The sequence below is a fragment of the Emys orbicularis genome, chromosome 3 (assembly GCF_028017835.1).
Source record: "Emys orbicularis isolate rEmyOrb1 chromosome 3, rEmyOrb1.hap1, whole genome shotgun sequence".
Taxonomy (NCBI): Eukaryota; Metazoa; Chordata; order Testudines; family Emydidae; genus Emys; species Emys orbicularis.
In genome coordinates, this window is record NC_088685.1 from 207,291,791 (window position 1) to 208,445,223 (window position 1,153,433).

Below are 1,153,433 nucleotides of genomic sequence, written 5' to 3' on the forward strand. Positions count from 1 at the left end.
AGATTTTTTGGCTCCCGAGGACAGCTTTATATCGAGGTAGAGGTGTATTAGGAAATAAGCCAAACTGTTAAGATGAAAGTACCCTGCACAGATATGTTCCATTCTTTTCAGCTCTTGTTGTCCGGATGTTCTGCCACAGAACTTATCAATAGATTGGAAGGTGCATTTTCATGGTAGACACCAAATTGCGAAGAATATTTAAAAGAACAGCGCGCACACACACACACACACTTACACACAATCACCAAGAAGTTAAAGCAAGTTAGCCGGCATTCCTTTGGCCTACTTGAAGAACTTTATGACTAACAGGAAAACCTAAGCACCAGATTATTTTAACTCCCATGAAAGACAGAAAAGTACATATAGGATCAAAACAAAACAAAACCACAAAACCCTAAGTCAATGGCTAAAATGGAACCTAAGGAAATTACCCAAAAGCTAATTTCCTCCATTTTTTCCTTTTACGATATCTTAATGATAGAAGCCTCCCCCCCCCCACCAATCGGTGTAGAGTAAAAGACACACTGAAGGCAAATGGAACTGTGAAAAATCTTAAAATAAGTCTTTCATGGCATGCCACATTCTTTACTGTATCAAACTAAAACAATGTTACATCACAGTTACTTTTAGCATTTTAAGTGTAGACAAGCCCTTAGATAGAGACAGCGGTTACAAATTGTCAGCAAAAGCAAGAGAAAAGAATTTACCCATGATGGAAACTATGTTAACCACCATAATGGTGGCAACTAATTGCAATGGATCATTTCAGAGGCATACTAACCTCACAGCCGCTTCCGCAGGCAGTGTACTTCACACAGGAAAACTGGGTGAAATCCTGGCCCCACTGAAGTTGATGATAAAATTCCCATTGATATCAATAGGGCCAGGATTTTCACCCCTTGCCTGCAAAGCAGAGGGTTATGAAATTGTTGTTTCACCCTGTGACTGAGTGCAGGAAGCGAATGGGTGCGCCTGCACTCTGATCACTCAGATGTTAATTAGTTCCCCTGGAGGAAGCTGACATGGGTGATTAGACAACCAGGCTGGCCGGCTGGATGGAATAAAAAGCCAACTACCCCATCAGACCAAGGCTGATAAAGAGGCAGGAAGGAAGTCCCAAGAGGGGAGAGAGGAGGATTAGGACTAGTTAAACTCAATAACACAAAGGCCTCAATGGAGGGAGATGTCTGTTCCCCTCAGGTCTTGGGGGAGAGGGCCAAAAAGCACTGTTGGTACTGTAACTAGATTGTTGCTCAGGGGTTGTTGTGGAAATGGTGGAGGGAATTTAAAATAAAAGAATAGGGTGAAGGCACAACCACTGGAGTCTGTGCAGTTTCTGCAGGGAAGAAGGCAGGAGAGAAGCCACGCCCTGTGACACACTTTTTTAAAAGGGGCAGGGCATGCCCCTGAATTTGCTGCCAGCTCTGCTGAACTAAGCAGCATATGGGATGGGGGAAGGAGAAAGGGTTGAGCCACCAGCCTACTTTGGAGGAAGTAACAACTGCTATTAGAACACACTGGAGAAGTCATGGAGAAGGAACCTCCATTTACCCTCTCTGCGCATTCTGGCATATCCACCTTAACCCATCGAAACCTGGGCACAACTTTGCTCTTCACAGCTCCCAGCACTTCCACACACAGGTAGATACAACCTTCGCTGTAATTTTTATTAGTGTTGCACTGTGTGCTCCAGCTAACTCAGTGTAAAGAATATGTGGAATTTGTGGTTAACACTCAGAAAAAATATTGTAGGATGTAAGGAAAATGTTCCATGTTTAGGGGCCTGAGGGAGCTCATCTTACCAAGGCTAACATCCCATTAATTTCCAAGTAAGACGTGAAGGATTAGGGCCTTAATCTTAAGCAATATGGCTCCACTCCTGATTATAAAACCAGTAATAAAGCAGAGAGGTAACCAGTCTCTTGACACTGAGTTGCCATGCAACCAATTACATAAGTAATGTCATTTTACAAAAAAAGACTGAAAGCAACAGTGCATTCAGAAATGCTAAGTGCAATTTAAAATGGCCACGACCTGAACGCTTACTCACCTGAGTTATAGGATCCAGCCCATTTATCCTGGGGGGAGGGAAAAATGTGCAACAAATTGCATTTCCTACCACAAACTCTCATAACCACCACACTGAACAAAGTAGTGCAAGGTCCTATTCTAAATCAGCACCTTTCTCCAGATCGGAAAAAAAAAAAAAAAAAGGAAAAATTAACTTGACATGTTGAAACTTGCACTGATCCTGACCCACTGCTTTTTTGTTGCCACTTACTGTTTTGTTTAATGTCTGATTATTTTTTCCTTTTTTCATACCAGCTTGCTAAGCAACAAACAGAACTTTCTCAGTTTGTCAAGTTGCACAATGAGGCAATTATAGTCAGCACACTAGCTCGTAACATACAGAATAACAAATGGCCTGTTCAACCAATAAACAAGAAATATAATCGCTGCAGGAGATCTATCATCACACCAGAGCAACATTTCTTAGTCTGTGATGCTCGGACTCCTTGCCTTTCATATTTAGAGATGTAATGAAAATCTTGTGCGTGAGAGAAAATAGAGGTAGAAAATATTCACAAATAAAAGGCCCATCCCTACTCTGATTATTTGCATTACAGAAGGCTCCAGTGGAGATCAGGGACCCATTGTGCTTTGTACTGTATAAACACATAAGAGATAGCCACTTCCTCAAAGAGTTTACAAGGTCACAGGCAAAGGAAACATAGGCACCAAGAGATGACCTTGAAATGCCCATGGTCAGTGGCAGAGCTAGAACCCAGCAGACTTAAGTTCTGTCCCTAGGCCACTGTCCTGTCCACCGGAGCACATTGCCTCATACAGCCCTTCTTCTCATGTTCTCAGTGGATTTGCTCAGAGGGGGCTGAGGGTTGTGAGGTGGTGCCCAAAGTGTGCTAACAACAACAGCTAAACTCACTTGTATTCACATCTATTTGTGTTAGCTCCCCAAACACACCAAAATAAAATATTGCCAGTACATTAGCAGAAATACCACTATCACCACTAATTGCAGAGACAATGCATTCAGCCTAGACACAGAATCTTGACTCAAGACCTCTCCCTAATCTCATATAGTTTTGCCAACAACCTCAGTTGTCCATTCCCAACTAAAACCTAAAGGGACAAGGAGGAAGGAGGATGAAATAAAATACAGAAGATGGATAACTTAAAAACAAAAACGAATTTATTTAGGGCCGTATTAGAAGCCCATTAAAGTCAATAGGAAGACGACTCCCATTGATTTCAGTGGGCTTTAGAGCAGATCCTCAGATAATAATCCTTCTTATCTATTATTGATATGGGGCAGATCCTCAACTGGTATAAACTGTCATGGCTCCACTGAAGTCCATGTACCCAGCTGCAGATCTGCCCCATTTACTCCGATCCTGCTCCACTGAAGACAATGGGAGTTCTGTCATTCACTTCAGTGAGAGCAGGATCAGGCCCTAAATCGGGTTGATAGCTAAATTTACACAACTGACAATAGCCTGAAAAAATATATAATCTCAGAAAAAAAAAATGAGCTCATGAAAAATAACCCTTCTGGGATTATCAATTAAGATATTTTAGCTTTCAAATTTAAAATAAATGGAAAAATATGTCATAGGAACCTCTGTAGGTATTCAATTATTATATTTTTATTGTATCGAGACCCATAATTGCACCTGGAAGGGAGGAAAAACTGGATCACATTGTCCCCGTTGGTCTAAAAGCAGAATTACCATCAGGAGACATACCTGACTCATTGGCTCAGTGAATAGCATTGAGACCTGTATCAGCGGGCTTCATATGGAAAAAAATAATAATTAGGGCAGTCAGAAAAATTACACAATGGCTAATTATTGTATGCAGTGTTGTTGTAGCTGTGTCGGTCACAGGATCTTAGAGAGACAAGGTGGGTGAGGTAATATCTTTATTGGACCAACTTCTGTTGGTGAGAGAGAAAAGCTTTTGAGCTACACAGAGCTCTTCTTCAGGTGTGGGAAAGGTACTAAGATATAGCCTACTATTGTAAATACGGTAATAGGTTCTATAATAGAATACCATCTTTAATCTTTGGGACAGATAAAGCTATCTTTCAACAATGCCAAATATTTAAAACTTGCAGTTGTTAGAAAATTACTGCTATTTATATTCATTACTATGGTGCACATGTACAGTATGAATATAATTTATAGAAACCATAATTCTTGCATGCAATCCTGCCTACATTCATTTTACCAGAGTACTTTTAATTTGACAAATATGGTTATGTGCAGCCAGCTAACTATATCTGAAGCAATGTAAATTTCTGTCATTTACACCAATCTTTATAAAGATCACTTTTCTTCCACTTCAAATTAGAAAAACCCATCTCCCTCCAGAAGATTAATATACCATATGTGTTCATCTGTTCAAACACAACCCATACGAAACATCTCATGCAAAAAAAGGTAGGCATTTTCCAAAATGTCTTTTTTTTTCCTTTTTCAAAGTCTCTGAAAAAGATGCCCAGGTGATATATCCAGATAGCTAAGCCGAACTGACATGGTGCAGCAAATATTTTGTTTACCAGCAAGATTTGTAATTCAATTTGAGTACATTTGCAAATGTTAGCTTTTGGCCCTCCTAATAATTTCTGAAACAGCGCACTAGATGCCCAGTAACCGAGTGTATATTAGGATAATCAGTCCCAGGAGTAAAGCATTCCATCCAGTCTTTTGTTGATTTTTATCCTCAAAATTTACCAAAAGAAAAAGCCTTTTTCAAGCAATGCCAGTCTTCTGTATCAAAGGAAATTTGTCTGATTATGTAAGTGAGAAAATGCAATACTAATTTAATTTCAAGATATATTTTGAAATATTTGTTCTGATAGATAATGTTTTCAGGAGTTCTGGACAGTGGTTTAAAAATGTTTCAGTCATTCAAAACTGTGAATTCATAATCTCTTTTCAGAGAAACCAATGTACCTATAACAAGGCAGATAAAAGATCAAACAGAAAAACAGAATTTGAGATTCATTTTTTAAAATTCAGTGGTTTTGGCCACAGATCTTACAAGTTTCTACAGCTCTGGAGCTTAAAATTTGTTGTCTGATGAATCTAGAGTCAACAACTGAGCATTTGACTCTTGATTTTGGAAATAACCCCTGAATACAGTAATGCTAGTTAGTAGTCCAGAGCAAGGAAGTCTCCGCACCAATAAAGAGACTGTAGCCCACCCATACTACAGTACCTTGCACTGACCCTGATATCAAAGGAGAATGGGGTCAACTAACTGTACAGCTTGGCCTATACCAGAAAAATGTACTCTTACCATTTGTTCCCTGCAATCCAGCTGTAACACATCTCGCATACATGCACACAAGTGCTCCAAATTGTTTACCACCCTGCTAGATACCATTGATGTGGACATAGCGACAAAATGAGGACAGGCACATGCACGGAATTAAGTGGCAGACTGCAACTTTTATTAAACTTTTAGCACAAAGGAGGGGCGTTACCTGTCCATCACCCATACTCTCCTATACCAGGCTGTTAATTGGTTCCAGTGCAGGGGTTACAGGGCTCGTTCCCATATAACTTGTAACTGGCGCCAGGGTTACAGGGCTCCTTACCATATAGCCCATAATGCAGGTTAGGCTCTCCTCAGCCTACCTCCCTCCCCCGCCCCAGGACTCAGCTCTCTCTCAGTCCTAGCACCCTTCCCCCTCAAGGAGGACAGAGGGTGCAGCAGGGTGGAGACCTCAGCCCACGAGAGCCACAAGGTCTGACTTCAGCCTGCAAAGGCCACAAGTTCTCACCTTATCCCATGAGCTCAAGGCCCATCACCAAAATCCCAGGCCTTTTACCTCTGGGAACCGTCCATTTTACTCTCTTAACCGCACTGGAAACTGGCCGCAAGTTGCAACAAGTAAGCAACAGCACCCAGTACGTTAATTAGGTACCATGTGCGTTCCTACTTGGTTCCCTGTGGCTCGCAAGCGCTGCAAGGAAGGCAAAAACTTCCCTGGTCTTCTGCCAATTGGCCCATGGGAGAAAAAATTCCTTCCTGATTCCCAAACAGGCAATTGGCTAGATCCGCAGCATCTGTCAGGCTGGGTTCCCATTCCTAGTTTGGGTGGCTGCTAGAACGGCGCCAAAAGAGGCTCCACATGGTCCCTGTACTGGGCTAAATCCTGGAAGCTGGGAAACGCTGTCCAATCAGCTGTCCCTCTCCCCAGCTGGCCAATGGGTGCCAGAGAGTCCTATGGGAGGAGCTACCTAGTGTCCCCTTAGCAAGTGCCTCCCTCCCTTGTTGTTTGGACTGTTCCCCTTTCACTGCCGGCCCCATGAATGTCCCCCACCCATTGATGCAGGTGGGTGGCATTTTGGAGTGAGCTTATGCTTCAGCGGGGCTTAATATCAATTGAAACTGAACCCATTTCAGCCTCAATCCCTCCACGAAAGAGTGGGAAAAGAGGATGTTCACCTGAAGGATTGACATTTCTTTTAGTAGGGGAAGAGGCCATGGAATGCAAAACAAAAAACAACGCCCCAACCTTTCCTCCAAACATCCAGGGGCGTTGTTTTTTGTTTTGCATTCCATGGCCTCTTCCCCTACTAAAAGAAATGTCACACTATCATCCCACCTCTAGTTTTATAAAGTCATCGATCCCCATGATATCCAAGCACCTTACTGGCACTAGAGCAAAAAACCCACAAAAATCCAGAAACCACAAAGGATTGGCACCGTCATTCTCTGCCTCCGGTTGTAGGCAGGAAAGAGAAGTCCTACCTTTTGCAAGGTCTACACAGAGGCATTTGTTAGATGAAAACACATGTAAACTATTTTCTAGCTTGCCTCATGGAGAAGGCCATCTCACTTCCCAGTACTTACGAATTGGGTTCGGTCCCTTCCTCGCTCTCTAGTTTTGTAGCTCTCCCTCCCACATCACGGTAATACTCGCAACAGAGAGACACTGTGAAAATTCTACATAGACCTGAATATTATTATAAGAGATTACTTTGCACATTTATGGTGTATATGTTATTATGATAGAGGATGTTGCTGCTACACTGACTTTCCTTTTCAGTCGAGATCGCCTTGTTCTCAGACACTATTCTACCATGTCCTTTCTACATATGTATTTACTCTTCTTCCGCCATGCATCCAAACATATGATCAAGTACAAAGCGGCATAATGATAGATCATCTCAACTTCAGTGCGGTCACCAACAGGGCAGAATATGGGTACGCAAGCCCCCTATCAAAATTCATTACTAGCATGTATACTCAAGCAAAAGGGACTAAAGAACCTGTAAACAGGCACCATACCATCCTCAACGTTTTTCTACAGACAAACTATGTGTTCCTTATGTCTGCAATATCATCTGATCATTCCACTGGGTCATATGTTGTAAGTATAAGAAAGAGAAGCTTTGATGTCGCTTGCAACACTAGAGTATTTATGGGGTTTTTTGAATAGGTTATTATTCTAAATGCCTTTAACCAAAAAAAAAGTCTCTTCAGCAAAGAACCCAACTGTAGTAAAAGCATCCTTTAAAATTCTCACTAAAATGGGTAAGCAGTAACAAATGGATACCATGGTCTGCTTAACTATCTTGAACTCATTAAACGAAAGTGTATTGAAGGTGCTTTTAAAATTAACTAAGTCTAAAAAAAAAAAAAAAACTTGTTTGAGATCCCAATTCATTAACAGAATACATGTAGAAAGTGGGTGAGAGGGCGGGTTGGGGGTGGTGTTCTTTTTTCCCTTTTTCTGTAAATGACAAAATTTAATGTTATTAATATTTTTTGTTTTGTTTGGATTTCGTTGTTGTTTGAGGGGGGGTTGGGTTTTTTTTGCATTGTAAGAGAACGTAAGGTGATTTCGAAGTTATTAAACATTCCAGTGGATCATTTGTGGTACAAGTGATTAGCATAATTGGGGGCATACTTTATTCTGAGCTTTGCAAAACTTTCATTTCCCAAATGGGATAAATATGAAGTGGTTTTATAATACCAATAATGATCATTTCCTATGGGAAACTGCCAATTATAAGTTGGAGAAACAAGCTATACCGGATGTACATTTAGAAAGTGAACACACCTAACATATAGTTAAAACAATTAAAAACTACACTTCAAATATCAGTAAAAGTTTTCATTTTCATAAAGGTAAACTGCACATTTTAGTTTAACGGCATCATTGTTGGGTCATTCATTCCCAATAATAAATATCTGACGAGTGTTTAAATATGGTATTTATGCTGAATGTTCACCTTTCACTGGCAGTAAAGAACACCTGTGGGAATCTGATTTAATGTTTAAACACTTGACTCAAGTTCACATCATATATACTCGCTAACGTTGAGTATCAGCAACAGTAAACAGCTACAGGGAAAAAAACCCTTGTGTGTTCTGGAAACCAGTGATTTAAAAAAAAAAAAAAAAGGCAACAAAAATCAACCAGGAGGATCAGCAATAAAATGTCACATGTTATGCTGTTCTATTTTGTAATACTGATTTCCAGTCATTCTGCTGAGGTCACCAGTGCAACAGATAGAGTAAGGACCCCCCTCCCCCCCCCCCCCGACTACCACCACCACAACTGGATAGCCAGTTCACGCTAGTTTGTGAGACTTCTTTCCCAGGGTCAATAACTAACATGCATCCTTGGGAGGGGAAGGAAGAGACAGGAAGATGGGGCTCCTCAGATATACACCTGGAGATGATTTCTCTACATGCCAATCTCACTCTTCCCATGCAGGACCACAGCAGCATCCCCCTGACCCCAGATATCAGTAGGTTTAGGGATCTACCAGGAATGACCAGGCCAGGAGAAGGGGGCTGGTGACAAGCACATCCGCCCTCCAGCCCTGCATTGTCCTGAGGCTATATTACCTTTCCTACTCAGTCTCCTCCCCACGTTTAATCAGGGTTCTGGGTGCAGGGGGCCCTGTTGAGGGACAGAGACACAGCAGATATCAGAAAGACAGTGTCTCTATGCAGATGGCCCTGGCCTCCTGAAGATTCCCATCCAGATCCAAGTATACCGTAGAGCAGGGGTAGGCAACCTATGGCACGCATGACAAAGGCAGCACGCAAGCTGATTTTCAGTGGCACTCACACTGCCCGGGTCCTGGCCACCGGTCCGGGGGGCTCTGCATTTTAATTTAATTTTAAATGAAGCTTCTTAAACATTTTAAAAACCTTATTTACTTTACATAGAACAATAGTTTAGTTATATATGATAGACTATAGAAAGAGACCTTCTAAAAACATTAAAATGTATGACTGGCACGCGAAACCTTAAATCAGAGTGAATAAATGAAGACTTGGCACAGCACTTCTGAAAGGTTGCCGACCCCTGGTCTAGAGGATCCACTGCTTTAACTGGAGACAACTCCAGGCCCTATTCAGCGGGGAGACCAGCCTGATGGAGTCTCCATGACAGGATGTTTGTGATGGATTTCCTCCTTGAGAGGCCATTTCCCATTTGTTTTAGAATGGGAGGGTGTGATCCAGCCCGCAGCGAGTGTCCATTCCATACAGTATCACCACAGCTACACTGCCTCACATTTAAAGGGTGTTTTCTGTAGTATTCACTCTGCTCGTTACTGATGCTTTAGCCTTCATAAGTTTTAATAAACATGGTTAGGGCCTGATTCCCATTTACACTAAAGCCAATTTGCATCACCTCAGCAATATAAAAGGATCCTCAAAGTGGGAGAAACATATAATTTGCTCCCACTTTAAGACCTCGTTATGGTTCCAAAGTGATGTAAAATGGTCTTAGTGCAATTGAGAATCAGGTCCCTTAGCTTTTATGACCTTGCCAATATACTCCATGGTGATACGTCTACAGTCAGTAGACGAGCAAAACTGCTCATTTGTTAGAATTTAACAGTTCAAGCAAAAGCCGGCTCTTAATTTTTAACATTTTAGCAGAGTAAAAAATTCGCTTAGGTCACTGATTATTTATCTACATAATTTACAAAGAGGAAAAATATTATTCCAAAATGTCTGTGCAATAAATTGCCTAAAAAAGATATGGAAAAAAAATGCTCACTGAGGATAAATCAATGAAGAAAAAAAGATCATTAAGGGTCAGAGTTACAAAGGTATTTAGGTACCTAGGCAACTTTTGAAAATCCCATTAGGCACCTACCTGCATCTTTAGGAGTCTAAATACCTTTAAAAATCTGGCCCTAAGAGCCTCATCCTGTATTCCTCATGCACCCCAAACTCCCAAGGAGTTATATCAAGGATTACAGGATTGTATTTAGAAAGGAATGGCATAGGTGTTCAGGATGCTCACTTGGAACTCAAGAAACCCAGGTTCCACTCCCAGTTTTGCCACCATACTTCCCACGTGATATGCAATATTGTGTCCACACTTCAAAAAAGATGATGAAAAATTCAAAGAGGTTCAGACCCAAGCTACCAGAATGATTTCAGGTCTGGAAAATCTGCCTTATAGGGTGAGATTTAAGCACAATCTATTTAGTTTATCCAAGACAAGGTTAAGTGACCAGATTGCGATCTACAAGTACTTACATGGGGATGAGATTTCTGATTCTTCCAGGGCGAGGGGGGGGGAAACTAATGAGATCAACTAGTTGGAAGCTGAAGCTAGGCAAATGCACTAGAAATATGATGCAAATGTTTAAACAGTGAGAGTAACTATTGGAACAACTGACATAATGGACCTGGAAAATTCTCCACTTGCAGTCTTTAAATCAAGACTGGATAGTCTTGCTAAAAGATATACAATAGCTCAGCCAAATGTTATATGCTTGATGCAGAAATTCCTGGATACGGTTCTTTGGCCTGTGTTACGCAGGAGGTCAGACTCGATGATAAAAATGGTCCCTTCACCTTGCATGTGACCATCAGGCATTGCATGTACAGAAACTGGGCATGTGCTTTTGATAATTCGGGGGCCTTGTTTACTGAGATGAGTGAAGCATTCCTTTCCTGCAACAAAAGGTGTTTGTTCTGCTGCTCAGTTCATATATTATATATATAAAGACTCATTGCATAACAAATTTAAAAGGGTCAAATTCTTCCAAATCTATGATATTTGGAAAGAGTATTTTGCATTTTTGAAAAGCAGCCCAGGCAACCCCTCGGCATGTTAATTATCTGATAACCCAGGCAGCAATTTCAAAACCATTTTTCCAACTGCCAGTTCAGAATGCAAAAAAACCTCATTGTCATCTTGTTTATAATATGGGCTTCCAAAGCCTGGGGCTCATCAAACAGTGAAAAGATGCACTTACGTAACGTAGAATAGTTTCACCCCCCCCCCTTCATTTAAATGTTTAACAAAAATTCTGAATTTTGAAAAACAAATAATTAAAAGTGTCAAAAATATAAGCACATCTGAAAAGCGGAATTTGCATGTATTTTTAAGCAATAATCAGCATTCCATACATTTTGCCTGTTTAACACAATGTAACCAGATAGCCGCCTCCCCACTCCATGTACTCGAACAAGCCAGTCTTGGCAAAGGAACATTTGTACACTGTGTTTCAGACCCAATAGCTCAATATTTGCTTCTAAGATCTGGCAGTTGCTTCTTTTTGGGAGTCACCTCCTCCTTTTTTGGCTTACACAACCTGTTGGGTTTAGAAAATTTACACGTAATCGATCTGAGTGGTTGTACACAAACAGAAAAGAGGAAACTGTAATAATCGTAGTCAAAGTTTTGCATGGCAATTCACTTTGCCACATAGATATTTACATAGCCAGTAAAGAGAAATTCTTATGCTGAGCAACACTCACGGGCTCTGATTCCAATTTTCACAGGCGTTGCAATCAAGGAGGATTTGTTTAGGTAAACAGTTGCCAACAAGGCAGGATCCATAACTACTAAACACATGCCCTGTTTTCTAATCTAGGAGTCCTGTTAAATGGAGCCACAACAGCAGATAAAGTGGGAATCTCTTGGGAAAAAAACAAGGGTTCTCTCCAGAAATGGGCAAACCACAAAAGATTTGCGGTTAGGGACTTAGGTGCTTAAATGCCACTTTAGGGCCTACGTCCAAAATTTAGGCACCACTTGCATTCACAAAGCCACTGTTCAGCTGCTGCCTAACCCCAAAGGCATCTGAAGTCTCTAGGTGCCAACATTTTCACTAGTAAAGTTTCCATAGTGCCTAAATTTCTACTACTGGGTATGAGCACAGCCACCTAAGTCCTGAAACCATGAGGCAGTTCAGCCTAACTCATGCGTAAGCCTCTGCAGGATTCACAAACTAGATTCTTCCCCATCTACCACACCTGTGAGACTGGATCTACAGCAGTGGTTTTCAAACTTTTTCTGGCAACCCAGTTGAAGAAAATTGTTGATGCCCATGACCCAACGGAGCTGGGAATGAGGGGTTTAGGGTGTGGGAGGGGGCTCTGGGCTGGGGCAGAGGGTTGGGGTGCAGGAGGGGGTCAGGGCTCTGGGCTGGGGGTGCAGGCTCTGGGGTGGGGCTGAGCGGTTTGGGGTGCAGGAAGGGGCTCCAGATTTGGGGTGGGGCTTAGGGCTGAGGCAGGGGACTGGGGCGCTGGGTTGGGGCAAGGGCTTACCTCGGGCCGCTCCTGGTCAGCGGCACAGCGGGGGTGCAGCAGCAGGCTTCCTAGCTGTCCTGGCACCATGGACCGCGCTGCGCCCTGGAAGCGGCCAGCAGCAGGTCCAGCTCCTACGTGGAGGTCCGCAAGCAGCTCAGCACGGCTCTCGCCCGCAGGCACCGTCCCACCCAGCTCCCATTGGCCGGGAACCATCCAATGTTAGAGCGGAGCTGGTGCTCGGGGTGGGGGCAGCGCGTGGAGCCCCATGGCCCCACCGCCTAGGAGCCGGACCTGCTGCTGACCACTTCCGGGGCACAGCGCAGTGTCGGAACAGACAGGGACTAGCCTGCCTTAGCCAGGCAGCACCACCAATGGGAATTTTAATGGCCCAGTCGGTGGTGCTGAGCAGAGCTGCCGCGACCCAGTGCCTCACTTCCCCCGACCCAGTACTGGCTCGTGACCCGCAGTTTGAAAACCACTGATCTAGAAATCATGCTCTTAGGCGGCCTCTGAGCACGCCTACTGGAAAGGACCCGGCACAAAACACAGCCAAGGAGAAGTACCCTCTCTCCCCCCCATAATCAATAGCCAGGCGGTTAGGGAACTTCACCCACAGTGTAGGAGACCCAGGTTCAAATCCCCCCTCTACTGATATGGAGCAGTGACTTGAACTCAGATCTCCCACCTCTTGAGTAAGTGCCCTAATTACTGGGTATTCCAGGGTGGGGCCCTCTCAATCGCTCTTGTTGAAGCTGTTCCACTTTGTATAAAATTTGGAACTAATGTTAAGCAAACACATTTGGGCTGGAAATCTATTGAGGAACGGCATTTTGTGGAATTTTCTGTAGTGCTTGGTTCCAGACAGGTGGAAATACTGTGCAAAACAACAAAAGAGCAGCTTCTTTTCCCCCCCCCCATTATCTCAGTCGTTTTCTTTCTAACCTCATATGAAAACAATAAAAGCACAAATCTGCAGCTGCCACGCACACGAGGGATGAACGTGGGCCAATCTGAAGAAAAATATCCACTGGGCAAATGATCTGGCAGTTCTCAATGATAGGGCTCAGCATAAGGGTTTAGGAGGGGAGAAGAGGAGAGACAGAAATGAATAAAATATTTTATCCAAACTTAATTGCCTACTGAATGAATTCTTGATTTTTTTTCTTCACGTTTCTTACTTTTTTTCATTTTCTCTCCTATCTCTCACTTTTACATCAGACCTTTCTGTATTTTTCTTTTTCTTTCTTCATTTATTTTGCACCTTGTCTCATATCTTCCATCATGTTTTTCTTCCTGCTTAGCCAAATTCTACTACAGTATTTATTCCTCTCTCTCTCTCTCTCTCACACACACACACACACACACAAACTCTGCCCCCACTGAAATTAGTGGCAAAACTCCCACTGACTTCAATGGCATCATGATTTCACCCACAATCTCAGGTGACCATGAACCCAGCCCTCCACCCCACACATATGGAGAGAATCTCTCAGCCCCCAATTACAAAAACTTCTACCGTGCTAATACGCAGACACGCAAAAATGTTTTCCCTTTCCAGATGTTTCCTTGGGCACTCAGTTCAAGTGCCTGAAGTTCATGCTTGTACCCTGGGCATATATATGGTGCCTAAAATATCACAGTGATGGACACCTTACAAATAAATATAATATAATATAACAGCTATATGCTCATTTCCTGATTTAGACAACATTAGGAAATAACCCACTTATCAGAGACTACACCGAGGGGGGGGGGGGGTGACATTAATTGTCCCATGTTATACAATGTATATACATACATTGGATTGTATCCCTCTCCCACAAACCAAACCCTTTATGAGCTACTTGTCTTTGCATATTGTAACCTCTTCAGGGCAGGGACCATGTCTTCATGTGTTTGTACAGAATGGGGTTCCAATCCTGGTTTGTGGCTCTGGGCACTACTGCAACATAAATATCAAATAAAATAATCATATGATTTAAATTCTTTACATGACATTTTACAGAACACAATAAATTACCTCTCCTTCTTAAGGACAAAAAATAACTCTGATGGAAAATTATATAAATAATCCATTAACAAAACTGCTGTATAAGAAAACCTTCTCAGCCAAAAACAATAGCTACTTAGCTTCAATTTTTGTTCATATGTACAGGTTGACAGAAGCAGCACGCAAGCGCCCAAGGGAAGGGTTTAAAAGGACATCAACAGCTTTAAAAAAAGATCACACAGCTGGCTCAAAATTTCTTACCTAACTATAGGAACATACAAGATCACTAGAAACACAGGAACTGCCAGACTGGATCAGACCTATGGTCCATCTAGCCCAGGAGCCTGTCTCTGACAATGGCTAGTACAGATACTTCAGAGGAAGGCAGACGCGGGGTAATCTTCCTTGCACATTAGGTCTCATCCTAATTTCTAATAGTTAAAGATGGGCTGAATCCATGAAGCATGACATTTCTTATCCCTACCAAAATATTTGTTATCATTAATTATGATAACTCTGGATAGTCTCAATAGCCATACAAGTCTGCGACATCCTTTCCCCCCACTTCCCCGTTTCTATAGAGTTCACTGACTTATATGAGTGCATCACAGTGTCTGGACTGCATAAATATTTCAATAAAATAAGAATGCGACTGTACAGTGGCATTATTTTAGTACATTCGACTCCACCTAAGATGTGCATAAACTGTCTGACAAACAAACAATCTGACAACCCACTAATGACTATTGTCGCAAACCGGAAAGACAGCTTTGTCAGCCCATTTTGCAGACCTCACTGTGGTTTTCTCCCTTGGTTAATGGTTCCCACAGTCCCTCCTTCTCCTTCCAAAACATCAGTTCCTGATCTTCCTCCCCACTCACTCTGCAACTTGTTTACCCTTCCCGCCTTGTATTCCCCCCTCCCCCCACACACACACACCTCTCAGCCTTCACCTTTTCCAATGAGGCTCTGATAACTGGATTTTGTGGTCGTTAAACAAAACATTCTTTTGGAGGAAAAGCATGGGCAGGAACAGCAGGGAGAATGTGAAAAATAGTGTTTCATCTGGTTTTAGGAATAGTTTTTCTTTTCCTTCTCTTTTTTTTTTTTTTTCCGTTTGTTTGTTTTACCCTGTTGGCTCCAAGTTTTAATGGCAGAAGAGAAGTTTGAGCACTCTTGACCTAGAAATGTGGTTAAGAATAAGATGATTTTTTTTATGAAAACCTTGTCCATCCGAAGAGCAAAAAGGCAGCATACACGCTGCCTCAAGAAGCTGTACTCGTTGCTCAGGAACAGAGGCTGACTTGTTCGAGGTAAAGAACTCCATTTCCAAAAGCCAGGGACCTCATGCACAACGGGTTAGATAGACTGCAGGAGTCAATGGACCTGATTGAAAGAACAATAGAAGGATTCATAGGAAGAATAGATGCTGTAGAGCCATGGGTAACTGAGATGGAAAATTCAGCCCCAGGACAAAATTACTTAATTGCAATGCTTATTAAAGACAATAAGAGATTATCCAGGACAGGTTATCAGGGATATCAAGACTATAACTAGGGTAAAAAAATTCCACTATTATGCATCTGAGAGTAATGAACTGGGCGATTTGGCAGAGGATGCAGTGGTCTCTAGCCAAGAAATCTTAGTAGCCAATTCTGCTCTCAGATACTTGCCGTCACTTTCATAGTGGGAGTAGTTGCCATGTATCAGATAATAGAATTGGGTCCTTAGCATACAACTGGGGAGCAAGTCTCTTAGGGCTCAGTTACACCAGCATGGATCCAAAGTAACTACACTGATGCCAATGGAGTTACTCCAGATCCACACTAGTACAGGGAGTAGAATTTGGCCCACAGTACTTCTGCAATCCTGGCAAAAGGATTATAAAGAGGTAAAAACTCATCAGACTTGGTTCTCCTCACACTTGAACTGGTTTTACACCAACGTAACTCCACTGATTACAAAGCGGGTTACTCCTGATTTACACCTGTGTGAGTGAGTGAAGACCAAGCAACTTGTTTGAAATACCATCAGAGCTTTATGAAGGTGCCTCCAGTCTTATTCCATTGTTCTGAAGGCTTCCAGAATTATCAATGAGTTGGCCTTCCAAAGCTAATAGGTATTTTCATGCCTGTCAAAGCAATGAAAGGACTTGCCTCCACCTAAAAAAAACCCAAAACTGAATCAGGAGACAGTTTTGTACCAAGCATGGCTTCTGGAGTGGGGAGAGAATTACTATTCTTTTAAATTGCCAGAGGGCATAATGACATTTACAAAGGGTCTGAAGCATGGGGAAGGAGCAGTTACTTCAGTACTTCAGGTGTTACTAGACAGATAAAATATATATTGAAGCACTTGGAACCATTTATTTCATATTACTGTATTCAATGACATTTTGCCAATGCTATCGTGTGGTTGAGATTAGGGCTGTCAAGCGACTAAAAAAAATTAATCCAGATTAATTGCGCAATAATAGAATACCATTTTTCCCAATATTTTTGGATGTTTTCACATTTTCAAATATAATGATTTCAATTACAGAGAATACAAAGTGTACAGTGCTCACTTTAAATTTGTTTTATTACAAATATTTGCACTATTAAAAACAAAAGAAATAGTATTTTTCAATTAATCTAATACAAGTTCTGTAGTGCAAGCTCTTTATCATGAAAGTTGAACTTAAAAATGGAGAATTATGTAAAAAAAACCTGCATTCAAAAATTAAACAATGTAAAATTTTAGGGCCTGCAAGTCCACTCAGACCTACTTCTTGTTCAGCCAGTCGCTCAGACAAATAATTTTGTTTACATTTGCAGAAGATAATGCTGCCCACTTCTGGTTTACAATGTCACCTGAAAGTGAGAACAGGTGTTCTCATGGCACTGCTGTAGCCGGCGTCGCAAGATATTTATGTGCCAGATGCACTAAAGATTGAGATGTCCCTTCATGTTTCAACCACCATTCCAGGGGACATGCGTCCATGCTGATGATGAGTTCTGCTCAATAACAATCCAAAACAGTGTGGACTGACGTATATTCATGTTCATTCTCTGAGTCAGATGCCACCAGCAGGAGGTTGGTTTTCTTTTTTGGTGGTTCAGGTTCTGTAGTTTCTTCATTGGAGTGCTGCTCTTTTAAGACTTCTGAAAGCATGCTCCACATCGCATCCCTCTCAGATTTTGGAAGGCACTTCAGATTCTTAAACCTTGGGTTGAGTGCTGTAGCTATCTTTAGAAATCTCACATTGGTACCATCTTTGCGTTTTGTCAAATTTGCAGTGAAAGTGTCCTTAAAATGAACAACGTGCGCTGGGTCATCATCCGATACTGCTATAACATGAAATACATGGCAGAAGGTGGGTAAAACAGAGCAGGGGACATACAATTCTCCCCCAAGGAGTTCAATCACAAATTTATTAATGCATTATTTTTTAATGAGCGTCATGGAATGCTAGCCGAAGCATGAAGGGGCATACGAATGTTTAGCATATCTGGCATATAAATACCTTCCAATGCCAGCTACAAAAGTGCCATGCAAATGCCTGTTCTCACTTTCTGGAGACATTGTAAATAAGAAGAGGGCAGCATTATCTCCTGTAAATGTAAACAAACTTGTTTGCCTTAGCGATTGGCTGAACAAGAAGTAGGACTGAGTGGACTTGTAGGCACTGAAGTTTTACATTGTTTGTTTGAGTGCAATTATAGAACAAAATAAATCTACATTTGTAAATTGCATTTTCATGACAAAGAGATTGCACTAAAGTACTTGTATTAGGTGAGTTGAAAAATACTAATTCTTTTATCATTTTTACAGTGCAAATATTTGTAATAAAAAATAATATATACTTTGATTTCAATTACAACACAGAATACAATGTCTGTGAAAATGTAGAAAAATATCCAAAATATTTAATAAATGTCAATTGGTATTCTATTGTTTAACAGTGTGATTAAAATGCGATTAATCAGGATTAATTTTTTAATTGCGATCAATTTCTTTGAGTTAATCGCGTGAGTTAACTGCGATTAATCAACAGCCCTAGTTGAGATATCATTTTGCATCCCCTTCTGTTTGAAGAGCGGTTTTGGTGAACTTTTCAGTTGAGAAATGTTTGCAGAATTTTTCTTGTTTTTTTTTCCAATAAGCTTTATCTCAGATCACTCGGATGTATGAAGGAAACAGACTGAGCTTGAATACCTTTAATATTACAGGCCAGTTTTTGGAGGAGCCTTAAGCCATTTTGCACCCACAATTAACTGCAGATGCAGAATCTTAAACCTAGATGTCAAAGTGCCCAATTTGTGCATAAACTCAAGTACATACATATTGAAACAGTTGCACAATTAATTGCGCCAACAAAAAAAAAAGGAGGCATGTTTTAAAACAAAAGTTAGGCTCTCTCCCTCCGTCTGTGCCTTCATCACAAGAAGGGAAGTTGGAATCCCTAATTTTGCCTTCTCCCCTCTGAAAACAGCCTGCCCTAATTTCTGCCTTCCTGTACAAAGCCTCGTAGGGCCAAATCCTGCCCTGACTTACACCCCACACAACCTCAAGGAAATCAGCTGGCATTTGGGGCTTAATGAAGTCAGTGAGGTTGTCCTGGTGCCATGTGTAGTTATGTTTTTTCATTATTTTATTCAGAAATGCCAACCCCACGGACTTCCCCCTTCCCCCTTTTGTCCTACCCTCCCCCATACAGGAATGAAAGGAAAACCCCTGATCTACAGAAAAATTCATCTGCAACCGGCTGAGCTCTCCAATTCTGCCACACCTGCTCTATGGAAGGGCAGCCAATCAACACTGCTGCACATGCTAAATGGGATTACTGGTGCGTCTCCATCCCAAACCCCCTTCCTCTCTGTTATGTAAACAAAAGATTGGGGCTGCTCCTGGATTGTGCAGCCCTTAGATCCCAGAACTAGTTCTAATGCAAACCCCTAGGCATCATGGTGCTATATCCCACACTCCACGTGGGTGGAGAACCTCTCTAGCCCCTCCGTGGGCTCCACATATGACCAGCAAGAAAAAACACTTATTCCCTGGGCCAGTGGGACCTCAGACTCTTTCCCTGCCCTGAGCCCAGGAGGAGAAGGGCAGACATGGACTCCACACCAAGGAGAGGAATTCAAAGCCCACACACCACTCACAGGCATGTCAATGCTACCGCATGCAAATTTATGTACAGTTTTCTCTCCATCGGTATCTATTGGCAGGGATGGTTATCAGAACTGAATCTGAATGTTCTGTATTGAAGGAGACACTGGTCTACAGCATTTCCAAGAGGGAGAGCAGTACAGAAGAACACAAAGGAGTACCAAGGGAACTAACTCATGATGGTCTCTCTTGGTTTTTAATACCCTATGTTTTTAGTATGTTAGCTACCTGAAAAAACTGCTTCTCTCCCCATGCAACTCTGAGATTTGGCTGAAGTGTTCCGCTAGTAGGGTGACCAGACAGCAAATGTGAAAAATCGGGATGGGGTGGGGGGTAATGGGAACCTATATAAGACCCAAAAATCGGGACTGTCCCTATATAACTGGGACATCTGGTCACCCTATCCGCTAGAGACCCCTAGATTTGAATGCTCCAGGGGAAGAGCCAGGGAATTTTTGGCAGAAGGCCCTTGAACCAAACTCTGCTCTCATTTACTTGGTGTAAATCTAGAAACTCTGGACTTTGCTTTCCCAAAGTCTGTTGACCTTCAGGATGTGGTGTAAACTTATACCCAAATTCAGATGTGCCCGAACAGTGGTCTAAGTTTACACAATCAGAGTAAATGGGTTGAATATGGGTACAAGTGCTAAATACTGCCATCTCCACCAATCTGTGCAAAATGAGTAACTCACACCCAGAGAGAAAAAGAAGGGAGTTTAGCAAGAACAGCAACTTATAGCAGGGTGTAAAAAAAATAAAAAATAAACAAAGGCAGCCTCCCCTATCTTATCTTACATCTGCAGTTAGTTGTTTTAACCACAACAGATAAGTAACTTAGCCCAGCAATTATATCACTTCTGAATTCAGTCCTGAGTCTTCAGTGGGAGTTACCACTTACACGTCCCCTACCCCAGGAAAGAACCTGGTTCCATCTGTCTACTCAGACTTTTGCTGTGAGGGTTGTCGGGGTGTGTTTATGTTAATTGATCTTTTCGAAGGAAGAGTCTATTTTTGGTTGACGTAAGTTAATATTTTTGTGTTTAATTGTTTTAGCAAAGTGGACATGTGCCCAGAGGAGAATCACAGTGGGAGCATTTTAATAATTTAAAAACAAACAAAGTAACAACGAGAGCACACTGGGTCAGAGTGCAACAGTCCCCGAAATCACATGGCACAGTGTAGGGGTACACTGGATACCAAAAGGAGCTGAAGCCAGGAGGCAGATCACCCTCGACAGCGAATGCATTTTAATTTGATGGTTCAGTGTCAGAACCCACACGCTTCTAGAAGAAAAGGATAAATGGACACAAATCAGATATTAGGAATGACAATATACAAAAACCTGTAGGAGAACACTTCAACCTCCCTGGACACACAATAGCAGATTTAAAGGTAGCCATCCTGCAGCAAACAAACTTCAGGACCAGACTTCAAAGAGAGACTGCTGAGCTTCAGCTCATCTGCAAATTTGACACCATCAGCTCAGGATTAAACAAAGACTGTGAATGGCTAGCCAACTACAAAAGCAGTTTCTCCTCCCTTGGTGTTCACACCTCAACTGCTAGAAGAGGGCCTCATCCTCACTGATTGAACTAACCTCGTTATCTCTAGCCTTACTCACTCTTGCTTGCATATTTATACCTGCCCCTGGAAATTTCCACTACGTGCATCCGAAGAAGTGGGTATTCACCCACGAAAGCTCATGCTCCTATACGTCTATTAGTCTATAAGGTGCCACAGGACTCTTTGCTGCTTTTACAGATCCAGACTAACCCGGCTACCCCTTTGATACATGCATAGCTATGACACTACAAGTTGTTAGGTAGCTATGCCTATTTACTGAAGATCAGTATTCGACACCGTGCTCAACAATTCACATCACTTTTACAATGACTAACCCCGATGACCACAAGTTACAGATAACGCACTAGATCCAGCTACACCACTGTCGTGTCATCTGTTCATTTACCTTTTTTTAATTCTAACTTTTTGCAAGGAGCCTCTTCAAGCATAAGGGTGCAAGCAAGGTCCCATCCTTCTAGATGTTCACAGAGTCAGAGTTTAAGGCCAGGAGGAACCACCAGATCATGTAGGCTGACCTCCTGTATGTGACAGGTCACTAAATACCACCCAGCCACCCGCACAATGAACCCCCAAACCAGAATTAGCTCAAGGGTATTACAGCCCTGACTTTCTCCTCTAATATTTTCCAAGGCCCACCTCTTCAAATAATCCCACCTCTGCAGAGTTCCCCCCTCCAATCAGAAGCTTTAAATGCCTTTATAGTCTAAGGAACCACCTCAGTATCCATCAGATGCCAGAAGAGCCTCACGGGGTGATGCTGTTACACATTTCTTAACTGCAGAAACATCAAAAATAAAATATCTCTATTCCACACTCAATCACAAATATTTCACCATTCTTTGCACTGAAATAAGTTCTACATTCAACTCGCAGATGGAGCATCATCCCCCTGCTTATGCACACTGATATGATCATGGACAGACATCAAAGGGGCCCACTTCAGCCACACGGATCAGCTTATGCGGAGGAGGCAATTCCACCACGTGCGCTGGTATCACGTGACCTGCTGTTACACACAGTTTGGCAACACCTGACAGACTGGTGGTGGTGGTCTGAGTTTTTGGCCTACTCAGCCAGGAACCAGTCGTTGAAGCAGGACAGCATTGCTCGGAACTGCCTCTGACCGTTGTGCCCAGAGGGCATACAACTCTTGGATGTTGGGAGCAAATATGGTAAGATCCTGGCTGCTGGTGGGGCACACCAGCAATATTCAAGGCTAGCAGCACAGGTGAGATTTTTCCCTACGTGGAGATAAAATTAACCGTCAGGAGTGGCAGGTGCTCACAAGCGCACAGAGGGGGGTTAATGCCCCTTTCCTGTACATTTGACACTTGAATGAGGCCTGGTGGTTGCTTCATGAAGTGGCTTGCTCGGGCCTGGGAATAAGATGGGTCTAGTAAGCCCAGGAAATGTTAGGATGCTACGGATTTGAGAATCAAAAAAGCGGAGGAGGCACTGACAGCCTAGACAATTTGGGGACATCTGTGGCACTTGCCCTCCGCCCCCATTCACCACTGTCAGGACCGGTTGCTTTTAGGAGATATTTTAAGGCTCAGTAAATTTGCAGCCACTTTGCCAAAAAAGCAAATGGTGTGTCCATGCTCATTGAGCTTTATCGTTCTCATTTCCAAACGGCCATTCTTTGCTCTGGAATAAGTTCCATTTTCTACTAACATGAACCACATGGCATAGCCGCATTAAGCTATATTTTGAACTGGAGTCGTCTACAAACACAGTATAAAAAAATGCTCAAAAGAAGCAAAAAAGAAAAGACATCTACCTTTGTAAACCAACGATCACTTTGTAGAGGTTTCCATGGTGGAGAAATTGCTGCTTTCCCCTAAAAAGCAAAAAACAAAAGAGATGTTTTTTCAGAAACAAAGATACTATACATGAAAGTTCTCAAAGCTGTAAATTAAATATATAATAGAACATCGTGCCTATTGTAAAAACAGCAAATTCAAAGAACAGTCATCGCTTATACAAATTAAAAAACTAGTCTGCGCTTATCCTAACAAAATACAATAGATTATTCCAAAACATTTCCCCCCACTGGATGAGACTATGTGCAGTATTGCAGTTTACATCAAAACATTGTTGATTGGTGTTAATTTTACTTGGAAATTCCCTTATGCAGTGGTTATCAAAACAAAAACAAAATATGAGCCATAGCCTATGGGTGAGTCTTTGATATGTTGTATCAGTTTTTTCCAAAACATTTAGGCCAGACTGTAACCTTATAATGATGCTCAACAGTGCGTAGCTGTGCTGACCCAGAAGCAGGACAGGAATCATCTGATTTCAACTCCGAGGTTCACAATCCCTGCCTCCCCCTTGCTCTAGGGCAGGATATAAAGTGACTGTGCAGCACAAGCAAGTACACTAGAGGGGGATGGAACTAAGGCTCCATCCACTCCCACACCTGGCAGACCACTCCCCACCAGGGCCAGCTCCAGGCACCAGCTGAGCAAGCTGGTGCTTGGGGCGGCAGCTTGTAGGAGGCGGCATTTTGCCCAATCCTAGGGCGGCACAGCCGCTTTTTCTTTTTTTCTTTTTCTTTTTTTGTGTGGTGTTCCGCTCCGGCTGTCCTGTAGGGGGCGGCGGCGCGGAGGACGGGAGCGCCCTGCAGCAAGCCCGGCAGGGCAGCCCGCGTCCTTCCCTCCCAGCCAACCGGAGCAGCGCAGAGCCCTCCCGGCAGGCGGCGGGGCCGCATGGCAGCGCCCCGCTGAAGCCCTGGCCGCCCCCCTTCTCTCTCTCTCCCCCCCACTCCCTCCCCCTCCCCCCGCTAGCCGGGGCACATCTGCAGCGCAGGGAGTCCCCCTGCACCCTGGCTCCAGCCACGCCGCAGGGTTTGTTTGTTTGTTTTTTTGGCTTGGGGCGGCCAAAAAGCCAGAGCCGGCCCTGCTCCCCACCCACTTGTGCGGGAAAGGAATTAGCAGCCCATAGGAATGCAGCACAGGGCAGTAAAGTGGCTCACTCCACCCCCTTACTCCCTCGTACGGGAGAACAGCCAGGCTCCCAACTGAGCCTTCAGTAACTACCGATCACATTTTAATATTTTAACTATCTGCAGTATACCCCACGCAGTAGTTTCATTGCTTACTGGGTGAAACTGACCCCTTGCACTCTCTTGCACAAACTCAGGGTTTAAGCGGTGAGGAGGGATTTGCACAAATGTAGTGAATTTCACCCTATACGAATATTGTAAATTGCTTTTGTTTTGTTGTTAGTTTATAAAAAAAAACAAAAAAAAAAACAGTCCAACAACAAATGCACCATACTGATTTGCACATCTAAATCATGCACACGCTGGAGAGCTCAAAATACAATGAACACTCATATGGGGGTAATTCCTGGAGTAAGAAGGCAGGGAAGGAATTAAAGGAATAGGGGTGGGAAGGGGAAAAAGGAAAATCTCTTTTCAAAAAACTGTCTGAATCTGGATTTAGATGAGACCATGATGTTATCAAAAGTATCTGAAGTGATCTAGGTAAATAACACACAGTTTAGAATCTGCTAAAATATTTATTTCCAGTCATGTTTAAACAGATTAATACAGTTCACTGTAATGACTCCCAATAAATCTGTATTAATAACTCCTAAATAATTGTACAAAGCCTACTTCTTCCTCTCTTTTAATTTAATCTTTTTCTACAAAGCAAAAAAAAATTAAATCACAAAAGTCATTGTATCCACTTGGCATGTCGTTGGGCCTAATTCTGAGCTGGGGCCTTTCAAAATCTTGAGGAAAAGGAAGTGATATAAAAAAAAGAAGACCTATGACTGTTTATCATTTATCCTATCCAGTTCTAATAACAATTGTTTACATTTTTTCACTATTATTACATTTTTAACTATTTAACACCAAAGTGGCCAGATCTGGGAGCGCATGATGACCAGAATCTCCTCGAAACTGCTCTAAGAATGAGGCTGCTGGCTAGTCCATATTTCGCAGGCAGTTGCGACTATTAAACATCTGCCCCCACATTTTTGTTCACTTGCTGAAATGAAGAACACTGCATTCTAAGTGAATATCGCTCATTCGAAACTGCTTAACCATGCACAATAGTGTAGTGGCAGAGGACTCTGGGTTACCTAGTTCAATACCCAGCCAGCAGAGAGCGCCGTAATGCCAAAGGTAAATAGAACGACACCCTAAGTGGCAGAGGTGACCACTCTCTGGAGACGGCCAGAGGCTATGTGACAGCAAGAGCAGCGGAGGAAAGGCTGGGCAACCTAAGAGCTGTGACTGGCAGGCTGGGCAGAGACTTACCCTCCGCAGGAGTTCAGCATGGAGGAATCCCAAGGAGACTCTTGCCTTTATACCCCAGGACTGGACTGCCCCTAGAGGCTGAATGAGGGACTGCTGGGTTGACTTTTTGTTGTAACCGTTAAAGCACTGAGCCTGGGGACATCTGCACCTTTTATTTCTGGCAGCTGTAGTAAAAGTAGCCTCTGCTACTCCAAGTGTTTATGGGAAGCCACCAGGGGCTAGAGCATCATGCCCCGACTGCAGGGGGCACTAAGATACAAACGATGCCTTCCCTCCACCAAGCTATGCAACCTTGAGGGAGAACCGCAGAGAGCAGCCAGCCACAGTCTCCAGCCATAGGGATAGGAGCAGCTCCAACTCTTTGCCTCAGCTTCATTCCACACCTGCCTCTCCTACCTTCTGCTCCCCCCTCTGTCCCCATTAGCCCCTTCCCTTCGAGCTGATCCCCGCCTAACTAAACCCACCCTCCCCCCAAAAAATCATGGAACTAACATGCCATTTGCTACCATCACATTGCTCACTCTGCTTGGGAGTTCTACCGCTTCCCCTGCCCTCAATCTGTGTGGTCTATTCAGACTGTAAGCGCCACGACTGTTTCTGTACAGCACCTAGCACAATGGGGCCCCATTCTTGGTTGGCTCTTGCACCACCATAATGCACACAATTAGTGATCATAACAACGTACAGCACCTAGCACACCGGAGTCCTGGTCTTTCACTAGGACTCTAGATTCTACAATAATAATTACATAATCGTGGAGTGCCTACAGTGTTTGCCTCTGGGCTGATGGTACACAGACCACCATGCCAGGTATGCAAGGAGAACTGTACCACAGCACCTCACAGTCATACCGTGCACTCGTGTTGGTTACAATGATTTTAGGCTGCGTTGTTAATAACAGTAAATCACTTGATTGAAGACTACACTGAATTCTCTCCAAGCTGCCAGAGGTGTACAGCAATTCCCACCAGAATTGAAACCATTCCAGAAATATAAACTGAGTCTGAGGGGACAACTGTTGAGGGGGTTGGTTGTTCTGTTTTCACTAAATATTGACAATGTGTTCTTCCAGTAAAAGAAAACAAAAGCTTGCTTTACTTAAAAAAAAAATAGATCCAATTTCTCTGCTTACCCCAATGCACCTTTATATTGGTCTCACTACTGCACAATCACACACAGAAGACTAACCCAGTTTCTACAGTTGTTTCTAGGGACAAGTGAAATCAGCTCACAGCACAGAATAATTAACTCACTACTCAAAACATGCTGCTGTGGGGAAAACGATGCAAGACATAACAATAATATCTTAATATATAAACAGATCATTCCAACAGTTTGTAAGATACATGATGGATATTTTTATTCTGCATCTAGAGATTCTGGGCCAAATTCAACTCAGTTATACCAGGGTAAATCCAGGGTAAATCCATCAAAGTCACTTGCATTACTCCAGACTTAATGCATATAACAAAGCAGAATTTGTCCCAAAACTCCTATCATCAGTCATTTATAGCCTTTCTGGGGGAAAATTACCGTTGGGTCTGAAATTTCTAATGTTCCATTTCGGCCCATGACTGACATGTTGGAAAGTTTAATGAAAAAAAAAAAATTTCAGCTTCTGTTTCTTTGTACAAATAGAAATAAAGTCTATCTTTCACCAGTTTAGTATTTTTCAGAAGCTTGTTTCTGCTCAGAAACTCCAATGGTCTTTTTAGTGAGATGGTAAACTCTTTGGGGCAAGGACTTTGAACCAGATTCAAGACTCAGTTGCACTCATGGAAATGCCGAGTGACCATGGATTTCAGTGGCCGGAACAGCCCACAGCTGCTACTTCAAGTTTATCCTCACACCACCGTTGGTTGTAAAGTCAGTGCAGACATGGACATGACCTAAGTAAGGTTCTCAATTCTCTCATGCCATAAAGAAAAATAAAATACGGAGGGACAAATAAGTTGACCCTATATATCTTGCTACATACCAAGCTCTTCAAAGGTGGTCACTAACTATGTGTTCCTCATTTTCTAGGCGCCTGACTTGAGACCCTAGGGTCTGCATTGCAGAAGTGTTGAGCACTCACAGCTTATAACTGAACTCAATGGGAGCTGTGCTTTGAACACATATCGGGCTATAGACACCTAAATACGCTGTAAAATTGTGTGCCAGGCATCTCAGTTTAGGCATTCAGAAATAGTGGAAACTTTTGACCTTAATCTGTCTGTGCCCTCAGCTCCCCATCTGTAAAATGTGGAGTTGTGAAGTTAAATGAATTCATATTTGTGAAGCACTCAGATACTAGAGTGCTATGGAAAAGCCTATGAGAAAATTCATGTTCTGTCTTCAGAGGAGGGCTTGAATACCGTGTACTAAAGAAGGCACCGGGCATAGGAATAGGGATAGGACCGGCAGTATGACCTGATGGTTCTTTTATTTTTGCCTGTGTGATATGGGACATTGCCAGAGCTGATTTTTAGGGTTATATATGGGTATGTGATATCTGCAATCCTTATTAATGTCCTACAGCCATAGATGTTTAGCTTGTCTGTCCACATTATCCCAGAGAAACTCTGGAAAGAATGCCAGGCCAACTGGATTAGATTTGTAGCTTTGAAGACAGAGCACACATTGTGCCTCATTAAATACATTTCTCTCTCAATCTTACACAACACATAGCATTGCATAGCTGAAATATGAGGATTCCCATCCCTAGATAACCAGTAGCCCATCTAAGGCTCTGGAAGCAAACAGCCAACCATCGCTAGCTGGAAATCATGACCAGACCCATTCAATTTAAGCCTCCTGACAGCAGCCTATCCATCTCAGCATCTCTGGAGCTTGAATTATGAAGGGCGGCTGACTTAGTGGTCCTTGCAAATGGATCCCATGGCACACTGCAGAACTAATCCCATGATTGCACAGCGTAGCACTGCGCACTGGGCCCAGGATTTGTGGAAAAGCAGGAGGGATTCTTCCGGAAATGGAAAGGCTGGACCCACAGTAGACAGGAAGAGGGAGAGAGAGGGTTACATCCTGGTCACTTAAAGCTACAAATCTAATCCAATTGGCCTGCCATTCTTTCCAGAGTTTCTCTGGGATAATGTGGACAGACAAGCTAAACATCTATGGCTGTAGGACAGGGGTAGGCAACCTATGGCACGCGTGCCGAAGGCGGCACGTGAGCTGATTTTCAGTGGCACTCACACCGCCCAGGTCCTGGCCACCAGTCCGGGGGGCTCTGCATTTTAATTTAATTTTAAATGAAGCTTCTTAAACATTTTAAAAACCTTATTTACTTTACATACAACAGTTTAGTTCTATATTATAGACTTATAGAAAGAGACCTTCTAAAAACGTTAAAGTGTATTACTGGCACGTGAAACCTTAAATTAGAGTGAATAAATGAAGACTCGGCACACCACTTCTGAAAGGTTGCCGACCCCTGCTGTAGGACATTAATAAGGATTGCAGATATCACATACCCATATATAACCCTAAAAATCAGCTCTGGCAATGTCCCATATTACACAGGCAAAAATAAAAGAACCATCAGGTCATATGGCCAGTCCTATCCCTATTCCTATACTTGGGTATAGATACAGTCAATGTTCCCAAAACGGCCAAGACAATTTTCACCAGATTCACAGACTCTTTCTTTACCGTTTCTCTGTTAATGACCTTATGGACCCAATATACACTCTGTCTACTCACTGCTAGTTCTTTGATAAAGTGGTGCCAGCTGGTACAAGGCCCGTGGCCAGGAAATCTCCCTCACCAAAACAACATTAAGTCACCATTCTGCTTCTTACCAACCCTTATTCAAAGATAGACACTGCCAGATTTTGCTTTCAGGGGAGCTTATGGCTTTAACAAAGCTGAGCTCCTCACAGTTTTATATGCAGCTTTGGAGAAACTTCAGTTTCTTCCTGCAATGGAGGGTTACCAGGAACATTGGTCTGTCATCTGTGACACATTCTACACACATATATCAATTACTTCCTCCCGTTCAAAGTCCTGCGCGACTTGAGTCATTTGGAATATTTCAAGTATTAACCCAGAGATTCAGCCATGTCCTCGCCCACACACAAAACCAAAAGGCCCCAGCACAAACCAGACTTATTAGGGCATTGGGCTGGCTACCACTGGTGGCATGAGCTCTGGTTGTCCTCCAAGAAGGTAAGCAAATTGTAGCATCTGACCCAGAAGGAGAAAGACATACACACTTGCGTAACGCCAGACATTTCTTTGCCTCCTGGCCCTCACATCCGAAGAAGTCAAAAACAGAGGGGCACTTAATAGTAGCCAAGTACACAATTTGGCCTGAACCACCTCTGTTATTGGTGATAATGCACCAGGGTTACAGCTATTTGATAATACCCTGTATAAGTTCCAGTGTGGAGTGGTAGGTGACAGCTAGGGGTGTGCAGTTGGAGGAGGTTTTATTTCTGTTTTGGAGCAGGTCAACCTATACTCAATGACAAAAATCTTTCCTGAATCCCCACTTCTGGCTTTCAAACAGCTCCCCAAACTCTCCAAGATCATCATCATAAGCAAGCTCCCCACAGATCAGGACACATTTGCTCAAAGTGGCGCCAGACCCTGGCAGAAAAACACATGCAAAACCAGCAGACATTTCTCCGCTGCTACAGTGATCAGCACCCCCCACAACACACCTGCCAAGATCATGGGTCCTACACATGCCTATCACAACATGTGGAGTACTTTATCCAGGGCACTAAATGCCCCAATAGCAACTATGTGGATTAAACCAGACAATCTCTACACTCTCGAATGAACTCACACAGGAAAATAATAAAAGACAAAAACGCCGCATCACCTGTGGGTGAACACTTTTCACAAAGCCATCACTCTATATCTGACCTATCAGTCCTCATCCCCAAAGGAAACCTGTGAAACACTTTCAACAGACAAGCCTGGGAGCTTAAATTCATAACTTAGCTAGACACTAAAAATCATGGACCGAACAGACACACTGGATTTATGGCTTATTACAACAATCTACAACAACCACTAACACGCCCCCCCCCCTTTTTTTTTCCTTTCTTTTTTTTTGTGTCCTGTGACTGCAGATGTGTTAACGGACCACTCCACCTTGAACGGTCCCTTAGAATATGAGCTAACTACCTCTGCTAAACAATCTGTTCCACTTTATATTTAGCTGTGATGCTCAGAATACCTTTCCTAGACCTGAAGATGAGCTCTGTGTAGCTCAAAAGCTTGTTTCTCTCACCAACAGAAGTTGGTCCAATAAAAGATATTACCTCACCCACCTTGTCTCTCTAATATCCTCAGACCAACACAGTTACAACAACACTGCAGACATTTTTGCTAAGTCATTTTTCAGGGTTGAACTGCGCTTTACTCAATCATCCAGAGTGCTGTGTTTTCATATGCAGACATCAATTTCATATGCAGACATCAAATTCAGTTTGTTTCACTGTATTCCTTGTATGCAAAAATAAGGCACACCTTTTTAACAGTGAGGGTGAGTAACCATTGGAACAAACTGCCAAGGGAGGTGGTAGATTCTCTATCTCTTGATGTCTTCAAATAGAGACTGGATGCCTTTCCAGATAATATGCTTAATCAATTAAGTTAATGGACTCAACACAGGTGTAACTGGGTGAAATGTAATTGCCAGTGATATATAGGAGGTCAGATTAGATAACCTAATAATCCCTTCTAGCCCTAAAAAATCTATGAATCTACGCAACCTTGCATCCCTGTATACAGGATCTGGATCAAGTAATATCACAGTCAGATATTTTCCCACTTAACTGAGTATCAGTCATATGACACAGTGTAGATGACAAATGACATGATGGTTGAAGTTACTCTGCATGACAAGTCCTTTTTTACATTTCCTTGTACAGACTGTAGCTTTCTACCTCGGCAGAACCAGTTTAAGAGTGGCTATTCTAAACTGACATTAAAAAACTGAATGTTGTCTGCTTTTGCCAAAAGGAATACAGTGATAGAATCAATAGAAAACTCCACTTTCATAAACCACCTATGGCTGTACAAAGGACATATGTGCTCAGGCACATTGTGTGAAGTAAGCAAACTGCCTTACCAGTAAAAAAAAACTGTATAGCCGGTGGGTATTGCCATTTGGACAGCTTGGCACCGATCTTGGAATTAACATAACACATACAGCGCGCGGGCGCACACATACACACACGCTTGCTGCACATTTCTCAGAGCAGGATCAGGGTGCATACGATCGATCTGAAAAACAAAAGCTACTCTGGATATCTATACAGAATGGGTTATGGACTGGTTGCATGACACATCCAGATTAGTTCCACAGGAAAAAGGATTTTTAATGGCTCTCCAGATGGGCTGGAATTTTAGGATTATTCTTACTGAAAAGCAGACTGACTGTAATGCCAGTGATTGCATCCTTTTTAATGACGTTTATAAGCAAACCATTACTGTCTTATGGATTTTTAATATTTTTCTAAAATAAATGGATTATTTTTATCACTCAAAATGTAATAATTTAAAGCAGGCAATAAGTAAGATCCTCTTTTGTGTAAAATAAACAAAACTGCAATGCCACAAACTCTGATCCTAATACACTTTCAACATACCTCAGAAATACAGGCTAACATTTTATTTCTAAAATTTCCCAAATACGTATATTCAGACAATTAATGTAAATAAAGGTAAAAATAATGAATAAGATAAAGGATCTTTCGTCTTTAGGCATAAGAACTATAGGAATGCACTATTCTCTCTACTTTTCCTTATATTCCAGCTATATGTCAAATTACTTTTCTTACACACTGTACTAAAGCTCTACAGATGGGCACCAACTAGTACAAGAGTAAATAAAATATTCTATTTACACTTGCTAAAGCCAAATTTAAGAAAAAAAAACCTTTGATTTTTATAGAGTATCTGTAGTCGTTCTTTAGAACCAAAATTATCCTAAAAATCACAATTCAAAAATCTATGAAATTAGTCATTGAAAAAAGAAAGTTAGGTAACAATCCAAGGCTTCACTTATGAGCACTACAAACAATCCCAGCTCATTTAAGTGCAAATACTTTAATTCTGCTTTGGCCAATGAAATTCAATATTTTTATGAAAAAACTACAACACAGCCAAGAGTGAAGTTAAGGTGACTCATAATGCATTTGAAGCAGACAGTCACTTAGGGACAAATCCAGACCCTAGTGCCCAGCCTGACTGGCCAGGTCAGGTGTTGGGGAGACGTGGACAGGCTAGGCACTAGGGTAAGTGATAGGAAGGGAAAGAATCCTCCCTCGAGGATGCACAGCCATTCTGCATAGGGCTACTTCAGCCTACTGGCCAGCCTTAGTCAGTGGAACCACACCAGATCCATGGCACAAGACTGCTCCTCAGCAACCGAAGTGGGGGCTGGATCCGGCCCTTGCTGTAGGAAGTTTCAGGCACTAAAATAAAGTGCAGTAGCTAGAGTTTCCCGAGAAAACTCTGCACGTACAGGGTAATCTTTATCTTTATCACCGCTCAGGAGTTCTGTTTGGGATGCTCCTGTATTCCAAAGACTGAATGTTCATCTGGGTTCATACTTGGAAATGTAGGCCAGCAGCCACTGTAACGTGGCATGTTCTGATCTAAATTTTCCATTACCCCTACCTTCTATATAGTACTGACAGTGAAAGAGAAGGATTAAGCAGAATTATTTTTCCCTTTTAATGTTTAATGGGACTACTACATGACATTTATCATTCAGGAATCACAGCAGTATACAGAGTCACATTGAACAGAACACTGGTATGGAATACCTGTGCCTTTCTGTACCCTAATATAATGGGCAGTACACATATGACCATATTAGGCATTTTCATCCAGAGAAGCTTTAATGCTGGTGAACATTTTCAAAGGTATCAGAGAAATTCATTCAGCTTTCACTTTTTTTTAGATTATCTTTGCTAATTCTAAATTGTCGGGCTTCCTCCCTCCTGGCCCCTCTTATCAGATCACACAGTGGTGAATTTATAATAATTTTCATGTCAGCAGAATAGTACAGCACAGAATTATTACTTCACTGGAGGATCCCGGAGGAGCTGGTGAAAGGAAGTTTTATTCAAACAAATATTTTCAACAACGGCAAAGGGAACGCAGTAAAATTTAGTTTAATATATGCGTGTTGTTTCCATTCCCACCCCCCACCCAACCACCCACCCCTGACAACGAAGACTGATTTCATAGGAGTCTGACTCTAAGTGACATTACTTTATAATGTCCATCAGAAGACAGAGCTGCCAGAAATTTTTATTTAAATGGATTCTACACAAAGTTGAAATTAAATAACAACTGGGTTAAACCAAACTAATTTTCTTTTCTTTCCATATATAGTCTACAAGAACATGTCTTTTTCACCCAGAATGTATATCCAGTTCCAAGTAAACACATTTTGCTCTGGTCAGCAGTCTGACATGCAAAAAAGCAATTCCTACCATGAATAAACCACGAAAATGTGTTTCAGAATAATTTTATCGTATTACAATTGCTATTTCTGAGCCTGACAGTCATCAACCTGCTAAAAGTGCCATTACTGTGAACTAGCAATATGGAAAGTAATAAACAATGTTCCTGTATTACTGCTGGGTTAAAATTCACAGAAAGAATCTTAAAGTATATTAAATATTTAGCATGGTATTTAAATATTAAACTGTAAGCACAACACCTTTTCTTAAAAACTCTGAAGATATTTCTGTGTATGAAATCTTCAGGTCAGGTCTATCCAGCCAGATTTTCTCACTGTCTGCTGATCCCTATAAACGAACAAAGCACGAGCCATCAGTTTAATTTCTTATTTGTTCAGCAAACAGAACTGGGTGTTACACATCTATGCAGCACATCCTCACTGTGCAAACACACTGGGCTTGATCCTGAAGACGTCATTCAAACAAAATTCTTTTTTAAGGTAGCCTGCTCCAGGCAGTTTCCAGCCAATAGCTAGCCCTGGACCTAGGGATACATTTAAAGGAATGCCATCAACTTAAAAATAACATTTCTGGCTGAAATTTGTTCACATGTACTATGGAATCCAATGGCCAGGCAGCTGGTCTGCTCTGACTGCTCCTTATTACTTTTCTGATTGTCTCGTTGTTCCCTTTTGCTCCCTCTGTCCATCAGGAGTGTATACTTGTTGCCTTATCCTACACTTAAGACTGTAAGATCTTTGAGGCAAGGAGTACCTATGCATATCCAGTGCCTAGCAAAATGGGGCTTTAATTCTTGACTGGGGCTCCTTGGCTTTATAACAATACAAATACATAATGTTTTAAATAGCACAGAACCTTACTGTAGCTGAAAGGGCTTTGAGGGGGAAAATATTTTTTCTAGTTTGTTTACTTTATCTAACTGCATTTTGTGCCTGTCAGTTGTACTGTTTCCCCTGTGTAGTTATTTAATCAGTACCCAGCATTTTTGTGGGTCTTTAACACAACACGGAAGAGAAAAAACATTCCTAAAAAGTAGAAAAATGTGACTGTAAAGCAACCAAAATTGGAACGGGGATTCAGTGGCAGGTTCAGTATTGGAGGATATTTTAACTCATTGTTCAAACAGACTTGATTTCAAACTGATGTTGTCCCTTTAAGCATGTGCTGCTGATTCTAACTGTCTCGTTCCTGTTGCCAAACACAGAATGAATGTGCTCCTGAGTTATGTTCCAACTTGAAAGTTTACAAAGGGAATCCTCAGAGCTAGAACTAACACTGCGTGAAGCACTTTTACATTTGTGCCAGAAGCCCAGGGTCACAAAACATTCGACTGCTCCATAAATGCAATATCCCAGACTATATTTCCCAAGCCCAAAGGTACTGTAGCTCTGCAATTACTGGACCATAAGTCAAACCAAAATCAGGTTGGTTTCCTAATGAAGGAAACCTGTAGGGGCCTTTAGTAGCATGTGCAATGTAAGTTCAACTAGTTTAGGCAATGCCTCGTCCCATAAATTTTGCTGCACTCCTGATAGTTTGCCCAGATGTGGTATTGTTCATATCCCTGAGCTTGTACTATTTTAATTTGCATAGCATAGTCAAGAAAAAGTTGAATAGGATTCCTTTCCCTTTGCTAACACACATACATAAACTCCTGTAACCCATATGGTGCTGAAAAGGAAGTCCCAGATACCTGGAATTTCAAGACACCCAATTGTTCTGTTCATGCTGAGAGCTGCTTATCTTTAGAAGTTTCAGCTTGCTGATCTGAACAACATAGGTACTGTTATCCTTTAACTTGCACAGAATATGTGGAATCTGTCCTAAGCTTCAAAGCAATGTATTTACTACCTCTATTGCGATAGTACCTAAAGACCCCCCAAAAAATAAAAAATAAAAATAAAAAGAGCAAGGGTCCTGTTCTTCTAAGTGATGTGTAATAAATAACACAAATATAGTACTTGTCTCAGAGATCTTACAGTTCAGAATATGGAATGACAATCCTCAAGGATGATTCCAACCTACATAGCATTCCTAAATTCTGATGTTTACATTGTGCCTGTACTTTAGCAAATATTTGTAGAGATATGCTGCAAGTATGTGCATCCATTTCCTTGGTCACTTCACCTTTAAGAAGACTGCTGTGCATCATATCAGTAAGTCCCTCGGCCCGCGCCCATTCCAGCAGCTCCCATTGGCCTGGAGCAGCGAACCGCGGCCATTGGGAGCCGCGATCGGCCGGACCTGCGGACGGGGCAGGTAAACAAACCGGCCCGACCCAGCAGGGGCTTTCCCTACACAAGCAGCGACCCCAGTTTGAGAAACACTGCTTTAGCAGGAATAATGTGAGACATAGACCCAATATGGAGCTGTCAAAAATACAGTACACCGCTTTCAGCAAGACACAAGTTCTGAAGGCAAAATGAAGCATTTCATCTGAACAGACTAAAGATTTCTCTCTCAGGTCTCACAAGCTAAGAAAGGTTTGGCTTGGTCAATTCTTGAGCATGGAGCCCCCAAAGGGAAACAAAAGATGCTGATGATTTCTTCAACAGATGGTACTTTACTTCTGAGCCATTCCTGAACCAATGCCCTGCTAGGGTGTTAGAGTCATTGTGTTGTTTGGAGGCACTTACTTTCAGAGGAGAGGCAAGAAAAACATCCTCGCCTCTTGTCCTCATTACATATCGCATAGCACTTTTTGCAAGAGTCAGGTTGGTTTTCCTTCCTCATGTCTAATTGTGAGGTAAGTAATTAAGTATCCTCTACTTTTTCTATGTATCCTCTATGTTTTCTATTGAATACAGTTCCCTTTTTTCATTCTCTGTCCTACATTCTCGTGCAGTGCTGCTGTGTATCATTAAACAGCTGCTAAGTTATTAGCAGCACTTATTATACAGATATAAAATAGTACGTACATCCAGTAGCCCCGTTCATATGAGGCTGTTAAAGCAATTTACAGTCAAGCATTAACCAAGCCTCATGAAAATCTGATGAGGTAAGTGTCGCTATACTCATTTTACAGATGGAAAGCCTGAGGCACAGAGAGACTTCGTGATTTGTCCAAATTCACACAGGACCATACTGTGGCCTGGCTAGCAGAGCAACATAAACAGAGGTAGCAGTAGGGAAGTAGAGACAGGCTCCACAGATCCACTATGTCCTCACCTCACCCTGGCACAAGTGAGCAAGAGGGGATGGAATGGGGCAGGAAATGGATGGAAATTTGGCACTACCTCCAACATGCCAGGAGGCATTGCTGCACTGGCACATCGGGCAGCATACACTGCCCTGGGTATAAACATGGGTGCGGTTTACTCCCTCCCAGAGCAGCAGATGAACCAGATCACAATGTCCTTCCCTAGACACTCCACGTACAGTGCCATACTCTGCAGCCCATTACACCGGCCTGACTGTTATCTCACAATCTAGTCCAGAATGAGTTAGTAGAAGAGTCCGGCATCGAAAACAAGCCCAAAACGCCTAAAGTTAGAAATCCAAAAAAACAAAAATAAAAACCCACAGAGGCAGCCAAAATCCATGTGCACTTTTGAAAGCTTGGGGCTAAATGAGGACGTTTGACAGAAGCGCAGATTCAGAAATCCAACCCCCAGCGTGATACCAATAAATCTAAAACAAAGGGCAGACTCTCACAGAAGTTCCATTCTTCTTAGAGCAGGTATGCCATGGGGTAAAGTTGTTCATGTCAGGGCCAAATTATGCCCTCAGAATTGGGCTACATACTAGAGCACTGGCTGAGGTTACATGGGTATAGCAGAATGTAGAATACGCTAATAGATATTGTTGATCATATAGAGCCAAATTTTACTGTTAAAACTTCATTCATGAAAAAAGTGCTATATACCAATTGGACTTTCAGGTTGCTCAGTTCAGCAAAATATGTACTGCTTCCTGTACAACAAACTTGATTTAAGTCGTACAATATAAAAAAGCAGTGATTGTATAGGGAGACTTGGTCCACCTTCCAATTGCCTTTAAGGAATGATTCATTTAAATGATTTTTTAAATATTAATTGACAATTGATTTCCTTTCTTTAACATGTGTAATACGCCTCTTAAAAACCAAAGAATCAATTCTTTTCATCCCACTCCACCTGCCTGACAGGTTTGCAAACATCTGGAAAAAAAACAACTGAGCGGGTACATTAGCCATTGGTATTCCAGTTTTATGGATTACAAAAGTTAAGCAGTTTTAGAATAGAAATTATCACCATGCAAACTCTTCCTTTTTCGGAATGAACAAGATGTTAAAAGTTTTGTGAATCCTGCTATTATTATGCTTTGCCTAACGAACACCAAAGGCCTACACCTGTTAGCAAAAACGGATCTCTCATATTCAGATAATTTTCGCCCCTTCCTACACTAAGAAATAGGTTCTACAGCTTTTCATCAGAAACTGTGTGAACCAATCCCTTTGTTACCCCCAATTACCTGTTTAAAATATTTGAATTCCTCATGAAGGTTATTTATGGTATTTAAATTTAAATGCTGCTAAGAGGAAGAAGTTATCTTTTTTAAACATCAAACTTTAATAAGAAAATGGAAATAGAAAATAACCCAAAAACTGAGGCTAAAGAAATGCCAAGGTAATTTTGCATGACGCAAAATCTTTATTACATTTTGTTCTATTAAAATGATTTTTGCAAAGAAAACAACCCCATTATGAAGAACACAGTATTAATGAAAGTTTCTCTGCAAGTGCATATAGAATATTCCCAAACTAAATTAAAATGGGAGACAGCCAACTTTTTAAGTCTGTATAAAGTAACATTTAAACCAGCAATATCATCCCCTGTGTACCTGTCATTGCTGCCTTTGAATATGAAAAACAATTTTTCCAGATTTCCATTGCCTGTGCCTACAGCACATAGTACTAACCAGAGTCACTGAAGATTAGTCACTAAAATTAATCATTTCAAACTATTAATTGAAAGCTACTAGAGTTTTTTCATGATTTTAGTAAACCAGACAAGCCCACCTATGGTTTCCACATACAAGACATCCCCAAAATGAGATACACTGAATATTATGAAAATTACAAATGTTTTATTGTGGGTAGAGGTGGGCTAAATGGGAACAGAAATGAAAATGTAATGGGACTCTAAGATTTCGAGGAACCCCTTGCTACTACTAGGAAAAGCCCAACTAAGGCAAAGAGGCACAAATCAGTGCACATATTCCCTGACAAATTAATTCAAGTGATTTTGATGTTTAAGTGTTACAAAGATCATTTTTAAAAGACCATCATTCCTGCCAGTAACAAGGTTTTGCCTGTTTTTAACTTCATGTAATTCATACAGAGTCAAAACTACTCATACACATTATTTTCCCCAAACATTTGTTTTAAAATACAGCAAGAATTGCCATTTAAAAAATACACATGCTCACATGGCAAAGAGCCATGGCAAATGTCAACTTTTATTTTGCCTTGTAGATTCCCATTTTTATAAATGAAGCCCTGCTCTTAACACAACCAACTCTTGTTGCCTGTAGTAGAAATGCTGGTAGGGACCTACCCATAGAAAAAATTGTCACAACAAAGCTCTGAAATCACCATTTACCTGAAAAAGCAGAATAAAAAAAAAATCCAATCAAGTTCTGAAATCACCACTTATCTCTGAAAGGCAGGGGAAAAAAATCCACGACTAAGTAAACCAACCTGGTGGAATGTCAGCACTGTCAATTAAAAACTCATATTCTGAAGCCGCGGGTCAGGGGAAGGCTAGGCATGCGAAATGGAGAAGCATCAGTGAAATGGAAATCAGTTGTCTAACATGTACACTGCGATAAAAAAACCCTGGCACCAAGTCTCAGAGCCCAAGTCAGCTGACTTGGGCTCGGGCTACGGGTCTAAAAATTGCAGTGTCGATGTTTGGGCTTGGGCTGGAGCCCGGACTCTCAAACCCTTCACCTCCCCAGGCTGCAGCTCTTTTATCACCGTATAGACTGAAGACCCTCGGCAGCAAGATATAGGACTTCCAAACCTATCTAGACTCCAGAAAGTTACTTTGGAGGCTTCAATTCCTTAGTATAGGCTTCTTCTGTAAAGAAACGCGGCTTCTTCTAAAAGAACTTACCGCTTGTACAAGATGCCAGACTACCAGCAATGCAAACTTAGATCTTCTGCTTTAGCTGCATAGTACATGCAATATGGGCAGCACAATGCAAATTTCCCAAAGTTCAGAGGCAGGAGGAAATGGTGGAAGAGATACCTTTAGAGGCAAGAATGATCTGCAGGTCTCCGTCACTCTTTCTGTGCAACTACTGAAAACGGTTTGGTCTCATCTACACAAGCAGCTGCACTGTTTTCAATCCTAGATCAGGAAGGTCAGGGAGGGTCTCTTACTTAATGTAATGGAGCCAAAAGCTCTGGCAGCAGTAGAGAAATGTGGTGTGCCAACCCACAGCACATCTATAAAACAACTCTTGCCCATACCCAGAAGTTCCCCCAGTGTTGCACCACCATTTGAATCAGACTGGTTTCAAAGTTAACCACCATGTGCTTCTCCTCTATGCCACTCTCCACCAGTGCAATGCCAGCGTGGATGCAGATAATTTCCATAATAGTTCCAAATCTGCAAATACTTCTCCCTTTGCCTGGCTAGGTTATCAGCCCGCATTCCACCCTAGGGGTCTGCTCTTAGTCAGAGACCATTGACATGTACAACGATCCTCGCGCTTAGTTGCATGCTGTTTTCACAGTAAATAACTTCTACTCTTTGCAAATTAATCTGATTCTATCGCCAGCATGTCTCAAAGGAAGCCATTTCACGAGCACATTGCCAACTGGCCCAAGGCAAATGTGCAGGCTCTGGTATCGGTCTGGGGATAGAAGGGTTCCAGGACCAGCTGAATTCAGTCACATGCAAAACTCCAGTGTATGACCAGGTGGCAAAGAGACCAACTGAGGGTGGCACAATGACAGTATTAGGGTTACCACACGTCCAGTTTTTCCCGGACATGTCCAGCTTTTTGGTAATCAAACCCCCGTCTGGGGGGAATTTCCAAAAAGCCGAACATGTCCGGGAAAAATACTCCCTGGCTTACCTTAGAGCGGGCGCCGGGGGCTGCTGTGCTCCTCCCCTGACTCCTGGGCTCTGTAAGAGCCGAGCTGCCCGAGCGCTACCGGCTTCGGGCAGCCCCCATGCCTCCGGACCCTGCGCCACCAGCCGGGCACTTCCCCTCCCGGGCTCCGGGGGCGCAGGGTCCGGAGACATGGGGGCTGCCCGAAGCCCGAGCGCTACCGGCTTCACGGTTTGCCGGGCAGCCTCCAGACCCTACGCCCCCGGCTGGGCGCTTCCCCTCCCGGGCTCCAGCTGCGCTGGGGAAGTGCCAGCCGGGGGCGCAGGGTCTGGGGCCTGCCCGGCAACCCGTGAAGCTGGTAGCGCTCGGGCAGCCCTTTTCGCGTGGCTGGGAGGGAGGAGGGGGAATGCGGGCGCTCAGGGGAAGGGGCGGAGAAGGGGCGGAGTTGGGACGGGGCCGGGGGTGGGAAAGGGGCGGGGCCACGGCCCCGTGGAGTGTCCTCTTTTTTAATTTTTTTAAATATGGTAACCCTAGGCAGTATCCAGGACCAAGAGAGCGTAAAGGGGGCTGGAGTTCCAGTGCGTAAGGGCCCAGGACAACAGCATTCAGTCCAGCTCAGAATATTTGCTCCTTTTATGATGAACTGGAACAAACCCTCAAGACTCACCCCTTTTCCCTGCCTGAGGTACCTGCAGACAACACAGCGGTGCCATGCATTGCACTAGTGAGAGACAGGGAGGATACAGCAGAGAAAACCAGTGGGATGAGGAGCCGGACTCAGAGATGCCAGACATGTTGCCAGCTTCCCTGGATCTGGAGACAGAAGCTGAGCTCAGCTGCAGGTGGAGAAATCAGGAGATGAGTGGCCCCTCTATAGCAAGAACGCGGGGTTTTATTGTAAAATGCATTGGCAGGAGCTGATTTTGCTGCTTTAGAGCCGTGGGAAGAGCTTCCTGGGTTCTTACAGCCGCCAGCATGAGTGAGGAAGTGTCCACCTCTGCCCCAGCTCCACCAGTCCCTTCCCTCTTCCACCTCAGCACCACAAAACGCAACTGCCAAGGCTCCTCACTAGCCTGCCCTCTTTGGATCCCTATTATTCTTCAGCATCACATTCCCCTCCCCACCCAAAAAAGTACCCATAATTTTCATCTTCAGGGCGGAAGCACACCAGTCAACAGGGCTGACCACACCATATGAACAGACTCAAAATGGGGAGGAATGGGGGGAAGGTTTCCAAGAGTTACATAACACCTGCAACATAAACACATATGGGAGATCTTTACTGCAAGAAATTACATACTGAGCACTAAGGCCAAAGTATTTCCTTCAGCCTGCATGTATCAGCTCATATGCCAAGCTGCAGCACCTACTTTGCAGGGCTCTGATATACCTGCTATCAAATTTCATCCTTTCTGTCTTGTCATTTAACGCATGAAAAACATTCCTAGGCATACTTTCCTAGCCAAGTGATGCACAAGTAACACAGGCCATGAAATAGGCTGAAATAATTACACTGACTGTTTCTTGCTGCTCTCAGACAGGTCTCTACATCCACCAGAGAGGCCAATTAATCATAGCCCTCAGCACCAAACCTCTAGAGTTCTATCTGAAATAAAAGATTTCATCCAGCAGTCCTCCTATTGCCTTTCAATCAACTTTTGGGGCAACGTACATTTCCCTCCACCATCAGAGAGGATCACACAGCCTCTCCTTTCATGGATCTGATCCCGCACTATCCTTTGCGCAAACAGCTCTACTGCAAGTTTATGTCTTTTTCCCCCTAGTCGCTCAAAAAACAGCTTTTCTTTCCTGGATAGGACCCTCCACGGAGGTTTTTAAGGGTCCAGTTATAGTGAGTACCTCATGGTCCCTCTTCCTTCCTCCCATTATGGCATTCATTTTCAATTCTTATAAGTGTTGTGAGTAAATTGTAATAATATGTCCTTACCATCTCTGGTCTAAAAGAAAAAATGACTCGCAAGAAGGCACTGGAATTCTAAACTGGAACTAAAATTGTTACTTTTATTGTACTTCATGTATTTCAAGGGATGGATAGGCTATTGCTATGGTTAGAAACGCTTTCATTTCTTGTTTTTCATTTTGGTGGCCACTCCACCATACAGATGTCCTGAAGCAGGCATGGGGGCAGGATCCAGAGCATGGAAAAACTTCCTGAACTAAGCAAAAGAAGAGGAGGGAAGACCTGTCCCTGGATATATGTTCAGAGTCACTCTTCATATCTCTGCACATGTGCAAATTCAAGATGGGGAAAAAAGAGGCTTGAGAGACGAGGCATATTCAAGCAGGCAAAGTCTGGTGTGCTTACCCTATCTCCAGAAAAAGACAAACAGGAATGGGAAACCAACAAGGAGCTTTTTAGTGAATGCCTAAGGGAAAATGCCACCCGGACTCTCTTCATTCATCCCAGCCTCTCCTGCCCAGAATTCTATCATTGGGCTGCCCCTTACTATCCTTCTTCACAACCATTCCAGTGTTTATACCACTGTGGAAAAGAGAATTGGAACACAAATGAGAGGCTTTATATATATGTAAAGCAAACCCCTGCTTTACCAATGATTTGCATACATTTTGGTGAGGAAATACTTGGAGGAAGGAACTGATGAGGAATGAGTATTTAAGAGCAGACTGTTTGATATTCAAATTGTGCATAGGCTTCCCTTTCCAGAAATGTATTTATTAAACACACACACACACACACACACACACACACACACACACACACACACTAGATGTCAGGCTGACAGCAGTGCTTATGCAGGTTAATGATGAATACAAAGCAATTGGTCCAGTAAAAGATACTACTTCACCCACCTTGTCTCACTAATACATACACTAAAGAGAAAGAGCATGTGTGTGTGTGTGCATATAAATATATTCTGATATACACATGCATGTATGTATACTCAGACACACACATATGCATAAAAATAACAAGAATATAATCCCACCACCAAATGGTCAGAAAAAATTATTTCATATCAGCCTCTGGTCTATCAATACACCAACTAACAGGGAACTATGCAGGGTACTCAGCTTCCACAAGGGTCATCAGTCTGCACAGGGAGCAGATTTCCTTCTCGTGGTCTGGTGCTGCAACTCTGAGGGTTAGCTCAGCATAGAAGTATTAAAAAGACCCCAGTCCCAAACACAGACCCAATCACTATCCTCAGATCCTGCACATAAAGGCTTCTTCAGGGGTTGGGGCTGGGTGCAGGACTACTGCAGCAAAAATTCCATCAGACACTGATTTCAGTCTTGGGCTCTCTACAAGAAGACGACCAAAGGGCAGATCACCCGCCACCATCTTGCCTCAGGTGCCTAGCAACTGTTTTTCTAAAGCTCCAGAAGACACTGTTCTTGCTGGGCAAAGAGTGAGACCTGGCCTCCATTTTGAGAAAACACAAAAGAAATAGCACCAAACTATCCTAGTTTAGGGCTTTGTACTGCCACTCACCACTATAGTAGCTCTACATCTTCCATATCAAATAAATTAGGAAGTATGATGCCCACTTTTGCCGATGGGTGTGATGGAATCTCTTGTGCTTCTCCCTTTTTGGGTTATTAAAAAACACCCTGCTTTGGGTAGGTCTCTTTTTTTGGAAGGGGTAAAAGGAAGGGTTAGGAAAGGGGAGCAGTTGATGCTGCGAATGCTGTTCTGGTTATGGAGTCAAAGATTTATCAGAAAGGACGGTTTCCCAGCATTTCCCAAAGAAAGTCAAATTCTGGATTCCTCTCATCTCCTCCAAGTTTTTCGATAGATAGATGCCCTCAACTGAAATTATTTTATCCCCGCTCTCATGCACACTTCACTCTGGGCTTTGCAATCGGCATTGTTCCAGAGGAACACAGCCATCTCTGTGGCTTGTAGATGGTGATGGGGGTCTCTGACATAGCTGGGACATGATCCATCAGTTGTTCCAAGATTAGGAACAAAGACCTAGAATGGCAGTGGATAAAGGACTGGAAGCCAGTGCAGGGACAGAAGCACTGGCTTGATGTGCTCATGGCAGCATAAGCCATGGAGAAGGCAGACAGCCACATCTTGTGCCAGATGAAACCCGTGCACTGTTTTCTCTCACACACACACACGCACCCCACACTGTTTCAGATGCAACAAATTACAGTTATCCAGCCTGAAGGTGTCAAAAGCCTGGGGCTGGGGCTACATCCTTATCCACAAGGAAGGGGTGGAGTTTCCTAGCAAGCTGGACATGAAGGTGGCACTTTTGGTTTTTGATGCTACCTGCTCATCCAAATTCAGTAATGAGTCAAAGAGGACCCAAGACTTTCCACCACTTTGAATGAGGGCTGTAAGCCTTCAAAAGAAAGAAAGGGTCAGAGAACTGGCTAGCTCTTCAATGGGTTCCCCCCGCCAACCAGCATGACTCTGATCTTGCCTACATTGAATTTGAGCCAGCTGCTCTTCGTCCAGGAGCTGATCTTTTGTAGGTATTATAACATCTTACTAGTGCCAGTGGTTGCAATAGTGGAGAATGAGATATACAGCCAGCTGTCATCAACAGACAGTTGGCAGCAGAGCCCATCACCTCTCACTTGCTCCAAGTGGTCACAGTGGTCCAATCAACCCTTTAATCTGAGGGTGGAACTGAGCCTTTACTATTGATGAGCCCAATCAGAAATGTTGTTTTGTGCAATTTTTGATAATGGTTACTACTAACAATCAACCAGTTTGAAGCATCCTGTAATTTTATGACTTAGGAAATTTGATTTCTACCACATTTTCCAACAATTCCCAGAATACTGTAGGAGAGATGCTTAAAAATATGGAGGAAGTCAAAGTCTTCCTAAAACAAATGAGGTATTGTTTTTCTTAGATAGGCACTCATTCATAAGATGGTTGGCTTCATCTTTAGCACAGCATTCACTTCAGTTTCAACAGCAAAACATTTACACTAAAATTATCAGAATTAGTTATTCTGCAAATGACGACCGAGAATGGGATATAATTCAGAAGGTAAAACCACAAATGAAAATGAATCATAAAGCTACAAGATTACAAAAAAGTCAAGCTAACGCAAAGGACATATTGAAACAAAGTGAATAATCATGAGAATGATGGAAATTATACCTACAAGAGTTAGAAATATAGGGTATTTAAATCTGATTTTAAAATAAAGTCATCACTTCCTACAAAAGCAGTACCAAATATTTAAGGTACATTAAACAAGAAACTGTTCTAATATTTCTGTTATAAGTATAATGCAAATGGATTTGACAGACTCATAGTAGAGCTCTAAGTTCAAGACATTACTGGAACAAATGGCCAAAGTCAGCAACAGAAGTCAGCAGTGTACATCAGGTCAAAAGAACTGGTCATTTATTTAAAAAAGATGGAAGCAGAAGGGTACAGCTAGTGACTGGATTTTGGGTGGTATAAAACAATGAGATACAAATCTATCTGCTGTGTATTTCCTGCATTTGTAAGGGAAGCCAGGATGGAATTTATCTCTTTACCCTTTCTTCTGTCTTTATCTCTTTTCCCTCTAGGTGCTTTCCTCTCTGTTCACAAAAATATTATTTTATATATATATATATATATATATATATATATACACACACACACACACACACACACACAGAGAGAGAGAGAGAGAGAGAGAGAGCTTACAGAATACATTATGCATTTTATTTTTAAATTCACTGCATAAAAAATTCTGTTTTAGAACAAAGCTCTTGTGTGTGGGCGTACACCTATAAAATAAAAGGCATTGTTACTCCACCAGATAGGAATCCATACCCAGTGATCAAATCAGGCCTTAAAATTCTGTTTTGACAGCTACTTGAAGAGTTCTATATTTTCACCAGAGGTTTGACTTTTAGATGAATACTGGGTGTTTAGTGATATCATCAAAAGAAGACTCAAACCTGATATTTGCAGGCAGAGTAATATTAGCAGTTGTAAAAAAGTTTCCATGCCTGAAATGCGTAATATTTTATATTTCCCGATCATTTTGTTCCTTCCTAGAATTAGATGGCCATACCTAAAATCTCATTGTAGATGGCAATTAATCTTACCTGTGACATACTATTTTGGAATTTATTTTAATTACATTATTAAATTATCACTAACAGAAAGGAATGAGTCTGTTTCCAATTAATATTTATAAACTGCCTCTGTATGATACAAAAATGCATAGCCGTATATAATAGTAACCCTTCTGTCGTATAAGGGCCTAGTTAGGTACCTGTGACCTGGAAGAAAACTGTGAATACAATAAATGTTATACTTTTAGAAGTTAATTTACAGAAAACCTCTTCAAATAAATAATATTCCTTGTCTCGGTAAACACTTAATACACTAGTCAAGTAAGCTTACATAATATGATTGTCTATTTGTAATGACACCATTCATTCTATTCTTTTGTATAATTAGGGTCTGTTTTATTTTTCTGTATAATTGACAATAACTCAGATCCTTAACCATAAATTCCTATAATTTTACACTTTCAAAGGGAAGTTCAGAGAGTACTAAGCAACATTATATTATTAAGCAAACATACTGCACACATTATTTACAAAAACAAAGTAAAGTCTGTAAATCATTTAGCATATCCTCTGCTGATTGTTTTAAAGTTGTACACACACACACACCCCCAAAACACACACATCTCTGCATGCAGCATAAACCTACCTCTGAGAGAAAGATTTTTTTTTCAGCTATTTTCCAGAATTACTCTCTTTGGAAAAATATCACCTGAGATATCCATTAATCTCCTCTGTTCTTACTGTATACCAGCATAGCATCATTTTTAGAAGAACCATATTTGTATTTTACTTTCAGAGATAAAACGATGACTAAGGTTGGATAACAATAATTGACAAGGATAAACAGGATTAAGTAACAGGTGTCTGACTGTACATAATTCAAAGTCAAATACGTATAGTATTGCTGGCAAAATGGCAACCTTAGTCAACATCTTGGTTTAAAAGTTATATTATAAAAATATTATGTTGATACATTTATGTAAATTAGACGACTTTTTTTTTTTTTTTTTTTTTTTTTTTACACACAGTGCTAATGCATGCATACACACATATATTCACACACGTATTCTATTTGATAATAGTAGTGCTCTCTCTCTGTATTAAAGAATATAAAAAACCTTCAAAGGTAGGCTCCCATTGTTCAAAACTAAGTTACTCTTCGCTAAAAGAGACACATTGGTCACACACCACACTGCATTGACACAATCCGGATACCCATGAAAAACTACAGTGATCCGCTCAGCTGTCAATAAAGATGAGAAGAAGAATGTAATTTAAAACAAAAAAAAAACTTGTCTTGTGTGCAGCAAGTGGAAGGATCCGTTCAAGCTGCGAGTTTGGGCTTGCAAAGATGCACTCATCCTGCCTACTTTGTATGGACAGCCAGAACCCCAAGGTTATTGCCAGTGGGAAAGGACCAGAACTCATGTCAGTATCACTGAAGGAAGGGCTTTCTCCATTGCAACAAGCCTGAAAGAGCAAAATATAAAGAAACAATCATGCCCCCCCCCCCCCTTCTACAATCACACGCATTCACTCAGTCCCTAGCCTAGACGCGGCGGTGGAGGGACAAGGTGCGAGGCAGGGACCGAAGCGGGGAAAGGCGAACGAATGCTCCCGTCTGCCTGGCGTTCGCTGCGACGGGCAGCCGCAGAGGTGCCGAGAGAGAGGGGCAGGCAACCAACGCATCACCCCGTCGCGCGGGGCAGCCGGTGCAAAGCCCCGCACGCCGGAGCCTACTCCCCCTACCTGTCCCCTTGGCTTTCCGCTCCCGCTCCGGAGCGCCCTGGCTGCGCGTGTGTCTATGTGTGGTGCTCACCAGGAAACGCATCTAATGTTTGCACCGCATCCTCCACCTCCCCCCCCCTTTCCCTTTGCCCATGCACGGAGCTCCCCGAGCAAGCCCCACTCACAGCAGAAACCCCCCCATCGCCTTACATCAGCTGCAGCCGGGAGGATTCCGGAGGGGAGGAGGAGGGCAGCAGCCCCGGCCAACCCGCCCCCTGTGCACAGGATGTGCTGGGGCTGAGCCGAGAAAGGGGGCGGGCGGGTGGCTTCCGCGCTCCGTGGCTCCTTATTTTGCACCCACTCCCCCCGCCCTCCCCCTCCTTGCTCCAGGCAGGCGCGAGACACCAGGTCCCGGGGGAGGGTGCGCGCGCGAGGCTGGAGCTCGGCACTGGACTGGCGGCGGCGGCTCGTCCCTCCCCGAACCTGGTTCCTTCCCCCCCCCTCCTCGGCGGGCGGCGCGTGCACACGCAGGGAACGCGGCCGGCGGGCCCGGGGCTCGGGTCAGTCCCCGCAGAGTGGGGGTGCAAGGCCCCGCGCCGAGCCCGGCTCGCTCCTGGGAGGCCTCCCCCCTCCCCCGCTGCACCGGCCGAGCCGGCGCATGACAAGTGCAGAGGCAGCGGGAGCCCAGGAATAGTGGGTCTGTGTGTGCACGGGCAAAGCGTGAGTGCACGGACGTGACAGCAGGTGTGCATGGGCTGCATAACAACGTGTGTGACTCTAGGCAGCTGCCTAGTGCAACACTCACTGCATGGGTCTATGTGAGGGCATGAGCACAGTGACGTGTGTACTGTACTTCTGTGCATGTGTAGAGACAGTATACGTGCGTGTGTACAACACAGGGTGCTGACGGAGCATTCATGCGTGGTTCCACGTGAACAGAACATGAGTGTGTGGGGCTATTTTCCTGGGCTTCAGAGGCTTGGAAGGATTAGATTTGTATCTGTAAACACTGATTTCCACTGTATGTACTCACACGGATGAAAAATATTTGCATTGATAATCCAAATGTACTGATCAGCAAAGTAAGGAACAGCTGGTTGAGGCATTATTCGAGTTTGATTAAAGGATATTTGCTTTGTGTATTGTGACATGTGATGCTGACAACTTTAAGCTTTAATTTTTTTAATCTCAACATTGTAATTAAATAATTGTTGGGTGATCGCTTGTTGCACCCCCCACCAATTTCCCACAACTGAACATTTAAATTGATAAATTAAAAATGCTTAAAATATATTTTGTAACTGAGCATTAAAGTCAATAAACATTGAAAAAATAACTATAAACATTGATATGTCAAAATTATAAAATAAACATTTAAGGGTATCAGGCATATATATATGTTGGCTGTGCACATGTAAATATTTTTTGTGTATCCATGTGCATGTGTTTACTATAGAGGTAGTTTTGTGTAGTATGTATGAGAGAGAGTAGTTTGCTAGTCAGGTGTTCGAGGTTACACATGTCTTTTATTCTGTCTGCCACCCAAATAAATGTAAACTCTCTAATCACAGCCCATTGATTTTTGCCTTTTAGGTAGACTATTGTTACAAATATATATTTGAGTTCAGCTAGCTGAAATTCAGCATACAGTATTTGAGTTCAAACAGTGCTGTTAAAAGATATAATAAGGCCCCTAGTTCATAAAACAAAAATATACAGCTACAAAGGAAAAAGAAGCATTTGATTTACTGTTTGGGTTCTTCTGGAGCCTGACAAATTGAAAGCAAATAGTTTTGCCAACCCACTGTATACTACCACCTATATTACAGGAAATGGTATTTATTAATGCCTGAATTCAAATTGAGAATGAGGAAAAGATTTGAGATGAGATTTTCATGCCTGGAAAAATAACATTCACAAGCTCTACTACTATAATATTGAAAACTTAATCACTATGTTCTGACACTGTCGTAAAGTGGGCCATGAAGTTTGTGATACTGTCCAACTTTGATTTTTTTTTATTGTGCACCAAGTTACAATACTATTTTAAATTAACTGCAGCACAGTTTGCTCTTCCATGGTTGGGCCTGTCATAAGCACAGACTGTCAACAGTATGGAATTCTTTCTGTATCTCATTTAGCTACCTGTAGTATTTATAGTGTTATTATCTGACTGCAAACTACAGTGATTAAGATTTGCATTGAGTTGCCCATACTGGAGTCCATAATATATCCTTCACTTCCCTGCTTAGAGCAGCTGCTTTTCATATTCTCAACTTTTTCTCTCTTGTAGTTGATTGTTTACTGAAGAAAGGCTTTGGTGGAAGAGGTAGAGGGAATAGAGAATAATAGTGAGTTCTGCAGCATGCTCTGAAAATCGTCTGTTTTGGACTTTTGTTTACCTTGGTAGATAAAAGTTCATTTACATGGCAGGGGTTGGTTCTCAACTGGCAATGCCTTCTCTCCCACCCTCATTAACTTCAGCAGTGGATATATTTGCACTGGTGTAGAACAGTTTCTTTACTTGCTTTGGGTCCACAATCCGCAAAAAGGCAACCCACCATATCCCATAGTGGTTTATGTCACAACATATTGTGGGATTGGTTGCACAGTGAAACAAGGGAAGGTGAGGATTGATGGTACTGTGGGCAATAGATAGAAAGGAATGGTGAAGAGTGGTGGATTTAAGGCTGGCGAGGCCGTGAATGATGCAGATAGAGGAGCTGGTTTGGGGAATTGCGAAAGGCTGGTGCTGGGTTTGAGCTGATGCTGGCTACTGGGCATGTCTTTCTACTCTCCCAAACAGCCCTTAGCTCAGGGCAATGCTGCTCCAAGAGGCTAAAAGGAGCCCATACCACTGCCTCTACAATTTCCACTTCATCATCTCCACTGCACTGCTGAGCAATATTTGGCGGGCTGAGGAGGGAAGTGTTGACCTGAATTTATGGGTAGTTTATTATGGCTCGCCACTGATCTGATCAGAAGATATTTAGGTTCTTGTCCCAATTCCGGCTACAGGGTTAGAGAACTCTCGGGTTGTGTGGCAAGGACACTTACACTGAGGACAATACCAAATTGATAAAATCGTTATTAATATAGATGAAAGAACAACAAATGCTATTAAACACAGAGTCACAGAAAAGTAATACAATTCTGTGACCCCTGGTGGTAACAACATCTCTATTCTAAAAGATTACTTAAACTAGCATACTCACACCCTTCCCTAAAGACGTGGTAGTAGGAGACAGAGAACCAGCCTCGTCTCTGGCATGCTTGAGGAATTGATGGTCCAGGCTTCCCAAGTTGGTAGGGATTCGGTTCGAGTGTCAAGTAGGTAGGCTGTATTGTGAAGCTGAGCTGATAGCTTGATAGAAGATAGGTAGGCCCAACCTACCATGCCCAAATCCTATTTCCTCACCCAAATAAATCTTACTCTATAGGTTAACATGTTATGACATATATTCATATGTATTAAGATCGATTATCTCATCCCTGAAACCATTACCCTTGGCCTTACTTATGACTTCCATGTTCTGCGGTGTACCCTGCGGTTACCAGTCTGTTCCAGACCTATGATAAACATATTCAGTTCTTTGTTCGGTCCCCCCATTCAGTTCCCCAAAGTCAAGAGGGGTAACCGGTAGGCCATTTATCTATGCCAAAGGTTACAAACACTCAGACTGACTTGCTCTAGCTAATCATACAGGATATAGGCCTGTGGGTTATTAGCATTACAGCCAACTTATGAATAACCATGAATAACTATTATGAATAGCATATCCTGGAATTCAACATAAACAAAACTCAAGAAAATAAGATGACTCAATAATACCAGCATATGATAGCAAAGTAATATGAATCAAACCAATGAAGAAAACACAATATGCAATATAGCAAGCTAGCAAACTAGCCTTATGGGCTACAGAAGAAAGAACTTGAATGTGATTGAGTTGGGGGGAGCAGGAAGTATTAGAGCAGGGGAAGCAGCAGGAACAAGAGAAAAGGAGAACATTGCACCTTCTCTGTCCCATCAGGTCTTAGGAACAACTGGGTGCTCCCTTTCCTTTCTGCAGTTAGGTACTCTCCACCGGATGCTCCCTTGTGACCCACTTCTTGGTTGTAGACTCTGTCTAAAAGAATTCAGTTACTTAGCTGTGTTGTAAATTGAGAGACCATCAGCCAGGCCCTGATTCATCAAGTGCCTTAAGGATTAAGACCGTATCTTGAGCTGGCACCGAAAGAAAACTGGATACAGAGCACTATTGTGATGTTTTCTTTAGAGGTTTTCTCTGTCTCAAAACCAGGCTGCTGCATACTATACAAGCTGGAATTTCACTGTTGCCTTCCTCTTCAGTGTCCTTGAATGTCTTATTTCTTTTTAAACTACAGATGGAGATATTACTTAAAGCTTTAACAATGCAACACATTTTAATAACGTTTTCCCTACAAATACCAAAGCAGATCCTGCCTGGAGCAAAAAATGAAGCAAAACACACTCACCAGTAAGAATTATGTACATTATATATAAGCTGATGTGTGAGCTACAAGAGGATGTGTTATTTAGGATGAGTGCATTACAGAAGTAGCAATAACACTCGTCTTCTACACCACCCCAGTGTGTACTTTTTGATGCCAGAAATTTAGCACAGAAACTATTCTGGTGGTTTGTTTAAAGAGTCCTAACTATTTGATTGGTACTGATTTTTACATACCGCCACCTCTAAAGCAAGGCTGCTTTGGTACCATGAATCTAAACAGGACAGGCCCCAAAGAGAAAGGGCAATGATATGCAATAAGTTTAGAAAATGGCAAAAATAATTTAAAATAGCTTTTCTATCAATCAGAATGTCACAGTGTTAAGGTCCAGTATTTCATTAACTACTGCCTAGAAATTAAGGCATTATATGTCTCTTCCACTATATTTTCCACAAATATATTATATTTATATATTGTATTATGATAGTGTCTACAGACCTCAGCCAGGAAAGAGACCCCAATGTCTCAGGCGTTGTACAGACACAGTAACAAACCAGTACCACCTTGAAGAGCTTAGTCTACTTTAAGATGATGTAACAGGTGGGTGTAACAATCAGAGAGAATAAGGGAGAGGATGGGAGTGACAGTGATGGTTACACAGAGTAGGTGTGTACATAGTTAGACACCTTCAAGTCAAAAATTTCATAAGAAGATGTAAATAAATACGTTAAGCAGGCATCAGTATTTACTAATTGTTACCCACTGCATTAGGTGGAAACTTTCCATAGACATTATGATAAAAGTGAGTCTAGAGAAGGGATTTAAAGGCAAACATGGCAGTGTCTTTATGACCAGTTCAAGGAAGGTGTTTCATCCATAGGGAACTATATGGAAGAAAGAGCAAATGCAAATGTGGGACAAATAGGTGATCAAGGCTGGTATCATTGGCACAAGAGGGAGGATGGGGGTAATGCAACAGGATATAAGATAAATTATGAAAGCCCTTAAAGATTACAAGTATTTTGTGTTTGAGGTGAAGGTGGAGCCAGTGAAAGGGTTATAGTTAATACTATTTCATTTAGATAGAAACAAGTAAATCTGAGAGATTTCTAAAGATAAATAAAAAAATGAATATGGATCCATAAAGTATTGTACTTCCTTTTCACTGTTCAACTTGCTGTGATACTGTCACTATCTACACTCTTTTGAAATCCACAGACTATTAGGTTATATTTGGTAAATCTAAAAGCCCAAAAGTGTATTACATCTGGACATGCCTGAAAACATACAGCCATAGCAGTGATGACCTCAGTAGGTCTCCTAGTCCAGTCCCCTGCACTTAGGGTGACCAGATGTCCCGATTTTATAGGGACAGTCCCGATTTTTGGGTCTTTTTCTTATATAGGCTCCTATTACCCCCGACCCCAGGGCCGCCGCAACCCATTAGGGTGCTACAATTTGGGGGGCGGCGACCGCAGCGGCATTTCGGGGCAGGACTTAAAGCTGGCGGCGCTCCTGCCCAACCCCCTGTCCCGATTTTTCACATTTGCTGTCTAGTCACCCTACCTGCACTGAGGCAGGACGAAATATTATTTTGCCCAGTCCTGAACATCTACATTGCAATTTTATAGCCCTGCAGGCTGAGTCCGCAAGCTCAAGTCAGCTGACATGGGCCAGCCCTGGGTGTCTTATTGCAGTGTAGACATACCCCTTAGGAACTGTTCCACTGGTCCCAGATTGCTAGAGCACACTGCTCTCTGACTGCACCCTTGATTTATCTCACTGTTGCCCTAGCATGCCTTTTACATTCGAGCATTCACAGTTGCCTTTGTAAGGTTGGTTTAAGTTCCTTTGTCATGGCAAAGAACTCTTATTGCAGTTTGAAGATCTGGCCTAATATTTTCAGTAGTATAACTCCTAAAAAATAACTTAGTAAAATACATTGACTGGTAATATTTAGGTAATTGTACACATGCTATAGGAATGTCTAGTGGAATCTTAAATTCAGTGAAAGCACAGTTCTGTTAGACATACTCCTCTGTTCTTTTACAGACTTTCACCTTCCCGTGTCTCCTTTGTGACCTGACTTCTCTTACTCACTGTCAGGAAGGGCCATCATCAAAAGACCTGTTCTGGGGAGGTTGGCTGTGGAGTAGAACTAGAGTTACTGGCAACGGCAGCTTTAACAGCAAGTGGACTCAACATTAAAAGACCGTTTTAGAGTTGTATAAAAGGGAGGCTGTACTAAGGATCTGGAACTCCACCCCTCAACCTGCAAGTGACAGGGGCAATCCTACATCATTAAGATGAATTCCTGTGTCCTGAGTAACTTCCTATTTGCACATTCAGATTTCCAAACACAATACAACGGACAGTGGTGGTTTCATTTATATTTCTCAACTAATGTCCTCCTTAGGGCGCAGCCATGTGGAGCTAGAAATTGAGGACAAACGAAAACCAAAACACACACACAATTTAGTAGACTAGGCATGAGACAGAGAGCCTGAAAAACCTGGGTTCTAATCTTGCCTCCGCCACTCACATGCTAGCTCACTATGGGCAAGTTGCAGCACCTCTCTGTATCAGTTTCCCCATTTGTAAAATGGATATATTAATACTGTTCTAACTCAGAAGTGATTGCGAGGATTAGTTAAAGGAAAGTATTACATAAATGCTAAACACTATGACTTAAAAGAGGGAAGACTCAGGAAAGTATAAGCAACGTTGACATAAATTTAGGGCTAAAAGAGCCTGCATTTTAGATTTTTAAATTACTCCTAATCTACAGCATTTGGGGCATATTTTGTTGTTTTTCTATTGTTCCTTAGGCTTGCCAGCCACATATAGTTTGGGGCAAGGGGAACCTCAGGAAAAGAGGAAGCAAGTGACCTGAAGATAAATCTATAAAAAATACTTTAAAACATTCCCACGTTTACCATCTGGTTCACTTACACCTGCTGTCTCCAAGATAGCTGCTGCTATTACTGTTAGACCCCTAGATCACATGACCATGTGAGCTAAAATACAGTAGTCCCAGCAGAGGCTAACTCAATCTGCACCGTATTTAGAGCAAAGGTACTTTTTCGAAGGACATAACCTGAAGTGTTTATAGTATATAAAACTAACACTTTACACTTCTGTGGCACACGCCATCTGCAGATCTCAGTGCACTTCACAATCATTAATACATTTAACCACACAGCATGTCGATGAAGGAGTTTATGTTCAGCATTCTACATATGGCAGCAGTTCCCAAACTGTGGGTTGAAATCCCAAATGGGGTCTTGCCATCAGCAGATGGGATCATGGCGAGCCCTAGTGTGCAGAGGGTGCCGTTTTGCTCCGCACGGCATGACCGGGCATGCAAGGTCACAATGCATGGAGGATTAGGGTTACCAGATAGCAACTGTGAAAAAATGGGACAGGGGGTGGGGGGTCATAGGCTCCTATATAAGAAAAAGTCCCCAAAAACGGGAATGTCCCTTTAAAAAATGGGACATCTGGTTCCCTATGAAGGATGCTGTTTTGCTCTACAAAATGGCATTGTCCATATGGCGTGACCTCACATGTACAGTGCGTGTGAGGTCACACTGTGCAGAGGAAGGCATTTTGCCCTTCAAGGTGGCATCCACCATGCTGTCTGAGGTACCATGAGGAAATGGAGTTGTGCCAGCAAAAAGTTTAGAACCCCCTGACCTATGGATAACCTAAGGCACATGGAGGTAAGGCAACATTTTCCTGGGACCTCTGAGTGCTCAGTGACTGAAACTCAGGCTCTAGTTGTTTCAAGTTGGGCATGTAAAAATAAGTGAAGAATGTTGAAACTTTAGGCTTAAAGGACTTGGCCCAGGGCACACAAGGAATCAGCAATGCAGCCAGCTTATACTACCATATCCTCAGCTGATGTGAATAGGCATAGTTCTGCTGACCAATTCACACCAGTAGAGAATCAGGCCACAGATCTCTTGAGTCCTAGCCCTGGGCAGCCCTAGTCAATATAACTCTATTTATTACAGTTACATATAAAAGTACGTTAAGGTTGCAAAGCAAAGCACTCAAAAGTTAATTAATGCCAGCTGTAATGCTGTCTGTACAACTTTCATGTGCTCCGCTTGTGCATATGCATTATAATAGTCTTGTTCAACATCACACGGGAAGTCTGTGACACAGTCAGGAAAAGAACCCAGCTCTACTGGGTCACACTGTGATGGCTGTAACTTAAGAGCATGATCTTTCTCTTCTGTCCATCCTTTGCCTCATTCACTGTCCATCCTATGTGCTGATGGAAGCAGGATCCTGTGGAACAAATAATATAGATCCCACGATTGAGACTACCATTTGATTTCAGTGGGGCCAGGACTGCACCCTGTCTGATTTTCAGAGACTTACAGTACAGCCAGATCTGAATGTATTTTAATGGGAACTACAAAAGGCACCTTCCTAACCCCAGGGCCATCCTAATGGCAAATTCCAAGCTCTGCTCTAAATCCTGTAGACACTAGAGCTCTTCAAATAAATGGTTGGAAAACAAAACAACTTTTTTTTTTTAACTAACTGGCTCTTGGAAATTGCTGAACGATTTTTGTTGGAACTTTCACACAAAAAATCAAGCAGAGGCAGACTGCAATCATAGACTATTTTAATCCCGATGGTTAAAGTTTGGCAAAGTTAAAAGGACTGAAATACTTATAATGAAAAGTAGTAGGCAGCTTTAACTGTAAGTGTCACCACCAGCTCCCCTATAATAATGCTTTTCTAAGCCGATTTTATGGTTAGGGAGAATGAGGAACAATTTTATTTTTAAAAAGTCCTTCTTGGACCTTTCACTTTCCACAACTGCAAATAAACGCTTGTGCCAGACCATTCATGAATTTAGACACTATAATTTGTATAAGCTACAGGAATTTACAATGTCCTAGAAAATACTTAGACTTAAGCTGAGGTTGCCTTGTTAAATGTTAGTTCCCTGGTAAATAAAGGTTCTGCTGTTATCTGATTTTTTAAGTAATTATAAAATAAAATTACCTCTCAGAAACTGTCTTGAATAAAAATGACCTAAGTAAGCATCCTAAGCAGAGCCAGGAGGTTACTCGAATGTAGAGAAGAAACGGAGATGCTGTTCTTTCCCCTGTCCACAAACACATATCTTATTAAAAGCATGCCCATCACTTTTGCATTCTTTACTAGCAGTAAATAGCACAGTGATTAGTACTGAATTCTTTACTAATAAAGGCCCTAATTCAGGAAAGTATCCCTATTCAGGAAATGTAGCCTTAATTTTAGGCATGTGCTTAAGTCCCATTAACTTCAATGGGATTTAAGCACGTGGCTAAAGTAATGCATGTGCTTTTCTGAATTGGGACCACAGTGAGGGTGTGTGTATATTCTTTGTTTAACACTATAGCAAGAAGCCAAGCAGGAGGGGTGCTGCAAGGAGGGAGATTTTCAAAGGCACCAATCCCAGTTAGGTGCCAACTTCTCATTCAGAGTGAGTGGGGGTTGGGCACCTACTTGCCATTTGCACCTTTGAAAATCTCCCGTATAATGGAACAGAGCCAGGAAGACAAGGTACTTTTGGGGTAATACTGTTAATTCTATTAGATTAAAGCTTCTTGTTTAGTGTTAGAAGAAAGTGATTGTGAGTCTTTGCCAGTTACATGACAAGCAGTGGAGACTAGCATGGACTATTGTCTTTTTTTAATTTTTTCCCATTTGTAACAAATTTATTAGGCTCATCTTCATTATTCATATTAACATACAAATAGGCATGGCATTGATCCAGTATGTGCATGGTCAAGAGACTGATGTTTTGTGTATATGGCTAGAGGAATTTATTTGTGCATCCAAGACTTGCCGACCCTGCCAGAGTTAATGATTTTAGCTTCTCCATTATATTTTCCTTAGGAAAAATATATATTTATATGAATCATTCAGCTGTATGTTGAACTGGCCAGTATTTTGTCCATATCTCTTTTTAAGATTTCATGTCAGTTATCAGTGAAGTTTCCTATGTAGTTCTGATGACAAAAGCTGCTTGTTGTTTTTCACAGCACCTGAATTTACTTGTACTCCCTCAATTTGCTGAATATCTGGATTCATTAGTACTGAACAGGGATGTGATGAATACACAAATCAGATTTAATGTGTAGCAGAATCTTGGCTCTCTGAATGCATTTGGAGTTCCTCATATACGGACCCTAAAAATAACTATTCCTAACTCAATTGCAAATTTTTAACAAGAAAGTTTACAACAGTATGAAATCAAATAATACAGGAAAATAAATGAAATTAAAAATAGAACCAGAAACCCATATAAAGGAATATTACACATGCAGCCAAATCATAGTGGAATACATATATATCTGTTGCAATAAAGCTGGGTCTCTGATTAGAAACTTTTTTGTTTTAATTAGTATTTATAATCATACCTCTCTCTCAATTAGTAGACCTCAAAGGATTTTACAAACAAGGTCAGTATCATTACCGGCCATTTACAGATGGGGAAACTGAGGCACAGACTTTCCTAAGGTCATCCAACAGACTAGCTGCAGATCTGAGACTAGAACTTCCATTTTCTGAGTCCCAGTCTAATGCTCTAATCAGTAGGCTACACTGCAGCCCCCGAGAGTGCTAGCTACTTTACAGATGTGAGACGATAGTGTTCCAAGGAATTTCTAGTCTAAAAAGATAACTCAGCCAAAAAAGGCAGTGAAAAGGATGCAATCCAAGTTTCTTTGAATTTGTTTTTAATTTACTTATTAGATATACTATTTTTTTCTGTCTCTCTGGGGTTTATTCAGCATCCATCATCACCTATGCCTCAATCCATTGTATTACTGTATTGGTTTACAGTAACAATGTTCTGCCTCATTGTCTATTATTTAATTTTTCTAGTAAACTCTTACCTAATACAATAAACCAGCATCACCTACCTTCTTACCTGCACCTCCTTCCCTTTCCAGCGTTCAAACTCTTCCCCATCAAACATTCACCAAGGATTGTTCTGCTGATGTCATTGGCTTTACTAAAAGCCCCGATCCTCAAAAGTATTTAGCTGCTTAAATCCCATGGAAATCAATGGGAATTGGGCCCTGTAATATCTTTGAGGATCTGGGCCAGAGCTCTTTGGGTAAGGGCTGTGTCTTTACATGCATTCATATCATGCCAAACAAAATTGGACCCTGGTTCTCTTCAGGGCTTCTGGGTGCTATAATGTGAAATAAGAATACAAATGGTATCTCAATTAGCCATCTAAAGAGCCTTGCTATTTCAGTTGTTCAGACACTGGCCTGATTCTCCACTGTTTTGCACCTTGCCTCTTTGCAAAAGTGGGTGCACAACGCTACCCTTCGAACACGGTTGCCTTTTACACCTCTCTTGTACAGGTGTAAATGCTGACGCGTGCAAGACAGCAGGGAATCTTGCCTGTTGCGTTTCATATGGCAGCCACGTGCCTATTGCTCATTTCCATTTGCCTTAACCTAACAATCTGCAACAAAGCTTAGTCTGTTGCTGGCCGACAAACAACTGCAGCAAGCACAAAGCCAGACGCCTGTGCGCCTGAGAAGCGCAACTATATTAATGCCATCCACCACTGATCCATCGGCAGGATATTACACGTGACAGTTACTGGCTGGAAAGTGAATTGTTATCAAGACGAGTCACAAGAAGTCCACAGCATCGGCTTAAGCACTTTTTCTCCCTGGAAGTGCTCTTATTTATCGCATTACCTCATTTTTCTGTGTTTGTTTTTAATTCATGCACTGGCAATGATACAGGGCAATAGTCCATGAATGCATAAGCTAGCAGTTGGTAGAACCCCAAGCAGCCGGCTTTTGGCAATAAATCTGAGCGTCAAACAGCAAACCACACTTTCACAGATTCCAGAGCCAGAAGGGACCAATGTGATCATCTAATCTGACTCCCCCGCTCACCCCTTCCCCTCCCCTCACCGTGTAACAGAGGCCATAGAACTTCCCCAAAATAATTTGCTTATCGAAAATCATCCCATCTTGATTTTAAAATCGGCAGTGATGGAGGATCCACCACGACCCTTGGTAAATTGTTCAAGTGGTTAATTACCTTCACTGTTGAAAATTTACACCTTATTTCCAGTCTGAATTTGTCAAGGCTCAGCTTCCAGGCACTGGATAGCATTATACCTTTGTAGTTTGTTAGGGACTAGACAGTTTAGTATTTGCTTGAATACTTACGGGTATTGTACTGTATAGTACAGCACTTATTCAGACCCAGGCTGGTATAAATTGCACCCAGGAAAGCCACTTTTATGATAGGATTGTGCCCTGCTGCTCTCTGGGTGCACGAGGGGGCGAGGGCCATAAAAGGGAGTTCTCGCTTGTTTAGGAGGGGGGCCCAGCTCCAGTCCCTGTGATCAGGCCGGGAAAGAAATTACTCCTGTCCTGCATCGCGTGGAGCATGAGACATCCCAGAGAGATGGAGATGGACCATGACAGCAGCCCTGGTCACTCAGGCAGTGGGGGAGAATGCTGCACCCCTCTGGAGGGCAGCAGCAGAAGAGGTGCATCTCTGGCACGCTGGAGATCTCAGGGTGGGATTGAGGTGGACTGAGATTAACTGGCGTGATGGAGCCCCATGGTTGCAAACACACACATACCAGAATCAGAAAACGAAAGGCAAAGGTTCTCTACTGCCCCTGCTGTAGAAATCTTCCCTTGCGTGCAGCCACCCAGTCCCCCTCATGGAGTCTCGCTCTGTAAAAGTAAGAAGAGGTTGCAATTCCCACACTGTGTATAGTACTCCATTTTTAAATACAAGAACTCTCCCTGCTTGAGTGGGGATGGGGCAGGCGTTGCTGTAACAGACCAGAATATTATCAGCAATAAAGTACATGTTTAAAAGCCTAACTAATAAAAAAAAATAGTTCCTGTGTTCCTCTCTGTCCTTTTTCCCACTGCTGCTCCATTACCCCCCAGCTACCACCACAATCTCCCCTCTAGACCATGGTCTGTTCTCTCCTCTGCTGGACAGGAGAAGGGAAGCACCTGTCTGTGTGGGGAGTAGTACAGGGATAGGTCTGCAAGGGTGATTCAGATGGAGTTGCACACCATCTGCCTGGCTTCACGTGGCACTACAGGGAGTCGGGGAGGCACCTGCTGACAGAGGGGAAGGGGTGTGAACTAAGTCATTTCCAGGAAAGGGAGCCAAATTCATTGGCGTAACTCAACAGAGTTGCAACTAAGGATGCAATTGGCCCACGGGGCAGAAAAGTGTGAGCACGTCAGAACCAACTTTCCAGTCCCAACAGCCACAAAAGACTCATGCTGTTGCCCCTCCTGAAGGCCAGCTGAGAGCTCTGAACTTCCATATTTCTTCTGCAACTCCATAGTACTGCAGGCAGTTACACAGATTAAAACCCTGGGAAAGTTCTTGCCCCCAAACCAATTCTTTTAATCAGAGAGAACGTTGCAATTCAAACATGTCTTGAAACTCCAGTAAGGACCAGCCAACTGGAAAGTTTGATTTTTCTTTTAAACAGCCACTTTGAGAAATTTGGGTGCAAAAAGAGAAAAATCCTACAATTTTCTAAGCAGAAGGGGAAAAAAACAGATTTTTCGGAATAGATTTAACTCAAACCTTCCAAAGATATTTCACCACTGTGAAAGCGGTAACTGTTTAATCGTTATGTATGGGCACAGGGACTATGCCAAGGTACTGGCCACCTATCAGTGACTTTTTCCTTCTGGTTAATGTACTTTATACCATGAAAGATTGCAATGTCAGTTTTCTTCTGTTCAGGAGCCCTAATCTTAGAATCTGCCGCACCAAGCACGCGCTTGCTCAGCCGGTGCCTGGAGCCGGCCCTGGGCTGAATGAAAGCTGAGATTCACATGCAATCTCTTGATTCCAGCACCTGCGACTTTAAGGAAAAAACTCCCCAAATATCATGAGACTTGAGATGAAATCAGGAGAGCTGGCAACACTGTTTAATAAATATCGGGTATGTCTGCACTGGGAAAGTGCATTGCAGTACAATACATACAAACGCTTTCTAACTAACAGGTCAGCAGAGGGAAGTGTGGTAAATTTTTACTGAGGGTGACTCTGCTGCTACTCCTTTCCTCTGGGAGCGGAAGGTGATAGGGGGCCCACCAGGGAAGAGTCTATGGCATTTGGGAGGCATTTGGTGAGGGGAGGGCCCTGGAAGGGGAATGGTGTTGCAGGGAATTGGGGAGTGTATATCAAGCCCCACCAGATGTTAGGGCCCATTGATCCTAATTATTATTATTATAATTGTTAATTATTTGTACTAGGCGCTGTACAAACAGAACAAAAAGACAGACCCTGCCCCCAGGGGATTACAATCTAAGCAGTGCTTAATAACCTTTGTGCAATATCCAGGACTATTTTTCAAGACAGCTTTTGGTGCCACAAAACTTCGCGAGGTAGCAAAGATTACAATCACCAGTGGACACATTTCAGCAAAGCCAATTGCAAACCCAGCTTTTGCCTTAGTGCAGATAAAGACAGTTCTGCTTAAAAACATATTTGATGGTGGTGGTGAACCCTAGGATCCCGAGGTTAGTTAATGTGCTTTCTATCACAGTTCCTTGTCCCAGGATGGACAAGCTCACAGAGGGAAACAGCAGCATAGAGAGGCCAGTGAGATTTCCCCTGCAACATGCCACAGCAGCATCCCTAGTGTGGTTGGAGTTATTCCATCCACGTCCAATGACATCTCCCACAATTGCATTTTTAAATGATTTTTTCTATCCCCTTTCCAATTCTTCCATTCCAAAATTCAGTGTTTCTGATCATGCCAATCCAGGCTTCAACAGAGCAAACCATTCTTAAATTAGGGGGGAGGGATAGCTCAGTGGTTTGAGCATTGGCTTACTAAACCCAGCATTGCAAGCTCAATCCTTGACAGGGCCAGCTCCAGGCACCAGCTGACCAAGCACGTGCTTGGGGTGGCACCTTGGGGCAGGGCGGCGCTTGATTTTTTATTTTATTTTATTTTATTTTTTATTCGGCGGCGCGGCGCTCAGAGGGGGGGCGGGGGCTTCGGGCGGCGTGGTGCTCGGAGCGGGGGCTTCGGGTGGCGCGGTGCTCGGAGGGGGGCGGGGCTTCGGGCGGCGCGGTGCTCGGAGGGGGGGCGGAGGCTTCGGGCGGCGCTCGGAGGGAGGGCGGGGGCTTTGGGCGGCGTGGTGCTCGGAGGGGGGGGGCGGGGCTTCGGGCGGCGCTCGGAGGGAGGGCGGGGGCTTCGGGCGGCGTAGTGCTGGGGGGGGCGGGGCTTCGGGCGGCGCGGTGCTCGGAGAGGGGGCGGGGGCTTCGGGCAGCGTGGTGCTCGGGGGGCGGGGCTTCGGGCGGCATGGTGCTCGGAGGGGGGGCTTCGGGCGGCATGGTGCTCGGAGGGGGCAGGGGCTGGCGCGGTGCGGCGCTCGGAGGGGGGGCGGGGGCTTCGGGCGGCGCGGCGCTCGGAGGGGGGGTGGGGGCTTCGGGCGGCGCGGCGCTCGGAGGGGGGGCGGGGGCTTCGGGCGGCGTGGCGCTTGGAGGGGGCGGGGCTTCGGGCGGCGCGGCGCTGGGGGGGCGGGGCTTCGGGTGGCGCGGTGCTCAGAGGGGGGCGGGGCTTCGGGCGGCACTCGGAGGGGGGACGGGGCTTCGGGCGGCGAGGCGCTGGGGGGGCGGGGCTTGCTGGGGGGGTACGGCAGGGCGGCTCTCTTCTTTTTTGCCTGGGGCGGCAAAAAAGTTAGAGCCGGCCCTGATCCTTGAGGGGGCCACTTAGGGATCGGGGGCAAAATCAGTACTTGGTCCTGCTAGTGAAGGAAGGGGGCTGGACTTGATGACCTTTCAGGGTCCCTTCCAGCTCTATGAGATATAATATAAATATATGGAGATACACCTATTAAATTAGAGATGCAAAGTAGTTTTTAAAAATCCATTCTTTGAAATATGTCATAAGCCCATTGTGGCTGTACAATACACTATGTATTACAGAGTGTGTCAACCCAGCTTTTGCACTGAATCAGAACTACTTTAAAGTAATGATTGGTTATTCACTCGCAGTTTTCCCTTTTCTTTTTAAATATTTATCTATGCCGACTTGAGTTTACATACCACGTTGTTGGTTTTTTTCCTGGTACATGACCATAGGAGTTGCTGTTGTGTAGCACCGTTAAGACAGAAATAAGATCGATAGACTTTGTTGGAAGTTGAAGAAACTACCCCATTTTGCAGATGGCTCTGTGAAAAGTTTGCTGGAAATTAGCCTTTCAGGCCTCCACCATTCAGCCTTTATGCAGGCAAAACTTCAGTGAGTTATGTCTGCATTAGGAATGCAGAATAAGGTTGTAAGTGAAAATAATCTTTGATGAAAGGCCAGAGATGGAAGCTGTAAGATGGATTGCTTCTTAATGCTGCCGTTTGTTAAATAAAATCTTTGGAGATATTGCACAGATGGTTAAGCACATGGCAGTAGCATTTGCAGAAGTATTAAAGGCTTTGATGTTCCTTATGGTATGCCTCCATATTCTTAACCAGAAGCACAAAATAATACTGTTTTTATGTTTAGTACCTTAAATGTGATCCTTCCAATCATTAATTCAATTAGTCTTCCCATAAACTAAGCAGCTGCTTTGTAACACCTTCTTTTTCCCCAGCAAAGATAAAAGGAGAAACTTGTATCTGATGTAACAGTTCCATTAAATCAGAGTTTTGCTATTGACTTCAATGGGAGCAAGACCGTAATTTGCGGTGTATTTCAAGGATAATTTTGTGTTCTATTTTTCTATCCATGTTGGCAGTGACCCCTCTATTCAGGTCACTTATGAAGAAGCTCAAGCAGGGTTGGCACTTTATAGCTTAGTATGGAGAAGATAAGGCCCCCGCTTCAGAAGCTCACAGTCCATTTGAAGGATGGGGAAGGGAGGCAAAGTGGCTGAGTGGTTATGTCTGGCATGTGTCTCGTTAGGCCCATCAGTTGGATTTTATAGAACAGTTTATAACAGCCTGTGTAAGGTTCAGTAGCTTCATGGAATACGTCTGCTTTGAGGAGGGAACTGAAGGGGCAAAGAGGGTGGAGTCTTGGTGGCCCAGGTCAGAAGGGGATTTCCAGGTAGAGAGGATGGCATGAAAAAAGGCACGGAGGATGGTTAGGTGAGTAGCTTGGGCCAGAATGAGGGGGAGTAATAGACAGTGTGAGAAATACCTTCCAACCAGCCCCTGCTTTCATTTATACTCATGCATCCCCCATGGAAATCAATGGGAATTGCTCGGATGCAAGACGAGAATGTGTGTGGGTTCTACGCCCACCTGCCCAAATACATTCTTCTTTTCTCACTCAAAAAATCCATCCCTTCTTTTCCTTCCTCCCCATTACGTCTTCACTATTCTCCCCAACACCTCCAGTTCAAACTTGGGGCCTTCAGTCAAGCCATTCAAAGTGGATACCCCAGCTGGCAAGCCCCAAAAGCTTATGCTATGTCAGATGGGTCATTTCCACAGAACGAGGGGGAGGAATAGGAACGAATAATATGTTTGCAGAGGTTTTATAATCCACTGACTATTAATTTCTCTCGCTCCCTCTTTCTGTAGAGTTGATCTAATGAGGCCAAGGCAACCAGGCTTTGCAGCTAGGTTGATATGAAAAAATAGTTCCAATAAATGTTTTTAAAACTCCAAACCTTTCCCAAAATCAGCTTCGCTCTAAAATACATGGCACCAGGGTTTGAAGAATCCACTTGCCCTGTCGTCCATGGTGACTGGAAAGCTTGCCTGGCTGAGTGACATCAGCTTCTTCAGAATATACGCTTTCATTAATAAAAGCTCCCAGCCCATATGTTTGAGAAATCTTTCTAAACGTGAGCCGTGTATAAACCAGTGCAGTGTCGTCTCCCTAAGTCTGCAGACAACTCCAAAGCCTCTGGCTTCTCTTGCTGTAGCTCTGCCAAGCAGTAGCACAGTGAGTTTAACAGGACTCTGTTCAATTTCACGGCTGCTGTTCAGAATTCAGCAGAAAGCGGCTGTGGCACTGTAAAGAACCATGTCACTTTCACACTGCTGCTGCCCTAGAAAGCTTTGAGCAGGAGGGTGTCAGACACTGGAGTTAGGGGAGGGACCAATGGGTAAGGAATGGTGTCCCTAGCCTCTGTTTGTCAGAGGGTGGAGATGGATGGCAGGAGAGAGATCACTTGATCGTTACCTGTTAGGTTCACTCCCTCTGGGGCACCTGGCATTGGCCACTGTCAGAAGACAGGATACTGGGCTGGATGGACCTTTGGTCTGGCCCAGTATGGCCGTTCTTATGACCTTGTGCCAGCCACAAGGCTCTTGGAAAAGTTGGGGACCGAGAGAAAAAGCACACTTCTTTCTTCAAGAAGAAAATTCAAACTTATCAGACTCCTACTTTGCTAGAGATGAGAAAAGATGGAATCCCTACATGGGGTCCAGGAACAGCACTCTGGTTCAAATCCAATCACTTTTCTCTTTTCCAGACACTGGGAAGGCCTTGGATTGTCATCTGGGTGCTGTCCCTGGGTAGTGGAGCCCCTTATCCTAGTTTAATCCTTTGATGTCTGGTTCATTTTTCCAATCCTGTTTATGAGGGAACTAATGGGAGTGAGAGTTGGGGGTGGGGGCAGTGGGGCTGATTAAGTGCCTATTAGAGTAGGAGAGGGATTGATGTAGAAGAAAAAGATTTTTGGGGGGAGGGGAAAGTGGTACAGGCAGAAAATATAGGGGACGAAGCAGAGAACAGTGTCTAAGGAAAAAGAAAAAGGATATATGGAGGTAGAGGGAGAGACAAAGGAAAAAAAAAAGAGGACACTACAGACACTGAAAAGAGAGCAGGAGAAGATGTACCATAATCTGTTATGGGGAAAATAAAAGCAGTGGAGTGCCTCTAGGAAAGGAAAGGAAGTAAAACAAAGTAAGGGACATACAGTAAATTTCATTTTAAAAATGTATTAAATAGAAAGCTGATTGAAATTATCTTACAGCCAAAATCAAGCTATAATTATTCAGTGTTGAGAAATGTCCCTTTACAAAATGTATTCTGATACTGACATACGTGCAAGCTAATCAAATAGTTGTTTATAGCCTTAAGTGCAAAACAACTATTAATATTTGGAGGATTCTGCAATTAACATTTGTATGATCTTACATCTTAATGTGAATATATATCAGTGCATTTGGGTTATGCACACCAGAGTTGTGTTACTAAACTTCATGGAGATTAGACATTATAATTGATGCTTACAGAAAAGGGCCCCGAGAAAATAATTTTCTGTTCCAATTTTACTGGTTTAAATTAAAGAATTGCACTAAGAGCCTTTGTTACTGGAGGAAAAAGTGGTGCATGTTTTCATGGAGGTGAGTGATTGTTTTCATTTTACTTTAGATTTAGAGAGAAAACTCTTTGTACAGATGAAAGGGATCATTTCAGGCAATGAGGTTTACACGGTAAGGGCCAGATTGCTATCTCAATTACACCTGTCCTGTGTAAGTCTGGCGTTATGGAGCTATTCCAGATTTACACCAAAGCTATTAGAATCTTGATGTAAGTATATACAAGAATAAAAGAATAAGAATTGTTCCCATTAGTTGAATCCTACTTATATTAAAAGATATCCACGAGAAATGCCTTCCACATTCTCAGGTTATCTGAATGTATTTTTGTGAGTGATAAGGCCCACATTTTTATGAAATGTGGAGATGAACATTGGTGAACAGATATACATTTCTGTGCAGTCTCCACCCAGTCACCTAAGCTGTCAACCAAGTATTTATCTCTTCAACTGTTACTAAATTCACAGTATGGTTGCAGGCCACAGAGAAACATCTTATGACTATGAAAGGTAATAGCGTAATTGTCCACATACAGAACTTATGCTTTTCTTATTTATCAGCGTGTAAATTGCCTCCAGACTGAATACTATCACAACACTGAACCTTCTGGTATGATGGTCTTGTAGAACAGAATTGCTTTGACACCATCTTTTCTTGATGCGGACACAATCCTACGCAACAAGGTACAAGCAACAACATTCCTAAAGATCACTACATTATTATTTTTTTAATTATTATTTGTATTATTGTAGTTCATAGGAACCTCGTCATGAACCAAGACCATGAACCCCATGATGCTAGGTGTTGTACAAACACCAGTTGAAAGCTTAAAGGGACAGGGGAAACTCAAAGGCCAGTTATATTTATGTAGGCCCAGAACATTATTGGCCAAATAGTCAAAGCTGTGTGAAACTTTGCACCCATTTGTCTTAGGCATGAAAATCCCAATGTACTCATGCAACCTGAGGACTGTCTGAGTATGTACATGATGATATTTCAGTGCAGTTTTTTAATTACTCAAGGAAGATAATATTTGTGATGAGAGACCATTTCAAACAGGGATATCACAATGTAAAGCCTTTGTATGTGTGTACAGTACATCTTTAGTTCCAAGGGAGCAGGACTCAAGATCATCCATAAGAATATTTTTGGCTACCAAGTCATAAGAATAGAAATATACTAGCATGGCTATACTACTGGTCTCTGGATCAGGAAAATGATTTTGAGTGCACAGTATTGAGGGAGGTTAGAGAAGCAACAAAATATAATAAAACAGTAATAATGGGTGACTTCAACTACCCACACATAATATGGTCAAAGCAATTTCTCAACACTTTAAATAATTGCTTCTTGGAACAGTTAGTTCTCTAGCCCACAATTGGAGAAGCTTCCCCTGTGGACAAGTTATTCTATAATTATCCATTATTGGATTTCTCGTACCTTCCTCTGAAGCACCTCGCCTTGTACAGGCCATTGCCAAAGACAGGGTACTGACTAGCCAGACCATTGCTCTGATCTACAGTAACTATGTTCCCGAAATATGCTGATTTGTCAGCGTTGGAGTTCAATGGCCCAGAGCAGAGGCAAGGCACACGATCATTTATTTCATTTCTACACGTTTTTATGCTTTTAACTACAAAGTTGTTTGCCCTCATAATTTGACAAGGAAACCCGCCAAATATAATGTTGTGTTTACCTGAAAGATGACTAACACCCCCTACACTTAAAATTTAGGAAAGTTCATAAGAATGTGCTTAATGCGTCTCTATTTCAGAAACAGAGCAAGTTCTTAAGCTTAAGGGCATTGATTTCAATGGAACTTAAGCACAGGCTTAAGTGCTTTGCTGAATGAGGAAGTTTTCCTGAATCAGGGGATTAGACAGCCTCATTCATGTTAATTACATGTGTCAAGGCTGTATCCCCACTTTGAACTTTAGGGTACAAGTGTGGGGGCCTGCATGAGGACTTCTAAGCTTAATTACCAGCTTAGTTCTGGTCCGCTGCCACCATTCCCTTCCCTGGGAAGCTTTTAGAAAACCTCTCACCAATTCCCTGGTGAATACAGATCCAAACTCCTTGGATCTTAAAACAAGGAAAAAATCAATCAGGTTCTTAAAAAGAAGGCTTTTAATTAAAGAAAAAGGTAAAAATCATCTCTGTAAAATCAGTATGGAAAATAACTTTACAGGATAATCAAACTTAAAGAGCTCAGAGGACCCCCCTCTGTCTTAGGTTCAAAGTACAGCAAACAAAGATAAACACTCTAGTAAAAGGTACATTTACAAGTTGAGAAAACAAAGTAAAACTAAGATGCCTTGCCTGGCTTTTTACTTACAAGTTTGAAATATGAGAGACTTGTTTAGAAAGATGGGGAGAACCTGGATTGATGTCTGGTCCCTCTCAGTCCCAAGAGCGAACAACCCCTTAAACAAAGAGCACACCAAAGCCTTTCCCCCCCCGCAAGATTTGAAAGTATCTTGTCCCCTTATTGGTCCTTTGGGTCAGGTGTCAGCCAGGTTACCCGAGCTTCTTAACCCTTTACAGGTAAAAGGATTTTGGAGTCTCTGGCCAGGAGGGATTTTATAGTACTGTACACAGGAGAGCTGTTACCCTTCCCTTTATAGTTATGACAACATGTTAATTCTGAAGACTAATGCAGATACCTGCTATCGCAGTTTAGGGCAACTACACCTGTATTTCCACCTCCGTGGTCCCTTGAGGGCACTCCCTCTAGGTACCCGGCTCCTCAGCCATCACCTCTCTTGGGCAGAGACCCTCCTCCCTGGGAGTTTTTCAGGTTGCACAGTTCCCTGCCTAGACTGGGATATTCAAGCCAAACTGCCTAAAAGGCCAGTGTTAGCATTTTGCTTCCTCTCCAAAGGCTATGCCTAGTGTACTGCCTGTAGTTACAAATTACCACATAGCTCTTTCTAAGTAAGCACATTTATTCTTAAGGTGAAAGCATTACAGAGAAAATATACAGTATAAAAACAATAACAGAACCTGCATGCATGTTAAAAAGCTTACCAGAGGCCACCCCCAATGTCAGTCCTTCAAAACCCACAACTGGGTTTTCCCTGTGTTTACAAGTTCAGCCCATCTCAGATTCAGAACCAAAACAACCACGAATAGTTCAGCCTTTCTTTATACAGTTTGGGCCTTTGATCTTGGCCTCATGTAACAGGTGATGAGCAGGCAATGGCCCACTGCTCAGGGTGTAGCTTCAAAAGGCTGGGTTTTTGCATAACCAGAGGTGGGGCATTTGCATTTATCTCCCCCTAGATATTCACCAGGAAAACCACTTAACACTTTTTCTTCCAAAAGTCCTCTCTTGTCTGCCACATTGTTCAGATAGTCCTTTGAATCCCAGGTCTCTCATCTGTCACATCTTCCCCCTTGAGAGGTTACATACAATCCCGGCCTACAATAATACACAAATTATTCATTTAATACAGTGGACCCAAGGATACTTACAGTTAATTCAATAAAGTCTCCCAGGGGTATTGCAGGAAATTGCTGTACCTGCCACACCTTTAACACCAGATTTTCTAAAAAACGTAGCCAGGCAATTGCATGTGTAAAATGTGCACCTACTGGCATGCCAAGTTTGTGGGAACAGTTATTGCAGTTGCTCATGCAAATGGCCAAAGTGCATCAAAATGACCCTGGTCCTTAAATTGCTCTGCATAATTTTTCCCCACTGATTCAAACAGAATGCAATACAACTTCTAATTAAAATTCTGCAATGCAGTCCACTACTACAGACTCTCTGCCTGCGCACCAAAGTCAATAAGACTCCATTCAAGTGGAGGGAAGGATGAGCCAAAAAATTATATTGCAGGAACAGCATCTTAGTAATTGAACAAAGGCTTCTTCTACTCCTGAGACCCATACTTTATTATATTGTAATTTGGCTCTTGCCACAGAGTAAATTTGACACCCCTCTTCTACAGGACACGAGGGAGCCTAGAACATCATAGAAATGTAGGGCTGGAAGAGGTCATCATGTCCAGCTCCTTGTGCTGAGGCAGGGCCAAGTAAACCTAGACCATCCCTGCCTGATGTTTAGCCAACCTGTTTTTAAAAACCTCCAGTGATGGGCATTCCACAACCTCCTCTGGAAGCCTGTTCCAGAGCTTAATTATCCTTATGTTTAGGAAGTTTTTCCTAATATCTAATCTAAATCTCCTTTGCTGTGGGTTAAGCCCATTACATCTTGTCCTTCTTTCAGTGGACATGGAGAACAATTGATCACCATCCTCTTTATAATAGTCCTTAATACATTTGAAGACTTATCAGGTCCCCCTCAAGACTAAGCATGCCCAGTTTTTTTTTAACCTTTCTTCATAGGTCAGGTTTTCTAAACCTTTTATTATTATTTTTCTTGCTCTCCTTTGGACTCGCACCAATTTGTCCACATCTTTCCTGAAATGTGATACCCAGAACTGGACACTGTACTCCATCGGAGACCTGGCCAGCACCGAGTAGAGTGGGACAACTACTTCCCATGTCTTACATATGACACTCTTGTTAATACACTCCAGGATATTAGCCTTTTTTTCACCCGCATCACATTGTTGACTCATGTTCGATTTGTGATCCACTATAACCCCCAGATCCTTTTTGGCAGGACTGTACTACCATCTAGCATTTGATTTTTCCTTCCTAAGTGAAGTACTTTGCACTGGTCTTTACTGAATTTCATCTTGTTGATTTAAAACCAATTCGCCAATTTGTCACAGTGGTTTTGAATTCTAATCCTGTCTAATGTGCTTATAACCCCTCCCAATTTGATGTCATCTGCAAATATATAAGCATACTCTCCACTCCATTATCCAAGTCAGTAATGAAAATATGAAACACCACCAGACCCAGGACTGACCCCACTAGATACGCCCTCCCATTTTGACAGCAAACCATTGATAACTATGCTTTGAGTATGGTTTTTCAATCAGTTGTGCGCCCACCTTATAATAATTTCATCTAGTCCACATTTCCCTAGTTTGTTTATGAGAATGTCATGCGGGACTATGTCAAACGCCTTACTAAAAATCAGTATATATTCCTTCCCCAAACCACTAGGCCAGTAACCCTGTCAAAGAGGAAATCTGGAAATCTAGAACTAAAACCTTTCAAAAAAAATCCTGAACCATACTGACAGCAAATGAAAGCTATCAATGGTGGAATGAAATTCTGTTTCTAGCAACATTTAGTTGAGATAGGAGTTGACACATTCCAAATACCCTAATGAAAATTATCCCTATCATGAAGGTCATAAAAGAGGAAGCTCCAATCATCCATATTTGAAGTAACCAAAGAATAGATAAGGGTTTTTTTGTGGATTCTGTAGTTAAATATTGGCAGACATAGGAAATAATTCTCAATGAAAAGGGCAACAAAACTTAAAAAAAATCTAATTCGGAGTTTGGAGTGGATTAAATGTTACTATAGTCAATTGATTTTCCATCTATGGATTCCTAGTACTGGCTAGCAAATTTTTTTTGAAGTATCCACCATGTTGCATCTGGTTTTCACATATTCACATGAAGGTAATTTTGACTCCTCAGTTATTGTAAACTTTGCCCAGCATTTTCAAAAGTTACTAGTGATTTTAGGTACCTCAATTTTTGACTGAACTTGAGACTTCTTAAAGGAACCTGATTTTCAGAGAACAAGTACTCTACATTTCTGAAAATAAGTCCCCTTTAAAGTGTCTCAGATTGGGCACCAGCAAGCGAGACTCCTCAAGTAATTAGTCACTTTTGAAAGCGATGGCCTATGTTTTGATTGCATTTATATGCATTTCCTCAGGTGCAATGATGCACAAAAACTGGAAGGTTGTAAACCTCCTTCCCTAAATTTTACAAAGTATAAACTTTGTTGCTTGCAGGTTGTTTTATTTTTTAAACTTTGATGCATGGAATTATCCTGATACGTTTTAAAATCATTCCAAACTCTTTGGCCTTGAACATAGATAAGTTTGACTGAAATCAATCTTTAAATTGATTAAATTAAACCGATGCAAATCACTGCTTGGACGCAACGTTGGTTTCGAATTGGCATATATCAATTTAGCTTACTTCAGTTTACAATTGATTTATGTTGATTTAGTTTAATTTGTTAAATGAGAGCAACAAAGCACTAGAAGAGTCGTTCTCAAGAAATATTACTCATGGCATAATTAACGTTCACCTCGGCTTCAGCTGGTTATATATTCCCTTGGAAATTTTGGCAGGCAATGCCACAGGAAGACTTTTTCAGTCTGGTACTGAACTTTTGCTTGGATTTGAAATGCTCATTGAGAAAGATCCTTGCTGTTGACTTGCCATTCTCCAGCTCCCGCCCCATTACCATTCCTTTGTATTTATTCACCTCTGTGCTTCCTTCAGGATCCCATGATAACATTAAAAGAAAAATGCTGGAGAACAATTGATATTGCATGAAAACCATTTGACAACAGTTCTTTATCATACTGGCAAGGGACTGGTGACCTCTGTTTCTCAGGGGGCAGTTGCTGTAACATGTATTCGCCCTAACAAACATTTTCTTAAAAGAAATACTGTTTTTCACAATGCACAATTATCCTGTGGGACTCATTGCCACCAGGTAACACCAAGCCCTTGAATTTAGAAGGATTAAAGAATGGGATTAGCCATTTATATGCTTAATAAGAATATCTAGAGTTTGGGGGAAGGGATATAAATCGTCATGCTTCTGACTGATAGGGGTCAGAAGGAAACTTACGGTGGTGGCAGGTTATCTCATAGCCACCTATTGCAGTGTTCACTGAGATTGAAAAAATGGATTTGTTTAGTCTGGAAAAGAGAAGACTGGGAGGGGACATGATAACAGTTTTCAAGTACATAAAAGGTTGTTACAAGGAGAAAGGAGAAAAATTGTTCTTTTTAACCTCTGAAGATAGGACATGAGGCAATGGGCTTAAATTGCAGCAAGGGAGATTTAGGTTGGACATTAGGAAAAGCTTCTTAACTGTCAGGGTGGTTAAGCACTGGAATAATTTGCCTAGGGAAGTTGTGGAATCTCCATCACTGGAGATTTTTAAGAGCAGGTTGGACAAACCCCTGTCAGGGGTGGTCTAGATAATACTTAGTCCTGCTATGAGTGCAGGGGACTAGACTAGATGACTTCTCGAGGTCCCTTCCAATCCTACACTTCTATGATTCTATGATTCCTGTAACTTCCTCACAAATAACTGGTATTGGCAACTGTTGGATACTCGAACTGGAGTAGATGGACCAGGAGTCTGATACAGAATAGCAATTCTAATGTTCCTGTGTTTCAGATCAAAATGTTTTTAGTCTTTAAGGTGTGCTTTTAAGTCATCTGGCACCAAGGGACATGTGCAAAATGTGCATGCAATTCTACACCTAATTTATACATGCAATTATTGTCACTGTGTGCACAAACTTAGTATTGTTCTGTGGCTATCAATGTGCTATTTGAAATACAGTTATGATGGCTGCACACAGAAGTCTTGTATGTATAAATTAGACACACAATTGCACACCCAACACAGTAACTGAGATTCCTGGCCTTTTGAAAATTGGGACGTACTTTTACGGTGGGGTTTTCACATTTTATTTTGCCAAAGTAGTTTTTAAATCTTAATATAAGTGAAAAGCAACAATTTCTTTACATTATATTTTTAGTGAAGCTCAATATTCTTCCAACAGACTAATCAGAGAACAAATTATTCTATGCCATATCATTCTTCTTTCTAACCTAAATACACCTGTCTCTGCTCACAGACCTGTCCCCATTGATTCCCCATTTAACATCCCCCATTTTCCCTATGAGGATCATTCATGTAGGAATCTAGGTGGGAAAGACATAGGTGGGAGACCAATTTCTAATCCTTTCCAGGTATTTCCTCTCTTTGTCTTAGCATTAACCCTGCCTGTTATCTTTAATGTTGCACCAAGAGTTTTCACTTAACAGGGAAGAAATCTACATCAGTAATGAAAGCAAAAAAATGTTTATCTTAATGCAATGTTAAGGTAATAAAATCAAGCACGTGAGGAATTCCAACAATGTTCTCCCTATGCATTAATTTCTCAGCATTATACATCTGATGTATTTTATGGTATACATGGTTAAGCACTCAAAAGTCAGGAAATGACAAATTAAGGTTGCATGTGCCGCCTTTAATTACATGATCACTTACTATTTCTCAAGTAAATCATTTTAATACCATACAATATTTTTTAAAACCTTAGATGCATGAGTAGCATCTTGTATCTTATTTTTTCATTTTATATACTTATTTTCCTTCTCAAAATAGTTCAGTGTGTCTGAGTCCTAGACTTTTTATACAAGTTCCCTTATCTCAGGGTTATATATTTTCAGTACAACTTTCATTATCTTTCATTATATTACAGAAAAATTTCACTTTTACTATTCAATCTATACTATACATTGTGTAAGTACATTTTACTGTGTGCTTTTCCTATAAATGAGTGTTCATCTGCTATACACAGTATAATACATAAGTATTAGATAATACACATACATATAAAAGGTTATAGAAGAAACTGCATTATACTTAAGGATGCTTGAAGAGCCTTAACTTTTAAATTTCCTGACTTTTGACTGCTACACTGTGTGACCTTAACATAGATTTTTGTTGGCATTGCCTACGTTCTTGGAAGAAAACTAATGGGAGAAAAAAGATTTATGAAAGAGAGAAGGTCATTCGCCAGGAGTTTGAAGCTCTGCACATTTGCAAAGATATGGCAATGGCATATATGGATTCCATAGCGTGGAACTATGTAGTTAGAAGTCTGCAGAATGCCATGCTTGTGATTTTTCTCTTGTGCACCTGAGCCAAAAGACCCAGTCCTGCACAGAGAGACCCCTGCCCCTACATGTATCCTCTTGCAGGATCAGAGCCTAAGGCAGCTTTGATTTCTACGAGACTACTAATCAAGTAAGGCATTAACCATGAGAAAGGGTGGTAGAACACAGGTCTCGATACAGGTGGATCTACATTAACTATCTTGTTTATGTCACAAGACACACTGATGTTCAACCATGTATCTAAGGCTGGGTTCAAGCCTGTTTTAATTTTGGAGCACAGGAAATTAGCAAAGAGGGGGGCAAAGGGAGATGGGGGGGGGGAATCTATAGGTTGGGAGCTTTTTTGGATTATGTAACTAACTAAGTATCAGATCTGGCTTATTACGTACAGTATACACAATAAATTACTTAGGCTAGCCTACTTTGGAGTGATTTCCCTTTAGAACTAAAATCCCAGTGATGCTGGTGAAAATATATTACATTTTTTTAATAATGTCAGTGCCTATAAAGAATGGAAGTGAAGCGAATATATTCATACATCTATAGCGCTCTGCTTTGGCGCCTATTGTAATCAAAATCCAATTCAACCTGTTTTTATAATACAGCAGGAGCTCACTCTACATGCATTGTCTTTTGCATACTCTACACAACAGCAGCAGATACCTGCCTGTGTTTTTAAAAGGTAAGATAATTGCAGTTATACAAGGACTTTAATTTCTTTGTTCTGCTGTATGGTATATTGCTTTGCATAGGGCAGAGAGGCTGGGAAAATTATATTTGAAGGAACAGGTTTCACCAGCTATGGACAATAGCTGGGGGAAGGTCTAGATGCTCTAATAGGTGTTTTCCATTTCTAATTTCTATAAGTGAACCGACCATAAAATTTTTCAGTAAATTAAAGCATTTTGCCCTCCCCACAAAAAAACAAAAAACCAAACACACCCTATACTGCAAATGTGTTTTGTTAGGCATTGGTTTCGTTTTAAAATGTGTTGCTGTTTAATATGTATTTACTGGTGAAATATAATTTAAAATGTAAAATCATTCCCGAGAAGAGAGAGTTATTAATGTCTGACTGCTTCCTCTTTTTGTCAACATAAATAAGAAACAGAAAACATCATTCACATTTGTACCCTGGGTCAATAATTGTAGATAGAAGTTTGGCATCATCTTCCTACTGATAGATGGGAAAGCCTAATTTTCTGCCAGGAGTGAAATAGAATAGTTAGTTTTGCCCAATACATTATAAGACTCTCTCATAATGCATATGCACAAGAGGGTTGAATTAAGGTTGCACTGCTTCCTAAATTTTGCGTGCTTGACTTTGCAACTTTAACGATGGTTTAATGTAGGACTTTTGGTGTGTAATATCAGTATATAATATATACGCAAAGAGAATATCATCAGTGCCAAAAACTAACTATAGGCAGCATTAACAGTTTCACTTATAATGGCCCCAATTCTGCCACATTCACTCAGGTTGCCTTCTAAATCAGGGTTATGCCACTGACTTCACAATGCCTTCAATGGGACCTCCGTGCATGGTTTAAGTTAAGCATTATATAATAACTTTCCTGAAGAGGGATGGACTTAAACATGTATTTAAATGTTTTGCTGAACTGAACTCAGCATGTATTACCTTACACTGCAACTCGTCTCAGTAGTTTCCATGGGCCTACTCTTGGAGTAAGGTGCTAGTCAGCATGAGTAAGGGTAGCAGAATCTGTTTTCTGGTGTATTAAGTATTTGTGCAAATTTCGATTGAAATATATGACTGGTAAATAGTGTACCAGGCATCCATTCTACCCTCACTGCTTCCCTTGTTTTATTTGGAGGGCCAGACCCTCAGTTTGTGTAAGTTGTCATGGCTCAGTTGAAGTCAATGCTATGACAATTTGCACACCCAGAGGATCAGATATATGAAGTGATTACTTTCACATTGTTGCTTATTTCATTTTGCATTTTGTCTGGATAAATTATATTTGCATTAAAACGACTTTCAAGTAAAGGAGGAGAGATCGTCTACAGAATGAAAAAAAAATTCTAAACATTTTAAAAATTCTGTTCCACTTTCTCTTGGGGAATATTCTTGTGAAACCGCTGCTGTCCTCCCCCCCCACCCCCCCACCCCCGTTTCTCAGCAATATTTTACTTCTGCACAGTACATCGCATGCGCTGCCCCGCTTCACAGCGTTCTATTCGATTCAGTAACAGATTTAAATTTAGCCATTTTCTGAGTGCAAATAGTACCATTATTCATGTGACCTTGTACTAACTCCCAAGCTACTGCCCGGTTCTCTTGATAATTTTCCATGCACGAGGTAGAGGATCTCGGAGGTCAATGTGAAAGGAAAGTGTTACGCAACTCTACGGGATGAATCTCCCAGGAATAGGATCTCAGAAAGACACAAAAAATTAAGTCCTAATATGGCTACAACTTAGAAAATGTTGATCTGCTGGATATTAGGGTACTTCGTATGTACATAGTATGCTCCCTACTAGCTAGCTGCTTAGTGCTGAGCCAGCCCTTCTAGTGAGCAACCAGCTTGGCCTCTGGTCACAAGGAGGGGAAGCTCCATAGCACGTGAGACAGCAGGTTCTAATGAACTAAGTTAGGGACTAATCTGAGCTCTGGTACTGACTCCATCAGGGGCCCTGGTAGACACAAGTGCCTAACGTTAGGTACTGAAATCCGGAGGGGCTAAGCAATGGAAGCTGCAGGCCACCTTTCTTTCGCTACCTAATTTTGGATTAAAGTCCCTTACTTAATAGGCCCAACTTTGAAGATTTTGACCTTAACCTCTCTGTGCTTCAGGACCTATCTCTCTAAAATGCAGATAATATTATAACATTACTTCCCAGAGGGGTTGGGACAAGTACACTTCTACCCCGATATAACGCGACCCGATATAACACGAATTTGCATACAACGCGGTAAAGCAGCGCTCCGGGGGGGCGGGGCTGTGCACTCCGGCGGATCAAAGCAAGTTCGATATAACGCGGTTTCACCTATAACACGGTAAGATGTTTTGGCTCCCGAGGACAGCATTATATCGAGGTAGAGGTGTAGTTAATGTTTGTAAAGTGATATAGACTTCGTAAAACTCACCAGAATATACACAAATCCCTCCAGTGATGTGGAACCTCACAGCCCAGCTAACTTGGACAACTGTCCTTTTGTAACACTTGTCATTATTTACACAACTGTGCACAGGCCCCAGCAGATGCAGCTGGCTCAGTTTTTTCCTGGAGCAAGACCCTACAGAGGATGGGAACTAAAGTCCCCCCCCACCCCCGCCACCCAAACACATTTTACATAAATTATTATTTGTAAGAATGTGCAAGGGATTGCCCAGAGACAAGGGAAGGCCCAATCTCTGCCCTGAAAAGGTCACAAACTCTAATGGCTCCTCTACAACTATCCCTAGTGTGGATGCAGTTATACTGTATAAAAAGTGCTTATACTGGTTTAGCCTATTCCTGTATGGGAAAAGGAATAAGCTGTACCAGTATAAGGCTTTGTCTTCACTACCCGCCGATCCGGCGGGTAGCAATCGGTTTTTCGGGGATCGACTTACCGCGTCTAGTGAAGACGCGGTAAAATCGATCCCTGATCGCTCTGCCGTCGACTCCGGAAATCCACCTCGGCAGGAGGCGGCAGCGGAGTCGGCGGCAGCGGTCGACTTTCCCGCGTCCTCACCGCTAGGTAAGCCGACCTAAAATACGCAACTTCAGCTACGGTATTCACGTAGCTGAAGTTGCGTATCTTAGGTCGGAACCCCGCTGCAGTGTAGACCTAGCCTTAGTCCACATTAGGGTGTTGTATTGGTATAAATATTTGGGTAAAAGAAAAAAAAAGATAAAAAACAAATCACACCCTATTTTGTAGTTATAGTATTACAAAAATCTGAGTTTCGATTAGGACTAAGGATACAAGCAGCAAACAAAGGGTGGAGAAAAGAAGGGTAACACTAAAGCTGGCTGAGAAAAATAAATACATTTCAAAAGTATTTGCATTTTGCAGGGATGGAAACAGTCCCAGTGTTTTTATGTTTTAAATAATTTTTGCAGTGTAACTTTTTTAAATCAAAATGTTTATTGAACCCCTTATAGAAAACTTTTTTCTGTAAATGAAGGTTCAGTAACTGTTTCTATAGCAGTTTTTATAATGCTTGATTTAAAAAAAAATCCTGAAAGTTTTTGTACAAAACATTTAAACGTCTTTGTGAATTTTTCTCATTTGGTAAAAAAGGCCATTGTTGGTTTAAAAAAACACCCCATTAACAATGTCAATGAGTTCTATATAAAACAATGGCATATACTCCTCTCTCCCTTCCTCTTTCCCCCCTCATTTCTTTCTATAAGTATCAACAATCTTCCCCTTGTCCTGGTCCCAGCCATAATTAGTCAGTTAATTTCTTATAGGCATCACAGTAGGAGTTGCTCTTGAGATAACCCTTCTACAAAGTCATACAGGGAGATTCACCTTGCAAGGAGATTAAGATTTGGCTTGACAACTGTTGTCCCTGAGCAGAGATGGGCGGACAGTGGGAGGATGTGTTAATATGGATCTCCCTCATCCCCTTCTCTGTAATGTCCCTCAGAATCTGTGAGTTTGTTTGACATGTCTCAAGTAATACTTCAATACAGAGGCATGACCCAGTGATAGGGCATAAAAATGGGACTCGGAGTTATTCCTGCCTCTTCCACAGACCTTCTGAGTGACCTTTTGAGAGTCACGTCACCTCTGGGCCTCAGTTTCCCTTTGCATCCTTTGTGAGATCTTTGGGCAGGAAGTTTCTCTCACTATGCGTATGCACAACACTTAGCACAATGGGGCCCTCATCTTGACTGGGGGCTCAATGAGCTACTGTAATACACACAACAAAAATGGGCTCTGGATTCGGGTGAAAATAATTTGGGCTCAATCCCATAACCACAAAGAAACATTTACTAGAACCCCAACTTCACGATTCAAAATGTTGTGCATCCATAATGTAGGATAATGCAGCGGGAGAGAGAGAAGCACTGGAGCCATTTGTGGAGCAGAAGTAAATTTGGGTTTAAAATAGGGGACACCTTTCCTAACGAGGGACAGTCTAGATGTAATTTCCTGGTTTAACAAAGATGGCAGTAGCAAATTATGCTAATATCACATCATCCGGTTAGTTACTTATCACCTTCCAAGGTCACCAGCCACCACTTCTCGTATCTTTCCTGCTATGATCTACTTGCCCCTCAGCTTTCCCCCATCCCCTGTTCTTATTTTCATTCTTTCCTCTTCTCTCTCCTTTTCATTGCCCCACCTCTGTCCTTCTCTCTGCTCTTCCCTCTACCCTGGTTGTTTAGAGACACACAGCTTGGTGCAAGCCAGTCTTCAGTCTGAATCAGGGGCCACCAGGGAACACCCCCAGTGCATGAGTGGCATAGGACCAACATACATGGCCCAGCCCACTGCAGTTCCCAGCATAGGGGCGCGCTGCAGGCACGGCTAGCTAGGAGGCATGCTGGAGGCAAGTAGAACTCTGGAATTCTGACCTGTGGAACAGCTCACAGGCAGGCATCAGCATGTTACAGCACTTCAGAGGAGGAAGCTAGTATGCTGAATGCCTAAAGTCAGACACTTATGATCCAGCCTCCCCTTCTGACATTTGAGCACCCCAGCTGCACACTTGGCAAGGTCAGTCACTCGTGCACAGTGGCTGACTAGCCCACAGATACTTGATCACCCTCCTATTATAAAGGTAGGACTGAGACTAGGCAGAGATTTGTGTGTGTTAGTTGACTGCTCTGGACAGACGGCAGTCCCAGCACACTTAATTTTTATTAATAAACATGTGTGTGTGTATATAACACCATAAAATGACATGGAGCTTTATGAAAAACAGTTGTTTCAGAGCCAGAAGAAAAGCACAGTGACATTAAAAATGTAGACTCTTCAGTGACTTTAATACTGAACACAAATACCAATCCTGTGTTTTGCTTTCTTCCTTCATGAGGAACACTATTTCTTAGAAATGTTCTGGATCCCAGCAAGTTCCTACTCAGCTTCTACCCAAATACATGTCCTAAAACCTTTCCACAGATATAACAGGTTTAAAAATCAAACTAACCCAAAACACTGACCTGCTCTCCCATTTCCACTATATCGGTCTTCACTTGTAAGTATGGGACCATACAAATCCAGCCTGTTGCTCTGCTAGGGAGCCCCTTCCCCTGCCTGCGCCCGATGTCTCAGAACCCTGCTGCACATGAAGGCTGCTCAGAGGATTCAGCATTCAGATCCTGCTATCCTACACCCCCTGAGGCAGTCCACATAGATGGGGTAACCACCTCAGTTGAGCAGCTCTCTAGCCAGGAAAATGGAATCCTTGCCTATTTCCTTCTTTGGTATCCAATGTCTGGGCCTGGCTACTTGGGTCTGCCATGGGGCTCTGAATTTTGCCTGATGTGGAGTGAGACAATTCTGTCTTCTGTCATATCAAACACCCTGCTCTCACATGCACGTTAATCGGTTTGCTAAAACGAACATGCTAGCAAAAGGTAGAGCTTGTGGCTATTTTTCAGGGGAATCCAACAAGGATGAATTTAAGAATGTTGTTGTTTCATAACTGGGTTTACCAAAACAAGAAGCAAAATCAAAGAGATTTTCTAACTGCAGCTATGAGGTAGTTTTCGACAGAGTCTATTTGTCTGTTGAAGGGCACAAGGCCTGTGCTGACAGATCTTGTCAATGCAAATGTAATAGTTACTATGAAGGATCTGGAATCTCTTGATGTCACTGAGGGTACATCTACACTGCAGCTGGAAGTGTGCTTTGCATCTCTGGTAGCCAGACATGCGCTAACTCTGCTTGAGCTAGTGCACTAAAAATAGCAGCGGTCCACGTGGGTTTGTACTTGGGCTGCTAGCCTGAATCGCTACCTGAGCTAGTACGCATGTGGCACCCTAAGATGGGACATAGCCTAAACAGAGAGGTAGGCTGGTCTTGTGGTTAAGGCATTGTACTTGGCCTCACAAGATCTGAGATCAACCTTGCCACAGATTTCATGTGTGATCTTGGGCAAGTCATTTAATCTCATGGTGCCTCAGTTCCCCATCTATAATAGGGGGATAATACTTCCTTTCTCCACTCCTTGTCTGTCAATTTAGATGGTAAACTTTTGGGGGCATGGACTGTTTCCCATTATGCATGTATACTGCTCCCAGCACAATGGGATGTTTGCCTCAGTGGGATGCAACTGTAATACGAGTGAACAACAATAATGGAGCTGAACAGTTATGGTTTGTTTTAGAGAAATTAATCGCTGGCGAGAATTTAAGGTTATTCTATTTATGTGACTATGCTAATCTAAAATCACTTGGCTTTGAGAGCTTTAGCCTCTTCTTTGCTAAAAAGTTTGCATAATTTACATGTAAGTGAATTAGAACATTTTCTGTGCTGTTTGAGGATAGGAGAGAAACAGTGAAAATTTAGCCCAAGGATGATCCTCTCATTTGTGCTCAGGGGTTAGAAAGCTTCCATAAACTGGGATTCAGCAAGGATTCTAAATCACATAGGGTATGTCCTCACTGCAGAATTGGCCCAAGCTCTTACCCCGGTGATGCCCCTTAGCCTCCTCCCGTCCACACACAAAAGCCTCACATAAGAGCTTTAAACCTGAGCTAGCTGGCAGAGCTGGGGATATGGTTCAGAGCCTTGTTCTGCTTTCACTCAGACTGCCAACCAGTCCACTCTGTAGCTAAGTTACTCAAGTGCCGATAGTCCTCCAGTGCCTTCCCATAATTCCCCTCTGGGCCCAGAAGAAAAGACAAGTTTAGGATACGTCTATACTACCCGCCAGATTGGCAGGTAGTGTTCGATGTATCAAGGATCGATTTATTGCGTCTCGTCTGGACGCGATAAATCGATCCGCTAATCGACGCCCGTACTCCACCTTGGCAGGAGGAGTAAGCGGAGTCGACGGGGGAGCCGCGGCGGTCGACTCGCCATCGTGAGGATGGCCAGGTAGGTCGAACTAAGATACTTCGACTTCAGCTACATGAATAGCCAGGGCCGGCTCCAGCATTTCTGCCGCCCCAAGCAAAAAAAAAAAAAAAAAAGAAAAGCCGCGATCACTCCTAGAGTGAGTGAGGGACCTGCCGCCCCCGAATTGCCGCAGGTGCCGCCCCTCTCCCTTGGCCGCCCCAAGCACCTGCTTGTTAAGCTGGTGCCTGGAGCCGGCCCTGTGAATAGCGTAGCTGAAGTTGCGTAGCTTAGTTCAACCCCCCCCCCCAGTGTACACCAGGCCTTACAATTCACTGGGAAAGAATCAGAGTGGCTCAGCTCACTGCATCCCAAAGAACTCCATATTAGTCCCAGCAAAGACCAGCGGGGGAACTCAGCACCAGCGAGGACACACAAACTTGAGTAAGGTTTTGCAGTGTGGCTGCTCACACCTGGGCTAGGCTAACCCAGTTGGGGATCACCTAGGCTAATTCTGCAGTGAAGACATCCCATTATAGTCTCAGCCTGTTCAGGTAGGTGAGGAAGCCATTAAGGAACAGAGAGCTGGAATGACAGAATGTGTGCAGTGTTTTGATTGGCTTCAGAAGGAATTAAGAGCTCACCCTTTCCTCCATTCTACACTGGCCAAGATTTTAAGGCAGCTAGCACAATTAAATGCTCGGCTCCCATTGAAGTTTGGATCTTTGCTTTCAGTGAATAACAAAGGAAGTCTGCACCCTATCAAAAGTTTGGTATTAAACATAACTAGAAATAGGTTACACAAAAATTAGTCATTATGTACACATCCTCTGTGTGTAGAAGAATAGATCCCATTATGTTAAATGTGCCTTTGCATTTCTGGGGGCATAAGGAATTGGACTCATGCCTAAATAAAGCCTTCTCTGCAATGATATTAAAGAGGCTGGTTTTACCTGAAAAGCTGTTTTTTCAATTGATTAGAATACCAGCTCAGAATTATTGGAGTTTAAAGTAATCTGTTGGCGACAAAGCCTACACTAAAAACACATAGTAGAATGCTTGTGTCTGCAATTTGAAAAGCTGACTGACATTCAGGGCACAAGTCAGCAGAAAAAAGTGCTGACCCTAGCCCCAAACTACTACCGCAAACCCAGTACCTGTATATGTCTGCTAAAATTATCAGCAGTGAAATCATTACATGTGGAATGTCATTAGGTTTCAGAGTCCATATCCTAAATTTATTAGTCTTTAAGGTGCCATGGACTCCTCGTTGTTTTTGTGGATACAGACTAACACAGCTACCCCTCTGATACATGAATGGGGTAGATCATCTCTCCTTTAAAACCAAATTTTGATCTTAAGAGACATTGCAAACAATCCTTGTAAAGGGCATGACTGATGGCCCACACTCCTGTTTATTTCAAAGAGTTGGTTAAAAAAGCACAAGCTTATCGAATTAAGCCATTGTTAGAGCTCTACAACATCTCACTTGAAACTCAAATCATATTGTTCTGTTAGATATTGTGGCTAAAGTTTTTGACTGATCTGGAAAGATTTTAGTTTTATTTGTTTATTCATTTTTTAGCTTTCTGTGAAAAACCAAAGTTTTTTCCAGACGCATTTTCAGATGAGTTGTTCATTTGTGTTCAAGTCAAATGGATGGAGACATGTTATATTCTGGTTCCCTGAATGGCTGACCTTATGGCACATGCTCAGGAGAATAAAATAAGCCATGGGATAATTTGAGTTAAAAAGAGCTAGACCTAGCAAGAGACATAAAATGTAATAAGAAGAGATTCTTTAAATATATTAGGAGCAAGAGAAAGACGAAGGAAAGTGTGTGTCCTCTACTTAGTGGGAAAGGAGAGAGAATAACAGATGACATCAAGAAGGCTCAGGTGTTTAATGCTGATTTTGCTTCAGTCATCACAAAAAAGGTTAGTGGTGACCAAATACTCACCACTATTAACATTAACAACAAGGGAGAAGGAATGGAAGCCAAAATAGGGAAAGAACAGGTTAAAGAATATTTAAATAAGTTTGATGTATTCAAGTTGGCAGGGCCTGATGAAATTTATCCTTAAGTACTTAAGGAACTAGCTGAAGCAATCTCGGGACCATGAGCAATTATCATTGAGAACTCATGGAGGACAGGTGAGGTCCCAGAGGATTGGAGAAGGGCAAACATAGAACTTATCTTTTAAAAGGGAAACAAAGAGGTCCCTGGGAATTATAGACCAGTCAGACTAACTTTGATACCTAAAAATATATGGGAACAAATTAAACAATTTGTAAGCACTTCTAGATAATAGGGTTATAAGGAATAGGAGCATGGATTTGTCAAGAACAAATCATGCCAAACCAACCCATTTTCTTTCTTTGATAGGGTTACTGACCTAATGGATAGGATGGAAGCAGTAGATGTGACATATCTTGATTTTAGAAAGGGTTTGACAATCCCTTACAACATTCTCGTAAGGAAATTAGAGAACTATAGTCTAGATGAACTTACTATAAGGTGGGTGCACAACTTGCTGAAAAAACATACTTAAGGAGTAATGATCAATAGTTCACTGTCAAATTAGGAGGGTACAGCTAATGGGGTTCCTTGGGGGTCAGTCCTGGGACTGGTACTATTCAATATTTTCATTCATGACTTGAATAATGGAGAGTATTCTTATGAAATTTTCAGATGACACCACACAGGGAGGGATTGCAAGCACTTTGGAGGACAGGATTAGAACTCAAAATGACCTTGACAAGTTGGAGAATTGGTCGGAATTCAACAAAATGAAATTCAGTACAGACAAGTGCCAAGTACTTCACTTAGGAAGGAAAAATCAAAAGCACAACTACAAAATGGAGAATAACTGGCTAGATATCTGTGAAAAACCAAAGGTGTACTGCTGAAGAGGTTCTGGGGGTTATAATGGATCACAAATTGAATACGAGTCAACAATGTGATGCAGATGGATAAAGGCTAATATTCTGTGGTGGATTAAGAGCAGTTTTGTATGTAAGACACGGGAGATAATTCACTCTACTCAGCACTGGTGATGCCTCAGCTGGAGTACTGTGTCCAGTTCTGGGCATTGCACTATAGGAAAGATGTGGACAGATTGGAGAGAGTCCAAAGGAGAGCAACAAAAATGATAAAAGATTTAGAAAACCTGACTGATGAGGAAAGGTGAAAAAAATGGGCATTTTTAGTTTTGAGAAAAGAAGACTGAGGGGGACCCTGATAACAGTCTTGTCTTCAAATATGTTAAAGGTTGATATAAAGAGGATGGTGATCAATTGTTCTCCATGTCCACTGAATGTAAGGCAAGAAGTAATTAACTTAATCTGCAGCAAGGGAGATTTAGGTTAGATATTAGGAAAATCTTTCCTACTCTAAGGGCAGTTAAGCTCTGGAATTGGCTTCCAAGGGAGGTTGTGGAATGCCCACCATTGGAGGTTTTAAAGACCAGGCTGGCTTAACACCCGTCAGGGATAGCCTAGGTTTACTGGTTCTGCCTCAGCACAGGAAGCTGGACCTGATGACTTCTCAAGGTCCCATCCAGCCTTCCATTTCTATGATTCTAAGTAACTTAGGAGCCTAAGTCCCATTTTCACAAGTAGCTCTGGTACTTAGGCTCTAAGTCCTATTGATTTTCACTGAGATTTAAGCTCCTAAGTCACTTTAGAAAATGGGAATTATGAGCTTTTGAAAATGTTACTCCTCGTTAGTTTCTCAAGGGAGTCTACATTTAGTGTGGTGTTTGATTACACAAATATCAGGAAAAATGCCATATTGATTGATGTTCATGAGTGCTGAAAACCCATCGCTGCTAAAGAAGTCAAGGCCTTCCCCTGGTTGCCTTGATCACCTGTGGAAAAAAAAAATCAAGCCAGAAACATTTCTAGTATCTCAAAGCGTTACATTTTTTATAACTAAACAGGTGGTGTTGTGCAATGCTGACAAACTCAGCAGGCTGGTTTTGCTGAACTGTAATCGTTTTGCTAGAGATAACTGCGAGACGGACTAGGCAACTGGGTAAATAAAACCTGTGACTCAGCAGGACAATAAAACATGAAAGCAAAAGCGAAAGATGAACAAAAGAAATGTAGCAATGCACCTTGGAAGACAATGAGGATACACTTTCACCTTGTCTCAGTGTTTCTATGCTGAAAGCACAGGCTGTGGGTACCTCTCGATATCTGCAACCTTCACCTATGCGAAGTTCTTTGCTTGAGAAACATTTTTATACTAGACTTGGGTAGCTCTTTAATTCTGGCTTCCTTAAAGAAACAGTACCATGATCACAGCAGCACACTGAACATAAATCCTCTCCAGAGGCCTTCTGTAGGAACAGCAAGGCCTTTCTAACTTGTCTAACTCTTTAACTTGCCCAATTAACCATAGACTTAGGGCTGGTCCACACTAACCCCCCAGTTTGAACTAAGATACGCAACTTCAGCTACGTAAATAACGTAGCTGAAGTCGAAGTATCTTAGTTCGAACTACAAGGTACTTACCGCGGGTCCACACGCAGCAGGCAGGCTCCCCCGTCGACTCCGCGTACTCCTCTCATGGAGCAGGAGTACCGGTGTCGACAGCGAGCACTTCCGGGATCGATTTATCGCGTCTAGACAAGATGCGATAAATCGATCCCAGAAGATTGCTTACCGCCGAACCCGGAGGTAAGTATAGACGTACCCTTAGTCCAGGCTAAAGTTTGAAGGGCATCTCCTTGCCTTTTTACTACAGAAGGCTACAGACAAGGTACCTCATTCATCTATCCCCTACTTTTTCAGTCAGTTCACCAGTGTCCTCTTATATCTCAAAAGTCCCTGTTTTCAGGGATCCCTGAAGAAAACCCCTCTTGCGTTGCCCTCATGTATTATAGGGCAATCCCACCATGATCTCAAGAGCCATCCTTTACCGTATTATAGACTAGCAAGAAGAAACAACAAGGGGGATTAAAAAGAGGTGGCTGGCAAGCCAGGAAACATACGTGCAGTCTCGATTCACATCCAGCACATTCTCATTAAGTCCTATGATCAAATACAGTTGGGAAATTGGAGCAATAGCATGGTTTTCGGAACCAGCTCCTCCCTTTATAATCCTGCCCCACCATCAGGGAAGGCAGAAGAGGAGAACAAGAGAACTCCAGCCCATTCAGCCATAGGACTGATGCCGTTATGACGCACAGAAAAGAAAATGGCTTCCACTCCCACTGACCCTGCTTGAGCTACTCCACAGAAAAGAAAATGGCTTCCACACCTGCAATAAGCCACAGTCCTTAGCCCACAAGATAATTATTAAGGGCAAATTCTACCACCCTATTTACACTGAGTAATTTCTATTTCCACAGTGCCCATTGGCAGAATCTTGTCCTACAGAACCACGAGTAATCTCTACACACTATCCACACCATAGGGCCCAGAGTTCCATTGGTGTCAATGGGACCACCCACATGCACAGGGCTTATTGGAGCAGGGAAGGGCTGCAGATTTGGCCATATAACTTTCTCGGAGAGATCCACTGCTGCATTATGGCAGGCCAGTCCCGCTCCCATTGACGTCAATGGGAGCAGGATTGGCACCAAAAAGAAAGGATTGTACAGAAAAGGAAAAAGAAAAGAGAAAATCTCTGGGCAGAAGTTGTGTCTTCTTGCATTTGCCTGTAAAGTACTCTGAATATCTATGGGAATATGGAAATAATAAACAGTAATAAAATCCAGGATGTCCTTCTGAGTGTGTATATATTAGATGGTATTGTTGTCTTGTCCAATTGCTGATTACCTGGCATTACCCCTCCTCTGCCCAGCCAACAATTCTCCTTCACTGCAATATACATAATTTTCACTACGGTTTCCTGAAGGAGCCTTGTCCCAGCATCAAACAGCAACTTGGGAAAGGGCTTGATATTCTAATTCTGAAATAAATCCGGAACAGAACCACAAAAGGTGGAGAAGCAAACAGAACTTCCTGCGTCTCCAAGAATTTTACTGCAATGACATGTCTGCTTCTTAGCCCATGATTCCTATGAGATACTGCAGTAATAAACGCCACAGAGATGCCCACAAATGAATCAATGAATCATGCATCATGACTACAATTGTTCAGAGGGAATATGGGATTACAATATCCATGTTACGGACCAGAACAGCTAAGAACAACTCTCCCCGCTCAATTCACAAGGAACTTTTATAACCTAGCTAACAAAACAAATTGAGTTGTACAGTTGGATAATACAGCAGACCATACTGCGTGTTTCATAGCGCAGGAGATGGCAAATGTGGCCTATTTAATACTTTGCATTGAAAACATATTGCTGAGTTACCCCACAAAAACTAACCTTCTGTAAGTGATGGCACACCAAATACAATAGCAGCCTGGCTTGATGCTTGCTTAACACTAACCTGTTGAGGATATCCTGCTTGGAGACATTTAAATCCAATTCTTAATTCTATAGGACATTTCTGATTGAGATTAAAAATTACTGGGCACACTGTTAACTCTGTATTCCATACTGCAGAGGACCAGAAGCACATGGCTCAGTCTGGAAGGAAAAGGAACTACTGTGGAAGGTATCTGAGTGTTCTGTACTGCATTTGCAAATCAATACTAAGACCACGATGGTTGGAAAATTGCTTCTTTGCTTTCCACTGGGTGGTTGTGATGTAGCCTTTATTTCAAAACACCTTTGGCACTGAACAATATCAAAGTGTCACGGCCACTCAGGAGTATGAGTAATAGACCATTGTAAGACAAATACTTCGCTAACGCCTGAATGCACAAAAGGAGTTAGCTACCCATTTTTGGCTCCAATAAGGCACAAAACTCCTGCTGAAACCCCATAGGCACCTAAAATCACTTGGCACCTAAGTTTTTGCAGTAAAAGTTCCCTAGGGGCCTATGTTTCTGTCTCTGAGCAGGCACACTGCAGTCTTTCTCTAGACACCCAGATGCCTAACTCCCTCCTAAGCCCCAGAGCGATTCACTAACTGGGGGAAAATAGACATTCAGCTGCCTAACTCAGAGGCCTGATCCGATAGGCATGCTCCGAGACTGCCTACTGGATTGGGCCCATCCGGTGGAGGGTACACAAAAGATAGCCGGGGAGGACTTCTCTCATATCTTTCAGCACGGTGGCTAGGGTACTCACCTGGGATGTGGAAGACCCCTGGTTCAAGTTCTCCTTCCACCTAAGGAAGAAGAAATGCTGTAACCATTGGGCAATGCGGTATTCTGATGTGGGGTTCCCTCAGTTTCTCCCATTGAAGCTGTTGCACTCTAGATAAGTAATTAAAGAGCCGCGGAAGCTAGGGGACTCAATCTCCCACTTCCTGGGGGCATGCTCCAACCACCAGGCTATAGAGTCACTCTCAGGCTCCTGCCCTTCCTCTCTCCAAATGACTGTAACAGAGAAAGCATGAGAATGACAATAGCCAGGTGGTTAGAGCACTCACGTGAGATGGGGAAGATTCTGTTCCTTCCCACCTCAGGGAGAGGAGAGACTCGAACCAGGGGTTTTCCACCTCCAACATGTGTAGTACCCTAAACACCAAGCTAACAGTTATGAGGGAAGTCATCATCCTTCTCCTCCTCCCACCCCATGCTTCTTGCTGAAACAGCATAAGGCTCCTAAGTCCAAAGAATCATAGAATAGCACGGTTGGAAGGGACCTCAGGAGGACATCTAGTCCAACCCCCTGCTCAAAACAGGACCAATCCCCCAACTAAATCATCCCAGCCAGGGCTTTGTCAAGCCTGACCTTAAAAACCTCTAAGGATGAAGATTCCACCACCTCCCTAGGTAACCCGTTCCAGTGCTTCACCACCCTCCTAGTGAAAAAGTTTTTCTTAATATCCAACCTAAACCTCTCCCACTGCAACTTGAGACCATTACTCCTTGTTCTGTCATCTGGTACCACTGAGAACAGTCTAGATCCATCCTCTTTGGAACCCCCTTTCAGGTAGTTGAAAGCAGCTATCAAATCCCCCCTCATTCTTCTCTTCTGCAGACTAAACAATCCCAGTTCCTTGAACCTCTCCTCATAAGCCATGTGCTCCAGCCCTCTAATCATTTTTGTTGCCCTCCGCTGGACTCTTTCCAATTTTTCCACATCCTTCTTGTAGTGTGGGGCCCAAAACTGGACACAGTACTCCAGATGAGGCCTCACCAATGTCGAATAGAGGGGAATGATCACGTCCCTCGATCTGCTGGCAATGCCCCATCTCATACAGCCCAAAATGCCGTTAGCCTTCTTGGCAACGAGGGCACACTGTTGACTCATATCCAGCTTCTTGTCCACTGTAACCCCTAGGTCCTTTTCTGCAGAACTGCTGCCTAGCCATTTGGTCCCTAGTCTGTAGCAGTGCATGGGATTCTTCCATCCTAGGTGCAGGACTCTGCACTTGTCCTTGTTGAACCTCATCAGATTTCTTTTGGCCCAGTCCTCTAATTTGTCTAGGTCCCTCTGTATCCTATCCCTACCCTCCAGCGTATCTACCACTCCTCCCAGATTAGTGTCGTCTGCAAACTTGCTGAGGGTGCAGTCCACACCATCCTCCAGATCATTAATGAAGAAGAGTCCCAGCTGTGACTTGTAGGCAGAAATAGGCACCTCTCTGCAGCTCCGGCTCAGCCACCTCTCTCAGTGAGAGGGATGGGGCTTAGCACACATCCCTCTGGTTGGCATCACCCATTGGCTAGCTTAGGCAAGCTGGCTTTTACAAATCGGAGACTAGTGTACCTGTCTCTCCATTTTAGGCACGTAACTCAGGCTTTGTATACCTCAACAATTTTCCCAAGTGCCAGCCTCCTTTTGTGCATTCAGGCCTAACTCCTTTCAGAAGCCCTTTATACCACATTATTCCTCTTGCTATATTTGGCTGATGGTACCCTATATTATCTGTTCTCTGCAAAGAAATGCTTAGAGACTAGCACTTCCTTAGCTCAAGATTTCGTTCCCCGTGTCATGCATCTAATACTGCCTAACTGGTGCTGCAACATGTCCTTTCCTTAGAATTCTCTAAACCTCATGGCGGTCACCTATTAATTTCTGTTTTTTTCCCTAAAAATACATGACCTAATTTCTGTGAGCTTTTTTCCTTTAATAACCACGATCTCTGCATTCTTGTCCCACTCTGGTTACTCTCCAGTACACCTTGATTTCTAGAATAATCTTATTATATAAGAGAACCAGACCTGCACCTTTGAGTTATCCAAGGCTGTTTGGCCTCACTACCTCCCTTGAGGGCACTAAAATGATGTTCCTAATTTGTGCCTGATACCATATGTCTATTGTAGCACACCAATCAATCGTTAATGTGCCAAAGGTAGTAATCCCAAGATATTTTCCTTCTCACATGCATAAGAGTAAATGCCTTTTGTTCTGTTTCAACCAGAAAGTTACTTTAATATGTTTCTTATAAATTATACCTCTCTATTATAGACACAAATCTATTGGGAAATACAGTAGTAAGTCAAGTTAGAAATTTAGGTCCATATTATACCCTCCTGGGTTAAACCCACATGCTGGAGTAGGATAGAGAGCCCAGGAAAATCTGTGTGTTTCAGCTTGTGGAATTCTTGACAAATGCCATCCTCATTGAGGAAGCTGCTGTCTGGGATATCAATGCTTCCTTTGGAGTGGTGCTGCCACTGGCCAATCCCAGAACAGCCACATCCCCAACATGGGGAGGTGAGGGAGCAGCACAGAACAGGAGCTAACGTTGCTCGCAGCAGCTTTCACTCCAACCCTCTCCCCACACAGTGGTATCTTCTCCAATGTCAGAAAGAGCTGGATATAACATGGTTGCTCCTGGACCATGAACACACCTCCCCAACCCTTCCAGAATCCTGAGCATGTGAATTTGCTGTTGAGTTTTCTACACAGATACATATGAAGGGAGGGCTTATTGCAAGTCCTTCCAGGACTTTATTTTTATCCTATTTGCTCCCCACCAGCTTCCCAGCACAGTTTCCAAGGGTGCTATTCTCCCTGCTCATTATAATACAGATGAACCAAGCGTGATGCGGGATCTGAGGTACTGGCTTGACAATATCATATACCGGAGCTTTAATCTTTCTGAACCTGATTCAACACCCACAGAAGTCAAGGGAGCTTTACATTGGCTTTGATGGGTTTTAGATCAGGCTCTGTTTTTCCACAGACTATAAAGCACAAAAGGTGGGATTTTCAGAAGAAATTGGAGCTGACTCTGCTTCCATTGAAGCCAGTGGTAAATCTCCCAACAATATCAGTGGAAGCAGAGTGTTTCTGGAACCCCCCAACATTTCATTTTAACCAATACCCTATTTTGAAGGGATGCGTACCTAACCTATATGTCACTTAGTGCTCTTCGGCTTTCTTTTGAAAAAACAAAACATTAAATTAAGTTAGCATTGTATGAAATTTTATGTACATGTAGAATTTCATGTGACTGAATCAAATTCTGTTTGAATGGTTTAGTGCTTATGTTCAAACTGTACAATTAATTGTCTTTGATTAATTCTTCATGTATTTCTGTTGTATTCAGAGAATAGCAGGGAGTGCTCACATAGCTAATTTAAACACCTGTAAATTCCCGTAGGTCTTGGCATCAAGTGTCTGTCTTAAATTGCAAAGGCAGTGAATTCAAATTGTATATGACTAATGTTTCATATGCAGTTTGACATTTACATGATTAATACTTTTTTCATGCAGTTATATTAAGAGATCATGTGTATATAGCTGAGCTTGTTTTTCAAGGTCCTCCCCCCCCCCCCCAACACCTTGATATACAATACAGAATTAGCTTCTCTTCAGTCCACTCATAAGTTAACATCTCTGCTGCCAGGATCAAAACTTGAAACAATACAAAAACAAAAAACAAAAAACCCCACCCACAATACATTAGCAGGTCCAGCTACAATGAAGTCTGCAGTAATCTGGGGTGGTGCTACACTTACAACTAAAAAACAGTAGGTGGTGCATTGAGATGAACCACTATAATGCTCCAGCAGCAATGAAATTTGGAAGGGTGTGTGTGTGTGTGTGTTATTTTCATGTTTATGGTTCCTAATGAGTCACGGGCACATTTCTAGGCTTTGCCCCTTGGAGACTGTTCCTGTATTGTATCATTTGTCTGTTTGAGGGGTCCCTTTTACTACAAACTAGAACTGCAGTAGAGCACACTGCTGGGGTGAGGAGGTGTTGCTGATGATTAAGACCGTGTCCCTACTTTGAAATATCCATATGCATTTAGGCCCCATGCCATCAAAGCACTGAAGCACCTTCTTAACTTTAGGTACAGGTGTAGCCCTATTGACTTCAATGAGACTATGCATTGTGTGCAGTTAGGCATGTGTTTAAATGCTATGCAGATGGGGCCCTTAAAGCAGTGGGTTTCAGCCCATGTGATCTTGGAAGGAGGTGGGCATGCACTCATTGTGCAGCCTGGGGTATTTTAAGCTGATGATTTACAGTACTACTAAAAAGAATGTGCTCAGCCTATAAACATGTCCACCATGGAAACAAAGCACAGAATAACAGGGCTTGGTTTCTTATTGGGAATGGGCTTTATTGAGAAGTATGTATCCACTTTTTACTAGGAACTTCATTTACAAAATTTATAAGCACCTCAGCACCACAGTCCCCTTTTTAAACAGCAACAAGCAGAAGTTGCTTCCAGATACCACATTGATGCATACCCTACAAATGCTCATAATAAAGTTAATTGAAAAACAGAGTGCAGGTATTGGAGGCAGCGTCCCAGTGACAGATACTCTCCAGAATATAATCACTGCTTCCATCCACCTTCTCCTTTCCATTGCCCAAGAGACAATGCACTCTGGTTCATGACAAGACAATTCCATCTGGTTTAAATTCAGCAGCAAAATACTGAATATAGGCAGGGAATGTTTCAGAACCCATGAGGGGGAAGGGAGAGAACTGGCTTAAGATGGGATTCCCCAAAGCATTTAATGTTGGCCTGATTCTGCTGCCATTGAAGTCCATGGTCAAAGTCCATGGATTTTATTAGGAGTAGAGTCACCTCAATACTGAGCATTTTTGGAAATCTGACTCAGAAATTAGATTTCTGCACACCCGTACTTAGGTCACTGAAGTGGGAAGGGTCTAAAAAGAGTGCCAGGAAAGTGGGAATGCAAAATGGTGTGGCTTAGAAATAAATTTGAACCAGGGTATGCATGCTTACTCCTGGGGGAATGCTGTGCCACTGTGCATGCACATAATTAATGAGCTGTGCATATTTTAATTTTTTGCACAGAAAAAGCTTCTGCCGGAAAGTTGCTGCAGTTCTGCCTATTGCCCACCAGAGGGTGCTGTGGCAATAGACCAGAGCATCAGCTCCCGGCCAGCTAGGGAAGAGAAAGAGCCTGCCTTCTTCACAGCACCTGTTGGGCCAGGTCAGGAGACAGGGGCTATGGGGAGACAGACAGGGGCTCATAAGGGGGGAGGGGCTGAATGGAAGAAGAGGCACAGGGTCGCAGGGGGAGGGAGTTTCAGGGCTACATGGGGACAAGGAGGGAGTGGAGGGACACATGGGGACAGGTGGTGCAAGGACACATGGGGGAGTGGGTGTCTGAGTGGGAGTGGAGGGACACATGGACAGGGGTGCAAGGACACATGGGGACAGAGGCAGATGTGCCTGATTGAATGGGAGAAGCTAGGGGTTAGCCAGGGTCTGCATGGGGGAAGCTTCCTAACAATCTCCCCCCACACACAAAAAAACCCCCAACTGTTCCATACTTTTCCCACCCACGCCCAACAACCCTCCAAGTTCACACCTAGGCTCCTTTCCAGCAATTACTTCTCTCTTCCTCAGCTCCTCCATTACCCCTGACTCCCCCAAGCCTTTGCACTGCTTCTGAGGGGGTGTAGGAAATACAGTTCTATATTGTAGTTTAAATGAATTATTACTCAGAGTTCTGTATTAATATACCTAGTAAGGAATCTATTTGTCAAAAAACATTTCCTGAATCTTTTTTGTTGTCTGTATTGTTATAGACCTACTTGCTGATAGGTATTGTGAAATAAATGACCAAAAATAATCGAAACTGGTGTTATTTTGACAAATAAAATATGCAGAATTTGAAATTATTGTGTGCAGAATTTTTAGTTGCAGAATTTTTAACTTTTTCCATGCAGAATTCCCCCAGGAGTACATGCTGGAGTGCAGAGTGAATGTAGTTAGTATGTGTCCCAGCTCTTTCACGGATTCACTTATCCGCCTTGGACAGGACATGGCTCCAAAAATTCTAGCTAGCTTAGTAAAAGCTAGGACTGCTTGAAAATTTTCTGTCAAAACTGTTTTGACAGAAAACTGAGTTTACAACTACATGAATTTGTGTGAAAAATGTCTGCTTTCGGTGGAAAATTTCCATGTATTGTCAAAAAACATGAAATGCCTCCAACCTGAAAAGTTTTGGGGTTTTGGCCAAAACCTGAATTATTCTAAGTCAAATCATGTGACAGTACCTCATGGGAATTGTAGTTCAGGACACTGTAGTCTTATTTGCCTGTATAGGCCACACTCTCTGACTAGACTACATCTCCCATAATGCACTACAGATAGGTACGCCTATGATGCTGCTCTTCCCTTCAACAGGAGGAGAGAACATAGCCACCTTTTAAAATCTCCATTGTATCTGCAAGAGAAACTCCACAAAACAGAACAAAATTAGAAAGCCTCATTATATAAGCTCTCACATCCAGATAACTATTTTTGCTGAGGAAAGTCGCTTGATCTGCCATTATGCAAGATGAACACAGGCTCTCAGACTTGTAATTTCAGCTGCTGTTCTGACGGAAGGGGGAAATCGCACTCACCTTCCCCGAGTTCACCACTGAGCAATTTCTTAAGAAAAAAAATCATGACGTTTGATTGCCTTTGTCTTTGAATTCAAATAAAGATAATCCCAGTCCCTTTTACTTTTTCTTCTATTCTATTAGTGACTTGGTTGAAAAGTTATCTTGGCCATTTGCTGGGGGGAAAAAAAAGCTTAAGGACCTTTCGCAATGCTTATTTTTTCTTATTTCCCAGTTCCGGCATGTAGTTGTAATCAATAGCTGTAAATTTGCAATGGAAAACTGCTCAGTATTGTCCCCACATCGCTTTTGTTATAGTAACGCTTGGTTTTCATGTAACCTTTGAAACCAGCAAGTTCAATGACTTGGTTGCATTGACTGAAGATCCTATGAGTGAAAACCCCAGAAGTTATGCTGTAGTCTACAGATTGACATGCCAATGCTAATCAGCAAATTATATGACAACACTCATCATTCCTGCATAGATATTTTCCAGTTGATTGGTTCAGTATATATTGGACCAATGTAGTATACAGCTACAGTCATCTTAATGCAATACTAACCTGCATGGGGATTGCTGGGTTTGTAACCAGTGGTGGACATCGCCTTCCACTTCTGCAAAAATGACACTCCCTGCAGGGCACTAAGGTATTTTAGATGACTATGACTGTTCCCGTGTGTGCAGTAGGACATCGTTACTAAGTGATGTCTCCTGTAGTTCAAGCTGACAGAGTTAGTTCCAGATTCACTCATGCTGACAAAGGAAGCCATAGAAAAGTGACACCTCGCTGTGGCACTGAGGCCCCTTGCACCTTCTGATGTTAACAATCCTACTGGGGACAAGACACAGGAGAGGGCAATTAGATGAGCTACCTACTGATTAACTGAATTGCCCACCGAGGGCCTTCACTTTCAAAGTGCTCAGCACCCACAAATTGGGCATGGATGTTTCATAAGAGCTCAGCTCCCACTGAAAAACGTCGATGAAGTGGCCTGATTTTTCAGAGACGTTCAGCACCCATGTCATTTAGGTCCTTATCTGACGAGCTGGTTATGCAGGTGCCTAATTGGGAGCCGCTAGATGCTGAGCATTTCTGAAGATCTGACCCTGCTCCTTCATTCCTTGTGCACACACAAATTCTGTTGTCTTTGGTGGGAATTTTGGACCTGTAAGGAATACAAAAGTGAGGCCTTGATGCTGCATTCCCACTGGGATAACTGCAGTTCCACACTGAATTGGCTATAGTCCAGTTGCTGCAGCTAGGGTGACCAGACGTCCCGATAAAATCGGGATCGTCCCGATATTTGGCTCCGCCTTTCCCCCCCCTCCACCGGCAGCACTCCTTGGCTTTTTTTTTTTTTGCGCTCCATCGCGGACACCCCCCCACCCCCCCATCCCGATATTTTCTTCCTCTCATCTGGTCACCCTAGCTGCAGCAGAGGGGGAAGAGTGGGTTTGCCCCACTTTTATAAGGGTCCTTTAGACCCTTTGGTAAACAATGCTATATAAGTGCAAAGAGCTTTCCACGGGGCATTAGCAAGAGGAGAAGGGAGGACAAGAGGAAAGAGGGGAGGGAAATTAAAAGGCACTTAGAAGAATGCACAGATAAGATCCCGTTATATCTTATAGTCTGGTGTATATTAGGATAATGAATGAATTGTATAATCCAGTATATGTTCATGTAAAGTGTTTTACATGATTGTGTTTTCAATAATTGAAGTTTCAATTATTGAAGTGTTTTCAATAATTGAATTAATGACCATACAGAAAGGATTCTCCAGGAAGTAGAAGTCCGTCTACATAAACACAGTACAATCATCCATTCTGTAATAGAGCAGCTTTCAATAAGAAAAACGCAAAACAAGACAAAGACAAATAAAACCCAATCCATAACTTGAGCAGACATAGACCAGCTGAAGGATAAGTCAGCACCTCTGACTGTGGATAGTTACTGCAAGTGAAAATTAGTCCTCCCCTCCTTAGCTTGTAGTTCTCTGTGAGAGAGCTGCTGCTCCTCGTTCCGTGGGGCATGCAGACCCTATGAATCTGAGGGCAGCTTCTTTCCAATTTACAAGCCTCACACTTTAACATTCCTTCTCTCTTGTGGGGGTGAGGGAGAAAGATGGTTTTCTTTTGAACTAGAAGAGCTGAACAGGACAGGTGAGAGAAGAGGTGAGTAACTTTTACTGGAGTGATGCCTGGACAAGGTCTGCCTGTTGTAGGCTTTGTTGGCTGGGCATGGATTTTAAAATTAAATGTTATAGCTGATCACATTCATAGTAATTAAAACATAGCAAGGTCATTGCCTCTATTCTGAATTTTTCTATTGTAATGGTCACCAACACAAGATACTTGTGTGCATGTGCACAATCCTAACAGTGATGAGAAGAGCTGGTGACATTCTTGTCTGGTTTGTGTAATTACCTCTGGGCCAGGGCTCTGCTAACAGTAGCTTAAAATTCACTTTGAGAGCAACTGAGGGAGTAAAACTCCATAGCTTTGGTTGAACGTATTCCTGGAGGTTTCATCACGACATAATCTTTAAATTAAAGATTAATTTTGAATTCCTGGAGACTCCAGGACAATCCTGAGGGTTGGCGACCCTATGTTGTGTATCACAACAGGAACAACTGTATTGAACCTAACAACATACGGACAATGCCACATATTTGTGTGTGCCAGGAGATGGCACTCTTTATATTAGGTATCCATACAGACACGTATGTACTGTCCTCTCTTTTACATAGCACTCCTATAAAGTGCAGAAAGAACACATGAGCCCTGATGACACAATTTCATTCCTATGCGATTAAAGCTTTTGGTGGCATTTGCTCAGCCATGATAACTTGTAAAATAAACGTTTTAAAAAGCAATGCCTGTTATGGAGCAGTGTCGCTGAGATGCCTGTCAAGCACATTAGTGATTCAGAAACCCAGGGTGACATTCAATATTTGCTTGCCTAACATCAGCCATCCTGAAAAGTTTCATTTTTGTACCTTATTAGTGCAAATTATTCTTACAGCTGAAGTGCCTTTTCTTCTAGACTACAGATTGCAAATTGGGTGTTGGAGAAATCTGTCTGCACTCTGCTGTGACAGACAGGGGAGAACACAATGAATACATGTCTTCATTATGTCAAGGGAGACTGCTTCTTGAGGACTTCCTTGTGCTCCTGACACTTTGCTGTGTTCTTATGGTAGCACTCAAAGCAAAAGAGGACAGATTTTATCTAGGAGGCATCTTTATTGGCAGGTTTATAGCAATTTTAAGAACCATAAAAATTGGCATATTTAATCTCTGTCTTCCACTTACAAGACAATAATTTTGTCAGATGGGCCCACAGGCGGTTAGGGCACAAATATTGAGCTGCAATAATGTACATGAAGAAGATCTCGCAGCCCATATCGCTGACAACCAAGTGTGTGTTCTGTGCTTAGGCAGGGACCTGATGTTTGTTTATGTTGCTATTTTATTCCCATCTGCTACAGCACTGAGGATATGGAATAGTTTATTTAAGGCTAAGTTTTTTTCATGGCTGCTACCCATTAGTTGTGTTAGGCGCTTCTTGCCTGATTCAGGAATTATATGTTCTAGAACTATGCCAAATACGCTGCTTTAGGTCTGAGAGGTATTTGCCAACCCAGATCAGCAGGTTTCATTTTGCTGGGTTCAAATCATATCAGATAAAGGGAGTTTATGGTTCGCACATGTAACGCCAACAGACCTTGGTTGGCGGCAGCTAAAGTCAAACCTGAGACCTCTGGAGCTTAATGCATGAGTTTCTACTGCCTGAGCTAAATGACACATCTATTAGCCAGGGCTGTAGCAGGCTCACCACTCTCTAGCCACCACTAGAGTGGGACAGAGTGCCACACCAAGCAGGCATGAGTTACATCCATACCCAAGATTCCAGCAGTAGACCAAGCAAAAGCCATTAGACATAGAGCCTGGATGTGCCCATCAGTATTAGGAGAGAGAAAAACCCTTTATTGCTCATGGATGCAAACAGCAGGTTGCCACCACCAGGAGACTGCAGGCTCTATATCCGCTCTGGGATAGAAGCGGCACTCCTTGACCAGTGTGGAAGGAGACATTTTGCATGTATCTTCGGAAGCACTGGGGGACTGTCCTAAGTACTGTTGGCACAGGCTTTTCTGGCACCCTTACTGGGTGTGCTGGGGGAAAAAGCATGCCCCACCACTACCATGCCCCCCTCTCCCAATTTGTGCTCTGGAGTGCTCAGACAGCAACTGGGTCATCTTTAGACTTTCTTCAGGAAGAGCCACAAAGCGTAGCAGATACACAAAGCCTTGAACTAGCCTGTGTAACAATGAGGCTAGAAGAACAATCAGGAAGAACCCATATGGAAAACCATCCTGTCACTTGCTAAGTCTATCCAAATGCTATTTGGGGGAGCTCTGTTACTTATTCCAGTAACTGAAACAGTGCTTCCCGCATTGGAGGGCAGGCATAGCAGGAAATGGGGCTCTGTGTCCATTTTCTCCACTCAATCCTATACTTCCATGCTGGGGAAACCACCCTGTAAGCGCTTTTTGTGCGTGCACGTTGCATTTGCTGTGGCAGTATTGTTTCAGTAGCAATACTTTGAAATGGTAGTGGTATTGAACCTTGGAAACAAACTGCATCATGCTAAACTGGAGAAAAGTCATCAGCCTTGTTGCACATTTTAAATCCTTTTTATGCTGCAAAACATCAGATTTTTATTCTTTTCTAGGGTGGCTAAATTCCAGCTTAAAAAAAATAACTGGGGCGGGGGGAGAGGGGGCAATCTTCCCTCTTGCAAATGAGATATAAGCCCTGACGCAAATAGAACTCCCATCTGAACTCAATGGAAGCCCCATTTGGGTGAGGACCTCAGCACTAGGCTCATAGTTGAGGGTCTTTTGGCATTTTAAAGTTAAGAGCTCTGCAATGCAGGTGATACTTGGAGTTTGAAAAACAGCTGTTGGGTACAGCCGGTGCAGTGAACTCACATGGAGGGTGGCTCTGCTCTGAAAAAGGACTTTAAAAAGGAGACCATTAGAATACCCTTTGTTTGTATCTAGAAGTGTGCCTTTCCCTGTTTCTGAGGGCACAGGTGCATAAGTGAAACGATATCAAAATTAACTGACCATTAGCACAATCATTAAAATACATCCCACATTTACCCTTCAGGCAAAAACCTGGGTTAGTGGATAGGCTTTGCACTGTGTCCCGTAAGGCAAGGTAAGAGAGATTGAATGACTGCACCAAGCTCACAGAGAGAGAGTCTATAGCAGACCCACAAATTAAACCCACCAGTCTTTGGCATCGCAGGGAAGTGCTTTGACCACAAGACCATCCAAACCATGACTGTGAAATGTTCTTTAGGGGTGAGAAATCCATTATCTGAAAGTTCTTGATTCATGTCTAAATCCATCCCGTTTCAGTGCTAGGTTCATGCTCATCCAGCCATTGGTGGCTCTGTTGAGATGCCAATCCGTTCCAATCCAGAAGGAAGGGATGGAATACATTTTTAGCATAGCCTTTAACTTTTAATTGAATATATTTCTGTCAACAGAGCTTAAAAAAATAGTCCCCTCCTTACTTGCAGATAGGCAGCTCTATCGCTGCTTGTGTATTTAATGCAGAGCATATAAGATGATAAGTATTCTTAAACAAGTCATATGAAAAGCTGAAGGCATGAAAGCATTAACACATCCGAGGGATGAGTTAGGCAAGACAATGCTCCTCTGCTCCTATTGATTTGGCCCATTCATCTTCTGGTGAGAACGTTCCACAGACTGACCGCTGAATTTGAGGGGGAAAGTGCTGAGTGAGGCAGTCTGTTATTTAAGATGGTTTTATAATTTTTGTTATTAAGCACAGAAGTTTCTCTTGATTTGCCACCAACATCCTTATGCAGTAGTTGGGTAATTTTTTAATTTCTGTTGAGCACTGTTTACCTATATCTTCAACCCAGCTTTTATAAACACCTGCTTTTGTAACAACAGCCACTGAAATCAGTGGAACTGCTCTCTGCCATGTGACTGAGGTATTATTAACCTTTTGTATCCTGGATCCATGTCGGGTTGCTAGGGAAGATAAATACAGAGCAGAGCTGCCACATTCCTGTATTACATGTTTAATGCATAGTGTCAGCTGCCAAGACTGAGTTTACTTCTCTAGTGATTTTATTGTGAGCTTCATTTTTTAAAAGCCCCCCGCTCCTGGAGTCATGTGAGGATGTAAGAATCTGAGCTGTCATCAAAAGCTGTTTGATATATCATATCAAGCCCTCATAATAATGGGCTAGCAGCAAACCCAGTACAAATAGCAAAGAACTTAATTTTAAAAGCCTGGCAGATTTGAGGGATTCAGACTTGGGCCTCATTTATACTAGCAAGTTGCATTGCTTTAACTATATAATGAAGCAGTATACCCTCTCCTAATGTGGATGCAGTTATATTGGAATGAAAATGCTTTATGCCAGTACAGCTATTCCCATATGGGAAGAGGAATAAATTAGACTGATGTAAATAATTTGTATGCAGGTATAACCACGTCCACATTAGGGATTTTACCAGCATAAAACTTTCTTGATCAACACAGTAACACCAGTACAACTTTCACATGCAGACCATGCCTTAGCCATGTTCAAGAATTGCCACACCTCACCATGCTTTACTCGCATTGTCAGTTCAGAGACTGATTGGAGAGAGAGGACAACCACCTTGGGTCTAACATCTAACAAGCGGTATCCAGAATACTACCGTGAGTGCTCATAGCTGACAAACGTCCCCCCTCAACACCCCCATCCACCAAAAATGCAAAGCACGAGGAGCAGCAAATTCAGACTACAGATCCATCTCAATGACCAAACAGGTCACTGGAAAGATTTGGACAACCCGAATGGCCACATGACCAGAAGGTCAGTGAGCTTCAGAGATTGCATTAGTTAATGGATATTGAGTAAGTGGCAAATTTATCTGTCAAGGGGAACCCACGTTGTCTACCCTGAGCTCCATCCGAGATGGAGAGTTCAGAAACAGTTAGTACCTTCAAAGAAGTTTCAGAATGCATGTGTGTGTGTACTATCTTGTTCTCCAGAATCTCATCTTTCATTAAAAAGAGAAAAAAAAAAAAAGCAAGTCTCTGACTGTTATGATTGTGGAGAAAAACCTTGAAATTGCAATTCGAAAAGAGCCACAGCAGAGATTAGCCTTCAGCAAGGCAGGAACAATAGCTGAGAGTCAGGAACTGGTTTATTCATCTGAGGTGCTCACTCAGAGGCCTGTCATAGTAATTGAAATGTTAACATGGTTAAGGATTCGGTTTTTCATGCATAAGGGAGAGGGAAGGTCACGAGTCTGTGCAGTTTACTGCAACATGTCAGTGCCACGTGTTGGTGGGTGGCGTGCGGATGATACCACCACTCCCCTCCTCCCCCCATTCTCATGGGAGAGCCAAGGCAGAGCCCATGGGTATATTCTAGTCACATTGAGAAGGAGCCATACTTGGGACCCCAGTGGAGCCCAGCATCACACGCTCATACTTGGAATATCGACAGGTTGTGTAGCGTACTCACCACTATTGCACCCTCTCGTGTCGGGGTGTGATGTTGCAGGGGTTTTCACCTCCTACAGCAGGGGTGGCCAACCTGAGCCTGAGAAGGATCCAGAATTTACCAAAGAGCGACAGTAATACGTCAGCAGCCCCACACCAGCTCCCCATCTTGCAGCACCTCCTGCCCACCGGCAGCCCTGCCAATCAGCGCCTCCCCCTCCCTCCCCAAACCTCCCAATCAGCTGTTTCATGGTGTGCAGGAGGCTCTGGGGAAGAGGGGGAGGAGTGAGGGCATGGCAGGCTCAGGGGAGGGGGTAAGAGGGGGTGGAGTGGGGGCAGGGCCTGTGGCAGAGCCAGGAGTTGAGCAGTGAGCCCCCCCACCTCCGGCACATTGGAAAGTTGGCGCCTGTAGCTCCAGCCCCGGAGTCGGTGCCTATACAAGGAGCCGCATATTAACTTCTGAAGACCCGCATGTGGCTCCGGAGCCACAGGTTGGCCACCCCTGTCCTACAGGGATCTTGCCTTTGCACGTGATGTCACTCAGCCTTCTGGCCGAGAAGTGACTAGTTTAAACCTCCTTCTGAGGTAACAAGCGTCCAGGTACAGTCTAAAGGAATCACACTATCTGCTGGGCCCTTTCCTCAGCTCACAGTCCTGCCCAACCACAAACTTCCTGAAGTTTCTGGTTCTTTAACCCTTTACAGGAGCCAGCGTTGCTTGTCTGTGCCCTATAGCTTCTCCCTTCAGATTGGACTCTCCCCTTTTAGATGAGGCACAAGCATCCATTAAGTTCACCTGCTCCTTCCTTACTCCCTTTGGTTAATGAGGTACACCTATGCCACGATTGATTAACGATTAATCCCTTTCTAGGCTCTGATGGGTTTCACCCCATCCCACTAGGCAATCTCCTGGGAGCAGTGTTTTTTGGCAATGTGGTGGAGGTTGCTCTGTGGGTCCCCGTTCCCCCCATCTGACTCCTGGTGAGATGTGTCTATTTGTATGTTAATAACTGACTATTCATTTTGTGGTTGTTTTTTTTGGGGGGGGGTGTGTGTCTTATATTCTACTGACAGTTGATTTTCAGTGAAAAGAGAAAGACGCATCCATCGGTGGGACTATCAAAGTCAGTGGACTTAGGGTGATTCAGACCAGCTGAGGATCTGGCCCATGTTTTTTTATGTATCACACCTACTTTGATTGGGAGACAGCAGGGCCTAACTCTGTGGTGCTCAAACTTTTTCAGTTGTGCCCCCCCCTTACCATTAATAGAATCTGTCCACCCCCCATCACTACACAGTCAATGCTTCCTCCTCAGCAGAACTTGTGCTGAAGGCAGAGCAGGGGACAGAACTGGGGATGTGGGAGGAGCTGGGGTTAGAGCCAGAGGGTGGGGGGTGGAGAAGGAATGAGGACAGAGCTGGGCCTGGAGGCGGAGCAGGTCTGGGGGTTGAAGGGGGAGCAAGACCGGGGCAGAGCTGGTCTGGAGGTATGGTGCTCCCTCTCCGCTGCCCAGAAGGGCTGGTTCCCCCCACAGTTTGGGGACTACTGGTCTAGCTGGTAGTGTAGAATGAGGGGACCTGGATTCTATTCCTAACTTTGCCACTGACCTGCTGTGTGAGCTGAGCAAGTCACTTAACCACTGTTTCCTCTCCCACTTTTTGTCTCTCTTATTTATTTCGATTACAAGGTCTTTAGGGCAAGATATACGTATAGCACCTAGCACAATTGTGGCTGAGGTCTCTATGGGGATATTATAATTAGCACTGTCAAACAATTAAAAAAATTAATCGCTATTTAAAAAATGAATCACAATTAATCGCACTGTCAATAATAGAATACCATTTATTTAAATATTTTTGGATGTTTTCTACATTTTCAAATATATTGATTTCAATTATAAACAGAATACAAAGTGTGAAGTGTACACTTTTATTACAAATATTTGCACTGTAAAAAAATAGTATTTTTCAATTTATCTAATACAAGTACTGTAGTGAATCTATCTTGAAAGTTGAACTTACAAATGTAGAATTATGTACAAAAAAATAAACTGCACTCAAAAACAATGCAAAGCTTTAGAGCCTACAAGTCCACTCAGTCCTACTTCTCGTTCAGCCAATCACTCAGACAACTAAGTTTGTTTACATTTGCAGGAGATAATGCTGCCCGCTTCTTGTTCACACCTGTTCTCACTTTCAGGTGACAGTGTTCTCATGGCACTGTTGTAGCTGGCGTCACAAGATATTTATGTACCAGATGCTAAACTTTTGTATGCCCCTTCATGCTTCAACCACCATTCCAGAGGACACGTGTCCATGCTGATGATGGGTTCTGCTCAATAACAATCCAAAGCAGTGTGGACCGACACATGCTCTTTTTCATCATCTGAGTCAGATGCTACCAACAGAAGGTTGATTTTCTTTTTTTGGTGTAGTTTCCGCATTGGAGTGTTGCTCTTTTAAGACTTCTGAAAGCATGCTCCACACCTCATCCCTCTCAGATTTTGGAAGGCACTTCAGATACTTAAACCTTGGGTAGAGTGTTGTAGCTATCTTTAGAAATCTCACATTGGTACCTTCTTTGCGTTCTGTCAAATCTGCAGCGAAAGTGTTCTTAAAATGAATATGTGCTGAGTCATCATCAGAGATTGCTATAACATGAAATATATGGCAGAATGCAGGTAAAATAGAGTTGGAGACATACAATTCTTCCCCAGGGACAGGGCCGGCTCCAGGCACCAGCCCACCAAGCTGGTGCTTGGGGCGGCACCTGGAGGGGGGCGGCGCGGCGCTCCGGCCCGAGAGCGGGGCCACGACCAGGCTTGCCGCCCTCCCCCCGGCTCTGCCTCGGGCCGCCGGGGACAGCGGAGCCCCGGCCGGGCTCGCCGCCCTCCCCCCAGCGCTGCCTCGGGCCGCCGCGGAGAGCGGAGCCCCGGCGGGGCTCGCCGCCCTCCCCCCGGCGCTGCCTCGGGCCGCCGCGGAGAGCGGAGCTCCGGCGGGGCTCTCCACCCTCCCCCCGGCGCAGTCTCTGGCCGCCGCGGAGAGCGGAGCCCCGGCGGGGCTCGCCGCCCTCCCCCCGGAACAAGAAGCGGGCAGCATTATCTCCTGTAAATGTAAACAAACTTAGTTGTCTGAGTGATTGGCTGAACAAAAAGTAGGAATGAGTGGACTTGTAGGCTCTAAACTTTTGCATTGTTTTGTTTTTGAGTGCAGTTATATAACAACAACAACAACAAAAATCTACGTTTGTAAGTTGCATTTTCACGATAAAGAGATTGCACGACAGTACTTGTATGAGGTGAATTGAAAAATACAGTTTCTTTTATTTATCATTTTTACAGTGCAAATATTTGTAAGCAAAAATGATAATATAAAGTGAACACTGTACCCTTTGTATTGTGTTGTAATTGAAATCAGTATATTTGAAAGTGTAGAAAAAACAGTCAAAATATTTAATAAGTTTCAATTGGTATTCTGTTGTTTAACAATGTGATTAAAACGGTGATAACTCATGCGATTAACCGCGATTAAACGACAGCCCTAATTAGAATACAAATATCAACATTAGAGTTCAGAAGAGCAGGCTTAACTACAAGAATTCTCCCCAAAGGATTTATATTATTGTTTTAAGTGTTTATAGAACAGTACTTGTATCTGGAAACCATTAAAGAAAATCAAAATATGACAGATTTTAACTGCAGCATACCAGGGAGAGCATTTATCTTGATCCTAAGTCATTTTAGAACGTTTTAGATGAAAGAGCCTGACCTCAGTCTGGACCTTAGCTATGCAAAATGCTTATTTTAAGAGTTGACAAAGCATGGAATGTTTTTATTCTTAATTCAGAACAGTACTGAAATGTTCCAAGTCTGTGCAGATAAATCCATGTACTCTTTGCTTCCTCACAGCATGTGTTCCACAGCAGTTAACTAACAAAAAAACAAAACAAAACACCACCACACACATTAAAGTCACTGAGTTGACTGCCTAAGAATTGTAATAGAAGGCATCATGATGTACTGAATGCTCATAAGACAGTCAGACAAATTTTAGAAGGGACAGTTTTCAACTACTTCTTCTCTGACACTCCCCAGTTACATGCACATTGAAATCACTTGTCAAAACCTGTCAACTGTTCTACAGAAATGCCGTTGGTCATTTACTGAAAGCCAGTCCATTGGTTTACATGTCCCTGGAGGAAAATGAAAGAGTTAAGTTTGCTAAGCTGTGATATCCCCTTAATTTTTTCTCCTCATGGGAAATGTTCTGTCACAGGACTGTCATCACAGATGTGCAGTTTGAAATTTTCCAGAGGATTTAATATTAAATGCTCTTTCAAAAGAGTTGTGAAATCTGTCACTTTTTAAAAAATGGAAAATGGAACTATATTACCATTAACTGCTGGAGATGGGATTTCACTGCACTGAGAACTAATGCAGAATACACTCAATGCAAACACACTAATCACCTCCTCAGTTCAATCATTTTGCCAGGATATATAGCCACATGTCCACTGTAATGATCTTGGGGTTCATTAAATAATGTAACAAAGCTCTGACCTTGTCTCAGTGGGCCCCACACTTCCTGGGGGATTACACTAGTCTCAGAGGCTCACTGTGACCCTCCATGTGGCCCTTCTCTCTCTAGAAGCCATTTTCATCAAGCCAGCAAGGGAGATGGGAAGACACAACCCTCCCTTGCACAGTCTCTGTTGTCTCAGTCATCAATCGGGGAGAGTGGGGGGGTGGGGGAGTCAGGGCCCGCCCTCTATTCTGGGCTCCAGCACCGTAATAGTAACAGCTATTGGTAGCTGACTTTTGGAAACAGGATGAGTACAATTCCCTGGGCCACTTCCCCACAGCAGCCCCACACTTCCACAACATCTACTTCACCCTTACCTCGGGGCCACCTTACTTGTGCCTGATAGGGTTTGTATTGCCCAGTTTCTCCAGCAGTGTGGCTTCCTCCTGTAGCTCCTGACATATACCCCCAACTGACTAACTGGGAGGCTTTTAACTAGTTCCAGCCAGCCCTTGATTGGCTTCAGGTGTCCCAATCAACCTAGCTGTCTCCACTGCTTTCTAGAAGGATCTTAATTGACCCCAGGTGTCTTAATTGACCTGTATCAGAGGGGTAGGCATGTTAGTCTGGATCTGTAAAAAGCAACAAAGAGTCCTGTGGCACCTTATAGACTAACAGACGTATTGGAGCATAAGCTTTCGTGGGTGGATATGCATCTGACGAAGTGAGTATTCACCCACAAAAGCTTATGCTCCAATACGTCTGTTAGTCTATAAGGTGCCACAGGACTCTTGCTTTTTAATTGACCTGGAGCAACTGCCATTTGGTTACCAAGGTAACAGGGATTTGTTTAGCCTGGGGATAATATACCTGTTTCTCACTATTTTCCTATACCCATCTGGCCTTGCCCCATCACAATAACAAACCGGTGAATGAGAAAGGAATAAATGTTAAGAAAACAAATCAGAGAGCTTCTGTAGTGAGCTGCTGCACACAGCCATGCGGTGTTCCCAACTCTGCCTCCAGCAGGGCACATCTCCAAATTCCCACACTCACAACACTGTCCCCTATGAGGAAGCATCTCCAAATCAAAGTCTTTCATAAACATATCTCTACATCCGTCAGCCCACTGACAACTGACCCAAGAGCCATCTCAATCATGTCATTTAAGATGATTGTGAAGGCCGGTTGTTTACTTAGCTATAACACTTTCAATGGACGGAAGTTATTTCATTGCCACTGATAAACTGCTTTGATATTTGCAGAGTAAATCTCAATAAAAAAAATATATATATATGGAGAGATATACCTATCGCATAGAACTGGAAGGAACCCTGAAAGGTCATCAAGTCCAGCCCCCTGCCTTCACTAGCAGAACCAAGTACTGATTTTGCCCCAGATCTTAAGTGGCCCCCTCAAGGATTAAACTCACAACCCTGCGTTTAGCAGGCTAATACTCAAACCACTCAGCTATCCCTCTCCCATTGGGAATTCAGGAGGGAAAGAGAGAATGGATTTTTTTGGCCTGAAATAGCTAAAATCAATTACTCTTCTGTTCACAACTAGCATAAGGGTTTGATCCTCCAAACACTTACTCACATGAGTGAATAGCCATACTGGAGTCAAAGGATACATCTACACAGTTAGGGAGTGAGCCTCCTAACCTGGGTCAAAGACTCAGGCTAGCGACGGTCATACTAGAGCTGTAACAATAGTTGTGTAGACAGCGCTTTGAAGTTGTGGTTGGGCCTGGAGTGCTGGCTCTGAAGCCTAGAGGCCAGCCACACAAGCCTGCATCTAGAACTTTTTTGCAGTGTTGATAGAACTAGAACATGGGTGGGCAAACTGTGGCCCATGGGACCATCCTGCCTGGCCCCCAAGCTCCTGGCCCGAGACGCTAGCCCCCGGCCCCTCCCCTGCTGTCCCTCCTCCCCCGCAGCCTCAGCTCGCTCACTCTGCCACTGGTGCAATGCTCTGGGCAGCGGGGCTGTGAGCTCCTGGGGCAGCACAGCTGCAGAGCCTGGCCTGACCCAGTGCTTTGTGCTATGTGGTGGCGGCGGCAGCATGGCCCAGCTCCAGCCACTGATGCTCCAGGCAGCGCAGTAAGGGGGCAGGGAGTGTAGGATAGAGGACAGGGGAGTTCGGGGTGGTGGTCAGGGGGTGGGGGTGTGGATGGTGGTCGGGGGGAACAGGGGGTTGAATGGGAGCAGGGGGCAGGTAGGGGACAGGGAGAAGGGGTGGTTGGATGGGGCGGGGGTCCCAGGAGGGCCGTCAGGAATGAGAGGAGGGATTGGATGGGGCGCTGGGAGCCTGGAGGCAGTCAGGGGACAGGGAGCGGGGGGGGGGGATGTTGATGGGGCAGGGTCCCAGAGGGGCCGTCAGGGAACGGGGGGGTTGAATGGGGCAGGAGTCTCGGGGGGGCAGATTGGGGGCTGGGCCATGACCCCCCTCCCCTAATCGGCTCTCCATACAATTTATGAAACCCGATGCGGCCCTCAGGCCAAAAAGTTTGCCTGCCCCTGAACTAGAATATGGAGGAGCTGGACTGCCAATCACCTACCCACTACTTACACCACCACACCATTAAATAAAGTGAGGGGATACGCCAGTGTTTTCTCATTACTACTATTTATTAGAGTTGTCTGGAGGAGGACAGTTCCATTTTGTGGCAACTTGAGGTTTCATAGTTTGTTTTCATTCAACTATGGAATGAAAACAAAAGCTTTGGAATGTTTTTCTGAAACAGATGTGTGTCAAAATGGTGGTTTTCAGATGGAAAAACTGACACCCCCCCCTGCCTTTTCTTCAACTGCCAGCAGTAAGAAGTAGAAGTATGGGATAACCACCAATCTTCTCTAGGTTGCATATATTTACCTGCTATCTGTGCAGAAATGCAACCATACGTGCCAAACGGTAATGGACACTATGCAATCTGAGCAGCAATTTAAATAGTTTTTACTTGCTATAGCAGATAGCACATTCATTATGTCACCTGTTAAATGAAGAAAATGCTCTTTAACCATTTCTACTATATTTTGGTGCAAATGAATATGCAGTGAATTGATAGCAGGTCTCTTGGCAGAAATGTGTTAAAAGTCATGTCGGAAGAAGGTGCATAGCCTAAATCTATGTCTACACTATTGCTGTTAATTGACCTACGCTACGCAACACCATCTACATGAATAACGTAGCTGTAGTCGACGTACCTTAGGTTGAGTTACCGGGGGGGTCTACACTGTGGGGGGAGGGGGGCTGTGTGTCGGTCGATGGGAGATTTTCTCCTGTTGACTTACCTTACTCTTCTCATTGAGGGTAGAGTACAGGGAATCGACTGGAGAGCGATCTGCAGTCAATTTGGCAGACTTTACTAGACCTGCTAAATCGACTGCAGGTGGATCGATCTCAGAGCATCGATCCCTGCCCATAGTGTAGACCTCATGGCAGCAGAATTACCAAATAACCAAACAAACAATGCAAAGGGCTTCAGCATATCCACATTGGGGGCTAAATGGAGAGGAGACACACTGGTAAACTGACATAATTTAATGTGAGTGGGCCTGGTCCTGCGCCCACTGAAATCAAGTCAATGGGAATTCTGCAGTGGACTTCAGTAGGAGCAAGTTTGGTCCCTGGAAGTGCAAGAGGGATGAGGGCGTGGCAGGGTGGGGAGGTGGAGAGGAGAGGGTAATAGTTGGAAAAGTATCCAGCAGGAGAGTGTAGGATAAAGCAGGGAGGTTTTCTTCATTTTACACCCTTTAGTTGATAGAGACTGTAGCAGGAAAACCAATCTAGGTACCTAAATTGTCATGAGTTATGATTCTTGGTAATTCTCGCAGAGCCCCAGCTTCTGAAGGCATGTAATTATGTGAGAATCTGCGTTTTCTTTCTTTCCTTTTTTTTTTTTAAAGATAAGTTTCTAAGACTCATGTTTGCAGAAAAAGCTTGAGAATGTGACCTCTAAGAGCTACAACAGAGAAGAAAAAGAACGCCAAGATCTTAAAACAAAAACCCTCCACAAACCACACCCAACCCCCCCCCCCTGATTTTAAAGCCAAGAACATGGGATTTTGATGCTTGATTTGGGAACGCTTTGAGGGAGGGTCTGGGGGGTGTGTGGAGGGGAAGGGGCAACTCTAACTACTAAAGTGTCTCCTGCAGGATCTGAGCATCGTAACCCTTAATCCCTTCCACTGTGCAAGTTATACCCACTTGCACTATAGATTCATACAGTTTAAGACCAGCAGGAACCCAGCGACCCCTCTATTGAGCCCAGGAACTTGTGTTTGGGGTCATGCCGACAATCATTTATCTAGCCCCCTAAAACTGGCCCTAATTCTCTGAAGGCTATGCTAAGTGATTCATTTGATCCACCAATATTCTGACCTCCTATCAGATTTGGAGCTCTCCAGGCATTCATATTATATACACTCATGATGCTGGATTTCTCAAAGATGGTGTGGTTTGGCCTAATTTGGCCAAGCACATATATATTCTTGTCCAACCATCTGAAAATAGGCAGATCAGCTGGCAATTTAATAAGTATAAATTACAATTGGCAGGAATAATTTATGCCCTTGAGCCTCTGTCAGATCTTTCAGCTAAATTAGACATCTAAAGGCAAAAATCTAATTCTCAGGAACGTCACGTAGATTAGTAATGCACCCAAGAGGATTTGGGGGTCTAGAAATGAAGGGATTGTACTGATCTATCATCATAGTTTTGTCATTAGTGACAGATACAATAATATTCTTCACTTCACAGATTGTTTCATAATTGCCGTGTGGAACTGAGTACGGCAATGGCTCAGACTTCTGCAGCATGGGAGAAATGCTATAGAGCAGTGGTGCTCAACCTTTTTGGGCTCAGGACCCATTTGTAAATGTTTATGGCCTGTTGTGTCCCAGGAAATAGCCTGGGGTGGTTTCAGTCGGATCCTGCACCCTGGGAGGGTTGGGTCCTGCCCGGCACTCACCCAACAGTGGTGGCTCCTATGCTGTGGGGCTGGCTGGGCTTGGCTCTCCGCTCCAGGCATTGCAACCTCCGGGGGTTGCAGTGCCACTCAGGTTTGATCCGCTCCCATGACTGGACCAAATTTGTGTGAGTGGAGTTGTGATCTGGCTCATGGGGTTGCAGTGCCATTCACTCGAATGTGGCCTACCTGGGCACCTGTCATCATGACAGGCGAGTGAAACCTGAGTGGTGCTGGGACCCCAGAGGTTGCAGTGCCTGGAACAGGGAGTGGAGCCCAGCCAGCCCCAGGGGACGGAAGCTGCAGGAGCTGCCATGGAACCCCCTTTGACACATTCTGGTGACCCAATTTTGGGTCCTGACCCACAGGTTGAGACAGTCTGCTATAGAGTATTTCATGGCCTGTGGCCTGTCCTTTAGAAATATTAATTGCATAGCATATGCTATGTGACGGGTTGGACCCCCCTGTCTGGGATGCCACCTGATGTACTGGGGTTTAACTGAGCCTCTCCTGCTCCACCAGCCTGGATTCCCTCTCCCTGTTTTACTGAATTAGGCTCTCTGGCCTAGGTAGGGCCACACCCAGCTGCAGACACGGACTGAAATCAGCTCTATGTGAGAAGGCTCACCCAGCACTCATGTGCACACGGCTGTTGGGAGATAACCCAAATGCATATTGTTTTGCACTGTATAGAAAAATCTGCACAGCACAAACTCCTAGAATTTCACCCTCTTCCTCAATGCAGAGAGAGATATGCACAACTTCGTGCCCCCCTACTTAGAAGTTATATAAAATGTGTTTATTAAACCAAGTTTATTAACTCTAAGAGGCAGATTTTAAGTGGTTAAAGAGATAGCAAACAGAAGAAAGCCAATTACTAAGCAAATAAAACAAAACTAAGCTTGATTCACTAAAGAAATTGGCTACAAATAGTAATTTCTTACCTTAAATGTTGTCACAGGCAGATTACAGAAAGTCTTGAAAGTCAGATGCCCTGGCCTGCAGCTTGAGACCTCAGGTAACTCCACTCACAGACTGGATGCCCTCCCAGCCTGGGTTCAACCCTCTCCCGTCAATTCAGTTTTTACTTCCAGGTGTTTTTCTGTGTCTGTGTGGTTCTCCTCTGCCTCCCCACCCAATGATGGCCCCGGCCTTGTCTCCACTGGCAATTAACAGCGCTGCAACTTTCTTGCTCAGGGGGGGTGAAAAAACAAAACAAACACTCCCCTGAGTGCAGCAAGTTGCAGCGCTGTAAAGCGCCAGCGTAAACAGTGCCCCAGCGCTGGGAGCTACGCCCCTCGTTGAGGTGGTTTTTTTAGAGCACTAGGAGAGATCTCTCCCAGCGCTGCGCCGCACCTACATGTTAAAGCGCTTTAGCGTTGCCAGTGCAGACTAACCGTTAGATAGCTTTTGTGTACAGCGGGAACCCTTTGTCTTCCAGTGGAAAAACACTGGCATTCCAAGGGGTGGGTCCAGTCCCAGGTGACTCAGACCCATGTCTCTGCAAGGTCATAGCAGCCATTCCTCTCAGGCTGTCTGGAGCATCCACAGGAAGATTAAGCTCTTTCAAAGTCCATTGTCTTTGCTAATGGACCATCAGGCCTGCCTGGCTTTTTGTTGTTGTACCTGAAGGACTAGTTGAGGGTGACACCCAAAGTAGCACATTTGAAATACAGATACATGGTCAATATTTCTAACTTTAGATACAGAACTGATACAGGCATACAAATTGGATAATCACATTCAGTAAATGATTCTTACATGAGCCATCTTGCATAAAGTACATCTCAGTTATGTCATCCATATAATAAGCATATTTTCATAAAGAGTGACTGCAGACCGCCACATAACCCCCTTCTACTCTCACTTCCTTGCTTTATACAAGCCCTGCCTCCTCCTGCCCAGATGGGTTCAATATTCAATTAGTGAATGTCAGGGACCGTCCCCCCCCCATGCAATCAACCAGGTTAATTAGCCCCTTCTGAGCCACCTTTACCCCTTCCAGAGTGGTGTGGGGGTGAACATCCCATCACAAGCTGTATCAGAGCCAGTGTGAGGAAGAAGAATACGGATTGCCAGGGTGCTTTAGCAGCACCTTGGTTTAAGTAAGGCTTCAGTTGATTTACAGACCAAACAAGCATGGGGTGGCAGGCAATTCATGCAAGCTTTCTGGGTTCTGAAATCCTGCTATGGGCAAGCTGTATGGAGTAAATGGACTCTATGGAAGTATGGCTGCCCAGAACAGAGGGGAGGAAAGATTATTTGGCTAAGAACAGAATAAAAGACAACGTATGTGCAGTAGTGAGGATCTGTCTAGACTGCAGTCACTGGGTGTGACTGAAGTTCGAGCAGATATTCTGAGCTAGCTTTATGCTAGCTAGCGCTCAGATCCTGGAGCGGTGAAACCGCAGCAGTGCGAGTCAGTGCAGGTGGTACAAACCCACCTGGAACCCTGGGTAATTACTCACAGGGCTAGCCTCCGCTGCTCCAGGGTCACTGTGCCGGGACCCACGCTAGCTAGAATAAACCTAGCTCAGGAATGTCTACTCAAGCTTCAGTGACTGCAGTCCAGACCTGGCTTCATGCTGACCAGAAGAGAGGGTCCTGTGGTTAAAGCACTGGACTGAAGAGTTTGGGTTCAGGGCCCAGCTCTGCCATCCATTGCCTGTGTGACTTTGGGTAAGCCATTTAATTCTCTGTACCTCAGCTGAGAAATGGGGATAAAACCTCTTTAGACTGTAATCTTTGGGGAAGGAAGTGTTTCTTACTATGTCTTGGTACAGTGCCTAGCACAATGGGGCCTTGATCTTCGGTGGGGCCTCTAGGGGCTAGTCCAGTGTCAGTGACCATGCTGAATTTGACACAAGTGATCTCTGTACAAAAAGAAATACACGTTGTAGAAATGTTATCAATATTGTAAAGGAGCGACAGGGGACAGAGGCATTCAGCTCAGTTGCCTAGACCAGCCTATGTTACGTTTTAGAGCTCTGCTTTTCAGAAAACCCAAGCCTCCAGACTAGTAGCTCTGAGAAATGTTCACCTTCTGAGACAACAGCCATACATATTTTGCAAAAACCAGCTGGGTATTTCAACTGTAGTCAGAGGAACCTGGTAAATCTCAAGTCACTGTAGGAAGAGAACAAGCTACTGCTAAAGTTAATTTCATGTATAAACTGAACTAACTCCTAGTGGAGTTTCCCCCACATGCTTTAGGATGAAGGATGCACACTTACAAATCAGTTTAAATAGCAGAGAATAAAGTAAAGTAGTCTCATTATCCAAAGAATGAGTATACTACAGCCATGGTCTCTGCACCTAGTCCTGCCAGTAGACTTTTTTTTGAGGGCATGGCCTTTGGTGGTAAGAGTAATTTAATCTCCATGCCCATTGCATTGGCTTCTGATGAACCTGCCAGCAACAGGGGCAGCTAGTGCCAATGAAATGAAGAGCTTTTAAAAATGAAAGTGTCCCAGGAGAAGGTTTGAAACCTGCCCTTGGTAAGCAAAATTTAGCAGAGTCTCCTAATGGCATCTAAAAATATGTCCTAATTATTTACATGTGTATTGGATGCAAATACAAGTATATATTAACAGCAAATTTGCACACTCAAACCAGTACACATTTGCTGTAATACCTAGTGTCAGTAAATAATGGACAGAACAAGCAGAAAATGTGTAAGTGTACTAATATCGGAGGGCTAGATTCTGATACAATTACTTGTTCAATAGCACTTCAGTCTCACTAATCCCACTGACATCAATTGGACCAATTGGAGAGTAAGATTCAACCCAATGAGGATATCAGAATAAAGGCTCTTAACACTAGTCCTGCATTGGGATCAGTGTGAGCCCACGCAGAGCCCTGTTGACGTCAGCGGTGCTCCATAGGTGTGCATGGCTGTCCGACAACATGCTGCATTTAAACACAGGATTGGGGCCTAAGCAATGTTTTCATAGTAAGTCAGCTAAAACAGAAATTCCGTTATTTTGGTACCTGAAAGTTATTAAACTCCCTGACTTGCCATCAGAATGATGGACTGGGAATTTGAGAGACTTCAGTTTTGATTTTTTGAACTAAGAAAATAGACAGAACATTGCTGTTCATAAAATGACTCCAGTACAAAGTGCGCGACACAGCTCTAAATTGGATTTCCTAGGGGGGCAGGGAGGGGGAGGGTTGGAGAAGCAATTTTATTGTTATCAAGGAGATACCTGGATGTTTCTTCCAAGTTCCAGGACTCTAATATAAAAAAAGGAATATCAGCAAGAGGCATGAATCAGAGTGAACTAGAGTTAAGTATAAAACCAATTAGTGTGTGATGGTCCATACCACCGGGTTATTGTCCATGCTGGCGCAAAAGGGTACAATGCCATTGACATCAGTGGCATTGTACCCACTTACACCAGTGGTGAATTTAGCCCAAAGTGAATACCTGGAATAAATAGCCACCCAGGTCTAGAAACAGTCATGGCTCTCATTTTAATTGAATACTGTCAAAGCAAACTAATGAAGAAAGTAAAGGAGGACAATTACTTGCCCAGGTGTAAATGCAATCTGAAAGTCAATGCTAACCCCTGGAGATACTTGACACATACACAACGTTAAAGTGATCACCATATTTGGAGTTAGGAGCTGGAGGGAAATGTCTTTCCTATTGACAGTCCCACCTTCCTCTGGAGTTCTAAGTGCCAGATCTGCTAGATGGCTAACGTTCTGATAGTGCACAGGTCTGGCGGTGGTACCTGATTCTTCCTCATTGTCTCAGTTTCGGAAATTACCTTGGAGAGGTGAGGCTATTATAAAATACTAGCAGATCTCAGTGATTTGAGAGGCTAAAGCTTGACTGACTCACTACAGAGAAGCCAAGGCACAAAAAAGTGTCCAGGGACAGGGTAGGAATCGGTCTCTACTCCCTCCCACAGATACGTGGATGCTACTGTAGAAAATTGACGCATGAAGGTATGAAAAGAAATTCTCTTGCCATCTAGTTCATATAACGGAGAGTTAAGTTCCCCCAGTTTATCACCAGCCACAGAGTAAGAAAGGTAACCTTGAACACAGCAAGGTTACAAACGCAAGAAATATATTTCACTTTGCAGCAGAGAGAAATAATTATCTGTGCAACACTAGTTCTTTAACTATTTGCACACATCATGCTCAGCAACAGAGAACCAAGTTCACTATACTGATATGAGAAGCTTTTACCTCTTAACACTACATACCCAAAATTGGTTATCTTAGCCATGATTAACCTAAGACTTGGGCCTCTTATCCCACACAGAATTCCATTAGGCCTTCTGTCATTACAGTATTTCTCTTGGTTTATAAATGGGTCACAAGACACCTTTCATGCAATTATTTCCTTGAGTCTCCCTGCAGCCCAATCTGTTTTTCTCTAGACAACAATTTAAGCCTCAAAATAATTCAGAGAATGATTTGGCTGCCACGTTTGGCCTCTGCAGCTTTCTTTCTGAGAAAGAAAAGCATGGGACCCCAACAGCCCCCTTTGTAAAAACCCAGGGGAATGAAACTACCTCTGAACCTGCATGGCAGGGAGGTCCCTCATGGATCTCAGCCATCTGCACTCCTTTCAACCTCTCCATGGCATTGGCAACATAGGGTGGATGTGTCATGGCACATCTGGGCTTTGCAAGCCATATTGGTTGTTGCAGAGTATGGAAGAGGAGGTCACGCTGCTTTAAGCAGCATTGACTAATATTCCCTTCTTTCACACCCATTTGGCTGGTGTAGGGAGAATGGCCATGCCAATCAGAGTGATTCTTCTGTGGCTCCACCACTCTGTTTCTTTGAGATGTCCATCCCCCATCCCCTCCCCTCCCCATTCCCACAGAGAGGTTCTGGGAAGGTAGTGGGAAAGGGAGAAGAGCTGGCTATGCAAGGAGGGGAGGGTGGGTTTGTAGGGAAAAAACCCCATTCATTGTATCTGAGGATCCAGGGGTCTTGAACTGAGGTTTGTCAGTCTCCAGGCAACCTTTGCCTCCCAGCCACTATCCAGTAGCTTACTAGTAACTACTGGGTGAAGTGGTTAATGGAACCCTAGGCCCACCTGAGGCACTGCCCATAGTTCTCCTGCTTGGCAGAAGCACCCAGCCCCACCAACTGGGCTGGCTGGGATATTTAGGGAGGCACAGGAAGGGGTCTGTGTAATTGGGTGAATTCCTGTCTGGCTTTTCCATCAGACCCTGCCTTCTCAACTAACTCCTCATCCCTGCTTCCATGACTAGCACCTGGTTCCTGCTTTCCTGTCCAGTTCTTGATCCCTGCCCCTTGCCTCTGACTCCAACCCCTGGCTCAGCTCTTGACTCTGACCACTAGCTCCGATCACCCAGTCATAATAGTATCTGTTGTTCTACTCCACATGTCCCCCACTGCCAGTTTCTACAGATTTCTGTATGTTTGTTCCCCTCCATGCCACACAGAAGAATGACTGTAGGGGGCTCGAATACATTCTTTTACCAATGGCAGTGCTATCTAACAACCATGGGGAGGAAGAATTTCAAGGACAAAAAAACAACAAACAAACAAACCTACACTACTTAAGGACAAGGGGGATATTTTGGGCCATGGTGTAGAGTATTAGAAGAAAAGCAGGACTTGTATTTGTCAAACAGTAAATGCAGCTTTTCCTATCTGTAAATGTCTCTTCCTAGAAAGAGCAGGTCTGGCCCTTCCCCACAGGACAGGGAAGCAGGCTTGAGTAGTCAACAGCACCAGGCCCAAAAGAAGCATCCCACTGAGGTCACATGCTCTTATGCAAATCATTGACAGCCTCCAAGACCATTCAGTAGTTTATAACCAGGCCTCCTAGGCATCCTGGAAGATGAGAGCCTTCTTAGCCTGGGTGCTCTGTCTGTAGTTCTGATCTATGGCAATGGACCTGACAGGCTATGGCTTGATGACAGAGATACTTCTCACCACAGGTTGTATGGTGATCTTGACTCCCTGCGGTAGGGATAGGAGGGGAAATAGGATTCTTCTCTGCTCCCCTCAAGTGGTCATGATCCACTAAGTCCAGTCAGGCCTAGTGGCTCTATGTCTCAAACACCTACGTTGTCCCATGGAGAACATTGAGACTCCTCCATAGCCCCATGAAAGGATGTCAATAGGTACAGAGTTATACAGATCGTAATATTTTTATGAACTAAGACTTCCCACATTCACCACACATTTGTCGCCCAATCTTGTAAATCTCAAAAAAGGAAAATCACATTTGATCATCCATATTTTCAATATTCCTATCCTTTATGTTTTTATTAATTCATTGAGTCCCATATCGGCGTTTCAGTTATTTTGCCCAGGATTCATGTCAGACTAACTGGTCTGTAGTTACCCTGGTCATCACACGTGCCCTTTTTGAAGATTGGCACAAGATTAGCACTCTTCCTGCCTTCTGTAATTTCCATGGCATTCCAAGATTTATTAAAAAAATCAGTGGCCTAGAAATCTTCTCATGCAGCTCTTTCAGGACTCTTGGGGGCAAGTTATCTGGGCCTGCCAATTTCAAAATGTTTACATCACCCTGCTTATTTCCAAATACAGAATGGAAATATTGATTGAACATTTCTCCCTTTTCTGCATCATTAGTATAATTTTATACTAGGAATGGGTCTATACTATTGCTAGGATTTCTTTTGCTCCTAAGCATAACAGGGTTGGCACCCACCTCTCACGAGCATCCCTCCTGGCCGCTGGTTTCTTCAGTGACTCAGCCTTCCGGCCAAGTCACGTATACTGTAGCTGGAACAGAACAGAAACTCCTTCCAAGGTATATAGTCTTTACCTTCCACCAAGGCTTCCTCCCAGGAAACACTGCCCTCTAGAACAACCCAAGAGGGTCCATCGCAGTACCCTTACTTGGTCTGGCTAGGTTATGAGGTCAGTCCTTGCTTGATCCCCACAGCCAAGCAGGAGTTCCTTCTTAGCTCCCCTGGTCTTCAGCAGCCCTCCCTGGGCTCAGTCCTGCCCACACTGAGCTGTCCATGGTCCTGCTGCTCTTCCAGCCAGCCAGGAACCCACTCCTCTCTTTTCCAGCTCCAGGTAACAACTGACTGCTCTGCCTCTGCTGCTTATTTTTATATGGCCTTTCTGGCCCCTGATTGGCCACACCATCAGCCCCTCTGATTGGTTGCTTCCCCTGCAGCCACTCTAGGCTGCTTGGAGGACTTCTCATCTGCTCCTCTGGGGCGGGGTGAGACAGAGCCGTGAGGCCTCCAGCAGGGGACCTCCGGACCTAGTCCACCCCATCACACTAATATACTTAGACTCCTTATTGTCACTGGCCCGCCCAGCTATGGATTTTTTTACTCTGATGTCTTTAGAGTCCCTTATCAATTTTCTACACTTTGTAACTTCGAGTTTTATATTGATTGCTATTTCCCTTTCCCCCCTCTATTTTACTTGCTGCCTTCACTTCAACACTGAACTAGTAGGTGCTTTAGCTAAGATTAATTTCTTTTTGATTGGGGACTAGTGATTTATTTTGGCCATCTAACAAACATGTCGTAAAGAGCTCTCACTATTTAGTCATATATTGCTGTCTAAATTTTTCCTTTCAATTTTTCTCATAATTTTTCTCACTTTTAGGAAATCAGCTCTTTTGAATCATCATCTATCTATCTATCTATCTATCTATCTATCTATCTATCTATCTATCTATCTATCTATAACTGGTTGGGACTGTCCTTTGTTTGCCCATAATCAGAATAATCAGGTCATGATCAGAGGTGCATACACAGCCACCAACTCTTAGTCCAGTGATTAATACAGCTTTATCTGTCTATAATAAAAACCCAAAATAGAGTTACCTCATGTTGAGTGCAAGCCTTTTTGTTAGAAAATCATTTATAATGCTAGTGATGTTTTGACACCGGCAGCATGTGACTTCCAATGTCTAGTTCCCAAATTGAAGCCCCCAACAGTACAATTTTTCTATCCACATTTTAAAGATAAGTGCTTAAGGAGTAATTGATCCTCTTCTCTGGTTTGATTATCTCCAACAGATCCATACCTGTACTACCTCCTGAGTTTTGGAGCCATATGCATTCAGGTTCCTGTGAGTCTCAAGTTCTCAATAACTCTAAAAAAGGCAATGATGTCTTTGCTATAGAATGCTGCCCACTACCTCTTTTACCCACGTTGTCCTTCCTTAATAGGTTATACCTGAACATTCCAATCTTGTGAATCACCCACAAGGTTTCAGTAATACGTGTATCAAATTTCTTCTCAACAATCAGCTTCCAGTTCTTCTTGTAGGTGTTACCCAACCTCCTAACATTGGTATACAAGCAATTACAATTTCTTCTTTTCATATTCTGTGCCACATCAGTTCAATTTGCTCACAACATGCATCGTTTGTGCCACACTTGCCTTCTTAACACCCTCCCAGCTGCTCCAGCTAGTCTCCAACAGAGAAGAGCACCCACCGTGAGATGCAGACAATCCTGTTTGTTCAATGTCTTCTCCCATTGAAACATGGCCCAATATTCAACAAAACCTTCAGTGTCACAATCACGCAGCCAATTTTTCAACTCAATTTTATGATTTTTCTTTTCTCTTGTGGGACTGGTAGGATCTCCAAGAAGATCACATGGACTTTATTTTTCTTCAGCTCTCTTCCAAGATCCCTGAAATCTTTTATGATCTATGAATTGGTTCCAGAAGACAAAAGAGATGCCCAGCTAGGTCCTAGAATAACTACCAAACATGGGGGATATGGTATAGTGATAGGGTGACCAGATGTCCCGATTTTATAGGGACAGTCCCGATTTTTGGGTCTTTTTCTTATATAGGCTCCTATTACCCCCCACCCCCATCCTGATTTTTCACATTTGCTGTCTGGTCACCCTATATAGTGACAACAGCACAGAAACAGACATTGCCCAGGTGCACTTCTTTGATAATTAACTGTCTCTTACTAACGCTTCCTACTGTAGGCTGGTTTTGTTATAGGAACTTTTTCCCCCAAAAAATGACTTTCTGAGGGCTGGCCCTTTAAATTTTGCAGAGACAAGTAGCTGCAGCCCTAAAGTGGCCATTTTTACAAGTGGCTGCTGCTGGCTGCATCTCCTTCTCTTCCAGCAGGTGAGTATTTATCTCCCTAACGCTCCCTAACATAAGCAGAGTAAATTGCTTCCAAAGGGGGGAAAAGAAGAAAGCCTTAGGGTACAGTCCAAGGAGCAATCAACTGCCCCTCGCTCAGAATCCTGTGAATCAGCACAGAAGTAAGGGTGGTAATACCACAACCCCCCTACAATAACCTTGTGACCCCCCCCCGCAACTCCCTTTTGAGTCAGGACCCCCAATTTGAGAAACCCTAGTGTCCCCCATGAAATCTATATAGTATAGGGTAAAAGCACACAAAAGACCAGATTTCATGGTCCGTGACACGTTTTTCATGGCTGTGAATTTGGGAGGGCTCTACCCATGAGAATTCTACATCACTGGACCCCAGGGGAACAGAATGTTAGTTTTTCTGCTCTCCCATGGCTTCTTTGACTTTTCCCACAGTGATCAGTGTGCTTTTCTTCTGGCCATTACTTGTGCCTTCCTCTTTATTTACTTCTTCCCCTCCTTCTTCTTCAACACCATCATCCTTTTCCAGACCTATACTCCTTTGACCTTTATTCCCAGGCTGAGATAACACCTCCCAGCTAATCCTTTACTATTTCTCTAAACCCATGTCCCATCTATCATCCATCCTGTCCGCCTGAAATTCTCTCTCATAGTTTCATGCCTGTCCATCTGGCTTCTCACTAACCTTTATTCCCACCTGCCACTTCCCCCTTCCTGCCTCCCTTCCTCTAGACTATTTGCTCCATCTTCAGGCAATGCTTTAGCACCTCCTTGTGCCTACCCGCTCAGCATCTCACTTCTGTTAGTGAACTCTCCTCACCCTCTAGACACTGCCTTTGTCAAACACAGCTTACTTTATGATCTCTTCCTCCTTGAATTTCTTCATTCTGGGCACCATTTGCTTTCCTGCCACATCACTCGCTCGCCTCGCCCCCCACCCCCAGCCCATCACTTACTCCTTTCATGATCTTCTATTTATTTCTCTCCCTTCTTTGCGGCTCTCTGCCTCTGCTTCCCCCGGCCTTGTTCTGATTCCCTTCAGTCAATTCCATAGTCTCTACTTTCCCCATCTCTTTGCTCTTCTCACATAATTCTACATCTGCCCCCCTACCCCAACCTTCTTTTCCTCACACATTTGCTACTTTGCATTGTACCTTTTTGCCTTGGGAGACTATTTTAATAAATTATTTAATTAAATAAATCCATTTTATCGTATTTCCCAGAGATTTATTTTGTACAGTAAATTCAAAGGTAGATAAATACGAAGAGGAAGGATGAATGCCATATTAATGGATTCCCTTCTCAAATCTCAGTGCAAGGCTTAGCAAATGAACATTTCATAGAATCATAGAATCATAGACTATCAGGGTTGGAAGGGACCTCAGGAGGTCATCTAGTCCAACCCCCTGCTCAAAGCAGGACCAATTCCCAACTAAATCATCCCAGCCAGGGCTTTGTTAAGCCTGACCTTAAAAACCTCCAAGGAAGGAGATTCCACCACCTCCCTAGGGAACCCATTCCAGTGCTTCACTACTCTCCTAGTGAAAAAGTTTTTCCTAATATCCAGCCTAAACCTCCCCCACTGCAACTTGAGACCATTACTCCTTGTTCTGTCATCAGATATCACTGAGAACAGTCTAGATCCATCCTCTTTGGAACCCCCTTTCAGGTAGTTGAAAGCAGCTATCAAATCCCCCCTCATTCTTCTCTTCTGCAGACTAAACAATCCCAGTTCCCTCAGCCTCTCCTCGTAAGTCATGTGCTCCAGCCCCCTAATCATTTTTGTTGCCCTCCGCTGGACTCTTTCCAATTTTTCCACATCCTTCTTGTAGTGTGGGGCCCAAAACTGGACACAGTACTCCAGATGAGGCCTCACCAATGTCGAATAAAGGGGAATGATCACGTCCCTCGATCTGCTGGCAATGCCCCTACTTATATATTTATAAGTATACATTTTAACATAATTTGAAAAACAGTTATGGGTAGAAAAAAGGGAGTCTAGTCTCATTTAACTTGGACATGCAGTTTTTTGAATTAGCTTAAGTAAACACACACACAAACACACACACCTTGAGCTGAAGAATAAATCACTGAATCATGTAATAACTGTTCTATAAAAGCTTGCCATGTAACATAATAACTTTCTTTCTAGAGAGGCAATGACGAAGCCCAGTTTCTTTCATGTGCTTTGAACTTTGGCAAATAATTTTTCTGGTGTGTGCAATTTTCTTTTCTCCTCTCTGTAAAGAGAGCACTGAGAACATGCAGGAAAGATTCATTATCTACTTCTCATGCCATTACCCGTCTAGTCACCAAAGGGCTTGGTAGTTGGAAGTGAATTCTTTGAGCCAGTAATAAACAGACATAGCAACAGTTTTGTGTTAAGAAAATTTTTATTTGTCCTTTGGATCTGTGATGAAAGCACATAAAATTACAAATGGAAGAAACATCATGCCACAAAATTGCATAGAATTCTTACAAAAATGTGAATTATGCATCTGAAACAATCAGATTGAGAAATGAAAATATGTACATGTTAACCGAAATATTTCTCTTATTTTTTTGAAAGCAAATCACCAAAGTCCAATCAATCACAGACACTATTAATACAATGTACAAGAGCAACATTGATTTGAAAGAAAGGCAAGCAATGTCCCTTTAGTTATCTTTTAATGAATACATAATAATAATTAATACATGAGCATTAATTAACATAATTATGAACATGTTAAATCCAAAATGTCCGGCATTTCATTAGAACTTTTAAAATTCTGCTTATACTGCCCAAACCAATCTATTCTCAGTAGTGTAAAGATATCTGAAGTGCACAATGTAGTTTAATATAGAGAGTTCTATTCTATACAACAGAAAGGTCCACAGTACAGCATTTCCACACATTCAACACATAACAAGGCAAATACATAAAAGGCACAAGACTTGCACATCATAAAAACCCTTTTTTCGTTATCTTATTTAGTTCAAGTAATATGAATATTAAATGATATCTGTATCACTGTAATAATCTGAACAATGCAAGGTGTACAGTATTACACACTACTCTACAACTGCAAAAAGTAGCACTGTACAGATATAAAAAATGTGAGTACAGTAAATGGTCAAATACAAACATACTGTAAAATGACTACAACTGATAGTATACTTAGTCCAACCATAAACTTTTTAAAATATAAATAAAAGGCTAATTTGTATTTGCCCAAGTCTATTTGAAGACTAATGGTGAATCCCTGGCTACCCTGAAGTCCCTGGAAGTTTTACCATAAACTTCAGTGGAGTCATGATTTTTACCCTAAGGCAATGATTACTATAATGCAATAGTCTTCAGTATTGTTGTGAACACTGCTATTCGTATATCCTTTCTATAATTTCAACAACCTATGTAATTTTTAGTTTATAAAATGCAGCATTAAATTTACCATTCTAGGTTTTTATCGAATGATTAATGCCAATCTTCAAAGTGCAAAAGTAGACTGATTTTTCTAAAATCAAGCTGAAAGTCAGACTGTTGAGTTCTATGGTCATTAAATTAGTGTAATCATCAACCAGAATAGTTTAATCCAAAATATGATCTCCAAAGAATGTGCAATTTTTCTTTTTGCCTGCTCTAAGTTTAAAAAAGAAACATCAAAATACTGTTTGTTTTCTAAGATTTGAACTTATAATATATATACACATATAGTATTTAACTCAAAACTTAAGCTTGATCGGTATTTATTGCTTAAATTTAAATAAAATAAGTTACTTAAAATACTAAAATCCTGAGGGAAAGCAAGTAAAGTAACTTAATTGCTATTCTTTATTAAAATGCTTTGCTATGCTACTATTAGACCATTTAAATTTATTTATTTAAAAATACAAATTAAGGCCCAAATCCTGCAAACATGTATGCGAGCATTATTATCCACAGAGTAGTTTCATTGAATCCAATAGGATTATTCATGTGTATAAAGTTACTCATGTGAGTGCTTGCAGGACTGTGGCCTAAATATGAGCTTGTTTCTCATTACCCACTGCTCTGGTACTATAAAGGGGCCTTAAAGTACAAATAAATGATATTTATTCTCACTTTAAAACTCCTTTACATGACGGGAGCAGTATAAAGTGGCCTTAGTGTACATGAGAATCAGGCCATATAGATGATCATACCCATATCCTCTTTCATAGGGATGCCAAAGAATAATATTTTTCTTTCCCTTTTCAAATATCCTGATTTTCAGAAAGTCTTACTAATTATTTTTATATAGATTTCTGAAAATATGCAGTTTATTTCTCTCATGCATATCATACAGTACATAAACTTGGATTGTTCTTATGTTAAAGTATGCATATATGGATTAATAGATATTTGAAATAACAGGGGTGGGGGTTTTAAATCTGCTTTTAAACTTCAGACATTAGTAAAACTGAACTGCAGAATAAAAATGATGGAAGATGTTCCTAAATGTTCAAATCCTGTAGTTTTAAACATTTTTTATAACCCCATCAAATTCAGTAAGCTTAAAATATGATACTTAAAATCAATACTTTCAAGTCTGCAAAATATATATCAAATTTATTTGCTAAATGTACTTCAATTTACAACACCAACAACACAAAAAGAATCTTATGATTTAATGTTTGTTTAATATCACTATAACCCAGAGGTTACAACCTATAAAGGTTTTCTATTCACGTATCCCTGAAACTTTTCATTTTGCCACGAGAGCAGACCGACTGCAAATACATACATGCTGTGTGTGTATATGGATGTATGTGTGTGTGTGCAGATATATGTATATGCTCAAACATATATGCACTCACACAAATGTACAACACACACACACACACTCTTTCTCTACACAGACTAAGTCCAACTCTTGGTTTTAAACTTACTCTAATCACCACAGTTCCAACGAAGATTTTTTTTCAGCAGCAAATATATTTCTCTCCACATGATAAACATAATATCAAGACAGCAAGCCACCAGTGCTTGCAAAGCTAAAAAGGATCAAATATTTCAGTGCAAATGTAACATGATGACACAGCTGTCAAGGTGCAGTTAGAAAGTAGGAAACAAAAATGATTAAGTATTGTCATACAATTCCGTAAGATCAGTATTAGTTTGGGATGCTTTGCATTGGCACTTTAAAAGGAAATCGGTGCACATTTGTCTGTGTACAATACTCTGGTCTTCATTAAACTATCTGAAAAGTGCATATGGCCTGAAAATTACACATTGTATATTGGGGTGGGGGAGTATTAACACATTAATTCCCTACTTTCACTGCATTAAGCTTTAGTATAATAAAAAAAACGAAGAATGAGAATGAAGACCTTTGCACAATATCTTTATAAAATGTTTCTTTTTAAAATGTGCACTTCAATACAGGTGCCTCCTGCATTCAGAAGCTGTTCTATGGCAGCTCACAACAGGAAAACAGAGAATGGGCAGCATGGGAGTGGCATGCCCTGGCACAATAGCTGTTGCTTGTGGGCTGGCATGGGTAGTTAAAAAGGAGTATCAAACACTGTATCTGGATTATTTTCTTCTGTTTCCTCTTCATTTTGCAGAGGTTTATGGTTCAGTTTTCCACTTTCAGATGTCAGGGAGGAAGTGGCAGAACAGTGGTCTCCATCTTCACTGATTTTCCCTTTCATGGCATCCTGTACAAACTCCAGAATTTCCAGAGGGAGCCTTTTGAATTTGTCTTGATATTCCTGATCAAGTTCACCTTGTAACTGGAACAAAAACAAAACAAAAACGGTCTTAAATCATTTCTGATGGGAACAACAACCTACAGCATGGGGACACTACAAGCAGGAGGAGGAAAACTTACAAACTCACCTCCATTTGTTATTTTTACATGATTTGGGGCTAATTTTCAGTTTGTAGCTTTAGGGCTATACCTACGATACACTTAATAATTATCATACACCTATTAATTATCATGCATCCACTGCAAAGCTGAAGGCAAATGCAACCATTTTTACATTTTTAAAATTTTGTTGCGACACTCATAGGCACCCAAATCCTGCAAACATACATGTGCTTAATTTTACTTCTGTGAGTAATAAATAATAATAATACCTAGCTCTTATATAGCACTGCTCATCAATAGATCTCAAAGTGCTTTACACAGGAGGTCAGGATCACTACCCGCATTTTACAGATGGGGAAACTGAAGCACAAAGAAATTAAAGCTCAGATCCAGAAAAGGCACCTTGAAAAATCGCTGGTTTAGGTGCCGGGGCTCTCTATACAATGCATGGGGAAAGAGATAGGTGCTAGCACAGTAGGCGCCTAAGCTAACCAATGTGAGAGGCCGGCGAGAGGGGTGTGTCCTAATTCCTGCTCCTCTCACATAGGTCAGTGCCTAGCTCCCCTTGTGATTCATGGCTGGGAAACCTTCCCTGGAATTCTTCCTTGCAAGAATGGCAGTGCCTGCCTAACTCCATACAAAACAGCTGAGGGGAGGAGAAGGCCTCCCGTATAACCTTTAGCCCAGTGATTAGGGCTCTCACCTGGGGTATGGGAGACCCCTGTTCCACTGCTCCCTCTGTGGGGTGAACAAGAGATGCCCCAACCAATGGACTACAGAGGCATTCTCAATCTCTCTCAGGCCCAAGGCATATTTCATTATTTATCCAAAATGGAACGGCTTCAACAGGAGAGACTGAGCCACATCAGAATGTCCCACCGCGCAGGGGTTCAGCCATTCCCTATTCAAATCCCGCCCTCTCATCGGGCAGAGGGGGAAGTGAACCAGAGTCTTTCACATCCTGGGTGAATGAGCTAACCGCTAGGCTAAAGGTTATAAGGCAGGTGGAAAACCGGTCTTTAGGTGCCTAAGTCTCTTTAGACTGGCATGCTCAAGGTCACCAGCAGTAGAGCCGGCAATAGAAGCCTGAGTCCCAGTACAATGCTCTGTCCACTAGGCCACACTGCCTCCCTTAGTCCCACTGGCTTCAAGAAGACCACTCACTTCACTACAGTCAGGCTCAGTTTTTGTCAGGGATATTTTTAGTAAAAATCACGGACAGGTCATGGGCAATAAACAAAAATTCACCTGACCGGTCTGTGATTTTTACTAAAAATATCCCGACAAACTGGGGAGGCAGGAGGGTCCAGCATCCACAGCAGCTGGGAGCTCTGGGGTCGCCCCGCCGCCTACTGCAGCTGAAACACTGCAGGGTCCCCCCGCCGTGAGTGAAATGCTGCAGGGTTCCCCGCTGCGGCTGGGCTGCTGTGGGGGGGCTCCACCGCGACTGGGCAGCTGCAGGGAGCCCAGTCGCTCATGGCGAGTGGGAGTTCTGGGGTCCCCCTGCTGCCTGGAGGCGAGGAGCTGCTTGGGACCCGCCGCCAGCAGCGGCTGAGAGCTGCGGGGCTGCTTGCTGATAGCTCCAGCCCTGGGGCAGAAATGTCATGGAGGTTTCTGGAAGTCACAGATTCTGTGACTTCCGTGACCTCTGTGACATAATCGTAGCCTTAATTACAGTTAAGCACATGCTAACCTCTCTGAAGGAGCAGGGCCTTAATTCGTGTTTAGCTAAAAAGTCAGGTCCCGTGAATGTTCCATAGCTTCAAATCACAAACATTTTGTCCTAAGAAACAATATTGGAACTTTTGCCAATTTATCTTGGTTGGAGAAACATTAGAAAAAAATCAGCAAACTTGTCAACTGGAGTAGAGAGAGAAAAATAAATTCTTAAATTACATCTTTTATGGCTAGATATTCAAGTGATCACAGACAAGTTATATTATCAGACTAATGCGGTGTGTGTCTTGGACATGTGCTATCACAGGATGCAAAAGGCATGCGGCAGGGAGAGTGATGCAAATCTGGCTTTCTGCCTTCCGGGAGTTGTGGGACCTCTTGCCTTATTTATCTGGATTTTCTGTTTTGCAGGACCCATTCTAGGATCTGCATGTTCCACACTAATGAAAAACAACAGTGCATATAAAGACTTAAACTGGAGAAAAAGCCGGGCTTTGCAGCATGGCCAAATAAGACTGGCACAAAAGGGTAGGGTTGGGGTGAGATCCAAAGCAAAGAACCCCTCTCAGACAGCACCCAGCCGGCACCCACCTGCTCTCTTTTTTAATCTGAGGGGCTCTAACTTGAGCACTTCTGCTAACTGTAACTGCAGCAATTTTCAGGGGTCTCTGAGGCGATCACATCTCAAACTATGTTTTGTAATTAGGGGATTTATAGGATGCTGAGTTCCCCTTAACCTATTCTATCCCCCTGAGCCCATCCAACAGGGCTTCTGGTCCCCTTCAACCTACTGAAACTGCTGTCACACGGTGCAACAGTCTCTTTCAACCTCAATGTCAGGGCCTCTATCTTCATCTTCCTTGACCTCTCTGCAGCTTTTCATACTGTCATCACACCCTCTCTCTTGACCCCTTGGTCCAGCCATGTTTTCCTTGACTCTGTCCTCTCCTGGTTCTCCCCCCGTCCCTCTGACTGTCCCCTCAGTGTGTCTTTTGGTGGGTCCACTCTTCCTCTCTCCTCCTATTCAAAGTGATGTCCTGAGGTCCCCTCTTCTTCGGGTGACCTCATCTGCTTACTTGGCTTCAGTTACCTGCGCTATGGCAACCTCTCGCAAATCTACCTCTCTGCCCTCAACTTGCCTCCATCATGTCCCACATCTCGGTCTGTCTCTCTGACACTTCCTCTTGGATGTCTCACCATCAATGTAAGCTTCCCATGACCCAAACTGACCTCCTTATCTTCACTCCTAAACCCTGGCCACTCCTCCACTTCTTCGTTGCTATTGACAACACCATCATCCTCCCTGTTACTCAAACCTGCCACTTCCCAGCTTGAATCCATCTCTCTAACTCCTTCCCCTCCCTACATACAAGCAGTGTCCAAATCTTGTAGCTTCTTCCTCCTTAGTATCTAAGATCAGTCCTCTTCTTTCTATCTCTGCTGCTAAAATGCTTGCTCTCGTCCTCATCTCCCATTTTGATTACGGTAACCTTCATCTCTGACCTCACGACAGCCATCTTGCCCACCCCCAATCCATATTATTGTCCGCCACTAGGGTGACCAGACAGCAAATGTGAAAAATCGGGATGGAGGTGGGGGTAATAGGGTCGTATAGAAAACAAAGCCCCTAATATCGGGACAGTCTCAATAAAATCAGGACATCTGGTCACCCTAACTGCTGCTGACAAGTCTGAGGAGTAAATTATGTATCCCAGATTTCAAATATGTATTTGCATCAGTCTTATTTTGCCATGGCCAGTTACCACTTTGATCACTCTTCTCTTATGCAATGCCTCCTCTTCTTTTTCTTGTGCCCCTTCTCCCTACCCTCTCTCCGTCTTTAAGGGACTTTCCTCTGAGATCACCTAGAAGAGTGTGGGCGCTACCTGAGATAAATTAATGAAACATATAATAGCAGTAAGTTACAGACTAACACTTTGAAACCCCCCTGGCAGCCAGTGAGGATTACAAAGCACTATTATGGTATGCTCTCTGCCTGACACGCTACTTAACAACTGGGATGCTCCATTGTGTGCTAGTTTTCATTTCAGAATGGTCTCAATGCACAGCATGGTGCAGAATGGATTACAATATTCTACTCTGGAGGAGACCAAAGGCACGGATATTTGCAGCCAGGGCCACATCCTAGAGAAAAAGGACAGTCACGTTTCACCATGTGTCAAAAGTGCTCTTAGCCACAGCTAGTTATCCAAAAGCAGACCAACATCTCATGAAACTGCTAAATTACAAAACCTGTGCTGCACATGGCAGATGCCATCACTTTACCTGGTTTATCAATTCTATTGGTTGCTTCCTCCAGCCTACCAACATTCCCTTTCTCTTCTCTATATCTAGCCTTCATTCAGTTCACAGTCTCAGACAACCTCTGGATCATTTGTTCAACTTTACCTACCAAGATCAAAGCAACAAAGCTGTAGAGCTGGGCATGTTATCACAGTCCACGTCTCCTCATTAAGCCTCATACTTCTACACAGTGGATATGATGAAATAAATCCCTGTGGTTACCCACATAAGGGAACCCTTCAGCAGAAGAGCAGCTGGCCAATACTACCCAGTGGGCCCTCTCACGCTCAAAAAAACCCTCCACCCAGTCCTTCTAGGGGGGGGTCTCAGGTATGTCAACTAAACCATGAGGTCAGTATTATGAAAGGCAACCCAGCAGATATAAAAGCAGCAGCATGGACACTTTATATCCATCCATAATAGATACTACTAGATAATACTTAGTCCTGCCACGAGTGTAGGGGACTGGACTAGATGAACTCTGGAGGTCCCTTCCAGTTCTACGATTCTATGATTCTATGATTATGAGGAGGAGATCACTGACTAATTCAACCAGTGCCTGGTCCATATCTAAGTCTAAAATCTGACTGATTGGTGTCAAGGCAATTCAGAAACCACTGGAGTTTTCCTGCCACGAACTTCTCAAGGATTTTTTCCAATAACAAGTAGAAACTCCCCAGAATTAAGTCAATAGCTGGCAAGACTATCAGTGTCAAGCTGTATGAAGCAATCATTTCTTAAGATCTTTGTTTTATAGGAATCTCCAAAGAGGTGTAGGTGTTAATATTTGTTACAGATACTCTTAACTCTTAGGGATGAACTCCACATATGGAGATTATTAGAATGCATTAAAGTACTTTCCCAACACAATGCTTATTGAACTGGGACACATCACAATATTAGTAACCTTAGTTAAGAAACAGGAATCAACACATTTCTATAAACAGCAATGTGATGTACAGAACGCAAGGTTTTCAACTTAATCTGGCTATAAATAATAAAATATTTCATGTTGTAGGACCTACAATACCTACAATGATACCGCTTACTGCGGATAATGGGATTAGTGTATTGGGGAGACACCCAAAGCATGACCAATGAAATGGAAATCATGGTCACATCCCTGACAGGTTTATCATTCTGAGCTGCTATTTGTATTGCACCCAGATTTCCAGATGCCAAGGCCAGAAGGGACCGATGTGATCATATAGTCTGACCTCTTATATAACACAGGCCATAGAACTTCACCAAAATAATTCCTAGAACTAAACAGCATCAATATGACTTATGAGTGAGGGTGAGGGTGTTCAGATCTCTATTACATTTGGTGTAGGTTCAAACCCAAATTAAGACTAGGGTTGAGTTTTGGACTTAAGGGTACTAAAATCTTGTGAGATTTCTGCCATTTTAGCTCAAAACCTGGTGAAAATGACTTGTAGGATTTTGGCTATAACCAGCCTGGGAAATATGCCTTTTTCAATTTAGGATCTGACCTGGAATGGAGGCAGAGCTGGATCTGAGGAATTTGGATCTACACTCCTGTGAAATACACAGGGGTTCCAAAAAGAATTTCCAATTTTGGCCCATCTCTAATCATATCTTATGATATTCGTGGAAGTCTTACTCTTGCAGATATAAATCAAAAGGACACCTAGCATAATTACTTGTTCTCCTTGAAACTGTCTCTCTAATATCATATTTTGTTCAGTGAGCCAGGTATCTGAAAAAACATGCAAACTATAATTTTTGCAGGGCAGGTTTAAAGTTTCGGTGTGTGGTTTCTATGACTTTTATCCATCTAGGTCAATTATGGAGATCCTGAATTCTCATTTTGACATATATCTCTGAATGATTCAAGATGTAACATAGATTATCAATAGTATTCTCAGATCTGCTCCATGGGTTCTTGCTTCATAAGCCTTTAAAAAAAGACTTCTGTTAATTCATCCTTCCTCTAGGAACTCTAGTATCTAATATGTGTAAATAAAATAGATTGACCTGTACTTTATTGATTTTTGGTAATAAAAGGTTGCTTATTAATGGCTTTTATTTATCAAGAATTTCTAAACTTCATTGGGATTTACCCAGAAAACTTCAATTGCTTGTCTAGATCCACAGCTTCATCTGCTCTCAAGCCACGGAGGGATCCCAAACTAACTACATGACACAGGACATGTGGTGATCTGGATTCTGTTGTGAAATTTCTTGCAACACTTAGAATACATAGCCCTTCAGTAATGCAACTCAGATTCTTCAGCGGTCTCTTCTTCAGCTGTTTATTCTTGTGCCATGTGAATAACATAGCTGGAGTCGACGTAGCTTAGGTTGACTTACCCCGGTGTCTTCACTGTGCTGCGTCGACGGGAGACGCTCTCCGGTCGACTTCCCTTACTCTTCTGGGGAGCTGGAGTATCGGAGTCGACCGGAGAGTGCTTTGCCGTCGATTTAGCGGGTCTTCACTAGACTCGCTAAATCAACACCCGCTGCATCGATTGCAACAGCGTCCATCTCCCACGGCCACACACCAGGTTCATGCCAGCACAGGAATTATGAGCGCATGATTTCTAGCCTAGAGCTCAATCCCTTGGACCCAACTGCCTCTCAGCTGGAAAATAAAAGTCTTCAGGGTTCTTGGTTATAACCACTGTTTGAAAAGGGTCATGGAGCAGGGAGAGGTCTGAGCAGCACTGCCTGGGAACACAGGAGTGAAAGCTAACATGAGTCATTCAGCTTAAAGCAAGGAAAAAGCATTAAGGAAAGAAAATAAATGCTGTGATTTATATCGTTTATAATTTTTATGTTACGTATGCCCAAAATTAGTTTTAAACTTACTAAAATGTAACACATGCTAGGAGGCCTAAAAAAAGCCGACTAGGGTCAGACAGAATTACCAAGCATAGAAGCAGAAACTGTGGTTTCAAACTTATTCTGACCAACCTCTCTAGACCTCTGCATACTTCCAGCATGATCTAATGAACTTCTGCTTCCACCAAGAACAAAAATAACATGATCACATGAAAACCCCCAGCACAAGTTACCAGGAGGATTGTAGTTCACATGGAGTGTATTGGGTAAAGAAAAAAAGATGAATCCCCACCATGCTGAATAAGACCAGATACATAGCACTCAGAGTTATCTTGTTACTGAGTTTAGAATACTGATTTCCTGTCAGTTCTCAGTACTTGAAATCCAATTTATCCCCCCGCTCTTGCTGGTGAAACTGTTTTTCATTTCAGGTAGTGTGAAGGAAATGGCTGGGGTAATTTGTTATAGGAATCAGATCATCGCATAATAAAATACTTTAGTTCTCAGAAGCACAACATAGTTAAGAAAATCTCGGCATTAGTCTAAACACATGGTAACAAATCGGCAGCTGCATACATAGACACATATGGTCATTGTTAGGGCCCTACCAAATTCACGGCCATGAAAAACAAGTCACAGACTGTGAAATCTGGTCTCCCCCTATGAAATCTGGTCTTTTGTGTGCTTTTACCGTATACTATACAAATTTCACAGGGGTGACCAGGGTTTCTCAAATTGGTGGTCCTGATACAAAAGGGAGTTGCGGAGGGGTCACAAAAGTTATTTTAGGGGGTCATGGTTTTGCCACCTTACTTTGGTGCTGCCTTCAGAGCTGGGGGGCTGGAGAGCGAGGGCTGTTGGCCAGGTGCCCAGCTCTGAAGGCAGTGCCTCACCACCAGCAGCGCAGAAGTAAGGGTGGCAATACCATACCATGCCATCCTTATTTATAATTTTAAATGGGATTTTTCCTCCAGCTTCTTTGAACTCATTTTAAAGAGCATAGAAAAAAATTCACTTCCCGGCAGAAGCCAAGCGTGGAGAATGCAAGCCTTAAAGGCAAATGTTTTGAAAACTTGTGTCTAAAACTGTTTTGTACCATAACAATTGTAGGCTCTAGCAAGCATCCTGCATAATATATAATTCTATCCGAATGTTCCCATCTGCCTTTTGGTTGACTGATGAATGAAGCAATTAAATTAATTTCTTCCACGCATTGTGTGGGATAAACGGCATTCATTGTGAATGCAGGTGATACAGCAGTGACTATATTGATTATTAATAGACGTATGATTGCACCAGCAGTTGGGTATAGTAAACAAGTGGTGACTTCTGAGTGTTTTAAGTTCACGTTTCCATTTTCACAAGCCACTAGGAACGACTGTTTGTTTCCTCAACACCAGGGAGCTGTTAAAGCTGTGGATCAGGAAAACCATATGTCTGTAACAGAACTATTGTGCCTGAAACCACTTTATATTTGCCCCCACGCTTCTCTGAGCCCGCTAACGCTCCACATACTTGTTTTCATGCCTGCAAATGTTTCACCTACGTGCCCAAAGACAATTCTGAGTAGCAGATTTGGGGCTTTTATGCCTGCATCAAACAACGAAGACGCACTATGTCCGCAACCTCAATTTAGCTTCCAAAAGAGTGCATGCAGGACTCCCAGATTAAGGGGACAGAGAGCAAACGTGATGCTGCTCTGCTGCTTTTCATTTTCAGAGCTTACTTAATTAGAGAGCCGATCGAGAGGGATACGGAATTAAAGGCTGAGTAGCAAGAATCGTAAGAAGCAGATGGAGGCTCAGTAGCAGTGAGAGTGAAATTGAGGAGCAGAGCTTAGGGATCAAGTGATCTATAGGCAACAATTTTTTTTTCTTTTCTATTTTGGAACAGCAAGAGTTTCTTACTAAGGGCCCTGCTATTCCTGCCACCAAGCAGAAGTCTGTTGGCATGGCAAGGAAGTGTCATCTCCATGGCATTGTTCTCCTCCCCGGTCTCCTTCTTGACCCTGCTGAGAACCGTCTGTGGAGCTCAACCGACTTGGGGCTCAATCATAGAATCATAGAATATCAGGGTTGGAAGGGACCTCAGGAGGTCATCTAGTCCAACCCCCTGCTCAGAGCAGGACCAATTCCCAACTAAATCATCCCAGCCAGGGCTTTGTCAAGCCGGGCCTTAAAAACCTCCAAAGAAGGAGACTCCACCACCTCCCTAGGTAACGCTTTCCAGTGCTTCACCACCCTCCTAGTGAAAAAGTTTTTCCTAATATCCAACCTAGACCTTCCCCACTGCAACTTGAGACCATTGCTCCTTGTTCTGTCATCTGCCACCACTGAGAACAGCCGAGCTCCATCCTCTTTGGAACCCCCCCCCTCAGGTAGTTGAAAGCAGCTATCAAATCCCCCCTCACTCTTCTCTTCTGGAGACTAAACAATCCCAGTTCCCTCAGCCTCTCCTCATAAGTCATGTGCTCCAGACCCCTAATCATTTTTGTTGCTCTCCGCTGGACTCTTTCCAAGTTTTCCACATCCTTCTTGTAGTGTGGGGTCCAAAACTGGACACAGTATTCCAGATGAGGCCTCACCCGAGCATCGTATCCCACAACCCTGCAGGATTTATGTGCTCACTCAAGGCCTATTCAGTCAGCATTCATTTATGCATTTCCTCCCTCTGTGATGTGGAACCTGAGAAGAGTCCTGGGGCACTAGCTGGACAACACAGCTCCAGCAGCAGCCAGGCTATCAAGGCGCTGGGGTGGGAAAACTGGGATTGGCAGCAGTGGGGAGGCAGAGGTCCTGCTCAGATGACCCTTGTGCCTCTGCAGAGCTCAAAGAGCTCACTGGGGGGAGGGGAAAACACAGGGCCCCATGGAAAGGATGCAAAGAATTCACGAGGGCAAAACTCTCCTCCTTGGGACGTGGCACTGAACTAGGGAATTACTTTAGCCCTTACACTCATGTTCATAAGTACTGTACATGGTCCCTGATCAAAAGCAGTTACTAGCTGTATATGTGCAGAGATAATTAGACCCAGGTGAAACGCAGTGCTGGTGAAATAAAGAGTATCTTTTTGTAGTAAGTGCAAACTAGCACAAGAGCAAATGGGCCCCACGTGTTAACATCTGGACTTCACAAGCTACACACGGGCAATATAGATAAGGATGAAAAGAAACCATTCAGGCCACTAGAGAATCATCTCCAAAGAACCTGGTACGTGGAGTAATTAGGGGAGACGTAAAGGCTCTAACAATGATGGTACAGAGACAACTCGGCTATGTATTAGACTGTGTACGTGACCGATGGTGTGGGCACTTCTTTTAATTGACTAGGGAACAGCACAATTCTCCCGCTGATGACTGCTGCCATCCAAAGCTCAGCGGATGCCCACCACCGCCCTTCCAAATCACACTCAACATCCTAGGAAATGAGCAGTCCCAAGGCACTCTGATTCAACAGCAGCTGCAGCAAGGGCAGCAGGGGAGAGAGCAGGGCTTGTCAACCCCAGTGCTCCCACCAGGCCAATCTCCAGCTGCCTGGGAACATGGCTCTTGGTAGCGTACCTTTCCCATCGCTGACAGCATCAGTTGAGCGCACGTGCTGCCGCGCAAGCCACAACCTCTGCTCTGCTATTGTTAGCGTTCTAGCTTGAACAAAGCTAGCACAAGGCTCTCTTCCTTTTGGGTAGTTTTGGTAGCCTGTGTTATACGGGAGGTCAGACTATATATGATCTAGTGGTCCCTTCTGGCCTTAAATGCTATGACTATGAGCTGGGATGGAGACTTGCTCCCAGCTGCTGGGTAGACATACCCTGGCGGGGCCAAAACACAGCAGTAGGGGCTGCTATATGACTATCCACATCTTTGGAGCATCCTCCAGCACTGTCTATGATGCCTCTCAAGTATATGTCAGTTGCCACCTACTCAATATCCCATCCAGACAGATTAATACTGAACTCGTAATCTGAAGCTGGAGGCTGCTTGATGGAAATGGCCAGAAACTTAGTTTTATCCAGGTTAATAACAGACCAATGCGTGCTGCTTCTTGCCTGACCAGATTGCTTTATGCTAGTGTAACCCCAATTAAATTAATGGATTTGTGAAGTTAATCGGGCCCTTAAATAAGGCTCTTAGATTGCAGTTCTTTGGTGAAGGGACTTTGCCTGTTATTTGTTCAGCAAACTGCCACCTACTTCAAGGGCTAATTAATAAATAAATGTGACTGGTGAAATGCATTAGCCTATCAACAGACACCTAGTTCCAAGATGATAGATACATTAGCAATTCATATTTTTTATGGGATCCACAGTAAAAGCATGTTATTACAGCAACCGGAGTATTGTGTGGAGATTCAGGAACCTCAGCTCACAACTGGCTGTATTTGCACTTTTCAAATCTCTTGTATGTCCTTCAATTGGATGGATTACATTGAAATGTCTGGGGATATTTTCATAGTCACTTTGTTTTCTATTTCTCTAACGTTTCCTCAGTTAATTCTCAAGCAAAATCCCTCTCTGGGCCTTTTAAACTATATATCTGGAACTACAGTACTCTTGTTTTCTGATTACTATTTTGTGTACTTGCAGTTTAACTGTTTGCTTTTGTAGCTCGAATGCTTTCTTAAGCTGTCGGTGATTTTTTTTTATGACTATAAATATGTGACCTATGTATCTCATGATACAAATAAACAGAGAGAATTTGAAGTGGTTTGCAAGGGAAAAAAAATCCCACCTCCCTGAATATGCATGATGACGTTGGGCCACATTTTGCTTTTTACACCATCATGAAACTGAAGTAAGTTCACTGAAGCTACCTATGGCCACAGTCTTCTCTATTTCACTGGAAGAAATCCAGATAAACTCCACTGACATCTGCCTCTCTATTGCCACATTCTGCGCTCTGTTTCCCTGGTGAGGATCCTGGGTAAGTAGCTCCTCTGACATCGCTCAACAGAAGCTGCAATATAAGCTCTGATTTAGTTCTTTCATAAAGTGCCATGCACTTTATGGCACTGCATTAAAGAATAACAAAGTGATTTCTCCATTGCCTTCTAATGATGGCTATTTATTCCCTTCCATGGAGCTTCCAGTATGCCCTCCGAATAGACAGCTATCAGACAGCAGAACCCTTCTAAAGGGTATCATTACTTTAACTAGCTGCACAAAAGTGCTTAAAGGTCCCTTGGAAACCCTTTCTCAGAATTAAATCTTGAGATTATGACGGAGCCAATGTATTCCAGAAATGTTTCAAGTCCCTTGCCTGCTACAGCTCTCTGCAATCTGAAAGCTGAACGGCCTTACTGCAGCTAAGGTGAATGTCTCTTGAGAGCAGTGGGATCTATAGGGTCAGTTATACAGTCTCTGTTGCCTAAAAGCACTGCTGTTCTGCAGGGGGAGTGGTTTGGTTATTTCTGGAGATATGTAGCAAGACAGTAAAGCTTGGAATACTCTTCTCTGGAGGCTGGAAATTACAAGACATAATAGGCGATACAAAGCAGCAGTAGTAATAATAATACCTCGCTCTTATATAATGCCTTTTCAACTTTAAATCTCAAAGCACTTTACAAAGGAATCACCGTCATTATCCTATAAAACTGTAAAATGCTCTGATGACAGCCAGCCACTCTTGTGGATCCCTTGCAGTTCTAACCAGGTATCGGAACACAATTAAACAGTGCTTTTCAGTTTTTGAACGTTAACTTCAGAATGCACCATTTTAGCATGGCCTGTCCGAATCTCCGCGTGGCATGTACACAAGCCCCCATCAGTACCACTGAATATCCCCTCTGAGCGTAGCAAATGGCCGACTTCTGGTGGTGTCTGGCCACTTCCTTCCACCGTGTCATTCTGATCTACGCTATACGCTCCCCAGCAACCAAAACCCTCAGGCACCCTCTACAGCAACAAGAGCTCTCACGGCATAAAAAAACCCCAAACCGCGGCAGCAAGCTTCAGAGCCTGGGTCTAGAGACGTGGGCTCATCATGGTGCTAAAAACAGCAGTGTCAATGTCCTGCTCAGGCTGGAGCCTGGGCTCTGAAATCCACCCTCCTTGCCAGGTTTCAGAGCCCGAATTCCAGCCCAAATGGGAACGTGTACGCTGCTATTTTTAGCAGCGTAGCACAAGCCCAAGTCTGTAGACTTGGGCTCTGAGACGGCCACAGGTTGTCTGTCTGTCTGTCTGTTTTGCAGTGTAGACGTAGCTGAAGATTTTGCACCTCAGAGTGCTGTCCCATTGGTGGGGGGGCACACAGCAAGCACAGGACATCATTTTTGTACCTATTATTGTTGGAGAATTGCATGGGATTTTAGTGCTTGGCTATTGTTGACTTGAATGGTAATCACGCTGATCAAACCCTATACAGCTCTTTGACATTTTCCCTGCTTAGCGGCAAGATGGGCCCTGATGTGTCACTACACTTACACGCATCACGAAGGAGACTCTGCAGCACAGAGTTTCTTTGAAAAGTCTGGTCTGCAAATTACCGAGCAGCCGTTCTGTTAATATCTTGTTAAAAATGAGTGTTTTTAGACTTGAAACCAGCCTCTCTATGACTAAAGATCAAAGTGTCATTGAAACCCTTTTCAAGTAGTTACAGATCTGTAATCCTTTGCAACGAAGGAGGGTGTTCTGAAAGGTTTCTTAACTAGCTAGCCTGGATTTTCACTCCACGTCACCGGAGTTTCTATACTGAATCTCACAGGAGGTTTCTATTGATCTGTGGCACTTTAATGGGCAAGCCACAGTTTTCTCTCACAGCAGCCAAATGAGACATTCTATTCAGAGTCTGAACTTGTACTGATCAATGTGATCTCTGAGACCCTGATATTAACCATCCAAATGTGCATGTGAGGATTACAGGTATAGCCAAATGCTCAAATCAGCTAGAAAGAACAGGGTAATGCACTTCTTTTATGTGGCAATACCAATCATGTTTACAGATGGAATTGCTACAGAGCATTATTCAGTACTGTGATTCTAGCAGTGCTCCTTGATATATCTCTCAGTTTAGTGGCACATGGTAGAATTGCCACATTGATTAACAACTCCCTGTGTCCTTTTGAACCACTGCTCTCTTTTGCCTCTCGGTGTTATCTTCTATCGTAAATTCTGTAGAGCCAAAAGTTTATTTTAAACATCATAAACAAGGGAAACTTTTTGATAAAGTAACCTATCTTTTCCCCATCCCTCCACCTACCTATAAGCATTGCACTTAGAAGACAAGTCTTGGTGCGCTTTGTTTAAAAAGATTCTTTGTCACATAGCTGTTTACTAAAGAAGGTTTCTATTAAAGTAAATATTATTTTTTACTGAACAGTTGCATATGTTAATTGGAGATATAATTAAATGTCAGACCAGCTCTCTCCAGGACGGTGTGCACTAGTCTGGAATACTTTTAATTTTTTTTTCAAATAAGCTTTTTATTAACTTTTCTCTATCAAATGGCATAAAACCAAGAATAACTAAGAATAATTTTGCCCACTATGAAAACAAAACTACCTCTGGGACAAGACTCAACAACTGTTCAGCACCGCATGGCAACACTACACAAAAAATTAGAGCGGAAACATTATAGATTTTGGGTACAATTTTCAAACATGCCTAAGTGACTTAGGAGCCTAAACTCCATTTTCAAAAGAGATGTAGGCACTTAGGAACCTAAGTCCCATTGACTTTCAATAAGACTTAGGCTCAGAAGCCAAGATTTTTAAAGGTATTTAGGCATTGCTGCACTAGGCATTGCAACACTGAATTGATTTAGAAGCTTCAATCTCATTTTCAAAGTGATTTAGGAACTTCAGTATCTAAATCCCATTGACTGTCAATAAGAGTTTGGCTCCTAAGTGTCTCAATCACTTTTGAAAATGAGATATAAGCCCCTAAATCAGTTAGGCATTGCAACTCCGAGAGCAGCAATGTCTACATAGCTTTAAAAATCTGGGCCCTAAGCCAGATCCTCACAGGTATTTAGACTCCTAAGTTCTCTTTGGACTCCTAACTTCCATAGAAATCAGTGGAAGTTCGGAGCTTAAAGAGAAGCTAGGAGCCTAAATACTTCCAAGACTCTGGGCCTAAGTGCCTACATCACTTTTGAAAATAGCATTTAGGTTCCTAAGTCACATAGGAACTTTTGAAAATTTCACCTTTTTGTAGTATGGAATTTTACAATTTTGTATGCAACATAGTTTGAAAAACTGTATAGTATCTAGAGCGCCAGACAGGTGCTGATAACCCGATATAAATAAATTAAATTAAATAGCCACTATGCCATGTAGTAGTACAGATTCTTCACCAGTTGAAAGTACAGGGAGATTTTAATTTTTTGAATTGGTCAGGATGTAATTACCCAAACTGGAATTTGGCCAAGACACAATTATCTCATGTGTTTAGTTGTTTGCCTGGCTTTCCTAGAGTCTGGCTGAGTTTGGATGCAAACTACCCAAGAAGCAATCCAAGAAAATAGGAAAACTAACATCTGGCTTTTCAGGTGAGGGGCATGTCTGCCTTTTGTTTCTGTGGTTTGCAACCCAAGAATCTTCTTGGAGGATGTGCTTGGATCACTGTTTCTGAAGCAGTAATGGCGACAGTGATTTTTTTTTCTACTCTGTAGATTGTTGTATATGTTTTTGTTACCTTCAGGCTGAATTACTGTAATGCAACCTGCTAGGGACTTGAAGACCATTCGGTTCCATCAGCTAGTACAGCATGCGGCTCTTTGCTAATTACTGGTGTTTCACATCTGGAGTGTTTTCCCCAAGTGCTCTACAGACTGCACTGCCTTCATTAATTCATGTTGCAATGCAAAGCGTTCATTTTGACCTATAAAGCCTCTTTTAGTTTAGGTCTTACGTATTTTAAAGACTGCCATGGCTTTCCCCATAGATGAAATCCACTCGTGCACTCAATATGGTTATCCCCATGTTGGTTGCTGTAGGGGCTGGAGGGCTGGGTTTTGCTGGGGGGCCTGTGACAATGGAATTCACTACTGCTTTTAGCCTGTTTACTCCTGGGGGAATTCTGTGCCACTGCGTGTGTGCATAATTAATGAGCTACACATATTTTTATTTTTTGCGCAGAAAAAAGCTTCTGCCGAAATGTTGCTGCACCTTTTGCCCACCAGAGGGCGCTGTGATGCAAGAACAGCAGCAGCTCTCAGCAGAAAATAACTTCTGCAGTTCTGTCTTTTGCCCACCAGAGGGCGCTGTTGTGATAGCCCACAGCAGCCATGCTCAGCCAGCTAGGAAAGAGAAAGAGCCTGCCTTTTTCGCAGCAGGCCAGGTCAGGAGACAGAAGCTATGGGGAGACAGACAGCGTGGGGTGCTGGGGGAGGTCAGACAGGGGCTCATAAGGGCTAGTTGGGGAGGACAGACTGGGGCAGGGACTGAATGGGAGTGGAGGTGCAGGGCCACAGGGGGGAGGGAGGTACAGGGCCACATGGTGATGGGGGAGGGGATGCAGAGCTACATAGGGACTGAGGGTGGCTGAGTGGGGGCACAGAGACACATGGGGACAGGGGTACAGAATCACATAGGGACGGGGAGGGGGTGCAGGCCACATGGGGATGGGGGGAGTGGGTGTCTGGGTGGGGGTGGAGGGACACATGGACAGGGGGTGCAAAGACATATGGGGGTGCAGGAACACATGGGGACAGGGGAAGATGTGCCTGACTGAATGGGAGAGGCTAAGGGTCAGCCAGGGTCTGCGTGGGGGAAGCTCCTTAACAATCCCTCCCAGCCCCCCTCCAAAAAAAACCCCTGTTCCATACTTTTTCCACCCATACCCAACAACCCTCCAAGTTCACACCCAGGCTCCTTCCCTCTCCCTCAGATCCTCTGTTATCCAACTCCCCCAAGTTTTTGCATTGCTTCAGAGGGGTGCGGGAAATATGGTTCTGTATTGTAGTTTAAATGAATTATTACTCAGAGTTCTGTATGAATATGCCTAGTAAGGAATCTATTTGTCAAAAAACATTTCCTGAATCTTTTTTGTTGTCTGTATTGTTACAGACATACTTGCTGACAGGTATTTTTAAATAAATGACCAAAAATAATTGAAGATGGTGTGATTATATTGTGTTATTTTTGACAAATAAAATATGCAGAATTTGAAAATATTGTGTGCAGAATTTTTAATTTTTTATTGCAGAATTTTTAACGTTTTGGCGCAGAACTCCCCCAGGAGTATCTGTTACAGCCAAAGCTTGCTGGCTTTCTGGGCACACTATAAGGCCTATTTACTCAGGCTGTTTCTAAACAGATTGGGTTTTGGTCTCCTTTCTCTGCAGTGGGATTGGGGGCCTTAGTTAAGGTAATTTTTTGCTATGATATGATAGATCCTGATCAATGCAAGGAGTGGGCTGAATTTTAGACCTTTACAGAGACCCATTAATGTCACTAGGACTTTGCTTAGACATATGGGCCTGCCAGTATGGGCCTCGTTGTGGGATTCAGGCTTTAGACTGTGGTGTTGATACACACTAGATATAAATCATGTAGTAAAACAAATATAGAGTACCACATTTACTTACGTTCCTTGAAACGAACTGAGGGTTGGGTTTTCAAAAGCACTCAGCGTTGGCCTAACTCTGCTCCCTCTGAAGAGAGTGGGAGTCTTAACACTGAATCCACTGGAGGCAGAGTAATTGTCCCTGGATTCCCCCTCTTCCCCCACCAAAAGTAAAACTTCCCTATTTTGCCCTCTGCACCTCTCAGTGGTGCAGCGTTTGTGATGTTCTGAGTTTGAGTTTAGCAAACAGATAAGGCTCAGACTCCATTCACAACCTCATGTAATGGAACCTCCCTTCCCCCTACCGCACCATTCAGGTTCTTGGAACCTTCAATGCTCCCATCCTCCCATCTCTACACCCGAGAGAGGCTTGAAACCAAGCAGGAGTTAGTATAGCTAGAGGCTGAGGTACAGTATCAACTGTGGTTTTTAAAATACAAGCCTGTCCTCCCTCAGGCAGGTTTGTTTACAAACAAACTCCTATGGCGAAAGAGGCCTTCCCACAGTGGATGGAAAATGCTCCCATCCCAGTCACAGTGATTGTAGCCCTATTACTTCCACGGCCATTAGAGCACTGCAGGAATGCTGCCCCCTCATTGTGTGTCTTTGTTTTCTTCCTTCTTTCCTGTTGTTTTTTTTAAATCTCGAGCTGGGGCCACCACCTTGGGGCCACAGTCCCTTTAAATTATTCAGTGTCATTCCCAATTGTGCAGTCTGGCTGGGCAGTCAGACCATGGCCTTGGGGAAAGGAAGATCTGGAATAACCCATTAGGCATTCTGCAGATGGGAAATTCCCCTACTTCGAATTAGGAACAGCCATCACAGCTGCCTGTGGAACTTCTGAAGCTCAGAAGTACAGCAGGACTTTATCCTCATCTAGTCACCTGTACTTGGGTACCGCTGAAGAGCAGATGAGCAACCCCATAAGGGCCTGATCCAGCACCCACGGAAGTGGATAGAAATCTTGTCATTGACCCTAGGTATGCACTTGGTATGATGTTTCCCCATTCAGACTCCTAGTTCCATTTTGAGAGGATTTTAGTCTAGATCCAATATATTTATGTCCCTCCATCATAGGCCTGGTCTACACTACCCGCCTGAATCGGCGGGTAGAAATCGACCTCTCGGGGATCGATTTATCGCGTCCCGTCAGGACGCGACAATCGATCCCCGAATCGACGCTCTTACTCCACCAGCGAAGGTGGGAGTAAGAGCCGTCGACGGGAAGCCGCGGGAGGTCGATTTTGCCGCCGTCCTCACAGCGGGGTAAGTCGGCTGCGATACGTCGAATTCAGCTACGCTATTCGCGTAGCTGAATTTGCGTATCTTAAATCGACCCCCCCCTGTAGTGTAGATGTAGCCATATACATCCACAGTTGACATTACACAGCATATTCTATGCAAGTGATGGGCTGCATACATGTAAAAAATGTCCGCTAAAATAATCTTGCCTGAGAGAGCCGTAAGACTTTTCTTCTCTACTTAGAGTCCAACTCTGATGTCAATTACATGTGCTTTACCCTGGTGTCATGCTACCAAGCTGAATGGAGTCTCTCCTGATTTACATCACCATAAAGGAGATAAAAATCAGGCCTCTAGACTTTGCATTCTTTCTGGAAAAATATAAGTCTCTGAATATTTTAGTTGGGTGCAGTACATGGATAAAAGGGATAATGCATAATGGCATTCTACCTTCTGCTTTTGTCAGGTAAGCTATGCAATTCTAGATTGATGTAAAGAACAAATGTAAATTATACTGAGCATTTAAAATGGTTTTAAAAAATAGCATGACAATCCATTCCCTTCTAAAAGATTTCATAAAGCCGATTCAGGACTAAAAAAAAAAAAATGCATTATTTAGCATGAAAGGACTATGGTAATTTCATTACATTAATCTAAATTCTTCAGGTTCAGTGTTGTTAGCTTTTGAAAGGGAATTATTCTTTTTGAAACAAATCCCACCAGAATTCTTCAACCCTGATGGATTTGGAAGATAAGAAGAGTGAGCTACAGTACTCTCAATGCCCTGGAAGGAGGAGGAGTACCTTACCATACATGGATATCACCTATGAATTGTAGCACGTATTAGTATCAGTTGTATTATTTATGTCACCGTAGTGCTTACAGGTCCCTGCTGAGGGGGAAGGGCTGCTCCTCTGGAAAATGGTCCCTGGCAAAAATGTTCAAATACTGGCAATGATGTAGTTTTTGGGCCCAGAGACTTCATTGAAGTTGGATCTGCTTCCTCCAGACTGCACTAGGTTGAAATTTGGACCACTTAGGCTATGTCTACACTTGGACCTGGAGGTGTGATTCCCAGCTCAGGCGGATGTGGTTGTGCTAGCTCTCATTAAGCCAGAGTGCTAAAAATAGCAGCGTTGTCGCAGTAGAACAGGCAGCAGCAAGCAATGGTACAAGCTAGCCATGCCGAGTGCGAATCTGCGTGAACCCCCTTGGTATGTATTCGGGTGGCTAGCCCATGCTGCTGCTCGCCACCGCCTGTGCTACCCCAGCTACATTTTCTATGCCAGATCCATGAGCATGTAGCAGGGACTCAAACTCTCAGCGCATAGTGAAGACAAACCCTTGGCATAAACCCTCAGCACAGTCATTATATAATCAAGCCAGGAATAAGCATGGACACTCCACAGACTTGAGGTGAGTTGCCAAGTGCTTACATTAGATCTGGATTTGGCACCCCTGTCTCTGAAGGTGACTGAATCCACTCACCTGGCCACTGCTGCTGCAGAACCAGTATTTGTGTGATGCTACACTCTGCAGTAGCGGCCCACCCATAGGCTCTGACTTTTATTTTCCCCTGGGGGTGCCCCACCCCCACTGTGGCCTGAGGCCCTGCCCATTCTCCCGAGGCTCCATCCTCACCCCACCTCTTCCTGACCCCTCCTCCAAGGCCCCTGGCCGCCCGCTTCTCTCCACTCTCCCCCATGTGCTTCCCTCAGCTGCCAAACAGCTGATTAGCTACGCCTCCGAACAGCTGATCTATGGTGACTCTGAACAGCTGATCAGGGCGCCGCCAAACACAGCTAGTAAGTGCTGAGCACCCACTATTTTTTTCCCGTGAGTGTTTGAGCCCCGCAGCACAGACAGAGTCGGCACCTATGTGCCCACCAGTCACTTACAGGAAGAGGTGCCCTGGCAAGCACCAGTTTAGTACAACTTAGTGATGCCACAATGGTGAGTGGATTAAAAATCAACAGGGATATATAATAACATGTAAAACATGCAAGTTATGCACAGGGTATGTTTACATAATGTGTTCCCTTGTCTTCCTGTCCCTTCAGTTCTTCCAAACGTCATCTCACCCACCTGTTTTGCCTGGTCTTGGTTTGTAAGTTCTTTGAAGTAAGGACTCTTTTACTGTATGTTTATACAGTGTCCAATATGATGGGGTCCTGATTCTGATTGGGTGTTATTACCATACAAAACTATTAATGACTAATTAACACATATTTGATACTAATCATTAATAACAATTCCTAGTTTAAAGGTAGAGAATGCTGGAATGACAGAGGGAGAACGGACAGGGAGGAATATGAACAGGATCAAAGAGTCCCTGCATGTGCAGAGAAGGAAAGGGAGAATCTTTAACTCAGCTGTACTTTGATTGACAGCAGCTTGCTAATTGTTCAGTGATTCAGACAGAGGGAGAGGGAGTCTATCTAGATTTTCTCTCTGCATGCAAGTCAGATCCTTAAATAATTCACATTCGTTTGCAAGTTATTCTCGCAGAAGGTGTTGAATTGTAACTGTTTAAGGGCAAGTGACAGCTTGTATTTTATTTTCTGAACAGACAAAAATTAGAACAGACAAGGTAGACCTAAATATATCAGGATAACCCCAACATGAGCAGGCTAAATATTTAAAATATCCCTTCAGGATATTATCTGAAGCAGATGTATGTCTGGAGTTGAAGTGCTGCGCATATTTTGCTTAAAATTTTTGTCAGGGCTTGATGCCCATATTATCCAGGAAAGTTCAAAAGCTGAAAAACATGTTTTTTCCCGAGCAGATCTTATAGCTTCTAGTAGAGATTAACGTTGCAAATTCAGATCGAGATAGCAGTAGAGCGGACAATCACACCCCACACATACAGTAGTTTGGAGATTTAGATTTAGGGGATCTCTAATTCCCCTGTGCCATTATCCATGCTGATGGGCAAAGAAGCATAAAATGAGGTGGAAGCCCCAAAAGGAGCAGAAAGGGGAGAAACAGCGGTAAGGCATGACTCCCCCACTCATCCCTGGGACCTGTGGAGGCCCTCTATGCTAAATCTGTGTATGGTCAGTGCTCAGCGGCTCATGAGGGTGGAGAAATAAGAGGGTGTGTCAGGGGAAGGGGTAGAGAGGAGGAGCAGCTGCTTTGTATGGCATACTCCCCTCTCTGACTGGCAGAATTTCGGTTACAATACAGAGGTGAAGCTACTGCTGTTCCAAGACGTTTTACTGCCTTTTGCTCCATGCTGTGTCCACTCACCCATGGAAGGGGAGAAGAGTTTAGGCACAGCAGGCTGGCCAAGGGCAGCATGGATGCCAAGGGAGAGAGAATGGCTGCTAGACATTAGTACAGAGGAAATCCTCCATGTCACGGGGACTTTCTTTCTCTACAGATCCATGAGGTTTAGAAGCCACCACCCCTGCTTCTTCCATGGTCATCCAGGTACTAGGAGGAACATGTAATACAGATCCTCAGTTGAGGCCTGATCCAAAGCCTATTGAAGTCAATGAAAATCTTTCCAGTGGTTTCAATGGATTTTGGATTCGGTTCCTGGCGTAAATCTGGCATATTCTCATTGAAGTAGGCCAGGTTTACTCCAGCTGATTAGGTGGCCTGATGTGAGGTGAACCCTATGGAGTTTCTCCAACTCTTCTGTCCCCTTTGTCCGAGATATACCACAGGAGGGTACAATGTGGTCCCTAGGAATTTCCTTTGCTTTCTGTCTGAATCTAATTTCTATTCTTGACTATTTGTAACTTTAAGCACGTTGAGTTTTGTTCTGATCAATCCCTCCCCTGCTTCTGCGCCCTCCTTTTTTTCAGATGCCAAGAATGTCTGTTTGAAGAGGGATTTATTTTGCTAGACCTCTGTTACTGTTATCACACTTGACATCTCCCAAGTGCATTAAAAGGCTCTTTTAAGTTCATGCAACTTTAGAATGTATTCTGTGATGACAATTCTGACCACAATTTATCTGGAGACAAGTTGAATGAATACTAAAAAAAACACAACCTGCCATGATCACGTTATTTTGGGAATTTTAAAACGTTGGTTGGTTGGTTAACAGCTCTATTTAAAATACATCCAGATTGCACAGTTTTATTTAGGATACCAGAGAGTTATCTTTTTCTTCGGGAAGAGCTCAAGTGATGATAGGGAAGTATCAGCTATAAGATGAGTGTAGTTGTAAATTTAAAAAAAACCCTTTTTAAAACTATGACATGTAAAACGTCATCTTGGCTGACCCATCCATGAACATGAACTTAGAAATGTAGAAAAAAGGCATGCAGTATTAGAAGTACTAATTATGACTGAATAATTAAATTATTTTACTACTTTTACAATAGCGATAGGATTATTCTGAATTAGTTACATAAATTGTTCCTAAAATTTCCTATAACTCTTATGTTATTTAAAATTTCTTACACATCAATTAGTTTGAAATAATAAGACTTTAGGCTATCCATTAATTGCAGCACTGTAGACATGACCTGTATTTAACGTTTTGCAATGAAAATTAAGCTGAAGTAACAAAGAATCTTGGCTAACAGAAAAGGTTTCTTCAGCCTTCAAATAACAAAGAAAAGTTAATGGGAGCAATGAATACACAAAAGACTCTTTGTCATCTTACCATTTCTGCTGTTACATGCTAAGACAGATTGCTGCAGCTATAAACTTTTATCTATAGATGTTTAACAGATATTGTTTATTTTCCATGTATTCTTTCCAGATTATACAGTAAAACTACTTTCAGCCAAAAATCCAATGCTGAAAGAAATATATTATTAATGTAAAGGGAGGCCAGCTTCATAAATAAGTCCAAGGACTTATTTGTTTGATAAACATCACTTAGAAGATCCTGCAATAGATTACTCCTGGGAGAATTCTGTGCCACTGCATGTGCGCAGAATTCATGTCCCCTGCAGATTTCTTTGCTTCCCTGCAGAAAAATGACTTTCTGACAGGGAAGCAAAGGGAAGCTTCAAGAGCAGTCACACATCACTCCCTAGCAGCACAGATACATTGTTTCAGGCACCCGGAGCAGCCTGTGGAGAGGAAAATCACTGTTGGGGCTGGGAACACCCCAGCCAGTGGCTTCTACCCTCAGTCGGGATCAGCTGCTAGTCCCGGCTTGGCTGGAGGCAGGAGAGGACGGGACTTCCTTTTCCCCTGCAAGGAGTGGCTGGGGCGGTGTAAGACCCATCCCCAGAAACATCCCCCAGCTGCAGGAAGCTCAGCATCCTTCCCTGCTTCTTGCCCCCATCACTCCTCAGCTGTGGGGAGATGGGTCACTGTATGGGGAGCTGCTCCCCCCATCCACCCAACCCCCGTGAATCCCAACCTCCCATACCCAGACACCCCTGCCAAGCCTCACCCAGTACATCCAGAACCCCCCCGAGCCCTCCATACTCAAACCCTACCCCACTGAACCTCAACACCTGCCCCCAGATCCCCTGCCTCCGGACCCCCATTCTTGCACCCAGACCACCCCCTACTGAGCTCCCTGCACTCAAACCCCCACTCTGACAAGCCCCACACCCCTGCACCACCCTGAGCCCCCACATCCAGACCCCCACACCACTGACCCCCAATTAGCTGCACCCAGACCCCCACCCCAGCAAGCCCCACTTTCCTAGCATCCAGACACCCCCGCTGAGACCCCCACACCCAGACCCCTCTGCTGAGCCCCAACCACCTTCACCTGGAAGCCCCTGCAGAGTCCCATTGCCCCTGCACCTGGACACCCCCCACTTCCAATGAGCTTCTGTGCATCCAGATTCCCCCACACCTAGTTCCTTCACTGAGCTGCCTGCACCCATATTGTCCCACACAGAATCCTCTCACCCCACCCCTGGATCCCCCCACACTGAGTCCCTCCACACTTGGATCCTGCCTGCCCTACATCTGGTGTACCTGGCACAGAGGGGCAGAGCCCCAGGGTGCTTCTGGGTCTTGTGCTGTGTCAGGGTCGGGTGCAGCCTCACTGCTGAGTCCGTGTCCCAGGGTGGGGTGGGACTGCCGGGTGTTCTCCCACCTTTGTGCAGCCAGTGGCCTATGCTCCCCACTCCCATGCTGGAGCCTCTGCATTTATTTATTGACAAATGAAACTCGCAGAATTTTGCAGAATTTTAAAATATTGTGTGCAGAATTTTTAATTTTTTGGTACAGAATTTTTAATTTTTTGGCGCAGAATGCCCTCAGGAATAATAGATATGTAAGGTAAATGTGGATAGGGGATCTTTAAATAGTTCAGTCAGTGTTCTTGCTTTTCTGTTAGCTAACAGAGATGGGTTTCTTGGAGAGACACATTGTCTACACACATGGGGAATTCACAGTTCTTAATTTTTATCTGCCTGCTGTTGTGGCTCAATGAGAAGCTTTTAAACTGCCTTCATCTCTTTGAAAAAGAGGCCTTAAGACAGCTTAAGTTCTCCTTCCTAGCCAGCCTTCTGCTTTGTTCATGTACTGAAGCCACATTCTAGCATCTGTGACATCACAACTGGTTTCAGGCTAGCAACTTGTAATGTCACACCCCATGAATTGCAGCATCAGTCATCTGGATCTGACTGCTTACACAGAAGGGGAATTGGAAACATTAAAATATTATAAAAAGAAGAGAAACTAGCTCAAGATGAATGATTAGGAAGGCTGGAAGAGGACACGAGAAAACTGCTCTCCTCTCAATTATTTTAAAAGCAGTGTAATAGAATATGTTATAATCAGGGCCCCCTGTAAGCTGGCCACGCAGAATTCATCCTGTGCCACAGAACTGTGCTTGAGAATCTCAGCTTTCATTTTTAAAAACTGTTTCTAGCACTTGCTATGCAGATATACACTCAGGTGATGTTTTAAGTTAAAACCTATGCAATGATGCCTGTCTGAGTCTGCAGAGAGCCTGAAACAATAGCTCTAAGAGATGTGAATTGTCCCAATTCCCATGGACTCTGCTACTACAATTGGCATTCTCCCAAGATACTGCGGAATTTGCAGTTTTGTGCCTGTCTCCTTGCCCAGCCCTGCCAAGATCTGCCTTGTCTTCTCCAGCTTTGCCCTCAAGGCAAATTAATTAAATTACAGTGCATGCTTCCTGCACTGTTTGATGGAGCCAGGCTTTGGGGAGCCAGGATGGGAGTCCAGCTTGCAGGAAGGGAGTGTGGGAGCCAGAAGGGTAGACTAGTGAGCTGGGCCTGGGAAGCCAGGGAGATAAGCTGCTGAAGTTGGCTACCAGCATCCCACTTCTCTGGCATACATGAAAGCAAAGAGGTAGTCAGCCAGGCCATCTGGACAACACCGCAGGAGCCAAGGCCTAGGGAGTGGAGCTGGGTCGGAAAACACAGCAAACAAAACCCATCTTTAAAATAAAATCACGGTCAAAAATAACCGTGGATGATTTTTTCACCAATGAGTATTTTCAAGCATGTGCCATGGTTGGTTCGGTGGGGGTGGGAATAAATGGTGATAGGGTAAGTTAACAATGAAGCAGAATTTAGGGGTTGTTGCCAGAGAATTTGGTCCCATTGCGCTACTGAGTACCTTGTGTATTGAGAAAGTGATTGACGGTGGGTTATAATTCTCAGAATGTTCCATAGCCTCAGCTCCATTCAACATTCTATACTGATACCTCCAATGTGTTTTAACAGCCTTTTCTGCAGCAGCATCCACTATATGCAATAAAAGGCACATTACTAAAAGAACCGTGGAGGAGTTTAATTCCCATAAATGTCATTAGTTCTAATAGGAGTACTGACTCTAAAGTCCTAAACGCTGCACTGAAAATTTAGCCTTTGTAGCATTTCCACAGAAAGGACTGTTTTAAAAGAAGGTACCTTGGATTGTGAATTCTCTAGGGCACCGACCATATCTTTGTACAGGTTTGTACAAATTGTGGAATGGAACGCTCATTCTGATTGGTACCTCTGGATTCTACCGTAATGTACCTATTGAATAATAACTACTGTAAGATTTAATCTTTACTAATAACTTCTGAAACACTGAAGTTCAGTATCAACTATTTGTGGAAATAATCCCTCCTACATATTTCATGGCAGGAAATTTATTTATGTGTTTTTAACACCTACTTCATGAAAATAAAGATGTCAGAATGTGATCTGCCAAGTGCAATATTATTCCCATAAGCCATGCTGTAACTAGATATAGAAGCTGACACTACACCAGGCAGACTTCCAGCTCCAAACAACAGCGACTGCAAATTTTAGCCTGCAGCGCTGATTCAGGAACGCATCCTGATGCAGAACAAGCTTGTGGTCAAAACCCACTGAAGGACTTTAGAATGTGCTTAATGTTAAATACGGGCTTCAATGCTGTCCTGAACAGGACTGATTTATGCATGTATGTAAAAGCTTTCCTGAATCAAGGCTTCTGGTATGAGTAAATTATGGCAGGACTCACTAGCTGCTAGTAGCCAGGCTCACGATACGGGCTCGATTCTTATGAGGCCCCATGTACAGTACAGACTTGTGACTGTATCTCCTCCTATTCTTTCTTAAAATCATCAAATTAGCCCTCTTACCGCAGGCATCTGTCAACCACAATGTCGTTAACCGGCGGAAAGAAAATTCCCCCTACACCTATGTGTAGCAGAATACAGTGGGTAGTTAACTCGGTGAATCGCTGCATGAAGTTGTGCAAGTAGATCTGATGAATTCAGCCAGACATGCCTAACTACCATCAATGCTAATGAGAGTTATACATTATATTATACATTATATATATGAGTGGGCATACACTTTGGCCATGAATTCTGTTGAAGCAAAACCTGATGCTATCTCATGTGGGAGTAAGGGCCATGTGATCCCCTGAAAGGATTCCCATTCCTCTCCCTCCTTCTGTATAGTTTGCCCTCTTTCCATCTTGCAGAGAAGCTACTGGGGAGAGGGTGAGCTTGGGGGCTCAAAATGACCCTTACCCTTTGGTTGTGGAGGCCTGGGTGGCCCAAATTAGGAGATACAGATCAGGGTTTGGCTCGTGTTTGGGACAGCACTGAAGACACAGAGAGAGAGAGTCTAAAGGAGCAGCTGAAAGCACTGGGGCTGTCCGTGGAAGAAACCTGGGGAGAGATTTCCGGGTCAGGGTGCAGGCTGAAAAGAATGCTCTTGGTGTTGAGAGCAAAAGAAGCTGTTTCCTGAAATTTGATTACTTTTGTGTTCAGAAACAGTTCAGTTAAATGCTGGTACTGTGACAAAATTGGCCACAAAAAGAAGGATCCTTATAAATTTATGGCTGTCACAAGGGTCTAGTGAAAGCCTCTCTCCCAGTTTGGGAAAGGGGGGAACACCAATCTGAAGGGGCAAAGCTTGGAATACAAGGATCAGTCCCAGAATTTTTGTTTAAATGTGGGCCATTAAACAACAGTAAAGGGAGTTGGGCTATTGAGTCTATAATAGGATCTGTAATGTGTATAGGGGTAACTGATACAGGCTCAAACATAACAGTTATTAGCCCAGACACTAAAAAGTCTAGGAATCCCAAACTGAACCCCCTAATTGGTCTCCAACAGAGACAGACACTGGGGTCAGGGAACCAGTTCAAAAACTGGGTTTGAAGATTGGACCTCTGAAATTGGAGCAAGAAATCTGGATGGCAGAAACAGTGGGTGAGCTAATAATTGGCTTGGATTTCATTGTGGCTAATAACTGTGCAACCAATGCCAGGCATTGGTATTTTACAAATGGGTATCTTACAAATTCAGTCTGTGGAAATTCCCTATAAAGCTATGGCCCACGTGAGACAAATGGTTTATAAGCAACTGGTTTGCAGTGAACTAATTGTCCTGCTCTGAAGGGGCAGGAACCATTATAACAGCTACATGCCGTGGTAGCTTTCCAGCAAGGGCAAGATGCAGAGCTTTGAAATCTGTTTTGAGACCCAGGGTCTTGGGGGAATCTTAGCTGCAAAAGCTCTTGTGGCTCTGAAACAAGAACTGAGCCCCGCTTGTTTGTGGCAGGTTTCTGACAAACAGCAAATTGTAAACAAAGGGATGCAGTTGCCATATGTGAGAGAGCTGGTAAACATTGGTAGAGAAGATAATTACAAGAGGAAAGGGAATAAAGGTGAACTCCAAGAGTTTCTATTGGATTCGTTCCAGCTCAGTACAACACACTTAAATGGGGACTAGCAGAACAGTCTACAGTACTTTCTGGTAAGGAATCAGGAGTTGTTCTCCCGATCTAACAAAGATATACGTTGTATTGCACTGGTCAAGCCCAAGAGTGATACTGGGGGGAACTAACTCATTAAACAGCAACCTCACCTACCTGTAGCTACAGGGAAGGGGCACTACAGGGCATCAAGGAAATATATCAGGAAGGCATAATCAAGTCTTCAACTAGTGCTTCGGCCTCACCCATCAGCCTCATTCATAGTTCTGGTTACGAAAAAGGATGGCAGCCCCAGTTTCTGTGTGGACTACAAAAAAATATCTGAAGTCACTTTAAAGGATTCTTATCTATTATCATGAATGGACGATACCCTGGATGCTATAGCAGGTTCAAGCTGGTTTTCTCACACTGACACTTAAACGTGGGTATTGGAAGTGGATCCAGAGGAAAAAACTGCTTTCACAGCAGAACAGAGCTTGTGACAATTTAAAGTGATGGCTTTTGGCTTGTGCAATGCACCAGCCACACTTGAGAGGCTAATGGAGAAGGTATTACAAGACTGTCCCTCTCAGCCCATCTGTTTTACCTATAGGATATCCTGGTGCTTGCGAAAACATTGGAGCAGGAACTAAAACATTTACAAATGGTCCGTGATAACCTGAAGTTGGCCAATTTGAAACTGAGCCCAAAGAAATCAGAGTTGTTCCAAAAAGAGGTCCTCTACCTTAGGTACAAAATCAGCGAGGGAATTTCCACTGACAAAAAGGGAAACTGAGGCTGTATAGAGCTGGCCAATGTGCCAGACACTCACAGATGTGCCATTTTATAGGGCACTGCTCCTATTATAGAAGGCTCGGTGGTGGGTTTGCCTGTATCGCAAAACCACTGCAGAGGTTGGGTGAGAAAGGGAACCATTTCAGTGGTCAACAGGGAGTGATGTAGCATTCTGAGAGCTGAAAAGTGCCATTGTTCCTGCTCCTGTCTTGGCCTAGCCATGTTTCAAAACCCATTTCGTATTGGACACGGATGTTGGTGCTTATGGTCTGGGGACAGTACGGATGCAAGAACACAAGGGACTTAAGAGGGTGGTAGCTTGTTACAACAAAATCTAAATTCTCCTGAGAAATTGCACCGCCTGAAAGTGGTTAAATTTATAGAACATTTCCCGCACTATTTGCATGGGAGGAAGTTTATGGTCAGGACAGAGCATGCTTCCCTGCAGTGGCTCTTTAGAGTCACAAGTCCTGAGGGATAGCTTGCCAGGTGGCTGAAGAGATTTCACAGCCACACACAGGCCTGGCCATGAGCATGGTAATGCTGCAGTCTTATCCAGACAGCCTTGTTGGGAGGCTCATTACAAACGCTGGCCCAAGCAGGTGAGCAAGGAACTAGTCGCTCAAGAAGATGCGTGTGTCACCCTTCCTCTAATTCGCAGAAGTACTCATGTTCCTGTTTCATCCACTAGAACAACTGGGATGGGGCTAAAGTATGCATCCCAGAGCAACTGAAAACTTCTCAGAGAGGACCCTGATATCAGCAGGGCCGGCTCTAGGTTTTTTGCTGCCCCAAGCAAAAAATTTTTTGGCTGCCCCCCACCCCAGCCCTGGATTCCGCCCCGCACTCCCCTGCTGCCCCAGCCCTGGGTTCTCCCCTCTCCCTGTCCCCCACCCACACCCCCTGCCGCCCCAGCGCTGGGCTCCCCCCCTTTCCCTCCCACCGGTGCCCTCCCCCCACCCTCCTGCTGCCCCACCCCTGGGCTCTCCCCCCAACCTGCACCCTCCTGCTGTCCCAGCCCTGGGTCACTGGTAACTCGCTCCCAGAGCGGGTCATTCAGCAGGAATTTTGGATGTGCACAGAACACAGACAGGATTGGTTCCCGCATGGTTACAGAACTGCAGTAAAGTGGAACAATTTTCAGCTTGTGTGATTGGAGGATATCTGGATGCATATTATAAGACTGTCCTACATAAATGAGGAAAAGTTGAGGTGCCTTTATTATTCTTTTGTTCCATTCTTTCTTTCTATGGGGAATTTGCCAATGCAATATCACTGTCTTCCTTTTAAACAAATAAAACTAAAAAAAAAGGCAATGGCTGTTGAAAATAGCAATTCCAATCCTAAAAACCACTGGGAAGCATTTCTTGCTCAATTTTATCCTACTTTTTCTATTGCAAGTTACAGTGGATCAGTATATTTGATTTGGGAGAAATTAAGTAACAGCTGCCCCAATTGAGCTTGAGCACTCCTGAATTTTAAAGGTGTTCAAATCTGGAAGGCAGGTGCTAGATTCCCTTTCTGAATATTAGCTATATCTGGAAAGGAAAAGTCAATTTCTGCTTCCCTAGCTCAGAAGTGGAAATCCTCCTAAGTGCCTGGTACTGTATCTAAAGCTGCCCAGGTCCAGAGCCTCCCCTCCCTTACTTTTCATTTTACATTTTAGTGGGATCCATGTATCTCCCTTGCTAGGCTTCAGATAGAGAGGGGCACTGTCCAGTTAGTCCACCCAATTCCTTCTTTGGGGGCTGCAAGGTGAGGTCACACCAGTATCCCTAATCCAGTCTGGGGAAGTCTTCTGAAGGGGATATCTGGGCCAAAGCCTTCTCCTCCTTGGGCACACTTGTTCCCCATTCACAGGGCCACCCCTTTCGACTCACAGCAAGCTGCAGCGTGTCTCAGCTACCTCACTCCCTACCCCTCCCTTTCTTGTTGATAGCTGCCAAGGGATTGCTGGGAAATGTAGTTCTTTCCCTGCTCCAGGGCTGGCTCTCTAGGCAGGGAGCTAGCCAAGGAACTACAACTCCCAGGGTCCCATGGGTTCTCAGCTCCCATGCTGGATCCCCAGCTGCTCCGTGGCTCTGCTTCTGCAGGGTTGTGAGAGGGGAGGAAGTGAGTAAAAAAAAAATAAAAAGGATGGCCCGAATGCCGCCCCCTGCAAATGTGCCGCCCCAAGCACCTGCTTGTTTTGCTGGTGCCTAGAGCCGGCCCTGGATATCAGGATAGTGTAGGGTTACCATACGTCCAGATTTTCCCGGACATGTCCGGCTTTTTGGTCCTCAAATCCCCGTCCGGAAGGAATTTCCAAAAAGCCGAACATGTCTGGGAAAATAGGGAGGCATGGTAAGGGGACTGCCTCCTCCCCGGGGTCCAACTTTCTCGGCTCCCGCCGCTCTCCCCAGCGCAGCTGCAGCCGGAGCCCGGGAGGAGGCGGCTGTGAGCTGGGATGCCGCTGGCGGGTGCCGCTCGGCCAGGGCCGGGGCCGGGCCGGAGCCGCTCGGCCGCTGGCCGGGGCTGGGCCGGGGGTGCTCGGCCAGAACTGGGGCCCGAGCCGAGCCGGAGCTGCTGGGACCGGGGCTGGAGCTGGGGGTGCTCGGCCGGAGCTGCTCGGCCGGGCCGGTGGTGCTCGGCCGCTGGCCGGAACCGGGGCCCGAGCCGAGCTGGGCCGGAGCGACCAGGGCTCGGGGTGCTCGGCCGGCGCCGCTCGGCCAGCGCCACTCGGCCAGGGCCGGGGCCGGGGCGGAGATGCTCGGCTGGGGCCGGTGGGGCCGGGGGTGCTCGGCCGCTGGCCGGAACTGGGGCCCGAGCCGAGCTGGGCCGGAGCGACCGGGGCTGGGGGTGCTCGGCCGGCGGCGCTCGGCCAGGGCCGGGGGTGCTCGGCCGGCGGCCGGAACCGGGGCCCGAGCTGAGCCGGAGCGACCGGGGCTGGGGGTGCTCGGCCGGCGCCCCAGGGCCCGAGCCGGGCCGGGTCGCCGGGGCCAGAGCCTCTTGGCCAGCCGCCGGAGGGAGCCGCTCGGCCAGGGGGGCCGGACTGGGCCGCGTCTCCTCGCGCCCACCCCCCCCCAGCCCCAGCCCCAGCTTACCTGCTGCCTGCCTGTTTCAGGCTTCCTGCGAACATTTGATTTGCGGGAAGCAGGGGAGGGGGAGGAGCAGAGTCTTCAGGGGAGGGGGCGGAGACTTTGGGGAAGGGGCGGAGTTGGGGCGGGGCCGGGGGCAGGGCCGGGGTGGAGTTGGGGCGGGGCTGGGGCCCCTTGGAGTGTCCTCTTTTTCAGGGGCTCCAATATGGTAACCCTAGGATAGTGTGTGATTGGAAAATCAACAAATGCATCCACCCTGGAATGTAATGTCCCCTCACAATGCCACAGTAAAAGCTGTCTGGTCACAGTGGGAAAGCTAAAGCTTTAAAGATGAAATACTGTATAGGAGATGGGGAAAAACAGCGAGTGATGGACACAGGTAGCAGCTGTTTGTACCATATGCAATGGAATAGGAGGGTCTGAGTTGATATCATGATCTTAAAACTGTTGGACATTAGGGAGAACCCCTGATGTAAGATCATATGGGGAAACCTTTAAAAGGAGGGACCTGGTCTGGTTCCACAATCCTAGAAGAAAGAAGGGTAGGAGGCCTAAACTGGATAAAACTTGGGAGGGAACCCTATACAGTACGGACTCAAATCAATGAAATGGTATACATGATATACTTGGGTCACAGGACTAAACCCAACATTATCCATAAGAACCTTCTGAGAAGATATCGGGGGACAGAATTTCAGTTTTGCTGCCCTCTGAATCTGAGAATGTAGCTGTCGAAGTTGAGACTGGAAAAGTTGTTACAGAGTGAATTCTCCTCAAGGGTGGGGTCTGCCTCAGCCAGCAAATTCCACATAAACAAGTCTTTAGGGTCTGCTTGACATGAAACCCAGGATGAGAAAAGAGATTTGGGAGGAAATAAAATTCTTTTGGGTTGGTGATGTGAAAACATCTTGACAGAAAGACACTATACATATGTAAATAGTTAATCTTGTATTATTCTGAATGTTTTAATTTTTTTTTCTCTTTGGGATGGGGCTGGTGAGTATCATAGTTTTAAGCCTCACTGGGACAACAGGTGAAGCTGAGGTGTGTGTGTGAAGGGTGTTGTTATGAGCTGGGTGAAACATTTCTATGGATTGAGATTGATGGGTGTGAGCCCACCCTTCAATTAACATGACTGTAAGCATAAGGCCCACCTAAGACAAAAGAAGTCTGTGGACCTGCCCAGGAGCTTTTGCTGAACATTGTTTTGGGTAGGAGTGTATGTTTGTGTGTGGGAAGTCAGAACAAAAAGTAACTGCCTACAGACAAAAAGGACTGAGAGAGAGAGGGAGAGAGAGAGAGACCCTCATAAGGAGCTGCTACTCGAAAGAATGGTGGCTGACCCTGGAAAAAACCTGGGGAGAGGTTTTTGGGTCGGTGTGCAGGCTGAAAAGAATGCCTTTTGTGCTGTGAGCAAAAGTAGCTGTTTCATGCTATTTGGTTCCTTCTGCACTCAGAAAACAATGGGTTTTGTACATTTCTTGTCAATAAAAAAGACTGCATCAAAGAAAATACCAGACTCCATCAATTTCTCCTTCCAACTGGAACATCGCACAGGGCCTGAACTTTGCCTAGCTGCTCAGGTCAAAAGGGGCAACAATCATTAACACTAATATTTCTGACTTTCTAAATGTTAGTTGAGTTATTTAAAAAAACCTGAGCTCTAGTCTAGCCCTTCAGCTTTTCAGGAAAGAAGATAGTACATCTCCTAGAAGCAGAAATCAATATCCTCATGACATTTGCATATAAACAAAGAACTCTCAGCTCCCTGGCAAACTGTTGCCAATTTATTGCTGCCGTCTCCCGTAAATCACCCAGGCTGTTCCTTCTGCACATCATCAGGATACCGAGGTATTTATTATGCTCTCACAGTTCCACTTGCTTTTGTTTCAATAAGTTTGCTCATGAAAATGCTTGTTCAGTGCTTTCCTGTATATTGATAGTTGAACCTAGAGCTCATGACAAGCAAGGACCAGCCCTAGGAGTTTCATGGCCTAATTCTGCCAAGCTGAGAGAAGAAAACTACGCACTATTTAGAGTGAAATGTCTGCTTTAAAAACATTGTGTTTCACATGTTAATTATTCTCTTTGCAAGAGATCTTACAACAACTAAAAACATTAAAATAAGAGATTATAAGCATGCAACAGTATGTATAGATACTAGGGTTGCCAATTTTCTAATCACACAAAACTGAACACCCCTGCCCCGCCCCTACTCCAAGGCCCCACCCCTGCTTGCTCCATCCCCCGCCCCCCTCACTCTCTCTTCCCCACCCTCACTCACTTTCACCAGCCTGGGGGGGTTGGGGTGCAGGGGGTTGACGGCTCTGGCTGGGGGTGGGGCCAGGGATGAGGGGTTTGATGTGCAGGAGGGGGCTCCGGGCTGGGCCAGAGGGTTGGGTGCAGGGAGGGTAATGGCTCCAGCCGGGGGTGCGGCTGGGGATGAGGGGCTTGGGGTGCAGGAGGGAGCTCTGAGCTGGGCCAGGGGGTTAGGGTGCAGGGGGGGATGCGGGGTCCCGGTGGCGTTTACTGTGGCTCCGAGGAAGCAGCCGCCAGGTCCCTGTGCATGGGTGGCCAGACGGCTCTGTGTGGTGCGCGCTGCCTTTACACCCGCAGGCACCACCCCACACAAGTCCCAATGGTTGTGGTTCCTGGCCAATGGGAGCTGCAGAGCTGGTACTCAGGGCAGGGGCATCATGCAGAGCCTCCCAGTCCTTGGCCACCTCAGCTTTTAGGGGCCGCAGGGACCTGATGGCCGCTTCCGGGAGCAGCACGGAGCCAGGGCAGGTAGGGAGCCTGCCTTAGCCCTGGGACCTTCCTGTGCCGCCAACCAGACTTTTAATGGCCCAGTTGGTGGTGCAGACTGGAGCCGCCAGGGTCCCTTTTTGACCGGGCATTCTGGTTGAAAACTGGATGCCTGGCAACCCTAATAGATATGTGAAGACTATGGTAGCATCCATGTGGTCAGAAGACAGATCATGCGCATCAGAAAACCAATGTGACTCAAATTAAGGTGACATTTTAAGCATCAATAAACATATACATTATTTATTATTTCTATTACAGTAGAGCCTAGAGGCCAGGGCCCCAAACTGCTGTCATCATGGCAAATCCCAAAGGGATGTAGCCACCTTGCAGACTGAGTGTTGCCTGGATCGATTTCTAACTAGTTCCTGAAGATGGTCCCAATATGGTAGGCTCTATATGAACATATAATATCCTCTACTTCAAACAGGAGTTAATTCATTGAAGTCCTATGGCCTGTGTTATACACAGATGACTCAACTGGTCCCTTCTAGCTTTATAATCTATGAAGCTGTGAAGAGACAGTCCCTCCCTCAAAGATTTTACAATCTAATTGTAAGTCTACAGAAAACAGGTGGATAAAATAACACATGGGGGAGCACAAGGAAGCAATGAAATGATAGTGGCCAGCATGGAAAACAGATCAAAGCAACCAAGATGCCTAACCACTATTGACTTTGTTGTAGCCACCACAGTAGAAAGGAGTAACTCTAGATCCAAACAAGATGTGATCCTGAGCTACTGATAGCAAGGATTATGAATTACAGAAAGAGAGAGGTATTTATTTTCAAGGCACATAAGAATCTTGTATTAAAAATGTTTGAGGAGAGCTACAGAGATTGCAGTAAATTACATCTTCTCTCCCTCCACTACTGCCAGACCACTTCCCCACCACAGATCTCTGTCTCAGCAGTACCACCTTGTGTGGCCCAATCACCTCCTTCTTTAAGATTAGATGTCTGAGGTCCTCCTCCAAATATCTGTAACCATCAATTGCAATGCCCTGCATTTTTAAAGATTATGGGATAATTTGTGGCTTTGCCAAAGCTCTGAGCAAGGGGCACATGTGGTTGTGTTTTCCCAGAAGCACACCAGTAACTAGATTGTGACATATCTATTAGAGTCAAAATCGGCATCTTGGAGGGCTGGGGTGAGGACCTGCAGAAGACTGACAGCTGGCACAAATTGCTTCACTTGTGTGTGTTCCACTCACTTCTCAGCCCTCCTCTTCCTCTCTGTTTACCTGTACGGAAGGAGGAGAAGTAGCGTTTCTGTGAAGGCTGTTGCCCCTTAATCCTCCGCCACCATCTGGCCCTAAGACACTAAAAAATATCTATTGTATGCAAACAAAGGTAAGTGCCTTCCTAGCGATTATCTGAAATCCTTTACTACGGGAACTCTCCAATGGGAAATTATGTTCTGTTACAATACTTAGTTCTCCCCTTCCTAGTCCACCCAAAGCGACAGCACTTCAAAAGAACTTGTTCTTATTCCATCAGCAAGACACAAAGCATATTAAAACATTCAGAAAGGTAGAATCAGTATGGCAAAAGATCAGCACAAAGCAAACTAAAATGACTGATTAATAATCAAAGCAGTTTATTTTCATCCCCTAGACAGAAGAAAACCTGAGATCCCATACACATCCGCATCTACAAGCAGCTGTCCCAAGCTTCCTTCCTCCTACACAATCATATCCTCACTGCTCTGTGACACACAATCAAACTCTTATCCCTTCTGCTAGGGCATTTTTGGCATCAACCCTTCTATAAAGCAAATTTAAAGAAAGAAATTATTTTCTTATACTCTACTTTCATCTTTCCTGGTGGGTGTGCCTGTCTTTTTCTCAGTCTTCTTCATTTCCACCAGAATAATTTCCCCCTTTTGTCTCTTAATCTCTCCTTGTGGCTCCACTAATTTCCCGTTCCTTCCCTTTCACTGACATAAATTCGTTCTGCTTGCCACAATTTTCCCTACCTCTCCCATCCCCTGGTTACCTCTCTTCACCTCCCCCGTCCCTATGACCTGTTGCCTTGGCACTCTCTTCTGAACCCTATTAGCTTGTGCTCCTCCCTTTTTCCTATCAACAAGGCTTGAATCTCCCCTTCCCTCACGCCTCTAATGCTTTTCGTGCCCCACTCTGTCCCACTTCCCTTCCCCTCTCTGATGCTGCCAGTCCTTGATGCCCTCCTCTGGAGACTTTAAGTCCCCTCTTCTCCTTCCCCATAATCTCTCTTTGCTTTTTCAGGGGACTTTCCAGTAGTCTATGGGAAACAGGACTTTAGCCTTCTGTGGGTAGTCTCGGGGGAATAGGATTTTGGCTCTGACTTGCTACAGTGGGGTAGGCTGAGAGATGAAACAGAAGATGCTCAGATGATCAAAAGGGCAGTGGAGATGGCTGCCTGAAAAACTTTTATATTCATGCTGCTACATGCATCTCCTGATCACTGCATTAGAGGTGAGGCAAAAGCATTACAAACAAAACAGTGGGGTGGGGCGTGATGCGAAGAAGCCACAAACTGCTTTCCCAGTCTAAAAAGAATATAACCACCAGTGGCAACATACGTTACGCAGCCAGCAGATAATAAAAGGGCTCAAAACCTTCAGAGATTTCAGTTATCAGGTGAACCAATGGGAAGTAAACTGTGGACCCTACCAACTCACGTTTTGACATGAAAAATGAAAACAACATTAGCATTACTAGATAAAAAGGGGAACGTTTCACTCACTTTCACTATAGTCTCATATTCCATTTCTACTTCTGTTTTTCCTCTACTTCTTGTTCTTCTATGCTCTTTAAAACAAAACCAAGGATCATTTCAATTTTAGGTGATTAGCAATTACTCTAAACTAAAATTACATAATTTTGTGCAGTACAAAAAAGTAACCTCTCTTTTATCTGGGCACTTAATGAACAACAGAAAGATCACTCTGCCCTTCTAAGTGCTGGCTCATTAATATTTGACCAGTTGGTAGGAACACATTAGGCAGTGAATTTGACCAGTTGGTAGGAACACATTAGGCAGTCAAACCAATCTAGGAAACATAACCTGTCACTCTTTATTAAAAGAGGACAATGTTTCAACATGCTTCTGTGTGGGAGGTCTGAGCTTGGGTGCAGCTGGAGCTCAGGCACATTGAAGAAAAAAGAATTTCCTCAAAAAAGAGACATATTCTTTCGATGGGGGAAAAAAGTGTATTTCCATAAGGACAATGGCAATCAGCCATGCCACCTCTGGCCACCTCTGGTTCCTATTAGAAGGAGTATCTAAGGCCACTACAGATATATCACCTCAGTCTCTGATCATGCCAGATTTCTTAAACTAAACGGGATTGGCCTTAATCAGTTCTTAGATAGGAGATCTTCAAGCAAAACCTCAGAATGCTTCAGAAAGTGGTGCTAGAGAAATCAACAGGTGGAACACTTCCTTCTGAGTCAGTATTGAACCAACGCCTGAGCAGAGGGAGTTACTGGGCATGATGCTGTTGGAGGTGACGTTTTCGGGGTAAGGTATAAAACCAATATTCTGATCCACCAAAAACAAACAAAACAAAACAAAACAAACCACCTAAATTTGCATTTGATTTCCAGTGTCAAAATTCATATTTGGGTCATTTAAAAGAGTGGCAGGATTTTCATATTACTCCACCCTCTTAGCAGGCATTGGAACCCTCCAGAGACCTGCAGGCTATTTATTGCTGACTCTCTGGGACAGGTGTAGCTCATTATACACCACCCCGAATGTAAAGGGGATAAAGGTAGCCTTCTGTAAGAGAGTACAGGCCTGGGTCAGAGAGGCCCCGAAGGAAAGAACTCTAGCCTAGAAGCATCCAAAAAACTCCAAGGGGTCCACGTAGGACAATTACCTTGAAGGTTATCTTTTTGTTAGTAAAACTATACTTCAGAAAGTTAACTTTTTGGCGCTGACTAAAGTGTAGCTTTTATTTGGAGCTGGATTAGAACACCATCAGTTTACATACAAATATATGTTCCCTACTAAAATTACTTTTCCACTTGCGATTGGCAGCATATTCTTCGTCTATTGTCCTAAACTGTTGTGTAGCATTGCTGTGTGGTAACAGCTGATATTTCACCCCAGCAGAGATTGCAGTGGTGAGTGATGTGACTGCTGCATGTTGATGGGAGCTGCATGAATAAGGACTGCAGTTCTAGTTCTGTTTGTAGGGGTTAAAACTTCATGGCTATTTTTGCAGTACAGTGGGTGCTATTAAAACCTTGGTGTCTACCACACCATGGCGTACACGGTGCTCCATATATTCAGAATGGGAAATATTACCGACACCACTGTATATTTTAAATACATGGTGACACTGGGCCAAAGTCAGCCCTGGTATGATAGCTGGGCACAAATCAATGAAAGTCAATGATGCTTGGCCCTAGATGGTTGTCTGTTAAGTTTGTTAAGAAAGCATCGAAAACAAACTTTTCAACTGAAATAGAAAGAAATGAGTAGCACAAAGGTAAGAGTTTTCATGTTCTATTCTAATGAAAACAATAATAAAGTTTCTGTAACTTAGCAGCTGATGTAATACTTAAATTTTTCACAAAATGTTACCCCTTAAAGCATTTTTGTAAACTGATCATAATGACCAAGTCACTTCCTTGGCAATGGTGAAGAAGGAGAACAATGCATTTTATGCTTTGTGTGCTCATCTTATATTCATTTGGATTTATAAATGTCTTGTAATTGAATCACAGTGGAGAAAAAAATCATCATCAACTAACTTAATATGGCTGGATTTGAATGAAATTAATATGTAACAGAACTTACAAAGCCCTCTTATATTGCATCACAATGAAAGAATAAAACCACTTTATCTGTTTTCCCCTTGAACTCTCTTTCACCTTGGGCTGTAAAGCTACTACATTAGCAGTGACATAAATGGTGTTGTAAGTTACATGTTGGGTATAAATTGGTCAGAAAATGGGCACTCGTGATAGTGGAGTTTGCAAAGTAAATCCATAATATATGCGGAGGGAGCAAAATGTGGGGATTACAGCAGAAAAAATGTAGCAGCGAGAAGGTGAAATGTACAGTGGGATGAGACGGCTGCTTTATTGTACATATTCCCTTGTTACTTTTCCTGGGGCACTTTAATTTCTGGCCCTTTTGGCCTGGAATTTACACTTGTTTTGCATACCTGCTGACGGATAAATCAGTTGAAGTTGCATTATTTTAGCACTTGCACCAGTTTTATGCTACAATTATATGTGAGGTTTAAGTTACATTACCATTTTGTCACTGCAGAATTTGGCCTAGTTACTTCCAGGAGAGTTGCATCCATTACATAAGGTCTGAATTTGGCCCCTGGAATTTTCCTTAAAACAGACCTTGCAGCACACTAACTTCCATCCCAGGGCTAACTTATTTACTTTGTTTAATACTCCTCCTGTTCCTTACTTCAAGGATCTTATTTTTAGCCTACCTCCTTGTAAGTGCACATTTGCGTTTGTGAAAAGGCGTGTTTGCTTTGCATGCAAGCGATCCCAATTTTACATACTCACAGGGCTAGATAGGTATTCCTGTAGCCTTTTTTGTTCACAGTTGGGGATCTGGGTGTGCACACGGTGAGGGGCGTGTGCAAAGTATGTGCACATTTGCGAACGTGCAAATAACACCTAACTGGAAGCTGAAAATCAGGTTCAAAATGGCTAATCACTTCGAAAAAACAACATCCAAAAGTGACAATAAAACAATTCTCCTCTGCCATACTTGGGATTTTCACCTTCCTTATTAGCAAGTACCCAAAACACATCAATCAAATGTAACGGAGATATCTGTATAGCAGCTGTAGCTAACTGACAGCCTGAATTCCTCTGTGATATAAAGTTACAACATATGACACCCTAGTTCGAATTAAGGTGCACATAATTCCAATTCTACAATATTTTCAGAGCTTATATTATGTATGTGCTCTGCCACTATTGCTATTTTTTTATCCAATTAGCACGAGCCTATCAGACATTATAAATCATGTGTTGCACACACATATTTACCACAGAGTGCTCGCTTGCTATGGAGTTCCAGTCAGCGAACAGAATTGTCTTGCAGCATAAGAAAGAAAGAGTCAGAAGAAACACAAGGATTAAAATGAACTCCGAATTTGAAGCTCTTTTGATTTCATTTGTTACGACTACATTTATTGTATTGTAAGTTACATGGATCTTGTCTTTAAAAAACAGCAACTCCTTTATTCTAGCAAGGAATAGATTTTAGATGCCTTTGTGCATGCACAGTAGTCATGTTAAATGGCTTTTGGTGAAACATTTTAAATCTGCAGATAATTAATGCAACACAGACAGAACGTACTGCTTCCCAAATCATAAAAATGCACCTGAATGGCTATTAGTCACAGTAATGTTCAGGGAACATCACAGAGAGAAGACACTATGCTTCTGAATGACGGACTAGCTCTTAGGAGATCAGAGTCAAATGAGTACATTTTTTCTGTTATCCATAATTAATTTACAATGCTGTATTTTCCCAGCATTTATGTGGAGAAGCCCTACTACTATAAAGTACAAAAATCATTCAATGCAAGATAAGCATTTAAAATGCGAAGGTTATAAACATGTTTCATTTTATCTGACAATAGTCAATGTGTGGATGTCCTGTACTGTCCCAAAGTCCACCAAAAAGAGTGTTTTACATTTCTGGTCTCAAAGTCCTTCTAGTGGTCCACCCTCCTTCTACTCTCAGGGTACGTCTACACCCAGCCGCTAGTTCGGCGGCTGGGGATCGAAGTTCCGAGTTCGATTTATCGCGTCTGGTCTGGACGCGATAATTCGAACCAGGAAGTGCTCGCCGTCGACTGCGGTACTCCAGCTCGACGAGAGGAGTACCGCGGAGTCGACGGGGAGCCTGCCTGCCGCGTGTGGACCGCGTCTGAACCGCAGTAAGTTCGAAGTAAGGTATGTCGAATTCAGCTACGTTATTCACGTAGCTGAATTTGCGTACCTTACTTCGACTTGGGGGGCAAGTGTAGACCAAGCCTCAGACAGTTGAATTCTTGTCTGAGATCTGAGACTGAATACATTGAGTTTATGTTCGTAACTGCTTTTTATAACTCATGTTATACAGCAGCTGGGGAGTACAAATCTGTCAAAGGCTTTGTATGAGTACTTTCATTGTTAAGCATATTTTTTTCACTATATTGATTAGAAACTTGATTACGCTTTTTGTAATCTTTTCTTTGATATTAAGTAGAGCTGAATCATCTTCATTATACTCTAAGCTCCAATCCTGCGAATACTTACAACACATGCTTAACTTTAAGACCATGTCTACACTGAGCAGCATGGAATCACTCGTGCTTAAAGTCAACCTCGTGCATGCTGGCTTTGTAGAACTGGGGCCTAGAACAGCATTCCAGGACAGCTCAACCTCCCTTCGGTTAATACTTTAAATTGTTTAATTGTTTTGCTGAGCAAAAGGTTTGTTTTCAATGAAATTGAATCATTTTACTACATAGGTAAATTTATCCAATTGTTTGAATTTTTTTTTTAAATATAATTTTGCATGGCCTGTTTTCTCAGTGTTTGGATTTTTGCAAAAAAACTCAAATCTGGGAATAGTCAGTGTTTTTTGGGAGGATCAGCGGTGCTAAGTGTCCTGTAAATGGCATGGTGGATCAAGTGCGAGCCTAGAAGCCAAGTGGTCATGAGTTCTTTTACCGTCTCTGCCATCATCTGCCTCTAATAATACTCTCCAGTAAAGAAGCACTCCACAAATGTTAATTTGAAGTAGATAAATCGCCTCATTTCTAACAGATGAGGACAAATGAGGCTCAGAGGTGAATTAATATGCCTGTGGCCATGTAGAGGGGTTGGGCCCTCTCCAGGGCAGCGGGGAACCACACCGCCTCGCTACTTCCTTTCAGTTGTGACGGGGAATTAGTTTGGCCGTGGGAGTCTCTTGCCGTGGCAGCAGTAGAGGCAAAACACAACAGTTATTCACGCCTGGTCAGCGGGCAGTAGTGCGTCACGGTCTCAGGTCCTCAGACAGTCAACACACTGACATAGGCGGCTGTTCCTCTAGTGAGCTCTGGGGTTGGGCTTTTATACTTCCTGTCCTGTGCCTTGACCTCTGTGGGGCGGGCGCAGGATTCACTGGCTCTGCCCACTTTGGTGTCCAGAGAGGCTCGTCCTTTTCTGGGGGGTCGGGGAACTACATCGCCTCTCTACAGGCCATGAACCAATTTCTCAAGAGAGTTTGGTGGGCCTAGAAAGAGACACATAAAGGGCTAGATGGTCAGTGTGTGATCTAGACCAGGATGATGTTACGCTACCACTGGAGCAGCACAGGAGGGAGTTTGTTGTGATTTGGGGCGGCACAATCTCTCTCCCACTCACCTTGCTGCTCCAGATCAGCATATGCTCCCTGACACATGGGTATAAGTATGCTGTCAGATGCGCTGGGGGAGGGGTGGGGTGGAGTCAAGGCTCCCTCCCCTTTCTCAGCCACCTGTACAAGGGCGAACATAGCTGTTCTGCAGTGCCTACTTCCCCTCCTGTATCTTATGCCCTCTTTGCTCCCTTGTGCCAGTACACACGACAAGCCACAATCTGGCGTTAAGTCATTATTGATACATAAGTAATTTCCTTTGTTGGCTGTATATCAGCCTGTGTTTTATTAGGGCCTACCCACAAAAGAGGGAAGAGGTGTTCCTTGACAAGAAGTGTAAGAGATCCATGGGTAAAAAAATAAATAAATAGGGTGTCCACCTGTGAATGCAGTGTTCCAAGACATGCTGAAAAAGCTGATAGGACAGAACAGTGAAGTATTAAGTAAACTGAATATTGAATCATTTCAGTGTTGAATATTAAAACATTAAGATGAAATATGACACAGTAAAACACATAATTGGTTGTGTATAATTATTAAAGTTCTTCTTGTCGGATAATATGTAGCATTATTATCAGTAGCTCTCAAAGTCTTTACAAAGCAGGTCAGTATCACTATCCCCATTTTACAGATGAGGAAACTGAAGCATCTGGTGGGGAAGTGACTTGCCCAACATCACCCAGCATTCTAGTGGCAGAGCTGAGAATTGCACCAAGGGTTCGTAAGTCCCACACCAGGTGTCCTAGCCACTAGGCCACAATGGCTCCCAAACTTACTGTTTGGGCAATTTTAAGGTCAAAGAATTCACACAAGTGGTAACTAATGTGGGGAACTGACCCTGGGAAATGAGTTAGAGCTTTGGTTAATTTGTTCTTATTGGGAATCAATTATTGTTAAATATTATTTTTCTGGGTAATAAACTCAGAGGTTCTCAAACTTCATTGCACCGCGACCCCCTTCTGACTACAAAAATTACTACACGACCCCAGGAGGGAGGACTGAAACCTGAGCCCGCCTGAGCCCCACCGCCCCGGGTCGGCCAAAGCCAAAGCCGGAGTCCCACCGCCTCAGGCAGGAGGGCAAAGCTGAAACCCATGGGCTTCAGCCCCAGGCAGGGGGCCTGTAACCTGAGCTGCGCTGCCCAGGGCTGAAGCCCTCAGGCTTCAGCTTCGGCCTCTGGTGGTGGGGCTCAGGCTTCGGCTCTGGCCCCAGCAAGTCTCAACCAGCCCTGGCGACCCCATTAAAATGGGGTCGCAACCCATGTTGGGGTCCTGACCCACAGTTTGAGAACCGCTGGGCTAGAGTGTAAGTCAAGTGCAGTGCATAGCTATGCTGCCCCAAGAGCAAGACAGGAACCTGAATGTGACTCCAGGGATCACAATCAGCTCCCAGATTCCCCCTTTGCTCCATGGGGGAAGTGATTTGTTCAGGCCCTTTAGCTGGTACAACTTACTTGCCCCTCTGGGCTGGCTACGTACAGGGAGGAATGTGACTCTCCCCACCTATGTACGTGGAAGGTGGAGTAACAGCCCAGTAGCAGCTGTTGTCTCTCCCCGCTTCTCAGTGTGATGTGGGTAATCTACATGGGGATGTAAGGAGATCCATATGCCCCATTACTTCCCTGCTTGGGCATGCAACTCACAGCTGAGGCCTGTATGCTTTGATCTCCAAATCAAATCTCCAATTTCCCCTGCTATCTCTATGATGAAACAACACATTTTGATTTGGAACATTGGGGGTTCAGAAATGTTGCTCGCCCTACCCCAGATCCAGTTCTAAGTCATACCTGTGTAAATCTGGAGTGACTCCACTGATATCACTGACGTGACTCCAGGTTTACACCGGTGCAACTGAGATCAGAATCAGACTGGACTAAGGACGCAACTTGTCTAAGAGTCTCCATGGTCTAGTGGATTTGGCATAAATTTATCAGTCTGACATTCTAACAATCCTGCCTGTGCTACTGTGTGACTTTCAGCAGATCTCCTGACCTCTATCAGCCACAATTTCCCCATCTGTAAAATGGGCTGAACTATATTTACTGACCTCAAACTTAATATGGTTTGTAAAAAGCTGAAAGTTAAAAGCATTGATAAGGCCACTATGCTGCAGAGGTGAGGCTAAAACGCGGCCTTTCTAGATCCTTATCTTGTGCTCAAAATGCACCAGACCATATGGTGTTGCTTTTTTGGGGGAGAGGGGTAGTGGGAGCTTCTTCTGTGAAAGGATTTAGTCCAATGCACCTCCTCAATGAGGTTGTACCAGAAAGAGCCTTTTGCAGTTCTCAAATGCCTTATCAAGAAAAATGCTGTCTCCTCAAACTTTATTAAAAATCAAAATTTGACGGTTTCAAAATCACAAACCAAATGAACAACAGAAGAAAAAACTTGTATGCAAAAGATTTTTCAGCAAATCATCATTATTTACTTTTATTTTGCCAGATTTAGTATATAAGCCAAATTACGGGTTTCAAGGTGCCACATGGGAAAGTCCCTTCTCCATTCTATATATTGTATAAGAAGCGATTTTCTTCGTTTTTAACCACACATTTTCAGCCGCATTCTCATCTGAAGCCAAAGTTAGCCTCATTCAGATAATATATTGAACGGATTCTGGTAAACTCATGCTGACTTAATATCAATTTGCTGAGTAGAAAATCCTGCTAATATTGAACGAATTCAGTACAACTGTGCCTATTTCAGATCAATTTACAATAAACAATTTCCTGTCAATTTAAAATCACAGATTTCCCGATCCAAGCAGCATTTAATCCTAAAAAATTACAGCACTCCACACAAATGGTTTTCAATTAACCCAGCCAGTGGTATATAATTCTATGTTTACAGTCTAGTTCCACAGTTTGTATGAACAACAAATCTATACAACAAGGGAATGGGCGGACTGAATACCTCCACACAGCCAATTTCACTTTTGAGTATTAGAGAATCAAAGAATGACACACTTACAATTTTATATACAGTCCAAGGGAGATCTGATTTCTTATTGGGCCGGAACCCTGTGGGACACAGGTGTGTATGTACCTCCCCCTTCCTGGATGCCCCAATTCCAGCTTCTCCCAGCCTTGCAGCAGAATAATAAACAGTTCTGCTGCCAATGGGAGGTCTGCAGGTTCAGAGGTGGCATCTCAGTTTGACACTCACTGGCCCACGCTTTTGGTTTCAGGTTTCAACAAAAATACTTTCAACTGACTGAGTGTTTTAAGAGAACACCCATCCCTTTCTTTTCAGTGTTGTGTTAAGCAAACAGACTTAAAAGACAGTGGAATAGCAACTAGAAAAAAAGTCTGAACTTTGAGATCCCTGCCCAGTGCTTTGAGTGTATTGTCTCTGCACATTCACCCATATAAGATATGCAGCTGCAGCTTAGTGTCAGGACTTTGGGAACCTCCAGGACAGAGAACCACAGAAAGGTTCTCACCAAACTTCCAGAGCAGAATGTATAGAAGTGCCATGCCATCCTAACCATATTAGCTCCTTCCTCTAAACCTTAGAGTTCTAGTGAAGAGCTCTGAGGAAGAAGGGAACATAGGCAGGTAGTGTGGACATGTAGGAGTAATACCTGAAATAACTAGTTAGTGGTGAATAAGCTTTCTTCCTTCTCTAATAATTGCCTCTGCACATTTCCCACTGCAGAGGATGTGAGGGAGATTCCCACACTTGAGCCATTCTTTTTAGGTGACAAATCTGAGGAACTGTCCCATGTTGAGGTGTCAATAGAGGAGATTCTGGAACAAATTGATAAATTACCATTTGGTCCTGGGTGACTTATTAGTATTTATTCACCCATGAGTTCTGAAGAAACTCAAATATGAAATTGCAGTACTAAGTGTGGTATGTAACCTATCGCTTAAATCAGCTTCTGTACCAGATGACTGGAGAACGGGTAATGTTATGCCAATTTTTAAAAAGGGTTCCAGATGCGATCCTGGCAATTACAGGCTGGTAAGCTTAACTTCTGTACTAGGCAAATTGGTTGAAACTATAATAAAGAACAGAATTATCAGACACATAGATGAACATGATCTGTTGAGGAGGAGTCAACACAGCTTTTGTAAAGGGAAATCATGCCTCACCAATCTAACAGAATTCTTGGAGGGGGTCAACAAACATGTGGACAAGGGTGACCCAGTGGCTACAGTGTATATGGACTTTCAGAAAGCCTTTGACAAGGTCCCTCACCAAAGGTTCTTAAACAAAGTAAGCTGCCATGGGTAAGAGGGAAGGTCCTCTCACGGATCAGTAACAGGGTAAAAGACAGGAAACAAAGGGTAGGGAGAAATGGTCTGTTTTTCAAATGGAGAGAGGTAAAATATTGGTTCCCTGAGGGATCTGTACTGGAACCAATACTGTTCAACATATTCATAAATGATCTGCAAAAAGGGTTAAACAGTGAAGTGGCAAAATTTACAGATAATATAAAATTAATCAAGATAGTTAAATCCAAGGCAGCCTGCAAAGAATTACAAAAGGATCTCACAAAACTGGGTGACTGGGCAACAAAATGGCAGATGAAATTCAATATTGGTAAATGCAAAGTAATGCACGTTGGAAAACATAATTCCAACAATACATATGTAAATTAGCTGTTACCACTCAAGACAGAGATCTTGGGGTTGTTGTGGATAGCTCTCTGAAAACATCCGCTCAATGTGCAGAAGCAGTCAACAAATCAAACAGAATGTTAGGAACCAGTAGGAAAGGGACAGATAATATGTCAGAAAATATCATAATGCCACTATATAAATCATGGTATGCCAACACCTTAAATATCATGTGTGGTTCTGGTCACCCCATCTCAAAAATATATTAGAAATGAAAAAGGTACAGAGAAGGGCAACAAAAATGATTAAGGATATGGAAAAGCTTCCATACGAGGAGATGTTAAAAAGATTGGGGCTGGTCAGCTTAGAAAAGAGACTGCTAAGGGGGACATGACAGAGGTCTATAAAGCATGAATGGTAATGAATGGTATGGAGAAAATAAATAAGGAAGTGTTATTTACTCCTTCACATAACACAAGAACCAGGGGCCACCCAATGAAATTAATAGGCAGAAGGTTTAAAACAAACAAAAGGAAGTACTACTTCACACAATGCACAGTCAACCTGTGGAACTTGTTGTCAAGGGATGTTGTGAAGGCCAAAACTATAACTGGATTAAAAAAGAATTAGATAAATTCACAGGGGACAGATCCATCAATGGCTATTAGCCAAGATTATCAGGGATGCAACCCCACGCTATGGGTGTTCCTAGGCCTCCGACTGCCAGATGCTGGGACTGGATGACAGGGGGTGGATCACTTGATGATTGCCCTGTTCTGTTCATTCCCTTTGAAGCATCTGGCATTGGTCACTGTCAGAAGACAGGACGCTGGGCTACATGGACCTTGGTCTGTCCCAGTATGGACATTCTTATGTTCTTGTCTAGGAACAGTAATTGCTCAGGAAGGTGTTCTGAGAAGTTCTTATCAATCAGAGAGCAGAACGGCTCCCCCGAAGCAAATATGAGTTCTAGATGCCAAGGTGAGAAAGTAGTGGTGTATAAATGTATTAACAGAGTTCCAGATAGAAGCCCTACAGATTTCTAAAATACAAAGGAATTTCTTCAAAGTTTCCTCAGCTCTATAAGTGTCCACAAATCACACCTTTGGGATAAAAGCCTTGATTTGTACAGAGCCCCATTAGCCCATATAAAAGAGAACCTCTGGTTAGATATCAAGGTAGATCTCCCCCAGTTATCTGCAGTCCTGGGGATAGAAACAGTGGATGTCTCTTTCAGGAGCTCCTCACGAGCTTTTCTTTTCAGCCAAGCCAGCCAATTTCTAGTACAGATACATATGGATTCACGGACACCTTCAGGTATGGAAAGAAGGTAGTTCTACCACCTACAGCCACTCACGTAAAGGAAAAAATCTGAGGTAGTTGGAACCACACAGCCCTTTTATAGCTTAGGCACCAGATGATTAATGTCATGAAAGGGTGGTTGGGCAGCTCTAATAAGCACTACACTCTAGAAGGTTCCTGATGCTCAACTGCTCCAGGATGCTCAACCCATAAGTGGCAATCTGCAGAGAAAATTCTCAGAGAATATGCACCAACATTTTGCAAACTGGGTGCCTAGATAGGTTTCTAAACTCCTGAATGAAGTCAATAGGTGTTGCTTGCTTCTGAAAATCTGGCCACTTTTAGTTGGGAGCCTAAGTGGATTTTGGTGCTTAACTTATAGGTACCTCGGTTTAAAATGTTGGCCTTGAATATTACCAGCCGATATGACAAATGGAAAGTCTCAGTGTTCTACAAAATCAGGCCTGAAATTCACAACGGGTCAAGTAATCAGATTTTAGAAAGTGTCTGACAAGTTGCTACTAGTTCTTTACCTGGATATATTGCAAAATATTTTTATCATGCTGCCTTCATAGAAAGGGCCAGGAGTGGTGACACAACAAATTGTTAGGACTGTCACATCCATTTGCTGTATTAACTGTTTGACTGATCACTGCACTCTTTCTTGTTGCTTTGAATGATGGCACACATTTTTCTTGTAATGCTCTTGTAATGCCATTATGTCTCTGTGCATGAGGTTAGACTACACCAGGGGTCGGCAACGTTCAGCACGCGGCTTGCCAGGGTAAGCACCCTAGCGGGCCGGGCCAGTTTATTTACCTGCTGACGCGGCAGGTTCGGCCGATTGCGGCCGGCGGGAAGCGGCGCGAGCGAGGGATGTGCTGGCCGCGGCTTCCCACCGCCCCCATTGGCCCGGGACGGCGAACCATGGTGAGTGGGGGCCGCGATCGGCCGAACCTGCCGCGTCAGCAGGTAAATAAACTGGCCCGGCCCGCTAGGGTGCTTACCCTGGCGAGCGGCGTGCCGAACGTTGCCGACCCCTGGACTACACCATGGCAATAATATTGCTCTGTGTCAGCAACAGCAGCGGTAGCTATGCTCTGTTACGTTGCCCTGAGGCAAAGTTTTGCACCTTTCTTGGATGTAATGTTCATTATGTCACTAATATGTCTCTTCATTTGTCTGAGTTTTAAATTCAAGGACAGAGCTCATTCTCCACCCCCGCTTAGAGCTGTGTTAAGCTCTCCACATTGTTCTTCCCAGAATCAGAATTGATGGCTTATTCATTCATAGAATCATAGAACCATAGGGTTAGGAGGGACCTCAAGGGTCATCTAGTCTGCTTTTCTTGGGATAAAAATTTACTCTAAAAGCTGCCGCAGTCTCTCTCATTCATTTCTTAGGGCTTCACAATGGTGGTTTGTTACCAACTGGTCTTAGAGGTTTTAATGAAATGACAAGGCATGTGCAACCATAAATAAATAATGCTAACGATCATGCCAAATGTATGACTGCAATGGCTATTTATCAGTTCTATACTCCTATAAGCAAGAAGTAGTTCAAGTTTTCTTGGATAATACAAGTATTAAATTCCACTAGTAATTATACAATGCACATAAAATTAAAGGTGTAAAGAGTATCTGTTCATCTGGTTCACCACTGTGGTCAGAAAGCAACATGGGCAGGGTTTTTGTGCTGTGTTTGTCCAGTGCTTAGGCTGGTTCATGACTGTGGCTCCTAGGAGCTACTGCCATACAAATAAACAATAATAATGCATATTCATTAACAATTTTTTAAATAAATGTTACAAATTGGTTCTTATTTTATATACACCTCTACCCTGATATAACGCGACCTGATATAACATGAATTCGGATAGAACGCGGTAAAGCAGTGCTCCGGGGGGGGCGGGGCTGCACATTCCGGCGGATCAAAGCAAGTTCGATATAACACGGTTTCACCTATAACGCGGTAAGATTTTTTGGCTCCCGAGGACAGCGTTATATCGGGGTAGAGGTGTATATATATCTTTATATAGTTTATTTACTGTCTCTCTCTCTCTCAATATATATATATAAGGAAGGTAAATATTCTCATTATTTATCAAGCTGGGTGGCCTTAGGAGCTTTCTGATTTTTTCAGGGATGACTCTGCACAATTGTCCAAGACTTAGGAGAACTAGAACAAGCACTGGATTCCTTGTAGGTTGTGAACCCTGAAAAGACAGTAAGATTTTGGGCCAGATCCTCAGCTCTGTTCAGGGCCCTTTGCACTGGCTAGGGAAAGAGGCTGCTCTGGTGTCAGGAAACTTTCAAATGGCATAGAGCCAGCTACAGCAGCACAGGGACCACATTGGAGCAGGGTTGGGAAAGGTGGCAGGTGATCTCTAGTCTGGAGATCCGTATAACTGCTCCACTGGGACTGGAGCCAGTTGCCACAAGTTAGTGCAGTTTTAGGCTGCGCTGCCCCGGGCTGGAGCCAAATCATCCAGCAGTAGCACCAGGGTTTGGAGACGCACAAGGGTGATAAAGTGATGAGTTATATGTGGTACTAATGCAGATACATTTTAGGAATAGTGTTTATTTCATTTGACTTAATCCATTAATAAATGCAATTAAATTAAGCAGAATAAAAATAAAATAAATTAAATAAATATAAAAGGGTTTTTAAAAATGTCAGACTGAGTGGATCCCCTTTCAGGCACTCGGATATTTCTTATTTTAAAAGTGAAAGTTAATCCTGATGGAATTGTAAATTGGATGACTGAAAACCCACCAATGTTCTCGCTTCAGGGAAAGGGTCTAGAATAGAGCTGCAGAAGTACTAATAGCCCCCACACCCGACACTAAAATAAAAGTGTTTAGGCATGTTTGCTTGAATTCTGAATGATTATTCAGTTTGGCAATCTGTGGTCCATTTTATTGTCTATTTGTGAATTTTGCTTTGTGAGCAAAAATACTTTCCAAAAATGTTTGAGAATGACTGCTCTTTATGGCCTCTTAAGGACAGCATGTGCTTAAATTTAAAGTGCTATCTTGAATATGAATGCTTTCTTGAATTGAAGTCTATATGAATACCCATCTTTGTATGTCAATTTGTGCTTGAGCATGAGATTTTGTTGGTCAGTACTTGCTATTCTACTGTTTAAAAAGTTGCAGTCATTCAGGGTGAAATCCTGGCTTTGCTGAAGTCAAAGGCATAATTCCTATTGACTTAAATAGGCCCATGATTCCCCCTCCCCGCCCCCCCAGAGTACAATCCACTTCTTACTGAAGTCAGTGGAAAGTCTTTTAATTGACTTCAATGGGCGCTCAAGGAGGCCCATAATGCCATATGATTGGGGGCAAACGGTCACACCTCACAAATAACAGTAAATAATCTAAGTGAGCCGTTCACAAATAAATAAGAAGCTGAAATTTGTTCAAAAATGGTTAGCTGAACAATTAAAAATAATGAATAAATTACTAAAATGGTCTCTTTCCAAATTAATTCCAAGCAGAAAAATGGTAAAGTTCACTTGACATTTTATTCCATATGAATAATTGGGCTGCTTGTTCTAGAGGAAAAAGTAAATCTGGAAGCCTTAAATAAAACAAAACCAACCCCCCCATAAAATTTATGTCTAAAGCAACACAAATAAAATGGGAGTATCACTGTCATTACACATTTTATATTTCCGTATCAAAAATATTCCACGAGGCATTCTAGACTTCCTCTGAGCCACATCCATCAGTAATTTATATGAATACATTTCTCAGTGGTTTTAATAATGAAACAGATGTTTACTCTTCTTAGAAGAAACAATTATCCCTTATATTTGAAAAAGTGACCTCCAGTGGACAATAATGCCCCTGAATATTATAGTACAGTCTTTGCTGCTCTTTCCCTGTTTAATTCCAGACTGCTTTCAAAGAACCAAATTCTATTCACTGGCCTCATGTGAGTAGTGCCATTGAAATTAGTGTGTGAATATGGTAGGAGCTGTTGGCCTGATACAGGGGTCAGCAACCTTTCAGAAGTGGTGTGCCAAGTCTTCATTTATTCACTCTAATTTAAGGTTTCGCGTGCCAGTAATACATTTTAACGTTTTTAGAAGGTCTCTTTCTATAAGTCTATAATCTATAACTAAACTATTGTTGTATATAAGGTAAATAAGGTTTTTAAAATGTTTAAGAAGCTTCATTTAAAATTAAATTAAAATACAGGGCCCCCCGGACCGGTGGCCAGGACCCGGGCAGTGTGAGTGCCATTGAAAATCAGCTCACGTGCTGCCTTTGGCATGCATGCCATAGGTTGCCTACCCTGGCCTGATATTTAATATACGACAGTGTTTGTTGGCAGTGAACACATGGGTAAGGCTGAGTTCCAATTTCCACTTCAACTTTCTTGTAACCTTCTCAGACAAATTCTTTTTCAATGCTTGGGATCAGCATAAAGGAGATTTTATTTATTTATTTTTAATTGAGTACAATTGGGTCAAACATTTTTTAAATGGGAGAAAAATGTGTTCCCTTTATGTTCCCGTTGAAATGTTGTGCTTTCATCACCCTAACAGAGTTGAAGCTAGAAACTCTGAAATGCCTATATTTCATAGTCATCACTGGCAAAGGAAACACGATCCAAGTTTGAAGACAATTAGCTTATTATAGTTGAACACACATTTTTCAGCCAAATAGTCACACACAACCATCTGATATTTTGTATTCTGTTTTTGTAAGGGCTTCCTTAATTAAGTGGATTAGAATGTTGGGAAGGCAGAATTCAGGAATCCGCATGGTCTCTTCAGTTACGGGTGTAGGTTTGCCAAATGGTAAACCCATGATATAGATGGCATGGAACCTTGGAAACTTATAAATCTGCCCTCTCTCCTTTATGTTTTCTCTCTAAAAATTCTTTATTTCTTTTTAAAGAAGCACTTACTCTACCAATGCATTCACATTGTGAAAGGCTCAGCAATCTCCATAAGAGATTATGGGATCTAGTGATTAGTGGACAGGCCTGGGAGTCATCAGAACTGGGTTCTAATCTTGCCACGGAAACTATGTCCTCTGTCACTTATGGCAAAAATTTCAAACTTGGGCACCTAAAGTTAGATATTCAAATACAGATATAAGACTCCATTCCAGCACAACTCTTAAGCACACGTTCAAAGCTGTGATGTTTGGGTTGGAATCAACATAAGGGAATTCTATTTTTTAAAACTGATTTCTTTTGGCATTAAAAAAACTGAAACATTTCTATTGGTCTTAGGTTTTGCAAAGGCTTTAAAAAACAAAAAACCTGGGGCAGGATTTGATCTGAGAGTGTTACGGTTAAGTTAACGGTTTTAGTTATAGGTTTTCTCAGATTTCAGTGAGTTTCGTGGTTTACGTTTCAAGAGATGAGTTACTTCCCCCCCTCCAACAGTGAGCTCTTTTTTTAGTCCATTACTTTTCAGTGTTCAAAAGAACGATGGCTTTCACTCTAGAACATGTCTTGGATAATACCTGGAAATCTCTCTCTCCCCACCCCCTTTTTTATTTAAACAGCAATCAAACACAAAGGATAATTTTCATCTTATTTGGTTTCCTTGTGCTTTTTTGTAACTCACTTGAATTTCAGTGAGCCCTTGAGGCATGCACTGAAATCCAGATTTATGACTATTGGTTAAAGCAATTGCTGATTTGAAACTACAGATAGTTATCAATGAAAAACAGCAGACTGTTTAACTGGTATTGACAGTTGTGGCCATATATCCTGAAGGTTTCCCAGCCTTAGAAATCATGCAATGCCACTTTCGGTTTTACCCTTAAAACGTACTTGTGAATGCAGGTAACCCTCCTGTGGTCTCTGCTCAATGGACCAATACTGTTACCAAGGTCACCTTTGCAGAGTTATATTTGCATCCAGCTGACGTTGATTCATGCTGCCAGATGGCTAAGGACAAAGCACAATCGTTCAACACAATGTGTGACCTACTTACACGCCTAACAATCTGCTGCTTAATACTTAGTAAAAGCGTGAAGGCTTTGATTAAAATTTTAATTTTGTTTCTTAGTTAGCTCACATGTGGCATGTACAGTTTGCATGCCGGATGCATCTGTCCCAACAGGGCAAAGATATGGGGTCTCCAACGTATTTCTAAAGCAGGAGAATACGAGTGCCGGAAGCAGCTGAGAGGACAATGAGACGGAAATGAAAGCAGTCTCTGTGAGCAGTGAGCATGTGCATGAGGCAAATCATGGGAGGGGAGGAGGAGAAGAAGAAGCAGAAGAACCTGGCACTGAGCAGCAAAGCAGAGGAAAGTGCACTTGTATTCTTTCTCCCTTTTCTCCTGCATAGTGTTTGCAAAGCAAATTCCAGAAATACAAAGCACTGGCTGACTAGTGCATATTTTTACTTATTAAAGTTTTGTGAGTCACAAACACTACTTGAAAAGGCCTAATTTTTCTCTCCACTGACTTTAATGAAGCTGTCTCCATAGCCTTGCACGCATTGAAACCATCTTCCCAAGAAGCAAGTGCAGTTGCCAGACAGGTTTCATCTAAGTCACCCAGCTCTAAAAAAGCTTTCCTTTCTTGTACCTTGTCCTTTACTGTCAGCTGCAACCTCTGATGTATTATTTCAATGACGCCATTCAAGGAAGCTATAAAACTTGTCATTTTGTGGGGAAGGTAAGGTGATCTTAAATTATTTTTTTACCTAAGCTAGGTATGGAACATGACAATCCATCTACTTTGGATACTTCTCACTAGTTCTGAGCTGTCCAATGTACTGTCTATTTATTGTATATTTATTTATTGATAATGAAGAGTTCAGCACAATGAAAGGGAATCTACCTGCAATTAGACAGATGGTCTAAAATCAAGGGTCTTGTTCAATCCTTCCCTGGAAAAGCTCATGGGAGGAGGTTTAGGATTCTTTGCAAAGACAGCCTTGTGGAATTTCCAGGAAGTTGTCTCGTTAGGGCCGAGTGGGTAAGCTGTATTGCCTTTCAGACCTTAGAAAAATCATAGATTCACAAAGGCATTCATAAAGGGTCTGATCCTGCTCCCATTGACTTCAATGGGGCAGGTTCAAGTCAGTCACGGTTGTTATTCTGTGCCTTGCAACTCTGGTCTACCCTTTTCCACTATTTGCAGCGCTTCCATAGAAGGCATGCTGCCGTTGGCTGAGTGACCTGTGGTTGCCCAGTATCGGCGACAGAGTGGACTTCATGGGGGCTAATGCTGTTGAAGCGAGTTACAAGAACAGCAACAAAATAATCCTTTTCCTAAAGTGCGCGGGAGTGAGATATAGCTGATTGTATTTATGCAACTCCTGGACACTCATCAGATGAAAGCAACAGAGGGTCCTGTGGCATGCTCCAATACTTCTGTTAGTCTTAAAGGTGCCACAGGACCCTCTGTTGCTTTTTACAGATTCAGACTAACACGGCTACCCCTCTGTTACTCATCAGATGGTAACTAAGTCATGAAAAGTCAACTTGCATTACTGCATTAAAGAAGCTTCTGTATTGCTTTAGATATTGAGTTATCTTTCATGCATATGTAAGGTACTCCTCTAGGACAGGGTTAAAACCATAGGGAGAATGGGGAGCAAAAATGGAATGTACATCTCATGCATGCTCTGTACAGAGACAGGCGGGTGGACAGACAGATACAATGGGAGTGATAATTCTGAGGTTTAAAAACATCCCCTATCCAGTATTTAAATTTTCACTCTTCCAGCTTCCTAGATGCAGAGCCTTTTAGATCTTTGAAAGGTGATGAGATGTCCCATATGATCAGAACATTTATATGCTCCATATAGATGATATGCAAGGGAAATGAACAACAGGCTATCAGTAAGCCTGGCGTAAAGCAATGACATTCCAAAGCTATATTGTGAGTCCGGTTTCAGTAATCTACGAAGATCGGTTAGCCTGAGGTGCTTTACACAAAATGGAATGACTCTTCCCAGATTAAATCCTACTTAGGGAAATGGATTCAGTTGCTAAGGTAAAATTCATCTCTCCCCCCTACTTGGTAAAGGCAGAAAACTGAGCCAGAATGTACTGTGTGATTCAAGAGATGGTTAAATCCTGTTCCACTGCAACAAGTGCACTGGGCTGCCCAGCAGCAGAACCCGTGCGGTTCTGCTCGGTACGTGGGGGTGAGCAGGACGGGGTGTGCACCCCTGGGTGACGTGCTCAGCTTTGTGGGGGGATCAGTACATGACAGCGCGGGGTTGACGGCAAGTCATGCTGGATTTTATGACCCCTACTCAGATCCTCTCGACCTTCCCCCGTTCAGTGAGGAGGGAGATGGTGAGGCTGTGGCAATGGGAGGACTCCTCTCCTCACCCTCCCACTAGCAACCAGCTATGGGATGGTCTTCACTGCAAAGTTAACTTGAGTTGTAACTCACAGTGACTGGCCCAAGACCAGGTACAGGTTAAAACTTGAGTGAGCGCAACTTGTCAGCTGCTAACATGTCCGCTCTGTAGTGTGAATGCAGACTAGCAGCACTAGTCCTCCAATGTCATCCCATAATTCCACTGGTGTTCCCAGAAAGGACAGACTATTTCTCCCACAGTGGGAGAGAATTCATAGACCATGTAAGCTCACTACAGCAGAAAGAACGAGGAGCTGGGCCCTTAGAAGCCTTAGCGCCACACATAAGTGAATGCAGTGTCATTGTAGACACAGCAACTCAAGCGCTAGGCTGCAGCTTAACTAAGGGCAGCTTGAGACCCCCAGTCTCATGGAGAACAATGGGAGATGGTGGCCATTTTGAGTAGATCAGCCTGTACAATGTAGTCTATGTAAAAGATTTCTGTGAGTTTTAACTATATGGGAAGTTCAAAGGCTCTGCATTATTTTGTTACTAAGGTCATTTTGGACAAAAAGAACATCTGACACCACGTGCTAACTTTCTTAAAGGACACATTTTAAAATTAATGTTAACTAGTAAGCTTATTAACAAATTCTCAGAAAAGTTATTCTGTACTCAAAGTAAATGCTGTAATTTTGGGGAAGATATATTTTGTTGTTTCACATATAACAGAGTATGAATCCCTGTTTTAAATACAAAACTAAACTCGCCCTCAACTCTGGAATGGCAAGTGCCTCCGTAGTTAGTGAGGTTGCTATCCTTTTTTTTTATACAGCATCACATGATTTGAAACTAACATATTTGGTTAATTTAGTGTGTAGCTGTGTTGGTCCCAGGATATTAGAGAACAAAGGTAGTGAGGTGTCTTTTATTGGACCAACTTCTGCTGGTGAAAGAAACAAAATGCCTAAATATCTTTAAAAATCTGGGCTTTAGGCAGTAAGACACTCAGTTATTTCAATATTTTGATCTTTAGAACATAAGAACGGCCATACTGGGTCAGACCAAAGGTCCATCTAGTCCAGTATCCTGTCTTCCAACAGTGGCCAATGCCAGGTGCCCCAGAGGGAATGAACAGAACAGGTAATCACCAAGTGATCCATCCCATCGCTCATTCCCAGCTTCTGGCAAACAGAGGCTAGCGATACCATCCCTGTTCATCCTGGCTAATAGCCATTGATGGACCTATCCTCCATGCACTTATCGAGTCCTTTTTTTTGAACTCTGTTATAGTCTTGGCCTTCACAACATCCTCTGGCAAGGAGTTCCACAGGTTGACTGTGCATTGTGTGAAAAAATACTTCCTTTTGTTTGTTTTAAACCTGCTGCCTATTACTTTCATTTGGTGACCCCCTAGTTCTTGTGTTAAGAGAAGGCGTAAATAACAGTTCCTTATTTACTTTTTCCTTACCATATTCTCTGGTTACTGTATAGCAAATATTGCCCCTTTTAATGCGTAAGGGCTTTTAACGTTTTAGACTTGTAGCTTGATATAAATTTCCTTCCCAAACAGCTGAAAAACATGCTTGAAAGACGAATGAAATGTGTTACTCAACCCAAATTAATTCGCCTTATCTCTAAATCATCTGACTACAACTTTGATTGAATTAGAATTCATCTGATTTACAAAAATCCATCAGAAAAACAACAGCAGATGTGGAGTAAGGACAGCACAAAAAGTATAAACAGACTAAAATATACCAGGACAACAATGCCTCTTTGTACTGCCAGTTAGCAACTGGCACCAAACTATAACAAGCACATTGCAGAACGTGCTGCACTCCCATGTTACTGTCTCTACTGAGGTCTGGAAATTACAAAAGAGTGAAATATTACCTGCTTGTTGATATTTAATCAGGATCTAATTATGTAATAGAAATTACCCTTGAGAAACAATGCTGAAAGACTCACTAGTACAAAAGCCAGGTGAAAAACCCAAAAGTTTCGTTATACATACTTGTGATGTATAGTAGTGTCCTAGTGACAAAAAATTCCAAAGGAAGAAAGGCTAGGGAGGCATGATTTCAACCACTTAAAAAAGTTCTTATGAACACAGAACTAAAATGACTTGCAGTCCAAAATTCTCTGTTGGTTACATTAGAAGTATTGCAAAAAATCAAAATTGCTAATATTCAATATTGAGCACCAATAATACTGCATACAAGTATCTAGAAGTGATTATGGGCAAAAAAAATTTCAAAAGTATATCAAACATATAGGTGCTTTGCAAAACAAGATTTAAGCTTAAAATGTTATCTTCTTATCTGTTCAGTTATTACAAACAAACCAAAACATTACAAGAAAATAGCCATTTATCATTCGGTATATACTTAACTATAAAAACACATGAAGAATTTATAATCTGTGCACCACAAATTTAGAGTGATATGTTAAAAATTAATGTCAAACTCTCAAACTAAATGAGCAAGATTATCCCAAGTCCTTTCTAAAATTCTGACCACTGGTTTACATTTTTTCTAAGAATTACAGAGTAAAATACCAAATATAGCAGACATATGTTTCACACAATAATAATATCACATGTGTTAAAAACACTTTTACAAAATAAGGTAAGACACTGGCTTGATAGTCTTGTAATATGCTCTATATTTAATAAAAACAAATAACAACAAAATAAAAACAAACAAAAACCCCACCCCTATCTTTCTGTCAAAGATGTAAAAACCAGGAGAAGTGCTGTGATGTCTCCAGTAATTTTAACATACCTAATTCCTCAGTTAGGGACTGTGCAAATATCATGAGTACTGAGCCTGTTTAACTTTAAAATCAACAACAACTACAAAGCCTCAAGGGATACTAGTGCTACAGTCTCTCTGAATTGCTATTACTTGTTACTGCCAGATAGTCTCCTAGCAGCTTTTCTTCATTCACATGTTTTGTCTTCCTCCCAAGAGAGATGACTGTTCCCAGCATTCCTGGAAGCTTGGTAGTTTGACACCTCAAAGGCAGTACACTACGCTTCTCTTGAAAGTGAAAAGCTCACATTACAGCCCTGAACTCAAGCACATTGAGATATACCTATAACTCTATTTAGGCCAGTTGCTTTGTGGCATATTCAGCTTACTTGGGAGCCCAAACAGACTGGCATCTGTAGTCATGAGTTTAGAGTAATTTGGACATGGAAGCTCCTCTAGAAAGCTGGGATTTCTATAGCTACCAGATTAGAGTCAAATGAGAAGATGAATGAGCAAAATATAAATTCAAATAGGTGGTCTTGCAGTGACACATATCATCACATGCAGCTGTAGAACTTGGAATCAGAAGCAAGGAAAAAACTGATGCAGAATACTTGAAGGTGAAGTCTTTGAGAAGGTACAGTACTGCTGATGGCAGAATCCCTTGAGCTTTGGAGTTATTGTGTATGTGCGAAAGACCTTCCCCTTTGTCATTCTGAAATTATATCCTGATAAGGACAACAATCAGCCTAGGCATCATAAATATGTTGGCTTGGTTTACAATAACCTTATCTTTGGAGTAAGCCCTGGATTTTCACCATGGCAGTCTAGGTGTACAAGTCTGCTGTCGGGAGCCACATCAGTATTATAAATTGAAATAACCAGACAGGCATGGTAATTATCCAGCTTCTCCTCAACAGTAAGGGGCAACAGTCATGGACAGAATCAATAGAGGTGAGATATTCTTAGTAGTTTTGCCATGGTCCAACATTCAATGGGCAAGTCTTTATCCAGCTTTGAATCAGGAGTTATCCTTTAGCGTCGTCATCTCAGAAATCAGGGTCACCTGTATTTATGTCCTCTGGAGGGTAGAAGTATCATCTGTAATAGCCAAGGAGGTTCAGGCCAAGACTCTGGAACCAGTCTGAACTGTGCTATCTAGTGTTTTGACAAAAGTATATAAAGAACCATGGGCGATGGGGATAGATGGGGCTAAAACTAGCCAAACTATGGAAGGAGGGATTGGCAGTGGCTTAACAATAAGACTTTGCCACTGGTGGGCACGGGGGGGAGGGGAGGAGGAAGGGAGACTTGTCAATTTGGGCCTCCACAAAAGCTTTGGTAATGAAAGAGTACACGTCAAGGAAGAAGAAGGGAAGGGTGGACACAGACTATGGGGTACAGTGAACACACAGTGCTTAAGCTGTTTGCAAGAGCTCCATTTTATTCAGCATCTGGTTCCAACAAGCATAAAAACAAGACCATCAGAGCACCCCGTCCAGACACTTAGCCCTTAAAGGCGCAGTCCCTGATACCACACAGATAAGGTTTGGACTGGAGGCCTGTAGGCAGCTGAGAGAAGCAGCTCTTTTCCATTTCCTGACCTTCCAGTTGATGGGCTGAGAATAAGGGAAGTCCTAGTCTTCAGCCAATTATGGTTTGGAGCCCTTAGAGCAAGAGTTATGTAGAAAGCCTGTGCCATTGGGCTGCACTGCCTGACCACAGGCAGAGCATTTACAGGATATCTTCATCTTCTCCCGTCAGTCGGTCCTAAAAACTGAACCAACTGAGAAATGCCTAGCCAGGTACAGAAAATTCTAGAATAACACGGATGGGAGAATGAACTCCTGCTCTCCTCCCTGTCTAGACAAGAGTGAGGGAGATGCGTCTGTGCCCAGCTCCGTGCTAGAAAGTCAGCTAAGTTCATTCCTGCTCCTGTCCAGTCATTGGGTGAAACAGGAAACAAGCCCAGTATGTGTGCACTAGCTTGCATTAGTCAGACTTACCAGGCGCTGGTGACTCCTATTTTAGGTGCATAAAATTTATTTCAAAAACATTATTATTTATTTGTATTACCCAGGACCCCTAGATGTGGCCCAGGACCCCATAGTGCTAGGTGCTGCACAAACACAGAACTAAAAGACAGTTCCTGCCCCAGTGGGCTTTCAGGCTAAGCATAAGACAACAGACAACAGATGGATACAGACAGATGGGGGACGTACAAGAGCTGAAGAATGACGTGGCATTGCTTATTTTTACACAAGGTTTGTATGCAGTATCATAGCTGTGCGTAACACTGGACAAATAAACAGGAACTTGCATTCTAATTTCTCATAGTTGGATAAGATTAAAAAGCCCAACACCTAATTAATTAAGGAGTGATGGAGAGTTACGGACAACATTGTAGTGGGCGTCTTAATTTTGTATTTGGCATCTAGATGTAACGAAGGAAGGTGCAAAAGAAATCCATAGGCAGAAAAAAATCAAAGAAAGTAGGGGGGGGGGGGGGTTGGTCATCAAAAGATTGATTGAAAGCATCGCTTTTGTTTACAAGCCACATGGGATTCTCATGGGCTACAAAATAAAACAAGGGGCCGATAGCATGCTACTATGACCAAATGATAGAAACGAACCTGTGAAAAATATGGCTTATTTTTACATAACTTTATAAAATTAGGTAAAAAATAAAATAAACCATATTTTCACAGTGTATACAATTTTATAAAATAATACTGCATAATTGCTTCCAAGTACACTCTCTTTCCTCTTGGGAAAGGGAGCATGACATAGGCAACAGGCTTAACCTCCTGGGAAGGATTTCACAACAGCAGAACACTCAAGAGCAATCCTTCTTTTTCTAATGAACTGTCCAACACAGCAGCCCTTCCAAGCACTCTTACTGAAGTCAAACCCCAAAGAGTGGCAGTGAATCTCTGACAAGGAAAGAGTATAATAGCTGCAAATTGGCTTTAAAGAGTCAAATGTGAAATGTTGGGGGGTGGGAAGATGAAAGAAGGAGAATCTCATGTCTCTGGCTGGGACAAGGAGGAAACCCCAGGAGAGAACTGGATGATTAAAAATGGGTATTTACAGCAAATATTGCACAACTATTGGCACAGAACATTTCACTTTCATCAAGATATCTCTCATCAAGAGGGGTATAGTCGGCAGCTAGATGAAGTGGAGTCTGTTAATCTATTTTGCCCTGAAGGCAGATTTTGATATGGGACCTAAGCATGAGTTGTCAACATTTGTGTAATATGGACAATAAATTTGTACTAATGTACAGTGCGTTTTAAGGATTTTATATTTTCACAGGCTTATGCCACAAACAGGAACTGGGTTTCCTTGGCACAGACTTGCAATGGAAAAACAGGACCTGCAACTGTAAAGCCGTCACAAAGCTTAACGGAGAACATTGTTTTCAATGCAAGATGTGCAAAGCTGAATACTACTGGGAGAGCAATCAGTAAGTCCACAGAGAAAGAACCCTCATAGGTGTTCTCTGCATAATGGACAAGTCTGCCAGCAGGGCGGACAGTAGAATTAATAGAAGAGTAAACGGGGCTGGGGAATATTAATTCAATGTGCCATCAACACTCAGAGCAGAGGAGAAGAGTGACTGCAGAAATGCAAGAGTCTTGCAAATCTTTGAGCCAACCAGAGAGCGTACCAGAATTAGATGATTATCTGCACAAGATTAGGGGTAGCATTTGATAATTTAGGAATGCAAATACGGGAAAAAGACATGGGAAGGGGTCAAAACCACTGGGGTGAACACTCATTGCCAGCAGCACTACTTGTCAAGGTGAAAATTAGGAAAAACATGTATCCTGCTCTACAAAATATTTAAAGGTGCCAACCTTTCAGCAAAAGCTAAAATTAAAGGTCAAATCCTCAAAAAGGGCCTCAATCGGCCTGTAAATCTACATGCATGATTACTTGCAAGTGCAAGTATGATGTGTAGATACAAATCAAATAGTTTGGGCAGTCAGGAGTCTAACTGCTGATGCGCAGACATACACCTTGTCTGTGTGAGCAAATCTGTATGCACAAGTTATTGTGCATATGATACGGTGTGCCCAAATCGAGATGCTGTTGTAGGAAAAAATGACTCTCAGATTTAATAGAAAAGTAATCTAAAAATAGAAAATATGTTTAACTACCATTACAGTCAAAAGAGAGATTGTTAAAGTAACCAACTGTTAATCTGAACCCTTCTTATTAGAAGTTCTGAGTTAAGCAAAACTTTATGAATGGTCCCACACCCAGGAATGGTATATGGTAACCATGGGCTGCTGGGTGGCAGGGGTTGGGAAGGCAGGGAGAAGGCGGTAGGGGAGAGTTTGAAGTATGGGGGTTAGGTGGGGGTTCTGGGGGTGGGGTGTGGAGGATGGAGGAGAAGCAGCTCCATAGCTGGCAAGGTGTAGGGGCTGAAAAGCGGGTGGTGGGCTTTGAGGGAACTGATGCTCCTACTGGTGCTGGGCAGGATGCCAGGTGGTTCAGTCCAGCAGCAGGAGCACAGCCACTTGGATTGGATTTCTGCTTTCCTGCCCTAAAAACAACAGCCCCTCTTCTCCAGGAAAAGGGCTACTGGCTCTCTTGCGGGACCCAAGTTTCTAGTTTCAGCTGAGGATGGAGAGCCTACATGCTACTGTCCCAATACACAGGCCAGGACAGCAGCACCACAGAATGCCTGTTCATAATACAGGGGTGGCCCAGCCAAACCAGACTATTGGCAGGTATGGGGAAGCAATTCCTGGCAGCTTCTCCAATTACTCCTCTGCTTACTCCAGCTGCTCCCCATTTCTCTGCTGCAATCCTTCGTCAAAGCTCCCTGCTGTTGATCTGTTTAGCTGGAACATCGAGCGAGTGAGATGGATAAATCAGACTTTGCCTGATTAGTCTGCCCTAAGCCGCTTGCAGGGTATTGTCAGACATTTACTGAGTGCTCATATTCTTTTAGAGACACATTTACCCTCCAGTAAAGATCTAATACCTGCAAACTGTGGAATACTTTCTTGCATTCACCCGTTGCCAACACACTACCCTACAAATTCCTCTTCAAAGTGATAGTGACAGCCTGCTGGGACCCAAATCTGACCCATTTAAAGTTACTCTAGAAGCGTGGAAAAAGGCCTTTGGATTGTAAGAAGATTGCTTCTAGGGACCTGGAAGTAGGATAAAGGGGATGGATGGTTTGGGAACCATGTGACTGGTGCTGGCTTGGAAGAAGAGGGTTTGGTAGGACATGACACTGACTGAGGGAACCCCAAACATAGAGTAATAACTAAGACCAGAAGGGACTATCATGATCATCTAGTCTTATCTCCTGCACACTGTAGGCCACAGAACCTCACTCACCCACTCCTGTAATAGACCCTTAACCTCTGGCTGAGTTACTGAAGTCCTCAAATCATGATTTAAAGACTTCAAGTTACAGAGAATCCACCATTTACACTGGTTTAAACCTGCAAGAGACTCGTGCCCCATTCTGCAGAGGAAGGAGAACCCCCCCCCCCGCAGCTGAAGACCCCAGGCCCCCTGAATCCTCTGGGCGGCCCTGTGTAGGACTAGCCGCTCTTCTCTGCTTCCTTGCCCTCCCGCCTTCTGTTACTGCCTCCTGGGCTCCTTCTTCATTTTCCAACTCAGTAAATCTGTTCCTGAGCTCTATTTCTCCTTCACTAAGTGGTCATTTCCTCCGTCTGGTTCTCATAGTCACATGGTTCCACTGGCCACTTTCCTCACCCATTGGTCTACCCTATTTCTCCAGTCCAGCTTGTATCTGAGAGTCTTGACTTTTCCCTCAAGCCTCCTCATACCTTCCCTCCATCATCTGCTCAAATCCCCTTCAAAACTCAACCATAGTCTCCACCTGCATCTCCAAACCTCGGCTCTCCTCTTCCATCAGCTCTATCAGGCAGTACTTCATACAAATGAAGCTCTTTTTGGGCACCCACTACAGGATAATGTAAATCCCACAGCTTCCACATCCAGTCATCTTCATTATCTCCTCCATTCCTTAGGTCACTACCACTGCTGCCTCTTTATCTGCCATAGCCTCCCTGCCTAAACTCCTGTCAAGGAAAACAAAAAACAAACAACACCCCGCCCACCTGCACAACAAAAACAGAACACCACACACCCTCTCCCCCAAACTCCCCTGTTTTTGAACATTCTAGCCTCTTCCTCCTCCCCTGCCTACCTTGACACTGAACTTGGGCCAGTTGTCTCCATGCTAAGCCTGAATGCATCACCTACTCTTCTTCTCCTTTAATTCTGTGGGCAAGGGAGAACAAGGCACAATCTGCGATGCCCCCTATCTTCTTGCGGTAACATGTCCAGAATTTGGATTAATATATTCCAAGGCCAGAAAGGATCATTAATCTGATCTTCTGCATAATACAGGCCATAGAACTTCCCTGAAGTAATTCCTGCTTCAGCTAGAGCATAACCTTTAGAAAAACATTAACTGAGGAGGGGGTGTCTGCAGTCAGAGAGGTGGCAGGCAGTACAGCAAGTCCAGGCCAGAAACATCTGGACCAGAATTCCGAATGAAGGAAAAAGAGGCAGGGAGCCACAAGGGGAAGGGGAGAAAGCAAACAAGGAAACTGTGGTGGAAAGGGGGATCCAGGAGAGAAGGCGCTAAATGTGTCAATGGCTGATGGTAACGAAGCAGGGACAAACCCATGTTTCAATATAATTCAGCCAGAGCACTCAAAAAAATCCCCAGGAACTAGGATATCAGGTTAATCTAATAAACACAGAAGCACACAAAAGAGCCTTATTAGTTTCAATTAGCTAAATAGAAAAGGACAGGACTGGAAGGGAAAGCAGATTTGTTTTCAAGCTGCTAAAATGGCCTTTACAAAGTACAGGAGGTTGTTTTTTTTTTTTTTTAAATTAAAAGCTACCGTTAAGCAATACAGTTTATACGTCTGAGAGATACACAGACATTGCATAGTGGGGTGAGATATCTATATGATAAACTGTGGAGGCATGCGAGAAATGGATTTATCATGTACTTTTGATGCCTCACCTGTCATCTCTCCCACAAAATCATTTTCTTGTGACTAAGTCTTACATTGTTGATACGGCTATGGTCCTTAGAAGTAGATGGAAATGGCTGGGTAATTATTCATACATTCCAAAGATCTCTCATGTGGGGTCAATAATTACTTTAGCTTTATGCTGGGATAACAGAGAACAGAATTCGGCTGATAGCTAGTTGGCTGTGGACCGTGGTCCCCTTTAGAAAAAATAGGGTTCATTTTACAGATGGGGAACTGAGGCACAGAGCAACTGAGTAACTTGCCCAAGGTCACCCAGGAAGTCTGTGGAAGAGCAGAGAATTGAATGCGGGTCTGCTGAATCCCAGTGGCCTAATGACTGGCCTGTCCTTCCTTCCAAAAAATAATTTTCACTTCTGCCACCAGGTCTTCCCCATGATTTTAATCCAGAACCTCTGGCACTATAGATGAGTCATATTTCAAGAGGACTAGGCTAGCCATATTAGTTAAATTGTACACGCACCACTAATTGATGGTGTGTGACTATTAATTGTGAAAGAAGTTTACAATTTAGGGATATTATACCCAAGGCTGCTACTCTGACAGCAGCTGTGTTGAATATGGTTTTCCATCTGCGCTTTGTAAGGAAGTGAGGCCTTCCATTTCAGATGTGTCCCTTTCTAAGGACTTGGCTACAATTGCGAGTTACAGCACATTAAAGGAGCCCCGTGCACACTAGCTCACTCCCCATCCACACTGGCAAGGCACGTAGAGCGCTCTGACTCCACGGATAGAGCGCTCCTGATACTCCACCTCGGCGAGTAGAATAACGTTTGCTGCGCCCCCGCTGGAGCACTGCAGCGCCAGTGTGAACGAGGTGTTGCATTACTGCGCTCTGATCAGCCTCCGGAAACGTCCCATAATCCCCTTAAGTCAAGTGGCCATTCTTGTCATTGTTTTGGATATGCCTTTTGAAAGCTCCTTTTCTGACAGCTGGTTGCTTATCTGCTCCGAGACAAAGCAACCATTACTGTGGAATGCTGTGTGTGAGAGAGAGGCGGGGGGTGGAGGGGAGTGGGGGAGGTCTGCTGCTGTCTGAACTTACAAGACAGCATGCTGACATGCTCTCAGCCCCCCAAAAACCCACTCTCTCTCCCTGCACATACACACAACACACTCCCTGTCACACTCCAGCCCACCCCCCCCATTTGAAAAGCACGTTGCAGCCACTTGCATGCTGGGATAGCTACCACAATGCACTGCTCTCTGTGGCCGTTGCAAGAGCTGCTAATGTGGCCACGCCAGTGCGCTGGCAGCTGGCAGTGTGGACAGACTACAGCGCTTTCCCTACTGCCTTCTCCGAAGGCTGGTTTAACTCAAAGCGCTCTACACCTGCAAGTGTAGCCGTGCCCTAAGTTTATTCATGCCTTTGTCTCTTTAAGATTAGGCTACTGGAGTGTGCTCTCCTTTGGGGTTACACACTGAGACCATTCAGATGCTGAAGATAGTCTAGAATGTGGCACACATTTATTAAGCACTACTTTACATTGGGAGCACACTACACCAGTGGCCAATGAGCTGTACTAGTTGTCTGTGGTCTTCAGAGTGGAATTCAAGGTGAGGCTATTTATCAGTAAAGCCATATGTAGTATGGGTCTCAGTCTGGGTTACCTGAGGCTATCATATTATTCAGCTTGATCTAATTAATGCCTTCTGAAACTCTAGTCAAGACAAAGCAATTGATCTTTAGTGTGTGACAAACGGGACAAATTAAAATCTAGGTTTCCCTTTAAGCTTTAACTCAACCGATTTAGCATGTGCTGCAACTAAAGTACAATTGCTGGGACTTGTCAAAAGTTCTAGAAGGTGTTAGGTAGATGGAGCTGGATAACTTCATCTGACATCACACCTTTAAATCCTCCTCTAGGCAAAGCCTAAGAGACCACCCCTCTCCTCATGTTATTCTGCTGCAGTTGTGTTTAGTGAACATGTTGCTCCTTCAATATAAAAGAGATCCATGAGGGCCCATTGACCCTAGAATGTGCTTTCCCACTGAATACGCCACAGTCTGGATTTGTTATTTCCTGGACATGCTGCAAAGCTCATCTTTTTCCCCTCAGGTATTTGGGGAGGTTCAGAAGTAGACAGGTTTGTTTACTGGAAAGAGATAATTAAATTGTGGGGACAGTGATAGTGATAGATTTAATTGACTAATGTCATTTTCTGATTGGGAATTTTTAAGCCTTCTAAGGGGTGCCCACGGCCGGAGATGAGCACTTCTATTATTTCTTTCAAAATTAATCTAAATAAATAGCATTGATAGCATCTCCACACACATGGCATATATATGTGTTTATATATGTGTGTGTGTACATGTACACACACACGTATATGAATGTACACAGAGTATATACAGTACATATTTTTTATACTCTTCCTTCTAGCAAGGCTTCGAGACACTAAAAAGAGGGGTTACCAAGGTTACAGATAGCAGAATGACTCATCGACAGTGCTTCAGCTATTAATCTTTAGCAGGTACAAGATGCAAGCAATCGGAGTTTTATTGTAGTGGATTAAAACTCCCACCCACAAATCACAAATGGATAGTTCATTCAAATCATTCACGTAACAGCTGCTCTGGAGCTCACTCTACTGAAACTAAAGAATCATTCACTGGGGAATTCACAAGGATTTCTCTTGCGTTTAGGCTATACACAGTCCTGGTAATGTCTCCCTGCCTCCAAACCTGTAGTGTTGTGAATGAACCCCAAATGCATGCTAATATTTTGTTAGTGTATTTTATTGCAGGACACCTTTATCAATTTTGTTCATTCATTTTCATTTGGTACTTGTATCCATGGCATGTAAATAAAATGGGAGGAAAAAGAGAAAGGGTCCTAATACTGCATCATAGATATTTGCTTTGCTGTTTTTACCTCACCTTAACTGAGATTGTTTTCTGTTGCTAAGCAGAGTTTACTAGGTTTCCCTTATTTATAAGTGAAGTGTATTTGTTCCACTGACGTCACGGTGCTACTGCCTGTCTGCCCTCACCTTTGCTTTAAGGAAGGAACGAGGGAAACAAAACAAAATTTATTATTAGACGTAGTCATTGTCTCTAAGTTGTGACATTATAGGGCCATGCCTTTGAATCTAATCAGCCTTGCTCTAGCTCATTTTCAGTTAATATTCTTGCCATTAGCTACCAGGTCCCATTCCCAATCTGTCCAGCATACGATCAGCAATAGAAAGCAGCAGAAATTCTGCGAAGTAGACTGTACAAAATGGATAAACAAAAACAAATATTTTAATTCAGAAAAAGAAAACAGCAAGACTGTCTTTCTGGCAGCAGCTGGGATTTTTGGACGCTGAGGACTGAGTGCCCTAATGACTGGCAGTAGGGCCCTAGACTGCCGTGAAATACAATATGAAATTACATTTAAGCTGTAATTGGCAATTTCTTTTATCAGCATGACATCCAAAGCTACTGAGCAGAGCTTCCAAGCCCCCTGTTGTCACAAACACTCTGTTGCACATGCCCACCTCTCACATGTATTTGATACACATTCCATGAGTGCTTTTCCTTATATAAGCCCTATCTCGCATACCCTGAACAAAAGACAGCAATTATCACAAGGACTCTGCAGTTCACGGCTAAGCCACCATCAAATCTCAAAGCCAGACTCTAATCGTCCATTTCCTCATCTTGTAACTTTGACTATAACAGCAAAACATCACCAATCAAAATCTAAGCAATAATAATAATAATGCATTAGCAGAGTATGTTCACCAAATTACATAAACTCCAATTAAAACTGCAGCCAGGGTAAAGCCCAAGTTGCTCAAGGCTCACCGTCTGCAGAACAGAGCAAGCAAGACTCAGAGGTGCTGACTCCGTGGGTGCTCCAGGCCTTGAGCACCCACAGAAAAATAAACACCCACCAGGCACAGCTCTTCAGTAGCCCTGCCGCTCAGCTGTTCAGCAACTGGCAGGAGGTGCTTGGGGGAGGGGGCAGAGCGGGGATGGGAAGAGGTGGAGCGAGGGTGGGGCCTCGGGGGAAGGGATGGAGTGGGGGTGGGGTCTCGGGGCAGAGCACCCGCCCAGAAAAATGAAAGTCAGCGCCTGTGGCGAGACTGGCTGTATGATAGGAGCAATTCCAGTGTGTTTTTTCCTGTGTTGGATAGCTGACATAAATTGAAATCTAGGGTAGTAAAAGAGCAGGGATGAACAAAGCAATAGCAGGTATGCTTCCCCCATAGGGTCAATCTTGTGTAATTTTTATAACACTCAATCCATTTCTCCTTTGCTGTCTAAAGTCTCTGCTGATTTGCAGTTCTAACCTGTGTCCTATGTTCAAGGTACAACTTTGTGGTTTCCCCTCTTTGGTTTAACCCACATTTCAGTACTGCTTTCCCTTCCAACAATTAACTGTTGCCATAATGTTAAATATTTCTCGCCTCGTTAGAGCTGGTAATTCTGGGGATTCAGTTTCTTCTTTTTGACTGACAAGTTTTTCATGGTAGGGCTCTAGACAGAATTGACTGATCGTTTCCTTTATTTGATAAGAGAAGAGACTCAGGAACATGTTGTACTCCCATTGTCATCTTTTCACTTGGCAGTTCTTTATGCATCTCTTCCCTTTGGATTTTGGTTGCAATCTCTTTGAAAGTATCTATTTGGTTAAATTTCACTGAAGGGCTACATGTTAACGATTTAGGCAAGAACTGCCAGTTTCATGTAAGTATCCATCATCTGGTGGCCTTCTCAATTCGTTTGACTGTGATCAGGGCCCCTCTGCATCTTTAAGCTCCAGATTCTGCTGATCTCAATCACGACTAGTCACTTACTCTGTGTGTAGTCCCACCGAAATGAGGCTGGAAGGACTGGGCATTCAGCCTGCAGGAAAGTGCTATCCTGCTGGGTTTGTATAAATTGTTTACATACCTGTTTCCAAGTCATAGGTAACTAGGAAGAAAATGATCTCAAATGCTTATGGCTCAATGGCCTAACGCAGTTTTTCTCAAACTGGGGTCTGCAGATCCCTGGGGGTCCGTGAGGGTACTCCAGAGGGGCTGGTGGCCCCGCTGATCAACTCCTCCTCCCTCCCTCCCAGTGCCTGCTGCATGCCGGGGAACAGTTGCTCAGCGGCGTGCAGGAGGCACCCGGAGGGAGGGGGAGGAGCAGGGACAGGGTGCGCTCGGGACAAGGGGTGGAAAGAGGCGAGGAAGAGAAGGGGCAGGGGTGGAGTGGGGGTGGGGTTGGGCATTGGGGGAGGGGTGGGGGCAGGGCCTGGGACTGGGAACAAGATGACTGTCTCCTTACACACCTATCTATAATGTATGGGGGGGGGGGGAAATGTGTGATCATGGGGGACTTCAATTTGAGTGACATGCGGGAGGCCTCATGCGGTCAGTACTAAAACATCTTTGGAGTTTCTAATTATAATAGATGACAATTTCCTAACTCAAAAAGGGTTGCAGCCAACATGAAGGAATTCTACATTTGACCTTGTCCTAACAGATAAAGAGGAACTGATCACAGAACTAAAAGTTAATGGTAGCTTAGGTACAAATGGTCATGACTCGATCACATTTATAATTTGCAAACAGAATAAAGTAGATCAGTCATATATATAGTTGGTGCTTTAAGGGGGCCATTTTTACAAAGATGAGCCAAATCAGATGGGAGGAAGAATTTAATAAGAAATTGTGATTGATAATTGGGAATCATATAAGAACACCTTACTAGATGCCTCAAAAGCCACAATTCCACAATCAAGGAAGATGGCTGTGCTGGTTAAAAAAACAACCTGGTTTAGAGGAGAAGTGAAGGCAGCTGAAAAAAATAAAAGTGAAAATAATATATAACAAATGGGAAAAGGGCAAGTTGATAGTAATGAATATAACTCAGAAGTTAAGAATTGTAGAAAATTAATAAGGGAAGCCAAGGGACAGCAAGGAGAAATCTACGGCCACCAGAATTAAGGACAGTGAGGAGTTTTAAAATATATTAGGAAGAAAAAGAATCCTCACAATGGTATTAGTCTATTACTAAATGAAAATAGTAGAATTATAATGCTGTAAAGGCAGACATTTTCAATTAACATTTTGGTTCTGTATTTGGACAAGAAACAGATGCTGCAGTCTCATGGTAAGAGTGTTACCATTCCACTAGTATCTCCGGAGGATGTTAAACAGCAGCAACTAAAGACAGACGTTTTAAAATCAGCAGCTCCAGATAAGTTGCTTCATACAGTTTTAAAAGAGCTGGCCGAGGAGCTCGTTGGACCATTAGTTTCAATAAGATTTATTTTCAATAAGTCTTGGAGCACTGTGGAAGTTACAGAAGACTGGAAGAAAGCTAATGTCGTTCCAATTTTTAAAAAGGGTAAACAGGATGACAGAGCTAATTATCGGCCTGTCAGCATGACATCAATCCCAGGCAAGGTAATGGAGTGTCCGATATGGAACTCAATTAATAAAGAACTTAAAGGAGGGTAATGTAGTTAACACAAATCAACATGGGTTTATGGAAAAAAGATCCTGTCAAACTAACTTTAATTTTTTTTTATGAGATTACAAGTTTGGTTGATGAAAGCAATCGTGTTGACATAATATACTTAGACTTCTGTAAGGCATGACATTTTGATTAAAAACGAGATATAAAATTACACATTACGTGGATTAAAAATTGCCTAATTCATAGGTTTTAAAATACAACTAAAAGGGGAATTGTCATCGAGTGTGTCTATTTCTAATAGGGATTGGCCTTATGCTATATAACATTTTTATCAATGACCTTGAAGGAAACACAAAATCATCACTGATAAAGTTTGTGGATGACACAAAAATTGGGGGAGTGGTAAATTATGAAGAGGACAGGTCACTGATTCAGGGTGATCTACATCTCTTGGTAGACTGGGCACAATCAAACAATATGCATTTTAATATGGCTAAATGTAAATATACAAAGAACAAAGAATGTAGGCCATACTTAATGGATGGGAGACTCTATCCTGGGAAGCAATGACTCTGAAAAAGATTTGGGGGTCGTGGTGGATAATCAGCTGAACATGAGCTCCCTAAAAGAACGAATGCGCTCCTGGGATGCATAAACAGGGGAGTCACAAGTAGGAGTAGAAAGATTATTTTATCCCTATATTTAGCACTGATGTGACCCACTACTGGAATACCATGTCCAGTACCCACAATTCAAGGAGGATGTTGATAAATTGGAAAGGGTTCAGAGAAGAGATTAAATGAGAATGATTTAATGGTTAGAAAACATGCTGTACAGTAACTGAGCTCCTTGAGTCTATCTATTTAGCTTAACCAAGAGAAGGTTATGTCTGACTTGATTACAGTCTATAAGTACCTACATAAGGTACAAATAGTTGGCTCTTCATTCTAGCAGAGAAAGGTATAACATGATCCAGTGGCTAGAAACTGAAGCTAGACAAATTCAGATGGGAAATAAGGTGTACATTTTTAACAGTGAGAGGAATTAACCATTGGAACAATTTACCAAAGGTCATGGTGGAGTCTCCATCACTGAAAACTTTTAGAGCAAGATTGAATATTCTTCTGAAAGTTCTGCTCTAGAAATTATTTTTTGGCAAGTTCTATGGCCTGTGCTATACAGGAGATCAGACTAGATGATCACAATGGTCCCTTCTGGCCTTACAATCTATGAATATTTTAACTAGGGAAACAAGGACTGGGAAAAAAAGGGATAAAATTGAGGAATCAGAGCAGAGAAGAAAAACATAATGTAAGGATAGACAACAGGAGAAAACAGAGGAGAAAGGGTGAAAGAAAGAGAAGAACAAAGAGGAGAAACAGTATAACTGATGGAGAGGCAAAAGGCTGAAACAGAGGAGAGTCAAGGAAAGATGAAGATGGTCTGCCTGTCAGCACCAGCATATACCCGTTACAAACAGGAATCCTCCCTTCCATTTTTACCTGGTCAGAAAGCTAGTAGTCACCGCTTGAGGCCTCCAGAATGGGTGGATTAAATCAGGTGGTAAAAAGGAGAGGTGCTTATGCCAACTATCCAAGGAGTTTGAGGTGAAGATCAAAACCCAGAGGCTATCCACCCACCCTTTTATTTAAGCACTGGAACACTTTCAAGTTGAATCTGTTTCACAGGAATCTTCCAAGAGAAGTTCTTTGGACCCCTCACTAGCTTGGAAATTTTAACTCTGCAGCAATTTAGCTCTTCATCTTTCCCATTCTTGGTGCAGAGTCCATATCTACCCGTGTCTGGATTAGGCCTGCCTCTCCTAACTGACACCATCTTCTCCAGGTGAAGATCAGAAACCTCCATGTCTATAGGCAAGAAATCACCCAGTGGTCCATCCCAGAAGCTTATGTGCCCAGTCACATTCCAAAACTTCTCTGAAGTTAACTTTCCTCCCCCCGCCCACCAAAAGGCTGTGGAATCGAAAGGGTAGGGAATCACTAAGACCACCTCAATCATCACTGAAATGTCAACTTTCCTCCCCATCATTCCCACAGATCCCCATCATTCTCTGTCAGCCTCTGATGAAGCAGACGGGAAGAAAACTTGACTATAAGTGATGAAAATCATGAGCCTATACCCTGGCTGTCAATGAAAGAGAGAAAACTCAATTCTATTCAACCCTAGCAGCCATTAAACCCTACCTTGCCGAATATTTTGACTATCTCTAACAAACAACAACAACAACAGCAAAAGCCTAGTCTCTGCAGACTGGCGTGGAAAGAGGAAAAATACATAATTAGGTGTACATTTCCTAATTTTGTAAAATGTTTATATATGACATTGGTGGGTGCTGCATAAGAATCTAAAGGTTAGATACCCAGTGTGTGCATTTATATATATCTATATCTATCTATACAGATATAGATAGATATAGATGAAATTGTGTGTGTGTGTGTGTATTTTATATATATTTTACACACATATATATTACACACACACAATTACATTAAAAGAACATTATTAAAGTTGCAAAGTCAAGTGCTCAATCATTGGAAATGGCAGAATGTTGCCTGTGCCACCTTAATGTGGACACGTATGCATTACGATACAGTCTTTAACTACATTATCACATTTTACTATTTCCACAGGCCCCTGCCTCATTCAATGCACCGAACGCACTGTACTTACTTAATGAGCATCTTCAACATTTTTTTCTCCTCATTGTTCAGTGTGTGACCCAGGCCTTTTTTTACTGCACACTATTCAAACCCTGCTCTGATGACAGAATTATTTATTTCTTCATGGGGTTTTCTATGGAGCTCATCACTATACTATCGAAGTGCTTCTGCATATACTAATTTACTTCCACAATACCTCTATGAGCTGAGGGGATGAGGCCGAGGGGATGAGGCCGAGAGATTAGGGTCAAATGTTTCCACTAATCTTAGGTGCCCAATTTCAGACAACTAGGACCTGATTTTTCAGACTACTCAGCATTATAAAGTACTTTATATGGTCAAAGCCCAGCTGCCAAGACATTGGTGACAGGTGTGGGTGCTCAGTAGAGCCAGTTGGAAATTTTCTGATGAAAAATATTTCTGTCGGAAAATGCCAGTTTATCAAAAGCGAAACGTTCCGCAGGAATGTGTTGATTCTGATATTTCTTTCGCAGGAGCCAGGAAGTTTCCTGCTGGCTCATCTGCTTACCTCCCCAGCTCCTCAGGAGCCTGCCTAGCAGGCACCATGATTTCTGGGGCTCCCAGATGCCAGGCACCATGGCAACTTACCTGGAGGCTCCTGTGAAGCTGAGGAACTCAGGGCTTCCAGACTCCTGGCAGGCTGCTAAGCAGTCAGAAAACCCTGGGAACCTCAGCTCCCTAGCAGGTCAGTTGCCAAGCTACCAGGGCTTCCTGGGAAGCCAGGAACCTGGAAGCCCTGACTGAGCCTTGCTTCCCAAGTGCCCCAGCTCCTTGGTGAGCCAGGGCTCCCAGCTGTGGGGAGCTTGGAACATGGGGACCTTATTTCATTTTGGAAACACTAAATTGTTCTTGCTGCAGGTGTTTCCATAACAAAATATTGCAGACTTCCAGCTCCATGAGAAATTCTGAGGTTTCAGATTTTGGTCTCGATTCTATGTGTAAGTTTTAATGTACTTATAGCTATGGAAATGTCACAATATTCTTGAAAAAAGAACAGGAGTACTTGTGGCACCTTAGAGACTAACAAATTTATTAGAGCATAAGCTTTCGTGGGCTACAAAGCTTATGCTCTAATAAATTTGTTAGTCTCTAAGGTGCCACAAGTACTCCTGTTCTTTTTGCGGATACAGACTAACACGGCTGCTACTCTGCAACAATATTCTTGATATCTTTAGTTAGCCTTAGTTTGGGGAGTCTTCATTTACTAAGATTTTTAGCTTATTGAAGTGTTTCCTTATATATATATAAACTTAAAGCTACAATATATATTGCCATGGTAGTACTTATATAGACTACCTTAGATCTTGATTTTAGAGAACTGCCAGATTTACAAAATCCAATCATTCCAATTCCTTCCTCCTCTTTTGGGGCCTGATCCTGCAGACATAAGCATATGCCTAAAGGAACTACTTACATGCATAAATTATACGTGTGCTTAAGTCTCTGCAAGATTTGCATTGATTTCTCTATTAGTTGATACTGGTGGATTATGCACTATTAGTCTATGTATTTTTCCTATTTCACCTCTGTTTTGATCTTTTAGACAAGTTTACCGTAATAAATATTAATATTTATTAAAAACTATGGCCATTAGTTTTGTAATTCCTAACCAGCCATGAAAGTATTGTGCTTCAGTTCTTGGGTTTACCTCACAGCAGCAGTTAAATAATACAAATATGGTAATTCTGAGAGTTCTGTATGGTTGCAGGGGTCCGTCTTTGTGGAGCTCATTCCTGGAGCTGCACCATGGTTTGAGATTACAAAGCGCTTACAATATATGGTACTTATTTTAGGGGTAATAAACACTATGTTAATAAACACTCGGTTCCTGAGCTCCACAGGGAGGAAGGGAAAAGTCAAGGGTTTTGAAACAAAAGGCAAGATTAGTGAGGAAAATTATTTCAAGTTTCAAAGAGGGATGTCATAAAGAATGGAAAGTTAACAGTGAATATTAAAAACTATTCAAACATTTCCTGTTAGGGCCCTTTCAATTATTTAGCTTTGGTATGCAAAAGTAATCCCCTTTGGAGAATCGCACTTGTTCTTCTCTCATGAGGCTTTCCTTCTGGGGTTTAAACATCAATGCGGTCTAATTCAGTAATTGGAAGCTTTTGTAAACATTCTGTCATGAATCTCTTCAAACTCATAATCATGTTGTCATCGAGTTTCCATATCCTCAGGGCAGCCCTTCACCTCAGTTTCCCCAAATAAACTTCACACAGGCTTTCTGTGGACAATAATACGCCCGTCATGGGGCCTGCGTTTATTCATATAAAAATAAACTCCAAATAAAATGCCAAGTCCCAAATTAAAGTCCAACTAAAGTCCACACAAAGCAAAATTTCTCTTCCTACTCCAAGGCCTTTCTGCCTGGGCCCTTTCCTGGTTTGACAGGCCACTCCCAGGCCCTACCTGCCTAGAGTCTCAGCCTCAACACCCAGGACTCTCTGCTGAGTCTGAGCACCCCTACTTCATTACGGCCTCCTGCTGCTCTTTATAGGGGGATCGCCTGATCCATATCCGTGATCAGGATTGGCTGGCCCCTAGGCCTCCAGCCCTTGTTGGACAAGCCACCCTGCTACACACATCAACTCATTTTTATCATTTTCAGCTCGTCTTTCTCCAGAGGTAGATGCATTAACTTCCATGCAGTGTATTACACAGACTAGAGATCCTGGCTGCTTTGGATAAACACGGAAAATTCCACAGAACTTTTTTGTACAGCCAAGTGTATGCTCCTGAATTTCAATGATGAAATGATTATTATATGTACATAGCTTCTAAAAAGCTTTGAGATTCCTCAGTGTAAGTGTGAGATATCTTTATAGCATTATCCTGCTTACATCAGTTGGGTATTAAATAGGCAATGTTTCTTGTCCTGGGATCACCTTAGCAATCTACAGCCCTAATCATATTGCCCACAGAAACAGTTTTGTGTTTGGGCACCATCACCAGCCTCTCTCTCTAGGATGTTATCTATTCTTGGGATGGGCTTTGGCAGGAAGAAGCTATATGTCCACCTTCATGTCTCCTTCCCAGTCTGGTTTTCTCTTGAGTGAAGAGCAAGGTGAGTTTCATCATCTTTTCCTTTCTATGTCAGGGAGACAATAGTCTTGGGAACAGTTAAACACGCACTAGCGTCAAAATCAATAATTACTTTATATACCTTTTAACAAATCTTTTATTATCACGTTGTTATTGCTGGCATTTGCTAGGCCCACCACTGTGAGAAAAGATACCTGAGAACTTACGTAAAGATGAATGTTGGTCATTTCAAAGGGCTGGCCATTAGGAAGAATCAGCTATCATCAGAGGAGATCTCTTTGTAAGTAACTGCATAATACTAAATAGCAGAATGCTCGCTGCTTTATCCCTTACAACCAATGGAGCAGATTCTGGCCTCCAACCCAACCCCTATATGCTACCCTAGTGGCATACAGGGGCAGTAAGGCACTGCATTGTCTGGCGAGAACTACCCTACTGCAGGAGCCATAAGGGCTGAATATGCAGCTCTATGCTGTCTCAGTGGAAACCCCCAGTGTAGGGGGCGGGGCTGGATGTGTGCAGGAGGACCAGAAGAGGGAGTCTCCATGGTGTTGTAATTCAGCACTGCTCTAGTTGAAACCATGGGCTGTGTCACCCCTGAGTTGTAATTCAGATGGTACAAAGATGGCTTAGTTACCTTTGCCCTCAACTCCTCCCAAGCTGCAGCATCTGTGCTTGGCCTCCTGTTGGACACAACATCATATCTGTTCCAATGTTTCCAGCAGCGGACTGCTGCTTAACGCAACTGATGAACATTCACCTCTCACTCAGAAACCGCAATTTACACATTATAACAGAGACGATCTTTGGGTTTTGACTCAGAATGTTATTTTTTAAAATTTGGAATAGGAGAAGTGAGAATGCTTAAGAAAGACTTCCACACACCGGAAGGGTCTTGGAAATATGTTAGGTAGCCAGTTGAGGTGGACACTGTCTAACTTGCCTAGACCCTTACAAAACAATGACCTTCACAAATCAAACTTTTCAACTACATGAAATATACTCTGGACCACATGCTGCTCTCAATCTCACCAGTGCATTCAAGAGTGAGTCAGCTGAAATAAGAAGATTTACACTGGTGAAAAATGAAAACAAACTTTGGCCTTTCAGTCCTCTCAATCTCAATTCCTTTACAGCTCTCAAAAAATTAGATTTCCTCTGGCACCTCATACAAGGAACACTAACACTAAATACATGTCTGGAAAAATGTCCTCTGTGGAAGAAAAAACTGTTTTCTTAACATATCCCTTCTCTAGTTTGCATTAAAATAATTACTTATATTTTCTTTCTACAAGGGGTCTGTGACATCCTTATTAAAAATAAATGAAGTTGCAAGTCATTAAAATAAAAGTAGAAGCTTTTTTGCAAATTTCCATTGGAAATTTGATGTAGGCATTTGGGCTATTTGATTTGAAAGCTAGAATTCCCAAGTGACACATGTGTGCACAGTATCATCACAAAAAGAGATTTAATTAACATACTGAATATCACTTCAGATTGTTACATGTATCATTTGTGACCTGTTATCCATCTTTAGAACTTTAATGTATATTGTGCTGGAAAAATAGTTATTAAAAGAGGGGATCTATATGAATAAAAAGCATATAAGAAAGCTCCAGTTTTCACTCTTTTCACTTGTGAAGGGCTCTCTGCTTATTTGTGACTGAAGCTGAAGACTATGGGCAGGATTCTGATCCCACACTGGTGACGATTTGGAGTCATTCCACTGAGTTTTACTTGAGCAAAGCCAGTGTGAGATCCAGACCAGCCTATTCAATGACCACAACACATTCTAGGGAAAGCCTAAGAATTTCACCCAAATGTAACACAAAACTACACACAAACATCAGAGCTGAGATAGTCAAAGCTGCCTAGAGGATTTGGATGCCCATGTCTTAGGGCTTGATCCTGTGAGCAGCTGAGAGCAACTAAGCACATGCTTTGCTCTAAGTTAATGAAATCAATGGGACTATTCATGTGCTTACAGTTAAGCATGTACTTAAGCACATTGCCGGATTGAGACCAGAGTGCTTAGCACTTTGCGGGATCAAGCCCTGAGGTGGCTTTGAAAATCTCCGCCCAGGGAAATTTCTTTTTGTAAAAATATTCTTTTAAAAGGTTTGCAGTTCATTGAGACTGAGTAAATGTCATGCATGCCTCTGTGCTATTGCCTACTTAAGAAGGCACAGAGACCGTTAACTCGTATGACTCTGATGGATTTAGATTTACAAGCCTAGAAAAAAAGTTGAACAATGAAAAAAACAGTACATTATTTTAAACCCTCTGTATTCCTTCTGTGTTTTACTGCTAGGCATTGCTATAATTCATGTAGCTTAAAAGCTGCAGGTTCTTAAAAGTTGCGAAATTTCTTTTTAAAATCTGGAGGGATTAAAACTATCCACTGCACAGAAAAGACTATTTGCCTCCAGGAGTGCAGGAAGGGGGGATTAAGATGGGGAACACTTTAAGAAGGCTGCTTCCTCCATGCCAATATGAGTCTATAGTATCCAAGGTCTTTGTGAAGCCCTGCAAACTGAAATCATCACATTGCAAAGCTCTATCCTTAACATTTTTGAGTGATCCCGTGCAGTAAAAACTTGAATGGGTCTGACAGGAGTTGGATGGAAGTGCGTCTAGCCCAGCTGGTCCTGAAAGGAGGTTTGGCTTCTTACCAGGGCACTGAGTGGAGAAAATGGGGTATGGTCTTCTTGTGCAAAGTGCAATGACCTGAAAACATATTGGAAGAGCCATAAAACTCCCTGGGAATTGCTTTCTTTCCCCTGAATTGATTTAAAGTAGCAATCCTGGGCTCTGAGAATGGATAAAGACGTACCTAAAGTAATTTCAAAAGTTCTGTGAATCATATGCACTGTACAGTGACTATTCTCAAAAATTAGAGAGAGAATCCTGCTGACCTAACTTTTATGAACAGCCTCATTTAATTCACTTACATTATTTGCAGGAGTAAAATGAATGATTCGAAACAAAAACCACAAAACGGGTATTAGACAACCAAATTGTCGTGTACAAAAAAGATATTTTAAGAATGTCTGTGACTGCAGGATCGTTCCCCCTTCATTGTGCTTTCAAATAACTGAATTTAACTACTGCACCTGGCGGGGGGAAGAAGTCATCCATTGTTTTTGCAAGGCATTGTTTCAACAGGATGACGACGCTGGAGTTACAGGAGGATTATTATTTCAGAGTTGGAGTGGCTCATTACTTTGCTCCTTGAAAACGTGTCATTTTAAGTCCCCATACATTTTTCAGGCATGGCCCTGGTATAAATTATTGATTAGGTATAGCAATGTATACACACCCTGGGCGCAATTAATAATGCATAACAAACTGTGAGATAATAAGCTTGTGTTTTTAAATTATTTAGCATACATCAGATTCTTATACTAGCCTCCATTTATACACCATTTTAAATGAAAAGTACATTTGCTTTTAAGACGTTTTTTGAGGAAAAAATCATAAATGTCGTAGGTGAAAGTCATGCACAGCAAGTTAGCAAGACACACTAGGTCACCTCTCTCTCCTCTGATTCATGCAAACTGAGCATAAGCTGTGGGACCATGAACACAGATGATTACATCCTCCTTACAGTGCTGGTACTTCCTTCCTCCAGGCACTGAGGTTACCACTGAAGTCAACGGAAAGATTCTAGTCAACTTCAGCGGGAGCTGGGTCAGGCTTTAACAGGACAGGAGTCTCTCCTGTTGTGCTGCCATTGGATTTCCTCTCGCACGGCAGCATGGCATATGTGACTCCTACAATGGTGGTGAGAGTGGCAGCTGGTCGTAGAGCTTATCGGCCATATTGAAGTGGTTTGCGGCAGCTTTATCTTGCATAGAAAATGTCCGGCTCTTACAGAGGGAATCATGCCATGCAGAGTGACTGCTCTCAGACTCCACCCCCCATTCATGTATGAACTATGGCATGTCATGAGAAAATACTGCTTAGCGGCATTTCTCTGCTATATGGCTTCCCCAGGCCTTTTCTACATAATCTATGGCTATCCACATACCTCCTAAGTAAAAGGGATATAGAGCCCACTGTTTGCATCATTCAACTAGCTTTTGGGGTAAGTGCTATGAATTAAAAAGAAAAAGCAATAGGAAAAAAGAATGCTCCAGTCTGAGACTGGGAGTCTGGAGTTCTAGCTACAGTAAGTGACTTGACCAAGGTCATACAGAAGGTCTGTGGCAAGGCCTTGCCTTCCATATGACCTTGGGCAAGTCACTTACTGTCACCGTGCTTCGGGTTTTTCCATTTGTAAATAATAACAACACTTACCTACCGTATATACGTGGAGCCGAATGAGTTAATGTTTGTCAAGTGCTTTGAGGTCTTTGAATGGAAAGCACTATAGAAGTGTAATGTGTTAATAATAATGTGCTCTACTGGATTGAGCTAAAAGTTGCAAACTGGAATGGGCCTGATTCTGACCCTGTCAACACCCATGACAAACCCTCATTGCCTCCAGTGACAGAGTCCATTACTGTAACAATCAATTTTCATGCAAAAGAATTAATTCCTTGCCATCTCTCACACGGATGGAGTTTTGCCATTACAATTCAATGGGGGAAGAGGGGCTGGAAATGCACTTAATTTAGGTTTAAATGGATGAACAGATTATCCAAAGCAAAGACACCGAGATAAAATGACCATGCCATCCTCAAGTCCCTCAGTTATACGTCAATATCACAGTACCACACATGCACTGCAGTAAGCGTCCCAGATCACTCTTTGCCCCGAATGTACTGAATTCCATACTGAGGTGTAATGAGCTGTGTTCCTACAGTAGCCCTCAAGAATTTACAAGAGAGGCAGCTGAAGGGGAAGAAGAGAGGGGCAGACGAAGGCTTAATGTAAATTAATGAAATGAGGAGAGAAGACAAGGAATGAGAATGGGGAGAAAAGAAGAGGGGTTGATGAATAGGAAGTGAACAATAGAAAGCACAAAGGAGAGCAGGTGAAGGAGAGAGGGGAAAAAAGGAGCAAAAAGAAATAATTGGACTGATGGGAAATGGTGCTGTCAGGGAGAAGACAGTGGAGGCAACTATCACATAGGACAAAGGTGAACCAACCTCAATTGTTATAACTAATCCACCTGGTCAAGTTATCTACCTGTTTTCAGTGGTCAACATCTGATGCTCAAGAGGAAGGCATCAATTAGAAACCCTAATGGATTCCAATTGCTACGTGGCTTTCAGTGTATGCACTTGTAGGAGAAGCCTTTGAACGAGCTCTCTCTGACGTGCATTCTATCACATAACACTCAAGTAGAGGGCAAACAAGGAAGGATAAGGCTAGGAGATTTACTGTTCCACACATGAGCACATAGTCTTTGAATTAACAAGGCGACATTGTCCTTTGCCTGGGGGCTCTCCCACATTAGCTTGTTGGAAGTGTTTGGTATGTCCTCACACACACATATATTAGAAAAACATCCATGAGATTATTAAATTTCTAGTCTCTGCAAGACCAAAGACGAATTTGTGATCAGAGGGAGTATGGTATTATACAGATACAATGTGAAATTCTGGTTCCATTGAAGCAGAACTCCCACTGACTTCAAGGGGAATATAGTATTCAGAGGGACCGCTCCCATCCCTTTCTGCTGACAGCATCAGTTCAGGAATCAAACAAGAGTAGATGGGAAGTTCAAGTTATTTTCAACTATAAGCCAAGCAGCTGAAAAAGTAAAAAATAGCCCTGTGTCTAGGACTTGTTTAGGGGGGGAAATCTGCACTGATTTATTATTCTACCGACTTCAGTGGGGTATTTAAAGGTGTGAATCAGTGGTGAATGAGGTCCCTTAGTCTAGAAAAATTAAAACCCAAAAGGCCATTATCTGTGGCATACCTTTCTACAGGATTTCTGCATTTTTAAAAAAGATATAAAACCTCAGCTATTTAGGGCAAAGTTCTTTCCAGTTACTAGAGAATTTACAATACAGGAAATTACAAACTTAGCAAACTACCAAGCCCTGCTGCAAACATAATGGCTAAGATTGCAATAATCTTTTTGTCTATGACTGGGCTCTGCATGTAAAGTCATAATACAACAAGTTTTGTGAGTCACTGCTAAGTAGCCAAGTAAAATGATGAATGGCTGAAAGGGTGTCCTCAGTGATATTATTGGCAGGAGCACTCAAAGCTAATGCTATCCCCTAAACATATTAGACTGTTTAGGGACTGATCCTGCATTGCTTATGTACCCATAAACTCCCACGGACTTACATTACCATTAATTTTGATGGGAACTTTGGATACACAAATAATGCATGTCGGGGTACTCAGAGAAATACATCTGGAAAGGTTACAGAGTACATATTTGTGTCTGCACCTTTCAAACATCTACAACTGGGGAAACTTCTGATCTACTACATATTAATGCCCTGCTAATAAGGGAACTTGGCTTTGAATACAAAGCAAAAAATAAACTGTTTATAAAATGAATTGTTGTTTTGCACTAAATCTTTTGGCCCAAGTAAAAGCTATACACAGTCCTGAAATCATTTCCATTATGCGGTAAGGGGTAGGATGCAGATTCCGTGGTGCACTACAGAGCACAACACTATGCAGGCTCTCAAGGCAGGACCTTGAAAGGGGAGGTTACAGTCATTGTCAATGGGTCACTGACTACAGAGAGGATCTAGCCGAAGCCCATATAAAGACAGAGTTGCCTCGTGCCCTGCCCTGAGGTTGTGGATATGAATGTGTGTGGGAGGATTCCAACCCTGCCAAGCCTGCACATGATCCTTCTCTCTGCATGCAAGTCATACACTTGTGGTAGGGAGTGAGTTCAGATTTCAGATCTGCTACTGCTTTACTAAAAAGTACAGTAGCAGCCTTGAGATTAAAAAAAGAAGGAAAGAAGTTAATTAAGAATTTGTATAAACAAGCTTATCAAATGATAGCATGAGAATGACTGACAATGAGTTATTTTTGCATTATATTTGTGCACTTAAATTCTATTAATGTAAAAAAATAAAGTTAGCGCTATTCCTAAAGAGAAGCTGGTGATCAAACACAAAAAGGAAGCATTTTGAACGTTTAAGGAAGATATATATTCTGATCCCAGATACCATGGCATTCACACTAACTGTTATCTGTTATTATTATTGTTTTTATAAAGTTTATTTTTAAAATCAAAATAGAAAATTACATGAACAAAAATATGTAATTTTTAGAAACGTACTAAGTTTATCTTTTATCACCCATTAGCTGTTAAAATAGTTACTTGATCTATTCTTTTGATATTTCACACAAACGGGAGGCCAACACTGATTAACTACCATCAAAATTAAAATTCCTTATTACTGCCAGTTTAACTGTAATACAAGCATTGAAACATTAGTCTGTAGACAGACCAGAAATTAAAATTGAAGTCTGTAACATACTGGATCTAATATAGGAAACATGAAAGCAGAGATGACCAGAATGGTCCATGAAGAATTAGACCAGGAAGAACACTCTGTTGAATGACACCGTATTCATGTACAATAGCCTGTTGATATAATTATGACTTCCTGAAACAAATCTTACAACATTTTGGGGACCTGAATATGCTCCACTGGAGTCAATGGATTCCCATTGGCTTCAGCAGTAACAGGATCCAGCCCACAATCTCTAAAATAAAATGAAAGAGAGAGACAGAGAGAGACACACAGAGAGAGATTTCAGAATACTACATGATCTTAGCTGACATGAAAGAGAATACAAAAGATTCAATGCACAAAATCCAGTGTAGAAAATTCAGCAAATATGCCATGTTCAACAACAGCGTTTTGACATATCTCATTGTTTTTCCACAAATGGAAAAACATCTATTATCATCATCTATTTTTACAGGCTGTCATTACTATCAAGAACCCTTTGAGCTAAGCATGCTAAAAAGATATCTCCTTTTTTTATGCAAACTGTGTTTTGTTTTTGTATTGCTAAAGAACATTACAGCAAAGGGCACACTCTGCTGGTCAGAAGCACCCTTTACACCAGGTGCCTTTTAGAGATACTCTACAATGACTAAAAAAACGATCTAAGTATAGGGGATCAGGATATGAAGTGGTTACTCACTAGCAGGTTGCTATCTGACTTTTTTCATAATCTCAAATAATGGGGAACTTGTCTATGACACTCTCACTATGTGCAAACTACATCACACTTCTCAAGTATCAGATTAATTGATGCATACAGTAGGAACATTTGCTGAAAAAAGTTTTTAAAAGCATTATGTCATTGTTCAAAACTCTTTACCTTGGGCTTTTCATCCAGTATTTGCTGACGAATCTCCTTGTGTTTTTCTACAAGTTTCTCCTGTCTTTTACTCTGAGCATCTTCTAGCTATAAGAAAACAGCAAAAAGTTCTGTTTCACCCAGTACACAAATCTGCTTTTTTCCAATTAAAAATATTACAATTCTCTAATGACAGCTGTAAACCTTTTTAATACAGCTGTGTAATCCTCTTTTTGATATGCACCAATGACTGCTGTTGTTGGCAATAGTTCTTCTACGCAGGAGCGGTGCCAGGGTTTTTGGCGCCCTAGGAGGGGGTCCTTCCGCTCTCCCGGTCGTCGTCGGCAATTCTGCGGCGGGGGGGTCCTTCCGCTCTCCCGGTCTTCGGGGCACTTTGGCGGTGGGTCCCGGAGCGAGTGAAGGACCCGCCGCAGAATTGCCGGTGAAGACCCGGAGCGTGGAAGGACCCCCCCGCCGCCGAATTGCCGCCGAGGGCGGCAAAATGACGCCCCCCCAAATCCTGGTGCCCTAGGCAACCACCTAGGTCGCCTAAATGGAAGCGCTGAACCTGCTTCTACAGGTGCCTACACCACACACTTCACAGGAGAGACAAGGTGGGTGAGATAATTGGATCAACTTCTGTTGGTGAGAGAGACAAGCTTGTCTCTCTAATATCCTGGGCCCGACATGGCTACAACGACACTGCATATAAACTTCACAGGAGGCATTCAGAGTCAGAGTGCAAAATATCCGTGACAATGCAATGCTCCTAAAAATAATATTTTATTGTATTTTGTTGCAAACTTTGATCCCCATCCTGCAAGGAGCCTTGTATGGCTAATTCCTGCACCCAAAAGGAACTCTTTGAAGGACTGGGGCCTTGAATAAGGAAACATGTTCACATATTTTTGGCTACAGTCCAGAACTTGGGACCTGGTTCAGCAAAGTACTTAAACATGCACTTGACTTCCATGGAAATGAAACACATGCTTAAAGTTAAGCATATTCTTAAGTGGTTTCCTGTACTGGGGCCTTTGTGAGCAAAAATGACCCAGCTGTTGAATTAAAATAGTTCTGCACTGAAGACCTAAAGAAATTCATGGGAGTTTATTTTGCATATTTTTGATTTGAAAATATTTTAATCCACATTTCACAAAGCAAAATTTGGGGCTCAATACAACATAAAAACAGTTAAAACCATAAAATAGCTAACATTTTCTCTTGAATTTCCATGAAACAAAAGTATTTTATTTTGCAGAGCTCTGCTTTGAATGCTTATGCATTTCAGCAGTTCTACAAACCTAATAAAGAATAAGGCATATGCTGTAATTAATTGTTTTTTGGTTCTCAGAGTTCTTTAAGCCATCATTGCATTCTTGAGACAGCAAACCAATTTACAAAAATTGGTCTCCTATACCTGAAGGCAAGAGGCCGTACTTGGTTTCCATGAATAAAAACTGCACAAAGATCAAAATAAATCTAGATTCAGATAAGAAAAAGAATTTAATTCCCCCGGTCACTGATTGTTCAAAAAAAGACATAAAATTCTAATTTCATATACAGTAATATACAAATAATCTGTATGGCAGTTGCACAAAAAGTTGAAATTTTAAAACCTTCATTTAAAACTTTAGAAAAAATGGTTACTCACCTGTACAATAACAGTTGTTCTTCAGGATGTTTTATGTACTTATACATTCCACCGTAGGTGTATCTACACCCAATGCACTTAAGTCAGAGACTTTTGCCAGCAGTGCCACTAGGCAGTACATGCCTAGTGGTACCTCTATTGGAATCAGGATATAGTGGGAATAAAAGCCTTTCCCTCTGTGCTGATAAAGAGCTTCCTCTATTGCGCCCAGATCCAAGAGACTGTACGTCTTGCATTAATACAGCCTCGTGAGATGGGTCCCTGAAAAGGGATGGGGAAGGTAGGGTGGGAAGGAAGTGAATTGGCCGAGAAGAGATTTCTGTCCATGCACTGTAACAGGAAGGTAGGCAGTTTCCAAATAGGCAGCCAAAACTTTGGAGATGATTTACGTTCAGTATGCTGTCTTCGACTGTGATGCCCAAATGACTGTTTTGAAGCAGAGGTCTGGTGAGAAAGGCCTTCTGTGGACAAAGCTGATGGGCAACATCTAGAAGGCTTAGATCTCTGTCTAGAATGATCTTAAAGTTCATATTGTCCCTGTGGTCTAAAATATTTCCTCTTCATCACTGTGGTACAGTTATTGAGAGAGCAAAGAGTCGCACAGGAATCTTCACATGCACACCATGAACATCAGTCTTTCAAGAAAAGAGCTTAGTGCCCTCAAATGGCAAGTTTTCTATTGTATTTTGAAGTTCCCTTGGGATGCAGGAGGCTTGTAACTAACAAGAATACCTCATTGAGATGGCTGTCACCATTGAAAATGAGGCCATTTCAGCTGTGTCGATAGCCATTTAGAGATGTCTGGGCAGTGAGGTGACCTTCAGAGGCTATAGCCAAGAACTGTTCTTTATATTCCTCTGGCAACTTATCTGTGAATTTAGAAATTGCCCACCAATTAATAAAGGAATTCTTGGCCAATAAAGCCTGACAGTTTGACACACTAATTTGAAGGCTTATGGAGGTATAGGCCTCTCTACTGTATAAATCCGGTCTCTTAAATTCCTTGTCTTTGGGGGTAGCCTGGGGGAGCAACTGCCTCAATTGTTCATTCATCGCTGTGACAACTAAAGCATCTGGGGTAGGGTGAGTGAAAAAATAATCGTGTTCTTGCTGGGAAATCTGATATCGTCTATCCACACATTTGGCAGTGGATGGAAGTGAAATGAGTGTCTGCCAAAGGGTCTTATCAGGTTCCAGCAGGGTTTCGTTAATGGGAAGGCTGACCTTTCCCAGTCTGCAGGATATCTAATAGCTTGTGCAGATTATCTTGCAAAAGTTCCACCTGTGCTCCTAGGGAAGCAGCCACCCTCCTTCTAAAGTCTTGAAAGACCTTAAAGTGCTCAGGCAGAGCTGAAGTTGACTCAAGTGCGATGGACTCATCTGCAGAAGAGGAGGAATATCTTGGAGTTCTTCTATTGGGTCCTCTTGGTCTGGGTACTCCAAAGCCGAGTGACAGGATCTCATGGTTCCACAGGAGCTTCACTATTGGCTACAGGAGTTGGAAGAGGTGACTTCCTCCTGGATTGTGTAGCTGATGGAGTCCAGAGGGCCTGAGAGCAGTCCAAGAGGCCAAAGGGACTATAGCAGTGTTTGCAATGTCTGTGGTGGAGGGCACCATACCAGGGCATTTGTATGAATAACTCAGCTTGCTCCATGGGTCATGCATGCTTAGAGTGAGATCCGTATGGAGATCCGAAAGACCTCAGAGATAAAGGTCTATCATTGTCCGAGTCTGACGAGGAGGAAAGATAACTCTCTTTTCATTAAATGGACAGGAAAGTCCAGTGGTTACTGGTGGAGTCCTGGGCACAGGAGATACACAGTGCTGCACCAAAGGTAGGATGAAGTAGCTGACGGTGCTGGTGGAAGCAGACAAGCACCAACAATGAAGGTAAATTTTCTGTTGCTGGAGATGGTATTGGATCCACCAGTGCTGGGGTTAAAGATCTCTCTAGTAAGGGAGAAAGCACTGGTCTTGACAGCCCCACTGGAGCTAGCATCAGCAGTGCAGCCTCGGATAGTGTACAGGGAGTGTTGAGTTGGCACCGGCGGACTTTTAGCACCATTGTTTGAGATGAGGAGTGCAGCCTATCTGCCTCAAAGTTCTGAACCTGTTGAGGAGGCCGCAGGAGAGGAAGGAGATCTATGATTCTCCCCTGAAACTAGCTTTGGAGCTATGGCAGCTGGAGGGGCCCTCCTTGTGGAGGAAATTTCTGCTCTCTCGTCATAGGGATCAGGCACTGAACAGGGATGCATTGCCTTTTCAAGAAGATACACCTTCAATCAGAAATCCCTCTGTTTCTTTGCCCTCATGGGGAATGAGGTACAGATACGGCATTTGTCCCTCACATGTCCCTCACCTAAACAAATTAGACAACTGTTGTGCCTGTCAGTGATGGGGATAAGGGCCCTGCATGCGGCACATTTCTGCCTGGCAAAACCTCCTCCACAAAGCCTAAGTAACTAAACTATAACTATACTAAGTGAACTATAACTATGTACAAAGTGAGGAAATCCTTAAGTTGGCTAACCAAGGCTCATGAATGCTGGGGAACTCTTAAATATCGCCATGGGTGATGAGAGGGAACTGAGAGAGCAAGGTGGCGGCTATGCCCCTTTTATGCCCTTGGCTCTGTGCATGGGGAGGGAATGCGCTCCCTAGTGGTACTGCTTGCAAAAGTCTCTGACTTGAGTGCGTTGGGTGCACGTACACCTACAGTGGAACGTATATGCTCATAATCACTCCACGGATAACTTCCAGTCAAACGGTAATCTGTAAAAGCTGAAGTTTTACAAACAATGTAAATACAACAGACTGACGTACCCTCTTTATGTACTGCACCACTTCCTGGATATACGATCGAATCATTTCCGTCTTCTCCCTGGGGACAAGGGATTAACAAATTATGGAAGTCGACAAAATTACATCAATACGTTTGTCAGTTCAGATAAATCAATACCAAATGTGATAGACTCTGCCTTGAAGAGACAGTTCTGTCTGTCCGTCCATCTGCATTTCTAAAGTGTCTAATATGTTAGAATCAGGGTGTTGGAGTTGTATCTTCAGAAACATCCTGAAATGTCCAGATCTGTGACTTCCTGCAATGAAATTATTTTCTCTTGCTTGCCTTTAAGCCCTGATAATGTCAGGCAAGTCCTGCTCTCAGTTAGTCCTTCTGCTGTAGAATATCGTTCCTGCTGTGGCTTCTATATGGCAGCAGTGTTCGTTTAAGTGTGAAAATGGAATACCAAAGAGAACACACAGGGCATCACCTGGTACATGCTACCCAACATGTTATATTACGCAGCATTCCATGTCAGCGAGCAGGTACTGCGAATGAAATCCAGCCTCACTGAAGTCAATGACAAAACTCTCAGCGACTCCAGTAGGGTCAGGATTTTACCCCATAACTTTATTACGTAAGCCATGGAGTTCTGGATTCAGTTGAAACATTTGAATTTTAGAGGTGCCTATGAATATACTACAGTCAAACCCCGCAATAAGGCGCCCCGCCATAACGCGAAATCGCATATAATGCGATCACAATTTGGCCCCAGTTTAAGACATACAGTAATACAGTATGTACCAGTGGTCCCCAACGCCATGACGCCTGCCGGGACATTGATGTGCCCCCGCCTAGTGCCAGGCAGGGGAGAGAAGCTGCAGCCCCGTGCCTGCCGGGGACAGAGCACCGGCACCTGCAGCCCTGGAGCTCTCTGTCCCCGGCAGGCGTGGGGCCGCGGCTTCTCTCCAAGCCGGAGCGGAGCCGCGGCCCCACGCCTGCCGGGGACAGAGAACAAAAGGACTGCGAGCGCCGGTGCTCACTGTCCCCGGCAGGCGTGGGGCCACAGCTTCTCTCCCCTGCCTGGCACTAGGCACTAGGCGGTGCACATCAATGCACCGCCTTGGGGACCACTGAGGGCTTGAAACCCTGCTATACCGCGACCCTGCATTTAGCGCGATGTAATTTTTTGGACCCCAAACTTCGCGGTATAGCGGGGTTTCACTGTATGTAGGCATTGGATAGGGTCTAACTCTACAATGGCAGACAGCCTGGCAGGCCAAATGACGGCTCACAGAGCTTCTCTGCTAACGTGATAGTTTAGCTGGTGATGTGCTGCAATATTTTAGGGGTAGGGCACGGCTGCTTGTCTTCTGCTTTTGAACTGCATTGTCTTGTTCTGCTCCACAACAATGCTGCTGTGCCCTGTTGGTTAACCTCTCAGCTGCCACACTGACTGGGAACAACAAAAAGAGGTTTCTACTGGCCTATTTCATCGGTTTTCTTTACAACCCCTTTAAGGGAAGGCAGGAGAACTTGGGCAGGAACATCTTAGCAGCTTCATCTGCAGTGACCTTTTAGACAGATTTTTTTCAGGACGGCCTGGCCAGAGTCAGCACACACTGCCATAGACATGTGCACCATATCAGGGGCAGTGCACATACATTAGAAGTCAGTGGGACTTAGGCTCCAAAGCCACTTATGGGCCTTTGAAAATTTTACCAGTTGCAATATAGGCCCTGATTCCGTACCATTAAAATGAATGGGAACTTTGCCATTGACTTCAATGATCGCAGTATCAAGCCCACAATGAACATGCAGCTTATTAGAGATGATGACATGTAGTAATTTGAGTATATAGTGTAAGATGTTTCTTTATTGTTTGTGAAGTTCGCAGAGGGGGGAGAAAACTGTCCCCAAATGATGGAGTAGTTGCAATATTTCAATAAAATCAAGGAGTGCTTAAGAGGTTAAACAGAATTTTGCATGGCTTGGTAAACCTATCAATACATAAGAGACTAAAATATGTTGCTTCCAGGCAGCTATGCAAACCCTAGAGACAGGGAAAAATTAAGGATAATAGAAAAATGAAAGCCTGCAAAGCTTGGCACAATATATTAATCTGGGCGTGTTTTGATTTCCCACATTTGCGAGAGAGCATCCTCAAATACCTACTTGCACAGGAGGTCTTGATGGGATCCACTGAGTTTGCACACAGGTCCTGCTACCTCTTTCAGTGGGGAGGGGCAAACTGTGTCCACTTGTTGGAACAGCTGGGGAGAAACATAACGAGTTTCCTGCTCCTTTTGCTGCCTCCACTGGATTTACCTGGGCAAGGAGTTTGAGGGAGCCTGCTCAGGGACTTTTGTCTGCCTCCTTTTGAACACCTACGTTGATATTTCAATAATCTCTCTACAGGCAAATCATTTCACGTTGCAATTGATTTTACAGTTAGAACATTTTTCATAATGTCTAACTGATTTTTCCCAATTTTGTTTCCATGCCATTATGCCAACTTTAACCACCTTAAATAATTCTTCCCCTTTTACACTATCACTTCTTATTCCCATTTTGTCATCTTCTCTGTAGGCTGCTTATTACATTCCTCTAATGTCTGTTCTCAGGTCATGCGCTGTAGTCCTTTTATCTCTGTAGCCCATCTTTCATTTCTATCAATAAAAATATGTATTTCTTTTTCCTACAAGAAGAAGCTCAAAACTATACACAGTGGTAACACTATATTAAACACTGTATAATCGTGGCTTTGTGGAAAAGCTTGGTGGTTTGTTTTGGTTTTTTGTTTGCTTGGGTTTTTTAAATTCTTTTGCAGTTTTTTTTTTAAAATTTGGTTTTAAATATTACAAAGCATCAGGATCCTGGGCAGAGTTAGGCAGGGCTAGTGGCAGGAGCTCAGTAGGCAGAACAAGCACCGGAGTTCAGAGTCAGTATCAGAGTCAATAGTCAGGCCAAGGGTCCAGCTGAGAGGCAGAGCTAGGGACAAGTCGGAGATCAGGCTGAGGGTCAATACTGGGTAGCAGGGTCCACGTAGGAGTCAAGGTCCAAATCAGAGCAAAAGTCAATACCAGGACTCAGGAACAGGAAATACAAAGTGGTCACAGTAGCTAGCTAGTAACCCACACTGGACACTTCCTGGAACACCGCTTGGGTTTATATAGAGCAGTGAGCCAATCAAGTGCCATAAAGGTGCCACCTCACAAGCCCCTTGAGGCGGGACTTCCTGTGGTTGGTGTCCGGAGTGGGTCATGGGTGGGGATACACAAACTAGTTACAGCTGTTCCTGGGTAGCAGTGCAGAGGTGCTTGCTGTCTAGCAACTCTACAAGCCTGGGTTTGAGACCCACTAGGCCCTACACAGAGATTGATAACTAATAATAAATACAGTAGTGCAACCTAAAATGTTCTATTCTCTCTTTGAATTATTTGCCAAAAAGGAATTGAGGAAAACAAACAAATCCTATGTACTGCACACTAGAGGAGGATATAGCCCACTTACCCAGATATATTCTGTGCTTATTTGTGAACCACAAATCAAATCAATATTTTTGCACCTTTTTACAGATACTGCACCCACAGAACCCAATTCTTCTCACTTCCACTGTTGAAAAATCAGGAGTAACTCCACATTGGCTAAAGCTAGCATGAAAGAAGGATTGATAGCACAGGATCTGAGGTGACATTACAAAACTACTACAAACCCTCCATCATAACGATGCTGTTTGTTTCATTCAGAAATGGGTTAATAATAGGTAAAGTTAAAAAGAAAGGAAATTCCTACCCAACAAACTCTGTTAAAGTGAAATGAAAGCCTCAGGAACTGTCAGTAGTTTGAGTGCATGCTATCATTCAATAACATTAGAATTTTTTAAACATAGGAAAAGGTAATATGCAGGTAAGGTTGCATTTCTCAAACAAGGCACCCAAACTACTTGAACCCTGCACCCATGGAGGGGCCAGCTTGCCACATTCCTTTCCTTGTATGCTGCATATCGAAAATGGCCCACAGAACATTCATTTTATAGTGTGTTTTAAGGGTGTCTCTCAAATCCAGGCCTAATCCCATGAATACTCCCACACATGAGTCACTTTACAATGTTGATTTGAAGCCAATGGGCTTATTCACCCACATGTAGAAGTGTTTGTGGGACTGGGGCCTAGGTGTGCCATTCTGTCACCACACTGACCTTGGCTCTTTTCATGAGGATTCTCTCATTTGACACGGAGTGCAGTGCAAAAGCACACCCCTTCAGCTGGCAAAGCACTACATGTGGAGGAGAGGTTTGGATTCATTCAATAGGAGGTGGCCTGGTTCCTTTGGTGATCCCTTATTGCCTGCATACTGATCATTTAGTTGAGGCTTTTCTTTTGATGTCACATGGACCAAATGTCCTTGAACCTCTTCATAAAATCGAACACAATTTTAGAATACACTTACTCGTCCACTTGATTTTTATCCTTGGATTTAGCTTCTGTGATCTTCTCCTGTCTCTTCTTGTCCATTTTCTTCTTTAACTCCTTCTTTTCTCTACAGGAAAGAGAAATAAAGATAAGCCCACACACACACACATATTTCAACCAGAAGTTAGATGCTGAAGAAGATTTAGTTAGTTATAAGAGAGTAGCATCTTACTTTTCACAAGTCTCTTTCAGTTTCTTTAACTGGCTGCTCTGACATTCCTCTGCCACATCTGTCAGCTTCTGAATGAGCTGAAAAAAGCCAAACAATGAGCATTTTACATTTTTTTCATCATAAATAATCCAAGATTTCTTCAAAGATGTAGTGTGGTGAACACGTGCAAATGTTATATCATCACCAGTATGTATATGTGATTAAAAGTTAGTAGCAGTTCTATCAGTTAAGCATGGATTGTCTTCTTGAGGACTGTGGACTTACACATAAAAATTTCATTAGCTTTCAAGTGTTTTCCTACTTATGAACAAGAATAATTGTGGTCATTGATAAATTACAACTGAATCTCCGTGCCTTTGTCTAGTTCAGTTTCTCTGCAAGTGTATACTGTTGCCATGAACAGAACTCTGTTATTTGTAACAATTTTGATTTTGGTGTGGCCAGGTAGAAGTAATAGATTCATGCACATTGGGTTAGAAGGGACTCTTTGCTCATATCTAGGAAGCAAGGACTACAGGTTAAAACACAGGACTGGGAGTTAGAAGATCTGAGTTCTGGTTCTGCCAGAGACCTGTTCTATGACTGTGGGCAAATTTAAGGCCAAATGCTGTTCCCACTGAAGGCAGAAACAAAATCTCTATTGACTTCAGTGAGAACAAGAGTGGTCCCTATTAACAAAAATGCCTCAGTTTCCCCATCTGTAAAAGGGGGAATAATACTTCCCTACATCATATGAGACTAACTTCACAATATTATGAGTCATAAAAGGATCACTGATATATTTCACTTGAAGACCACTATAGTTTAGGAATAATTCAGTAAAATAATCAGATACTATACAGAGAATGTATAGTAAAGGGTAGTTCATAGACTCATAGGCTTTAAGGTCAGAAAGGACCATTATGATCATCTAGTCTGACCTCCTGCACAACACAGCCCACAAAATCTCACCCACCCACTCCTGTAACAAATCCCTAACTTATGTCTGAGTTATTGAAGTCCTCAAATCGTGGTTTAAAGACCTCAAGGTGCAGAGAATCCTCCAGCAAGTGACCCGGGCCCCACGCTGCAGAGGAAGGCGAAAAACCTCCAGGGCCTCTGCCAATCTGCCCTGGAGGAAAATTCCTTCCCGACCCCAAATATGGCGATCAGTTAAACCCTGAGCATGTGGGCAAGACTCACCAGCCAGCACTCAGGAAAGAATTCTCTGTAGTAACTCAGATCCCACCCCATCTAACATCCCATCACAGACCATTGGGCATATTTACCTGCTAATAATCAAAGATCAATTAATTGCCAAAATTAGGCTATCCCATCATACCATCCCCTCCATAAAATTATCAAGCTTAGTCTTGAAGCCAGATATGTCTTTTGCCCCCACTACTCCCCTTGGAAGGCTGATCCAGAACTTCACTCCTCTAATGGTTAGAAACCTTCGTCTAATTTCAAGTCTAAACTTCCTAATGTCCAGTTTATATCCATTTGTTCTTGTGTCCACATTGGTACTAAGCTTAAATAATTCCTCTCCCTCCCTCATATTTATCCCTCTGATATATTTATAAAGAGCAATCATATCTCCCCTCAGCCTTCTTTTGGTTAGGCTAAACAAGCCAAGCTCTTTGAGTCTCCTTTCATAAGACAGGTTTTCCATTCCTCGGATCATCCTAGTAGCCCTTCTCTGTACCTGTTCCAGTTTGAATTCATCCTTCTTAAACATGGGAGACCAGAACAAAACATAGTAAAATCCAATTTTTATTTCCTATTTGCAGAGAACAAAAGGAGGGTATTAGGTATGAACCCTCTTCTAGAACTACAGAATAACAAAGTATACAACTAAGACAGAATTCTCATTTGTCTATGAAGCAAATTTTCATCAGAGAAAATAAAGCTCAAAGGAAACTGTCAGAATGTTTCTTATTGAGAAAGTAATTATCATGACACTTCATAACTGAACAATTCAGAAAATGTAACCAAGCTTGGGGAACAGTCATTATGTGTTTTGAAGTGTAAATGTAAGCAGGAAAATGAGTTTACAGACAATATGAAGCCCCACAAAATAATTACATACTAGTCCAAAATGGTTGTTTGTATAAAAGTAATACAAATTTTACATTCCAAATAAAAAGATTAGACACAGCCCATTTTAGACATAGCTCATTACCAAAACCAAGGGCGGCTTCCTGAGGCCATTGGAATAATTATGTAACTGCTCATCAGTGTGAGCAAGGGGTTTGCTTTCTGGTCCTCCAACTGCAAACATAAAGGCGCATTGCATATTACTCTGCTATAGTTAACCTGCGGTATGTTGTGTAGCAAGGGTTCATTGTGTATTTTTCACATACATGCTTTTTTTGCACTATTTGTATGGCAGGGACACAATACTTCAAAATGATACGGATATGCAACTAATGCTAGAGGAAAAATGGTATGATATGACTTTGTGTTATCTGAAAAATAGCTAGTGATCACATAAACACAGACCAGACTATAAAGCCCAAGGGGGTAGTGATAAGGATCTGAACGCCTCCTTAACTTTGGCATTTCCTCTCTTTGAGTGCGTAACTGTGCAATGTTCTCCTCACATCTTCTTGTCAGTGGAATGCATCACACAATATTGGGAATTCCAAGTTCTTACCAAATCCTCATGTCGTTCAATGATGATTTATCTCTTAAGAGTGTGGGTGTGAGGAAGAAAGAAACGTGAAGGCAAATGAGATAGAGAAATCTTGAGAGAGAAAGCTAGAGCCAGTCTTGTGTCTGGCCTGGAAAGGAATTAGAATGCTGACTCAGCTTCAGGACCTATTCAAACCTGCCATTGAGTGCCAGTGAGAATCAATTCACTATTTATCTTGAGAGATAAAGAAATATTGCTTGGGCAGAGGTGATTCCAACTTTTAAGATGACCTCAAACCGGCCAGGAGAAAAAATCAAGTGGAGAGCGTTTCAGAAATAGCGAATACCCACAATGGCTAGTAATCTTCACCAAAAGCATAGAATCATAGAATCATAGAATCATAGAATATCAGGGTTGGAAGGGACCTCAAGAGGTCATCTAGTCCAACCCCCTGCTCAAAGCAGGACCAATTCCCAACTAAATCATCCCAGCCAGGGCTTTGTCAAGCCGGGCCTTAAAAACCTCCAAGGAAGGAGACTCCACCACCTCCCTAGGTAACGCATTCCAGTGCTTCACCACCCTCCTAGTGAAATAGTGTTTCCTAATATCCAACCTGGACCTCCCCCACTGCAACTTGAGACCATTGCTCCTTGTTCTGTCATCTGCCACCACTGAGAACAGCCGAACTCCATCCTCTTTGGAACCTCCCTTCAGGTAGTTGAAGGCTGCTATCAAATCCCCCCTCATTCTTCTCTTCTGGAGACTAAACAATCCCAGTTCCCTCAGCCTCTCCTCATAAGTCATGTGCTCCAGACCCCTAATCATTTTTGTTGCCCTCCGCTGGACTCTTTCCAATTTTTCCACATCCTTCTTGTAGTGTGGGGCCCAAAATTGGACACAGTATTCCAGATGAGGCCTCACCAATGTCGAATAAAGGGGAACGATCACGTTCCTCGATCTGCTGGCAATGCCCCTACTTATACAGCCCAAAATGCCGTTAGCCTTCTTGGCAACAAGAGCACACTGTTGACTCATATCCAGCTTCTCGTCCACTGTGACCCCTAGGTCCTTTTCTGCAGAACTGCTACCTAGCCATTCGGTCCCTAGTCTGTAGCAGTGCATGGGATTCTTCCGTCCTAAGTGCAGGACTCTGCACTTATCCTTGTTGAACCTCATCAGGTTTTTTTTGGCCCAATCCTCAGTTAAATTCCTCTTGACCTAGGGGGAATGACTATCCTCAATAGTTTTTCCTATGCAGTATATGTAACATGACAAAATCAAGAGATAAGAGAAAATTAATGACGACAAGAGAAATAAAATCAGTGGGCGAAATTTGGTTCCTGCTCATACCCAGGCCAGCCCAGTGGGCTTAAGGGCAACAATTGGCCCCCGGCCAGGAAATATTTATTTATGGGTCAGTTAAACATGCTGGTATTTCCTAACAGGGCCGGCTCCAGGCACTAGCTGAGCAAGCAGGTGCTTGGGGCGGCCAAGGGGAAGGGGCGGCATGTCAGGCTCTTCGGCAGCAATTTGGTGGAGGGTTCCTGTCCCTCTCGGAGGGAAGGACCTGCTGCCGAATTGCTGCCGAAGAAGAAAGCGGCGCGGTGGAGCTGCCGCCGATCGCGATTGCGGCTTTTTTTTCCCCCCTCGCCACTTGGGGAGGCAAAAACCCTGGAGCCGGCCCTGTTTCCTAACATTTGAATACTTGACTTGTATCCTTAACATTTGTTGAACATAGTTTTTTTGTTTTGTTTTATATATTGTTTTACATATATAGCCTATGCACAAAATTGTAACCATGGTACCTAATGGAAAGTTTGAAGAGCCTCTTTTATTAAGCTAACTGAGGATGAAGAAAAGACTGGGACATGCTAAATTTGTAATTAACCTTAACTCAATTAACCTTAACTCAAATTAATTAAGAGATTTACTTGTAAATAGGGCTGTTGATTAATCGCAGTTAACTCATGCGATTAACTCAAAAAAAGTAATCGAGATTAAAAAAAAGTAATCGCGATTAATCGCACTGTTAAAAAATAGAATACCAATTGAAATGTATTAAATATTTTTGGATGTTTTTCTACATTTTCAAATATATCGATTTCAGTTACAAGACAGAATACAAAATATACAGTGCTCACTTTATATTATTTTTGATGACCAATATTTGCACTGTAAAAATGGTAAACAAAAGAAATAGTATTTTTCAATTCACCTCATACAAGTACTGTAGTGCAATCTCTTTATCATGAAAGTCCAACTTACAAATGTAGTTTTTTTGTTACATAACTGAACTAAAAAACAAAATAATGTAAAACTTTAGACTCTACAAGTCCACTAAGTCCTACTTTTTGTTCAGCCAATCTCTAAAAAAAACAATGTCACCTGAAAGCAAGAACGGGTGTTCGCATGGCAGTGTTGTAGCTGGCGTCGCAAGATATTTACGTGCCAGATGCAATAAAGATTCATATGTCTCTTCATGCTTCAGCCATCGTTCCAGAGGACATGCTTCCATGCTGATGACGCTCGTTAAAAAAATAAGGTGTTAATTAAATTTGTGACTGAACTCCTGGGGGGGAGAATTATATGTCTCCTGCTCTGTTTTACCCACATTCTGCCACATATTTCACGTTATAGCAGTCTCAGATGATGACCCGCACATGTTGTTCGTTTTAAGAACACTTTCACTGCAAATTTGACAAAATGCAAAGAAGATACCAATGTGAAATTTCTAAAGATAGCTACAGCACTCGACCCAAGATTTTAAGAAACCGAAGTGACTTCCAAAATCTGAGAGGGATGAGGTGTGGAGCATGCTTTCAGAAGTCTTAAAAGAGCAACACTCTGATGCGGAAACTACAGAACCCAAACCACCAAAAAAGAAAATCAACCTTCTGCTGATGGCATCTGACTCGGACGATGAAAATGAACATGCATCGGTCCACACTGCTTTGGATTGTTATCGAGCAGAACCTGTCATCAGCATGGACTCATGTCCTCTGGAATGGTGGTTGAAGCATGAAGGGACATATGAATCTTTAGCGCATCTGTCATGTAAATATCTTGTGACGCTGGCTACAACAGTTCCATGCAAACGCCTGTTCTCACTTTCAGGTGACATTGTAAACAAGAAGCAGGCAGCATTATCTCCTGCAAATGTAAACAAACTTGGTTGTCTGAGTGATTGGCTGAACAAGAATTAGGACTGATTGGACTTGTAGGCTCTAAAGTTTTACATTGTTTTATTTTTGAATTTTTTTTGTACATAATTCTACATTTGTAAGTTCAACTTTCATGATAAAGAGATTGCACTACAGTACTTGTATTAGGTGAATTGAAAAATACTGTTTCTTTTGTTTTTTACAGTGCAAATATTTGTAATAAAAAATAAATACAAAGTGAGCACTGACCACTTTGTATTCTGTGTTGTAATTGAAATAAATATTTTTGAAAATATAGAAAACATCCAAAAATATTTAAAAATGCCATTGTATTACTGTTTATCAGCACAATTAATAGAGCAATTAATCGCGATTAATCTTTTTCATCACACAATTAATTACGATTAATTTTTTTAATTGCTTGACAGCCCTACTTGTAAATTCTCAGAAAGTCCAATCTATACTCAGAGAGTAAGCACTGAAAGTTTGTTGAGGATATACTGTATTTTTCATACAAAACAAGGCTTCTTTAAGTGCAAAATCAAACTCCAACCTTAACTATGGAGTCCTGAACAGCATCTCCGTAATGTGAAATGAACAACAGCTGTCCATGAATGCAGCATAAACACTTTCTCTGTGTAATCACACATCTCCCACTCACCAAGACAAGTTACGAACAATCAGATACGTGAGAGCATTCCATATGTATTTCACACAATGAAAGAACAATGAAGAGACAACACGTTTGAACTCAGTAGTTTTAGAAAATGGCAGTGTCCCTGAGAGCCTTTAGGCCTTGATCCTGCAGAGTTTTGCAGGCAGATCCCAGCACTCACACAGAGCTCCTAATAGGGATGGGACCTTAATTTGCACAGTGTGACCCAATCAAGATCCCTGGTATTACAGCAAGCAGGGAGTTAGCTTCAGACTTAAACCTCACACAATTGTAAGAGGCAGAGGGCATGTCCACACTACAAATGCTGTATCGTTGTAGCTGCACTGATCCAAATGCAGAGGGGAGAAGAGCTGAAGCAGTGGGGGGATGGGGGGGGGGAGAAGTAGATTAAGCCAAGGAGATGCGGAAAGGAAACTGGGACTGGAGGCTGGCAGTGGAGGGGAGAGAGAAACTGGGGCTGGCTGAACAAGGAGACTGGGACTGGCAGTAGGAGGTGGAGCCTGGGATTGGTTTGCAAGGAGCCTGGGACTGGGATTGGCCTTGTCTACACTACAGGGGAAAGTCGAGCTAAGCTATGGAATTTGAGTTACATTAATAGCGTAACTCAAGTCGACGTCGCTTAGATCTATTTACCGCAGGGTCCACACTATGCTATGTCGACGGGAGAGCGAGCTGCAGTCGATTTAGTGGGGCTTTACTAGATGCACTAAAGCAACCGCCGATGCGTCGATCATCACATGTCGATCCCCTGGTAAGTGTAGACAAGTCCTAAGTATCTTTGGGTTCCATCGTATTAAATGCAAAGTTTATGTATTATTGTGGGCCAGGATTCTATGTTACCTCTGTAGGGGGGAGATGTGATGTGAGGCATGGGAGTTCAAAGGACTATCCTAAAAATGTGCCAGACAAGAATGGACAATAAGTGTTAAGTGGATTTCCTGGGGTACGCCTAGGGGGAAATTAATGAAAATTTCCCACCTCTGGTTATGCAAAACTCCTGCCTTTTGAAGCTGTGTCCTGTGGCTAAGTCTTTGTCTGCTGATTGCCTGTTCCCAGAGACTGGAGATCAAAGGCCCAAGGGATATAAAGAAATGGCTGAACTGCCCAGCCTGGCTTCTGGTTCTGAATCTGAGACAGCAATGACCTTGCAACACTGGGGAAAACCCAGCTTTGGGTTTTGAAGGACTGACATCTACCAGAGCCCAACGTTGGAGTTGGGGGTGACCTCTGGTAAGCTTTTTAGCAGGTAGGTTCTTTTATTGTTTTTAATATGTTTTCTCTGTAATGCTTCCACCTTAAGAATAAATGTGCTTGGTTAGAAGAAGCGGTGTGGTAACTCATAACTGCTGGCAATCACACTGTTCACAGTAATCAGAGAGAATGCAAAGTGCAGACCCTGGCCTGTTTAGGCAGTCTGGCTTGCTGGGGATATCATAGTGTAAGGCAGGCAACTGTGCAGCTTTAAAAAACCCTGGTCAGAAGAGAGTCAGATGCAGGTCTCTGCTCAAGTTAGGTGACGGCTGGGAGCCAGAAGCCTAGAATGGGTGCCACTGATGGACCATGAGAGGGGAAACAGGTGCATCTGCCCTGAAACTGCAACAGAGGGAACAAAGTCAAAGGGAAAAGGAGGCAGATCAGACAAGGAACTCAGGTGGGAGGGGAGAACTGGGATAAGGGTCGCAGAGATCGGACGAGGAGCCCGAGGAAGGAGATTGGGACTGGAAACCATTTGGGAGGGAGAAAGAGTCACACAGAAGGCCACGGTGAGAGAGAGAGACAGACAGATTGGATGAGGAGCTGACAGCAGAGTGGAGGCATCGCTAGGCAAGGAGTCTGGGGACAAAGTGCTCGGGGGGAGGTGGAATGTGGGTAACTGGGTAAATAAGGAGAATAAATAAGGAGATTGGGACTTGAGGAGACTGGATGGATCAGAGTAGGACTTGATGGGCGAGGAGACTGGGATGAGACACCTGAGGAGTGGAGACTGGGACGGGTTGGAGCAGATGAGTCAGATAGGGTCATGCTTGGGGAGAAAAAAAGCAGAAGAGTTTATACCTATCCCCCATGAGACACTCCCTTCCAGAGTGTCTGGAATGGAGTGTCTGAATGGAACCCAAGATTCCTGAGTCTCACCGTTTCTCGCCTGTCAGCAAATATCTGTGAAACCCATTCACGAAGGGTCCCATTACCTCTAGTGCTGGGCCGTACACAGCACGACAACCCACTCTGTTAGCTGAAGTGGCACAGGTCTGTAGCATGGATCTAAAAGTTCCAAACCTGCTGCTGATCCATGTGGTATCAATATGATGGAATGTCTGCTTTTTCAGTTTGCTTTTTTTAGAAAATTTGGGAAATTACACTAAAAAAAGCTACATTAAAAGAACATTATTAAAGTTGAAAAGTCAAGCACCCAAAAGTTAGGAAATGCCAGAACTAAGGTTGCTTATCCAACCTTAATTTGACCCCCTTTTACATATGCATTATGATACAGTCTTTAATTACACAATTACATTCAATTTTTTTCCAGAGGAAAAAAAATCTATATCTATCTTCCTGAAAGGTATGAACATATCAACAAACTATAGCAAAAGGATACATCAACATGAAAAGTTCCCACCTAAACTTTTATAGAAAATAAACTGAAGGCATTTTAAAAATGGAAACTACTGATATTACAGAAGGGTTGTTTACGTTGTTTTTTAACAGATGAATATTAAAAATTACAACAGCTATGTGTACTGTATAGAAGCAGCCAGATTCTGTTGGACTTGCACTTCAAAGAACCTTACTGCATTCACTGGGGTTCCGGGGCAGCCACTCAGTGTTTTTAAGCACAAGTTTTTTCAAAAACTGTTTTTTAAACAAGAGTCTGCATTACAAACTGCCCAAGGTCTACAGTGCAAAATACAAGCCAAGTCCTTGATCCTGCAATCCCCAAAAGTGGACCTCTGTGTGGACCCAATTGCAAGTTAGGGACTGAGGGTGAAATCCTGGCCTGGTTAAACACAATGGCCAAATTCCCATGGACTTATATGGGGACAAGATATCTGCCCTAACTTTGATGATAAACTACAAAAGAGGCAAAGATGACAAGCGCACTCCTACCCTTTCTTGCTTTGCCAGTTAATTTTTATTAGCTCTGTGTTTTTCAAAAACATATAAGTATTCAGTCACTCTATTATACTTACATATATAATCAAAAACAACTCAGTATATTGCATTGTGTGGATTTTTTCACATCAAGCAACATCATACATTTTTTGCTTTTCATGACATTTGATGTATGTTGGAGTATGTAAAACTTTTCAGGTAACAAGAGAAAACTTAGCTCTTTGTGAGGAATGAACAGAAAGAGAATTTCTCAATTACCTTAAAGACAACGTATTGCTTTGAGTGCTGGCAGAGAGCCAAGACAAAGGATTTTAAAAGTCTTTATCGCTAACATGTTATATCTAAGGGAAATTTTCTAACTGCAATTTTTTCTAAGCCTGAGCACTGTAGCTACTTGAGAAATGATGGCAGAACAGTAACACTAGGGCATAGGTGGAATACATCTGTAGCCATTCTTATGATGGGCTATGTCACCTTGAGGGTGAGCACTCGAGATAGGAAATTACAAAGTGTAACTCAAAGACTACAACTTGCTGATTAGCTGCTAGCTGGAGCATAGAAGGAAGCTAGAAACACATAGTTTCTCAAAGAAACAAAGAGATGGAAACAAAGAAACAAAGGGATGGAACAGACAACTAAATAGGTCCTCTGTGTAAGATACCTAGATAGTTCCCATCACTGTAGTATCTGATCAGCTCTCATCTTTAATGTATTTATCCTTGCAACAACCCTGTAGGTAGGGAAGTTCTATTATCTCCATTTTACAGATGGGGAACTAAGGCACAGAGAGGCTAAGTGACTTGCCCACGCTCGTACAGTTAGTCTGTGGTATAGTAGGGAACCCAACCTGGGTTTCTAGAGTCCCAGACTAGGGCCCTAACCACTGGACATTCCATCTCTCCTTCTTTTGCCTCTGTTTAACTTGTATAAGTCTATCAGTCAGGATGTTCCACCCACTCCATAGACCTGCCAGAGCTTACTTCTATTCTTGTCTTGCTTACTGCTGATTAATAAGATCATTGTGTGCTTTATCAAAATACCCCGTGTGGTTACAGTTTTCTTGAGGCTTCTCCATCTCTGGCCCAGTCCTTTCACTGATAATACAATCTGCAGAGGCAACTGTCAATCAACAAATAACTAAAACCTCTAAGAAAAAATATTTTCTTTGTCCTATGTCACACCTTGTGAGCAGGATTTTCAATAATAGTAAATACCTAGCTCTTATATAGCACTTTTCATCCATATGTCTCAAAGCAGTTTACAAAGGAGGCGTGTATCATTGTTCCACTTTTACCATTGGGGAAGCCGAGTGCTTGTGGTTGGTATAATTCTGCTCTTGTTGAAATCAGTGGAAATTTTACCATTGACTTCAAAGGGAGCAGAGTAGAGCAATGCTGAGTGCATTTGAAAATCTCCCTTGGTATATTTATATAGCTTATAAAAATATTCTTGGAAGCCATGGAACTGTGCATAGTGCATAGATGTACAGCTGCAGGAATAGACCAGACTATCAGTCACAATTCCCTCCCTGATCGCTCCCTTGCTCCACAGTGGAAGCAGCAGGTTTACATTCCCTTCAGTGCTCACTCAGCTTTGCTGGCTGGAGTGTTCAGGTTGGTGAGGAGGGACAGAGTTTGGCTTCACCCATTTCTGGGTGGTAGGAAGAGAAGCAGTGGTCTCTCTCCCACCTCCCTGTGATGCTGGTAGCCCAAGCAAGTGAGTAAGAGTCAGTCTTACATGTGGCGTTTGACTAGTTTATTTGTGTGGTTTCATGCCCAAGTCACCATCTATCATTGGCCACAGTTTTGTTTTCACTGAACACAGAATGCACGCTTTGGAGCTGGATAAATTAAGGCTCAGAACTGGAGTCCGGGAAGGGAAGTGCAGGACAAAATGCAACTGAATTAATAACAATACCTAACTTCCACTAATGACTGAGAGCGCCTCAAAAAAGAAGTGTAAGCCGTGAGTCTTTACACTTACCAGCTTAATATGTTCTCGCTTCTGATACTTTTCACTATAATACTGTTCTTGTCGGAGATTGAGCAGCTGCTGTTGTTGCTTTTCCTTCAGTTCTATTAACTTCTGGGTCATTTCTGAGTCAAGGGCAGCCAGTTCTTGTTCAATAGTTGAACTGTGATCCGGGCTGCCAGTTTCACATCTGCAAAGACATATGGAATACCGACAACTCATTCAATAGGTACAGTTAGTACAATTCCTATTTTTTTCTTTCTTTTTCTTTTCTTTTCTTTTTTAGCAATTGTCTAAAGTAGTAGCTGTAGCCATCAAGAATGCATAAGTCTCTCTGCGCTGTATATGCTTACTAGTGCAATTATACGATCTACCACACACTTAAAATGATTGGCTGGTTTCTCCACTGATTTGCATTTTCTATGCAAAATGAGTGTAAAACATGTAATATTGTGGTGGTGGCGGCTATAGTGGTTTAAACTCAATTTGCACAAGGTGCATTGCAGTGCAGTGGAGAATCAGGATCAATATCAATAAGTAATAAACATAATCGCCAACATTTTCCCAAACTGGGTGTAAGTTCACATTTATGCACCTAAATAAGTGGCTTGATTTTCAAAATAGCCCAGCCCTCAATGAGAATAATGGGAGCTCTTGGGTGGTGAGCCTTTTTGAAAATGAAGTCACCTATTTGGTGCCTAAATGGGGATTTAGGAACCTAACCTGAGGCCTGCATTTATAAAAAGCCTCGCCAGTGTTTGTTCAGGAGCTAGGAACATCCCTATATCTGCTAACTTACTCTCCTTTGGAAGTTATGTACAGTGAATGTGTGTGTATTTGTGTGGAAGTATTTAATGAACTGCAGAACTGTGAAAAGAACAGGAGTACTTGTGGCACCTTAGAGACTAACAAATTTATTAGAGCATAAGCTTTCGTGGGCTACAACCCACGAAATGCATATGCATCCGAAGAAGTGGGCTGTAGCCCACGAAAGCTTATGCTCTAATAAATTTGTTAGTCTCTAAGGTGCCACAAGTACTCCTGTTCTTTTTGCGGATACAGACTAACACGGCTGCTACTCTGAAACCTGCAGAACTGTAGACTTCTGTGAAAAAGGAAACTAGCAGAGGAGTAGGAAACTGAGTAAGGCAGCACACAGAAGCAAAGGAAAAATTAAAAAAAGAATCTAAAAACCAAACTCCCTAAGATGCAGAATGAGATTTTGGTCTTGGGAAAGAAAGGTAAACGAACAAGGGCAGGGCAAGGGATTGATGAGGGAGCAGTGAATGGTGCATGTGAGAGTGAGATAAACAGTGCATAAAGTTAAAGGATTAAGGTAAAATAATAACAATCTAAACAAAAAAAAATTAAACATGGAAGAATATGCCCTGATCCATATTCCTACAGATTTCTGTCCTGCATGTTGGCATTGGACCATACAGCAGATTACAAATTTCTGCATAACACAGCTGACAAACAGCGCTAAAGAACTGTATTGACTCAAACTTTGGCTGTTCAAACTTTGGCTGTTTTCAGAACGTTCAAATTCTAAGTCACTTAAATATGGGGAGGCTGCTTTAGAAGTACAAAATTCCTATTAAATTGAATGAGGGTTCTGTCATTGGACAATCATAAATGGCCAAGTTGCCTTCTGGGAACGATTTGTGGGCTAATTCACTGCCAGTTACAATCAGAGGTGTTGTTATGGACGTCAGAGGCCAGAAATCACTCCTGGCTTTTTCTCTCTGCTTGTCTCCCAGAGATTTTTTTGTTTAATGTTCATGGTTTTCATATTTTAAAAGCTATGATGAATTGCAAGTAGTAAATTGTGTGAAATAATAAAAAGGACTTAGAATGTAATGGTGATTATTTGAATTAAATGAGTTGCAGAATGATGCTGTAATGTTTACTACATTTAAATAAATTATAATTAAATGAAAATGCTGAATAATTGGGATGAACTGAAATCTACCAAAAGGCATCCCTGATTAAGCAGATTCAACTGTGGTATTATTAGCATCTAATCCTACATAAACTTAGGCACATGAGTAATTATATTTTGCGTAAGTGTTTGTAGTCGTTGTTTTTAGGGGTTTTATTGATATATAGTTCATTGCTACATGCTCAAACTGAGAGTATTCGAAAGATTTAGTGAGTCACAGTACACGTCCCACATCAAATTGACAGAAATAACTACACTGCCCATACCCCTTTATTTTCTAACAAACTAAAAAAAAAAAAATCACTTTCACACAAACAAAAAAATACAGGGCAATGGAGGATTGAAAAGTAGACTGGCCCAGAAAGGGACTGCATAAAGGGAAGGGGCCATAACATCTTGCCCAGATCTACTTACAATAAATCTATCGTCACCACGTGGTTTAGAGAATTCATATTTTGAAATTTATTCGATTACTTTCCGCTGTTAGTCAGTAAATCTATCAGGTGTTCGATTCAAGGAATAGGTCTAATTCTTAGTATTCTATTAACAATTCTTTCCAGGGTTCCAGTTTGGAGGCAGACACAAGTTAACAATGGCCCTCCTTGCCACAAATAATAAAACAGGACCAATTTTGATTTTCATCTCTAGGGTTGCACCTTTAGAATTCACACTGTGGGACCTAGAGCCATTTGTTTGCTCGGGTTGGGCCAGAGCATGGGTTGTCCTATTTGTCTCTGCAGGGGAGTAAAGGGGCATAAGGTGGTCTCTTATCTCCCCCCTGTGGACTACATGCATGAGTTACAGTGTAAAGGAGAGGGGGCAGCAGCAGTTTCCCTGGGGATACTCCTCCTCCTTCCCTGCAGAAAAGCAGGGAGGCATGGGAAGTGTGCGGCACCTTGCAAAAGCACATCAGCTAGTACAACTGTGCCTGCTAGGAGAGGCAAGTCATCTGTGCCAGTAAAGAGCTGATGCAGATTACCTCCTGCCTGCAGCAAGGAAGGAATCAGGGATTGAATTGTGACTCTGTAGTTATGAGTTGGTCCCTGGTCTGCTCCTGCACCTAGGTGCAGCCTCTTACTCAGGGCATGTGGGAACTCCACAATCAAGTGTGTGCTATTTGTAAAAGAATTAGGGTGACCAGATTTCTGAAAGAGAGAACGGGACACTGCACATGGCTGGCCCAAGGGCCTCTCCTCCACCTCCACCCGCGGGGGCGGGACCGAACCACGCGCCTGAGCCCTGCCTCCTCCTCCATCTCCCCTCCTCCTGCACAAGGCTATCACTGGTCATTAGTGCCCTGCTTGCCTTCCCTCCCTCTCCTCCCTCCCCACCCCCCGGCTGTCCTTGATCGCTCCAGCCTTGCCTCTCCCCCTGCACCGGGCTGGCCTCGCCCCTCCTCATGTTCCTCCACACCGCACTTCTTTGACAAATGTTGGCCAGAGCAAAGGGGTCAAATGCCCACTTTTGCCACACACAAAAAGGAACGGCTGGGGCAGGGCTTAAGAAAGGGGCTGTCCCGGGCAAAACAGGCTGTATGGTCACCCTAAAAAGAATGGATTATCAGAACAACTGAATCCCAGGACAGCACCATACAGATGACAGTGGGTTTCTCAATACACAAGTAGTGTGTCCCCTATTGTATAGGGAAGGTGATATATACAAGCAATCTACCATGTAAATTGGGACCGTCTTCTCTGGTTGCGAGTAGAGAACAAATGCATCACAAGGGGGGCTTCTATCCATTGTTGCAGGTCCCACCTTCATTTCAAGATCTCTGCCCTCATTCAATCTATGAATGTCATGGCCTTTGTTTTTCATCTGTACTCTTGTGCTATCTCCACATACTTGTTATATTATCCATTACGAGTAAATGGGTAAAGATCTTTTGTATTAAAGGAGAGGACACTAACATACCTTCTCATACCAGTTAACATACCTTTTCTTACTTTCCCTTTTTGTGTTTTTTTCTAAGACTGCCCTACGACGCAGGTAGTCGTTCTGGATTTCGTTGTATTTTGCAGTGTGCTCTTTGATCAGATCAGTGGTTTTCTTGTGGTGTTTCTTTACAAGGTCCTTCATTTCTTTGTAGTGCTTCTTCTGAAGTTTAACAAATGACTTCTGTTGTTTTAGCTCCTCAATAGTCTGTGCTTCCACTTCTGCAACAATAATCACGGAAACTGAATCATTTTTCTCTGATTGAAATCCTTATGGAAAAGAAGCCAAAGCTCTGGATGGGCCTCCAATTATGAAATTTTAAACAGTGCAAGCCACTATATTTAACTGAAATCCAAAGATAACCTCAAATGCAGTTCTGTCCTAAGGTACAATGCAGTCCATGGGTAAATACTGTTACTTGTTCCTTTCCCACTCCCTTCTCTAGGCAACAGTTTGCATAAGGACACATTTTCATACCAGTACACAAGGCTTTAGCTGTGCTACACTTTGACAAGTTACTTCTATTTTCAGCTGAATGTCCAGGAGAATTGCAAAACTAAAGCTTCATGGACCAAATTGAAAATATACCTCTTACTATAGCAGAATCAATGTACCCTTCAAAGAAGTTGAACTAAAAGGGCTTCTCAGCTTTGGAAGTGAAGAATGGACTCGATGTCCTCAAGAAGCTAAGCCAGCAATGACATTCAACTAGGTACGATGAAATACAAGTGGTGTATCTTATTGTTAGGAGTTATGCCATTGACTTCAGGCCTGGGCTCTACATTGCACTGATAGCTACACTATCATGGGTGCATCTCCAAAATCTCCAATAGTAAGACCTCTAGCGTATGCACGGCGCTGGCATTAAGCCATCTAAGTCTGCTCAGAGCCAGTCTAGATGACATGTTGGTCAGAATACTGGTACCTTCTCTGCATTCAGACTCCGAATACAGATGCTCCCCAGGTTACGCAAACCCAACTTACGCAAATCCGGACTTACGGAAAAAGTTCCTTAAGCTTTTTTTTTTGCGTAATTGTTGGGTATACGTTCCCGACTTATGCAAAATTCGACTTACACGAGGCGTTCCGTGCATAAGTTGGGGAGCGTCTATACTCCCACCATTACTGGCACAGGCGGTAGTGCAACAGTGCGAGATATTAAGAAAAAGCTCCCTGTAGGGACCCAATCCTACTCTCATTGTAGTCAATGGGGGGTTTGCCATTCAAGATGCAGGATTGTGTCCTAAGGGAACATTTGCCACAAAGTTCTTTCAGCAATAATCAGACAATGAAAAGTCTAAACCAGGTAGCCTATTTTACGAAATGTACGTATCCCTGGACAAAACCGTAATATTCATTCAGAATATGCTACTGCATAACACCTGTATTTTTATTACCTGTTAGGACACTCTGAATAAGATCTTCTGTTTTTGCAGGTGCTTTCACAGAACCTGGAAGTAAAAGATAGTATTGATTTCCATTCTTTTTAAACAGAAGTCACATGTGTTGCCTGTAGAAAATTTATATATATTCTATATCATTATTGCAGTTGACATAGCATATACAGTTGTGTAAACATTCTGAATAATGTGAGGAAATATATTTTTAGGTATCTTTCACACTGCCCAAGAGTAGCAACATGGATGTGGATCCCAATTCATAGATTATGTGTTAATTATATTGATTACTTAAGAATTCCAGTTATCACTTTGAGGGTTGACAGGTTCTTGTCCCAAGATCAGGCTCAGTATTAAAATTACTGTAGAGTTGGGAACCCTGATGTACACAGTTGTAACACTCACACTATAGGAAAACTTCTGTATTTACAATAGTTTATTAATACATTTAGCAAAGTCACAAACACTCCAGCTCAGTAAGGTAGATGGATATAGTACAGAATGTCCATCTGCACATCCATATACTCACACCATTCCTTGCAGAACAACCTGAAATGTTAGCCATTATCTTCCTCATCACCATCACCTTCCTCATCCTCACCAGTGGCCATCATCCTGGCATCTCCCAAGGACTACACCTCTCTCTCCTATTGCCCGCAGGCTGGGATGCAACTTGTATAATATGTTACGCTGATGCCACTATGCCTAATGCACATTCAGTAGGGGCTTCTCCCCTCTTCCTTATTTGTATTTCCTCACCATACTAATGTTGAGGTGCCCTTCTCCTATTGGTTAGTATACTAATGATCTCAATTTATTATCATATATGTCGATTCGATGATAGGGCATACTTGTGGTCAAACATCTGCGAATGTTATCTCATGTTCATGTAGTTATGGTAAATTCTGAGAAAATTTCCCCTTAAACACTTTATTCTCAGTTCCCCAAAACTTGGGGGTTACCATTGGGTCATTTATCTGTGCCAACGTTCATAGGCCTCAAGCTTTATGCTAAGTGCTGAAGCTAATGTTGTACAGGGTACAGGCCTTTAGGTTCCTTGCATTACTGCTGAATATAATAAATGTGGAATATAATGAAAGCAAGACAGTGAATATAATAAAGGCAATCTAGCCCTATGGTCTACAGAGGCAACACTTGTATCAACACCAAACAACACAACACAACATAAAACACCCTAGCCACCTCACTTTTCTTATGAGAGGGATGCCACTGAACTCAGTGGGACCAATCGTGTGAGTAAGGTAAACAGGATTTGGCTCATGGTTAGTAAAGCACTGGTACTTTAAGTGACAGTTCAAAATTGCTTTACAAGTGTCTGATACAACTCCTCTGAAGTTTGTGGAAGTTGGATGGGGCCTATGATGAACAATCAATAATTAAATTGGAAATAATGTAGTTTTAGAATTCTTTTAAAAATAGATATATCAATACAAATGTATACAGGCCTCCATTTTCAAAGAATGAATTTTAAGTGTACAGTAAAAGGTAAATACATGCACAAATAACTGGAAATATTTTTGTAAAAGCAATTTAAGAGTCTACCGCACTTGGACATAAGGAACTGTTGTGCAAACGACCTTGCCCATAATGGAACACTCAGCTGCACAATTACAGAATACTTTATTATTTTCAAAACTCAGGAAAAATGTCTATGCTTGCATCTGTGCCCCCTTCTTCATTAAAATACATGTCCTCTCCTATTTACATCTTCCTTTGTGTGAGCAAATTGCTTCTCAAGTATCATAGGCCCATAGCCAAACCAATAAAAGTGTAGGCGTGGGTGTTGAGATGATGGGGCAATTGTTTTGGAGGACCTGAGACAGGAGTAAAAATGTACATTTACCAGGATAATGTGCACGGGGGGTTTTATTATTTATTTAGCATTAACAATGCTTGTGCTGTATTAATATATGAAAATGAAGACAGCCCTTAAGACACAGCAATTTAAGAGACAGAGGCATGTAAATATTCAATAACAGAAGACTGGTCACCCTGGGACATCCAGAGGTTGGGATAACAAACTCACTTCTGGAAGAAGTGAGATTTTAGAAAGCATATGAAGCAAGGGACATGTGTACTTTACTGTAAGACTAGGAGACGTTCAAAACATATTGCTATTATGCTTATCAACATAGAGCCAGGTATCAAAAAAATGCTCAGCATACAATATCGGGGTCCGATTTTCTACACAGCTCAACTCCATTTAGGCACCTTCATGAAGTGGCCAGATTCTTCAGACGTGTTTGGTATTCCATGGCATCCATTGTTCTCAAGATCTCACTCCACTGGCACAATGGGAAGTGTTGGGCACTGCGGAAAACCGGGCCCATCGCGTTTAAGTGCCGCACTGGTACTTACGATTCACAAGCAAATACCAGAGTTATGTTCATACTGGATTCTGCTCATTGCCTCTCCAAAGTTCAAGGAGTCCTTGTCTATGAGTGTGTTTTATTATTATTATTATTTTATTAGAGCTGTCGATTAATCACAGTTAACTCATGCGATTAACTCAAAAAAATTAATTGCGATTAATCGCACTGTTAAACAATAGAATACCAGTTGAAATTTATTAAATATTTGTGGATTTTTTCTACATTTTCAAATATATTGATTTCTATTACAACACAGAATACAAAGTGTACAGTGCTCACTTTATATTATTTTAGATTACAAATATTTGCACTGTAAAAATGATAAACAAAAGAAATAGTATTTTTCAATTCACTCTATACAAGTACTGTAGTGCAATCTCTTTATCGTAAAAGTGTAATTTACAAATGTAGGGTTTTTTTGTTACATAACTGCACTCAAAAACAAAACAATGTACAACTTTAGAGCGTACAAGTCCACTCAGTCCTACTTCTTGTTCAGCCAATCGCTAAGACAAACAAATTTGTTTATATTTATGGGCAATAATGCTGCCCGCTTCTTATTTACAATGTCACCTGAAAGTGAGAACAGGTGGTCGCATGGCACTTTTGTAGCCGGTGGTGCAAGGTATTTACGTGCCAGATATGCTAAACATTTGTATACCCCTTCATGCTTCGGCCAACATCCCAGAGGACATGCTTCCATGGTGCTGATGCTCGTTAAAAAAATAATGTGTTAATTAAATTTGTGACTGAACTCCTTGGGGAGAGAATTGTATATCTCCTGTTCTATTTTACCCACATTCTGCCATATATTTCATGTTATAGCAGTCTTGGATGATGACCCAACACATGTTCGTTTTAAGAACACTTTCACTGCAAATTTGACAAAATTCAAAGAAGACACCAATGTGAAATTTCTAAAGATAGCTACAGCACTCGACCCAAGATTTTAAGAAACCGAAGTGACTTCCAAAATCAGAGAGGGATGAGGTGTGGAGCATGCTTTCAGAAGTCTTAAAGGAGCAACACTCTGATGCAGAAACTAGAGAACCCAAACCATCAAAAAAGAAAATCAACCTTCTGCTGATGGCATCTGACTCAGATGATGAAAATGAACATGTGTCGGTCCACATTGCTTTGGATAGTTATCGAGCAGAACCCATCATTAGCATGGACGCATGTCCTCTGGAATGGTGGTTGAAGCATGAAGGGACCTATGAATCTTTAGTGCATCTGCCATGTAAATATCTTGCAACACCGGCAACAACAGTGCCATGAGAACACCTGTTCTCTCTTTCAGGTGACAGTGTGACAAGAAGCGGGCAGCATTATCTCCTGCAAATGTAAACAAATTTGGTTGTCTAAGTGATTGGCTGAACAAGAAATAGGACTGAGTAGACTTGTAGGCTCTAAAGTTTCACATTGTTTTATTTATGAATGCAGTTATTTTTTGTACATAATTCTACATTTGTAAGTTCAACTTTCATGATAAAGAGATTGCACTACAGTAATTGTATGAGGTGAATTGAAAAATACTATTTCTTTTGTTTTTTTACAGTGCAAGTATTTGTAATCAAAAATAAATATAAAGTGAGCACTGTACACTTCGTATTCTGTGTTGTAATTGAAATCAACATATTTGAAAATGTAGAAAACATCCAAAAATATTTAAATAAATGGTATTTTATTATTGTTTAACAGCGCAATTAATCACACAATTAATCATGGTTACTTTTTTTAATTACACGATTAATCGTGATTAATTTTTAATCGCTTGACCGCCCTATATTTTATTATTATTATTTATTATTTCTGTCTTCAACTCTTGTATAATCATGACCTGTTTCACTCCAATGGTGACTGCTTTTCAGGCATAAGTGGATACAGTATGTGAAGCCTACAGGTATCCTTCTGGAAGAAAGAGGCTATTACTAATGCTGTGAAATAAATAATACTATGTGTTAAAACATAGGACAATTTCCCCCTACTCATTTTATAAAGCTTTTTTTTAATGCAAAGCACACACAGAAAGTGTTATTCAGCCATTTCTTGGTTTTGTTTTTTAAATAATTAATGTAGGAAAAAAGCATTTAAGTCTTTTACCTGGGGCTGGTTGACTATGGACAACCTGAGTTGCTGGCTTCGTTGTCAGAGAAGTGGAGTGACTTAGTCCATTTTCTGCTGGTGTTGGTCTGGGTTCATTATTAGCTTCTGATGGTGCATCCCCCTGATCAACCTAAAGATACAGAATATTTTACATTACTTTTCCAAATAGGTATATACATAATAAATACATGCAGGGGGAGGGGGAGGGAGTTATTTATTTCCAATCCAACCGTCTTGCCTCTTTTGATCCTGAAATTTCGTACAGGTTTTAAATACACTGCTCTAAAAGAAAAATCTGGACTTAGTAGCTTCAGTTTTCCACTGTATTGCAGTTCATTTTTGCAAGTTAACTTTCAGAAATACAGCACATATCTTTCTGAACAATTATTCTGAATGTATTTTTGTCTTGTATAACCTCAGAAAAAAAATTGTTAACAGGATATAATTCAGCTGAGTAGTTTTCAGCCACAAAACAGACAGGTAATTTACTCATTTATAATATGTATTAGTTAGCAATATCAGAGGTAAAACTACATGGAATCAGCATTGTGCTGCATCATAAAACCCTTCTAGAAGTAAGTAGAAGGTAGCAGGAAAATACCATTCAGATCCCTATTATGAACAAAATATGTGTATGGAACGGCTGCTAAATTTCATAGCTAATTTTACTAGACAGTGTAATTATTCATCAACTCTCAAGACATGCACACATACTTCTTATCCCCAGGATATAATATTCTCATAATTACACTCAACAGAGAGCATATAAACAATACCTCCATCCTGCTGAACTCTACATAAATGTGTCTCTGGTATCCAACTCATCTAAGCATTTTCCACAGCCTTTTCCTCCTTGCCAGTTCCCTTATGAACCCCTTACAGTTACTCTTGTGGACGTTAGGTTTACAAAGACATACAAGCACTCCATGCTCAGGGAGGAGGAGGAGGGACTCACAGCACTGGTAAGCTATTTGGATTTTCAGACGGCCAAAAAGAGTATGAAGAACTGGTTGCCATGGCACCAGCTGAATACAGTCCTGGCTTGTTCCTCAGGCTGCTTCTGTTTCCCTCTTTGAGGATAATCAAATTACAAGCAGAAGCAGGAGACAGCTGTCAGAATATCCGTCTGCCACTCTATCAAGAGGCAACACAGGTTCTGGTATAATTGTTTTACGCTAATTACACGGCCAGTTTACTGCAACCTGGCTCAACAGTCATATAACGTAACACTTTGTGTACTGTGAAGGGATCTCTGTCTCAACATCTTAATTCTAACACAGCTATACAATGGGATACAAGGATACCACCGCCATTGTGTCTATCAGGATATCCAATCTATTCCAACCACTTCATTTATCTCATGCATAAGCAAAACATGATCTGAACAGTGATGTGCATGTCCACTTTCATTCTAGAATGATCCTGTTTTTGGTAGAAGTCTTGGCTGGTTTTATTTTTTTCTTCTTTAAACACTGTTAAAGGAAGTCACGTTCAATAGTTTAATAAAAAGTGCTCTGCTAGTGAGAACTTGCACTGCATGAATGATTAATAAAAATAAAGCTAGACTTACAAGCTTGCATCCCAGCTTGCAAATTCATGCATGGAAAGTAAGGAGCCAATTTTGTGTGTGCAAGTGCACATTTTCTTTTTTGCCACCAGGTTGATATATGCTAATAAAATTCATGTAGCACTGCACCTTGTTTGCAAACGATTAACATGGCTGTTCAGTTTCGGGCACCAGAGATATTTCTTTCCAGAAACTAAATCGCAAACATGAGACAAGTTCAGGAAGTGAACAAAGAGCCATTTTTTGTGTAACAAGCAATTGAATCTTGTTATAAAGCACTTCCTCTTCTCATAATTCATGACTACCCACAATTCTTAAGTGAATGTGATTTTCCCTTAATGGAGAATATCACAGGCTATCTTTCTTAATACATTAGGCATTCCACCCTCATATTTTACATTTTAGTAGCGAGGTATAAAAGGAACATTAGTTTACAGGGGGTCGGCAACCTTTCAGAAGTGATGTGCCGAGTCTTCATTTATTCACTCTAATTTAGGGTTTTGCGTGCCAGTAATACATTTTAATGTTTTTAGAAGGTCTCTTTCTATAAGTCTATAATATATTACTAAACTATTGTTGTATGTAAAGTAAATAAGGTTTTTAAAATGTTTACGAATCTTTGTTTAAAATTAAATTAAAATGCAGAGCCCCCCGGACCGGTGGCCAGGACCCGGGCACTGTGAGTGCCACTGAAAATTAGCTCGTGTGCTGCCTTCGGCACGCGTGCCATAGGTTGCCTACCCCTGGTTTACATCCTATGCTTTGTCATGTCTTTAGTAAAAGACTGTGCTTACTCATCAAAGGTTAGTGTTCAGCAGGGAAGAGCAGTCTTATATAGATGCATAGGATTGGATTTTGTTCTACTATACACCAAAAAGTGGCACTGTAGCTACCTTCCACTCTAACCACACCTGATGTAAGGAGGAGGGGGGATCATCTCAGAAGATCCCCTATGCCTGACCTGATTCTTTCTTGTAAAAGGGACGTTATGCCAGCAGCATATGTAAAGGTAGGACCCCTTGTGCTCTGACTTATGACAAGGCTGGGTGACTTCGAATCAGTTAGCCACAATCGGTTCCTTGTAGCCACCACTCTCCACCCTGTCTGGATGTAGTGGAGATTTCGGGGTTACAGTCTCTGTTCACTCATGTCTGTGCATGTCAATAGCAGAGGGGTCTTTAGGAAGGATCTGAATGAGGAGAGAGTAGCGGCCGGGGTGCCAGCTCAGAATGGGTATTCCACGAGGAGGTGGTAATGGGCAAAGACACAGAGATAACCGTGAGAAGTGGGCAAACAGGACACTGAGGTTGTTATCATTGGCAGAATGCCACTTTTGGGAGTGTGGGAGGGGGCTCTGGGCTGAGCCTGGGGCAGGGGGTTGGGGTGCAGGGTGCGGTCTCTGGGAGGGAGTTTGGGTGCAGGAGGGGGCTCAGGGCTGGGGCAGTGGGTTGGGATGCGGGAGTGGGTTCAGGGTGCGGGCTCTGGGAGGAAGTTTGGATGTGGGAGGGGGCTCAGGGCTGGAGTAGGGGGTTAGTATGCGGAAGGCGGTTGGGGTGCGGGCTCCAGGAGGAAGTTAGGATGTGGGAGGGGGCTCAGGGCCGGAGTAGGGGGTTAGTATGCGGAAGGGGGTTGGGGTGCGGGCTCCGGCTGGGTGGCGCTTACCTCGAGTGGCTCCCGGAAGCAACCGGCATATCTGGCTCCTAGGCTCAGCGCTGCCCCGGCCAATGGGAGATGTGGAGTCGGCGCTCGGGGGAGGGGGAGCAGCGCTCAGAGACCCCCTGGCCACCCCTGCGCCTAGGAGCCAGAGGGACGTGCAAGTCACTTCCGGGATCCGTGTGGAACCAGGGCAGATAGAGAGCCTGCCTTAGCCCCGCTGCGCTGCCGACCAGCCTTTTAGCGGCCTATTAAAATCTCCTGGACTGGTTTCAGTAGCCACAGAGAGATCGATTCCGGGAAACTCCCGGCCAATCCGGGAGGGTTGGCAACCCTACCTGTGGCATGGCTGCAGGGTGAAAGGCACAGGGGTTAGTTACATGGCTCTACATCTGATGAGGACTTCCTCATGCCCAGGAATCTCCAGCTGGGGACCTGTGAGTGACTTCTGTTCCCTTTGTGCCATATGAGCAAAGGGAATGGAATGGGGGCAGAGTACCCATAAAATTGCTTCCTTATAAACTATTTTACACAGGCACATTAAAAAGTGTACTGGACTTTTATAGCTGTATAGCTACAATGCACAATTAAAGTATTAAAATGCTTCTAATTTTACAAAGTATTTTTCTGGGCCACAGCATTTTAAATATAGTAACTCTAAGGTTTGCAGTGAAGGAAGATCTGGACTCATGTAGTTGCCTGTGATCCAAAATTGAGAATTCATATCATGTTCAAATGTGCTTCTTTTCTGAAAATAAAGTGCTACATATTGCAAAAGAAATGATCAATTCTGTAGCTAATTCCCCTACTTTGCTGGTTTATTCCTGGATAGTATCATTCCAAACCTGTATCTGATTCAAACTGAGTACAATTAATTATTAAGTAATTTCTGTGGTTGCTAGCTTATGATTTTTCTGATTTTCACACCTGAAGGTTAACCTCTAATATCTCATTGAAAATTTGTCTATTTTCCTTCATCGATTGCTGGCAAGAAGCCTGATTAAATACATCAAAGGGAAAAAAATTCTATGCTAGGAAACCACTCATCTTTGGACATAATAGATAATCTTACAAATATAGCCTATATATTTGAAACTCCATTTAACAAAATTGAGTGTACACACGTGTGTGTGTGCAAATCTGAAAGTTCGACATAGAGTTACCCTTGCAAGTGTGATTTTTATGAGCAAACATGCACATAGAAAAGTAACATCCTTCACTCTGAAACCCTTACCCAAGAAGTTGAAAACAACAAGAACATAGTATGAAAAATACACAAAAGTTCAGGAATGAGAAAAATACATTTTTAGTGCTCAATCCATTTCAGATTGATTACCCAAGATGTATGTGTACCAAGACATGGTAGGAATGGGACACTTAAAATGAAACTTAATGTTGCAAATTTGCATGTATCTCCTGCCACTGCATCAGTTTTGCTAGTTTTACTGATAAACGCAATACCACAATCATGCCATTTTCCTCCTAAAACATACTTCTCTCCCACTGTAAAGTAAGAGCCTTTGCCCTAAGAGATTTCAAGCTGTTTGAAGTATGAGAGCATTAACCAAGACTGTTTGCAGCAATTTAACTTCCCATCTTCCTGTTTGCCTTTAATAAGTACTTTCTGACAATATTTTTCTTAGACTAACAAATAAGTGATAATCTTGTCCAAATCAAATGCATATTCACTTTTTATGCAAAAAATTACCTCTAGACGTGCTTAAGAGATTATGTTAAAAAAAGATTTTGCTACTAAAGTAGGATCTCATGTGTAGAGCGTCCTAGATAAACTTCTGAGATACTATTGAGTATTTCAATGTCCTCATTCAAGCAAACTTGTGAGACTGTACATAATAAAGAGACAAAGAGGCAAACTGTTGGCCAAGGAACTGTAATGACTAACTCATTTAATCTTATTTGGGGAGTGTATTCTTGGTTACAAAAGCGAGTTCAGTTGAGCTTTTATACCTTTGAGAATGAAGGATCCAGGAAATAGGGAAGGGGGCAAATAAAGGACTGTGGAGACCCTGTTTCCCTGCCTTCCAGGAATTAGGACTTAACTGCTTGTGCTGAATACCCTTTAACTCATGTGACGGACCTAGAGTATGACACAGGAATTGTTTAAAATCTAATGTTGGGATTTTCAAAGCCATTCGGGTGCCCAATTTCTAGTAACATTAATGAGAATTGGGAAGCCAAATTCCACAGGTGGTTTTTAAACCTCAACATAAATAAAACTATAATATGCATTTACCACTGAAAATCAGTGCATAATTGTCAGAGGCCCCCAGGCATGCACAATAATACACATATGTCTACATATGTTTGTACAATGACTGCACCTGCACAGGCAAATGTGAGTTTAGTCTTATAAATCCCTGGTACACGCACATCTTGAATACTGCGTGCAGATGTGGTCACCCCATCTCAAAAAAACCCATATTGGAATTGGAAAAGAGCAACAAAAATGATTAGGGGTATGGAACAGCTTCCGTATAAGGAGAGATTAATAAGACTGGGACTTTTCAGCTTGGAAAAGAGACGACTAAGGGAGGATATGATAGAGGTCTATAAAATCATGACTGGTGTGGAGAAAGTAAATAAGGAAGTGTAATTTACTCCTGCTCATAACACAAGAACTAGGGGTCACCAAATGAAATTAATAGGCAGCAGGTTTAAAACAAACAGAAGGAAGTATTTCTTCACAGAACGCAGTCAACCTGTGGAACTGTATGCCAGAGGATGTTGTGAAGGCCAAGACTATAACAGGGCTCAAAAAAGAACTAGATAAATTCATGGAGGATAGGTCCATCAATGGTTATTAGCCAGGATGGGCAGGAATGGTGTCCTTAGCCTCTGTTTGCCAGAAGCTGGGAATGGGTGACAGGGGATGGATCACTTGATGATTACCTGTTCTGTTCATTCCCTCTGAAGCACCTGGCATTCGCTCCTGTCGGAAGACAGGATAGTGGGCTAGATGGACCTTTGATCTGACCCAGTCTGGCCATTCTTATATGTTCTTAGTGATAAGTGCTTATGCAAACAAAGGCACAAAGATGAACCATTGAAAATCTGGCTTCTACAAAATTACAGTTAAACTAGAGCAATAGGTCTGAATTCTCATTCACACAAAGGACTCTACACCACTCTGGTAGTTTAATGGAGCCTTATAGTGGATGTAAAGGGGCCTTTGTGTAAATGAAAATTGGGCTCATAATGTGGAGACATCAGAATTTGTGCAGCAGGTGAAGAGAAACTCTCCTCCTGTGAAGAGAATACAATTTTCAGAGACCAAAATAGAAAGCCCTCAAAATTCCTGCAAAATTTGTAATATTTTCAAAGAAAGCGAATGATATAGTCCTCTCACTGGGACTTGGAAAACCACACGATCAAAATGCTAAACAACCATGAGGGTCTGTGGTTGGTTGTTTTCCCCCCTGCATGTTGTGTGACATCCAACACTTTTTCACTAAAGATCAGATTCTGATACCCTTACTTCATTTGACCATGCATAACCCTATGGACTTGAAGAGGATCCCACATGGAGTACAATGAACACAACGTAAGTGTATCAAAATCTGGCCCTTAGATAATGGGTGGGATTTTGAAAAGTCCATAAGTGACTGATGAGCACAAGTCCCACTGACTTTCAATGAAGTTCTAAATCATGTAGATGCTTTTGAAAATCCCACCAAATATGATGAATTTTCAGTGACTGAAGTCTCCCTTACCTCTTTCTTTACCTCTTCTTCATCCTCCAGTGTGAGTGCTGCCAGCTGTTTAGCTCTTTGTTCCATCAAGTTTACGTATCTAATTGGATTGGATAATGCTTCAATCACATCTGGAAATGAAGTAAACATTTCAGGTCAAAGTTAATCTATGGTTTTAGAGATCATTAAGTGTTAAGAAGGTGCATAGTTTTTCTTGAAATCTATTATTCAGAGTTATCACTTGGACATCAGAATCTTCAGTGAATGTGTGACTATGCCGTCATACCAAAGGCATTAACCGTGAAACCCCATTTATGGAACTATACATTCCGCACATGTTTAGGCCAATATGTAGGTGAGAATTTTAATCCCTATTTTATTACTGTGAGAGGTATTGGGGGAAGAAAAGGTAGGAGAAATGCTGCTGCTTTGAATGAGTTTCTTTTGTCTCTCCTATGTACTGTGTTTTTAAATTTATGTCCAAAACACTTGGAGCCTGGGATGAGCACTCTTTGGGGGCAGTTTTAGGATGGGATTCTCTAGCCTGTTCAGCATTGGCCCAACTCTGCTCCCACTGAAGACAATGGTAAAACTCCCAATGTTTAGTTAGGACAATGCTGAGCGCTTTTGAACCCTTACGTTCACACTAATATTTTTTTAATTGCACATTTGCAATATGATCTTGAAAGAACCACCCAGGTTTATAAATGACTCCAAAAATTAAGTACATCATTTTTCTTTGAATCTCACAGTCACTGCATATTGTTTATATTACAAAATCCCAAGACTACTGGCTTCTTTAGGGCTACCCAAAGTCTGCTAGGAAATAAGTACTTAGGCCCCGATCCTTGACTGTGATCTGAGCAGGCAGCCTGCAGACTGTTACACCAGTTTTATACAGTGATGTTTCAGGCTCTCTGTCACAAACAGATTGAGAAGGTTCCAAAGACTTGTGTATTTAATTTTACCTTTGTAGTTCATAGTTTAATAGTTACCTGCATAAGTATCGGGTACGTAGTCTTTAACGTCTATGTACACAAAGACTGCTGGCAGCATCAAAGGCTGGTTCCGCTCATTCCTCAGACAGATGTAGTGATAGCCTGGAATATAAGAGCAGTCCAGTCCAGAATGTAAACTCTGTCCAATGTAATTATATTATTATTCATTATTTATATAGTGCCCAAGTGACCTAGGCGCTTTAGAGACTGTGGGAAGGCAAATCCTTACTCAGAAAAGTTTACAAGCTACGTAGACAACATACTGACAAGGGAGCAGGTGAAAGGTGCAAGACAGCACTATTAAGAAAAATCTTTTCCCCTTTATTTTTAAACTATTGACCAATTTCTTGTTCTTTGGCTCATGTCAATCTGCAATTTGATTGGAGCTGGGTGCCTTTTTTTTGGCGAATATCAGTCAAATGAAATAAATTTGGGAATTTGACATGAATTCGCCCAATAGTTTCAGCCAAAAGTAATTTGGGGATACCAAGATGCCATTCACAAAATGGCTGGAGGAGGAGGAGATGGTGGTGGTGCTCTCCTTATAACTTTTAGCTAAATGCTTAGGGCACTCATTGGAGATGTGGGAGAGCCAGGTTTAATTTTTCCCTCTGCCTGACGTGGAGCAAGGATTTGAATGTGGGTCTCTCATATGGCACAAAAATGTCGGTGTTAGTGCTAGCCTCTTTCTAACCACCATCTGCTCCTCCTCCTCCGGCTGTTTGGTGAATTCAGCCCTTCAAACATGCTTGAAACAAAATGTTTTGGGTTGAATGAAACTTGGTTTCTTTGACCTTAAATGATTTTTTTCAATGTGCCCAACTTTTTCCGCATTTTTTCATTTCAGTTCGACCTGGACCGAAATGATTTTTCAGAAGTGCCAGCGAACAAAAGAAATCAGTTATTTCCCTAGCTCTAATTTATATAATTCTTTGAATTTTTCTTATTGTTTTCCAGTTAGTTTGGATTGATTTGGCTTTGTAACCCTACTTTATTTTGATTTAAAATCTTTATATGTACTTCCGGTCAAGATACTCAGAGAGCTGCAAAGTTAATTAAAAGGAATCAGGATGCCGTAATATGCACACAACATGAATACCTGACAATAAAAAACCCAGAGAACACCAGAACAAATGACATGGCAACATATTTAAAAAGACTGGGGATGGGGGATGAATCCTTCACATTGGCTAAAAATTAAAATACACCTACAATATGAGCATTTGCAGGCAATTTTGAAAGTGTGAAAGGATGAGCCAAGCTGACTGTCCCATGAGAGCATGTTTCACACCTTCAGTGTTTCCACCCACCACAGCTAAAGCTCTCTGAGCAATCGACCTCAGAAACAATGACTGAAAAGGAGAAATGTCAATGAGGACTGTCACTCCCCTTCTTTCGAAATGGCATCATGGCTATAATTGACCAGTAAACGCCATCAACTGCGTTGTATGTTTTAGTTCTGTAGGTTTTCTTGTTTCATTCTAGATTTAACTTTGGGGTGATTTGGGTGTTTCTCTTCTCATGGATGGTATAAACATATTCAAAATTATTTACTTTTTTTTAAAAGCAAAGTTATAACTAAAGCTGAAATAATACAGTACCAAATTCGGTGACTTTCTCTATCGGCTGCATACGCTGGACAGAGCCTCAGATGCCATAAATCAACATAGCTGCATTGAAGTCAACAGAGTCATACTGAGGGTCTGCCATGTTGGTTCTCTTCACTACAGCAGAGCCATAATCTTACCTGGTCGAATTGCTGAGACAGGCAATATCCGATGTCCAATAAACTTTCCTCCTTCTTCGTATACGGCTATCCTCAAACATGCCAGAGAAGGCAGAACCACCTACAGGGACACATTTGGTACAGTTATCTGTTGTCTGCTATAAATAAGAAAAGCTCCTTCTGCATACAAGGAATATAGCAGAGCAGAAAGATAAGGCTCTAGTGAGCTAATAAAGAGTTCTATAACCATACTAGGAGTTTGCCATAAAACAGGTCGGAGGGCATACGACCCGGGTATTAAAAGAATTCTGAAATGATCATGCTTCAGTCAAGTAACAGGTGGCATCACATCTTCTTTACAGGCGAATAACTCATTGATAGGGAATGTCTAGAACAGCCAAATCTGAAGCTGAGAACTTACCTCTACATTTTCAAAGCAGCATGTGGCTCTTTAGCATCATGCCTCTCATTAGGCCTGAATGAGGCTTTGAAAATGTAGAGTTTAGTGACAATGTAAGAGGTGAAATCATGAGTGTCACTCAGAACCGATGTGTCCTAAGGACTCCTTAATTAATTAAGCAGGGCAGTGATAAGCACATTAGCGCTGCTAAAACCATCAAATAACAAATCCATCAATCGGTGTGTTTTAAGAGGGAAAAGTCTGAACAGGTTGCTAGACCTTAGTTATTTAATTACATAAAGCATCCTGACAGGCTGAATAGATTGAGGCAGTTTAGCATGCTTGCATAATGCCAATAACAGTTCCCTTCATGAGTGCTTTCCCTTGCACGGCTACACCTAACAGAGCTGTCCACTGCTATAGCCAGTGCTTCAGAACACCTATGCTGCCTTTCAGGGATCAGGCAAACGATGTTTACTGGACAGGTGAAGCCAGGGCAGAGTTGGGTATGCCTGGGATGCTAACCTTAGCCTCAGTGAAAGGATGGAAAAGTCCTTCAGGGTTGTACTAAGTTCCCAGGGTTGCTACAATGGATGGGCCTTGGTGGTGGAGGAAGAAATACATTAAAAGACTATAATAGTAGTAGGCCAGAAAGGAACCTGCACTAACTTCATAAACAAATACATGATGTGATTTCTTTCGAAAGAGAGATTGCTCTGGTGATATATTAAATAGCGTGTCTTTCTCCAGGAGGACGGGTGATTTGGTAGGAAATCAGTCTGCCTGTGCGAGAAGGATTAATCTTTTCCTTTATGAGGTAAGATATGTGAAAGAACTGAGCTTGGAAGGCCTGTCCCTTTCGAAAGCACTTGTTCATGGGGATCAATATTCAAGAGAGCGGGAAGGCCCAGGTGAGCTAGGGCCTAGATTTACAAAGCAGAACGCAGTCAAAGAGGAGCTTGCAGCTCCCAGTCCAACAAGGAGTAATGAGACATTTCCTATCACCCAGCTTATTTCTGGCAACAGACACATCCCCCAGTCCTTATCCCTGGCACATGGGGATAGTACAGGGTGTGTGTCACAGAGCTGTTGAGCATGACATCATCAAATATTAACCCTACAGGGCTCTCCAGTGGGATGTAGTCTTTTGTCAGATTGGCCATGACCCACGGCTGGTTTTTCTGCAAGCCATCAGACAGAAGGGCTTGCTTGCTTGAGTAGAGTCCTAGAAAGGCAGTCTCTGATTTCATCCTCAAAAGCTCTGTGCCACTGGACCTTTTCTGCTGACAAGAACAGGGACCCAGGAGTCTGGACTGTTCATGTCCCAAAACAAGGCCTATTTGAAACCAAAACCGTGCTTGGCTTTGAATGAACATTCTTACATTGTCTTAAATGTTAGTAAAGGCCCAAATCCCACAAGTAACAGACTCTACCTTAATTCCTACCCAACCGAATGGTACTGTAAAAAATATGCATCATATCTCATTACTGTGTCGTAGAGAAGCCATGTCTAAATAAACATACGTGTTGTAAGACTGGTTAAACATGCATCATTTTCTCAGAACACACTATGTAGAAATCAGTGTTTTATTTACTGGATGTTTATATTTCACCTAAAAATATGTAGGCACTTAGTTTAACCGCCCACTAACAACAGATTATATGAGTTAATCTTCAAGTCACTCAGAATAATAATCCAGGCCCATTATGAGCCTGGAGGCTCCCAAACATTATGGTAAAACCGGTAACAGAAATAAAATATATTAATTAAAGGCCCATGAGAACAACAACAACAACAAAATGCTAGTGCTGTTTCCAAAATCCAGCCCCGGCAGAACACCAAAGGGAAGGAGATCAGCAGACAGAGCCTTCAGGTGAGGGAGCCCTACTGCAACTCCTAGAAAGCTGAGTTTCAGGCACTGACTGTGCGAGTGCCTCCATGAGCTTTAATTGCTGTCATGGGACGTCAGGAAAAGGCAGTTTCTCTACTTGATCCAAGACTAATTAACTGCATTATCCAGTAAACTAAAAATAGACAATACTACAGCTCTCTTTAGGAAATTGGCTGCATTCCCATTTATAAAGCACTGTGAGATACCAATGCTGCAGGGGCATAATTCTGAAAGATGCTTAGCACCCTCAGCTCCCATTGACTTTGCAGGATTGGGTCCTCTGGGTAAAATTTTCCAAAGCACCTAAGTAACTCAAGAGCCTATGTCCCGTTGTAAGTGAATCGGATTTAGGCTCTTAAATCATCTGGTCCCAGATTATTAAAGGTATTTAGGTGTTGCTGTGCTCAGCATTGCAATGCCTAATTGATTTAGGAACCTAAATTTTCTAATCAAAAGGGATTAAGGCACTTAGGCATCAAAATCCCATTGACAGTCAATAGGATAGGCTCCTAAGTGCCTAAATCACTTTATAAATGAAACTTTGGCTCCTAAATGCAATGCTCAATGCAGCAACACCTAAATACCTTTACAAATCTGGGTTTCATGCACTTTGGAAATTTTTGCCTGGTATGTACAGAGGCCCAATCTTGTGTCAATGAAGCCAACAAAGTTACATCAGTTGACTGATTTCAGTAGGAGCTGGCTTGATTTCACTGGAGCAGGGGTGGGCTCTACAGGATAGCTGTTTCAGAGTCTCTTAAACTATCTCTTCAGCAAATGCAATCACTCTGATTTTCTGTAAAACACAAAATTAACCTAGTGGAAAGCAATAAAATAATCACTGTGCACTGTAGGGAAATAAACATCACACCAACCTTCTTAAATACTATGGGTTCTTCTTCCCATACAGGATTAACAGCATTGCCTTGAGAGGTCTTTGTCTTTAAAGCTTTTCGTCTTGTATCCACAGGCAGGCCAAACATGTCTACTTCTACATAAATACCAACTTTTTTATCCGAAAGAAACTGACCTGAAATTATCTAGAAAACAAGATAGGTGTGTTTGTAAGTGATTAATAAAGACAGCTTAGTGGATTCTGAAATGTCTGGCTGAAATTCAGGCTGCAGACTTTCTAGTGATGGTTTAGTTCTCTCCTAAATAAACCCCAAACTCAAAGCAAGCATTCTCTAATATTGCAAATACAGGACTGTAACATAACGTTATGGTAAATAAAAAGATAAGGTAACACCAGAGCTAGGTGTAGTGATGTTGCAACAAAGGCAATGATAAAAGAGCAGATGCACTTGTTTCGTTTTTGTCTCCTTCCAGCCTTTTTTTTTTTTTTTTTTTTAAAGGTTGTTGATGAATTCCCTGAGTAACAAGGAGCAGACGGATATTCAGCCAATGTCAGGGGATCTTAAAGAACCTCGGATTTGCCCGAAGTATGCCAGCTCCCATTCATTTGTGAGGCCTCAGCATGTACCATGCCATGACATCACAACTAGCACAATCGCTACTGGACAGTCAGAAGGAGCCAACTTCTGGCAATTGCCACATTGCTCTTAGGGACTCATTCCTGCAAAGTGCTGAGCATCCCCCGAGAGCTCCTGAATGACCTCCATTTAGATGTGGTCTCAAAGCTGCCAGCCACCTCTTTAACACATGCCCTCACACCTCTGCTTTGCCACAGCTGACTTGTGCCTGCAACCTCAAGGTGGATATCAGTTCCCTCCTAGTGAACAAAACAGGATATTTTGTGGGTGGCTTCTGGACAGGGGAGATGGTTTGGCTGAATAGACCTATTAATGAAATAAAATGTTTTTGTAACTCTGGGTATGAAACCATGACTTTTATAACTTCCTGAGCTCATTGCAAAAACAACCCTATTATTGTATTAATTGACACTATACAATTAATTTGGGGGAGGGATAGCTCAGTGGTTTGAGCATTGGCCTGCTAAACCTAGCGTTGTGAGTTCAATCCTTGAGGGGGCCACTTAGGGATCTGGGGCAAAATCTGTACTTGGTCCTGCTAGTGAAGGCAGGGGGCTGGACTCGATGACCTTTCAAGGTCCCTTCCAGTTCTAGGAGATGGGATATCTCCATTAATTATATAGACACTAAACAGCATGCTCTGTTGCTCATCTCAGTGCAAGTTAGCATTTAGCATGGACTAGGGATGTTTTCAAGGTTATACGATTTGAAATACAGCACCTCATAAACAAAAGCTTAAAAATTTTCAACCTCTTCTTAACTTTCCTGGTAAGTCTTATGCGATGGAAAAGAAAAGAGATTGGAAAGGAAATTAAAAACAAAACACAAGAAAATTTACTTAATAGGCAATATTCCTTCAAAATTTGAGCGTCTGTTTTTTTAGGAATTTAGATACCGTGGAGTTTAAAAATTAACTCTGCCCCACTACAAATTAAGCGTATCTCATTGTCTCAATTTACAGTATGTCTACACTGCAATTGGAGATGTGACTGCAGCACATGTAGACATGAGTTAGCTCTAATCTAGCTAGAGTGAGTACCAATAGGGTAGCCATGGCAGCATGGACTTCAGAGGGGGCTAGCTGTCCATGTAAGTGTCCAGGGTTCTGGGTAGGCTTGTACAGGCTATGCTGAAGCCTGTGATGCCACACCTTCACTGCAGTTGGTCCTGTGATGGGGTGTACAAACCCCATACTGGAAAGGTACAGGTTAAAGAGATGCCCTGGGCCTGGGCGGCTCTGCTGCACCACACCTGCAACACCTGCACAGGCTGGAGGAAGAGCTTACAAAGGGGAACACTGTCACTTAGTGGCACTGGCAGGCAGGCTGTGGAGGTGAGCTGACCTATACTCTGAGCTTGTGAGAAGGTGCACCATGGAGCTCTTGCTGCCTGAGACCTGGCTATGGTGACCTGACCGAGCCTACAGAGAAGGGACCGGTGATTCTCTGAAGGCCAAAGACTTTATTTTTGTGTTTTAGTTCTTTACTTTAGCTGGTGGGAAAAGAGGGGCCTGGTAGGAAGTGACCCAGGGAGACAGCCGCATAGCATTTTAGGGTGCAGGATTTAGCTGCCTACCACTGGGTCCTGGATCGGAGCCCAGTTGACAGGGTGGGCCTGGGCTTCCCTACAAACCTCTGCAGAGGGGCAACTACAGAAGCCTATTCCTGAAGTGGGGAACTTAGCTGGGGGGGAGAAGCCCCTGAAGATAAAAGGGTCTGGCTCTGCGATATTGACCCAAGGGGTAGAGTCCTGAGCATCCTGCTTAATCCTGAAGGCTCCCCCACTGTTGGACTCTATACATATCCTGAAAGGGACAGACTTGAATACATGACCTGGCTGGAGGGCGGAGTCACCAGAAAGACAGACGACTGCAGGGTGAAGCAGCAGTAAGAAAGGGGGATGCCCAGAAGATAACCTGCCACACCCCGGCCTGACCACTAGGCTGCGCTGGTGATGAGCGTCCCTGCAGTGTGGACACACCTAAAGAAGATCTGTCAGGGCTCCAGATAAACCAGAAATATGTCCAGGTTCTAACATAAACAGAATTTTCAACAACTGTGTACATACCTTCACAGACAAGGTGTTGGCTACTATTCCATCCACAATACTTTCAGTAAATGGGTCAAAATGTTTGTCTGGTCGTCTCATAAACTCTGGCTTTAGCCTGTAACCACTTTTGCCATTGTATTCATACATCCCCATGTTTATTTGCATAGACAAATCTAAGCAATAAAAATATCATGAGGAATTAACTTCTGGATAAGTATCAAATATACAAAAACAAGTACAGCTGCAGTAATATGACTAAGCACAGTGTGAATAAACAGCTATTTCTTGAGCACTGCTGTCACTTAAGCCTAGGTTTCAGGAAATCTTTCACTGAAAGACTGAAGTTTCACTCACACAATCCTCAGTGGCCACCATCTTGGATTCTCTCTGTAAGAGGAGGGAATTCTCTAGAGATGTTCCAGAAGATGCGGAGTAACATTTTCAAAAGAGCCTAAGGCCTAGATTTTAAAGGTATTTAGGTGTTGCTCTGCTCAGCGTTAAAGAGCCTAAGTGACTTAGATGGCTATGTCTCATTTTCAAAAGTGAGTTAAGCTCCTAAGTCCTGTTGACTTTAGGGTGACCAGATGTCTGGTTTTTGACCGCATCACCCGGTCGAAAAGGAATCCTTGCAGCTCCGGTCAGCACCGCTGACTGGGTGGTTGACTATCTGGTTGGTGCCGCCGCACAACGGGTCTGGCAGGCTCCCTGCTAGCCTCCACACCTCGCAGCTTCTGGGAAGCAGCCAGCATGTCTCCACTCCGGCTTCTACGCATAGGGGCAGCCAGGAGGCTCCGCATGCTGCCCCCACCCCAAGCGCTGCCCCCGCAGCTCCCATTGGCTGGGAACCGCAGCCAATGGGAGCTGCGGGGGCGGCGCCTGTGGCTTGGGCTCCGCACTAAGCCACCTGACCCACCTCCACGTAAGAGCCGGAGAGTGGACATGCCGTTGCTTCGGGCAGCTGCTTGAGAAAAGCACCACCCAGTGCCTGTACCCCTGACTCCCTCCCAGGCCCCAAGCCCCTGCCCCAGCCATGATCCCCATTCCGCCCTCCAAATCCCTCGATCCCAGCCCGGAGCACCCTCTTGCACTCCAAACCCCTCATCTGCAGCCCCACCCCAGAGCCCGCACCCCCAGCCGGAGCCCTTACTCCCCCCCCACACACTCCAACCCACGTGCCCCAGCCCTGATCCCCCTCCTGCCCTCTGAACCCCTTGGTCCCAGCCTGGAGCACCCTCCTACCCCCAAACCCTGCATCTCCAGCCCCACCTCAGAGTCTGCACCCCCAACCAGAGCTCTCACACCCCCGCGAACCCCAACCCCCGCCCCAGCCCAGAGCCCCCTCCTGCACCCCAAATTCCTCATCCTCAGCCCCACATCAGAGCCCGCACCCCCAGCCGGAGCCCTCACCCTGCCCCGCACCCCAACTCCTTGCCCCAGCCTGGAACCCCCTCCAGCACCCTGAACCCCTCATTTCTGGCCCCCACCCCGGAGCCTGCACCCCCAGCCAGAACCCCCTTCCCATACCTCAGCTCCCTGAACCAGCCAGGTGAAAATGAGCCAGTGAGTGAGGGTGGGGAGAGGCAAGGGTATTCAGTTTTGTGGGAGTAGAAAGTTGGCAACCCTAGTTGACTTTCAATGAGACGTAGGCACCTAGATGTACAATTTCCCTTTTGTGCACGCACATGCAGGTGTTTGTGGGAACAGCGAGCATGCATTTCACGGGATGCACCCATTGGGCCCGCCTACGAAAATCTGGCCTTGTCATTATGTACTTTGCCAAGAACAGTTGAATCCAGGTGTTATTGCAATAAAAATGATTAATAACAGTTATCTCTGGAGACTGAGGGAAAGTTAGTTATATTTTCAGTTCATTACACAACATAAAGGTGCTGCTATTAACATGCGAATATTTGCAGGCCTACATATGAGATACTTTTATTTTTTCCAATACACAGAAAACCATTTTTACATTTCAGAAACTGCAATATGGTAACGGCTGGTAAATGACGGCTCTTTAAGATGACCACTGTGTGCATGTTGAACTACAGTATAATATGCTAATGAATTTGAGAATAACTTGGGTTCAGTGATAGGAATGAACAAACAGCTTTCTAGAACTGGTCAATAGCCCAACATCTTTTGTTGAACAAAACAACTCTCTTGGCTTCCAATCACAAAACCTATTGAAAAAGTACAGCCCACTAAACCAAGAAAAAGCTGAGACTTACCTACAGTTTGGAAGTTAAGAGCAACCAGTTGACAGCCAGCATTCCAGAAGACTTGTGGCATGTAGTTTGAGGAATCTACACGTGTTCCCTTTGGATAAATCCTGCTAAGCTGCCTTTTGTTATATCTAGGTGGTGAATGGTTAAGATACAGAACATTTGGCAAAATAACTATATATACTTTCAGTCATTAAATGTAGATGCTCTTTACAGAACAACAGTAGGTTGCTTAGTGGAGTTCTCCAAACATACTACATCCACAGATTCACGTTCTTGGGAGGGCGGCTAGCCTATACACATACTCAGGTGTCTAAGTTGAGGTTATAAAATGATACATGACATACTTTTCTTTTGTTCCTGTGAGGGCTAACAGACTCTAAAGAAGCAAGGGAAAAACATGGGCAAGTGTGGATCTTAGAAGACAATATATTTGTAACTTCAGTTACACAGTAAAGAATCGAATATGGTCCTAAATTGCCTCTACAGAAACGAACCAAAGCTGGACTGAGGAAAGCCGAGTTAAGAAGTAACTGCTCTCCTCACATGAGTTTCAGATCTAGCCTCCACATAGAGAAAGCAATGGTGAGTAAACTGATGTAGCGAGCCTGAGCTTCAAATGGCCACTCCACAAATTTTGGATATGGGAATCCATTGCAGTCTAGATGTAGAAGTTGCTCTCAGTTAATGTTCCGTAAGGCCATATTGTACCTGGATCCCTCTTTGTGAACTGCAGGCTTCAAAAGAGACAAGGACATACACTGAGAGTTGTTAAACTGAAATGGACTCCCCTTTAGTTATTTTTCTCCAGAAAATAAATCAGAGCAGCTAGCTCCTGGTAATCAGGGAAGAATCAACTGTGACCAGGAATCAAACTCCCATATGACTATGCAAAGTACTGAGTTACCCAGATGATCGCTCTCTGACAAATTGTCCTTTGTTTCAATTTATCTTCTACCATTTTATATAACAAAGTACCATTGCTTTGTTTTCTCACATGCTCACTAATGATTTGACTCACTCTTCCTCCCCAGGTCTTCAATCTGTATTTTAAGATGATCCCTTTTGCCCCTAATCCACATCGCAAGAATTCACTCTCAAAGCTCAATGAGGTCTCATCAGATGCCAGCTCCCTTTGCTAATGGAAGAGGTAATCAAGTTAAAGTTAGGCTAGATTCCAAACTTCCCAAACTCATGTCTCCAAATCCCAATGATGAACCATAACGGCTCCTACTCAGATTTACAAAAGCACAGAATGCATCTTTCTGAATGCCAAGGATACTCCACGAATTCCACTGGAGACTTCGTGAGTTGCTCAAGCCCTTTGGTTTCCACAAAGGAAGACATTTCAAAACTCCTGTTGCGTTCTGTAGTTCAAAGGGGGAAAACAGTGATAGATTAGAACATTGTTGTTTGCCAGGTTGTCGTAGCCACACTGGTCCCAGGATGTTGTAAGACAAGGTGGCTGAGGTAATATCTTTTATTGGACCAACTTCTCATGGTGCAAGAGACAAACTTTCAAGCTGACATATAGTAGAGCGGCAAATTAATGGGTTCATCGCAGTGCCTATATTCCATCTGCTATTCAATGACTTACCTATTTCACATCACCGTTCATATCATCAAATGATTTCCAAGATTTCCTTTTTCCATTCTTTTTAAAATATATTTAAAATTAAAACGCTTGACAAAGCCACATGTTTGGGGAAATTAAAACCACAAATAAAAGGAAAACAAAACAAAAGTTTCTGAGCCAGTGAGCCTCCAGAGTTTGAAAACATTCATTAGGTTAGACACAGCACTAACCCCACACTTTAACAGCTGCAAACCCCAGCTTTTACTACATGGAGTGCTAGGGGAGTGACTGATCTCATGAAAGGGGAGGGGGAGCGCTGAGGTAAAATGCAAGCGCACACCAGGGTGCAAACATTGTCCAGTTCTCTCCTGCTTACTGCAGGGCTTTGCTAGCTTTTCCAGTATTTCTTCTGGTGGCATCCAAGACGAGGATGGAAAATGTCAAAGAGAACAGTCAGAAGTACAGTGTCCTGTCAACTATTTTAATAGCCCATTTTCTTGCTGTTCAGGATGAATAAAAAATCAGCACCGCTGAGCAGCAGTGGCAGTCATGCTACTTTAAAAAACTTGCTCATCCTATGGAGTTTGCTACCGCAACAGCCCACAGGTACAATTGCTGTCAGCTGGGTGTTAAAAGTGAGGGAAATGTCATGATGAAGGGTATGATTTTGGCATGGCCATTGTTAGTAAATTTCACAGCAGAGGTGTGGGGAAAAAATGGTAAGTCATGGAAAGGTCACCAAAGAATGCAGTACACAACGATATAGTGGGAGTGCTGAAAACTGAAGCCCAGAGCTTGGGGTTTGGAGAGTAAGTCCACCCTGGATTCATTCTATTCCACAAGGCTGGGTCCAGCTCCCCACTGCCGGCGTTCTGACCTGGCACATGGGGTTGCAGTGCCACTCTGGTTTGGCCCATCTGCTCCTCCTTCTTCTGAGGGGTGGATGGGACAAATCCAAGTGACATAGCCTAGCACAATGCCACTAGGTTTCGGGCCCAATCAGATGTGTTCTTACAGCCATTGCCAAGGTTCCTTGGAGTTTAATCAAATTCACCATTTGTGTGACTGCCGTGACAAATCTGTAGCCCAAGTTACGACCCATTGTATAATGGGATATGACAAATCTTATGTCGCTACGTTCCTACAGCCACAGTAAAGAAATGGTTGATAAAGAAAGTTTGCTTATGTCTCAAATAGAAACATGGGAACTGCCATCCAGAATCATCCCAGTACACTCTCTAACCCAGTAGCCTGTCTCCTATGGTAGGTGTGCCAGATGCTTCAGAGGAAGGAGTAAATAATCCTGTAATGTAATAATCTGTCCATATAAGAAATTTCTTCCCAACTCCAGGCAGTTAGAAGCTGGCTCATGCTCTGAAGCAAGAGAGCTTATATCCCTTCTAAACGGTTTGCCTAATATAGTTGTGGATGGTCTCACTTTCCATATAAGTATCTAGTGCTTTTTAAAAAAAAGTTGCTGGTGTTACTGGTAGTTGTGGTAATGAGTTCCATACAGACCATCAGGTACCCATCCGCCAGGAAATGCTGGGCATGGTAGAAAGAACATTTCAACCATCAGCTCATGCACAGGAGAAATGCATGAGCCTGACTAAAAAGCTTGCCCCAATAACCCAGTAAGGGTGAGATTCTACGCTATCCCTCTAAGGCAGTGGTGCTCAACCCATGGCCCAATCAGCACACAGCTGAGGCCCAGGTGACATCCTCAGGGCCATACAGATAATATATATATTGTGTGAATGTGGCTCACATAACACACAGAGAGCTGCATATGTGGCCCACAATGGTAGATAGGTTGAGAACCACTGTACTAAGGGTAAGTCTACACCACAAAAAAAAGATCCGGGGCAGCAAGTATGAGAGCCCGAGTCAGTTGATCCAGGCGAAAAAACAGCAGTGGAGATGTTTGGGTTGAGCTGAAATCTAGCGAGGAGGGAGGCGTCTCGGAACCTGGGCTCCAGGCCACGTGGGAATGTCTCTACACTGCAATTTTTAGCCCTTTATAGACTCATAGACTCATAGACTTTAAGGTCAGAAGGGACCAATATGGTCATCTAGTCTGACCTCCCGCATGATGCAGGCCACAAAAGCTGACCCACCCACAACAGAATCTTCCAGCCTGCGACCCCTGCCCTATGCTGCGGAGGAAGGCGAAAAACCTCCAGGGCCTCTGCCAATCTACCCTGGAGGAAAATTCCTTCCCGACCCCAAATATGGCGATCAGCAGAACCCCGAGCATACAGGCAAGATTCTACAGCCGGACCCTCATTTTACCCACGATGGCACGTTAATGCCTAATTGACTAAAATCACGTTATCCCTTCAAACCATTCCCTCCATAAACTTATCAAGCCTAATCTTGAAGCCAGAAAGGTCTTTCGCCCCCACCGTTTCCCTCGGAAGGCTGTTCCAAAATTTCACCCCTCTGACGGTTAGAAACCTTCTTCTAATTTCAAGCCTAAACTTCCCCACGGCCAGTTTATATCCATTCGTTCTCGTGTCCACATTACTACTGAGCTGAAATAATTCCTCTCCCTCCTTGGTATTAATCCCTTTGATATATTTAAAGAGAGCAATCATATCCCCCCTCAGCCTTCTTTTGGTTAGGCTAAACAAACCGAGCTCCTCGAGTCTCCTTTCATAGGAAAGGTTTTCCATTCCTCGGATCATCCTAGTGGCCCTTCTCTGTACCCGTTCCAGTTTGAGTTCATCCTTTTTAAACATAGGAGACCAGAACTGCACACAGTACTCCAAATGAGGTCTCACCAGCGCCTTGTATAACGGAAGCAGCACCTCCCTGTCCCTACTAGAAATACCTCGCCTAACGCATCCCAAAATCGCATTAGCTTTTTTCACAGCCACGTCACATTGCCGACTCATAGTCATCCTGCGATCAACCAGGACTCCGAGGTCCTTCTCCTCCTCCGTCACTTCCAACCTATGCGTCCCTAACTTATAACTAAAATTCTTGTTAGTCATCCCTAAATGCATCACCTTACACTTCTCACTATTAAATCTCATCCTATTATTGTTACTCCAATTTACAAGGTCATCCAAGTCTCCCTGCAGAATATCCCGATCCTTCTCCGAATTGGCAATACCTCCCAACTTTGTGTCATCCGCAAACTTTATCAGCCCACTCCTACATTCGGTTCCGAGGTCAGTAACGAATAGATTGAATAAAATCGGACCCAAAACCGAACCTTGAGGAACCCCACTGGTGACCTCCGTCCAACCCGACAGTTCACCTTTCAGTACTACCCGCTGCAGTCTCCCCTTTAACCAGTTCTTTATCCACCTCTGGAATTTCATATCGATCCCCATCTTTTCTAATTTAACCAATAATTCCTCGTGCGGCACAGTATCAAACGCTTTACTAAAATCGAGGTAAATTAGATCCACCGCATTTCCTTTATCTAGAAGGTCTGTTACTTTCTCAAAGAAGGAGATCAAGTTGGTTTGGCACGATCTGCCTTTCGTAAACCCATGTTGTAATTTGTCCCAATTGCCATTCACCTCAAGGTCCTTAACTACTTTTTCCTTCAAATTTTTTTCCAAGACCTTGCATACTACAGAAGTTAAACTAACAGGCCTGTAGTTACCCGGGTCACTTTTTTTCCCCTTCTTAAAAATAGGAACCACATTAGCTATTTTCCAGTCCATTGGTACCACCCCCGAGTTTACAGATTTATTAAAAATTATCGCCAAGGGGCTTGCAATTTCTCGCGCCAGCTCCTTCAATATTCTAGGATGGAGATCATCCGGTCCGCCCGATTTAGTCCCATTTAGCTGGTCAAGTTTGGCTTCCACCTCTGATACTGTAATTGCAATCGCCCCTCCTTTATTCCCCTCTGTCCCGCTCCCTCTATTCCTAAGCCCTTCATTAGCCTTATTAAACACCGACGCAAAATATTCATTTAGATATTGTGCCATGCCTAGATTATCCTTAATCTCCACTCCATCTACATGCTTCAGCGGTCCCACTTCCTCTTTTTTTGTTTTCTTCCTATTTATATGGCTATAAAACCTCTTACTATTGGATTTAATTCCCCTCGCGAGGTCCAACTCTACACGGCTTTTGGCCTTTCTCACCGCATCCCTACATGCTCTGACCTCAATAAGGTAGGTTTCCTTGCCGATCTCTCCCCTCTTCCATTCTTTGTACGCTTTCTGTTTTTTCTTAATCGCCCCTTTGAGACGCCCGCTCATCCAGCTAGGTCTAATTCTCCTGCCTACTAACCGTTTCCCCTTTCTCGGGATACAGGCCTCGGACAGCTTGTGCAACTTCAGCTTGAAATAATCCCAGGCCTCATCTGCCTTTAGCTCTCTAAGTATGTTAGCCCAATCCACTTCCCTAAGTAGTTGCCTTAATTTATTGCGAGTCCCAGGAGCCCGCATCCATTAATTTGAGCTCTGAGACTCACTGCCATGTTGTTGTTTTTTGGCAGTGTAAATATACCGTGAGAAGCAGAGCACAGAACTCGCAGCACACGAGTAGGAGGCTTCTGGTGGCTTTAAGCCACCTTTGCATACAGTTGATTTTAGACAGTTGCAGAGACTGGAGAAGCCCTCAGTGTAACTTAGGTCATCCTCAGAATCTCTCCAAGTTACAGCGACCTGGCAATGCTGCCTAGAATCTCTGCAATGCTATGTGTTGTGGCCCAGTCCCCAGTCCCACCCCATGGGCTGACCCAGAGTTTTTAGGGATCCTTTACACTGCTCCAGACCTCTTACCTGCCGTAAAACAGTCACAGCGGGAGGGGAGAGACAGCCTAAGCTCATGGCTTGATTGGGCTAAATGCATAGAGCTGGCTGCAATTTGCATATTTAACTTAAAAGGAATAGCTCCCTTTTGTGTCTGTTATTCCCTCTAGTGAGACGTGTGCACAGCGTTTCTACGCACCAGAATGGCATCCTGAAATGGAAAAGCCGGGTCAAACCCCCTGTGGCTTAAGTAAGTTCTCCTTTAAATTTTCCCCAAATTCGTTTTGCACATGAGGCACGGACCCCTCAGAAAAAAAAGCCTTTCATTCCAGCAAATTCCAAGCCATGTCGCTTGCACAGAAGTGGCTACAGTATTGAGAGCTGATTCCCATTCACCCAATGCCTTGGCACCTCTCTTGAAATGAAGCAATTAGTGAGTGTCTGTGACATCTGAGTGAGCTCTGTTGCCTCACAAAGCTCTCCGAGGCAAAATACAAGCCAGAGGCACAGTGGAGGCCAATTGACCTAGGTTGGTCTTAGAAGTAATTTTGTTGCAGTCACCCGTGGATTGAAGAGCCCGGCCTGCTCTGTGCAATCAGAACGAGAAGCCAAGTGGAAACAGGCAAAAACTGAACAAGAGTTTTCCCTGCTCCTGCAGAGAGATAACAGAGGGAGGAGAGAACTCTGCAGAGATAAAACTGCAGAGATAAAATTTCTCGATACTTTAAATGACTGCTTCATGGAGCAGCTAGTACGGGAACCCACAAGGGGAGAGGCGACTCTAGATTTAATCCTGAGTGGAGCGCAGGAGCTGGTCCAAGAGGTAACTATAGCGGGACCGCTTGGAAATAGTGACCATAATACAATAGCATTCAACATCCCTGTGGTGGGAAGAACACCTCAACTGCCCAACACTGTGGCCTTTAATTTCAAAAGGGGGAACTATACAAAAATGAGGGGGTTAGTTAGACAAAAGTTAAAAGGTTCAGTGACTAAAGTGAAATCCCTGCAAGTTGCGTGGGCCCTTTTTAAAGACACCATAATAGAGGCTCAACTTCAATGTATACCCCAAATTAAGAAAAACAGTAAAAGAACTAAAAAAGAGCCACCGTGGCTTAACAACCATGTAAAAGAAGCAGTGAGAGATAAAAAGACTTCCTTTAAAAAGTGGAAGTCAAATCCTAGTGAGGCAAATAGAAAGGAGCACAAACACTGCCAACTTAAGTGCAAGAGTGTAATAAGAAAAGCCAAAGAGGAGTTTGAAGAACGGCTAGCCAAAAACTCCAAAGGTAATAACAAAATGTTTTTTAAGTACATCAGAAGCAGGAAGCCTGCTAAACAACCAGTGGGGCCCCTTGACGATGAAAATACAAAAGGAGCGCTTAAAGATGATAAAGTCATTGCGGAGAAACTAAATGGATTCTTTGCTTCAGTCTTCACGGCTGAGGATGTTAGGGAGATTCCCAAACCTGAGATGGCTTTTGTAGGTGACAAATCTGAGGAACTGTCACAGATTGAAGTATCACTAGAGGAGGTTTTGGAATTAATTGATAAACTCAACATTAACAAGTCACCGGGACCAGATGGCATTCACCCAAGAGTTCTGAAAGAACTCAAATGTGAAGTTGCGGAACTATTAACTAAGGTTTGTAACCTGTCCTTTAAATCGGCTTCGGTACCCAATGACTGGAAGTTAGCTAATGTAACGCCAATATTTAAAAAGGGCTCTAGGGGTGATCCCGGCAATTACAGACCGGTAAGTCTAACGTCGGTACCGGGCAAATTAGTTGAAACAATAGTAAAGAACAAAATTGTCAGACACATAGAAAAACATAAACTCTTGAGCAATAGTCAACATGGTTTCTGTAAAGGGAAATCGTGTCTTACTAATCTATTAGAGTTCTTTGAAGGGGTCAACAAACATGTGGACAAGGGGGATCCGGTGGACATAGTGTACTTAGATTTCCAGAAAGCCTTTGACAAGGTCCCTCACCAAAGGCTCTTATGTAAATTAAGCTGTCATGGGATAAAAGGGAAGGTCCTTTCATGGATTGAGAACTGGTTAAAGGACAGGGAACAAAGGGTAGGAATTAATGGTAAATTCTCAGAATGGAGAGGGGTAACTAGTGGTGTTCCCCAAGGGTCAGTCCTAGGACCTATCCTATTCAATTTATTCATAAATGATCTGGAGAAAGGGGTAAACAGTGAGGTGGCAAAGTTTGCAGATGATACTAAACTACTCAAGATAGTTAAGACCAAAGCAGATTGTGAAGAACTTCAAAAAGATCTCACAAAACTAAGTGATTGGGCAACAAAATGGCAAATGAAATTTAATGTGGATAAATGTAAAGTAATGCACATTGGAAAAAATAACCCCAACTATACATACAACATGATGGGGGCTAATTTAGCTACAACGAGTCAGGAAAAAGATCTTGGCGTCATCGTGGATAGTTCTCTAAAGATGTCCACGCAGTGTGCAGAGGCAGTCAAAAAAGCAAACAGGATGTTAGGAATCATTAAAAAGGGGATAGAGAATAAGACTGAGAATATATTATTGCCCTTATATAAATCCATGGTTCGCCCACATCTCGAATACTGTGTACAGATGTGGTCTCCTCACCTCAAAAAAGATATTATAGCACTAGAAAAGGTTCAGAAAAGAGCAACTAAAATGATTAAGGGTTTAGAGAGGGTCCCATATGAGGAAAGATTAAAGAGGCTAGGACTCTTCAGTTTGGAAAAGAGAAGACTAAGGGGGGACATGATAGAGGTATATAAAATCATGAGTGATGTTGAGAAAGTGGATAAGGAAAAGTTATTTACTTATTCCCATAATACAAGAACTAGGGGTCACCAAAAGAAATTAATAGGCAGCAGGTTTAAAACAAATAAAAGGAAGTTCTTCTTCACGCAGCGCACAGTCAACTTGTGGAACTCCTTACCTGAGGAGGCTGTGAAGGCTAGGACTATAACAATGTTTAAAAGGGGACTGGATAAATTCATGGTGGCTAAGTCCATAAATGGCTATTAGCCAGGATGGGTAAGAATGGTGTCCCTAGCCTCTGTTCGTCAGAGGATGGAGATGGATGGCAGGAGAGAGATCACTTGATCATTGCCTGTTAGGTTCACTCCCTCTGGGGCACCTGGCATTGGCCACTGTCGGTAGACAGATACTGGGCTAGATGGACCTTTGGTCTGACCCAGTACGGCCTTTCTTATGTTCTTATGTTCTTATGTTCTCCCCATCCTTAGAGGGAGCCAGAAGGTGAGCACCACCCCCACAGGTGAAGGAGCTGTATTCGCGAGCACAGCACAGGGGAAAGAGAGCTGCTGGTAAGAGGAGCAGCAAAACCAGATGGTGGGAACTATTCTCGAGACAGCCTTATAGGCTCAAAGGCTACAGTGCACCAGGATCACTGCAGGTTCCATCGGGTGTTAAATCTTCACTGAGTCCTCACTCCTTTTGCAGCACCGCTGCCTGCTGCTTCACCACACTCCTTGTTTTCTTTCCACACTTAAATCGTTGTGGTTTTTGCCCATGCTGCCCAAGGCCACCACCTTCTCTTTATTCAAATCCCTCCTTAGCACCCACTGTTTTGGTGAAGGCCAACAACGCTAATGCAGCTGGCTGAGAAATACTCCCACGCACCTGCCATATAAACCAAAACAAAGCCTGGCTGTGCTCGGGGTAGAGACCATCCTACAAGCTGGATTGTTTCAGCTCCATGCTCCTTGCTGCTGGGATGGGTGCTTTGTGCACTGTTCAGCAGCAAGCTACTGGAACTCACTGAGGTCTTCTTCCAGCACCCTCTTTCTTTAGGAACTACTAGCCTCTCAAAGGCCTCTCAATACTATCAGTCACAGCCTTTAGCTTCTAACGGGGACAGAGTCCCTGTCACGCTCTGTAGATGTTCCCCTCCAACAAGAAATACCTTCTCTGCACTCATCTTCAGCAAGCCGAGTCCCATCGTAGTCCCTATTTTATATAGAGATGGAGGCCTTGTCTGTATTAGCATTGCGTTTCACATTTCCCACCCTTGCTCCAGCCCTATCGATGGGAACACTGTGGAGTGTGTGTGGGGCGGCTAGTGTAGGACTAGCCACCGGTATTGTCATTGAGGCAACAGAACAGTTTGGGAATTTGAATAAGCATCCAAATATCCAAGCCCTTCGAAGTTCATTTTTTTACTAGTCAGAATATGGGTTCTGTATGAATCAAACAAGATGAGTGAACTGAAGCCTGTGAATCTCTATACCAGTGGTTCCCAAACTTGTTCCGCCGCTTGTGCAGGGAAAGCCCCTGGCGGGCCGGGCTGGTTTGTTTACCTGCCGCGTCCGCAGGTTCGGCCGATCGCGGCTCCCAGTGGCCGCGGTTCGCTGCTCCAGGCCAATGGGAGCTGCTGGAAGCGGTGGCCAGTACGTCCCTCGGCCTGTGCTGCTTCCCGCAGCTCCCATTGGCCTGGAGCAGCGAACCGTGGACACTGGGAGCCGCGATCGGCCGAACTTAATTTGCTTCTGATGAAGCACTCGTCATCACACTCATAGCAACTGCAATACAAGGATCGGTAGATGTAAAATCTTGTATAGAGGTAATGGATTTAGGCACCCATAACCCTGGTCTTCAAGGGCCTCCTAAATCCAGGATTTAAAAATTAAAACGCGATACGCTGCTTTAACAAAAAAGAAATGTCAAGAACATGTTGTCTCCTGTCAAAACACCATGAAAAAGCGCAGGGAGATGGTAGGGGGTTCTGCTCTTAGACAGGAAATGCTGCTGCTCTGTTTATTAACGATGCTGCAAAGTGCATTCCCAGCAAGACTTATCAGTGAAAAATCAGCGGGGGATGAAGTTATAGCCTAGGCTGTGGCAGAAAAGATAGATTGACATGAGGGGTGGGCTCTGTGTTTATACTTTATCTGTTATACGTGCAATGTGGGCACAGCGTAAAAGCACTTGCTGTTTCTCACTCAATGCTCACAATCTCATTGTTCAAAAGTGGACAATATGCCTTGCTTTTCTGACACTGTTTATTCATGGACATTTAATTTGATGAGCAAAGACTTTTTCAATTCCAGAAACTTTGTGGAACCTGCCGCACACACTGCGTACCAATGTTTACCATAGACAAAACTGAATGTTTAGACCAAAGCCTATCTCAAAATGAATGTGGATCTACTGTCCCTTGATACATGTGCGTAGTTCCTAATACTCTTAACAGGATTTATGCAATGCATTAAAGAGAGAAAAGCAGAGAGTCATCAGTTCTCTAAGCACTCTTCTCCTATACTCATCGGGACAGATCCTCCAATGGGGTCTACTTGACTTCCATGGAGATATGACAACTGAATTTACACAGGTTGAGGATCTGCCCCATAGTATGTTCAAATAATTCCAATTGAGATAAGAAAGCGACCTCCTAAGTAATTCCCAGTATAAAATGATGCTATGGATATTTAGATTACTTACTTTTTGATATCTCAAATGACTCAAACTTCACTGGCTGTATGTAGTTCACCAGGTTAGACATTTCTTCAGTGGCCATGGCTTCTCTGCCAGCAGTGCCCTAGAACAAGGATACAAGGGAAGGCTTTGTGTTTAGTGCATATCAAACGTCACTGGTGGGATTTCTATAAAGTAGACTTTATATATCTAAGACTCCAAGTGCCCGTTACCTGCTACAGCAAAGTCAATGGGAGCTTTACCATTTACTTTAGTGGGTGTGGGATCAATGTCCAATAGATCATTATTTATTTGTATATGCAGATTATCTGGCCTATTTCCCTTTGATATGTGGCTTGGCTTATCCCCCTTAGGCTCGTCATCTAGAGGAAGGGAGTCATTTTTGTTTGTTTTTGTTAACAGGATGTTAGCCAATGAAATTCACTCTGAAAGACGTGAAACTCTTGGAGGGAAGGAGGAATTTCAAGGGGACAAAAGGAATGGACATGTGAAATAGTCTTAATTAGCCTTGTGGGAGTTTCACAGATTTATGAAGAGGAGACCTTACCCTCTATTTAAAAGTTAAAACACATAGCTGATATTTTAAGACCTTATACATGCCTGTAAGATCCCTGGGGAACAGACTGCATTACCTTATCTTCTGAAAAGTGCTGAGCACATTGTGAGCACCCATATAAATGAATAATAATAAGTGTGTCTCCTACAGATTTCAACACAGAGCTGTCACAGCATAGTTATATATAAGCTTGTATATATACAGATATAGGTATACACATATATACATACATATATATACACACACACACACACACACATAATAAAGAAGTAGCTGTCTAAAACTGATTAATTATATCTTATTTTACTAAGTTAAAATATGAATAAAGTGAGCAACAATGTGCACGTGTTGTTTAAGAATCCTTTTAAGATTATTGGCAAATATTTCTGAAGTTCGTATTATGTTTTAAGTGCATGTTTTCCTTTTTCCGCTAGATGGCAGTCCAACACTTAGTAATGCAAGCCAAATTAAAGGACCAGAATCATTCCAGCACTATTTCAAAATATTTAAATCCTTACTTCATCCGTTGACGATTTTTTGCAGTCATCATCATAGTCATCGTCATCGTCACTCTCGATCTCTGCTTCTCCTGCAACATTTTAATTACAATACAATTGTTGGCTGAAACAATGATTATAATACCAAGACTACCTTCAAGTACTGTTGCTTTAGAGGGTTCAACATTTTAGGGCAGGGATTCTCAAACTTTGGGTTGGGACCCCTCGGGGGTCGCGAGGTTATTACATGGGGGGGTCGCGAGCTGTCAGCCTCCATCCCAAACCCCGCTTTGCAGTCAACATTTATAATGGTGTTAAATATATCAAAACATGTTTTTAATTTATAAGGGGGGTCGTACTCAGAGGCTTGCTATGTGAAAGGGGTCACCAGTACAAAAGTTTGAGAACCACTATTTTAGAGGGACTGCCTCTTATATAAAACACCAAATTCACTGTCTTGAGTGGTTTAGCCATCCTCAACATCGCTGACTTACTTTGGGGAATTTGCCTATCAAACAAACAATTCCTTTGTATCTTTGTAAAGGACTTTTGTGGTCAACAAAACAGTGATTCAGAACAGCAGTTTAGATGTTAGAATAATGAACTAAAAAAAAAAAAATGCTGCATTGTGATAGTCCGTGCATATACAATATCCCATATTATTTACCAAGGATAGTCCAATAGTTAGGACTTGGGCTGACTTGAGTTCAAGTCTCTCCTCTGCCACAGATGTCCTGTGTGATGTTGGGCAAGTCACTTACCTTTTTCTTTATGCCTCAGTTCTCCTTCTGTAAAATGGGGATAATAGCACCTCCCTACCTCACAAGGGTGTTGTAAGGATAAATACATTAAAGATCCTGAGGTGCTCAGAAACCATGGCAACGGAGACTATATAAGTACCATTACTTAGACTGTAACCTCTTTGTTTGTACAGTGCCTAACACAATGGGGCTGCATTCTCCATTAGCCCTTATGCACTACTGTAATAAACTTAGTTATTACTGCTAACAACAATGTACTTATTCAGTAAATAATGTTTTGGGTTAAATTAAAATATTTAATATTTTTATTATCATAATATATTGAAAATTGTGAGGCAGATACTCAGTGGCTATAAACTGGCAATAGTTCCTTTGATTTCAATGGAGCTATTTCACTGTTTCTGTCCCTGCATGTTTTCCTAGCAGTCAGCTCTGAGGTAGCATATCACGTACATACCAGCAGAGGACAGTGCAAACTAAACAATGTGAAGAAGCTGCTTAAATAGCATTCTTTTACTCAAAAAGTACTGAATGAGTAGATGAGACTGAATCACACAGATTTTTAAGCCTTGTTCTCAGTTATTTTATACCAATCAAAACCCTATGGGCAAGACAGATTAATTTGTTACTAAATCAAAGAAACATTTTCTCTCCAAATAACATACTCTTATTATAGTGCTTTCAGGAAACAATCACGTTAAACAAAAAATGCAGCCTTATCTTTCTCCTTAGAAATTTCTACTGTAGGTTTTACTTTCAGAAAGAAGCCATCAAAACTGAGCTTTAACTTACACAGCAGATGCCTACATGGACCTGCTAGGTCAATATGTTTTATGACAGGCTGCATAAATCTGTTTATTTCACAACCTTTTGCCCACGGTTTTCACTTTTCTCCGTTAGCCACGGCAAAGCAATTTTCTTTTGGCACCAGGAACGGCTAACATCCTTGCCTGCTGCAAAAACAACCTGCAATGTGAGAATTTATCCACAATGCCACAATCTTCCTCCTTGGGGGGGAAGAGGTAATTCAGTCCCGATTCTTCGTCTCAATTCATGGCCTGATTCAAAGCCAACTGAAGTCAACTTAACGACCCCTATTGACTATGTAGAGCACATATAATGAAAGCAACATGGGCTACTTTCTCAACTGAGCTATGTTTCCCCAGGCTGGGTTTCCTCCCAGACACTGGTGTTGATATGTCATGTCTTTATTCACGAAAAAATCTTTGTCTGAACATTTCATTGAAGAAAATAACATGATTGCTCAACAGGCTCAGGGGATAGCTTGGGGAACTTGAATGTATTGCTAAGAGCCTGAAGTGTTCTCGCTGGATTTCCAGTAACAGCCACTGGCGATGAATCTCTTAATTTATTCATTTAGATTAGCAAAAAGCACTTCCTAGAGTCCATTAAAAGGGAAGACGAGGCAGATTATGGCAAACTTGCCTGCTGAGATTAGTATATATTGGTGGCACCCGTTGGTTTGCAGCTTATTATTACCAGATGTGTCCATGCAGGGAAATCGGCAACATATTACCTATTTATTTTAAAAGGTTTAACTGAAAAATCCCCGGTTAGATCAATTCTCACTTCCCAGGGTTCTCCTGGGACAGCATAAACTGCAGCTGTGGAACACTCTGTTTGCAGGAAGCTGGGAATGGGCGACAGGGGATGGATCACTTGATGATTCCCTGTTCTGTCCATTCCCTCTGGGGCATCCCCTCTTATGTACATGTACGGGTCTACAAACAAATACTGCAAATTAATACAGCTTTAGAAACTATGGGTCAGATCCTCAGCTTGCCAGAGCTCCACTGACTGTTGTAGTGCTACTGGAATTTACACCAGCTGAGGATCTGGATTTATGACGTTAGATGAAGCTACAATGAAAACCATGGCGGGGGGGGAAGGATAGTTGAACAGAGTCTGACTACAGATATTTGAGCACTATGTATGCAGTCAGATAAGAGATGGTGCTAGATACTGGGGTTTCCAAAGAAGCCTAAGAGAATTAGGGGTCCAATATTGAATGAAATTCAGAACCGCTTTAGGCCCCTTTGCAAATCCCTGTCTCAGTGAATAAAAATGTAAAATTCACTTGTGCAGTTCTGTTAGCAGTCTAAACTGCACCAATATAGCTCAAAAAATTGGAAAAAGTCCAGCGGAGGGCAACAAAAATGATTAGGGGGCTGGAGCACATGACTTATGAGGAGAGGCTGAGGGAACTGGGATTGTTTAGTCTGCAGAAGAGAAGAATGAGGCAGGATTTGATATCTGCTTTCAACTACCTGAAAGGGGGTTCCAAAGAGGATGGATCTAGACTGTTCTCAGTGGTACCAGATGACAGAACAAGAAGTAATGGTCTCAAGTTGCAGTGGGGGAGGTTTAGGTTGGATATTAGGAAAAACTTTTTCACTAGGAGGGTGGTGAAGCACTGGAATGGGTTACCTAGGGAGGTGGTGGAATTTCCTTCCTTAGAGGTTTTTAAGGTCAGGCTTGACAAAGCCCTGGCTGGGATGATTTAGTTGGGGATCGGTCCTGCTTTGAGCGGGGGGGTTGGACTAGATGACCTCCTGAGGTCCCTTCCAACCCTGATATTCTATGATTCAATCAACCTGCAGCAACACCTTGTGCGGGAAAGCACCTTTTATTTACTCTTTGGATACCTTTCAGTGCTCACATACTTTTTAGATTTAGGAGCTCATTTTATTTAGCTTGTAAATTTAAAGCGGTCACTTGCTGACAGCTGGCAATGGGCCAGCTCCTCGGCTGGTGTAAATCGGCAAAGCTCCTCAGACTACAACCAGGGCCGGCTCCAGGGTTTTGGCCGCCCCAAGCAGCCCAAAAAAAAAAAAAAAAAAGCCGCGATCACGATCTGCGGCGGCAATTCGGCAGGAGGTCCTTTGCTCCGAGCAGGAGTGAGGGACCGTCCGCCGAATTGCCGCCGAATACCTGGATGTGCCGCCCCCCTCCGGAGCGGCCGCCCCAAGCACCTGCTTGCCAGGCTGGTGCCTGGAGCCGGCCCTGACTACAACAGCACAATGCTGATTCACACCAGCTGAGGAGCTAGTTCTAAAAGCTTTAATCCATTTTTACTCAGTCACCCAGGGAGCACATATGCCTCCTTCATCTTCCCCTAACACTCCTGCAACTTTCCATGAATAGTTCCTCTGTAGACCATAGTGAATTTCACCCTAAGAGGGAAGGGTTAAGAATTTGCCCCACTATTTTTAAATGTTAGCCAGGCACTTAGCAGTTATCCAAACTTGGCTACTTTGAGCTGTCAGTTGCTTTGGGCCTTTATACTAAATAATCCGTCCACGTCAAGCCCATGAAAAACAATCTACCGCCAATGCGCGAACAGAGGTAATATGGAAAGGGAACAAAATACCACGATGCTAGGAATGAGATTTTCTTTTGCCAAAATGAAGCTCTAATCCAAACCAATTTCTCAAAGTCTGATGATTTGGCCAGCATACAATGCTGCAGTGAAGCTGGTGGGATACAGGCATTTTCAACTCACAGAAAAGTGACTTTAAAAAGTTTATAAACCAACTTAGTGAATCAGGTGCAAACCCTTGTGTGAACACACTTATTTTGGGTTATTAATAATAATATTTTGCTGCTATATTTTGCTTATAAGTACATCCAAAAGTCATCTTTAAGACTGTCCCAAATCACTTTCAACTAAAGCCTAGCTTAAAATGAAATACAAGTCTCTGCACCTTTTGCATCAGTTTGAGTAAAACGGTTTTAAATTGCACCTGTAATTAAACGGGCACAACTTTCTCATGTAATAATAATACCCAGCACTTATTCAGCACTTTTCATCCACAGATCTCACAAGTGCTTAACAAAGGAGGTCAGAATCATATCTCCATTTTTCAGAAGGGGAAACTGAGGCACAAGGCAGTGTCGTGACTTGACCAAGGTCACCCAGCAGGCCAGTGGGCAAGCAAAGAATAGACGCTAGGTCTCCCAAGTCCCAGTCCAGTGCTTTATTGACTATGCAACACTGCTTGTCAAGGCAAGTCCTTATTCTCACAAGTCCTGTATACCGCTATAAAGACATTGAAATAATAGATTTTTAAAAAACCTACATTACAAGAACTTTAAGCTTGCAAAAAATCACACAATCAAAAGTTAGGAATTTAAGTTGCCTGTGCTACCTTAATTCAGCTGTCCTGTGTGTATGCATTATGATAGTCTTTAATTACATGACAGGCTGACACCTGGCATAGAAAATGTCACCCCTAATGCTTAAAGTTTGGCAAAGTTATAAGCAACTGTAAACGGGGTCTTATAATGCAAACTGTTAGGCAACCTTAATTTTGGGCCATGCTATCTGCCTACAATAACTGTTTAGGTTGCAAGCTCTTCAGGGCAGAGACTGTCTTTTATGATGTGTGTGAACAGTGCCCTGCACAATGGGGCGCTGATCCCACATGGGATTTCTATGCGCTATCATGATACAACTAATACATGATGATAACCTTCCTGTTTTAAATCTGCATTCAAGAAATCAGCTAGTGACCAACAAGAAATGTAGTATTACCTACTGCTTCCCATTGGCTAAGATCCCTATAATCACCAATTGCCCAGGGCTATGAGGTCCAGATCCACGCCCTGGTCGTGAGAGCCCTGGGCGCGTGGGACCCTCACAACGAGCCGGTGCTGAGAGCGTGCGGAGTCGGTTGACGCTACACCCGGCTCATGAGACAGCTCATGGTGTCCGACATACACCTCTACCCCGATATAACGTGACCCAATATAACATGAATTCGGATATAACGCGGTAAAGCAGCGCTCCAGGGGGGTGGGGCTGTGCACTCCGGTGGATCAAAGCAAGTTCGATATAACGCGGTTTCACCTATAACGCAGTAAGATTTTTTGGCTCCCGAGGACAGCGTTATATCGGGGTAGAGGTGTATACACGGAGCACATCACGGGACATCGTCAGTACCAAGTCGAGTAATCGAGAACGCCAGTCAGGAAATAACCGACTTCCTTCCTTCCCTGACAAACCAAGGGACGCACCCCACCCATGTACTTATTCACTACACCAATACTGACTTGGACTCTAAATACATTCGATGAGTGGCGTACCCGAGATCACTTATCCAATCTGGGTCTATGCTGGTTATGTACTATGTATATACCTTATGAACCTTGTAACCGACACTTGTAATCCCTCATAACCCAAGCCTGACCCCAGATGTACAGTACCTTCCTTCTTAACTTGTGTAAATTTGATTTTAAACATTAACTTTAATAAAAATTTTAAATCTGTTCTTACCTACTGCTTCCCATTGGCTAAGATCCCTATAATCACCAATTGTACTGGATAATTAGTTTCAATATTATTTTACCTGTTTCTCACTAGAACATAGGAACTTAAAAAAACAACAATTTAATGTTGTTTGTTATCGGAGTGCAGAACAAATCTTAGTGAACTCGGGTAGATAGATATATTGCTCTCAAATCAAAAAGCAGATAAAGATACTTTTATATATTTTATTTATTGGAAATTGCTCTTCAACTTAGTTTGCCCAGTTTTAGCCTGGAGCAAGTTTTTTACCTTCTTCAGTACAGAAGGTTTACACTAGAAAGAGTGTAAACTCTAGCTGCATGAACAGTAAGGACTGTGCATTGCGTGTGGGTGGGAGCAGCTACGGGTATAAAAGTAAGAGCAGAGTGTGTTGATAATTAGAAAAATCAAAGCTAAGTAAATGCAAATAATCTACATCCATGTATTGGTAACTGCAGTGTCTCAGGAAAATGAATCCGTTCTCTGCCCAGAGGAATGTACAGCCCAGGCTAATCCATTTATTTGTTTTATTTAGGTGAGTAAAATGGGAACAGAGCAGTGTATTTTCATATGGAGGAGTGGGAATTAATGGGAGTCACATGGTTAAATATTGGTGCATTGAGCTGAGAATATGCCATGAAGTAATACAAGATGCAGGTCCCGATTTACCCTGGCCCTGCACCTTGTGTAGTCATTTTCCCCAATGCAAAGTAAGTGGGTGCAAAATGATACCATTCTGATGTGCTAGCATTTTACACCCACTTTGCACTGGTGCATGTGACCCTACTAGATGTGAGGCAGCAGTGAATGGGGCTCTGGGATTTTGAGAGCCAAATCCCCCGCTACATTCTGTCTTAAATACAGCAGAACCACTGCAGTTTCACTGTGCACAGAGCTAAGATGCAAAAAGGCCCTTCAAGGGATGTCATTTCCCTGCTCTGCTCTATGGTGCTTCCCTTTGCGTTGAAGTTTGGGCCCATGGCATTGACAGGCTGGAGGAGCTAACCATATACTAAACTCCCTAAGTATGTATGGGGAGGGTGGCTAGATACTATTGCACACAACACAATGCACCAGGTCATTAGATTAGCAGGAAAAACTCCTGAGCCTCAACCCAGCTTAGACCACTTGAGCAAAGCCCGTTGACTTGGCTTTTGTCAGGGGACAGCACTTTGCCCTAAGTAAGTAACATACCAGCCATTGGGCTAGACCCACACTGAGGCACCTTTACACTTACAGGGTGGTGTAAACAGGACTTAGTGTCAATCACAATTGGGCTCCTTAGGTTTCAGGCAGTAATGTGTTTGGGAGATCAACTTTTACCTGCTCCAGGAGATGAGGGTTCAAACCCACTGGACGTATCACTGCACGTGTTGGACGCCTGCTCAGAGAGCTTCTTTTTTGAACTTCCGTCGGCAGACTTTTGTGATTTCTTTTTATTCTTCACCAGAATTTTGTACATCAAGTCCATAGGGCTTGGAAGGGGAATGCCACTTTCAAGCTTAGAGGAAAGAAGGAGAGATGTGTAATAAATAACAAGGTCCCATGCCAGCTTCTCATTCTTCCCAGGATACAATGTACAGTTGTGCAGTCCAAAATGTAACCCCATTTTCAGATGAAGCGTGGTTTGCACAACAGGTAGGCTCTGTGCTAAACAACACAGCACCAATGAAGGCGCTTTAGAAGAAAAAGAAAAAAATGCACTATGAAATAGCTACAATAAAAACCATAAGAAGTATTATTTCAAATGTGAAAGCCCAGATTATAAAAGAGTAGATGTCAGAGCCAATTTTGATTTAGAGGATTAGATCACAATAATCTCCAGATCAGAAACCATATGCTTAAACCAATAATAGCATAAATTACTTTAAAAAACCCCAAACCCCCAAAGGTAGCAGCTTCTATCTTTTAAGGCGGTATATGAAGAACAACAGAAAACTGAAATATGCAAATAAATATTCATACATATGTTTATGATCAGGAAATACCAAACTGTCTTACTGGGTATTTTTCCAGTGGATCCATGAGCAGTGCATCTCCAAAAATTAATCTGCAATATTCTGCCATTTTGGCTTGCTGCTTAGGGCTAGAAGGGGGGAAAGGATAGAATTAAGTGAGACTTATTCCTACTGCAGGCTGAAAGCAGCTGTAATGGAAAAATCTAATATCCCTTAACTAGATGAAAGGATAATTTCCTGATCCTATCATTGTAAATTGTTCACAATGATCTAGATTCATCATGCAATTATTCTGACTTCTCTGACGGCTCTTATCACAGGGATTATACATGAAATAGTACAATAAAGGCACTGGCCATGTGAAGTCATAAATAGTGAAACTGAACTTGTCACATAGAGACAAATATTCACATGCACTTTACAGAATATAAAAACTGAATATATCAGTTGTGGGAGTGATAGAAATAAATGGTTACACATGTTTGGCTCTTGTAGACAACCTATTGAAAAATGTTTTCCTTCATCATACTTTTAGGTCACATCAAGGATTTTCAAGGTATATCTATGCCTTTACTCTCTCCCCCCCCACCCCCATTGTGCTTTGCTTTTTCTTTTTTTTTTAACTTGAGAATGTAAAGTGGAGGAAACAAAAAAGAGAAACAGGATTTTCCTTTTTAATGGCACTTCCAACATTTTGCAAAGAGTCACATAGAAACTTTCTCAAACATGGTCACCCTATAGCCAGTTCTACACTAGAAACTTTTTTTTTTTTTTTTTACTGCCAAAGCTTTGTTAGCAAAAGACCTATTTTCAGTGCAGTCATAATGGCATAATTCTGCTTAGGCTGATATAGCTTATATGGTGTTTGGAAAACAGGCATAAGCACACTCTTTTGGTATAGGAGAGCTTTGCTGGTATAGCTATACTGATCAGCAACATCTTCCAAATGTAGACCAGGCCTTAGCAACAAGCTTCTGGAGCAAGTAGCTGGATGATTATTTTAGCCTGTAGGGTGGACCACTGTTGAGATTTCCCCTTATCAGATGCTTGTCTACCTATATCATATCGTACTACAGTAAATTACTTGGGTGGTTTTCATGACATCCACTAGGGATAAGCCAAACTGAGCAGACCGTGCTTACAGCCAGTTTACCCAAAGTACAAACCAAGGGTATGTCTACACTACGGGATTAATCCGAATTTATCTAATTCGAATTTAGGAAACCGATTTTATAAATTCGAATGTATTCGGCCACACTAGGCACCATTAATTCGGTGGTGTGCGTCCAAGCTACCGTAGTAGCATCGATTTCCAGAGCATTGCATTGTGGGTAGCCAATAACATTGAATTGCCAATAACATCGAATTGCGGCCACACTAACCTTAATTCGGATTAACAATACCGATTTTGACGCTACTCCTCTCGTCGAGGAGGAGTACAGAAATCGAATTAAAAGGCTCTTTAATTCGAATTAAATGGCTTCGTTGTGTGGACGGGTCAAGCGTTAATTCGAATTAAGGCAGCTAAATCCGAATTAAAGTCGTAGTGTAGACCAGGCCCAAGAGTGAAATAATGTCTAGATATCATTGTGATGGGAGTTTTAGGACTACAGATAGGTTATAATAAATGCCACTTGCATAGCCTTAGAATGCAGCCTACGGCTGCAGTTTTTTTATAACTACAGGGACAGGTTAAAACTGTTCAACTACAGGTTTGTTTCGCTAGTGAAATCAAACAAAAATCAATTTCTATTCACAGATCATGGACGACATATAGGCACGCCAAGCAGTTATAGTTGCATCTATTGTTCATAACAGAATTATCTATATAAATGAATATAAAAGAGGTGAGGTCCTAGGTTTTTCCTGGCAAGTTACAATCCTGTGTATCAGAACATTTGGGAACCCCTCTGTTACAATCATATCTCTTCACAGGAGGTTGAAACTCAAGCTGGGTGGAAAATAGTTTTCTCGTCTCGTGAATATTTTTGAGCATTGTGGGTTATTTTATTTTTTTTGGCATCTCAATTTGGAGAAAAAGTTGAAAATTTTGAAAATATTCATAAACCAAAAAAAGCCAACCCCCCCAAAATTCAGTTTTGGTCATTGAAATGTTTGGTTTTGGTCATTTTGAAACATTATATTTTCAATTTTGACATTTTTTTTCTTTTCTAAAACCTCTTTAAAGGTCATTTTGAACAGGAAAACAGGATTTTTTATTTTGAAAATACTGAAATAACATTTTTTTCTCCCCCATTTTTTTTAGTTGGAAAACTCATCAAACCCCACCCTGTTTCATGAACAGTTTGGATTTCGATGAATCTGCATTTTTCAATGAAAAACAATTTGTCCAAAAATCCCCAACCAGCTCTAGTTGAAAGGACAACTGCCCAGGTGACAGAAAGAATTTTTAATCTACTTCTTGACTAACCTTTTACAAACACAAATAAACTAGTGCATCTACTTTAAAGCCCTATTGTACTTTAGGGCAGTGTGAAAGAGCCTTATTGTAAATGAGAATCTAGCCAAAAGTATTTGGATAAATTCGCAGTTCAGCAACATATACTGTTCACATTACTAACACCCCATTCTGTTGCCCCGCTTGTCCTCTTGTTAGGATTACTAATTATTCATTGTGTGCCAGCAGTGTACTCGGTAATGGAAAGATAGCGGATGACACAGTGAGTAAATCAGAGATGGGACCAAGCCTGGATGGCATTTAACTCAGCATCTGAATCTCCCAAAGTTCAGCATTGCTCCCATTTGGGGGATTCCATCATTAGCAGCCAGAGGTTAAAACAGTCACAAACTTCAGTTGTCCACAATACATATGGTTGTAGATTTTAAATGATTCCGCAAAGCTATGCTGGGTTTTAAACTGCTGCGTTTTTAATCACTGCAGTGTTTTGTTAATGCTGTCGTTTAAAGTTAGACAGTTCTGCAAGAAAGTTAAGACGCAGTTTCAGCCTCAGGCATAATATTAGAAAGGTGCGTAGGAAGCCAAGAGAGCTAAGAACCCTCAAGGGAATGGTTGGTGAAGAATGCAGTGACTTGGGGGTGAAGGTAGAATGTTATAGTCCTTATTTAACTGGCAAAACAGACAGGGTGCACAAAACACCCCTAGCTCTCTGTGGAAAGTGGGTGGGTGAGTGGGGATTTGTTATAACTCTGGCCTCCCTGGGGAAATTATTATAGGCAAATTCATCTTCATTTTCTCAACTAGTATGTATTTTTAATGGATCCACACTCCTAGACAGTATGATGTTCAAAGCCTGTACCCTTTAAACCAAACCCCACATTTATCTAAAACTTAGGAACAGGCATAAGATTAGATTTTAAAAGGGCACATCAACGGAAAAAAAAATCACCCAGATGTCTGGAGGTAGTGAGAGTTTCACTCCTACACAACAGCGAAATCTTACAGCACTTCAGAGAGAATTTAGGTTTAGAACTATCCTCACTAGAAGTAGTCGTAGCAGGAAATTGTACCATCCTGTCCTAACCCCACATCTAACTCTACATATATCTCAGTTCTCAGTGTGTAAAGAACTGACAGTTTATAACATAATGAGCCACGCAGTAATGATCCGTACTGTATGGAACTGTACCAGCAGTATGGGAAATGGAGAAACCCCCAAAAGGTGCAATGGCAAAGGACTTTATTTACAAGATAAAGGAGGAGCATAATACCTTTGAACATTCAATATGCCCTGGTCTACACTGGGGGAGGGGAAGAGGATCGATCTAAGTTACGCAACTTCAGCTATGTGAATAACGTAGCTGAAGTCGACGTACTTAGATCTACTCACCGCGATGTCTTCACACTCGCGGCGCTGGAGTACAGGAATCAATGGGAGAGCGCTTGGGGGTCGATTTATCGCGTCTAGACTAGACGCGATAAATCGATCCCCGCTGGATCGATTGCTGCCCACCAATCTGGCAGATAATGTAGACATACCCTATGTGTTAAGCTTGAAATACACAAACTGATATTTGTCCCTTTACTTAGATTGTGAAATTCTGGGAGAAGGACCATTCTTTTTGTTTTGTGTATGTACGACACCTAGCACAATGCAGCCCTACTCTATAACTGGGTCTCCTAGGCATTACATATAATAATAGCCTATTATTTGTGAACTGTTGCCAGCGTGCCTAATGCTGTACCAGACATGCATAAAGTCACAGTCCTTCCCCAGAAGAGCCTACAGTCTAAAAGATTGTAAAGAGGATCCAGAAAAAGAAACCTTGCTAAAAACACTCTTGTAACTGGCAAACCAGGTGCCAACTCTTGCCAAGACTGCAGGTATTAGCTAAGTATGAACAGACTCACAGCTGAAGACCAGAGAAGTTCACCTGTATGTTAGTTTTGCTCAAAATAGGTATTAGTCTTATAAGAATGTATTTAGTGTTTTTTACTCAATGAGATGCTTGTAAATTGCATGCATTAATCTCACTTGTAATGTCGATATTCCATGTGATAAGAAAATCTGTAGATTTTGCTTTATAACTTTGAAAATGTTTGCTCTGAAGTAGTGAGCCCAGGCGTGGGAATCGTCCCCCACTCCACCCGCCCATCCAGAAGAACTATCAAAATCAGATGGGCCATCCAGGTACATCACCATAGAAAGGATTGGTTAACGGCCACATCACAGCTGGGAAATGTTACATGCAAGGAAGTTCCTCCTGTGGACTTGAAAGCTGAATGAAGGAAATAAAACAAAAAGTTTCCATCTCACCCTTCCCTGTTTGAACCCTTACAGGGCCAGAGACTCTCAACAGAGGCAGAAATCCCCAGGGTTCTCCCTGAAAGACACTTTGAATTGACAGATCACTACAGCTCCATCACTCTTAGGATTTAGATGGTAAACCATGTGTGTGTATATGTTTACTAGCTTTAACCTGTAAATAACTCTTATTTCTTTTTCCTAGTTAATAAACCTTTAGCTAGTTTATTACAGGACTGCTAGAGATGCTGTCTTTGGTGTAAGATCTAGGATACCAGTTGATCTGGGGTAAGTGGCTGGTCTCTTGGGACTGGAAGCAATCTGAATGTGGTGTGATTTTTAGTGTAAGTGACCATTTATCACTAAGTCCAGTTTGTCTGAGTGGCAAGATAGACTGGAAAGGCTAAGGGGACTGTCTGTGACACCATGGCAAGACTGCAATAGTGATCCAGGAGTTCACATTTGTTACTGGCTTGGTGAACTCTAATTTTAGAACACACCATCAGTTTGGGGTGTCTGCCCTGAGGTAAGCACTCAAGGCTGTGAGCCACTCCGGAGAGCATGACATCTATTAATATTTGTAAAACTAATTATAGCAGAAAATGGCAAGGTGAGTTTGCCTTTAATTAAGTTTAATCTTAAAATGGGTTTTAGAGGGATACTGTCCAAGGATTACTTAACCTTTTAGCTGCTAGGTCATGAGTATGTTTCTAATTATAGAGGTGTCTGCCTTCAGATTTTTAGATACCTTATATTAATCTCACTTCAAAACTCAAGGTCTTTCTGAGGCCTTTCCAATGCTTTCAAGGGTCTAAATGTTTCACACACACCCCCGCTCCCATTTTGTGGGTCCATTTCTTAGTGCTGTTTTTTTCAGTATGCTGCATTTGACCTCAATATTCATGATTGAATGATGATGTATCTTAACATTATAATTATTTTCTACACTGTAAAATCTTCACACAATACTGGATGCCTTAGTGAATCATTAAAGACATTCCGTTTTTATGATTATTATCATCAGTGCCAAGGACCTAGTCATGGACCAGAACCCCATTACATAAGAACATAAGAATGGCAATACTGGGTCAGACCAATGGTCCATATGCCAGGTGTTTCAGAGGGAATGAACAGAACAGGCAATTATTGAGTGATACATCTCCTGTAGTCCAGTCCCAGCATCTGGCAGTCAGAAGCTTAGGGACACCCAGCACATGAGGTTGTGTCCCTGACCATCTTGGCTAATAGTCATTGATGGACCTATCCTCCATGAACTTATCTAGTACTTTTTTGAACCCAGTTATACTTTTATGCATCCCCTGGCAATGAGTTCCACAGGTTGACTGTGTATTGTATGAAGGAATACTTCCTTTTGTTTGTTTTAAACCTGCTGCCTGTTACTTTCATTGGGTGACCCCTGGTTCTTATGTTATGCGAATGGGTAAATAACACTTTCCCATTCACTTACTCCACACCATTCATGATTTTATAATACTATCACATTAATAATAATAATGGAGATATCCTATCTCCTAGAACTGGAAGGGACCTTGAAAGGTCATCGAGTCCAGCCCCCTGCTTTCACTAGCAGGACCTAGTACTGATTTTGCCCCAGATCCCTAAGTGGCCTCCTCAAGGATTGAACTCACAACTCTGGGTTTAACAGGCCAATGTTCAAACCACTGAGCTATCCCTCCCCCCCTTTAGTCATCTCTTTTCAAAGCTGAATAGTCCAAATCTTTTTAATCTCTCCTCATACAGAAGCTGTTCTATACCACTTATTTTTGTTGCCCTTCTCAGTACCTTTTCCAATTCTAATAAATCTTTTAGAGGTGGGGCAACCAGACCTGCATGCAGTATTCAAGATGTGGGCATATCATGGATTTATATAGTGGCATTATGATATTTACTGTCTTATTATCTATCCCTTTCCTAATGGTTCCTAACATCCGGTTAGCGTTTTTTAACTGCTGTTGCATATTGAGCAGATATTTTCAGAGAACTCTCCACAATGACACAAAGATCTCTTTCGTGTGTGGTAACACGAATTTAGACCGCATCATTTTTGATGTATAGTATATTTTTCAATGTGCATTACTTTTCATTTGTCAACATTGAATTTCTTCTGCCATTTGGTTACTTTGTCACCCAGTTTTGTGAGATTCCTTTGAAGCTCTTCATAGTCTGCTTTGGACTTAACTACCTTGTATCATCTGCAAACTTTGCCACCTCACTGTTTACCCTGTTTTCCAGATCATTTATGAATATGTCGAACAGCACTGGTCTCAGAACAAATCCCTTGGGAACCCTGCTATTTACCCCTCTCCATTCTGAAAACTGACCATTTATTCCTAACCCTTTGTTTCTTCTCTTGTAACCAGTTAGTGATCCTTGCAAGGACCTTCCCTCTTATCCCATGACTGCTTGCTTTGCTTAAGAGTCTTTGGTGAGGGACCTTATCAAAGGCTTTCTGAAAGTCTAAGTACTCTGTATCACCTTTGTCCGCATGTTTGTTGACCCCCTCAAAGAATTCTAATAGATTGGTGAGGCATGATTTCCCTTTACAAAAGCTGTGTTGACTCTTCCCCAACACCATCTGTGTGTCTGATAATTCTGTTCTTTACTATAGTTTCAACCTGGTACTGAAGTGAGGCTTGTCAGCCTGGAATTGCCAGGATCGCCTCTGGAGCCTTGTTTAAAAAAACACGTATCCAGGCTTATCCATTGTGCTAGGTGCTGTACAAACATAAAAAGACAATCCCTGACCCAAGGAGCTTACGATATAAGACAAGAAAAAACAGGTTAATACAGACAGACGGGGGAGGTATGAAGGTACGTGTTTGAAAGTTTAGCAAATGGGCACTGCAGTTTGGCATCATGGGCCAATCAGAGGCAAGCTTTGACAGTTTGACAGTGAAAGAGAGATGATAAGTAGGGTGGGGATTGACGGTGAAGGGCCTTGAAAGTGAATACAAGCAGCCAATGTTTGATGTGATAGAGAAGGAGGAGCCAGTGGAGGAATGCAAAACGAGGCCAAAGCATCAGACTAGGAAAATTATCTTAGTAGCAGCATTCTGAATGGATAGGAACAGGGCAAAATTGCCTTTGTCAAGGCCAGATAGAAGGTTGTTGCCATATCAAGACACGAGATGATGAGAGCCTGGATAAGTGTGTTAGCTGTCTGGATGGGGAAAAAAAGCTGTCTCTTAGAGATGTTGTGCACAAAGAATCATCAAGATTTAGACATAATCTAGATCTGTGGAGCAAGAGAGAGGTCAGAGTTGAAAATGACACGCAGGTTATGGTTCCACATGTTGGAATAGTGGTAAGGAAAATGGAGGAGCTAATTCACATGGTATCAAATTCCATGAGGTTTAAGTCCTTCTGGAGAAAATGTTGAAAGGTAGTAACAAATATTTACCTCAGGTGATCTAAAAGTCACTAAGAAAAATGACATGACCAAAGCATACAGGGTAAAATCATGTACCAGCTGAAGTGAATGGCAAAATTCCCATTGACTTTAATGCAACCGGGATTTCACCCAAAATTTTCAGTGAAGACAAATCTAATAGCTGAGAATTATAGGGAAAATTCTAGTCCCACAGAAATAACTGGGAGTTGACTTCCATGAGACCAGGATTTACATAAATTCTCCAGAAGTGGAAGCTATAAAAGTACTTAGCATTATGAACTGGTATTTAGGCCTGAATGATCATGAACATCTAGAAGAAAAATAATGTTCCATCTAAACAGAAAGGCAGAAGAAGCATTCCATGAAATTAGATGAGGGATTCTCTGACTGGCATGACTAATTGCCGTATTCTCCAGCAACTTGTGAAGAAATGAAAGTCTAATTATAACATGCAGTCAAATAACTGTAAGTGGTATTTGGCCAAGGCAAAATTAGAAGCTGCACACATTAAATGCACACAATAATTTATTGCAGCAGAAAGTTAACAACAACCAATACCAATAGTTAATCACCCTTAAAGCCAAATAAAACAGAACACATTTGATATTGCTTTCCCAAATATCCTTTGTTAATAACTTGTTATTGTCATCACAACACATGAAAGAGCACTGCAGATAAAATAATACATCTAGGGCCTGATTCATCTCTCTGTTACTGAAGTTTTATGATGGTGAAACACCACTTATTTCTATACGGTAACATTGGCATAAAACTGGAGTAACACAGTGGTAACTACTCCTGATTTTTCATCTTCCTGGAATTTTACACACATCTAGTTGTGATTAAAATTTAATCCCATTTTTAAAAGATATTTTGGCACTTATTTTACTTCTGAAAATAATTGTTTTCTTTCTTGCAATTATTGATTACTTTGTTTCTCTAAAAAAAAATTAATTTCTTTGTTTCTTTAAAATAAAGTGGAAGCTGGTGCTCTGGAAAAGATCTTATGCTTAATGCTTTTTGTTTAATCTTTAGACCTGAACAATTGAGATAATAAATAGGTCATTATGCTGATTCTCCTATCTGCCTTTTCTAAACAAAGTTTGTTGATAGTTTTAAAATACAGATTTGAAGAATAAGGATCAAGACAAGCATATTCCTTAAAGACTCTGGGTCAGATGTGATGTGTAAGGTGATGTAAATTATACATTAGTGGGCATGTGTAAAGGAGTCTAACTGAGTGTCAGCTGGTGTAATTTACATAGGAGACAGAAAGAAAGAAACCAGCGAAAGAAACTAACAGGTGTAGGATAAAATAGGTCAACCCCTCAACTTCAACTTGTACAGTACATTTCTCCAGTCTTTCAGAGTGAAAGCGAGAAACTGAGATTCCCTTCCACACCCTTTGTTACCTTTAACCACACCTTTGAATTTGGTCCTATAGGTACATTTCAAATTTCTGATCATCCAGGGTTCCTGATTTCTTTCTCCAGTGGAAAGAGGGGTTGGTACAAAGGGGTGATTGGAGAGGGAATGGCAGCAAGACCGACAATCAGCATAGTTTCAGTGTTGTATGGGTCAACTGCAGATGAAATGGGATCCATGTGATGTTTCTCTAATTTTTTTGGTGACTGTTTTGCTATGATGTAGAGACACCCCAGTTCACTATAAGACAGTGGAATCTTAGATTTTGCTAAAAGGGAGGGATGAGTAGCCATTTCTCTATATTCATTTTGTTCTGTGACTCAATCAGTGCGGGCAATGAAGAACAGTGCATTAGTATCCACTGGTAAGCAAATCCATCTCTTTTTCATTTTATCTTTGTCTAATAGCACAAAAAGTGGGAATCCCAAAATCTTTCCTGACTCCATGACTAATCATATATATGTTAGAGTTCAGGGGAGGGGAAGTAGGGGTGAGGGGAGAGAGAGTTTTTCTTTCACAGGAAATTTTTCAAGATTTCAAAATTTTTCCCAGCCAAATTGGCACAGAATGTCAAAAGCTTGAAAATTTGCCCAAACCAAAAATGTGAGGGAAAAAATTGGTTCCGGTCAATCGAAACATTTTGTTTTGCGTTCAACTTTTTTAATGAAAAAAATCACTATTAACCTAAATTTCTAAATGAAAAGTCATTCCAAACCAAACAAGCAGAACTCCTTGTGTCAAAAATGTCAAAGTGAGACGTTTCAACAATTTCAACACTTTTTTCCCCAAAGTTTTTTAAATCGGGAAATTTGTCAGAACTGACCCTTTCCTGCAAAAAAAAAGTGTTGGTTTAAACAAATCTGCATTTTTTGCCAGAAAAAGGTTTTGTTGAAAAATTACTGACCAGCTCCAACACACACACACACACGTTAATGTCACTTTTGGGCTCTCCACTAAGGGCTTGTCTACACTACCTGCCGGATCGGCGGGCAGCGATCGATCCAGCGGGGGTCGATTTATCGCGTCTAGTATAGACGCGATAAATCAACCGCTGAGCGCTCTCCGGTACTCCACCAGAACGAGGAGCACAAGCGGAGTCGACAGGAGAGCGTCAGCTGTCGACTTACCGCAGTGAAGCCACCGCCATAAGTAGATCTAAGTACGTCGACTTCAGCTATGCTATTCACGCAGCTGAAGTTGCTTATCTTAGATTGACCGCGCGTGGTAGTGTAGACAAGCCCTAAGACACACACTATGGACAACTTCCACTCTTATTTACACATGTGCAACCTCCAAGGAAATAGCTGTGTACATTAAAACAGATGATAGAGCATATTCTCTAGCTTGCTCTCTCTTTCATTTTTGTTATGTTTACTGTCAATGGGAATTTCACATACTCTGCTGGAGTAGAACCTTACTCCAGGAGTAAGCCCATTAAAATCACTGAGGCTACTTGGGAAGAAAGATACTATTGTACCTGAGTGCAGGTGGCAGAATTTGGCCAATAATTATTAAAACATTCCCCCCTCACATGCAAGGCTCCAATTCAGCGAGGTACCTAAGCATGTGCCTAACTTCAAGAAGGTGAGAAATCTCATTGAAATCAATCAGACTACTCACGTAATTGAAGTTATGCACATGTTTAAGTACCTTAAGGGCTTACATGTAGGATGACAAATTCAGTAATTACGATGATTGATGATAATGCCAGATAACAAAAATGCTAAATAATCTTGCGTCTTGACATTGTAACACTATAATAAACATTGCAACACTGTAATTACTTACGAATCCACATGGTTTTCAAAGGAAAGGAGGATCGGAAAAGGCGATGTCTTAAATGCACACTCAGCAATAGCTTCTATTACTTCCTAAAGAAATTAGGACACAGATAGGTTACAAACCCTTTATGTCTAAATGAGGTATATTTTGGTTCCTGATCTAACTTATCTATCTGTAAAGCAAACACAAAAGAACTCAGTGCCTTCCAAAACCATGCCCAGACCTTTTATTCTGAACAACCTGAAAACTCTGGATGTGCTTTTCAGTCTGATCTACAATCTGATCTCCAAACAGTTATAAACTTAAAGTGTTATCTCACTCCAGACGTGGTTTTGTGCCTCTCTGTGACTGAACCAAGAGCTTATTGTAGAATTTTTTGCAGGTCATGATTCATTCCATGCCTAAAGTTATACCTTTCATGGATTATTTTGAATAATTAAAATAATCATGTTTTATTTGACAAGCCTGTTGTATCTTCTAACTAGCACCTTTTTCTTTTCTCGTTTGCTTCTTTTTTTTTGTAAAATCTGTAGTACTCTGATCCACAAATTTTCAGACCTCTCCTGTTTGATGTGGGAAAACCCTTCAAGGCACAATATAAAAAAGATTGTTTCATTGAGTTTTAGCATCCTATTGTGTAATAATCTATAAAAGATATGATTCAGAAATGGAACCATTTATTTGTAAAGGCTGCCTTTCAGCTTTGACTGAAGATGGCAATAGTTTATCTACTGGAGGAATCATTTTATGACACTAATTTTAGCTGTGTGCCCATTTTATCCTATATCAATGCACTTATTGTTAGAAATAATTCACATTTCCCTCTTGAAATACAAACCTGCTTCCAGATGAACGTGCATTAGCATCAAAGGCTGTTATAACCATACAGTGATAAAAAAAATCATGAGTCAAGCCCCAAAAATCATACAATTGAGTTCAAAATAATGAGGCTTTTTTAATCTAGTGAGAGTTCTTTTTATTTGCCTTCTGGCTTTTGAACTTTTAGAAGTCACCTTCCCAAGCTAATCTATACAACCCCGAGGGTTAGAAATTAATTTTATTTTAATGAAAGCTGAGATTCCGGTGCATTCACACAACTCTAGGGCCTAGGGCTTTCAGAAAAAACAGCAAATACAGCGAGAGTTGGCAACATTGAGTGTATATCCTGATATTGATATTTTTCATGTCTCTACAGAGACATCAAATTATATCTATACTGTATGGAGCAGATCCTCACCTGAAGTCAATGGAGCTACGACTATTTACACCAGCTGAAGAACTGACACTACAGCTATATGACTGTATACATATGCATACACACACACTCCCCATATAATAAATAGCAAACTTTACACACTTAACTACCTCACTGGCACTCTGACCATCTCTACCAAGATTACTTCTCATGCTCTAGCCTCTGACCAGCTTCAAAAGCCATTTGTTTTTTCCTTTTCCCAAATATGGAATCTTCCTCCTCAGGGCCTAGCATGGGTCAGTTCTATCTAGCAATGGGTTTCTGGTTGCACGTTTATTTGCAGAAGTAAAACCGATAAATAAATGATACATAAGTAAGCAACGTCAGATATCTCGTGAACCATGAGAGCTAGCAACAGACACTGCATGCCATTGGACAGTACAAAATAACTCCTTCTAGATGAAACTTGCTTCTAGCCTACGTAGATCACAAAATACTGATGTCACCTTACATTTGTGACATTGGGTGGGATTTTTTTATTAGTGCCTATGCGACTTAGGCACATAAGTCCCATTGAAAGCCAATGTGACATGTGCACCTAAGTCACAAGGATCTTTTGAAAATCCCACTCATTATGATCTACAGAAAGGTTAGTTTAGATCTTTAAGATGTAGTAGCTCTACTTTTTCCTTCCCTTTAGACTTCACCACTCTCACACACGGACCGCAAGAGCCCCTGAAAGCATAATAAAAATAATCAAGCTGCAAGCCCTCAACCCTACTGCATAGATCTATTTCTTATTTTGTAGTAGACTCGGGCCGAGTAGCATTCTATGAAATGTTCTTTCTAAGAGATCTGAGACTCATGTCCGGGTGAAAGGGTACAGCATGTGTTACATTTTAGACACCTGCTAGGGATAGTGAGCAAAATTCTCTTCTCAGCTCCGCACAATAGTATGGATAGCAGTGGGAGCTCTGCATGTGTAGGGAAGAGCACAGTATGAAAGATAAGCACCCCATTGTGCACTTGGAAGGAGAACTTTGCTCCAGTTATGGACTAGTTCTGTATAGTCATATGAAACTACATCCTCAGCTGTCATTGCAACTTCTAAGATGGGATGAAAATACTGAATACAGGGGGAGAAAATGAAGTGGGGGAAAAGTCAGCTTGAAAGGGTAAGAGCTTGGACACCCTACGGGATTGGCTGAATCTGTAGATGTGAGATTCAAACATTGGGTCAATGAAGTGATGGGCCCTTTTTGAGACACTGGGCTTTCTACATCTTCAAATTTATATACAGATCCACTTCAGTCAGTGCAGAAATGATGCTAAGATCCATGTTTCATTGCAGCAGGAGCATGACTCACTTGAAATGATTCTCCAAAGAATAGACACAAAAAGTGCGTATATCTAGAAAGCAACTCCTGAGTTTGACAAGAGGAATATGGTTGGTTTTGCTATAAGGTCATATACCTGCAGTGGCTCCCAATCTGCAGCAGACAGAAGCCTCACAAATTGCTCTGAGTCATGAGAGGAGACAAAAAACGAATGAATGAAGTTGTCTTGAAGTGAATTCATATTACTTTTTGTCTTTACACTTCAGAAAATCTATTTATGTCAATCAAAAACGACGGTCTGAGCAAACAGCATTGCCTGTGACAGTCATGCCAAAAGCACGAACTGTTCAATGCCTTAGCACTCAACAGCCAGAGCCAATGATCGTTCAGAACTGAGTCAAACACCTCTGACGTGTTCTATCTATGGCTTTGCTCCTTCTACCTCAGCCAGCATACACTTTAGAGGCAAAAAGAGAAGTGGCAAGAAATAAATAAATACATGTAAAAGGGACATTTGCAGTGGGGGTGACTGAAAGGTTCTGATTATACTCAAACTTCCCTCCCACCCACTTCAGTTGCCAGCAAGATGTGAACTGGATCCTGAAATCTCCTGGGCCCAATTCTTGTGCATGCTTTAAAAGAATCTGACAGATTTTGCTTTATACTCTTGTACATGGCTGAGGAGAGGTTGAGAACCACCTTATTTAAGTAAGCAACTTTCAGAAACCAAACTCTACACCCATCAGCATCAACTGTTTTCTCAACTGTGAAACGGGAAGGTTAGTGATAATAATGCCAGGGGTTGTATTTTACAATTTCCTGTGACTTAAATCTATCAGCATAGAGTAAGAGAAAAAGAGTGAAAAAAGCAGAGAAGCAGTGCAGTGCAAGTGAAATATAGGTACTTTGTTGTTGTGTGACTTGTTTTTTAAGTGAATGACTATCAAGACAAGAAAACACTTGTCCCTCACAGTGAAAGAGACACACACAAAATCTGTAGCTGTTAAAGTGGCCAAGCCTATCACCGGTAATACAAGGATACTTCACAGAAGGATGATATTTTCCCAAATGTCGTCCGCATATTAGTAAACCTAGAAATGTATTTCCATGGAAAAGAAGTACCTAAAGTTAACAGTAGGTATTTCTTTCAGAACTCTAAAATGCTGCCCTTACATAGCATTTTAGATAATGTACTATTACTGCTATCTAGCATTTGTGCACAAAAACTGCAGATCAAATACATACTGTAGACTGAAAGTGAGAGAGCATTTTAGCCAATATACATTACTGCTGTGGACTAACATTTACTATTGATGACAAAATGCATGAAATTCAGAAGCCCAGAAATTCTCTCTCTCTCTCTCGCTCTCTCTCTCACACACACAAAGATGTTTTTGGTAATACTTGCTATACTTCAGCTCCCATCCCCAAATACCAGCTTTATCTTCATGAGACGATCAAACACATTACTGCTAACTTTTTAATCGATTATGACAAATGCTCAGGTCCCACTGACACTGTTAATGTCTCACTACCTGGATAGGCAGTCCGTTGTCACGCTAGTTCTTGGAATTTACAGTTTCGTTATTCCTTTATCTACAGTTACTATCTTGCTGCCTTCTAAGCTTCAGCATTTTTGTTTCCTGCTTTCCCCACTAACCCACTGATTCCCAAGCTGTGGGTACCAGACTGTTCAGGGGAATCATGGGAATAACATCTCAAGTGTCACTGAAAGTGCCAGGGTGTTGGCAGCTTTTGAATGCCTGGAGGGGAAGAGGTCCTCTGCCACGTTGTATGCACTCCTGCCTCCTTTCTCCCTCAGGGGATGCTATACAGAAGTTCTCCCTGCAGGCCTTTCTGCAACCTTGGTGCTAATAGTCAGACCTGCAGGGGGAAAGGAACGAGTAAAGCAGGCCAAGAAAAGGAGATAAAACACATGACAGTAAACTTAGCAGGGAGTTAAGAGTCCCTGCCAGATAGAGAAGAGAGGGAGAATTGGAGCTTTGCCTCCTTTTCTGTCAAAATCCTCATTCAGGCCTTCTTCTCTTGCTTGGACTCATTTTGTCATGGCTTCAGTTCCAGCTCTTCAGACTCCAGCCTATGCAGGATCCCCCTGCTCGTCTTCTCACCTGTCCTAAGAAATGTGGCCACATCCCCTCTACCCTCAGACAACTCCACTGGCTCCCCATTCACCTCAAGATTCAGTTCACACTTGCCCTCCTTGTTTATAAAACCTGCCACGGACTCCATACGTGTCTGTCTGCTCTATCATCTAGCACTGGTCTCTTTTCTGTCCGAATGTGGCATCTCTCCACTCATGATCTTCTTCTTCCAGCTCTGGACTATGGGAACATCCTCCCTCTATCTCTCCATTTCAGCGACTCTCCCCCTGTTTTCAACACTCATCTGAAAACAACTCGTTGTCCCTCAATTTCTCTTTCCTTCTACCTTCGCCGTATGAAGGTGTTTAACTCTGCCATGTGTTGGGACACATTTTACATGCAAGGAACTACCCCAGATAAAGTGACACTGTGTTGCCTCGTTATACCTTGAAGGATATTTCCGTTGTCATGGTGAATCCATGTGTAATGACGGGCTCTTCTTCTGCTGTTCGTCCTTTCCAGCAGTCCAGCTCCACACAGCGGCAGCCTGACAAGAGCACTTGGCGATACATCTCTACTGAGGAGTTACCAGCCAGCTGTCCAGCTGCAACAACATAACAAGGACATGAAACAGGAGGGTTCATTCTGGGCTGCTGGGGTAATTATAACGAATCTACTAATAATGAGTGCTAATAACATCATTCCCCCTCTGGTGACAGGCAAGCTGTCAAAGACGTCTTAAGAGCATCAGATCTAAATGAAAATGACTTAACACAAGACAATGCCATAGCCCAGGATCTGTCTTTATTTACAATGGTGTAAATCAGGACTAACTCCATTGAAGGCAATAGAGTTACCCTGATGCAAAGCCACCAGGAGACTCGAATCAAGGCCTGCACAGACAGACAGACACACAAGTCAGTGTGCCTCATTATTATTCTCCTATCTTTTAAATGTTTTCATATTTCAAATGGCTGATAAACATGCATCTTTGACATCAGTGAGATTTTCTGTAATAATTGCAAGACTTCATAAACAAGGTTTTAAAAAGTTCCTTGCTACCGTTGTTTTCAAAAGTAATTGCTAAGATCCCCAATTTAGCCTGAATTCCACATTAATAAAAAGCTTTTTTAAAAGTCTCAGTTCTAAAGCACGTGTTACACTTTAAACAAGCAACACAAGATACAAAGGCTACTCCACAACACTGGGACAGTAGACCTCTTTTTGTCGTAACACACAATACAGTGTAGTGCAAGAGAAAATCAACAGCTGTACAGTCACTCATGGATCAACAGTAGCTCCCAAATCAAGACTTATCATACTAATCACCACGGTTATTTGATTAGTTAAATTTCCCGAGGTGATGCTGCACTATGTATTAAAAATTTAATTATATTACCTGTTTGCAATCCTGACGTATTGTAAAATTAAAAAAAACAACCAACGGCTTTTTCTCAAACATGGAGACTTTAGAGGAAAAAATGTCCTCTCATTTAAATCAAATTTTTGTGTTTATGAAAAGTTCTGGGCTTCCAGCACTGGAAACCTCAATCTTTACAACAGGTTCAGCTCCAGTAATGGCAGTGCAAATATCCTGTGATGGAAGACTAAAGATAATGGAAGAATGGTCCAGTGAGCAGGATGTCAGCCTCAGACTGGAAAGACCTGAGTTTAATGCCCTGCTGTGCTACAGACTGCCTGTGTGACCTTGGGAAAGTCATTTAATCTCTTTACACATCATTTTCCCGTTTGTAAAATGGGGACAGCACTTCCTGACCTCGTGGGGTTGTTGTGAAGATAAATACATTAAACACAATGAGGTGCTCAGATACTGTGATAACAGGGGTCATATAAGTATGTCAAAGAGATTCACCTGTCGATGAATGCACTCCTCATTCACCATTTGTGTGGTCCTCCTGTGGATAAGCTCTCTGTCGGGAGCTCAGCTCCTCGGGCAGCTCCACTCAACTTAAATGTCTACTTTCTATTTTCTCTACACTTGTATCTTATTTTAAATCCACTTTAAAAATAATAAAAAGCCCTCCTCTTTGAAAATGCTTATTTAGGGCTGGTGCCTGGGATAGAGAACTGAGGATGGGATTTTCAAAGGTGCTCAATGCTGGCCTAACTCTGCTACTGAAGTCTGAGAGTGTTCCTCTCATTTACATGTGTTTAATGCACTTGGTGTTTATATGAACCTGGCTCCCTTCAATTCTTTCTCCCTGCCTCACTGTTATAACCCCCACCCCCACCCCGCATTTCACATCTCCTTTCTGTTTTCTTTAAATGTTTTCCCCTTTGATTCTGCACCATAAGTTTTCAGAAGCAGATGGATGCACACGCAGGTAATCTTGCTTGCAAACATACACTGTGCATGCAGTCACACCGTCTGTGATGCACAATTATCCATTCCCCCTGCAGAATGCCTAATTTGCACAAGCACATATTTGTTTGCGGCAGCATGCACATTTTGTGCCTGCATCTTAAGTGTCTGTTTTTGAAAACTCAGCTCTAAATATTTGGGTCCCCTGATCTATGTTGACTGAAAAGCTGTATGTCTTTACAGCTGTTTTCCTTTATGTTGTCTTTATTTTCCCACAAAGCAGTCTGAATTTTGATGAATGCTACTGGATTTCTTAGGAGAATATTGTCCATCATCTACTGGTTTGCACAAAACATTTTGGACTTGTGAAATCATTGACCGTGGAAGTCTCTAACTAAAGCATCACATGCACTGCTTGCCATATGACACTTATGCACGTTGCCCTGCTAACATGATTCAAACTCTCTTTGGAAGGATCACCGCTAAGGGTGAGAGGATGTTCAGTTCCATGAACATTCAGTCCTCAGCAAGACTGCCAACCAATGTGCAAAAACAGTATCAATTGGTTTAGTGCTTTGGATGACTAATTTTTCTAATACATGAAATAAAAGCAATATTCCAAGTGTTAAACATATATTATTTATTCAAGGGATGGCACTTGATTCTGCACCTATTCCAAATAATCCCTCTTGCAGATGAATTCTAAAAAGTACTAATAGAAGCAATTATGGTAATACTTTCAATAGGGTAGTCTGAGTATCATGCTACTACAGCACAATATAATACTGAAAATTGGAAGTTCCCTTTTTCAATACATGCAATATCTGCTTTAGCACCATAGTACTCTAGTTGCTACTGACTTGCATTGAATAAGGAGGAACATAGTATTGACAAAACCTGAATTTCCCACTAAACACAGGACCAGATCCTCAGCTGGTCTAAACTGGCATTACACTATTAAAGTCAATTGAACTATGCCGATTTATACCAGATGAGGATTCATAGATTCCAAAGCCAAATGGGACCGTTGTGCTCAGCTAGTCTGACCTCCTGTATAGCACGGGCCACAGAGCCCCCCCAAAATAATTCCTAGAGCAGGTATTTTAGAAAAAGACACCCAGTCAAAAGCAGCCCCTCACTGTGAGCAAGATTCAAAACTGCACGGGGAAACCCCACTGATTTTGAATCCAATGTGTTAACTACTCATCCATCACAGCTGTTTTGGCTGTCAGGGGACCTAGCCTACTGTCTCCACATCCCTGCGCTTACAATTACCCATTCTGCCTGCAAACAACTCGATTTGCAGAAACTTTCACTCAGTGACGCTAGTACGCGTGTGTGCACATATTTGCACAGCAGTAAGCTTCATATCTGACGCGTAAAACATCCAGCATCAGATCTGATATGCCCGAGCTGTCGGATTGCCAAAACCGTAACTTCAAATCTGAATTTCAATGATTTAAACCAACGAACAACTGAAGTGTCATACGGCGTAGGACAAAAGCCTGCACTTAGGTTTAGCCTCTCCAGAGGTGCGATCAGAGCAAGTCAGGTGTGAGGCCCTGATTCATCCTTCCTGTGCAAGGCAGACTGGCTCGGGGGCGGGGGAAGAATGTATTCTGAAGTTCAATTAAGTACTGCTTCAAACAGATGCAGTGTGCAGCTGCTTCTAGCACATGCTGCTGATCACATATGTTGCACAGTGCAATCCAGGGGAGAAATCCTGACTTCATTAAAGTCACTGGCAAAAATCCCATTGACTTCAATGGGGAAGGATTTCACTCTAGGTGTCTGACTATACTTGCTGGGTGTTATGGTCAGGGCTGGCGCTTCCACTAGGCGACCCTAGGAGGTCGATTAGGGTGGCAGGATGTGGGGGGTGGCATTTCGCCGCCCTCTGCGGAAATTCGGCGGCGGGGGTCCTTCCGCTCCGGGTCGTCGGTGGAAAATCGTCGGTGGATCCTTCACTCGCTCCGGGACCCGCTGCCGAAGTGCCCCGAAGACCCGGAGCGGAAGGACCCCCACCGCCGAGAACGCAGCTTCAGAGGAGGAGCTGCCGCCGATTACTGTGGAGGAGCGCTGCCGCCTAGGACGGCAAAAACCCTGGCGCTGCTCCTGGTTATGGTGCATGAGTTGGTGTGCTGGTTAGTTTTCCCCAGTACATTTTAAAGGGACGAGGTGTGGAAACATGCCACAGCACACGGATAAAGAGTCCAGGGGACTAGCACAATGTGGCCATGGGGCTCAATGTTGGCAGCCTGGATGTATTTGCCCCGGTACTCCATTCAGAACAAGGGACAGTACCAGTGTATGTAAGTGGGGCTTTGCCCTCCTTAAAACAGAAGCTGGAGGACAATTCTTTAATTTTGAGGCACTCTGCCCCACAGGCTTCTGAGCATTGCACTAAAGGATATGCCCAAACCTAGGACATTTCAAAATGGCAACAAGAATGGGCACAGAAAATGTTAATGACTTGTTAAGCAACAGTGAATTATCCCCACAAAACACACATTAAAGGAAACAAAGAAGTGATGAATGCCCATTAAAAGTTGTGGATTTTTTTTTAACCTGCCCTTTAATTTTTTCTAACCTGCCCTATTTTCTCTCTGTGTATCCTATATTCCCATCCTACACTTACGGCTGCTTTCTACTGTGCCTGTTCATCTCTGTAGCTAGTGAAGGCAGAACTCCTCCAAGCTATTAGTACCAGCTGCTTTAAAGACAGCCTGAACTATTAGTCCTCAAGAACTGAGGGTTTGTCTACACTGCAATTAAACACCCATGGCTGGCCTGTCTCAGCTGACTCGGGCTTGCAGGGCTCAGGTTGCAGAGCTGGAAAATTGCAATCTAGACATTCAGACTCATGCTCGACTCTGAGCTCTGGGACCTCTGAATGTCTGCACCACAATTTGACAGCCCTGCAGCCCAAGCCAGCTGGCACAGGCCAGACACAGGTGGTTAGCTGCAGTGTAGACGTACTCTAAGAGTTTTGCCTCCATGGCACACTCAGACCCTGACAAGTGACGGAGCAGCAGACCTGAGATGAATCCCAAATGAGGGCGATTTATGTTTGGCAGTAAGAATGTAAGAATTGCCACGCTAGACCAGAAGAGCGGTCCATCTAGTCCAGTAACCGGTCACTCAGAGTGACCAATCTCACCTTCAGGGGAAAGTGTAAGATCCCTATACAGTAGCTGTGTGATACTGTATTGGGGCAGGATGGAATTTCTGACCGCAGCTGGTGATCATCTCATGGCCGGAAGGATGAGGATTTACAGTCTTTATCATCCTTACTCTAGCTAGTGTGACTAGTCAGACCAGCCCTAAAACCCGAGGTACTTATATGGCCTCATTGCCATAGTATCTTAGCACCTCACAATATTAAACATATTTTTCCTCACAAAACACCCCGTGAGGTAGGGCAGTGCTACTTTCCCCATTTTAAAGATGGGGACTTGAGGCATAGAGAGGCTAAGTGACTTCCCATGGTCACACGGGACGTCTGTGGCAGAGCAGGGATGTGACCCACATCTCCAAGTTCCTAGACGAGAACTCTAACCTCTCTTCCTCACTAAAATGTATTTCTTAAGCGAGAACATCATGAAATAACTTACCCTTCACTTTTTTTTTAAAAAAGCATCCTCAAAGTGTCTATGAACCATGCCAGTGTGGGCATTGTAAGTTCTGGATGTTGCAATATAAATGCTGTGTGGAGGAGATGGAGTGGTTCCTGTACCTTTCTTGGTAAGAGGTGAAGTTACAAAGCTCAATGTTCCAGCTAACCTTAACCGCTGAGAGCCCAGTCCTTTTTCCCTCTCCTGGGTAACTTGGATGGGCTTTTGTGGTCTTCCCACTGGGGGCTTTGGAAATGGGGAAGGCAAAGAAGCACCTCCACAAAGCATGTCAGAGACTTCCCTTGGGATAACAAGCCTGGTACATATCAATTTCTTTGTTACATTGACGAACTCATATAAGCTTGTAGCATCCAGTGGGCATAACTGGACACTGCAATACGGTGGTTCCTAGGGTTGTGTCTGGGACCGGAGATATTGGCTAGTGTCATTTGGTTGCACAATCCAAGGAGCAACTTACATGCCAGAGGCTGTGCATGAACAGCCCAGGAGTGGGGATTCTCACAGCAGAGCAGGGTAAGGTTGGCTCCCAGAGTCGAGGATTGGAGTGACCTAGCAGATCATCGGGCCAGATAACACCAGGGGAATGTCACACAGAGATGGCCGGGGGCCAAGCCTGCTGTAGAGTGGCCCCTGCTACCCTATTGCCTAGTCCCAGAAGCTCAACAAGTGTTCAGCGGCAGTAGGTAAGATGGTGAGTGGAGAGGAAAATTAGCTTAGTGCTGCTACATAACACAGCAATCTCAGAATAGCCACTGTCCCATCTCATCCTCCTCTTCCTCAACAGCACATTGTTGTCTCTTGAAATTGTGAAAATGGAGCATCATGGTGTTAGGTTTTTTGTTGTTTTGTTGTTTGTTTTTTTGCCCACCTGTAATTTCCTTCCCACCCCTGAAACCCCCTGGTAACCCACAAGCTGGGAAGGTCTATTCTGCTTGGAAAAGTTGGCAAGATCCTGTGCAAGGAGGGAGGTGGGCTCAGGGGTGGGGTGGGAAGGATTTAGGGAAGTGTTGAAGGTTGAAAATAAGCAATGCAGGTTGTGGGCTCAGGATTTGAAGCAGAAAAGCAGATGGGTGGTGCAGGCAAGGAATATTGTTGCAATAAAGAAGAAGAAAATGAACTTGTATCCAAGGAATACTGCCTTGCATTCTTCATGGGAGATCATAGAATCATAGAATATTAGGGTTGGAAGAGACCTCAGGAGGTCATCTAGTCCAACCCACTGCTCAAAGCAGGACCAACCCCGACTAAATCATCCCAGCCAGGGCTTTGTCAAGCCGGGCCTTAAAAACCTCTAAGGACGGAGATTCCACCACCTCCCTAGGTAACCCAGCTGCTCAGTGGCCTAGGAGCACAGGTGAAGGAGGTGAAGCAGGGTTGGGAGTTAGTTGGGTAGACTTTGCAGTCTATACACACACACTCAACCCAAAACTGATGAGCTCTGCATCCTGCATTTGTCTTTCCTCTTAAAAGGCAAAAAGGCAGATGGCAAAATACATTTTAAAGGTTAAATAAGTGTGTGAAAACGATTGTGATAGATAACAATCATTATTGCTTGGCTTCCAGTGCTGCAAGGAAAGCTGCAGCAGTGTCACTCCCCATTGTGACAATAGCAATAACCTCAGGCAACTCTGGAAAGAAATCAGTCACAAAACAGGACTGGCAATTAATGTCCGAAGGATATTTTTTAAAAAAATCAGTGGTGAGAGAAATATTTTTCCCCCAAAGAGGAGATTTCTTTAAACCAGGTTCGAATTAATAGAAATTACTTCTTTCCTGATAGATTTTACCTTTGTCTTAACTGTTGCATTTCCTTAAGGGGGTGGGGGAGAAAGCAATAGCGCTTCTAAATAAATAATCAGGACTTGATGTACTGCCAAGTGTTTCTACTAAAGGCTAGAAAAATGGTCATTACAATTAAAAATAAAGTCAGACTGTGCACATGTTTCTCTTTGTGTTGTAACAGTGTTTCTTTGGGGATGCCTTTTTCTTAGCTTAAAAACTAACAAAAGGATTGATAATTAGTAGGGCAATAACTGTAACCATAATAAAGATGGATTGCTAGGCTGAATGGTTTCCCTACTTCCTTAATAATGATTACATGATTGGTTGCTATTGCCATTTGCACTGCTCAAATGAGTACACAGATGTTCCTGAAGCTTTTGTTCCCAACTTTCCAAGCCTTTAACCCCTTCAACATCCAACAAATAAGATAACAATCCAGTAGCATTTGTTTACATGTTAAACTGAACGAAGTGTTTGCTGAACGAATGCAAACAGCAACACGACTGTATCTGGTCTAGCTTGAAAATAAAATCTATGGCTGTCAGCTTTTGTAATGAAGCTATACAATCTAATTATTAAGTCCCATTCCAGGCCAGCTGTCTCAGATTTACTGAGCACAACGAACCCACAAAGAAATGGGGCCCACATTTTGTATCACAAAAGTTAAAGCACTCAGCATGATATTGTATTTTTTCTGGTTTAAATTATGACAACTTTTTTTCACGTGTTCTGTAACAGTATTTTAATTATACTGATCCACCAATGATATGTTAAATAGCACCGAGGACTACATCTGAGTCAATAGTGTAACATTGTTGCAAAAAAGCAAACATTATATTTTAGCAGCAGGAGTGTTGTAAGCAAGACACGAGAAGGAATACTTCTGCTTTACTCCACACTGATTAGGCCTCAACTAGAGTATTGTGTCTAGTTCTGGGTGCCACCGGATATGGACGAATTGGAGAGAGTCCAGAGAAGACAACAAAAATGATTAAAGGTCTAGAAAAGGTCTAGAAAACATGAGCTCTGAGGGAAGATTGAAAAAATTGGGTTTGTTAAGTCTGGAGAAGAGAAGACTGAGAGGGGACACGATAACAGTTTTCAAGTACATAAAAGGTTGTTACAAGGAGGAGGGAGAAAAATTGTTCTCTTTAACCTCTGAGGATAGGACAAGAAGCAATGGGCTGAAATTGCAGCAAGGACAGTTTAGGTTGGATATTAGGGAAAACTTCCTAACTGTCGGGGTGGTTAACCACTGGAATAAATTGCCTAGAGAGGTTGTGGAATCTCCATCATTGGAGATTTGTAAGAGCAAGTTAGACAAACACTTGTCAGGGATGGTCTATAATACTTAGGCCAGGTCTACACCCAGCCGCTAGTTCGGCGGCTGGGAATCGAAGTTCTGGGTTTGATTTATCGCGTCTGGTCTGGACGCGATAAATCGATCCCGGAAGCGCTCGCCGTCGACTGCGGTACTCCAGCTCGGCGAGAGGAGTACCGCGGAGTCGACGGGGAGCCTGCCTGCCGCGTGTGGACCGCGTCTGAACCGCGGTAAGTTCGAACTAAGGTATGTCGACTTCAGCTACGTTATTCACGTAGCTGAAGTTGCGTACCTTAGTTCGAATTTGGGGGTTAGTGTAGACCAGGCCTTAGTTCTGCTTTGAGCGCTGGAGTCTGGACTAGAAGACCTCTTGAGGTCCCTTCCAGTCCTACAATTCTATAATTTCCAAGAGTAGCTTCTGAAACTATCCCAAAATGCACGTCAAGTAACCTGCTGGTGCAATTTGGTAGGAATTCTTTTCGAATTTGGTCTGACTTAAACTCATAAAAGGCAAGGCAAGTTTGAAACACAATTGGTAACTCACTCCTTCGTGCTGTGATATTAAGGTGCGTACTGTAAGATTATTTACTGTCCTGAGACATTTACAATATCTAAGCAGAAATTTGGATTTCTGCCAAAGTTTCATCCTTGATTCTGTATTTCCTGGCTTCTGTTAGTTGTTAGTTGTCCGTTCTGTTGGTTGCTTTTAAGTTAGGACACGTCGTCACTACCCGCCGGATCGGCGGGTAGCAATCGATCTATTGGGGATCGACTTATCGTGTCTAGTGAAGACGTGATAAAATCGATCCCTGATCGCTCTGCCGTCGACTCCGGAAATCCACCACGGCAAGAGGCGGCAGCGGAGTCGACGGCGGCGCGGCAGCGGTCGACTTGCCGCCGTCCTCACAGCCAGGTAAGTCGACCTAAAATACGCCACTTCAGCTACGCTATTCACGTAGCTGAAGTGGCGTATCTTAGGTCGACCCCCCGCTGTAGTGTAGACCTAGCCTTAGACCTTTAGGGCTTCATCATGTTCTGAGCTGCACCTACGTAAATCTAGAGTAACTCCACTGAAATCAAGGGCAGGACTGCACATAAATGAGAGCAGAATTTGGCTCTGTACTGCCTCTCCCACTTATGAGCCTATCCACTAATGTAAGAGACTTGCCACATCTCTACAGCTCCTTGGACAACAGCCTTACTATTGAAGTGAGTTTCCATGGATCAGGAATTCTTTGTAACACTGCAACATTCTAACTAAATGGATTCTTCTGTATATCAGTAGGGCCCAGTCCACATTACAGACAATGGGCCTGCAAAATATCACCATAAAAACAAAGCTGCTTTTGTTTTGAGCATGCTTGAATTCTTCTAAAGATCATACATTTCTGTATATTAGAATCATAACTTTTAAGCAGCCAGGCTGATGTTTTTTTTTATCCAATTTGCAGAAACAAAGCTGCTCCTGAGCAGAGCATGACAAATTTTAGGATAAAACACAATTTACAGCCAAGGTATAAAACTCTGCAATATGGGGGTCTAATGGAAATACTGACAGTTCATTAATTATACAATAGCGGTAGTAGGTGCTGCAGGAAGTACTATAACAGATCCAAGTTAACAACCACTTGCCCTGTTTAGATTGGGCTTCTACATGGAATTGTTGTGTTTGAATCAGTGCTCCCTGGCATTTTGCAGAACTAAGGCATGTCTGCTCAATCAGTAACATTAAAAAGACCATAAATCAATTATACGAGCCAGATTTTTACTACGTACTGTTATCACTACTTCCTTGTTTAATATAACACAAGACGATGCTAACATAAAATCAGATGTAACAAACAAAATTCCCTTAGGCAAGTGTGCTTAAAAATGCTCAATCTGTATATAATATAGAATAAAAACATTTTAAAATTGTGAATTCACAATTCTTTCCCTGGAGATAAACCCTACGGCCAAGATTATTAAAAAGGAGAGACAAAAGTTAGGCTCCTAAATCTTTATGTAGCGTTATCAGGGTAATGATCTGCTCTTGCAGTCTTGAGTGTTTTAAAGCCCCATTGACTTTAGTGCATAAATAATACAGATTAGGGCCTTAATTTAATTATGTCATGGGACCTTCTAGGAGCTCAGCATTTCTGAGAATTGGGTTGCACCATCAAAGAGCCTAGATGCTGAAGGCAGTTAGCAGCCCAGATCTCCCCTCCTTAAGAAGAAAGGGGCAGAAGGGCAGGAGACTCATGGGCCATTCTGGACCTCTCTAATCTCTCAAACCAAAGCAAATCTATTTTGAAGGTTGATCTCACAAAAGCTTCAGGTTCAATTAGTTTCAATTAGAGGGGGGAAAATGAAGTAGGTGCAGGGAGGTTCTTACTATGAGGATTTTACCATATTGGTTCACCTATCACTAATTGTAATGAAATATTGTCTTGGATGCTAGACAATGAACCATTTCTTTTCCAAATTAAACGTCTGCTCCGGAGCCTGTTTAAGTTCATGGGGATTTTTCAATGACTTCACTAGGCTTTTTGGATCAGGCACTGACTGAACTATATAACTTCCAATGGATGTTCAATATTAATAAGAATAAGGAGGTAACATCTCTGTGAAGCAGGATAAAAATCACTGGCTGTGTTGTCCCTACTTTTCAGAAACAATAAGAGTGTGGGATCATTTACACATGAGTGGTTAGTGCATCCATCCAGTATGACTGCAAATACACTATTAATGTTGCAAAATAAGAAATCAGATCTTTCCCGTACTATACCTGTGAGGTAGGTGTTGTGTGAGGAATTGATCAAATAGTGAGACAATGGCTGAGACATATCTTCATTCAAATCCAGTTTCTCAGGTGGAACAACGCCATTCTCCTCTCCACTCAGGTATCGCATAAATCCATCCACTGATATCTGTCCTGGGAAAGCACAGATTCGGGGGAATCACACATTAATTCTAAGCACAGTCTCCTCGGGACATACATTCAATGCATATCTAGAATAGGGCATATGAGAAAGGCCACGTTATAATCACATTAGACTAGTTATGAATATGGCCTAGATTTATACCATTTACTGTAAAAATAACAGGAGTACTTGTGGCACCTTAGAGACTAACAAATTTGTTAGTCTCTAAGGTGCCACAAGTACTCCTGTTATTTTTGCGGATACAGACTAACACGGCTGCTACTCTGAAACCATTTACTGTAGTGTTTTATTATTATTACCCTTAACCTCTCAGAATTGTGTGTAGGGATCTAAACACATGACATCAACTGTACAGTCTCGTACAGAGAGACTGATCTGCCACACTTTTGATCTCATTCCATTCACTGCAATGAGAGCCAAGCATCAAAATTCCCCATATGTGGCCCACACATAAAATGTCATAAATAGTACTACTTTGCCATTTCTTTTGGTTTGTTCATTGACTTTCTAATTGTTCCCATTCCCTCCAGTTCCCCTAGAGCCAAATCCTGAGGTCCTAATTCAGTTTGCATTCAATTCTTTGCACTGACTGGGAATTTGCCTGAATAAGGACAGAGAAAAAAACCCCACTGCTGGGGGAATACATATACCAGGAATCTGAGGAGCAGCAGGCTATGGACACAAACCAATCAAAAAGAACTGGTAAATTCTCTTTTGTCAGTTTGATTCCAGTATGTATATATGAACTCAGACTAACTAACCCCCTTAGCAAGTGTGAGTTAGTGCTTTGTTTTGTAATTATTTCATTAATTTTTATTTCCCAGGGTTGTCAGGACTAATACAATGTGAACACTCCTTTGAAACTATGGGGCCAAGCTCAGCTTGGGCACAACCGGGATCTATACCATTGATTTCAGTGAAGCTGTGCCTACTTACAGAGAGGCGGAATTTGAGCTATAAACCACTAGGCTTTGGCTTACTCTGTATCTGAAACACGCTGATCCACTGGGCCAAGCCATAACATTTCCTCTCAACGTCCCCCCCCCTCCTTTTTTTTTCTGATTTTATTTGTCTAGTTTTCCTCTACAAGTCTGTTTGATGAATTGTAGTAATCCAACAGCTTCAAGCTGTTCCCTCAGTGCACTACATAGTTGTTCCTTGTAGATAAACATAAATAAATACTGACTTCTCTGCCTTTGAAGAACCCAGGATACAGCGAGATAAGAATGATGTCTCCTAACAAGGCCAGGTTCCATGATGGAAGAAGATGTGTTTTAATTGGCCTCTCCAAAGTTTCCTGTACAATATCTCTAACTACAGGAGCTAGCGGACTCGGTACGGGGCTAGGATGTGGAAGATCTGGGCTCTGTTCCTAACTCTGAGACTGTCTAACTCTGTGATCATAGCAAAAGTCACAAGTTCTATGCCTCGAGCAACCTGACCCATGAAAAGGAAATAGCACCTGGTCTTTATAAAGGCCTCTGAGATTATCAGGTGAAAATGTGCTCACTTGCTCTCCCTGCATAAAGTAACAGAGGGTCCTGTGGCACCTTTAAGACTAACAGAAGTATTGGGAGCATAAGCTTTCGTGGGTAAGAACCTCACTTCTTCAGATGCAAGTAGTTATTTTAAATCTGAGCCTGGACTTCAGGATTTGGCTTTGATCAGAGAGGAGGATGTGGCCAGTGAACAAAAGCGTGTTAAGTGTGTAACAGATTTAAATTCTGATGTCTTGGTCTCATAACCACCAACGATCATCACACCAAATGAATCTATTTCCGCGACACGGAGCATAGTGAGAATACGAAATAGCACCATCATCATTCTTTCCTCATGACAACGACAAGAAGGGTAAAAGGGAAAACAGCAAGCCCATCCACAGCTTGAACGTGGTAATCTGACTACAGCGTTCCCGGGCTCCTTGGATGCTCTGACACAGAGTAATCCATCATCAACAGACTGAGACCTAAACGCTTTCCCTTTCACAGCTGGATCAAAAAGAGTAAGGAAACCTTCCTCAGGTTTCCAGCCCAGCGAATCATCAGACAATCAGAGGGCTGGACAGTCTGCTCAGCACAAGGATTTGCCTACTTCAGGTCCCATGGAGCTGTGCTGTTATTGGCTGCATTTCTATGGCTGCACGTTGCTACCCAGTGAGGATAGACCTGATCCCAAACACATCAAAGTCAACGGAAAGATGCCCAGTGACACAGAGTTAACACCCCTCCCCCACCCCGGGACAGGGTGGGGCTTTCCTTGGCCCCGCTTGGGTGTTTGCAATGTTTCTTCTCTTCCAAAGTTTTGTCTCCTTTGGGAATCTTACTTCAGTCTTTCCGGATTTCCAGGTACAGGGACCTTCCTATTAAGGACATTCAGTCTGAGTTTTCCTTTAAGAGAATCTATGGAGGTCTGGCTTGTTTATAGCAGTTAGGTATGGCTAAACCTCGGGCCAGGGTTTATCTTCAACTCCTCCCTGGAGCGATCGGCTTGTATCTGGTCTGGTGAGTCCTTGTGGGTGGCGGAAGTTTACATGCTGTCTTCCTCCCAGCAACCCTGTTGTAAAGCAAAGCAGCTTTTCTCCTGGCTGCTGCCCTTTCTGAGACAAGTTGCTTCCTCCAAGTGGAGCAGGCTTGCTCCAGAGGAGCTTGTTAGCCGTCTTGACTGGGATGGAGGCATGTCCCATCAAACCACCACCACAGCTCCCTACCTCATCACACCTCAAATACCTGTGGAGCCTTAAACAGGTGGTGCTAAAGTGGATTTAGGGCTGCACAGGATACCGATACCAAATCACAGACCAAGGAAGTGACAATACATGGCCTCAATCATACCAACACTAATGCACATGCATAACCTTAATCATGAGAGTAGTTCCATTAGACACATGAGCTTAGAGGTAAGCATGTGCTAGAAGTGTTGGAAGGATCAGGGTCTATATGTCAGTGCCGAGTCTGGACTCCTCACTATCACAAAGGTATCTGTAAACTGGAGATAATTTAGAGAACAGCGACAGAAATTATTAATAATACTTTCATAGAATCATAGAACTGGAAGGGAGCTCGAGAGGTCATCTAGTCCAGTCCTCTGCACTCAAGGCAGGATTAAGTATTATCTAGACCATCCCTGACAGGTGTTTGTCCAACCTGCTCTTAAAAATCTCCAATGATGGAGATTCCACAACCTCCCTAGGCAATTTATTCCAGTGCTTAACCACTCCGACAGTTAGGAAGTTTTTCTTAATGTCCAACCTAAACTGCCCATTGCTTCTTGTCCCATCCTCAGAGGTTAAGAAGAACAATTTTTCTCAACAACCTTTTATGTACTTGAAAACTGTTATCATGTCCCCTCTCAATCTTCTCTTACCCAGACTAAACAAACCCAAGTTTTTCAATCTTCACTCATAGGTCATGTTTTCTAGACCTTTAATCATTTTTGTTGCTCTTCTTTCTCCAATTTGTACACATCTTTCCTGAACTGTGGCGCCCAGGATAACAGGATAACACTTTCTACCCAAGCATCGTAAAACACTTTAAACAGGAACATAAGCATTATTATTTCCATTTCATGACAGCAATGGAGCTATAACAAGATTATATGACCTGGAAAAAGATCTTAGGTCTCCTGATTCTGTGTCTTGTGCTCTAACCACTAGATGACATTAGTTCCCTAAGGTACCTAGAGAAATAAGAAAAATGAGAGAGCTCAATACATATAACCTGTGTAAACAGTGACTAAGGAGGAACGTAATAACTGTCAGCAAGGATCTGAAGCATAAACCACAAGGATGGGGAGGAATTGTTTAAGGTGGCCAAAAGCAAAAACAGCTAAGACTAATGAGACCAGAATAAGCAATGGAAAATTTAGGATGGAATATGTGAAAAAGTTTCACAACAGTGAAATCTATTAAACTGTGGAACGGTAGTGCAATGGATGTGGCTGATGCCCCATTGCTTGAATCATTTAAAATGAGACTTGATATTATAATGGAGAATATACTGTTATACTGAGAGAATGGTGACCACACTTTGGATCTTTACTTTTTTTAAAGATAAAAATAACACACTAAATTCTACTCTGAATTACACCTACTCAGCAACTCTCAGACTTACACAGACTGTAACACTGCTGGAAAAAAAGCAGGTTCACTATAAAATTAGAATTTTATAGAGGAAACTTAGCCAGGGGAAGAGCAAGATTCCTTGCTTTATTGCTGCCTTGAGATATTGTAATAAAGACACAGGAATGGAGAATGGTATTTTCTAAGCAATTTCCAGAATAAATAGCTGGTGAATGACAAGTAGGTAGGGAGAGAAAACATAAGGCTGGAAGAAAAAAGATGTCTGTGCTTTAATTGAGTACATAAAGAAATTGTTCAATATCAGTTAATCCCTGCGGAAATACGACCCCATCCTGCAGCCAAGGACGGTCAGATCTAGGATGTTTTGCTGAGTAAGGGCTAGTCAAACAAAGAAAGGAGTATTTGCTTTGTTTGAGTTAGAAATCTTTGTCATTATAATTCGAGCTGGGCAACATTTTTTGGATGAAATTTATTTTGCCAAAACAATGCAGATTCAGGTCAACTGAAATATTATGTGAATGTGTGTCAAATTTGCTGATCAGAAAAAAAATTCCAAAAAAGTCAAAACATTCCCTTTTGCCATTTTTTAAATGAAACATTTTGATTTTTCAATTCAAAACAAATTTTTGGTTCAAATTTTACAATTTTATTTAAGAAAAGTTGAAAAACTCAAAACCACAACAAAACATTTTGTTTCAGTTTGAACAAACTATTTTTTAGTTTTTAGTTTAGCCAGCAAAACAAAACAGACAAACAAAGATGAAAAAAATCAGCTGTTCGCACATTTAAAATGAAGGCATCACCAACTTTTTATCATTTCAGATGCGCTCTATGGAACAGGGAAAACTAACATTTGATGTCTCAGGATAGTTTCTGCAACAGGAAAACAATATATCCTCCACTCTACTGCCTGTGGTAGAGGAATTTAGAACCTTAAGCAATTTACGCTGCATTTATGTAAGAAACCTTTCCTCAACTTACTACCATTCGTAAGCAGTATATGAAACAAGCAGAAATGAACTAGCAAAGTGAATGTCTACTCAATAACATACATGTGCCTCTAGTATCACAAACCTCGGAAAATCTCCAAGAAGAATATGGCCACCTCAAATGTAAAAGGAAGACAGGAGAACAGAAGAAGCAAAGGTTCCAAAATTTCTCCAAGATGTGCCTGGTTCATGTCATTAAATACAGGTCAAGGAAGTATGCAAGTAACATTACAATTTATTTATTACTATAAGTATTATAATTTATTACTAATTATTATTTATTATTTATTATGCACATTAATTGGTCCATGTAGACCTTGTTGGTGAGAACTAAAAGTTCCCCAGTACTTTTAGGTAGTGCTGTTTTAAAGGTTAAAATTAATGAAAGTAATAGTGTTGTCGGAAATTCTGCATTAAGTTTTTGTTGTGGGATCGACTGTAAAGAGATAAAAACAGTCTGCGCTGGAGAGAAGCAGATATTGGTTGGAAAATTCTTAAATAACTTACCAAAGTAGAAATGGAAAACTTTAAAAATGAAAGAAAAACTAATGTGTGTCCTGGTTCCAATAGCACAGGACTGGGGTTGGTGGGGTGGGCCTCCTCCTCCTATGCAGATTAGATAGGACAGCAGCCAACGGGAAATAGTTATTTTAGTGTCACTCAGCTACCCGAGCTCCTCCCCCTTTCCTCTTCCCAGTGTTCCTCTTGCTTCCCTGGAAAGAGGAAGCAAATCCCAGCTACTCCCATTTTGGGCAGTTTTACTGTCTTTTTTGCTGGCTGTTTTAGGATTTTTGGGCCACCGTTCTCGTTTTCTTTAGGCACCATGAGTTCCTCCACGGAAGAGGAGAGGAGGAGCGCAGAGTACGCTGTTTGTGCTGACATGCATCAGCGTTCACTTAGCAGGTTCTTTCCACGCTGCCAGAGTCAACAAGAGATTGTGGCCCCAGGGGTAATTGCCTGGGTGAGCCAGGCCTTTTTGCTACTGCCTCAGCTGACTATGGTAGAGACTCCCTTGACTTCTGAGTGAGAGAGAGTGAAGGAGCAGGCCTGTAGGAGGCTTGAAGCCTGAAGCAGGCTTGTTAAATGAGCCAACCAGAGATACCTGCACAGAGAAGGAACCTTAAGCAGCTGATTCCTTATCAAAGAGCTGAAGCAGTTCCAGGGGAAGAGAAAGAGAAAGAAAAGGTGGAGGGGACTGAGAAGCCAAAAGGGAGTCTGCTTAGGCAGGCCAGCTGGAAGCTGATAAGACAGCCTCTGTGAAGGCACCCTTTTTGCTCACCCAAGCTCTGAGGTAAGAGCCACACCCTGGGACACACTTTTGGGACATCTGTGAGTGATTGGCGAATTTCCCTTTTTAAGTTTGTTTGGAGACCCTCCCGCTCCTAGAAAGGAGCCTGAACAGGTTATGTGTTGTTAGACAAACTTTCATTAAAGATTTTTGGGATACATCTCCATCATACTATCACACGCTGATGACACAAATTCAGCAATATGATTTTGGTGGAGGTTAGACTGGGATGAGAAAAATTTGATCTTCACATATGGACCAAGAAGACTGGAGATATGCTTCCGTTCTCAGTTGCACCAGTTTTATACTGGTGTAACTCCCCTGGCTTCAGTGCGGTTACTCTTGATTAACAACTGAGAGCAGAATCAGGCTGAGAACACCTGGGGCCAAGACAGCTCATATTTCGATACAAGTATATGCAACAAACATAACAGAATAGGGAATTTCCCCTACAACCTAAACTTTAATATTATAAATGTAGGGACAATGGACAAAACCTAACACCACAAGTATTGTTCAACAAAGGGTTGCAGAACCACCCTAAACCTTGCACTTTCAAAATACAGCCAGTGATTAAAAAGCAAAAAACCTTGCATTATCAAGCTATATAAAACTGTATTTTCCCATTGCTGTGTTTTTAAGTTAGCACCTACAATATCCATTAGTGCTAGCCTACATCATTGCTTTGTTTTCCTTTGTTTATTTATTATGTTGCTCCAGTTAATAATTCAGAAAGTTGAAGTGCTTCCACTGTAACATATTTGCAAAGTGGAGGTTACTGGATCCAGGGTGCGGAGATCTCACATTTCAGTAGGAATTTTAGGGGCAGGGGCTTCACTTAAAATAGACTCTTGTTAGCAAATGTGCAACCTAGTGCAAATGATTTTTGCCAATCAGCAAGCAAGTCAAACACACCCATCTAAAAAGAAAGGAGAGCGCATTACAAAAAAGTACTTGGCTCATTTATTTTGACAAGAGCAGTTTACGTGTAATTATTTTTGATAATACAGAACACGCTCTAAAATTTGCCGCAGCTCTGTTTGTAAAACTAATGAAGTCTCAGTAATAAGAGAACCTAACTTGAGCACTCTATGAAGATTTTGCAGAGAAAGGGGGGAGAAGCCAGATTTTTTTCTGTGAATTACAAATTGGGAAGATTAGTGAACTGCAGTTTCGGTGGGCTCTGTGGTACCGTACTCATTAAACAACGGAAACTGCTGAAAGGTATTCTGCTGTAACGTGGGGATATGGCATGGAAAATGTCCAGAACCCAGGAGTTAATATAAACATCTCTAATTTCTAATGTCAGAATTAAGAGCAGCTTGTAGGACATGTGTAGCACCTTGGAAGATCTGCCTCCATGACCTCTGGAGACAGGAAGCCCCACCGCTTATATGTCAAAAGTTAGGCTTTAAATAGAATTGCATTATTAAAGCTCCTTCAAACTGCAACAGCAGGGCCCTTACCTGCTTTGTACTTGTTTGTGCCAGTAAACACTGTTGCCTAGGAAATGACCCCATCAAGTCATCAAAGGACTCGAATGCGACTATTCTTACATGCAGTGTTACTGTCGCTGTGCTGGTCCCAGGATATTAGAGACAGAAGGTTGGTGGTGAGGTAATACCTTTTATAGGACCGACTTCTGTTGGTGAGAGAGACAAGCTTTCGAGGTTACATAGAGCTCTTCTTCTTGGTCCAATAAAAGATATTACCTCACCAACTTGGTGTCTCTAACCATTCTTAAGCAGTTATGAAAGGTGATTTAAAGCAGTGGGACCAAATTGTTTAAAAACATATTGATGTTTAACAGGGGGGGAAAGTACATTTATATTCAATGAATACTGCACAATGTGTTAACAGTGCTCTGGAAAAAAAATCCATGTGCCAGGCACTCTATAAAATAAGACATATATAAATCTATGACAGGGAGTTCATTAATTTACCGTATTGTTTAAAAAGCAAGCGTAACAATCAGGAAACGTGTGCAAGAAAATTAGAATGGATGTTGAAATTAAATAGGAGTTGGACACCTTCTGTAGAATCCTTTGAACCCCCCCCGCCTAACTATCTATCTCCCTCCCTCCCTACCAGTGACACGCACACAATATTTATGAAGCGGTTGATCAAGGAGCTGAGGGGAGGAACACTCGTTGCTGTTGGGGGAAGGTTCTTTTTTCTTTGAAGATTAAAGGGGGTTACCCTTGTGAGTTTTATAATTGGTCAGATTTTTGGCTTATGGAGAATGTGGTAGTTTCCCTAGAAAAGGGTTTACAATAGGCAGAATTAATATTTCAGCATGCCCATATTTAAGACATGGAAAAGTCTAAAATCTTTATTCCATCTCATATCTCAAAAATGTGCTCGGGGGAGCTGGTGTTCTGATTCACCAACCAGGGAAGGAGAAACTGCGAGGCACTACAATCCCCAGGGCTTACCCTATTCTCCCCCTTTGCTTAGGAACGCTGAATTTATTGAATTCACTAAGTGTAGGGCCTTGAGTTATGCTGGGTGGCTGATGGAAAAATGATTCGCTTCAGCAGCAATAAACTTCTAGGTGTTATTGTGCAAAGATTATAACTTTAATAAAGAGTTCTAGACATAAAGCTGGATGAAGTTTTTCAGTTTTTCCAGAGGAAAAGGCAGGTTCCAATCAACCGAAACAATTTTGTGTCCATTTCGCCAAATTGTTATGGTTAAAAAAAACACAACCTAAACAAAATCTGGAAAAAAATGAAAATGAAACGTTTCAATTTTTCTACTCCAAATGACTTCGTTTCAAAATTTACATCCATTTTATTCAAATACATTAAAAAAAAAATTAAAAGCTTAAAACTAACTGAAATGTTTTGGGTCAAACAAAAAATTTCATTCAACTCCAGATGTTTTTACTACTACTATTATTATTATTATTATTTGGACCTGAGAAATCGGATATTTGCACAGCTCTACCTGCGCATTTTATAAGCTTCATATGATAGTTGGCAGAGCTAGGCTGAGATTCCTGCACAGCTTATGAGCAGACATGCCAAACCCGCGAAAAAACCTCAAACATTGGGCTTGTTTTTGGCTTAATTGGCTTGTGAATTGCTTGTTGGCTAGTTTTTTGCTTGTAGCTTGTTGGGCTTGGAGCTTGCTGCAGCTTGTTGGCTCTTTTTCTGGCTCGGCTCCCTGCAAGGGGGGGCAAGCAGGGACAATGGGCCCACCACAGTCCCAGACTGCACGCCAGGGGGATCTAGTCACATAGAGCGTTGGGGTTCTTAGGGATTGGCTTGTTTTGGCCTTGTTTTAAAATGGGATTAGCTTGATTTTTGGCTTATTGAGAAAGTCGGAGTGCTTATTTACCACGTGAAAGTTGGCAACTGTGCTTATGAGCACTGCAGATTTTCCTGCAGAGTTTACTAGACTTGCAGGAACTCCTGCGGAACTTAATTTTCACAGAAACACAGACACACAGGGTGGGGTTCTTGTGGAGTTTCTAAATTCCAGAGGCAGAGACAGAGAGCGAGAGAGAGACAGGACTCATACACCTAGGACTCAGGATACAAGTCTCACCGCTCTCTGATCAAAATTGAAACAAGCCCTTTGACATCATGTGTTCACAGACCAAAGGTTTTTTTAAAACCCAAACAACTCAGGCAATTCCCACATCAAATGTTTAGCAATAAGGTTATGGTTATTATTTCATATACACAAATTTCCTTTAAAAGGGATTAAGGTTGGTCACGTGTGACATCTATTTTATACAAGCCCTAAACAGCATGGAAATACCATCTCAAGTGCCCGCATAGCATGTTTCTGCTGACTGTGATAAACTGCACATCATCACAAGGAACTTCCTTCTGCTTCCAACAGATAAGGAAATACTACACACATTAATCTCCTTCATAGTTATCATGCAAAACATTAGTCACAACCTCAAACTTCCTCCAGAAACAAATAACACACGATATACTTGACCTATGTGCATTGTCAACCATAGGTATCTGCTGATATTCTAATAACCTTAATTCTAATCTAGCAACAGACTATGTTGCCACAAAGTGTGCTAGGTGATTTACAGATATGTAGGAAGACAGCCCCCTGCACCCTAAAATTTACAATCTAACTGATCCTGCATGTATTTTACTCATGTAAGTAGTCACCATTGACTTTAATGGGGCTCTGGCTACTCATGTGAATAAACTAGCCCAAGGACTGGAATGCTGATAGCTGTAAGAAACCCCAGACAACCATTTGCTGACAAGGCTGAAGTGTTTGGAAAAGAACTGAGATGGTACCATTCTTCTCAAGCTCTGAAGAATTCAAGTGACAAACACACACACACATACACACACACTACATATTTAAGCCATCAGAGATCATCTGTGAAGGAAGATCAGAGGCGAATGTGTTTATAGTAGTATTAATGTATACAAGTGTAAATGTTATGTTGAAACCTTTCATTGCAATACACGTAACAGCAACGAAGTGGTGGAAGTCTCTAGAAAGAGCACCTAAAGGCTTTTGTTTTAAATGTTATTTACAAAATATCGTGAATACTGTTTACAACATTTCTGTATGTACCAAATGTCAGTTTATTAAGAATTGTATAGAACTCTCTCGTTGAATAGGACTGGAAGCAGCTACTCCCTAAATTCATGGTTTTGCATACAACAGTCCCAAGGTTTAACTCTATAATGCCTTCCGAAGTCCTGAAAATAGAGAACTGAGCTTCAACACAGTGTATGTCTACACTGCAATCAGGAGGGGTAATTATAGCTTTGACCAAAGCTAGCTCAGATATGTCTTCTTGTGCGGCAATCACACCTCCTGACTGCAGTGTAGACATACCTAAAGAGCTAAAATGAGGAGTAGGAAAACGGAATGTAATAGAGTTGTCCATAATATTACCCTCAACCATTATACTTAAACTTAGGTTCATTCTCAAGTGCTTCATTGGATTGGGGTCAGAGTGCTCAACACCTTACAAAACTGAGCCCTCATCTCCACCCCATAGCTGCACAGGCAAGCTTGAAGTCAAATGTTTTCAACCATCTCAAAATTACAGGTACCCAGCCTAAGTCAATGTCTTGATGTGTGTTATTACACACAGGAAAAAATGAATAAATGCTGTACTCTTTTGGTTATCTTTGTAGGAATCCACTAGAAGTCTAGACTTTTATGGGATACTTGACCCATCAAAAGCTTTTGAATTTGATTCCAGCTTTGTAACAGCTATTTTATATGGCAATTTAAATCAGGAAAGAATGTCTTTAAAAGTTAGAAATGCAAGAGAAATACTTGGCTTGGCTTTCAAGGGGGCAGCGGAGAAGGTCCTACTGACCTCAGTGGAATTTGCGGGTACTCAGAACTTCTGAAAATGACGCCAATAATTCACATAAATATATAATGATATTTAAAGAAAGGAAGGGGACACCCTTCACCATTAATATCTATTTTTTCATTTAGTCTCTGTTTCATTTTATGCACTTTTTCAACCCATCAGTTAATCTGAAACAAGACAATGAGCACAGCTGATAGGTTTTACAAAATCAAATGGCAGTGACTGAAAACAAAAACAAATCCCAAAACAGCTGCACATGTTTAAACTCTTTTGAGAAATTTGAGGAAGGTGCAATGTAATTTGCTCTAAGGCTAGCCATTTAAGTCAACCTATTGCTAGTACGCAGTCTTTAAAGACTCTCTAATGCCACCACAAAGTACTATATGTGTATATTGGTGTGATTTAAAGTGGTTGAAATCACTTGATTGAAAAAAGCTTTTGATTTCTTAGGGGTTTTCTTTTGTTCTGGGTTTGGATTTGATTCAGTTTCAATGGTGTTGGTTCATTTCAAGTACAGTGATATTTTTTTCTTTCAAAACCATATAACGCGATCGGCACATGACACTGACTTGCTCTTGGGGGCTCCAACCCTGAAACTCCTGTCACTCCCCCTTTCCTCTCTCCTGTCTCAAATATGCACTTATTTCAGTAAGATGTCCAGACACTACAGTGATGAGCTCAGTATAAGAACCTGCTTACCTAGGCCATGTGTGCCCCTCTGATTCATGCTCATTACACCAATGTCCCTTCTCCACCTGTCTCTCTTGGCATGCTGCTTCCTGCCTTCCTCATACCATCGCTCTGTTTCTTGTTGTACCTCATTAATCCTGGCGATGGTCTCTCAGGTCAGGCCCTCTTTCTGCCTCACAGTAAGGTGCTAGAGCAGCTTTTCTACATGGCTGCTGGGGAACATTCAAATCCCCCGCCCCTTAGAATGGCTGCTGCCATGGTCCCTGTGGAGGAGGAGTAAGAGGCCAAATATACCAAATGAGGCCTTCAGCTCTGTTCTTGCTTGTCTCTTTGGCCAGTCTCAGATATGTTCTGGGAACTGTGAAGCTTCTCCATGTTCGTAGAGCTCCAGCTGGCAAGTGATTGGGCCAGGGGGTTAAAGTTATTTAACTGCATGGAAGGAGAGGAAGGATCATACTTTGAAGAGCTACCTAATCTACTCTAATCGGCCACTCATTTTGGCACCCTGAGTGGGCGGGCTTGAGAGATACCACCTCTTATGTTTTTCCCCAAATTGAAAAGGACTGAAGCCCGAGAAACCCAACACGCTATCTGAGCCACACCCAGAAGGAAGCCAAGCTGGAAGAGACCAATGGTGTATTAGGGGAATGGAGCCCAGACAGTAGACATGCCATGGTTTGAATTCCTGCACAATCTACTGAAAGTTCATTTTGCGGGCAGAACTTGGAAAAGTACCAGTACCTTTTTATTTCCTTTTCCAATTCAACCTCTGCACAATCCCTTGCAATAGCACAGAGAATGTGAAGCAAAAATTCAGTTTAAAGGTTAAACCATGACTCCGAACTCACGCCATTGATCGGTGTTCATTTCAGGTCTATTCGTAGCTTTTTTGGGCTTCACAATCTCCCCAGCAAAGAACTCCACAGGCACATGGGCACTGTGTGAAGAAGTACTTCCTTTTGTTTGTTTTAAATCTGCTGCCTATTAATTTCATTGGGTGTCCCCAAGTTCTTGTGTTATGTGAAGGAGTAAATAACATTTCCTTATTCACGTTCTCCACACCAGTCAAGATTTTATAGACCCCCCAGTCATCTCTTTTCTAAGCTGAAAAGTCCCAGTCTTTTTAATCTCTCCTCATACGGAAGCTGTTCCATGACCCTAATCATTTTAGGTGCCCTTCTCTGTACCTTTTCGAATTCCAATATATCTTTTTTGAGATGGGGTGTCCAGATCTGCACACAGTATTCAAGATGTGGGCATACCATGGATTTATATAGAGGCATTATGATATTTTCTGTCTTGTTATATATTCCTTTCCTTGTTAGCTCTTTTGACTGCCATTGCACACTGAGCAGACGTTTTCAGAGAACTATCCACAATGACTCCAAGATCTCTTTCTTGAATGGGTAACAGCTAATTTAGACCCCATCATTTTGTATGTATAGCTGGGATTATGTTTTCCAATGTGCATTACTTTGCATTTATCAACACTGAATTTCACCTGACATTTTATTGCCCAGTCACCCAGTTTTGTGAGATCCCTTTGTAACTCTTTGCAGTCTGCTTTGTCCTTAAAATCCCTTTGGCAGTGTAAAGGGGCATTAAAATTGGCACCAATGTACTGGACTTAATGTAAATGGGGATCAGGCCCTGAGAGTTTCGTTAAACTGAGGCTCCAAGGCTTTGTCTCTTTGATGGCTATTTTGAATCTGATCCTTTGAAGTGATAAGGGTGTGGAATTCAGGGTACTCAGCACCTCTGAGGAGATGTTAGCAACTTGTAGGACTGGGTCCCGTATCTGTGAATTAAACTATGTTTTTTCACATCAGATCTGTTTTTCAGGATATTCCCACACCCATAAAAATTCTATGATATAAACACAATTGAAAAGGAGGTAGACAATAGAACATATGAATCAGAATAAAACAAGATGCCTGTGTAAAAATAATGTTATTTTAAGACTCAGGGTGGTAGTAAAAGTCTATCTGCTGAGAGTGGAATAGGGATTTCACTGAGCTTTTGGCAAAATGCCCAGCTGAGCCCAGACAACGTTCAAGATTTTCAAAAGAGAATTTTCTGTGATTATGACAAAAAAGCACATTCTGCTATAACCAATGCCTGCTTTGTATAACCACCTTATCAGCAAATAGATGGCTGTGCTATTATTGTTATTACAATTATCAGGTGATAGAATTGTTTTTCTCAGATTCAATACCACTGATTGTTTTATAACGTTTTGCATTTCCCAAACATCTCATATGCAAGAAAATAGTTATTAGTCATAGTGCTGCTTGTGCTGAAATTTACATATCAGAGGAACTGTTCTGAACTATCAATTATACATACTGAAAAGCAAACGGAAACCAGCCCATCCTTCCTAACTTCAGTTCCAACAAAATTCATTGGAATATTAACTACAGCAAGTCTCACAAGCCTGCAAAGACTAAAATCAGCCATTTGGAAATATGATTAGACTCTGAACCAATGTCTGCTCCAGTGTGTTGCTCTAGTATAATTTGTTCATTGTTTCAAACCAGAAACAGAATACAGCAAGACTATCAAACTACTGACCTTTCTTTGCTAGAGTATTATTGGGTTCATATTTCTCAATCAGTTGTTGAACTTGCTCCTGTTTCATCGGCGGATAAAGGATTTCATTTAACCGTGGATCACGTTGCTTATAATTTATAAACTCCATCATCTGATCAACAGTAAGGTATGGTCTGCTCTTGGCACCGCTAGAGAAAAATGATGGTTTAAAAAAAAAAAAAAGAAATTAGAATATTTTCCCTTGTATTCTTGTTCAATGGTTTGCAACTTGCCATGGAAACCGAAATAAGATTCAAACTACCAGGCAACAAAAAATTATGTTCGGTTAAGTCTCCAAACTCATTTACTTTACGACTATGTATGGCAAACTTTCTTCATTAAACACTTATCAGTGAGAGGGCTCAGCATTGTTGATGTCAGTGAAAGAAAATTAGGCCAATGCTGAGAGCTTTTGAAAATTCGACTCCTAGATTCCTGAACTGGAAGTATTTTTTTAAATGAGAGGAAATTAAATGCTGTATTACTGAGCCTGTTACCTAAGTTCCATTGGCATTCCTGGCCTAACTATTAGGTTTTGCTGCTGGAGGACAGAAGCCCTGATTTTATTATACTATTATTTGCTTGTTTTACAGTGCCCTCAAAGGATGCTAGGTACTTTACAAAACAGGCAAAAAAAAGACAGATCCCAACCCAAGAAGCTGAAAAATCTCAGGCTATGACCCTGCAACAGGCTTTGTGTAGATGGACCTCTGAACATACCTAGGGCCCCAATGAGCACCATATGGATACCAGGCACTACGATGTGCCTGCACGAAGGCAGGATTGGTGCGTAAGGAGATTACTATATGTGGCATTTTCAAAAGCATTTATTGGTGGCCTGACTCTGTTCCTATTGCAATCAGTGGCAGTTTTTCCATTAAGTTCAATGGGAGGATGGTTCGGCCAAAGCTGAACACTTCTAAAAATCTCACCCTATAGGTTGGGGGAGAAAAAGACGAACAGAGCAAGAACACACGGGTTTCAAATATAAGCTCATGAATTTGCTTTGATGGGCTCTTGGGATGTGTTTTAGGTGTCTTGGGAACTAACATCACATCCACTTGGCTACCATCTTGCCCCATTTTTCTGCTCCACTAGTAATAGGAGAAGAGGCTGTGTTGGAGCAGAGAAGTACAGTAAATCGTGGAGGAGTACCCATACTACCACATGCCATTGTCTGCTTGCTTGCCAGGGGCCAAATTTAACTCTGGAGTAAGCAGGTGTAACATTTGGTGAAATCAAGGAGTGTTGCATCTACTTAGTCTGGGGTTGTATTCATCTCCAATAGTAGTGAGACAGCAGGTTGCTGCAGAAGTAGTCAATATCTTGTGGAGGACAGAGCTGTACACAGGAATGCCAATGAAACCAAAGCAAGTATTTTAAATCTGAAAGGTTGGTGAGGTTCACCAAAGAAACATAAAACTGTACTGACCCAATCCCAGGAAAAGAGGATGTGAAATAGTTCAGCTAAAGTTGTATGGCTTTCAGGTGTTTAAGAAACTGAAAATATGAAATGACAAAAGCACAGCTGTTTGCAAATTTAATTTACACTGTAATGAGGCATATGATCTCTAACTGCATCATGCATGAATCCTAAACGCCATTGTATTCTTACTCCAACTCCTAATTAATCTTCAAGTGGTTTCTATACACTGATATCTAATGCCTGTTCTCATGCATTTCCCCTCCTTTTTTCTCACTGAAGCTTAAACTATCATAATCCATATTGAGAAACAAGTCCTGGCAGTTCTATTCCTCTAGGAATAAATTACTGTAAAACTCTGGCCATTAAAGACATTGGCTAAAGCTTGGAGGAAGGAACTTTTGATCTACATTCACCTCCTAGGTTAAATAACAATCCTGCTTGACATGGAAATCTGTTCTTGGCAGTCGTTGTGATGCTGTAGCCTAAATAACCTACTTTGCCCTCGCTACCAGAGAAAATCAGCGGAAGAGGGGGGAAAAAAAGTGTCTTTTCTTACAACTCAGAAAAGATGTGGTCAATTTCAGGCCGAGGGCAGAGATTGTTTAAGAATACTCTGTATGCTTCTGGGGTGAAGTCCTCTTGAGGGATTGAATCATTCTGTGAAATAGAGGGGGAAAAAACACTGAAGTAAAGAAATAGCACATTTTGTTTATAAGCAGGTCATTACAAGATTATTTCCCTTTGCAGAATAATCAACTCTCTTTAATAACAGAGCAGTTTTAAGAATATATATCTTTTGACAAAAAATAAAATCATCTCAGTTTCAATAACTGGGTGATTTGTTGTATGACTATGTCCTCCCTTAGACAGGATTATCTTTTACCCTATGCACCCATGCAGAAGTGTAAGAAGACACAAAACGTTCCCTTCTCCCCCTATGTGAGCTACCCACAGAATGGGTGAGGGAGCAGCCTCCATGTAGCTGCTAATTCCAACTCCACACAGGTGAGTGGGGAGTGGTTAGGGGCAGGGAAGGGGTGGAACCCAGGCTGCACCTCCCAGCCTTCCCAAGGGGAAGCAAACTGATACTTTTATAGAACTGCAACAGGTTACTTGACTCCTTGGAGCATGTGAAGAACCGGGGAATGACCTGGAAGCCCGAGCAAAAATTAATACCCTGGTCTTGTCCAAGGACGGCACAAATACTTCCCGCTATTTATTCAGGACACACGGATAAATATTATTCTTCTGGAAAAGTCCTACGGAATTTAGCTTTTCTAAAAGTTTTTGTTCATTTGTTTGTTTTAACATCCAATATAATTTAATAGAAAATACTACAGAATTCTGCAGAATGGTTCCAAAACCTATGGAAAGAAAGATTTCTTAAATTTTATAAGTCTCTAGAGTAAATTATATAACTCTATTTCTACATGGTATTTTTATAATCTCTATTATATTCTATAGAGCTTTTCCAGAAGAATAGGATTATTGTGTTTGCTCTTATGCATGGGGTATTTTATTACAGTACAGAAGATTTGAGCCTTATTGCGATTGGCCCTTGCATGGGACTGACTCAGGTAGATGCAAGAGCTTTCTTCCTATTTGACACTTGTCTAAGAGCCCATCCAATCACAGTCCTTGAGCTCAGCGAAGAGCAGGGGCTGCTCCCTCCATGCACCCATTGGGGCAGGGAAAAGGTAGAGAGGAGGTCTAAATGATGATGCAAGCCCCAATGAAGGCCAGTAGCTTCACACCTTTTGACTTTTGCCTTTGCATCAGTCCACTGAACTCTTCTGAGAAAGGAGACGGACATGCAAAATAATCATTGTGTAGAGGAACCTCCTAAGGAGCCAGAACAAAACTGAAAATGCAAAAATGTGGAATAGACATATTGAGGACCTGATCCTGAATTTCCTTCGTGCGAGCCACCCACATGGAAGGCACTGGGTGTTTTGCCTGTGGAAGGATTACAGTATCAGGTGACACTTCTCCATACCTCCAAACTAAGTACATGATTCCGATCAGTGAGAAGAAACAGTTTGGGGATCGGATGCAAAGCCATTTCCCTGGAAATGCTGCGGAGCCCACTTGTGTCAGAAGCAAGCCGCCGACAGAGGAAATCATTGCTATTATTTATTCTGCTGTTTAGCACCGTTGCCAAGGGAACCGGAAGCGTCTATTCAAGCTTTTGTTAGAAGGAAGGGAACTTTTCAATATTTTTCTGGTAAAAATGTGCCATAGGCGTGATTGTCCTCCCCTCCCCTGCACTAGTGGGGTCCATCGAGTCCCAAGGGCAAGTCACCTATGGGTGTTTGTATCAGCACCATCCCTTGATGTTTCTGCTGGGAAAGGAAACATCCAAAGCTCAACACCGCAGGCTGCTTAGGGGATGTGCTGACCAGTATATTCCCCACTGTCCTGGCCACGGCTCCTCTCTACCCAAGATACCCACTTTTAGGGTTGGCTGGCTCAAGGTTCTGTGGCAAAAGAGGAACTGCCTGCACCTTGTACCTCTGCAACCCTCCTTTGGGTGGGCTTTCCACCACCCAGGTGCCTGTGCCCTCAGTTATAGTAATAAAAGCCCCAAGCTCAAAGCTCCTAGGCTCTGTGGCGCAGTGAGGCTCAGAACGAGACACCTCTCTCCCCAACACACACTTGCCGTGCCCCACCACGTGTCTGCCTCAGACCCTGTAATCCTCCAGTCAGTTCCACATGGTATGAGCAGCAAAAGCACCTCAAAATAAGCCAATTATATAGACAACCACAAAAAAATAACATGCTTTTATATGCACATACAGTTGCTGAGGAAACTGGAAATGTATTTCTCTCTCTCTCTCTCTCTCTCTCTCTCACACACACACACACACACACACACACACACACACACACACACACACACACACACACACACACACACACACACACACACAGCTATTTTCATTATGCTTAACTGGCTGTTCATTTTTCCCCAACTTTTTTTCATTTTTGTGTCCTTAGGTTTCCTGAACTGTTCCTTCCTGCTTGACGGACACCTTTTCATCACCAGTTTGTGACCCCACAACCACCTTCAATGCATTTTCTATTATAAACCTCTAAGTTGGGTGTATTAAACAGTCCTCAGTATCGTTTTTATAATTGCAAGGGAGCTAAATGGGGCTGCAGGACGGAAGGGAAAGTGTGGATCTTTGAGGGACTGGGATGTTTTCTTCATCTCCTTCACAAAGGCCTCCTCTTTTCAACACTCCACTCCTACAATGCCTGCGTGACGGCCCCTATTCTTGGGATTTGAACAGTTATAGGCCTCAGATGCTCGAAAGAGCAGAGGAAGTGTGTAAGCCACCACTCATGGTGTGTGATGTGTCCCTGGTCTGTCTCCAATATACAGAGGATGTAAGGCTGTTATAAATACCAGTCAGCCTGGATCTTTACCACAAGCTATAGAGACTCCTACTTTTAGCTCTGGAGATCTCTATTTGAATCCCTGCTGTCAGCCAAGATGGAGGTCATTACATAGCAACAGGCCCACATTCTCTGTGGACTGGGCAGAGGGGGACACAGTGACCAGTGGGTTAAATCTCCTTCTGTTATATTTGCCACTAGGTATCTTTCCCCCCTTATCCACTTCACTCTTCTCAGTGATGAGGTTCCCTCCTACATACTACCAGGTATTAGTGCACAGGCATGTAGTATTTTGATCAGCACACACCACCAATCAGAATGTGGCTTTGGACAATCAGTGCCCAGAGTCATACGCTAGTTGGATTCAGGGCAGATGGAAAGGGAAGTAGAATAGGAATATACAAAAATCTATACAAAACGATCCAACCCATTGCTGAAATGGAGGCGAATCCTCACCAAATTCATACTCAGTGCAGCTGGGATGGAGGTGTGGGGGTGAAATGTAGCTACAAGGGAACTGTCCATCTCCCCTAATCCCAGAGGTGACCAGTGGCCAAACCAGCGCCCCCCCTCCCCACACATAAGCTAGAGCAGTCACCCAGCTGCTCAAAATTATGCTGTCTGGAACAGTCCAACAGTCCCCTAGGAACATGAGATAGCTAGAGCATGGAACACTCCAGCCTCACCCAGCCACAGGAATCCCCAGCTGCCCCTTTAGAAGATGGAGTGGTAAAAGAGTGACTTGAATTGGGACAAAGATCTGACCTAACGGCTCTGGGTGAAACCTTGTCGACATGCACAAATCCCCAATGCATTGTGGGGACACGTGCACAAGGACAATCTTTTTCGCTCCCAAATTCAGTGATCATTTCAATGGCATGTTAATAAGTATTCGCCTCCCCAGCACGATGGTGGGGCATTGGTGCACTACTGAGTCACAGGGAAGAGAATCTAGTGATCACCCAACACAGCCACCCAGAGTTCTGTCTCCAATCAAAGAACTGACCCAAACTGAACCTGTCTAGCTGGTGAGACTGAATGAATTGCTAGCTGTATGTGATGCATGCTTACAGAGTGCAAAGCTTTCTCGACGAAGCTTTTGGGTTTCTTTTTTTCTGGATTAAAAAAATCAGCTGTTTTTCACTGCTGGGTACAAAATGTTTTATGAATAGCCGAAGTTGGACTTTCTCATAAGTTTGCTTACATTGTGGGTGACAAATGGAGACTCAATTATTTTCTTTGTTAACGTACATTTGCATTCCCATAGCAAATGGAGAAAATGCTTCAAATGAACTGATTCAGTCTTCAGATGTAGTGACACCCCCATTTAACTCTAAATATTGTGGGGCGCAACACATCACAAATAGTGACTATTCTTGAAAAATACAGTTCTACAAAGCTGAGTAGCTAAACACTCTTTACACTCTTTGTTTTGGCACACTGTAATATTTCTGAATGCTTGTGTGGGCATAATCTGTAGGCAGTTGCTACACCTAATTACGGTTCTTAGAGAGAACCAGGCAGAAAAATACCTTACCAGTGGTATGCGCAGCGTCTAAAAAGAATTGTACCACAGCTGACAATAGGCATTTCTCCCAAAACTGACTGCTATACATTCGTAAAAAAACAGAACAAAGCAAGTCTATGTGCAGTAAAGCATGTACCTCAATTTGCATTGCATCTGAAAACTCGCTAGACAATGGATAATTTCAATATGCCATTGCTTCACTAAATGAGTAAGTATTTCTCAGAGGGGCAATTTTGACACCAGTGTTGTGATTACCGAGGGTCTTTACATTCCCATAGATTTCAATTCCTACTGGCTTTAATGGGAGTTTGAGAGCACTCAGCACTTTGCAGGATGGGGACCTTTCCTGATGACCAGAGATCTATGTTTCTGTCCCCTTTTGCATGTAATTTGGTTCAAATTCAGAGATGCATTTGAATTTCCATCCATTTACGGCCACAACCATACAAAAACCTACCTATGCAAGCTGCTGGGCAGAAATAAAGTAGGAAATGTATGTATTATTTATTTACCACCACCAATGTGCAGGGGCGGCAGGTTTGTATAATTTTTGGTGGTGCCCAGAATGGGTCCAAGTCCCGCCACACCCCGCCCCCACACCTGCCTAAGGCTCTGGGAGGGAGTTTGGGTGTAGGGTGCAGGCTCTGGGCTGGGGCAGGGGGTTGGGGTGAAGGAGAGGGTGCAGGCTCTGTGAGGGAGCTTGGGTGCCGGAGGAGGTTTCGGATGCAGGCTCTGGGAGGGGGTTTCGGGTGCAGGAGGGGGTGAGGGGTGCAGGCTCTTGGAGGGAGTTTGGGTGCGGGGTGTGGGCTCTGGGCTGGGGCAGGGGGGTGAGGTGCCGGAGGGGGTGAGGGGTGCGGCACATACCTTGTGCAGCTCCCAAAAGGCAGCAGTTCCTAGACGGGTGGGAGGGGTCTCCGCGCGCTGCTGCCCGCAGGCACTGCCCAGCTCCCATTGGCTGCAGTCCCAATGGCGCTTGGGGCGGGGGCAGTGCGTGGAGACACCCACCCCAGGGGCCGCAGGGACATGCCGGCTGCTTCTGGGAGTGGCACACCGCGCAGAGCAAGGGCGGGCAGGAAACCGCTTTAGCCCCGCTGCGCTGCCGGTGGTGGCGGCGGTGGCCCCTGGGCTCTTTTAAATCACCCGGGGACGGCAGGCGGGGACGAGAGATGCTCCGGGGGAGGTGCGAGGGGGCGGCAGGCGGGGCCGGGGGAGAGACCCGGCCCCGAACATTGGTGTAGCCGGGCCCCTGTGCTCTGAATATTCCTGGAGCACGGGTACCATGGGCCCATACAACTCGCCACCCCTGCCAATGTGCTCAGTATTCCACATGACACAACGATCAAGACAGGAGATAAAAGCTTGGCCCAAATAGCTTCTACAACCCAAGGGACAATTTTAGACACTCGCTAAATTTGGACAGCAAAATCCTCATTGCCAAAAACATTTAAAATATTTTGTCCCTTTCAACATGCTGGCCTGAGAGCCAGCCAGATATCAGTGGAGCCACCCACAGACCTTTGGTCCGAAGCTCTTTCTGTGTTCTCTGAACAAACTGCCCTACTTTTTGCACAGCAGAAAAACATTCCTTGTTTCTAAATTTGCTGTATATTTGGCATTCAATATTATTTTGTTATTAAGGCCCTCTATTCATTTCAGGCACTGATAATTTATGATTTGTCTAGAATCCCACTTGCTTTTGCAGCATCTGTATCATTCCCCTATTAATTTAACAGCACAACAGCTATTCAGATGATCGGCTTCAATAGCCAGTTGTTTTATTTTTGGGTGAATATTTACATTCATGGCCGTTCTTCATGCTAAATGGAGCGTCGAAAACAATCTCCATGGCCAAGATTTTCAAAAACAAGTGCCTGAAGTAAAGCTATAAACTTCATATTTGAAGCATGTTCGGTTTGCCAAAGTGCCGAGCACTTTTCAGCTCCCACTGACTTCAACAAGCCTGGTTGAGATTTTAAAAAATGCCTAGGGGAGTTGGATGCCCAACTTCCAGTTGGACACCTAATCCCCTCAGGCATTTTTGAAAATTTCACTCCCCTGACTTCAATATTTGCTGCTGGGTACTCAAAAATCTGGAAAATCAGGCCACAAGCTCTTAAATTCATATTTAGGCACCTCCACAAGGCGCCGAGCACTCTGACCCAGAACCCACAACGCACTTGCTTCGGTGCTTTACTTTAAGCACATGAATCATCACATTGACTTTCACAGGACTACACATATGCTTCAAGTTAAGCACATGTTTAAATGATTTGCAGAATCGAGGTGAGAGCGCTCAGCGCCTTGCAGGATCAAGCCCTTATTTCTCGGGGCCTACGTATGAATGGAAGAGCTTAATTTAGGCTTTTAGGGAGAGATATCCCTTCCTATTATTCTTCCACAGCAGCATAAAGGGCCTGTAAAATCTCTGTTCCAGCTGGAGGAGAATTCCCAGGAACTAAGTAAGATAGCTACACATTGTCTTGGGAGGCACCTTCCACAAGCTACAACATTAGGGGCATGTCAGGGGCAGGGGCTGGGCCTGTAGTTGACACAGCTACAGGAGTTCTGTGCAAAGATGTCGCCTGTAGGCAGCTCAGCTCAGGCCTTGGCTACACTTGCAGCTGTACAGCGCTGAGGTAAACCTGTCTTCGTGCAGCTGAGTAGGGAAAAGCACTGCAGTCTGTCCACACTGACAGCTGCCAGCGCAGTGGTGTGGCCACACTTGCAACATCTGCAGCTGTGTTGGGAGCGGTGCATTATGGGTAGGGTTACCATACATCCGGATTTTCCCGGACATGTCCGGCTTTTTGGGCTCCAAATCCCCGTCCGGGGGGAAATCCCAAAAAGCCGGACATGTCCGGGAAAATCGGGACATGCGAGGCCGGCGGTGCTGGGCCGGGGGCTGGCGGTGCTGAGCCGGGGCCGGGGGCTGGCGGTGCCGAGCCGGGGACTGGGCCGGCGGTGCGGTGCCGGGCCGGGGGCCGGGCCGGCGGTGCCGAGCTGGGGGCCGGGCCGGGGACCGGGCCGGCGGTGTGGTGCCGAGCCGAGCTGGGGGCCGGGGGCCGGGCCGGGGACCGGGCCGGCGGTGCGGTACCGAGCCGGGGGCCGGGCCGGCGGTGCCGAGCCGGGGGCCAGGGGCCGGGGCCGGGGGGTGCTGAGCCTGGGGCCGGGCCGGGGACCGGCAGTGCTGGGCGGGCCGGGGGTGCTCGGCCGGGGGCCCGGGGGCCGGGGACCGGCAGTGCTGGGCGGGCCGGGGGTGCTCGGCCGGGGGCCCGGGGGCCGGGGACCAGCAGTGCTGGGCGGGCCGGGGGTGCTCGGCCGGGGGCTGGCCCGGGGCCGGCACCCCAGAGCCCGAGCCGACCCAGGCTGGAGACGCCGGGGGGGCCAGACTGGGCCGCGCCTCCTCCCCCCACACCCCCCTTACCTGCTTCAGGCTTCCCGCGAATCAAATGTTCGCGGGAAGCAGGGGAGGGGGCGGAGTGGGGGCGGGGACTTTGGGGAAGGGGCGGAGTTGGGGCGGGGCGGGGCGGGGCTGGGGGCGGGGCCCCGTGGAGTGTCCTCCTTTTGGAGGCTCAAAATATGGTAACCCTAATTATGGGCAGCTATCCCAGCATTCATGTGGCTGCAACGTGCTTTTCAAAACGGGGGGGTGGGGTGGATTGTGACAGGGAGTGTGGGGGGAGAGAGAGTGGTTTTTGGAGCATGTCAGCTCTCTATTTTGCAAGTTCCGAACTCCTGGCCCCCTGCTCATTCATTTACTCACTCAAAGCCAGCTGCAAACTGTTTGCTTTTTCTCTGTGGTAAGAGCTTTGAAACCGGCACTTCCGCATTCCTGCAGCCGGTCACAACAATGGAGAGGATTGGCCACTTGACAAGGTGATTAGTACAGCGCTGCAAGCGTTTACACTCACACCCGTGAGTCGTAGCCACTCCGCTGCAGCTGTTATTCCTCTCGGAGATGTGGAGTACCTGCAGCGGTGTACCCAGGGAGATACAGCGCTGTAAGTGCCCTGCCAGTGTAGACGGGGAGTGAGTTACAGCGCTGGGGGAGGCTTTACAGCGCTGTAACTTGCAAGTGTAGCCAAGGCCTCAGACTACTATAACTTGGGCAGTCTCCTAAGGCGGAGGCTATGATTACACTACAGCTTATGTCGGCAGGGGTGTGAATAAAGCTCAGGGGTGTGAATAAAGCTCAGGGGTGTGAACAAAGCACCTCCCTGAGTGACATAAGTTACATCGACATAAGCACTAGTGTGGAAAGCGCTATGCTGGTGGGAGAGCTTTTCCCACCGACATAGCTGCTGCCGCTCATGGGGGCTGGAGTAGTAAAGCCGATGGAAGAGCTCTCTCCTACTGGCAATGCTAGAGGGCTTGCATTGGTGCAGTGTGCTGCTGTAAGCTCTCCAGTGTAGTCATAGCCTAAGTTACATGCCAGGGGCCATATCAGCCCCTGAAGCAGCCTAGAATCAGGATGGTGCAAAAGTGGCTTAAACCCACCTAATCTCCTTTTCCCCCAAGGCTGCAGGTTTTTTTTTTTGTTTTTGTTTTTTGCTGTGCCTTAGGGGCTTTTACAGTCTCTTAGAAGTGCAGCACAAAATCACACTCTCAAAATCTCAGCCCATGAGTCCTACGCTTCCCTAGTGTATATCTTAAATGCCCTTCCTATGCAGCTTGGAGAGACATCTTTCTTTAGAGTTTTAGAAAATATATAAAAACACACTCATCCAATGTTCTGGGTGCCCCATCAACCTTTGTAAAAAATACACTAAATAAGCAAATTCCACTTTTCCAAGGAGAATTCCATGCTATTCACTTATCTGAACGAGAGACAGTATCCTGTACTAGTTTCAACTTTACCCTGTACTAGCCTAAACTTTAATCTACAGGACACAAGATGGGTTAAAATATCACAGAAATTGGAAGTTGAGAGCCCAGAATTCTGCTTGTTCAAATAAATGGGAACACAGGTGAAAGAGCAGAAGTCAAAACAGTAAAATTTCCCATCAACTCTGTGGGATGTACTCTTTCATGGAGGATTTGGTCATGGAACATTGTTTCTTTTAAAAGATTTTATTTCCAGGATAATCAACTGAGTTTTCCTTATTGCATGTAACACATCATTTTTTGTCCTGAACAAAAAGATCTACCTTATACTATGAATAATTTTCCAAAAGGTGTCCCGGCAAAAAATATACAGCAATCTCTAGATAAAATTGACTACTGACTTAAATAAATAACAGAAAGAGCTTGTGGTTTCCTTCAAGTACTCTAACAATGTTTATGTTTCTTTCAGTGAGAGTTAAGAAATCATTTTTATCCTTATTACCACTCAGTAAACAGATACATTAAATCAAATAAGTTAAAAAAGCATGCCTCGGTGATTCTTGAATCTCTCATCTTAAATGCTAACTGCACTGCCAATTAAATGAAAAGCAATCCTGGAAACAAACCTCAAACATATTTCTTTTCTAAGAAACAAATAAGAAGGTAGAAAACCAATCACATATCTGTTGTTCGTGGTAAAGTATACGGTGCATTATTTTCACCATCAGTTTGGATTTCCATAATCTTTACATATGTTTTGCAAATATTTACATAAATTGCTTGCAAAAAGCTCCCAAAGCCTCTTTCCATCTTTTTCGATCCATTTTCCCCTAGATTTCTGAAATATCTGAGGGTCTGATTGAACCAGTGGGAGATGAGATCTCTGAGGCTTGGCTTGTGGAGTTTTGCCCTGTTGCTGTTCACCAGATTTGCCCTTCCCACAGGAATCAGCTGTGGAACCAGGCCCCAAACACAGTCTGGGTGTTCACAAGAAGTCTGGGCCTTCTGCAGGCCAGCTCTGTGCTTCTGCAGCAGATCTGTCTCCACTGGAGCTAGGCTGCTAGGGACTACCTTGGTGGCAGCTGTTCCTGGCATCCCTCTGTTAAAGTGGGGTCTCTTCTACATTGAAGAGACTACAGGCTTACCATCACTGCAGAGTGAGCTGGAGTTAGCCACACTTGAGTTAACTCCTCTTGAGTTATCCTAGCTCAAGTGAGAACAAATCACACAGCAAACACCACTGGAGATGCACAAAGTGTTTGGATTCGCAGCACAGAGTGAGTGCATTTACAGCTGGGTGGGAAACAGTTTTCCCGTCCTTTGAGAGCTACTGAGATTTGGGATTTTTTTCCCTATCCCGAAATGGGATGAAAAATCAAAATCTCAACAATTTCCGTCAACTGAGCATCTAAAAAACACTTTGGTTTGGGGCAATCGACAGGCTTGGATAATTTCAAAATGTTTCATTGAGATTTTGACTTTTTTAACAAAATAACATTTTTAGTATACATTAACTAACATTTGGAATAAATTAAAACCCCAAACTTTTCACTTTGAAAACATCAGAAAGGGATGTTTTGAATTTCTTTTTCAAAATGTTTTCAATTTGGGAGATTTCCTTGTGAACAGCTTCGGTTTTAATACACTGCTTTCTGACAGAACAGTGCTTCGTCAGAAAATTCCCAACCAGCTCTAGTTGTATTAGCAGTGATTGTAGAATGATTGTATTAGCAGCACAGAGTAGCTGTGTCCCTACCAGCTCCACTGTCAGCTGTACTCAAGATTTTACCCAGGTCCCCAGGCTCGCTAGCTCGAGTTTAAAGCACCACTTAGCTTGACCTAGAGCCTTTTGTGTGTGGATGGGAGTCATGTTCTGTGCAATGTTCCAATTATACCTTGAGCTAACACTGCAGTGAAAGGTTTCAGAGTAGCAGCCGTGTTAGTCTCTAAGGGCTGGTCTACACTGGGGGGGGGATCGATCTAAGATATGCAACTTCAGCTACGCTATTCGCGTAGCTGAAGGCGAAGTATCTTAGTTCGACTTACCTGGCCGTCCTCATGGCGGCAAGTCGACCGCTGCGGCTCCCCCGTTGACTCCGCTTACTCCTCCTGCCGAGGTGGAGTATGGGCATCGATTCGGGGATCGATTCATCGCGTCTAGATGAGGCGCGATAAATCGATCCCCGATAGATCGATTACTACCCACCAATCCAGTGGGTAGTGTTGACGTGGCCTAAGGTGCTACAAATACTCCTGCTCTTACAGCAGTGAAAACTAGCCCTGAAGGTCTGTAATAGAGTCAGTGACTGTATTTTAGTCTCATGGCATCTCCACGGTGGATGGCACACAATCCTGTACTCTTCCCTCCAGCTCACTTACACTCCCTTCAATTCCCTTCCCAACTCCTCGGCAAAGATACTCAGACTTGCAGAGAGCCATCTGTGGAATCCAGGGGTATCTTCTGTGCAAGAGAGGAAGAGCCACTGGCTGAGGGCCTGTTCGTTGGGCAGATCTCAAGGGGCATGATCAGCCCCTGAGAAAACACTGATGGAATCAGCTATGAATTGGCAACATTTCAGAATAGGCCAAGAAGCTATTTGAATGCTTACCCTGGCAGATGGAAGGCTACAAGCTTCTAATGCAGTCTCTACTCGCTTTCTGTCAGCGGAAAACAAGCGGTATATGCTGCAAAATGGAAATAAAAAAGCAGGGGTTTGTTGACAGGCACATTGCACTGTTCTGTATTATATGGGTACAAGCTGTGCGTGGCTAATGGACTGCAGAGCAAAGTGACGTTTTTGGAAAACTTGTGCATTCATCCTTTGTTTCATAGCGAGGTCTTGAAACCAGAAGCATTTTAAGAAAAAAGAAAAAGAAATCAAACTATTCCAACCAGATAAACACTTAACACTGGAGGCCGGGAGTTGACGGGAAAGTAGACTTAGAAAGGACAGAAAGGATAAGGGCAGAAAGAGGCCTGAAAGGAGAGTTCAGTTCCTTTCACCTCTAGGTCACTGGTTCAAATCCAGTCCAGAATGGTAGTTATCAACATGACCATTTGTTGGGTGCTCAGTGGCATATATTAAATTAGTTGGGTGATGTCAGCCCACTTCCCAGCATTCCCACCAAAAAAGCCATCTTCACAACAGGTATCTAACACAGTTATATGGCTCCCCATCCCTGCAGCATTTGAGCACATCATAATCTTTAATATGTTTATCATCACAACGACACTGAGGTAGGGAAGTGCTATTATCCCCATTTTACAGATGGGGAACTGAGGTGCAGACAGTCTAGGCGACTTGCTCAAAATCACACAGGCAATCTAGGACAAAGAAGGGACTTGAAACTAGGTCCCTAACTGCTGGACCATCCTTCCCTTTTGGTATTTTAACCGGGTAGTCTTAGCATCAGATACAGAAGTGCAACCTCCATAGACTTCACCCATAGCCCATGAAGACAGAACTGTTTCCTGCCCCCGAAAAGTGGTCTGGTTAGCTTAGGGTGGAGCACACTGACACAGGAGTGAGGAAGTAGCTTGCACTGCCAGCTGTGCTATATACATGCTGCATGGATAAACAGATCTCAGTCAAAGGGGTGACAGTCCAGCACCATTCTAAAGATTAAAATCACACTCCAAAGTCTGAAAGCTCCAATGTAATAACAAAGGAGAGAAGAACTTACCTCTTCAGAGGAATACGTCCTTCTTGAGTGACTTGCAGCTTTAGTTTTGTGTAACTGTAAAGAAAAAACTAAGGGAATGTCTTTTTCCTTTTAAAAGCTTTTCAAAGACTCTTACAGCTCAACGCTATTGTTTCTATTAGTCTGCTAGTTTTACTCGTTCATTTTGCACTATCTGAAAAATCTTGCAGGACATCATTAACAAACATCGACGGTGAGTGAGAAACATCGCCTGCCTTCATATGGAGCAATCCAAAAACCAGCAGTACACATGAATACAAAACAAAATCCACAACCCTGGCATCGAAAAGCTCAGAATCAGAGGTTCTCTCTACGTTGGAGCTGGAAGATGTCATTCCCAGCTCGAGGAGATGTACCCATGCCAGCTCTGATCAAGCTGGTGTGGTGTAGCCATGGTAGTGGGCAGGGCTAGTCATCCTAAGTAGGTGTTTAGGGTTTCAGATGGGATAATATTCAGGGTAGCTAGCCACGACATTTAGCAAGCTAGCTCTGACCAAGCTAACATGGGTATGGTCTCCTCAATACAACATCTAGATCCAGAGATGACATACTGTTAGATTAGGAATGGAATGACCCAGCAGATCAGCTAAGATTCCTGCTAAGCGAGGGTTGCTCCCTACTGATTTGCTGAGTCCATGTTTAAGTAATGGACCCTTCCATCACCTCCTTTGGAAAACTATTCTACAGCCCGATGGCTTTCTCTGCTAGGAAAATTTGCCTGATATCCAGTCTAAATTTTCTTTTGCTTAATTGCATCTCGTTACTCCTAATTATAACCCCCTTTAAGCACCCTAGAAATAATTCCTTTCTTGAGGCAAATTGTGGGCTTGGTTGCATTGGGAGTGGTGCAGAGCTAGCCCATCCCAGGGAGAGGGGAAGGAGAGAATATGCCTCAGGAGGTACAACTTCCAGCTCACTGATGCACAGGGATACTGAGCAAGCAGCCCCATTCCTGGAGATGCTGTAGCCTGCTCCCTACTCTGTGCCAGACCCTCTCCATGGGCTAGTAGGGGGCATGCTCTCCGCCGAGTGCAGGGATTGTAACTGTCCCTGGCCTGTGTGTGCCTTTGTCCCTGGCCCACCCCACTGCACACCCATGGAAGAACCAGGGATAACATGGCCTTTGGTCTTCATATCACTAGTCAGATGAAAACAAGTCAAACCAGAGCCAATTAAACATCCTGGGACCAGTGAGAGCGTGAGACTGATGAAGTGGGTTTTAGCCCACGAAAGCTTATGCCCAAATAAATTTGCAAGTCTCTAAGGTGCCACAAGTACTCCTCGTTCTTTTTTCTCAAAGACTTAGAATCAATGTGCTAAAGGAGTCTGACTACCAGTCTGGCCACTTAATTTGTGTCAGCCTGAAAGCCTTGCGTGATGATCAAATGGGATAAAGTAGCACTGATGCTTTTCTGGTGCACAGATCTATTAATTATCTACCAAAGTTGCCTACATACAGGCAACTAAGTGCACTACGTGGACTGACCTTTTAGAGTATATTTATATCCCAATCCTCACAGTTTTTCCCATGCCATGCCCATTGGAACATCGGGATGAGAATACATTTCTTTTTTTCCCAAGCCATGCACATCCTCACTCACACAAACAGGGTCTGATCCAAAGCCTGCGGAAATCAACGGGAGTCGTTCCATTGACATTTAGATCAGACCTTCCTTGGGGCCTGCCCATGTGAGTGAGGGCTACTTGCGTAAGGATCTATCTAACGCATCAGCCCTTTGTCTGACAATAGCAGAGCTTTTGGGGTACGCTTTTGGGTTTAGGGTTTTTTTGTTTGCTTGTTTTGTAACATAAAGAATATAATTAACATTCCTGCCCCCGCTTTTCTGGGGTTGGCATTTGCAAGATCAGAACATTAGCAGCACTGTCAAAAACAGAGCAAGTTCTAATACTGTAGCCTGTGTAATAATTGTTAGGAGTCTTCACAAATCCTCACCTTTAGAGATATACCAAGGAAGCCAGACCTCCTGTGCTACACAGTACTGCCAAACCCAAACTTACAAGATCATGTGATTGGCTTAAAAATCACAAGAACTTTAAAAATATGCATACATTTGGGGTTCTTTTCCATTGCCTTCTGCTTTTGCAGCTTTATGGGGTCCTGAGTTCACATTTACAAGCTTTTCTGTGAAACCAAGAGGGCTAGAAATTTACATTTTAGTTAAATGAAAGCTGAGATTCTCAGCTGTGTTCTTTATGTAAAGCTTCAACTGTTGTGATGGTATCACAAGAATGAGCAACACTGGTGTTATAACAAGCCTGACCAATCCTGATTGGGATTCCTTCTCCCAGGACTTCTCGGTACGTTTTATGGAACACCTGAGGACACACCATTTGACCTTGCTCTAGAGCCACAATTCTTCCCTCCTCGAAGGTCTGGATGTTAATCCTGCTCCATTACTGGCTAGAAGGGCTGCTGCTGAGAGATATTACCACCCTCGAAAGCTAAACATGCTACTTCAATAGCTCACTGCTGGCTCTGAGAATGATAGACCCAGGACTTGAAACCAATCCCAGGTCTCCATGTCAGCCCTTGTTAAGCCTTTGCTATGTACTCCAATAATAAAGGCAAAATGGTACTGCACAATTATAACAAAGACAACAGAGATTTAAATCCAAGGTGCCTGTTTTGTACACCACAGTCTAACCCTATTTTACCTCATGTGACCTGATCACAGGAAAACTGTTCAGCCATTTTATTAATACACCCTGGACATTATGAAGGTTTGGATGCCAAAAAGAGGAAAATGCCTTTCTAATTCAGCGCTAATGCAATCATTTTAAAATTGGATGACATGATTCTAATAGGACTATGATCACCACTTTATGCAGGACTGTAATTATAATGGGGTGGGGAGAACGTTTAATCTTCAAAGTCAAAGATACCTTGACAGGTTTCAGAGTAGCAGCCGTGTTAGTCTGTATCCGCATCCGAAGAAGTGGGTTGTAGCCCACGAAAGCTTATGCTCTAATAAATTTGTTAGTCTCTAAGGTGCCACAAGTACTCCTGTTATTTTAAAGATACCTTGAGTAACTCTGATTTGGCATCTGTGCTTCAGGGTCCTGGAAATCCTACAGCACCTAAGTGAGCTATTAAATAGTGGAACAATAAAAGGCATGGAGATACCATGCTTGCCTGCAAGTCTACACATCTTAGAGTTGTAGCAATTTGTGTGCCCTTGTACATACACACACGCTGTGCTTCCCCGAGAGCCAGTGCATCTCTGCTCTGTCCCCAACACAGGGTTGTGTCTACCATGTGCAATTCAGTCTAGTGTTAGTAGTTTATGAGTTAAGAGCTGAAAGAAGAGGTGACTTACCTGTCACTGGAGGTTCTTTGAGATGTGTGGTCCCTAACTGTATTCCACTGTGGGTTACGCATGCACACCATTAGCCTGGAGTTGAAGAATTTAGAAGTAGTGTCTGCTGGTTTGTGCATGCACCCTGATTTGCCTTGTGCTTCCGTCCAAGAGGATAAAGGGCGGGGCAGACCAACCGTGTCTCCAGTTCCTTCTCCACCATGAATCTGACAGATCGGAAGCAGAGGGGAAGGAGGGCGGGAAGTGGAATACAGAGAGGGACCACACATCTCAAAGAACTTCCAGTTACAGGTAAGTCAGCTCGTCTTCTTCTTCGAGTGATGGTCCCTATTGTATTCCAGTGTGAGTGACTGACAAGCAGTACCTAAGTAGGAGGAGGGTACAAAGATGAGGATGGAAGGGTTGTGCAGAGAACCGCCGTGCCAAAGGAGTCATCGACTGCCGAGTCCTGCACCAAGGCGTAGTGTGTTGTGAATGTGTGGACAGAACTCCACGTGGCTGCTCTACATATGCCTATGAGAGGCACATCTTGAAGGGATGTCGTGGTCATTGCTTGCGCTCTAGTGGAATGAGCCCATACCCCCCGCGGGGAGCAGAGTTTGATGTAGACAGAAATCCATTTGGAGATTCTCCGGGTGGAGATGGTGTGTCCCCTGATTCTCCTCTCTGCTACCTCAGTAAATGGTCTAGGGGACTTCCTGATTGTTTTTGTTCTCTGCAGGTAAATGGCCGAAGCCTGTCAGACGTCGAAGGAATCGAGTCTACATTCTTCTGTGGATGTGTGCGGTTTCGGGAAGAAAACAGGATTGGTTAATATGAAATGGGGAGACCGCCTTTGGTAAAAATGTCGGGTATAGGCATAAAGAGACCTTATCCCTGTGGAATATTGTAAATGGCGGGTCTGCCGTCATAGCTCCGAGCTCACCGACCCTTCTCGCCAAAGCGATCTCAACAAGGAAGGTGACCTTCGTGAATGCCAACAGAAATCTTGAATTGTTTCTTTCCAGGGCACACAGCAGGGCAGACACCACGGTGTCGTTATCAGATTCGCAGCTCATGAAATACTGCAAGTTCAGCTGCATTGTGTTCATAACGCTCATCACAAGACTGGAGAGCAGTGCAGGATCCACGCTTTCAGGCAGAGATGGCAGGCGCACAGTTTACAGGGCTGTTCAAAAGTGGTACAAAATGAAGTCAGAAGCCCATGGAATGATGGGACGGAAAGAACTGCATAATGGGACAGTGAGCCCCCATGGTGAACTGTGATCCATTCCCAGATCTCCCAGTGGCAGAGGGTGGTGAGTTGCACGGTGGGATAGCTACCCACGATGCAATGCTCTATCTGTCAATGCAAGAGCACCAACCGTGGACGTGCTCTGCCGACACACGGAGTGTTGTGTGGACATGGACAACCAATGTAATTAAAGCAACATATGATCGTCAACGTAACTTAAGTCGACTTAACTCTGTAGTGTAGACAAGGCCTTACTGCTCAAACTTCTCAGGTATGGCCGGGGAAAGTTTGACACATATTGCACCCAGCGGTGATGTGAGATTCTCCCAGGCAGTAGAGGCTGTGTTGGTGGTTGTCGCTGACTCGGAAGGATTGCATGAGGAGGTTGTCGCTGACTCGGAAGGATTGAAGACCGGCGTTCTGGGCATAGTTCGGTACCCAAATTCTACTCTATTCTAAACTGTTAAAACTAGTAAACTACTAAAATTAGGAAAATAAGTAGAACTATTAAATCTATGACTAAAACTGATAAACATATGTACAATTAAAAGTATTAGAGCTGCGTCAGAGATGAGGACCCTGGAGGTTCCAACCCAGACCATGAGGCAATGAGAAGGAACTGAAGACGCGGTCAGTCCATCCCACCCTTTATCACCTCAGACGGAAGCATGAGGTGAGTCAGGACACATGCACAGACCAACGGACACCACTTTCAAATTCTCCGACTCCAGGTGCACGATGCGCATGCATAACGCACAATGGAATACAATAGGGAACGTCACTCAAAGAAGAATCAAAATGGTCATGTTCTGAGCCCCACAAATAGCAACCATTTCAGTAAATGAACAAAGCGACCCTCTGGGGCAAGCTCTGGAAAACAGGAGCTGCATTTCGCTAGAGACTGGTATGCCTGAACTTTGAATGCAGTTCTCTTTATAACAGGATAAAGCAAGTAAGGTAACACTAGCCAGGAATCATCATCTTAATCTGGCAGGCTCTATCATGAAGTTTCCCACAGTGTCACTTAAACAAAACTATCTCTGTCTGTGCATTCATCATCCACATGACACCTGGTAATCTTGGATTTATTCAACTATTTTTCTTTAATTTGCGAAGGGCCTGCTATTTTTATGAACTTCTCATAAACACCCTTTGTACTTTGTCCTACAACACTCAGAATCAATGTATTTTCTGCCAATGAATCTAGATGAACAGATTCACAGTTTCTCTCTACTGAGAACCGAGACCCGAGGGATCAGACGGAGGAAAATGGAAATCTTGTACTTCTCATTCTTTGACTAATAATAGATAGCACAGAAAAAAAAAACAGAGAAGTGGGTCAGTCTGAAATTCATTGTTTTTAACCCTGAGCAGCAGTGCCAAGACCTGACGTCACTCCCTGTGTGTGTAGCAGGAAGAATGCAATGGCATTCAAAAGTGTATTCCAGCCATGTCTCCTAGGTAATAGTTTGTGAAAGGAATCATATTTCCCTGTTTTTTTTTAGATATCAGTTTTTTGAACTCAGCAAGAGAGGAAAATCCATGTTTACAGAACTGACAAGCCAACAATAGATGGTAAGAAGGCTGACAAAAGAAAAAGGAAAATGACTCAGAACAAGGAGTAACACCCTTGGCAATAAATATTACGGCTACTTACGCTTTTTCCAGAAATGCATCCCTTGACATGTTGTGTGCCAGCAGGTTTGTTGCCAAACTGAAAACTTCGTCCGTCCATTCCTAGGGAGATATAAATTACAGTTGATGTAGCCCAGATGCAGTCTCTCAAAGGTGCTTGTTTAGACCTTTATTTTCATGAAGGCAAATAGTTTCAACATGAGTATTATTAACAGAAAGTGTTTAATAAAAGCCTGAACATGCATTTCCCAGCACAGCTTAAGTTCTAGACAAAGGCCTGTCTTTTTCATTATGCATAAATCACAAACTTTGCTATGGACATTATCTTTAAAAATGGTATTATTTGACACCCGTGTGTTTCAAAAGAGATTTCAAATATGATCATATAGGGCCTGATGCAAATCCCACTGCAGTCAATGGCAGTCTTTTCACTGACTTCAATGGACTGTGAATCGGGCCCACAGAAAAATACCTATGACTGTGTGATGGCCAACATCGTGGTGGATACATCACTACAAACCAATGATCCACAGGGAAGTAATATATTTAAGGAACAATAGTGCACTTTCCCCTTAAGATATGCAGTCAAAACGTATCTGTAAGCAGGGCCGGCTCCAGGCACCAGCTTGTCAAGCAGGTGCTTGGGGCGGCCACTCTGGAGAGGGGCGGCACCTCCAGCTATTCGGCGGCAATTCGGCGGACGGTCCCTCACTCCGGTTCGGAGCGAAGGACCTCCCGCCGAATTGCCGCCCTTTTTTTTTTTTTTTTGGCTGCTTGGGGCGGCCCTGTCTGTAAGTATAGATTTCGCATGGGCCACTATGCATTGACCTGAGAAATATGCAAAAGAAACCACAGCAGCAGGGAAATACAGAAGTGGCTTGATTATTTGACTATCCTGGGGGAGAGGAGAGGGGAATGAATATTCAGTTAATCAGTTTCCAGTAAGAATACTTCTACTGCGATTAACTGAGGTTGAGAGACAGGATTTTGTTTTGGATAGACACAGGCATTTGGATACTATGGATTCAGTCACATTAATAGTTCCATCGAAGTCACGATCATATGGTTAATTAAAATTTTGCATGCTCTGGTGATGTGTGATGCTGGATGCACTGAATCCATCACCGCACATGCAATATTTTCTTCCTTTCTCCATCACTACTGACAGCTCTGCTAACTCCCTGTCATTCAAGTTGGCAGTTGGAGGGTTATATCTGATACTCCCTTTCCTTTTCTTCTCGCAACCAGGATCTTGCCCAATCTTGTTGTTTTTATAACATTTCCAGAATCTACCCCTTTTGTCTCTGCTTCTCAAACATTCATTCATACCATAATTTTCCCTTTCACCAAAACTACTGTAACCTCCCTCTTCTCCAAGCTGCCTTCTTGAGTCTATCCAACAGCAAAATAATACTCCTCTCCTGCCATTCTGAATGTGTCAAGATTAAGAATGGCAAAGTATTCCGATACCATACCTTTATACATAGGTCTCTAGTCAAACAGCCCCAAAGTTGATTCTGGTTCTCAGGTTACTCCAAAGTTCAGCATGAGGGAGCCCCAAAAGCTCAGATCTTGTACAGTCCCAAGTCTGCAGCTGAGCCAACAACTTTCTCCCCATGACTGAGTTTTCTGGCACACCCAACAGCGACAGCAGACACCTGGGCTAGATCTCAGAGAGAGACTTCTAGCCCTGCTGGTCACAACGTTGTTCTGGATTTACATACTCTTTGCTGAGAGCTTTTGGACCTCTGTCTCCTACGATAGATTGTGTTGTATTGTTTTTCTTGACAGTAACCTTGTAAGGTCTAACCTTAAGACACAAGGGATGTGAGAACAACAAAAGAATAGAGCCTCTAGCATCATTACTTTCCTGTGACTATGTTTTTAGCAGAAGCATCTTAAAGATAGCATTTTATTTCATCCTGGCGTCTCAATTTTCCAGTCTCAGAATAGCCACATTCTGTAAACATTGCTTTGTTTAAGCACGAATAACAACAACAGTTTAAAAAGTTCTTTGTGACACTAACTGCTGCAAAGTTTAACAGCAGCATAAAATGTTATTTGAGCAGCTTAAGATACATATTCTTTTAAGAAAACCTGGTGGGCTCTGTTTTGGTCAGACAGAACTATACCACTTCAAATGCATCCCAAGAACTGAGAGTGGACATGCTGTTACTGTATTTTTATTGCAAGCATTTTTTATATGCAGTTATTCTTGTCAAGATATTTTCCCTTCCTAACTTCTCTATGAGACTTGCAAGAGAAGCAGGACTCGAGCCACGCAACCTAACGCCAACCCTCAGATTGAGCAATAACTGACCCTGTCAAATATCTGTGTGAAGCAATGAGTGAGAAATAATACTTGATCACTTCCTCTCATTTTCAAGGGAATTCATTTAAATCCCCAAAAGCTCCAGCCAGTAAAGCCAAGATCAGGAAAGCTGTCAAAGGTCACATCATCCTTCCTGTCATGCACTGTCTTTGCACTGAGCAAAGATCCAAAGCTCACTGAAATCGATGAGGTCTTTCTATTGACTTCTGTTCGGATCCGACTATGAAACAAAGCAGTGTCCTGTTGTTTTAGCTACCGAATGGACACCCGCTCTCTTTGGTTAAGCGGTACTGTATACAGTCAATACTGAGATCTGGAATTATGATGCATCATATAATTAAGGCCCTTCATTCTCAGTTTTTTTTAGTTTAAAAATTCCTGGAAATGTACCAGTGTTTAATACCAAAAATTAAAAATCAGTGCAAAAAAATCCACTTTGCATTTTTCTGGGTAAATATTACTCTCTTTTCTTTTCATGTGTTTTTTTTTCAACTTAAAAAAACAAACCCTTATGTTCTGAAATGTAGTTAGACACAGGTTTTCATTTTTGAACCATTTTAGCATGAAAAGTAGTTCACTAACTTTTATTTGCTTTGAATGCTGCTAACTATCCAAGCTGTCTGTCAAGCTGCTAATGTGTATGCGGTGCGCATAGGATTGGCAACATGTACACCAGTGCTCAAATCATTCCAGTACTTCTAACCTGGCTCCTCACTCCAGAAGGAGAGACGACAGCTCAGTAACCTGGCACAGGTTATCGAGCCGTCATCTCTCTTTCTGGAGCAGGGAGCCAGTTCCAGGGAGTTCTGGCACTTCCAAAATTCAGGTAGAAATTGGTTAAAACAACACCCAAATAATGCCTTTTGTAAAACCTGGGAAATTTTTAGTAAAAAAAAAAAAAAAAAAAAAAAAAGGTATAAACTCTAAACCAAGGTCTTACATATAATACACAGTGGTAGCCCACATTACTAGCAGCATAGGTTTTCCACAAGGCAAGCCATGCTGAGAATACTCTATGGGATGAATAGCTATTATATATAGAAAGAAAACAGCTGGTATTTTAGTGTGGGAAGATTACAACAGACTTAGAATCACGGTTGCTTACTGTGGGGTTGTAACTATGAACACTTATCCATAGACATAATGCAAAAGGAAATGATAAATCTGGAGATTTTGAAGTAAGATTTTGCTCGTGCCAACAAACTCCTCTCCCAAGTTGGAATCCTCTGAGCTATAGTGTTTTTTAAAAGCAGAAAAATGGAATCTTGCAACAAATTTTAATTTCAAGCAAACTGGTTCCATCATAATAAAAGAGCCATATGTTCCTGCTCTCCTTTTGGCTTTATTCTGTTACCATCATTCATATTTATGTCATTCCTATTAACTTTACTAACAAATCAGGTAGCTGTTATGTGCTCTAGTCAGTAAGTAGCATACAATGTGCAGTATATTTTGAGAGCTCTTGCTCAATGAACACTTTTCTTTCATATATTACATGAATCAGATTTTATATCTACAGGCATTTATCTCAATCTGAGAGATGAGAGCTATTTTTCATGGCAAAAGACAGTACCTAAGTGCTACACATTTTTGAAAACATTTAATTCAAATCAGAACTGAATATGCGTGAAGACAACGTTTTTTGCATGTTTGTTTTTGGCTCAAGATTACCATCTGATGTTGTTGAAGTCGCATGTTTCAGCATCCTCTGGTATGAAACATCTTATGCGTTTCTTTTTTTTTTTAAAGCATGTCTCTGTACTGCTTATTTTATTATTTATTTTACTGCTTATTTTAACAGAAAAGGAAATTTGGAAGAATAAAGAAGTATACTGAAAAACATATCACAGACCATATGGTATCTGGGCACATGCTGTAGATAAATCACTTAAGGCTTATCTTCTAGGGGACATTAAAGAAGGTTAATCCAAATTAATTTTTAACATGGATTAGATAAACAGCATTAAAAACCCATGTAGACATTTTTATTCTGAATTAAAGTGGCCTTAATTTGATTTCATTTAATGCTCTTACACACTGTTAGTTAATTCAGATTAACCTTCCTGAGTGTCCCCATGTAGACAAATGAGGGACTGTCCCTCATTTATGGAGGAAATGACAAACTGTTAGCTAAAGGCCTGATCCAAAGCCCAATCAAATGTAGTGGAGTTTTAACACTGACTTCACTGGACTTTGGATCAACTCTCTATGACCTTTCCCTAAGGCCTGGTCTACACTAGGAGGTTATGTCGAATTTAGCAGCGTTAAATCGAATTAACTCTGCATCCGTCCACACAACGAAGCTATTTAGTTCGACATAGAGGTCTCTTAAATTCGACTTCTGTACTCCTCCCCAACGAGGGGAGTAGCGCTAAATTCGACATGGCCTTGTCGAATTAGGCTAGGTGTGGATGGAAATCGACGGTAATAGCTCCGGGAGCTATCCCACAGTGCACCACTCTGTTGACGCTCTGGACAGCAGTCCGAGCTCGGATGCTCTGACCAGCCACACAGGAAAAGCCCCGGGAAAATTTGAATTCCTTTTCCTGTCTGGGCAGTTTGAATCTCATTTCCTGTTTGGACATCGTGGCGAGCTCAGCAGCACTGGCAACGATGCAGAGCTCTCCAGCAGACATGGCCATGCAATCTCAGAACAGAAAGAGGGCCCCAGCATGGACTGATCGGGAAGTCTTGGATCTGATCGCTGTGTGGGGCGATGAGTCCGTGCTTTCGGAGCTGCGATCGAAAAGACGGAATGCAAAGATCTACGAGAAGATCTCAAAAGCCATGACAGAGAGAGGATACAGCCGGGATGCAACGCAGTGCCGTGTGAAAATCAAGGAGCTGAGACAAGGCTACCAGAAGACCAAAGAGGCAAACGGACGCTCCGGATCCCAGCCCCAGACATGCCGTTTCTACGAGGCACTGCATTCCATCCTAGGTGCGGCCGCCACCACTACCCCACCACTGACCGTGGACTCTGAGGATGGGATATTGTCGACTGTCGCTTCCTCGGAGATGTTAGCGGACGGGGAAGATGAGGAAGGAGATGAGGAGGACGAGGCAGTCGACAGCGCTTACAACGCTGATTTCCCAGACAGCCAGGATCTCTTCATCACCCTCACAGAGATCCCCTACCAACCGTCCCCAGGCGTTAACCCGGACCCAGAATCAGGGGAAGGATCAGTCGGTAAGTGTTTTAAACATGTAAACATTTATTTTGAACAGAACATTAATATTAACAGTGGGTTTTTCATGATTAGTTTGCCCTAGGCGCTTAACGTTTTAGTCCTTGGCAGTGCAACTACTGCAAAAAAATCTAACAATGTCCGGTTTATGATGATTGGTTTGCCCTAGGCGCTCTACTGTTTAGTCCTTGCCAGTGCAGCTACAGTAAAATTCGGTCTATATGTCCGGGGATAGAGCTGAAATCCTCATGGGACATCTCCATGAAGCTCTCCTGGAGGTAATTGGAAAGCCTTTGCATGAGGTTCCTTGGGAGAGCGGCCTTATTGTGTCCTCCATAGTAGGAAACGTTTCCGCGCCAGGCTAGCAGCAAGTACTCCGGGATCATTGCCTTGCAGAGCATGGCGGCATATGGCCCTGGTCTTTGCAGGCTTTCACGAAGCATGCGTTCTTTCTCGGTTTCTGAAATCCTCATCAGAGTGATGTCGCTCATGGTGACCTGCTTTGAATTAGGGGAATGTTAGTATTGGGACTGCTTGCCTGTTCCCTTACAGAAGTGTAACCAGCAGTTTACAGCCATGCGGTGGAGGCGGGAGAGGGGCAGCATACAGGGATCTTTCCTGGGGACAGCCGCGAGGGGGTGGGACAGGGGCAGAGTTCATGCTTGCCGAATTGCTGTCAGCAGGAACTGGCCAATGCTAGGAGCATTGCTTTGAACGTGAAAGGAGGGCAGTGCTACTATTAAAGTTTTAAGCAGCCACAAGTCTACGGCTTACCATGTCAGCCTGCTACCCAAATTCCGCTGTCCTGTCCCACTTGTCTGATCTGCACTGCAAGACCCCAGGCACTGAATGCGAAGGCCGAAAATTCGACCTTGTCCTGAGTGCGCATGTGATAGGTGCTGTGCATGGTCTTGTTCACAGAGAAAGACTATGTTCTTTGTTCACAAAAAAATTTATCTTTCTGAGGAATTCACTCCCTTTTTCCCATCCCACAGCTGCGACTGTCTCCCGACCTACCCTGGCATCACACTCCCAGAGGCTGGCGCAGATTAGGCGTAGAAAGAAAAGGACACGGGAGGACATGTTCTCGGAACTTATGGGCTGCTCCCGAGCCGAGGCAGCCCAGCAGACCCAGTGGAGGGAGAACATGTCCCAAATCCATCGATCACACATTGAACGGGAGGAGAGGTGGCGTCAGGAAGACCAGCAGGCGACTCAAACGCTGCTTGGACTAAAGGGGGAGCAAACGGACACGCTCCAGCGCCTTGTGGATGTTCTGCAGGACCGGAGGCAGGAGGACAGAGCCCCGCTGCAGTCTATCTGTAACCGCCCTCCCCCGCCACAAAGTCCCATACCCCCCTCACCCAAAGTCCCAAGAAGGAGGGGCGGCAGAGTCCGTGAAAACCGTCACTCCACCCCTGCAGACTGCTCAAGTAGCAGAAGGCTGTCATTCCCCAAAATTTGATAAGTCCTTTCCTTCCCGCCTCACCCAAGCCCCCGTCCCAGTTTCATCCCCTAACTGTGTAGTTGCTAATAAAAAATACGTTTCTGTTAATTACTGTTTCCATCATGTTCTTTTAGAGGAGAGTCTGTTTGAAGGGGGGGAAGGGGGTTGGTAATTGGACAGGACAGTCACCTTTACCAGGGTACAGACACGGGGGCAGGTTCAGCAGCAGGTCACACACACATTGCAGTCACTAGGCACCCTGGTCAGTCTGGGAGATGGTTTTCATGTTCTGTGTGTGTGTGGAGGTTATGTGACTTTGTGGCGGGGGAGGGCGGTTAGAGATCTTATGCAGCGGTCCTTATCCTGGATCACAGAGCCACGCAGCAGGGGATCTGTAACTGTCCTCCCCCTGCCACAAAGTCACATAGCCCCCACACACAGAGTCCCGAACAGGAAGGGTGGCAGGCTCCGTTGAAACAACCAGTCCACCAGTGCGGATTCTAGGAGCAGGAGCCTGTCATTCCTCGAGTTTAGAAGCGTCCTTTGCATCACTACACTACACCCGCTCCCCACCACAGTCTGCGTCCCAGTTTCAACACTTTACCGCGAAAACAGTAATAAAGAAAACGGTGTTCATTAACAAATTTCCAGTGATTTTATTTTTAAACGTGTGTTGGAAGGGGGGGAACGGGGTGAACGGGGTATGTAACTGGAGAGGATAGTGAACATTCACTGGGTAAAGAAACGGGGGCAGGTTCAGCTTCTCTGTAAACAAACTTAATAGTCACAGGTTACCCTGCTCACTCAGGAACCTAGCTTTCAAAGCCTCCCGGATGCACAGCGCGTCCCGCTGGGCTCTTCTAATCGCACGGCTGTCTGGCTGGGCGTAATCAGCAGCCAGGCTATTTGCCTCAACCTCCCACCCCGCCATAAAGGTCTCCCCCTTGCTCTCACACAGATTGTGGAGCACACAGCAAGCTGCAATAACAATGGGGATATTGGTTTCGCTGAGATCAGAGCGAGTCAGTAAGCTTCTCCATCTCCCCTTGAGACGTCCAAAAGCACACTCCACCACCATTCTGCACTTGCTCAGACGGTAGTTGAAGAGTTCTTTTTCACTGTCCAGGGCACCTGTATAGGGCTTCATGAGCCAGGGCATTAGCGGGTAGGCTGGGTCCCCGAGGATGACTATAGGCATCTCCACATCCCCAAGAGTTATTTTGTGGTCCGGGAAGTAAATACCTTCCTGCAGCCGTCTAAACAGACCAGAGTTCCTGAAAACATCAATTTTGGACATAATGAATTTGACACTACAGTGGCATATCTGGGAGGAGACAGAGGGGAAGAGGCTTAGGTTGGAGAGGGAGATTTTGGAGTTGTTAGCATATCAGTAAATCTACTACAAGAGATGGTAGCTCAAATCACATGGGGAGTAACAAAACTAGCAAGGGAAACAAAACTGCACACAGACATAGAATATACAATCCTTGTGAGAAACAAGAAGGGCATAATGGAGTTGTTAAAACGTGGGCAAGCCAGCAACCAGGTCAGCATCGTAGAGCTAGGGGAACATACGTCATTTCAGATATTAACAGGACACCAACCCCAACATGCCTGCTCTTTCACCATTTATGTTCATTGCTCTTTCCTGCTCTGTCTCCATAACCCTCAATCCTCTTTCCCTCTAGATCCAGTTGTTCCTTGAACTGCCACACACCCAGCACATGCTCTAGCCCTGTCTCAGTTCCCTTTCTATTGGTACTGTTCATTTCCCCAATTTTTATATTGAGGACCTTCCTTTTTGAGCTCCTTATCTGTATAAAACATCTAAATCTTTCTCTTCAACAACATTTTCTAAGTAAATGGAAAAGAAGGAAATGAGGTTCCTAAAAGATGTAGCACTAGACAAAATAAATTAGGATCTGTCACTGGGAAATAAGAGAGTTGGGAGCTTTGTCTGTCTGGGAAGTCTGATACTGTATAACAGTCTAATGGATGTAGGATAGATGAAAGAGGAATGCAGTGGTCAGAGTTGTCTTTTAAAAAAGGTAAGGGAGTCTCTTTCAGACCAGACTGATGATACTTAAAACTCATGTATCATATCAATCACACTAGTGGATGAGACTGCATAAGTTCCTACGTGAAGAGAAGGAATTTTTGATAGCTTTGAAAACAGATTCCGGAAGAGGAGCATAAAGATGAAGTGAATGCAAAAAATGAAGACTGAAACCATCAGAAAGATAATGATGGGAAACAGCAGGTGTCTGAAGGGGCAGAGATTAGGTTACTGGAGAAAGAAAAAAATGTTTTGAAGACAGTTAATGGAGAGGAAGCCAGAAGCTCCAAGGGTTTTCAAGAGTAGTTCAAATGGAAAGGATCAGACAAAACTGGGCTGGGGAAACGTATCCCTTGATCATATAGGGAAAGGAGAAAAATAAACAAACATAGAAGGGTTCATTCTCATCTCAATTTCACTGGTTACAGCAAAGCTACTACTGAGTTACATCAATATATGCCAGAATCAAGAATCAAGCCCAGATGTTGACCCAATGTGTCTGGAATCCCCTGCAAATTCTTCTCCTTGATACACACATACAACTCCCATTTAAATAAACAAGAGTTGCGCTACTAATCCATTTCTTGTATTCCTAACAAAAAAAGGAACAAACAGGCACTCTCTGCATTAACCAGCATGTCTGTTACCTTCAACTCACACCTAGAGAGCATTAAAACTGATTTATTTTACCTATAGAAATGTGAGCAAAACAGTGTATTGTGACTTCATTTTAAATTTTCTAGTTCTTTATTCAAATCATGTAAAGCACGATCAGTATAAATGCTTAGCTTTAGGCTCATATCCTCAATAATTCTATCACAACTCAGAAAACGGAGGTGAGGAACTGAACCTTTTGAACCGAATAACCAGTAAAAGGCTTGAAAATATACTAATTTCAAAACTTGAATAATAATAAACTTAGATCCTACAGAAATATAAACCTACTCCTGTAAGAAAAAAATTACAATTTGATTATTTAAACTGCTTTGTTAAGATCTTTTTCAAATAATTCTAGTTTACGTTTTTCAGAGTGAGGGCTTTTATCTTGAAAAATAACATACACAGGCTTTAAAAGATTAGATTTTATTGGCAAATGTCAATCAACGTCAATTTCACTGTATGCACAAACCCACAAAAATGTTTCCGTCAATAATAATTGAAATTTACAGATAGGCGAAATGAGACAAATGCATCTTGAGATCTTTTCAGAGTTTGACTGAAGGATATTTACTTTGTATATTTGACATGTGATGTTGTCAATTTGTGTTTTACAGTTATAAAGCTTTAACTTTTTGAATCTCAACATCTACTGTCATTAAATTATTGCTGTCTGACCCACCCCACTGCCTGATTCCGCCCATGATATTCCACAACTAAAAATTTAAATCAATAAAAATAAAAAGGCTTAAAACCCATAATTTTTCACAATCTTAAAACTTTACATCAATACAAATCTAAAGCAAGTGCTTAAAAATAAACATAGACGTTATCTGCAGAAAACAGCAAAAAATAAAAATCAAATTCTGCCAAGCCCAAACATAGGACAGGTGAAAGGTAAAATAGCAAATTGTGCATGCCAGTGACTCGGGAGAGGTTTCCAAAGGCACATATGGCAATTGGGCACCTACTTCCCTTGGAAAGTCAATGGGAGTTAGGTGCCTAATTGCCATCTGGGATTTTGAAAATCTCCTCTTACATTGATAAGGCCCTGATCCTGCAATGAGGTCCACATGAGCAGACCCCATGCCACAGTGAGGCTTTATGTGCGTGCACAGATCTATCTACACTTGTGGAGTTCATTGCAGGAACTGGACCTGTGAAAAATTAGTGGGCTTATTTAGTACAGTGTTGTATATACAAGCAGGGTGGGATTTTCACACTGAAATAAGTGGGAGTTTTAGCATAACTTTAATGAGAGCAGAGCTACGTCAGTGCTGAATGCTTTTGAAAATCCTCCCCTCAGGACATACTGCCTTACACAGATCAGTAACAAATGAACTCAACTGGTTTACATATATGTCAGATTATCAATAAGGATAAATTAAGGGCCTGATTCAGATCTTAGTTACTAAAATCAAAGGGATCAACTCTGGATTTACTGTAGCTCAACCTCCACAGAACCTAATTTTATTGACTGTATTTTCACTTTCCATCAATAACTAGGAGATGGGCACATAACAGAATTTCTGAATTTTTCCTTCAGATAGCAAACAGATCATGACTTTGACCCAGGATGGCTAGATTGGAAAACAGAAAAGAAGGGCATACAACTCATCCTGTGTTAGTTCATTTCCACTTTCTTCCAAAGAGTGAGCAGATTTGCGCAGTTCAGCTTTGTTATGCCTTTACATCTTCCTTCAAATTCTTTTTCCATTTATTCATGTTTATTTCAAGTGCTTCCTCCCATGAAGAATAAAACTGTGTTGGGTTTCTTAGCAGCCTAGCTGTACAATGTACCACGAAGTAACCGTCCTGCATTTTTTATATACTCCAGACCGGTGTTCCCAAAGAGCACTGCATAGACTACTGTTACTTGTTTTGTTTATACTTCTGCATAACCCAGAAAGGGAGGAACCTGTGGTTTGGCTGAAGGCTTAACCAACCAACCAGCCAGAGGGAGTTTGCAATCGCAGTTGCATGGGAAAAGGTAAGCCACACCCTCACAGGAACAAATGGGTTGCTGCTCAGGTCCTTCCCCACATGGGTTGATGCTCTGCTCAGGGGGTGGGTCTCTGGTGCCAAGGTTGCCCTCCCTCAGAAGATGGTTAGCTGAGTGGCCAAAGGGTGCTGGTAAGTAATGAAAATATCCCCTTCCCTAGACAAAGAGCAGGAGTCTATAAAGACTACCATCCCTGGCCAGTCTAGCGGACTTCATGATCTGCTGGATGAAAAGAATAAGGAAGCCTGTTGAGTCCGTGGAAGTCTTGGAGCTGAAACTCCATCAGCAGAACAGTCTGTCTGTTTGTGTGGAGGTGGGGGTGAAGAATAGCCCATTAATTCCAGTTTGGGGGAAAGCCCCTTGAAGAAAAAAATACTATGATTATAATGAAATGATTGTAGGCTTTTAAGAGGTATTTGAAGACAGGGAATTAAAGCGTGCCTTAAAAATCTGTTGTATTTTGCTGAATACACACGTTAATTTTATACAACTTGCCTGTACTGTAAAACTGTACAAAAATAGTGTTTACATGTGGTAATGACTAAGAGTGGAGAAAAGCTATGCTAAAAATTTGTGCAGTGCTAACCTTTGCACACACAAGAAAGGTTAGGTGTATAAGCCATGTGCCATTGCTGGCATAACAGTTTATAAATAGGCAGGTGCAGATAAATAGATTCTCAAACCTCAATTCATTACTTTGACCTAGGACAACATTAAAAAGTCAACAGTTTTCACACGGTGGTATCATGGATATCCCAGAATTTCCACAGAACAGGAAATAACATGTGATGGGTGTTGATAAATACTGAATCATTATTGGAAATTCACAATGCATTCTTTGATGCGGAGGCAATTTGTTGGACATACAATAGTTTACAAAACACTCATTCTGGCAGCGCAAAGAGAATAACCAGCAATGTTCTGAGGATAAAGACACCAATGGCTTACAATTTCCCATGAATACTCTCATGAATACACTTTGCTGCTGTGATGCAGTACAGTATATTTCTCTAACAGCAAGCTGATTTCATCCATGAGTGCATCTTAACAATCCCCTCCTTTTCTCTATTTGAATAATAAATAAAACAATAATAATCCTCATAAATGTAAATAATGATAACATTGAATGTACAGTACCTTTGCTATTTCGTCTTGAAATGCCACTAAGTTCAAGTATGATATATTGACCAGGTCTGGACCATAGACAACAGTTATCATTCGATTCTCCAGCCGACCTCCTAGGTTCCCAGCATCCAACAGTTCACGCAATTTTGGATCCTGCAAGTAAATATATTGTGAGACAGTAAACATCTGATTTGCAAAATAACTTGCATTTTGAGAGACGTGAACATTTTAAGCATCATCTACATTTCTGGCCTGGTTCATTCCTCACTGCAAATATCTGAAGTTATCACCTCTGGGAACAGTGAAAGACTTGATCTTGATTTTCCAATAAGCCTGATCTCTGGATGGGTGCAGCGAAGAGGACAGATTATCAGGGCCTCTTAAAGTTTCCCACCCACCTGGCCCCCTTAAAGTTAATCATGTGCTTATAAGTGCTTTGCTTAAACACAGCCATAGAGCCTGATCCAAAGTCCACTGAAGTCAGTGATTTTAATGGATTTTGGATCAGGCCCAAAGTGGGAAGAAAAGGATTTCAACTGATTTCTTCCCCCACAAAGAATTCAAACAGAATAATTGGAAACGACACCATCATGTATAACAGAACAATGTATTTTTACTCCACTCCCTTCCCTCCCCCCATGTCCCAAGAGACCTTTTAAGAAAATAATAAAACATATTATTTTAATTGAAAGTTATAATTCAGATATATTTAGTTTGCAGGATTTCCAGTCCCGTGCTCTTATAGCAATATTAATCTCTAGGAGCAGCGTTGTACAAACAAATGCACACCATTTCTGAATAGTGAAGAGATATTTAATTAATCTTGCAGTTAAATATAGTAACTGAGTTTTGGTACTGGTAACACAATCTCTAGCAAGAACTTGTTTCAGGATATTTGTTTATCTCTTGGCTTCTGATGATTTAGACTGCAGCAGTGCCAACCAATGTGCTAGGTCAGCATTTCTCAAACTGGGGTCTGCGGCGCAGGGGGGGTTTGGGGATCCCCGAAAAATTTTAAATCAAAATGGGGGTCCTCGGGCTGCTAAAGTTTGAGAGCCTCTGTGCTAGGTGCTTTCCAAACTCAGAACAATGTCCTGAAGAGTTTACAGTCTTCAGGCAATGACAGCTGGATGGAAGAATTTTTTTGAAGTCAAACAGGGTGACATTCACCCCTTTGTAGAGGGCTAGCACAATCTGAAAGCGTAAGCTTCTTTCAAAGGTAAAATTTTTCAGAATGTTATAAATATAAAAATCGGCCAAGCGAATCAGATCCCTATTGGGTTAAATGAAAACCAACAGTCGCATTCCTTCAGCAAAGTTAAGACACAATGAAATCTCTCTAGTGAATTGAATCACTTGTGATCTGTGAAAGACAGATATAATAGCAGCTCCCATTTAGCTCTCATGTAAACTTTTCCCCCGTTAAGTAAATGCAATTATTATTCATGCTACCGTTCTTCAAAACACAAATACCCTCAGAGTGACAAACTAAGTGCTGATTGTCCTATGTAAATGGGGTTTATTATAGCAGGATGATGAATGTCAGTGTGTGAAAATGACCATTTATCTTGGAAAATAGGGAGATCTCAGCACAGGAGGAATATCAACATGCTAGTAGACATTAATCTAACAAGGACATCTTCTGATAGGTATTACATGCATTTGCATGCATGGCTTATATGTATCTACTGAATGCTTACCCTGGTTCGAAGGAATATTTTGAAGCACCACATGTTAATTGGAAGGAAATAGAAAACTGTCTTTCACGGGATGCTGAGCTTCTTTAAATATTGGGTACAACGGTAAATTGCGTAGGAAAGGAGACAGAATAATAAGCCTATTCAAATATGTTGTAGATGAGGAATATTATGGTTTGTGCTCTGAACCAAAGCAGGCCTCATGGATAAACAAGTTAATGACAGGTTTTCACACCTCAGACACAAACGGCAAAGGAATATAAAAGCAGGAGGTGTGGCCAATGGAGCGTGACGGCAAGAAGAAAAACACAGAGATGATGTCAACTCGCTGCTGGGAGAGGAGAAAAACAGACTGAGAAGAAATGTAGACTTTTCAATCAGAACACAGCGTGTACAAGATTTACTCAATCTTTACCGAAGAGTAAAAATAATGCAGGCTGAAGTCCAGCAACAGAGTGGGGCCTATCCAGTTTATTGCACTGAATGCAGCATGTATTAGCATGCCCTTGTGGGCAGGAGGTATGTGTGTGCATTCGGTGAAAGCTACTCAGAGCCCTCAGAGTGCAAGTATAGGCTCTCGAGACCAGAGGGTCTGAACTAAGGACCTAAGGAAGACAGAGAGGTACAAAAAAGAGACTTTTCAGGACATAGCAGAGCAGTACCTCCCTCAGTTTGACAGCCTCTGTGCTGCTGAGGAGGATAAAAGTCTCAGTGAAGGAAAACATCAAGCTGGAACAGAGGGAAACAATCCTATAGTTGGGACTCTCCTTACAACTGATGTCATGGTATCCTCTCACACTGAGGATACCCCTACAAGGAAGAGGACCTCAGTTATTAGGGAGAGACAGGGAACAGTAATGTGGGATTCAATTATTAAAAATATAAATAGTTGGGTTGTGATGACTGAGAGAACCGCATGGTGAATTGCCTGAAGGGTGTGAAGGTTGTGAGACATCTACATGGTTTTTGAGACATCTAGATAGACTTATGTGCAGTGTTGAGCAGAAACTGGAGGTCGTGGTACATGTAGGTACCAACGACAAAAGGAAAGGTGGGAAAGAGGTTTTGGAGTCCAAATTTAGGTTGCCAGGTAAGAGATTAAAGTCCAGGACCTCCATGGTAACATTCTCTGAAATGCTTCCAGTTTCACATGAAGAGCCAGTTAGACAGGCAAAACTGGAGGGTCTCAAGGCATGGATGAGACGATGGTATACAGAGCAGGGATTTTGCTTTACAGATGCTCCCCGACTTATGCAAGAGTTCCGTTCCGGAACGCCTTGCGTAAGTCGAATTTTGTGTAAGTTGGGAATGTATCTCTGACAATTACGCAATTAAGCTTATGGAACTTATGGAACTTTTTCCGTAAGTGCAGATTTCCGTAAGTTGGGTTTGCGTAACCAGGAGAGCGTCTGTATTAGGAAGGAGGAACCTTTTGGGAAAAGAGGAGCCTACACAGGAAGGATGGGCTCCACCTAAACTAAAACAGAACCAGTCTGCTGGCATGTAAAATTAAAAAGGCTATAGAGGAGTTTTTAAACTAAGGGCTGGAGGAAAGCTGACAGGTGCAGAGGAGCACACAGTTCACACAGAGATATCCCTAGGGGAAGATTTATTAAGGGGCATATTGTATATCCTCGTAAAGATGAGAGGACAGTAGTTGATAAAGTACAGGTAGAAACTGAAGAGACAATCAAATGAAAAAGAATCCCATTCAATTACATTACACGAAGGCAGACAATTAAATATTGACATATTTTATAATGCTTGTATACAAAAGTCTAAGAACTAAAATGGGTGAACTTGAGTGCCTGGTATTAAATGAGGATATTGATATAATAGGCATCACAGAAACTTGGTGGAACAATGATACAATGGGACCAAGTAATACCAGGGTACAAAATATCTAGGAGTGACAGCGTAGGTCATGCTGGCAGAGGAGTTGCACCATACGTGAACGAAAGCATAAAGTCAAATATAGTAAAAATCTTAAATGACTGAAACTCTACCATAGAATCTCTCTGGATAGAAATGCCGTGCTTCAATAATAAGAGTAGAACAGTAAGAATGTACTACAGACCACCTGACCAGGATGGTGATGGTGACTGTGAAATGCTCCGGGAGATTAGAGAGGCTACAAAAACAGAAAACCCAACAATAACGGGGGATTTCAACTATCCCCATATTGACTGGGTACAGGTCACCTCAGGACGGGATGCAGAAATAAAATTTCTAGACACCATTAATGACTACTTCTTGGAGCAGCTAGTCCCGGAACCCACAAGAAGAGAAGCAATTCTTGATATAGTCCTAAATGAAGCACAGGATCTGGTCTAAGTGGCGAATACAGCTGAACCACTCAGGAATAGCCACCATAATGTAATTAAATTCAACATCCTTGTAAGGAGGAAAATACCAAAGAAACCCACTACGATAGTATTTACCTTCAAAAAAGGAGACCTACACAAAAATGAGGAAGCTAGTTAATTAAAAGGAACAGTCACAAGAGTGAAATGTCTGGAAGCTGCATGAAAACTTTTTAAAAACACCATAATAGAGGCTGAAACTAAATGTATACCCCAAATAAAAAACAACAACAGTAAGAGGACCAAAAATAAAATAAAATACCACCATGGCTATAAAAAAGAGTAAAGAGGCAGTTAAGAGACAAAAAGGCATCTTTTAAACATCACACGGCAAATCCTACTGAGAAAAATATAAAGGACCATAAACTCTGGCAAGTCATGTGTAAAAGTGTAATTAGGAAGGCCAAATAAGAGTTTGAAGAGCAAATAGCTAAAGACACAAAAACTAACGGAAATTTTTCCTTAAGCACATCAGAAGCAAGAAGTCTGCCAAACAATCACTGGGGCCACTGGATGATCAAGATGCTAAAGGAGCACTTAAGGAAGACAAGGCCTTTGCTGAGAAGCTAAATGAATTCTTTGCATCGGTCTTCACTGCAGAGACTGTCAGGGAGATTCCCACACTTAAACCATTCTTTTTAGGGGACAAATCTGAAGAACTGTCCCAGATTGAGGGATCAGTAGAGGAGGTTTTGGAACAAACTGATAAATTAAACAGTAATAAGTCACCAGGACCAGATGGTATTCACCCAAGAGTTCTGAAGGAACTCAAATGTGAAATTGCAGAACTATTAGCTGTGGTATGTAACCTATCATTTAAATCAGCCTCTGTACCAGATGACTGGAAGATAGCTAATGTAACACCAATTTTTAAAAAAGGCTCCAGAGGCGATCCTGACAGTTACAGGTCAGTAAGCACACTGAAAAACATAATCCCAACTATACATACAAAATGATGGGGTCTAATGTTTGTATCTGGTTATTATTCCTAATGTAGTACATTTATTTAAAAAGTTTATTTTTGATTTTCTGTCAGTTTCAGGCAGAAATAAAGTTGATTTAGCTCTTCGGCAAACTTTTTTTTACTGATTATATTAGTAGCACCTCCGCAAGTGAAGCGAGTTAGGTTCTCTTTATTCATCTATAATTTTCTTGTCATGGACTTTCCTTAATTAGCAAAACACTTTAACTACCTATATTTTTCATTATGTTTATTCATAATGTGCTATGAGAGCGCAATAAGGCATTAGCTAATTGCTTCTAAAGTTTAAATCACCAGTTAATATTTCTGCAGAAGAAAACATTCAGAGAGTTCAAGTCCAGGGTTACCAGAAGGGTGCGCTGCCATGGGAAAGATAGCTTGGTTAGTCTTAGGCAAGCTGCAGATTGTGTACAGAATCTGTTAAAAGGATAGATTCATTGAAGGTGGGATGTTGGATGAAGGGTCATGTTGGTTGGTTGATCATGGTATTTTTTGCTTTTTGTTTAAGAAATATAAGTATTGTAAAACTTCCATTTGAGAAAATTCTTTGTAAATCTAATTTGAATGGTATCTGCAGTCTAACAAACTTGAACATTTCATTTAAAACAAAAATGAAGACTAAAAACGGTCCTGCCATTGGAGACATTTCTAAACCAGGCAACAAACACCCTCAATAATAATAATGGACATTGTATGATTAGTATGTTTTTGTGTACATATTCTTCTCAACGTTATTTTTATTTTTGAAGTGTACAATGGAGCCTGTGCCACCATTGAAAAAGGCCCTTGAAAATTATGGAAATGAAGAGCCATCTGTGAAAAAGAATTGTGGTAACAGTGACCTGCTGTCAAAACATACTGGATGATAATCCTAGTGGTGGCCACACATCACCAGTGGCCACCACCTGCACACATCAGGAAGCCGCCTGTGCCAGTAGCAGCAGTGGAAGGTTGTGTTAGGCAGGGTTTGTTACTTATTCATGGTGGAATAATAATAGCACCCTTCACACCTGTAGATATTTCATTGGGCAAAATTGGCCAACCAGTCCAGCCTAAACTGAATTCATATTCTCTTACAAACGGTTGGCATTTCAAGTGTAGTTGGTTTTCATTGTACCCATTACCTGAATACTCAGCTGTAATGCATTCTGTCTTTCGTTTTCCATGATGTCACTTTGCTACTCAAAGCAACATGAGACCAGGAGAAAAGACTGGCAACAGAACATTCCTTGAGAGAGGCTTTAAGAAATGGAAAGATTTTCAAAGTTTGTTCAAACCACATGCACTCAGTTCTAGGCATGAGAGAGCATCCAGTGGTTCAGGATGAGTTACGGATATGCTCATTGCCAGCCATCATGATGGTATCACCGAAAATCGACAGCATGTCGAAATACTTTTAAGGTATTTCATACTCTGTGCAAGACAAGATAGTGCTTTTCAGGCGCACGATGAAACACACAACTCCAGCTTTAGAGGAAATTACACTGAAATTCTGGAGCTGGTTGGTTCTACTAAACCCAGCCTTTTGAACTGACTGACAAGCAGCTAGGGACATTATACAGCTCACCAGTCCAGAATACATTCTACTGCAGAAGTCCTGAGAGAAAGCATTGTTGAAGAGGTCAGACAAGTCAAGTATTTTTATGTTCTTGCTGACAAAACTAAAAATGAATTTAAAAAAAAAGAACTTCTGTGTCTCCTAGTGCATAACCACAGAAAAGGAATAATTCAGGAAAGAGCTTGAACGTGCTTCCACATGGAAAACCTAAATGCTGGATCGGTTTCTAACCTGATCATACAAGACCTACAGCCTTTGAAGCTTGTTATCAATTACATTGCTGCCCAGTGCTCTGATGGAGTTTCTGTGCTGAGTGGTCATTTAATAGGAGTGCACATTCGAATTCTAGAAAATGTTACATGTGCTATTTACGTGCATTCTCATGCTCATGGGTTTAACCTTGTTATTGTAGACATGTTCTAGCATCACCTAGTATCAGGAAGTCTTTACATTTTCTAAAGGAGGTCCATATCTTCCTCAAGAGTAGTTACAAGTGCCATGAACTTTTCGTTAAAGCACTACAAGAGCTACGCCAGAAGGCACTTACGCTTGAAACTAGTTGGTTTTTCCATTATGATTCCCTCGAAAAACGGCAAGCAAGATGTGGCAAAGTACTGGAAATATTAGAGGCTATTGAGCAGCAGCTCGCACTGCAAATGGCCTGTTGGAGAGACTGAGGAGCTCCTTTTTTTTTTTTTTTGCTAAGGCTCTTAGTTTTGGGGGGGGGGAGGAAATCAAGATTTTGAGCAACATATCCTCCAAGCTGGCACAGTTCTTTGTTCCTGGCACAGTGGGTCAGTCATCTGCATATGACATTCCCAAGAGCAGTCAAGAACATATCACAATTGATTTCTATTACCCTGCGTTGGCAGAATTCTTGATTAGCTCTAACCTCTAACTCTAGCTTGCTTTCTGCACTAAATGGCTGTAATCTAAATAGTGACAGTTTTCTTGATTATACTGCTCTAAAGACAACAGTAGATCGCTTTGCACCAACAGGCACCTATTTTCACAGTCTTGATGCAGAAGGTGAAGCTGCCAGGATGCAGAGTATGCACAAAAATAATCGACATCAATTTCTGAATTTTGGAATGTTCTGAACGAGTTACCGAGAGACTATTCGTCTTCGTGGTCAACTGTTGACAATGTGTTGAGCCTCTCAGTTTCTATAGCATCAAATGAGAGGTACTTCTCTGGGCTAAAGAGAGTTAAAGATTGCTTAAGATCCACAAAGGCAGAAGAGTGCCAAAGCGATTTGGTGCTTTGGGCCTCTGAGGGTATGTCTACACTGCAAACAGACACATGTGGCTAGCCCATGCTAGCTGACTCGGGCTTGCTCAGGTTTAACGGAGGTGTAGACTCTCGGACCCAGCAAGGAGGATCCCGGAGCTTGGGTTGGAGCCCGAGCCCAAACGTCTACACTGCAATTAAACAGCCCCTTAGCCTGAGCCCCCCAAGCCCAACTCAGGTGGTATGGGCCAGCCACAGGTTTTTAAATGCAGTATAGACATATTCTCAGGGTATGTTTACATAGCCCGTGGCAGCAAGCCTCCCAGCCCCGGGTGAGAGGCTCTCACTGTGATGCTAAAAAGCATCTGTGTAGACACTGCGGCTTGGGCTGGAGCTCAGGCTCTGAAGGGCCGAGGGGGGAGGGCTTCCGAACCAGAGCTGCAACTTAAAGCTACACAGCTTTTTTTTTTTAGCACAGCAATGTGAACCCAAGTCTGTCAACTTAGACTAAAGGGTTTGCTGCTGGATGTCAACAATGCCATACGCTATTCTGACCATGCCAAGGCCAAGATGTTATTCACTATTATAGAAGATGTCAGAAAATTTTTTGCTGCCATGTCCTTTTTTAATTTTTTCCCTTCAAACAGTGTTGTTGTTAGTGAAAAATGCTCCAGCTTCAATCTCTAAAATATATACCTCAGATTCTCACACCTCCACCATGCCTGTCAGAAATAAATTATTTCAACAGTACTAAATGAATTGTTTAAACAGTAATAAGTCACCAAGACCAGATAGTATTCAACAAAGAGTTTTGAAAGAACTCAAATACGAAATTGCAGAACTACTAACTGTGGAATGTAACCTATCACTTAAATCATCCTCTGTACCAGATGACTGGAGGATAGCTAATGTGACACCAATTTTTTAAAAGGCTCCAGAGGTGATCCTGGCAATTACCGGTCGGTAAGGGTAACTTGAGTACCAGGCAAACTGATTGAAACTATAGTAATGAACAGAATTATCAGACACATAGATGAAGATGGTATGTTGAGGAAGAGTTAACATGGCTTTTGTAAAAGGAAATCATGCTTCAGCAATCCACTATAATTCTTTGAGGGGATCAACAAACATGTGGGCAAGGGTGATCCAGTGGACTTAGTGTACTTGGACTTTCAGAAAGCCTTTGACAATGTACCTCAGAAAAGGCTCTAAGGCAAAGTAAACAGTCATGGGATAAGAGGGAAGGTCCCCTCATGGACCAGTAACTGGTTAATACACAGGAAATAAAGAGTAGGGATAAATGGTCAGTTTTCAGAATGGAGAGAGCTAAATGGAGGGATCCCCCAGGGGTCTGTATTGGGACCACTGCTGTTCAACATATTCATAAATGATCTGGAAAAAGGGATAAACAGTGCAAAGTTTGTAGATGATACAAAACTACTCAAGATAGTTACGTACAAAGAGTCACAAAGGGATCTCACAAAACTGGGTAACTGGGCAACAAAATGACCGATGAAAGTCAATGTTGATGAATGCAAAGTAGTGCACATTATATAAAATGGCGCGTTCTAAACCATCTGTTATCACTGAAGAAACAGATCTTGGATTCATTGTGGATAGTTCTGCATTTATGTGCAGCAGCAGTCAAAAAAGCTAACAGAATGTTAGGAACCATTACGAAAGGGATAGAGAATAAGACAGTAAATATCATAATGCTTCTATACAAATCCATAGTACAAATCCCACCCCTTGAATATTGTGTGCAGTTCTGGTCACCCCATCTCAAAAAAGATATATTAGAAATGATAAAGATACAGAGAAGGGCAACAAAAATTATTAAGGATATGGAACAGCTTCCATCTGAGGACAGATTAAAAAGACTGGGATTAATGAGCTTGGAAAGGAGATGACTAAGGGGGCATGTGATGGAGGTCTATAAAATCAGGAATGGTGAGGAGAAAGTGACTAATGAAGTGTTATTTAACCCTGCACTTAACACAAGAACCAGGGGTCACCCAATGAAAGTAATAGGCAGCAGGTTTAAAACAAATAAAAGGAAGTACTTTTTCACACAATGTACAAACAGCCTGTGGAACTCATTGCCAGGGGATGTTGTGAAGGCCAAAAGTACAACTTTGTTCAAAAAAGAATAAGATAAATTCATGGAGGATAACATCTATGGTATTAGCCAAGATGGTCAGTAACCCCATGCTCTGGGTGTCCCTAAACCTCTGACTGCCAGATGCTGGGACTGGATGACAGGGCATGGATCACTTGATGATTGCCTGTTCTGTTCATTCTCTTTGACGCATCTGATGTTGCCCACTGTTGGAAGACAGGACACTGGGCTAGATGGACCATTGGTCTGACCCAATATGGCCATTCTTAAATTCATTCTCCTCTCCACAATCTGAAATATGATTAACTAGCTACTAAAACACTCATTTATAAACAGTTTAATGGACCGACTTCAGAAGTTCATTATGCATAGATAATGTTTTAAATTAGAATAAGGAGAGCTATGAAACCATCCAGAATTCTGCTTGGATTTGAAACCACCAGGGACTACACCGCAGACTGCAGTAAATGTCATTCCGGCCTTATAATGGGGGATTACATATATGGGGGTAAGTAGATTTTATATTTTTAAAGTAAATCATTCGATCTTTCTCTACTAAAAATAGTAGCAATATATCATACTGCGTGATTACACTGCTTGCGGTGCAAAGACTAAAAGATGGATACATCAAGGCCAGGGGATCAATAATATTTTACTGTATTTGTCTCCTGTGTGTTTTGAATTTGTTGTTTTATAAGCTTGAAAAATAGGTTTTATTTGGTACTGGGTCTGCATGCCACAGATGCAGATTACTTAGCTTTAAAAATTGCCTGTCTGGCCTGTGTTGGTTAATTTTGTTGTAGTAAATCTATATGAATTGTTATAAAAGATATAGGAAATAATCACAAGAAATGCTCCTGAAATAGACTGATTTTTACATTTTATCCTTCAAAAATGTCCAAAATCTTACAGGCTCCTGGACCTGACCCTCCTATTGAAAACTGAAATGACTCCCTGAATCACAGGTGTAGATACCCAGCCCATTCCAGCTGTGCATTTATATTTGGGGTGGCACAGAGAACTATAGAAAACTCATTACCACCTTCCCTGCACATTTTTTTGCTAAAATTATTACCCCTGGCATATATGAAGAAATTGGGATGCAAGTGATAATTCTGATAAATGGCAAAATACTCCCCTTTTAGGTCATGCCCAAAGAAGGTTTGGCCTTCCAAGGGATGTGCTCTTAGCCCCACCTGTGACCAGTTAGCTGTCTCCCCAGTGATGGGTCTGAGGTCACGAAGGAGGTGATAGTCTAAAGTCATCTGGTCCTTAGGCCAACAAGCAGTTCAGTGGGGAGGAAGACCTGCAAGACACCCTAGGTCATAGGAAAGGACCTGGAAAGAGGTCAGGCAGCAGGACCTGATTTATCTGTTTGATTTATGTTGGAATGTTCTGGTTTGGTGAAATAAACCTTTCCCTAAAGAAAGGGACTGAAATTCTGCTGCTTAATTTGATGCACTGGCTGGCAAGTGGGCCCACCAGCTTACAGTCTTGATCCAACAAAGCTTGATTGCCATTGAAATCAATGGAAGTCAGGAGCCTAAATGCCTTTGAGGATCTGGACCTAAATGCTTTGCTGGATTGGGACTTTAGTGAGGACACATGGAAAAAGAAAAATCACCCAGCTCTTTCTGAGATTCACAGAAAACCAGCTAGACAAGCTGATAAAGATAATATTTGTGCTATAGATGAATCTTTTGGCACCAAACACTCAGGAACTACCATTTAGATTAGAAGATATCTCTGGGCATGCTTGATAAACAGCAGATTGCCAATGTTAGCATCCACGTAAGTCTTAAACATTGGTGCTAACATGATGAAGACTGTATTCACAGCTGATTCAAGATGTAGTGACCAGATAAGATTCTACTTCCAATATGCTTAGATGTTTGCTGCAAGAGATAAACAGCCTGGGATAGTCTTCTATACAAAAGGTCTGATGGCGGCTGACTCCACCCCACTGGAGTCTTTCACGAACTACAGCTCTCAGACTGCAGCTATCTGAAGACCTAACTCAGGAGATGAACTCGCACAAAGCCAGCATTTCTGCAGTGACACCCCTGTGGCTCAAGCACTGACAGATGCCCAGGGTGAGGTGCCTTTTAAACAGACAAATACAGAAAGGGTGACAAAGGATGGTGTCAGCAGGAGGAAAGAATTTAGAATCCATTGAACTGGTTCATCCATGTTGAACGAGGATAGGACAGGTGCCGGTGTTGCCATCCCCTTATGTAAGAGCTGAACTATTTCATTCTGCTTCCTCCCTGAAACTGGTAAACGAAAATATGCCCCAAACTGAAGAAGCCAAAATAGAAGTGCAGGGCAGAGAAGAAATCCTCCAGCAACATGAACAGAAAGCCAGCACAGTGAAGTGGATGGGATGGATGGGAGAAGTGTATTGATGGATTGTCCTGACATTCATGAAACTGTACTGAACATTTGTTACAACTCACTTAGCCCACCGATAGACTGATGGAAATAAGTTCCAAATCCTTCTCCAGTTGTGATGTCTTTCCTGGAAGTCTGACCAATAGCATGTCCAGCAATGTCGATGATAGCTTCTCCAATCTTAGGGTATATCCACAAAGCAAAAGCGGGGCCTGGGCTAGAACCTTGCATCCAGCTACTGCAGATAACAACAGCAGTGAAGACAGCCTTCAATGCTGGCAAGCCACCCAAGCACCTACCCAGGGTCTGTGCTAGGCTTGCACTACTTGCACGGGACCATCTTCACTGCTAGTGTGACCCACATTAGCTGGATTCAAGCTAGCTTGGATAAGCGCGCCTATGCACAGTTACTGCTGAGTAGACATACCCTTAGATTGCTCCCAGACAATGCAGAAAGGCTAGTGTTCTTAAAATGTAACTTGCTGGTATTTAAATTCCAACTAATAAATGTTCTTCATGTTACAGTCAATGCAATATAGCCTTGTAATAATATCACAATTTGTTTAACCTATCTCCTAAAATGTGCACCATCTTTAAGAGGAAATTTACCATGCTATTTTTGTTACATACTGCAGTCTGTGTGTATAAAACATTGCTATGTAGTTTTATTGACTTTTAAAGCCTGGCTGGGATATGTTTCACAATTTTTCTCCTCAGAGATTAAAGGATATATTCCCCCTCCCGGATTCCTATTTGCTATCCGTGACATTTGGGGAGCTGGAATACAGTATCTAACAAATCTGAAAAAAGATGGATTCTTCACACACTTATTGGACAGTGCTTTTCACCCTCTAAGCTCCGAAGAGGTATTTTACAAAGCTATTCTTTAGATACAGAGACTGCAGTGTCTATATTGCTATGGCAAATGTTATCGATCAGATAACAGACCACATACATTAGGAAAAAGTTCCTAACTGTCAGGGTGGTTAAACACTGGAATAAATTGCCTAGGGAGGTTGTGGAATCTCAGTCTCTGGAGATATTTAAGAGTAGGTTAGATAAATGTCTATCAGGGATGATCTAGACAGTATTTGGTCCTGCCATGCGGGCAGGGGACTGGACTCGATGACCTCTCGAGGTCCCTTCCAGTCCTAGAATCTATGAATCTATACCACCTTGGATATAGGAACCTATTTTACTGAGGGGGGATGTTGCCAAGGCCAGTAATGACAAAATGAATGACAATGAATAGTCATTGGCCCAGGGAAAGAGGCACTAACCTAGGACATGAAAGACCCAGTGACTATTTATATACAATGGTTCAGCTTGAACAGGAGAGACTGAAAGAGTCCCCCATCAGGATACCCCATAGGCCAGTGGCTCAGGCACTCTCCTGCAGTGTAGGAGACCCAAGCTCAACTTGCTGCTCTGTATCAGGCAGAGCGGGGTAGTGAACCTGGGTCTCCCACGTCCCAAATGAGGGCTCTAACCACTGGGCTAAAATTTATAAGGATGCTTTTGTCCTCCACTGCTCCTGCCACCCAGCAGTGAGTGTCAGAGCTCAGATCTACAGCCTTGGGCTTGTGCTAAGACGCTAAAGGGTGTGTAGACATCTGAGCTTGAGCTCTGAAGCCCAAGGAAGGGGATGGGTTTTAGAGCCTAAGCCACAATGTCTAGACTGCTGTTTTTAATGCTGTATCACGAGCTCCACATCTCGAGACTCTGAGACTCACTGCTATGGGTTTAAAATGCAGTGTAGATATACGACCACAGCCACATTTTTTTTGGTGAATAAAATATTTGTGTGAAAAAATACACCCGGCTCTAATAAGCAGCATGCATTTATTGCGTCTACTAATCATACTTCACTCTTAGGGGCTGTGTGTTGCATACTGTACATTGCCCAGCTAAGCCTCACTTTCTCTGAACCACGAGGATTAATGATTAAATTATCCCATCTCTGCAGAACAGATTTCTGTGTTTATTAAAGCTCAAGCACTGTTTTGTGCAACAGACCAGCCAAGTCTTCAACTTAAATATACTGCGACACCTATCTTACTAAAGCCTGTCAAAGCTTCAGCACTTTTTTTTTTCCCCCTAGAGCAACTGACTCTCCTCTGAGATCTGTGTCAAGCACTTGGAGAATGTGCCAGATGCTAAAGATTTTCTCAGGACTGAACAACCAGGAGCCAAATAAAATGAGTCTCAAAAGACTCAACAAGAATACACTGCTTCTTAAAAACAGATGCACAATTAAAATATTACAGCAAGTCTCATTCATTGAAGTCATTCATTTACCAAGCTTTTAGTAAAATAAAGAAATGACAGTGGGAAGCTTCTTTCTTTTTTGTTACATGTTTTGTGTATGTGGGTGTGTATAAGTTGCTTAAAAAGAAATGTTAGCTATAACAGGAAGGTATCAATACCTTCACAGGCTCTTTAATGTAGTGGAGAAAAGCATAACACAGAATCAATGGCTGGAAGTTAAAGCCAAACTGGAAATAAGGCAACTTTTTTTAATTGGGTGATTAAGCTTTGAAACAAACTACCAAGGCAAATGATGGATTCTCCATCTCTTAAAGTCTTCCAATCAAAACTACATGTTTTTTCTGGAAAGATGTGCTTTATTCAAACACAATTTATTGGGCCGAATACAGGAGTACCTGGATGAAATTCTATGGTTTGTGTTATACAGGAGGTCAGGCATGGTCTAATGGTCCCTTCTGGCCTTAAAAATCTATGACTATATGAATAATTTAATCTATCAACACAATAGAGTTTTCCTAAAGACCTCTTTGGTAAGAACTGTAACTCCTATTCCTGCATTGATCAAGTAACATTTACACATTCACCTACAATAACATATATTGTCAAAATGTATCTTATTTCTATATCTGAGATATTACTAGAGCTGGTCAGAGAAACTGACAAAGCAATATTTCACCAGAGTATACAGTTCTATTGAAATCAAAAGGCTTTGCAAAATTGGGTCGATTTCAAAGGAATTTCATTTAGGAAAAAAGGGAGGGGAAGTTCCGACAATGTTGAAATGTCCCATTTTGACATTTTCAGAATGAAATGTTTCGATTTTTTGGTCTGAAAGGATTTTTTGTTTTGAAAATTTTAAAATATTGTATTATATTTATTATATTATGCAAAGAAAATTTAAAGAATCAAAATCCATCTGAAATGATTGACCTGAAACACTTTTTTTTTGTTTGTTTTAATTTCCTTCCTGCAAAATTTCAAAATTTTGGGTCAAATCAGAACTAAGCCAAATTTCAAAAACATGAAATCCTTCACAAAATGGAGCTCCCATACTCTTCCCACCTCTAGCTATTAGGTTCATATTGTTCCAAGACTTAAAGAATAATGTCCTTAAAATGAGCAACACTTTCATCTAGCTATAATTTAGATCTCACTATAAACTCAGTAATTTATAATATAGTAGGAATGTGAATATTTAGAGGTGAAACTGACATTTATAAAGGTATATATTTAAATAATTCTCATACAGTGCATGATGCATCTCCCATTGTAGTCAACTGCAGTTTTTCCATCAAATTCACTCGAGGCTGGTTTGGGTCTATACTGTCAGGACCAGTCTATCAAGGCTGGGATGTAGGCAGCCAGACCTAGTGGTTAGTGTTGGGGGAGGCAGGTCCCCACGTCAGCCAGGGTTCAGAACCAGGAGGTCTGGAGCTGAGGTCTGGAACCAAGAGTCAAATAGTAGGAATCAGGCTGAGTCAGGAAACCAGGTGGCCAGAAAAGGAGTCAAACTGGAGACCAGGAATTATGAGTCAGATACCAGGAATCAGGGTTGAATAAGGAAACCAGGAGGTCAGGAAAAGGAGACAAACCAGATATCAAAAACCATGAGTCAGATTCCAGGAATCAGGCTGAGTCAAGAAACAAGGAGGTCTGGATTAGAAGACAAGAACAAGTAGCGCTGGGCAGGGCTGCCCAGAGGATTCAGGGGGCCTGGGTCTTCGGGGCACTTCGGTGGCAGGTCCCGGAGCAAGTGAAGGACCCACCGCTGAACTGCCGCCGAAGACCCAGAGTGGAAGAAGCCCTCACCTCTGAACTGCCGCCTAAGACCCGGAGCGGAAGAAGCTCCGGGTCTTTGCTCCAGGTGTGTTCGGCGGCACTGAAGGACCTGCCGCCGAAGACCCACAGAAAACTCTCATGGGGGCCCCTGAAAACTCTCGTGGGGGCCCCTGCGGGGCCCGGGGCAAATTGCCCCACTTGCCCCCCACTCTGGGCGGCACTGGCGCTGGGTGAGCAGTCCAAAGCAGGGCAGAGCCCAGTTGTTTCTCCTTTTTGATTAAGTAGGGGGAGTGGGCCAATCAGAAACTCCATCGTTCCTCCCCAGAGGGGAGCCTTTGATCTGGGCTTCAGGGAGTCCCGATTCTAGCTGAGAGCGATGACCCCCAGTAACCCTATAGATCAGAGTTTGGACTGTGGGTCATGCCACCATCTTAGGGCCAAAATCTCCTCTGTCATCTGCATGATGAAAGTCTTCACGTCTGTTCTTCTGTCTCTCTTTTGTGTTATTCTGATGGATTTAAGAAGAACTTTACATAGTGCACAGGACTTTTGCTGGCCCTTTGCACAGGGGTGAATTTCACACGCAGAGCAGAATGGGCATCAAGAGATCAGCTCTGTGGCCCAGACCAGAGAGAATTTAGCCTTTAATTGCTATCTAAATCTTTCAACCTTTAGTTCTTTATTTAACAAAAGCTATCAGGGTGAATGAGAGCAACTCAAAGAGGAGAGAAGAAGAAAAAAGGCATAGGTCAATGCATGCCAGATCGTGACCTCTGGGCAAAGCCCAGGTAAACAAGCCGTGTGTAGGGATCATAAGGCAGACAAACTACTTCTCCCAGAAGTAGCAGAGCAGTAGTGGAGCTATTTGAGAACCACTACAGGCAAAGCACGTGACTAAGAATTGCGCAGGTCCTATTATTTTTGTTACCCTGTCTCCTCTGCACTCACCCCGCTTGTTTATCTCACTGACCTGTTACATCTGGTCTTTTAGAGTGTAAGCTCCTCAGGGCTTTTCTATATGTTTGTACAGCGTCTAGTTCAATGGGACCCTGGCGTGGCCGAGGCCTGTAGGCGCTACCCGCTATCTAAACATTGAATAATGACAACAGGGTTGCCAACTTCATAATATTTAAAACCCGGACACTCCAGCAGGAGTGCCGGAACCTCCCTCATCCTGACTCTTCCCGCCAAAGCCACAACCCTGCCCCGCCTCTTCCCACCAAGACCCCGCCCTTCGTTTGCGCCTCTTTCCCCCCGCACATTGCTTGCTGCTATTCCCCTCTCTCCCCTGCTGGGGGTGGGAGGGAGTCACCCGCAGAGCTGCGGATCAGAGCTGCAGCTGCCTGACGCAGGTAGGAGGCAGCCCCGGATGAGTACGGTTGGGTGAGGGTGATGACCCGGCACCTCCCCGCTTGCAGTAACCAGACTTTGCGTGTCCAGTCAGTAGATATGACCGGACACTGTCAGGTCCTCTATTCGACTGGACTTTCCGGTTGAAAACCAGGCACCTGGCTACCCTAACAACAGTGTCTGCAATCCTTGTACTCCCCATCCATGGAGGCTGTATTAATTATTAATTATTATTATTACCTTCATCCTCATTTGTATGTGGTAGCACATAGCAGCGGCAGTCCTGGAGCAACCCCCCACTGTGCTCGGTGCTGCACACACACAGAACACAAAGACAGTCCCCACCCCAACCAGTTTACAGTCTACGTCGTTCAAGTTAGAGGCTCACATAATCACACCTTGTGCCTTCTACTAGCCAAAACACATGCACAGCAGTGGCAGAAAGCCTCATTTCAAGAATCTCGACCACCATCATGCCCCCAAATAGTCAGAAATCTTCCATTCTCTCTGTCACAGTATCACACAGAGGGCACCACAATCCGTAGGGAATAATCGACTTTTCTTGTAACAGCCACCTGGGGGGTTGCTAGTTTTGTAAGAATTAAAACGCGGAGGAGGAGTGGTGTGGTGATCTCTTTATACAGAATCATGGCAATGGATGCAGAAAAGACCTATTTGATCATTAAGTTAATTGTCCTGGAAGGGCAGGTTGCCATTTCTGGAGAGAGGAAGTATCCGTTGTTAAATTAAAATTGTCTACCTTTTCTGTAAACTGTCATTTCCATGTTATGGTGTTTATTTAATGGAGGGGTGAATATAAAAATTGTGTGGATGATAAGTTAACTGCTACATTCTGCTTCTCAGTGTATCGGATTCTATAGTAAAACACCATGGGACTACGAAAAACATAAGTCAGAGCTTTACTGAAAGCTGGCTTAGCATATACAGAGAAGATTAATGAATTCTGCCCATGTCTCGTACCTGTATGGCAAATTTACAGCACTGATTCCCTAATTCTAACTTTTCAGTCTCTTAGAATAGCTCCAAAAAAGGAAACATGTCTCTCACAAGAACTACTTTTTCCTTTAGATACTATTCAAGCCTTTGAGAAATACCAGATTCACATAAAACCCATTTTCTCTCTAAAGGGAAGTCGATTTTGAATGTCATTTTGGCAGAAAATTGTATTAAAGTTCTTAGCCACTTAAATATTATAGCAGGACGTGTTACAGTCATGATTCTACATTACCGTATAACATATATTATTAAAAATGCTGGACTGTTTGAATGGCCACATTTAATTTAGAGACATTTTGACGCATTATCAGCTTTCAGATTCTTTGTTATAAAATTATGAATGCGACATGAGAGTGTTGTAATATATGTGGAGTGAAAATCCAATTACAGTAAAAGCCTGGATCTTTATAGGCTGCTGCTGTGAAAATACCAACTTCACATTGCCACTACATGCACATAAATCAGCTGCAGCCTGACTCACGAAAACATCCTTATTCAGGACAGCATTTAAGCACATGCTGAAACCCCACTGTCATCAAAGCGAGAAAATGTGAACCCCAAAGGCACAAAAAGCAGAAAGCCAAGAAAAAGAACCACAAATGGGTGGTTTTTAAAAAAAAATGAATAGGGCTGTCAATTAATCACAATTAACTCACGTGATTAACTCAAAAAAATTAATCACAATTAACCGCACTGTTAAACAATAGAATACCAATTGAAATGTATTAAATATTTTTGGATGTTTTTCTACTTTTTAAATGTATTGATATCAGTTACACCACAGAATACAAAGTGTACAGTGCTCACTTTATATTATTTTTTATTACAAATATTTGCACTGTAAAAATGATAAACAAAAGAAATAGTATTTTTCAATTCACCTCATACAAGTACTGTAGTGCAATCTCTTTATCATGAAAGTGCAACTTACACATGTAGATTTTTTTGTTACATAACTGCACTCAAAAACAAAACAATATAAATCTTTAGAGCCTACAAGTCCACTCAGTCCTACTTCTTGTTCAGCCAATCGCTAAGACAAACAAGTTTGTTTACATTTACGGGAGGTAATACTGCCCGCTTCTTATTTACAATGTCACCTGAAAGTGAGAACAGACGTTCACATGACACTGTTGTAGCTGGTGTTGCAAGATATTTACACGCCAAAAGATTCATATGACTCTTCATGCTTCGGCCATCGTTCCAGAAGACATACTTCCATGCTGATGACGCTTATTAAAAAAAGAATGTGTTAATTAAATTTGTGACTCAACTCCTTGGGGGAGAATTGTATGTCTCCTGCTCTGTTTTACCCTCATTCTGCCACATATTTCATGGTATAGCAGTCTCGGATGATGACCCAGCATATGTTGTTCATTTTAAGAACACTTTCCCTGCAAATTTGACAAAATGCAAAGAAGATACCAATGTGAAATTTCTAAAGATAGCTACAGCACTTGACCCAAGATTTAAAAATCTGAAATGCCTTCCAAAATCTGAGAGGGATGAGGTGTGGAGCATGCTTTCAGAAGTCTTAAAAGAGCAACACTCCGATGCGGAAACTATAGAAGCCTAACCACCAAAAAAGAAAATCAACCTTCTGCATTATCTTCTGCAAATGTAAACAAACCTGTTTGTCTGAGCGGTTGGCTGAACAAGAAGTAGGACTGATTGGACTTGTAGGCTCTAAAGTTTGACATTGTAGAAAATGTAGAAAACATCCAAAAATATTTAAATAAATAGTATTCTATTATTGTTTAACAGAGCGATTAATCACGATTATTTTTTTAATCGCATAATTAATTGTGATTAATTTTTGTAATCGTTTGACTGCCCTAAAAATGAATCTCATAATATAATTTTAAAGCCAATTTCATGATTTTGGATGCCTGACTCATGATTTCTGAATGCTTGGGATTAGCAATCATAAAAAACCTGTAATCCTCCTTTTAATAAAGCATCCTGCTTAATACTTTCTCTTTCAGTTTCTATAACTCTCAAAGGCCATGGTGCAAATGCTTCTTTTAGTAAAAAGGGACTGGCCAAGACCTCTCTGTAAGAATGTAGAGTTCATTTGATCAAGGGCTAAACATGCAATTCTGAGAATTGCAAGGGACTCTTATGAATATGTATTGAGTATTAGAGGTAAGGTAGGTGGGGTAATATTTTCCATCGGACCCACTTCTGTTGGTGAAAGAGTACTATTATGCCAGTGGCAAACTGCCAAAGTGCTACATGATCAGTACTGCTAAAATAGCAACACACCGCTTACAAAAGGGTTGGTGGAGTGTTGCTGGGAATTTATTCAAAACAGATGCTGATATTTTAATAGTGCTTTAATTTAAAAAAAAGGTTTGGAAGGGGACCAGGTGGTCCAACTGCAGTGTTTGCCAGTACCATTAGGACACTTGCACCATTCTGGGACAAGCCTTCTCCAGATATCCAATTTACTTTTTATATGGGATGGTGGGCTTGTGCTAAATGAATAGTATTGAGAGTCGAGTCATGAATTCTCTTTCCAGCAGTTCTAAAGATTATCCTGAGTGACTACAGGCAAGTCACTTAACTTCCCTGTCTCTCAGTTCCTCCATCCATTGCATTTACATCTCGGATAACAATATGTATCTACCTCACAGGAGTGTGTTAAAATAAATTCAGCAGGGGTCTTATCCTGTGCTTACTATAGCCCATACCACAGGTCTCATTGACTTGGAGGGGCCAAAGATCAGGTCCTAATTCAGTAAAGCTTTATAGAAAACTATAGCAGTGTTGTTATAAAACTTAGGAATAGGTATAAAAAGGGGAAATTAATAACTGTTTCCCTACGCAGAACAAATGTCTGAATGTAAATGGCCATTAACAATAATTGCATATGTACATACCTGATGATACCCTGATCATAAACAGAGGCCGTACTTGTGTGTGAACAAGACATTGTGAGAGTCTGTTTCCCACGCATATTTTAAAGCTTAGCTGCCACTAAATCAGAAACAAAAACCAATCACTGAAGAGATTAAATTGGGGCTCACAGGCATCTTGCATGAGGTTTAAGAAGTGTAACGGCAAGGTATGCAAAGCTGACAGCATACCCTTATAAAGATTAAACAACGACAGTAATACATTCCCAGTTCTGTATGAGTCCTACTGGGTTCTATCCCATGATTCTCTTGACAACTATTTTAGAGCACTGCCAAAGGACCTCCCCCAGCTCTACCACAAAAACTGAACACTGCGGCACCAGCAAAGTTAGGGGACATCTTTGGGAGTTCCATTGTCATGTTAAGTATCTCATCTGTCTCAGTCTGAGTGAGTCACAGAATTCGTTATCACTCCAACTGATAAAACGATGTTACCAGCCTTATTGGAGGTAGTGTAAAAAGACATCCGAGCAGAGTAAGAAGTTGTGGGTATTTGGAAAAGAACCACTCTAGACAAATCAGACATGTTACTGTATGGCTAACTCTTACACAAGTACTAGCTAGAGTTGGTTAAGTTGGCTAACATTGCAAAGAGAGTTCTCAAAGGCCCTGATCCAGCAAAACACTTCTGCACTTGTTTGATTTTAACTGAGTTCAACGTTAAGCACAGGCTAAATATTTTGTTGCACTGGGGCCTTAAAGCTTGATTCTGTTTACTCAGAAGTCAGTGGCAAAACTCCCATGAACTTCCATGATGCAGGATCAGGCCCTTACTTCACAAATACCTTATCAGAGTTTGTACCCATTTTAAAAAAGAAAAAAAAGGTCAAAAATTTTGAAACTTTGGATCCCAAAATTAGGTACTTATTGAACCACATAAATAAATAGTCTAATTTGGGTTCCAACTGTCAAATGATGTCAAAGACTACAAACCTCTGAAATCAGGGCACTTATTTCGGTGACTACATATGGAATTAGTTGCCTTTCTTTTCCTGTCCCTACCTGCACTGACCTATGGAGTGGTCCATCTCCAGCAGAGAGAGAGAGCAGGCTATACTACCCTGGCATGTACCATCCAGTGCACAAGGCCATCCAAGGAAGCCCAATGCCTGTCCAAGCTCCTGATGGGGGTGTATGTCTCTCTGCTGCCCCTAGTGGGCTAATGACAACACTGCTCATTAAGACTTTGTGTGTAAGTTTTCATGAGTATGAGTAAAGGTTCCACACCAAGATCTTGAAGGGACAATCATTCAATAATACCCCATAAAAGGCTGCGGACTGCTTTAGTGGAACACAGTAGCACAAAGGTATGAGATATCACAGATAGCTAAGTGGAATTTATTGCTTTTAACTCAAATATAAATTTCAAAGCTGGTTCAAAAACCCTTTCTGTCACACACCATCAAGCAATAATACAGGATGTAGGACTTCCAATCAAATAGACTGACAGACTCATCTTTCACAGAAATCAATGTTTCTTTTCTCAGTCTTTTCTTTGCTGAGACCAAAGTCAAAACTATCAATATTTTATCTGTCACTAATCCCGTCACACTGATTAAAGAAAACGTCCAGGCATGGGAATCAAATACAACAACAAACCTAATTGAAAGGATTTCATGTGTTTTTCATTCCTGACAGACATTATTGGCAACACCAAGGATATTCAAATCAGCACTTTTTAAACTCCCCCTTTTCATTGCTATAAAAATGCAAATGTATTTTGATTTTTTTAAAATGTATCTATTTACATTGTTAATTCACTCTTATTAAATTTGCTGCTGCTAAATGTCAGGCAGGGCTGCTCGGCAGTACGCGCTTGAGGGCCATGCATAGTACTGGAACTGCTCCCCACTATGGTTTGCAAAGTTTGGCCACCTGCTTGGGGCAGGGTAGCCCAGGCCATATGCTCGGCATCAGTCTCTAAACAAAAATAGTAACTCAGGATTCGGCTGTCTGAGCCTTGAAACAAAGAAGAAGAAAAAAATCCTTCAAAATGCAAGCACTTCGTTGCAGTATTTAAGGCAAGGCCCTGGCCTGGGCCAGCCCTGAGGAGCTCCTTCTCTGTCCCCATCTCAACAAGCACTGCTCCAAGCAAACACAGGCAAGCTGTCTTAACTAGCCTGCTTGTTCTTGATTGGTCAGTATTTCCTCCTGGCCCTTCTAGGCCTCTGGAGAATTCTCTTGTTGGTCGCCAGGTCTGAGTGGATTTCTCCTGGTTGGAGAGTTGTCGCTGCTGATGTGTCTAGCAGGAGGCAGAGAAGGGCTGACAGTCCCCCATCATGCTAACCCACAAATTAATTTAGTCCAAGAAAGCCAGAAAGCTGTGTAATGTGTTTTTACAACAATAATTTAAACACCTTTTTTATAAAAAACATTTTAACAAAATGGCAGATGACATTCAACACTGATAAGTGCAAAGTAATTTACACTGGAAAAAAAATCCCAACTATACATAGGAGTTCTAAATTAGCTGTTATCACTAAAGAAAGAGCTCTTGGAGTCACGGTGGACAGTTCTCTGAAAACGTCAGGTCAGTGTGCAGCGGTCGTCAAAAGGGCTAACAGATTGTTAGGAATGATTAGGGAAGGGATAGAAAATAAACCAAAAAATATCTTACCACTATATCAAATGCTGCTATATAAATCCATACTGTGTCCAGTTCTGGTCCCCCCCATCTCAAAAAGGATATAATGGAACTGGAGAAGGTTCAGAGGAGGGCAACAAAGATGAGCAAGGGTTTGGAATGGTGTCCATATGAGGAGAGACTAAAAGATTAGGGCTGTTTATCTTAGAAAAGAGATGACAAAGAGGGGCATATGATAGAGGTCTATTAAAATCATGAGTGGTGTGGGAATACAGAAATGATATTTACCCCTTCACACAATGCAAAAATCAGAGGTCACCCAATGAAATTAATAGGTAGCAGGTTTAACACAAACAAGAGGAAGTACTTTTTCACACATAGCACAATTAATGTGTGGAACTCATTTGCTATGGGAAGTTGTGATGGCCAAAAGTATAACTGGGTTAAAAAAAAAAGAACTAGATCAGCTCATGGAGGAGAGGTCCAGCTGTGGCTATTAGCTACGATGGTCAGGGATGCAATCCTATGCTCAGGAAAACGATGAACCTCTGACTTCCAGAAGCCGGGAGTGGAAGACGGGTGGGTCTCTTCAAAGTTTCCCTGCGCTGTACACTCTCCTTAAAGCTCTGGTACTGGCCACCATTGAAGATAGGATACTGGGCTAGAGGGACCATTGGTTTGACCCTGTACGGCAGCCCTTATATTCTTATGCACCTTTTACAAAAACATCAAATCAATGAGTTGTTGAGCATTATGCAGATACTTTCTAACGGAAAATACTACTGAAAATACTCATCTTTCCTATGGCATCAAACTATATTTTAAATGTGTGTGTTCAATTACTGCAGTGGTGTACGTACAGAGAGTAGGTAGGGCCCAGCTGCTTGATTTGAACATCCAGGTACTTGTTTGCAAATGTGACAGTTGCCCAACCCAATTTAGTATGCACAAAATGGACTCGAAACGTCCAGAAATCAAAGGCTGACAGTCTACAGTTAGCAAAGTCCAATATCACTGGACTACAAGTATGGCTCCCACTACCAGACTAGACAAACAGGAGCTGGGAGCGCGTTAGAGGAGGATTTAGTCCCCGTGGAACCAGATTACACCTTGCATTGCCCTCTAACACTGAGCTTTTTGGATACATGAAGCAGGCTGAATGGCTCAGATGCACACAGCATCTACATTTCCCTTGGCATTATGAGACGGGGTCTTTGAGAAAGGGAGAATAATTAGAGAAATGTTTTATGAATTATATGCATGCCAATACAAAATGAAGTGGGTTTTTCCAATATAGAGATGAAATGCTAAACAGATTTCATATGCCTGTCTGAGCAAAATTCAGCTTTGAAAGGAAAATGCAGTGATTCCATTTCCAGTTCATTATGAAAATCACAACATAAGATAAAATCAGGTTATGAGGATTATAATGTATTAATAATTAGTATTATTGCTATTACTGTAGGACCTAGGATCCCCAGTCTTGAACCAGAATTCCATTGTGCTAGGTGCTGTACAAACACAGAACAAAAAGATGGTCCCTGCCCGAAACGGCCTACAATCTGTATTACTTGATTCCTATATCATATATATGGCGTGGTTATGACAGGCAAGTGTAACAGTACCAAGGACATGGTATGCGTCACTTACAGATAGAATCTCAGTAGAAGACCTGCCTACTCTACCGTTTTTCCCTGTAGAATAAAGCACTTTTGGCCTATTAGGAAATATGGCCAATTTACTGTTTAGTAATAAGCCAGGCTCTGTGCCGTGATGGGGTTCCTATGATTTTTCTGTGTGGTAAGAAAGAGCCCTGGCTCTGAAAATGTTTCAAAATCATCTTCCGTTTCTCTAACTTCTCTCATAATGTAAGCAATTGAAAAGCAGATTCCCTGTGCTCGCCCATGGCATAATTCTAAGCAAATCTCTCTCTCACTCCTTTGTTTTTCCTTATAGTGCCCAGATTTCTCATTCCATGCTCTTCGTGTTTGAAATTTATTATAGGCAAAATCATGTGTCAATAATAAGGTGTGGTGCATGACTGCACTGCCCAGGAGCACCCCAGGGGTGAAGGAAGACACAATTCCCTCCCTGTTCCTCCCAAGCTGCTAGGGAGAAAAGGAGTGAGTAATTTGCTGCTGGCCTTTCCCCCACACATGCTCAGCTATACTGGCCAGAGAGCAGAGGGTGGACCCACGCCTCCTGCCATTCCCAGCTGCTCTCTGCCCCACTCTCCTAACAGCTGCTCCAGGGAGGGAATAAATGGTTGCACAGCCCAGATGACTCCTTCATGCCTGGAACTAAGGTCCCAGATAGCAACCTTGGAAGTTTTCAGGTCATTCCCAGAGATCAGACAGCAGGCATGTTTGCAGAAACAAATTAGGGATGGTTTTCTTTTTGGATCTTTGACCTTCCAATGTGCAACCTTTCAATGGTTTCAGAGTAGCAGCCGTGTCAGTCTGTATCCGCAAAAAGAACAGGAGTACTTGTGGCACCTTAGAGACTAACAAATTTATTTGAGCATAAGCTTTCATGGGCTACAGCCCACTTCTTCGGATGAAGTGGGCTGTAGCCCACGAAAGCTTATGCTCAAATAAATTTGTTAACCTTTCAATGCTACTACTAGTACTATCTATCCTTCTTAGATACTTAGTTACTTAGATAGGCCCATCAATGCAGTATCACAATCATTAACACATTTATCCTCACAACATTCTTGCGAGGTAGGGAAGTACTATTAGCCCCATTTTATAGATGGGGAACTGAGGTACAGAGAGACTAGGGCCCAGAACTCCAACAGTATTTAAATCGTTGAAATCAATGGAAGTTAGGAACCTAAATACCGTTGTGGATCAGGGCCTAAGTGATTTGCCCCAAAAAGTCTATGCAAAAACAGGGAATTGAACTGGTGTCTTCTAAGAACTCTGGTGACTTGACTTTCTGCATTTCCTTTTGACTTTTTTTAGATTCATTGATAAACTGAGGAAATTCTAAAAAAGGCAGGGTGGTTTCCTACATGTCTGTACAGCTCCTAGCATATTTTGGTTGTTATTGACATAAATAATAATCATAATCATACCAGATGTTTTGTTTGGCATTCCATTTACTGTACCCGACAGCTATATTACACTTTCTTTTATTCTTCCATACCTTTAGTGTGGCAGCTTTTATTTCTTGAAAGCATTTCTTTTGCTAGATACTCTACCATAGTAACGCCACCCAGTTCACACCTGTAAAAACACCCTAGCAAAAAAGACTCTAAAACGTAAGAGCAAGAAGATGTTTACCTCTGTAAAACTGAACAAAATGTGATTATTATTTTTTTCAATCCATGCTATTTTGGGAGTATGCCTACAGGGAAAATAGCCCAATACTAAGAATAATTTCTAGCAATTGTCACACTCAACTGTGTTAAAGCACATCTTAATCCAAAAGATATTTTACAAAAAAGCCTTAACTCACAGAAGAAAGCAACAATCCCATTTTAATGAGCAACCTTTCTTAAGATTTTTGAAAGCAGCAAAATTGTATCAATTTCCATCAGCTGCAGATATTTCACTGTTAAAAAAAAACAAAACTTGGGAACCTAAAAATCTTTCGACTCCTCTCTTTTTCAAACATTTTATTTTATTTTTCTGCAACGGAATTTCAAGGGTAGAGAAAGCAGAGAAAACAAACTTGACATTCAATTTTTTTCCCCAGCAAAACCCTTGCTAATTCATTCTCTTTGGTCCAGTGTGGAGTATTGTAATCATAGCCATCCACTGAAAAGATTTCTACAGAAGAAGTGATTTCTACAGCAGGTTGCATGGCACATTACATAAGAGCAGGAACATTTGCCCTGCTGTCCTGGCTCAATTTCCACCTACCTACAAATAAAATATTCTCCTTTCAGTCCTGAACTCCAATGCAGAGTTACTCTGTTTGAAGGCTTTATCTCAGATGTGGCCATGCATTTAAGCGACTTCTCTATATACAGGTTGCAAAGTCTGTAGACTTTCTGAGATCCTTTGGATGAAAGGCACAATATAGACGTCATTTATGCTTTGAGAGCTTTGCAGGGCTTGAAATGTGAATTCCCACAATCGGTATTGAGTATGCTGCAACTTTTATCTGGTGGAAATTTAAACCCAGAACATCTAAGGTACTGAATGTAATTGTTGTCTACACAGCATCAAAATAGCCACCTGGAACAGACCATTAACAGTTACTGTTGAAACGTATGAATTATAAACTTCTGAGTTAATACATATGACTTTGACAGTTTGATTAGAACTGCTGGAAAATGACAATGAACATGAAGTATCCTATTTGGCCACCTTATCTCCTTCCACCATAACCACTGCCTATAGGGACCAGCCTATGGTCAGAAATGGTTAGAAATGTAGATTACAATTACTAATACTTCAATTATGAGAGAGTGGTAGAGGGTTCTTCCTGGTACGATCTCAGATTTACCAAGAGAATGGAAGATGGAAAAGACATAGATGTGGCAGTACAAAAAAGAAAGCAGATGAAGGAAGGGAAAGCCACAAACTTGCGAGTAGACCTCTACCCCGATATAACGCTGTCCTCGGGAGCCAAAAAATCGTACTGTCTTATAGGTGAAACCGCGTTATATTGAACTTGCTTTGATCTGCCGGAGTGCGCAGCCCCCCCGGAGCGCTGCTTTACCGCGTTATATCCGAATTCGTGTTCTATCGGGTCACGTTATATCGGGGTAGAGGTGTAATTATTTCTTCTTTATGATTTTGAGTGTTGCTAAATACCTGCCATCCCCGCTGACTTTAAGCGTTCATTGCTACAGAGCATATTTGAAAGGAGAAGAGAATTACAGCGATGACGTGATGGCCGACACAACCAGGACTGAACTGGAGACCTCCAGAGCTAAGAAGTATAAGCTTGAGCTAAAGCTCTGGAGCTTGGGCTGTAACCGTCTCATATACTCTGTGGATACGGCACAGAGGGGGACATATAACATACACTCACCAGTGAGTTACGACACATTTTCTCCTGGGCTACTTCATGCTAACCACAAGTTCTCATGAGAGGTCATGGAGTGCAGTAACTTCAGAAGTTATTCTGTGACTTTTATATTAACTGCTGTAATTTTAAAATTACCTGGTAAGTTCTTAAAACAGACTGATTAACTGATAAGTTATTTCATTATGGAAAAAACCCTGGGAAGCAGGGCTGGATTAACTCTCCTCTGGGCCCGGAGCTATTAGCTTTTATGGGGCCCCTGTACAGAAGTCGTTTTCCTGGGAGGGAGTTTGGTGCAGGAGGGGGCTGGGGCAGGGGATTGGGGTGCAGGGTCTGGGAGGGAGTTTGGGTGCAGGAGGGGGATTCTGATCTGGGGCAGGGGGTTCGGGTGGATGAGGGGGTGCGAGGTGCAGGCTCCAGATGGGAGGTGCTTACCACAGGCAGCTCCCGGCCGGTGGCATGGCAGGGCTCAGGCAGGCTGCCTGCCATAGCCCCATGCTGCTCCTGGATGCGGCTGGCTCCTAACACATCTCTGCGGCTCCTGGGGAGAGGGGGACAGCATGTCTCCGTGCACTGCCTGCGCCCACAAGCGCCACCCCCGTAGCTCCCATTGGCCGGTTTCCTGCCAATGGGAGCTGTGAGGATGGTGCTGGGGATGGGGGCATCATGCGGAGCCGCCTCCCCCCGCCCCCTGCCAGGGGCCACAGAGACTTGTTAGCAGCCAGCCGCTTCTGGGAGTGGCGTGGGGCCACGGCATGCAGGCAGCCTGCCTGAGTGCCCCACTGCACCGCAGGACTTTTAGTGGCCTGGAGTTGGAGATCGCTGCCTGTGATTTATTTTTGTGGGGCCCCCCTTGAGCTGGGGCCCTGGGCTGCAGCCCCTAAAGCCCCTGCCTTAATCCAGCCCTGCTGGGAGGGTGGTGTGTTAGAAGTATATTTAAACGTAATGTATGGACATATCACTGGGAATGAACAATTCAACTTCACAAGGCAATGTGACTTTGTACTGATGCAGCCTGTATATTGAAAAAGAGGAATGAAATATACCAGGACTATGAGTAAGAACTATGAAAATGTTCTGAGACCTTGTGCGTCAGGAGAGAGAGCGAAATGAAGAATCAGTGAAGAAATTGGATTCAGGTGGTTAAATGATAAATGAATTTCAATAGCTGAGAAAATGCATAATGCTGTCTCTCAGTAACTGTTAGAAAAAGAACATTCCAATGGCAATGGTTTTGGCAAGCGCTTGGAAGGAGAGGAAATTTCTCAGGGGATGTCATGAAAATCATTGAAAACAGGTTGCTTTGAACTGTATAGTGCTGAGAGTTAATCAATGAAGACAACATAAAAAGTGTGGCTGGATGCATTCGAGATAGGTTTGTATGGAGAACATAACACATCAGCTTGGAAAACAGAGTCACGATGGAAATAATGAGAAGCATAGACGTGTGAGCAGCACAACAACATGTCAGTAAGAAAACAAAAATAGGGATGATGGAAAAATCAATGTGTGAAGGAGGATGGGAAATGGTTCCAGCAGAAAATGGAGTGTACATCATTAGGAATGCGTGTAGGAAAACCCAGATGGAATACTAACGACAACTAGAAAACAAGGGATGAGGAGAGCAAAATCAAGAAGGGTAATAGTTTGTGTTCTTGAAATAGGAGACAATATCCAGTGAACGTCTCTTCTGATAAAAATGTTACCGTATACAAGATTCCCATTCTTTCCATGAATGGAAACTAGCAAATAGCAATTAATTTAAGCAGGATTTTTCAAAGGATCCTAAGGGAGCTCAGAGCTTCAGGTCTGGGAAAGGTACTCAGAGTGTTACAGCTAAATACAAGTGGAACAGATAGACCTGAAGAGCTCTGTGTAGCTCAAACGTTTGTCTCTTTCGACAACAGAAGCTGGTCCAATGAAAGATATAACCTCACCCACTTTGTGTGTCTAGCAAAATTTAAGATGTTTGGGCAGATTTTGCTGTCAGCTATGACAGCATATATCCAGAATAACTTTATTGACTTGAAAGGAGTTATTCTGGATTTACATCAGTGTAAAATGGGCAGAATTGGGACCATTTGTTTAACAGTCATACATCTGTTATTTTTTTTTTTAATTGACTTCTTCAATTAGATCATGCCAACTTGCAAAGAACTTTCAATTTCTTACATCGGAATATAGGCCAGTGTTTCTATTACTATCACTAAGTAGGCATCACAGAAGATTTTACTTATTCAAGAATTTCTTGAACTACATCCAGTAATTTAGGACCGTTTCATTTAGATAAGAGCCTTATCAACTATATGCAAAAATAGCATCCCAGGAATGTAGGACTGGAAGGGACCTCGATAGGTCATCTAGTCTAGTCCCCTGCACTGAAGCAGGACTAAGTATTATCTAGATCATCCCTGACAGGTGTTTGTCTAACCTGTTGTTAAAAACCTCCAGTGAGATTCCACAACCTCCCTAAGTAATTTGTTTCAGTGCTTAACTACCCTGACAGGAAATTTTTCCCGAGGTCTAACTTAAATCTCCCTTGCTGCAATTTAAGACCATTACCACTTGTCCTGCCCTCAGGGACAACAAGAACAATTTATCACCCTCACAACTACCCTCATCATTAGGGGGTACTATAGTGCAGTATGGGAGATTTAGTCCTACAACAGAGCCTGGCTTATAGGGGAGAATGGGAGCATATGGCACCACTGCAGCATTTCCAAATCAAAATATTTAGGTTTTTTATTTTATGCTGAAAAGTCAAAATTTTCCAGGGGAAAAAGGCCATTTTCTGACCAGCTCTAGTGAGCAGGTAATTCCTGCCTAGTACAAAGTCAGTTTGGGGAGCAGCCCCTAGCCTAGTCATAGCAGGAATCATTATCTAGCAGTGATGGTAGTACCACAGTCCCCTCAGAGCCATTATTATTTTAGGTTTGCTGTCAACCACCAGCACGTAAGAATTGTAAAATACTTGAAATACACGGCAACTGGATACATTGCAAACAGTAACTTCCTGTTCCACATTACACACTGCTATAAATTGTTGTAAGGACATTTAATCTTTGGACAATGCCAGAACCACTCAATCAGTTTGCTGTATTGTGTCATTTTGCTGAGATCTTTAGCAGACATTTCATACAATTACCTACTTCTGCGACTTAAAAGAAAAAGCCTTTGAGCCATCAGAATCTTTTGGGAATCAGTCTAGTCTGGGATAGCTCTTTTCTCTCAGCCTTTAAAAGTGCTGCAGAATCATCATGCCTTGTGGTCACCTTTGCTCAGCTTTCAAATGTGAGAAATTTTGTGTGATATGACTTTTTCTGACACTGAGTCTAGCTTGTTAAGTTATGTAACCCAGAACACTGATCTATCAGAACGAGCTACAGAATACTATGCCCAGTATATATTTTCAATGTGCAATTTTCCACAATATTCCCATTACTCTTGATGGAACCTGCAAGCAAAGCTCTCTGTATAACCAGTGACAAGGTCCCTTTACCCAACTGAACCATTTCACAGGATAATGAAGGACATGTTGAAACTTTAAGGTTACAATTTGTTACAGATTTGAAAAAAATGATAAGCCTTTATTGAAAACGCCATATGAACGTGAGTATTTAGAAGGTTGCCTTGCGATCACAGATGGCAAGTTTATATTTTCCCACAGTGCAATTTGGGGGAAGAATATAAAAATGGAATATGAAAACGATCACTTTTCCAGTATAGTAAATGTATCAATCACTGCATCAGACAATTATAATCTACATATGCCAGACATACACCTGCCCCTGCATGAGAGAAGGCACAAGAAGTCTTTCCCCCTCTGCCCTTCTGTTCCCTCCTGCAAAATGCTACTGCAATATTGACATTTACAGCCAAGTATAGTTCACCAAGGCAGTCTGTCTGGAAGGCAGCATGATCCAGTTTATTCTGCCATTGGCTAAGACACAGGAGAACTGGGTTCTATTCCACTAGTCTGGTGGGTGATCTTGGGAAAGTCATTCAGCCTCTGTTTTCTTATCATACTGACCTCCTGTGCAAAGCACTTTGTGATCTACACCTGAACAGTGCAATGTAAGCCCTAAGTATTATTAAATGAGTTCATTTGCAATGTTCTAGTGAATGGCTCTATTATTCCACATTTTTGACATATGGTGCATGGTGTCTACTAATCTCTCTATAATGGGGTGGCTTGCTCCTTAAGGGCTGGGGTTAGCCAACCCGATCACAGAATCACTTGCCGCCAAGTTAAAGAAGTATGGGCTGGATGAATGGACTGTAAGGTGGATAGAAAGATGGCTAGATCGTCGGGCTCAACGGGTAGTGATCAATGGCTCCATGTCTAGTTGGCAGACGGTTTCAAGCGGAGTGCCCCAAGGGTCGGTCCTGGGGCCGGTTTTGTTTAATATTTTTATTAATGATCTGGAGGATGGTGTGGACTGCACTCTCAGCAAGTTTGCAGATGACACTAAACTGGGAGGCGTGGTAGATACACTAGAGGGTAGGGATCAGATACAGAGGGACCTAGACAAATTAGAGGATTGGGCCAAAAAAAACCTGATGAGGTTCAACAAGGACAAGTGCAGAGTCCTGCACTTAGGATGGAAGAATCCCATGCACTGCTACAGACTAGGGACCGAATGGCTAGGTAGCAGTTCTGCAGAAAAGGACCTAGGGGTCACAGTGGACGAGAAGCTGGATATGAGTCAACAGTGTGCTCTTGTTGCCAAGAAGGCTAACGGCATTTTGGGCTGTATAAGTAGGGGCATTGCCAGCAGATCGAGGAACGTGATCGTTCCCCTTTATTCGACATTGGTGAGGCCTCATCTGGAGTACTGTGTCCAGTTTTGGGCCCCACACTACAAGAAGGATATGGAAAAATTGGAAAGAGTCCAGCGGAGGGGAACAAAAATGATTAGGGGTCTGGAGCACATGACTTATGAGGAGAGGCTGAGGGAACTGGGATTGTTTAGTCTCCAGAAGAGAAGAATGAGGAGGGATTTGATAGCTGCTTTCAACTACCTGAAGGGGGGTTCCATAGAGGATGGAGCTCGGCTGTTCTCAGTGGTGGCAGATGACAGAACAAGGAGCAATGGTCTCAAGTTGCAGTGGGGGAGGTCGAGGTTGGATATTAGGAAACACTATTTCACTAGGAGGGTGGTTAAGCACTGGAATGCGTTACCTAGGGAGGTGGTGGAGTCTCCTTCCTTGGAGGTTTTTAAGGCCCGGCTTGACAAAGCCCTGGCTGGGATGATTTAGTTGGGAATTGGTCCTGCTTTGAGCAGGGGGTTGGACTAGATGACCTCCTGAGGTCCCTTCCAACCCTGATATTCTATGATTCTATGAATAAACCAGATCTGGGACAGATCAGAGGGATTGCCCTATAAAGAGCAACAGGGGCCTAAAATGAAGCTGGAAAACTCAGGAAACTATAGCGAGACTGCAGAGAATGTGAAGTGCTGGGAAGACTCTGAGACCAAGGGAGCTGTGAAAAAAAGAGGCGCTCGGGAAGCATGAAGCTCCTACGGGGAAACCATGATAGGGTTTGGGACTAAACATTTGGAGGCCCATTGGCCAGAATCAGAAGACTGAGATCCAGGTAGGGAAAGCTGGGAGAATAGGCTATGAGAACAAGATTGGGCCAGAGGAAGAGCGCTGGCTGTGAGAGAAGACCCCAGCGCAAAGTGTGGACTTTATGTGGTGATGAACTTACTTTGGGGATACTGAGGACTGTTAGAATTATTTCTGTTATTAAACTGGGCCCAGGCAGGGGTAGTGTTATCCATGTGTACAGTTCTTAAGGGGGCCATGAAGAGGGATAAGCAGAAGCGGGGTGCCTACAAAGCTTAGTAAGCGACCACCTGCTACACTCTCTGACCTCTCGGAGCCTCTTCGTGGTTCTCTCATTGTATTTGGCTTTTTAACTCTTTGGGGCAAAGAATCCAGGTTAATCAGTTTTGTAAAATGCCATGAACATCTATGGTCCAATTCAGAGAACTGCAGTGTTCTGAGAGCCCTCAACTCCCACAAAAGCTGAGGATGCTCATCACCCTACAAGAAGGACTAGGTCCCTATGGCGTGACATCAGTCAAGTCACTGAAAAGTGGTTCAGCAACCTGCAGATGTGTAATAAGCTTTTGTTCCAGGAAAATCATCTGACAACAGAAAAAACTTGGAGGCATCCAGTTAAAGCACAGAGGGAAGTTGGAAGATTCATTCCTCTCTTATGGAATCCCTATTTCATATGCAAAAGGGTGTTGAATTGTGGACTATAATTCTAATAGAAAGTTCAGACCTGCTCCAAAGACCATTGAAGGTATTGGAAAGACTCCCACTGACTTCATGAACAAGGAGAATGAAATGATAAACCGAACAGATTTCAACTAACTTGGAGATTTAGGAGAAAACTGAAATCTAAAACCATGGCAATCTACCTCAACGCAGCCTCTTGGAACTCTCATATTCACCACTGTCATGTAATTATGATATGTTTTGTACAAAGTATGTCATGTAAGAGATCATAGGAAAGATCATGATCTGCTGAAACCCACTGTTCTCTGTGTGTGTGTGTATATATATATATATGTATATGGTTGTTATTGAAATATGTTGTAAGATTTGGGAGTCATCCCAGGCTATTTCTCCAGTGACAACAAAGGAGATGACCACACCCAGGAGGGTGTTAAACGATCAATAATCATCAGGGTAGTTGTAGACAGGGGATCTGAAATTCTGTAAGAGAAGCACCACACAATGGGGATTGCTCAACTCTGTGACTCAGCAAGGCCCACCAGGCATGCCTGGGCTAGTTTCTTTTCAGGGACATGGATTATGCTTTTTGAGTATAAAATAAGGGACAGCGGCATCATGCTTTTACTTTTCTCCTCCCTCACCTATGCTGGAAGCAACAAAAATGCTGGGAAGACAAAATTGTGAACTGAGGAGACTGGTCCCAGGCTTAAAGGGAAAGCCTGTGTATTAAGGACTATAACCTACCTGCAACATCCAGTGGGGTGAGATAAACTACTTGATCCAAATATTGCTCGGACTAACACGGTTTTAGACTGCATGCTTACCTTTTATTTTCTTTGGTAATTATCTCTGACCTTTTGTGCCTACCACTTATAATCATTTAAAATCTATCAGTAGTTAATAAATCTGTTTTATATTTTATCTAAAACAGTGTGTTTTAGTTCAAGTGCTTTGGAAATCTCAGCTAAGATTACAAAGGCTAGTGTGTGTCCTCTCCGCATCAAGGGAGAGGCAGACTGGGTAATGAACTTACTCTGGTCAGGCCTCTGACCAGAGTAAGATGGGACAGTTCTGGGGTGCCAGGCTGGAGGCTTGGGAGATTTGCTGGTGCCTTTCTCTGTGTGATTTGTGAGTGGCTCAGGCAGCATTGATGCAATCTACCCGGGTGCGAGGCTCCACACGCAATTGTGCATAACAGCGCCTGGAGGGGTCTGCGGCTTGTCACTAGCAAAGCATTCTGAGAGACAGCCCAGGCTGCAGAGTTAAGGGAGCCCAGCGGTACCCCAGATCTAGGTGCTACCCTGGGGATCCTGTCACAAAAACCATCTCCTTTTTCTCTCACACATCTAAGCAGAGAAAAGTTGCCTCTTCAAACCTGCTCTGAGATCCCTTCCAGACAATGTAGTCTGTTCAGTGTTTCAGAGCAACACAATTGTCTATCAAAAAACAAGTTTGTATCTAAAAAAAAAAAAAAAAGCCCAGAGCTACTGAACATGTTTTTCCCCCCTTGGATCAAGTGTCAGCAGCAGTGGAGAAAATATTTGACAGTGGCATATTTTATTAGATCAGCTGTCAGATCAATTCTTCTATTCCTTTAAATAAAAGCATTAAAAAAGCAAATTTATAAGGGAATTCTCTGTGTAGAATTCTATGAAACTCACCTACAAAAGTCTGCAGATATGAAATTCTATACATTTGCATATGAACTCATTATGAATTCTACCTGAGTTAAGACTGGGTAGAAACTAAGTAGGAACATAAAAATGCAGCCCATAGAATGAGCTAATAGCAAAATTAAAGTACATCAGTGTATTTTCTGTTTCATCCCCCGTCTGTAAACATTAATGGGCAATTTTATAAGAAACATTCACGTAGAAGCATAAGAAAACCTTATGAAATGAGATGTTAATTCAAAGCTTTGTTTAAAAAAGTGATGTGCCTTGTGGCTCAAATATAGAGCAACAAACATGGCAGTATCTAGATGTTGCAAATGTAAACATGTTAACATTCTAGCTAATGGACATGAAGGGCTGTGTTTATGACCTCAGCAGAGCAATTAACAATACTTTGATAATAACAAGAGCAAATAGATACATGATACACTGTAGGGGTTCTGTTTGAGCAAGGAATTTGTCTTGGCCAAATCATGCTGGCCTTATTCACATGAACAGTCCCATGGATTTTAGTGGTGAAAGCCTGAATGAGTAAGTCCCATAATAGTGATGAGGAACAGCAGATGCCCACCGAATGTGCATAGCGGAGAGATCTGGGGTAGGGTACATGTTGGGTGGGCTGCTTTAATGTAACATTCTCTTGGTCAGCTTTACAATGGTGGGATGATTGCTTCCACCAATACAAGAGTAACCGGATAATGCTGTATCCAAGGGGAAAAGAATCAAAACATCTAACATGTCCTAGTTCTTGCTTCAATCATACTAATTTCTCTCATTGTCTTTAATGCCTGAGGCCTGGTCTACCTTTAAAATTAGGTCGACATAGTGACATCACTCAAGGGGCTGAAAAATCCACACCTCTGACTGACGTAGGTAGGCCAACCTAACCCCCAGTGGGAGATGCAGCTAGGCTGATAGAAGAATGCTTCCATCAACCTAGTCACCATCGCTTAGGGAGATGGTGTTCCTACACCTAATGGAAAAACCCCTTCTATTGGTGGAGTCTGCGTCTACACTACAGGGTTATGCTAGCATATATACGGCACCATAGCTGTGTTGGTATAGTTCCCATAGGGTAGACATGGTATGAGAAAAGAGTTAGGTCTGGTCTACACTACAAAGTTAGGTCAGTTTAATTACCTTGATCGGGACTGTGAAAAATTTCATGCCCTGTGCGACATAATTAAGCCAACCTAACCCGGTGTAGATGCCACCAGGGCTATGGAATAATTCTTCCATCAACCTAGCAATAGCCTTTCAGCTATTGTTCTGTCGCTGCAGTAAGTGTCTATACTGTAGCGCTGCAGCTGTGCCGCTGTAGCATTTCTAGTGTAGACCTACCCGACAACCAAGTGCAGAATAAGGATCCCACTGAGGTACAGCTGTATTAAGTATTTTGACTTTAAGTTTGTCCTTTGACACATGCCCCAACTCCCACTATACATACGCATGCTTAAGGACTGGATTTGGGCATTTGGGCCTGGATTCAGCAAAACATTTAAGTATGTGCTTAATTTAAAGCACACGAGTGGTCCCATTGAAATCAATGTACTGTAGATTCACAATGACGGACATTCCGAAAATTCATTTTGGGTCTGATACTTCTTTAAATGTCTGCCCCTTTAAACCAATCTGTCAGTGTGAAGGGGGAAAGTATGGTAAATTATATTTAAACTCATTTTACTCTGTCAGAGTGGTGTGAAGGGGGCTTATTGTAAATAAGAATCAGGCTTGTTCTGTTTTGATTTTACATAGGTGTAATATATGTCATTTTAACACAAACTTGTAAAATACAAACTGTTATTCAGGCAAACATATCAATTTTTTATAGTTACAAAAATAAAAGGAAACTGGAATTTTGTACTTAGGACTTGAAATTTTCTAAGCATTCCACTGTTTAGCTAAGAAATATTGACTGAGAAATTTGATTATTTTTTGCAATATAACAGAAATGAATAGTGGCTTTGACATTTATAAGACGAGGGAATGATTTGAAAACATCAGCTTTTCACTTTCCAAGCCTTGTTTCTTGCTCAGTTAATATATGAATGTTTGAAGCCTTTCACATATGATTAAATACACACAACAAAGAATTTAATGTGAGAAACAGAAAAGTTTTTGTCTTAACCCACAAGCTTGATTTGAACTAAACAATGACAACAAAAAACAGTTTGTTTCATGCCGGAGACATTTTCCCCAAGAAGTTCTTTTCCAAGTATATTTTTTGGTTTTCATTTTGAGTATGTCTCATACAAACATCAGACCCAAACCTGCCGTCTCTTGGTGCATGAATGGAAGTTTCGTATGTGGAATTAATACAGATTATAGCCCACCTCTTGAAATCAAATTAGCTATGTCCAGACTGTTTAAAGAAGATTAGATATTAGAAAAGAATTGTTCTTCTCTAAGATTTGACATTCTAGCTAGCATAGCCTTGTGCACAGTAAAGGTGTGCTGGAATTACAGACAACACTATCTCGGAGGAGTCTATAGGGAACACACAGCAGAAGACATTTTCAGAAACAATAAAAAAAAAACCCCTTCATTTGCAATCTGTGGGTCTGATCCTGCATCCCTAATTCATTCCTGTTTGTGTCACTGTGTAGCAAGATTTTAAAAAATAGCTTTAATTCTCTGGAGAAATGTCTGTCTAAGGATGCATATTCCATGGATTTAAAGTACACAAACATAGCGCCTGACCCAAATTATGCTGAATTCAACAGCAATCCTTTCACTGAATTCAAAGGGCTTTGGATCAGGCCCATTGTGCATAATGGTCCTTCATTTTCATTTTTTATTTTCTTTAAAATTTCCCAGGAATTTATGGGTGTTTATTAAAAAACATTAAAAAGGACGAAAATTGGTAAAACCTGAAAACGAAGGGCCAGTATCCAGGGGCGTATAGTGGTGCCTGGTATTCACAGGAGGCCACATGCAGGGGTGTGTGATGGGTTGTGAAGGCAACCTTCAGCTCCTTGTGGGCCTATCGCTGAAGCGGTCAGGTGGTCTCAGCTGCCAGGACCCAGCTCCATGCCTGTGTTATTCCCCTACTATGCAGGAGAAGCAGATGGGGCATGTATAAGGGCCCAGGCTCAGGGGGACTTTGTCTGGCAGGGAAAGCAGACAGGGACTAATAGCCAGCTCCTTGCCCATCTTGCGTCCCTATTACATAGGGAACCGGGTGATAGGGGAGTCAGACAGGAAAGGAGCCTCCCTGCTTGTCTCACTCCCCCACAGTGCAGCACCCGCTGCCAACTCCTCTGCACACTCGCACTAGGCTGTCCTGCAGGCATTCTGCCAGGGGAGCAGCTGGGACCGGGGAGTTTCAGCGTTTGCAAAATTTGAATAAAAACAAAAAAAATCGGTAAAACTCGAATGCTTGCTTTTTCAAAAGGGATTTTTCAGGGAAATTTGTTAAAAACTGAAAACAAAAGGTCTTAATAATACAATAAAGTTTGTGAGCTGTGTGAAAGAGTCCTTTCCCCAGCAGCTCCACAACCTGCCAAATCCCTTCCCTACTCCCTCTAGTCCAGGGGTAGGCAACCTATGGCACACGTGCCGAAGGCGGCACGCGAGCTGATTTTCAGTGGCACTCACACTGCCGGGGTCCTGGCCACCGGTCTGGGGGGCCCTGCATTTTAATTTAATTTTATATGAAGCTTCTTAAACATTTTAAAAACCTTATTTACTTTACATAGAACAATAGTTTAGTTCTATATTATAGACTTATTGAAAGAGACCTTCTAAAAACGTTAAAATGTATGACTGGCACGCAAAACCTTAAATTAGAGTGAATAAATGAAGATTCAGCACACCGCTTCTGAAAGGTTGCCGACCCCTGCTCTAGTCCATGATAGCTAGGGTTATCTATGGCTATACGTATTATATATGTATTTGTATTTGTTGTGTTTTAATTGACATATTATACATGCCCAGAGAAACCATAAAGGGAGCAGGGCAAAGACTGGATGGTTGTCGAGCTGTTTGGGAAATAAAAGCTGCTACCAGTGCAGAAAATACAAACTGACTTTCTATACAGGGAAAGCAAAATGAGACAAGAAGCAAAAAGCTGAGTTGGTCTGGAGAAATGGCTCTTGACGCAGCTGTCTGGCAGGCCAACTTCCAGTACGTATGATGCTCAATGTTAGCATACTCTTGATGTGCTAAGTATTAAAGAATACTAAGTATTCTCAATAGTGTAGGCTAAAAAAGAAGAAACATTCTAACACTTGTAGCTGCCAACCTTACAGTCTATGGGCATCATCCGAAGACCACGGAAGTCAATGGATACTCCCATTAACTTCCTTGGGTTTGGATCACGCTCTACATCACTACTTAAGACTAGAAGACTGGACTAGGCTTTGTGGAGAGATTAAATAAATTTAAATGGAAAGAAATACAATGAAATAAATACAGTGCCAAATTCAAAGCAGTTCAACGTTTTTAAAAATGATCTGAGCATAGAAACTAGTGGACATCCAACCACATCACAAAGCCAACAAGCAATTTGATCTGAAAAATCTAATATGGGAATAGCAGGTGAATGGCATAGGTCAAGAAGGAGGTTCATGGCAGAACTTAATGGGAAAGCCTGAAAAACTTGCAGAACTCATAGCTCTATTCTGTCAGACTCCACACAAGTGCTACCCAGCAGATCAGTTTTTCACATTTATGAGCACCCACTTTCAGCCAGAATTGTCACACTGAATAAAATGACAAGTAGCACATGGTTATTGATATATGTACTGAGTGCTCAGTACATAAATCAGTAACCTTGTGCGCCCTGTCTTTTTAAAACACTTGGTTCATCAATCCTCTGCTGAATAATAGACTCAAATGTCCTAATGCCATGATTTTACTTTAAATGCTGCATGTGCCATTTTCAAATGCTCATGAAAACAGATCACAGAGGTTATGAGTTAGCTTACTTGAAGCGCAATAGTCATTCTCTGCATACTCAGGGTACTTTTCTCACACAGCTTAAGCTTTTCTTTTATCATCTTTGACCAGCATGCATGCCTCAAGTTGGGTGTCACGCAATTGGACTGAAATTTTGGCCAGTGGCTGTAACACTCGATTAATTTTCAGGCACGTCAGCATTTATCTGCAAAGTGGAACAGCGCGTGATTATACATTCTACAGAGTAGCTGCCATTTAAAAGTCAATATTTGCCATATAGTTATTTTCTATGCTACATATGGGGGAAATGGTGGTATTTCAGATACCATTGTGGTAAATGTTCGCAAACAATGACTTTTTAATGTGACAGCTGTTTTTTTTCCTCAGTGAACTTCCATACTTCGAAAGATTCCAGCTTGTCAGTAAGCTCAGCGTGTTGTACATTTTTTTAAAACAATATTTGAGTTCATTTGAGCCACAGTTTCCCATATTTTTCTTACAGCATTGTTTCAGCATGGTGTAGCTCACACTTATTTCCCTCTTCTGTGAACTCGAACAACTGACAACCTTGGCTTTGTTTGGATGAAGGAAACATTAAACATAAAATATCGTAACACACTCCATTAGATTGATCCCTTATGCTTGTCAGACTATAATGTTTGTCTTCTATCTGCAGTGAACAACCGTATACTTATTCCTGTTTAAAATAATTTAATATTGTTTTGATTCCAAAGATGGAATCAGATGAAGAGACTAGCTAAACTAGATAAGTGAACGCTGGCTAACTTTGAACCAGGGGATGTTCAGTAGCTCTGGGCTTCCCAGTCACTATCTGTTGGATTTCTAGAGGTAAAGAAGGAGAGTGTGAATTTTAAAAGGATGTAATTAAACTATAAACTTCTTGGAATGCATTTTCATTTATTTCTTCACCTGCCCATAGCCTCCTATTAATGCTAGTTATTTTAGTTCTGTATTCACAGTATTGCCAATCCCATGCATTCAAAAATTGTGAGACAGGCCCCCAAAATCATGAGATTGGTTTGAAAATCATAAGATTTTAAAAAATAATAGTAGTAATAGTAATAATAATAATAATAGTGTCAGGTTCACTTATTTGGCCTTCTGGTTTCTGAGCTTGTAAGGGTTCATGTTTTCAAGCTTTTCTCCACAACCACAGGTTTAAGGAACTTACTATTTTTAAAATGAAAGCTGAGATTCTCATGTATTCCTATGGATCCAGGAGCTGGGACTTTCAGAAAAGAACCCAATATCTCATGACTAACGATAAAATTACAGTAGTTGGCAACACACATCAGAGGGCCTAATTTGCAGACCACAAATAAGCCTATGCTTTGCACATGCACAACTGCACCTCCACGTTGTCGATACCGCAAGCCTGAGGACAAATGAGAAACCTACATGTCTATTTAGACAACCTCTGTGTTTCATGTGCACATCCACAAACCCAAGATTTGTTTGAGCGACGCCTCATCATAAATTAGTCACAAATTATTGGTCATATTTACTCTCTGATTTCCTTTTTCTCTCACTTGCCTTCTATACTCCTTTGATATCTTTTTGACAAGAACAGATCATATAAATACAAATGCAAACAGAGCATACAAACATTTTGCAACTCACTAATTAGCAGCCATTTTAAAAATATAGATAAAGAGGGATGTTTGGGGTTTTTATTTATTTTATGCCTTTTTTTGTTGTGGGAACTTTGCTAATATGGCACTGATATTATTCTCTGACAAAGGCTACTGAAAGGTGGCCATGGTTACAATTAAGGATAAGTTTACGTCACGGATTCCATGACTTTCAGGGACCTTGTGACATTTCCCCCTTCAGTCCCGGAGCAGCCAGCAGCCGTGGGGGGCCCCGGAGTGCTGAGCTGCCAGGACTGCAGTGAGTCCCTGGCGCAGTAGGACTCGGGTTCTCATCCTCTCTCCCCCACCTCCCTGGCTTCAGTTGTCCCCCATCACCTCCTCTCCCCATTATTTTTAGTATAAGTCACAGGCAGGGTCACAGGCTTCTGTGAATTTTTGTTTATTGCCCACAACTTGTCCATGACTTTTACTAAACATAACTGTGACAAAAGCTTAACTTGAGTTATAATGTATTTATCTAAAGGGATGCAAACATACAACAGATCTCTCCAGTACAATCAATACCATTAAAATTAAATAGCTTGATTCTTGAACAGACAAGACTTTTTTCCAGCACAGGCACAAAACCTATTGGTTTAGTTAGGGTTACCATATTTCCACAATCAAAAAAGAGGACACTGAGGGGAGGGGGGAGCCCCACTCTAGCCCCGCCCTGCCCCCATCCACTCCCTCCTACTTCCCACCCCCTGACTGCCCCCCTCAGAATCCTCAACCCCCCCCCCCGCTTCTTGTCCCCTGACTGCCCCCTCCTGAGAACCCCCCACCCTAACTGCCCCCCTAGGATCCTACCTGTCCCCTGACTGCCCCAACCCTTATCCACACCCCCACCCCATATTCACACCCCCACCCCCAGACAGACCCCCGAGACTCCCACGCCCAATTCAACCGCTCCCCGCCCCCTGACAGGACCCCCAGAACTCCTGACCCATCCAACCCCCTCTGCTCCCTGCCTGCCTCGACCCCTCTCCACACCTCCGCCCCATATCCACACCTGCTCCCCCAGACAGACCCCCGGGACTTCCACGCCCTATCCAACCACTCCCCGCCCCCTGACAGGACCCCCAGAACTCCCGACCCACCCAACCCCCTCTGCTCCCTGCCTGCCTCGACCCCTCTCCACACCCCTGTCCCCGACAGCCCCCCAGAACCCCCGACCCATCTAACCCCCCCTGCTCCCTGTCCCTGACTGTCCCAACCCCTCTTCACACCCCTGCCCCCCGACAGGACCCCCAGAACTCCCGACCCATCCAACTCTCCCCCTGCTCCCTGACAGCCCCCCGGGACTCCCCTTACCATGCCCATGCCGGTCAGATGCTGGCTCCACGTGGAGGCAAAATGCTGCCGGGCTGCCCCCTGCAGAGTGCTGAGGCAGGGGGAGGGGGGAGCAGGGGAGGGGCTCCGGCTGCTGGAGGCCAATGGGAGCGGCTCAATCAGGCCCAGCCGCCCAATCAGCCACGCCGCACTCTGCATGGAAGGGAGGGAGGGAGAAAAATCCCGGACTTTTAACCTTATTACCAATTCCTCCCGGACAGCTATTTAAAGACGAAAAAGCCGGACATGTCCGGGGAAATACGGACGGATAGTAACCCTAGTTTAGTAAACGTGTTCCTAAAAATATCTGGTCTTCAATCACATGAGAAAAGCTGCATCTCTTTTGCCCCCTTGCCAACTAGTTCTACCAAATCTTTACCGCACTGTAAATTCATGTCGCTAGCAATGAATGTCTCCGTGTAGAAAATGGATTTACTTCTAATCAGCATCTGCCAGAGACCATGCTACTACTGTACAGATACGATACTTTGTTGCACAGGTAAAAGTTGACTTTGAATTTTTTTTCTCTCAACACTTATTTGCTCTAATTAAGTCTTGCACTTCATTTATCTAGCATCTGTAATACAGAAGGCTCCAGTGAGCAATGTGAGAATGCATATCTCCAATGAAATACAGTTCATGTCAACATCTTTCTATTTCTTGAGATCATACTGTAAAAATGTATTTAAACTACTGCACAGTAAAAACGTTTTCCTCAGAGGCTGCATATTGTCTCCATTCCTCTTGGCAGCACAACTGTATTTATTTATTTATTTATATACAGAAGGATTTATCATCTCCTTGATAGACACACGTAACCCATACTTATGCAAACGGAAGGTATACATGCACATCTGGCAAAGACTATTATAAATAATTTAGGAAAGGCTTTAACGTTCTTTCTGAACACGCTATGTTGTCAGTGTAGCCAACAAGGTCAATAGCAAAATCTCTGAGATTGAATGCAAGCTTTTAACATCTCATTTCTTTACATGATTGGAAATGTGCCAACCACCCACAAACTCGTCCAGATCTGATTGCAATTTCTGGTCTCGGATACAACTAGTACTTCCTTTTTGTTCCCCCCCCCCTTCTGAGTATTCTAAATGATCAACTTTGTACCAAAATTACGATGACTCTTATGTCCATTTAATCAAACAAAATGTATTCTTGTCCTCTCCAACTGCCTACTCAGAAGGCTGCCGTCTTACCCTCATCAGCTAAAGGGTTACAATGTAGTGTCTTAAGGATTCTTCTTGCTGGAGCAGACCATGTTAATTCAAATGCAGATGCGAGGATGGTTACAACTCCTCAAGCAGTTACTCAGTATGCTGATGGTCCCCTTTTCTGATTTTCCCAGACATAGAAGAGTGAGCCAGCATGTTAAGTAACGGAGACTGGCAGAATGCTCCTGCCGCATTGGTATCTGCTTGCTCCGCGTGATTTCCCTTTGACCCACATGGAGTCAACTTGGACTTTATGAGGATATTTCTTCGCTATTTCCATACCACACAGACAGTTGAAAATCTGGGCTGATGCTAAAATAAGATTTAAGTAACATTTTATATTCTATTGTCACACTCTTTAGGCAGAGGAAAAAAGACACACACTACAGCAGACGTGATACTAATCTGGTGCAAACAGATATAGTTCCATTGAAGTCAGAGCTACACCACCAGTGGATTTGACCCTATCCTGTATTCCTTAGTCTACAAGTGCAATTTTCTTTGGCTGCAGCTATAGTTCTGTGCAGGGAGTCTAGTGAAAGTTCTCCAAACAAAACATGGCTTCTAGAACTCTAGAGGATTCTTTGTTGTTGTTGGGTTTTGTTGTTCCTTTTTTTGGGGTGGGGTTTAAACTAGGGCCTGATCCAAAGCCCATTTAACTCAATGCAAAAGCTCTCACTGACTTCAAGAGTCTTTGGATCAGGCCCAAATTTCCTACAAGCGGTAGCCATCTGTAACGTTCTTTGATATCAGCAGCAGGACTCCGCATTGTTTCGTGCTTGTAAAGATACATCTGTATGGTTCTTGGCGTCACAAAAATTACAGCCACGACACTCAGAGTGGGGAATAATAAATAACACTTCCACAACCCATGCTCAACAGCAGAGACGACCCGTGCCTGCCTATGAGGGGGAGGGGGCAGAGTGAGGGCAGCCGGCTTCAGCAGTGTTACTGAGCATGCTCAGCCTGCGTGAGCATGCTCAGTACAAGCCAAGCAGCAAATCTGGGGGGGACACGACACGTTACCCTGTATGCCTCACCATGTGTCGCCCCTCTGTTGAACAGAACTGGAGAGGGAAGAATAACGAAGCTGAGAGACAATCTGACCAAATTGGTAGGGCTCAAGAGCCTTGCAACCACTATGCCCTTTTAGCCGGCTGGCAAAGCTTTATCACTGTCAAGGAGTGCTTGGCCAGGCCATTTTGGCTGTGCCAATGCTGTTCTCATTCCAGAAGCATCCTGGAAACTCAACGCAAATTTCTACACCACAACAAGCTACAATACACCGGTCTCCAAGGGGGCTTAATGCAGAAAAAGAAAATACAGGAAGTAAACAGAGAAAAACTGTGGCTAGTCCTAAGGAAATGGGAGAAAGAACAGTATCATCCATTATGGGGTTTAAGAAAAGGTTGGTTTGTCACTCCTCCAAATTTAAGCAGCACAATCCATTTAGTTTGAGTGCCAGAGTGCACTTTGTAACACAGACAAATGAATCCGGAAAAGATTAACAATATAAAACAGTGGTGGATAAGGGCTCTAAATAAAGCGTTAAAATAATATTGCCAAAGCAGCTTAGTTCACTACTTTTTTCCATTTTATTTAATTCTTTAAAGAATATTTGTATGCTACTGTATATACTTTTTGGAATATTGGGCTGATCTCTCCAAGGGACATCCTTCACACAGGATTTTTTTCATTCAAACGGCAAGAGCAACCTCGCTCAACAAATTCCTGGAATTTTGTTGAAGATTCTCCAAAAACGTCTGACTAGATCAATATTTCTTCAACCTTTTCTCCGACAGTGTTCATAGCTTTTAAGGCCAAAAGGGACCATTAAATCATCTAGTCTGACCTCATGTATAACAGGCTCAAAGAGACAGTAATTAACACAATTTAACACTATTCAAGAGTCACTATTTTCTCCCCAACATATTGTACAATCAAAAACATAATAAATACTGATATCTCACTCTTAAATAGGACCTGGGTGTACCAACTTGGTCAGGTGATTGTGCTTGGGCAAACATTGCATCTATCTTCCCAGATGCTCTTATGGTCCAATCTTTCTAGACTCTAACAGGCTATCTTATAATCCAGTGCTTGTTAAATAAGCATACATATAAATGAAGCCACTTGTATCTAAATGACTATAGCCTTACTGGATTCTTATTTCAGGCTATGTACACCTCTACCCCGATATAACGCGACCCGATATAACACGAATTCGGATATAACGCGGTAAAGCAGCGCTCCGGGGGGGCGGGGCTGCGCACTCCGGTGGATCAAAGCAAGTTCGATATAATGCGGTTTCACCTATAACGCGGTAAGATTTTTTTGGCTCCCGAGGACAGCGTTATATCGAGGTAGAGGTGTATTTAACCATAGGTAAAATATTGGACCCTTGTTGGAACATCATCTAACCAAGCACAAGGAAAAAATTAAGGTAAAAGGAAGAGGGAAATCTCATATGTCATAAATTGCTCGGATGCCCTTTTCCCTAAATCTACCCAATGGAAGTTATTGTAAATCTGTTTAATCTGGTACTGATATCGGTATTTCCCCCTGATATTAAACACATTAATTCTGCCTGTTCAATCATGCTGATTTCACAGTTTGTATAAGCAAAGTGCTGTAGGTTTTTGCCAATAAGTTAATAGATCTGCTGCGGTTTTGTAGGTCTTCAAGAGTGAATTTTACATGTCTGATTCTGAAAGATTTTGCATGTTTTATTATAGTCGAATCAGAAAGTTGGATAATTAGGACCTTATCCAAACCCTACTCAAATCCAACCATTTTCTTTACCAATTCCCACCTTAAAGTTATTTGTTTTCTGGACAAACCTCCAAGAAATTGTTTTGCTGCTAGGTGTGACCATTTTGTTACTACACTAGTGGCTCAGGTTTCAGAGTAGCAGCCATGTTAGTCTGTATCTGCAAAAAGAACAGGAGTACTTGTGGCACCTTAGAGACTAACAAATTTATTAGAGCATAAGCTTTCGTGGGCTACAGCCCACTTCCGTGTAGCCCACGAAAGCTTATGCTCTAATAAATTTGTTAGTCTCTAAGGTGCCACAAGTACTCCTGTTCTTTTTACTAGTGGCTCAATTTTCCTTTCTCTCCGAGTCTCGCTCAGAAAGAGTAAGAGGAGGGACCAAAAAGAGTTGATCATAGTTCCCTGATTCAACACACCTGCCATTTGTGGAGAATCAGGCATAGCAAAGCTCCACTCCACCACGACTCCTTCTTCTCCCTCCCACCCATGCCATGACTTCCCCCTACCCTGGGGGAGGGGTGAACAGCTGGCACAGGAGGTGGTGAAGATACTGGTGGAAATCTTGCAGAAGTGGCAAGTTGCCCTGCACAAGAGAAATTCTCCATTGGCCATCTTAAACTGCTTTAAAACCACTTAGCAGACCATTTATAAAATATAAAGAGGTTGATATTAAATGATTAGTGTGATGTTACACTCCATATTCTTCATGGAAATATTGTTATGCTATGAATATGGCATAACTAAGATATGTTTCATGCAAGATGGGTCATGTGAGATATCACTGGAAAGGCTATGATTTACTGAATGTGTTTATCCAATTTCTATGCATGTATCATTTCTGTATCTAAAGTTAGGAATAATGGCTATGTAACAATTACAAGTGTGTGTGTACTTGGGAAACACCCACCAGACAACAGGCCATCAAGCCTTGATGGGCCATTAGGAAGAAACAATAAGTCTGTGAAGATATTAATCTCTTTCCTTCCTGAGAAGGTCCTGGGATGTTGCTTTGACACCAAAAGGTCAGGTGGTCCTGTCACCTGGTACTAAACGCCATCTTGGACTTCTAGTGATTTTCCACTAAAAGAAGGGGGAGGTCAAGATTGGGAAACAAAAGGTTCCCGCCATATGTAAATTCTATTTAAGGCTGGGGAGTAAGTTGATCTTGGTTCACTCTTTCCTGAATCCCTACCCAGGATGACAGCTGGAAAAAGCTGAGAAACAAAGACACAGGGGGGAGAGTTGATGAGCCCAGACTGGAAAAGAGATCTGGTCTGTGAATATGATGTCTGAAGATTTAAGGTGCAAGCAGGGTAGCTAACCTTCAAGAATTTCTGCATCATGCACAAAAGCAACATTTAGGGTGAGAAATTACTTCTTGAAACCAGTCTTTTTAAGATCTTAAGCTTAGTATGTGTGTTTTGTTTTATTTGCTTAGTAATCTGCTTTGTTCTCTTTGCTATCCCTTATAATCACTTAAAATCTGCCTTTTGTAGTTAATAAACTTGTTTTTGTTTATCATAAAACCCAGTTTGTGCAATTTATAACTGGGGGGGGGGGGCAAGAAGTTGTGCATATCTCTTTCCACATTGAGGGAGAGGGCGAATTTTTATGAGCTTGCGCTGTGCAGATCTTTCTATACAGTGCAAGACAATATTACTTTGGGTTTATTCCCCAAAGGAGGTGTGCACGTGAGTGCTGGGTGAATCGCCGAGCTGAACCCTCTCACACAGAGCTGACTTCAGTCTGTGTCTGCAGCCGAGTGTGGTCGTACCTGTGTGTGTGTGCTAGCGAAGGCTTGAAGGTCTGGCACAGCATAAACAGGGTGAGGAAGCCCAGGCTGGTGGAACGGGTGGTCTAACTCGACACAATTAGCTCCTAATTTCATCTTGTAATGATAACTCGTGGGTTGGTAGCAAGGCTTGGACCCAGGACCACGGAAACTAAAAAGAGGAATCACCACTACTTGATCTAAAGAATTACCCCACAGGCTGCAGCAGACTGATAAAGTGCTCTGGGCGCTAAAGGGTGAAAAAGACCAATGCACTGGTATCAAGGTAGACTGTGATCTCATTGAGGGGTCTGCAAATTTTAGCACTATTATCAAAGGTACAGTTGTTTCTAACATGAAAAAGACATAGGCAAGATGCTAATTATGAAACTGGTTCTTCAATTCCCAATGAAATTCCCAGATGTATAGATTCCAAGGCCAGAAGAGACCATTGCGATCACCATCTAGCCTGACCTCCTGGAGAAACACAGGCAACAAGGTTCCATAAATTAATTCTTGCTTCGAGTCCAACAGATGTGATTGAACTAGAGCACATCTTCTAGAAAAAACATACCACCTTAATTTAAACACGTCCTGCGCTGGAAATGTTACTGCCAGAACAGGGACACGAACTCTGGATTCACAGATTAAATGTCTCATGATGCGTCACCTCAGCTATTGTGGCAAGTTGACTGTGCCTTCATCTCTCCCTGACTTCAATGGAAGTCAAGATTGCTCACCGCCTCAGAGGTTCAGCCTCAAAGTTATTAAAACAAAGACACAAAATCTTCAAGGTCAAGAAATAAGCACCTAGTGATTTCTAAAGGTTTGTTTTCCCTCAACAAGACAGCATCCAAGAGAGAGCCATGCCCACAAATCAACAGTGTCCATTAAATAATAAGATAACAGAAAAATATATTAAAAGCATGCTGCTCTGACACAAAGCCTACAAAAGGCAATAAAACCATCCACTGGCCACAAATCAGACTCTTTGTACGTCCTGGGAACCAGGGAGAGTATCGCAGGACTTGCTACATGCCTGCCAACTTGCAGCTTGTGCTTTTTCCACAACATTCCTGCCGAAGCATGGGAAGGGGCATGCCCTCTTGCGCTCCTAGCTCTGTTAGCAGTGCTAGCAACACTCCAGGAGCTGCCAAGCTCCAATTATGTCTTCCCCCTGCATAGCACTGGGGGGTGGTGGTGGGGAGAGTTCAGCCATTTAAAGGAATTGGGATCGTCAGCTTTTTTTTTCTTCTTTTTAATGTGAGGCTATGGTATACTAAGAACCTTTTTACAAAAAACCCAAAGGCTTCCCAACATAGAATCCTTTCTGAGTTGCTTGACTGTGGAGATTAGAGCCTTGCATCTTTTAGTTGAAAGTAAGCAGCCGGATTCTCACCAGGCTTTAATCATGGGGTGGCTAAAGGAAATCGCTTCAAAGCAAGGCAGCATTTGTTCCCATAAATACATACGCTTAGTTTTTCAATGCACATTTTATTCGGCACCTGAGTTGTACATGCAATGGGCCAGATTCACTGCCTGGGTTCTGCAGTCCAAAAGAGTAGGGGGGCTGTCATGCAATCTCCCTCCCCCGCCTTTTCCCCGCAATCTACCACGATCCTGAAGCAGCAGCATAGCCTGGCCATCTGGAAGGTGCACTACATCAGCACTTTTCCCAGAGCGATTCGGCTGGCAGGGTTCTCACTAAGTGTAAAGCTCATCTCCCCAGGCGGAGGGGAACAGTGGGCTGTCTCCTTCCCTCCCAATGAACGAATCCCAATGCAGGTGCTGCTACCCCCATAGGTACAAATTGCTCCTACCAGCACTCAAGGGGATGATTCAAGACTAGTAAGCGCAAAGAGGACAGGTTTGTATGGTCAAAATGGAAACAGATGAGGAAAACTTTAATGTTCTTGCTTTCTGCAAGCAAAAAGAGGCCTCTCTCAGAACACTTTACCTATGGGCGATGAACTATAATAGCATCTTCTGGTATTTTGTGGCTTGAATGGCTGATATTAATTCACAGAGATCCAATAAAGCAGAGCCTGATTCTGCAAGTGCTCCTCCACATGCAGAACCGCTCCCTTCCATGGGAGTTCTTCATGCAAATCATTTGTAAGATGAGGAGCCAGCACTTAGGATCTTTTAAAAGAAAACTTCGCAAGCTTTCCGCTGAGAGACGCTATTATTGCTGCATGTTTAAAAATGTATTTGCTGTGGAAAATGGACAGCTCTACAAACCTTCAAATTCCTCTTAAAACGGAGATGATACTTTCATTTGGGACAGAAGATCTGAAACCCTAACTGATCACGGATTCCCTTTAAAGTATAAATTTACTTCAATGTTGTAACTTTGGCTTATTGCTTCTAGAAAGCTGCATTTAAATTAAACCAACACCAACTTTTAAGTGTGTTCAAATATATGTTTCAATACACTACACTATGTAAGAGACCTTGAAGCAGAAGTACACAAAACAATACAACGAATAGGTGTAATTAAAACAAAATAGGGATACTTTCTTGGTATACAGCAAGATTTAAAATAATGTTAGTGATCTGATTTATCTAAGGAACATGCTTTTCTAAAAGCCTTTCTGCTCCCTAACAGACCTTAAGTCTAAGCCAGGGGTAGGCAACCTATGGCACGGGTGCCAAAGGCAGCACGCGAGCTGATTTTCAGTGGCACTCACACTGCCCGGGTCCTGGCCTCTGGGGGGTGTAAGGGGCTCTGCATTTTAATTTAATTTTAAATGAAGCTTCTTAAACATTTTAAAAACCTTATTTACTTTACGTACAACAATAGTTTAGTTCTATATTATAGACTTATAGAAAGAGACCTTCTAAAAACGTTAAAATGTATGACTGGCACGCGAAACCTTAAATCAGAGTGAATAAATGAAGACTCGGAACACCGCTTCTGAAAGGTTGCCGATACCTGGTCTAAACAAATTATATATTCAAACAGAGAAAAAGCAGCATGCATATCGCCAAGTTTGTTATGTATAAGATATGACTGACATGGCTCTCTATACACCCAAGTGTGCCTCCCTATCTACACACCAAGTTTAGTAGTTGCTCTGGCAGTGGAGAGTTTCTGAAGCCTTTCTCTGCAGAGTCTGCTGCTCCCCACTGCCAGAGTCTGACACGTATAGCTACATACCTCAGCGTGGATGCGGCTTGCTTTTCACTATAGAATGTAGCTATAAGTATACAATATGCTGCCCACGCTGGTATGTAATGTAGACATAACCTGAGATGGCAGATACACCAGTAAACACTTAGGGTATGTCTACTCTACCCACCGGATCGGCGGGCAGCGATCGATCCAGCGGGGATCAATTTATCACGTCTAGTCCAGACGCGATAAATCAACCCCCGAGCCCTCTCCCGTCGACTGCTGTACTCCAGCGCCATGAGAGGCGCAGGCAGAGTCGACGGGGGAGCGGCAGCAGTTGACTCACCGCCGGTGAAGACACCAAGGTAAGTCGATCTAAGTACGTCGACTTCAGCTACGTTATTCACGTAGCTGAAGTTGCATAACTTAGATCGATTCCCACCCCAGTGTTGACCAGGGCTTACTCTAGGTGGAAGAATAATCAAACAGAGCTATAGTAAAGGGACATTGTCCAAAAAGGTCAATTCCAAGGGAAGCAGTTTAAAAACAGAACCCAATAACTATTACCTTGCAGAGTTTTCCACCCAGACACTGCAATACTGTGCCAGTGAATGAGTCCCTGAAAGTGAAACTGACTAGAAACCAGTGTTGCCAACCTTAAGCATGCAAAAATTCATGAGATTGGCTTAAAAATTATCAATGTTTAAAAATGTTATATTTGGGGTTCTTTTTGTTTACCTTCTGGATTTTGAATTAGGATTCATATTTTAAACCTTTTTGCTGCAATCATGATGGCTAGAAACTTAGATCCAACATAATCACCTGACTCCAGCAGCTGGAGCTTTAAGAAGAACACCAAATGTTGTGAGACTCTCAATAAAATCAGGAGAGTTGCCAACACTGAGAAATCGACTACTGTATTTTTGTCTAAATTAAGAGAAATCTCAAAGCTATAAACAACAAAATATAAATAGGACCAAACAAACATGTCTAATTGTGTTGCTGCTGAGCCCGTCTAAATACAGACCCTTGTACACACAGTAAAGAGTAGAGGGGAAATACCAAAACCATCCACAACACCCTATAAAATATTTTTAACAGATTTATTTAAAAAAAATCAAAATCTATCTAAGGTATACTCAGGAGCGGCGCCAGGGTTTTTGGCGCCCTAGGCGGGTTCCTTCCGTGCTCCTGGTCGTCGTCGGCAATTCTGCGGCAGGGGGGGTCCTTCAGTGCTCCCGGTCTTCGGGGCACTTCGGCGGCAGGTCCCAGAGCGAGTGAAGGACCTGCCGCAGAATTGCCGCCGAAGACCCGGAGCGCGGAAGGACCCCCCGCCGCCGAATTGCCGCCGAGGGTGGCAAAATGCCGCCCCCCCCAAATCCTGGTGCCTTAGGCGACCGCCTAGGTCGCCTAAATGGAAGTGCCGGCCCTGGGTATACTTTGTCAGTCAACTGAATTATGTGAAATTAGTCCATTTCAAAGTTGATACTGTCTTTTTAGTTAGAAAACACACCAATACTCAGCAGAAATATAATTGTTACATTTGAAGCATAAGATATTCCTAAATATACCTAAATTTCCATCATGCAGTTAGTAGCTGAGAAAGATGAATAACCTGTGAACCTTTTTGGCTATATAGAAATGTACAGCACATAAATTCTCTTAAACCATAATAAAAACAGATTATCAACGAGCACTTCAGTGATGAAGGAAAATTAACAACAACATATTCACAGCTTTCCAAAGCTCTGTTGATTCTCTCCGCTAAGCCCCACATATCATCCAACCAAAGGAAAAAATAGCTTGCTATAATGCAACCCAGGGCTTTTGGGTTAGCAATAAAATCAAAAAAGCCCTGAGTCTTTTGCTATGTGGAGCCTTCAGAGGTCATACTCTGGAGATTTCCCTTTATTTCCTATTTCCTCTACATGATTTTTCTTCAACTCTCTGAAGATGATTATGCAGCAAATTCACTCTAAACTGGGATGGGTGCAGGGCCACAAATTCCAGGCACTATTCTAAAATTTGCTTCTTTAGCCCTGAGCAATTTTCTTCTTTTGATCAGATGTAGTGATTATTTGGATAGGAACAACGGCACGAGAAGAAACCTGCAGATTTCTGAGAAGTTTTCAGCATTGAATTTCTCATTGGAAAAAAAAAAAAGAGTTCAATTTAGGGCTTACAACGGCAGAGGATTCAGCCTTACAATAACTAAGCATTAAGCAATAATCTCCTACCAAGAGCTGAGACTAGGAACAGTAGTTCCAAAAAAAGGGGATTGCACCCTAGAAAAATGTCAGTGAATTGACAAAAGCAATCAGGATCCATCACTTGTTGCAGTTTTCCCTGCCACCTCTTAGAATATCAGGGTTGGAAGGGACATCAGGAGATCATGTAGTCCAACCCCCTGCTCAAAGCAGGACCAATCCCCAGACAGATTTTTTTTACCCCAGTTCCCTAAATGGCCCCCTCAAGGATTGAATTCACAACCCTGGGTTTAGTAGGCCAATGCTCAAACCACTGAGCTATCCTTGCCCCACCTCAACTAACTACTTCCAAAATTAATGTCAAAACTCAAGGGGGGGCACAGTATCATGATATCAATATACCAAAGGGTTATTGGGCTTACATATTGGTCAATATAGAAAGGCAGATGGGAGTCAAGGCAGCAGACAGATTTGCAAGAACGGATAGAGCTGGGCAATATTTTTCGGGCAAACCGTTTACTCGCCGAAAAAATGCTCGTTCGAATCCACCAAAACTATTTGCAAATTTGGGTCGAGTTTGCCAACAGTTTTGACCCACCTGAAAAAGTCGAAACATTTCAGCAATGTGGGGAACAAAATGTTTACTTACAACCCAAAACATTGCATTTCGAGTTTCAGGCGGTTCGACAAAAGCAAAGGAACAGAGGACTAGATTCACCAACCAGCTGGAGGAAGTGGTAGTGCTGCCCTTATAAGTGTTAGCTGTGTGATTAGAGCATTCACCTGGTGTGTGGGAGATGCAAGGTAAAGCCCCTCCGCTACCTGATGTGGAGAAGGGATTTGAACTTGTGTATCCCACATTACAGGAAAGCAACCCAGCCAGTGGGTTATGGGATATTCTGGTATGTGGCTTTCTCAGGATCTCCCATGGAAGCTGTTTCACTTTGTATAAATAATTAAAGAGTCACTAAAGCAACGATCTGAACTTGGATCTCCCACAGCCTACATGAGTTCCCTGACCACCAGGCTATAGATTCATAGACTTTAAGATCAGAAGGGACCATTGTGATCATCTAGTCTGACCTCCTGCAGATTGCAGGCCACAGAACCTCACCTGCCCACTCCTGTAATAGACCCCTAACCTCTGACTGTGTTACTAAAGTCCTCAAATCATGATTTGAAGACTTCAAGTTACAGAGAATCAGCCCTTTACACTAGTTTAAACCTGTGAGTTACCAGTGCCCCATGCTGCAGAGGAAGGTAAAAAAAAAAAAAAAAACCCAGGGTCTCTGCCAATCTGACCTGGGGGAAAATTCCTTCCCGACCCCAAATATGGTGATCAGTTAGACCCTGAACATGTGGCCAAGACCCACCAGGCAGATACCTGCGAAAGAATTCTCTGTAGTAACTCAGAGCCTTCCCCATCTAGTTCCCGTCTCTGGCCATTGGGGGATTTTTGCTACTGGCAGTCGCCGATGGGCCACCTGCCACTGTAGGTAGTTACAACAGATCATCCCCTCCATAAACTTATCAAGCTCAGTCTTGAAGCCAGTGAGGTTTTTTGCCCCTCACGGCTCCCCTTGGAAGGCAGCTCAAGAACTTCACTCCTCTGATGGTTCGAAACCTTTGCCTAATTTCAAGCCTAAACTTGTCGATGGCCAGTGTATATCCATTTGCTCCTGTGTCCACCTGGGTGCTTAACTTAAATAACTCCTCTCCCTCTCTGGTATTTATCCCTCTGATGTGTTTATAGAGAGCAATCCTATCTCCCCTAAGCCTTCATTTGGTTATGTCCTCGTGTCCTGCACACTTACACTCCACTATCTCTGCTCCCTGCTCCCTCACTCTGTGCTGTTTTCCCCATTGAGACCTCCAGCCTGCCTGGAGGTAGTAGGGACAGGACAGATACTGCTGTCACTGCTATTTTTGTAGTCTCTGGGCTAGAGGAGATTTCATTTTCCCTGCTGACGGCTGCTGAACATTCTCACTGCACAGGCTCTCCTCCCTCACGGTCACTCCTGGCTTCCTGCTCAGTGCAGCAGATTGAGAGACCACAAAAGGAGAAGCCAGAAAGAAAGAAGTGCCTTTGTGACGGGCTCCATGCTGGCCAACAGCAGGGAAGGAGCGAGGCACCTCTAGAGCTGAAAGCAGGAGTCTCTGCAGTTTGAACTAGAAAGCCAGGCTCTCATGCTGAGAGCTGCAACAGAAACAGGCCAACATCCTCTGTGGATCGGGCACAATAACACATGCTGACTGGTGGATTACATACTCAGCCGCCACAACCTTGATCAGTCTCCGCCCTCTCTGAATGGGTGAATGACTGCCTTTGCCTTCCATTCCAATCTTCTCCTTTAAACACTGCGCCAAGCTGTCCTTCCTTTCCTGATATAAGAACTCCTAAAGACGCTTGTGGTGTGTCCCCTGATCAGAAAACCCCAGCATGCACGTCAGAACACAAGAGAGCAGCAGAACAAGGTTGAGACTGTGATTGTGGACTGAGTAGTTTATTAATTATTATTATTTAATCGATTAGCCACAGGACTATTGTGACAAGCTGAGGTTATAGGAGAATCTAAAAAGGAAAGAGAATTTGATTGGTAAAAAGAAACAACTATTGGGTTGGAGAGCAGATGTCTCTTAGTGAAAGTCATCTCATCTACAGGACATCAATAAGGCATGCTTAGAAAGAGATGAGGTGTGCAGGTCGTGATGGTGGGGAAAATGACACTGAACATGGCTATGTTTTCCTATCTAAACTGAGTCAAATTTTCAAATTCAGATGCAGCCTGGATAAACTGGAGGGACAGAGTCTAGGCTAGGAGGCTGGATTTCAAAACTAGTTTGAGCATCCCTAGTCAGTAACAAAGCTGTTCAGAATGCATCACGTTTATTCACTAGAGTTTTAGAAAGTAAAAGTCATGTACAGCAGACAGCTGCATGTGCTAAGTAAAGTAGTGACATTACATCACCAACAGCATTCAAAGGAAATTCAATAACTCCTATTTATTAAATTCAATATCCTGATTACCTAGCTCCTAAGCATGACAAAACTGTAATATATGCTGTAGAGACTGTAGCTGTCAGAACAAAATGATGTTTATTCAGTATTATTTAAATTATGATCCCAATCTCATTCATATTCTCCCTCCTTAAAAGAAACACATGTGCTTCCTTTCATATCTTCAGCCTAGTTTAACAGAACCACATCAGCGTCACATCTGTACACACTTGACTGTTGGTTTAGGCTGTCCTGAGTAGCAAAAACAATCGCCCCATCCTCTTTTTTCTGTCTGAACTGAAAAGGAATTTTTTCTTTTAACTTGATTTCAAAGTGGATGAAACAATAATGCCAAAAAAAGAGGACTATACTAGACTCGCTTGTAAACATGAAAAAGAACAAGGTGAGAGGAAGAAGCAGACTACAAAGGCAAATATGTATTACCATCCTGCATCAGAACAGTGATCCACTTAGACCAGTATTTGCCTCCAGCACCAGATGCTTCAAAAGAAAGTGCAAGAAACCCTGCAGTAGACAGTTACGGGATAACTTGCCCATGGGGAAAATGTCCTCCTACCCCCATTAGCCCTGGATCATGAAGGTTTCTATCCCTTCCAAAACCATTAGTTACATTTTAAACCCTTACTGCTATAGCTCTAGATATCATTGTCATGTCTATAAATGTCCAATCCTTTCTTGAATCCTGTTAAGCTCAGGGTCTCAGTGATATCTTCTGACTGTGAGTCCCAATACCACAGCTTAATATATTTTGTGCTAGCCTACAATTGCCAGATCAGATTGTTCTTATTCATAAAGACGGAGGAAAGCAGACCACATAACCAGGACATTCTAATGTGTCATGTTTTGCATGTCATATCCTTGCCGACTGAAACCCAAGAGATAGCAACTGAACTCCAATCCCTGAAATGCCAAATAATTGGCGGTGTCACCTGAGAAAGATTAGTTATTGCTTTAAAAAAAGGAAGTCCTGAAATCCCCATTTGTCTTGAGCAGCAGAGATCCACAGGGAAATTGATAAATCACTTAACCTGGAGAGATGTGCAGGGCTGCAGTGAGGTCAGTTTTAATGATGGTCTGTGAATTAAAGACAATATTCAGGTGTCACGGAGTGTGGGGGGGACACAAGGCCCTGCACCCCCGGCTTCCTGCGATTCACCATGACTCTCAGCCAGCCAGTAAAGCAGAAGGTTTATTTAGACGACAGGAATACAGTCCAAGACAGGTCTTGCAGGCACAGACAACAGGACCCCCCTCGGTTAGGTCCATCTTGGGCTCCCAGGGCGCCCCAGCCCCCTTGGGAGGTCAGAGCCCCGTCTGCCTCCCAGCCATCTCCCCAGCCAGCTCCTGAAACTCTGCCTTCAGCGACCCCTCCCACAGCCTTTGTTCAGTTTCCCGGGCAAAGGTGTCACCTGGCCTCTAACCCCTTCCTGGTTTCTCATGTTACATGCTCAGGTATTCTCCGTTGGTCAGTCTCCCATCCCCCAATGCAGACTATCCTAGCCACACTCCCCTGTCAGCATTCAAAGACCACAGTAAGAACAGTCCCAGTTCGTCACATCAGGTTGCAGTTTCACCACCACTTGTTTGTAGTGGCAGTACTTGACTTGCCAACCCCTGGAAGGGGCCTTAGAGTCCAGGGCAATTCATCACCGATGGAGTTCTGGTCCATCCAGCATTACCTACTCACTGTGCCACTGCGGCTCACCACTCCCCATGCACTAGGTTGTATCATGCTGCGGTGACACCACTGTACACAATCTAAGTGGCCATATAGGAGGGGAAGCCCAGTAGCCATACAGAGGTCCAGACTGACTACCTGCCCTTGGTTTTTCACTTTCCCAAGAGATTACCAGGCCTATACAGCCTTTTCCTCTTTCCTGTCTCCATGAGCCTGGGAAAATGGAAGTGGAAAATCTGTGGCAGGAACCAAGCAGAACCCAGGAGGAGGCAAGGCAGTGCCTATCCCATAAATTAAAAAATCACAAAATTAAAAGGCAGCTCTAGAGTTGCCCATAGCTGTATCCACCTTCATCCACACCCGCCATAACAGCCTTAAGAAACAGGTGGGGACATTTTTGTTGTTGTTTTTCAGCCGGTGTTAAACCAGGATTTTGGAATACCTACCTTGCAGGAAGTTATGCTGGATTCTGGGAAGGACTGACTAATACACTTTGAATACACGTTGATTTCAGCAATTTTCTCCAAACACACATTAAAGACTGACTTCATCATTTTAAGTCAGATAAATTTCCTAAACCAATTTTGTCAAATTCAATCCAATATTTATATTGACCTAAAATAAAAGCAGAAGCTAACTGGTAAAAATAAAATGCAAATAAAAGCTAACTGGTAAAAATAAAAGGGCTCAGTCACTTCCATTCTTCGATGGAGCACCTGAAATCATCTCCTATTAGTAATTAAACTTCCACACACTTGAGGAATTTTAAGCTGTGAATTCTATCTGCATTTGCTATGGTATATGATGCATAACAGTTTTTATATTCAATGGTACCGATGGCTAAGAATGTTAAATCACAGTTATGTGCAAACATCAGTCCAATATTTAGGCATCTTAGAGATGTGTACTATCAAGGAACAAATCCTGCAGCCAAACTCCCACTGATGTCAATAGGATCTGACTCACATGAAATGAGAAAGCACGACCAGGGGCAAAACTGCCATTAATTTCAGTGCAAGCAGGATCCATACTGCAGGAGTTTCTGAGCCTGATTCTGGTCTGACACTGCAGGTTACTCCACTGACATCAGTCGAATTACACTGCTCTAAAATAAGCGTGAGATCAGAAACAGGCCCCTCGTCTCTGGTAGATGGGCTGAGAACCTTGGTCTGTATGACAGAAGGGCCTTAGGCTGCTTTACCCCTCGGACCAGGCCAACACAGTATCATGGAGTTCTAATGCTTCCCCTGTCGGGTCCCCAATCCCATTCTGAACAGAGCTGAGACAAGGGACCTGAAAGTTTTGCCTCACTAGGAACTTCAGAATCAGGTCCATGTGAAGTAGAGGCAGCTAGTCCTCTAGGTCCACAAGAAAAGACACAGTATCGCCAACCCCAACATTAAAAAATCGCGAGTCAGGGGCAAACAATCATGAGATTTAAAAATAATACTAAAACTGGGATTTTTTTTAATTTGCCTTCTAATGTTTGAGTCTTTAGGGTGCACTCAGGCCACATTTTCAAGCTTTTCCCCATAGCCATGAAGGCTAGATTTTTTTTTTAAACAAAGGAAAGCTGAGATTCTCCCCTAATCACACGCTGGGACTATAAGTATAAACTGGAAATACTGCGAGACTCACAATCAACTTGAGAGAATTGGCAACACTAAAGGCTAGACATTCTTACTGGAGCTGGCCAGGAAATTGAATTTCTGTCCTGTGAAAAGTTCTGAGTTTTTTGGGGAAAAAACAGTCAAGAAGCCAGGGAGCCTGGACTCCCCAACAGCCCACCAGGTGGGCTGTCAAAATGCTAGGTCAAAATGCTAGCCAGATAGCTTGCCTAATTTCCATCTAAAGTTTTGACAGAATCAACATGGTCCTGCAGAACATTACGATTTCATTGAATCAGCATCTTATGATGGAAAAGCAGGGTGGATACAAATCAATGTTTAAAAAAAACAGATTTTTTTAATTTAAATTGGATTTTTTTGATAAAATGTTTTTTGAGGAAAAAAATTATCTAAAGATAGTTTTAATTAAGATACATTATAGCTCAAAGATATCTCATCATGGAATAGGGATTATAAATTCTAATTCTATAGTATGAGACAATATATTCATGTAATGTTTAAGAAAAGTTTTGTAAATGAGTTCCAATAGTTCATGGATTAGGGACCCAATCTTATGGGGTTCCACAGGCTTCTGTCTAGATTATTTACGTTAATCTTTCTATCTACCCAATGGGGCTCAGTCTAGAAGATACCATCAGAGATGTTTAGTTTTGCAGTTCTCAAACTGTGAATTTGTGTCTCCAGAGGTAACATGCTTGTTAACAGCAAAAATGTTTTAAATAAATAAATAATATATAGAGGTGAGAAATAACAGACCTCAACTCTATTGTCCCTCTGCAAATTTGTGTACACAGAGTCAATCCCTTACCTCTCCCTAAAAGTGCAAAGTTTCAAAAAGTTCAATGAATAGAAGATTGTTGGGGCCGGAATAGATCTGGACAAGGAGAAGTCTGGAGATAAATGTGAGAAGTGAGGGACATATGCTTGTTTTGTTAAAATATTATGTGTTTGCTGTTGAAGAAAACAATCCAGAATATTTAATGTTGTTGTTTTAGTTAAATAAAACAATTGAAATGTCTGTCTGGTGATGTTCTCTTCCTAATACAGCATGGCAAGAAAATCCTCCAAATGTTAATGATTAACCTGTTGAATTGGAGATAGTTCACCTCCCAATGACTTCATAAATGTCTGCTTCAATTACCTTTGGTAAATGAAATAATCAAACAATAATTTATTTTCTGATATAGCTGTAAAACTAATCTGAAAAGTTTTCAAAATAAATCACTGTTTAAAAATGTATAGTGTGTACCTTCTAAAAATGAAACCTACATCTATCTCTGAGTTGTGAAGAATATGTATTAAGGTTATTACAACCAACAAGAATGCACTTTTATATAGAAAGCCATGATTAAATCAAGTCTTCCTGACTAGTTATTTAAATCATGATTTAAATCAATTTGATTTAAATCAAATCCACGCTGTGGAAAACTGTTCAGTCGGAAAATTTTTGACCAAATCTAGTTCTTATTCCATCTACCAAGACAAATCATTTCACTATGGCACTTTACCATCACTTATAATCAGAATCTCTGTATTGGTTCTAAAATGACAGTACCAGTTATACAATGAAAATGAGTCACACAGGTGAGCATAAAATTTTCAGTAAATTTGGGGCTACCCACACATTGCTGCAGAAAATTAGTTGTCATGTCAAACAGCTACATACACAGAGAAAAATATTCCACTCATTTTTCTTTATCTCTTCACCTTCTCACTCTTATATGCTCTAGTTAATATAACAAACATAAGTGCATGCAAAACATGTGTAAGTGAAAGTTACTTATCAGTTTTAATGCACTTATTGTTATGTAGTTAATCTAAATAGTACTATACATATCCATAACACCACAGTCCTAGGAGAGCATTTGTGTCTGTCACTTTGTGATGTATCATTTCAGTTTAACACTGCACTGCAGCCATTCATTGAGCTGCTCACTTGAATTTCTTAAAGAGTGTTAGTCAATTATATTAATTGGCTGTCTTGTTGATCAATTAGCTTGTTGATAAAATATCTTTCTTCCATAAAATACACATTCTAATTGCCACGTGCTAAACCAGAAAACTGGTTTCATGCCACTAAATGAGTTGTAATGTTAATATATAAGAGACAGAAGAGTAAAAAAAAAAAAACCAAAAAGCTGTATTTCCCCATGTTTTTTGGGAAAGATTTATTTTTCATTTCATTTACTTCCCAGTATTTATTTTGAATTCAGATGAGTTTGCAAAATGGAGATCAGAGTTCAGGTTTAGATTTCAAATGAAAGTGTTCTGAACTGTGTTTCCAATTTGGCTCATTAGAGAGACAGTGTCACATTTCCAAAAGCACCTGATTTGGGAGCCAAAGCTCCATGTTCACAAGTGATTTAGGGCCAGATTTCCAAAGGTATTTAGGCACTTAAGGATGAAGATAGTCACCTAGAGGGGTTTTCAAAAGCACCAAAGCAGGTTAGGTGTCTAAAGGCTTGTCTAGTCGAACACTTAGTTTGAGGCAAGTTGGGGTGTAAGTCTATCACAAACCAGTCTCCCAACTGGACTCTGCTCCCATGTACTAAAAATTCCCCAGTCTGCTTTAATCTACTCCCGTATCAAAGCAGGGTAAATCAATGTGCACTAGGGAACTTTTAGTGTGTGGCAACAGGGTCCACATGGATGCTTAGTGTGTGGCAGGCTACTGCAGGGTAGATTTACACCTCAGTTTGCCATGAACTGTTTGCATAGACAAGCCCTTCAACACCTAAGTTGCTTTGGCACTTCAGAAAACCCCACTAGGTGCCTATCTGAATCCTTAGGTACCTAAATACCTTTGAAAATCTGGCCCTAAATCACTTGTGAGCACGATGGGACTTAGGCACTTTTGAACCGAGAGGCTCTAATCACCCTATTCAGATCTAGGTTCAAGCCCAGATTTCACACATACGCAATGTCTGGGGCCATTTGGGATTTTGAATTCTGGTGAAGTCTTTTCTCTTATTTGGTAATATATAACACATGCATTTTAGTCTCCATGATCAAACAGAAAAAATATATGAAACTTGCAAAATTAAAGAAAATTGTACTCTCGTATTTTCATGTTTCTAGCATACTATACTTTTGGGACAAAACAAAGGCATTTGACTAGAGCTAGTTGCTGTGGTATGTGTATCAGTAAACACTGTATAGCAAACTTGTCTTCATAGATCAGCTATTATTCATAGCATTTCTAGCAATGGTCTGAATGCAGTTATGACTCTGTCCATATCACTAGACAAACACCAAACCCTGATCCTGAAACCCATATAAAGGCAAAACTGAGAGAAGCGAATGGGAGTTTTCTTGGCATAGGCGCTGAGTTTAATTGGTACAGCCTGACATCAGTTTAAAGGAACAAGATAAAAGTTGCAAATTTATTTGGGAGATAAGGAAGGAGCCAGTTAATGGCTGAAATCCACTCTTCCTGTTCTTCCTCCTTTTTGTAATTGTGATGTTCCAGGTTTTGAACCCAAGCCTGGGAGTCTATGGACAACCACCACCTCCTGGCTGCTACCCAATGTCTGCTGAAAGCTGGTGGGTCGAGAAGCTAGTAGGACTACAGCTTCTGCCAAGGAACCACGCACAGGAGCCCTGATTGAATGATCGCCTGCTCCACCGATTGGTCCAACCACGCTATTTAAGCCAGGAGGCGGCACAGGAAGCAACAAGGTGATTTCCTGTTGTGGCTGCACTGGAACCTGCTCACCCCTGCCTTCCCTCCTGTGCCCACCGTGCTCCTGCTTTGTATCTGATCCTTGCCTCTCCTCCAGTTCCTGCCCTTACACCTCACCTCCAAGTTACCAGTCCTGGCTCCAACCCCGGACTCTGACTTCTGACCCTGATTCTTGCCTCTGGCATTTGGTATCTGACCTCGGCTCTGATCCTCAGCTTCAATTCCTGGTTCTGACTCTGGTTTGACCCCTGGCTCTGGTAACTGGCAGTTGACTCAGGTGCTGACTCTTGGCTTTGGTCCCCAACCTGGGTGCCTGCTCCACCCTATAGACATGACTCCTGCTCTGACTACTAGGCCACGCTGCCTACATCCTGGTGCATAACAATAATTATAGTCTGGGGATGATCATATTTCTGAATTTTCTCATCAGACATAAAAGATAATCGCTATAAAGTATAAATGCAAATTATTATTTTTTTTAATTAATGGAGTCCAAGATGTGGATTGCAGTGCTCTTTTCACACCTTCAGTTACAACCCCCCCCCAATACTACTTGAGTTTTTGTAGCTATTCTTTCCTCCTGGTGACCTGTGAAATATCACATAGTAAATGGAATGATCATCGTATCATTCCTGCCATTAGCAGGAAGAGCTTGCTAACTTCTTTCCCTCTGATTCAAGTACAAGCGCCACAGCTTTGCTGGAGAGGGAAGGGGCGATCACCTTACCGATCAGTCATACGTAGAAGAAAGTAGACCCTCCCCACCCATAAAGATAAAAATAAATAGCTATTAGAATCATAGAATCATAGAATATTAGAGTTGGAAGAGACCTCAGGAGGTCATCTAGTTCAATCCCCTGCTCAAAGCAGGACCAACACCAACTAAATCATCCCAGCCAAGGCTTTGTCAAGCCGGGCCTTAAAAACCTCTAAGGATGGAGATTCCACCACCTCCCTAGGTAACCCATTCCAGTGCTTCACCACCCTCCTAGTGAAATAGTTTTTCCTAATATCCAACCTAGACCTCCCCCACTGCAACTTGAGACCATTGCTTCTTGTTCTGTCATCTGCCACCACTGAGAACAGCCTAGCTCCATCTGGCTCTGGCTCTCATCAAAGGAGGATACTATCCATTTTGATGAAGAGTGGCTAATAGAAATGCTCTCTAGATCTTGAAGAGCTCTGATTATTTAGAAAGACTTTTGTCATATAGCATTTAACAATATTAATCCTTCAATATTTGTTGTTATGCTGCCTATCCAATCCATTGTCTAATCTGTAATGAAAACTACCAGTTTCATCGAATATGCTTTTAAAGTTAATAGATTTGATAAATGGTGCCTCTTTCCTCTCAGCCATCCTTAACCTGACACGGTGATCACACATCTGTCTCTCTTCTCCTGGGGAATATTCATTGTTGTTACCTCAAAGCCCCGAGAGCTCTACCTGCCAGCTAATATTAACCAGCTGACAGCAGAAGAAACAAAATAAAACGAGCCTGTCTAATGCAAGAGTTTCCTAAAGAGCAATGGCTATCACAGTAATTCCTGATCATAAAATGCTACGTAGAATATTTTGCACTATGGGGCCCTTGTCCTGCTAACACTTAGGCCAGGTCCACACTAGGAAAATTCCTCATGTTAGAATACATGATAACTAACATGATGCTAAACATGCCTTGGGAAGAAAGGGACAAGTCATGCTTGATTGTAACCCTGGGGCCTCTTGTGGAATGCTGTGCCAGCAAGTGGTTTCACTGATGCCCATTGGAATACTCATGTCATTAAAGCTACGTGTGTGTGTGTGTGTGCAGGATCGGTACTGTAAGATGGTACATCAAAGGGCAAGTATCCTCACTGGGGAAGACTGGGACACTTTGAAATGTTAAGCGGTAATGGCTGAAGAGTCAGCTGAACGCTTGGAGTGGCCTCTCTTAGCCCACCAGTTACAAATTAAAGAAAACACAGTTATACACGCAGGTCCAGATTTTCAGAAGTTCTGAGTGCCCAACAAAATCCCACTAAAGTCTATAGCCCCAATCCTGCAAGGTAATAAGGCAGTCAGATCATGCATCGGCCCTTTGAGGTCAATATACAGGGCCTGCGTGGACCATTTTTCAGGCCCAGAGTTAATGAGTGCTTCAAAGGCTCAGGATCTGTGAAATTCAGGGCAATTCATTTCTCTGTCAAAGACATGGGATTGAGGATTCTTTAGGGAAAGTCAAAGGGACACTGTCAAGGGCTATAAAGGTTCTGCTAAGTGGGTTAAAAATCCCACCCATATCCATCCCATAGCTGGGATGGTCAGAAAACCCAGCCAGGGGGAATGTGGCTGGGTTCAGCTGGAGCAATTTGTTCTCCTGGGGGACTCTACAAAACGTCATCTCTCTCAGACTTGCCCTCAGAATGAGCTTAAGTTGAGCTGGTAACTGGAGCCATCCTGGGACAAAGGAAGCCTGACTAAGAGAAATTCTTTTTCACATTTCATTTAGGATGAAGCTTACCCAGGTGTGATGGAGGAGCCTGGGGCAAGGTACTCTGAAGTAATTAAGCCCCACAAAGCTGCATCCAGGAGTGCCTCTGAACTCCCTACATGGTGCTGAGGAGATCTCTGAGCCAGCTAGGAATAGCAGAACTGGCTGAACAGTGTTAATGTTCATTGAATGTTAAAATGTTAATTGTTTTGCGGGAAATTTAAAAATGTTTGTTTTGCGTTTTTAATTTTCCATGACAAGTTTACAGCTTTTTGATGAAAACAAAACATATAAACCTCTCGGTTTTCAAAAACAAGTTTTGGTAAAAATGTTTGGGTTTTAGTAAAAAACTTCAAAGGCCAAAACTTGAAAAAAAACAATTATTACAAATCCTTTTTTTCAATTTTAGTTTCTGTTTTTTATATTCGTCGAACCCCCCCAGAAAAACTTCAACCAAAATGAAAATGTTGTTTTGATCAAAAAGCTGTTTGGGTTTTTTTATGTGTTTTTGACTAAACATTTAGCCAACTCCCCTGACTAGGCCGGAGTAGAGAGGGCTGTTTGGGTGCATGTTGGAGGAGAAGCTATGGGATCCGAGCTGCATAGGAGATCTAGTACAGCAATCCTTCACACATTTATCAAAGAGGGGTGTATGGATGAGCAGGAGCAGTTATTAAATCCTCTGGCTGGGACAGTAGCCAGGAAGAGGCTATGTAGAAACACAATGCCCAACTTGGATCCTCACTTCGTTCTTGGTTCATGCTTTGTAAGGGGAGGGGTGACTTTCCTCCATGTAAATTAACACTGTGACAAGCCTTCTTTCAGCTGACCTATACGTCCTCAGCTGATTAAACTCAGCTTCCCTCAGGTTACCTGACCTCAGAGACACACACTAAAGATTTTTAGATCTCCAGGAGGGAGATTTTTAAAAGTGTCCAACAATGAAAATTTCACCGTTGATTTAGGTGGAAGCAGTTAGGCCAGTGCTGAGCGCTTTGGAAAATGGCACCCTAACTATTTTGATCTGTCAGAAGAGAGGTGGCTAAGAGGAATTCTACAGATATTAAATGTATCGCTGTTGTAAAACAAACCCCAAACCCCTGTCTTTCCAAGACAGATACATTTTGTCAGTTTCCAAACCACGGTTTGTGCTTAAACTACTAGTTTTGCAGCAGCAGCAGCTGTTAAGTACCAAATCCTGTTTCCCAGTCTCTGGAGCTATCAGTGAATGGTGTTGGTAGACAGCTGTTTTGGCATGATAAAGAGATATAAAAAGTTAAAGTTATTATCCAATAAAAGCAGCTGTGTTACTAACACCATTCAAAAACACAGGAAAAAGCAATGCTGTCCAAAATGGGTGCGGAATGAAACAAACGGCCAGAGGAAAGAAACATTTTTGAGCTCTTAACAATGTTTTACAAACAATGTAGGGTTCAAATACCCTCTAATACGCGTGAGCAAGACTTTAAAGCTAGCTAATTTCTCCTCTCCCGTTTGGCCTAGTTAGCGTTGGCTGGGAGATTCGCTCAGCAACGAGAGAGGGCACAAATGTTCCCCTGCAGCCACATGGGGTTTAAATGGTGCCAGAGGCTCCTGGGTGAATTTCATCCTAAATGTTGAAAGAAAAACAGCATGTTTTAGCCTATTTCTCCTTGCCCCATGGTAGTTCTGGTTCCCAAGCCACTCCAAGCTCAGCATGAAGGAGTCTCAAGAGCTCACGTTGCACAGTTCCCAGACAGAGTAGTCCTCTGCAGCTGATCCAACCACATTCTTCTCATGACTGTGTTTTCTGGCACACTCAACAGCGACAGCAGACACCTGGGCTAGATCTCACAGAAAAACATCTAGCCCTACTGATCACAAAACTGTTCTGGAATGATGGGACTTTAGTAGTATATGGAGATATCCCTATCTCATAGAGCTGGAAGGGACCTTGAAAGGTCATTGAGTCCAGCCCCCTGCCTTCACTAGCAGGACCAAGTACTGATTTTGCCCCAGATCCCTAAGTGGCCCCCTCAAGGACTGAACTCACAACCCTGGGTTTAGGAGGCCAATGCTCAAACCACTGAGCTATCCCTCCCCCCCAGAGATTCTGGACTGCAGTCTCCCGTGTGGTGTGTTTTCTGCAGTGTTATTATAACCGTGTAGGTCACAGGATATTGGAGAGACAAGATAGGTGAGGTAATCTTCTGTTGGTGAGAGAGAGAGAAGCTTTGGAGCTTACACACAGCTCTGCTTCAGGTCACTTAATGTGACTGATAAGTTCTAATATCTATTGTATTTATATCTTTTGGGTAATTATTTAGTCACAAAAAATGTTCAATACACATTACATGCTTTTTAAAAAATTACTCTAGGTTTAGGTATTCCGTGACATGAAGACGAGAGCTGTGTAAACTCAAAAGCTTGTCTCTATCACCAACAGAAACTCGTCCAATAAAAGAGATTACCTCACCTATCTTGTGTGTTTTATCTAATGGTAAGCAATCCCTTAGACTGGTAACATGGATTTATCACTAGTCACTCCATTTAAGGCACCTATAAATGCACTGTAAAACACATACAATATAATCTAATGTTAAAAAAATATTAGTTAGAAGTTTAAAAACAAATCACTTTAACATTCATTCAGCACCCCTGAAAATACCCAATCACTAGAACATGGGAAAGTTATTGTAGGGCTCTTAAATGATAAATCGGAATCTAAAAATACTTACACAGGTGAGTAAATTCCACAGGAGTAGTTCCACTGAGTTAATAATGTGTTTGCAGGATCAGGGCCATAGACACCATCTTTTTCAACTAGTTTGTGCTGTCACTGTAAGGTCCCAAAATACCTAAACCTGGATTAATTTTTAAAAAATATATGTAATGCGTACTGAACATTTTTTCATGAGTAAACAATTACCCCAAGAGATATAAATACAACAGATATTAGAAGTCATCAGTTACATAAAATGAAGATTATATAAATAATATTTTCCAAAACAAAAATAAGAAAACAATTTAATAATTAACAATGTAAGATTCTGGGGGAGATGCTATACTGAAAATTACAAAATAGAGGTGTCCTGTTGCTTTCAGTAACACAGGAAGCTGATGAATAGAGTATGTTTGACAATTAGGCCTAAACAGACATGCACGTTTATTGCATGTCCCACTGGTTTCCATGGGACAACTCATACACAAAGTTAAGCATGTGCCAAACAGTGTTTGCAGGAGTGGGGCCTTCTTGCAAAATGCAAATAAATGAATCAGTTCAGTCAGAAAACAGTGAAGAGAGGACTTGGAAGATAATAAGAATAAAAAGATAAATGGAAGGATAATGTCTTACTGTAATCTTCATGAACAGTTTATGCATAATATCTTTCCTCATTATAGCTCATAGTTGTTTGAAGTCATATCAAGCTTCTATATGTGTCAGTTGAGTATCATTCCATCTAGGAATATATTCCGCAAATGAAGCAATTTCATTTATGTATAAAGACTAATCTGGCAAAGTTGCTGGGGAAAAAATCTGCCAAATTCAAAGCAGATTGTGCTTAGTGCACAGCGTGGCAACAGCTGCCCAAGTTCTTGTGTGTTAGAAACACTCTTTATTTCGCTAAATTCACGCAATGCTGTACATTTTGATCAGTTAGATTAATTGATATTTTAAGTTTGTTACTTGCCAAGTATACAGCTCCATACATTTGCATATAATGTCAGCATCCCCCCCAAATAATTCATTATATCAACCGAATTTGCATATAATGTGAACAACACCCCTCCTGTCCAATTATTTATTATGTCAAGAATTTGCCTCTACGGGTCTGTCTATACTGCAGTTAGATACCCGCAGCTGGCCTGTGCCAGCTGACTCAGGCTCACGGGGCTCAGGTTGTGGGGCTGTTTAATGCACTGTAGACTTCTAGGCCTGGGCATTAGGGCTCTGCGAGGTGGATAGGTCTGATGGTCAGCATTACCGTTGAATTTGTCATGCCCTCAAGAGCAGGGCTACTTTGCTACTAACTAGAAAGCATGTTTACAGCCCAGTCATGCAGAAACGTGTGTAAGCAGTGATGCCACCGTGAAAAAATAAATATGGAACAAAATCGAACGTCTCTTTCAAAATCTGTTTAATCTAATCCGGGTCGACCCACACTGAAATGTCTTAATCATAATCATGTGGCTATTGCATGACATCATTACAGGACTGAGTAAGGGTTGCGTGGCTGCCTTAATAGCATATTTCTTCCCTTTCACAAACTTGGATTTATTTTAAATGAAGTCTTAACTCTGAATTTCCCTGGGTTTATAATGCATGGTTCTGGGAAAATGCAACATCCTTGTAATCTTTTTTTTTATTATTATTATTATTATTATTAAATCACTGATACATCCTTTCAGCCTTAACTTAATGGAGTTTTTTGCCTGGGATCGTCTAGAAGAAACATGTCAGTAATGGACCTCTTTGTGCTCTTTTGATCTGCAAGCAGAGAGGGTCCCCTTCCCCAGGCAGAAACACGACTTGACTTCCTCTGTAGCAGTCTCTTTCACTTCCCTGGAAACCCGAGGAAGACTTTTTGTGGGTACAGGGGTCTGTGCTGAGTGAGGGGGTGGGTGGCCGGCATGCAGAGGGAGGACCGAGCAGGTACTGCCCAAGCAATAGTATGGACAATATTCTAATAAGAGGGTTATTTCATTTTAAGTTTTAATTAACATCTAAGCCTTGTCTTTTAAGCATACAGTGTCTTCAAAAGCTTATCAAATTAGCAGAAGTTAAGCAACTGAGTGAGACATACAGTAAAATTAAAACCATTGCTAATAAATAATAAAAACAAAGGCTGGAAGAATTCAAAAGAAGAGTTCATTTGCTACCATGATAGTCCTATTTTGGGGGGGAGGGAATCCTAATTGAGATTTTGTGCTGTTTTTTCAGTGGGACCCTATTAAAAATGAAATATTTCTTATTCCCTAGAAATGTACACATACAATAAGAACTGCATGAACAAAAAGATAGCAGCTTCTGTAATCATCATATCCTTTACTGGCTTTCCCGTGGGCTCTAGACAGGGGGGGGGAAAAAACAAAACCCAAAACTAAACCTGCATCTTTATTCTGAAGGTGCTAATTTGAGGGCACTGTCATTTAAGAAGAAATAAAGTGGCTGTACAACAGATGTGTATTAATTATAAGCTGTTGTGTATTAGTTTGGCAATAATTGTTTATCAAGAATAAGCTGCCAAGCGTTTGATGCCATACTGATGAATTGATATGTTCAAAAAGATTCGGAAGCCAGCAGAACTAGGGAAGAGGTAGAATAATTTATAGGATTTTTTGGAAGCAAGTAGATCAGTGTAAGAACACTGACCCTGCATTTATTCATGTGCTATGTCTGAGACCTTTAGATTCTTCCCTGAATAAATTACATTTTGATCTACAAACTTTTTCATCCACTGTTTACTGGAATGACTGAGCCAAACATAAAAAACACACCAGAAGGATACAGAATAAATACCTTGGCAACTCCGACAACTTGTACTACACATATTCATTCTTTCCACTGCTGCTACATAAACACATCTAGTAAGGCAAATAGCTTGTATGCATCCAGTTGCTTTTCCTTTATCTGCCTAAACTTTCTTTGACTTGTTGACCAGTGCAATACTTTTAAAGAAATGTATGAAATATATATGACACAACTTCACTGAACCACTATAAGGAATTTCAGTGCCCCATTCCAAGTAAATACATACATATATTTCATGATTCTTGCAATGAGTTTGCCAACATTGAAAGCTCAAATTCATTATTTGTTGATGGGGAAACAGTTGGTGCTAAAATTATCTGAATTATATTCTGGATTCAGAACCACATGTGTACCCAGCTACAATTGCCTTAGTGAGAATTCCATGCACATAAGGATTTTGATGAGAATTCTGTACCCATAACCGAAACCACAATATGGACTCAAGTCTAATTTTTTATGATTATTTCACAGAACTCACAAGCATGCTAGGCATCTTGCAGAACAAATAAACAGCATGCTGTCCCTGACCCCAAAAGCTTGCAATCTAAACCCTCAATTCCTGCAATGAACAACACTTGGAGGGGCACCTGTGCCCATACAGCGCTCACTGCAGGAACGGGACTAAATTTTACACAATGCAATGAACGGGCAATGAAAGAGAGCGTTGTGGTTCCAGGGGGAGAGAGAGCAGACACAGTAACCAGTTTATGTAATTGCTCGGCAAAGTCTTGTGTGGTGGAATTTTTTAAATAAGTATAGTTAAACAAAATAAATAGTGGAGAACAGGAAAGACAACTGTTTTGGCTGACGCGTTTTGGATGGGTGTAACAGCAGAGGTAGGTCAGACGGTGGGATTTGAATGAGGGAAGGGTGGTAGGTTGGCGTAGGAGGCCTTTGATGCATAGGATGTAGCATGAGGAAGAAGTACAGAAACAATTACTGGAAAAGGGGATTGTGTGGCCAGACTTCCCATAAAGCTCGGGTCAATTTTTCAATGGCTCAGCACTCACAAATAGGGAAAGATTTTTTCGGAAGTGCTCAGCACCCAGCAGCTCTCCCCTGGTGACACTTATGGACAGATTTTCCAAAGAGCCCAGTACCCAATATGCTGAGCTTTTCTGAAAAGCTGGCCCACACAGCATTGTGGCTGGCTTCCCTGACTGATCTGAGTGGGTGTAGGCCAATAAGATGAAAGACTAGGTCAGATAGATCGGCGGGGCACAGTTATTCAGAAACTTGAAGGCAAGGGCAAGAAGCTTGTGTATAGTGCAATGAAGCAAAGGTGACAGGTGGAAAGATTCAAAGAAGGGGTGACTGGGCCTGGTTGATGGACAAGGAAGATGGTGTGTGTGTGTGTGTGTGTGTGTGTGTGTGTTTTGAGGGAAGATGTATGTGTTTCAGGGTGGGCAGAGAAAAAGAAGCTACAACAGTTAGGGGAGGAGACACTGAGGGCCTGGGCGACAAGTTTTCATGCCTGGACAGAGAGAAAAGGTCAGACCTTAAAAATGTTGTGAAGGAAGGAGCATCAGGATTTGGACACAGCCTAGATGTCAGGGATGGAGAAGAGGAAGGAGAGACAGATGACGCTCTGGTTATAAGCCTGCATGACAGGAAGAACGGTGGTGTTGTCAGTGGTGATAAAGACAGGGGAGAATGATGAGGAATATGGAGTAATTTGTGTCCACGGTAGGACTACGATTTAATGTTCAATTTATTTAAGATACAGTCACGGTTATGGAGTTAGCTGTGCCTCTGCCCTCTTTCCAGTGTAGACGCCTCAGGTCTTGCCCAGACTTGTCTTGGGGTCGGAAACTCTTAAATTAACACCCGGGTGCACTATCAACCCTGCAGGACTGACTGGATGTTAGGCACCTACATTTCTTCCCTTTGGTGATCAGTGATATTGTGACCAAAAACCTTCCAAAAATAAAGTGCTTTATTTAGCAGTTGGAGCAAAGTTTTGGGGAAAAGGGGATTTTAAAACAACAAACAGCCAACTGTCTTTAGTCTCACCTAATGATGCACTTTACAACAAGCTAAGTTAGACAGGATTTCTTCTTAAGTTACAGGAACACCAGAGAATCAACTCACGTTCCCTTAGACCAGTGGTTTTCAAACTTTTTGAGCTGAGCCTCCTGCTTTAAGTCACAATTTTCGGTTTGCGCCCGCCTCCCCCCAAGCAGAGACAAAAATAGACAATATCTGCCCCTCTGCCCTCAGGTTTTCAGGGTGGGGGAAGGCGCATGCAACAGTCTCTGGGGAGTGGAGCCAGCACTGGGCAAGGAGACCGCTGGGAGTGGAAATTGGGATGGCCGTGGCGAAAGCTGACACTGACCCACAGCTCCCTCAGCCCCGCCACTGCGCAGGGCTGGCCAACTCACCTGCTGCCTCCGCTTCTCCAAACGTTCCTCCGCGCCCCCATAGGGAGCGCCCCACAGTTTGTAAACCTCTGCATAGAACCCACAGAAAGATCTTCGCTTTATAAGGCCTTGTCTTCACTGGGAAAAAGCTGTGTTCTGAAGTCATGTCACCTAACTTGAGTTAAGAAACTTGAGGTAAAATCCAAGTGAACCCAAGGCAGTTTGTAGATTTAACATGAGTTAGCAGGTTGAGGTCGTTAACTCGAGTTTTCCCCAGCAAAGACAAGGCCTTATAAGCAAAGATCCTCCTGTTTGTCTGTGGGTCTCTCAGGGCTTATCTATGGCACTTCAGTGTAGACATTACCTATACCATCAGCAGAGGTAACCCACCTCCCCAAGAGATGATAGGTAGGTCGACGGAAGAATGTGTCCATCAAACTAGCTCTGTCTACACCGTGGATTAGGTCCGCTTAACTCCATTCCTCAGGAGTTTGGATTTTTCACACCACTGAGCAATGTAGCTTTTTAGTGTAGACCAGGCCTCAGTCTGGTTCTTTAAGTCCCATCCCTATTCAAAGTGGTTAGGGGGTAATTAGCCATTAAGGCTACTCCCTCTAGCATTGTCTTTTAACCGCCCTGGAATGAAAGCAGCTAGTCAACTGTTAGAAAGGGCCACTTCCTCCTTCTCTAGGTGGGCAGGCTCTGCTATCCAGACAGTCCCATAGAGTAGACCCACATGCTAGTAACAGATCCAGATACAGTGTTAGTAAGTATTAAAAAGCACATCCACATTTGTCACAGACTCTGTTACTTACATACGGATTTTGATTTAGAACTTGGGCAAGAAATTGCCAAGTGTGTCCATCTGGTGCTTGTAGTAAATATTACTTTTATCCATCATTTCAGAGCTGCCTGGGACCCATAAATATATGATTCTTAAATGTTTTATAGTCTCTAGAACAATGACGTATTTTCCCCCAACAGGTCATTGAGACAAAAGGGGAGAGAATGACACTAGATAGAGGGATGGGACCTCTTGGGAGTACACCTGAAAGACTACAGACTGAACCTATTAGTCTAAGGCAGTGGCTCTCAACCTTTCCAGATGACTGTCCCCCTTTCAGGAGTCGATTTGTCTTGTGTACCCCCTAGTTTCACCTCACTTAAAAACTACTTGCTTACAAAAGCAGACATAAAAATACAGAAGTGGCACAGCAACTATTACTGAAAAAAACTGCTCACTTTCTCATTTTTACCATATCATTATAAAATAAATCAATTGGAATATAAATATTGTACTTGCATTTCAGTCTATAGCACAGTGTTTCTCAAACTGGGGTCGCCGCTTGTGTAGGGAAAGCCCCTGGCGGGCCGGGCCACTTTGTTTACCTGCCTGTCCGCAGGTCCGACTGATCGCGGCTCCCACTGGCCTTGGTTCGCCGCTGCAGGCCAATGGGAGCTGCTGGAAGCGGCACGGGCCGAGGGACATACTGGCTGCCGCTTCCAGCAGCTCCCATTGGCCTGCAGCGGCGAACCGCGGCCAGTGGGAGCCGCGATCAGTCGGACCTGCGGACAGGCAGGTAAACAAACTGGCCCAGCCCGGCCCAGCCCGGCCCAGCCCGGCCCGCCCTGCCCGCCAGGGGCTTTCCCTACACAAGCGGCGACCCCAGTTTGAGAAACACTGCTATAGTATATAAAGCCGTAAAAACAACTCATTGTCTGTATGAAACTGCAGTTTGTACCGACTTCGCTAGTGCTTTTTACGTAGCCTGTTGTAAAACTAGGCAAATATCCAGATGAGTTGATGAACCCCCTGGAAGACCTCTGCATACACGTACCCCAGGTTGAGAACCACTGGCCAAAGCAATACCCTTCCTCTGCTCTACAGACTAGGAGTCTGCCTTCTTTCCGAGAGCTGGTTTCCATGCCCTTTTCCTCAGAAGGAGTGGCCTCAAAATGACCAGCAATCTCGCCTGGTCTGTAAAAATAGGGTAAGTAATGAAAATTAACCTTAAATCTGGGAGCACAGCAGAAGCCAATGTTTTCCCTAATAAGCTGGCATTGTGCTTGCATTCTCTGCTAGGTCCTCAAGAGCTTGAGCAAACGGCCTCTCAAACAGGAGATAACTGGAGTACATAAAGGCCAGACGTGTGCATTTAGCTTCAAGGTGCCACCTCGTCCATGACCTGAGCCATTAGGCTTGGAGACTACAGCAAGGACTGCAATATTAAGAGCTGAGACTGTATGTTGTGATACCGCACTCAGTAGGGCAGAGCTCCTGGAGAACCTTTTGGTGATTGGTCTCTGTGATGAGGTATTCACCCCACACTAGCTCGGAAAAGGTTAAAGGGGTTAAGTGACCTGATAGGCTTGATGGGCAAGCATTGACTGAGGATAGAGTCCAACTGGGCAGGGCCAGGCGGGGCTGGTAGTGAGGCCAGGAAGTGAGGCTACACTGTGGAAGTTTGCAGTCACTTTCTGGTCTTAGAGAAGGAGATGAGGAAACCCACGAGGAGAGTAGGAGCCTTGGGATCTTGGTCCCGAAGGAAGGGTTAACCCAGAAGGGTGGTGGAGTAGCACTGATAGAGGTAGAGTAGCAAAAGGCCCAGGGAAATGACAGCAAAGTTTGGGAGGGTGCAGACCTTGGCCATTGATTTGAGGGTCCCTAGGATGAAACCTGGAATAGTGGGCAAGTCTGGGTTCCCCTTCCAGCCACTGAGAAGGATTGAAATGAATTGATAGCTTTGAATTGGATGACCGCTGGGAACAATACCCGGTCAACCAATCCAGTGAGACTTTGATGTTCCTGAATGGGAAAACGATAGTGACCTGGCTGGAGGGCCAGGCCACTCAGAGGGAGCATCCTGACTCACAAAGAGGAAGCACTGCAACTCCTGGAGCATGAGAGGGGTTGCTGCATGAATGAAAGATGGAAGGGGATATCAGACTGGGCACAGCTAATCCCCAGACGCAGCCCCAAGAAGGTGCCCCAGTGGTGAGTAGGACTCTGTTACAATCTCTCTGCAGAGACAGCATTATCCCTAGCCTTTTGTTAAGAAATCTTGCAGGAGCATATGGAAATGGCAAGCTAAATGGTACAGAATTCATATGAGAATGTATTGTTCTCTCTTTAAAACTCTACAATTCATTTTCTGTCTAGGGTCCTCAATAGGAATTTGTTGCTCTTTAGGAAGGGAAGATTTGCTGGACAACCTGGAGTGCTGGAGCCCACAGCTTCACTTTATCTGTGAACTATATTTATCTTTAGAACTATAAAGAAGAAAGGTTACATTTTGGATCAGGAGTGACCCAGGTATTACCCACTAAGTTTTTCACGGCTGGACACATAGAAATGGCATAACTAAGTTTATCCCTCTTCTGTAAATGATAAACCCTAAAGCAGTAATGTGAACAGAAGAAGGCATCATCTATTTTAGCAGATTAGCCATATTTCTACAAAGACTGATCAAATCTTCAATGGCCAGCCAAAGAAAAACATTTCTTGAGACAATAATTCTAAATAATTCCGATTTACAGCTCTGGGACCAATATGAACCAAAACATGCTTTAAAAAAAATTTGAGGGAAACATTTTCTGTTGGAACCAAGCACCTTAAACTTGGCAGGAAGGGCTGCTGAGTGCTTTAACAATAGATGTCTCTTTTCTTAAGTAGCAAACGTTATTCTAAGTTTAGAAGGAGTGGGAGTCTTAACCAACGCTGCGTGAGCTTGAGCTTCAACAAGGTTTTCTCTGTCAGAGAGAAGAGGTGTAACAGAAATGAAGGTAGGAGGAAGACATAAAGGTAGGAGGTAGCAGATAAAAAAGTGCCCTTACCTCTGCTCTGCACAAAAATCTTCTCCCCAAGGAACCTGAATTCAAAATGCTGGGTATAAATAGATCTCTCAGCAAATTGCAGAACTGATAGTTCAAGGGTTTGAACCCTGGGGGACAGATGAACAGAGACCAAATGGTCTCTTCACAGTACTATTATCTCGGTCATATTTTTAAACCAATAAAAATGTTAAATGATAAGTTTTAAAACACTGAATAGAGAAGTAGGAGAAACTCCAGCTGCTTAATTTTTGGAAGGCAAGAGATATTTAGGCCTGAATTTTTGAAACATTCTTGAATATTGTAGGCAGAATATTGTAGGCAGTTGGCCCCAGAACCACACCCATTTTGAAAACTAAGTATCTAACGGTACCTGGATACTACATTTAATTTTGAGATGAAATTTTCTACCTTAATATTGAAGGCGGGGTTGTGGCCCACCTAAATATCAGGACCTCAGTCCACCTTCCAATATTGTTGCAATTTTGTACCCACAGTTTAATACGAATGGAATTAATTGTGCCCACAGTTATATCCATAGATTTTGGTCTATAAAATCTGAGGCTGTGATAGAGTAGTAATCTCTTCAATAGGCTTCTCTTCACTAGAGGTATTTTACCTCTAATTAACTCATTGAAAATTAACTCGAAGTAGCTAACACTTTTATAAAGGCTAGTCTGGATGCTCCCCAAATGTTTGCTCCAGACTAAAAACATTTGTAATAGGGCTGTCAAACAATTAAAAAAATTAATCATGATTAATCGCAGATTAAAAAAATACCATATATACTCATTCATTAGCCCATTCGTTTATAAGCCGACCCACCAAGATGGTTAGGTAAAAATAGCAAAAACTGTATGGCCCTTTCATAAGCCGACCCTATATTTCAGGGGTTGGCAAACTTTGGCTCCTGGCCCGTTAGGGTAAGCCTCTAGCAGGCCTGGACGTTTTGTTTACCTGGAGCGTTCACAGGCACGGAGCCCCTCAGCTCCCAGTGGCCGCGGTTTGCCGTTCCCAGCCAATGGGAGCTGCGGGAAGTGGCGCGTGGAAGCTGAGGGGCTCCATGCCTGCAGACGCTCCAGGTAAACAAAACAACAATGTATTAGATATTCAATTCAATGATTCCATAGAATTTAAAATCATCAAATTTTGGTGTAGACCCGTTTATAAGCTGACCCCCGCTCTTTGATGCGTCACCTTCTTACCAAAATATTTGGCTTATGAACAAGTATATATGGTAGTCATGATTAATCGCAGTTTTAATCACGCTGTTAAACAATAATAGAATACCATTTATTTGAATGTTTTCTACATTTTCAAATATATTGATTTCAGTTGCAACACAGAATACAAAGTGTACAGTGCTCACTTTATATTATTTTTTATTATAAATATTTGCACTGTAAAATAGATAAACAAAAGAAATAGTATTTTTCAATTTCCCTCATGCAAGTACTGTAGAGCAATCTCTTTATCATGAAAGTGCAACTTACAAATGTAGATTTTTTTTTACATAACTGCACTCAAAAATAAAACAATGTAAAACTTTAGAGCCTACCAGTCCACTCAGTCTTACATTTTGTGCAGCCAATTGCTAAGACAAACAAGTTTGTTTACATTTACGGGAGATAATGCTGCCCGCTTCTTATTTATGTCACCTGAAAGTGAAAACTGACGTTCGTATGGCACTGTTGTAGCTGGCATTGCAAGGTATTTACGTGCCAGATATGCTAAACATTCATATGCCCCAACATGTTTTGACCACCATTCCAGAGGACATGCTTCCATGCTGATGATACTCATTAAAAAAAATCATGCGTTAATGAAATTTGTGAATGAACTCCTTGGGGGAGAATTGTATATCTCCTGCTCTGTGTTACTCTCATTCTTCCATGCTGATGACAGGTTCTGTTCGATAACGATCACCGCAAAGCAGTGCAGACTGACGCACATTCATTTTCATCATCTGAGTCAGATGCCACCAACAGAAGGTTGATTTTCTTTTTTGGTGGTTCGGGTTCTGTAGTTTCCGAATCGGAGTGCTGCTCTTTAAAGACTTCTGACAGCATGTTCCACACCTCGTCCCTCTCAGATTTTGGAAGGCACTTCAGATTCTTAAATCTTGGGTCGAGTGCTGTAGCTATCTTCAGAAATTTCACATTGGTACCTCCTTTGTGTTTTGACAAATCTGCAGGGAAAAGTGTTCTTAAATCGAACAACATATGCTGAGTCGTCATCTGAGACTTTCAGAAGATGATATATATGGCAGAATGTGAGTAAAACCATGGAGCAGGAGACATGCAATTCTCCCCCAAGGAGTGCAGTCACAAACCTGCAGGGCTCCAGTACTGTTTCTAGCTTTTGCAGTTTTTCAAATCCTACCTGTCGGCACTGATAGATTGTGCTTTTGAAGAGATAATGTGGCTGTGACAGTGGCTTTACTGAAAAGCAGGCGCTGAACCATACCCGCTGTGGAGTTCCATCTGGTTGAAATATCTTGCACATCTTGTTCGGTCCATTTGCAGCTTGTGGTATTCCTAGCTCTGTACTGCTAGCTGGACTGTGTTTGAAATGGCCCACAAGTTTTCTACATTTTGCCAGCACATTTTCAAAACCACCATCACTGCACGCTACTGTAATGGATTGCTGCAGACTGTGAGTGATGCCTGTCATGTGTTCAAAAGGCAAACGACTGTCTGCTGCTATCATTTCACATGCACTGTCAGTACTCACGGTTGTTACCTTTTCTAGAATATTCCATTCTTTCGCAACAGCCAAGAAACGCTCTGCACATGCTTCAGCATAATATCTCTCTTCAGTATGTGTTATTATTAAAGCAAACGATTGCAGTGTCCATGCAGCTTCAATCAGGTGTGTCGTGGCTCGAAGATAGCTGTGATTGCTCAAGGATGTCCAGTAATCACCAGTCAAAGCAACAGCGAGTGCATTTTTCAGAAGCTCCAGCTTTATAGTCTGCTCATTGTTATATAGGTCATGTATTCCTGATGAAATGGTTCCTCGGGTGGGCAAGGTGTCTGACTGATTGGAAGATGCAATTTGAACAACATTTCTCAGCCCTCTGTTGTTTACAATGTTGAGCGGTCTGCAGTCATAGTTATCCACTTCCAATAGCACTGGTTAAACTGTTGTACTTTGTTTGATCCATGGGCTTGTAGCAATCCTGAAACTCTGTAAGCGTACTCTGTCGCGACTGGTGGGATTCATTTGCTGTCGCAGAGTTATCTGGAGCACAAGAACTGGAGGCGAAAGCATGTTTAGCGCCTAGGTGGTATTGCAGATTTGAAGTACTTCGATGGTATTGGAACTCAGCCTTGCAAAGCTAAAGATAACCATCTCTTTATCCAGAGAACCATCCGGAAGTTTTTTAAAAATAAACTTCCGATTCAAAAGACCTAAACTTTTGCTGCTTTGCTCCATTAATATTTTCTGATATTTAAGCACTCCAGATCATGAGAACACAGCAGAACTGTGCCAATGTCCGCCAAGTGACGAAGTACAGTAAGTGAAAAGGGTCAAAACAGAGATGTGTGATTAATGTTTGTTAAAAAAATGCATTAATTTTGCATTAATCACTTGCGTTAACTGTGATTGATAGCCCTAACAAAATAATTCTACATTTGTAAGTTGCACTTTCACAATAAAGAGATTGCACTACAGTACTTGTATGAGGTGAACTGAAAAAATATTATTTCTTTTGTTTAGCTTTTGTACAGTGCAAATATTTGTAATAAAAATAATATAAAATGAGCACTGTACAATTTGTATTCTGTGTTGTAACTGAAATCAATGCTTTTGAAAATGTAGAAAAACAAAAAAATATTTAAAATAAATTTAAATTGGTATTCTATTATTGTTTAACTGCTATTAATCGCTATTTTTTAAAATCTAGTTCATTTGTTTTGCATTTATCGCTTGCCTTAACTGCAATTAATTGACAACCCTAATTTGTAATTATATATGGGGTTTGGTAGTGCCACCAATAATTAAAGTTGCCTGACATTTCCCATTATAAGATGCTGTTTTCAATTGCTTATAACTTTGCCAAACTTTAACTATTTGGGCTGAATTTTTACATGGTACGTGTCTTCCTCAAGCTATTTTTTTTTCCTTTTTTTTTTATTTCAGCCAAAATGGTTCATCTGTTTCCAAGAATGAGGCAAAGGAAAAATATATTGTTTTGCCCAGGTTAAAATATTCGGATGATCTTTCCCCCATGATTTGGAACCAGGACTTGAAATTTGGCGGGGGGTGGCCTTTGTGTCAGGTATGTGCCTTTTGCTATTCCTATGAAAATCCAACCAAATACTGTGGCCAAGTGATAAGCCTTTGAAAAAATTCAGTGGGCACATGCTCACTAGACGTTTCCTCTGTTTTAGAAGATAAATTCCCTGAAGATTCTGTCCACACTGAGCTCATTCAAATGACTCACAGCTCCTAATGCCTGCGTGCCATCCCTACCATCCCCTTACAGCTCCTATATGTGACCCCCCTGAGCATGCGCCATCTCCACAGAGGAACTGAACATTATCCTTCCACACAGGGAACCTTAATTCTGGTATTTCCTAACTCTCAAGTGCTTGACGTTGCAACCTTAATAATGTTCTTTTAATGTAGGATTTGGAGAGCGAGTGAGAGAGAGATTGTGATTTATAAATCACGCAAAGCTTTGTAGCCTGGCACAAATATTTGGACTGCATTTTCACTAAGGGTTTGGCTACACTTGCGAGTTACAGCGCATTAAAAAAGCCCCGAGCGCACTAGTTCACTACCCATCCACACTGGCAAGGCACGTAGAGCGCTCTGACTCCACGGCTAAAGCGCTTCTGGTACTCCTCCTCGGCGAGTAGAATAATGTTTGATGCACTTGGAGTGCCCAAGCATCAGTGTGAACGAGATGTTGCATTACTGCGCTCTGATCAGCCTCCGGAAACGTCCCATAATCCCCTTAAGTCAAGTAGCCACTCTTGTCATTGTTTTGGAATCACTGCAGGAATGTGGATATGCCCTTTGAAAGCTCCGTTTGACAGCCGGCTGCTTATCTGCTCCGAGACAAAGCAACCGTTACTGTGGAATGCTGTGTGTGTGAGAGAGAGGCGGGGGGGGGGGGGGAGAGGGGGTCTGCTGCTGTCTGAATTTACAAGACAGCATGCTGACATGCTCTCTGCCCCCCAAACCCATTCTCTCTCCCCCCACATACACACAACACACTCCCTGTCACACTCCACCCCCCCACCATTTGAAAAGCACGTTGCAGCCACTTGCATGCTGGGATAGCTACCACAATGCACTGCTCTCTGTGGCCATTGCAAGAGCTGCTAATGTGGCCACACCAGTGCACTGGCAGCTGTCAGTGTAGACAGATGGCAGCTCTATGAAGGCTGGTTTAACTCAAAGCACTCTACATCTGCAAGTGTAGCCATGCCTTAAGAAAGAAGGTTCTTATCTCCAGTTAACTAACAAAGTAACCAGCATGAAGCAAAATCCCAGTGAAGACAAGGAAGCTTGCAGTTTCCACACAGTGTTAGCAGGTCAATTTAAAGATGAGGGAGGAGCCTAGGGTTTACCTCGACCTACTAACTCATGTTAAATCAACAGTTTGCCTTGTCTTCACTAAGATTTTACCTCAAGTGAAGAACACACCTTTTTTCCTAGTGAAGACAAGGCCTTACTGAGTGTCCGTACTTGTCTTTACCCAGTGGTTAATTACCTTCAGTTAACTGACAATCAGCTAATGTGAGGTAAAAATAACCCTGTCTAGATACATCCAGTGGGTGCAATTAAAAAGCCCAATTATTTGTTCCCACAATCGCAAGCAGGTTTTGAAAGTGTGAGCCATATGCTGTACTTTAGAAGAAGACCAGAAAATTCAGCACTTTGACTGGTGCTCCCACACGTACATTTTATGTTGTAAAGGAAAAACCCTTTCAACAAGTATCAAGATTAATGAGTCAAAGAACTGCATTCACAAAGAAATAGGAGTATTTTCATTTACTGCAATTTACTTCTACAAATAAATCCATCTGTGTGTCTTTGCCCCTAGGAGCCTGCTTAAAGTGAACCCCAGGCTAAACTGAGTTACACAGGTGCCTCTCAATGGACAGTCCAGACACAGGTGCCACTTACTGCCAGTTGTGATGACTGTTTTATTTTTAGTAGTGAATGTGCCCGGCCTATACACAGAATACAGATAACCAGGACAATAGAGTGGTTACATCTATAGACTCAAAGAAAGATAATCCAGGAAAGTAGCCTGACTATTGTCATCTGCATCATTTTGTGTAGCTATATCAGAACACCTGATTAGCTATACCTTGAACTGTTCCGACCTAGATGGTAAGGTTGCAACTAGAGCTGGTTGGAAAAATTTTGTCAGAATGATTTTCCAATGAAAAATGTCCTTTTTTGCAAAACCAAAACGTTCTGCATGAAAACATCAGTATTGCAAAAAAAACAAACAAAAACGTTGTGTTGGGAAAATCCAAGTGATGGCTCCCTGTCTACCTGCCAGGAAGGCTCTTGTGGGCCGAAAATAAAATTGACAAAAGCATTTCAAGGGGGCTGCCAAGACTGAGCATCCTGACTCTGCCTTTCTGCCTCCCCCCGCCACTCCATTCTGGGGGCCAGAGGGTATGAGCACCCCAGTTCTCTGCCTCACTGGCTCCTGAAGCTGTAGGGAAGCAAAATGAGCATCTGAATCTCTGGTCAAAAAGATGTTGCGGGTGGGGGGAAGAGAGTCAGAGCACCCCCACTCTCCGCCTCTCCAGAAGCTGGGCTAAAGGCAGTTGACAATTTCACTTAGAAAGTGACATTGACAAGAGCCTTCCAGGTGGGCTGCTGGGAAGCTGAGAAGTTCCATTTCAGTTCTCCCTTCCAGTGATAAATTTCATAGTCGCAAAAATTCCACGGGAAGGGATTTCCATTTTTCAACCAGCTCTAGTTACAACTTGCCCTGAGTAAAGGGCAATGCGCAGCTATGCCACCCCAGGAGTAGACCAGCGGATGCATGTAGATTCACCATTCCTCCCCGCTGTCCTTGGGAGAGAGAGGGAAATAAGTTACTTCACCTGTTTTCATGGAGCTGCTCGCTCCTCCCTGTCACAAACAGAGGCGGAGCTCTATTCACTCCCCACCCACTCTCTCGTAGCAGGGAGTATCAGGTAAGCCGCACCCACTGTCCCTCCCACAGCCAGAGTCACAATCTGAGAAGAGAGGGCAGCAAAAGGTGGTTGGACTTACTTCTGCAGATAGCCATGTAAGGGCTATGACTAACTACCCCACAGTGAATAAATGCAAGTTCCATTTTCACTTGGCTTTCCCTACACACACACACACACACACACACATACACTTACCAGGTCTGGAACTACTTCCTCTCTCCTGGTGCTGCTAAGAGAGGCACACAAGCTTGAGTTTAATGTAAGACTCATGATAAACCCCAACTAAAAAGGCAACTCAGCTTTATGACTGTGTGGTCATGCTTTGCATCTGCACTGCTTTATGGGAGACCCATCTACATTCAGTCTCTACCCTTGCTCTTTGAACTGCCATGGACTCAGGAGCACTGCTGTAAGCAGCATGCTAAAGTCCTCCTTGAACAGGGCATGGTTTGTGTTGTTTGACAGAGAACCCTCTGGCCAGTTAAGTCACATCACTGACAAGCTCTTAAGATGTTCTTATTCAAATGCGCTCAGTCAGCCTGGTCTCAGGGATGCAAGGGTGTGCATTGACCAATGTATGGGTGTAGCTATAGAGATGTGGGGGAAGGAGCAATTCCCAGGCTAGTCAATGGATGCAGAAGAAAGAATCACAGTGGGCGCATGGCAATATTTGGGGATAGAGATAGATTAGTGGTTTATTAATCTTAGTCCATCTATTCGCACTGGAGTCTAAAATGGAAAGCAAAACATTTAAGCCTGATCATTCATGCCGGTTAGCTATGTGAGCTCCTTACCAAGTAGCTGAACCATACTTCTAATGACAGTACTCCCGCCATTAGACATGCTCATTTTATTCAGAATGCTGACTCTTCTTGGAGTGAAAATTACAAGCAGCTGTGAAGCATATTCATCAGAATCTGTCTTCTATAGATAGCTGAAACCCCCTCATCCTTCCCTCTGTTCCATTGTAGATGACATTACTGTCTCTACAGTCTTATGAAAATGTAGTAGAAACAAGTCTAAAAGCAGGTTATTCTTCATGCCCTGTAACCACTGTCATAACATATGTACTGCCAGAAGAATTCTATCTTAGCATCAGTTTGGGTGCTACTCAAAACTTACTTAACCTGCTTCATTTAGAAACCGTGAGAATAAAGTATAATAATGTGTTACATGCCACTATGAAGAAGATAATCACCTAATCTATGACTGGCACTTACCACTGAATGGATTGTAGAAATAATCTGTGAGCAATGGATCTGAAATAACCCAGACAAAAAGGGAGGAGCTAGAACCATGCATATATATCCACTATGAATGTTATCTTTGATATGTGATAGAGTCAGTTAGCCTGGATCTATGGGATCAAGTGGATCAGTGAAAGCGATGGACCCATGCAGTACTATTTTTCATTAACAGCAAAACAGCACCAGCTATCACCTATGCCCTTATACTATTCTAAACTTTATGCCTTATCTTTCTATAACTGTAAATAGATTCATAGATTCATAGATTCTAGGACTGGAAGGGACCTCGAGAGGTCATCGAGTCCAGTCCCCTGCCCGAATGGCAGGACCAAATACTGTCTAGACCATCCCTGATAGACATTTATCTAACCCAGTGTTTTTCAACCTTTTTTTGGGCAAAGGCACACTTGTTTCATGAAAAAAATCACGAGGCACACCACCATTAGAAAATGTTAAAAAATTTAACTCTGTGCCTATATTGACTATATATAAAGTAATTCGATGTCTCCTCCTGTCCTCCTCCTGTTAGTGTAACAGTGACACCGGAGCTATTTATAGTCCTTAACATCAGTGGTGGGATTCAAAAATTTTAGTAACCAGTTCCGACATTCAAGCATTCAAGCATGGTTTAATATTTTTTTTCCCACGGCACACCAGGCAACACTAGTGTGCCGCGGAACAGTGGTTGAAATATCTCCAGAGATGGAGATTCCACAACCTCCCTAGGCAATTTATTCCAGTGTTTAACCACCCTGACAGTTAGGAACTTTTTCCTAATGTCCAACCTAGACCTCCCTTGCTGCAGTTTAAGCCCATTGCTTCTTGTTCTATCCTTAGAGGCTAAGGTGAACAAGTTTTCTCCCTCCTCCTTATGACACCCTTTTAGACACCTGAAAAACTGCTATCATGTCCCCTCTCAGTCTTCTCTTTTCCAAACTAAACAAACCCAATTCTTTCAGCCTTCCTTCAAATATATAACAATGCCTTTAGAAATATTCCATACCACATTTGGTAGTTCATCAGAGTATGTAATGTGTATTGAATTGTATCTAGGGTGACCAGATGTCCCGATTTTATAGGGACAGTCCCGATTTTTGGGTCTTTTTCTTATATAGGCTTCTATTACCCCCCATCCCCTGTCCTGATTTTTCACACTTGCTATCTGGTCGCCCTAATTGTATCTGTTTCTAGTAGCTGGCTTGCTAAGTGGCTAGGAGAACATGCAAATACTACCCGCTAAAAGTTCTCCTCTACCTCATGTGACAGAACTGTTGGCTTTTCATGCCGAAAGTCTATGGTTGTAGTCCTAGCTCACACACAAACGATTTTTCTAGTAATTGTGTCCATTGTCTGCAGCATGTGGAGTCATTACTGCAATATTAGTCTTAAATTATTGCTAGGTACAATCATGCTGTAAAGGTGGAAATAGCTCAGAAGACTAACTGAAACAGTGCATGGTTCTTCGGGAAAAAAAAAAGCTGGTTTCTCTTCCTTTTCACATACCTACTCCTACTTTTCTAAATGCAATATCATATTCCAGGGAGAGTATCAATGAGATTTTTCCTAATGCTCAGAGCAGCTAGCACAGCTAACTAGTATACAGTAGAATGTCATAGAGCAGCTCACAGTTTCCTGCTGGGTCTAATTTTAGGATTTTTTAAATTTAATTTTATGTTGTATAATTTTTGTTCTTCCGCAGCTGAACAACGAAAAGCATTATGAATATACAGCTTGAGGTTATGTCTTCACTACCGAGTTAACGCAAGTTAGATAGCATGAGAACTCTTCTCGAGTTAGCCGAGCTCAAGAGCAATGTACTGCAAAACAACATTCGAGCTGCACAGAATGATTGTGTTAGCAGCTAACAAGTTGTGCTAACTCGAGCTGATCCTGTACCCCCCAATGAGCCAGCCAACTTGAGTTAAAAGCACAATCATACGTGAGTGAAGGGTTTATGTGTGTGGACTGGACTTGAGTTAGGGGCAACACTCAAGTTATAACTTGAGTTAACTGCAGTGACAAGAAGCCTGTAGAAAGACAAATCGCTAACATATTCCCGGTAAATGGTGTAATTTTTTTTTATTTCAACAGATTTACACCAGTTGAGGATCAGATTCCAAAACCGTACTTGGCATATATGTCTGAGAAAAGCTTTATCCCTCCAGAGAATATCAATTTGACTCTAAAAAGAATGGATACCTCACATGCGTAAAGGCTGAAGGGTTGGATGCTTTGACATTTCTTGATCTATCCCCAATTAAAAAAGAAATTCCAGGCAACAGTTCTAATGTCTTTTGTAAATGTAGCCCTTTATGTTCTTTCAAGTAAGAAGAGAAAAATTCCCTAACCTGTGTGGAGCACAGCTGTTAGCAGAAACTGACAAGACTTCCTTTGATCACTGCTGAGATATGCACTCAGAACATGTCTTTGGAGCAGGGCCCAGGAGACTACCTACTAAAAAAACAAACTTTCTTGTTCAGAACCTCTCTAGAATTTTTAGACAGAAACAGAATGTTCAGCACTCAAACATTTTTTTTAATTTTAAATCAGAATATCATCTTTTGACTATATAGGCTCAAAGCCTCAATCTAACTTCGACATACGAACAGCAAGGGTCCCTTAAAACTACTATACTATTAAATAGAATTTATTTAAACTACTAAAGTTAGACAATTCCAGACAAAGGCTCTTATCCCTTCTAAACTCATTCTGTTGTGCCCATGTATGAAAGTACATATTGTATGCCATGCAAAGTAGATTTTGGCTAAGCTTGTAAAGCATGCAGGTAAGAAAGACTGCACTATGTCTATTTGCGAACCTGACTTCATCTAGGTAAAAGAAAGGAACAGTTAAGTAGACTTTGGGGGTGAAATCGTGGCCCAACTGAAGTCCATGGGAGATTAGCAATTGATTTCAGTGGAGCCAGGATTTTCATCCTTGGTCCACCTGCATTCACAATTTTTATACCTGGCTGTACCATCAGTTTTCCCTCCTAGCTGGAACAACCTGTAATACCCTGAATTTGGCTAACTGCTTGGGTCAAGAGGAGTAACAATAGCATTGCTTCATGGCAGGATCGAATGTGGATAGGGTGCCTTTGACCACTTTGGTGCCTTGTAAACATTTGCCATTTGACCAGAAACGTGGTATTTATACAACTCAAAAGGCAGCCACTAAATACCTGAATAGTCCATTGAAGTTTCACAAAACATGTCAGGTGCCTTGACACATCATGTCATCATGAGTATACACTTTTTATAGCATTTAAAGAGTTAAAAAAAAAATCTGACAAGACCTTTTATTCCACCACTAGCCCTACAAAGGGCACAGGAGAACTCAAGCATTATAAGTAGTGGGATCGTCCTTTACAATGGCCACAATGTGTTTGAAAAGGGTAAAGTAGAGCTTGCATGAACAGAATCACTTGTAGGCATTGCAGGGGTTACAGTCAAAGTAACTGCATGCCTAGAAACCACCGCTTGGCCAAGCAGCTGCCTAGCAACAAAATGTTATACATGATCAGTTTTTAAATAGAAAAGGATCTATAGTGGTTGTATTTAATAAGTCTAACAAGAATTCCAATGCGATACATCAGCTCGCTACTGACGCAACTGATTTTATAGCAATGGCTAAATGTTACTTTTATAACGTCCAACTGCGTTGTTATAATTACAGTTCCTTTCCATTTCTTTAATGGAGACATCTATAGGTCTATAAATAGTGTATCTTTCCCCCTTTTTATTTAGGATTTGTACGTAAAACATTAAAGCAATCTGATGTTATATGCAGGTGGCACTCAGCGGATTACAGCATTTCAAAATCTAACATGCACCATTAACAGATGAAGATGCCAATCAAACTATAGGGGATTACATATCAACAGTTCCATAGAACTATCAGTACTATGCAGCTAGAAGCAGAAAGAAAAGCATGAGGCATAGGGTAAAAAAGAATATAATGGTTAAAATTCATCCTTGGGGTAACTCCACCGAAGTTCACTGAACTTGAGTATGTTACAAAAGGTGTGAATTTGGCCTATTTCTTTATCTCAGGAGGATTCTCCTGAAGAAAGAGAGGCATGATTTAATCAATCATTGCAAATATGCACATTATATGGACTAGTATATTAAGTAGACATAAAACCACTTCATACTTTGACAAAAATGTATTGCTCCTTTCTAGATATAAAAGTTCATTATTTATCAACATTTCCTTCCTTTTCTTAGAGGAATATACATATGTAACAGTTAGAACTGGGATCTTCTTTGTGGCTACATGTTCCTCCAGATTTGGGCGTGCATAATCCTTATTGAAACAGATGTTACAACGCCATCTGAGGAAAATCAAATGATTAGGGAATAACAGGAATTTTTATGGAAAATTCTATTCCACACTTGTTGCTAGTTAACAGAATACAATTCATGTACAAGTAGTTGCTATTAAAAAGTGAGTATTTGCCAAACATGAATAAAAATGTCCTCACAATTACAGCAAATGCTGACTTCTATACACTATTTTATTAAAGCAGGTGGAATTAGAAATTTAGGGAAAATGCAACAGAACACATAAATGGTCAGAAATTAACACCCACAAAATCAAAAAGTATGCAATCTGTATGTTAAAGAAAAGGAGTAGTAATACTGAATGAATGGAAAAAGAAAAAAAATACAGGTTATAACTGCATTAGCAAAGTGAAAAAATGAGATTTCGGCTCCAACCCAACAGTTTACAGTATCTGGGTGCAGCAGTCTGTCCATAAATTGCAATATAAGAACTTAAAAGATTGGGTTTTTTGCACTTCCATGATATAAAAAATAAAATGGTATTTTATCCATATTTAATAAGCGTTTTCAAGGTATAATTCCTAATACCGTTACATTTTTCAATTGACAGGTTATCCAGTGATCTATTGATAGGGATGTCCCGAGTGTAGCCAAGGCTTTAGAAGCTGTAGCGAATTAGGATATGATGACGTTTTAACAGCAACCAGTGTAGGTCTTCTATACAAGGCCAATTTGCTTAGAGTTTGAATGGGAACCTATATTTGGACTATAGCAATAAGCTACATTCTGTGGGCTACATTGTGCCACCTTTACTGATGTTGGTGAGTACTTAGGCTATGTCTATACTAGCACTTTTGTCAGTCAGGGGTGTGAAAAAAACACCTCCCTGACCGACAAAAGTACCGGTGTTGGGGGTGGTTTAATTATGCTGGCAGGAGAGCTCTCTCCCTCTGGCATAGAGCAGCTACACAGGAGACCTTACAGCTGCAGCCGTACAGGTAAGGTCTGTCGTGTAGACATAGCCTAAATCACAGAAGGAGATTGCCCAAGTTAGCCCTGTTCATTAAGTAGATATAGTAGCCTAAGAATACAGTACATTAAGGCTGTATTTTCAGATGAGCTCAGCTCCCATTTCGGCAATAAAATTACTTGCCAGAATTTCAAAAGCGCTCAGCATGTTGTATTATACTGAACTCATTTGAAAACCTGGCTATAAACATTAGAATGGGAGGGGCTGGGTGCTAAGCACTTTTGAAAATGTGGCTCCAGTTTTGAGTGCTGTGTATCTAACAATCTGGCCCTGAACTCTTTTGAAAATCTGTCCCTAAGAGGTTATGCCTTTCATATTTTAAGTGCACCGCCGCATCCATACTTATATTATTAACAACTATTTAAAATGGAACTTTTCCCTAGAAAAAACAGGAAGTATTTGAATTTTATCAACTCCATCTCCCAAAATATATTACAGCAATTATATCTAAAAACTGCACATTTAAAATAAATAATCTAAGTTAATTTTATATTTATATGTAGATATATACACCAGTAATACTAAACATACCTAATACACACCAGATATAAAGTCTGTGTATAGAAATATGTGCGTGTGCGCGCACACACACACACACAGAGTTTCTCTGCTGCAGTAAATCAATGTAGTGCCACTGATTTGCACAATGCTATGCTGCTTTGGACCACCTGACAATCTGTTCACCAGAATATTAGGATAATTGTTTTAACGTTAATATCCTACTTTTTCTATTGTGATACTTTCTATGTCATTTTCTACTCAATTGCCCTTGAAAGAGTTTGAAAATATTGGCAGGCTGACAACCATCCAGTATAGTAGTTGCCTAAACATATTCAAAGGAAAATAATCATTTCTTTGTAAATCATGTCAGGCTAAGAATAAACATATGAAAGAAAGTAGAGTGTGTAAATAGACAATTTTACAATCTCTGATGTTTACTGCCTGAAAAATCTAAGGAACTATTTTAGTAGGTCTTAGTAGCTACAAAGTTAGAACATCCTTCTGCTTCCCACTATACCCAAATTTACAGAGAGAATCCATCATAAAAGATACTACGTAGGAGAAGTACTTAACCTGTTTACTGAGGATTATCCTATTGGAGCTGAAAGAGCACATCAAGTGCCCTGGAAAAATCTGTCAAAAGCCACATATAGCCAGAAATCTATAATTTTATAATTATAATTCTGGGAGTCAAAAACACTGTGTCCTGAGATTGGAGAGGGTAAGGCAGGAGATACTGTATCTTCTATGAAACCAAATTTATGTTACACCCACCCACACACCAGCTTTCTACTGCCTACAGAAAGAAACTGCACTAAGGTTGCCAGGCCTCTAGGATTGTCCTGGAGTCTCCAGGAATTAAAAGATTAATCTTTAATTAAAGATTATGTCATGGGATGAAATCTCCAGGAATACGGCCAACCAAAATTGCCAACCCTAAACTGCACCCTAATACTGATAAGCAGGTGTGACAGGGTATATCAGGTCTTTGGTGGTCCCCTTCTCGAGGCTTTGGGTCCTACCACACCCAGCCCCAGAAGAGGAGCAGTGAAGGTGGGTCCTCCAGGCCTGCCTAGAAAGGCTGCAGGGAAGCAGCCAATCAGAGTGCAGCAGGCTCAGATAAAAGGAGCTGCAAGGGCTGAGCAGGTCAGTTACTGGCTGGGATCAGAGGAATGAGAACGGGCTGGAAGACAGAGCAACTCTCCAGGTAAAGAGCCTTGGGAGAGACCCTGCTCAAACAGGGAACAGACGGAGAGAACCCAAGGACTGTAACCCTAAGGTGATGGGACCAAGTGGGAAACAGCCCAGAGAATGCAGCAGCAACTATTAAGGGAAGCAGTATGTGGCTGTTGTTTACAGGGTCCTGGGTTGGGACTTGGAGTAGTGGGTGGGCCCACGTCCCTCCACAGGCCACTAGTGAAGTGGCCTAAGCCCTGAGAAGGCTCTGTTGGGAAGCCCAAGTGAAGGGCAGGACTTGAAGGGGCCCAGAGGCAGGGCTAAAGACCCTGGTCAGGGTAGACCAACAGTTCCAGCTGGACTCTTTACTAAAGGGCTGAGAAAGGGACTAGATTTAAAGGGCACAGAGACAGTGCTGAAGACCCTAATAAGGGCAGACCGTGTGTTGAACTCTTGTTAGTCTGGAAGGGATTCATTCATCAATTTTGATGCTATGATTTAGCAGGAAGGCTGGGCTATTGGAGAGCCACCTAGTGAGGCCGACAACCTACAGAGGGTGCCAAGAGAAAAAAGATTGCAGCATCACACCTGGCAGACAGGAGGCACTCACGAGAGGCCAGTGTCCCTGTCACAGTAGGATTTTCCTGGAGGAATATGAAAACACCTCTAGTGTACCCAGCTTAATTACAGATACAGTATCAACAGAATGCATCTCCTTTATCATGACTGTGTGAAGCCAGTGTTCCAACCTAGAGACCTCTCCTTTCTCCCTGCTTCACCCTGGCCTAAGCTCACCTCATGCCTCCCTCACAATACATTCATTTCTCTCTCACTCCCAATATTTATCTTTCCTCCTTGCTCCTCCCCACCACTTCCTCATTTCTCCCTCTACAGGATTCCTTTGCATTTCATCTACTGGCCCACAACGCCCTCCCAGTTTCTCTCTCCTTCTCCTAAACCCCTCACAGTGAACAGCCCCCACTGCGCTTGGTTTCTTCTTCTCTCTCCATTCTACACAGTGAAATACACAAGTAGCATGGTAGGGGAAGAGCCTCTTCTGGCAGGAAAGTGAATTACTTCTGAAGGGGAAAAAAACTGCAGCAAGAGGCTGTGATGTGTGTGGGGCCTTCAGGGGTCCAGTCCTTCCTCCTAACCCCTATCCTTCAATGGCATGAGCTCCACGTATTAGTCTTTCAAACACTATTATAGCATATTACCTAGATCTGAGAACACCAGCGTAGCAATCATTAACCCTCTATTTGAATGATCATACAAACAAGAGAACTGAAATCCAAACATGCAGTAGGAGAGGAAACACCCCATAGTCAGACACTCAGCGTTTTACTTGTTAATATGATCGTCTGCTCAATTTAACATTCACCCAATTGGCTTTATACATATTTTATTGAATGTGACTGCCTGGCTGAGAATAAAGAATTAGGTCTGACACAAAAGGTTGCAATGACCTTGAGAGAAACTATTACAAGAAGCACTTTGTCACTGAACCAAGCAGACTTGAAATACATCTTGTGAGGCAAAAAGGGTTCTGAAAAATAGCAACAAATGAGCGATACATTGCATTATTGATTAAAAGTGTACCTTGTTTTCCTCAGTTATATAAATACGACAAAGTCCATTTTTTCCCCATGCATCTTGACTTGTCTATCTAACCACGCATTATTACCTCAGTTATTTTAGTAATTGTAAGTATTTCTTCCACTTCCTGCATAATGGTAAGTTCATAGACTAGAAAATATTATTTCTCAGTGAGGCCCGTAAAAAATCACGTTAACATCTATTTTAAGGCAGAACCTGTCATAATTCCCTGCCCAAAGAAGATGATCCATCACAGCTACCCTACAGCAGAGCATGTGAAGTTAAGAATCAGTTTGCACATCAGTTCCGAAACCCCAATGTCGCTCACTTGTAGACTTTCTCAAAAAATCTCCCTTGAACTGAAAAAAAAAAATGGTTACCTACCTTTCATAACTGTTGTTCTTGGAGATATGTTGCTCATGTCAATTCCATTACCTGCCTTCCTGCAGAGTTGTCGGCAAGAAGGAACTGAGACGGCATAGGGCCGGTGGCGCCTGATATACCACCGTATGAGTGCAACACTCCAGAGGGCACCACAGCCGGCCCTATGGATACTGTTAAGGCAAAAGTCTCTGACGACCGCGCACGTGGGCACGCGCACACCGAGGATGGAATCGACGTGAGCAAGCACTCGAAGATCATTTTATCCTTATTCTTAGCACTGTAGTGATGACTCTCTTTGAAGTTCAGTCATTAAAGTTATCAGAGTGTGAAAAACGTGAATCTAACTGTTATGATAAAATGAATTTGGTTTTGACACATTAGATTGCTCACAGGACAGGTGATGGGACGTAGAGCCTTTCATCTAACTTCAACTGCCTCCTTCAACTCTCTGAGCCCCAGCCCTTCTCTTCATTCTGAGATTAATAAATTAAAGTAGTCATATTACACTGAAATTTAAGAACCAGTGGCTTGGTGCTTCAAAGAGGGCTAGAGTGGTTGGAATGTTACTTATTTGATCTGGTTTGTAAAATGTAAGCACAATCATGTCTGGATCTAACCAATATGGGAGCCATCCACGGGCTGTGTGCGGGACACACTAACTTTTTGCTTTCCAGGCCTCATATATGGCTCCTACTGACACATAAAGAAGATTCCCCATTGATTTCATGAACTGTATTGGAGAACTCCTTGCTGGAATGATTCCTCTCAAGTAAGGATAATCCTTCATATAATATTTACCTTTCTGCATTCCACAATGTCCATGACAGGGTGTGGAGTTTTTATTTATTTTTGCTGGAGTGCTCTTTTTGTAAGGCTTATGGCTGAGCAGGCACTTTCATTCTCAACTCTTATTTTCAATTATCTATCGGGATGAAATTTCTCATGCTTATTCCCAGCCCAACGATGATGCTTTTTTGTGCTAATTTGAATGTCTGAGCCTCAAGAATCCTGCTAGACAGTTTTTTGTTTCAACCTTTAAACAAGGACATTTGGTGACAAAATATAATGGGCCAGATTCTCCCTGTATTAGGGCACTTTCACGCTGTTCTGCCAGCATAAAGATGTGCCCTGAAGCCATGTTAATTGGCCACCGGAGGACTATCCCTGGGTGACGTTGGGTGACACAGAGCTGCTATAGCGGCTCCTAAGTCACCTCTCTCCCTATTGGCAGTGCAGTAGGCATGGCAAAGGGAATGAGGGCTACCGGCTACTCAGCTGATCCCTTGAGACTACTGGTTAGGATCATCCTTCACAGCTGGTCCACGATCAGGAGAACACAAGGTCAACATTCTGGTATGGAATCTCATCATCTGCTCTGACTGAGGTTTGCACTATGCAAATCAAGGAGGGCGTGGGTATGTTTGTATTGTGTGCGCATGCAAAGGGGGATTTAAGCCACCTTGTGTTCTCCTGATCGTGGACCAGCTGTGAAGGATGATCCTAACCAGTAGTCTCAAGGGATCAACTGAGTAGCCGGTAGCCCTCATTCCCTTTGCCAACAGTTATGATAGTGCCCTCTGAAATGCCACCATTTCACTTTACTTAGCATGATTATTTCCTATTCTGTCTCACCCACCAATTTCTGATAACCGTTGGCAAATGTTGACTTTTTAATGGCACATGTAAGCTTTACTGACTAAAAACCCATTGCTGACAGCTGACAATGTCCTACAAGATGGGATCAGTGCTCTAAGCCTTGTATAATGCTTATAACACCATCCAGATACATATATTTATTCCTGATCTTCAAAACAGATTAACACTTGTCATACTGAAGTTTGGAGAGGGACAATATTTCTTCCTTACCACTTCCAAGATAAACCCAAACAAAAGATTACAAAACTAATAGCAGATGATAGCAATACCCTTCAGATGTGCTCCCTTTGGTTTAAATGAATATTTAGCATGTTCAGTGACAAGTCAGACATAAACAGCTGGAATCGCTTTTACTAGAACCTGGGCAACTGAATAAGAATCTATAATAAAACACTAATAACCATGTACACTGAAGAAAATATAATTGTGACAGTATTTAATAAAGGAATATTTTGGGGTGAGATTCTGTGCTGTGCCTCTTACAGGTTATTTTTTATATTTAAATGTTGTGACTATCATTTTTAATAAGCTCAAATAATACATAACTATACTGTTGATTATTAGTATTGCTTTGAAATTCTTTTGAAAGAAAAGTACTATACAAATTAATTATATTACAATAAACTTAACTGAGAGACTTTAACTTACCTAAAAACATCTCCCCTACCTTCCCATGACCGATTGGTTAAGCTAACCCAACACAATTTCAGTATTGTCAACATCAAGCATTCAAAACAATCATAACATTGGCTTAAATTCATTTTTTTTAAATGTGTATTCTGATTTCTGAGCCTTTAGGTTACTCTCAGATCATATTTTCTAGCTTTTCTTTGTACTCGTAAGGACTAGAAGCTTTTTTCTTTTTAAATGAAAACTGAGATTCACTTCTAGCCACATGAATCCAAGAGCTGTGGCTTTAAGAAAAGCACCACATACCATGAGACTTGTGATCAAATCGCGAAAGCAGGCAAAACTCAATTTATTCATGTGTGTATTCCTGAAGCTGCAATTCCTGATGCATGAAAAGCGTCTTCCTCCAGATTCCTTGCTGCTGGTGGCGCCGATGCTTGGAAAGTACCTGAGCACAATATGAATCTTCATGATACAAGAGCAAGAGACTCAGCTACAAAAAAAAAAAAAAAAAAAATGGAACTACCATGACAAACATAATCACTGGGTCTATAGCCCTGCAGTCTGGAGACTGACTTCCTCAGAGGGATTCCTTCCTTGTAAAGCAGACAGAAGGGTGAAAAGATTTCCCATGCTCCCTCAGTAACATGAGATATTGCAAGATGGATTGAGTGGAATATATGATGGGCTTTGCAAGAGTGCTTAGCACTGGCCTCACTCTGCCTCTGCTGACATCAATGGGAGTTTAAGCACTGATGTCAATGGGAGTAAAGGAAAGCTTTTGAAAATTCAACCCTTAAATGACAACCACAAAACTGAACGGTGAGATTTTCTTAAATATGGTAAATATTCCAGTTGAAGTCAATGGGTGTTTTCCCATTCTCTTCAAGAGGACAGGGTCAGGAATTGTATGTCTGCTGTGTTTGAAAAAAAAAAAAAAAAAGACGGAAAGAAAAGAGAACACAAAAAGGCCTGTTAGTGTCTAAATCTACAAGCATCAAGTACACCTCTACCCCTTATAACGCGGCCCAATATAATGCAGTAAAGCAGTGCTCCGGGGGGGCGGGGCTGTGCACTCCGGCGGATCAAAGCAAGTTCGATATAACGTGGTTTCACCTATAACGCGGTATGATTTTTTTGGCTCCCGAGGACAGCGTTATATCGGGGTAGAGGTGTATTAAAAAGCTGGGACATGGAAGAGAATTTTGGAAGTTAACATGTAAATAAGCATTTAAACTATCCCAACATTGCCTTGATAGTTCATCAACTGTGGGAATGAATTAAATTAATTAAATTTTACTCAGTTTTAACAGCCATACAATTTGGGTTTGTTTCCATTACAGCAGGCTACTATAGCAGGTGGACCAGCCTTAATGAACATTTTGCATGTTGGCTTTGCTTCCTGGAATAAAGAGTGATTGTTTAGCTCAAGAAGCATTTGTGGCAGTGCCATTTTGAAGAAAGTGGGCTACTGGATGTGTATATTTGAATATAAGAGGACACCTCACACTCAGGTGTTTCACAGTGGAGTTAGTGTCTAAGATCAAGATTGGATGTTTGTATAATTAACATTTTAGCTAGTACACCTCTACTCAAATATAATGCGACCCGATATAACACGAATCTGGATATAACGCGGTAAAGCTGCGCTCTGGGGGGGAGGGGGAGCTGCGCACTCCGGTGGATCAAAGCAAGTTCGATATAACACGGTTTCACCTATAACGCGGTAAGATTTTTTTGGCTCCCGAGGATAGCGTTATATCGAGGTAGAGGTATATAGAAAAAGAAATCCCAGACTTGGAAAATGTCTGGGATTTCTTTTTCTATACTAGCTAAAATGTTAATTATACAAACATCCAACTTTGATTTAAAAATTGCCAGTGGTGGAGAATCTACCATGACCGTTGGTAAACTATTCCAGTGGTTAATTACTTGCACTGTTAAAAATGGACTCCTTATTTCCAGTCTGATTTTGCCTAGCTTCAATTTCCAGCCATTGGATCATGTTATACCTTTTTCTGCTACTCTGAACAGCCCATTATCAAATTATTTGTTCCCCATATAGGTACTTGTAGACTGTAATCAAGTCATCCCAACCTTCTCTTTGTTAAGCTTAATAGATTGAGCTCCTTAAGTCATTCTCTATAAGGCATGTTTTCTAACCCTTTAATCAGTCTTGTACACTGGTGCTGCAACAATTTTTATAGCGGGGGTGCTAAAGGTGGGTTGTTATTTGGGTTGTTATTACTACTTCCTGCCAGGGCGTGCACCGGCCTAGTTCCAGCAGCGATGTTCTTGTGGCTCTTCTCTCATCCCTCACCAATTTATCGACATCCTTCTTGCATTGTGGAAAACGGAACTGGATGCCATATGCTAGCAGCACTAGCACCAGTGTCAAATACAGAGGTAAAAGAACCTCTCTACTCCTACTTAAGATTCCCATGTATATGCATCTCATCAAATTCTGGGAAGGAAAATGCAACATTACATAAATTAAACTGAAGCCTAAACTAAGCCAAAATACACATCTGAGGAAAAGGCCCTCAGTAGGGATTTTTAAAGAATTTGAATAAAATCTTGCTGTCCTAACTCAGCAGTGTTGTCCCATTGATTTTACTAGGACTATTCAACTGAGCAAACAGAACATGATTTAGCCATAAAAATCGAAATCTCGCTACTCTCTTGAGTTTATGATCGGGGTCAATTTGTAATAATTTTCTTCAATACTGGCAGGTTTATTTGGGGCCTGAATTATAAAAGCATTTTTTAATAATATAGTGTGCTTGTGAAAATGGCTATTCCATAATAAGAGCACTTCTTTAAGTGAGTTGATACGATCACAGAAACACTATTGCATTTAAATAACAATATTATAGAATCACCTTTATCATAAACGTGTTAAGATAACCCAAGAGAACTTATTAAAAATTACTGAAAGTTACTTAGGCTGCCTCTTCTCTTAGAAAAATGAGCTCTATCCCAGGTGTGCCTGGCAATCGGGCAAACAGTCCCAAAATGATGGCAGTAAGAAAGACCTTCTCTGAATTACGCATTTCAAAGCTGTCTGAGGAATTTGGACACTCAATTCTCAATAATTTCCAATGGGAATTGTATGTGCAAATCACTGAGGCAGCGTAGAGGGTCTCAGCCTTAAAGGAGTGCAAAAATTGACAACATTAAAGTGAGAGCAGATACCAAAGGCTATAAAACTAACTTGATTTAGAGAGATGATCTGAATCATGTTCATAAAGCACAGTGAACATTTATGAAAAATGCCAAGTTGAAAGTTCTGGAGCCTAAAGTTGTCTGTACACCTCCAAATACCTCCATCAGCAGTGCAACGTTCCCTCCTAGCCTGCCTTGATCCTGTAATGGAGGAACCAGCTACAGAGCTGAGTGGGTAATTCGGTCTCCAGGTCGGTCAGTTGAGGTTGACCATGTTCCAGTTAGCACCAGCTACGATACAGCTGTGTGTTCACAAAGCACCAGACCCATCCCGCTCATGCTCCCCAGGGAGAAGACATGTTTCCGCTGGGCAAGGTAGATGTGCAATCGCAGGGAACTAAGAGAAACAGGTGAGGCAAGGCGCAAGCTATTCAGATACTCTTTCTCCCCTCTCAAACCTTTTGCAAGCAGGAGCTGGTGAGGTTACTTCAGTCATTGGGCCACAGTAGCTTCTATGGAGTGAGGTGGGGGGAGGGGAGAGGAAGAAGCGGGTCAGAGGTCGCATGGTAGCAGGTAGCATGCATTACTGTTCATTCCCTCCAGGTGAACTTTCCATCCTTGTGGGGCAGCTGAGGGGGGTCAGAGGAAGCTAAATGAAGATTTCAGGCTGAGGCCTGTTGCTCTTTGATGGTATTAACCTTTTCTTCCTAATTATATTTCTCTTAATGCTTTTGATACTCCTGCTGTGTGACTGGTGACATTTCTTGTTTTAAATCTTACCACCTACTAAAATGTCAGGTGGCATTCAAGGCTGCAAGTCAAAAGTTGGGAGGATGAAGAAAGAAGGCCAAATTGTCTCCTTTAAATGTGAATCTGTCATGGAAACTTGACTTTTGGCCTCCATATTGTAGCTCTTATAAATCCCTCAAATCCTCTTGAAAAACTGGCCCTTAACTATTCTGTGAATCTCAGTTTCTCCATCTTAAGTGGGAGGTAATATAACTTTCCTGTCTCACAGGAGTATTGTGAAGTTTAAGTCACAAGTCTGAATAGATACGTTGTACAGCATTTTAAATATATAATCATGCTATATAACTGCTAAATATTATTGTCGTTCAATATCTTATTTGTTTCTGAGATTTTGTAAGGCTATCCAGTACTTTATAGCTATCAGTAGGTCATTAAGATATGATCAGTGAGCTTAAATTTCAAGTGTGAACTTTGCTTGAGGATAGTCTAGACTAAGCAGGAACAGGAGAGTCAAGTAACTCAAGCTCTGGGTAAGGCAGTTGACAATTTCACTTTTCATGTAGAAGTCTTTGTCTACACGGTGTCATAGGGAAAATGCTGGCTCTGGAAAACTGACACGCATCTGCTTTCAACCAAAAATAATGCTTGGATAACACAAATGGCGATAATATTTTATTTTTCATCCTAAAGCTAGCAGTTGAATGGCTGCAAGTTTGACGGGTTTTCCAATTAAAGATTAGAACCTCCAGTGAAGAGTTAAATGCAGCTTCCCTCAAAAGGGTGGTTGACCAATCCAAAAATTATAGCATGCACGATGTGAGGATAGAGCAGGATAATTTTATAATACCACTGAATTATCAGGCCCTAACTACAATTTCTATCTGGGAGGAAAGTAATTAAATAAAGTAATTGGCTGCTAAGGAAGCTGGATAGTTTAAAACTGCAGCCCAGACACTAGAATATTGTACAATTTGGCAAGCTCTCTTAGAATCATAGAACCATAGGGTTAGAAGAGACCACAAGGGTCATCTATTCTAACCTCTGCCAAGATTCAGGATTTGTTTTGTCTCAACAACTGACTATCCAGCCTCCTGTTGAAAACCTCCAGTGAAGGAGCTTCCACAACCTCCCAAGGCATCTGTTTCATTGCCCTTCTGTTCTTACCATTAGGAAGTTTCCCCTGAGATTTAATCTAAATCTGCTCTGCTGTAGTTTGAACCCATTGCCTCTTGTCCTGCCCTCTGTGACAAGAGAGAACAACTTTTCTCTATCTTGTTTACGGCAGTCTTTCGAGTATCTGAAGACTGGTATCATGTCCCCACTTAATCTCCTCTTTTCCAAACTAAACATACCCAGTTCCTTCAGCCTTTGTTCTCATGGCTTGCATTCCATCCCTTTGATCATCTTTGTCGCTCACCTCTGGATCCTTTCCAGTTTCTCTACATCCTTTCTATACATTGGTGACCAAAATTGGACACAGTACTCCAGCTGAGGCTTAACCAGCACCAGTAGAGAGGTACTATCACCTGCCATGACATGCATGCTATGCCTCTGTTAATGCAACCTAAAATTGCATTTTCTCTTTTTGCAACAGCTTCACATTGCTGACTCATGTTGAGGTTGTGATCCACCACAAATCCCAGATCCTTCTCAGCAGTGCTGCTGCCACGCCAGTTATCCCTCATTCTATATTTGCACATTTGGTTTTTCTTCCCTAAGTGTAGCACTTTACATTTACTTTTGTTAATTTCATTTTGCTGTCTGTAGCCCAGTTCTTCAATTTATCAAGATCCCTCTGAATTTTAGTTCTGTCCTCCGAAGTGTTTGCAACCCAATCCCAGCTTTGTGTCATCTGCAGATTTGATCAGTATGCTCTCTAGTCCTACATCCAGGCCATTCATAAAGATGTTCAATAACAAGGGACGTAGAACAGATCCCTGTGGAACCCCACTTGAGACCAACTTCAAATCTGACATCATTCCATTAATAGCTACTCTTTGTTTGCGGTTGCTTAAACAATTATGTATCCACTTAATGGTAGTTCCGCTGAGCCCACATTTCTCCAGCTTACTTATCAGTATGTCATGTGGGACTCTTGAATAATCTGTAATATTATTAAAGAAGTAAACAAAAATTGACCATAGGAATGAAACAATTAATAATGAAATAGGATCCCACAGACAGTTCTGATACTGTGAAATCAGCAAAACGATCAACCTACTTGTTGGATCCCCTGAAACACTCAAAGCACTTTGCAATTATTGGTAAACTGGCCTTTTGGGTCACGTATCGCCAAATGAGAAAAATGTTCATCACTCTCAGGTCACAGAAAATGGGCAGCAGGTTTACCATCTTTCCCAGTGCCTTACACCTCATCAGGCATCTATCAGTTGAATTCATGCCCACTCTTGTTCATCAGGTACAATAATCGGTACATACTCTAGTTGATAGCCATTCCGTAAAGTATCTCATGAAACAAAAGCAAACTGTGTGCAAGTTCACAGGAAATAAAGCAGATGGTGGTACCTTCTCAGATGCAGGCAAGTCTTTAAAATGACTAATGTAGCCACGGTATATTGAGCATTCCACTAGAAAATGGGCAATTACTCTGGTTTTGCATACTGGAGGTTTTTTGCAGAACTAACTTCCCCAATCTAAACACAGCCAAAGTTGTTACTTTTAAATAGTCTCTTAACAGCTATGTTGTTGACGATATTTTTAATAGATGGTATGGCGGACTAAAAAACAAGCAGCTATTTATATCAGTTACAAGGATGTATTCAAAGGTAGTTACTTACATTCTCTCTCATCTATGTTTGGAATTTAGGATCACAGAACATTTATAGATCTCTGTTGCCAGTTTTTTCCCTCCGAAATACAAATTAGACATCCACTTTGTAATGTGCAGTTCATTAGCTATCACAACGTTTTCAATTAAAGACCTGACTTGAAGCCCATTGAAATCAATGGGAGTCTTTCCACTGACTTTAATGGGCTTTGCATCCAGCCCTACATGCATAAACCCATTGACCTTATGTTCTTATGTACGTGAAAAATGTTTTGCTGAAAAAAATTATGTTGAAAATTTTTGATTTTCACTTGGGAAAATCAAAATAAAATATTTCATGGCATTATCATGGGAGATGTGCCAGGGAGCCCAACCCACGGTGAAGAATAAGGTATTGAAGCACCAGAACAACAATGTCCATAAGGCACTGTGACAGCTTGGATGGGTGCAGTGTAATGTCAAACTGAACTGAAACTTTTCAATTCAGTTCAACAAACTGAAACAAAGCGTTTAGATCCAGGAATGATTAAACATTTCATTTTGATCGAAAAATATCAAAACAAAGGTTTCGACATTTCCAAATAAAAAAAAGTCAGAACTTTCCATTCAGCAAAAAGTTTTAAAATGTCTACATTTCTTCCAAATTTGAGATGAAAACAGGTGTCAAAATATCAGAATTTCCAACAGAATGGGAATTCTGATTTTCAACCAGCCCTAGTAAATAATAATAGTCATTTAGTTTTGTCATCGCTCATCTGCTACCTGTACCTTTTTTTCGCTTCATAATGCTTAGACTGTCGCTTTCCGAGCTAGAAAACAAATGAGTTTCTTTGCTTGCAGCCAAGAATAAGTGAGCAGCATGTTCTGGCTCAAATAGATGAATGAAGAGACTGTCCTTTCCCTCCCATCAATAACCGTTGTCAACTTACTAAGGACCAAAAGATTCAAAGAGAATAAAATAGGTCTGTCATGCACAAAGTTGCATTAAAATACCGTATAAAGCTATATGGTAATATAGCTAAATACAAAGGTATTTGTAAAGCTTTTTTTCCCTTTCGCTAGAACACCTTAGTTTTTCTTAAAACTACTATGTGTGCCACTGAATGGATCCACATGCTACAGAATTCAGTCATCAGTACTTTCTATTCCAGCCTATGTCCATATAGTGGAAGGTTGCTATGAGTGCAGTAAGCCCTTTGTTTACTCCAGAAGCAAGCAGCCTGCCAGCAATCAGCAACTGTGAACTTCTGTCAGCATAACAGAGGCTTTTCTATACTTGCTACTAAATTGCACAGAACAAAACTCATAGCACGTAAGTAGTGCAGAGTCAGACAGGGTCACATAGGACAAAGGGATAGACAAGCTCATGCTTTAATTTACTGAGTCATGCGGGCCGTCTCCTGCAGTTTGTTCTGTATACCTCTCAACCCTACATCTCTAGTCCTTCCTATGGCTGAAAGTGCTACCAGCTTATATGGTGCTCATCACTGTAGTATCTGCATGCCTCCCAAGTAATTAGTTTTGTAATTGTTATTTGTATTTTTTAAAGCTGTCTCTCTCCTTTCCACACCTGTAGGAGGATGTTGTTGGGTTTTTATTTTAATAAGTGAGTTTAAGAGGCTGTGCTAAGTAGGAAAAATGCAGGGGGGAGTTACTTGGTTCTGAATGCTATGAGGTCAGTGATCAATTTGATCTCTTGTGAGAATGATCTGTCTCCATTTCATCTAGATGTTGCATAGGACCAGGGAATGGACGGAGTCTTACGGGACACCGAGTAAGGGGACAATACTGACCACTATTACTTCAGTGGGGAGGACTGTGGGCGGGGAGGTTAGTCTAGTGGAAACCTAGGGCCAGATTTTCAAAAGAGTTCAGCATGTTAGCCACAAGCGTCCCAATGGGAGCTGCTGAGCGCTGAACAATTCTGAAAACCTGGCCCTCCAGTCTATGAATGGGCCCAAAGAAACACCTTGGATGTGAACAATCTAGGTGTTTACATGTGGATCAACATTTTGTGGCTTAGTCCCTTCTGCACTGCTAATTGCAGCAGATTAGTGACCGTGTACACAGAGAAGCCTGAAAATATTGGTCTAAAAGGATCTGAACCTCCAAAGAGCTGCAAATCTCAACAATAGTATTATTAATAATCATAATACCTAGATGCTGAATGCAATCAACTCCTTAAATCAGTGTGAACCAAGGGCACTAAACACCTTGCAAAAGGTGCACAGGATCAGTCCTTTCCCTTCTTTGAGTTCGTCCCCCATTTCTTAATAAGAATATTATTTTTTTCTAAAAGAGCAACATTAAAAATCTCCAAAAACTTATTTCTAGAGTTTTGTGCTCCAGTGTGTAGAAAAAGAATGAAAAGTGGCAGGGCTTTAATGCATTGAGATCTTCTGCCTAAGTGAGCGCCTCACAGTTTAAGTGCAGTCAAACTGTTTTATGACAAACAATTCTTACCAACTGCTGAATTAAGCCATTACATTCCCTCTCTTGGACATTTATAGGGCGCCTATTCCTATGCAATGATACTGAATGGCAGGCACCGTTTTTGAGATTTGTCATATTACAGACGCTTTTAAACTGCTGGGTAAATAAAGCAACAGTGGGGAACATATCTGACAATTTTAAATTATAAGAGAACCATACACAATATGGATAAGTGCACAAAAATGAAAAGTTAGGCTTTCTCCACCCTTAATTTTCATAGCAGGTCTGATGAGATGATATTGGTGCATCATACAGATGGCTGAAAGTGCTGGCTCTGCAGCACATAGACCACTTCAGTGGAAAGGTCAGCCACCGTGGAGAGCAACAAGACAAAGGGAGGAGTTTGTGTAGAAATATCTGTGTCTATGATGTCTCATTATGGATATCCCACTGCCAACTCAACCTGAAATGTGCCGTAGCTCAGTGGTTCTCACCCAGGGGTACATGTAGCCATGGGGGTACTCAGAGGTCTTCCAGAGGGGACATCAACTCATCTAGATTGTGTTTCTCAACCTGTGGGTTGCAGCCCCTAGAGGGGTCGAAGGACAGGTTGGGGGGGGTGAGGGGGGTCACAAGTGCAGGGCCAGTATTAGGGCGTGTCAAGCAATTGCCCAGGGTTGCCCACCACAGGGGGCCCAGCGAAGCTAAGTGACATGCTTCAGCCCCACTGCCTGGCTTTGGGCTTCAGACAAGGCTCACGAGGGAAAAACAGGCTCAAGGATCACACTGAAATATAAGCACAATATTCATATTCCAACCAATTTATTTTATAATTGTATGGCAAAAAGGAGAAAGTCAGTGCTTTTTCAGTAATAGTGTGCTGTGGCACTTTTGTATTTTTATGTCTGATTTTGGAAGCAAACAGTTTTTAAATGAGGTGAAACTTGGGGTACACAACCCAAATCAGCCTCGTGAAAGGGGTACACTAGTCTGGAAAGGTTGAGAACCACTGCAATAGCTGACTTGGGCTTTCCTTCATCACTCACTCGCTGACTATTCCATCGTACTCAGACTATGGCTTTTGCCAGTTTTGACTTTCCTCTTCCCTCCCTACCCCACCCCGCCCACCCACCCCAACATCCAGTCCCAGTGGTTTTCTTTCCTATACATCATCTCCAATACCACTCCTTTCCTTTAGCTAAAGCAATTGTCTTGCCTTGATTACTGCAAATCCATCCCCCTTCACTCTGCCTCCCTAGTCAGCATGCTTCTATGCAAATCCTCCGCCTTCCCTAGCTTTCTGGCCATGTGTTTGAATCCCTCTCCTGGCTCCCTCTCAGTTGCTGAATTAAATTTACCCTCCTTTTCCTCCTGGGCAAGTGTCTGTACAACTGCTCCAGTCTACAGCTGCACTCCCATTTCTTCCTATGCCCCCATTTTCTCTTAACTATGCCCCTTTAAATTTTTCTCTCTATTTCATATCTGTGCCTTCTGCCAAGGTTCCCTTATACTGGACCTCCTCCTCCTTCAGCCTGTCCTCAAAACGGTCTTCTCCCATTATGCCCAGAGGTCTTAAGCTATCTCCAGAAAAGAAGTTATCTGTTTACTGGAACTGGTTGCAAAATATTAAGCAGTCTGCCTGAATTTAAAAACAAAAAAAAAACTGGAAAAAAACAAAAAAAAAATAATTTTTTTTAAATGAAGTATTTCATAGAAAACTGACATTTTTCAATTTGGAGGGCTTGTTTTTTTCCCCCTTTTTCTTTTATTCCCCTCTCCTTTCTTCCAGTTTGCCTCTGGAAAAGGAGGGAAAAGGAGAAAAGGAAATGGAGGGAGGGAGCGAGAGAAAAGAGGAAACAAACCACAAATGAAAAAATATCAATAGAAATTCAATTTATTTGTGAACATTTTCATTCTGTAAAAAAGCAATTTTTTGTTGAAAATATTTTTCAATGACTAGTTTTTGACCAGTTCTATTATACTGACTAAAAATGATTGCTTTTTGGAGCAGCTAGTCCTGGAACCCACACATGATATTCTATGAATTCTTGATTTAGCCCTAAGTGGAGAACAGGATCCGGTCCAAGAAGTGAATACAGCTGAACTGCTTGGTAATTGCGACCATAATGTAATTGAATATAACATCTTTGTGTGAGGGAAAATACGAGAGGAAACCCACCACAGAAGCATTTGACTTCAGAAAGTGAAACTGCACAAAAATGAGGAATCTAATTAAACAGAACTTAAAAGGTAGCATCACAAGAGTGAAACTCCTGCAAGTTGCATGAAAACTTTTTAAAAACACCAAATAGAGACTCAAATTAAATGTATACCCCACATTAAAAAGAATAGTAAGAGGGCCATAAAAGTGACACCATGGCTAAAAAACACAGTAAAAGAAGTGGTTAGAAGCAAAAAGGCTTCATTTAAAAATTGGAAGTCAAATCCTGAGGAAAATAGAGAGCATAAACTCTGGCAAGTCATGTGTAAAAATATTTAGGCAAGCCAAAGAAATTGAAGAGCAACTAGCAAAACACACAAAAACTAAGTACATCAAAAGCAGTCAGCCTGCCAAACAATCAGTGGGGCCACTGGATGACCGAGGTGCTAAAGGAGCATTCAAGGAAGATAGGGACATTGCATAGAAGCTAAATGAATTCTTCACTGCAGAGTATGTGAGGGAGATTCCCACACCTGAGCCTTTCTTTTTAGGTGGCATATCTGACGAACTGTCCCAGATTGAGGTGTCTGTAGAGGTGGTTTTGGAACAAATTGATAATTAAACAGTAATAAGTCACCAGGACCACATAGTATTCACCCAAGAGCTCTGAAGGAACTCAAATATGAAATTACAGAACTACTAACTGTGGTATGTAACCTATCACTGAAATCAGCTATTAGGATGTGACAGAGTGCTAGGTATGAAACTCTGTTCACAGCAGCTTCAATCAGGCATAGCAGATTGGAGCTGACAAAGCAGACCTGTGCCTAATTTGTGGGTGGGGCAGGGCAGAAAGGATAATTAAGCCATTAGCCAGAGCCTACAAATAGGCACAGGAAGGAAGTGAGAAAGAGAAAGAGAGAGAGAGTGAGATTGATTGATTGATTGATTGCGCTCCCCCTAATTGTAAAGGCACTAGGTATGCTGTGAAGGTGGTGGGACTCAATTATAAATAAACGGCACAGGGTGTTGAACCAGCACAAGGGTCTCTGTGTGGTTTGTAAACGGAGACAGAAGCAGGACTGAGGAGGCCCTATTACACAGGATGATAGCTAATGTAAGGCCATTTTTTTTTAAAAGGGTCCAGAGGCGATCCTGGCAATGATAGGCCAATAAGACTAACTTCAGTACCAGGCAATTTGGTTGAAACTATAGAATAAAGAAGAGAATTATCAGACACAAAGCGAAAGCTAAGCCTACTCAAATTGCCTGCGTGGCCCTGTCCACACTCCACCCCCCAGGCCCTCTCCTGCTTCCTGCCGCGCTCTGCTGAAGCTCTTCCTTCCCATATTGCCGGGGCCCCTTCCTGCCCCTTCCCATCCTCTTCCCCCCGAGACCCTGGTCAGGCCAGGCCAGCATGGAACCCTTTGTTGCCATTGAACGGCTAGCTGTGGGCGTCTCCCAGACTCACAACATATTTCAGTAACATCCATACAGAAAAACTTTCTAACTTCACATACAATGGCAATACGTATAATTCAACAGAATGGTAATGTTCAACAGATCATGACTTTTCAAATTATGCCTCGTAAGGCATACTTAATACAAAACATATGTGGGTATGGGGTGTTATTTTGAGGTACAGTGTGTCACATGTGCCTTCAAAAGACAATCGTCAGCCAGGGCCAGCCCAATAGTTGGGTTTGTGGTCCCTTTAAAATTCTTTAGTTAGTTACATTCAGTCGGCAAGGGGTCACCTTAGTAACTTTGTCCTGTAGTTTGGCCTTACACCCTGTAAAAACATCAATTAATTTTTCTTTGCCAATACTGAGTCTGGTAAGACATTTGTATTGTTGGCCCAATTACAATAAAAAGTATTAAAGTAAAAAGATTGGTTCTTCTTGCAGATATAAACTAGGCTTTTATTTTATTTAAATGTGTTCAAATACAATAAAAACTTGCCATTTTATTCTCAAAAATTAGGGGAAAGACCTGTCTTTGTTACAAGTAGCAATGCATTCAAAAAGACTCACCAGAAAAGGGTCTGATGAGATTCACGGCCTACATATCTGCCTTATCATTGTTCCACCATTGTACAGCAACATGAAGAGTGGGCAGCCATTAATGGTTTACCTTTATTACCTAATTAGACAAGGTTGACAGGATAAAGAGTATCAAAGTACTGCTGTGTCAGAATTGGACATTTTAATTAAGCAGATATCATTCTCTTCAAGAGAGACTTCTTCCCAACTGCAAGTACTTAAAAAGAAAAAAAGAAAAGAAAAAAAAACCCTACTGTCAAGTACTGCACCACAGATTACACTGTGTTTTTTCACACACCATTATTTGTAACAGCTCCTTAGAACCTCAGAAATAAATGCTAGTTGTAAATCCCTTTTTATCTGGCAAAAATTGCACCACCACCCCGCCTCATTCTTAAGGAGCGCTCACGAAGGCCTCATTTACACACACAAGTCGGACGGCTTACCTGTATTTGTATAAGTTGTGTACAAGGATGCTTTTATAGTTAAAGCAGTACAAGACACCCATTTTCTCCCCACCCTCCCAACAATGGTATCAATGTGCTTATACAGGTATAGCTTATTCTCATATGGGAAGGGGAATAAGTCATACCGGTATAAGCACATTTATACTGGTATAACTGGATCCTCACTAGGGGTTGTACTGACATACCTATATTGGTAAAATATCAAATCTGTATCAAAGAAAGCTGAGAATGAGTCACTGCAGCCTGGGGCTTGTGAAGCTTATAAGCTCCAAAGAGTTGTGAACCACTGGGCCAGGAGGACTTTAGAATAGTCGTAGAGTCAAGAAATTTGTGGAAGCCTACCAGAGCCTAATCCTTCTCCCAAGCATCTACTTTCTACAATAACAGTATTTAACTTGACCTATTTCAAGGATGGATATATATATACATATGTATATATATATATATATACACACACACACACACAATAAATCCATCAGGAATAACAAAATACTGAATTCTACATCTGATCAGTCCAAGAAGAAGGGGATGAAATCACATTTTAAGAGTCAGACTTTAAATGAGTCAAAACAATACAGGACTATTCCAATATATTGTACCTTGTCAGGCGATGTGAATATACACCATATACAGCTGATGCCACCACTGCTTAACCTCTGAGTACTGCTAACAACAAAAAAGGCAACACCACTTCCTGTCGGCCCCCAAGGAACAACTAGAAGTGTTGGTTTTTTTTCTGCAATGCATACAGATCACTTTGGAGACCACAACCAATATCAGGGCAATAAGATACTGCCTCTGCTCCAAAGAGGTTATGATCTAAATTGGCAAGACAGATAAGGAAACAGGCACTGGTGAAATCCTCACAACCCCAATCTAGCCCCTTTAAACTAGGTTTAAGGGACAGAGCAGCATAAAGAGTCCTAAAAGCCCCGTATTTAGCTGGGGGTAGATTCCCTAGTGCAGACACTGTGATGACAGCTGTAAGGCTGCCTCCCGCGGACCCATTGGTGTAGAAGACACACCAGGGGTAGGGCTGGGGGCAGGAGGAGTGGGTTGGGGGCAGGACCACAGCACAGTGGCGATTCTGAGCAGCACTAGAGTATCCTAGGGAGGCTGTAGTAACTTAAAGAGACCCCAAGGGCTGTCTAAGTTCTTCTGGAGGCCTCTCTAGCCCCAGGAACAGCACAAGATAAGGAGGGCACAAAAGTGGCTTAAAGTCACCTTGGCCCCACCTGCCCTGGGCTGCGAGTTCTCACCCACAGAGCGATGTGACTTTCCCAAGATGCAGTGGTTAAACTCACAGGAGTGCCCAGATCTCCTGACTCCCAGCCGCACGGAGAAATAGATATGGTGTTGTGACACCACATTACATGAATGCTATCGTTTCATACCTACTGCAAGCTTATTATGCAAATACCAAGCAGTGCAATCTCTCTTTTTCATTTTGGTCTCTGGGGAAATATAAAAGGCTATAATCGAAGATGAAAAACATTCTTCGCATTTCTGTAAAGTCTTTATTATTAATTATTATTTTTTTAAAAAAAAAGTCTGGTCAAATACTAAACTGAAATACAGAAAAGGATGATGAAACAAAATGAACATCTTGCTATATTAATTAGGCTATTAAACACAAATGCAAACTGTTTTATTATTTATACATGTGCTAATTACTTTGTGCTCTTAATTCTTGAGCATCAAAACACTCCTCTCCAAGCAGCACTTTCCAGGGCCCTAGCTTTAAATGCAAATCAGTAAAAATGACTTACTTTGTAAGAGAAGTCCCTAAATACAAGGCTCTAGGTACGTAGGGAGAGTGAGAGCAATCACGAGATTCAAACTTATGATTTTAGGGGCCAGATCCAAACCTCACTGAAATCAATGGAAAGTCCGCCATCAACTTCAATGGAATTTGGATCAGGGCTCTATATTCACGAAACCCATGGGACCATAATCAGACCTAGAATAACCAGGCACAAATCCCACTGACCTCAGTTTCTCTGAAGCTGGTTTAAGGAAAATGCACATGCTCAAAAGAGGGCTGAATTCATTTTATATGATAATCATTTTATATTATCTACTCTAATTATCATCCAGTAGCAGTAATTAGTTCCATAATTCAGGAATTGGGAATGTACATGAGGAAGAAAAAGCACAGGGCCCCGATTCAGGAAAGTACTTCAGCACTTTAAGAATATGCTAAAACGCCTTTGACTTAATTTAATATTCCCAAAGAGTTTCTCACAGCCTGGAGCTGGGATCATCCTTTGTCAAAGTAATGTACATATTAAAACATTTGTATCATTTTTGGCAACGTTTGATGAAGCTAGGTAATAAACATTTATGCCTCTTGGGGGAAAAAATATTTTATTTAGGCAAACAAAAAGTTCTGTTTGAAACTTAAAATCACCAAAAGACATTTACTTGTTTCAGAAATGGGGATAACTGAAGTCAAACCTGGATTCTCTAAATATCCTAGGGAGACACTGATTAAGTCCTGATGAATTGAGGTTTTGGGTAATCAAGGTAACCTTCAGAGTAATGAAAAAAATGTTAAGAAAGATGACTTTGTATCATGTAAAAGGAAATGCTTAAAACTGAGTTTTGAAAAACTGAATTTGTACCATGTACCTGCTTATAACACTCGTCAGCTGTTAGCAACCCCACATCATAGAAACAGAGGTAGTCAAGTAATTAAGTTCACCTTGTTTTAGGAAATCCACAAGTCCCTCAAATTATTGAAAAGATGTTCTCTAAATTGTTTAGTCAATAATAACCAGTTTGCTTTTTTGCCCTTTGAAAAGCCTCCTATATTTTCAATTCCATGTATGGTACCAAGAGATGATTTGAAAAATGATCACCTACTTTATGTCAGAGGTGGAACTTCTGATGGAAGTGCACGAATAGTTTAATATTTCAGAAGAAGAATACTGACCATGCTGTATACACAGATACAATACACAACGGTTTGGTCTAAAAATATCACACAAATTGAAACTGCTGGTAGAATTTCAAGTAGGCTGAATGCAATATTCCACACTGCAATTTGCCCACTTCGTTTGCATTAACACTTCTCTTTCAAAAAGTTCCTTGAGATCTTTAATTGTCACTAATCTTTAATCTGGGAACTCATTTTTACATTTTTATCCAAATGACACAAGCACGTATGGACAAAATTTGCCAGGCCAAGGCAGAAAATGAGATTAAACTAGCTAGGGACATAAAGGGTAACAAGAAAATATTTTACAAACACATTAGAAACAAGAGGAAGACCAAGGACAGACTAGATCCATTACTCTGAGGTGGGAAGGACAACAACAGAAAATGCAGCAATGGGCTAAGTGTTAAATGACATTTTTGTTTCAGTTTTCACCAAAAAGGTTAGCAGTGATTAGACGACTAACATAGTGAACATCAGTGTAAATGGGATAGGATCTGGGGCTCAAATAGGGAAAGAGCAATTTAAGATTTACTTAGAGAAGATAGATCTCTTCAAGTCATCAGGGCCTGACGAAATACATCCTAGAATACTTAAGAAACTGCCTGAAGAGATCTCTGAGCCATTAACGATTATCTTTGAGAATTCACGGAGGATAGGAGAGATCCCAGAAGGCAAATATAGTACACATCTAGAAAAGGGGGAATAAGGACAATAAGATAATGGAGCAAATAATAAAACTATCACTTTGTAAGCAGCTAGAAGATAACAAGGTGATAAGTAACAGTCAACATGGATTTGTCACGAACAAATTATGTCAAACCAACCTAATATCCTTCTTTGACGGAGTAGCAAGCCTTGTGGAAAGGGGAGAAGCTGTAGATGTGTTATATCTTGATTTTAGTAAGGCTCTTGATACTGTCTGACAGGACCTTCTCATATGCAAACTAGAGAAATATAGCCTAGAAGAACCTACTATATGGTGGGTGCACAACTGGTTGGAAAACTGTACTCAGAGAGTAGTTATTAATGGTTCACTGTCAAGCTGGAAGGGCATATTGAGTGGAGTCCCATAGGGATCTGTCCTGCATCCGATTCCATTCAACAACTTCATAAATGGTTTGTACAATGGCACAGAGAGTACACTTATAAAGTCTGCGGACAATACCAAGCTGGGAGAGGTTGAAGCACTTTGGAGTATGGGATCAGAATTCAAAATTATCTTGACAAACTAGAGAAATGGGCTGAAACAAACAGGATGAAATTCAATACGGACAAATGCAAAGTACTGCGCTCAGAAAGGAATAATCAACTGCAACAAATACAAAATGGGAAATGACAACTTAGGAGGCAGCACTGTAGAAAAGGATCTGGGGGTTATGGTGGATCACAAACTAAATGAGTCAACAATGAAACACCGTTGCAAAAAAACCCAACATCATTCTGGGATGTATTAGCAGGAGTGTTGTAAGCTGGACAGGAGAAGTAATTCTTTCTCTAGTCATCACTGAGAAGGCCTCAACTGGAGTATTGTGTCCAGTTTTGGGCACCACACTTCAGGAAAGATGTGGACAAACTGGAGAAAGTCCAGAGGAGAGCAACAAAAATTATTAGAGGTCTAGAAAACATGACCTACGAGGAAAGATAGAAAAAAATGGGTTTGTTTAGTCTGGAAAACAGAAGACTGAGGGGGACATGATAACAGTCTTCAAGAACCTAAAAAGGTTGTTGTAAAGAGGAGGGTGATAAATTGTCCTTATCCACTAAGGACAGGATGAGAAGTATTGGGTTTAAATTGTAGCCAGGGAGATTTAGGTAAGAAATTGTTTTTAACTGTAAGGGTAGTTAAGCACTGGATCAATTTACCTAGGGAGGTTGTTTTGACTAAAATCCCCCATCCAGGTTTTTTCTGGTCATCAGTCCATTTTTATTTCTTACATTAAACTTTTGTACAGGACTGTTTTCTGCAGTGAAAGGTGTCAACATGGACATTTTGAAAATCCCAACTGATAGAGCCCCCTTCACACACCATGTCATTTATTTATTTTTAATTCCTTTACAAAATTTTATACTTGATTTATTTTTCCCGCTCTCCAGTTGGGTCTTTGCAATAAGACAGAAACTGGCTGACTGTAGGGAAAACAAGAGAAGTGACTATGCACAGGGTGTTGCAAAATGCACAGAATAAACAAATTTTAAAAAATTAAAATGAGAAAAAAATATTGTTTTCCACTAACTGATTTCAATTCTAACCCGCTTAGGAGTTACTGGCTATTTAGTATGGTACAGAATTTCTTGGACAAAAAAATGTGATTTTCAATGTCCCTTTACACAACTGCAAAAGATATTTTAAGATGACATAAGTGGTGACTGAATCTTGGTGCTTGTACAAGGTGACATCCAGGATTTAGCCTACTCCTCAGCACCAAGACAATAGGATCTGTTGAGATAGGAACCCCCTCAGCATAGCTGACAAACTCTGGCACTGCATCACCAGGGCTTTGTTTTCAGGGGGATGCTGGGCCGGCGCAAGGCAAGAGGCAGGGGAGGGTACTGCAGTTTTCTCCCCCACTGGCTGACAGTCTATCAGATAGCCAAGCAGGTGGAGGTAATATTGTTTATTGGACTGACTTCTGTTGGTGAAAGAGGCAAGCTTTCGAGCTACAACACAAGTTGGTCCAATAAAAAGATATTACCTCCCCCACCTCATATATCTGATGGACTGTCACCCAGCTGGGGAGAACCCTGCAGGCCCCCAGCTCTTGCATTGCACCCACACAACACTTCCCTGAAAACAAAGCCCTGGAAATGCAGGGCCAGTTGCTTCTTCTTCAGCAGCAGAGCTCTGTGTGGCAGAAAAGCTTGTCGCCTTCACCAACAGAAGTTGGTCCACTTATCCTGGGACCAACATGGCTACAATAACACTGCAAACAGCCCATGCGATAGAAATTTTAAGCAGCAATCCCAGGTGACCACTCCTAACTGCAATTGTTGACCTAGCAGAAGGGCAATCTATTGATGAAGAAAGTCCCTTCTGATCTGATTAGGGATAGGGTAGAAAAAAAAAAGGTGCTCCTCTCTTTTTCCCTGAATCGTGAATTCTAATGACTGTTCTGAGTTAGAATTGATAAACTGCATCGACTGCTCTACACAGCCGCCTTTTCTTCAGAATAACAAAAAAGGAGATGAAATCTGTCAAGCTGAATTTCTTCAGTCACCTAGTTTTAAAATATAAAAGAGTCCACAATTACTGATTTTAAATAATGTATAAATGCTACTTGCTATTTCACAAAAGTGATTTCTTGACTCAAAATATCTCCCAAATTCACAAAAAGAAAAATGACTTCAATTTCCTTCTGTATTAAAGGCACAGGGACTCTCTCTCTCAATTAATGATATATCTGTCAAAAAGTATTGTTTCTATTCGCATAAGATTATTCCAAGCTGTCTCCAAGGCAATCAGCCAACCAGAACTGATCCTTTTGGTGGAACACTGAACCTTAGAACTGTTTCAATCAATTAGCTTCTAATTGTTCATTAGCAGCGCTTTAATAAATAAAAATATTTTTTCTAGCTTCTGATAAAGCTGGGCTTAGATGGGTAATCTGGAGTTCAGTTTCTCCACAAAGCGTATTTCATTATTGCTGGCACGTGTATGTTTACAGCATTATCTTCTGAGCGACTCTCCAACATTATTTTTAGACAGATGATATTTATTTAAAGCCCTATACATCATTCTGAGTTCTGTAACAAATATCAGATGGGTATCGGGAAATATAAAACAATTCATATTACCATTAAAGGCCAGATCTTTCCTTGCTGTAAGTAGGCCTAACTTCACTGACTGCAATGGAACCATGTCAATTTACCCCAGTGGGTAAGAATTCTCCCTTCAGTATATCTAGCTGGCAGGGGAATACAGAAGGGGCATTCTGCAGTCTTTTCTTATTTCTGCCTTTTGAATAATGGGTCATTTATTGTTCATCTGCTTCTAATTTGTAAGCATCTAAGCAGAGAGAGATTACAAAAAAAAAATCCATTTAATCATACCGTATATCTGTGTCAGTCACGGCTACATAATCCCAGAAACTGTTCATTGCTTGAAGTTCACAGACCAGAATAACAGAACAAATGACACATTGTTTTACCTGTGTGCACTGTGGTGTTTTCAACAACAAAGGGTACGTCTATACTTACCTCCTGGTTCGGCGGTAAGCAATCGATCTTCTGGGATCGATTTATCGCGTCTTGTCTAGACGCGATAAATCGATCCCGGAAGTGCTCGCCGTCGACGCCGGTACTCCTGCTCTGCGAGAGGAGTACGCGGAGTCGACAGGGGAGCCTGCCTGCCGCGTGTGGACCCGCGGTAAGTACCTTGTAGTTCGAACTAAGGTACTTCGACTTCAGCTACGTTATTCACGTAGCTGAAGTTGCGTATCTTAGTTCGAACTGGGGGGTTAGTGTGGACCAGCCCTTTAAGATTAGCTGGCAAGTGTATATAGCATGTCTAATAAGGAGGCTTTTAAATGGGAACTCTTGCTAAGTGTTTCATCTCCTAGTACCGTGTAAATCATGAGATCTCAGATACAGGAAATTGTCTTTGTTAGACATCTCCATTCAGATCAAAATGTGCCGCGCAATAGGCTCCCAAGAAGGAAGTCTCCATTACATTCCCATTACCACTCACATCCTATGTACCAAAGAGCTAAAACTAAAGTTTTGAGTGGGAAGGGAAATCTTAAAGGGGGCTTTGAATGGAAACTATAGTAACAAAGTAAGAGGTGAAATGGGTTTCCATTATTTAGAATTCAGATTTGTTCATAAAAAATACAGAGTGCACAAAAGAGCAGTTGTTCAGTGAATGCCTAAACCTCTGCAACACCTAGGGCTCAACGGTACCCTGCCTTATGTGGGGGTGGAAGGCACAATGCTATCAAGAGCTCCCATAGGGGCAGTGCACCGCCACACCACGCTCCCACCTCACTGGCCTGAGGCTTAATTGCACAACACTCAATGCACAGTAATGACCTCCCAAATGCATCCAAAGGATCAAAATTCATAACACTTATCTTGTGTGATGGACCTGAGTGGTACAGATCAGGGCCAGCTCAAGATTCAAACTCTTACAAGTTCAAGAGTGTTTGTGCCATTCTGTGTGTGTGTGTGTGCGCGCGTGCGTGTATATGTGCACGAGCGTGCGTGTGTATACGCACTCTAGCACGGTGTTTATATACTCTAGCACTGTAAACGGCAGCTACCAACTTTCCCATTTTGGCCAGGACTACCCTCAATGTTTTTACCTATTCTTATGTGTCTGCAAGTCCAGCCAAATTCCCAGGCAGTAGGCTCAGTGCTTGAAAAACAAACAGACAAAGAAATTGGCCTCCAACCAGAAGCTGCTGTGGAGAGGAAAAGGAAGGTTCGGTCTGCCCCTGTTCCCCTTGACTTCCTGCCTCAGCCACCCCTTCGCACTTGGGCAACAACAGACAAATAAGGCAGGGGGAGGGCAGGGAAGGCAGGGGGAGGGGCACCAGCACAGCAGGAGAGTCAGCCCTCAGCCAGCCAGAGCCCAGCTGGTGGGGGAACAGGAGGGGGACGTGTGGAGCCAGAACAGCACTGGGGAGCAGAATTTGCTGGGCAGCAGGTCAAAGGAGAACTGAGGGGAGACAGACAAATGGGGAAGAGCAAGCGAGAGGCTGAGGCAAAGGGTGCAGCTAAGAGAGAAAGGGTTGGTGGGAAATAAAAGGAGAGGTGGGGGGGGAGCCGGAAGGGAGGAGAGCAGAGACGTAGACTGGGCCAAATCAGAAGAGAGGGAAATGATTTTAGCAGCTGGAGTTTGGATTAATTGGAAAGGGGAGAGCAAAGGAGGAGGTCACAGTCGGTGAGACACAAGCTGGCAGAGGCATGGGCCAGTGCTTTATCAGTGGCATGGCAGGGAAGGAAGAATGAATGTAGAGACATTACAGAGGAAGAAGTGATGTGGTTTATTAAGCACCTACATGTGAAGAAGGCATCAGCGATGAGCCTGGAAGCCTTGATGCTGAGAACAGGAGAGCGCTCAGTGCAGGGCTCAACCTCAGGAAGTGCTAATGTCTCTCAGGGGTACATTGCCACGAGGGAGTGGGCTGTGGCAGGAGGGGGCCTCAAAGCCTGGAGATGAAAAGCACCTCGGTACTGGAGAAGAAAGCAGGGTGGAACCACTAGTGATTCCCTGATCATGACCCCCTGTGGTTTTTCTGATGGGGGGAGCCACTGCTGCTGTGACCCAGAGAGGACTGTCAGGGAAGCTCAGGAGGTTCATGGGAAGAGGAGACTGAAAACAGAGTCGTTGGAGAAGAGACTGGGGCAATCTGCAGCTCTCCTGAAGTTGACACATTGGGAAAACACTCAGTGAGGCTCAGTAGGCTTGGTGTCCTACCTCACAAGGCTTTTTTGGGGGGTGGGGCAGGAGAGGAATTTTTTCCCATGACAAGCCTCTCTGGGGACTGACTGGTTCACATTTTGAGATCTATCTTTGCAAGGCAAAGGGCTGAAAAGGTCTAGGGTCTTATTCCCACCCACTCTCCCAAATAAAAGCCTAGGTCTCCATCAGCCTCTTGTTTTGCTATACTATTTTATGAGTTAATATAACCTTTGAAATTAAACTTTAATCAACTAAATTTCGGTCCTGGGCATTAGATCTCAATAAAGGAAGTCCAGTAAACTAACTTTCATTTCTCTCTTCCTTTCATACAGCTGCAAAACAAACCAACAAACCAAAAACATGTTAGAGACCTTTTGGATTGTAGTGAGCACCTGCATTTTTAGGGCGTCATCATTCAAGAACCACTTTTCTGGTTCATTTCAAATTTGGTAGAAAAATGCCATCTTGGCTCCAGCTGTAACCCACCAAGACCAACTTGATTCTTTTGTCCATTTTAGATACGGTACACCACAGCAGCGGTGATAAGACTTCGAAGGAGTCAGAAGAAGAAACACACTTTAAACTGAATAACCTACAATGACCTGTGGCCACAGTAGATTGAGAAGTGGATAAGATGATTTCTCATACAAACGTAGGTAAGTACATAGAAACGTAGGTGAGTACATAGAAGATAACACATTGCTGAGCACAAAAGTGGAAGTGTTCAGGAATCAAGTAGTCATGTGAGGCTCCTATTCTGGGGATTGCAAGCAGTAGACATCTACAGGTTCAGCAGGCAAAATTCACTACTGTTTTTTGAAAAGTGCCTATTGAAGACTGTTGATGTAAATACTTAGGAGGGCACTACATGTCCCAAAGGATCATATTGAAAAATAAAGAATTGAATGGGGCTTCAGCTTTCTGCCCTGGGCCCCAGCAAATCTAATGCTGGCCCTGCTTGGTGGACCCCCTGAAACCTGCTTGCGGCACCACAGTGGGCCCCAGGCCCCTGGTTGAGAACCACTGCTCCAAGAGACACAGCACAAAACTTATCGCCTGGGAATGGAGCAGAGGTGGTTAAGCCACCTCTGCACCTTCACAATACTGGGCTTCTCCAAAGTCCTTGGCATAATCTAGAGAGCCCCGGAGGCCTAGAACTGCGCTACCTGGAATCTTCATACTGCTGCTGCCCCATCCACAGGCCTGTCCCTGGCACAGCTCCCATGCCAAGACATATCCTTGGCAGCCTTACAGCTGCCCACTGCAATATTTGCATTAGGAGAAACCTCCCCTGGTCAGAACCTGGGCTTTTAGAGCCCCTTTAGCTGGTTTAGGCCCTCTTAGGCTGCAAGAAGGAGCTGGAACAAAGGTGAAGATTTCACCCAGGGATTGTATTGCAAGATAGAGCAATCCTGCTTAGATCAGCTGTTCCCTAACTCCTCCCTCAGCCATGCTGCTTTTTTAGTGCTTGAGGGGCACAGGAGGAAAATATTTTGGCAAACTGCCTTTCCCGCATGTTTTTTGATATGTTTATCCCCCCCCCCCCCCAGAGCATGCAAATATGCTGACTTGCAGGGAATAATACTGAGCACAGCATGTGTTTGTATGATTTTTCCTTTCACACCTATCAGGGAACGGCTATTTTGATGATCCTTTTATGGGTATCTTTTTAGATTATATCTAAATTCAAAAGGCACACAAAAATGTGAACAAAACAAACTGAGCACACATAAAAGCTCTGAATGATTCAACGTTGTTTTATAATGCAAATGATACAGGGCACCAAGATTGGTAAGAAAGTTTCTGACGACATTTCAGCAATACTAAGAAGTTAACATTAATCTAGCCTATTGCTGGTTGTCTTTCCATTCTGTTCCCAAAGTGCTTTTGTTCACGGATGCTCAGATCTTTTTGACAAAAAAGCATGTTAGCTTCACTAATGAAAGAAAATCTTGGAGTGTTTGAAATACATCAAAAGTTTTAAAATGTTATGATTGATAGAGGAGGTTTTTCCATCGCGGAACTGTAAGAAGTGGTTGTAAGGGACTTGTCTTGCTAAGAATATGTACTATTGTAGCTTTTTGTGGCTAGTGTAGGACAAATATATTGAAAACAAATTACCTGCAATCCGTTAAATAAGCACTGATTTGATCTAATATAACCTGCATGGCTGCCAAAGAATGCCTTGGGAAAAGAGTAAATGCCTCCTATTTCACTAGCTTCAAAACTTTTCTTTTTAATCTTAAGATGATACAGAGCATATCTTTCACTGTTTTAACACTATTTCCCCTTTACAACGCCTTAGCGGTAGCAGTAGTAGCAGTCAAATCTTCTATAAAATAGTCACAATCTCTACTGAAGATCTTCTGGGCCAAATTTTCTGCTGCATTCAACTAGCAGCACTGCATTTAGTTACTACATGGAGAGCTATAGCTGCCTGTTCACCTCCCCTGAGTGGCTCCCCCTTCACACCTCCTTGTCCTCCCTCTCTGCAGCACTGCTTCCCCTGGAGATTGCTACCGCTGCTCCTCTGCCCTGCCCAACTAGTCCTGCAGTGGCAGATGGGTCTCTGCACCCCCAGCTCCACATAGATACAAAGAGAGGGTAGAAATCTGCGAGGCACTGAACACCCAGCTGGGGGATTGGAGTCTGACTTGGTTGCCTGCCTCCTGCCTGCCCTACAATAGCTGGGAGAGTAGCCTAGTTCCCTGTCCCGAAATGCACTCTTCTGCCAAGGACATGGAGGACGCTAGCAGAGAATTCCCCTGCACAGTGGGAATTCTCCCTTGGCCATCTCTAACCACTCAGACTTAAGCATGTGTTTAATGTTAAGCATGTGCTTAAGTGCTCTGCTGAATCTGGGCCAAAGATTCTGTGACATTCTATACCTGTAACTCCTATATTCATCACGCTGCAAGCAACAAGGACACTCGGAAAACTGAAGATTCCAACAGAGGGGACTGGCCCAGGTTTCAAGGGTGAAACCTGTGTACTATGAACTGCAATATCCAGTGGGGTGAGAAAAACTGCTTATTCTAGATGTTGCCCAGTCTAATAGGGTTGAGAGTTTAGACTGCGTGCTTATATTTTATTTTATTTTGGTAACTAACGCTGACTTTTTGACTGTCACTTATAATCACTTAAAATCTATCTTTTGTAGCCAATACATTTGTTTAACTCTTCATCTTTACCAGTGAGTTTGCCTGACATGTTTGGTAAATCTGCTCAGGTTTGCAAAGGCTGGTGTATATCCACTTTCCATTGATGAAGTGGTGAACCAATTAATACATTTGCACTGCTCATCTTGAGCAGTACAAGACAGTATATTTCTGAGGTACAAGGCTGGGAGCTGGGGGGATCTGGCTGGTGCCTTTCTCTGTGTGATTCGTGAGTGACTCTGGGAGCGTTCATGCAACCTAGCTTGGTGTGGGGCTCCACATGCTGTGGTGCTGAGAGATAACAGCACCTGCAGGGGTTTGCTGCTTGTCACTAGCAAATCACTGTGAGAGACAGCCCAGGCTGGAGAGTGAAGGGGGCCCAGCGGTCCCACGGTCCCAGGCTGGGGATCCCATGCCATTCTTCCTAACAGTGGTTTGCTACATCTTCACCCTGAAAAATATCCCCTCTCTGGCACGGCTGTGAAACATCCTTTGTCTCTCTACCTGGATCCCTCTCATCCCAGGGGTGGAAGTAATTCAGGGGTGGGTGGGACAACCCCTGCACACATGTAGTCTGTACAGCACTTTGTGCTGTTATCATTTGTTTTACAGCACCGACATGCGTGCTAAGCGCTCTATAGGAAACGAAGAAAGACGTGGTCCCAGCCCCCTAAACATCACAATCATAGGCCATGATCATGCAAACCCTGCCACACACAAGTAAAGTGGTTTTATACATGACCCATTTTATTAGGCTCAGTGGGTGTATGCATGTACATGCAAGATTGGGGTCAAAATGTTAGCCATGACAAAAGTTTAGAAGCATACACGTCTTGATGGGTTTGTCATTTTTTAATCTGTTTTAAATACTTTAAAAGATAAAATGTAGAAGATATAAAAAACAGTGACTATTTTTGATTCACTTGTGGGAATGAATAGATGATTTTATAGATTTATAGCTAAAAATATATAAGATCTTTAGAGAGAGAGAGAATTTAGTTATGTTATTGCATTTTTACTTCTTACAATATATTTTGATTTCTTTCTAAACAAAGATTCTTTTTATGTTCAGAAATTTCATTTCTAACACATAAATACATACATTGCAAAATACAATGGGAAACATATTTCCAGGGAGGGAATTAAGGACCTAAAAAGATATCATAGCTACTACACTGAAAATCTAAACAGAAAAGGCAGTTTAAATATCTGTCAAATAGCAAGGCTGACACTAAGGGTCATGGAACATGTCCATTTTGAAAAGCAAGTGGAGAAATGTTCAACAAACAAAAACTAATTTTTTCAGGATTCATCGGTGTGATGGAATACACCCCATACTCCACCCTACACACTATTGTAATAATCTTTGTACAGAGTATGCCTTGTAAGGTATCGTTTGAAAACTCATAATTTGCTGATCAGTATTGTCCTGATAAAATAAGTGAGGCAACATTGTAGGTGGAGTTACAAGATTTCCCTGTATGGTGTTATTAACCCCACAGCCCTGCCCAAACCAAAGTTGGCAAACAGGTCTGTCCTAAACAAAGGAATGAGTGCTTGCCTGAATTTGCATGTAAGCAGTAAACAGAGTCATCAAGCAGGAAGGGAAAAAAAGGAAGCTCAAACAATTGAGGAAAAAACAGCAGGGAATATCCTTCCACACAGACTCTGTCTCTTGATTCTCAGCTGGAAATTTTTTTTCAAGCGGGGGGACTTAAACTATAAAAAGCAGAGGCAAATATCCCAAGACATCCTTCTTTATCTCCCTGCCCACTTCATTCTCCACACCTGGGAAGACAAAGGGAAACAGCCGCTGGACTCAGGGGGAAGGGACCTGACCTGAAAGTCTGATCAGTAGTCTGCTGGAGCATGTGGTGAGAAAGTTTGCTTTGCAACTCAGATACTTTCTTAAGTAGATACAAGTAAGCCTTTTATCTTTATTTCTCTCATAACCATTTCTGACTTTTATGCCTCATTACTTATACTCACTTAAAATCTCTCTCTTTGTAGCTAATAAACTTGTTTTATTGTTCTATCTAATCTTGTGTGTTTAAGTTTAAGTGTCTGGGTCACTCTATTTAAGATAATAGCCTGGCATATTAGTCCCTTAAAGGAATAATATACCAGCCTATTATCTTAAATAGAGTTAATATTTTTGAACTGTCAAGGAGAGGGCTGGGCAGTACAGGACATACATTTCTGGGGGGAGATTGGTGACTGGGGATGTATTGGGGTCACCCTGCAATATAACCCAGGTGGTCAGAGCCAGGGTGTAGCAGGCAGTTACACAAAGACACTCAGGGTGTGACTTGCATGCTGGAAGGCTGTTTGAGAGCGACCCAGGTGCAAGCTACTACAGCGAGGCATTGTAAGGCACCCAAGGTTGCAGGGCAGGGGTGACACAGCCCCCCACTGGCCTGAATTGTGCCCCAGTATGTCACAATCAGACAACTGATTAATCAGTTTGAGATATGAAAGTGTCTAGTTCCTCGAGGGCAAAAATACTGTTATAAACTCTGTGTTTAACTAGGCTGCTCTGTCTTTCACACAGAGACACACTCACTGACCGATCAAGAATATTTTACCTGAATATTTTACTCACTGGTAAATTTCAATATAATTCATAAATAGAAACTTTGGGCTCGAACCTCAGCTGGTTTAAATCAGTGCAGCACCCCTGAAATCCATGGAGCTTTGACCCTTTTCATTAGCTGAAGATCCTGCCTTCTGTCCCTGCTGCTGAACAGATTTCATTTTTTAAGCTGTAGGTTTCAGAATACCTAGAGCCCAATCCTTCACCATTACAGTCAATGGCAATGGTTCTTTGACTTCACTGCTGCAAAAGCAGGCCCTAGCAGAACTAGAAGTACTGACAAATTAGTGGGGACCATGCTAAACTTACTCAAATTTCACGTTTAGCCAATTATAAAGATAAATTCAAGCTATGAAAACTCATCCACACCCACCGTGATATTGGAAATTTTGGTCCAGACCATCTCTAATAAATAAGAGGTGCAGGGAGAAGTATAGTAGTCACAGTCTGCTGCATATCATATATACCTTTTTTATTCTTTAGATGTCTCCCATCCAAGTACTGACCAGGACCAGCCTTGTTGACCTTATGAGATCGCGCAAGATCACAGTGGTCATACAGTCTGTCTACAGGTTAGGGACTTTTTTTATTAATAGAAATAACAATGTTAAATTTATGTTTGCCGTGTTGAAGTCGTGTTTGTCCCAGGATAGGAGTGAGACAAGGGGCATGAGGTAATCTCTTTTATTAGACCAACTTCTGTTGGTGAGCAAGACAAGCTTATACAGAGCTCTTCCTCAGGTCTGAAAAAGCCGAAAAACACTTTTTCAGACCTGAAGAAGAGCTCTGTGTAGCTCAAAAGCTTGTCTCTTCCACCAACGGAAGGTGGTCCAATAAAAGAGATTACCTCACCGTCCTTGTTTCTCTCAATGTTTTATTGATATTATTCTGCAGTTGTTCAGATAGAAGATTCATAGTGTGGGATAACAAGTGCAGGAATCAAACCAAGGGTTCCACATAAGAACTGTTTCAGAACACTATCAGAGAGCCACAAGAAAAAACATCAATATATGGTCAAGGGAGCTGGTAGCAACCCTATATTTAGGTCACCTAATACTTTTTCACATTAAAGATTCTTCTGACCTTTTCTTTGACAAAAGCAGGCCTTTGATATTCTGCAGGGAGATGCTCCTCAGGCTACAGAAGTGTGTGTGTCTATATATATATATATACACATATATTGTCCTATGAAATTGCACTCTCATGTAACTGAGTTACAATGTGTTAAAAATCACCATTTCCTATTGCTTTCCTTGGGAAGACTTAGGCAGCCTCCCCAAATCACTAAATATGCTCTCAAGAGCAACCTTAATTTGGCCATGGTGTGAGCATGTATTATTATCCTTAAGTACATGATAATGTATTATTTTTTCCACAGGACCCCCTACTTCATTCAGTGCACAGAGTGGATGTACAAGAGGGCCAAATTAAGGCTGCATGGACAAATATAAATTTGGCATTTCCTAACTTTTGAGTATTTAATTTACAACCTAGATAATGTTCTTTTAACATAGTGTTGTTTTTTGTTGTGTGAGTGTGTTCATGCAGCTGTGTGTAATAGACTATAGAGAACATTTTAAAAAAAATAATATTACATGTGTATAAATATAAATCCACTGGGAAACTAAGGCATTCATTTCCTAATTCCCATGGGGACTTGAGCACCTAAATACCTTAGGCTCCTTTGAAATCTCAGCCACAATAATTAAGATCAGCCATTGCTATGACAGAGAAGCAACATGTCTGCAGAACATAGAAATATTCTCTGTAGATCACCCATCTAAATACTGAACAGGACACAGTCGGCTTAATTTGTAAAAATCAGACAAACTCAAAACCAGTCCGAATATTTGTTCTCAAACCTGCAGCTTGCTCTCCATTCAATTGTGACTGGCTATGTCCTCAGTAATCTGGTCATCCTAGGATGCACGTGTGTAATTTGAGTTTCTTGTACAATCAGCTATTTGAAAGTCAGTTTCACAACTTGTTACACCATTAGCTTTCTAGTTTTATAAATCACTGAGATGGTGACTAGTTGAAAAGTCCTGGCGGATTCCCGTTCTGGAAAAATAGCAAAGAACACCTTAAAATGTTTTCAGAAAGTAGTAAAGGCCAGAACATAGGGGCTCCAATTCAACAAAGCACTTATGCACATGCTTAAGTTCATTCCCATTTAGAAAAGCATTTATGCACATGCTGAATTTTAAGTATTTGCTTAAGAACCACTGGCTTAAAAGTTAAGCACATGCTTAGGTGCTTTGTTGAATCGGGGCCTTAGAACAGAATGGTCATATCAACCAGGTGTACAGTGGACTAGATTTTCAAAGCTATTCAGGGGCCTAAAGATGCAGAAAGGCATCTAGCAGGATTTTCCAGAGGAGTTTTAGGTACTTAAACTGCGTGGAAGCTGGATCTCCTACTACAGAGCAACGTATTACTCTCCATTATGCCCATTTTTTAATGACGGTTTTTGTTTGTGAAAGTTTCTTCTTATAAAGCGGATTTCATTTTGTTACAACTGGATCATGATTGTGTTTTAAGTTAAAAAAAGATTGTCATAATAAAGGAAAAGATATATAAAATGTGTGACATAAAAGTAGATGTAATACATTCACCAGCATCAGCAGTATACCATGTAATAGATATTCACAAATTTTGACTGTCATGAATGTAGTAAAAGGATTGAAGATCTGCAATATTTTCTGCAATTTTGCAAAAATAAAAGTAAAAATATGATGCACATTTTGATCATTATAGTAGAACTCTATGATAACAGTCTAATTAATATTACAGAATTTCAGTTTATTCATTATTAGCTCTCCCCTGCATTGTTTTAATGCTGCCCCTGGATGTGTGGTGTTGCATAAATATAATTACGAGAATCAATTCAATATACGATGCTATTTCCATATTATTATAAGGAGACTGCAATATGAAATGATCACACAGACAGCTTTGTATTTTTCAATTCATAGTGTAATTAAGTTTAATACTGATTCAATGAATCTGGCCACGAATGAAATGCAAATTCTGGACATCATTGTTCTCTGCTTATATGAGACAAAGGTCATTCACGTAAAAGTTAGCATTAACAGCAGTTGCCCATTCATATGGGCAATTAGTAGAACAGGGTTCTCCACCAGCAGGTCAGGTTCTCTGGATCATGAACAGAAGACTCCATTAGCAACTATGGCTTAAAAAAAATACAAGCATTTTGAAACAGTGGTTTTCTATGTTTTCTAGTTAAAATATTATGTTAAAATAAATAAAATGTATTATGTTAAAATAAATAAAATAAAATAATATGTTTTCTAGTTAAAATATTGTTTGAACATTTTCATATTTCTCTTTTGCAGTTTGGCTTTATTCCTATTGTAACAAGTACACACCTGGAAAATGCAAATCCGTAAGACCCCACTGTCATTTTCTGCACAAGTACTTAAGGCTGGATTTGATTCTGAGAATTTTAACTTCCCTTATTCTATATACATATGTGCCCAGGTAAGTGTCTAAAACCTAGATATGTGGATTAACGTATCTGAAATTATCATGCCAACACATAGGCATGTTTTCGACTTTACTACGGGACTGCTCATGGAAATAAATGAAGGGTTTAGAAGATCAGGGACTAGGTTTAGAGAGTCAGACAGATGCCATATCTGTTCATTAGTTACGCTGTTTTTATGTATAGTAACACCTGGCAAATACACACGTCTGATTGTTTTCCTTATGTTCGTTTATCAATTCCATTTCATAGCAACAGGACCATGTTCCAGGCACTGTATTTATGGGAGACTGCATTTCCCAGGTAGTTAAATTCACTCACGCTTCAGCCTCAGGTCCAACAGTACCAGCTAAAGCAGCAATGATTGCCCAAAATGCCCTGGTCTGTCACTTCTTATTGCCTGAGTAGTTAGCATTTAATCAACCTTTAACACCTCAAGCAGTAACCATGTAACAAAATCAAATCAGATACAACTGATACCCAGAAAAGCATTTAACAATATTTACATTCAGTGTTTGAATGAAACATGTTTTTTTTTCCCCTCTTGAAAATGCCTATAAACTGACAATGGGCCAGATTTTCAAGAAAGCTCTCACACTGGGGCTCTATTTTCAAAAGAGCTCCCTTTTACACATCAAAATAAGCAGGCAGATTTAAACAAACAAATAAATAAATAAGACAGGCTTGTCTACACTCCACTGCAGTGCAGACTACAGTGGTGGTGGGGTGACTTGCAACATGCACACACACAATCCAGAGTACAGCTCTTTAGGGTCCCTCTCCCAGCCCGTAAAAATGCAGCTTTGGTGCTGAGATCTTTTCTGTGGTGAGAAGGTGTTCGTTCACCTGCTCCCCTGCTCAGTTCCTCAGCCTCTGTCCCCCACTGCATAATGCTTTAGTAAGAGTTACCTTGTGCATTTGACATGATAGATTAAATTCATCCACATGGGGTGAGTGGATTGCTCTTTTTATAGTTGAGCTTTGAATCTAGAATCACACAGGTTTGAACAGGTTAAAAAATAGATCCCTGGAAGACAATTTCCGAGGCAATAAAACAAAGCCTTTAATTCTGTCCTTTGGATTTCAGCGCAACTCAACCAATGATACCATAGTTAAGGTGGAGTTTATATTATGACTTCTCAGTCTACTGTATGAGCAAAATAATGGCTTGGATATTTTATTTCTGCTCAAAAAACTATACAATTACCTAACTGTCCTTTGGATAATGACATAAACAGAAGTTTTTATTCCCCTTTGTGACTCATCCATCTCAAACATCAGACACTGTGGATAGAATATAAGCTGACTCTAAAAGGGGAACTTTCAGGAACAAGTCCCCATTCCTGCCTGCCTCTCCTTTCATTGTAGATATTTGAGAGACAAGGTAGGTGAGATCATATCTTTTATTGGACCAACTCCTGGGAAAAGCATGGCTACAAGAACATTGCGCACTATAGATATGTGACATCTCTTTAATGCAATGACAAAAGGAAGCTAAAAGGCAGCCACTTCGGCCACGTCTACTTACCGGAGATCAACGCTGCTGTGATCAATGCAGCGGGGGTCGACTTAGCGGGTCTGGTGAAGACCCACTAAATCGATGGCAAAGCACTCTCCGGTCGACTCCAGTACTCCATCAGAACGAGAAGAGTAAGGTAAGTTGACGGGAGAGCGTCTCCCATTGACACAGCACAGTGTAGACACCGTGGTAAGTCAACCTAAGCTACGTCGACTCCAGTTACGATATTCACGTAGCTGGAGTAGCGAAACTTAGGTCTACTTACCACGGTAGTGTAGACAAGGCCTCAAACTTAAAATGGAAAATGGAGTTTAATACAGCCATAGCACTTATAAATTCTACCATTTAGGTCTTCTGTTTTCAGCACATATTGTAATGCTGTGTTTAGCTGCCCCAGTGACCTAGTAATAACTTGCTACATTCCCATATGGGAAGTTTGAGCAGGAAACCCTTTTTTATCCTGGATTGGCACTTTCAGGTCATGCTGGTGAAGCAACGAGCCATATTCTCCAGGGTTGGAGTAGTCAGGAGAGTGTTAAACTAATAACAAAAGGTGAGGATAAAAAGAGGGAGATATGAGCACTCATTTAACACAAAATCAAGATGCTGAGAACAAAATTAATCAAGGAACCTAAGGACATGAAGAGAAGAAATTCTTTAATTGCCTATACACCAGCGCTAAGAGAATCTGGGTAACAAACAAAAGGAACTCTCATTTATAAGGCTCTGATTCTGTCATGAAAGTCCCAGATTCTGGGACTTTCCAAGACCTCTGGGACTTCTTCTGGGGCAGGGCTGGAGCAGCAGTCAGCTCCGGGGCAGCTGGAGCCCCAGAGCCGCCAGAACAGTGGTCCATGACCGGAACAGTGGCTGGGAGTGGATCAGCCCCTGCCGCAGGAGCAGCCTTGGGGCTGGAGTAGCTGAAAGTCTCAGCAGCCCTCTGTTTGTCCACCACCAGGGTATTTTTTGTAGAAGTCAGAAACTGGTTGGGGGCTTCTGAGAATTTTTGTTTATTGCTCTCGATCTGTCCCTGACTTTTACTAAAAATAACCATGACAGAATCGTAGCCTTACTCATTTATGAGCATACATTTGATTTCGTTGGTATTACTGAAACCTTGTGGGATGATTTGCATGATGGGAATGTTAAAATCAATGGTTATAACTTATTTCAGAAGGATTCCAAGGCAAAAGGGGTTGAGGTTGACACTATATGTCAAAAAATGGCATTACCTGCTTCCCAGTCTCTGATAACTTGGAAGAAAATGGACCAATGTCCTAACAGAGCACAAGACGGGGTATTAGTTGGTTTCTCCTACAAATCACTGAATCACACTAGGGAACAGGATGTCTCTTTATGCAGCTATCTATAATCTGTAGTCAAAAAGGCTGCTTTACCATGGGGGACTTCAATTTGAGTGACATCTACTGCAGGTCAAATGATGCTAGTACTGAAATATCCTTGGAATTTCTTAATAGTATAGATATGACTAAAACTGTTGAATCCAACATGGGGTGGGAGGATTCTATATTAGACCTATAAACCAGAATGGGGTAGGCAGTTCCTGCTCCACACTGCTCCTGCTGGCAGCAGGCTTCCAGACAAATGGCCAGGCCAGAATTTAGCCCACAGGTTTGAAGAAGTTTGTCTAATTGATTTTATAACAAAGAATCCAACACATCAACTGGTACCTGAACAGCCAGCATTACAAAGTGTATATAAAGTACTGCTAGAAAGAAATAATGGATTCCTTACAGTGTTCTCCAGGTCACGGGGTCAGATTCTGATCTGGCTGCATGTCAGTGTAAATCTGGAGTAACTGACTGTAGCTGAGATCAGAATCTGGCTCATTGTGGGTCAGATTTCACCTGGTCTTTGGAAGAGAACACCAAGAGCCTTCAACCATCTTGCAACCCCACACAAGTGCTGGGTACAAGGAGAGCCCTTGAGATCCAGGAAGTGCAGAAACTTCTCTCTCTTTGCCCCTAGGCACCCCAGCAAAGCAGAGAGCATGCTAAACCATTTAAAATGGAGACTGCAACGTGTGCTTAGGCACTCCTCTGTGGGCAGGGAGTTTTACACAACTTATCCCGCGTTATTGCATGCATAACTGAGGAAGGAATTTCAGCTAATAATTGAGCTAATAATCATCCAGCCAGGAGGTCCATCTTTCTCCCATTCATCTTCATGGCAAAAGGAATCTGTTTACAAGACACAGAGGCATTTAATAAGAAGCTTAGTTTAGAGGAGGAGAGAAATAGTGAGATGGACTACAGCACAACGCATTTAGGGCTCGATCCTGCAAGGTGTGCCAAGCACTCTGGCTCCGATCCAGCATTTGATCACCTACTGAAGTTCGAGCATCTGGATAGTTCCACCAAAGTCAATGGGACTTTCACACACTGAAGGCAAAGCACTTTGCTGCATCAGGCCAGAGTGCTCAGCGCCCACGCTGCTCAGAGCCCTTTAAAGCACAAGGCACAAAAATGAATCTAGCAAGTAAGAGAGAGTTCAGCCTTTACGCACAGCAACGCTTATCTTTCAGTTCTAACATGACCGTTCAGCATTTAACTTTTGAAATATCTATAAATAACCTTGGAAAAGACTTGTGCTGAAATTTCAAAACTATTCCACACACTGAACACATGCCAACCACAAAAACATCGCAGAGAGCCAGGGAAACCTTTGGAGGCATTTTATTTTCAACACAAAATCCTCCTCAGTTTATTATACAAATACTGACTGTGATTTTTTTTTCATGTAGGCTCCTCCCAGTTTTTTTCCTGGCATTAACTTTTCACCATGACCTTTGAAATCTGAATTCATTTTTGCTTCTTCACCATAAAGTGGTGGGAAGGATTAACCAGTGGTTATGGCACTGGATAGGGACGAAGGTGATCTGGGTTCAACACCTAGCTCAGCCATCGACTTTTTTGTGTGATGTTGGGCAAGTCGCTTGATCTACCTTGTGCCTCAGTTCCCTATCTGTAAAATGGGGATAGTATTTCCTTATCTCACAAGGGTGTTGTGAGGATAAAATCCATCAATGAATGTGAGGCACTATGGTGTTGAATGCCATATAAAACATGTCTATTCAGGTGTAAAATAAACTCACTTGGGGGAAAATAAAGAAGTCTCCAGAGAAAATCTTGCTACAGTGGTTTTAAAACAATGTCATCAATGTACTACTTAAAATTGTTTTATTTCCCCATTGCCACCTGGAAACTAAATTCCTCTGGGTGTTATAATTTCAGGTTACCCTTACAGTTTGCTTCCAGTTTCATCTGATAGAACATAGTAAACAAAATCCTACCAAGACTCATTCATTCATCTCAGATTCCTAAAATATGAAAGCAGAACTGCTGAAAAGTTTTCCAGAAGCTATGAATAGTGTATGAAATTTCATTTGTGAGGGTTTTTTTTTTTATAATGGTGGGGGAGGGGAACCTCAAAAAATCTTTTTCATTCTGCAGCAGGCAATACAAAGAGATGCAAACGCTCCCCAGGCATTAACATTTTTCACAGTGCTACCGAAATCAGAAGGGGGATGAAAGTGGGATGTCTGAAGAAGTGTGGAATGCTACAGAGCATATATATATTGCTCAGAAGTTGACAAAAATTGGTATTCACAGAGAGAAACAAGTATGGAGAGAAAGTAGATGAGACTCAACCCAAAGGGGGAATTTGATGAGTACAATATAGCACAGCACTGCGGAAAAAAATAATCTGTAAAATGGATGTGATTTTATACACAGCATAGCCAGTAACCACAGTGTGACAATTATTCCAAACTGAAAAAGATAAAGGGATGGGTTTATGTTCTCAGGGAACATTGTCCAACAGAACATGGGCCTGACCCAAAGCTTACTCAGGTTAATACAAGACCTTCCACTGATTTCAAAGGCTTTTCATTAGTGCCTAAGAAACCAGATAGCTATTTATTAGACTCCCACTGATCAGTAGCTTCTCCTTTTTAACCTTCCCAAGAGACATGTTGATGCTTGAATTGACTAGGACATACTCTATAGGTTCTGTAGCATTGGTCCCCAAACTGTGGGGTGTGGCCCCCTAAGGAGGCACAGAGGAATGTTTTTGGGGGGGGGCGCAGTGGGGCCAAGGCCAGCCCCCATAGGAGGCAAGGAGGGAGCGCCACCCAGCCGGGCTCTGTCCCCAGCCCAGCTCCGACCCCAGCCATGGCTCCACTCTGCCCCTAACCCAGCTCCAACCCCAGTCACAACTCTGCTCCGGACCCAGTCCAGCTCCAGACCCAACTGCAGCTCTACCCCCAGCTTTGCTCTCATTCCCTCTCCACCCCCAGCCCAGCCCTGCCTCTAGCCCCAGCTCCTCCCCCAGCTTCACCTTCAGCCCAAGCTCCTCTGCTGAGAAAGCCTTATCTGTGCAGTAATGGAGGGTAGGCTCAGAGAGATTCCATTACTGGAGGGGGGAGAGGAAAAGTTTGGGCACCATTTTTCTATAGTGTGGCAAATCAGGTGCGATATTAAGCTCATTTGAGACCACACCGCATGGGGGTAACATCTACTCTCCAATTCAGATCCTGAGCCATAATTTTATTTGTTGACAGACAGTCTCATGCTCTCAGCTACTAGGAACACTAACTTAGGCCTGGTCTACACTAACCCCCAAATTCGAACTAAGGTACGCAACTTCAGCTACGTGAATAACGTAGCTGAAGTCGACATACCTTAGTTCGAACTTACCGCGGTTCAGACGCGGTCCACACGCAGCAGGCAGGCTCCCCGTCGACTCCGCGGTACTCCTCTCGTCGAGCTGGAGTACCGCAGTCGACGGCGAGCGCTTCCGGGATCGATTTATCGCGTCCAGACCAGACGCGATAAATCGAACCCGGAACTTCGATTCGCAGCCGCCAAACTAGCGGCTGGGTGTAGACATACCCTTAATCTCTCAAGGCCACATTCAATAAAAGCTTCATCCTGCTTTGGCAAGATGGATGTTTTATTTGAATTTAGTTTAGTTTGTGCAGGCTTTGTCGGAGCAGAATCTGGCTAATTGCAGAATACAATACTGATAGAAACCCAGGCTACATTTAATCTAGTATCTTGTAACCAACAGTGGCTTTAAAAAGCTATTCCAGAGAAAGGAGGAATAATCCATAAAACACCAGGCTAATTGCAGAATACTATGGGGAGAATTTTTTTCCCTGCCCAACTGATTATCACCATCTTCCTGAAACTGGAGGATTAGTGGATAGTCCTTGCAATTTCTAACCTAGCTAGTATAATGGCAGATGCTATTCTTATTCACATAAGCATGCTTTATATAACCCTACATGCTTTATGAAACATAAAAAGCAGGCAGCCAGAGGATGGCCAGTGAAATCATATGCAGTAACGAGATAAAAATAGCATCTGATTCAATCTCCTCATATAGAACATAATTTCTGAAGCATGTATATTTAATGAGGAGTTACAGCAACACAATTTTTTCCGCACTCCCAAGTCACGTTTAGTTCAGTGTCTAGTAATAGGGCCTTTCACTGTTTAGCTAAAATAAATAAAAAAACTGGATGAAGAAAGGAAATTAGAAATTGTCACTTTAGATTGATTGAAGCGCATGGATAGGTGAGCAAATGTGAGCAAATATTTGTTGGTCTGATCCTCTCACCGGTTTTCCAGGCACCAAATCAAATGATTCATTTCGGGTGAGTTGAAGACCTATGATCTGCCTCTTTCCCTAGCCCACTTCCTTTTTCCTCCCTCCTCCCGCCCCCCTTGCCCACTTCCCACCTGCACCTCTCCTTTTGAGTTCTTGCATACCACGGCTCAGTACTGAACATGGAACGTACCAGATCCCTGGGAGTGCCAAAGCAGACAATGATGCAAAGCAGAGGCCTGGGATCTAGTGGCAACTTCTCTCTGAAAGTCAGCAGCTGGGTCCTGAAATCCAGATGGATATCACTGCCGGGCATGTGGGAAGAGGCCCTTCTTTGCAGTCTTCTGCCAATAGAGTGTAAGGTCTGGGGCTTCCCAGAATGCCTCATTTCTTCTTGTCAGAGGGAGGAAGCGTCCCCCAGGAGGCCAGGGAAAGATGACCATGTCCTTGGAGCATCACAGTTTGGATAAGCATCCTTCTCTTTTTTCTTTTTCAGTTCTTTCTTCCCTTTACCCCTCCTTTTCCCAGCTGCCCTTACTTTAATATTACCCCCATCCCTCATTCTCTACTAAAGAAGAATCCTCTGCTTCCATATAGAGAGTGGCCCACACCACACCCCACCCTTCCTATCGGATGGGACAGGATCTGCAGAATCTGCTCTCCCAAATGAAAAGCAGGCTTTGCCTCCAGGCTCTCCACTCATCTCAATGTGCCTTGCCCTTCTCAGGGTGGTTGGTCAGCACTTCGGAGTAGAAATGCCCGAGCAGCCTGGGGGAGATGCCACTTTGCCGTAGGAGCAGAGAAAAGCAGCAATATGACCCCTTCTCACTGCCTCAGCTCCCAGAGTCGGGTACTTGGACCCTTTGTGTTGCCCCAACGTGGCTGAAGCGGGTATGCTTGGCTTATGTCTGTAGAAGAGAATAAGCTCCAATAGCTCAACGTGTATTAACTGATCCAAAGCCCACCGGAGTCAATTGGGAGTCTCTCCACTCAGTTCAATGGGCTTTGGATCAGGCTGGTAGTGAAAACCCTGTGAGTTTTTACCAAACACTATGAACCAAGGAAAATATAAACTAAAGTTCATCCCGTGACTGGTTCTATTAAAAAGGAGACAAGAGAGGTGGAAGGAAAAGAGGTGGGGGAAATATTGCCCTACCACAGCACGGGGAAGATAAAACCCAACCCATGAATGACTGCAGGACACTCACACACCATGGTGATGAGAGCCATATAAAGTGCCAAGACAGGCAGAACCTTGTCCTTCCATTGCCATTTCTCCCCGTGCCATGTCAGATTTAGATGGTCAGTTCCTTAGCTCAGGAACCATGTCTGCAAAGTGCCATGTGTACCAATAGCAAGGTGTCAACAGTTAACAGCAATGAGATCAATCATTTTGATGATTTCCTCTTGTGACTGAGCAGTTTTTAGCAAAGAAGGAGGAGGAATGCATGGACTGAATTTGCCTGACGCTACTCAATATTGTGTTCAAACAAAACAAGTTTGGAAAGTGCTATTTAAACAATGGAATCGAATCGCTTGCAATCTGCTGTAGATGTTACATTGCTTAACTCAGAGCAGCTCTATATTAATAATGTTAATGGATATGACTGCTGGATTAGGAGAGCATGGACACGTGAATAGAGAGGAATATGAGCCAACATTCAAGTGATGTGTTGCAGATTAAGAAGGGAAATTATTTAAATAAACACCGCGAAAGATAAAATCTGTCATGAAGAGGGATAAAAAGCTCCCACCTGTTGGGAAATATGATTTTATAAAGGATGCACAGAGTAAAAGGATACATTTAGGAAGACAAAGTATAAGTGGTCCCTATTTTAAGTAAAAAGAACCATGGTCTGGGTGCTTATCTACCTTAGGTACTCATACAGCCTGACCAGCAAGAGAATGGCTCTGTAGCCCATTGGTTCAGGGCCTCTCCTAGAAGACCCAAGTTCAAGACCTTGATCTCACTCAGGCAAAGGGGGTATTTGAACCTGGGTCTCCCATACCCTGAGCGAGTGCTCTAACCACTAGGCTATATGATAAAAGGAGAGCTCCTCCACTTTGCTTTCTGTGAGAAAGGGCTGATGGGGCTTAGGTGCCTAACTTCAGGAGAGGGTTCACAGTCATGAACCCCAAGTGGAGGGAGGTGCCTGCCATTAGGCGGCTAACTCCCTTTGAAGAGCAAGGTTTAGGCCACACTCCTCTCCTCAGCATTTCCCATCGGCTAGCTTGGGCAGCTCCTTGCTCAGCCTCATGGCTGTTGCGGACCCCATTTTTAAACACCTGCATGCATTGTATAAGGAGCTGGGGTGTCTGTGGTGCTGTGGATTCCACTGGGCAGCAGAGCCCCTAACAATGAGATGTTGCAATCCTGAGTCTAAGTCCCCTTTTCTTCCCTACCAGTGATTTGCCCAAGGTCACACAGTAAGGCTGTAGCAGAGCAGGGTGTTGAAATTGGGTCCCTAACTTGTAAGCCAGCACCTTAACCATTGGACCATCCCTACTGTATCGCCCATGCCTGACCACAGTTATATGTAGTGGTCAGGGCTGGGAGAACTGGTTGCAGTTCCCTGATTTAGAGCTGCCCAGCCCTTAGGGCAGCCGCTGGCTATTGGTGTAATGTCCCTCACCAGAGAATGAGGTTTTTGGAATTCTGCTCTGCCATGTTCCTCCCTAGAACATCTCTCATGCTCTCAACTTTCTCCTTAGGGGATGGTAGTTTAGGAGCAGCAGAACCATCTACATCAGATTTACACCAGCAGAATTCCTCTCCATAGGAGGAATTCTCCACTGGCCCACTCCAGTTGCCCAAAGGCCATTTTGCATCATCTAAGCTAAGTAAGAACATCAGTGAGAGTTGGACACCCAACCCCTTTATGCCTCTTCAAAAATTCCTCCCCAAGGCATTGGTTTTCAAAACTGCTGAGCATCCACACGTCCCGATGAAGGAAATGGGAGACACAGGTGCTCAGTACCAGTGGAAGTCCGCATTTAGGTGGCTAACTATCCATTTTACAGATTTAGGTGCCAGACTTCCAGCACCGAAATTTGAAAACTGAGCTCATAACAATAACATTAATAATGGGGGGAAGCTTACATAATATTCTAAAGCCGGCAACAAAATTATTGGGTTAAATATGAGCCCGCTGACTCGGAGCAATCATCACTAGAGAGAGAGCAGGAGAATTAACTTGTGAATCAGGTAAGGTTAGTGACAAGTAAGGTAATGGGGCAGGATTCTGAAGGCTTAGAACATGAGATGTAAACGGCAATATAACCAAATGGGATAAGAGTGAAGGCAAACAAGGAGACATTAAATGGGGATTTGGTGGATGATCTGGATGAGAGAAGCTGTGCTGTGGATACAGATTGTTGGAAACAGCTGGGAAGCTGCAATCAGCAGCGAGCCAGAAAGCATCTGGTAAGAGCCATGTCATCATTCAGAACAATATCTATGTTGGTTAGTAACTGTTGATTTTTTCCACTCATTCCTTTTAGCAATACTGCTACCCTCTGCCCTAAACGTTTAAAAACAGTGCAGATGGTAGCCACATAACTATTAAATACAACTCAAAATGTCCTGCAGAATCTTTACAAATATGTGATCAGCACTTAGTCCGCATTGTCTTCTTATAGTTTAAAATGCCTTGGGTTTTCTCCCCCCTCCCCATCCCAAATCTTTACAAAGCATTTTAAAATTCATTAGCTACAATATCACTTCGTCATGTGAACTAGATTATGGCAGAAATTAACTGCACAGATGAAAGGGCTATGGATAAAATTCTCATAAGCACCTGAGTGATTTAGGAGTCAAAGTATCACTTTCAAAAGTGACTTAGGCACTCAAGGCCAGATTTTTTTTTTTTTTACAGGTATTAGGTGCCTAGTGGAGCTTTAAAAACACCCAAGTGTCTAACATCCATTGAAATCAATGGAAGTTAGGTACCTAGATGCTTTTGAAAATCCCGCTTCGGCTCCTAACTCCCACTGATTTTCAGTAAGACTTAGGCTCCTAAATCACTTTTGAAAATGTTACCCCTAGATACCTGGATGTAGCCAAGTACTGCATAGGACTGCTCAGCAGGCAGAACACAAAGGTTGTATAAAGCTCATCTTTGTGCTCCTCCAGTTGGTCCCGTGAAAATCTAGAGCAGCCTAAAGGCTGCTCTAAGCTACACCATCTGCCAACAACTCCAGGGCTGATACAGCAGACAGGAATCAGGTGAGCATAAGCTAGTCCTGGCTATCCCCCCTTTCTGCTAACCATGCCCATTATGTCAGCAGCAATGGGCAAGCGGTTGGAGCAAAAGTTATATGCTGGCTCTGTGCCACCAGAAGATTCTCCCTACACTTCTGAGTCTATTTACACCAGCTTTGAGCCAGCAGCATGATACAAAGCTGTCACACCATAGTGCACAAACGTCTCCCTGTTTGTTCCTGGATTTTTCACTGTAACTGAATCTGAATACACTACACGCTTTACTACCACGCTGGAGTTTAAAGTATGTATCTGTTCTCACGATGCTGCCAATTTAAATCCTTGCTATACTCCACTGGCACGTCTTTTACATTTTTGATCATTTCAATGGAAAAATTCAGTGTTTCAAAAACTGGATTTCCAACTGAACAACTTTCCTCTTGGTTGGCACTATGCCTTTAAAGTCTTCATAACTCATTTCCAGTGGGGGAAAATACGCCAAATAAAACTGCTTACTATTGAAGCCATTAATATTTTGGGGCCAGATCCCCTTAGTTATCCGGCAGTGGTAGAAAAATTCAATGTTATGCTCTTTGAATGGGAACTGATTTAAAAAAAAATCTTTAGGCCGGATTTTTTAGTTTTTATTACACTTTATGCGAAAACTGTGTTAACAGACATTTATTAGCACAAAAACCTACAGCAAACTGATGACCAATGATTGCTATAGTGTTACTACACACTTCGAGATATGAAAAGCACATGAGGAAAAGTAATCAAAATTGCCCTCAGAGAGCACTGCATGACTCAGTGGACTGGCAATGAAGTATGGAGCCTTTCAGCTCTGCAGTAAGTCACTGGTTTGTCTCTAGCTCATGGGTGGCTGAAAATAATTGAGGCTGTGAAGCGGTATACATAAAATCATGGCATCTATATTATGCCCTTCACAGTGACGCCTGAGTACCACTGTCTATTGTCTCGGTACAGTTCACAGTAGACTGGTGCTCCGATCATAATTGTCCCTAATTAGCTGCCTTGATGGCAGTCTTGGGCCTGGTCTACACTGGGGGAGAGGGGGTCGATCTAAGATACGCAACTTCTGCTACGAGAATAGTGTAGCTGAAGTCGACGTATCTTAGATCGAATTCAAATTACTTACTTCGCGTCCTCGCGGCGCGGGATGGACGGCCGCCACTCCCCCGTCGACTTTGCTTCCACCTCTCATCGAGCTGGAGTTCAGCAGTCGACGAGAGAGTGATTGGGGATCGATTTATCATGTCTAAACTACACGTGATAAATCGATCCCCGATAGATCGATCGCTACCCGCCGATCCAGCGGGTAGTGTAGACGTACCCCGGAGTCTGAATACCCTGTGGATGTGCCATACAGAATGAATTCTTCCCACATCTCTAGAGGGAGGTCTCTTCAGGCCAAGTTCCAGGCCCATAGTTGGTGCAGAGTGCAGAAGCCATTGCCTGTGTAGTGCCTGTTTTGTGGCTTCATGAAAGACTTTTTGTCTCAGACCTGATAATCTGCACTGACTTCATACGCACAAGTTAATAGAAAGAAATTAAAAATGCGCCTTTGGAGCTGATTATTGAGTTGCAGTAGCAATTCCCTCTGCTCAGCAACTGCTTGGCTCCCATCACCGCCCCACTGAAAAAGAACTAGGGGCTCCTGGCCACATATATTCCCTCCCTCCCGATCTGCTGGAGCACCTTGGGGGAATCCTGTGACTGCAGGCTTTTCAGTCTCTGCGAACTGTCTCTGACTGGCTTATGGAGTTACATTTGAACTAAAGAAGAACAAGCAGATTGCGCAGTCCTGTTCAATTCTCCAGCACCTGCAGTACACATCCAAGTTTTGTCTTCCTCAACTGCCATCTCAGAGGGGACAAGGCTGTGATCTTTGGGGCGGGACCATCTTTTTGTTCCTTGTTTGTACAGCACCTAGCACACTGGAGTCCTAGTCCACAATGCAAGCTCCCAGGTAGAGGTGGGCAAAACTTTTCGGACAAATAGTTAATTCACTGAAAAATGCAGTTTCAGTTCATCTGCATATTTGATCCAATTCGTTTTGACTAGGGAAAAGATTTTAGGGCTAGAAGAGAAAAGATTTGACTCTGCAACTTCTACCTCCCAACTGAGAGCCTTAATCACCAGGCTACAGAATCATTCTCACTCCCGCTCTCTCTCTCTTTGGCCCAATTAAAATTTAAATATTTATACAAAGTGGAACTGCATCAACAATAGAGATTGAGAGTAACCCACCTGACAACATCCACACCTGTGACAGGGGAGACTACAGTTCAATCCCTGCTCCAAAGTCGGGATTCAAACCTGGGTTTCAAATATTATTTGTGAAAGTAAAAATAATCTAATTAAAACAATATTTGAAAGGAAATCAGTTCTATCAAAATTACAATCAATTTATAGCAATAGAGTTCTGCTACCTTGATATTTAAATGTTTTGGGACAAAAATCTGCTCTCGTGTAAATGGGTGCAACAGTACTGACTACTCCAGAGTCTTAAAAATCATGAGTAGGGCCCCCAAAACCGAGAGATTGGGTCAAAATCATGAGATTTTACCCCAAAAAAATAATTTTTTGCCTCCTGATTTTTGAGCTTTTACAATACACTCAGTCACGTTTCTAAGCTCTTCTCTGTAACATGAGGGCCAGAAACTTTTTTTTATTTTATTTTTCACCTGAAAGCTGAGATTCTCACATAATCACCTGTCTCCAGGAGCTGGGGCTTTATGAAAAACATTAAACATTGCAAGACTCATGATAAAAACACAGGAGTTTGGACTCTTCTCTGTCCCGCCAGGACCACAGCCTTCCTTGCACCCTGCGCCTGCAGGGATGGAGTGTCACCAGTCGGGGGGAAGCGCAGGGCACCCTCAGCAGTTCCACAGTCCTGCCCAGGAGTCTCTGCTTTGTTATGCGAACCGCTGCATTATCCAAACCGCTCTCTTGTCCCCTAGTACAAGATACATGCTGCAGGCAGTATGTGTCTTATGCTGGGGGCAAGGAAGAAATTTGGACAATGCGGAGGTCTGGATAACAGGATTTTGGATAAACAGGACTATACTGCACACAAATGTATTTCAAATATAAATAGGTTGTATGCTAACAAATGTGTGTGTTCTATGAGCCAAACTCTACATACAGAATTTTTATCTTTTTGACTTGCAAACAACATATTAAATGTTCTGACACAAACAGCGGGCCAAATTCTGTTCACAGTTCCATCGACATAAATCAGATTTGTAGCCGTGACCAACACGTGGCCCAGTGAGTGAAAGGAATCCTAATAGCATAACAAAGGGCCCAATTCTGCAAGTATGTGCAGAAACCAGAAGAACTTGTGACAGGCGTGAATGGGAATGTACTTTTTAGAGCCTGATAATGGAGTCAATGGGAATTCAATTTCTGTCTAAGTGCAATCCAGTGGTGAGTGGCTGTCACAGGTACAGCTGATGGGGAATATTTCAACCGCAGTGTTTCCATCAGAAAATGAATTCATTGAAACTGAAACTCTTTGTGTGAATGCTGACGGAACTTTCATCAGGAAAGATTTCTCAGGTCTAGGATGGAATTTCCGGTCAGAACAAACAATAGTCAGGTGGTTAGAGCACTCCCCTGGGATGTGGGAGGCCCATGTGCAAGTCCGTGATCTGCCAGATTTGGAAGAGGGACTTGAGCCTGAGTCACCAAGATCCCAACTGTGTGCTCCAATCCCCAGGCTGTCAGCTATTCTGGGGTGGGTCATTCTCAACTTCTTCTGTTGGAGTTGTTCCACATTTTTAAAGCAAATAAATATTCATTCAGCCAGAGAGAAAGAAACAGATGGATTCTACAGTGCAGTGGTTATGGCCCACCCCTGGGATTTACGAGGGGAGGGACAAACTGTTCAAAATCTCTGAATTTGTCATGGGATTGGTCCAGCTCCAGTTACAGGTCCCTGTCTGTGCCAAGTCTGCAGAGTATAAAAGTCTGTAACATCCGCAGCTAGAGCGTGTTAACTCAAGCTGTAGCAGTTCATACTTTTAGCCAAAAGGGTGGCCATCACATAAGGTATGCCGCATTGTTGTGTGTATAGCAGAAATGCCAGTATTCTGTATCTAGAAGAATTTGTACGTCTTCCAATGGGATGGATCTAATTTTAGCACAAACTATTTAGAGTATCTATGGGAAACCAACTATAAGGGGGGCATGTATTCCGTATATTAAGGGCAAATCCTGCAGTCCTTAGCCATCAAAAAACCTCCTGTTAAAGTTAATGGGAGCTTTGCCAAAGTAGGGACTGCTAGGTTGCAGGATTTAGTCTTCAATGTGGAAAACTTCCTTGGACATCAGTGGGAGTTCTGGGTACAGAATTAGTGCTGAACATGTCACCAAAATGTTTTATTTAAAAAAAAAAACCAAAATCTGTTTCCATACAAGTAAATAAGCAGTCCAGCTAAAACTTAGCCTCATGGAGGCTCTCATCTCATTTTCATCATATTTAATCAGTTGCAATAGGATGCTCAAGTGGAGGTTAGGGATCAATGTAGCAAGCAATTAATAGAAGATAGAAATTCTCAACTTCACAATTAATATTTAATCAGACTTTGCAATCCTGCACTTTAGCAGTCATTTAAAGGTGCATGGAGTGGCAACAGTCTTAAATCACTGAAAAAAAATAAACAGAACTCCAAATGGCTCCTGAACAAGAAATCATGCTATAATGTTTTTGATAAATATTGATGTGCAGTTTTACAGAATCAGTGACATTCCCTTCTCTTTATCTAATATTTTGAGAGGGTTGGAGAAGAAAAACTGGTTGTAGTGTAATTTCTAATGCTTACCATTTAATAGCAATAATAAATGAAAAAAGAATAAGTCACTGGACCAAATTATAATATTTCTCCCTACATATTACACTATTCTTTTTGCCATTAGTAATTAATGCTCACTGATATTCAGGATGCAAATACAAGGAGTGCTTTGCCTTTTTGGAGGGAAATGGAGCATTCTGAGCATTACTGATGAAGAGATAGAGGAGCAAAGAAGAATCCAATTTATTTAAAGCGCGTATGTCACTGAATCAAGAACAGAAAGGGTATCACTATGAAGGAACTCTCTGATTCTTCACCAACACGTCTTTGCAACAAGTTAAAGACACTGAAAAATCTGAGCTGGGGATGGATGACAATTAGGGGGTAGGAGGGATGGAGGGGGCTGATCTCAGTGCACACACGATGTGTGTACATTGAGCAGTAGGATTACAAAAGCTATAACAGTATGTACTCATGATAAATTGCAATATATGAAAGAAATCATCCCAGCACGTAAAGCCACATGTCAACTAATTAATATAAGGTTGCCAAAACTTCTGTGACAGCCTGTAGCTTCTAGGGCAATTGGAAGAAAATTTCTACCTAGAGAGAAAAATAAATTATTCTGGAGGAATGTCATAGTAATAAAAACTCCAACTTTTCTGTGCACAAGGGAACAGAGTGAGGTTACATAAAAGCAGTCAGACCCACAATTATATTTCCTTAGGTCATGCTTTCTGAGTGAGCTGGACTGCATCAGTTTGACACTTCCCTTATAAGGGCAGTGTAGCTGTATTCTCCAATATGTAGGCATGAACTACTGTCAATTACTGGGAGGCCATTCCTTTCCTTGTCAGGTTTATTGGCCTTCTTCAACCAATATGTGGGGTTGGAATACAGACCAACAATAGAAAGCTGCAGACTGCGGCCTCAGTTCATGGCAGCACTCAATTAGCTCCTTAACTTTGAGCATATGCTTAAGTCCCATTGAGTTCATTAGGACTTCAGCACAGGTTTAAGGTTAAGAATGTGTTGAAGTGCTGTACAGAATAGAGATGTTTTCCGGCCTACTGTGACTGGCAATATATGGCCAGTCTTGCCATTGAAAGTGCATGAGTAGCCCTCTGTGTCTCTATGCAACCCCATTAAAGTCCTCATTAGGCTCCCAAAGGTGTCTGTCAAATTCAGGGTCGGGCCAGTGAACGTTTTACAATACCCTTTACAAGATGCAAAACCTTTATTTACTCTCTGCTAAGGCTTCTCTGCTTACATCACAGGACAATGCGCTCCTCGCTCCAGAGCCCCAGCAGGAACTGGGGCAGCCATCTTGGATGTCTGTACATTTAAATTTTAACTTTATGTTTCCTGTCCCTCACACAATCACGCTGACAGTAAGATTTTAAACTTACTCGGGACTTTGTTGTATCTGTCGGTGCCCAGCGGATGTATTTTGTAAAAACCATGCTTGCTGCGAGTTAAGAAGCCTAATTAAAGAAAAAAAAAAAAGCCACAAAACTGGGCCCCGACCACTGAAGTAAGTGTGGAAAAGGCTTTGTGTTTCAGACGTATGTCCTAACAGCTCGCTTGCAAATGGCCTTAGAGGCACTATTTTGGGTCACAGGTTATGTCCATTTGTTTCAGCCAATAGCTAACTGAGTCACTGAAAATAATTAATCAGCCAGTAAAGCAATAATACAAATCTTCTAGAACACTTGACCCTCTTGGCCAATTGGATAGCTTCTGGCATACATACATTTATATACAGACATATATGCATTTCCAACAGGCTGTACAAAATTATTTGGTTTCATTGATGCCAATAGGTTTTAAGCACGTGTGAAGAGTACTTACTGAATCTATGCCTTTGTGTACAAATCTATGAATGCACATACTTCAAAAGCATCAATAGTTTTACTGCGTACTACTGCCGGGGGGTTAACCTGTTTAATATCAATCTGAGTAAATGACATGTATTTTGTGCAAATGAGATTAACCATTTACTATTTAGGTTCTTGGATTGTATCCTCCTTTCAGAATTAGGTTGCCAAATGAGTAACCAGCTTTAACAGGACATTGTGATAAAAAATTGTCTAACAGAGGAGTAGAATGGATACAGAATGCAACAGAGAGTTCACTCTACAAGAATCTTCTCAATGGAAAATTACAATGTCTTGACTGGTCCCAACCAGTCATTTTTATACACTGAGAAATTCAGACTAAACAAATTATACGAAGTTATTTTCTATTCTGAAGATGCTGCTGCATTGCCTTGATTGGCACTTGGTATCCATTAGTGTTCTCCATCTGCTTCAATGTTCTGAATCCACATGTTAATGATACCTATCAAAATGATACTAGTAAACAAGGGTGGATTGTCAGATACAATTTTTATCGGCACTGGTTCCATAATGACTTGATCTTTACTATGCTGCCTAACTGCAAACCTAATATTTGTTTTGTTGATGCATTTGATAATGTAATACTTTGAGTCCAGGGAAGGGTTCAAGAATTTGTGAATAGAGTTTTCTATATCCTTAAGACTTTTTCTCAGTGCAAACAAGGTCAAATAAGCAAAGCAAAGGAGCTCCAAGTCTTGACACAGCAAAACATCTAAGCATTTATACACCCAGAAAAGAAAAACAGAGTTATTGATTGAGGAACCCCTTGTGGGAGATCCCAGGGGACAAAGAAACAGATTCTGGCCAGCTTAAGTGCCATGGACTCAGAGAAAGTGGCTGGCATTTCCTGCTCCTTTTCACCAAGGGGGTAGGAGGCGCAGATTGGTAGATGCTTCTTCTTCTCCTTCCCACAACGTACAAGGCCTTTGAGGGGTACATGTCCCTTTAAAACTCTGCCCATCCTGGTGGACAGAGTTCACAGACAGTAAAGCACTGTGGTCAGGCTGTATTTCTCCTAGATAGAGCTCTTCTATTTATAACACAAATGAATGTAGAAATATGGGAAATTATAGTCTCTGTCGCTCACTAAGGATGTAACCTGCATTAACTACAGCTGGAATAACGTGTAAAGTCAAGAAAACACTTTAAATCAAAGCAACAGATTCTCCACCTCACCTCAACCCTGCCAACTAAAATGAAGCAACTAAAGCAGGCTTGAACATAAAAGTTTACAATGTGAATCCACTAGCTACCACATCCCTAGAGGCCCCAAAAGGCATTCGGGTAGGTTGGAGTACAACTATTGTTTCCTTAACTCCAGATGAATTGAGACAGTCACTAACACAAATGCTCCATTCTGAACTGCCAGCAGTGGTCTGCAGAGGTGATATGAGATGAACTCACCAAGGATGTCCTTTCCTGTCTTCTAACACCTGCACTGTCTATAGAAGTATCTCCAACCAAGGGCGGTGAAAGCTTCCTAACAGTGGGGGGGAAGGGGGAACACTAGCATCTGAACCATGGCCCCACCCTCCGCATCGCCCCTTCCCCTGAGGCCCCGCCCCCATGCCGCCTCTTCCCTCCAAGACCCCATCCCCTGCCCCGTCACTCATCCTTACAGCAGTAAAAAGTGGGAGGGCATAGCCCTCCTACTTTTAAAAGTGGTGGGGCCATGGTCCCCTCGCCCCTCCCTTTTCCGACGCCCCTGTCTCCAACAGGCACTGAAAGCTGAGAAAGTGCCAGATTCCTGGGGAGATTTAACCTTTTTTCTCCCAATTTAACAGGATCCAGGCATTGGGACTTTCCTCCCTTCCCTTAGGAAGATGCCATCGGGCCCCACTGGTATAAAAGAAACAGAGGAGATTGCCAGAGACGAAGCCGTAATGATGCAGCCCTACCCTGTCCCCCTTACACATGCTCTTCCATCGTCACGGGGCAACAGGAAGTGTAATTTAGAACCATTAATGAGGAGAATGAGCCTGTCAAATCTAATTCATTATGCAAGGTGCCAGACTTCAGCTAATATAATAAGAGCACTCTGAGCAGTGCCAAACTTTCTCATCTCCCTCACTCTGCAGCCCTGCTCTTCAGCTGTCTCTGTTTCCTTTTAAAGTAGCATTTAACAACAAATATTTGAGATCACTTTAAAAGCTGGGGTGTAAAAAGGAATTCCATACTTAGCTGATATTTCTGCAGATAACAGAGTAATAGGATTTTTTGGGTTTTGGGAGACTCCTTAGATAGTCTTGATTACAACCTGTCTAAAACTTTCAACATATTAAGATTTAAAAAGTACATCAACCCTCAGCTTCTTGGATCTCTAACTTTGGGCTTTAAAACTCAAGTCCTTTCCACCTCTATAAAAAAGCAAGGTTTCAATAAACAGAAGCACAGCAGAAGAGCAGTTAAAATACACCACAAATGAAAAACCGTGGCTGTTTAAAGTACAATATAAAAACTAACACAAGACCCTGAAAATACAAAGAATCATAGAGGTCTGGGTGCTTCTGTGTTCAGAAATGGATGGCCAGGAACATCTTATTAAGTAGGAAGCTGTATCCTAGAGAACAATACTTTACTATAGAGAAAATGTGTATGTTAGTGAACTGGGTCTTTGAAATACTGTGGTATTATTTATTAGGCACCAGCTAGGCTTGAGAATTTCTCTCTCTGCTGGAGAGTCGCAAAACAAGAACGAGATCTAACTCCATGTGCTTTGGCATAGCAGGAAGTTAATTGCACATAAATTCAGGGGATGAAATCCTGGGGAAAACTGAGATCACCTTAGATACCAGAATACCAGCCAAATCACCCATATGACTTCTGATTTATATGTATGACTTCAGGGACACAGTCCTAAAGAATTAAAAACATGGTTAATGGAGGCTCGCCTGGCTGTACTAACTGAACAGCCTCAAGTCTGATATCAAATGGGCACTCAGCACTTCACCATGAAGTCTCAAGCCCTCTGTTAGCGGTGAAATGAATCATACTGAGATACTGCACAGACAAGTCACTTCCAGCTCAGCATGAGTAGATTTCATCCGTTACCCGAATGGCAACATAATATATGAGAGAAGGAGGTTCAGGCTATAAAACAGATTGGGGTATTGACAACCCCTGGAAATGTTCACGAATATATGAATAAAAAGGCGATTGGAGTTTTTCAATTGCAGTGGTAATAGATTATAGTTAAACTGAAAAATAGTCACAACTGCCCAACATTTTAAAATAGGACCCACATTCTAACTCCCTTGATATGCATTGGTGCAGAGGCACGTTTTGGAAAACGGTTGGGAAACATTATTTATAATCTGTTAAAATCAAGAACGTGTCCCTCCTCAGTAGGGAGATACTGTGGTTAAAAATATCTTTTATTAGACTTAGAACAACGCTTCCTCAGCTCTCGTACCCTAGTGCCCCTCTTCTACTTGCACTACACTGATGACATCTTCATCATATGGACCCACGGGAAGGAGACCCTTGAGGAATTCCACCTGGATTTCAACAATTTCGACCCCACCATCAACCTCAGCCTGGACCAGTCCACACAAGAGGTCCACTTCCAAGACACTACAGTGCAAATAAGTGATGGTCACATAAATACCACCCTATACCGGAAACCTACTGACCGCTATCCTTACTTACATGCTTCCAGCTTCCATCCAGGACATATTATACGATCCATTGTGTACAGCCAAGCCCTAAGATACAACTGAATTTGCTCCAATCCTTCAGACACAGACAAACACCTACAGTATCAAGCATTCGTAAAACTACAATACCCACCTGGGGAAGTGAGGAAACAGATTAACAGAGCGAGATGGGTACCCAGAAGTCACCTACTACAGGCCAGGCCCAACAAGGAAAATAACAGAATACCACTGGCCATCACGTACAGTCCCCAGCTAAAACCTCTCCAGCACATCATCAACGATCTACAACCTATCCTGGAAAACGATCCCTCACGCTCACAGACCTTAGGAGGCAGGCCAGTCCTCGCTTAAGCCCCCCAACCTGAAACAAATACTCACCCGCAACTACACACCACACCACAGAAACACTAACCCAGGAACCAATCCCAGTAACAAACCTCATTGCCTTCTCCGTCCCCATATCTACTCTAGCGACACCATCAGAGGACCCAACCACATCAGCCACACCATCAGGGACTCATTCACCTGCACATCTACTAGTGTGATATATGCCATCATGGGCCAGCAATGCCCCTCGACCATGTACATTGGCCAAACCGGACAGTCTCTACGCAAAACAATAAATGGACACAAATCAGACATCAGGAATGGTAACATACAAAAGCCAGTAGGAGAACACTTCAATCTACCTGGACATTCTATAACAGATTTAAAAGTAGCCATACTTCAACAAAAAAACCTTCAGAAACAGACTTCAAAGAGAAACTGCAGAACTAAAATTCATTTGCAAATTTAACACCATTAATTTTGGCTTGAATAGGGACTGGGAGTGGCTGGCTCACTACAAAAGCAACTTTGCCTCTCCTGGAATTGACATCTCATCAATTTTTGGGAGTGAAACTACATCCACCCTGATCGAATTGGGCCTGTCAACACTGGTTCTCCGCTTGCGAGGTAACTCCCTTCTCTTCATGTGTCAGTATAACAATGCCTGCATCTGTAATTTTCACTCCATGCATCTGAAGAAGTGGGTTTTTTACCCATGAAAGCTTATGCCCAAATAAATCTGTTAGTCTTTAAGGTGCCACCGGATTCCTTGTTGTTTTTGTGGATACAGACTAACACGGCTACCCACTGATACTTTTTTTAGACCAACTTCTGTTGGTGAGAGAGGCAACCTTTCAAGCTACACAGAGCTCTTCTTCAGGTCTGGGAAAGGGACTCCCAGCATCACAGCTAAATACAAGGTGGAACAGATTGTTAGACAACCTTCACTCTGTGGGAGCCCCATTGACCTTAATACGGCTCCAGAACAGGTGTCAGAGTTTACTCCTGTGGATCAGATTGCAGAATCAAGGCTTCATTTTGTCAGTCTGTTAGTAGGGCAGCACTCAAGGCCACTCTAACTAGTGCTGAGGGACAAATTAGCAGGTGTACTGTCAAGAAGGCGCAAACCACCTCCCCACTTAGTTAAAAAATTAATCATCTACTTTATATTTCATCTACACAGCAGAATATGCAATCCGTTGTGAAAGGGCACGAATACCTAAAGTCCTCAGTAACGAACTATATTCAGACAGTGCTGGGGTGAGATGTTTTAATATATCATAATGAACTGTTTAGCACTGATTACACAAACCACTTCAGTTCCAAACAGAGCCCCTCAACACAGCTACTGACGCTGCTTTGAGTCAAGAAACAGACGCCAAAGTGCATCTTATTCTTTATATCGCTTCTCGGCTCTTTGAGCTCTGGTCAAGTGTAGTGAAGATGATATTTTACGAGGGAGAACAAGTGGCATATCTTCAGTGGGTGTAAATTGCCAGCGCTCCATTGAGCTAGTTCCAGCTGAAGTTATGCCCCAAGTGTCTGCCAGTGAAGTGGGCTATGGAATTTGTATGGCAGGCGATTCTGAAGAAGATTTCTCAGTTAACAAGGTACTTAGGAAATCAAATATACGAAAGGCATCAAGCAGGAAAGCTGAATAAAAATAAAGATCAGCTCTCTAGATATGGTGACACACAGTGAATGGGTATTCTTTCACCATGAGAAAATTCAGGAGAGCTGGGGTGAAATACTGGCCTCACTGAAGTCAGTGATAAAATACCCATTAACTTCACTGGGCTAGGATTACACATGGGGGGCGGAGGGGGAAGGGAAGTAGGGAAGAGGCCTTCAGATGGAGGTGGTGGTGTTTGTTGGGTTTGGGGGGGGGGTTCTCTCTTTCTCGCTCTCTCTTTTTTTTTTTTTTTTTGGTTAGGAACCCTCCCATTCATCTGCAGGACAAGGACTGCACTCAGAGTGTGGCTTGCATGATGGAAGGCTGTTTGAAGCTGCCCAGGTAAGAGCTACGTCAGCAAGCTATGATAAGGCACACAACGTTGCAGGGTCGGGGTGACACAGCCCCTCACTGGTCTGGATTGCACCCCGGAATGTCACACTCACCCATCTTCTCTCTTTAGTATCCTGGGACCAATACAGCTACAACACCACTTTAAATCTTGCAGATACTTAAAGTTTATAGGTTCACATATATAAACTACCAAATAAGGTTGGCCACAGTGTATTTGTTAACATGATGTGTACCCATTTTGTTGTATGCATACCGCCGTGACTCATCTGAATGGAAGATGGCTTTTGTCTTCTAGAGCTGGACTTCGGCAGTATTTGTAAAGCTATGGGCTATTACAGAATAGGTATATATGTAGAGGAAGAAGCATTCCTTGCTCTTAGCTAGCAGTAATGAATTACTAGAATTAAATCAAGGGACCCTAGTGCTTGTATAGATTATAATAGTATATGCCTTAGTTACAACTTTTAGTTGTCATTAATTTGATCAGCCACGCAGTGTCCATTTCAGTTTAGCATTTTATATCCTCACTAAGCTCCCATCTTATTTCCTTTAAAAAAATCTTTTTAAAGTAAGAATACAGCATCAGTATTTTAAAATTAAGGCAGCATTCATACCTGATCAAAATAAAACTGGGTCAAAAGTTTATCAAAGGAACATTGGCACATGCAAGAATCTGAAAGAAAGACAGCGTGCAGATTGATTTTACAGTAAAGACTGGCCGATTAATTACCTTCTACATACTATGTTTTGCATTTAGTAAATGAGTAGCTAATAGAAGCACCTAGTGCAAGGATATGTACACTGTTACAGGAGAGGACTGGAGAAGGTCCTACAGTGAAGGATAGAGAAGGTCCTACAGTGAAGGTCCTACAGGGAAGAATGACACTGTTTAATGTTCTCATAAAGTTCCTTGTTCACTGTTAGCAAAAAGAGACTCTGTGATTCTTTCACGGACACACATGAGATTGGGTCTTTCAGACTGATAAGCCCCACCAATAGCCTGACTGACAGAAGCACATCTCTGGATTCTGAACTGCAACAAAGCTGAATGGAAAAGTGCAGGTAAGCTCATTGATAGACGCAACAGGGATCAAATCTGAAAATAGTGATAAGTCATTTGCCTTTGCTGAGGGAGGAAACAAGAACAGTGACATTGCTATTCTTAAAAAGCTTAATCAGCATTTCCTTCCAAAAAGAACAGAGTTTGGGAATGGGCACTCTTTTACCAAAAGGCCCACAGGCCCAGGGAAAGTATGGGAACCTTTATAAGAAAGTTATATTAACTATCGGATCATGTGACTTTAATATAAACTGCCACAGTTACAGGGCTAGCTGCACCTCTGTCCCGTCCCCGGTCTCTCTAACTGCATCCCCTCAGATGTCAGGCTTTGTGTGCCTTTTCCTCTCCGGGGCTGAAATCATGCTATTCTCCCAATCTTGGACAGTGTCCTGGAGAATAGACCCACATGTATGCTTACCCAGCAGGTCTTAGTGAGTTAGGCACTTGCAGTTCTTCCTTTCGGGAGTCACTAACCAGTGGTAACAGTCTACATGCATGTCTATCTTACTTAAAGCCCTACCATCCTGTAGGCAGGTCTACCTCCTTCAGACATCCCCAACGGTTCTGGTTGTGAGCCTGAACTGCTCCCCCTAAGAACAACTGCCTGATCTGTGGACACGGACTCTTTTTAAGTCTTTGTAGTCCTTTTTGATTTGGTGGCTCCCAGCCTTGACCCCATGTGACAAAACACATTTGGGAATTTAGCTGGAACTCAGAGATAGAACTGTCACATTGTTAACAGGGGTGACTTATCTGGAGCCATTGTTTTACTTCCTGCTTGGTTTTCCAACAGCGCTGTTGATTTAACCCAATACATCCATACAGTAAACATCTCAACAGCAGGGTCACCACACAGCATTAATAAATTATAACACAACAACTCCATGTCTGTCACATAAGCAAAAAAAAAAAAAAGGCATAAAAGAGATAGTCTAGTAGCTAAGATTTTTAAATAAGAATGTTTCCAAAAGTTACCGTTAATGTCTGAGTTAACTCGAGGGGGGGGGGGAGAGAGAGAGAGAGAGAAGCAGGCAGGATGGCTAGCTTCAGCTATATAGCCTTTCGCCTTATTCTAAGAAATTCCTTGACCAGTGTTAAAAGAAAGCAACTTTCTCTGATCCTTTAATTATTGTCACAAATATAACAAGAATCTTCCTGCCCCAGAAAACCTAATTTTTCTTTCATTACCAGCAGACATGCTGTCGGTACAGCAGCTTGGTTGCTTTTGCCTGCGGGAAAGCGAGTCCTTAGAACTGTCACCAACCCTGTAGACAGGTGCCATCTCAGCCTGCTTGGCCAATATTGCTCCGTAAATCTGGTAAGTGTCATTATGTAATTTGCACTGCCTCCAAGGGAGCTCCCCAAAACCCACAATCAGCCTATTGGAAAAGAGCACAATTAAATTTAAAAAAGCAATAATATTTAGACATCTCCAAATGAGGAGTTCTACATAAAGAAATGTATGGAGAAGATAGGTGACCATGATTTATGAAGACCTCAGGAATCATATGTGAAAAATTAATCAGGTTTTAAGAAAACAGTGGATTCTCACATCACCTGAAGTCTAGATCAAGACTGGCTTTCTTAAAGTTATGCTATCACTCAAACAGAGGTTATGGACTTGAAGGTTCTTTGGCCTATGTTGTGCTGGAGGTAATAATATAATATAATATAATATAATATAATATAATAAATATAATATAATATAATATAATATAATATAATATAATATAATATAATATAATATAATATAATATAATAAATATAATATAATATAATATAATATAATATAATATAATATAATATAATATAATATATGGAGATATACCTATCTCATAGAACTGGAAGGGACCCTGAAAGGTCATTGAATCCAGCCCCCTGCCTTCACTAGCAGGACCAAGTACTGATTTTGCCCCAGATCCCTAAGTGGCCCCCTCAAGGATTGAACTCACAACCCTGGGTTTAGCAGGCCAACGCTCAAACCACTGAGCAGGGCTGGCTCCAGGCACCAGCAAACCAAGCAGGTGCTTGGGGCAGCACATTTTCAGGGGCGGAATTCCGGCCAGACTTGGGGTGGCAAAAACCTAGAGCTGGCCCTGCGCACCGGGAGAGAGCGCCATGAAATACCCCTTCAAGGGTTAGCCTGGCTTTCCCGCTTCTTCTCTCCCTCCCCCGCCCCCTTGGGAACGAATCTGAGCCGGGAGAAATCCTTTCATTCAGGCACAACTTTTTAAAGATAATGACCCCACCCTTTGATCAAGTGGCAGTGTCGGAATTAGCACCCATCGGACAGCAGACAATTCTCCAGCGCGCTCCTTACCCATGTCAGTTAATGATTTGGGGGATGTCAGGCTCATTTGAAATGAGCGAAAGTAGCAGAAAGCGCTCAGAAGCAGCAGGCCAGCTCCCAGTAAGACTGAAATATGGAGCGTGCCCAGGAAAGCCAAGGGCTGTCTCAGGAGATACCTGTCCCCTTTTGAGGGCTCTCGCTCAGCCTCCGATCGCGGCTGCACAACCCCGTAGCCTTCCTTCAAGAGACCCAGGCGTGACACCGGGGCAGCAAAGCACGCAGGGATTTAAGCCTCTTGAAATGTCCCTCTCTAGTCTGTATTTCCCCTCCACACATATCACAGGTGGCACGAGTTACCCAGGCACTCTAGTGGCCCATGGGCTTTTCAGCTCCTCTGTCTCAATAAGAAATTCAGGCAGATACACCCAGCTCAAGCAGATTCAGATGCAGTCGTGGCCCAATGCTGCATCAGTACCGCACCCAGTCAAACAAAACAAAACAAAACAACAACATTGCAAAGGGAAACGTTTAAAAGCCAAAAAAAAAAAAGGGGGGGGGGGGAGCAGCCAAAATTTGTTTTGCTTGGGGTGGCAAAAAACCTAGAGCCGGCCCTGCCACTGAGCTTTCCCTCCTCCCACAGCATTTTAGATCGTCTGTCTACATGATCATAATGGTCTCTTCTGGCCTTAAAAATCTATGAACTGGTAGTTTTATCCTATGCAAAAAAATTGCTACCATTCAGGGAAAAGAGGTTTCCAGATTTTCCGAAGGAACTTTATGAAAACAATGGTAACTAGCCATAATAGATTATTAAGACTATACCATTTTGAGAGGGTAGTTAATGCATCCAAAATTACTTTTAAATATTCACCCTCCACAATATGCATAATTATCCATTTCTGCTGTTTGACTGCACTAACTATAAGTCAACTACCCTCTTTGTGTCTGTGCGCACCCAGGTGCGAAAGGACTAAATAGATAAATGATGCGTGTTAACACAATATAGATAGTGAGAGACATTAGGAAATCTGAACTGAAATAATGTTCCCACGTTTTATGCCATCTTTTAGAATAGACAGGTGCATTGTCCTCTTGAAAATTAGATAATTCATGAATGTCTTTGATGTTCAATATTTTAACTGTGCTTCAATTATCAGCTCTGGTCTTGTGAAATGGATTTGAACCGATCGTAATTGTAACAGGAATTGATTTCTTACTGAACTGGGATCAAACCCTACCCTTCACTCCCCTGTACACCCAGCAGAAACATAGGGTCAAGAACTGATGAGGCAGGACAGAGGATTTATCCTCCCAGTGAACTACAGAGCACAGCTCTGCGGGGGGCTCCCCTAGGGGCAGGCCAGGCCAATGGTTTCACAGTTATATGGCTCCACTAGCAATTCCCTCTCCCCCATCCACTGAGAGGGGTACAAGAGCCACAAAGCTCCTACTGTTGGTCCAGGAGCTACAACAGCTGTGGGAGAATTGTTGTGTTGCTGTGGATAGGATTGTCCCACTGGAACGTACAAGGGATAAAAGGCACAAAGAGAGCAAACCAGCATTTGTTACACAAACATGAGCCTGGGGTAACTGGTCCAGTGCCCACTGAACTCAGCGGAAAGAGTCCCTGCACGGCACATGGCTTATGGCGGTGTGTAGAGTACAAACACAGCGCGTCCCCCGTGGCATGAGTATAAATAGCAGTGTGAATGGTGAGGCACTGATCAGGGGAGTACAGAAAAGACACACCTGAATGCTCTGGGTATGTTCCCTACTCTACACAAACACACCGTTCCTCTCCCATCTACACTGCTAGTTTTAGCAGTGTGGCGTCCTGCTGCCTTCCCACTGTGGGAGCATTTCCCAGCTGTAGTGAACGATTCCAACAGCAGGAAAGGTTCTGTAAGCAGGGAGGCAGAAGGGAAAGGCTCCGGCAATTCCCCATTGCTGGAGCCTTTCCCCACTGCAGGGAGCTGTCAGAGCCCTTCCCCGCTGCTGCGGTCTTTCCCCACGCCTCCCCCTGCCAGAGCTTTTCACTGCCGCGTACAGCTACATGTATCCTACATACCGCCACCAGTGGGGTGCAGTGTAGACATACCCTGGGTATCAATGGGTACCTGGTCAGGACCCCAATGTACAAAACAGCTAAGAGGAAATCAGGTTTACATGGTATAGCGGCGTCTGCAGCTTTCACTGCCAGAGATCCCAAACTGAAGGAGAGAGAATCTCTCCCCTTTATTGAAATGAATTACATTCAGCATTTTAATTTGCCCTCCCATTCTAGTTACCACATCTCACCCTCACTGCTTCTAATGCTGAGCACACTACTGCCCCTTCGTTGATGAATTACTGAACATTGGCCCTCTTCTGGGCACCGGCACCAATGATGCCTAACAACATGGGAACCAAAGACAAGTTCACCATGGGAATGGGCTGCACTGTAGGTTTTACTGAACAGAAAACAGAAAGCAGCTGGCACTCTGCAACATACTATGTAATGTTTACAAAATGATAATCATCTAAAAGAACTGGCAACAGGAACTTAACACAAGTTAAACAAATCACCTCCAAAGTGGCACTGTGACACAATGGATTTAAAACGCATTTCCTTTCTTGTTGGAACAACCTCATTATTTCTTACTGGCTAAGGGGGGAAAGGGGCAATTTTAAACCATGGAAACAGTGGAAATGTACAAGGAGACAACTGGAAGAAAAGAGCTAGTGAGCCAACAGTGAATTATTTAGGGTGAAATCCTGCAGTCCTTTCGCAGGCAAAAGTATTAAAGGAAATGAGAGTTTTTCTGATTACAAGATTTGGCTGAAAAGGTCTCATCTCATTCAAAGTTCACTAAAGTCAATCGAAAGTCTCCCACAGACGTCAATGGGCTCTGGATCAGGAGGTTTCTTAGGAAGGGAACAGAGTCCATGATCACGTTAATAACACGGTGTCAAAACTGATAGGCAGGAGCTGAGATTGCTTAAAAGTAATTATTTTTTCTTTATTCCGAGAACAGCAAGAGCAAAATTATACTGATATCACTATTGACATAAGAAAGAATATAATGGAATCATATATCAAAATACGTAAGAATTAATGAAGTTGAACTAGTGGTACCATAACTGACATCCTTATTTTCCCAGGGGTTGTTGAATGTGTAAGGAGATTGTGTGCATGTTAATTATTAGGGGATGCTGGATACTTTTTATTCTTGTAGGGCCACCTGCCAGCCAATTATTATTAATCCAAGGCTACTCTTTGAAGCACTTATTCTATATGAGTCAAAAGGAAATAGTGGCGATATTACTTGCTTACAGAGGATGAGAAGGGATGGGAGAAAGTACTTGAAAACAATAGTCAAATATGGCATATCTCCCATAAAAGATTAATGAAACCAAAAAGGTAACAATGGCTTTACATTTTGCTTTCCCTCCCAAGCAGCATTTCCATTTATCATTAGCAGCAGCCTATATTATAGTTCTGTAATGACTGTATACTACACAAGGTGTCAGAGATTTACCCACATGCAATGGTTGCATGTTCATGCACTCAAAAAACATAGACTTATAGAACGTTAGGACTGGAAGGGACCTTGAGAGGTCATCTGGTCCAGGTGAATATGCTGCAAATATGCTGCAAATATAATATGCTGCAAATAGTCTATATAATATAAATGTGTAGAACAGCCAGGAAAATTGATCAGCCCCAGCACACAATCCAGGCCCCCCATCCGATGCCTTGTTCATTGGTGCGTACAGCCTCCCCAACAGATGTAGGACAAAAGTATGGTAGAGAACAACTTTTTAAAAGGGAATTGTGTTCTTTTTAATTCATGTAAAGTGGCTACACAGGCAGGACTGGAACACCTTGACAAGGAAGAATTGGAGAAAGGAGCTTCATCAGTTGAAGAATCCTAAATATTTTACTCTCTTATCTGAAGCAACTGTTATAATCTTGGAGACAAATAAATTGAGGCCAACATTTCAAAGGATATTCTGTGAGGGCCGGTACAAACAGGCTAAAGTGCTACTGATTTACTGATTCCTTTACGAAGCGTCTCTCGAGTAAGAGCTTAAAAGAAACTGATGTGGGGGTAGAGCAGAAAGTGGAGGACCGGCTTGTTTATCAGCTGCCTCCAAAATGAGCATATTTCCAGCACATATCGATAACTCTTTATACATGACCAGCACATGCATCACACAATGATATTCATGACCAGCATGTTACCAGTTTTTACCTGATACCATGAGACAGTTTGGCTAAATATTTTAATAACAGATGTGCCCTTCGCCAGTTGGCATAAAGAGATTCTTAAGTTAGAAGACGTCTGTGACAGCCTTTTGGGGCAGATTTAGGCCAGGGCCTATGTACTTGTTGAAAAAATGCTCGAAATCTTTTTATATGCTCAGGCTGTGCACGGTTTCGGAGACTAGCTCAGGGGAGCATCCTTGTTGGAGGATCGCTGTCAAATTCAAGAGTGGTTGAGGTGGCCTTGATGAAAACTGGAAGTATTCGCCATTATCAAACTTGCATCTTTATGAACCTGGGTAGCTATGGTTTATGCTGCAAATAGTCGTGTTCTGAGCCACTCAGACAATGGGAAGAAAGTCATATATTGGTAGATACGTGCACAGGAAGCAGAAAGTGTCTGTCTTACATGATCCTATATGTCAGTGCCAAGAAAACCAAGGGAGGCAAAATGGCTGGCCAAACTATACCACTCTGACTCACATACAAACTTGAGAGTCAAATGAAGTGCAGGTCCCGCACAAAAGATCCTTAAGCTGCCAAATTCCCAGCCCTTTGAGAGAGGAAATTTTCATCCTCCCAAAATCTCTCCATTGTGGAGAGCCATGAGATTAGCCTTACTTTCTCTGATGGAAGGTGAAGCAGGGTCAAATGTGGTGCTGCAGCAGTTCAACAGGGTGAGTCTGAACTCAAAGTAGGGGAAGGATGGGAAGCTTAAGGTGTGCAAGTTCCTGTAGAATGGGCTTGTCCAACAAAGCTGTACTGTACAGGCCAGTGGCTTGAGAAATAATGTAATTACATACAAAAATCAGCCCCTTCTGGAGGACTGTGGAAATGAGTTGTGAACAAAAATAGACCCCTCGCAGTGCTCACCCCTGAAAAATCATATTTCTGCAACAGTTAATGAAACATTGACATGCAAATTACCACAAATTCCCCTTTACTTGGAATTAACAATAGTTGTAGCAACAGTAAAACATTATCTCTTGGCAAATATTAATTTTCAGTGGAGACTATGGTGATATATATGTGTGTAAATACACACACACACACACACACACACACACACACACTCAGCATGCATGGTATGGTTATATATTGCCCAGAGAGAGCCAAGATTAGAAAAAAACCACCATCAAGTTATAGCAGTAACCATATATGCAGTGAGCTGAGATCCTTTTATTAAAAAGAGTTACATATAGAGAGAACTGGACAAATATAGATCCTAACTGGGAACTTCAGGAGGCATTTTATGTTCTTATTTTAAGTGATATGCTGCAAAAATTATTAGGAAAAAACTATATATTTTTAAAATGCTTGTTATAATCTCTAGAGTTGCTTCCCTGCATTTTAAATTAATATAGGGTTAGGTTGTGACTTGGACTGAGTGTCGACACAGGGCACGTAGGTGGTGAAAGAACCCCTCTTGCACGCCCACACAGTTACCCAAGCCTTGGGTCTGAGCACACAAGAGTAATTGCAAGTTGCCTGCAGGTGAGCTGAGAAGAGAGAACGGAGCTAGGCTTTGCCAATTCCCTCCTGCACCAGGCAGTGCAGACTAGAACATCAATTTTGTGATTTGCTGTTAGTATAGCAGCAGCAAATCACTACATTCCCAAAGCCAGAGAAAAGCCGGGGAGGCACACGGCGCTTCAGAGGGATCTCTGGAGGCTACCTCCTGGGACACTGCAACTTACTGAGGTCTGCGTCCAAAGCCTTCACCTAAGGGTACGTCTTCGCTACCCGCGGGATCGGCGGGTAGCAATCTATCTATCGGGGATCGATTTATCGCATCTCGTATAGATGCGATAAATCGATCCCTGAACGCGCTCCCCGTTGACTCCGGAACTCCACCAGGGTGAGAGGCGGAAGCGGAGTCGACGGGGGAGCCGCGCCCATCGATCCCGCGCCTTGAGGACAGGAGGTAAGTCGATCTAAGATACGTCGACTTCAGCTACGCTATTCTCCTAGCTGAAGTTGAGTATCTTAGATCGACACACCCCCCCCCAGTGTAGACCAGCCCTTTCTCTTACAAGTCAGAAAGGATTACGACTCTTCCATCTCCAACTCTGACTAGCAAACCAACCATTAACATGCCAAGATTCTGGAATTTTTAGCAGGCTTCTATTTTTATTAACCTTAAAATATGTTGACGATTGTCTAATGCGATTGAATCATTCCCACAAGAACAGAATGCAAGGCAAGTATCTGAAGTGCTTCTTCTTTAGTTTAAAAATATACCCACCATGCTACACACTTCAAAATGACAGATCATTTAATAGCCTCAGTGACAAATAGCCTGTTATTAAATATGATCATTTAAACACAGAGGACAATGGAGACAATATCCAAAACTCTTCTACGCTCACAAGAACGTTAAACGTTTGAAGAAGAAAAAACAAAGAAAACAGATTAATTTGTTTGAAAGCGGGCATCAGTGAGTCCTCTGCAGTATACAGAGGACTTCTAAAATTCTGGACCGAGTACTCTGACAAATATCCAAGGAAATAAATTCACTGTCTTATGATCCGAAAAGGGACAAGGCTCGTCGGAACTGCACTGCTGCTTGGTCCCAAGAGCTAAGCAGAGTGGCTTTGGACGCAGACCTCAGTGATAATAAGGATGCAGGAAGAGGGAGTTGGCGTGGCAGCTGTTGCAGGACCAGATTAACATCAGCCTCAGCTTCTTACCCACCAGAAGGAAGACATGAATGGGGCACTTTAGACAAAAAAGGATGTCCAAAATTCTAACACAAGGCTCTTTAAAAAGCAGCACTAAGCAGAGACTTTCTATTCACTGATAATAATAATAATAATAATAATAATAATAATAATAATAATAATAATAATAATAATGCCCTTGTAACACAATACTCATTTTTTCCTCTTCAGCTTGCTCAAATTTCTAACTCCTAGACATCTCTATATTTCTATCGAGATAAGAGTTCCTGTTGCAGAATTAAGTCCTTGTATTTTACAAGACAGTGTTTTACAGATGTGAGCACCTTATTTGTCTCTAGTGGCATCCCGGCTCAGTAATTAACCTGCCACCTTTCACTTTCTTCCCACTTTCTAAACAATGCTTCTACAGGTTTGCTCCCAAGCACATCAACCACTGAGCTACACAAAAGGGATTTTTTTTCCCTTTCCCAAAGAAAGAGAAGTCAGATCTGCTGAATATTTGAAAAGAGGTATAATTACCAACCATTAGTAGCACGCATACAAAAAAAATGTTCAAGACTGATGTTCATTACAGGGTTTTCAGAACCCTTTTCTCTTGGTAAAAATATCTGGCAGGGGTGAAAAGAAAAACACAAACAGCATGAAGTTTCTTTGTGTAATACATTTCTTATTCTGATCATGGGGGAGGAGGAGAGAGAGAATCTGCACTTTCTAAAGTAGTTTGTTCCAGAATGCTGGCTCCTACTATGCAAAAACAACAACCGCTTTCCCCACCCCATCCAAGAGGAGCACTCAATCTTTGCAGCACACTATCCCATTGTACTTCACTGAATGCCTCATTGGTGGTGTAACTAGTGTGAAGGAGGGAACACAAACCCTTCTTTGCCCTCCTAGTGTTGCCAGTAAGAGTTTGGGGAAACATGATTCACAATTGTTGCCAATGTGTTGATTGGAGGGAATGAAAGAGAACACCCTCCCATAAAAGCACTGACAAGCACACCACTCCATTTTCTTCTTTCAGGAACTAAAAAGATCATGGGAGGAAGAAGAGTCTCTTGATAGTGATAAGCAGCAAAGACAAGCTGTAAACCAAAACATTTCGGTACTTCGATAGAATATCTATTTCTGTCCCTCTCTGTTTATTGGAATACTTGAACTTGTAAAAAGTGAACTTGTGAGAATGTAGCGGTTTTGACAAGCCTCTTTTTTCATGATCCCGGAGCTAGAATAAAAATGACAATCATTCATATCTCGTTGGCACACACTCAGAGACGGAATTATTTCATAATCGTTAACTGATAGTTCCTCAATCCCATGCTTCTTTGGCCTTCTATCTGCTATCGTGATGTCCAACTCACTCAAGTATACTTATCTGATGAGCTGACAGAGGGGTTTAAAAGAGTTTCCCACATACTAAAAGTCACTCAGCGATCAGGACGCTCTCTTACAAACTCGAAAAAAGGGCAAAAGAAGAGAAGCGTGGTAAAAAGAGTTCATGGTGTGATAGAAAAGGACAGATGGAACATAATTAAGTGGAAGCCACTTTTATCTGATCACCTGTATTTACTGAATACTTCTGACCGTTGGGACGATGTGATAAAAGAGAAAAACAACATAATATTAATGCAGCGGAAACCAAATGCACAAGTCAATAAGATTGTGCTCCTAAATCCCTTAGCTGCCTTTGAAAATCTCCCCTGGGGGGGAAAAAACCAACAACAGGTCACTTGGATTTCCATCATCAACAATTCCATCATCAAGAGGTTCTGGTGACAACATTCACAATGGTGAAGCTAATGCAGAAACTGAGCCAAATTACTACTAGAAATTTTATAAACATTGCATGCATGAGAATCTGCGCTTCGCATGGGCCCACGGTTCTCCTACATGGGCTGAAGCCTCATTTTGCTATCTCAAGAGCCCCTTGCTGCTGCTGCACAAAGCCCCTCACAGAAACCTCCTTCTCCCCTTACTTTTTCCATGGCTTTCCCTTCAACTCCACTAGCTTCTCCAGTAAAGCTTCAATGGAAATGTACACCAGCTGAAGGCCTGGCCAGCATTCAGAATTCAGTTCATGGCTCTATTTAGGCTATGCTGCTTTGGAGCACCACTTTGTAAAACCACTGTTTGCAAAGAGATAAGGCAAATTCTGCTCAATTTATTCACACAAATCTGCTCGTTTGCATCAGTGGAATGGCTTTCATGAGTAAAGTGAGCAGGATTGGGCTCAAATTATGGAAAATTGGTTTTACAAATGGTTTTAGCAATGTCGTGTTCCATCCACAAAGGCTGGTGCAACTATGTTTGCAATAACCATTTTTGCACCCATTTTTAAAAGATGTTTCCTATCATGAGAAAATGTATTTTAGATGGGCAGTAAAATACTATGAAACTCTGCTTGATTTGCAGGGACTGAGCTGGTGGAATACATAGTGGGTTTTGTATATGACACACACCTGCTAAGCACATTGCAATCCTTCTGGAAACATTGGGAAACGACAGGCATTCATTCCAATGAAGCTGTGCCAATTTACTGGTAGATTCTAAGGCCAAAAAAGAGACCATTATGGTCATCTAGTCTGACCGCCTGCACAAGACAAGCCAGAGAATTTCAGCCAGTCATCCCTGCATCAAGCCCATAACCCCTAGTTGAGCTAAAGCATCACACCAGCTGAGAATCTAGTCCGACTTTTTAAAACCTTTTACAAACAGTTTCCTAACAAGGGGAAACTGCAGCACAGAAAGGATCTTAGGTTTAGTTAGAAACATTTATGATAGTAGGACCACAAACAAGAAAAAGATTATGGTACACTGAGGCTACGTCCTCACTATGGGGGAGGGGGTCGATTTAAGATACGCAAATTCAGCTACGCAAATAGCGTAGCTGAATTCGACGTATCGGAGCCGACTTACCCCGCTGTGAGGACGGCGGCAAATCGACCTCCGCGGCTCCCCCGTCGACGGCGCTTACTCCTACCTCCGCTGGTGGAGTACAAGCATCGATTCGGGGATTGATTTTCGCGTCCCGACGAGACGCGATAATTCGATCCCCGAGAGATCGATTTCTACCCGCCGATTCAGGCGGGTAGTGTAGACCTGCCCTGAGTGCTTTTAGAGAATATATTAAAAATTCTGCAGGTCAGAACTGTTCAGATACAGCAGAATTCTACCCTCATATCCCCTCCATTTCCTGTCTTGGGTAAGGTCTGCAGTGCGTAACTTTAAATTCTAACTGTTTTATTTTTAGTACGTTATTTAACCAGGAAAGATAGGGCATATTTCAATTATTTAAAAAGACAGTAACAACTATGAAATAATAGTGAAAAGTTGGATCACTGAGGCCCAGACTCAACTATCCTCTCAAGCATGTGCCTTAATTTAAGTATATGACTAGTCCCACGACACATGTGTACAAAATTGGGCTTGGGCATAAATACCTTGTTTAATCAGAGCCTAAATTAAGAGACACTAACATATTACTTGGAGCCTGTTTCAAAGCCCTTAAGAAAGACTCCCATTGACTTTAATGGGCCTTTGATAAGGGCCTTAGTATTGTGGTTTTTACTCCTATGATGTTAAAGACTAATTTTCTTTTTTATACGAATTTATATTGAAATCATTCATTTTATTGCCCAATACTGTGGACGATGTCATTCCCTATGTAAACTATAATGTGCCATAATCTAGAAAACACTGTATACTGGATCAATAATCGAATGACTACTATATGCTAGCATTTACTATATTCCTAATAACTGTAGCCATTTCCATGCTCTTATAAAGTGTATCTTTGCACAAACAAGTTCATTTAAATTATCTTACAAGAACTCAGACTCTCCAAACTTAGATGCAGCATGAAAGCTTTTAAACGAGAATATACTTCTAATTTACAACCGTTCTCATAACTCTGTTATAATACTTGTCCATAAGAGGGTACACAGTCGACTTTAAAGCACCTCTAAATAGATATTTGATATTATTTTTTAAAAATGACTGAGAATCATGTAATGTTGACTTCCAACAGCATGAGAAGAAGTCTCTCTCGTGGGCTACCTTGGGAAATTCTAATTTACAAAGTTAGACTGAAATCAGAAGCACTGTCCACCCACAATTCCAACTCAAAGTCAGTAGTAGCTGTGGATGTTCAACTCTTTTGAAAATCAGACCCTGGAAGTTTTAAGCTGACTTCAGTAGGAGCAGGACAGAGCCCTATATGCAATTGTTTTACTTGGAATAATTCATTTAAACTCTTTTGCAAAGACAGTATGCTTTGTGAAATACATTAATGGATTTTAATCTTACAGAGAGCTAGACAATTCGATGGTTCAGGCCCCAAACTACACATCACCCAAGCAGGGTGGTACAGGGCAGTAAAGAGGGGGTGGCAGGATGGTAAAATTGATGCAGTAAAAAGAGTGGATTTTGACAACAGCAGGGAACAAAATGCCTTCACAGACTGAATGTTGCTCTTTGCCCTGGTGTTTAGTAACAAAAGAAGTGATTGCAATTGTGTAATACATGCAAGACACAAAATATCTTCCAAAATCAACCATCCTCAGGATGTCAAGAGGATGTTTGCATTGAATGATAATTACATTGATGTGGGTCTGGGACTGGTTATATTTAGACCAAAAAGCCCTGCTAGGCTGACGGAGAGGTGACAGCTTTACTGCCCCCAAGCCTTCCAAACCATCAGGTTCAGAAATATACGTCTTATATGGTGACACTGGAGAACTGGGTTTTCAGCACTCATTTCTGTCTTTGTCAGGCAGTGAGATATATGTAGCAACTACTGATGCTTAAGATCACATCATTCCGAAAACCAACTTGCTTCATTCCTGCGTCAGTATCAGGTGAGTCAATGTTTTTGCTTACTAGCCCCAGCAGTCCTTATCAGAACTGAAGTGGAACAAAATGCAAGAGGTTTTCACACAAAGGCAAAACAAGATCAGATGACTAGAAATTGAAGCAAGACAAATTCAAACTGGAAATAAGGCACACATTTTCAACTAATCATTGGACCAATTTACCCAGGGATGTGATGCATTCTCCATCATTTGACATTTTTAAATCAAGATTGGATGTCTTTCTAAAAAAGGCACTGTAGCTCAACCACAAGTTATCTGACTCATTGCAGACATCACTGAGTGAAATCCTAAAGCCTGTGTTATGTAGGAGGTCAAACCAGCTGACCAAAAGGGTTCCTCTTCCAGTCTTAAAATGTATTATGCCATTTCAGGGTGCAATATCTTTCCATGTGACACTTTGGTGTCGCACCTTGTTTAGAAACACTTTGGTGAACCAATACAAATGCTTTCAAGCGCACTAAACTTTTCACTGTCCTAATCCTTGACAAATAATCAGGAAGAAAACAATTATAATAATAAAAAGGCATGATGCTCTTGGTGTATAAAGTTCAATAACAATATTTCAAGGTTTAAGAGTAGCAGCCGTGTTAGTCTGTATCCACAAAAAGAACAGGAGTACTTGTGGCACCTTAGAGACTATCACATTTATTTGAGCATAAGCTTAAGTGGGCTGTAGCCCACGAAAGCTTATGCTCAAATAAATTTGTTAGTCTTTAAGGTGCCACAAATATTTAAAGGGTAGCCACCGTCATTGTTTAAAAAAATAGATTATTTTGTGTTCTTGTCTCACAAAGCTTACTATGTACCAAGAAGTGAAACTAAGAAACCATGAAGAGAACCATGAACAACAGAATTTGAGACTAGCACCATAGGTGCTGGAACTAGGGGTGCTGGGGGTGCTGCTGCACCCCCTGGCTTGAAGTGGTTTCCATTATATACAGGGTTTACAGTTTAGTTTAATGGCTCTCAGCGCCCCCTCTATACAAATTATTCCAGCTCCGCTGAATAGCACCTAATTACAAAGCTCCAGTATTTCTGACATATATCTTCCAGCAATGTAAATATAAAGGATAAAATAAATCCAAATTGTGAACTTTTGCCACTAGCAGTGGCAGGTCAGGTCACTCATCTGAACTAAGCACATTATACAGTTTTACTTCTAATAGTTTGGAGACAGTTACCAAAAAACCAGACAAGGCAGAGAAAAAAGAATAATGGCTTAATGGCTAAATTATGATCATGCTGCTGCTTACATCAATAGCATGTCACCAGCTCCAACAACTTTATGAAATGAGATGACCTATTGTTATTGAGCAGAGATAGTGTTAAAGTACTGTGCAGTGATTAAAAAAACCAGGCAAAAATGCTGCTGCAAAGAAAGGAATTTGTAAAAACTGCTTCTCTGGAAAATGAATGGAAGTCTTGAGATTATTAAACCCCAGCCTCCAGCAAGAAAACAACATGTTACTTCCACTGTCATAAAAAAATATTAGAATTAGGATAAACCTGGCATCTATTTCTCTGGCAATTAGGGAAACATTGGGGGGAAAAAACAGGCTGAAAAATATTCATTTAGTAAGAGCCTTCAGCTCCAACAGAAAGCACTATTCCTTTTAGGTTAAAAGAAAGCCAGCTAAATTCACTTAGGCAGGTTTTCTAGTAATAGTCATTTACTGATGTCATCTGTGCCAGCCGTCTTGGTTAGTACACAATTAATGTCTCTCTCTCTTAAAAACTGAGTCTGTCACACTGGTTTGTGCTCATTTTAATGCATGTGGAATTCCACGCACACATGCTCAGATGTAAAGTGCTAGATTCCAAAGCCCTTTATTCACACTGAGTAGCATCTTCCTTCAGAAATTGCCCCAACAAAGTCACTGGAGATACTTGTGGAGTAAGAAGCTATTCAACACAAGATATGGGTATCAAAATCTGCCCACAGAGATTAAAATAATTTTCTTAGTTTCATAAGCAAAGATCTCAGCTGGTTTAAATCCACTGAACTCCACTGCAATACATTAGTATTACACGCTTTATATTAGCTGAGGATCTTGCCCGATATGTGGTCATTAAATCAGACAGGATTATTTGTACATTGCATAAAGCCATAAAGATACCTGCCAGAATATGTAGAGATGATTCATCACTCATTTTCAGACTTAGCTGGTCACTTCAAGCAAGTGATATTTTTATCCATATTCAACTGTATTATTCATTTACTTTCTCATATTGGAAATATTGGATTGCATACAAAAGAGATGTAAAGACAAGACTGATATTGAGTTTACATATATTAACATTGTGGGAATGATTAACCGAAGCCTAAAACATTATACATTTTGCTCCCAGGTGTCATTAAAATCATGTCATAGCAATGGTGACTTTTCCCTCAATTACATGGCAATTACTGGATACATCCCATTCTTACGATATTTTTACACAACTAATCATACAAATTTGAATGTAACAGGTCAAAATAATCCTTATTACAAAGAAGAATAGAGGTGCAGTGGCTGAGTGATTAGACCGATTGACTACAATCCTGGAAGTTGTGGGTTCAAGGCTTGCTTAATCTCACACTGAAGACTGTGTTCCATTAGCAGCCAAATGGTACCTGACCCATAGGATTAGGGAAAATAAAGGGAGTCGGACGTGATGCTGGCTATATTGCCCCCTTTTGTACCATTGGCTATGGAAAACGATAAGACATAAACTGTGTCAGACTGAAGTGCCATCTGTGGCCCAGAGCAGACTTTGATAAGGAATGATGGAAATAATCTCCTACACTAAAATGTCTGAGGAAACATTAGTTAGGGCAAAGCCAGTGCTGGAAAACATATATCATTTTCTACTGCTTAGATACAATGAATGAAACCATATGGTAAATTTTACATTTATTCAACCACAAAGTGACCTTACTTCTGGCTTCTGAATATTAGCCTTCAGGAATAGAAGGCTATTTTATGCCTGGCCATCTATTCTCAAGCACTACCTGAAGCTAATGAAAGTCAGGCATAGTTAGGGTGGATAAAAGTCAAGGATTAAAAACATTTTTTTTATTTAAATTGGATGGGTTTTTTACTTAAATACAAGTTTGTTTTTTAAAACTAAATCTATTTAATATTAAATTGGAAATTGACAATATATGTTAGGCATCAATTTATTATAATCTATTGAAATTATTTAAATGAAATTCAAAAAAATAATATTAAATAGCACGTTTGCTACCAAGTTTTAAAGAAAGTCAGATCACTGAACTGGTGGAAGTCACGGACTAAGCACCTAAAACCAGAAGTTATTGAATCTTAAAATGGCGTTTGACAGCAGTGGCCTCTACTGCAGATACAGAAAGAATATTTTCTTCACTTCAGATTATTCAACTGGATCAGTTAAATTACTAGTCATTCAAAGTTAAGAAACCAATTGGGAGTTGAAAAAGCAGGACAGCGTGTTTTCCTCTTCCAATCTATGAATAACAACTATGTTTGAGAGGATGAGATCTACTAGTTCTAAAATCTTGAAGGACATGGTGACAAAAAATTATCAGTTCAACTTACTAACTTTCTTTGTTTAATTGATCAGTTAGTTTTAAATCCAAAACATGTTTTGATAAGCTTTTTGTCTTGTGTTTCCAGCACATTTAAAGGTAGATTTATTTAATTTAAGGGGAAAAAATGCAGTTTTTGTGTATTAGTAATTGAATTTGACCTTCAATTCAAAGAGAGCTTGATGCAAATCACAAGTAAAAAATGAAGCATAATCTAGTAAATAAGAGGTATCATTCACCATTTTCTAAAATATTCAAAAAATGTAAAAATTAAGAATCTGAGCAAATGCAAATTAAGCTGCATAACTGTTTAAATGTGTATAAATATACGGTATCCTCCTGGTTAGCAAAAAGAAGCACCAAATTTAGTGTAAAGGTTATACTTGCAAATGTCTAATGGATACTAACCAATAAGAATCCACTTTTCTTTAGGAAAATAACTAAAAAGCACAAATACAAAGAATAATTAAAATCTATTATTTAAATCAAGGTTTCCTCCCTGTTGATTTAAATCAGTCTGATCTAAATCAACCCATCCTATAGTTACTCATGCTTCTTAAGGATATAAGGAACTAAATATTTACATCAAGATATATTATTGAGATATTTACATTTTTTTTCCTGAGGCTTTTATTCACAGAAGTCTTTAATAGATTGGTAAGTAAATGAGGTTTTTAATTTACTGCACTCTAAAATAATTGATAATAAAGAAAAGAAGAGAAACAGAGTGACAATTTATGTTAAAATTTGCCTTCGAAGCTAAGACCTCATTCTAGCAAAGTACTTAATCATATGCATAACTAGAAGTTTGTCAGTATTCCTATTGACATCAATATCCCATTGAAGACAAGTTCTTAAAGTTAAACACCTGCTGCTTTGCTGGATCAGGGCCAAAGCAATTCACAACAGATCTTTATATAGATTCCAGCCAAAAGTTTCAGGGAAGATCTCTCTCACAGCACTAGGGCATTACTTGGCCCTTAGCAACAACAAGAAGAAGTCGCCCTGTGTCACAAAACAGGTGAGAGGTTTGAATCACAGTTCTAAAAGTTAGACATTGTCATGGGGCAAGGCCAGATGGCTACAGTAAAGTAGTGAGGAACAGGTATGTTAGCCCCAGGCTAAACAAATCCCTGGTACCATGGTAACCAAATGGCAGTTGCTCCAGGTTAATCAAGACATCTGGAGTCAATTAAGATCCTTCTAGAAGGTAGTGGAGATAGCTAGATTGATTGGGACACCTGAAGCCAATCAAGGACTGGCTGGAACTATTTAAAAGCCTCCCAGTTAGTCAGTGTGGTGTGGGTGTCAGGAACTATAGGAGGGAGCTGTGTGGTTGGAGGAACGAAGTAGCATGAATCCATATCAAGTGCAAGGAAGGAGGCCCTGAGGTAATTGTGAAGAAGATATTGAGTGGGGGGCTGCTGTGGGGAAGTAGCCCAGGGAATTGTACATGTCCTATTTCCAAAAAGTCAGCTTCCATAGCTACTAATTTTAGGGTCCCTGGGCTGGAGCCTGGAGTAGAGGGTGGGCCCGGGCTCCCCCCTCCCCTCCCTGATTAATCACTGATACTGGGAGACAACAGAGACTGTGCGAGGGAGGGTTGTTTCTCCTTACCTCCCTTGCTGGCTTATGATGAAAATGGCTCAGTAGACTGTGACCCTTGCCTCTAGAGAGAGAAGGGCTATGTGGCGGATCACAGTAAGCCTCTGAGGCTAGCCAAATCCGTAGGAAACGCAGGACCCACAGAGTCAAGGACAGAACTTTGTAACAACATACACAACAGTGCCACAGTGGACTGAGATGATGAAAAATAATGCAAAATTAAGGCAAGTAGTCCCAGTTAATTACACAAAGTCATGGCAGATTTTTAAAAAATGTATTATTTATTATCAGAGGGGTAGCCGTGTTAGTCTGTATCCACAGAACAACAAGGAGTCTGGTGGCACCTTAAAGACTAACAGATTTATTTGGGCATAAACTTTCATAGGTAAAAAGCTCCACTTCTTCAGATGCATGGAGTGAAAATTACAGATACAGGCATAAATATATTGGCACATGAAGAGAAGGGAGTTACCTTACAAGTAGAGAACCAGTGATGACCAGGCCAATTCAGTCAAGGTGGATGTGGTCCACTCCCAATAATTGATGAGGAGGTGTCAATACCAAAAGAGGGAAAATTGCTTTTGTAGTGAGTCAGCCAGTCCCTATTCAAACCCAAATTAATGGTGTTAAGTTTGCAAATGAATTGTATCTCTGCAGTTTCTCTTTGAAGTCTGTTTTTGAAGGTTTTTTTTGTTGAAGGATGGCTACTTTTAAATCTGTTATTGAATGTCCAGGGAGACTGAAGTGTTCTCCTACTGGCTTTTGTATGTTACTATTCCTGATGTCTGCTGTGTGTCCATTTATCCTTTTACGTAGAGACTGTCCAGTTTGGCCAATGTACATGGCAGAAGGGCATTGTTGGCCCATGATGGCATATATCACATTAGTAGATGTGCAGGTGAATGAGCCCCTGATTGTGTGGCTGATGTGGTTGGGTCCTCTGATGGTGTCGCTAGAGTAGATATGGGGACAGAATAGGCAATGGGGTTTGTTACAGGGATTGGTTCCTGGGTTAGTGTTTCTGTGGTGTGGTGTGTAGTTGCTGGTGAGTATTTGCTTCAGGTTGGGGGGCAGTCTGTAAGCAAGGACTGGCCTGCCTCCCAAGGTCTGAGAGTGAGGGATCATTTTCCAGGATAGGTTGTAGATCGTTGATGATTTGCTGGAGAGGTTTTAGCTGGAGGCTGTACGTGATGGCCAGTTATTATTTATTGTCTCTCTGCATTGCCAGAGTCTCCTCAGCATTTTTTGCATAAGCCAGCAAAACAAATTTTCCCCACACCCCCGAAACCTAACCAGCATCACTCTCCCATGACTACACCACTATGCACAGAGGTGACCTGAGGATCAGCGAGAAGGTTAACAAGAAGATTGTTTGAGACATCTCAAAGGTAACTGACTAATTAGATAAAAGGCTGTTCAGTTCATACCTGGTCTCTGGCTACAGTAGTGAAGCCCACCAATGGTTCTACGGTCTGTGTGTATTTGCCAAGAACTAAAGCAAGCTTTCTAAAACAGAATTGGGCAAATAAACTCCAGGTCTGCAGGGCACCAGGCTCCAGTAATTGTATATTCTGGTGAATTTTAACACTTAGCATTTTGCAAGCAAATCCTTGCACTAACCCAGGGGTTCCCAAACTTGGTTCGTGGCTTTTTCAGGGTAAGCCCCTGGCGGGACGTGAGACGCTTTGTTTACCTGAGCGTCCGCAGGTGTGGCTGCTCGCAGCTCCCATTGGCCGGGAATGGCAAACCGCGGCCACTGGGAGCTGCGAGCAGCTACACCTGCGGACGCTCAGGTAAACAAAGCGTCTCACGTCCCGCCAGGGGCTTACTCTGAACAAGCCACGAACGAAGTCTGGGAACCCCTGCACTAACCTAACCTCGATTTGCACTTTGGAGACCAGATTCAGAGTTTCTTGGCCCTGAAATCAGGAGACCAATAGGCTAAGAGCGGTGGTTTTCATCCTGTGATCCACAGATCGTGGGTGTCCGCCCACTATATCTAAGATTTCCAAAGGGGTCTGAACCTCCATTTGAAATTTTTTAGGGGGGGCTGCAAATGAAAAAAGGTTGAAAACCACTGGCTTGAGTGCCTAAGGAACATACTGAATCAATGCATACATACCCCTATGCTCTCTTTTGGGTCTTTGATGACTGGCACCAACAGCCCCTATTCCCCACCCCAAAACTCTGTAGATGAATTTAGCTCTTGGCATTTTCACTCTTCAGATTTGTTATGTACCGTGTAGTAATTGTTTAGCCAAGTATCGATATTTACCCCCTTTTAATCTTTCCTCATAAATCAACCACTCTAGCCCCTTAACTTGTGTTGGTCTTCCTTGAAGTTCCTCTAATTTGTTGTACAATATAACATGCAAGTCTTTATCAGCATCACTGCTTTCTAAGTTGCTCCCTTGCTATTGAATATTTATATGTTTTAGATAATGCATTTTTAACATTAAAAAGTCTCACTACTATTAATAAAAAAGACTACATGCAATTAAATCCCAAACAGAACTCTGATTTTATTAATCCTGGTACCATTAGGGGTTTATGTCTCATGTGGATGTTTACATAAACCAAAGTGAGAAACAGCAGTCTTTTCTTCACTTTAAAAGAGACTCAAGCTATGTATAATTTGTGCTATACGAGCATAGGAAAGTTTTGTGTAATAGTGCTTGCAAATGCTCATCCTCGCTATGTTTGAAAATAAGCTAGTGGAAATTCTTCTGTTCAGTAGTCACTTCATGAATTTTACATCATTATTTTTGCCTTGATGAATGCAGTGGCTTTTCTCTCTAGGGAGACTGGCAGAATGATAACAAAGCACTTTAATGATTTATAAAATAAGCCAAAAATGTCACAATGTACAGCGTGGTCCCCACAAACTGAATGTCTTAATCTTTTCACACCAGTGGTTTCTGGTTCATCCAAGAATAAAACTGCATAAAATATATTCTCAGACTTGGCTTTAAGAGCTGCGCATCTACCTCACTGCGCAAAGATGTGATATTCCCCTTGACATGTAGGTGCTCAGCCAGCAATAAGCATGGTAGACAAGAGCTGAACAGCCTGGACTGTGAAAGAAGTCTAGGGCATTCCCTCTGAAACAAGGCCAGAATCTGTGGAACTTGTTGGCTGCAGCCTGTTGGAAAGTAAACTGGGATCTTTCTCTCTCTGACTTTCCCTTTGGAACACGATCATACCCCAAGTTATTTCATTCTATGAAAATTACATTCTAATTTCTAAGGCAATTAAAATCACAGGAGTACTGTGCCAGCAGCACTGTCTGCTGCTAGCAGGTTACTTCCTGCTCTCACCCATGGTATCCAGCCATGACACAAACGCTGACGCTACTAGGATAGCACGTGTATATGTGTGCCCGGTACACAGCACCTATACACATGAGTGCCCAAACATGGCTTCCTGCCCCGGGTTGTAAGATTCTATAGCTAGGACCATCAAGTACTGTTGTGCAAGCACTTAGATCACTGTGGCAATGGAAGAAGAGCTTTGCAAATTCATTATGTCCTTGTTGGTTATCGTGGCTTTTATTATTTTTTTCTTACTTTTTCTTAGTTATTTTTAACTATTTTCATTTTGGTAGGAGGTCCTTCCAATTATGGCTTTGCACAGTTGGTGGATGAAGAGGTCCCTCCTGGTAGCAAGAGTCATTTGGGGCTAGATGCGCAGACACTTTCAGGGATGGGAACATGTATTAAATCACCAGTCCTGATTTCATAGTTGAGCTTGTGTGGGAGACATCATGCTAATATAAGCCAGTGCTTCTATTCAATATTCTCATGAAAATTCTTGCTGTCACAAAGGCCAGATTAAGGAGACAAATGCTTGAAAATTAAGAAATGTGCATGCTGGTTTGCATACGGTAAGAACTGACTTGAACGTTCACCCAAAGTGATTTTTTTTTTTCTTTTGAGGTTTTGTAAAATCCAGACACTCATTATTTTTTGTTTTTACATATCTCTGCATTTTTAGAATTGAGAGGTCATCTAGTCCAGCCCCCTGCACTGAGACAGAGCCAAGTCTAATCAGACCATCCCTGACAGGTGCCTGTCCAACCTGTCTAGAAACTTCCAATGATGGGGATCCCACAACTTCCCTTGGAAGCCTATTCCAGTGTTAATTTATCCTTATAGTTAGAAACTTCCCCCCCCCTAAAATCTAACTTTCCTGCAAGTTTGAGCCAATTTCTTCTTGTCCTACCTTCAGTGGACATGGAGAACAACTGATTATCATCCTTTTTATAATAGCCCTTAACGTATTTGAAGACTTATCAGCTCCCATCTCAGTCTTCTTTTCTCAAGACTAAACATATCCCCAGGTTTTGTGGGTTTTTTAAAATCCTCCCTCAGAGGTCAGGTTTGCTAAACCTTGTACCATTTTTGTTGCTCTCTTCTGGACTCTCTCCAATTTGTCCATGTCTTTATTAAAGTGTGGTGATCAGAATTGGGCTCATTACTCCAGCTGAGACCTCACCAGTGCCAAGTAGAGAAACACAATTCCCTCTACTGTCTTATACGTGACATTCCAGTTAATACAACCCAGACTGATATTAGCCTTTTTCTGAAGTGCACCACACTCTTAATTCTTATTCAATTTGTGGTCCACGATAACCTCCTGATCCTTTTCAGCAGTATTACCGTCCAGCCAGTTATTCCCCATTTTGCAGCTGTGCCTTAGATTTTTATTTCCATGTTCTATCCCAAGGTCAAAAAACTGCATGCCCTGACCAGGCTGAAGCAGTAAGTGGTACCAAAAAGTCTTCTGAGAGAACCTTCTTCTTGCAAGATTTTTGCCTGTTTTTGATGGCTGAAGGAGATTTGGCTCAACCCATTTTCTGAAGTATTTATCTGAACAGAATGCCTAATGTCTTCAAGGTTCAGCTATTACTACTGGTAGCATATTAGTAGTTAACTACAGATCAACCTGCAGACATCTCTCCATTGCTACAAATGATCAATATCCCTCACAAAACATCTTTCAAAATCCATGAGTAATATGCATTCCTATCACAACATATGACATACCTCATCCAGTGCATCAAATGCCCCAACAACAACTATGTGGTGAAACCAGACAATCACTACACTCTCGAATGAAACTCACACAGAAAAATGATGAGACAAAAACACCACATCACCTGTGGGCAAACACTTTACACAAAGTGGTCGCTCCATATCTGACCTATCAGTCTCATCCTCAAAGGAAACCTGCAGAAGGTTCCTGCAGAACACTTTCAAAAGATGAGCCTGGGAGGTTAAAGTCATTACTGTGCTAGACAGTAAAAGTCATGGTCTCAACAGGGACACTGGTTTTATGGCTCATTACAACAATTTGTAACCTACTAATCCTCCTTTGTCCTATGGCTGCAGAGGTGTTAATTGCCCACTTCATTTTAAGTAGTTTCTCCCAACATGTGTTAACCCCTTATTCTTAACTATCTGTCCCATCTTGTATTTAGCTGTGACACTCTGGTTACCTTTTCCAGACCTGAAGAAGAGCTCTATGAAGCTCAACAGCTTGTCTCTTTCACCAACAGAAGTTGGCCCAGTAAAAAATATTACCTCGCCCACCTAGTCTCGAGCTCTAAAATGTGCATTTAGGTGTCCAATCTGAGTCACTCAAATTTGAAAATTGAGCCTTGAAATGATTACAGGTGACGAATATACTTAGAAATTAATCGTTCCCAAATGGCCTTTCATAACCATCACCACCACAGGACTCAAATTTAACGGCTCCAAGACTTACAACTTTACCTACCTATCTACTGTAGCATCAGGCTTTCATTTGACTTTGACACTTATCCTTTGCCGGAAAACTTAATAATCCATCCATAAAGACACCATTCATAGGTAACTCAGACTTCCAGCTTCCTTACACAGGGCTCCTTTTTCCTTAAAAAAACAGAACCAAATTTCCTTGATCTACTGAGAGAGCAATAGTTATATTGAAGCAGAAATTGTCACAGGGTCAGCTACATAATCTCTTCACTTATAATTCTCAATGGCCGAATTCCAGCAAGGAGTATTGCCTTTGATAGACTGACTGTTGTCTTCACTGTGTTCCATGTTTAAATATTTTATCCTTCTGGTGATTTACCAGTATCATTCTAATTTCTTATTTGGAATTCTGAAAGTTTTATCTTTCTCTTCCAGCCCCTCTTTCTGTCCAGAGATTTAACTAATCCATGAGAACTTCATTTCAGAGGTACTTAAAACTAAAAGATATGGTTTCCTGCAGAAGTTCTTGATTACCAGACTGATTGTAAAAGTGAGCTGAGGGGATCTTTTTAATTAATTCAGATGATTGATTAAGCAGGAGGTCATTCTAGATTAAAAGTGCTTTTACTTATGAAAGTAAAATGCCTAAGTGGGTGGTAATAACTATCTGGCCAAATAAGTATGAGAACTTGAGTGGGTCTTACAGAATTTGACTGACTACAGGAACAAAATTTCTTTTAAAGCCGTGTACTGGTCTTCTGAAAACAGTACTACATCTGCAAATATTTTGTGACCTTTCAGGTCATGGGATATGAGTTGGTAAGCCTGGCTATCAACCACCTAAAATAAAATGTGCAATATATAATCTGTTATTTAATGCAAACATCTTAAAACTTCTCTCTACTTTCACAACACTTACATAAATATTCCTATTTGTAACTCTTGATCTTATGCACGTGGGTCATTGTTTCCTTTTTCACATACAAGAGAAGCTACATAGAAGTTAAATGGAGAAATATTTAACCTAAAGAAATAAGGAGTCCAACATTTTCTCCACTTAATTTTACTTGACAGTTGAAAATCCTCTAAAAGCATGGAAGAGAGAACTGTTTCACGGTAAAAAGATTTCAGAAATATGCACTGTTAACATTTTTGCCTCATTTTATAACCAGTTACAGAGCTGCTTGAAACATTTCAGATTTCGACAGATTGGAAAGTGAACATCCCATTACTTGAGTAGCTCTACCTAAGATGCATCACAGGACTGCATTTCTCCCCCACCCTAGTCTTCAGATGTCATAGGGAGCAAGAGCCATACCAGAGTAAATATTGGGCCAGATCCCCAGGTGACAAATTCTAGTCATTGCATTCACTACTTCTATTTAAGTTTTGTGGAATCATTTTATTGGAATTTTGAGCATTCATTTTTATCCCTGCTGCTTTACAAAATATTCAACCTTAAGAGTGTTCAACAGACCAGCAAATGCCTTCTTTACCAAAGCTACAAGACTTAATATAGCAAAACCCAGACTTTGGACCAAAGACAATTTCTATTCATTGTATTCTCTTGGATAGGGAATTTCAGGGAACAAACTAAAAGCTTACAGTATTTTAACAAGATGTCCTTATACCATGCACAAGAAGCTCATGGATCCCCACACTTACCTTCATAGATCCAGTAACCATCCCAAACACACCAAGAAATCTGTTACCTATAGCCAGGCACTCAGACACTGCAGAATATGCTCTGAGGAGAAAGTCTGGGATATAGACTTTAACATGCTCAAAACCGTCTTCACCAGCCTAGGACACTCCAGAGAAGTAGATCATATTATGCGACAGGCTACCCAAATACCCAAGAGAACCTGCTTCAATATAGAAATAAAACCCCTCCTACCACACACCAAACTTGTCACCTACCATGCCACACCAAACAATTACAATCCATACTTGATGGGGACGCCATCCTGAAAGAAATCTTTCTTGAGTCCTCCTCTTCTGGCCTTCAGACAACCTCACCCTCCCCCAACTTCTCCAAGCTCACCATCAGAAGCAAGCTCCCCACAGACCAGGACACACTAACTCAAAGCAGCACCAGATCCTTCCAGAACAACAGATGCAAAACCTGCAGATATAGCTCTGCTGCTATTATGATCACTCCCCCCACCCCCCAACACACTTTTCAAGATCCATGGGTCCTACACATGCCCATCACACCATGTGGCGTGCCTCATCCAGTGCACTAAATTCCCCAACAACAACTATGTGGATGAAACCCGATTCTCTTGAATGAACTCATACAAGAAAATGGTAAAAGACAAAAACAGCCCATCACCTGGGGGCGAACACTTTTCACAAAGGGATCACTCTACATCTGACCTATCAGTCCTCATCCTCACAGGAAACCTGCACAATACTTTCAAAAGTCAAGCCTGAGAGCTTAAATTCATTACTCTGCTAGACACTAAAAATCATGGACTGAACAGAGACACTGGATTTATGGCTTATTGCAACAATCTGTAACCCATTCCCCTCCTGCCCCCCCCTCCCGGTTTTGTCCTATGATTGCAGAGGTATTATCGGGCCACTCTATCTTGAATGGTCCCTTAGATTTTTAGAATATGTGCTAACTACTTATGCTAAAAAATCTGTTCCATTTTGCATTTAGCTGCTATGCTCAGATAGGGTGACCAGCTAGCAAGTGTGAAAAATTGGGACGGGGGAATAGGCACCTATATAAGAAATCCACGAATATTGGGACTGTCCCTATAAAATGAGAACATCTGGTCACCCTATGCTCAGAGTACCTTTCCCAGACCCGAAGAAGAGCTCTGTGTGGCTTGAAAGCTTGTCTCTCTCACCAACAGAAGTTGATCCAATAAAAGACATTACACCTCACCCACCTTGTCTCTCTACTATCCTGGGACTGACATGGCTACAACTACACTGCATAGGATGATACAAAGACTTCGTTTCTAGTTTTTGAATCATAGAATCATAGGACTGGAAGGGATCTCGAAAGGTCATCTAGTCCAGTCCCCTGCACTCATGGCAGGACTAAGTATTATCTAGACCATCCCTGACAGGTGTTTGTCCAACCTGCTCTTAAAAATCTCATAGACTCATAGACTTTAAGGTCAGAAGGGACCAATATGGTCATCCACCTCCCTAGGCAATTTATTCCAGTGCTTAACCACCCCGACAGTTAGGAAGTTTTTCCTAATGTCCAACCTAAACCTCCCTTGCTGCAATTTAAAAATTAAAAAAATTTAAAAAATGGTCTTACCCTCCCCGGATAATTATATGAATAGACCTTCCTGGGTTTAAATTAGTATTTTGTCTAACCCCAGCTGATCATTACAATTTCATTTAATCTGCTCACTAAAATAGATATTTTAAATCCAGCCATGATGACAGAATTGCAAGTGTACAAGTACCATATAGCAAACAAGCAACTACATTTAACTACGGCCAGTACATTTTTTACTCAAAAATCTGATTTCTGCATTTGAAACCCACTTGTCCAGATGCTGGGAGATTCTTCCTCCTCGTGACAAGACAGCAGACTCTATAGCTATACCAGCAAACCCTCCTAGTGGACATGCAACTTATACCAGCAAAAGAGTTTTTTCTGACAATATAGTTTAAACCATTTCCCTATATTAAATAAAGTATATTGGTAAAAGGATGTTTTTGACAGTATAACTGCATCTACGCTAGGGCTTTTGCCAGCATAGCCTGGAGTCTTCAAAATGAGATTAGACCGATTTCTAAAGAATATTTTGTAATACAGTCCCTGGCAGAAATTTTATAGCCTGTGTGTGCAGTCAGTCAGGACCACTATGACCATCTAGCCTTTCTGGCCTTGAAATCTGAATCTGTGAATGTTGTTCATCATTTCTTTCACAGGTCATGGAGAGAACAGGAAGTTCTGCACTGACCTCAACATGATGCTGCTAACACCTGCAGCTCTGTATTATAACAACAACCGCCATAAATCTCAGGCTTAAGTTGGTTACCTGCCGGAATTATTTTCCCCAATGCACAACTGGCCAGATGCATTTTGGAGGGCTTTGGGAAAAAAAAAATGAAAAAACACCTTCCTCTGAAGCAACAGAGATTGGTCACAGCTGGCGAGGGAACACCAGACCAGATGGACCAGTGCTCTGAGGTAGTACAGACAATCATCTTTCTTAGATGCCTGGCTGGTGTCTCTTGCTCACATGATCAGGCTCAAGCTGGTCACCAGAATTGGGGCCAGGAAGGAATTTCCCCCCAGGCCAAATTGACAGGACCTTGGGGGGGGGGGGGTGCCTTCCTCTGCAGCATGGACTGTTGATCGCCTGCTGGGAACATCTGGGCATATTTTACCTAATCAATTCCCTGTCATCGCAGGGGCCTCAAGCCTGTGGCACACAACAGTTTAGTCTCCTGAAGACTGAAATGTTTTAGTTTCAAGTTACTGGGCTCAATATAGGGGTGAAATTTAAACGGCCTGTTATTTACCGGTCGGACTAGATGATCTGATGGTCCCTTCTGCCCTTAAACTCTTAGGGGGGAGCTATGTTGGCTGGGGTCTGTGATTTCCCCCCCACACACACACACACTCCTAAATGACAGAGCTATGCCAGCAAAACTTTTAACGGTAGACCAGGCCTCAGTTGCAAAGAAGCAACAGGACCTTAGCCCGACTTTCCTTAACAAAGGTAGAATAGCAAAGGTTAGCTGTTAGCCTGATAGCGATGAAAGCCCAATGAGGAGTCTTCTGCAAGCATTGAACTCTTTGTAAATATCACCCCATGGCCTCTTTAGTGTCCACATAGTGACCTATTCCTAGCTCAGATAACAGTTGGGTAAAAATGTGGTGAGCACATTTCCAGGTTCACATGAAGGGCAGATTTTGCTTCGGACACCCCACGGAAGAATATGCTATGGCTCTCACCACTACCCTGCAGCTAATACAACTAATGCAAAGTCCTGAACACATGAAAGGGTCCCCACTTCGCCAATGGAAGTGATAGCAAAAACAATACATTCAGGACCAAAACAATTAAACAATCAGTTACTTAGGTTTTCTAAGGTGTCCAAAAATTAACAAGGAAAGAATTCACAATGCAGGGAGGAATTACTGCACTGATTTACAGTATGGGATCCGACTGAACAGCCCTGGATTGATTTCTCAGTGCACCATGAATGAGTTTCACCTTTACCTATAGATAAGCTTCCAGAAACAGGCTTCATCCAGAGACGAGCCGTACCTGCTGGTAATGAGGGGGCAAAGTGAGGGCAGCCGGCTTCAGCAATGTTACTGAGCATGCTCAGTCTGTATGAACATGCTCAGTACAAGCCAAGCAGCAAATCCGGGAGGGGGGGGAAAGGAGGAGGAGAGATGTGACCTTGCATGGCCCCCACATGCATCACCTCTGCATGGGAGGAGTGTAAGGCAACCTCAATCCATGGACAGGCCACATGGCTGTATTCCAGCCTCCTCCACGGTTATGGGCTGGAATAGTGGTTGCTGTCAGGGTTACTAGGTCCTGGATCTATGTGAATACAGATGCAGTGGGTTCCTCCTGCCCAATGCTCCTCTCTGTGCCAGCTCATTGTGAACCCATCTCTACTACCCGTGCATGGAAGCTATCGCTCTGCCTGCCTCCTCTCGTGCATGGAGGATAAGCATCACAGAAGGCCTTGGACAGACTCTCTGTACCGGGGTGAATTTCATTGTCTATAAGAGCAATTATATATATTGTAATAAGCAAGGGAAAATTCTGCCATAGGTTGCATCTTTGGAACCACGTTCAGGTAAATTCTGCCTTTATTTTTATAGATGCAAGTCCACTGGGCCAAATCATGCCTTGGCACAATCCACAGAAGCCAATAGAGTAGTGCCTGCTTACTACAGGGCTAAAGTTGGCTCCTCATTCACACCACCACGGCAGTCTAAAGGGCCCATGGAGTGAGCGTAAATAATGTATTCACACTTTATGGCCCATTAAAACTGCCAGAGCAGTGGGGGGGGGGGGGGGAAGAGAGAGGGGCTTAGGGTAAATGGGAATCTAGACCATGGTGTTTAATGATAGCCTCTTAACTAAGGCTAGGTCTACACTACGGGGAGGGAGGGGGTCGACCTAAGATATGCAACTTCAGCTACGTGAATAGCGTAGCTGAAGTTGCGTATTTTAGGTCGACTTACCTGGCTGTGAGGACGGCGGCGAGTCGACCGCTGCCGCGCCGCCGTCGACTCCGCTTCCGCCTCTTGCCGCGGTGGATTTCCGGAGTCGACGGCAGAGCCATCAGGGATCGATTTTATCGTGTCTTCACTAGACGCAATAAGTCGATCCCCAATAGATCGATTGCTACCCGCCGATCCGGCGGGTAGTGAAGACGTGCCCACAGTGTTGCCAATTCCTGCAAATGATGTAAGATATAAAGTAGCGATTGCTTCCAATATTTTCTTTTTGTCCCAATTTATGTGAAAGAGAAAAGGAGAACACCTCAAATCCTGTACTGAAGGTGACCGAAATGCCTTTAAAATAATAAACAAACAATGTTAACAGGCTATGGGTAGAGAGGTAGGAATTACAAACAAGCACAACCAGACACTGTTTCCCACTAGTTCCCTCTTTACTTTCCTGCCAAGACTCAAGTTTGGTCTTTTCTCTACCAGAGCTGGTGACATCTCTAATCCCTAAAGCTGTGTGAATAACATAGTCGCTTGTTGTACTGATTAGATGCAAGTGTCATCAGCAGCTGCTGCAAGACCCACCGTAAACTTTCAGAGCCGTCACTCAGGACATAACAGGCCAAAGTCTATCAGGTCCCCTGTGAAAGGCATTTATTTGAATGTGTATGTGCTTATATGTGTCCTCTTATGATCAAATCTTGCCAGGCTCACTCAGACAAAGCTCCCATTTGGTTTCAGTGGGAGTTTTGCCCAAGTGAGATGGGCAGAATTTGTTTCTTGATGTCTTGGGATGTAAACAGGAGTTTTGTTTTTGTTTTATTTTTATTTTTTTGCGGGAGGGTTGCCAAGTGTTTCAATCCCTAAAGCTAGTAATCCATCTGGCCGTCCGGAGAGAAGCAATTACCTGATAGTATTGATCTACATCTGAACGATCATAAAAATGCTTATTTATCAGATGGCAAAATAATGAGATCAATAAAAAAATAACCAGAAGACATACAACATTTCATTTGTGGGAGGCTGAGAGGATGAACAGCACATGGTTTTATAACAGATAACAATAGGAAATAGAAAGGGAAAGCTAGGAGTGAATGAACAGCTGTGAAATCCATTAATTTAAAAAAAAAAATCAAAGAAACAGAGGAAGAGTACAGAACTGGTGCAAAACTGAGTCTAATAGAAAAATAATTCCCAAAGGATTCGCTATTCTAATTCTCAAATGCAAATAATAAATCTCGGTATTTTTCCTTAAAGCTAATAAACTTAAAGTTACACCTCTTAGGCCCTGATCCTGGAAATTGTTGCAGAGACCAAATGTAGCATCTATGCAGAGCCCCTCTGTAGTTACTGGGGATCTGTGCAAGTGCAGTGACATGCCCTGCCCAGAGGTAGAACACTGCAGGGTCAGGCCTTCAATATTAATCAGCAGAAGAACCGGTATTCGACCTAGTGATTAAAATATTTTTAAAAGGCACATGACTTAATATTTAGTGTTGCCATTCTACAGTGGATCAAAGTAAGGCCCTGATCCTGCATAGACTTAGGGTACGTCTTCACTACCCGCCGTATCGGCGGGTAGCAATCGATTTATCTGGGATCGATATATCTTGTCTCATTTAGACGCGATATATCGATCCCCGAACGCGCTCACCGTCGACTCCGGAACTCCACCAGAGCGAGCGGCGGTAGCACAGTCGACGGGGGAGCCGCGGCCGTCAATCCCGCGCCGTGTGGACCCCAGGTAATTCGATCCAAGATACTTCGAATTCAGCTACGCTATTCGCGTAGCTGAAGTTGCGTATCTTGGATTGATCCCCGCCCTTAGTGTAGACCAGCCCTTAGTCACGTGCTTAAATGTATGCACTGTGAGTAGTCTAAATGAAATCAATGCAGTGCATAAATTTAAGCAAGTCTGTATAAAGCTTTGCAGGTTTGGAGCCCTCTTTAAAACTCTCCTTTACCATGATGCCTACAAAAAAACTTGACAGTAGTTAGGCCGCTGGTGTGCTGAAATCATTGCCTACTATGCTGCTCGATATTCTCTCATTGTTTCCTTGTACTGTCTATCTGTAGCTATCTGTTGTCTCTTGTCTTATACTTAGGGCTTGTCGATCTCCCGGTACATGTAGACAAGTGGTGATCGATGCATCGGAGGTCAATTTAGCGGGTATAGTGAAGACCTGCTAAATCGACCGCAGATCACTCTCCCATTGACTCCAGTACTCCACCGGAGCGAGAAGCGTACACAGAGTCGACGGGGAAACATCAGCAGTCGACCTACCATAGTGAAGACACCACGGTAAGTAGCTCTAAGTACATCCACTTCAGCTACACTATTTTCGTAGCTGAAGTTGCATAACTTAGACCAACTTAGCTCGCTGCCTCCCCCGCCCCAGTGTAGACCAGGCGGCCTATGTCTATGCAGAATCAGGGCCTTAGTTCAATCCGCTGTAGAATGGCAACACTATATATTAAGTCTCCCATCAACATAGAGTAGTGTGGACCCCGTGGTAAGTAGACCTAAGCTACGTCAACTTCAGCTACGTTATTCATGTAGCTGAAGTTGCGTAACATAGATCGATCTTCCCCCGTTATGTAGACAAGGGCTTAGATTGTAATCTCTTTAGGACAGGGACAATATGAACTGCAACTAGCAGTACTTAGGGGTTCTTATGTGCTATGCTAATACAAGTAGTAATAATTAATCCTGCTTATACAAAAATAGTGTGCCACTCAGAAAATTTCATGTAACGCAAGGCAAGTACATGGCTTCATTTAGTGGTGGGAAATGGTTTATATAGCCCCAGTATTTTATGTACACACATTTTAATTACTTTGAACTACTTATTCTTAATCACAAGGAGTTTAATTTACATTTCTGCCATATTAGCTATCAAAAGCCTGTATTTAAAACTGGAGAAAAAAATAATTATTTAGTTTAAACTATCTTGTGCAAGTAATACTGTTTGACTCATTAATTCTGAGCTGGCAATTCATTAAAGAAAGTTCCAAAACTTCCATTTCCATTATTTTTACAGCACTTTTTGTCCATACCCGAAGGGCCTGATCCAAAGCCCATTGAATTTAATGGAATGACTCCAAATGACTTCAGTGGGCTTTGGATCAGGCCCAAAGTCCATTACAGATGGTATATACAGGGATTACTCACAAGCAAAACAGCAGCCACTCTGCACCACCAGTAATGAACAATTATTTTTAAGTGGGGATGTGCAGACACACATTTACGTGATTTTCATGAATGATCTGGAAAAAAACAATCACTCATAAAGTGTGCAGATGACACAAAACTTGGGGAAGTGGTATATAACAAAGAGCATGGCTCTCTGATTCAAAGTGATCTGGATCGTTTGATGAACTGGGCACAAGCAAACAGTATGCATTTTAATACAGCTAAATGTAAATGTCTACATCTGGAACTAAAGAATGTAGATCCCACTTACAGGATGGGGAAGACTCTCCTGGGAAGCATGACTCTGAACAAGATTTGGGGGTCATGGTGGATAACCAGCTGAACATGAGCTCAACACTGTGACCAAAAGAGCTCATATGATCCTGAGATTCATAGACAAGGGAATCTCGAGTAAGAACAGAGAGGTTAGTTTACCTCTCTTTGACACTCGTGAGACCACTTCTAGAACACTGTGTCCAGCTGTGGTGCCCACAATTCAAGAAGGATGTTGATAAATTGGAAAGGGTTCAGAGAAGAGTCACAACAACAATTAAAGGATTGGAAAACATGCCTTACAGTGATTGACTCAAGGAGCTCAATCTATTTAGCTTAACGAAGAGACGGTTAAGGAGTGACTTGATTACAGTCTATAAGTACCTGCATGGGGAACAAATATTTGATAATGGGCTCTTCAGTCTAGCAGAGAAAGGTATAACATGATCCAGTGGATGGAAGTTAAAGCTAGACTGGAAATAAGGTGCAAATTTTTAACAGTGAGAGTAATTATCATTGGAACAATCTACCAAGATTCATGGTGGAGTCTCCATCACTGACAATTTTTAAATCAAGATTGGATGTTCTTCTAAAAGATCTGCTCTAGGAATTATTTTAGGGAAGTTCTATGGCCTGTGGCATACAGGCTGTCAGACTAGATGATCACAATGGTCCCTTCTGGCCTACCAGAGTATGACTCTCCAGTTGATGTTGCGGTGGGCACTATTTCACTATTGACTCAAAAGGAGGACCTCTGCCTACTGATTTGCCAACTGCCTGAACCACCAGGGTTTTCCTTTATATCTGTCATTTAAATGCTGATCAGGGCTGCCCCTGCTTAGCTTATGAGAACTCAACTTGATGTAGTATGATTGATTCAATAATTACTGATGTGGAATAAATGATATGGATATTACTGCCTATGCCAGCACAAGCATATAATCTCATAGTGCAAATTTCATTGCATGATGGTACAGATATCTTCTATCTTAAGTATTGTTAATATGCTCAGTAAACACTGAAGCCTAGATTTTATATTTGTATATAATACACACACACACAAAGATACCATTCTGAATATGCCCAGATGCTAGACATCAGATTTATACATACATGTATATAAAATATTTATACACATACACCCCCACACACAATATTAAACAAAAAAGAGTTCCAATAATATTTTTAAGATTGCAAAGTGCAGCACTCAAATGTCAGGAAATGCTACAATTCTAGCATTTACGTGTATGCATTTTGCTACTTTAGTTACATCATCATATAATACTTTTTCACAGGATCTTGAAAAAGGGGTATTAATTTCCAGAAATATTCATCATACAGTCTAAATGGTTTGACACCGCAATATGCCAAAGGACGGTATGTATAAGATGGCTGTTTGCATGGCCTGATGTGTAACCCTGACCTCAGTATCCTACTGATGAATTAAGCGCAATCACTCAGTGTTATTCCAGTATAGCAGCTAGACTGAAATTAAATTTGGAAAACAACACATTTTAAAAATTGAAGTGTTTATGCAATGTATCCTTCCACTAAGGAAAATAGTCCCTAGGAGAAGGAGAAGAAAATAGAGCAAGGAAAAGTCAAATAAATAAAAATTAAAAAGGTATTTATTTGTTTGTTTGCTATTTTTAATATATTATTTTCTAACCAAAGGAAGCTACCTCAAGGCATTAACTGAGCAGAGCCAATGCCATCTGAAATTATTTAAAGAATGCTACTTTGCCTCTCATGGCTCATAATGCAGGTGACCTTGAATTTATCCTATTATGCTGCCTATCTTCTTGCTTTTTATAGCTTAACTAATGGCCTTTATTACTGATGTTGCTTCTAGTATATATGATGTTTAAGAAACCAAAAATGCAGCATTAAAATTGTACTGTCAGCTCTGCTTCGTTCCTTCTAAAAACTATCAAGCAATTACCTTCAAGCTGGCAATACCAAATTATTTCTAAATGTATCGCCTGTTGTCTATACTTTAGAAGATGATAATGTGCGATATAAATAGCTGTGCGCTACATAACTTACATTGCTCAGAAGGGCTTCCTTGCAGTACATAATAAATACCCATTGTCTTCATGGAAATAAAAAACTAAGTTGCAACATCGGAGCTGGTTGTTGCTTTAAAAGCCTGATCTTGCAAGCTGCTGAGCCAGGCAGGATGGTGTGGAACAACTTCAACCTCCAATGACTTATAATTATTTAGCACAGACAAAAAGCTTTATTCTGATGCACAAGTTAAATTTTGAATTACTTATTTGTAGTTATTCAAATCTTGAATAACTCGGGTGTCTAAAATGCCTAGCACACAGAGTCGTGCTAGCAGTCTAAAGGTTCAACTGCAAACTTTTAAAACTGAAATAGCTGTTTACACTTCCAAGATTTTTCCTTAATTGCACAATATCTTAATCTGCTTATAGCCTGTCTGTTTTTGTTTATCTGGAGCAAAGCAGCTTGCATGAGTAAGATAATTCAATTTCAGAAACGCATTCCATGTAGATGTCTCCAATATGCAGTTTTTAGTCACCAATATTTTTCACATATGATGGGTTTCTCTTTCTGCAATTAAGCCTTTCCTTTAAAATATTAATAATGTTATGGCTATAAGATGCATGAAAGGGTTCTCTCTCTTTTTTTAAATACTGTATTGTAAATCTGGATTTCTTTGGCCCTTCTGTGTGTGCAAATCTTTCCCACAAAGTATTAGTCATGCTCTGATTTCTGTTAAATACTTCGGGTGAGCTAAGTTCAGCTGACTTAGTAGTTCAATAAAACATGAGACTGGTTTGTAGATACTAATGCTACCTTTAGTTGCTAGCATAGCCTTATCCATTACAAGCTAAATACATTGATAATTTGCCTGAAAAGGTCAGGGAAATAGTTTTTATTAAATGTTTCACCAAACAACTTCAAATTAAAAATCAAACCGGTGGGGGGCGAGGAGGATCCAGAGAAAATAAAAAAGCAATATGGAGTGTTATCTGTTCCAGCAGCCAGTCACTGATTTTGCAGTGGCTTACGTTAGTATTACTGTATATAGAAATCTAGACTCTGAGAAAACCCAAACCGGCACCAACAGGCACATTCTGAAGGAAATAAACCACTGCAGAATGAAGATCAAGGATGAAATCCTGACTCTACTCAAGCTAATGGTAGTTTTGAAGTTGATTTTCCTTTGACTTACACTTGGTTTAAACTAATGCAACTCCATTGATTTCAATGATGTTGCCCTTGATTTAACCCAGTGTATGTGACAGGGGGAATCAGGGCTTGTATTTCTATTACAGAACTTTCTTCTTGCACATCAACAGCACAGAGCTGGCATCAGCTCCAGTGAAAGTTGTTTCACCATCCTCCTCTAACTCTCTGGCACTGTAAATGAAATCATCATGTGCGGTCTCTCAATCCCCTTCCTTACTGACAACAGAACCAAGCGCTCAGATTTTTACCATAGCCCACTCCCATGCATGCCAAGGACTATAATTTTAGAACACACGTTCTACATAGTCCACTGAATTGCCATTATGTCCTGCCCAGTTATCACCTGGTGGAACATCCTACCACCCATTGAGGATCCCTGTTTGATTAAGTGAACCCTCATCCAGATATGCCCAAATAAATCTGTTAGTCTTTAAGGTGCCACCGGACTCCTCGTTGTTTTTGTGGCTACAGACTAACACGGCTACCCCTCTGATACTCCGCATCCAGAGGCCACTCAGAGATCTGGAGATTGCTCTGTGGAGACACGTACATAGATGATCAATTACAAAAAGATTGCTGTTGCCTGACCTTTCTGCATAGGGGAGGAGCTGGTGGGACATGTGCATAAATCTGCAATCACTATTCCACCTCCTATAGTTCTGGGTGCACCTCCAACCCACCTTTTTATGTTCTGGTGCCCTCTCGCTAACTATCTTTTACGACCTTCTCAACAACCTGCTTTGGATTGTTTTGGCCTAGCCAAGCTAACTATTAAATAAGCCTAAGCAGCATATAATGGGAAGGGAGGGACTTCTCGGCTTGGCGCCATATTTAGGAAACTCTTTAAAGCATGTGAATGAACTAAGGGCCATCTTAGATTGTAAGCTCTTTGGAGCAGGGGCTGGCTTTTTGTTCTGTGCTTGTACGGGGCCTAACCCAATGAGGTCCTGGTCTGTGACTGTGCTTCTAGGCATCACCACAATGCTATTAAGTATTAGTATTATTATTTATTAATGCAGCACCCATTAAATGGTACAATTTTTGTGGCTTAATGTGCCTCAAAATGGAGTTCTCTCTTCAGTGATCTCAGACAGTAATTTGTCTTGTGATTAGAAAGAGCTCCTCCTTGCTTCCCCAGCTTACCATTGCTTTCATTTGAGTTCTGTACTCTTTTAGCCTTGTAAAAATAGAGGGACCAATATTGCTATTTGAAGATCATTTTGCTTATGGTCTTCAGATAGGACTCTTTCCTTATCCCACAAATAGAAAAGGGGCATACAAACAATGAACAAATAAGGTACTGTTATGAACAAAGAGCAAATATGAACAAAATACATACATTTAAAAATAATAAAAATCATCCTGAATATATTTGGTACCTTTCCTATAAAACAAGACCAGGGTGTTTGACATCTTTAATAAACTGACATATAAACTATGCACAAAGTTCACTTCATCCACCACTGAAAACGTAACCTCTTGTAATGCAGTAGCTATGTAACAGACTGTAGCAAAACGCCACAAGAATTCACGTCAGGAAATGAAAGATAAGCCACTTTGGGATTTGGCCAGGACACTAGGGTCAAACATCACTATACTTGCAAAACACACTACAGGGTCTTCGGTTACCACAAGAGGTCAAGACCTCCATTTAACCTACCTCCAGCATTGCAGTACACCTAGCACTAGGTCATTTTTTAATTATTTTGGAAACAGGACTACCATCACCTGTTGAATAACCAGCTCCATACCTTACAGCACCTAGACTTTGCTGATCCATCTACTGCCCTGGCCTGACCCAGGTTTGTTTATTTGATCTGACGGAATCACAGCCTAATGGAGCAGGGTTGTTGATATGGGGTAATGTTTTAAAAAGAGGGATGTCTGTTTGAATGATATTAAAGACATAAAAGGCCAATATGTTAGCAATGTTATCTTCTATTTGTACGTCAGTTGAGGGGTCACTAAGGTGAGAGTTCTGTATGTTTTTAAATATCTTACCTCCTCTCACAGTTCCTCTAAACAACTCCCAATTATTTAATAGTAACTCACGGGTATAGAGAGCACAGAAATATCACAACTTGGTAATGAAGTCACAATGGCAGCATTGCCAACTCATGATATTTGGTCTTTTTCTTAAAGCCCCTGCTCCTGGAATCAGGGGAAGTCACATGAGAATCTCCGTTTTTATTATTAAAAGATAGTTTCTACACCTCGTGGTTGCGGAGAGAAGTTTGAAGCCTCAAAGCTCCAAAAGCAAATAAAAAGAACTTAACATTTATTATTTCTTACTAATCATGAGATTTTTTTTAATAAACAGTGTCATGAATATTGAGAGCCTGACTTATGGGTTTTTTTATTATTACTATTTGCAGTTTTGCCGTAGCCATGTTGGCCCCAGGATCTGAGAGAGCCAAGGTAGGTGATGTAATATTACTTACTGGACCGACTTCTGTTGGTAGAAGAGACAAGCTTCTGAGCTTCACAGGCTCAAAAGCTTATCCCTGTCACCAACAGAAGTTAGTCCAATAAAAGGTATTATCTCACGTACGTTGGCTACCATGATTTTTCAACTTTTAAGATTGGCATCCTACAATGGGCTTGATTCACTAGTGTGCAAAAGAATTATGATTCAGGTATTGGCCTCATCGTGTATTGGTGAGAATGACCTACACAAAATGCTGGGCCAGTGGAGAATCAGACCCCACATATTTGCCTGTCCATTATTTATTTACTTCTCTGATGCGCTTGATCACTGTTTTAGTTCTCAGAAGTACAGCAGGGCTAGTCCCTGGGCATCACTTGGGCACCATGGCATGCTGCTAAATAAGGCAATTTTAGAAATAAATAAAAATATTAACATCAGAAAACATCAGTAGTGACATCAAACATCTCCTCTTTTAATTAATTACCCTTAATAATAGATAACCTAAAGCCGAGGTTTTCACTAATAGGTTCACAAATACCATTTTCCCTGTATAAAATCCTTGAAACTCTAGGCACTGGTTCAAAGCCCACTTTTTGAAGTCAATAACGAACCAACAGGTTGAACTGAAAGAAGAATCTCGAGGACATGGTCTGGAAAGGGAAGGATTAAGAGTGAAATCTGGCCTGCTATCTTTTAATTTCTCCCAAGAAAAGAGGCCAGAACCTCCGCTGTTGTAAATCATAAGTCTTCAGGCTCAGGGACAATATTAGCTCCCGTTTTTCTGTGACAGTCATTAACTTCTAAATGTATGCTTTCAAAAATGCCTTTATATTAGCCATTAATTAGGCAAGGAGTCAGGCAAATCAACAATAATTCAGTTACATCAGCTATGTATCATTCTTTAAGTAATTTGCCTGCTGGGAAGTCTACCAGTTGTCAGCAGTTCATTTTCGTAAACCAAACCTGTACATTGCATAAGAGATTATTGAAAATCAGTTCTAGATATATTTTGTGGTCTTTTCTGAGTAGTTTTAGAAACTTTTGGCTCTTGTGTTTGATGCTGCTTTGATTTTTTTATCTTTATCAACAAGCCCTATTGTTCCACTAAAAATGATTGACAGTGCTGAGGTGCACAATTAGATTACATATTACCACATCGGAGGATTTAAAGCAAAATTAGCACGTGCATCGAATGTGATAGTTCTGTAAAGGATTAATCCTAGATTTATGCAAACAGATGACATGTTATATAAATTCCCTGCTGCTCATTTTTCATCTGTTAAACTGTGCTGTAGATGGCCAGTTTAAATATTTGATTGTTCCAATATTACATTTTCACTTCACGTCTGCAAATATTCACTCTCGTGTCCTAGAAGCATTAATCACTCGTGTGAAAAAAGGGTAAGTAAAACAGAGCTTTTCCTTCTAAATATATTCTCCAGCAAAAAGGAAGGAGAAAGAAAGAAACACCTCAAAAACAACTCAAATATGAACATTTTCATAAGTTCTGTTTCAAATGTTCATTGTTTCTTCCTCAGATTCACAAAAACAGGCTATTCCAAACTCACTGTGAACAGAAAAAGAAAGCAAATAAATATTGAGGGCATTGTCTAATTCAGTTACTACTGTGAAATTGCATTAGGCACAGATCCCAAAATAATAACCATTCTGTGCCTTGGCGTTTACACAACGTATACACATTTGCAAACGCACTGTATGCCATGTCTGCAAGCCAGCAGGGTAAAAAGGGCTGTATTCATAGAGATGCAGATAACAATATCTTGATCTGTAAGCCATCTCTTTCACCAGTTAACCCATTTCGATGAATGGCCAAAGAAACACTGAAACAAATGGCTTAGCTTTTAGATATATATTGGGTTTCTCTGAAAAGTAAATGATGAAGATGTTTGAATTTACAGTGATGCTAATATTTGGTAGTAGTATATCAGGATAGAAGGAAGCCATGGAGACAGCTTTGGTCTGTCCTACTTAGCTCGTGCTTGAACTGTGTACAGTGCACTGTAGAGGTTAATAGATTGTTAGTTGTTATTTCTGCGGGACATTCCAGACAGCACTCTGGATGGAGGCTTTTTTCACTCATAAAAACATGAGATAGATTTCAAGGATTAGACGGATTTAATTTTATCTCTCCAGTAACAAGTACATTGTCAGACACAATTTATTCTTCCAAGAAACATGTTACAGAGAACAGGACTGGAATTGTACATCTTACTTAAACTGATTATAGATTAATGCATGATCCTAACCAAAGATATGTGGGCAGGCAGACTGCACAGCTTCTGAAATCAGCTACTGTGCTGTAGCCGATTTCACAAACTATTGCATATGATGAAATCATACTTCCACTTTTCAAATGGCAAGAGCGATATATGAAAACAATTACAGTAGAAATACAGTTGTCTCAGTTAACAAACCAACATTTATACAAAGTGGTATGTGAGATAACACAATTATTTCCCATTAACATTCACAAAAGATTGTGTAGGTAGATAGTTTCTATCAATGTTTCTATATATACCCACAATTAGAGAGTCTTCATGCGGCATTGTCATGCCATTTCAAACAAACGGGTAAATACCTTGATCCACACCTGCAGTGAATAATTATAATTGCAGAAACGAAAGGGTCTTTCCTCTACATGCCTCTTCTAACGCTGACTGAAATGTTTTTAACACTGAATAAAGTAAGAGAGTTAGAGTTAATTCTTTTTGCAACCTCATGCTTAAGGAAAAAAGTTATAATTTTGTTGTTCATCTGTTAAACCCACATCTCAGTGGCCTTTAATTAAACAATTTATAAAGCCATGGAAAACAGATCTTCCATAGAAATTATTTTAAAAAAACACTGAAGTATTAATAAGATTTTTGAGCGCTCAATGTAGCAGGCATCTTTGTCCTAATACACCTGTCACAGTCTCTTGGTGTGGTCTTTCGAGGACTGACCACTCCCCTTAGCTTGCCTTCAGACAGATCAATACCTGGACCTTCACCTCTAATAAAGGCTAGCAGCCCTTTGGTTTTAGGGCTTGCAGTCTGCTTCAGTTTCTTGTTGGTAGCCTGGTGTAGGACTGTCTCCCCTTTGCTGTCCTAGGCCTTTTTGCCTCCCTTTCTTTCTCTGTACTCCCTCCTTTAGAGCAGGCCCGGTTTCCTCTATTGATTGCAGCTCCTGTCTCCATGCCTGGGGTGTGGTGAAGCAGCTTGCTTGTAAACCAGAGAGGTTCTCCTCCCCACTCTAATTTCAATATGTAGACCCCATTACACCACCAGTGACTGCAACATTATTTAAAACTGAGTCACAGCAGGCATTGATGTCCACATCGCTTGTCTTTTTATGTCAAGACTGGGAATCTTTTCAAACAAAACTAGACATATTTCCGTTTCCTCCTCAGTCACGTTACATAAGTAAGTTATTTATTTATTTTATTTCACACACATATTAATGAAGAGTCAGGCTCATTTGCTTGCAGTTTACCAGGGATCATTTTTCTCACATCTCAGAGGTAATTTATCATCAGTAATCAAGAATGAGCTTGAAAAATTGCATCCCAGGAAAACAGCAGTGATGGGATCAACTGGGGTTTCAAAGCCAAGGAGTTTCGTGTTCTGGCACACTGGAAGATGATGACGGGCAGGAGAGGAAAAGGAAAGGGGTGGAGACGGAGAACATGTGGACTGGTTCTCCTGTCCGATCAAACACGGATGTGACCAAAATATTTTGAGCTGTAGAAAGTGGTATCACCTACTTAACTTGTCAAAAATGAGGCAGTCCCCTAAAATCATGAGATTGGCTTAAAAACCATGAGAGTAAAAAAAAAAAATCAACGCTGTGTTCTTTTTATTTATCTTCGAGAGTAAGAACGTCTTTAGTACACTCAGGTCATGCTTTCAAGCTTTTCTCCATAATCACAATAGCTAGAAATGAATTTCTAGGTGCTGGGGCGTTAACAAAAAAAAAAACAGCAAACATATTGAGACTCTCAATACGAATCATAAGAATTAGCAACACAAACACCTCTGCTAAATAGTTCCCTCTATACATAAATCTTGTCCTTATCTAAACCTCCCCCCCCCACACGTTGCCCCACACACTTTCCCCAAAACTGCAATAATACCTTGCAACTGAGAAAGAGGAAGAGAAAACGTAATTCTGAACAACAGGGGCATTAAAATGCTTGAGTGGGCACCAACACATATTTGTAGCAAGAAGGGATTGATTTATTTATTTCAGCAGTAGACTCACACAGCCATTAAGGAAATTGAAAAAACACATGGCAAACACAGATAACAAAGAGACCTATAAATACTTTGCGGTTTACTGATTGTAACAGGAAACCTGATTTATGACAATTGAAATGAACAGTACTCCACCTTTAGCACTCTGGAACTTGAGAGTGTGAAATCTCGCTGCCTAAACAAGGCTCAGTATAGGACAGGTGGACATGAAATCCATCCCCAACCTGGGCTCGGGTCTTTGGGTTAGAGTTTCTGCCACCTCCCCTTTGCCGCACATGCTCAGGACATTGAAAACATGGTTACTATAATACCATACATGTGATGATCCTTGCCCCACCCCGCTGCTGTTTGCCACGCCAACTCCTTATACCGTGGTGTGAAGAGTCTTTCCATTGTGTATGCAAGTGCACCCATGTGTGGGTATGACAATCAAAGTCCAGACACCCCAACGGGAGAACAGGTAGTCTGAACCCCAAAGAATAAGCAATTGAATCAACTGATTATATACAAAGTTACTGTGTATAAAAATGTCAAGTAAGGTCTTTTATGAAAGCTTAACAATGTTCTGAACTTGACAGTCATTATAAAATATGTATACAGACTGTGGTTATGAATCTATGTATTTATGTATATAGAAAACTGTGCTCATAGCCTGTACCACAATTTCAACTACACCTCACAGCAGGGAGGGGCACCTCCATGGAACCAGCTCCAAGTAATGCCCGATTGTCCAGCCAAGAAGAGACAATGGTGGACCATTAAAGTTAATGAAAAGACATTGAGACACCCCAGCTCTCAAATTGAGAAGGGGTTTCCATACTCTGAATAAATAAGAGTCACCATGGACTAAGAGGGGGAAAAAAGCCTTTTAAAAGCAGACTTGTATCTGAGGTGTAGCATCCAGAAACGGAGGGTAGTGTACGTGAAGGGCTGGGTCCCTTTGTGATGGGGGTATACTGGGAAACAGTTCAGAGGCAACAGGTAACTTGTATTACAAAAGGGAGTTTATTTAGTATAAAAGTGTAAAGCCTGAGGTTGCGTCTTTATGTTCATCTTCCAGGTAACCTGTATATGTCTGCTTTTCCTTACTATTTTATCTTCCAATCTTTGATTTTTCTATTAAAATAAGGCCTTTGTTTATTTTTATCTGACACAGACCACAGACTGTTGTGCAAACTACGTTGAATGGGTGTACCAAAGGACGCTGACATCTGGGGGGGGGCTGGTTTCACGCCTTTGGGGGTGACAAACCAGAGGAGAAATGTCAGAGGGTCTGGTAGTTAAGAACTCGGGGAGGACAGATTTGGGGAGACTTGGGACTGGAAGGGCAAATGGTATCACCCGGCATGGAGTAATTAGGCTGGTGGAAGCCAGGGTGAGACTTTGTGTTGGTGGGCAGATTCCTGGTGTCAGGGTTCTGAACCAAAGTTGCACAGCAAAAAGGCACCGCAGGTTACAAGGCAGGCAGTGACAGAACCCCATACTGGTCTGGGTGATCCCCAAAACATCACAGTGGTGCACTCCACTTGTACAGCTCAGGTTATGTAAAAGGCCCTCTGTGTCATGGGTGAATTTTAATGCTTGCTAGATTACTTGAGATCCTCCTAGAGGTACTTTTCACCAAGTCAAAATGATGTACCTAATTAATGGTGCATGCCTGAGTTCTTGTAGCGAAGAAGCCACCGACACAGGAGTGGGAAATGGATTTTCCCAATGTAACATGAATGCCCACTGTGTATGAACTATGAACCGCAGACATCAAAGGATTGAGATAAAAATGACCGGTCTTTAAAGTACACATCGATCAATTCATTGAAGTCAAAACATTTCAAACCCAAATATTCACATGGGTCCAATGATCCTAAAACTTGTTCCCACTCTCTGTACTTCAAACCCTACTTGAAGCCATTGTTATAGAAAAATAAAGTGCTATACTAGCAGCACAAATGGTCTTCCTTCCATTCCACAGACACGCAAACTATCAGTTTTTTGATGCCCGTGGCTTCTGTGAGCTTCTCAGAGAGCACAAGTTTCCAAGTCTTTTATTTGGTAGGATTTCTGAAAGCCCCATGAGATATATCTTCATTTATGTTAGCTGTTCTCTTATTCTCAGGAGTAAACAGTCTCACAAGTGATCAAAAGTTCTACAGGCCAGGATATTCTTAAAGGTTTTTTGGCATCAGACAACATTTTCAAATGGAAATGTTGCCAAGAATGTAACTAAGTCATCGAGTACAGATCCCTGCTATGTGACAGGGTATAACCTTTTAAAACACAACCCGTGGCATATGCCAGGTCTTTGAAATAAATATTAGACCCTCAATACTACTCTTGTGTTTCACATCTTTGTAACATAGGAAATGAAAATACAAACTGCAATTGTAAAACTTCAGAGGAATTGCCAATAGCTGGTAAATTTTAAATTGAAACACCCCCTTCTCGATTTTCCTACAGAACAGAATCTTTAACCAAAGCACATGTGTCATTAGATATTTAGCAGTTTGAACAAGAGCATAAGATTTACCAAGGCAGATCAGACCACTGGGTTCATGAAATTCAGTATCCTGTTTCTAGAAGTGACCAATATATTACTCTTGTACCTAGACTGCCAGGCAATGCTACAGACAGAGGAAAATATCCTCTCTCCTGATACCTGTTACAGCCCACAAATAAATAAAGGTTAAAGTCATACAGCTATCCCCTATATTTAAATAAAACGGTTTTATAATCAATGAACTGCTTGGCATTAACTCCAGAAGTGAGTGCAGATTATCTTTTTTTCCCTTATAGATTGTTGTCAATAATCCATCAAAATGGCTTTGAATTTATCTTTAGGCTAACACGTGTTAATACAGACAAGGTGGTTTGTCAATGGAGAAGGAGCTGTGGGTTCCACTGAGGCAGAAACCTTTGACTAATACACTGACTCTCAACCTTCACCATATTTTGGACTGTATCTCAAGACCAAGATCCGTTCATACTCCACCGCCCCTCCTAGTTGCTCAGTCTTGATCTCACACCTTCCCTGCAGCTATTATACTATTTGGCTATGTGCAAAAGAAATATTAGGTCATATAGGCTTTGATTCAGCAAAGTACGTACGCACATGGTAGGTGCTTTGCTGATTTGGGTCCTAAAAGTTGACATGACGACAATGCATTTCCGTTAACGTGATGTATGTGGCTGCTTGTTTGTCCATCTAATCACATCTCAAACAATTGTGTGTCTATGTTTGTCATTACTGCTGCTGAACCAAATGCATGCTGGATATTACACCAGGGATGAATCTTCTTGTTACTGATTCACTCCATAATAGATGGCAGCAGCCCCTACTGCTCTAATCTTTCCAGGTTACTTTGCAGTTGAGTTCTGCCCTCCTGTGTTTGCTACTTCTCAAACTGCCATGTCCTCTACAGATGTGACCAGGGTTGATTTTACAACAGAGAAAGACATGGGGGTGTAGGAAAAGTATTGGTGGTGTTCTTATTTGTTTCTCAGAAAAGCCTCTGTAAATCTTTAATGAGCCCCGGTGACAAATTCACTGTAAGCCTGAGTGGAAACATATAGAAAGATCTACTCAAGTCAATGCAGTTGAATCAGTTTACAGTGCTGTTAATTTGACTCCTGCACCAGGCTAAAGCGAGCACCAATCATTGATGTTCGAAGACTGGTAGATGCTGCACCAATGTGACAGAATCCACTTCATGAACAACAGTTTTAAAACTGCTGGATTACAGATCAGTAACTATGCATGCAGCAAGCACATCACTGGCTGCACGCTTTTTCTTACTTAGAGAGTGTTTTTTTATTTGTTTAGTGAAGAGAATAACTCTTCTGCTTGACTGGGCTTGATATGAACTGTATCTCATTTGACAAGTAACGCATTCGTGCGCTCTTTTGACTAAAACACGCATGATTTTCTGTGCACAACCTGCCTTATTTTTCCTGGCTGCTGAAACTCTGTAGCAGAACGGCTGAGGCTACATCAGAGAAGATTTCTGGATCCAAGCCTTACTGTTATGGTGCTTTAAAAAAATTGTCTGTTCGTTTTTGTGGGGGGGAGCACAGTTAACTGAACAGACAATACGAATGATAGCATCGTCATCTGACAGTTACTTCTGTGAGATTAAAATCACTGAACAGATACATACTCTGAGAGACACAGTCGCAAGCCACTGAATCATTATGGTACAGTGCTGAGATAGTAAAATGTGGACATTTGATAAGAACTATTTCCAGGATATGCTCGTTGAAAACAAAGTATGCTGTCTGACAATCAGTCGTTTAGCACTGTGACAAAAGTCAGTAACGGACCCACGACCGTAGCCTGTACAGTACCAGGGGATTTGTAAATACAAAGAAGTAGCATATAAACCTTACTGTAAACAAAACATCAAGAAGTTGAACAGCTACATAAATTGCAGGGTTAAACTAGCGTAAATGGTGGATTCTCTGTAACTTGAAGGCTTTAAAATCATGATTTGAGGACTTCAGTAACTCAGCCAGAGGTTAGGGGTTTATTACAGGAGTGTGTGGATGAGATTCTGTGGCCTGCAATGTGCAGGCGGTCAGACTAGATCATTATGATCGTCCCGTCTGGCCTTAAAGTCTATGAGTGGGCAGAACATGCCTGACAGTGCAGCTCCGCCGGCACATCAAGAAACCTACGCTGCAACAGATACAGACCTCTCGCAGTTTGGGCCATGCTGAGTGCAGTGAAAAAGACTGTGAGCTGGGCTGCTATTGGGTCAGGACGACAATGTACTGCCCTTTGCTTGGGGCTGTATTATAACAGAAACCACTGATTACAAAGAAAGCATCAGAATGAGTTGTTGGGTAGAGTAAAGGGTGGTGCCGAACCCATCCCCCATCCCCAGAGCCACTGGAGTTGGAGAAAGAGGTTGCAGTTCCAAAAGCATGCTCTATTGCAGCGATTCTCAATCTGTGGGTTGTGACCCCTTTTGAATGGAGTCGCCAGGGCTGGCTTAGACTTGCTGGGGCCCAGGGCTGAAGCCCGAGCCCCACTGCCTGGGGCCGAAGCCAAAGCCTGAGGGCTTCAGCCCTGGGCGGCAGGGCTCAGGTTGCAGGACCCCTGCCTGGGGCTGAAACCCTTGAGCTTCAGCTTTGGCCCCTCTGCCCAGAGCGGTGGGGCTCGGGCTTCGCCGCCTTCCCCCCCACCTGGGGCAGTGGGGCTTGGGCGGGCTCAGGCTTCGTTCCCCCCTCCTGGGATCATGAAGTAATTTCTGTTGTCAGAAGGTAGGGTGACCAGATATCCCAATTTTATAGGGACAGTCCTGATTTTGGGGTCTTTTTCTTATATAGGGTCCTATTACCCCCCACCCCCGTCCTGATTTTTGACACTTGGTGTCTGGTCACCCTATCAGAAGGGGGTCGCGGTGCTATGAAGTTTGAGAACCCCTGGGCTACTGGGTTTCTCGGGTGATCAAACAGCACACAGCCCACAAAACAAAACACAAATGGGACACCACCAAGAAAAGTTAAAGAGAGAGTATTGAATAAAGTCAGTGGGACACAAAAAACAATTGATCGATGTTTTGTGTTGTTCATTTTTCTGTTTGAGAATCACTGATGGGATATTCACAGAAACAAGGAAAAGGAGTAAATCAGGAAAAACATGATTTTCACTTTTTTTTTTTTTTTTTTTTACCTACAAAAGGATTACTATGAGTTAAAATAGCAGGGAAAATATTTAAAATATAAAATGCTTCACTAACATTGCTTAGCTGTAGAGTGAATTTCTTGCCCCAGTGAAGTCAATGGCAAAATTCTGATTGTCTTCAAAAGGGGCCAAGATTTCACCAGGTATCTGGCTGATCACCACAGGGATAACTATGAATCTTTGATAAACAGTTTTTGCTGGTCATAAATGCCAAACAACTGATTGCTCCAGAAACCATATTACACACACAGAGAACAAACTGCAGCAGTGTAAACCTACCTACATCTACTCTGAAGGTGAACCAGGATAGCTTGTCTCCATGTGCATTCACACTTTCCTCTACCTTCTAAGCGTGCCAATACAAGTGCTAGTTAGTGCTAATGGGAAAGCTGGGTTTGGTGATGTGAAGATGTCCACTGGGAATTGAAACAACTAATTCATTTTACTTAAGCTACAAAAAAGCCATCACCTGGTACTGACTACTTGGAATCTGATACAATTCCCATCATTTCAGCAGAAAGACTAACAGTGACTTCAGTGAGTCAAATTAAGCTGTTAGTCATGCTCAAGTTGAACGGTCTGAATGTGAAATCCTGTCTGATACCCAGTTCCACCACCCTGATAGTCAGGTTTTGGTTACTAAATATTCTTCTCTCAGAATTGATTGCATCTAAATCCTAATGTATCAGGGGATATTTAACTGACTTCAGTAGGGCCAGGATTTAACTCTGCATTTTTAATCCCCAAAGATTGCCCCTACTGCTGTCCCATTCTAATAGACAACAGCAAAGCCTTCAAAATACCTCAAAGGATAAAACTATTGCTAGTAGATCAGGGCACAGGAGCTGTCTTTCTCAGTTGCCGGAGGTGCTCGACTTCTGCTCTGCTCCAGGCCCTGCCCCCACTCCACCCCTTTCCCCAAGCCCCCACCCCTGCCCTGCTTCTTCCCACTCCCGCTCCGCCCCACCTCTTTCCACCCTGTTCTGCCCCCTCCCCCGGGCATGCCCCGCCCTCGCTCCTCCCCTTCCCCCTTCAGTGCCTCCTGCACACCGCTGAATAGCTGATCACCGGCGGGCAAGAGGCACTGATGGGGAGAGGGAGGAGCTGTTCGGGGGGGCTGCCGGTGGGTGCTGAGCACCCACTATTTTTTTTTCTGTGGGTGCTCTAGCCTTGGCGCACCTGTGGAGTTGGTCCCTATGCATCAGGGCGCTCAACTCCTTTTATAGAAGTCTCTCCGCTCTCCAGTGCCAGGTAATTTTTTGTAGTATACGCGGAGCATTTTTGTCTTGCCAGCTTGGCTTCCATCGACCTAGGTATTGCCTCTCAGAGAGGTGGATTTACTACAGTGACAGGAAGATCTCCTCCGTCGCTATAATAAGTGTCTACACTACAGCAGCACAGGTGCAGCGCCACAGCGCTGCCGCTGCAGTGGTTTTAGTGTAACTCAACTCCCACGGAAGTCCACAGTCTCACCAGTAATTTCAAATGGAGGTGGGACCAAGCCCCAGACGAGACAAAATCTGCCCCCTTCTCCTGATTTCTGCACCTCTCTAAACTGCAGGAGGTAGGTGGTTCAACCAAAAGCCAAAGGTTCTGGTACAGATATGGGCCGAACTTAAAAAAACCCAAAACACTTTCAGGCACAGCCAGAGCCTGGAAGCACTCACCCCTAAAGAGGAACGTGTCTGAGCAACTAAGAACAAGGAGGTTAGCCAGACACCCATTATGCAGTCTTAGTTAAGACTGTTGTCTTAAGTCACTGTTGTTGCCATTCCCACTCTAATGCAATGCAAATCAATAGATGTCACTATTCCCTTATATTTAGAGCTGGTCAAAAGTGCTCTGTCAACAAAACTTTCAATAAATTATCCCACCTCTGTGTACTGCCAGGACTCTTATACTTGCCTCTGGAGCATCTAGAACTGACCACTGTCACATAGTTGCTAGACTGGATGGACCTCAGGTCTGATCTAGTATGATCATTTTAATGTTCCCATGTTCCTCTGCTTCTTAGAGTTTTATCTGGGATGATATAGGATGGAAGATGTTTAAACAATGATAGGCTAGACAAAAAAGTTCATTTAGACCCTGGCTACGGAGTCCCACCAATATATTGTATATTCTTCTGCTCAACTCACACACAAACACACAGGTGTTTTTTTTAAATTTGCTGGTTATAGACTGATGTTTCAATCACACAGATCTTCCAGTTTATTTGACAATTGGAGTTTTGGGTGAATAAAGCATGCAAAGTTTGGCCATCTACCCACACACACACTTTGTCTTTTTATATTATTATTATTATTATTATTATTACAATGTTCTGGGAAAAGCAACACAATTACAATGAATCTTAACTGTTTCTATGGATTGTGTTTGAAAGAATTCAGCAAAAACTATCTATGCATGTTAGACAGATTCAGTCTAGAAATAAGGTGCAAGTTTTCAATTGTGGGATTAATTAATTGTTGGATCAATTCACCCAGGGTTGTGGTGAATTCTCTATCACTGGAAATTTTTGGGTGTTTTTTTAAAAGATGTGCTCTAATTCAATCACAGTTATTGAATTTGAAGCAGGAATTAATTCAGGAAAGTCCTATGGCCTGTGTTCTACAGGCAGGCAGACTAGAGGATCATAATGGTCCCATCTAAATTTAAAATCTGTGAGTCTAGCCAAAACAAGTGAGAAGTTTGCTACATTTTGTGGTACCAAGCATGTATCTCAATGAAGAGAAAAGGAACTTTAGTTTTTTGGCTAGGTGAGACCAGAATCTGAGCCACAAAATGCTACAGCAATTACTTTTTTCTTCCAAAATATAATCTTTAGGTGACTGTCCACGATTTGACAGAGTGACTTGCTCTCTTCTGCCTGTGTAATTTTAGGGAGAAAAATTTCCTCAGAAACTTTTCCAGCATGGAATCCTTTAGATTAACCTGCTGTGACAATAATCTTCTAATACAAATGTAAAATTAGTTTCAGATCATGTGCCCCCTCCTAAGATGATATTCTATGTAGATTCAGATTCAAGAATAACTAAGGAACACATTCTCAGTATTGCCAACTCCAAGTGTTCAATCATCGTGAATTGGACCCCAGAAATCATGCAATTAGTTTAAAAGTCATTAGATATAAAAAAATCTTTTTGGTACGGGAGCGTTTAAGAACCATGTTTTCAAGCTTTTCTGTGCATTCATGAGGCTTGAAACTTTTCTTTTGTTTAAATGAAAGCTGAGATTTTCAAGTAATAACCTGATTCCAGCAGCTAAGCCCTTATGGAAAGTCACCAAATATCACTAGATTTGTGATAAAATCATAAGAATTGGCAACACTGCTTTCTAACACCTGCAACTAGGCCTCGCCTCCCTAGAGCTGGGTTTTTTGTGTTGTTGTTTTTTTTAAACAGCCAATGAACCACAACGCATTTTACAGCCTGCTGGTCATAACTGGCCAGGTTAACGAGACACTGTTTCTGTTGCTGGGGTGGGGGGCAGAGTGTGTGTGTGTATACATATATATATATGTATATATATATGTATACACACACACACACACACACACACACACCCTATCCCCTTACTATGTTGGCCAGGTGCAACCAGACTCACCATGGACTGCAGCTAGCCACCCACCAACAGCAAAGAATCCAGCTTGTATTGACTAATGTAATCATATTTCAGTAGAAATGCTCATTCTGTTTTAGAAATGTTGCAATTCATGCAACACAGAGTATGTTAGCATTCTCACATTATAATTAAGTATGTGTTCTAAGATTATTCATGGAAATACTGAGGAAAAAGCACATGCTTTTTCTTTCTTTTTTTTTTAAACACAGGATAAAAGTGTTATGGGTAGCAACAGTCCCAAGGAATTTGTATCTTGGCAAACAACTAACCATCTCTGCATATTAATCAGAGGCAATGCAATCCCAGTATATGAGAGGAATTAATAATGTTAGCATGACAAAGAATATCTTCCACCCACTCTCCGTTATAGCTGATTCTATTTCTAAAATTGTATTGACTAGATGCATAGTTATTTTGACAACACACACACACACACACACACACACACACACACACACACACACACACACACACACACACACACACACACACTAGAAATAGAGCAACTTAAACATGCACCAGTTACATGACAACTCCCAGAAACAGTATTTCTATTGTCCCAGAATTAGAGGTGTTTTTTTTTTTCAAAATTCCCCACAAATAACAAACAAACCTAAACCATATGGAACCAGACCTAAAGATCAAACCTTCCCACTAATAAATTAATGTATGTTACAGTTTCACACTTTGATTTTTACTTTTAGATGTAGAAGTCGTTTTCTGATTACCAACAATGGAAAACTCAGCCCTGGACTGAATTTGGCCTAAATGCCTTAGGAGTATTTTTACAGCACTTCCTAACCTCGGTGTGGACATTTGACAATTCACCTGTGCTGTCTAATGATCAGATCACTGCCCTTGATCCACTCATACAACTATTTGACTATTAAGAGTAGTATATGGCCCTAAATGGCATTAAGTCCATGATATCTAGGAGCAGGTGTGAAATTCAGACTGAACTACTTTATTCAGATTGGGAAGCCATCAGTCCTAATTAATGCAAAAGCCAACAGACTGATCCTCCTGTCACATAGGCAGTACAGCTTGCCAGAACTTCTACCAAGCACCTGACATCATTCCTGTACATTTTGAAGAGAACCCCTTGGGTTTCTATGCCTGGCACATATCAAGCTTCCTGGAATGGAGAACAACTGTTTCCAACAAAAAACCTGTGTCCAACTTAGACGCTTTAAGTCAGCATGAAATGTGGCCCTAGTCCAGTGGTTCTCAAACTTTTGTACTGGTGACCCCTTTCAAATAGCAAGGCTCTGAGAGTGACCCCCCTTATAAATTAAAAACACATTTTTATATATTTAACACCATTATAAATGCTGGATGCAAAGCGGGGTTTGGGGTGGAGGCTGACAGCTTGTGACCCCCCCATGTAATAACCTCGTGACCCCCTGAGGGGTCCCAACCCCCAGTTTGAGAACCCCTGTCCTAGTCCAGGCACTTGAATGGTAGATACATCCTGCCTACTGTATTTTCCACTCCATGCATCTGATGAAGTGGGTTTTAGCCCATGAAAGCTTATGCCCAAATAAATTTGTTAGTCTCTAAGGTGCCACAAGTACTCCTCGTTGTTTTTACTGATACAGACTAACATGGCTACCCCTCTGAAACCATTTACACTCATGTAATTTAGCTACTTCCCTGCTGTATCCAGAAGATAATACAAAAGGGCTCCACTCAGTAGAAGTGACACCGGCTGATGGGCAAGATTCCTCAGCCTTTGGGCCTTGTCAGGAGGGACCAACTCCTGTTTTTTCTCTCTCAAGGTCAGCCCCTGCATGGGAATGACAGGTACAGGCCCGCCAAGCACAGGGACTGGGGAAGGCTAGCCACCCTCAAAAGGGGCAGACCCTGCTGGCCGTCAAGGTGAGTACATGTGGCACTCCAGTGAGGCACTGTAACAGTATGCGCGTTCTCCTGGGTGGTGGACAATTCCTGCATGCATTGGGTGCTACTGGGAGGCAACAGCCTTGTACCACTCCCAACACTGGGCAGTGCATCTCAGGCAAAACTGCCAAGGAATCCAGTGAGAGTCTGAGTAAAATGTGGACTAAGCTAACCTGGGTGTTTCTTCTAGGATCAATATTAAGATAGTACAATAATATTGCTCAGCCTTGTGGATGTCAATGGGCCATATGTGGAAGGAACTAAGAATCATCGCAAAGTTACACTCCAAGTGCCAGGTAAATTTCTTTGACCTGGCCTCCTCTAACAGACATATAGCAACATGTATATTAAAAACAAAAACAAACCCCCAAACCTACCAAAAGAAAATACTTCATTGCAGACGCAATGTCCCTCTGGGGAGAGGATGAGAGAACAACCAACATGTGACAGATGTTAGTCATGCCGCTCAATGCATTACTGGAAGGCGCTCAGATCCTAAGGTGTATAAGAAGTAGAAGAAATAGAAATATTGAGCCATCAGTTTTAAAACAGCCATACCCACGGATGGCTCATGAAGGCCTTCTGAGTGAGCAGGGTGGAGGAGTGTCATCAGAAGGCAAGTAGCTAAATTCGCCAGCAGCAACAATTGACAATTTTTTTACTTAATTAGGATTAGGCGGTGAGGCAGCTGAGCTGTGGAAGCCCAGAGACATAGAATTCATACCGAATAAAGCTCTAAGGTATTTTGTTATTTCTAAAAAGTGAGGTTTGGACATGCCTTAATATTAGTGCATTCCTGTCTATGTTTAAAAAAAATATTTCTTACCGAAATGTCCATTGGTATAACAAGAACAGAGGTGGGGATGCATTCACCTCCATTCTCTCACACACAAGCAGAATACAGTAACATAACACCGATGTAAGACATACATCCTAGGCGGAGTACAGGGGCTTGAAAACATATTCCCACAACGAGGGAAGAACAGTGTACTGCAATTTCAGGGCACATACAATGAGTATAGTCTACTCTTACAATAAATCCCTTCTCATCTTGCACATGAGGATGTAAGAAATCCAGAATCACCCAGTGAGCCATCTAATATTTAGACTCCCAAATATTATTGGAATCCAATAATAACTGAATCCTAGTAAGGTGCATCCCGTCAAGTAACTAAACTCGATATCTTCCAGCATTGTATGCAGTGTTGTAGCCCAGGATATTAGAGACACAAGGTGGGTGAGGTAATATTGGACCAACTTCTGTTGGCGAGAGAGGCAAGCTTTCGAACTTGCACGGAGCTCTCCTTCAGGACTGGGAAATTTTACTCAGGGCTCGTCTTCACGTACAACACTATAGCGGTGCCGCTGTATCGCTTTAGTGAAGACACGACTATGCCGAGGGGAGAGCTTCTCCTGTTGGTGTAGTTAGTCCACCTCCCCGAGAGGTGGTAGCTATGTCGATGAGAGAAACTCTCCCGCTGACATAGCGCTGTCTATATGGGGTGGTAGGTCGGTATAACTACATAGCTTGGGAGTGGGTTTTTCACCCCCCTGAGCAACGTAGTTATACCAGGTCTGTAGTGTACACCTGGCCTGAGTACCTCACAGCTAAACAGAAAGTGGAACAGATTGTTTAGCACAGGGGTTCTCAAACTGGGGGTCGTGATCCCTCAGGGGGTCGCTAGGTGGTTACATGGGGGTTGTGAGCTGTCAGCTCTGTGGGACTGACAGCTCCGAGCCCCCATTAAATTAAATCCCCCCCATTTTTAATTTATAAGGCGGGTTACATTCAAGAGGCTGGCTGTGTGAAAAGGGTCACCAACACAAAAAGTTTGAAAACCTTTAGCATAAGTAGTTAACAAGGGACCATTCAAGGTGAACTGACCTGTTAACACCCCTCCAATCACAGGGAGGAAAGGAAGCGGGATGCGGGGGTTATTGATTGTTGTAATAAGCCATAAATCACTTTTCACAAAGCAATCACTCTATATCTGAGTCCTTCTCCTCAAAGGAAACCAGCACAGCACTTTCAAAAGATGAACCTGGGAGCTTAAACTCGTATCTTTGCTAGACAGTAAAAATCATGGTCTTTAGTAAGACACTGGATTTATGGCTTATTACAATAATCTGTAACCCACTAACCCCCCTTTTTATCCTATGACTGGAGGAGTGTTAATGGCACACTTCACCTTGAATGGTTCCTTAGAATATGTGTTGCTTTTTAGAATATGTGCTAACTAGTTACGTTGAACAATGAGTTCAATCTTGTATTTAGCTGTGACCCTCTCAGTACCTTCCCCAGACCTGAAGAGCTGCTCCATGTAGCTCGAAAGCTTGTGTCTCTTGCCAACAGAAGTTGGTCCAATAAAAAATATCACCTCACCCACCTTGTCTCTCTAATTTTTACTCAGCTTCTAAGTTATGAAGTTGATCAAAGATACTGTTTAAAAAATGCTTATAGTCAACTGCAAATTGTTTACTTCCATTTGATTTATCCCAAAATTTTCAAATCAAGTTTTAGGATGCATCACAGCTCGGAGGCTGCATTGCTCAAGGTAGATAATGACTTACTGATTCTCCGGACTCTTACGTCATTTGTCAATTTTTTGCGTCACTGGACTTCCCAGCAGCAGTTCATGCTACCCATCGCGTCATTCTTCTAACACATTTAGTGTCCATTGCTGTACTGAGTAATACAGCTTTCGCATGGTTAAAATGAAGATAGCTCATCATTTGGTGATGGTTTCTTTGTGTCTGCAATGTTCAGATTCTGCTTCTCTTTACTGTGGTGCTCCACAGGGAGCAGTTTTCGAACTTCTAAGTGGTTATATGCTTCTACTTGCTTCCAGCTCACCGAGGTACAGAATAATTTGCCTCTCATTAATATGCTGATGACAACAAATACATCTAACCTTTCCAACTAATTGTCCACGCTGCAACTTCCACTCTGACCAATTGTTTACAAGACATCAAGCTATGGGTGTCATGCAAATTTCCTAAACTGAATTATAATAAAACTGGGAAGGTTTAATTATTTGTTCTAAGTGACTGCTGAAAACTGCTCCCACTTAGGCATTTTCATTTTATAATGCACTACTGATTCCATCTTCAAGCATCCAAAGTCTAGGTCTATTACCCGTTGATAGATCTGATGACAGTGTATTTAAGGTTCAGTCTACTGCTAAAATATTTTATTTATTATAATATTACAAGGCTGAGACCATTGTTCAAGCAAGAAGGGATTACATATGTTAGTTAATGCCTTTGTTTACAACTGATAATTGTAATTGTTTTCTGAAGTTCATGACAGAATTACTTAAAGTGCAGTATCAAAGGGGTAGCCGTGTTAGTCTGGATCTGTAAAAGCAGCTTTGACACCATCAGCTCAGGATTAAACAAAGACTGTGAATGGCTAACCAACTACAAAAGCAGTTTCTCCTCCCTTGGTGTTCACACCTCAACTGCTAGAAGAGGGCCTCATCCTCCCTGACTGAACTAGTCTCTAGCCTGACTCACTCTTGCTTGCATATTTATACCTGCCCCTGGAAATTTCCACTACATGCATCCGAAGAAGTGGGTATTCACCCACAAAAGCTCATGCTCCTATACGTCTGTTAGTCTATAAAGTGCCACAGGACGCTTTGCTGCTTAAAATGCAGCTTATTCAGAGTGCAGCACGTCTTATCTTTTCTAGGCAAGCAACACTGTTGTTGTTGTTGTTATTTTATTAGTATTATTTGGATTATCATAGCGCCTAGCAAGCCCAGTCCTGGACCATTGTGGACTATTGTGCTAGGTGCTGTACAAACATAGAACTAAAAGACCGTCCCTGCCCCTAAAAGCTTACAATCTAAGCATAAGACAAGAGACAACAGATGGATACGGACAGAAAGATGGGGGAGTACAAGAAAATAATGAGCTTCAGGCCCAGATATGCAGTGCGCCCATGTCTTACTTGGTTGGCAAAATTTACCATGGAAAACAGTGGGTCCATTGCTGGAGTGGACTGTCACTGCCTCCCTTTAGGAAGGACAAGGGGCTGACTTCTCTTGAAGAAGGAATTGTTGGGCTTTTGCTCAAGAAATTTGCTCTTGGCATTGGTGAGTTCTCTGCCTCCTCCCACCCACACTAAACCTCTGTCTAAAATGCCATGTAACGCTCTACCAAAGAGGATACCATTGTCTCTCTGCTTCATACTGCAGTGTTTTAATTGTTTGTGGAGCCCGGACAATGTAATATGCATTATACAGAACAGAGTGGAGATAATGGGGCCTTCCCCAAGAAGCGGACCCCCTATACAAGCAGACAACAATGGCGACATAAAGAACACCATGTCAGCAAGATAAGGATCCATCACCTAGCAGTGAAGCAGTTGGGATTTTAAATAAATAATAGCACTTCACCGGGTGGCAGGTAACATTGAGATACACTTCCTAGAAGGTGCGTGTTTTGAGGAGAGATTTGAAAGAGGAAAGGGTAGGTGTTTGCTAAGGGCTTGTCTACATTACCCGCAGGATCGACGGGCAGCGATCGATCCAGCGGGGATCGTCTAGTCTAGACGTGATAAATCGACCGCCAAGCGCTCTCCCATCAACTCCGGTTCTCCACCAGAGCGAGAGATGCAGGCAGAGTCGACGGGGGAGAGTCAGCTGTCGACTCACTGCAGTGAAGACATCGCGGTGAGTAGATCTAAGTACGTCTAAGTGCGTAACTTAGATCGATCCCCCCCTCTAGTGTAGACCAGACCTAACATGAGATGTTTGCTCTCTCACAAAGAGAACGGGTGACCTAGGTGTGAGGGGCAATATGGAGGTACACAGAAAAGGAGTGTGAGAAGGACACAAAGACGAGCCATGTATGCAGTCAAACTGTTGTGGATCCAGCTAGTATAGACTGTCTAGAAAACTTTTCACATAGAAATGCTTGTGTCTGTAGATCAGTGATACTCAGACTGAGGCTTGCAAGCCACAAGTAGCTTTTTAATGCATGTCCTGCGGCTCTTTGCGGCACATATTAAAACACTGATTTAACTATTAACCAACCTAAGTTATTAACCAATCAGGATGCCTTTACTATGTTATTAACCAATTGTAGTTGATAAAATAATAGTACTTGATCAGTCATTTTGCTGTGAGAATAATACACACATACACACATTAAATATTTCCCCATCACACTGTTTAAATATGAATATATAGTAATATAGTAAATGAAACAATGAAGTCACACTGCTGTGGCTCTTTTGGGTAATGTTGATCACTAATTTGGCTCCTGAACCACTGAGGTCTGAGTATCACTGCTGTAGATCGTCTGGATTCATCACGCTTCTCACCACCTTGGTACAGTTCTGAGGGAGATTTTCACAAGTGTCTAAGGGATTGAGGAGCACAAGTCCCACTGAAAGTCAAAGGATTCCAACCCATTGTGCGGAGAGCTGAGGTAAGCAAGGTGAACTCCCCAACACAGACTCATCCCTGGGCAGACTTAGGCCATGTCTACACTTACAAGCTTACAGCGGCACAGCTGTACCGAGACAGCTGTGCCGCTGTCAGAACGTTCGCGTAGCCACGTTAGTCAACATATTAAAACCAGCTCAACAAGTGGCGGTAGCTATGTAAGCAGGAGAGCGTCTTCTGCCAACAGCGCTGTACACACAATGCTTATGCTGGCAAAGCTCATGTCACTCAGGGGGGCGTTTTTTCCACACCCCTGAGCGACAAAAGTTTTACTGACATATGTGCTCGTGTAGACATGGCCTAAATCCAGTATTTCCTTTTCAGCCCTCCCTCTAGTTCACTATCAGTTGATTGCACCTTCCTAAACCCATCTCAAGTACTCTGTCCACAAAGACCTCTCCTCCACACCTTGCAAAGAATTCACAAGCAAGGAATGTGTTCTTCTCCAGGGAACATGCTCTAAAGTCAATCTTCCTCTATCACTTTCTTTGCTGCACTCCAGTTATTTAAACTCCAGTGTCATGTGACTGGGAACTCACAAGGTAAAAATTCCATTCAGGTGTAAAGTGTACCAGACAATTCCAACCCATAGCAAAAATCACACATGCTTTTGTTTAAATCAACATCTCCCTCCGACAAACACACACAGCATGGTGTGTATCCGACTTTCTGCAGCAGAGGAAAGACTTCTTGACATCTTTATTTTGCTTTTTGAAGACAACTCTCCTTTTACAGCTATGCCAACTACCAGAGGGGGGGAAATAACAATAATGAAAGTTAAATGTAACGTGAAACTGAAATGCTATGCAAGAAAAGAACAAATAGTGTTTTTTTTTTAAAGATGCAACTGTTGTATTTAAGTAGAGTGAATTCAAATGAACTTGGGTGAAGAGAAGGTGGGAAATGTGCACAATCTGCTTTTATTTATTGTTGGCAGAAATAGAGCCCTACTAAGGTGTAATTTACATAAGAGTTTCTAACTTAACGCCAAGGTTATTGAAGGGAAAAATGGCATGAATTTATCAAGGGATATAAATAGCAGCGATGCCAACATTTGAAACAGGCAGAGCAGCAGAAATCTTGCTGGGCTGCAAAACTAGGGCCTGATCTACCTTCCAATAAAATTCTAGTAGGGAGCTAACTTTTCTAGGGGATTTATAGCATAGAAAAAAAAGGCTATGTGCCATTTCCCACATGCTGTCTTATCAGGGAGGCTATTAAACACAGCATAATTGCCCTACTTCAGCCTTGATCACAAAGAAAAGAACCACTCCGGCTTTCAAATGTGATAAAGACAACAAAAGCCTCTTTTGTTCAAATGATAAAAATATAACTTGACTATTGTCACAGGGCCACCTTGAGTGGTGGGTGTGGCCTCCACACAAAATAAGTCACAGGTGCTTTCCCTCTCTCCCTAGAGGGTAGAATACAAGTTTTATTTGTCCTTCCCTGAGCTGGGAGACATGCCAGAACATTTCAAAAACATCCCAACCCAAGTCACAATGCAGACTACCCATGATGTGCTCTAGGAGTTATTCTGGGGAAGTTCTATGGCAGGAGGTCAGATTAGATCATCACAGTTGCCCCTTCTGGTGGTTTTCCAGCCTACTGTCCTCCAAGGTTTCAGCTCCAGCCCCCGCAGCTTAACTGCCAGCACTTGGACGCAGGAGGCCAGTAGCTTCCAACATTTGAATGGTAGCTCTCCCGAAGCCAGCGGAGCTGATTTTATCCAGCCCTCTTTGGTCCTGATTGGCCCGGGAATCTACTTTCTTCAGAGGCCAGGTAGGGCTCGTTGAGAATTTAACAAGGACAATTAGCCCCTATCTTTTTGGGTCAATTGGTGGTTCAAGCAACATGACTGATTCCTAGGCATCAGGAATCTGGGTATGTCTACTGTGGAGCTGGACAGGTGTAACTTCCAGCCCAGGTAGACATACCCATGCTATCTCTGATCAAGCTAGCACATTAGAAAGAGCACTGTAGATGCAGCGGTGCAAGCGGCAGAACAGGCAGGCCACCGGAGTAACATGCTTGGCAGCTTGCCATACTTAAGTGACTGGCCCCGTCCTGCCACTCTCACCGCCACAGCAATATTATTTTTAGCCCGCTAGCTTGATCAGACTTAGCGCGGGGATGTCTCGTGGAGCTGGAAATTATACCTTCCGGTTCCAGTGCAGACATTTCCTTCCTGGCTCTTTTGGGAATCAAATGAACATCAGAGAGTTAGAAAGAGAGAGACAGAAACATTCCAAAACAAGACGAACTTTCATATTTCATTGGTATCACACTCACTCCCTTAAATCAGACCCCATTCAACGTGAGACTATAGAAACTTCCCCGAAAGTATACACTCCACAAAGCACCAGACCATGTTTGCAAACATAAAATAGTGGTCAAATCCTGCTTCAGGACAGGATTCACACAGAAGTCAAATGCCTCAACTATATTTACTATCCCCATGGTTTCTTGTAATTCCTATTTGATCATCTGTATCAGAAGTTAGGACCTTATCCATAAGTTAGAACAACCATGTGTTATTTATTTATGCATGCTCTGAATGAGTCTGAAACAGTGCTCTAAAATCCCAGTTTGTAAATTCAGAAGACAGGGTTAAAAACAAAGAGAGAGAGAGAGAGACTGCTAAAGAAATCTCAGTACACATCTGGCCTGATTCTCCACTCCATTACACTTGTCAATGACAAAAAATGGTGCAACAGAGTAGAAAATCGAGTGCAGTAAAACCCCCAAGCATTTCAAATTCATGAGTGACCCTGCCCAAAAGTCATGAGACTTTAAAAAATAATAAACTTCGGATCCTTTTTATTTGCCTCTCTGGTTTTTGAGCTTTTAGGGTTCACATGTTCAAGGTTTTTTGTCCACAGGAACGAGTGCTAGAAACTTCCTGTTTTTTTAAATTGAGAGCTAGAGATTTTCCCCAGGTCACCTGACTCCAGAAGCTGGGGCTTTGAGAAAAATGCCAAATATTGCAAGACCACAAGAGTTGCGAACACAACCCCACCTGACATTTCAAAACGTTAACGACTGCATTTAGCGGATTTTTACCATGTTAACTGGAAATACGTTTGCAGGGCTGAAAATCTGAAGTACTGGGGGTTGCCCTGTTTATTTATTTTAGGATTTCAGAACAGTCCCTTTATTTATTTATTATTTAATTTTCTCAAGTTTCTCTACCATCTGTCATTGTAAAATATTTCATTTCCTGTTGAACGATCAATGCTGGTGTGAGGGAAAAAGCAATAATCAAATGCATCGAAAGTTTTAAAAGGTGAACATTTGCCAAAGGGATTCTTCCTGAGCCCCGCCAACTCGTCCTAATATTTCTGTTTGCTACTGAAACCCTTATATAGTTACATGAAGATTTCAGTTTCCATAGAAACTGTTATTGTCTCAAGAATTTCAAAATGGTAAAAATAGTGTGTATTTTACAGTCCGATCAGCATACTGCAGATGCAAATTCTTCAACAGTTAATCGTTCAACTGATATTTATTATCTTATGATATTATTAATGTTCCTACATTTAAGAATTTATAGATTATTGACACAGCTACACCTCACATCAGAGCATATGAATGTTCACAGCAATGTCTGTTTTATTGCACAAGAACCAATTTTTCTCTTCATTGCATGTAGATATTTAATTTTCTTCTATAGTCACGTACATGGAACATTCCAAGTAAAAGAACAAAAACAGGCCTTTCCCAGCCCTCACGCTGAAATAAAACTGCAGAGGTTGCTACCAGGTAGATGGGATGGCAAGAGGAAATGAATAAGGAATTCAAAGGCGTAATTATTGATTTACAAATCCGCTTCAGCATTTCTGAAACATAAATAGCTTGGAGCCTGCCCTTGCTGGAGTTCTAATCTGGCTGACGTCAACGGGAGTTTTGACTGAGTAAGGACTATGGGATGAGGCCCCGAGCATTTCATGTTTCAGAAATGAATCTACATCAACGGGAGTTTTGACTGAGTAAGGACTATGGGATGAGGCCCCGAGCATTTCATGTTTCAGAAATGAATCTACATCAACGGGAGTTTTGACTGAGTAAGGACTATGGGATGAAGCCCCGAGCATTTCATGTTTCAGAAATGAATCTACATCAACAATTATTCCTTCTGGTTTAAAGATGAATTGCTTATTAATCTCCTGCTCCCCAAATTACTTTTGCTTCCTTCTTAAATGATTCTAATAACTTATTAAAAATCAGAGGTTATCATCATCATATTATTATTCCCTCGGCCCTGTATATCTCCCATTATATTTGGAATCAAGACACTTTTCCTAATTCACAATTATAAAGGTCTCTTTTGGGTTTTTGTAGAACATTAGTTAATAATGGAGATATCCTATCTCCTAGAACTGGAAGGGACCTTGAAAGGTCATCGAGTCCAGCCCCCTGCCTTCACTAGCAGGACCAAGTACTGATTTTTGCCCCAGATCCCTAAGTGGCCCCCTCAAGGATTGAACTCACAACCCTGGGTTTAGCAGGCCAATGCTCAAACCACTGAGCTATCCCTCCCCCAAGTTCCATTTATCTTCTCATTTGCAAATTCACTGCAATGCTGGTGGCGCTTGATATTTGTCCTTGGTTACCAGCACCCTCTAACTAAAGCATAAGACTTTGCACAAACACCACAATTAGGTGGGAAATATTGCCATAATTTCTGAGTCTGGTGTTTTGAGGTTGAACAGAAAAGAATAAATCCTTTAAAAATCGGGGGATAGGAATGATTGGCTTGTGGTTAAAACCCTCTACCACAAGTCAGTTGGGGCCAGATTTTTAAAGATATTGAGGCTCCACTAATGGGATTTTCAAAAGTGCCTAGGTGCCTAACTCCCATTCAAAATCCCACTAAAGGTCCACCTGCATCTCTAGGTGCCTAAATACCTTTAAAAATCTGGTCCTTGATCTAACTTTGCCTCAGTTCCCCCATCTGTAAAATGGGGATATCACTCCCTTCCTCTGACTCTTTGTCTGTCTTCTCTATTTATTATAAGAGGCAGGAGCTCTGACTATGTGAATGTACAGTGACCATCACAATGGCCAAAGATCTCGGCTGGGACTTCTAGGTGTTGTTGAATTGTAAATAACAATACAAACAATGGGCCTCACTTCCATGTTTACCTCCCCTAAGTTTCACCCAGTTTCTTTACATGTAGGGACTGGCTGAGCCCTCTTTCACCTATGTGGAACATTCAGCGTACGCCGCTAGTGAAGACAATGAACAGGGAAATTCAATGAAAACAAATCTGTTTCCTTGCCAGCTGAGATCAGTGGAAATCTGGCCTGAGCTGGAGGTGCAGGATCAGGCCCATGTTTAGGGCTAAATCATGACAGGGTCCTGTGGACACACATCATCCGAAAAAGGAGGCAAAAAAGAATGGGGAGGGGTGGGTGTGACACTTCCTGGGGGTACCCATGGCTATGAGGGCACCTTGCTACCACCTGCCCCTTCGTATGAGGAAGCCTTGTCTGTGCCTACCCGGGGTGCTCTCCCCAACTTCACCAGCCACGAGCAACACCACCCCTCTCCTCTAGGCCTGCATAGGCCTCGCTCTCTCTATGGGTCAGTGATAGGCACAGCCCACCCCCCGAGCCCTCCAAGTGTCCCATCCCTGTTCCATGGGACACTCACAAATTCGCTGCTCCCAAAGGAACAGGACAGCCCAACTTACCACCCGGGCCTCCACTCCCCACTCTGCTTCACACACAGCACTGAGTTCAGTTCATAGTGAACACAAGCAAAAATGTATTTAACGATGTAGAGAGACGCGAGTGATAGCAAGTAGAAGATTGGAAACTAACGGTTACATATAACATAAAATGGCAACACGCATTCTACAGCCTAAGCTTAATTAACAAGATTTTCTCATGTCTAATAAAGTATTGCTCACCAGCGCTTTCCAGCCAGGCAGGCTGTGATCCCTTTCTCATGAGACAAGATGTGTTGTCAGCTTGTCCAGGTGAAAGACCCAGAGTGGACCTATATCTGCTCTCCCAGATAGACCCCCCGTAATCCATTGCTTTTACTCGTAAACAGGATTCCCTCCAGCTGTTTATTTCTTCCTGGCAATGTCCTCTCTTGTAGGGTTGGCAATCTTTCAACTGGTATCAGGCTCAGTATGCAATGCCCAGTACACGCATAACCAGACAGAGAGAGAAGTGTTGGTTATCTCCTGCTTAGAAGGAACCTATCCAGTGACCTGCCTTACCTTAGGAACATAATTTTCAGTATACATACATACCTTGGTAAATATTATCTATGCATATACTCCACAATGATTATGACGACAGCAGAGACCCTCCATGCCACCTTTTAGTGAGCCAGGGGATCTGATCCAGGGGGAGCTCCGTAAAACTCTATGCACCCCGTGTGCCCAGTTGGCACCAAGAGAGTCATAAGTCATAGTTGGCCAGGTGCATCTGGAGTATGGTGCAACCTACAGTGTCCCCTTGCACACTAGGAGAGATTATTCCTGAAGCACAGTCCCTCCCCTGAGCTTTCCAGGGATGAGACTCGTCTGCACCACTCCTACTTGAGCAAGTGGTCAAATACCGCTGTTGGAGTCTCAGTGAGCAGTAGTTCCGGATACTGGATAAAATGCTGGCCCCACTGATGCCAACCAAAGATCTGCCATTGACGTGAGTGGGGCCAGGATTTCACCCACTACGCTTGCAGAAAGGCATTGGCTAGAGCACATTGCACGTGGGCGAGACAACAAAATGCTCAGTCGATTTCTGGAGAATGAATGAGATGGATCAAGAAGTTAGTATATTCACACTCAGCAGCTGATGCGGAGCCTAGGAAAACATGAAGGTTCAAATAATGCTTGAGTGGGTGCTCGGGAGGAGCAGTGGGTGTGAAAGGGTCCCTTCTTTCCTCAGGCACCCCAGCAGAGGGGAGCCACAAAACTGGGCTGCAGTGCTCGGGAGTGCTGACATGGGGAGCCCATCCTGCTGTCTTCAGCGAAAGGAAGGAGTGTCTAGTCATGGACAGGGCATTAGACTGGGTCACAGGGAACCTAGCATCAATCCCTGGCTCTGCAGCTGACTTCCTGGGTGATGCTGAGAAAGGCATTTAACCTGCCCTGTGCCTACACCTTTAAAAGGGGAGTAGAACTTCCCTGCCTCAAAGGATGATGGGAGGAAAAATACATTAAAGACTGTGAGGAGGCTTAAATGCCATGGTGATGAGGTTCATATTGGTACCTGAATGGAAAGAACATGTCTTGGGGGACCATGTCCAGGAAAATGTCCTTTTTATCACAACTACAGGGGAGTATAAAAGGGTTTACAGATTACACCTCCCCAAGAGGCGTAACAGGCACCATACATTATGGTCCTGGCAGGTATTAAAACGTCCACCTTCGTAATATTTCCTTTCTCCAGAGCACAGGCTGCTCCCACCCTACCAGCCTTCCACAGCACATAAATCCATGGCTTAGCTTTAATGATTGTTATCAGAGCAAAACATAGGATGATCGTCTGAGACAGAGTGAGATAGGTTGGCAGAAAGACTAGCAATGTTACTTACCCACTATAAAAGAAGAGAAAAGGAGTTGAATATTTCCCCCTATGGCTAAAAATGACCAAAGGAAAAGAATATTCCTTTTTATATCAATTAAGAAGGCACATTGGAGATTACAAAACACATACAAAACAATTCACAAAATATGGCTCTTTTGACCGGTGGAAGACAATTGTTGAAAACAATACACACAGACCAGTTTGAAATAGGCCTAGAAATGAGCAGTTTTGCTTCCTGTACTTAAAGATGCCAGCACTTACTACCAAAGATGAACTTTATACAATACAAGGACACAGTAATTAAAGGTGACCCAAGAAACACCCCCTTTTTGTTTGATAGAGATTCAGATGGGAAGAGCATCCCGGAATAATGAACGGGTGCAAAGGAGGTTGGGTTTTTTTATGTGGGTGGCTGTGCTTCTTTTCAAATAATGATTTGAATGCTGCAGGGACTTTGTTGCAATACTAATGATGTGTTAGGGTACCTAGTGCCTTGTATAGGCATCTTTGGTATTATTATTTAAACACAAAAGTAAATAGATCAATAGGACCTTCGAAAAGCTGGTGCTGGATACAGATGATCACTTTATTTCTGTCCACCTTTGTGCCTGATCTAAAGATCACTGAAGGTGGTGTAAAGACTCCTACGGACTTAAATGGGTTTTGGATCAGGCCCTTGTAAGACAGAGGCCCAATCTACAAGCATTTGTAATTATGAACACACAAAATTAAATGAGCTTACTCAAACTGGCAGGAAACAGTCACCAAATGCAATACCCCAAATCATCAGAAATTAGAGGAATTAAAGAAAGAAACATTATTTCTACCCATTTAATGAATCTTCCATCCACATCCTCTTACCGATACAAACCGTCGGACCTTGTGCCATGACTTAAATATCACATGGTCTCTAAGACAGCCAGGACACAGATCATACAGGCTTACCACATGTCCCTGGTATGGACAGTGCCTAAAGCACTACATATACAGCCAGATCCTCAGCTGGTCTAAGTCAACTTCAATGAATCTACAGAAGCTGAGAATCTGGACCATAATACTTATATATCATACATTCAGGAATGATGTAGGATGGGCAGATTATGGGTGCTATGCCTTTACATGGGCGCTAAGTGCAAGGAACTTTCTCCTCTGAATAGGTTCCATGCAGGGGCTGGCCACAATTACAGTCCTTGCCCTCACCTGAATGCAAGGATTATTCCCACTAGTACTTAATGGTAGGGAAGTAGAGGGTCCATGGGCAGGGCACACCGCGACTTGTTAAGGAGGGTAGCGGTGGAGAAGTGCTTCTGCACATCTGGTAGATTTGGGAGTCAGTACATCTCTCGGACGGCCGCCATCTGGGCCAACACTCCTGGGGTTGAACCAGTGATGTCAAGATCTCAAAGAATGAGCTGCTACGTGGATCTGTCACACAGAGTCTCCTGAAACATACACTTGCCCGTGATTTACACCTCTTTGCCCATAGTGCCCAAAACATGGACCGGTGCATAATGGGCACAACTGATCCCAAAATGAGCATTTCGCTCCAGCAGGTAAACATGGGCCTGTCAAACTGACAATGCAGGTGCTGCATCTATTGTGCCACGCAATCAGCGATCCCACGCAACCAGCGATGAAAGGCAGGCTGATTCACACAGGTGCGAGGCATTACACCAGGAGGGAAGTCCTGGTTTTCTGGTACCCTTCAATTAATGCCACTGCACTTGAGCTGGCAATACACGATAACAAAAACAGCCCTTATGTAACCTAATAAACAAAAGCCCCCAAATCAATGGCTGCACATAAATCTTAGCTAAAAACATTTTTGCTAGAAGAACTTCAATGCCTTATAGAAAGGTGGGTAACAGTTTAAAAATAATGTTCCAGCCCTCATTAATTTTTTATTACTATTCATCATAAAACCATTAATCATGGTGAACTAATTTGATATTAATGTGGATGTCATAAAGTACTTCTGTAGCATTTCAATTACAATTCAGCATTTGAAATGCTGCTGGCACCATATGGAAAGCTTTGAAAACCAGATTTAAATACATTTGAAGATAACCATCAGATAGGTTCAAATACCCAGAACCTGCCACTCATGCTGCTAAAACGTATTCTGACAAAATCTGAGCAGTTCATGGGAAAGGATCCTACAACTCAGCTCGGTGGAGCACAGAAGGACTGTGGAAGGAGAGGATCAACTGCAAATCAATCATCCACTTCCTCCCCTGAGGCCAGGGTAGGAATTACAACTCCAGAGGCTGCTGAAACCCTGAAGCTTCGGCAGCAGCTGTGAAGCAGCAGCAATTCATTTCCAGAGTCCTGGAGAGATTTTCTTTCCTTCTACAACCTCTGTGGATTTCCCTAGGGTACAGTCCAGTTACCCGAACTGTGCACTAGGGATTTTCCACTCAGATGTGAATTATCTGTCCAAAACCAACACTACAGAAAACATATTTCTGCCAGCAACATTCAACAGGAAGGTACAAAAAAACCACCAAACTGGATCCATAGGGACTGATTCAATGACCACTGAAGTCACATGAAAAAGACTAATTGGCTTCAATAGGCAGGCAAACATCCAGTACCAAATGCAAGGGAGAACTTAAACTAAACACTCAATCAATAGGGAAGTTAAGAGCTTCCATCGTTTTGACTGGATCTTTAGAAATAATGCATGAGTTTCCAATTTTTTGTTTATTCACTGCAAATAAAACATTCATCGGAATTGTACACACAGGCTCAACACTCAATGGCCCAACCATCTCAACGCATCTTCTCACAGACTGTGTAAATGAAGAAAAAAGCAAAATGATATTTATTGTGTTGGGCAACTTTTCTAACTGCTGCATATAGTTTCCAAGCCGTCTTATTTAAGTTATCAATGCAACACCTGGTATGTACACAACAGCAGTTCCTACCTTGGGAGCTCGGGCATGTTTCCCACATCTGGCATCTCTGACGAAACTGAGATCGAGCAGCTCTGTCTCCTATAAGGAAAAGTTGAAATACACATTGTTACCCATTCATTGAAAATGCACACTTCGCTAACTGAGCTTTTGTTCCCTAGTAATGCTACTGTTAGACCTCAGCCTTCAGTGAGCTCTGTGCAGGTTCTGTCCTGCACATCGCATACCGGTCAGGAGTAACAATTCCTCGTTGCAGTATTGGAACCATTGTCATATAGTCCCATTGTTTCCTTGCAAATCTGCTTTGGCCTTTTTCCCCCCCACCCCATCTCCACCACCAGTTTGATATATTGATTTTCCAGGGACTCATTTCAAACCAAAATTATTTAGTTTATTTCTTGTGTTGCCAAGCACTCTACTGTGGTTCACATTTTTCAACAAAACCTCTGTGTATTGTTTTTTATGTATCCCCTGTCTCGCAATAATTAGCTCCTGGCTACTGTCTGCAAAAGAGAACTTCACCAAACAGAACATCCTAACTTCACAGTGGAAAAATCTACATGATTGTGGATGGGACATTTTGAAAAGTGTGTGTGAATAAGAAGGATGCTGTGCACTCAGTGATAACTTGCACCATCAATTTTATGGCGACTATTTTCCTTACTACCCAATAAAAATAATGTACTTTCGACCACCATCTCACACTTCAGATGACTTCTACATATTGCACTTAAGAGAACAAAAACGACGTGCTACATGACCTCTCCTACATAGGGAAACAATTACAGAGAATATTGTGTTGTATTTTCCAAAGGTTTAATCTTACTTTTTAAACATAGATTTAATAATACCACCTAGCTTTTTATCAGATCTCAAGGCACTCTACAAAGAGGAGTTCGGTATCATTATCCCCATTTTACAGATGGAAAAACTGAGGCACACAGGAGTGACATGATTTGTCCCAGCTCATCAAGCAGGCCAGTGGTTGAGCCAGAAATAGAACTTAGGTCTCCTGAGTCCCAGTCCGGTGCTCTATCCACCTTAATACTAGCCAAACTTCAACTCTCCTAGGGCCTCATTGTGTCCAGTCCTGCACACCCATGCAGAGGTGTAAGGTATCCCCCCCATTACCCTGCACTGACTACCCATACCATGGGTAGCAATGCAGCATGAGATGCACCCTCCGCAGGGCCAGTACTCCCCCATCCTGTATGGGTGGGTAGAGAAGGATAGCTCAGTGGTTTGAACATTGGCCTGCTAAACCCAGGGTTGTGAGTTCAATCCTTGGGGGGGCCACTTAGGGATCTGGGGGAAAATCAGTACTTGGTCCTGCTAGTGAAGGCAGGGGGCTGGACTCGATGACCTTTGGGGGTCCCTTCCACCTCTATGAGATCGGTATATCTCCATATGATCAAGGTGTGGAGAATGAATGGAACCTTGGCTATCTCCCCCGCCCCCCAATGAGCAGGGCATTGCTGCTACACCATTGTGCTGGGAAGTGTACCCATCACCACCAAGTCTAGGGTTGGCCTTATCGGAAAACCCGGGAGGTGGGTCGGTGCAAGCCCCCCCACTTCTAAAGGCCCTCCCCAAGCCTAGCGGGAGGGACTACTGGATCCAGGAACCAAATGAATATGGGGGACAACTAATGAAAAACAGGGAGCGGAGTGATGATGGTCTAGGGTTGGCACAAAGGACTCCCACCCTCTTGGAGCAGGGGGAAACCAGGCAGCAGATTGTGACTCAGAATCAATATCCTCTTCCCTACCTGCTCCTGGGTAGGTGTAACTGCACATCGTGGGGTTTGGGGGATGTAATACCTTAATGTATACAAACCCCACACTGGGCAACAAGAGGTTAAGGGGCTGCTCTGGGCTGAGCCAGCCCTGCCCTGCCACACCTGCAAGGCATGCACAGATTGGAGGAGAAGTTAAAGGATGCAGAACAGCTCCCTTGGGGGCAGAGCAGGAAAGAGAGCAGATGTGCACCTGTCAGCTCCTGAGAGAAGAGCTGAGGGAAGGCAGAATCTCTCCCGACCAAAGGTCCCTCCCTGAGGGAAGGGAGGACCTGCTTCAGGGACGCCCTCAGAGGGAGGCATTCCCTCCCACACATGGACTCAGTTTATTTATTCCTCTTGCTTTCTTTACGGACTACCCCAGCAGGGGAGAGAGTTGGAACTAGGGTGACCAGATGTCCCGATATTATAGGGACCATCCCGATTTTTGGGTCTTTTTCTTATATAGGCTCCTATTACCCTCCACCCCCTGTCCCGATTTTTCACACTTCCTGTCTGGTCACCCTAGTTGGAACTGACCTGGCTGAGGGCCAAGCCACCGGAAGAGACAGCTGCTGCCCCGAGACAGAGGGAGCTACCACGCCATGCGTGGCCACAAGGAGGTGCCAAGCGGTGAGCTGACCACCTGCACATCTAATCATAGACAGCAAGCTTTGGGCAACCGTGGGATGGTAGAAAGTGGCCTAGGGAGGGAAACCCCGGCTACCAGAACTTTGATAGTCCTCACAGGGCTCTGGGCTGGAGTCTGGTGGAATGGGAGGGCCCGAGCTCCCCTACCAACCTCCCCTCTGCAATTTGAAGGCCCTAAGCCTGACCACTAGGCAATGCTCCCCACAAGCGAAGGCCATCACATATGGACATAGCTGCTGTGGAAAGAACAACAGTGCTTGACGAGACATTTATCTCCACTTGTATGCTCTTTGCAAGCACGCAGCACATATTTCCCAAGTAGCAACACAAACTATCCTGTGAGATTCAGGCAAATAACTCTGATTTGACTGGACATTGCTTAAAGATATTAAAGTCCCTCTTACTATTGTCTGCCTCATTTACACCTTGATGAGGACTAACAGTCCATATTAGCATAAATCTGTTCATTTACAGGTATAAACAATGCTAAAGCAAGAATTAGACCACACTATCCACAGAGCAACACTAGTTTAATAGAATTTTTATCTTAAATAATTACTGTGTTGATGCTCAGAGAATCTGAAATCTATGTACAGTATAAAGCCACTATACCGTGAAAAGCAAAACCAAATTCCCAAGAGAAAATACAGTTTTTCTCTGTGACCTATACTATAGTAGCTGTCAATTGGTTTCTTTTTCATTTTTTGTAGGCCAGATCTTGAGCCAGTCAAAAGAGAGTGAGAGAAATACACTTGTGTACAGTGGAAAAAATATTCACCTGACAGTTCCTATCCTTTTCACAGCTGGCTGCCTGTACCATCCTCCGAATCAGTGTTCAGGAGTATCTGATTCTTAACAAAACAGCCACTGTGCACCACTTCAGTTCCAGACTGAAGATCCACTCCCAGACAGACCCACACTGCTCCCGCGCCCTCCTGTCCCTTGCTCCATCTGACACACCATCACAATTGAGGTGAATATTGATTGGATCAGATCTACGCATACACCTCTGCTGGGAGCAGAAAGGCCTTTGGGCATCACAGGGGCTTATGTGTTCAATTCCAACCCCCACCAAGCATGAAGAGACTTAGGACATGGAAATGAAATGGGGATTGAAGATAACAGAACCATCCCCCAAACACCAGGGCAGGCCACAGCAGTGAAGCACAGCCCCTCTGCGTCAGCGCACGATGCTGTCATGGCTAATACCCCAGCTGACAAGCCTGAAGAGTGGATGCTGCTCCTTGGTGCCCCTCACGTGAAGGTTCCTAGTTACTGGATCTACTTAGGTCTAGGTGGAGCAGCTCCTCTTCTAAATCATCCAGGTGGGTTTTGAATTGGCTGTGGGACTCACCCGCTCCTGGTGCAAAGGTGCTGCAGAAGCTCACTTGCATGACACCTTCTTGTCATGTAGGATCTAGCAATGGGCCCGATACCAAAGCATGAGCATCATCCACAGTGCACAAAGACTGCAGTGTGCATTGTGTTTCGTTCTCCAGAACCCAGCATGACTGGTCCCCAGGCTGGGATGGGGCCAGATCTTCAACTGGTGTAAGTCAGCACAGCTTCACTGACTTCAACAAAACAATGCTGATTTACACCAGTTGAGGATCTGATTCTAGGTCTTACTGTAACATTTCTACATTCTCTTCACATTTTGTCCATCCTTGAGCAGAATTTTCTTCCAGACCCCAGAGATGTCAGATCAGTGCAAGAACGCCTCACATACATTTTTATTTCTTCTGTAATTTATTTCATGCCATATTTGCATACCACTGTAAATGCATCTCAAAATGCAGCATAATGTTTTTAGTGCAGACAGCCAGACTAGTCTTTGTTAATTAAAGAAGTTCTTTTTCCCCCTGGTTCTGATGTAAGAAAGATAAAAATACAAGTTATTTATTTTTTCAAGCTGTTCTTAGGAACCACTCTAACGCCTGTTCTATGGAAGTCCCATTTGGGATGTATCAAAACTAAAGGCAGACTCAACGGAGGAGACAGGAAGAAACAAATCTGAAACAAACGAAGGTAATTGCAGCGCTCTATTAAATAGCTGCATGTTCAGGGCTGGTAGCGAGCTTGACTTTGAATACAGCAAAATAAGGACACAATGTGGAGTCTCTCTGTTGACTTAATGTCTGAGAGACACTCAAATATGGGCAAGAACAAAACTAATGAAATATGGAAGAGTCACATTAATGTTTATCAGACTGATAATGGGAATAAGATTTAGAATGGGAAGAGGAGCTCTAGACTGTAGATGTAATTAAAGAAAGATGGAGAAGAGAGGACATTTAACAAAAGGGAGATACAGTAAGCGAGAAACTGAAAAGAGAACCAGGGATTAGAGAGTGAAATGGAAACTAAGATAGTCTTTCTCCTTCTTTGAAGTTCTGCTCTATCAACAGAACTGAACAGGGTAAAAAAAAAAAATACTACACACAATGAAGCGTGCAGATTATGACTATTCGAAATTAAGGGTTTTATCCTCAACTAGTGTCAATCAGCATAGATCCATGGACACCATGGTCCTAAATGTTAAGGATCACATGGTGATCCCCTTTGTCTCACTGAGTAATACCTTCACCCCACAAGAAGTCCCACTAACTTCAGTGAGACTGCTTGTGGGGTCAGGCAATATTCAACATGAGTTCGGGTATCCACATCGCATTACTACCAACCCCAAGAGCTCAAAAGTAATGAGAAGGGCTTAAAAATCAAAAGACTTTCAGAAGATGGAAACATTTTGGGTGCTCTATTTGTATTCTGGTTTTTGAGCCTTTAGGGTTCGTGGTTTTCTGTTTTTCCCTGCAGTTATGAGGGCTAGAAACATTTTTTTTTAAATGAAAGCCAAGGTGCTTGTGTAATCACAGGTCTCCCAACACTGGGGCTTTCCAAAAAACACCAAATATCACAAGATAAAATCCTGAGGGATGGCAACATTGTGCCAATGTGGCTCTAAGCAACGTATAGACGTGAGGAAAGACATTCCGCTTACGCAATCAAAGAAGAAGGATTTAGAAAACTGAAAGGATTGACAACTGCTAGAAATAAACGGTTGTAACAGCGAGAACATGAGAGAGAATGAAAGAAGTAGAAGAAAAAGGGATTACAAGAGAAGATGGAAAACTACACACCAGGCAATTGTCAGAAGCTTGTTATTGTAGGATTGGCCAAGTATTTTATTTTAAAAAGAGAATAAATGGCTAGACCGCCCCTAACACAAACATATAACAAGAGCCTTTCAATTCAAATAATACACATCAAGAATAAGCACGAACAACAAAGAGCCAACCAAACCAACACCTCACAAAACAATGAAGTCAACATTACCAGCATTTGTATCCTAGAGTCGGGGCTCCCTCTAAGAAAGGGATTGTAAGAACAGGGCAGTGAAGTTCTAGGCACACTTTGAGAGGTTTACAAAACCTAGGCCATCTGAAGAGGGGATGTAATTAGATCCCTACTTTTAAAGAGTGGGATCTGTGAATCCTTGCTGAGACCTTATGCACATTACCATATTTTGGGTCTGGCAACCTAGCACATAGGAGGTTTTTTTGGCTAGCGCACAGACTTTTGAGGCAGGTTTTGTAGGAAGCAGCTACGCGACCCATAGTCCTTGTTTATTAACAGATATTAGAACTGAACGGTACATTTATAAAGACAAGGTGGGTAAGGCAATATCTTTTATTGGACCAACTTCTGTTGGTGAGAGAGACAAGAAACAGAAGTTGGTCCAGTAAAGATATTACCTCCCCTACCTTGTCTCTCTAATGTCTTGGGCCCAACATGGCTACAACAACACTGCATACAGCTACGGTACATTTATGCAATTCAATTTTACATGTGCCTCCTGAATTGTGAAAAAAAGCCCTTATGCCATTGTAATTTGCCATCTAAAGGCAAGGGAATGAGGTAAGGACACCCACATAAATGTCACCGTAGCCTGCATTCAGTAGGGTCTGAATAAGTCAGAATTCATAATGTAACATTTCTTAGAAGTTCCTAGGTTCAAGAATATCAAACCCTTGGGAACTTCGTGACCTTTAGTAATTGCTTTCATCTTCCAAATGACTCATTAAAGAGGGAGAGGGCAATTTCCTAATATTTTAGTATATATTTTGGACAGGTATTTTGTGAAGCCAAAATATGCTTCCATTCTTTACTACTTGGCAGAAAAATGCTGCAGTTCAAGTGCTGCAAAATTGACAATCTAAAGCCTGCTGCTACGGAAATCAATGGGCACAGGATTGGAACCATACTGTGTGCTAGATGAGCCATGGAAGCCCATGGCAACTGAGAAGCAAAAACACTATAAGTCCAGCCTTGTACTGAGTAGAGACCTGTAACCACTGTTACTGTGAGCTATTAATCTTGCAAGAGAATAATGTCTCTTAATTCAGCTACCACAAAAACGCTAAGAAATGAATATTAATCCTGCTACGTTTGTTTTCAACTATCCAATGAGACAGAGACCCATCCATATAGGGCTAGATTGTACATCCTCACTTTTCTGGGTGAGCACGTTCTCACAGAAACAGCACATTGTGCAACCCTTCCTGTGTTGGGGAGCATTTACTCACACAAGCAGTCTCATCTGAATTCAGTAGAGCAGGGATTGGCCACCTTTGGCACACAGCCCGTCAGGGAAATCCTCTATCGGGCTGGGACGGTTTGTTTACCTGCAGCATCCGCAGGTTCGGCCGATCACAGCTCCCAGTGCCCATGGTTCACCGTTCCAGGCCAACGGGGGCTGTGGGAAGCGGCGGCCAGCACATCCCTTGGCCCACGCTGCTTCCCGCAGCCCCCATTGGCCAGGAACGGCAAACTGCGGCTAATGGGAGCTGCGATTGGCCAAACCTGCAGATGCTGCAGGTAAACAAACCATCCAGGCCTGCCAGCAGCTTTCCCTGGCGGGCCGCGGGCCAAAGGTTGCCGATCCCTGCAGTAGAGCAACACCAATTTATATCTGCCCAGGATCTGGTTCACTCTAACTTTTATTAGTTAATTTCCACCTCCCAAAATGAGCAAAGCACATCACCCATTGTGCTAGGTACTTCATATTAACATAACACTAGTTAACAAGGCAAAATTCCTCATTGATCTCTGTGATAAATGAAAGGTGGGGGGTAGTTCCCTTTTAGGGACACCCAGCCAGCCAGTTAGCTATAAATCCCTCTTGGTGGCTGTTCTCTACTTGCTTTACCTGTAAAGGGTTAAAACGTCTCCCTGCATACGTAAAATGAAGGGAGTGGGCACTTGACCAAAAGGGCCAATGGGAAGGCTAGAACTTTTTAGAATTGGGGGGAAAACTTCCCCTTGGTCTGTCTGTGTTGTTTTCCCGGAGAGCAGAGACAGAGCTGGAACTATGCTGTAAAAAGCTTTGGGCCAGAAATGAAAATCATCAAATGATAACTAGAAACTACTCATTTGAAACCCCAGATATGTAAGTAGATCAGGAAATGTCTAGGAAGACGCAATTAGGTTTATCTCTTTTATTTCTTTATGGCTTGTGGACTACTCTGTGCTAACCCCAGGTGCTTTTGTTTTGCGTGTAACCTTTAAACTGGACCTGAAGAAGCTATCTTGATGCTTAATCCTTGTAATTGTTTTTTTTTTAAACCTAGCAAAAAGCCTAAGTTCCAAATGTATTTTCTTTCTTTTTGTTTTTAATAAAATTTACCTTTTTTAAGAACAGGATTGGAGTTTTGTGTCCTAAGAGGTTTGTGCACATGTTGTTTAATTAGCTGGTAGCAATTAGCTGATTTCCTCTGTTTTCTTTCTCAGCTCTTCCCCGGGGCGGGGGGGGGGGTGTGTGTGAAAGGGCTTGAGGGTACCCCACAGGAAGGAATTCCCAAGTGCGCCTTCCTGGGTTCTCAAAGGGGTTTTTGCACTTGGGTGGTGGCAGCATCTACCCATCCAAGGTCAGAGAAAAGCTGTAACCTTGGGAGTTTAATACCAGCCTGGAGTGGCCAGTATTAATTTTTAGAATCCTTGTGGGCCCCTACCTTCTGCACTCGAAGTGCAAGAGTGGGGAATCAGCCTTGACAATCTCTTTGGGGAGTTTGGCTTAAAAGTGGATGGCACTGTACAGATATTTCTTTATATATACACCCTATTTACCAATTTGAGGAACTGTACATGCATGTATATACACATTATGATCATGTAACAGCATTTAATGATTATGGGTCAGATTGTGAAACCTTTACTCATGTTGATGGGCAGTTACACGTTTGGTTACATACTGATGCATGTTAATAAATTATATATTAAGACCCAGTACTATGTTTCTCATAGTGGGGATTTACATGTAAACAGTATACATAAATAGAAATAAGGAGTGTGCCATCCGTTTGTGAACCAGAGTTCCCCAATAAGATCAATGGCTCATAGTTTAGTTTGTGAAATTCTGCATGACACTTTAGCCCCCTATCTCAAGATTACATAGTAAATGTAGATGTCTGTTTTGATGTCTGCATGGAATGAATCAGCATAGGTATGTACTTATTTTATAAATAACCCCACCCCACTCCCCCCAAAAGCCACAATTCTACTCCACCATGTGGAGTGCTAGCCTGTTGAGAAACCATGTAATCTTACTGCTATAAACTGCATTTCATCCTTCCTCCTTGCAACACATCAGACTACTGCTGTGAAGTGCCTAGCACAACTCTGGGCAGATTTGTCTTAAGTGGAGCTATGCCAACTTGCGTTAGCAGGGGATTTGGTTGAGTAAACCCCACCGTAATCTGCATTAAATTACATGATAATGAAATCATGTTGTTTCCTGATAATTACAGCCAGATGAAAAATTTTGAATCAGAAATGTCAATTCCTTGACACTGAAACTTTCCACAGCAATATGTTGGCTGACAAAATTTTGTTCAGGAAAAAAAAAATCAAAACAAAGGGTTGTGATGTCAGAGTGTTCTATTTTGACTTTTTTGTGATGTTTTGATTTTGTGCATCAAAACGACCTGTTTCCATTTCTTTTAAATCGTTAAAAAATGAAATAGAAAGAGTGAAAATTAAAATGAAATGACCTGAAGCAATTTTTTTTTTTTTTAATTTTATTTTGCAGGAAATTTCTAAATTTGATCTTTTGTTCTGATTCAGAATGAAACCAAATTTTGAAATCAGAGAATTTTCTGTTAAATGGAAATTCTGCATAGCACAGTTACTGTGTCAAATGTTTTATCAATATACCCTGGCCCAGCCTGAACATACTGAACTAGATTCTTTTGTCAGTAACAACGAGATGAATCTGGAGTAACTGCTCTCTATTTCCACTCAACTTGACAAGCAAATGAATATGTGATTTCTTTTTAGGTTAAACAACCCGTTGTGGGAAAATGTTGTCCATTGAGTGTAAAAGATTAAGTGAAAATGAGTTTGGCGAGGCTTAATAAGGCAAATTCTTATCAAGATAATTGTTTATGGACCAGATTTTTAGCTTGTATAAATTGGTGTAGCTGTATTGAAGAAAACAGAGCTATGCTGATTTACACCAGCTAAGAATCTGGCCCTGTATATTCAGGACTAAATATATATGCAGATTTTGTGACTCGCACTCATCTCTAGAGTGAATATGGCAGCCACATTCAGGATTACAGATTTCAGTAGAAAGCTCCAACTTCAGTTACATCCGAACTGTCCCAGGTATTAAATTCCCTGAAATGAACAATGAACATGAAAGGCTGAAATAGAAAAGGTTCTTTTTCAGTCAGGGCTACATCATGTACTCTTCCCTTCCTTTTCTCTTTCCTTTACTCCCTTTGCAATACAGCACACAGCAAAATTAATGTCATCATCCCAAAAGGAAAGCTTTATGGGAGAATGGGGGGGTTGGGGGGGAGTTAAAAGCTCTCAGCATTTGCCTAACTCCACTGCAGTGTTGTTGTAGCTGTGCTGGTCCCAGGATATAAAAAGAGACAAGGTAGGTAAGATAATATCTTTTACTGGACCAACTCTGTGGAAGTGACAAGCTTCTTCAGGTTGTGGAAGCATGAAAAGATGGATACCAAATGGTGTGTTGTCAAGCATCATACAATCAACTCCTGGGTCAATAATGGAATTTCAGGGTGAAATCCTGTCCCCACTGCAGTCAAGGGCAAAACTCCCATTCGGGTCAGAACTTCACCTGGGATTCCAGGGGGCAGGGATTTCACCCATAGCGTACGCATAGATGGGTTTTGTGGTCAGAATCTAGTCTGTATTCTCCATTTTATCACTAAATCCGCTTTTAAAAAGTACAGGTATTACTGATAATAGTAAAGGATCTTTATAAGTTATGTTTTTCTTTATGAATCCTAACTGGCAATTTTCTGTGTCAAATTCTTTATGATCTTTTCATCCTCCACATTTTTTCCTCTTAGCTCCTTAAACAATGAGCTGTTAAAAACAACAACACACACATATTATTGCTCTCATGCTAAGGCTGGCCTACCTTTTCTGACTGCACAGTTCCCTTCTAGCTCCTTGTATGGGATTCAAGTCAATTATGGGATCTCCTTCTGCTAGCAGACATTTGATGTGGCAATAGCTAGGTATTCAAATGAAAGGAAACAAATGCTCCTTGTCAGGTCATAAATACCTAAAACTTGTTTGTGTATTGGCACTGAACGTGTAATTGGTTTCCAGAAGGGTAATCAAAAGATGTCACAAGAATAAATATATTTATGGCAATGAAAAAGCTGTGCGGTTCTGGGTTTGTCCTCATTTTCTGCAGAATCCAGTTAGCAATTTACTTTGGTCACGATTGAAGTCTCTGCTTGACAATGCCAGAAGGACCCTCTGGTAAAACTGCCCATCACGCAGGTCCACTAGTGCAAAGCGAGGACCACTGTCTTGCTGCTCATGGCACACTTTGCTCTCTGTATGTTTATTGTAGTCCGCACCGTAGGAAAATATAGCAACCGCTTCAAACAGTGAGTTAAAGCTAGTGAGCTGCTAAAACATCCTGAAAATCTGTTGTGCATAAAAAAGCCAAACCCCGCCATCTGCTGTATGGGTGCACTACGCAGGGAAGCTAGGGGGAGAGACCCTCCTCTATTTCCGGTAATGCAGCAGGGCAAGATTCTAACCTAGCACGCAAGTGACATGCTGGGACACAGGCTAACATCCCAGCTGGTGCGTGGCAAGACAAGGGTTATCTACTTTCGTAAGGACATGGCGAGGCTTCTCTGCATATGCAGCTGCCATGAGGGGGGAGGCCGTAATGGAGTTGCATAAGGTATTCCTGAGGGCACATTCCCTCTCCAAGCCTTCCTGCCCTGCACTGGGAGTTCAGACTTCTGCTTCCCACCACAGCTCAGAAAAAGGCAGGATTTTACTTGAACTCTGCAGGCAGGCATGCAATTCTCAGGTACAGTGGAAGGATCGCTTAGATTGAGGTGAGGAAGAGGGGGTGGATCTTGAGGGCAGCACTGCTGTGGGTACCATTTATATAAAAACACACGGACCAGCTTCTATGAAGGCACATTAGTGAACATTGCTATTCCTGTATTCTAACTCCTCTAAGCTGGCAAGGAAGAAATTCTGAATTTTCTGCCTCCAAACACCTCTTGAAAAATCAACGCCCACCATTCTGGCACCCAGGGCTTCAGCGTTTCTGAAGTGCTGCGAAAGACAGAAAATCCTCGGCTGCCTCCACAGCTTCAGTCGACTGACAATGGCGTATTTATTTGCAAGCTCTGCTTCCATCGCTGACAATGCTGACACGAGCCCTCTACAGCCCTCCTCCACTTCAGTGCCATTTAAAACCTAAGCACCAGCTCCCACCTGCAGGAGGGAGGCCAAAGAGAAAACGACGCTGCGAGGTTCTGAATTCTCACCGAGTTTCCCCCAAATTCCTGAGCGCCCCCCAAAACACCAGCAAGGCCAGCCCCAGACAGAGCCCCCCAGGGATCCTCAGTAGGCCAAGGGCCATCCTTGCAGAGGCAATGTGCCTCGCTATTGGTCCCTCAGCCCCCTGTGGCTCTCAACTGTTCCCTGGCAATGGAGCTCCCAGTGTTTCTTCCACCTGCACATCCCACGGAGAAGGGTTCTGCTCCACAGAGCGATATCAGGGGGATGCAGAACAGGTAATACAGCCTGGGGTCCAGTGCTAGCGGAAAGATGCACATTCACCCCCAGTGCAACCCTAGACCTGCCCCCCATAACCACGTGCATGAATACAGTGGAACAAGTGCATGGAAATCACTGGATCCCTCTCCATGCACAGAAAGTCCCCTCCATGTGTGGATCTAGGGAAACAATCCCCCACCTGTGGAGCATAAATCCACATCAACCACTGCGGCAGGGCGGTCCTGCCTCAAACCCCCTCCAGTGTCAGGTCATAGCATGACAGGTGTGCCAAGCCTCGGTTTCCCTTTCTGTCCACCCATGAAAAGAACAGTTTCTCAGTGTCCAATACAAATTTATTCACATACACTAGGGCTGTAATTCCCCAAAATCCTGGTAGTAAAACCATTCTCCAATTCCCATATAAACATACGATTTTCCCCATTCGCCTCCAAATCACCCATCCAAGAGTGAACAGCAGCACTTTGTTCCCAGTCCCTTTTGCCCGGATCCAAGGCCCCTCTCTTCAGACCTCCCTCCATGACAGCGACCAGCCTTCCTGCAGCCCTGGTCTTGGGCCAGTGGACTCGCCCTCCTGCAGCATTCCACTCCTCCAGGCCTCCCTGCCAGGGCATCCTACACCTGCCCAGAAGGAGCCAGCCAGCCTCCCACAACAACCCTCTTGTTTCTGGGCTCAGTCTCCCTGGCCCAAGCTGGTTTCTCCCCTTTGCCCAGGCACCTGTGCACAAACCTTCCTGCAAGTCAGCAGGGTTTCCCTGATATGGCCAGTCCTCTCCAACGTCTGTCTTCAGCTCCTATTCTGCCCCTGGACTCAGCTCTCTCTAATGCTCTCACCCAAGCAACTCCTGCCAGGATTTTCGTGCTGCTTCCTGTCTCTCTCTCTGAGTCTCAGGGAGCTCTCACCCACCCTGCCTGCGTCTGACTCCTCTGACTCTCCAAGTCTCTGATTCATACAGTCTCAGGTGCCCGCTCCTAAGCCCAACTGGGAGCCCCTCTTCCATCTTAAAGGGCCAATGTCACCTTGTGACAACCGCAACTGAAAGGGACCAGACGTAGGCGTCCGACGACAGTCAGTGATCCTCAGTTGGTGTAAACTGTCATAGCTCTGATGACTTCAATCGAGTGATGACCATTTACACCCCAATGGGGGCAGGATATGCTGCAAGCAACGTTGTTTAGTTGCTTTGTTTTCACTCCAGCTAACTGAGCCCAGTCGCTGCACAAGATGTAAGCGGGGAGTGGGCTCCTTGTACAAGTCAATCTGGCCCAAAAGGTGAAGCACATTAAACAAGCTGTATACAGACAACGACTTCCCATAGAAAGAGGAAAGTATTTTGCAATCAGATAATGCCCCTTTTTACAACTCATGAAAACTACCATAATCTTTCTGACCCCTGATCTACATTGGGGGTGGGGGTCGATCTAAGTTACGCAACTTCAGCCATGTGAATAACGTAGCTGATGTCGACGTACTTAGATCAACTTACCGTGGTGTCTTCAAAAGTTTTCATGGACATTTTCCATTATTTTTTTGTTACTAAAAAACTAATCTTGAGTTTTCATTTTTTTTGTTGACAAACTGGACATTTTCAAAACATTTAGTAAAAAGGCCCTGTATATCAAAAATTATTTTTGGACCGAACAATGTAAACTAGCTGTAGTTAGGAGAATTTAAATAGCAACCTTTAACTATTGTAGAGATTCTGAAATCAAACAAACATTGAATCATCTCACAGAGGCCCAATAACTGGCAGATGTGACCATATAAAAACACGTGTTTCGGCTTCTGGTTTTCAGTTTTAACTCATAAACATCAATAAAACACTCTCAATACAAAAAAAATATGATGTTGGTGTTTATTCAATAAATGCCAGAAAAAGCACCAGAGATTGTAACTTGAATCTAGGCTTGGAAGAATTAGGGTTGTTTTTTATTCAGTAAACGTCGATTTTGCTGCACACTCACAAATCAACAAAACAATATTTCCTTCAATAAGAATAAAAATGTACAAATAGGCAAAGTAAGAAAACTGCGCTTGAGAACTTGGAGTTTGATTTAAGGATATTTACTTTGTATATTTTCATATGCGATGTTGACAACTTGTGTGGTAATGATTACAGAGCTTTAACTCTTGGAATCTCAACATCGACGGTTATTAAATAATTATTGTCTGACCCTCCTCCCATAATTTCCCACAACTGTGAAAATGGATATTGATCAAAATAGAAAAAAATGCTTAAAAATAATCAATATTATCTGTCAAAATTATAAAAAAAACCCACCAAATATTGAATTCTACCCAGCTTTCTTGTACCTAATGGCTTATGTATATGGACCAGTAATGCACTCTATGGGGGTGTGATTTCTAAAGCACACCAATGTGCTGCGCATTAATTGGTCCATGTAGATCCTGCTGACACGTTCTAAAGGTTCCCTAGTGTGCTTTAATATAGAGCTGTTTGAAACACTACATGAATGTGCAATGGGGAACATTACAAAGAGATTACTCATTACAGTATATATAAAGAGAAAGCCCTGAAAAACCTGGTTATGGGACATTTATATAGAACTCAGAAAATGCCAAAATAACCCCCCGCCCAATGAAATTAATAAATCCCCCCAAAAACAGAAGCCCTATATACATTTTATGAAATATGTCAGGATTTCTTTTGTGCCTACACCCTGGAGAATTCTGCACCACTTGCTTTCAGCCCATGGCACTATTTAGTGAGGGATGGCAGAAGTCTATATCACGCTCCAACACCCTGTAGTGACAGGTCATAGAGTGGCACTACAGTGTCAAATATATTGTTTCATTTAGGGCCTGATTCCAGGGGAGTCGTTCCACTGATTTCAGCGCCCACCATGCATTAAAAAGTCTACTCGGACTTCCTCTGAAGTTGCTCATTAAAGGACTGGAATTCAAAGAGCAGCGCCTAACTATAGCTTTTAAAAATATCAGTCGAGTTGCATTACATTTGCAATGTATGGGCATCCCTTCTCGGTTACAGCAAGGGGCTGGAGGACAAGAGTTCAAGGCTCTAATCTTAGCTCTATACTGACTTCCTGTGCAAAGCTGAGTAAGCCAATTAGCTCTTCTGTGCATCATTTGCCCACCAGTAAAAGCGGAAGATATCGTACAGACTCCATGGGGTGAGGCGTAATTAGGGGCAAACCCTACCCCCATGATCCAAGGATCCCACTGCAGGGGGGGAGAGGGCAGAATGCTGTGACCCCTCACAGGGGGTCCAAACCCCTGCTTGCCACAGAAAGAGGGTTCTTTCACCCTCATGCACAGGTGGTTTTTTTGGGAGGGAGACAAGCTAGGAAGGAGCAGATGCAGTGGATCCACAAGGATTGACCCACTGCGTATTGCTCCATTCCTCCATGAATAGAGTTGGTGCAAGGAACCACAGGCTGCATTAGCAGCCATGGAGCGGCTACACTGCTCCTCTGCGCAACCCACGTAGGGTAGGAGCCATTCCCCCACTTGTTCTCAGGCTCTGCACCCAGTTTAAGATTTGGTCCTTAGCACTTGTAAAGTGCTTTGAGCTGAAAGCCCTATACAACGGTAAAGCATTACTAAATTATTACAGCATTCTGATGCCTTATTATCCTTGCGTACAGACTGTCCTTTCTCCCCCATTTGTAGGAATGTCTAATCCCATTTCTTGTTATAAAACACTGAGTATTTTGGCCAGCCAACAGGCTGCTTGCTTCCTTGGCTGCGTGCTTAGGGTTTTGAGGCACTGCAAGCTACTGAGCAGGAGCGGCGCCAGGGTTTTTGCCGCCTTAGGCGGCAGCGCTCCTCCTCAGAGCATTCGGCGGCGGGGGTCCTTCCGCTCCGCGTCTTCGGGGCGCTTCGGCGGCGGGTCCCGGAGTGAGTGAAGGACCCGCCGCCGAAGCGCCCCGAAGACGTGGAGCAGAAGGACCCCCGCCGCCGAATTGCCACCCCCTAAATCCTGCCGCCCTAGGCGACCGCCTAGGATCGTCTAGTGGACGCGCCGGCCCTGCTGCTGAGGTAGCAGAAAAGGAATGTCCATCACAGAGAGGAGGTGAAGCTTGAAGGGGTGGAAGCTTGCAAATTCAGCCTGACCTGCTTTATGTTCAGTGTCATTGTCCGGGGCAGAGGTGAGCCCCTTAGGCACACATCTTTGGTCAGGACATTGGAAGAGAAATAGTCCATCGTCTGGTTCCTCCATCGTGCACACACGCAGTTAGCCTGGGGCAGTAATTCATTGGAAGCATCAGAGTGTTCTTTGCAAGCAGTGAAGCCAGGTATTATCATCATCTCAAGACTTAACTGTGGAGCTGAACCTTCAAGGGCTGAGCAAAGAGTTGCTGGTTCTCAGCACCTGGCAATTTCAGGCACTGCAATATTTGCAATATAACTTAACTTTTGCCTCGTGGGCATTGCCCAGGAATAGCTACATGTGAAATAGATACATTGAAGTTATGAATATTGACTGATACAAAAATGATACATGCATATAAATAGGATAATCATATTCAGCAAACTATAACCTTTCCAATGACACCTCACATGCCTCATCTTGCATAAAATACATTGTAATTATGATATAATTCCATCATACGAATATCAATATGAAGAATATGGGGTTCAGTGTTACACTTATCTTCTAAGCAGTTATTCTTAAAGTAGTGCCCAGTGACTGCTGTAGTGATTTCCTTTACTGGAAGGCCAGAGAAGAAAAAGAACCACCGTTGACTCAAAAAAAGTGTTTGCCATCGTAATGATGTGCAATCTCTAAAAATATGTCCCTGGAGACATAGAAACGACAACATTTTCAAATAGAGAGGAAATAGGTTGCAGTTTACAGGATGCACAATGCCATTAGGAGAACGAATGCAAAGAGATTTCCATACGAGAGTACCCTTCTGATAACAAAACAAAGCAAAGCCAGCCCTTGTGGATCTAGATCTTCAGTTCCTCACCTCTACATTAAAAAATAAATATGTTTGCTTGGATTTACAGTGGCTGAGCAGACTGGAAATTGGTCCGTGGGAGCTGACTGCAACTCAATTCCCAATGCCAAAAGGTAGGGTCAGGAATCTCTGCCATTGTCACAATCTGTGATTGGCTCCCGCTCCCAGGAATGGAAACCCAGGAACATGCTCTGACCGTAGTAACAATTCTCATTTCCACCAGTGGCACAGTGAACTGAACCGTACTGATGAGCGAATCACGTGCCACACAGTCAAGGCTATTGTGCTAAGCCATCAGCCCAGGTTCAAACTCTCAGTGTATCTGAAAAACATGAAGTTTGGACTAAGATTTTTTTTAATCTGTGTTTTCTTGTACATGTCTGAAGCTTTGGCTATATTTCAATATTGCTATAGCATGATGAGATTAGACATTAGCGGGGTAGAGCAAGATAATTATTAGCAAACGTACTGATCTGACGGCAGCCTACGTCACTGTCTGACACGTTGGGCTGAAAGCCAAGCTGCTGTAAGTTATTCCTTCTAGGTCAATGATACGGTTCATCCAAGAAATGTTTAGTAATTGCAGTTTCATCCTGCAAATTGGGGAGGGGAAAAAAAAGCACTTGCCTTAAATATCTCTGCAACAGCCTTCCACAAGGGTCCGTTTTGCTTCCCTTTGTTCAATATACACATACAAGATTCCTAAAGGGCGGGTTGAGAAGTACGTGTATGCTGATGACATCTGTATGGAAACAATTTCCATAGGATTGAAGGGAATCTCCTCCAAGACGTGACCGCTTACTTCCAGCAATGGAGACGAATTCTTAATGAAACCGAGACAGTGCCAACTACTTGCCATCACAACCATCATCTTGCCAATTGACCCAGCTCGATCCATGTACTAGGATGGCTACCGCTATTCCAACCACTTGTCACATAAAACTCAACCATCGCCTGACATTTAGCCTCACCTGGAGCACCTGAAATGAAGATCTCTTCCAGTACTGCCTTGATAAAAAAACTGTCTGGAGCCTTCTGGGGAGCAGACCCTTTGGACCTGCATACAGCTGTACTGGCCCTGGTGTTTGCTCCAGCTGAATACTGCTCCGTGTGAATGGGGGTGCAGTCACCACATTCAGCTTGGTGACTCACTGCTGAACTTGTCCACTTGTATTATGAGAGGCTGCTTGAATTATACATCAACCTCTAGTCTGTATGTGCTAGTGCACGTAGCTCTGCCAGACAGTCCACGAGATGCCATTGCTGTTACGTTTGCCTGGAGAGCTGTGACAGATGAAACAGACCTCTTACAATTCCAGTTGACTGATGCCCCATTATCAGACAGGAGGCAACACACTGTGCCAACTCAAAAGTCTGCTCATAATCAGGCAAGGAATCCCACTGCTGCGAACCAGGGCGTGACATCACAGCTGATCTCTTGATACCCCGTTGCTACAACAACTCCTGCACTCTTGCACAAGAGCCTTACTGTCCCTTTTCCATGAACGGATGAGCAGCAATGCCAGGGACCTGAATACTACGTTCTTATAGAGTGGAAACATCAGTGGGATAAAGTCTAACACACTAAGTAAACTCAGGAGCCCATCACTGTACCTGCCTCTGGGTCCACTTGATCACAGATCCTGGACCAGGCTCAAGAAGCTACTCTCAGGCTTATCCAGAGCTGCCGCAACATGCACTGGCTGGTCCTGGTTTCCTCTCCATGCTGTGATTATGGGGTAGGCAGAGGCCGAGAGAGGAAACAGTTGTGAAGTGATCTGCCCAAGGTCACGCAGCAAGTAAGTGGCAGAGCTGGGAATAACACTCAAAGGCTTCCAGTCCATTAGACCGGGCTGCCTCCCCTACAAGGTGGATGAACTTGCAACTGCAAGTATCCGCCAAAGCCAGGGGATCCACTTCCCCAGGAATGGGCCGGAAAGCCAGGGTGATGTTTGAATGCTCATGCACTAGTGCTATGTGACATGGAGTAAAGAGTTGCTACATAGCGGCTGGGAGCTCTGTGGTGGTAGTAACTTGAATTATCTGGGGAATTGACTATAGCATCATACCAAGCTGATGAATTATCATTACCTTCATTTCATAGACAGGGAAACTGACCTCAGAACATGCCTACTGGATTGGGCCCCACAGGCAAGATGGTGGGGGAATGCCTCACGGGAGGATCCCACCAGGGTGTAAGTGGCTACATCAGGATTGAGAAGCCTTGATAAGCTACATGGTTGTCTTCCGGCTTTAAATGTTCCAATGAGCATTTCCGAGGTATCTTTGGAATCAGGGCCGGCTCCAGGCAGCAGCGAAGGAAGCAGGTGCCTGGGGCAGCCAATAGAAAGGGGCGGCAGACCGTCTGTAGCTGGGGCGACACATCTGGGGCGGCGGCGGCAGCTCAATCGGTCCGCTTCAGTCTTCGGCGGCAATTCGGTGGCGGGTCCTTCACTCCCTGTCTTCCTGTTCGGCGGCACTTCGGCGGCAGCTCAATCAGGTTTTTCTTTCTTTTTTTTCCGCCGCTTGGGGCGGCAAAAAAGCTGGAGCCGGCCCTGTTTGGAATCCTCAATTCTGCACTGCTCCGCTGGCTCACATGGCCGTGGTCTCACTAGGAGAGAAAGTTTTGCTTCCTGCTCAGCTGGGAGTCTGCACATAGTAGGAGCTATTTGCTCAACTATAGTGCAAGGCAAGTTGACTGGATTATTGCAGCTAGAAGTTGCATCCGTGCAGCTGGGGCTGTCAGTGCCCCCCATGGGGATCCAGGTGTCATTCCTCCCTCTGCCGCCGCCCCTCCCCCCCCCGGTTATTTTTAGTAAAAGTTATGGATAGGTCAGGGCTCCCATGAATTTTTGTGTATTGCCCGCAACCTGTCCGTGAAGTAAGTGGAAGAGTGTATTATTTCCAGAGTGCCCTAGATAATGGATAGTTGGAACACAGGCTGTCACCTAATCCAGCCACAGACTTGAACAAGACAATGCAGAGCTTGCTGTTTGTCGCAAAGCATGATATGCCCATGTAGGAGCCAAGACTGCTGTCCTTAATCATGCAAAACTACCCTTAATGGCAATGGGAGATCTGTCCAAGTACGGACGACAAGCTGAGGCTTTTTGACCTATTCTACATGATTCTGTTTTATGCAGCCTGAATGTGTTGACATTCAGGGCAGGCTGAAAAGCCCATCTTTGTTTGGAGGAGACGTTTTGGAAAGGACTCCAGGGGGTGGGAGTGTGGGGTTTTCACAGGGGACTTTGCTCTGCAATGGTTTTCTTGCTGACTGGTTGTTTTATGTGGATGGGGATATGTCTGTATGTTTAATTGATGGCAGGGTGCCTAGAATCTTCAATAGGCAGCTTTTATGTTCAATGTGTTATCTATGATTCTATATTTATAATATTTCCTTGATGCCTTTAAAGCTAGCAAGAGTAGGGGATTAGACCCTTAGATCTGTTCTCTTTCTAAATACACAGTTTATGGAGTTGTGACAAAACTAAAGCTTAACACAGAAACCCAGATCCTACTTACAGGACCAGCTCTGTAGGGCTACTCAAGCAGGGGGAAGGCATAAGAATTCTTCAGTGCACACTATACAAAGGCTGGGAGCAAGTTCATTGGGGAGTGCATGTGTTTCTTAGAGCTAGCCGCCCCACCCCCCACTAGCTACCCAGAAAAGGGTAGGGGTACGGATGGAGCCATATGCCTGCCAAAATTCCTAGTGGAATCTCCCACTGCAGCATGGTCTCTAAGCACTGCCTCCTTCACAGGCAATAGTTTAAGAGCTATAAATTGACCCTGTGTAATAAACATGAGCTAGAGAGAAGATGATAGGATCCAGGCTTGACTTCAGGGCTGTGGTTTGGGTTCAAACCATGCCAAAAAAATTGCTCTCTCAGAATTCCAGCCCCGAATACAGAAAAAACTCACAAGATCAGTTATTCTGGAAAGATTTCTGCCATCTTGGGATGAAGATTTGTGCTGCATCAGACCTTGCAAGTAAGTCACTTAGGTTTTGGATACAACTCACAGCAAAGACTGAGGCAGGTTCAGATCTACGGATCTGAAACTCTGTCCTCCAACTATTTCAAACTGTTTCCATTAAACATTCACATTTTGGCTCATCTCCAGCCTATAGACTACGGAATAAGCAAGTGGTGCATCAGAGAACAACCGGCGATAATTCCAATAACACTTAACAGTAGGTGCTTTGGGAACTGACTCTCTATTATTACTTTAGCAAATATTCTTCCTATCAAAAAAGTTAAACACAAAACCAAAGGCAAATCTTTACCATATAATCCTGTTACTTCTAAACACAACTGTTACGACATTCCGTGGTGTTATAGGGAATCTGTAAACTTGAGAGATAGGCTTTGTCTTCACTGTAGACTTAACTCAGGCTCCTACTCAGGTGATAACCCTAACTCCCCTCCCATCCACACACAAAATCCTATCACCCTGGGCTAGCTGACACAGCTCAGAGGATGGGTTAGAACCTGGGTGTGCTTTCACTCGCCCAGCAAGCCAGTCCTATCCCTGGTGTGGCAGCAGCAAGTCCGTGCCTCCTTCGTGCCTGTGTGCAGAGCTGGGGCAGGTGCCAGCGAGGGAAGGAGCGAGCAGGGAGGAGAGGAAAAAGGGGCTACAGAGACAGGAGCCAGATACAAGCAGCTGAGGTCACCTGCACCACCACACAGCTCCCTGTGCTCCCTCACAGCTCCTCAAATAACCCCCCCCACCAGAGACCACCAATCTGTCACTCCCACCCAACCCCCCACCCAGTCCCATCCAACCCCCTGCCACCTAATCCCCAAATAAACACACTGCAGTTCCCCTCCCACCTCCCCAAAATAAACCCAAACCCCACAAAACTCCTCCTGCCAGAGCCCCGCACGCATCCCACCAACTCCCATCACCCCAAATAAACCCACCCCATCACACAAACCCTGCTAAAATATCACCATGCCAAAACTCCCTCAAATCCATTCCCCAAAGCCCCACACCCTCACCCGCCACTGCTCACCATCCCCCCAACCTTATTCCCCAGTAAACCCAGCTCTTAACACCAAGCTGAAAAGTCCCAGTCTTATTAATCTCTCCTCATATGGCAGCCGTTCCATACCCCTAATCATTTTTGTTGCCCTTTTCTGAACCTTTTCCAATTCCAATAGATCTTTTTTTGAGCTGGGGCGACCACATCTGCACATAACATTCAAGATGTGTATTCAGCAATTTTTTCAGCACCACTGTTGATCAACTTTATATCAAGGAGATCAAGCCAGTCAAAGACAGAAGCAGCATCCAACATATATATATATATATATCCCTTTCTACATCTTTCCTTGATTATGGACATACACATTTTGGACTAATATGCCAAAGAATTATTTATGAGGAGATAAATACCACACTGGAACTCAACTTCCCTGCACATTTTATCAGCCTTTCCTCGCAGGGATGCTAGACCTTGGTAATAAAAGTGCTTTGGTGTTTGGGTCTTTAATGAGTCATTTAAGAAATTCATAATGTAACAAACAAGAATCTCATTATCCCATTTGGAATAAAACTGTCTTATTTTACACATTTCATATAAGTATGGATTATTGATATGATACCATAAAAAGAGACTATATAAACAGAAACTCTTTTCCGCCCCCCCCAACAACAACAGCAATTACCGGGTACTTATCAAATCTAAAGTTACCAAAGGATAGTTAAGGGAGGATTAATTCAACAATAGTTTATACTGAGGCCTACCTTGTGGGTCTGATCCTGCAGTGGTTTCAATGGATGTTTTCCCTGTGTAAGGGCAAAAACCTTTTTTGCAGGTGTAAGGAAGAGCCAATATACATTACACAGACTTAGAAAACTTATTGAGCCAGATCTTCAGCTGCTGTAAATTTGCACTGCTCTATTGAAGTCAATGGAAATGCACCAATTTGCTCCAGCTGAGGACTGGCTCTTTATGTCTCAATATAACAAATGAGAAGGGTTTAGGTGAGTGCATAATTGTATACAGCAATCAAATGTGAGCACAGGAAAACATCATGTTATCACCGGGCAAATCTCATTTTCCCCTCTTGGAATATATATAGTTTCTAGTGTAATACCTCAGCAGAAACTATCACTGACATATTCTCCAGCAACAGATGACAGATGATGCCACTTGTCAGAAGTAAATTTATTTCCAGTTCTTTTTCTCTTAACATCCGTAGTTGACATCTTTTAACCTGCCCTGTTTCTCATTTTCTAGCTCCTAAACTCACTCACTTCATTGAGGAGGATGGTTATTCATATTGGTGAATTAATTGGGTGGAGCTTAGAATTTCTTACTGGTTTGTTTTGTACGATCTGTACTTATTTTTACTGTATGTGGTCCCTGAGTATGTGGATAAGTACATTTTAAAAATCAAAGCCAAAAACATAAAGATAAGCAACACATAAGGATCTAAACAACAAGGATCCGGTGGCATCTTTAAGGTGCCACCGGACTCCTTGCTTTTGTGGATACAGACTAACACGGCTACCCCCTGATGCTTGACACCCTATAAGGATCTAAATTACTAGTGGGTGAATCTCTAAAGATTGAATTTACATTCATCCACTAGAAATCTGAGTGCATAATTTCCTTTATTATTATTTTATGAATCTTCTGAATACATATGGGAAATAATTATTTTTATTAGTGTATTTGTAGTGGTATGGCTCATGCTCTCGTACTGTGGGGAGGAAGTTACACTTGAAATTAGAATTCTACTGCATAAAGAAGTGGGTCATTCTGGAATCTCACTGACAGGCTCATTAACTGGCTACCCTAAAACTTGAAAATCTTGGATTGCTTTACACTGTTAGCCCATGATTCAGCCAAGCACTTAAGCGGGGGCTTAACTTAAAGCAGTGTTTCTCAAACTGGAGTCGCTGGTTGTGTAGGGAAAGCCCCTGGCGGGCCGGGTCAGTTTGTTTACCTGCCCCGTCCGCAGGTCCGGCCGATCGCGGCTCCCACTGGCCGCGGTTCGCCACTCCGGGCCAATGGGAGCTGCTGGAAGCAGCGCGGACCGAAGGACGTACTGGCCGCCGCTTCCAGCAGCTCCCATTGGCCTGCAGCGGCGAACCACGGCCAGTGGGAGCCGCGATCGGCCGGACCTGCGGACGGGGCAGGTAAACAAACCGGCCTGGCCCGCCAAGGGCTTTCCCTACACAAGCGGCGACCCCAGTTTGAGAAACACTGACTTAAATCCTGTGTGCACTCAGATCCCATTAACTTCACTGGGAAGTGAGCAGGAGCTTTCATGAATAGGGATTGACTTAAGCACACACTGAATTTGGGCCTTGAAGCCTTTAAATGCCTCTTGCAGGTGGAATGTCAATGGATAACACCGATTCCCTGTAAGCATTACTCCGGTCCACAGGATATGTGGACCTTTTAAAAGTACAGGACTGTACTTCAATGAAATCTGAAGAGTTAGACCATCCTGGGGGTTTCAATCATTCATTTTCTTATAATGTTTTTGATCTATTTTTATCTTTCTATTCAAGTAGCCATTCTCTGCAAACAAGATGAACTGGCATTGTACAAAAGGCTGTCCCATTGGGCAGAATTTTTCATACCATATATTAGGAAGGATTTGAATAAGTGACATAATAAGAGAGAACCTCAGCTACAGCTCAGTGTCACATTGTCTATCTACCAAACAAACAAAATTTAGAATCCTACCCAATAAATGCAATTTATGGACATTTTCCTGGCTAAAAATATGATCAGTTTAACTAGTAACATCAGATGACCTTCCTTACTCCTAGCTGGATGGCTTGTACCAGACATGACTAAGTCACAGAAGAATTTGTTTTGTAAATTGTTACCTTTAGTATACCTGGAAGGACACTCATATGGTTGAAATCCAAGAAAAATGACTGAGCTTTTAAGGTGGGATTCACAAAGGTACTTAGAGACCTAACTTGCACTGAATTAGCTTACCTTTGTAAATCCCACACCTACTGACTTCAGACATAATGATCAAATTTCAAATCTGGTATTTTTTCAATAATTTACATCACATTTCAAGATTCCCACTTGTTGAAAACATGAGAATAAACTGTGCTGTCTGTTACAAAAGTCTGTTTTATAGATTCTGGAATATAATTGTGGGGTTTTTTCCAGTGCCCCATTTGGTCATTTTGTAACACATACTTGCTATATTTAGATAGTTTATTGTCTTGATCTCAAAGGTTGGGGTTGGTTTTTTGTTGGTTTTTTTTTTTTTTTTTTTGTGGTTGTTACCATTTTATTTGCACTCCTTACTACAGAAGACTGAAGTGAAACTTTTCCCAATTAATGCATTCTGCTACCTTTCATGTTTGTATTGTTTACATGTGAACACTGTTTGGAGTGAAACACAAAGCAACAAACCCAAGGCTACCTCTGTTAACTAATGCTATTATTACAGTTTCCATATTTAGCTCTTGACTTTTTTTGAAGTCCTAAATTCCAACCCACAAACATTTTAAATCCCCACTGTCTGTTCTATGACCACCAGTCAGCTCACTTCCTCCAATAGCAGCAGATTGTTACTTCCCAGCTGTTCACTGAGCGGCTCATCTTTTAGGAGATTACCAAGTTCTCCATGCCAGTCTCAGGTGTCTATCATCAGGCTGAATATTTTTTTTAAAGTTTCAGCTAAAATGGTTCAGCCAAAAAGGGCTAGATTCTAAATTCTACAACACAGTACTGTCATCCCCACAAGATTTTAAATCTGGCTTGGGCAGGGATCACCCAGTTTTCAGAGATGTGCCTTTTGCATATGAAAATACATCCAAATTTGGACAAATGATATGCCTGTGAAAAACCTCAATTTTGCATATGTTAAGTAAAATCCTGTGGAAAAGACAGAATGGGATGTTCCAGTTAAAGACTGTATCATAATGCATATGCACATGCAGCCTTAGATCTGGCAATTCCTAATTTTTGAGTTCTTGGCTTGGCAACTTTAGCATTATTTAACATTGTTTTTTTGGATGTAAGTTGATCTACAGTCAAGTTATAGCTAATTCTTAACACTAAGAACTGCTGTATCTTTAAAAACAGACACCTCCTGCCAAAACCATTAACATGCAAAAAGCGTGCTAGTGAGGAGAGAACAAAGGGCAGGCAGCCTTTAGAGGAGGGATGCTTATTTTGGTAATAAGATATTCAAGTCGACTGAGATACAGCTATTGTGTGGCTAAACCTTCAAAGGGAACTTTAAGTTATGGAAGGTAAACAGGAAGAATTCATCAGAAAGCTAAATGGTGTCTCCAAGACAGCGATTACAATGACTAGTAAAAACAAAGGGAGAGCCAGAAAATATCCCTGAGGAGAAACCTGAGGATACCATTTTGCGTGAGGGTGGGCTGGGAGAAGTTACATGGGAGGATATTAATTCCTACACCAGTGACACCAGGAGTTTTACCACTGACTTCAATAAGAGCAGAGTTAGGCCAGCACTGAGCACTTTTGAACATCCCACCCAAAGTCTAGCTAGAGTGTGAGTCAGTCAGAGCAGGGAAGATGACACCAGATACCTGAAACTAGAAACTGTGTTTCTGACATACAGGATTGTTGAAAGGCTCAGAAGGGAGAAAAGCAGGCACTCTAGGAAGGCAAGACATTTCTTCAGTGTGATACCATGCAGTGTTGCCAACTCTCGTGATTTTAATCACAAGTCCTGTGATATTTGGTATTTTTGAAAGCCCCAGCTCCTGGAGTCCTGTGATTATAGGAGAATCTCAGCTTCCGCTTAAATAAAAAAAAAGTCTATAGTCCTCAAGGTTACAAAGGAAAGATGGAAAAAATGACCAAAGTGTATGCTAAAGGCTCAGAAACCAGAAGGAAAATAAAAAGACCCCAAGATTATATTTATTTATAGATATACACTCACCCGTTAGTGTATGTACAGACTTACCCGCCCCCTTAAAAATCTCATTATTTTTTCCAAGCCTGACCCATGATTTTTGAATGCTGGGGTTAATAGCGCTGTGTACCTATCTTGCTGAACTGTTTCAGACTAGCTGCATTAAGCATTATCCAGTCTTTTGTTTCAATCTGATCAACTCTCTATTCTTCATAAAGCTCATTTTCAATTAGACAAGTCTCAGGTTGTTTCTGAGGTAAAGTGGCTGCAGAGTGTCTGTGAAAGGAAAATAACTTTCTGATTTCTGAGGAAGGCAGCTGAGGAGAAATAAACTTCAATCAACTTCACACACAGGTTTCTCTCTGTTGCAACACCCCTCAGGGTCCGGATCAATTACTATCAAAGCTACAAACAAAACTCAAAGTCCCAAAATAAAGTTCACAAAGTCCCATTCAATTTCCTGCTTTTAGGCAGCCACTCTCTGCCTGGGGGCTTGTGCCCCTGCCGTCTCAAACTCTTCTGCTGCTACCTGCAGGAATCATCTAACTCTCTGCAGCTCCCCCTGCCACAGCCACCTCTCTGGGTATGTCCATCCACATGGCCATTAAAAAGCCGCAGCTGGCCCGGGCCAATTGACTCAGGCTCACAGGACTTGGGCTGCAGGGCTGTTTAACTGCAGGGCAGACTCAGGCTGGAGCTCGGGCTTTAGGACCCTGGGAGGTGGGAAGATCCCAGAGCTCAGGCTGCAGCCTGGGTTAGAATGTCTACACTGCAATTAAACAGCCCCACAGCCCGAGCCCCATAAGCCCGAGTCAGCTGGCAATGGGCCAGCCACTGGTGTCTAACTGCAATGTAGACATATCCTCTGGCTCTTTATAGAGACCAGCTGCCCTCTATCAAGCCCCATGATGAGCTGCACCAGCTTTCTCTTAAAAGGCCCAGTCCACCCTGGGACCTCTCTTGTGCCACAAGTGGTCCCACTACAGTCAACAGACCCTCTCGTGCAGTAAGCGGCTACTTGACCTGAGTGAGGGGATGAGGATCAGGGGTTTAGTCGTTTTATCAAGTGTTAAATTACCTGGCTAATTTCGTCAACCAAGTGACTAATATACCAAAAGTTATTGTGCAACATATTCGACTTGATTAGTGAGTTTTTGCAGATCAGCTTGCCTGTGCCAATCCAAACTTAAAACACAAGCCAACTTGGCCTCGTCCTGCTCTTTCACCACACTGGTATTATATCCCCCAAATACACAAAGGGTGCCTCAAAGCAAAGACACGCGGCTTTTCCCATCTCCTGATAATGAACATGCTGCCTGAAAAGGTTTAAGTGAAAGCCCTGCTATAAATTTGGCCGTCAATCAGTTTATAAAGACATTTCACTGTGAATTTTTAACCTTGTTTTTAATCACTACGATCTTGCCTCAGGTGCTTCACTCTCACTTTGGTCTGTACAATATCATCAGTTTCACTGCTTTACAGACAAGCCAAGAATGTTCATGCGCCAGCTACAGTAAAAAACAAACAAAGCCTAAAAAAAACCAAAGCAGCTGAGGCTTAAGCTGCCATTCTGGAAGATATGGATTGAAAAAGTTACTTTTGCAGGTTAGCTACCGATTTGGGATAAATCCGCACGCAAGCATTGTCAGAATATGCATGGAAGGCACACGCCAAGGACTGAAATCATTTTTATACCAGCGCAAAATAAACAGTATCCATCAAAAATACTGACGAGAGAAAACAAAACACAGATTTCAATTCTCCAAGCCCAATCCCAGTCTTTCAAATAGAACCGTCATGGAATGAATCATGAAATACAGAAAGCACTGCAGAAAGCTTCGTTTTCCTGTTAGGAAAGATGTATGATGTTTTAGCCCTTGATCAAAATACTTATTTTTAAGACTATGGGTCACATTTTCCAAGGATCCTCCTAAATTGTTCCAGAGCATAAATGATGTGCATGCACAAACCTGTATTTGTGCATGTAGAAAGGTGTAATTGGATGAATATGTTTTTGCTTGCATTCACAAGTTCTTCTCCACTCAAATTTGACAGGTGCAATTTAGAGGATTTCTCTGAAAATGTGGCCGTGTGCATCAGCATAAAATCAGAGTTCACCTATTATAATACTGTAGGTTGTATATTAATTAGTACAGAGATCACATATTTCTTATAAAACAATACTCTAGGGCCAAAGTCGATCACTTTTACTCTGAATTAACCACCTTCTTTGAGTAGGTCCCTTTTTTGGAGTAGATCCAATCATTTCAAAGAATCTACTAGTGGGTAAGAAGATATTACCTCAACCTCCGTGAGAATGGTATAATCTGGCTCCTAATGGTTAGTAACAGGAAGAGCTGGGATTTTTCTTACTGTTAAACTTGAAGCCACGTGAGTAACTTTGGTTATGAGTCAAAGCCAGAAGTGAAAGTAAGCCAGTCTGGTCCGGTCCGGCGTACCGCCAAGAGCCAGTACACAGCTGACGGTACCGGCAGCGGGTAGCTTCCCCAGGCCGGCAATTAAAAGGGCCTGGGGCTCCAGGCAGCAGCCGGAGCCCCAAGCCCTTTAAATCGCTGCCAAAGCCCCGCCGCAGGGTAGCGGCGGACGGGAGCCCTGGGGCTCCGGCAGCGATTAAAAGGGCCTGGGGATCCCAGCAGTGGCTGGAGCCCCAAACCCTTTAAATCACCGCCAGAGCCCCAGGGCTCCTGGATGACAACGCAGCTACCGCTACCATGGGGCTCCGGCAATGATTTAAAGGGCCCGGGGCTCCCAGTCGCCGCTACCGCAGCCGGAGCCCCAGGCCCTTTAAATAGCTATTTAAAGGGCCTGGGGATTTAAAGGCCCCGCCTCTTCCAGTTGAGGCCCTGCCCCCTTCCGGTTGAGGCCCCAACCCTCTGCTCAGGACCCCAGCCCTGCATACCAGTAAGTCCTTTAAGTTACTTTCATCCCTGGTCAAAGCATTAGCTCATTATACCAAACCATTTGAGATGAATTATCAAGTATGGTGGATTCAGACTTCCTCAGAAACAGACTCAATAGCAAACTAATTCTGGAGAAAACACAGGGCCAAAATGGCTGATCTCTTGGGCAGTCTCATAATACTGTGTGAGATTTAGCATTTCCTTCTCATTGTGACATTTCCAGAAGTATATGGAATTATACGGTTCATTCTTCCAAGCCTTTTCAGGTTGCAGTACCTCCTGTGATTTCAAATGTCCATATCTTTAGAGCCACGTAGCTGTTTTAAACATTGCTAGGAATGGGATTCCTATCTATGATATTAAGGGTTTGCACATCAAACTCACATCATTTTTTAACTACTCATTTGTGTTAACTTGTTTAACTAAAATCTTATAAATGCTTGAGTAGATTGTCTAGCCGTTGGCAAAGAAACCAAAGAATCCCAGTTTGGATTGTTTAACTAGTTTTCTATCTCAGATAAATTATAAAGTATCTCTGGAGTTCAGAAGAATCTTGAAACAACCACTGTCAAACAAATCCCAAAGTTCTAAAATATTCTTATTAATCTATTTCTGGCATACACTTACAGCCCCCCCCCCACCCACACACACACACACCCCATTTCATAAACTGAAATTGTACCAAACTTCAGCTTGTGCAAATCAATGGGTTTCAGTAATATTGGAGACCAGTTTTTAATATGTTTCCATGTTCGCGATGCATGGATTAGAATTTGCAATTTTTCTCAGTAAGACTGCGGTGCAGAGATTGGATGCAGACAGAGATGAAAAAAATCAGATAGTTTATTCTTCTGTCCCATCAGGGTTTGATGTAGATTAAATGCTATTTGGCACAAAGAGAGATCTGGAAGACCCAGCTGCCCCCCGCCTCCCTCCAACTAATTAGAAAGGAGAGTTTTAGGAGAGTAACTGGGTAACTTCTGTACATTCTCCCTATGTAACTCTCCCTACAATGTCACGGAATACAGAAATCTTCTTCATTCCTTGTCCTGTAATCTGTGTAGCACTGCTGTGCATTTAACAGTTGCTATTGAAATGGCTGCATTTCAGTGTAAAACAGCAATTTCCCTTCATACACACAATATAAAAACGTGCCTACACTATTCATATGCCCCCCACACACACACTCTTGAGACAGCTGCATTTGGGAAGTTGCCAAGCATGTGATAAATAACATTTACCATAAAGTCTGAGTGGCCTGAATTACCCTCCACCAATCCATCTCCAGCGGGACTTACAACATTAAACCTCTGAACAGCTTCAGATGCCATTAAAACAAACATAGCTCACTCATAGCTTCACTACATGCGAGCAAGGTAGCCAACCATACACTTGCTAATAAAACCATGATATAGTATGCAAACGCATAGTCTCTCTCTGCATATGTATATAATATATCTGATTACACACCCCACACAATATAAGTATGGATTGTTTCTAGAGTGCTTTGAAATGAAAGACACTATATAAAAATGTAAGAAGTTATTATTATGATTAATTGCCACACTGGAATAGACCAGTGATCCAACTAGTCAGGAACCCGACTTCTGATATTCGATAGGAAAATGTATATCTGTTTTATTCGTGGAATATACACAGAGAAGTTAGATAAAAGCAAAGTACTGTTTCTGCAAAGTTGCAGTGTAATTACTTTATTTCTTAGAATTCAGAATGATAACACACAAGAACCCAGAAACAGAGAGAGACAAAGCAAGCCGTTTCCTAAAATAGAGAGGCACACCTCACTTTTTTCTAGGGTGGCTTTCTTACAGACTGACTGCTACTAGACCTAGATAGCACACTTCCCTACAGAGCCCCCTAGACTGCAAGCAGGACCAGGAACCCCCCTGATAAAGTGATAGTTTTCAATATACCATAAAATCCATTAAACTATATCTGAAAATTCTCCAGGTGTACAGCATGGGAGGGGGGGTACCAGCCAGTGATCATCTTACACCCTGAAACATGCAGATTCTCATTCACATTAGCTGTCTAGTTCCATTCCAATATGGTTATCCTCGTTGTTTTTCTCAATGATAGCCCACAGCAGTGATTTTACTCGGACTCTGTATTGCATAAACAATTCTGAATTTGTTCCTATCATTTTCATACAATGTAAAATGGAGCAACCAGATGGCCCATCATTCATTACTTTATACGGTTCTATCCTATCTCCTCCAACAGTACTCTTTTCTTTCCAGATTAAAAAAGCTACGATTATTTAATGTGCTTTGGTGTGGAACTTCCTCTGCCCTATACCCCATTGGAAGTCATAGAATCATAGAATATCAGGGTTGGAAGGGACCTCAGGAGGTCATCTAGTCCAACCCCCTGCTCAAAGCAGGACCAATTCCCAACTAAATCATCCCAGCCAGGGCTTTGTCAAGCCGGGCCTTAAAAACCTCCAAGGAAGGAGATTCCACCACCTCCCTAGGTAAAGCATTCCAGTGCTTCACCACCCTCCTAGTGAAATAGTGTTTCCTAATATCCAACCTAGACCTCCCCCACTGCAACTTGAGACCATTGCTCCTTGTTCTGTCATCTGCCACCATTGAGAACAGCCGAGCTCCATCCTCTTTGGAACCCCTCCTCAGGTAGTTGAAAGCAGCTATCAAATCCCCCCTCATTCTTCTCTTCTGGAGACTAAACAATCCCAGTTCCCTCAGCCACTCCTCATAAGTCATGTGCTCCAGACCCCTAATCATTTTTGTTGCCCTCCACTGGACTCTTTCCAATATTTCCACATCCTTCTTGTAGTGTGGGGCCCAAAACTGGACACAGTACTGCAGATGAGGCCTCACCAATGTCGAATAAAGGGGAACGATCACGTTCCTCGATCTGCTGGCAATGCCCCTACTTATACAGCCCAAAATGCCATTAGCCTTCTTGGCAACAAGAGCACACTGTTGACTCATATCCAGCTTCTCGTCCACTGTGACCCCTAGGTCCTTTTCTGCAGAACTGCTACCTAGCCATTCGGTCCCTAGTCTGTAGCAGTGCATAGGATTCTTCCGTCCTAAGTGCAGGACTCTGCACTTGTCCTTGTTGAACCTCATCAGGTTTTTTTTGGCCCAATCCTCTAAGTGTTGCCTTCTCCCTTCTATTTCAAGCTAGAGATGGTTAATGAGCCTTTCCTGAACCTAATTCCATCGTGGCTAGCCCCATTTGGCTCACCTAGTTAGTCCCCCGTGGAGCCTCTCACCTCCCAACTAGGTCGTCCTTCCTCTTGGCATCCATTTGCCTCTCTCCGTATGCACTGAGAAAGGCAATGCTGGCTTATGCTTAACTGCTTTTTAACGGTTGCCGGGCAATGTGATGCAACGTGCTGACATGAGCAGTGGGGATATCTAGTAGTGACTGCATAATGGAGACTACACAGCTAGGGCACTGTGGTCAAAAATTGTGTAAGAACTCTGCACCAAATCAAACTACGACAAAAGGCAAATGAATGAAAACCAGCGGGGATTGTTTTTATTTTTAAAATAACTTTATAGCAATAACTTTATAGCCACTGGAAATTGCATGGCTCTCGGCTGTGCATAAGGACATCCTCTCTACCCAGGAAGAGTGGATTGTTATTGCTGAAGTGTTTTCTTTGGCTGTTATGAAATGTTTTAACAAATGTCTATTGTGAATGTGGGTTAACATATACCCAGTGTACCAGAGCTGTTATGATGTGTCCACCCAAAGCAAATCTCAAAGTGCAGCATGCCTTCAGTGAAAGGCCATAATGGCTTCTAAAGGAGACATTACAGTCTCTTATGTCAATAACACTTACACTGGAGGCCATGGTTATAGTCTGTCAAGTCAATAATCCACTAAATAGTCTAGCTAGGCTCAGTAATGGCTTTCTCAGAGCTACAGAAGAAATGTTACCCATTTTAAAAGGGTTCATAATTATATATTTACAGTCATCCATAATTAGCTCTGGTGGAGCCATTCCAGATAATCGAATAAATACACATATTACTTTCAGGTCCTTATGCATCATGTATCCAAATACCTTTGTGGAATAACCAGAAAATGATACTCATTCTATAATCCCGTATTTTTTCCGTGAGAGCCAATAAGCATCGTTGCAGCGACTCCAGTGTCTCACTACAGCCTGACCCTACTTCACAAAACCAAATTCTCCATGACAGCTGAGAATCTTCAGGTCTAACGCATTCTGTTGTCCCCTTTAACCGTAGCACAGAGCATGTAGCGAAAAACCACAGCCAGATATCTAGTGTTAGACGTTTGTCAGTTTGCAAACAGGTAAAGGAACAAAGGGCCCAATTCTGAACTCACTTTATGCAGATGCAAATTGGGAGGCATATCTGCTTAAATCACAGACCAGTAGATCACCTAGTCTGATTTCCTATATATACAGGCTACCAACACCACTAAACCCAACAACCTAAATGAGACCAAAGTAGTACAGCCCACAGGACATAAAACTACTATGTAACGCCAGCAGAGAACAGGAGGGACCAAGATGCTTGAGGCTCTCACAAGGGTAGGGAAATAATTACACAAGACACACCTAGATGATCCTGGCGAGTGCCCCACGCCCACACGCTGCAGAGGAAGGCGAAACCCCCTCAAAGTCCCTGCCAATCTGATCTGGGTGAAAATTCTTTCCTGACCCCACATATGTGAAGATGGAATTAGGCCCAGAGGTAAAATTAACCACAGAGCATAGGGCAACACAAAGGTGTCTATACATTAGCACTCATAATACAAAGTAAAGATACCAATATTCAGGTTTAAAAGCATGCATATCAAGTGGCCAAAATGTTAGTGTTAACTGTCACATGACTGGGATAGTACAGCATGTGTATCTGTATTACAGGACTTCCGTATGGTAAAACTATGTAGCCAATTACCTCCTCTGCTATATAAATAACCACAGCATTTCTGTTTTATCTTCCCAAATCCAATGTGCTGACTTGAGTATACTATTCAAAGCTTGTAATTTTCTTAGGTATAAATTCGGGGGGGAGGGGGGGGGAATGAATAGGTGGGAAAAGTAGGTGTACTGCTATAAATGCAGTTCAATTTACACCACATGCTGCTCTATTTGTTTTCGTTAATCCATGTGCCTGGAGCAACTGACACAGGGCAGGGACTCTGGCAGATACGGTCATTGTCTAACCATTACTTATAACCAAGCATCGTATGGGTTTTTCCTGTAGTGTCTCATTCTAGCTGTCAACCCAGAAAAGGGCCTTGTAGCCTACTACTCAAAACAAACATAGTTAAGTACATATATGCAATATTATGGAAGTGAAATGAAGAATCTGTATATACAAGCAGGAAATATATGGAAGGTTAATACTAGAGGTGAACTTTAAAAGCCATATGTGTTCAAGATTTTTTTCCTCTTTTCCCCCCCACTCACCTCCCTTTGTTATGTCTAACATAAAGCTAATTTGTTTGTACTAATGGGTATCTGGATCTGCAGATATCGAATCTGTATTATTTTTACTTTAAACACAGCATGGAATTAAAATTAAACTTAAAAGAGGACACCAGCTTGAAAAAAAAATCACAACTCTATCTGATTTTGTTTTAACTCCTATATTTACCAGTAACACCTACAATTCCTAAGGCTGAAGGAGAGAGGAAACTGTTCACCAATCCCCAATCTTTTCAGTTTATTTACTTTGTGGATTAGGCAGCACCTTGTGAGGAGTCAGTTTCGCTGTTTTGCCAAGGTGGGTGTGGTAATCTCTTTTATTGGACCAGTTTCTGTGGGTGAGAGAGACAGGCTTTCCAGCCACACAGAGCTCTTCTTCAATGGTCAGTTACACTTCTTGTCTCCTGAACCAGCATCATAACACCACTCTTATGCACTGCTGGGGGTGAGGAGCAGGAGGCGGGGGGTGGGGGGGGGGAAAGGGGAGAAGAACTGTTGTGCATACTTTCTCCCAGGCTTTGCAAGAAGGTATTTAGCAGGAACACCACCACAGCTGCTGCTGAGTTTGGCTCCAGGAGTCTTTCCCCTTTGGAGGCAGGGAGCAACAGGAACTGAGAAGAGGAATAGCCTGGGGCAGGGATAAGGGTATGAGGAGTGAGCAGAACAGGTTTGGTGTATTGCTCTGGAACTTGCTCACTCTCCTTTCCTAAGAGACCCTAATAAGCATCAGCAGAAAAACCTTTAAATGGTATTTTAAAAGGAATAATTATCAGGGGTCCTGCACCCGAAAAGAAATTTTTCCTTTTATTTTTAAAATAGCTAAATTGCAAAACATTCAAGTTGACAGTGTCTCTTTAAATAAAAGAAACATGTTTTTAAAAACAGAACTAAAGCCAAAGAAGGGGGGGAAGGGATAGCTCAGTGGTTTGAGCATTGGCCTGCTAAACCCACAGTTGTGAGTTCAATCCTTGGGGTGGGGAATTGGAGATTTATTTGGGGATTGGTCCTGCTTTGAGCAGGGGGTTGGACTAGATGACCTCTTGAGGTCCCTTCCAACCCTGATATTCTATAAAATCTGCCATTCAATGCACACTCCTTGATCCCACTTACACCACTAGGAGGTGCTCTTCACATCCCAGAGCAGAATTATAATATAGAACAGATTTAAAATTTTTATTAAGATGATGTTTAAAAAAAAGTGAACGGCACAGAGTTTAAGCATAGAAGTTTCTGGTTATCAGGGAATAACGTACAGATTATCGAGGGTGCAAAGTTCAGTTTAAGATCGGGTGGCATAAGGAATACATAATCTGCAGTAGCCCCGATTGGGGGTAAAAGGTTGATGGGTCAAAGTACAGGCATTGAGATATTAGGGTATGAAGTTCATAGAGTGGCTATGTTCGGGTGTGGAGTATAATGAGTGGATATGATGATGAGGATGGATTGACCCTCATTTGGTGAGATTTAATGTTCAGGGAGTTTATGGTTCCAGTTCATATGAACCAACGGAGAAGGTCACTTGGTCCCTTTCTCGTAGTGGGAGAACGATGTCACTCTGGCTCACGCCTCCTGGTACTGTCGGTGGCTGGTGATGTGCTCCATGTAGATGTCCCTGGACCATCGGATGGCGTCTGAGACCATGAGGCGCCGCATGAGCCGTGCGTAGCGTCGACCGATCCCGTAGGTCCGCAGCACACACTCGTTGCAGGGGTCCCAGGCGCCCAGGGCTCCGACAATCAGGGCGTCCATCTGCACCTCATAGCCCTTCGCTCTCAGGGTGTCGGCCGGGGGGGCATACTTTTCCAGCTTACGAGCTCGGGCTTCGCGAAATGCCGGGGTCCTGTTCTCAAAGGAGACCATGACGTCGACAAGGATGATCTTTTTCTGCTTTTTCTGGGCCTCGTCGGCAGGGCCGGCTCTAACTTTTTTGCTGCCCCAAGCAGCAAAAAAAAGCGCCACGCTCCCCCCCCCCCCCGCCGAGCGCCGCGCCGCACCGCCGGAACCCCCCCCGAGCGCCGCGCCCCGCGCCGCCCCCCCGCCGAGCGCCGCGCCACCCCCCCCGAGCGCCGCGCCCCACGCCGCCCCCACGCCGAGCGCCGCGCCACCGGAGCCCCCCCCCCCCCCCGCCGAGCACCGCCGGAACCCCCCCGAGTGCCGCGCCCCGCGCCGCCCCCCGCCGAGCGCCGCCGGAGCGCCCCCCCCCCGCGAAATGCCGCGCCGTGCCGCCCCCCGCCACCCCAAGATTGGCCGCCCCTTACCAGGCGCCGCCCCAAGCATGTGCTTGGTTGCCTGATGCCTGGAGCCGGCCCTGCTCCTCGGTGACAACCAAGTCAGGTCGTAGCTGGCTGTCGGTACCGGGAACAGTGCAGTTCATGGAGATCTCCCCCAGGCGTGGCACGATGGCTTTCACCAGGCGGTTCTGGATGGCGTTGTGGCGCAGCTGCCAGGCTCTGGAGTGGGGTTTGCAGCTGCACAGGATGTGGGGCAGGGTCTCGTTGGAGTAGCCGCACTTCCTGCAATGCTTGTCTCAGTTCCCGTGGCGGACGGCACCATTGAGCGGGACGCAGTTGAGCCGGGCACAGTGGATGAACCGCCAGTCGGCGAAATGGGTGAAACCACCCCCGACGAGGAAGTGGTTGCTGGCATCCCACTTGCTGGTCAACTCAAAGGCTTTACCCTGGTCTGGTTTACGCTTCAGGGTTTCCACGTACAGCGAGTGGATGGCGGCCTTCAGAGTCCTCTCCAGCAAGCCCCTGGCGGTCGGGGTGACAATGGTGTTGTCGTCCGACCTGATCTGCGGCACCCAGACTCCCAGCTCCTGGCGCTCCTCGCACCACTCCCAGCAGCAGCCGATGCGCTTCCCTAGGCGACGCGTGGCGTTGCGAATGCGGGACCACAGTGAAGCGATGTCGCGCCCGTCCCGTCCGAATTCTCCATCCAGGGAGCTGCTCAGGAAGGTTGCGATTTCTTGGTTGGAGGGGGCTCTGCTGATCCGCTTCTGTCGCATCACGCAGGGTGTTCTCCACAATGTTCCTTACCGTGGCGTCGGGACATGTCAGCAGGCGGAAGGCGTGGGTGATCACCGCGACGTCGCACAGGTCACCCATGCGGGGGACGTTGGCGCCTCCGTGCCTGTGGGCGATGTAGACCAGCTCGTTGCTGGCTCTCTGGGGAAGGAACAGCCACTTCTTCACCAGTTTCCGGATGATCTTGTCTGCCTTGTTGAGAGGCACCTTCGCCACAGCGGATCCCCTTAGGGTGAACGAGATGCGTGGGATCAGGAAGGTGTTCAGGGCATTTATCTTCTGCCATGGTGCCAGCAGGGAGGCATCAATCTTGGCGGCGTCCTGCAAGATCTCCTGGATGATGTCCTCGGGTGTCTGCTGGACACAGAAACCTGTTGGTGTGCCCAGGTGCTGGTATGCCTGCCCCTCTGCCAGGGGGATGACGGGCTCACCCTGGATCTGGAACCCCGCTGCCTGCACCGAGTCCCTTTTGCTGCCGTCAATGTGCAGAGTTGCGCACTTCTTCGCATTGAAGCGGAGCCCCATCCAGTCAGTAGCTCGGCTGGTGGCATCTAGCATACCTTGGAGGCTCTCTGGGTCATCCGCGGTCAGGACCAGATCGTCCGCGTAGGCCAGAATGCTGATTTTCTTGCCGTGCAGGTCGAAGCCGATCGGGCCGCTGGAGATGGCTCGGATGAGCGGTTCCATGGCCAGGTTGAAGATGATGGGACTAAGGGGGCATCCTTGTTTCACGCCGCGGTGGATGGGAATGGCGTCCATCTCTCCTTCCGTGGCACGGATGGTGGTGGTGCAGTCCTTGTAGAGGTCCCGGAGGATCTGGATGAAGGTTTCTGGCATCCCGAACTCTCCCAGGGTGGCAAAGATGTGATGGTGGGGTATGGACCCAAAGGCGTTGGTCAGGTCAAGTCATGCTACTGCGCACTGACTCTTGGACCTCCTGGCCTCCTGGATGGCCGTCTGAAGGATGAAGTTGTGCTCGTAGCATCCCTCGCAGGACATGAAACCCTTCTGTACTGAGCTGATGGTGCCCCCGCACACTGACCAGTCCGTGATCCTTGCCACGAGGCAGCTGGCATACAGCTTGTAGATGGTGGAGCAGAGGGAGATGGGCCTCCAGTTGCCGGGGTCGTCTCGTTCGCCTTTTTTGTGGATGATCACGGTCATGGACTTTTTCCAGGAGCGGGGAACGCGATGGAACTGCTTGCATTTGTTGAAGATGGCAGCGAGCACCAAGCAGCCGGGGTCTCGCTTCTTCAGCAGGGGGTAGCGGATGCCATCTTTTCCAGGGGCGGTGTTTTTGGTCCTCGTCAGCCTCGCCTGCATCTCCTGCGGGGAAAAATCTCACTCCAGGTCCTCCGTGAGGTCAATCCGGGGTAGCGGGGGATGGCACTCTGGGCGTCGCAAGTTGGTCTGGGCCTCGTGATCAAACACGCCCTTGAAGTGGGAGTAGAGCCTCTCGGGCTGAATGGCACAGTAGGAGGAGGTCCCGTCAAGGATCTCCCTCATGGCTTTCGTCCGGTTCATCCTGTATAGTTTCTGAATACGGGATGCAGCCGCCGGATCGTAGTGGTGGCCGACGTCCCCTCTCCTGCCTTCTCTGGCTGTGTTGTTATGGCTCGGCGCAGGGAATCTGCGAGTGGCCCGTGCAGCCTCCTGAGGTTCCCTCCTTCTGGCTGTAATTTCCACAGACAGTTCTGCAGTCAGTCTGTCCATCAGAGTGTCGAAGTTCTTGAAGTCCTCAGCCTTTCCCAGCTCCTCCATCCAGGCGGATTGCCACAGCGTGGCGACCCTCGCTCGCGGCCGTCGCTCCTCCTGCTGTGTTGTCTCCACAGGTTCAGGTGTTGCGGGGACGATCTGCGGCCTCGTCGTCCCTCGGACGATCTGCGGCCTTGTCGTCCCTCGGACTGGGGAGCGGTGTTCAGGTGGGTCTCGAGGCGGGGGTCCTGCTGCGGTGGGGAGGGCAGCTCCCGGTGTCTCCGAGGCAGCGCTGGATCTTCCGGGAGGGAGTGGGGTTCTGGAAGCACCGGTGCTGGGCTTCGTGGGGGCGCGGTCGTGTTTGGAGGCGCTGGGGATGGTTCTGGTTCTTCTGCGGGCAGCATCCGGCTGGGGGGTCCTCGGTGGGGCATGGGGTTTTTGGCGGTCGGAGGCTCGTTGGGTAACCTTAGAGGAGGTGTTGGGTCTCTCCTCGTTTCTTATACAATGGGCTGGATACTCAGCCTGTGAAAATTGAGGTATTACATGGGAACTGACACCAGCTGAGGCTCCCATGTGTGGACCTGTTGCATTCATAAATTACAGCTAGTTCAGCAACATGGGTAGAATGTAACTGACTAGTATAGACCTGAACATTGTGAAGTTAGAGCTGATGGACTTGGTGACATGTGTCATGCTTCCCAGCAGAGTTAAAGGCTGTTTTTTCAGTTTGCCTTGGTGGCACGCCTCAGCTGAAAGAAAGTAGAGCATGACATAGCTTTCGCTAACCGCAAGGCATGGCACATGCCAGAAACCGCAGCAGTCCCTTCTCAACTGGCTAAGCAATTCCAATGCAATTATTTTTCCAATGCAGTTATATCCACATGCATGGAATCCCAAAGTATTTCTCACTTCCACTAGGGATTTGTCCAGAATTGCATATTCTGGATGTTTATTGGTTCTTTTGATTCCTGCTTATGCCATCCCAGGCACTAGCTCTCATGTCTGTGCAATTCAAACTCTTCCCAGCCAACATGCAGTGACATAAATCCGCTCATTGTCCACAAGAGCTGGATTTTGCTACTGGGCCTCTAGATTATTCAACAGGCATATGCAGTGTTAGCACCTTATTACATACCTGCACATTTCTGGCTCCATCCTGAATTCCTTATACACCTAAACCTTCTGTTCTCCTCAGCGAGAGTTTTTGGTGCACAAGAAATGCCAGATCAGCCCCATGATCAGACAGCACGTTTCATGAGCACAACATTTATCCTTTGTTGCCGACAACGGCACGCAAATAAGCGATGTCTAGGATTTACACCTCTTGCTTTTAGTCATACAAGGCTCTTTTCCCCCTTAGGATCTTCCAGCTGATGTGTATCACAACGTTTCACTCCGTGTTGGTGTAAATCTGCTCCCATTGAAGTCCATGGTAAAACTCCCAATGGCGTCAATGGGAGCAGAGTTACACCCACGCTGAGTGCTTTTGAAAATCCCAGCTGTATCATGTATGCATCCTGCTATGGCCATTGGAGGACTGCAACACCGCACTACAACTGCAGCTGATCTCCCCTGACTACACCAGCTAAAGCAACAGAAGATGTGACCTTCTGAGTGTAGTCTAAAGTGTCATGCCCCACCTGCTGCAAGGTATACATAGAATCCTGAATGCAGGACTTGGCATATAAAAAGCCTTTTCAGTTTAACTTTTGCTATGCTGCCAGCATACCACATGTGCCTACACTACACCCAGGCACTTTGCTTTCAAGTCAAATCCAAGAAGTGATTGCTAAACCACCTTCCAAAAGCTTCTTTCTTTATGAGTCTGTTTTAAATATTAAGGATCATGTGATATCTACCTGGAACAAAATGTTTAGGGATGCAAGTCACTATGCAAGCAACTGAACAAGGATCTACAGTAGCAGCACAACGCAGAGAGAGCAGGATCAAGGACTCTTTCAGTTCAGTACCTAATAAAAAGGGGTGGACTGTTTGCAGAGTTATTATAGGAACTTGGGGCTTTGGTATTGTGGAAATAAGAGCTCTTATGCGATTGACTCCACCAGTCTTCTTATTAGAGCATGTAGCAGACACTGAGTGCTATAATTAAAATAATAAGCTCTCATAATTTAGGTTTGTTTCTCTGCAAGCACTGGAACGGACTAGCTATTATCGTCTTAAGAACATTTTCTGACAGGAGCATTGGACAAGTCCTGCTTATGCTCCCCCAAGCCACCAGGAGCAGTTGGGCAACTAGATTTGGCGATTCAATAAAATATTCTGCCATTTCATGTCTATAGGTCTACTGGATGTTTTTATGCCTGGCAGCTGCAATGCTCTAAATGCTGCAGAACCCAAATGACACTGAAAATGGAACAGGCTTGAAAACTATGCACTCAGATGGGAGGGGACGGCTGAAAAATGTGCCATAGGGAATGGAGCCCTGCCCCAGCAGATTGTCAGTGCCGGCTTATGTAAAATGAGTTGGTCCCCTCACTGGATTGTAGGCCTGATCCAAAGTCCATTGAAGTCATTCAGAGCCTTTCCATTGATTTTCGTGGTCTTTGGATCAGACTCTCAGTGAGAATACAAACTGAGCTGCCCTCTCTTCCCTAGAGTGGCTAGGGTAAAGCAGGCTGACAATGCAGCCTCTGCTGCCCCGCAGTATCTGTTCTCTGCATGGCGAGAGTTTCGGTCTCAAGGGCTGTCCATTTTTTTCTTCTTCAAAAAATGGGCAAAGTCATTTGTGACCTGTCAAGCAAAGGGCTTATTGAGCACAAACACACACACCGATACTCCTCCAAGGGATGCCAACCGCGGTATCTGCTCTGCTTCTCATTGTAATAGACATCAGCTGCTGAACGCACTGTATGCATTTCTTATCGGAGGAGAACGGTCAATCAACTCCAGAAGCTATGGCGTGAATCCACAGAGACAACTGACTAAACCTGACAATTCAAACCACGTCTGATATGATTTAAGATGCCAGGTGCTGGCAAAGTGTTAGATCTATTTCTGCTCTACATTGTGTTCTATATAAACATTAAATAAGTAAATAAATAAAGGCGCATTCATTTGTGTCTTGTGTTTGAAAGACCTCGGGCCACCTTAAGACAAAAATAACTAAGAGGCAAAATCTTTATTCCCCTCCATATAGCTAAGAACATACTAGGAGGAGGTCTGCAAGCTTCACAAAGCTAAATTTCTCTATACAGTCTCAGGAACAAACAGCGCCCTCACTGAAGTAGCTGTCCTTACTTATGGTGCACCCCATAACTCCAGGGAGGAATGGACTGTGGGTCTCAGCAGTTACTATCCCTTCCTGCCCCCCGACCCCAAACCCCTTCCTCTGTGGCATGAGGGAGTTCATACTCCATATAGCAATTTGCCAAGGAACAATATGTGTCAAATAGACTGCAAAGAGGAGTGGAAAAGAAACATTCCCAACATCTCTTCCCCCATACCAGTACATGATGCAACTGCATAACCTGATGACATCCATACAGTAACATGGAAAACAAAGAGATCTAGATCAGTGGCTCTCAACCTTTCCAGTCTACTGTACCCCTTTCAGGAGTCTGATTTGTCTTGAGTACCCCTAAGTTACACCTCGCTTAAAAACGACATGCTTACAAAATCAGACAAAAAATACAAATATGTCACAGCACACTATTACTGAAAAAATTGCTTTCTCATTTTTACCATGTAATTATAAAATAAATCAATTGGAATAGAAATATTGTACTTATATTTCAGTGGATAGTATATAGAGCACTATAAACAAGTCATTGTCTGTATGAAATTTTAGTTTGTACTGACTTTGCTAGTGCTTTTTATGCAGCCTGTTGTAAAACTAGGCAAATGTCTAGATGAGTTGATGTACCCCCCCCCCCGGAAGACCTTTGTGTACCCCCAGGGGTATGTGTCCCTTGGTAGAGCACCACTGATCTAGAGTCTTGCTCTGAAAGTTGCCACAAAGTTGCTAATGGAACAGTTACAAGCCTTCAAACAAAAAGACAGCCTCCTGTCCTTCCAAGATTATCCCTGGAATGGTCAGTGGTTCCAAAGTGCTGACTTAGGCTGCTAGGATGGGATATTGCACGTGAAAGTATACAAGATGGAAGCTTGTCTATTAACATACTAAGTATATCTGTTAGTCTCTAAGGTGCCACAAGTACTCCTGTTCTTTTTGCGGATACAGACTAACACGGCTGCTACTCTGAAACCTGTAAGTATATCTGGGGGTCCTCAGGCATATTTGGGGTCTGTCTACCCAGCAGCCAGGAGGCAGGGCTGCCCAGAGGATTCAGGGGGCCCGGGGCAAAGCAATTTTGGGGGCCCCTTCCATAAAAAAAGTTGCAATACTATAGAATACTATATTCTCATGGGGGCCCCTGCGGAGCCTGGGGCAAATTGCCCCACTTGCCCCCCCCCCCAGGCAGCCCTGCCAGGAGGTATGATTTCGACACATGTAAACATACCTAAACATACCTAAACTATCGGATCTAGCTAGCTAGTAATAACAGCGCTGAAGTCACAGCAATACGGGTGGCAGCCATTCGAGTAATATCCTAGGTCCTGGGCAGGCAGGGCTCGCCTATGCCCAAACTAGCTGGGATATGTGTGCGTGTGTTGCAATCACACTTCCCAATGGCCGTGCAGACATATCCTTAGACTGGCTGACCACATTTACCTTATAGTGGTAGTCCACACGCTGCACAGTTTCTCCCTGCACTTTAAGTAAAGAACTAGCATCTCCTGTACAGCTGTGCGGTAAACGTGGATAATTATTTATTTTTCATGGCAACCCCTGTGCCTTACGCAATACATTGCACTTATATAGTGCCTTTCATCTCAATGTGCTTGAGTATTAGTTTCAGTGGGAGTGGTCGGTGCTCTGGATATCTGGATCTGACATACAAAATCTCTCTTGCACTGAGTCTTGTATTTATTAGAGAGGGGAGAAAATGCTCTTCCAAAATTGCTCTTCTTAAATTATCTTCAGAGCTGCGTATCTAGCTGCATTAGTCTGGGCAAACCATTTTAATCACAGACTAGTATACCCAGCGGCTCAATTCTCCACTCACTCACATGCGTTTTACTCCGGGGTAGTTCCACTGGCTTCAGTGACGATATTGACTTAAGCCAGTGAGGGGAGAATCAGGCCCGCTGCAGGTAGTCGTCTTTATTTTTGAACATTCAGAGACGTCAGCGGATGCTTCTAGTCACACATCACTTCAGCTCTTAGGCCAGGTCTACACTACCGCGGTAGTTCGACGGCTGGCAATCGAAGTTCCGGGTTCGATTTATCGCGTCTGGTCTGGACGCGATAAATCGATCCCGGAAGCGCTCGCCGTTGACTGCGGTACTCCAGCTCGGCGAGAGGAGTACCGCGGAGTCGACGGGGAGCCTGCCTGCCGCGTGTGGACCGCGTCTGAACCGCGGTAAGTTCGAACTAAGGTATGTTGACTTCAGCTACGTTATTCACGTAGCTGAAGTTGCGTACCTTAGTTCGAATTTGGGGGTTAGTGTAGACCAGGCCTTAGTCACATGCACCTTCAGAGGAAAGCAGCAGAACGAATCGATAATCTTTCCCTTGCGTCGGACAGAGCCAGTCCAGTGCACCGATGCATGTTTCAAGCTATAGCACTCCTAATACGGAACACCAGCTGAGAGGGAATGTTGGTTAGTAACTACAGAAAGAGTGGGAGTCAGGGTGCTTGGTTTCTATTCCTGGTGCTTTTACTTATTTGCTAAAAGTTGCATGGTATTAGAATGGCATTTTTAGAGGCATTCCACACACACCCCTTTATGGAGTACAGGAGCTATTTCTAACACAACACTAGGCACAGAAGGATCTGACCCACACGACACATGTCAGATCTGCGATTCAGAAAGAGTCATTTTATTGCCCTCTGTTGGATGCGGTGGGTTGCACCCTCCTGCACGTGATCGCTGAATTGCTTGCAGTATTAGCTATGGCAATCTCAGTAGTTTTTAGATTCCATTTCACTGCAGTGAGTTCCTGTCTATCAAACGTTCAAGGTGACAGTGTGGCTGCCTCAGTGGCACAGCAGAGGGCACCGCCATCAGCTTCCCCCTTTAACGTTCCTGCTCAGGATGTTGCAATAATGCACATCCTGAATGCAAGAGGGAGACGTGGGGACTTCTAGCACTGACAGGAGCGACTGCTGCTGCTCCAAAGGGGCTGTGTCTTGACAAGATGGGTGGGTGGGGATAGCCCCGCCTCCTGCACATTGACCAGTGGCAGCAAAGCTAAATGAGGGGCAGCTCACGCTACACCTGAGCTGGTGATGTAGTAACTGTCCCTGGTGAACATGATAGTTTTCCCTTCCCCCCTACCCGGCCCAGTGCACCTGCAGGTGACGAGCTTGTTCCTGGCTACTACAGGCATAAGGCCGCCAGACACCAGCACTCCGGCAACATATCTCCTTCATCCACACAGCACAGCTCTTAGTGCTAGACTCATGCACTCTCATGGACTTTGGATGAGACCCTTCGAGTTGCAACTCAGCCCTGAGCATGCTGTTTTTTTAAAGGCAACATTAGAATGACCCAAACCAGCCAAACAGATTAACTGGGAGCAGTTCCTGCCCCTTCATTATATCTTATGTACCTCCTCTGCCAGCAGAGGCCAACCACACATATTCGGCTACAGGGTATATACGTGGTTCTGGTCACCCCGTCTTTATCATCCAAGTATGATGATGTTCCAGGTTCAAAAATTTAGCTGTGACCTTTGATCGGTGACCAGGCATGCTAGTAGGTTTGGGCATGGGATTTTTCCTCCACAATTCCTTCCACCTCAGGACAAACATCTCCAACCATAACCAAGTACGTAGGGTTTGCTTAGCAAGCCAATATGCACTAGCATATAACAGACACATCATTTGGTTGGCTACAACATGTGAGTATGAGAGACGGAAACAGGAGGCTGAGATCTAAGGGCCAGAAGACCAAGCCATCGCTAAACGTCCTGTATAAGAGACAGCAGCAGGCCCCAGAAGAAGTCTTCAAAACGGCACAATCCCTTCTCTGTTCTACCCTTGCTCCTAGGGGGAAGTGATCTATGCCACCCCTTTACCATGTGCAGATTCCTTCCCCTGGTGCCCGCTACCTACTCTCCACCAGAGGAAGTACCGGGCTTGCAGCCTTTGCGCTCCCTACACACCCAGGCAGATATGTGCAGAGGCTGCTGGGAAAGAGGGCAAGAGGAATACCTCCCCATTGGGTGTCTGCACAGAAATGTTTCCGCAACCTGAGCACAGATTTATAGAGCGAGGAATTGACAGATTTAGCAAACATTGGATAAAGAAAAGGCCAATGAAAAACAAAGGGCGGAGGGGCAGATTAATCAGCTATTTCAAGTATTAGCTTTTAGATTTAAAAATAAATATCCCTTTTGTGCCTATGAAAAGAAAAGAGAGAACGACTAGAAATCTGGGGACAGATATTGACACAGCACGAATAGAAATGAAAAACTGTCCCCAAATCATTAGTCACTGTTAGAACTGCTGACATATTTTCAACTGAAACTCCCACCCCCAATTTAAAAAAAAAAAGGTGCTTTTCAAAGCCAAAATCCACTTTTCCCAAAATTTTCTTTTACACTCAAAGAAAAAGCTTTACAATTTTGAATGTCCAGGTTTGTTTCCTCTCCACCCCTTGCCAGTTCCCCCTCCCTTTTTTACCTTTCTGCCACTGAATGAGAGAGAGACTGCATGAGGACAAGATAGTTGTTTTTTTCCTTTAGTTCCCAAACAGCCCCTTTGCCACTAATGTTTCAGACCTTCAAATTTTGAATTAAGTTCCTGGCTCCACCCACTGCCCTCTCCAGATCCTGCTCAGTCTTGGGCCAGGCAAGACAAAGATGCCCAACAGCTACACTTCAGAACATTCACACGGGAAAGCGGTGGGGTGAGGCGGGAAGATAGATAGGCTCCTGTCATATGACAATGGTAAAGAATCGCATGAAGAGACTTTATTTGAACACTGAACCAGGAACTTTATTAGAATAAAGGGAACAATAGTAGCCCTATTCTCTCTCTCTCTCAGCCTCATTACCAAGCTTCTGCCAAGAGCTAGAACACATATCCTCACGGGTCAGTTATGTCATAAAGACATCACCATGTCTTTAACATGTACTTCAAATGACAGCATGCTGCTATATACCTCTTAGAAGCTGAATTCAGAAACAAGATCAAGATCCTTGCTCCATGGACCAGCCAAGACTGAATACCTTATGGTTTGTTTTAACTACGTACGTGTGGGCGGTACACACCTCTATACAAAAGTATTTAATGAAAAATGGACTTTTCATCTATTTGAACTAATGGGGAGTTAATTAACCAAGTCATAGATTTTGCCAGTTTCAACTTATTCTAGACATTTTTGTGGCTTGTTGTTTAGCCAGATGGGAGAATAGCAGGAAGTTTCTCATGCTGGCAAAAAAACAAAGAAAATTAAATTAAAAAAAAAAAAACATGAAAACCATAAAATTCCTTAAAATATATTGCCATTGAAGAGAACGTCTTGCAATCTATCTGAAATGATAAACAAGAACATTAAACCGATACCCCGCTCTCTCCCTTTAGACAAATAAAATGTGGGGATGCTGTGCCAGTAGAAAGACATCCATCAACAATAAGCAAAGTGGTTTTCTTTGCAGAGATCGAGGTCAGCGTATGTTTATTCTACCATCTTCAAAGATGTTCAATCAATTTTAAAGATGGCTCAGCTCTGCACGAGTATCATGGCAGAGGTTCGTGTTTGCTAATTCTCCCAGATACCATTTCAGCGTTGTTCTGTTTGCAAGCATCAAGATGTTTTGGTTTCTTTTCTAACTGCCAGTCTTGGGTAATCAGTCATGGATGGATGGCCAGCATCTCCAGCAGCCCTGTGGAAATCTGTGCTCTTCGTGCTCCTGCCAAACCAAACATTCGAAAATCATGAGACTGGCTTACAAATCACAAGAGTTTAAATGGATAATAAATCTGGGGTTCTTTTTTATATGCTTTGGGGTTTTTTGAGTATTTAGGGTGTGCTGAGGTCACACGCTCAAGATTTTCTTGGCACCCATAAGGGGTAGAATGTTTGTTTTAAAGGAAAGTGGAGATCCTCACACAATCACAGTACTCCCAGAGCTGGAACTTTCAGCAAAACACCACATGTTGTGAGATTCGGGATCAAATCACCCACGTTGGCAACACTGACAGCAGGAAAAACCTGTGAAAACTTTGTGGGTGAAATCTTGGCCCCATTAAAGTCAATGGGAGTTTTCCCATAGACTTCAATAAGACCAGGATTTCACCCTGTCAGTCCAAATTCAGACTTTCCGGCCCCCCTGCATTCAGAAGATGATTTTAAGATCTTTCCCTCCTTTTGGGGGTCAGATCTCCAGAGTGACCTTACAAGGTTAAGAACAGTAAGGACACATTGCAAGAAGCAAATGGGTTCAGTGACAATTCTGCCAAGAGTGCCACACCTTAGGGCATTGCCCCAATGGAGAAAATAAAGTCAGAGGATAACTTGTTTACCTTCCTCCCAATTCACAGCATGACAGTTTACCTATTTAACAGCTAGTTCTCCTGGACAAAGGACAGGTACATCAGCATCCTATACTATACATTCTGGTATGCAGAGCAGTGGTTTGCAACCAGGGCACACAGAGGTCTTCCAGGAGATATATCAACTCATCTAGACATTTGCCTACTTTTACTACAGGCTACATAAAAAGCACTAGTGAAGTCAGTACAAACTAACATTTCGTACAGACAATGACATGTTAGGACAATATTTATATTCCACTGGATTTATTTTATAATGATATGGGGAAAATTTGGAAGTCAGCAATTTTTCAGTAATAGTGTGCGGTGACGCTCTTACATTTTTATGTCTGATTTTCTAAGCAAGTCGTTTTTAAGTGAGGTGAAACTTGAGGGTACGCAAGACAAATCAGACTCCTGAAAGGGGTACAGTAGCCTGGAAAGGTTGAGAGCCATTGTTGTAGAGCAGGAGCAGAGAGGTCTCCTTTGACCAGTCTGACACAACAAGAGGAGGCAGGGTACTTTCCAAAGTGCACAGAATAATGAACTAGCAGCTAAGATAAATGACATGCAGCTGCCACTCTAGATAGTTGGGCCAGATTTGCAGCTGGTGTTAATAAAGGTAGCCCCACTGAGTTGTTTGAGCTACCCTGATTTACACCAGCTGAGGAGCTGTTCCTACTTGTTTTAATTTAGGAAAGGAAGAGGTAAGATTTTACCACAACGTTCATATTCTTCTTCCACAGAAATGGAGTAAATGATTGTCTAAAATGGATGAAAAGAAAAACAATACCTCTTTCCTTCTGGCAGAAAGAACTCGTAAAATTCAGACGGTAAACAGCACTACGTCAAATCAAGCACATTAAAAAAATAGGTGTGCCTGCCAGGAGAATCATCATCACGCAATGTCCCAGAAGCAATCTGGAGTCGCAGCTCACTGTCTGGCTTGGCAGTAAGGTTAATGAGAGTTAGGTGGATAATGTTTTCACTGAGTGGAGACTAGGAGCCTGATTCAGCTCCTTTGAAATCAACGGGCGTCTTTCCACTTGTTTCAATGGGTGTTGGATCAGTCTCTAGAATGTGAAAAACCTTCATTCAGTCTAAATACAACAGCTAAATGCTAAATCTGAGCAGTACTTTACTATACCAACAACAGCAAAATACAGGGTCAAGAAAACTGCATATAGCAAAGTTCTTTCATACATAGGTAGGCTACATCTTCTGTATTATCATTACATTGTCTTTGTGGTATTCAAGGTTATCTTTATACAAGCTAAGCGAATGTGATCTTAAATCTGATCCTGAGGTGTTAGCAGAGAGGCAGCATGGCCTGGTCAGTGAATACATCCCATCTATTACACCTGTTCCAGGGCTGGGTCGCGTCTCATAGACTCATAGACTCATAGACTTTAAGGTCAGAAGGGACCAATATGGTCATCTAGTCTGACCTCCCGCATGCTGCAGGCCACAAAAGCTGACCCACCCACAACAGAATCTTCCAGCCTGCGACCCCTGCCCTATGCTGCGGAGGAAGGCGAAAAACCTCCAGGGCCTCTGCCAATCTACCCTGGAGGAAAATTCCTTCCCGACCCCAAATATGGCGATCAGCAGAACCCCGAGCATACAGGCAAGATTCTACAGCCGGACCCTCATTTTACCCGCGATGGCCCGTTAATGCCTAATTGACTAAAATCACATTATCCCATCAAACCATTCCCTCCATAAACTTATCAAGCCTAATCTTGAAGCCAGAGAGGTCCTTCGCCCCCACCGTTTCCCTCGGAAGGCTGTTCCAAAATTTTACCCCTCTGACGGTTAGAAACCTTCGTCTAATTTCAAGCCTAAACTTCCCCACGGCCAGTTTATATCCATTCGTTCTCGTATCCACATTACTACTAAGCTGAAATAATTCCTCTCCCTCCTTGGTATTAATCCCTCTGATATATTTAAAGAGAGCAATCATATCCCCCCTCAGCCTTCTTTTGGTTAGGCTAAACAAACCGAGCTCCTCGAGTCTCCTTTCATAGGAAAGGTTTTCCATTCCTCGGATCATCCTAGTGGCCCTTCTCTGTACCCGTTCCAGTTTGAGTTCATCCTTTTTAAACATAGGAGACCAGAACTGCACACAGTACTCCAAATGAGGTCTCACCAGCGCCTTGTATAACGGAAGCAGCACCTCCCTGTCCCTACTAGAAATACCTCTCCTAACGCATCCCAAGATCGCATTAGCTTTTTTCACAGCCACGTCACATTGCCGACTCATAGTCATCCTGCGATCAACCAGGACACCGAGGTCCTTCTCCTCCTCCGTCACTTCCAACCTATGCGTCCCTAACTTATAACTAAAATTCTTGTTAGTCATCCCTAAATGCATCACCTTACACTTCCCACTATTAAATCTCATCCTATTATTGTTACTCCAATTTACAAGGTCATCCAAGTCTCCCTGCAAAATATCCCGATCCTTCTCCGAATTGGCAATACCTCCCAACTTTGTGTCATCCGCAAACTTTATCAGCCCACTCCTACATTCGGTTCCGAGGTCAGTAACGAATAGATTAAATAAAATCGGACCCAAAACCGAACCTTGAGGAACCCCACTGGTGACCTCCCTCCAACCCGACAGTTCCCCTTTCAGTACTACCCGCTGCAGTCTCCCCTTTAACCAGTTCTTTATCCACCTCTGGATTTTCATATCGATCCCCATCTTTTCTAATTTAACCAGTAATTCCTCGTGCGGCACAGTATCAAACGCTTTACTAAAATCTAGGTAAATTAGATCCACCGCATTTCCTTTATCTAGAAGGTCTGTTACTTTCTCAAAAAAGGAGATCAAGTTGGTTTGGCACGATCTTCCTTTCGTAAACCCATGTTGTAATTTGTCCCAATTGCCATTCACCTCAAGGTCCTTAACTACTTTTTCCTTCAAAATTTTTTCCAAGACCTTGCATACTACAGAAGTTAAACTAACAGGCCTGTAGTTACCCGGGTCACTTTTTATCCCCTTCTTGAAAATAGGGACCACATTAGCTATTTTCCAGTCCATCGGTACCTCCCCCGAGTTTACAGATTTATTAAAAATTATTGCCAAGGGGCTTGCAATTTCTCGCGCCAGCTCTTTCAATATTCTAGGATGAAGATCATCCGGTCCACCCGATTTAGTCCCATTTAGCTGGTCAAGTTTGGCTTCCACCTCTGATACTTTAATGTCAATCGCCCCTCCTTTATTCCCCTCTGTCCCGCTCCCTCTATTCCTAAGCCCTTCATTAGCCTTATTAAACACCGATGCAAAATATTCATTTAGATATTGTGCCATGCTTAGATTGTCTTTAATCTCCACTCCATCTGCAAGCTTCAGCGGCCCCACTTCCTCTTTCTTTGTTTTCTTCCTATTTATATGGCTATAAAACCTCTTACTATTGGATTTAATTCCCCTCGCGAGGTCCAACTCTACACGGCTTTTGGCCTTTCTCACCGCATCCCTACATGCTCTGACCTCAATAAGGTAGGTTTCTTTGCCGATCTCTCCTCTCTTCCATTCTTTGTACGCTTTCTGTTTTTTCTTAATCACCCCTTTGAGACGCCCGCTCATCCAGCTGGGTCTAATTCCCCTGCCTACTGACCGTTTCCCCTTTCTCGGGATACAGGCCTCGGACAGCTCGTGCAACTTCAGCTTGAAATAATCCCAGGCCTCATCTGCCTTTAGCTCTCTAAGTATGTTAGCCCAATCCACTTCCCTAAGTAGTTGCCTTAATTTATTAAAGTTGGCCTTTTTGAAATCGTAAACCTTAGTCACAGTCATAGTTTTATTTCTGTCTGATATTTTTACAGCAAGCAATTTTTGCATTGTGAGCTCATGAACAGAAAATATCATTTTAAAAAGAATGGAAAAATCCACTACTTTTTCAAAGCCTTGTAACTCAGGAACAGCTCATCTGATTAGCCTTGGGCGTTCCTTAAAATAATACAATTCTGCCAGGGCAGGAAATGCAAATAATAAATTTAAAAATAGACACGGTGGGTGAGGTACTATATTTTATTGGACCAGCTTCTGTTGGTGAGAGAGACAAGCTTTCAAGCTTACACAGAGTTCTTCTTCAGGTCTGGGAAACTTACTGAGTGTCACAGTTAAATAAAAGGTGGACCAGATTGTTTAGCATAAGTAGTTAACACATATTTCAAGGGACCATTCATAAAACCAGGGAGAGGAGGTTGGCCGATGGGGTCTCCTGTGACTGTAGGGCCTATTTCCGATCCTCCATCCGCCCACGCATCCAGACACAGTTCCTCTGGGCGGCGTCCGCTAGCTTCCTTGACGCCTTCGAGGAGCAGTGGGCGCTGTCCGAGGTTCTCTGCTCGGTGTCCCCGTCAGGTTCCCTTCGTTTGACCCTTTGACCTCACTCCTGTCCCTGTTATCTCATTAGTTGTCCCCCGGAATCATTTGGCTTCCAGGTCCTGTGGATCTTCCCCTTAGGCTGGGGGGAGATCCTTTAGCAGTGGGCTTCTGCCCGCCCACTTCCTGGATCCCAATAGGACCATTCAAGGTAAGGTAGCCCAATAACACCCTGCCAGTCACAGAGAGGAAAGGAAGCAAGGTAGGTTCAGGAAAGATTTCTTTCAGATGGGGTCCCCATTGAGCATGGGTTATAGTTGTTTGATGGGATCTCAAATGGGTTCCAGTGTGAGGTGGTAGGTGACAACTAGGGGTGTGCGGTAGGAGGGGGTTTTATTTCTGTATAAGCAGATTTTATTGGGGTATTTGGGTGGTCCATTCCATGATGCAATCTACTTCTATGGTGGAGTGTCTTTTGGTGAAGGCGGTTTGAGTGTGTTAAGGTGTATAGCCCAGACTTTCTCCTCAGAGCCTATTCTGTGGTATCTGAGTGCCTGGCTGTAGATAAGATTTCTTGGTGTGTTTGGGGTGGTTACTGTATCGATGAAGATAGGTGTGGTGATCTGTGGGTTGCTTGTATATAGTTGTCTGTCGGGTTCCATTGTTGAAGCTGATTGTGGTGTCCAGGAAATTGATGCTGGTGTGCAAGTGTTCCAGAGAGAGTTTGATGGATGGGTGGTGGTTCCTGAAGTTGTGGTGGAAATCTATGAGGGAGTTTAAGTCGTCTGTCCAGAGGATCAAAATATCTTGAATGTACCTCACGTATATCATTGGTTGTGTGGTGCATTTGTCCAAATATTCTTCAAGGTGGACCATGAAGTGGTTGGCATATTTGGGAGCCATCCTAGTACCGATGATGTTCCCATGGTTTGGACAAACCATTTGTTGTTAAATGTAAAATTGTTATGGGTGAGGATGAAATGGATGAGTTTGGCAACGTGTTTGGGGTGGATATCTGAGAGTTGTCCATTGTCATGTAAATATTTGAGTCAGGCAGCTATGCCCTCATTGTGAGGGATGTTGGTGTTTAGGGAAGTGATATCCTTGGTGGCGAGGATGGTGTTCTGAAGGAGGTTGTTAATGTTGCGGAGTTTGTGGAGGAAGTCAGTTGTGTCCTGGAGGAAACTGGCCCTTTGTGTGGTGAGTGGTTTGAGGATGGTTTCTATGAGTCCCAATATTCCTTCAGTAAGAGTGCCATGACTAGATATGATGGGCCTGCCTGGGTTCCCTTATCCTGGGAAGCATGTAGAAGGAACCTAGGATGGGTTCATGGGAGATGAGTTTGTGAAGTTTCTCTTGGAGTTGTTTGGGGAAGAATCTGATGATATCCTTAAATTCCTGGGTAAATTGTGGTGTGCCATCTTCTTTGAGTTCTTTATAACAGGTGGTGTCGGAGAGTTGGCTGTTGGCCTCAATAACATATTCTTCAGGGCTAGGGACTGTAATGGCACCCCCTTTTTCTGCTCGTTTGAACACTATCTGGTGGTTAGAGTTCAGGGACTGTATAGCTGTCCTCTCAGCGGTGGAGAGATTGTGGTGCATGTGATGTTTGTTAAGGATTTTACACATTTTTTTCCTGAGGCAATCAATGTAGTGATCATCTGCTCTGCGGTGTCCCTTGAAATATCTGTTAACTACTTATGATAAACAATCTGTTCCACCTTTTATTTAGCTATGGCACTCTGAGTACATATCCCAGGCCCGAAGAAGAGCTCTGTGTAAGCTTGAAAGCTTGTCTCTCTCACCAGCAGAAGTTGTTGCAATAAAAGATATTACCTCACCCACCTCGTCTCTCTAATATCCTGGGACCGACACCGTTACGCCACCACTAAATTTAAACAGGGCAATAAACTATTTTCAGCAGAGGCACAAATGGAGCGGACAGTGGATCCTATCCAATGACCTTAACTACAGAGTCATGTTCCTCCTGCTCAGTTCCAGGGCCACAAACCTCTCCCTTTGAGGGCAGCCGGCAGCACCACTGCCACAAGATGAACTTTTGCCCTTCCCCAGGGGTGACTCCGTGGCAGAGCGATGGTGAGGGGAACACATCGGGGCCCATAGAGCATCAGGAAATGCTAACTGCTCTACATACACATAGTGAGACAATCCCTCCCTGCCATTAGGAACATGGATGGGATTGCTCTGGTGCTAATTTAACAGTTGCTAGTGATGCATAGAATTAGGAAGAAGGTGTATTTGTTCGGCTTTGACTTGATTTTTTCAGGGGGCCACAGCCTGAGCGTCTCCAGCAGTCTTTGAAATCTGTCTGGCTCTTTTCTGGACTATGCTGACCACGTTAGCCACCTCGCCAGTCCTTTGGTAATGCTGCCATTCATAGGATACAGTCTCCTCCTGATGAATCTAAGTTGAATGGGAGCTAGGGGGTGTACATCAAGGGGAGAACACTTCTTTTAGGGAGGCTTTTCTATTTCCTTTAGCATTCTGGGATGTGATTCCTCCTTGCCTAGCGCTTTGTCAACTTTAAACAGTTCTAATTACCTCGTTATCCGCTTCAGTGCACCAATAAAGACTTTTAGCGTTCCATTTTCCCTCCCAGGAACATCTCTCTCATGCTGGGGAACATTTCTTTCCACTTTCTTTGTGTATATGGAAGCAAGCAAACCACATGCCATTCTCATCCGTGTATTAACTTTTCACTGATTCTCAATAACGGCCCTGCCATCTCTTGCCTGTCTCCAAGAGTGGAGGCATCATGCCAGGGGGATATAGGAGAACAAGCCCATCAAACCACATCTGATCCCTAATATTTTTCACTCTCCAGCTGACTGCCCCCTTCTCAATATCTTAAATCCTCTGTGTCTGCCTTTGCTGTTCAGGAGGACAAAGGTGCTTGGAGGATTCTTTTCGGTAAAAGGGATTAAGAGAAGGAAGAGGATCAGATCAGACTTGAGGGAAGGAAAGGAGGGATGGGGATGAAGGAGGAAGAGTGGGAGGGATGGAGGCTCCAGAGTCCAATCTGCAGGCTGCAATGGTTAGAGACTGTAACCTTCTTAACTGCAGTTATTTTCAAAATACCTTATGCCAGAGGTCCCCAAACTGTGGGGGATGGAGGAACATCCAGGGGGGTACAGCAGGGCCTGCACCAGCTCCTGCAGGGATGGGGAGAGAGCATCACCCAGCCCCTCCCCATGCCCAGTTCTGCTCCGGTCCCAGCTCCAGCCCCTCCCTGGCTCCCGTCCCCGAACCTGGCCAGGTCCCCTGGGCCAAGGCTGGGGGCGGGGCCAGGAGAGGAGCCTCACCTGGCCACAGGCCGAGCTGCCAGCTCCCACCACAGCCTGACTGCAGCTCTGCTCCCACCCCCACCCCCAGCCTTGGCCCCCTTACCCTGTCCATACCTCCCTCCCTCCATCCCCTCCCGCATTGCAGCCCCGCTCCCAGCCCCGGCTCCGGGGGAAAGGGGTGCAGACAGGGGCAAGGGGGGGCTACTCTCAAAAGTTTGGGGACCGCTGCCTTATGCATATCCCAAACTGTACGGTGCTGCCAAAGTGAAAAAAAGGATAACAACCTGGCGTATCTGCTAGCGGTCGGTAAAGTACATTAAACATCTTGCAAAGCAGAGGGCATTTGTGTTCATTTTATCCCCCGTGTCCATCACTCCTCTTAGCTCGGCACTAAGGGTTAGCAAGGTGGATTCCACATTCTGTCAGACCCCCAAGTAATGTCTTTATTTTTTAGTATATCATAGATACAAAAAAGCACCTCGTCAGAGCTCAAAGGACCCGTGGCAAGGATTAAAAATGCCATCACGTCAAAGATAACAAAGTTCCAAATGCATACTCTGCTTGAATTGAAGAAAATTGTATTGAACCAGTGAAACTAAAGGCAGAATTTGGCCTGGGGAATCTTAAATACAGGCTGAGCTTGTATTAGGATTGCCACTTTTCTAATTGCTGGTAACTAGGCTCCCAGGCCACACCCCCTGCCCACCTCTTCCCTCAGGCTCCGCCCCCTTCTCTGCATCTTCCCCCAAGGTCCCGCCCTCATCGCTCGCTCCTCACTCCCCTTCCCCCATCACTCTCTGGATCATCTCCACCTCCCTATCCACCCCTCCCCATCCCCCAGCTGGGCTCCCTCTGCTCCAGGGCTGGGACTAGAGCTGCTACAGCCTGACAAGGAGCCTGCCTGCAGGTAGGAGGTGGCCCCGGCTGAGCAGTGGCTGGCGTGGGTTAATGACCCAGTGCCTCCCCCCACCCCCCGGTAACTGCCAAGTGCCCTTTTCGACCTGACTTTCCAGTCAAAAATCGGGCACCTGGCAACCAAATGGCACCCGGACACAAAAGCCAAAAACTGGATTGTCCAGGTACAGCCCAGATGGGTGTCAACCCGAGTTTGCATAGCAGTTAGGAAAAGCATCTTTTCACTTCCTCATGGAGCCCATTTGATCTGCCAGAATCAGTGAGACACAACAAACAGGAATCCCCACAATTCCGTAGGAACAGGGTCACTTTTCAGAGGAGATCTGCACTTTAAAACATTGCCCATTTGCTGCAGGCAAAAGCTAGTGTGTAAATAAATGATGCCCAGCATGTGTCGTGTATAAAGAATACATGCTTCAAAAGGGGCTATATCACGAGTTCTTTATGACAAGCTGTTCAGGAGCACTTCAATCTTCCAGCCTAGAGGAGTGACTCTCCAGGGCAGGATCCTGGCAGTCCCACTGGTCACAGGCGGGCTGATTTTCAGAAGAGCTCAGCTTCCCTTTAGACACCTATACAAGGACCAGGTTTTCAATAGTGCTCATCCAGCAGCTCCCATTGTAACACTTATGACCAGATTTTTTTCCAAATATCCGCACCCACCAGGCCGAGCTCTTCTGAAAACACGGCCGCTTATTTTGGTGCCTCTGTAACCCGCTGTGAATGTGTGTAACAGGTCTCCCTCTGCACCGGATCCACAGCAGATCGGGGTGGGGGTGGGGCCTCGGGGGAAATGGCTGGGGCTCGGGGGAAATGGGGGCACGAGAGCAGGGGCTCACTGAGAAGGGGCGGCGTGGGGGGTCAGGGCCACAGTTTGGCTCCTCCACTTTTAGGGAGCTTCTGCTGCTCCTGTCCCTGGTTCCCTCCCCTCCCTTTGTGAGTGCTCAGCCCTTCTGAAAATCCTGGCCAGGGCAGATGAAGCTGTGGAAAGCGCACGTACCCTTTTCACGTCCTCCCATTCTCAGTGCTGTCCCGCACATCAGGTTTCTTGCAGGCTCTGCCTCTGAGCCTATGTTAGCTTCCAGGCTATTCAGCATCCAGAGTCTCTGTCTTTACATTATTGACACTAGGACTGTATTAGTTACTTTAGCATTTGGACATGTTTGTTGCATCCATTACCTCTTTCTGCCATTTACCTTTTCATTCTCTTCCTTCCCCAATATTTTAGGTGTCTCATCAGTTGTTTTCTTTTCTTTAATTACATGGTGAACTTCCTCTCACTCACCCACACAGTTCTTTTTTTATTCCCCACTATATTTATTACTCCCTAAAGCAAACAGCCTTTTTTTTTTTTTTAACATGCAATTATTATTTTGCTTTACTCACCTTTCTATTGCACTAGGGCCAGATATTCCAAAGTACTCACCACCCACATTTGACTCCACATTTTCAAAAGACCTCACCCCAAAACCTGACCATCCACATCACAATGGGAGTTAATTGTACAGGTTGAACCTCTCTGGTCCGGCAACCTCCGTAGTCTGGCATGATTTTATTTTATGTTTTCTTATGCTTTATCTACTTATTTCCTTGTGCCAATACAGTAAAATTGTGTAACAGCACTAACACTTTATGAAGAGAGCCGGTAAGCCTTGGCTAGGCGGCATTGCAAGCGTTGTTGCGTTTATTCGCCTCAACGAGATAAAAATAAAAAGAGACCCGTTCGCTACAATATTGACCTCCCGTGGTTCAGCAAATTCTCTGTCTCAGCACCAGTCAGGTCCTGAGGGTGCTGGATTAGAGACGTTCAACCTGTAGATGGAAATCTGGCCTCAAATTGTGGATATCGGTCATTTGAAAATCCCCTTTGAAGTCTTTTGAAATGTCTGGTGTATTTTTTCTCCCTATATGCACACACCTTTTTCTTTTATTTCGCTGATTAGATCTCACATTCTGTCAAATTTTGCATTTGCATGTTTATTTTTGGTCTACCCTACATTCCTACGATAGCTCTTTCACTTCTAACCTCACATCCTTAGTCATATTCTCTGTCTTACTAGTATTTCTTCCTCCGTTGTCAGTTTGCATGCATACTGAATAGGAAAGTGGGCCTATGCTAGCTGCACAAGCATACCTCCAGCTTGATTTCCTTCTTAATACACCATTAAGAAGGTGCTTCTGCAGAGAGAGACACTGGGGCAGATCAGGGGACGTCAGGTACTATGGGTCTTGAATGCTGGTCCACAAGGCTTTTTGAAGCTAGCAGGTTCCACCCTGCCACCCAGGGACCTGCTAACTGTTGTCAGAAAAGGAGCTGAACTCAGACAGAGGACTCCAGTCCTGGGAGCTGATTGGCAGAACGCTGGGGGCCCTGATTGGTTCACAGACCCTATATAAACCCAGCCCTGAAACAGAAAGTTGTCCATGCAAACGGTATCCACCTTGCTCTGGACTGTGTGCTTCCTGCTTCTGTGGCTTGACTTTGTGGTATCTGACTCTGGTTATCGATCCATAGTTCTGCTCTCACATTTGTCTCCTGAATCGGATCTCCTGGTAACCTGACCCTGCCTGCCTCCTGACACTTGAATCTCAGTTGTGCCTATGGCCTCTCTCAGACTCTGACCTCCGGGTATCTGACCCGGCCTGATGCCTGACTTCTGCTTTGACCACTAAGTCAGATTGCCCATGTCCCAGTCGTGACATGGGAGAAGCCAGGGCAATAGCTGGTAGATCTATGATTTTTGTGGGCTCCCCAACCATTCCCAAGCCCCATATCCCCACACAGGTGGGAAGTAAGAACAGCAAAGGCTACTGCAGCCACTGAGCAGCTCTGCTTCCACTTCACGGCCCGATGGGGAAGGATTTCTCTCAATATACATGCACAGGTGGGCAACTAGATCCCATTATGGAATGATTCCATGGAACCTCTCTGAGATTCAAACCACAGAGTTTCCTGACTCCTGGCCTTTCCATGCATTTTTCAGGGAGACTGTGAGCAGTAATTGGCTGGCTGCCGTGCTAGCCTCCTAAGCCCTAAGCCAGTGAGATGATCCTGTGAGGTCAGTATCTTTAATGTCTATTGAACTGCTATTCCAAAAGAAGGGTTTGCTTGTGGTGAAGGCACTGGTTTCAGACTCAGGAGATCTGCATTCATCTCCTGGCTCTGATACAGACATCTTGTCTGACCTTCAGTAAGTTATTTCATCTCTTTGTGTTTCAGTGCCTCATGTATAAAATGAGGAGAACACTTTTAAATGATAACCTCTTTAAGGCGGGGATTATATTTTACTCTGGGTATACAGAGCCTAGTTGGGACCTAATCGGGACTAGTCCTGGTTGGGACCTCAAGGTATTAACGGAATACAAATAATGATCGTGATTGAAGTCAATGGTAGTGGGGGGTAGCTCTGTACCAGCGTTTTTTAAACGGGGGGGTCCCGATTCAAAAGGAGGTTGCAAGCCTATCGTGGGGGGAAGAGGTCGCGGTATTGCCATTCTTACTTCTGCTGGGTGGCTGGAGAGTGGTGGCTGCTGGCTGGGTGCCCAGCTCTAAAGGCAGCGCTGCCACCACCATCCGCGCAGAAGCAAGCGTGACATGGTATGGGGAGGAAGGGGAGTTGTCACAGCCTGAAATATTTTCAAAGGGGGTCCCAGGAAAAAAAGTTTGAGATCCCCTGCTCTATACCTTACAGGAGTGGGCCTTAAAATGGCAGACACTTCATTCTAGTGCTGCATTATGAACGTGCGCACTACGGAAACGTGCCATGATGCTCTGAAGATGTCCCATTCCTATGCAAGCTTTTGGTCCTGCAATATTAACTAAGGCTTCTATTAAAGATTTACCACCACCTGTCCCTCTGTATCTGGTGGCTGTGCATTGCAGCGCTGGAGAAGAAAAGCAAAAATCAAGTAGCTGCTGCAATGCCACCCTGGCTTCCTGCGAGTTCCCAAATATCTCCTCCTCCTCGAGCTCACAGTGTAACAGAATATAGAGCTATTTCTATTTAAAACTTGTAATGACCCAGGAAATGTGTGCGTGGAGCAGGGAGCGAAGGGGCTGGAAATGGACTGGCTATTTATAAACACCAAGCTGATGTCAGTTTGAACGCGATGAGTTTTCCAAATCTTACATCCAGTTAGAGAGATGACAGATCTGTAACACTAAAAAATGTACCAAAGTGCAGTGGGGCTCTCTACTCATAATACATTCACTCATCTGCAGCATGTGACTAGTTCTTTCTCTGCTCTGTAAGTAATTACCTCCTTAGGTTACTGAGGACCAAGCAGCAAATGAAACAAGACATATGGGGTAAAGTCAAGTTAACCCACACCTAGGCTAGGCGGAATTGCAGTGCCTACTTGAGGTAGGGCATAAACTGCTCCTCTGGAGGCACATACCTCTCTAAGGACTGGGAAATCTGAATGCCTCCAATTCTCCCCCAGGGCAGTACACAATGCAGTGAACACATACCACAGACTAACCCGATATGAAGAGTTTTCTTTTTATACAAATCTCTACAGCAGATTTTCAGATGAGACTGAATCAGCTCATAATGCTGGATAGAACCCACCCAGGATTCTCTGGTAGGACGCAGCGCAAAGTGTTGCTACATTATACCTGCTTACTTACAGAAGCAAGATGCAAGGAAACAAGGTGAGAGATACAGGGACCCAGCTGGAAACGCTCCTGGAATGCAGTGGGCTAGGAGGGATTTTTGGAAAGAATTTTAACAATGCCAGCTGCTGTTAAATGGGGACTGTCCCTTTTCAGGAGGGGAGGTGTGTTAGTGACAGATGCACAGACTGAGTAGGAACCGGGGTGATTTAGTACACAGGCTTTGGGATCACACCACAGTTTTTCTATTTGGGAAGGAAAAACCATGCATGTACTTCAATGCTGAGATTTCCCAGCAGAAAACCCAGAAATTCTTACTTGGGCGATATTCAGAATCTTCCAGATATCAGTAAAGTGTGTGAAGTGTTTTATCCTCAGAGCAGGCACACTTGCTAGGAAAATAATTGTTAAAAATCTAGAAGTCAGCAAACAAAATTAACGAGGGCTGACGTAGCAATTATGGGTCTGACAAGTATCCTGTCATATGGGCCCATCTCTTGTAAGTCTATGATTTAGCATGGCGATTGTGGCCAACCATCTGTTTCAGGTATGTATGGTTGCATACATTTCAGATCAATTCAGTGAGACTGATTTGTCCCTGGCATCAGTGCCCTGCAGCCTTACACAGGGTTCAATATGGGTCTGTAGGATTTCTCTCTTACAGTGGATTTGTAGTGATATTTTGTTTTCTGTTGAGAAACATGCACGTCTTCTTCTTACTCTTCATTAAAATATTAAAAACCTATTAACCTCCCCTCCAAAATTCATGTTCAGAATTACATGTTTATAAAAGGTGTTGTATAAAAGGAATTTTAAATCAGTAAAATTCCATTGGGACTAGGATGGAAAACTGAATCTGCAAAGCACTCCCCTCTTAACACCAGGGGACAACTTATTCCATCCCTGATGAGGGCAGTTTGTGCCATAAGGGACAACTCTGAGAAAGGGGATAGGTGAAGCTGCACTGTCCAAGAGGAAGCACCAGCTGGCCGGGCTATGGGCTCGGAGTGGGAGTCGCCCATGATCCTGGCTGGCACTCCATGGGGGGAGAAGGGGTAGCGGGGGAATGTATGGATTGCAGTTGTGCCTGAGCCACCTGCGTACGTGAGACAAGTGTGGGCAGTTCCCACACAAGGACTAGCCACATGCTGCTGCTTCTCTCTTTAGGTCACTACATGTTCGCATCACCATAGCCACAACGAGACTCTCGGTCATTCGTGGATTTTATCGTAACACCGCCTTTGGGAAACATTATTCCCCTTTTACAGAAGGGGGACTCGGAAACAGAGCAGGCTAGAGGTAAAATTTTCAAAAGCAACCATGTGGTCGCGTTCAATGAGACTCAGGAGCCTAAGTCTCTTAGGCTACGTCTATACTACCCGCCAGATCAGCGGGTAGCGATCGATCTATCGGGGATCGATTTATCGCGTCTAGTGTAGATGTGATAAATCGATCCCCGATCGCTCTCCCGTCGACTGCTGAACTCCAGCTCGGCGAGAGGCGGAAGCAAAGTCGACGGGGAAGCCGTGGCCGTCGATCCCGCGCCGCGAGGACGCAAAGTAAGTAATTCTAAGTCGATCTAAGATACGTCGACTTCAGCTACGCTATTCTCATAGCTGAAGTTGCGTATCTTAGATCGATCTCCCCCCCAGTGTAGACCAGGCCTTAGAGGCTTTTGATATTTTTACCTTAAGGGACTTGTCCAAGATCATGGAGACAATTTGGGGGATCTGTCTGTACAACTTGTAAATTCTAGTTGCTACAATTAAGTTGTTACTATGAAAACTGCTGTATCAGTGAATGCCACTAGGTAAAGGTGAAATCCACCATGGGCTGGCAGGGCTGTGTCTCATCTCTGCCAGCCCAGGGACAACAGTGGGTCATTAGAATTTAATGACCAGACAATAGGTACACAGAAGAGGTTGCCTGAGCAGAGAAACCAGTTCTCTCCAAATTCTCTCACCACCAGTCTGAGGGGTTGGAGAGTGGACGCAGAACAAAGTCACCATGGGGGTGACGCTAGCCTTTAAAAAGGACTCTCAGGAGGAAGACTGCAGGAGACACACAGGAAGTTTGAGGCAGGACAGAGGAAGGGGACAGAGCGGACAAGCTCAGAGAAGGCAAGCTGGTGGGAGAAAGCTCCATATTTCAGAACGCAAGCCTTGCACTGCAGCAGAAGGTACCTGGATGCCCCAGATGACTTTAACCCCAGCCCAAAGAATGCCCCAGAGAGGTGAGGAAACTAAGGCAGGAACATGCCTGGAGGGTTTATTATTTTTGTTTAGAGGGGTGGTTCAGCGCTGGTTCCAGAGGCTGGGCAGTGGGCCACGGGGTTGCAGCTCTCATGAAGGGTGCTAGACATTGGGTCTGCACCCGGACAGTGTGCCTGTGGACCCCAAGACAGGTCAGTGCCTGGATGCTGTTCGGACTCCAGAGGTTTAAAACACACAGGGATGCAGTCTGGTCAGTGGCCAAGAGGGGGCACTCAACCAGAGCAAATACAGTCACATCAGCCCATGGCAGAGGTGGACATTTTAACCCAAGTTCTCTAACCCTAGAATAGTGCCCAATCCACTAGACCGTCTTTCCTCCCTTCTCATCCTATCTCACTTAAGAAAGGAGGCTATTTTTAAAGCAGCCTGTTAACATTACATAAAATCCCATATGGAATAAAAAAGACAAGCACAAATATAGCATGAGCTGCCTTTCAGATTTACATCCATTGCTTCCAGCTGTCACTTGGCATCCTCCGCATTGTAACGACTGAAGGAAGGGCCCCCCTGCGCTGATTTAACACCTGTTTAACCACTCTTGACACTGGTCACATGCATTCCTGATAAGTGGGATTTATGGTGCTGTCTTGATTAAGCAACCGTGATTGCCATTGATTATCATTAGGCTAAGACGGCTCCCTGGGAGATATCCCAGTCAAAGTAACTGCCTCAATTAACCATATCCCAATTTGGGGGGGCTAAATGGTGCGAACATAGAGATAAAAAAGGCCGGTGTTTCAAATGCTCATTTTTTAATTGGAGCAATGTTTAATACAGAGCTTTAAAATTAGAGGCCTGTTCTCCTCCCTAGGAAAGCAGGAAATGTGGACTTTTCTAAGGATCCCTCCTTTGGGTAGTTGCACACTCTCACGCCAAAGAAGAAGAGAAGGGCAAGGATTCCACTTCTATAGAATGGACAGGGCTCAAGTGATGAGCAACTATCCAATATTCTGTTTTATCCTCACTGCTCCGTATGTGGCCCCAGGCCTTATTCGCTGCCCACTATTCACACCCTGCTCTGAAGACAGGATTATTAAATTTCCTCACAGGCTTTTCTCATCACTATGCTAACCGAGTGCTTCACAAATATTAATTGGCTTCTCAACACCCTGGCGAGGTCAGGGCATATTATTCCCATTATACAGATGGGGAACTGAGGCCCAGAGCAATTAAGGTCCAAAAGCATCCACTAATTTTGGATCCCCAGTTTCAGAGGCCCAAGACCTGATTTTCCAGAGAACTTAGTATTATGTAGTGCTTTATATGTTCATTGACTTCAGTCGCAACTGCGAATGCTCAACACTAAGTCTCACTGAATGTCACTCCCACATGCATATCACTTTTGAAAATGGGATCTAGGCTCAATGGGAGTTAAGCATCTGGGCTTCAAGCCACTCAGGTGCTTTTGAAAATTTCACCCTAAATTCTTGCCCTGAAGAGCTTGCAGTTTAAGGCCCACCCCTGAATGGCGTTGGCTTCAGGTAAAGGGTGGGAGGAAGGCAGGAACATGCAGTGACCCAGGGTGCTAAGAACATTTGGGCCCCCCACACCTCCCTCGCCAAGGGGCCCCGCCCCCTGCTCCTCCTTGTTCGAGGCCCCACCCCATGACCGGGCTGGAAGCCAGAGCCAGGCCATGGTAAGAGCCACCCAGGGAGCCTGGGCCACATGGGGGAGCCCCAAACTCTCCACCTGCCCTAGGTGGTGCGCCCCAGCAGGCAGAGACATAGGCCGGGGCTGCCCTTGGACACCCCAACCTCCCACCCAGGTCCAGCTTCTGGCCTGGCCAGGGGGCAGGGCCTCAGGGGGAAGAGGAGGAGCAGGGGGTCGGGCCCCCAGGGAACAAGGAGGAGTAGGGGTGCGGGGCCACAGTTCTGGCACCGGAGGCCCCCCCCACTTCTACACAGGTTCCAGCGCCCCTGCAGAGGCCTGTTAATCTGGAGGAAGGAGGAAGGCTCTCAGCAGTTTTAAGGATGGACCCCCTAAAAAACTCCTTTTCCATTTTCTATGGCACTGCAGAAGCCAATGCAAACACGTCCTGAAGAATTATTCGCCCACGCTTTCCTTCTGGCAAACTCCCTTTAACAGTAACAGGCTTATCCCTTCCTCGAGGAGAACAGTTAACACCATAAATGTGTGAGCCACCCAAGCACATGAAAATGCAAGGACTAGTTCTGTATGCAAATCAGTACCATGGAAACAAAGAAATGCCAGCGCTGAGTTAAGGGCAATCAGCCGTCACCAGAGGAGCAGTGAATCAAGGGCTAAAGAAAAAGGCTGTCAACAGGATTACTTAAGAGAGATAGCGTTTCACTGTGTCGTTTGCATTAATACTGAACTATGGTATTTATATTCAACACGTCAATTGGTAACTTCATCACCAGCTAGCCCGTTATCGCTTGCATTGCCAGATAACAAAGAGCTAATAATTTGACCTGTAACCTATGGAAATGAGGGATTCAATTTTGGTTTTTTTCTTGTTTATTTTAATGACAATTGCTTTTCATTTCCAAAGGTTCTGAATTTTGCATATTCTTTATAAACGGTTTCCCGAGCAACTCTAGCCATGAAAGAGTTTCTCCTCCCCTTTGCTTTCGCGTGGAAAGGAAACAGAGAGGCTCATGTATGTCTTCCCTATTTCATTTCTTTCCTTTGGAGATTTAAAAATAATGTTTTTTAATAAAATTAGCGATGAACAAATCACCTGTTGCAAAATAAGAACTGGTGTAAGCATTAGCACTATCTAAAGCAAACCGGGAAGGTACTCTGCTTCCTTAAGAAGTCAAGCAGTGAGCCAACCAGCCAGTCACCCTCCACCTACAGACAGATCCAGACAAACCCGCTGGGCCACCTGTCCAAAGATTTCAGGGGTCCGACTGTCCACTGCCTTGCACTTTGTGCAGTTACAGCAGTGCAAACAGGGCATGAAACGCTACCAGCTCAAAAGGGCAGGGAAAGAGAGAGGATGAAATAACAGGGGTGTAGGGGAACAGAAAGAAGGAAACAGATACTGACATAGGCAATGACACCAAGTGATGTGTTCTATAAAAGACAAAGGGGAAAGATGGTATAAACTCCCGCTGATTTCAATGGGCTTTGGATCAGACTCACAGTAACTAGGGCTGGGCAAATAATTTGAGCTATCTGGCCAGCTCTGTAACTGGCCAACTACTAGTCAGTAGTACATTACTCCAGAAACGTCAGAGAAATCAGCCAAATAATATGTTCTACCAACCTTAGTAGAACGTCACATGTACTAAATAGAATCCTGAACACATTGATGTCACGTTGAAATCAACACAATAAACAATACACAATAAAGCTGCAGGAGGGGGGGCATTATAGGTATTTCTCTTCCTGGAAGCTAGTATCAGACGTAGAGTATGTACGTGAGCAGGGAACTCATGCTCGTAGCTTGTAGTGTAGACCTAGCCTTAGTCTTCAAGCCAGCAGGTGCTGGGTAAATTTTTGAAGCCCTTTTTCTTAGCCTTGTTCTGCTTTTAGTGGCCTCAACTTTCAAAAGTGACTTCTGATATGTTTGGGGGGTACCCAACTTGAGACACATCAGAAGTGTCTGATTTTCAGTAACTAGCTTGTGAATATCAGCTCATTTCAAGGTGTGGACCCAAAAACTGAGCAACCCAAACTCACCATTTGCTTTTCAAAATTTGTCTGAGAATGTCTAACGGGTGAGAGGCATTCTGAACCAAAGAGGGTGCCTTGTGCAGACAGGCACCGATTCCGTGGGTGCTCCAGGGGAGGAGTACCCATGGGGAAAAAAATACTGGATGCTCAGCACCCACCAGCCGGAACAGCTGATTGGCTGGGCTGATGATCAAATGTTTGGTGGTTGGGGGGAGTGGTTTGGGGGAGGGCGGAGAGCAGCGAGAGACGGGTGGGGGTCTGAGGGAGGGAGCAGAGCTGGGGCAGGAAGAGGCAGAGCGAGGGCAGGGCCTCAGGGGAAGGGGCAGAGTGGGGGCAGAGCGGAGGTGGAGCACCCACAGGGAAAAATAAAAATCGGTGCCTATGTTTGTGCAGAGATGCATGCTATCTGGTCTGTCCCATCATCCTGTTTGATAAAAGGAAATAATTATTAAGTTGTTTGTTGCTTTAAGTTCGGCCACCGAGAGCTGCGAGTACTCTTCCGTACAAGAAGCACACAAGAGAACAACCAGTTACAATGCATGTGGTTCAGCTTATCTAGCACAGAGCACTTATAAGGAGCAGAAGACAGATTGCAGAACAAAATCCAATACATGCACACCCAAGATAGCAGGATAAAGGAGGAAAGCACTCCCTTCACCAAGAAACAACTTGAATTAAAAAGGATTAAAAAATTCCCCTCCATCCTGCCAACAAAATTAATTTCCCATGCCTATTCATCGTATTTTCCAATGAAATGCTCTATTTAACTACTGTAATATGGATGCCTTTAAACATTTCTACTTATAGACTACACCGAATGCCACTTCAGTGGCCAATGACCCTCTTTCAACAATTGCTCAACAGATTTTGAATCAGTTACTTCCTGTTTTGCACTCACTACAGGCCCAATGAACACTGAAGACAAAGGGTAGATTCCCAACTAATTTCAATAGGCATTGGGAGCAGGCCCTCTGCTTCAAACAGTAAACAAATAAAAAACCAGAAATAATACTACTGATATGCACATTAGCTGAACGCACAAGATGTATCCGAAAAATATAAATCCCTTTTTTTTAAAATCCCCGTTCATTCTATTTTCTTCCAAATTTGTTGTGTGGTATGAGAGTTGCAATGGGGATTCATCTTCCTTATTTAATGCTGGAAAAATATTTTCAGCAATAGAGAGAAAAAAAAATTCATTAAAGTCATAGCAGAATGTTATTGGTATTCTCCCTGTAACCTTTCTTTAAAGCCTCGTGTACTGATGCAAAAGCAAATAGAATTAATGCTCCAATTCTATTTTAAGAATGTTTAGGGTGTTTTTCCCATAAATATTTTAATGTGCCTATCTATGTTTTTTCATTGTATCCAAAGTATGGGAATTTTATATCACTGGAAATTGTAGCCTAGATTCTAACCTCAAAATCTGCCGTTTACAAGCCTGCATTCTTCCAAAATTCTAAGCTCTTTCAAGAAAAGACCAATGGACATTGAACCTCTGAGGTTGGAGTCCCACCCAGCCCATCTGAAGAAGTTTCAATGTAAGCGCTATTTGCCAACTTCCTGCTGCAAATCAATTGTGCAGAAGACCATGAATTGTTTTTTTGGGGTTCTGATCATTTAAAACATTTCTGCACATTAAGGAACAGCCAGGGATATTCTAGAATCCAATCCACAATGGCTCCACCCTCCGTTCTTTTGTCCCTCTTTCCTATTGCAAGGACTGCCCTGCTGATCCTCAGCCCTGGCTCTTCCCAACATCTACTTCCTCCCTCCTGCTCCTCTGCTAATGCCTCTATGCGGATGATTGACAGATCTACCTCTCTGCTCCAGACCGGTCTCCTTCCGTCCAAACTACAATCTAAGTGTTTCTCTGACATCTCCCCAGGGATGCCTAGTCATCAACTAAGCTTTCCCGCCTTTCTTGATCACTGTGGACAACACCACTTTGCTGCCCATCACTCAGGCCTGTAACCTGGGCGTCATCTACATCTTAGACCTCTCCTTCGGTCCTCACCTTCCGGCTACGTCTGAATCTTGCAGATTCATTCTGCGTAACATCTCTAAGGTACACCCTTCTTCTCCAGCCACACAGCAGGAGCGCTCATCATCTCACATCTCGGTTACGGCAACCAGGGCCGGCTCCAGCTTTTCTGCCACCCCAAGCAGCAAAAAAAAAAAAGAAGACGAGCGGTGGCACTTCGGCGGCAGCTAAATCGCGCCGCTTCTTCGGCGGCAGTTTGGTGGCGGGTCCTCCCTCTCTTCTTCTTCAGCGGCAATTCGGCAGCAGCTCAAAGAGGAAGAGAGGGAATGAGGGACCCGCCACCGAATTGCCGCCGAAGACCCGGACGTGCCGCCCCGATACCGGACCGAGTGCCGCCCCTTTGAATTGGCCGCCCCAAGCACCTGCTTCCTACGCTGGTGCCTGGAGCCGGACCTGACGGCAACATCCTTCTCTCTGCCCTGGACAAATGCAGCCTGGCCCCACTCATATCCACTCAGTCTGTCGCTTTGCCCATATTGCTCCTCTCTTTGCATCCCTTCACTGTCTCCCCCTTTTCTATAGCATCAAACATACGGTACACGTCTTCCCTTTCGACGCTGGTCACGGTCTATCCCCACCAAACAGATCATCTCTCATTTGCTATCGAGATGTCAGCTCCTACCTCCAATTGGCTCATGATGCCAGCCTCCATCGTCAACGTGTTAACTTGGCAAACAAACCCATGATGCTCCTCATGTTTGAGAAGAGCATCCCCATAAGCTACCTCGTTATCCTCCTTCAAACTCTCCTCTGCCGTGACACCCAGAAAAAATTTGACACTGGTTCAGGTGCCAGGGTGCTGAGGCCGCTGCCAATCATGCTGACTAATATTTTCTCATTGTTCCCTTGTAATCCCCCTTTGTAATCTCTTGTTTTATGCTTAGATTGTAAACTCATTGGGGCACAGACCATCTTTTTGTTCAGTCTTTGTACAGCACCTAGCACAGTGGGGTCCTGGTCCATGACTGGGGCTCCAAAGCACTGCATTAGTACAAAAAATAATAGTTACTCACTGCAGCTAATTCAACCCTAATCTATGAGAACCTGTCACAGCCACAAACTGTGGATTTAAGTCTTTAGGCAAAGCAGCAGGGCACTAAGATATCGACCGCTGCATGATCCCCACAGAGCCCATAAAGACTTTATGCCAGATTACCACCTCCCCTACAGCCCCAGGAACAGTCCTGGAGTGAGCCTGGCGCGTTAAGCAGCTGCTGTCCCTTCTTTGCTGCCGCTGCGCAGCAGTGCCCCTGCTGGAGAATCCGCCTAAGTGTGATTGCAGTCCTTTGACTTTTATAAGATAATGTTTGGCCCCCAGGCTGTAATGGCTGGGCGCCACTGCTCTGCCTAATCATGTCTGAATGACACTCTGGCTACATGAACTCACCTGCTGACCATCCAAAATCACAGCATGCACTGTGACTCTCTTCTGTCTCAGGGCTCGATCCTGCAACGCGGCTTCAACTCCCGTTAACTTCAATAGGCGCTGAGGATGCTCAGCCTTGAAGGAACCACTCTGCACCTTGCAGGATCCAGCCCAGTGTCTAGAAGGCATAAAAGGGGCAGGAGTTTTTTGTTGTCTTCCCCTGCCCCTCTGTCACCTACGATACAGAGTGTACCATGTGACCTCCTCTGTGCCCAATCCACAGAGGGTGCAAGTCTGGAACATCTCCCAGTTAGGCTGGTACTTTAGTACAAGCTGTAGAGACGGGTGCTTTTACGCCTGGAAGTGCCTAGGGTTGACCAAGATGGCAGTCATCCCACATTCCCTGAGGAAGAGGGCATGGTCAAACCCAAACAGAACTGCATGAAAAACTCTTGCCATTATTTCAAATATGACTCATCTGCTTTCCAGTTTAAAAAGCACATGCCGATATATATATTGGATTTCCCTTGCTGCCTTCACAGTCAATAACTTCCCTTCATAAGACTTATTTTATTTTTTCCAAACAGACATTAAATCTCCAGGTGTAAGTTGGGAACAGATGGTGTGGGATGCCAGGCTGTCAACTTCCCTTAACAAACCACAGGGCTTGTGTGCCCAACTCATCACCCACGGCGGCACAGATCCTTTCATGTCATCTCTGCGAGTGGAAAGCCACTTGTATGATCTAACGCAATCACAGGGATAGAGAAGAGTTGAAACCAGCTGTGAGTGCACTGATGGGGTGCCAATTCCTATTATAGTCTTTATTTACTCATAAATCATTACATAACTCATTTACATCACTCATTTTTAAAGTGGTACAGGAGTTTGTAGCGTGGATCAGCGTTCATGTCACACTCCCCGTTAGTGCCCGGCCTGGGCGGGGAAGCGAACGATCCAGCCAGCGGACCAAATTCAGCGATGAATCCTGCTCACACGCCAACTGAGGCATGTTGCGCATACATTAAAAAGCAGCAGAGCTGCCCAGTCACATGATTATATTGTTCCAAATTGGCACTTGGGAAATCGCTGGCAAATTCCCTACCAGCCGCTCCCTCCTCCCATCAGCTGCTGGGTGTGCTGTCAAGACAGCACGTTTGATGACCGGGGAGCCATACAATGGTGGGTTGCTCAACGGCTCCCCATGCAGCTGCGTAAACAGAAGCAATATGTTGGCAGGCTCTGGAGAGCTCCCTCCAATTCTCTTAAGCCAGAGGGAAGGTGGTTGCAACAATGTGCCTCAAGCATGCAGAGTAGATCCAGGGAAGGAGACAGGAGGGGTCCAGTGATTTCCTCCTATTCCTAGTCTCTCCATTCTGGGAGAAATCTATGGAGTACATAAACAGAAATAAAAATGTATAATGAATGCCCAGCAAAGAACTCCTGGAGGCACTTTTATTATTTTAGACACCGTCATGTGGCTTTCCCTAGCTTTTCAGCATACTTAGAAAACTTACCAATAAAAACAAACAGTGCACAGGCGCACAGGACTCCAGCACAAAATGCCCATTACTGACTTCCTTCTGTATACTCTACATCTAACTAAGACACACACACACACACACCCGGCCATTCTGCAATGAACAACATCTCTGTGCAGAGCCTCATTGACGTCAATGGAACTCTGCCCTTGCAGAGTTGGTACTCATTGTACCAGCCAGCGTCCACCACCTATTCAAAAGCACACCTTGTAACCTGCAATGGAGCTTGGACACAACAGTAAGACTGGGGTTGGGAACAGACCAAATTCCATTGCAATTTAAGGCATGTGATGATGAATGAGAGGCAGGGCAGGTAGCCAGGTTGCACAAGGCCCAGAAAAAAGGTTCAGGGTTCCGTCAGTCTTTAACTGCCTTGCAGGATGAGGTTCTAACGCAGTGGTGTCTAAACACATGCCTAACTTCGACCATGACAGCAGACCTGCTGGGCCAGATTCACCATTGCTCTGCGCCTTGTGCAGCCGTTTACCCCTGTGAAAAATGGGTGTAAATCGACTAGCATGTAGCATTCACTTAGCACTGAAGAAAGTGACTATGCAATGTGCAGGTCAAGGAATCTGGCCCATTAACTTCAAGAGAATTAATTTGATTACTGTTACGTATGCAGTTGAGCGCTTTGGCGGATTGGGGCCTGCAGTTAAATAATTTCTATGGCGGCCTAGACACTCTGAATATAGAAATGAAGTGTTAATTTGTTCTCAAGTGCTTTGTCTGTGCCATTTCCCCCTCTGCTACTTCCTACACAGTCAGTGATACATACGTAGGCTTCTTGTAAGTTTTGCCATCAGAAGAGCAATGCATGGGTTTTATAGATACAATCAATACTGCAATCCTTGAAAATAAAATTAAGTGAAATGATAGTCCTAACCCGAGTTCCTATTATGTCCAGGCAGTTAAATTAAGCTGTGAAAAAAATCACATGTTGTAAATAACTCTTGAAGTTCCATCCCTCATGTTTGTTTACACGTCTGCAAAATTAACAGCAAATGCTTTGGCAGAAATTCAGCGGCGACATGCTCACTCCTCCAATTTAAAGGTGGAATTAAATGCTTTTATTTAAAGGTAACAATAAACAAAATTATTTGAGCTCCTAAATCATTGAGGTAAGAGGACGCTGGGGAAGAATACTGTTGAGCCAACAAAGAACTCTGCTGGTAGCGTGGTATGACACACATCATAATCTCTCTAGTCCTTGACAATTGAAAAAGTGGGCCCTTGAGCATCTGCTGCCCTTTGTCAATATGATATACTGATTGCTTGTGACAGGTGAATAAGGAAGCAAGAGGGGAAGAAAGTCAAGGGCAAACATCTTTTGCTGAATCTTGCTGATTGCAGTGTAAACTCTTTCTGAAATATTATGCCATCGTTTTGCAGGACTCAAGGAAAGTGATAGCATCTGCAAAGTCAGGACCAGCTGAACTTTTCTGGGTGATGAACAACCTGGTTAATTAGGGCTGTTTACATACTTTAACAAATCCAAGCATTTTGGGAGTGGTTCCATCTCGGGTCTCCTTGAATTTGTCAACTTGGTTTCAAGCTTGGGGAGGGCACATAGAGTTTATTAGTGGCATACGTCCCATCAGGACGATGGATGAAGATTAGGTGTCTACGTAGATTCTTTTAGACCAATCCACTGCCTTTAATGACAATGACCATGATGTGTTGACATCCCATGTGAAAAAAAGTTAAAATAGTGCAGGCTGATATAGGCAAATCATTGTATATCTTCAACAGCAATATCTTTATCTTAAGTTAAGTTCTGCCCCAGGTCTAGCACTAAGAAGGAAAATTGTTGGGAGAAATGTAATGGATTTATTGATGCCAAGAAACATTTATTTAAAAAAATCAGCAAGCTAGAATTTACAGAGATGTGTTATAATGAGTCATACATGTAAAATGGGAGATTTTCAAAATAATTTAAGATTTGCAAGTTTTCCTACTGGCTCATGTTGCTTTTGCTTGAACAGCACCATAAAGCAGGCAGCGCCAATATGCAGGTTCACACTATGTTTATATACAAGCACTTCATAGGGAATGCACTGTGTGAAACCGCAGATAATTTTTTAGCAGAAATACGGACTCGCTGCAATAATTCACCTAAAGTAAAATCCCCAAATTCACCTGGCTGTTTTTCTCTGTGGTACCATCAGAGCACTTTTGAGGATTTAGGAAATTCCCTGGAGTGGCTGAATATCTGCAGATTTAGGGAAACTTTAGGTAAAATAAGAATGACGCAGAGATAAAAAATAATAATTAATTGAAATCTGACTTAGAGGTACATTTTCAGGGGGAACAGAAGGCTCAGGGGATTAATAATGGGCCAGAGAGCTTTTTACTTCTAGGTCATCGCTACCGATCCAGATCAGAGTGGCTGTTACCAAACATTGTTGCTATCTGCTAGCTGTTTGGTGGCTTACAATGGTTACCCATCAACCTTGCGGGAAGTTTTACAAGAGGCCACGGTAAGATGATCAAAGAGACTGACTTCCCTCTCAACAAGAAGAGCAGGGATGAAACACATTGGTAGGAGACTTGAGGGAAGCTTGTACTGCTGCTTTGCATATTGTATCTGTTCTGCAGATGGACAAAGGACTTCCATCTCCGGGACTGTCCGCATGACCTCTTACCTGAGCACTAAATTCACTTTAGCACTACAGAACTTATCCTGAGCTTCACTTACATAACAATGTGCTGCAAAGCCAGCAAGGCTGAGGCTACGTCTACACTACCACAGTACGTCGACCTAAGTTACGCAATTCCAGCTACGCGAATAATATAGCAGGAGTCGATGTGACTTAGGTCAACTTACTGCGGGGTCTACCTTACTCCTCTCGTTCCCAGTGGAGTACCAGGGTTGACCGGAGAGCGCTCTGCCATCGATTTAGCGGGTCTTCACTAGGCCCGCTAAATCGACCCCCTGTGCATCGATCGCCGGAGCGTCGATCCCACGGTAGTGTAGACATAGCCCAAGGGAATGAAACCTCAGCTTTAATGCATGTCACAAGGCCCAGCCATCACTGTGAGACAACAGTTAGTTTAGCAAAGGGAGAAGCAGATACAGCCTGCTGCACCCCTTCTATCATAGGTGAGATTTTCATCATGAAGTCCCTCTGAGGGCTCAGCACCGATTCACCTCCCAATACATAATACATAATTCCCTCTGCATAAGGTATGCGTGGTCCCAGGTACGTGGCTTCGGTACATAACCCCATGTGATGTGGATATCTGCCAGGCAACTTTCACTAGCAGGAACAGAAGTTTTCTGGACAGCTTGATATGAACTTCTGAAGAGGAGGAGACATTTTCAGGGAACTATTAATGGCCCTTTAATGCCTGAAAAGCAATTTTGGACTAGTAACGAAACATCCTCAGAATCCTCTGAAAGCTGTCTCAGCCATTCTGCAGATCAATCGTGTCTTCTCCCAGTCATCATTCAGCGAGCCTCTTTATTACTGCATATTCGTTTGCCTTTGTTTGTCCATCCTCTACAGCTTTTCAGTGTTTTATCAATAAAATCTTAATGAGGTGCATTATTCAGAGGTCACTTTTAACCATTTGCTTGTCAAATCCCTGGTTAACCTGGATTGCTCTGGGAGAATTGGACTCAATGCATTATCACTGCACTAACATTAGATAAGGGTCCATCATACGACAATGTTATCAATAAAGGATGCGCCAGTTGTAGTTATTTTGCCTTCCAGGCCACAGTTCTGTACTTCAGTGTTTGTGGTTTTGTGTTGCTGTAGCTTTCCACTACCTTAGCAACCACTTAAGAGTAGTTATTCTCGGCTCTCAGCAATTACCAGAAAAAAAAATCAAATTCAATCTGTTTCCATCCAAAGGAGAAAATGAATTGAAGGAGCTGACAGAAACCTTCACTCACGCAACACTGATTGCCGCCATCTCTAACTGGGCTTCAGAAACCAAACTCATGCAAGTGCCACAGAGTAAACAAACTGGCTGCCAGGTAAGAAAACCGCTTGCCTGTCACTCAGAGCACTTAGTCACCAGTTGATCAAATGGAAACATGGAAGTCACTTTTTGACATTCAGATGAGATTTCATTTGTCCTCTGACACTTCCAGATCAACTGAGGAGGGGAAGCAGTATTCTGACAGACAATCAGAGAAGAATGAATTTTATTATAAGGTTTGCTGTCTAGGCAAATTAATGACCTAGCTCTAAATTTTGGTTTCTAACAAAGGCTATAGATAGAGCTGTGCAAACCCTTCGAGTTACAACTCAAAACTGACTTGGTAAATATTATTACAGGTTTCAGAGTGGTAGCCGTGTTAGTCTGAATCAGCAAAAACAATGAGGAGTCCTTGTGGCACCTTAGAGACTAACAAATTTATTTGGGTATAAGCTTTTGTGGGCCATAGCCCACTTCATCAGATGCATGAAGTGAAAAATACAGGAGCAGGTATAAATACATGAAAGGATGGGGGTTGCTTTACCAAGTGTGAGGTCAGTCTAACAAGATAAATCAATTAACAGCAGGGTACCAAGGGAGGAAAAATAACTTTTGAAGTGGTAAGAGTGTGGCCCATTACAGACAGTTGACAAGAAGGTGTGAGTAACAGTAGGGAGAAATTAGTAATGGGGAAATTAAGTTTAGGTTTTGTAATGACCCAACCACTCCCAGTCTTTATTCAGGCCTAATCTGATGGTATCCAGTTTGCAAATTAATTCCAGTTCTGCAGTTTCACATTGGAGTTTGTTTTTGAAGTTTTTTTGTGGAAGAATTGTCACTTTGAGGTCTGTTATTGAGTGACCAGAGAGACTGAAGTGTTCTCCTACTGGTTTTTGAATGTTATGATTCCTGATGTCAGATTTGTGTCCATTTATTATTTTGCGTAGAGACTCTCCAGTTTGGCCAATGTACATGGCAGAGGGGCATTGCTGGCACATGATGGCATATATCACATTGGTAAATGTGCAGGTGAACGAGCCCCGGATGGTGTGGCTGATGTGGTTAGGTCCTATGATGGTGTCCCTTGAATAGATAGGTGGACAGAGTAGGGCACCGGGGTTTGTAGCAGGGTTTGGTTCCTGGGTTGGTGTTTTCGTTGTGTGGTGTGTAGTTGCTGGTGAGTATTTGTTTCAGGTTGGGGGGCTGTCTGTAAGCGAGGACTGGCCTGTCTCCCAAGATCTGTGAGAGTGAGGGATCGTCCTTCCGGATAGGATGTAGATCCTTGATGATGCGCTGGAGAGGTTTTAGTTTGGGGCTGTAGGTGACGGCTAGTGGCGTTCGGTTACTTTCTTTGTTGGGCCTGTCTTGTAGTAGGTGACTTCTCAGTACCCTTCTGGCTCTGTCAGTCTGTTTCTTCACTTCACCAGGTGGGTATTGCAGTTTTAAGAACGCTTGATAGAGATTCTGTAGGTGTTTGTCTCTGTCTGAGGGATCGGAGCAAATGCAGTTGTATCGTAGAGCTTGGCTGTAGACAATGGATCATGTGATGTGGTCTGGATGAAAGCTGGAGGCATGTAGGTAAGTATAGCGGTCAGTAGGTTTCCGGTATAGGGAGGTGTTTATGTGACCATCGCTTATTAGCACTGTAGTGTCTAGGAAGTGGACCTCTTGTGTGGACTGGTCACATTTATCTCATTAGACTGACCTCACACTTGTTAAAGCAACCCCCATCCTTTCATGTATTTATACCTGCTCCTGTATTTTTCACTTCATGCATCTGATGAAGTGGGCTCTAGCCCACGAAAGCTTATGCCCAAATAAATTTGTTAGTCTCTAAGGTGCCACAAGGATGCCTCATTGTTTTTATTATTATTATTACAGTAGCACCTAGTGGCCCTAATTGTGGTAGGCACTGCAAACACAGTGTCTGCCTTAAAGAGCTTACAGTCAAAACAGACAAGAGAGATAAAGGGTGGGAGAAAGGAAGCATTATTACCCCACATTTTACAGATGGGAGAATTGAGGCCCAGACATTAAGTGACTTTCCCACAGGAAATCTGTAGCAGAGATGGAAACCAAATGCAGGTCTCCCAAGAACCAGTCCAGCAGTTTAACCACAAAACCATCCTTCCTCCCAATTAACAAATATAGGTTTGCTATATGGGTGTGAGTGTACAAGTCTTGAAGTTACAAGTCTGCATATGGGTGTGAGTGTAAATAGACGTCTTACCTGTCAAGGGGATGGAAAGGTAAGGTAGCAGCACAAAAAAGCAACTAGCAGGAATAGATAAGAAAACTAGCCTACACCTTTCCAGTTAACTGCTTTTCCTCCTTCCCCTTCACCACCTCTTTGTATAAAATAAATTATCTATTCACCAATGTAATGCACATGCGATTTACTCCAATTTACATCGCTACTGAATTTGACTGCACCGTCTGCACAAAGGTAAACTGCAGTCTAAAAATGGTCGTTAGAAGAAAGTGAAATAAAACACAGGCGACTGAAGTTGTGAGAATTAGTTTAAGAGGTTACAAGAAGAGGTTAAAGTGGCTGAAAAACCATCCTGGGTAATTCTGGAGATTGTCAGCAAGAACTTCCCTTGAGAGCAGTATATGTAATTTTAAAAGCAAGAATTTTACTTTGTTTATTCATGCAAATATTAAACCCTTCTGGCATCTTAACAAAAAGCAGCAACTATTTTTAGAAGTGGATACTATTTCCCTATGGCTGTGGTGCAACAGAGACATGTTACGAGAGAATACAGGTCAAGAAAGGGCACCCTAAAGGACTATAAAAACTTACTGTGCGGTACTAGGATGCATTATAATCCCCAACAGAGTAACTTCCAATGCATTTCTTAGCCACAATATGGGATGACAGGTTTGCACTGGCTTAAAATTTTCCTCAAATATGTGATCTAAACAAGACTCAGTGAATGAGTCTGTGTGTGAAGGGGGGCGGATGTAGGTATATCCATCTCTAGTCATTTAATCAGTGAGAGCTATTCGTAAAAAAGAAGAGTAATTGTTATTAGTTGTCAAATTAAGCAATTTCACTGAGACTAGGACAGAAATAAATAAACCCATGTTAGTTTTAGTGTGTTCAGATTTCCACTTGTACCCAGATGATTCATCAGTGTTGTAGGATTACAGCACACGCTTGGCCGACAGAAGAAGAAAAACAAGGATTGCATAAAGCATGTTCCGGGACGTTAGCACTATTTTAACTCATGATGGGATTGATACCATGGTCTCTGGCAAAACACCCACAGGCATCAGTGAGCGTGTAATCTGGATAAGGACTGTAGGATCAGTCACAGACTGATCTGTATGCAGACTGTGATAAGTGGTGATTTTATGACAAAGTTGAAACTTAGAGGGATACATTAGACAAGTCCCAATTATTGGTGACATGGTACAACTAATCTCCTCTGTAACATGTTGAAAACTTTATCCTAGAGTAACACATGAAGGACTCCTGGGTTTATTTATATATGCTAGGAACAGTATCAGGTCAAAAATTCTCAGGTCTCAGATTCTCAAAGAACATTTACTTAGTTTACAAGAACACCTTAGAAAATTCTCTCAAATTAGACAATGAATACACATTAGTCAGTTTCAGTGTTGTTTTTAGTCCATTTTTAGTAAATGTCACTTTCAGGTTCTCAGGCACTGGCACATTTCTACCACTAGCAATGCTTGGGTTGGAAGTCACAACAGAAGGTTTATTTGGAAATGTTTCTATTGGTCTAAGAATAGGTAAAATGTGGGAGTTTTTCTACATTTTAAGCAAATTTAACCCACCAGCACAGTATATTAAATACTGCATTGGAAGATCTCTTCTCCATAAAATTGGGTATTCTGTAACAGTTTAAAATAATATTCTAACTACATACCTATTTCAACAAAGGAAACAAAGGAAAAACTACGAGCAAGATAAACAGATGAGTCAATCACTAAAGAGGAAAAATTTAAATATATTCAAAATAAACTAACAATTTTCTACAATCATGTACTATCAATTTTTTTTTTTAAGGCAACAACTTGAGCAGAATGAAATATCTGCCAGATTCCAAAGTGAGTTTTAAACAAAAGCCGGTATCAGTATTCTAAATTAGAAAATATATTTGAGAAGAGATACATGGCAGCTACTGAGATGCTGAGTCTGGGAACAGAAAAGGTCCATGGATCATGCTCCATTTCTCTGAGTTCTAGTTTGGGCAGTGGGGCAGGCAGGAAGGTTTGCATTTGATCTGATTGCAAACAAATACATTCTTAGCCCGATTTGCCAGCATGCAGCACCCAGAATTCCAGCTGATGTCCCTGGGAGCTGGTAACAAAGCGCACTCCACTCCTGCTCCCTGGTACCACAGAAACCTGCTCCGCCGGCCAGTTAGGTAGCAATTTTGTGTCATTTATTTAGGTTCCTCCACCAACACTTTACAGTTCTGTGTGGAAGTACAATTTAAAGTGCCCCTTGTCTCGTCAGCCCTCTCCCCAGGGCCCAGGAGTAGAAGAGGTCTCCCTTCCTCAAGAGCCCTCTGAAGTTGAACTCAGCTAGCCCTACCCACTATCTTCCACCCACACTTCTTTCCTGTGCCTTTTGATCAGTCCTCAGAAGATGGGCTAATTAATCATCTAGCACCCCTTAGCCTGCCAGCTTGATTAGATAATTACATCCCTATCCCCAAACAGGCCACTCCGTGGGACCTAAATAGTACCAGTGTGCTGCGTCACCTGCTAACTCCAAGCACTCTGCCGCTGAGCTGACAGTGCCCAAACACCTGTAAAGCAATTAGACCCTAACGTTGGATCTCAATGCAAGGGTTAATTTCAAACAGCACTGACCAAGAGCACTAACTGCAGTGCCGAGTACAGATAGGTTGGGATCTCTAGGCACAATACAAATAGTAAATCAATCAATCTATAAAACTTCCATTAGTAAAGACAGAGTTCACTTCTGAACGGGCAAATACCACGTGTGTGAAAGGCTCTGTACATTTCTCTCAGAATAAATCAGACTCTGAAGCAGTGAGACTGGAGTACTTATATGCAATTTGATGCTACACGGCGCTGAAGAGCTGGGAGGTGTTGAGATAAAAATCTCTGTGACAAAGGGAATCTTATTTGTTTTGATGTGACATCAATAAGGGCTTGTCTACACTCAGGGCCGTCCCTAGCTATTCTGGGGCCTTACGCAGCCCCCCCGTGGGCTATAGTGCAATCCTGACGTACACTCTCAGAAAGAGGTAATTAACCTAGCCAGTCATCGATGATATACATCAAGGGACTGAATGGATCACTAGCATGTGGTTTATTATTTAGATTTATCCTACACTACATAAAAGAATGCCTCTGTGGAGCTTTGGGAGACCTTGATAAACTCTTCCATCTATAAATGCAACCAAACAAAAAGAGACTCAGGTATTTATCCATAAATAATACTATGGTGGCAGCAACATGAACGTAACAAATATGGACCAATCTCCACCTCCCACTTGGCCACAGAATAACAGACGGATGGAAGTCCTTCAGAATTAAGTGGCTTTCAAATTGAACAAAAACCAACAGACAACTTTCTGGATAAATTTGGGTTTTGAAATAATTTATTTTTACATTTTTAAATGCTAGTTGTCGGTTACAAAAATAAAATGTAGCCAGTGCCTCTTTACAACACATACCATCACATTTTGCATTTTTGTTCGTAATCTTCTATATTTACTTTTTTCATCAATCAGGATGTGGGAAACCACACCACCGACAGAGTCTCTGGACAGAAGCAGAGATGTAAGTGTGGTGAATTATTTTCCCTTCTCTTGTCTTTCTCCATCAGTTGTAACGAGGAGGAAGAGAAAAAGGGTCTTTGATACTGGCAAGCTCTAAAGGAAAAAAATAAAACCCGAATGAAAGTGTTTGTTTGGGGATGGGTTGTTTTGTTTTTTAAATAAAAAAAAAAAAAAAAAAGGTTTCATTTTCAGTTGCCAAAAGTAGAACAATTTTCAGGTTTTCAATGTAAGCCTGAACCTTTTCAATGAAAAGGGAAATCTTTTTTGCAGAGAAATTTCCATTTCTGTGGAGCAGCCATTTTCCATCAGTCCCCTTCCCTCCCCGTCAAAAAAACACTGACAGAAATTTTTATACAGGGCTTATTTAAGAAGGGGAGGAATAAAGGACCAGCCTCAGAGAGTTTGTGCAAGAAAAATAATAGTCCGTGAACATACAGCGTTTGATAAGAAATTTGTTGTTTGAAGAATTTGCAACTAAAACATTTGGTGCTCCTACACTGACAAGGTATATGCATTATCCAGCGCAGTAGGAGGCGTTTCATTACGTGGCACTGTGTTGAGGTTAGGATTGCAGGTGTTTTAAAGAGGAAAACTTACTACAATGGAGCTGTAGGTTAGGCCCACTCTTTGTTGGAAGGCATGACAGCAACTACATAAGACCACTTGACTGATAAGAGATAGCCGCTCCTCAGTAGCAGCCAATGAGATCATCTGGATTAAAATGTCTCCCATGAATATCAAGCGGATACGTGAAACATACAGAGTAACGGCTGTCTCACGGCAGTAATTTTTCCTGAAGAGCAGAATGCAGCGGTATTACATGACACATTTGGGATAAGGATTGTTGTGAAGCGTTTTGAGATCCCGAGCGGAAAAGCATTATATCCATGCAATGTACTATTATGATGATGTATAGCTAAATCACAAAAGAATTTAAGACGGTGGTGCCCAAACTTTTCCTGTCATGCCCCCCCCTTACCAATAATGGAATCTGTCCGCGTGTCCCCCTCCATTACAGCACAGCCCAAGCTTCCTCAGCAGAGGAGCTCAGGCTGAAGACAGAGCTGGGGGCAGAATTGGGGATGGGGGAGTAGCTGGGACTAGAGGCAGAGCTGGCCCGGGGGCAGAGAGGGAATGAGGGCAGAGCTGGGCTGGGGCCGGGAGCAGGAGGTGGAGTGGAGCTGCAGCTGGGGCTGGAGCTGGAGCTGGCCAGGGGGAGGGCAGGGGCTTGATAGCGCTCCGTCCCCGTGCCCCCTCCCCGCAGTGGGGGCTGGCCTAGGCCCTTCCATGTACCCCCAAATGTTCCTCCACACTTTCTAGGGGGGTGTGCCCCTCAGTTTGGGGACCACCGATTTAAGAAAACATTAGAATAACAGAACTGGTCTACAATGTGGATTTAGCCGCTTGTCAGTCTGCATCAGTTGGAAATGTGGGTCCCTCTTTTTTTTTCTTTTTTCTCTCCACGTGTGGATGGCTGTGCAAACATTGCCTCTTTTACTAGGAAAAAACTACAACCTTGAAAGCTAATATTGCTGCCGCTGTATTTCTGGTCCCTTTCACTGTGCTTTTCTTTAAATGAGGCAGTTCTACTGCTGAGAAGATTTTCAGAATGAAAAACACTCCAGGCACAGACAGGTTGTATACTAAAGTATACTAACTCTATATAACTTTACCTGCCACGTCCGCAGGTTCAACTGATCGCAGCTCCCACTGGCCGCAGTTCGCCGTCCCAGGCCAATGGGGGCTGCGGGAAGCAGCGCGGGCCGAGGGATGTGCTGGCCGCCACTTCCCGCAGCCTCCATTGGCCTGGGACGGCGAACTGCGGCCAGTGGGAGCCACAATCAGTCGAACCTGCGGACGCGGCAAGTAAACAAACCGGCCCGGCCCGCCAGGGTCCTTACCCTGGCGAGCCGCGTGCCAAAGGTTACCGATCCCTGGTGTAGACGCTATCTACGCCGATGGGAGGAGTTCTCCCATCACTGTAGTTAATCCACCTCCGTGAGAGGTGGCAGCTAGGTCGATGGAAGAATTCTTCCAAAACCTAGCACGATCTACACCAGGGGTTAGGTCAGTTTAACTACATCGCTCAGGGGTGTCCATTTTTCACATGCCTCAGCCACATAGCTGGGTCGACCAGCCATGAGTAAGGTAAAGCCTGCACATTAGACACCTAGGCAGGGAACCAGCTGCAAGACACGAACAACTTTAATACAGGAAACAGAGTTAAATTTTCCAAAGCACCTAAGTGACACAGTAGCCTAAGTCCGATTAAAGTCAACAGGGCTTTGACATAGAACTTAGTCCACACTATACAGACTGTGCCGATACAGTTACGCTCCTACAGAAGGAGTTTCTCTCAGGATAGGGACGCCACTTCCCCAAACAACATTAGGGGCTTGTCTACACTACGGGGACTATAGCGGCATAGCTACAGCCCTGCAGCTATGCTACTGTAAACCAGTAGTGTAGATACACACTACAGTGATTGAAGGGCTTCTTCCACCGTGTTAGTACCTCCACCTCCCTGAGGGACAGTAGCTAGATTGACAGAAGAATGCTTCCATGGACCTAGCCACATCTACACTGGGGGTTTAGGTCGGCATAGCTCTGGTGTTCCAGGGTGTGGATGTTTCACACCCTGAGTGCTGTAGCTATGTCAACCTAATTTTTCAGTGCAGACCAGGCCTAGCTATGCTGACAGAAGCACTCTTCTCTTGGCATAGTTGCAGCTACACTGGGGGTATCGCTGGCACAGTTATATTGACTAGAGGGTGTTGGTTTTTTTCACACACCAACAGACACAGCTATACCAACAAAGCTTTGTAGTACAGACCTAGCTTTAGGCACCTATGTCAGTTAGTGGCTTTGCAAAATTAAATTCTGTGTCTTTTTTCACTGTTGCACTCGCCTCTGCCCCCCCCCCCCCTCAAATTGTGCTAATTATGACAAAACGGCTGAGAAACTTGTCTCTTCCTGCATCATTAGTCCTTGTATTCCCAGATTTGTCTTTCTGATGTTGAAGAATAATAATAATTTTTCATTTTATTACAGCACACTAAAAGCATTTCATCTAACAACTTTATTAAAGAAACTGTGTCTCCTATGTGTTTCTAAATGATAAAAGGCTGCACTAATTGTGGAGTCTCTCTGCTTTAGGTTTCATAAAGATTTTAGGGGAAGATTTTCAAAGGAACAAAGGGCAGCTAGGCAGCCTACTCCTACTTGAAGTCAATAGATGTTGGGTGTCTAAGGAAGAGATTTGCGAGGGCACAAATCGGTGTTAAAGAACTTACAACAGATGATCTCAATCACTGAAGTATGGAAGAGTTCCATGACATGAGCAATTACAAAATTGGGCTCAGCAATAAACAGGGCCCTGATCCTGCAAACACTTAGGCCTGCCTTTATGTGCATGCCCTGAATCAAAAGGACTATCCTTTGGTAGTCAAGTGAAGTGTGAGTATTTGCAGAAATGGGACCTAATTGATCTAAAAATATCACATCAAAGCAAACAAACCATACATTTTAAAAACCCCATAAACCACTCTGTGTTTTCTGGACTAATTCTAAACATGACAAATTTCAAAATGACAGATCGTGTGATTTTTAAGAAGTTTAGAACAAACTGAGTAAAGAGAATAATACATATTAAACAGAATTCCTACGGCATCGCTTAACTGGGAAATGAAGATGTTATTGCATAAACCTAGTAAATATTCATTCTTACAGGGGATGAGAAATATATTTCCAGTGCAGATAAAATGGCTTGAAGAAAAACCAGTTACTTCAATACTTTTCTTGCCTCATTACTGTCTTCAAAGAAGAAGGAACTACATAACATGTTAGCTACCTGACTGATGCTAAACATGACGCAAGCCAAATTTTATCAAACAATGGTGAAGCTAAATGTCAACATCAAACAGCTGTTCCTCATTATGTCTTAAAAATCTTCTTATTTTTCCCTGCATTGCTACACTGTCAGGATGGAATATGTGCTGCTTGCTAGAAATGGAGTCTAATTATTCAGCCATGCTTCTTGTCCTACATGTACATATGATCCTCATGTCAGCACTGACCCTTGTCTATGTTATATAGTTAGGCCACAGGGTCCATATTCCTAGGACACCTATATAAATATTAAATTAGGACATTAATCTTATTTCTGCTGCTTGCAATTTACAAAATTGACATTAATCAAACTTACCATGAAGTGGAATGACCAGGTGAAATGTATTATTTGCACAGTCATTATTTTAATTTTGATGTTAATTCCCAATAAATATATTTAAACATTGTTAAATATTATAGACCTGATCTTGAAGTTCCTATACCGGTAAAACTCTCGCTGGAGTATTTGGTCTACATAAGGGAGGTACAATCAGTGCACCAGAACCTATGCAAATCAGCTCAAACACCAGTAAGTGAAAAACAAACACCTACCTTCAGTATCGCTTAGGGTAATGCCATGGCAGCAAAACTTGGGGGCTGTATTACATAATGACTCAATGGCTGTTAATCTAATTGTCAACCTGCCAGTATTTCCAATCAAGGAACTTATGATGATAAATAGCCTGTGTCTAAGCCTTGAAAATGTTTTAGCGAATTAAAGCTGCAAAGGCCTAGGCGCTTCAGTTAAAGAAAGGAGAAAACATATCTATACATCTATTAGAAGAACTGGGTTAAAACAGATGATATGTCTGAATTATTGAATAACACATCTACAGCTAACTCGTCGTCTATATGAGAAAAAATCGTAACAGATGGGAAAATCTGCATTTTGACTGGCAGCGTTTCCTCCAAACTGTCACGTTGTGGGTTGCCCTCCACATCACAGATGGGGTACTGCCCCACTTCTAACCCCGTGGATTTCAGGACACTGATAAAAGAGATGTTCAGTGTCTCGCAGGATCAGCTCCTTTGGCAAACAGACATTCTTGGTGAAACACTGGCCCTAGAGGGTGTTTTGCCATTAACATCACTAGAGTCTGGATTTTATGCTCCCTCTTTACAATAGCTAACACATATATAATGGTCGGTGACTGAATTAAAGAGTTCCTGGGCAGGACCTTGTTCATTCTTTCACTTTTCTTGTTAAGTGAATATTCCCAAACGACGGGATCATTGTTCATACTCACGGTGTAGTAAGCCCAGAAGTTTTAAGGTGGAGCTGTGAAATCCAGTTTTAGAAATGAGAGCACAAGACCGCTCTGGTGAGCTAAATACAGCAGGTAAGCACAAAAGTCAGATCTACAACCTAGAGGCTTTGGTAAGGCAAGAGGTGATAATGTTACAAATACTAGTGATCCTATCTCAGCATCTCTGTAGAAGCAGCTGCTGGAGTTGAAATAGCATGGAAACCATTTTCTCTTCAGACTTCTGGAGAGTTTCCAGCAGAACTAACAAAGTCCCCAATGGCGTTATCTAGCATGTCTTCTCTCTCATCCAGGCAAAGGCAGGCTATGCCTACCTACAAATTACTTTGGTATAATTTACGTCACTCAGGGGTATGAATGATCCACACCCTTGCACAACGTAGTTACGCCGACATAAGCACTGATGTAGACAGTGCTATGTTGGTGGAAGAGCTTCTGCTGCCGACATAGCTACCGCCTCTCGTGGAAGCAGGAGTTATTAAGCTGACGGAAGAGTCTTCTCCCACCGGCTTAGACTGTCTTCACCAGAAGCGCTACAGTGGCGCAGCTGAATCGGTGCAGCAGTGCCACTGTAGATAATGTAGTGTAGATACAGCTGTAGAGAATGCTAAGCATTTTTAAAGACTCCAGTCCAAAGGCTTCTCTCTGTTACACCCGTACAAATCTGGAGCAGCTCTGAAGCTGTCAGCGGAGTCACTCCACATTTACGCTGGTACAAATGAGAGCAGAGTGTGGCATGGTGCCTTCCCACAAAAGTTTTAATGAATGACGTGTGAATGCTGTACCATACTGTTTGCCTCTAACAAGAGTCCTGTGTCACAGCACCCTGAACTACGGACTTAACTCACAGTTACTAGCACAAGGGTGTGTGCAAACTGCACCTTTTGTACTAGCAGGGGTTGCTGAGCCGCAGAAGGATTCACTTGTGAGGTTATATTAACATCCTCCAGAAGCTGAAACTTGCACAGAATGCGACTGCCATCTTGTTAAGTGGAACATACTAACACTGTACTCCAGGATCTGCCCTGCTTGCCGGCTGGGGACAATTTAAAGCCCTGAAGAGCTGGGATCTGCCAGGTTGCATAATCTGCCTCCTTGCCCCTGCAATACCATCAGTGATGAAGCTGGAGAGAGCTACCAGCAGGGTACTTTCCATGAGGACCCCTTCACTTTGGATTTCATTTCTCTGCCTGGTCTGAAATAGCCAAATCTACCGACCCTTTGGACACATTGCAAAGCCCGTCTGTTTTCACAGGCTTTTCAAGAGGGTGGAAATAAAGGAGAAGATGGGTTGGGTCTGATGTGGAACAAGCTTAATTTTTGTGGGTTAAGAATCACTGGATAACGTTAAGGGATAAGGCCAATTAGGGTGCTGTTATTACAATAAGGCCTCGAGGCCTTAATCAAGATCAGAGCCCCATCAAGCGAGGTGCTGTACAAATACTTAGGCCAGGTGTACGCTTAGAAATTTTGCCTGCATAGCTATACCAGCAAACCCTTCCACTGTAACCATGCTGGCGTAACAGCGCTTCTGCTGGCGTAGCTTAGTGCAGTTTGGTGAGCAAAACGAGCTATACAGGCACAAACACTTTTATGCTGGTATAGCTGCATCTACTCTAGGGCTTTTGCCAGCATATCTATGGTGAGGAAAAACAATCACACCCCCCAATGACATAGACATTAGATGTAGACCAGGACATAATGAGAGAGAGCCTCTGCCCACAAAAGCTCACAATTTAAATAAACAAGACAAACAGGGTGAGAGAAAGGAATATTGTTACCCTTATTCTGCAGTTGGAGCGCAGAAGCGCAGAGAGATTGAGTGACTTGCCCAAGGTCACACGGGAGCTTTGTGGCAGAGCTGAAAAGTAAACCCCCATCTCCCTGAGTCTGCCCCAAGATCATCCTTCCTCTCTGGACTGTGCTGTATAATATTGGATAGTGATTTGAAGTGATGGCAGGGGCCCTAATGCTTTATATAAGTGCCTTTTGTTTTAGAAATTAGAATAAATAGATAAACGTATGAAGTTATGTGACAGTAAGTAAACACTAAGAATGAAGAGGGAGATAATCATCTTCTTAGAAAACAGTGAATCATTGGCAAAACACTCTTCCCCTTTAGAGTTTTATGGGGGAATTTAGCCTTCCTAGAAATAATAGTACAAGAGCATTTATAGTAATAATGGCAGTGGGTTCGTCACAGGCTCCTCATCTTGCGAATAACAGCAAAACACAAAACATTGTACCCCACATAAAACAACAAATCAACCAACATTAGGGGATCTATTAGCTTCAGTCCCTATTGTCAGATTGCCTTGGGCAAGCCATCCAAAAAGTTTGTACACTGAGGATTCAAACTGATCCAACCGAAGAAAAATTCACGAAGATATTTGAATCCTCCTCCAGCAACTTTTTTTTTTTTTTTTTTTTTTTAAGGATTTTGTAATAAAAACAAAAATGTCTTGGACTGCCTCCATCCGTGGGTGGGGAGACAGGGGTGTTGCCCCTTTAAAAACTGCCATATTCCCAGCACTGCCAGGGACATCAGCAACCAGGGCTAAGTACATCACTGTTCTGGCCCGCCCAGCCCTCACTTGGAATGGATTGTCCTCTTAAAAGGGGGATGCACACCATGAGAGGTGATAGCAGCTGGAATTGGGAGCCGCTGTTCCATCATGGCTCCAACCTGGCCTAATCCTTACTAGCTAAGACTCTATGAGGATGGTGTCCTGTTAAGAGGTCCTCCCCTCTATCACCCCAAATTAGGTCCCATAATGTCTGCCCCTGGCTAAAGTCCGGTTGGGACAAGTTCTGGTGTACACCTCCGCCACCTCGTTATGAAATCCCTGACCACAGTAGAGGAGGGGAGCCACCACGGCAAACAGCCATGTCAACACACGTAAGTGATGAACCTTCTGATCCAGCTCAGTACTTCCTGGCCAATGTGACGACTAGGGGATATCCCTGATAGTCCATGTTCAGGATCTGGCATTTGGATTAAGATTGCCATGGGAAGAATATCTAACCCTCCACTGACCTATCACTGACTACTGAACTTTGCTCCTGTTGGAAAGAGGGACTTGTTTTGATGGTTTATCCTCAGAGACGGATTAGGCCTCAAAGCTTCTGCATCTTTCCAGGAGGTTACGGGCTTTTCTTTCAGACAGAAAGCCTGACAACCGCGATCCATGCCTTTGTCACCTTTAGACTGGGCTGCTACCATGTGCTCTAGATGGGGCTACACCTTAAGGGCTAGATTTTTAGAAGTGTGCACTCTTCACTTCCCCCTCCAACAGCTCCCCCTCTTAGGCACTTAAGTGAAGTGACTGGCTGTTCAGAAGCGCTTGGCAAGCAGTGTCTCTCAGGAGCTACTGGATGCTGAACACTTTTGCAAATCTGACCCTCAATCCATTTGAAGTTGGTGGTGAAAGCAGCAGTATCCTGTCTGTGCACATGACACCAGGGCTCCAGGACTGCCACTGGCTGCCAAGTGCCTTCCAGGTGGAGTTCAAGGTGCTGGTTTTGAGATTAGTAGATGCGCTGGAGGTCCCTTAGGATGAAGAACAAGGAGCTGCTGGCAGGGTGATCTCCATGAGAGCCTTTCGCTATTGGAATCAATTCTCCATCCTGGCCCCAAATTCCCTGAACTGACCTTTGGGGAATGCTGAAAAGCCAGTCTTCTGCAGCAGATATCTGGGGAGGGGTGAGGTGGCAGTAGAGTGACATTGCTTCAGGAAATTAGAAGGGTCAGAAAGTGTTGGAACGTTATATGGTGATTGTGCATATCGGAGAGTGTGCGGCTGGGTTTCATTTAGGAGCAAGGTTTGTTTGTTTTTTTTCAATTGATGGCAATGGTGCCTAGAATTTGGAATAGGTATTCTTGTGTGTTTAAATTTTAAAGTATAAATCCAAATATAATTAAAAAATTATTTCCGCTACCTGGTTAACAAAATATACTGTGACATACATTATATATGTTCCTGTACAATACGGATTTTACCAACAACTGCAATGCATAGTTTATTCAAGTTTAGTTTCGGGTAGGATTAATATGGCCGTTAGGCATATGCAACCATCTTAACAACTCACAGAATTAGGGATCAATTTTAACTCTGATGAAGTAGCCTGAGGTTACTACTACACACCACCTCTTCACGCAGAAGCATCTAGTGTCTTGATATTATTGTTGGTTTGCATCATGTTTGGGAAGAAGTACGGGCAGGAGATCCAGCACTGAACAGATCCTTCCATCCTTGCCAAGCATGGGGAAGGTCTGTATAAAGCTCTATGCGGGGCTGGATTTAGGGGCAGGAAACTGAGGCAACCGCTTGGGGTGCCAGGCTTGGGGAGCACCAGGCTCAGGGTGCTGTTTTTGAGGTTAGCAACAAAAGGCAAAATATAAAGTTGGAAGTAAAATGTTTCAGGTATTCCGCATGTGGATTCATGAATATAATGAATAAATACAGATTTACAGCTCCTAGTGTGCCAATTTATCATCTTATATGACAGGGATAAATCATGCATGAAAATCGCGCATTAACATGATGAAATGGGCTACAAATGCAATAAAAAATAAGGTATTCAAAAGTTTAACAAATGGAGCGGGCACTGAAGACACTCCTTGCCATAGGCACTGACTCTTTGGGTGCTCCGGGGCTGGAGCACCCATGGGGAAAAATTGGTGGGTGCTCTGCACCCACCAGCAGCTCGCCCCGCCCCAGCTCACCTCCGCTCTGCCTCCGCCTCTCCCCTGAGCACACTGCGGCTCCGCTTCTCCCCCCTCCCTCCCAGCGCTTCCCGCCACAAAACAGATGATTCGCAGCAGCAAGCACTGGGAGGGAGGGGAGAGGAGGGGGAACGCGGCGCGCTCGGGGAAGAGGCAGGGCCGGGACAGGGATTTGGGGAAGGGGTCCAATAGGGGCAGGGAAGGGATGGGTTGGGGCGGGGACTTTGGGGAAGGGGGTTGGCATGGGGGCGGGGTAGGGGCAGGAGAGGGTATGGCAGGGTGGAGGCGGGGCAAGGCCAGGGGTGAGCACCCACTGGCGCCTGGAAAAGTTGGTGCCTATGCTCCTCGCCTGGGGTGTCATTCAGTCTAGGGCCGGCCCTGGCTCTATGGAGGCTACTCCAGTTATTGGGCTGGCTGCTGGAAATAGCTTCTGCAGATCAACTCTGCACCTACTACACTGCCTGGAGGCCTGTGGAGAATGATTCCATGTCCTATCCCCATACAGCGGCCCAAGTGCCCCACATGGTTACTTGGCACTGAGCAGAGGGTTTGGCTCAAATACAATCTCATTGAGTCTCTACACAGATTCACTGGTTCCCAATAACTGCAGCCAGTGTTGGGCAAGAGAAAAAGACCTGGGAAATTATTTCAGTGGCTTGACAAGAAATCTGTACGTTTGTTCTCCTTTGTCTCTGTTAAAGTAGAGCCTACTGACAGGGAAAGCATTCGGATAAAGACTCATCTCATTCTTATTTGCAAACCTATTATACTGATTGATGAAGTCAATTATGCTTATTCTAATTGAGTCGATCGAATCTGGGTCTGTACCCATAATATATTTGCTAACAAGGTTTTTTGTCCTGATTATAATCATTAAAATGTCAGTGCACTTTAAGCACTTGTGTGCTCTTTTTATTTCAGAAAGTTGCAGTATTTAATATGCGCAAAGATGAAACAAACTGTTCCATAAAATGCTACTTGGGTAGCTCATTTTTTCAGAGCTTCATTAACTCAACAGTTTTGAGCAGAATTAGGACCTATTAGATGTATCTACAGGGTTTAAATTAATGATTTATATTAGCATTTTAATCACAGAGCAACATTATATACTTAGGGCCATAAACTGCCCTTGATCCGTGGCTAAATTTCTGTTGATATCAGTGGAAACTGTGTCCACAGACAGAGAAGTGTATATAGCTCTTAAAAAGAATACTAATACTTTGGCTAAGTAAATTTCTGCCTTATCAGATGAGATGGTTCTGCCTGGTGCTCAGAAGGATTAAGTCTAGCACAGTGGTTCCCAAACTGGAGTTCGTGAACCCCTGGGGGTTCGCAAAATGTTACAGGGGGTTCTCAGGAAAAAAATTCCCTAATGGCGGACAGAGCTGTCCATAGAAACCCCTGACAGCACGGGGCCAGCAGCCCGGAGCCCCTGGACTTCCAAGAGCTAAGCAGATCAAAGCACGCATATCTATCACACTGAGGAGATTTAAACTTCAAGACTCCTTATAAAAAATGGAAAGGGGGGGGGATATTTTTTGCTGTTTTTAAAATTAAATAGGCAGCTAGTATTGTTTTTAAAATTATTATGAAGAACAAGTTTAAGCTTTGTTGTAACGTGCGTTGTTTGCCTGGACTGCTCAAGACCTGAATGCTTGTGTAGGAGGAACTCTTTGAGTTGGCTTCTTAAATACCTTCATGCTGTTTCATATCTGATACTCCTTGATGAAACATAGGAGCCTTGTCTTATAACAGGCTTATTCAAAGTGATACAAGCTACGAAAGTGAGATCTTGGAAGACTGTTGCCGTTTTCATAATGTAATAAAAATACTGTAATGATAAATAATAATTAATAATAGTGTGTAATAAGCATGTCATAAAAACAAATTTTATATTTCCACTGCTTTTATAATTTATACTCAGGTAAAGGAGAAAATCCCTGGAAATATTCATTTTTAGGAGGGGGTTCGCGAGACTTGACATTTTTGTGAAAGGGGTTCACAGGCTGTTAAAGTTTGGGAACCACTGGTCTAGCGAGTATCAACATGGACTCCTTTATGTGCAAATTATCCAGAATCAAGGAAATGGCATCTTTTGGTGAATCAACAAGCACTAAAATGCCAAAAATTCTTTACAGAACGGAATGACTGTTGCCAACTTGTTTTGTTAAGGAAAGGTAATTTCTGCTTTAGTAGAAAGTCTATTCCTCAACTAGTACATCAGGCAGATTTTCAATAGACAGGCTGAAGCCAGTATAAGACTTTCAGCAATTAACAGAGCCTTCCATATTAACTGTAGTTCAGAAAAGCCAAGGAATAATAGTTATTTTGTCAACTAATCACTTTAAAAAAGAGAGAGACAGAGAAAGAGAAGGCACTTAGAGAAATGCTGGAAGGACGGTTTGGCACACACTGTCACTGGAGTATTGGGCAAACGGATACTGTATTGTATAATCACCATTGATCAGGAGAAAAAGGGAATTCCAGATACATCACTATTCTCTAAGGCTCCCACGGTTTTGATGTGAATGAATATAATAAAGGGAAGGTGTTTTATTGAGAGATGCAGAAGTCTGGGAATGAAACAGACAGAATACTTTTGTTATCTTTAAGCCTGATATGCCTTTCAGGAAAACTGTTGTCTAAAAAGGACGTTGTCCGTACAAAGATAGCCTGACACATTATTTTAGTGAATATGTTATGTACGACACACAGGTACGGCACACTCTGAATGCTACAGAATTCAGTAGGGATTTTAGGAAGACTGCTACCTATATGTACCTTACCCCTTCTGTATCACTTGGTATCCATTTGATATCATGAGACAAGCTGCGACTTTCAAAAGCCCCTAAGGAAGTTGGGCAACCATCTCCTGTAGGATTTCACTGAATCGATGAATTTAGACTCCTTTGAACTTCCCAGCCATGGCGCCACCCTCCCTCTGATTTAGAGAAGTGGTTGTAGGGAAGGGAGGTGGGACTGTAAAAACCATGTATTGAAAGCACTGTATACCAAGCGTGTGCTTATTATACAAGAGTGTTTGAAAAAAGCATGTTTTTAAGTAGGGATTTTCAAAAGTGCCGAAGGGCTGTATTCAAGGTACTTCAGCATATACCACCTTAAAGCCAACGGGACCGCTAGCTTGTTTAAAGTTAGGCAGGTGTTTAAGTACTTCGCTGAACTGAGGCCTAAGTGAGTTGCTAGACTGTTAAACTGGGGCTGTGTTCAACCACAGAAATGGCTGCATTTCAGTAATTACTGAAGTGATCCTTGTATAATCACTATCAACCTCTTCACGTGGATGGTGCAAGGCTCAGCTAGTTAACATCTGTAAAGTGCTTTAAGATCCACGGATGATAGATGCTAAGGAAGTAGGGTTGCCAACCCGCCAGGATTGTCCTGGAGTCTCCAGGAATTAAAGATTAATCTTTAGTTAAAGATTATGTCATGCGATGAAACCTCCTGAAACACATCCAACCAAAACTGGCGACCCTATAAGGAAGCCTGCTTGAAAGGCATAAGAATTTTTCAGCTAGACTGAAAATAGAGGGCTTTTTCAAAGTGGAATAAATTCAGTCTTCAAAAGTCTGGCTGCCTGTCTAGCAAGACTATAAAAAAAGATAGATGGTTTTGTAGTACTTTGCACCGCTCATTTCATACCATCAGCCATCAACAGACATTTGCAGGAAGTTTAAAGCATGGTGGAGAAAGCTGGTCCTGCTGTCCTCAGGCCAATTTGTCAGCAACGACCAGCTGACAGTATGGCGGAGGGTGTACTTGGGTAGTGGGTTCCACATGGCAAATCTCTTTGGCGATGAAAGCAGCGGAAGTTCCTTTGGCAGCAGATTTCAGTTTATTAATCCCCCTCAAAATTAGCTCTGTTTAGAGAACACGTGGCTGCTGAACACATATCAATGTTTTAGTTGAAAGGAATGTACACTATCATTAGAAGGCACGTACCCAACAAGGCCTGATAAGTTACAGAAGAGGCTGCTGACAATTATGTCTAGCTAACTAAGGTGTATTAGCGTAGTAACAGAGTGCCTCCGAATCCTTAATATTTAACAAACCTCACATACCCTTATGAGGTAGGTAAGTGCATTTTACAGCTGGAGACCTGAGGCACAAGGGTCAAGATAAATCCATGGAAGTCTGGAGCCTAAATATCTTTGAGGATCTGGGCCAAAGAGATGAGATGCCAGAAATGTAAAGGTATTTGGGCATCTAAAGATGCAGAAAGGTGCCTAGTGGGATTTTCAAAAGTGCTCTTGTGCCTAACTTCCATTCAACCCAGGACACCTGAGCCCCACGCTAGCACCCTAACCACTACATCATCTTTCCTCTCCTTCTACTCTTAGAAGAAAGGGGAATGTGTGTTGACATTAAAAGGCAGCACTGAAGAAGTAGCCTCAATGTCCTGTGACAGAAAAGTAGCTTTGTCAAAAACAAATGAGATATTACACAACCATGACTATCTATTCTCTTGCATACAGTGAGGGCCAAATCTGGTTGTGGACTTTAGGTACTGCCACAGCATTAAATCATCATAATCCTATACTAGCATCTGGAAGAAGTGGTGTATAATAGTGTGCAATTAGGTGCATTACAGAGGTTTATTCTTTCCTTGAATTAATCCTATATTAATCACTGTCAAAAAAAAGGTATCAAACTAGACGGATCATTGGGCAGTTCTTTATGGCCTGATGAGTGCCCTCCAGAGGCTGTCAGAAGTTGGCAGAACTTGTACTGAGTAGGAAAAATCAGCAGACTGCAAAGAGCAGAAAAAGAAATGCTATAGAACAATAAGACTGGTAGGTTTCAAGCTTTCTTCCATGGTTCAGCACTGTGGAGCAGAGGAAGAGAGAAAGAGGGGCAATTAAGCTTAATAGCAGTTTTTAAAGCATGAATGTTTAGGATGCACAGGATGCATTCCCAATTACTACATGTTTCAAGTAGGTATCAAGATCAAAGGAAAGCAATGTTAAATTTAAAAGTCGCTCTGAGGCTGCAATTAAGAACATGAACTCCTGGGAAAGTAGAAGGAGTTTGCCTTGGTGGTTGAAAATGTAATAATTATGTACAGAACTAAGATTAGCGATAAATGGTTTTATGTCTGAAGAAAATATCCTACAAAAAGGAGTAGCATGTAGGAATTGGGGATTTGTAATGCCGTATCCTGCCCATCATGAGAATCCTGGAAATGTTGGGGCCTATTGGTTCCACCTTGTCCGATCTAGCCAACACTTCCTTTTCCTGGCAAGGGTGTACAAGCGGATTCGGCAGGGTGGAGCACATGAAGCTGGGTTCTGTAATCTACCAGGCCCAGTGACTAGATTCTAGAAAAAGAAAGAAGAACGATGTTTGGGAGGGGTGGGGCTAGGCTTACGGAAGGAGAGAATGCAGCTTGAACACCAGACAGGGAGAACTTCTATTTTAAAACTTTGGGCAAAATCCTAGAAATGGAGGTTGAGAGCTAGGAGGCAAAATTAAAGTGACAAGACCTTTCCAGATGAGCAGTCGGTGTGCCAGAATAATCTGTCTTGGTTCTCCCAAAAAGAGAATTTTTCCAGAAATCCCTCCTCACAAAAAATTTTACATTTTTGACTTCTCATCCTGATTTGGGATGAAAAAAAATCTGAGAAAAAGTTTTTCCACAGGAAGGAATTTCCATTTTCCAGCCAACTCTACCTGTGAACTGTCTGAAGGAAATCTTGGCTACTTTATTAGTTACAGAATTAGGGAGAGCTGCTGTCACTAATTAGTCTGACCTGCTCTTGTGGATCCATTTATTTCATTTGACAAGCCAATTTACATGGTCAAGTCACAAGACAAGTCAAGAGGTCCTTTATGGCAAACGCAGCTATTGAAGCTGTTTTTTGTCTGCTAGCATATTTTTTTATCTGCTAGGAATTAGTCATGGGGGAAAAAAATGCCCCATAAAAATCCATGCCCAGGGGGTATGCTTTCCTTGCTCCATGTTAGAATCAATTAGTTCTCATTCTTTTCAGTACATGTTTGTAAAGTGGGCAAAGATAGATTTCTATCATTTTAGATCTCACGCCAAGAACTATTACCGACCAATAAGGAAGCAATGTAACTTGACTTTGGAATCCCATGCATAGAGTTGCCAACCAATAACCCCTGCAGAAATTAAAACATGTGGTGTTCGATTTGGGTCTAAAGGCTCTAAGCAGGCACTGTACAATGAGTTTACAACCTACGCAAAAGACAAGAGACATCAGGTGGATGCAAACAAGATGCAGGAAGCACTAATAGTCAGACATTGATAAGTGTGATAAGTAGCAGTCCTAGCACACCAGCTGTCTAGGCACTGATAACTGGTAGGCATTGTAGCAATTTTTAGTAGTTTTAAGGAGAGATTTGGAGGAGGACAATGTAGTGGCTTTGCAGATATTTATGTGGCACTTTTCACATATAGAAGGGGCGACAAGGGAGAAAGTGCAATGGTGTTTGTGGGAAAATATGACCAATCGACAATGAAGGCCGGCATTATTGGTGGAGCAGGGGTAGTCAGCTAATGGCATAGAAGAGATGATATATGGGTAGAATAGAGTCCTCTCTGTTAGATGGGGGCTCCATAATCCTTGCTTTCAACACTCTGCATATGCACTCCAATCAAGTCTAGGGACAAGTGACTGACACATTCAGCTGAAATGGGATGTTATTCCCCAATATAGAAGTTAAAGCATCTATAATGCAAGTTCAGAAATATTTGGTCCTCTTGGTTGGTCTAGAGTCTCATTCACTTTGAAGTAAAATGTTAGTCCCTTTGAAAAATGACTGCCACGCAAGGGGGAAACGCTGTTTTTGTTATTTAACTTCACGTATTATTGGCATCACATTATGATGTGACTAAAACACCCCGCTTTCCTTTCTCAATCTGTGCTCCTGGCACAAGGTGTGGAAAGGAGAGACTGTGGGATTCTACCTCAGGTAGGCCTTGTCTTAATAAGGGGGAAAGAAGGGTAGTGGAAGTATTTTACCACCCTGTATTAGCTAACAAATGGTAACAACGTGCGGTAAAATCCAAGGGTAGACAATGCAGTTGTAGTTTTTACCTTGACCCACTAACACATGTTAACACCTAGTGGGACAACCTACTAACTAGTGTTAAAACTAGTGTTTGCGCACTCTAGAATTTTATCATGGGTTCGCTAACATAGAATCATAGAACTGGAAGGGACATCAAGAGGTCATCTATTCCAGTCCCCTGCACTCAAGGCAGGACTAAGTATTATCTAGACCATTCCTGACAGGTGTTTGTCCATCCTGCTCTTAAAAATCCCCAATGATGGAGATTCCACCACCTCCCTAGGCAATTTATTCCAGTGCTTAACCACTCTGACAGTTAGGATGTTTTTCCTAATGTCCAGCCTAAACCTCCCTTGCTGCAATTTAAGTGCATTGTTTCTTGTCCTATCCTCAGAAGTTAAGAAGAACAATTTTTCTCCCCCCTCCTGATAACAACCTTTTATTTACTTGAAAACTATTATGTCCCCTCTCAGTCTTCTCTTCTCCAGACTAAACAAACCCAATTTTTTCAATCTTCCCTCATAGGAAGATTTTATATGTGGTAAAAAAAACAAAAGCCACCCTCTCTCCTAGTTTGGATGCACCCCCCAAGATCATGTTTCATACTTGCCATTGATGCATATCTTTCCTGGTGAATGTATTTCCTCGTGTTTTAATCAATTTTTTAATATTCTGATTGGCTAATACAGATGGGTCCTTGCCATCGACCTTAGTGGGAGTCGGACTGGGCCCTAAAATTGAAGAGTTTTGAATGTTTCAGGTATAATGCACAAGAATTATCACCAAAGAATTTGTTTAATTATTAGTTAGACCAGCAGATTGGGGTTAAATTCTTGACTGCATCACAAATTTACGGTGTGGGAAGTCTCTCTGCCTCAGCTTCTCACCCGTGAAATGGAGTGCTGCCATTCCCCCATCTTGTCTATTTAGGGGCAGGAACTGTGTCATACATTTGTTTGTAGACCACTGAGCACAATGGGGTTCTGGTCTCTGTTGGACCTCCAAGTTAATAAATAATAATAATAATAATAATAATAATGCATCACCACCACGACCCCACCGTGCCCTTAATTTCCATCACCAAGAATTCCATGGAAGCCTCTCCTCACCCTTTAAAGTAATCTAAAATTATGTCACAGTACATCACTTATGATGTATTCTCTTTAAAAACATTCAAACACCACCCACATTGGGGGCTCAATGATCAAAGGAAGGGATGTTGAATCTGACCGTTGATTGGAGGCTACAGTAAAATGTCAACACCAGGGAAAATCCTGTAGAAGACAGAAGCCATTTGATGAAGAGACCAGAAATGTTTCTAAACCAGGAAATAGGATTTTTAATAAATGTAATTTAGCAGAAAGAGGTAGGACCAGTCATAACACATTTTTGTACAGCTCACTACTACTGCCTTGACTTTACATATGTCCTAGGAAATGACCTATTGAACGGAGAGATTCAGCAAGATCAGTGTTCATAACCACTGGCAGAAATAAGATTATAATTGGGTAATTCATGCAATATTGGCTGCTGGCAGTGACAATTCTCATTTTGGACACAATGCTGTAACAAATTACTTTAAATGCAGTCTTACACTCCCGATACCTGGAAAGCTACTAAAACAAGGCCGACAACATCTTTCGTGCACCAGGAGCTGAAATCAGGGCCGAATTAAATTTGCCACGTCTTCCAGGTGTGCCTAATGAGTTCTTCACTTACTCAAATAAGACTTGCAATGGACTTAAAGGTAACAAGTGACAGTAATCACCATTGTAATGGTATTTGAAATCTCCCCCTTTGACAAAGGCATTTTCTGTAAGGGCTGATAACTAAATTCCATACTTAATATGAAAATGCAGAGGAGACAAAAATTACCGGAGGAAGAGAACTAGGTCATACCACCCTGCACATCCCCTGCCTTCCATTCAGAGCACTTGTAAACTTACCTATAACTTTATACTATTGTTTAGTAGAAGGAAGTACATTCAGCAATAGGGACCATGAGGGCATGCGGCCCCTGCTCCTTCCATATGCAACAGACCCTGCTTGTGAGATCTAAACCCAGGGACTTCAGTGCAGAAAGCCTGAGGCTCTACCACTTGAGCTGAAAGACTAAACCCTACAGCAGAACGCAGTAGCAAAGTCACTTAAGTGGACCAGCCACTAGAGGGAGAGACAGATCCACACTCTTCCCCGGCCCTGGTTAGGAAGAGATGGAGCTGGCTCTAGATTCAACAGATTGGGGCATGGTTCTACTATGCAGGAGTTAGTGACTCATATAGTAATTACATATCTCTGTGCACCGTGGAATGTACCTTAGCAGAGGCTCCCTTGATGAGAAGGATATTGGGATTTTAAGTGTGGGGTTACGGCTTAGTTGAGGTCGGCAGAACATGGTTGCACAGATCCGTGCATCAAACCCCCAATGCTTGGAGAGGTGTACTGGGATTATACAGGCTCCTACAGCCTCAGGCCCCCAGGAACGGCCACAGTGGTTTGGGGGATGAGGAGTAGGGAAGGTGCTTTTCCTTTTTTGTAAGGAGTTCCTCAACGTGCAGCCAAGATCTGCCCTACGGATAGGGCTTGGCCCTAACTGTATGACTGGTACAGTCCCAAGACAGCTTCCCGTTATCACAAATTTTAAAAATAATAATATAGATGCTGATAATTCATCTGTTTTATAATCCCAAATAGGAATGGGCATTCACCCAGTGCACAGGTCTCCCCACTGCTTCCTAGCCAGAAATTCAGATCACATATACCTCATCATTTTCAGGTATTTCACCTGAGCATTTAATCAGTTTTTGAGCCAGCAAATTTGAGTTTCCCCAAGCTCTGCTTTAGTTCTGACAAACACAGCACATTCTGACAGGACTGGGATAGGTTCTCCATCCTGCTCCACTCCTTTTGTGCAGCAGCAGATTTACCACCCCCAAAGAGACCTCTGGTAGAACTTCCCCCATTTGGTGTAGAGCAGTAGATCTGGCCATAGGACCCTCATCACCCCTCATAGCCCGGAGCACAGAGGACATGATGCGGGGGTGGGGGTGGGGGGGGGAGAGAGAGAGAGAGAGAGAGAGAGAGAGAGAGAGAGAGAGAGCACACATGACTGAAGCATGATGCATTCTGGAAATTTTAAACAGGTGCAAGGTCCCTTGGGGACAACTGCCAGCTGGTGCATTTTAGAGCACCTGACAGGCTGGGACTGGACAGAGCTGTAATCTGTCTTTTAATATCCTCTTCTCTCCCATGCTGTCCAGCCTGGGCCCAGAAGAGCATTTGCTTCATTACGTCGGACAGTGGTACAATAGCACAGAGATACTTGTATTTGTTAAAAAGTGACACACACTTAAAAAGAACTCAGGTCTCCAACGTCCAATAGGGTATGGACCTTAATAAGTCATTTTAATTTAGCTGGCTGTCTGATGTTGTGCATGTTGTACAAAACTACCCAGAATTCAAGTAGTGTTGGTTAGTTCTGACTGGATACCGGTCCCATAACATTGTTTCCATTCCCTGACTGGGTAAGCATAACTCTTAAAATCAAATTTCCAGAGCGCATATTTGCACTTACCTGTTCAGACCTCACTTTCTGAGAATATTCTGTAGTAGTCAGTTAAAGTTGACCATTTCCGTTAACTTTCTCTACTATATTCTTGGAAAGTGAAAACAAAAAAGAGGAACAAACGCAGCCCAAATGGGCATCCATATATGGTAAAAAACTTGCAACAACGAATAGTGTCCAAAAATTATCCCTTTGCCAAAAGCATTTCCCAAACGTAAAATTACAGGCCTGTGCAGTAACTATATGATTTAGAAATGGTATTTGCATGAGCTCAAGATAAACATAGTTTATTAACTGATATTTTTAAGGTGTTACAAATTGCCACACAGTAATAAATTTAAAGATAAACCTATCAAGTGAAACTAGAATACTAAGCAACTCTGCCTTTACACACATTATGCATCACTGAGTGGCTTGGAGAGTCATCTAATAATGCTTGCACGCACAGACATGGTTTTGTATACAACCTATAAAGAGGCAACCTCAAGCCAGACATCTAACTTCTCCACCTCTAACTGTATTGTCCATTTTGAAGTTCACATTATTCTCTTCCTTATTCCAACTACATTCAGACACTAAAGGAATCAGTCTAGCCTGCCAGATTCTGAAAGCTACATCAACACTTTTCACTTGTGACGGTTACATTAAATTTCACCCTGTTTATTGCATGCAAGCAACACCACCTGGCCAGTGTCAGCTGAGACATTTCTTCTTAGGTCACTGATTCTCAGACTTCTATTAAGCATATCCTTGATCATTTTAATTAATATTTTTTATTTAAGCAATAAAGCACAAGGGGAAGAGGCCTATGAAAAGGTCATCCACTAAACACTGGAAGCTGCAACTTGCAGCTAAGTGCTTTCCAGAGACAGGACTGTCTAATAATGTCCTGTAAACTGGATTTGCCATATGTCCACTGTAAAGAAAAATGTTCAGCTTTACATACTTAAGGAAATTACTTTCATATGTAAAAACTAAGATTTCAATGCGTCTGGCATGACGGTTGATCACTGAGAGTAAAATGGGTTCCTAAATTTGTAAGGTTCATGCGATCAATCTGTTTATTTTCAGCCACTTCTGCAAGCCTTGTAAGTGCATGACTCCAACCCAAGCCAATAAGAGCTTGGTGTGCAAAAAGAATGAAGACTCTTCAAATAGATAGATAGATAGCTCTTAGTACAATCATTTTAAAACCAAGGTTATAAGGCTTCCTATAATGCTAATCTCCAACAAAAAACATGTTTGTAGTAACGGACTTCCTGGGAGTTTCAGATTAAAAGAAAGCTATGCATGCAATTGCCATCACAGTGTAGATACATACCTCCGTTTATTATAGCAACTTCTTGCATATGCTATGTTTAAAAAAAAACCTCAGACCACCGGCCGGCACCAAGGATATCCAAAAGATAACAAATGTAAATGTAAAAATATTCTTACAGCAGTGAAGCTAAGAGGAATGCAAGTGTCACAAGTGGATTTTGTCTTAAATAAAAGGATTTTAGAGTTACATGTACCTGTACTGTGATCTCACGGGGCCTGATCCAAATCCCACTGAAGTCAATGGAAACACTCTCATTGGCTTCAGATCAGGCCTATGCCATGTAACTTCAGAAACAGAATTTAAACCTGCAAAATCTTTTATTCCTGGCGCTCATTCATCATCCAGAAAGACAACAGCTTGACTTTCAGAGACCAGGTTTAGTCTGCAGGAAGGGGGGAAAAAAACCAAACTAACCACACTATACCTGTGAACTTAATTTCCGTATCAAATTAGCTCAGGACGCTGGACCCCAAGATGCCACCCTCACAAAGATGCTGCGAGACTTTGATATTGTTGGTAAAGCACTTTCCATCCTCCACTGAAAGGCATTATGGAAAGGCAAATGGCAAGCTCATCACCCCAACTCCGACTCCTTTATGCCACATAAAAAAGAGTCAGCCCAGTATCAAGAAGGTGCAAAGATGGCTTAAAGCCACCATTGGCCTTCCCTGCCACTGCATCGCAAGTTCAGTGCTATGCTTCTAAGGGTATGTCTACACTACCCGCCGGATCGGCGGGTAGCAATCGATCTATCGGGGATCGATGTATCGCGTCTCGTGTAGACACGATACATCGATCCCCGAACACGCTCCCCGTCAACTCCGGAACTCCACCAGAGTGAGAGGCGGAAGCGGAGTCGACGGGGGAGCGGCGACCGTCGATCCTGCGCCACGAGGATGCGAAGTAAGTCAATCTAAGTTGATCTAAGATACATCGACTTCAGCTACGCTATTCTCGTAGCTGAAGTTGTGTATCTTAGATCGATCCCCCCCCCAGTGTAGACCAGACCTTAGAGGCGCAGCACAGAATCTCACCCCAAGTATTTTAGTGGTTGTGCCGGTAAAAGCTTCCGTCGTTAATGATGAAAAGCAGTTTCCACTCAAACACATTTTCACATGCTCATATCTACAGTTAATGGAAATGCAGTACCTCACTCTTTGCTTGAATAAAAACGTGAACTGGCTTGGCCTGCATCTGTTCCCCTTTTCATTAATGTTCCAGGAAAAGAGTTTACTGGCAGGAAAGGTAATAGAAATGGGGAATTTAAAGTGGATGTTATAGAAGATTCTCGGTAAGTGAGTTCTGAACTTGTAAGTGCAAGTATTCGCACTGGGACTAGATTCTAGGAGCTACACTCATCCAATTGGGGAACAAAAAGAATACCATTGGCTCTATGTGTGTTCAAAGATAAGACAGCTTGAAGTATATTGTATATTAAATACAAACTTTTAATTAACAATCTACAAATAATTTTCAGAAATTATCCATCTAATTTAAGATACATACATTTGATTCTCGCTAACGCCTCATGTTCAATTCACAAACAAGAAAAGAGCCTAAGTGTGCTGAATAAATTATTTGCTATGAATTATTCACACATGGGTCTTTGCTTACAGGTATTTACAAGTTCAGCTACTGGAGCAGGAGAAGTTTGCAAGCTCAAAAGGGTAGTGGTTTCGGAGCAATCAATCAGCTCGATGCACAGTCAACCTGTGGAACTCTTTGCCAGAGGATGTTGTGAAGGTAAAGACACAAACAGGGTTCAAAAAAAGAACTAGATAAATTCATGGAAGATAGGCCCATCAATGGCTATTAGCCCTATTAGTGTCCCTAGCCTCTGTTTGCCGGAAGCTGGGAATGGGCTACAGGGGATGGATCACTTGATGATTACCTGTTCTGTTCATTCCCTCGGAAGCACCTGGCATTGGCCACTGTCAGAAGACAGGATACTGGGCTAGATGGACCTTTTGTTTGACCCAGTATAACTGTTATATTCTTATGTTATGTTAGCAATGGGTGGTGGAGCTTGTATACACAGCCAGATATTTATTGATACATACTGATAATCCTCAAGCGCATTAGCTCCAGAGAAAGGTGGCGACAAGCTTTGTGGATGAAACTGGTAGGTCTTTAGCAGAAGAGAGCCACAGCTGCCACAAACTTATGATATTTGCAGTGAATGGAGCTATTGTATCTTGAAAACTCTGGAACTAACTATATCTGCTGGAGAAGTTGGTAGAGGCAGTTACCGAAGCAAATGAGAGACCTGAAGTAAGCCAGGAAGGCTTTTACGTACCCAAATGTCGGTCAAATCTGGGGATAAATGTATTATCTTCAATTGAGAAAGAGCAATAAAAAAAATCAGAGTTCAGTCCATCTAGGTTTACTGCATCTGTACTTGAAGGAACGTCCAAGATCTCATGGTAAAGCCTGAGCAGCTTGACGGAAAGTTGTCGTTATGCTACATGAGCTACAGTCAGCGACTATAAAGTTCCATGAGCTAACATCCTAAGTCACTAATAAGCTTAATATAATAAAGGCGTTTTCCTTTGTTTCCCCAGAAATAAAACTTTACCCTTAAATGTTAACTTGTTGATGTTATACGCATGTAGTCTTTCTTATTACTATGTTCCCATCTCAAATGTATACTTTCATGTGTTCATTATTGTGCACTAAAATACATGGGATGGGCAACACAGTCAAGGTCAGCATTACAAGAGACACCTTCCTCCTGGAATCTCCTGACTTTTCAGGGCTTGTTTTTTTACAACTTTAATGTTGCATTAGCACTAGTACTTCATGAATTTTGTTATTGTTATCCTTTTGCTTTCAAAACCTTCATTGCTCTCTTAACGTAGCTGGTCACAAATCCACAAATGCAAAAGAACAGATTTATTTCTAGAGAAGCACAGTTTGTCTTTTTGTGTTAGTAATTCCATTACAAACAACATTTGGACCCAGGTTGTGTGTAAGTTACTCATTTATAGTTCATTGTCTCCTACCATGGGTGACGTTGGATGGGATCCTTTCATACCTTCTTCCTTTAACCCTTTCAGCTCTGAAGCGAATACCCATAGCCACAGGCAAAATATATTTAGCAGCTTCAAAACAGGTTGCCATGTTTTAGAATGATTCTTGCCCTCCACCCCCACTCCCCAAGCAGCAGTATTACATGGCTCTTTCTGCTTCTAGATATGGCTACTGTTGAATCAGCTTGTTCATTGCTACTGGACATTTTGCTGCTATAGCATCTTTTCCAGCCAAAAGGGATGTTCCTACCATCCTTTCTTAACTGGGAGGATTCTAGTTAAAGTGTTACTCATTCTACACTACAGCTGCTGGTCGATCTAAGCTACTCAATTTGAGTTACGTTAGTAGCATAACTCAAGTCGACGTAGCTTAGATTTACTTACCACGGGGTCCACACTATATTATGTCGACGGGAGACGCTTTCCCACCGACATTGCTTCCACCTCTCGTTGAGGTGGAGTAAAGAAATCGATGGGAAAGTGCTCTCCCATCGACTGAGCTTGTCTTCACTAGACCCACTAAATCGATGCCGCTACATCGATTGCAGCAGCGCCGATTTAGCTCCGTAGTGAAGACAAGCCCGTAATGTACAGAAAATGTGCTCTGCTTTCAAAGCACTCATCCAGCTTCATCACTCATTTGCACTGAGGGGACCTTGTGGACCTAGATCCCAGTCCAGCTTCTAGTGAAGTCAAGACAAAGCTCCCATGAATTTAAATGGGTTCAAGAATAGGCCCTTAAAGAATTGGAAGACCAGGCCAAATTCAGCCCTCAGTTATACTCATTGCTCTGCCCTCACATACTCCCACTGCTTTCAGTGGCACCAACACCTGCTGCAGTTTCACATGTGAAGAGGCTGAGTTGCTAGTTAAAACGCCACTTAGCAGCTTTAACTTGTGATTTTTTACATGAAGCTCTTAGAAGGGGTCACCCTGAGTACAGGGTAGTTGGCCGCAGCTTTTAAAAGACCATGCCCACTCTGAGTGAACAAGCCATGTTTGCGCACCAAGGTTATGCTCTCACTGGTCTCTCTTGGGTTCATAAAACGACGATGTGCGTGTGGCACACTTCTGAGTGCATTAGATATAACCAACACCTTTTTGTCTAATGTGCACTACACACAAAATGGGGTGTTTGGATCCCTGGAATATCACCACCATTTGGCAGAAGAAAAGGAAAACAGAAGACAAAACTAAAAACTGGATGAAAATGGCATCCTTTTAGATTTCAAGCTATTTGCAAATGTAGCCACAAAACTCTGACTGTACCTATGAAATTACATTGCTTCCATTAAGAAAATATAAAATGTTGGCCTCTTCATGTTCAAAATGGAGTAGTTAAGTGAGAATAAAAAAATTAAGCTAGCAATATTAGATTCTTGCTACAGTATATGGGGCAAAGGTTCTCGTTTTATGATACCATATAACCTCATTATACTGCATTACTTAATGCATTAAACGTTTTATGAACAAAAGTAATTTGTGTCTGAGAGTTAAATAACTCATACGTAAGAATTTAAAGTTAAAAATAGTAACAGCTGTGAGGAGCGCATCTGGATTCTTTAAAGGTTCTATTTATATTCCTGTAATGATATCCATTAAATGGCAGTTCCTCTCAAGTTAGCAGCAAGCAATTGAGAATCCTTTTGATGGTTTACAGCAGGAGCTCAATTGGCTCAGCAGAGGTGGCCAGTGCAACCAATTACTTGGTTCTGGGAGCTGTAACTGGATGGGTTAAGAGGAAGTCCAGGTCCAGGACTGGCCACTGGGCAAGTCACCAAGGAGTAATTGGGCCCACAGGCAAAGGCGGGAAGAATCGGGTTTTACTTTGTATCTGTGGCATGAAGCATTGTTCTTTCCCTTCTCACTAGTTTGCCATGCCACTGAACCAAAGATCTGGTAATGGTACTCGACCCACAGCACTTCCTTTCTGGTGGGATCAGACTGACTGGCTGCTGGGTTAATCAAAGCCATCAGTCATGTGTTCTGGGACATTCACAGCTGTAGGGTAAATCCTTTAGAAAGCATAGAAAACAAGTCCATTGCACCCAGTGGAATGTGAAAGTTCAGAAATGGGTTCATTGTGCCTTAGTAGTCCTCCCTAAAACGACCAGACTAGCACACTTTCCTTTACTGCCACGGCACTAACATAAAGGAGATCAGAATCAGGCCTTTGGTACTAAACAACTCTACAGTGTAAGGATAGAAAGCCCAGCAGAGAAATCAAGGTTACAGGCATTGTCTCATTCTCCTACAAATTATGTATTTAGCTGAAACATCCGTTTGCTTTTGTAATGCAGTGCTTTATTTTTCTTTTGCTTCACTTATATCTCACTTTTATCTTTTGTTTTCTTCACTTCAGGTAGGATATCTTGACATTTGATTTCATGGGCTTTCAGACTGTGCTTTAAAGAAAGCACTAGACATTCTAAATAGAGGAGCATGAAAACATTAGGACAAGCTCAGCAAATATAAACTGGAGACACACACACACACACACACACACACACACACACACACGGATGCACATTATCCACAACTGTTCGCTGTTAATTATCAGGATGGGCTTTGAAATACAGTATAAATCTGCACTGCATCCTGCTGTGAGGAATTCCCCCAATATTTGGGGGACAAAAAAATCTGAACTACTCTATATTCCTCCTAAAAAAGACTCCCTGAATTTAGTTTAATAATAATAATGCTAAAATGGAGTAGCTGAAAGAGAGAGAAAGAAAGAAATAATTTGCATTGAACAGTTGTTGGTAAACATGCATGACCATTTAATATTTCCCAATTAAGCAGAGAGCTTAGAAATGCCATAGATAACAGAAGTGCCTCGGGCAGTGTATTACTTGTGCATCACATTTGAAGGGTGTACCTGAAACTCATCTCCAGTATTCAGCCACTGCTATTACCAATATGCTAAGTAGTCTATGGGAGGTATTTGAACATGGGTGGAATGGGAGGATTCTTTCCGGCATTGTATTTGATACCGTGAACTTAATTTATTTATGGCTGGCCTTGTTGCATAATATTCCACCATACTTTATATTAATTGGCTACAGGTCATGTGAATTCCAGCAGTGTATATTCCTTTGGTGGATATGTGGAAGGGGAAGTTATAGAAGCACAGTCTGGGTTAAAAAGGTAATCTTGTCCTCGAGTCCACTGTTGGATTGTTTCTCTTAGGACCTATTGTGGGCAGCATACAGTAACAGACGATTGCACACCTAAAATGCATGGACAGAGATCAAGTTTTAGATAGAGCAATCAAATGTTCCCTCATGCACATGTGATAATGTTAGTACATTTTGAGTGTGTGTGTACACACCATTTACCTGCAGCTGAAGCTGACACTAACGTATAGATTATACAGGCTTGAGGATGGGGACTACCTTTTCAAGGAGCTTTGCAGGTGGTGTCAAGTCCTACAGCAGATATTTTGGGAATAACATTTGATAATGATTCAGAAGCAGAGCTGAATCAGGATAAGAAGACTGCCATTTCTCAGGCTAAGGGGATGAGGTGGAATAGCTAGAACCGACACTAGCAGATAGATGCTTATTCATAAAGACAAACCTATTAGCGGTCTGTATTTATGTGGCTTATTTGCATCCTCTCCTCTGGAACTGGTATTTCAGAAGCTTTCAGGCAATGCATGTAATTTGGTTAAGACATGTATAGTGCACTTACCAGTCAAAGAAATAAGCTTGGGGGTGACGTGCCCAGAAGTTTTAACTTCCATTGGTTCAAGTGTCAGTGGTGAAGAATGGTCAATTATTTTTCAGTATTATTGGGCAACAGTAGAGGGAAACGAAATGGGAATTCAGCACCGAAGTTCTATTTTCCCAGTAACTGATCTGTGGGCTCCTTTTCACATCTCAAGAGCTTAATGGTATATTTCTCAACTGCACATTTCTGCAACAGCGTTCCAGCACGGAGATTCACACTTTAGGAAAACCCTTTCTGCACGACATTCCCTCAGAACTCCCGGATAATACCAAGAGAAAGTCCTGAATTGTTTGAGTGGAGCATTATTGTGCCTACATAATAATAATGTTTTGTTAACTACAGGGCTATTCGGAATATTCTGGTAGTCGGTGGTAAACCGTATGCTAAACGCCGACTATTCAAGCATCTATCCCACAAAGCTCATCCACCGTCCCACCAACTTCAATGGAACAACACACCTGCTTAAAGTTAGGTTGGATCAGGGTCAGAGTGGTCAGCATCTTGAAGGACTGAACCATAGTGAGTGAAGACTGCCTAAAAGAAGGAAGTTTGAGACATTTAAGGAATGATTCTCAAAAGTACCTAGCACCCACAACTGAAGAGATGGCTGCCTGAAAATAAGGTCCTCTAGTGCTGTGGAACAATTTTTCCTTGTCTGCCTTTTTAGAATGTGACTATCTGGTGTTCAGTGGTAAGAAAACTAGGAGTTCTGCTGCTGCAGAGCCAAACCCAGCTACAGAGTTTTTATTTGAGTCGTCCGTGGGTGCATCCAGGAAGAGGAGACATTAGCCTGAGATTTCCCTGGAGATTTTCAGTCAGTACTGTGTTTCTGTATTAGCTGTGCCCATGAAAGCATTCAGCCTGTTTCCAGGCACGAGAAGAAACACCTGCAGAACTAGTCAACTATTTGTGTTGCTCTTCGGCATGTTGCAATGGCTGAGAAGCCCCAAGGGAGTGCTGGGAGATGGCAGACAGCCTGGTGAGAGCAAGAGATGATTTTGAGCTGATTTTCGGTTGTTAAAGGCGTGCGGCACTGGTGTCGCGACTTTGGTTTGTCTGTGTGTTACTGTTCTTACTGGAAACATAGCGTTCCATTTTGCGTTTAAAGTTCATACGCAACAGGAACAGAAGGTAATGCAGGCAATCGGAGCCCAGACCAGGAGCTAGGATCTCAAGTTCTAATCCCAGGTCTGACAATGGTCCTCCCCAAAGCCTTCGGCAAGTCACCTAAACTCTCAGCCTCTGCACCCCATCTGTGAATCAGGAAGAATTTGAACATACCTTGTTGTTTAAGAAATAACAACTTTGGCTTAATAAGAGGCACAGAGGCTGAGTTGATAATTTAGCCCACAGTATGGTTAAGAGGAAGCATTACAAGTTGTTATTGTGAAACATGCACTCCATCTTCTATTTTATGCCCTCAGAGTGGCTCCTGTTAACACTGCTGCTCACATAACTCCCTGTTTACATGACCACAAGATATACGGCTACCTAAACTGTATTCCCTCCTCACAAAACCCCAGTCTTCTCAATCTACGTCCCAGCTCCTCAGTGCCTCTTGAGGAAGGCTTAGTCCCCCACCCACTTCCCCTCACTAAGAGCACTTCCCAGGGTTCGATTATGTGGTGCAATGGGGAGAAGTTGAGATAACCATCTGAACTTTTGGCTATTAGAGGGCAAGGAGCTGCATAACTGAGACATAAGTATGCAACTGTAAATTAACTATGCAGGTTCCTGGTGCACCGAACGATTGGGGCAATGCCACTTACACTGTGAGAATTAGTCAATTAATGTTAATACAGCACCTTGATGACGAAAAGAGCTAAGTGATATAATTAATGTCGTAAGGGATGAAACAAACATGATGATTGAATGGAATCAGGGGCTTGCTGCATTAGTTAAATCTGCCTAAGGTCCTGGCTCACCTCAAGAGCAGAAGTTCTTTGGGTTTAAACAAGGAAGAACATCTGTAAGTTATAAGAAATCCTTAAAAGAGCAGAACACAGATGACCAGAAGACAAAGTAAATGAATATTTAACCACAAAAATGACATTTATACTATACAGCACTTTAATAAAAGAAACATATACAGTACCTAAGGACCTGACATGTTCAGGCTGAATCCGCGAGCTCTCTCTTATGCAAAATACATGTCCCAGGTAGGGCACAGAAAGGGCACCCTAAGCCTGGGTATTCCTTTGAAAGCACACATTACAGGGCCAAGTTTCTTGTTGCTGGCAAAGGCTACTGGGATTTATTTCAATAAATGTTAAAACTTCAGTTCCTGTACAGTTTATTTCTTTAACACGAATCCTAGTCTAAACATAAGGTTAAGCAGAGTTGACATTTTAAAATTCACTCTGCTTTAGCAATGGCATTTAAAGTCATGTGGGAAACAATTTCATTACTAACATTTATTGTATGGGACGAAGAGCAAGGCTGAAAGGCTCTGATGCCTCAAATGGTTCGACGCGGTGATTAATGAACGTACAGGGCCACATTTAAAATGAATGCAGAGTGACAGATTTAGTTAGCAGGCACTTGTGATGGACTGATCTTCAAGCAAATGAAACCCCAGCTATTGTTTAAAGGCACTTATGGGTACGGATTGTAGACCTTAAACTTGTACTGTTCAGAATCACAGCAGTATTTGGGGGAGGGATAGCTCAGTGGTTTGAGTCTTAGCCTGCTAAACCCAGGGTTGTGAGTTCAATCCTTGAGGGGGCCACTTAGGGATCTGGGGCAAAATCAGTACTTGGTCCTGCTAGTGAAGGCAGGGGGATGGACTTGATGACCTTTTGGGGTCCGTTCTAGGAGATAGGTATATCTCCATATTTGTGATGGCCACAGCATATTGTTTAAAAGGATAAGGGGAATGTTGCAAGGCTCAATATTGCTAATTTGAAATGTCAAGTGCAAATGTTCAGGGCCACACTTTCAGCTACCATCTAAAATTATATCAGTTATATCAGTTATATTATATCAATGAAAATAGACAGCTAGATGCCCAAGTAGCCAACACACTCAAAAGTGCGGGACTTTGAGCATGAAAATAGATAGGCCATCAATTACTTTTTACCACTGAATGACTCCCGAATTCCTAAATCCCTTTTGAAAATGAGTTTTAGGGTCCTACGTCAGTTTGGCATTATGACGCTGAGCACAGTAATGCCCCAAAAGCTTTAAAAATCTGGACCTACATGCCTAGCTCACGTTTGAAGATGAGACTAAGGCACTGCTGAGAAACAGTACCCATAGTACCATGCTGCCATAATTTGACACTCTCTTGCATACTATTAGCCCACAGTTGAGATGTGCCACCCAGGATAATTCATTTTAGATTCATCTTTTTCATATAGTTTCTTGGGACACTAATCTCTGAGCACAGGTATGTCTGAGCACAGTCTGGAAGAGGATCACTGAATTTTTCCAAGAACCAAAACTACTCAGAGGTCCATTCTTTCTGAAAAATACTTGGAAGGGCATCAGTGAGAATAAAGCCAGGAGTCACGAAAAACAGATCTATGAAAATAAGGGGGCAGTTTGCACGCCACTCCTGCAGGAGTTTTTCTACCTATATATCATGCTGAGAGCCACCGAAAAGTTGACGTAAATGTCTTTTTTCCTTTCAAGGGCAAACTCTGATTGCAGTAGGGTGGCCACCAATGCATCCCTAGAACACCAAACATTCCGGGATTTCTGGGACCGAGGCAACATACTCGACACCACACAAAGCCATGTCCAGTTTTGTCTCAGTACCAGACAGGGGACAAACCTTAGAAAAGGACGACTGTTGGGCTTAAAGCTGGAGGAATGGGCCAAGGTCGCAGAGCTGGCGTTTGGGGCCTACCCACCACTCAGCCTCTGCCACCCCCACATTTTTGAGCCCCTGTAAGTCTGAATGCTGACCTCAGCTTCTGAGACATTTATTTTTAAGCCATGTGGTTGCAAAGTGTATGCTTCAAAATGTAAAATGGGTCCAGGACTGAAAATGTGTCCTGGCAGTTTCCCCTGAATCTCACAGGTTATTCACAGTCTCCATCACAGCTACCCAGGGCCAGCTTTTGTAGCCCAGGAACCTCAGACACAGGCTCTCCAATTTTGGGGGGCACCTTGCAGGAGCTGCTAAAGCAGCCTCTGGGGGCTCAATGTAGGCATCAGATCATCCAGTACCCTCACAGGGAGTGATGTAGCTGCAGCCCCAGTGTGCACTGCCTGGAGGCGGGGAAGGGGGCGCAGTCCCAGGAGGAATTCTGGCTAACTCAGAACAGCAGTTCTTACATCCCCCTGGTGCTCTTAAGTGCATGAAAGACTCAATGTATCCCTTAATTTCCAACACTCATTGGGTCAATTAATAAATCAAGACAAAATTTAAACATAACACATGCCATGTTTTAATGACTCTGGAGAGAAATGGCTACTCGTGACTACGATGCTTTCTGTGGCCGATCTTGGCAGCTTTTGTTTATCCTGTTAGAAGTGCTTGTAAATTTAACGTTTTTTAATAAACCTGGACCTAATTTGAAAAATAAAGCTCCCTGTTTAGTCTAAATTAAGCCTCTCTGGTTTGTTTAGGTGACTATTTCTCTTTTTAGCAAGTGCAATGGAAAATTAAAACAAAGGCTAACCTTAAGCGGACATTTCCTTTGAAAATTTCAAATCAGCCTTGGCCATGCCAAGTCTTGCTTTATTTATTGCCTGATTTTTCTAGAATGTAAATACACCTCATCCAGCAAGTGACAAAACCAGCTTTCATGAGACAGTCTGATGTGCATTTTATTCTGGTAGGGGGAAAGTATTTTGAAACTCCAGCTTAGAAAAAGACATTTCCTGATCTTTTAATACAATATTCTCCCTATAGAAAGGGACATGTACAAGCTCCATCGATGTGTTTGACTCCAGCAACTTTTAAAGAAAGTGCCTGCTCTTCCTGAGTTCTAAAAACACTTGGCTGGATGTTTATGTACCAAAAACACAATCCTTTCCCATGAAATTTAACCAGTTTTGCATGCCCTGGGAAGTGAAAAGAGCTGGCATGAATTCAACACAAGCAACTGTACAGAGTAAAACAAGCTTAGGGCTCAAATGCCAAATTTCAAGAGACAATACGTCCTTGAATCCACAGCAAAGAGGTTTTAGTTTGTTTGTTTTTAAGATATTTATAATGTAACGTGTTATAACAAAGGATATATAGAATCTTGTAACACCTGACATTATTGGAGTGGGGGGTGTCACATTTCTAACAATAAGTTATGTGACCTTTGGAAAAAAATATTTTTGCTGGTGAAATGGCATGATATGGGTAATTATAATCTGGATAAGTGTTAGATCAAATTACTGTGCATAATTTCCTTCCACCTCTTCCCAAATAATATAGCCAAGGATATATTTTAGGGCTGCATTAATATTTCCATCCAAAGTTTATTAATAGTTTTGTGCTGTAAATTGGCACACAGGCTATCAGCACATGTTTTTGCAAAGTGTAAAAGATCCATTGGGCTGTCTGTTTTTTGTTTGTTTGTTTTAATTGTTTTAATGGGTAAAAAGGACTTCTACTAGTTTCAGATCTTCATAGTGCTTTTCTAGCAAATTAAGTTGTTTAAAAAAACCCTGACGTTTAGTGGACAATTATAGAAGGGGATCTGGTTTAATGTAGCACCTTTCTTACTTGAGGTATAGTGCAACAAAGCAATTTATAGTGTATTACTTGTACTACTGTAGTGCCTAAGAGCCCTAAATATGGACCAGGACCCCATAGTGCTTGCATATAATTAATTTACTACTAGGACTTCAAAAGCTGAACACCTCCACAATATCTTGTGCACAGCCTGGAACATCAGCTCCTGACTGAGGGGGGGAATGTTGGCTAGAACACCAAGGTTCTGACCTGCAATTTCTAAAAAGGACATTTCTTAATCGGTAAAAGGGACCTCGATTCAATATTTCAGCTGAAGGACAGAGTCTGTATGAGGGCAAAGGCCTAAGCCTGCTCCCATTGAAGTCAGTGAAGGTTGTACCATCCATTTCAGTGATCACAGGATCAAGCACTGGATCTTTACAATACTTCGTATCGCACGGGGGTATTAACACTGGGAGTGAGCACAAGTTCTGAAATAGTACGTGAAACTAAGACCAGATGCCCTAGAGGCAGGAAAAACCATCAACTGAGCCATGGAGGCATTGTTATTTTGAAACAAGAGTAACATAAGAATAAGGAGTTTCCATCTGCTACTGTCCAGAGACAAAAGGGCACTGAAGACAATGGGAGTCTGACCATTGATTTCCACAAGCTTTGGATCAGGTCCCGTTTATACCTGTGCAGAGGGAGTGCAAGACATTGCCAAGTCTGAAGGACAACACTTTAGCCCCCACTCTGCACTGGTATAAATGATTACAAAGTGAAGGATCAGGCCCTAACGTCTTAACAGTGGTGCACGCAGAGCAACTACGTTTTCCCATAACATTTGCTTGACTCACTAACTCTTCTAAGCTAATCTAAAAAGGGGGGGGGGGAAGTTGTTCCAATTGATCACATTTTTAAATGTATCTAAAATGTACACACACACACACACACACACACACACACACACACACCTACCGACCTAGCTGCAGAGCACCCATTTGTGCATTATCATCTGTTTCCTATGTGGAACTCTACACTGCTGAAAAAAACATTTTAAAATTTCCCTGCACTTTCAATTATATATATTCTTAATTTCCTATACTAAACTATTGGATGGTGTTTCACTATTAAACAGTTTCCATCATTTCATCTCAGTGGTGCATATGAACTAGGGTGACCAGATAGCAAATGTGAAAAATCGGGACGGGGTGGGAGGTAACAGGTGCCTATATAAGAAAAAGTCCCAAATATCAGGACTGTGTCCCTATAAAATCGGGACATCTGGTCACCCTAATATGAACATAGGAGATACCACACTTGATTGCACTCAGAGTTCAAGTCAAACACCCTGTGTCTGATACTGGCCAGTAACGGATCATGGTGCAAGTAACCCCACTAAGAACAATTCTGGAATACCTCAGTTGAATTTATATCAGGGAACGCTTAAAATCCCCGCTCACTATATCTCTGTAATAGCCTAGAGGTAATGTTTCCAACTCAAACACAAAATGTAAAGAGATTCAAAATGTCAGGCTGGTCTTCACAGTTGAGACAGATGGAGCATACAAGTTGCTGGGGGGAAAAAAAAAAGACCTCAAGTAATGCGTGCTGCAATAGCTGTACACAACCAGACTAAAAGAAGTGAGCTTCAACTTTAACCTCAAATTTCCTTGATTTTAGGAGTTTGAGTTACAAGATTACTTTAATGGACTTTCTGTCTAAATCCTGAAGATTTTTTAAAAGAGGCTAATAAAAAGCAGCTGGAGAAGCATTTAGTAATCATGGATTGATGAGCCCAAGACTAATGATATAGGTTTTGTATGAATATGATTAGTGTTTGTTTCTGTATTTCAATCACAATCTCTAACAAAGCCGCCAATGGATTTGGCAAGAAGTCAGATTATAGCTATTACCTTCAGACTTAATGATTTAGATTTAGATCGCAGTGTATTCTCTAGCAACAGATTGCCTTTACACTTGCTTTTACCACTTGCCTTTACAATATCTTTAGTGTTCTCTGTTAGTTATTTGGATTGCGGTAATATCCCAAATTTGCTAGAAACTTTCCAAAGACAAAGGAAGGCACAGTCCCTGCCCTGAAGAGTATAAGCAGTCTAAATAACAAAAGGGATCGGTTTGAGGAAAGGGTACTGGATGCAAGAAAATTCTCTGGCCTGTGTTATACAGGACATGAGACTAGGTGATCATAATGGTCCCTTCTGACCTCGAAGTCTATAATATAAAAGCAAAATGATCAAGAGGCACACGCCTTACTCGTTGTTTAAATGAAACATATTCGACTCTTCTCCAGCCCCCTTCCTCCATAATTCAACCTTTGGCTTTCTCCCACACCAACTTCAGTTGCAGTGTCCTCATGTACCTCCCTCCATATAGATGGGCAGGTTACTCACCTACTTGCCTATTTCATTTTGTAATGATTAACTTTGAGCGAGCGAGAGAGAGAGCAGACATTCTATAAGATGGGCCAAATCCTCAACTGGTTTAAAACAAAATAGCCCAAGTGACTTCAATAGGGCTATGCCAATTTATAGCTGCTCGGGGTTTGACCCTGTCAAGGCTGTATCCCCACTTTGAACTTTAGGGTACAAGTGTGGGGGCCTGCATGAGGACTTCTAAGCTTAACTACCAGCTTAGTTCTGGTCCGCTGCCACCATTCCCTACCCTGGGAAGCTTTTAGAAACCTCTCACCAATTCCCTGGTGAATACAGATCCAAACTCCTTGGATCTTAAAACAAGGAGAAATTGACCCTTCCCCCCTCCTTCCTTTCACCAACTCCTGGTGGATACAGATCCAAACCCCCTTGGATCTTAAAACAAGGAGAAATTGACCCTTCCCCCCTCCTTCCTTTCACCAACTCCTGGTGAATACAGATCCAAACCCCCTTGGATCTTAAAACAAGAGAAATCAATCAGGTTCTTAAAAAGAAGGCTTTTAATTAAAGAAAAAGGTAAAAATCATCTCTGTAAAATCAGTATGGAAAATAACTTTACAGGGTAATCAAACTTAAAGAGCTCAGAGGACCCCCCTCTGTCTTAGGTTCAAAGTACAGCAAACAAAGATAAACACTCTAGTAAAAGGTACATTTACAAGTTGAGAAAACAAAGTAAAACTAAGACGCCTTGCCTGGCTTTTTTACTTACAAGTTTGAAATATGAGAGACTTGTTTAGAAAGATGGGGAGAACCTGGATTGATGTCTGGTCCCTCTCAGTCCCAAGAGCGAACAACCCCTTCAAACAAAGAGCACACACAAAAGCCTTCCCCCCCCCCCCCCCCAAGATTTGAAAGTATCTTGTCCCCTTATTGGTCCTTTGGGTCAGGTGTCAGCCAGGTTACCCGAGCTTCTTAACCCTTTACAGGTAAAAGGATTTTGGAGTCTCTGGCCAGAAGGGATTTTAGTACTGTACACAGGAGAGCTGTTACCCTTCCCTTTATAGTTATGACAAACCCAGTAAACGTTGCTGTGAATAACAGACTTCTTTTAGAACTGTAATGACATTTTTATTACGTTGACATAACAAAAGTAATTTTCAATTTCTAGCTTACCTCAGTCAAAACATGCACTGGAAAAAAACTTGTTGCTTTTTATGTCATTAATTCTAGTGATCACCTCATTCTGTTACATACAAGGTTCAACTCCCAGTAACTCTATAACTAGAAACGACATGGGACATAAAATAATGCCATTCACTTTAAAATATAAATATCCGAATAACAGAACACATGTAAATTCTGCTGAAAGTTTTAACCACTACTCACGTGTATCGTGAATCTTGTGATCTTTAACCATTCCTATTCCAATTTAGAACTACTCAACCCAGTTTTACAATCACGCTAATAGATTAGAACACGAGCCAATTTTAACAGGCTCTTAAGAGGGTTTTTTCCCCCTCCAAGTACCTAAGTGGTTTCCAGAACTTTACAAATAAATATTCACCAGACAGTGAAAATGCAGAAAATAGATTTGGGTTCCTATTTATTGTCTCTCTACTGCTCTTCTAAGCCATTAGTGAAAACGGATGTTGTCAGAATATAAATCTTTAATAATAAACAATAAAAATAAACAACAACAACAACAACTTTTCATTATTGCATTCTAATTATTATTCATTAAGAAAACAATGTATGTCTCCAAAGTTCTGCTAACAGGATTGCCCATTGGCCAAAGCATTTGCAGCTGGGATACCCTGATGCCACAGAAGACAGCATTTCAGCATGTGAACCAGTACAGGCTAAACATAAGTGGTTAGAACCCATGAGTTATTCTGCTTCTATGCCAAAGAGCTTACAGTATCCATGCATGCAGCTTTTTATGAATGTATTCCTAGATCTCATTGATGAGAGGGGAAGATGGTGATAGATCGATCTGTTCACACTGCTGAAAAAAACATTACACTATGGAAGTTTTCATTTGAAATAAGAAAGCCGTAGAGGAAAAAAATGTAGATCTAAAAAGGAGGTAACAGTCACAGTTAAAAGAACAGGGATATTTAAGTTCTCTGTTCAGAGCCAAACTGTTAATCACTTTGTACCAAAATCTTCTGGGTAAGCACAACGTGGTTTTTGGAGGCAAATCATAATAAAAATAAAAATAAAAATAAAAAAATAAAAAAAAAAATCCACCAAAACAAAACACAAAAACCCCCACACACACTTAGGAATATATATTACCTCCAGCAAAAGCTAAAAGTGTTTTCTCCATTTTAACATGAGGAGCAGAGTTTGGGAGTTTTGTTTGTGCAATACCCTCCATATTGATAATAGTTTCCGGTTACTTTGTCAGAGTTTAAAAGGCCAAGTTAATGTTTAAACTAGTAGCAACAGGTGTGGATTTTATATAGCATGCAGTCACCCTTTCTTCTGCTAAATTATGCTTCATTATTATTCACCTGCAGACCACTGGAAGTTAGATGCCTTAAGGAGAGATTTAGTAGCAACAGAGCTAATGATTATCCACGTTTGCCAACCTGGTGAGAGTTAATATACTAAACAACATCACAAAGCCCAACCCTTGTGAAGATTACAAGGCTTTCAATTATTTGATTTCATTTATTACCCAAATGTTATGCAATTTTTTTCACTTTATAAAAACTATCTGCAGTCACACTTTAAAGGCTTGACTCATCCCTGCTCACAGTGGACTATGCAAGTTGACACTACAGTGAACCGAAGACACTGAGCTCCTTCCTTCTGCAAATCCACCCACCTTTGGAGATCCCATTCCAGCGTCCAGCAGCCCTGCCACTTTCTTTGCAGAACTACGGATGCTACACCGAGTTCAAATCTCACATACCTGTGGGGCACACAATGTGGGCCAGCAGAAATAGAACCAATGTCAATGGAAGCTTCAAAACCTGTAGGTTGTTGAGTGAAGGGCAGGGGGGTGATTGGGTGTGACAGGAATGAGTTGTTGCAAGAGCAACTGGAAAGTCGGGTGGCGAGAGGACACAAAAAAAAAAAAAACACAGACAGATTTAATCCATTCATTAGAAAGTGGCATGGGAAGCCTCAAAACATTCAGGTAAGCATTCAAAAGGCTTGAGGTTTCCTCCTCACTAACAGATTCAGATGGAACTCCAACATTATCAGCTTAACTGCCTACGGGAGCTGCCAAGGAGAGAGATGTCGCTGCCAGGGGGATAGCTTCCAGAGAAGAACCTCGGAGTCTTATGACAGCCAGCTGGATCCCATGGGAGCTGAACCAATTGTTGCAATATCAATTAGCATGAAGTCTTGCCCATGTGCAGAGCAGGTAAGACACAGAGGTAATGCCAGGAAGAATAGGGTTAAATATCAAAGAGGATAAGTTTGGTGGTGGGGGGGTGCTGCAAAGTTTATGGTGCATTTTTCAAGGGGTTTTGCGTTACATCCACTGGTTAGACACAAGACAAGAATAAATTTGTAGCACAAAAAAAGGATGGTTGCTGTTCAAGTATAAGACAAGCAGCAGAAAGAGGGGCAAAGAATCCATTTTCCTATAGGAGACAAATCCAAAAGCCACCCCTCCCCCCCCCAAAAATCTCCAATTGCAAATGATATTCTTCACTGTTGTATTTTGAATGCAAAGCAGGATCAAAGGCATGATCCTCTGTGGAACTGGTGCAATGTGTTCCATGTATAGCATAAGGTAAAAAATTGATACAAAGGGCAGCATAAATCCAATCATGCTTTAACGAACACTGCTGTGCAGGTACAGAGTTACTCCTTCCTAGTAGAAATAAGGCATAGCTGCCACATTTTGTACAGCTCCATGTGTAATATTTTATGCAGGTTATTTAATGAGCTTGTTTGCGTCTAGAACTATAAAAAACTGGATTTAGCGTTTGAGAGAGGCATCGGGCTAGACATCCCAGATTATTACTTGTATTGCAGCAGCACCTCGAAGCTCCAGTCCTGAACAATTGTGCTAGGTGCTGTACACAAAGACAGGACCAAAAGAAAAGAAAAAAAAAAAAGAAAATCAACTGTTCCTGCCCAAAGAACCGATCATTTAAAAACCTTTGTTTAACGGGGCAGCAGCAAAGTAATCCTCCCACATAAACTGTCCTGCCAGCAGGCCTCATTGATTGGAAGGTAAAAAAAAAGCAAGGACTTCCCCTAATGGTAGCTCAGTCTCCATTGCCTATGCAGTCCTTCGCCCTTCTGTTTAATCTGCCAGTTATCCCAAATGTGCTAATGAGAGTGTGGTGTGGAAGCTGGAACCAAGACCCAAACTCATCTCAGAGGCCACTGAATAGCCACTAGACAGGAACAACTTTGAAACCCTACTCAGCAAGGCTAGATTCAAACCGGTGAACCACAGGTGAAGGCTCTGTAGCTCACTAGCAACACCTTGACCCATTCAGGCCCTCAATAAGTGCTAATTTAAGAAAGAGGTCCCACAGCTATAGCCATGAAAAATAAAATCTCATTACGTTAAGGGCAAAAAGTCAAGCAATGGAAAAATAAGAAATGCCAACTTTCGGGCTCAGTCCTCCTCCTACTGAAATCCATCAGAGCAGATCCTTATTTTGTATAGTGGGCCAGACTCCAAGGGCAGGGATGGGATGGAAGATAGGCTAGTTAGGGTAAAGGCCCCTATGTGCAGGGCAGGCAGGTATCCCTGAACTTTCACTACGTAACAAGTCCTGTATTGGGAAGGGGCCTCCCAAACAAGACAACCTTGAGTCAATCCACCAACCTTGGAAGAGCCAGTTATTTTACTCTGTGTTCACCAATTCCTTACTCCAGTAAATCCTCAGTGAAGAATGCTGAACAAACAGCTCACACACGGCTGCTCATTTCAATAGCCCATTTAATTTGAAGTCACAGCTAAGGGGGTGGGGGGGTAGGGAAGTACTGCGCAAGTTAAATAGAATACAATTCTGTACTTGTCTAAAAAGAAAAAAATTGTCGCTCTCATTTCTCTGTTATAACGGAAGAGCTTGGCTGTGTTGGGCTGTACAAACGCCTCGCTCTTGGAGCTGTTCATTTTATTCTGAAACCTCTGACAAACCCCCAAGGTTACACCACACTGTGTAGCCAGACTCCTTTGAAAAAGTTCTTGTTCTTTTGCTCTAGCACTTTAATTAAAGAAGCTACTGGAGTTCAATGGCTTCAAGCTATCTCCTTATGACAATCTTCCCTGTGCTCGGCAGAGGAAGGGATTTTTCCTTCTTAACGCTATACTCATTACTCATTTACCACCTGATCAAAGATTTCAGTTGCCAAAAGCTGTTTACCATCAGCACAACACTTCAAAGTGGATGCAAAAAAGGTCTCTTATCAATGTAATTGCTATGTAGCAAGCAATACTTCCATACATCCCCCTATGATCTCCCAGAGCCTTAATTTACATCAATCCAATATTTTACCTTGTGTTACAACAAAACCTTGACATAAGATTCCAATACATCCCCAGACATCACTACCAAGTCACTGAATACAACAGACAGGAGGAATATGGGATGAAGATAGAGAAGTCATCATAAAAAAAGGGATTCCATGGGTCAGAATAGCATTCCTCTTACTATTGAAAATGACTGCTCCGAGTCCGCACCCAGAAAAGCGCCCTACTGTGGCAGATGATATACTACGGGTAGGATATGTCTAAAGAACTGGCTCCCACTGGAAGCAACAGTAAAACTGCTATTGACTTCAAAAGGAGCGGAGGTGGGCCAAAGCTGAGCACTTCTGAGAAACCCCCATCCTCCAGCTTTACTTTGACAGCGAGTGCACAAGACTATAAATAACTGTACCAGCAGAATGTCCTCCGTGAAAGGCAAAAAGCTTACACACCAGCCGCAAAACACAACATTAAGTGATGACTTATTGGTAGCTGGTGAGGAGAAAACCAAACACGTCTGCATTCCTCATACTCCGGCTATACTCCCATGGTCTAAAGGTTCCGAGACCCCCAAGTGATATCACCTGATGAAAGATGAGAGGACTATAGTAGCGTTTGGTGTACTCTGTACCGGCTCAGGGACCAAACGTCTCTTTTCCTCCCCAACCCTGGAAGAAAACTTTACACTTGGGCCTGGCTTCCAGAAACTTAGGTCACTGTCCCTATGTCATAAGAAAGGATGAGCATGTTACCATCATGCTAGAATCTTCTGTCAAAAGGCAAGTGAGGGGAGTATTTCCAATCTAGCTCCTATACTAATAGGGAAGCCTAAGCAGAGCTGTGTCGACCCACATAAAAGCTCTGTAGATCTACGGGAAACCTTTGCCACTGTCCGACCCACTAGAATCCCCCTTTGCATTCACTCATTGCTCTTGGGTGCTGTAAAAAATTGCACATATTGTAGCTAAAACCTTCTTAGTTTCTAACCAACCCCCTTTCTGCCCCCCAATCAGGTGCAAAGGTGTGTGTCCAGGAACACATACATTTAAAATATAACAATGTCTAGACTAAAATAGAGCAGGAAGTCTAATTTTTCTTACACACAAAGCTGTGCAGGAGGAAAGTAGGAAGATAACTCTTCAATCTAAGGGACGAGCCTTGTAGTGGATAAATGTACGTATGAGTGCCCAGTAAGAGGTGCTTTAGAAATGTATAGGAAGAATAAAATGAGACAAAACATTAGCTCTATGGCTCCTTTTCTTGGCAGGGTCTTATCTAACAGGGAGGAAAATGTACACTCCTAATTCCAAGAAAGTAAATAATATATAGCATGACTCTTCCTAAGCCTCTGCTACAGAGACCCCAGCTACTCTAGTGAAATCCTGGTGTATAGTTTAATTTAACTGTTCATCCAAGCAGAAAAATGAAAGCAGCACCCAGGTACTCTTAAATAATGCAGCATATCTGTGCTCGAGGTTTGCTAAGTTTCCCCTTGCAAGTATGTGATAAATATTCTTTTATGTGCCATTTTCAATAGAAAAAAAGATCAGCAGGGAAGGCTTTAATCAGACACCAGCCATTCAATTTTAAACCCAGGTCCCTGTGGTCAATGGGAGTGGCAAATCAATGAGCCAGGTCTCATGCTTTGCTATTGATGAGCCTTTTCCATCATGCTGGATTAGGAGTATGTCTCTTTCTCCATTGAACAGCAAAGGGGGGCCGATCTTTCAAAGATGCTGAGCAGATTCCAGCCCAACAGATTGCAGGATCAGTCTCTATATGAAGCCTTGGGTATGAGCTATGACAGATGCGTTTATATTCAGCCGGGAACCTTTTTTGAGACATCAGGTCGAGTTGTTCTAAAATAACCCAGAAAGATATCTAACTCTGCGGGTATGTCAATGCTGCAAACGCCGTATGGCAGCGTGTAGAGAACAGACACTACATGCCCCTCTAGCCCAGGCAGAAATAGCTGTGTAGACAGCGAGTACAGACATGCACCAGATCCTTCGGGTACGTACCGGACACGGCTCTCCACACGCCCAAGCCGTGCCTCCCCATCTACGGTGCTATTTTTAGCAGCACGGTGTCCCACTGCTTCCCCGCAGCAGAGAAAGGTTCCAGCATCAGGAAAAGACTCTGCCATGGTGGAGGCAGCAGGGAAAGACTGTGGCAATAAGGAGCCGCTGGGGCCTTTCCCCAATTCTCCCTACCGCCAGAGCCTTTTGCTGTGTTGTGTAGCTACAGATGGACACAACCTGCTTTTCACTCCAACGCCTAGCTACATAGGTTGGTGCCTGGATCCTACATGCCGCCGCTAGCATAGACAAGCCTTGGCTGTTAGCCTGAGGAAAATAAAACACCCCATGCACCGAGTCTCAAAGCCCATCTCAGCTGACTCGAGACACACTACAGGGCTAAAAAGAGCTGTGTAGACATTCAAGGTAGGACTGGAATCTCTGCTCCGAGGCCCTCCCCGCTTGCCGTGTTTCAGAGCCCAGGCTCCAGCCTGAGCAGGGACATCTCCACTGCTCTTTATAACCCCATGGCATGATCCCAAGTCAGTTGATCTCAGGCTCGGAGACTCCCTGCTGCGGAGTAGGGTTTTGTTGTTGTTGTGTAAACATAACCCAAGAGGCTTTGCAGCTGCTTCAGTTAACATAAACCATTGGCTGGAAGCTGAAGCCGGACAAATTCCAATTAGGGATTAGGCACCACTTAACAGTGAGTGTGATTAATAATTGGAACAAACTACCAAAGGAAGTGGTAGATTCTCCATCTCCTGATGGCTTCAAATCCAGACAGGATGCCTTTACTGGAAAATATACTTTTGCCAAAAAGGTTATTGGGCTCCATGCAGGAATAACTGAATGAAATGGCCTGTACAAGAGGTCAGACTGGATGTTCTACTGGTCCCCTCTGCTCTTATAATTTAAACACCACAGAAATCTTTCCTGCCAAGATCCCAGATAATCCTAATGATGAACCTTACAATTTTTTAAGATTTAGGTTCCTTATTAAAATAAAACTCGTGAAGTCGAGTACATGAACAAATCATCTTCCTTGCTGACCCCTGTGTGTGAGTCGAATATGTGAAAAGTTAACAGAGGGCAGCTACATCCAATAAGCAGATTTAACCCACAACAGTAAGTTAAAAAGTCAGAGAGAAGAAGTGTGATTTTTCAATTGAATGTGTCCCTTTAACTTGGGAAAGGATACACTTGAGATTTTAGGACAGCTAAAATCCAGACCAAAATCACCCCACACAACTGCTCATTTAGAAGCATACTAATCTCACTCATTTTCGTCAGTTCATGAACCAGGGTGGATACAAATCAATGATTTTTAAAAATATATATATATCAAAAATTGGATTTTTTTATTTAAATCAGATTTTTTTGATAAAATGCTTTTTGAGGAAAAAACCTATCTAAAGATAGTTTTAATTAAGATACATTATAGCTCAAAGATATCTCATCATGGAATAGGGATTATAAATTCTAATTCTATAGTATGAGACAATATATTCATGTAATGTTTAAGAAAAGTTTTGTAAATGAGTTCCAATAGTTCATAGATTAGGGACCCAATCTTATGGGGTTCCACAGGCTTCTGTATAGATTATTTAGGTTAATCTTTCTATCTACCCAATGGGACTCAGTGCTCAGTCTAGAAGATACCATCAGAGATGCTTAGTTTTGCAGTTCTCAAACTGTGTAGATTTGTGTCTTCAGAGGTAACAGCAAAAATGTTTTTAAATAAATATATATAGAGAGGTGAGAAATAACAGACCTCAACTCTATTGTCCCTCTGCAAATTTTTGTACACAGAGTCAATCCCTTACCTCTCTCTAAAAGTGCAAAGTTTCAAAAAGTTCAATGAATAGAAGATTGTTGGGGCCAGAATAGATCTGGACAAGGAGAAGTCTGGAGATAAATGTGAGAAGTGAGGGACATATGCTTGTTTTGTTAAAATATTATGTGTTTGCTGTTGAAGAAAAAAATCCAGAATATTTAACGTTGTTGTTTTAGTTAAATAAAACAATTTAAATGTCTGTCTGGTGATTCTCTCTTCCTAATACAGCATGGCAAGAAAATCCTCCAAATATTAATGATTAACCTGTTGAATTGGAGACAGTTCACCTCCCAATGACTTCATAAATATCTGCTTCAATTACCTTTGGTAAATGAAATAACCAATCATTCATTTTCTGATATAGCTGTAAAACTAATCTGAAAAGTTTTCAAAATAAATCACTGTTCAAAAATGTATAGGGTGTACCTTCTAAAAATGAAACCTACATCTATAGTTGTGAAGAAGATGTATTAAGGTTATACAACCAACAAAAATGCACTTTTATGTAGAAAACTATGATTAAATCGAGTCTTCCTGACTAGTGATTTAAATCAAATCCACCCTGTCATGAACACAACTCTACATTTTACCAAGCTAAGATTTAATGAAAAAGCCCAAAAGCATATTGGAGCCGGAGCTTACAAGCCTAATAGTGAACTTCTTGATCCTGTTGTTCCATGTCAAAAGTTAAATGTGATTCTAATAACTGTTTGAGAGGAATAGAATACCTGGATAAGCAAGACACTCACCTGAGCTTAGACAAAAAGAAAGAAAGAAAGAAAGAAACATTGTCAAAGCTCTCCTGGGGAGGACAGTCACCAAACATTAACTTTTTCCCCTCCAGGTAAATACCAATAATAGTAGTACATTATGCCGCAGTATGTGCACCAGGTCACCAGTCTAGTAGCGGCAGATTAAAGCTTGGTAGTAACGAGGTTTCTGAGAAGGGGTCAGGAACAAACAGAAGTCTTATCCTCAAGTTAAACAAACAGAACAGAGGCTGTGTTATGAATCCAGTCTGGAACATGTGTATTTCCTGTTAACACTGCCTTTATGTTTGTTTATAAAGTGTCTTCTAGCAATGCTTGCCATATTATGATCACGTGCTGAAGTCGTCTCAACCAAGAGGTGGGTTATATGAAGATATTCTTCCCCTTCCACCATTTCTGTACAGTTTTATTACCAGCTACGCTAAAATTACTCCTTGAACATAGTTGTTTCTTACCTCTTGAAAATGGACTTCTGTGAAAATCTCAGACAGAAAACGCTTTGGTTTAGCATCTTGGAACCTTGGAACTGAACCACTGAACAGCTTGACTCCTGCTGCCCTACGAGTTGATAATGCCCTGGAAACGGTCAGGCCTTTCCCATCACAGTGATGGCAGCTTACCCTGAGCCCAACTGTCTATGGCTCCCAGTCTTTGCTTCTTCGTGTGCAAACCCATAGCATGGGAGAGAGCACAGATGCAGGCATTATTGAAGCCATAGTGTTTGTGTTCAAATAATCCAAAACTCAAGCGAACTTTGATTTAGACCTGAATTGCTCACTCACCCCTATATTTGGCTTGCTATATGCTAGTCTACTCATTCTTATATCCATATGCACAGCTAAAATGGTAGACAAGGGCATGCAGATTTTCTCCAAAAAGAGTTTTCCCATCTTGTAGGTGAAATGCCTTTTGTATACCGACTAATGTCTCTGACTTTATGGGTTATCTAGTTGCAATGCAGTCCTGAGATTCTAATTTTAAGACAAGCTAAAAGAGCAAATGATAGTAGGAAAAATGTCAAATGATCCCAATAACTGTAATCCATCCCCATTCTCCACTCAATACTTTCTTTCTAGGATTAGGATACAACTGTGTTAATGTTGAGCAAGATTTCTGAAAATCTTACACAGACATTCAGAGTGTGGCTTGCATGCTGGAAGGCTGTTTGTGAGCAGCCCAGGTGGGAACTATGACAACAAGGCCCCCAAGATTGCACGGTACAGACGACACAGCCCCCCACGGGTCTGTGTCCCAGTTTGTCTGTCACACACACACACACACACACACACACACACACCCCTTTCATTATTAGTAGAATTGTAGTGCCCAGAGAGCTCAACCACAATCCAGCCTGCTAGGCATTGTCCATACATACAGCAAAAACCAGTCCTTTCCCCCAAAGCGCTTATATACCGTCTCAATCAGTGGTTCTCCAACTTTTGTACTGGTGACCCCTTTCACATAGCAAGCCTCTGAGTGCGACCCCCCCCAACAAATTAAAAACACTTTTTTATATATTTAACACCATTATAAATGCTAGAAGCAAAGTGGGGTTTGGGGTGGAGGCTGACAGCTCGCAACCCCCCCCCCCCATGTAATAACCTCGTGACCCCCTGAGCAGTCCCGACCCCCAGTTTGAGAACCCCTGGTCTAAACAGACAAGACAGATAAGGGGGTGGGAGGAGGAAGTGCTATTTTCCCCATTTTGCAGATGGAAAAACTGAGGCATGGAAAGATTAAGTGATTTGCCCAACATCACACACAAAGTTTATGGCAGAGTCCCGAACTGGATGTAGATATCCTGAATTGCAACCCGTTTCCTTAACCACAAGGCAATCCTTTCCTTTTGCTTAGTTACACTGGTCCAAGTTCACCCCGGTACAACTTATTAAAGTAACCCTATGGATAAATATGGCCTTTCATTTTTAAACTCAGGCTCAAGTACTGCTGTTTCATTTGCTTGGCATATTACCTAATTAGACTAAAGTTTGTTATGCTCTTGTCAGAGTAGACTAATTTGGCAACTCACTTACTGATAGGTGGTTTTGGTATTAGATGGCATTCAAACAGCATAACAATCTGCATTCCAAACACAGGGAGAGCAACCGAAACAACGTGTCTAACAATGTTAGGATATCATGCTAATGCAGTAGATTTTACCATTTCTAAAATAATCCACTAAAGGATTTGCATTTGTGAAATTCACGTTCTGGATTCCTCTGGAAGAACTCACTTTGTTTGTACCTCAGTAGCACCAGTCATGGATCAAAGCCCCTCTGTGCTAGGCAATGTACAATCACAGAACAAAAAGATGGACCCTGCTTACAATCCAACTATCACATTTGAGTGAAGTTTGCCTTCATCCCTGCAACCCCCTTTAGTCCTTAGGCAGTTAAGATTCCAGTCACCCATGCAACTACACCAGTGCAATACCCCTGCTTTAGGTATGATTTATACCTTTGCAGCAACTTTGGTAGCTCAAATCCCCAGTGTTGACACAGCCGCACTGCAAACAAAAACAGGGAAATCACACTCCTAAATTAACAATTCAGAATTTGGTTCCTGTGAACATCTACCTCTACAGTACTTATATAGCCCCCAGTACCACAATATCTAAGCACCCCACAATCTTTCCATGGATTCACCCTCACAACACCCCGTGAGGTGCTGTTATCCCTCATTTTACACATGGGGGAAACTGAGGCACAGAGAGACTAAGTCACTTGTCCAAGGTCCCACAAGTCCCACTCCTGTAAACACTTATGCCTATGATTGACTTTAATGGAACTATCCATATGCTTAAAGTTAAACATGTATATAAGTGCGTACATGAGTGGGGCTTAAATAGGTTGAAGATGTTTTGGAAATTTGTTGGAGGTCAAGCCCATGCTCTACTCTATGGATAGGTTAGATATGGTATATTTTCTCCTGAATACATCTGGGATTGGGCTGGGATGATTTAATTGGGGATTGGTCCTGCTTTGAGCAGGGGGTTGGACTAGATGACCTCCTGAGGTCCCTTCCAACCCTGATATTCTATGGTTCTATGAAATGTGTGATAAAAATCCATAGCCGTGACATACTTCACGTGAAGTGATTCTAGAAAGTATTGATTTGTCGGTTTTTCTATGGTGCTCCTCTCTGTAGTATCTGTACACCTCACAAGCACTAATGGATTTAGCATCATAGCATCCATCTGAGGTAGGGAAGTGCTGATCCTCTTTTACAGCTACTGAATCTGTGGTGTAGAGACATGGAGTGACTTGCCTGATGTCATAGAGGAAGCCTGTCGTGGAGCTAGAATTAGATACTAGATCTCTTAACTCCTAGACCAGTGCCCTGACCATCCATACAACCACCCTTCCTCTCCATTATGTAACACCACTAGATGGGACCACTGTGATAACTTAGTGTGACCTGCATAGTACAAACCATAGGGCTTCCCTGGCTTAATTCTCCTTTGAATTAGTTTGCCCATAATTCAAGTTGAAGCTAGTTTCCCATTATAAGACCGCACTCTCACCACTTCAGCACACTCAGTTCAACTGACTTGAAATGTCACATGCTACATCTTTCCTACGGGCACAGGTTTTTTCTAAATTCATTTTTCACAAGAATACTGAAGCACGTGCATTAAAAAAAAATACATGTCATTAGAAACATCACTCTCGTGTATACGTTGCAGACACACAGCAGTGGGATGGATGCTTTGGAAAGTGCGTGTGACTGATAGCAGATAGCCATGATCAGGTAGTGGAAGGGGAGGAATCTCATTCTGGTCACCTGTGTTCAAGAAAAATGAACTCCAAGAGGAATGGAGAACCTATCTTACAAGAGGAGGCTAAAAGAGCTTGGCTTGTTTAGCCTAGCAAAAAGAAGGCTGAGAGGGGTCTGATTTCCCCCCCCCCCCCCCCCCCGGATGTATTTATAGACAGCAAACACCAGGGAGAGAGAAGAACGATTTAAGCTAAAGGACAATGTTGGCACAAGAACAAATGGGGATAAAGAGGCCATGAATAAATTTAGGCTGGAAATTAGAAGATTACTATCTGTCAGAGGAATGAAGTTCTGGAACAGCTTCCTGATAGATTTCTTGCCCACACTACTCCTAACTTGTTTTAAGATGGAGCTTGATAATTTTATGAAAGGGATTATATGATGTGAGCTGATGAAAGAGACTTTTGAAAAAGCTTCTCTCCTTTCCACGAGTTCAACACAACTGTTTAAAGACATACTAAAATATCACCAGCATGATGGGTTTAACAAGAAAGTTTTCTCAGGCAACCTTCACCATGAACGATGTTTACACGTTTCTATCTTAGTGAAATATTCCCAAGAATGGAGTGCACGGGGCAAGAAGTGATGGAGTACAATATCTCCCCATGCTTTGTTCAAAAGACCCCATCGAGCTTCATTAAGTTCCCATCGGGAGCTTTACTCAGGAAGATGGGTTAATGTGCTGAAACGCAGAGCTATAGATGACAGGGTGCAAGACTTATAGACAGTCGTTTTCATGTAAATCAAAACACAAGTAGCACAGGATGGAGCTTATGAAACTGTATAAATGATACAGTACAGAGAAGGCAGGAATTATCCAATCTGTAACTGTGTGTACAGAAAATGCAAACAATAGCCACTGTATTTAAGCAGATTGCATTACGGCATATAAGCCATTTAAAACACACTGTGCAAAACTTCAATATTAAAGCATTATTTATATGTGGTATAACAAGTGTGCATGGCACTACAGACAAACACAGAGGAAAGGCGGCAAATAGGAGGCTAAAACGTATGGACTAACTTGGGACTTTGACGACATGACCCCCACAACGGTATATGCAGTTGCCCCCTTACACTGCTATGTGGGTTATAGGAGCCAGGTGCATAGGAATAAAGTGGGGTTACTGACCAGAGCAGCTGGATGGGTAGTCAGGGTAGCCATGGTTCTGCACCCCTAATCACTGGTCAGCACAGCAAAAAATCGGTGCAGAGAGATGTCACAATTTGCTGGCAGCACAGACCATGAGGAAAACACTAGCTCCTCCTCTCCCACTCGGGAGAATTCTGACCAAGTCACAGTACCTCCTGGGGTGATGCGGTTTCCACCACACCCCTTACTTGGGCCAGACCAATCCAGCGCTACAGCATGAGCCTGAACTGAGGAAGTTAGGAGCAAAAGTCCAGCTGATGGCAATGAGAGCAGACTTGGGTCCAAGCCTGCAAGATGCAGAAAGCATCCGCTCAGCACCTCTCACGCGCTAATGTCCAGATGTCGCAGTGAGTAATGACCGACATGGGAACATGGGGCAGTGAAGGAGTTGAGATCACCGTGATAACAAGGAGGGGGACTGGCCTTGGAAGAGCATTGTTTACAAAGAACGCAGATCAAGTCAGTTTCACTTCACATCTATTTGGGGGCGGAGGGGGGTTCTTTTGTTTAAATTAAGAGTCGTCCAGGCCGCAGAGGGGTAGGTGGGGGTGGAGCGGAGAATTTATACTGGAAGACTAGCCAGTAGAAGCGAGTTGGGGATCGGATTCGAAGGGAAACATGATTGATACACAGGCCAAAGTCGAGATAAGGACAATTTGTTTGATGTTTCAGACAGACAGTCCTAATTGGCCCTGAGAACGGTGGTGTACAGAGTTACATGCTTTTACATCTACCCTGGGAAACAACAACTGTCAATATTTAGCAGGCAGGTTCAGGTTGCCAGCATAAATAAACAGTCTTTGTAATTTGTTAGATGAGTTATAGAGCATAGCTGCTTCTTAAGACAGACACACTCTGAATGTTCCTACAAACACGCAAAAAGAACAGGAGTACTTGTGGCACCTTAGAGACTAAGAAATTTATTTGAGCATAAGCTTTCATGGGCTACAGCCCAATTCATCAGATGCATAGAATGGAACATATAGTAAGGAGATATATATACACACACATACAGAGAACATGAAGAGGTGGAAGTTGCCCTACCAACTCTAAGAGGCTAATTCATTAAGATGAGCTATTATCAGGAGGAGAAAACAAAACCTTTTGTAGTGATAATCAAGATGGCCCATTTTAGACAGTTGACAAGAAGGTGTGAGGATACTTAACATGGGGAAATAGATTCAATGTGTGTAATGGCTCAGCCATTCCCAGTCTCTATACATGCCCAAGTTAATGGTATCTAGTTTGCAAATTAATTCCAGTTCAGCAGTTTCTCGTTGGAGACTGTTTTTGAAGTTTTCTTTGCAAAATTGCCACCTTTAAGTCTGTTGCTGAGTGACCAGGGAGGTTGAAGTGTTTTCCTACTGGTTTTTGAATGTTATGATTCCTGATGTCAGATTTGTGTCCATTTATTCAAACACGAGGTTCCTTTTATTAGCAATAAAGCCTCAAAGGGCTAAGCAGCATAGAATTCTGTACTGAACAAGAGGGATATACACTACATTTCACCTTTATTCCTCCTCCTTTCAATCATTATTGGTGTCATTTGTGCAACTTTGAGGTTAGGAAGCACTTACTTAGGTAGCCCCATTGACTTGAGCAAGAGCTGCACGACTGAGCTCTAAAACATTAAACAACTTCCGTATGAAAAGCAGAGCTTAGAGTTTCACTGCTATTGAACAGCTGGGTAAGCCAGCATCACATATTTCTTGGCACCAAGCACGCACATGCCCATTAATCAATACTTTTGTTAATATTGCACTTGTTAAGCAGCAGTCATTGTCACTTGTGAACACCAGGCTTAATCAGCTCCCTGGGAAAATGTTCCCCTAAAGCAGCTGTCCCGATTACCCATGTCCCACTTAAGAAGAATATACTTTATAGATACGTGTATTGATAGGGTGACCATCTGTCCTGTTTTTAAAGGGACAGTCCCATTTTTAGGGACTTTTTCTTATATAGGTGCCTATTACCCCCAACCCCCGTCCCGTTTTTCCACAGTTGCTATCTGGTAACCCTATGTATTGACATATTTTGGTCAGCTTATTACCATCAGCAACACAGCAGACTGGGACATTGGGCATAGATGGGCTATGCTGCAGAACTACAACCTGCGCATAAGTTGTGGGGGAAGGTGAGATCTGACCCCCCCCCCCAAACCCTGTGGAGTCTGTTAACTCTAAAGGGTGAGGGGAGAGGGACACTGCAGCACATTTAAACCACAGTGCTGTGTGCACCTCCTACCCGTAAGTTTTATTACCGTGCTAACTGGACATGTTAGAGGTTTTAAAGATGCCCTGGAGAGTCATAATTTAGAATATGTTCTTTAGCAACCGTTCACTGAAATCTTGCACAGTAGCACATCCTGTTCATCTTACAGTGCAGCGCACATTCTGAATACAGTTGTGCACCAGCTTAAAAGTAGGCATTGGGGGAGGGAGGTCCTCAGGCTGAATGTTGCTGCATCTAACTTTTAAAAAAGGATTCACAGAAGCCAGCACATTGAGTGGGGAGCCACCTGAGCTAGCCAACAGAAAATGCTGAGCAAACGGGTGAGGCCTAAGCCCTCTCACGGAGCTGGGCACCTAACGCCAGGTGGAAGGATGCATCTCCCTCTGCTCGGGATTCACAGCCTCAACAGTCTCGTGGAGTCAGGCACCAACACCAGCTCAGCCCTATTTCAGAAAAAATGCTGTCATCGTGCCCACTTTTACTCAAATATCCCACTAGCTAGGGCACACCCCAAGGACGTGGGCGACCTAGGTTCAAAGCCCCACTCTGCCTAAGGTGACAGCAGGGCCGGCTCTAGGCACCAGCAAAACAAGCTGGTGCTTGGGGCGGCACATTTTTAGGGGCGGCATGGCCGGCGTCAGAATGCCGCCCCTAAAAATGTGCCCTGGCCGCCCTAGCTCACCTCCGCTGCTGCTGCCGCTCGCGCGCCGCTACTCGCCCTCCCTCCCAGGCTCTCAAACCTGGGAGGGAGGGGGAGATCCCGAACGACCGTTTCGCGCGCCGCTGCTCTCCCTCCCTCCCAGACTTGAGTGCTCCAACCAGTAGGTTCAGGGGTATCCTGGAGCAAGTCTCTCTTAGTCTCTCCTGCTGAAGCTGTTCCACTTTGTATAACGAGTCATTGGCCCAGAGAAAGAGCGACTGACCCCATAGCCCCGTGGTTAGGGTCCTCACCTGGGATGTGAGATCCAAGTTCAAGTCTCTGCGCCAATCACTATTTAAGTATTTTATGCAAATGAACAGCTTCAAACAAACAGAGGAGACCCACCTCAAAATACCCCATAGGCCAGGGGTGAGACTTGGGAGGCGGGAGGCCTGGGTTTAAGTCCATGCTCTACAGCAAGCAGAGGGGGAAACTGAGCCCACGTCTCCCACACCCGGGTTGAGTGCTCAAACTACAGGCCTCTAGCATATAAAGGGGACGCCGCCTCCTCCAGCTGTGTTTTGTGGGGGGCCTATCAGAGACCACTTTAGAGCACGTCTACCTGAGCTCGTCTAGTGGATTGGGCCCCCACAGGCAAAACAAGTGGGGCAGACCCTGTTTTATGAATCCGGACAGAGCTTAAGCAGGAGTTAGGTGTCAAGCTTGCCAGCAGCAGCAGGATGGAGGAGGCTGTGCGCACGCACGCCAGCAGAACGTTACGTGGCTAAGAAGTTAGGCATCTACAGGATAGGGCAGCAGCTAAACAGGGATTTTGAGGATCTAAATTTTGGATTTCGGAGCCTTAAAGTGCGAGCTAGGCACTTAAGCACCTGTTTTTGAAGCCTATCTTTGGAGAAATAATGTAAAGAGTTACTTGTGTCTGAATGTCAAGTGGATGGAAGCCAGTAAACCCTTTTGTGTCCCAAGCGCCACTCCCTCACACTGGTGTAACTCAGGAGGAACCGTTGACATCAATGGAGTTACACTCCCGCAAGTGATATTCAGAGCCGGTGCCTATTGGTTTTGGTTTTCCTATTAAAAGGGCGCTGCCATCAGTGACCTGCCCAGAAACGGAAGAGGACTTCTTTCCAACAAAGCACTATAGCTAAGGGGCTTGTTGACATCAAGAAGTTGACTGGAATAGCTACTGCAGAGCCAGTCCAGTCATCCCACCTACCCCGCACCATGTAAAAAAAGCCCTACTTCTGCAGAATCAGTAAGGAAGTCTCTCTCTGCTAATCAAGGCCCTGTCCTTGCAGGGGTCTTGAGCATTGGCAGCACCTTGCTCTTGCCTGTTCTCTGCAGCAGTTCAGCCTCCTGAGGACTGAAATACTTGAGTTTAACCCAAATTATTGGGCTCAACATAGGGGTAACTGGGAGACATTTACTGGCCTGTGACGTGCTGGTCAGACGATGATCTCATGGTCCCTTCTGGCCTTAAACTCTATACAAATTTTGAAATCCCTATTTCAGCACAGCCCCCGGGCAGCCTCTGTTGGTGACGCTTCTTCCACAGAGTCACAGTCTTCTACCCCAGCAGAATGTCTGGAGGAGGATGGTGATGCGTGCTGCCCCTCCATAGTTATAAAACACTTAAAAATAATATTGTGGGACGAATGTGTGAAGAACTTAGCGCTGAAGGCTGCTGTGGGAGGGTGTGCCTGCATGGCATCTGATCACTGGGCATGCATAGCACTCCGAGTTGGAGCAGTGGGGAACATCAAGTACTAAAGAGCAGGGGCAAGGTTAGAGGCAGGACAGATGTAGCTGAATGCTGCTGTTGCTGTCCTCTCTCTAGGAGGACTGCCTAGTACATTGCTGTCCACTTGCTTTGAACAGTTTGTGGTATAGACAAAACAGAATGCTGCAGAATAGATCATGTTCTTCCTAGCACCATGGAGACTTGGGTAGTCATTTATAGCTATACAGAGTTCAAGCAAAATGCTACCAGATCAGTACGACGACACAAAGGGTATGTCTACATATCCTTGCAGGGTCCCAGCCTGAGCCTGAACTGCACTTTTATAGTCCCGTAGCCCAAGTCCCACAAGCCCAAGTCAGCTGACATGGGCCAGTCCTGGGTCTTTTACATACCCAAAGATGCAAGGCAATGGGGGCAAGTGAATCGTCTCAGGGCTTGATCGGTTTTAAAGAAGTGCAAGTATTTGTTCAAAAATTATGAAATACTCAGACTATCCCCCAGTTCGTTATGTGCAGCCCCATATTTCTGCTAAAAACCTCTTTTTTGTTTTTAATTTGTCTTATTTCATATTAGTAGCTGCAGTTGAAAAATACACCTATACAGGGAGATGACATGCACAGAGATGGAACCTATCCTACTTGGAGAAAATGTGTTTGAAAGCATACTTCCCCCCCCCCCCCCCCCCAAAAGAATGGAGATTTAAAAGCACAATAGGAAAAATAAATAGCGAGTAAGGAGAGCAAACATGAAAAAAAGAGATGATAGAATTTGAACTAGCACAACTGCATGCAGAGAATCCAATTTAACAGACATCAAGCGATCAATTGCTTTTTCTCATAAGTACGAAGGCTGATGTAAGAGCAGCATTCTTTCCAACCATACTAACAATAGGTCAGCTGGCAAAATCAACGGCACCTGTGCTAAAGCACCTGTGTGCCGTAGTGAAGGCTATGAACGAAGAAGAGAAGTGAAAAAGAAAGAAATGGAAGTCTGACTTCCAGCTGATCAACCCGCTGCTGTGTTCAATTATTGCACATGTCTTTACGCAGCTGAGGGATTATATGTACGTTAGCAATTCTGCTGCCAAATTATTTGTATCACAGTAGACTGGAGCCCCATTGTGTTATGCACTGCAAAAACACATAGTAAGACAGTCCCTGCCTTGAAGTACTTAAAGTCTAAATAGACAAGACAGACAAAAAGTAGGAGGGAAAACGGGCACAAACAGAGGAAATGACTTGCCAACAGCAGAGCTAGGACTATAACCCAGATCCTGTGGCCCCCACTCCAGTGCCCTTATCCCTACACCATGCTACTCCTAAAATTGTACACAACGGTTAGCTGAAGCTTATTATCAATGCTACTTGAACTTATTGTAGTGACAGAGATAAAGCAACACTCAGAACAGCTCACCGATGTATGAATTAACATGGGCTAATCATAGAAATAAGGTGGGTGAGTTAATATCTTTTATTGGACCAACTTCTGTTGGTGAGAGAGAGACACACACACACACACACACACACACAATTTTTAGCTACACCGAGCTCTTCTTCAGGTCTGGGAAAGGTACTAAGAGTGTCATGGGTACATGCAAGATCAATAGTTCAAAGAGGTCATATTTGCAGGTACCAAAGCCAGAAGAGTCCCCTGTGATCATCTAGTCTGACCACCCGTATCTCACAGGCCATAAAACTTCCCCAAAATAATTCCTGGAGCAGATCTTTGAGAAAAACAGCCAATCTTGATTTTAAAATTGCTAATCATGGAGAGTCCACCATGACCCTTGGTAAGTTGTCCCCTGGGTTAGACAGAGCACAGCCTATTCTCCATAAAGCAATTTGCCGGAGATACTCTTGTGCTCCAACAGCTACATTAGGAAAACACTGATTTTAGAGAGAGAGTAAGCGGTGCTCAGCATTTTCTGAATAATTAGGCCCATTTAAGAGGTCACATGGTGGGTTCCAAAAATTTAGTCACCCCACCAAAGCAGTAATACCCTTTAAAAGTTGTGGTCTTCTCTCATTTTAAGTACTGAAAGACAGGCCCATAACTGTGTATTAATAATTTCCCACACCTGTTTTACAAAGCCTACATCCTACACAATAAGAAGTTATATTTACCAGTGGCAAATGCTTATTAGTGCTCCTCTGTCTTTGATGTAGTCCCATTTCCTTTACAGGTCCTGAACAATTTCCATGTTTTGAAAGTTGAGGGATTTCCTCTTAAAAATAAAATACAATAGCAAATGACAGGAAGCTGGCCTCCATGAAAGATTTCTCTTTATTTTCACTTTCAGCTGCAATCCCCATCACAGCCCGCTCACTTCCCTCCCACTCCACATGCTGATTTTTAAGTAGTTTGGGGGGGGGGGGGAAATAAAAAAAAAAACACACACACACACACACAGCATCTGGGACTTACAGGTGACTACAGATTGTTACTAGATTGACTCCCCTGTTGTGTTAACTGCTAAGCTAGAAAGCTGCTCCACTTTAAATATACAACAGATTCTTTTTCCTTTCAAAAGATCTATATAGCACACCCTAGGTAAGCAGGGGGGCTCGCTTCCTAACTCAAAAGCCAGCAGGGAAGAGAAAGGTAGCCCAGTCACAGTTTCCAATACAGCGTGAAAGTGTCAGTACTGGTGTTATTGCCGGTCTTATTTTTGAGGGCTCTGCTAAGGAGTAAAGTCTTAAATATGCAGTGTTGTTGTAGCTGTGTTGGTCCCAGGATATTAGAGAGACAAGGTGGGTGAGGTAATATCTTTTATTGGACCAACTTCTGTTGGTGAGAGAGACTTTCAAGCTTACACAGAGCTCTTCTTCAGGTCTGGGAAACTAACTCAGTGTGTCCCCGCTATGAAATGTGTCCACATACGAAGTGGAACAGATTGTTTAGCATAAATAGTTAACGCATATTTCAAGAGACCAGTCAAGGGGAAGTCCCACTTGGGCTGTCAGCCCCAGAGTGGCAGGGCTCCGGCTGTCAAAGGCAGCAACAGGCAATGTAAGCAATTCAGCGTCTACAGGGACACTACGTTGACTTAACTACATTGACCTAAGTGCTACGTCTCTTGTGGAGGTGGAGTTATTAGGTTGGCGTAGTGGGTAACTTACATCGGTGGGAACAAGGTGACTTGGAACATTGGGTGCCACAAGAAGTGTCATGAAGCCACTGAAATCAGTCTGCTTGATATCAACTAACAGGATTCTTGTTTCCCACATCTATGCACTAACTCACTACTCACTCAGATTGACTTCTAGGAGTTTAAGTCAAATTATAGCTGAAGACAACAACGTTCAGATGATACAAGAGGCTCCTTCAATAATTAACAAGGCCACAGAGCTCAGAAGAAAGGGATTTTGGACTTTCACCATTCATCCAAGGGCTCCAATGAGGCTCAGTTTACCAGAGGGGATGTGGAGATATGGGTTAGATGTCATATCTATATCTGCATCCACAAGAGTCCCACAGGTACAAGAATGCTGGGACTGTCATAAAACATGCTTTCTAAAAGTGTTCACTACTAACAAAACAAAAAACTCCACTGATACAAAAATGTTCAAGTCGTGTTCAAAGCACGTAATGCACTGAAATACTCTTCAGTCCATGTGTCTTGGCTCTCGGCTTCTGTGTGGATTATATTTTGCAGTTGCAGCAAAAAGCTGTTTGAATGGTACCTACGAGTTGATAGAATACCTTTGTGACTGAGGCTCACAACAGATTAGTGCAGACTCACTGTAAGTGGTTCTGTCTGCTGAAATGGTACGGCTACTACGAAATATTTACAAATGGGGAAAAAAAGACAACAACTTTTATTTGATTTAGCATGTTAAGATGATCACATAACAAGAGGGGCATAAGCAACACTTCTTCCCATTGATTCAACAGTATTTATAATCTTGATCTTCTAAAAGCCTCAGTCCAAAGGGTTTGTTTGGCCTTCTTTATGGAGAGAGGGAATAGGCAATCGGAATGTTTATAGAACTCCTGCCAAGACCTTCTTAGCAGTGAAATAGACTGCACAGTATACTCTTTCTTTAGTAAACTAAACAAAACTATTTCAATGTTGGAGCAGGTTTTTTTAAAAGCCATATGACCCTTTTAAAATTCTGTGTAAAATTAGTGTGATGAAATTATATATATATATATATATATATATATATATATATATATATATAAATATAAATATAAATATAAATATAAATATAAATATTAAAAAAAAAAACCCACACCTTACCCATTACTGCACTTTCTAAGCAAATGCACTGTAAAACATAAGGACTTAAAGTTATTTTGCCTGTATGTCACTAAGGAATGCTCTGCTTTAAAGCCAGATTTGAAAATGGACACAGAGTACCATAAAAAGATACTGGCCCAAACCCCCAGCAGGTGCAAATGGACGCAGCTCCTTCAAATTGAATGGCTCTATGGCAATTTAACTAGCTGAAAAGTCACCTGCTATTACAGGAATGCTGAAATTGACTCTGATCCTGAAGGCTCCTACATACTCTACTCCTCTCTTCCTCTAGATGTAGCACTTTGGCCCCATGACATAGCATATCAATTCTCAATCACAGATTTTAGGGCTAGAAGGCACTATTATGATCATCTAATCTGACCTGCTGTATGACATAGGCCACAGAGCCTCCTGCATTGATTCCTGCACTACCTGCTGATTCCTGCACCAAGCCCATATCTTGTGGTTGAGCTAGAGCATCTCTTTTGAAATCTTAACCCTGTTGACATCAATTGGAGCTTTACCATTGACTTCAAGGGGGCCAGGATCTCATCTCGTGCTTGCCTCTCTCTGCAGCCCACAGAGAACTCTATATCGGGACCTCCCTATCCCCAACATTCCACGTGCCATCAGGGGTCAGTGCACTGCCCTTACCACTCCACTGGGGGGGGGGGGTCGGAGGGGAGGGACATTAAAGATAATCACAGCTTCTCATGCACCAACCGTGACTTTCATAGGTCAGTGTATAGGTACCTGAAATGGAAACAACTGTTCTTTCTCCTTCATAAGTTCTGTTCCCTAAATGTATTAAAAATTTTATCAAGTACTAAATGTTTTTAATTGCCTGGTTCATGTTACAGAATAAAATTCTATTGTTTGGAACATAATTCATCTTTATTAGTTCACAACATATGCTGGCTGGTACTAAGCAGGTCTGACAGCGACCAATTTCCTGTTGCTGCACTGTGTTACAGAACCCATAACATAATTCACAAACAATATTAATAGGTGCATGGACATTGTTATATTCCTACATACACAGCAATCACAAGATTCATACCAGGCCACAAAACAACAAGGCCAGGTAGAGCACACTACACTATTAAAATCATCTTTCAACGCCTCCCTGAGCTGTATAGCTCCGCACTGAGGTCTTCTAATAGCCCTTGTAGCTGGATGTTCAAAGTCAGCAGACAGCCACTTCACCTCCGCCCTCCACCCCCACAGAAACTTTTCTCCTTTGCTTCACAGATATTATGCAGGCCACAGCAGGTGACTATAACCATTAGGATATTTTTCCTCACTGAGGTCCAATCTGGTAAGTAAACAATGTCAGCGACCCTTCAGATGGCCAAAGGCACATTCAACTGGCATTCTGCCCCTACTGAGCCTGCAGTTGAAGTGCTTCTCAGTGCTGTTGAGGTGCCAGCATACGGCTTCATGAACCACGAGAGCAAGGGGTAGGCTGGTCAGCCAGGATCACTCTTGGCATCTCAATATTTCCAATGGTCATCCACTAGTCAGGAAAGGAAGTCCCTGCCTCTAGCTTTCTGAACAGTCCTGTGTTCTTGAAGATGCAGGTGTCACGTACCTTCCCTGACCAGCTCGCACTGATGTCGGTAAACTGTTCCCGGTGATCTACCAGCATCTGCAATACCATGGAAAAGGAGCCCTTTCAGTTGATGTACTGAGGCAAGGTGGTCCGGTGCTAAAATAGGGACATGCATGCCATCTATCACCACATTGCAGTTCAGGAACCCCACTGCTGCAAAACCATCCAGCATGTCCTGCACATTGCTCAGAGTCACAGTCCTGCATAGCAGGAGGCGATTAATGGCCAAGCGTATGTGCATGACAATGGCCCCTGCAGTGGATTTCTTGACTCCAAATTGATTCTCAACTGACCAGAAGCAATTTGGCATTGCTAGTTCCCACAGTGCAATTGCCACTCATGTCTCAACTGTCAGTGCAGCTCTCGGTTTGGTGTCCCTGAGCTGGAAGACTGGGGTGAATTTGGCACACAGATCCAGGAATGTGGTCTTACATATCCAAAAGTTCTCCAGCCACTGCTCACCATCCCAAACCTACATAACAATGAGATCCCACCTGTCAGTGCTTGTTTCTCGGGCCTGGAACTGGCGCTCCACCATCTCCCTACAGCTACTCCATGAATGATACCAAGAACCTTGAATTGTTTCTATGTCCCACAGCAATCTAGCCTCCAAGAAAACATCACGTTCCCCACGGCTCCTCTTGTGCCTCTGCAAATACTGCAGGATCGGGTACCCTGTGCTTGCAATGCTCATGACAATAGTGCAGAGCTGTGAAGGCTCCATGCTTCCATCAGAGATGCCACGCAGCAAGGAAGGCCGCATGGGTTTGTGGGTCTTTGAAAAGAAGATGCAAAATATTATGGGCTGCAGATGAAATTATGGGATGGAGAGCACGTTATGGGAATTTGACCACATGCTTCCAGTCACTCCTGCGCAACTCATTTTGGGCCCATTAGGCACTGCAAAAAATTCCCAAAATAGCCTGCACTGGATAGTGGTGAGTTACACAGAGTTGCACTGCACTCTGCATCCATACAAGCACTCATGGGGAGGATGAGTACTGCCAACACAAGGAGCCCAGTGTGTGCACACACAAGCGATTTAATAACTGCAGCGGATGTATGCCATGGTAATTTAGGTCTACTTAATTTTGTGGTGTAGACATGGCCCTAGATTTAGACAAGGGACACACATACAGCAGAGGGGAGAATTTTTGAGGTCTTTACTGTGAACAGAGCCAGTATTCTGGCTGACTTTGCATGGACCTGCAAAAAAGCACTTTTCCCCTCTACTAAACACCTCTGTGTAGGGGGCCATCTTCACCATGGTAGGAGAGCACAACCACAGCTCGATACTAGCAAAGCCAGAGGGCCTATCCTTCTCAAAAGGGGTAGGGTGAGGGCTGGGCCATGGCCCCTCCCGCACTGCACACTGTCCAACAGAGCTGAACCTGAAATTAACATGTTCAAAAGGTGGTCAAGCTGCCACTTCGGTATATGCTGCTCCGGATCCCCAAGGGAAATTCTGTCTGAGTCCACCATAGTTCCAATTAGAGCTGCCAATGAAATGCAACACGTCTGCACCGCACCCCCAAACACAGGGCTGTACTGTCCAGGCAAAAATCTTGCTATTCATTTCCGCATGGAGGGGCAGTAATATTAATAGGTGTCCACGATTCCTAAAGTATCAATGTCTATTTTCATTGTCCGAAAGTTCTTAAAAAAAAAAAAAAAAAAAAAAAGGGGGCGGGGGGGGCAGGCAACGTATGCTAATTTTGTTACAGGCAGACGTTTGCTTTTCTTTACAAAAGCTCAATTTTTGTGCAACTCCAAAACAACTGAAGAGCACGGCTGAAATTTTTCAAAATTGCCTAGGGCATTTCGAGACACTGGGTGGTACTTTTTCAGAAGCAGCTAATCAGTGGTTCTCAAACTTGGGCTGCCACTTGTCAGGAAAAGCCCCTGGCGGGCCGGGCCGGTTTGTTTACCTGCCGCGTTCGCAGGTTCGGCCGATCGCGGCGAACCATGACCATGGTTCGCCGCGCCAGGCCAATGAGGGCTGCAGGAAGCAGCACAGGCCGAGGGACGTGTGGCCGCCCTTCCCGCAGCCCCCATTGGCCTGGAGTGGCGAACCGCGGCCAGTGGGAGCTGCGATCGGCCGAACCTGCGGACTCGGCAGGTAAACAAACCGGCCCGGCCCGCCAGGGGCTTTCCCTGCACAAGCGGCAGCCCAAGTTTGAGAACCACTGAGCTAAATGACTCAAGGAGACACATGGAACTAGTGCTTCTGAGTCCCTTAAGCACATATGAAAATCCCACCCATTAATGTCAAAGGGAATTGTGCGCATCTAAATCCCCAAGGCAACTTAGAAAAAAAAAAAACAGTCACTTCAAATTTAAATATAATTAAGTTAGGATTGAATGATTACAAATGATAGCCCAGCTGTAAATCAAAGGCAGCAGTGTACTTTGTGCATGGGCGCCTTATAAACAATTACTACAAGAATTAGAGACAATTAAAATACAAGACATCTTATGGGTCTATAAAATTGTTATTTTGTAAATGTTCAAATTAAGGCCCAATCCTGCAATGGATGGATCCCCATTTTGTCTCTATCTGGTTGCAGGATCAGAACGCAGGTGAGCTGGTCTCTAGGATCAGAAATTGCATGCATTTTTGCCTGGGACTGCTTTCTCCTCCAGATCAAGCTATTCAGAGGAAAATGTACCCAGCCACCTGTACAGCACACTTTTTGAAGAATTCTATAAACAAATCATTTACCTCTCATGCTGGCTGGACAAGAGAAATAGTCCAAAAATCTCAAGGGATCTGAAGCTTCTGTATTTAAGCTCGCTTCTGCCTCAGGCTAGCACAGGAATGGGCGCAGGGCCATATTATAATAGTACTTCGCCAGCTTCTCTATGTTCAAACACCTTATCAAAGCAGCAGAATTCAACTGATCCAAAACTATTAATCAATAGGTAACCTGTATCTTAAGTTATGCTGTTCTCCCATTGCACACAAAGGCCGTTCTTAGAGAAAAATGCATCACCACTACGACAAAACCCTGTATGTCCAGCAATTTATTGTTCACCATCTATTTTGTATTAGTTATGAATCTTGTTAGGCAGGGCAAAGTGGAAGAATACTGTGCCAGGAGGACAGTCCTTGAAATAGTAGCCGCATCCTTGATGTATCATCTTCTCTAGGAGAGGGTCCAGGGGTTGCCAGTGTTTAATAGAGCATCCCAATCCAAGCTGCAGGGAAACAACAGAGCAAAGCTCCTGAGACCAAGGTGGGGACTCCAAGGGTACGTCCACACTGCAAGAACAAAAAAATAGCAGTGTAGACATTCCTGCTAGGGCTCTGAAACCCCCCTCCCTCCCTGGGTCTCAGAGCCCAAATGGGAATGTCTACACTACAATTTTGAGCCCCAGAACATGAGCTGTGAGAGCTGCAAATAGTGGATCCAGGCTCTCAGACTTACTGCCGCAGGGTTCTTTGTTTTTGGGGGGGGGGGGGTTGCCATGTAGTGCACTCTGCCTCAAGAATGGAGCAAGGCAGAGCCCTAGCACCACAAGGTCTGCACATGACCAAGTCCAACCCTTGAAAGTCACAGGCGCAGCTCTCACCTTTGTGGGGCTCACCCATGCCAGTGGACAAGCCACATCCCAAGGGCCTACATGCATGATCAGGGTCTCAAACATCCGGGTTACCTTGGAACGGAGCAGTATCTGCTGTCAGCAGCCTTCCGGGAAAAGTTCAGAGGGTGACTGCCATGACTCACTTTGTTCTAATGTTATTATTTATATTGGGGTAGCACCCCGAGACCCTAATCACAAACTGGGCCACACTGTGACAGAACTTTACACACACACACTGATAAAGGCCCCGCCTCTGCCCTGGAAAAAAAGTATAGAAAAAAAGAACCTAAGAGCTAATGCCACTTTCCAGCTCATTGTGCAACTCCCACTTCCTTTCCTCCACTGCCAAAACCATCCGTCAGCCCTGACCTTATACCAATCCCTTGATTCTTCCAATTCATAAACTGCTGGGACTCCACAACGTACACATCACCTGGCATGCAGACATGGCAAGCCATACTCTCCCTGTTCCTCATTCTGCATAGTAATTCTTAATAGAATAACCCCCAGGAGCTGTAAATTGGGAGTCAGGTTATCAACAGCTATCTAGTCTCTCATGCATCTTACTCATCTCATCATCATCATCATCATCATCATCAGGGCGAAAGGTGTCATTTTAGATCCTATGGAATATTACTGAATCCTTGCGCTGAGATGTTCGATCTTCTCTCTTCTCAGCTACAGAGGAGCTTATTTTTGTGCGAGTGCTCTGAGAGAGGAAGGGAGAAATCTGCTGGCATCTCTGGACTCTGGTTTGGCTGTGAAGAAGGGACAGATGTGACACTAACATCTTATTCTTTTGTCAACTTCACACCGTCCCTGGAGTACGAGCATCCAAGCTCCAAGGCAATAAACACAGCGTCTGTAAGCACCAACTTTGTACATTTTCCTCATCTCCCTTTACGACGAGGTCTCTTCTTTCCCTTGCCCCAAAACCAGCTATCCTAGATTAATTAATCGAGCAAAAAAAGTTCTTTATTGTGGTTTTGCTATTCTGAGCAAAGTTGGCTACCTTAATACTTCCTGTGTCTTTTTAAATCAACAAGATATCAAACAAGCACCATTAAAGATAAAAATCAATCTGTACCTCAGAATTTGATTGTAATGAGGTATTTGTTCTATCTTGTGCACACAGAACAGGAAATACCACAGATGCCAGGGTAAACTGAACTACCACTGGCATAAGTGCAATTTATATTTGCACCAACTGTGCATTATCTCAGAAAAACATCACAGAGGTCATGCATACAGAATTTTCTCTTTGTTAGATCTACCCTTTCCTTCAATTCTTTTGATGAGTGGGTATGCGCACACACACACACCCCCTCTATATCAAATTCTAGTGTTTTAGTTATGGCTCATTTTAAAAAAGGATGAACAGTGAAGAGATGCGTGTCTCACTGAAGCTTTAATGTTATCAGATATGTATAACTCTGGATTTAGACAGAGGTTTTGACAAACCTGTCCAAACTGTAAGGCCAGCTGCAGATACACATTTTAATTAGCACTGATTACACTGAATGAAGCCAGACTCTGCATTTGCTTCTTCCAGTACACAAGAGGAAGAGAATGGTTTCACGCAAGTCCAAAATGTGATTGAATTCATAACTCTCTCCTTTTTTGAAGAGAGCAGATTAACCCGTGATGGTCGACCACCTGTCAGAAACATGACAGCAGTGCTGTGAAAAATGTGTCTCTTAGAAGATCTCTCAATGGTTGTAGGTGTGTAAGCAAGGTTACTGTTCCTTCTTTGGATTTCCAGCCATAAGTTGTAAAGAATCACCTTGAAATTTCTCACCTAATACTTACCCAGAATTTAAATTTAAAACAAAACTTCAATAATTAATTTCACAATAAATATAAATCAAAATATTCTCTGCATAAGCAGAAAGTGCTCATCCCCGAAGACAAACATTTTAAATAAAGAGACCTTTAGGATGGGTTTTGAAAACAAGCTTTACTTAGTTGTCATGAATTATTAACCAGGCAAAATCTCTTTTGTTGCCCTTTATATACATTTGATTCCCCAGTTTCAAAAATCAAACTGACACTTATGTCTCTTGTACAAATACCCAACCTTTCAAAAAATGCTCTGGGCATTATAAATACATTTTTTCATGAATATGGAAACAGCAATTCTATACATAGCCATTTTAGAGAATTGCTTCAAGTCATTGTTTTTTTTTGTTTTTTTGTTTTTTTGTGTTTTTTTTACACAGACAACAGTAAGAAACTGAGTGGAATGTCATTATGGCAAACCTCTTAAAAATGGAATAAAAAAACCTCTCCAATCAACTTTGGGTCATTTTTTTCCCTCCAAACTTAAGTGCATGCTTAAGTGTTTCGCTGAATCAAAGCCTGAAAGGGACATTATATTTAAACAGGACCATGTGGTATAAAGAACAACCAAAATAAAGGTCTTTTTTGCAACTCCAAAGAATTATTTCTAAAGACTTGAGGGTGCGGGGGGGTGTTTTGACAACTATGTTTCAGCGGCCTTGATGCTACAGCCTTGTATATTCTGAACCCAGCAAAAACAACAGAAAATGAAACCTGAAACACTACAGTACACAAGCAATTAGATGATTCTAATATATTCTTTTGTAACAGGGAATAGATACAAGAGAAGGTTACTTTATAACAAAGTACTACCACAATCCATCTTTGGGGACAAGAGGAACTAACTTCTTGATAATACTTGGATGATGTTTTTCCATTGCATCGCTGGGACAGCACATTGACAAGAGATCAAAGGCCTGATTTGCCACTGCATTGCCCCACTTTCACCCTGGTGTTTCCAGCTGACAGACTCCATGGCCTTACATGACGGCACTGATGTCAGTGGAATGACACTGGTGTCAAACAGGAGCAATGCAGCAGGCTCCAAGCCTTCCCAACAAGTGTACCGGAACGTATGTCTCCAACACGGAGTAATAAAAACTGAGGAGTGCAGAGTAACTCAGCAGGGAGGTTTAAATAGGCAGCTTTAAACTCCAATATTGGACCAACCACACAGCAAGGAAAAAATCCTGTTGACTTGAGTGGAGCCAAGATTTCACTCCAGATTGGTCTCCAGGTGTAAATTGGAACAACTCTGTATTATGCCAGTAGTGGCCAATGTCCACAAGGGGCCACTAAGGCAGCTGAGGATTGCCAATCAATCAATCAATCATTCTCCTTCTTCCCAGTCACATGCCCTGTGCAGCAGGGGCTGGGGAGGAGCATGTATGCTTTCGCTACATCACAGAGGAGCTTTCTGCACTGCGGTGTTCCTTGGGCATCCTCTATGCCAGAATTAGAGTGCAAAGCTTCCTGCCCACAGTCCTATTGCACTGGCGGGTAAGCTTGAAATCAATATGAAAAAAAAGGGTTCTTCTCTTACCTTATTCTGATCTGTCCAGTAAAAGAAAAATCCATGTGGATCTGTTCTAAGAAGAATTGGAGTCACAACAGTTGAATCCTACAAAGAAAGGGTAAAAAATATGAACATTAAACTTGCAAGGCAGATACTACAGGGCCATCCACCTTATCTTCACTGTTAACCAATAACAGTCCTAACAGCCACCAATCACAGAATGTCACGTACACAGTTTAATCCCACATCTCCATTTTGATGTCATAATATATTTCTAAGTAATTTAAATGTTTTCGTCTTCTACATTCTGTATATGTGCAAGAGAGAGAACGTATGTGCCCAATAATGCTCAGTTATACATATTCAATTACTGTAGGAATCTTATTAATTCTGTTTTCCATTTAAATACTTCCTATTTTTGTCTGTTATTCACATATGCGGTTTTTATAACTATATACATTTTTCTGAAAGCAGTTAAAAATCCACTTGTCAAGTCCATATGTGGAATCATTGAAAATTTTATTTATAAAAATTATCCTGAAAGCTGATGTCTATTTCTACTAGCCAGTTACTGCTCATGTAAAGCTTTGAAGCTCAGCCATTTCCCACACAACAATAAATAAGGCCAAATTCTACATATCTTTAGAAAATATGGCTCTGATTGATCCAAATTAAAATCAAATGTGCTGAAGATTTAAAAAAAAAAAAAAACCCATAAAACACGATTGAATCATGTAAGTTGCAGTCTATGATATTACTCAACGTTCTTTTATTCCAAAAACAGATGCACTACACATAAAAATGTTAAAAAGCAGGATAATGTTGATCTGTCTTAAATACTTATATGGCCCCTTTTACTGTAGTATCTGAGCACCTCACAATCTTTAAACATGTTTATCTTCACAACACCCCCCACGATGTAGGGCAGTGCTATTAACCCTGTTTTACAGATGGGGAAACACAGCACAGAGAGGTTAACTGATTTGTCCAAGGTCACACAAAGTCTGTGGCAGAGTAGGGACTTGAACCCCAGTGTCCCAATTCCTAGGAGAGGGCCCTCACCACTGGAGCATCCTTCCTCTCCATAGACAAGCTTTTAAAGACTGCCAATCCTGTCTGGACTGGAAAGGTATTACATTTGCTGCAGCAAATACTATCTTAAGAAAAGTGATCCAACACTGACCATCTCAGCAAGAGCCATTGGTCTTGAGAAGATAACCAGTGGCCTGGCCACCATGGACCACAGAATGGGAGCCAGATGGCAAACTGATTTGTTGGGTCTTCCCATAGGGTACATACACATGGTCCGCTTCCTGCAGTGTTTACACGAGAGCACCAAGTGCAGCGGTGGCAATCTGGTCGTGGGAGTCAGGGTAGGCCTCATTCGGGTGCTTTCCTCAGGGGTGGACTGCACTTCAGGGTGGAATGTCCCCACCATTTTTCCAACAACAAGGGGTGGAACAGTGGTTTCCCTGAGACAGCTGCCTGCCTGTAGCAGCCACGTCACCTTATTTCCCTTGGTATCCACCCTGACAAGCACTTATTGGTCACACAAGGCCAATGCTGTACCAGTTTATAATTTGTTCTCACTGGCCTCTGTGGGTCAGGACTTGAAGACCCGTCTTTCTGATTCAGTCCTCACCAGGGCCACCGCATGGGGAGAATGCAGTATGGGCACTGGCTCAGTGGCATTTAGCTTGCTTTCTGACAAGCGGGCTGCGGGAAGGGCGGCCAGCACATCTCTCGGCCCGCACCGCTTCCCGCAGCCCCCATTCGCCTGGGACGGCGAACCGCGGACAGTGAAACTGCTTGTCAAATGCATAAACAAAACACACTGGAAACATATTTTCTCTAATCTCTTTCAGTTATCTTAACTTTAGCGGTCATTTGTATCAACAGTAGGTGCGTGGGGGGAGGGGGGGAAAATCAGAGAAGTGTGAAGAAGTTTTCATCCTGGCATAAGGACATATACTTTATAGGACCAAACTCTACGTTTCTTGTGGATGTACAAGGAATGCAGCATCAATCCTTCATGAGGATTACCTGACAAAACTAACTCACATGTGACATTATCTGCTTTGGGGACATGATTATTTATGGAGTACTTTATGTCAGCTTTACAAAGCACATAATGCCAGATTCAAATACCCTTACTCATGTTCAGTAGCACCTTACTGCACAAAACGCTTTAATTCAACAAATAACAGGTAAAGGTATGAGAGAAGACTATGTCCTTGCCCTGAAAGTATTACAGTTCAACTCAGAGAAGCACAACACAGGTCACCCACAGTTCAGATGTAAGATCAAGGGGAAACATTGAGGGAAAGAAGCTACGGAAAGGTGGACAGTAATAAGAAAACAAAACACAAAATGTGCTGGCTAGCATTTTGTTAAATGAAAACCAGAAATTCTCTCTCTGAACATTAAAGTCATAGACCACAAGCAGTGGAATTTGTCTGGTAAACTACACTAGGACATTAAGTGTCCTAAGACAAGTGTTTTGACAGTCAACTGAAGGGAAAGTCTGATCCATTAAAAAAAAAAAAAAAAAAAAAAAAAAAACCACTAGTGGTACTGTGTATCAGCAAAAGATGTCATAACAAATTTAAAAAGTATGGAGGGAGACAAAATATTTTGCTATGATTCAGCAACGCACTTAGGTACCTGATTAACTTTAAATTTCAGTAGAACTTACACCTATGCTTAAATGTTTTGCTGAATAAAGATCGGCTTAAGCACACACTGGATTGTTTTCCTGAATCGGGGTCTTTCCCAGTTCCAAAGGGTCCAATGTGGTTGCTTGTGTAAATCACACCCCTTCTGGCTGTGGTGTTCTGTCCCATGTAGTGGCACCGAGACCAAGAGAAAGATAAAATGAGTCTGCTCTACAGCCTTAGCTAAGAGCCAGTTGGCTTTTAGCTCATGCGGTAGAGACTCATGCACTAAGCTCCAGAGGTCCCAGGTTCAGTCCCGCCCGCCAATAACCAAGGTCTATCTGTGTTACACATGTACTAGACGCAATGGAAAATAAGTGTAAAACAAACCTAATGAAGAAGAGATTGAGTGGATGTCAGTATCCGTAAAGTACTATAAAAGTGTTCTGAAATCTGTTCCTTTCCAAAAGAGATGATTCACCTCACATAACTGCCTTTCCTCAGCCCACCTCTAGACATTTTTTGTGCCGTCTGTACGTAAACTGACAGCACAGGAAAAGAGACGCAAGTTGCTCCTCTGAAGGATGAGGCACAGAGGACATTTGGAGGGGGCGGAGGTGTTGGGAACGACAGGCATAAAGAGATTATGTCTAAGATTAATCAGTTTTGCTGGTTAATCATTCCAAATCAACTGCTTAAATCCAAAAGCTGTTTGGATGCATCTGTGCGGACGACATACGGCTGTCAAAGTCCGATTTTTCAAGTCTCGGGCAGTGGGATGCCAGCTATACTCAGCAGACTTCGTAGTGCCACAAAAAGAATTGCACCAAAGCCTCCAATCCCCATAAGGTGACAAAATGGAATCTGCACCATGCGATGCATAAAGAGGAATTATACATAGTCTCTTTAATTAAAGCTTCTGAGTAGAGTAGAAATTTTATTAGAATACAAAATCAAAAGCTGTGCTAAAGCGGCAGTTTTTTTTTTTTTAAAGTCAGTAAATGCAAAAGCAAGAGTTGCTACAAGAACATTATTTCTGCTCTGATACTAATTTATAACAATTTCTACTCTTGTTTTTCATGTTAAATGCACTGCTCTGATATGACAGACTATTTTATTATGTGTATTACAACAGAACATAAAAGTCCCAACCAAAATTGGTGCCCCACTCTGCTAGACATTGTATAAACAGAGCAAGAGAGACAGTACCTGCCCTATAGAACTTTTATTTACTGTATCGGACTTTTTAAAAATTTTGTCTACAGATCTCTGTCACCCTTATGTCAGCTGTGAGTGACAGCAGCAATGGCTGGGTTCAGACTGTCTCAATGTTCTTGTTTCTAAAATAAGAGCTCTCATCCAGAGCCATACTCCTATTTCTGGTCAAGTATTGACTCACAAGTAGCTTTTTATTGGGGGGGGGGGGAATCAATCGAAAAAAACCCATGAAAACTCCCTATATATTTACATATAAGAAAATGAGGAACCTAAATCAGTGCATCAGGAGCTTGGTCAACCCCATAGGAGGGATAGCTCAGTGGTTTGAGCATTGAGCTACTAAACCCAGGGTTGTGAGTTCAATCCTTGTGAGGGACATTTAGTGACCTGGGGCAAAAATCTGTCTGGGGATTGGTCCTGCTTTGAGCAGGGGGTTGGACTAGATGACCTCCTGAGGTCCCTTCCAATCCTGAAAGAAAAAAAAATTGTCTGACTTAGAAGATAAATATTTCATATACAATTGTTGTATTATATTTACAAATAAAATATTATTGCACCCCACACTGCTACAAGTCATCCTGAGGAGTATCTTCAAACTCATTCATTCAGTTTACTGGCCCATTTCCCAACCTCCCCAAATGCAGCGGTTTTCCATCCGCACCTACAAAGACAACAACAAAACAAAGGAGACACAAAAGCACTTTAGGAGTGTACGAAATACAATTGCCTTCCATCCAGGTAAACAAGACACCCCTACAAAGGAAAAACACCCAAGGACAAACAAAGAGGGAGGGGGCAAACTCATGTCTTCCCCACCCCAATTGAATCCAACACACACAAAAAAGGACAGAGAATAAAGCAACAGAAGGAAAGACGAGGCTTGCTTGACTATATCCTCACACAAGTGAACAAAGAGGCTGTTCTCAGCACAGTCTCTCAGGACCAGATTTCTGAAGAGCTCAACTCCCATTTAGGCCCCTGATTGTAAAAAAGGTACTCAAAGCCCAGCAGCTCCCATTGAGAACAATAGGTGTCCCTTTTGGAAAGCCAAACACGTATTTAGGTACCTAATATGGGAGCTGGGTTCTTTTGAACATCTGGCCCTAAATAAACAGAAGAACCAATACATTGCATGCTGACACGTTCATGGAGACGTTCCAAGAATACAATCAAGATGTGGGATGGGGAAGAGAGACGAGGGTGGAGAAGAAGAAAAACAAAAAGCAGAGAAAGGCACAGCAGATTTGCAACGTCTAGCCAACAAGTCCGGGCCACAAAATGACCACAAATTGTTAGCAGCTTCAAATACCACCCTCTGCCTACTATTGCCACGCAGAGCTCTGGCTTCTGATGGACTTCCTCTGCAAATTCCTGAAATAAAAAGCTCAACAGCAGCATGGACCCGATCTGACAGACCAGTACATACAACATTGGAGGGATTAAAAAAAAAAAAAAATCCTGATTTTTAATTAAAAACAGATTTTTATTTTATTTACATGTCGCTAGTTCTTTACACTCTTCCAATTTTATAGCCTTGAATTGCTCAAACAGACATTTTGGACTATTTTCTTTAAGTAGTTTCTGCATGGTTAGTATAAATTTCACATTTTGCATTGAGATATTTTCCACTAAGAAGTTTCACACTTAAAACACTCTTCTAGTCCTGTGCTGTATTTGCAACCAACACCACCTCCTGACATACTGCATTTACAGAAGTCAAGAAAGCTGAAATGCACCAGCCAGGCTACACGCCTCCATCAAAGTTTGAAGTTAATGGGACTTGTGCTCATAAGTCATTCAGGAGACTTGAAAATTCCCCCCTTAGAAGCATAACTTTAGGTTCCCATTTTGGAAAATTTGGGCCTGTGTATATAAAAAAGTTCACTGTAATTTTTAGTGTACTGAAAAACCTAAGTGACTTTTCATTGTTGTAAAGAGATTTTATGCCTCTGAGGCACAATCAAAGACAGTGGGATGCCTACCCACACTGCACCACACTTTTGCCACTACTGCCCGATGCTGGGTGGATACGCTGAATGGCACAAACGACCCAACGTGAATGCATTCTGCCAAAACTTTTACTGGTGCAACTTCTGTGTTGAGACACGTCCTATGAGAAATGCTACAAAAGTGGATGGATGGCTTTAAGCACAAGAGCAGCAGACAGAAGATCAGGAGTAAAATTATGCACCTGTTTAAGAATCAGCAGGATCAGGGCTTTAATCTCCCAATATTTTGGTTTTCGCCTATAGCAGTTTTGTAAGGGCTTGTCTACATGAATGTTTAGTTCATTGCAAGCTGGGGTGTGAACCTACCCTGCACTCACCTGCTGCACTGTCTGTATGGACCCCGCTGATTGCTTCCCAGTGTCAAAAAGCACTAGATAAATGCACTTCAACGAACTGTTAATGCATGTCTCCAGGATTCCCAAGGACAGAAGTGTGCAGCAGGCTAGTGTGGGGTAAAGTCACACTCCAACTTGCCACAACCTAAACATTCATGTAGACAAGCCCCTCAGATTCCGCTAAAGCCAGGCCCACATACAGCATTTGTACTGGTATAATTATTACAGTTATCGGTGTAGATTTTTTTTTAAAACCAAAATAGTTATCCCATTATAACCTCTAATGTGGATGCAGTTAGAGCGGTATAAAGGCACCTTATACCAGTATAATTAACTCCCCTTCCCGTACAGGAATAAGTTATAGTGGTATAAGCACTTTTATACTAGTACAACTACTAGTACACCAGTACAGTATAGCTAAAAGCAGGCCAAGTTTTCTACACGGACAAGCCCTAGGATACTGCATCAGGAAGGGCATTTAAAACTATATGTTTAAAAACATTTTTAGTGCATTATAAATTTTCCTCTAAAGTGTGTCCTACTGCAACTTTTAAATGACTTCTAAATAAATTTAAAATAAATTCCTGATTTAAATAAATGATTTTTTTTTAAATCAAGTTATTTAAACGCCTCAGCAATCTCCATCTTAACATAACGTTAAGATTTTAAAGCCACAAAAGCCAAGCAACTCAGAGTTAAGGTTGTGGCCGCCCTTTTAACTCTGCTTCGTGCGTATGTGTTAAGGGTATGTTCCTCCTTCTGTTGAGGACAATGGCAAAATCGTCACAACTTCAGCTGGAGAAGGAATGGACCCTACAATATGGGCTTTCAAAACATGGGGAGGGGAAAGATGAGCTATCTTCGGCAGAGTATTTTTTTTTTTTAAACATACAAATATGGAGTAACTGAGTGGCGGTAACAAAATGGAACAAACCTGCACTACTGAAGAAATGTGGTTTTTATTTAATTGTTTTAAAAAGTGCAATATTAAGAGTAGGATTTTTAAAGATGCTCCGTATTGGCCTTTCTCTGCGCCGTTGGAGTCAGTGGGAACTTTATGGAGGACTTCAGTGGGAGCAGAGTTAGGGCAATGCTCACCCTAGCTTTCTGCGATGTCTGCATGTCAAGGAGGGGGTGTCATTCCCAGCTCAAGGAGATATACTTGCACTAGCTCGGAGGGAGCTAGCACATGCAACAGAGAGTGTAGCCATGGCAACGTAAATGGCAGAAGGGGCTAACTGCCCTGAGGCAGGGGCGCTGGAACGGGACAGGGGCTTGGCCCCATCACCTTTAAACCGGCCGGCCATAAGGGTTAAAGGAGCGAGTGGAAGGGGCAGAGTCTTCGGGTGGGGGAAGTGGCGGTGTAGAGGCAGGACCTCGGGGAAGGGGCGGTGCAAGGGCGGGAAGAAGGGGCAGCACGGGGCCACAGTTCAGGCACCAGTGCCTTCCTCCCCACCCCCCAGGATGCTTCCGTCGCTCCTGACCTGAGTCCATGCCTAGAGTCTCCAGCGGGTACGTACTCAGGGCAGCTCGCACTGTTTTTAGTGCACTAGCTTTGTGCGAGCCAGCTGAGAGCTAGAACAAGGATGTCTCCTTGAGCCTGGCATCACCCACCCAGCTCAAAGTGTAGACATGCCCCTTCATGTCATTTCGCTAAACAAGTGTTGGGGATGGGGATTGAAATGGGAACAACACACCCTCACCACATAGGGGCACTGTGAACATTAATTCATTGATGTAGTATCTGAGTGCTTCAACAACAGTGAGGAGTGCCACAGAAAAGCCCTTGAAGAAACTAATAATTGTGTCTTCAGCACAGGGTTTGAACAGTATGCAGTAAATAAGCCACGGAGCCATCCACTGAACAATGAGGACTGTTGCTGATTTATTCAATCTTATTACCATCCATCCTGTGCAATGAATGAGCCGGGAATCCTGTGGGAAAATAGTATGTGATTATGTAATTAAAGACTATATCAAAAAGCATACGCACAAGGGACCAAATTAAAGGTTGCACTGGCAATCTTAATTCTGGCATTTCCTAGCTTTTGATTGCTTGATTTTGCAACCTTACTAATGGTCTTTTAATGTGGTTTGACTGTAGTAACAAAAAATTCATTTAAAAAAAATGTTTTTCTTTTAAAACAAAGTTTTGTATAGAAAGTAGAGCAGGTCAAAACTTCCTTAACTAGAACTTTTTTCAAACAAACTTTCTTTTTCTCTAAACTGCAATTTATTGCATAAAAATGTCAATGTTATCAAAACTTTTATACAAGTTTTTCATTTAAAAATAACCCATCTTGTTTCAGTAAATAAAAAAAAAAAAAAAATTCAGTGACCATTTTGAAGTGTTTTAGCTAACAAAAAGATGAGGCTGACACATTTTGATAGCCACAGTTTTTCTCTGTTTTTTTCCCCAACTCTAAAAGAAAGCATTTTTGCACAATGAACATAATGATACATGAAATTCTACTGACAGAACTTTTATTTACCAGATTAAAACAGATAAGGATTTCAGTCCTTTCATCATTATTTGGCATAGCTGTTTGAAGGATAGTCCAGTGCTTAAGGCACTAGCTTGTGACTTCAGAGACCTCACGTCAAGTCCTTTCTCCGCCACAGACTTCCCGTATGACCTTAGGCAATTCACTTAGCCTGTCTGTGTCCCAGTACCCCCTCTGCAAAGAGGGTAAAATAGAACTTGCCTATCTCACATGGATGTTGTGAGAATAAATATAAAAAGAGATTGTGAGGTGGTCAGATATTAAAGTAGTAGAGGCTGTATATGGAATTGAAAATCATTTTCATAACCTTTTGGGATAAGAGGCTGCTCATTTTACAAGATAACCTTGGGGCCAAATCTCTGTCCCACAAAAGTCAATGAACGCTTTCCAATGGAGTTGAATAAGATCTGAATTTATCCTGTGATGAAATATTAGCTGATTGAACATTTGAAATATGATTTTTTTAAATTCAGTATCCGATTATCTTCTTGCGTTACAAGAGAACTGTTCTACTACATTTTCCCCACTAGTTTAGATAACAGTGTATCCTTCCCTAGTTGATTTTTGTTCATTATATTTGGTCCGATCATTGCAGATTAAATATAATTTTAAAAAAATAAAATAAAAAAACCTGATCATGTTGGACTCAAAAAAGCTCCAAATCCAAACCGGCTGGAAAAAACAAAGTTGTTCAGTTGAGTATATTTTTCTTCTTTTTTGAAAGAAGGAAAAGTCTAATCTCTGAATATATCTAAGAGCAGAGCAATGTTGATTCATTTCTGAGGTCTCAGAAATATACAGTAGTGACAGATTTGGACAGAATAAAAAATAAAAATGCCAACATAAAACAAGCTATATGAGAGCCAACAATTTAAACCACATCTGAAAGTTTCTTCAAGGGAGAAATACATTCTCAGGCAAGTATTCACAACTAGTTTGTTTGTTTTATTTATTTCTACTTAGCCATACTGATAATACTTGATACATGTACATATTTATTTGGATGTTTATAAAGTATAATAAACACATCTAATGTTCTTGATAATCTTCTGAAAAAGACTCTAAAATAAACAAACAGGCCCATGAATTCTCCCAGATCAAATCACACAGCACTAGTCACCAACCAAGTTCAAAAGCATTTTATAAAATTGGGTAAAGATAATCAAGCACAGTGGCTCTCAGCTCTTCCAGACTACTGTACCCCTTCCAGGAATCTGATTTGTCTTGCGTATACGCAAGTTACACCTCACTTAAAAATGACTTGCTTACAAAATCAGATATAAAAATACAGAAGTGTCACATATCAGGGGGTAGCCGTGTTAGTCTGTATCCACAAAAACAACAAGGAGTCCGGTGGCACCTTAAAGACTAACAGATTTATTTGGGCATAGGTTTTTTTACCCACGAAAGCTTATGCCCAAATAAATCTGTTAGTCTTTAAGGTGCCACCGGGCTCCTTGTTGTTTTTGTAGAAGTGTCACAGCACATTATTACTGAAAAATTGCTTACTTTCTCATTTTTACCATATAATTATAAAATAAATCAATTGCAATATAAATATTGAACTTACATTTCAGTGTATAGTATGCAGAGCAGCATAAACAAATCATTGTCTGTATAAAATTTTAGTTTGTACTGATTTCACTAGTGCTTTTTATGTAGCCTATTGTAAAACTAGGCAAATATCTAGATGAGTTGATGTACCCCCTGGGAGACCAGGGATACGCATACCCCTGGCTGAGAATCACTGGTCTAGCAGATGGGTCCTTCTGAAGTCTACTGCAGTACTCTGGGTTCAATTTCTGACTTCGCTAAGAACTTCCTGGGTGAGCGTGGGCACTTAGTTTGTCTGCACCTCTATTCCCCACCTGTAAAATGGGAATAACGTTTCCCTACCTCCCAGGGGTATTGTGAAGATAAAATCCATTAGTTTTGAGGGGCTCAGGTGCTACTGTGATGAGTAGATAGGATATAGCTATTTACCCCATTTTACAGATGAGGGTATGGAGGCAGAGAGTGATTAAGTGACTTGCCCATGGTCATAAAACAATGAAATGGCAGAGCCCAGGGCCAAGATTTAAGAGTGAGTAGTGAGTCAACCTGAGACAAACTGAAGAACCTCATTTTCAGAGGTGAGTGCTCAGCCCTTCCTAAAGATAAGACCCCTTTAAGGTATCTCAATTTCGGCACTCAAAATTCACTAGTCACCCTGGACTACCTTGCCCCTGACTTCCCGCCTGGTGCCCTAGCCACTGGATGCTGCTGCGCATGGAACAGTTCAATTCTGATAACTACATTTTTAGTTCAAACTGGGTTCCAGTTTTATGGCCAGAAAGTCGTCTAATTTAGGCAGCGTTCCTGGTAAATATAACCTCTCCATTACTTACTGGTAGACTACACTTGAAAGCGAAAGTAAATAGCATAAGCAGCAAAGACCTGGTCAAAGCCTTTATATAAAGTACATATTATCACTCGGGAAGATAAGAAACTCTTTAAGTGAGAATTGAAAACAAATACACTTTTTAACATATAACACTCCATTAACCTGCCTTGGCATGCCAATTACCGCCACTAGACAATACCAGTTAAACTGTGTCCTAGCTCTGGGGCTGGTGCTACCTTGGCTATGTCTGTCCTGTTCCTGCTGGGGCCACACAGCAGAAACCATTACACACAATCAGGGGTGCTAGAACAATTTGTATATAGTGGTGGTGCTGAGAGCCATTGAACCAAACTGTAAACCCTGTATATAATGGAAACCACTTCAAGCCAGGGAGCAACCCCAGCTCCCCTAGTTCCAGCAGCTATGCACACGAAGCCAGGGCAGAGCTCTGCCTCCACCAACCTCATGAGGGGAAAAAAAAAAAAAAATCCTTTGTACTCCGGTTTCTTTAACTCACCCAGCTAGTAATATATTTGCCTTTATCATGCCCCTCCCCCTGCACTATTCCTAAACAAAGTGGACTTTGGAAAGCCTTTCACTGTCGTTTTTCAGTGAACGCAATTCTTTTGAAGATTGCTTTAAAACTCTCCAAGGAAGAATTATTAAAAACCTTGGGTTTGATTTACGGTTGAGTGGCCCAAGTAAATTCAGTTTGTAAACCTCCCTCTTCCTGAAACGGTAACTGTCCAACACTGGGAACGAAGGACACCAGCGTGTCTACAGCACTGGCAGTCAAACCAATGCTTGAATAATCCAGACTTCTTTCCCCGCTACGAAAGGCTAAGATTTTCAGTGACCCGTGATTCTGCTCCCCTTCATTTTTGGAAACCTAACTTGAGACAGCTTAAAGGATCCCGATTTCGGAGGGCAAGGTGCTCAGCCCTTTCTAACAATCAGGCCCCCCTATAATGAGTCACAAGGCAAAAAAATCCTTCAATGGAAAAGTGGATGGCTATGGGGATATTATAGTCACCTGCAATCCTGGTGTATGAGAACTCCACTTGTCTCATAGGATAGAGGCGTATTCTCTTTTATTTAAATAAGATTTTAACTGGATTTCAACATACAGGACAGGAAATCCCCTGCAGAACACATGGAATTTCCAGACTTTACGATTGTGTAGACTGCACGGATTTAAACTTGGTCTAAATTGACAGAAGATTATCACTGCTCAGAGCACAGTCCAATGAAGTCAATTGAGATCACCTACACACTTCCCACAGACATCGGATCAGACCCTATACGAGGCGTGTAGGTGACCGATTTGCACTTACGAGTAGATGAGGGTCCACAGCACACATTTAGCACTACATGTGTTGCGCTTCTTAGTGGTCTCAGCAAAGTTACTAGATGGACATAGAAGCGAACTGCCCTCTGTACACCTAGGAATAGCTGCTCTAGGCCAGGTTCCAAGCACCCTGGTGGGTGAGTTTAAAAGCCTGCATTACTACTGCTTCTGCCAGCAATCCAGCACCGTTCAATCTCACCCCAGCATCATTCAAAGAAGTACTAAATTAATTCTTTAAGAGCTATTGCTTTACTCTTCATCCAACGCATTGTGTGACTGTGTTATAGCCAGTAAGTGCTACTCTGGGTAAAACCCTTTCAGCACTCCCATTTGCAGAAAGCTATTTTCAGTGGCTTATAACTCATCTGGAAAATTTTGCTCTGGGCTGAAACTTGGTACAAGTCACAAGGTTTTGCTGAGGAAGAGCCTTTGTTTTATGAGATGTGGAAAGAAGTCAATAGGGTCATTTTTCTATTAGAGAAATAAAACAGAAGGAAAATGTGCTGTATGGGAAAAACATAGGTAGGGGATAATTCTGTCTTGACAGAGGAGTGGATCAAATCTTTTCCAAATCAGATTCCTAGGGTTGTACCAAACACACACAAAAAGTTGTTTTCAGGTGCTTTGGGGAGGCCAAAATAAACTAAAATTCCAGGACCAAGTTCTGTTGACTTGTGAATTCAGTGAGAATTTGTCTCTGCTTACAAATAGGACCAGTATTCATCTATGGGAGGAAGAAGGGGGTAAGAGAGAGAAATAGCTAATTATTTGTTTAGTAAGAGATTTTCAAAATCACTTAAGGGGTTTAGGAGCACACATCCTATTGATAGTCAAAGGGGCTTGTGCTCCTAAACCCCTTAAGCACCTTTGAAAATCTCCTCCTACAAAAGCTGATTATGAGAAGTATTCTCCCCTGCCTCCACCCAACAAATATTTCATAAGGAACCTTGGTGCATGAGCTTAACTTCTCTGCACATCCACTATGTTTAGACAATGGATCCAAAGTAGCTATAATGGTCTATTATGTTTTATTGTCATGGTAAGTTTAACATATTATGTATCCTCATTATTATGGCCTATTGTTTCACAAAGGAGCTTCTATATACACACACACACACATTTTCACACTTTAGACCATAAAGCCTCAGGTCAATGATGCTCATTTAAAAAAAAAAAAAAAAAAAAAAATCTGAATACAGGCAAACAGGCTAGATGGAAAAGACTCCAAAGTCTCTGTTGATTGGCTAGGTAGCAGATACTTTAAGTTGTCACTAAACATACATTTGCATGAAATGTCCCATACTACAGAGTGTCAAATTAGGTTCACTTCCACTAAAATGTTTTTTTCCTGGGATAATTCCATTGCTGGAACGAGGCATTGTGGATAAAAAAAAATATTAAAGGGGGGGGAAAAAACTCTCACGTACGCATACTAAGTAAATTGCAATTAAATAAATCAAAAGAGAGTTAAGGCTCAAAACTATTTCACAATGTTATGCCCATGGCAGGTGTCTCAGTGTCAGATAATCTCAGCCCGATTCCTACATTCATATACGTTTGAGAGAACCCTCATCACCCAGAGAACCCCATTGATAAAGAATTCTTGCATATGAGGTTGCAGGATTGGGGGGGACCCATATGTGCCAGATATAACGGGGAATCTATGATGATAATCTTGATTTAGGATTTATATCCTTTGTCAGTTTTTGCTAACAAACTTCATGCTTAATATTGTTGGCGGTTTCATTTAGTCTATATAATATTAATATATATATATATATATATATATATATATATATAGTTATAATTAGATAAAAACACCCTGTACGTTATTTATACAGGAAGACTCCATTTTCACAAAGTGCATCTCTTCACCTATAGACATTTCTGAATAACGGTTCAGTAATAGCCTTCACAAATAAAAACCAAGGACCAAATTCTCTGCAGACTTAACTCCATCAGCTAGTTTTATCTGCAGATAATTTAGCCCTATCTTTCAAGGTAACAATATCAGCAAAAACAACAAGGAGTCTGGTGGCACCTTAAAGACTAACAGATTTATTTGGGCATAAGCTTTCGTGGGTAAAAACCTCACTTCTTCAGATGCATCACGGCTACCCCCCGATACTTAATATCAGCAAGATATTGCAAAGAATTCTGTTCTTGCCACAGTTACACATCCGAGGGTCAGGAAAAAGAGGCAAAACACTTAATCCATGTTTGAGAACTCCTCGGATTCTTCACCTGGAGAGTGTAAATCACTGTTAACTTGCCCTCAGCGTATATGTGGTTTGTGAATTTGCTGGCAAGATTGCTTACCAAAAAAACCCAAAAACAAAAAACACAGCTGAGACTGTGCTGTGATCTACAATATGGCAAATCTGATGAGTGAGAACTCAGAGGTGTCAACTCAACCTGAATAGCAAGTGAATTATTCATTTTAGATCCAAATCTACCTCAGGCACTATGTGACCCTGGTGTTATGTCACTGTTTATTACTGTAAATTATTGGCACAGCCATGAAACTCAGCGTCTAGGAATCCCTTAATAAGTAAATCCCCATTGCTTCAAGACTTCCCTCCTAATTTTTTGGTGTTGCATCCCTCACTGCAAGCGTTTGTCACACATTTCTGAAGGTCAGGATCACACCTTTGGTCTCTTGACAGGTTGAGAGCAATGGTAACGTGATACTGCGTAACAGAACTGGAACGGTGAACTGCACTCTCTCTCGGCAGTCCCACTAGCTGTTACTGTGCATGTCTCTAGAGAAGTAAACTTTACAGCAAGAACTTTTTTGAGAGAGAGAGAGCTGAGCTAGTATAAAGGGAGATCTCGAAAACTAGTTCTTATCAACGACTCTTGCCATTCAAGCTGTGGCTTCTCCTTTATGTCCAACCCATATACTTTCATCACAATGCTGCCTCTGTGCATACTTCAGCACCGACCCTGGTGGGGTATCCATTTCTCTAGCTGTGTGTGGAGGGCAGGGACCCTTGAGGTTTTACCACAGGAGCAACCACTGAGGGATGGGATTGGCAGTGAACCTGTCCCCTCTGTTTCCTTCCACCCGGTGCTAGATCCTCCCCACCCATAACTGGTGGCCCAATGGGGGTGGGGAGAGGAGAATGCTATCTACCCGGTCTCTGAAGAAGTCCCTGGCACAGCCGATAGGGAGAGAAAGAAGTCCCAACTGCTAAATGGCTACCGTGCAGGGGGCAGCACAGAGCTACCCCTCTCCCACACAATGTAGCAATGCTGAGATGAAGAGACAGAAGAAGTATCGGATGTTTCAGGGGAGGAAGGGACCCTGCCAGGGTGTGTGATTTTGGATTGAAGGGATGTGCGTGCGTTTTGTGTTGCAGAAACAAGAATGCGCGAGAAGGGGGGCTTGTGGGGAGGCTTGAATGCATCTAGATTTTGGGAGGAGTCAAGGATTGTGGAGAGACGTTTGCGGAGGAAGGCAGGGGAGTGGGTACCTGTGATGTTCTTCATGTAGGGGATGCAAGAGTGTGTATGCACAGGTCGTGAGATAGAGGGTGGAGAGGCAAGTCAGGTGAGGTAGTAGCTTTTATTGGGCCAACTTCAATTAGTGAAAAAGACAAGCTTTTAGCCTACTTCAGGTCACAAGGTGGAAGGGGAAGAGTCCATAAAGAGAGTGGGAATGAAGAAGACAGGAGAAAGCAGCGAGGGGCTGAGAAAGTGGTCATTATGGAAAGAGAACACAGGGAAAGAAAGAGGAAGGGAATAGAAGCAAAGAGAATACACTTTATATTACCATATATAACAACATAGGGTAATACAGGGTGAATTAGATGGAATACAACATAACCAAGAGACACAGGAGAGGGGAAAGATAACAGTGAATGAAGTGAAATGGAAAGAACAGATAGATGCAAGGGAGACAAAGTTCAGAAAAGTTTTAGTAGACGTGACAGTTTAGATGTCAAAGGGTTACAATAAATAATATATATGAAGGTGCACACACTAGCGTATATGTTATGCTAATATTAATAGGAACAATAATTCACTGCCAGCATGGAAATAAAGCCATACTGTCAACCTGCTCCCCCTCCATTTTAAACTGTCCTCTTTTCCTCCCAGAATCATCCTCCAACTTTTTAATATGTGCTTGCACCGGTGTCGATTCCCGGACCACACATTCGCTCTGCCCTCTGGAAACAAATCCATTCACTCCGAGGCAACACCACACACGGGGGCTAGCACCAAACCCTCTGCATCCAAATGTGGATTCCCCTTTTTTGGAGGAATAATCCTCTTCCCTCCCACAAAAAAAAAAAATATGAAATTCAACACGCTGCAAGGACGCGGGCCCCGCTCTCAGCTCTGCCCCAGAGGGTTAGCACAGAACAGGTTTAAAACAAGGTGAGGCTGCTCCTGTCTTCCCCCATCCCCATCCCAGGGCGGTACATGGCATGCAGCGCGCATGCAGCTCGCTCCATGTGCGGGTCGGAGCCATGGATCGATCCGGTCTGCACGTTGCCTTTCCCCCGCCGCCCGAGGGCAGCCCTGGGGGGACGCGCGTGGGAGTGGGCTGGGACGCGCGTGGGAGCGGGGGGGGAGGGACGCGCGTGGGAAGGGGGGACAGGGGTGGGGGAAGAGCCGACTTACATCGTCCCACTTGACAAATTTGGTGCCTTTCTTCAGGAGGTCGGAGACGCAGACGGGTTTGAGCTGCAGCGCGTGGACGCCTGGCTGTGCCCCGGCCATGGGCAGCGCATGGAGGCTGCCCGCAGGAGGGCAGCCCCGGGGGAAGGAAGGAAGGAAGGGCAGGAGCCTGGGCTGCAGCCGGGGCGAGCGGCAGCGGCGGGGAGAAGCCGGGCGAGGCAGTCACCGGCGCGCAGGGGCGGCGAGCAGGCAGCTGGCGCGGCCGCCGGCGGACAGAGCCATGCAGCGGCGGCACATCCTATATACACGCGCGCCCGCCGCGAGCGCGCTGCCCGCCCGCCGCCGCCGCCTCCTCCTTCCCCAGCTGACTCGGCCCCCAACTTTCCTCCGCGCTAGGCTAGGTCACCGGCCTGCCCGCGGGGCGGCAGCGCCACCTACCGGCGCGAGGCGGCCGGTGCAGCGGGAGGAGAATGAGTGGCGCGCGCGGGGGAGAGGCTAGTTTTGCAACCCCCAGGCGAGGTTAGGGGCGGGCCAGCTCTGGGGGGGGGGGGGGGGGGTTAGCACAGCTGTGCTTTTCCCCTTCCCCACCCCCACCCCGCTCTTCCAATCGTCCACAGTATCTCATGGCCCTTTCCTAGCAGGCAGCTGGGGGCAGGGCCCACCTGCAGAACAGGTGACAAAGGCTCTGTCTGCTAAGCATGAAGGAGGAAATCCTGGCCCCACGCGGCAAAACGCCCCTTGGCCTTCAAGCAGAGGCAATATTCCACCCAGGAGTCTTATAGCTAGGGTGACACCCGTCCCTCCTGCCCAGGGACCGGTGACGAGCGTCCCCGGGAGCGCAGGGCATACAGGAGACAGCCCACATGGCAGCCGCAATTAGGGTGACCAGATGTCCCGATTATAGGGACAGTCCTGATATTCGGGGCTTTGTCTTATATAGGTGCCTATTGCACCCCACCCTCTGTCCCGATTTTTCACACTTGCTGTCTGGTCACCCTGGCCGCAATGATGGGAAAGATTCAAATGTCGGGGTTGGTTATTTGTTTTTTAAAGCCCAAACCTCACTGCCCTGGGTGGGGGGACCGGAGCCAAAGCCCAAGGGCTTCAGCCCTGGGTGGTGGGGCTTAGGCTTGGGCTTCAGCCCCGGGCCCCAGCAAGTCTAACGCCAGCCCCGGCGAACCCCTTAAAACTGGGTCGTGACCCATTTGGGGTCCCGACCCACAGTTTGAGAACTGCTGCTTTATATCATCAGTAAAACATACGGGGGGGGGGGAAATTATCTCCCTAACTTTCCCACATCTGTCCTTTATTTCCTTGAAACGTAGCTCACCCTACCTATAAAGAACACCATGCTTAGACACGGGTTCTATGTCCCGCTCTGCCATTGGCCGGCTGCATAACTTTGGGCAAGTCATTGCACAGTCTTCTGCCTCAGTTTCCCCATTGTGCAATGGGGATAATAATACTGACTTGCTGTGTCGAGCACTTTGAGCCCTATGGCTGAGAAGTGCTGTATAACAGCTAGGGATTATTATTATAGTAATCATTAAGCATTTCTCTTATTCCCTAACTTACTGTAACAGATGGTGTGAAAACTCTGGGTTTGCAAGACCCAGGGGCAAAAGTTGTATCACACTTGCTATTCAGGTACAGTGTGACAGAGAGGGTTGTTAGTGGTTACAGATACCTCTTCAGAGAGAATAAAGGGCAGAGAAAGTTGAGGGTAAGTCTGGAAAATGTTATTGGAGTGCTGTTCAGACAAAGGGGAAAAATTCATTAGTCTGGAAATTGACAAATGAGGTGATGAAAGGGTAAAGACAACCCCTAAAATCATCAACTCCCTTTGGTCTCTAGTTATAATCTCATAGCACCGGTCTCTAGTGAGCCACAAAAGTGTATAAGAAAGGGGTTTTCGAAAGTTTTATGCTCTCTGCCTACTGAGAGGTTTTCTTGGAATAAAGACCATTTTAGGTATCCTTTTCTCGATTCATTTAAACACAGAATGTGCACTAACATTCGAGTGACATCCTAAAACAAAGGTTTTTAAGAAAAAGGTTTTTGAAGAACAAAATCAAACATGCTCTAGCACTGACCTTCTGCCTGTTGAAGAGTCACTGCAGAGATAAAGTGTCAGATGACGCAGCACAGAAGAGTTCGGATTTCCCTGTAGAGATTTCTGGTTGACCCTTAAGATTTAAAGGCAGCTGGTCAAACTTGTTCTAACTTGGCCAATGCAAATTATGCAGAGGGAACAGCCTTTGAGGAAAATAAGTTTGGGGGTTGAGGATTGTTATTACAAATAATTCATTGGGTGTAGGTATATGTTTTTAGAGATGTTTTAAAAATAAAAACAATTTACTCATTTGTCTGTTATTGTTAGTTCCTGGGTTATTAAAACGTATTGGGCTTTCTCCAACTTTATTGACTTCAATGGGATACTTTCCATTGACTTCAATGGGAGTTGAATCTGGCCCTTTGTGATAGTCTATGCAGACAATAATCAGTGTTCCACTACCAATGAACCTGTTTGATCTATTTTTTATTCTTATCAAGCTTGCATGCAAGAACGAATGTCACATTAGTCAGGATGAAAGTCTGCTCACTCACTGCAGTGCTTTAATTTCTGTTGATTTGCCATGATTTAGGAGAGACGATGCCAAATTCGGTTTTCAAATGCACCAGCGTAAAGCCAGAACAGCTCCATTTTATGCTGGGGTAGCTGAGAACAGAATCTGGGTGACAGTTGTCAGGATTGCCTTTTCACCCAAGCATATAGTGCGTGATTTATGAAGAGTTTGGGTTGGAAAAAACAGGTAGGTGAGAGTAGGGGCAGCAGAATGATCATCCATGATGACTTAATCTCTCAGGCTAGGTCTACACTGCAGCGGGGTTCCGACCTAAGATACGCAACTTCAGCTACGTGAATACCGTAGCTGAAGTTGCGTATTTTAGGTCGGCTTACCTAGTGGTGAGGACGCGGGAAAGTCGACCGCTGCCGCGCTGCCGCCGACTCCGCTGCCGCCTCCTGCCGAGGTGGATTTCCGGAGTCGACGGCAGAGCGATCAGGGATCGATTTTACCGCGTCTTCACTAGACGCGGTAAGTCGATCCCCGAAAAACCGATTGCTACCCGCCGGATCGGCGGGTAGTGAAGACAAAGCCTCACATTCCTAGCAAGCTACTGAATTCACCTGTAGGGAAGACACCCAAGAAGGAGTTTCATTGTGTGTGGATCTCTGTTCAGGGTAATGAATACCCATCTTGGTTATTCCATCTGCTTATTGGCTATACATGTGAGACTTCTGTGTCCCTTTTTCTCAACAAGAGAGAAATAACCTAGTCACATGAGCTAGTCTTTACTAAATCCAGCATCAGGACAGACACTTCTGATTCACTGTGCTAAAAAGCACCTGTTTCTCCACTATTCATAGACTCATAGACTTTAAGGTCAGAAGGGACCATTATGGTCATCTAGTCTGACCTCCCGCATGATGCAGGCCACAAAAGCTGACCCCCCCACTTTCCCTTAACTCAGCTGTGGAAGTCTCCAGATCGTGATTTAAAGACTTCAAGTCGCAGAGAATGCTCCAGCTTGCGACCCCTGCCCTATGCTGCGGAGGAAGGCGAAAAACCTCCAGGGCCTCTGCCAATCTACCCTGGAGGAAAATTCCTTCCCGACCCCAAATATGGCGATCAGCAGAACCCCGAGCATACAGGCAAGATTCTACAGCCGGACCCTCATTTTACCAGCGATGGCACGTTATTGCCTAATTGACTAAAACCACTTATCCCATCAAACCATTCCCTCCATAAACTTATCTAGCCTAATCTTGAAGCCAGAGAGGTCTTTCGCCCCCACCGTTTCCCTCGGAAGGCTGTTCCAAAATTTCACCCCTCTGACGGTTAGAAACCTTCGTCTGATTTCAAGCCTAAACTTCCCCACGGCCAGTTCCATCCTCACGCTCCATTTTGGGAATGCTTTAATCTTAAAGTCTAAGAGGTGCACATACAGCATATACCTGGCTACTCACCCGCACATATTTCAACCACAAACTTCTTCAGTTGAGTCACTTATATCACAAACTTCTTCAGTTGAGTCACTTATATATGAGATGTACCTGATAATAGAATTTGGCCTCAGAGAAATTATATGTGCTTTTATAGCACATATAATAAAGGTAATGAATTTTGCACCCAAATAAGAGGAACAAAGGAAAATATAGCATGTTATTTCAATAACTAATTCTTAAAAGAGATGAGTGAGGAGATGGCATCAAATAAGTATATGAACATTAGTAACGTTAGCATGTGTCTTGCTTCTTTGATACTGTGGACCCAGGATGAGATCCTGGATCCATTGAAGTCAATGGGAGTTTTGCCATTGACTTCAGTGGGACCAGGATTTCACCCCCAATCATCAGGTTGTGTCGCTCCATTGACATTTACACCAGCTGAGGATCTGGCCCTAAATAGACAATGCATGTTGCAAATAAAATAAAAATGCACAATTAAAGTCAAGCTTTTATAGCCACAAAGTTAAGGTTCTTGGAGAAGGCTGGGGTCAGCAGGAAGGAGGGGTGAGATGGTCTTATCTCTAGCTGGTTGGAGCAGTTCAGGGAAAATAAGAACCCAAAGTCTCAGGGCATGTCTACACTATAAACTTAAGCTGACCTATGTTACTTGGATGTAGAGCCACTGCAGTATTTACTGCAGTGGTTCATGTCCACACCATCCTTCTTTGGTTGGTAGTGCGCGTCCTCACCAGGAACACTTCCACCAACTTAAGAGGGGCAGTGTTTGGGGCTGAGAGCCAGGGCTCTCAGCTCCATGCGCAGCTCCCCACCAGTAGCCCGGCTCCCCTGCGCCCCCTACCTCTCTGCTCCCTGCTCCCCACTGGGAGCACGGCAGCCAACCAGACTCCGGGCAGGGAGCTTCCCACCAGATGCAGCCATGCCCCCAGTGGGGAGCGGGGAACCGAGAGTTGGGAGGGCAGTTGGGCTCTTGGCGGGGAGATCTGCACTGCGTGTGTAGTCTCCTGCCCCGTTCCCGGCAGGGAGCAGGGAGCTGAGAAGCCCGGTGCGGCTGCCTCATTCCCGGCAGCAGGCAAGGGAGCTGAGAAGCCCAGGGTGCAGCAGGGCTCCCTGCAAGAAGCAGGGAGCCTTGGCAGAAGCCTGAGCCAGGAGCCTAGGTGCCAGCCTGGCTTGGAGCAGAGACCAGGCAGCATTCTGGCTGGGGAGCCGGCTTTCTTGTCAATTCACTGGCGCCGTGAAATTGACAAGAATGACAGCCAACAGATGTAAGTAACACATTATCTACAGGGACACGGCCTCACCCTAACTATACTGACATAACCCTATGCCTCTTGTGGAGGTGGAGTTATTATGTCAGTGTAGTATGGAGCTTTCATCAGCTGGAGCAAGGCTGCAGTGTGTACACTGACATGATCTAGTAACAGAAATCGTCATCTAAAATGCGATGTCCCAAGTTGCATTTGCACCATGACTGAATTGATTGCTTCAGGAGCTCGCTTTTGAACGTCTCAATGTTTGTGCATTCAAAATCTCACCCTTACTGGTGTATTAACATAGATAGTGTACAGATATATTAAATGCACACTGTAGTTTTATATTGTGTGTGCATGTGTACATATATTTAATTTACAGAGAGAATTCAATGTACAGTGTGTGTTAGATTCACATATGCTTATGTATGTAGACAAATACAGACAGGGGAGTCAAATGATTTAAATAACAGATGGCATTGTTCTAAGTAAGATTAAATAAAGCTATAAGAAATATATTGAATGACTCTGCCATAAAGTGATAAGGAAAATATGTGAAAAATAGAGTTCCTTTATCCTGATTTCAGAAAAAATAAATGCAAAATATCACCCGGAAATGTTATCCTGGGTGTATCAGAATTTTAAATGATTTATTTTGGTTAAACTCTCTGTAAAGAAACAAGTTATGGCCTTAGTCTTGCTTACACACACACACACACACACACACACCAACCAATGGGTCTATTCACATGCTTGACTCAAAGCATGCACATAAGTGTTTGCAGATCAAAGGTGAAAGACAAATTCAGTTAAAGAAATAAAAATAAAAAAAATGCATCATCTTAATTACATTGTGAATTGGGACAAAGTATGTCTTCCTTACAAATACATTCCTTACTAATACTAATTCCTTACTAAGACTCACTGGCTTCAGTAGGACAACTTGCAAGATTTGGCCCTAAGTCTCCTAATAAAAACAAAGTAATGCCAAGAAAACAGTCTAGTAATTTCATGAGTAGGATCCACATCTTACCAATGTTTATTGCAATGTGTAGTGAAACCCTCTCACAGATGACTGTCTTGTGAAAAATAAACCTAGTAAAGGTAAAAATCCCCATGAGATCTTTTTTCAGTCAATCCCTCTGACTAAAATAATTCACACCTGTTAAATGAATAATCTTATGCACCCAAGAACAGTGCATGGTGGAATATATTTATGTTTAATTTGATCAACTCACTAGATGTCATATGTAAATAAGATCTGATGGCTGAGGTCTGATATAGGCTTTATCTTTGTAGGAGTGAGCAGACAGAGTGGCTGTGCCATTTAAGTTATCAGGTGACTCAAGAGTGAATATAAAATTCTGGCACACAAAACAACACCATAGCAACAAAGACAGCCTGGCAACAGCAGCAGCTGCACAAAGGAAAAATTAGAAGGAGGGGAGGAAAGGGAAAAATAAAAGAGCAATCTGCCACAAACATCTATTCCCTGTCAATAGAATTTAAAAAAAAAAAAACGTTTTCTTCATAACGTGTCATAAAAGATCTTTAAAAATCCTGGGAGAATATAGACGATTAGAAAGCTTAATGCATACTGGCTGAGATTATCTGTGACTTCATCAGCACCTTCATGTATATGAAGTGACCCAATAACTCACTTCTGCACTGAGCCCACCATTCATTCTGGATTGGCTAGCCTGAGGCACAGCTGGCACATGTGTATTTCCACACCTCAGAAAGCTGCTCATTTCTTCTGAGCAGGACGCAGGATTAGGTAGATCTATTCCCCCAGTGATCTTTAGAGCAAACATTGCCTATCGGAGCTCTACAGCCAATGTCTTTGGAGCTCCGTGGTTCTACATATCCTGGAGATTAATTCATTCCACTGGGAAATCGTATAGCGCTATGCTCACAGTATCCTTTTCTGTGTCGCCTATATGGGATCAGCAGCTGAACTGGAACAGCTAGATAATTGCATTTACTCAGAAAAAATAAAGCACCTTAAGACTCTATTAAGCACAAAAAACTCCATTAATGCAATGTTACGACTGCCCAGGTTAAAACAGAACAAGTCGAAAGAGTCAAAAGGTAGGGTGGGGGAGGAATAGCTCAGTGGTTTGAGCATTGGCCTACTAAACCCAGGATTGTAAATTCAATCCTTGAGGGGGCCATTTGGGGCAAAAAATCTGTCAGGGACAGTACTTGGTCCTGCTGTGAAGGCAGGGGATTGGACTTCATAACCTTTCAAGGTCCCTTCCAGTTCTATGAGATAGGTATATCTCCATATTAAGGGTTCCCAGTGATGTCACTTCACCCTTGTTGCTGTATGTAATACATTCTATTCTTGCTTCTCTGATAAACATGTTTTAATATATTTTTTGTTTATTGTTAACTACGCACCATAAGAACTGTACAGAATGTACAATAATGGCTAAATATCCTGTTACAGACCAGATTCTCAGCTGGTGAAAACAGGTACACAACTCCATTGACTTTAATATTGCTGCGCCAATTTACACCAGATGAGTTTCTAGACCTTTAGCATTTGCTTTCCTAGCTTTTTTTCCAAATCATTAACTCTCACTCTATTCCTGTGTGGCAATGCTTTGTGCAGGTGCTGGCAAAGTCATTAATGAGAGCACAGCTCCTGCGAGAAACAAGGAATTCTGCAGAAGCACTTTAATTTTCTGACATTAGAGCAGAATTTTCATAACCAGCACTTGCCAAGGGAAATCCCAGGTTGAGATTTTTTGCTCTTTTGAAATTGCCTCTGCCACTGTCTTGGTTTTATTTTATTCATTCCAATCTACTTATCTAGCCACTGGTTACTCAGGAACTCTGAGGAATCCAGCTAATGCCCCAGCTGCTTCGAACCTCTTTCTCAGAGAAATTAGAGACAGGTCTTCTCATCCACTCTCCAACTTTCTGTGGGGGTTCCACAGGGCTCCGTGCTTGGTCCTGTTCTCTTCTCCCTCTACACTTTATCTCTGGGCAATCTCATCGGCAGACACAAATTCAACTACCATCTCTGTATGCTGAGGCCTTGGAGGTCTACCTCTATGCTCCAAACTGGTCTCCTTCTGTCCAAACTAAAATCTCAGCCTGTCTCGGATATCTCCTTGTGGATGTCTAGCTGTTAGCTCAAGCTCAACAGAGCTGTTAGTTTTCCCTCCCCAAGTCGACCCTGCTACTCCTTTCTTGATCATTGTGGACAACGCTACATTCCTGCATGTCACTCAGGCCCATAAGGTGTCATCTTCAACTTGACCTCTCTCTAGGTCTTCATGTCCAGACTACGTCTAAGTATTGCTGATTCTTTCTGCATAACATCTCTAAGATAATTTAAACTCTTGTCCAAGCCCTCATCATCTCAAATCTCATCTTCTGCAACATCCTTCTCTCTGGCCTTGACATATGTAATCTTGCTGCTGCAAAGATCATTTTCCCAGCTCATCACTTTGATCATAATACCCTTCTCTTTGAATCCTCCACTGGCTCCCCCTTCTCTATCCCATCAAATACAAGCTTTTGGTCCTTACTTTCATGGCCCTTCACAGTCAATTCCCACTCTACCTAACATCCCTCATTTGCTATCAATGCTTGCCTCTGATCGGCCCATGATACCAATTTCCACTCCCCATGGGCAGTGCGTGACTCCGCCATTTGGGGAGGTTGGGCGTGCCCAGACCATGGCCCCGCGTCAAGGCCTGGCCGTACTCGAGCTCCTCCCAACAAAGCCCCACCCACACTCCACCCCCAGCCGCACTCGGCCCCCTCCCCTGAGACCCCCTACCTGTCCACCAAACACGCCTCTTCACTCCCTCCCTCAAGACCTCGCCATAGCTCACACATCCTCACCCCCTCCCCCAAAGCCCCCCCTGCTTGCCGCACACGCCTCTTTGTCCCTCCTCTGAGGCCCCCGCACCAGCCTGTCAGCCGCTCACCCCTCGCTTGCACATGCCTCTTCACCCCCTCCCCCAGGTCCCTATGTGGGCTGTCAAAGTTAGACTCAGGACTCACAGTTTGTCAGACCACTCTGTTTTATTAGCACAGCGCTCTGCTAATAACACCCAGATAATGTGAGCACCCTCCAAGACCCACACTACCTTATTTTATACAGATAAAAAGGGTGCAAACTTAACAAGAGGACAAAGAAAGCAGAACTGACAAGTTTACCCAAGGCTAGACATACATATTCAATTTTCTTACTAACTTTTACAGATCTCCGGCTGATGTTCCACCATTAGCTTAAGAGGACTCATTGTTTATGCCTTAATGTTCCTTTTCCTGATACCTGTATTTCAGCATTCCTTATTTCTGCTTAAAGGTACATACAGCATTTCTTTAATCCATTCTATTTTTACAATATAATTCATTCTACTTTCACAGGGCGGAGCAGGGATGGGAAGAGGTGGAGCGAGGGTGAGGCCTTGGAGGGAAGAGGATGAGCAGGAGTGGGATCTCAGGGTGAAGGGGCCATGGCCTGGGCACCCTTTTGGCGGCAACGCATTCCAAAGGCAGCAAGCTGGCTGTTTGGGGAGGCGTAGACTCCCCTGGCTGCTTATACCCGCCACTCATGCCACTCCCACTTGTTAAGTTTTTGAAGAAAATCCTTTGTACTTTCTCCATCATGCTTGGGAGGAACAAACTTCCCATAAATACCTGTAAAGCTACATCATTAGCCACCTTCAAATCCCTCCTCAAAACTTTTTTGCCATGATGCCTATGTAACGCCGACAGGCCCCAGTTGTCGGCAGACAGGATCAAACCAGGGACCTCTGCAGCTTAGTGCGCGAGCTAAACATCAACTGGCTGTTAGCTAAGGCTGTAGAGCAGACTCATTTTATCTCTCTCTCTAAGTGGTCTCAGTGTCACTAGATGGGACAGAACACCACACCCAGGAGGTGTGTGGGTTACACCCTACAAAAACTTGACAATGGCTCATCTGCTGGTGTGCCAAGACCACTGCCTATCATTCAGGCCAATATTGTCTTGTTTCCTTGTAGTTTCCCATCTGTCTGTATCCATCTGTTGTCTCTTGCCTTGTACTTATGTTGTAAGCCATTTGGGGGCAGAGACCATCTTTTTGTTCTGTGTTTGTACAGCACCTAGCACAATGGGATCCTGGTCTATGACAGGGGCTTTTAGGCACTATGGTAATACAGATAATAAAAATAATAAATAAAAGGGCAATAACTGGTAAGACTGTCGGTGTCAAGAGAGTTGGTCTCTTAAGAACAGACCTAATAATAATTTATTTAGAGGTGTCTGTAACCCTGCCCCCCACTCCAAGATCTACTGATAATCTCCACCAATAATGGACCCAGTGTGTCCCAGCATGCTTTCGCCAGCTTGCAGAGGAGTGGCCCACAGCCCTGAGATCCCTGAGCACCATAATTCATCAAGGACAAATGGCCAAAACTCAGCCAGAGATGACTTCACCCCTACCCCTTCGTAATATGGTTCTGCTTCCACTGAAGGGACCGGCCCAGTCTGAATCTAGGTGATCATATTTGTCACATAGATAGGAAACATCACAGCAAGTAATTCCAAATTCCTTGCTTTATGATTCATCTGTTGCAGGTTGTCTGTGTGCCAATGACCTGCGAGAACAATACAAAATGGAGGTTGGGGGCATTTGAAAGACACTGTATCAACTGTATTTAACTAAAGAAAGTGATAATTTCTAATCTGACTATTAAATTTAATCAGTTGCATTGTATTCTCCTCAGAGCAGTCTCTGGAACAAAACCAGTTCCACTTATCTGGGACGGAGGATCAATACAATAAGTCCTGATGAGAGCAATGAGATGTTAACTTTGAACGAAAGGAGGTAATGGTCAGACCATGACAAGGTTATAAGTCCATTGGCATTGTATTTTAATAACAAAGAGCAGCTTTTCCTCTTTTGTTCCATGGTGTGCTGATTAAGAGCTGAACTCGGAGGCTGGCCTGCATAGCCTCAGGAGATGTATAAGGTCAGAACAATTGAGAAGGCTGTGCATCTGGGGTGGAGAGGGGATTGGTTAGGGGCATCTCAGCACCCTAGCTGATGCTTCTTTGGTGGAGCGGTCAGCTAGATGACTGTTTTCTGAGACCTTACCCCACTGGTGGGAGGGGCCATCAGGAAGGCAGTATGCATGCTCATTGGGTGCCTTGGTATTATTCCCACAAGCCTGACTGCCATGTATGTGTCAGCCAGGTCCGGGACTCTACCAGTGGGAAGGAGAATGGGGAGCAGCATAATCCGCACGTAGCCACTTCAGAGGCGGTTCCTTCCTTCTCAGTATGTGTGGTAATTCCATGGCTGCAGAGGTCAAGTGGACCAAACAGCTCCTGCAAGCTTTGTCCTGTGGAAGCTCATGAGTTCAGTCTCGAGCACCAAGTTTTGTGCAGTTTTACAAGCACCCACACATCACAGCACACAAGGCAGGGTGGCCTAGTGGTTAGGGTATTAGATTGGGACTCTGGAGGTTCTATTCCCAGCTTTGCCACTGACCTGTCATGTGAATGTGTTCAAATGGCTTCATCTATCTGTGCCTCTCTTCCCCCAGTCCCACGTCCTTTGGACTGGCTTGTCTATTTAGCTTATAAGATCTTCAGAACAGGGACTGTCTCTGTTTGTACAGTGCCTGGCACAATGGGGTCCTGATCTTGCTTTGGGTATTACTACCATAATACAAATAAGTAATAAGGAATTGTTGGCTTAAATAGCCAGAAACAAAAGAGAACATTTAAGATATTGAAAGATGTACATCATCTCAATTTAATTTCACAAAAATAGTTTGGGGTTTCTTTTAGATCATTCCATACTACAGGCAAATTTGGGTTGTTGTTTTCCAAACTTTTTGAAAGTTCCCAGATGTTTGTGTGTTTTGATACCTCTCTCAAGCGAATACAAATAGATTATGATTATGCCTTATCATGGAGCTAAACATCTGATTTTAAAATTTAAAGTCTTGTTTATAATCCCCTAATGTTTATTCTCTTCTCCCTTTTCAGAAGTATTTATTTCCACTTCCCCAAAGCATTTTGAAATCAGCGCAGGCTTCCCATGTCCATTCTGGCTATCTTACAAAACACAGTTGTAAAGACTGGAATTCCATGACCAAAAAAATTAGTCACAAAACAACAGAACACCATTTACGTAGTTGAAACAGAAGAGATATTCCAAGATTTGATTAATTGTGTTTCTAATGACGTAAACCCTGAACCACAATATCTTACAGTGATCCTTCTCGTTTTTTAACTCATTCTCCTACAAGCCAGTGACATGTTTCAAAGAGCTTTCTTTACATTTTAAAATCAGTTCTTAACATTCTTTAGCATCTATAGAGTAGCAATGTTGTGTCTGACCACTAATACCCAGGTATATGGAGTAGACAACCAATTAATCTCTTTCCCCCCTTGCTAGATACAACATATGCACAACTGCCAAACTGAGACCAACTAGTATTTTCCCCCTTGATCCAAAGACTGCAGCTTAGCTAAGTAACCTAAGGGCTATTCTGTTTTATCCAAATTCTTAAGCTGATGAACCACTAAGAGCTGTGACAAGGTTTTGTGAGTTAGAAATCATTCTGTTGGACACATAGAGGCATCTATTAATCAGGGACTAGCCGTAATGGACTCTGTGACCTAGAAGTGAGCTAAGAACTATGAAGCCAGAGATCTGGGTCTGAAGAATGTGCCCTGAACCCGGGAGATTCGGAGCCCTGCTGAGGTGAAGCACTGAATTCTCAGGGATGTAATCTGCTCTGTGGGGACACTTGCTGGGCAATCAGAAGCAACGTTCCCTGAATTCCCACCCGGGAGACAGTATTAGTGACACAAGTCATGTGTAGAGGAAGGGAGGAGGTTAAATGAGAAAGGGGGAAAAAACCCTTTATGAAGGAGCCAGCAGCCTGCAACTTGGTATTTATGATCTAACCACGACTGGCAGTAGGGGTGGGGGGGAAGGAATGAGCAGCCACTGTGTATCTGTTGTATAAGAGTTAGACAGCACTGCGGGATCACTCGAACAATGCAGAACACTCCCCTTATTCCCATTTTCCCCTCACGCTCCCCATTAGCAATCCAATCCCCCTTCTTGTCCAGAGAGTGAGAGCCAAAACAAAGCATTATGTCACACTGAAAGTGATTACCAAGGGCCCGATCCAGCTCCTGTTGCAGGCATTCCATCAGCTTCAGTGGGAGCTGGAATGGGCCCTAGGAAAGCAAACAATATAAGTGATCTTGTAATGATCGTTTTATGAGATTATGCAACAGTTTCGATGAAACATCCAAAGATTAATTTAGGATTCAATGTTCATTTTCCCAGTAATCTTGTAAATATTTAAAGATCGTGACATATAATTTGAAATAAAGGGCCGTTACCATAAAGGAACCTCAGCCTCTCATCAGCAAGCAGAAATAAAACTTAGAGCTAAACAGAACTCCAGTGAACTCCACAGAATATAATAAGGGATATATCTTGCTTTCTCTAACCAGGGTGAGATTTGCAGTAGTCATTTGGAATAGCTGGCATATGCATTGATTTTATCTGAATGTAACCGAGGGTCATCCAGAATGGACCCATAATACACATGAGCATTACTATGCCTGCCAGCAACAAGCCCAGCATTATTTCATAGATCATTACTGATCCGACTGAGTGCTTCCAGCATTAATCTGAATGGGTATGCAAATTAAAGACAGTATATTTTGCTGTTTCTTCATTTAGTTGGGGATTGGTTGGGGATTGGTCCTGCTTTGAGCAGGGGGTTGGACTAGATGACCTCCTGAGGTTCCTTCCAACCTTGATATTCTATGATTCATCAGAAAAACCAAGAACAATCAACATCTTTCATTTGTTTGACAGTGCCCAGAATGTGCTAGGTGAGGGGTCGGCAACCTTTCAGAAATGATGTGCCAAGTCTTCATTTATTCGCAGTAATTTAAGGTTTCGCGTGCCAGTCATACATTTTACATTTACAGGGGACAGCAAATGGATCCCCAGTCTGGCAGCAGGCTGAGCTGACCGGAGACTGGGACCCCATGCCGGCAGTGGGCTGAGCGGCTCAGCCCGCTGCCGGTCTGGGGTTCCGGCCACCGGCCCCGCTCAGCCCGCTGCCAGCCCAGGGTTCCGTCCATCCAGGCCGGCAGTGGGCTGAGCAGGGCCAGCGGCGGGGACCCCAGGCTGGCAGCAGCGTGCCACAGTAAATCAACTCGTGTGCCGCCTTTGGCATGTGTGCCATAGGTTGCCGACCCCTGTGTTAGGTTATTGTTTATTCATAATACAGTAGTGCCAAGAGGACCCAACAGCTAGGTGCTGTACGTACACATAGTAAGAAACAGTCCCTGTCCAAACAGTCTAAATAGGCAAGCTGGACACAGGAAGAAAGTAAGCAAGCGTTATCATTCCCATTTTAGGGAGCTGATGGAGAAATGAGGCACAAAGAGATTAAGAGAGAACTGGGAATTAAGCCCAGAGGGCCAGAATCCCAGTGGAAGGTTTTACTCACCAAAAACCAAACCACCTCTCATTTTCTCTCTTCCCAGGTGCCTCACAATACATATATTTGCTCAGTGGTTTGAGCATTGGCCTGCTAAACCCAGCGTTGTGAGTTCAATCTTGGAGGGGGCCACTTAGGGATCTGGGGCAAAATCAGCACTTGGCCCTGCTAGTAAAGGCAGGGGGCTGGACTCAATGACCTTTCAGGGTCCCTTCCAGTTCTATGAGATAGGTATATCTCCATTTATTATATAAGGAAACACAGATGTTCTAACCGGGATGCAGCATTAGGATTAACAAACCAGTAGGGAAAGGAGTGGGAGAAAGGACATGGGCCATATTAATAAGAATTAGGGTGACCAGATGTCCCGATTTTATAGGGACAGTCCCGATTTCTGGGTCTTTTTTTTATATAGGCTCCTATTACCCCCCACCTCCGTCCCGATTTTTCACGTTTGCTGTCTGGTCACCCTAATAAGAATACACAGTTCCTCAGTGATGGCTAGCCCATACCATGCTGGAGTAAGAAGTGGGACCAGATCCTCAGGTGGTGTGAGTCAGCACACCTCCACTGAAGTCAAAGCTATGTCGATTTACACCAGCTGAGGATCTGGCCCATTTAAAAAAAAAAGTATACATAAAATAATCATCAAGAACATATTCTCAGTGTGGGCTAACTTCTCAGAGATAACAGAGCAGAAGCTGCACACGAGGAGGTATTTAAATGAGGAGAATGGAGCTGCCTTGCAAACCAGCTCAAGAAAGAAGTTCTATGCATGGAAGAAAACCAGGACAGTATGGCAGGAAGGCCATATAAATGCAGCGTCCATGCTGGCATCATTGGCAGAGTGGAGGGTAGGACAACCTAATGAGTTTAGCACTGAGAAGGCAAAGACAACGGAGCAGGGACTGTCAAAGTGCTTGCAATCCTTGTGCCTGATCCCAGGAGGTACTGGGCACCCATTGATCTCCATGGAGTTTGTAAGTGCTCATCAATTGTCAACTTCAGGTCATAAAAGATCACCCTTCCTCAGCCAGAATCCCAGCATTCCACAGGGAAAATCCAGTGGATCTTAAAGTAATGAGTACGAATCTATCAAAACATAGTGCAGATTCCTGCCCATAAATTTACATGTAGATGGCTAATTTTGATGAAAGATGCAAGCACAGTGCTTCAGTCTGACCACACATATGCAGAGGTAGCTTGTGTATGAGTTAGAGCACGGGACGAGGCATCAGGACTCCTGGTTTCTTTCCCCATCTCTGCCATTCGCAACTTGAGAGAAACTGAAATGGTTTGCACAAGTGCTCCAGTTTCAGTGGGCATCATGATGCTTATTCACCACACTAGGGTGTTGAAAGGCTTACTTACTATCTGCAAAGCACTGTGGGATTGTCAGCTAAAGGGTGCTCGCTCTATTGTAGGAAAACATCAGTAATGATAAACCTCCTGAGGTCTATGATTAAGGTTATGATCTACTGAATCTATTAATCCTATTTGTAGGCATGTATCATTCTTGTATTCCAAGTTATGAATATTGACTGTGCACTGGCTTGATTTTTAAGTAGCCTTTGTAAAGCATTTGTTCAGCTTCTTGAGAAAGGAATGTGCAAATTAAGTGCCCAATCAAGAAGCACTTAAGGGACAATGGATCTTGGAAGGCTCCAATCCACATAAGAAGTCTACATGAGGACATTCAAGGTAGCAGGTAAGCAATGGCTGCTGTCTGTAAAAACTGAGTCATGCATGGACATGTGACTTGCCCACGTGACTCCAAAACTCTATTTTGGAGCTGGACTTTGCATAGGAGAGAGGAGGGGGTCTCCATCCACAAGAGAAAGTCTATTTAAGCCTGTGGTAGACCCCTCCATTTGGTCTTCAGCTGGCTAAAGAGATATCCTTGGGGGTGGAGAGGCTACCTGAAAGAAACTGGAACAAAGGACAGTAACTACAGGGGGTAAGAATGATTGCTGGACCCAGACTAGAAGGAGACTAGTCTGTAAAAGGAAGCTTACTGGAATTCCTCTAAGGGTGAGGTTTTTAATCTGTACTCTGTAATCTGTTTCTTACTGTATTAGACTCAGACTTGCGTGTTTTATTTTATTTTGCTTGGTAATTCACTTTGTTCTGTTTGTTACTACTTGGAACTACTTAAATCCTACTTTCTGTATATAATAAAATCACTTTTTTACTTATTAATTAACCCAGAGTATGTATTAATACCTGGAGGTGGGGGGGGGCAAACAGCTGTGCATATCTCTCTCTCAGTGTTATAGAGGGTGAACAATTTATGAGTTTACCCTGTATAAGCTTTATACAGGGTAAAACGGATTTATTTGGGGTTTGGACCCCATTGGGAGTTGGGCAGCTGAGTGTTCAAGACAGGAACACTTCTCAAGTTGCTTTCAGATAAGTCTGCAGCTTTGGGGCACGTGGTTCAGACCCTGAGTCTGTGTTGGAGCAGACGGGAGTGTCTGGCTCAGCAAGACAGGGTGCTGGAGTCCCAAGCTGGCAGGGAAATCAGGGGCAGAAGTAGTCTTGGCACATCAGTTGGCAGTTCCCAAGGGGGTTTCTGTGATCCAATCCATCACAAACATCAGTAATGATAAACTGGTATAATAAAATGTTGGCAATAGAGATGTTGGTGAGCGTGGCACTAATTCTGGGCCAGATGGTGGCCTCCTCTCAGAAAACTTGTGTGTGTAGAGGGTTTTTTTTTTGGGGGGGGGGGGGGGGGAGGGTAAAAACACTCCACAAAATCTTCCCCCAGATCATTTTGTGGACGGATGGACTGTGTGGATGGAGGGTGGGGGAGTGGGTGGAGAGTTCAGGACTGTATTCCTCTGACTGCCACATCAATTCCAGAGGACTTGGTCTCCACCTCTGAAATGCTAACTACACTGAGTCTCCCTTCTTACCAATCCTATATCACAGATTTCAGTATAGAAAGATTACACTTAGGTTAACAGCCATAAGCAAGGGCACATAAAATATGGTTGAAGTTAGAATATGTAGCAGCAAATCACATGCAGAAAGGGACCAGATTTTATTGATGAGAGGCAGCAAAACAAAAACATCACAACACTCCTGGCTGGGGTATGAATATCAGGAACAAGGAGGAAGATCTCTAAACAGCCCAAAGATTACCTTGGTATGTAAGCAATTACTAAAAGTCTGGCCAGTTAAGAGAGCAAAAGGACAGACATAGGCTGACATTTATGAAGTTTATAACCATTTATAATGGTTGACATTTATGAAGTACCTCTTATCCAGAGATACCAAAGGGTTCAAAAGTAACATCATTCAAATTGTGGAGAACATGTGTTCCTCTGTGAGCTCCCTTCCATGCAAGGATGACATCATGGTCTCACCCCTTCCTTTTCTTGCAGAATCCTTTGGGGTGGAGGGCATTGGAGTGGGTGAGGAAAGATGTGTCTGGCACCCTATGGATTCCCTTGTCCCAGTCCTGTGGGGGAACCCAGCTCAGGTTGATACAGCCTGGAGTAGCATTCACTTGTTCTGTCCCCATCCCCTGTGAGGTGGAATTTTGCAGATACATTTGGGGAGATCCTGGAACAATATAGTTTCTGTAGAATCCTCGTAGTCCATAGGTAGGTGTGAGTCATAAGGTCCTGGCAGCCAAGGAGAGGCAGGGGACATCTGTGTGAATGTCCCTTGGTTCCCGCAGATTCCCTGAGGTCCACTTTATTCTCAGGAACTGCTGGATTCTTCAGGGATGTATTGAACTATGCCACTGTAATGGAAAGAGGATCTTTTGAGCTATACATTTTGTTCCTGCATAGAGGAGAATGGGGCTCTTTATTATACCAGACAATGCTTGCGTCCAGCATAGCTAAGGTTGCAGAAAAATTTCTATTATAAACTTCTGCTCTCCTATATTTGTGACTTTCAGTAACATTGGCATTTTTGAATTAAATTTTTATAAGCTTGTTCTCTGCCTGAAAATGGTTTTCATTTTCCTTTGTTAATATGAAGTTTGAATAAAATCTAAGCATTTTTGAGCTACAGGAAAGGGAATCTGCTTTTGCCACTTTAAAAAGAAAAAATATTGACCACAGATTTAGACCGAATTATAGCAAAACCAGGTAAAGTCTGAAACTTGGAATGTGACATATATGCTGCTAATTGAGGACTGGTCCCTTTGCTTAATTGGATGGAGAATGAAAAACAATCAGTAGAAAAATCACTTCCATGGAGCTGGTTGGGAAATTATTTTCTCTCCTGATGAATATTTTCAATTAATTTTTCCCCTTTCATTTTCCTCAAAAAAGATTTAAAAAAAATATTTTGGAGTTGACAGAAAAAACAATATTTGGTTTTCAGCTGCTGAAATCTGACTATTTGAGGGAGGAGGGTTGACAAATATCAAACATTTTTCAATAAATTTTTTTTGTGAAAATTCCATTTTGTAAAAGAAAAATTGAAAACATTTTTGACCACCTTGACTTTTTAAACACAATCAATGTGCATTTGCTAAGATTTTGTTTTAAAGTGACCAAACCCCCACCCCTTTGCTTAATCACTGTATGATTTCCCAAAGAAGGGGGTTGCTGCTGGGCCTGTTTGTATGAGGAAACCTTTACGCAAAGCCGTTTTAAAAACTTGCCTTAATGGCACTGAAGGAGAAAACTGCAGTTTTTGTTCTCTCTCTGATATTCTGCAACTTCCTGTCTATTCATCCAAAAATGAGCATCTCTTTTCCTAAACATCTGTGCAACTGCGCCATTTTACAGAAAACCATCTCCAACCAACCAAACAGTGGTACCAATGGGGGAACTTACCTCTCCCTCATGCCAAACTCCGAGCACATAAATGCTGAAGTTAAGCACAGGCATCTTTTTTTAATCTCCATCGGGTACCCAGCGGTTGTGCAACATGGCTGAGTCAACTCTGTTGCTGGAGTGGAAACTGATTTTTTCCATTTCCCCACTTTCTGTGATTTCAGCTGTGCAACTGTAACCCACAGGCAAGTGCATGTGTGTTATAGGTCCCCCTCTGTGCCAACCCACAGAGGATTGGAGTTTTACAGCCCATACCTATAGAGTCTGGGTGTGACAGGTTGCCTCCATTAGGATGCCACCTGATGTGCTGAGATACCACTGAACCCGCCTGTTCTGCCAGCCTAGGCACCCTTTTTGCCTGTCTTGCTGAGCCAGGCTATTAAACCTTCTCCAGCACATACACACAGGCAGGGCCACACCTCGCTGCAAAACGACACAGACTCTGAGATCAGCTCTGGGAAGACTCAGTTTAAGGGACTTGCCCCAGCACTCAGGTGTCCACCTCCCTTGGAGTGCACACCCAAAGGTATATTATGAACTCCACCTCCTCCCTCAATGTGGAGGAAAATATGCACAGCCTCTTATCCATTATAATATAACCCCCATTGTTAATTGTACAAACGGGGTTATATTATAAACAAGAAATAAGTTTATTACCTACAAAAGGAGAATTTTAAGTGGTTAAAGCGATAGCAAACAGAACAAAGCAGATTATTAAGCAAATAAAACAAAACACCCAAACTAAGCTTGTTTCACTAAAGAACTTGGTTACAAATAGAAATTTCTCACCCTAGATATTGTTGCAGGCAGATTACAGTCTTGAAAGGCAGCTGCACTGGTCTCCAGCTTGAGACCTCAGGTATTATTATTCACAAGCTAGATGCCCTTCCAGCTTGGGCTCAACCCTTCTTCCCCCGGTTCAGTTCTTGCTTGCAGGTGTTTCCCAGTGTCTCTTTGGGTGGGGAGGCAGAGGAGAACCACATTGATGTCACTCCCCTGCCTTATATAGCTCTTGTGTAAGGTGGGAACCCTTTGTCTTCCAGTGGAAAAACACTGGCATTCCAAATTGGGAATGAGGGGTATCCAGTACCAGGTGACTCAGACCCATGTCTATGCATGGCTGTGGCAGCCATTGCTCGTAGCCTGTCTCCAGCGTCCACAGGAAGACTACGCTCTTTTACAGTCCATTGTCTTTGCTAATGGGCCATTAGCACTGTCTGGCTTTCTCATTGTTGTACCTGAAGGGCTAGTTGGAGGTGACACCCAAAGTAACCCATTTGAAATACAGATACATGGTCAATATTTCTAACTTCAGATACAGAACTGATACAGGCATACAAATTGGATAATGACATTCAGTAAAACAGAACCTTTCCAATGATATCTTACATGAGCTATCTTGCATAAAGTACATCTCACTTACGTCAAATCCATATCTAGCAATGCGATGACTCACCGGTACAGCGCCTCCTGGTGGTCGGTTGGGAATTAGCTCTTGTCCTGCTTCAGAGTGCCTCCTTCTGGCCGGTGGCTTGCCTGCCTTAGGCCCCATGTCCCTCCCGGACCCCGGTGCCTTTTCCTCAGGGTTCTGCCACCAGCAGTACCCCCACAGTCTGGGTCTCCCCTCCCAGGGGAACCCCCAACCCTCTACGTCCACCTTGCCTCAGTGGCTACTGCCAGTCATCATCTAGCCCCCTCTCACTGGGGCAGACTTCAGTCTGTAATGGACACTCATCATTGGCAAGAGAGTGTTGGACCTGCTGCCTTTGCTTATCCCCGGGCTGCCCCTCTGCAGCCCCAGTACCTTTCGTAGGCCTTCAACAAGGCCTGAAGCCTGTGGGTTTACCAGGCTAGAGCTCCCCAGCTCCCTATTGCCCTTCACCTGCACTGTTCCACTCCAGATACCTTGCTCCCAGGCATCTAGCCCTTCCCACTCCAGGGCTAGAGTGAGACTCCTCTGCTCCTGGCCCGCCAGCCCTCTTATCAGAGCCAGCTGGGCCGTGACTGGGCTGACCACACCTGTGGTCAGCCACTCCCTCAGTGGTTTTCACTCCTTTTCCTAGCTGCAGTCCTCTTCAGGGCTGCTTTTAACCCCTATTCTGCTGGAGTGGGGCAGTCGCCCCACTATACCATATCATAAGCATAATTTCATAAAGAATATGGAGTGTAATCTCACACTGTGCTCTTTACCTCAAGCTGTAGCAGTGTGTACCTTTTAGGTCTGGAGGTCTCTAGTTCAATTCTTAGTGTGTTGGCCAGCTAAGATGGCAGTCATCACTGTCTCAATATAGTTCTTTCATCAGATAGACTGAGATCACTTAGCCAACCAATATGTAAAGAGATGTAAGGCGGGGGGGGGGGGGGGGAGTCATTTAACAGATGACAGGAACTTTACACAACCTTATAGGACAGAAGATGAAGAGGAATTAGTCCAGTGGAAGCAGCTAGGAAATTTTAGATAAACAAGATAAAATTGCACCAATTTGCCAGGATGACAGGGCTAGCACTTGTCTTGCAAAAGATGTAGGGATATTAAAGAAGGTACTAACAGTGATTCCCCCAAGTGACAGTGACCCCCTCATAATTTGTCCCCCACACTTTAAAATCCAACAGTTTCACCAAGTACAAAAATCTCTTGGGTCTTCTGTTAAAACTTGTAAGCTACTGTCTGTAGAAACCATTGATCATATCTATCCTGTGAAAGATACTTTGTTACTATGTAAAACTTACAAACAAGTTAATTGACTTTGTTCTTGAAGTAATTAATACAATGTAAACAAACACTATAAGCCGTTAAGTGACTTTCACTTCATTCAACGGCTCCTAGGACAGACCCCCACCCTCTGCGATTAGAGGGCCGGGAGTCTCAAATGAATTAGCACACACCCCAAAAGTGGTGGAGACAGTAAATTAAAATATGGTTAAGATATGGAATGTATGCTGATGAATGCTTGATGTACATGAATGGTTAGGGAGGTGCCAGCCTAGAAAGGGAGTATCCATCGGCCGAAGAATGTGTAAAGTGGACCACCAAAACCCCCGGAGGGTAAACTGGGATCCACCCCATCACCTGGAAGGATGAGAAACACAAACTTTGGACAGTGTGGAGCCACCAGGAATGTGCCCAGGAATGTGCCATCCGCTGATTGAGTCAGCAACAGCAGGATGAAACAGCTCCCATAGACCAACATAGGAATTAATTCCTATAAGAATGGACTCTCAAGACTGAGGATTTTGAGTCTCTGGTTCTGCTGCCAACCTCCAGGAGCATCAGGTGCACCTGACACAGACTCGGCTCTATCTTCATGACCAAGATACCTGGTCAGTAACTTGGCATGAGCAACTTCTAGGCTGGTAACTATAACACCTATATAGAACTTAAATGAATGATTGTGTGAATGAATCTCTAAATATATATATATGTGTGTGTGTATAAGAATAAGTAGTAATAGGAATAAGTAGTCAAAACAACGTTGTTTACTTTTATCTTTTGCTTTATCATTATATTTACAATAAATGTGGCATCTTTGCCTTATCCCTCTTAATAAGATCCTGCTGGTTTTTATTCTATTGGTATAACAAAGAGCCATAGGATCTTTAAAAATTAAGAGGTCAAGATCAGTCCAGTTTGATATCCCATCCGAAGTACACAAAAGCAGGCATAGCATTGTGCAGCACTATGGAAGTCTTCAAATCAATATAATGTTTTAGCAAGAGCAAGTGGAACACATAGGTCAAAGATGTTAGATGGGAACATCTTGTACAAGTCAAAATCAATTTGGTGGAGCAAAATTCCTGTATTACAGATACAACACTTGGTGCCTAGGGACTATGGTGATTGGTATTTACAGATGCCTTGTTTATTATTTAATATATATATAAACATAAGCCCTATGTACTGAAGCTTTACAGCGGAAAAGACTCTCTGCTCCCAACTGGTAGTGCACAGGAACATATAGGGCTTCAGCTAGCTTCATTTGCATAAGCTTTCTACCCAGAATCCTCCAGTGATATTGTGAGAGCCGCCATAACTATACACAAACTCCAGACTGGTTGGATAGAGGTATGGCCCTAAGGAAGGGGAAAAAGGTTCTATCTGAGGGCAAGGGGTCTGCTCATAGCTCCTATATGCTACTGGTTCTTCTCTCCTGCAGATCCTGTGCTCCTGAGAGGACCTCATGGCGAGAGATAATGCAGGCTAAGGACTTTGCTATGGGAGATGATGCCGAGGTGGTAGAGGTGAGGGATCATGTGCCCCCCTCTCAGTCTGCCCCTCCATTATCGGCAGGCATGGGTCATCTCTGCACGGTGGATCCTTGACAGGATGCAACATAAAGAGGGCTCTTTGCTGAAGCCACAGAGCTGAATGAATGCTGGTGAGGTCCCTCCTATCCAGCCATTAAATAAAGCTGAAGTAACTACCACTGGGTTAGGTAGTGGAGCCTCAAGACAGGACCAGACAACACTGCACACGGGACTAGAGGCAAGTCTCCTGGAATGGACCTCAGGATTCTAGGACTACCCTGCTCACTCACACTAAGTTATTGGGCAGAGGGGCGTGGAACTGATATGCAAAAGACACGTTTTCCGATTTGACGTTCACGCTGGTGGTGGAAGGAACTGAGTTAACAGCCTACTGCCAAAGACACCGTGAGTGAGAGTTTTACTTATCATTCACGTGGATATATGGGTGCTGTGTTTTCCCAAGTTGATGCTGTATTCCATTTTCCCCTAATAAGTTTTCCTCGTCTCATACACAGACTCAGTGCTTGTGAGTGGGGATGTATTGCCTGTGAGAGGCACCTAGGGAAGGTATTTAGTGAGCCCAGAACTTCTGGGTGGGGGTTCAAGCGACTGGTGTTTATTGGTTGCAAGAGCTATTTAATCCAGCCCCCTTGTTGCTGCTGACAACGCGTGGCAAAAGGGTTACACAGAAATGCCTCTATTTCTTTAGACTTCTATTAAACAAAAAACCAAAACACCAACAAGAAGTTAGATCCTGGCTTTAATTTATTCTTTAATGAAGTGTCTAGTCGATCTCAGAGACTTGCCTCTTTCTAGCAACTGTCCACCTCTAATGGTATCATTTCTCTAGCTGAGAAAATGTTATTAAGAAGACAATGCCTACCAGTGTTATAAAAATGAGTTAAAACCTGTTTCAGTGTTAAGTACTTTCTAAGCACAACAACTCAGAAGGAAACCTGTAGACCCCACTGTACATTTTAGAGAAGGTAAATACATACACCACTTCTTTAGAGATAAAAAGTAATGGATGCTTTATATTGACAGACTTCAGTATATGAACATGTTATTTTATATTTGAAGGGGTTTATTTGTTTGCCATCGTAGCAAGTGATACGAGATCAGCTGTGCACGAAAAATGATAGCATTAGGTATCAAAATGGGCTAAACACATTGAAAGCATTATGCCACTGTGGCAGGGATGCTATTGTTGAGATTTAAGAGGTGTTTTTGTTCTAAGGCCTTGATTTGGGGCACTTGTAATTTTCTGAACTAAACACCATTTGGATTGAAATTCCACATTCATCTGCCCCCCGTAACAGGCAAGCTTCCTGACATGCCCGTCGAATATGCAGGAAGACACTCTCTTCTTGTTTACCTCTTTGGTGACTTTGTTATACTGCATTATTAAATCTCCGGAGATTCTCTGGGCTAACTAGGTTTGACAGAGGGCAGAGGGAGGTACTCTGTCTGTGCCATTGCATACAAATGAGTTTCCCTGTAGGCACAAAGGAATTGCTGCCCTGTATTCAGGACCATCCCTCCCTGACATTAGTATCTGTGCTCAATTAGCTCTGCCTCCTGTTAGTCGGACAGCATTGCCTGTGACATGCTTCACCTGCAAACGTTTGTTTCACAGCTAGGGAAATCAACGTTGGGAATAGGTAATGTTTGAAACAGGATGCTTAAATATATTTTCCTACCTGCACAAGCCTTTGCCTAGCCCCTCTTTATCTTAAAGGGCCAGATCTTTTACCTTAGTGTGAAACAAAGGTGCTGTAAAACTGACTTCCCTGGCTACTTGGGGGTTGCTCCAATGTAGACAGAATCCCTGGATGATATAGAAGTGACGCAGTGGCTCTCCACCACCTTCTTCTGGCCCCCATTTTGAGAGGCATGTTTTGTTGAATGGAAGCATACAAAGAGTGCCAGTGTGCAAGCCCCTGGAATAAAATACAGACACTGAGATAAGGGCCTGATTCAGCAAGGTACTTACTTCAGCACGTGCTTAACTTTAAGCATGGGAGTAGTCTCCCACTGAAGACTACTCCCATGCTTTAAACTAGGCACATGCTTGAGTACCTTGCTCTGTCAGGTCCTTCCTGATCTGTAGCCACTGAAGGAAAGTGAACGATTTGTCTGGATCTTGCAATGCCCTTTGTGATAGGACACCATCTACACAACACAAGCCCTGAACAGTAAAATAGGCCAATTAACCTTACAGGCTGCACTTGGTGGAAAGTCAGGGATGGACAAGGCCTAATCGCTGGTGAAGTCCGGCTCGGGGAGTAGCTCGGCTGGGCTTACAAAAAGAGGAAGTTGGTGGTAAGAGGGAGGCTGCAGGGAGGAACTTTGCAGTCATTCTCTAGAGTGGAAGGGAACTGGTAAGAGACACGGAGTCCTAGTGGGGACTAAATCCTGGGATCTTGCCTGGGAACACAGACTCTAGCAAGTACCCAGGAAAGGGTGAAGTAGCCACAGGGAACAGTGGTGGTTCCAGTGATAACCTAGGGGTGGACCAGAAGACTGAGAAAGGAAGGTAGGAAAGAGCCCAGGGAAACAGCAACAGGGTCTGGGCTTTCTTAGATCATAGTTGCTAGACATAGAGTCCCTGGGCTGGAACCCAGAGTAGTTGATGGGCCTGGGGTTCCTCTACCAGCCCCAGGGGAAGTGGCATAGTCTGGGAATGGAATGGAAGACAGCCTGAGACAGATTGTCCACTGGGACTTAGAGACCCTGGAAAGGAAAAACACTACAGTGAGCTGGCCGGAGGGCCGAGCCACAAAGAGTCAGCACCCTGAGTTACAAAGAGGGAGCAATACAGAGTCCAGAGAGAGAGAGAGAGAGAAAGGGTAAGGAACTGAAGGAGGGGGCATCAGACTGGTTGAGCGCTAGTCCCCAGATGTGGCCACGAGGAAGTGACCCAGCAGTGAGTAGTAGACACCCTTATTAAAAATGAAACCGACACAGCTGGGGCTCTGCTGGGTCAGCTCTTGTACATAAAAGACCACAACAACTTTGTGGTTAGCACTCAGTATAACACGTTTCTTGCTGGCAACAATATTTTGGTAGTGTTTTAGCTTGCTGTAAATGTTCAATAGAGGACACTATTCTTGCAGCCAGTAAGTGCCAGAGCTGAAGTAATTCCACTCACAGCATCAATTTTTTAAGAGAACTATGTGAAATATTACAAATGCACGGTGCAGGAGAGTATTGATACCGTATTATAAATGCGACTGGCAAAGTACACGTTATCTTTATGGAAGAGAAATTCTTCCTCAAATGTACATTGCTTTTAAAATAAATTCCTTTTCTATTTCAAAAGTAAGGCACCGACCTCTGGTGCCTGGATTTAAATCTAATCCATTCAGTGGTCAAAGCCTTTGACTGCCTTATAAAACTAAAATATAGCAGAATTATGGTACAACATACAGAATGTGTTTATTTTATTTGGGCGTTTTGGCGTGATGGAAGAATTATAATCAGTGGGACATGGTAATACCCTGGTACACAATACATAGGAATGACAGAGTAGGTTACAATGGTGGGGGAGGGGCACTAAATGTTAAAAAAAGTATAGCAGTAGGACTCTACTACTGACCACTTGACCAGGTTTCTAACAATGACTGGGAAATGCTCAGGGAGATGCCAAAAAACAGGAAAACCCTAGGAATAATGGATTACAACTATCCCTGTATTACCTGGATACATAAAAACGGCCATACTTGGTCAGATCAATGGTCCATCTAGCCCACTATCCTGTCTACTGACAGTGGCCAAGAGGGATGAACAGAACAGGGCAATTATTGAGTGATCCATCCCCTGTCATCCCAGGGTATCTTGGCTAATAGCCATTGATGGACCTAGCCTCCATGAACTTAATTCTATTTTGAACCGAGTTATACTTTTGGCCTTCACAACATCCCCTGGCAATAAGTTCCACAGGTTGACTGTGAAGAAGTACTTCCTTTTGTTTGTTTTAAACTGGCTGCCTGTAGTGGGGCGGCTGCCCCACTCCCTGAACTTGGACTGCAGCAGGCCAGTGGGCCTGCACAGACAGGGAGCCAATCACGGAAAGCCTTATAGGGAGCCAATCAGGGCCAGGCTCAGCCTTTTAAGAAGGCTGCTCAGGACAGGAGCAGGGAGTCTGTCCCAAGCCTTTGACAGGGGAAGGTCTGTCTCCAGGCTGGGAGACTAGCACCCGGGACAGCGCAGTGCTGGGCAGGCCCGGGGGAGCAGAGGGTAACTCCAGCATGGAGTCTGTCAGGCTGCAGGCCCTGAAGAGAAGGGCCTAGCCGGTGCGAGGGGCCGAAGGGGAAGCGGCCCAGGGACATGGACAGATGGAGGGAGAGAAGGAGGGCAGGATGGCTGCCACTAGAGGGTCCCTTGGGTTGGGACCCAGAGTAGTGGGCGGGCCTGATCCCCCCTTTCCCCCTTGCCTTGCACCCGGCCGACGGAGCAGCAATCTAGAGCTGCACCAACCCCCTGCCAAGAGGGGAGTGACTTTGAGGGTGCAGCTGGCCACATCGGCCAGGACGCAGAGAGGCAGCTGATTGATCCCCCCCCGGAAGGGGGCGAGGATGGACTAAGGGGCACTGCCGGAGGGCAGTGGCTCGAAGAGGACGCCGCGAGCTTGGGAGCAACACGGGTCTGGACACGCCAACCGAGGGCGAGACGACAAGCGGGACACCACCAGGAGGGGGCGCTCCACTGTTCAGAGCTAATTCTTGAGACAACCAGTAGGAGGCGCCAGGTGGTGAGTCCCAACCCCGTCACACGTGGTGGAGAATGTGGGCATAGCGGTCCGCCCCGACCCAAGGGGCCAGGGCAAGGACTGTGGGACAGTTGCCCAGACTTTTGAGAGACCAAAAGGCAGACAAAATGGTGGAGAATCAGGACTTTTATTGGAGGGCTTGGGTGGCTTGGCTTGCCGAGCAGCAGAGCGAGGTGCTCTGGCTGCTGCGGGGGTGGGCACCCACACCCTATAGGGGACCAGGCGCCAAGGGCGAGAGGCCAGGGCCTGGGCTCAAGCAATGTTTCACCTGTGGGCGAAAGGGCCACTTCAACCGGGAGTGTCCCTACTGGGAGGGAGCAAAGAGGCCCCACCCAGAGAAGGCGCCCCCTGTGAGAGTAACAGGGGGGCCCCCAGCTTGTTGGGTCTGTGGGGAGCAGGGACACCTAAAGAGAGAGTGCCCCTACAGGGCTCCCAAGGCCTGGGCCAGCCCAAAGGGAAGGGCTAGGGCCCAAACAAGTAGGGATAGGGCCGTGGCAGGGGGAAGGCGCCGAGGGTGCTTCCACTGCCACACCAAGGACCACATAAAAAGGCATTGCCCCCTGAGGCAGAAAGGGGGAGTGCCTGAAGCCAAGGCTCGGTCTGGGACTAGCCGCCAGGAAGGGGTAGTCCAGGCTGAGGCCCCCAAAGAGAAGGGGGCTGGGGCAGGAAGTCCCCACCTTAAAAAGGGAACCCGCATAGGGGCCGGGAGGGCCGATGTGGGAACCCAAACGGAGCTGGGAACCCACGTAGGACCAGGGAGGTCTACGGTGGGGACCCAGACAATAGAGGAAGGAGGCAGGTTGCTCTAGTTAGTGGAGGGCCTGCGCTTTGAAAGAGATTCCTTGAGGACCCAGCTGTGAGGAGCACAGGGGCACTAGGGAATCCCCCCTGAAAGGATTCTTAAGGGGGAGGGTGTGTAGTGGGGTGGCTGCCCCACTCCCTGAACTTGGACTGCAGCAGACCAGTGGGCCTGCGCAGACAGGGAGCCAATCACGGAAGGCCTTATAGGGAGCCAATCAGGGCCCAGATTAGAGGGAGCCAATCAGGGCCAGGCTCAGCCTTATAAGAAGGCTGCTCAGGACAGGAGCAGGGAGTCTGTCCCAGGTCTTTGACAGGGGAAGGTCTGTCTCCAGGCTGGGAGACTAGCACCCGGGACAGTGCAGTGCTGGGCAGGCCCGGGGGAGCAGAGGGTAACTCCAGCCCGGAGTCTGTCAGGCTGCAGGCCCTGAAGGGAAGGGCCTAGCCGGTGCAAGCGGCCCAGGAACGTGGACAGATGGAGGGAGAGAAGGAGGGCAGGACGGCTGCCACTAGAGGGTCCCCGGGGTTGGGACCCAGAGTAGTGGGCGGGCCTGGGTCCCCCCTTTCCCTGCACCCGGCCGACGGAGCGGCCATCTAGAGCTGCACCAACCCCCCTGTGCAGTTGGCCACATCGGCCAGGACGCAGAGAGGCAGCTGATTGATCCCCCCCCAGAAGGGGGTGAGGATGGACTAAGGGGCACTGCCGGAGGGCAGTGGCTCGAAGAGGACGCCGTGAGCTTGGGAGCAACACAGGTCTGGACACGCCAACCGAGAGCGAGACGACGAGCGGGACACCACCAGGAGGGGGCGCTCCACTGTTCAGAGCTAATTCCTGAGACAACCAGTAGGAGGCGCCAGGTGGTGAATCCCAACCCCGTCACACTGCCTATTAACTTAATCTGGTGACCCCTGGTTCTTGAATTATGTGAAGGGGTAAACAACATTTCCCTATTCACTTCCTCCATACCACTCAATTTTTATAGACCTCTAGAACATCCACAGATTTCTCTCTCTTCTCTCCCCGTGCATTTAGATGTCTCTTTTCTAAGCTGAACAGTCCCAGGTTTTCTAGTCTCTCCTCATATGAAAGCTGTTCCATACCCCTAATTATGTTTGTTACCCTTCTCTGTACCTTTTCCAATTCTAATATACACCTCTACCCCGATATAACGCGGCCCGATATAACATGAATTCGGATATAACGTGGTAAAGCAGGGGGGCGGGGCTGCGCACTCCAGCGGATCAAAGCAAATTCGATATAACGCAGTTTCACCTAAAACGCGGTAAGATTGTTTGGCTCCTGAGGACAGCGTTATATCGGGGTAGAGGTGTATCTTGCTTGAGATGGGGCAACCAGAACTGCACAGTATTCAATGTTTGGGTGTACCATGGATTTATATAGTGGCATTATGATAATTTCTCTCATCTATCCCTTTCCTAATGGATCCTAAGAGTCTGTTTGCTCAATGTGCAGTAGCAGACAAAAGCTAATGCTTTTCAGAGAAGAACTATCCACAATGACTCCAAGGTCTCTTTCTTGAGTGGTAACAGTTAATTTAGGCCCCATCATTTTGTATGTGTAGCTGGGATTATATTTTCCAATGTGCATTCCTTTGTAACTTTTCAGTCTGTTTTGGATTTAGCTATCTTGAATAATTGTGTATCACCTGCAAACTTTGCCACCTCACTGTTAACCCCTTTTCCCAGATCATTTATGAATATTGTGACAAAGTTCCTCCTCTATCTTGGTGGGTCCTGCGCTTATTGGCGGATTTTCTTGCCTCAGAGATTCACCATGTGGGTTGGGGAACAGCCCAGAGACCTTCCACTCTGGAAGAACCCACAGTCCAGGTCAATTGGGAGGTTTGGGGGGAACCCGAGCCTGCCCTCTACTCCGGGTTCCAGCCCAGGGCCCTGTGGACTGCAGCTGTCTATAGTGCCTCCTGTAACAGCTGCATGACAGCTACAACTCCCTGGGCTACTTCCCCATGGCCTCCTCCAAACACCTTCTTTATCCTCACCACAGGACCTTCCTCCTAGTGTCTGATAACGCTTGTGCTCCTCAGTCCTCCAGCAGCACACACTCTCAGCTCCTTGCGCCTCTTGCTCCCAGCTCCTCATACTCGCACCACAAACTGAAGTGAGCTCCTTTTTAAAACCCAGGTGCCCTGATTAGCCTGCCTTAATTGATTCTAGCAGCTTCTTCTTAATTGGCTCCAGGTGTCCTAATTAGCCTGCCTGCCTTAACTGGTTCTAGCAGGTTCCTGATTACTCTAGTGCAGCCCCTGCTCTGGTCACTCAGGGAACAGAAAACTACTCATCCAGTGACCAGTATATTTGCCCTCTACCAGACTCCTGTACCCCACTGCTCTGGGTCTGTCACAATATTTATGTTCCAGATCATTTATGAACAGCGCTGGTCCCAATACAGATCTTTGGGGGACAGTGGTATTTACTTCTCTCCATTCTGAAAATGGACCATTTATTCCTACACTTTGTTTCCTATCTTTTAACCAGTTCCTGATCCATGAGAGGATCTTCCCTCTTATTCTGTGACTGCTTTAGTCTACTTAAGAGCTTTTGGTGATGGACTTTAACAAAGGCTTTCTGAAAGTCCAACTACACTATATCCACTGGCTTACCCTTGTCCACATGTTTGACCCCCCTCAAAGAATTGTACTAGATTGATGAGGCATGATTTCCTACTAAAGCCATGTTGACTCTTCCTTAACAAATCGTGTTCATCTATACATCTGATAATTTTGTTCTTTACTGGTTCTGTTTTTCGCTTGGAACTGAAGTTAGGCTTACCAGCCTGTAATGGCCAGGATCACCTTTGGAGCCTTTTTTTTTTTAAATTGGTGTTATGTTAGCTATCCTACTGTCATCTGGTACAGAAGCTGATTTAAATGATAGGTTACATACCACAGTTAGTAGTTCTGCAATTTCACATTTGAGTTCCTTCAGAACTCTTGGGTGAATACCATCTGGTCCTGGTGACTTATTACTATTTAATTTATCAATTTGTTCCAACCCACCTCTAATGACACCTCAGTCTGGGACAGTTCCTCAGATTTGTCACCTAAGAAGAATTGCTCACATCCTTTGTAGTGAAGACTGATGCAAAAATTTCATTTAGCTTCTCCGCAAAGGCCATGTCTTCCTTGACTGCTCCTTTTGTGCCTCAATCCTCCAGTGACCCACTGACTGTTTGGCAGGCGTCCTGCTTCTGATGTAATTAAAAAACATTTTTTTTTTTGCTGTTGTCTATTTGCTAGTTGCTCTACAAATTTTTGGCCTGCCTAATTATACTTTTACAAGTGACTTGCCAGAGTTTATGCTCCTTTCTATTTTCCTTAATAGGATTTGACTTCTAGTGCCTTTTTGTCTCTAACCATCTTTTATTCTGTTTAGCCATGGTGGCAATTTTTTTTGTTTTGTTTCTTTCTGTGGTTTTTTTTATTTAGCGGTATGCATTTAGTTTGAACCTCTCAAGTTGTTTTTTAAATAGTTTCCATGCAGCTTGCAAGCATTTCTCTTGTGACTGTTTCTCTAAGTTACCATTTTAACTAGCTTTCTCATTTTTGTGTGGTTCCTCTTTTTGAAGTTCAATGCTACGGTGGTGGATTTCTCTAGCATTCTCCCACCCCTCCCCCGCCACCACAGATGTTACATTTAATTAAGTTGTGGTTGCTACTACTGAGTGGTTCAGCTGTATTCACCTCTTGGACTAATTCCTGTGTGCCACTTAAGACTAAATCAAGAATTGCCTCTCCCCTGGTGTGTTCCAGGACTAGCTCCTCCAAAAAGCAGTCATTTAATGTGTCTAGATATATTGTCTGTGCATCCCATCCTGAAGTGACATGTACTCTATGGATAGAAATTACATGCTTGAATAATAAGAGTATAGCAGACAGACTATACAACAGACCACCTGACCAAGATGGTCATGGTGACTGTGAAATGCTCAGGGAGATTATCGAGACTATAAAAATAGAAAACTCAATAATAATGGATGATTTCAACTATCCCCATATTGACTGGATACAGGTCACCTCTGGATGTGATAGAGAGACAAAATTTCTAGACACCATGAAGCCAGGAGGCAGCCGGGAGGAAGCCTGCAGTCTCTCTCCCCGAGGCAAGGGGAGATCGCAACTCCTGAGGAAAGGGATAGGAACCTAGGAGGAAGGATTTACCTAGTAGACCTAAGAGAGAGGTAGGGTGACCAGACGTCCCGATAAAATCGGGGCCGTCCCGATATTTAGGTGTTTGTCCTGCGTCCCGACCGATCTTGGGTCGGGACACAATTTGTCCTGATATTTCGACTTTCCCCCCCCCCCGCTCTGCTGGCGGACCCCTCCCCCGCCCCCCCATATGTCCCGATATTTTCTTCCTCTCATCTGGTCACCCTAGAGAGAGGTGTCTGACTAGGAAGGCTGGAGAACGAAAAGCTTGGAAAAGCACAGTACGTAGTTCAGGGGTAAAAGCAGTAAGGTAGATATAGGTGCAGACCTTAACTGCTCTCTGTAGAGCCTTGGACTGGAACCCAGAGCAGAGGGCAGGCCTGGGTTTCCCTACCAACCACTGCAGAGTGGTTTTGCTAGGGCTGGTGAATAGGAAGACTGCTGGAGTCACTGTGGGAGTGACATAGGGCAACGGGCATGAGGACTCTTGACACTGCTGGTGCAGAAAGACTTTGAAAGGCTCCCTTGGAAGGGGAAATCACAGTGTGACCTGGCCGGAGGGCTGAGTGACTCTGTGGGCAGATATACCTATCTCATAGAACTGGAAGGGACCCCGAAAGGTCATCAAGTCCATCCCCCTGCCTTCATTAGCAGGACCAAGTATTGATTTTGCCCCAGATCCCTCAGTGGCCCCCTCAAGGATTGAACTCACAACCCTGGGTTTAGCAGGCCAATGTAGGAGAGAAGAAAGGGGGTGCTGAATTGGGCACAGCTAATCCCCAGAATTGCCAGAGAGGTGAGTAGAACACCCTGTGACAGACCCATACCATTAAAATTACAGTAAAATAATTTGCATGACTAATATATGATGGCTGAATAGACTGACAGACCCACCGTTTGTCATCAGACCGAGCAGAGAGTAAGACTGCACTTCAGTTGTGACAAAAGATCCAAAATATTGTCAGAAGTCTTTCATAAATTGCTATTACAAAAGATACTCCCCGGATGTATTCTGATTTTCCTAGTGCAACAATGACAAATTTAAATGTAAACCGAGAGAAAGCAGAATATCTATATTAAAAAATAATCTGATTAGATGCAAGATTTTCTTCTGGTACACCATCTTGTTTTCTCAAAGGGATGTTGTATAAAAGATGTCAGAAATGATAGCGACAGTACATCCTTCTTTCAAGACTGCAATACCTCAACGTAGTCACTGACCAATCTTATGGGATGTTATTCCTGTTCAGTATTGTTTCAACAGTCCACACAACTGGCCTAGGAACAAAGGCCTCAGTATAAACATTCCTCTTACGTTGCCATTAGCTAACAAGAATATTCATTTTCACTCTCTGCTTTATAATCCTGCGCTAATCCACATAAAGGAGACACTCCTTCCAACGCACAACACGGAACTTTAGTTTAAGGTTATTGACTTTGTGTCTTTAAATGAGAATGCATCTTATCCACATTATCACAAGTATAAGCTTCTTTGTAGATTTGAACCAAAACTTTGATTCCATCAGGCCACCTGACCAGTATTTAGTAGGATGCTGGAAATATTTTACAAAAATTAACTTATACAGTATAGGTTAATCAAACTCAAAATTAAGGGCAAGTAACAGTTATTCATACAAGTGAGGACAGATTTTCAAGAGAGCGCTTGGGCACATCTTCAAAAGTGCTAGTACCTATCTAGGTACCTTAAAAAAACACAAACTTTCAAGAGTACTTCGCACCCAATATAGGCCATACTCATCTGAAAAGATGGCTGCTTATTTAGGTGCCTAAATGGGAGTTGAGCTCTCCTGGAAACCTGGCCTTGATTCTGGATGCTGAGTTCTTTTCAAAACATGGCCCAAAAACTGTGTATTCCATGTCTATTTTTTCAGCCTAGGTTCTATAAATCCTGAAATTGTAGCCAATTATGTTTAAACATGGCTGCTCCCAGAGTAGTGGGTTCTAGAACAATTTCCCCCCAACTTGTACTTGACTGTGCCCTTTTCTTTAATCTCCTCCTGTGACAAAGAGGGTTTACGTACGGCAGTCTTACATTTCCTATTTATGTGGGAACGTTTCAACCCCTGAATGTTGCAGTGGGTGGGGGAGGCAGGAAGAGGAAAAACAAACGAAAAACCAAAGCTCTTCAAAATGATTGATTCCCGCCCACCCACCCTTGTCCTATTCCAGTCTGTAATGCCCTTATGAGCACACAGTGTGACTTCCTGCATGAAACACGGGCCAGAGGGTTCTTCCTGTGATTCCTGCATCTAGCCGAAATGACTTCTTTATACTGGTCAAGGAACACTGAGTAGTGCCATGCTGCTGTATCACATCAAATGAAAGGCTTCACTCTCCCTCACGCAGAAACCAAAGTGACATCCATAGATCCTGCACCCATTCCTGTAGAGTGCCAATATGCAAGGATTGGAATAACTGGAGCTGGTTGCAGAGTCAGGCCTTTAGTTACTCATTTGCCAGGGAAAGTTTACTAACCATTTTAAGACTCTAGCAGAAAAAAATGCCTTTCCTTCAATAGGTATTGTGAAAAAGTCAGACCTGAGTTATGGGAGGGTGGCTGAAGGGAGGTATCTGTCTTAGAATGACTAAAGCCCTATCCCCTATGAACTGAAAGAAGTTGCCTCAGGTTAATTATGGGCACCTGAGTCTAATTAAGGGCAGCCTGTGACCTTTAAAAACCTCTTCCACTGAGAAAGGGGAGGAGAGGTGAGAAGCAAGGTGCAGAACAGTTGTGTGTAGTAAGGGGAAAGACTCCTCCTAGGTAAAGAGCTGTTTTACCCTACAAGGGGAAGCCTTGTATTTGGGGAGGGGGCCTTTGTTCCCAACATTGCTGGGCCAAGAGTGGTTAGACAGGGTGGCTGGTGGTCGGTAGCTGGTATAAGAAAGTTAGGAAATCTAATTTTATTTTTGTTTATGTTTAAAGAAGCCCTTTGGCCCTACACTGTAAAATATTGTAAATAAGCCAATGTGACGTATTAAACCTCTCGAGTAGGACTGATTTACGTCAGGTCCCTTCAACGCCAGAGGGGCCACGCTGAATCCTGCCATGATGAAAGAGGTACACCATCACAGTACGCAAAAGCTAAGAATCCAGGAAATTGTTTTCTCAATCAATCAGCTCATTCCCCCTCCTACCACAATTTATTCTAACACCTAAAGCTACCGTGTGCATCGTCCCCAGAGAGAGTACTTGCTTCATCACACAAAACACATGAAAATTGTTAACGCTAAGTGGCATCTGAGATAATCTTTGACTAAGATTGAATCAGACATCTCTTCAGAAGTTCAGAGCCTTATATATAGGAACAGATATGAAATGTGTCAACCCTGTCTACAATGACCGCTCATTCGTGCTAACTGACTTTGATCTCTCAATGGTTTTTTAAATGCATCTTTACAGTGTTTCAGATGCATTATATGCCTAACAGGGTGAGCATTCCAAATGATGTCTAGATGAATTATGCTTTAACATTATATCGTAATTCTTCATCTCTTTATAACTTTAAAAGTGTACTTAGCGGTAGCGTGCGCTCAAGTGCAAATCAACTAAGTCATTTCATGATTCCATTAGCTTTGATTTTAACTTTGTTTATTCTGCAAACAGATTTTAAAGTTGACTCTGTAATGAAACGAGGATTAGGGTAAGAAACCAGCTAAGGTAAGACATTTCTAAGGGGGACACATCCTCTTCCTTCAGGACATAAACTAATTACGGACTTCCCAGGATTGGGAAGAAGGTTGGAATGTTGAGATGGATTCTCTTCCCTGATACACTACTAGGGTGACCAGATGTCCCGATTTTATAGGGACAGTCCTGATTTTTGGGTCTTTTTCTTAAATAGGCTCCTATTACTCCCCACCCCCTGTCCCGATTTTTCACATTTGCTGTCACATTTGCCCTATTCACTACCAATATAGGATTAATGGGCTGAAAGAGAACAGTAAAGAGGGATGGCCTCTTGGAGAATTCTCCAATGCATGTGGCATGCAAGATGGTTAGGGCCAAAGGAGGCAGCTCTAAACTAACTTGTAAGCCCCCCACTGTAGTGGCATGCTGGGGTGTGGCCAGGGCACTCGGGCTTCTCAAAAGCTCAGAGCAGCCAATGTGCAGTTGTGCAAATTAAGGAGATGAATAAGTGATTTAATGCCGTCTTTCTAGCCCCTTAGCCTGGTCTCCTGCTCCTGCTGCAGCATAGAATCTGGCCCATTATTCATAATGGGCCACAAGAGGTTTCCCCCCACCCCACCTTCTTCTGGAGTGTCTGTATCCTGAAGATGGGATAAAGGACTGAAAAATGAGGCATCCAAAATCTTTACCTAAGGCTACAGCTGCTTTTTAAAATTTCGATTCTGCGGGATAGGTACACGGAAAGCCATTGCTACGTGTCACAAAACCAGAGTAGCTTTTTAAAAAAGGAAAAGGTGGACTAAGCTAATGGTAAGGAGAGCCCTTGAGATAAAGGTAGTCTGTGTGTAAAATAATAATAATAATAATAATCTTTGAAGGGTTTGGCGAATCAGGACTACAGTGACTCAGGGTATGTCTACACCCAGCCGCTAGTTCGGCGGCTGGGAATCGAAGTTCCGGGTTCGATTTATCGCGTCTGGTCTGGACGCGATAAATCGATCCCGGAAGCGCTCGCCGTCGACTGCGGTACTCCAGCTCGGCGAGAGGAGTACCGCGGAGTCGACGGGGGAGCCTGCCTGCCGCGTGTGGACCGCGTCTGAACCGCGGTAAGTTCGAACTAAGGTATGTCGACTTCAGCTACGTTATTCACGTAGCTGAAGTTGCGTCCCTTAGTTCGAAGTTGGGGGTTAGTGTAGACCAGGCCTCATAGAAAGTAGCTTTATTTCAGGGGGTTTCCCCGTATCAATCCATCTGCCTTTTTTTTTTTTTTAAGTCCAGAGTGGCTAAAAGCTTGGCCAGCTGAGATTGTGGGGCTTAAAGTTGCATGTCATGTGGATATAGAGTTTGAGGATCCAAAGTTCTTCAGGGGGAGGTGTAAGTGCCCAAGAACTAACTGTGGTATATGACACCCATCAAAGGGTTAATTCATAAAAACCAGTTCTGGGAAACTGCTAGCCAACAGCATCAGCTAGCCTCATAATTGGTTCTGATGATGTGATGCGTCCTTTGCTTTGCTCAATGTCCTCTCACAATAACTTCCCCGGGGAAGCAGGGCGGTTATTGTGGAGAGTTCTGGAAGACGCCAGAAGATTCCAGCATTCCCCAAGCCCAATCATTTTTATATACTCTTAACTGGAGATATATGAAGTGCCATGATCTAGCGGATGGATCAAGGAACCAGGACACTGAGTTCTAATCCTGGCTCTGACACAGCCTTCTGAAGTCAGAGACAAGTCCAGATCCTCAAAGGTATTTAGGCTCCTTGATTTCAGCCAGTTGGAGTTAGGAGCCTAAATACCTTTCAGGATCTGGGCCTTAACCTCTGAATCTGTTTCTCACCAGGGCCGCCCAGAGGGGGGGGGGCAAGTGGGGCAATTTGCCCCGGGCCCCGCAGGGGCCCCCACAAGAATATAGTATTCTATAGTATTGCAACTTTTTTTTATGGAAGGGGCCCCTGAAATTGCTTTGCCCCAGGCCCCCTGAATCCTCTGGGCGGCCCTGTTTCTCATTTGTAAAATGGTGATAACACTTGAATACATGTGAGTGTTGCTAGGGTTAGTTAGTTAAAATTCCCCTTGCAAATATAAAGTGCTATATAAATGCTAAATACTATCACTTTAACCATAATAAATTGGCATAATTCATGGTCCTGATCACAACTTGTCCAGAGAACATGCATAATGCACAGACACTCAGAAGGGTATATCATTCATTATAATGACTTTGTACAGTCTAGGGAAAGGATATTAGTCAGTACTAAATATTTGTGCTATCTCCAGAATGGCCCACAATTAGTACATTGTGAAATACGTCTCCTTTTCCCTACTAGGTTTGTTTGCAGTTTGTATTCTGCAGTAAAAGCTGTTCCTTTTAATACAATATGACTTATGGGAAGATAGAAAATAACAGCATTAAGCTGACTTGGCTTTGGCTCTATTGGGACAAGAATTATAGCTAAAAGAAAGAGTTACAATGCTTCTCTGAGTTTATTTAAAAACAAGTTCTATCCCTACAGTTTTTGAGCACCTGTCACGGGGCTTATTGCTCATCCTTGAGGTCCTGCCGTATGGCTGCATCTGGGGATTAGCTCCTTTCTGGTCAGACACCCCCTCTCAATGGTTGCTCACACCACATGCCCCCCTTGCTCTCCAAGACTCGTGGTGCTCCCTCTTCATGACTCAGCACTCCAGCCCATTCACTGTATAGTTCTCCCCTTCCAGGGTATCAAAATCCCACTCTGTCCTCTGCTCTACACTGTCTTCCGGTCCAAGACTAGGTCTGTACCACTTTCCCAAGAGCTGGTAGGGAAAATTGGGCCTGCTGTTTACTCTGAATTCCAGCCCAGGGACCTTGTCCAGCAACTACTGTCTACTGGCTCCCAGGCCCTATTGTGATTTCCCAGGACTCCTTCATATCTTTTGGCCCCCTCCTTTGGGTTTACCATCCCAAACTCCCTCATCCCAGGGAACAACTGAAGACTACTTCCCCTGCAGCCCTCTTCTGTCATCAGCTTGCTGGCTTCATACAAGCTCAGCCTGCCCGTGCCCAGCTGGGCTCCATCATCAATTAACCTTTCAGGTCCTGGCTCTCCCTGAGATGGAGCCTACCAAGTTAGTTGCCCCAACAACCTGCTTTGCCTTGCGTGGCATGGACAGCCCATCACAGAGCCTCACAATCTTTAGCGGATCTGATCTATACAACACCCCTGTGATGTATTATCCCAGTGTTACAGATGGGGAGTTGAGGCACAGGGCGGAGTAAATTCCTTGACCAAGGTCCAATAGGAAATCAGTGGCTGAGACTAGAAACAAGGTCTCCTGAGTCACAAGCCAGTGCCTGGTCCACTGGACCATCCAGCCACACAATCATCAAGACTGGAGATGGGCCTCCACAATCTCCACAAACCCCTCCCAGAGGGACTCATCCTAAAAGAGAAATTATCCTTTTAACGTGGCTGAGGAAACAAGAGGCCTGATACTAGCACCACTGACCCATTTCCCTTCTGGTATTTCTACTGCTCTCTCTTGCTATTTATCAGTTTTCCTCCTCTGAAGGGAGATGATATTTTCTCCGTAGCCCCTCAGGTCTGAGAGGCTCGGTGTAGAGGAAGTAGCTGTTGGGCATGGCTGAGGCAGGTTATGGCATGTAGGAGAGAGAGGTGAAGGAGTCCAGGAAGCTGGACAGTGGAGTGAATTAACAGAGGAGAGAGCAGGGCAGAGGGGTCAGAGTGGCAGACCAGTCATAGACACTGATAGACTAGAGGGCGATGCTCAACGACATGAGGTGGTGGGCACCTAAATCCTTTAGCACCAAGTGTCTATTTCTGTACAACCTGGTGCGTCAGTTCTAGTTCCCCACGATTGTACTGCAACCTCTCCGTTCTGAGATTTCAGCCACTCTCATTTGGTCTTCATGGCTCCCAACCTGGGGCCCGATCCTCCTGCCAGTGGGGCCTGCCTCAGGGCCCTTGTTTCCTCAGCCATACTAAATGATAACTTCTCTTTTGGAATGAAAGTCCCTTGGGCAGGGTTTGTTTGTGGAGATTTTCCCAGCTCAGGCTTTTCTCACCAGTGAACCAAGCCTGGAGATTTCTTTGGGACTCTTCTGTTGAGATAAGGAGCACAGGGCGACAGAGGATTATGTGTCAGTTTTGCTACTTCGACGCAGCATTGTCTGATATATTTCAGTTACTAAACGGGGTGAGATGCTTTAAATGACACTGATCACAGCCCCCCCCCCCAGTAAGGAAATAGGACTAAGAATGTGTGTAGTATCCCTTCCATTCTTCTCCAAGAGACAGATTGTAACTTTGCTATCTGCCCTAGGTATATGGAGATATACCTATCTCATAGAGCTGGAAAGGACCTTTGAAAGGTCATTGAGTCCAGCCCCCTGCCTTCATTAGCAGGACCAAGTACTGATTTTGCCCCAGATCCTTAAGTAGCTCCCTCAAGGATTGAACTCACAAGCTTGGGTTTAGCAGGCCAATGCTCAAACCACTGAGCTACAACCTGGTCCACTCCAGATAGATGTGCCCCAGGGTCTCCCTGATGCCGCAGAAGGGACAGGTGTCAAGGAAGGTGGTGAACCACGCCTATCCTCACAGCTCCATAAAGGAGCTGCAGGCCGTAGGACTCATTGGTCCCAGTAGCTAAGCCAGCACTGGGGTGGGACGGTACTCAATCACTGCTGCTATTGGCCAGGAGTAAATCTCTACCCGCTGGGAACTGGTGTAATTTTGATACAGGCGTGTCTGCGTCACAGCACCCCCCACAGCTGCTCCTGGGGCAGTACAGTTTATACGATGCTCCTTCTTTGGAGCTGTGCCTCAAGTCAGAATGTAGCAGTTAAGCCTTTTCCTCAGCTGCCAGTGCACTGTAGTGGTGCTGCTATAGGGAAGTGTTTCTTCAACAGAAATTCTACTGGTGGGGGGAAAAAATTCATTGTCAGTGCTTGTGAAAGTTGCCAAATACATGGAACAAATAAGCAGGGAGCAGAGCAGCCGCACAAGCTTTCCCACCCTTTTTGGCAACATGCCTCAACCCTGACTTGGAGAGACCGCCACTTAACCTGAATGGTAGTGTAGCCTCCATGTTCATTTGGTCTTTGGCCTCTCTGCTAGGAGTGCCCACAGGGCAGCAGTTGGTGGCAGCGGTGATGGTGTTCTTTTGTGTCACGGTCACTTGTCAACTAGGGGCTTGTCTTCACTACTCGCCTGGATCGGCGGGTAGAAATCGATCTCTCGGGGATTGAATTATCGCGTCTCGTCGGGACGCGACAATCGATCCCCGAATCGATGCGCATACTCCACCAGCCCAGGTAGGAGTAAGCGCCGTCGACGGGGGAGCCGCGGCGGTCGATTTGCCGCCGTCCTCACAGCGGGGTAAGTCGGATCAGATACGTTGAATTCAGCTACGCTATTCGCGTAGCTGAATTTGCGTATTTTAAATCAATCCCACCCCCCCCCAGTGTAGACCTAGCCTAGGACAGTGACCTCAACACCAACTAATTTCAGAAAAATCAGATAAAGATTCATTCACTTGGTTTCAGATTAAAACTAGTAACCTAGAGGGGGAAAAAAGTCTCCCTAACTCACTCTCAGCCCTGAGTGTCAGATTGCTATAAACCCTACTTCAGACGTAGTTATACATTCACACTTTATTAATGTGCAACTGGTGAGAACCTGGCTTGCAATTTCTTTGTCCAGTGACAAAGCTGTATTTAATCCTTAGGACATTTGCAGTTTCCAGACTGCGGGCCAAATGAGTGATTAGCAGGACAAGCTGAATATGCATTTGTTTGCTGTTTCCAATGGGTTAAACTTAGGGGCAAGATCCAATTATTAAAGTCAGTGGAAATATTCTCAATAACATCGGGGGAATTGGTTCAGGCCCTAAATCACTTAATCCAGTTTTTAATTAAACAGCATTTAATAAATAGGAGGTCGGTTGTTTTAGATGTTAACAATAATGAAAGCTTCATTTTTAAATGAAATTTCACATGCTCTTTGCCCACAGTGCAGAGGAGGTTATGCCTTACCTTCCATTAGAAATGCAGAATTCACCTTATTGTGATGTTGGCTGTGGTGTGAGAAGACGGAGCTCAATGGAGCTCCAGTGTAGCAGATCAGACTCTACCCCGATATTTTTCCTATCCCTAAAATGTAGTGTTGGTCTCAGTGTCCTAAAGGAAAGGATTCCTTTTCATACAGTGAGTTTCAGTATATTTTAGAGTTCACTGCAAAAAGTGGTAACTGCTCTTCACGTCACAAATGGCCTGTTCTCTCTCTCACATAGAAGGGGCCATATGATACACTTCTGACTAAGGGTATGTCTACACTACCCACTGGATCGGCGGGCAGCAACTAGACGCAATAAATCGACCCCAGAGTGCTCTCCCGTCGACTCCTGTACTCCAGCGCCACGAGAGGCACAGGCAGAGTCAACAGGGGAGCAGCAGCAGTCGACTCACCGCGGTGAAGACACCACGGTAAGTCGATCTAAGTACATCGACTTCAGCTATGTTATTCACGTAACTTAGATCGATCCTCTCCCCCCCCCCCCCAGTGTAGACCAGGCCTAAGTGTAACTACACTGCAGTTCAAGGTGTGATTGCAGCCTGGGCAGACGTACCTGCACAAGCGCTGCTGAAAGTAGTGGTGTAGCTGCAAAGGCACAGACTAGAACCACGAGTACATACCCAGGGTCCCCAGCATGCTGAAGCAACTACACTGCTATTTACCCAGGCTAGTGCAGGTCTGTGGACCCATTCTGCAGTCACCCCTCCTATTGCACTGTAGACATACCCAGAGGGTAAACACAGACATCTACCTAGCAATTTTAGGTTTGTTACAAGACAGGGTTCTGCTGGATCTTCCTGAAAATACATTTGCCATAAACAATGGTGTGGCCTAAAAACATAGTATAATCTTCCTGACAGGGTATGACGTGTTGGATGTCTGTATAAGGCCAGATTGGGATACTCCCGGTGATGCTGAGTAGTACCTTACTCCATGATAGCTCCATTGAAGTCAATGGTGCTATTTTGAGAGTAAGGGGGTCAACAATCTGATCCTTACATTTGCTAACTACCCCAGCCCCTATGAGGACATAAGCCCTCCTTTCCCTCCCAAGTCATAGCTACTGATATCAGCCGTGGGTCATTGCCATGGTCAGCTCTGTGAGGACGCTAACGCATCCATAAAGGAAACAGATTGCTGTGCCGATATCAGTGTGCAGCTAGGCCCCAAAAGCTGACATCACGGTCTGGCATCCATATACATACCCAACCAGCTCAGTGATCAGCCTCCCAAGTGGATAGTAACATTTTAGTCCACAATACCAGCAAACATCACAAATCAAACGTCCTTGAGACATCAACTTCATGTATATGGTTTTAAAGGGGCCACAGCATTCCTTTAAAATGTTAGCAAGAAAATATACAGTGTTGTTGCAGTCCTGTCAGTCCCAGGATATTAGAGAAACAAGGAGGGTGATGTAATATCTTTTATTGAACTCACTTCCATGGGTGAGAGAGGCAAGCTCTTCTTCCTCATCTCTCACCAACAGAAGTTGGTCCAATAAAAGATATTACCTCACCCAGCTTGTCTCTCTAATATCTTGGGACCAATATGGCAACAACTCTGCATGCAACAACGGAAGATATCACATTTTTCCTCTGAAAAAGCATTCCACACTGTTAAAATACAGAAAATTAAATTCAAAAGCTCTTACATACCGCTAATGGTTATTAGACCAAGTAAAACAACGATGTTCAAACATTGGAGCTATATTCTGTGGCCTGACTGCATATTTGCTGGATCAACTACTACTCTGTAATAACTAGGCATGGAGCACAGTGGCATTCTATGAATTTTCTGCCTTTTTCCAGTTTTTTTTAAAAAAAAGGGTTTTAGTATTATCATACGTCACAACTTCTGCTAAGTAACAGGGAAAGGTGCATTTTAAACTATCTCCAGAAAAAATGAGATGAAAGCAAGAAAACTAATCAAAAAGAGCTGCAGGCAGGGTTGTGTAGTTTCCTAAGGAGCCGTGGGTTTCTTTTTTTAAAAAGGAGCTGTTTTAAACTGCAAGACACTATTACTGACCCACTTCCAACCCTAGGATCTCAATACTTTGCTTCATTTGAAGATTTCAAAGCTATTTCCCCTCTTTCGTAGGTGATACTTAATATTTCTGTTTGTATCAGAGGGGTAGCCTCTGTTAGTCTATAAGGTGCCACGGGACTCTTTGTCGCTTTAAACAGAAATATTGTGGTTTGGATTTATGGGATCTGGCCCAGCTCTATAGCTGTTCTGGAATTACCATCATAACCTCAGGCAGAAGCAATTCTGTTCTGGGGATAGTCATCTTTATTTTAGACTCTGGTCGAAGGGTGCCGAGGCACACTTGAAAGGATTGTGCTTGTTTTGATTCCATGGGGTCGTAGCAGGGCCTTTCAAAATGGACGTGACAATAATAGGCCAATTTCTGCTTGCCTTACTAACACTGAAAACTTTCACTCAATGCACATGCCTTATGAGAAAGTCATGGAAGATTTGGCCCAATGTCAGTAGCAAAAAGTTTTCCCAGCTGACAGCATCAGCGAGCCACTCACTTACCTGAATTATTTGTACCCCTGAAATGAGCACGGGGATTGAACGTGTCCTGTATCTAGAACGAGATAGCAAGTCTCATATAAAGCACGGCTCAGGGTTGAAATCTGCCGCTGCAGACTTCGCAAACCGAAGACCTTTGCCTAGCACTGCTACAACGCTGTTTAACTCACTTTGGAAATTGAAGTGCTTAATCATAGCTGAAGTGGTTCAATAAATGTGGAGTTCTTTAAAGAGCACATACCAAAATCATACACCAAGTACTCTAGGTGCCTCTCTCTGCCAAACAGGAACACTTCTATCCTACTATAGATGGAACTTGTAGCAACACCGCTGCTTAACACATTCAATTATAAAATCCAGTTTTCAGTTGCTTGTGACTTTGCCAAACTTTAACCATTTGGTCTAAATGTTCTGGAAAACGTTCAGCAAAAGTGGTCCAGTTGTTTCTCAGAATAAAGCTAGGGGAAAGTAGGTAGTTTTGCCACAGTTATATTTTTTCATACTGTTTCTTGGCAGAGCTCTAACACCTTGATGCTTTGGAGAAGGAACTGGACATCTGGCAGAGAGTTCGGGCTGGGTTCACAGAGGTGCCTTTTTACTGTCGCCAATAAAATTCACCCAGATTTCACCAAGTAATAAGTCTCTGGGGAAAAAAATCACTATTTGCACCTGTTCAATAAAGCCTTTTCAAGTCTTGTTCTTAAGATCTCTGAACAGTTCAGCTGCACTGAGCATACATATTTCCAGGCCCGACTGAGGAAACTCTCTGGTCTATACATAGGCAAGCCAACAGTTCCTGTGTGTGGCCTTAGGGAAGCTCTGTTTTATTATGAGCCAGGAAACTACCATGAATTCTCATCTCAGCTTGTGCACTGACCAATGTTAGTAGCTCTGTCCACTTCAGAGTTCTTATTGAGCAAAGCCTCATACCCTTACTTTAGAAAGTAGACAAGTATCACTCCCCCCCCCCCCACACACACACAGGTTGCCTAAGGTGGCTTTTAGTAAAGCAAGGAATAGAATACAGTTCTCTAACATGGCACACTCAAGTACCCATTGAGCCACGCTGTCTTTTATACCAAACGACCAAATCTAAACATGGGGCTCGGCTGGTGAACCACCTGACAACATTCCTCTCCAGAGCCAGGATTTCTGATTCCATATATTCCCCTAGCAAATAGCTATGGTAAGCTACTGGCAGGGCACGGTGTTCCATCTTCTCTTCTAGTGGAGGTTTCCCACAGAAGACAACTACCACTACCATTACTCCTTGAACTTCAGTGGTAGAAGTTTGTGCTGTGGGTCTAAAGGTCCTAGGTTGAAGTCTTCCTGATGACCTACACAGCAGGCTGATATTGTTCCACATGGTGGCATTAGGATTTTTTCCAGTTTTTTAAATAAGATATAGGGAGCTATATTTTGTTTAAAAAATGGTATGTTATAAGAATGTGGTTATAAAGTCAAGCACTCTAAACTCAGAAAGGGACATAGGCATAGGTAAAGTGCATATTACATATACACACAGAGAATGCAAGCATATGATTAAAAAGACTTCAGTACCACATTTGCTGGCTAACAAAGAACATTTGAAAGAGCACCAAGTATTCAGTTTTACATCTAGAAGAACTTTGTAGAAGACTCGTTTATCAGGATGACATTCATGCCCACTGAAAGCAAACAAACAGACAAGCCAATCTCTCAGATATATCGGGAAAACATAGTTTTTTCCAATGTACTAGTACTGATATAGTTTCTGCTTGACAAATAGAGTTTTGGTTACTCTAGAGCCACTGGGGCGTTTGGGATTAGCCTCTAGACATGCTATGCCTCAAATTCTTTTCATTCTGTAAGAGGTGGTTCTAAAATGAATCTTAGCCAGCTACTTATTCACCCATTATAGAAAGATATTCTGATTTTTCCTCTATATCGTAAAAAACCCCACACCTAATTCTAAGAAGACAACACAAAGGCACACAATGTTACAGAAGTTATTTCAAAAGCAAGTTATTCTGGCACATGCGTTTATTTTTCAGAGTTCCTGTACAGTTGTTTATGCTCCGACAGGTCCTCTGGAAAAAAACATATTTAAAGGATTTCTAAAGAATTTAAAATCCAATGAAACCTAATTGCATAAATAAATAATATAAATCCCAGGCTTAGTTCAGCTGCAGACGACTCCCCCCGTCCTCCACTTGAACTGCTAGGAAGTCAGGAAATTAGTTTGAAACCTGCTGCTTATGGTTCAGTTGGGATTTTAGGATTTCAAGGCAGCTAGTGAGTCTTGATAGACCAAGCAGGGGACTTGATTTGAAGTGATTAAATGTGTCCATCAAAAGCAGCTCTAAGTGTTGAAACTGAGCTTTAAGACTTGGAAGAGCTGAGATCTAAAATATGTAGATGAAATATTTAGTGCACTTATATCTTCACACAAATAATTTATTAATATATTGCCAGCATAAGACTTTTAATCAAACACAGCTGCTTGCATACAATATTTTGGGATATAGGTTTGCAAGATACATTGGCCTTCAGATCCTTGAGTATCAAGATTAACAAAGGTCAGGCTAAAGACATTGGCACCTGAGATTTAGCAATTAGTATTTGCATTATTGTTCAGCAGTTATGAGCTTCTAGGATAGGGGTGGGCAAACTTTTTGGCCTGAGGGCCACATCTGGGTATAGAAATTGTATGGCGGGCCATGAATGCTCAAGAAATTGGGGGTTGGGATGCGGAGGAGAGGGAGAGGGTTCTGGCTAGGGGTGCAGGCTATGGGGTGGGGCTGGGGATGAGGTGTTTGGGGTGTAGGACGGTGCTCCGGGCTGGGACCAAGGGGTTTGGAGGGTGGGAGGAGGATCAGGGCTGGGCCAGGGGGTTGGGGCACGGGGGGGAGGGCTCAGGGGTGTAGGCTCCGGGCGGCGCTTACCTCGAGCAGCTCCCAGAAGTAGCGGCATGTCCCCCCTCCGGCTCCTACGTGGAGGTGTGGCCAGGTTGCTCTGCACGCTGCCCTGTCCACAGGCGCCACCTCCGCAGCTCCCGGAAGCAGCAGCATTCCCCCCTCTGTCTCCTACAGGGAGGCGTGGTGCTGTCCAGGCAGCTCTGCACACTGCTCCATCTGCAGGAGACACCCCTACAGCTCCCATTGGCCGTGGTTCCTGGCCAATGGGAGCTGCGGGGGCAGCGTGTGGAACCCCCTGGCTGCTCCTATGCGTAGGAGCTGGACGGGGCGGGGGGGACATGCCGCTGCTTCGGCGAGCGGGGTCGGGAGCTTTCCAGTGGGAGCTCGAGGGCCAGATTAAAAGTTCTGAGGGGCCGGACACGGCCCGTGGGCCATAGTTTGCCCACCCCTGTTCTAGGAAGAAATGCTAAAGCGCTATGGTAGCTAATATTATAAGTATGATTAATTTCAAATGCACGCTTTATCTTTTCACACAGAAAAAATAGCAGTTCTCAAATAATAAAGTCAATGCTTAAAAGATAAAGGTAAAGCAGCAAAGAGCCAAAATCCATTAGTACAATGAGTACTTTCAATTTTAGTAGTAACAAGCAGAGCCAGTTCATACAGAGGTTAGCTAAACAGTTATTTTAAGGACTCACTGTCCTTACTGGAAAATTAATACTGCAAGTGTCAAAAGCCTTCCATGATTTTAAAAATTAGAACAGTCAGTCTCCATTGGGTATTTGTCCTGCATAAACAGCCTTCACCTACTGAAATTTAGAGTGTGAAGTTTATTCAGCTTCTAGCACTTAGCGTTGTCCTGAAATCATAATAGTCACTTAGCTCAATCACACATGGCATTTGATGAGCAAGCTGGTTACCTAGAGCAATACAGTTTGTCTGCTCAAATCATTCATGTCAGTGGGGAAACTGAAATAGGAAACTGAGAATAACTGGAAGACTTTAAAACACACTTTTTAAAAAAAGAGGTAAGAGTCTAAGCCGTTATTGCAAGTGCAGAATAAAAACTCAAGGAAAAACACTGATGCTTTGCCTAATTTGACTGAAATACAAAAAACACAGGACTAACTTGTGTATGCCCACGTTATTGACCAACTTCCCTTGGGATCGTACAGGTGTATGGGAGGGCAGCGCTAGACCTGTAGCATTTAGAGAGGAAGAGAATCACTTGGAGCTTGTTCCTACGCAAGTCAGTGCTAGGTTTCACCATTGACTTGAAGGGGGAGTGAAATGGGCCATCTTACTGCGGTCACAGCTGGCCATTCAGCATCACGCACTCAGCTGTACTTCTGGATTGCAACTATATCTCAGGGCTAGAACTCGTGTCTGTGAACATCTCCAACAATAGTTAAGCTTCAATTATGTCACGGGAGGTCACAGAATCCGTGACTTCCATTGACCTCCGGGACATTTTCTGCCCTGGGACTGGAGCTCCCAGCCAGCCCCGCCCTTGCAACTCCTAGCCCCCAATCTGGTGGGGGACCCTGCAGCTACCAGCTGCCTGGGGTGAGGGGACCCTGGAGCTTCCACGCACCGCATCGCTGGGGGACCTGGGAACCCCAGCAGCCGCACCAACCCCTTTTGTCGGGGATACTTTTAGTGAAAGTCAGGGACAGGTCATGGGCTGCCGTGAATTTTTGTTTATTTCCCGTGACCTGTCCCTGACTTACTAAAAATATCGGTGACAAAAACTTAGCCTTAACAATAGTATATTCAGCTCTATTTCTGACAGGGGCCTTTCCTGGTATCTAACCTGAGCCTTTTCTTGTGCAGCCTCCAGTTGTGAAAACATGGGGGAAGATTCTCTTTGAGGAGATCACACTGGCAGAGGAGATTTGGGGGTGGGGGGAATAGGGGAAGTGGGTCCCTCAAGCAGTAGCTTCCCTGGTGTTCCAAGGGGCCATATGATAGCTGAGAATTTGTGGAGAGGTGAAAGACTAGTTCCTCCCGTTGGAGCCAAGTCACCCCTCCCACATTGCTGCAAGTATCTAAGTAATATTTCTGATACAGAGAGGGGCTGTGCTGCCAGGACAGTGGGCTGGAAAGCACAGGGGAAGGGAGGAAGAGTGTGGATACTCAGAGGATGAATTCCTTGAAGATCTGTGTGCTCAAGAGATTTGGAGGCTCACGTCCGTGGTGTGGCTCCCAAAATCCATTTCTAAGAGCATTCGATCTAGGCCCAATCTTTCAACATGCCTACGCACAGGCTGTAGGAATTAGGGCACTCAATCCCTTGCAGGATCAAGCCCAAGGTGAATTGCTAAATATACGCATAAACTGCTGCCTCTGCCGTTTGCAAATACCATTCTCTTACCACTGGAGTCTTAGCAGCCTCCCTGCTTTAGCCCACAGGAGCACCGTTGCTGTGCTCTGGCAGTTGGGGTTACAAGAATCTCACCATTTCTCTAAAATTACATTCAGCAGGCTTGCCCTCTGATCTCCATTCAGTATTCTGGCCCAGAACACCAGACTGCAAGTTATTTATTTGCTGCCAAAGTTATGCTTGTTGCATTATAATGAGAGAGAGTGTGGGCCAGATTCTGATCTGTCACAATGGTGCAAACTCCTCTGAGTTTAGTGGAATTGCTCCAGGCATGTTCTTGAGAGTAAACTCTTCCACAGTCCGTCTCGCGATAGAGCTTGCTTCTCTGACAAGGCTCATTAAAGCAGTTCATCCTGGATGGAGTCCAGTAAAACCAGAATAAATTAAAAAAAAAAATTTAATAAGGATAATTTCCCTTCTCTGGCAGAACTGTTGAAGAGTATTTGACGTCCTTCTCCCTTGATAGTGGTTATGAAGTGGACCAACACTGCTTAGCAGGGCTGGCTTTAGGAAGTGCAGGGCCCGATTCGAATACCCGGCGGCGGTCCGGGTCTTCGGCGGCGGGTCCTTCACTCGCTCTGGGTCTTCTGCGGCACTGAAGGACCCGCCGTGGAAATGCCGCCGAAGACCCGGAGCGAGTGAAGGACCCGCTGCCGAAGTGCTGCCGAAGACCTGGACCGCCGCCGGGTGAGTAAAAATTAAAAAGTTAGGCGCTCTTCTTTAGGGCGCGGGGCCCTCATAGGCGCGGGGTCCGATTCGGGGGAATCGGCCTAAAGCCGGCCCTGCTGCTTAGTTTACTAAAAAAATCAGAGTAATTTGTAATCCCCCAGTCTAATTTTAAAGCCAACATTTTAGTGAATTTTCTTAATGGATTTTCCCCTTCTTTGCTTTTACTCTCACGTACATATTAAACAGTAAGAAGTATCTGAAACGGAGTGAGATAAAGATATGAAAGCAAGGTATACTGACAGCATGCTTAACTTAGCATTCATGAGCTGATAGTCTTTGCTTAGCCTGACATACTTGTGGATATGTCTTAGAAGACCTTGCTATACTTTGCAATAGACTATTATTTATTGTCACTTGTCCGCCTCTCTTCCCATCCCGCAGAAGAACCCCCCTTCTACTTTAGCTAAAGTTACATGGCACAGGTCAGTAACTGCCGACCCCAGAGGATACATTCTAGGGTGCAACTCAGGCCAGCAAGGGGTTGTGTCACTGCCCGCCCCATAACTTTGGTTGCCTCACAAGGCTTTGCTGTTGTAGCTCCCAACAAACAGCCTAGCAGCGTGCAGGTCACACCCTGAGTGTCTGTGTATAGCTGCAGCCCTGGTCCAGCAACTCTGACCCCAGCAGCCTGTCAGTAACTCTCCAGTCACACGCTGGCTTCTGCCGACCTTAGTTACCTCTTGCAGAGGGACCCTAACACACTCCCAGTCCTGAATTTTCCCCAAAACATGTGTCCTGCACTGTCCAACCCTCTCTTGGGCAGTTCAGATGGTATGGTCCATTGCCCCATAAAGAGTCAACATTTGACAGTTTGCTACTTTAACTGAAGTTCAGTTTGAATACAGCACTGGATTGGTTTTAATTAAAAAATAAAAAAAGTTTATTTAACTACAAAGAGATACATTTGAAATGAGTACAAGTACAAGGTATTAAAGTCAGAAATGATTACAAGAGAAAGAAAGATAAAATGCTTCCTAGTGGCTAAAACTTAGCAAGCTAGACTTGGTTCAAGATAAAATCCTTACCATAGGTTCCCAGTAACATCAGGTCAGTATCTCCCCCCAAAGTCAAAAGGCTGGTTCCTTTGTCATCTTAGGTGGGAAAAAATAAATAAAAGAGAGTGAGCGTGAGATCCTGGGGTGTTTTTGCCCTCACTTTATAGTCCAGTCACCCTTTGAAATACATTTTCCTAAGGGTTATCCTTGGATAAAGTTCATTCCAGCTGTGAGGATGGAGACATGGAGTCTCGTGGTGAAAGAGGTTCCATGTTGTTGTTTGCTAAGATGCAGATCAATCTGTTCCTGCCCCTCTTTGTTGCCACTTGACCAGTGATTGCCAATCAACTTTGATGAAACCTGGCAAGAGGCATCAGCTTGTCCTTTGTCTTTGAGAAACTGGTTTACCCTTTTCCCAGACTTGTCTGGTAAACACATTGTATGATCATTTCAGCTTGTTTTCATAAATCTGAATACACATTTTGCAGATACATTACACAAGAATATTGATGATCAATGTTATTTGTTATTATGCACAAAGATTACTACAACAATGTGTAGGCTGTGAATACAGGGGTGCTTTTGGTTGTAACTACATCTCAGGATTTTGACTTGTAAATTGACATTACTCTGTTTAGTTTCGCTATTCTCTCCATGGGCTTCCGCTGATGTCGTTTCAAAGCATTTTGACTTTGCTGCACCATCTCCAGAGATATGCAATCACATTATTGGAGTTTTGATGTCCATAGACCACTAATGACAATTTTACAATTGCAATTTGATATTCTATTGCTGGAGCAAGAAAATTTTTAAATGAAGTTAGTTTTCACATCTGACTGAAATAATTACTGTGAATATTCAGGATCCAAGTTTCAATTTTATGCACATTGCCACTTCAAAGTGGTTGTGATGTTTTTGGTTGAAGTTACTCAAAGGCTTTAAGTCCACTTTAAGCCTTTGTCTGTCTTAAACTCGGCATAAAATTGATTACCAAAGTTGGTCCGGAAAACTGTTTTAAACCTGATTTTGAAGAAATTATTCCTGCTTAAACAAACAAAACTCATCTCCTGGATGTGATGATATGGGAAGTGTGGCATTGCATTGGCAGAGAAATCATGATCACGACGTGAAATGAGAGAGCCTCACGAAAGCTGTTGTGCAAAATGGCTACGGGGGGGGGGGGGCAAGAGGTGGAAACAGAATAAACTTATTTCTAGTTGAAGAAAAGCAACAGCACTGCCTTTTTTCAATAGAAAGGAGGCTCTTTATATCACCCACTCCTTCGGCATTTTGAAAAGCGGACTGCACAAGCAGGTGAAGACCTATAAGAACAGTGCATACATTCCTTGGGATTTTAAAATAATCTCCCAAAGGAACGTTATGGCACATCTTCAGGACTAAATACTGAAGGAACTCCAAATAAATTTTCAATGCTCTGACTAATCCATTAGCTGATCTGTCACTATGCAGGCTTGCTTCTAATTTCATCTCCTCCTTAGTTTTCTTGGCCTGAATAACCACACAGTGGCCTCTGTGTTGCTGAATACATACACTGAAGGGAACAGCTTTTGCTCCTGGGGATTCCTCTACCGGGGGAATTATGAAGTGGCCCTTTAAGCTGACCTTAAGGCATTCCCATAGCACAACATACCCTTAAAAACCCTTTAATGAGAGCGTCTGCTGAAGCATGGGGTTCCAGACTTACTGAGCTTGACTCTCAGCTGCCCTGCACTTTGTGGAGTCCTTTACACCTGTGCAAAGTGAATGCAAGATACACAATGCACACCTGGCCTACTACTAGAATTTAGGCAACGTTTCTAACAACACAGAAGCCAGAAGAGAATCCACTTCACTCTCCCACTTCTGGTATAGTTCTGCAGGGCTTACAATGGTTAAAAATAAACCCCACTCGTCATACAAGCACGCAGCTATGACTCTGACTGTACAAAGGAAGCAGATACATCAAGGTGCCTTTTTTCACAAAGTGACTCTTCTCAATAGCTGGTTGAAAGTTTTACATCAAGAGTGTTTTCCCAATGGAAAACCAGATTTTCGACAACACACAGACTTTCATGAAAAGCGTCTGCTTTGTGGAGAACGTTTCAACTTTTCAATCAAAAAACTGATCACCTGAAAACTGAAAACGTCACTCTGAAATGAAACTTGAAGACTTAATCTGAGCAGTGAGCCAAGGCTAGAGAAAAGAATAGGAGCATGAGGGATCCAAACTACAAATACTCCCATAAGGCACCAGGGCAGCATTTCAGAATCAAAATAAGTAATCTCCCCCCTAAAACACTGATTTTTTTCCACCCAAAACTTGGTGTTTACTTCCACTGAAAATTTCATTTTCTGACCCACTCCATTTGTCACAGTGGAACTGTACTTTAAAGGACTGACACCCATCTCTCCTACAGCTACTTTTCCACTATTCATTTCCCCAGTTGTTTTAAAACAAACTATCCCAGAAAGTCTTTCCTAGGATAAGTCTAACTGTGCATAAGATGATGCTTTTGGCCACAGCAGTTTTAGTTATGGTACTCTTAAATATGATAATGTCTATGCCAGTTTAGATCAGCTGGGGATCTGGCCCAGCATTTTGCCAACAATACTCAAACTACTGAAGTCCTTGAATGATATTTTGTGCCCATGATTTGGGCATCTTATCAATTCTGGTTGATATTGAGACATTACTATGAAATTGCTGAATCATGGAATGCCTTTCTGTGTATGTGAATTCTACCATTGCTGGCAAGGCTGGGCACATGTCTCTCAGACCAGATTCAATGGTGAGTTGTTAGAATTCAACAATCGCCTATTCAGATGGGAGTGAGCACCACACAATGCTTTAGAGAAGTTGGGTGAAGCTGGGAGAAGCAGTTTTCCACATGCCATCAACAAGTGGATGGCATTTGGAGAACTGTACATACCCCAATGCAGGATAAAGACACCAAGGTGTTGATGCTAGTCTTTGAAAAGCACAGAGGCTGGGTGGGCCGGGCAGGGCCGCTCAGAGGGGGGGGCAAGTGGGGCAATTTGCCCCAGACCCCGCAGGGGCCCTGTCATAACTATAAAGGGAAGGGTGACAGCTCTCCTGTGTACAGTGCTATGGAATCCCTCCTAGCCAGAGACTCCAAATCCTTTTACCTGTAAAGGGTTAAGAAGCTCGGGTAACCTGGCTGACACCTGACCCCAAGGACCAATAAGGGGACAAGATACTTTCAAATCTTGGGGGGGGGAAGGCTTTTGTGTGTGTCCTTTGTTTAAGGGGTTGTTCGCTCTTGGGACTGAGAGGGACCAGACATCAATCCAGGTTCTCCCCATCTTTCTAAAACAGTCTCTCTTATTTCAAAATTGTAAGTAAAAGCCAGGCAAGGCGTCTTAGATTTACTTTGTTTTTCTCAACTTGTAAATGTACCTTTTACCAGAGTGTTTATTGTTGTTTGCTGTACTTTGAACCTAAGACAGAAGAGGGGGGTCCTCTGAGCTCTTTAAGTTTGATTACCCTGTAAAGTTATTTTCCATACTGATTTTACAGAGATGATTTTTACCTTTTTCTTTAATTAAAAGCCTTCTTTTTAAGAACCTGATTGATTTCTCCTTGTTTTAAGATCCAAAAGGGGTTTGGATCTGTATTCACCAGGAGTTGGTGAAAGGAAGGAGGGGGGAAGAGTCAATTTCTCCTTATTTAAGATCCAAGGAGTTTGGATCTGTATTCACCAGGGAATTGGTGAAGGCTTCTCAAGGCTACCCAGGAAAGGGAATTAGCTTTGGGATGGTGGCAGCGGACCAGAACTAAGCTGGTAGTTAAGCTTAGAAGTTTTCATGCAGGCCCCTACATTTGTACCCTAAAGTTCAAAGTGGGGATACAGCCTTGACAGGCCCCCACAAGAATACAGTATTCTATAGTATTGCAACTTTTTTTATGGAAGATGCCCCCGAAATTGCTTTGCCCCAGACCCCCTGAATCCTCTGGGCGGCCCTGGGGCCAGGGGAAAGATGCACAAAGCCACACAGGAAGCTTTGGGCAGGAGACAAGCAGCGTATAGCCCACCCAAAGTCAGAAGGAGAGGTGGAGAGAGGGCTCCATGTTTAAAAAAAGACAAAGCCATGTGCTGCAGCAGATGGATCCTGGATACAACCAGATGTCTGACCCCACTCCAAAGAACGGCGAGGAAACCGAGGCAGGGAAATGCAAGTAGGGTTTATTATTTTTGTATAGATCTGTGTATTTCTTGTGCAATTAAGTAAAGCGCCAAGGTGATTTAGAATCCTGTGAAGAGTCTGTCGTGGTTACGTGTTACATTTATTACGCGCCCTTGAAGAGTTAACTTGTGGACCCAGAACACCCACGCGACGGAGGTTCTGGGCGACAGTGTGTACATTGCAGGAAGGAGTCTGAGGGGGTCAGTACTGATTCCAGAGCCTGGGCAGTGGGCCACATGGTCCCAGTTCTACAGGAGGGGTACTAGACCCAAAAGTGAGCCTCAGACCTATGAAGGGATCTGCTCCCCACAGGTGCCACCTAGTGGTCGGGCAAAGGTGTGACAGGTACTCTTGTCTCTTAGCACTCCCTATCGATAGATGCTCTGGCCCGGCCCCTTCTGAGACTCAGCCCTCCGACTGGGCTGCAAGTTGTATCCATCCCTTCCAAGGTATGGAAAGAGTTCAACAAATGCTAGTTCCACTGCCCAGCAAGGGGCTTCAGGCTTCACCCAGCCACAGCCAGGGCTCTCTGGGATATGGGCTCTTAGTCCCAATCCCTAGTCTTAGAGCTAGGTTTCTTGCCTCCAGCCCCAGCAGAGGTGGGTAGGGGATCCCAGGCCTAATCTCTCCACCAGGCTCTGATCTGAGGCCCAAAGGTAGGCAGCTGAGTCCTGCATGCTGGATTGCTATGCAACAGCCTCCCTGGATCCCTTCCTACCAGCCTCCCCACACACGAAGGAAAAGCAAGGACACATAAACAAAATAAATCAAAGAAAAATGTCTCCAACCTTGCATGTGTCCAGAGTCCTTTTTCCCCAGCAGGTCAGGCAGACCATCAACCAGGGGCCCTGGCAGCTGGGCCTCCCACTGTGCTCCTTTTGCAGAGCTTAGGTTCAGCCCTCCTCCACTGGCTCTTCTCCTTTAAAGCTCCCCTTCCAGTCTGGGCCCAGTTCCTTCCTCTCTAGAGGGTTTTTTTTCACCCCATCACAAGGCCCCAAGACAATGTTGGGTTGGAGGAGAGGCCAGAAAATAAATTCCCCCTTCCTTCTTACTACAAGCACCCCTTGATCTCTATCTGATCACTGGTAGCAATCCCCTTCCCTCACCCCCAGACCTTCCCGCCAAAGGCAGAGCACTAGGCAATTAATGGGGTGCAAACAACAAGAAGATTTATTGAAATAACTTGGTAGTTAACACACAAGTTGGCATGAAGCCAGGACCCCAAATTGTAAGTGGGCTAACAAGATAAACAGGTAAAACTGTACATCACCATCTCACAGGGATACCAGAAGGGGAGCAGGGACACCATAACAGGATCGGGGCCTCGGCTGGAACAGGGACGGAAGAGGACCACGACGAAGAACACCACAGACTGGACGACGAGGACTAGGAACAACGACACCAGATCAGGGCCTCACGAACAGGTAAGTTGATCTTCTTTCTTGATGGTATTCTGCAGACACTGGGTGGCCTCTGGGACAGACAGCACGCTTCATAGGGCGTGCTGGGCTTTTATGCTCTCCTGTTACTAGGCAGGCTATCCCCAAGTCACATGACACAATTTTCCCGCTCTTACTGAAAAAGGGCAGCAACTGGTGAACACGAAGGGGGTCAAACACAGAGGGCAAACAACCACTTATATAAAACCAAATGGCAAATGCCAAAAACAAGCCTTACAACAACAGCAGTGCCTGTGCTTCATTCAGACCCCGGAGGCTTAAAACACACAGGGTCCAGCTGTTGGATCCCCTCAAACAGTCTGATGAGTGGCCAAGAGGGGGGTATCTGACTGGAGCTGTGACACCCACACAGGAAGATGGTCACTAATTTCAGCTGAGGTGTATTAATTCTGCAATCTCTCTTTTGTACGAATAGCTGCTTGGTTCTACTCCACTTAGAAAAACGGGGAGGGATAGCTCAGTGGTTTGAGCATTGGCCTGCTAAACCCAGGGTTGTGAGTTCAATCCTTGAGGGGGCCATTTAGGGATCTGGGACAAAAATCTGTCTGGGGATTGGTCCTGCTCTAAGCAGGGGGTTGGACTAGATGACCTCCTGAGGTCCCTTCCAACCCTGATATTCTATATTCCGACCCAGCCTATTTGGATAGTGCAGTTTAGTGCTCGTAGGGCCCAATTCAAAACCCAGGAATAGTAATTGGATTATTTGCATTTACTTCAACGGGCTTCGAATCAGGTCCCAAGTGAACATTATCTACAGTGAGGAATATTAATAATTAGTGGGTAGTGAAAAAGGAAGTGCTGTGCTGGGTAGATTAATCCGATTCCATTCAGAATTACTCTTGTTCTGCATTCCTGGCAAAACAAGCCTAATGGTAGAATAGATGTGATTTAGAAAGGAGTGACCCATTTAGAAAAGTCAGACTTAGAATACTTTAAAGTGCTTTAACACTGAGAAGTGCATCCGATTATAGTGATTTTTGATCTCCCATGCTATTTACCAACACTTTTCTCTTCCCTCCCTGTCAATGTTAAAGTGATTCTGCAGGCTAGGAAGGTACTAGCTAATGCCTCCCAAGTGTAAATAAGAAACTGAAGATTCCTATTGCAGAAAATCAGATAAGCCCAACAACTGAAAAGGTAAAACTCTTTAAGTGCTGAACAATTTCATCTTGCCTATGCTAATTCGTTTTAAATTGTACTAACTCCTAGGGTTACATCTTGAAAAGAATCCATGTTTTAAGTTGCCATCTCATTTTTCTTTCCACTTATGTAAACCAGGTAAATCTTCAACCACCTCTCGCATCCACCAGTCAACTCCAGGATGGCTGACCAGTAGGGGCCAGCTTTGAAACAGCCTCCAATTTTGCCCATGCAAATTCTGAGCCACGACTGAAATCGATGGGACCTTTGCCAATGTCCACAGTGGGGTCAAGATCAGGTCCTTTTTACCAAAACAAGTATTGGGTCATTTAAATCGGGCAGTGATTTATACTTGCAAATGTCCATGTGCGTGGGCCAATGCTGATTTTGTGCATGCGAATGAATATATGCAAGATTAGAATAAGAAGCTACTTCTGAAAATTGGCCTTTATATGTTGCAATATCTGCGCTAGTGTATTTATGTTCCACTGCCGTCTACTAAGCAGAATCAGATCTGCTTACCTGGGATTGTTGATTTCTACTGGACAACCTAGGACAGGTAAGACAGATTTTCACCATTGGCCTCCATTTCTCTCTGCATATTCATGAACAGTTTTCCTCTGATATTCATTATATGTGTAAAAAGCAACAGAGGGTCCTGTGGCACTTTTAAGACTAACAGAAGTATTGCAGCATAAGCTTTCGTGGGTGAATGCCCACTTCATCAGACGCAAGATACATATTAGTAGATAAGCGTATAAGAATCTGTTTATATCAGCAGGTCAGGTATAACTGCTAATATTTGCATCTGCAGCGAAAGTTGCAGACAAAAGTGTAGACACAAGCATTTGCAGGAGCAAAGCTGCATGCACAAAAGAGGAGATTAGACTGAGCCCTACCCGAAAGTCGGGCTCTAAAATGGATTAGCTTTAGTGTGAACAGAGAATCAGGGAGGATCTTGAGCTAAATTCTGCCTTCAAATACATTGACACAATTCCCACTGAGTCAATGGGAACTAGGGTGACCAGACGTCCCTATAAAATCGGGACTGTCCCGATTTTGAGCTGTTTGTCCTGATCTCTGGTCGGGATGCAATTTGTCCCGATTATCTTTTGCTCGGCCGGCCGGCAGCACTCGGCTCCCCCCTCCGCCCCCCCATGTCCCGATATTTTCTTCATCTCATCTGGTCACCCTAATGGGAACTAAGGCCTGGTGTACACTAGAAGATCATGTTGGTTTAACTACATTGGTCAGGGGTGTGAAAAATCCACATCCCCAGAGCAGCGAAGTTAAGCCGATCATTTCCCTGTGTAGACAGCGCTAGGTTGATGGAAGAATTCTGCCCGTCGACATAACTACTGGCTCTCAGGCAGGTGGGTTACCTACATTGAAAGCAGAATCCCTCCCGTTGACATAGGCAGTGTGTATACTGAAGCGCTACAGCAGTGGCGCAGTGCTGCTGTAGCATTTTAAGTGCGTATACCTGAGAGTGAAAATTGTTCCCCTCCCTTTACATCATCCCCTCTGTATTTGCCCCAGCTGGGTTCTTCCCTTACTCCCCCATTCCAAGCAGTATTTTCCTGCAACACTGCTTAGATCAGGAAAGCCCAGATCCTCAAATGCATTTAGATGTCCAGCTCCCAGGGGGGTCTTTGAGGGTCTAGGCTGAAGAGATTGGAGTTTTCACGGTCCTTTTCATTTTCAACCTCTGCATGACATTTTATTAAATTACAGACTCCTCTTAATTTCCCTACTGCAGACCCAGACATTCTGCACAGTGATGCCATAGCTAACAAGTCCAAATTGCTCGTGGTAGAACTATCAAAGCGGGAGGTAACCATATTTTTATGTATTTGATGGCAGTGAAAACTGGATACTCTGAGACAGTAGGAAATGAATTGTGATGTCCGTTTTTCCATGAAAGGAATAGCAGAGCTCATTTTTTTTTAACATAGACTTCTTAGATTTCTACAAGATATTCATCAAGTGTACTTGTATGCTTCTTAGGTGGAAAGTTGTGTGCTTTCTGTAGAGAGTTTTCAGTCTTTTAAAAAGTGCTAAATTGATACACTTTTGGTCCTGCTAGTGAAGGCAGGGGGCTGGACTTGATGACCTTTCGGGGTCCCTTCCAGTTCTATGAGATAAGTATATCTCCATATATTTATTTATATTTATACAGACTCCTTCATGCATTACATGTGATCCCAGAGTAGCATTACTGTGGTTCAACTATTTATTAAGAAAGAAGGAATTCCTGAATATGGTGTGTCAAAAATGGCCACAAGAAGGAACACTGGGAACCCGTCCACACAACAGTCAAGCTACTTGTTTGAAAAATAAATTGTGTATCTTGTCTGAAAATGCTGAACAACAGTGTGTTGCAATGAGAAACTGGAAGTCATCTTTACCATCTCCTAACCCTCCACTCACTGAACCCGGCCCCCGACCCTGAATTTAAGTAAGAGTACACGTATAGTAGCAGTGAAATATATCCATAATATAAAACCTAGCTCTTATCAGCAAATCTCAAAGCACTTTACAAAGGAAGCCAGTATCCTTATACTCATTTTACATATGGGGAAAGTGAGGCACAGAGCAATGAAGTGACCTACCAAGGCCACCCAGCAGGCCAGCGGCAGAGCTAGGAATAGAGCCCAGGTGTTCTTAGTCCCAGTGCTAGCCCCTAGGCAATACTGCCTCCCCAGGGAGCAACCCAGATAAATTAATTTCTACCAGCAGTGGGCCAAACTCAGTCAAATCTCTTTCCTTATTTAAATGGACATTCTTTTGAAGGCTTTACCATTTTCTTTGTTGATTATTTGTAGGATTAGTTCAGTCAGCAATGATTAACTGCATAGTGATATGTTGTGTTCACGTTTGTTTCCTTGTTGTAAGTAACCAACCTTAAATGAATAACCAGGAAGGGTCAGATTCTGCTATTCTTACCTTCACTGAGTAACAGCTTACACTACCAGTTGTCCCACTGTATTCAATGGGACTCCTTGAGGAGTAAGGTGCTACTCAATGTGAGTAATGCTGGCATAATCTGGCACAATGAACCTCATATTTCACTCCTTTATATCAATTCCACACCAGTGAAACTCCACTGATTTCAGCACATTGTATGGCATAAAACTGGAGTGACGACATGGAAAAAGCAAGCACATCATCTGTAACTTCTCTGTACGTATTTACAAAGGTTTTCTCTTGGGAGAGAGTCCTATACAATTTAACGAGAATGAAGCCAATACAAAAACGGAGAATATGCTCTTACGTTTCTTTGGGAGCAAATGCTAAACCTTTGTGTGCAGGTTTTTGGGACAGATCCTGGAAGATTCTATTACAGGGACAGAGTTCTCTCTCAAATTCTAAAGGATAGTTTAAAAATATATATATAGAAAGGCTCTTGCTTTCTATTTAATTCTATGATTGAGGTTTTAAGACCAGCCCTGAGCAAGGTGTGGTGCATAAGATGCACTATCTCAGGAGTAGTTCCTGGAAGCTGTCTGGCTCAGATCCCTCCCCAAGTCTTAGTATCTCCCTGGAGTTACAGGATAAAATTCTCAAGAAGTCTTTAAGTCCCATTCTCAAAAGTGACTTAGGCAGGTAGGCTCTTAAATCTCACCAACTTCCAATGAAATCTAGGTGTATAAGTGTCCAAGTCACTTCTGAAAGTGGGACAGGCTCCCAAGTCACTTTTGAAATTTTACCCATAGTAATTTACTACGGATTCACCTACTGTGGCACCAAGGGGTGAGGTGCTGAGTGAAAGTTCTTCCCATTGCAAAATCCTACCCACCATGACTCACTGCCCAGCCGCTCCAGGAGTGGGAATAAGCAGGCCTATTTCCCTGCTTACTACTATGCTCCCAAGATGCAAGCCTGTGTAGCCAAGTAAGAGCATAGGGGGAGGCTTTCTAACTACCGTGTGGGAGCGTGTAGCAATCCAAATCACTGCCTCGCCTCTCGGATTTGGGGGGTTAAATGCTGCTTTTTCTAAGTTTCTCTCATCTTTGTGTTTATTTTTATGAAAGATCAAACATAGATTTTGCATTTAAAAAAATCTTTCCACAATAAAACCAAAGAGACAGCTGTGGGTGGGCTCTTACTGAAGTAACGGGCAAAATTCCAATTCACTCCAAGGGGAGCAAATGGGGCCCTATCCTGATCATTAATTTAGGCTAATGTGGCCATTTGGATTTATGTCTGAGGTCAGGGGATGATAGATCTTGTTTTTCATAAAGCAGTCGAGAGAAAGCTACTGCGTTTTCTGCTAAATTGTAGCCAGCTTGGTCTTGAAATGTTTAACACTGAAGCCTTGGAGGTGTAATCTTATTTCCTATCTTTATGTGTAACTGAATTCTCCCCAGGGCGCAGAAATAAGCCGACTGTCAAAGGACAGCAGCTGCGAAATCCAGACAGTACATTTTGTCATTTTCAGTTTTATTTCCCTTGTTTCTAAAATGAGAAAACGTGGCGAATGGTTTAGCAGGTGATCTGATTGGGGTCCCATTTGGCTTCCTTTACTTTTATTGGGATCCTCATCTATCTCCTACTTCTGCAGAAAGGTGTGAGGGTGACAAGTTCCTACACAAAATAATACACTTCTACCCCGATATAACGCGACCCGATATAACACAAATTCGGGTATAACGCGGTAAAGCAGCACTCCGGGGGGGGGGGGGGGGCTGCACGCTCTGGCGGATCAAAGCAAGTTCGATATAACGCGGTTTCACCTATAACGCGGTAAGATTTTTTGGCTCCCGAGGACAGCGTTATATCGGGGTAGAGGTGTAGTAGGAACATTAAGAATCATTGGTTTGAGCAACCCATTGAGAGTCCAATAATAACGTCAGAGGTAGATGCTTAAAGAGCATCACCAGATTATTAACAGGCTTCTTTTCATGCTTTCTTTTAAGTTCAATGTCAATAAGATTTTGATATCTTTCACTCACACCACAACTTTCCCCTACACTGCTTCCCACCCAGTTCTTTTATTCGGCATTCCTTGCTGTGAAGTCTACAGCTTCCCTCAGAACTACGGGTCTTAGAAAGCTTTGGTTCTGGGCCAAATAGGGCAGTGCTGGGTCTGTAGTTTCCATTCAAAGGCCAATGTCCCCTGTTAGAATCACCTTTTTTTTTTTAAACCTCACACAGCTTCTCTTCCCTGCACTGTTGCCCAATGCCCACCAAAGTGAAATTTAAGTCCAACAAGGTGAGTGAAATACAAAAGATAAGCAAAGGGCATAAATGGTGACAAAAGCATTTAGATTTTAAATTTCTTTCTGCATTTAATCCTCTAAGATCAGAATTTGCAACATGCTGGCGGTGAGGTTTTTTGTGCTGCACCTCTAGGGTTTTAAGCCACCTTTGTGCCCTCCTAGTTCTGCAGACTGGAGAGACCCTTGGCAAAAGGTTCACAGTTTTATAGGCTAAGTACCACCTAGAATCTCTGCAGTGCTGCAATCATAGAATATCAGGGCTAGTAGGGACCTTAGGAGGTCATCTAGTCCAACCCCCTGCTCAAAGCAGGTCCAATCCCCAGACAGATTTTTGCCCCAGCTCGCTAAATGGCCCCCTCAAGGGTTGAACTCACAAGCCTGGGTTTAGCAGGCCAATACTCAAACCACTGAGCTATCCCTCCCGCCTTAATGCTACCTAACTGTGCACTCCACATCATGACTTTCATCAGGGGTCTCAGAGAACAGCCTTATGGCTGTCTACCACCATATGTGCCCTAAGGCAAACCCTCCCTGGCCAAATACTGAGCTTTTATGGGCCCTTTATGCCATTCCAGCCCTTTTACCCAGCATTAAGGGGCCAGAGCAGAAGGGGAGGCTCTCTCCCTGTGTCTGTGCACTCAAGCAGGTGACCACACACCCTCCTAGCAGATGTGATTTTTCAAAGGGGATTTTAGGCAGGCATCTTTTTCTGAAAACATGATCAGATAATTGTGCTTCAATAGCCTGATTCTCCACTGCTCTGCACCTGGTCCAGTTAATCACACTTGTGCAAAGCGGGTGTAAAATGCTGCCATTCTCATTTGGAAGCATTTATTCCCACTTCACACTGGTGTGAATGACTGCCGAAGTGCCAGGCACTGGAGAACTAGATTGATTGAGAGTTGTGCAGGCCAAGGCTAAGTGGGAGATGGAAACTCCAAAAGAGTCGTCTATCTATTCTTTAAGACGCTTTATGCATCCATTTGTCTCTTGTTCTGTGCTAAGGGAATGTAGAGCCAGTAACCTTATCCATGTCTACCCTGCAAAGAATGGAATCAGTTAGAGTGCACCTGAAATATTGCAAACAACAAGGTGCTAGCAGATAATTTGATCAGAGTGGACTCCAAACTGATTGAAAAATATGCTGGACAACTAAAGGGAAGGTAAAACAAAAATGTAACACATTTTAAACTTTCCTCCAGTCATTGGCACATTTCTGAACATGGGGCTTGGGAAAGAGGATTTATGATGGAGGAAAGAAGCTAGTAAGTGACTGAGGTACAGCTATATTTCAGGTGAATTCTTAGGGTACATCTATACTGAAGCCACAGGCATGGTGAGAGCCATGGAACCAAACTGTAAGTCCTGTATATAATGGAAACTACTTCAAGCCAGGGGTTGCAGCAGCACCCCCAGCACCACCACCTATGGCCACAGGTGTGATTTGCAGCTTGTGTAGACATAGCTATGCTAGCTGCACTCTAGTGATCTCACTAAAAATAGAAGCGAGGATGCTGTGGTGTGAGCTTCAGCGCCAGCTGCCCAAGTGAATATGTACCCCAGGAGCGGGTGGGGTGTGCGTGTCAGGCAGGCTTGTGCAGTCCCTGCTGAAGCCCACACCAAAGCGTCTACACTTCTATTTTCAGTGAGCTAGCTAGGATACAACTTGTGCGGATATGTCTTCATGAGCAGCAAATCACACCTGTGGCTGCAGTGAAGACATGCCAAAGGACCTGGCTGCCCTCTGCTTTTCAGGGTTTTTACTCCCTAACCAGGTGGGGAACATTTGGGACTGGAGCTATGTTGAGACGACATCAAGGGGAAGTGGGAGTACACCACACTTGATAACAGGGCCCATCATTCCAGTTCTGCTGTCAAAAGCCAACCTGCCTACACATCCATACTTTATAAGCAGTGTTTTTGTTGCCATGTTGGACCCAGGCAGGGCCGTCCCTAGTGGGGTTCAGGGCCCGGGACAACCCCCCTCCCCACTCCGGCCCAGGCCCCGCCCCAACTCCACCCCTCCCTCAAGTCCCCTCCCCGCCCCGCTTCTTCCCACCTCTGCTCCGCCCCCTCCCCATCTCTTCCCACCCCTGCTCCGCCCCCATTCCACCCCTCCCCCCAAGCCCTGCCCCGCCTCTTTCCGGCTTCCGCCCCCTTCCCTGAGCAACGCCGGGAGCCGGTGGAGCGGGCTGGGGCTGGATCGTTCACTGCTGCCAGCTCCAGGCTCCCTGCTAACCCCCCAGGCCACCCTGGACCCTGCGTCCTGAAGCGCGGGGCCCTGGCTGGTTGCCCCGGTCTTTCCTATGGATGGGACAGCTCTGGACCCAGGACATTACATAGACAAGGGTTTGTTGTCTCTCTTACCAACAGAAGTTCATCCAATAAGCGATATTACCTCACCCACCTTGTCTCTCCAAGGTCCGTATGTGTCCTGTCTGCACCACACACAAATCCACATCGCAAGCGGAGGAAGTTCAGTGAAGATGAATATAGACCTGGCATGGGGTCCGCTCACCGCTTGAGGGGCCTCTCCCTGCTCACTCAGGGCATTAACGCTTCCAGATATTGCACCCTCCTCTGGCGGTGTCTCTCCCATCGTCCTCTTGCCCTGCAGACCCCTCTCGTTCCAGTATCCACAGACTCCTCCTCGTGACTCGGCCCTCCGGCCAGGTCACTCCGTGGCTCCCCCTTCTGGGGGGATAACAAAGTCTTTCCAGAACAAATCATCCCAGGCAGTCCACTGCCCTCTGCCTGGTCTATGCCACATCCTCAGTGGCTGACAAGGGCACCTAGGCCCACCCTCCAGGTTCCAGCTCCGGGGCCCTCAAGTGAGCAGCCAAGGCCTGCACTGCCCTCCCTTGCTGCTCCCCCCCGAGCCTTTTCCTACCTCCCACCCCATTCTGGGTTTGCCAGCCTCCCAACGCCCTCCTCCCAGGGAATGACTGTAGCCTACTCCCCGCCACCCTCTTCTGCTGCCAGATACCTGGCTTTATACAGGCCCTTCTTGTTCTTGTCTAGCTGAGCCTCACATCTGACTAATCAATCCCTGCTCCCTGGCTCCTCCTCCAGCTGCTGCCTATAAGTTAATTGGGCCTAATTTACCCTCTCAGGGCCAGTGTGGGGAGTACAACCCATCACAAGCCCCCTTTTCCTTTTGTGAAACAGTCGTTTTCTGCCCTATCTTATGGTGAGTCAAGGCTTGACTGATTGCTAAGACTCCTCAGGGTAGTGCCAACTACCTGTCGTCGGTCAAGCTGCAATATCACAGAGAAATGCTTCAGAGCCTCAGCGTGCGGAGCAAAGCTGCTTTTCACACTGCGTGATGCTAGAAAGAGGCTTGGCCTCAGAATGGCACAGCAAGAGAGGATGGCAGTGCCTACAGGGGCAGCATGCTCAGCCTGGTGACAATGTCCACAGTCCAAATCCACTTACGGGAATGTTCTCCCTTGGTTTGCTATGCTGCAACCAGCTGCTGACACCCAGTAAATTGGCTGGGGGTGGCATCCACCAATGCAAGCGGATGCTGAGTGATGGTTCCCGCAGCGGGGCTGGCAGAGTCAAACTCCACCATAAGTACCCAATCAGCTGTGGCATTTTCAAAAGACAAGCACATGACTGACTCCATGCACCGCCTCTGGACACCACATCTTCCCCAAACTGTCTTTAGCATAGGATAGCCCCAATTAGCTGTTCTACTATACAGGAAAGAAGTCAATGGAGCTACGCCAATGTGACTCTGGCCCCATGGGGTTAGTGGAGTAGAACATGGGGGGCCTCTGCTTAGGTTTGCAGAAATGAGTGAGGCTCCTAAATCCATAAAGTTAAATACGGGCTTAGGGCCAGATCCTCAAAGATAGTTAGATGCCTAACTCCCATTGGAGCGGCCCTGGATTTTACCCTCAGCTCATTGGACTCATGGGATGACTTATGTCACTTAAGATAGCTGTCTCAATTTTCTATTTGCAGAATGGATATAATAATGCTAAACTCCTTCTGTCCTCCCCCCGCTTTCCCTCCCCATTAGTGAATGTAACAAAACCCTATTCAAATGTTGCTGTCTCCTCCATGCTGAAAGTAACATTTAAAAACCTGGCTGTTGAATGAAAACTTAATAGGATGCAAACAATTTGGTGGTGTAATGTGCTGCAAAGCAAAAAAAAAGGTATTTGCAACACTCAAAAAGGAAGAACCCCCAATCTGATAGACATTTTAACTCTGGTGTCTGTCCTCCTGTTGTGGGAATGAAGGACTGTATGTTCCATCCTTTTCTAAACCCTCAGGAAAGAGCCCAAACAATCCCCCTCTAATCTTCTTTTCTGCTCCCAGCTTCTATTTTAACAAACTCTCTTCTCCTTTCTTCACCACAAAGTAGGTTGACACTTCTAGTTGTGAAAGCAGCAAGCCAGCGTTATTAAGTACAGGAAGTTTGCCATACTAGAGAAAGAGAACACACATCAGCCTTTGGAAGGTAGAGAGCAGCACTGCAAAGTGAAGGCTTTCCTGAAAAAGATAAGTGAAAATGTTGCTGTGAATTTAAGAGATAAGTGAATAAACTCAAGACTTTCGAAACGAAGCAGGCCAAAATACCGACCAATGTAAACAGGAAAGTTTTCGTTTTCTTGACTCTGAATTAGTCCTAGTCTCCTCTTTCCCCCTCTTGGCATTTATTTTCAGTTCATGACTGTAAAAAATAATCTTAGTGGGCATTTTTCATAGCACAGCCCCATGGACATCAATGGGATTGCACTGGTATAGGGGGCAGGAGAATTTGATGCACAAAATATACCCTGGTTTTATAGTGGTGGTTAAAGACATTCTGAAAAAGTTGCTGATTAAAATTGACTCCTTGCTACTGAATCTGAAAAGTACTTGTTATTTATCAGTTGTATTATGGTAGGTCCTGGAGGGCTCAACTGAGATCAGGGTTCTGTTGTGTGGGTACTTTATAAAAATAGTAGGAGACAGTCTTTGCCCCAACGAGCTTACAGTGGACATGGATAGGACAGACAAAAGGTGGGGGAAAGGTTTATTATTATCCCTGTTTTACAGGTTGGGGAATGAGGCATGGAAATATAGGGTGGGATTTTCAAAAGCACTAAGTTTTGACCTAATTCTGCTCCTACCGAAGTCAATGATAAAACTCCCAATGGGAGCAGAGTTAGGCCAATGCCGAGAGCACATTTGAAAAATCCCACCCTAAGTGATTTGCCCAAGGTCACACAGTAAATCTGTGGCTGGGGGGGGAATGAACCCAGGTCTTCTGACGACCAGTTCTGCATCTTAACCCCAAGCCACCCTCCCTCAGTTACACAGGGATAATTACCTCCTCAGAGCAATAGGTTGTCAATCACTTTTTTGTAATGTATCTGAGTTGTACAGAAATGACTGGCCACTCCAGCTATCATTAATAAAATCATACTTGGGGTAGGACTGCCAAGAAAAATAACTGGAAGTACTCTCTAGGCAGTAACCAGGTGTCTTCAGAAGATTATTTATTTGTTACTCCGGTCAGTCCGTTTTAACAAAACTATGAACAAATGCCGCTCTCCATAATCACATTAATTCCTGTGATTTAAGGAAGTGACAAGCATGCCTTTTATCATACATACTGTGCAACATCTTCCAGTTAAGGAATTTTACTCCCTCCAACCCCACAGGTGATTGGAACAATCGACTCTGGGAAGTAGTGGTTTTTCCATCTCTTGAAATCTCCAAATCAAGCCTGGGTGCCTTTCTGGAAGAGATGCAAGTTATGGGGCTCAATTCAGGAGTAACTGGATGGAATTCTATGGTCTGTGTTGCACAGGAAGTCAGAAGTCGAATAGTCCCTTCTGGGTTTATACTCTATGAATATCGTGGACTTTATCTGCTTATTGAAGTGTTTTCCATCAACCATGTTCCCATTTCCTTCGTGCTCCGTTTGTTGTTTCCCATTTTTTAAAAAGAAACTCAATCGTTTTTCTAGCCTGGGGGGTTATGCTGATGCTAAGGATCTGCAGCTGCTTTTCTCCTGCACGTGCATGGACGGAAGCACTCAAAGCCTAATAAAATGGCACAGATCTTTCCCGAGCCGTGCAGTTTCTGTGGATGTGAGAGGCTTGGACACATGAACCAGTGTCTTCCCTTCTTGCAGTAACACTGATCTTTTATTTAGATTCATCTGCTAGTATCCAGACTTGTACAAAAAGAAACCAAAAACAAAAAACCCCTAACAACCCAGCCATCAGCTAGTTCACTCACTACATCATCAGAGAGGTGCATCTGGTAATGTTTTCACCTGATTTCCTTGTTCAGCTCTCATGAGCCTAGGTATCACTGCATAGGTGCTAGAATTAGGGGTTCTGGGGGTGCTGCCCGGCTTGAAGTTGTTTCCATCATATACAGGGTTTACAGTTTGGTTCAATAGCTCTCAGCACCCCCACTACACAAATTGTTCCAGCGCCCCTGTATCACTGCCACTGTCCTCTGCAAGCATTTTCCAATCTCAAAATCTCTTCAGTCAACCAGTCTCCCAGTGCAGCTGAGAATTTTTGAGGGCTATTTACGAGTATCTCTACTGGTGTTCATATTTTATATTGTGTTCCCAGCACCCAATCAATAAAGGGCATCTGGATATTTCTCTTACTAGGTCATCTGTCATAGCTTGGCACTGTACCTGAGATGTTTACTGCCGTTGATACCAATTTAAGATCCAGGCATGCTCTGAGACTATGTATTTATGATGTAAAATTATAGACATTGTGCATCATTATTACATTTATATGTTGCAGTACCTGTGTGTCCATGGTGCACCTCCATAACCAGACAACTTCTGGGTGAAGGAAGCGAGGGATTTAAGAGCGATAGCAGTTTGTATACTTCAGTGGATATTACACTAACTTGTACACCACTGTCCAATTTAAATTTAACCTGGCAGTCTCCCCCGACCCCCAATGTTAACTCAGCAGTGTTGCTCACTCTTATGATTTTATTGTGAGCCTCATTATATATGGTGTGTTTCTTAAAGCCCTAGCTGCTGGAGTCAAGTGAAAATGTGAGTCTCTGCTTTCATTTTTAAAAAGTTAAGTTTCTACCCTTCATAGCTGCCTAGGAAAGCTTAGAAACTGTGACCCAAGTGCATACTAAATCTGAAACAATTCATCTATGTCAGTTAATGCACAGTTCTTGAGCAGCAATTCTTCTACTTTTCCATGGGTTCACTTGGATCTTGTACTCTGCGATAAAATTTATTACGTGCAAATGAGGGGGTTACCCATTGAAATTACACAGTTCATCAAAACTACCCTAATATGCCCTCAGTCCTTTTTTCTCTTTGCTGACATATTTATCCAGGTATTAGAAAGCTCCCTACCTTTCTCTATAACTCAGATTAGCAGATGATATTGCTCTCATTTTTAGATTTCATAGGGTCATTGAAAATGAGTTCTACATGCTACTGGAGTTCTTTATACTTCTCAGAAGCATTCCCTCCCTGTTCATCCTGGGCATCTGGACTTCAGAACACTAAAATACTGGCCAGAGTTGTTTTTTGTTAGGCCATTTTTTTACAAATACAGTGCTTTGAAAACCACAAAATGTTCTAGGATTTTTTTCCCCTCTCCTGCAGATCTAATCTGTAAGCAGCTACTCTGCACCCAAGATATTATTTTAGTTGAAAAGTGGCTCAGGCAGAGAGATCACACAGTACTGGTGATGCGTTCACCTTCTAAAAAGAATTGCACCACAGCTGTCTATAAGCATTACTGGAGGATCTAACAGCCTATACAGTGCGTTAAACAGCAATAGTACTATCTACTGACTCTCAATAATATTAGAAGATTTACGGCAGAGCACAGTTCCAGGGTGTGGTGGTAGGACTATGAAATCTCTACATAAACATTCTGCTTCTTTGCTGCCTTATGACCAGTACCTTGGTAGTTCCATTTATTTCTATGCTTTCCATGATTGAGAGGCTGCTCGAAAGATTTGATCATTGGATTGAACTTTATTCTTTTCTAAACTCTACTAACTAATTTTTTTCTTTTTCAGCCAGAGCTGTAACTTTGTTTCTTCACTGAAGTTTGTAAAAGCACTACGAGAATAGAGTGCTACAGCTTTTTTTTTTTCAAGCTAGAAACTGTGATTTAGATGGATATATTTGGTGCGTGTGAATCTATATTCAGGCCAAACAGAAGAGGGTAATTTATTGACATATTGTAGTTAGTTATAGGTACACAGTCTCATTACAAAAAGTGATTTTATTATTATGGTCAAGGCCCTGACAGCATTTCCGTTATAAACCATGTTTTTCAGCAGTTTATAACTTTGCTGTTTCAAATCATCTGAGACTGCAAGTGGCATCCAGCTTGTCAGCCCTGTGACTTGTTCTTAAATAAGTGAAATTAGTAGATCTATCTTTGATCCAGGCAGCAGTAAATATGAGTAACAGAAGTTTCATATTAGAAATCTTCTGTTGGTGGATGAGACAAGCTTTTGAGCTACACTGAGATCTTCTTCAGGCCTGACCTGTCTAGTTCGAAAGCTTGTCTCTACCACCAACGGAAGTTAGTCCACTGAAAGATGTTCCCTCACCCACCTTGTCTCTCATATATCCTGGGACCAACAACAACAACACTGCAAACAACAAGCAGGAAATCATCATTATATGTGCCTCATGTTTTAATTTTCTTTTCACTGTGAGCAAATGGCCTAAAATATTAGGAAAGCAGATTTGAAATATTAACACCACATGAATTATCTATTATGTATATTGCAGGCGTCAAGCTGATCAGGGCTCCGTTGTGCCAGGCACTGCACAGATGCATAATAAATGAACTGATTATGAACAATGGACAATTACACCCAGTTATCACTCTGAGCCAAACACTGCTATCAGTTAGGCGATGGTAACTCTGACTTTCACACCTTCCATCTCACAATGCACATACATTTGCCTCCACACACATTCTATCATGGCAAATTCAGCCCCACTTTGCTGAGGGAGTCTCCCTGGAAGGGCAGCACACCCATGGCCACTAGATAAGAGTGCATTGAGGGAGACTATAGTTTGGCTGGATTTGAGGGAGCATACAAACCCTGCACCAGCAAGGAAGGGGTTAAATAGCTGCTCTGGGCCCAGGCAGACCCATCCCACCACACCTGCACATGCAAAGCATGCATGGCTTGGAGGAGAAGCTCAATAGGCGAATGAGCAGACTAGCTCAGCTGGGCAGCAGACAGTGAAGGTGAGGTGACCTACATTCTGAGCTCCTGAGGCTTGATTGTGGCAATGTGGCCAAACCCTATAGGAAGGCTCTTGGGATTCTCAGAAGGTCTGAGACTTTGATTTTGATTCCACTTATTTAATATCTTTACCGAATCCCATTGGGAAAGAGGAGTCTGGTAGGAAGTGGCCCAGGAAGGCAGTGATATTGTACTTTTGTGGCTTAGGACTTTGTGGCTTACACTGGGCCCTGGAGTGGAAACCAGTGAAGAGGGTGGGCCTGGGTTTCCCTACTAGCCCCTGGAGCAGTGGTTCCCAAACCTTAACAGCCCGCGAACCCCTTTCACAAAATTGTGAAATCTCGTGAATCCCCTCCTAAAAATGAATATTTCCAGGGATTTAAGTTTAAATTTCCTCAGTGTGATGGATGCGCTTGCTTTGCTCTGCATAGCTCTTGGAAGTCCGGAACCACTGGAGAAAGAAACCAACAAACTAGAAAATGAGAAGATTCACTCAAGTCTCACTGAAGCAAAACAGCACTCCAGAGAAAATGACAATTACTGAGGCACCTTAACACTGCTACACTGACTACAACGTGCTTCCGGCTGGTTTTGATCACAAACAGCTTTACTTCCGCCACAAGGGTTCCCTGTGAGGGTGCCCTGCAAGGGACAAATTAGCTTGGACCATCCCCCATGTACAGCATGGCCCCTGCTCACTCTGCCCTCGATGCCAACTTCCCCTGTCTGACAAAGACAGGGGTCTGAGCTGCCACCTGCGCGCCTGGGGTCTCAGCTGCCGCCCTTCCCACCACAGGGCTCAGGCTATTGGCCCCGCGCCAAGGTCTGGGCTGCCGGCTCTGCACTGCATGGGGCTCCTGCTGCTGGACCCTGTTGACCGCCCCGGTCCACTGAGCTCGGGCTGCAGGTCTAGCTGACCGCCGGGGCTTGGACTGCTGGCCCCAACTGCCTGGCCCCGCTCTTCCTGGGGCTCGGGCTGCCAGCCCCGTGCGGAGCGCTGGGGTTCGGGCTGCCGGCTCCCCCGCTGACAGGGGCAGGGCTCGGGCTGCCAGCCCAAACTGCCCGGCCCCGCTCTCCCTGGGGCTCGGGCTGTCTTCCCTGCAACCGGGTCCCACCTGCTGCCGCCAATGCCCGGGGTCCTCTGGCCGCCATTAGTGAAATTTTTCTGGCGAACCCCCTGTAATGTTCTGCGAACCCCCAGGGGTTCGCGAACCCCAGTTTGGGAACCACTGCCCTAGAGGGTGCCAAAGGCAGAAGATGGACCCTGATATGGGGAGTCTAAGGGAGAGAGGGCCCTGCAGATTGAAAGTTTAAGTCCCTGAGTCCTCAACCCAGAGGGAGACCCTTGCCTAACCCAGAGGGAGACCCTTGCCTAACCCAGAGGGCTACCCCATTGCTGGACTCCTTATATACATACCCCAAAAGGGGTGGACATGAAGCACGTGACCTGTCTGTAGGACTGAGGCACAGAAGGGACAGGCTATTGCTGCGTCAGAACCGCTAGCAACAGGGATGCCAGGACAGAAGAGGACCTGCCTGACCACTGGGGTGGGGCCAGTGGTGAGTGATCCTCTTCACCCTGGGCCATGCTGAGGCATGTATTTGCAGCATGGACAACGCTGTAGGGGGAGGCTAGAGGGTGGTAGGGCTAGAGGATCCAGTAGGGCATGAATCTACGGTCTTCTTGCCTGCCATGGGGATGGATGGGAGCCACAGAGGACCACTTCAGCTAGCAGGCTTCTGCTTAGCTGCTCTGTAGCCAGCTGGCAGTGTGGCTGAAAGCTTTCTCTTCCCCAGCCGGTGAAGATACCCAGTGCATAGCCCATTATGGGATTGTGCACGGGATCCTGGGATTTGGCCATCAGTGATTTGGGACTCACAGGATTTTCTATGCACACATAATCCTATTCAGGTTTCCCTTTTAGGAGACAGGGAAGAGGCCAATGTTTCACAGAGAGAGAAAAAACAAACCACCGCCCTAATTCGCTACATTGGCAGAAAAAAAGAAAGGGGAGCTAAGCTTGAGAGCTAATAGACACAGTTGGAAGGCCATCAGCAACTAACATGAAGCTATCCACACAGAATGTCCTTCAACTACCAGCTAGGAAATAACCACTGGGATAAATAAAACTGAGCTTTAAATACTGAGCTCTTTTAGGATGTGCCATTGAAGTTTGTGTACCTGCATCTGTTAAGGTGCTACCCAAATGGACCCTTCACCGTGCATAATGCATTTATTGATTATATCTATCTGAGGTTATTGTGACCCTGGTGGACCAGGTGCCACCTCTTGCCCAGACTGTAGGCATCAGCTGAGCACTCACAAATTCATAGCTGGAAACCAGGGCAGCTCACCTGTACGTTGGTATTGTTCATGATAGGTGTTAGACATGTAAAGGTGTGTTTAGACTCTACAAATTGCTTGTAAGTTGCTGTATGCATTACATCTCGCTGTCTGGAGTTGCACACGACCATGATTGCCTATCTCAGAGAAGACTGTCAAAAGCAGGGCAGACACTCCAAACCGGTGGTGTGTTCTACAATTAGATTTCACCAAGCCATTACCAGATGTGAATTCCTGGATCACTATAGCAGTCTTACCATGGAGTCACAGACAGCCCCCTTAGACTCTCCAGTCTATCTTGCCACTCAGACAAACCTAACTTAGTGATAGATGGTCACGTACACCAAAAATCACAAGACATTCAGGTTGCTCCCAGTGCCAAGAGACCAGTCACGTACCCCAGATCAATTGGTAACCTAGATCTTACACCAAACGCAGCACCCATGGCAGTCCTATAATAAACTATCTAAAGGTTTATTAACTAGAAAAAAGAAATGTTATTTACAGGTTAAAGCTAGTAAACATATACACACAAATGAATTAACATCTAAATCCTAAGAGTGATGGAGCTGTAGCGATCTGTCAATTCAAAGTGTCTTTCAGGGTGGACCCAGGGGCAATCCCTGGGTATCTCTGCCTCAGTTTAGAGGCTTTGGCCCTGGCAGTGTTCCAACAGCAAAGAGCGAGATGGAAAATTTTCCTGTTCCTATTTTCTTCATTCTGCTTCCAAGTCCACAAGACGAGCTTCCTTGCATGTAGGTGTGATGTGGCCATTAACTAATCCTTTGTGTGATGATGATGATGATGTTCCTTGGTGGCCCATCTGATTTTGATAGCCCTTCTGGAGTACGGGGGAGACGATTCCCATGCCTGGGCTCACAAGCTCCGAGCATACATTTTCAAAGTTATAAAGCAAAACGTACAGATTTTCTTATCGCATGGAATACCGACGTTACAAGTGAGATTAATGCATGCAGCAAGTTACAAGCATCTCAAAGTCTAAACACTAAATACATTCTTATAAGACTAATACCTATTTTGAGCAAAACTAACATGCAGGCAAACTGGTCTGCTCTCCAGCTATGAGTTTGTTAGTACTTAGCTAATGCCTGCAGCCTGGGCAAGAGCTGGCACCTGGTTTGCCAGAGTCACACGTTACTCTTACTTGTAATGTCTGTATCCCATGCTATAAGGTGGGATAAAAATACTTGCTCTGGTTGTGAACTCAGGTGGAGGGTTCCCCCACCCATCAAGAAGAACTATAAAAAACTAACTGGGCCACTGTTGAAGCATCATGATACAAAGACTGAGCTAATGGCCCTCTCAGACCTGCAAAGGAGTCCCGGGCAAGGAAGCTCATCCCATCAGCTTGAATTCTAGAAGTAGAAAATAAAGATAGCTGATGTGAAAATTCTTCATCTTTTGGCTGCTTGGACTCTCATAGGGCTGGAGCTAGGAAAACAAAAGCAGAGATCCCCAGGGTCAACCTGGGAGTAACCTGAATATTTTGTGACCTTTGGAGTAAGTGACCTTTTATTACTGAGAGACAAGGTGGGGGAGGTAATACTTTTTTAGTGGACCAACTTCTGTTGGTGAAACACACAAGCTTTCGAGCACGGAGAGCTCTTCAGGTCTCTGAAAGGTACTCTGAGAGTCACAAGGTGGAACAGATTGTTTAGCATAAGTAGTTAGCCCATATTCTAAGGGACCATGCAAGGTAGAGCTGTCTGGTAACACCTCTGCAGGCATAGAATAAAAAGAGGGGGCTAGTGGGTTACAGTGCACCCCCCACCTTTTGTCCTACGCCCGTGAGAGTTGGTCCAACAAAAGACTACCTCACCCACCCTGTCTCTCTAATATCCTGAGAAAACACCGCTACAGCTACAATCCATTCATTTATCACTGAGTACAGTTGAACAGGGTGGCAAGATAGACTGGAGTGCCAATGCGACTGCCTGTGATTCCCTGGTAAGACTGTTACTGTGTTCCAGGAGTTCACATTTGTTATTGGATTGGTGAAATACCACTAGTTTGGAGTGTCTTCCCTGCTTTTTGTTAGTCTGCCCTGAGGTTGGCACTAATGGTTTGAACCACTGCAGACAATGTGACAGTTATAACCCTCAATGGATATGTCAATACAGCATGGCCAATGCCAGATGACTCATGCTCACGGGGTTCGGGCTGCGGGGCTGTTTCGGTGCTACCTAAACTTCCAGGCTTGGGTTGAAATTTGAGCTCTGGGTCCCTCCGACCTCACAGGGTCCTAGAGCCCAAGCTCCACCAATGAAACAGGCCTGCAGCCCGGGTAGGCTAGCATGGGCCAGCCAAGGGTTTTTCTTTGCTGTATAGACACACTGTGAATCTCATTGGGTATTTGCTTAAAGAAACACGTGGTTTCTTGCCCAGATCCATCATGACTTAATGGGTAGGAAAAGCCTGCCAGATGAGATGCAAGGTCCAACATTCATACTCTTTTCAGAATATTATAAACTCATTCCCCATGGTGCCTGCTAACGCAGCCTTTGGCAAAAGGAGCTTCATCTCAGTGGTACCGATTGTTTTTTCTTTAAGTCCTAAGATCTGTATTTCCTCTTTGCTCTCTCTTCTTTAATTTCAGTGGGAGTTGGATTGGGCCCATGATAGGCTAACTTAATCCCTGCTGTAACTCTACTAAAGACTGTGCAATTATACCAGGATGAAACTAGCCCAACATCTTTATCTTTAAAGAAACATTTCAGTTAAAGTATCTGCTTGTTTCTACCACAGGTGTTCCCCTTATCTCACAAGGCTGGGTTCTGCAAGCCTTGCACTCCTCGAGAAGTCAATCAGTGTTATCTCTGTGGAGAGCTTCCAGGAGCGGGTCCTTAGTTTGACAGTGCACAACTCGATTTATCACATATTTCCAAAATAGTGTGTAGTGATTATAGTAGGTTTACTTGCAGGGTGATATTGAGTCACTAGATGTCTCTGTGCACTATAGTTCCATGCAGATTGTGGCCTCTAGCATTTTAAAAAACAAAATCAAACCCCAAACCAAGCTCTAAGCTAGATGGGAGCTTGCCTGTTTGTCTGTGTAACTGGACCAGCTGTCTCCCATGCTCCTCCTCATGGCTAAGGTCATGTGACAGGCAGCCTGCCTCAGCTTCCCCTCTCAGACTGTTCAATAAACTCAATACTTTTTGTCCCTTCCAATCCCTTCTCAGGTTCTACCTTTCATAAATTAACAAACATTCAAAATAAAGCTTTCAAGTCCCTCTAAAAGTCCACCCAAAACAAAGGTTTCTGTTCCTCCTCCCAGACCTTCCTGCCTGGGCGTCTTACTGCCAGTGGCGCTGGAACATTTTTAATAGTGGGGGTGCTGAAAGCCAGCCCCCTTTCCTCCGAGCTGAGGCTGGGACCCCGAGTGCACAGGGCAGGCAGCCAGGACCCCCCCCATACCTCTAGTTTCCACACCTATGCTTTCTGCTTTGGCAGGCCCTACCTGGCTGGACTCTTATCTAAATCCCAGGACTGTCTGTTAGGGCTCCTGTTGCTATAGGGCAATCACAGTGATCTTTATCCCAGGTGTGGCTTATTCTGTAATCAGAGTTGACTGATTCCAGCCCATCAGGGGTGAGCCAGCCTGTTACAGGCTGGCTGTAGTTTTTGTTTTTTAAGCACCTCCTGTCTAAGAAGATCTGTGCGTCAGTATAACATTCCAGTAGGAAATGGTTTCGCAATACAACATTCTGCGATCTGATCCAGCAGTAACTATTCAGCCAAGATTCCCATTGAAGGCAAAGGAATGTTGTCTGAGTAAGGACGGCAGGATTGGGCCCTTGATCTCTGTTCTATTTACCATCTGAATGGCATTGCAAACCCGGGATGCCAAGTTGCTGAAAAGCTTCTTCCAACAGCAGCAGCCCTGTCTGGGCCCCTGGCAAACATCACAAGGAAACAGCCTGATGCTTATGCATCAGATGTGTGACCAAGCTATGAATGGGGTTATCTAGGTGGCTCATTCTCTCTGTACACCGAAGGCTTTGTGACTCTTGGTTCTGACGACTCTGAAACCTTTCTGCCCACCCTAAATATTTTCTTGCATGAAACTCTTGAAAGATTTGCACACCCTCCCCTTTGTGGTGCAAAAAGGAACATTTCCATGGCTGCATAAATTACTATGTAACCAAAACACTCTCCTCATTCCATTTTGCATTCCTTTTGGAGAGAAAATCCAGTCTCTCGCTCAACAGCAATAAAATCACCTTGTCTTGGCATGCTGTGCACTTCTGGGCTTTTTGTTGCTGACTAAGAATCATGTACTCATCATGCTTTACATTTCAATGTTAACTGAGCAGAGAGTGCATTTGGGGCCAAATCCTTCATTTTACTTCCACGAGTAACCCCCCTTAAAATCAATGGGGCTAACTGTGTGAGTAAGGAGAGCAGGATTTTACCCTCTAGTATTCCCCTCCTATCTTCTTGTTCTTACACTGAAGTGAGCAGACTTGCTAAGGGAGAAGACACTTAGTAAGCAAAGCAATTATTCACTGGGAAGTGACTGTTTCATTACAACACTGTTTTTCTTCTTGGTGCTTTGGTGGAGTGGGGGTGGCAGGAAAAGCTGGTTATCACATGAAAGATAAATGGGCTGGAATCTCAATTTGCCATTATGGTGGCATGGGGTAAGTGGTATGATAATGAACTCTTGCTCTGGGTAACCAAGAGCATACTTCTGAAAGAGGAATTGGATTCGAGCAGAGCGTATTGCTGCTGCCAGTGCTGATCTAAAAGCACTGAACCATTTCAGTACTTTGTGGACACATCGCCAATAGACTTCACATTGGACAAGGCAATTCGCCTACTGCAAAGCAAAACAGGTCTTTCATTTGAAAGAAATGACTGGAAAGGTTCTAAGGATAAGAAGCAATTGTTGTATCAAATCTCAGGACTTGACTACGGGGGAAATTGACCAGCAGAACTACAGCAGTATCATTATGCTACTATTGCTATTCCAGTATAACACCCCACTGTGGGTACTCTATTCTGGAATAAAAGGGACTTTATTCCAGTATAGGGTGATACATATGGGGAGTTATGCCAGCATAGCTTATTTATACAACTCTCATTCTGCCAGTCAATTTCTCCACGTGAAAAAGCCCTTGGGTCTGATTCTCCACTGCCTTGCACATCGTGCAGTTGTTACCCCATTCTTAAGTGGACATAAAAGGCAAACAGATCAGAATGATGGTGTTACACTCACTTTGGCTTGATGTAAAAGCCTACACAAAGCACAGAGCAATGGAAAATCAGACTCACACTCTTTTAATTAACCACCAGTTGACTAATTACTCCAGAACAAGGATTGCACGTTTGTTGACAGTAGTGATGATGAGGATGAGCAAATATTACTTTATTCCAGGTTGGGAAGGATGAAAATGGACTTCTCAAACAGCCATCAACAGCTTGGTAATACTGGCAGGACATCAATTGCACAGGTGTGGGTTCGAGGTGCATTAGCTCTCACTGCATGTGGATGAAGGCATACTTTCTTGCTGTGACGGTGACAGACTGACAGCCATCAGGAATTTGCATACGCACAGTGGTGGGGTAGGAACTGGTTTCTTTTTATCTGTTTATCTTGTTCCTTTCTTTCTTCAGCAGTATCTGGATTTGGGGATTTAATTTGGCCTGTAATACAGACAGGGGCCAACTGCAAAATTTGTGGAAGCCTGGATTGGGATTTATTTCCAAAGTTCAAGAATGTTTGCTTCTGGGGTTTTGGTTCAGGCCCATTCTTAATACTTGTGTGTCCAGATGCAGATTGTGAGCAAGAACACGGCTTACGATGTATCAGTTTCCATTATCACAGACATGCCGTTTTTCATGTGAGCGTTTAGCTTTTCTATTAATATGAAGTCTCGAAGCATTAGGTGACCTTTTAAAAAAATCTAATTTATACAAGTACAATATGCCTGCTGTATATTGCTGAGAGCACCGCAGATATCATTCTGCTCTGCAGTGACACCCATGAAATCAGTGAATTTACTACAGATTTACACCAGTAGCATTTGGTCCAGTGTACTTTACTAATAGCCTCTTTTTATGTAAATATAAATCCCTGAGGATGTAAATGTGTATAGTGACTGTATACAAAGCTGGCTGTTGCTAAAAACAATGTGATGGGATGGTCTCACCAGCTGAAGCAGAAGGCATAGCTGCTGAACTGGCAGCATCTGATTTTGCCTTCACGTACCTGATCCCTAGGCAATTACTACTAAAGTCAATGAGAGCTGTCCATGCAAATCTGGGCCCACAGCTGGTTTTGCTCACCCTAAACACAGTCTCTCCCCCGCAGATTCTCTAGCAGCAAAACGTCTCTGAAATGGCAAAGTGTTTAAGGGACTGATGCGGAAACACTCACACTATAGGAGAAGCTAGATTCAGCTTGTGTTGATACAAAGGGCCAGAATCTGGGCCTCTTTTGCACCAGTTTTACACTGGCATAACTTCATCAGCATTAATGGAATCATTCCTGACTTGACATGAGTGTGAGATCAGAAGCAATCTTGCACCTAAAGGTTTGTGTATGGAATAAAACATGCTCTCATTTACCCCTGTGCCACCACACTGATTTCAAGGAAGGCTTCTACTGTTGGGGTAAAGAGGAACAGTGTTGTCACTGGATGGGGACAGGTGTATGCGGGCAGAATTTGGTCCTACGTGTTTGCAGCAGATTTACAATTTGATAAGCACAGCCATCTGGGGCTTGCCTCATAATCTAATAAAACCATTTTATCTAGTTTACACAGCAACATATAGCAGGCTTCAGAGGTGTCAGGTCCACAAAGAGGGAATGGTATCTCTGCCTTAGAGAGGTTTTTTTTTTTTTTTTTTTACTGCAGAAAAGAAATAGATTGCTAGGAACACTTCCTCCCGTGGAAGGAGAACGCCTCCTTCTTGAAAAACTGAAGCAATAAAAATTCACACTTCTTGTCAGTGCTGTTCTGATCGGATGCACTCAAGGTGGAACGCTTGCTCTTCTATCTCCTGCGCAACGTCATCCTTCATTTCATGCTGTTGTAGAGGCTAGACAGGCATGCTGAGCAGACTGTGAAAGTGAACAGCAGCAGTTGGAGGGGTGGGGCCTGAATCCTGCAAAGAGACAGCTGCAGGGGTCTGTCTGCATACAGACTTCACTTGGCACAGGAATTCCCCTGCATGGCACTGGTCTCAGGACTGGATCCTCAGTAAGGTGCACGTAGGGTGACCAGATGTCCTGATTTTATAGGGACAGTCCAGATATTTGGAACTTTGGCATGTATAGGTGCCTATAACCCCCCATCCCTGTCCCGATTTTTTACACTTGCTGTCTGGTCACCCTAGGTGCACGGAGCTATGATTCTATTTTCTGGGCCATGCACTTTTATATACCGTGAGGTCAATTGGCCTAGCTCCAGTGACTCCAGTGAAGATATGCTGAATGCTGCCAGTTGAGGACCTGTCCCAGCATGTGTGCCTGCCTGTCTGCTAGGGGCCGGTGGTGAGGCAATTCTAAATGGAGGATCTGGCAACATGAGAGACGCTGCTTTCGCTCCTGTGAGGATTTTATGTTGCTGGTTTCCCTTAAATATGAAGTAAGTCACCTAGACCTAAATTCTAGTCAACTGTCTCCAAGTCCACATGAGCGAGTGGCTGGGAGCGTGTGGTCCTTACACAGTTCGTAGTGCGCTGGGTGTATAATGCAATTGGAGGTAAGTGTTGTAGGCTCTCTAAACACTAGGCCTTTTAGGCTCCGGCCATGGTGAGTTCCCATAAACACCCAGAGGCTGACGAATAACCAAGGACTGCCAGGTACAATCAGTGCCATTACCCTATGCACGATGGCTTTAAGTCACAGACAATGAACCTGCAGTTCCTGCCCCAGGCTTTAAGGATGGCCTGATTAAAGAGTATGAAAGTGGGTCTCTTCAGGCCTAGTGACAGGATATGCACTCCAGACCACCACTTTCTTCTAGGCAATAACATGGTGCTCTGTAGATTTCCCCCAGCCAGAATTCAGTCCTTTTGTCTGCACCCATCTGCATGGCCCCCTTGTTTGCAGGCTGCTTTTCAAACATCCGCCTGCCATTGCTATCACTGCCCCCCCGCACCCCCCTGCTTTTCAGCCTGGGTCTCCTCAGCCTTTCAGTCCCAGCTCCCCAACTGCCTCTGCAGTCAGCTCCCAGACCCAGCCTGCTGCTCCTGCGCCCGGTCCCCTCTGTCCTCTGGTGATACTTTCCTTTCCTGTGCTTTGTAGCCTGTGGAGTCCTCTACTGGCGGGATGTTGCACTGAGCGTTAACACTTGCTCAATAATGAGCCAGCAGGTTCAGTACACTATTAGGTTTTTCTACTACACCCCTCACCATGGAAGCCACATGCCTTCTGTAGTTAGACATTCAAGGAAGATGAGAGGGTGCATTATTTTACGCCTCGTCTATGAGAAAAGATAGGTGCTGCACATCCTTAGCTCCCACTTAGGTACCAAATAAGTAGTCGGATTTTCCAAAGAACTCAGGATGCCACTTGAAAAATCTAGCCCTAATTCCTTTGTGTACATATATGCAGGATGGTGTGTACTGGAATATAAATTCTTAACACCATATTAAATTAAATGTATATTATTAATGTAGCAAGTTCCCTCTAGCCCTGTATGTATTACCAGGGCAAAATGTTACCATGCAATGTTCTCTTACCATTTTATCTCTAATCTACAGTCCATAATAATGGTTTAGCAGATGCTCTGGTGAAGATCCCTTTTAATGCATACGAACAATGAAATGCTTTCCAAGTTTACTGCTGTACAGAAGTAATGATCCCAGGAGTATGGTAGTCTGACTCATGCAGGACAGAAGCAAACGCTGTCTGTTTGTCATCTGGCGCCAAAACTGGAACTCTGCTTTTTGTGAAAAAATTTTGGTTCAGTTTAAAAAGATACCAAGATTTAGTGCAATGGCAATTTTTTAACCAAGCACCTGCTAGTATTATAGAATATGGTGATATTAATTTAACAGAAGAAAAACGTTAATGTTTAAAAACTAAACATTCTGCTTAAATATTACACATTATGGTTTTCAAATCAGGTTTTAAACACAGCAGCTTGTATGCTGTTATGTAAGTGATATCACAAATGTTATTACTTTCTACCAAAAAGTTTGCCTCCATCACTAGGACTGGAAATGCAAATTGTAATTTGTAATTTATACAGGGTAAAATATACTTCTTACCATGTATTTCCCCATACAGTTGGGTTGATCAAACCAGGTGTAGCTTTCCTCCAGCAAACAATCAACAGTGCTGTTGTCCATGTGACAATGAGGCAACTGAGTGCAACAGTTACTTTTCTATTAACTTGAACATTAAACCATAAAAAGGGAAAATTTTTGCTATTGTACTTTAGCTCCCAGACATGTTTTTACAATATGCTCTTGAAAGACAGCAACAACAAAACCCAAACAAACTATGAAACTTTAGAATGACAGCTCTGGAAATTCAGTATTGACCTGATAAAATTACATAGCTGATGCAATTAGGTGTATTTTAGGAAAATGAGTGTTACAATGATCTATTCTGCTCCAAGGCAATGTCATGAATCTGTCATGGCACATAGTGAAAGAAGCCACTCAGATTATACATTCCTTACCATAGGACATCCACCCAGCCTAATAATAGGACAGTGTTTAACAATGTAGAAAATAAACTTGATAGAAGGAAAGTTACAGAAGAGAGTTTCCAAACACATGCTGTACCATACACCGTTGTATCTAGAACTGAGTGTTCTGTTAGCCCTTTATTTGACAACAACCAGGCAGACAGAAGTCCAAATTCTGGTCCAATGAACAAAGCATAAGTAAAAAGCCTTTACCCGTGGGAAAGACGTGGTACTCTGTGTTAACACAGCTTTCAGTACAGTGGACCAGAGTGATCTATTACTTTAAATTGTCAGGGATTCTCCTGGTCCTGCTTGCAGCCTACGGGTCTCTGTAAATCTGTAGGCAAGTGTGTGATCTGTCTGAGGCAACAGAGTTAGTCAGCAGACAGCCTAGAATAAGATGGGGATGAATTTTGCCACTCTGTTTTAGAGAGCAGCCTGCTTTCTCTCTCTCTGGTTTTGGGTTCTTGTGTGTTATTGTTCTGAATTCTAAGAGATAAAATAGTGTTACGCTGCAGCCTCCCAGCAAGAGTATTTTGTTTGTATCTAACTTCTCCGTGACCATAACAGGCACAGAGGGCAATCTTCCTCACAAACACCAAATGGGACTTGAGAACTCATGGAAATAGGTCATTACTACTGTGGCAGTTTATGAAAAATGGCAGGCTGTCTGCTGTTGTTCTCTTTGCCGGTTAGTGGCTATGTGGCATATGGGTACACGGGTCACGCACCCAAAACACAAATTATCCCCTCCATTCCAGCGCAGAGAGACACTGCGGAGCTCTGTACTGTGTGTAGAGGTTGCAGATTCTTACACTGCAGGCTCTCCAACATCCTACAGTAGAAGCAAGGAACTTCTGCTGTGCTTAGGAACTTGTGCATGCCTGTTGATAGAGATGCAGCATTTGCTCCATATTGTCCACCAACACTCAGTCTGCCCATGCATGCATGTGACTTACTATGGACCAGATCCTCAGCTGGTGTAAATTGGTGTAGCTTTGCTGAAGTCAATGGAGCTGCACCCTCTTAGAGCAGCTGAGGATCTGTCCCAGTGACTTCACATGTGGCTATAACCCACTTAATCAGATACAAGCTTATGCACAAATAAATTTGTTAGTCTCTAAGGTGCCACAAGGACTCCTTGTTGTTTTTGCTGGGAAGTCTGTCACTTTAAGTATGCCAGTATATTTAAAGCAGCAAAAATGTAAGTGTAGACAAGACTGTTAGCTTGTGTGTGACCTTTACTCACATGAACAAACTTATGCACAGGCTTAAGCGTGAGTTATCAGGGCCTGAGGTTTTGTCTGCATGGGAAAGTGTTTTTTTGTTTGCGGGTGGGTATTTCCTAAGATGTGAATTTAAAGCATTGTAGTTATTCCAGTATAACCTCCTTTGTGGACAGTTATTCTAGTGCAAGCCTAGCTTCCCAAGTGACATAAGCTAAAGAGAAAAAAGACATTCTTAAACCAGAACAAGAAGTCCAGAGTTTGGTGAGGGGTGGGGGCTATACCAGTATAATTATATCCACATAACTAGTAGGACTTCTGTGTAGACAAATCCCAATATTGTAACAGAAGATTCACAGCCTAGAACTTCCTGGCTGTCATAAGAACATAAGAATGGCCATACTGGGTCAGACCAAAGGTCCATCTAGCCCAATATCCTGTCTTCTGACAGTGGCCAATGCCAGGTGCCCCAAAGGGAATGAACAGAATAGGTATTCATCAAGTGATCCATCCCCGTCACCCATTCCCAGCTTCTGGCAAACAGAGACTAGGGACACCATCGCTGCCCATCCTGGCTAATAGCCATTGATGGACCGATCCTCCGTGAATGTATCTAGTTCTACTCACATGACTTCACTCAGGCCTTGCCTACATTAGAAAGGTTTTGCTGATACAGCTCTATCCACAGCCCTGCAAATCTGCGGATATCCGCTTTATATCTGCAGATATCCGCGTCTGCAGACGAGTTTTGCGAATCAGATGCAGATACAAATTTTGTATCTGCACAGGGCTCTAGCTATATCAGTGCAACTATACCCACAAATCCTCCAAGTGTAGATGCAGCTTATACCAGCATTGCCAGCATGGCTTATACCAGTTCATTGCGCATAATAAGCTATCCCAGCCAAAAGACACTTTTTTTGCTGGTAGAACTGCGTTGACAGGAGGCCTTTTGCCAGCATAGCTATATCAATTAGGAGGGACAGGGGGAAATCACACCCACAGCCAACATAGCTACGTCAGCAAAATATTGAAATTTAGACCAGGCCTCAAGTACTGTGGTGATCTGAGCCATATAAGTACCTACAGAGAAACTGCAGCCACTGCTGAACTTGAATTAATATGCAAATTAGATACAATTAACTTAGGTTTGAACAGAGACTGGGAATGGTTGGGCCATTACACTAATTGAATCTATTTCCCCATGTTTAGTATCCTCACACCTTCTATGGGTCATCTCGATTATCACTTCAAAAGTTTTTTTCTCCTGCTGATGATAGCTCATCTCAATTGATTGGCCTCTTACAATTGGTATGGCTACTTCCACCTTTTCATGTTCTCTGTATGTATAAATATCTTCTTGCTGTATGTTCCAGTCTATGCATCCGATGAAGTGGGCTGTAGCCCACGAAAGCTTATGCTCAAATAAATTTGTTAGTCTCTAAGGTGCCACAAGTACTCCTGTTCTTTTTGCAGCCACTCACAACTTCATGAGGATAGCAGAGATAGAACTCTACACTTCGTGCTCAAAACCTCAGGCCCTACTGCTTGACATAAAGGAATTATTTTGTAGGAAGGTGGTTTTCAACCTTTTTTTCATTTGCAGATCCCTAAAAAATCTCGAACGGTGGTGCTGACCCCTTTGGAAATCTTAGACGGACCTTAGGGGACCACAGGTTAAAAAGCCACTGTTCTATGGTAACGACAACCTTTCTCAGGCTCCTTAGACATAGTCAGTGGAACCTCAGGGTCCACGGGGCACAGGTTAAAAAACACTGTTGTAGAAGTATAGGAATTCAGCAGTCCTCTTTCAGTGGAGGGCATTTTCACTATTCAGTGTGTTACACTAGATAATTATAATTGACTTGAATCCACCCTGCCTGCTATTCGCTGCATCATATCCCATTTGGAAAGTGGACTCTAACATTATGGAACATTTTTTTTATGGAATGTGATAAAATTATATACCCTCTGTTACTAGATTTTACAGTCATATTTGTAGTAGCACCTATACTTGCAACTGGTATTTACTATACCGTAGGAAATGCTTTTGGGGTGTTATTTTAGTCACAGTGTAGGGATTGCTTGGGAGTCACAGATTCAAATGCAGTCTCAGCCCAGTTCTACTGAAAAGTCAGGCAGTCCATTTACAATGGAGAATGGGGACTAACAAGGCTGAAGGAACACACATATGTTAGAACACTGGTACAGAAGGGTGTGCACACACACCAGGCAATGGATGTGGCAGCATGGGCAAGTGCACTAGCGCTAGGGTGACCAGACATCAAATGTGAAAAATCGGGACTCGGGTCAGGGGTAATAGGAGCCTATATAAGAAAAAGACCCAAAAACTAGGATTGTCCCTATAAAATCGGGACATCTGGTCACCCTCACTAGTGCACACATGTGACCACATGCTCACAGCCCTGCCACACAGGTGCCCAGGGCACCTAAGCCCCCAGACACGTGGTCTGCAGCAGGCTCACAGCAACTCCGGCCTTCCGGTTCTGCCTCTGCCACGTCCCCCATAGACCCCGCCCCCTCCATTCCCGCGGAGTGACGCCCCGCCCAGTCCTCCCAGGGCCCGCCCCCAGGCCCTGTCCCACTGTCTGAAAGCCCCGCCCAGTCTTCCCAGGCCCCGCCCCCATGCCGTCCCGCTCAGCGAGGCCCCGCCCGTCTCTGTAGCGGCTGGGCTGGGCTGGGCCGGGGAACATGGCGGCGGGCGCGCGGCGAGCCAGGCTGGGCGCCGCGGTGACAGCGCTCCTGGCCGCCGGGCTGGTGCTAGCGCTGGGCCTCTCCGAGGTGGGCAGCCCCGGCGAGCAGCGGGGCCACGTGTGGGTCCTGAGCGCCGCCAACTGGAGCCTGGTGCTGCAGGGCCAGTGGATGGTGCAATTGTGAGTAACGGCCCCGCCGCCGGCACCTCACCCCCGGGAGGGTCCGTCCTTTATAGCGCGCCCCCCCCCGGGACAGTCCGTTCTCTATAGCCCCCCCCCCTCCCCCGGACAGTCCGCTCCCTCCCCCCGGGTAGTCCGTCCTCTACTATAGCCCGCCCCCCCCCGGACAGTCCGTCCTCTATAGCCCCCCCCGGACAGTCCGTTCTCTATAGTGCCCTCTTTCCCCCCCCCACACCCCCGGGACAGTCCGTCCTCTATAGCGCCCTCTCTCCCCCCCCCCCCGGACAGTCCGCTTCCCCCCCTCCCGGGACACTCCGCCCTCCTTAGCCCCGCTCCCTCACCCGGGACGGCCTGTTCTCCATAGCTTCTGCCGCCCCAGGAGAGTGCCCCCCCCCCGCCTGACCCGAGGCAGCCTGTGCTCCCCATGAACAGTCTCCCCTCCCCCGTGACAGTCATCCCACAGTACCCCACCCCATGGTACCCCAGCTCAGGGTGATGGGATGGCTGTACCCTCCCCTGCCCCCCAAACTCCTGTAGGCTGATGGGGTGACCACACTGCATCCTTCCCAGCCCAAATACCTATCCAGAGGAGGGACAGGGTAGGGGGCCAGGAGAAGAAATAATGCAGTGCTCCAGATAACTATCGCTCCCATCCCTAGAGTGATATTTTCCCCCGTGTTTACCGTCTTAGAACGAGAGCGTGACTGCATTACTTGGGACATCATTATTTTTGTTCACGTGTGTAGTAACTAATGCCCCCCGAATACAGTGTGTTTCTTCAGATTAGATAAGCACGTTCTGAAATACGGGCCTGATCCAGCAAATCCTTTACTCGGGGGTAGTCAGTAGGCAGACCGCAGGCCAAATCTGGACTGCCAGATGCTTTTGAACAGACCTTAAAATCTTTTTATTTACTACTTGTTGTTGTTTATTTTCTTTGGAGTCTGGACCTTGACTAAGAAATTTGGACCTTAACAAAAAATAAGTAACTACCCCTGCTTTACATGGACCGTGTTACCAGGCCTATACTCTTTTCTACTGCTTCCCATCAACCCTAGGTTATAAACATGAAAAAAAATTCCTGTGACAAATATTATCTACTGTTATCTCTTTCTTCAACAGGGAGTGGGAAATGCACTAAATGTTTGCATAATCAGGGCCAAAAACACTTAAGAACATGCTTAATTTGCTGTACGTTAGTAGTCCCATGGACTTCAGTGAGACTATTTGTGTTTGAAAAGTTAAGCATGTGTCCTGCATCTTCTTTGCATTCAAAGCTTCCATTGAGTTGTGTTGGAGTAAGGGATGCAAAATTGGGATACAGTGGCACTATACATGACTATAAGTAGGGTTTTTTTTAAGCTGATAACTACAAGTTCAAAACTACAAAGTCCGTCCCCCTCCCTTCTTACTTCCCAGCTGGGTGTGTCCAATTCTTCTTGTCTTTGGAAGATATGAAGCACACAAAAAATGCCTCATGAGCGTGTTCTTTCTCTCATTTGCATCCATAGGAGTTCTGCCATAGACTTCTGTGGAAGTTGAGTGCATCTCACATAGAGCGAAGTTCACTTAGGTCAATGGAAAACTCCCATTGACTGTAATGATGCTAGGATTTCACCCAGGATATCAGACCATTCAAGTGTCTGAAATATAGATATTTTGAACTTACAGGCTAGCCCAGCTGTATTTGTTTAGAAACAACAATTTTGTATTTCCACAAAACATTTTAAAAACAAGCCTTAAAAAGGGTTTATAATATTTCCCTGGTTTTGCGTGCAGGGATGCTGTAAAGTGCAATTTGTATCTTGGCATGTTTGCTGCCTTTCTGTAAAAGTGCTCTCACAGCTTGACTATCCAAGCAGTTAAAAACAAACTATGAACTACTAGTGATGTCCTTTGCAACGATGTTATGAGGAACATTCATGTGTACTTGTTTCTTAAATTTTGTTTTCTAAAAAATGCTCTTCATAATAGAGAGTAAAGAGCTTAGTCCAAGGCTGAAGCAGTGAGTTAGTTTGGATGATCTATGCTTTATTCCTAGAAAGTCTGTGCATGTTTAAATAACAGGACTCAAAGTTGATGGTTGTGGGTGTTAAACTTCAGTAAATCCTTGGGTAAATTTAGGATGTAAACTAGCATTGAGTCTATGAAAGCTGCATTCAAGTTTGTTGTTAGAATATTTCCCTAGGCTTGTTTCTGCCTTGTTATTTTTCTTCTACTGGGATTGAGTCACCCTGCATTGGGAGGTGATTAAAGGGAGGGACTGTCTAGCTCCACTAGGAATTTTAGATTTCACAAGCCTATTGGAGTCTTAGCGATATCAGTACGTAGTCAAAATAGACATTATGCCTGACCATCTTGAAGGCCCTGCTTTAGAGACACTATTGACTTACTATTGTGAGTAAGGTTTTATAGGGCTTGATTTTTCATTGGTTTACTGTATATTCTTGTCTATCTTAAATGCAAAAATGTGATATGAAAATGAAAGGAAAGTTTCTGATATAAATAGAAGGAAAACAAGAAAATAGAGTTGAGGTCATCAGGTAGATAGTGTCTTGCCTTGTTACTGCAGTATGAAAAATATTATGAGCCATCAAATGATATATTAATGATTTCTAGTACCTTTTTCAGTAACCATAAGTCATTTAGTATTTCGTTAGTTGGAGACAATCTGTTAGTTTAGGCTAAAAATGTAGGATTTAAATAGAAGAGGTTTTGCACAGTGTAACAAAGCTTTTCATTCACTTAGACCTTAAATGGTTTAACACAAATTTTAGACTCTTTCTGTGAAGGTTTATAAATTAAGATTTTTATATGAAGAAAGAAGAAGATTCACTAGCCTGTGTATGAATAATAACTTTATACTAAAATCAAGTGGGTGGTTCATGGTGGTGGCTCCTCACTTTCTCTTGGCCATAAAAAGTAAGTTGGAAAATGTTTTAAGCAACCAGCCCCCCCCCCCCCCCCGCCACACACACACATAACCTGCCCAAAAAAAGGGGGAGGAGGAAAGGGAGCATGCAGAGATGGTGGTGAATGACTAAAACCAAAAAGTGGTGGAGCAAAGACATTATTGGGTTAGTTTTCATTCCCTAATAGCTCATTTTGTCAGAACTCTGTGCTGGTTAGACCTCAGATCTTGTTTCAGTCAGATGCGCTCTTCTTCTCAAAACTGGTGCTTAATTTAACTAAATCACCTGAATTATGTGACACTGGGACTTTTAAAGACAAATTAATATACTTCTTATGGTATTTTAAATTTAAAAATGAAGGCTCCTGATTTTTTTTATAACTAGCAACAAACTCCTCTGTTGGACTGATGTCTACAATGTTTTTTTTTTTGCCATTCCACTAACTTCATGAATCTGAAAATCATATTTTCCACACTACAACTGTAGTGTTAACTCTGCTTAGAAGTGATGAAGATAAATGACCTAGTGACGCGTGGAGATGGTAGCATGGGAAACCTATCAGCCCAGGTTTTACCACTAGCTGAGTATGGGGGACAGGACAGGACTTGACTTGCCTAAATTCTTTTCCCTTATGGTAGTTGCACTCTGTTTATACATAGACACTGTATGTAATATGAAATAGCTGTTTAAGTTTCCCCATGCTCTCTTTCCTTGCACATCCTAAAGTGCCTCTGACTTGACCTCAAGGGGTCATCTCTCTAAGACAGAGTGAACTTCAGTCTCTGTACCCATTTTGTGCTTGGCCTCTGCTGAAGGAGTTAATCCACTGGTGCTGGATTTGTGATGTCCGTCCTCTATAGCGCTGTGTCCCCTCCCCCCCCCCCCCCCGCCCGGACAGTCTTGATGTCTTTCTACTAGAACAGGGGTGGGCAAACTTTTTGGCCCGAGGGCCACATCTGGGTATGGAAATTGTTTGGTGGGCCATGAATGCTCACAAAATTGGGGATTGGGGTGCCGCGGGGGGGGGGTGAGGGCTCCAGCTGGGGCTGGGGGTGCAGGAGGGTGCTCCGGGCTGGGACCGAGGGGTTTGGAGGGAGGGGGACCAGGGCTGGGGCAGGGGGTTCAGGTGCAGGAGGGGGTCAGGGATGCAGGCTCCAGGCGGCGCTTACCTCAAGCTGCTCCCAGAAGCAGCGGCATGTCCCCCCTCTGGCTTCTATGTGGAGGCGCGGCCAGGCGGCTCTGTGCTCTGCCCTGTCCGCAGACGCCACACTTGCTGCTCCCATGGGCCACTGTTCCCGGCTAATGGGAGCTGCGGGGGCAGCGTGCAGAGCCCCTTGGCTGCCCTTACACGTAGGAGCTGGAGGGGGGACATGCGACTGCTTCTGGGAGCCATGCAGAGTGGGGCAAGCCCCCGATCCCACTCCCTGGCTGGAGCACCGGAGCGGGGCAAGCCCTGGACCCCGCTCCCCGGCGGGAACTCGAGGGCTGGATTAAAACGTCTGGAGGGCCTGATGCGGCCCCCGGGCCGTAGTTTGCCCATCCCTGTACTAGAAAGTAGTCTGAGATCCACTGGTATTCATAGAACAGCCATTAAATGATGAAAACTGTTTGTCATTGCTTACTTTGGCTGGATTTGAACTGCTGACCTGGAGGTGAGATTCCCACCCAGTTACCAGTCTCTTGATCCAGAATTTAGTCCAATATACTCCTCTGAAATTGTTGCAGTATTTGACATAAAAATCCTAGCTGGTTGGGAGGCCTGGCATTTTTTCCATCCTTTGGTGTCTCCAGAGTTTTTTCTACACTAACACATGATGAATTCTCTTAGCACTTCTGTGGCAGCCATAACTACACTGGAGATCCCTATTTAAAGGCTGTAAGTTCTCTGTCATATAGTAAGGGCTGCTGTCTAGACCATGTCAACCTGCATATCTGAAAAATGCTGTCATTTGTTCAAAATGATACAATGGCAAATACTTAGGGAATAGTGTAAATTAATTGGCATAGTACTGACACCATTTATAAGCGGCAAATAGAAAACAGAAAAATCTTGAATGTCAGCATTTCAATTTTAACTTTTTCTACACAATGCCAGATGTGAAGAGTCAAGTTTTTTTTCCAGAATAGTACAGTGTATCACTGCAGAACTCACCAATAAAACAAAATCCTAGAAATAATTTTTAACTGTTCACCCATTCACAGCTGGCAAAGTTGCAGGGTCTGGAAATACTGCAGAACATTTTATCAATGACATGTAGGATAACTGTCTTTGAAAGAAATTATAGCTTTTTTTGGTCTTCTGTTTGCATCAATGTGACAAGGAGTGTGCTGAAGTGTGTGAGATCCAACATTTACAAGAAATAGTGATGATAGGAGGCTAGTATGAACAAAATTGTAAAGGCTTTTTAATCGACTTCTATTTTTTCTCAGCTTACAGAGTAGAAAACATACATTCCACAATATCTGAGAAAATATTTTGATTTTGGTTTTATGTTGTTTGTATTGTTGGTTTTGTGTTATATGAATACATTGCTGACATGTCTGTGGCAACTTGAACCACTGTATCATGTACTTGTGGGAGGAATGACTTGAGAGCCAGAAGGTTGTCCCTGAGTTCTCACACATTTATATGCAAGTGTGACTGTTGACAACTGCACAGGCCTTGAACACTATTCCAGGTCTAGCGGTGGATTGAACAGCCTGATAGTGCCTGGTTTACCTGTTTGTTGGCCATGAACTCTGGCCCAGTGGAGCATTTGTTTTGGACTAGGCCCCAGTTGAACTAATGGTGTACGTTAATGAGAGTAATGGTTGAAGAACTAGCAGAAGATGCGGAAGGGCTTTGGCTTGGCATAAGTGCTACCCAGACAAGTGCTTCACTCCCTGTGAACAAAAGAATACCTATTACTTTGGGGATGCTGTTTGTAGATATCCAGTACCACTTATTTGTCCTCCATGTATAGTGTAGGCAAGTCTACAGTGTAAGCCATTGTGCTAACGGTCTATATAGCAATAGAATCCAGAGATAGTGTTTACTGTTGAGGGTTTGAGCATAGTTAGGGTATGTCTACACTGCAATTAAAAACCCATGTCTGGCCCAGGCTTGCGGGATTGGACTAAGGGGCTGTTTAATTGTGGTGTAGAGTCTTGGGCTGGAGCTCGGGCTCTAGGACCCTGCAAGGTGAGAGGGTCCCAGAGATTGGATTGGAGCCTGAGCCATATCTACACCACAATGAAACAGGCCCTTAGCCCGGGCCCTGCAAGTCGGAGTCAGCTGGCATGGGCCAGCCTGGTTGTTCAGTTGCAGTGTAGGTATACCCTCTGGGCCTTCTGCAGCTATAGTGGACAAATTGACGGAACTCACGTATTTCTTTTCTGCTCATAGCAAAAAGCATCAATATATCAATCTTAAAGTCAACACCATTGTGATATGGGTGTTAGTGGATTACAGAGGTTAATTCCTGGATCTTTATGTTGACTGGCCAGATGAAATGCACTCAAGACTTACTGAGTTTTGTGAAAGGTGACACTCTTCTCACCTCCTCATAGAAATCAGGTCTCTATTCCTGCAGAATCTTGGTGAGTCTACTTATCTTTTATTCCCTTGGAGAATGCAGCCTGCCCTGGATTAACCAACACAGAGTGTTGAGGCAGCTGTTGTAAAAACAAGATTTGAATGGTCTACTCCTGAAGAGCAGTGATAACACTACCTGCATTCCTGATGTTTTGGTTTGTGTACTATGTATTTGCAATATACATCTCCCTTGCTTCACAATGCATGGATTAAGGTGGTTAAAAAAACCCCTTCGTCATCAGCCTGAAACTCCTTGAATGCCAGGCTAGTGCTGCTGTGCATGTTAAGAAACCTAACTCAAGTGATACTCTTTGCAATGCTTTGCCACTGCAGCAGCGGAAGAGGAAGAAAACAGTTGAAGAAAACAGTGCCAATAGTAGCTGCTGTGGGTATATTAACACTGTTAGTCACCAGCTTCCTGCTTAAGTGAAATGCTGGATTATTTTACCATATTCGGCTATAAAGGGGAGGAAATGCTTTTAAGAGCATGGTTATCAATTCTTTTTATCTCTCTCTGTTTTGGACACATATATTCAAAGATTTAAGATGTGATTTCCTCTCTCTAAATGATGCCACACTTTGTAACAGACATGTTAAGAGACAATAAGTCTTACATACATACCCTGAGTGGAGTTCACTGAAAGAATAGACTATAGGCTCATGTAAAGAGGAACTATCGCATGAGGCTAATCTGAGGAAAATGTAGTAGGGGAATGGAGAGGGTGCAGAAGATGATGGAAGGAAGAGCAGTATATAGGATATGAAGGGGGAGATGCTGGCTTGTAAACTATTTGGGGCTGGTGGAAAACAGTGGTAGGTTCCTGCGCACAGTAAGATCTCTGAAGTGAAATCCTCATTCCATTGAAGTCAATGAAAATTTTCCCAATGATATCTGCTGTGCCATGATTTCCCTCTCATAATAGCATAAAAGCCCTTATTTATCTTCCTGATCAACAGGGTCTGGCTTTCTATCTTCACCTTCCTCTAGTATGGATTTTGGGTTTCATGTGTTCCTTGTCTCAGAAAGTCTCTTTTATGTGTCTCTGGGCAGGTCTATGCGACCGCTTAAGTTGATCTAACTTATGTTGCTCAAGGGTGTGAAAGAGACACCCCCCCTCCCCCCCCGAGCAGCGCAAGTTACAGTGATCTAAGTGCTGTCCACACCAGTGCTATGTTGGTAAGAGACACTCTCCCGCCGACATAACTTCCGCCTCTCACGGAGGTGGAGTAATTATGCTGATCGGAGAGCAGCATAGAGCGTCTTAACGGTACACACTACAGCGGCACATCTACATCGGATGTAACGCTTTTAGTGTAGACCTGCTTTCTATCTCCCTTAGCTCGTTCAGGTCAGCCACTCTAGTGTCAAGAATCTGTACTTGGTCTCTGAGGGCCATGAGCTCCTTGCACCGAATGCACACACACACCCGCTGCCCATAAGGCAGGTAATCATACATGCTGCATTCAGTGCAATAAACTGGATAGCCATCCTTCTGCTGCTGGACTTCTGCTTGCATTCTTTGTACTCCTGAATCTTTTTTTGTTTGTGTTACATCACGTTATGTTTAATTATATCTCATAAAGGCGGCAACTTCCTTATGTGATTCATACTGTTGCTAGGACCTAATGTAGAAGAAATATACTCACACAGTTGCTTCTGGGCTTTGAAGTGCATGAGTCTTGCAGGTTTCAATCCACAGCTGTTCAGTGGATAAAGCTTCAGAAAGCCCACTGTTAAGTGCAGTCTCTGAGAAAGTAAATATAGAGATTTTTTCCCTTGAAACCATTAATAAGTTTTAAAAACAAGGTGAAATATTCTTGCTTAGAGCACTTGAAAGGGGGAGAACCAGAATAGATCATTATAATAAATATACATTTCTAAATATTTGAGGCTCTCTGTCAGTCTGGGCCTTGAAAGACTGACAAATTACAGGCAAAATGAGGATACAATACTGGTGGTGATAGGCCACAGATGATGAGTATTCCTTCCCCCTCCTTTGAGAAAATCTTTTGCATATGATCTGAGGCTGCCCTGTCAGATTTGGATTTGAATTTAAAAAAAAAAAAGCTAATCCCCTGGTGCTGTAAAAAGGCACATCAATTTTGATAGGACAGAAGGGAAGGACATTCTGCCTTCTCAGCCGTGTCACTGAGCTGGATGAGTGAGTGAATAGTAGGGAGTCACTGCAGTGGAAGATGCAGGGGACCTCACCATCGGGCCCCTGCCCTGTGAGCCCCCTCGGCCCCTCCTTCCTCAAGCACCACCTGAGCCGGCTGCGAGAGTTGCAGCCAGGGTGTCACCAAATCTCGCCCAAGAAACAGCTGTACATGCTCGTGCTCCTCACCCTTAATTTCCTCGCAGTCATGTCCCTCCTCGAGACCAAATGGTGGGACCTTTCACCACCCAAGTAGGGCGAGGAACCCTAGTGGGCCAGTCTGTATTCCAGCCTGGTCCTATGGCCCGCGGGGATGTTAGTTGGCTTCTCCTTCATGGAGCTGTAAGCATGGGTGTGTACTTGGCGTGGTTCACGACCTCCCCTGACACTTGTCCTTTCTGTGGTGAGAGGGAGACACAGGCACACATTTACATCAAGTGTGCCAGGTTGCAGCTCCTCTTCCAGCTCCTCCAAAACCTCCTCCTTAAGTTTTGGCTGCACTTTCCCCACACCTCCTGATTTATGCACACCCTATCCGTGGCTGCACAAAGTTGCGAGACCGGCTCGTCAATCTCCTTCTGGCACTGGCCACGGTGGTCGTCCATCATACCAGTAGGAGGAAGTTGGATGGGGGCTGGGGGCTCTGCAGCTGCAGGGTCTATTTCTGATCTTCCCTCAAGTCACACCTCCAGGCAAAGTTCCTCTGGGCCACGTCCACTGGCTCCCTGGACGCCTTCAAGGAGCAGTGGGCGCTGTCCAGGGTTCTCTGCTCAGTGTCCCCCTCTGGATCCCTGCTTTTGAACCTGTGCCCCCGTTTGTCCATTTTTTTTGTCCCCTGTGATCTTTTGATGCCTGGGTCTGGTGGCTCCTCCCCTTAGGGTGTGTGTGTGAGCTTTAGATGTAGGCTGGTTTGAGCCTGCCCATCCCTGGAGCCTCAATAGGTGCAATGGAAGATGAACTCTAAGATAAAACTTAGGTGTGTTTAAATATCTGTCCTGATCCCAACTACCACTGTTGATATGATTACTGTTCAGATTAGATTCTTCTGCCTCCCCCGCTTCCTGGGCCATTTGGCCACTTGTAAAATGTAGCACAACAAATAGTATGGCTTTAATAAAGTTTAACTCACTGTTTTGAGGCGAGTTTTGTTGCCATATTTGGTTCCATCTACAGTGTGTTTCTCTGTGGGTATGTGGTTGGATGTGAGGCAGAGAAGAGCAATCTAAGGATTTGTTTTCACTAGTGGCCTTTTCCACCCTTACAAATAACCTCAGTATCAGCTGGTTGCTGGCTGTACTGAGAGTGACTGCAGAGATAGCAGGGTTGAAGCCATTAAGATTCGTGTGGATGGTCTTATTGTGTCTGAACAGTGCTTAACCCAGCTGGGTCTCAAATCTTGCTTTGGCTTTTGGGTGCTACTGCAGTATAAATAAAAACAATTTATAATTTTATTTTTAGTAAGGGCAAAACCACAGGAGGATTTGTGTGGTTTTGCTGGCCTCTAGGAAATTACTTTTACATTCCGGGGTGCCCAGAATTGCCGATTCCTGTGCTCTGTGAAAATCCACCTTGTTCCCCATGTGCTCAACAGCAAAATACAATAATTTGATGATGCAATACAATCAATAATCATGGTTGTCTGATATGTCCCTTTATCAGTTGGCTTTCTCTCCCTACTGCTGTTCTGGCACTCTTCTCAAAGGCATGATAGAGAAGAGCTGTCCTTATAGCCTCAGGTGACTTGGCATCCAAACTTGAAACTTTGACCTCAGTGATTTCACCTTTCTGTTTCAAACAGCGTATTGTAGATAAGATTTGGAAACATTGCCTTTATAACAAGATTGTAAATGTTTTAGTTACTGAATGAATACACAATTCTATACTCTTGCATCAGTGAACCTCATAGGCAGTTTTAAAAAATATAAACAAATACACTTCAACCATATCTGTTTGTGATTGCATTAGGGTACATGTTTTTGGCCCTGTTAACAACCTATGGATGTCATTGTGACGTTGACCTGTTCTAAAGGAGCAGATTCTATCTAAGGAGTGGTGACCTACAGTTCTAGTGCGAAGCATTTCGTTGAGGTTTTTTTTTCTCTCTCCTGGTTGGTGCTCTCATTTGTTGCACTGATCTGAAAAATTTTGTCTATTGCATTGGTAAAATATTTTGAATATTTTCTATTTTAGCATCAATGTAAAAAAAAGAATCTGTTATTTCAAGGTTACCTATAACTTAATAGACTCACAGGAAACCAGTTATCTGTCATATTTCTTCAAATGGTTTTTATACCTTTACTTTTATAACTGGTAGGCATGAAAAATGTCATTATCTAGGAATCTTTTTTTAAGACCAGATTGTGACATTTTGGTTTAACCCCCCCCAAAAAACTTTGATCTTGTAAATATTGGAAATCTTGTGATTATCTTCTCAGGTAACACATTTGTAGTGCAGCTGGGTTTATAAAATTCCTATCAATATGTCCAATTATTAGGTTGTAGGGGCATAGGCTGGCTTTAGCGTCTTTATTAATCTATTACCCATCCCACTCTTATGTAACTTGATGAAACCTAAATTCTTTCAAGAGCTCAGTCTTTGCTTTCCCCTGAGCTTCATCTTTTCTGTAACTTTTATTTAAAACCATTGTCATTTTTAAAGAGGAAGAAGTGTAGACAGCGGGAAATAGGAGAAAAAATAAAAATATTTTTTTGTCCTTCTCCATTCCATCCTTCACCTCCATTCTGCATACACATTCTTAGTACTCCTTTCCTCCAGTTACCATCCAGTTTAATTCTTGATGATGTTGGGACTTACATACTACATCGTTTTTTCTGTACATTCTTTAGTTTCACTGCATTCTTGTGACGTCTGATCACTACTGGACTGTAGTAGTTTTAAGGTCTGTAAGGCTGTGTCTGGGAGTGGCTTGCAAAGAAATGACTCAAAACCAGTCGACTTAAGGTGCATAAAAATATGAAGTGAAAAGGTGACCAGATAGCAACTGTGAAAAAACGGGACCGGGGGCGGGGGGGGGGGGGGGGGGGGGTAATAGGCGCCTATATAAGAAAGTCCCAAAGAACGGGACTGTCCCTTTGAAAATGGGACATCAGGTCACCCTAAGTGAAAGTTAAAGGCAGGTTGCAGCTTCTCAAAATTTTGAATTGTGCCAAAAGATGATTTCAGCTATTAGAGCTCTTGCTCACTGTTCTCGGAACTCCTGGCAGAAGTGCCTACATATGGATATGCAATCCTGTAGCCCACTGAAGGGGAAAGACTGCCATCATATGTACTGTGTTAGCAGGTCTATGTAATTGTGGCACAAAAGCAGCAGCACTGAGGAGGACAGAGGGTTCTCTGAAGCCTGGTCCTTACTCAGGATCCCTTGCCATTTTTCTTACCATGTTCAGTAGTGTCACATTCATAATGCTTGTGACAGGTGCACATAGACTGCAGAATGTAGTAATAGTCTCCTCTTTAATAATTCTGTCCTGATCTGCAATGGGGAATAAAACTAAATGTAAATACTTACTGTGAACACAGCCAAGCTACACCTAAAAGCATTTGATAGACCAGCACATCTATATCTATTAAAAAAAAAAAAAAGCAAAGCTGAGGTCAATGGCAATGTTCCAGCTATATTCCCCTTCTTTTAAAAGGATGGGAGGACTGTTGGCTGAGCCTTCTGCATGAAGTCCCTGTCTGAAAAATTCAATGTTTGACTTCCTGGCATGCTGCAAAACCCATCTCTTTTCTCAGGTTTGGGGAGTTAGGAGGGAGGAATAGCTAAGAGATGGTGTCTGGGAAAGATGTTTTTTTCAGTCTCTTCTTTGTAAGTTGTACCTGATTATTTTTGCTACATAGGAAAGCTTGGCTGCTGGGTCAGTCATATTGTGTAATTTGTTTTTAGTGTTAAAGGCACCTGTAGCCTGTAATAGGCACTTTCTCTTTTTACAATTCTACACATATTACTTACTACTGTATAAGAGCACACTGTGCACCATCTCCACATTAATAAAATTTGTAAACAAGAAACAGTTAAGGCATGCCGCCACTTCAGTCATGGCATGTTGTTTCTTTGTTTACTATCAACCCAAGTTATGTGGGTGGCCCCTCTTTGGACTCAATGGGAGCTTATGCTGCCTGGAACCCCATTGACTACGATGAGGGTTCATCCATGTAAGTCCCTTATTGGATGAGGGTCTGCATGAGAGATGAGGTGACAGAGGATGTTGGACATTTATGAGAAAGAAGGCTGTGGGGTTGCTTATATTACAGGTTGTATTGTATTGGGTGGTATGTGTATAATAGATGTAGGTTGATGTGTGAACAAGGGTCCTCTGGTTGTAAATGAAATTCCCATTGCTCTCAATGCCACTTGCATATCTTGGGCAGGGTATATTGTTATGTAATATAAACAGTCTTGTATAAGCCTGCTCCAGGAATCAGTGTTAAGTTCATCTTCATCTCCCTTTTTTTAATCTAAATATTTATATGTTGCCTATTTTATTTTATATTTTCTTTTTTGTGGTTGGAGTGGAGACTTCACGTTCTTGCCCAAAACCCTCCTCTCAATAAAACAGCTCTCCTTTATTCAATATATTACTTTAAGTTGTGCCTAGCTTTTTAATATTGTCAGTTTAATTTAGCCTCCAGTGACACAGTCCCATTTAGCCTTTCCTATAAATCTGGTTGTAGTGTAAGAGAGGGTTTTGCTAACATTTTACCCTCACATCAATATAAAATACGTCTGCTTTAGTTTAACATTTCTCATTTATTTTTTTTCTTTCCCGTAGTTCTTAAACTTTACATTTTCAACTCTCAGCAAACAGGGAGCTTTGAATTCTAAAAGGATAGCACATACTTAATTCTCTTACTATTCTGAATGTGGAATGCTATAGGAGTATTCTTAAATCCCAATTTTGCTCGCTTGGATGTATGCCTATGGATTTTTTTTCAATACTCTTACTATATTTATCGTAGCTCTCACATCAGATGTCTGCTGTGGCTTTATCTCTCACCTTCTGCTTTCTCATTAAATAGTTTTTCTTCTTGTCTTTTGTATTTTCTGACTACTCTTTTATTTCTGAATGTACCTCAAGTGATTTATTCTTTTCTTCATAGAGCACAGGGTTATTTTACAGACTTTTTTCTGTTAATATTATCTGCTTTATTTGTCAGAAGCTCTTTCTCTTAGGGAATCTGACTTAAAAAGTACAGTACAAAAATGTGTTGCTTCTCTATTAGGAAATGCATTTCTACAATATTATCTGTAAATGTTTGTTCCCTCTCAGGATATGTTATATTCTTGTGTTTTTAAACGATCTCATACATATGCCATTGCTTCATAATTCCACTATATTCGCTTTCAAGCTAAGGCTTCCATTTCTAATTATCACAAGCAATACAAAGTTTTTTTCCAATCACAATTTCCCTTTTAATTTCTAAAATGACATCAAATTCTCTCATATTATGTTATTAGTGGCATTGAAGCAGCTATAACACAAATTTTTAAGCAACCAAACTAAGCAAAATTCATAGTTTTTTTTTTCCCCCCCCTATGAAATTGCCCCGGTCACCCATTCATTTTGTTCCAGATACATAGTTATATCTAATCAGAAGAAGTCAGATTTAAGAATAGAAAAGACAGCATCTTTCAACTAGAAATATTGTTGTGTGTGCCATCTTCGCTCATTAAAGGAGTCTAGTTTCTTGGTAGTCAAAAGAGAAAAGGCTTGAGAAATATATCTAACACCTGCTAACCTAAGGGCTAAGACTACTAACAGAGATAAAAAGTAATTCTTCTTCATTTGTGCTAGGGTCCACAGATTTGTTAAAATCCTGCTTATCCCTTGGGGGCAGAACCAGATCTGTCAGTCACTGGCAGCAAGGGGAATGCCCTGCCCCCTGGATTTTACCTGTTTTATCTACCTCCACAGTTTTGCTGGAAGCCGAACCAGACCGCCGAGCTGAGGAAAATGTCAACCTTTTATTTCAAATTTCTAACTAGCATTTTGACTCCTCATTAGTCCCATCAGTTCTGCATCCTCTTCGGAGATGCTTGCAGTAGATGGTGCCCCTTCAGGCTTCATGAAGAGAGCTAAACTAAGGAAAACCTGTGGCAAAAGGAAAGGGGTCAAGTAGGGGACAGACGTTATTAAGTGCGTCATTGGGGATCTTGGCTGACTTAGTGGGCAGGATGAAGTTTGCTCCTCAGAACCTAGTTTGGGGAGGGGGGGACCTTGGACCCCTCCCCTGGGGCAGGAAAGGAGCCAGGCAGCATTGGAAAAATCAGGTCCAGGGACAAGCTGTTCCCCCATCTCCATGAGGGGAGTGGAGCCAAAAGGGCAGTGTACCAAATGAAAGATAGTGCCTAAGTCCCTACAGCCCACATCAACAGCTACGATTGTAGAGCTCAGCATCTTTCCCTTCCTCCAGTTCTGTCTGAGTCATGGATGGAGGGCACCAGACGCAACATGCACCTTTTTAATGCCAGAGGGTGCACTAACAGGGCAATTTAGCACAGCTCCTTCCTCCTGCTGCCTCCTCTAGAACATCCCACCCCCTCACTCCCCAGGGGATGCCTGCTCCTATCCCAGGCTGAGACCTCCAGGGAAACACAGACCCATCTGGTCCATGTGACTTCCATGGAGCAGAAAGGGGTAGAGCTTCTGGGGAGCCCTTCGTTGACACCCAAAAGGAGCCCAAGTGGAGGAGGGGAAACAATAACCCCATGCTTGTAGAAGGCAGTGGGAGTACTAGTCACTGGAAATTATTTTGAAAACAACCTGAGTCCAATTTTGTGCTCCCCTCCCAATCCCCCCCGCACTCCAAAGCGGGATCATAGTGACAAACTGTGAAAGAGGAAATAAATAAAATAACACTTTCCCTTTCTGACCTAGAGAGCACAGCGTGGTGTTTTTTCCTCACCACTCTCCTTCACAGAGTGGAGCACAGGGGGATCAATGCAAAAAGATCAGGCCACAGACATGGTGATTTGGTTTGGATGTGTGTACATGGTCCCACACAGGGAATCTTCCTCCTTTAGAGGAGGAAGGCCAGCTGTCCAAAGCAGCATTATAGGATCAAATAATAAATATTTATTTAAAAACAAATAAAACTTTCAGACACAGAGTACTGTGAAACTATCCTTAGCTCAACAGCTGCCCTAGGCAAGCTATCGCTGTATATCTCCCTCATGTTCCTTGGGAGAATATAATAGAGGGATGGGGATTTCCTGCCAGACCTTAAAAAACAAAATAATTGTGCTGTTGTTGCCAGCTGCCACTATCGGTTGTCATGTTCTAATGTCCAGGTTGTTATTCCTAGCTTCTGTTGCAGGTTGCGGTGCCTCTCCACTTTCCCAACCTCCTTCCTCTACCAGTTGGTTGTGGAAACTCGCTCTTTCCTCTTCTGTTTAAGTTTCCCACTTTTTCATATCAGACGCCTACATGTAGTCTCTATAGGTTCTTGTTTGCCTTTTTCCTGTTTGATGAACTTTATTTTGTCAGGGTGCATCTCTAAAGAATGTTGTCAAGACAAATATGCCTTGATAGCATAGGTGCCCTGCCTTGATAATATCAAGTAACAAATTAGAGTCAATGTAATTTAGAGGAGGGCCTGAGATGTATGAAGGTGATGTAGAATGTCGTCTTTAGGACATAATTTTTGAAGATACACCTCGCTTCAGTAACTCTTGACAGCTTCCATGAAAATTAATCCATTTTGTGTGTAAATGGAGTTATTTGTGCTGCATTGTGAAGGATTTGGAAAAGATGATCCTTTCAAACTTGTGAATTGTTTAAACAACTTCTATAAATCCATAGGGATTTTTTTAAAACTGGTTGGGATTTCATGATTTTTTTCCTAATCCAGTAGTCTTAATAAGAAAAAATTAGAAAGTGTCTACTTATCTGTGATCAGTACTTTTATATTTCCATTGTATCAGATGTGCGTTTTCTTGAAAGCTTGATTAAAAAAATATTTCAGTGTGTGTATATTAATCTAATTCATTTTTCTCTGTTCTTAGTTATGCCCCTTGGTGTCCAGCCTGCCAACAGATTGAAGCAGCATGGGAGAATTTTGCAAAAGAAAGTGAACATCTAGATATCACTGTAGGAAAAGTGGACGTCACTCAAGAACCAGGTACGCTATGAAATGGGCACTATATATAAGTATTTGAAAGGAACACTCGAACCTGTGTAGCTCTTAACTACTGGGAAAATGCTCCATTTTACTGGGTTTCAGAGTAGCAGCCATGTTAGTCTGTATCCGCAAAAAGAACAGGAGTACTTGTGGCACCTTAGAGACTAACAAATTTATTTGAGCATAAACTTTCGTGGGCTACAGCCCACTTCTTCGAATGAAGTGGGCTGTAGCCCACGAAAGCTTATGCTCAAATAAATTTGTTAGTCTCTCAGGTGCCACAAGTACTCCTGTTCTTTTTACTGGGGCAACTGAAAAATTGGCCAACTCAGAAAAATTAGATTATTTAATCAAAATAAATGTTATTTCCTTCCATTTCTTTGTGCTGTTCGCATTGTGAATTTAACAGCATAGTGTTTCTATCTTCCAAATGAAGGATCAGTGTGGGTCTTCTGCTCTAGTGCCCTCTGTAGTGGACATCCCATAGAAGTGTTTACCTCCAGTAACAACAAGGAGTCTGGTGTGTTGATCTACCTCTGCCATGGAAGGCTGTTACTTGACTGAGATATTTCCACTGCCTGGTAGTAGGGTGACCAGATGTCCCGGATTTGGGGCCTTTTTCTTATATAGGTACCTATTATCCCCCACCCCCTATCCTGATTTTTTACACTTGCTGTCTGGTCACCCTACCAGGTAGTAATGGTTGGAGGAACAAGGAGGTTGAAAACCAAGGATTATTCTACTTGGGGAAACAATCTTGAAGTCTGCTCAAGTTAAATGGAAATTTTTATAAACTCTCTCTATTAGCTGGCTGCTTTATTGCATTATCTAGCTATAGTAATGCTTTTAAGTACTTTGAAAGGACCAGTTTAATTTGTTTCTTGTAAATGATGTATAGAAAAAAGCTTTTACAAAACTTGTTCTATAAATTATACTTTCAAATAGGCTATTTCCTGCCTTTGGTTTGTTTTTTGAATAAGTCTGACGCAGATAAGTAACATTTTGAAACCAAAAAAGCTTTGTTAGATTTATAAGTGTGTGCAGATAAATGCAATATGTTTACAATTCTATCCTAGCTGCAAAGGGATGAAGTTTATTATAGTTAGGCTTGGAAGGATTAGATTTTTATCAGTAAATGTTGGTAAACATCAATTTCACTGTAGACATATAAACCTATGAAAAAAATATTTCCATTGATGACGATTGAAACTTTACAGATGGGCAAAGTAAGAAAAAAGCTGCTTGACATCTTTTATTAGCATTTGATTTAAGGATACTTTGTGGTTTAATGGTTATACAGTTTCAAATTTTTGAATCTCAAAATCTACTTTTAAATAATTACTGTCTGTCCCCCCCCTCCCCCCCCAAAATTTCCCACAACTATGAAAATTTATATCGATGACAATAAAAAAAATGCTTTAAAATAAACATCAGTATCATCCATTGAAATTTAAAAAAAAAAAATGAATTCTGCTAATCTTAATTATAGTAATGATTTGCAATAAAAGTGGGAGGAAGTTCTAGTTACATCCAAATCAGAAAACCATGGCTGATGGTTTTGCTTTATCAAACCGTGGAAGTGCATACACACTTTAAGGGTTTATTTCTCAAGTGCAGGTGATACTGCAATTAAGTTAACTCCATACTGTTAATTTTAACAAGTTCAGACTTAATTTTCTGTACCTGTGAAGCTGAACTCTAATCTCAAGGACAAAGAATACTAGCTGTTCCTAAGGGCTCACTGTGTGCTTGTGAGTTGTATTATTAGAAAGTTGGAGGAACACCAAAATTCTCTGAAATTGAAAGGCTACCAGTATGGGTTCTTCAGTTAGCGAATGCACAAATTGTTACCAGATCAATAAATGGATGAGTTTGAAAACAATTCTTCTTTTCTCATGGGCTAATCCTTAATTAAAACGAACCTCTGCTTCCTCATATTAAAGAAACAGTGAACTCCTAACTATTGCAATATCAACACCCTAGTTAAGATTGCAACCAGTGTTCCATTGTGAGCCTGACCTTTCAATCCCCATTAGATTTTAAGCTCTCTTGTGTTTGTACTATGCTAAAACAATGGGACTTTGATCTTTATTAGGGCCTACAGGCATTTATGTGATGCATATGATTTTTTTAAAGAAAATGATTCTTTCAAAAATAAGGCTTTGACAAGCAGAATTGTTTGGGAAAATTTCAAAGAAGTAGTCTTTCTGATAACTTAAAAATTACTGGTAGGATTTTCAAATACAGTAACTCCTCACTTAAAGTCGTCCTGGTTAACGTTGTTTCGCTGTTATGTTGCTGATCAATTAGGAAACATGCTCGTTTAAAGTTGTGCAATGCTCCCTTCTGACGTTGTTTGGCAGCCGCCTGCTTTGTCCACTGCTTGCAGGAAGAGCAGCTTGTTGCAGCTGGCTGGTGGGGGCTTGGAACCAGGGTGGACCGGCAGCCCTCCATCAGCTCCCCTAAGTTCCCTGTACTGCAGCCGCCCAGCAGGCGATCAGTCAGCAGTTCAGCTGTCCCTCCCCCCACTGCCACGTGCTGCTCCTGCCCTCTGCCTTGGAGCTGCTCCCGGGAGCTCCTGCTTGCTGTGCAGGGGGGGAAAGGGGACCTAATGTCAGGGTGTCCCCCTGCTCCTGCACCCCGCTTACCCCTTCTCCATATAAAGAAGGGAGGGGACATGGAGGGAGAGAGACAGAGAGAGCTTGGGGCAGCAGCTGCTGTCTCAACTTCCTGATCCACTTAAGAAGACAGTGCACTTAAGAGTGGATCAGCTTACTTTAAGGGGCAGTGTGCATCTCTCTCTCTCCCCCACACACAAGGTGTGTGTCTGTCTCTGTCTGCTATGCTGTCTCCCCTCCCTCCTGTTCGTGCTGCCTTGTGTGAGAGGCTACATTAACAACAATGTGTTAACCCTTGAGGGCTCAGCTGAGTGCTAGTTCGTCATTTAGCAGCAAGGCATTTCCTGGGAAATATCCCTCCCTCTTCCACCCTCTAACTTCACCACCTCAGCCAAGCTTCACAATCATCATAGCTGTGAACAGTATTAAATTGTTTGTTTAAAATGTATACTGTGTGTATATCTATATAATATAATTTTTTGTCTAGTGAAAAAAATTTCCCTGGCACCTAACCCCCCCCATTTACATTAATTCTTATGGGGAAATTGGATTCGCTTAACATCATTTCGCTTAAAGTCGCATTTTTCAGGAACATAACTACAATGTTAAGCGAGGAGTTACTGTAGCCTAAGTGGTTTTGGCTCTCTATGGTTTATCATCTGATTTTTCTTTTAGTAGATAAGTTTACGATTACCGTGTGCCCCATGTGGGAATTCAGTTGACCATAGGCTTCCATGTTTTTTGTGCTCTAGAAAGTTTTTTGCAAGGGACCTGTTAAGGTTACTTTAGTTTAGTCAGTTTTTGGTTGTAACCTAAGTTGAAGTATTTTTCAATCATAGGGGCAATCGTACTGGGGGCTGGAAGGTGTGTGCTGGGAAAGATCATTGTTGGAAGTGGGAACTTGGTTGTAATCAACAGGTGGGGAAGAAATTGTCAATGCCCTTGCCCTGCTCTCCCCAAAAAAGTCTCCATTCAGATGGATTGGGTAATTGGATAGGGACGGGAATACTTAGGGATAGTGAGGGAGACTTTCAAGGCCTAAATGGTTTTCAGGTGCTTAACTCCCACTGGTCAATGGGAGTTAGGCACCTACCTCCCATCTGTGCCTTTGAAAAGTAGACATGTTAATGGTCATATCATTCATTACAAACTTAATAAGTTTACTGCATGAATGCCTTATGCTTGTCTCCTGGGATGATTGCCACCATGGCTAAACAAGAGAGTAAAGGAAATGGTTAGAGGCAAAAAGGAATCCTTTCAAAATTGGAAGTCAAACTGAGGAAAATGGAAAGGAGCATAAATTCTGGCAAGTCATGTGTAAAAGTATAGTTAGGCAAGCCAAAAAATAAAATTTGAAGAGCAACTAGCAAAACACACAAACTAACAGCAATTTTTTTTAAGTACATCAGCAGTAGGAAGACTGCCAATCAATCAGTGGGGCCACTGGATGATTGAGATGCTAGAGAAGCTCTCCGGGAAAAAAAGGACATTGCGGAGAAGCTAAATGAATTATTTGCATCAGTCAAAGAATTCTCTGCATTTGTCAGAGGTGACAAATCTGAGGAATTGTCCCAGATTGAAGTGTCAGTAGAGGTAATTTTGGAACAGATTGATAACTTAAACAGTAATAAATCACCAGGACCAAATGGTATTCACCCAACAGCTCAGAGGGAACTAAAATGTGAAATTACTAATTGTGATATGTAACCTATCACTTACGTCTTCTGTGTAGATGGCTGGAGGATAGCTAATGTGATGCCAATTTTTAAAAAAATGCTCCAGAGGCAAACTTTGCAATTATAGGCTGGTAATCCCAACTTCAGTACCAGGCAAATTGGTTGCAACTATAGTGAAGAACAGAATTATCAGACACATAGATGAACACGATATGTTGAGGAAGAGTCAACACGGCTTTTGTAAAAGGAAGTCATGCCCACCAATCTATTAGAATTCTTGGAGGGGGTCAACAAACATGGCCAAGGGTGATCCAGTGGGTATAGTGTACTTGAACTTTAAGAAAGCCGTTGACAAAGGTCCCTCACCAACGGCTCTTAAGCAAAGTAAGGAGCCATGGGATAAGAGGGAAGGTCCTCTCGTGCATCACTAACTGGGTAAATGATAGGAAACAAAGGGTAGGGATAAATGGTCAGTTTGCAGACTGAAGAGAGGTAAATAGCAGTGTCCCCCATGGATCTGTACTGGGACCAGTGCTATTCAACATATTCATAAATGATTTGGAAAAAGTGGTAAACAGTGAGGGGCAAAGTTTGCAGATGATACAAAAGTTACGTAAGATAGCTAAGTCCAAAGCAGACTCTGAAGAGTTACAAAGGCATCTTTCAAAACTGGGTGACTGGGCAACAAAATGGCAACTGAAGTTCAATGTTGATAAATGTAAAGTAATGCACATTGGAAAACATACGAAATGATAGGGTCAACATTCGCTGTTACTACTCAAGAAAGTGGAGTCATTATGGATAGTTTTCTGAAAATGTCCACTCAATGTGCAGCTGCAGTCAAAAAAGCTAATAATGTTAGGAACCATTAGGAAAGGGATAGATAATAAGATAGTAATTACAATAATGACACTATATAAATCCATGATATGCCCACAGCTTGAATATCATGTGCAGGCCTAATTGCCCCATCTCTAAAAACATCCATTAGAAATGAAAAAGGTACACAAAAGGGCAACAAAAACGATTAAGGGTATGGAACAGCTTCCATATGAGGAGAGACTAAAAAGACAGGGACTGTTCATCTTAGAAGAGCGATGACTAAGAAGGGATATGGTAGAGGTCTATAAAATCATGAATGGTGTGGAGAAAGTGACTAAGGAAGTGTTGTTTACCCCTTCATATAACGCAAGAACCCGGGGTCACCCAATGAAATTTGATAAGCATCAGGTTTAAAACAAACAAAAGGAAGTACTTCATACAACACATGGTCAATCTATGGAACTCATTGCTAGGAGATGTTATGCAGGCCAAATGTGTATCTGTGTTCAAAAAAGAATTAGCTAAGTTCATGGAGGATAGGTCCATCAAGGGCTATTAGCCAGCATGATCAGGGATGCAACCCCATGCTCTGGGTGACGCTAAGCCCCTGACTGTCAAAAGCTGGGATTGGACAACAGGGATGGACTACTTAAGATTTCCCTTTTCTTTTCATTCCCTTTGAATTATCTGGCATTGGCCACTGTCAAAAGACAGGATACTGGGATAGATGGACCATCTGTCTGACCCAGTATGGCTGTTCTTTTGTTCTAGAAATTTATACTACTATAATGGGAACTGTTAGTATGCAGATATAATGAAAATGGTGGTGTAGAATAATTTGACATATCAGTGCTTTACTTTATTGTTATGACTTTGAAAAATCTTTTCTCTAGATCAAATAAAATCCCGTAGCACTAATCTAAAATGATAAAACAGAATATCTGGCAACTGATGTGAAAAAGTTAATATCTGTTTAAACACCAGTTATATTTAAGAAAAAAATGGAATTACTAAGCATGAAGGAGAGTTATAAGTTCCTTTAATGATGATGATGATGATAATAGAAACACCAGGAGTTAAGTACTGCTAGGTAGAAATTTCCAGCTAATCTAATGCAACTTGGTAAATCAAAAAAAGTTCAGTGACTCCAGAAAGTGAATTTCCATTTCATTTTCCATTTCAGTGATTATATTTTTAAATGTTCTGATGTGCTACAGATTGAATTAGATCCCTCGATAACAAGTAATACATAGTTTTACATCTCACATTGTTTCCTCCTTATTTAATCTAATTGCTTTTCCTTCCTTTGTTCCTCTCCCACTTCTTTTTTTTTTTTCCGTCTTGCATTAGAGGTGAAATAAGCAGCAGGTTCTTAATTCAGTGCCGTGTCTTGGTTGATTAATATGAGATTACTCTGATTCCCTCTTACCCAAAAAGCCCTTCAAAATTGTTGCAGTATTTGAATTTTCACTTCTAGTTGACCCATTTAGCATCTCATTTTTAACACAGATTTTGGTCTAGGGTAATGCAAGAGTCACAGAATCCTTATTTTAAGCATCATTTAACAAGACCTAACCCCCCCCCCCCCCCCCAAAAAAAACATATTTTTAAAATCCAAAGGGGAGGGATAGCTCAGTGGTTTGAGCATTGGCCTGCTAAACCCAGGGGGCCACTTAGGGATCTGGGGCAAATTCAGTACTTGGTCCTGCTAGTGAAGGCAGGGGGCTAGACTCGATGACCTTTCGGGATCCCTTCCAGTTCTATGAGATAGGTATATCTCCATTTATTATATATTATTATTATAAAGTGCTGGCTAAGAATAAACAAAGCAAAATGCTTCTCCAAATACTTCCTTTGCCAAGATCAGGGAGTTGTGGGGATGCAGAAGTTTGATCCTTAAGCCTGGGGGATATACAAATGAGTTGGCGTTTACACATAAGGCCCTGTACCTTCTGATTGGCATTTAGGGCCCCTTGCTACTGTCCCTGGCTTCCTGCCAGGCTGCCTTGTAGCAAAATTTTATAGACCTGTGTGAAGTTGCATGCCTGAATTAATGAATGATAGTGAAGTTTAGAGATAGCAGAATCAGTAATTTCTTCTTGAAGTATTCATCCATGTGGATACCACTCTAGAAGCACATGTGCCTGACATGCACAAGATCTGAATCTTTGAATAACTAGACATCTCTGTTGGGCTTTGTCTGTGCTTACTCTCCTCCACTTGAGGGCATAAAGGGCAGAGTGGCCACACGTCCCTTGGTTCCCTCTTACTGCCCATAGCAGAATTTTTCCTTTCTCTTGCAATGTCTTCACCTAGTTAGGGTTAATTTCCGAACAAAATTCCTCCTTTAAAAAAAATAATAATAATTTCTCCATGGTACTTTGTGCCACTACCATAATCCTAAAATAGCAAATTTGAAGCCTTCAGGCTTCAAACCTGTGTTCCTCTTGCGACAAAACCATTGCCCTCACAGACTGTCGAAACCAATACCTTTCTTTGTCTTGGTGAGAGCAGCCAGGCTGCTGCTCGGTTTGCTGATCTTGTCAGCCAAAACAAGAAAAGCCTGGAACACTCAGTACGTTTTTCAATAGTTGAAGAGAGGCACCTCAGAAATGAAGAATGGACATCAATTTCCAATATGGGACTAGTCACTTCTAAATCCCAGTCTGCTGGTGCCCCTGTTAGCCAGTATGCAACCCCTGAGGTTGATACCCACAAAAGATCTGCCCCAATGCTGTCTGATAAGGATCTGAGACTGCCGAGCCCCCCTGGCCGTATAGGCTAGCACCAAAGACCAGTAGTGCCTCCTGACTAAAACAAAGGAGGTCAGAACATCATTCCTCGTGCCAATCTTCTCATTCCCAAAGAAGTGTAAACCTTTGCTCTCCTCTTGGGATGGAGCATTAAGACCACTCATATGATGGGACAAGTGACATGGGCTTAACTTCTGGCTCAGACCTTCATGGGGCCTGCACCTGACAATGTTGGTATTGCTGGTATTGGCACAGGCACCGATAATAGCAGCATTAATAGTGCCAGCTGACTTCATGATAGAGGAGGTTGCTACGCTGTGCCTGTTTTATAGAATTCCACTGGACGGGTTCTCTCAGACACAACAGTAAATAACTACGGAGGTGCTTGGTTCATCCAATGCCTGGAGGCAATGAAATTATGGACATGGTGCCAACAATCCAGGGTAGTTCTAATAGCTCTTCATTTCCCAGGAGCCAGTAAGAATGTAACGGACTTCCGAAGCAGGAAATCCATCAGCAACAACAAATGATCTCTGAAGAGCTCCATCATCATGCCTGTATTTCACAGATTTATAGATTTTTAAGGCCAAAAGAGACCGTTGTGATAATCTAGTCTGACCTGTGGTGTAACATAAGCCATACAATTTCCCCAAAATAATTCCTAGATCATATATTTTATAAAAACATCCATGGGGAATCTTATTATAGTCTTATTTGCCACCAAAGAAAATAGTGTCTGGTCTTTTTTGCTTCAGAGGATTCATGAGCCTGGGATCCTTGAAAGATGCCTGTATCATGCTGTGGAATCACAGTATTGTGTGTTTCTCCACTGATCTTTCTGATAACCTGCGTGATATGGAGAATCAGACAGGATGCATCTGTACTTATCTTGATAGTGCCATATTGGCAAAGAAAATTCTGGTTGCTAGATCTTAGTCTCCTCCTACTCAGCTTCCAGTCGCACTTCCAAACTGTCCAGACAGATCACAGAACTAATATAAAGTACTTCACCTAGAAGCAAAATTGCTACACCTGATAGCCTGGATATTCTCCAGTTGACTGCTACTGAGAGATTCACTGTAAGTCCGAGAAATCCTTCTGCCAAGCAGAAAGCTATTTACAATGATAATGTACTCCTCTGAGTGGAAAAGATTTTCAATTTGGGTAGCCCAGCACAACTGTGATACATTGGAGGCTCCCAGACCTAAAATCCTTGATTTGTATTCTACATTTGAAACACTCTGGACTTTTATTTAGCTCCATTCAGGTCCACCTTGCAGCTATTTATTCATGCCATCCTATCCAGTCATATTCTGTCTTCTCTCACCCTAGATTTCTAAGGGTTTCTATAGCTTTCATACTTACCCACCAAAGAGCCCCCTCAAATGTAGGATCTTAATATTGTCCTTACAAGCATCATGGAATCTCTTTTTGAATTTCTCGTGAATGCTGTTTACACCAACGTACTCTTTAGATGGTTTTTTTTATTGTTGTTACATCAGCCAGAAGGTGAACTTCAAGCGCTCTTGGCTGATGATCCTCACACAACATTCCACAGAGATAAGGAGATGTTGAGATCCCCTCTAAAATATTATTCCCAAAATTGTCAGATTTCCATCTAAAACAGTCTGTTGATCTCCCTGCTTTCATTCCAAAACACCATTCCTCTCCAGGGGAAACAAAACCTCACACTTTGGATCTTTTTCAGAGCCTTGTTATAATATTTTGATAGAACAAAGTCCTTTAGGTAAGCTCCCTGTATTTGTTACCAAAAGTAGTGCTTCTAAGGGGCAGGCCACTTCTTTCTAGAGAGTATCAAACTGGATTACCCAGTGTATCTATCTATGGCGTGAATGCTTCTTCCTCTAAGCATCAAAGCTCATTCCACTAAACCACAGTTTCTCCTCTGCATGCTTTAGAAACATCCCCATATCAGAGATCTGCAAGATAGCCACTTTGTTTAAACACTATGTCCTTGGCTTCGCTGGAAGATCAGGTGCCAGATTTGGTAGGACAGTGTTAAAATCACTTTATTTACTGGCAGTTACGATTGCACAATTCCACCTTCCATAACGGCATTGCTCATCAGTCACCGGGAGAGAGGGATCTCCGTGGATGCATATTAAGAACAAACGGTCCTTCTTGGAGTGATGGTTCGCATGCATATTCCACACATGGGATACACATGTGTGCCATGTGCCTGAGTCCAGTATTTTTTTTGCAAGCCGTGTCCATTGGCACGCATGTGTGCTGTAGCTCTCCTTGTGCTCTGAACCGAGGGCATAAACGGTGGGGCGGGCTGACACCTGTCCAGTTCCTTCTTACTGCCGCAAGGTCTGAGTTAGAATCTTTGGTGTCCTCAGCACCTTTTTTACTGCATCATAGCTATAACATATTGCATGATAGTTAGTTTTTTAGTAATTTTAGTAGCTTTAGTAGTCTTTATAGTATAGTCCAGCATAGTATAGTTAGATAGCTTTCCCCCATTTCTTCCCCGCCCCGGGGCTTTTTCTCCCCAAGACATCTGGGATTATGCCCAGGGTTCCGGAGCTCAAAAACCGTGTCTTATGGGGTCTCACTCCTTTTTGGGAAGCGATGAACATCAATGCTGCCTCTATTGCTTGGGTGAGGCTAATGTTTTTGCAGGCTGCAGCATCTGCCCTCCCTCCACCCCTTCCCCAGAACTCATGAGGGTTGGGAACTGAGACTCAGAAAACATCTCTTTGAGAAGGTAACAAAAAAAGTCTTATTTTGTCCCCACCCCAGATTCATACCTAAAATAGTTTCCGAGTTTCATATGAGTCACCTTTCATCTACTTATCATTATTTTTTTCCTACACCACATGCCTCATATGAGGAGAGATGGCTGCATTCTCTTGATAAACTGGCTTTGGCCTTTTATCTGCAAAGAACAAAGGATATTAGAAAGATGCCTAAAGTATTTATTTCCATTGCTGAGTAATCAAGCTGTATCGGCTCAGAGACTTTCAAAATGGATTTTGGATTGTATTGCTCTTTGTTACCAACTAGCTTGTGTTCCTCCTCCAGAGTGGGTGGGTACATGTTGGGTACAGATAGGGACTACACATCTCTAAGAATCTTGTTACAGGTAAGTAACCTCCATTTACTTAACTTCTAGTAACTAGTAACCTTTAGAAGTTGTCATCCGCCGGATCCCCCCACCCACCCTCTCTCTGCTTTTTTTGGAGTGTTCGTTAACTGTAATTCTAAATTAGCAAGTAAACTGAGGGACAGTTGCAACCACTCTGCACTTTATGCCCTCGGGTAGGGATGGGGAGGGGGGCAAGCACATGAATGTCGCAGGCACAGCTCAACAGATGCTGCTATTCAAAGATTCTGATCTTACATGCCCACATCTAGAGTGGTATCCACACAGACAGAACTTCTCAAAGAATCAGTTACCATAAGGTAAGTAACAGTTTTTCATAATTTTTTTGCTATTATGCTAGACAATATTTTATATTGAATAGCGTTGTCATGGATTTACTGCGGTATTCTCTAGAACAAAACAACTAAACATTTTATTAGAGACGTGATAACCCCATTCATGTTCACATTTTGTTCTGAGAAGACAAATGTTTATAGGTATCTTTAGAAAATCAAAATAGAAATTTATTTTTCAGAAGTTGAGCTGAACAAATGTGATTTGTATTTTTTTTTCTCTCTACCAGGTTTGAGTGGCCGTTTTTTTGTCACCACACTTCCTACTATTTACCAGTAAGTCTGTATCATACAGGAATCAAAGCTGTCAGCTTCCATACCGATGAAGCATCATGCAGAGCCTGTGAACAGATGCAAATTAAAATGATTCCTTACATACTGTTGTTGATAGCCACCACCTGTGGAACATAATTCTGGCATAGTGTATGTTATGTAACATAATTCTCCTCACCTTCCCCAGAGCATTAGCTGTTGCAGTGCCTAAGAACAAGACTTGCAGTTTATTTTCCTTCTCTGCTAAGGTTGTTGGAGGGTGTGGGATGAGTGGTTATTGCTATAAGTAGTCCTGTGTCTGTCTGTTTTGTGTTTTAATTTATGGGATAAGCATCCAGAACCCTGGATAGCTGCTATAGTTGTTTTTTTTTTTTTTTAAATTGAAGAAATACATTTTAGAGCTTAAAATATCTTTTTAAAAGTTTTTTTTTGTTCCAAGACAAAATAGCCTTGCTCTGCATATGTAGTTCAGATTAATATAATTTAAATAAGCTATTTCTTAATCTAAAGACAATTTTAATTGCATTTTTACCAACTAATGCTATACTGTAGTTTAAATTTGCACAAAGATTTTCCTCTGTTCTCACTTGCTTGTGGTTTTCCTAGAAATTTTCATTTTGAGTTGAGATTTACTGTGACCATATCATCCCAAAGTGAGAATTTTCTTGGAAAATTTATGTAATCGTGAAGTTTGAAGGGAATTATTTGAGCAGGAAAAATAGGAATGTTAATATAACATTAAGGTTGCAAATATAAACATATCAGGAGACTGAAGTCTGAGTTTTCATCTCAACAATAACTTGCTCGCACTGCATATATGTAGTACTGGATTTTTTATTACTAGATTTTTTTTAAATGTATGGAACTTAAAAATAACTCTATCTAATGTGTGCACATACTGTGTGTGTGTGTGCGCGCGCGCATTCCAAATTCTGCTTGCAACTTTGGTCTTAAACTGGTATAACTGAAAGCAGAATGGGGGTATGAATGGACAAAGAGAACACTCTAATTCTCTGAAATGTAATTCAAGCTTTGGGCTAAAACTTTTGTTTGTGATAACACAGGTAAATTCCTCACCTGAGGTTGTTTCCAAGAAAAATAGTGTCTATAAATGCCTTGTTTATGCATAACATAATTAAAAACATTCAGGGAAGAGATTGTAAGGTGTACACCCCCCCATCCTTCCGCTCCATTATGTTGTAAGAATCCTTCAGATAAATGCACATAAATAATATGTCACACAGTTAGGTCTATTACAATAAACTAATTTTAAAAAATAAAAAAGCTAAAGGCTATTTTAGAGGAGCCTGAGGAAGTCAGGTGCCTGAATTCTATTGAATTTGAATGAGATTTGGAATCCCAACTTTTTTAGGTTTCTCAGAAAATTGCTGCCATAATGGTGTGTATATGTGGGTATAGTTCTTTTAAAAATATGTTTAATCCCTCAGGATTGTTTAGTTTGAAATAGTTCATGAAGTGAAGTATTCATATTTTTTTGGAACCCTAATTTACCGTCGAGGGTCTTTTTGTTGGAGTGCAGGTCAAGCTTCATAAGTGGCACCAATACCTCTTACGATGGGTAATTCATTTTGGCTGCAGAGGCAGTTTCTTATGATAAGGGGCATTATTGTAATTACCATGCATCTGTGCTCCTCAGTGCGAAGGATGGAGTATTTCGCAGATATCGTGGCTCAAGGACGTCGGAAGACCTTCGAGGCTATATCCTAGAGAGAAAATGGGAAGCTGTAGAACCCGTAGCTGGATGGAAATCCCCATCTTCTATAATGTAACTAGAGTATAATTTTAACTTAAAAATAAATGTTTTTGATGTTACTAATAAAAAGTGCTAGACTGAAATCATTAAAGACTGAAGTCCTTGTCCACTGGACAAGCATAGCATAGGTCTTGGCAATCTAAGCTTCTGCAAGCTACCCTGCTATGGTGCCTCAGCCCTGACCCTTTGGTGTGTGAGCAGTTTATTTTCCATGCCTATTCAGTCCTTGACATCTTTAAGATTTATACATTTTAAATACAGAGAGTTCTTTGAAGGTGAAAAGCATAACTGCTCAGCATTATTATTAACAGGAATGGCAGTTTTTATGTCCACTGAGTACTGGAATGAAACAGTTTTGTTATGCAGGTCTGCCATGTAATGACTTCTGGTCACATGTGCCATTTGGACTCACTAAAAATCCCTATAGTTAAGTGACTAGCAAGTACATTTTGTGCAGTTTTCCTTTCTTTGTTGCTGAATGGTAGGAGATAAAACGTAGTGCTAGAATAAGGTATTTTCCTGTAACCTGCTGCCTTTACATAGAGTTTGCTTTAAGGGAAAACCACACTTTTACCGTTCGAGATGGTGATGAAACAATGAATCAGAGATTTGTATTGGACCCCTTTTTTACCTTAGCATAAGAGAGTCCTTTAGTCATCATGAGTGAAATTCACGTGAGGTGTAGAGAGCCCCAGCATAAGCCCTATTGCGCTGCTTAAGAGCTGGGAAGGTTATAGGAATTCTACAAGTATAAGGAGCCTCTCCTACTCCAAATAGGCTAGTGTATCTTTGAGGCTGGGCTGGTGAAGAACCACAGGATCCATGACTGTGCCCTGCATGGGGGTTACAAAAAGGCAGTAGTGGCTGTTCTGGCCTATTGAATGAATGTGGACAACTGTGTCTGTTTGAATTTCTTCTCCCAAGCCTCTACTTAGTGCCCTCTACAAAGCTTGGCTTAACTCAGGCTAAGTGCAGGAGGGGTGACTTTCACCCTATGTTCACTAATGGGCAATATAAATTTCTGTTTGAAGGTGTGAACGGCTGGATGTGATGGATGTTGGAAATTGTACATCCATCTCTTCCATCAGTTTTCATTCAACTTGTACAGTATGTCATGCATCAAACTCTTAATCTTATCTAGAGTGTGTCCCTTTCTTTCTTAGGATGCATGGAATGGCAGGTCTTTTTCATTTCTCTGGATGGATCAGAGTAAGTAACACTAACCACTATTACAGCGTTAAAGATCTGAGGAAAAAGTATGTCAAACAATGTTTAAACAAATATTTAACAGCCTTATATATGACTTACATTTTCTTATTGTGTCTGGCTATGCCCTTGATGTATTTCTGTGTCCTTCTAACTGAAGGCAGAAATCGTGCCCGGCTAATGAATTGTTTGCCAAAAATGACATTTTAAGGTTATAGATAAGATTATGATCAATGCCAAAGGGTACTCTCTGTTCAGTGTTATCTTAATATGGGTTAGCAGCTCTAATAAAATGAGCCAGCCTAAAATTAATTCTGTACTGGTACAGGGAGTTGTTATAGTCTGATTACTACCATATTGCAGAATATATTTTGCATTCACAGTGGAGCTAGGATGCCATCACGTTCTGTGGATCAGTGGTTCCCAAACTTGTTCCACTGCTTTTTGAGGGAAAGCCCCTGGCGGGCCGGGCCGGTTTGTTTACCTGCCGCGTCCGCAGGTTCGGCCGATCGCGGCTCCCAGTGGCCGCGGTTCACTGCTCCAGGCCAATGGGAGCTGCAGGAAGCGGCGCGGGCCGAGGGACGTACTGGCTGCTGCTTCCAGCAGCTCCCATTGGCCTGGAGCAGCGAACTGCGGCCACTGGGAGCCGCGATCGGCCAGACCTGCGGACGCGGCAGGTAAACAAACCGGCCCGGCCCGCCAGGGGCTTTCCCTGCACAAACGGCGGAACAAGTTTGGGAACCACTGCTCTAGATGATTCTCTTCTTAATATTTATATTTTAGGCATGGATAGGTGAGATTCTGTGGCCTGCAGTGTTCAGGAGATCAGACTAGATGATCATGATAGTCCCTTCTAACCTTAAAGTTTGAGTCTATGAGACTGCTTTGTCTTTGGAGGGTCTTGTGTTGGCCCTCTGCACCATGGCCAAAAAGAATTACTTTATACATGAGCTTATTTTAGTGTCATATCTTTCTCTAATCATACAAAGCTGGGAGTATCACTTCCATATAACCCAAGTTGAACCCAAGTTCAAATTTAGAATTTCTTGTCCTTTTTTCTGTTGTAACTTATAGCCTTTTTTATAACCATTTAAACTTATCCCATTATTACTAACCCATTTCATACTCTCTGGCTGTCCCATACTGTGTTTTCTCCATTTCTGTAATGCCCTTATTAAAATAAGGTGGTCAGAAGTAAGCGCAACATTCTAAATGTAGCCTCAGTAATTTTTATGTTGCTAGAATAATTCCCTTTTATTTGTCAGAATAAGCATTTAAACATTCCAGAATTGTACTGTCTTTCACAAGGGTATCACACACTCTGTCCCCTTAATCCATCAGCTGCTGTGTACTTCTAGTATTTGACCTGTTGTGGATATAGTGGCCTTTTGCTGCTTTGTCCCTCAGTTCATTGCCTTAGATTTGTTTATACTGAATACACAGCTTATCTGTCAAGTGCTCCTAGTCTGTCAGTCATTCTGAGGAGGGTTGCGTTTTCTTTATTGGATTCCAACCCTTATTAATATTTCAGCAGTAAATTCTATAAATCTACTTCATATGCCTGTCTTGCATTCTTATTTCTACAGGTAAAAAACCTTGAAAAAGAAAATAGAAATGAATTTGAAATTACAGTAGTGACACTGTTGTTAATGTTGGAAATAGTTTTCTAGCATATGCCTATCTTAGACTTCCATCTTTCTAGGGTCATTAAAAACAAATGTTTTCCACCTAGAATTTCTCATGCTTGGTGTCTAGCCAGAGAAATGTTTTTCTTAAGATTACGTTACTTAAATCTGACTTCTTATAGGTGCAGATTTGAATAATGAGATTCTTCACTTCTGGAGAAGTCTTAACATTTATTTTTGGAATATCTCCTCTGAACTGATTTAGTTTAGAAACTTTGAATGTGTCCTCAGTTGTCCTCAGTTCAGAGGAGTACCTTTAAGTGCTTTTAGGAACTGGGTGGCTCATTTTACTTATTCACTATAGGCCAAATTCCCTGACTGAAGGTTCAATATAAAAGTTGTAGAATCTGGTCTTATGAAATTTTAAACGTTCAGACATCTTTTTAATCTAGGATAGTGTAGTATGGGGCTACGTTTTAAGGCTGTTCAGAAGCGGCAACCCTGAAGAAGGCAGCTGCCTGCTGGAGTGAAAGGTTTTATGAGGTCACATGACATCTCTAATTTGTAATCTTCAATGGTTGCTGTTTGGCTTCTGGGTGGAGATTAAAGCGTGTTTTGACCTAGGAAGCTCTAAATGGTCTGTGACCTGTCTGCTTCACAACTGCCAATACTGTCACAACTGCCATTATTGGGGATGTTCAAACTATAGTCTCCTTGATGTAACGGATGGAGCTGTACCAAGGTGTCCTCCATGATGAGGGCCCCATACCTTCGGATTTCATCCCCTCACCTACGTCCTGGGTCATTCTGAAATGGCCTGAATTTGTTGATGTTCAAGGCATGTCCATCTGTTGGGCCTTTGAGGAGGAGAATTATATATGGGTTAGATGTGTAGGGGTAGGATTTAAGGCATTGTGGGAATTTTGTGCTGGATTTGAAGTTTTGAAGACTCTGGGTTATTTGCAAATTGGTGAAGTTGTTTGGGATATGGGTGATAACTTTTGTAATGCTGAATAATGACAAGGGGTCCAGAGTCTTGGATGGACACCCTTTTATGTCCTAGACAGTGTTTTTTAAAAATAAATTTTTAGGCTTGTTTGAATGTAGTCTTGGAAAATATAAATTAAATGATAGAAAACTGCACAGATCATTCATAGTCCTTCCCACAGCCATCCCCATACCTCAGCTATGTTCCTAACTCCTCTTTCTGATCAGCCCTTGGATGCCACAGTGCCCATTTTTAGTTCTTGCTTCTGTCCACTGGCATCTACCTAAATAACTTTAACCACAAAGGACAGTGGGGTGGAATCTTCACACAACCAGCTCCCCAGAGGCTCTTCCCCAATAGAGCTACTAGGAGAAATTCTGAGCCCCTGCCATCTCTACCTCCCCCACCAATTTGGTATGTGAGTAAGGAAGTGGCAAACTCTTAAGCCCTGTGCATGGGTGGGAAGGCAGGTGATGGCAGATGGGAATATTGCTTAAAGAGCACCCTTTAGAAGATGGGATGGCAGAATCCAGTGCACAAATACACATACATCGAGCACTCAGAAACACGAGTCTTTCCTCCCTGTGAGTCTAATGCACATGGTATTATGAACAAACCAGGTTTTTTCTAAAAGGTTGAAGATAACAGAATCCTTGATTTCCCTAAGTCCCATGGTACTTGCTTTCTATTAATCAAGCAAAACTAGGTTGATCAGAGTGCTCTAACAAGCATGCAGTTGTAATGAAGTACAGAACTGCTCATAAGTGTGTCACTAGAGCACAAGCAGTGGGCTTCAGCTTCCTTTGAAGGAGAGGTCACATATACCAGATTAATTTACGACCCCTAAAGAAGGGAGGCAGAAAAGTGGGCTTCGCAGCAAATTAAAAGAGTGAACTGAAGGGATGGGAGGCTGAGCAGCTGAATTCCACGAAGGTAGGTTGAGCTACTCTTTAGTTGTGCCCTGGGATGGAATAGTGAATGGCATAGCTTATTGCTCCTTCTCATTCCTTTCTTAGTTGGTGCAAATCTTTTCTATGCCATTTTACAGGAGGGCACTTTTAAGATTCAGTGGTTAAATGACTTGCACACTGTTGTGCATCAGTGCATTGTACAAGTTGAATTGGACACTTGGATGGATAACAAGAATATCCAAAGTTTATGGAATATTTTTTTTTTAAAAAAAAGAGAGGTTTCAGAAGGAATATAAAACCTTTTATTTCCTGCATTAAAGCCAGTCTAAACTATAAGGGATTAGGAGGAGGCTTTCTCTTGAGGACTGTAGATTATCCTACATCTATGTATTATAAGGTTTCGTTTACCTTCCTCTGAAGTACTGCTGCCAACCAGTGTTTGAGACAGGGTAATGACTATGGGTCTGAAGCACTATGGCAGTTCTTATGTTGATTAGAAATTGGGGTAGAAGTCCCCTGAATTGTAAATGTCCTTGTGATGCTAATTGCTGCAGGACTATGCGCAGATCACATAATGAAGTTTATTTGTTTTACTAGGGCCCCTAACATTGCTAACACTGATGGATCTGCATGATAGTGCTGAGCACAGGGATCAGATCATTAGGATAATCTGAAGCCTTAAATTTGTTAATATTGTCCTCTTGCTACCTGGTTTCTGAGCAAAAGTAGATGTCACAGGACTGTGCGCTACAAGAGCTAGGGAAGAGAGTGAAAGAGATTCAAGTCAGTAATGTGAAGATCACTATATGTAATTATTTCCTTATGACATGGCTTTCTTTTCTTTAATATAAAGCATTAGGTTTACCCTTAAAAAGTGCATGCACAACTTGAGTACATATTTTTGCTCATATGCCCTCTTACAAATGTAGGCCCTGTCTCTGTCCCTTCCAGTATGATGAGTGGAGTGTGGAAATTGCATTGTAAATTAGTGATGGAGCCAATATGAAATTTCAATTCAGGAAGATTTGATGTTGTAGCACTAGTCACTGCAAGTATTACAGGAAGGAAAAATTGTAGTTTCCTTCCTGAAACAGCTTTTACATGTAGAATTATTAAATAAGAAAAACAAATGGTTTGATTTTATCACTATGATTTTATCATATGTCTTCTAAGAATTACAGTATCGGTAGGCTTAAGTATAGTGTGGAAGAGCATGAGGGCAAAGGGGGAAGATTCTTTTAATGTAAATAGTGGCTGTTGCATGAAAGGTCTCAACTGGGAATTAACTTGAGAAGAACAGTTTACAGAATGGGTGGTGGCTTCAGAATAAATAATTAGCCTTCTTTTCTTACAGCGCAGAGTACTAAGTATATGTAATATGAGCATATTAAATCTGTTTTTTTCCCTTTTGCAGCAAATTCACAGTTACTTCACAGGCACTCTTGGAATTCATGTCTGGGGTTCTTATGCAATCTTCATTTTATCCACCCTGTTGATTGGCCTGATCCTGGGTTTGGTAAGAAAGCATATTACATTTTAATTTTCCTCTTTACAGCCAAATGTGAACTCATTGCTTTAAAAATTATCTAGAGATTTTGCTTTACAGTAATTGCTGAAAAAGAAACAGGAAGGGTATTTTATTTTTAATGAAGGGCTACAAGGTGGCTCTTTTGTAATACTTAAAATTAAATGTTTGTTTTAATGTGTACATAGTATATATAATGGCTCTAAACTGTCTTCATAGGGCTGCAGAGAAGAAAACATGTCCCATTAATGGCTGTATCTACTGTCACAGTAAGACCTTGATACTAAATAGCATCAAGATACTTCTGTGACTATTCCTCACCTCTGTGTGTTGGTAGCAGCTGTTTTGTGGGATACTCCACAAACTGACCTCACCCCCTGCATCCAAACTTGCTGTATGGGTGGAATAAGAGGCACCCTGCCACCAGCCCCTGAACTAGCTCCCATTCCCTAAATTGGTCGCATTCGTGAACATGATGCTACTGTCCTGTTACCTGGTATGATGAGGTACTAGCTTTAAAGTTTTACAGTAGGTGGAGATCAGACCTCTGCCTACTCAGGCTTGGTCTCCCCTATAGAGTTAGGTTGAAGTAAGGCAGTTTACGTTGACCTAACTATGTCAGCGTCTACACTACAGCCTGCTCCCGCCAATGTAAGTGCCCTACTACACTGAAATAATAACTCCACGAGAGGCATAGGACTTATGTCGGTATAGTTAGGGCAATGTTGGTGTAGACTCTGGGTTACTTACTGCTGGAGCCGTGAAATTGACGAGAAAGGCTGATAGGTTCCCTGCTGAGAACCCTGGGCCTGGCTCACAGCTCGGGCTGTCACCCCGTGGTGCCTGTGTGGCTCCAACTAGAGCCTGGCTGCCCCCCGGGCTCCTAGCTACCTGCTCCCAGTGGGCTGCTGCCCTGACTCCCCTCTCCCCGCTGGGAGCCCTGCTGCCCCGTGGGGAGCCCTACTTTCCCCGGCTCTCTGATCCCAGTCAGGCTGCTGCCCGGGCATCCTGCTCCCAGCCCAGCTGCTGGGTGCTGAAAGCCCAGGCTCCCAGCTCCGCAGGGAGTGCTGGTAGGCGTTGTGCTGTGAAATTGAGCCTGCATGGGGCTCATAGCTGGGGCTGTCACCCCAGGGTGGATGGGGGGCTCCAGCTGTGAGCCCCGCATGCCTGTCAGCGCCTCACACTGCCCCATTGCAGTCGGTGCAAGTGTTCCTGGTGAGAATGTGCTCCACTGGCAGGAGAAGGGTAGTGTGGACACCACCAGCCGATTGAATTACTGCGGTGGCTGTAGGTCAACCTAAATTAAGTCGACCTCATATGTAGTTCAGCAACTAACCCTTGAAACAGAGACCATTGGTTAAGTATTTCCCAGGAGCTAGTATCTCATAGCAGGCTATGGAGAATGCCTGGTATGACAGCGAAGCTAACATTACTCTCCTACCATGGTTATAGTTGCTTCCTATTACTGTTGATGTATATCTGGAGAACAAAAGTATAAGCACCTGTATTTACACCCATTCAATCATTCCTTGCTTAGCACTCCTCCCTCTCTCCTCCCGTTGCTGCATTCACTACACATGTACACACTGCATTCCCGTAGGTGGTGCTCTGAGCTAGCTTATTTCCTTCTCTCGTAAGTGAACAGCCAAGTATTTCTCACGTTTTTAAGGATCCTAGTTAAGTTACAGAATGGATGTGAGTTTAAAGTTTACCGCTTACAAATATACTTACCTTTTAAACAAAAATCCTTTAAAATTAGTTCCTCTAGCTGCAATGTTTTGAATTCATTTACCCTGCTGATGGCATCCCTAACATCAGAAAACTCTACTGTAAGCAAAGCTTTCTTAGGGCACATTCCCACTCTGGGTAACAGAGCCCAAACTTCAGCTTGAGCCGAAATGTCTATACAGCTGTGGTTAGCACCACAGTGTGCGACTCGTGAGCCGGAGTCTGTAAACCTGGGCTCTGATACTTGCCACTGCAGCGTTTGTGTGTGTGTGCAGTGTAGACATACCCTTCGAGCCCTGCGTCGCGCACTCATTACTCAGACAATGCTCAGTGGAAGATTGGCTTGAATGAGGGGAGTTGAGTGGAGGCCTTATGTGACCACAGTCAGCAGCAGTAACGTGAGGATCAGGAAGTGGGTTATACTAGTTAAACAAGGAGGCCAGTCTTCAGATATCTTGTTTTAAAATGTAAACAGATTAGTTATTTTTTTTTAACTCTAGTCTTCCCCACCATATTTTGTCAGCCTCTTTTCCTTAGCCTCTCAAACTTGCAATCTTTGACTTTTCTTTGTCCTTCTCACCCCTAGGGTTTTGCCAAATCAGTCACTTATACATAATCTTCAAAATCCGCTCCTTCCTCTGCATCCATCTTGCTAAAACTCTTGTCCGTGCCTACGTCATCTCTTGCCTAAACTGTTGCAACTTTTTCCATTCCATTCTCCGTAGTTGCAGTTCATGCAACACACTTCCTTGCCATTAGCTCTGATCTTGGTCCTATGTTTGAGTTCCTTCACAGTGCTCCCATCTCATTCGAACGTCTCTTCCTCAGATCCAAGGCTCTTCATGACGGTGCTTTTCTGCAGGGCTTTGGAGCTGTGCTCCGGGGCCGCTCCGGCTCCAGGCAAAAACCTGCAGCTCCACGCTCCAGCTCCGGACTCCGCTCCAAAGCCCTGCTTTTTTGTGTACCACTGATTTTCTCTCAAGACGTCTCTTTACACTCCGCTTGCCTTGCCAATCCCAATTATATAATTTTAGAATGTATTACATTTTTAAACTAGTCTGCATGTATGTTCTCTTACTGGTTTAAATGTTGCTGTATTGTTCGGCTTTCTCAAAAGCTAAGTGACAGAAGATGCAACAATACTGAATTAGAACAGGATAGATTGTTCACAATTTGAGAGCTGTTTTTTTCCCCTCTACCGTTTTCCTGTTTAGAGGTTTAGTTTATTTCCCAGTTCTCTACTCTGAGAGAGGAAGTTATGGGGGTAATCTTAGTTGTCTTGGTTATTTGACAAACCAAACAAAGATTTGCAAAGAAGTGATAGACATTTTTAATTGTTTTTAGCTCTTTTAATACTGTTTCAAAATGTAATGATCTCATAAATAGCAGTTTATTAAATAATCAAGCTCTTCTGTTCTGTAAGTTGTCGTGTAATCACACACCTCTTCCCTACTTTAAAAAGGAATCACTGATCTTGTGTGTGACCATCTTGCAACACTTGTAGAACCTACAAACACTTTCCTCCCTTCCATTCCTGTTGCAGATTTAAATATTATCCATTCTAGAGCAGAGCCTTCTTTTGGCTTCAGTAATTATCTTAGGCAGGGATCAGGGCTCATTGGTTAAATCAGGTTAGTTTTTTCTTTGACCTTTTTGTCTTCGTGGATGGAGTAAAAATATTCTTTTAAATTGACTAAAATTAAGTTCACCTCTACCCCAATATAACGCTGTCCTCGGGAGCCAAAAAATCTTACCGCGTTATAGGTGAAACCGCGTTATATCGAACTTGCTTTGATCCGCCGGAGTGCGCAGCCCTGCCCCCCCGGAGCACCGCTTTACCGCGTTGTATCCAAATTTGTCGTGTTATATCGGGGTAGAGGTGTAGTAGTTAATACCTTCACAGGATGTACCATTATATTGAAAGTTTCCATGTTTACAGGTAAATATTTTGTTCTTTTCCATATCCATCTGATTCAGTTTTTCTGTGGAAAAGATTGTGTATAGTAGGTGGAATGGAGATATATGTAGCATTGGCGTGCTTGCAGTGCCAGTATCTACCCATACTGTTGCTCAAAAACCAGAAACAGTGAAAAATAATCTTATACTAATGATCAGTTATAGTGAAAGCATAAGGTCACTTTGATGCACTCTGTGATGTTATAATTCATTAAATTTCAAGGTTTGACTTTTGGTCTTTTTTGTGGGGGGAGGGAACCTAGCTTGAAAGAGGCTTTCTGTAATTTTATTGTGTATGAAGATGTTTGCTTTTAAGAGTGGTTCATAATTTCTGTTTTGATATTTTAGTCAATATTAAAACTTAATTTCCCACCGTTTCCTCCATGTGTTCCATCCTGGTTTGAGTCCCCCTTGGTGAATCAAAATCAAGCATCTGTGACTTTGCCATCTGTTTTCACTGAGCAAAACTGACACCCAAGAGTATTCTGAAATCCCCAGATGGTCTCAGAACTACAGTTGCTGAAAAAAGTACTTACAGTAGAGACTTGTACAACATTGGTAACATACCTGTATGCTGAGGAGCAGATTCTAGAGCCTCTTGTGATAACTGGGTATTCATGTTCACCTTAATTGTGAGCTCAACTGTAAAAAGTATGTGAAAGTTCATAAGATGTCACAATAACCTATAATGACAAATATTGGTGGGAAAAGGGAGACAGACTGAATTAGTCCAAACAAAAAGGCCTAGTGATATAACTCAAGGACTGTGTTAAGATCTTGCCTGGAAATGAGAAAATGTAAGACCAGAAATTAATCAAAATCGGTGTGTTGGATTATAAGGCCTAATTGGTGGACAAAAGAATGAGGGGATGGGCTGTTCCACCCACCATTCCCTTTTGGGGTATCTCCTGGGACCCCGGCCTTTGTCATCCTGATCCTGAGAGATGTCCTGCCCAGACCAAGCCAGAGAGAGGAACCCAGATGACATTGCCACCTCTACTGGACCCAGCTGAATCCCAAACAACATCTAGGATGAAATGGGATTGGATTTTAACAGTAACAGCTCTAGCCCATCTTAACTAATTTATTCGCTTTTCTCCAAAAAGACAGTTATTTTACCAACTTTGGTATCATCTAAGGGACTGTCAAACAAGGGTGTTTTTCTTCTAAAAACTCTCTCCAGATAAAGGGAAAGGGAGCGAGGGATGTTGTTAAAATGAAAGCCTTACTTAGTACTTTACATTACCAATGCTTTAACTGCCTTTCCTTCTTTTCTTTATCTTTAATAAAAGGTTAAAAAGATTTTTAATAGTGTGTTTGCCATGGTACTAAGCAGGCCAAGGTCTCTGTATACCAAACCCTGAACCTTGTTTAACACTGCTCAGTGTTAGACAGTGACCGGGTTATGTTACACCTTTGGCTCATATATTCCATCTAAATTAATACAAGCCTTTGCAATTCTTCAGCAATGGAAAGAGACCATATAAAACTGCCTTAACTGGACAGCTGAGGATTCACCTGTCCTCCCCAAGATGGAGTAGCCATCATACATACTCACCTCACAGCCCCTGGCATGGGGAGTGTGGCTGGAGTAGGAGGCATGGCTGTAGTGTTGTTGTTGTACTCCAGTGACCCACTGGCATAATAAGCTTCGTGCCAAGCCGCATCGGAGCTGTTCTAACTTGTAGCAGGGGCTGAACTAGATCCCTGTCTGGCCTAAGAGATAGTTTAAAGTCACCTTTTGGGCCTTCCCCTTAGGTCCTGAGCACAGATTGCTGGGATTGGGATTGAATAAAGGGCCCTGAGAATTTGATTATAAACAGAGCAGTAATTGTATCGAAGCGGTGTATGTACAGTACAGACCCGTTTACGCGCGAATCCGCTTAACGTGCGGTAGCGCCATGCCTCCCAGTGCTACCTATTTAACACGTGAGACTCGTTAACACGTGGTACAGGAACATGCTATGTAGCGCTACAGATTTGCTCACTAACTCACTGACATAGAAATCGACAGGAAGCGCGGAGCGGAAATGTGTTGTACGTCTTTACCGCCGACGAGGGGGAGGGAAAGGGACAGCGCTTTAAGGACGGTCCTCAGCTGCGGCAGTGCTTTAAGGATCCTCAAAACGCTGCTGCGGCAAAGGACCGTTGTTAAAGCGCTTTAACGTTGCTGCCCCTTTCCCTTCCCTTCCCTCCCCCCCCCCGTCGGCGGCCCTGCCGATAGGGACTGTACTAGCAGGGCTGCTGACGGTGGAGGCAAAAAGGGCAGGGACATTAAAGCACTGCCGTGGCAGTGCTTTAAGGATGGTCCTTTGCCGCGGCAGCGCTGGGCCACCGCGGCAAAGGACCCTGCAGCGCTTTAAGATCCCTGCCCCTTTTGCCCCTCTCGGCTGCCGACGGGCGGGGTCGGCGATTTAAAAGGGCCTGGGGCTTCAGATGCCGCTACCGCAGCAGTGGCGTCCAGAGCCCCGAGCCCCTTAAATCGCCATGGGAACCCCGGGCGGCGTGGACCAGGCAGCCTGGAAGGGCTGGCTGAGGGATGTTGACCCCTAGCCCCACCCCTTCCGCTCGAGGCCCTGCGCCTTCCAGGGGCCAGAGCCGCCCCCACCCCATAAGTGTCCCGAGTTACTTTCACCCCTGTGTAGTAGTAATAATGTTTTTATTAGATTACACATTTGAATTTATATTCTTGCAAAGCGCTGTTAACAGATAGGCCTGCAGTATTTGGGATGCTGTGAGTACGTATGTAATCCTAGATAATTATACATGTGTATATATAGATATCTTAAGATATTTCAGCATGGCCCTCTTAACCCGCGGTCCGTTAACACACGGTCGTGACGGCTTGACTCCTAACATCCGCGCGTAAACGGGTCTGTACTGTATTGTGTGTTTCTCTATCCTTCAATATTTACAGCACATTGGGGGCACCAGTGTATAACTGTGCAAAGATGAGTGTCCTGTATTATAATTTTTATAACATTTAGATGTCTGCATGTTCTTCTAAGTACTAAATGCACCCTTGCTAAATGGATGGGAATCAATTGGGTGTTTTTATGAGATTCACAGCTAGCAAGAAACAGAATACATTTATTACCCCAAAATGGATGAAGATGAAAAGTTTCAGCTGGTGGATCATTTGTTTGCCATTACTTCTAGAAAAACGGTATTTTGTGACTGACTGGAAGATCTGTTTCTTGAAATATATTGTACCATTTTCTTGTTTTTCTTTTTCTACCCTTTATATATAAAATTTTGGTTTTAGCACTTACATGGTGCACTTTGCAAGAAGTGATAAGATGATGTTTGCATTTTAAGTCACAACTTACTTCGACAGCAAAGCCTTGTTTAAAAAAACAAAAAACAAAAACCCATAGCAGGAGGTGAAAATATTCTATGCAAAAATAACTTGGATAATTATCCAGTGGATAGAAAAACTTCATAGACATTGCAAATAAATAAACCCCCCAAGCCAGCTCTTTAATGTAAAGAGCCTCACTTATTAAATGGCAATTGTTGGACATTCCTTTTTCTCCTATCCTAAGGCATTTCAACATGCCATACATAAAGGAAGCAAGAGGAAAGGAACTGTCAGTATAAATACCCTGGCTCCAGCCACTTCCCTTCAGCATTTTTTAGCTTCTTTAGAATGAAAACATGGAATTCTCACTCATTCCTCAACTTTGAACAAATATTGTTTCATACTTTTTACTGTGAATCTTGGGGGGGGGGGGAAGAGATCATTTAGATAAAGGAAGAGGTTGAGGGGGGAAAAGAGGTTAAAAAGAAAAACATTTAGCTTGAGAATCACCACTGACGCTGCAGCTTCCCAGCAAAAAGAGGACAACTGTCTGAGTCATGACCCTACTGTTTGTGTTCCTTTCATGGAACATGGATTAAAGTCTCATGCTGAGATTCACTGTAGGCTTGGACACGCGGCTTGCCTTGTATACTAACTTTACATCTCTTCTACCTCCAGAAAACTTACTGAAATAATCACTGAGAAAGCACTGCAATGATTTGATTGTGGGAACCTCCATTGATGTTGCACTTGACATCTTGTCTGAGGCGAACATGCCATTGCCCTTGCAATGTAGCCACAATAATTAAGTAAGTTCTCGAGGCCTTTCAGCGGTGCATCAACATCATTCAGGAGCCTTCTCAGTGCATGTTTGCCATCCAAAAATAGCAAAGAACAATTAGCGATTGTCATAAAAACTGAGTAGCAAAGCAGTGAATTTGATAAAAACGTTGCAACCGTCATTTCTGCTAACTTGGCCTTCAGTGTAGCACAAAATGAGTAATTTAAAGACATAACTGAAGTGTTTCTTACTGGATATACTTCTCCAGACAGATTTAAGCTTGTAAATCCACTGCTAGATACTGCTAGTGAAGAAATAAAGGGAAAATGAAAGGATTAAATTTATCAACACGGCATTATTGTAAGATGGTTGTTGAACGGAGAAATATGTTCCCGCTTACTGCTATTTATTCTGAGTCTGAAAAGTAACTTGCAGAATATTGTATCAAAATTGCTGATTGTAGCCCAGGAATGCAGAGAAGTATAAGGAGGTCTTTGCTCACACAACAAAAAGAAAATGAGAAAGTTGGTAGCTTCTTTGATGCAAGCAACCTAAACTTTTAGTGTGTTCAACATGCTACTCAAACCTCTTTGAGGAAAAAGTAACATTAAACACTGCCCTCTACAGCACATTGTGGAAGTTAGAAGCGTCTTTGGCCACCACCCATTATTGGCTTATTGAAAGAGGAGGATAAATACCGCAGCATCCCAGGGATAGGAATCTCAGGAAGTTGTCTGTTTGCATCCCATTCCCATAAATATGCACTGAGCAGGTCTTTGATGAAAACATAACCTGCATTTTACACCCAGCCTTTCCACAGAGAAGCAATGAATTTACAAAAGCAACTGAAGACCTGAAGAAGAGCTCTGTGTACCTTGAAAGCTTGTCTCTTTCACCGACAGAAGTTGGTCCAATAAAAGATATTACCTCATCTGCCTTGTCTTTGTAATATCCTGGGACCAACAGGGTGACAACAACACTGCAAAAAGCAACTGAAAGATGTTTGTGAGGGAGTTGACAGATTACAGGCTGATACGACTGTTACCTTGTCAGTGGAAATGTGGCTTGATTCACCAAGAGCCTTCATCTCCTGAGATGACAAGTTTCTGTGTCTTTAGTCCCTCTTCCAGCTCTGAAGCTCATATGTCTATTAGATTCCTTTGCAGGATAATAGTGGTGCACCATGTAACCGGCAAATGGAACAGTCATGCTGCTTACAGCTTATACCAGTGTGCCAGTTACTCCTGGGGGGATTCTGCGGGACTGCACGCCTGGAGAAAATGTCCCCTCTCCCCCATAGATTTCCTGCAGAAAACAGCAGGGAAGCCGCGTGGGGATGGGGAGCGACCATGGGCGCAGTTTTTTTGGGGGGGACTGCCCCCCCCAAACAGAGGCAAGGCATGGGGGGGGCACATGGGGTTACATGCCACTGCCCCCACTCATTCCGCAAGCACAGAGCTACCCAGCCGAAGGAGTTTTGTGTCTGGGCTCTGCTGACTCTGGGTCTAGTGCCAGTCGTGCTCCCCGTGTGTGTGCTGGGAGCCTTCCTCTTTTCTATTCTGTGCAACAGTGGCGCATAGGGACAGGGCCCCGGGGTGTTTCTAGGGCAGGCCCAGCCCTTGCACTGAGTCAGGGTCAGGTGCAGCCTCACTGCCGAGTCCCTATACCGGGGAGGTGGGGGCTTCAGGGGGATCTCCCACCTCAATGCAGCCGGTGGCTTGTGCTCCCCGCTGCCATGCTGGAGCCACATTCATTTATTGACAAATAACATTTGGAGAATTTTAAATTTTTGGTGCAGAATTCCCTCAGGAGTAAGGCCTGTAGATTTGCCAAGGCATTGTGTCTCTATCTACACATGCACACATTTCATTCTTGAATGAAGATTTCTTGCCCGAAGTGTCCAAATGTCTGCTAATAGCAGATGATGATCCACTTTGTTGCCTTTAAAAATGTTACCCTAGGTAATTGAGGACCCTTAGTCTCGCTGGAAGTCAATAGGATTTAGCCTCCTAAGTCATTTAGGTGCTCTTGAAAATTTTACTCTTTTTAAAGGTTTAAGGTTTGCTTTTTCAACAAGTTCTTGATTTTTATTTTAACAGGGTTTAAAGGCCTGTCTACTCTAGGTAATTTCTTATCCATTTTTCTGCACTGGTGTTAATAATGTAAGCACTCAGGTAGATGTGATGTAGGTGTCTTTTGATATTGTCCTGTGGTGTAGATGCACCCCCAGCATCTTGGGCTTATCACTAATTGTTCATAGCTACTATTTCTGCTGTTTGGTATTTCATAGAGGAATGTGCCTTTTTGTTCAGATCACTTTCCTGTGTTTTTTTTCCCTCCAGAACTTAATGATTTGCGCAGTTCAATAAGCACACTTATTTTCCCTCAATGGGACCAACTTTATGTTTAAATGTGGTATTTTATGGGTTGTCTTTTTAAGACTCTGGTAAAGGCAGCCTTTCATTTTCTTTCTGCCCAAATAGCCTTCTTAAGTAGAGCTGGTCATGAATTTTTCCACAAAACGTTTTTCTGTTAGGCAGATTTGTCAAAACCCAAACTCTTCAATGGAAAGTCAATTTTGATGGATTTCCCATGTCAAAATTTTTTTGTAAAGTTTCAGAATTGTCAAAACATCCGGTTCGGCATTTTCTAAATGAAAAGGCTGCTTTTTTGGTTTGAAATGACTTATTACATAAGAACGGCCGTACTGGATCAGACCAAAGGTCCATCCAGCCCAGTATCCTGACTACCGACAGTGGCCAGTGCCAGGTGCCCCAGAGGGAGTGAACCTAACTGGTAATGATCAAGTGATCTCTCCTGCCATCCATCTCCATCCTCTGACAAACAGAGGCTAGGGACACCATTCCTTACCCATCCTGGCTAATAGCCATTAATGGACTTAACCTCCATGAATTTATCCAGTTCTCTTTTAAACTCTGTTATAGTCCTAGCCTTCACAACCTCCTCAGGCAAGGAGTTCCACAAATTGACTGTGCGCTGTGTGAAGAACTTCCTTTTATTTGTTTTAAACCTGCTGCCCATTAATGCAAAGTTAATATACAGTAAAACATTTTTAACAAGTCAAAATCTAAACAAAACATTTCCAAATTGTGGAAACAAGATGTTTAGATTGACCAAAATAGATTTTTTTTCGAGATTATCAGTTCACAAACATTTGAGATTTTGACTGTCCTGATATGGGACAAGAAAATGTTTTGAAATCTCAAGTTTTCTTGGTACAGGAAAATCATTTCCTGTCCAGCTCTATTTAAGTTGTGATCTCTATTGGAAGAGGGGAGATATTGGACCATCTCACCTACAAGTGTTTTGCATAAACTTCAGGTTTCTTGCACACTTTTCATCTCAATGTTGGCAGCACATGAGTTTTCTATTTCTCTCTGAACTATTTACTTCAGTGCACAGAAGAAATTCTATAACGTAGATGTTAAGGAGACTATCCATGCTAAATCCAATTTGATTAAGCTTCTCTGTAAGTCTCTCAGACTTTGTTACATGGAAAAAATGTTGTTTTTAATTCGCTTTTTAAAAGCCACTGTTGTTCAGTGGATAGAAGGCAATAAGACCTGTTAATAGACACTCAAAAAGAATGATGGTTTTTAGGAAGGGAGGATCCGCTTCAAGGCTTGATACAGACGTGTCTGCTGTGTAGTTCTCTGTTCAGTCATTTACTGTGAACAGCCGGACCTGCTGTTGTCCTTTGAGGTTGTAGTTTTTCTAGGTTGCTATTTAGGGTCAGATTAACTCTCATTTTTTGCATTGGTCTACTATCTACTTGCTTGTACTGGAATTATTGTAGCATGAGAGAAGCTGAGCATACAGCAATGGAAAGCTAGTAACTTTGTCAGCACCATCTCCTATTCTGCTTCCTCCCTTCCTGTGTATTTAGTATTAAGGTTTCCCAGTCTTTGTCCTCTTTATAAATTAAGGCAAGGGGCTTAAGCGTGGATATTTATACCGCCAGTCACTGGTTGTTTTTTGTGCTCTGCTTCTTGGTAAGTGAGGCTATTGGAATTCTTATTGTAGGATAGGAGAAGACGAAAATGACCCATAGAATTATTTGTAAGTAGTAATTCCTTTCTGAAAGAGGTTTAACAACAGCTACCATAAGCGGAACCAATCTGAGCCTGGCCACTGCCATTTTTCCCCCTCTGCTTTTGAAGAAATTCATCTGTTGCATTTGCCACTTTACCTTTGTGTAGATATTTGTCAGTAACCAGATGCGGAGTAATACAAATTCCAAATATTGAAATAATCCTTTACTTGATATTAAGGGTATATTTATATTTATAAATGGTTAATAAATGATTAATACATGTTCTAAGCATGTTAGATATGAGTAGAATGTGTTATAGGTGGCTATAAGCAACCCTGCTGATGGCTAATTGTTAGATTGTAAAAAAGTAACAGTTTATTAAAATGGACTAATCATTTATTAACCTTTTATAAACATTCTTAATACAAAGTGTGACCCCTTTCCTAATGTAAAATTAATCAATTATATAGAAAAAACATTAGAGCTATGCCCCTGCACTGTGGAGGACCAGCACAGCCATGACTTAGTCAGGTTGGTGCTGTCTTCTTCAAAAAGTCTTCTCATTAAACGTTCACCAGTTACATTTACTGTAAGCTCATAAACCCAGTTCAGTGGTGCAAATGGACTGATATATTGCAGGGGCTGCGAGATAAGAAATGCATCCTGGTTAAGTCACTGAATTACATTTTTTCTTCTTCTACTCAGATATTGGTTTTGATTGCAGACTGCCTTTGCCCTTCCAAGCCTAGGTACAGAGAAGAAGCATCCGGTAAGCACTCGATATGCCATGGATATTCTATTTTTGGAATGATTTATGCCCACTAATGTACATCGGTTTTTGTTTTTTTTTCATGATAAAGCTTTCCTCTAAGATTCATTGATGGCAGCTGACTAATCCTGACAACAGGCAATTCCTTCATGGATGTCTGACATGTATTTGCTGTTGTAAACAATACTGTGATTTTCATGTCCTTCCATCTGAGGAACTCAAAGCACTTCGTAAACACCAAAGAGTTTAGCCTTGTAACAGCCTTATTAGGAACAGTAGTAGTAATCCCATTTTACAGACACACAAACTGAGGCTAAAAAACATCCCAAATCAATCAGGAAATCTGTGTTAGACCCAGAAATAGAAATAGTTCTGCTGATTCCCAGTTTTATGCTTATCCACAAAATTGTCTAATTTAAAGGTACAAGCAGTCTTGCTCTCTAACAGGATTTTTCCAGTTCCTAATGCACATTCTGTATACAGGCAGACATTACACACTACACTTTGGATCCACGTGAACCTCCCTCTGCAACACTTAAGTGGAAGTTATGGTCACATATGGACTACAGGATTGGGTATTGTGATGATTAAAGTCACAAAAGGTGTAAAAAAGTTGGCGTAAAGTAGTTTTATAGTAGTTGATTACTTCCGTATCCAGTATGCCCAGTTTACAAGTTGGGAAGTTTTCTGCCTCTTATCTCATTACCAGAACTAAATATTTTGCTGTCGTATCTTAGCTGACACTTTTTTATTGATGCTTAGGAGAGTTCATCTCAATCGTCGCTGCTAAAATAGAAGGAGAATATTCTTTTTTTTGCGGGGGGTGGGGGGACGGCTCTGCAAAGGAGACAGATGTACCTCAAAACATACTTGGCACAGATTTGCTGTGTAAGATGTCCTGAAAGGCATACAGTGAGTCCATGGTGGAAGGACGACTAGAACTAAGGAGTTTCTGGCTCCAAGTCCCTGGGACAAGCCAGTAGACCAAGCTGCCTCTTACGGCACAAAGTGCACCTTTAATAATCTAATATTATTTCATTATCTTTGTCTGTAGTCTCAGCACATTTAAGGCCGAATTATCCCCTCCAGTATATTTAGATAGCTCCATTACTTTAATGGAAAGCAGTATGTGCATCTGAGGGTTGAAACTGGCCTTTCGAAAGGTTCAGAAACTTTTATACAGTAGATTCCACTTAATAGCAGCCCAGATATCTGGTTAATAGCAATATTTTGCTGGGAACCAATCCTGTCCCAGTGACTTTAATGTTAATGGGATTTGGATATTGGCAACGGGCATGCTGCTTATTAAGAACATTTTTGGTTGAAGAAAGGACCCAGTTGCAGGCAGGTTTGCAGGGCTGTAGCCAGGGAAGGAAGTGCTGGGACATGTCTTTCCTGGCTGCAACCCTGCAAACTTGCCTGTGGCCAGTGCTCAGCACTTCCTTTGGGGCTGCAGCCCCGCAAACTTGCCTGTGCACAGGGACCCCAGAGGAGATAAGGGGCTATGACCTGGGAGGGAGGGAGGCTGTGGGCAGGACAGTAGCACGCAGGGGGGCTGCTGCATGATACCTCTCCCTGGGCTCTCTGGGCTGTCCCTTGCCGGAGGGCTGCACCCAGGGAAGGAAGTGCTGGGATGTGCCGGCCCCCAGAGAGTGCAGGGGGAGGTACCGTGCAGCACTGTGGGCCTGCTGCACACCCTACTCCCTGTAGAAGGCCCCAGCATCTGGGATGCAGCCCCTCTCCCCTCTGCTTCCCTGCCCAGCACTTCCTTCCCTGGTTGCAGCCTTGCAAACCTGCCTTCCACTTATTGACAAATGCCAGATAATAGCAACTTTTTGCTGGCAACTGAGGGGTTGCTAATAAGTGGAATCTACTGTATATGATTTATAAAGAAGACAGTCCTGCTACCTTGTCAGTGTGAAGATTCTTACAGGAAGGTTCCACTCTACAAAAGTAATGGTGGTAGCAGTGGGCGCAAAGCAAAAATCTCAGTCCCCAATGAATATTTAATCATTAATGGTGTCTAGGTCTAAGTTTGATTCTGGAGCACCATATTCCATGAATCTTATCTTGACGTAGTTGTACTGATACCTGGAGGTAAAGACATTGATTTGTATATATGTATATGATTTATGGAATCATAAATATCTCTGTAATGTTTGTTGGTAGGTTTTTGCGTTTGGTTCAGTAGTATTGAAAATAATGAACTGGGTGTCTCAACTGCATCATTTAAAGTGATACTGCCAAGTAATTAGGTCCCACTTTGGCCAAATTTAAAACTTGTGGAGAATATACTTCATGTAATATTAAGACATTCATCACTCTGAGAAACAATGGGAATAGTATATTTATGACGGATTTACACAAATATGTGATTTTTGTGTTTGCTAGATTGGCTCTGTAGCTGCAATTACCTAACAAAAAGCTGCTTATGTTCCTGCTAACACTTTTAGGATGATGGTGGACATTCAAAGAACTAAATAAAATTGAGCTACTGTTCACTTGTAATCCATTAGGCACAAAATGAAAACAAATATTTTCCTAATAATAAGACAGACCAATTATAGGAGGATGGAAATTATACCTAGGTTTGAGAGTACAGAGAAACAGAGTAAAATAATAAAATGAGAAGATGATGATGCTACATTAGAATTACATCAAGGATTTTTTCATAAAGAATATTTTGCAATTTTTGCACTCTTGGGGTAGTGTAATAACTAGAAAAGAGGCTTTAGCAGATGAGTTGTCCTATGATTTAAACATTTTCAATTTGTATTTTGTTTCAGTAGAGTTGATTGAAAGGGAGAATGCAGAGCTTACAGCAGTAGAAGAGGTGGAAGAAACTGAAGAGTTTTCAGCAAATGAGTTAGAAGAGGCTGCAGAGGAAAAGGAGGACATTTCAGATGGGGAAGATGGAGCCAAATCAAGTGAAGAGGCCAATTCAAGTGAGGATGGCTCAGAAGAGGACTCTGCCGTTGATGAAGGATCAGGGACAGAAGAGACAGAAGACATCTGTGAACCACAGCCAACTGATTCGGAGACCCAAAGCTCAGTAAGGCAACGTAAAAGCCAGGTGGCTGACAATGGACTATAGTTTCCTTGGTGTTTTCCATAAACTCGGACCAAAGAAATATCTGGGGCCCTTCTGGTCTGCAGCTGAAGCCAAACACTTGATTTGTAATTTGTGTTTACGTAAAACAAAACCTCTGCTCTGCATCAGTTGGCTTCTTTCTTCTTTCTTTTTTCTAAGCCAATGTTTGCTCATAGACTTTCATTTTTATAAGCACGCCTTTATATATTATGTTAGCCATGACAATCAAAATCATAAGTATGATTTGATCTGCTTAGAGACTTAAGGAGTGGGGGACATGACCACGGGGATGAAAGACTTGGTAATGAGATGCTGCTTGTTCATGCTTGTGCTCCTTTGTAGACACTGCTCTAAGCAAGATGAGGCAAGAGAATTTGAATTCACAAACCTCAAGAAGTAACTTAGCAGGAGTCTTGATTTCCTTTTCTTTCTGTCTGAATATGTTCCTTAAATGCCATAAGACCATCAGGCACATCATAAAACAGCAGACAGAGGCATCTGAATGGTCTTCCATTAAAACAACTTTGTGTTTGGCGATTTTGCGTTCATCAACTCAGCTGAAGCACCTTCATTATGTTGCTTTTTTTTCTGCTGAATCGTTATTTTGAAACTATACCATAATATTATAACAGTGACTAGTTTTATTCTGTGCTTGAAGAGCACCCAAAGCTTCTCAACTGTTGATTATTCAAAGGTATAGTGCACAAGTCAGGCTTATATCAGCTGGTGATTTTAATCATTTAAGGGGTTTAGATCACCAAAAACCTTCGGCTATGGAACATAAACAACTAGATGCTTAAAATGACATTTTTGAACCTTGGTGGTTGAAAGGGAAATGATTTAGTGAGAGCAAGGAATTTTTGCCAAAGTGTAGCCTTTTTCCTTTAAGATGTTGCAGTGAGAAGTAATTGTGTCTAAGACAGTAAATGCCATATTTCTCACTAGTACAAGCTAGTCATATACAAAGAACTTCAGTATTATTTTTTTGCTGTTTCCAGCCCAGAGTAGTTGGCAGTCAGAACTGCTTTAGTAATATTAACTGAAAAACCACTTATAGTTTCACCTCTAGTGTGCTGGCTTTAATGACGGAAGTAGTGGGAAAAACACATCAGGAAATGAAAGAAATAGTTTTTGGTTACACGGCTATCTTTTGACTACATAGACATGCATCTTTCAAATTGCACAAAGTGGAAATGGCTCATTAGCTAATCTGCTGACAACACCTCCTGCTGTCGAGTTTATTCAAGAAATCCGCATTTTATTCATTTTAATTGGCATGACTTATATTAAGAATTTTTTTAAATAACCACATCCCATTAAGTGAATGAATATCTGAAGGATAATCCTGTACATTCCCACTTTGGCAGCATGCTGATCCAAATTGCACAATAAGAAGCAGAAAGGTTGTTTCCATCCTTCGTACTGCATATTTAATTACCATATTGCATAAACCCGGCCATCTAGCATTAGTCTCTTCATTTCCTTTTGTGAGAAAAAGGAGTATTCTGTGAGATTAATATGGTTGCCCCCTGGTGTTAGAAAAGGGATATTACCAGTGCACAAAGGTGATTTCTTGGAGACAATCAGTCTTGACAGGGCCAGTTTATATCTGTCTTGGGAGTTGTTTTACTGTTAATGCGAAGATTTTATTTAGCAGAAAGCAATCTAACTTACTGTCTCGCTGTTTTTTAAATGTTTCCAAATGTACAACATTTGTTAATCTAGTATAAATCCTACAGTCATAGGGCCTGATTCTGGTCTGTTGTACAAGTGTAAAGCAGGTGTAACGTCACTGAACTCTTGAGCATAAAGGAGATCAGAATTGGGGCAGTACTTCCTTCTGCATATACTCAGATATTTAGACTGTTCATACGGCCATGAAGATTAGACTCTTTTCTCCAGCCCTCTGGATTATAGATAGATGCAGCGAAAGTTCTTAAATAGATATGATGGAAATTAAATTGTTGCAATGCACTAAAATGAGAACAGATGGCTTGGCTTGCCTGGACACAGTCCCCTAAACTTTCAGAAGTGGTGCTAAGCTGTGCAGCTGAGGTCCATTGTCTTTAAAGCGATACAGTCAATGTAAAACATTACCTTTTGCCTACATCGGTTGCAAGATTACTGTAAATGGAAAAGATTGGGGAGAGAAAAACCATGGTCGTGCATTTAACAGAACTGTATACTCTATTTCACGATTTCCTCTATGTAGTCAGTTTTCCTTGTGTGTGTCGGTAATTCATACAGCGAGATTCCTATTTCCCCAATATTTTAAGAATAGGAAAATGAAATATTAAAATCACCAAAACTGGCTAGGACAAGCAGACCAAGTGTCATATCTTCAGTGACCTGACTAGGATTCAAGTTGATGACATCTTCAATGAGTCATGGATTTAAAACTCTGCTTGACCCTGAAAATATATGGGATTGTGTCCATCAGGAATTCATTGAAAACATTGACTTGTGTTGTATAAAAAGAAAAGGGCATTTCCTACAGAGTAGAGTCCTGAGTTGTTCCCAAAAAAGGTTTGGAGGGAGAGAAATGTCCATATTAAAAATGTCAAAAAGTGATGGCAAAGATTTTAAAAAAGTAAGAGCTTAAAGTTGGCCTTATAAAGTCTTCTTGAGGCATCTAAATTAGAGGCCTAATTTTCAAAAGTACAGAGCACCTAGCACCTCTTAGTGACTTCAGTGCAGGATGCTAGGTGTATAGCCTTTAAAAAATCTTCCTCTAGCTTAGCTGCCTAAGAATTAAGTGAGGAGTAACTTTATAGGCACCTGTTTTTGAAAAGCTTGACATCCCGGTGTTGAAAAATCTGTTAATCTTGCAAAGAGTTACACCTCGGTCTGCATTAACTAAGAGATCTTAACAAATTATATAACAAGCTTATTGCCATACAAGACGCAGGGATTACAAGATGTCCTGAGAAACAGCAAAACTTTAATTACATAAGCTAATTTCTGGAGTCCCTTCTGTTCAAGTAACTCCCATTGAAGTCAAGGAGCGTGTCACATGTTGTTTCAGGTTTGGGCTGTAGAAAGTGTTCAGTGAAAACCGAAGTCTAAAGAAGACATGAAATCTCAGTTCTGTTGTAGATGAAGGTACATAAAGCAAGTGAGACTCGTGCCTGAACAGCAGATCTTTAGGCACGTAGCAAATGGCAGCTGTTCATCTCCCCCCTAGTTACGTTTTGTGTGAATCTGACATTCTGTTTGAGTGATGATACATTCATTTTAAGGTGTTTCAAACATCAGGCCCCATATATGGTGGCCCCTTTATTTCCACACCCCCACTAATAAGGAAGATTAGTGCTAACTTTGGTTTGACAGTTGATCTCTTGTATTGCAAATGGAGTTGAAGTACAGTGGGTCTGAATATTGTATTTATAGAACACTTCAATTCTCAAAGTGCTGTACAGACATTAATAACACCTCAGCTTTAAGAATGTCATTTTTCTTTGTCAAATAGACTTGCAACAAAACAGTAGTGACTCTTGGCTCATGGAGGAAATCTACTGTTTGGCTTAAGTTACAGGTGGTATTAAAGGGCATTATAAAGGGCAGATTTCTCCTTAATGATTAATGTGGTAACCGTGCAATAATAGCAGTGTCAGTCCTGAATAATATACGGAGGGCTTGTACCTTTTCACTGAAAAATGTCTTCTTAACCTTAAGTCATGTTAGTATAGTACTGAAATGTTTACGTCCGTATTAGACTTGCAGTTTTAGCATCGTCTGTGTTTCTGGGTTATTTAAAGGATTAATACCTCTCATTTGTGCCAACTGAGAAGACCGTTTGTCATCTCATCACCTCCGTCCTCTGTTTTGATTCATGTTACAGAAGTAGAATTTGTCCTTGCATTTGGAATATAAACAAAATGTCTTTGAAAAGAAGCTGTTGTTCACACAATTGGCTGAAACGGTTTGAGTAAATGTAGCACCGTTAACGCTGGTAAGATCTGCTGATGGGGAGGGCAGACTTTCAAAGGGTGACTAGTGATTTTGGATTCTCAGTTTAGAGACTTACTTTTCAGAGGCTGGTGCTCGACATGTTCTGGAAATCAGACCCCCTGAAAGTGTCACAACATGAGCATCCAAAAAGTGAGGCATCCACAAACCAACAAGTCAGTCTTGAAATGTTAAGGCTACATTTCTAAAGAGGGCACAAATGAAGCTTTGCCTTTTCTACTTATGCTTCCGATAAAGTTTCAAGTGAAATACTAACCTGTGTAAATCTTCAACTATAATTACTCTGTTGGACAACATTTTTTGTTACATGGCTTTTTCATGGAAATGTTATGCAAAATTACTTTTGATACTAAAAAATTCTGCGAATTTAAGCCATGGGTATTTGTACTGGAATTCCATATAAATTTTTTTATTTATGATCTGGTTGTGGCTAGTTTTTATTTTTCAGCACAATTACATTTGATTGAAGAATCACACTGTGTCTCAAGGTTGATTTGTAAATAGTTTATAAAGGATTAATAAATTAAGATGTTTTAATAAATGTTTAATCAGTTAGTTTTACAACACCTGCTGATGTTTAAAGCCATCTATAACACATAGTGGTGGTTATAACATGCTTGTAACATTTATACATCATTCTGAACCCTTTAGGTGTACCATAGATATGAAATCTGATCAATTTAATACTACATTCTACTTACAATTGTCTCTGCAAACCCAATTATGAAGTTAATAGAAGAATTTTCCTTAACCAAATTCAGGTATGGAAATAAGAGAGCCTAAGAACTAGTTGTTTTGGTAATTATTTTTAAAGCAACAGACTTTGTAATCCCAAATGGCTCAGTATATGGAGACGTAAAATTTGTTTTTATATTCAATAAGGAAACAGAATTCTTGCAATTCTCTGAAATGCTGACTGTATTTATTCACTGTGGTTGAAATTTGTAGTTTCGTGTTTTGGTATAGAGTTAAAGCTCACTCTTTGTTCATCCAAAGAGTTGCTAATATGGGCTGAAATTTCAAGTGAAAGTAAGACAGCTGATGGGTTTGTGTTCTAATCTTAATATGAAACCAGATTGCAACTAAACTTCTCTTTAAGGTTTTGCATTTTTCTAATCCAAAACACAGTGAAACATGAGATGCAAACTCTCATGCATATCAAAATATTTTCATATGCCCTTTGGGTGAAGCAGCTGAGTTTTGCTTAGCTGTCACCTTTTCACTTGCCGTAGATGAGTGATCTTTCTCTTTATATCTGGTCTGTATGTTTCTCAAATTAGACCCATGTGGCCTTTGTGAAGGGGTTTGCTATCTTAACTAAGTTTGATTTGAAGTAGGGTGACCAGATGTCCCGATTTTATAGGGACAATCCCGATTTTTGGGTCTTTTTCTTATATAGGCTCCTATTACCCTCCACCCCCTGTCCCGATTTTTCACATTTGCTGTCTGGTCACCCTAGTTTGAAGGGTCTCAAAGTCAAATGACCAGTGTGTGTGTTTGGTTATAAATCTGACATCAAACGCCTCTCCTTCATTTCCCCCCACCAATCCATGCTCCCTCCCTCTTTGACTTAATTGACTTCCAGAGAGACTTTCAAATCCAGGTATCGAGGCTAAAGCTGTCTGCATTTGCGGTTCAGTGTGAATATTTTGTACAGCTCCACGGTTTGAATCTCAACATCAAATGTTAGAATCTTGTTCTCCACTATAATAAAAATGTAGCTAGCTGCAATGCCAAAGGCCAGTGTGGAGTCAGCCTGAAAGCACTACCATCCTAGACATTAATAGGGAACTGTTACCATTTATTCAGAGTCTAAACTCTGAGCCTAAGTGAAATATCGAGGACAAAGATCTTTTCAGTTTGGTAAGTGGCTCAGTAGTGCAGGAAAGTAGGGATTTCCTCACGCTTCATCATTGCTCACCACAGCTTCTCAGGCACTCATTAAACTATCCGGGGCCCGAGAGAGAATACTTATTGAGTAACTGAAGCACTCTCAACTCTTTATCAACACTTATGAAATATTAATTCAGTATTCCCTCAGTGTTTCATTAGACAGGCCTGCTTTGTGGAATGGAGAAGGCAGTTTTTTTTTTTTAAATAACTTTTTTAGTAGCTGGTTCCTTGACTGGTATATGATTATGTGGCTTTAAAAAAATATATATATATATATAAAAAATCACAGGATCTCTTGGACAATTGGAATAGCAGATTACAAATTCCTATCAAATCCTAAATTTTCGTCTTTGGGAATTATGTGGGGGTTTTAGTGGATAAGGATTTAAACCAAGAATTATTCTGTTTGGAGAGTGTCTGTTGGAAATAAACCTGCCATAAAAGCTTAGTTCCCAGTAGTCATTTGCGAGCACACTGTGAATGATGTCAGCTTTGTTGTTCTCCCTTCTCTCAATTACCTGATGCACAGTCTGTAGAATTTGCTGTCTCAAGAGATCATGCAAACGCTGGCTGGATTTTTATGATGGTCTGGATAATTTTCCGACTATTAGCTACTGGAACACGTCAAAAGATGGAACTTCCATCCCAGAAGAAATTCTCATATTCCAATATTTATTTGTTCTGAATAGGGCCAAAAACTTAAAATATCAAAACTTTGTGTGGAACAAAAAGTTCCGGAAAATTCAGAAACTCGGGATTCAGAAACACCAAAGCATTTCAATCAAAATGAGACATGATGAGATTCCCAAATTGAAACATCACATTTTTGGTTTCTCGACCCAACTTGAAACATTTAATTTTGGATCCATTCAACTTCAGTCTGGATCCACCTGAACCATGGTGCCTCGTGCCCCCATTCTCCTCTAAGGGCTGGACTGTTCTGCCATGTTACACCTCCCACGTTGCATCCTGGCAACTCAGAGAGGCCAGTCCATCATGGGAGGTACAGTCATGCCAGGCAGCCTGGTGCATAGTTTAGAATGAGGTGTGAGTCTCTTCATGGTGGCTCAAGTAGAGGTGAGGGGATTTTTTTGGCTGGAAAATCTAAACATATTTCATTCAAACCGACATTTTCCCAAGGAAGACTTAGTGTCTGTGGAAAATTGGACTATCGCAGTTTCTCTCTGCCTGGATTTTCTAGATCTCCAACACAGACCTTCTTGTGAAAAATATTAGGCCAGAAAATTCTATGCTACTGATAATAGGGGAGATCAAACTTCAGGGCCTAGGCTGACTGCTGCAGAGGGTCAGTAAGGAGGTTTTTCTCTTGCCTACTATATAGCACAATTAGGTGTATTTTTGCCTTCCTGGTAAGCATCAGACATTGGTCATCGTTGAAGGTGGGTCTCTATTTAACCAGCTCTTTTAAATATGGCAGGAGGTGAGATCATCTGAAGGTCAATGGACAAATGTCTGGCTCATTTCAGTAGAGTGTTACTGGAAGCAGCTCAGATTTGTTTACTTTAATAACAGGGTAACCTTTGCCATGGTACAAGGATGCATCTCACATTAAAAGCAAACATCCTGATTCCTGAGTTATAATCAACGAGTTATAATGGATCAGTCAGTAATCCATTTATCAATGTCTGAGGAGTGTACTTCCCTGGCAGTTGAACATGGTTTTCCTTAGCTGTGTTGGTCCCTGAAAGTGGCTACTCTGTAGGACGGCTTGCCAGGTGGCACTCGTAGAGCAAGTAGCCATCCCACTCCCTCCCCACCTCCTTGTCTTGGGCCAGTATATTCCTCCATGACACACCCAGAATCCATTGGCATGGGGAGTGAATGGACTATTGCAGTTTCTCTCTGCCTGGATTTTCTAGATCTCCAACACAGAGCTACAGCAAAACCACCTGCCCAGCTAGTGAACTGGGCAGTAGGAGAGGAAATTAAAATTGCGACTCGCTCCAGCAAAAGTTTCAACTCCAAGAGGGCCTCATTCCCTTTCCTTCTCCATCTTGAGTGTTTAACTTGGCTTTCCAGTTCTTCACACTCACCATAGGCACTGTCCCGAGAAGTAAGCAAGGGGCTCCTGGTTCCCTGCATAAGTAGTTGGGCTGCAGGGGCGCATGCCTGGGATGTGGGAGAACCAGCTTCAAGTCCCTGCTCTGAATCCGATGGAACAGGGACCTGACCCGGGTCTCCCACATCCCAGACGAACGCCCTAACCACTGGGCTATCAGCTCTTCCAAATAGCGAGCAACTCTGTTGAACTGCGGAACCTAAACCCCAATGTGGAGTATCTCCTCAGAGTTCGTGCAGTGAATATAGCTGGAGCGGGGGAGTGGTGTAAGCCGTTCAAGGTGAGCAAAGAAACTGGGCTGTTTTCATGGAGAATGAAGCCTGTTCTCGCATTCTTTTGTTGGTGTCTAGAAGGATGCTAAAACTCTAGGCCAGAGGTTCTCAAATGATGGTGCACAGACTTGATCTCCAGAGGACCACAGAGTCCTGGGGTTTGGGAGGAAGGAGGGAGGTGGAAAATGCACAGACTGAGGCAGGCGCTGGCTGAGAATCCCAAAAGGCTGTTCCTCTTGCAAACCAGCATGTGAAATGGAGTGGCCCGGGGAACCTGTGCTCTGATTACGCGTTTCAGTTTGACAAAGTTTGTGCCCTGCCACTTCACAAGAGCTTCCCAGGACCAAATCTCTCTGTTGTAACGGGAGTGCAAAACTTACACCTGGGATGGATGCAGCTTCTTTCTAAATCACCCTGGTTAAGAAGTAGGAGAAAATGCTACATTCACTTTTTTTAATACCCCCTGTCTTCATGAAAGAGTCCTGCAGATTCTGCCAGAAGTCCCTTTCCTGCACTTGTCACTTCCGCCCTCTGGTCTCCAGGTAGAGCTCACCGTGTGTGGCTGAATGTTCTCTCTTCAGAGCCCATCAACTCCACCCTGCTATCATCCACCGTTCGCTCTGCCTGGCCAGGAAGCCACCCTTTCCCCTATCACTGTCAACCCAGCACTGCGCACCTGCCCTCAACTCATAGGTTGCCACTGGGGAAGGTAAAATTTGTGCATCAGTCCCTCACCTCTCTGTCATTATCTTAAATTTCAGTTTGCGACTCTGGCCGCTGCTGGGGAAGGATTTTCAGACCCAGGCCTTATCACTGTTACAGTCTGGCAGCAAAAAGATCCACATAGGAAAGTGATTTGTTTAGATAGGCATGGAAGGGAGGATATACATGGTAGCCAATGTTATTAAGGGCCTGGCCAGGCCAGGCCAGACTTGAGAGGCAGCTATGTAAATAAAAGGAGATATGTCTTTCTGATTGAAATGTAGACAAGTCCCCCTTCCTGACTGATGCGCTGGTGCAAATAATGTATATCCAAATGCAACAATGGATCAATATCTGGATACTGTAGCATGTAAAACACTAGACTTAATAATCCTTTGCCCTCACCAGGAAGGGACAATTTCCAAAGACAACTACACCTCTACCCCCGATATAACTCTGTCCTCGGGAGCCAAAAAATCTTACTGTGTTATATCGAACTTGCTTTGATCCACCGGAGTGCGCAGCCCTGCCCCCCCGGAGCGCTGATTTACCGCGTTATATCCGAATTCGTGTTATATCGGGTCGCGTTATATCGGGGTAGAGGTGAATAATATGGAATGCATTGCTTGGCTGGGGTAGGGAGAGGCCATCTTATCATGAAATTGAACATTACTTCTTTTTTTTTTAATATCTTCACATGGCATAGTGACTATCTTACAGTGGAGGAAGGACGTTTTGTGGATAAGACGTGGGAGTGCTGGGTTCAATTTTCAGCTCTGGCTGTATGGTCTGACTGTGTGACCCTGGGCAAGTCACTTAACTGCCATGTATCAGTTGCCCAGTTGTAATATGGGGATAATCACACCTGTCTGCCTCTCCGTGCTTCTGAGCATAGATTCATTAATGTTTGCAAGGCATTCTGATGGGGCCCTAGAAAAGCTTTCACATAAATAAGTAATTTGGCTAAACAACTTGCTGCAATGCTTTTAAGGAAGCACTGAGGCATTTTACCAAAATATCGGAGTACAATTACACTTTATCCGTGGATGGTAGTTCATCTGAGAACAAGCAAGTGAACCATCAAAGAACACCCCATCTGATTCTAACTCTTAATCGCAGGATTGTCTGTAGAACTTGTCCTCTTTGATTTGCTTCATTAAACAAAGAGCTAATTGGTCCTATCTTTCCAGAAGTGGTATACAGAACACCGCCTCTCCCTTTGCTAGACTTCCTATTTAAAAATGGACTTGCCTGGCACTCTGACAAGGGTGAGAGCAGTAGGAACCTTTCTATGGTTGGCCCCCTCCTAGCATACATCTGCCCCTACACTAAAGGCTGATCAGAGGAAGGGTGTGAGAGTTGGTGGGTGGGGATTGTTTAATCACAGGATAGCTGCCTTCTGACACAAGGGCTCCTCAGGGAGTCCTGCTATTCAGGAAGAGTCTGGGGAGCAGCACAGAGGTGTTAACTCTCTGCAGGACTGTGGGTTCCCTGAGCCCCAAGACCTGTGGAGTGGCAGCTGCACCCCCTGCAGAGCCTGCATCCCCAAGTGGCTGCTTAGATGAGGACTCTGATGCGAACCTCGCAAAATTTCCTGACCCTGTCTCCCTCCCCCCGCTTCCAGCAGGTGCTATCACTAGTGTGCCCAATTTGGTGCTTCACCCCATCCACGCGGGCTGAACTAAACCATGCTCTAACCTAATTTGGCCACCTCCAAGGTTGAGAGCTACTGCTAGACTCAGCTGCTTGGCTGTGTGGATCAGACCTTGCTTTGGGAAGCCAGCTTCGCAGGGGACCTGGCACGATACTTCATCAGCCTTGAAAAAGGAAAGTTCAGCTTCTGCCGAAAAGTGGTAGAACGTAGGGTATAACTCAGCTACTATACTGTTGTAAAAGCATTATATGCTCTAAAGGAACCAGGCCTGTCTGACTTCATAGCCAAGGTGAGTGAAAAGTAAACAAAGAGCATAAATGCGGAAAACTAGGGTTAATATCACTCTGATTCAGTGATCAAGAGCCCTCTGTAGGAACCTGACTAGAACATCCTCTCCATTTTAATCACTGAAGGTGCTTGTAACACAGATAAAGATTTTTTAAAAGAGCGTATGATTTCTGTCTTCATTGTCTCTCCAATCCTGGGAAAGGGCAGGGTTCTGTGGACAGCCTGGCTAATCTTTCACTGCGGTGTCACTACCATGGTAACTCTCCAGTGTCTGCTAGGGGAACAAATGAGAAGCAGTGGTAGCTACAGAATAGGATGTTAACATTGCCTTGATTTCTATCCCTTCACCCCCTTCCAATTACATTTGAATGTTTCAATTGGATTGCGCTTTGACCTTAATCAGCCATCTTTGCCCTAGTCATTCCAGCGAGCTCTTTGCCGTGCCTCAAAATGCCATTGTCTTTCCACAAGGTGACAGCTCAGACCGCGGAGGTCTCATTAAGCAGACAGAAGGAGACGTTCATCCTGCAGGACAGCAATTGCATAGGTTCATTAAAATAAAGGAGCCAATTACTTGTAAGGAAGCCGTGTCAGAGCTAGCATATATATCTTTGTCAGATGCAGCGAGGAGGGTGTTCAGTGTACTGGGCTGTACCTGCAAGAGGCCAAATGATCAGACCCGTTTTTGACGTGCTTTGTAATAAATGTGGAGGTTCCCCCGGGTCAGAAATGATCAGGCAGCAGTAACCACACACTTTATGCATCTCATCGGTAGCCTAAGAGGACAGCTGTGCTGCTTAAGAATAAGGAGTGTGGATGGGCAGACTCATAACCCCCCTGTTCTCATGCTCTGAGAAGCGGGATGGGATAACGTGTTCACAGCCAATGCAGAAAGCTCACTGCAAAGCACCTTTGCTGGGCAACATAAATGTATCCTGCCTCACTGGCTTGAGCTGCCCCACTCTCTACTTGATGGTCTTGGGTTGGTCCCAGTAGGTGAAGCAGACCCATCTTGATGGGGTACATGACAATCCGATACGGATCAGTACTGAGCTGCCCATGGCTTCTGGGACACCGATGTATGATCTCGCCTGCTGCTTTCCCAACGCAAGACATAAAATGAGCCCCTATGTGTAGAGGTCAATTGCCACCCTAAGCTAGGAGGTGATGTCACTGAAAAAGCTGCTCATCCCATCCTATCTCCATCCCGGCTTGGTAGCGCCCAACAATGCTATTCAGAAGCATGTCTATGGCATTTACATGTGGTAGTCTGAGTGTGCTGTCCAACATTCACAATATATCAAACTCCTTCTGAAATTAGTTGGACCCCTTCTTCTAAGCCAGTTCCTTACAGCCATAGGGCACAGGTACTTGATGCTTTCTGGGCCTGACATCATTACAGCATTGCTGTTTGGGGAAGGGCGTGTTTAAACAGTGGTGCCTTGCGGCGTGCTCTGTAGGTGGTGTGAGTGACATCTCTAACATCTAAATCAGTGAAAGCAGTGCTGCTGGGGAGACAGAAGGAGCACCAAGGGCAATTATACAGTTAGTACATTTTAAAAAAGCATTTCATTCCACCTTCAAGGCAATTTGCTTGGATTATGGCATATCTTTTCGCAGTACAGCAGAGCGAATTATTTGCTATGAAAATGAATGTGGAAAAAATGTAGCCATTCTTTTCTGCTTGCTGAATGTTCATCTATAATCAGATGATGTACACAAAGGGTATGTCCACACTACCCGCCGGATCGGCAGGTAACGATTGATCTATCGGGGATTGATTTATCGCGTCTCGTCTAGACGCGATAAATCGATCCCCGAACACGCTCCCCGTCGACTCTGGAACTCCACCAGGGCGAGAGGTGGAAGCGGAGTCGACGGGGGAGCCGCTGCCATCGATCCCGCGCCGTGTGGACCCCAGGTAAGTCGATCTAAGATACTTCGACTTCAGCTATGCTATTCTCATAGCTGAAGTTGTGTATCTTAGATCGATCCCCCCCCCTAGTGTAGACCAGGCCAAAGATGTATAAATTACATCTACATCAAAAACATGGGACAAATTCCGGCCTATCAGGGAAGTAGCTCCATAATGGAAATGCGTGGATATTGCAAATGCAACCTTTGAAATAGCAACGTGCTACTGGATTGTGACCAGTAGTGACCCAGCCCTACCCACTGGCCTTTCTTACCCACCTTATCTCTGCTAGGAACATGAATGGTCTGTTTGAGGTGTGACCATTGCTGGGTCAGGGTGGCCTATGCATACGAATGGGTGGACCACGTTTTCTTATACTGAGGCTCCAACCAGGAGTGTCCTTCCCTGGTCGCCTGTCATGGGACAGCTGTGGAGCAGCTTTCCCCACTCGCTTTGGGAGGGGGTTGAAACTGAGGTGGAAGGTCTCTCCCGTTCCTTGAGGATTTTGTGGCATATGGCGCTGTGCACAGAGCAGCCAGAATTTGGTCCTGGGTTTACCTTCTTAGCCAGTCTGGACTGAGAGGTGTGTGTGTGTGTGTGTGTGTGTGTGTGTGTGCGCGCCATAGTATGGGAGAGGAAGCATTGGCTTGTGCACCAAATAACTACTTAGTGACATAAAGCCTGTCTCATTTATGTGAGTGTGACTAATGAACTGAAGTAGTGGATGAGGGAGGTGGCATGAACAGCTTGGGAAGAGCGAAGCAGCTAAGCCAGGGGTGGCCAACTTGTGGCTCCGGAGCCACACACGTCTCTTCAGAAGTTAATATGCGGCTCCTTGTAGAGGCACCGACTCCGGGGCTGGAACTACAGGCGCCAACTTTCCAATGTGCCGGGGGGTGCTCACTGCTCAATCCCTGGCTCTGCCACAGGCCCTGCCCCCACTCCACCCCTTCCCGCCGCCTCCCCTGAGCCTGCTGTGCCCTCGCTTCTCCCCCAGAGCCTCCTGCACACCATGAAACAGCTGATCGGGAGGTGCGGGGAGGGAGGGGGAGGCGCTGATTGGTGAGGCTGCCGGTGGGTGGGAGGTGCTGGGAGTGGGGGCGGGGGGAGCTCAGGGGGGTTGCTGATGTATTACTGTGGTTCTTTGGCAATGTACACTGATAAATTCTGGCTCCTTCTCAGGATCAGGTTGGCTACCCCTGAGCTAAGCTACCTTCAGCAGTTTTTGTGCAAATTATCGAGATTATAAACGGACATACAAAGTAGCTTTGAAGGCAGCTGCCTGTATTAAAATGTCCGGCTATCACACAGTATTTGTTTTCTGGTGTGCATTGGGATAGGTAGCCTGTTTAGCATAGACTATATGCTTTTGAAATAATAAAAGTAGGATACAGCCCCAATTTTGTATCACGAGGGGTGAGAGAGGTCAATTAAACCATTCTGGATTTTGCTTGAAATTGACATGGATGTGTGACCTGCATTCCTTAGATAAAATATCTCCTGGTATAATTACACCTACGTTAATATTCATCTCCAGTAATTCCTCTCATGAAAGTTCTCAGCAGATGAATACCCATAAGAAGCATAAACCTCTCTCTTGCAAGCCTCTTAGACTAATCTTCCCTTCATATGGGAAAAGCAATTAGAGACATACAGCTTTCTCTCTAAGTGCTGTAGTTTTCTTTAAATGTTTCCCAAGGCTGACCGTATGGCCAGCACTACCCATCCTGTTCCAATCCCTAAGGTGTTTCTCAAAAGATGTTAGAAAATCCCCACTGCATTGTAAGTGTTTTTCTCACTCATCATTGGACCTTATACTCTGGACAGTGTATCCATAAAACAGCGATGTACCTTTAAAACAAGACACAGGCACTGTTTTAAAAAATAGAATCTGTATCGTGTTACAGTGCACTAGGACGTATTGTGATTCAGTTTTTGTTTGTTTGTTTATTTACTCTGCAGCCTCATTAAAGAAATATAAGCCACTCTAAAATGCAAATGGTCGGGGGACTGGTGGATGGCTTTGTTTTTTGATTACATGCAATTCCTGATTGGATAGCACATCACAAGTGGCTACTGGAGCTGATTCATCAGCGCGTTACTCCAGTTTGAAGCGGGTGTAACTTCAATAGTGGAGTCGTGGTGAGAAATCAGGCTCTGTGTTGACCTGTGGTGACCCAAATGTGACCTACAGAGCTTGTAAGTAACCTTCAAAGTTCTACTGTACCTCATCCTATGGCTTGGAAGGATTAGATTTTAATTAAATTCTAGATTTCTCCCTCTACCCTAGTGGTTCTCAAACTTTTGTACTGGTGTCCCCTTTCACATAGCAAGCCTCTGAGTGCAACCCCCCCTTACACATTAAAAACACTTTAAAATATATTTAATACTATTATAAATGCTGGAGGCAAAGCAGGGTTGGGGTAGAGGCTGACAGCTCGTGCCCCCCCCCCCATGTAATAACCTCACGACCCCCTGAGGGGTCCCGACCCCCAGTTAGAGAACCCCTGCTCTACCCCAAACAGCAATGGAAAACATCTGCATCATTAATAATTGACACCTACAGAGCAAGAAATTTGAAAACATAAGATACATTGTGCTTGTAAGTTACAATTCTCTCTGGCAAGCTGGTAAGAAGAAATTAATGTTATATAGTCAAAGTACTATGATTTAATTTCTAAATCTTGACTTGTTTTACAGTTATTACATTTTAGATAAATAATAGCTATTAGGTGAGTTCATTTTATTTCCAGCTAAGGCATAAATCTCAGTTGATTACACAGTTTCAAAAAGACTTTGCAAATCATTACTTGTAGACAATGTCTTTAGGTTTAGTTCAAAAATAAATACAAATGTTATCTGTTAAAATGCATAAAAGCGAAAAGTAGAATCCTGCCTAACCTATGCATCTTTCTTTTGGGACTGCAACCATATAGAAACCACTAATCCCATCATGCACTGCTCCTCCCAGTATGGAGAGAGATTTAAGGCTAAGGGCCGGCCAGGCAAATGAACTGGGGTTGGTGAGGTCTTACTAATATGGGTGAACATGGAGTTTGGGTATGGGGGGAGGGAAGACACAACCAGGAATTGATGGGGTGGGGGAGGGGAGCTAGTGAGAGAACCAAGATCACCCTCTATCTTCCCCTCCCCCCCCAAAAAACCCCAACAACCCTCCACTCAGTGTTCTGATCCCCTCAACAACCTCTCCTTTTGCTGGGGCATTCAGCCTTCTTCCCACTGGGGTTCTTACAGGGCTGGCCCCCACCCGCTGAGCTTGTGTCTGCAGTGGAGGAATGGGCAGAGGCTTCCGCTGCCCACAGCCCCTCCTGCAGGGGAAAAGAGGAAGCACGGCACCATTGATCTAGGTGTTGATCAATGAAGCAGTGAGAGGCCAGTTTTTCATGTTATGGGTGGTCAGTAGAGGTGGGATTTATTTACATTACAGAAGTGGACTCTGCTGTGCTTGGCGCCGTACAAACACACAGTAAGTGCTTTGGGGCAGGTATTGTCTCTTACTGGCTGAGTGGACAAGACAGGGTGGGAGAGAGGAAGGATTATTATCCCATTTTACAGAAGGGGAACTGAGCCACAGGGAGAAAGTCACTTACCCAAGGACAAGGAGTCTGTGGTAGAACTGGGAATTGAGGCCAGATCTCCTGAGTAGGGGCCTTAACTGTAGACATCCGAGACATCCTCTACCTTTGTGGGTGTTAGATCAGAATTTTTTAGTCTTTAGCACTGACAAGATCTAGAGGTCTGAACAAGACACACACAGACACAGTCCCTGACCTGAGGGACTAGCCTAGGTTAAGCTTTAATTCATACATCCCTATAGTGCCCATATGTTGGCTTATTTATTCATTTTTATTTCTTGTTTCTCCTTTTCCCCACATTGTAGACCTTTACATCCAGGATCTGCCCTGAACCCACTGGGCACGTACCTCAAACTGTGAATGAGAACAGAATGGCAAAGTCCAAAGAGAACGTCCATCATGACAGGATTGTTTGCACATCTTTAAAAGTCAATTCAATTGATTCAGATACTTGAACTTTGGAAAAGTCCCACATTAATTATTTACAGGCTGAAAAATAGAGCTTAAAAAGAGTGGGATGTGAGAAGAGACTTATCCTGCGGGGTCTGCAAAATGTCTGGAAAACCAGTCTGTGTTGGTGATTTTGAACAATACGCCAAGAGAGTTCTTCCAAAAGCAGTGTACGACTATTACCGATCAGGAGCAGACAATCAACAAACATTAGCAGATAATGTAGCAGCATTTTCAAGGTAGGAAAAAGACAGAGTCACTCTTTAATATGTTGAAAGTCTTTACTAGGAGTAGAGCCGGTTGGGGAATAATTTTTTTCCCTGCAAAAAAAAAAAAAAAAAAAAAAAACGGAAATGAAAAATTGTTCACTTTCATCAACATTTTTCTTTGAAAAGAGAAAATAAATTAGTTTTTAAGTAACATTTTTTGTGAACATGGAATTTCTTGAAAATTTCATTTAATAACAAAAAACAAAAATATTTTCCATCCAAAGATGGAAAATATTTTTGGCAGAGTTTTTTTTTTTTTTTTGACCAGCTCTTACTGGGAGCCAGATCGATTTTCCACTGAAGTCTGTAGAAAGACTCCTATTGACTTCAGTGTGCTTTGGAGCAGACCTGGGATAAGCAATATTTAATCTGCTAATTGAGATTTTAATTTTTACACTCGTCTTCACACATCTGCCATCAGGGTATGTTTCAGCCTCCCCATTTTTTCCGGGGGGCAAATTAGAGATGTGGGAAAACTTCAAAACCGGATTGCACTCCAGCAAATTTGCAACCCAAGGTAACTGACACTCATGTTTATTGACTCAGACAAATGTACTAGCAGCAGCAGATAACAATCTTTAGACCAGTTTCAACCTTTGTCAGATTCTCTTTGCGAGGATGAAATTCAAGGGGATTCATATCATATCTCAAAATAGTGAATCACTGCTCCTCAACTCAGTTATTCAGACTGCCAATGACGTGCATTCTTGCAGGGCCGCTGAATCAAAGCTGTGTCCTATTGGTCCACCCAGGGACAAACCATAATACCTAGTGCACAGTCTGAGTGGCTAGGTTGCATGCTAGACATCTCTACTAAGGCCAGGCATTACTGGTGGGCAGTCAGAGGACCAGACTAGTTCTGTTGGATGGAGGCCTTTCTCAGGCCTGGTCTACGCTAGAAAATTCAGCGGTCTGGAAAACGCACCAGCACCAGAGACAAAAGCTAAAAAAATAAATAAATTAATGGAGATAGGATATCTCCTAGAACTGGAAGGGACCATGAAAGGTCATTGAGTCCAGCCCCCTGCCTTCGCTAGCAGGACCAAGTACTGATTTTGCCCCAGATTCCTAAGTGGCCCCTTCAAGGATTGAATTCACAAGCCTGGGTTTAGCAGGCCAATGCTCAAACCACTGAGCTAGACCACTGAGCTGCTTTTCTATCTTTGCTGTTTTGTTTTCTTTTCTTTTCTCTTTTTGAGTGTGTGTGTGTGTGTGTGTGTCATATTTTGTCTTAAAGAAAATAGGATCAGACTTCAACGACGGCACCAGACCAGCTAGACTAACATTTCTCCAAAAAAGGCCAGTTACTACCATCTTTTATACTGTCTAAAAGACAGACAAAGAGGGACATTCCCAATAAATAACTCTGTGCAGCTAAAGGGAAGAGAATAAGGGATATGGCTAAAATGAAAACCTTACTCTTAATATTTTGTGTTTCTAATGCTGAAACAGTTTTTCCTTCTTTTTCTGTATCTTTAATGAAAAGGTTAAAAAGATGTTAATGGTGGTGGTTATAACCGGAGAAAGGCAGCCATAACTTGACGTGACATTTTTGGACCACACTTAGCCACTTAATATAACAGGAAACAAGGATTTCATTAACATCTTGTCCCTTGATGGGTTATCACTACAACATATAGAGTATAACTGATGCCTATGGAAGACATAACAGGTGTGACCCTGCCTGTTACATCATAGGACAATGCAGATAGCTTATCTCTATTACTTGAAAACTAATTATTTTTAATTGTAAGTCTCCTTTGGATGTTCAGCCAAAAGGCTCACTCAATTAACTGCTCAGTTTTTTCCTTAGCAAGTGTTTATTGGCCTACTCATATGTGACAAATATTCTGCATTATATAGGATTAATTACCTTGGATGAGTAAATACCATTATATCAACTTTTAGAAAGGATGAAATGCAAACACCCATTAACAATGCGCATTCCCACAGAGGTCAATGGGACTTCTGCCATTGACTTCTCTGGGAGTGGAAGCAGGCCCAGTATATTTTTTCAGTGTTACTTTTTATAGGGAGGAGTTTTTACTGTTGGGAATTATTATTGGAAAAATCCAAAACAGCAGTTGTGGTTTAATACTAAGAAAAACTGGCTCTGTTATGGTGCTATTCAACACTAGACCTCAAAGCACTTTACAAAGAAAGGTAGTAATCCTTGTCCACATTGTACAGCTGGGGAAACTGAGACACACAGCATGGTGAAATGACTTGCCCAAGGTCACCCAGCAGGTCAGTGGCAGAGCTGGGAATAGCACTCATCTTCTGAGTCATAGTCCAGTGCTCTAGCCACTAGGCCATCCTACCATATTATATTTAATATGTGCAGCTAACAAAGTCCTTTCTATTCGAATGCTCATTCTCCATTTAGGTGACTGTCAGGTGCTTATCTGCTCCTGTGACACTGTAAAATCAAAGGGTTTTTCACTGGTTGGGTGCTAATATATATGTAATTCTTAGAACTTATAGAGGCACCTTAAGAATATGCGATACTCCCATTCCCTTATCCAGGGGTTCTCAAACTGGGGGTCGGGACCCCTGAGGGGGTCAGAAGGTTCTTACATGAGGGGGTCGTGAGCTGTCAGCCTCCACCCCAAACCCCACTTTGCCTCCAGCATTTATAATGGTGTTAAATATATTAAAAGTGTTTTTAATTTATAAGGGGGGGGGGCGCACTCAGAGGCTTGCTGTGTGAAAGGGGTCACCAGTACAAAAGTTTGAGAACCACTGCCCTTATCTATGCATAGCTATCAGGAAAGGTAGTAGGTTGGCATTTCTACGGGTACAAAGTTAATGTAGTTTGGGTGCTTTGTTTGAGAAGTGCAACCTTAACTGCATTCCTGGATTTCTAGTGCGTATAAGTATTTTTAAATGCTAATGTTTCTGAAAGGTAACGTGCACTCGAAACATGGATGAGTGTCTGCAACCTGAGCTTCTCCGCAATGATGTTTTTCTGCGGGATTCTGGAATGATTCTGAAGAGCGCCTGTTACACAGCGTTGACAATTCACCTCAGCTAAGGTTCTGCCCGTTGTGTTTTGAAGCCTATGGAGAAGGCTGCCAAATATAGGGTGACCAGATGTCCCGATTTTATAGGGACAGTCCCGATTTTTGGGTCTTTTTCTTATGTAGGCACCGATTATCCCCCAGCCCCTGTCCCAATTTTTCACACTTGCTGTCTGGTCACCCTAGCCAAATATGATAATAGATTTTAATTTTCCAAGCAAATGCTCTCACGTTGTGACTCAGTATTTATCAGGCTAGAGGCCCATGGTGACATGTTGAGAAGGGATGTGCAAATAGCACAATTGTATTGTACATGTTTAAAGCTTTCACTGTACTTTGGGTTGTAATGTGTGGTTGGGTGAGTACTATCTCCAGTCAATATCCTTCATGTTTCTGCCACAAGGCTGAATAAGGACGGATGGTAGTATTGGGTTCTGCTCCTGATTCTGCCACAGCTTTCATGGGAGCAAATTATGGGTTGTGCTTCAGTAAACCACCCATTCCGGTGGGGGGAAAAAAAGGAATCCTACTTCTTTATCTCACAAAGTCAGTGTTGCAAAGATTCATTAACGTTGAACTTTACTTATGAAACCCCTAAACCTCCCATCGCCTTCAACAGAGGCAAAATTAGGCCAATACTTTTGAAAACCCTACCCTAAAAGTCCAGATGTCACTTATACCTTGAAGACAAAGGAGTCTGGACTGACTGGCTTTAAAATGCAAGTTTTTTAAACTGCAAAGTAACAGCACAAAATTGAGACTGAATCAGCACTTGGAAAGTGCATGGGAAATGCACAGGTTGCTGTTTTGGTACATGATGCAGTTATTTAGGTACATGCAGGAAATAGTTTCGGTGCCTTTAAATGTGAATTACTTTGTTGGAATAGTTTTTTTTGTTTTTGTTTTTTTTGGTCAACTCCATGGCTGCATTAAGTGACAAATGATTAGAATGGTTATCAGTGAATGTCCTAGCAAGAGAGCGATTACTTTGGGATGTGACACAGCTAATTTGGTATGTACCATGTATGCTTCTGGAGGAGTGGCAAGCACGTATAATGGATTATAAAATGCTTGTTTTAGCTTTTAGGCAATGAGAAGTTTGAGTAACTTCAAATGCTCTTGACATATAATCAGTTCACCTAGCGTATAAATGTCCACGAGAGACCAGTTTTTATGCTAGTCATAGTAACTTTCTTGTATTCGTTGATTTTTCAGTGATTGTTAACACCGATCAAGAACACGAGTCCGTATTGCAATAAGAGCCAAGGTTCACATTCTAATGTCAGGACTTTATTGCTAACAGTAGAGCCGTGGGATAACATGGTGGTGATTGTTGTAAAGATGAGATTTTTAAGGTCCGAGAAGATTTTGGGATGTCAGAGCACGTCATCCCTACAGAATATGACCTAGCTCACCTTGCATTTGTTTTTATCTCATGTCCTTCCAAGGCTGTGCTGCCTGGTGATTAAATTCACTCCTAAAGTTTTCTAATTACCAATCAGGGTGAACAGAGAATGGATTTTAGGACAAGGTCAGGGTGTCTTTGGCTTGATGGCACTCAAGAAATCAATCTGAAATCTCTTCTTTCAGCATTTTAAATGAAGAGCAGAGGGGGAGGGGAATCAAATCTCTGATAACCTGTTGTGACACACTCTGCTGTGGACTTTCCAAAGGCATTTGGAACAAGAGACGTTATCCTCAGGGACACGTACATGGAACAATGACCGCTTGTTTACCAAAGACACAGCAAATGATCATTGCCTTGTGGCTAGGTATTAAGGTCATTCAAATGACTGGACATATATATTGGGGAAGATTGAGAATGCAGTCAGGTTCAAGCAGGTATTTATATTCAGTTAAAAAAAAAAAGCCAGGGATGTTTAGTATTTTATACAGAAGTTCAAAGGAACAAAGAGGAACATTGCCTCTGGAAAGCCAAAGTACTTCACTGAGTAGCAACAAGTCACCTCATTTGGCATCTTCCTCTTCAAGATGTGTGTTTGAACTGGGAGTGATTTATGGCTTGCACTCACTTACTCTGGTCAGCATCTTCCTTAAGCCTGTCAGGTGTAAATTCTCAGCACCGAGTGCCTGCTGATGGAGGATAATCCCATACTGTGTAGAGCACATGTAGGAATTCCATCACACTGCACTGGGAGACTAAAGAATCTACTATGAACATGTGCATCATGCTATCACCCCATCAATAGCAAAGGGTGAATGAAATATTTTCTTGTTTCTACTCCAGAGGGATCTCCAGAGAAGCGGGTGGACGTACCCACTATTACATGGCTTGTTTGAATAAATCTATGGAAATTTCCACCGGTCTTTCCCCAAGAGGTTTATAGGTTTTTAATGAGGATACGCTGGCTGCATTTCTGTGATGTCTGTCATCTAAGGATCTCCAAGTGCTTTACAAAAAAATTAACGGATTCAATTCAAAACAGCCTGTGAGATCTAATATGTTTCCTCTGGGTAACTGCTGAACCGTGCACAGCACCAGCCGTGACGGTTTATGACAGGAAGTGCAGAGCTGTAGAGGGAAGTAAGGTAGCAGAACGAGTTAGAATGGGCCTGGGATAAGAAGCTTGATTTCACAGTATGTTTATCTTGCAGCACAGAGCTGGGGCACTAATTAGCACTGACTCAGAGGGAACAAAGGAGAGCTGGTTAAAATGTATTATATTTAAATATTTCAATGAGATTTCAAATACTTGAAATTTGAAATCAAATAGGGGGAAATGCCAGTGATCCCCCCCCTCTTGTTATAAATCAAATTTAGAACTGATTGAAATTTTTCAAGTTTTGAAATTTCAATGGAATTCAAATGTCAAAATTAAAAAAAAAGGAGGGAGGAGGAATTTAAGGAATTTCTTTTCTCTCCCCCCTCTCCATTTTTTCTTAAAGGAAGAAAGCCACTGTGACAGTCCCCAGGGTACAATCTGGACTGTTTGAACAGCTGTGTCCCCTAAAATCTCTACCCTGGAATGCCTCTTGGCCTGCTCACACTGATTTCAGCATGCAAATTCACTCCCAGCTAAATACGTGAGCACTCTGACCAGTCACTCATGAATTACATACAGGCCCACACCCGCTAATTCCCAGCCCCAGATCTTACCCCAGCAACGTGCGTCTTGTACTGTCTAGCACACTACAGAACAATGCACACTCATAGACAGTCCATCATTTCATCAAAGGAAATCATGTATGCGCCAGCCTTGCTATTCCCAATGGAGTTTTCCCCACATTCTAATCCAAACACACTGGTTAAGATAAAACAATAAGATACGTTTATTAACTACAGAACGATAGATGTTAAGTGATTACAAGTGACCATCACAGTCACTGAAATCACAAAAGCTACTTCCTGCATCACTTACATGCACCATGGTGCTTTTCCATCCCAACGACTGACCGTTTATAACAGCTGATCACAGCACATGGTTACGCAGGCTACGTTAGCTTGAAAAAAAAAGTGGATGCTCAATAGATGATTATTAAAAAAAATATACACTGTCTTGAATATATGTCCAGGAAATGCTATTGTTCCAGGGAGGAACCAAATGTGTCCTTTTCTTTATTTCATAAGAATGGGTGACCTTGTAAAACCACTGCTGAAACATGAGCATTGGTCCAACATCTGTCTAGAACTTGCTCCGTGAAAACGTTTGAAGGGGAGAAGTATCAAAAAAAGGAAACAAAAAAGAATATTTTAGGAGCCGTATATTAGTGATAGTAGAGGTCCAAGGGGCTGGGAACTGAGGTTGTTTTATTGGTTATTCTCCTAATCTATGGATGTTTATAAACAACAACCAAGCCTCCTGATTCTGCAAATTTAGGCTGGAAATCTCATGAAAACTGTCTCTTTTAAAAAGGGGATTTTGGTACGTCTGCGTCTGTTCCTGGCGAGAGTTGTGGTATTTTGGCACCTACAGCTTGATCCTCAGTGGTGTCCTTCAACAGAGCTACATTGGTTTACACCAGCTGGGGAATCTGAGCGGGGGCGCTGGAACAATGTGAATAGAAGGGGGGCTGAGAGCCATTGACCCAAACTGTAAGCCCTGTATATAATGGAAACCACTTCAGGCCAGGGGATGCTGCAGCCCCCCCAGCACCCCTACTTCCAGCACCTATAGATCTGAGCCTGACAGAATAAAGCACGGCCAAAACTTGAAAGTAGAAGGTCGGGGGGTGGAAAACCTTTCATAGACTTTAAGGTCAGAAGGGACCATTGTGATCATCTAGTCTGACCTCCTGCACATTGCCGGCCACAGAACCTCACCCACCCACTCATGTAATAGACCCCTAACCTCTGGCTGAGTTACCTCAAATCATGGGTTAAAGACTTCAAGTTACAGAGAATTCACCATTAAAACTGCCAGAACCATAAGGTTTTATTTTAAGTTTGCCTGGAAAAGTGAGCAAAGGTTTTAGAGGGATTTACATTTTCTGCCCTGTTTTATAAGCACTGGGAAAAAGCACTCGGAGCGTCAGAGGAGACCAGTTGCAGTAAAGCAAGGAGTAAGTGTTATTTGGTGGCAGTAGAACACACAGTTCACACCAATCTTCTAGTGTCCGCTCAGGCCAGAACAGAAAATGGACCTATGGCTTCATATAGGAAGTCTCCGTGAACTCTAGGTTGTAAGTGCCGGAACGGAGAGGATGATGGGGGGGGGGGGAGGGGAAGCAATGTCCCCTTCCTTGCAACCCTCAACCCATCCTTCACCAAAACACAACAATCAGATAGGACAGGGGGAGGTCTTGATGGGAGTGGTAATTCCTTATTTAGTGGGTTGCTAGGCACAAGGCTGAGGGCCATGTCTTATGTGAATGTAATGGATGAGAAAAAGGATAGATTGTAAACTCTGTGGGGCAGGAGCCATCTTTTTGTTCTGTGTTTGTACAGACCCTAGCACCCTGGGGTCATGGTCCATGACTAAGGCTCCCACGCGGTTCAAGAACACAAATAATGCTCGCATAGTTAAATCACACAGCTACTTATTTACCTATTCCTGAGCACAATCTCTTGAACAAAAGAGAAGGTAACATATTTCTCTTCCCAGGGGAGCGCTTTCCTGGAGAAGTAGGATGGTCTCGTGGGTAAGACGCTACATGGACATGCAGGGAATCTGGGTTTAATTCCTGGCTCCGCTGCAGACTCTGCCTGTGTGACTTGGAAAAATCACTTCATCTTTCTGTGTCTCAATTTCCCCTCTATAAAACTTGTTGTGATTGTAAGTTTTCAGGATAGGGACCCTCTCTTATGGTTTTATAATGCCTAGCACAGGGCTTCTCAAACTGGGGGTCGGGACCCCTCAGGGGGTCGTGAGGTTATTACATGGGGGGGTCACGAGGAGTCAGCCTCCACCCCAACCCCGCTTTGCCTCCAGCATTTAGAATGGTGTTTTTAATGTATAAGGGGGGGTCGCACTCAGAGGCTTGCTATTTGAAAGGGGTCACCAGTACAAAAGTTTGAGAACCATTGGCCTAGCACACTGGAGCATTTAGAAGGTACCCTCATATGAATAATAATAATAATAGACGTGGTGCTTCAAAGGGAATCCATGACTCTAGTGCAGCCTGGGTGGCTGGACTCAGCAGTGGTAGCCGGGCAGCTTTTACTTAGTTTTCTTGAGTTAAAATTCAGGCGCCACAATCTAATAGCAAGCAGCCATCCCTGTGTGTGCATTAGCAAAATACTGATGTGTGTCTTGTCACTGCATGCCAAAAGCACCCAGCCCTCCCTCCTAGTGTCTCACAATGCACTCAGGACATGCACCAATACCTACTAACGCGCGCCCTCTTGTGGCTGGTCGTAATAATGGCTCGATCTTTACTGTTGTCTTTCGGAACTCAGCCTGTTGCTTGCAGTAAGCGTGACTTGACAGACAGCCCAGCGTTAACGTCACCACATGCATATTTGTTACTTATATTGTGATATCACGGGGAGGGAGGGACCAGGACCCCACGGTGCTAGGTGCTGTACAAAGACTCCCTGTCCTGAGTTGCTTACTGTCTAAGCACATGATATTCGGCTTTGTTGCGAGGCAATACATGACTCTTCTGGTACCTGTTTTGGAATACCGTTTCATGGCATCCATTTTGGGAATCTGGCCCTTATAAAGAACCAGAATGGTGTGCTCTGCTACGATGTTATTTCCAGGCGTTGGAATGGATGGGGCCCAATACAGGGGCTGGGATGGTCAGACGGATTCTGCCAGACTCATTCAAGGAGTAAAGGGTAATTTACCCATCAGCCCTGCCTAAGAGGGAGTGCGTGGCTGTGCGTAAGCAGCCCATGCAACAAACGGAGCATTTCAATTCATTCCATCCCGCCCCACTTGCTCCAGGAAGGAAGTAATCTTGTTGCTGGTACAGATCAGTAGCAGGTGACTTTCCCCTCTGCACTGGGCCATTGCTTTTAAGTGGGAGAGGGTGAGGGAAACCAAGGCTCTGCCCATTTCCTTCCCACCCCCCTGCTACTCAAACTTCTCCCCATTGCCTGAAAAATCAAAGAAGCATTTTACAATCCAATGTATTTACATGCCACTCCTCTCAAAATGTGCACGGGGCGTACCCAGTTAATTGTCACATAATCGCTCACCTGCTAGGATATTCACTGATCGCCTGTCTACTCATTTGTCACTTAATGCAGCCATTGAGTTGACAAAAATTAAACCGTCAAACTAATTCAGCTAATCCAACAGAGTAATCTTGTGATTTGCATCTAGAGCAAGCCCGGTGGAGAGTGTTCTCCCCACAAGGTCACCAACGATGATGCAGGTAGCCCATGCCAGGGAATGAAAGGCTTACCTGGGGGGAGGGATAGCTCAGTGGTTTGAACATTGGCCTGCTAAACGCAGGGTTGTGAGTTCAATCCTTGAGGGGGCCATTTAGGGATATGGGGCAAAAATCTAATTGGGGATTGGTCCTGCTTTGAGCAGGGGGTTGGACTAGATGATCTCCTGACATCCCTTCCAACCCTGATGATCTATGATTCTATGATACCTGGGACTCCCTTACTCCCCCGACTGGGTGAGAAGGGAGTAAGATAACCTAGCCATAAGGAAAGAACATGGCATATTATAGACAGCCAATGCATAGGGTGTCAGCCACATAGGGACAAAAGTGCATGAGATCACTGACCATGCTGTACCATTTTCCATGAAATGCTTGTTTCCAGAGGCTCGCAGTTCCACAGGGGGAAATAATCAAGGGACGTTGAGGTGACCAATAATAACTTTTCTTGCTATCTGACATTGACAGACACCCATTTCTGCTCTGGGATGGAGACTCGTGTAACTGTTTTGCATCTGCTGGCTGTTTTTTTAATACTGTATCAACTGATAATGTTCTGAGGCAGTGGGTTCTCAACCAGGGGTACATGTACCCCTGGGGGTCCACAGAGGTCCTCCAGGGGGTACATCAGCTCATCTAGATATTTGCCTAGTTTTACAATAGGCTACATAAAAAGCACTAGTGAAGTCAGCACAAACTAAAATTTCATACAGACAATGACTTGTTCATGCTGCTCTGATACTGTACACTGAAATGTAAGTACAATATTTATATTTCAATTGATTTATTTTATAATTATTATGGTAAAAATGAGAAACAGCGATTTGTCAGTAATAGGGTGGCTGGGACACTTTTGTATTTTTATGTCCGATTTTGTAAGCAAGTAGTTTTTAAGTGAGGCAAAATTTGGGGGTACGCAAGACAAATCCGACTCCTGAAAGGGGGACAGTCGTCTGGAAAGGTTGAGAGCCACTGTTCTAATGCTCTTCACCTCTTTCCTCCTTTATTGATTCCTTTCCCCCCCTTGCTTTGTGCATTTCATCTTCACAGAAGCTTGGGATAGTAAATTAAAGCTAAAAGAACGAGGAGTCCTTGTGGCACCTTAGAGACTAACAAATTTATTTGAGCATAAGCTTTCGTGGGCTAAAACCCACTTCATCGGATGCATGCAGTGGAAGATACAGTAGAAAGATATATATACACAGTTAAAGCTGTGTCCCTCCCTAGCTTTTAACTAACCCCTGCCTACCTTTCAAATAGCTCTCAGGGCTTCCTTCTCTTCTCAACCTGTCCTGACGATTGGCCCGATGAAAGGAAACCTGATCTCATTCCTTGTGAGCTGTGAATAATAGAGTTCATTTTTTCTCTCCCCTCCCCTTTCTGTCAGATTGAGGCTGTACCCACGGATGCTCAGGGATGTGTCTGTTATGGACCTGTCCACCTCTGTCTTCGGGCAGAAAATCAGCATGCCAATATGTGTCGGAGCAACTGCCATGCAGCGCATGGCTCACGTGGATGGAGAAACAGCTACCGCCAGAGGTAAACCACCACAGCAGAGAAACCCCTCTAGCAAATCAAAGAGATGAATGGAATGACACTGAGCATGCAGCTCATGAATCTTTGCTTTGTTTCTTGCTAGTGATTCTTTTCTACAGATGGCTTTTAGTTGTTGCTGTCAAGTTTTTTTGTTTTTTGTTCTCCCTCAGTGTGCAACAGTGATGAGAAATCCACCCTACAATGGGGAAGGTTTCAGCAGCTGAGGCAGAGGGCCCAAGTTAATAACCATTTCATAATCCCTGTTTCAAAACAGCTACACATAATTGACATAGAAAAGCTGTAAGAGCGTTTTGAAACCACTGATCGTTAAGCCCATGTACAAGCAGATAATAGCCTCCGCTCGTTTGAGTCGTATGCATGCCTAATCCTCTGCTAGTCTGAGTGGGGTAACTCCACAATGGAGCTACACCAGTTCACACCAGCTGAAGATCTGGCTTCTGTGGAGTATAAAACTGACTCAACACCAATTGGAATACATTTTGGTGCACAGGAACTTGTTTTGGGTCACAGATGGGGTAAGGACAGCAAACGTTTCTCTGTCCCCAGAGAATGACATTTTTCAAAGAATACAGATGCCTACATATTAATTCTATCATGGATGGGTCGAACTGGGACACTTTGTGTGATCAGCATATCTTCCACCATATTCTCTTTATTCTCTTTCAGCTAAGTAAGTTCTGTGCTTGGTCTGCTATTCCTAAGGGAGTCACCACAGTTGTGCCCGTGTGGTGGTGGTGGTGGGGTCTCCTTTCTGGGGAGTTAGAAACTCCCACCTCTTCTCTTGGGATGGAGACCCCTACATCAGTCTTTGGGGAGGCAGGAATTCACCCATAATCACTCCATCACTGCGGTCAGTAACAACCTATCATCAGCAAACAGCCCAAGTGCCGCTCCAGCATCACTCCCCCAGTCACCAATCGGGGCACCCCTTTCCTTTGGGCTAAGGCTGATTCTCTGTGCAGCACAGTACAACCTCACCGTGGACAGACAGACCAGCTGCTCCCTGGGCCTGTCCCAAGCTCAGACACTCTGTTGCTGTGTCCCTGCAACAACAGCAGGTGTCCATCTGCAATGACCCTCCACCGTTCCTTCCATAGTAACTTTCTCAAGGTTATTTCCATTTTCTAATGTGACCAAGCGACAACCATTTGCATCTGTTGATTTCCGACATCAGGGCCTGTTTCTCTCCAACAGTATCTCTAACGCAGGCATTTGTCTTTTTTTCCATCCAGGAGATACTCAAGAGTCTTTGCCAGCACCACATTTCAAAAACTTTAATTTTCTTCTTGTCAGCAGCATTAACTTCCCATGAGTCACATCCATAAATCGCTAGAGAAAAAATTAGGCTTTTCACCAGTTGCACGTTTTTACATTCCGAGATACCACGGTTTCCCCACACTTTTTTAAAAGAGGCTATAGCTGAGCAAGCTATCCCTAGCCTTCTGATTTCTTCGGAACAGCCTCCTTGGTTGGTGTGCATGATCCCAGATAATTGAATTCATCTACTGCTTCTCCAGCTTGTCAGTTAATTGTGGTGTCCATTTGCATCCTGTTTTGTTAGTCATGTCAATGTACATGCATTTTGTTTTCATCGCATTCAGGAACAGTCTGTATTCCTCACGAACTGTTTTTGCAGACTTGTTGCATTGCAGCCGTGTTGTATCAAAGAGAATCCATCAGCATATCTGAAGTTGGTTAAGAGGAAGATCCCAGCTCTTCCACTTTGTCAAAACCTTCCAAGGCTTGTCTCATAATAAATTCTGTTTATATGTTAGAGGCTTGGGTACAATATACACCCTTGTCTCACATCCCTCCCAGTGGAAATCCATTCATTGTCACCGATTGCTGTTTGCACTGTGGAATGTTATTCATAGTAGAGACTTGCAGTGAGTTCATTGGTATGCTTTTAAATCCAGTACTCTCCAAAGGCGGTCGTGTTGGATGGAGTCACCAACACGTGTTGGTCTATTCCTAAGGGAGTCACCACAGTTATGCCCGTGTGGTGGTGGGGGGGTTCCCTTTCTGGGGAGTTAGAAACTCCCACCTCTTGCCTTGGGATGGAGACATCAGTCTTTGGGGAGGCAGGAATTCACCCATAATCACTCCATCACTGCGGTCAGCACATGAAGCACATGATCAAGGGATGATTGTACCCATTGCATTTTTCAATGATGTGACGGATATTCGCCATTCAGTCGCATGTGCCTTGACTCTCTCTGAAACCAGTTTGTTGTGGTGGAACTTCTGCTTTTATCCGTTTCATGTGATCTTGGATAATATAAACCAGAACTTTGCTCACGTGTGATATCGGGGAGATGGTATGATAGTTACTACACTCCGTATGTCTCCTGGTTTAGTAAGAGCAGAAAAACTCCTTTTGTCTGGTCCTCTTGCCAATTTTTGTCATCCGTACATCATTCTAAATTTTCAACATTAGATCAGTTCAGTACCCTGTTTGCTAATCTCTTTCAACAATTCTGCAGGCACATTATCTAGCCTGGTGCGTTCCCAGCCTTCATTTTCAGAAGAACATAAGAACGGCCATACTGGATCGTATCAATAGTCCATCTAGCTCAGCATCCTGTCTTTTGACAGTGGCCAGTGCCAGATGCTTCAGAGGGAATGAATAGAACAGGGCAATTTTGAATGATCCATCCTCTGTCATCCAGTCCCAGCTTCTGGCAGTTGGAGGTTTAGGGAAACCCAGAGCATGGGGTTGCACCCTTGACCATCGTGGGTAGTAGCCATTGATGGACCAATTCGCTATGAATTTATCTGATTCTTTTTTGAACCCAGTTATACTATTGACCTTCACAACTTCCCATTACAACAAGTTCCCCAGGTTGCCTGTGCGTTGTGTGAAGAGGTGTTTGTTTTAAACTTGCTACCTATTAATTTCATCTGGTAACCTCTAGTTCCTGTGTTATATGAAAGGGTAAATAACAATTCCTTATTCACTTTCTCCACACCATTAATGATTTTACAGACCTCTAATATATCCCTCCTTAGCCATCTCTTTTCTAAGATGAACAGTCTCCATACCCCTAATCATTTAAGTTGCACTTCTCTGTAGCTTTTCCAATTCTAATATCTCTCTTTTGAGATGGGGCAACTGGAACTGCACGCGGTATTGAAGGTGTGTTTGTACCATGGATTTATATACCATGGATTTATATAGTGGCATTAAGGTATTTTCTGTTTTATCATCTATCCTTTTCCTAATGGTTCCTAACATTGTTAGCTTTTTTCACTGCTGCTGAACATTGAGTGGATGTTTTCAGAGAACTTTCCATAATGATTCCAAGATCTCTGGCTTGAGTGGTAACAGCTAATTTAGACCCCATCATTTTATATGTATAGTTGGGATTATTTTTTCCAATGTGCATTACTTTGCACTTATCAACATTAAATTTAATCTACCATGTTGTGCCCAGTCTCCAAGTTTAATGAGATACCTTTGTAATTTTTCGCCATCAGCTTTGGACTTAACTATCTTACATAATTTTGTATCATCTGCAAATTTTGTTCACCCCCTTGTCCAGATCATTTATGAATATGTTGAATGGCACAGGTCCCAGTACAGATCTTTTAGGGACCCTGCTGTTTACCTCTCCCCATTGTGAAAACTGACCGTTTATCCCTACCCTTTGTTTCCTGTCTTTTACCCAGTTACTGATCCAGGCGAGGACCTTCCCTCTTATTGCATATGACTGCTTATGAGCCTTTGGTGAAGGACCTTATCAAAGGCTTTCTGAAAGTCTAAGTACACTATATCCACTGGATCACCCATACTTGATACCCTCAGAGAATTCTAATAGATTGATGAGACATGATTTCCCTTACAAAAGCTGTATTGACTCTTCCCCAACAAATCATCTTCATCTGTGTGTCTGATAATTCTGTTCTTTATTATACTTTCAATCAGTTTGCCTGGCCTGCAATTGCCAGGATTGCCTCTGGAGCCTTATTTAAAAAAAATCAGGGTCACATTAGCTATTCTCCAGTCATCTGGTACAGAAGCTGATTTAAGTTACATACCACGGTTAGTAGTTTTGCAATTTCACATTTGAGTTCCTTCAGAACTCTTGGGTGAATCCCATCTGGTCCTGGTGACTTATTACTGTTCCAAAATCACCTCTACTGACACCTCAATCTAGGAGTGTGCCTCAGATTTGTCGCCTAAAAAGATTGGCTTGGATGTGGGGATTTCCCTCCAACCTCTGCAGTGAAGAATTCATTTAGCTTCTCTGCAACGGCCTTATCTTCACTGAGTGCTCCTATAGCACCTTGGTCATCCAGTGGTCCCACTGATTGTATGGCAGGCTTCCTGCTTTTTTGTATGTTAGTTTTTGAGTCTTTAACTAGTTGCTCTTGAAATTCTTTCTTCGCCTGCCTTATTATACCTCAACACTTGACTTGCAAGAGTTTATGCTCCTTTCTATTTTCCTCCATAGGATTTGACTTCCAATTTTTAGAGGATGCTTTTTTGCCGCTAATCACCTCTTTTACTCTGCTATTTAGCCATGTTGGCATTTTTTGGCTTTAAGTATTTGGAGTATACATTTGCAATTTGTAGGCACTTCACCTTTGTGACTATTCCTTTTAATTTCCATTTCATTAGCGTCCTTATGTTTGTGCTGTTCTCCTTTTTGAACTTAAATGCTATTGTGGTGGGCTTCTTTGGTATCCCCCCCCCCATAAGCGTGTTACATTTAATTACATTATGGTTTCTGTTACCAAGCGGTTCAGTTATATTTATCTCTTGGACCAAATCCTGTGCTCCACTTAGGACTAAATTAGGAATTGCCTTTCCCCATTTGGGTCCCAGGACAAGCTGCTCCAAGAAGAAGTCATTTAATGTGTCTAGAAATTTTATCTTTTTCATCCCTTCTTGAGGTGACTTGTACCCAGTCACTAGGAGGACAGTTGAAATCCTCCATTATTATTGTGTTTTCTTTATTTGTACCCTCACTAATCTCCCTGGGTATTTCACAATAACCATCATCACCCTGGTCAGGTGGTCTGTAGTATATTCTTACTGCTAGACTCTTATTATTCAAGCAAGGAATTTCTATCCATTTCTATCTACAGTACAGTTTGATTCCTTTAAGAATGTTATTTGATTTGATTCTATGCTTTCTTTCACACATAGTGCCACTCCACCTGCTCTATCATTCCTCTATATCTTGTACCCTGGTATTATCATGTCCCATTGATTATTCTCATTCCACCAAGCTTCTGGGATGCCTATTATATTAATATCCTCATGCCAGGGACTGTAGTTCACCTATCCTAGTATTTAGACTTCATAATACCACGCACCGCTTCAGCTTGAATCGTTGATGGATCTGGTTCCATACTCTCTCTTCTGTCATCCAGTATTATGAGTGGTTCTGGTGAGGGATACAGAGTGGCGCAGTCATCTCTCCAATTGCATTTAATATTACCTGCCATCATGATCTTTTATTATATTTGATCACAGGGAAAACCTTTGCATAAGAAGTCTGACCACTGCGAATGCATTACTCTCTTTGGGTACGTCTATACTTACCTCCGGGTCCGGCGGTAAGACGCGATAAATCGATCCCGGATCGATCCCGGAAGTGCTCGCCGTCAACGCCGGTACTCCTGCTCCGCGAGAGGAGTACACGGAGTCGACGGGGGAGCCTGCCTGCCGCGTGTGGACCTGCGGTAAGTTCGAACTAAGGTACTTCGACTTCAGCTACGTTATTCACGTAGCTGAAGTTGCGTATCTTAGTTCGAAGTGGGGGTTAGAGTGGACCAGGCCTTTATATTTCTCAAGTTCCATAATTCTGCCTTTACATATTCCCTCTTGTCTTGTCTAGTCAGCCTTTGAATCTGTCTGCTCGGTTGCTTATATTCTCTCCCATGTTCTTCCATCTCCAAGCCATTCTTTTTCACCCTTGTGTCATTTTTGCACTAACTCAAACACCTTCTTAGTTAACTATGGTGTGGTCTGACACTAACTTTTCAGAATGTGTGCTCTGACGGTTTCAAGCGTAATAATATTCATTTTGTTTCAAAGGTCATTTGGGTTGTTCTCCTCTTTCCCCTGGTGACAATGCCTCAAACCCATTTTGGACAGAAGCTATATAATTTTTGTTGATTCTGGACAAGTCCAAGTGCAGTGAAGCTAACAGCTGATGGTCTGACCCACAGTCTGCACTCAGGACAGTCTTTGTCCAATGGACACTTGATCTCCGGTATTGCTACATCATTACATAGTTGATTTGGTTCTTCTGCATACACTCCCATGTGTAAATATCTAGGTTGTTGGGTGAAGATGGTGTTTGTAATGACCAAGTGAGCAGAGGAACAAAATTCAGCTAAACACTTTCATCTTTCATTTTGTGAACCCAGACCATTTTCCCCCATGACTATTTTATGAAAGCTTACAGCTCCAACTTTAGTATTCAAGTCCCTAATTACAGCAATGATATCTTTAGGTTGTGTTTTAGTATCTCTTCAAATTGTTCATAGAACTCATCAATCATATTGTCATCAGCTGCTGTTGAGTATACAGGCATAAATCTGTATACTCAACTTATTGGCAGGCTACTCTCAAAGGTGAATTGTAATGATTCTGTTGCTGATTGGATTTTATCCAAGCATACACTTGGATGTTTCTTCCGATGACATAAAATGCAACCCCATTTTCTCAGATCCTGAATAGTATACTTGTATCCATCCATTGTCATGAAATGACCCCTACCCTTCCAATGCAGCTCTGAGATTCCATATATTTCTGTCTTACATCTTTCCAATTCTTTGGTCACAATGGTGAGCTTCCCTTCATACAGACTCCTCACATGGGATTTGCAGCCACCTGCCTAGCCAACTGGGGCTTTGGGCACAGAAGGCTGGCCCTTCCCACTGTTGATATGTGGAGAGGAGAACGCCACACCAGCACAGAAAACTCAATTCCTGGTGGGTTTACACTGATGTAATTGGGAGCAGAATTTGGGCCTGGTTTTCAGGCTCAACTAGATGCTTCAGCAATAGTTTGTGGCTAGACTGTTACATTTATGGGAACAAGGCTAAAATATTCTCTAGTACATTTCAAGGATGAGGGGGATGAACTTATCAGTTCAGTGTGGCCAAGATCTCATTTTTAAATTTTTTTACTTGTATTGCCCTTCGGAGCACTTTAGCATTTAGCCATGCACTTCCCATTACAGTCAAAGGGAATTAAAACATGCATAACTCTGGAGATGTACCTGTTGTTTCTTCCCTGCATTCCATACACTAACACAATCCCTTCTGCTCAGAACAACTTGCTCAGCTACAACAGAATTATTTTAGAATTAGGGGGCAGATCTTCAGCTGGTGCATATCACTGTAGCTCCACTGGAGGAGCAGTCGAAGGTCTATCCCATTGTTCTTAGCACTACGTATTAGCAACAATTCCTTTTCTGACTCCAGTTCCTGAAAACGTCAGCCAGATAAGATGAGCATTGGTGGGAAGGGAATTGCCATATGAGTCAGTTCTTCAGGGGGTATAAATCAGCATAGCTCTGCTGAAGTCAATGGCACTGAACCAATTTACTGGCCTACCATTTTTACTTCTTCTCTTCCTTCCAGAAATAGGCAAGCGCTGAGACACAGCATAAACTGTGGCATGTTAACTGCTGTCTTTATTTCTCTGTAAAAGAGAGAAGGGACAAATCATGAAGTGATTATATTCTTTTGTACCAAATGAATCCCATTTCAACAGCAACATGGGCCAACGTCTGCAAACTTTGGGGATCTAATGTCAGGCACTAATTTAATGTTTAGGGACTTAAATCAAAGTGGCCTTCAAAGCTACTGAGCATGTGCATCTCCATCTGGCTTCAGATGAGAACTGTGTACACCCAGCACCTTTGAAAAGCAGGTCACTTTGATTTAGTTGCTTCTCTTTAGGCACGGAGGTGTGAAAAATTTGGCCTTTAATTTAGAAACATTCTTCTTTAAAAGAACATCTGTGGGGGCACTTGCAGCCTGATGGCGCTTCGGGGTAACAATGGTTTGCAGGAGAGATAAACATGGAAACGTGTCATCAGCTTAAATACATGGCAAGGAAACAGGAGCAAATGACAGGTGTTTGCATTGTCGGTACTGTGAAGTGCAGATGGTTGTATAGAATCCCCGCAGAACTCCTTGAGATTCTGGCAGAATCTCACTGGGTGTCAGTCATCTGTGTATCAATTTTGCTTCTATGTTGCACCCTTTTCTCTAACCCTTTGTCTGTTTTTCTTCTGTAAACTGACTGGGACAAAGACTATGACTTTTGAGGTGTCTGCACATCATCACATGCTTTTTTGGAATCAACTGTAATATAAATAATGCTTTATAGATTCAGAGATTTTAAGGCCAGATGGGAACATTCTGATCATCTAGTCTGACCCCCTGTATAAAACAAGCCAAAGAACCTCACCCATTAAGATCTGCCCCAAACCCGTAACTTCTGCTTGGGCCATAGCATGTCTTTTAGAAAGACACCCGGTCTTGACTTGGACTCTGAGTGATGGGGAATCCAGCACGTCCCTTGTGTGCCCGATTTCTAGTCTGAATGTCTCTCGCTTCAGGCTCCAACCATTGAATCTTGCTATGCCTTCGTTTGCTAGACTAAAAAACCCTCCACTGCCAGAAGTCACTTACAGAGCTGGAGCAAATCACCTCTTAACCTGCTCTTCAATAAATTATATGGATTGATCTTATTTAGTCTCTCAATATAAGGCATGTTTTCCAGGACTCTAGTCATTCTAGTTATCACTCATGATACCTTGAGCTGGGTTAATGATTCATAACAAATAATTAATTCAAGGCATTTTGCCTCTTTTTTGTTTGTTGGCAACTGGCTGTAAACCGGTCACAATTTCATAAGAAGGGCATAGTGCACCAGAACAATGGTCCATCTTGCCCGGTATTCTGTCTTCCGATAGTGGCCAATAGCAGATGCTTCAGAGGGAATGAACAGGACCGGCAACCACTGAGTGTGATCCATCCCCTATCATTCACTCCCAGCTTCTGGCAAACGGAGGCTAAGGACACTCAGAGCATGAGGTTGCATCCCTGACCATCTTGGCTAATAGCCATTGATGGACCTGTCCTCCATCAACTTATCTAGTTCTTTTTTTGAACCCTGTTATAGTTTTGGTCTTCACAACATCCCCAGGCAATTTCCTCAGATTTGTTATTCAAAATTATCCTCCCAACACATTCTATGAATATTTTTTTGGCTGATAGCTTGCTTGCAAGCAGCTTACGAGGGGAGTATTTGATATTCAGCATTTAAGTTGTTTTCATTTACATGCCAGTCATGTGGTATTGTTTCTGTTCCCTGACTGGAGGAGCATAATCCTCAGAATCAGGTTTCTAGTGTTTGATTGTGAATTCAATGTTTACTTGGCTCACATGTTCTGCAATAGCCACTGGCAATTAGCTGCTTCTGGGATCATTCCTCCTGGTAAAGTCCTTTGCTAGAATACTTGCACGCAGAAGGGTGTGTGAAAGCAGTCAGTACAACAATTCAGTACAAATAAGTCCATAAAAATGCCAACACAGATTAATGGATTGTCTCCCCGGTATTACGCCGCCTCTACTGGCAGTCGTGGGTCTGTTTACGTACAGCTATGAGAATCCATGCCTTCGTCTGTAGGATTCAGGAGCCTTTGCTTCACCATAACAGTGCCACCTGCTGAAGGAATTTAACCCTTTGAGTACATATGAACATTTCACATTTATATTGCGGTCCTGCCAAGGAGTCGGCCAAGCTGGGACCCCATTGTACAAACATATAGTAAATGATGATCTCTGCCCCAAAGAGCTTACCGTCTACAAGGCTGTAATATAGAGTTAATGTCCAGGGGATGTGTTGGGAGGATAATTTTGAATAACAAATCTGAGGAAATTGCCTGGGGAAGTTGTGAAGACCAAAACTATAACAGGGTTCAAAAAAAGAACTAGATAAGTTGATGGAGGACAGGTCCATCAATGGCTATTAGCCAAGATGGTCAGGGATGCAACCTCATGCTCTGAGTGTCCTTAGCCTCCGTTTGCCAGAAGCTGGGAGTGAATGATAGGGGATGGATCACACTCAATGGTTGCCGGTCCTTCTTACTCCTTACTCTGGGCTGTTTGTCTGTAGCTCAGCCTAACCCTATGGAATTACAGAGAGCACCCAGTGTGTATCTCAGGGGCCAGGCAATAATTGTACATGAAAGAGGACCAGCCAGTACCTTTAAATTGTTGTAATGTGACAATAATGAACGAGGCTATAAAATCTGGGATAACAAGGTAAAAGACCAGCACTGTGTGGGAAAGGTGCATGCATAAACTATACGTTTAGCTACATCTCCCATGCTAGAAGCAGACAAATGCCAGTGTCTGTTCCTTATTAAGGGGCAACTTTGAGTCTGACTCTATTCCTATTGGAGGATTGAGTTCTACATGAAAAAAGTGGTTCGAGGCACTGCACACAGGGTCTGCTGGGGTGAATTGCAACACAGCTCACCACAGTGTTCAAGGACTCGATCGATCGTAGCCCTTCAATTAAGACTAGCCTTCATCGCTCGTTAGCCTTCAGCCTGAATCAGAAACTCTGTAAGAGCAACTTGCTTTGATGAAGATTTATACCATGTTTAAAGATGCATTGCTTCCATCCTGGGAGATTTATTAGCTAGTTAATGGTTTTTGAGATCTCTCTATAGTTATACAGATATGTTCCACATGATGGAGCTCTAATACCTTTAATAGATAGTAGTGCTCTTAGAAATGGCTGGTCAGCTGATATTTTTTGCCTCTGTTACAATGATAGGACATTGCTGAGGAAACTGAGACCCATAATGCTTTTAAATGCAACCATGGTAACTCCGTGTTATGGCTGAGATTTAAAATGCACAAAATTCAGGACATTCCATAATTGATTACCACAGAAACCAGGACCTACTCGCTTTTAAGGCATACATTAACTGGCATATACAGTACAGCGATACAAACTACTATCTGCAAGGGTTGAGTTGTGGTTGTGGCAGTCTGATATACCTTCATTTTGGAATGTCCTGGCTTTGGTGCACCTAAAATTTCGAGCTTAACAGATGATCTGACATTTAACTGTCTTGAGTTTTAAATCAGAAAAGGAAAAAGCCTGATACTTGCTGCATTAAGTGCTTTGAGATCCAGTGATGAAAAGTGCTATATAAAAGCTAGTTATTAGCGGATTGTGTGCTCAAATAAGCCTCTACCCCCATGGAAGCCTGAGCGGTATCCCCTCCAAAAGAGATCGCCAGTTGGTGTAAATCAACATGGCTTCGATGGAGCTACAGTGATTTACACCAGGTGAGGACCTGGGCCGGTCTCTTGGAAAATACAACACTCTGTAACCTTGCATTCCCTGTAAGATATACAGAAAAAATAGATTTCATATTCCTCTCCTATTGTGAGAATGTACTCTTTCCAGCAGGATAATGGCTGTCGTGAGGGGTCTCAGGAACCACCCACCTGCATGGGGCTCTTGGCTGGAAGAAGGATGCCCTTTAGTTCCTTGGAGAAGCTGTTACCTGGGGACTAAGGATGCCCTGATTTGATCTCAGTGAGGAATGGGGGAGGGGTGGTGGTCAGGTTGCAGGGACAGTAAGTCCAGCTTCGAGATGTAGCAACTCTGCTAATTAATACATCTACTTTGGGTAGCTGGCCACCATTCAGCTGGCACACCGTCATCAAGGATTGGACTCCAAGAGACAGCACGATGCTGACTTTTCCAACACAACAGGTTGTACGGTTTGTAGAATGAGCAGTCTTTCCCCACCTCTTTGTTTTTCAAAAGCATGTTTACTGTGTCTGATTTGCTCAGTGAGTTCCACTATGCAGAGCATCAGCCCGAGACGGGGAATAAGTCATCTCCCAGTGATTCTGACTACTGCTAGAGAATGAACCGCTCCTCACCCCACTGGCTCAGCTGGACAGGCATGTGAGGTGGGGGTGAGCCAAGGTTCCATCCATGCTCATCTCTTTCTGCCCACCTGCATGAGGTGGTGTTGAGCCAGTCATGCAGCATTTCTTTTTCTCCCCCTGCATCTGCAGCAGGAATATGGGAATGCTGTGCACAGGCGGCGAGTTGCTTATACTTACTTAGGCTCCTTGGAGGGTCACTTATGGCTGGGCCATAATCTGGCACTTAAAAAACAAACCAGCTAGAAATCAAGGTCAAAGTTTTCCCCCTGCACTCTCCTATTTCGTAGGGAAGGAGGGGAGGTGTATTCCTTCAGCATCTGTAGAGAGAACAGATCTTACACTGTTTTTGTGTGTGACTTCTCCTACGTACTTCCAGTCTACTGCAACTGGCAGATCTGGGTGCCGCATTCCCCTTTAGGTCACTGGCTTCTCAGCTGTACTTCTGGAAAATCTCAATGGAGTCATTTCATTTGTTTAACAAACAATGTCAACACTGGCAAAAATGGCTGGTCTGAGCTAATCAGAGCTCCGGCAGCAAACAGAACCATGGGAGAGGCTGACGCAGCCCGTGGCCTTCACGGTGCACATTTGTGGAAATGCTCCGGATTGACAACCCTGAATTTTTTAGATCAACAGAAATCATTTTGTACTTCGTCATTGCATATTTTCCCCACTCCATAATGACTTCCTGCACAGATGACAAAATTCATTTAGTCAACAAAATTATTTTAGGCACAGCTGGCACAGAGTGTTTTGTTGAGCAAGTCATTGCAGGGACCTTCTTGGCCAACTGTGTTTCATCAAGCAAATAACTTTAGGCACTTCAAACAATTTTATTTCTTAGAAAATACAACTTGGAAAACATGGTTGTTTCTCTCCAAAAATTACTGCCAAGTTTTAAGGGCATCATGTTGAACCAACATAATGCATTATCCCGTGACCTAGAGATGATATATTTAGTGATGGATTTGGGTCAGATTGGCAATTCAGGTTGCCCTTTCCAAAGGGTCCCCCAAGACCAGTAATGATGGGAGAATCTCCCTGTGAGAAACGAAGAAAATTTAGTCAACCTCCCAAGAAACATACAAGGCAATGAACAACCTGAGTCACAATATGTAAGCCAAACCCCAGGGAACCTTAAACATGCTTCCCCAAGGGGTCTGAACCTAGAGGTCCTGACCTACCTATCTTGCCCCTACGGCTAAATGGGATTGGGATCCCAGCTAGATCCTGCCTAGGTGAGAGGAGGAAACTGTGCAGGTGGGCTGCTAGTATGGAAAGAGTTAAGAAACGCTGTGTTACCTCTCGCCACACTCCTTGGTGGGGTTTTGGCCCCGCTTCTTGGTTGATCTGGACTCATTAAGCTTTAATCTGTCCCTTTATCCCATTTTTAAAATTGAATTCCCCAGCAGAATCACAGTTGATTATTATTTATCATTTATGTTGTGGTAGTGTCCCGAGGCCTCTCATGGCCTTCAACTGGATCAGAGCCCCTTTGTGCTAGGCACAAACATACAGGGCTCTGCCCTACAGAATTTACAGTCTGAAATTTACAGTCTGAACCTGAAATGACCTTGATGCATGCCTAACTTTAGGCAATTTGAGTAGCCCCTTTGCCTTTAATGGGAGTAATCAACATGTATCTAGTTAAGGACATGTGTCAACCACAGTAGGATTGAGGCCTAAAAGACAAGAGGTAAAAGGTAAATGAAAAACAAGAGTGGGTGGGTGGGCAGGCTAGCAAAATTAATCTGATGTGTAAGCTCTGTCCAAATGTCTCTTGCTAATACAAGAGTGTCCAAAGTGGGTGTGGATCCAGGAGTAGTTTGCATAACTAAGCAAATAAAAGCACATTCTGAAATTTAAGGATAAAATATGGTTGCTGTAGTAGCTAATTTCTTCTATCATAACACTGTTGCTAAAATAAAATACTAGAATGGGGTGCATATTTCCAGCAACAGCTAGATTATCAAACCTGACGGGACCATTGCAACCATCTGGTCTGACCAGTTGACACAGGCCAATATGCATGTGCGATGGGGTGTACAAGCCCCACACTGGGGAGGTGAAGGTTAAAGAGCAGCTCTGGGCCCAGAAAGCCCCTCCCAGCCACCCCTGCTGGCCATGCTCACAGTGGAGGCAGCTCAGCTCAGTCAGGGCAGATGGAGCAGGGGAGCCATTGTGTGGTGCAGGATTCTACCGAGAAGCCACAAAGGCCCCACACGGCTGGGCCCAGGCCTCACTGCCAAGGTGCCCCAGGCCTTTGATGATGATGAGAAACAGTGGCACAACCTGGTTCTGTATAGACTTCAGAAAGGCCAATGCGATATCATGCTTTGATGCCTACCCAATGCCCCGGGTGGATGAGCTATTAAAGAGACAAGGGAGCACCAAGTACGTCTCCATGCTGGACTTAACAAAAGGTTATTGGCAAACGCTGCTGATGAGGGCATCCTGGGAGAAGATAACCTTCCCAACACCTTTTGGCCTCTATCAATTCATGACAATGCCCTTCGGCCTGCACGGAGAGGCTACAATCTTTCAGCGACTAATGGACTAGGTGCTGTGACCCCACAACCAGTATGTGGCTGCCTGTTTTGATGACATAGTCATTTATAGTAGCAGATGGGAGGACCACCTGCATCACATCACCGCGGTCGTCCAAGCTCTCGAGAATGCAGGGCTTACCACAAACCTGGACAAGTACTGCCTGGGGCAGAGAGAAGTGACATACCTTGGGTACACAGTGAGGCGGGGCTGACTACACCTCCTTTTGGATAAAGTCCAGGCACTGACTGATTGCCCAGCCCTTGCAAACAAAAAGCAGATTCAGTGTTTCATCAGCCTGATTGGCTATTATAGACGTTTTGTGCCTAGCTTTGCCACAGTAACCGCCCCTCTTATGAACCTCGTAAAGAGGACCCCACCCAGGAAGGTGCAATGGACAGAGCCATGTGACAGAGCCTTCTAGACTTTGAAGGACCAGCTAATCCAGGGGCCAGTTCTCTTTTACCCTGATTTTTCCAAGTCATTTATCCTACAGACAGATGCATCAGAGGTGGGCCTCGGGGCCATGTTGTCCCAAGAAGCAGACAGCGAAGAACACCTGGCATTATATTTGAGTATGAAACTATTCCTCCAAGGGACAAACTCCAAGGTGCTCCACTGCCTCGGAAAGGCACAAGCAAACATTGATTTTTTTCTCTCTGGATGGGGGAGAAGAGCAGGAGAAAGATCCACCGCTGGGTCCTAGCTTGAAGGGGAGGCTGTGTGATATAAGCCCCACACCGGGGTGGAAAGGGTTAAGGAGCAGCTCTGGGCCCAGAAAGCCCTGCCTAAGCACCCCTTCTCAGCCTGGTCACAGTGGAGGCTGAGATCCAGGCCTTTCAATCATGGAGGTACTGCCTGGTGCGGACACCAAGCCCCTCCCTCAACAGCATGCTACATCATCATTAAGATTAAGATCAGTGGAGTTATTCTCGTGGCCATTCAGATCGCGTTAGCCTGGGATTCATCTAACAGTCTGTTCTCCATTACCCAGACTGTAACTCCCAGGAAAGTTAATAGTGCTTACGAGGCCACATAACTTTTAAGGAGCTGATTCTTCCATTACCAGATCATTTCACTATCGTTAACAAAAATGGTTTAAGTATCTGAAGTTATTTTAGAACAGCCACAAGCATCATAGTTTTTTGGAAGGCTAAAAAATATTGTTTTTAAATGTTTTAAAAGGGCCAAGATATTTAAAGTGTAGATCAGCTAAAATGGGAACTTAGAATCCGAACAACTTTGAATTTGTGTGTGTGTGTGGTTTGACACTACAGATCCAAAATGGATGCCTATAGTTTTGATTTTGGATTTGGCCCATAATAATAGGCAACCTAAACAAGTGTGTCTTTGGTGACCCCCAGTGCAAGGGATGGAGAGGCGGATCTAGAGGCACCTTCGGTAGCACAGTGATGGGTGGAGCAGCCTTACTACATCTGAATATAAAAGAGCTGGAGAAACAAGCCCAGGAATAGGGATGGTTTGCACCATCTGGCTTCTGCGTTATGCACCGGATGGCATGGGAAGAATGATGATGATTTGGTCCATACCCAAAAGGGGTTAATTTTCCATATATAGTTCAGATGAGGCTGAAATTTTGTGAGAATTTGGCTCTTTTTAATCCAATTTGGCACTATTGAGCCCGGATTCAACCCTGAACTCAAACCCCAACCTAAATCTCATCTGGATCCAGATGTAAACACGGTCTTTCCAATTCATTTCCATATATCTAGTTGAACTGAAATGTTTATTAAAAAAAATATCCAAGATCTCCTACTATTAACAGAATATACATGAATGTAATAGGGTAGATTATGTCTCATTTACTCGTTAGCAGTTACACTTATGTTACCAGGGTTACAGAGGTTCAACTACGGGCGTGTCTACATGGTAGGATAATGTGCTTTATGGGAGGTGGGGGAAGGGATAGCTCAGTGGTTTGAGCATTGGCCTGCTAAACCCAGGGTTGTGAGTTCAATCCTTGAGGGGGGCCATTTAGGGATCTGGGGAAAAATCTGTCTGGGGGTTGGTCCTGCTTTGAGCAGGGGGTTGGACTAGATGACCTCCTGAGGTCCCTTCCAACCCTGATATTCTATGATTCTATGATTTCTAAAGTGCACTGATGTGTTGCACATTAATTGGCCCATCTAGACTCTGCTGTGCACTACAGGTTCCCAAGTGCACTTTAATGTAGTATTGTTTCAAGCAGCATTAATTAAAGCATGCTAGCAGAGTCTACATGGTCCAATTAATATGCAACATGTTAATGAGCTTGAGAAATCATACCCCCATAGAGCACATTACTCCACCATGTGGACAAGCCCTAACAGTAAATGAATAACTATCTAAACACATCTGAATGCAAACTATTTACATTCTCTGCCATTATTAGATTTCAGGTCTGCTGTAGCTGAGTTACCAACATTTACAGGCCAGGATTTTGCAAAACACTTAGGTGACTTTCTGTATCCCACTATAAGTGATTTAGGTGCCTAACTCCCATTGATCTCAGTCGATTCTTTGCAACTTGAAGTCTTTATATCAAAATTTGAGGACTTCATTAACTCAGCCCAAGGTTATAGGCCTACTACAGGAGCGGGTGGGTGTGGCACTTTGGCCTGCAATTTGCAGAGGGTCAGATTAGATTATCATACTTTAAAGTCTGTGTATTTATGAGTTTAGCCTGCTTAGGCACTGTTGATTATGCCACTATTAAGCAATTAAATTTAAGCATGAGCGCAGTCCCATTCATGGCAAATTAAAGCATGTGCTTTAGTTCTTTGCTGGATCTGGGCCGAAAAGCTGATGATTTCTGAGAGATTCCATCATGATTTGGTTAGTGCATGAGTAAAAAGATTTTTCTTTGACTTGCCAGTCACGTGAAATCAACCTAGGATCTTAAATCAATCTGGATTCTTTCTTACACCTTGGCTCAATTTAGACATTATGAAAGTGTTGCACAGATGTTTCTTTCCACAAATATTGTCATTAAGGTTTTTGGTAGGAATATTTGTTGACATGGTGAGTGTCAAGGTCATATTGCAGAATATTTGCTGAAAGCGAATTTCAAATATGAGAGGATTCAAACCAGACACCTAAAATGATTTAGGTGTTAAAATGATTCTCATCTAATCATGTGACAGAAATGTACCAGGTATCAGGGGGTAGCCGTGTTAGTCTGTATCTACAAAAACAACAAGGAGTCTGGTGGCACCTTAAAGACTAACAGATTTATTTGGGCATAAGCTTTCGTGGGTAAAAACCTCACTTCTTCAAGAAAGCTTATGCCCAAATAAATCTGTTAGTCTTTAAGGTGCCACCAGACTCCTTGTTGTTTTTGTAGAAATGTACCAGGTTACTTACATGTTCAACCAAATCCAACTTGATTTCTAAATATTTTCAAGGAACTGCTTTGTGAACCACCTGTCATTTAGACCGGGAATTATTCAGCACGTAATTTTGGGCAATGGATCCATTGGCAGAAGTCATTATACGGTTGCTGCTAATTTGTGAAAAAAATAAGAGGCAAAGTTTTTCAAATAAATGATTTGCAATTTACAATTTTCTGGGTAGGCCAGGGAGTGAAAATGTTCTCTATCGTTTCTCTCACTAGTACAGTGTAAACCAGTGGTTCTCAAACTTTTGTACGGTGACCCCTTTCACATAGCAAGCCTCTATGTGCGACCTCCCTTTTAAATTAAATATGTAAAGAAGTTGTTTTTAACACCATTATAAATGCTGGAGGCAAAGCGGAGTTTGGGGTGGAGGCTGACAGCTCGCGACCCCCCATGTAATAACCTCGTGACCCCCTGAGGGGTCCTAACCCCCAGTTTGAGAACCCCGGTGTAAATGCAAGAGATCCATCTGGTGTTGTTCACTTTATACAGTTGTCCTTCTACTGAGTTAAGCAAAAGGAGAATATAAATAAAAACAAACGCTTAGTAGATTCCGATGCATCATAAACGCCTGTCTGATAGCTATATTTATCCTGCTTCATGGATTCTGTAATTTACGCGTCCCTCTGTCTGTGCTTCATGGAGTAGCACAACTTGCAAGACAGAAGACCAAAGCATGCTTGTTTCACTGATTGAAGGCTGCCGAGTGGTTGTGGGAGGGTGTAACCAATTTGTTTGAATAAACTGTTCATAAGATTCCACTTTGAGAGATTTGTAATCCTTATTTAATCAAGCGTCGTCATAAAGACCACTTTTTAGGGCCTGGAAAGTATGGAGATGAGGTTTGTAGACAGAGGCCCATTTACATGAAAAATATGCATGCTGTGGTGCACCAAGAGAAAAGCAGGCTTTATCTGATATTTTAGAGCTTTACTGTGTGTTTCCCTCTGTTTTACATTGTGATAGATTGCCCTGTTAGAGTCTCAAAATATGATTGTGCGAGGTTAGTTAGTTTGTCAGGCACCCTGGGGTGGAATTCCCCTCTGTGCAGAGAGCTAGCACACAGCATGGGCACCACTGACCCCCTATGTGGAGCTTTTAAATGATGCATAACTCTATCGCTAACTTTCTGCACAGGAGGGATTTTTCACCCACAAGATATTTAAGTTCTAGGAGGAAAAAGCTCAAGAGGCACTGCAGTCTAATAGACAGGGAACTAGACTGGGAGGCAGGAGACCTAGGTTGTATTCCCAGCTCTGCCACTGACCTGCTGTTTGACCTTGGGCAAGTCACCTCTCTTTTACCTCCCACCCTTTGTGTGCCCACTATTCAGTGTATATTTTCACTGCAGGAAAAAAGACGTGTTCATAGTCCAAGTGAGCTAATTTGGGTGACAACCGCAGTGAAGACACGGCAACTCTGCTTTTAACTTGGGTTAGCCGCTTTGAGTCCATCGCCAGACTTCCCTACCGGCTTTAACTTGAGCTGCTAACCTGAATCGGAAGCAGAGCTGCCGGGTCTTCACTGCTGTTTTAACCCGGTGACTCCTGCCAAGTGGCCAGCTCTAAAGGGGTCCCACTTATGAAGAACAGGCACGAATCGAACTTCTGCTCCTCAGCTTGCAGGTCGCTGGGGACAGGGATGATGCTCAGCTCCTGGGCCACCTCCACCATCGAAGAAGTTGCCCAGGCGGCTCCTGATGGCCTTCACTGGCTGCAGCTTTATATCTACAAGGACCGGGAGGTCACCAGGTCACTCGTGCAGCGTGCTGAGAGAGCAGGCTACAAAGGAATCTTTGTGACGGTGGACACGCCACTCCTTGGCAAGCGCTTTGATGATGTACGCAACAAATTCCAGCTCCCCCCGCACCTCAGGTACTTACCAGCCTGCTGCTCCGGAAAGTCCATTTTCAGCTAGGACATACGCACCTGTTGCTGCTGCTCCTGCAATGTTGTGTGTGGTTTTGGGTTGTTCCCTTCGGGGGCAGGGAGGGGAGGAGGAGGTTCTTCCAGGTTAAGTGCGTCACCTTTTCCTTTATGACTCAGGAGCTGAGCAAGCTTCCTTTGTCATGCTCTCACCCCTGCCACCTCTAGGAGTGTACTTGAGACCAACACGGAGATAAACGGTCTTGAGTGTCAGTGGGAACATTAAAAGCAGTGGGGAGGGGGGAAGGGGAACACCTCCCTGATTAAAAACAAACAAATACAAGTACATAAAAGGTTGTTACAAAGAGGAGGGAGAAAAATTGTTCTTCTTAACCTCTGAGGATAGGACAAGAAGCAATGGGCTTAAATTGCAGCAAGGGCGGTTTAGGTTGGACATTAGGAAAAACATCCTAACTGTCAGAGTGGTTAAGCACTGGAATAAATTGCCTAGGGAGGTGGTGGAATCTCCATCATTGGGGATTTTTAAGAGCAGGTTGGACAAACACCTGTCAGGAATGGTCTAGATAATACTTAGTCCTGCCTTGAGTGCAGGGGCCTGGACTAGATGACCTCTCGAGGTCCCTTCCAGTCCTATGATTCTATGAAATCTGGATCTTGTAGTGTAATGAGTTGGACTGGAGAAAAAGGATCCAGTTCCAGGAGGCACCTTGTTCAGCGTGCCACCAGGGGATTTGAGGAATCCATGCTGAGTCAGGATTGCTGGCTCTCAGCACATAACACGAGTCACTCAGCGCTCATAACCAAGATCTGTTTCCTACAACTCTTCCTGTCTGCTGCGTCACTTACTGCTAATGAAACAAGTCTTACCTGTGAGCCTCTGCGCGGTCAGACTGGGTAGAACATTTCTGAAACAGGTAAGTTTTGCCCAAGTTGTGGAATTACCTTGATGACAATTTGCTTTTTCACTGAATTAACCCTGTAAAACCTTCTAAAACCAGGGAATTATTTTAAACACTGAAATAGTGTAATTCAAATGAAAAACACAAAAAGACATCCGTGTAGCTTTTTGTTTCAGAGCCATAGGTGAAATTCTCCAGTATGATGCTTTTGTCAAGTGATCTGATAACTTTTTCTTGGCTTCAGACTTTCAACAAAGTTTCTGAGTAACAACAAGGTGCCATTGTGCACAGAAATGTATGTAAGACAACATTCATTCAAGCGTTGATCTGCATTTCAGAGTCCAAGAAAAACAACAGTTATTGCTATAATCGGCTCCGTGGTTCTGTTTTTTCCTATCCACCCCACAAACCAAGTGCTAAAAAGCTGGATCTTACTTGGAGAGGGGAGGGAGGACGCAGACTGTTCCCTTCTCGTTTTCTTCTAATGCTACGATTAGAGCGGCACAATGAAAGCCTAAAACCAGGTGAAATTCAGCTAGTTTCAGGTACGAACAGAGAAGTGAAACCAGCCGGTTTCATGTGAAAATTGCTTGTTCCTAGAGCTGTTCACTGAAATTCAAAATGAAACTTCCTGCCATCAGAGAATGGGCCCAGTTTCTGAAAAGGCAGAGTTGTTTGGTAGAGAGGGCATTGGAGTGGGCCACAGAAGAGCTTGGTACTATTCCTGGCTTTGCCACTGGGTGACTTGGGAAGTCTCTTGTCTATTAAGACAATGAGCTCTTTGGAGCAGCGCCTGTCTCTTACTAGGTGTATGTACAGCACCTAGCACCACTTAGCATCTCTGGGTGTTACCACAATACAAATAACAACAGTCTACTTTCTGGTATGGAGTGTCATGGATTTCTTTTTTGTGTTTCAGAAGGAAACTAGAATCAACTGATTTGATGTCATGCTTGTTGGACAAATGAAATGATGAATCTTCACAACCCTTTGCAAGTCTTAAGGACTGCAAACCCTCCTATACTCATATGCAAGGCATAGAGCTTAACAAAGCCCAGTGTGATCCTCCCAGCCTGTTTTGGAATGCTAAACTGTACAATAGTGTTCAGCCACTAGGTGGCACCCTGTGCAACATCCTTTACTTGAGTTAGTGTAGCTATAGGCAGGAGTGCTTTAAAGGATGGTTATGAAAGACACACCTCTGGTGTATCTCTCAGTGAAAGAAGCTCTGTAGCCGGCCCATATCTGGTATAAGAGTCTGACCTGCTGTTAGTAGCCCTGCAACCTACTGTGTACAAGAAGTACATGACACGCCTCTTTTCATCTTACTCCAAAAACAGTGGAACCTTCATTTGCTCAAACTTTCCAAAAATATTCACCTTCAGGCAGTGACCATGCAAGGAAAATTTCAGTCCAAAAGATCTGCAGTGTTGTTGTAGCCATGCTGGTCCCAGGATACTACAGAGACAAGTTGGGTGAGGTGTTATCTTTTATTGGACCTACTTCTGGAGAGGGGAGGAGTTAGTCCAATAAAAAAAATATTACCTAAGTCCCAAAGGTAAACATTTCAGAAAGTTACGTACAACTGTAAGAAGGGGTGTTTGAATGGAAACCGTTAAGCAACCTTGATTGTTAGCAATTGCTGCCACTCCAACTCCCACTATAATGCTAATGAGGCCTTTGTGAGCTCATCTGATGAGCCAGACTATGAAGATTGCACTGGGGAAAATCCCCTTGATATCTCTCTTGCTTCAAACTAACTCTTGAAATGTAAGTGGGTTAACTAAAGCCTGGTCTACACCTAAAACTTAGGCTATGTCTACACTTCAGACCTTACAGTGGCACAGCTGTACCACTGTAAGGTCTCCCTCTATGCCTATGGGAGAGAGCTGTCCCCCAGCATAATTAAACCATCCCCAATGAGCGGTGGTAGCTATGTCGGCAGGAGAGCGCCTCCCGCCGACATAGCAATGACCACACAGCGGGTTTTGTTGGCGAAACTTACGTTGGTCAGGGGGTGTTTTTTTCACGCCCCTGACCGACATAAGTGCTAATGTAGACAAAGCCTTAGGCCGGCCTAGCTGTGTCCCTCAGAGCTGTGAGACATTTAATGCCCTGGGCAACATATTTAGGATGACCGAACCCCCACTGTATAAGGAGCTAGGTTGAGGGGAGAATTCTTCCATCGACTTAGCTATCGCCTCTGAGAAGTGGATTGCCTACATTGATGGAAAAAAACCTTTCCGTTGAAGTAGGAAGCATCTACACTACAGTGCTACAGCGGCACAGCTGCAGTGTAGACATGGCCTCATTGTCTACACTACAGTGATGTAGCTACAGCTGTGCTGCTGTAGTGCTTGTAGCATGGACATACTCTTAGAGTTACCTGTGGGCCAGATCCACTGGGTGAAATCCTGGCTGCATTGAAGTCAACAGGTGTTATGCCATTGACTTCAATGAGATCAGGATATCACTCATTGTGTTTAATGGGTTTTGGATTAGGCCCTAAAGGAGCAGCTCTGGTCCAGCAGAATGAGCATCTATGTATTTTAGGTACTTATATGGGCCCCGTTACCATAGTATCTGAACTCATCACAATCTTTACTGTATTTATCCTCACAACATCCCTGTGGGAGGCAGGGCTGTGGTGTTATCCCCATTGTACAGATGGGGAACTGAGGGACAGAGAGACTTGGTGACTTGTCCAAGGTCACATAAGAAGCCTGTGGCAGAGAAGGGACTTGAATCCACTGTCCTAACCACTGGGCCATCCTTCCTCTTCATAGGTTCTATTCCTGACCCTAACACCGACTTGCTGTTGGACTGGGGCCTGATCTTACTTCCCTTAAAAGCAAGGGGAGTGTTGCTATTGACTGCAATGATAGTAGCATAGGCCCTTTGTATGCAAGCTATGAGACACATGACTGGCCGATTTTTTTTTGGTTGATATTGAATACTACCCTAAATGCGAGGATATGTGCCTTTGCTAACTGTGTGTGATGGGGTGTATCAGTCCCTGAGGCCCTCTGCTGGAGGCCTCTCAGTCCTACCATGCCCCATCCCAGAAAAGGAGCAGCAGAGGTGACTCCTCCAGGCTTCCTAGAGCGGCAGCATGGAAGCAGCCAAGTAGAGGCTGCAGGGGTAGCCAATCACAGCCCATCAGGCTACTATAAAAAGAAGCTGCTGGACAGATCAGACCAATTACTGGCTGGATCCTGAGGAGCAAAGAAAGTGCTCCTGGCTGGTTGCAGCAGTTCCAGGACTGGACAGAGCACTGCCAGCAGGGACCTGGGGAGCAAGGAAGGTGCTCCTGCTGACTGCAGTGACTCAGCAAGACTTCCTTCCTGAGCTAAGGGTGAAGGTACAGGTGAAGGGGCTGTGGGGAAGTGGCCCAGGGAACATTAGCCACAGAGTTAAAAGGGATGCAGCTGGTGGCTACTATTTATAGGGTCCCTGGGTTGGGACTCAGAGTAGTGCGTGAGCCCAGCAGGTACCCCTCCGCCAGCCACAGGCAGAGTGGCCAAAGCCCAGAAGAAGGGGAATTTACACAGGCCCCAGGGAGCGGGCTGAAGACCCCAAAGAGGGTCAGCATTTGTGGACTTTGATAACCCCCCCAGAAGGGGACTGAACTAGTGCTTTAGCTGAAGAGCTGGGGCCAGTGAGCCTTGCTACCGAGCGAAGAGTCTCCAGGGAGGGAGTCCTGGGGGCACTGCTCTATAACAGAGCAGGGAGTATTGAAAGCTAGCCCAGAAGCGGCTGAGAGACAGTTGAGAACCGAGCCCAGAGGTAGGGCTAAAGAGACCAACTGAGGGTACTGGGATAGGCCCATGGACTGATTAAGGACTGAGCCCAGGGACAGGGCTAGCGATAGAGACATAGCTAATGGCACTGTGAGAGGCCCTGTTGGACACAGACGGTGTGTGACTCGGCCGGAGGGCTGCGTCGCTGAAAACCTGCTTGAGAAGTTAACAGCCTAACAGGGGTCACCACAAGTGACGCAGATAGAGAGAGAGAGTGCAGGCACACACCCGCCTGATAGGAGGCGCTCACGGGAGGTGACCGGCCCCATCGCATTGTGCAATATGAGCCCCCGATCCTGCCATAAGATCTGTACCAGCAAAGGGATCCGCTGGCGTGGAACTCATTGCAGGGCGAATGCGGGTTTTTAAATGTTTCTTTTTTCAGTGTAATTTTCTTTTGTCTCTGTGTAACGTTAGAATGAAAAATTTCAACACCGACAATTTGGCATTTTCCTCCGAGAAAGGCTACGGTGAAAATAGTGGACTGGCTGTTTATGTGGCCCAAGCGATTGATCCGTCCATCAAGTGGGAGGATATTAAATGGCTCAGAGGACTAACATCTCTGCCGATCGTCGCTAAAGGAATTCTCCGAGGTTTGTAGCAGTGAAGGTTCAGCAACAGGCTCTCGTGGGGCTTCCTTTATTTAAATCAGCTACTGATAGTAATAAACACTTTTATGTTGCTTTATTGGCACAGATTTTTCTGTAGGATTAAAGGCAAAAATTTGTTCATAGAATAGACATAGGGAGTGCATGATTTTCCTTTATCTTTTAAAAAATATTCTTCTAACATAGGCCACCATAACTTTAAGCAAATGCTGAAATCTCATGGATTTTAATGGGGATTACATGCATGCTTCAATGATTTGCTGAATAGGGAGGAGTTGCCCAACTGGAGCCTAAACCAGCTGAAACAAACGGTTTCTTCTTCCTAACTGGGGGCTGGCTTGGGAAATGCTAACTGTCTTTCCGTGCCAACCGAGTTCAATGGGAGTTGAAGGGCATTTTCTCTGCCTTTCTTTCTCATGTAAACTCTTCTACGGCATGCCTCATTGTGCTATGGGAGTCTCTCCCAATGTTATGAAGCATACGCATAGAGGTATATTGCTCTGTCTCTTCCTCCTGGTCAGCAGGGGCTGGACATCATTATTTTTCCGGTTGTGGGAAGGCTAGGGCAAAGATGTGGGTTTTGTAGTAGGCATTGTTGGAGGTCTGTGGTCATCCTGGCCAGGAAATGCTCATCGCCTTCAATGATTGGGCCCTAGGAGAGTGCGAGCTAACAAAAATTATATCCTGCTTCTCCATCACACAAAGCAGCGATGCATGGTTTTTATGGGCTTCTGATGTCAGTGCAGTTACAGAGGTGTAACCTGGGTAATGGCAGAGAATTAGCACCAGCCTGGCTGCCTTGCATAGTTACAGACCATCTCACCACTATTATTAAGCATTTACATGGTATAGAAGTTTGTGGACCTAATTCTGATCTCACCTATGCTGGTGTAAAGTGGGTGTAGCTCCCTGGAAACCAATGGAATTAGACCAATGTCAGTGACGTCAGAACCAGGACCTTGGGTAGCTACTCCCCGCATTACTCTTGCAATGAGATGAAGAGGGCTGGGTTGTGTTTTTGCTCGCGCAGGTTTCCGATCACCGTAACTCTGCTGACCTCATTGTAGTAACTCCTGATTAAGTAAGTAATTGAATCAAGCATGGAGATGTTGTGGCTAGCCCAAGGTCTCATGGCAAGCCAGTCACAGAACCAGGAATTAGCATTCAGTACTTCCCTATTCCGAGTGCTGTCCCGGGTGCTCTAAATCACACTGCCTTCCCGAGAGATCTCCACCACCTGCAAACAAATCAGTGATGTATATGGGACCCTTCATCTCAGCTCTCTTCACATAGTGCTCTGCAGACTGGACAGCCAAAAGTGGGCTTTGAGTTATTAACTATTGCAGTGGCACTTAGGAACGCCATTCATGGGGCAGAATCCCGTTGTGGTAGGTGCTGCACACCCACCCTGAGGGTTGTTTTCTGTGGAAATCAAGTTTGTATTGCTTTGTGCATATCCTGTACAGTACACCATGTATTATTGCAACACAGTTCTGCCTAATGTCAGAGATTCTCACAGCTCATTTACATGCATAAGGGAAGGGTCATTGTCCCGTGCACTTGGAGTCAGGATAGTTGGCTTCAGTTCCTGACTCAGCCCCTGTCTTGGTGTTTGGGTAAGTTGTTTGACCGCTCATGCGGCGAACCCATCTATAAAATGTGAACAGTAATGTTTCGTACGTCACGAGGCTGCTGCGGGACGTAATTAGCATGTGGAAAGGACTTTGAGATCCCATTAAAAGGTTTTTTAGTTTGTGTATGTGCGTGAATGCTTAGATACTATGGTAGTGGGCACCATGTAAGTACTATAAATAGTTTTACATGTTTACCTACTTTAATGTGTCAAACTCAGTATGATTCTATCTATAGTACTTATAATGGCCCTCAGTGCCATAGGAGTTATCTTTACTATATTTATGCTCACAACAGCCCTGTGGGGTAGGGAACTGCTATTATCCCCATTGTACAGATAGGGGGAGCGAGGCACAAAGAAGCGTTGGGTAAAATGGTCAGAAGTATTTATAAAAAGAACAGGAGTACTTGTGGCACCTTAGAGACTAACAAATGTATTAGAGCATAAGCTTTCGTGGTCTACAACCCACTTCTTCGGATGCATATAGAGTGAAACATATATTGAGGAGATATATATACACACACATACAGAGAGCATGAACAGGTGGGAGTTGTCTTACCAACTCTGAGAGGCCAATTAAGTAAGAGAAAAAAACCTTTTGAAGTGATAATCAAGATGGCTCAGTACAGACAGTTTGATAAGAAGCAAGTGTGAAAATACTTACAAGGGGAGATAGATTCAATGTTTGTAATGGCTCAGCCATTCCCAGTCTTTATTTAATCCTGTGTTGATTGTGTCTAGTTTGCATATCAATTCCAGCTCAGCAGTCTCTCGTTGGAGTCTGTTTTTGAAGTTTTTCTGTTTTAAGATAGCCACCCGCAGGTCTGTCATAGAATGGCCAGACAGGTTAAAGTGTTCTCCCACTGGTTTTTGAGTATTATGATTCCTGATGTCAGATTTGTGTCCATTAATTCTTTTGCGTAGAGACTGTCCGGTTTGGCCAATGTATATGGCAGAGGGGCATTGCTGGCACATGATGGCATATATCACATTGGTAGATGTGCAGGTGAACGAGCCCCTGATGGTATGGCTGATGTGATTAGGCCCTATGAAACTCCCTGACAAAGCACAGGAACAAATCTGTACAGACACATGCCTAGAACCCCGACCAGGGACATTCTATTTGCTACCCAAGATCCATAAACCTGGAAATCCTGGACGCCCCATCATCTCAGGCATTGGCACCCTAACATCAGGCTTGTCTGGTTATGTGGACTCTCTCCTCAGACCCTACGCTACCAGCACTCCTAGCTATCTTCGAGACACCACTGACTTCCTGAGGAAACTACAATCCATCGGTGATCTTCCAGAAAACACCATCCTGGCCACTATGGACATAGAAGCCCTCTACACCAATATTCCACACAAAGATGGACTACAAGCTATCAGGAACAGTATCCCCGATAATGTCACAGCTAACCTGGTGGCTGAACTCTGTGACTTTGTCCTCACCCACAACTATTTCACATTTGGGGACAATATATACCTTCAAGTTAGCGGCACTGCTATGGGTACCCGCATGGCCCCACAGTATGCCAACATTTTTATGGCTGACTTAGAACAACGCTTCCTTAGCTCTCGTCCCCTAACGCCCCTACTCTACTTGCGCTACATTGATGACATCTTCATCATCTGGACCCATGGAAAAGAAGCCCTTGAGGAATTCCACCATGATTTCAATAATTTCCATCCCACCATCAACCTCAGCCTAGATCAATCCACACAAGCGTCCATTTCCTGGACACTACTGTGCTAATAAGCGATGGTCAGATAAATACCACCCTATACCGGAAACCTACTGACTGCTACACTTACCTACATGCCTCTAGCTTCCATCCAGGACACACCACACGATCCATTGTCTACAGCCAAGCTCTAAGATATAACCGCATTTGCTCCAATCCCTCAGATAGAGACAAGCACCTACAAGATCTCTATCAAGCATTCTTAAAACTACAATACCCACCTGCTGAAGTGAAAAAACAGATTGACAGAGCCAGACGAGTACCCAGAAGTCACCTCCTACAAGACAGGGCCAACAAAGAAAATAACAGAACACCACTAGCTGTCACCTTCAGCCCCCAACTAAAACCTCTCCAGCGCATCATCAGAGATCTACAACCTATCCTGAAAGATGATCCTTTACTCTCACAGATCTTGGGAGACAGACCTGTCCTCGCTTACAGACAACCCCCCAACCTAAAGCAAATACTCACCAGCAACCACACATCACTGAACAAAAACACTGACCCAGGAACCTATCCTTGTAACAAAGCCCGATGCCAACTCTGTCCACATATCTATTCAAGTGACATCATCATAGGGCCTAATCACATCAGCCATACCATCAGGGGCTCGTTCACCTGCACATCTACCAATGTGATATATGCCATCATGTGCCAGCAATGCCCCTCTGCCATGTACATTGGCCAAACCGGACAGTCTCTACGCAAAAGAATTAATGGACACAAATCTGACATCAGGAATCATAATACTCAAAAACCAGTGGGAGAACACTTTAACCTGTCTGGCCATTCTATGACAGACCTGCGGGTGGCTATCTTAAAACAGAAAAACTTCAAAAACAGACTCCAACGAGAGACTGCTGAGCTGGAATTGATATGCAAACTAGACACAATCAACACAGGATTAAATAAAGACTGGGAATGGCTGAGCCATTACAAACATTGAATCTATCTCCCCATGTAAGTATTTTCACACTTGCTTCTTATCAAACTGTCTGTACTGAGCCATCTTGATTATCACTTCAAAAGTTTTTTTTCTCTTACTTAATTGGCCTCTCAGAGTTGGTAAGACAACTCCCACCTGTTCATGCCCTCTGTATGTGTGTGTGTATATATATCTCCTCAATATATGTTTCACTCTATATGCATCCGAAGAAGTGGGTTGTAGCCCACGAAAGCTTATGCTCTAATAAATTTGTTAGTCTCTAAGGTGCCACAAGTACTCCTGTTCTTTTTGCGGATACAGACTAACACGGCTGCTACTCTGAAAGAAGTATTTATGTGACTTAGACACCTAAGTGCCTGTGTCACTTAGGTACGAAGTCCTATTGACTTCTGATGAGACTTAGGCTCCTAAATCCCATTTTCAAAAATGACTTAGGCACTTAGAAGGCTTAGTCATTCAGGGTCATATTTTCAAAAACGCCAGAGTGACTTGACCGAGGTCACTCAGTCTGAGCCAGAGCAAAGACTGGAATTCTAAGTCTTAGACTAGGGCCCTAACCATTACACCATCCTCCCTCTAAGTTCTAGAAGACCCTCATTTTCCATTTTAACTGATATTCCCAAATCAATAAAATCCATTTTCCATAATCGTATAAGCATTCATATGTTGGCATTAATTTAGAGTGAATCTGAAATCAGCTATGACAGGAAACGGGAACAAATGGATGTATTCTACCCATGGCACGTACAGACCCAAGCTCAGCTCTGAGTTACACGCTGCATGTGTAGAAGTGAGAATGGGACTTTTTTTGTTTCTTTCTGAAGCTTCTGTAATCAATCAAAAGCCAACTGAACATAGTGAAGTGATTACACACTGTAATAACATTAATAATTTCAGACTACAGTAAAACACACAGCAGCAGGATTGTCTTAAGGATGATGAATTGCAGATCAGTGTGATGAAAGTACATGCCAGCCACCAGAAGAGATGTATAACTGCCTACTCAGAGCTACTTATCTCCTCCAATGTTCCGGGTGATACAAATGCTAACTTTAATTCTGGTCAGGCCACAATTTATGGACACAACTGTCTGCAGGCTGGTGCCAGGCCCAGCTATTAGAAGCCAGAGCCCTGGGTAGATTCTCATTAACAGAATGACGCTGTCATTGCTACATGGACAGCCCTAATTAACTGCAATGTCTGAAGGGCTGACTTTTTTGTTTCTTGCAGCTGATGATGCTAGAGAAGCTGTGAAGCACGGTGTGGATGGGATCCTGGTGTCAAACCATGGTGCGCGCCAACTGGATGGTGTGCCAGCAACTGTGAGTATTGGTGAAACCACTTAGGAATGGCACTTGAGAATCTATTTAGTAACTTTAATTGCATCTACAGCTGCTTGCTAACTTGTTCTCTTTCTCCCTCTGTCCCCCCCGCTCCTGCCCTGCCCCTTTTAAGTTGCACATGTGGTTACTGGAGAGGAAACATGTAAACGTGTGCTATATTTTTTAAGCTCCAATGGGCTGTTTCTTTCAAGGCCCCTTAGAATTTCACAACGTGCATGTAGGCACTCGTAGCCTCTTACTGGTGTTTGTGAGGGCAGCCTGTGGATTTCTTTCTTCTAAGAAATCAAACCAAAAGCCACAGAAGGATTAACATGTGGGCTGTTGCCTTTGGGAACCTGGGCAGCCTGCCCTGGCTGCAGGGCTCAGGAAAGCAATCCAAAGGAGTGGTTTCAGGTTAGCTCATTTAAGAGCCCAATAAAAGGAGAAAAGTAGTCCTTGATGCTTGGCATGCCATGGATAATTCAACACTTTAACTGCACTAGGAGGCGCAAGTGGGTACGTGTCTTCTGACACGTTGAAACAATGTCTTACCTCATGCTACCTGATGGCAATACAACCCAATGCAATGTGGAATAAATAATGTAGCAGGAGGCCAGAGGTCACATCTAAAGAATTTGTTGACTGGATTAGCCAGGGTGAGAAGCCAACTATAGCTGAATTAACTCCGATATCTCCGTTTTACTGTAAGCAGAAAGTCTGCATTTGTTTGGGGGTTGAGCCTTAGTGAACTCCTTCCCACGCCCATCTGTCTCTGTTCCCTCTGATGTCCATGAGCCCCCAGGCTTTGGTGATCTTCCACTTACACTAAGAATGATAGGGCCCAGCAGCTTCTGTACTGTTACCTTCTCCTAACCATACCAGTTAAGCATACTTGGAATTCTGGGGATTTTATGCTAATTAGGCAATATTCTAACGTGCAGATTTGAATATGCATTTCCTCATTTGAATAAACCTTCCTACTATCAAATCTATCAAAGGTCTCCTGCTCACCACACCTAGCTTTCCTCTCCTTGGAGTTTCTCTACCATTTCCCCCTTCCTTTCTAGTTTCCCCCATTCACCCTCTCTCTCTGGCTCCTTGCTGCTTGAGATTCCTGAACTCCTGAGAGACTGCGTGACAAGCAGGAGATTCAGATGGATGCTCAGGTGGGTGGGAGAGGTTGCCCAAAATCAAGAGTCTTACAGAAAACCAGGAGTCTTAATAGAACTGGATGAAAATGTGAAAAAGAATTTGCAAAAAAATTCAAAGTTGTTGTACAGGATTGGATCAATACAACAAAACTTGCTCCTGCTCTCCTCCCCCCCCCAAATGTACGGAATATTATTTCAAAGTTTTCTGAATTTTAAAAATTTAGAAATTCTTAGTATTTGTTTCCATTTTCCTCCCTACCCCTCTTTTTTACCACCTAGTGCAATAAACTGAATCATGTCCAGACTTGTCCCCCCCGCTTTTCCTTTTGATGTGCTAAAACTTTTCAAAACCTACCGAAAAGCTACGAGGCAGCAAAAGGAGAAATGAAAATTCCAAAGTCTGACACTTTGACTTTTCACTACTTCTCCAACTTTGGAAACCTTGCAGAGTTGTTGAGGCCGGGTCTACCCTACCACTTACTTCGGTGTAACTTACGTTGCTCAGGGGTGTGAATAAGCCACCCCTTTGAGTGACGTAGTTATGCTTACCTAAGCACTGGTATGGACAGTGCTATGTCAGTGAGAGAGCTTCTCCTGCTGACACAGCTCCCACCTCTCGCGGAGGTGTATTTATTATGCCAATGGAAGAGCTCTCTCCTGTCGGCATAGAGCGTCTTCACCAGACACGCTACAACGGTGCAGCTGCGTTGATGTAGCGCTTCTAGTGTAGACTTCGTGTTTCATTTTTCCTTTTGCTGCTCTGTAACTTTGTAACTTTGAAAAGATAGTGAGTAGAGTAAAAAAGAAAAGACGTTTACCTGGGGTGAATAACCATACAACTAGTAATCAGCCATGCTTTTGCATTCAGTGGCAGAGAAGAGTAATTGGGGAAATTGTTGCTTTTGCTGAAAAACTGGAAAGCTTGATACAAATGTTTTCACAGTAGCTCTCAGTTCTGAAGCACACACTGTTTTTCACTGAAAAACATTTTGAATGAAAAATTTCCAGGATTTGTGTTAGAACATCCCTTCCTTCCCTTAGAACCCTTTGATCTCTTCCTTCCTTTCTTCCTTCCTCTCTGGGGGGCCTGTCAATTCCCACCATTAACCCTCCTCCCCAGATCCTGCTGGTGTTACACAAATGACCTTTTTCTAGTTTTTCGGAAGAAACCTTATCTTAGCTTTCTATTCTAGCTATGATCACACGTATTTCCTAAATGTTACACAAAGCAAGGAGTCAGCCTCTGATTGGCCCTAGCTTGCCATGTGTCTCAGGCAGACCAAGGACTACAGATGATTGCGGGGTGGGAGGAGGAGGAGGATGGGGGAAGGCAGCTGTGCAGTGATACTCATCCTGGGAGAATGTGGATATGTCAGCTAGCAACTTGGCTCAGTTTTTACATGTAAGGTAGGGGTCAAAATTCTACTCTTGGGTCTTTCAGTTCTCAGATGTTCTCTGAATACTAGTATGGTTCTCCCATTACGTCACTAGGAGACTTACCCCTATAGGGAGACAAGAACATGCTTTGCAATAAGTCACATGAACAGAATTTAGTACTTGTTCCTTCCAGCTAACTTCTGTAATTAGTTCAGAGTCAACAACAGGAAAGTGTTTGTAGGAACGTTTGTTTGCATTCAAAATGAAATTTAACTGTGATCATGACTTTTTAATATTTGCTTTCTGCAAACATTCACTCCGTCTGGCTTTACCACCTTGAATGTTTGCAGAAAGCAAATGTCAGATGATATATGTGATTGTAAAATTCCAAATCTACATGGCGTCAGGCAGCACTTAAGACCCTCAACTGGGGAACTAACCAATACCATGTGACTTGTGTTTACTAACCAATGCTGCACGGATTCTGAAGTTTAAATGTAAAAGAGGATTTGCAGTGAACTATCACTAAAATCTTCAAGAGTGCCTCATAGACTTTTAAGTCAAAGTCCCATTTTCAAAAGTGACCTAGATCAAGATTTTAAACATGTCCAGTGATTTTTTGTAGCCTCAATTTTCAGGTACCCAATTTAAGACACCAAAAAAAGGCCTGATTTTCAGAGGGCAAGTGCTCAGCCGTTTCTGAAAATGAGGTCTCTTTTTAGGTGAGCACCCACAAAATGAGGCACATCTGAAAATCTGCTTGCTCACTTCTGAAAATGGGACTCCTAAGTCACTTGGGCAGTTCTGAAAATTTTACACTGTATGTGAGAGCTATTCTGAAATGAACCATTCATGAAGAAATTAACAAATGATTTTGAATAATAAGGAAATTCAAGAATGTTGACGTCTACTCACATTTTGCCAACTGAAATAGAGGAAAAATTGAACTGAAAAATGTACTTGTTACAAATTATTTGCTTGTAATGTTAGCTTGAAGGAGAAGAAACCGTTAAGTTATGTATTTTGAATATTCTGGTCTGTTCACTGGATTTCATATTGCAACAGTGGGGTATATTTTATAATACATTTTTCATAATATATATTTGTACCAGATCACAAAGTGTTTCTATTTCTGCATCATAATCACATGTTTTAATTTGATGGGTTTTTGAAATCTGAGTTGAACCCAAACTGGTTAATATTCCCTAATGCCTAATTACACATTGGGGAAATTGATGCAAACCATAATGAAAACATTTTACTTTAGTAATTACAGCCCTTGTGTGGTGGTGCCGTTTGCTTGGATGTAGAAAGAGGGTGATATTTGGATCCTTTAAAAGGGAAATTAATTACATCCCTGTTTGAAAAGGGATGAATTTGGAGCCCAGCTTGCCTTCCTAGACCATGATGTTGTCAGCCTCTTTAGCACTTTGCTTCTCATCTAATGTCTCTCCTGCTTTGCTGAGATAGTAAAAAGTTAAGCATGACAGGAAGGGTGGTCCTGCAGTTACGGTAGTAGTCTGGGACTCGAGGCATCTTGTGTGACCAGGGGCAAAATACTTAATCTGGCTCTGCCTCGGTTCCCTGTTTGTAAAATAGGAATAATCCCCCTTTCTTTTTCCCATCCTTTCCCGTGGCTAGTTCGATAGTAAGCTGAGTTGGCTGGAAAGTGAATTATTCTCTCTCTCTCCACCACCCCCGCAAAAAAAAAAATTAGACAAAACCATTTTTAAAAATGGTATTATTTCAGGTTTTAGTTGAAAGACTGAAAATGTTTTGGTTGTCAGTGAATGCCGACATTTTCCTTCCAAAATTGAAAATCAATCACAAAAATGTGTTCACTGAAAAAGCCATTTTCACTGGAAAAAATGCTTTGATGGAAAATTTTCTACCAACTTTAATAGTAAATTCTTCAGGGCAAGGGCTGTCTCTTGCTATGTGTATGTACAGAGCCTGGCACAATGGGCTCCCAATCTCTGATGGGCCATAACACACACACATGATATCATGCACAGGAAACTTGCGTATGTAGCCATTGTGATTGTGCATGTAAAACAGGATCTTTATGCATGTCTACTAGCACAATTAGAGAGACAAGGTGGGGGAGATAATATCTTTTATTGGACCATCTTCTGTTGGTGAGAAAGACAAGCTTTCAAACTTGCACAGAGCTCTTCTTCAGGTCTGGTGTATCAGGTTCATCATGACTGGTCACTGGACTTGATACATCCCATTACTGCACTGTGCTAAGAGAAAAATGAGTTTAATTTGGTTCTAGGTTTCATGAAAGGTGCATACAGCCCTAACCAGGACCATGCTTTTATATGTCACGAGAAAGACAGCATCTCCAACAAAGTGTCCCCTAGCACTGCACTGGATCAGTACTAACCTCTGCTTACTAGTATGATTACTCACGTCCATATTTGTACACACAACTGCATTATTTGTGCACATACATTAGGCACACAATTCATGCTTATCTTCATTAAAGACTGGTTCCTACATGTGGCAGTTGGCTTAAAAATTCAGTAGTGTCACAAGTGACTGAATTGCTACTGTCCTGTTCTTGCTTTCCTAGATTGATGTCTTGCCGGAAATTGTTGAGGCTGTGGAAGGGAAGGTAGAGGTGTTCCTGGATGGCGGAGTGAGAAAAGGCACGGATGTTCTCAAGGCATTAGCTCTTGGTGCCACAGCAGTGTTCATTGGAAGACCTATCATCTGGGGGTTGGCTTATCAGGTAATTCATCAAAGGCTGCAGTCCAAATTTTGACTATTAGACTAGCCTTTTAGACATGCACTAACATTCAAAAAATATGACCAGGGACTGTTATGGGTGCAAACTCAAGCCTGTGAAATTTATGAAATGCCGGAATTAAGATTGTCCATAAAACCTTAATTCAGCCCCCTGGTGCATATATACGTTGTAGTACAATATATTGTCTTCCAATCTATTAGGGTGAAGAAGGGGCAAAAGACGTTCTCCAGATGCTGAAGGAAGAATTCCAGCTAGCAATGGCACTTTCTGGTGAGACACCAGCTTCCTTTCCATAGTCACAATCCTTCCCTGTATGCTGTAATTGAAAGTATTATTTGCAGCCCAGCTAGACCAACCGGTGCTAGATTTAATCTAGCGAGTGAGGCTAAAATAGCCGTGAAGATGTAGCAGCGCAGTCTTCAGTGCAGGCTGTACAAGCCCACTTGGGTACCCAGTCAGGGAGGTAACCCATGCTGGGGATCCGTGGCACCATGTCTTCACGGCTGTTTTTAGCGGCACTAGCTAGATTAAAGCTAGCATGGATATGCTGCGCTCACCCTGCTGACTGCAGCATAGACCCAGCCGCTGTCTCACATTTGTATAACACCTTTCATCTCAAAGGATCCCCAGCTGTGGACGAAATCCGTCCCTTTGTTTCCATGTGAGAGACAGTGGAGGGAAACGATACGCAGACTCTCTTGTTCTCAGAGCTGTAACATGGCAGGTATTCCATACCTGGCCCAGTTCGGGCATCATGGGCCCCAGGAAGTGGACAGCACCTGCTGGTTTGGGGGCATGGTCAGACCCATGGCTATTCTCTGCATGTGCAGCAGTTAAAGATTCACAGTGCCTCTTTTTAAAGCCCCTCTGGCTGCCCTAAGTCATCCTAGTCTCAGCAAGCAGAATTGCTCTGGGACAGTCAGTACTCTTTCTGCCTCCTTCGCCACCCATATGCATGGCTGTGCTGAGATTGCCCTTATGGAAAAGTCTTATAGGATTGAAAAAAAACCCAAGGTTATAGAAACTGAACAGGGTTCTACAGAAATGGCTCTTTGATTGAGAATGATCTTTCTAAAGGTTCCTCAAGCCATCCTCCATAAGAAAGGAAAGGTAGGAAGTATGGCAAGCGATCACTCTGGCTTAACCTGGAGATCTTCAATGATCCAAAACTCAAAAAAAGAGTCCTACAAAAAGTGGAAACTAGGTCGAATTACAAAGGATGAATATAAACAAACAACACAAGCGTGTAGGGACAAAATTATAAAGGCCAATGCACAAACTAAGATGAAATTAGCTAGAGACATAAGGGGTAACAAGAAAACATTCTACAAATACATTAGAATCTAGACAACAGGGGAAGACAATAACAGAAAATTTGGAAATGGCAGAAGTGGTAAGTGACTTCTTTGTTTCAGTTTTCACCGAAAAGGTTAGTAGTGATTGGACATCTAACACAGTGAATATCAGTGAAAATGAGGTAGGATCTGAAGCTGAAATAAGGAAAGAACAACTTAGTTAGATGTCTTCAACTCGGCAGGGCCAGATGAAATACATCCTAGAATACTCAAGGAGCTGACTCAGGAGATATCTGAGCCATTAGCAATTATTTTCGAAAACTTGTGGAAGACGGGAGAGATTCCAGAGGACTGGAAGAGGGCTAATATAGTGTCCATCTATAAAAAGGGGAATAAGTACAACCCAGGGAATTACAGACCAGTCAGCTTAACTTCAGCATCCGGTAAGATAATGGAGCAAATAATCAAGCAATGAATTTGCAAACACCTAGAAGATAATAAGGTGATAAGTAACAATCAGCATGGATTTGTCAAGAACAAGTCCCATTAAACCAACCTAATAGCTTTCTACCCGATCCGGCGGGTAGTGAAGACGTACCCTTTGAAAGGGTAACAAACCTTGTGGATGGGGGTAAGCAGTAATTGTGATATATCTTGACTTTAGTAAGGCTTTTTTGATACTGTCTCGCATGACCTTCTCATAAACAAACTAGGGAAATATAGCCTAGGTGGAACTACCATAAGGTGGGTGCATAACTGGTTGGAAAACTGTTCCCAGAGAGTAGTCATCACCGGTTCACAGTCAAGCTAGAAGGGCATATCGAGTGGGGTCCCACAGGTATCAATCCTAGGACCAGTTCTGTTCAATATCTCCATAATTGATTTAGATAATGGCATAGAGTACAGACTTATAAAGATTGCGGACGATACCAAGCTGGGAGGGGTTGCAAGTGCTTTTGAGGATAGGCTTAACATTCAAAATGATCTGGACAAACTAGAGAAATGGTCTGAAGTAAACAGGGGGAAATTCAATGAGGACAAATGCGAAGTATGCCACTTTGGAAGGAACAATCAATTGGACATATACAAAATGGGAAATGACTGCCTAGGAAGGAGCACTGTGGAAAGGGATCTGGGGGTCATGGTGGATCACAAACTACATATGAGTGAACAGTGTAACACTGTTGCAAAAAAAGCAAACATCATTCTGGGATGTATTAGCAGGAGTGTTGCAAGCAAGACACGAGAAGTAATTCTTCCGCTCTACTCCATGTTGATTAGGCTTCAGTTGGAGTATTATGTCCAGTTCTGGGCACCACATTTCAGGAAAGATGAGGACAAATTGGAGAAAGTCCAGAGACGAGCAACAAAAATGACTAAAGGTCTAGAAAACATGACCTCTGAGGGAAAATTGAAAAAAATGGGTTTGTTTAGTCTGGAAAGTGAAGACTGAGTGGGGACACGATAACAATTTTCAAGTATATAAAAGGTTGGTACAAGGAGGAGGGAGAAAAATTGTTCTTGTTAACCTTTGAGGCTAGCACGAGAAGCAATGGGCTTAAATTGCAGGAAGGATGGTTTAGGTTGGACATTAGGAAAAACTTCCTAACTGTCAGGGTGGTTAAGCACTGGAATAAATTGCCTACGGCGGTTGTGGAATCTCCATCATTGGAGGTTTTTAAGAGGAGGTTAGACAAACACCTGTCAAGAATGGTCTAGTTATTACGTAGTCCTGCCTTGAGTGCAGGGGACTGGACAAGCTGACCTATTGAGGTCCCTTCCAGTCCTACACTTCTATGATTCTATAACACGGATACCTTTTCTATTAATTGATATAAAATGGTTAAAAAACCATAGAGAATGTTTAATTTCTCTAAGACATTTTTATAAGAGGAATGGGGACGATTACGTCCTATAGTATTACTTCCCCCCCCCCCACCCATCTTCTAGGATGGAAGATACAATGTTTAACATTACACAACAGTTGGGGGTAGGATGGGAAGCAGCATCCCATATCCTATTGGAACAGCAAGGGGAGACTGAAGTAGAATGAATATTGAAAGTGGAAATGGGAATTTGGCCAGAATATTGGGGTTCATGCCTCTGTACTTGCAAAAAGCACCAAGTGATCTCTAATGCTTCTAGTGCTAGTGAGGAGTAGAGCCATCTGACAGTCGCCAGGTTCAGTTTGCAGGAGCCATCAGCAAATGTGGGTCTCTTTTTTTTTTTTTTTTCCAGCGATGGGCTTGAGCTGCAACGTTTGGATCCTGATCTACATTTTGAAATCCCTCCCTCCCCCTAGTGCAGAGGGGGTTAGTGTGGGGGACCAGTTTGGCCCAGTATCGAGATATGGGACCCTGATGAAGCTCAGAGCTGGATCCCAGTTCTGTGGTGGCTAGATCCAGGGCTTTGGTTTGGGCTGATGCATTTTTACCCCGAGTTTCAGGTTCAAAGGGGAACTTGGCAGAAAATGCTACATCTCCCATATTTTCTGCTTGAAACCATATGCAGGGCCCCCCTTCTTCAGAACACGCTTTCCTCCCAGCAGCATCTGTTTCTTTGTAGATGCTTTCTTTGGGGGCTCCTTCTGGCCTGGAGGCTCCTCCAACTCTAGCATGATCAGAGGGAAGAAGGTTGGACCCTTTTCCCACTCTACATCTTCAGGGGTGGCCGACAGCTTTGTTCTCCCAAATTCCTCCTTCAAGTGGCCCGTGAAAGCAAGCTCACTACTTGCCAGGGCCGCCCGGGGGGGGGGGGGGGGGGAAGGGTTCAAGGGTCATCTTTCGCTGGAAGACCAGTTCCTGAATAATGCTGATTATTCTTCAAAGTATATTCACATTATACGTATGTAATTTCTCTCCCAGGATGCCAGAGCGTGAAAGGGATTGACACGACATTGGTACGAAGAACTTCCCCTGCTGTGTCCAAGATTTAGCACAAAAAAGGTGTGGCTCTGGACAAAGGCACCCTATTCACTGTGGCCAGCTTGTTCTGTTTGGGCCCCGTCATGAAACCCTTACTTAGGAGAGTAGCCCTATTGGTTTATAGGCGGCTACTTCTGAAAGAAGTACATGGGCCAGGTTTTCCTCAGTGCTCAGCACCCCACACTAGTTCCTTAAAAGGAGCAGAGCACTTGTGAAAATCTGGCCCCTGGTGCGAATAAGGATGGCAAGAGTGGGCCCTAATTCTCTCCCGGTGCACACAATTGTAGTTGTTGTCCAGCTAACCAGAAACTGCTGACTTTTCAATATATGTACAGATGCGAAGAACTTTTCTCAGATGTTATCATGCATGTCTGGAAGTAGCTTAGCTGTTAAAACGAAACTATAAACAGAAATGTTTTGATAGCAAACAACTACCAAAATATCAAAGTTTAAAGGATACCTCTTGTTCACTGTTTATAGAAGCTACACTTCAGATTGTCCAGATTAAATATTCCTTTCATATCAACATGGCATCGTTTCCCCTAGCAACTACATGACTGTGTAAACAGCGTAGGCTGGGAGCTGTGTAAGTATCTTGGCGGCTTTTGAGATGCAAGGGATTGTACAGCCAATCCGGAGTTTGGAGATTCACAGTCTTAACTGACACAAATCTCTTTGCACTTAAATTATAATAACATAAGAATACCGACCATAAGCCAGATCCTCAGCTGGTAGAAATCCATGTAGTCCGAGTGACTTGAACATCAGCTGGAGTTCTGCTATATTTTTACTTTAAAAAAATTAACATTGGTTTAGATGATTTCTTGGACAAATTTCCCTTCCCTGAAGTATAAATACGAAATAATAGTAATGATGCAGTAAGTGCTGAGTATGATGTCAGCCACACATCTTAAAGCATTTCACATGAGGAGGGTATCTATCCATTATTCTATAGATGGGGAAACTGACATGCAGAAAGGTAATATGTAAACTGCTAAGAAAGTAAGTAAAATTGAATGTGTGTCTCTTATTTCCATTGATGATGTATAAAGAAGGCTTGGACATGCGTTTCTGTTTTTTTGGCTTGATATTTAATTTTGGAATATTAGCGCTGACAAGTATTCATTTTGCTGGAGGTCCTCAAGGTTGTGTACTGGGAATTTTTACACCTCAGAGAAAGCAGGAGAAGAGTGCTTAGATAATATGCCAGTGCTCCAGCCTAGCAGCCATAAATTGGCTGATATTTCATATAGGCATATAAATGGTACTCTGCAACCGTTGGGACAAATCACGTTCCATTTACCCAAGTCCCATTAAGCTCAATGTGGCTCCTTGCGCGAGTAAGGAGAGCAGGATTTGACTTATCAAGGACTTTATTGAAGTAAATGAAAATACTCCTGTTGACTTCAATGGCCTTTGGATTGGGTCCCCAAGAGGCTAATTCTTCCAACCCTTGCTTACATAAGTAGTCCTTTTTCAAATGACTAATCCCATTGTTCACGTGAGGGCGATAGCTATTTATGGACAAGTGCAGAGTCCTGTACTTAGGACAGAAGATTCCCATGCACCGCCACAGACTAGGGACCAAGTGGGTAGGCAACAGTTCTGCAGAAAAGGACCTAGGGCTTACAGTGGACGAGAAGCTGGATATAAGTCAGCAGTGTGCCCTTGTTGCCAAGAAGCCTAACAGCATTTTGGGCTGTATAAGTAGGAGCATTGCCAGCAGATCGAGGGACGTGATCATTCCCCTCTATTCGGCATTGGTGAGGCCTCATCTGGAGTAGTGTCCAGTTTTGGGCCCCACACTACAAGAAGGATGTGGAAAAATTGGAAAGAGTCCAGAGGAGGGCAACAAAAATGATTAGGGGGCTGGAGCACATGACTTATGAGGAGAGGCTGAGGGAACTGGGATTATTTAGTCTGCAGAAGAGAAGAATGAGGGGGGATTTGATAGCTGCTTTCAACTACCTGAAAGGGGATTCCAAAGAGGATGGATCTAGACTGTTCTCAGTGGTAGCAGATGACAGAACAAGGAGTAATGGTCTCTAGTTGCAGTGGGGGAGGTTTAGGCTGGATATTAGGAAAAACTTTTTCACTAGGAGGGTGGTGAAGCACTGGAATGGGTTTCCTAGGAAGGTGGTGGAATCTCCATCCTTAGAGGTTTTTAAGGTCAGGCTTGACAAAGCCCTCGCTGGGATGATTTAGTTGGGGATTGGTCCTGCTTTGAGCAAAAAATTGGACTAGATACCTCCTGAGATCCCTTCCAACCCTGATATTCTATGATTCTATGGCTTGACCTTCCAAAGCTTTACTTACGTGTGTATTTCAATCAAATAAGAACTACTTGTGTACTTGAAGGATTGATAGCCCTTAGATCTAACACCGTCTGAGGCAGGGCCATAAGTATTATGGACACTATTTGGCATGAGGAAACTAAGACAAGGAACTTGGTCCTGTATGCCTTGAGCAAACTAGACTTCTCAGGAGACGGGAATGGGAATTTTGCCTGGGTACAAAATATGGGAATGGGCACAGCAGTGTTAAGTGACCTCCCCCAATCCATACAGGCAGTCAAATTAAGAATCTAGTAGTCTCCTTCGGCCTAAAACCAAGATTGCTCTTGATATCTCACCTCTCAAGTGAACACGAAATACCAGGGCTAGAGTTTTCTAAAGCGATCGCTGTTGGCCTAACTCCACTCCCTTTGAAGTCAATGGTACCGTCAGTTGGAGCGAAGGTAAATCAGTGCAGAATGCTTTGGAAGAGCCTGCCCTAGAAATCTAGTGATACGGTTTTTTTTTAAACAGGAGGTAGGGCTCTATCCCATTGTTCTGCATTCATTGAAGTCCTGGGGCATTTTGCCATTGATATAAATGGGTGTAGGCTCAGACCCATAGCCATTTATCTCCCATCAATCACATAGGAATGATGCATCTTCATCCCCCCGATCCTCCTTCCCCAACTTCCCTTATGCACTATTTGAAATACCCCGGATTGAGCTTCACTCATTGGGTCATTTTTTGCCAAAAGCTTGAGTTTGCAAAAAGTTTTAGAATAAAATGATGGAATATTACAGCATGAACATAAGTTGGGACTTGAACTCAAAGGGTGGGGGAAGGGGGGAAACAAAAGGCCACACGCTACCCTTCAGTTGTAAAATTCTTACTCGTATTTACTGCCGAGTGTATTATGTTGCCGGACGGTTGCACAGCAACAAAATAAAGTTTATCTGTTGAAGGAAATATGAGTGTTTCTCAGAGCATAAGGAAGCATAATTTCGACTGTTTACTGCACTTATCATATGTGTTGCAATGTGGACTGTGTCAGATGTCAATTACAGAGCAATTTCAGAAAGACTGTTTATTTTAGATAATATAAATGTTACTCAAAAGATAGGGGCATAGTATCTTATGTTTACATGTTTAAGATCTATTTCTAAAGTTTAGAAGATGCAGTTTCCTGTCCTTAACCCAACTTAATTTGAGGAAGGTCCCGTAGTGTTGTGGCCCAGAGTAAATTTTGATGGTGAGGAAATAAACTTTATTCGTTGGGTTTAATTAACCATTTCTAGGTTACTGCTCCGATGGGATAATGAACTTGCTCTGCTTATCTCCTAACTGACTGACTCTCCAAGTTCAAAGCTGATAAGCCCTCTTCATAAAGAGTGATTTCAGAGCCAAATGTTAAAAGGCTGCAGGATGAAGTTAATGCATTTGCCTTAAATCTTTCCGTTTTTTAAAAACTTTCATGGTGAAGTGGAATTTCCCTGGATCTTGTGACAGACTAACAACGTTGTTTGTGAAAATTAATGTGAAAAGACAGGTGTTTTGTATCTGATTTTTGATTATGGGGTGGGAAAGCAGGGGTTGGCTCAACAGATCACAGAGGAGCACGCAGATTTATAAAAACCCACACAAATCCCCCCAAGACTCGTCCAACCAAAATAAAAACAACTTACATTGCATACCCAATTTCCCCCCTGGGGCTAGGATGAGTGAGAATGAGCCACACGTGACAGATGTTAGTGTGAGAGAATGTACCCCGTATTCACAACTTACACACTATTGTAATAATCTTTGTACAAAGTATGCCATGTATGTATGTATCATTTGAAAATTTGTAGTTTACTGATCAGTATCATCCTGATAAAATGTGTGGTATTGTATGTTAAGATTAGATTTCCCTGTATGATGATATTAACATATGCTCCTAACCAAGCAGGAGTTGGCAGACAGGTCTGTCTCAAACAAAGATATGTGTGCTCTGCTTGATTTGCATTTAAGCAATAAACAGAGTCATCAAGCAGGAAAGGAAACCCGGTGAGGAAAAAGCAGCAGGGAACATCCTTCCCCATAGACTTTTTGTCCCCTGGTACCCAAGAGGGGCATGGAAACTATAAAAAGGAGGGACAAACACCCCAAGGCACCCATCTCTCTCCCTCTGCCCATATTATTCTCTACATCTGAAGCAACAAAGGAAGACTTCATTGGATTCTGGGAGAAGAGGTCCTGATCTATAGGGTTTGGTCAGTAAGACTGCTGAACACATATGGTGAGAAATTTTGCTTAAATCTGATACAGTTTAAGTTAGGCACTAATAGCATTTTAACTTTATTTCCTTCTAACCATTTCTGACTTTCATGCCTCGGTTCTTGTACTCCCTTAAAAATCTCTTTCTCTGTAGTTAATAAACTTGCCTTATCTAATCCAGTGTGTTTAAATCGAAGTATTTGGGAAACTTCATTTGGGTGGCAAGTGTTGTGCATATTATTTCTATTAAAGAAATAATGGACTTAATAGACACTTGTATTGCCCTAGAGAGGACTGGGCAGTACAGGACATACATTTCTTGGGGAAAATTTAAGACTGGGAGTGTGTTGGGTCCCCTTCAGTATTACCAAGGCTAGTAAGAGTCAAGGTGTGGCTGGCTGGCTGCAGAACATACAGAGGCCTAGCTAGGAGTAACTTGCAGGCTGGAGGCTGTTTGTGAGCTGTCCAGGCTGGAAGTGACTGCAGCAAAGCATTGTCAAGGGCACCCCAGGTCAGAGGGTAGGGGTGACACAGCTACTTATTGGTCGGGTTTGTACTCTGGTATGTCACAGTTATTCATGTAACTTATTGCATGATGATGAAGATGGGATAGGACGCTGTATAGAATAGACTGTGTCTTAGGCTGATAAGTTCAATTGTTCAAGTAGGGAAAACAGAGGTAATTGGCAATGTTGCCCCTTAACCAAAAAGCACAGAGGAGGATGTAAATGTGCACCCTTGCCTCTAGGGTGCCCCTTCACACCTGGGTATGCAGCACTGCATGGGACTTCGCCTCTTGCGCACACCACCAGTGGCCAGTTCTTTGGCCAGCAATAGCTTTTCTCCGTCTGCATCTTCTCCCCCCCCTCGGGGGTGTTCCATGGGCCTTCTCGTCAAGGCACATAAAAGTCTAAGCCCTTCCTGGGATAGCATGAACAAGTCCAAATAAAGATTCAAATGAGTCTTTAAGTTAATAGCCCTTCTACTCCTCTTGGGCTTCAGTACAGTTCCCTTGTTGTATCCTATCGGTTAAGCCCTAGTCTAGGACCTTCTCCCCCAGGACCTGTTTCTTCTTCAGTCCCTCCCTCAACATCTTATACAGCCTAGCCTTGGCCAGGAGGCAATTAGATAATCACCTCCCATGTGTGAAGCATAATTAATTAGGTTATTTCCCTTGCTTTACAGGTGATGGGGATTAAGCCCATCACAAAGGGTGATAACCATCAATCGAAGGCACAGCAGTTGTAGCAAAGCAAGAAGCATACTGGGTATTTCATCCTCCAAATTGTATTATGTGGACAAGGAGGTAAAGGAAAAGTGAGGAGGAATTAGGGGGTTCCAAAATCTTGACAACTTTTCTGAAGAATTCAAGTAACTAGTCTGAGCCTTTGAGATGGATGACTGGGCCAGTAGATGTTAGGAGACCCTAGCGATTGTTGGTACTATCTGAAACAAACAGTGTGACTTAGAGGGGTGGTTCTGCAAACAAAATACATTTGCCTTTGTTCCAACGATAACTTTTTCCAAAATGTGTCTTGACAAGTCTACTGCCCTAACAATCATGTATCATTGAGAGGGATTTCTCAGGTTTTGTGTACTTGGAGTTTTCATGTGGATTTATTACTTGTGGAAGGTCCTGGCTTGATGGCCCCAGCGACTGAAATCCTTATTTCATCTAGAACCTGATCCAAAGCCCAATCAAATCAACAGATTTTCAATTTACTTCAACTGACTTTGGATCAGGCCCTTACAGATCAGGAACAGCATAGACGGAAGGCACATTAGCTTCTTCATACCACCAATGTGCCTCAACCCAACCCTGGAGACGTAACCCACGGGGTTGTATTTGATTTGTCCCCTTCAGTCCATTCCAAATGCAGCCCCTAAATGCATCTTCCTGGCATGACCATCTGATCATGTCACTCCCTTCTTTTATTGGCTCCACCTCTGCTATTGCATCACATTAGAGCTTCTTGTCAGTGCCTTCAAACTCTGCCTGTCCCTCCTTCACATTGCCCCCCATCCACCAGCGCTCCTGACTTGACTGCTCGTTTTTTGGTTTCTTGTGTCATCATCTTCATGCCTCCTTCCAACTGATCTCCTCTACGTGGTATAACTTCACCACCGTCTACCGGTATGTCCCTAGACTGTGAACTCCTTGAAGGTAAATTATAGTAGTAATCTGACAATCGGGAGCTGAAAGGGTGTTACAGGGAAAGAGGTGAAACCAACCTCGGGAAGTAGGCGCTGTGTTTTTTGGCTTCCCGATGGTTTTCAGCCCCAAATCAAATCCTAAGAGCATGGGAAAAGCTGCCTGCTGAAGTCGTGAACCTCACTGTAAGGCTCTGTCTTATAAAACTACTTTTGATGTGGACATTTGGCTCCAACCCACACTGAAGACCATTATAAGTAACCACTGCCTTACAGGACACAGAGAAGTTGGTGTCCTTGAACACTCCTAGAAAGTAGGTTTAAAGTTATTGGGCCAGACCCTCAGCTGGTATAAATTGGTATCACTCCAAATAGACTTTGTCAATCTACACCAATTTACAGCAGCTGGGCTCTGGCTGCTATATTGCAAGATGTCAGTGCTTTCAAATTCTATCACAGTGGATTGAGCAAAATTGTTTTGAAAGCAAGTTTGCCAATCCAGATTTAGATTCTAATGAAATGGCACTGTAATTATTTCATGATGCATACATGCTCCATTTTGTTTTCATTTTGCTATGCTTCTGTTTATCTTATCTCCTGCCAAATAGAGGGAGAATACCACATGTGTTACACAAAGAATTTCTCAGTGTAGCAAAACTTTTCCTCCAGATGCAAACTGGCTTGGTGTCACAGTTTAGCATCTTCATTTTCACAGGCATTGTGTTTTATAGATTTCAAGGGACAATGCTTAAACGGTTAATACAAACAGCAAGTGGTCAATTGTGCTTGCAGAAACACAGCATTTGCACGTAGATACCTGTACCTCTGGACAGACAAGACTAGTACTTCACAATCTGCCATTTAGGTGGTCACGAATTCACTTTGCAAGCATAGATTCCAGCTTGCTTGGGCAAGGTGAGTGCATTCATAACATTATATTAATTACTATATTAGTAGCATCTACAAGCCCTACTGTGCTAGGCACTTACAGAAACCTAATAAGATGCTGTCTCTACCCTCAAGAGTTTATGATCTAAATAGACAAGACAAATAGTTGGGGAAAGGATCTATTATTATCCCCATTTTACAGATGGGGAATGGAGGCAAAGGGAGATTAAGGGCCAGCTTTTTAAAGGTTTTTGGACACCTAACTCCCATTGATTTCAATGGGAGTCAGGTACCTAAATACCCTTAAAAATCTGGCCCTAAATGACTTGCCCAAGATCTCACAGAACCCAGATCCCCCACATTCCCAATTGCAGAACCCAGATCGCCCACATTCCCAATCTGATGCATTACTGACGAGTCCTTGCTCTCTAATGCACAACTTTGTGGATGTGCATTTGGGGTGACCGCAAGATGCCACAAAGCTCCATCAACCATTCTGAGGGCACGCAAGCAAACCAACAGCTACAAATCTGAGCTGGGCTGGCGCCAGAGCCGTTTATCCCTTTACTCTTCCTCATGGATGCCGGCAGTTCTGGTGAAGACCGATCTGAAATGCTACTGGTTTGTGCTTTGCCAAACAAAAATATGATTGCTGTGGTTTTGCAACGCTGTGGGGCCGTTTCTATTTTAAATGGACTAAAGCAGGAATAATTGATCCAAACTCCTCCTCCTTCTCAAATGTCTTTGAAGGTTTGGCTAATGTGGTAACTGCACAGCTCCCAGGAGTCCTTGCTTGGCCAGTTCCGATCTGGGTTTTCAACACCTCTCCTGGGGAACTGGAGGCCTAGTCCATATTTCCATCTGTGGAGCTGGCAGCCCTGCAAAGCGGTTTTGGGATAGGAAGGAGTCAGAAGAATTGTTTGATTTGGGGAAGAGCAGAATAGATTTGGAAGAGAATTGCGGGGGGATGTAAAATTGCCTTATTGATTGTGAGGGAGGGGGAAATTAATTGATTTGTTTGTTGGATTTGGGGTGAAGAGAATTAACTTATTGGACTGATCTGATTTAGTGGTCTGAGATCAGCTTTAAATTTAAACAGAGATGCCTGGAACTTTAGGTTCCTATCCAAGCTGCATGGATTCATGCTTTCAAGTGATATGAACTCTGTGTATGCTGTGGGGGGACTTTTCAGTGGGACCATAAGTGAGGCCTCATTTGCATTGACTCTACGGCCTACTATTTTATAAAGAAGACCTGCACATATAAGTGTAGTTATGTGCCTACATTTTCCTTCACAAGGACCATGACCGTGAGCACAAATTGCAGACCCTCCCACAGTGACAGCCCAATTCCTTGGCTTACTTGGAGACATGTCTCTTGCAAAAGGTTGACAGGTTGAAAACTATGGAATTGAATTTGTAATGTGCCTGATTTGGGTTTTATAAAGCCCACACCCCATCCTGATGTTCCCCATCTAAAGTAAACAGCTGTCATTTGAGCTTTCAGAAGAGCATTCGTGCAATAGAACCGTCCCCACAGGGGCGTAGAACATTCTTTAACAACGGTTTGCAAACTGAGGGCCCATCTTGGAAACCCTCGTTCACTTGACAAGGGAGTGCAGGAGCAGGCTATAAAGACACAAATCTGTGCAGAGAATTTCAATTTTTAACTTTCCTTGTTTAAAATAAAATAGCAATATCAGTTCCAGCAGCGTTATTATGCTAACTATGGGCTGAGCATGGGGTGGGAGAGAGGGGTGTTTGGGGAGAAGGGGGAGGATGGTTGGAGGAGGTGAGGGTTTGGTGGGAGGGGTGTTTGATAGGGAGGAGAAGCTGGACATTTGGAAGGAGGGCGTTAATATTTGGGAAGAGGGAGGCATTTAGAGCTTCATTGGTGGTGGGGGTGTAGCAGGGGATTTATCCTGCTAGGGGGCACTCAGCACTGAAGATCTTTGCCCATTGCCTTGCCCAGACTTTGCTGACAGTTACTCCACTGCTCTCCATGCCTGTTTTGTCCTCTCTGGCCTTGTCTATCCTAGGAATTTCCCACTACAGCACCCTACCATTGCAAACCCTGAATCTGCTCCTCCGCTGGTAGCAATGGTGACAGTGCGTGTACCTGCAAGATGCTGCTGGTGCTTTAGCCAGAGTCTTGTGCAGGCCTGCTTAAAACTGCAGTGGCGGCTTGAAGCATCTTCTGCCCCAGGCTATCCCTTGTGTGGACACAGCCCAAGATGTGACAACCAACAAGTTTGCAAGGTTTGGTGATGGCTTTCATGATGCTATCCCTTGTGTGGACACAGCCCAAGATGTGACAACCAACAAGTTTGCAAGGTTTGGTGATGGCTTTCATGATGCAAAATGTATTTACTAAGCGGAACACTGAAAAGCCACCAGATGGTTAAAATTTTCTGTTTCCACTTGCCTGGGCTACACTGGAATTAACGACCCAGCGGGGAAAGGCAGTTAGCAGTCCCCTGAGTCATTCGGTCCCACTGTACCATACAATCATAGTCCAGGGAATCTAGTCCAGCCCCTGTGCTGAGGTGGGACCAAGTAAACATAGCCCATCTCTGACAGGTATTAGCCTAACCTGTTCTTAAAACCTCCAATTATGGGGATTCCACAATCTCCCTTGGGAGCCTGTTCCAGTGCTTAACTATCCTTACAGTCACAATGTTTTTCCTAATGTCTAACCTAAATCTCCCATGCTGCAGATTAAGCACATTACTTCTTGTCCTACCTTCAGTAGCCATAGAGAACAATTGATCGCCATCCTCTGTATAGCCCTGAACATATCTGAAGACTGTTATTGTGTTCCCCTCAGTTTTCTTTTCTCACAACTAAACATGCCCAGTTTGTTTAGCCTTTCCTCACAAAGGTTGAAAGGTTTTCTAAACCTATGATCATTTTTGTTGCGCTCCTCCGGACTCTCTCCAATTTGTCCACAGCTTTCCTAAAGTGTGGCGCCTGTAATTGGACAAAGTACTCCAGCTGAGGCCTCACCAGTGCCTGGTAGAGAGCGACAATTACCTCCTTTGTCTTATATACAACACTCCTGTTAATATACCGCAGAACAATATTCGCCCTTTTTTGCAACTGCATCATTGTTTACTCATATTCCATTTGTGATTCACTATCACCCGCAGATACTTTTCAGCAATACTACCACCTAGCCAGTTATTCCCCATTTTGTAGTTGTGCCTTTGTTTTTTTCTTCCTAAGTGCAGTACTTTCCACTCATCTCTATTGAATTTCATCTTGTTGATTTCAGACCAGTTTGCCAATTTTGTTAAGGTCCTTCTGAATTCTAATCCTGTCCTCCAAAGTGCTTGCAACCCCTCCCAGCTTGCTGTCATTGGCAAATTTCAGTAGCATTCTCTCCACTCCATTAACATGTCATTAATGAAAATATTAAATAGTACTTGATCCATGACTAACCCCTGCAGGACCCAACTAGATACACCACCCCAGTTTGACAGCAAATTATTGATAACTACTCTTTGAGTATGGTCTTTCAACCAGTTTTGTACCCGCCTTACAATAATTCCATCTAGACCACATTTCCCTAGTTTGCTTATGATAATATCATGTGAGATTGTGGCAGGCGCCTTACTAAAATCAATATATATCATGTCTACAGCTTCTCCCTATCCATTAGGCAAGTAACCTTGTCAAAAATGAAATTACGTTGGCTTCATATGATTTGTTCTTGGTGAATCCATGTTGACTATTTCTGATAACTCTTTATTATCCTTTGTGTGCTGACACATTGATTGTTTAATAGTTTGTTCCGGTATCTTTTCAAGTATCGAAGTTAAGTGGATTGTACTTTAATTCTCTGGGTCCTATTCGTTCTCCTTGTTAAAGATGTGTACTATGTTTGCCCATCTCCTGTCTTCACCCATTCTCCAGGAGTTCTCAAAGATAATTGCTAATGATTCAGAGATGGTTTCAGCTAGTTCCTTAAGTATCTTAGGGTGAATTTCATCAAGCCCTGCCAACTTGAATACACACAACTTATCTAAACAGTTTAACCTGTTCTTTCCCTTTCTTTCCCTCCATGTTAATATTAATTGTGTTAAGTATCTGGTCACTATTAACCTTTTTCATGAAGACCGAATTAAAATAGGTATTGCACATCTCAGCCATCTTGATGTCTTCTATTTTTAGCTTTCCTTCCCCTCTAAGTAGAGGACCTACACTCTCTTTGGTTTTTCTCTTGCTTCTAATGTACTTATAGAACTTATTCTTCTTGAACCTTCTGTTACTCCAAGTTATTGTCCACTGATGTGATCAAAATCCCTGATTCACCTAGAGCGAGCAAACATTTTGGATATAGTTCCAGGCATCCAAATCCGTCACTGCATATCATAGTTGTGATCTTCAGAGCTACAGTTTCAGCCCGGTCGTAGAGAAAGGGAAGTAAAGGGACTTAACTACTGCCTCCCACTAATAACAAAAGCTGCATTCTGGCTGAATCCTCACACGTTGCATTGAGTATTTTACCCCAGAGTATTTTTATTATCATTAATAGTGACGTACTAGTACTCAATATAGGAAGAGCAATGCACTGGGAAAATGCACAGCTACATTCATTGCTTTGACTGGCCAGCAAAGCAGAGTGATTACTGAAATGTTTCAAATTTTGGCCATTTAATGAAAACTTTCTGAGAAAAATGTTTGCTCTGTCTCAAAGGGCTGTAATGATACGGCTGACTGGGCTGTATTCTCAGCTGGTGTAATCTGGTGCAGCTCCATTGATTACGTTAGCAAATATGACTCTGAATGCACTGAGGGAGCAGGCTTGCTGGGCAACAGTGCTTCTCCATCCTCATTGCTTCTTTGTCACTGCTCACTCTGTCATTCTCTCTCTTTCACTTCCTCACATGCCCTCTCTTTCACTGTGTGTGTATAAAAAAGAGAGAGAGAAGAGAAAGAGGGAGGAAGGGTGAGACACTGGTGGCTGGAAAAGCGGCATCAAGCAGTCCTTGTCTCTCTGCCCCTCTTCTGCACTGGTGACAATGGTAATAGCTCACAGCCTGGAGTGACAATATCAGAAGTAGTCAGGGGATCCCTGGAGGTATTAATAAGTAAGCCACTCCTCTACTTATTAACTCTGTATAAACTTGAATGAATGATTCGGGATTTGGTTAGAACAGTTCTAAGGAGGTAATCCCTACCTAGACCACGGAGGGCAAACATGTGTGACAAGGGATGGGAGATGCTACATTTCAGGATCTAAATTTCAAGGCATGTTTAAAGGAGTCTTATTAAAAGTGTTTTCCAATGCATGTGGCTTCCTGTGACAGCACCTAAGTGGTTAAGAAAACAGCATTACAGATTAAAGCTGTTTCTCTTTTCCGCACAACAAATCATTCAAGTGTCTGGTGTTTGACTCAGAAAGGAGACCTGCAGCAGTCATGTCCATTGAAATAAACCAACCAAGATTTGAGCTGTCAGCATTTCTGTCCGTTACGTCAAGGCATCCCAAAGCCTAGCAAAGTAATATTTTCCCCCCTGTAAATCCCAGGGTAAATATTAGGCAGACAGCATTTCTGCTTTGCACATTAAAAACCCGACCGAATTTGAAAAGCCTGCAAGTGCACTTTGGGGATTTCGGAAAGTGTCGTTTGGCGATGAGCTAAGACCAGAAGCTGCCATTTTGCAGACAGGGCAGGCGGGAAAGGCGTTTGGCCTCATTCATGACTTCACAGCTATGGCAAATATCAGCTGATGAATATTTATGTTATCCCTGGCAAAAAACCTGAAAGGCAAACGGGGCATATGTATGTGGGGAGCTAAAGTTCGGAAAAAGATAGTCTGAACGCTGTGGGATTTCTTTAGCAATGCTTTCCATGCTTCAGCAGTAGCTGCTGAATGAAATCATTATGTGCTGAGACCCTGCACAGGAAAACAGTTTGTCAAGTCTCTGTTCATTAGCACCTCGTACTTTGTTTGAACCTTGTACGTGTGCTGGGCCCTGAAAGGGGAAACCCTCTTCCTTAAATCAAAGGCTGTGTATCTGGAGTCACATTTTAAAATTGGTATTATTAATTGCAAATTGCTCTTCATCACACAACAGCTCAAATGGCTCAATGAAAGAGAGGGTCAGGAAAGGAATATAAAATGCTACTAGGTGTGTGGATGAAATCCCTTTTTTTAATGTGCATTTTAGGAGATGGTATATTAATGCTAGCACTGACTGTAGAAATGGAGGTGCGCAGACAACTGGCAATAGGAGAGAATGGCCATTTATCGCCACACAGTATTCAGTTCTACCACTTTGTCTGCAGTGTTCTGTCTGATTAAAATGATTATTTCTGTTGTTTGTGTTACAGTAGCACCTAGAGGTCCCAACCGAGATGGGCCCCCACTGTGCGAGGTGCTGTACAAAGATCTAGTCAGAGACAGTCTCTGCTCTGAAGAGCTTGCAATCTAAACAGACAAGACTGACAAAGGGCAGGAGGGGAAACAGAGATGAAATGGCTTGCCTTAGGTTACGAAGCAGAGCTGGGAATAGAAGCAGTTCTTCTGATTCCCGGTCTGCACTATCCACTTGATCATACTATCTCCCAAATTAGGAGCTACCTCAAATATCACAGTACATTTGACTGCCGTGGGTGTTAATTGTCCAGTTTACATAGTGATTATGCTACACATCTAAATAAGAGCCTGATCTTGCTTGCCATTACTTCTGTGCTAGCCCTTACTCACGTGAGTAGTCCCATTGATTTACACTGTGCTACAGGAATGAGTAAGGGTTTGTTGGACCAGGTGTTTAAGGCTGTAAAGTAAATTATTTTCACCTTCTGTGAATCAAAGATTTCATAATCTAAAAACAATATTACTTTTTGCTTGCGGGTGGGAACCCAGTCTCCTTTGAATCTGGATTGTTTTAAGTAGGCAAAGGAAACCCACTCAGAGAAAATAAAAACGACCAAGGGACCATCGGCAAAAATTCACATTTTCTTTGTATTCCTCTGATGGCTTGTTTAAAAAATAAAAGTACATTTACTAGCCCTGGCAGATCCACCTGGTCGATGCTGTAAATATATTTGACTGTGTGTGTCTGTCTACTGTGACAGAGACATTATGTTCCTTTCTTAGCCATTTCCCCAGTTTGCTCAAGTCTTCCCCTCTTCAAAGCCACTCACCTTTCCAAGACGCTCACAGAGCGTCGCCACGCAAGGGGCTGGGATCAGAATGCTCCTCTCAACCCCCAAGCGGTTATAACTTAACTGCAAGAAGCAACTGTCAGTAAAATTCATGAACATGACCGAGCCATTCTGGTGAAGCAAGCCCAGCGAGGCAACTGCCTGGAGTAAATAATTGCCAGAGGCCAGTGAGGATTTTCTAAAGCTTTTGGGTGGGACCAATTTCAGACACCTTCAAAAGCCTGATTTTCAGAGGGCGGGTGAAAATCAGGTCCCTTTCAGGAGTGTCAAGTTGGACACCCAAAACCCGAGGCACCCAGAGTAACTAATTGCATTGCAAAATCATAGCCAAAGAGTCTTGCAAAAGGCACAAAGTTCAATTTGGGGGACTAGCAGACTGGGTGGATTTTGATCATTATACCATTTCTGAGAAGGAACTCCTGGCGCAAGCCCTTTATAGATAATTATTTTATTCACCATCTTTGCTGACCGTTCCTTTCCCTAGAGATGGGTTTCGCAGAACTCTTTAGGTTTCTTTTTACATGTGGAACTTATTTGTAGAATGTTAAAAAAAAAAAATGCAACAACAATTAGTTGAAAAGACCAAGACCTAGAACCTTCAGGTTAGCTGTGAAGTGTTAAAAATATTCTACCAGTCGGTTTTTTTTAGCAGAGATGTCAATCTGTTTAATTTATAGGAGCCAGCAGATGGTGCTGTGATACATCAAGTAAGTTGGGGGAAATGCACCCTTATGTAATAGGCTACTAATTCTAACCTGACAAGCGGCATGACCGTATTCTCAGGAAGGGCTGTGTAATTACTAACAGAACAGTAGTGAAGTTCAGATCTCCATGTCCTCAAGGAATAGAAATCGGAGTGTACAGCATGCTGTCTAAACTGTTTACTTTTCCCAAACCAGGGACGTTGCCAAGTTATGGAGCCTTTCAATGAAGAGAAGAGGTTTTTAATGTGCCTCTGCCTCGGATGCTATTTGATTTGGCCTTTCATTGTGGAACAACAAAACAAGGTTGCTAGGGAGACCAAGATGAGAGGGCGGGAAGGTGTGTTTCTCTTGTCCAAGCACCATAACAAAGTTGTTTTGTTTGTGAGAGTCGAGGCCAGCTGGCACGGCTACTCTGGCCAATGCTAGTGTAGACAACTATTCACGGGGAAAGGAGGGTCAAGGAGACAGAGATCCCCCATAAAACCTTCTAAGGCCTAGTGCTGCCATGAGCTGTGTGTGGGAGGCAGCAAAGTCAATGGGAGTCCACCCCCACACAGTTCATTGCAGGGTCAAGTCCTCTGGAATCACGAATGATTGAACAGTAGAAGGGTCCCCACTTGAGCAGCCCCAAGGATTCCGCCATGATGGAACGCCCGCTCTGAGCCAGCTGCTGCGGCAATCCACCTCCTCCTCCTCCCCGCAGTCACGGGATGCTCCTATTGGTCTGGAAATCCAGCTGCTTTCTGCTCTGCTTCCTTCGCAGCCAGCTGGAGCATGCTCCTCGGACAGCCATCTCCTGCTTGCTTTTGCCTCCCCCCACAAGGAGGGGTTCTGTTTTCAGTCTCCAGCAGGCTGACAACCTTCTGCCCTACCTTCAAGGTAAGGGTGTGAACCCCAGTGCTTAGTTCCTACCTGCTCCCCTTCACCACTTGAGTTCTCAGTCCTCCTGCCCCCTCTCCATCCCATCTAGTGCTGCCCCCCTACCCATTCCTCAGCTCTTAATGCCTGATTCCCTATTCCTCCTCCAATGGCAGCAGCTCACTGGTACCCTTATGTGACATTAATGGGCAGCAGGTTTAAAACAAATAAAAGGAAGTTCTTCTTCACACAGCGCATAGTCAACTTGTGGAACTCCTTGCCTGAGGAGGTTGTGAAGGCTAGGACTATAACAGGGTTTAAAAGAGAACTGGATACATTCATGGAGGTTAAGTCCATTAATGGCTATTAGCCAGGATGGGTAAGGAATGGTGTCCCTAGCCTCTGTTTGTCAGAGGGTGGTGATGGACGGCAGGAGAGAGATCACTTGATCATTACCTGTTAGGTTCATTCCCTCTGGGGCACCTGGCATTGGCCACTGTTGGTAGACAGGATACTTGGCTGGATGGACCTTTGATCTGACCCAGTACGGCCATTCTTATGTTCTTAAGTTCTCCCACTCACCTTTGTGGCCCTCTCCCCTAGACGTCCCCCCCTCTTCAACCTCATTCCTTCGTTTCATCCTTTCACATGCATCTCATGCTTCACACACCTCTTCTCAGTCCACCTGCTACTTCCTGACAGCTGCTTTCCCCCCGCCCCCATGTTAGCATCACCTTTCCTTTCTATTCCTGCCCAGCTTCACCAGGCCCTCTCAGCTGCCAGGAGCAACGGCCCTAAATTATCCATGTGGCTCATCAATATCAGACCCCCACCTCAGAGTGGAAATTAGGCCATGTCCTATATGTGCGTGTATGAATATGCAAACCCAGGGTCTCTCTGTGGAACGAAATGTTAAATGAATAATACAGTCATGTACTGCTGGTTATGATTCCACCTAACACTTGGTTTTCTGAGCTACAGGGAAGGGCTCACCGCCACCGCCACATTTCGATCAGTGTAGGGTTGGACCCAATGCCTTATTGCCCCCTTGTGGAAACTTGTCACTCTCTTGCAAAGTAACCCCCCGTTTGCCAGCGGCACTGGCATCTTGCGAGCTGACAATGTGCTGTCAAGGGAAGAGGCTGGGAAAAGGGTAGCAGCTAGACTCTGGTGAAATACGCATGGCCAGGAACATAAATAACCTCGAGCAGCTGATTTTGTTATCCTGCAAAGCTGTAACGTTTAAAAAGGAGTTGAAAAGCAAGAGAAGTGGACTCAGTACCATCCTGCCCTGCTCATTGGCACTTGGGACTTTGAGTCAATTTAATTATTATTTTTTTAAGTTTAATAGCTCAGCAGTGGAAGGAAACAGAGACACCACATTTTGAACTCCAGGTTTCTCTCTTGATCCCTTGGTACCTAGGCACAATGAGGTGAGTTAAGGACAGAGTTAAAGCTTATCAGGTTCCTGTCTTTTAGTTGACCCTTCAAGTAGACTCTTGTGTGAAACTGCCCTTTTATTTTATTTTCCAAATGTGATAGATCTGCTAAGCAGGGGACTACAACTCCCATTAGCCCTCTCCCCACTACACGCCCCTTTCCGCTTGGCCAGGTAGGTCCCTGAACTGGAAAGTGTCTGGGCTCTGTTTGGAAGCAACGTGGGCATGGCGAGCCAGGAGCTGCAGAGAATCTGAAGTGCATGGCAAGCAGGGAGCTGGAGAGAAACTGAATCCCCAGGACCGTGAGTGGAACAATCCGTGACTACTGGGTGGGACTTATTGGGGGAGCAGCAGTGGCTGGGCAGGGAGCCACTGCAGAGGGACCCTAGGCTCAACTGAACCTGGCCTAGAAATCTGCAAGCTCCTATTTGCTTGAATGGAGACTGGACTGGAGTGCCCCAGGGACCCAAAAAATGGCTCCCTTTGCACTGTAACTGTTGAAGCCTCTAGGGTATCTACAACCTTTCCTGCCAGCCCTAGGAAAATACCCTTTCCCTCAACCATGTGTCTGGGTGGTTATTGGGACCCACCAGGGCTAGTGTTTAAGCACTTACCTCCAAGTTGTGGTGCACCTGGCACATGACTGGCCCCCTAGGGCAGTGGTCCCCAACCTTTTTCGTCTGGCGGGCGCCAGAAGACGAGCCACGGAGGACCGTGGCGGCGGATGAGCATCCGCCGAAATGCCGCCAACAAGCGGCAACGTCAATAGGCGTCGCCGCCGAAATGCTGCCAACAAGCAGCGTCATCCAGAGGCATTGCCGCCGAAAATCAGCAGCATTTCGGCAGCGATGCCTCTGGATGACGTTGCTTCTCGGCGGCATTTCGGCGGATGCTCGTCCGCCGGCCAGTACGCAGGCGCACTTAGACACCCCGGCGGGCGCCATGACGCCCGCGGGCACCGCGTTGGGGACCCCTGCCTCTGCATTGGGGTGAAAGAGCAAATGAGTGTCAGACCACCTGGGCTTAGAACTTCAACTCCCCCTTTGCAGATACATCAGATACATCATTTGAGTCTGATCTTTCTTTCCCTTGAGGAATCGCTGAATAATGAGCAAGGATACTGGTGGGTTCAGGTGTTCTGCAGGAGAGTCCATCTAGAGACACCCATTGGTTTTCATTTGAAAGCAAATAGGGCAATGTGTCTATTGAGGTGAGTTATGCATTTTAATGAGAAAAAACGATGGAAGGGCAAATGCCAGGACTTGCAACTAACTCCAGTGTGTGATTCAAAGTGTTAGTAATGCTGACGTGTTATTCTCTGTTGAACAGTGGGGGGGGGGGGGGGGGACCCACTAATGCAGTAGGAGACTCTGTGCTCCATAGATCCAAATTGCACCCTTAGCTACACAAGTATAATCTGAAGGAGTTCCACTGAAGCCATGTTACCCCAGATTTATATCCAAAAAACTGAGACTGAAATTTGGGCCATAACCTTGTTGCACAGAAACTGGATTCGTTTAACAGATTTATTTCTTCGACAGACATACATTTTAAAGGACTCTTTTGTATTATTCTCTGTGTGTTTTGATTCAGTGCACAGAAAATGTATGTTATTATTTTAACAGATCTACTCCAATGCGTGATCAGCTTTTCCTTGTGCATTGGTCGTACAGAACAAGTGTTGTATGTTTTGTAGCTGGCTTTCATTGGGTAAGGTGAGTTTGTTGGCACCATGCTGTATGTGTATTGATACTTGTCACTGATCATTTCAAAGAGAGATTGTAAATATAGCATAATGAGCATACATTAAAGAAAAATATAACATTTTATACTTGGGTCTTCATGCAGCACCTACCAGTGACTACTTATAATAATAATGAGTCCCAATTATTTACCATGTCTATTATCGTTGTGCCTAAGAGCCCAAGTCATGGGTCAAAACTCCATTGTGCTAGCTGCTGCAAAAACAGAGATCACATAGTCCTTTGGATATTACTGCAATACAAATAATTTGCATTGTGTATTTCAAAGGATCTCAAAGCACTTCCCAAACTCTAGAAGCACATACTTGAGTACCTCGCTGAATCAAGGCCGCTGTGAATAACAGTTGTGGCTATTTAGGAATCCGAAAGCAGTGAGGAATTCAGGTGAACACTCAGGAAGCAGACCATTTTCATGATATCAGGGTGGACAACCACTATGGAGCGTGATGTGATGGAGCAAGTTCTTCGAAGTGAGCTTCTCTTTTTCTCCACACCAATATCATTTCACTCTTTCCTGGATTCAACGTCAGCCTATTATTCTTCATTAATTTGCCGATTTCAGTCCGGCCCTTGGGAGATGGTTTTGTTCGGGGCTGAGATGAAGGTGATGTAGAGCTAGGTTTTATGTTTCTGATGTGTCAACCCTTGCAGTTTCATACTGTGCTCTAGGGCTTTGAATCAGAGAGGAAGAGGCTAGATTCTTGTAGCACTCCCCGGGTGAGGGGTCTGGTGAGACTGAAGTAATTTGGAGGCTGAAGGATAGAGCTGAGCAGAGGGTACAAGTTCTGTTTCTTGGAGATTTTGAAATCTGGCGACATTTCAAATCAACAGAAGTTTTCAAAATTCTTGGTGGAATTCTGATATTTTTTTTGTTTCAGGTGGATTGAAATGTTTTGTTTTTATTTTGACTTTTAAAATGTCATATTCTATTATGATATACAATATAAATTCAAAACAAACAATTGAAATGTTCAAGTAAGAAAAATGTCATAACAGGATGTTTTAACATTGTCAGAATTATTGTCCCCCACCCCTCCGAATCCCCCCTTCCCCGGTTTTCTTCCTAAACGAAACGCTGGTGAAATCAGCCCTGCTTCATATTCTGACGGGATATGGTTCCGTCGAAATTTCTCTGACCAGCTCTACTGAGGAACAGGTGCCCATTGTAACTATGGACGTAGTGCTGCCCCACTAACTGCTGCCACATCTTGAGGCAGGAACCTGTCATTCCATGGTCCACTGTGTTAAACGTTGTGAAAAGGCCCAGCACCATGAGTAGGGATGTCTGGCCCTTTCCATAGCCGAGAGGAGAGGTCATCAACTAGAACCATCTCTGTATATAGGGGGAACCCTTGATAATCTTCTTCGGGTATGCCTACATTGCAAAAATCCCAGCAGCAGCGTCTCTCAGAGCCTGGCTCAACTGACTCGAGCCTGGGAGGCCCATGGTACAGGGCTAAAAATAGCAGTGTGGCCATTCCCGCTCAGCCCGAAGCCTGAGACTTGCTGCTGTGTTTGATTGTTTTTCAGTGTAGACGAACCTTTCTAATGAACTTGCTAGGCCTAGCTCGTGATAACCAGAGGACCTCAGGGCCGCCCAGAGAGGGGGGCAAGTGGGGCAAGTTGCTCCAGGCCCGGGTCCCGCAGGGGCCCTGCGAGCCCTGGCCGAGAATCCCTTTCCCTTTACTCACCCGGCGGTGGTCCGGGTCTTCGGCGGCACTTCAGCAGCGGGTCCTTCAGTGCTGCCGAAGACGTGGAGCGAGTGAAGGACCCGCCGCCGTCGCCGCCGCCTCGGAGCGCCGCCCGGTGAGTACAAGCGCCGCTTTGCCCCAGGCCCCCTGAATCCTCTGGGCGGCCCTGGAGGTCCTCCTTGTTTTGAACTGTCTGAATGCATTTGGTCTCTCTCTAATAATAACCTATTATTCTGGCTGCTAATAGTTTACTTATAAAACTGTAGCTGGGGCAAATGCCTCCTGCAACAAGAACAGTTTCTTAAAATCTACAAACTCCAAATGGCAGTTTTAACAAAGATAAATAAATGCCTCCCCCTACGCCCAGACAAAAATAAATACATAAATGTACGTACATAGAGAACATACATAGAAAAATAAGTCAATACAGAAACTCCACCCCATACCTTCTCTCCTCTTCCCCCTGACCCCTCCTCAGGGCAAAGGACTGGGAGGACAGGTGAGTCTTGCACCCGGGATTGAAGTTCAATTGACTTGGACTGGGGGGAGGTGGGGGCGGAACAAACTCTAGCATGGAGACCTTCCACTGAAAATACCCAACAGCCACATATTCAAATCTAGGGGCTGTAAACTGGAGCACAACAGCTGGCTTTAATTTTCAGGGCAGGATGTGGGGAAGGAAGTGGTGTTTCAGGTAGCTGGGACCTAGGCCATTTCTTCTGTGGGATGCTGTCATCCTGGTTTAGTGGCCGTGCGTTGCCGAGCAGCACTGGGACTCCAGAGAGAGCCACAGCTATATCTTCTTGGCTAGGGGGATGGCTCCCTTAATGCAAAGCTTTTCAGGATGTGGGTTAAAGGGGAAGGGGGAAATGTATATTAATGTGAATCAAAGGCGAGTCCACCTGTGAGCTGATATTCCGTAGAAAAGGGCATGTTCCTTTCTGGCATGTCTCATTTGTGACTGTATTTGTACACTCACCCCAAAGCCAGACACATGATGCAACACAGGCATATGACAGTGCTGTAGGCAATATTATTTTTTGTTTAAGGGTCATTTCCTTAAATACATTGTGCTGTGTTTTGCAATACAATGCCAAAAGTTGCTGTGACTGTTGACTGTGGGATGCATATAGAATGTATTGTAGATAGTAAATGATTCATTACTTAACAGGAAGAATTTTCATTTGTAAAAATCATTTCTTTATAAATATATCAACTATCTCTTGTAGACAGCTATACCTCTTATCACTGTGGTCTTGGGATCAGATTAAGAGTAAATCTGTGTATAACTAAGCAGTTGCTCTTCACATTTTCTTTCAGTTTTGATTTGAGTTTTGAGTTAAAAAATATCTGAATTTCAAAATGCCATTCAGTCCTCCGCTTCCTGTGCTCCAACTGGTTTTGTAAAACCATCATTATCCCAAAGATTCAGAATCAAGAGCCGTAAAGTAGTTCAAGTTTGCTTGAAATAAAATGATCTCAGGTTTGCTCCCAAAGTGCATGAACCTTAGCAGATTTTTTCAGGACAAACCTGATTTGAGTTTGCAATGAAACCGCAAACCAGGCCAATTTTGTGTGGTTTGGGGTTTCGTTGCAAACATTGTGCACAGCTCTAGTCAGGACTAATCTGTACGTAAATGGGAGACCTTCAAGGGAAAACTGAGGTGCAGTAGGAAGTGGTGTTGGTGACTCAGTAGGTGGTACGCTTCCTTATGAGTCAATACTGAACAAGTGCTCTTGTGTGGTGTTAGGAGGTGCTGTCTCATCTATGTGCTCCTTCTTGGATGACACATGAATACCATGGTCATAACCAAGTCCTTGTGGACTCTGCAGTAAGATGACCTGATTTCTGTAGCAGATTGGGAATTCAGTGTCAGGATCATTTTAAATTGAGGAATGGACATTTTTTAATGGCTGGGTGCTATTTGTGTTACAATAACACCTACGGGTCTCAGGTGAAACCAAGGTCCCATTGTACCAGGCACCGTACAAGCATCTAATGAGAGATGGTCCTTGCTTCAAAGACTTTACAGTCTAAATAGACAAATGAAGTATTGTTTTCCTATTATACAGATGGGGAGCCGAGACTCTCAAAGATTGAGTGGCTTGCCCAAGGTCATATACAAAGTGCAAGGGAGAGCCTGAAACCAGATCTCCAGTGTCCTAGTCCAGTACTTTAACCACAACAATATCTTTCCTCTCCACAAACATGCATATAAATGATGCAGTCAGCACAGTAGCACGTGTGTTTTATATTTTGACGTTGACATTCTCAGTTTCTTTTATGCTGTCCTCCAATGTGCAGTTTGCTACAGATTTTTGTATTGATCACACCTTCTGCAAGACAGTTGTGTGAAGGGGGATTATCGATGTTCTGGCAGCTAGGTTGGGCACAGATGGCACTTTTGGGCATCTGAGAAGAGGCAGGAAGCAGTTTTGGATTGTGGGGCAGGAACATTAGCTGAGTGTTTGTGCTGACAGGGTCAGCAGGGAAGCGGTCAACCATGTTGACATTTAAATCGATGGCTTGGCTTCATTGTTAACACTCCTTGGAAGTGAACGGGAGCAGTTCACACGTCTCCAAGAGCTACTACTTCAGGCTGTCTGCAGGTGCAGGAAGACAACCGTATATCCCACCCTTCAACCCTCTTCAAGCAATGGAGGTGTCTGACAAATGAGGAAAGCCATGTTTTTTTGCACATTGTGCCATAATAGGTTATATCAGGGGTAGGCAACCTATGGCACGCATGCTGAAGGCAGCACACACGCTGATTTTCAGTGGCACTCACACTGCCTGGGTCCTGGCCACCGGTCTAGGGGGCTCTGCATTTTAATTTAATGTTAAATGAAGCTTCTTAAACATTTTAAAAACCTTATTTACTTTACATACAACAATAGTTTAGTTATATATTATAGACTTATAGAAAGAGACCTTCTAAAAACATTAACATGTATGACTGGCACGCGAAACCTTACATTAGAGTGAATAAATGAAGACTTGGCACATCACTTCTGAAAGGCTGCCGACCCCTGGGTTATATAATGGTCGGCCACTCTAAAACCTGTTTTAAAGGCTGTTTTCTCATTGTGTGAATTAAATAAACCAGGTTTTCCAAAACAGGAGTTTCATCCCATGCAATCCTGAGGATCCCTCCATGGATTGGTAGAAGGGTTTGCATTGACCCTTCAAATCTCGAGCACAGAGCTCTGCCACTGATCTAGAGGAGAAACTGTTATTAAGGTGCCACCGGACCCCTCGTTGTTTTTCTGGATACAGACTAACACGGCTACCCCTCTGATACTTGTTATTTTTCAAGTCAACTAGCCACTAGAGGGGGATGTAACACCCACGTTTGCTGCTGGAATCCACACGGCTGTTGAGCAGCAGAGTGTAGGTGGTCGGGAATCCTAGGTTCTACTCAGGGCTCTGAGAGGTTTGTGGTCGCTTGCATAGAGACAAGCTAGCCCATTCACATCAAAAGGCAGTATAGCTGGATAAATGAGCCTTAAGCCTTTTGTATTAGAGACTCAGGCTCTAGTCTCAGCTTTGCTGCAAGTGACCACGTGCAACTTTTCAATCACCTTCATTATAAATGTGGCAAATACTATTTGACGGTTTGCTGGGGTAGGGTTATGAGGCTTTGTGCATTAACAAGGGCTGTGAGGTTCACAACAAAATAAGCAGAAGTTGGTAGAGGTAAGGACAGACCTCAGAGTTCCCTGGCTCAGAATTCAGTGCACTTGACCTTGATTAAAGGACATATGGATAAGAAGGCTCACTCGTCTCCCTCACACCTGGAGCATAACCTGATTTGGAACAGGGAGTCTAAATCAGCTAGAATGGCCTGCAGAATGAAGTACCTTTGGCATACCCAGTCAACAGTAAGATGATTTTCTTTATAATCATAAAGGCTTAGAAACATAATTGTTTGACATGAAAACAGATTCTGGAGCAGTTTTGCAACAAGTGGCAGATTACGTATCTGCAGAATTGTAACGTATATGGGGGGGCCTCATCTTAACTGTAGGGTCTTTAAAGAATGCATGGTACTTTTTTCAAGAGTGGGGAATCTAGCTTTGGTGTCTTTGCCAAAAACTGCAGCTTATCTACATATATTCTCCGACCGTACATAAATGCCACCTGTGTTTTCAACTCTAGTGCTTTGCTGTACTAAACTGTTACACAGGATTGCTACACTGCACCTTAAGAATGGCTGTATTTCAGTGGTGGGCAAGGGAATTCCTGTACAACTGCATGGTCTTGTTGCTGTTGAAGCACAAACCTGGATGTTGGAAGTTTCTGGGTTGAAGTCAGTAGGAGTAAGGCGACTAACCTGCTTAGGCACATTGAAAATCCCTCTAGGTGCCTAAGGTAGGCCCTGCTGGAGCCCTTGGCATAACTAATAGCATGAACCAAAGGCTGTGAACCAGAGGAGGCCTGGCTTTGGCAAAATAGCAACACACCAGATAATCGCTAACACCAAGTTAGCACATTCCTGAACGGAGAGGATGGTACAGGAACACCCAGCAGTCACAGGACTAGATGACCTCCTGAGGTCCCTTCCAACCCTGACATTCTATGTTTCTATGAAGTAACTGCGTGAACACATTCCTAGGAGGTGGTACAGGGACACACAGATAAGGAAACATAAAATAAAGAGAGAATGTCAGGATCACGGATGAGGATGTTTTGTTCAAACTAGCAGGTGTATGTTGATCTTTCTGTCTTTGTCAGTATCATTGACACTTCATTCTAAAGCCCTAGGTCTGGGACTAGGGAAATGTCCTAAAGGACCATAAAACAATGATTGCGTAGTACACCTGGCATCTTTCTGCTGGCCTAGGGGACTGCATCCTGGTGTGCTAATGGAGCTGGTACCATTGTCGTGGGCATACATGTGTTAATGTACCTGTAGCTCCTATGGGGCACTAGTACCATGCTTTGTCAACAATAAACCCAGCCGAGCGCCGTCGCCACCAAACCGAGCCCGTGGTCTTTCTTTATGGACAACTTTGAGGTCTGCTGAATGGGCAAGCTGAACTCTCTGCTCGTGCAGCTAACACCAGAGCTCCAGAATCAGCAGCACTAGCAGCATTAACAACTTAGCAGCCTTAACCACCTTCCCCAATGCAAATAACACTTATCTGCATCTCTAGGCCCCTCAGTGCTATTGACTATCTGGCCCTTAGTCTCTCTGCACCTCCGTTTCTTTGTTTGCAATAATTATGAGGCTAAATTTGATGTTTGCAAAGTGCTTTGAGGTCTTCAGATAGAAGCCACTATAGTCACACTGCAATGGGGCGGCTGCCCCACTCCTGGAGAACAGGGATTGAGAGCAGCTGAGTGAGTAGCTGACCACCGGTGTGGCCAGCTCAGGCTGGGCCCAGCTGGCCCTGATAAGAGGGCTGTGGGCCAGAAGCTGAGGGAGTCTTACTTTAGCTCTGGAGTGGGAAGGGCCTAGCTGCCTGAGAGTCAGGTACCCGAACTGGAGCAGTGCTGGGGAATAGGGCAAGGGAGCTGGGGAGCTCCAGCCTGGTAAAACCCCAGGCTGCGGGCCTTGTTGAAGGCCTACAGCGGTACTGGGGCTGCAGAGACACAGCCTGGGAATAGGCAAAGGCAGCAGGTCCTACCCCCTTGCCAATGATGAGTGGCCATTACAGACTGCAGTCTGCCCCAGTGAGAGGGGGCTAGATGGTGACTGGCAGTAGCCACTGAGGCAAGGTGGGTTTAGAGGATTGGGGGTTACCCTGGGGGGGAAAAATCCAGAGTAAGGGGGTACTGCTGGGGGCAGAGCTCCGAGGAAAGGGGCACCGGGGTCTGGGAGGGATACAGGGGCCTGAGGCAGGCAAGCCACCGTCCAGCAGAGGCCGCTCCAAGGCTGGAAAAGAGCTAATTCCCAGGATGACCAGCAGGAGGTGCTGCACCAGTGTGTCTCGACCTTGCTACACACACAAAGTATTATATTGGGTCAGTTGCTGCTGTCCTTCCTCACCTAGAGTGATTAGCACCTGTTGACATCAGTGAAGCTATTCAAGGAGTAAGGGGCTATGAGGCATCACATAAATACAATGTAACTTTACTTATAAATGTCCAGGAGAGGTCTCCCGAAACTTTCAGGTACTTTAAGAAAAGAACAATAGCACCAATAATACAATACTCACAGTTATGAGTGGGCCCTCTTATAATAAGGAAGGGTGATAAATTACTAATCTTCAACTTTCCTCTTTTTCCTCCCTATGACTGGAGAGGTGTTAATAGGCTACTTCACCTTGAATGGTCACTTGAAATATGTGTTAACTACTTATGCTGAACAATCTGTTCCACTTTGTATTTAGCTGTGAGGCTCTGAGTTAGTTTCCCAGACCTGAAGCAGAGCGCCGTGTAAACTCAAAAGCTTCTCTCTCTCGCCAACAGAAAAAAGAACACCTGTGGCACCTTTTTGCGGATACAGACTAACACGGCTGCTACTCTGAAACCTGTCACCAACAGAAGTTGGTCCAGTAAAAGATATTACCTCACCCACCTTAATCTCCAACTGTCATTTGTCATCCCCAGCACAGCTAAATTAGCAGGGGTCCCTGGTGATGGGAGTTCAGTGACAATAGCCTCACTTACAGAGACTTGAAAAGTTGTTGATCCGTTCATGGTATGTAAGGGAATGTGAGTTGTCTTAAAAAAAAAATCATAGATGACAAACCAGAAAAACAGGCCACACAAGCACTACCAGTTTCAAAACATGGAAGTAGTACATAGGCAGCGTGTAATGGAGGCGGGGGGAAGCTAAGCCTCCCCAAACCTTATGCCGCCAGGCAGTGGGGGGAGGGGGGGTGCAGTGGCAGATTGGGGGCCCCAGGAAAAATCTTCCCCCACCATGGCCCCGGGGCTGGAGGAGCTGTCGCTCCCTGCCACGGCCCTAGAGCTTTTCTGGTCTTGGGGCTGGGGAAGAAGGATTGAGCAGGGTGGCAGGGCAGGGCTGGGGAAGAAGTGGAGTAGAAGCAGAACAGGGGAAGGGGCAGAATGGGGTGGGGCCGTGGGCAGATGGGGTGGAATAGGGCTCCAGGCTCAGAGCTCTAGCCAGGATTAAGAGCGCTCCGCCATGCTCCCAGCAGAGCCTGAGAGCTTGACCCTGACCAGGGCTGAGCTCTCAGCCCCCCCACCGTGGCCAGGGCCATGGGGGGAAGGGGCAGGGGGGAGACGAGAGCAGTGAGCGGGCAGCATGGCCTTGGCTGGAAGAGGCGGGGCAGGAGGCTAGCCTCCCCAAGGGGAAGCGTCAACCGCCACCCATGAAGTTGTACTTGGTACGTTGCTGCTGTATTATTATTTACAACTGGTACTTTCTAACTGCAATGCAAACATAAGGGGGGGTCTGTGTGGAATGGTCCTCACACTACACACTAGCTATGAATTATGATGATCCCTTCGGTTATTAGCTTCTAACTGTACACAATTGTTCGATAAACCACACCTAACCAATGCCACCTGTTAGTGACCAACTGCTAAAGCCTAGCATTAAGGAAAGGAGTGTACCCATAGTCTTTTCATTCCGGAGTGTCATGGTCATGGTCGTATCTCCACGGCAACTTGTATTGGAATGTCTGAATACATCTCCTGACTGGAAACATGAAAAATACATGGGGCAGGTACTGGTACATGGGAGTAAAGGGTGGAGAGTGGTCGTCCCCTCACCCCCCGCTTTGGCACCTGCTCACAGGGGAAGCCAGAGTCCAGGTCCTTGTGATTTCTGAACTCAAGGACAGCTGGCTGATAGCACAGCAAGCCCCACAGATACTCCAGAGTAGGTATGGTGGGCAGATCTATAGACCGGCCCCTCATTTTGCATTGGCTGGCAGACTGAAACTGGCACTGGGAAAGGGTGGGGGGAAACACATGACTAGACATGGCTGGAAAATGGGATTTTTTGTGTGTGTGTGGGGAGAATTTTTTGTGTGTGTGTGTGAAAAAACAGAATATATTTGGGCTTTTTGTTTATCTGCTGAAAAGGTGAAATTTTCTGTGGACAGCAGGTATTATCCAGAGAAATGTTCACTTTGTCCAAAACCCAATTTTCTGTAGCAAACCAGTTCTGACAGAAAATTTTCTACCAGTCCTTCCAGCAACACTTTCAAAAGGGAGGAGTGGGGTCAGAGCCACTTCTGAATATTCTTCCCTAAGTGCCATGGAACATATTCTGCCTAGGTCCTAGGCAGGCAGTGCCTCCTGGAATGACCACTGGTGCTGTGTCTTCTTGCACCTTCCTTACATGTGGTCTGATTATAAAAGCCATAATACTGCCCTGAATTTCCCTGTAAAACAAACAAGATATATTCCCAAAAAAATGAGTCCAGTGGTACTTTAAATACTAACAGATTTATTTGGGCATAAACTTTCGTGGGTAAAAAACCTCACTTCTTCAGATGCACAAGATATATTCCATGAGTCTTCACATTGCAGAAGAACAGCAACAACACCTTATTTGCAGTAATGTTACTATTATTTATAATAACTACAGTAATATGATGCATTATATTGAGCTATGCGGTGTAGCAGCTGAAACTGCTTGTATCCACAATAAACAAAGAGCTAGTGTCTGTGGAAAGAAAGAGACCAATTCATAACAAAGTTGTATTGTACCTTGCAATACACTAACATAGGGTTTTTGTGCACTTTACTATGGGGTAGGTTTGAACATAGCATGTGGGATTTCAAGCCCACTGAAATTCAATCAGCTCCACCAAACTTCCTGCGCAACCTGTTTTAAAATTTTGTTCTGATAAGGACATGTTTTCTTTAAGGTTTACAGGCAATAGGCAGCTTGAATGATAGTTCAATGATTGTCCTTCTACCATCCTTCAACATGTTGGCCACTTGCAAGGTCTGTTCCCTTCTTCCTTTAGGTTCCTTCTGACACCACCTCAAACAGATGCCTTTGATCTCCTATTTCTTTTTCCACGGACACCTATGGGCTAGAATGGATCTCTACCCCTAACAGAAAGGAGTTATAATTAAACAGTTGCACTTTTGTAGCACATCTGCACTTTCAGATGCACCTCAAAAAAGAACACTCATTAGAAGTCAACTTTACAGTATATTAAATATACATCTATCACATGAACTTAACCCTAGCTACACCCATACACATTGGAGTGGAGACTAGCACCTAATCCTTTCAGTGCCCTGCAGAAGCAAGCCAAGGCACTGCTTCCACACAGGATGTGTTATCTCCACAGGGCATAGTCCCAACCACCCTGGGCTGCTCAGGATGAGCAGGGACCTCAGTGCAACCAATTTTTACAAAAGTATATGAAAAGAGTTGTGTTTATGCTTGTAGTAACCCCATCATGGAATCCAGTGGAGCCAGAGCAAGAATGGTCCCCGGTGTATTGTGAACCTCTATCAGACTTATTTTTTGAATTTGTTAACAGTGTCAGCTTAGCTGGAGATAGGCTTTACCTTGCAATACAAAGTAAACAGTGTCAGTTGAACCAAAGCTGGGGTCCTTGCAAAGCTGTTCAGTTGGACCCTCAAGTACACGGTACAAAATTCAATGTATGATTGTGATGGGGTGTTCACCCCCCCGACTAGCCTGGAAAGCAGAGCCGGCTCCAGGCACCAGCGAAGGAAGCAGGTGCCTGGGGCGGCCAATATAAAGGGGTGGCACATCCGGCTCTGCGGCGGCAATTCGGCGGCGAGCCCATAAGTGCCTTGCTTCCTCTTTGGCAGCACTTTGGGGGCAGCTCAATCACTCCACTTCAGTCTTCGGCGGCACTTCGGTAGCATGTCCTTCACTCCCTCTCTTCCACTTCGGCAGTAGCTCAATCAGGTTTTTCTTTTTTTTTTTTTTTTTCTTCGCCGCTTGGGGCGGCAAAAAAGCTGGAGCCGGCCCTGCTCTAAAGGATTTATGAAGCTCACAAAGGGTTAAGTAACATGATCGTCCATACCTGGGGGAGAATTAGGCTTGGTAAGCAATCCCTGACTGAAGGTGGAGACCCTCTGGGCAGGAGTAGGTGCGGGTTGTAGGGAGCCTGGAAGGAGAAGGGTGGTGGAGCAGGAAGCCTGATAGAAGTGGAGTTGGAAAAGACTCAGGGAAAAGGCAGCAAGGTTTGGGATGGTGCAGACCTCGGCCACTGATTTAAGGATTCCCTGAGCTGAAACCCGGAGTGGAGGGCAGGCCTGGGTTCCCCTACTAGCCACTGGGGAAATGGCAATGCCTTGAAGTGGAGGACTGCCCGGAGCATTACCCGGATGGCTAGTCCAGTGAGACTTTAATCCCCTGCTGGGGGAAACCACATAGTGACCTGGCTGGGGGGCCAAGCCACAAAGAGGGAACTTCTTGGGTCATGAAGAGGAAGCACTGCAACTCCTGGTGCCTGACACAGAAGGGGGGGTCAGATTGGGTGGAGCTATTCCCCAGCCACGGCCATAAGGATGTGCCCCAGCAGTGAGTAGAAAACCCCCATTACAATGACCATTTTTCCAACCCAACTCCCACAGGAGGGCTCTAGTTACCTCCAGGTTGGCTTGTACTCCTCACTAGGTACTTGAGTGTTAAATAACCTGCTGTCATTCCAACAGCTTCCTGGTGGGATGGTCCCCAGTTACTCAGAGATAGGGTGACCAGATGGCCCCATATTAGGGGCTTTGTCTTATGTATGCAACTATACTCCGTCCCCCCTGAAAAAAGTGTCCCGATTTTTCACACTTGCTATCTGGTCACCTGACTCAGAGGCGCTCTTACAGCTGTATGTTTGGGAACTTGTGTCACAGAGGTCCCTTGCTCTGTATAAACAGCTCTCACCTCAGACCTGACAAACTCATTACATCAAATACCTATCTTGCAGGGTATTGATCCATAAGGGATATCATGAGAGTCATCTACAGAAACTCTCCAAGACTCATAATCATTGCAAGATGTATGTACTGGTAATATTTAAGGAACAATGTATTTATCTTAAAAGTATGCTTTATGGACTTGGAGTAAAAGTTAAGTCACCAGGAAATATTAGATCTTGGTGATGGCCCATTCAAGCAAGGGGCCCTAATCAGATGGCGAGGTAATGCAAGGCTCAACCGACCAGCCTTGCTCCCTCCAAAAACTATCCATGGAAAACCCTCAGCTTTGTTCTGGCAGTGAATAGAAATAAAAGACTTCTTTTCAGTATACTAGAGTATAGGGAAAGATACTCTGCATCCATTCACTGAGGAAATCCCTTGGGGAGTGAGACGCCTTTCATGAATGTTTTGGATCCTGGTTATTAAGAAACCAGCCTGCCCTGCAATAGACTGAACTTGGAAAGCAGGGGGAGGAGAAGCTACTTGATTAGATAGATATGGATAAGTGTAGATCCAGGTTCACGTTTTATGATTTTGTTTAGCATTGTAACCACTTGTTTCCACCACTCTCTTGTTTCTAGTTAAATCTTTATTCTTTCTTAAGTAAACCTACTTTTGTTTTGTCATAACAGCTCACAAGTATTGTGTGGTTTACAGGAGCAGTGGTTTAAGGTAAAACTGGCGAACTGGGGTACGCTGTACCTTTAGGTGCAAGGGATCTGGGATTTCTGTGAGTAGCTAGTGTCAAGGGCTGGATATCACAGGAGAATGATTTAAAGGGATTTGGGGATTGGGGTGCAGCTATTGTTTACCTTCAAAGCGAAGAAAGGGGAGGCGAAAACCCAGAGGGGAGTGCTTGAGTGGCTGACGGGTTGGCAGTGTCAGGGAACTGACACCCAGCTACCACAAGAGAGACTCCCCCTCACTGGAGGCAGGGATAACAAGGTGACTCAGAGTCCCGGGCACCCCCAGAACTGTCACAGGGCCTTGTCTGAATCCTCTCTGACAGCAGAAAACAGCTGTGTGTAGTGATGGTTCTCATGATCCTGGAATCTCTCAGTAAAAAGACAGTTGTAAAATAATTGCTATCGACAATGTAAATCTCAGACCTAGAGACCTCAGTCAGTCAGTTCCTCCTGGATGCACCTCCCCCCTTTCCCAATTTGGGGCTTTGCCTATTCTAGACTTTTTTTCCTTTAAATTTCCCATGTTTGCTTCCCACTTGTTCATGGCCACCAGGAGTGGCAGGGACACTCCAACAGACAAATTGGTGGTGGCTGCTGCCATTTTAATCACCCTGCCCTCCGGACTAGTTTAATCACCATTGAAGCAATGGAGGGAATTTTTTTAAGAAAAAGAAGTCTAATGTATTTAGCCTTGGACCAAATTAACTTCAGTGGAGTGGCCCCTAATTGTACTAGTGCTAAGTATGACTGAACATGGCTTAAATATTCTAGTAGATTGTAATGTATAGCTGAAGTGCTGACTAACAATACCCCCTAGAATTAATAGATATTGACTCCTGTCATGTGAGGGGGGTATTATTTTTTGTAACTCTGCCCAGGTAAGGTGGCTGTGACCCAGGCAGGAAATAAAGTTAATTTGTCTTAGTGTGACCTTTTTCAAGAAAACTGATAGTTCTGAACAGTTGGTTTCCAAGAGTAAATGTCATGTAACCACTAATTTCTGACCAGGGAAATAGGTTGGAGGTTTTTTTAACAGAGAGAAATTCTTCTTGGGACAAAACCAAGTAATATTTTTTACATAAATGTTATAACTGAGTAATACGGAGCTCATGACTGCATGTGAAAATGCTATACTCACTGAAATAATTAAGAACTGAGATTTCAACTAACTTTTGCTCTGGTTGTTGCTTACTAGAAAAAGGAAACACCCTATGCTTAACCATCTGTCCCAATTTGTATTTAGTTCAGACACTCTGGTTGACTTCCTCAAACCTGAAGAGCTCTGTGAAGCTCAAAAGTTTGTACCTTCCAATATACCAATTCTGGTCCAATAAAAGATATTACCTCACCTACCTTGTGTCTCTTATACAATACAAATGTGCATGGGCAACATTCTTGGAAATGTACATTTCCGGTACACAAAATACTATGAAATTGTGATGACTTTGTTACATACACCACACATTATCGATGAAACTGCTGTTGTAGGCCAAAGATTTTGGTTTAAAGCAACTCTGTACAATTAAAAATTTCATTCTGTTACTTTTGAAAACAGGAGCCAAAATTCATCCCTGATGTAAGACTTTTAACCTTGCCAGCAGAAAGGGCCTCTTCCAATTGCTTGAGAGAATTGGGCACCCTCCAATCCTCATTTAGATGCAATGTTCCCATGATGGCATGAAGGCTACAGTCCAGCATGACAGTGATCAGTCTGACAGCTCTGAAATCCACTGAGGTGTCAAACAGGGATGTGTTTTGGCACCAACAGTCTTTGGTATATTCTTCTCTCTGCTGCTTCATCATGCCTTCTCATCTAGTACCGAGGCTGTACCTCTCCATACAAGACCATATGGAAAACTCTTCAACATTACGTGCTTAAGAGCAAAAAGCAACGTCAAACACCTGCCTATATGAAAGCTTCTTTTCACCAGTGAGGCAGTGCTCATCACACACCGTGAAGGAGAGCTCCAGCAATGTTGGAGTAGGTGTGCACCCTCCACAATTCATAAATTGTTATGAATTTAGACTATCAGTGTACAGAAGACAATGTTTATGGCACAAGGTGTGTTGACTGCACTGGAAGTTTTAATAGCTAGTGCCACATTAACAGTTGTGCACAAGTTCTACTCTCTAGAATCAATTAATCTCTCTTAATTCTTGCATGGGAAAGGCAGCCACCTCATTTGGCCAGCTGACTAAGCACATGTGAGATAACAGGACACTGACAACACAGGTCTACCAGCTCTGCAATTTGAGCATGCATCTGTATGGTGGCAAGACCTGGGTCACATTCAGCGAGCATGAAAGAAGCCTAGCACCTTTGACGTCTGCTTTCTTCACCATACTCTAAATATCAAGAGGGCAAACTAAAGTTCCTGACAATGAAGTATTTGAGAAAGCGAAATTACCATGTTTAATCACTACCCTCAAACACAGACACCACTGTTGGCTTGGTCAACTGCACCGCAAGGACAATGGATGTATTCCAACTGATCTCCTCTATGGAGAACTTGTGGGTCAGCCCAGTGGCCTTGGAGCATCGAGGCCAAAGTTCAAGGTGGTTTGCAAGAACAATTTGAAAACTCTCAAAATTGACATTACCATCTGGGAAGATGCAGCAAGTAACAGGCTACACTGGAGAGCTGTTCTGCATCAGGAAGTTAAAGAGGCTGAAAATTGGTGGCTGAGAGAGAGGAAAGTGCAACAGGCCTCAAGTGCTAGTAGTGCTTTACCCCTGAATTATTTGTGGCAAGGGCTGTCCCTCAGGAATTGAACTTTTTTATTCCTTTATGATGATGCAGCATGACACATACTAACTGAACAGCTTTGGTGTGTATGCTATCCTTTTCTGAGATGGACGGCTGCCACATGTGTAAGTAGGTGCAACTTCTCCTTGCACCAGGTGTGAGATTAGATCATAGCTTCTTATCTGTTACAAATAACATCTTAGATTATTAACACTACAGCCCATGTATCTCAGCCTCTCTACCAATCACGCAAACTCTTGGAATGTGACAAATTGTGACAATATGAAATACTTGTGTTTTGTGTATGTGTGGTGTTCCCCCCGCCCCCTTCGTGTGGCATGAGATGCCACCATGCACAAAGTATAATGGTTTAATGAAAGCTATTAATTGCTTTTCTAATGGGAAGTCAACTTAATTACAATTAAAATATTGTCTCCCATGCCTTTCCCCCCCCTTTGTGTGTATGATTGGGTTTACTACAATTATTACTTTTGCATTTTGTTTGTAGAGAGGAAGCCAGGACTTTTCCAATTTTAGGCCAGGAAAAGCTACCAGACTTGCGTGTGAGTAACACTTACTTATTGTGATGTAACTTCTGAGTCAGTTTTATGTTCTTTACAACTACAGTGACAGGAGTCAACAAATAGGATCCAATACAAGTTAGTAGGAATACTTTGCACACTTCAAAACAATACATAAATCCGTATCCAACATAAAAAAATGCTATTGCTTTAGATCAAAGCTTCTCTGGAACTCAAACCCCGGACCTTAGCCTCTTTACAGAGGACAGCTTTAGAAATCCAGATCCAGACCTGGATTTTGCTGCTCAAGCCCATTCTTTAATTTTAGTATGTCTGTAGGGAAATAAAGGCTGAAGTTTGCAAAGCCATGTAAGGGATTTTGATGCTTACTTCCCATTGCAATCAATGGGAATTGGGTGTCCAAACCCTGTAGGAAGCTTTGAAATTCTCTGACAAAATCTTTTGATTTATCCATTTGACTGTTTGCTTTTACCCTAATGGAATTTAAGCAGCTAACCTGTGTAAAAATTTAAATTCGTTACTAATGTTACATTATGGTTTCAGAAATTAAATTAAGCCAAATTCACTCAAGGAATTCAACTCACCTACTAACCTAATTCTTTTCTCTCTGGCTTTAGTATTAACAAGATGTTTTGCATTCTAATTGTAAAGCTTGGGCAAAATTAAAATTAATAAATTTTCTCTCTGTAGATTCATGGTCATATTTTTGGATTACCTCTGTTAAGTTCAAAGATCTCATAGTCTGCCTCAAGGCTACACACAGCTGTTCCTTTTATTAATTATAAGCAGGACTTCTATTCAAAAAGTGCCCCAATATGTATGTCTCTTAAGCAAAGTCAGCTTTTATTTTTTTTAGTAAAATCAGTTGCACATATGCCATTGTTCATCCCTTGGGCTTTGTTCTGCATGTACTCTGCTTTTAAGTCAATTGCTTTCATTCTTATCTTTTCCACTCTTCTGGTCTTATTCTGATCTCACATGGGTTTTACACTGCTGTAATTCCACTGATCTCTATGGAGTTACTCCTGATTCACACTGGTGGAAGGAAGGTGGGAATGATGCTCAAAGGGACAGATTCTCACTAGTTCAAAGTGAATGTAAAACACTACTGTTGTTCTCCGAGAGCATTTCGCACCTCCAGTGCCCAAGTTTAAATGACTCTACGGACTGTGGACAATGGTGGCGCTGGCTAGAGTTGGAAGACATGTTTCAGCTGTAACTTGTTGCCAGTGTAAACTCAGATTTGACACCAAAACATTTCACAAATGTATGTTGGCTTCACTGATTTGTTTTGCTTAGGGGCCCTAAAAAAATTCTGAAATCGAAATGTTTCAATTTGAAATGATTTTTTGGTTTCATTAAAAAAAAACAATCAAAATTGTTAAATGCTCAAAACTGAACCAAACCATTTAATTTCAGGTCAGATGAAAGGTTTTGTTCAACCTGAAATTAAATACTTTTAAAGTTTGCAGTTAACTAAAAAATTCATTTTTCAGTTCAACACTAAAGGTATGTGTGTGCGTGTTTTTGTTTGTTTGTTTTTTTAATTGCCAGTGAACTGAAAAAAACGCATGGCTCTACATCTGGCCCGGTACCCTATTTTTGGTGGTGTAAGAATCCAGAATGGAGAAAATAGGTACTTGTCTGCCTGTTCTTTCTTGGATATATTTGGTGGGTTTCTTTTGTGTTTTTAAAAAAAACCTCCCTCTTTCCTTTATTACTCTGCCCACAATTTTTCTGTCTAGAGGCAGAATCTGAGGCAACCAGCATGGGAGTTTTGTGAATCATTCGAGACTCTTAATGCCAAGTCTAGAATGCAAAGCCGTAAATGTGACTCTTGCTCTGAACCAGTTGAAGGGACAGACCTGCCAGCATAGTTACCTCTTGGAGATCAGAAGTGTAGGGGAAAAGTGCAGTACCAAAAGACAGACAGCTGGACCTTTCAGAGGAAATTAAAACCAATAGTAAGAAGTTCTTTAGCCATATAAATAAAAAAGAAGGGGGACTGCTAAGCATTGAGGACAGGGTGGAGATTAAAGTTAACTTCGGTATGGCCCAACACCTAAACAAATACTTTGCCTCAGTTTTTAATAAGGGTAATGAGGAGCCTTGGAGGCAGCGGCAGATTGGCTAATGGGAATAAGGATATGGAAGTAGAAATTGCCACATCCAAGATGGAAGCCAAACTCAAACAACTTAATGGGATCAAATTGGGGGGGCCTGGATAATCTCCATGCAAAATATTAAAGGAACTGGCACATGACATTGCAAGTCAAATAGCAAGGATTTTTAATGAATCTATAAACTCAGGGCTTGTACCCTATTGACTGGAGAATTGCAGAGATAGTACTTCTATTTATGAAAGGGGGGGAAGTGATCTGGGGATACTACAGGCTTGTTAGTTTGAACTCAATTGTATGCAAGGTCTTAGAACAAATTTTGAAAGGGAGGGCGGATAAACACATAGAGGTAAATGGTAACTGGGATAAAATATAACGTGGTTTTACAAAAGATAGATCAGGCCAGACCAACCTGATCTCTTGCTTTGAGAAGATAATAGATTTTCTACACAAAGGAAATGCAGTTGATATAATCTGCCTGGATTTCAGTAAACCATTTGACACAATTCCATATGGGAAATTATTAGTTAAATTGGAGAAGATGGGGACTAATGAGAATTGAAAGATGAGTAAGGAATTGGTTAAAGGGGAGATGACAACGGGTCATACTGAAAGGTGAACTGTCGGGCTAGAGGGATGATACTAATGGAGTTCCTTAAGAATTGGTCTTGGAACCAATCTTATTTAACATTTTAATTTATGACCTTGGCACAAAAAGTGGGAGTGTACTAATAACATTTGTGGATGACACAAAGTTGGGAGGTATTGACAATATGGAGGAGGACCAGAATATCATATAAAAAAATCTGGATGATCTTGTAAACTGGCAATAGAAATGGGATGAAACTTAATTGTGCATTACTTTGCACATAGGGACTAACAAGAAGAATTTTTGCTATAAGCTGGGGACCAGTTGGAAATGACAAAGGAGCAGAAAGATTTGAGTATATTGGTCAATCTCAGGATGACTATAAAACATCAATACAATGCAGCTGTGAAAAAGGCAGTTGCATCGTATTGGTGGTTCATAGTCATCTTGTGATTGACCCATACACCCAAGTCTTTTTGCTTATCTGTCACTAGTGCAATCCTAGGATGCATCAGGTGAGGTATTTCCAGAAGAGATAGGGAAGTGTTATTGCCATTGTACAAGGCACTGGTTAGACCTCATCTGGAATACTGTGCAGTTCTGGTCTCCCATTATTTAAGAAAGATGAATTCAAACTGGAACAGGTGCAAAGAAGGGCCACTAGGATGACCAGAGGAATGGAGAACCTACCTTACGAGAGGAGACTTAAGGAGCTTGGCTTGTTTAGGCAAATAAAATGAAGGCTGAGGGGAGATACGATTGCTCTCTATAAATACATCAGCGGGATGAACACCAGGAAGGGAGAGGAGTTATTTAAGTTAAGGGCCAATGTTGACACAAGAACAAAAGGATATAAACTGGCCACCAATAAGCTTAGGCTTGAAATTAGACCAAAGTTTCTAGCCATCAGGAGTGAAGTTCTGGAACAACCTTCCAATGGGAGCAGTAGGGGCAAAAACCTAACTTGGTTCAGGACGGAGCTTAAGAAGTTTGTGGAGGGGATGGTATGATGCGGTTGCCTATAATGGCATATGGCCCATCTGTGACTGCTTTTAACAAATATCTCCAATGTCGAGAAGTGGGATGCTAGATGGGGAGGGCTCTGAGTAGCTACAGAGAATTCTTTCCCAAGTGTCTGGCTGGTGGGTCTCACCCACATGCTCAGGATCTAACTGATTGCCATATGTGGAGTTGGGAAGGATTTTTTCCTCAGGTCAGATTGGCAGAGACTCTGGGGACTTTTCACCTTCCTCTGCAGCATGGGGCATGGGTTACGTGACCTGAAGTCTTTAAATCAAGATTTGAGAACTTCCGTAACTCAACCAGAGGCTCTGGACCTATTACAGGAGTGGGTGGGTGAGGTTCTGTGGCCTGAGACGTGCAGGAGGTCGGACTAGGTGATCATGATGGTCCTTTCTGACCTTAAACTCCGGGTCTATAACAAGCTACTATTCTTGCCAGAGAAACTAGGCTGTACTACTGGTCAAAACAGGAGGAGTAACACGTTCTGAGAGTGGAAAAGGAGTATTTAAAAGGAAGCGGTGATTGAAATATCTAGTCTCCCACCTAATCCAGTCTGACTGCTGTTGAATCATGGCCCTGGCATAGTGAAGCTTCCATTGTATTCCCTTGTGGTTGAATGGATTGAAGTAAGAAAATACTGTCTCCTTCTGAAGTAGCTTTTGGGTCTGCTTCTTCCTGAAAAATATTCCATTACTTGCTCTTTCTTTATGGGTTATATCATAACTGGTGCTCTTATTATCTGGCATAACAGATATGGTCCTGCGTTTTGAACAGTATTCTTGCAGACCTGGATTAAACTTTTGTGGGCCCCGGCGCCCGGACTGTGGCCCTGTCTCCTGTTCTGCCTGTGCTCCGCCCTGAGGCCCCACCCCAACTCGGCCTTTTCCTACCATGCGAGCAGTGGGCAGGGCCTTGGGGAGGGGAGGGGGCTGAGCAGGGGTGGGGCCTCAGGGCGGAGAATGGGGATGGGGCCACAGACCGGGTGCCAGGGCCCCTTCTGAGTGTGGGCCCAGTGCCACAGTAAACCTGGTACTGTACACTTGTAGCTCAGAGCTCATGACACCCAAGTATGTCTCTTCAGAACAGTCTCTATATATAGGATTTATGTGTGATTGTCGGGGGAACTTTTTCACATCTGATATTCTGTAGTCTACTGTACTGCAATTGGGAATGACAACTGTAAAAAGAACGCCAATTCAATTTTCCAAAGCAAGTGATAGATGCCCTGTTACCTGCTGAAGAGCTAGGTATTGTGAGAACGTGTCTTTTGCTCTTCTGGAGAGATCTGTGTTTGTTTGATATGTTCATTAATGATCTGGAAGCAGGAGTGGACAGCACATTAATGAAATTCTCAAATGATAGCAAGGTCTTGAGCCTCAAATCCTTGCAAGGTTTTTGCACTATGATATGAGTGGATACTGCATGTGGGTGTGAGGGAAAATTGCGCAGTAGGCATGGTGCTCTGTGCTGAGAAAGCTTAGCATCTTTGCCTGCTCACTCCCTTCTTCTCAAGAGCACAGGGTGAAAAAAGGTACCTGGGGAGTTACATAAACAGAACATGAGAATAACTTAGAATGTGTGCTATTACATTCGTGCAACATTTAACCGAAATACAAATTGAAAGCAGTAATATCCTGAGAGCCTTAAGACTAATAGTAGTGGAGAGCAAATTAGAAGTGAGTTTGCAATGTAATATGGTAATGCAACTTTTGGTTGCATACATAAAGCCGTCGCATTGCAGAGGAGGGAGGTGACTGTCCCTCTTTATGGCTCTAGTATATACTGGAATACTGAGTCCCCTGAAGGCACTTTTCTTTACCTGAAAAGTTACTGGAAAATTGGAGGTCAGCTCAGAAGAGCAAGAAAAATAGAAGGGACTGTGTTTTGAGAAAAAGAGCCAAGCTACTGATTTTAATAAGTGATGACTAAACAAGGGAAAGTTAGAACAATCTGCAAACAGAGCTGGTAGAAATGTTATGAATTATTCACACCTTGATTGAAAATGGCATGATTTTTTTTAAATGGCCAATTTTTATTGCTTTTTGACCATCCTCATCTGGATGTTGTCCCAAAAGTCACTATTTGTAAAGGTGGAAAAGCAGAAACCTCCATGATCCTGCCCTGGGTAAGTATTTTCATTATAGGCTTACTGTGAATTTAAGTCTAAATATTGTATGCACAGGGCCTCGGAGACAGGTCAAAATAGAAAGTATGGTGTAGGGGTCCCTCGCTCTCCCACTCGGAGGGAGGCCACTCCCTCTGGCCCAGTCTGGTACGGACCAGAGTCTGCAGGGTAGCCGGGAGCCCACAATAGGGCTGGGTGATCAGCTGTTGCTACCAGGCTTCAGCCTGGGCTGGGGTAGCTCAATTAGTCAGCCCTTCAATGCAGTCTATCGGGTGGCTCTGGCCTGGGCGGGGTCCAAGCAGCCCACAAACAACCAGTCTTTAGGGGTGGGCCCTGGCCTGGGTGGAACCCAGGCAGCCAGCGAGCAACAGTCTTTAGGGGCTGGCTGTAGCCTGGGCAGGGCCCCAGTAGCCAGCAAACAAACATTCTCTCCAGGTGGGTGATAAGGGAGCTCCTGTCCTGGGCGAGAGCCTCCTTGCACCGTGTAGGGGGTCAGCCACCTGGGATGGGGTGGTAGGGGGACACGGGCCCACCCTACTCCACCGCGTCCCAGCCCAGGGCCCTGGCAGGGGCAGGATTGGCTGCCCCTGTGTCGGCGGGGATCCAGCCGCAACACGCCGACTGAGCCACGCCAGGCTCTGCAGCCGGCTGCTCCGGGGCTGCCCCTGGGCTACTTCCTGCCTCCCCGGGGTTTGGTACCTGCGGCCTCCAGGCCTCTTCTGGCTCCTCAGGGTAAACCGCAGTGGGTACTCCAGGCCAGTCCTCGTCCACGCCTGGGGATCGGGAACAGCCAAGCGCAGGTTCCTCTCGGGGCCTCTGGAGAACAGGCTGAGCGTCCTCCTCCATTGCAGGCTCTCCCCCAACTGTGCTGCAGGGCCGGCCTTTTATACTTGCCGGGCCCGGTCCTTCCGGTGAGGGGGGCAGGGCGATCTAGGCCCCGCCCTCCAAGGGTCATGTAGGGGTCCCTCGCTCTCCCGCTCGAAGGGAGGCCACTCAGCCTCACTACATATGGGTATTCGAAAGGGTACAGAATGACAGCCACCATCAAGAAATGAAATTAGTTCTGCAGTGATGCTTCCAATTATTATGATGTGTTATTTGTATTCTCGTAGGAGCTCCAGTCATGGACTGGGACCCTATTGTGCTAGGTGCTATAAAATCACAGAGCAAAAAGACTATCCCTGCCCCCGAAGAACTCACAATCGTAGGCTAGATCTACTCTGGCACTTTTGTTCATCAAACTTTTGTCGGTCGTGTGTGAAGAAAACACTCCTCCGACTGACAAATTTTACTGACAAAAAGCACCAGTGTGGACAGCGCTTTGTTGGCGGGAGAGCTACCGCCTCTCATTGGAGGTGGTTTTATTTTGTCAGCAGGAGTGAGATCTCCTGCCGCAACGAGTGGCTACACTGCGTACCTTAGAGCAGCACGGCTGTAGCAGCACAGGCTATGTCTACACTTTGCACCTTACAGCGGCACAGCTATGTGTAAGACAAAAGACACTATATGGTTACAGACCGACCAACAGAAAGGAAAGGGAAACAATGAGACAATATTGATCAATGTCCTCAGCAATGGTTTCAGTGCATCAGCAGCCTGTTAAGTTTTATTTTTTTGGTAGGCCTCACAGCAAAGGAGGATTTTGAAGCAGGATAATGAATTCGTTTTGAGAATCTTTATGGGGAGTTTCTCCCAAGCGTGAGGGGCAGTGTGGGAGAAAGCTTCCAATGAGGAGAAGTGAATGATGTCCAAGAAAGGGAAGTCAATCTTTATAACTGTGTAAACAAATACCTTGTTGCCCATGACTAGAAATAAGCCACCTTATCTAATCAGACATCTTGGTGGGCTTTTTCATTACAAAATCCATCATGTTTCCACTGTAAAACTGATAGAAGGCTATGCAAGAAATGTTTGCTCAAAAATAGTAATCCACTACCATATCCATCTAATCCAGAACTCTTCCATCAAAACCAGATTCTGACCTTTTCTCTTACCCACCTTCATTTCTTCATCATCAGGTCATCTGGCATGACTTGATATTAGGGTTGGGTTGGGTTATAACATGTGTTGGGTTATAAGCTGATTATTTATTCTGCTGGAGATTATAGGATAGGATGAAATAGAGATCAAAAATCCTAAACACAACATGCTGTGTCAACACACACACACAACATCTTATGATGTAAAATGTCCAGTTCCGTCTAAAAAGTGAATCTTTTCTTCATCCTGGGATATAATGTCCTAATGACATCAGAGACACACGTACTCTATTGTCCTTGGTTCATTCACAATGGCTTCAGCTCAGTCTTGTCTCAGCCAAAACAATATCAAAAAGCAGGATAATGTTCTTATACTGGGAAGGCCACTTTTGCCTAATATGTTGGGTGTGCTTAGATAAACCCCAAGACTTAGAATGTGAGAAACATCTGATTAGCTTGGATGGAGAACAAATATTTCAATAGGAGGTACTAATCCTGTTAGGTTTTCCAGGATGTTTCAAGTAACTAAATCATAAAGCTCTGGAGGGATGACAAATCAGAAGGGTGGGGGGCAGGGGAGAACTCTATTGAGCTTGTTCTTTACAAGAGGTTCTGTAAGGACAGTCAGAAACATAACTCCTCTATTTACAAGAGGGTGAGTGAGATGGTATTATGTCAGTGACTAAGATTGACAAACCTTCTAAAGGTTGGGAAAAGAGGTTTACACACTGTTTCTATGACGTAAATGTCAACATAAAAAACAGAACTGGATTCTTTGCATATCTGGTCTCTTGCTACATGGAAATATAGTAACTAAAACCAACCAACAAAGCCCTCACCTCTCTTTGGCACTTTGCAATTAGTTACATATTTTAGAGAGACAAGGTGGGGTGAGGTGATATCTTTTATTGGACCAATTTTGGTTAGTGAAAGACCAATTTCAAGTTTACACAGAGCTCTTAAGCTTGAAAGCTTGTCTCTTTTCCCAACAGAAGTTGGTCCAATAAAATATATTACCTCACCTACCTGGTGTCTCTAATATCCTGGCACCAACACAGCTACCACTGCACTGCAAACAGCATCTTTGAAAGTGAGTTTATGCCCGGGAAAGGCACTGAAATAACGATGGAGATCTAAATCAATTTTCTAGCTGCAGAATATGTACAGCATGGGCAGCAGCTGTGGAAGGTTCCCCACACTGCCCAGTCAATATGCTTCAATGCTGATCTTGTGGGACCACACCTAGAGACGGGGAAAGAGTTCATTTGCTAGGCTAATAGATAATATCATCCCTTCTACATGTCTTCATGCCCCACCTTGGGCAGCAGATGCAGGGAGTAGAAGTCTTGTAGTAGAAGACCCTTTGATCATAGTGGGGTGTGATGGTAGGCAAGGGCCCAATGAGAGCTCAGTTAGTCCACCTTGTCACAGCTGGAGGCTGTCGGACTTCATTCCTTATCAAAACCAGCAGGGGAGGAACTGGGACTGCTTCATAAAGGAAGGAGTGGAGTCCCAGAAGGGAAGAGAGAGTCTGAGGAGAAAGGGGGTCTACATTCCCTCTGCCTGGGGTTCAAAAATCTCAGGAGTATCCCTGAGAGAGGCCCTGAAATAGGGGTAAGGCTCCAGCGAGGTAGCCCTGTGCATTGGGGTTCTGGAAGAGGAACAGAGAACTGGGGAGAACCTAGGGGGACTACTAACTCACACCTGGGATGGGAAGAAGTAGCTTAAATTGTGTTTCTGTGTCTTTAGTTCTGCTGGGGGATTCTGGGAGCTACAGTTACCACCTTTGAAATGCAACCCCCCCCCAGCACCCACGCACCCACCCCCACAACCACAAGGCAATGCAGCAAACCCCCCTTTTAACAGCCACTTATAGAATTTAGAAAGATAACATATATAGATAAGATTGATAACATCTCACTCTCGTGTAACTCAAATACAAATAGTAAGCAGTGAATAAACTTAAGCTTTGGGGAAACACAGAGCACGCTAGCTTCAGGAGACTTTCAGGCCACACCGGGATCAGCGGAAAAGGATTGATTCCACGTGAGCAACTGCACCCAACCAACCCAGCGTCAGACTCAAACATTGAATTCACAGATCTGCCAACAGTATTCACGATCAGCCAGCATCAAAAAAAACATCCTCAAAAGCTCCCTTTGAAAACGTTTGCCATCCAAGCACATTCAAAAACAAAAGGCAAATTTTGCCAAAGTTTAGTTCTAAAACTATTTTGTACAGCTCCAAGCATTTTGAGGGTATGTCTACATTGCAAAGGAAAACCCATGGTGCCGAGTATCGGAGCCTGGCTAAATTGACTCAGGCTTGCAGGGTGGGCATGGCTTGTGGGGCTAAAAATAGCAGTGTAGATGTTCCTGCTTGAGCAGGAGCCTGGCCTGTGTAAACCAGTGAGTGGGGAGGGTCTTGGAGCCCGAGAAGCAATGTCTACACTACTATCTTTAGCCTCAGAGCCTGAGGCAATTGATCTGGGCTCTGAGACTCTGTGCCGTGGGTTTTTCTTTGCAATGTAGACGTGCCCTGAGTGAACTTGAGTCCAGGTTTCAGTGAACCCAGACTCATTTCCAATATCTCCTCTAAACCATGTTGCACTGGTGGTTGGGCATAACTCTGACGGGAAAGCACAAAGTGTGGAACGAATCAGTAATCTGATTTCAAGCTTTATGGGCCTATTCAGCAAGATGCTGGCACCTGCGCATAACTTCCAGGATGTGAAGGGCCTAATTTAACCCCATTGTGGTTATTTGAAACTATGTGAATTAAAACTGCAGCTCCACCGAAACCTTTACTAACCAAAGCTGCTGGGTGAAATCCCATCCCCAGTGAAGTCAATGGCAAAATTCCCATTCAGTTCAATGGGGCCACCATTTTACCTGGTGAGCTTTCTCTAGCTGTAATATTGAAGCCGTTTGTGTTGTCTTGCCCCATTTTATGCCTGCAAGGGAAAAATAGTTGGGAGTTGTTGTGTAGGTGCATTATTTCTGGCCACCACGGCACTTTGCCTATAAAAATTGGTTTTGTTCAATGCTGGTTTCGTCAAGCCAGCTCCGTTTCCAGACATGGAGGGATTATTAACAACATTGAGGGATTATTAACAAATATCTCATTAATCCCCCCACCACGCCAGCAAGCAAATGCTCCATCTGCAGTATCACAATTCATGGGGCTTCAAGGTATAGATGAGTTTGTCTACCTCTTCACAAGCTGCTTTTTCTCTCTCGGCACAGAGCTGCACTGTTCAGTATACCACACACGCAGGCTACAGCTGGCAATTTTAATTTAAGACCCCAAAGGTAATAAATTCAGCAGATTAATATTTGGCTGGGATTGAGTGCTCAGATTGTTCAACTGGTTATTATGGAAAACACATCAGCCAACCTCATCGCTGACCAGCGAGCAGTGGTTCTATCCCCTACAAACAAAACCTTTGTTATACCTTCCTTATGCTGTCCCTGCTAAGCATTTGGTTCCAAAGCAAAGTAATGAATTCATAATCCGTGGCAGTTTTGATAAGTCTAGCTGGACTTTCCTGTTATATAATTGACCTAATAGCTGATCCAATATAAAGGATAATATCATTGCAATGAAACTGTTTTTTTCCCCAGACGTTTGTCCTTCTTCATTTCTGCAGGGGTATGCCCCAGGCCTTGCACTAGAGAGGGGCCCAAACCCTCATAATTCAAATGTGGATTTCAAACAACTCAAGGGTTTGGGTTTCTGGATATAGCCTTTTAGGAAAAAACAACTTCTTCCTCCAGAGGGTGGTGGGAAAATGTTTAATGTATTTCTTGTTTTCAAACATAACTAGCAGAAAACGTGTACTTATAGAATTCAGTGATTCTCAAACTTTTGTACTGGTGACCCCTTTTCACATAGCAAGCCTCTGAGTGTGACCCCCCTTATAAATTCAAAACACTTTTAAATATATTTAACACCATTATTAATGCTGGAGGCAAAGCAGGGTTTGGAGTGGAAGCTGACAGCTTGCGACCCCCCATGTAATAACCTCATGACCCCCTGAGGGGTGCCAACCCCCAGTTTGAGAACCCCTGTTATAGATGTATAGATTTCCAGCTAAATTGTTATCCATCATATTAAAAAAATCACATGCGTACACATACACCCTCCCCCACCCACCATATATCTGGTGTTGATATTCATGTGATACACGGTTCTTCAATTTGGTAAACGACATTTATTAAGCACCTTTGATTACTTCACCTACACTGTGCACATTAATCCCTCTCCTCCAGGATTACTTAATAATGTTCCAAACCTCTGAGTAGCTTCAAACAGCTGCTATTAATGAACCAATTTTTTTGTATCCTGTTTTAAAAAAACCTAATTCATTGTTTTCTTCTTTCCTCCAAATGTGCAGATTTTCCACCGAAATGACACTGGCTTGAGCAGCAGGATGGGCGCTGTTCATTCCTGCATCATCGTCCGGTTTCAGGTCCAATATATTGCAACCCTTCAGGTTGAGGATGAGCTGTGTTATACTATTAGGGGGGAGATTTTCCAGTTTTACAATGTGACCCACACAAAATTTGCATCTAGGCCTGGGAGGAGGGGCAGAGAAGATCAGTCTATTGTGACTCTTTTTATGTACAGTAAAGATAGTTTAGGTCACTTTTAGAAATGTTTTGAAGCCATTCCTCTTAAACTTAACATTATTCCCATAAACTAAAAAGCATACTCCAAAGAAACACAACATTTATGTATGGGAATGCAGGACACTGAAAAGCTGGAAGAGAACATACTCCGCAGTGCTTTTCTGGTTTTGTTAGATGACAGTTTAGTGGTGGGTTTTTTTTTATCAACAATAAGGGCAGTGTGAGACAGAGTAGCTGGAGCACCTTGTTCACTGAGGTTCCTGCAGCACGGCGAAGGCTGCAGGCTTAATTGGAAGCAATTACCCAGTTTCTGCTGGGGGGATTGACACCTGGGTGGTAACAGCTGGGCTCAGGACACAATTGGCTCAGTAACTGGGAGGATATATCATTGGGAGGAACAGGGTGAGCTGAGAGACGGTGTGTGGCAACCTTCTGTGTCAATATGCCTGTGTCTTGTTCTGTCTGGAAAAGAATGGTGGAATAATAGGTACAGGTGGTGAAAGGGAAGCTGCCTGAGTGTGTTTATGAGGCAATGGAAGCAGACAAGGCAGCGCAGCATAGTGGTAGGCAGTCGACTTCATAGACTCATAGGATATGTCTACATTGTAATAAAAGACCTATGGCACGGCCGCAGCTGGCCTAGGTCATCTGACCTGACCTGGGCTCTGGCTGTGGGGCTATATTAGGCTGGATCCTGGGCTCTGAGGCCCCTCAAAGGAGGGAGGGTCTCCGAGCCTGGGCTCTGGTCCCAGCCTGAACCTCCGTCAGCTGACCTGGCCTCTGACACTTGGTGCTGTGGGTTTTTTTATTGGCCTGTAGACATGCCCATAGACTTTAAGACCAGAACGTACCATCCTGACCATCTCATCTGGCCTGGTGCACAGCGCAGGCCACAGGACCTCATCCACCCATTCCTGTAATAGGTGCATAATCTCTGGCTGAGTTACTGAAGGCCTCAAATTTTGATTTAAAAACTTCAAGTTACAGAGAATAATAGGTACTCTACTTTGCTTGAGTGAATACCGCAGCAATATCAGGCCCACAGGATAATCAATAAATGACATTCATTTTAAGGATGACAGCACTGCATGAAGCTAAAAGTTGATAAAAAGGAAGAAAATTGAAAGAGTGGTAGACAACACAGACAAAGGATGAGAAGGGAAACTGAGACAGAGAGAGGTGAAGTGATTGGCCCATGGTCACAGATCAAGTCTATGCTAGGTCAAGGAATAGAGCTTAGGTCTCAGGCCTGTGCCCTCTCCACTAAAGTATGCTGCCTCCAGTGATAGATAATAGGCGAATGGAATCCAAATGTTGCAACAGACTTCTCTTTTATAATGTGAGTGCATGCCTGGCCTTTTGTGAAATTGACAATACCGCCTTTTGTCATTAGTTTGCCTGGCAGTGCAATTTTTGTCTGAGTCTTACCCCTCACCTATATTTCTCATTGGTCTCAGCATGTGACACTCCTGTTTCAACATTTCTCTCTGTGTGATGACTACCCAGTCTGATACTTGGCTTTGTTGTTTTATAAGTTAACGCAGATGAACAGAATGTCTGCCCAATAATAATATTTCAAATTAGGGGACATTTTTCTCATGCATCCTTAAATTGTGTAGTGTTTGGAAACTTAAATCTTGGTGTACAAGTCTACAAATGTCCTATCCGTCTCCCTGGAGGCCTTATACACTGGCACTTGTACAATGGTTGGCATACACTTTTTAAAGAATCTTTTTTTCCATTGCAAGCAATGAACAATACCATGGTATTTGCAGCGTTCATTGCACTTAGAGGAGGGAATATGTAAGGAGTACCATGAATACTGCCCTAATGTTAAATGCTAGCCTACTATTACTGATATCCACTGCATAGGTGAGAATTAACAAGCTTGCTGTGTAATTATACTGTGGTATAATTTTCCTGAATGATGAGTCATTCAATTTCACTTATAACCCCACTTTTACCAGAGTGGCTTGGGTTTCCTTATTTAGAGTCTTTTCTACGTCATTAATAATTGTAGTATTTCAGCACTTTGCAGGCATCAATTAATGTACTAATAGGTACTAGTCAACATTTTCATTAATGATTTGGATAATGGAGTGGAGAGTATGTTTATAAAATTTGCCAATGACACCAAGCTGGGAGGGATTGCAAGCACCTTTGGTTTGAATTCCACAAGATGAAATTAATTAAAGATAAGTGCAAAGTGCTTCACGTAGGAAGGAAAAATCAAATGCACAACTATAAAATGGGGAATAACTTGCTAGGTGGTAGTCCTGCTGAAAAGGATCTGGGGTTTAGAGTGGATCACAATTGGAATATGAATCAACCATGCAATGCAGCTGTGAAAAAGGTTAATTTCATTCTGGGCGGTATTAACAGGAGTGTCACGAGTGAGACACAGGAGGTAACTGTCCCTCTCCACTCAGCATGGGTGAGGCCTCAGCTGGAGTCCTGTGTCCAGTTCTTGGCACTGCACTGTAGGAAAGATGTGGAGAAATTGAAGAGAGAGCAGAGGAGAGCAACAACAATGATAAGGGGTTTAGAAAACCTCACCTGTGAGGAAAAGTTTAAAAAACTGGGTGTGCTTAGTCTTGAGAACAGAAGACTGAAGGGGGATCTGATAACAGTCTTCAAATATTAAGAGGATGGTGATCAATTGTTCTCCATGTCCATGGAAGGTAGGACAAGAAATAGTGGACTTAATCAGCAGCAAGGAAGATCTAGGTTAGCTACTAGGAAAAACCTTTCTAATTATAAGGGTAGTTAAGCTCTGGAATAGGCTTCCAAAAAGGGTTATGGAATTTCCATCACCGGGGAGTTTTAAGAACAAATTAAACAAACCCCTGTGAGGGGTAGTTTGGATTTACTTGGTCCTGCTACAGCTCAGGGGGCTGGACTTGATGACTACTGAAAGTTCCTTCCAGCCCTACATTTCTATGATTGCATAGGGATGTTGTGGTGCTAAAGTAGGCCAGTATTATTATTATAGGTCTGTTTTACTGATGGGGAAACTGAGGCACGGAAGGGCTTAATGACTTGGCCAGGTTTGCACAGCAAGTCAGAAGCAGAGCTGGGAGTAGAACCCAGGGCTCCCTCATTCCAAAGTCCTTTGATCTAGCCACTGGTGAACACTGTCTCACTTCCTAAACGGTAATGTCTGCCTTAAACACCTGAAGGACATTCATTCCTGTTCCAGAAACCAACCTATAACAAGCTGGACCAATCTGACCCCACTGGTGAAAACCAGTGAAGAACAACTTTGCCTACAACTAATGGAAAAATTCAATGCCTCTGTGATGGTTCTCGGGGTACCCAGGATTGAGAGTCACCTTGTTACCCCTCGTGCCTTCAACAAGAGGAAGAATTGTTTGTGCTTAACTGGGTGCCAGCTCCCTGACACCTTCAATCTGTCAGCCACCCAAACCATCTTCCCCAAGTGCCTTCTTTCACTGCCAGCTTCTGAGGAAACTTTGTCCCTTCCTTCCCGACAACACGGCGATCCATGTGTTTGTCACCTCCGAGCTGGCTTAGTGTAACTCATTGTATCCGAAATGGCTATTAGCCAGGATGGGCAGGGATGCAAAACCTATGCTCTGACGTGGCCCTGGCCTCTGTTTGCTGGAAGCTGGGAATGGGTGATAGGGGATGGATCACTTGATGATTACCTGCTCTGTTCATTCCCTCTGGGGCACCTGGCATTGGCCACTGTTGGAAGACAGGATACTGGGCTAGATGGACCTTTGGTCTGACCCAGTATGGCCGTTCTTATGAAACTGAAAGTGAAAGTGATGCCCAGGGTCCGGCTGGTACAGAATGCGGCTGCCCACTTCCTCCGTGACTCAGGCCACTATGAACATGCCAGACCCGTGCTCCTGTCTCTCTATTGGCTCCCAGTCCTAGTGTATTTTATTCTACATTGGTTTAATACTCCGCTCATCAGTGTCTCATCGGAGCACCTTTCAGCAGTGCATTAGGCAACGGGACTATACATCTGTCACATGTTCTTTGTTCTTTCCCTTCTCCCCCCCAGAGGGGGAAGTGTGTGGAGTGTCTGGTCTCACCCTGGTGCAAAGCCGGAGGGACTCCACTGGCTTCGTGACACAAGCAGCTTTCTCTCTGCTTTGCCTGTTGCATATTGCAGCTCCAGCCCCCCCGGCCCACAATTGAGGCTCAGCAACTCCATAAAACGTGTATTTTTTTTTAAAAATTGCCAGCGAAGCACATTGACAGGATACCGCCAGGACAAGACCAGTGAACACAAATTCTCTTAGACATTGGGTACGTTCCAGCTTTCTCCCTAGAAGGATGTGCAAAGAGTAACATGCAGAATTGTACTAGGGCTATTTTTCTGTGGCGCATATGCGAAGGGCCAGTTTCTGGCTTTTCCCCTGGGAGGCCATGGAGATGTCACAGCGGTGGGGTGCTTCCCTGAGCCAGTCTGTCTGCCCAAGGCAGAAGTAGGGAAAATTGACGGAGAGGCCCAACCTTTACCACTGCTTCTGAAATGAACAGGGCGCTCTCCCGCAGCGGCCTGGTGTGCTGGGTGGCCCTCTGCTCCCTTTATGTCCAGGGAGCACTGGTGGTAGCATTGCACCTGGGTCCTGCTTGGCTGTGCCAAGGGAGAGAGAGGGTGCCTGTGTTCTCTCCCCCTCCTGCACAGGCCTCTGGTGACTGAATACACTGCTCTACAGCCAAAATGCTTCTGAAATAAATGTAGTCAAACTTTACTAATTCTGGGTCACTGAGAACGAAAATGATGCTTAAAATGGTTGATTGGCTCTAGTTTTCAAGATATGCTATTGGGTCAGTATATACGACCCTTGACTTGGGAATGGCAGAGGATAAGTGAGTTATAAAGGGAAGGGATTTCAATTTAAACCAGAAATGACTAAAATACATCTTTGACTGGATCTATGAATAAATCTATGACTGGGTTTGGACAGTACTTGCTTTTTAGGCAAAACAATGAATGATGCAATCTGAAGCTGGTATTGCGTCATACATGATATGAATTGCATCATGTTATTCCTAGAAGTCATGGATGATGCAATCATAACGAAGCGTACATAACTCTGCTGAACAAATTGCCCTATATCAGCTCTAGAAATCATACAGTGTCATGCTCTCTTATTTGTCAGTGTTTGATTTTGCAAAGGGACACATTTCTGTTTAGCCAAAGTGATCAGAGATGCCTCGTACTTGTGTGAACAGTGCAGATAACTTCTGCTATGTTTGTGGTGAAGTGACTTTTGCATCACAAAAGCGCAGTATAACCACTATGGTTAAGAAAGCCTATCACCTTTATTTTGGCTGTAAAATTGGAGATCAGGACAAGAGGTGGGCCCCACACATATGCTGCAACACTTGTGCAACAAATCTTCGCCAGTGGTTGAACAGGAAAAGGAAATCTATGCCTTTTGCAGGGCCAATGATTTGCAGAGAGCCAACAGATCATACCAGCAATTGTTACTTCTGCATGGTGCCTCCAGTTGGGAAAGGTGTGTCAAAGAAGAAAAAGTGGACTGTGCATTATCCAAACATTCCATCAGCTATACGCCCAGTACCCCACGGAGAAGGACTGCCGGTTCCTGATGCACCAGAATCATTCTCACTTGAGTCAGACGAGGAAGAGGAAGAGGATGAGGATGAAACTTCTGGTCCTGAACCATCAATGTCACAGGACCCACATTTTCTCCCATCCTCCTCCTCTGAACCACACCTCATAACACAAGGTGAACTGAATGACCTTGTCAGGGATTTGGAACTACCCAAGAGTAAGGCAGAGCTGTTGGGCTCCAGACTACAGTAGTGGAATCTCCTGGCAGGTGATGTTAGGGTTTCCATGTTCCGTGACCGTCAAAAGGATCTTGTCCCATTCTTCTTCATGGAAGGTGATCTTGTAGCCTGCAACAACATCGATGGTGTGATGGCAGCCCTCAACATCGTTCACGATCCAGATGAGTGGAGACTGTTCATTGATTCATCGAAGATGAGTCTTAAAGCTGTTTTACTGCATAATGGCAATGTTTTGCCATCAATTCCAGTTGGTCATGCAGTCCATATGAAGGAAACCTATGACAACATGAAACAACTTTTGAGGTGCATAAACTATGACCAACATCAGTGGCAGCTTTGTGGCGATTTGAAGGTTGTTGCTCTCTTGCTTGGTCTGCAGACTGGATACACAAAGTACTGCTGTTTTCTCTGCGAATGGGATAGTCGTGCAAGAGATTCCCACTACATCAAGAAAGATTGGCCACTCCAACAGTCATTGGAGCCTGGGAGGAAAAGTGTTCAGCATCCACCACTTGTTGAATCAAGGAAGATTTTGTTACCACCCTTACACATCAAGCTGGGTCTGATGAAGAACTTTGTCAAGGCCATTAACAAAACACAAGCAGCTTTCAAGTACCTCCGTGGAAAATTTCCAAGGTTAAGTGAAGCTAAGATAAAGGAAGGTGTCTTTGTTGGTCCTCAGATTCGTGAACTTCTTCGAGATGATGCATTTGACCATGCACTGCGTGGCAAGGAAAAGACGGCATGGAAAGCCTTCCAGTTAGTGGCAATAAATTTTCTCGGAAACAACAAGGCAGACAACTACAGGTTGTTGGTGGAAAACCTCCTCAAGGCATACAAAAGCCTTGGTTGCAACATGTCACTAAAGATACATTTTTTGCACTCTCATCTAGATTTTTTTCCACCGAACTGCGGAGCAGTGAGCGACGAGCACGGCGAGCGATTTCACCAGGACATTGCAACAATGGAGAAACGCTATCAGGGCAAATGGAGCCCATCAATGCTTGCAGACTATTGCTGGACAGTTACAAGAGATGCTCCATTTAATGAATACAAGAGACAAGCCAGGAAGCGCCGAGTAGACACTGAATAGGACTAAACTATGTACATAATAGTTTTTTGCCTTTTGTTTCATAATACATTTTATTTATATAACCCTTTTGCTGATTTTTAAAGTGTTACATAAACAGGACAGGTGAAATATTATCATGTAAAGCAACCATAAACACATGAAAAGACCTAGGTTTACGATTTATGATTAAAACTCTACTATCTACACAATATACATAGACATAAAATGTAAAAACTTAAATATCTTAGAAACAGTAGCCAATCAGTTGTTTTAATTGTCATATTTGAATTCAGCACATCAAAATACATAATAAATAGCACATTTTATCTCTGAAGCAGACGACTTCTCAAAAATTGTAGACCAGTGATATCTGCCTGGGCATGATACCAGCATCGTGCAGACATACTCTGCTCACATGCTTCCGGCTAGGTTCTGTGCTGCACCTCCTGATAGATGCAGCGCGGAAGGCACAGCCCAGGGAGAGGGTTTGGCACCAGGTTTGCAGCCTGTGGTCTCTGGGCAGCTGATAGGGCCCAAATGGCCCTTTGTGTAAGGACTGCTGTAACTTACGGTACCCTTTCTGGGGCTGCCCGTAGGCTGTACCACAGCCCAGAATCCACATGGTGCTCAGTGCTGTATGTACTCCCTTTCCCACCAATAGCCCACCTTACCTCGGAGCTGGGGGCAGGGCATGTTCAGACTTGCGGGGAGCAGCAGCATGGGGCTGAGTTCTGGGATTTCTCCTTGGCCCAGATCAATGGGAATTGGGCACCTAAGTATCTTTGAGGATCTGGGCCCTTCTGTCACCTCTGTTGCCCTTATAGTTACCCTCAGTGGCAATAGAGGGGTCAGAATGGGGGCTGTAATCAGCCCTGGCATATAGTACTTCAAGTTGGCTCGTGCTTACTTGTCTGGGCAATTGCATGTAGGTCATTGACTTCTACTGTTTGCCTATTCTTTGCTCGGTGTACCCTCCTAGCATGCTGCCATTGTGTGTGTGTTTGCTCATTGAAAATAGAGAAAGGACAAGAAAGGATAACTGTGTGGCTTTTTTTAAAAAAAAAGTCTTTGTAAGTGTTTGGAGCGCTTGGTTTTGCCAAAATAAATAAATATTTATCCTGCAACACAAATGATTTACCAAAAAGCTGGAATCCTTTACTGGATTGTATCATGCTGCCTGGTGATGTGCTGATGTTTGGTGTCATGATGTGACCCATCAAAAATGTTTGGGAGGAATGTCTTCCTGGTTTGCAAGTCTGCAAATAATTTATGCCAGTGATGACAGGTCGAAACTGCTTTGGCAGACTGAAAGCCAGGAGGGTGGTGAACAGCTGGTCGGGCTCGCAAGTGTCCAAATACCCACCGTTTACCAGGGGTCGCATTATACTGTCTTTCTAGGATCAGAGTGGATAGTTGTGTATGATAAAATAAAAAGAGGTGGGAGCTAGGGGACTCAAAGCCAGATCTTAAGTGAAAAAATGCTAAATTGTTAAACCAAATATCAGCTGCAATTAGGTTGTCAATTAGGTAGCAGAAGCTCAGGTTGTTTTATATTGCCCTGTGAGCATTAAACAACTGGCTAAGAGCCATATCCCGTGAAGACTGTACTATCCTTTTGATTTGAAAAGCAGCATCACAGTTGTTGTTCCGCTTGTGGAGTACTTCCCCTCCCCCCCCCCTTCAGCTGCTTTTGGGAGCTTTAATAACAAATACAAGTATCTTTCACCAGGTGTGCTCTGACTACAATAAAAAATGATTGCACAGAAGTATCCATGGTTTTCCAAAGGATTATTAATATGCACGGCCATGCCTGACTTGACCGTGATATGTGCTCCTAGACGGAATGAGAGAGCTGGAAAAATGAAGTAAAGGAAACATGAGCTGGTTTACTTTTTTATGTGTGACAAGCTAAACCTTGATCCAGTGCAATCTGTGGAGCAAAGGGCTACTGATTCAGTGCCACCATCAAAAACGTATGAGGCAGGTGTGAATTGTCCCAGTTAAACTCTTGTATTCTCGAAACATAATTAAATATTGGCAGCCATTGTGGGTCCCATGCTAAAAAGTGGGCTATTTAATTGGATGTCAAAAATTCAGGTTGACCTTCAGTTACAGAAACAAGCATTAAAGAGCTTACTGTGAGTGCCAGTTTGTGTGTCGAAAATGCATGATTCAGATGCCCTATTGGAAAACTGCCCTCCTTAAGCAAGGCATACCAACAGTAAAAGGCCTCAGTCCTGTACTTATGCACATGATTGTGTTTGCTACCATGAGAAGTCTCATTGAAATCGATCAGCTGAAATCAACTCATTCTAGTCAGTGGGACTACTCACAATAATACAGTTAAACACATGCGTAAGTGATTGCAGGATCAGGGCCTAAATTGGCATTTTAATTCCTTTTAGAAGCAGAGATTGAAAGTAAAGTTGAAAACATACCTTCATTTCAGGAATGAGATTTCAAAAATGAAAGCAGAGATTCTCAAATAATCAAATGACTCCAGGAGCTGGGGATTTAAGTTAAGCACCAAATGATGAGACTTATGATGAAGTAATAGAGTTGGCAATACTATGACATTGAGCAAGTTCACCTCATACACATTACAGCTTCCCATTCATTGGTTATTTTTTATTGAATCTCACTGAAAAAACATAGGATCTAAATTACAGTGGGAAATAGTTCACAAACTCTAGTTTCCCAAGCCCTGTGAACTGTTTGCAAAGTTCATGACACTTAAAAGAATATGAGATTTTTCCAAATCCAGCCCACGCTATATCTAATATAGACTGGACCGGTACGGCCAGATTCTCAGCTGGAGTACAGCAGTGTTATGCTGACATACACCCACTGCGGATCTGGTCATGACTACTACTTTGCTAATTTAAATTAACAAAATGAAACTTTACTCTTAAAGATGTCATCAGCCAAATGCACTACTCTCTGCAATGCATTGCTGTCTTGGCGACTACTACTTTGCAAAAATGAATAGACAAGGCCATCAGTTTGGGTCATTCTGGAGAAATATGCAGTATAAGCTACAAAATCTAGGTAGACACCAAGGTAATATTGCAAAAGATTTCTTTTGTTTGCTAATTCACAGGAGATGTAAAAATCTGTTGTTAATGTCTCTACTTTAAACAAATGTTCTTCCTTTTCGGGACATAGTTCATAGCTGGATCTACATTCCATATATTCACTACAAAACAAAATTGGTTGAAAACTGAATTGTCAGTCAATCAGCAGTGCTTCTAAAACTGTATCAGATCCATAGAACTTGCTAATGCAACTATTGATGTGTAATATATTAAGTGCGCTAGCAAACTGAGAATTCTCCAAGAGAAATATTTTTGTCTTTAAAAATATCATTATTTATTGAGTTTGTAACAAAAGGTTTAATAACTAAAAAAAAGGACATTTCAAACTATGCAAGAGAAGAACTCCTTATTAAATAATGTGTGAACCTGGGAAATTCTAGTGATCTGGGTAATAGACTTGTAGCATACTGGATTGCTAGCTACATTATTGTAAACCCTAAACATTCGAAAATCGTGAATCCGGGCCCACTAAATTATGACATTGGCTTAAAAATCAAGAAGTTTTCAAAAATAATACATTTTTGACTTGTTTTAATTTGCCTTCTCATTTTTGATCTTTTAGGGATGATGTTTTCAAACTTTTTCTCTGAGACCATGATGGCTAGAAACTTACTTTAAAAAATAAAAAAAGAAAGTTGACATTCTCATGTAAATCACTCCAGGAGCTGCGGCTTTTAACTTTCCCTCCCCCACCAAATATCATGGAATTCACGATGAAACCATGAGAGTTTTCTTGTGCAATGTATGCTATTCATTTTATCTTTTTTTGTGAATTTGTCTGGCACTGTTCTCACAAAATTTTAATCTTCCATCATAAAATATTCTATTAATATTTTTTTCCAGACAGTTACTGAAATGATAGAGATGATGTGACATAGACACAGTAATCCTATACTTTTTGGTTAGTCACAAAGGACATACACAGAAGATGATAACTAAATTACATTCTGACCCAGCTTTTTCCCCTGATTTCCTGAGAATCTTCCCCCTCCACCCTGGAAACTATTCAGTTTCCCCAAAACAAGTTCATATGTATGGTTACAATAAAGATACCACGTTAAGGTTATATTTAAATAATTTTGGAAAAAAAAGGAAATGTAAATGATATAACAATACACGCTCAATATACAATATGTTGCTTAATAGTGTTAATTCTGTATTAAGATATGTTTGTAAATGTTTCAAGACAAAAAAAAATCATGAGAGTTTGCAACACTGCAAAGCTTATGTCATATCCAACTGACTACGTGTTCTTTTACAAATGATGCTAGTGGTGAAAGGGTGAGACGTCTACTGGGTACAAATGTTTGTGGTTTAGCTCCCAGATTTCCAGAGAGAAGTCCAGAATATACAATACGTCACCTGTTTGTTCTCCAGTTCCACGAGGCAACTAAGACAGACTTGTACAGCATTTCCAGATCCTCCATCCCACAGGGTTTAAGGTTTGAACTGATCGTTGCAATAAACGTTTCCCTTTATGAATTCAGATATTGCTTCTTGGTCTTCTGTTCTGCTGCAGGCCTTATCCAACAACACCTTTATCTTGTTTTCCCCACCTTGCTTGGAGAATGGCTTACCAATGTAGTAGTATCCTGCATTTGGCTAGGGAAGTATTTGTATTTCTCCTTGGTCCTATTCACAGGGCTATTAACTGTATTTAAATAGCAAAGTGTAATGTCTTTACGGTTAATAATATAGTTAGAGATTACCAGAGTGAATTCATACAGGCACATTGCCACAGCATCCTATCAGTGTAAGGTATGATCTTATGATACACTGTGGGAGCAGCAGGATTTGTACCGAGTTTGTAGATGATTTTACATCATGCAATGTTAGGGTCTAATCCAACCCTAGTTGAAAAGACTCCCATTGACTTTGGTAGCTTTGGATCATAGCCCTGTGTTTGGTGGAGCACCTTGTAGTGAATCGAACCATTATAGCTGTAATCTTATAAATGCCCATTTGCTGGCATAGAGCTTTTCCCAGCACTCCTTCTCCCAATACTTATGTCTTGGCTACATTCTAGTTGTTTTGCGAGTATAGCAATACCGGCAGAGCCCCATAGTATAGCTGCAGGGTCTGCTGACAGAAGGAGTTTTTCTGGCAGCAGAGTAACACCACCTTCTTGAACGACATTAGCGTAGCCGACGGAAGAATTCTTCCCACTTACGTCTACACTGGGGATTTTGCTGACATATCTATGTCGGCCAGGGATAGTGTTTTTTTACAGCCCAGCCCCCAACCAACATAGCTACGCTGATACAACTTTGTAGTGTAGACCTGTCCACAGGTCTTTAGTTCATCCATTTTTAATTCTTGCCGAGTGAATTTCACCCTGGGCCTAGAACCAGCATGAAGCCTAAGCAGTGCTGTTTTGCGGACTTAGTTTGTGCATTGATCTTATGCTGGCCTTCTGAATAGGGTTGCATTTCATCCATAATTCTTCTGTCAGATTTTGATACAAAACGACAGTAGGAGGATCATGCATGTCTATTGTTAGAGAGGAAAGAATCTGGCTACAAATAACGACATATAGCATTTGATTTTTTAGATCCACACTCTCTGCCTAAACAACGAGGAGTCCTTGTGGCACCCTAGGGCTTGTCTACACTACAAAATTAGGTCGGATTTATAGAAGCCGGTTTTATAGAAACCGGTTTTATGCAGCCGATTGTGTGTGTCCCCACATAAAATGCTCTAAGTGCATGAAGTCGGCGGACCGCATCCACAGTACCGAGGCTAGCGTCGACTTCCGGCGCATTGCACTATGGGTACCTATCCCACAGTTCCCGCAGTCTCCGGCGCCCATTGGAATTATGGGTTGAGATCGCAATGCCCGAATGATGCAAAACAGTGCCGCGGGGGGTTCTGGGTACATTGCGTCAGGCCCCTCCCCGACGTCACAGCAACGGCAGACAATAGATTCGCGCCTTTTTACCTGGGTTACCTGTGCAGACAACATACCACGCCAAGCATGGAGCCCGCTCAACTCAGCTCACCGTCACCATATGTCTTCCGGGTGCCGGCAGACGTGGGACTGCATTGCTACACAGCAGCAGCAGATGACTGCCTTTTGGCGGTAGACGGTGCAGCATGAGTGGTAGCCTTCATCGGCGATCGGGATGCTGGTAGCTGTGGGGCTGGCAGCCGTAGGGCTGCATTGCACCAGCCCCTTGCCTTTTGGCAGTAGATGGTTTATTACGACTGGTAACCGTCCTGTCAGTATTGTCTGCTGAGCACCCAGAAGAGGCCGAGGGCGATCTGGGTGCTCAGCAGATCTGCAAGAAGAGCTTTCCTCAGGTCTGAAAGCAAGTAAATTTACAGGTTGCCTGAAATGCTCATAGATTATTGTAGCCTGAGCGCCTTTACCGATCCTTCTGGCTACTGTACAGCAGCAACCCCTTGCCTTTAACCGTCCTCGTTGGACAATGATGGTTACCAGTCGTAGTATACTATTTTCTTCCAAGTATTGTCTGCTAAGCACCCAGAAAAGGCCGAGGGCGATCTGGGTGCTGGCAGAGATGTGGCTGGCACACGTGGGGCTACATTGCTACACAGCAGCAACCCCTTGCCTTTTGGCAATAAATACTATATTATGATTGGTATCCATCATCGTCATACTGGTACGCGCCCAGTATTTGCTGCCAAGCACCCAGAAAATGCCGAGGGCTATCAGTCATGCTGCACTGTCATCTTAAGATGTAAAAAATAGATTTGTTCTGTATTCATTTCCTTCCCCCCTCCCTCCGTCAAATCAACGGCCCGCTAAACCCAGGCTTAGGAGTTCAATCTCGGGGGGGGGGGGGGGGGCATTCTGTGTGACAGTTGTTTGTATTTCTCCCTGATGCACAGCCACCTTTCTTGATTTTAATTCCCTGTACCTGTACGCCATGTCGTCACTCGCCCCTCCCTCCCTCCCTCCCTCCCTTCTTCCCCTGGTCTTTAGATACTAGTTTCGCGCCTTTTTTCAGACCAGATGCCATAGCTATCACTGGCATCATGGATCCCGCTCAGATCACCGTGGCAATTATGAGCACTATGAACACCACGCACATTGTCCTGGAGTATATGCAGAGCCTGGACATGCCAAAGCAAAACCAGGACCAGCTGAGGAGGAGGAGGAGGCGATTGCAGCGCGGCGACGATAGTGATGAGGAAATTGACATGGACCTCTCACAAGGCACAGGCCCCAGCAATGTGGAAATCATGGTGTTACTGGGGCAGGTTGATGCCGTGGAACGCCGATTCTGGGCCCGGGAAACAAGCACAGAGTGGTGGGACCACATCATGTTGCAGGTCTGGGACGATGCCCAGTGGCTGCGAAACTTTCGCATGCGTAAGGGCACTTTCATGGAACTTTGTGACTTGCTTTCCCCTGCCCTGAAGCGCCAGAATACCAGGATGAGAGCAACCCTCACAGTTGAGAAGCGAGTGGCGATAGCCCTGTGGAAGCTTGCAACGCCAGACAGCTACCGGTCAGTCGGGAATCAATTTGGAGTGGGCAAATCTACTGTGGGGGCTGCTGTGATCCAAGTTGCCAGGGCAATGAGAGACCTGGTGATATCAAGGGTAGTGACTCTGGGAAACGTGCAGGACATAGTGGATGGCTTTGCTGCAATGGGATTCCCAAACTGTGGTGGGGCGATAGACGGAACCCATATCCCTATCTTGGCACCGGCGCACCAAGCCACCGAGTACCTAAACCGCAAGGGGTACTTTTCAATGCTGCTGCAAGCCCTGGTGGATCACAAGGGACGTTTCACCGACATCAACGTGGGCTGGCCGGGAAGGGTACATGATGCTCGCGTCTTCAGGCACTCTCTTCTGTTTCGAAATCTGGAGGAAGGGACTTTCTTCCCGGACCAGAAAATAACCATTGGGGATGTTGAAATGCCTATCGTTATCCTTGGGGACCCAGCCTAGCCCTTAATGCCATGGCTCATGAAGCCGTACACAGGCAGCCTGGACAGGAGTCAGGACCTGTTCAACTACAGGCTGAGCAAGTGCCGAATGGTGGTGGAATGTGCATTTGGGCGTTTAAAAGCGCGCTGGCGCAGCTTACTGACTCGCTGTGACCTCAGCGAAAAGAATATCCCCATTGTTATTGCTGCTTGCTGTGCGCTCCACAATATCTGTAAGAGTAAGGGGGAGACATTTATGGCGGGGTGGGAGGTAGAGGCAAATCGCCTGGCCGCTGATTACGCGCAGCCAGACACCAGGTCGGTTAGAGCAGCACAGCAGGGCGCGGTGCGCATCAGAGAGGCTTTGAAAACTAGTTTTGTGACTGGCCAGGCTACGGTGTGAAACTTCTGTTTGTTTCTCCTTGATGAAATCGCAGCCCTCCCACCCACCCGGTTAACTCTACTACCCTGTAAACCAAGCACCCCACCCTCCCCTCTTCAAGCACCACTTGCAGAGGCAATAAAGTCATTGTTACTTCACATTCATGCATTCTTTATTAATTCAGCACACAACTAGGGGGATAATTGCAAAGGTAGCCCGGGATGGGTGGGGGAGGAGGGAAGCAGCACACAACTAGGGGGATAATTGCAAAGGTAGCCCGGGATGGGTGGGGGAGGAGGGAAGGAAAAGGACACACTGCACTTTAAAACTTAAACTTTAAAACTTATTGCACCAGAAATCATCTAGGCTGGAGTGATTGGGTGGCCGGAGGCCCCCCCACCGTGTTCTTGGGCGTCTGGGTGAGGAGGCAATGGGACTTGGGGAGGAGGGCTGTTGGTTACAGAGGGGCTGTAGCGGCGGTCTCTGCTCCTGCTGCCTTTCCTGCAGCTCAACCATACGCAGGAGCATATCACTTTGATGCTCCAGCAGCCGGAGCATCGACTCTTGCTTTATGAGTACAAGTTGACGCCACTTCTCCTCTTCAGCCCGCGTTTCAGCACGCAACTTCTCCTCTTCAGCCCGCGATTCAGCACACCACCTCTCCTCTCGCTCATATTGGGCTTTTTTAAAATCAGTCATTGACTGCCTCCATGCATTCTGCTGTGCTCTGTCAGCGTGGGAGGCAGTCTGTAGTTCAGTGAACATTTTGTCACGCGTCCTTCGCTTCCTTCTTCGAATATTCACTAGCCTCTGTGAAGGTGAAACATTTGCAGCTGGTGGAGGAGAAGGGAGAGTTGTTTAAAAAAGATACATTTTAGAGAACAATGGGTACACTCTTTCACATTAGATTTTGCTGTTCACATCACACAGCACATGTGCTTTCGTTACAAGGTCGCATTTTGCCTCTTATATTGAGGGCCTGCCGGTTTGGTGTGAGAGATCACTCACGCAGTGCCAGGCCACAGATTTCAGCTTGCAGGCAGCCATGGTAAGACACAGTCTTTTGGCTTTTTTAACCTTGTTAACAAGTGGGGATGGTTTAAAACAGTACTGCTCTCATTAACCATACCAAGCACCCGTTGGGTTGGCCATTTAAAATGGGTTTGCAATGTAAAAGGAGGGGCTGCGGTTTCAGGTTTAACATGCAGCACAAACCCAACTAACTCCCCTCCCCCACACACCCAATTCTCTGGGATGGTGACTTCACCCCTCCCCCCCACCGCGTGGTTAACAGCGGGGAATATTTCTGTTCAGCAGAGCAGGAAGGGGCACCTCTGAATGTCCCCTTAATAAAATTGCGCCATTTCAACCAGGTGACCGTGAATGATATCACTCTCCTGAGGATAACAAAGGGTATGTCTACACTACGGGATTAATCCGAATTTATATAATTCGAATTTAGGAAACCGATTTTATAAATTCGAATGTATTCGGCCACACTAGGCACCATTAATTCGGTGGTGTGCGTCCAAGCTACCGTAGTAGCATCGATTTCCAGAGCGTTGCATTGTGGGTAGCCAATAACATTGAATTGCCAATAACATCAAATTGCGGCCACACTAACCTTAATTCGGATTAACAATACCGATTTTGACGCTACTCCTCTCGTCGAGGAGGAGTACAGAAATCGAATTAAAGGGCTCTTTAATTCGAATTAAATGGCTTCGTTGTGTGGACGGGTCAAGCGTTAATTCGAATTAAAGCAGCTAAATCCGAATTAAAGTCGTAGTGTAGACCAGGCCCAAGAGCGATAAGGAATGGATGTTGTCTGCATGCCAGCAAACACCGGGACCATACGCTGCCATGCTTTGTTATGCAATGATTCCAGACTACGTGCTACTGGCCTGGCGTGGTAAAGTGTCCTACCATGGCGGACGGGATAAGGCAGCCCTCCCCAGAAACCTTTTGCAAAGGCTTTGGGAGTACATGAAGGAGAGCTTTCTGGAGATGTCCCTGGAGGATTTCCGCTCCATCCCCATACACGTTAACAGACTTTTCCAGTAGCTGTACTGGCCGCGATTGCCAGGGCAAATTAATCATTAATCATTAAACACGCTTGTTTTTAAACCATGTGTAATATTTACAAAGGTACACTCACCAGAGGTCCCCTGTGTGCCCACAGGGTCTTGGGTGAATTCGGGGGTTACTGGTTCCAGGTCCAGGGTGACAAACATATCCTGGCTGTTGGGGAAACTGGTTTCTCCACTTCCTTGCTGCTGTGAGCTATCTATGTTCTCTCCATCCTCATCTTCCTCGTCCGCCGAACCCGCTTCCCTGTTTCCAGCGAGGGACTCATAGCACACGCTTGGGCTAGTGGTGGCTGCACCCCCTAGAATGGCATGCAGCTCCGCGTAGTAGCGGCATGTTTGCGGCTCAGCCCCGGACCTTCCGTTTGCGTCTCTGGCTTTGTGGTAGGCTTGCCTTAGCTCCTTAATTTTCACGCGGCACTGCTGTGCGTCCCTGTTATGGCCTCTGTCCTTCATGGCCTTGGAGATCTTTTCTAATGTTTTGCCATTTCTTTTACTGTTTCGGAGTTCGGCCAGCACTGATTCATCTCCCCAGATGGCGAGCAGATCCCGTACCTCCCGTTCGGTCCAGGCTGGAGCTCTTTTGCGATCCTGGGACTGGGACTGGGACTCCATCACGGTTACCTGTGATGATGAGCTCTGCATGGTCACCTGTGCTCTCCACGCTGAGCAAACAGGAAATGAAATTCAAACGTTCGCGGGGCTTTTCCTGTCTACCTGGCCAGTGCATCTGAGATGAGAGTGCTGTCCAGAGCGGTCACAATGAAGCACTGTGGGATAGCTCCCGGAGGCCAATAATGTCGAATTCCGTCCACACTAACCCAATTCTGACCCCCTAAGGCCGATTTTATCGCTAATCCCCTCGTCGAGGTGGTGTAAAGAAACCGGTTTAAAGGGCCCTTTAAGTCGAAAGAAAGGGCTTCGTCGTGTAAACGTGTCCAGGCTTAAGTCGATTTAACGCTGCTAAAGTTGACCTAAACTCGTAGTGTAGACCAGGCCTTAGAGACTAACAAATTTATTTGGGCATAAGCTTCATCAGATGCATGGAGTGAAAAATACAGTAAGCAGTATAAATATTACAGCACATGAAAAGATGGGAGTTGCCTTACCAAGTGTGCGTGTGTGGGGGTCAGTGCTAACCAGGCCAATTCAATTAAGGTGGAAGTGGGCTATTCTCAACAGTTGACAAGAAGGGGTGAATATCAAGGGAAGGAAAATTACTTTTGTAGTGCTAATGAGGCCAATACAATCAAGGTGGATGTCGCCTATTTCCAACAGTTGACAAGAAGGTGTGAGTTTCAGCAGAGGGAAAATTACTTTTTGTAGTGACCCATCCACTCCCAGTCTTTATTCAGGCCTAATTTGATGGTGTCCAGTTTGCAAATTAATTCCAGTTCTGCAATTTCTCGTTGGAGTCTGTTTTTGAAGTTTTTTTTGTTGCCACATTTAAGTACTTACACATCATGCTGTTGAATGTCTTCGTAGAGCAGGCATGGGTTTTGGAGTTCTAAATTTTACAACTCTTTTGAAATAGGTGAACTTTGTTATAAAAGGTTTTTGATCTGGTAGCATACAACTCTCAACTGATGTTTGTATAAAAGGCATAATTCGTGGTCATGTTTTTAATAGGAAATAGTGCAAGAATGAGAACGTTGTTGGGTGTGTTATTTCTCTAGTTGGAAATATTGGACAAAAGCATTTTTCCTGCTTAATTTTGTATTAGCGGAAGCTCGACAAGCGGCACGTTTTGCTGTATATAATAGACAGTGTCCATTGTGCTATTACGTCAGTCGAGCAGAAAGTCTAGGTTAGGAGTGGAATTAAAATGCAGGGTTAGATTTATGGTAGTTTATACAATGCAAATAAATGGAGGAGGCAGGCTCACGGAGACTTATTGAGTGTTCTCTTTGTAGAGCAAGTTGTGATTTTTGGCTGTGGAAGGAAAGTAGGGGGCAAAACAAAGCAAAAGAAGGTTTTTTTTTATTTTCACTAGGTTCTAGGTCTCCTTTGCCAAGAATATAACTTTAATGTACAGTGCCAAACAGAAATCCAATTACACACAACTTCACATTGAATGTCAAGTGACAAAAATTCCATGCGAGTGGCAGACTTGTAATCATTGTTTTTTTTTTTTTTTTTTTTAAAGTTCCATTTGAGATGGAAACGGGCTTTTGTGGAGAAAAGGGCTAGGGGAAGAAAGGAGGAATCGATAAAGGGAAAGGAAGAAACTTGTTGACACTGCTTGACAATGCCATCCATTTCAATCCAACAAAAGAGACACTAAATAAACATGTAACTTTAACCGACAGCCACTTGCTAGATTTATTTGTTTTTTCCCCCTCAGCGTTTTGGTTAATTTTAAAGCTGCAGCAGCAAGAATATTTCATGTGTTTGATTGGATCTGTGTTTTTCTGGGTCGTGGTGGTGAAGTAACCAGTCACTTTATCCCCTCTCCATCTAACTATGGGCCCTGTGATGTTTGAATCTCTGTGGAGTTTTACATAGACCTCCGGAGCACACTTAGGACTTTGTCTGCACGTAACAATTGTACTGTTTTAACTATACTGGTATAGTTAAAACAATATAATAACCCTCCCACCCAGGGCAGAAGCAGTTATACTGGTATAAAGTTCTTATACCAGTATAGCTTATTCCTGTATGGGAAGGAGAATAAACTATGCCCATGTACGGCTCATTTATTCTGCTAGAACTGTGTCCACGCTAGGGATTGTGTAACTGCAGTGCCTTTTAGTTCTGCTTGTACAGTATCTAGCACAGTGTGGTTGTGGTCCATGCGCTGGTAATACAAATAATAAAGAGTAGTAATATTAGTAAAATAATCTCACCCCTACCTACCTAGCTGTGCCGGTACAAAACTGTGTGTGGACCAGGCCGCGGATTCGATGGAATGTTCTTATTATTTATATTACAGTAGTGACTAGAGGCTGACATGGGAAACTTACTGTGGTAGGTGCTGTCCAGTCATGCACCCTGCCCCGAAGAGCTTATAAACAAGACACTCAAAGGGAGGGAGAGAGGGATAGTACATGAAAGCAAGCGATTGGAAACTGGGGCACAGAGATTTCAATGACTTACCCACGGTGTCTGTGGCCGAGCCAGGAATTGAAGCTGGAATTCTTTGGTCCTGGGTTAGTGCCCTAACCAAAATACCATCCTCCCCACTACTCAGCGTAGTAATAAACTAGTGGCACCAGGGAGCATCTGCACATAAGGACTCTGACCCCTTTATGGAACCCCACTGAAGCCAGGAGGTCACCTGCCTTGCAAGAGTCCAGTGTGACTCAGCGTGAGAGAGAGGGTCCACAGGAGAGGCTGCTGTTGTGGGTTCAGGCACTCAGAGCGCTGCCCCACTGACCGAAAGGGTGGATTCTCTGGAAAGCAAACAATGAGCAGACATCTGTTTTCCGTGCCTGGGTGAGGCACAGAAATCTGCATTTTTGCCACGCTGACAATGCTGTGTGTTTTCAATGTCCGGCCCGTGGCCCCCACGGGCGTGACAATCGCTGCACTGAACATCCTGTTATGTTCCCCACGCTGCACGGAGGTCGAATCACGCTGAACTGTAGAAATGTTTCATTAGGCTGCTCCACTGAGAACAGGCAGAGGCGGATGTTCTGCTGTTAAACTGGGGTGGAATTACCTGTTCCCCCAGCTTTAATGAATAATGGGTCAGATTAATTCCCCCATTGATATGGCGGCAGAGCATCTGTGTGGAAACCACCCCCTTCCTTGCAGAAAGGGGCTCGGGTACCTCGGAGGCACCTCTCCTTCTGGGAGACTTATCCATGCACTTCAGGGTCCCCGGTGTGAAAGGGGTTAGAGAAAGAGAGGTTAATATAATTTGGTGGGGGCTTTGGTCAATACTCCCCTTCTCTAGTCCTATGGCAACTGCCACTGCCTGCAAAGGTAACACAGCTCTTAGGGAGATAGAGCACTTCCCTGACAGTGGGGCTCCATACCAGGGAATGTTTGGGCTGCTGGGGGGGTTGAACTGGTGCAGAAATATAAGACGTCTTGGCAGCTGCCCTGGTTTGGGCAATATTCTGCTGAGGATCCACCTTAGAGAGATGACCCTGAGCTGGAAAGCTTGGCTCCAGATCCTGATCCAATCTTCTCCACGCTTCAAAGGGGTTTGGATCTAATCCTTTGGTTTGGACCCATCTGTGCAGGATAGAGGGGTGCAGATGTGCTTCACAAAACACACAGAAAGATAAGAGCTGAGCCCAGCTGAATTCATATGGAGGTAATTCGGGAGCACAAAACAACATGAAAGGAATACACAGGCGTGCTACAACAGTACAATGCCCAACGGCCCATTGGATACCAAGTCCACGATCAGCATGTGAAGGTTTTGCCCAACTTGCGGTGGGGTAGGGGTTGGAAGGAGAATTTGAAGATGACAAGGAAGGAAGTAGGTTGCTCTTCCAAATGCAAGGAGCAGCTGTGAAAGAAGATGTAAAGCACATAGCCGGTGGAGACAGAGAGCATACAATAGAAATTGTTTTGAACACATTCAAGTTATTTCCCTTTTTTTTTTTCCTGATTATTCTTCCTCTTTAGCAAGACTGTTCGTCTGCTCCTTCAATCTACCTCTTCTGGGGTTTACCGTCGGTTTAGGAAGCTTAATTAACAGACATGTCGACCGTTACTTTTGGTTCCAGAAAGAATCGTTGGGCCAGATTCCCTTGGGAGTTCTTGCCCTGTTGCTCCTCTCCAGCAGCAGAGAAGTGCTAGAAGGCTTCCAGATCTCACCAGCTGAGTAAGCCCCCAGGCTGGGGAGTCCCTAGCTGATGCAGAACCAAGGTAACTAGCTCCTATGCTACTTTCTCCTGCATCCCCAAATATAAAGGATTTGTCAAAAGGGGAAAGGTAGGGAAGATGCATGGGTGGAGCACTACTAAGCTCTGGCTTTTCTCGGCTGGCATTTGTGCCAATGGGGCCCTAGCCAACACGTGTACTTTAGAGTCACCTTCGGGCTGTTCATAATTATGCAAATGCCAAGGCTGGCATTGAACAGGATGAAGGAGCCACAATCGGCTCCTTTGCACTGCCCCCATCTGCAGACCTTGGGCACAGCTGCAGATCTAGTCCAGAGCCTCTGGGGAGGTGACAAGCCCCAGATCCTCAAAGATATTTAGGTGCCTAACTTCAAATCAGTGGAAGTTAGGAGCCTAAATACCTTTGGGGATCCAGGCCTAGGACCCTTGGTGACATGAGCAATCCTTACTATTCACGCAAGCAGTTCCACTGAAGTCAATAGGACTAACCATGTAAAGAGTAGTGGAAGCCAACAGGGCCGGCTCCAGGCACCAGCCCACCAAGCTTGTGCTTGGGGCGGCACCTGGAGGGGGGCGGCGCGGCGCTCCGGCCGCCGGGGAGAGCGGGGCCACGGCCGGGCTCGCCGCCCTCCCCCCGGCGCTCTGGCCGCCCTCCCCCCCGCGCCCTCCCCCCGGCCGGGGCTCGCCGCCCTCTCGCCGCCCTGCCCCCTGCGCTCTGGCCGCCGGGGGGAGAGTGGAGCCCCGGCCGGGGCTCGCCGCCCTCCTCCCAGGGCTCCGGCTGCCCTCCCCCCCGGCGCCCTCCCCCCGGCAAAAAAAGCCAGAGGGGCGGCAAAAAAGCCAGAGCCGGCCCTGGAAGCCAACGGGGCTGCTTGTATGTGTACAGAGTTCTCATAGAAGAGTTGCAGGGCTGGACACATGAATTCCAAAAACAACTTATGGCCCCATCACAGTTGAAAAGAGTCCATTTATGGTTCTTAAACTCCACTCTTATCTGTTGGCAAGAGCCAAGGCATAAAGATCTCACTTAGGAGATTATAATTTTAATTACTGGTTTATTGATTTATATTTTTACTGCAAAAAGTAAAAGTGGCTTCAACAATTAAGAAGTGTGCTTTGGCATTGTCATCAGGATTTCCATTAGTTGGTCAAATTCGGGGTTAGATGATGTTATTAAGAACAGCTGTTCTCATTAAATCCGTCTTTCCGAAAGGTAAACAAATGGGCTTTTTATCTTATCCACTGATAGTGAGAAGTCAACAAGTTCATTGAGGGAATTACCAGCTGAGCTGAAATGTGCTGTTGCTGCATATTGGTTAGTTAGCAGAGCCAAAACGAGGTTATTTCAATCATTACCTCTGAAATATGCCCCAAGCCCTGAGATGCCTCCTATCCCAACCTCTTTAGAGGTTTAATATACCGTACACACAAGTAAAGCTGCATAGGCTTCAGACAGTCGCGGCTCTTGGTTATGAATGACCTAAGGCAGCTTTCAACTGGTGTCCTGGGTCTTTACCTCACTATCAAGTATCAGAGGGGTAGCCGTGTTAGTCTGAATCTGTAAAAAGCAACAGAGGGTCCTGTGGCACCTTTAAGACTAACAGAAGTATTGGGAGCATAAGCTTTCGTGGGTAAGAACCTCACTTGCATCTGAAGAAGTGAGGTTCTTACCCACGAAAGCTTATGCTCCCAATACTTCTGTTAGTCTTAAAGGTGCCACAGGACCCTCTGTTACCTCACTATCAGTTCCCACAGCCATCCATTATCTCTGGGACTGTGGAACTTGTTCATCCTAGACGTGGTTGGGAATTTTCCACTGAAATGTTTTCTTGACAGAAAATGTGGTTTCTGGAATATCGATTTTCCATGGGAAAATGTTGATTTAAAAAAAAAATTAGAACTGTTTTTATTATATGATTATTTAATTCTGCCAATTGGTTGACATCTGCAACTATAAATCTAACGAATCATTAGAGCACCTAGAACTTTTTGTACAGGGGCTTTTTCATTGCTGCTTAAATCTAAACAATTACCGGCAAATTAAATAATACTAATATTGTTTTGTAAAGGGCAGCCAAATTAAAACAGGCATTTTTTTTGCCTCCTGCTAACATTGTCAGCTAAAATATCAGGGTTGCTTTTATTTTTAGAATTCCAGAACCAAAGCTTAGAAGAATAACTACTGGGTATAGAATTATTCTGATTGGAAGAGTTAATGGTCAAATAGCTACTGGTTCGGTTGTCCTGTCTTTTGGGATCACAGTGGTGACCCCACTGGCAGCTCCACACGCTCAAACCCACAGTCCTGGAATATTTGGTTGTTTCTGCTAAAAAGATCACCACAGAATTGTAGAATCATAGAAATGTCGGGCTGGAAGGGACCTTGAGAGGTCATCAAGTCCAGCCCCCTGCACTGAGCAAGATCAAGTAACCTAGACCATTATTGACAGGTATTCGTCTAACCTGTTCTTAAAAACCCCAGTGATGGGGATTCCACAACCTCCCAGGGAAGCAAATTCCAGTAAACACCCTTATAATTAGAAAGTTTTTCCTGATATCTAATCTAAATCTCCCTTGCTGCAGATTACATCCATTACTTCTGTTCAGTGGACATGGAGAACAACTGATCACTGTCCTTTCATATACCCCTTAAAATATATGAAGACTGTTATCAGGTTCCCCCTCAGTCTTCATTTCTCAAGGATAAACATGCCCAGTTTGTTTAATTTTTCCTCACCAGTCAGGTTTTCTAAATCTTATAATTTTTGTTGCTCTCCTCTGGTGTCTCTCCAATTTGTTCACATCTTTCCTAGAACTGAACCCAGTTCTCCAGCAGAGGCCTCAGCAGTGCTGAGTAGAGCAAGACAATCATGCCCCGTGTCTTATATACAACATTCCTGTTAATACACCCAGAATATTAGCCTTTTTGCAATGGCATCACATTGTTGACTCATGTTCAATTTGTGATCCACTACAACCCCCAAATCCTCTTCAGAAGTCTTATTGCCTTGCCAGTTGTTCCCCATTTTGTAGGTGTGCATTTGATGTTGTCCTGCCTAAGTGTAGTACTTTGCACTTGTCTTTATTACATTTCATCGTGTTGATTTCAGACTAAATCTCTAATTTGTCAAGGTTGTTTTGAATTCTAATTAGCTAACAATGCTGACGTTTAGATTTCAATGTTCAGTTCCATTTGAGGAGAATGGGGATAGCTCTCTACTGCCTTAGAGTTTCTGTTTCTTTCTGCAGACTCAGTAAGTCAGCATTGCATCACTACATATTTGGTAGGTTTTCTTTGGACTATAAATGTGTCTTAACCCCACCGCCCCTTCCAAAAAAAAAGAAAAAAAGACCACGCCTGAAAGCTCAAAGATAGCAGGAATATATGAGTCACTAAAGAAAAACTGCTGCTGAGCATGTACCGGCTCAGTCTGTACCCTGACTGTTTTTAAGTAGTGTACAAGACGGATTGAACACCTTAGTTCAGTAGTTCTTGGTCTCACAGTCTATGCAACACAGAACGATCAAATGAAATGAAATGAAACCCAGCTAATCCTTTGCATCCCTCTAGGTTTTTACCCACAAAAGCTTATGCCCAAATAAATCTGTTAGTCTTTAAGGTGCCACCAGACTCCTTGTTATTTGGGCATAAGCTTCATCAGATGCATGGAGTGAAAAATACAGTAAGCAGTATAAATATTACAGCACATGAAAAGATGGGAGTTGCCTTACCAAGTGTGTGTGTGTGGGGGTCAGTGCTAACCAGGCCAATTCAATTAAGGTGGAAGTGGGCTATTCTCAACAGTTGACAAGAAGGGGTGAATATCAAGGGAAGGGAAATTACTTTTGTAGTGCTAATGAGGCCAATACAATCAAGGTGGATGTCGCCTATTTCCAACAGTTGACAAGAAGGTGTGAGTTTCAGCAGAGGGAAAATTACTTTTTGTAGTGACCCATCCACTCCCAGTCTTTATTCAGGCCTAATTTGATGGTGTCCAGTTTGCAAATTAATTCCAGTTCTGCAATTTCTCGTTGGAGTCTGTTTTTGAAGTTTTTTTTGTTGCCACATTTAAGTACTTACACATCATGCTGTTGAATGTCTTCGTAGAGCAGGCATGGGTTTTGGAGTTCTAAATTTTACAACTCTTTTGAAATAGGTGAACTTTGTTATAAAAGGTTTTTGATCTGGTAGCATACAACTCTCAACTGATGTTTGTATAAAAGGCATAATTCGTGGTCATGTTTGCATCCCTCTAGGTTTTTAGAAGGTCGACCATTGCTATGGTGTCTGAGTGCCTGTCCAGTTCACAGAGACTGTTAATCTTAATGTTAACACCCTGTTGGTTCAAAAGAAGCAGATGTCGATCTGTTAACACACACACAAACAAACAAAAAACACCCCACACCACTGGAAATGGATGTTTCTTTAGTCTTAGCAGCAGCTGGGTGGACCTGCTCCAAAACATTTAACTATTATTGAAGATAAGGATGAACACTTGCTGGTAGTAACAAAGATCAGGTACAAAAAGCTGTGTTATATCCCATTAGTAAAAATGGAGATTCACCCTGTGACAGACAGAGTAGCTTGATAGTCCCATATCGTTAATGTTGTTTCTCATATCTAATGATCACCATTTATAAAAAAACAAATCTGTTCTCTACCTATTAACTGCGTCTGTATCCAGTCTTACTTTTACATTTTTTTTAATTCTTCCAGGAAGAGGATTTCTGAGGTTGAGTCATGAAAACAAAGGAGCAAGGACTTTGTTGTATTTTTTTCTCTCTCTCTTTAGTAATAAAATACTTCAATCTGTAACCTAGGCAAAGTTTCAAGCAAACCCGGGCTAAATTGGAAACTATGCAAATCTTGGTGGTTTCCGTCTGAAAGCTGTCAAAAATCAGCAGTTTGGGTTATCAGAGGTTCACTAAAACCTGAAATGCAAACCAAAAATTAGGGGATACAACAGAGCCAATGCTTTGCAATGAGGATTTTAGTTTTCTTATACCATTGCTACTAGGGCACAGAGCAATATTTTTGAACAGTGTTAGTAATGTATTATTCCAATGACACTATGATGGCATCCCCGGGGTGCAGCCTGGGACCATGGGACCGCTGTGTCCCCTTAACTCTCCAGCCCGGTCTGTCTCTCACAGTGCTTTGCCAGTGACAAGCAGCAAACCCCTCCAGGCACTGTGATCACTCAGCACAACCACATGTGGAGCCCCACAGCCAGCTGGATTGCATGACTGCTCCCAGAGCCACTCATGAATCACACAGAGAAAGGCACCAGCCAAATCCCCCCAGCTCCCAGCCTTGTACCTCAGAAATATACCATTTTGCACTGCTCAAGACAAACAGTGCAAGCTTATTAATTGGTTCACCACTTCATCAAGTGGATATACACCAGCCTTTGTAAACCTGAGCAGATTTACCAAACCAGATGATCATTTGATGTTGAGGTACAACAAATGTATAACCATTAAAACACACATTGCCAACATCACGTGTAAAAGTATGCCCAGTAAATATCCTTTCATCAACTCTAATAAGTCTCAAGCAGCAGTTTTCTTATTTTGTGTATCTGTAAGTTTCGATCAGTGGGGATGGAAATATTGCGTGTATGGTGAAATTGTAGATTTACTGACATTTCCAAGCCTATTTATATATTTGACATTTACTGTCTAGGATAATATAAAATATATTTAAAACATTCTGTGACAAAGTTCTTCCTCTATCTTGGTGGGTCCTGCGCTTATTGGCAGATTTTCTTGCCTCAGAGATTCACCATGTGGGTTGGGGAACAGCCCAGAGACCTTCCCCTCTGGAAGAACCCACAGTCCAGGTCAATTGGGAGGTTTGGGGGGAACCCAGGCCCGCCCTCTACTCCGGGTTCCAGCCCAGGGCCCTATGGACTGCAGCTGTCTATAGTGCCTCCTGTAACAGCTGCATGACAGCTACAACTCCCTGGGCTACTTCCCCATGGCCTCCTCCAAACACCTTCCTTATTCTCACCACAGGACCTTCCTCCTGGTGTCTGATAACGCTTATACTCCTCAGTCCTCCAGCAGCACACCCTCTCCCTCTCCCTCTCAGCTCCTTGCACCTCTTGCTCCCAGCTCCTCACACTCCCACCACAAACTGAAGTGAGCTCCTTTTAAAACCCAGGTGCCCTGATTAGCCTGCCTTAATTGATTCTAGCAGCTTCTTCTTAATTGGCTCCAGGTGTCCTAATTAGCCTGCCTGCCTTAACGGGTTCTAGCAGGTTCCTGATTACTCTAGTGCAGCCCCTGCTCTGGTCACTCAGGGAACAGAAAACTACTCATCCAGTGACCAGTATATTTGCCCTCTACCAGACTCCTGTACCCCACTGCTCTGGGTCTGTCATAATTCATAACACTGACCACGTTTGGTTAAATTATAATCAGTGCCATTAACAAAACCCCCCACATAAATATGTATAGAAATATTTACCTGTTGGGGATGGGTCATTAAAAAAATTAAAAAGATCCACAGATAGAGTAAAAAGGGGTATACTTTTCAATTGAGTCTGTTAAAACTACTTTCACACTGGTCATCATGACAATAGGTGGCACCTTTATGCCAATAAATATTAATGTTGTTCAACGTACTTTGCTACATTGTTTCTTTCTATCATGTTAAATTTACCAAATCTCTTGGAACTAAAAAAATGTAGAAGCTGAACCATTCATCAAGTAAATGGAGACCTGAACTCAACCCATAAATTACACATTTGTGTATCACTCTGTTAGAAATATCTGACAGTGCTTAGCATGTGCATGTGTTGAGAGATCTCTATGTAAGTGTCTGTCATAGCTGATGTCCATGTGTTATTTTGACTTCATTGGTTTTACTTGAGTAAGCAAGACAAACAGGATTTGCCCCTTACTTTCATTTTGCATTGGTACCCAAACATTAGGATGCATCCAAGCTATCTGAATCCTTTGGGTCTACAAAAAATGAGATGGAATCTCATGAGAACAGGCTTTTTCCTGGTATTTTGTCTCTCTTGCTTCCATTATCACCCAGCGCCTGGAAAGATTAAAAACAATGAAGAAAAATATTGTAACCAAAGTGTTTGTGGTTTGAAGAATCATAGAATCATAGAATATCAGGGTTAGAAGGGACCTCAGGAGGTCATCTAGTCCAACCCCCTGTTCAAAGCTTGTTTCTTGTTTGGTTTGAGATTTAGATTAAGATTTTGGTCACTTTTTGTGTCCAGAAAGGACCTTAGCCACCAAATCTGTGCTGAGAGGGCAGTGGGGAGAACAGGAAAGAGCTCAGAGGAAAACCAAGGGCCTCCGGTATGTTTGTCACAATTTCACTGTGATAAAACTGGGTTGTAAGAGAAATTTCTGCAAAGCATAAATTTTACCCATTATTTCATTTCAGTGAAAATAGGATTTAAAGATCTGACATAACATTTCAAACATAAATTGTCTAAGGCCTGCAGATGTCCCATAAAGTCTGCAAAGCCTTGACCATTTATTGGCTGGAATTGGATCAGAAAAAGCTTCAGGATTCATTGAGCTTTGCTAGTCTTGGCAACTACTCTGTTTCTCTTTTACTGGGGCTAGGATATGTTTCATCCTTACATTGCAAAATGAATGTCTTATGGAGGTAATGAAAAACTTAAGAGAGAAAAAACAGATTTAAAAGAAGTTGATGGATCTAATGAGATACCATCTTCATTTATGGGACATTCATAGTGCAACTGTTCTCTTAGCGAAGGTTTTGCTGAAATGGCTGTGATGTTGTGCGCAAAATTAAATTTCCAGTATTCCATGAAACGTTACTTGCTTTGATCGGCACTATTTCCCCCTTCAATCTTCTTCCCGTTTGGTTCTTACCCAATCTGTGTGTGCAATATAATACCTGGCGAATAAAATTAACACATCATGGTCTGTTTGCAGGATATGATGCCTGAGTCGTACTGCTGTTTTCTGCTTAGCACTAGCTATATCACAAATTATGCCGGTAGCTTCTGGGCAAGATGACTAGAGAGCTCAGAGGACAGGTGATGGGATTGGGGGGCGGTCACCAGTATGATAACTGTTACATTGCAATTAAATAATATTAAATAATGGCGCTCTGCACTCTTATAACACTTTTCCATTGTGGATCTCAAATTGTTTTCCACACAATGGATTAAGCCTCCATACACCATTGGGAGGCAGGTAGGTATTATCTTTGCTCCTGTTTTATAGAGGAGGAAACTTGTGCACAGAGAAGTGAAGTGTCTTGCCCAAGGTGTCACAGCAGGCCAGTTACCGCTCCAGAAATGGATCATAGCATCGTAGAGCTGGAAGGGACCTTGGGAGGTCATCTAGTCCACTCCCCTGCCCTCATGGCAGGACTAAGTATTATCTAGACCATCCCTGACAGATGTTTGTCCAACCTGCTCTTAAAAATCCCCAATGATGGAGATTCCACCACCTCCCTAGGCAATTTATTCCAGTGCTTAACCACTCTGACAGTTAGGAAGGTTTTCCTAATGTCCAACCTAAACCGCACTTGCTACAATTTAAGCCCATTGCTTCTTGTCCGATCCTCAGAGGTTAAGAAGAACAAATTTTCTCCCTCCTCCTTGTAACAGCCTTTTATGTACTTGAAAACTGTTATGTCCCCTCTCAGTCTTCTCTTCTCCAGACTAAACAAACCCAATTTTTTCGATCTTCCCTCATAGGAAGATTTTACATGTGGTAAAAAACCCACCTTTTCTCCTAGTCCTGATTCCTGGTCGCACTCTCTAATCACTGCTCTATGATCCCTATATAGGAAATCAGGTTCCTTCTGTTGAGGTCACTTAGTCTACAATTTTGGATTAGATTTTCCTTTGAGAGGACAAGCCAATAGTCTAAGTGTGTGTACTGATTTTCATGTTCAAAAACACTGTTTTCCATCTGCAAGCCCCCCCCCCGCCCAGTTTGTATGCATAAATGCTCATCTGAAAGTGCAGGTTTCGTATGTGAGGACAGATGAAGATACAAATTATGTGCATGTGCAAATCAGAATCCTGATAATTTGGGCCTTTCATAATTAAGACTATTCTAGCCCTGGCTGAGAATCTTTTCAATGTAAAGTGAGTGCTCCACGGGTAGAAGTTGTGTACTAAGTCTACCAGTTGTGTTATACAGCTTTTGGAGTTCTAGGCCATGGCTGTGCAGGAGGTGGAGAAATGTTTCTTTGCCTTCATTATAGCATTAATACAGCTGGTTGCAAGCTTTTTTTCCCCCATCTAAATGTGTTTCTGTGGAATATGGCTTTCCGATCAAAAGCAAATTTCACAGAAAATTTTCATTTTGATCAAAATGTTCTGGAAAAAATGAAAACTTGGAAACAAAACATTTTTCGATAATGTTTTTTCTTTTTTTAATCAAAATGTTCAGGTTTTAGCTTTTGAAAAGCAGAAAACCTTAACCATAAACAGTTTAGAAAATTTTTTTATTGTTTTCTGATTTCTGCTGAAACAGTGGAACTGGGCCAGAAGAGGACATCCTGTTTAATCAGAGTTGTTTGCACTTTGTTATAGAGTCTCATTTACCTTGCTGAAGGTAATCTTCCCACATCTGGACTAAGCTATCTACCTGTGGTGGCAGAACAACATTATAAGGGGACAAATACCAAGTATTCATTACTTGTGCATGGCTAGTGGAAGTGCTTGGAGAGCTCTGATATTGGCACAGATCCATGCTTGTCCTTGCTTGCAAAAGATACCATGGGAGCAGTAGGCATTGAGTTGCTGGAGAATGACAGCAAGTCCCTCCTCCCATATTTGGGGTGGTGCGAGAAATTGCTGGAAGGTTTGTGACAAAACAACCAATATGTGGAGTTGACCCTAGTTGAACTAGTTTCACTCTTGAATATGGTAAAGTAACAACCGTGCTAATTTCATTGATGAATTATTTCCTACTGGCAATGGATGATGATCAGATGACCATGTTGATTCTTTCAGATCTGCCAGCTGTTGACCAGGAGGTGGAGGTGAAATGTCTGTGGCTCCTTGTAAGGGTAGATGGAATATGACTCTGTTCTTTTCTTTCTGAGAGGTTCTGAGGGGAAGTTGCTAGTCTGATGGGAGCTAGGCAGGGTTTCTCTCTTCTAATGTCCTAGTCAACATGTATATGAAGCTGATAGGAGGCTTGGTGAGGCATTATGGGCCATAATACTTTTAATATACTGATGTCACCCTGGTCTATGTCTGGATCTTATCTCACCCAGCTGGTAAAATTATTTATCTATCTACCCTCAAAGAGCACGTGTATCACAGGCAATTGTAGATCAGAATTCTCCACCCTGTCCTGTCAATACGTTCCTGGAGGCAGTGAGAGGATGCTAAAGGATACCAGTTGCAGCAGTAATTGTCCAATACGCTTCTGGGAACTGGACCATGGTGTGTCTTATTCAGTGTCTGAATGTGATTGACTTAACCCATTGAAGTGATTTACCCACGGTAATACAGCAATGTAGTGTCAAAAGCAGGGTTCAGACTCGGGTCCCATGACAACATAGAGGGCTACATTGGTTGCCATGAAAGTCACTTTCCCTTCCTGACTGTGAATTTCTAGGGACTAGATTGAGGCAGTGAGGCAAAGCCCTGCTCGGGCAGCAGGGTGGAGCTGCACCCAGGAACGGGAGTCCGGAGCAGGATTATGCTACCGGATGCACTCTCGCTACTCCAGTACATAGAGTGAGCAAGATGCACTGTCCCTTGGCACGACTGTAGTCTGTTTCCCCAGGATGACCAGCGAGCTTCGTGGGCTGGCATATAGGAGTGGAGAGCCATAAACCTCCTTTCCCTATTGGGGGTGTTTAATTTCGTCTATGGGTTTATATGGATGGGGCAGGCCTGTGATTGTCCCCCTTGCACAAAGACCAGGGCTGTCTATCTCTAAATCTAAAGTGAAATCCAGAAATATACAGGATTTTAATTGGCCACGCAGCTATTGAAGGTAGCTAAATATTAATATGCTTGTTGTGTGGATTTGGAAAGGTCAAGAGACATTCCTAGTCATGGCCATTGTTCTCTGGTGAATCAGGCATATGACTGGTAGATCTAATCCTGGGTCCGACTTGCCTTGTAACTTAAGTTCTCAGAGGCTCAAGTTTCACCATTTGTCAGGCAGGATGATTGTTAATATTGTTTACCTAGCAAATAATATTTGCAAATTATTCTAAGATCAACAGTATCCTAAAATCTCCCTGACCTAGTGAATGCAGCTAAGGGTCATTGGCACAAGGAACTTCTAGATTCTGTCCCTGTCTCTGCCACTAACGGTATAGAATGTCTTAGCATTTAATCCACTGGACCAAGTGCTGATGCCACCTTCTACTTTTCTTTGAGTTTTCAAAAATTTTCAGTGGAGTTTTTGCATGAAAGTGAGTTATTTGCAATCGAGGAGGAAATAATATTTTGCATGAGCTTTCGGTGGCCATTTTCAGAAGATTGCTCCAGATTTACAGATGTTATAAATAGAGCTGGATTAAACTTTTGGGCTGAATAATGAAGATTTGGGTCAGCCAACACGTTTTGTAAATTTGTGCTGAGTTTGCCAAATTATTTTGGTTTAAACAAAAACAAAAAACAAAAAAGAGAGAGAGAGAGAGAGAGAGAGAGAGAAGCCTGAACAAAAAAAGAAATGCTTAGTTTTGACATTTTAAAATAATGTTTGTATTCAAAACTTTTGATTTTGAAATTGACTTCAATTTTATTAAAATATATATATTCAGTGACCAAAAAAAAGCTTAAAACTAAAGCAAAACATTTCTTTTTGGGTTTGCGACGGGGTATATAAATCCCACGCTAGAACTGAAGGGGTTAAAGAGCAACTCTGGGACTAGATGACTCCACCCAGCCTCACCTACAGAGCATGCTCCAGATGGAGCTTAAAAGGAAGCCAGGAAGCTCAGAACGGAGCTGACGAGGCAGGGAAGAAGTCCTGCTCTGCAAGATCCTGAGGAGGGGTGCTGCAGAAGCCTTCTCTTGGAGAAGAGGCACCTACCTGGTGGGCTCAGACAGACTGAAGGTGCAGTTAGCACCTTTTTCTATTACCTTTTCAGAACAGACTGCAAAACTCTGATGAGAGACTGGGTGGTAGGAAGTGGCTCATGGAGGGCTGCCTTAAGGCACTCCTGGGTGCTGGAACTTTCGTAACCCTCACAGGGCCCTGGGTCAGAGCCTAGTTGAATGGGAGGGCCATGGCTCCCCTACCCACCCCCCTCTGCATTAAAAGGGCCCAACTATCTAACCACGAGGTGATGCTTCCAACAATTACAGACCATCACAGGGTTAAACAAAACATTTGGTTTGACCTGAAACATTTTTTTTTAACTTTGGGTTCACTAAAATTTATTTAAATGTTTTGTTCAACCCAAAATGTGTGGCTTTTTTATTTTTTCTTCTTCCAGGACCATCAGGGAACCCCGAAACCAGTTATTCACACTATTATGAACTCCAAACCAGGAGTAAAAAAATTGGTGTAGTAGTAATTACCATGCTGTGTCTAGCACTCGAGGAGCGGCTCGTCACAAGAGAGAGAAAATGAGGTCCAATTTACAGCTCATTTATGCATATGCAGTGTATGAAGCATTCCAGATCACTGATTGTCTGGCCAAATTCTTTAACAAAGCCTCAAAAAAATAAAAATATGGATTGTGTGGTTTGCAGTGAGTAGAAAAACTAAATGAAGCGCATTTAAAAAAAATATACTTATGTCTAGAGACAGACCGAGTTTTCCATTTTCCAAATCCACACAGAAAGCATAAATATAATAGTCTAGTTTTCAAAACCAACAATGTTCTCTTTAAATTATGGTACTCATCATCTTTGTTTTTACAGCATTATGAATTTCCATGCGTTAGGCCCATATTTATGACCCAGACTTGGGTGTGGGTATTAGCACACTGACCTTCAAGGGGAGCCTGAAGGGGCCCATAGAATGGTGTGTGACGTCAAGATCAGAGGTTGTGTCCACAGATGACTGTTTTATTGTCTTAGCAATTATGGACTGAGTTTGTCTTTGTTTCTACCGGTGCAATGTTATTGACTTAGAGAAATTGCACAGATGTAACTGAGGGCAGAATTTGGCTGTGTTTTTTCTCTCTCTCGCTCGACTATATAGATGACAAAGAAATTACCTTAATAAAAATTACCTGGTCCTGGAAGGGCAGGCTGGGTGATTAAGGCACTAGATTGGGATTCTGTAATACTGAATTCAATTCCCAGCTGTGCCACCGACTTCCTTGCTAAAGCTTTCAACCTCTGTGTGCATCAATTCTTGCTTGTGTATTGTATCCCTTTCTCTGTCTTGTCTGTTTAGATCAATGGTCCCCAAACTTTTTACTTCGCTGCCCCTTGCCCGTCTGCACGCCCCTGTCCCCATGGAGCGGGGCTGTGGCTCCAGGAGGGGGGATGCGGACGGGGGTAAGGGAGCAGAGGCTGGGGCCACAGCTGGGGGCGGGAGCAGGAGAGGACCCTCAGCCAGGGGCTGAGGCCTGCAGCCGTGGCTGGGCGTGGGGCGGGCAGTTGGGACTCCGGGTGCAGATCCCTGGGTGTGGGGCTGGAAGCTGGGACCTCAGGCGCAGGCCGGCAGCCGGGGCTGGGGTCAGGAGTGGAGCTCCCCCAAATATTACTCCACACCCCCTAGGGGGGAGCTCCCCACAAATTGAAGCTCTGGTTTAGATTGTAAGTTCTTCAGGGCAGTATCTCCTAATACGTATATATAAGGTACCCAGCGCAATGGTGCCCCCATCTCAGTAGGGGCCTCTGGGTGTTGCTGTAATACCAACAATACATTATAGCTGCGGAGTGCCTTCAACACTCAGTGAAGTAAATGTGAGAGTTGAAAATGTTCAGCATTTCCCAGGAGGTGCACAGCTCCCAGGATGAGGCTTGTGGCGAGAACAGACAAAATATGAAACTTCCCCCACTTTATTTCCAACAGCCAAGTTGTGTTCCACTGACACAAGAAAGCAGGTCACCGCCTGATATTTCCCCCTTTTGTATGTCCACATTCACCAAGAGATGGTTAAAGAAGACATAACAGAGATGATAAACTTGAGACAATCCCAACGGCTCTGTGCATCAGACACTTCCCAAGGGCTTGTGGGGGACAGAACTGTAGGGTTGACCATGAAAATGAGCTATTTTATTGGACATGAACAAACAAGCTTTTGATGGGTTTGGGCAAAGTGGTTAACAAAGGCCAAATGCCAGGCTGCTTCTTGATTTTTCCCAGTCAAATACAGAGTAGTCTGCTGTGGGCTTTGCTGTTTGGATTCTTTAGTTAATGGAAGTTGCATTTCACTCGTGAGCCTTCTGTGGGAGGTTATAACAAAGGAAACCTCCGAAACCCACCTACAAGGCTGCTAAACAGAGATTTGACATACACAAGCCACTAGAGAATTTTCCCACCAAGTTGACATTAGCACCAGCAGCCAGATGTACAATTCAGATCAGAGAGACAATGAAAATAGATCGTGGTTCACAACTAGTTAAAACAATAAACACTGCATACCCAAGAACCCCCCCAAAACACGCTTTCTTTGTACAAACCTACATGGTTTTATTATTCCAGTGTCTAACTTTAAAGCATTGTTATCATTTTTTTAGGGAAAAAAATTAAACAGCTGCAGATCCCTACAATGACAATTACCAGTTGATGATGATTTGCAGGGAACTGGCTGGGTTTGCTGTCGAACCACATCCACCCCAAACAGATGGCCTGCCTATTCAGCAAAAACTCTTGGAGGAAGGAGCCACCTGCCAAAATCTGCTTTCTTCACTGCAGAATGAATTTTTATAGCCGCCCTGTTTAGATAGGGCTCTATGACTGCTCTTCTCAATGCACATGGGCAAATTCTACACATGATGTACTGGAGGACTGGGATGATGTTCACGGCTTGCCATCTACTCAGTAGTATGTCCAGGTGACTGGCCCAACAGGATAGAGATGCTGTCAAAAGCATATGGTACAATAGTCTCTCTCTCTCTCCCCTGCCCCCCACACCCCTTCTGATGGTGCTCTCATTTTCATGAGGTTCCTTCTTCTCCATACAAGCATGCTTTGGTCTCCCCTGACTTAAGATAATACTATAGACCTCACCTCACCCTCAAACTATCAACCAGTCTTTCTTCTCCCCTTCTTCTCCACAATCTTCAAACATGCTGCCTGGAAGAATGGTACCTGGAATTCTGCCCTTTGATTGCATCCTGGACCCTCTCCAAATCTGATTTCCACCCTGCATGCTCCTCTGAAGCTATACTCACCATGGTCTCCAGTTACTGGTCTCTGGGCAAAGCCTCACCCGCCCTGAACCACGCCATGACTGTGCTTTTCTTCTTGATGTCTATCCCGCTCAGCTTTTATGACTCTGTCCTCTCCTGGTTCTCCTCCAACCCCTGTAATTTCATCTCTAATGTTTCAGTAGGTGGGTTCTCCACTTACCCTCTCCACCTATCAGTGGGGAATTTGAACATGCTCCATCCTCTCATCACTTTTTGCATTCAGTCCCTCTCTCCCCACCCACACCAAATTACCCCTCTTCAGCCCCCATTCCCAGAGGGTGCCTTACAACTAAACACTTCCCAGATCGATGTTCTCTTCTCTCCTCACTCCACATTTAAAAGAATGGGCCTAGAGTCTATAGGCCTGATGCATGACGGTCCTTGTGCAGTAACTTAGGCTGGGCAGTGACTATACATGCTGCTCCATCCGAATGCTACCATTTTACACTTACTTTACATAGGTGTAAATTGCTGCACAAGGTGTAAGGCCAGTGTGTGTTACAGTGATGAGGATACCAGCTGTGCATTGCTGGGAGTTGGCCATGGTTTTGACATAATCAGAAATGTCTATCTAGCCATTCAGAATGTGGCTTTGGCTAATCAAGCTCTATAACTAGACACTAATAGAGCAATATGCCATGACAGGGTGCATATTAGATCATTAATACACCTCTCTGTTGTGTTGTGAGGTACAAGTTTGAAGGCTACACTTACAGACAAAACAACAACAAAACCAACAATCTTAGCCAGGCAAGCTGGTCTGGAAGAATAGGTCTGAACAGGAAAGCTACCAAAGCAGCCTTAAACTGAAAATGAGCAAAGCCCGTGCTTCAGCTGGCTTTTGGTCTGTATTAATTTAAACCTTTAGCATTCTTCTAACTTCCCAATTTCATTGACATTGAAAGATGTTTCATCCTCCAAAGCTCATATCACCTTACTAGAAAAGCTAGGCAGGGATTCTCCTAATGTTTGCAATTATAGGCATATATCTTTCCTCCTGTTGACACTAAATTCTTTGCTAAAATTCTGGCAACAAAATTGGATAAAATTATCCCCTAAATTGTTTCAGCTGATCAAGCAACATTTGGAATTCTCTCTACGTCCACAAACTCCAGAGAGTTAACAGTCTGTGTTAGCCTGACTTATCCGAATCCTTGTTGCTTTCCTGGAATCTTTGTGGTATTTTTACTTTTGCAGAGCTCTGCAATCTGCTATGGAACTAAACAAATCCTATTTGCACTTCACTGCTTCTGACTGATTCTCCTTTAACCTCTCCGGCTGGAACAGACTGAAGATAATGGTTCTCTGATAAATTCCTTGTCCTTTTCCCACCACCTCCAAAGTTACTGAAAACAAACTGCCAGCCTACAGGTAAGTTTTGATTTTCAGTGAGCCAAACCATCTGCTGGTAATGAACTTCAATTTACTAAATATTTGTGTTAATTTCACCAACAATTACAATTATAGCCCTACGTAGCCTTTATAATAAAACCAGAAGTTCCAAAGATTTCCTGCAGCCAAGAGTGGCCAGTGGATATATTAATACCACCTTGCTTCAGAGAGGCCCTGACTTAGGAAAGCATCACTATTCAGGAAATTCTTTAAGTACACCTCTACCCCGATATAACGCGACCCGATATAACACGAATTCGGATATAACGTGGTAAAGCAGCGCTCCGTGGGGGCGGGGCTGTGCACTCCGGTGGATCAAAGCAAGTTTGATATAACGCGGTTTCACCTATAACGCGGTAAGATTTTTTGGCTCCCGAGGACAGCGTTCTAGCGGGGTAGAGGTGTATATCAGAAGCAGGAAGCCTGGGAAAGAATTGGTGGGTCCATCGCATCATGAGGGGCTAAAGGTAGCAATTAAGGCAGATAAGGGCATTGTGGAGAAGCTGAATGATTTCTTTGCATTAGTCTTCACCGCAGAGGATGTTGGGGAGAGACCTACCCGAGACCTGCTCTTTTCTGGTACTAGGGATCAGGTCGTCTCAGAGAATGAGGTGTCAGAATGAGGTGTCAGAACAGGTTCTGGAGCAAATAGATAATTTTAAAAAAGCAGTAAGTCACCAGGCCCAAACACTACATCCAAGAGTTCTGAAGGCGCTTAAGTGTGAAGTGGCTGAACTGCTATCAAAAATATGAAATCTCTTATTAAAGACAGCTACTGTATCAGAGGATTGGAGGGCAGCAAACATTGTACGGATATCTAAGAAGACTCTAGGAGTGAGCCAGAGCCATGCATAAGGGCGTTAGTGTAAATGAGAATCAGGCCCATGAAATCTGAAATCTTTTGGTGCCGGTTCACCAGTGTAAACATGGAGCAGGATAGAAGTGACCAAAGTCAAATACCATCCTTTTCAGAAGATGCAGTATAGTTGCACAGGTGTCTACATCATGAAGTCCACCACTACAACTGGCACAGACTGGCCATCTCAGTAGAAAGGCGGAGAATGTATTAGTATTGTTCATTGTTTGTATTACAAACAGTGCCTAGAGGTCCCATCTGAGATTGAGGCCCCCAGTGTGCAAGGTGCTGTACAAACACAGAATAAGAGAAGGTCCCTGTCCTGGAGAATTTAGAGCCTCATCTAACAACCAGTGAAATCAGCATAGAAGTCTTTCAGTTGATTTAAGTAGGCATTAGATTCAGCCCTTAATGAGCATTGAAAGTGAACTCACTTCCTATCTCCCAGAGGGGTAGCTGGGCATCCGAGAGCAAGGATGGTTTTGTCAGACACTGGCCTAAGAGTCAGGAGATCTGGGTTCTGTTCCCAGCTCCGCCACAGACTTCCTATGTGATCCTGGGCAAGTCACTTCATCTCACTGTGATTTGCTTTCCCGTGTTTGTTTAAAATCAGGATGGTAATACTTGTCTGTTTAGACGGCAAGTGCCGGAGGGGCCAGAGACTGTCTCTCACTATGGTTTTTGTACAGTGATCTGAATCTCTACATGCTATAGTAATACTGCTGCTAACAACGGGGAAAAGTGGTATTCTATAGGGAAAATATTGCAGTGTTGCAACCCACATGGTGTTGGTTTTGTGGATAAGACGTCCCTTTCCAATGTTGTCCTCTGTCATGAATGCTAAGGAAAGTCTTTCAAAATGCCTTCCAGTAAAAGGAATACGGAAATTACCTTGATTTAAGATGTACCAAGAGTTATCCTGAAGTTATCATTAGTGCGGCAGGTAATTCAGTATCATTTTCCAGTAGCCCCCTCACCCCTTGCTACCAGTCCTGATCCAATACAATTTTGTCAGAGTGAGAAGGGGGTGGGGGGAAAGGGGACGCTTTCCTAACTCACTGGATATTCCTTACTCGCTCCAATGGATAAGCTCTTGTGGTCATGGGATTCAAATATTACAAGCTTTATTTGGAAACAATGACCCCAGGAATGTTTGCAACGACTCTTTGTTCAGCAGTTTCTGATTTATCTCATGTTTGGTAACCACAGTTTCTAGATTGCAGGACAGCTCACGGCTTGGGAATTTCCAAAGCCACTGTTAACTGGAATGTCAGTTTATATAATTTGGTCTGTACGCGTTAGAGTTTTGCCCTCTTCTAGGTGGCGGTGGTGGGAACGTTGAGGGAAAGACAGTGGGGCTCTTCTAGTTCATTTTGAGTGGGTGTGGTGGAAATTCAAACTTCATCTCTCATCCATTGAGTCTGGAATGAATCTGTCTGGCAAGCCGAGTGTAATCATTGCAAGAGAGTATACTTGTTACAGTCATGTCTTTCCCAAGGAGCCAATCCCGTTCCTTTTACGGTCAATGGAAAAATTTGCATTGACTTTAATGGGATCAGGCTGAGTATCTGGTCTGCTATGCACTAACTCCCACCACCCCAGGTCTTCTGTCTCTGGGAAGTGAGGTAATTTTGACCCAAAACATTGGAAAGGGACAAGACAAGTTTTCTTTCTTTCAGGTTCCCATCCCTTCCCTCAGATGGCAGCCTGTCTCCCGCTATCCATGCTTGCCCCCAGAATTACTATCCTACCCTCTGTCTCCCACAGCGGTCTTCATTTGTTTTATCCTTTACTGGCCTTGCCTCTCCACATCCTATCACAGCGTTCTTGCTATAGCATGAGTCGTCTCACTGCAGTTGTAAGTTAGACTGTCATCTCGTAACCCACGTGCTTAATTGGGAGATATCTCTTTAAGGGATCTATTATGGGGGTGGGTCGGCGTGAGTTGTGTCTGGGTCGTTGTTGCAAGGCAGATGCACAATTAACTCCACACCCAGAAGTTTCTGGAATTGGGTGTGGCAGTTTTGGGTATGCTCAATAGGTTCCCTGTAGCTGGACTCAGGCTCCATGAGAACAAGCAGTCAAAGCCCATGTGCCCTGTGTGGGCTGGGAGAAGCGGAGCCCAGGAGCAGAAAGCAGGCTGTTTTTCCATAACTCTGAAGCATTTTGCCGCAGGGTTTTTTTTAAAATTAAATCTATATACTTCACTGAGTGGTTGGTTAATCAGTTAGCTGACTGGCTAACGGTGATTTCGGCAGAGGAGAAGGAAGAGTCCACATGGAAGATTCCTACGAGCAAGTGGAGGGAAGATGTTGGTTTTGACTCCCCAGACAAATAAAGTTAATGGAGATATCCTATCTCCTAGAACTGGAAGGGACCTTGAAAGGTCATTGAGTCCAGCCCCCTGCCTCCCCTAGCAGGACCAAGTACTGTTTTTGCCCCAGATCCCTATGTGGCCCCCTCAAGGATTGAACTCCCAACCCTGGGTTTAGCAGGCCAATGCTCAAACCACTGAGCTATAGTTCTTTTCATGTAAAATTTTGAGGAGGTTGGAATTCTGCTTAGACATTTTATGCAGTTGGCTAAGATGGCAAGAAACAGCAACAATAACAAAAAATTGAGTCTTTTTGCACCTGTATGAACGGAAAGCAACTTTGGTATATATACATGGAATTGTATAGGCCAGGCCTCTCTAATGTGCATTGACACCCTTGGGTATTTGAAAGAGAAATGGTAAATTATGTTCTTTCATGACAAATGGCAGCGATTGTGCCCATTTTTGAGGTAATGGGATCAATAGAAAATGTATATGGATTTTTAATCCATAGCTGTTGATTGAGAAGATACACAAATTCATAACAGTACTGAAAAGCCTTAATAATCCATTGAGCCAAGTCTGTGCAAAGCAAAATGAACCCAAACAGACCTTGGTATTACAAACAGGCTGTAATATATAAGCACAGTACATAAATACAGGTTACATGGACAGTAGAATCTCATTTGTAAAGCACTTTATTACCTATAACTAATATTCTGATTCTTTTTTAAAGTCCCTAATTTATAGATTCATGGATTCCAAGGCCACAAGGGGCCTTTGTGATCATCTCAGTTTGACCTCCTATATAGGCAGGCCGTAGAACGTCCTCTAAATAATTCCTAGAGCAGGTCTTGTACATAACTGCTCTTCCAAAAACGCGTGCAATAGAGTTGCTTTGAATACTCCACTCCAAAGACTTTGCCCAGACCTGTTCATTGGTGGATAATCAAGAAATATAAATGCCATATAAAAGAGCATAAGGAATCAGGGTGCATACGGCCCCAAAGAGAGTAGGGAGAAAGTGGGACTCTGGTTCCATCCCTACATGCCGGCTACTGGAATTGTCCAGCTTCATGGGTTGGACGTAAGCAGCACTCCATAAAGGGTGTGGAAGCTGGTGCATAAATTATGTTGTTACATTCTAATGTAGTACCTCTCTAGTGTGTTTATTGTGCACTACTGTTGTGCACTGTGGCAACAGGTGGTCTAGGAGGCATCCTGTGTGCCTGAGACTTTGCAGCTTCCCCATTACTTAGATTGTAAGTTCTTTGCTCTATTTGTACAGCACCTAACACAATGGGGTTCTGGTCCATGGCTGATGATCCTAGCATAGGATAATACAAATAATAAAAATATAGGGCTGTGCCTGACTGGCATAATCTAGCCCTCAGAAGACATGTTTTTTAACCAGTAAATGGTCATTTCTAGAGCTGGCTGGAGGATGACAAGTCTGTTTTTGACAACTTTTGAGGTTTTGAAATCTGGTTTTTTTTTCCACATTGGAATGAAAAAAAAAATCAGGTTTTTGCAAGTGGCAGTGGAGATGGGCATGAGATGCAACATTTGGATCTCAATTGAGATTTCCAAGTTTAGGAGAGATTGACTCTGCGGTTTTGGAAGGAGGGACAGTAGGTGTATATGGGGTGTGGGGCCAGTTAGCTGGTGGACAGTCAGACTCCACATAACCCTTCTCTCACATGTAGGGAGCAGTGGGTTGCATCCATTACTCCTTTTATGCCAGCAGCAGCTACCAGCTGTCTATCTGGGCCACCTGGCATTCACTAATGCACGTGCTGGAGTGCATAAATACACTTCTGCAGGCAGGCTTTTCTTACCATCTCGGGAGCTAGCCTTTTGGAGAACTTGGTGATGTATCCACAAAAACTGAACTGGGTGATAGTTAAACTATTTATTTCCTAAAAAAATAATTAGCTAATCTACTGCATCATGAAGCACTAAAAATGAGATTACTTTGCTTTTTTTTGCCTGGAGTAACCAAGCCATTGGCCAAGAGCCTAATCTGTTACACCGCTGAAATATCACAGTGGCTGTACTGAAATCAGGGGAGCTGTTCCAGAATTACACCAGCCTGTGTCTGGAACAGAATTATCTCTGTATCTACACAGGGGTGGTATTGGCTATTTTTTGTGACCTTAAATGAGGTGAACTTGATTGAAAAGCAGCTGGGACACTGTCTTTAATGGGCTTTGGATCAGACCCCAGGTGAGAGAGGCACTTTAACTATTTGCTGGCTCCACTGCATCTCTACAAAAGAGGGAGATAAAATTCTGGGGTTGCGAAAGCTCATCTCCAAGAGGTGGGAGTTAGTCATGCATTGCTATTAAATCCCACAAGGCTGTGAATGGAATTGGGCTCCATTTTTTCCCCATCTGGCAGAAGTTACTGCTTTTATTTATCCTAAGCAAATAGATGTAATGGAAGGGCACCGAGACACTTACTTCAGATTACTCAGACTGCGCCCACTCCAAAGCCTATTGGAGTCAACAGAAATCTTTCCAGCCACTCCAGTGGGCTTGGATCCATCCCACAATGAGGGACAGTTTAGTGGACATCTCAGGGAAGCACTTGAGCTGTGTTTAGCAATTGTGAAATGAGCTGGTCAGGTTTTTTCCTTGTCCCGTTATATCCTGTGTTGTAACTTGTGCCATTTGCAACTGTTCCGGGAATACGTTCTTTCGCTCTAAGCACTTGATAGCTCCATGATTATATATTACTACCTAACTCTTATAGCGCTGGGTCTTGTAGAGCACTTTTCCTCAGTCGCTCTCAAAGTGCTTTCCAAAGAAGGTCAGTATCTTATCCCCATCTGTAAAAGGGGGAAACTGAGATGTAAAGAGACTTGCCCAAGGTCACCCAGCAGGCCAGTGGCAAAGCTGGGAATAATACCCACGTCTCCCAAGTTCTAGTTCACAAGGACACACTGCAAGTGTGCCCTCCTTTCAAGCACTGGCTGGAACCTGGGACCATGGAGGTTCGGGGGTGCTGATGCTTCTGTGTTGCCTTGGAAGCTCAGGCTGGGTTTCGTCTGGGAGATCCTGTGAAGCTAGACATTGCAGGACGTACTGCCCAGCAGGGCCGGAGTGGTGGACCTCCACAGTTCCTTGATTGGACCATGCCGGTACATAAACCAGGAAGTCATTACAGGGAGCTGTCTGGGCAATGATGCAGACTGTCTGCTTGCTTCTGCTCCAGGCCTTGGCTTACTCTGAACCTTAGATTCCTGCTTCTGATCCCAGTTTGTCCCCACTACTGGCCTCCTGACTGTAACCTGGTGCCTGACCCTGGTATCCTGACCTGGCTCAACACGACCCCAGCGACTTGCCTCCTGCCTTCAGCTTGGTGCCTGTTCCTGGTATCCTGACTTGGCTTGATTCCGACTCCGCTACACCTCTTCTGATGACAACTTGGTAACTGGGCAATGCACACCGGCCGGCCGCGGTCCAGCCCTGACACTCGCACAGAATTTACACTGTGGGCAAGGGTGTTGCCTTCTCTAACATGTCAGGTACCTGCTTAGAAGCTGACTTTTTGTTTTCCCAGTGAGGCAAATACAAAAAGTTCTCCACAAGACAAAATGCCTGGAAATTCTGCATGATAGAGGATTTCTTAAAAAAAATCTGCTATTGAAGCCATCTGAAAATTCTATTCACCATGCCTTTTGAACCAAGCAAAACCTAACCATCTGCACTGCCTCCTTTCTGTAAGACGTCAACCCATTGCCTGTGCTGGCCCTTGCAGTACTATTAACGGGCCTTTATGCCTCTCACCATTTACTGTTCACATTCTTTTGCTTCTCATTGTAACATTTTACAGCAATGCCTGTTGCTGTAATTGTGGTGCAGTGTGAGATCTATGCCTGAATGACACGTTCTACATGTAAACAGAATTCTGTTCTAGTGTATTTTTAACGGCTCCCAAGGGGGTGACTTGCAGCTACAGGCTTTCAGCAAAAGCAACTGCCACTGTAAACTTTATGGTAAGTCAGACCCAGAGTTAGGAATCAGAGGCCAAGTTCTCGCTTGCACTGGTGTAAATCTGGAATAACTCCATTAGAGTGACACTGATTTTACCCTGGTATAAGAAAAGCTCCAAATCAGGTCCTGCCCCCTCGATTTTGGGGAAACGTTCCTAATTCATGAGGCATGGTTATTTTGGAGTAAACTGTAATATCCGCAGCAACAATGTGTCATGCTTTACTATTCCTGGGAGCTTTTAGGAAATAAGCATACAGCAACTCACATGTGATAGCTGGAAAAACAAGCTGCACCCCAAAAGTGTGAGCTATTTAAATGGCCAACAGACAGAATTGTCTTCCATCCTAGGATTAATTCAGCCCACATATGAAAGCAGGCTAGTAGAGCGCCAACCGTTTCTTAGGTTTCAGAGTAGCAGCCGTGTTAGTCTGTATCCGCAAAAAGAATAGGAGGACTTGTGCCACCTTGGAGACTAACAAATTTATTTGAGCATAGGCTTTCGTGAGCTACAGCCCACTTCATCGGATGCATAGAATGGAACATATAGTAAGGATATATATATACACATACAGAGAACATGAAAAGGTGGGAGTTGCCCTACCAACTCTAAGAGGCTAATTAATTAAGATGAGCAATTATCAGCAGGAGGAAAAAAAACTTTTGAAGTGATAATCAGGATGACCCATTTCAGACAGTTTGACAAGAAAGTGTGAGGATACTGAACATGGGGAAATAGATTCAATATGTGTAATGGCTCAGCCTCTATTCCCAGTCTCTATTCAAGCCTAAATTGATGGTATCTGGTTTGCATATTAATTCAAGTTCAGCAGTTTCTCGTTGGAGTCTAGAACCTCAGCAATGCCATGTAATAGAACCTGTCACTTCTTGTAGTCAAGAGAGGGGACTGTCACCAGTTGAACGGCAACCTCTTTTCAAGCATGGCTAGTTTCATACATCAGGTGACGTTAATTTATGCAGCTGGGGAGCTGGTATCTCCAATGGAGCTATAGCTTCCATCAGCTGAGGATCTGGGCCCATCTCTTTAGATGGCTGACTTTTCCCTCTGTCTAGCTGGATTGTTTTTCTGCACAGGAAGATCCTATCCAAAAGCTTTCCTCTTTTTCAGTCAAACCACTTCTATTCAAACTTCTTGGTCATGCAGGTTTCCTCCTGATGACATGTTAGGCAGCAGGTCCCTTTACCCTGGCCAAGCTAAGATCATGTGTCAATCATAGGAAGTTTTTTTAAAAAAAAAGTGGTTTGAACCACAAAAGAGATTTCCAAGACAGAAAATCAAAAATAGAGACACTGTCGTATGGGATGCCAAAGTATCCACACCATCTGGGAAGAAGCTGTTGGGCAAATCAAATTAGAAACTGCTGTGGAGATGTAACAAAGTGAGAGCCCGTTCCAAAGCCCGTTGAAGTCATTGGGAGTCTCTTTCCACTGACTTCAGTGGCCTTTGGGTCAGGCCTTGGGGTTGGTATTTGATATCATAATTATTTCTAGAAAAATTCTTACTACTTCCCACTGTTTCTTAACTTCTGTTCATGATAGCCACAAAAATGCGCCTTGCTTGTCTGTAGAGAACGACAGTACTAGCAAATGTCAAATTTAAGATATTTCTGTTCCACATCTCTGCCTTCCCATGTGGGGAAAGAAATAAAATATAATTCTGGTATCCAGCTACCTCTGTGGCTGATTTCTGGGGACTGACCCATCATCAAGACAAGGTGATGCATCTGGCTGGCTCAGTGCAGTGAGTAAATAGAATTACTCAAAATGACAGTGTTATTCAAGGATTCCTACTGAAGTTCTGTGATCCATTTTTGTCTTCCATCTGGAAAATGTTGTTATGAGTCAAGCCCTATCTATATAGCTATGCCTCATGCTTCAGCTGTGGCAGCCAGGGCCGCCCAGAGGATTTAGGGGGCCTGGGGCAAAGTAATCTCGGGGTCCCCTTCCATAAAAAAAAGTTGCAATGCCATAGAATACTATATTCTCGTGGGGGCCCCTGCGGGGCCCAGGGCCTGGGGCAAATTGCCCCACTTGCCCCCCCCCTCTGGGCAGCCCTGGTGGCAACCCACTCTTATTACTGAGGAAGACTATTCTCAAGGTACTAGAGTGTCTCTGACTTTGTCCACTTTATGGCCCCATACCTCTGCCAGAGTGGTGTAGAGGTACCTTAGTGAAAATGAGAATCGTGCTGTGGCTGTCCATGCCAACCACTCTCCGCCATCACTAGTTCTAAGCACTGGTCTTTTATACATCAGCGAATATTCGGATAACATTATTCAGATGCTAAATAGACTTTTTTCCCCCCTCAAAATAATGTTGAATCTTAAACTTCCAGGAGGCCTCAATCTTTAAGGATTCAGATGAGGCAATCTAATGGAAACCATGCAATCCTTGGCTAAATGGAACTGTTGATGTAACTATGGAAAAATTCCATACCTACAGCAAATGTAGATGCAACACCATATCATTGCATCTAAAAAGCTGGAGTGGTTTGCAGCTCTTTTTTAGACCATTAGCGCTTATCTGACTGTTTACAAGTAAAGGCCAGAGAAGCAGTGTCATCCAGGAAATCAAAACACTCAGGTAAATGAGAAAATAATTATCATATTGGCTTATAACAAGAAGGAGAGGACTGTGCTATTGAAGTCAAATGGAGCAGGATCCGGCCCTAAACTTCTGGGATTGAATTCTTCTTTCAGCCACACTTGAATCTCCGCACCATTGCACAAAAACACATGAAATGAGAACTTGGCTCCCTTACTTTATGCTTGGGGTTTTTGTTGGTTTGTTTATCTGGGGCTATTTTTGATTTATAGAATAATAAGGGCTGCTCAAGTAGTATTTGACTACTTAAATATGACTAGTAAACTTCCTTTTTTTTTATTTGCTTGAATAATTACTCACTCTTTTTTTTCCCTTCTGGTGTTGAACCAGCTTTATAACAATTCTAGAATTCTATTTGAATTCTCCTGGGTGACTGTAGCTTCAATTCAGGAACACATCCTTATTCAGGAAGTGTGATTAAGTTTAAGCATGTGCTTAAGCCCTGATTAAATCAATTGCTTGATGAATTTTAGTGAAATTTGTTGAATATTGTATTTGACAAAGACTCTTTTTCTGTTTCTCAATCAGCATTAAGTTACTTCTGTAGTTAAACCCCTGATTCAGCGAAGTATTTAAGCACATGCTTAACTTCAAGCATTTGAATAATTCCATCTATCATCAAACTGCTTAAATATGCACTTAAGGGTTGCTAATTTGGGGATTAAATTAACTGAAAGCACCAGGCAATGTGCCATTAATGTAAGCCTAATAAAGTGAAATATTGAACTCTTATTAAAATGCACAAAGGTTTCCTATCCTGCAATGTGAATTTGAAAGAACTCTGCTAATAAGAAGCTTAGTGTCTGCTTCTGCACCATAGCCAGTGGGAACCTCGCCACTGACTTCAGTGAGCCCTTGGTTAGGCCCTTGGTAAGGAGGACACCCCCTCACCCTTCTTCCCCCCCCCCAAAAAAGATCTCCAGAACATCTTAATTTCCAGTATTTTATTACTGTAGCCTGTTTCAGTCTTTAGGTGATTTTGAGGTGTGCAAACAGAAAAGCTCAGGTAAGGGTTATAGTTTTGCATGTAGGGCCTGATCCAAACGTCGCAGACTTTGATGGAAAGACTCCCTTTGGCTTCAATGGGCTTTGGGTCAGGCCCTTATTGAAACTGATTCTATTGGGTGGCTTAAAGTCATGCTGACTGTGGGCTAGGTCCTTAGGTCTGCCTGAGAACCAGTGGAGATTAGGAAGCAGGCGCAAATGTGGCATACAGCTCACCTTTGCACTGCCCTCAAGGGAGTTTCAGTATCTATCCAGTCGCGTTTCTATGTCACACTGGCTACTATTGGCCCTAAGGAGCCAAAATGACAGTAGGAGATTGGCAGGTTGTGAACTGGAATTATCATGGATAGTTCTCTGAAAACGTCTGCTCCTGCACATTGAGCAGTCAAAAAAGCTAACCATGATAGGAACCATTAGGAAATGGATAGATAAGACAGAAAAGATCATGCCACTATATAAATCCATTGTACACCCACATCTTGAATACTGTGTGCAGATCTGGTAACTCCCCCTCAAAAAAAGATATATTAGAATTGGAAGAGGAGATGTAGAAAATCATGAAGAAAGTGAATAGGGAAGTGCTATTTATCCCTTAACATAACACAAGTACTGGAGTCACTCGGTGAAACTAATAGGTAGCAGGTTTCAAACAAACATGAGGAAGTACGTCAAACAATGCACAGTCAACCTGTGGAACTCGTTGCCAGGGGATGTTGTGAAGGACAAAAGTATAACTGGGTTCAAAGAAGAATTAGATAAGTTCCTGGAGGATAGGTCCATCAATGGCCATTAGCTAACGTAGTCAGGGACTCAAGCCCATGCTCTAGGTGTCCCTAAGCCTCTGTCTGCCCCATGCTGGGACTGGATGACAAGGAAATGGATCACTCAATAATTGCCCTGTTCTGTTTGTTCCCCCTGAAGCATCTGGCACTGGCCATGGTTGGAAGACAGGACACTGGGCTAGATGGACCATTGGTCTGACCCAGTATGGCCGCTCTTATGATATTGTGCAAGTCAGGGTCCCTCTGCGCTGGGGTGATTCTCCTGTGGCCAGTTACACCTGCTCTATTGACATTTCTGAGGTCTGCACAAGAGCCAGCAGTCTGGCCTCATATGTGTGAAGGAGAAAAACTGAAATGCTGGCCTTTTGTTTTAGCATTCAGGAGAAATATGTTATTTCTCATCGAGAAGACCATTGCTTTCAGGAGTATTGGTTTTTTCATCTGAAGACCCTTTCAGAAAGAAAGGCAATAGGTTAAAGGAAACAATAGGACCGAAAATGGCATTTAAACATCTACATCTGCAATCCATTCTCTGCTAAATGCTTGGAAAGGTTAGTGTCTAAAATATTGCCTTTTCTTTTTCTTTCTCTACTCTGACTGGCTCTCGGATTGTTCTCAGCTCCATAACTGAGACAGAGTGCAATGCTACCACTGTATCGTCGCTGCATATGTCTTTCAGTTTCAGATATCAGCTCTCACAGAACAAATGAGCTGCTCTGGCTTGAAATATACAGGTGGAAGCTTCGGCAAAGAGCCCAGTGCAGAAACTAAAGCATGGTGTACCCAGCCCCAGCAGAGTACCTTTTGGTCTGGAAATGAGACAAAGGCCTTAGGCAGACCGTTTGTGAGCTAGTGCTACAGAAACAAAGCCAATGTAAATAGCAGAGGACTTTAAAGTGCATTTGTTTGAATCGTGGGTTAACTTTGCTCTGGGAAGGTTTGGGTGTTCTCATTTTTCTTTAATGTGGCCACTTCCAAAAGATGTCAAAAGTCATTTAAAAAAAAAAAAAGGCAAGTAGCAAATAAAAAGATAACATGAAATGCTATCATATCTTTGGGAGGTTTGTATTTGGGTATAGTTCTAAGAGTTATTTAGTGTTATTTGTTTCAAGTACAGTAGCACGTAGAAGGCCCAGGTTGGATCAGAAGAGACAGCCTCACCTCTGAAGCTCTTACAATCAAAACAGAAAAGGCAGACAGGCTGGGAGAAAGGAAGGATTAGTTTCCACCATTTACAGATGGAATACAGAAGTACAGCAAATGCAGTGACTTGCCCAAGCCCACCCAGGAACTATATGGCAAAGCTGGGAATGTAAACCTATTAGCTATAATAAAGTATCAGACTAGTCTCAATTTCAGTAGTGTCCAGTTTCAAGGATAATCAGAATATCATTAAAATGTAACAAACTGAACTAATTTTACTTATGTAGAATCTTTTAGGCCCACACTTTAATTTGTCTCTTTTTATGGGCTCAGAAAATGTATGGAGGCTGCTGTTGTCACAAACAGCCACTCCGTTTGCAGTTGCAAACCAGGAGACTATGGCCCCGGTTCCCATAGGAATTTAGGTGCCTAACTCCCATTGAAATCTATGGGATACCTTGGGGCCTATGTGCCCTTCTATATAGGTTCAGGAATGAGTGCGTGTGTGGGGGAAGAGGGGTGCAGGCAGGTCAAAGCCTGCTGAAAACGTTGGCCTTAATATTAGTTTTGAACCCGTATTTTATTACTCTTCCGAAGGTGAAGGCTTTGCAACCAATTTTACTGTCACACCTGGGATTTTTGACATATCCATTGAGTACTACAATGATAATGCATATAGACTTCTTTTTGGACACATAGCTATCCATATGGTAAAACAATCTCCTGTATGTTGACCCACTGCACTAGATTCTTTCCCTCACACCTGCAGGAATGTTTTCCTGCCTTAGTTACATGCAGACAAGTGGAGAAAAAGTCCTAGCCTGTGGGGGGAGGTAAAAAAGAAAAATAGTGGAGCTGAAACTCCCTTCCATTTTGAACCAAAGACTTTCAAAATTAGTTCTTGAACTCTTGATGGTTTGATATATGCTGTCCTGCCTGATTCCGTACTTGCAAAATTGTGAGGATGTCCCAAATGACGGCCAGCTGCTGGGAAAACAGAAGAATGTATATACCATGCAAAGCCACTAATATTCTGTTTTACAAAGCATGGGGGTTCTTAGGTTTGTAATCCGCTGTTGGAGCATCAAAAGTCCTGCAGGCAATTAACAGTGTCATCCTGTGCTAGGCACAGATTCTTCTTGTGGTCACCTGGATTCAGCTGTCCCCTGGAGAAATGCTGGCAGGTGGCAACGGCAGCAGCAAACAGAATAAGAGAAAACCTGTTCTCACAAAGAATGAACGAGAAGGCCAGCCACCTCAGTTATCGTTTTTAATGCTAGAGAAAGGGATTGAGATATTGAAGACATGGGAAGGCTAATGTCTTCTGTCATCTTTCATTTTCGATAGGAAATATGGCGGAATGGTGTTAGGATAGTATCACCACAGACTTCCCAACACAGACTTTCATTTAAATTCCGGGGGAAAATGGCTGTTTCTTAAAGGATTAGTTATTACAGACCAAGCCTGATCTAATGCCCATAAAGTCAACTGATAGACTCTCATTGGATCGGGGCTGTAGCTTGTTTCAGTGGCACAATTAAATGAGGTTTATTGTACATTACAGTTGACTCTCCCTCCATGTTTTCCCTTTCAGCTGGAAATGCACTCAGACAACTGCAGCTCTATAAATGTTCTCTTTATTCCCCAATGTTATTCTATACTCACTGATGGGATGGAAAATGTGTGATGGCATCTGACTGCATCAGCCTGCTAAGTGTTCACTTATTGCAAACTACAGGAGCTTAGTACTGAAGCATGAGCTGACAAAAATGACATATACTGTATATGCACTGCATTAACGATTCACGCTGTAATTAAAGGAAAATACGCCTGTCGGTGCTAAAACTAGACAAGTCGAGTTCAATCCCATGCGCGGGCAAATACACAGTGTTCGTTGCGATCTAATTTCCCCCTGAACTGTTCAGCACATTCGTACTTAATCCTTTACAGATGTTAAATAACTGAAATCCTTCAATCTGAAAAAAAAAATATGCCAACCTGCGAGTCATTTTCATAGGCATGAATGAGAGAGCCATCTAGCATCTACCAGATCCTGATACTGGGCTTGATTCTGAGCTCAGCTATACTGATATAAATCAAGAATGACTCCAGTGAAATCAGGGGAGCTGATGAGAACAGAATTAGGTCTAATAGTATAGGGGGACACTATCCCTATCTAATAGTATGGGGGGAGGGATAGCTCAGTGGTTTGAGCATTGGCCTGCTAAACCCAGGGTTGTGAGTTCAATCCTTGAGGGGGCCACTTAGGGATCTGGGGCAAAATCAGTACTTGGTCCTGCTAGTGAAGGCAGGGGGCTGGACTCGATGACCTTTCAGGGTCCCTTCCAGCTCTATGAGATAGATATATCTCCATATATATATATCCCATCTTCTCCATACAGCACTGCCAATGCAATGGGATCTGCAACGCTCTGGTTGTATTGTTCCCTGTGGCGGAGACCACAAACAAGCTGGATTGTGTGGCCTTGTGCACACCGGCATAGGCAATTGAAGAGTAGGCTTCAGGACCAGAATGGCCCAGGGAGGTGCCAGGGGTGTTTTAGGTGGTCCCCAGCTGGATTGGAAAGAGCCTGTCTGCTCGGGGGAAGGCCTTTGGTGTCCACTCCTTACCAGCTCCACATGGCCATGTCCCAGCAGGGCAGGAGTAGCCCAAGACAGGCTGCCACAACATAAATAACAGGAGTACTTGTGGCACCTTAGAGACTAACAAATTTATTAGAGCATAAGCTTTCGTGGGCTACAACCCACTTCTTCGGATGCATATAGAGTGAACCATATATTGAGGAGATATATATACACACACATACAGAGAGCATGAACAGGTGGGAGTTGTCTTACCAACTCTGTTCATGCTCTCTGTATGTGTGTGTATATATATCTCCTCAATATATGGTTCACTCTATATGCATCCGAAGAAGTGGGTTGTAGCCCACGAAAGCTTATGCTCTAATAAATTTGTTAGTCTCTAAGGTGCCACAAGTACTCCTGTTATTTTTGCGGATACAGACTAACACGGCTGCTACTCTGAAACCTGCCACAACATAGGCAGCTCCAGCAGGTAACTCTCCCCTCTGGGGCCCATAGGAACAGTGGCTTCCCTATATTCCTCTCAGCCTGTGGAGTAGCAGTTCTCCTGCGCAGTGGCGGCTGCCCTCTTGCAACATTTGCCTGAGCCAGTCTGGGGCTCGCGTTTCCTGACCAGCACTGTGGATGCAGGCCAGCAACACAAGCACCGGACCCATCCCACCCTGTCCAAGAGCTGGAAAGGAACCGCCAGGACAGTCCAGAGTTGGACACACACATCCCAGGAAGCCTGGGGCCTTGGTTGACGCTCCAGGCTGCAGCCAGCAGGAGACAGTGTCTTTTAAAATGACCTGCTCTTCCCTCCACCCTGGGCAGCTCAGTGAGTCTCACCCTAGCTCCCTGAGGCCAGCCTCTAGCGTTTGCCTTTCTCTGAGAGCCACTGTGCGGTGGTTGCCCAGAAGAGAAGCAGGAGCCAGCTGCTGCTGCTGTTGAGAGAGGGAGCTGGGCAGCCTGGGACACCAAGCTGCCTGGAGTGGTTAGGCTCTTCCCATGAAATCAGGTCAGCCCTGTGGAAGGGGAGGAAAGCGTCATCTGGGGAGAAACCCTTGGGGCTAGAGGGAGCCAGGGGGAGTGGAAGCAGCTTTATCAAGGGCTGATTTTTTTTCATACTGGCCAGAGGCCTGCTGCAGGATTTCATATACATCACAGTGAGTGCCAGGTTATTTTCCCTCTCCCCCCAGGAAATCCTCTTAGCGGCTCCAGAATGCACACCTGGCTCTTTGGTTGGAGCCCTGACGGCCCTTGGGTACCCCCGTCCAGTGGAGAACTCCGCCAAGCAAATCTTCACTTTGAACCAACCAGGCCCTCTGACACCCCCAGAAAAGGTGAATCCTGGGCTCCTGCCCATCTGTCTGGGGCAGTTTCCTCTGCCTCAGGACCCCACCCCTCTTTTCTACTTTCCCTGAAAGCCCCTCCCTAGTCCAAACTTGCTAGGATAAGCCAGTCCACTTGATTTCTACCGGCGAATAGACTCTAGAATCCACTGGTAGAAGCTGTCTCCATTAAAACAAAACAAATAAACGAGGCTGGTTTATAATTCTGTCTGAAACTTGATCCTTTTGTTAAACTGATGGCATATTGTTTGGCCAACAGCTGCAAAAATAAAACGCTTATCAGAATAGGCGGCAATGTTTTGATTTAAGAACCAGGAAGCTGATAAAAATCTGGGTATTATGGGTTCAGGAATAAGTGACGTCATTTACAGACATGCTCTTTAAGCAGTTTGTATGTAATCCACAGACATTTATTGGTCCAGATGTGCTTAGCAAGTGACTGATGTCTGACCTGAAGTATTTGCCCTTTAAAGAATTAAGGCAGACACTGGTACGGGCTTTTATATAGGCTAGAGGAGAAAATGGACTTTTAAACCCTTTGTAATAAAATTGTAATGAAACATACATCATAGGACAAGGTCTAGCTACAATCCATCTCTCATAACTCTTTAAATATCAGCCACAAAGAGCGTATTAGCATGTGCAGTATTATGGAGCACTGGTAGGGGCTTGTGTGGCACCCCTACTCCACAAATCAGCAGCAGCGTCCCATGCCCTAATTGATGAAGGGCTGGACAGAGAGGGCTGTGGGCCCCAGGTGCTTTTGGCTAGTGAACTGGAAGGAAATCCCTCTCCTGAGGAGAGGAATGTCATCCAGCCCTGCCCAAGTCGGGTGGTGCTGGGTTGCCTGTCAGCTGATTGGCTCTGAGCCAATGGGCTGGTGTGGATAGAACTGAAGAGAGACACCTGCTGAAGCCTGCCCATGTGTTTGCTGCTGCTGGAAAGCCTAAACACAGCTGGAATGTGGGGCTAGGAGATTGGCCCAGGGAGCAGCCTGGCTCCAGAGTGGGAGTTTCTGACAGGCTCGGTGATGGAAGCCAGGCAGCACAGCAAAACTTGGGATTCACCTTTGAGCTTGCAGCACACCCAAGCACTGGTGACCAGCACAAGGGACAGAAGGTACCCCGTTTGGCATTATGAGACTTGGGGCTGTTGGGGGCTCTGCCTTGGCTTAGAGAGCATTCCCCTGTATATTTAGGTGTTGGGGACTTGATACAGGGTGCTGTTGCTGGGGTGAAGGTCTGTGTGACTCCCCGTAAGAGTCCCTGAATGGTCCCTGGTATTACCTGAGGGTTTGTCTCTGCCCAGACATAGGTGTAATCTGTAGGTCAGTATAGGACTTGTTTGTGGGTTTAATGCCAGACTCTCAGGGATTGCAGAGGGGAATGGTGGGAGGTCTGCATGGTTCTCTCAGGCATGTGGCTTAGGATTTGAGCTCCACTCAACAGAGCAGGGTGCCCTCACCACACATGGTTTCCAATCTACGTGCTGTTTGCAATCACTACACTGCATAAAAAACTAACCTCTCCTGAAATGTCACATGGCAGATCTCATTCTGGGTAGAATGTTTCTTGGGGGGGGGAGAAGGGGCGGGAAAACAGAAGAGGGGTTTTAAAGCTACAGGGCTTGATTCTCCACTCACTGTTCTGAGGCGGTTATAAAGCAGGGGGCTATCAGGCCAGTGCTCTTCAAACCATATTCCTGGCTGGGGCTTTTTGAAAATCTTCCTAACACTACTTTGGCTTGTCCTAGCTCTAGAATGGCTATAAATGCTAACGCGTTTGGTCTTGATGGGGTAAAACATCTTTTTGCCTGGGATTTTAAGAGGGGTCCAAGAGAGTTGAGAGCCCAGCTCCCATTGAAAGTCATTGACTCTTAAAGGAAGCTGCATGCCTACTTCCCTTTGAAATCCCCAGACTTAGTGTTTTTGGGTGGGGCAGGGGGAAACCGCAAATGGAGACAATACGAAGAGCGTGTGATAGATTGTTTATATTTCATACCGAGGTTGAGTGAGGCTAGCTAGAGGTTTGTTAGAGCAAATGTATAAAGAGGAGGCACGGGACTCCATTGAAACTCCCTTTCAAACTGATGTCTTTTACAAAGTTTTTAAGTTTTGTAAATAAACTGTGCCTAGCCTACGGCACCAAGGTTGACGCTATACTGAAATATGGTACATAATATACAGTACGAGAGGCTCAGCGCTGTGAAACAGAGCCATGCTGGAGATGGGGGGGGGGGGGGAGGAGGTGGCTACAGGAATGATTCCTACTGAAGTAGGAGTGGGTACAATGACTTTTGAGTCACCAAATTTGGTCCGCTGGTAGGATCATTAGCTTGCCCACGCTGGGTATTGATGGGGAGTGTGACATGAATGCTGATCCATGCCCCCCAACTTTCTACTGGGGCCCCCCTATCACTTAGCCTAAATAGTACCTGCTCTGAAGTTGGCACATGCCAGACACTTGGCGTATATAGCCGTAGAGCACAAGGCATTTGTATTTGGTGGCTTTGGGTTTTATTACAAGCGCTGTGTGTATAAAAAGCAATATCTGCGCGTGCATGTACAGGCTTTGTCCCAGATTCTCGAAGGTATTTAGGCACCCAACTGCCATTAATTTCAATGAGAGTTAGTCCCCTAAATACATTTGGAGGACTTGGGTCCGTTGCTATTGATTTTGTTACATGGTAGGTGCTTGGATACTACGGTGATGGGTGGCCGTATAAAACCCTAAGACTGATAACTAGAATATCCAGACTTGTAATAAGACTTTTAAAAAAGAAGATATAAATCTCTGTGCTTCAGGGCATAATCCAACTAATGGAGGTCAGGAAGAAACTTTCCCTGAGGGCAAGTTACCCTAGAATATCATACTTTGGGGCAGCACATTCATCAGAAACATCTGGTATCAGCCTCAGTCAGAGACAGACCATGATAGCCCTGATCCTGCTCTCATATGCTAGGGTATATCCAGGTATATATACTCTGGATTTAATAAGGAAATTATGGATTTACACGTGTAAATCCAGGACAGAATTTGGCCTAAGGTTTTCAAAAAATAAACCATTTCAAAAGGCATTAATTACTTCTGAAAATCACTTGTCCTAGTGTCTGATGCAGCAAAAAAAAATCTTTAGAAGGGTCAAATAAACTTTAATGGCAAATATCAGTAACATTGGAGAGCTGTTACTGCTGCCACTGAACTCCGTGGCAAACCTCCAGTCCGCTGACAAATTCTGGGAACCACATCCTAAGCATGGGTTTCGGTACCTAATTTTAGGCATCCGAGTTTGAAAATATTGGCCCAGTTCATCATTTTACAGTAGCAAAACATCACACCAACTAACCAAAATTGCTTAGAACATCATAGAAAAATACCATATTTCTGTAGTGTTTAAGTCTTAAAAGCAGATGTTCCAATAAATACAATAAAACCTGGCCACTTTTTCTTAACTTAAGTCAGCAAAAGTTAGTTGTCTAGCAGAGGGACTTTGACCCTGAATTAAACAAAATTGTACTGGAAATTTGGGATACCATCAAATGATTGCTAATCTGAGAGTGCTTGTTAGTGCATGTTTGACAGTATCCACTGTTGCAAATCCACTAAATATTTTTAGTGCCAGATTCTGATTCCTTACTCTCAGAGGGCTTGTCTACACTGGAAAGTTGATTCAGATTAAGGTAGGATGTGAATGTAAAGTACAATAGCTATTCCTGAATAAATCCACGTGTAGATTCTCTTAATCTGGAATAAGTGTGCCTTGTTCCTTTTTACTTTAATCCAAAACGGACTAGTCATTCTGGAATAATGCCCTGGGTAGATAACTGAATAGTACCTTACTCCACAAGTGGTCTCATCTAAATCAATGTGTCACCTTGTGATATAAAGTATTCATACTCTGTTTAATTAGCATCAGCATTCAACAATATTTAGAAAGCTATATCAATGTCATCATATTTCAGGTAACATTTTATATGGGGGAAATTCATAAATGGTTTATAACAGGTTATTGAGGATACAATTTTCAAAAGTGCTTAAGAGTCTCAGTCCCATAGTCAAAAGTGACAGGCTTCTTAGTCACTTAGGCACTTTTGAAAATTGTATCCTAAATGATAGATAGCTGTTACAAGCATTGTTTGAGACATGAGTAACAAGTGGCATAGATTGTTATAAGTACACATTCAGTAGATGTTATCAGTAAGTCATCATAAGCAACCCATTAACCTGTTGGACTCTGCTGATGAATTATTTATTAAAACATCTATTAATTCATTATTCCTACATAACCTATCTGTAAATGTACCCTTAATATAAAATGTGACAATTTATGAAAACTGGGTGCTGCCCATATCACTGAACGCATCAGAAACCTGGACCCTCCTACACGCAGACTTGAAGTGGCTAGAGACATTCCATATGAGCCAAACCCGGAGCGTGAAGTGGCTTGACTTTGTGGCAAATGTCACAGTCTTGCAAAGAGCTGGCTTCCCGTCAGTCACTCCTCGTCTGCAAAAGCAGCATTGTGTGCTCTTTGGCCATATCGCTAGGATGGGCAAAAACACGCCAGCATAGTGTGCTCTCAAACTTGCCATCTGCCCACCTTGCCCCTACTTGGTGCCACCGCTGGGGCCACCCCAGAGAGTCATAGATTTGTAGGATTGAGCCAGATCTCAGAACTCTATGATGCTGTTATAATGGTCCTTAGTAGACTATGTGCGTGTGGATGTATGTTTCGGTTGGTACGCTTGCAAAGGAATATTGCACAGCAATAAGCAGCACTTGATGATCTTAGTTGTTTTTGAAAACAACTATCAACAAACTAAATTTAAAATGAGTAGTTAGCCAGAGGAACCAAAAGCGAGTATCTCTTTGTCTAATCTAGTTTTGAATTCAGTCTGCTGCTGCTTGTTGTGACTCCTACTGCCTTTTGGATCAGCCACAATCAATTAAGCCTCTCCCCACTCACTCGGTTTGTGTGGAATTCTGGAGAGGGTGGTCTATTAGAAGATGTAGGTTTTTTTCCTCTCATATTGGTGACTTGGCATTGCTACTGTATTCTCTCTCCACCTTTGGTCATACATAACTGACTGGTAAAGCAACATTTTCTATCTGTTTATTATGTATGGTCAAAGTCACATGTCAGCATGCACCAAATAGACTGATTTCATAGAATCATAAAATATCAGGGTTGGAAGGGACCTCAGGAGGTCATCTAGTCCAACCCCCTGCTCAAAGCAGGACCAATTCCCAACTAAATCATCCCAGCCAGGGCTTTGTCAAGCCAGGCCTTAAAAACCTCCAAAGAAGGAGACTCCACCACCTCCCTAGGTAACGCATTCCAGTGCTTCGCCACCCTCCTAGTGAAATAGTGTTTCCTAATATCCAACCTAGACCTCCCCCACTGCAACTTGAGACCATTGCTCCTTGTTATGTCATCTGCCACCACTGAGAACAGCCAAGCTCCATCCTCTTTGGAACCCCCCCTCAGGTAGTTGAAAGCAGCTATCAAATCCCCCCTCATTCTTCTCTTCTGGAGACTAAACAATCCCAGTTCCCTCAGCCTCTCCTCATAAGTCATGTGCTCCAGACCCCTAATCATTTTTGTTGCCCTCCGCTGGACTCTTTCCAATTTTTCCACATCCTTCTTGTAGTGTGGGGCCCAAAACTGGACACAGTATTCCAGATGAGGCCTCACCAATGTCGAATAAAGAGGAACGATCACGTTCCTCGATCTGCTGGCAATGCCCCTACTTATACAGCCCAAAATGCCGTTAGCCTTCTTGGCAACAAGAGCACACTGTTGACTCATATCCAGCTTCTCGTCCACTGTGACCCCTAGGTCCTTTTCTGCAGAACTGCTACCCAGCCATTCGGTCCCTAGTCTGTAGCAGTGCATGGGATTCTTCCATCCTAAGTGCAGGACTCTGCACTTGTCCTTGTTGAACCTCATCAGGTTTTTTTTGTCTATGTTGGTTGATGTTCGGGTATAGAAACATAATCATGAATGATCTTCCTTCTCTTTGGAGGGGATCCAAGTTGTCATTTTCATATACATATAAATGCTCTCTTTCTCTCATGTATATGTATAGCTTCAGAAGGAACATTAACCTTTGGGTTTGATACAGTATATTTTTAACATCACTCCAGCCAAAATCCTTCTATTTGCCACTGTTCTCCCCATAGACTTATTTTATGAAAACTGAGTTACATGTAAGCAAGACACTTAGGTAATTTTTTTGCATATGTTTTACAAATAGGCACAACTTCTCTTGTATCTGCGTGTGACGGGGTGCAACTCACCACTGCAGCACCTCCTGCTGGCTGTCCTGGGGATTAGCTCTGCTCACCAGAGTGCCCACCTCAGTTTTGTTCCAGAACCTGTACCATTCCCAGGACTGCGGCATCCTCTTCAGTGACACTGTCCTCTGATTGTGCCACACTCTGTGTCTCCCCCCCCCCCTTCCAGGGGACCTGCAATCTCTGTCCAGTAACTCCCTCAGTGGCAACTGCGGTCCATTGTCCCGAGGCCACTTCCCATGCAGCTCCAGCACCCTCTTCTGCCCTTACCTCAGGGCCTCAGACTGCAGGCCCTAGCAGCCAGCCAGGAGCTCTCTCTAGCTCCCCTGGTCCCTGCTTGCAACGCTCCTTCCTTCTGCTAGGAGTCTGGTCTTCTGCCCTCAAGCTCCAGTCAGCTACTGAACTTTCCTCTGCCCTGCAGCCCTTCTTATATGAGCCTGCCGGGCCATGACTGGCTGCTCCTCCCAGCCCCTTTCTAATTGCCTGCATCCCTAAGGCTGCTTTTAACCCCTTTTCTGCAGCCGCCCCATTACACTGCGAGAAGCAACCTCTGCCAAAATAATCAGCTTCCTGTCTTTGCCAAGCATGCACAAGTTTTGCCCAATTTCATAAAGTGGCTGCTGTTTCTCAAATGTTGTCAATTTTTTTTTTTTTTTTTTTTTTTGGTGAATTTCTCCATTGAAATGAAGATCGGCCTTGAAACAGCACCAGAAAAAAGGGAAATCCTCCAGCAAAATGTTAAACTACAGCTCAGTATTATGACTCTGATGTATTGTGTGTGTTGTGGTAGCACTCCTGAGCCCCAGTTATGGGTCAGGACCCCATTGAGCTAGGCACTGAACGGACGGACAGTAAGTAAATAGCTGATGCATTATAAGCAGAGCTATAACTGAAGCAACTGAGGATCTGTATGAAATCTTGTCAAATTCTTCTGAATTTCCCATCCTCCTCTAGAAGGGGAGTAGGGTCAGTGGGTTAGACAGTGGGGTTGGCAGCCAGGACTTTTGGGTTTTATCCTGGCTCTGGGAGAAGTGGGCCCCACTACCTGTCTCTGCAAATCCTGAATCTGTTCCTTTAACTCCCCTCTATACTATCGCCATGCTCTGTCAAGGTGCCTGTCTTTGCTGCAGTTAACTGTTCCTGGGCCACTTGATTTTCAGTCTGTTCCTGCCAGCTTAGCTTCTCTGCTTCTTTCTGGCTGCATCGTGACTGACAGTCTCCTCCTTTGTCTGTTATCTTTTCCTTTTTTCCTCTTTCCGATGTGTATAGAGAACAACCCTAATGCCAGGAGTCACTCTTATCCATCATGTACCACACGAATGAGGCATTTCGGTGATGTTACATATTTCCTTATAGGAAAAAATTCAAGAGCTCACTTTTTTCCCCATAGTTTATATTTATAAATGGCATTTTGCCAAGTAAAGCATTTTGCTATAAGTGCCTGATATCAGTTATTTAAGGCAGTTTGCTGAAGTAGCACTATTATAAATTTCTCCCCCATCCTTCGTCTGCTGGCCATGCTGTGAGATTATATTTAGGATTCATAACCACCCAAGTCCTAAACTCTGTGTGACTATTATCCAAAATCCAAGTGACCAGATTGCTAACCTGTACCAAATGGTTTGGCTAATACTGGCTAATGGCTTCTCATCTGACTCTTCAATTTAGAACATGAAGGAAAAGCTGGAACTTTCTCGTGTTCAAACCCTCTCCTTTCCTTTTTGCTTGTTATGCTCATTTGGCTCTGTTGCTTATACTTCTTGAAATGTCCTTGCAAAGTTAAATAATATCCCTCCGTACCTTGCTTTCTCCTGTCTTCTTTCCTTCCTTTTGTTTTAAAAGTTAGTTATTACAGAAACACCCCTCATAAAAAGACAAACTGAAAGAAATAAAGAAATTATCAAATGCCGAAGGTATAAATAAGTCCAATAAATTATTTTAACCTTTCAGGAATTCAACAGATAATGAAGACATGGTTGCCGAGAACAGAATGCTAACTCTGCTTTTGATCCTAAAACTCTTGCATTTTTAAAAACTAGCCATTAACATTATGTATAAAACATTGGCTTTTCTTTATACCTTAAATAATTGTTTAATTCTTTTGTTTAACTTTTTATTTATAGCACACATTTCCATAGTAACTTTAAGCTATTCTTCATCTTGTATATTTAAATATAACATGTTTGGTATCTTAGTCTTTTAATCGTAAGTAGGTCTATATGTATGTCGTCCATGTGTTACGTTTCGTGGGTCACATAACTATTTTAGATTTTTGTTTTTTTTGTAACAACAAAAAATAAATTTTGTGTGCATAATTGATTTATATATAGATATATGAGAAAAAAACATTCGTAGTTCCACACTATTTTAATACCATGGTTGCACTTCATAATACCAACTCACTTTTTCTGCAAAGTTCAAAAGGGCCTCAGTTGTAAATATATGTACATATATTTCTGCCTGAATGAATAATTCAGCTGCAAACAAACAAGTTTTTAAAACCGCAGAGAGAAGACCTCAATATTAAAGCAAAAATTACATTAATAAGGTAACTTTATTGGTTGTTAAACCTGTTTGCACTTTCATTAAAAACTAAAATATAGTTATATTTTAAACATTTTGGTTATAACATTATCATGATATATTATGTCTGGTTAGCTTTAACACTTTGTAACCTAAACAAACACATTTCAACACATTTTTTTTATGTCTCACAAGCATAAGCCAATGACATAAGTTTATCCTCAGTGTTTTTATATAGACCTGCATTTAAACTTCATTTTACTTTAATTTTATACTATTTTCCATTATGCTATGCTTTTGAAAAAATATATTGGTTATTCAAGTTTTTGTACTTTAAAATATTTAACATTAAATTGCTATAACAAATTAGCTCTAAAAGCTTGGATAACAATTCTGTTGATAAAACACAGTGCTTGGGCACAGGGGAGAGCAATACATTTTCTCACAGAAGGTTGTGAGCACCAGATTTAGCAGTCAAGCAGTATATCTATTATGGGAAACTAGTAATGCATATGTTAAGGAAGTAAAAATGAATGTCTTTATGCAAAAACCTGCAAAAGCATCTAAAACAGGTATATTCTAAAGAATTGGCGAAGTCAAAATATAAAGCAAAAAAAGTATCTTCTCTTATTCCTTTGTTTTAAAATAAAGAGTAGAAAACCTGTTTGTACATCTGTCATGTGCCGTATCCAAGCACAACTGCTGTCCTAGATGGCTTGGTCTCCATCCGGTTGTGAACACATTGAGCTCAGCTGTAGATGAGTTTGGATTACTGGAAATAAAAGAAATGTGGAGATGTTTATCATGTTAACCAGCTTAAGTTTTTCAAGGATGCATCCCACACACCGGAGACACCAGAATATATCAGTACACAGTGAAGAGATCCCTGGGTGTCAGCAAACGAAAAGGATAAAATGCTTTCTAAATAATACAGGGCAGTTACACTTCAACTTACCATGAATTGACAATTGGGTATGTAACTGACTACAGAGACCTTATAAAGACCACTACCCATGCCAGGCGTAACTATCTAAACTGTATACTACTAAGCAAGGTGAGGTTATGCATATACCCCTCGTTTTAAATCTCACTAGAATATGGCTAAACTCTTTTTATTGTGTAAAAGCAAATCTATCTTATTTCTTAATATAATGTCTTATTGGAAACATGCAGGAAACTCAACGGCTGGGCAAGAGGCTATTTCACAGTTTGGTATTTTAGGAGACTCCAGTTATTGATATCTTTTATTCAGTGGAATTTTTAGTTTCATAATGTGCTTGTTTTTCAAAAGGGGGGGGGGGGAATCTTCCCAGCAAACTGAGTGATTTCATTCTGCCTGGAAGACTTTGAATCCTCTTCCCTTGAGCTCTTAGTATCTGCTTAGATCATCTTCTCTTTTCCCTTTCTAGCCTATGATGAGGATTACGGACTTGATCCAAAGTCCCTTGAAGCCAGTGGGAGTCTTCTCGCTGACTGTTCTTTGCATCAGGCTACTAAACAGCAACATTGAGTTATTTGTTAGAACATTGTATTAGTCACAGTGTAGCAATTATTAACCTTCTAACCAAGCCCTGATGCTCTCTACTTCTGCATAATTAGGGGCCTGCTCCTGCTTTTATGCAAGCCAATGACATGGGCTTTCAATAGGCAAAAGAACAAGCTCTTCATGCTGGAATAAGGGTGAAGTGCTTTCAGGTTGCATCTATTTCAAAACAGGGAAGCAGGTGGGTTTTTATTTTTTTTTTTCAATAAAAACAAAACCCGTATCCAGGAGCTGTGCTATTTGAGAAGATTTGCACAGAGCATCTAGCGTTAGGGTTTGAGTGCAACAACTGCTCTGTTTTCAAAGTCACAAAGAGTTAGATGCCTATCGCCCATTAAAACCGAATGCCACTTGGGCACCCAACTGTCCTTTGTGCCTCTAAAAATCTCCAAAAATATAGGGTCGGCTTATGAAAGGGTCATACAGTTTTTGCTGTTTTTACTTATTCATTTTGGGGGGTTGGCTTATAAGCCAATGGGCTAATGAATGAGTATATACGGTAATTAAAAAATCATCTAAAATGAGGAACAATTACATCATCAGTCTTTCAGCCTCCCACTGTTGATACAGCAAACTTTTGCCTGGTTTAGAGACCTGGCGGCAGTCTGAATGGTTGAGGACAGCTGCTCTGTCTTAGGTGTTTATATGGCCGCCATTGCATCTGAGCACGTCGCAATCTTTACTACATTTACCCTCACAACACCCGTGTGCAGAAGGGAAGTGCTGTTATCCCTATTTTGTGGATGGAAAAATAAGGCATGGAGAGACCAAGGGACCCAGGGTTATGCAGAAGATACAGGGAGAGCAGGAATTTGACCGTAGGGCTACCAAGGTCTAAGTGAGCACCCAAACCACTGAGCCATGTTTCTTTGTAGGCCTCTGAAGAACTTCTTGCACTGGGTGAGTGCATTCGACACTGGGCAGACACATACCTCTCCTTTCCCAAACACTATTTCAGACTATCCCCGTTCCTGGAGTCTCACTATTTCAAAGACATTTACCAATTACAAAACACTTGAATTTTAGCAGCAGTGGACAGCCTGGGAGAACAGGGTAGTAACAGTTACGGGACGGCAGTCAGAAACCTTTTTCCGTGCGCGCGCGCGTATGTGTGTGCACTTGTCTGAGGTAGGCTGGCCAATGGTCTACACTCAAGCCAGGTGTAGACCTAGTGCCCAAGTCTGGCTCTGGCTCAAGCCACTGTCTGTAAAAGAGAATATTCCTAAGTCTTCGCTGGCAGTGCGCAGTGTGGCCGCTGCTTTTACAGATCCTGTCCTTTAGCCACTGTGAACTTACACTGTACTCTAAAAGTTACCGCAAAGACAACCAATCCAAGAAGGTCATGGAAATTGAAATTAGAGAATAATTTAACATCTTTTTAAAGCAAAACCAATAATTTAATGTCTCAGCAGTTACCAGCACTGGCAGCTCCCAAGACTTGGCTAGCATTTGGCCTCGTAGCATCAAGCCAAACCCATGGCTGGGCTCTGGCTTGGCTCTCTGTAAAGTCTGCCTTTATGAAGTCTAGTATGAACAGTGATACACACAAGCACAGGCAGACACGTGATGATGGCTACATGGTGGGGAAGTGGGGCATAGGCAATTGTGGTGAGTAGCGGGGTTCAAAGTGAGTAATGCTGGGCAAATATTAAGACGCTGCTCTTCAGCTTTGAGAAAATAAAGGAAAAAATAAGGCCAAAATTAAACCCTGACTGAGCAATGACCTTGCCTTTTTGTGAATGTTGTGATGTTCCTACAGCTGACAGCGTCATAATTGTCCAAATCCTCAGCTGATGTAAAGCACCATTGAAATCACCGGAGCGAGGCCAATTTAGATCTGTTGAGGATCCATCCCAATATGTGAAGCGTGAAAAACTCCTCATCAAAACTGTGGTGTTCTGGTGGTCCAGATGTGGCGCTCAATGGCATTTTTGTTGTTAAAGTTCACTTTGTTACAGGATGAAATCCTGGCTCCACTGAAGTCCATGGCAAAACTCCCATTGACTTTAATGGGGTTAGCATTTCACCCGTATACTCGAGGGGAAAAAAATATTTCGCTCACCCTCAAGTCTAAAAGCAGGAAGCATATTTCCTTGAAGGTCACCAGGTTGCGGTGGTGGATACTGTCATTCCAGTGGCTGTCACTCCAGCCTGTCTTCTCTTGTGGGATGGGATGGGGGTATTGCAATTTCAGAGTTAAAAGGAAATTGGATGCCTCGCAGGGAGACACCACTATGGGGGGGGGGGGGTAGCTCACAATGTCCCTGTGCACTAGAAGTGAAATTCACCCCTGTGTAGAGGGCCTGCGTGAAAGATGCACCATCACTTGAAGCCTGTTTTTGACAATTTAAGTGAGACTTAAACTTGCATAGGCCTTGTGGTAGCTGTCTGCCCAGGGGTGAGTTTCACTCTAGGACAGTGGTGTGCAGACTTTTCCAGTCGCTTTCTCTCCCCCACACCATTAATGAAATTTGTTAGCGCCTCCCCCTCCATTACTGCATAAGCCAATGCTTCCTCGGAAATACGGAGGGATGTCCCAGCATGGGCTGCATGAGCCAGAGTGATGGCAACAAGCAATATAGTGCAGCATCAGATATTGCAACTAATTGTGCTCAAGAAGATGACTTGCAAGCTACTTCACAAGCAATAAAAAGCAGCTCCTATGGATAATACACAAAATGAAACAAGACCAGTAAATTTGTGGTTGCTAGGGCTGTGCTCAGAGTAGTTTTAGCCAAGGTATCCATGTGGTGATATGTAACACATGGCTTGTGTGCGATACCAGGTTGGCACAAGTTACCGGAAGTGCTATAGAACGTTGCATTGCAGGATAGTCATTGAAAATCTGAATGGGCATGTGTCATAGGATGTCATGTCATACTCCTGATTGTCAAGGAGACTCCCAATGTAGTCTAGAAGTTTCTCAAAGGGACAAGGAAGGGCTAGCTGAGCAGTCTGGGTAAAGGCTTTGTTAGGAGTGAAAGTGAAGTCCATAGCTCATCTCTTGAGTGAACTGCTGATTGAAACCATGTCCCTCATAGAGTGAATAGTAGGTCAGGTTCTAGGCTTAGCTGTTGAGGTTCCAAAGAGTGGGCCAGACCCTTCATTGGTGTAAATCAGCATAGCTCCATTGTAATTAATGGATTTACTCCAGCTGATGATCTGACCTTTATATCTCCAGTTCTCAAGACAGCAATTCATGGGGGGAAAGAGAAACCTAGTTTATGATTTTAGTAGGGCCAAACTTATTGCTCACCATTTAGTGTAATTTTTTGTTTGATAGAATGTCGATACAGTATTTAGGTGTTTTGGCTCTTGTTGTTCGTTGCAAGCCTTAATGAGTTTTCCTTTCCTGGACTTGTAAACTTGTAGACAACCCATTACTCGTGCGGGACTCTGATATGTTTCCCCCTACTCTGTGGAGAGTAGGGTGACTAGATAGCAACTGTGAAAAAACGGGACAGTGGGTTGGGGGCAATAGGCGCCTACATAAGAAAAAGTCTCAAAAAATGGGACTGTCCCTATAAAAATGGGACATCTAGTCACCCTAGTGGAGAGTGCTTTATTTAAAGTAATACTGGCATGCACTAATGGGGGAACAGAGTCTGTGATTGCCTTTCAAGCATGCTACTCTCTACTCAGAGGTATCCTTGGAGATCACTGTGACCTCCAGCAAACCTGAATACTTAAAATAAGAGTTAATTTATTGGAAGCAAAAGCTGATTTATTTTACACTTTTTATTAAAAAGACTGAATAACTGGAGTGAGCGAGCGGTAGAACAGATATGGATCAGAGGTCACCACAGTCATTAGAAATGCAAGGCAATGTAGCTAGCCGAGTGGATATAGCAACTCAGTAAATCGCTTGTGGGTAGGATGGGATAAACCAGCAGCCGAAACTTTTTATTTTTACTCTGCTGGCACAGGTTTAGGAAAGCTAAAAGAAATGTGTCTTTAATAGTGGAAAGAACAGTTTTCCCTTGCAAGCTCGTTACCAGTCGGTCTATGAGAGTGTATTTCCTTAGGAAGATGCTCCGTATTTGAAGAGGTGTGTGTGTGTGTGTGTGTGTGTGTGTGTGTGTGTGTGTGTGCCAAGTACTGCTGCAATTAGAATAGTAAATATTTGTTTTTGATTGAAAGCACAGTAAATATTTGCATAAAAACCATATAAATGGCCAAAGGCATTTCAGAGCTGCAGTGAAGCAGATTTGGCCTCTGCCCTGGCCTTTTCCTTTCTCTCTAAGAATACATATCGTTTTGCGAGACTGAGCCAGGAATAGCTACTAGTCTCTTCTCTCCCAGCATCAGAGATGGGTCCAGATACCAAATGGTCTCGAAAACCTGGAGAAGTTGGATCTGGAACCAAACTTCTTTGGAATGAGTTAAACTGAAACTCTGGAGTCAGGCACCCCCTGAACTTTTGAGACGAGTCCAGCTTCACATCTGAACGTTGCAGTTAAAGCCTCTCTCTACTTGAAATGTTGACTTGCCCTGTGTAACCTTGATGTGGCCCATAGTACTGAAGAGCTGCAATCTGGGGAAACTGCTTAAGAGCTAGACTGTGAGTTAACAATTTGCCCTAAGTAAGGGGCAGTACATAGCTACACGGTCCCAGGAGCAAACCAGGGCTCAAGTGAAGTAATTTTGAGTCACAATTCATTCCTTGGCAATCCCCTTTCTACAGGATGGCTGTATAACCTACTACTGGTCTATAATCAGATTAAACCTTGTCTACAAACAAATTGTACTGGTATAGTTAAAGTGCTTCAACATGCCAAGTGTGGACGCGGTTTTATTGGTAGAAAGGTGCCTTATACTGCTACAGCTGGGGAAGGGGAATGAGCTGTACAGATATATGGCAGCTTTATACCAATATAACTATTTATAGTGTTGGGGGTAAAAGTTGGGAAACTGAGTCACAAATCCACCCAATTTAGGTTTAATCAATTGTTGCCTTTATTTATACAACTTGAGACATAACTATTGTCACTTACATTGTCTGGACATACATTTTTATGCCAGACAAATAATAAGACAAGACAATTGGTAAATGGGCCCAAGTTACCACATTCAGGGGCACCCAGAAGTTCTTCCACCTTCATGCTAGTCGTCGCCTTCTCTGATCCTTTTGGTCTGGTCCGTCAGGCCCATTCTTCAGTTTCTGGTCCAGTGTTTCTCTAGTTTGGGCCCATGTTCACTTAAATCCTTTATACATTTCTACATTACAGATGACTTAATCTTTACCCAATTGGCTGTTACCTAAAATCCAAAGGGTTGATGTGCTAACCCATACGTTACACACACACATAAGCTTTGGTTACCCAACTTCTGTATTTTTCCTGGTGGGTTTGCAGTTCCAGGGTCAAGGTTTTTGTGTCACCGTGCCCGGGATCTTCCCAGATAAAGGGGTATTTTTATTTATTGTTACATGTTAGTATATCTTTTACTTGTATCTTCCAACACAGCATGTTACCTTTGTTCTTTCAGCAATAACATTTTCAGCAGATTAGCAATTCTGTGTTTTAAAAAAAAAAAAAAAATGGCAAGACCACACTTATGCCAGCAAGGAGTACCTCAACTTCACTAACTCACTATCCATAATTATAAATCATTAAAAACATTGCAATCAAAGCTCTTAATCTGACCATTAACAATTCCTCATTTTATATTTCACTGCTATGAGTATATTATTCAGTGCTACCCTTAATCTATTAGAAAGAAAGGGGAGGGAGAGTTATGGAAAACAGGATGATTCTTTGAATTAAAAAATATATAGAGAGAAATGTTGATATAAAGTCCAACTCTGTGAATCCCACAAAGAAACTTCATTAGACATTTTCCTGTGAATGCATTTTGAGGGGGGTCTCAGTTTTCGGACCTTGTTTTTAATGGTACCCCAACAAAACAATAGTGCTAACTATTTTGGTATAAAAATTGCTTCCCTACCTGAAATAATTAAACCCCTATAAGACCTGTACATAGACAAGGCCTTTCTCCTCTCAGCTCTGCTGGTGAGTGTGTGTGGGGGCGGTGGGGGTAGCTTAGGCTTTGCCTATGTCCCACCCTTGCCTATCCACTGTCTGCCCCCTCTGCGGGAGAGTGAATAGCCACAATATAGAAGAGACTCTCTTGCCTCTGCCGCACAGCATTTGCAGTTGCAGGCAGCCCATATGAAGGCAGTAAAGGGGCGCCTAATGGCTCTTTGCATTTGGATGTGCAGGGCATTAAAACCTGGGCTTACCTTAGCGGGGCTGGGAGGTAAGAGAATGTGGAGAAGTAGGATGTTCTACAAAACATTTCAAGTCCTCGTTGAAGAGATTGGGACACTTTAGATAGGAGACAACTCAAAAGGGTATGTGATCGAGCTATAAAATAATGAATGGTGCAGAGAGGATAGCTCTCCCTCCCCCACCAGGTAGCTTTCTCAAAAATCAAGGAGATATTTTATGACCGTGAAAGATGGGGCATTTTAAAAATGGTGGTAGAATAGAAAGTTCCTGTCTACAGGTGTCACATTATTAACACAGGGAACTCATTGCCACAAGCTATCACGCGAGGTCAAGAGCTTAGTAGGACATTTGTATGGATCATGAGAACATTAGATAGAAGGGGGGAAAAAATACACCCTTAGGTGTCAGGACGTAATTTCTTCCTAATTTTGTCATTCTTCATAGATCATAGAATATCAGGGTTGGAAGGGACCTCAGGAGATTGTCTAGTCCAACCCCCTGCTCAAAGCAGGACCAATCCCCAGACAGATTTTTGCCCCAGATCCCTAAATGGCCCCGTCAAGGACTGATCTCACAAGCCTGGGTTTAGCAGTCTGATGCTCAAACCACTGAGCTATTCCCCCCCGCCCCTTGCACGTGGGAACCTTATTCCATAGTGGTCTGCCATGGGATTTCCTGCACATTCCTTTGAGGCCTATGGTCCTGGCCACAGGACACTGGAAAAGATGATCTGGTATGGAAATATCTACCATATGCTCCTAAAAACCATGAGACGTACCCTAAATGTTACAAGAGTATCCAGGGTAATAGTAAATGACAAGCAAGACGACACCAATTTTATAAACACAATATCCAGATTAGCTACCAACCAAGACAGTATCCTTTCTTTCACCACAAATTTCAAAATAATGTAACTATAGTCAGCAGGATATGAAGACAGTAAGTTGACATGGGTACCAGTGACTTACGTATTCAGTATAGTTTTTATGAACATCTGCAGAGGCAACTGAATTTCATCTGCTTTCATGGAGCATATATCTTAAAAGGTTTCATTCCATTGCCAGTTGAGGCCACAATGTGTAGTTAAGTGATGACATTTGGCCAAACTAGTACTTGCAATGCTAACTCTAATATTTAAAAGGGAAAAACAAAACAAGAGAAGTCCATGGAAAAATTCATTAGAGCACAAAGACTTTCAGATCATTAAACTTTTAAAAAACATCCCCAAGGCAAAATGAAGAGATCTTAACAATGTAAATTGTACATAAACAGTTCTGATCAACACTTCCTGACCCTGTCCAGCTAGTGTTGAAATCAATGGGAATCTTTCCATTGACCTCAATGGGCATTGGCTCAGGCCCTGAAGGTCAAGAGAACTGAATAGCAAATTAAATATTGCAGTTAAAAATAAAAGATGGAAGTGCTGAAGTCTGAATAACCTCTCGTGGCCCACAGGAAGAGCCAGAAAAGCTGACATCTTCAAGTTGATGTAGCCAAAGAGTTTCTGTAACACCAAAATTCACCATTCCAGTAATTGATTATAGTGGTGTTTGGACTGGCAATGGGACAAATCCACATTTGGAATCACTCAATACTACAGCTTAGCCAGAAGGTTTGTAGGATACGGAGTCAAGATCCATGTGAATAACAACTGTTACTCAATTTATACAAAACACTTAAGTCCAGATTCTCCCCCCCTTCAATCGTATTGGGTAATACCATACTCCACAGGCCATACCAACATAACGCCTCATTCCAGATGTTTGATGGCATCCAAGTTTGTCTGTAAGAACTCAGGAAAGGTGAAACTACCAGCACAGGTCCTCATTACATCGGCAGAAAATGATTGCTTCGTGCCTTAAAAAAAAATGCTGGGGAAAGATATAGGATTCTCACTACCTTATTCCTACTGAGAAGTTAGAGAGTTGCATACAATTGTGGTCATATTTACTATTTGTATTACTGTAACAACTAGCAGCTCTAGTCACGGACCAGGAGCCGATTGTGCTAGGTGCTGTACTAAACACAGAACGAAAAGATGGTCCCTGCCCCCAGGATCTTACAATCTGTGCTCTTTAGGAACACCCTTTGCAAGGACTAGAAGTGACACCAGCCCCTTGCATCTCTGAATGGGGCACTGACAGATCTGTTTAACTGTGTTTTTTGCTAATGGCCACGTGACTAAACATAGCAATTTTCTTTAGTATGACAGGGCTACCTTAACCTGAAATCCAAACACCAGAATGCCTGGTGAGTCACAAAAGCGCAATCTGTTTGTCGCCTTGTTTTGTATTTGATTGATGAATAAGTAAATACTGCTGCACACAAGGCACAGTTAGCCTGTGGTACTTGCTGCCAGAAGAGGACTTTGAGGCAAAATGCTTAGCAGGATTAGAAAAAGGACCAGACCAGACCGTTATATAGATAACAAGAACTTCTAGCATCAGAGGGGTAGCCATGTTAGTCTGAATCTGTAAAAAGCAACAGAGGGTCCTGTGGCACCTTTAAGACTAACAGAAGTATTGGAGCATAAGCTTTCGTGGGTGAATGCCCACTTCATCAGACGCAAGAACTTCCAGCGTTATCAGGAGTGAAAATAAAACCTTCCAAAGAGTTCTGGAAGGGATAGAAACCCTGATGCTCTGTGGCAGATGCCAATCTCTAACTGATGGGGTGGGGGGTAGGAAGAAGCTTGCCCCTTCCTGTAAATGTTTGGTACTGGCCCACTGTCAGAGATGGGTCCAGAAATGAACCAGGGGTCTAAGGCAGTCTGGCAATTCCTATCTCAGTGAGAAACTCTCATTCTTACAATCCAGCAGGGACTGTGATCATATTACTCATCGCTAATCGGTGAGTTGTCAACTTGAAATAGCCACACGGCAGCAGAGTGCTCGAAAACCAGCCACAAGGAGGCAAAGCAGTCCCTAAAATAGCCACGGGGATAAAGCCACCTTCAAAATAGCCACAGGGAGGAAAGTAAACCTTTTAAATAGCCGCGGAGAGGCAAGTAACCTTTCCAAAAGCAACACATAAGCAGGTGACCTGCTATGACTTTTGGGGAGAGATTGGCATCTGAGCCAATTAACTGTAAATGACTGTTTGGGGCTACTCCAGATGTCCCCTGCCTGCCCCATAGCATTCAGCACCATGGCCAGAGAAGGAGGGAGAAGGGAATTATGGACCCATGTAAAGAAGGGGAAAGACTATTTGTAATTGTGCCTTGGACTGTGGGGATATTGGAGACCCTCCCCCTCTTTGGGCAGTTCCTAGCTTGGGCCAGGAAGGGAACAATGGTGGTTTAAAAAAAAATTCAGCAGCTGGGTGTGTGGGGCCTGCTTCCCAATTCTGTCTGAGCTGAGTGGTGGAGGCAGGGAGCTGGTTATGGCTCCCTGATTCAGGACCGCCTCAGTTAGTTAGAGCAGTTTGGCAGAGTTAGTGTTAGTCTAAGGCCCAGATTTTTAAAGGTATTTAGAAGTTTCTCTCTTCAGCTGTCTCAGTCTCATTTTCCAAAGGGATTTAGGAGTCCTGTGAGATTGTTAGACTCAAAGAGCCTCAGCCACTTTTGATTTGAATGGAAATAGGCACCTAAATATCTTTGGGATATGGGCCTTAGGCCTTGCACTTCTTTTGCCTAAATATCTTTTAAAATTTGAGCCTGAGTGCATATTTTGTATCAGTGCAACTCTATATTAGAGGAGTGTGAGATTTAAGTGCTTTGTCTTGATTTATGCTGCTGGCGTACGGTCCTTTGCACCTCGTGACCATGCCCCCTTCCTGTCCCTAAGTTACCTCCTGCTCCCCCTCTACTCCAGGGAAAGGTGAGGCTCTGTCAGTTCTGTGCTAGTGGAAATTCTATGCCTGGGGAATTTTCTGCTGTGAATCGCCGGACTGTTTAAGTAGCCTCAAGTGACCTCAGCAGCCTGAAGAATCCGGCTCAGGGTCCAGCCGTTGGGGTTGACTAGCCAGCCACATGCATCTCCTCACTGGCTCCCATTGCTGAACAACAACTTCTGCCTTGAGAAAATGTGTTGTGTGTGCCCAAAGCCCTTCATTTATGGGGATTCTCCGGATGTGGGGGTGTCTGTGTGTCTGTCTGTCTCTCTCTCTGTCTCTGTCTTGACAGCAGAAAAGATCCCGTCACCTCAGGCTGTTCTTGACACACTGTTGGGCGACAGAGTCCTACACAGTATAATTCCTCACAATTTGTTAGGGAGGCCGAACTGGCTGGCTGTTCTGTGAGTAGTATGTGGTTCTGATGCACGTTCCCTGAATGGAAGGAGATTAATGGTCCCCTGAAGAGCTGTCCTGAATGGGAGGTACATCATCCATCTCAGGGCTAACGATCTACTGAGTTTATCTATCAACCTAGTCCCGGGCAAAATAACTAATTTCTATGTCTCATTGCCTCACTGGACACACTTTCCACAGACTATTGCTGGATTAACACCTTCCCCACCCTCTAGTGCAGAGTAGTACCAGGGAGATATGCATTCACAGAGCAGAAATCTGTTTTTTCTTTTTTGCACTTCAGGAGAGCCCCCAGGAACCGAATTCACACATTGGGGTCCCCTGGGTGCTGCCTCTATCTTGTGTTTGGGGAGTAATACCAATACCTAGCTCTTAGATAGCAGTTTGTAAAGCACTGATGAAAAGTGGGAAGCCTCACCTCCCTTTATGGCAAGTTGGGGTGTAAATCTACCATGCTCCAGATGAACATCAAAGTGCACTAGGGAACTTTTAGCATGCAGCAGCAGAGTCCACGCTGACAGCATGAAGTAGGCTACCGCACCACAGAGTTACAGCCCAGCTTGCTGTGCAGTGTTTATGTAGACACCATTCTCCCCATTTTACAGAGGGGAAAACTGAGGCCCAGAGAGATGAAGTGACTTGTCTGAGGTCAGCTAGTAAGCCAACAGCAGAGCCAGGAATAGAACCCAGGTCCCCGTCTGGTGCTCTATGCACTAGACCACACTGCCTCTCTACTCAGGCCCTTGCACACAGTACCAAGGTTAGATTGTTCCAGGGGCTGCCCTGCAATCTCTCCCTGGTCATGTAAACGCTCCTTCCAATGCACGCTCCTGAACTGGACCCTGGCTGTGCCCTTTTGCTGAGCTAGTTCTTTATATTTGTTTATGAAAAGGATGGTCTTGTGGCTAAAGCTCAGGAGTGGAGGCAGGAGACCTGACTTTTTCCCAGCTTTGCCCCAGTCTTGCCTTGTGACTCCTACGGCCTGATTCTCAGCGATGCTGAACACCCACACCTCCATCTGAAGTTGATGGAAGTTGCAAGTGCTCAACACATCTGAAAATCAGGCACTTAATTTCTGTGCATCTCAGTTTTTCCATAGGTAAATATTGTTGTCCCCCCTTTACCCATCTCACAGGGGTGCTCGTGAAGATAAATTCGTTCACGCTTGTAAAATGCTTTGAGACCAGTGGATGGAAGGCGTTCTGTATTTGCAATGTTACTATTATATCAGGTGATGTCTCAGATGATCAGTTCATGGATATTGAAAATAGGTTAGAGGCGACACCTGACCACTCAGGGATGATCAATATGAGGAATTTATTTGTTGTGCCGAAGATATTGCGAACGGATCATCCCTGAGTTCTCCCATTGCAAAAGGTTGGGATGACAGCTGACTACTTGGGGATGGCCAGTATGTGGATATGGTTCATTGCATAGTTAGTTGTGGTTGCTCTCCACTCAGAGATAACAAGTTTGCACAAGTTGCTCATTACAAAGAGGTTGGGCATGACTGCTGACCGCGCAAGGATGATTGCTGCATGACTATCTCTCATTGCGAACCGTTCAGGGGTGAATGGTGACCTCTCAGGGCTAATCACTTCCTGTATATTAATTGGAAACCGGTTTGCAGTGACTCCTGATCAATTAGGGACAATCAATTGCCAGATATTTCTCATTGCAAACAGTACAGTGTTGTCTGCTGACCTCTTACAGATGACTTTTCACTGGATATTGTTCATTGCAAAGACGTCTTGGCCACTCAGGGGTAACTGGTTTGCGGCTATCTCTCACTGCAAACAAATTGGGGTGGTGACTACTAACAACACAGAGATGATCGGTTAGCTGATATCTCTCGCTGCAAACAGGCTGGGGGTGATTGCCAACCAGTTGGGAATTATCAGATGCATATACCTGGTTGCAAACTGGTTGGGGTGATTTCTGACCACTTAGAGATTCTCTGTTCATGGATATTGTTCATTGGAAAGACATTGGGGTGATTCTACTCAAGGATGACCGACTCACAGATCTCTCTCACTGTAGACAAAAAAACTACAGACTTAAAACTGTAGACTTAAAACTACAATACCCTCCTGGGGAAGTGAGGAAACAGATTCACAAAGCGAGACGGGTACCCAGAAGTCACCTACTACAGGACAGCCCCAACAAGGAAAATAACAGAACACCACTGGCCATCACGTACAGCCCCCAGCTAAAACCTCTCCAGCACATCATCAACAATCTAAAACTTATCCATCACTCTCAGAGACCTTGGGAGGCAGGCCAGTCCTCGCTTACAGACAGCCCTCCAACCTGAAGCAAATACTCACCAGCAACTACACACCACACCACACCACAGAAACACTAACCCAGGAACCAATCCCTGTAACAAACCTTGTTGCCTTCTCTGTCCCCATATCTACTCTAGTGACACCATCATAGGACCCAACCACATCAGCCACACCATCAGGGGCTCATTCACCTGCACATCTACTAATGTGATATATGCCATCATGGGCCAGCAATGCCTCTCTGCCATGTCCACTGGCCAAACTGGACAGTCTCTACGTAAAAGAATAAATGGACACATCAGACATCAGGAATGGTAACATACAAAAGCCAGTAGGAGAACACTTCAATCTCCCTGGACATTCAATAACAGATTTAAAAGTAGCCATCCTTCAACAAAAAAACTTCAAAAACAGACTTCAAAGAGAACCTGCAGAGCTACAATTCATTTGCAAACTTAACACCATTAATTTGGGCTTGAACAGGGACTGGGAGTGGCTGGCTCCCCTTCCCTGAAACCCCACCCCTGCTCACTCCATCCCTCCATTGCTTGCTCTCTCCCACCCTTGCTCACTCGCTCATTTTCACGGGGTTGTGGTAGGGGGTTGGGATGCAGAAGGGGGTGAGAGCTCTGGCTGAGGGTGTAGGCTATGGCATGGGGCCAGGGATGAGGGGTGCGGGAGGGGGCTCCAGTCTGGGGCCGAGAGGTTCAGAGTGTGGGAGGGATCTCTGGGCTGGGGCGGGGGTTGGGGTGAGGGTTCTGGCTGTGGGGTGGGGCCAGGGATGAGAAGTTTGGAGTGCAGGAGGGGGTTCTGGACTGGGGCAGGGGGTTGGAGTATGGGAAGGGGTGAGGGCTCTGGCTGGGGGTGGGGGCTCTGGGATGGGACCAGGGTTGAAGAGTTTGGGGTGCAGGAGAGGGCTAAGGGTTTCAGAGTGTGGGAGGGGGGCTCAGGGCTGGGGCAGAAGGTTGGGGTATGGGAGGTGGTGTGGGGCTCAGGCTTCAGGCAGCGCTGACTTCAGGAAGCGGTGACATGTCCCTCTGGGTCTTAGGCAGAGGGGCAGCTGGGGGCTCCGCCTGCAGATGCTGACCCCGCAGCTCTCATTGGCTGCAGTTCCCAGCCAATGGGAGCTGTGGAGTTGGCGCTCAGGGTAACTCCCACGGGCAGCAGCAGTGTGCGGAGCCCCCTGGCCGTCCCTCCAACTAGGAGCTGAAGGGACATGCCAACCGCTTCCTGGGAGCTGCACAGAGCCTGCCTGCCCCGCTGGTGCTGCGGCCAACTGGACTTTTAGTGGCCTGGTCAGCTGTGCTGACTGGAACCGCCAGGGTCCCTTTTCGAACGGGCCTTCCGGTTGAAAACCGGACACCTGGCAACCCTAGCTAAGAGCAGGGAGTGAGAATGCGTAGGAACTAGTGGGCAGAGAGGAATCTCAGTGTGAGTGGCACAGCCTGTTCATACTGGTCCTGAAGCCATGTGGGTTCACAGGTTCTGCATTGACTGTAGGAAGGACATTTTGACACATCCTGCATGCCTTATCTGCAGAGGCGACGGGTGGGGCAGTGACATGGGGAGGTCAAGTGCCCCCCCCCCCAGATTGGCTTGCTGGGGGCGGGGAGGGACTCTGTCCTTCTCTCCCTGCACCTCCCCCTGCCCCCCGCAGCTCTCTGTGGGAAACAGGATGGAGCCACTTCTGACTGAGTGTGTGTGGCTGGGAGGAGGCAGCAGCCCGCTCCTTGCCCAGACGCAGCTGCTGGGGACAAGGGCTGAGCATGCCGGGGGGGGGGGGGGGGGGGGAAGGGGAGAGGAAGTTTTGCCAAAAAAGTAGGGCATGCTCCCCTAACAGGGAACTGAGGAACGTTCGGGGGGGGGGGGGGTGGAGTGGGGATGCCAGCCCCTGTGTGGTGGGCCTCAGGAGGCTTGGACCAGCCCCAGTGGGGGCGCCCCTCAGGTGAGTGGCTCGGGCCAGCATCATTTTCACTTTGAGAAATACGGTCACCCTACAAATGAGCTTTTGGCTGGTCAGAACTCTTCTCCTTGCCCCACCCAGGAGTTAGAGTTGATCTGCTGGTCTGTGTGCCATCTGTCAAAGCACATTGAATATTTTGCCGATCAGAGGAGGGAATTCTTACAATTAAATGGGTCTCTCTCTTTCACCCCCCTAGTCAACACTCTTAAATGAGATGCAAGTCCAAAAGCCATCTCAGGCGTCTATCGCCGGCTGCTTTTCTCCATCTTGAGGTTTGTGACGTGAATAGGCCAGAGCACACGGAGGGCACTGGGAGGTTGAGGCCTAATCAGGAGAGCCAAGTTCAGTCCTGTGAATTAATTGCTGCTGCAAGGGATGCTAATTAACTATCGTCACAACTAGGTTCCCTGGAATACATGACCCCGGTATGAGACTGTAATGGTTGCAACATTCAACCATCTTTTAGTCAGTCACAAAGATCAATCACGTGTTGTCCATAACAAGCCATACTGTGCTCATAACTGTTATCTCAGCACCTTGGATTTCATTCCATCAGAGCCAGAGTTTAGTGAGACTCGGAGAACATCTGTTTTGCATAGCATCTGCTTGGCTGTCTTTGCCATTTATTGTATGACACGTCCTACTTTTACACTTGGCTTATTCACTAAACTATGTGAGAGTGAGTCCTGGTGGTAACGGTCTGAGCGCTGACATTTGAAACTGACTTCATTTTATTTATTTATTTATTTTTGAGACGTTAGGTATATTAAATTCAAAATTGCTTTGCTTTGATCGGCCTTATTGAAATGTGGTGTCCCAGGGAGCCCCTCCCCCGTCTTATGCTGCCCCCTGTACTCTTGAATCAAAAATGTGACACCCCCCCCCATCTGTTGGTACCTTTCATAATATCAGTCAGGACGCTGTAAAATTGTGCTTTATTAATCCACTCTTTCCTGCCTTTCTGAATTGTTCCTTCTCCTTTCCACTTCACCCTAACATTAGACATGAAATACAGCCCTGGCTAAAATAAAAATCCTATAGGGAAAAGTGTAGGAACTATAAGAATTTCATACTGGATCAGATGCACGATCTACCTGGTCCAAAATCCCTGCCTCTGGCAGTGATTAGTACCAGCAGCTTCAGAAGAAGGTGCAAGGAACTCTGTGGTAGACAGCATGGGATAACTTGTCCTACAAGCAGGTTTTCTTCTAATGACCGTTACTTGGAAGCTGGCATAAACCCTTCCCTGAAGCATAAGGGATTCTATCCTTTCCAAAACTCTAGCTTTGGTACTATGAAAAGCATTTGTTATACAGATTACACTCATTGTCTTGCTCTCCCTTTTACAAAGTCTAATGTAGAGGGGGGGTTTCTAGAAACGCTCCACATCAGACACCTGCTTGGTTAATTTCCTCCATCTTTACAAGGTGTCTTGTAGCCTCTGTCAGATCCTGGAGTTTCTCACTGCACTGTACGCTGCAGCTGGGACGTATCAAGCCTCGTGCCCTAAAGCAGAGCTTTGATGTTGCTCCAAATGATACTATTGATAACACCTGATTGTTTTCCATCTAGATCTACCCAGAAATTGGAGTTGATTGGACACATGTTACATTCTGTAAAAGCAAGACAAAGGGCTTTTGCACTTGGGGCTAGACCAGCAGCCTGGACTTGTGCAGCAGTTTTTTCAAGAGAGGTTTCTTTTTAACAATCGTTACAAACAAACACCTAATGAGCAAAACTCAGTTTCTCAAGGATGGCAGAATTCTATCCTTGTCCTTAATTATTTCGCGCTGTGCAGTTCTAATTCATTTGTTTCAATCGGAACGGTTTTTTGGTTAAAGACGGATTAAAAGCAAAATCCTGCAGCAGAACGCGGTTGTTGTTACAGGCCCTGTGAGGGGATTAAAGATGGCCTGTGTACCTAACTTGCCCTGCTCCATTACACCCGGAGCAGATGTCCGGTGCGGAAAGAGGCGTTTAAAAGGAGAAGGCCCAGTTCAATTCCGGCTGACTAGGACCGAGAGCAGGGCTCTGCTTCACTCTCTTGCTGAGGGAAGCTTGTTCTCAGCTAAGAGACAACTTGTTGCCTCAATAAGCTTCTCAGTGGATGGGACGATTGGGCCCGGGGAGACTGATCAAAGGCATAGTTGTATGAAGACAGGTAGAAGTAGAATGGCAGGGATCCTTCCAAAGACTCCTCAGATAACCCTGTTCTCGAGTTCATATTCTTCCTTTATATTTGGACTTCAATACGGAGGAAGGGGTGGGGCTCAAGTGTGCCTTAGCCTTGGCAAGCCTGTCGCAGAGGGAGTAGTGCCCCATTGGGACATAGGGCCTGCCTCCAACATGCCCCCCTTATCACAGGCCACAGCTGAGATCAAAACCTCACAGTAGTAGGTAATAAGGCTCCGATCCCCAGAGATATTTAGGCACCTACCTTTCATTGATTTCAGTGGAAATGAGGAGCCTAAATACCTTTGAGGATCTGTGCTTAAGAGTCCCTGCCCCCACAGCGTTTACCATCCAAATAGACATGACAAAGGGTGAAAGAAAGGAAATGTTATCCCCCTCTTACAGAGGAGGGATAGCACTGAAGCACAGAGATTTTTGAGGAGATTCACATCTGATTCTGGTTTTGGACTTTGCTGTGGGTCCTCATCTTTGTAATGGATCCAAACCCCCTCCCTGAATCCGAGGGCAGCTTGGCTTTGGATCTGGGTCAGATCTCTGCAGCGCAGACCCAGAAAGAAGGAAGAGCCAGTTTTTGCCTGTTACCCATTTTTCCCTTTCTCTGTTTTGCAGAAGGACGTACCCAAGTTTACTTTTGACCAACTACCCATAGTCTTGTAGGAAGGAGGACCTACATACTTTCCCATTCCTAAAAGAAGTCAGATGTGTCCCGTACTGGGCTCCTCTAGGTCTTATCCAAAGCCCATTGTGAAGCCAATGAAAAAAGTCTCATTAACATCAATAGGTTTTGGGTCAGGCCCTGGGAGTGCTCTGAGTAGAATTGGTTGAAATTTTTTTTTTGTACAAAACTTTTCAGTGCAAAATGCAGATGCAGTGACACCAAAGCATGTTACGAATTTGTGTTGGTTTCACAAAACTGTTCATGTTGGGGGGAGGGGGGCAAGAGGGGGACCTCTAAAACAAAATGAAAAAGTTTAAATGTTTTGCCTTTTTTTTAAAAATTGATTTGAAATGACTATTTCAAAATTTCCTTCTGTCTTATTAAATTTAAAAAATCCCCTTTATATGCTTGAAATTAATACAAAATGTTTTGTTTGAGATCTAACAAAACATTTGGGTGACTTCCTCCTCCCCTCAGAATTGTCAGCAAACCAAAAATATCCGTTATATTCAGAGCTCTAGTTCTGACATCTTGTAAGTGGGACCTCCCTAAGTTACACTGAGAACTTCTCTGGGGAACACACAGGACAAGTGCCTATTCCAGTGAAAGTAAGATGAATTTTGTGCCTCATCTTTAATAATCTCCATGTGCCTGTGGCGAAGTTGACCTTGGAGTAAAAAGGGCCTGAAGATCCGGAGTGGGGTCAAACTGATGTTTCACTTGGGAACATTTTTGAGGTGATACAACAATAACCGTGGAATTTCAGAGCCGTTTATCCAGCATGAAACCCACATTCCTAGGGTTTTAGGAGACCATTCCTACATGTGGGCTGCTCTGTTTGTTTTATCGCTCATGTTAAAATTGAAAGGGTGGAAAAGATCCCACATATGGGGATCTGATGGGGAGACAGCCAAGCCTGCCACAGACAAGATAATTTATGTAGTGGTTCTCTCCACCACATAAAGGTCTTGGAGCGAGCAGAGGCCTCATTGCAAGCTTGCCCTGGCACCAATGGGAGGGTGAAATTCACTCTTCTGCAGAGGGTGGGCAACCCTGCCTATGCACCACTTAAAAGGACTTAATTGAGATGTAAGTGATGTACAGGCATCTGACTGGCCCTTCTGCTCAGGCGCAAATTAGACCCGTTCAATGGAAATACTCAGTGTAATTGGGGGCGGCAGAATTGGGCCTGGTGGCGCTGATCCAACAAAGCACTTAAGTACATTCATAACTTCAAGCACATCAGTAGTTCCATTGAAGTCAGGACCCAGTGAAGTCACAAGCCAAGCTCCTATCTTGGCTTCAGTGAGGCAGGATCAGAACCTATAGCAGCTAATAAAATGCTTGTGAGGGCAGCAAAACTATTTTAACATATACATTCATTCCAAGGCGATTTACTCATGTACTTCAGTGGGTGTGGTTGTTTTTTTTTAAACTGGATATTTATGAGCAACTGGACAGCGAGCTGTCCTAAGTACTTGCATGTCTCCCCGGTCATAATATCTATACCCTTGGCAATTATTACTATATTTATCCTCATAAAACCCTGTGAGGTTGGAAAGGGATTGGATCTAACCACAGAGATTAAGGGCCAAACTTTAAGATATTTAGGCACCTGAAGATACAGATAGGTGCCTGGTGGGATTGTCAAAAGGTCCTTAACTAGGTGCTGATTGACATCTTCAGGTGTCTAAATGCCTTGGAAAAACCTGCTGTAAGTCACACTGGCAGCAGAGAGACTTGTCTGTTACTCTGAAAGCCTATGTTGAAGCACCTTAACAACTCAGCTGTCATTTCAGCAAGGGAGGTGTAGGTTGGACATTAGGAAAAACTTCCTAACTGCCAGGGTAGGTAAGCACTGGACTAAATTGCCTAGGGAGGAATCTCCATCATTAGAGATTTTTAAGAGGTGTTTGTCTAACTTGCTATCAGGGATGGTCTAGATAATACTTAGGGTATGTCTACACTACCCGCCGGATTGGCGGGCAGCGATCGATCCTGTGGGGATCGATTTATTGCGTCTAGTCTAGACACGATAAATTGACCCCCGAGCGCTCTCCCGTAGACTCCTGTACTCCTCCGCCGCGAGAGGCACAGGCAGAGTTGACGGGGGAGTGGCAGCAGTCGACTCACCGCAGTGAAGACGCCACAAAGTCGATCTAAGTATGTCGACTTCAGCTATGTTATTCACGTAGCTGAAGTTGCGTAACTTAGATCGATTTTCCCCCCACCCCCACCCCAGTGTAGACCAGGCCTTAGTCCTGCCATGAGTGCAGGGGACTGGACTAGATGACCTCTTGAGGTCCCTTCCAGTCCTATGATTTTATGATTTCTCTCTAACCCCCAGGAGACTGCAAGAGTTGAATGGCTAAGAAAGAGCTATGAGGCAGGACAACTGAAGTGTCGTAACTGGCTTTTAGTCAGTAGAGTGGGAGGATAAATAGGCTAGATTTGGAGAACTTTTTTAATGGAAATAAAATGCTTGCAGGGTCTGCTCCTAGTTTACAAATGATGTAAGAGCTGACTCACATTGGTAACCTTCCATAAACATCCCTCTGAAGTTGATGGCACTACTTGCATAAGAGTGACTTGAAGGCTCAGACCCTTAATTATGAATGGGGGGGGGTTAATTAATATTTGTGTGTGAAACAGAGATAATTGTAAAATCATGTGGCAGAATCTCATTCTCTCCTCCGACCTCACTCCTTTTGTGGTTTACATAGTCCAAAGAGACAGATTAATTCCTCCCCTCCTCAGTATGGGAGCTCTCAGTGGGTACAAGTGGTTCCTGTGTCAATCTTTACCTGGCCCCAACATCTGGGAAATGTCAGAGTGGACAGGGATGTATGGGGGAGTAGGGAATATTGGTTCTGCAATTAGAGCTGGTGCATATTCTTTAGGTGCTGTTGACGGCTGGCATGAATTAGAGCAGTCCCTAGGCTGCTCCAGTGTACATTGAACCTGCAATGGGGTGGAGAATCAAGGAGTTGTAACCTTCCACCCCCATGCACCCAAGCGGTTTTCAGCTGTAGAGGAAACCTGATCTTTTAAATTTAATTTTAATAAGCATTAGCATCAGTTATAGTTCAGACCAGATTTTTTTTCACCCTCAGCCAAGATGACATTTGATTAGCCAGTCTCGCTGCAGAAGCCAGGTCAAACAATTTAACCCCCAAGAAATAGAGGTCAGGAATTTAACAACATTTTAAATTCTCGTATGTGACCGGTGAGATTAAAAAATGGGATTAAATATGGCCACGGGCTAAGCACAATTCTGGCCAAGCAATTGAGCACCTCAGTTACAAGGGGACTAAAGTGAAGAAAAATATTGAGACTGTAGCTGATCTTATCCCTATGTCTAGCGTGAAGTCCCTTGCTCCACAGATGAGCAAATCCCACAGTCCAAAACAAGGAATGCTTTTCTGTAGAAATGTGGTTTAATGGACAAGAAAGCATAGTAACCTTTTATGTGTGATTCAGCATTCTGGTTCTGAAAGGATTATTCAGCTAGTCCAAAATGTAATATACTTGGAACAATGACAGCACCCCTTCTGTTATATTATAGAAACCTTTGCTATATTTTGTTAAGGATCAGTGAAAAATGAAATGTTACTACTTAATCCCAGAAGAGTCATCTTGAAAACCAGCTGAAATGTGCAAGGAATAGCTATGAAGAGGAAAATAATGGGCTGGCTGTTTAGTTTGACAGAAAGTCTTAGGTGGCAACTCCTGTTTTGCTATGAACAGGAATTTCTCTCTTTGGCCTCTCAGACTTGGTAAGACAACTCCCACCTGTTCATGCTCTCTGTATGTGTGTATATATATCTCCTCAATATATGTTTCACTCTATATGCATCCGAAGAAGTGGGTTGTAGCCCACGAAAGCTTATGCTCTAATAAATTTGTTAGTCTCTAAGGTGCCACAAGTACTCCTGTTATTTTTGAGGAATTTCTCTGTTGCCCTTTTATTTTGCATTGATGTAGGTCAATAAAGCAGCAAAATTTCACACGGAGCCAGAAGTCAAACTGACAGTTAGCTATGTACATAAAACAAAGGATGAAATACATCCTAAAATATTCAAGGAGCTGACTGAGGAGATATCTGAGCCATTAGTGCTTATCTTTGAAAAGTCATGGGAGAGATTCCAGAGCACTGGAAAAGGGCAAATATAGTGCCCAAATATAAAAAGGGGAATAAGGACAAATGGGGGAATTACAGACCAGTCATTCAGTACCCAGAAAGATAACGCAGCAAATAATTAAGCAATCAATTTGCAAACACCTAGAAGATAACGTGACAAGTCAACAGGTATTTGTGAAGAACAAATCATGTCAAACCAACCTGATGGCTTTCTTTGACAGAGTAACAAGCCTTATGAATAGGAGGGAAGCAGTAGATGTGGTATATCTTGACTTTAGTAAGGCTTTTGATACTGTCTCCCATGACAGTATCATGGGTCCAATTCTGTTCAATATCTTCATCCATGATTCAAATAATAGCATAGAGAATACATTTGTAAAGTTTGTGGATGATACCAACCTGCAAGTGCTTTGGAGGACAGGATTAAAATTCAAAATGATCTGAACAAACTGGAGAAATGGTATGAGGTAAATAGGATGAAATTCAATAAGGACAAATGTGAAGTACTCCACTTAGGAAGGAACAATCAGTTGCACACATACAAAATGGGAAATGACTGCCTAGGAAGGAGTACTGCGGAAAGAGATATGGGGGTCATGGTGGATCGCAAGCTAAATATGAGTCAACAGTGTAACACTGTTGCAAAAAAAGCAAACATCCTTCTGGGATGTATTAGCAGGAGTGTTATAAGCAAGACACAAGAAGTAATTCTTTTGCTCTGTGCCATGCTGATTAGGACTCAACTGGAGTATTAACAGACGTATTGGAGCATGAGCTTTCGTGGGTGAATACCCACTTCGTCAGATGCAGTCGACAAAATGGGTATTCACCCACGAAAGCTCATGCTCCAATACGTCTGTTAGTCTATAAGGTGTCACAGGACTCTTTTACAGATCCAGACTAACACGGCTACCCCTCTGAAACTGGAGTATTGTGTCCAGTTCTGGGTGCCACATTTCCCGAAACATGTAGACCAATTTGGAGAAAGTCCAGAGAAAGGCAACAAAAAGAATTAAAGGTCTAGAAAACATGACCTATGAGGGAAAATGAAAAAAATTGGATTTGTTTATTCTGGAGAAGAGAACACCGAAGTGGGGGGGGGGGCATTGTAGTTTTCAAGTACATAAAAGGTTGTTGCAAGGAGGAGGGAGGAAAATTGTTGTTCTTAACCTCTGAGAACAGGACAAGAAGCAATAGGTTTAAATTGCAGCAAGGGAAGTTTAGGTTGGACATTAGGAAAAACTTCCTGTCAGGATAGCTAAGCACTGGAATAAATTGTCTAGGGAGGTTGTGGAATCTCCATCATTGGAAATTTTTAAGAGTATGTTAAACAAACACGCGTCAATACTAGTCCTGCCTTGAGTGTAGGGGACCTGACTAGAAAACCTCTCGAGGTCTCTTCCAGTTTTATGATTCTCTGAAAGAAGGCTGGCTTTCTATCTTGGCAGTAACAAATTACAGGAAATGTTTACAGTTTGAAGACTGGCTTTACATGTGAAAGTAGAAGACTTGTCTTCCCTGAGGAAAGCCTATCACAAAGAAAGGGATGTTCATGATCATTGTACTAGTGGTGCCTTCGCTTTTCTTTTTGATCTCAGCTCATTTACTCTTAGATTTCTGCTCTTTGCTATGTGTCGTTATTAGAGCCCGTTGGGTATTTTTCAACAAAATGACTTTTCATTGGAGAATGCAGATTTGCCAAAACCATTTTCAGGAAATGGTCGATTTTGATTCAGATTTTTTTTTTTTAAATTGAATAGAAAAAAAGGTAAGTGTCAACTTCATTTTGACATTTTCACAATGAAAAAGTACAGTTTTGACTTCAAAATGACTTTTTTATTTTTGAAATTTAAGCTAATTATTAAAAATATTAATTTGAAACATTTTGAAATTATTAAAATGTTTCAATTGACCTGAATAGATTTTTTTTTCTGGTTTTCTGATCCGTGGAACTTTGAGATTCCAACTTTGGATCCTGATTTGGGATGGGAAAACTTTGTGATATCTGAAATTTTTCAGGACAAGAAAACTATTTTATGCTCATCTCTAGTAGTTATTAAACTTGTAGGCTGACTTTTAAAGCAGCATAAGGAATTGGGGTGCCCAGTTCTCATTAAAACTCATGGGAATGGGGTGTCCTGATCCCGAACATGGTTTTGAAAAATCCCACCCGTAATTAGCAAAATAAATGCAGGCTCCAAAAATATGAAGGTTACAATGCATTGTAAAGTTGTAGATACTGACATAGGGCTAGATTTAGCGTGTCAATGACTATCAATGGGGCTTGGTCAATGACTATCAATGGTCAATGACTTTCAATGTCTTCTACAGCCACTTAAGCATTTTTGAAAATCCTACCACTGGATACGCCTGGGAATAAGAATCCCTGCCCCTTGCATTTCTGCAAAGGTTACTTTTGGGTATGCGGGAGTAAGCAGGCACTGCACAACTGCCTACTTCCCTTCCCCAGGAGCAGGTGGGCAGAAGAGTTAAGGAATAAGCAGAACTTTGGATCCATCTACTTGCTTGCTTCTGCAGATGAGCCTGTACAGGTTGCGTTACAGTTTATCGATGGGGTAGGCCAGATCACATGACTACTGCCATCCCCTCTTCAGCATAGGGAGAACTGTGACTCTCAGGGCTACGTCTTTCTCAACTTGTCCTGCTGTGGTGCACTTTACACACCAGCACACCTGGGCCTAAAAGCACGCTTGAACCCACATCAAATGCTTCTCAAAAGATAATACACTACTATGGTAAATGAAAAGCACTGTATCATATTCTGCCTCTTTTTTTTATTTTATTTTTTTTAAACCTTTTTGTTATTAATATCCTGGGCCCCATTAACAAGGAAACAAATACTGTGCCATACTGTTGGCTTGACTGTGGCCATCCCCATATTTAGAATGGATCCCACCGTGAAGTATTTGTGCTGCATCTTGACCCCTGCTCACTGTTTAATGATGCCCGAGTGCCTTTCATTTTCAAAGGCTGTTGCAAACAGTAGGTTTTATAAAAAGAGAGATGCTGAAACAAGAATGCAGGAGGGGAATTACAGTGATTCATTAAATATTGATTGATGTCTGTGGCCAACGTGCTTGCAGTGCTGTATAAAGCAAAGCATGATTATGATAGTGATCATTTTAAAATTCCAATGAAAGGGGCTGTGACAGAATATACCCTGTTCACACTCTACACACCATTGTAATAATCTTTGTACAACATATGCCTTGTGAGGTATCCTTTGAAAACTCATCATTTGCTGGTCAGTATTGCCCTGGTGAAATATGTAGGGAAACCTTTGTATGTGGAGTAATAAGATTCCCCTGTATGGTACTATTAACACATGTTCCCAACCCTACCACCCTGCCCAAGAAGAAGTTGGCAAACAGGTCTGTCCAAACAAAGGAAGGTGTGCTTGCCTTAATTTGCATTTAAGCAGTAAACAGAATCATCAAGCAGGAAGGGAAGACAAAGGAGGTTCAAACAGGTGAAAAACCCAGCAGGGAATAGCCTTCCCTGTAGGTTCTTTGCCTCCTGGGTCTCAGCTGGAAATGTTTTTCAAGTGGGGGCCTGAAAACATGAAAAGGAGGGACAAACACCCCAAGGAACCCCTCCCTTTGCCTGTTGCATTCACTGCACCTGAAGAGGCAAAGGAAGGAGGCATTGGACTCTGAGGGAGGGGTCCTGGCCTAAAGAGTTTGGTCAATAAGACTGTCGGAAGCATGTGGGGAGAGAACTTTGCTTTAAAGCAAAGAGAGTTTCCTAAGTAGATCTTAGTACCATTGTATCTTTCTTTTTCTTGTAACCATTTCTGACTCTTAAGCGTCTTGACTTGTAGTCACTTAAAATCTCTCTTTATCGTTAATACACTTGTTTTATCTAATCCAGTGTGTTCAAGTTGAAGTGTCTGGGTAATTCCATTTGGAGTAATAAATTGTGTGCCTATTATTCCCTTAAAGGACTCAAATATATTTATACTGTCCAGGAGAGGGCTGGGCCATACAGGTAGGGTTTTCCAACATTGTATTTCAAAAATAAGGGAAGGTTTTCTTAACACCCCACCTCACCTCTTCTTCCAATATTAATGATATTATTATTTAGTAATAATGATTAATAATAAGCAGTACTCAACTACGTTCGTCAGTGGTATTTCTTGCTGCTTTTTGTAGCACTCAGGAGCTCCTGATCTTGTTGTACAGAGATGAATAAGGAACGGTTGGCAACCCTAAGTACAGGACATACATTTCTGGGGGGAAATCTGGGATTGGGGCTGTGCTGGGGTCACCCTGCAGCATAACCAAGGCTGGTAAGAGCCAGGGTGTGGCTGGCTGGCTGCAGCACAGACATAGCTGAGAGTGACTTGCATGCTGGAGGCTGTTTGTGAGCTGTTCAGGTTGGAGGCTAGAGTAGCAAGGCATTGTAATGGGCACCCCAGGTTACAGGGCAGGGGTGACATAGCTACTCATTAATCTGGATTGTATGCCACAGGGGCCCCAGAAAGGGGAATGGGGCATATGAGGAAGAAGGTAATCCTACAAGAAAACCTCTTTTAAAAACCACCATGAAACTCTTCTTATTTCAAAAGTAGGGAGCTGTGGCCTGTGAGGGATAGCAAGTGCTATCCCGTGGCTTCTGTGACTGTCCTCGCCTGGTTCTCCTCCAGCTTGTCCTTTGGAAGAACCTCTTTATCCCCCACCCAGCTTTCTGTGGGTGTTCCACAGGGTTCAGTCCTTAATCCACTTCACTTCTTCCTCTACACCTTGTCTCTAGGTCATCTCCTCCACAAACACAAATTCCAACTACCATCTCTCTTGATTGACAGATCTACCTCTACTCCACACCTGTCGCCATCGGTCCAAAATGAAATCTCTGATGTTTCCTTGTGCATGTCTAGCTGATAGCTTAAGTTCAACGTGGGTAAAACAGAGCTGAAAATGCCCCCACCACAAGTCCTCCCCACTACATCCTTTCTTAATCATGGTGGGCACCACCATTGTACCTGTCACTCAGGTCTGTAGCCTCGGTGTCATCTTCGACTTGGCCCTCCCTCTAGATCCTCACATCGACATTGTGTCTAAATCGTGCAGATTCTTTCTATGTAACGTCTCTAAAATGCAGTCTTTCTTATCTATCCATACAGCTGAAGCTTTCATCCAGGCCCATCTCATCCAGGTCTCATCTCCTCTCACGTCTTGATTACTTCAACATCCTTCTTTCTGGCCTTGATATATGTGATTTTGCTCCACTTGTATCCATTCAGAATGCTGCTGCAAAGATCATTTCCCAAGCCTGTCACCTGAACCATGTTACCCTGGTCTTTAAATCCCTTCACCAGTTCCCCTTTCTCTATTGCATCAGACATAAGCTTCTTGTCTTCACTTCCAAGGCCCTTCATGACCTAACCCTCCCCCCTCCTATCATCTCTTAGGGCTGCCCAGAGGATTCAGGGGGCCTGGGGCAAAGCAATTTTGGGGGCCCCTTCCATAAAAAAAAGTTGCAATACTATAGAGTACTATATTCTCGTGGGGGCCCCTGCGGGGCCCGGGGCCTGGGGCAAATTGCCCCACTTGCCCCCCCCTTTGGGTGGCCCTGCTCTTACTATCAAAAGGTTGACTCCTGCCTCTATATGGCCCATGATATCAGCCTCGATTGCTCACCTGTTACATTGTTAAATAAGCACCTTTGTGCTTTCTTCAATGCTGCCACTAAGACTTGGGATGAGCTCCCTGTAAACATCTGCCGAACTAACTCATTCTCCTCCTTCAAAACCCACCTTTAAAATTCTCTTTTCCCTTCATAAACATTCACAAACATTCAACTGCTCATGCGCTGAGACCTGCCATATGGATCATTTTGTCTCTTTGTTTTCCCTTGTACTTGCCCATTTGTCTGTGTGTATCCCTCTGTCTTTGTCTTAGACTGTGAGATCTTTGGGCAAGGGTTGTCTCTTTTTGTTCTGTGTTTGTACAGCACCTAGCACAATGGGTCCTGGTTCATGACTAGAGCAGAGCTCCTAAGCTCTCTGATTTATAGATTCATAGATTCATAGATTCTAGGACTGGAAGGGACCTCGAGAGGTCATCGAGTCCAGTCCCCTGCCCTCATGGCAGGACCAAATACTGTCTAGACCATCCCTGATAGACATTTATCTAACCTACTCTTAAATATCTCCAGAGATGGAGATTCCACAACCTCCCTAGGCAATTTATTCCAGTGTTTAACCACCCTGACAGTTAGGAACTTTTTCCTAATGTCCAACCTAGACCTCCCTTGCTGCAGTTTAAGCCCATTGCTTCTTGTTCTATCCTCAGAGGCTAAGGTGAACAAGTTTTCTCCCTCCTCCTTATGACACCCTTTTAGATACCTGAAAACTGCTATCATGTCCCCTCTCAGTCTTCTCTTTACCAAACTAAACAAACCCAATTCTTTCAGCCTTCCTTCATAGGTCATGTTCTCAAGACCTTTAATCATTCTTGTTGCTCTTCTCTGGACCCTTTCCAATTTCTCCACATCTTTCTTGAAATGCGGTGCCCAGAACTGGACACAATACTCCAGCTGAGGCCTAACCAGAGCAGAGTAGAGCGGAAGAATGACTTCTCGTGTCTTGCTCACAACACACCTGTTAATACATCCCAGAATCATGTTTGCTTTTTTTGCAACAGCATCACACTGTTGACTCATATTTAGCTTGTGGTCCACTATAAGTCCTAGATCCCTTTCTGCCGTACTCCTTCCTAGACAGTCTCTTCCCATTCTGTATGTGTGAAACTGATTTTTTCTTCCTAAGTGGAGCACTTTGCATTTGTCTTTGTTAAACTTCATCCTGTTTAACTCAGACCATTTCTCCAATTTGTCCAGATCATTTTGAATTATGACCCTGTCCTCCAAAGCAGTTGCAATCCCTCCCAGTTTGGTATCATCCGCAAACTTAATAAGCATACTTTCTATGCCAATATCTAAGTCGTTAATGAAGATATTGAACAGAGCCGGTCCCAAAACAGACCCCTGCGGAACCCCACTTGTTATGCCTTTCCAGCAGGATTGGGAACCATTAATAACAACTCTCTGAGTATGGTTATCCAGCCAGTTATGCACCCACCTTATAGTAGCCCCATCTAAATTGTATTTGCCTAGTTTGTCGATAAGAATATCATGCGAGACCGTATCAAATGCCTTACTAAAGTCTAGGTATACCACATCCACAGCTTCTCCCTTATCCACAAGACTCGTTATCCTATCGAAGAAAGCTATCAGATTGGTTTGACATGATTTGTTCTTTACAAATCCATGCTGGCTGTTCCCTATCACCTTACCACCTTCCAAGTGTTTGCAAATGATTTCCTTAATTACTTGCTCCATTATCTTCCCTGGCACAGAAGTTAAACTAACTGGTCTGTAGTTTCCTGGGTTGTTTTTATTTCCCTTTTTATAGATGGGCACTATATTTGCCCTTTTCCAGTCTTCTGGAATCTCTCCCGTCTCCCATGATTTTCCAAAGATAATAGCTAGAGGCTCAGATACCTCCTCTATTAGCTCCTTGAGTATTCTAGGATGCATTTCATCAGGCCCTGGTGACTTGCAGGCATCTAACTTTTCTAAGTGATTTTTAACTTGTTCTTTTTTTATTTTATCTGCTAAACCTACCCCCTTCCCATTAGCATTCACTATGTTAGGCATTCCTTCAGACTTCTCGGTGAAGACCGAAACAAAGAAGTCATTAAGCATCTCTGCCATTTCCAAGTTTCCTGTTACTGTTTCTCCCTCTTCACTAAGCAGTGGGCCTACCCTGTCTTTGGTCTTCCTCTTGCTTCTAATGTATTGATAAAAAGTCTTCTTGTTCCCCTTTATTCCCGTAGCTAGTTTGAGCTCATTTTGTGCCTTTGCCTTTCTAATCTTGCCCCTGCATTCCTGTGTTGTTTGCCTATATTCATCCTTTGTAATCTGTCCTAGTTTCCATTTTTTATATGACTACTTTTTATTTTTTAGATCATGCAAGATCTCGTGGTTAAGCCAAGGTGGTCTTTTGCCACATTTTCTATCTTTCCTAACCAGCGGAATAGCTTGCTTTTGGGCCCTTAATAGTGTCCCTTTGAAAAACTGCCAACTCTCCTCAGTTGTTTTTCCCCTCAGTCTTGATTCCCATGGGACCTTACCTATCAGCTCTCTGAGCTTACCAAAATCCGCCTTCCTGAAATCCATTGTCTCTATTTTGCTGTTCTCCCTTCTACCCTTCTTTAGAATTGCAAACTCTATGATTTCATGATCACTTTCACCCAAGCTGCCTTCTACTTTCAAATTCTCAATGAGTTCCTCCCTATTTGTTAAAATCAAGTCTAAAACAGCTTCCCCCCTAGTAGCTTTTTCAACCTTCTGAAATAAAAAGTTGTCTGCAATGCAGTCGAAGAATTTGTTGGATAGTCTGTGCCCCGCTGTGTTACTTTCCCAACATATATCCGGATAGTTGAAGTCCCCCATCACTACCAAATCTTGGGCTTTGGATGATTTTGTTAGTTGTTTAAAAAAAGCCTCATCCACCTCTTCCACCTGGTTAGGTGGCCTGTAGTAGACTCCTAGCATGACATCACCCTTGTTTTTTATCCCTTTTAGCCTAACCCAGAGACTCTCAACACTTCCATCTCCTATGTCCATCTCTTTAAGAAAAAGAGTGCTCCATCCTACAGCCCCTCTCACCAAAGGCATGATTTCCTGGTGGGCTGTGGCACACATGTGGGCTCTTTACAAGGTGGATGGTATCTGAGGGCAGGTTTCCACTATCTGCACTAGCACAGATCTGCTCAGGCACTGGGGGAGAGACGAGAGTTGCAGGAAGGTGGTTGCATCTCCATGATCCTTGGGTGACCAGCCCTGGTGTAAGTATTTCCACTGGTTCAGAATTCCCCTGCCAAGAGAGATTCTTCCCTGGCTATTTCCGGCTGCTTTAGGCCACTTTGTGCCTCTTGTGCAGCATAAAGTGGCCTGAGAGAACTAGTCAATCCAGCACAGTGCACCCATTAGGATGAGGCTTGAGGAGGTCTTCACTGTAATTAGGGTCTATACTAGGCAACTAACCTATTGGTTTATTACTCTTCATATTATGGCAGAGTCTAAAGGCACCAATTGAGATTGTAGGCACTATATAGATGCATATTTAAAAGCCTTACAATGTAAAGCCCCCAATCCTGCAGTTGATGCATGGGTGCATATGCAACAAATTGCATGATTAGGGCCTAAACAGAGAAGAAATAGGAAGTATTATTACCTCGCGGGCTTGCTGGATCTGAACAACTTGCTGGAATGCTTGCAAGCTTTTGTAGCCATCCACACTTAGGCGTGGCAAAGGGAGACTGAAAATTAGCTGCAGGTTTCGAGGGTGGAGAGGTGAGGGAAGTTTGACATAACAAAACTACACAAAACAAGATCACTCGTTTGTTTGTGTAACTGACAAATGTATGTTGCTGTATATAGTAAGCTAATCTTGTAAGCTCACTGACATATACAATGCTGATTAGCGTGCTGTCATTTTTAACATAATATAATATTTGCTCCCATATGTAGATGACTAATCACATGGTGTCACTAGCTCTTTCATATGATTGGTGCATGTCTGCTTCTACTGTTTCTGACTTTTTGAAATGGGGGACAATACTGTTCATGATCAAAATGATAGCTTTTGTGCTACAGACATCAAATGGCTGTAAACATAGTCATAGTGTATTGATTAATATTTTCCACCTACTAGATCTCCGATATAAAATACACAATATATGTGGTGAAAGAGCATAAAGAATTCATAACTCGGTGGTGTAAAAAGCTCTTTAGTGATTTTTGTCCAGTTGTTTGTTCTGCTTTCAGCATCCATCTGTACACAGGTACAGAGCTGCAAAGGATGTTTAGCATTTATCTGTGATACGTGGGGTCTCCCAAAAGTTAGAGATTTCTAACTAGAGCTGATCAGAAAGTTTTTCTTGAAAACAGTTTTTTGTCGGAAAATGCCATTTCAATGAAACCAAAAGTTTTTGTGAAAACAAATCGTATAGATTTAGATTTTTTTCCTAGAAACACTTTTTTGTGTATCAGTTTCAAACAGTTTCACTGCAGCACCAAAACAGGAGCCACTTTGATCTAGAAAATAGGATGTTTCAATCTGTACTAAATAGCAGCTGCCTGTAATATGTATTAAAAAATATAATACAATATCGTGACTGTTACATCATGACATGTCATCATTATGGCATGCTGACATATCCTGTTATGCACTACAACCAACAGGTCATGACGTAATATAAAATAAGAAAAGTATTAAAATGAATAAATGTCATTACATTTTTTAAATGAAATTTTCCAAAGGAACTTTTCCAGATTTTTCGGGAAACGTCAAAACCACATTCGGAAATGTTGAAATTTCCTGTGGAATAGAAATTCCAAGCGTTGATCAGTTCTAACTAGTTACTTGTAGGAGAACAGAACTTTTACACTTCTCTTCTTATGAACTCCTAGGGCCAGGTTTTGACCTACTCTTTAGCCACTTTGTGCTGCTCTCAATTTTTCTAGGTGGTGTAGAGCTGCTGTAGCAACAGTTAGGATACCCTGTCTCCTGGACTCTGGTGTAGTGGGTACTGGCAAAGAAAAATATGGCTGTTATCAGCTGACAGAACTTAGAAGAGCCTTACTACAAACTGTGCTTGAAATCAGACCTGTACAGAGTGCTGCTAGGCACGAGGATGACAGGTGAGCCAGTCGCTGCTGTCAGGAATATGGATGGTAAATGGTCTGAATTGGTTACATTTGAAGATAATTAGTTCACCCCACATTTATTATTATGTACAGTTTGCAGTCAATGGCTATCATACTGCAGAAACACGTGTGTGTTTGGGGGGGCACCAAGGAAGCAAATTCTGCTCTCATGTATGGCCAAATCTTGTGCTATGTTGACTTCAGTGGGAGTACAGTGCACTCAGCACCTTGCAGGATCAAGCCTTGACTAAATATAACCCCAATGAAGATAGTAGAGCTGGGAGAGCAGAATTTGGCCCAGCATCCCCACCATAAAGAGCTTCCAACCAAACTGTGACACCTCTTGTCCATGGGACTTCCTTTCTTCTCCATGTCTGTCTCCCCAAGAGAGAGGGTTTATTTAAGGGTCAATTATTTGAGTGTAGCCTGGGCTTTCTGACTTGAGAAAAAGATGATGTAGGCTCATGAGTTGTTCATACTCTTTGGTTCCAGTCCTACAACTTTTCCCTCTTGCTATGTAACGCAATGGCTTGTTGTTGTTTGGCCCCCGCTATTTGGTTATTGAGTAGGATTCTGTCATGAGGACTGGAAGGGCATTTCCTTGTAGCATGGGAGGTGTGGGAGAATAATACTGAACGTTTGCCCTGCTGAAACATCTTTAACCCTAAATGTGTGCAGAATCATGCAATTGTTGAAAATGCTTCACTATCCATTAAGAAGAAAGTGTGATTTTTTTTTTTTTTTTTTCCTTTGGAAGAATTGGCTGAGGCTCATTTAACTCCGTCTTGCTGAACTTTTTTTTAGGCTTGGTTAACTTTAACCGCACAAATTCTGTTAAATTGTACCACGGGTCTGGAAGGAAAACGAATGGAACTGATAAAACTTGGATGGGATTTAGAGTGCCAATAACAATCAAGCATTTCCTATTGCCTTCCGTACCATTAGTGGTGAAATATGAGCAGTTGCTTAAAATGAAAATATAGTAGGTCAGCAGCTTAAATGTAACCTCTGCCAATACGCCCAGTGCTGCTTACTGGTGGGTAATGGAAATGAGTGAACTTTAAAAACCTTCCTAAACATTTAGCCAGCTGAATTATTGGACCCTGCCCAAAGTCTGGCTATGCATCAGACCAGATAGTGTGAAAAATGATTTTCGCGCAGCTTTCAGGGCTCTCTGGCTTAGCTTTCTGCATGGAGAAAATTCAGACTGGCCTTGGTTGGTCTTAACCTGTGGGATCTGAAATGCTGCTGGTGGTGCTAGACTCAATGGTAGCCTTTGTTTAAGGCCAGAAGGGGCCTTGTGGTAGGCCATGCAATACAAAGCTTCATGGGTGGAACAAATGAAGCAGTGAGTCTGGGCTGAGTCCGTTACGTGGATTTTTCTGCTTCAGTGTGGGTGCAGCTGTAGCCAGGATAGTGATTTTTAGTCTAGTAGAATAGATGATTGGAGCCAAATGGCCCAAGAAAGTGTGTGCAAGTTACCTTTGGCCATGTAATTTGCCACCATTGGCTGTCACACAGAATTCTCCTTCCTTTCCTCAACAACCATGGAGAAATAACTCTTCCCATCAGCAGCCATCACCAAGTGGTACTGATCCTCTAGCAAGAACTAAGACTGTTTCATAAGCTGATGCTGTCATCCTCTTCCTGTGTTCTTCCCTGGCTTGTAGGTTATCAATGCTATTCTTTGTATCTTCACACCTGGCGCTGAGCTACACTGTGAAGAGGTCATGCAGGGCTACACATAAGAAATAACACTTTAGCCATATGGGAATGATGTCTTTCTACAATTCCAAGTCTTTAGTGACAGCCTATAGAGGGAAGTGATCAGGATCCAGTGTGGCCTGATTCTTTGAAGACTCCATCGCTACCTTCTCTGCTGGGATGACTTGGCTCAGTGGAAGGCAGGTTAGTGTTCAACTCCTATGACATGCACTCAGAAAGTGCCCATGTCCTGACTCTGGCACCATGATTGTCATTCATCGTCTGCAGAGGGAGCTGGTACAAAGACATGGTCTGTTCCAGTAGCCTCCTGAACAAGTAAAATATTGAACTGCAGCAAGTGAGCATGTCCTAGGTAAGCTATGTTCAGGAAGGCCCAAGTGTGCCTGGCACTTGTACAGTTCCTTGACTGAAAATTGCCACCAGCACCTCGTAGTCTATTTGTTGGGCCACCATTGGATATTCGACCATCAGTTGTCATGAGGTTGAGCTTGTATGCAAAGCAGGTGCTGCCAGATAGTTCTCACCATATGACCCTTTCCCAATTAATGTCTGTTTCTCTGTCTTCACGGATGTCCCAAGCTGGTCTTGTTCCTGCCTCAGTCTCTGCCCCTTCTGAGCAAAAGGGGCTGCTGATGCTCCTTCCCAGCATCCCTTGCTGTGACAGCCTGTAATTCCCATTGGTCCTAGGAGCTATAGTGCCCCAGACTTTCACTGTTCTGGGTGAAACCTGGTAACAGGCCCCCTCTATAAAGGATCAGCACACAGTTACAATGCTATTCATTGACCCGGCAGTCAGGTCATATTCTTTTCCACAGGTAGTAAGGGCTAATATTTTGTTCTGGCTCAAAATTTGACTTGTGGAAAGTTCAATATTTTGGGCCGGGCAATGCCATCTCTTTTGTGGCTGTCACTGGGGCCAACATCAGCTTGGAAAAGGGGGAACCAACCATAATTAGCCTTTTAGGAGGCAATGTATTTAATGTTAGCATTTTTCACCACCAATGCCGGTTCTTCTATTTGGGGCAGATATATACTTTTTAAGTGAATCAACAGCAAAGTGGTTGCCAGATTCTGAAAGGTCTTTCCCCAGGTTCGAAAGTTGAATCACAGTATTTGCATGCTCCTTTGTGCATCCTCTGACTTCAGAGTGAAATGCATCCATGCTTTGCTCCATTGGTTAGTGGCAGGAGCTGTTCTGGCTGCAACATTCCAAATTTTTGCAGGTCTGGTTCCTTGTCTTGCTGCTGACTTTGCTACAGTCACGTTCTCCTGATAACTGTTGTTGGCAACTGTGAATTCCAGATGGGTATAATGTAGGGCAGAAATAGAACTTGAAGAGCAGAGTTGCTCTTGCCCTTGATGTGTGTGGCTTCAACTGCCTACGTGCAAATGTGGCTGCTAACTGAACAATATCCTGCTCAAAGTCATCCTCCTAGCTATCCAGGCAGAATCCTGTGACTTCTGCTTCTGTGCTGTTTTCCCTCCCAATTCCACCCATTGAACAGTTGCTGCTGATGCTCTCCATTTCCATAGTACCTGTATTAAAGACAGAGATGCCCATATCCCTGAGGATACTAATCATTATCTCCAGCAGGACTAGTGACCGTAGACTTCTTTTCATCCAATAAGAACAAAATACAATCCTAAATAATTTAGTGCTTTGTATCCATAGACAGGGGCTTCTGTATTCCCCAGTTCCATGCTAGCAGATTTGCCATGGAATCTTTCTTTCCTTCATCTGTAGCAGCAGAATTGTGTTCCAGAATCTAAGGTTTTGATCTTCAGCTGGTGTAGGTGGAAATAGTTCCATTGACTTCAATGGAGCGACCCCCACACCACACCATATGTGCACCTGATCCTAAGTTTTTAGCTTTTATTGTTCCAGTGTGAACCTTGGAAATGAGTGGCAAGTGCTGTCTTTTTAGTTAATATCAGATGTGGATTTGGAGCTAAACGTTGCCATTTTCACCCGTTTCTACTATCTTCTCTTCTCTCTGACCTGATGCCTATTCCATCTTTATGAAACATGTCCTTTCCTCTTCCTCCTTGCTAACAGAAGGGGCGGGTGGTGCTAGAAGACAATATCCGATATTTGAAATAGATGAAAGGACGCCTAGGGCCACCAAAATGGTGAAGGGCTAAGATCATCTTTTAGGAAGAGGCATTCAAAAGCATTCAGCATTGGCCTACCTCTCCTCTCATTTGAGTTCCATGGGAGTTTTGCCATTGACTTCAGTGGAGGCAGAGTTAGCTCTATGCTTCATACTTCTGAAAATCCCACCCTTGCTCTCCAAAATGGCCTCTCCTGCTACTCCCGCTATGGAATCTATTGTAGATTTTCTGCATCTTGATTTCTTCATTCATTGCTCAGGGAGAAACATCCCTGGCTAGACTCAAAAAAGAAGTGGCGAGCTTGTGTATATATAAACTCCCCTACATAGCTCTGGTTGCTCCTTAACTCCTGACTGGCAATGCCCCATCTATACTAGTCCAGGATTGCTCTTCCAGGAGCTGCTAATTCTGCCACATTGTATGTTGGCTTCATTATGTGGACCACCATCCTCGTGACCTGTGAGCAATGCAGGGTTTCAGTCTATGGACCAGCTCATAGCTGGTGTAAATCTGGTTTTCTATGGTACTGCAACAATGTATACCAGCAGAGGATTTGAACCTGTCTTTTTTTTAATTATTATTATTTGTGGGGGTGGGGGAGGAAGAAGTGGCTGGGGCCTTTAACTACTCTCCCCGCCACTAGCTTTGAATTCCTTCACCCTGGGGTTCCCAGTCTTTCCCATAGGATTTCAGATTCATATAACAGAAAACAATTGACCGCGACCTAAGCTCTCTCCAAGTTTTCTCTCTAGCTGCCCCCAAAGCCCTTACTCCAGCTGAGTGAGCAATAGTCCAGGCCCTTACCAGTAATCTTCCCTCCATATACTAACTCTTCAGCTACTGCATTCATACGGGTCTAGTCTGTCTTCATGGAGTCCCAGCCCCCTGGGGCTCCCCTGCTGGAGGGGTTCTTTGCCAGTTTGTGCACATCGATCAGCTGCAGCAGCTCTTGGCTTAATGGACATTCTGGGAGCTGCATCATTTAGTAAAGATTTTTGCAGCAAGGATGTAAAGTTGTCAAAGCCAGGTGGCAAGAACTGCTAATCAGTGCAGGTTTGACTGCAAGAGGTAACGATGACGGGATCCCTATTAGCTGGCATAGTTTTCATATGAGAAGCCTTGTCACTGGTGTGCTATTTCTCCATCTGCTCCCACCTCTACTGCTGGGAGTCTAGCCCAGTGGCGCTCCAACTTATTTGATTGCGCCACCCTGCCTTCTTTGCAGGGCCGCTCAGAGGATTTGGGGGGCCTGGGGCAAAGCGGGGGAGTGGACATAAAAAAAGGTGCCACCTGCTGCGGCACTTGTACTCACCGGGCGGCGCTCCGAATCTGCGGCGGTGGCGGGCCCTTCACTCGCTCCGCGTCTTCGGCAGCACTGAAAGACCTGCCGCCGAAGACCCGGAGCGACTGAAGGGCCCGCCGCCGAAATGCCGCCGAAGACCCGGAGCGACTGAAGGGCCCGCCGCCGAAATGCCGCCGAAGACCCGGAGCGACTGAAGGACCCGCCGCCGAAATGCCGCCGAAGACCCGGAGCGACTGAAGGGCCCGCCGCCGAAATGCCGCCGAAGACCCGGAGCGACTGAAGGGCCCGCCGCCGAAGTGCCGCCGAAGACCCGGAGCGACTGAAGGGCCCGCCGCCGAAGTGCCGCCGAAGACCCGGACCGCCGCCGGGTGAGTAGCCAGGGAAGGGATTCTCGGCCAGGGCTCACGGGGCCTGGGGCAAATTGCCCCACTTGCCCTCCCCTCTGGGCGGCCCTGCTTCTTTGTGTCTGTAGCAGTTCACGCTCCTGCCTTCCACCACACAAGTACATATACCGATATATGCCGCACTGGGGCTTCACTTCAATCCGTTTCGGCTTCTTTGTTTTTCACTTGATTTTTTTTTCCTGTTGCATGAATGAGCCAATGAGCCAGCGTAATGAAAGCAAAAGCAAAATCGCGATTGTGGTCCCTGCTCACAATTACATGTGCACACTGCGTCGTAGCAAACAGATGAACGTACAGATGGCAACGGCTTTGTATGGTGCTATGCAAGCTTAACAGAAATCAGTCAAATGCACAGCGCCCTCTGAGGGCCCGATATGTCTGGAGGAAGCAGCTTTGCTAGTTATTTGTTGCTGTGGGTCAAATGTGCACCATATGTTTCTTTTTCCGCTCCTAAAGCTCCTCATGCTCCCCACAGAATACATCCCATGCCTCCTCCTCAGGGGAGCCTGCTCCCCAGTTTGAGAACCTCTGGTCTAGCCTCTGCTCTAGTTCTCTGGTTATTTCTTTGGTACTAATACTCCCCACCCCACACCCTTGGTTCTCATTAGCTGCCCTTTGCACTAGTGCACCCAAAATGGAAACATATAATAGAACTGAAATGTCCCAAGACACATACCAGGAGTTGAACTACTTCTTGCAAGGGAACTTCTGTGATCATATTTTCTTCTGGGCTTTTAGTATCGCAACAGAGGGCTTGATCCAGCTCCCATGAGAGTAACTGACAAAACTCCGATTGGCTCTGTTGGACTAGGATCGGGTCAAGAACCTTTAAAGTAGCCCATAATGGGAGCAAAGTTTACATTGCATTTGATTAGGATTGACTAAAGCTCTGATAAATTCCAATGGAGAATCCATGCAAACCTATTGTGAAATCCCATAAATGCTAAATTAATGACTTGTAATTAGTGCCGTCATAATGGATTCCACATGACAGTAAGCTATTTAGTAAGAATACAATTGTTCTGCACTACAGTAGGATAAATTAGTATTCAAAACAATTAAGCCTCTGTCTCTCATCTGGCTGGCTACACATGTGAAGAACTTAACAGTACCATGAGATTACATGAAAAGCAAGACGCACAGATCTGATGTCTTATTTTTATGTTGATGCCTGTGTTGAGGACAGTCTTAGAAAACACAGGTAGCAGCATCTCTCATTAAGTGCATTAGAACAGTGTTTCCCAATGACTGGTGCATGGACCGGGGCCGGTCCCTGAGATCTCCCTGGTTCGGTTTTGGAAGGCAGCAAGCAGGTCCCTGGTATCAAAAAGGTTGAGAAACACTGCGTTAGAATATTCAAAGGTTTAAACCATCTTGTGGTTTGAACTGAGGGGCTCTCAGAACGGGGTTATGTACTACGTTTCAATACATCCTGGATGCACAGAGAACTACTACTTCCCAGGGAGGAGAGCACTGTTTAATAGATTTGGTTGTCATGCCTCAAGGTGCTAGATAAATGACAAGCAGACATGTGTTTGTATAATCTTCATAACCTTTAACACAGTTCAATATAATTTCGCAAAATGTTTCATTTATTTTTATTTCAAAGAGTGTGACAGTTAGGATTTTGAAGTACAAGTCACCATCTGCGATCAATTTCTGCTCTCTCCCTAGTGCAGTTGCTGGGGGGAGGGTGGGGAGGAATTATTTGGAGTAAAAAGCATTGGAAAAACAAGTAAAGTGGAGTAATAGCACATCTGTTTTCGTAAGAAATCATGGAACCTGGACTTTTTTCAGTGTGGTATTTTACTACCACATGGCTTTAATCCTACATCTGGGCCTGTTGTTTTATGAAATATTTCCCACAGATGATGTCAATTATAATTTTTGTCCCGCTCGTCAATTTACGGACTTTTGGAATAAGACAAAATGAAACAACCAGAAAAAGAACAACTTATGTGGTCTACTCTCTGACAAAATTATAGTTGTGCGATACACATCTAAAATCAATAACTCTGCTAATGATTAGCAGAAAACATTGCTTAGTTTATGAGCAGAGATGTGGCCCACACTCACCAGATGTTTGGCTCGAAGTTGCATTCTTGTTTGCTGTGTATTTACCAGCAGATGTTCAGCAGTTTATTTAATACCTCTTGTATGAGCCAGTAGTAGGTTTAAGTCTGTGCGACATTTATAAGCCATCTGCCAGCAATACAGGTGGAATGCTTTTATGCTCTTCTTTTTTCCATTGGTGATCTATCAGTGAAATCATAGATAATTCTTTATAGAGTTATATGGTTAAGAAGCAGAGCTCTGATCTTTGTATAAAGACCCTGGAAATGTATACCTCGGCAGAGATCCTTTCAGTGGCTCTTTATACTTCTTAACCTGTGGTATAACAAAGCTCTAATGAAACTATCTGCCGTAGGGATAGACTCCATCTGTTTTTAAGTTTGGATCCTGATCCAGATCTGAACTCTCTCAAAGTCTGATGCTCCTTTGTCAACTTATTTTTTGAATCGGACCATTATAGAAGTGGAGGATAGGTTGAAGTTCAAATCTAGCTTCAGAGCTCATCTTTCTGGAGTCTAGGGATTATAGTGAATTAGAATTAAAAAGACGCACAAATTCCAAAGCTGCCTATAAGGCCCACTGAAGTTAGAGACTCCCACTGACCTTAGTGGGCTTTGGATCAAGCCCATTGAGAAGTGGTGTCTGTAAAAAGAATGCTTTCATTATGGCCCTGATTCAGCAAGATACTTCAGCACACGTGTAATCTTAAGAATGTGACTACTTCAATGGGACCACTCACCTGCTTAAAGAGACACACGTATTTAAGGACTTCCTTGAATCACAGCTGACAAGACCATCTACTCTGATTGCACCATTAAAGAACGGAATACGATTTACAAAAGACAAATGAAAGAGGCCCCCAGAATTTTTATCTACCTTCTGTACAGTATTTCAGGTAGCCAGGTTTTATCAGGTATCTCGGAAGGATGACACACTGATTGGACTCCCAAAAGCAGACTGAAAGTGATCAAAAGGAAGGCTTTGTGCAGATAACGTAGTGCGTCTCTTTTCTGAAGTTACGCTAAGATGGTATAGGGTAGTGCAGCAGCATGCATCGACTCAGTGAGAAATCAGGGATCTGGCCAACTTCTGAGTCTTTGTCCAGACTAGTTTTAAATGACTCGAGCAATGTTTCTTCTACTACCCTTCAGAGACTATTCCACAGTCTAATAGATCTCACAGATAGGAAATTTGGCTTGATATGTAGCTTAATATTTTCCTGTGCTTTAATGTCGTCCCATTACTCCAAATTCTATCCTTGGATGATTATTCTAAGCAGTTCCTCTCCTCTCCCTTCTTGGTGCTTATGTCCTTTAGGTGCTCAGAGATGGTTATAACAGCACCTCGCCCATCCACAACGTGTTACATTTTACAAATTGTGGAACATTTTGATTTTCTGGTAAGCAGCAAATTAATAATTCAGTCGTGATTTGAGAGCAGATATATGACTACTACAACAATGTAAATCTCCACTCTGGCTGGAATGGAGTAAATTAAATCTCCCCTCCCTCCCCCCCATACGCACATCACACCCCCACCATATAACTGGGGTAATGGGGGAAGTTTTGAACACTCATATTCCAAGAATTATATGAAGTATGAAGGCCATTCGGGAATTTTAAAAATGGAAAGTCCTTGCCAGGAGTTGTGTGGTGGCCAGGAATTGATACATAAATATAGGAAATGGACAATGTCAAAGTAGTCAGCAAATTCAACACATCTCTAACCATGCTACTATGTCTTCTTGAGAGTGGCCAACTGCCCCGTGGCAGTGAATCTACCCAAACTATGCTGGACCGTTTATGGGGCATATGTTTTTGATTGCCGTACGTGCCCATTCTAAATGGCCTGAAGTATTTTTGTATGAATTCAACTACTTCAGCACAGATGGTGGAAATGTTAAGACTCTCTTGTTTTCAGGAACAGATTGTTACAATGGAACTCGGCTCACGTCTGAAGAGTTTCAATTGTTTGTTAAAAGAAATAGTATCCAGCATGTCACATCAGCTCCTTCCTATCCTGGCACAAATGGATTAGTGAAAAGATTTACCCGGGCATTCAAGCAAGCTATTTGTGTTCCGGCTCACTCCTCACACATAACGAGTGCTGGACGGTTGAAGCAAATTGTTTTGAGTACAAACGATGGGCTGGAATGTATTCACCTAAGCTATTTGCCAAATAATTGTTAATGCAAAGCAGCAGGTAGCGGCCTGAGAAAAGGTTATTTTTTATTATGGTAGTGTCTAGGTAGTATGTTTTGGGCCCCATTGTGCTAGGTGCTGCACAAATGCATAGTAAGAAAACATCCCTGCCCTGGACAATCTAACAATCTAAATTAGATGAGACAAAAAAAAGAGGAAACATAATTTGTGATTTCACCAAGGTCACATAGCAGGTCAATGCCCGAGCTGGGAAGAGGACCCAGGTCTCCTGATTCCCGGTCCAGTGCCTGATCCACAATGACAGCATTAATTGTCAGCTCAGGTGTGAATAAAAACATCCTCTCCGCCTGTAAATGTATTTCATGGGTTCAGATGTCAAGTTGGGCTAACCCAGTTTGGCTTTTATTCCTTCCATGAAGATTATTAAGTAGTAAACTCAAAAATACAAAACCAAAAAGTATAAACCACCCAGGGCTGCTCCTGTGTTTCTCTAGAGCTACCTGCCACGGCTTCTTCTCAACACAACCCACCTGTCTTTCTCACCCCGAGAGTAGCAACTTTGGGCATTATTCTCATTTACGCTAAGGCTACGTGCATTGGGAAATACCCAATGTGGGTGTGAAAGTAACACACTCCGTTGTAAACCTGCCATTTCCATTCCTCGGGTTTGAAAACCTGGCCTAAGATTATCGCGTTCTTTCTTTTTCATCTGATGCCAAGCATGGTACTTTAAAGGTTACCAATGTTGTGCCTTTAACAGAATATTTGTTCTCCATGCTTGTGGTGACATTTCTTCCATAGATTTGGGCAATTGTGCACATGACCTCACTACCCAGAAAAATCTTTTTTTCTATTTTTGAACTACTTAGTGCACTGTTTGTCTGGTATATTGAATCTTTTTATGTTCATACTATTTGGGAGGGGAGGGAGTTTGGAAAGGGGACTGGAACTGAACAAGTAGCCAAAAGGTGATAAACATCATCAAGGAAAAAACCTGCAAGTGACGTTCAATGTCATCCTTCATATGTGATTTGGTAGCATAGATGCTGTATTTAGTGTGAGTTGTTGGAGTGTACCATTACCACTGTCAAGCATGTCTGGTCTAGAAGGCTTTTTAGTCTGTCTGGCATCTAAATTACTGCAACTAGCATAGAACTCCTTCAAATACTACAACAACAACAACAAATACTTCAGACACTTACTAGCTGATTAGGGCATGGATGGTCCTGGGTTTGTTGGAGTGACTCTGTCATTTTAATTTTCACTTGATGTCTACCTGTGTGCCCCAATGGGGAGGCACGTAATAAAGGAAATTATTACATGTGGAAAAGGATCTGATTTGTTGCTTGTTTTCAGGGGCGGTGACATACATGACTCGTGTATGGAACAACTGACTTACTAATGAACAGAAAAATACATTAATCCTGAACATTGGCAACTCCTCGAGCACTCTGCTTTGTGCCCACCTGCCCGTGTGGTGGGGAGGGGAAAAGAGAAAAAATACTCCACCAAATCATGGGTCAGTGCAGCAGGGGCACAATCAAGCAAACCAAACGTATATTTCAGCAACGACAAATGCCAGTTACTCAACTTTTAGCTGACCACAAGAGGTAGCTTGGTCTAGTGGGTAAGGGGCTGGACTGAGATCTGGGATTCTATAGTACTTTTATGACCCCTCCCCCATTACTGTAGTATCTAAGGACTTTACAGTCTGGAATATATTTACCCTCACAATACCCCTATGAGGTAGGGCAGTGCAATTATCCCCATTTTACAGATGGGGAAGCTGAGGTATTATGCCCAATGTCATGCCGGAGGCTTGTGGTGCAGTAAGGAATTGAATGCATGTCTCTGAAATCCCCTAGCTAACACCTTAACCCCACTGGACCATTCATTTTCTCCAGTTCTCTGTTTGACCGCACTGTGGTTTTTAGACAAGTCACTTCACCTCTTTGGGCCTTTCCCCCTTCCTACCGTTTGTCTATATCTCACGTACTGAGGCCTTGATTCCACATGATACTTAAGCAAGACATTCGCTGTAAGCTCTTTGGGGGAGGGATTGTCTCTCACTAAATGTTTATACAGCATCCGATCTCATTTAGAGCCTCTATCTGCTGCTGAAATAATATGACCCTTTGGATACCTATTTAACTGTTCAAAGGGCTTCCAAGAAGATGGCAGGCCAGGAGTTCCTGCAATTAATAATAAAGAAGAGTTAATTGACATTGAATCTGAAAGTCTCTGAGTTAAGAAACAAAGAGGAGCATCTTTGACAGGACACAAGGCACTATCCTGCAGCAGGTGTTCCAGCCAGGTAAATTGGAGTGTTCCAAACCACCACCCTTCCTACAGGGTTCCAGTATGTTACGGGCGTACTCTCCGCTCTGTGTGAGATTTACTTCATGTGGTTTTATTTATATGGCTCCTATGCTATAATATCTAAACTCCTCACAATCGTTAATGAATCCACCTGCAACATCTCTGCCTTTCCTAGCTTTACTGGGCTTTGAAAGCTTCCATTGTCTTCAGTGGTGCAGAAATCTGGGCCCCTAGCAAAGAAGTACGCTGTCTACAGTTGTATTCGGTGGATATTTCTGCAGGGAAATCCATCAGCAGGTAACACAGTAAGTGAACACATGGTAGGAAAATTGTCCACTGAACAAAAGAGATCCTGGATTATGTTAAACGCCAACCCAAAGTAGCTTTAGAAATGGTTTCCTGCCTCTTGATCTGTTAGCTGTTTTTAAGTTTTCTGTCTGGAATGAGGAAAGAGGCAGGGCAGACGAGAGTCACAGTCTTGTTTATGCTCATGTGTTTATTGTATCAGAGACGTTTAGGGGGAGGATGTGATAGGTTTTCAAGGGTACTAGGTATGATTCAAATCCAGGTGCAGTTTATTTTCCATGAAATGCATTACTTTCTTATTAGACACAGATTTACCAGAGGCCAAAACAAACCTTGGCAAAGTTGGATCCCAGTTACTGTCAATGAGCAACATCTTGCCGCCTTGTTGTTGTTGTTTTTACCATCATCACCGGTGTTGCTGATTTCTGCTTGATAGCCTGCTCTTTAAGGGGAATGACATCACTTACAGTATATATACAGCAGAATGGAGCTGCTCAATTATAAAGGTCTGAGCCAAATCAATCCCAGGTGTAAATCCATGTGTTAATTTGGACCTTTTAGCTATATAGCTTTTGTTTTTAGAGATAACTGTTAGAGTTGGGCAAATATTACCCCCCTCCCAACATTCTGCCAATATTTGACTGAGTTTTGAAGTGAATTTACTTTGTTTTGCATTCGCTTTCCATTAACTTTCTAGCAAATGAGCTTTGGCAGCAGTTTGCCAAAACAGTGAATGTTAAGCAAATCCCACCGAATATTTCAAATTTGTAATTGGAAAGCAAATTTTGAATTCATCTTCATGGTAGAAGTCTGGTCCAGTTGGGAAACTGCAAAATATCATGTGACCTATGCATTGACTCAAAATGCCCTTAATGTCAAATAATGCATATTAATTACTTGAAACAAACAAGTGCAAGAAATCTTTATCTTGCAAAGATCTATGCACAAAAAGGCTTCTATAGGACAATTCGTGTTGCTTAAAGTTAAGCATATGCATGAGGTTTTCTTTTGCAGCATTGAAGTCTTAGATTTTCAACTCTTTGGTACAGTTCCTTACTATTTACATGTTCAGTGCCTAGTACCACTGGATGATTTTTTTGGTTTGCTGGCAATTTTGAAAAATTGAAGGAAAACATAGTTTCAGATCAAACTAAAAAAAAATTGTTGACAATGTTGGTGAATCAAAAAATAAAAACAAAACTTTTGTTTTGTTTTGGGCCAAACAAAACATTTTACTTTCATCAGAATCTAAATCTACGTTTTGAAATGCTTTGGGGTTTTTACATAAAATCAAGGAAAATGTTGAAATGAAACGTCATTTTAAACTGAAATTGCAATGTTTAAAAAAACAACCAACCTTTTTTGACGTTTTCTAAACAATTTCTTTTATTTCATTTTTACTGAAATAATTTGAATTCAACACGAATTTCGCAGGAAGTTTTGGTGTTACCAAATCTGCCTTTTTTCACTGGAAAAAAATATTGGTCGTAACATTTTACTCAGCTCTATTGCCCAGCACACCAAGGCGACAGTCTCAGCCCAGACCTCTAGATTCTTTTGCAATACAAATAATAAAGGCAAGTGTTGTTTGAAGAAATCCATTTGGATGAATCATTTTGAACAAAAAATATGTTCAAGGGAATCATGTTGTGTTTGAAGTGAAATTCATGCATTAAGAATTATTCGCCAGAACACTGTGAAATCTGCAATAATGAAGACAAATCTAGAGAGCTGGTTTACAGATTTGATCATTATTTATTTCTCTGTTGATGTAGGTATTAAATCAAGCGAATGGTATTTGCAGGAAGACTGCCAGAGTTGAGAGCTGTAAACAACACCCAAGATAATATCTGGGACACAGTTGACCGATATTGGTACAGGCCCCATATTGTTGCATGCTTCCAATCACAGCAGTGCCACAGACATGAGGTTATGGGTGTCTGTGTGTTGGGTTTGGTGGGAGGGAAAAGACTTATCTAGTCACCTCACCAAACTGAATCATTCTTTCCAGAAATGCTACCTCCGGAGTCAGTTAGTAATTTGGGGGTATCCACAAGTCAATGCCTGTAGGTGGGTATATAAGTACCCACTCATATCTAGTGTAAATACCACTGGCAGGGATAACCTTTGTTTGAACTACTGTACAGTAATCCTTTAGAAGCTGGGGAGCTAGTGTTGCTTCAATTACATTAAAAACTGTCCCTCAACTGCCCTCTTCCACATACAGAGACAGCTTGGTGAAGTTACCGTTATTTAATGTGAATCATCATAATGGTTTGGTAATTATTTCAACTGAATCATTTCATGGACACGATCAAAAATACATGAGCAGTGTAACCCCCCTCCCTCGTAATCCTCCTGTCTTTTATAGCCTTTTGGTTTGGTTCTGGAGTAACATCAATAGACCTCACTGTAGAAGAGATTTTTGAGGCTTGTTCTTAAGAGAAATGAGATGGGAAGGGTGTAATTTTTGCAGTAGCTTGATGAATGAAGAAGATATGACAGGCATTTGACTCCCTACGGCTACAAGACTTTAGTCTCATTTGCACGTTTTAAAACATTAAACATATAGTATGCAGAATGGAGCCTAGCGTGTCCAGCTGAGATTGTAGCTGCACTCTTTTAGGCACGGTACATACACAAAGCAAGAGGCAGTTCCAGTTCTGAAGAGCTTATAAACCAGGGGTTCTCAAACTGGGGGTTGGGACCCCTCAGGGGGTTGCGAGCTTTCAGTCTCCACCCCAAACCCCGCTTTGCCTCCAGCATTTATAATAGTGTTAAATATATTAAGTGTGGGTTTTTTTTTAATTTTATAAGGGGGGTCGCACTCAGAGGCTTCCTATGAGAAAGGGGTCACCAGTACAGAAGTTTGAGAACTACTGTTATAAACCAACTAGACAAGATGGACCAACAAGTGAAGGAAGAAATAATACTATTATCTCCATTTGATAGATGGAGAACTGTGGTACAGAGAGAGAAAGTGCCCAGAATCACATAGAGGGGCGGAGTCAAGAATTGAATCCAGATCTCCCGAGTCTCTGTGCCAACACCAGCCTTTTGTTTTGCTGCTAAAATGATATCGATGTATTTCCCCCAAAGGATGTTTACTACAGCTGGCTCAAGAAACATGAAAATGATTATGTGAAAATGTTCCTTACTAAAAACCAGATTTCCTTCCCCCCCACCTGGTTTTTTCTATTGAAATTTGGAAAATGTCAACAGCCCTCGATGCTGAAGATGTGTACAATATGTTTAGATATGTCGCGGAAGGGAAGGAAGGAATGAGTCTTCATAATGGGCAGATGCTGTGGTGTTCTGCAAGCAGATAATGTGTAGGATCAAATGTGCAGCTAAATGGAAAATGTTCTCTCCCCTTTTTCCTCCCCCCCCATTGAAATCTTTGATGAAAATGAAACACTTCTTGTTCTCGCTCTTTTTTTTAATTTTATTTTATTTAAAATCACAAAAAGCTGCAAACAGACAGACTTTTTGAGTGTTGGTTTTCCAGTGAAAAACCAATTTTTTTGTTTTTTGAGGAGCGCGGACAATTTAATTTCCATGGAAATTTTCCTGTTACTGAAAACCCAATTTTCCCTTTAAAAATAGTTTAAATGAAATTTTTAGTCGGTCTCTAATCAAATGTGACTGAGGTCTCCTGTTAATTGGGTTTTGTGCCCGCACTGTAATCCCTGGGGCATTTGGGCAAATGACAAAGTGATACTGTAAATAACCTTAATTTTGAAGGACAGTAGCAAGCATCAGAGGGGTAGCCGTGTTAGTCTGGATCTGTAAAAAGTGACAAAGTCCTGTGGCACCTTATAGACTAACAGACGTATTGGAGCATAAGCTTTCGTGGGTGAATACCCACTTCGTCAGACGCATGAGTAGCAAGCATCTCCGTTATCTGAGTATCCAAGAATGCATGATCGAGTATTCGACCACTCACATATTCTATATTCACAGCCCTATCCCTGTGTGATAGTGTCTCTAATGAATAGAATGTCAGTGTGTCACATGACAAGTACATCCCTCTCCCATGTGCTTGGATGTTATGCCTCTGCAAAAGTCTTCTGCCCTCTTCAGCTGGACCCAAAGGACAGCTGCAGCAAAATCCGCCTGCACCAACCTGACTGTCTTGGAGATGAGTTAAAGGCATTGCTGACCCCATATGTGGGAGTAATGAAATCCTATGCCGCATGAGCCAGGTTTGAGATTTGGGCCAACTCCTGAGGTCTCTTCTTAGGCAAGCTCCTACTGAATTCAATGTGGGTTTACCTGAGGGAGGGGGAAATGGAGCCTGTCCCTGGCATGGATGAACAGGGCAGGGGAGGGCACCCAGGAACCTTCCTCATTGCTCCTTTTGCCAAGTTAAAATGTCATCTCTACACTGGGAGTGTAGTCCCTGCTCCTGCCTAATGCTGCTGGGGTGCAGACCACCCCAAGGAAAGCAAGGAGAGGTGCAGAGTAGAGATGGTCCCCACCCCCTCCTCTTTCCCCACCGGCCTCCACACCAACCTGCAGCTCTGGCCAGCCTCACGGGAGGAGCAGCCTGTATCTTGTGAAGGGATCGTTCTCTGTCGCATGCTGGGAATACAGAGTCCGGCACAATCCCTCCTGGGGGAGTAGTTCAGTTCCACACCACCCCCGAGCAGCGGCCACTATGTTAAGTTTGTGTTCCGGTGCTCAGTGAGGACCTCAGGACTTGGGGCCTGATCTAAAAGCTTACTGAAGTCCGTGGTAGTCTTTGCACGGACTCCGCTGCTCATTTGGATCAGAACCCAGGCCCTCAGTGCTATTGTTTGGGTCTTGCCGGCAGTTGATTGGGTTTATGTTCTCATGTGTAGCAGGAGAACCCAGAGGGCTAGGAACTTCATTCATTTAAAATGATTGTTTTAAATTCTGCGTGCAATAAAATCCAAAGACAATGTTTACTAAAACCCTAAATCTTCTGAATCTGTGTGGGTGTTCTGAATGCATGGATCTCCTTTGGCCCAGGCTAGACTCTTCAGATAATGTTTTTTTAATACGATATAATAAAGCTTCACTACCCGTGCAGCGTGATCTAGCTACTCACCACACAAAGGCTGGGGGAGGGGGAGGGTCTGCCTGTCACTGCAGATTAACCAACAGCAAGGGAAGTCCAGCTTCTTAAATGTTTTACTCCTCAACAAATTCCAGCTACATGTGTGAAATTTGTCAGCAGTTATATTCGCATAGGACCTGATTCAGCAAGCTGCTTTCACATAGGCTTAACTCTGTATGATTGACTTCAGTGGGACTACACCAGTGCTTAAAGTTGAGCATATACATTAGACTGGGAATTTCCAGGGGGCCCAAAGTGTAGGGTGCCCAACTCACATTGACTTTCAGTGAGAGTCCGGCATTTAAGTCCCTTCAGCCCTTTGAAAATGGCAGACTCGCTGCTTTGCCAAATTGGGGCCACCGCATGAGGTGATGATGAAGAACGCAATGAAGACCAAGTCTGGGCAAAGTCCTATGTTAGCCAAATGATTGTGTGCCATCTCACTTCCTGTTTGTGTGACTGCAGTACTGACACAGAATCCAATGTGGTGATGCTGATAACAGTGTTGTGCCATGATGTTTATTGTCTATCGATTCTTTAGCAATGTTTTATTTCTGGTCTTCCAAATACTGAAACAGATTTTTTTTAAAAAAAATACCTACAAAATGAAATCTAATTCTCAGGCATATTTCGCCTGTTTTCTAAATGTTGCAATTTATATTCATCCTAGGACAGATCCTCATCTGGTATAAATGGATACAGTTCTATTGCCTTCAGCTGAAGATCTGGTCCCCATGTGTATTGGTTAATTTTTACTCCATATGTGTTTGCTGGTAGTACTCTATTTATAGTGCTCTTTCTTACGCAGATAAATAATTTGTACATACACATGCAGTCTCTCATTCAATTCAAGTCAACAGTGAAAAGCATTTTTCTTGTGGTGGTGGGGAGGGTGGGTTTTTCTTTGTGTGCCCAACCCACACAAGTTCAAATCCAACTTAGGCTGGTAGTGTGGTGTGGTTATTTCTATCTTGTCAGCTGTTTGGTGGCTTATGTAAAATGAAGTTATTTTAATGCAGTTTACAAAACCCTTAATGCTACTTGGCACCCTTGTTCTGTTCAGGTTCTTGTATTACTCTCATCACTATGGTATCTGAGCACTGTTTGTTTAGATTTGGCACCAAAGGCAGTTAGCCACCCATCTCCTGTTGACTTTCAGTGGGAATTGTGTGCCTAACTCCCGTGTCTGCTGTTACCAATTCTCCTCATAGTGACTAACATTTCCCATGGGGATTTCTCCCCATTCGCAGGAGCCAAGATTGCATGTGGGTGGTTTTTATTATCTGATGTGCTATCTGTTGTGGCATGGGGAAGCAAGTTCAAAATGTGCTTTGTCTTTGGATGGGAAAATGGTAGTTCTTCATTCCTGCCAGAGTCAGTTCTATGGTCTGCAGCCAATCCCAGATAGTTGTGTCTCTCTACATACAAGTGCCAATCTTGCAGTAGACCGTTCCACTGAGCCTGAGGTAGGGAACGGTTAAGGGTAGTTAAGGTCTCAGGGTGAGTTATCCCAGGCCCAGACCAGTTAGTGCATTTACCTTGACATGCTGCAGGGATTTCATGAGCAGAGTTTGTTTCCCCTAATGGTGGACAAGAGGACCTAATCGGATCTCACATAACATCATTCTAAACTATGAGACTGGACACAGTTCTGGCATAGAACCACGAGCCTGCCCTGGTTCATCCAAACCTGGAAGTGGTGGGTAGGGGGGCGGACCCAGGCTCACTCAAAAGATCCATGAACTTCAAGTCTAGCCTGAGCTTCAGGTTTAAAATTAAAACAAAACTGAGTTGCCTTTGTGCAGAGCGCCCCCCCCACCTAGTCCAATGGCAGCCTCTCTCCTTTTTCACTGGATTAATTTGACTTTGCCCCCCCCCAACCCTTAAAACAGCCTCCCTTTCAGCCATACCCCAGTTCCCTTTCTGCCACTGACCTGCCTTTCCCAACCCTAACAGCACATCCTGTACTCGGGTATATCCTGTGACCTTCCTCTTCTCCCTTTTGCCCAGCCAGCCCCTCCCAACTCATCTACCAATATCCAGAGATGTAGTGAACATTTTCTTATTCTCCCCCAGCTCTATTTCTCAGACAACCCAGTACCCCTGTTTTCCTTCCCACATCAATTTTCCTTGAGTTAGTCCCTCTTTCTGGTAACCGCTGTTGTCTTGTAACCTCTAGGAGAGTCTTCTCGACCTTTAACCCAATTGTTCCTTGCATGGAAACTGTCACCTGGGCCTTTTTTTTTTTTTTTTTTTTTTTTTTTGGTCCAAAACTCAGTGCTCTTGTTGCAGGAGGTGGTATTCGGTGCAGATGGCAAACAATAGGTGCCTCCAGCAGCAGGGGAGGAAATCCACTTGTCCCCACTTCATCCTAAATCCCATTGTGTTTTCAGACCATTCCTTTCTCAGGCAGATTCCAAAGTGCTGTAACTGGCAAGTGGCATGGATTGAACACTAGTGGCCAATGCAAATGAACGCAATTATTCCCCTGTTCCTGTCATTGTTACTTATTTATATGACAGTGTTGCCTAGATATCCCAACTGAGGACAGGAGCCCATTGTGTTAGGCATTGTGCAAATGCACCACTGGGTCCGGAGTGGATTGTGCTCCGGGATTGAAACTGGGAACTCTGGATCTAAAAGTATCAGTGTCAACTTTCTGAGCTAAGAAACCCAGTTCGGTTAGTCAAGGCTGGTTAATCAACCCTTATAATTCCCAGCCACTACTAGAGGGCGACAAGGAGGGGGGAAAGCAACAAAGAGTCCTGTGGCGCCTTATAGACTAACAGATGTATTGGAGCATAAGCTTTCGTGGGTGAATACCCACTTCGTCAGATGCATGTAAAGGAGGGGGAAGTGTTTTGTGCAAGATGGCACTCACAGCAGGTCAGTGGCAAAGCCAGGAATAGATTCTCAGGTCTCCTGATTCTTAGGCTAGTACCTTAATCCACATTTCATATTTCTCTTGAAATTATGTATTAGCTACTGGAGTACCGTTCTATTACTCAGATTGCCATAGATTTGAAGGCCAGAAGAGACCACTATGATCATCTAGTCTCCCCTCCGGCATGACACAGGCCGGATTTTACCTTGTAATTCCTTCAGCAGAAGGAATTACTGTTCAATATGACATGACCTCATTGTCAAGCCTCTTTCTAACTTCTGGTTGAACTACAGCATGCATTTTAAATTCAGTGAGATGCCAACAAAATCCAAGATTAAGGAATTACAGGGGAGACTTACTTAGATGTTCAAATTGCTGAAGGTCACAGAACCTGGAATCACTGGCAGTGAGAAGCTGTGAAGTTATTAAAATTACAGGGGTGGGAAGAGCTTATTTAAATATTGATGCAAGACCGCATCACTCAGAGGCCTTAGATTAGCTAGGAAAACTGGGCTGGGGTGGCTGAGGAGCTGAAAAGGGATTTTCTGGAGGAGACCAGTGCTGCTAGGGTGGGAGTGTTCTGAGCAATAAGCAAACAGGTGCTATTAATTAGAACAGTGGATCCAGGAAGCATGCTTAATATTGGATCTTTTTAAAAAACGGTGTGTGTGGGAGATCTGTAACCAGAGACAGAGTTGGGGTAACTTGGTATAGTTTCACTGAAGTCAGTGGAGCTATACTGATTCACACCAGCTGAGGATCTGACAGATGTCTGCAAACTTAAGGCAAGCACTATATACCAAAGAAATCATGGAAAGGCTTAATGTTTCACCAGGAAACTGATAGCACCACAACAGCCCACAATTAGGACTTCAAAATATGTAACAGCCTTTTTATGACATCAAAGTCCTATTGCTGCATCAAGCTTAGTTTATGAAAAGATCTCTGCTTTTCACCCTACAATTATGACCGATGTATTGGCAATAAGGAAGTCAGCCATAGCTATTTATTACTCTCCTGCAGCTGTGGACTTATAACTTAGGTCCCTAATTAAGTAGGAGCAGAGCTAACCACGGAGCACACCACAATGCCTTGAGATGGCTTGCATTCTGTGGAAATCTGGTGTTCAGTTACTTCAGAAAGGGATTTTTTCCCCCTAAACTATATTTGCACATTCAGAACTAATTATCAGGGGATATATATTTGTGTGTGTGTGTGTGTGTGTGTGTGTGTGTGTGTGTGTGTATGTATACATATATAAAAATATGGCTTCTTGATGCACTGTGAGATCTAAAGAGCTGTTTGTAGAAGGGGGGGGGGGAGAATCTGGCCCCATATGGGAGATATTGACTCCAGCCTCCTCTTTGTTATCAAATATGAATGATTGTTAGCAAAGAAACTAGTCATGCTGCACAAAAGAGATCACAGCATGTCTGTAAATCTGCATAACCTAATTGACTATCTTGGGAACGTGATCTTCAGCTGTAAAAGCCCGCTTTTGACAAAACAATAAAGTTAAAAAGGAATGTCGCATCATTATGTTCCTTAAATGTCAGAGGAACTTCAGTAAGTGCATCTTGGCAGAGGCAACCCCCCATCATTAGTTCCTTTCCTGGTTGCTTTTAGGTTTTTTGTTCCACATGGCCTGACTTGACAGGACAACAAATAGGCCTTTGCATCTGTACACATTTATTAGTGGATTTTATCAGCTGACATCAAGGAAATCTAGGCTCATCTAAAGGTTTATGACTGTCCACATCTGTGGATTTTACTACCTTCCTTTCAAATAAACAACAACCCAAAAAATATTTTTTGGAAAGCACACATTAAGATTCAATTACCATTTGACATTCTGACTAAGAGGTCTTCAGCTATTTGTATAAGTACTTATTAGACATTAGATGAATGCTTTTTTTTTTTTTTTTTAAACCTCCCCTCTACCCTACAGAAAAAGGTGGTTTGTGAAGGGAGGAGGAAAAAAAGAAACAAAAGCCCTGGCCAGGAACAATGAATAACTATAGTCCTTCATGGTTTTAGTAGGTAGAAAGGACTATTTCAGTGGGAGTATCTGTCTTCATATAGGGTGAAATTCTGTTTCTATTCCCATCCATAGAACCCGCAGGGATTGCAGTGAGGTTTGAATCTGGGCAGAATTTGGCCCTCTGCTGCTTTGTACTTGTTTGTATTGGGGGAGATTTCAACACATTCCACTTGTGTGTGTCTTGGTAAGAAAAGCAGGTCAGAGTGGCTGAGTAAAAGCAAGACCTGCATGATCGACACACTTTCCAATGCAGTCCCTATTCAGTCAACCCCCACGCTGAAATCAGTGGACAGCTGGATTTGTAATCTGGGCCCTGTGTGTTCCACAGTGCCACCATCAAGCAAGTCACATCTGGCCACTGAATTGTGCTCCAGGATCTGAGCTGTCATTTTCTTTAGAAAATTATACTTCTAGTCCACATGGACCCAAAGTAAACGTTGGGAACACAACCTATTGTAAAATGAAGCTCCGTTGTTTGCCTGAGTTTTCAGAGACACTAACACAACAATTTCAAAATATGAACTGCCCATTCATCGTATTGGGGTGTTTACGCTGAAACCTAAAGATGACTATTTAAAGGTCAACATGGCTAACTTACACTGCTGATCTTAATGGTGTTTTTTAAAAAAAATCCTTCTAATGCGCTTTATTGCAAATTGCTTCCACATCTGGTAAAAAGCTCTAATTATCCCCCATCCCTCTCTACCAGTTTCCAGCCTGACAACTTCTGTGATGTGGTTAGCCATTGTCAACGGAGCCGTGTGGAGGATGCAAGTTCCAGTCACAATGCCTTTTGAGATTTTGGTTTCATCCCGAAACAATTCTTAAAATTTTGACTTGAACAAAAGGTTTTGTGTTATAATAACATTTCAGCATTTTTTGCATATTTGTTCCAAAAATATCAAAAAGAGGCATATTGATATTGTTGGAACCTTTTTCCTGGTTTTCTTCCAAAATGAAATTCTGCTCAAATTGACAGTTTCATGAAGCATTTTATTTCTGTTCAGACAAAATACGGTTCCATCAATACACAATTCTGTGGCATATGGAAAATGGAACATGTGGGAACAGCATGAAATTCATTGAATTTACCTTCTAAACAACACGGGGAGCTGCCGCCCTGATTGTATGTTCTCATTTACTGAATTAAGGCCTTTGCTTTTAAAATGTATCTGTTGCTGCCACAGTATTTCCAGATTTTTCACCAGGCTGTAGTGGAATCCAGGGACTTCGCCATAGAATTTAGGTCCAACTTGTGTTGAGGACATGGGACCCAGTTCATTTGGTGCTTCTTTCAAACATTAATCTGCTTTACTATTGGCGGGTTGATGTACTTTGAAAATCGTAGCCTTACTGTGCCTAACTTCAAACACATAAGTAGCTCCCCTGAAGCCAATGCATCTTAGGCACTTTAGAAAATGGTGCTTAGGCTCTGAAGTGGCAGGAGAACCTCTTTGATGCCAGCAATTACCATCTTGTAATGAGTGAGGTCTTTGACAAGTGCTGTCTTGTACTTGCTGCTGTTTGGTGTTAACATGGAATGCGTCTCGGAGGTCTGGTTTGGACTTCCAGGAAGTTGAGGTCATTGGGTCTGCCCCTTTCCTGAGCAGAGTTTGACTCATGCCTGTCCATATGCATGTGGAACATGCTCCTTCTCCTGGAGTTGGTAATAGGGCTTTAATCCTAATTCTGTAATTGCAGTCTGCCAGGGCTGGTGGTCTCTTCATTTAATTCTGCCACCTTAAGAGAGTGGAGATGTAGAGGGTTTGGGGGAGGGGCAGTGTGAAGAGAGACACCATCCCCCTTCCCAGGACCTCTTCCTCCAGATGCCATTGGTTCCTTTGTGCATGGGTGACTGTTCAGAAGACCTAGCTCTTCTTCCACCCTGTGCGGTCCTTGTAACCACATCCCTATACAGTCCACTGTGTTCACTGTTGGGGTACTTGGCCCTTGTCCGCTGGGTCTGCCATTGGCCTTTGCTCATTATCCTGAGCAGGGGCTTTTATTGGGTGCTACTGACCAGGGCCAGTTGGACCTGAGGCTTGTGTGAGTGGGGACAACCACATCCTGAAGTAGAACAGCTTCTACCACTACTACCTGCTGCCTATACGAACACTGTGGAGAGGGTTGACAAGTTCATCTACCTAGGTTGCAAGCAGAGTTCAAAAAGTCACAGCAAACCGGATGTCCTCCAACATATAAGTGTCTCCACCTCCTGCATGAAGTCCTTGCCTCGCTTATGGATGCAAAAATGTCTCTGTGCTGAGACAAAGTTCAGGATCTATCAAGCTTGTATACTACTTTTATAAATAAATAGAGATATCCCATCTCCTAGAACTGGAAGGGACCTTGAAAGGTCATTGAGTCCAGCCCCCTGCCTTCACTAGCAGGACCAAGTACTGTTTTTGCCCCAGATCCCTAAGTGGCCCCCTCAAGGATTGAACTCACAACCCTGGGTTTAGCAGGCCAACGCTCAAACCACTGAGCTATCCCTCCCCCCTTTTATTGATATTCAGGTTAGAAACCTGGAAACGTCTTACAAGCAGACTTGAAGTAGCTACAGGCATGCCATATATGTTTGGTCAGAGCCAAATCCTAAGAATAAAGTGGTTCAAATTTGTGCAAAATGTCATAATCGTACGGAGATCTGACCTTCTGATGGTTGCGCACTACATTAAAAAGCAGCATTGAATGCTCTTCAGCCATGTCTGCCAGGATGGGCAAAAACATCTCCGCACACTCTGCTCTCAAACTCTCCAACACAGGAAGGGGTGCATGCCCTGACCCTTCCTGGTATCACCCATGGGGATGCGCTGGAGATTCAGGGATATTTTTGGGGACTGAGCCAGATCTCAGAACTCCATGATGCCTGGTGCGATACCATCAACCATGGTCACTCTGACTGGCGCAATGGTCCTCACTAGACTATGCATCTTTGATAACAATGCTCCTAAGTGACTTGCATGCTTGTCAAAATTTTACCCAGTGGGATGACTTTCATGCCTGATTTCAAGTATGTGCTTAAGTATCTTGCTGAATCGGGGCCTTAGACAGCCCAACAGAGTGTCCTTTGTACTTTGAATGTGGATTTTTTTTTTAATACTGTAAAAGTAAGGATTTTGGTCTAGCTAAGTCTTGATATGAGAAGATGCAGAGATTCTGCAATCTCTACTTGCCAGAATGCCCTTGGACTAGGTTATTCAAGCTCTCAAAGGTTTTGACTGAATTGAATTTGCTACCTAGTGATATTGGCCAAAGTGAAAAGGACTTTGAGAATTTCTGCCCATTGTTGTTTAAATGGTGGTGACATAGGGCAGCTTGGAAGAAGCCATCCCAGGTGATTTGATATTGTTAACCCTTGTGGATCTCATACTGGGGTATACATTTCATGCCGTATTCCTTACATAGCTCTTACAGGGAATGTTTAATATTTCTGTGACAGTCTCACTGAGATGAGGACCACATTGTGATAGCTGCTGTGCAGTCACATCGTTAGGCACTGGCTCTGCGCTGAAGAGCTAGAAGTCTAAATGTAGACAAGAGAGACAATTAGTGGAGGGAAAGGAAGGATTATCATCTGTCAGATGGGGAGCTGAGGTGCAGAGTGTGTGACTTTCCCAAGTTCAAGCAGGCAGTCTGTGACAGAACCAGGAACTGATTCTGGATCTCCTGAGGCCCAGCACGGTGCCTTAATCACCTGTATTGTCAAGTCTCTGTGCGATGTTTTTCAGCTAGAAAGAAAACAAACAAACCCGTAGCTGCATGTCAGAATAAAATTCTAGTTATGTTGTAGAATAAGGGCCATTGCACCCCCATTATCAGGAGAGCTGTTTGGGCCTAGAGTACATTCCCAGGTATGATTCTACAATACGTGACATTAATCAGTTTTGTGGAGCTTTGACACCCAGGCCATAATGGCAAAGTTTAAAGAAACAGTTGCTTGCTGGAAAGAATAATGTATGTTTGCTCCACGCCACGCACTGCAAGCAAAACTGCCACTGAGGTGAAAAAAGACAGCCCGTGAAAGTCCCTTTTTGGTTTCAAGCCCACTACCCTTCCACAGTCATTTGTCAGCCTTTGAATGAGTTCCCAATGTGAACCGTTACTTCATTTTGCAAAGGGCTACCTTTTGGTCAGCTCAAAGAAGCCCCAGGAAATATTGCACCCATATGCGCCTTTTTCCCCCTTCATTCTCATTAAGTTTATAAAACCCACAAATTTAGACCATCTGTCCTATAAATGTTTCTAAACTACACCAAGATGAAAAAAGCAGTTTTAGCTTTTTGATAGAAGCGGTCAGCAAACCAAACACAAAACCAGAGCAAAGCAAATATTTTCTTGTCAGACATGCTTCCCAACTGTGACGGATGAACTGTTGTTTTTGATGTGTTTTTGGATCCAAATTTTGGAGAAAAATGCCTGTAGATATGTACACTTAACACCAAACCAGTATGATATGAAACATTCTTGGGGGTGAGGCAGGGGGAGGGGAGTTACACCACATGATGCCTGCGGACTACTTAAAGAAGCTGTTTTTTCAATTATTCTTCCTCGGATGTCCCCATTAGACTATTATAACAAAGCCACCTCAGGCACGGAATATGTCGTTTCAATCCCTGGTCGAGGTGTTCACACTTCCATTCCCCCCTCTAGATGTTAATCTGACAATATTTATTACCTGTGTATCTGAGTCCAAATGTGGTTGAAGCATGGTAATGAAGAGAGATTGTTCACAGAGCATGGCTGACAGGTGGGATTAAGGTCAGGGCCTTGTTTGCGGGAGAACACAATGGCCACTAATGTATGAGGGAGACTCGGTAAAATGAGTGGTAGACAGTGGAAATATCACTTGAGATCCTTTTCCTGGTGTTTCCATGGACACGGCAGATTCTTGGTATAAATCCACTAGGAATGAGAAGCCACTGCTTAAATTATATACTCTGCTTTGGTATTTAGAACTAAGTGGAAAAAAATTAGCTTGATTCTGTCCAACTGCATTTTCAACTTGTACTCCCAACACAACCAGACCAACACTCAGCGGGCCAGATCCTCAACAAGGCCCCAATTCAGGAAAGCAGTTAAGGATGTGCTTTAATACTGTCTTGAATAGAGACATACTAAAGCATGTGCTTAACTTCTTTTCTGGATCAGGGGCCTGGTGTGAACCCGCCTATGCTGATTTACACGAGCTGAGGATCGGGACTTGTATATTTCAAGCTCCTGCATCTGATTTTCAGATATGCTGAGCACCCCCAGCCCCTAGTGATTTCAGTTAGGGCCACGAGTCCTCGTCATCTCTGGAAATCAGGCCCTCAGTTTTTAATATTGCCCTCCTGCGTTTTTTGCAGGTGTGTGTGTATATATATATATATATATATATATATATATATATATATATATATATATATATATATATATATATATATATATATATAACTCTATGTTCAATTTAGGCTATTTAGACATCCAAACACCTGGTGTGTAGGTACAGTTAAGTAATCAGACATCTAATTGAGCTAAAGGGTGCTCACAATTTATTTGCACCTGCAAAACTCTGGGTGTAAAAACTAGGCCAAGTAATGCCAAGCTGAAAATCAAGCTGTGATCAACATCGCCAACAACTCCTATCTCCTCTTGGGTCTTTCAGCTTTACCTCTTGAGTTCGCCTCACCCAGTGGTTGCACAGTTCACTGGGAGAAGACGTATCTATCCAAGCTGCTTGACTGAGACATGGTGTTGGTTCCTGAACCACTTTATCTATTGGCTTCTCTCCTTATCGTGTATGGGAAGGGTAAATCCTGAGGGGGTGGGATCTACTGGCTTTATGGCTGCTTCATGCCACCAGAACAGGGGCCCATGCGCTGTTACACTAAAGAGTTTTCTTACAACAATGAACCTGATCCTTGGCTGGTATACACTGGCGATGTTGACTTCAGTGGAGCTACGCAGACCGACACCAGCTGAAGATCTGGCCTTTTCTACTCTTTGTGTAGGAAATTTTTACAAAGTGAAATCCCTTCCCACCTTCCAGTCCAGAAGAGTGTGAACAACTGAGATCTGAATAATAGTGCTGACGAATTGAATTGAATTGAATCAGAAGCTGTTCAGGGGTAACTGTGGACAAAAAAGCCAGAGTTATGGCTCTTCTGCAAAATAGGTGACCCTGCGGGTTCAGCTGCAAGAGGAATAAAACAATTTTCTATACCACTTAAGTGCATTATTGCCATCGATAGCAGGTGACACCTGTGAGGCCGCTGCAATATCTCAATTAGCTATGCATTCCAAATTGGTTTTCTCCTCTAGTCCAGTGTACCAAGTGGAGCATGCTCACAATCAAGGGTGCAACATGTAGCCATGAAGAGGTTGTGTCTGTCTCTAAGGGCTGGTCTACACAACGGGGGGAGATCGAGCTAAGTTACGCAACTTCAGCTACATGAATTACGTAGCTGAAGTCGATGTACTTAGATCTACTTACCGCAATGTCTTCAGATGCTCTCCTGTCAATTCCCCTCGCGTTTCTCATTGAGGTGGAGTACTGGAATTGATGCTAGAGCGACCGGCAATCAATTTAGCGTGTAAATCGACCCCCACTCTGGGTTCTAGCCTTATACAGAGCTATGTAAGGACCTTCAGCAGACTGGCAAATTTGACAATGGATAGAGTTGGTTTAGGATGGAAACCCTGGACCTGATCCAATGCCCATTTTTATTTGGCTTATGAATCCGGTCAAGCCAAGCCACATATCAACAATGTTCAAGACCTCTAGGAAATTGAGTCATTTTGCATTTCTCAACAATGTGTGTCATGGTTTGTGGCTGCCCACACTGACGTAGTGGACAGTCTCTGAAACACCCCCGAAATTCTGCTGCAGCACAAAATCCATTTCCAGTGCAAAACCTGTTCAGAATGCTCCGTTGCCTTCGTGGTAAATCAAAATCAGGTTGATATTGAGTGGGATCACTTTCCCTGCAGACCAGGAAGCTCGCCATGCCTCCTTTACCGTAAATCTCTCACTTGGTGAACTTATCCACAATGGGCGACGCGAGGGCAGATGATCATGTGGTGGATTCAACAAGTCTTTAATTAAATGTAGATGTGGAATATCATGCGATTGTGTTACGAGCTTTGCTATGCTTTCCTCTCTGCGAACACTGAGCGAGCAATATTGCAGCGAACCGGTAACCATGGTAGAGGAGTAGATTTAAGTGTGCCTGAAATAATATGCATGGTGGAATTAAGTAGTATGTCAATCATCGTTGTGTGAGACGAGCAAGCCCATATTGGAGCCCAGTACTCCACCGCTGAGTGCCAAGGCTGACGTGCATAACGTTTGGACATTGGCGCCCCATGTTCCAGCCAGTTTTCTGAGCAGGTGGTTGTGCGTTTTGACCTTCGTCTCTGTCTTTATAAGATGGTCACAATATGTGAGAGTTCTATCTAACGTGACCTAGATAAACTGTTGTCTAGGTCACGTTAGATAACCGTTTATCTAACATGACCTAGACAACAGTCTATCTAGGTCACGTGAGACTGTTGTGAATCATGCTTTATTCACTGACCATTGAGAACTATATTCAGCTCTCTGCCTGCTTATGCTTGATGTAAGTGGAAGACACTCAGCAGTCTTACTTTCTCTTGGTATCTGGTGCCACCAATGACAATAATCGGCCATAGCCACCATATCTGCATTCAGGACACCCTCAGGTATGTCAAAGGAGTGTGACCCAGTCCCAAAGCCTATGTCAACTGCATAAACAAACTTGCAAGACTCAGCATATAAGTCATTTGAATACAAGTTGGATGAGTCTTTTCTTTGACTTCAGTTGGCTTTGAATCAGGCCCTGTATCTACAACCTCTTGTGGCTTCCATCACTCTTCTGATTAATGCAGTCCTGTTTATGTATATTTTCTAGTGTTTTATAGGAACAACAATTGCATTATCAGGCTAAAATTGTAGATTATTTCCCCCTCTCCTAGGTATATACTAACTTTTGAACTAGTGTGTGTGTGTGTGTGCGCGCGCGCTTAATATCTGAATTCACTGCAGAATTGCCCTGCTAATCTGCCAAGTTCATCAACCAATCAGCAGCTCTTGATAAATCTTGATTTTTTTTTTTTTTTTGGCACAAACCTGTAGAAGCAAAGGGGGGGGGGGGGGAATGAAAAGAAACATTTTAGAATGAAGGAAAAAACACACAAAGGAACCATTTTGCAAGAGA

General features: G+C 43.2%; 3 protein-coding genes across 3 annotated transcripts; 2 read left to right on the plus strand and 1 right to left on the minus strand.

Annotated features, from left to right (window-relative positions):
- Nucleotides 1-131,827: 131,827 nt before the first annotated feature.
- On the minus strand, nucleotides 131,828-765,087 carry PLCB1 (phospholipase C beta 1). Its single transcript, XM_065400502.1, has 32 exons — nucleotides 764,989-765,087; nucleotides 747,936-748,013; nucleotides 595,132-595,200; nucleotides 365,939-366,079; nucleotides 353,142-353,221; nucleotides 346,895-346,948; nucleotides 345,820-345,895; nucleotides 334,016-334,116; nucleotides 332,016-332,182; nucleotides 316,920-317,066; nucleotides 305,538-305,695; nucleotides 300,464-300,546; nucleotides 289,158-289,242; nucleotides 288,480-288,657; nucleotides 281,109-281,179; nucleotides 280,041-280,137; nucleotides 269,556-269,640; nucleotides 268,280-268,404; nucleotides 266,070-266,224; nucleotides 263,385-263,549; nucleotides 260,239-260,338; nucleotides 258,489-258,593; nucleotides 257,515-257,624; nucleotides 250,561-250,693; nucleotides 246,065-246,118; nucleotides 244,669-244,888; nucleotides 240,803-240,980; nucleotides 229,258-229,334; nucleotides 229,063-229,152; nucleotides 224,652-224,709; nucleotides 220,198-220,284; nucleotides 131,828-132,058 (listed from the first exon to the last, which is right to left on the minus strand). The coding sequence occupies exons 1-32, from the start codon at nucleotides 765,085-765,087 to the stop codon at nucleotides 131,828-131,830; spliced, it is 3,657 nt and encodes a 1,218-aa protein (XP_065256574.1).
- Nucleotides 765,088-855,041: 89,954 nt separating this feature from the next.
- Nucleotides 855,042-907,324, plus strand: TMX4 (thioredoxin related transmembrane protein 4). The gene is made up of 8 exons (XM_065402163.1): nucleotides 855,042-855,223; nucleotides 871,893-872,008; nucleotides 883,570-883,615; nucleotides 885,270-885,398; nucleotides 886,550-886,595; nucleotides 891,531-891,632; nucleotides 904,167-904,230; nucleotides 907,017-907,324. Exons 1-8 carry the CDS (start codon nucleotides 855,042-855,044, stop codon nucleotides 907,322-907,324), a joined length of 993 nt encoding a protein of 330 aa, XP_065258235.1.
- Nucleotides 907,325-924,242: 16,918 nt separating this feature from the next.
- Nucleotides 924,243-976,033, plus strand: HAO1 (hydroxyacid oxidase 1). The gene is made up of 8 exons (XM_065401793.1): nucleotides 924,243-924,379; nucleotides 935,615-935,766; nucleotides 955,300-955,555; nucleotides 960,684-960,859; nucleotides 966,429-966,520; nucleotides 971,627-971,785; nucleotides 972,004-972,073; nucleotides 975,963-976,033. The coding sequence occupies exons 1-8, from the start codon at nucleotides 924,243-924,245 to the stop codon at nucleotides 976,031-976,033; spliced, it is 1,113 nt and encodes a 370-aa protein (XP_065257865.1).
- The last annotated feature ends 177,400 nt before the right edge of the window (nucleotides 976,034-1,153,433 follow it).

What these genes read in the sequence shown, in the direction of transcription:
- PLCB1 (XM_065400502.1), bottom strand. Translation starts at nt 765,087, where the DNA reads ATGGCCGGGGCACAGCCAGGCGTCCACGCGCTGCAGCTCAAACCCGTC. An exon ending in AATTTGTCAAGTGGGACGAT is followed by an intron (nt 748,014 to 764,988) that starts GTAAGTCGGCTC and finishes CTTTCTTTGTAG; the next exon opens with GATTCAACTGTTGTGACTCC. An exon ending in TGTCTCAGCAATTCGACCAG is followed by an intron (nt 258,594 to 260,238) that starts GTAAGATTATGG and finishes CTTATATTCCAG; the next exon opens with GCTATCACTACATCTGTCTG.
- TMX4 (XM_065402163.1), top strand. Translation starts at nt 855,042, where the DNA reads ATGGCGGCGGGCGCGCGGCGAGCCAGGCTGGGCGCCGCGGTGACAGCG. An exon ending in ACACTTCCTACTATTTACCA is followed by an intron (nt 883,616 to 885,269) that starts GTAAGTCTGTAT and finishes TGTGCTCCTCAG; the next exon opens with TGCGAAGGATGGAGTATTTC. An exon ending in GTACAGAGAAGAAGCATCCG is followed by an intron (nt 904,231 to 907,016) that starts GTAAGCACTCGA and finishes ATTTTGTTTCAG; the next exon opens with TAGAGTTGATTGAAAGGGAG.
- HAO1 (XM_065401793.1), top strand. Translation starts at nt 924,243, where the DNA reads ATGTCTGGAAAACCAGTCTGTGTTGGTGATTTTGAACAATACGCCAAG. An exon ending in CGCTAAAGGAATTCTCCGAG is followed by an intron (nt 960,860 to 966,428) that starts GTTTGTAGCAGT and finishes TGTTTCTTGCAG; the next exon opens with CTGATGATGCTAGAGAAGCT. An exon ending in TCTGGGGGTTGGCTTATCAG is followed by an intron (nt 971,786 to 972,003) that starts GTAATTCATCAA and finishes CCAATCTATTAG; the next exon opens with GGTGAAGAAGGGGCAAAAGA.